At 47.3% G+C, this 1,121,725-nt stretch overlaps 52 protein-coding genes, 13 long non-coding RNA genes, 2 other non-coding genes and 4 pseudogenes across 251 annotated transcripts in view; 33 read left to right on the forward strand and 38 right to left on the reverse strand.

Annotated features, from left to right (window-relative positions):
- The first annotated feature begins 6,032 nt into the window (after positions 1-6,032).
- Positions 6,033-7,704, forward strand: Cdk2ap2 (cyclin-dependent kinase 2 associated protein 2). Of its 2 annotated transcripts, none has more exons than XM_087591448.1 (4): positions 6,033-6,193; positions 6,502-6,602; positions 6,690-6,822; positions 7,448-7,699. In XM_087591448.1, exons 1-4 carry the CDS (start codon positions 6,112-6,114, stop codon positions 7,480-7,482), a joined length of 351 nt encoding a protein of 116 aa, XP_087447574.1. In that variant the 5' UTR covers positions 6,033-6,111; the 3' UTR covers positions 7,483-7,699. The 2 variants fall into 2 exon arrangements, with proteins under 2 accessions (XP_087447574.1, NP_001102968.1); NM_001109498.1 differs by having other exon boundaries at positions 6,036-6,193; positions 7,190-7,704.
- A 960-nt stretch (positions 7,705-8,664) lies between these two features.
- Pitpnm1 (phosphatidylinositol transfer protein, membrane-associated 1) lies at positions 8,665-22,090 on the forward strand. Of its 4 annotated transcripts, none has more exons than XR_015630904.1 (24): positions 8,665-8,866; positions 9,792-9,910; positions 11,311-11,525; positions 11,614-11,735; positions 11,898-12,122; positions 13,455-13,781; positions 13,868-13,963; positions 14,053-14,160; positions 14,945-15,006; positions 15,097-15,347; positions 16,183-16,372; positions 16,477-16,637; positions 16,814-16,971; positions 17,056-17,255; positions 17,936-18,106; positions 18,611-18,775; positions 18,937-19,085; positions 19,174-19,284; positions 19,670-19,786; positions 19,954-20,102; positions 20,196-20,345; positions 20,419-20,602; positions 20,848-20,976; positions 21,582-22,090. XR_015630904.1 is itself a non-coding variant. In XM_087573661.1 (24 exons), exons 2-24 carry the CDS (start codon positions 9,833-9,835, stop codon positions 21,843-21,845), a joined length of 3,726 nt encoding a protein of 1,241 aa, XP_087429787.1. In that variant the 5' UTR covers positions 8,665-8,866; positions 9,792-9,832; the 3' UTR covers positions 21,846-22,090. The 4 variants fall into 4 exon arrangements, 2 of the variants coding, with proteins under 2 accessions (XP_087429787.1, NP_001008370.1); XR_015630905.1 differs by having other exon boundaries at positions 14,056-14,160; XM_087573661.1 differs by having other exon boundaries at positions 14,056-14,160; positions 16,477-16,584.
- Positions 22,091-22,572: 482 nt separating this feature from the next.
- On the reverse strand, positions 22,573-33,728 carry Aip (AHR interacting HSP90 co-chaperone). 2 transcript variants are annotated; one of them, NM_172327.3, is made up of 7 exons: positions 33,601-33,728; positions 29,279-29,488; positions 25,944-26,123; positions 24,089-24,277; positions 23,427-23,603; positions 23,185-23,326; positions 22,573-22,886 (listed from the first exon to the last, which is right to left on the reverse strand). In NM_172327.3, exons 2-7 carry the CDS (start codon positions 29,375-29,377, stop codon positions 22,681-22,683), a joined length of 993 nt encoding a protein of 330 aa, NP_758830.2. In that variant the 5' UTR covers positions 29,378-29,488; positions 33,601-33,728; the 3' UTR covers positions 22,573-22,680. The 2 variants fall into 2 exon arrangements, with proteins under 2 accessions (NP_758830.2, XP_087499290.1); XM_087643164.1 differs by lacking the exon at positions 33,601-33,728 and having other exon boundaries at positions 29,279-29,490.
- Positions 33,729-33,830: 102 nt separating this feature from the next.
- On the forward strand, positions 33,831-39,334 carry Tmem134 (transmembrane protein 134). 15 transcript variants are annotated; one of them, XR_015630922.1, is made up of 7 exons: positions 33,831-34,070; positions 34,936-35,011; positions 35,407-35,496; positions 35,599-35,675; positions 38,650-38,694; positions 38,843-38,896; positions 39,006-39,334. XR_015630922.1 is itself a non-coding variant. In XM_087573733.1 (7 exons), the coding sequence occupies exons 3-7, from the start codon at positions 35,420-35,422 to the stop codon at positions 39,051-39,053; spliced, it is 336 nt and encodes a 111-aa protein (XP_087429859.1). In that variant the 5' UTR covers positions 33,831-34,070; positions 34,936-35,011; positions 35,407-35,419; the 3' UTR covers positions 39,054-39,334. The 15 variants fall into 15 exon arrangements, 9 of the variants coding, with proteins under 9 accessions (XP_087429859.1, XP_087429819.1, XP_087429811.1 ...); XR_015630928.1 differs by having other exon boundaries at positions 35,434-35,496; positions 38,971-39,334; XR_015630932.1 differs by having other exon boundaries at positions 35,434-35,496.
- Positions 39,335-43,221: 3,887 nt separating this feature from the next.
- On the reverse strand, positions 43,222-52,129 carry Cabp4 (calcium binding protein 4). 5 transcript variants are annotated; one of them, XM_087577514.1, is made up of 7 exons: positions 51,990-52,129; positions 47,312-47,655; positions 46,878-46,908; positions 46,654-46,797; positions 44,878-44,987; positions 43,926-44,073; positions 43,222-43,821 (listed from the first exon to the last, which is right to left on the reverse strand). In XM_087577514.1, the coding sequence occupies exons 2-7, from the start codon at positions 47,321-47,323 to the stop codon at positions 43,793-43,795; spliced, it is 474 nt and encodes a 157-aa protein (XP_087433640.1). In that variant the 5' UTR covers positions 47,324-47,655; positions 51,990-52,129; the 3' UTR covers positions 43,222-43,792. The 5 variants fall into 5 exon arrangements, with proteins under 5 accessions (XP_087433640.1, XP_087433622.1, XP_087433625.1 ...); XM_087577496.1 differs by having other exon boundaries at positions 47,312-47,976; XM_087577499.1 differs by having other exon boundaries at positions 47,312-47,767; positions 51,990-52,123.
- Gpr152 (G protein-coupled receptor 152) lies at positions 50,428-52,923 on the forward strand. Its single transcript, NM_001401680.1, has one exon. The coding sequence runs from the start codon at positions 50,434-50,436 to the stop codon at positions 51,991-51,993; it is 1,560 nt and encodes a 519-aa protein (NP_001388609.1). The 5' UTR covers positions 50,428-50,433; the 3' UTR covers positions 51,994-52,923.
- Rpl35a-ps6 (ribosomal protein L35A, pseudogene 6) lies at positions 54,946-55,397 on the reverse strand (annotated as a pseudogene).
- On the forward strand, positions 57,563-62,965 carry Coro1b (coronin 1B). Of its 3 annotated transcripts, none has more exons than XM_087551570.1 (11): positions 57,563-57,676; positions 58,307-58,509; positions 58,828-58,950; positions 59,055-59,184; positions 59,400-59,581; positions 59,667-59,786; positions 60,332-60,436; positions 60,517-60,662; positions 61,455-61,512; positions 62,151-62,414; positions 62,521-62,965. In XM_087551570.1, the coding sequence occupies exons 2-11, from the start codon at positions 58,309-58,311 to the stop codon at positions 62,644-62,646; spliced, it is 1,455 nt and encodes a 484-aa protein (XP_087407696.1). In that variant the 5' UTR covers positions 57,563-57,676; positions 58,307-58,308; the 3' UTR covers positions 62,647-62,965. The 3 variants fall into 3 exon arrangements, with proteins under 3 accessions (XP_087407696.1, XP_087407698.1, NP_062095.2); XM_087551572.1 differs by having other exon boundaries at positions 57,563-57,662; NM_019222.2 differs by having other exon boundaries at positions 57,650-57,669.
- Positions 62,966-63,681: 716 nt separating this feature from the next.
- Positions 63,682-65,843, forward strand: Ptprcap (protein tyrosine phosphatase, receptor type, C-associated protein). The gene is made up of 2 exons (NM_001024289.1): positions 63,682-63,724; positions 65,051-65,843. Exons 1-2 carry the CDS (start codon positions 63,722-63,724, stop codon positions 65,639-65,641), a joined length of 594 nt encoding a protein of 197 aa, NP_001019460.1. The 5' UTR covers positions 63,682-63,721; the 3' UTR covers positions 65,642-65,843.
- Rps6kb2 (ribosomal protein S6 kinase B2) lies at positions 65,815-72,604 on the reverse strand. 4 transcript variants are annotated; one of them, XR_015630934.1, is made up of 15 exons: positions 72,455-72,584; positions 72,102-72,142; positions 71,883-72,003; positions 71,531-71,599; positions 69,936-70,083; positions 68,527-68,584; positions 68,350-68,450; positions 68,128-68,218; positions 67,977-68,045; positions 67,736-67,843; positions 67,200-67,262; positions 67,012-67,089; positions 66,815-66,922; positions 66,614-66,726; positions 65,815-66,326 (listed from the first exon to the last, which is right to left on the reverse strand). XR_015630934.1 is itself a non-coding variant. In NM_001010962.2 (15 exons), exons 1-15 carry the CDS (start codon positions 72,530-72,532, stop codon positions 66,137-66,139), a joined length of 1,458 nt encoding a protein of 485 aa, NP_001010962.2. In that variant the 5' UTR covers positions 72,533-72,604; the 3' UTR covers positions 65,915-66,136. The 4 variants fall into 4 exon arrangements, 3 of the variants coding, with proteins under 3 accessions (XP_087429884.1, XP_087429891.1, NP_001010962.2); NM_001010962.2 differs by having other exon boundaries at positions 65,915-66,326; positions 67,955-68,045; positions 72,455-72,604; XM_087573758.1 differs by lacking the exon at positions 68,527-68,584 and having other exon boundaries at positions 67,955-68,045.
- A 1,008-nt stretch (positions 72,605-73,612) lies between these two features.
- Carns1 (carnosine synthase 1) lies at positions 73,613-84,224 on the reverse strand. 9 transcript variants are annotated; one of them, XM_087562702.1, is made up of 10 exons: positions 84,143-84,224; positions 83,757-83,783; positions 81,711-81,984; positions 80,900-80,989; positions 80,350-80,635; positions 79,730-79,904; positions 79,560-79,645; positions 78,637-78,868; positions 78,262-78,542; positions 73,613-75,857 (listed from the first exon to the last, which is right to left on the reverse strand). In XM_087562702.1, exons 6-10 carry the CDS (start codon positions 79,758-79,760, stop codon positions 74,631-74,633), a joined length of 1,857 nt encoding a protein of 618 aa, XP_087418828.1. In that variant the 5' UTR covers positions 79,761-79,904; positions 80,350-80,635; positions 80,900-80,989; positions 81,711-81,984; positions 83,757-83,783; positions 84,143-84,224; the 3' UTR covers positions 73,613-74,630. The 9 variants fall into 9 exon arrangements, with proteins under 9 accessions (XP_087418828.1, XP_087418793.1, NP_001414721.1 ...); XM_087562667.1 differs by having other exon boundaries at positions 78,262-78,521; positions 80,148-80,635; NM_001427792.1 differs by having other exon boundaries at positions 80,148-80,635.
- A 7,488-nt stretch (positions 84,225-91,712) lies between these two features.
- Tbc1d10c (TBC1 domain family, member 10C) lies at positions 91,713-99,468 on the reverse strand. 6 transcript variants are annotated; one of them, XR_015630937.1, is made up of 10 exons: positions 98,472-98,511; positions 98,134-98,311; positions 97,319-97,418; positions 96,851-96,958; positions 96,658-96,764; positions 96,382-96,496; positions 95,702-95,767; positions 94,711-95,587; positions 92,663-92,817; positions 91,713-92,387 (listed from the first exon to the last, which is right to left on the reverse strand). XR_015630937.1 is itself a non-coding variant. In XM_087573791.1 (10 exons), the coding sequence occupies exons 2-10, from the start codon at positions 98,283-98,285 to the stop codon at positions 92,040-92,042; spliced, it is 1,341 nt and encodes a 446-aa protein (XP_087429917.1). In that variant the 5' UTR covers positions 98,286-98,311; positions 98,853-99,468; the 3' UTR covers positions 91,713-92,039.
- A 205-nt stretch (positions 99,469-99,673) lies between these two features.
- Ppp1ca (protein phosphatase 1 catalytic subunit alpha) lies at positions 99,674-103,291 on the forward strand. Its single transcript, NM_031527.1, has 7 exons — positions 99,674-99,796; positions 100,255-100,386; positions 100,519-100,749; positions 101,254-101,358; positions 102,310-102,533; positions 102,615-102,749; positions 102,850-103,291. Exons 1-7 carry the CDS (start codon positions 99,742-99,744, stop codon positions 102,958-102,960), a joined length of 993 nt encoding a protein of 330 aa, NP_113715.1. The 5' UTR covers positions 99,674-99,741; the 3' UTR covers positions 102,961-103,291.
- Positions 103,068-168,136, reverse strand: Rad9a (RAD9 checkpoint clamp component A). 22 transcript variants are annotated; one of them, XR_015681568.1, is made up of 14 exons: positions 167,817-168,136; positions 164,558-164,763; positions 124,098-124,181; positions 109,986-110,056; positions 109,422-109,550; positions 108,944-109,058; positions 108,763-108,830; positions 105,487-105,596; positions 105,294-105,403; positions 105,155-105,219; positions 104,931-105,068; positions 103,995-104,205; positions 103,636-103,908; positions 103,068-103,592 (listed from the first exon to the last, which is right to left on the reverse strand). XR_015681568.1 is itself a non-coding variant. In XM_087647408.1 (13 exons), exons 6-13 carry the CDS (start codon positions 108,944-108,946, stop codon positions 103,813-103,815), a joined length of 801 nt encoding a protein of 266 aa, XP_087503534.1. In that variant the 5' UTR covers positions 108,947-109,058; positions 109,422-109,550; positions 109,986-110,056; positions 124,098-124,181; positions 164,558-164,763; positions 167,817-168,136; the 3' UTR covers positions 103,068-103,812. The 22 variants fall into 22 exon arrangements, 15 of the variants coding, with proteins under 15 accessions (XP_087503534.1, XP_087502545.1, XP_087504254.1 ...); XR_015680557.1 differs by having other exon boundaries at positions 108,763-108,862; XR_015682051.1 differs by having other exon boundaries at positions 108,944-109,107.
- Clcf1 (cardiotrophin-like cytokine factor 1) lies at positions 122,858-132,164 on the forward strand. 4 transcript variants are annotated; one of them, XM_087577549.1, is made up of 3 exons: positions 122,858-123,068; positions 128,841-129,007; positions 130,731-132,164. In XM_087577549.1, exons 2-3 carry the CDS (start codon positions 128,855-128,857, stop codon positions 131,223-131,225), a joined length of 648 nt encoding a protein of 215 aa, XP_087433675.1. In that variant the 5' UTR covers positions 122,858-123,068; positions 128,841-128,854; the 3' UTR covers positions 131,226-132,164. The 4 variants fall into 4 exon arrangements, with proteins under 4 accessions (XP_087433675.1, NP_001386681.1, NP_001386680.1 ...); NM_001399752.1 differs by having other exon boundaries at positions 122,861-122,936; positions 130,236-132,164; NM_001399751.1 differs by having other exon boundaries at positions 122,861-122,936.
- Pold4 (DNA polymerase delta 4, accessory subunit) lies at positions 141,262-142,963 on the forward strand. 2 transcript variants are annotated; one of them, XM_087573809.1, is made up of 4 exons: positions 141,262-141,513; positions 141,789-141,878; positions 142,072-142,183; positions 142,728-142,963. In XM_087573809.1, exons 1-4 carry the CDS (start codon positions 141,417-141,419, stop codon positions 142,750-142,752), a joined length of 324 nt encoding a protein of 107 aa, XP_087429935.1. In that variant the 5' UTR covers positions 141,262-141,416; the 3' UTR covers positions 142,753-142,963.
- A 166-nt stretch (positions 168,137-168,302) lies between the features above and the next one.
- LOC103691274 (uncharacterized) lies at positions 168,303-170,731 on the forward strand. Its single transcript, XR_015652787.1, has 2 exons — positions 168,303-168,512; positions 170,220-170,731. It is a non-coding gene; the product is annotated as an uncharacterized LOC103691274 (long non-coding RNA).
- A 976-nt stretch (positions 170,732-171,707) lies between these two features.
- Ssh3 (slingshot protein phosphatase 3) lies at positions 171,708-179,316 on the reverse strand. Of its 16 annotated transcripts, none has more exons than XR_015633864.1 (14): positions 179,053-179,316; positions 178,582-178,619; positions 177,782-178,013; positions 176,518-176,636; positions 176,371-176,442; positions 176,124-176,189; positions 175,827-176,015; positions 175,628-175,721; positions 175,304-175,432; positions 175,139-175,185; positions 174,327-174,473; positions 173,895-174,150; positions 173,532-173,805; positions 171,708-172,645 (listed from the first exon to the last, which is right to left on the reverse strand). XR_015633864.1 is itself a non-coding variant. In XM_087577612.1 (14 exons), exons 1-14 carry the CDS (start codon positions 179,116-179,118, stop codon positions 172,361-172,363), a joined length of 1,971 nt encoding a protein of 656 aa, XP_087433738.1. In that variant the 5' UTR covers positions 179,119-179,316; the 3' UTR covers positions 171,708-172,360. The 16 variants fall into 16 exon arrangements, 12 of the variants coding, with proteins under 12 accessions (XP_087433738.1, NP_001012217.1, NP_001427001.1 ...); XR_015633863.1 differs by having other exon boundaries at positions 178,582-178,622; XR_015633862.1 differs by having other exon boundaries at positions 175,628-175,733; positions 178,582-178,622.
- Positions 179,317-180,115: 799 nt separating this feature from the next.
- Positions 180,116-192,495, reverse strand: Ankrd13d (ankyrin repeat domain 13D). Of its 2 annotated transcripts, none has more exons than XM_087573827.1 (15): positions 192,239-192,495; positions 191,519-191,654; positions 191,274-191,390; positions 190,520-190,565; positions 190,294-190,437; positions 189,893-190,082; positions 183,593-183,659; positions 183,108-183,189; positions 182,847-182,908; positions 182,619-182,749; positions 181,520-181,677; positions 181,298-181,414; positions 181,040-181,203; positions 180,868-180,959; positions 180,116-180,625 (listed from the first exon to the last, which is right to left on the reverse strand). In XM_087573827.1, the coding sequence occupies exons 2-15, from the start codon at positions 191,555-191,557 to the stop codon at positions 180,412-180,414; spliced, it is 1,623 nt and encodes a 540-aa protein (XP_087429953.1). In that variant the 5' UTR covers positions 191,558-191,654; positions 192,239-192,495; the 3' UTR covers positions 180,116-180,411. The 2 variants fall into 2 exon arrangements, with proteins under 2 accessions (XP_087429953.1, NP_001101984.1); NM_001108514.1 differs by having other exon boundaries at positions 180,252-180,625; positions 191,274-191,398; positions 192,239-192,473.
- A 2,867-nt stretch (positions 192,496-195,362) lies between these two features.
- Positions 195,363-216,331, reverse strand: Grk2 (G protein-coupled receptor kinase 2). 10 transcript variants are annotated; one of them, XM_087629678.1, is made up of 22 exons: positions 216,276-216,331; positions 215,872-216,000; positions 204,050-204,126; positions 202,074-202,147; positions 201,850-201,951; positions 201,656-201,730; positions 201,453-201,514; positions 200,878-200,929; positions 200,523-200,614; positions 200,058-200,157; positions 199,895-199,973; positions 199,679-199,809; positions 199,343-199,437; positions 199,164-199,271; positions 198,926-198,992; positions 198,534-198,634; positions 197,812-197,878; positions 197,637-197,732; positions 197,216-197,378; positions 196,932-197,068; positions 196,729-196,842; positions 195,374-196,649 (listed from the first exon to the last, which is right to left on the reverse strand). In XM_087629678.1, the coding sequence occupies exons 2-22, from the start codon at positions 215,982-215,984 to the stop codon at positions 196,485-196,487; spliced, it is 2,070 nt and encodes a 689-aa protein (XP_087485804.1). In that variant the 5' UTR covers positions 215,985-216,000; positions 216,276-216,331; the 3' UTR covers positions 195,374-196,484. The 10 variants fall into 10 exon arrangements, with proteins under 10 accessions (NP_036908.2, XP_087485804.1, XP_087485764.1 ...); XM_087629638.1 differs by having other exon boundaries at positions 216,271-216,331; XM_087629610.1 differs by having other exon boundaries at positions 216,264-216,295.
- Positions 216,332-226,937: 10,606 nt separating this feature from the next.
- Positions 226,938-296,472, reverse strand: Kdm2a (lysine demethylase 2A). Of its 5 annotated transcripts, none has more exons than NM_001108515.1 (21): positions 294,523-294,856; positions 292,996-293,090; positions 269,352-269,490; positions 268,362-268,440; positions 267,930-267,976; positions 263,829-264,007; positions 261,156-261,262; positions 260,642-260,735; positions 259,170-259,323; positions 258,247-258,362; positions 255,639-255,765; positions 252,843-253,237; positions 241,879-241,962; positions 239,714-239,983; positions 239,244-239,375; positions 237,831-237,920; positions 235,165-235,874; positions 233,210-233,373; positions 231,886-232,044; positions 230,821-231,036; positions 226,938-230,053 (listed from the first exon to the last, which is right to left on the reverse strand). In NM_001108515.1, the coding sequence occupies exons 2-21, from the start codon at positions 293,035-293,037 to the stop codon at positions 229,872-229,874; spliced, it is 3,486 nt and encodes a 1,161-aa protein (NP_001101985.1). In that variant the 5' UTR covers positions 293,038-293,090; positions 294,523-294,856; the 3' UTR covers positions 226,938-229,871. The 5 variants fall into 5 exon arrangements, with proteins under 5 accessions (NP_001101985.1, XP_087429975.1, XP_087429964.1 ...); XM_087573849.1 differs by lacking the exon at positions 294,523-294,856 and adding an exon at positions 296,131-296,472 and having other exon boundaries at positions 227,327-230,053; XM_087573838.1 differs by lacking the exon at positions 294,523-294,856 and adding an exon at positions 295,398-295,525 and having other exon boundaries at positions 227,327-230,053.
- On the forward strand, positions 274,754-274,835 carry LOC120100386 (small nucleolar RNA SNORA32; annotated as a pseudogene).
- Positions 296,473-322,771: 26,299 nt separating the features above from the next.
- On the reverse strand, positions 322,772-336,699 carry Rhod (ras homolog family member D). 3 transcript variants are annotated; one of them, NM_001106323.1, is made up of 5 exons: positions 336,475-336,699; positions 329,340-329,427; positions 328,592-328,701; positions 324,090-324,224; positions 322,772-323,699 (listed from the first exon to the last, which is right to left on the reverse strand). In NM_001106323.1, exons 1-5 carry the CDS (start codon positions 336,604-336,606, stop codon positions 323,532-323,534), a joined length of 633 nt encoding a protein of 210 aa, NP_001099793.1. In that variant the 5' UTR covers positions 336,607-336,699; the 3' UTR covers positions 322,772-323,531. The 3 variants fall into 3 exon arrangements, with proteins under 3 accessions (NP_001099793.1, XP_087404142.1, XP_087404133.1); XM_087548016.1 differs by lacking the exon at positions 336,475-336,699 and adding an exon at positions 332,405-332,493 and having other exon boundaries at positions 323,099-323,699; XM_087548007.1 differs by lacking the exon at positions 324,090-324,224 and having other exon boundaries at positions 323,099-323,699; positions 336,475-336,698.
- A 50-nt stretch (positions 336,700-336,749) lies between these two features.
- Positions 336,750-340,933, forward strand: LOC134483956 (uncharacterized). Its single transcript, XR_015652827.1, has 3 exons — positions 336,750-336,784; positions 337,625-337,747; positions 339,222-340,933. It is a non-coding gene; the product is annotated as an uncharacterized LOC134483956 (long non-coding RNA).
- A 2,449-nt stretch (positions 340,934-343,382) lies between these two features.
- On the reverse strand, positions 343,383-373,719 carry Syt12 (synaptotagmin 12). 2 transcript variants are annotated; one of them, NM_138835.1, is given in 8 exon segments: positions 344,427-345,185; positions 347,486-347,619; positions 348,633-348,753; positions 350,296-350,511; positions 353,584-353,976; positions 356,672-356,865; positions 364,691-364,747; positions 373,497-373,693. In NM_138835.1, coding segments are annotated over 7 exon segments (1,266 nt in total). In that variant the 5' UTR covers positions 364,725-364,747; positions 373,497-373,693; the 3' UTR covers positions 344,427-345,011.
- Positions 373,720-398,079: 24,360 nt separating this feature from the next.
- Positions 398,080-399,999, reverse strand: C1h11orf86 (similar to human chromosome 11 open reading frame 86). Of its 2 annotated transcripts, none has more exons than XM_087591848.1 (2): positions 399,655-399,999; positions 398,080-398,955 (listed from the first exon to the last, which is right to left on the reverse strand). In XM_087591848.1, the coding sequence occupies exons 1-2, from the start codon at positions 399,925-399,927 to the stop codon at positions 398,860-398,862; spliced, it is 369 nt and encodes a 122-aa protein (XP_087447974.1). In that variant the 5' UTR covers positions 399,928-399,999; the 3' UTR covers positions 398,080-398,859. The 2 variants fall into 2 exon arrangements, with proteins under 2 accessions (XP_087447974.1, NP_001102991.1); NM_001109521.1 differs by having other exon boundaries at positions 398,083-398,958; positions 399,655-399,990.
- Positions 400,000-400,109: 110 nt separating this feature from the next.
- LOC147997022 (uncharacterized) lies at positions 400,110-413,089 on the reverse strand. 3 transcript variants are annotated; one of them, XR_015652819.1, is made up of 5 exons: positions 412,509-413,089; positions 410,130-410,294; positions 406,381-406,634; positions 405,793-405,868; positions 404,460-404,644 (listed from the first exon to the last, which is right to left on the reverse strand). It is a non-coding gene; the product is annotated as an uncharacterized LOC147997022 (long non-coding RNA). The 3 variants fall into 3 exon arrangements; XR_015652817.1 differs by lacking the exons at positions 404,460-404,644; positions 405,793-405,868; positions 406,381-406,634 and adding an exon at positions 400,110-400,329; XR_015652818.1 differs by lacking the exons at positions 404,460-404,644; positions 405,793-405,868; positions 406,381-406,634 and adding an exon at positions 406,676-409,449.
- Slc25a5-ps10 (solute carrier family 25 member 5, pseudogene 10) lies at positions 402,843-404,014 on the reverse strand (annotated as a pseudogene).
- Positions 413,090-413,518: 429 nt separating the features above from the next.
- Pc (pyruvate carboxylase) lies at positions 413,519-512,451 on the forward strand. 7 transcript variants are annotated; one of them, XM_087626766.1, is made up of 22 exons: positions 413,519-413,577; positions 418,331-418,367; positions 488,823-488,931; positions 493,095-493,230; positions 493,347-493,531; positions 493,707-493,872; positions 493,973-494,118; positions 494,256-494,373; positions 494,554-494,705; positions 495,931-496,049; positions 498,674-498,836; positions 500,918-501,100; positions 508,380-508,524; positions 508,773-508,862; positions 508,951-509,329; positions 509,772-510,012; positions 510,133-510,382; positions 510,572-510,816; positions 510,906-511,085; positions 511,160-511,408; positions 511,614-511,754; positions 511,834-512,451. In XM_087626766.1, exons 4-22 carry the CDS (start codon positions 493,095-493,097, stop codon positions 512,080-512,082), a joined length of 3,537 nt encoding a protein of 1,178 aa, XP_087482892.1. In that variant the 5' UTR covers positions 413,519-413,577; positions 418,331-418,367; positions 488,823-488,931; the 3' UTR covers positions 512,083-512,451. The 7 variants fall into 7 exon arrangements, with proteins under 7 accessions (XP_087482892.1, NP_001426845.1, NP_036876.2 ...); NM_001439916.1 differs by lacking the exon at positions 488,823-488,931 and having other exon boundaries at positions 413,522-413,577; XM_087626808.1 differs by lacking the exons at positions 413,519-413,577; positions 418,331-418,367 and adding an exon at positions 486,147-486,291.
- Positions 422,430-427,805, forward strand: LOC147997023 (uncharacterized). The gene is made up of 2 exons (XR_015652826.1): positions 422,430-422,998; positions 425,522-427,805. It is a non-coding gene; the product is annotated as an uncharacterized LOC147997023 (long non-coding RNA).
- Positions 502,639-506,599, reverse strand: Lrfn4 (leucine rich repeat and fibronectin type III domain containing 4). Of its 2 annotated transcripts, XM_087591608.1 has the most exons (4): positions 506,460-506,599; positions 505,772-506,263; positions 503,964-505,322; positions 502,639-503,487 (listed from the first exon to the last, which is right to left on the reverse strand). In XM_087591608.1, exons 3-4 carry the CDS (start codon positions 505,310-505,312, stop codon positions 502,926-502,928), a joined length of 1,911 nt encoding a protein of 636 aa, XP_087447734.1. In that variant the 5' UTR covers positions 505,313-505,322; positions 505,772-506,263; positions 506,460-506,599; the 3' UTR covers positions 502,639-502,925. The 2 variants fall into 2 exon arrangements, with proteins under 2 accessions (XP_087447734.1, NP_001102978.1); NM_001109508.1 differs by lacking the exon at positions 506,460-506,599 and having other exon boundaries at positions 505,772-505,931.
- Positions 512,452-513,427: 976 nt separating the features above from the next.
- On the reverse strand, positions 513,428-516,545 carry Rce1 (Ras converting CAAX endopeptidase 1). Of its 20 annotated transcripts, none has more exons than XR_015626784.1 (8): positions 516,333-516,545; positions 516,090-516,192; positions 515,914-515,997; positions 515,573-515,676; positions 514,875-515,042; positions 514,681-514,752; positions 514,354-514,416; positions 513,428-514,077 (listed from the first exon to the last, which is right to left on the reverse strand). XR_015626784.1 is itself a non-coding variant. In XM_087562786.1 (8 exons), the coding sequence occupies exons 3-8, from the start codon at positions 515,971-515,973 to the stop codon at positions 513,842-513,844; spliced, it is 678 nt and encodes a 225-aa protein (XP_087418912.1). In that variant the 5' UTR covers positions 515,974-515,993; positions 516,090-516,192; positions 516,333-516,545; the 3' UTR covers positions 513,428-513,841. The 20 variants fall into 20 exon arrangements, 14 of the variants coding, with proteins under 14 accessions (XP_087418912.1, NP_001094055.1, XP_087418885.1 ...); XR_015626786.1 differs by having other exon boundaries at positions 514,354-514,429; XM_087562786.1 differs by having other exon boundaries at positions 515,598-515,676; positions 515,914-515,993.
- An 86-nt stretch (positions 516,546-516,631) lies between these two features.
- Top6bl (TOP6B like initiator of meiotic double strand breaks) lies at positions 516,632-603,679 on the reverse strand. Of its 14 annotated transcripts, none has more exons than XM_087573901.1 (16): positions 603,521-603,658; positions 601,174-601,312; positions 596,431-596,484; positions 565,706-565,815; positions 550,653-550,736; positions 547,490-547,545; positions 546,760-546,831; positions 545,756-545,951; positions 542,710-542,860; positions 540,314-540,454; positions 535,752-535,873; positions 531,634-531,744; positions 527,217-527,315; positions 518,029-518,107; positions 516,858-517,084; positions 516,632-516,777 (listed from the first exon to the last, which is right to left on the reverse strand). In XM_087573901.1, the coding sequence occupies exons 1-16, from the start codon at positions 603,548-603,550 to the stop codon at positions 516,715-516,717; spliced, it is 1,734 nt and encodes a 577-aa protein (XP_087430027.1). In that variant the 5' UTR covers positions 603,551-603,658; the 3' UTR covers positions 516,632-516,714. The 14 variants fall into 14 exon arrangements, with proteins under 14 accessions (XP_087430027.1, XP_087430020.1, NP_001413915.1 ...); XM_087573894.1 differs by having other exon boundaries at positions 545,756-545,954; NM_001426986.1 differs by having other exon boundaries at positions 516,632-517,084; positions 603,521-603,679.
- Positions 603,680-616,983: 13,304 nt separating this feature from the next.
- Sptbn2 (spectrin, beta, non-erythrocytic 2) lies at positions 616,984-657,688 on the forward strand. Of its 5 annotated transcripts, XM_087648527.1 has the most exons (38): positions 616,984-617,404; positions 624,161-624,339; positions 627,040-627,102; positions 629,372-629,523; positions 629,889-630,062; positions 630,974-631,065; positions 631,209-631,289; positions 631,666-631,781; positions 634,165-634,277; positions 634,400-634,587; positions 636,517-636,634; positions 637,197-637,355; positions 637,652-637,954; positions 639,220-639,373; positions 639,594-640,464; positions 642,506-642,643; positions 643,016-643,772; positions 644,301-644,503; positions 644,829-644,919; positions 645,094-645,240; positions 647,567-647,830; positions 649,286-649,510; positions 649,705-649,794; positions 650,423-650,683; positions 650,771-650,901; positions 651,098-651,302; positions 651,892-652,266; positions 652,992-653,236; positions 653,339-653,477; positions 653,878-653,962; positions 654,225-654,421; positions 654,705-654,847; positions 654,936-655,011; positions 655,085-655,135; positions 655,328-655,548; positions 655,775-655,948; positions 656,464-656,506; positions 656,832-657,680. In XM_087648527.1, the coding sequence occupies exons 2-38, from the start codon at positions 624,183-624,185 to the stop codon at positions 657,057-657,059; spliced, it is 7,230 nt and encodes a 2,409-aa protein (XP_087504653.1). In that variant the 5' UTR covers positions 616,984-617,404; positions 624,161-624,182; the 3' UTR covers positions 657,060-657,680. The 5 variants fall into 5 exon arrangements, with proteins under 5 accessions (XP_087504653.1, NP_062040.2, XP_087504582.1 ...); NM_019167.2 differs by lacking the exon at positions 627,040-627,102 and having other exon boundaries at positions 617,037-617,404; positions 656,832-657,688; XM_087648456.1 differs by lacking the exons at positions 616,984-617,404; positions 627,040-627,102 and adding an exon at positions 617,747-618,075.
- Positions 619,512-626,600, reverse strand: LOC102553046 (uncharacterized). The gene is made up of 2 exons (XR_015652802.1): positions 626,323-626,600; positions 619,512-620,054 (listed from the first exon to the last, which is right to left on the reverse strand). It is a non-coding gene; the product is annotated as an uncharacterized LOC102553046 (long non-coding RNA).
- Positions 657,689-660,969: 3,281 nt separating the features above from the next.
- On the reverse strand, positions 660,970-661,820 carry LOC120099976 (uncharacterized). Of its 2 annotated transcripts, none has more exons than NR_190528.1 (2): positions 661,559-661,820; positions 660,970-661,356 (listed from the first exon to the last, which is right to left on the reverse strand). It is a non-coding gene; the product is annotated as an uncharacterized LOC120099976 (long non-coding RNA). The 2 variants fall into 2 exon arrangements; NR_190527.1 differs by having other exon boundaries at positions 661,449-661,820.
- A 175-nt stretch (positions 661,821-661,995) lies between these two features.
- Positions 661,996-709,454, forward strand: Rbm4b (RNA binding motif protein 4B). 6 transcript variants are annotated; one of them, XR_015635028.1, is made up of 7 exons: positions 661,996-662,112; positions 662,726-663,149; positions 668,135-668,805; positions 670,513-670,734; positions 671,418-671,498; positions 677,395-677,512; positions 706,895-709,454. XR_015635028.1 is itself a non-coding variant. In XM_087579784.1 (4 exons), the coding sequence occupies exons 2-3, from the start codon at positions 662,738-662,740 to the stop codon at positions 668,794-668,796; spliced, it is 1,074 nt and encodes a 357-aa protein (XP_087435910.1). In that variant the 5' UTR covers positions 661,996-662,112; positions 662,726-662,737; the 3' UTR covers positions 668,797-668,805; positions 671,418-672,100.
- Positions 684,374-685,805, forward strand: LOC134485284 (proteasome subunit alpha type-3-like; annotated as a pseudogene).
- Rbm4 (RNA binding motif protein 4) lies at positions 692,355-701,591 on the reverse strand. 4 transcript variants are annotated; one of them, XM_087548027.1, is made up of 4 exons: positions 701,365-701,571; positions 700,096-700,518; positions 694,696-695,389; positions 692,355-692,768 (listed from the first exon to the last, which is right to left on the reverse strand). In XM_087548027.1, the coding sequence occupies exons 2-3, from the start codon at positions 700,505-700,507 to the stop codon at positions 694,704-694,706; spliced, it is 1,098 nt and encodes a 365-aa protein (XP_087404153.1). In that variant the 5' UTR covers positions 700,508-700,518; positions 701,365-701,571; the 3' UTR covers positions 692,355-692,768; positions 694,696-694,703. The 4 variants fall into 4 exon arrangements, with proteins under 4 accessions (XP_087404153.1, XP_087404157.1, XP_087404163.1 ...); NM_001170484.1 differs by having other exon boundaries at positions 692,527-692,768; positions 701,507-701,591; XM_087548031.1 differs by lacking the exon at positions 694,696-695,389 and having other exon boundaries at positions 701,507-701,571.
- On the reverse strand, positions 708,657-719,749 carry Rbm14 (RNA binding motif protein 14). 2 transcript variants are annotated; one of them, NM_133388.1, is made up of 3 exons: positions 719,307-719,749; positions 710,660-712,124; positions 708,657-709,892 (listed from the first exon to the last, which is right to left on the reverse strand). In NM_133388.1, exons 1-3 carry the CDS (start codon positions 719,641-719,643, stop codon positions 709,685-709,687), a joined length of 2,010 nt encoding a protein of 669 aa, NP_596879.1. In that variant the 5' UTR covers positions 719,644-719,749; the 3' UTR covers positions 708,657-709,684. The 2 variants fall into 2 exon arrangements, with proteins under 2 accessions (NP_596879.1, XP_087459135.1); XM_087603009.1 differs by lacking the exon at positions 719,307-719,749 and adding an exon at positions 712,316-712,356 and having other exon boundaries at positions 708,663-709,892.
- A 205-nt stretch (positions 719,750-719,954) lies between these two features.
- On the forward strand, positions 719,955-724,929 carry LOC147997024 (uncharacterized). Its single transcript, XR_015652788.1, has 2 exons — positions 719,955-720,122; positions 724,413-724,929. It is a non-coding gene; the product is annotated as an uncharacterized LOC147997024 (long non-coding RNA).
- Positions 724,930-725,446: 517 nt separating this feature from the next.
- On the reverse strand, positions 725,447-727,535 carry LOC147997025 (uncharacterized). Its single transcript, XR_015652829.1, has 2 exons — positions 727,385-727,535; positions 725,447-726,428 (listed from the first exon to the last, which is right to left on the reverse strand). It is a non-coding gene; the product is annotated as an uncharacterized LOC147997025 (long non-coding RNA).
- Positions 727,536-727,875: 340 nt separating this feature from the next.
- On the reverse strand, positions 727,876-748,944 carry Ccs (copper chaperone for superoxide dismutase). Its single transcript, NM_053425.1, is given in 8 exon segments — positions 727,876-728,172; positions 728,270-728,373; positions 728,444-728,521; positions 740,540-740,600; positions 741,052-741,229; positions 742,118-742,255; positions 748,493-748,565; positions 748,855-748,944. Coding segments are annotated over 8 exon segments (825 nt in total). The 5' UTR covers positions 748,894-748,944; the 3' UTR covers positions 727,876-728,018.
- A 158-nt stretch (positions 748,945-749,102) lies between these two features.
- Ccdc87 (coiled-coil domain containing 87) lies at positions 749,103-751,799 on the forward strand. Its single transcript, NM_001109527.2, has one exon. The coding sequence runs from the start codon at positions 749,147-749,149 to the stop codon at positions 751,712-751,714; it is 2,568 nt and encodes an 855-aa protein (NP_001102997.1). The 5' UTR covers positions 749,103-749,146; the 3' UTR covers positions 751,715-751,799.
- A 15,049-nt stretch (positions 751,800-766,848) lies between these two features.
- Ctsf (cathepsin F) lies at positions 766,849-772,597 on the forward strand. The gene is made up of 14 exons (NM_001034110.1): positions 766,849-767,098; positions 767,302-767,400; positions 767,681-767,765; positions 767,860-767,921; positions 768,120-768,195; positions 769,687-769,800; positions 769,908-770,053; positions 770,142-770,238; positions 770,318-770,398; positions 771,139-771,258; positions 771,338-771,402; positions 771,497-771,587; positions 771,941-771,999; positions 772,080-772,597. The coding sequence occupies exons 1-14, from the start codon at positions 766,880-766,882 to the stop codon at positions 772,152-772,154; spliced, it is 1,389 nt and encodes a 462-aa protein (NP_001029282.1). The 5' UTR covers positions 766,849-766,879; the 3' UTR covers positions 772,155-772,597.
- Positions 772,598-773,152: 555 nt separating this feature from the next.
- On the reverse strand, positions 773,153-788,698 carry Actn3 (actinin alpha 3). The gene is made up of 21 exons (NM_133424.2): positions 788,517-788,698; positions 783,769-783,883; positions 783,396-783,515; positions 783,008-783,094; positions 782,836-782,923; positions 782,295-782,373; positions 782,130-782,211; positions 781,123-781,208; positions 780,722-780,814; positions 779,932-780,162; positions 779,660-779,807; positions 777,471-777,621; positions 776,826-776,934; positions 776,598-776,738; positions 776,101-776,283; positions 775,560-775,694; positions 775,291-775,470; positions 774,384-774,530; positions 774,230-774,295; positions 773,520-773,678; positions 773,153-773,438 (listed from the first exon to the last, which is right to left on the reverse strand). The coding sequence occupies exons 1-21, from the start codon at positions 788,658-788,660 to the stop codon at positions 773,280-773,282; spliced, it is 2,703 nt and encodes a 900-aa protein (NP_596915.1). The 5' UTR covers positions 788,661-788,698; the 3' UTR covers positions 773,153-773,279.
- On the forward strand, positions 776,196-889,028 carry LOC148007856 (uncharacterized). Its single transcript, XR_015652828.1, has 3 exons — positions 776,196-778,759; positions 887,668-887,800; positions 888,871-889,028. It is a non-coding gene; the product is annotated as an uncharacterized LOC148007856 (long non-coding RNA).
- On the forward strand, positions 789,493-796,560 carry Zdhhc24 (zDHHC palmitoyltransferase 24). Of its 2 annotated transcripts, NM_001039100.1 has the most exons (3): positions 789,518-789,818; positions 790,923-791,200; positions 794,645-795,625. In NM_001039100.1, the coding sequence occupies exons 1-3, from the start codon at positions 789,538-789,540 to the stop codon at positions 794,938-794,940; spliced, it is 855 nt and encodes a 284-aa protein (NP_001034189.1). In that variant the 5' UTR covers positions 789,518-789,537; the 3' UTR covers positions 794,941-795,625. The 2 variants fall into 2 exon arrangements, with proteins under 2 accessions (XP_087404175.1, NP_001034189.1); XM_087548049.1 differs by lacking the exon at positions 790,923-791,200 and having other exon boundaries at positions 789,493-789,818; positions 794,645-796,560.
- Positions 799,795-817,758, reverse strand: Bbs1 (Bardet-Biedl syndrome 1). 2 transcript variants are annotated; one of them, NM_001107569.1, is made up of 17 exons: positions 817,669-817,758; positions 817,160-817,236; positions 816,996-817,030; positions 814,700-814,972; positions 814,131-814,177; positions 813,999-814,037; positions 813,830-813,902; positions 811,880-812,011; positions 810,792-810,898; positions 809,336-809,456; positions 809,038-809,196; positions 806,969-807,038; positions 806,216-806,374; positions 803,987-804,120; positions 802,782-802,916; positions 802,081-802,167; positions 799,826-801,837 (listed from the first exon to the last, which is right to left on the reverse strand). In NM_001107569.1, exons 1-17 carry the CDS (start codon positions 817,716-817,718, stop codon positions 801,751-801,753), a joined length of 1,785 nt encoding a protein of 594 aa, NP_001101039.1. In that variant the 5' UTR covers positions 817,719-817,758; the 3' UTR covers positions 799,826-801,750. The 2 variants fall into 2 exon arrangements, with proteins under 2 accessions (XP_087418971.1, NP_001101039.1); XM_087562845.1 differs by lacking the exon at positions 802,782-802,916 and having other exon boundaries at positions 799,795-801,837; positions 817,669-817,743.
- Positions 818,357-842,200, reverse strand: Dpp3 (dipeptidylpeptidase 3). Of its 3 annotated transcripts, none has more exons than XM_087571228.1 (18): positions 841,948-842,200; positions 840,763-841,037; positions 837,730-837,819; positions 837,115-837,252; positions 836,359-836,433; positions 834,998-835,091; positions 830,994-831,124; positions 830,768-830,898; positions 830,630-830,688; positions 829,647-829,841; positions 829,357-829,469; positions 828,900-828,992; positions 827,626-827,688; positions 827,399-827,523; positions 827,170-827,290; positions 825,444-825,623; positions 821,251-821,413; positions 818,357-818,915 (listed from the first exon to the last, which is right to left on the reverse strand). In XM_087571228.1, exons 2-18 carry the CDS (start codon positions 841,030-841,032, stop codon positions 818,740-818,742), a joined length of 2,217 nt encoding a protein of 738 aa, XP_087427354.1. In that variant the 5' UTR covers positions 841,033-841,037; positions 841,948-842,200; the 3' UTR covers positions 818,357-818,739. The 3 variants fall into 3 exon arrangements, with proteins under 3 accessions (XP_087427354.1, NP_446200.1, XP_087427434.1); NM_053748.2 differs by having other exon boundaries at positions 842,168-842,176; XM_087571308.1 differs by lacking the exon at positions 841,948-842,200 and adding an exon at positions 841,199-841,922.
- Peli3 (pellino E3 ubiquitin protein ligase family member 3) lies at positions 843,709-856,532 on the reverse strand. 2 transcript variants are annotated; one of them, NM_001127542.1, is made up of 7 exons: positions 856,392-856,532; positions 855,202-855,354; positions 852,059-852,188; positions 850,333-850,434; positions 848,885-849,079; positions 848,403-848,591; positions 845,903-846,885 (listed from the first exon to the last, which is right to left on the reverse strand). In NM_001127542.1, the coding sequence occupies exons 2-7, from the start codon at positions 855,351-855,353 to the stop codon at positions 846,316-846,318; spliced, it is 1,338 nt and encodes a 445-aa protein (NP_001121014.1). In that variant the 5' UTR covers position 855,354; positions 856,392-856,532; the 3' UTR covers positions 845,903-846,315. The 2 variants fall into 2 exon arrangements, with proteins under 2 accessions (XP_087418981.1, NP_001121014.1); XM_087562855.1 differs by lacking the exon at positions 852,059-852,188 and having other exon boundaries at positions 843,709-846,885; positions 856,392-856,522.
- Mrpl11 (mitochondrial ribosomal protein L11) lies at positions 878,109-880,969 on the forward strand. The gene is made up of 5 exons (NM_001006973.2): positions 878,109-878,307; positions 878,806-878,901; positions 879,271-879,364; positions 879,452-879,611; positions 880,708-880,969. The coding sequence occupies exons 1-5, from the start codon at positions 878,185-878,187 to the stop codon at positions 880,811-880,813; spliced, it is 579 nt and encodes a 192-aa protein (NP_001006974.2). The 5' UTR covers positions 878,109-878,184; the 3' UTR covers positions 880,814-880,969.
- A 6,611-nt stretch (positions 889,029-895,639) lies between the features above and the next one.
- Positions 895,640-900,410, reverse strand: Npas4 (neuronal PAS domain protein 4). Its single transcript, NM_153626.1, has 8 exons — positions 900,202-900,410; positions 899,327-899,478; positions 899,051-899,153; positions 898,668-898,941; positions 898,371-898,480; positions 897,910-898,045; positions 896,360-897,789; positions 895,640-895,685 (listed from the first exon to the last, which is right to left on the reverse strand). Exons 1-8 carry the CDS (start codon positions 900,374-900,376, stop codon positions 895,657-895,659), a joined length of 2,409 nt encoding a protein of 802 aa, NP_705890.1. The 5' UTR covers positions 900,377-900,410; the 3' UTR covers positions 895,640-895,656.
- Positions 900,411-908,841: 8,431 nt separating this feature from the next.
- On the reverse strand, positions 908,842-912,208 carry LOC148007857 (uncharacterized). Of its 2 annotated transcripts, XR_015647844.1 has the most exons (4): positions 912,174-912,208; positions 911,927-912,026; positions 910,685-911,601; positions 908,842-910,035 (listed from the first exon to the last, which is right to left on the reverse strand). It is a non-coding gene; the product is annotated as an uncharacterized LOC148007857 (long non-coding RNA). The 2 variants fall into 2 exon arrangements; XR_015647850.1 differs by lacking the exons at positions 911,927-912,026; positions 912,174-912,208 and having other exon boundaries at positions 908,842-910,123.
- Positions 912,209-924,845: 12,637 nt separating this feature from the next.
- On the forward strand, positions 924,846-924,982 carry LOC120100403 (small nucleolar RNA SNORA48). Its single transcript, XR_015655918.1, has one exon. It is a non-coding gene; the product is annotated as a small nucleolar RNA SNORA48 (small nucleolar RNA).
- Positions 924,983-941,597: 16,615 nt separating this feature from the next.
- Positions 941,598-948,872, forward strand: Slc29a2 (solute carrier family 29 member 2). Of its 5 annotated transcripts, none has more exons than XR_015639290.1 (12): positions 941,598-941,820; positions 942,056-943,103; positions 943,415-943,575; positions 943,748-943,887; positions 944,361-944,495; positions 944,720-944,817; positions 944,988-945,069; positions 945,871-946,007; positions 946,314-946,382; positions 946,469-946,554; positions 947,319-947,518; positions 948,015-948,872. XR_015639290.1 is itself a non-coding variant. In XM_087587463.1 (12 exons), the coding sequence occupies exons 2-12, from the start codon at positions 943,065-943,067 to the stop codon at positions 948,124-948,126; spliced, it is 1,299 nt and encodes a 432-aa protein (XP_087443589.1). In that variant the 5' UTR covers positions 941,598-941,820; positions 942,056-943,064; the 3' UTR covers positions 948,127-948,872.
- A 7,513-nt stretch (positions 948,873-956,385) lies between these two features.
- Positions 956,386-956,467, reverse strand: Trnas-gcu2 (transfer RNA serine (anticodon GCU) 2). Its single transcript has one exon. It is a non-coding gene; the product is annotated as a tRNA-Ser (tRNA).
- Positions 956,468-956,954: 487 nt separating this feature from the next.
- B4gat1 (beta-1,4-glucuronyltransferase 1) lies at positions 956,955-959,177 on the forward strand. The gene is made up of 2 exons (NM_001106324.1): positions 956,955-958,096; positions 958,340-959,177. The coding sequence occupies exons 1-2, from the start codon at positions 957,041-957,043 to the stop codon at positions 958,529-958,531; spliced, it is 1,248 nt and encodes a 415-aa protein (NP_001099794.1). The 5' UTR covers positions 956,955-957,040; the 3' UTR covers positions 958,532-959,177.
- A 195-nt stretch (positions 959,178-959,372) lies between these two features.
- Brms1 (BRMS1, transcriptional repressor and anoikis regulator) lies at positions 959,373-968,722 on the forward strand. Of its 3 annotated transcripts, none has more exons than NM_001009605.2 (10): positions 959,373-959,514; positions 964,356-964,501; positions 964,607-964,697; positions 964,865-964,992; positions 965,138-965,217; positions 965,302-965,398; positions 965,892-965,984; positions 967,017-967,081; positions 967,868-967,907; positions 968,259-968,722. In NM_001009605.2, exons 2-10 carry the CDS (start codon positions 964,363-964,365, stop codon positions 968,264-968,266), a joined length of 741 nt encoding a protein of 246 aa, NP_001009605.1. In that variant the 5' UTR covers positions 959,373-959,514; positions 964,356-964,362; the 3' UTR covers positions 968,267-968,722. The 3 variants fall into 3 exon arrangements, with proteins under 3 accessions (NP_001009605.1, NP_001424464.1, XP_087404214.1); NM_001437535.1 differs by having other exon boundaries at positions 967,873-967,907; XM_087548088.1 differs by having other exon boundaries at positions 959,440-959,514; positions 964,356-964,496; positions 964,602-964,697.
- Positions 966,555-972,249, reverse strand: LOC147997026 (uncharacterized). Its single transcript, XR_015652812.1, has 4 exons — positions 972,113-972,249; positions 969,882-970,275; positions 969,546-969,686; positions 966,555-969,143 (listed from the first exon to the last, which is right to left on the reverse strand). It is a non-coding gene; the product is annotated as an uncharacterized LOC147997026 (long non-coding RNA).
- On the forward strand, positions 969,418-975,680 carry Rin1 (Ras and Rab interactor 1). Of its 4 annotated transcripts, none has more exons than NM_139038.2 (10): positions 969,418-969,708; positions 969,853-970,033; positions 970,133-970,247; positions 970,337-970,409; positions 970,520-970,611; positions 970,748-971,488; positions 971,737-972,042; positions 972,355-972,486; positions 972,621-972,772; positions 973,601-974,066. In NM_139038.2, the coding sequence occupies exons 1-10, from the start codon at positions 969,554-969,556 to the stop codon at positions 974,048-974,050; spliced, it is 2,397 nt and encodes a 798-aa protein (NP_620607.2). In that variant the 5' UTR covers positions 969,418-969,553; the 3' UTR covers positions 974,051-974,066. The 4 variants fall into 4 exon arrangements, with proteins under 4 accessions (NP_620607.2, XP_087467666.1, XP_087467624.1 ...); XM_087611540.1 differs by having other exon boundaries at positions 969,580-969,708; positions 969,980-970,033; positions 973,601-975,680; XM_087611498.1 differs by having other exon boundaries at positions 969,580-969,638; positions 973,601-975,680.
- Positions 975,681-987,362: 11,682 nt separating this feature from the next.
- Positions 987,363-989,927, forward strand: Cd248 (CD248 molecule). Its single transcript, NM_001106325.1, has one exon. The coding sequence runs from the start codon at positions 987,411-987,413 to the stop codon at positions 989,703-989,705; it is 2,295 nt and encodes a 764-aa protein (NP_001099795.1). The 5' UTR covers positions 987,363-987,410; the 3' UTR covers positions 989,706-989,927.
- Positions 989,928-1,001,102: 11,175 nt separating this feature from the next.
- On the reverse strand, positions 1,001,103-1,005,888 carry Tmem151a (transmembrane protein 151A). Of its 2 annotated transcripts, XR_015626810.1 has the most exons (3): positions 1,005,696-1,005,888; positions 1,001,803-1,003,484; positions 1,001,103-1,001,686 (listed from the first exon to the last, which is right to left on the reverse strand). XR_015626810.1 is itself a non-coding variant. In NM_001107570.3 (2 exons), exons 1-2 carry the CDS (start codon positions 1,005,768-1,005,770, stop codon positions 1,002,153-1,002,155), a joined length of 1,407 nt encoding a protein of 468 aa, NP_001101040.2. In that variant the 5' UTR covers positions 1,005,771-1,005,888; the 3' UTR covers positions 1,001,103-1,002,152. The 2 variants fall into 2 exon arrangements, 1 of the variants encoding a protein (NP_001101040.2); NM_001107570.3 differs by having other exon boundaries at positions 1,001,103-1,003,484.
- A 2,817-nt stretch (positions 1,005,889-1,008,705) lies between these two features.
- Yif1a (Yip1 interacting factor homolog A, membrane trafficking protein) lies at positions 1,008,706-1,012,767 on the forward strand. 2 transcript variants are annotated; one of them, NM_172017.2, is made up of 8 exons: positions 1,008,706-1,008,890; positions 1,009,528-1,009,739; positions 1,009,876-1,009,980; positions 1,010,109-1,010,187; positions 1,011,704-1,011,761; positions 1,011,906-1,012,061; positions 1,012,390-1,012,483; positions 1,012,564-1,012,767. In NM_172017.2, exons 1-8 carry the CDS (start codon positions 1,008,860-1,008,862, stop codon positions 1,012,708-1,012,710), a joined length of 882 nt encoding a protein of 293 aa, NP_742014.2. In that variant the 5' UTR covers positions 1,008,706-1,008,859; the 3' UTR covers positions 1,012,711-1,012,767. The 2 variants fall into 2 exon arrangements, with proteins under 2 accessions (NP_742014.2, XP_087463721.1); XM_087607595.1 differs by lacking the exons at positions 1,009,528-1,009,739; positions 1,009,876-1,009,980; positions 1,010,109-1,010,187 and having other exon boundaries at positions 1,008,709-1,008,890.
- Positions 1,012,768-1,013,120: 353 nt separating this feature from the next.
- Positions 1,013,121-1,018,790, reverse strand: Cnih2 (cornichon family AMPA receptor auxiliary protein 2). Of its 5 annotated transcripts, none has more exons than XM_087574033.1 (6): positions 1,018,440-1,018,790; positions 1,014,945-1,015,013; positions 1,014,497-1,014,544; positions 1,014,164-1,014,276; positions 1,013,923-1,014,066; positions 1,013,121-1,013,751 (listed from the first exon to the last, which is right to left on the reverse strand). In XM_087574033.1, the coding sequence occupies exons 4-6, from the start codon at positions 1,014,232-1,014,234 to the stop codon at positions 1,013,724-1,013,726; spliced, it is 243 nt and encodes an 80-aa protein (XP_087430159.1). In that variant the 5' UTR covers positions 1,014,235-1,014,276; positions 1,014,497-1,014,544; positions 1,014,945-1,015,013; positions 1,018,440-1,018,790; the 3' UTR covers positions 1,013,121-1,013,723. The 5 variants fall into 5 exon arrangements, with proteins under 5 accessions (XP_087430159.1, XP_087430157.1, NP_001020303.1 ...); XM_087574031.1 differs by having other exon boundaries at positions 1,014,919-1,015,013; positions 1,018,436-1,018,790; NM_001025132.1 differs by having other exon boundaries at positions 1,018,436-1,018,767.
- On the forward strand, positions 1,016,677-1,018,480 carry LOC102555354 (uncharacterized). 3 transcript variants are annotated; one of them, XR_015652805.1, is made up of 3 exons: positions 1,016,677-1,016,865; positions 1,017,142-1,017,292; positions 1,018,419-1,018,480. It is a non-coding gene; the product is annotated as an uncharacterized LOC102555354 (long non-coding RNA). The 3 variants fall into 3 exon arrangements; XR_015652808.1 differs by having other exon boundaries at positions 1,016,680-1,016,865; positions 1,017,120-1,017,268; XR_015652804.1 differs by having other exon boundaries at positions 1,016,685-1,016,865; positions 1,017,120-1,017,292.
- A 672-nt stretch (positions 1,018,791-1,019,462) lies between the features above and the next one.
- On the reverse strand, positions 1,019,463-1,027,554 carry Rab1b (RAB1B, member RAS oncogene family). Of its 2 annotated transcripts, NM_001109979.4 has the most exon segments (6): positions 1,019,463-1,020,839; positions 1,020,930-1,021,061; positions 1,025,236-1,025,331; positions 1,025,432-1,025,527; positions 1,025,770-1,025,842; positions 1,027,470-1,027,554. In NM_001109979.4, coding segments are annotated over 6 exon segments (606 nt in total). In that variant the 5' UTR covers positions 1,027,484-1,027,554; the 3' UTR covers positions 1,019,463-1,020,644.
- A 129-nt stretch (positions 1,027,555-1,027,683) lies between these two features.
- On the forward strand, positions 1,027,684-1,031,998 carry LOC147997027 (uncharacterized). 2 transcript variants are annotated; one of them, XR_015652821.1, is made up of 3 exons: positions 1,027,684-1,027,831; positions 1,029,466-1,029,680; positions 1,031,814-1,031,998. It is a non-coding gene; the product is annotated as an uncharacterized LOC147997027 (long non-coding RNA). The 2 variants fall into 2 exon arrangements; XR_015652822.1 differs by lacking the exon at positions 1,031,814-1,031,998 and adding an exon at positions 1,031,472-1,031,644.
- On the reverse strand, positions 1,028,259-1,038,492 carry Klc2 (kinesin light chain 2). 6 transcript variants are annotated; one of them, NM_001372084.1, is made up of 16 exons: positions 1,038,201-1,038,492; positions 1,037,279-1,037,517; positions 1,034,233-1,034,463; positions 1,034,073-1,034,142; positions 1,033,258-1,033,480; positions 1,032,299-1,032,386; positions 1,032,092-1,032,193; positions 1,031,837-1,032,010; positions 1,031,610-1,031,709; positions 1,030,783-1,030,832; positions 1,030,613-1,030,680; positions 1,030,267-1,030,375; positions 1,030,014-1,030,172; positions 1,029,816-1,029,940; positions 1,029,602-1,029,659; positions 1,028,259-1,029,183 (listed from the first exon to the last, which is right to left on the reverse strand). In NM_001372084.1, the coding sequence occupies exons 2-16, from the start codon at positions 1,037,504-1,037,506 to the stop codon at positions 1,029,100-1,029,102; spliced, it is 1,869 nt and encodes a 622-aa protein (NP_001359013.1). In that variant the 5' UTR covers positions 1,037,507-1,037,517; positions 1,038,201-1,038,492; the 3' UTR covers positions 1,028,259-1,029,099. The 6 variants fall into 6 exon arrangements, with proteins under 6 accessions (NP_001359013.1, XP_087419027.1, XP_087419024.1 ...); XM_087562901.1 differs by having other exon boundaries at positions 1,038,269-1,038,377; XM_087562898.1 differs by having other exon boundaries at positions 1,037,279-1,037,554; positions 1,038,269-1,038,377.
- Positions 1,037,705-1,051,671, forward strand: LOC120099979 (uncharacterized). The gene is made up of 4 exons (XM_087608386.1): positions 1,037,705-1,038,721; positions 1,042,942-1,043,019; positions 1,050,680-1,050,766; positions 1,050,872-1,051,671. The coding sequence occupies exon 1, from the start codon at positions 1,037,938-1,037,940 to the stop codon at positions 1,038,592-1,038,594; it is 657 nt and encodes a 218-aa protein (XP_087464512.1). The 5' UTR covers positions 1,037,705-1,037,937; the 3' UTR covers positions 1,038,595-1,038,721; positions 1,042,942-1,043,019; positions 1,050,680-1,050,766; positions 1,050,872-1,051,671.
- Pacs1 (phosphofurin acidic cluster sorting protein 1) overlaps positions 1,051,206-1,121,725 on the reverse strand; it is a 131,967-nt gene continuing 61,447 nt past the window's right edge. The window contains 23 exon segments of the mRNA NM_134406.1: positions 1,051,206-1,052,519; positions 1,052,630-1,052,749; positions 1,054,103-1,054,329; positions 1,056,200-1,056,335; positions 1,056,552-1,056,594; positions 1,058,200-1,058,242; positions 1,058,649-1,058,751; positions 1,059,269-1,059,379; positions 1,059,543-1,059,697; positions 1,060,327-1,060,433; positions 1,060,768-1,060,872; positions 1,061,741-1,061,876; positions 1,062,016-1,062,131; positions 1,064,618-1,064,698; positions 1,070,105-1,070,198; positions 1,070,517-1,070,677; positions 1,071,535-1,071,594; positions 1,073,601-1,073,681; positions 1,073,764-1,073,855; positions 1,074,258-1,074,402; positions 1,078,983-1,079,108; positions 1,079,753-1,079,842; positions 1,084,932-1,085,019. Of these exon segments, the coding sequence (NP_599233.1) occupies positions 1,052,404-1,052,519; positions 1,052,630-1,052,749; positions 1,054,103-1,054,329; positions 1,056,200-1,056,335; positions 1,056,552-1,056,594; positions 1,058,200-1,058,242; positions 1,058,649-1,058,751; positions 1,059,269-1,059,379; positions 1,059,543-1,059,697; positions 1,060,327-1,060,433; positions 1,060,768-1,060,872; positions 1,061,741-1,061,876; positions 1,062,016-1,062,131; positions 1,064,618-1,064,698; positions 1,070,105-1,070,198; positions 1,070,517-1,070,677; positions 1,071,535-1,071,594; positions 1,073,601-1,073,681; positions 1,073,764-1,073,855; positions 1,074,258-1,074,402; positions 1,078,983-1,079,108; positions 1,079,753-1,079,842; positions 1,084,932-1,085,019 (2,536 nt within the window). The 3' untranslated portion in view covers positions 1,051,206-1,052,403.

A 1,121,725-nucleotide genomic window follows, 5' to 3' on the forward strand; every position in this document is an offset into this window, starting at 1 on the left:
TTTGTGTGAGTTAGCTCGGGCAGTGCTGGAGAGTTTGCCCTGGTGCTGTGGGCACAGGAGAGCTGGCAGGCTAACACAGTTACCACCCAGGCCCAGAGCCAGGGTTATGAGTTGGCTCATCCCGACATCTACCCCATCTGTGAACTGCATGTGAAGGAGCTGGTTCTGCAGATGCAAAATTGCAGGAGCTCCATGACACAGAGGACACAGAGCAATGACAAGATATCCAAGAGGAGTCCCACCGAGGACCAGTGTTGACAGTGTAGGCAGAGAGAGGTCTTGATCCAGACCAGTGACTCATTGCAATGAACATTTGCAAGTAAAGATGTATAGACAAAAGGGTATACTGTGTTGGGGTTGGGGATTTAGCTCAGTGGTAGAGCTCTTGCCTAGCAATCGCAAGTCCCTGGGTTCGGTCCTCAGCTTCCAAAAAAAAAAAAAAAAAAAAAGGCATACTGTGGGACACACTGTGACACACTACAGCTCCCAGAATGAGATGTTTTTTATTTTCTCTTCATGGAGAGGGTGCAAGGGCAGAGGGCAGAAGAACGGGGAGATGAATGGGATTGAGGTGCCTGATGTGAAATTCACAAATAATTAATACAAAGTAAGAAAAAAGATTCATCTATGTCATTGTTGTATGGAGAAATGGCTCGGCAGTTAAGGCTGCTCTTCTAGAGGACCCAGGCTCTCTCCCCACCACCATTATGGAGGCTCACTCTCTCTGGCCACCAAGGGCATTAGGGATGCATGTGGTGCATAGACATACATGGAGGCAAAACATCAATATGTATACAATAATAATTAAAATAAAAATATTTTACCTGTGATACTTTATGCTAGATATATGATTTCTATGTTGCCGAGTAAAATTCCATTGTTTGGATACACCACAATTAATTCATCCAGACACCTTTTTTTTTTTTCTTTTTGAAATAGAGTCTTTCTATGTAGCTCTGACTGTCCTCGAATTTTCTGTGTAGACTAGATGGTCTTAAATTCTGAGTTCTGCCTGCCTCACCTCCCAAGTGCTGGGATTAACTGCAGGAACCATGACACCCACCTGTTCCTATTCACCCATCGAAGGGCATGATAGTTTGTAAATTACATTTGAGACAAAGTCTGGCTCTGTTACCCAGCCTGACCTCAAACTCATGGCTATGGTCCTCAGTCTCTGACTGAGCTCTGGGATTCCAGGAGTGTACTATGCTTGAATCCTGACTCTCTCCTCAAAGAGTCACGTGTTGAAGGTTTGGTTCCCCCAGTTCACGCCACTACTTAACTAGGAAGAATGGAAGCTCTCGGATGTGGGCCTTCTAAGGTGAGGTCACTCTTCTTGCAGGGGACAGTTCCTGGACATTCAGATCCTGGATCTTCATCTTTTTTCATGTTTCATGAAAGTTTCACAGCCATGAATTGGACAGGTTCCCTCTGACAGAGGCTCCAACCAGAGTAGAACAACATCGAACTGAAACCTGAAGCCATGAAACGCCCTAAGCCTTCCTCTGGGCAACTGTCCGAGGTGTCCTGTCACAGGAGTGGAACATCCGCCCTGTTGCAGGTCATAAAACTGACAGAAGCAGCCACACGTGCTCACTCTGCAGGGACAGACATCCTCAAATCAGTTGGTCATCGCCCATTCTCTGGGTCATTGTGGTAAGACTATAATTTTGGGAGAAGCTACTGGACTATCTTCTGTGGTCGCTGTGCCAGGTGTTCCCACCAATGGAGAAGAACTCAGGCTGCCGATGTCCTTGTCAGCCATTGGCGAGGGTCAGTTATCCTGGCGAGGTGTAGAGGTATCTCTCTGCTTGTGAATCCATTCATTTGTGAACATTCTAGTATGAAACTTTACAAACATAAAGCCGGTTGTGAGTCTAGCCTTTAACAGCCGAGCTGTCTCTTCAGCCCTAAAACGTTACAGACATAAAGTGGGGAGAAATATACAGAAACACAATTTGGAGGCAGCAAAATGGCTCAGTGGTAATGGTGCTTGCTGCCAAGTTTGACGACCTGAGTTTGTTCTCTGGGACCCACATGGCAGAGGAATCGACCACCTGAGTCCTGTTATGTTGTCTTCCAGTCACTACATATGCACCATGGCACATGCAGCCACACACATAGAGCCCCACGACACACAGGATTAAAAAAAAAACAAAACAAAAAAACCAACAAAGAACAAAAAAACAAAAAAATAGGTTTTTTTGCTTTTGTTTTGTTTTGAATTTGCAAAAGACTGGAGAGATGGTTCAGTGGTCAAGAATACCTACCACTCCAGAGGCCCTGAGTTCAATCTCCAGCACCCATGTTGGGTGGCTCACAACTGCCTGGAATTCCAGTTCCAGGAAATCTGTCAGCCTCTTAGGGACTCCTTAGGTTCCTGCCATGCCTTGCCCTGCCTTGCCCTACCCTGCCCTGCACATAGCCACACAGGCACACAGACATACACATAATTAAAAATAGAATACATTTTAAAAGTACTATTTATTTAATGAACACTGTAGCTGTCTTCAGACACACCAGAAGAGGGCATCAGATCTCATTACAGATGGTTGTGAGCCACCATGTGGTTGCTGAAAATTGAACTCAGGTCCTCTGGAAGAGCAATCAGTGCTCTTAACCGCTGAGCCATCTATCCAGCCTGACTTCTTTTTTAAGTAAAGGAAGAACAATGTTAGCTATTCATATAAAGTTACAGATGGTTGTTGAATGGGTCAGCCTGTGAGGTAACTGAGTCTGTGGGTCTCACTTCACCTCTGATCTGGATGATGCCATTCTGGAAGGTTCCCAAAATGCAGGTAGGCTGGGTGACTCACACTGTAAGCCAAGCTTAAGAGGCAGAGGCACTGCTATGAGTTCAGGTCTAGCTTGAGCTATTTAGCAAAAATCTTGTCTCAAAAACAAATACACACAAACCCCAGGGACTGGGATAAGGATGTTTATTCTGCAAGCAGGAGGATCTGAGTTTGAATCCGTAGTTGAACATTGAGGTAATAAAGCCAGGCATGGTTGAATGTTCCTGTGACCCCAAAATTTAGGGGCTGGGGTAGAACTGGGGGGTCCCTGGCCAGTGGAAATGTGAACTTCTGGTTCAGTGACACACCCTGTTTCAAGGCAGTGGGGCAAACAGCAGTAGATGAAAACACCGGATATTCTTCTCTGACCTCCTCAATTATACGCATGAACTTTAGCACCCACACACTCCCATCTATGTAACACACACACACACACACACACACACACACACACACACACACACAATTACAGGCTGGGGAAGGGTCCCCCTGATAAACAGGGTAAGAGGCCTTTGCCAGTTTCCCCCTAGTGAGCAGAGTCTGGTCTTTGGGTAGGCTGCAGCTGTCAGCTCTAACCTTCGGGACACATCCTGTTCCTCAGGGAGGATCCACTCTCTAAAGAGGAGGACCATCCAAAATCACTTCAGTACAGTGTTCAGCCCACTCTCACTTCCCCCAAATGCTTAGAGCCGAACGCTTGTGTGTTCCCTTAAACTCACATGTGCACCCCTAGTTCTCACTGAGGCTGAATCTAGAGGAAGGTCTCTAAGGAAGAAGTGAAAAATGAAGGTCAAAGGGCAGGACTCTTACCTAGAAACCCTTTGTGAGGTCAGGAAGAAAGCCCACACCAGGAATCCAGGAGGCTGGTGCTCTGACCTCAGACTTTTAGCCCCTAAGCTGTGCAAAAAATAATCTTCTCGATTTAAACGACTCAGTCCATGGTATTTTGTTTCGTTTGGATATTACTCAGCCCCACGCGGTGAACATATGGAGCAACGGAGAAAGCAGGAAGGCTTAAGGCTGAATGAAGGGGAACTGGGGCATTCCTAAAAGGAGTGTTTTACAGAAGCTCCTCTTCACACACTCCTACCCACCCACTGGAGCCTTTCCCTCAGTGAAGTCTCGTTGACACACGTGGGGGTTATCTTGGGTGACCTGACCAGAACTTTTATTTTTTGGGGGAAGAAACCGGCACTGACTTCATGATCCTCCAGCCTCAGTTGATGTTATAAACTCTCACCACCATCCCCAGTCGATATTTTAATTACTCACTACAGAATTCTAAAGAGGCATGACTAAAAGTCAGGGTTTTGTTTTTAATTTAAGGAATTTTTTATTGTTTGGCTTTGGTGTTTAAGATTTATTTTATGTATTTGAGTACACTGTTGCTGTCTTCAGATACACCAGAAGAGGGCACTGGATCCCATTAAAGATGGTTGTGAGCCACAATGTGGTTGCTGGGAATTGAACTCAAAACTTTTGGAAGAACAGTCAGCACTCTTTTTTTTTTTTTTTTTTTTTGGTTCTTTTTTTCGGAGCTGGGGACCGAACCCAGGGCCTTGCGCTTCCTAGGTAAGCGCTCTACCACTGAGCTAAATCCCCAGCCCAATAGTCAGCACTCTTAACCGCTGAGGCATCTTTTTGGCCTTTTGTTTTTCAATAGTCTTAAAAAGGGAGATTTATTTAGTTGAGAGTGGTGGTACATGCCTTTAATCAAAGCACTTAGGAAGCAGAAGAGGATCTCGGTGAGTTTAAGGCCAGCCTGGTCTATATATTGAGTTTCAGGTTAACCAGAGCTAGATAGTGAGACCCTCTCTCAGAAAAAAAAATATATATATATGTCTAGGGTGTTTTCCCAGACTGTATGTTTGTGTACCACATGTTTGCTTAATGTCCACTAAGAACAGAAAAGGATATTGGGCCCACTGGAAATGCAGTTACAAATGGTTCTGAGGCACTGTGTAAATGCTGCGAATTCTAACCTGGGTCCTCTAGAAGAGCAGCCTGCCTTCTTTCCTGCTAAGCCATCTCTGCAGCCACTTTTTTCTGCTTTTTTTAAAAAGAGAGTTGGAGCTAAAGGCATGGCTCAGCAATTCTGAAGACATAGATGCAGGCATATACACAAAATAGATCTTTTTTTTTAATTTTAAAGTGAATTGATTTCAAGGAAATAGGAATGAGATGGCCAGACCCAGGTAGGAGTTTCATTAATGAAGTCAGAACAATAATCAACTGTGCTTCCACCCATATAGGGCCGACTCTCTTCTCTATTTCTCTGCCCACTTCCTAGTTTATCGTCCAGGTATTATTATCCTCATGTTTCATACGAGGAAACTGAAGCATATTAAGACAAGAATCTGTGGCGAGTGCCTGTAATCCTTAGCATTTGGGAGACAGAGCATCAGGAGTTCAAGGTCATCCTTGACTACACAGGGAGTTCGCGTTCTGACAGGACTACTTGAGACCTTGTCTCAATCCCATCCAACCCGCCAAAAGGAGAACCCAGGAGGAAACCATCAATGAGGTGCTGAGATTTTAGCCAAGATCTTGACCCGGGTCCTGACTTGACCTAACGCAGTCCTTCAGTGGAGAAGGTGGGAGACTTAGGGTTCAGGCCTTGAGCAGTGTCGTCAGCTGCCTTGTACCCACCTGCCTACTAGACATAAGGTGTAAACCAACCTAGAGAAAGAGCTTGGTAAAACCTTTGGTGAAGGAACCGTTGCCATGGGAACAAATACAGGCCTGAGGCGCGCGCGTGCGCAGAGGCGAAGGGGGGGCACCGAACCGGTTAAAGGTGACGTAAAACGCTCCGGGTAGGGCGGAGGGTTCATACTGGGGGAGCCGTGGCCTTGTGAGGGAAGTCACGAGGCGGTGAGAACTAAGTGTGTTCGGCGGCCGGCCACACACTACCGGAGCAAACCGCGGGGACCAGACTGGCCCGCTGCGGAGGCCCCGCCTCTCGGACCTCGGGACTAATCGGATTGAAAGCGCGCCGGCCCCGGGCCCCGAACTCGCCAATTGAGGAGGACGGCGGTCACCGCCCAATCCGGGGCAGACAGGTGCGAGGTCCGGAAGGTGGAGGCCAATCGGAAGCGGTTGCGGCCTGCAGGGGCAAGATTCAGCCAATGAGGAGGCTCGAGTGACAGCTGAGCACACCAATCGAGAGTGAGGAACGGTCGTGCCCGCCCGCCCTTCCGGCCGGAGCTCTATTTACCAGGGGCGTGCAGATCGCTTGCCAATCAGAGTGCGGCTGAGCTGCCGGACAGCCAACCCCAGAGGAGCGGCCGGCTGGCGGCCGCCGCACTAAGGAGTTGGGATGTCCTACAAACCTATCGCGCCCGCCCCCAGCAGTACCCCCGGCTCCAGCACCCCCGGGCCAGGCACCCCGGTCCCTACAGGTGAGGCGCCAACTCCACCGTTGCTCGTCTTATTCGGGCAGTCGAGGTCTTGTAGAGAAACGGCTCGAGTTTTGCAATACAGGGCCTGCTAGGCGAGCCTGGCTCAGCCTCAGTTTGCTAGCCTGAGAAGTGGGCGTGGTCACGTAGAGATTGTAGGTGGAGCGCAAGGGGGAGGAGTGTGTCTCTGAAGTTGTTCAGAGTGGAATGAAGAAGCATGCCTTTGGAGGTGGTCAGGAAAACGGTCCTGGGCTTGGAAATCTGTAAGGAGGTCCTTGTCACACTCTAACCTCTTACTCGTGTCGTTGCAGCCGGAAGTGTCCCATCGCCATCGGGCTCAGTGCCAGGAGCTGCAGCTCCTTTCAGACCACTGTTTAACGACTTTGGACCGCCGTCCATGGGGTATGTACAGGTGAGTGTGGCTAAGAGCTTGCTTATGGATAAGGACAGGAGATGCCCTCGGGGTCTGAGGTCACAACTGTATTTTCTTTTGACACAGGCAATGAAGCCACCCGGTTCCCAGGGCTCTCAGAGCACCTACACGGACCTGCTGTCTGTCATAGAGGAGATGGGCAAAGAGATCCGACCCACCTATGCTGGTAGCAAGAGTGCCATGGAGCGCCTGAAGAGAGGTAGTGAAGCCAAAGCCCACCCTTGTTCTGCCCAGGACACAGACATTAAGAATTATGAATATTAAGACATTTCAGTAAGGATGGAGGATATCTAGAGTCAGTTCAGGACATTTGGGCCAGCCTAGATTAGAACAGAACCTGTCCAGGAAGGTGTTTGAAATGAACTTGAGTCAGTGTTCAAGAAGGTGCTCGGGAACTCAGGGTGAATGTGAGAATTAGCCAAACCCTTAATCTCATCCAGCCACACTAGATTAGGGGTGATCTTGCTGAACCGTGAAGGGCGGGAAGTGTCTGCTCTGCAGGGTGACTGTGGGAGGTTTCTGAGGCCCTGCTTCTTACGTCCCCATCCTACCCCGCCCCACCCCAGGTATCATCCATGCTCGGGCACTAGTCAGAGAGTGCTTGGCAGAGACAGAACGCAATGCCCGCACGTAACAGGAAGCACCTTGACCTCTCCGTCGGGACCTTTCCGGCCACTGCAGAGCACCTGCTTCTCCCTGGCCTTTGCCCCAAGTTGCTTCCTATCCTGGGCTTCCTGTCCTGTGTTCCTTGGTGGGCACCTTTCAGGAACCAGGTAGCAGATCTTCATCCAGTTGGCTGTACAGACTGGTCTCTCCCTCTGCAGGAGTGCTGAGAGGCCACCGTGAGTCCCATCTGTGACCTGATCACAGTGCTGATCTAACTGGAGCTTCCTCTCTGTGGTCCCACCACATGGCACTTACTCCTTAACTCTTAGTCCAGGCCGCCTCCTCCCTCTCCAACAGGGGTGCAGAAGGCCTCCCTGCCTCATCTCTGGGGCCACAGCTGACTCTTTTTTTGGTGTGTCTTTTACTAAATATGCCCTTTTTATATAAATAAAAGATGATTTGGAGCCATTCTCTCGGCTCTGAGCCTTTCTGTGTGTGATTCCTCTGGGGGAAGCCTGCTTGAACCTATGCCTTCCCACCCTGTCCTTTGCCACCTCCAGCTCTGTGCCTTCCTGCTGGGGGAGTAGCTGAAAGGCCAGAGCACCAGTGGTGGGGAAGTCTGCATAGGGAGGTGCCACCAGAGGGCAGTGTAGGGCCTTGGCTGCCTTCACAGCTGGAGGTACTGTTGGGCAGCCTGAGCCTGAAGGGCCCTTGCTCTGTACTGTTGGGCAGCCTGAGCCTGAAGGGCCCTTGCTCTGGATTGGCAGGCATGCCTGGCAGGGTGGAGATACCAGTTCACCGAAGTCCCACCTTTGAATGCCTTAATGCCCCTACACTACCCTCCACTTTAAACTATCTTTGGAAGGCTCCGGATTCGCCAGGTCTCTGACTCCTTAGGGAGGCAGTTAGAGGCTCCCTTCCCCCCAGCACCTGCAATCCACTGTCCCGACAACTTCCACCAGGCTGGGTGTGGCTCCATGAGCCAGCTATGGGTGTCTCAGCCTTTGTACAGAGTCAGAGCAGTTAGATGGGTGGCCGAATTTGAGAACCTAGCAGACATAGTAGAGAAGGACTTTGGCCCCATTAAGGGGATGGCCTCTACCCCCCTATGTAGCTAAGTAACCCTGTAATGCCAACCCTAGGCAGAAGCAAGTGAGAGCTTCCAACTTCTGTCTAACTGGGGTACAGCATTTCCTCTAACCTGGGATCCAGCCAGGAGGGCTGCCCTGGCTGGGCCCGGGTGGGAAATGAAACCGAGAGTCTTTGGGGTGTACAGACAGCACAGAAATAAAGAACTGGCATTTGGAGACCGGCCACTTCCCAGTCTGCCTTGAAGAAGGAAGGCAGGGACCAGCCCTGCTGCACCGCGGGCGGGGCTGCCCCCGACCCTGCCGGGGTGGGGAGGACTAGCCCAGGAAGGGGGCGGGGCGGCCGCAGTGACGCGGCGGGGAGGGACAGCAGGGGCGCCGGCGGACAGACTGGGGGAAAAAGGTCGGGGCTATGGGCCGGCTCCGCGCCTCCAGAGGGTCGGGCTCCGTCTGGAATCCGAGGCCGAGACTGGGGGCACAACGAACTCCCACCTTGTGGCCGGCCGCCCCTGCCTGGGTCGGGTGAGGGGCGCCCACCAAAAGCTAGAGGTGAGCGGGGACGTTGGTGAGCGGGCAGATCAAGAGCGCGCCTGGCTCCAGGGACGCGGAGCAGAGGGAAGTGAGGACCGGGCCTCTCGCCTGCCCGCTGGGTGCGAGGTGGGGGTGGAAGGGGTGTCTGCAGCGGAACTGTGGCGCCAGGCCGGGACGCAGGTGGGCAGAGTGGGCCTCCCAGGGCGGAGGCCAGAAGGGATACCAGTGGACCGCTCCTGCACCAGCCTGGAATGGGCAACTTCCAATGGGAAGATGATGGGGTGGCTGTAAGGACGAATGGAAAGTCGGTGAAGACCAAGGGTGCATACAGTTCAGGACCCGCGTCCCGGCTAGAGTGGTGAAAGCAGGTGGGAGGGGGTGGCCGGCACGGAGGTTTTTTTCTGGTGCCATAAGGTAAGTTAGCATTAGTAGAGTTGCACAGGCTCATGAGGGCTGCTTCCAGAGAGACACCTTGGTGGACATGGGTCTAGGTGGACGTCTAGGAGTGAAGTACACGGAACCCCACCGACTTCGGGGGATGAAGTGATGAAGGGGGCGGGTTCCTAAGGTTCTGGTCTTGGAAGCCAGGCGCGGTCCGGAGGGATGCTGTTTTGGTAAGCGCTGGACGCGGACGCAGTGAAGATGCGAGGATGGCCTTGCGGCGTGTCGGCTCGCATCCGCCGCTCTGGGGGGCCGCGTCAGTGCGCGGTTGCCATGACGACAGGCGGGCGGGGGGCGGGGGCTACGTGGAAAAGAGGTCAGCTCTGAGCCTTTCTGCTGCTCTGGGCTCAGCAGCGCGGGAGGCGACACTGGGTTCGCCTCTGCCTCCCCCGCGGCGGGCCCAGGCATGGGGTTCCGCGGCCCGAGCCCCTCTGCAGGCGTGCAGGGCTCGGTACCGCGCACCACCGCCCTGCACTGACTGCCGCGCGGTACCCTGCGCTAGGAGGAGCAGAGGCCGCACACGGTCAGCGGAGCGGCTTCAGGATGCTTATCAAGGAGTACCACATCTTGCTGCCCATGAGCCTGGACGAGTACCAAGTGGCCCAGCTCTACATGATCCAGGTGAGAATGGTGGGGAGGGCTATACTGGAGCCATGCTTCATGGTGGAGTGAAGAAGGAATTCGCAGGCCTCAGGGGGATAGTCCCGCTGGATCCCCCACAACCAGTTCCTTTAGTGGGTTCTGTAGCCCATAAGAAGAGAGAGAGACATCATCCTCTTTGGATGTTCAAGCAGAAGGGTGGGACAGAAGGGCAAGAAAGGCCAATGGGTGCTTTCCATCCATTAAATACCCAGCCTACATATGGTCTCCTTTAATCCTAAGAATCTGTAATCCTGTCGGGGGAAGGGAATGCAGTCTTGCAGTCTATGAGGAGAGTGGGGAGCCAGGAACACTAGGTGGTAGGTAGCTTAAGCAGGGGTTTCTGGGGAAAGGTGTAGAATCTGGGCATTCCCAAGAGATCAGAAAAGAGATATGTGGATCAAGACCTCAGACTGTGCTAGGCACAGGGCAGGCAGAACTAAATGTTGAGGAAGGCCTTGGCTGTGAGAAAAATGCTGGCTGGAGGCAAGCCAGCAGGGCTTTAGGTGGTCTGAGCTATATGTTCTTTAGGCCTATAGAATCTGCATCTAGGAGGAGAGAGGGCCATATCTCACCTTGTGGGGGTTGAGTGGGCCACATCTGGGCTTCAGAGCTATGAAAGGATACCTGGAGGCTCTCACACACTGAAAGATGTCACAAAAGCTGGGAATGAGGTTCCAGAGGGAAAGGGCAAGTCAAGTCTGTTGAGAGGTGGTCTTGTTGCTATCCCATGAACATACTCAGCATGCTCTTACCAAGCTTGCGCAAACTTCTCTCCTTTGAGCCCCCATATATTCAAGCCATAGCTATGGCCCCTCCCTCAGATCTGTGACCCTCTTACAGCATTCAGTTTCCAGGTCTTCATCCTTGCTGCACCTCCTTTTCCTTGTGGCACTTACTGCCTTCCTGTTTTCTGTTTCCCTCTGCTGCAGCCTAAGTTGTGCCAGGAGTAGGTGCTGTCTGTCAGCAAACGCCAGTTCTACATCACTCACCCCCAATTAATGGCAGGATCAACTGCTAGGTTGCAGAACCCCGTGGGAACTGGGCAGAATCCATGATACCAACTCCCAGAACTTTACAGGGACTTGAAAAGGCTATGCAAGCTGCAGAGATGGCTTGGCTGTTAAGAGCGATTGCTGCTCTCGTGGGGGATCTGGATTTTGTTCCCAGCACCCACATGGCAGTTCACAATCAACAGCTATTCCAGTATCTGGAGATCCAATGTCCTCTTCAGGTAGCAGACACGCAGGTGGTGTACACACATATGTAGTCAAACACTCAAACACTTTTTTAAAAAGGTGATGCAAAGAATCAGAACCAACCCGGGGACCCCAGAATTTAAGCTCGGGGCTGAGCTCCCTATTTTCTGTCCTGGGCTGCAGAAAAAGAGCCGGGAGGAATCTAGTGGTGAGGGCAGTGGTGTGGAGATCCTGGCCAACCGGCCCTACACAGATGGACCCGGAGGCAATGGGCAGTACACACACAAGGTGTACCACGTGGGCTCCCACATCCCAGGCTGGTTCCGGGCACTGTTGCCCAAGGCTGCTCTGCAGGTAGAAGAGGAATCTTGGAATGCTTACCCGTACACCCGGACACGGTAAGTATGTGAGCCAGGCACAGGCTCAGGACTGGGAAGAAAACAAGTGTTGTGCACACAGCATGACTCTCCTACTGCCCTCTGCCAGGTACACCTGCCCCTTTGTGGAGAAATTCTCCATTGAGATAGAGACCTATTACTTGCCTGATGGGGGGCAGCAGCCTAACGTCTTCAACTTGAGCGGGGCGGAGAGAAGACAGAGAATCCTGGGTGAGGCCTTCTTGGGTGGTCCCTTGCCGTTGACTTGGTGGGCAGTCTCCAACGAGCCCCTAGTCTCATCTTCCTGTCTGTGAAAGGCTTTTCCTCCTAATCCTTGGGGTGGTCGGTGGATATTAGAAAAGGTTTGCTTAGTGCTCACGGAAACCCCTTCAGATACCATCGACATCGTGCGGGATGCAGTGGCCCCAGGAGAGTACAAAGCAGAAGAGGACCCTCGGCTGTACCGCTCAGTCAAGACAGGCCGAGGGCCACTGGCTGATGACTGGGCACGGACAGCAGCCCAGACAGGACCTCTCATGTGTGCCTATAAGCTGTGCAAGGTTGAATTCCGCTACTGGGGCATGCAGGCCAAGATTGAGCAGTTCATCCATGATGTAGGTGAGCATCCGGATGAGGAGTACCCAGCATGCACTAGGCCTGTGTTTGGAACCAGGAATGCTCCCAGTCACAGGAGAGGGGAGAGGGGAACAGTAGAGCCTGGCTAGGAATCAAGGGAGCCTGCGTTAGGGTACCCAAAGAATTAGGAGGGCAAGGAGCTGGCAGTATGGTGTCTGAGGCCCATGCTATCTGATACTCAAAGACGGTGCTGCCTTAGTGAAGCCTCTGTGAGTTTGGCAATACTGAGAGCCTCTCGGGAGGGTCACCAGGTGAGGATGGTCACCTCACAGATTTGTTGAGGATTGCAGGCCTAGGAGCGCTTTGATTCCATTACTGCTTTCCTCAGGATGCCCTCCTTTCTCCAGCACTGTGGCCCTGATATTGAAGACCCAGTTTAAGCCTCTTCTGAACTGAGCCCTGCTTCCTTGTCGGGTCTGAGCTGGGCCACCTGCAGACACATAAAAGGACCATACCCAAGGTGGTACAGTCTCGTAGCCTGGGCTCTACTTCCTCCACTACTGACCCCCTGCAGTGGTTCCAGCAAGCTGGGAGGCATCTCAGCACCCTAATGTTCCTTTCTGACATGAGAAAAGGAGGGGACGATAGTGACAGCCAGTGCCTGAGTGACTGACATGGACCAGATCCTTGAGAGTCACTTACAGCAGGATCTCCCTTCACACCCTAGACAGCACTCTAAGATAAGAGCTACCGCTGTTCCCATTTTGCAGATAAGGACACTGAGTTTAGAGAGCGGTGCAGACTCCCCTGTAACGCTTTTGGGAAAAGCACAGGTAGGAAAATGGAAATCACCAACATATAACCTCTGTTAGGATGCTAAGGCATTTCCGTCCGAGGTTTGCAATCCAACCGTTACTACTTTACTTCCTAGATTCTTTGGGGTCTCTTAACTTTCTTTCTCTCCTTAAGACGATATGAGAATGGGTATCATCTTTCTCTCCACCCTCTTGAGGATTGCCAGAATTTCCATTAACTATTAACACCTTCATTAACCGTGACATTTCATTAACTGTTACTACCTTAATTAACTGTTAGCTCCTCAGCAGGAAGCCAGGTGAAAGCAAGCCACAAGCCTTGGTCATGTCTGCTAGAGCGACTGCATCAGTGCTCAGAGGGGTCAGAGAAATAGACCAGAAAGGACAGGGGGACCAATGTCCGTCTCCTGGCCTGTCCTCTAGACAACACAGGCCCTGCTGTACTTGTGGGTGGTATGCCTAAGGGAGTCGTTACTTAACCTTGACGCCTGGGTATACAGCTGCACTGGCAGGGAAATGAGGGTGGGAGGCATGGTTTTGACGTCTGGGGCTTCTGCAGGTCTGCGCAGGGTAATGCTTCGGGCCCATCGCCAGGCCTGGTGTTGGCAGGATGAGTGGATTGAACTGAGCATGGCTGACATCCGGGCACTGGAAGAGGAGACAGCACGTATGCTGGCCCAGCGTATGGCTAAGTGCAACACTGGCAGTGAGGGACCGGAGGCCCAGACCCCTGGGAAACCCAGCACTGAGACCCAGCCTGGGACCAGAACGGCTGGCACCCCTGATGGGCCTGAGGCCCCTCCTGGCCCCGACGCCTCACCAGATGCCAGCTTTGGGAAGCAGTGGTCCTCATCTTCCCGTTCCTCCTACTCATCCCAACATGGAGGTGAGACTGGGGTACAGGATCCAGGAATGGGAGGGAGCCACACACCCAACCTGGGCTCCCAAGCTGAAACCCAGGTGGTCCTGCAGGTGGTGTGTCTCCACAGAGCTTGTCTGAGTGGCGCATGCAGAACATTGCCCGGGACTCTGAGAACAGCTCCGAGGAAGAATTCTTTGATGCCCATGGTCAGTACAGAAGCCACATTTGTGGAGGATGGGGTTACTGGAGAGTTCCTAAGTCACCCTAGCCATGACACAGCGCCCTGTCTCCTCAGAAGGTTTCTCAGACAGTGATGAGGTCTTCCCCAAGGAGATGACCAAGTGGAACTCCAATGATTTTATTGATGCCTTTGCCTCCCCGACTGAGGTAGAGGGGGTGCCAGGTAAGGATCTCACCCCAGGATACCAGACACCAGCACTCTGTGTGCCACAGGGACTTAGAACAGCTCAGCTCTAAGTGAGCAGGACCTGAGAGGAGTTTCAGTCTGGAGAGAGTTCCCATCAATACCTAGTTGGCAAACTGATGGATAAAGGGTGGAATGATGGAAGAGACAAGTTCAAACAGGTCCAGGTGGCACCAGGGAGGGACTGCCTGGGTATCCAGGAAGGCTTCCTGTTAGTACTGATGTCTATACTGGGGTTTTAAGGATTGAACCAATGCTGTCCAACAGAGCTGTTTTAAGACAGTGGATACCTGTGTGGTAACAACCAGCACCATGGGACTAGCAGCCACTTAAGATGTGGGGCTTACCTTTCTTATTTTGCATTTTATTTCATTTTAATATAAATAACCACGTGTGGCTTGTGGCTCTGGCTACCATGGTATTCCCCTGAGGTGATTGCTGACACTGTTGTTTATCTTTTAGGATTTTTCTTTTCTTTTTTCTTTTCTTTTTCTCTCTTTTACTAAGTAACCCTTTCTGTATCCCCTGTATCCCTGTATCTGTATCCTCTGGATCCCTGGTTCACTGCATCAAATGGGTCAGAGTGAGAAATTTCCTACTTTGTGGTATCATCACAGGGCCAGCATGAGGAAAAGCCTAGAATGTAAAATGGTCTGGAGGTTTGGGTGGGAATAAATTAGGGGACATCAGGCAGTCACCTGAAGGGCCAATGCGAGGGTTCCGGTGATCTTTGATTCCCCTCACTGGTTCTCCATTGTCTTAGATCCTGCAATCATGGCTACCAAAGGCATTGAAGATGAGGCCCGAGCTCCCAGGGACTCAGAGGCAAGTATGTTCAACTACTCTATGTCCGTGTTCTGCTCATTTGCTGGCTGGCCGCTGATCTGACACTCCATACCCCACTGTGTCCCTCAGGGCCTGGATGGAACCGGGGATCTAGGGGTTGAGGCATGCTCTGTGCATGCCCTCTTCCTCATCCTACACAGCGGCAGCATCCTGGACTCTGGCCCTGGAGACACCAACTCCAAGCAGGCCGATGTTCAAACACTGAGCACAGCCTTTGAGGCCGTCACCCGAGTCCATTTCCCCGAGGCCCTGGGTCACGTGGCACTGCGGCTGGTGCCCTGTCCACCCATCTGCGCGGCTGCCTATGCTCTTGTCTCCAAGTACTGGCCAGGGGTGGAAGGGTGGAGCACACACAGGGTCCCCAAGAGGCAGTCATCTATTTGGGGTGCTCCCAAGATCAGGGCAGTTCTGAGGGTAGAGAGAGGAATCACGCACCCGGATCAGTCCTGATCACGAATGAACCAGTTCTATATTGGTTGGTTTGATTTTGTTCTTACTGCTATTTTATGTGTATGGGTATTTTGCCTACATGTCTATCTGTGCACCTCACGTGTGCTACAAGATGATACCTGATAACTTGGGAACTGGAGTTTCAGTTGTGAGCTGCCATGATGGTGCTTGCGATCAAACCCGGGTTCTCTGGAAGAGCAACCAGTGTTCTTAACTGCTGAGCCACTGCTCTAGCCTCTGACTTTGCTTTTTTGGAGACATGGTCTCACTTTAGCCCAGGTTGGCTTAGAACTCATAGCTGAGGTTGGCCTCACCTTGTGGGGATCCTCCTAGTTCAACCTCCAGAGCAACTGGTTCTCAATCTGTGGGCCTGGATTTCCCCAAAGACCGTCAGGAAACATTGATATTTACATCACAACTCCTAACAGTTGTGAGGCAGCAGCAGAAGTAACTATGGTTGGGGGTCACCACGACATGAGGAACTGTATTAAGGGATCGCAGTATTGGGAAGATGGGGAACCTCTGCTCCTAGTGCTAGGATCACTGGGTGCACCCTCATGCCTGGATCTGAATAGACCCAGTTATGGGCTCCACCTCAGATGTCCCTCGGGTCTGACACCCCACAAAGGACACTTGCTAGCAGGCCCAGGGGAGTTGGTGGCAGTGGTTAAACTGAAGCCTTCCCCCCACTTTCTCCTCCTGCAGCCTGAGCCCCTACAGCCATGATGGGGACAGCCTGTCCCGCTCCCAGGACCACATTCCACTGGCTGCTCTGCCACTGCTGGCCACCTCATCCTCCCGCTACCAGGGTGCCGTGGCCACTGTCATCGCTCGCACCAACCAGGCCTATGCAGCCTTCCTGCGCTCATCGGAGGGCACAGGTTTCTGCGGGCAGGTCAGGGGTTAGACAGGCTACCAGGAAGCATCCAGTACCCATGCAGCTGTGGCCCCATCTAGGTTGGTGACATGGCCTCTCAGTTGTGCCACCTTCTCACTCAGGTGGTGCTGATCGGAGATGGTGTTGGTGGCATCCTGGGCTTTGATGCGCTCTGCCACAGTGCCAGTGCAGGCACAGGGAGTCGAGGCAGCAGCCGCCGTGGGAGCATGGTCAGTGTGGCCAAACCCAGCCTCCTCAGGAGGGTGGTTGTCTCCATCTCTAGGTCTCTGCCCCCCTGGAATATGGCCTCTCTGCATGTGGGCAGGGCCCCAGTTGCAAAGTTGAGTCTCCTATGGGACTCTGCCTGGTCCAACCCCAAGCCTGTGTCCTCACTTCCAAGTTAAGTAAGAATCAGAAGGTCTCAGGCTTAAGGATGCTTCTATCCTTCGTTCGTTCTAGAACAATGAGATGCTCTCCCCAGAAGTTGGTCCAGTACGGGACCCGCTGGCAGATGGGGTGGAGGTACTGGGTCGTGCTAGCCCAGAACCCTCAGCCCTACCTGCTCAGCGCACCTCCAGCGACATGGCTAACCCGGATCCTGATGGCTCTCAGAACAGGTGCTATCTCTGCCCAGTGACCCCTGCCCTAAGCACAGGCTGGACCTCAGAGGCAATAGCACTGAGTTTCTTCTTCCCTTACAGCCTACAGGTAGCCCCCACAGTTACCTCTGGGGAGCCCCGTCGTGCAAGCACAGCCTCCTGTCCACCTGCCAGTTCTGAGGCTCCTGACGGCCCCACTAATGCTGCTCGACTGGACTTCAAGGTCTCAGGCTTCTTCCTCTTTGGCTCCCCACTGGGCTTGGTGCTGGCTCTACGCAAAACCGTCATGCCTGCCTTGGAGGGTGAGCCCTGGGTGTAGAAGGGTTGCTCTTCATCTGCTTCTGTTTGTTCCCTTCCCCATCTCTGCTAGCCTTGCTGGCTCACTGGAGACAAGGGAATTCCTACTGTTCTTCCTCAGTGTGGAGTAGTGGCCTGGTTAGAGGGGGAAACGGAAGGCCCAGAAAGGATATGCCAAGGCTAGGTTCTAAAGCGGATCAGGAGGAACTTCTTGTGGGAAAAGGTATTCTGTATGAGAAGGGGCTCCCAAGGCTGGGAAGTTGGCTCAGTGGTTAGAAGCACTTGTTGCTCTTGCAGAGGACCTGAGTTCAATTCCCAGCACCCACATGGCATCCCACAACCATCTGAGCATCTGACACCCTTTTATGACCTTCATGGGCATCAGGCACACACATGGAACACATACATACATGCAGGCAAACACTCATACACATAAAAGGCCACATGCAGGAAGTGCTCCATCCCATAATACAGCAGCCAGTGAAGGCTTCCACTGCCGCTTGGCCAGGACACCCCTGCAGTGCCTGGCTTAACCACACTCTCCCCCCTAGGCTGGAAGAATGGTACACACCTTTAATCTCAATACTTGAGAGGCAGAGGCAGGGTAATCTTTGTGAGTTCAAGGCCAGTCTGGTCTCTACAACAAACAAACCAAACCTCTCCCTTCTTTCTACTGGGTCCGCAGTGGCTCAGATGCGTCCAGCCTGCGAACAGATCTACAATCTCTTCCATGCCGCTGACCCCTGTGCCTCCCGCCTGGAACCCCTGCTGGCCCCCAAGTTCCAGGCCATCGCCCCCCTGGCTGTACCTCGTTACCAGAAGTTTCCCCTAGGAGATGGCTCATCCCTGCTGCTGGGTACAACTCCCCTGCCCCAGCCAAAATTAATGGGAGAGAAGGACACAGTAAAAGACAGGAAGTAACTCCCACATCATAGATAACCTCTCATGTCACCCCTCTCAGGTACAAGGGTCACTCCTCCCATAGACAGTTAGGGTCCCTAGGAACCTTTTGACCTGTGCCAAGTAGGAACCAGTGACTAACTAGAGAGGGGACTGAGGGGCATTGGCATGTTAGTGTGCACGTGTAAGACTGTACCTCCATGTGCACTTGGTTGCATGTACTAGCGGGGAGCATGTATGTGTTTTTGTGTTTTGGGGTAGCAAGCATTCTGGTAGGGATGTTATTGACTACTGCATACAACTACAGACAACACTGTCTCTCCCCTGAAAATCTTCAGCTTCAGCCAACTAGAGAGGCTAAAAGGGCAGAAAGTAGAGGCCCAGGAGCTAAGTTATGCTGGGACCTCAAGAAGAAGAGACACAGGGGCAGCCTTGTGCTTAGGTTGGTTCTCTTCCCCAGCTGACACTTTGCAGACCCATTCGAGCCTCTTCCTGGAAGAGCTGGAGATGATGGTGCCCTCCACGCCCACCTCGGCCAGTGGTGCCTTCTGGAAGGGCAATGAATTAGGCAATGAGCCGGCAGCCCAGCCAGCAGCCCCCAGCACCACCAGTGAGGTGGTTAAGAGTAAGTGAGCCAGCACTGGCCTGCCCTGCCTGGAAGAGTATCACTTCAGAAAGTACATTGTCCTAGGTGGACGGGAAGGAGGGAGGGAAGGTCCCCCATAGACCAGGTGATGGACAGTGGCAGCAGGCCACCCTGACTCACTGCCCACCATGGCTATGTAGTCCTGGATCGCTGGTGGGGAAACAAGCGCATCGACTATTCACTGTACTGCCCTGAGGCACTCACCGCCTTTCCCACCGTCACGCTGCCCCACCTCTTCCACGCCAGCTACTGGGAGTCGGCAGACGTAGTGGCCTTCATTCTGCGCCAGGTGAGTGGAGTCAGGGATGTGGGCCGGAAACCAGGAAGCCCAGGACTATGGAAGAGGGCCATTGTTTCCTGCCTGGTGTCCTGAGCAGGTCATTGAGAAGGAGCGGCCACAGTTGACAGAATGTGAGGAGCCATCCATCTACAGCCCTGCCTTCCCCAGGGAGAAGTGGCAGCGCAAACGCACACAGGTCAAGATCCGGGTATGTGCCTGGCTGCCAGGAGCCAGCTCAAGCATGTCCCCAGCATTCCCAGGGTCCTGGCCTCGTATCCTCCTTGCCTTGGCTCTGCCCCTGGAAACCTCAGGTTCCTCTGCCCACTTCTCCTGAGCCCTGGTTGTTAGTCAGGCTGGATCCTCATTCACCCTCACCTGCCATCCTCTGCATCCTGTCTAGCTCTGACTGCAGAAAGCTTCCCGGCTGCATACTCCTGTGGGTCCACAGATGCTCCCATGCTCAGCCTCTGTGGTCTCCCATGGCAGCCCTGTCCCCTCGTGCTCCACCCTCAGAGTGGTCCTGAATCCAACTCTTTCTCCCGACATATACATCCGTCCTCTCCTGTCCCAGCTCACCCTCTCTTTCCCACCAGAACGTCACTTCCAACCATCGGGCAAGTGACACCGTGGTATGCGAGGGCCGTCCCCAGGTGCTGAATGGGCGCTTCATGTACGGACCACTGGACGTGGTCACACTCACTGGCGAGAAGGTCAGGACCCGATGCCCATGCTCCTGGTGTTTCCTACCCTGCCCTAACAGCTGTTGATCTGCCGATCAACAGCTTGAACTTCCTGCCTGCCTGGCCAGCCTCTGCTCTCACCTGCCTCTAAAATAGTACATAGGAGTGGTCTCCATAGCCCTTCCCACCCCTGCCAGGTGGATGTCTATGTCATGACACAGCCCCTGTCGGGCAAGTGGATCCACTTTGGCACAGAGGTCACCAACAGCTCAGGCCGTCTCACCTTCCCAGTGCCCTCAGAACGTGCACTGGGCATTGGTGTCTACCCTGTGCGCATGGTGGTCAGGTAAGCAGTGGGTACTCGGGCTCCTCCTGTGGAGGGAGCCGGGCACTGCCCGCCTCACCTATTCCACTCACACCATGCTTCCATGGACCACAGGGGAGACCATACCTACGCCGAGTGCTGTCTGACTGTGGTGTCCCGAGGCACAGAAGCTGTGGTCTTCAGCATCGACGGCTCATTCACTGCCAGTGTCTCTATCATGGGCAGTGACCCCAAGGTGCGCGCTGGCGCAGTGGACGTGGTCAGGTAGGACCCTGGGCCCCACCCACAGTGACTGGTCATCACTCTGGACTGGAGCTGACAAGACTCCATCTCACAGGCACTGGCAGGACTCAGGCTACTTGATCGTGTATGTAACTGGCCGGCCTGACATGCAGAAGCACCGTGTAGTGGCCTGGCTGTCGCAACACAACTTCCCCCATGGTGTTGTCTCCTTCTGTGATGGCCTCACCCATGACCCACTGCGACAGAAAGCTATGTTTCTGCAGAGCCTGGTGCAAGAGGTATTGTGGCTGAGAATGGCCCTAACCTGCCCTCACCCCATTCCTCATTGACAGTGGTCCCGCTCTCCTCAGGGCCCTTGTCCTTAGGGCCAACAGGGGAGATTAGCTATGTTGACTAGGACCTTGCCCCCGTCTCTTCACAAATAACAGTGCCCCTGAAACAGCAATTTGGGGGAGGGGGTGCATGCCATTCCACTGGCCCTATGGCTCCACAGGCGGGGCTGCTGACCAGCTTTTCTACACAGGTAGAACTGAACATCGTGGCTGGGTATGGGTCACCGAAAGACGTTGCAGTATATGCGGCCCTGGGACTCTCTCCAAGCCAGACCTACATTGTTGGTCGTGCAGTGCGTAAACTGCAGGCACAGTGTCAGGTAGGACCCAAGGGCAGGATGGGAACAGAATTTCAGAGCCAAGGCTAAGGACCACCCAAGGTGTTGAGTCCTGCAAGAGAGGGCAGATGTAAGGCATTTGTGGCCCCAGGAACTACTTCTTCTTCCTGGGACAGGAGCGATAGGCTATACTTGCTGTGTACAGACCAGAAGTGATCACAGGCTGTGACTGTTCAAGGTCTCGGATACAGATCATCTTACCATGGCCTTGGGCAGGTTCTGTGACCTTTCTGAGCTCGTTCTGTGGGGAGTGAATGGTGCTAGCATTATCTATACTCATTAGCTTATAACAAAGGTCTCATCATCACTGCGGGTCAAAGGCTCAGGGCTAGGCCTGAGCTTCCTCAATGCTAAATGCTGTTATTTCCCCAAGATGCCAGCTTGAGGATGAGTCAGGTCTAGAGAGAGGCAAATTGGGAGTAGAGCCAAGGTGCCTGGCTCAGTCAGGGGTACTACGTAGTGGGAGAAAGTTTCCTGATCAGGCTGAGCCAGGCTGCCACTGCCAGCGTCACCCAGTCTATCTACCCTGTGCATGAGCCTTAGGGAAGGCTAGTAGTTCCCTCATCCCTGCTTTCTTCTGCCCACAGTTCCTGTCAGATGGCTATGTGGCCCATTTGGGCCAGCTGGAGGCAGGCTCCCACTCCCATGCCCCCTCAGGACCTCCAAGAGCTGCTCTGGCCAAGAGCAGCTATGCTGTGGCTGCCCCTGTGGACTTCCTCCGTAAGCAGAGCCAGCTGCTTCGATCCAGAGGCCCCAGCCAGGTGGACCTCGAGGGCCCAGGAACACCTCCTACCACCCTGGCCAGGGGCAAGACTCGAAGCATCAGCCTCAAGCTAGACAGTGAAGAGTGAGCAAACCGTGGCTGGACCTGGGTTATTTATTGATACTCAAGGGGCCTGAGTGACTGTGGGAGGCTGGGGCCTAGACCTTTGGCCCCAGCCCTGGCCCCACACCCTGTATGACTACTCCTCAGTATTACTTCCCTTAGTGGGGGATTACTTCCTACCCCCGAGGGGAGGAAGGAGGGAGTGGGCTAGGGTCCAGCAGCTTTTCCAATGTGTGAACCTATAAAATTAAACTGCACTCTACCAAGGCCTTTCCTGTCTGGGACTCTGAGGTGCTAAAAGGGGCCAGGACCTGCTCAGGGTCATAGAGTAGGGCAACTGGAGCCCCTTCACTTTCACTTTCCCCAAGGGCCCTGGCTGTACTTTCCTAGGGCATTTCCTAGATAGTCTGCCTATCCCTTCTCCTGTCCTCAACCTCAGACACTGCTTGAGTCATGTGGAGTCTAACTCTACAGCTCTCCTCACCTATGCCCCTAAGGAAACTTCTGTCTCCAAAACCAAAAGCCAAGGACTGAGGGACCTAAGGCTGGAACTGTGGCCTGTGTGAACCATGCCTGCTTTCTCTACAACTTAATACTAGAGGAAGCTGGTACTTGCCAGAAAGAAACTCCCAGAGACTTTACCACAAACCAGTAGGGAACTAGGTAAGACCCTGAATTCTTCCCTCCCACTGACTACCAAGCACCTGGCCACTGAGGACCAGCCTTCAGGACGGATTAGCTCTGCAAAGCCAGAGAGATAAATAAGGCCTTTATATACACAGAAGCACAAGGTGGCAGTGGGGGATTGACAGGTGGTGGCAGCAGTGGGCTTGGCAGGGCAGGGCAGAACTGAGGTCCTGTTAGTGGGAAAAGATGCCCCGGAAGCGGGCTTTGTCCTCCTCATCCTTCTGCCGGATCCGTGCCTCCAGGGCCCGCAGCTCTCTGCTTACCACAGGCGCCAGGGCAGGGTCGAGCTCCAACACCTTGGCAAAGTCAGCCTGGGCCTCCTGGGCATTCCACACAGCAGCATGGGCCTTACCCCGCTTGAAGTAAGCCTTGACATTGTCTGCGGGGACACCAGAAAGCAGAAGGCATGCAAGCGGCATGAGAGGAGACTGGCCAGCCTGTCTTCTGGCACTAGCCCACCATGGGGAGAGCTGGTACACTCTGAACAGCAAACCACCCATCACACTGTACCACTCATACTTCCTGGACACGACCCCTCCCTGCTGGCATGGAAGCTCTGGTCAGGCTCTTGTGGGGAGCTCAACTGAGGGAGATGTTAAAGCTGAGGGTCAGGACCAAGTGCCCACAGCGCTGGGTGGGAAGAGGCCAGTCTGAAGTGCAGAGGGCCTGGTGCTCACCATCATACTTGTTGAGGATGGAGGAGCAGTGATCCAGCACCTCATAGTACTCCTGAGCCACCAGCTTGCACTGGCAATAGTTGAGTAGCAGTGGTGTGATCTGCAAGTCCAACTGGATCCAGTCGGGTGATCCAGGCTGCTCCTGGGGTGTGGGGAGGCAAGGACAGTGGAGACGATGAGACCTGGCCCTAGCCTCTGCTTCCTCCATGTGTCCCTCCCCACACATGTCCCTCTGAGGATACCTTCATCTGCAGGTTCTTGAGGCAGGCAATGGCATCGTAGTACTTGGCAGCAGCCTCCTTCACCTGCCCCTCACGGTATAAGCGGTTGCCCTCTTGGTGGATGAGTGGTACTGCCTTTGCTTTCTCCTCATCTGTCATTGCCCATGGGTCCTGCTGGTAGGTGCCAGGGCTCTCCACCTGCCAAGGCAGGAACCAATTCAAAGCAGAGGCCATGGGGCACCTTGGAGTCCTCTGCAGCAAACCTGATCAGGCCTCTGACATTAGGTGCTGGAAACCATGTCCCCTGACCACTTGTCTCTCAGCACGCACTCATCAGCCCCTGCATGCCGGGGCATACGGAGTACCAAGTACTTCACGTAACAGTGAGGATGATGGCAGACACCCACGCCCTGGCAGAACATGTTCCATGGGAAGTAGCCTATGTAGACAAGAGGAGCTACCTAACCCCTCACCTTCAAAGCACGGCCAGCTGTGGAGGAAAAGATGGGCTCAAGGACAAAGCACAAGAGTCAAGGTGGTGATCAGTGAGGCCTGAGAGGCATGGGGCCCTAGGAGCGTCCAGTTTTCCTATCCTTGCCCCTTTCCACAGACCAACCCTGGGCAGCGGGATACAGGAGGTAAAGGGGGTTAGTGTCACTTTGAGACAAAGGGGAGGGTCTCACCTTCAGCATCTCGATGTGGAAGATGAGGGGTTGAGGGTTCTGCTGCAGGGCGTCCAGGTCCGCATGACCCAGGGAGCTATGCTCATGCATTTGAGCAATTCCACAGCAATGCCGCTGGCCCTCCAAGGGGTCCTTGCCCTCAGCGATGTTGCGGAGGCTCTTGGCCACCAGAGGATACAGGACTGTGTGCTGCAGGGGGGAGGCAGAGGCACCGTCAGTGTTTCTCAGGTGCTCACTGGGCACAAGAGAAGTCTCAACATCACCACCCACACAGGGAAAACCAGGAGGCTTTTCTCCCTCTGCTTGGTTTCTTCCTTCCTTCCTTTCCTTTCTCCCTTCTTTCTTTCTTAATTTTGTTTATTTTGTTTTTCTTTCTTTGGGGGAGGAGAGTGGGGTTCAAGACAGAGTTTCTTCATGTATCCCTGACTATCCTGGAACTCACTCTTTAGACCAGGCTGGCCTCAAACTCAGAGATCCCCCTGCCTATGCCTCCTGAATACTGGGATTCAAGGTGTGCATCACCGGTGCCTGGCTTCCACCCTCACAGTGGAACTTTGCCATGATCTCTGGCCACCAAATCCAGCACCTGCCTAATTCACAAACAGACCAACAATTCCCTTCTGTGTCCTATTGGTCTTGATCCAGTATTAGGCTCTCCTCTTTCTCCCCTCCAGGCCCACAAGCCAAGCTCCTTACCACATCCCGTTCCCAGCACCACCTCTTCCTTCTGCTGCCCACTTCTATTCGTGCAAAGGCCCACCTCAGAGTCAAGCACAGGGCAGCAGCTTCAGATCTCCAGGGGAACTGGGCGTGGTGGTGTACACCTTGGCAGATGGATCTCTGAGCCCTGAGTCTGAGGCCATTCTGGTCTACATGGTAAGTTCCAGAACATCCAGGACTACAAAGAGACCCTGTCTCTAAAATCAACACAACCAAACAACAACAAAAACAACAGCAGCAACAACAACATAAAGAATCCCCAGGGGAGCTGCCTGGTGCATTGGTGCAACCATTATTACTAAAGAAACCATACCTGTTTCTATCTAAGGAGTAGGACTGAGTATGTAGCTCAGAGGTAGTTAACAGCCCAGCATGTGCAATGCCCTGGTTCAGCCCTCAGTACCAGGACAGACAAAACACTGGAAAGACGGAAACAGAAGACTTAACCTAGAACCCTTAGAAAGATGTAGGGATGGTGGAACTCATATAATGGACTCCTCACTGTCCCCTGCTCTATGCACACGGTAGATTACCAGCAGACATCCACACGCAGATGGTTTTGGACAAAGGGCTCTGCATTGGCTCCAGTTGGAAGCAAGAGGTTCCCAGTTCCCATCATGTGTGGGTACAATTAGACAGAGGCCAGATCCTGACTATCACACAGGACATGAGGGTAGAAGAACCCAGAAGAGGGGTTCAAGAAAACCCTTAGCAGTCAGGGGGACTTCCCAGCAGTGATAACCATGAATTGGCTTTGAAGCCTGAGGAGAGGGCAAGTGATAGGAAATGAATGAGAAGGAAGAGCAAGGAGTTCGTTGTCTAGGAGCAGACATGTGAGCAGCCACATATAACCCACCCTAATAGTGACCAAGAGCCATAGAATGTGAGGTAATGGGTCCTATGGGCCAATTGCAATTAAAAATGAGTCCCTAGCTGAAGTCTGGTTTATGGACCAGGAAGAGAATAGAGACCAGGATGCAAGCCTGGTGGTGGTTTGAGAGAATGCTAAGATTAAAGGCATGCATCACCACCTCCCATCTTTATTTAGGCAGTTTGTGGCCAAGCCAGGGCAGGGGCCCTGAGGATCAGACATAGAGCATGTCTAGACAAATGCCGCAGAGCCCAGAACTGTTACCTTGACATCGCAGAGGAACTGGGCCGTCTCCCCCTCACGCATGGTACGCACGATGGTCTCCCACACAGGCAGCTTGAACTTCTTGCCGATGATGAGCTCCATGGGCTTGCCGCGTGCTCGGCTGTCATCTATGACGGAGCCCTCCGGGTCACTATGCAGCGTCCGGAAGTGGAAGGTGGCCTGCGAGACCACATGGGACATCAGGTGAAGGAACAGAGCCCCACTAAAGTCCCAGCTCAAATACAGTGCTTGTAAACACAAGGGATGATACTCTCCTCGGACCGCCAGCTAGCGCTGCACCTGGCTCTATCCCATCATCTCAGTGAGAGCCACATCTCAGTGAGAGCCACGTCTCAGTGAGAGCCATGTAAGGACAGGGAAGCAAGAGGATGAGAGCCCGTGGATACTGGGGGACAGGGCTGAGACAGCTCATTTTCTTTTTTTTTTTTTTTTTTTTTTTTTTTTTCCGGAGCTGGGGACCGAACCCAGGGCCTTGCGCTTCCTAGGCAAGCGCTCTACCACTGAGCTAAATCCCCAACCCCCCGAGACAGCTCATTTTCAATCATGCTTTCAACATAGGCCTACTGAGCTCCTACTATATGCCTACACTCTGTGTAAGACACACAAAGAAACATAAGACGCCACAGAGCCACTGAGGAGCTCCCACGGTCTTTCTAGAATAAAGGAGGGAGAGCCAGACGAAACCATATGCTATGTTAGTGGAAAATGAATTTGCTTTTTTTTAGCATTTTAAGAAAAAAAATTTACAGAAGTAGGGCAGGGGTTTCTCCAAGGAGGCAAATTTTAAGCAGAGAATAGGAAATAAGAAATAAAGAAAAGAGTGTGTCAGGCAGGGGACTTAGGTAGTAAGTTTCTAGGCCAAAGGAACAACAGGTACAAAAGCACACAATGGATCAAAGTGTGGGGTGTTCAAATCAGCAAGGCCAGTGCCACAGTGTGAACAAGGAGTGCAGACTCCACAGAGTCCCAGCAATGAGTAGGGTTGAGGTCCACAGGCACATAGACCATGTTGAGGAAGTGAGTTTTTACTCTGAAATGAGAGCCACTGGTTGGCTCCTAGCAGAAGTGGGATATAATCCAATTTAGGTTCTTGTTGCTGTGATGTGGTCACTTTTAAAGGGATGAGGATAGTAGGAGGGGGCAAAAATGGACAGTTTCTGTATGATCCTGGCAACTCTGCCTGGACTAGAGTCAGCACATGGAACAGATTAAGACTGTGTGGTTGGGGTTGGGGATTTAGCTCAGTGGTAGAGAGCTTGCCTAGCAAGCCCAAGGCCCTGGGTTTGGTCCCCAGCTCCGAAAAAAAGAAAAGAAAAGAAAAAAAAAAAAAAAAAAGACTGTGTGGTCATAGCTGGGCATGGTGGCTCCCATCTTTAAGCCCAGCACTCATGAGGCAGAGACAGCTGTATCTTTTGAGTTCAAGGCCAGCCTGGTCCACAGAGTAAGTTCTATGACAGCCAGAGCTACACAGAAACCCTGTCTCAAAAAAACCAACCAACCGTCCAAACAAACAAACAAGAATACTGTGGTGCCATTCCAACATCAAGGGCAGAAGGGTGAGGGGAGGTAGACACCCACATTTGGGTGTAATCTGGGCATGGAGTCATTTCAAAAAGTTGACTCTAGATAAGATCATGTTAGAGTGAGGGCAGCCAGAGGAAAGCTTGAGACGGAAATCTCAACAGGATATGGTTAGCTGAGCCCACACTCTTAACTGGTATGTGGCTGTGCTGACTCTCTGAAGTCGGTTTCCACATCAGTAAAACAGAATCACCCATACCTGTCTAGCACTGTGGGAGATGAACCATGAACATGAACCTCCGGGTTCACTGGGCTGGGCCTTCTCTTTTACTTTTCTTCTTGGGATAAAATCCAAGGCCTCTACATCCTAGACTCTACCACTAAGCCCCATCCCTAACCCTGGTGATATTTTTATATTACATTTACTTATCTATTTGGGGGCTCACATATGATACAGTATTTGTATGAGATCAGAGAACAACTTGCAGAAGTCACTTTCTCCTTCTGCCATCGAGGTCCTGTGGATCTGACTCAGGTCATCAGTCTTGGCAGCAAGCACCTCTATTCACTGAGCCACCTCACCACTGGAAGACTGTCTGTGCTGCTGACCCCCCAGTGATTGTTTAGTCCTGCCTGCTCCTATTTGCTGGGTGCCCCTGCCCACAACTCCTCTGTCCTTGTATTGTATCCTAGTCTGTTCCATCTGGAATCCCTCTTACCGGGCTTCCTCCAAAGCCTGCTCTCTACCTCCATCGCTCTAATTTTTAAAGCTGTGTCTCATTAAGTATCCCTGGCTGGCCTTGAACTCATGATGTAGCCCAGGCTGCTCTTTAACTTTCAATCCTGCTGCCTCAGCTTCACCAGTGGCTGAGATTGTAGGCCTATGCCACTAGGCCCAGCTTGGAGATACCTTTTTCAAGCAGGGCTGATCACTGCCACCACAGGCCTGCTCTCTCTTTCTCTCAGCATTTACCCTCACATCAGGTTCTCTGCCTGGTGGCTTAACACCACGGGCCAGCGGGCATACTTTCATTCACAGAATTCTTCCTTTCGACTTCACTGGTATCAGCTCACACGGTTATTAGAGATCTACAGCAACAGAGCAGGGAAACCTAGAGATACGGAGTGTCTCAGGGAAGGGGTACCTGAGCTCGGTGCCCAGATATGAAAGCAGTGCTACCAGCTATCAGAAAGCTGATGTAGGAGTTTGGTCTGGAAAACTAGATCGCTGGGACTCTGTGTTTTTTAGTTCCAGGACCTCAGTTTCCCTATGTAAACAATGAGGGTTGCCCTAACTGCATGAGCTTTGAGCCTTCAAGTACAGGTATCAGCACTGAGGTCACACCCACACCAAAACCCCCATTTTGGGATGACACAACACACACAACACACACACACACACACACACACACACACACACACACACACCACACACATACATACACACAACACAGACATACATACACACAACACATACACACACACCACACACACACACACACACACACACACACACACACACACACACACACACACACACACACACACACACACACACACACACCGGTCCAATGTAGTCCTAAAGCAAAGCCAAGGGGCGGAGTAGACATATCTGAATTTACTCCCACTTAAATCCAAACCAATCAGCGTCGAGCTCCGCATGTAAGAGGTAGGGTGACTAGCAGCTGCGCTTTGGGCATGCGCAACCTCTCACCTACGGCCTCCTCCCGCCTCGCATGCGCACCGCGCTTCAGAAGAGAGGCTGGGAAAAGGGGGAGAGGATGGACACAAACCTTAGTGCCATCCTGAAATTCCGGCAACTCTCCTCGGCCCTCCTGTATCACACGCTTTTGGATCCCGTCCTCTCGAAGTCTTGCGATGAGATCCGCCATCCTCCTTCCCCGCTGCTCCCTTTCGGCAACTTCCGGACTCGCTCGGTAGCTTCCGGACCTGTTTCGGCAACTCCTAGAGCCTGGGCAGCTTCTGAGCAAGCGCCATTTTGACTGAGGGCAGAAGCCAAAAAGGGAGGGAATGAAGGAAAGAGCCGTGATTGGTTCTTAATGCTGCGGCTTTACCGCGGAGCTGGGGGCGGGCCCTGAACCTGCTTAGGGGCGGAGCCTAACCAGTGGGACGCGACTGTGGCCTCCCCTGCCAGTTGTGCTCAGTTGGCTTTATTGGGACTGCAGCTCTAGTAGCTGTGTGCCACTCCATTTAAGTTATAGATGCCCTATTTAACGGCATTCCAGTTAGAAAATAAAAAACGAAAAAAACAGCTCCACCTGTGTATTCCCTTTGGCCCTTTTTATTTTGCATGCTTAGCATAAATTATGACATCTAGATTCTGGAGTCTAGATTCACTTGTCTTCAGAAAAAAAGGGAAGGAAGCCTGGTGTGGTGACACACACTTAAAATACCAGTACTCAGAAGGTGGCAAGCAGAAGGATCAGGAGTTCAAAGTCATCCTTGGTTATACATAGGCCAACATGGGGTACGTTAAGCCCCTCAGTTGGTTAAATGGTTTGTCTTAAAAATAATAATAAGTGGACTGGGTTGGGATGTAGCTCAGTGGTAGATTACTACTTGGAATTGTTTAACTATCCCCTCCCCACCCTTACCCCTTAAGAGTTTAGGGTCAGTATCCCCATGGGAACCCCAACGCGTTGGGTTTGGATGAATCTGGGTAGTGCATAATAAGTGCCCCTACATATTAGAGAAAAAATGGATGGTAGGAAAGAGCTACTTTAGGGGAGAAATGGTCTGTCTCTCCTCCTGGAATCTAGCTGTAAACAGCAGCTGTGAGACTTTCCTGCTCTCACAAGGTAGGGGAGTCTTGGGACCTCTGCAGTGTCTTCATCCCTCATCATAACCAGGAGGATTAGTGTGTTTCCCCTGAGCCCCAGGTGCTAAGTGCTTCACACACTTGACTGCTTCACTTTCCAGCAAGAAGTCCTCCGAGAAGGGCTTCTGAAGGGAAGAGGAAACACACTTGGTTTTGTTTTCCATCAACAGAGAGCTTACAGGCAAGCTATACCGAATGTTAGTAAAACATAATCTGCTGTGCTCGTGTTCCAGAAAGTACAACAGAAGGAAGGCTGACTGATATGGCTGATAAGTATACACCACTGCATGGAAGATATGAACAGATAAAAATAATATATTGGGCTGGCGAGATGGCTCAGCAGTTAAGAGCATTGACTGCTCTTCCAGAGGTCATGAGTTCAAATCCCAGCAACCACATGGTGGCTCACAACCATCTGTAACATCTTCTGGTGTGTCTGAAGACAGTGACAGTGTACTCATCATATATAAAATGAATAAATAAAATCTTTTTTAAAAAGCAATTTAAAAAAAATAATATATTATCCAGGTGGCTGTGGTGCACACCTTTAATCCCAGCACTTGGGGGGCAAAAGCAGGCAGATCTCTGAGTTCAAGGTCAGACTGGTCTATAGAGAGAGTTCCAGGAGAGCAATAGCTATACAGAGAAACCCTGTTTTGAAAAACCAATAATAACAATAACAACAACAACAATAATAATAATAATGTTAATCTAGGGACTGAGGGTGTATCTCACTGAGGGTGGAGCATTTGCCTGGCATTCGAGAGGCCCAGGGTTCTTTCTCTAGCATACACACCCACAAAGTAAGCTAATTGAATACACTACATAATCCTACCAATATTCTCAGTGAACTATCGGTCATGAAAAAATACTGTATGGGCTGGAGTGACGGCCAGCGGTTAAGGGCACTGGCTACTTCAGGGGATGTGAGTTCCATTCTCCACACCCACATAGGCCTTCATAACCTCCTGTTCCAGCACACTAAATGTGCTTTTGTGGCCTCTGTGGGCACCAGGCACAGGTATAATGTACATACACATTTAAAAATGCTGTATGATCCCACTTACTGAAGTGTCTGCACAGGCAGCTCATAGAGACAGAAAGTAGAATGGTGCAGTGGGAATGGGGAAGTTGTTTTTTAAGTAAATAAGGACTGAGTTTCTGTTTTACAGAGTTAAAAAGCCCTACAGACTGACTGGCCATACAATACTGTGAATACATAACTGAACTGGGCAGTTTGAAACTGCGAGGGTGGCAAGTTAATGTTATGTGTATTTTACCCCAAGAACAAATTTTGTCTCAAACACACACACACACACACACACACACACACACACACACACAAATGCAAGATGAGACAGACTAAAGAGCAAGTAGTATTTCTCCCAATGATGTAAGACTGGCATAATGTGAGATAGATTTATTACACAGACAACTTAATGGGAAAAGTACTTGAGACAGAGTGGTAGGATGGCTCTGTGGTGTAGAGTGCTTGTTGCTCTTCCAGACAACCAGGGTTTGGTCCCTAGCACCCACATGGCCACTCACAACTATCTGTAACCCCAGTTTGAGGGATCTTCTGACCTCTACAGGTCCCAGGCACACCATCTGATACACTGGTATGCATGCAGGCAAAACACTCATACACATAAATTTATATAAATTTATATAATTTATATAAAAGAATGTCAGGGCTGGAGAGATGGCTCAGAGGTTAAGAGCACTGACTGCTCTTCCAGAGGTCCTGAGTTCAATTCCCAGCAACCACATGGTGGCTCACAACCATCAGTAATGGGGTCCGATTCCCTCTTCTGGTGTGTCTGAAGACAGTGACAGTGTATTCACATACATGAGATAAATAAATAAATCTAAAAAAAAAAAAAAAGAAAGTACAGAGAAGAGAGGGTCTGGTAAAGGCATCTGCCACAGGCTGATAATCTGAGTTAGATGCCCCTGAACCCACATAGTGGACAAAAACATGCCTACTCCCAGTAAGTTCTCTGACCTACATGTGTGCCGTAACATAGGCATGCACACACAGACTTGTGTGCAAACACAATAAATAAATATGTTAAGGCAGGAGGGAGGAGAAAAAAGGAAGAGGAAGGAAGAGTGACAGAGGAAGGAAGGAAGGGAAAGGGAAGGCAAGAAGGAAGAAAGAAACCATGTGTAATGGTCAGCCTGTAATGCCATCATTAGGCTGAGCCAGGAGACCTATGCATTGTCTACATAGCAATTTTCAGCCTGGTGAGAGCCACATAGGAAGATGCCAGTGTCGAAAATACCTCACCAATCAACCAAAAAGGCCAGGGAAGGAGAGAAGCATCTCTTTGTGTCCATCAGAACTACCAGCTCTTAGGAAACTGGATGCCACCATGGCCTGAGAGAAAGGCCTTGGGGTAGGTGTTAAGGTAAACCCCCTATGACCTAGACAACCACCTGCTGGAAGAGGAGGCCTCCTACCATCCATAATAGACAGCAGTGATCTATGCATGAGGCAACCTCAGCCTGATTGCTGTGGGGATGAGTGCTGGAAGCCCAACTGGTACCTCGCCTATAGTCAATAGAAACAGCAAACAAGAAGCATGTGGAAAAATGGAAAAATGCAAACAACAGAATGCACTTGATCCGGGACACCATGTTTGTAAATTGCAAACACACCCACACAGAAGACAATGCCATGTGTGGGACGGGACAGGCAGGGTCTGTTGAAGCACTGTGAGGCTAGGTCTTGGGAGAAAAAGGGAAAGATGGAAAGGAAGGGGAGGAAAAAGGGAGGAGGGAATGGGAAAAGGGGAGGGAAAAATGAATTACAACAAGCAGAGAGGAGCCTCTTTCACCATAAACTGAGAAATTGGGTTGACTCAGTCCTTTATGGGAGATCATAAAATGAGAGGGTGGTTGGACATGGAGGAGGACAAACACTTTGTGAGCTAGGAAGATGTAGGTTCAAATCCCCGATGTACCACTTTGGCAAACTGCCTACTCGGTCCTGTCACAGATATTTATTGAGCATCTATTCAGTTCCAAACACTCTTGAGCACGGAAGAGAAAGCAGTGAACAAAGAGAAAGCTTCGTTGGAAGCTGTGGTGAGTAGGATGGAGGAACAGGTCCAAGAGTTTCGATAGCACAAGAGTGCGAGCTAGAACGCAGGCCACCCCATGAGGTTTGAGCAGCTGGGCATAGAAAGCAGCCACACATCCACCCACACCCACCAACCCAACGCCCCACCTCCCCTACCTCCCCAACCTTCCCCACACCCACTCCACTCTTACAAGAGCAAGCCTAGATAGTTCCGTCACAGCCCGGGCTGTCGCTCACCAAGGTAGCCTCTGGGTGGCGCCGCGAGTCCCGCTACCCGCGAGACTCTGACGTGATTCCCGAATCAACTCGGCATTCTGCACTCAGGCCTGTGGAGGAGGAGCGGGCAGGGCGGGGCCGTTGTAGAGGGCAAATCTTCGCTCCTAGGGCTACAGGGCAGGGCCTGCAGGGGCGGGACCTGTTTGGTGGGCGGGGCCGTGGCGGGCCCAAATGGCGGCGGCGGCGCTAGGCGCCTAGGCCGGCGGGGGCCATGAGCGCCGCCCGGCCCCAGTTCAGCATCGATGACGCCTTCGAGCTGACCCTGGAGGACGCGGGGCCTGGGCCCGAGTCGAGCGGGGTCGCCCGCTTCGGGCCGCTGCACTTCGATCGCCGGGCCCGATTCGAGGTGACTGATGAAGAAAAGCAGTCCCGGCTACGCTACCAGGTGAATGGCCCTGCTGTCTCACCTTCTTGTCCGGGATAGGGCGGGGCCCCAGGTCCGGCCCCGGAGAAGTCTAATGCCGGAGCCTCTTCCTAGAGATGCCAGCGGAGCGGAAAACTGTCCCCTAGATGTGTCTGCTCGTCCAGAGTTATGTCCTTGCCCTCTGAGCTTCTAGTTCGGTCCCAATGCAGCTTTGGAGAGCTGCAAACCCAGACTAGGAACTCAGGCCTAAGTAACAGTGGAGAACCCACCTGTCCTGTAGAGTGACACCCCAATATCACTCCTTGGAGTTTGGGGAGTACTTCCAATCTGAACCAGACCTTGTCGGTTCTTACAGCATCCCTTGGGCCCCAGGCCACATGACCTCTGGAGAATCTGCATCCCCTCTGTTTTGAAAATCATCCTAAAAGTGGAGGTCCCCACACATGATGTGTTTGCTCATCTCTTAATTTCAACCACACCATAAATCATTGTCTCAGGTAGCTTCCCCCAACCCTATCGTTCTTTGGGACATAGGAAACAGAAGCCTGTGCTACGCTACACCAAATCAGAGTCTCTATGTTGGGTCCCTGAAAAATCCTAAGGGCCCTATTTGAGTGGTCACCTGCCCCTGGGAACCATGCTGGCAGCCCTCCACCCACTCCTGCTGGCTTCTGTGCTGAAGCCCCCAACAACCACCTACTTCCTACCCAGGTTTTGGTTTCTGAATCATCAAACCAGTTTTGCTGGGAGGGCAGGGAGAGCCAGGGGAGCAGCTAGCTGCCAGACCTGCCAGGCAGATGCTGTCTGGTTGCTTTTCTCCTCACCCCAGAGGGGAGTGAAAAGGCCCAAACCCTGAAACCTCTTTGGACCTTATGTTCTGGAACAGAATCTGGAAAATGATGAGGATGGAGCCCAGGCCTCTCCGGAGCCTGATGGGGGAGTCAGCACCAGGTCAGAGCCAGGTGGGGACCCACTCTGCATCCCAGGCCCATGTCTCAGGCTCCTGTTTGCAAGAACCTGCCCAGTCCCCAGCCAGATGCACGTATCTGTCGTGTAGGGACCCCAGCCCTATTTCCCTCGTGGGATCTTCTGTCCAGCTGGGTCACCTTACCCCAGTACCCCGTGCCACCACCTCATCACTGCCGGGCTTTCTATATTTGAGGAGTCCTCTGTTTAACCCAGTCCCCACCCTTCCCTTTTTCATTCCTCTTAACACACACCCCATTCTATAATTCACTCTCACCCCCCTACCCTTGACCTCTCTATCCTGCAGAGGTTAACCTCAGTCCCTATATTTACCCTGAGTTTATCTCTGGACTTTATCTTCCCCTCCCGCCACCGTCCTTCTGTCCTTCAGGGGTTCTGGGCACATGTCTATCCGTAGCTCCCAGTGGTCCTTCAGCACCATCAGCAGTAGCACCCAGCGCTCCTACAATGCTTGCTGCAGGTAAGAGCCTCCTCACTTGGGGTTCAGCTTCCAAGCACCTTCAGCCCTGGCTCCCTGCCTGCTCCACCTCCTTGACCTCTGTCTTGCTCTCCTGCCACCCAGCTGGACCCAACATCCTTTGATCCAGAAAAACCGCCGGGTAGTGCTGGCCTCCTTCCTGCTTCTGCTGTTGGGACTAGGTGAGTGTCCTACAGGTCTAACTTCCTCCCTCCTATGAGCAGATTCTGAAGCCCCTTAGCACTCTAGGCCTCCCTGTTAGAACTGAGCAAGTGGGGCTATGAGAGGATTAGCCCCACAGCCCTGCTCATCTGGCCAGAGAGGCACAAAGGGAGGGAAAAAAATGGAACCTAAGTACCGGTTCAGTATTTTTGTCTTGTTTTGTTGTTGTTATTGTTCTTGTTTGAGACAGGAGTTTCTCTGTGTAGCCCTGGCTATCCTGGAACTCACTCTATAGACCTGGTCTGGAATTCTACCTGCCCCTGCTTCCCTAATACTAGGATTAAAGGTGTCCACCACCACCACCACCATCACCCAGCCTTTTCTTTTTTTAAGTTTTTTTAAAAATTATTTTTTATATTTTTGTTTTATGTGTATGCAGATGTTACCATGTGTGAGCAATCTCCAGGGAAGTCAGAAAAAGGGATTGGATCCCTAGGAGCTGGAGTTATGGAGGGTTAGGAACCACTGTGTGGGTGCTGGGATCCAACCCTGGGTCCTCTGCAAGAGTAATATATGCTCCTAACACTGAGCTGTCTCTTCAGTTCCTTACCCGCTTTTTGAAAGACAGCGTTTCATATTGCCCAGACAGTGAGGTATGATCTCGAACACTTGATCGTTGTGCCCCTGCCTTCCGTATTCTGGGATTACAGTTATATGCACTATGCCCAACTCACTTCCTGTTGATTGATTGGTTGGTTGGTTGGTTTTTCAAGGCAGGGTTTCTCTGTGTAGCCCTGGCTTTCCTAGAGCTTGCTATGTATATTAGGATGACCTCAAACTCAGAGGTCCTGCTTCTGCCTTACAAAAGCTAGGGTTAAAGGCATATGGTGCCTGTGCTCCCCCCCATTGTTTGGGTGTGTGTTTGTTTGTTTGTTTGTTTTAATTCAACCTGTTTAGTCTGCCAGAGGACAGAGAGGTAACAGTTCCCATTTATTCTGTGTTGCCTGTTGGCAGGTCCATTTTTTTCAACCTTACAGAAGTGGCAAGTGAGGAGCAGGGTCCAGAATCTGTTCCTGAAGGCAGTCCAAGTGCTCAGGATACTAGTGTCCCTGAGGCCAGGTATCAGGCCTGCTTCTCCTGTGATCTGTGATCTGACCAGGACCTTTCTCCATCCCACATTGTTCAGTGAGGGAAACTGGGGTCCAGTATAGGCAGATTTCACATCCACATATTTCTGTCTTCTTTATGGGACTGAGATGCAAAGTTCCAAGGCATCCAGGGTTGGGATCAACACAGGGCCATAAAGAAGGACCAACTGTGGCTGCCTCCCTAGGTCCCCTTCCCTTTCTTCTCCAGGAAGGTCAAAGCTCCCAGCCATCTAGGTCTCTAGGCCAGAATCTAATCTCCACCTCTTGGGGGTTTTTTTTGTTTTGTTTTGTTTTGTTTTTTCTTTTCTTTTTTTCGGAGCTGGGGACTGAACCCAGGGCCTTGTGCTTGCTAGGCAAGCGCTCTACCACTGAGCTAAATCCCCAACCCCTCACCTCTTGGTTTTTGAGTGTAGGAGACAGAGCTGCAACTTGCTAGCACCACTTCAGGCTGGGCATTGGTGACACCTACTGCTAGCTTCTCCTCAACCCAGGAAAGCAAGTGTTGATAGCATCCTGGTGTGGGAAGTAAGGACCCGAGCTCAGGCAGGAGAGTGGGCTTCCTTGGGTTGCAGCTGGATAGCAGATGGCCTGGGGTTGAGACCTGCCCCATGACTGCCAAGCTTTGGGATCACCAGAAAGCCACCAAGGGCTCTAGGCATGTTGTTCTAAGAAAGGATGTTTACTCTAACCTGCAGCCGGAAACCAGGGTCAGGGAATGAGTGTGAACCCTGTTTTTGGGATGCTTTTTGTAGAACATGAAATATACAAAAGTCCATGGTGGCCCCCTGGCTGTACCCTCCCCCAGCAGTGAGTCCAGCTATGACCTCTCCAGCAAAGGCCATAGCCATGCCTCAGATAACGTGCTGTCCCAGAATCCTCTCCCAGGTTTTTCTTGTTCAGTCATCAAGTGCTGGAAGCTCTTAGAAAGTTTCAGGTGCCCTCCAGACTCTAAGACTTGGCTGTGCTGTTCCCTCTGCTGAATTCTCTCTGCCTGGATTCTCATCTGTGGCTTCTCCTGTGTCCCACCAGGTCATGGTTTAGTTTATCAAGTCACACAGGGCCTGGCGGTCCAATCATTCCTGCCCTCCCGCCATGCTTAGAGGTCACTGTCTCCCTGGGCTGAGTTGAGGCAGTTGTTTCAAGCTCCCACACAGACCTCTTTCCTCACATAGATCATAGCTTTCAGGATCTTGTGGATCCGTCCACTAAAAAGGCCATGGAACAGGGACTTATCCATCCTTCTGTCACATTCTTTGATTTGTGTGTATGTGGGCGTAGGAGGAGGGTAAATGTATGTCACAGCTCAGCAGAGGGAAACTTGTAAGAGACAGTTCTCTGCTTCCACCAGTTGGGTCTAAGGAATTGAACTCAAGTAGTTGGGCTTTGTGGCAAACTTCTTTACCCACTGAGCCATCTTGCTGCCCCCCCCCATCTGCCTTTTGCAGGGGGTGGGAGGGATACAGGGTCTCTTTATATAGCCCTGTTTGTCCTGGAACTCGCTATGTAGACCAGGCTGGCCTCAATCTCACAGAAATCTGCCTGCCTCTGCCTCCTGAGTGCTGGGACTAAAGGTGCTTGCCACCATGCCAGGTGCTTTTTGCACCAGCCCTGCCTGCTTTTTGTGGTGGAATTCTTAGTACCAGCCATTCAGAGAGTATACTGTAAAACTCCTATTTCATAGCTGTTTCCCAGGGCCTGCCCACTACCCTTCCCTGAAAACATAGCTTGGTGAGCATCCTGGGAGGTATTCTGCCCAGGGAATATCAGTTTAGGTGGGAGATCTATCAGGCTGAAACCTGCCCTCACCCCTCCTGTCCTTACCCTCCACAACCCCATATGTGTGCAGTGCTTATCCTGGTCGGCGTGGGACTGGAGGTGGCCCCCTCACCAGGTGAGTTTCGTTCCTGCCTGGGTCTTTTGGCAAACCCTCCCAACTCCCAGCACAAATTAGCCACCCTCCTGGAGAGAGGGAGGTCTTCCCAGGCAGCCATCGTCCCAGGGACCCCTGGTCCTGAGCTGTCTGTTTCTTTCTACCATAGGTGTTTCCAGCGCCATCTTCTTTGTGCCAGGCATCCTACTGCTAGTCCCAGGAGGTAAGAGTGCTGTGAGAGTGGGGCATGGGTGGGACAGGGACAAGTACCTTCACTGACAGACACCACCCCCACAGTCTACCATGTGATCTTCATCTACTGTGCTGTCAAGGGCCGCCGGGGCTTCCAGTTCTTCTACCTGCCCTACTTTGAGAAGTGAGCTGCCAGTGGCTTCCCAGTGATCCAAGGCCTCAGGTCACCTCCACGTGTCCACAGGGTATTCCTCCAACCTACACCCGGTTCTGTCCCTTTCACCTGGAAGACAGAGGCCCTCTGAGACCCTCACCACCACCAGGCCTCTTTGGATTTGCTCAGGAAGTTTGGGACATGCCAGCCTGGGGATATTGCCCTTATCTGATGTGTGCCTTAACTTATCCCTGGGCCCTGGACTCCTGGGTTGGTTTAATTTTGTGCTAATAAAAGGGTAATTACTTCCAGCAAGGACAGTTGCACTTTTCTGCCCCACCAGGCCTGGCCCAGCACACTAATAACCATAGCTTCCTTCTACAAAGGTTTAGTAAATGACTCACCTGGGGCTGTAGAGGACCACCAACCTCCCATGGCAGCAAGGACAACCTGGATGATCTCAAGTGTGCCCAAGGTCACCATACGTCTAGGGCAGAACTGGATGAAGAAGTAATCCCAGCCTCTCTGCCTTCAGCCCTGAGGAGATTCAACACCACACACACACAACCCCCAAACACACACACCTATGACAGTGGCTCTGGTAGCCCTAGCCAAGGGCACTGAGAGGTGATACACGCTGGGGCCTAGAGGCTGGTACCCTGGTGCCCGCCTGGCCCTGTAGCACTAGGCTGTCATAGCTGTCTCTAAATGTGGGTCATGTACAGGCAGCAGTGCCCCTCTACCAACCCACTGCCCTATTTCCAGACCCAGAGGTTGGGAGAACCAGGGAGCAGAGGGTGTGGGATCATAGCTTCTCAGCAGAGCAGCACAGTGACAAAGAGATACTTAGAATCACCAAATATTTGACACATCTCAAATGTTTAGAAAATCAGGACTTTTAATAATGTCTGAAACTTAAACAAGCAAAAACTAGAATCTATGGAAATCTGAGCTCACAGTAGTTCACGTGTAACATGCTGTGTGGAGAACTTCCCTCAAATCAAGTCTTAGAATCCTCATGGGCTCAACTCCATTTCACAGATGAGAAGATTAAGGCCCCAGTTTATAGGTAGGGACCAACTCACCAAGGACAAAACCACAACCCAAGCCCCTTCTAAAACCCAGGGAGAGGAGAAAAGAGGGAAACCAGGCTGATGTCCTCTGCAGACCACCAGAAGACCAGCTAAGTGGGTGTCCTTCTTTCAGACCAAACCATGTGTGTCCACAGAGAAACAGCAGGATGCTGGACACCTTAGAGTCCTGTGCTTTAATTGAATGAGTGGACGGACACCTAGTCTTTGACCCACTCCTCTCCTGGCCCACCAGCCCTTCCAACCTCAGACCTGCAGTCAGAGCACCTTAAGTAACTTGATGCTCTGCAAGTAGCTAGGACTATAATAGCTGTACCAGAGTCTTGTGAGATGGCTCCAAGCATTAAGGCTCTTGCTGTGAAGACTGACAACCTGAGTTCAATCCCGGAAACCCACACGAGAGAAAGAGAAGACTCCCACAGGCTCTCCACACATGCCCCATAGGACACTTGAGCACAAATACATAAATATGATTTTTAAAAACAGCCAGGCAGTGGTGGCACATGCCTCTAATCCCAGCACTTGGGAGGCAAAAGCAGGCGATCTGAGTTCAAGGCCAGCCTGGACTACCAAGGGAGTTCTAGGACAGTCAGAATCACACAGGGAAACTCTACCTTGAAAAAGGAACAGTGAGGGCTGGAGAGATGGCTCAGCGGTTAAGAGCACTGACTGCTCTTCCAGAGGTCCTGAGTTCAATTCCCAGCAACCACATGGTGGCTCACAACCACCTGTAGTGGGATCCAATGCCCTCTTCTGGTGTGTCTGAAGACAGCTACAGTGTATTCATATATAATAAAGGAAGGAAGGAAGGAAGGAAGGAAGGAAGGAAGGAAGGAAGGAAGGAAGGAAGGAAAAGTGTCCAATGGACAACTGGGGGAGCTGGAGGTGAGCAGTGGACAAAGCAGCTCGCCCTGCGACTTGGGATCCGAGTCAGAATTTCCTGGCCACACATAAAGCTAGACACAGTACTGGATGTTTGCCATCCCAATTCCTACAGAGATGGAGACAGGAGAATCCTCAGAAACTTACAGGCCCAGTGTCAGAAGTGCTAAGATAGCAGAAGCCACTGCCAGTCTCAAAGCAGACATGTTGGAGCAGCTGAGACGTCTTCTGACCTTACATGTGTGCTATGGCAAACTCGCGCCAAGGAGGTAGTGAGCCTCCATGTGGTCCTTTGTAAGAACCATTGGGCCACCTCTCCAAAAAGTGACAAAGACAAAAACCCAAGCCCATAGTTTATATTGGCGGTGCATTCACACAGTTATAGTAGGATAAACAATAATGAAAACATAGAATGAAAAAGGAAAATTACAAAACTGCTTAAAAAGAAAGCTGGCAAAAACTGGATGAAAGCAGTTATTAAACTTACCTCACAGCTTGGATTTGAACCCCAAGTCCTACTGTGTAAAGGGGATGGGAAGTCCCCCAACCCATCTTCTGCCTTCCACATGTGTGTCACAGCAGGCACCCTCGCTCACAATAATTTTGCTTTTGTTTTTGTTTTTTTTTTGTTTTTTTGTTTTTATTATTGCTTTTGTTTTTGTTTTTTTTTTTTTTTTTTTTTTTGGTTCTTTTTTTCGGAGCTGGGGACCGAACCCAGGGCCTTGTGCTTCCTAGGTAAGCGCTCTACCACTGAGCTAAATCCCCAGCCCCTGCTTTTGTTTTTTTAAGACAGAGTTTCATACTGGAAGGTAGATTCAGACACCTTTAATCCCAGAACTCAGGAGGCAGAGGCAGGCAAATCTCTGGGTTCAAGGCCTACGTAATGAATTCCAGGATTGCCTGGGCTACACACAGATACCCTGTCTCAAAAAACAAAACAAAACAAAAGCAAAAGCAAACAGCTTCACTGTGTGCGTAGCCCTGACTGATTGGCCTGGAACTTGCTATGTAGAACAGGCTGCCCTCAACCTCAGATCTGCCTTCCTGTGTTTCCATGGGGCTAGCATTAAAATGTGGGCCACCATGACTAAAAAGAACTTTTAAGTGAGCAGACACGAGTCAAATTCCATTCTTTGACCCAGTATAAATCACTTAAAATTGTAACCAATGAGGTTTTTCTTCTGTTGTTAAAATCACATGATTTATTTGAGAATGAAGGGTCATACATGCAACATCCTATGTGGCAATGTCAGGACAACTGTGGGAATCAGTTCTCTCCTTCCACATGTAAATCCCAGGCAGGGTCATCTTTCTTTCTGGCTTTTCTCTTTCTTTCCTTTTTTTTTTTTTTTTTTTTTTTTGCACTTGAGCCCAGGACCATGCCAGTACCAGGCAGGCACTGTATCACTCTGTATCACTAAGTCACACTCCAACCCAGAGCTTGCCTCTTGCTGGATAACTGACCAAATCCAGATGACACTGATCACACCCCACTGGTGGAAACAAAAACTCTAAATGGACACTATAAGCAGTATCTCTTTATCTTGAGACACACTGATAGGCTTAAAGATTTCCTTAGTGGCTATAGTAGGTGGTACTTGCCTTCAATCCCAGAATTTGAGGGGAGGAACAGAAGAAGGAGGGTCTCTGTGAGTTCCAGGACAGCCTGGCCTACATAGGTTGTTCAAGACCTCAAAAGAAAAAAAAAACTTATTTCTTTCCCAACCTCCTACTTTAAATCAGAATTCTTCGCTTCCTCCTTGCCCCTCCGCTGGGTTATTGAGTGGTATACTGTGTATCTGTTCTCTTCCAGGCTAACCTTCAATGAAGTCACAGGGACAAGTGCAGAAAGGCCTGACCCTTCCTCACTTCCCTTCATCACCTTTGTCTCTGCAGAAACTTTTTCCACTCAAGGCCCTGACCGGTCACCCTCAGCCCTGCCACTCTCTCATGCCTGAGTCTTCTTCTCGGTTCCTTTTCAGACTTTGGAATGTAAGTAGGTGACTCGTGCCTTCCCCCTGGGATCTCTGTCCCTGGTGAGTGTTATAATCTAGGTGCCCAAAATTCAGTCTGGAACTGAATTCCCCGACGCCTGCTCACCCCTGAGGCCCAACACTGAGCTCTGGGCCAGCCCTTCCTCTCAGGTTCTTTCGGTGTTGGAACTTCTGCCCCTTTTGCCTGGGCCTCCTATATATACAGAGATTACTAGTGTGAGCCACCACACACAGATTCAGATTCAATTTTCATTTATTTATTTATTCATGGTAGGAGTGGGGTGGGGGTGGGGGGATAGAACGTTAGCATACCAGAGAACAACTTTGTGAAGTTGGCTCTCTCCCACCTCACAAGCTTCAGGGATCCAGTTCAGGCTTGGGAACCAAAAATTTTACCTGGTAAGCCATTACCAGGCCCAAGTTCATTTTTCAAAAACAACACTTTGTACACACAAGTAGTGGGAAGTGATCAAGTCCCCCTCTCCATTCACTGCATCCTAGGAATCCCCCTCAGGGCACTGTGCCTCATTTGTTTGAATGCAGATGGTGCAGGGGAGCCCCCTACCACTCCAGGATCTAAAGAAATTCAAATCTTGTTCTCCAGTGAGAGCTGCAACCAGCTTCAATTTTTTTCCCCTCCACAGTTTGGGGGTGGGAGGAGAAGATAGCACAGGCAGACCCTGGAGTCGGGTGTGGTCAGAGGTAAAGTACCCTAGGGGTTAGGGGAGGGGTATCTCTCCCTTGCATAGCCTGGTTCCTGCTGCTGTCTTGGCCCCCAGGGGCAGTATGTTGTCCCTGAAGGTGCCTCAGCCTGTAGATAGCATCATTACAAACTCTGCAGGAGAGAAGGGAAAGGAAAGGTCGATCCAGGTCAGGGACTGGAGGAGGTTCAAGGTGCTAGAGGCATGGGAGAGGTGTCTGTCTGTAGGGGTGACTCACCGTCAAAGTCTATAGTGCCATCGCCATTGAGGTCCATGTCTCTCAACATCTCATCCAGTTCAGTGCCCTCTAGTGGTTCCCCCAGCAGAGCGGGTGCTGCCTGCCGCAGCTCCGCCACTGTGATCCGTCCATCTCTGTCCTTGTCAAACTGTCAAAGTAGAGTCCAAGCAGGGCTCAAACGCCATGTTGCCTCCATACTTGGCTCTACTGGCCTCGTTTCCTTTTTTATTTAAAGCAGAGCCTTACTATGTCCTCCTGCCCAGACTGGCCTCACACTCACAGTCTCTTGCCTCTGCCTCCCAAGTATTGGGATTAAAAGTGTGGACCACTATGCTCCCATCTTCGGCTTTAGTTGATGGGTTTGTATGGTTGAGACAGTGTCTCCTGCAGGCCAGGCTGTCCTCAAACTCAGCACAGCCTTGAACTCCTTATCCTCCTGCCTTTTCTACTGCCCAAGTCCTGGATTACATACATGTGTATACCACCGAGCCTGGGTTTCTTTGGTGCTAGGAATTGAACCCAGGCCTTTGTGCATACTAGCTATACACTTTATCAACTGAACTACATCCTATTCTTGGTTCTACTCTTTTTTTTTTTTTTTTTTTTTTTGGTTCTTTTTTTCGGAGCTGGGGACCGAACCCCGGGCCTTGCGCTTCCTAGGTAAGCGCTCTACCACTGAGCTAAATCCCCAGCCCCTCTTGGTTCTACTCTTGACCCTACCTGATGCCAGGCAATGATGCTACTCACCAGCTGTCTAACCCTCCCCAACTTCAATAACCAACATTGTCTCCTATGGTGGGAAGTTTCCCTGATTTGAAGACCTGAACTAGGAGTCAGCCAGCCTGTCCCTGGACCCTAGTCTTGCCTCTCTGGGCCTCCTGAAGGCTGAGGCTTCCTAGTAAGAATGTAGTCCATGTTTGCCACCCATTTGCCACACCCTTGTACTTCTTACCTCTCGGAAGGCGATCCGCAGCTCCCGCACACCCAGCATGTGAGCTGTCTCCTCCCTCAGTTTGGGGCTTATCAGTTCCACAAACTCTTCAAAATCCACAAAGCCCCCCACTGTGGACCCAGGCAGAGCATCACAATCTGCTTGTCGGCGATGCCACACTCTGTCTTTCCACTAGGGTTCTGAATCCACAAAGGCACACCTAGGTCCTTGCTCAAAAAGGGGTTTCTTGCATACTGGGGGTCAGGGATGCTCCTGATCTCCATGAAGCACCAGTGGGCCCGAAAACGACCTGGCTTCAGAGCAGGCAGCCCAAGTTCAAATCCTGTTGCCATCTGAGACCTTGGGTGGCTTACTAACCATCCTGCTCTCATCCTGGGATGGGCCTGGAAGGAGCTACTCCATGGAACAGGGCTATGGCTGCTAGAAAACAGGGCTATAGGAGCTAAGTAGAAAGCACTAAGCACCTTTCCAAAGCACTGCCACACCATCCAAACCCAAGACGCCAATAGGCAACTAAGACGCCAATAGGCAACTAACAACTCTGGGGGACCAAGATGAATGACCCCAGATGCTCTTTGTGCTTGAGGCAGGGTTTCTCTATTCAGTCCTCACTGGCCTAGAGCTCACTAAGTAGACTAGATTGGCCTTGAACTCATCATAGACACCCTCCTGCCTCTGCCTCCCCAGAGCTAGTATTAAAGGAGTCTGCCGCTGCTCTGTTTTGGGGGCTTTTTTGTTTCATTTTGTTTTGTTTTGTTGGTTTTTGTTGTTTTATTTCGTTTTTGTCAACTTGACATAAGCTAGGGTCATCTAGGAGGAGAGAACTTCAGTTGAGCATTGCCTCCCTCAGACTGGCCCATAGACCAGTCTGTGGGGCATTTTCTTGATTAGTGGTTGATGTAGGAAAGCCCTTGTGAGTGGTACAACTCCTGGGAAGGTGTTCCTGGAAGAGCAAGCTTGGAAGCAGCATTTTTCTAGTTTCCATTCAGTTCCTACATCCAGGTTCCTGCCTTGAGTTTCTGCCCTGACTTCCTCAATGATTGAATTGTAAAATATAATACAAAATAAATCATTTTCTCTCCAAGTTGCTTTTTTTTTCCCCTTTTCTATTTTTCGGAGTTGGGGACTGAACCCAGGGCCTTGCGCTTGCTAGGCAAGCACTCTACCACTGAGCTAAATCCCCAACCCCTCCAAGTTGCTTTTGGTCATGGTATTTATCACAGCAATAGAAAGCAAACCAGGATATGCAAATGAAGGGCAAATCCCATGCTCCTCTTGGAAATTGTAAAACTAAAGAAAGAAGCCATAGGGGCTGGAGAGATGGCTCAGAGGTTAAGAGCACTGACTGCTCTTTCAGAGGTCCTGAGTTCAAATCCCAGCAACCACATGGTGGCTCACAACCATCTGTAATGAGACCCGATGCCCTTTTCTGGTGTGTCTGAAGACAGCTACAGTGTGCTTAATAAATAAATAAATCTTAAAAAAAAAAAAAAAGAAAGAAAGAAGCCATAGCAGCAGAGGTCTCCGTGGACAAAGGTGCTTACCACCACGCCTAATGACCTGAGTCTCAGTGGACCCCTGGAACTCACACGATAGAAGCATTCTTTTCCACCAACAGCTAGCTGAATTCTGACCTCCAAATGCACACTAGGGCACACACATCCCATCCCCCACTAATAATACCTAAAAATAAAGGTAAGAAACCATGGCCCACCCACCCTCTGGGTAACCAGGCTGGCTCCCAACCCACTCACCCAGCAGGGCCCCATCACTCACTGCGCATCTTCACGTGCTGGGACACTTCGAGCAGCTCCATCTCCGTGGGCATGTAGCCCAGAGTCCGCATGCAGTCACCTAGTTCCCGGTGGCCGATGTAGCCATCCTGGTCAGTGTCAAACTCCTCAAAGGCAGCCTGGAGCTCTGAAGGGATTAGCAGAGGTCAGGCCAGGAGGCCAGACTCGGGTCACCTTCACCTCCCAGCAACAGCAAGGGACACTCACCTTCCAACTCCTCAGGGCCCAGCTCACGGTCCTGTACAGGAATAAACCAGCATGTCCCAGTCTGCCACAGCTCTCCCAGCCTCTGCAAGTGCACTGGGCAGGGCTGGCCCCACCAAAGCAGCTGAAGACAGTTGAAATCCTAGAGACTCCACAAGCAGAGAGCAACCTTCTCCCCATGCTTTTGTAACTTCAAATGCATTTCCAAGATATCAGGCGTGAGGTGTGGTGTTGCCTCTGCTTACTATACCAGCTGGCCTGAGGCCAACCTTTTCCCTCACTGGCTTTCCTGATCTAGGGCACAAAAGGCCACAACTCTACCCTCTCTTGTATTTCTCAATCTGAGGCACAAGAAGCAGGAGGCCTTGGCATACAGGAGCAGGAAGGGATAAACATGAGAAGAATTACCCTCAACCGCCCCTCCTAGACCCCCTGACCTTTCCAAACATGCGGTTGAGCAGGGGCCCATAAGTCCTTTGGGCAGCATCCTGTTGAGGGTCAGAACGGTGTCGGTGGGACTGTCGGTGAGAGGCTTGCCGGGTAGGTGCTGAGGATGGTTCCTCCTGCCCCACTTTGGTCCTTGAGGAGTTCTTGCTGCTTCCTGAGGCCTCAGAGCTCTGGCTAAAGGACTGTTCCTCAGAACTGGCTTTCTGGGTCCCTGGGTGCCAATTCTCCTTCTTGCTTCTTCTCCTGGTCAAGGCAGGGTCTTCAGCAGCACTCCTTGGAGGAACAGCTCCTTTAGGGATCTTCTGGGGGGCAGGAGCCAGCTGTGCACTGTGCTCTGTTGCCATGTAGAAGATGGCAAGACTCAGAGATGTAGCTCCCTAGAGTGCCTGCCCTTGCTTCTCAGGCCCAGAAAGCTGCTTATGGCCCCCCAGGCTAGAGTTGATCACCTGGGATCCACAGTGAAGGGGATTAGGGTAAATGAGTCAGGCAGCCAGCCTAATCCCTGCCCTCTGCCCCATGGTGGCCTGGCAGCACCAGATGAGTCTTGAAAACTGTTCTCAAGAGTGAAGAGGCCAGGGTGCGGCAGCTTCAGGGAACTCACACTTAAGCTCAGCTACTCTTGCCAATTCATCATTCCAAGCCTCAGTTTCCCCATCTGTGAAATGGAGACACACTGGCACGTTTATCCCTGAGTGTACCGTAGCTGAACTTCGTGTGGCCAAGAAGATCAGTGAAGGCCCCGAAGGCAGGAGGAGGCATACTAGAAAAGGCTGAGAATTGTCACCTTGAGTCTCTTATGGAGTAACATCCCAATCGGGGTATAGGACATATGAAACTTTGAAAAAGAGGCCAGGCCAGAGGCCTTGGTTGCTGATGGGAAAATGAAGGTGACACAGCCTGCCCTGGGCTGGAGGAGTTCCTATCAAAGGGTCTCTCCATTGTCTGACCTTCTTGGAATGGGGAACCCTGGCTGGCAACTTAGCCCTGTGGGGCCACGGTTAGGGTTTCCAGGAGAGCAGACCCATGAATGATTAATGCTCCCTCAGCTTGGGTTTCCTGCCTGTCTGCCTCCATATCGACACTGGGTGCCATGCAGCAAGCTCCACCGTGGGACCGGTCGGTGGCTGGACCTTGGGCAAGCAGGCAGCACCCTGCTCTCTCTACCTGGCTTGTGCCTCCCAGGTAAGCCAGGCCTTGAGAGAAGGGCATCCAGGCTCTGAGGCCAGAGGGGCTGGAATTCATAAAGGAGGCTGAGGTGGGGAGCCATGGGCATAGTGGCTGCAACCATGGTTTCCGGGCATGATCTAGATATGTTCCAGTAGCCAGTCCCTCTCCACCCTCAGAGGGATGCTTTCTTCCCTCCACCAGTTGTGAGAGGTAGAGTGACAGCAGAAGGCTGTTCCCCCTGGCCACCTCATTGCCATCATCCTGCAGAGCCGCTCTCTCCCCTATACAGAGCCTCCAGTGACAAACAGGGCCACCTGTGCTGAACTGTGAGGTGCAGGGAAGAAACGCAGGTGGTACTGCACGGCACTGGAGCCACAAGCTGCTCACAGGACCCTCCTAGCCACAGCCCGCCAGCCTGGAGGCTCAGCCCTCACCTGACATGCCGAGGTGTCACTAATGGCACTCTCATTCCTGGGATTTAAACATTTGGATCAGGATTTTGTGGAGGGATGATTCTGTACTTTTTCTTTCTCTTTTGGGATAATGGCTTATGTATCCCAGGCTGACTTCAAACTCTCAAGAAACGAAGTCTAGCCTTGAACTCCTGACTCTCTTACCCATTTCTCCAATGTGACATTGCAGGTGTGTGCCAGCTGTGGTCATTTTGAGAGAAGCTTTTAAACCTCTGTAGTGTAGGCTGGCCTTGAACTCATAGCAATTCCCCTGCTTCTGCTTCCCAAGTACTGATATTACCAACCTCACTACCTTAAAGTGGTTTTAAAGTGTCTTGTGGAACACTAGGGGGTTGCTCCCACAGCTTTAATTCGGAGTACCATCTCTCCACTGACACAGATGTTCCACTAAAGCACTTTATCCTAAAACAGGACTTACAGCTGAAGCTGGGCACGGCAGTGTACTCCTCATAATCCCAGCACTGTGGAAGCAGAGGCAGGAGGATCATTTAAATTTTAAGGCTTGCCTGGTCTACATAGTGACATCCTGTCTGAAAGAAACCAGAGGCAGGGGTCAGGAGATTTGAAGTTGGTAGAATGCTTGCCAGGCAAGCAAGAGGCCTTGGGTTCAATCCTCAATACCGCATAATGAGACTGAGGTCAGTTTTGGCTACATGAGATCTTGTTTTAAAAACTTTAAGTCAGAATTGGAGAGAAAAGATGGTTTGGCTGTTAAAGACATTTGTTGCTCTCATAGAGGAGCAAAGTTCAGTTCTCAATCTGATGTGGTAGCTCTTAACTCCCATGTAACTCTAATTCTAGGAGATCCAACCTCCTTTCTGGACACCAGAACACACTCTTAGCTGGCCTGGAAATTTCTATGTGGGCTAGGCTGGCCTCGTACTCATAGATTCACCTGTTTCTGTGCCTTCTAAGTGCTAGAATTAAAGGCATTTGACACCATGCCTGGCCTCAGATAAATAAATCTTAAAACAAACAAAAAAACAAAGCTGGCAGCACAGGCTGGCAATCCCAGCATTTAAAAGACTAACACAAAAGGATTACTTCAAGTTTGAGACCATTCTGGTCTATACGGCAAGTTCCAGGCCAGCCAGGGTCCCACAGCAAAACCCTGTCTGAAGACAACATTTAATAGTCTCCCTAAGAAATGCACTTGGGCACGTGGCTTCCATGTAACAAAATGGTATTGTTTAGTCTGCATTGCTGACATATCTGTAACCTTCACCAAATCAGAGTTAGTGGACAACCATTTCCTCACTGGTAAAATTGATTATAGGGGGACCATATGAGGTTATCTATTTAAGTGCCCTGCACAGGCTAATTACTCAAAAGGTAATAATACTGGCTGGCCCAGAGAGGGCCAGTGACTGTCCTGAAAGTGCACAGCATCATCTCTCTCATACCAAGCCATCACGCATTTGTTGATTCAGCAGACTGGCAGTCCATGTCCTGCACTACGCTGAGGACCCAGAATGGACACTGCTATGGAAGCCAACCTGGGTGCTGCTGGCCACGGTCCCCGCACAGAGCTCAGTGATGAGGACTACTACCCTCAGGGCAGCTGGGACACAGTCTTTCTGGTGGCCTTGCTGCTCCTGGGACTGCCAGCCAATGGGATGATGGCATGGCTGGCTGGCTCACAGGCCCGGCACGGGGCTGGCACCAGATTGGCCTTGCTCCTGCTCAGCCTGGCCCTCTCTGACTTCTTATTCCTGGCAGCAGCGACTTTTCAAATCCTGGAAATCCAGCATGGAGGGCACTGGCCGCTGGGCACTGCCGCCTGCCGCTTCTACTACTTCCTGTGGGGTGTGTCCTATTCCTCCGGCCTCTTCCTATTGACAGCCCTCAGCCTGGACCGCTGCTTGCTGGCGCTGTGCCCACGATGGTACCCGGGGCGTCGTCCAGCCCGCCTGCCTCTCTGGGTGTGTGCTGGGGTGTGGGTGCTGGCTACACTCTTCAGTGTGCCCTGGTTGGTCTTCCCTGAGGCTGCTGTCTGGTGGTATGACCTAGTCATCTGCCTGGACTTCTGGGACACTGAGGAGCTGCCTCTGCGGATGCTTGAGATCTTGGGGGGCTTTCTGCCCTTCCTCTTGCTGCTGGTCTGCCATGTTCTCACCCAAGCCACTGCTTGCAAGACCTGTTGTGGGCACCAACCTAGGCGCATGGCCTGCCAGGGCTTTGCCCGTGTGGCCAAGACCATTTTGTCAGCCTATGTGGTCCTGAGGCTACCCTACCAGCTGGCACAGTTGTTCTATCTGGCTTTCTTATGGGATGTCTACCCTGGCTACCTGCTCTGGGAAGCCCTGGTCTATTCTGACTACCTGATCCTGCTTAACAGCTGCCTGAGCCCCTTCCTATGCCTGGCGGCCAGTGCTGACCTCCGGGCCCTGCTACGCACTGTGTTCTCCTCCTTTGCAGCTGCTGTCTGTGAGGAACGACCTGGAAACTTCACACCTGTAGAGTCACAGACCCAGGTGACCTCTGAGGGCTTGACTCTGCCAGGACCAACAGTTGAAGGCCAGTCAAGGTTGGATCCTGTGGTCCAGCCTCAGGGGAATCCCTCTGTCCAGCAACAGTCAGATTCTGTGGTCCAGTCTGAGGTGAGCTCCTCAGTCCAGCCACAGTCAGATTCTGTGGTCCAGCCTGAGGTGGACTCCCTGATCCAGCCACCAATGGACACTGTGGTTCAACTTGAGGTGAACCCTTTGACCCAGCCACAGTTGGATCCCACGGCTCAACCTCAAGTAAACCCTTCAGCCCAACCACAATCAAATTATGTGATCCAACCGCAAGTGGACTCCCTGACCCAGTCACAACTGGATCCTGTGGCCCAGTCACAGTCAAGCATAGAGGCCCAGGCTCCTGCCTGTGGGGCTGAGTCAGCCTCTAACCCTGGTGAGGAAAATTCCCCTAGTCCATCCCCAGATCCCACTCCTGGGGTTCCTGAGAATGTAGACAGACCAGCTGTTCCCCAGGAAGAAAGTCCTAGCAATGTCCCCCCAAAAGAAGCCCCCAGTGCAGGACCTACTTGAGTGACAGGAGGCCCAGGCCCACCAGGGCAGTAGAAGAAATCAGAGAGAAAGCAGCTGGGCAGAGGTGGGAACATGAAGAAACCCAGCAGTGAAAAACCCCATTGAGTCCCTTGAGCTTGCTGGGAGGGCTGAGGGGAAGTGAAACCAGTCAGCCAAAAGTCCCAGGCAGGGTGCTGTGAATGTCTCCACCCTGTTCTCACCAGGGTTTTTTGCATTACTACCCCCATCGCATACAGACACCCAACATCTTTGAGCCAGTGAGGAGGGTCCTGCTGGGTTCTATCCTCCAGTCCCCCACAGTCCATGATTCCTTCCCCTTATTGCCTCTATCTGCCTGGAGGAAGATAGTGTGAGACATTTTCTCTGGGCTTGAACCGATCTCTTTCTAATCTTTCCCTAACTTTCCCCATTCCTGTCTGGTTTTCTGGCTTGGGCACCCAACAAAAAATTTCCTGTAGAGAAGGGAGGCTTCCAGGCGCCCACAGACTCTGGCAGTAGCCAATCGGCCTGGCACAGTCAAGCTGTCTCCGATGCTCGCCTACCCCCAGCACACAAAGCCTTGGACAGGATTTCCCTAGTAAGGTGCAACCAAGAATGAGGCATCCAGGCAAGGGTCAGGAGCAGCCAGGCCTGGATTCAAATCCAGCTCTGTCAAGCCCTGGCTTGGGAAACCGCCATGCTCCTGAGGGCCCTTTGAGGATTACTTAAGAAAGTGAGTGTGGCGCATGCTGGAGTCAAGCCCTGGCTTGGGAAACCGCCATGCTCCTGAGGGCCCTTTGAGGATTACTTAAGAAAGTGAGTGTGGCACATGCTGGAGCCTGGCACACGGTGAGGCTCTGGGGCAGATGCCACTGACAGAAAAATGGCCCCCAGGGCCTGGGACTGCACGGCAGGAGGACAGCACCACCATCTCACTGAAGTACCTGAGGTCCTCTGACTGCTTGGGTGGCAGACCTCAGGGTGCCCTGAGGGTGCCTTGAGGGTGAGAGACTCAAGAAATCCTCAAGGTCTAACTCCATTCAAGAGCAGTACTAATGTCACCTGTCACTAGCCCTCAGGGAGGGCTGGATCGGATCTGGGAAAACTGCAGGTGCAGAGTGCACTACAATTTGAACCCTGGGATACAGACAAGAAGCTGCCTAAAGGCACAGGGCCCTGGGCACCGTGGTCCCAGGGAGGGCATAAGCTCCGGAAGTCACAGAGCTGAGACTGCTCTTCCTCTCCAGCTGCAGATGCTGCAAGGGAAAAACAAAACAAAACAGGAAGTTCTGAGAATGATTTCCCACATGCTTCTCTCCAGTCACCCCCTCTTTACCCAAACCAATTTTCTCTTCCCAGCCTCTAGCGTTCCCAGATCAGATCTCCCTCCCTTATCCCACTGTCCTCTCCTGTTAGTCAGTGAGTGGCTGAGAAAATGCCCTCAGCCCAGACGTCCACAACAGTGGTGGTTTATGGGAAGCTTTTCCCAGGAAGCTTGCATCTTAAAAAGGCAAGGCGGCAGGCTGTGCAGGCAGCGTAGAGGGGTACGGGCACATCTGCAGTATTGCAAACTCCTTAAGGGCAATTTCCTGATCCGTATGATGGGGGGAATGTGCTGGGCATGGCTCACTCCTGTAATCCTAGGACTCAGGATGCAAGAGTCTCATGTTTAAGACCAGCCTGGACTACATAGTGAGACCCTGGATCAAAAGAGCAAAGGCTGGTGGGATAGGAGCATTGGCTTAGCAACTAAGAGAATACAATATTCTCGTAAAGGACCAGCATTGGATCTCAGCACACACATATGGCAACTTACACTCATGAAACTCCAGCTCCAGGGGACCCAACACCTCCTTCTGATCTCCATGGGCACCTACACACATACAGACAGATATACATAAAAGTTAAATTAAATAAATCTAAAGAAAAGCAGAGGCTGGTGATACAGCTCAATAGTAGGGTGCTTGCCCGGAACACTCAAGGCCATGGGCTCAGTCACCAGCACTCCAAAATAATGGAGGGTTTGTTCTCTTCCTTGTGGCAACAAGTGTGGGGTTCACACGAGAAGGCCACAAAATGGCCAAGGCAGTTTCAAAGCACACTGGTAGCATGAAGGAATGATAGGCCCTGTCTTTTTTTTTTTTTTTTTTTTTTGTTCTTTTTTTCGGAGCTGGGGACCAAACCCAGGGCCTTGCGCTTACCTAGGTAAGCGCTCTACCACTGAGCTAAATCCCCAGCCCCTGATAGGCCCTGTCTTAATCACTAGTCTATTGCTGTGAAGAGACACCATGACCAAGACAAGTCTCATAAAAGAAAGCATTTGACTGGGACCTTGCTTGTAGTTTCAGAGGCTTAATTCATGATCGTCGTGGCAGGGGATCATGGTGGCAGGCATAGTGCTAGAGAAGTTGTTGAGAGCTACGTTCACAGGCAGAGAGAATGAAGTGGGCCTAGCATGGGCTTTTGAAACCTCAAAGCCCACCCCCAGTGACTCAGTTCCTCCCACAAAGCCACACCTCTTAATCCTTCTAATCTTTTTTTTTTTTTTTGGTTCTTTTTTTTTTTTTTTCCGGAGCTGGGGACCGAATCCAGGGCCTTGCGCTTCCTAGGTAAGCGCTCTACCACTGAGCTAAATCCCCAGCCCCAATCCTTCTAATCTTTATCAGAGTTCCACTCCCTGGTGACCAGGCATTCATACATACAAGCCTACAGAGGCCACTGTTATTCAAACCGCCAGAGGCACTAAAGCCAGTGGGATAGATCTTTCTGAAGTATTTGTTGAGTTAATTCCTCTAACAAATATTTAGTGAGAATTTACCAAAGAGCTTTCTGGACAGCCTTTCACTTTACAGACATGTGTAGGGCTCAGGGCATCTCTAAGGGTTATTGGACCTTGTCTCCACCACCCATTCACTGTGTGGCCTTCAACAAAGTTCTTCTGGGGACTTGCTTTGCCCATTTGTTTTTGTTTTGTTTTTTTTTTTTACAAGAGCACAAATCTACTTTTATTTATTTACTCTCCATTAGTTTAAATCCGGGATGGGTACAGCATCACACGGATTCTGTGTCCAATGGCCTTTGCAGGAAGGTTGCTTCGGAATTTGGCACGAACCATGCCACTGTTTCCATGGGCCCGAGTTACTTTTCCCCAGATCACTCTGGTTTTGTTTGGTTTGCCTCCAGGAGTCACTGTATTGTTTTTTGCTTTGTACACATAAGCACACCTCTTGCCTAAGTAGAACTCAGTTTCATCTCGGGCATAAACACCTTCAATTTTAAGAAGAGCCGTGTGCTCTCTTTGGTTCCGGAGGCCTCGCTTGTAGCCAGCAAAAATGGCCTTGCACCACAGCCTTCCAGACATACTTGTTTTTTTAGAAGTCCTGTTCCCAGCAGGCCTCCAAAGACGCCAAGATGGCGGAAAGAGGCTTTGCCCATTTGTAAAGTGGGTATAGTAATGATTGGCTTTTGGTAGATAAGTCTTCGGTTACTGACAGCCATTATCTGATACTCTAGCGGACACCCTGAGACCAAATGAGGCCTAGGCCAGAGCCCTCCGCCTGGCAGGTAGCCTGGGAACCAATTATCTGCCCCTTTACACTGCCATGTGCCTCCTCTTCCACAGGAAATGCTCACCTCCCCCGCCCTTCACTGGACCCCACTGACTCTAAGGGCAGAGCCTGAATGTCTGTCTCCCTTGGGACACTCTGCTACCTTCTCCTAACAGGGGCCCTAAACCCTTTCAACATGGCGGACAGACCAGAGAATAAAACTTCCCTGCCCACCCCATCTCTCAGAGAGGGAACCAGTCCCACCTCCACGGTCCTCAAAGGGAGTCTTACCCATGAGGGAGAGTTGCTACTCACAAGGAAGGTTGTACAAGAAAAGGAGGAGTTTTCCTAGTGGCTCACAGGTTTGTGTTAGAGAAGATGGAGCCAGAAAGGGAGACCTCAGTCTCAAAACTGTCCCCAGCCTAGGCAACTGCAGGGGACACCTTCTCCCTCCACATGAGACCCCTGTGTTTCTTCGAAGGAACCAGGTGCTGGTTCTGAGAGTTGTGAATATGAATATTTTGCAATTCTATATTCAGGCCTGCTGCTTATTCATTCACCCAGCACGAAGTGGTTTCACGCCGGGTGCTGGGTGGGGTCTCCTTCTGGGCATTGGAAGGCAGTATGGGGGTGACAGGGTGGTGGTGTACAAGATAAAGTCCGTCTTTTGTTTGCTGGCATGTATCTTAGCAGGATGCCAAATTATTACATGGCGTAGCGTCTGGGACTAAGAACAACTGATGGGAACAAGGAAGAGCTACACAGGGACTGGGTGAGAGGGGAGCACAGAAAGGCCCACAGGGGAAGTGACATGTGGGGCCTGGAGTCCTTGACGAACGAGGTCTTCTCAAGGCAAGGAAGAGCTTCCAGAAGGAGGAAGGGAGTGGGATGTGCTAGCCTGACATGGGAATTTGGTGTCACTGGGACACATGCTGAGAGGGGACAGTGGTGGATGTCCTGGGATCAGACAGGAATTCTGGCAGAGGAACATGGGACTATGGATTTTATTTGAAGTGGGCTGATGTGGGAATGTGAGGGGTGGGGAGTGGTATATAGAATTGTAGCCACCTGGCCTCATCTGGGCTTCCCTTTGAACATCTGCTATCCAAATCAAGCCACACTTCTGCCTGCCTGGCTCCAGGGTGTATGAACAGTGAGAAATCCAAAGACCTTGGAAATAACAAACTAGGACGGAATCCCAGCTGGGAGGTCTCAATCAAGCACCTGTCCCCTCTAGGCCTGCTTCTTCAGAGTGTAGTGACCACTGCGGCGGACACTCTTACCCTCCCACACACAGTTGGGGGTTCACGAAGGCTAAACAAAGCACCTTTTACCTCTGCTTTGCCTCATCGAGTGCTGGCCTCCTATCACCACTGGTTACTCAGGAGATGGACACAGAGGAAGTGTTCTATTACTACTGTGGGTCCTAACAGGTACCTAAGTCCTCCAGGATGGGAGGAGATAGGGCGAATCCTAGGAGGCAAATCTAGGCTCTGATGAGATGGAGGAAGGAAAGGAAGGTATATGGTATCCACTGTCATCCTCTACTTCCATTTTTCTCTAAGTCAAAGCAGGAGCCACAGGAGTCCAGCGAGATGTACGACATTGCCTTTCACCTCTTCAATGTTTATATCTAACTGACATCATGAATCCCCAACTTTAAAACCCGTACCTATAGCCGGGTGTGGTGACCCATGCTATTAATCCCAGTACTCGGGAGAGAGATATCTGTGAGTTCTTTGCCAGTTCCAGGCCAGCAAGTGTGCAGAGTAAGATCCTGTCTCCAACACAAAACAAAAAACACGTGAAAACGTTGGAAGCGGAGCGAGAGAATCCTTTTGGGTATAACTGGGTAGGGAAACAGAGGGCAGGCTTCACCCCTCCCCAAGAGACTCCCACAGTATGTACCTGTGGCTCCAATCAGGCCCGCCCCTCTCAACAAACCGCCCTGGGCCTTGCAACTAGGCCTTGCCCCGTGGGCGGGGCATTCCAAAGCCCCGCCCTCTGCGCGTGACCTTGCCCCGCCCCCGCCCCACTCGTCTGTCACTTCCTGATTCCCGCTTCCTGCTTCCCAGAGGCCGGGATCCGGAGCCGCCCGAGGTCGCCGCCGCAGTCCCCGGCGCCCCTGGGGAGCGGAGAGCGGTGAGCGGTGAGCGGTGAGAGCGGCAGGGACAGACTAGGGGTTGCGGACGTGGGCCTGGGGCGGGGGGGGGGCGCGAGCCCGATGAGCGCCGCGCCCCACCCTCATTCCCAACTCCTCCCCCCCTCAGCCGTCCATCTCTCCCTTCCTGGGCAGGGATCTTTGGAAGTTGGGTTCTGGTTCACCTTGGACCGTGCTATGAGGCTACTTTGAGGACCTGGCAGGATCCTCGACCCCTGTTCTGCCAGGGTCCCTGGGCCGGACTTAGTGCAGCTCTTTGCACATTCCCTGCGACTCAGCTGCGGCCTAGTAGGAAGACCAAAAAACCCCTTTTGCTGCCTCTTCTCCCCATCACCCAGCCTTCAAATTCTGGGCGTGGAAAGCTCCTTGGAACCATCTGGGACCTAGGGAAAATCTAAGCACTGTCTCCCTTTCAGCAGCCCATACACACACACACACACTCCCTCTCTCTCCCTCAGAGCCTAGCCAGGGAGGGTTTGGGGGGAGAGTCTGTTGGTCTACATCTATGAATCCGTTCTATAACTGGAGAAATAGAGACTCCCAGCGTTATCATGTCACATCCCTGGTGACATGCTTGTGTGTCTCTTTGGAGGGCAGAGCTGATCCAGGTGTCTCTGCCCTGCAGACATGTCCTTCCGAAAAGTTGTGCGGCAGAGCAAATTCCGGCATGTATTTGGTCAGCCAGTCAAGAATGACCAGTGCTATGAGGACATTCGAGTCTCCCGAGTTACCTGGGACAGTACCTTCTGCGCAGTCAACCCCAAGTTCCTGGCAGTGATTGTGGAAGCCAGTGGTGGGGGTGCCTTTATGGTGCTCCCTCTAAACAAGGTGGGCCTCAGCGGGGTCAGGGTGGAGAGGAGGACCAAGGACACACTGACCACACCTGTGGGCAGGGTAGTTTGTGCCACTTCTTGACCTGTGGCTGCTGCTGGATTGTTGGTGCAAGTAGAAAAAGTATTTATTGCCACCAAGTGTGGATAAGAGGCTTCTGGCATTTCCTCATATGCTGGGTGGAGCAGAGTCACATCTGGGCCACCAGGAACCAGGGTAGTCATATCATTCTTGCACCTTGGAGGGCCCACAGATACTGGGAGGAATGGAGATGAGGACTTTTGGTTCTTCTCTGACTACCCTTCATGCCTACAGACAGGCCGCATTGACAAGGCCTACCCAACAGTGTGTGGGCACACAGGACCTGTTCTGGATATTGACTGGTGCCCCCACAATGACGAAGTCATTGCCAGTGGATCAGAGGACTGCACTGTCATGGTGAGCAAAGGACTGTTCGAGTCAGGGTCTCAGGGTGTGGCTGAAGGAGACTGGCAGCAGGGGCAAGCACAGGTCTGAGTCCATCCTCCCTCTTCCTACCACAGGTGTGGCAGATTCCAGAGAATGGGCTGACCTCCCCTCTGACAGAGCCAGTAGTGGTGCTTGAGGGGCATACCAAGCGTGTGGGCATCATCACCTGGCACCCCACAGCCCGAAATGTGCTTCTCAGTGCAGGTTTGCACCATTCCACACCCCTTCCTCTCTACCCTTCTCCAGGATGATCCTGGAGTGTCCAGCAACCTCTCACAGGCCAATCTGACAGGGGAAGTGATGCCTACAAAGGTGGTGACCAGTTCAGTACAAGAGGAGGGGGCAGAGTGGGCCTAGTGGGCCGATGGTCCTACGAGTGCATGTCTGGCTGCCTGAGCTGATGACCACTTGCCCACCAGGTTGTGACAATGTGGTGCTTATCTGGAATGTGGGCACTGCAGAGGAGCTGTACCGCCTAGACAGCTTGCACCCTGACCTCATCTACAATGTGAGCTGGAACCACAACGGCAGCCTCTTTTGCACAGCTTGCAAGGACAAGAGTGTCCGAATCATCGATCCCAGGCGGGGCACCCTGGTGGCAGTAGGTATCCCCAAAGAGCAAAGATGACAATGTCCAGGCTCAGGGTCTTGATCTGCACTGTACTGACCACCTGTCCATCCTACAGGAACGGGAGAAGGCTCATGAGGGGGCTCGGCCCATGCGGGCCATCTTTCTGGCTGATGGGAAGGTGTTCACCACTGGTTTCAGCCGCATGAGTGAACGGCAACTGGCACTCTGGGACCCAGTGAGTGATGCAACGAGTTTAAGGCGGGCAGGATTGAGACCTGGGCCTCACCCCAGCATATTCCTCCCTGGGCCAGGCAGACAGATTAGCATGGAGGAGAAGTCTGTCTGTATTACTTAGATTCTCAGCCTGGCCCCTGAGACTTCCGGGACCTTGTTAACCCTTCCTTCCCTGTTTCCAGCTCCCTGACTCTCCCTAACACTCCCCCAGTGCCTCTCACATCCTTATTTCTATTTGCACAAACCGTAAAGGATCCCTCTCCTTAGAGCCTCCAGTCCCAGAGTAGGAACACTGGCACAATCCGTTCAACGGCCCTTTTGAGGCCTGGGCTGGTACCACCTGGGCCCCACCCTTCTTGTGGCCAGATGTCTTCCACACTTGTCCATTAGTTTGAGAGTAGTCCTGAGGCCTGGAGAAGGCTGGGAAAGCAAGAACTGGAAATGGAGAACCCACCAGCATGTTGAGAAGTGCTACTGACGGAAGCCAGTCCAGCAGGCCTTAGAACAAGAAGATGCTGACTTGACCCAATTGTCCCTCGTGCTTAGGAAAACTTTGAGGAGCCCATGGCCCTGCAGGAGCTGGATTCAAGCAATGGGGCTCTACTGCCTTTCTATGACCCGGACACCAGTGTGGTCTACGTCTGTGGCAAGGTGAGCTTAGGTGGGAGTCCAACTTGGGCTGAGCATAAGGGAAGGACCTGGCCAAGTGCTGAACTTCTTTATTCCCACAGGGTGATTCCAGCATCCGGTACTTTGAGATCACAGATGAACCTCCCTACATCCACTTTCTGAATACCTTTACCAGCAAAGAACCCCAGAGGGGTATGGGCAGCATGCCTAAGAGGGGCTTGGAGGTCAGCAAGTGTGAAATTGCCAGGTATGAAGGTCCTCTGAGGCAGCCATTTGTAGGCACACTTTATTCAAGGACCCTGCCTGGCCAGGTGGTCAGGCAGAGCAGGGGCCAGGTTGTCAGCATCCAAGGTGAGAGTTTTCAGATTGTGGAGGCTAAACTGGGCGTGGTGCCATCCACCTGTTACCCCAGCATTTGAGAGGACTACAAGCTAGACTATGCACATAGTAAGTTCAAGGTCAGTTTGAGTTCTCTAGCAAGACCCTGTCTCAAACAAAAACAAAGGAAAGGAAAGGAAAGGAGCGGACATGCAGCTCAGCTGGTGCAGTGCTGCCCAGCATAGATTATGCCCATGGTTCCCAGCCCTGTAAAGCAAAGGCTGTAATACAGCCCGTCATTCACTCAGGAGGTAGACCTGGGAGGGGCAGAAGTTCAAGGCCATCCTTAGCCCTGTAGTGAGGTTAGTAGGCTCAAGGCCAGCCTGGAATATATGAAACCATGTTTCAAAACACAAGGGAAGTAGCACATTCCTTTAATCCCAGCTTCTGGCAGAGGCAGGATGATCTCCATGAGTTTGAAACAAGGCTGGTCTACCCTGTCTCAAAAGAGAGAGAGAGCGAGAAGGGGGGGGGAGTAGAATCACTATCATAAAGTTAATCATGAATAGGTCATGCTCTAGCGGCCCTAGAGACAGGGAGGCCATGAGCTCACCTCAATGGCAGCCAGTATGTGGGTACTCAGCTCTACCTGTGGGGACATCCAGGTGGGGAAACTGGAAAACTGTAGGAGGTTCCACCATGGCTCCCCTCCCTTTCCCAGGTTCTACAAACTGCATGAACGCAAGTGTGAGCCCATAGTAATGACTGTGCCAAGAAAGGTGAGACTGCTGGTAACCCTGTCCACCTACTCTCTTCCCTAGCAGAAGGGCCACACCAAGGCAGTGGGTGAGGCTGGTGAGTGGGTGTGGCCTAGGGGCTGTACCGATGCCAAGGTGGCCTGAATTCTAGTGAGTTGTTGGAGGAATGGCACAGGTTGAGCTGAAGTCCTGCAGTGACAGACCAGGCACTTAAGAGCAAGATGAGGGGACAGAGGGCCTCCCCTAGGAGGCTGTACTAACTGTAGGGCTGTGATGGTGTTCTGTGGGAGGCGGGGCTGGAAGAGGGCCATGAAGAAGGACAGCGGCTCTGGTCATGAAATCCATGGGGAGGAGCCTGGAACACAGTCCCACTGTCCTCCAGCTGCTGTTTACAGCCTGCCAGGCATGTCCTGCAGCAAAGCTCATAGTCTGTGGGCCATAGATATGGCTCACAGGACTCCACAGAGCCACATAGCTGGCCCTTGTGGTTTGCTGGAGATGGTGCCAGCAAGGGCTGTGCCAGGAAGCATCAGGCACTTAGAGGATGGGTTGGCAGGGATACAGTCAGGAGGGTGATGAGGATGCAGCCACTCAGGCCAGATGTGAGACCCCTGACAGGGACCTCCAACTGATTCTGACCTCCCCTACCCGGTGCGCAGTCTGACCTCTTTCAGGATGATCTGTACCCTGACACAGCCGGACCCGATGCTGCTCTTGAGGCAGAGGATTGGGTTAGTGGTCAGGATGCTGATCCAATCCTCATCTCACTACGGGAAGCCTATGTGCCCAGTAAACAACGGGACCTGAAGGTCAGCCGGCGCAACGTGCTATCGGACAGCAAGCCTGCCGGTTACAGCCGCTCCGGAGTCTCCACAGCTACTGCAATTACTGACATTCCCAGTGGCAACCTTGCTGGGTCTGGTGTATGTGCCCTACATTTGAGAGTGCTGTCCCATTGGCTGGATCTCGGGCCTCTTCCCTAGGGGTGGGCTATGGCTGATGGCCTCTGACTTCCTTATGTCTTTGTAGGAAGCTGGGAAGCTGGAAGAGGTGATGCAGGAGCTTCGGGCACTTCGGGTGCTGGTCAAGGAACAAGGGGAGCGTATCAGCCGCCTGGAGGAGCATCTGGGCCGCATGGAGAATGGGGATACATAGGACCACCAGGGACCTGCTCCCGATACTGCCTCCTTCTCCTCCAACCCTTCCCACCTAGCTTCTGTGGCCAGGTCACACCAGGCAGTTTGCTGCTCAGTGCCTCTGTGGCAGGTCATGGCCAGTTTGCACCTCTCCACAGCCTGGGGCCCAGGTTGGAAGCACCACCTGGCTTTTGGAAGATTTTTGTACCAAGGCAAATTCCCAAGTACTCTAAGGGACCATCTCCTCGACTTGCCCAACCCACTGCCCCCTCACTAGAAAAAGCAGCAGAGATGGGTTCTATATTTTCATTCCAAATAAAATGCTCTTTCTAAAGCCAGGTTTGACCTACTGTTGTGGAGGGCTATGGGTGGATGCTAAGAAGGGAAACTGTAAACCTTAAATGGAAAGTAGCTCCTCCCCAACCCCGCCCCTGTATACCAGAAATCCACCGTAAAGAGAAACTGAAGCAAAAAAGGCTAGAGAAGCGTGTGGGAGATGGGTGAGTGGGCAAATTCACTTGCTGAGCAAGCCTGATGACCTGAATTCAATCCCTGGAATCAACAGTGGAGAGAGGCATCTGACCTCCATATGTCCCCACATAGGCAGTCATGTGCAGTTTTGTTGTTAAGGCTAACCAGATACCCACTTCTAGTCCCAGCACTCCAGAGGCAGAAATAGGATCTTTGAGTTCCAGGCCCGCCAAAGCTACATAATATAGCTAAAGCTAATATATATATATATTTATTAGCTAAATATTTATATTAGCTAAAGCTAATGTATATAAATATATATAAAGCTAATAAATATACATATTGCCTTAGATGCATACCTCCTCTCTTTGGAGTTCTGGTCACAGATCCTGTGGCCCTAACCTCACCTAGAGGTCCATGGAAGACCTGGTGTGGGTCTGGGTAATCCTGAGGCTGAGACCCCCAATGAGGGTCCTCTAATAGGCCAGAGTGGGTGGGGCATTTGGGGCAGGAAACGGAAGTCAGTAACTCCTACTAGCTACTGTACTGAGCTCCCAGGGTTCACTTCTCACTAAACACAGCCAGACTCAGAGGTGGGTGCCCGTGCAAAGGCCATCGGATCAATGGTGAGCTGTGGAACCCTTTGGGTTCTTGGGGCGCAGTGGGTGGGGATGGAATATCAAGGTTCCAGGAGTTAAGGGTCTCCTTCCATAGCCTTGGTTAGCAAGACCCAGGACTAGAATGGGTTGGAACTTGGCCCTCACCTCAGATCTGGGCTCTCTGGAATTAAAGGTAGGTCCTCCAGTTCCTCTAGGCACAGCCCTATTCCAAGACCCTTGGGATAGCCTCCCATCTGGTCCCCTGATAAGCTGAGCTTGGGTATAACTCCTTCCCCGGAGCCTGGTGTGCTGAAGGGAAGCCTTGTGACCTGCACCCTTCCCCCCTGCTACCACACACCCCCACCTGCTTTGTTCCAACCGCAGGCTTCCTCTGATAGCTACACATGCTGCCCCCAAGCTGGGTGGCCCTGCATGCCTGAGGCCCTTCAGGGTAGAGTGGGGAGCTGAACGGAAACCCTGCAACTGGGGCAGCAAAGTTGAGAAGAGGGGCCTCAAAGACCCCTCATTCTAGAACCTGCATCCGGTCCCCCCCCCCCCCCCCGAGCTGGGGACCGAACCCAGGGCCTTTCGTTTTCTAGGCAAGCGCTCTACCACTGAGCTAAATCCCCAACCCTCATTCTAGAACCAATCAACCTCTGAATTGGTCTAGATATCTTCATCACAGCCCCCAGAGAGCCACCTGCCACTAGCCTCTTAGGGCCCTTAAACTCCCTCTACTGCAGGGCAGGCCACTTATCTTCTAGCTAATATCCACTGAGCATCTATGTGCCACACATGGTTTTAGATGCTTAGCCTCCTCACCCTCCCAATCCAGGTGGGAAAGGCAAGGCAACAGAATAGATCAAGAGAGTATTCTCCAGTGTGGGGTTTGGGGGGAAAAGAGTAATCAAGGGGACCTGCGGTTGGTGAATGGGTGGGCTGAGGTCCACCCAACAAGTTAGCTGTAGAAGTCTTGCAGGTCTGGGAGGGGGTGACGCAGGAGAAGAGTAGTGATCAGAATGTAAAGTGAATAAATTAAAAAAAAAAAAAAAAGTCTGGGCAGGGCCTCATCAGTCAGGCCTACCTAGACAAGAATGTAGCCATGAGGCTTTGGAAGTTGTGTCTAAACAGAGGGAAGGCAGTGCACAGGCCTTAGGCAGGCACAGGCCTCAGGCAGTAAGAAGTGAATTACAGGGTTGAGTTTAAGGTAAGCACACTAGAGCAAGGCCCTGACCAAATATGGGCTGAGGATTTTCTGCTTGACTGTCCCTATTTTGCCTGAGGCAGCTGAAGTCTTTGTCAGAATCCTGTTGGTCTCATCAGGTGACAACTCCTCCCTACTGTCTCCCACAGGCTCTGCCTGGTACCCTCGGATTTGGGGTGCTGCTGGCCCTGCCAGGAGCACTGGCCTCTGGGTCAGGCCCAGATGATGGTGCGGGCTCCAATGTGGTCACCATCGTCCTGCTGCTCTTGCTCCTACTGCTGCTGGTCACTGGCCTAGCCTTGGCTTGGCGTCGCCTCAGCCATGCCTCAGGGGGGTACTACCACCCAGCTCGCCTGGGTGCCATGTTGTGGGGCCGCACTTGCCGCCTGCTCTGGGCCAGCCCTGCAGGCCGCTGGCTTCGAGCTCGCACTGAGCTGGGATCCCCAGAAGAACCAGAGCCGCAGGAAGATGAACAGGACGCAGAAGATTTCATGATGGATGGTGGCCCCGAGGGAGCTGATGCCAAGGAAGAGGAGCAGCGCTGTGAGGCACAGCAGACCCCAGATGTACATGACACAGATAGTGAGGGGGGCCTGGGCCTCAGCTCTCAGGGTCCTGTGGGCTCAGGCAGCAGTGCTGAGGCCCTTCTGAGTGACCTGCATGCCTTTTCAGGCAGTGCTGCCTGGGATGACAGTGCTGGGAGAGCCAGGGACCAGGGCCTTCGTGTCACCGCACTGTAGGAGTCAGCTTGTTCTCCGGTCCTGCCCCAGCCTGACTCTCTTCCCATGCTGTCATGGTGAGATACAAACTGCCTTGGACCTTCATCATCAACCCTCACGTGAGCTCCTTAAACTGACAGTCCCACCAGTTCCCCGAAGTGTGTGCGCCCCAGATAGACACTGGACAGGTGATATACCGAAAATAAAACTTTGTAAGCAATGAGGTCCATGGTCCTTTAGAATCCCCTCGGCTCCCTAAACAAGCCACTCTTGTGTTCTGAAGTCCAGCCAAAGTCACTCTGCCATGATTCAGTCCTTTAATCCTATGAGGGCACAGGTCCAAAGACAGGCCAAGTCCCTTCTGATGGGATGGGGGGTGGGAACACCTCCAGTGGCTGCAGCCTGCAGCCCTCCTGTACACGATTGTAAGGCTCACCCTCCCCCCACACAAGCACACTCTCATCTCATCCACAGGTCGGAGCCAGTCAGGTTCTCACAGCTGTCTCTTCTATTCTCCTAGCGCCCAGGGCGGCCCCGTCCCTTCTTGGACTTCTTGGTTCCTGAGGGGGGACGGATGGGAAGTGGGGCAGTACTTGTGGGTGGTGGTGATGATGGTGGTGGCAGGAGTGGAGGTAGAGATGGCTCCATGGGCTCTGGTGGGCCAGGACTGGGCCGGAACCCCTCAAAGGGAGAGAACTTGAGGGGGCTGCAAGAGAAACCAAGGCACAGTGAGAGCCTCCTAGGCCTAGTCAGGAATAGTGGCAGCAGATGAGGGAGGTTAGGCACTCTATCTACTAAGGCACACAAGTTGTAGGTCCACAAACTACCACTTTAGCAGCCTCTGTTACAGATGTATAGGGACTGGGGTCCCACAATGAGCAGGAGCCTGAGGCTAGCTTCTAACTAAAGAAAAGCTTGACCAGAGTGCCCACAGGTACCTGTCTATGCTAGGGAACCCTGCCCCAGCCACATGCCTGCCCTGTCCCTGGGTACCTGATAGGGGTGCGGGGACTGCTGTTAAGGCGTCTGGGGGAGCGCAGCTTAGGCTGGAAGGAGAAGCCCTCTTTGATGCTGTCCAGTACAGAAGGTGCCACATACGTGAAGCCCTGTGGGGAGAGGCCAGGCCAGGTGATGCTGACTTTTAATCCCTAGCTGCAATCCTTGTTCTGGTGCCCATAACTCCCAGGCTCTTACCAGGAAGGCTTGGTTGGCACTCTCACTGAGGGCTGTGTCATCTGGACTATCTACTGGCGTCTGCCGTGTGAATCGCACATCAAACTGGCTCACGTCCTCTTCTGATTGCTTCAGGGAGATCCATGAGGGGGTTAAAGGAATACAAAGTGCAGGACCTCCACATGCCATGTGGCCAAAAAGACTCCCCATACACTCACCAGACTCGGTCTGAAGGGAGGGTCTACACGATGGGCCAAGAGGTCATCCCAATTGATGTGCCGGAAAAACGGGTGCCTCTGAGGGTAGAGAGTGCCAGGGAATATGTCAATTATTCACCCTGCCTAGCCCACTGCTATAATCTACTTCATCCTTTGGCCCCAATTCTGTGTGACAAAACCAGACTCACCTGCACATCAGCAGCATCTCCTGGGCCACCCCCAATTCGATGAGTGGGATTCCGCTTCAGAAACTGCACAAAGGAAGAGGTAAGGGTGGAGAGAAGCTGATGGGAAGCCCAGCCTCCAGTATGGGGAGGAGGCAAGCAGAAATAGGGTAAAAGATCTAGAACATGGCCTCTGCCCACTGAACCCCTCAATATTTTCAGAGTTGGGTCAACAGTGCCCTCTTCAGGAAGTCTTTATGGCATTCCCCTTCCTTTAACAGGCTGGTACCGGCCTGAAGGAGCAGGGCTAACTCACAAGAACACCCTGCTGATACAGACACAGACCCAGTACTGCTCAGGGTTCAGAGCCCAGGCCTGAACTCAGGGTTTTGAATCTCAAAGCCAATGTTTTTGTCATTCCCAGAGACCAACTGCACAGGCAGGCGGGACTGGGGGTGGCCTTCCCCAGAGCCTAGGGACAGTCAATCATATGTGCAGAGTTGCTGACAGGGCTTAGGGGAAGAGACAGAGACATGCCCCTAGGTGAGAAAGAGCCCCACCTTTTTGGCAAGGTCCCGGGCATCCGGGGTGAGGTAGGGGGGCAGCACCAGCTTCCCTTTAATGATTTTATCCATAGTTTTCTTCCGGTTCTCTGCGGTGAAGGGCGGCTGGAGAAGGCAGAGGGTGAGGGCAGCCTAGGGGTCCTCCCACCCAGTCCTGCCCCAACCTGGAAGGGATCTCCCCAGCACCCACCCTGCTCCCAAGGAAGCGGGACTTGCCGATCCAGTGAGCATGTCGTACATCAGGGCTCCCAGGCTCCACCAGTCCACTGCCCGGTTGTGACCGATGCGCACTAGAATCTCTGGGGCCCTGGGAGGCAGGTGGAATTGTCAGTAAGGGCAGGCCCTCTCTGGTTATTCTTTCACACCCTGGCCAGCCATGTGCTACTTACATGTACTCAATGGTGCCACAGAAGGTGTGAGTGATAGCACCCTCATGAATGGACTCTTTGCAGAGTCCAAAGTCTGTCAGTTTGATATGGCCTGAGGAAGAATGTTGAAAGAGATGCCATGGGATGACAGATGGCCAGGCCTGCTTGTGGGCTCCTCAGCCCTGTCCTGCAGACCCTGGCAAGACAAGGGGTAATGCCTGTGCACGCATGCAACATGCTCACCCTGGCTGTTGAGCATGATGTTCTCGGGCTTGAGATCCCGGTAGATGATGCCTTGGGAATGGAGATGGCCCAGGGCTAGTGTGATCTCTGCCAGGTAGAAGCTGCAAAGACAGAATAAGGTAAAGGCAGGGCAAAGGTTGGGGCAAAGGCAAGGACAAGGCACCCCCAGAGACCCACCAGGCTGTGTCTTCCAGGAAGATGCCTTCTCGCTCAAGATGTGTGAAGAGCTCACCACCTGTGACACAAGCACATGAGCAGCTGTGCACTCGGGCCCAGCCCCATTACTGTCTGAGGGTCAGTTTCTTCTAGAGAAAAATGGGACTTGTAGATCCCACCCTACCTGCCTCCCAGAGCTGCCGTGGGGACTCAATTCAATCAGCAAACATCTACCGTCGCCTACTCACTCGGTGCCTGGCCCTGTGCTGCGTGAAGCTGGGGCAGAGTTGAGGAGACCCAGCCATTGCCCTCAGGACGCTCAGTCTAATGGGAAGACAGACATGTGGACACTGCTCTAGGATGCCAAGCACAGGCAATAGCTCTGGGAACTTCCTAGAACCTCATGATAGAAGGCAGAGGACGCTAATCTGGATACAACAATGGAAGACTGTAGTGGAGGTGTGGCTCTGTGTCTTGACAGAGTGGAAAGGGATGCCAAGCATGCAGGAAGAAGCTTGTAGGGCTCAGCTGGTACTGGGCAGACAGGTAGAAGGAATGGCTCTCAGTCACTCTTGGTGAGGAATGGGCATGACCGAAAAGACCAAGGCTCTGTTTGGGTGTTTAGAGATGCATGCTCTAGGAAGATGACCTAATTAGTGGAGGTGACACAAGAACCCACGTAAGCTAGACCCTCAAAGCTAGTTTAGAAACGGACCTGCCGGGTGTAGTGCCACATGCTTTTAATCCCGGACAGGGGCACGGAATGTCTTTGAATTCTATGTAGTGAGTTCCAGGCCAGCCAATGCTATATAGTGAGATCCTGTCTCAAAAAGACAAAATAAGAAGGTGTGTAACACACGCCTTGAACACCAGTTCTCAGTATGCAAAAGACAGGCAGATCTCCTGAGTTTGAGGATCTGAATTCAGGGTAGACCTCCTGAGTTCAAGGACAGTCTGGTCTATACAGTTACGTTCCAGGCAGGCCAAGGCTATATAAGCAGATCCTGTCTCAACAAAACAAAAACAAAAAAACAAACTAATAACAACAAGAAATAAACCTTATAGAAACAGTAACCACCCCTGAGACTTCCAAGAAGGATGCAGCTAGATGAGGCCTGACTGGGTGCCTGGCACACAGGGGACAGGCAGGAGAGGTAGCAAAAAGTGGATGAAATTCTCTCTAAACATCAGTTATTACAAACTCCCACCAGCCCCACCCACCCCACAAACACTAGGCACTGGATGGATGTTTGCTGAATGAATGAACAGATGGAGAGACAGACAGATGGACACATGGCCAGGCATGGTTGTGTGAGCCTCTTAGCCATCCTCCACAATCATACCTCTCAGGATTCCCTAAGTCCCCACCCACTGTTCCCGGGCTGGCTCCCTGCTACACACGCCTAACTAAACCTGACCCACACACTTACCACTGAGGCACTCCAGGATGAGGTAGAGTTTGCCACCTGTCTGGAAAGCATAGGCCAGTTCTACAATGAAGGGGTGCTTCACCGATTCTAGAATGTTCCGCTCAGCCCGGGTATGTGCTGTGTCCTTGGCACTGCATACAATCTTGGCCTAGAGATGCAGGAGCAAGTTAGAAGGTGAGGCACCCACAGCACTTTCCTTTTTGCCCTGCTGATTTATTGTTGCAGAATACTCAACCTCAGTATTGAACTATACAAAGGAGCTAGTGTTCCAGTACAAAGGAAGTCATGACTCTTGTTTCAAATAAACACTGAAACACAACCTGGGTATATAAGTGTCTAGACTCTAAGTCTGCATAGACCATGGCAGTTCAGTGATATCATCGTCATCCCACCAGTAGTAACCAACCCATAGAGTCAGGGTACCAAGGGTGAAACAGTATCACAATGAGCCCCTTTTTTCTAGAAGCTTCTCCAGTCTGCCCTCCATAAGATCCGATCATGACAAAGACAATGGGAGGTGAAAAAAAGAGATAATGGGAGGACTGGGCACAAGACTCAGAAGTTAAAAGCGCATGCTATGAAAGCACAAAGATCTGAGTTCAAATCTCCAGTACCAATATAAAAAGCCAAGGATGGCTGTTGTGTGCCTGTACCCGGGTCTGTGTGAGGTGGACACAGAAGGATCACTGGGGCTTGCTAAGCACCATATTCAGTGAGACCTTGTCTCATGAGCGTAAGTGATAGTAAGTAGGGTATCCTATGCTCCCCCCTGCCTCTATACATGGGTAAATCACCTGGCATACCTCTGTTTCTCTCTCTCTCTCTCTCTCTCTCTCTCTCTCTCTCTCTCTCTCACACACACACACACACACACACACACACACACACAAATTAAAATGATTAGAACTTCTGAGTGATTATTAGTCAGTTACAGTTAGATACTGCCCCCCCCCCCACGCGCCTGCCGCTATCTCCCCACCAGACACACACACAAACACTCCTGTCTTTCTCTCTTGCTTCTCGGCCATTACCCTTCTGCCATCTTTGGTCACTTGAATCTCTTCTGTAATTCTGCTGCTGTGAGCAGTAAACTTTACTTTTCTGGAACTGGTTTATCCTCTCATTTCCTCACCCTTGATACTTTTCTGTTTGTTTGTTTTGAGACAAGGTATCATTATGTAGCCCAGGGTGGCCTACGGCTCACTCAGATCCTCCAGCTTTATCCCTTCAGGTCCTGAGACTAAGGATGTAACCTACCAAGTTCAGCTAACCTGGACACTACTGACACTGAGCCAGGCAATTCTTTGTTGTGGGTTCCTGCTGAGCTGCATCTTGGGCTTCTATTCACTGAATGCCAACAGTACCGCCTGCCCTCGGGAGTCCTGAGAATCAAAACTTGTCATACGTGCTCTAGCAGGCAAGTTGCTTCCATTTAAGAATTACTCCAAAATAGTATATATGACGACAGAAACTAAGTCAGCAAGGGCCAAGATAAGGACCGACTTTATCATGTTTCTGGCTGGCTTTCCAAGACCTGGCACAGGTTGCTGGGGGTGGCAGCTACTCTGTCTTTGCTGTCTGAGCAAATGACTCACCTTTCTCAAGACTTTCATGGCATATATTTTGCCCAAGTTGGTGCCTTGCACTTTTCTCACCTGGAACACCTGTAGGGCAAGGGAGACAGGATTAACTTCCCTGACCACATCCCATTTTCAAGGAGCCCCACCCTAAAGCTCTAGTATTGGGACCAAAAGGGTTAAGGTCAGCTTAAGGGTGGGACAGTAAAGATCTCCACCAGATTTTGAAAGGATCTGCCCTTCCCTCCCTCAGGTTTTCAGTTCTGAATCCTATCAGAGACTCAGTAGATTTACAAGCCTATTGGGTGTGAAGGTTGGTATGCTGTCTCAGGCTAGAGCTGGTCACCATGAGGGGAAGGGATGCTAGTACCTTGCCATAACCCCCCTTGCCCAGAACACTCAGTAGCTCAAAGCAGTGGGGTCCGATGCGCTCAGGACCCAGGTTGACGCTGCTCTCTGTCAGTTCCACCTCCTCATAGTGTCCCACTGTCCTAAAGATATAATGAGTTAATGAAGGCAAGGCTCTAGTATACGCCAAGTCCCGTCCCCTACTCCATCCCCCAATCCCCCAAGCAAGACCCTCACTCACTCCAGGCCAGCAGCCCTTAACTCGCCAAGGGGACACACGTCCTGTGAGAAACCAAGTGATAAGAGCTATGAAAAGTGCCAGCACATCTCCCAACCTGGGCCGAACTGCTTGAACCAGGGGAGAGGACCAAGGATAGGAAGACAGCAGCAGGGATGGAGAAAGGTTGGGAAGGACAGACCAAGGATAGAAAAGGGAAGATCGGGTCCAAGGGTAGGGGCTAGTGCTGGGGCTGAGGCTGGTGCTGGGAAGGATGGGGGTTTGTAGGTGTCACAAACCACTCTGTAGGGAGCGCCAGGGCTTTGGTTAACCAGCTGGGTTCCTGGGTCCAGTCCCGCCCGGAGGGAAACACTCACCGCAGGGTTGAACTCCGGCTCGCCCTCGCCCTCACTTCCTTCCTCGGTCTCCAAGTCTAAATCAAACACGGCCGCCATGGCCCCGCCGGTCCCGCGGGACCCTTGGCCCGGACCAGGCAGCGCTCTGACTGACAGCCCTAGGCTTGTGCTCTACGTCATCCCTCCGCGATAGCAGCCGCGCGCTCTGTTGACGCAAGCTAGCCTCACCGCCCACTCTCAAGTCGGGTTGGAAGAAAAAATGGCGCCTGTCGGAATGCCTCTCGGGAGTCGTAGTTCCAGAGATCTGAACCGCCCATCCTGCAGCCTTATGAATAGGCTTTACTAGACCAACTTCCTAGTCCGGGCTTTCTCCCGGGCCAGCTGTCAACCCGAGCCGCACGCACAGAGGTTCCCATTTTGACTCTGGGGCAAGTTAAAGATTTAAAGGGCGGAATTACAGGTGCATGAAGGTTTGGGTTTAAATGGCAACTCCTCAGCTCTTCTTAGAGCTGTGAGCTGCCCTGAAAGAAAAGTTGTGTCTGTTCGATTGTATTAAGGAGCAGCAGGCTGTATTAGGGATACTCCTTACAACCTTGCTGAAGCTAACAAACCCTGCAGGTCTGACACTTTCTGGGCTTTGTTACAAGGCTCCCGTTCTGAAGGGTTCAACACACCTAAATATGGCCTTTTGCTAATTTAAGCATACCAAGTATTCCTGCTGCTTAGCCCAGAATAGATACTTTAATAGAATATGGTTGAAAGGATGGATGAGAACTGGAGAGATGGTTCAAAGGATAAATCACTTGCCACACAAACCTGACTGCTTGGGTTCAATCCCAAACCAAGCCTGTGCATTTTGATGGAGAGAGTCTGGATAGCCTCTCCATTACACAGGAGACACCCACTGGGATACAGGGTGTGAACTCAGATGAGCAAAATTTAGGCGTATCCAGGTCAGCAGAGGGATGACTGCCTAAATGTGACCTAGGATTATAATTCAAGAAAAAGACATCCTCAAACTTAGGCCTACATGTAGGTGTAAGGTAAGCTCCTGGCAAAGGTCAACCCTGGGGCCCAGCCAATAGGATGTTTTTCCACTTCTCCCTCCCACTTCCCAGCTCCCCACCTACTGAACCCAGATGGGGGCACTATCTAAAACAAAAACTGGATTCCAGATACTTCACTAGTTCACAAGTCTTTATTTGGGTAGGCATGTTTTGGGAGCTGTCCATGGCTCCCGTACTGGGCAGAGACAGGAGTTTTCAAAGTAGCTAGCTTCCCAGAATGAGGAAAGGTTTGTACACAGAAGTCCCAGGGCCAGACTAGGGATGTATGCCAGAGGCCAAAGCAACAAACTGGTGGGGAACATGCATGGTATATGGGAGGGAGGTGTTATGGAAGGGAGGTGTTCAGGAGTCTGAAGCTGCTTATGAATGAAGATAGAAAGTGGAGAGGACCTGGAGGCTGACAGAGCACGTAACACAGTAAACAGAGAAGGTGCCTCTGCATCCTGTTGACATCCACTGAGCTAGGACCTTGGAGGCAGTCGGTTTTTTCCTCTCTGTGCCTGCTTCCTCATCTGTAGCATGGGGGCACTAGGGTCTGCCTGAACGTGTGAGGGGAAATGGTTACGCCTATTGCTGATCACAGACATTTGCTTTTACTGCTCAGGCCAACGGGCACGGGGAAGCACTGCCAGACATTTTCAGCAGGCTCTACAACTGTCCTGGACTTTGCATAAAGACTGGTGTGCTAATCTCAGATTTCATGGCCTTTGTCCAAGGCTAGGGGTCAGCGGAGGTTCTCTCCTTGCATAGGTGACAGGAAGAGACAGACCTGGAAGGTTGGAGGAGTGAAAGAGGAGGAGCCAGGGTTCTACCATTCCCACCTGGGCTGGGCACTGATAGTGTGGTGCTGATATTTGTTAGTTCTTTAAGGCTAGAGTCCTGGGGATAGCTGGGACTAGATGGAGGCTTTCTGGAAGGCAAGAGGACCCAGCAAATTCCAGATCCTTGTTTTATGGTCCTTGAATCCAGAAGACTTTGATGTCAAAATGGCTCTACTGTTCTGGAATAGACCTGAGGCATGGGAGTGTGCTGAACCAGGTTTGGGGCAGAGTGACAGAGAGGAACAGGGAAACAGACCACCACAGTCCTTCCTCCTAGCACTCCATGCCTGCTGCTCCTGGACCCCAGTGCTATTTGAAATGAGACAGGAAATGGGCAACTGGGTAGTTGGGCCTGTCAATGCCCAAGCCCTGACAGATGCCTAGCAGGCGGTGACGGGCCTCAGCAGGGCTGGCCCCAGCACAAGCCACATTGCAATAGGGCTCCTCATACTGGCCAGGTATCAGGGCCTCCTCCAGCAGATTGAGTCGTAATTGACCCTGGTCATGGAGAGCTTGCAGAGTCTCTCGACTGCCAGGGGAACTCAGCAGCTGTAGGTGCTGGGACACCAGGCACATGATGCCCACTAGGTAGCCACGGGCACGAGGGTGGGCAGGCAAGGCAGGCTGCAGGCCACAGGCCACCATTGCAGAAGCCAAAAGCAAATCCACACCATAGAGTTCCAGGATCCAGTCTCGAAGGTAGAACCCTCCCATTCGAGGGTTGATCTCAATGAGCCTCGGCCCAGCCCCAGTCATCTTGAGCTCCACATTGAAAACCCCATCCAGCAGCCCACAGCCCAGGCAGCAGCGAAAAGCTGCCTGCACCATCTGGGCCTCCTGCTCTGGTGCTAGCCCAGTGGGCATGCAGGCAGCAGTCTCTGTGAAGCCAGGCAGCCTTGTGGGGCCATTATCAGAGACAAAAGCAGCCAGCAGCCGTCCACCAAACACCACCAGGTCCACGTCATGCTCTGTGCCCTCCACAAACTCCATCAGTAGCATGGCATTGCCCCAGCCCAGTCCAATGCCTGGGTGGTCAGCCTCACCCTGCAAGTCATGGAGGATCCGGGAAAAGTGCTCGTGGCACTGTGGCCCATCCTTCACCAGCTGCACGCCTACGGCTCCTGACCCAAATTCCAGTTTCATCACACCGGGCAGAGGTACCTGGTAAATGGCTCTCTCTACGTCAGCCTCGCTCTCCAGTGGGCAGCAGGCCACGGCATGGAGGGAAGTCGAAGGCCAGGGTGGGCCCTGGCATCGCAACAGATGCAGTTGGGTGCGGCTCTTCTGCTTTGCCAAGCACATGGCAGCTGGGGGGCTGCAGGGCAGACCCAGCTCACGACAGAGGAGAGCAGTAAGCACCAAGCAGTCATCCCAGAAGGAGAAACAGCCATCTAGCTTCAGGTTCCGTGCCCGTACCAGCTCAGCCAGCAGCCGAGCATTCTCCTCATCCCTCCGGTGCTCAGTCACATCAAAGTGGATGAAGGTCTGGACCAGCTGGGATGCAAAGTGGTTGGGGTCTGATTCCACCAAGTGCAGCTGAAACAAACCGGAGGGACATTCGTGTGAGCAGATGCTGGGCCAGGGAAGATACAGGATGGTGTTCTACAGGGTAGACACCACGTGTTCAATATATGTTTACTGACAACTTGAATAAACATGTAAACACCTATGTCAGCCTGGATGGGGGAGAAGACAGAAGACAAAATCTTCAGGAGGAAAGGGCAGGCTGAGTGAGAGGAGCAGGGTGCGAGAAGAGTACACCAGAGGACTCATCACAGGCAGCTTCCCTGCAGGGCTTGGAGACCAGCCGTCAGGGTTGGGGGCTGGAGACCTGTGGCTTGTTTATCAATCCTTCTGCATGTAATGTGATGTGCAGGACTCCTGAGGAGCCCCGTGTCCCCAAAGCTTGTGTTTTGCTTGGTGAACAGTGATACAAGGCAGCTGCTATTCAAGGCGCAAGCAGCCACTGATGAGGGAGAAGTGGCTGTGCATAAGGTAACTTGGCATCAGGAGTCTGTCAGTCCTTCAACTGGCATATAATATACACTATCAGGAAGGAATTGTGATGCTAAGGCTGTGGAGAATTCCTCAGGGACTGTGCATGGTAGGAAATGGACAAGGAGGCCACTGTGGTGAACTAGGGCCAGCCTGAGAAAGACTCAGCTTTCTTCTCTTTTTTTAAAAGATGTATTTATTTATTTAATTTATAAGTACACTGTTGCTGTCTTCAGACACATGAGAAAAGAGCATCAGATTCCATAACAGATGGTTGTGAGCCACCATGTGGTTGTTGGGAATTGAACTCAGGACCTCTGGAAGTGCAATCAGTACTCTTAACCCCTGAGCCATCTTTCCAGCCCAAGACTCAGCTTTCTTATCTGTTTCAGTAGGAATGATGATGTCTGTTGACTGGCTAACTCCAGTTCCTACAATGTAAGTCCCTGTCTGCCTTCTTCCAACAATAAACTTAACTTGAAATCAATAAAGTGTTCATATTACTCCTGGAGCATCCTATGTGCCAAGCGGCAGGAATTCGGCTTCAAAGATCTTTCTCCCTAGGGAGAGCTAACCTTCTTCCTACCCAGCTGTTCAAGACCTAGTAGCTACAAGATTTGGTGATACATACTTGCAATTCTAACGTTTGGGAGGCTGAAGCAGGAGGACTGTGTGTTATGTGTGCCAAGTCTGGGCTACACAGTAAAAATCTTTGGGGGGGGCTGTGGAGGGGGAGCTCAAGAGAGTGGGAGACAGAGGTAGGAAGATCTCAGAAAGTTTCGTGCCAGCCTTAGCCACTAAATAAATAAATAACCATGAAAATAAACAAAATATAAATATAAAGTAGCACTCCTAAAATCCCAGAATCTGGAGGTGGAGTAGGAGAATTAATTCAAAGCAAGCTTCAGCTATATAAGGAGTTTGAAGCCATCATGAGTTATATGAGAACATATCTCAAAGATCAGGCATTAAGAGAACTTGCCGCTTTCACAGAGGACAGAGTGCTTAGCACCCACTTCAGGTAACTCTGGATCTGAGGACACCCTTTTCTGGACTCCAATGACACCTGCACACATTTATACAAATACATACTTCAGACCCAAACACATAAAATTTAAAATGTAAAATAAATCGGGGCTGGAGAAATGGCTCAGTAGTGAAGAGCCCTGGCTGTTCTTCCACAGGACCAGGTTTGATTCTCAGCACCAACATGACAACTCACAACAGTCTAGGTCCGGTTCTAGGGGATTGATGCCCTCTTCTGGCCTCTGTGAACACCAAGCACCTACATACATGGTGCACAGACATATTTGCAAGCAAAATACCCATACGCATACAATTAAAAATTAATAAATAAAAATAATGAAATCCCGGGCTCTAGCTCAGGGATAGAGAGTTTGCTCCCATAGTATATGCAAGGCCCTAATTCAATCCCTAAAACAGCAAGAAAAAAAAATCTAAGCGTGGTGGTGCACTTTAAATCTAGATTAGGACGGAAGAGGCAGGAAGATCTCTGGGAATTTGAGGCTAGCCTGATTTACATTAAGAATTCCAGTCAAGGGGTTGGGGATTTAGCTCAGTGGTAGAGCGCTTGCCTAGGAAGCGCAAGGCCCTGGGTTCGGTCCCTAGCTCCGAAAAAAAGAACCAAAAAAAAAAGAATTCCAGTCAATCAGGACTGTATAGTGAGACTCTCAAAAATAAATAAAATAGAGAAGTGAGCTCCTCTGTTGACCTGTAATACCGCCTGTCTCCTGCCCACTCCTGCCTATTTATTCCACCTCTTCCTTTGTTTTTTCTGAGGGGCCCCTCTCACTGCAGCAGGGCCCGCCCCTCGCCAGGAAGGCCCGCCCCCGGAAAGCGGCCGCTCTTGTCTGAAGAACTAATCCCGCCCATTCATAGCCCGCCCTCACCAATCAGAACACGATTTGGGCCGCGTCCCGCCCACCTTCAGTCCGTAGTCCTGCGCCGCCTCCCACACGAACTTCTTGCTGACGCCGCCGGCGCCGATCACCAGCAGCTGCTTTCCGTCCATGAGGTGGCGCCCTGAGCGCCGCAGCATGGTCTCCACCAGCGGTGCGGCTGCTGCCTCCTCAGCTGAGCGTCTCAGGCGTGGCATGGCCCACAGTCCCTCGAGCGCGCCGCATGTCTCTAGGCACAGGCCACTATTCAGCTTAAGGACCACGGGAGTCAGCGTGCGTCCGACCACTGTGAGAACGAAGTCCACGCCTGGGCCGGGCGAGAATGCGCGGACTGAGCTAACATCAACCCGATCCCCACGCCGCCCAAGCCTTCCAGCCCTAGCCGCTCCTCCCGTGCTCACCGAGGAAGTCAGTGTGCACTTGGCGTCCACCACGCTGCTCCACACTCAGTCCGGCCTCCAGGGCCAGCACTGCGGCCAACGCGGCCTCAGCTGCTTCTTTGATGCCCTGCTCCAGTAGCGCCACCTGTGCCTCTTCTTCCAGGCCACACTGGGCCAGCGCCACCCCCAGTGACCTCGGCAGGGTATAGTGGTGCCGCACGGGTTGATCCCCTCGGCCCACGCCACACACCACCTGACCACAGTGCAGTTCAGAAGGGGCTGGACTGGGAGAAGTCCGGCCAAAGCTCACCTTTCTAAGTACCCCTTTGATGCCTGCGCACCTTCCCTACACCAAGGTCCAGGCCCCACCTTCCCTGCACTTCAAGAACCCACTTCTTCCATGGAGAACTAATCTTTGCAAATCATTCTCGGCTTTACTGACCATCTGGTACCCAGATCTCTCAGGGTTATGCTGGCTTCTAGGCCCAGCTCGAAGATTCCAAGCATGCTTGCTCCAACCTGCTGTAGCTACTCTGTTTTTTTCCTAGCCTTAGCATGGTCTCTTGGAAAACCCTCATCATCTCCCTAGAGTTCTGCTGAGTACCCAGGAGGTCCCCAAGCCTTGCCGAGTTCCTCAGCTTGGTACCTTCCTATGGGACTGACCCTGAGTTTGTTTCTTCTGTAAGGAGAAGCATTCTGGAAAAGGAATCAGGCCCCCAGGACAAGGAATAGAGATTAAGCACAAGAGCTTGGGCTCCTGATATAGAAGGGTTAAGGAAGGTTGAAGAGGAAGAAAAAAGTGTCAACCTAGGAGTCCCCTTGAAAGTAAGCACCCCTTCCCCCAAATCATATCCTCTCTGTACCAGGCAGGCTCTCATCAGATCAGTGGGGTTAGGCAGAGCTGGGGTTGACAGGACTATGTCCTAGACCTGAGCCATTCTCACCTTACTCAGTAGGGGCCTATCACCCTGAATCCGACACACCACTGCACAGATACGCACAGCCAGCTCAGGGCCAGGTGCAGGACTCCCTGGAGGAACATGAGAAGTCTAAGCCCAGAAGAGGTCTAGAGGTCAGTCTCTGCTCCCAATTTCTGGCTGGCTCAGGAGAGAACCTGGTAAGGGCAGCCGGACAGGTGGGCACATGGCCTCCACAAGGACACTCTCCTCCTCCTCCAGCTTCTCCAGCAATCCCAGCACTGTGTTCACCACTGTGGATGGCTCTTCCTGCAGGTGCAGAGGCAATACCTGCTGTCCCCGCCAGCGCCAGCCACTGAGCCTCACAGCCACCTAGAGCAGAAAAGGAAAAGGACCATCCTCACCACCACTAGGTCATGTGCCTGGAAGGTAGGATGCTCATGCCACAGGCGCCAATAAGTAAACAGAGGTAGGAAGGCACGGGGCACTGCTACGGAGACATGGGACAGTGGCAGAGTTTGGGATTATTTCCCAGCAGGATTTGGTCATCACAACATGGGGTCCCTCCTGTAGGTGCCCACACAGACCTCAGTGCTGAGAGGGGCCTGTTGTTACCTGTGAAGCATCACCCAAGGCCTTGGAGTGCACAAAGGCCTCTACTTCCTCTTTCACCAGTGTTTCCTGGCCCTCCTTCCCACTGAGCTCCACCAGCCGTAGTCCAGGGCTGGTATCCCCTCCCCGAAGCAGCCCTGGAGGCCTATAAGTGAAAGCCAGGGTAGCTGGCACAGCTACACCACTCTGCTGGGACAGCAACCACCTCATCAGCAGCCGGTCCTCCAGCAGCCGTGCCAGCTCCGATGAGCCTCCAGTGGGGCAAGTGAGATGCCGGGCCAGCTCTGCCGCCTCCTTGCTGTGGCCAAATTCTGGCCCTAGGCCTGCCAGGAAGTAGGTGGCATGGCGAGGGGGAACAAAATCATCCAGGAATGTCAGGCCTCCTGGATAGAAGCTCACAGCCTTGGAGACCAACAGGTCTGCCTCTCCCTCTTGGCCTGCAGAAGCCACCTTCATCAGCCAGGCAGGGGACAGGCAAAGGAGCATGTTTCCTGCAGGCAGAGGGAGGAAGGCAGCTGGCTGGCAGGGAATGCTTAGTTATGCCGCCGACACCTCCACCCCAGTCCGGGCTTCTGTGTCATTGGGGGGTGGGGGGGGTCAGTGACTCCCAGAACCCACCCCTATTCAGAGCATGGCAGCTGGCCTTGTGGAATGCAGGCAGTTGCCAAGGTTGGTGGGTATTTTGGGATGTGGCTGGGCTAGGACAGGGCTGCCCTTTCTGTAGGAGAGGGTGGGGAACTTGGGCACACACTCACCAGGGCTCTGGACCCCGCCCTCCAGCAACAGAGACAGGAAGGTGCTGGGGGAACCCAGAATGCACAAGGTCACCTCTGCCCCAGGGCAGCCTGGGGGAAGAGAACATTGCTACGTTCACCAAGGATCCTCCTCTTGCTGCCCTTCTGCCCACTTTCCCCTACCTCCACATTCCCACCCTCACTCTTAGGCCTCCCAGGCCCTTCTTAGGGGTCAAATGAAAAGAAGACAGAGGGAGCTGAATATGAAAGCGGAGAAACCCGACATCCTGCCTTGAGACTGGCTCTGTTTTATCTGCATCTGATCCAGAAGGCACTGGAGGATGAATCTAACCTGAGTTTGGATTTTGCACATGACCTCAGAAAGGCCACTGTTTCTCTAAGCCTCAGTTTTCCAGTCTGTGTGATGGGAGCGAGTTTGTGATTCTCATGTATTCTAGCTGAAGATCATTTGGTCCACACAAAATTATCCATGACCCACCTGATCTATGAAACAAGGAGGCATCTTGGGATCGCAACTGCTCAGCTGCATCCATAGCATCTCCTAAGACATCGCTCTAGAAGTTTCAGCTCCACAGAATATGCAAATGATATCGTGGATTTCCAGGGGGCAGGATGGGTAGGGTGGGACATGGTGGGGAGCCCTGACCTGATGTCCTGGGAGACATGCCCTGCCTGCCCTAGGCCCTCTGGTTTTGCCTTTAGATGGAACCAGAGCCTGGGGGAGGAGCCAGCCGGGACAGACAAGGGGAAGCAGCTGAACCGAAGGTCCCTCCCTGTCTCTGGGAGACCCATTTGCGGAGCCCTGAGGCACCTGTACGAGGTGCCTGGCTGCGATCCTGGGTCTCAGGAAGGCCAGCTTGCTGCAGACAGCTCTGAAGGAGACCGTAGTAGTACACAGTCCAGGCCCGAGCCTCAGCCTCTTCCGGGGAGCCCTTGCAATCCAGGCTAACATCCTGGCGCCAGGGCCCAGGGAAGCAGTCTGTGGGTGGCAGACCAGCGCCTCCTTTCCATGGTTCTTCCTCTCCATCCAGGTCCTTGGAGCCCAGGGGATGGTCCCACTCTGTACCCAGTGGATCCAGGCAGAGCTGAGCAGGGGACAGAAACAGTATGTCTTGGGCAGGATTGGCAGAGGAGCATTTTAAGTCACTCAATGGTATAAGCCAGCCTCCCAGTCCACCCACCTGGGTCAAGTTCAAAGGACCAGAAGAGGAAGGAGTTGGGGGGACGGAAGGCTTGCCGAGTGGGAACTGTGGCTAGGCACAGTACACTGATAGATACAGTGTCTTGGGCCAGTGAATGGGAAGGGACGTACTCCCCATTGGACTGCTGGCCCCTATCACACCTAGGGTCTGTCCCACCCTAGGGTCCTGGGGTTTGTTCTCTTGTCACTGCAATCCCAGCTCTACACAGTGCTGACACACAGTAACTGGTTCACAGATGTCTCCGACCTGAAATACTTCAACCATTGTTTAGCCCTCGATAGTTCTCGCTGAGACTCAGTGACTCATCTACCATCATGGAGTTTGCTGTTGCCTATCAGGAGAATTTGTTTCCTCCTCAGCATCCCAATGGAACACGCTTAGTGAGGGCTGGCATCCTTTTCATTATTGGTGTTTGTTTTGTTTTGAGACAGGGTTTTATGTAGTTGAGGCTGGCCTCAAACTTGCGTGTAGTGGAGAATGACCTTGAACTTCTGACTCACCTATCTCTGCCTCCTGAGTGCTGGGACTATAGGCATGTTCCACCATGGCAGATTTACATGGTGCTGTGGATAGAACTCCGCCTCGTGCAGACTGAGCCAGCACTCTACCAACTGCCTCGCAACTTCAGTCCTTCCTTCTGTTCCTTTTTCTCCTTCATTTTTCCTTTTCTTTTCTTTTGAGACAGGCTTTTGCTTTTTAGATCAGGCTGACCTCAAACTCCAGGCACTCTGCCTCCCAGACAGTGAGATGACAGGTGTGCACCACTATATCGAATTTCATACGGAGCCAGGAATTGAACCCAGGGTCCACTACATGCTAGGCAAGCATCCTCGAAACAGACTAGTTTGTCTGGCTGGTTGGTTGATTGGATTGCTATGTGGCTCAGAGTGGCCTTGAACTGGCAATCCTTTTCCTTCAGACTCCTGAATGCCTGCATTAAAAGCCTGTGTCACCCCACCTGATTCAACATGTCTACAAGTGTATGGAGTTCTGGCACTATTTTCTTTGCAGGAAGTCTGCAGGAAGAGGACACCCCTGTCCCCTCTCTGAGGATGACAGAAATGGGACCATTACTCCTTGCAGTGCCTTGGCCTGTACAAGTCTGGTAACTGGGCCTGTCTTTCAGGAGATACACTCAAGCATCCACTTTGAACAGGTTGTTAGCTCTCTCTGGCTTGGTGGCAACCTGGTGCCTGTCTTATTCCCACCCCACGGGTGCTGTCTTGCCTGGGGAAATCATCTGCTGGCTCAGAAACTAAGCGATGGCTCAGACATCCAGGGCTGGGCCTCAGACCTTTCCTTGCATCTTAGGACACCAGGGCTGAATCCTTTGTGTCCCTTCCTAGGAAAGCACTCTGATGTCATGGACCCGTGGCTCATCTTTGTGTCCCTAAACCCAGACAAGTGCTGGGCAGGCAGGTGGTACACCACAGGTGCTATTGGGATGAGGAGCCGTTACTGGGCTGACAGCACCTACCTCCTGGGGATAATGTGGCACAGGTGAGTGCCTGGTACACTGGGTAGGGATCCAGTGCTGGAGTTGGTTATGGGGTGTAAGCTGACAGTCCGCAGGGCTAAGTTTCTGGGTGCCAGTCCTTGCCCTCCCTCTATCCAGGGACTTGACCCTTTGTGAGAAGGGACCACAAGAGACTCACCATCTTGGAGGTAGAGAAGCAGAGAGACTAGGGGACAGAGAGACAAAACAGGGATCAGGGCATTCTGGTCCCTATCTGGCCTTTCGACCCTTAAGATTCAAGGAGCCCATACACCCTCTGTCCTATCCCCACCTCACCCCCACCCTCAAGAAAAAAGGAATTTCCATTTCATGGACCCCAAGAGCCCGGCATCTCTGAGTCCTCCAATCCCTGGTTATACCAGCTATGCTGGGAACTGGGGTGTTGGCTCAGCCCCTGCAATGGTGGGATGACCAGGGTTCCCATGAATGTGTAAGATTAATACTAAACTCTGCAAGCTCTCAGGGTCCCCAACCCAAATCCCCACTCATCCCCACTCCCATGGGGTAGGGCAGGAACCGGGGTACCTGCTGGTAGCAGCAACTGGAGCAGGCTAGGCAGGCGGGCAGGTGAGCAAAGAACAAGGGAGTTCTGCAGCGGTGGAGGCACGGCACTGTGGCCAGTGGCTTGTCCTTATATAGTGAGCCTGGCCATGCCCAGGGCGGGGCTGCTTAGACTCACGCGAGGGCCCCGCCTCCCCCCTTCCCTAGCGGCTCCCTCCTCCGCAACCCAGGCTTCGGACAAGAGACTGGGAGGGTGTTGGATCTGATGACCGACCCAGAGACAACCCACAGAACAGAAAACAGCCCTGAGCCAGAGCCTAGGGCTCCCCAGACACAGATCTACAGCGAGACCCACAGAGGGAAAATAGAGGAAAAGCTATGGACTGGGAGGAATGGCATAGTGGGGGAGCGCGCTCAGCTGGTTACTGCCTGCCTGGGGCACTGGCTCCACCCTGCCCTTAGATGGAGCAATGCTCCCAGCCAGGCAGCTGTCAGTCCTAGTCAGGAGCCACTGGCTACCTGGCACAGCAGTCTCTCAGTGTCCTTCCTGAGCCAGGATCTCTGACAGTTAGGTAGCATGAGGACAGCCAATGAAAATGCTGGTGGTGAATGAAGCCGGCAGTCTATACTTCCTTGCCCTGGCAGGGCCCACATGCAGGAGCAGGGCTTCCAGGAGCTGGGCTTCCAGGAGCAGGGCTTCCAGGAGCCCACATATCTGATTTGTGTAAGTGCAATTACACCCACAATCGCCCTGAGAACCACACAATCAATCATCCCTGGAGGCTCATGCCGTCTGCCAATGCACATCACACTAGTAGGTCCCAATCTTGGCTCTGGGCTGCAGGATCTGGAGAGCTAAGGTTTTAGTCTTGAAGCTTCTGCCCTCATAGTGCCTAGCCCCATATGTATGAAACAATCTGATCCTCCTTCCCCCTGCTCACTCCCCAGGACCTCCACTGTCCTCAAGAACATCTAGGGAAGGGGGTTGGGGATTTAGCTCAGTGGTAGAGCGCTTGCCTAGGAAGCGCAAGGCCCTGAGTTCGGTCCCCAGCTCCGGAAAAAAAAGAACCAAAAAAAAAAAAAAAAAAAAAAAGAACATCTAGGGAAGGACAGTATTAAGGAGCCAGCAGCACTCCTTGGGAACAGAGGTAGCAGCTTTCCTAGTTTCCCCGAAATCACATGTATAGAAGTCTAGGAGGAACACTTCTGTCTGCCACTCAGAGGGAAGGTGACTTATCCAGGGCTCCCTAGTCTCCCATGTGCCCCCACTCCCACTGGATTTTCCACAGCCACTGTAGACCCCTCCTCCCCAGTTGCACACGTGCCTCAGGTGACAGTCCCTACTCTAACTGATTCCTACCGTGAAGGGCAGCCAACTCAGGAGCCCCACTTCCTTGCTACATGTGTGTCCTAAACTACAGAGGGGTCCTACTGTGGGGACAAGGTGGAGTACAGATAGCTTATGCAACTTCTGAAGACTCAGCTTCTCGTGTTCAAATGGGGATTCCTGTGCATTCTTAACAGGTAGGACTTAGTAGTGGGCTCTGGATACTAGGTGGCTTGTGATTTTCAGCAAGGGCTTATTCTTTGTTTTGTTTTGTTTTGTTTTGAGACAGAGTCTCTCTGTGTAGCCCTGGCTGACCTGGGAACTTGCTCCGTACGTAGACTAACTAGGCTGACCTTGCATTCACAGGTCTGCGCCTGCCTCTGCCTCCTGAGTGCTAGCATTAAAGTCATGTGCCACCACACCTGGCCTGTCCATGTTTCTTCCTGTAATAGGCACTGCTAAAAGAGAGCAAGCAGTATCTCAGTTCTTAACCCTGTGACAGCTGTCATGACTGCCTTTTTGCATTGGGAAGTAAGGCTCAGAGAGGTGGTACAATCCACCCCAGGTCACACACCTGGTAAGAAGCCAGCTAGCCTGGATCTTTCCTGTACTCCAACATGTGCACAGGACTCAGGGAATAGCATGGTGCTGTCCCGCCCCCAGATAAGCCTGCCTGGGGGTTAGGTTACTTGTGTTTGTCTAGTAGGTGAAAAAAAGAAAAACTCTGAGATGTTTTATTTACAAGTGGTGGAAGGGAGGGAAAATAGAGAAGGGAACCAGTCATCAGCTTTCTAAGCCTATGCTGAAAGGTTGGGCCCATCCGAGGAGTTTAACCATGAGGGTGCAATTGTTTTTACTGGCTAGCCCGTTAAGGAGCACTATTGTCAGGCTTGGTGGTGCAGCCTTGAAATCCCAGCCCTGGGCAGAAGGAAAAATTGCTGCAAATTCCAGCCCAGCCTGCTATCCCAGATACTTGACTGTTTGGAACAGGAGGATGACAAGGTCATACCTGAGCCAGCATGGGTAGTTTCATAAGACCTTTTCTCAAAACGAAAAGTCAGAAGGAGAAGGCTTGGGGTGTAAATCAGTTATAGAGCAGGCCTGGCACAAGTGAGGGTCTGAGTTCAATTCCAGTACCTTAAACAAAGCAATATAGCATAGCAGTGGTGGAACTTGAGTGGCAGAGGCAAGTAGATCTCTGAGTTTGAGACCAACTGGGTCTACACAGTGAGTTCTGGGACAGCCAGGGTTACACAGAGAAACCCTGTCTCAGAAAACAAGCAAACAACAACAACACCCAACAAGACAAAGACACTAGCTGGGGCATGGAGCACACTCAGGCAATCTCAGCAATCAGTAGGCAAAGGCTGGAAGATGGTGAGTTGAGGACTGGCCTGAGTTAGGCATGGTGACCCACATGTAATCCAAACACTCCAGAGGCTGAGAGAGGAGGATTGGGAGGAGTTCCTTTTAGGCTACATACGGAATTTGAAGCCAGCCTGGGCAACATGAGAGATTTTGTTTGAAAACACAAGCAGACAAGGCTTTGTTTCAATAAAATAAAACCAGCTAGTCATGGTGGCATTCACTTGTAACCCTAGCACTCGGGAGGCTGAGGCAATAAGATCACCATATTTGTGGCTAGGTTTTTCTACATAGCAAGTTTCAGCCCAGATTAGGCTACCTATCAGGATCCTTTCTAGAAAATCGAGAGAGAGGAAAAAAGGGCCAAGTATAGTGCATACACGTGTAATCCTACCACATGAAAGATGGAGGCAGGAACAGGAACTAGAAGTTCTAGGCCAGCCTTGGCTGCATAGTAAGCTCAAGGTTAGCCTGAGCTATTTGAGAATGTGTTTCAAAAAACAAAACAGGTGGAATGCATGAAGAGCTGGCTTAATGATTAGGAGCGTCCACTGTTCTTCCAGAGGACCAGGGTTTGAGCCTCAGCAGCTGTACACTAGGTCTTAACTCTCTGCAATCCCAGTTCTATGATATTTGACGCCCTCTTCTAACAGCCTTGAACATCAGGCAAACACGTGGCGCACATGTATACAAACAAGCAAAAACACTTACTTATGAACAAACAAAAATGGCTGATAGGATGGTTCAGTCGGCAAACACACTTGCCACCAAGGCTGAGATCAAACCTGAGAACCTGAGTTCAATTCCTGGCAGCCATAGAGCCAACCCCTGCAGGATTTCCTGTGACCTCTGCACATGCTACACTCACACAGATAGACACATGCACACAAACAACACAGAAAACATGAGCCTATATCTCTTGGCATTTGACCTCCCATACTTGAAACTTTGCCCCATATGTATAGCCTAGCCCTTTTTAGCCATACTCAATTAAGTCATTTATACTTCCTTTCACCCCAGTTTTCAGGATAGAGACTCTGACTTTGTAGTTCTGGAGCCGTTTTTCCAGGTGTTCAGCCTTGCTGCGGGGCGGTGCCAGAACTGGTCCAGTGTTCTGGCCACTGTCATAGTGATGGTTCAATAAGCCATAGTAGTTCATGAAAATTTCTGTCTCAAGAGTTGTGAAAGGGGTGATCAATCCAAGTTGGGTAACTTAGTTTGTGCTCAGGGCACTGAGATACAGGGTAGGCATGTAGGCAGAAGTGTTTCAGTGTCTTTTCCAGGAAAGAGGTAATGTCACCCAAGGCTGAGCTGGATCAAGCTAGGATAGAGTGAGATAAGGTGATTCTGCCCAGATGTCATTGTGAGAGTGAGATGGGCCGGGAAACCAAGTGGTAATCTGCCCATTATCTGTAGGGGAAAAGTGAGGGTCTGAAAAATCTTGAAAGTCTTTCCAATTCAAGAACTTGGCAGGAGGTGGTACATCTTGACTCTAAACCTGGGAGGCTTTGGGGAAACTTTTGTAGTGGATGACAGTACAAGATGGAGATCTTTCCAGCTGGGTGTGGTGGGGGGCAGAGGCAGGTGGGTCTCTTGAGGCCAGCCTGATCTACAGAGCAAGTTCCAGGGCTACACAGAGAAACTCTTGTTTTGAAAAGACAAGAAAAAAAGTCCCTTTCCCTCGTTCTAGGATAGGATTCATGTGGACTTTCACTCCCAGTATGAGCTCTGCTCCTGTCTCAGCTCAAATCATTTGGGACAATACAGATTGGCAGACACCTCCGGGCACCATCCCAGCTTTTGTCTCCACTGGTTGAACGCCCTCGATATGCTTCCTGACTCTGAGCCCTTTCCTAGGCAGTTTTCGAAGGAGCTGCTAGGCTCATAGGAAATGGTTCTCAGTTGCTTATGGCATAAAGGCACTGAGAAGTCACTTGCCACTGTGTCACATCATATATCCCAAGAGGAATGCATGGGTCCATGTTGCCTAGAGTAGCTGTCTTCTCCTGGGTAGTACAAAAGTGTTAGAAGGACTGACACCACTTTGTGGAGGAGGTCCCATCAGAATGTGTGAGTACAAGTGTTCACATTAAAGCTGGGCAAGGAGGCACATACCTTTGATTCCAGCAGAAGCAGAGACATTTGGATCCCTGTCAGTTTGAGGCTAGCCTGGTCTACATAGTGATACCCTGTCTCAAAACAAAAACAGACAAACAAACAAACAAAACCAGCTATTCACATAAACCAGGCACACTTTTTTTTTTCCGGAGCTGAGGACCGAACCTAGGGCCTTGCGCTTGCTAGGCAAGCCCTCTACCACTGAGCTAAATCCCCAACCCCTACCAGGCACACTTTTAATCCTTGTACTTGGAAGGTAGATCACTACCAGTTTGAGTCTAGCCTGGTTTACATAGTGAATTCTAGGCCAGCCTGGGCAATATAGACAGAAGCTATCACAAAACAAAACAACTGTGCTTGCACAAGGAGAAGGAGGAACCTATTTCTCTTCTCTGACTTCTCAGCGTTGCCATGGAGATGGCTGGCAATAGGACCTGCTCAAGCGCTACCCAGAGACTGCTTCCCAGAGGAGGAATAGCAGTAACTATGCCCCAGCCAGGGTCCTGCTGGAAAGCACCCAGGGCTAGTGAGCCACTGCTATAGAGGCTGTCTGAGCTGGTGGCCAGGCAAAGGTTGTCCCATCCCTATGGGCTCTCTGTAGAAGGAAAGCAGCACGTGGGTGGCCTCCCCTACCTAGGGCATGCCTGAGAGCCCCACTCTTTCTGTTTGTCTGAGACAGGATTTCTCTGTGAGGCCCTAGCTTCCCTGGAACATGCAGTGATCTATCTGCCTCTGCCTCCCACTGTGGCCCTGGGCTGCCTGCTCAGCCTCCTAAGCAACTTTCCTCTAGTAAGGATGTGAGGACCTGAGCAGAGACATGGGCAGGGGATCTGAGGAACAGCCTTACGAACCCAAAGTGAAAAAATTAATAAGCTGCAGGTATCCCAGGGAGTGAAGACGATGAGGAGCCCTGTGTGTCTTTTTCTTTCCCTTATGTAGTGGGGATGGACTCCAAGGCCTCACACAAGCTAGACAAGCACTCCTCCACTAAAGTACATTGCCCAGCCCTGCTTCCTTTCTTGCTTTGAGACACAGTATCCCTAAGTTACTCAGGCTGGCCTTGAACTTAGTGGGCTTTGTAAATCTTGAACTTGTGACTCTCCTGGCTCAATGTTGGGTGTAACTGGGAATAAAGGCCTGCAGCACCAGGCCTGACTTTACAAAGTATTTAACATAGGAGTCTTCCAGGAGAGTAGGCCAAAGTGGAGGTCCAAGGATGTGGGGGTCTGGGTTGGTGCTAGGTTCATAGGATACCAAGAGTGGAGGTCAGGGTAAACCTTTGGTCTGCCATGGTTGTAAGGATTTGGCTAAGTTCTTTCTACTTCCCAGCCTCTGTTTTCCTAGGGAAAGTACAGATACTAGTCTGGTCTCCTATAAGCTTTTCCTCCAAAGCAAGCTCCATGTGAGGGGACAGGTCTGCCTAGACTTGATGGGTGCCACAAAAGCATAGACGGTGTACTTTTCTTGCCTTTTTTTCTTTTCTTTTTTTTTGGGGGGGGGCAGGGGACAGGGAAGGAGGGTTGAAGGAGGGTATCACTAGGTAGCCCAAGCTGGCTTTGACAATCTCCTAATTCTTCTACCCCTACTTCCTGGATGCTTGGATTACAGACGTGTATCCTGACTCTGCTTACAGAATCCATTTCTGTAGCCCTGTGACTAGAACATTCCAGATCCAGTATAGGGATCTGGATAGGGGCCATGCCAAGTCCCAGCACAGCTGATAGGACTCTCCTACCAAGGAGACGTCGATTATGGCTAAGTGTGTTTGCTGGCAGGTGGCTTCCCCTTTGCACACTGGCTCTTTCTCCAACACTGTAGGAACTGATACCAGGGACTTGTCCTGAGCAGGGTAGTGTAATCATAACTCCAAGGATACAAATCTTACACAGGGAAAATCTTATTTAAAAAAATAAAAAGACACACTCGTGAGCCATGAAGAACAGCAGGTCTTAACCCATTGTCTCAGAACATCCTAACATTTGCCCCTTCCCTTGTTTGGGACAGGAGTGGAATTGCTGGTTTCTCTCTGACTCAACACTGTCCCTTTCTCCTCGAGTGCAACATCTCTCTCTTCCCCTTTCTCTGCGCAATCTCACTTCCGTTGCCTCCATCACAGCCACCGCATGGTTTTCCAGGGAAGAGAGCCTCCAAGTTCTCCTTCCCAACTCCTGCCTGTTCCCACCTTCAGGTGCTGGGAAGCCTCCGAGGGAGTCAGAGAGCCAGGGCAACTAGGACTCAACTCTCTGGAGACAAGCCAGCACCACACCCAGCCCTGTTGTCTTGACAACAGCTCATGTCCCAGGCACCCTGCGCACCCACAGGGGCAATTAGTGAGTGTGGGAGAGGGTTTCTATGGTGGCGGTCCCAAAGGAACACATCAGGGCTTAGGGAAGAACAAGGACCAGCAGGACCTTTCTCCTTTGTCCTGAGCACACTAGGCCTTTGTTCTACTCTGGCTCTCTTTGACAGATGGGACCAGAAGCATGGTTAGGGAGGACAACATGGTTTAGAGTCCCCCACCCAAGGGAGCCCTGAGCCACCTAGGAGAGGCAATGGAGGCTAGAATGCCCCTCTGGAGCCTAGCTGTCTGTGGGGAGCTTTCCTCTGGCAGGAAGAGAAGTCTGACCTGTACCCTAGAGGCTGGCTTACTACAAGCTCCCTTTCCTGTAAACACCTTACCCAGCAGCCAATGGCAGCCTTGGTGTTTCCCATGTGGGACTGGGACAGAAAGCGTGCACAAAGGCAGGAGAGAACACAGCAATAAGTCCAGGGTGGAGAGTGGAGGAATATTTGATCTAACTTTATCCAGTATCTCTCAGTCAGGCTTTATTTGAGCATTTCCTTGCAAGAAGCCCATGAGGTGCCATACCTTAGCCAGAAGCTTTATTCCCACAATCCTTTGGTGCTGGCTTTGATGCTGGCAATGGCAGGCACCAAACAGCTCCCCACAAGCTCCACTCGGTATTATTCCTTGATCTTTGTGCCCGACACAGTCCTCAAGGTGGTCCCTGCTGAGTCATACAGCCCAGCAGTAAAGCGCAGTCCTCATTGCTGGGGCTGGCGTCACTGTTCAGATGACTGAGATGTGGTGGCACCAAGTGCATGGTACACTTAGAATCTGGTGTCCAGGAAAGAGGCAGAGCCTCTGTGGGACCTGGAGGGACCCTCAATAGGGGGTCCCCTGGCCCTTATCAGGAGCCCATGGAAAGTCTTGCCACGGGTCTGCGGCTTGCGACGTGGTGGATTGGGCTCCTCTGGAGGCTGCACCACAATTCGAGGTATCTCAGGTTTGGCGCCTCCTCGCATCCCAGCCAGCTGCTGGGACTCAAAGATGGCTTGAGCCCCAGGAAGGCGGGCCTGTGGCAGAGGGACTGGCCCAGGTGATGACTTGGGCAGCTGGGCCAGCTGGATCCTGATTTCCCGTTGCAGGTCTCGCTCAGACAGAGCTACATTGTGTACCTGTGGGGAACAGTTGATGCTAACTTTGCCTGGACTGGGGTGTCAGGGAGCAGGAAGCTGAGGTCCCCATGGGGCAGGCGGTACACAACCCCAGGAAGTGGCTGAGGGCTGAGACACAGCTCTGCTGAGACCTAAAGGAAGACAGTTGAGGCCTGGGGTTCTCACATTTTCTGCAGCTCAGAGCACAGGAACTGTGTCTTACTCTCACCCAGGCTTAGTTTTTCGAGCTATGCAGCATGGCAAGGCCGTGGAGGACTGCTAGCAGAGATACCCACCTGGGACATGAAGACCTCTTCCTGCAGCTGGGTAGGGGGAATGGTTCGTAAGGCCCCAAGTGTCTCCAGGAGCCCTGGGCATGCTGTGCGCCGTTCCACAGTGCCCAGTGCTAGGCGCATCAGTGTCAGCCCTGCACGGAACAGTACCTTGGCACCTGTAGAGAGGGGAGAAGCTTGTTCACAGGAAACTAGCCTGCCCCGTCACCCCCTCAGTTCTTCAGCTGAATCAGCCCTCAGACAGGCTCCTTCTACCTCACTGCAGCTCACCACCCCGCTCAGGCATGGAGAAATGCCAAAAACTATAATTTATTTGTTTACTTTTTGAAACTGGGTCTCATGTAAACAGACCTCCATCTGCCTGCATAATTTGACCTGCTGCACCTCAGGTCTCTTCCTCTAGAAAGCTGGATAGCGGGCATGTGGCGCCACAAGTGGCTGGCTTGCTTCCTTTCCTTTCCTTTCCTTTCCTTTCCTTTCCTTTCCTTTCCTTTCCTTTCCTTTCTTTTGAGGCAGTCTTACTTTGTAGATGTGGCTGGCTGGAACTTACTATGAAGCCAGGATGGGCTTCCAATTCACAGTGGATAGCCTCTACTTGCCAAATGCTCAGATTAAGGCTATGTCCATGTCCAGTGTTTTTCGTTTGGTTGAGACAGGTTGCGTAGCTCAGGCTGCCTTGGAATTCATTATGTAGCAAAGATTTGCCTTGAACTTGCAAGAATTCTCCTGCCTCTGCCTCCTGAATACTGGAATTACAGATGTGTGCCACCACACCTGGCTATTTACTCAGTGTGCGTGTACTGTGTGCCCGCCACATTACACTCGCGAAGGTCATAGAACCTCTTGTAGGAGTCAATGCTTTTCCTCTACCGTGTGAGACCTGGAGATCAAGCTCAGGTCATCAGGCTTGGTGGCAGGCTCCCTCACCCACCTCACCGCCTCACACACCTGGCTTTTAGTTTTCTTGAGATAGTGGCTCACTCTGCAGGCCACAATGGCCTGGAACTATGTGACCCAGCCTTGCCTTAAACTCACAGCAATCCTCCTGACTCAGCCTTTGCACTGGAATTTTAAGTATGAATTATGATGCTCAGAAGGAATATAGCCTTCCCCGCCACCCCCTCAGTTTGAGGGCACAGGACACTGACGAAGTCAAGCCGGTCTCAGGACGCTGACACTTCTGAGAAGGACAGCCAGTCAGGAGCCAGGGGCTGCTAACTGCTAAGCCGTCTCTGACCTCAGCATCCTGTTTCTTTGAGGAGTACTCGGGTCGGTGCATATTAAGTACTTTTCATCTTGAATCTGCCACCTCTGATTCTAGAACGGTTCTGTGCAGAACTTTTCTTCTTACAGCAAAAATAGCACTCATGTACAGACACACGGACACACACACACACTAACCCTTGCCAGTCCTAGGACCTCACAATCCCTTTCTGGCATCCTCTGAACCGATGAGAGCAGTTAGCATTTCAGGGAGAGCTAGTGACAGCTGTGACTTATAAAGTACCAATCGCCACCGACAATGTCATCATTGTTACTAAAGGGAGCCTGTGTGGTGCTTGTCCTCAGGTACAGGGGACAGGGATCAGATGGACCACCATGATCAGCCCTGCCTCTTGAGGACTGGGGTTAGAGGGGAGGTGACACATGTGCTTTGGATACCTGTGACATGACTTTCTCGTTTGTTTGGAGTAGAATCTCATGTAGTTGAGGTTGGCCTCAAATTCACTGTGTGGCCAAGGAGGATCGTGAATTTCTGATTCTCTTGCTACTGTCTCCCAAGGGCTGTGATTACAGGCATGTGCCTCCATGATCAATTTTATGTAATGCTGGAGATTGGACCCAGGGCTTATTGTGTGCTTACTGTGAGCACTCTGCCAACGAAGCTAGTACAGTACCAGCCCAAACTGGAACCTGACTGTAGGAACAATCCCTAGGCATACGGCAGCATAAAGCCCTAAAGATCCGGAGTCCACCTGGGCTCTATTCTGATGTTCCTTCCACTCTCAGTCCCTCCCCAACCCTCCCAGCACCGCCTTTTCTGTCTTTACCTTTCCATGTTCTTCCTCCCAGTAGTCACCTGAGTGGCCTGGTCTTCCTGCTTGGTGGTCTTCTGGCCTCTAACCTCCACCTGCTCGCCTTCTAGTTTACCTCCGCCATAGAGCAGCCAGAACTGTCTTTAAAAACAGCAGCCACCTCCCACTGCTCTCCTGACACTCTGTCACATCCCTGGATTTATCTTCTTCGTGGCACTTATGACATTCTATAAATAACTTCTTAATTTAGGTACTGTCACCTCCTAGCCCTACCCCCACCAATGAAGGTTTCACAAGCTAGCTGTCAGAGGCAGCTTCGCCGGGCTACTTAGGAAGAGCCAATGGGTTACAAGGCCCCAAGAAAGAGAAGCTCCTCTGGCTGTGGACCATGACTAAACCTTGCACGCCCTGAGCCACTCACGTTCCACAGCAGGTGCTTTGACCAACCCAGTTCCCTCACACTGACTCCAACCTCATCAGAGACTTTCCTATCCATGTTCTCAGCCTCCCACAGTGGTGTTTGTGACAAAGTAGAGGCCCTCATTCATCACTCTGGGATTGTGTCTGTGAGACCTTCTGTTTTCTCCACAGACATACTCAGGTCCACCTCACAGAAGGCTCCAAAAGGGCTGAGAGTAGGGACAACAAGCACCACAAATTCAGAACCGTGAGCTATCCCCTCCGCCCCCATCCCTAACTCACCCTCACTGAGGAAGGCATCCCAGATGCGAAGCACGATGGGGAAGGGCAGCGATCGAGTGAAGAGGCACAGGAACCACTCAGGCAGGTAGAGCAGGGGGCCAACGCCTACCTGCTGCAGGTGCTTGTACACACGTGGGAGCAATCGCCGCAGTAGAGCCATGAACACTTCGGCATCCAGCTGCACTGCTTCCTACAGCCGGGCTCCTTATCAGTCTGGCGAGCCCGTGCTGCAAACCTCCACTCCCAAAGCCCCAGCTTCACATCCATCTCCTTCCATCTCCTACCTCCCTACCCAGCCTCTTACCATGTGGGGCCCATAGTAGCCAGGGAGGTAGACCTCACAGATCTGCACCAAGCACCAGAAGGCTTCCTGAGGGCAGGGCACAGGCCTGTGAGTACTCAGGAAGGAATTGTCCATAGAGGGGAAGGAGGGGTGGGACACATGCACAGGGGCCTGGATTCCTGCCACTTCCACCCTGCTCAGAGCCCACCGTGTCCAGGAGGGGAGGAGTTGGAATTCACAGGGCCTGGGGTTCTATATTTGAGGGCCATACGGTTGTAGCAAAAGTTGGGAGACTCTCAGAGCTTATATCCCAGAATCCTAAGGTCATTTGGGTGCCTCCCACCCCAACCCACGGCCAAGGCCACAGTGCTCCAGATCCTCAGTGCCACAAATTATAAGACAGGGAAAGTCAATGTGAGGGAATGTTCCTGGTAAGCCTTGGCATGGTACAGATCTCAGAATCAATATTCAGAATGTTAAAGTGAAATTTTTTTCAGACTCCTAGATCACTGGAGTAAAGGTCAGGATCAAAGGTCCCAGGTTCAGAAGTCAGGGATAATAAACTTAAGGGCTAGTGAGATGGGTAGACATGAGGCTTTGGTCGCAAGAACAGGGCTTGAAGTAAAGGAACACAGATTCCTGAGGTCCGAGTACCTGGGGTTGGGGTTGGGGTGTCTCAGAGCAGGGTCAAGGTCACTCACCTCTGGGGGCAGATGCATGAGCAGCACAGCAGCTACAGGTCCCTGAGCCTGGCAATATCCCTGTTCTGGCCGGTACAGGGTGTAGGCCTTGAGAACCTGCAGCAGCCCCTGCTGCCTGTGCCAGAAGATCTCATTAAGGCTAGCCTCCCAGGCATCCCTGCCCTGCCCTCTGTGGCCTCTGCCCAGGCTATGGTCTCCCTCATCCAAGGATGTAAAAGAATGACTAATGGATCTAGCACGAGGACCTGGTGTCACTGGGTATCCCTTGCCTCGTACCCATGTCCCTGGGGTGACACAAACATCTCGTGCAGAGGGAACTGCCGGTGCAAGTCCCTGCCAATGGTCTCCATCCACTGCGGGTCCCCTGGGGCCACTGCCAGCTCCTGTGGGTGGTGGGAAGGTACATGTGAGGGGTCAGATGGCAGGGAGCTCTGAGAAGGAGTAATAAAGATTCTGCCAACTTTCTCACCTGATAGGTGCCAGGATTGTTCTTCTGACACATATGGGCCCCACACAGTAGGGGCCAACACCGGGCACGTAGGGCTGAGGGGATGCCCTTTCGGCACTGTATCTTTACCTGTGGGTGGGGTCAAGGTGTGTCAGGTTAACTTGTCTTGCTCTCTTGCAGGTCCCAAGCACAGAAGCACAATTTCCTTCCTTCCTTTTCTTTTGTTTTTTGTTTTTGTTTTTGTTTTGAAACAGGGTTTCTTTGTGTAGTACAGTACTGGTTGTCCTGGAACTCACTCTGTAGACCAGGCTGGCTTCCAACTCATAGAGACCTGCCTCCCTCTGCCTTCTGAGTGCTGGGATTAAAGGCACACACCACTACTGGTCAGCTCTAAGGACAGCTTTTCATTGGTCAAGAGTCCACTTGGGCAGCAGAAGCAGGGGGATAAGAGCTTTGGGAACCAGTGTACATAGACCTCTCTTTCCTTACCTTCTTATATCGTCGAGACATGGTCTTCTCCCAGTGTAAGGTCATTTCTACCCATTTCATCTCCCGCTGGCGAATAAGGTCTGCAGGGGGTTGACCAAGCCTGGAGGTACAGAGCAGACACAGTACCAAAGTATTCCTTGGAACATATACCTTCCCATTCCAGTCTATCAGAGAAACCCCAGCTCCTGGTCTGGGGCTCTCTGAAGAGTCCTGGGAAATGATCTGTGGCCCAGAAGCTGCCAATGGCTGTACAGGTAAAGGAAGGGATTTGGGCCTCAGTAGGGATGGAAGCTGGCAAGGCCAACGGGATGAGGAGACGCGTATTTAGAGAAGGTCTGTTTGGCTGTCCTCTAAAACAGAGACAGAGATGGGTCACAGGGAAGCTGGGTGGGCAGGACAGTGCCCTGCACTGGAAGGCAGAAGCCCTGAGTTTGAATCTGCTTCTGTTTCTGATCTGCTATGTGATGTGTCAAGTTTCTGTCTGAATCTGATTAACTGTATTAGGTAAACCTGGAGAAGAGAATGAAAGACATCCGAATTCCCATCTGGAGTTCTTGGGCCAGAGATGAAAAGGGAAAAGATGTTCAGTTTGAAGAGAAAGTGCAGACCCTCGGGGGATAATAGAGATGTAAAAGACCTTCCCTCCACCACCCTTCTTACCTTAATCCCACATGGAACCTGAGGAGTGACACTGGAATGTCACAGCTGAGTTCTGGGCTGGTGTCTACAGCAAGACCCTAGAGGCCAGGCCTGATTCCAGAACTCAGTCCTCAGCCTCTGTCCCCTACCATCTCCCCTACCCATGCCTCACTTACCCCAGCTCAGCTGAGTTGCCCCCAATGAAGCCATATCGGTCAGCCTGACGATATGGGCTGGACCCACTGATCTCTGAGTCGGACCCTAGAGAGCTAGAATCATCCTGTAGTTCTGACGGTAGCAACAAGTCCTCTCCCAGGGCCTGGGCCATTCTGCCCTAGACCCCAGTGTCACAGGCTGCAAGACATATAGAGAGCCAGTGTGAACAGCCAGACTGAGGCTGGGGTTCCAGGAACCAGTCCTCAGTCACGGGGGAGTCAGGTAGTCCCTGAGGTACCACAAAGACCAAGTCTCTGTGTAGAGACCCACCCCAGGCCTGGCCCCTAGCCCAGCTCACCTCCTTGCTGCACCTCACCTCCTCCTCTCACTTCCTCCTCAGTCTCAGCTTCAGCAGCCTATTGGGGGCCCCTCCCTGGTGGGGGGACTCCCCCCTTCCTCTATGAGGTTCTTCCTGCTTGCCTTAGTGCCTGAGCCACGGACTCCTCCCATCACGGATGGGAGGTGTGAAGAGTCCCCGACTTGCCCAAGTTGAAGATGACAGGCCACTATCGGTTTTGAGGTTACTTGCGTGTAAAACCAACTCATGGTTCCAGTAATAATTATGCTTTAATGTCGTCCCACCACTCCAACCCACTGTCCTGGGTTTTCTTTTTTGAGAGTGAAAGGGTACAGTCTGGGAACAAGGGTCTCACGTAGCCCAGGCAGGAGATGAACTCACTATGTAGTTGAGCATGACCCTGAACTTCTGATCCTCCTGTGTCCAGACTCCTGAGTGCTGGAATTTCAGGCACTGGAATTACAGGTTTATGATACATTGGGTTCTTTAATGTGTTACTGTTTAAAAATAATACCTTTCCCCCCTTTTCTTTCTTTACTTTCCTTCCAGAGCCGGAGATAAAACCTCAGGCCTTGCACATGCTAGACAAGTCCAAGCATTCTACAAAGGACTTACAACAGGAAGGAGATAAAATAGTATTACATCACTTAACGAAAAAAAAAACCTGACGTAGCAGGCACCAAGGCAACCTGGACCAAAACATTGCTTCGAGTTCAGTAGCAGGTGTTCATGGGTCTGGCCATAAAGACCGAGGTGAATGTGAGGCTCTGGAGGTTTGGAGCTCACTCTCAGTGTCATTGAGCCTTAGTTCCTTTTTCTGCACTTCGAGGAATTACTTTACAGTGTTTGAGAAGTCAGCGATTAACATGCTCACACCACAATCCCACGCAGGGCTGGGGTGGGAAGAGACTTGGAAAGAGAAAAACAATTTCTACAGTACTTCCGGTTCTAACTCATCAGAACGCAGCAGGGCGATTCCTCCTGGGTGGAGCCGACCCAACTCCGCCCTACAAACCCCGCCCTCCACCCCTGCCAGGCCTCGCCCGGCCGCCCGAGGCCCTCCCCGGCTGCAGTGCTTCCGGTCCAGGGGAGGCGCTAGAGAGCAGGGAACTACGGACGCGGCAGGGCGGGGCGGCCGGCCGAAGAGGCGGGGCGGCGGGCCGAGGGCGGGCTGGGGAGGGCGGAAGGAGAGCCAGGCCGGAAGGAGGCTGCAAGAGGGCGGGAGGCAGGAGAGGGCCCGGAGCTGGTGGGCCGGAGCGGCGGCGCCGCCATGTCCGACAGCGAGAAGCTCAACCTGGATTCCATCATCGGGCGCCTGCTGGAAGGTGGGTAGGGGTAGGGAAGGTGCGCGCGCGCCGAGCCTGGGCCCATCGCCGTCCGGAAGTAGAGCGCGGGCGGGCCCGCCGCTCTCGGGGGCTAGCGTCGCTTGGGCGGGGACAGGCCGTGAGGTTCTATGGCCACGGCAGCCCTCCCTACTCCCTGCGCCTAGGCTTTGGAGCGCGCTCCGAGGCCGGGGACGCTTGAGTGGCCGAGACTCAGGGTGAGACTCCTGCGAAGCTAGCTGGGAAGGGGTTCTGAGGCGAGGAAGCTTCGGTTGACAGGCTGCTGAGCACAGGCGTGTCTCTGGAGGGCCTCCGGGTGGCTAAGGGGTCGTATCTTGCCTTTGAAGGCCTGATGCAAAGGTTTCAGCGGGGGCTCCCTTGCAACAGTTGCTGGTGTTGGGGAGGGGCGCATGACATTCGGTCTGCGAGGTCAGGGTCCCAAGACCCTATTCCGTACCCAGTGCAGGGCTCACGGCCTGGAAAGAATGTGCAGCTGACAGAGAACGAGATCCGTGGTCTTTGCCTCAAATCCCGGGAGATTTTCCTGAGCCAGCCTATTCTTCTGGAGCTTGAGGCGCCTCTCAAGATCTGTGGTAAGCCCTTGCTCAGAACCCCTTAGCTTCCTCAAAATAGCCCCTTACTCCTGCCCCAGTACCTGTGTTTCCGTTGCTGGCCCTGGGTTCAAGTTTACATCTTGGACCTACCTAGTCTTCTCTGGTTCCCAGGTGACATCCATGGCCAGTACTATGACCTTCTACGGCTGTTCGAGTATGGTGGCTTCCCTCCAGAGAGCAACTACCTCTTCTTGGGGGACTATGTGGATCGGGGAAAGCAGTCTTTGGAGACCATCTGCTTGTTGCTGGCCTATAAGATCAAATACCCGGAGAATTTCTTTCTACTACGTGGGAACCATGAGTGTGCCAGCATCAACCGCATCTATGGCTTCTATGATGAATGTGAGTGCTTTGAATGTTGCTGGTTGCCCAGAACTACATTTCCTGCACTTCATGGGCCCCCTAAATTGTTCTAGTGCTGAGAACCCTGATGATGGGTCCTGCAAAGCCCCAACCAAGCTGTCTGTTATCCATGGCACCAAGGAAGGGCCTGGTGAATGGATGTACATGCAGGGCTGCCCGTTTGCTAAAGCTTCCTCCACAGCCCTGCCCGATGACACTTCCCTCTATTGCATCCCTTACTAAGCATTTAGGGTGCATGTTATGAATAAACCAGACACTGAGGTTAGGCCAGACTGGAGTTCAGGTTCTTGTGGACCCAGGTGTTGGAATTCTGGAAGGTAGATGAGGGCAGAGCAAGGAAACTGTAATAAGCTTTCTTTGCCTTCTAGTCTTTGCACTTTGTCAGAGTAACCCACAAAGTACCCTGGAGGAGTGCACAGAAAACTATAGACTGGGTTTTGTGTGGTGGGTGGTCTTCCCTACGAGCCATTTTCTTCTGTGCAGGCAAGAGACGATACAACATCAAACTGTGGAAGACTTTCACCGACTGCTTCAACTGCCTGCCCATTGCAGCCATTGTAGATGAGAAGATCTTCTGCTGCCACGGAGGTCAGGATGGTTGTGGGGTCTGTGCTTGGGCTATATCCTTAGGGGCCTTGGAAAGTTAACAGAACTCTCCTGTTTCCTGGAGTAGCTCTCCTTGAATTTGGCTGTCACTTATTACAGGTCACCCACAGCCCAGTTTGTTTTTGAGACAGGGTTTTTCTGTGTTCTGGAACTCACAAGAGTTCTGGTTATCTCTGCCTTCCAAGTGATGGGACTAAAGGCCTGCACCACCTCACCTGGCTACACACCCCAGTTCGACTGCGCTTTCCTGTTGTGGTATTTAGCATGCTATAGGCAACTCATTCATCTCCTTCCCCCACGGAGGTCTACTCTTTTTTTTTTTTTTAAATATTTATTTTATTTATTATATATGAGTACACTGTAGCTGTCTTCAGATACACCAGATCTCTTTATAGATGGTTGTGAGCCACCATGTGGTTGCTGGGAATTGAACTCATGACCTCTGGAAGAGCAGTCGGGTGCTCTTAACCGCTGAGCCATCTCTCCAGCCCGTACTCTTTGTACTTCTAAAAGCTGAGGGATGGCCAGGTGGCGGTGGCATACAAAGGGAGTTCCCTGGGTTGGGGATTTAGCTCAGTGGTAGAGTGCTTGCCTAGCAAGCACAAGGCCCTAGGTTCGGTCCCCAGCTCCGGGAAAAAAAAATGTTAATACATAAAATATCCAATAAAAAAAAAACTGAAAAAACATATTCCTAAAAAAAAAAAAACAAAAACAAAAACAAAAAAAACAAAGGGAGTTCCCAGACAGCCAAGGCCACATAGAGAAATGGGGCCAGCAGGAATATAATGAACTCTGTTTCCCTAAACTTAAGGAGCCCAAAAGATGAACCCAGCGTTGGTGGGGAAAGTGGAGCTGACCCCTGAGACCTTTCTGGGCATGGGATAGTACCTGCTTTTCGGTGTAAGGAACACTATTCTCACTCTACCACCCCAGGCCTGTCTCCAGACTTGCAATCCATGGAGCAGATTAGACGTATTATGCGGCCCACGGACGTGCCTGACCAGGGCCTGTTGTGTGATCTGCTGTGGTCTGACCCTGACAAGGATGTTCAAGGCTGGGGCGAGAATGACCGTGGAGTCTCCTTTACCTTTGGGGCCGAGGTTGTAGCCAAGTTCCTGCACAAGCATGATTTGGACCTCATCTGCAGAGCACATCAGGTGGGCTAGTGGCCTGGGGCAGGCTGTGGGGATGGCTAGCTGCTTAACTTAAGAGACCAAATGGTTCCTGTCCTTGCCCAGGTTGTAGAAGATGGCTATGAGTTCTTTGCCAAGAGGCAGCTGGTGACACTCTTCTCAGCTCCCAACTACTGTGGCGAGTTTGACAACGCTGGCGCCATGATGAGTGTGGACGAGACACTCATGTGTTCCTTCCAGGTGGGTGTGGGAAGAGATCCTTATGCGCTCCTCCCAGGTGGGTGTGGGGAAGAGGCTGCCTGGCTCAGTGCCAGGACCTGATCAGGGTTCTCTCTTTCAGATCCTCAAGCCCGCTGATAAGAATAAGGGGAAGTATGGGCAGTTCAGTGGCCTGAACCCCGGAGGCCGTCCCATCACTCCACCCCGCAATTCTGCCAAAGCCAAGAAATAGCCTCCATGTGCTGCCCTCTGCCCCAGATGACGGATTATTTGTACAGAAATCATGCTGCCATGGGTCACACTGGCCTCTCAGGCCCACCCATCATGGGGAACACAGCGTTAAGTGTCTTTCCTTTATTTTTTAAAGAATCAATAGCAGCATCTAATTCCCCAGGGCTCCCTCCCACCAGCACCTGTGGTGGCTGCAAGTGGAATCCTGGGGCCAAGGCTGCAGCTCAGGGCAATGGCAGACCAGATTGTGGGTCTCCAGCCTTGCATGGCTGGCAGCCAGATCCTGGGGCAACCCATCTGGTCTCTTGAATAAAGGTCAAAGCTGGATTCTCGCCATGGCCTCTGTCTCCCTCATCCCAGATAGTGGGCCAGCAGTCCTTTGGTACAAAGCCACCGGGGAGGGCAGACAGTGGCTGGACATGGGCCCAGCCAGGGCTAGTCAGGTCTAGAGGCAATTGGGATTCTAAGCCAAGGCCCAAGTGTTAGGACCACAGAAGGGTCTGATGGGAGTTCATGATTGGCAGAGAGCGTGTGTTCAACATTGATCTTTTTTAGAGGCAGGTGAGCCTAAGGAAGCTTAAGTTTCTGGCTCTGACCAGATACTGTAGAGCCTCAAAGTAAGAGGTGAAGAATCTGTCAGGTGATAGCCGGGCACCAGAGTATAGGCTGAGTAAACAGACCAAACATGGTTGCCTAGGTAGCTCTGAAGCAGACAGCCAAGTGGGGCCTACCCAAGGCATAGACCTTTTCTCATGTCCTTTTCTCATGTCCAGAGACTAATGCCCAACTCTGCCTGTGGCTGGGCCTGCTTCTGGTCCGTGAGCCTTTGGACACAGACTTCAGTTTCTCAAGTTCAGCCTTCACCATCACTGTCTTCAGCCAGCACAGGGTTGGGACCCTGGGGGGAATGTATAGGGGCCAGGATGGAGCCAAAGAAAAGTGAACGAAACTGGAAAGAGAATAGAGAAAGCCTAGTTAGTTCTGGAAGCTGCTTCCTTCCTTCCCTCAGTTCCTATCCCAACCTTCAGCTTTTACCTTCTTGGGTGGGGGAGTCCCAGGCACTGTACTAGGCTCAGCTTCCTCCTCTTCCTCCTCTGAGGGAGGGGCAAGGTCATGGGAGGCCTGGGGAACAGGTGGGAGGGAAGTGGAAGGCTGTGCCCGGGAGCTCTCGTTGCCCACGGTGGTTTCCATGGCAATCATGTAACAGTCGATGTCATCATTGGTAAAGTCATCTGAGTGGGGTGTGCTGTAGGCAGAGATAATATCAAGAAGGTACAGAGAAAAAAGGGATACAGAGGCAGGCCCCACTTTGGAGGGCTCAGAGGAGGGCTTGAGGCCTCAAGACTGCTGGTGAGCTTTCAATTTTATTACTTCCTGATTTGGCTGGGAGGATAGGATGCAGGGGTTAAGTGGGAGCTTCCTGGAGGGGGTGGAACTGGAACCCCTTTGATCAGAGTTCAGGTAGGGGCCTGAGGGAGGATCCTGGGGCCAATTTAGCTCAGCTGGGGGAGGAAAGCAACAAGTCCTGTGAACAGGGCCACGTGGGGCCCAATCTCTCACCTTCCCAAGGGATAGGAGCTGGAGAGCTCAGGAGCCCAGGGATATGCTGGGCTGAGAGCCAGACCAAACTTCCTCTGCTTCTACTCTACTGAGCCCAGCCTCCCAACCCACCTGCCCTTCCAGCCACCTGCTTCTCTACACCAGGCGGCTCCCTGCCTCCCAGCAGCTTTCTTTCCTAGTCTGGAAAGAGGCTCAGAGGGGAGGCCTCAGCCAGAGAAGGAAGCCAGCAGGACCTTGGGGATGCCTCTATGGATGGGAGGGGTCTCAGTACAGCTGACCATTAAGGCTGGAAGCCCTGTAGAGGCTGGGCCTGACAGGAAGTATGCATGGGGGAGGTGCAGAAGTGAGAAGTAGCAGGCTCAACCTTAGTGTGCAGAAATGGAGGGAAAGTGAGGTAGTTAGCACCCTTACCTGTGTGGCTGCTTCTGAGGCACTGGCTGATGGGGCTTTGGGGAACACAGGTCCTGGGAACATGAGTCTTGCTCTAAAAGTGTGGCCAAGACAAAGTGGGCATCTAGCAAAGAGTCCTCAACGGTAAAGATGACTGGCCTGAGTGACAGAAAGGCTAACTGGGTTATCCTGCTCTGGGCATCCTAGAGCCCTACTTCCTACCCAGCCTAAAAGCCTGGAATTACCTGCCTGGAACATCAAAGTGGATAGTAAGAGGCAAATTTGCAGACTCTGCAAAGCTCAGGAGCCCCTGGGAAGGAAGAAGCAGGTAGTAAGAGCCTGTGTTTGGCTGAAAAGACCAGGTGACAGCCATAGTAAACTCACCCGAAATTCCTTGAGACAGAAGGTGACAGCTCTCCCTTCTGGGGCATGCAGCTGCTGGAAGTCCTCCTCCCCAATGCTCGTCTCAGTCACCATGGCCTTGCTGGTGCTATCTATGTGGCAGGCACAGAGGAGTTAACATCCTTGAGTCACTCCTAGCTCTTGTGCCCTCCTGGGACAGGTCTAACTCCCTCACCTGCCTCCTCTTCCTGGTAGCTGCGCAGGATGACGCGTCGGCCACGGCCAATGCCCAGGGTCACCTCAGTCAACGCAAGGGGAAAGGACAGAACCGCCTCTGCCAGAACCCTGTGACAAGGACAAACATCGGATGTGCACGAGATGCTTTGCCCACTCTTATGTTACTTGCCTGGTGAGAAGCTCTTAAGGCAGTGGAAGCGCAGACTAAGTAAAACCAAAGCCTAGACACAGCAGAGGGGCAGGCAAGGCAGGTTGCTGTGGGAGCAAAGAGCCTTTTGCTCAGGGACCCAGGAACGAGAGCTCGGAAGTGGGGGAAAGCAAAGCTGGGTACAGGACAACATTGCTGTTAGTCCCAGCTACTTTTTTGGGGATGGGTGGGGGTTGTTTTAAAACAGGTTCTTTACATTTAGCCCTGGCTGACCTCAAACTTAGCAATCCTTCTGGCCTTTTGACTCTACCCCCCCCACTTTTTAAGATTTCTTTTATTTATATGGATATACTGTAGCTGTCTTCAGACACACCAGAAGAGGGCATCAGATCTCATTATAGATGATTGTGAGCCACCATGCAGTTGCTGAGATTTGAACTCAGGACCTCTGGAAGAGCAGTCAGTGCTCTTAACTCCTGAGCCATCTCTCCAGCCCAACTCTACCTCTTAAAAAGAGCTGGGATGGGGTTGGGGATTTAGCTCAGTGGTAGAGCATTTGCCTAGCAAGCGCAAGGCCCTGGGTTCAGTCCCCAGCTCCGGGAAAAAAAAAGAGAGAGAGAGAGCTGGGATTACAGGTGTGCACTATCATACCCAACCCAGGGGCTCAACATATCAACCCAGGGGCTCAACAACACCCTGCACCCATACCCAGAAGTGGAACAGCGATAGGTCTTACTATATAGCTTGAGCTGGTCTTGAACTCACAGAGATCTACCTACCTCTTCTTCCCAATATCAGGGATTAAAGGTGTTGAACACCAACCCAGGCCTTGCCCCCATCTTCTAAGGATTTATAATGCTGAACGTTTATAGAAAAGTAACTCCTAGATTTGCCTCAAGACTATAGTCTTTGGGTTCTGTCCCTAGCATGAGATGGAGGTGGGGTATCTGGCATCTATATTTGAATTTTTTTTTTTTTTTGGTTCTTTTTTTCGGAGCTGGGGACCGAACCCAGGGCCTTGCGCTTCCTAGGCAAGCGCTCTACCACTGAGCTAAATCCCCAACCCCTATATTTGAATTTTTAAAACTTATTTTGTGACTGTGTGTGCTGTGGAGAGAAGAACAGCTCCGACGCTCTGGTGCACATGTGGAGACTAGAAAACCCATGGGAGTCCATTCTTCCACCATGTAGATTCTGGGGATTTAAAACCTGACAACTCAACCAGTCAGGCTAAAAAGAAACAGGCTTAACTGCTGAGCCACCATCCTGACTTCTATATTGAAACTATATGAGGAAGAGAAGCAGTTAGGGCTGGGAATTTAATTTAGCTCAGTGGTACAGAGTACCCAGCAAACACAAGGTCCTGGGTTCTGTTGCCAGTATTTAGGGGGGAAATAGCCCCTCCAAAAAGGAACTCTTATCACTATTAACAGACCCTGGGGAAGATGACACTGGGACCTGAAGGGACTTCAGTCTGAGAAATGAGTGGGACCTTGGGCTACTTGCATGCAGTGTCCAGCACAGGCAGGGGATGCTGGGAGAACCCACTGCATTCTGGGCTTCAGTGACCACCTTAATGTCAGCTGGAACACTCTCCTTGCCATGCCTTGTCTTGACGTGGGCTGTCGGGCTGTGCAGCAGCCCTCCTAGACTCCAGCTTCTTTGCCCAGGTCCTTCCTTTGGCCCAGAGTCTAGAGCCCTGGCAGTTAGGAAGAAGCCACTATAAGAGGAATATAACACTACCCGGCTGGAGAGATAGCTCAGTGGTTAAGAACACCCAACTGCTCTTCCAGAAGTTGTGAGTTCAATTCCCAGCAACCACAAGGTGGCTCACAACCATCTGTAATGGGATCTGATGCCCTCTTCTAATGTGTCTGAAGATAGGGACAGTATACTCATACATTAAATAAATAAATCTTAAAAAAAAAAAAAAAAGAGGGACACTACCAGAAGAGTGAGAGGTCAGAGGGCTTTGAAACTGTGACACAGGGTCAAGGACAGGCTGTCAGGGTTATTCAGGTCATACAAGAGATCTGCAGGGGGCTGGAGAGATGGCTCAGAGGTTAAGAGCACTGTCTGCTCTTCCGGAGGTCCTGAGATCAATTCCCAGCAACCACATGGTGGCTCACAACCATCTACAATCAGGTCTGGTGCCCTCTTCTGGCCTGCAGGCATACATGCAGGCAGAAAGCTGTGTGATGTATACATAATAAATGTTTAAAAAAAAAAAAAGAGATCTGCAGGCAGGTCATAGGTTCTCTCTAGACAAGCAGAGCAGGCCTCTGGGATACACAAGGCAGGACCCACAGTCAGTGGGAATGGCGAGAGACAGCAGCTTCTGTTCTTGAAGAGCAAGGTAAGCGATGTGTGGCCTTGACACAGAAACCCCGAGTTTCCGCCTTAGAGGCAAAGGTGCTTTTGTGTTGTGTGAACGTGCATGGGCAGAGGGCAGAAGACATGCTCAGTGCTGCTGCTTCTCAGGTGCTGCCCATCTTGGTGTTTGGTTTGGTTCCTTTTTTTAAAGACAGGGTTTCTCTCTGTAGCCCTGCTTGCCTGCCTGCCTGCCTGCAACTTGCTTTGTAGACCAGGCTGTCCTCACAGAAAACCACTGCCTTGCTAAGTGCTGGGATTAAAGGCGTGCACCGCCGGCCAACTGACATTACACATTCTTATCTAAGCGAGGACTCGGAACAGGCACCCATGCTTGTACATCACACATTTACTGAGTTATCTCCCCAGCATATGCACCCTTTTTTGAGACTGTCTCATAATACCTAGGCTAGCCTAGAAACTCACTGGCCTTGAAACTTCTGACCTTCCCACCTCCATCCAGAGGTGGGAAGCCCCACCTTGCTGCCACAAGGCGCTCTAGGAAGAGTTAAGTGCCCTCTGTATACACATGCAGCCTCAGAAGACAGGGCCCAAGCTGATGTCCCAACAACTCAAGAGGAAATAAACTGAGCCGAAATACCTGTCCACCATCACCCTGTAAGGCCGAGTGAACGCCAAGCCTAGGTTCCCCACTCGCCATCCTCATCTCATTCTGAGAGTGAGATATCCTAGAATAACACTTAAGGCCCCAAAGGTGGGAGAGACTCAGGTGAAGTCCGAAGCAGGCATGCTCACCGTGCTGGGGTGCGGAGTAAGTGGGGGCATGAGGCTGGGTCGAAGACAGCCTGCAGGGATTCACAGTCCTGGAAGGAGAGGTTGTGTGTCTTCTTGACCCCTGGATAGGGGAAATGGTCTCAGTGGGCTTGACAGCCTTCACTCCACTCCCCCACTCTTAGCTGGCCAGCTGCCTGCTCACCATATTTGCAGTGAAGCTGGACCACCAGGTGGCTGTTGCTGCCACTGAGGGAGATGCAGCACTTCTCCACAGTCTTCTCCACCGTTGCCAGAGAGCGGAAGACGGACAGGAAGGACTGGGCAGGGTAGGACATCGGCCTGGCACTCTGCTTCCATGGACCAGCTCTACATCCCATGTAGGCCCTGGTCCATCACTGGCCCAACAAAGCTGTGAAAGGGGGCTCCCACTGCATGCAGGATGTCTGCACATTACCAGGCTTGTCCATGCTGTTCTCTTTGCTGGGAAGGGCTGCTAAACTTTTCTTGACCAACCTGAATGTCACCACCCTCTCCAGTGCTCTTATAACCCTCTAGAGTCTAAACATCTCGACCTCACTGCATTTTGCATGGACTAGCTCCCATATGAGACTAACTCCCTAGTCATCATTTACTGAGTACCTGACACAGGCACAGCTGTGGATGCTTCAGGTGGTCCTTACCTTCATCAGGATCTTACAGCGCAGCAGATCCTGACCAGGGGAAGCTTCCTGGTATTGCTGGAAGAAGAGGGGGGCAAAGAGGAAGCAGGCATAGGCAGAACGGGAAGAGTTCACAGTCCGTAGGGAGAGCTGAGGCACAAAAAGCAGGGAAGATAATAGTCAGGGGCCACGTCAGGCTCACTAAATGCCCTGCATTTCATCCAGCGGCAGTTCTCTTCCATCGCTTCCTAATGAAACTCCCCTTCCCTTTCTGTGTGGCAAGACCTTCTTGCATGTAGATCTCCCAGTCTTCCGCGGCTCAGGGTCTGCCATGCTTGTTTTTCCCTTAAGTTACTTTAGCCCCACCTTGCCTGCCACAAGGCGCTCTAGGAAGAGTTAAGTGCCCTCTGTATACACATGCAGCCTCAGAAGACAGGGCCCAAGCTGATGTCCCAACAACTCAAGAGGAAATAAACTGAGCCGAAATACCTGTCCACCATCACCCTGTAAGGCCGAGTGAACGCCAAGCCTAGGCTCCCCACTCGCCATTGAATCGGCCCCCATCCCTGCGTCCCAGTCTCTTACCCCGTCCTTCAAGGGTTCCAGATAGAGCTCGTCCCCGATTCGGGATAGCGAATGGACAGCCTTTCCCAGCACTACGGAAGGAGAGCAGAAAGTGGTTAGGGGGACTCCAGGGGCTTGCTCACATGGTCTGCTGCAAAGCAGGTCTAAACTTACCCTTCACGTTGCCCCCAGTGATCAGGCACTTCATGGTACATAAACACTGAGGCCGAGCTTGTTTTACAACCAGACCGGGACGGGATACAACCCACAACGAGTCCCAGCAGCTACTAGGAATGCCTAAAGTTCTCTTCCCGCGCACCGTCCCCTCCCCGCCGCCAGCCTGGCCTCCGCTTCCTTATTGGTCCACCCGGGGTTCCTCCGTCACGTGAGAAAAACGTTCCTAAGCTCGGCGCCACGTGATTCAGTCGTTTCCTTGGGTGTGGCCTGGGTCACGTGACTACGGAGGGAGCGCTCCTGCGTCCTTCATCGGGTCTGGCTTTCCCACCCTGCAGAGTTCTGCTGCTCCACCGGGCTCCCACATTAGATGCAGTTCCGAGGAGCAAGGTGCCTGCACCAAGGATCGAGTTCTGGACCAGAGTCCGAACATGGGAAGAGTAGACCCTCTGGAGTCACTAACTTTAGTGTGTGGGGTTACAGGGTCAAGGAAAGTTCGCGCTCAATCAGGGCCAGGGATGATTCTGTTGTGGCAGCAACCACCAGCTCCCCTCAAAAAAAAAAAAAAAAAAAAAAATTAACGTAACTTGCTTCAAGAACCATGAAAAGAGGCTGTTCATTCTGATTTCAGGATCCTTCACTGACCTTCATAAATACACGGAAAGATCAGAAGGTTCTGGGACAGAAAAGGGTAGAAGGATGGGTCTGTCAGAAGCAGAGGCACAATGGGGTAGGACCATATGGCTGGGTGGAGTGTCCCGAGCCTTGAGCCCGTCAGGGCTGAAGGGATGAACTGGGAAGTCGTGGAAAGGCTTAAGCACTACACGTAGTTTGTGTACACGTTACCAATTACCCAGACAGTGTCAAGGATGAGGGCTATCAGCTGGGATGCATTCAACTTTCTCTGGGTTTTAGTTACTTCAAGTGTGAAAAGAACAGCCTAGAGCAACACTTGCATTTCCCTGCTGTGTCCTGTGGGTTAACGGGAAGTCTGTATTAGTTATCTAACTCCTCTTTTTTAGGCTCCTCTCCCTCTCTAGCTTCTCCTTTCTTAAAGCCTCCGGGGAGGAGACTGCTTTCCCATTCCACATCCAAGGCAACCAGTGTGAGCAACATAGAGGCGTCCAGTTCACTGTTAGACTGGAGTTAGCTGTTAGCATCCTCTCCTCCTCATCTGATCAGTTCTTCAGTGGATTCTGATTACTTTGTTACCAAACAGACGGCAAAGTGGCCCTCCTTGTCTCCACTGTCCTCAGCGATCTGCCTCCACCAGCTTAACTCTCCAAAGTCTGGTCTCTTAATCTGGAACTTTCAGGATCCAGGTCCCACATGTCTTCACTGTATCCTACCTCTGATCACCTATCTCCAAAGTCCTGTCAGGCCCTTGGCTGTCACTCTGGCTGCTTCCAAGGCTGTGGCCTGCTTTTCCCATGCTGGCTTCTCTTCCTAGGCTCAACAGCAAAGATTCCCTCGGCACAGAACACTCCATGGTGCCTATCAGTTTTCCTGTGTTTAATACTTGTGCTCCCTGCTGTTGTGGCTACTACACGTGGGCTGGAACTGCATCAGTTTTGTCTGTTGCTCTGTCTTGTGTGCGTCACACACAGCTTAGGATCAATAAATAGGTGTTAAGCCAGGTATGGTGGCTCATGCCTATAATCCTACCACTAAGGACTTTGAGAATTTGAGATGCCAGCCTGGGCCACATAGCAAGACCCTGTCTCGGAAAAAAAAAAAAAAAAAGAAAAAAAAAGAAAGAAAGAAAGAAAAAGAAAAAAAGGAGGGCCTAAAGAGATGGCTCAGCTGCTCTTCCAGGGGACCTGAGTTCAGTTCCCAGCAACCACATGGTGATCTGATGCCCTCTTCTGGCATGCAGGTGTACAGATAGAGCACATACAATAAGTACATCTTGAAAAGAAAAGAACGAAGTTGAATATGTGGCACAGTTAAGCCTGACTGCTTCAAGCCACCCTCCACCCTGTGCCCACAGTGCCCCCATTCCTGATAATTCTACTCTTCCCATACTTAGCCTCCCAAAATGTAACTATAGGCATGGTCGCATAGGTTTGTAATCTCAGGGTCTTGGGAGGCTGAGGTAGAAAGACTGAAAATTCAAGAGGAGGAGGGTTAAAAAAAATAAAATTCAAGGGATTTGAATTTGGCTCAGAGATTAAGAGCACTGACTGCTCTTCCAGAGGTCCTGAGTTCAAATCCCAGCAACCACATGATGGTTCACAACCATCTGTAATGGAATCCGATGCCCTCTTCTGGTGTGTCTGAAGACAGCTACAGTGTACTCATAGACATAAAATAATAAACAATTCTAAGAAAAAAAGGACAATTCAAGGCCTGTTGAGATTAGAGAAAGTTCAAGGTGAGCCAGGGCTGGTGGGGGTGGGGCATGAGATGCTTGCAATCCGGAGGACGTGAGCTCTACAGCCATCATCCACGGCAGAGGAAGACTCCTGAAAGCTGTCCTCTGACTTCCCCAAGTGCTGGCAATCTCAAACACACTAACAATAGATGAAAGAAAAAATAAAGGGCTAGAATGTAGCTCTAAGTACAGCACTTGCCTGACATTCAAAAGCCCTGAGTTAAACTACACCTGATGGGCATTCATTTAATTCCAGCAGAGGCAGAGGGCTGTACAGTGAGTTCCTGGGCAGCCAGAGCTACACAGAGAAACACTGTCTCAGAAACAAGCAAGCAAACACATGCGCTGGGTCAATCCCTAGCCCTGGGTCATTCCTTGTGCTGCTTGTTTCTTCCTCTAAAGATATCCTCCCATCCTATCCAGGACTGGGTGAGACATTCAAACACCCCCTACTTCCTCCCCTGCCTCCTGCCTGAGCAGCCAGTCTCAACAGGAGACAGAAGGCAAGGCTCCCTGGAATCAAAGAGAGGCTGTTGGATTAGCCTGTCTCTGTCCCTGACGTGCTGGGTGTAAGACGCTCCACCTGAGGTCCGAGGTCGTACATACTAGGAAAAGGGGATACTCTGGAGTGGTCACCCTCCTGCTTCCTTGCTCAATGCCAGAACCGTCTGTAGTACACGGAATGGGGAAGGACAGGGAACAGGATGCTCACCCTGGCCCCCTCCAACCTGACACTTAGATCCTGAGGGGCTCCTCTGTGGTGTAATCCTGGGGGAAAAACTCTCCTAGGTTGTTTCCCCATCCTATTCCTGGACTGTAAGTCTAGTAGGGAGCTTTTCAGTCCACCATTCTGTCTTGCAGTTGCAGACCCAGTCGTGCCCGAGAAGCACAGTAAGAGAGAAAGAGCTGGAACCCATGGATGCTATGTTGGGTGAGAGGTGGACTTGGGTCCATCCTGAAAGCAGAGCAAAGTGTGACTCCAGCTCCCCGTGTAGACGGCCTGGGACAAGTCAGGCCCCTCTGCATCTCCATTTCTCCCTCACATGCAGCTGGAAGAGATGGTGAGATGACCCCTCAGGATTCAGACCCCACTTACGGTGTTCACCTCACCCCATGTTGGAGGCAGCTTCCCACAGACGTTCATCTATGTAAATGCAAGTGTATCTGGGATGGCGATGAAGACTGGTTGCCACTTCAAATCCTCAGAATCTTTCTCTGTCAGGGATCCCTTCCTCTCAAGTGCCACTTCTCCCCAGCTGGTTAGGGCTGAATCACAGGAAATTGCACAGTGGGTGCAATTTTCCAAGTTTGGGACAAAGACAAGATAAAGCCCCCTAATCTCCAAGTACAGTGTGTAGGTGCTACAAGGGAGAAGGACAGAAGGATGCTGGGAGAGGAGAGGAATGCTGGGGGAAGAGAGCCTCCTCTAGAACAGCATGTCCAGGTTAGGCATTTACCTGAAGACCTGAGGGAGGGTCCTGCAAAGTGAGGGTCAAAGCTCTGTGGCTGGGGTGGGAGGGTCCCACAGGGACTGTGACTGGAGACAGCTGACAAAGAACAAGGGCTCACCAGTCAGTGTGAAGCTGCACCTTGGAGAAAGTCAGGAATCTGTGACTCTGGGAATATGCTGTCACAAAGGCTTATCAGGAGGGCTTTGTCACTTTGTGGTGTGTCCTATGCAGTCTTACTTATAGATGACACAAGTAAAGAACGGAAATGCAGAAGGGTTTGTGGAGTCGGGGTTCACTTGGGTTTGTCTTGATTTAGGCTGTAGATATGGCATTTGTGTGCGTATTCTGGGATAACCATGTAGACATGACAGCTCTGAGCTGTTGGGGCACTGGGAAGGGACAACACCATTTGGACTGCCTGTGATGCATGTTTAGCACACCAGGTGCTACCAGCCCCCGCTGCCAAGCCCTGCCCAGGTTTCTTGTTCCCTGGCATCTGTCCCATCACTCATAACAATGTCTGGCACATCGCATTAGTTTCATGCATCTATGCTGAATACCTGAAGAGTACATATTCAAAACCTTGGCAGGATTTGAACTGACGTTGTTTGCTGACACACAGTGAGGTCTAGGTGCCAGGTCTGCCTGGGTCTGAATCCTGGCTCTGTCATGAGTTGTGTGAAAATGGGCATTAGGCTGATGCTCTCTTTTTTTTTTTTTTTTTTTTTCGGAGCTGGGGACCGAACCCAGGGCCTTGTGCTTGCTAGGCAAGCGCTCTACCACTGAGCTAAATCCCCAACCCGCTCTTTTTTTTTTTAAGATTTATTTATTGTTTGTATGTGAGTACCCTGTCATTGTCTTCAGACACACCAGAAGAGGACATCAGATCTCATTACAGATGGTTGTGAGCCACTGTGTGGTTGCTGAGAATTGAACTCAGTACCTCTGGAAGAGCAGTCAGTGCCCTTAACCATCTCTCCAGCCCCATAGACTGGTGTTCTTAAAGTCTGAATTTTCTAATGTATAGACTGGAAGTACTCAGGGTCACTTCTTTGAGAAGCTACTGTGCACATGTATCTAGTTCATGTGTGCAAAGCTCTTCCAATCTGCTGCTGCAATGATGATGGTGTCCTGCCTCCTTTATCTGTGTAGTTCATCCTTACTGTAGCCAAGCACCAGAAGGGGCAACAGAGCAGACCATCAGATTAGTTCAGGAAGAAGGGATCCTGGAGGAAAGTCTCCCCAGTATAAAGGTATAGAGAAAGGCATGGAGCCCACAGGCTGGAGAACCTTCTATGACTGTGTCTGGGACAAAAGGAAGAATCAGCCTTTGAGGGCAGCTAAGAAGGCGGGCTGCTGCTGCTGCTGCTGCTGCTTTGAGCCACCATGTGGTCCTTCCATTCTGGACTTTCACTGGTCCTTAGCCTCCAGAGTTGGGAGAATGGTAGTGCTTATGTCTGTCAAAGTCTGCTGGAGGCTCCCATGAGATAAAGATGTGGCCACACACCAGACACGCAGACACGAAGCACACATGAGAGATCAGGTCTTTTCAGTCTGCAGGGCTGGAGGTAGAGGGAAGATGGAATGGAATTTTTCAAACCCACAGAGAGATGGAAAGGGGGAAGCTCAGCTTGTTCACCAAAACCTGGCATGCTGGAGTTACAGGGCCCCCTTGGAGTGCAAGTGAGGTAAGTTTAGGACAAATCAAAGGCAGCGTGCTTCACCCAGCAGGGGAGGACACCGATGGAACTCATTACCCCAAGATGTGGTCCCGGTTGGAAATATAAATAGCTTCACAAAAGGTTTAGATAAATCCGTGGATGACAGCTCCATTCATGAGTTAGAAAGGGAAAGAGGCTGTTTGGGGGCCCCCTGGGCAGGCATCAGGGAGGCGACCTGACCTCCCTAAAGACCACCCCTTGGGGTCCTGTTAAAGACAGTACTATGGACACAGGGATTCCAGAAGGCAACTTTGGCATTTCTGTGGACCAGGGTGTGGCCTGAGTCCCCTGTCTCCTGAATGTCCCCAACATTTTACCAGCCGCTGCTGGGGAGGCATGGACCTCAATCAGCTCTAGGGAAAGCAGTTCGGCCAGGCTGTCCCCCTATGGGACCAGCAGAGGGAGACAGACACCACATCCAGTTCCAGAGCCCAGGGCAAATCCAGGGTGGCTGGCCTGACCCTGGGTCAAGCATGCATCTGTGGGTACCAGTCTTGAGCCCTGCCTTATTCTAGGTCCCATAGGGGAAATAGCAAAAACCCTAGGTGTCATCCTAGGGTTTGCTTGTGGGCATGGAGGTGGAAAGAGGCCGTCAGGGATATAGGGACAGAACGGCTAAGGGGCCTCTCACTAAAGGCAGAGCTGCTTTAGAGCTGAGCTGCCTGCCTCTATGATCTTAAGCAAGTTGTACAATTTGGCTTCAAGCTGGTGGATCTGGGCCTCCACTCTACCCAGTGCAGGGGATCGAACTCAGAACCCTGCTTGTGCATGCTCAGTCACTGAAAATCCCAGTCTGAAATTTCTGATAACAAAAAAACCTGATGGGGGCTGGAGAGATGGCTCAGCGGTTAAGAGCACTGACTGCTCTTCCAGAGGTTCTGAGTTCAAATCCCAGCAACCACATGGTGGCTCACAACCATCTGTAATGGGATTCGATGCCCTCTTCTGGTGTGTCTGAAGACAGCTACAGTGTACTCATATACATAAAATAAACAAATCTTAAAAAAACAAAACAAACAAACAAACAAAAAACCTTGATGAATCTGTCCAGAGTCCTCACGAGTCGGAGGTTGAGGAAAGGCTGGCCCCGGGCACCCTAGTCTGCACTGGAGCCTCATAGCAAGCTTCCCACTTGTCTAGTCAGTATTAAAGTCACCTTTCCATGTGGCCCTGGAAGGCAGGCTGTGTCTGGTCCACATTGGGCAGTGAGATACACAGCAGCTGCTTTGGGAAGCCTTTGGGAGGTAACAGGATGGCACAGACATGGGTACTAGTTCCTTCCCAGGCCTATACTCTTCTGTTGGCCATGCAACTTTCTCTGACCAATCAGAGAGGTCTTCCAAGCTCCACAGCCTTCCCTACCTCTCAGCCCCTATCTCATCATCATTGTTTTGTTCCGGGACAGGACCTTATAGCCCTGGCTCACACGATGTGCCCACGACATGCCCATCATTACCATTTTTTTTTTTTTGGTTCTTTTTTTCGGAGCTGGGGACCGAACCCAGGGCCTTGCGCTTCCTAGGCAAGCACTCTACCACTGAGCTAAATCCCCAACCCCCCATCATTACCATTTTGTGTAGATGCTATTTGTCTGTCTGCAGAGCTGGGGACCAGACTCTGGGCCTCATGTATGGTAAGGAAGCACTCTGACACTGAACTCCAACACCAGCTCCTGATCCTATTGTACTTATGCAGATACTCTCTTAGGGACCAACCACAAGGACCTGAGGACATGGAAGAGTAAAGGGGATAGTGGCTTCCCCAAGGTCATGTAAGTAAAAGAGGAACATATTCTCTCCTCTGTCACTAAGCCTCTTCATCAGTTCATTGTTGATGGTCTCAGGGAAAGTGGCTATCTCTGACTCTTGGCCTGGACAGCCTGGAGAGACCTGAAGGGAGGATAGTGGGGAGAAGGGAAGGGTGAAGGCGGGAGGAGCCAGCAGTGACTCAGCAGGGCAGGATAAGGATCTCCCAGCCCAGGGAGAGGTAACCCCACTCCTCTGCCAGGGGAGACAGAGTCACAGAGCCTGCAGCATGGGTTGGCCAGGGCAATGGAACATCGTGGGAGAATGGCAAGGACAGCTCTTGGCAGGCAAAGGAAGTCAAGCACCTGGGGGTATCCCTTCTGCTCGTCTGCCCACACCCATCACCCAGACACCCCATGGAAGACAGATAAAGCCATGGTGAGGCAGAGGGGAGACAGCCAAGGAACCACATAGCTGTACAGTGCAGGTGAGTCTCAGCTTCCTCCCAGTTCCAAGGGGGAAGTGGGGTGGGGTGTCCTTTGGGGAAGCTTGAGCTGGGCCAGGTATGGGTGGGGGAGCCAGGGCAGGGCAGGGAAGTTGCTGAGGTGAGAGGAGCCCTCTGCCCCTGGGGTTTCCGCTGACATCAGGGCCAGCTCAGGGTGAGGCAGGGCCCTCTGGGCTGGAGTGTGTTGGAGGAAAAGGGAAAGCACCAGACAGCTTTCCTATCCTCAGCCTCCTCCTGCCCTCCTCACACCACTGCAGGAATTTTTGGTACACTGTGTAGAACACTCCCAAGGATATTTGGATTGAACCCCTGAAGCTATCCAGGGAATCTCTTTGTGGACCAGTATAGAAGGAAGCCCCTTTCTTGCTGCTTTAGTAGATGACTTTAATGCTCACTGTGTGGCTTCAAGCTCCCTCCTAATGGAATCCAGAATCTACCCGAGGTTTTCAGTGTTCTTAGGATCTGCCTCTCTTGGACACAGGAGGGCGATGCTAAGGCACCTGGCGCAGCTTACAGTGCTACATGTGGCAGAGGGGCCAAAATTCTACTGCTCCAAGTACTAGAATAATCTGTACATGTCTCAAGGAACACCTTGGTATCTTGAAGGACCCCTTTGCCCACAACCACAGACCTCATAGCCAGGGGACTCAATAAAGTTTTACAACACAAAATGTGCCCTCAGCATCTTCTCTGTGGAATCCTCTCAAGGCAGTCTCCAGGTTGGTACCTGCATAGTATAGTTAAATGGACATAGTCCCTGAGGTCACACAATGCTGGGTCCTCATCCCTGTTCTACCCTGCAGTCTGGTGTAGTATAGTGGAGTGACTTCACCTGCTTCCTTCTCATTTAAGGACAGGATCTATATCACAGGGTTTCTGCAAAGATAAGATCAAAGGACAGAGATGGCCTGAAGAGGAGGACTACTGCCTCTGAGGAAAGGGTGCTCAGTGTTTTAAAGGGCTATTGTAATCTTTAAGCCAAATAACCATCAAGAAGAGAAGACTTAGCACTCAAGAAGCAGAGGAAGGTGGCTCTGAATCTCTGAGTTTGAAGCCAGCCTGGTCTACAGAGTGAGTTCCAGGACAGCCAGGGTTATACAGAGAAACCCTGTCTCAAAAAACAAAAACAGAACACAACAAATAAAGCTTGACTAGGCTGAGGAGTCATTCCTGCCTTCCCTATGTATACCTGGGCCAGCCTCTGTCATTCCACCCACAGCCCCTTAAGGCTCCTCTATTTTTCCTTAGTAGCCGGCATGGAGAAGGCCCTTAAGAGAATGTCTAGTGACCAATGAATTAAAAAATGTCCCTACACCCTCTGTAGGCTTGTCCAAGCCCTTCCTGATCACCTGTCAAGAGGAAACAAGAATTGGGACCTCCTTAGGCCAGGACCTCGTCAGTGCCAAAAGCTGTATCAAATACAGTATTTTTGGGGTACCTAGAGAGCTCCCTCCCGTGACAGTTCTAAGATAAAAGAGGAAAGGGAGACAGAGGGAAAGAAGAAAAGGGCGGGATTATAGCCAGTGCCTAAGCTAATATCCAGTTACTTTTAGTTCTTCCTTGGAGAGCAGTTTGGTTGCCAGTGCTGCCCCTCACCCATCACATTTCTTGGGTCTACTTGCCATCCATCGGTAGCCTGCTACCTGGAAGGTCAAAGGAGGTAGCAGCATTGACTCACTGAATTCCTGGAGAAGGAGGGTAGACGAGGTCAAACCCCAGGTACCCTGAGTTGCAGTCTCACTCCCACCCTGCCTGCAGCTGCTTCTGGGAGCTGTGTGGCTGATGCCCAGTGGACTCTCCTACTGTGGCTAGTGATGGCATTTAATAAGTGTCTCCAAACCCAACTTCTTGAAGGCAATATTGGGATTTCCTCTTCTGTTTATTACAAGACAGAGTATCCTAATAGAAGCTGAGAAAGCAGCCTAACAGGATCTCACAGGACAAAGAGGATGATTCTCTCTCTCTTCCTGAGAATGCTTATCTGGAGCTGGGGGTGGTATCTAGTTTCTCCTGCAGTCTCTCCCCTACCCCCACTCCCAGACGCTTGGGAGTTGGAAGGGCCCTGACCAGGTTCTGAGAGCCAGCAAGGGTAAGGAAGGGAGAACAGGAGCTTCATCAGCTCCTCAGCTGAAAACCAGAAGACAGCACCTGCCCTGCCCCACCCTGCTCCACAGAAACCCTGGGGGGCTCTCCTGATTCACTTTCCTTTCTTCCTTCTCCCCCAAATTCCAGCAGCCCACCCCTATTGGGGATTTGGCAGGAGGCAGTCTTTACTCTGGCCCCCACCCCACCCCAACTGGCAGCTTCTAGCTTGCTGCCTTTGCCCAGACATGGCAGAGGGGCACTGGCAGCTTGGAGATGGAGTTGATTTTCCCTTTGGCACTGTAGGAGTTGGGGGGTGGCCCCCACTGTGTGAGGGGAGAGGGCAGAGAGGCAAGTCCAGACATGGGGCTATGGGAGAATTTGACTTTCCTAGAATGTGGGGTCACTACATTAAGAATCAAAAAGCAAACAGGGAGCCCCAGGAACCATATGTAAAGCCAGTTGTCCTGCTCCCTCCCGACCTGGGCTGGATCTGCTGGGAACAAGTGCCCACAGTTTCTGCAAGTCAATGTCTTTCGAGACACAGCTGGGTAGAGTAACCCCATAGACCCTTCCCTTCAGTAACTACAGCTTTCCTCATTCTATTTGTCTCTCTGTGTCTCTTCCCAGATCCTTCACCTTTCTCCTTTCTTTCCTCTCCCCCTCAGCCCTCCTTACTTCTCTCTTCATCGAGGCTGTTCCCCCTGACTCAGCAAGGTGCTTTATAAGGTGCTGAGGGGCTCAGCCAAATCCAAACCACATTGTCTGCAAAGCCTTTCCACCAGGGGCGAGCTGTGGAACTGCACAGCCCAAGCTGGGCTTTCAAGCTGCTCCTTCCCTTCTTGCTCCCTTCAGAAGGGGTCGTAGATGCCAGAGGGACCTCCTGGTCCACTCTGGGTCAGTCACTTGTGGGCATCTGCCTTCTTGACCTTGGCAAGCGCATCAAGAGATAGTTAGGCTCATTGGCCAAGAATGTCATTGAAACTCCAGAGCCCTGGCTGGTGGGGGCTGGGAGGTGGGGGAGGAAGGTCTAAGCACTTTTCACAGGGCCCCTCCAAGGCCCTTTTCATCAGAACAGCGACTGATGCTCTAGGAGCCCCTGCCCCCACCCAGACCAGCTCTCCGTTCTCAGCTTTTTCTACTTGTTCAGAAGGGGGGGGGTGAGGGAGAGAGAAAGGAAGGGGGGCGAGGGAGAGAGAAAGGAAGGGAGAGAGGGAAAAAATAGAAAGAAATAACCAACAACAAAGTCTGTCCCACTCCAGTGAGGTAATTGAAAACAAACTTCTTCCCCACCCCCCCACCCCCCCACCCCAGTTCTCCAGTGCAGAAAAGGGAAGTGCTGCCCTGGGAAACCAGCACTAGCCATGACTGATGCCTACTCTGACCCACAGGCTGGAGGGGCTGTGCTAGACTGGCAGAGTGCCCTCCTTCCCCAGGGGTACCAGCAGAAGTGGGGGGTGGATATCTCATGCCATTCCAGAGACAGACATCACCTTCCAGGTCTGGCTGCCACCCGTATCTGCCCCTGTTGAGACTACAGACAAACAACTATATTAGCAACTTATCAGATGACCTAATTGATGGTATGCTTCTACAAGAACCCAAGATTGGGGACCAAATGACTGTCCCCCAAGAAAAATCACAAAATGGGGCTGTCTCCAAGCCCCAGATGACAGCTGCTTCCTCTGCACTAGCTCTCTTGCTCACTCGCTCTCCCTGGCAGCCCTTTGGAGAGGGAGGAAGGAGGAGGAAAGGAGACCCTCCTGGGAGGGTCTAGGCTTATGGGTCCCCTAGGTCTCCCACTCAGAAAGTCCCAACCCAGGCCTGAGGGGAAGGAGGGAGAGTGCTCGTTGCCAAACCACCCCTACCTCACCACCGGAAAAACCAACAACCCAAAACCCCAAAGGGAAGAGGATGCCAAATGTCTCGATGGGGAAGCATTTCACAAACGGGATGCTAGGTCTATCCATGGCCTTGAATCTTCGAGTTCCCGCTGAGTCACCCGTGAAGCCTCTGGTGTTGAAACTGGTCCGGTGCCTTGTGCTGATTAATGAATTACAAATCCCCCACCCATGTGCACTCTCCCTGGTCACTGGGAAGAATGAAAACCCTTGTGAACTTGACTGAGAAGCTGGGCCCTGGTGCCCTCTCCCCTCCTCAGGGGGCATTGTGAGCTGGTTAGTCACCTGCCCCAGCCCCTGGAGCCTCACTTAGCTCTAGCTTTTGGAAGTGGGACAAGTGGCGGGACAATAGGCAAGGGGGGCGGTCAGCCCAGACAAAGGGCAGCAGGAAAAACACCATCACTTGCTCGGAGGCCAGCTTGCTGGCATTTGAGAGAATGTGTCATTGCATTTACTCAAGTGGGAGGGGGAGGGAAGGTTAGAAATGAAGAGACAGAGGTAGGGTGGGTATAGGGACCCTAAACCCGGCAAGGAGCGGAGGGAAGGAGGCCAGCATGCCCTGGCGGACACCAAGGAAGAAGCCCACACCAAGGCCAGCTCCCTTTCCAAGCTCCCAAGAGTTTGCAGAGGGACGATGCCCTCCCTGCCCCCTCCCCCAGGAGGTCTAGGGTGGTACCGTCGCAGCCTTGCCTCACCTCACCACCCCCCCCTCAATGTTGTGGGAGGGAGAGGAGCCCCAGAAGCCCTCCCTTCCCTCCTCCCCCCTCTTCCCCCCACCCGGGGAGGGCTGCTACAATTTGTGGTTACAGCTTTACACGTCAGAAAAAAAAAAGTTTGCAGAATGTCCCACACCGAAAAAAAAAATGCGAAACCGAGAGAAAAAAACCTGCGAGTGGGCCTGGCGGATGGGATTATTAAAGCTTCGCCGGAGCCGCGGCTCGCCCTCCCACTCCGCCAGCCTCTGGGAGAGGAGCCGCGCCCGGCCGGCCCGGCCCCCAGCCCCATGGACCTCCGAGCAGGTAGGAGCCAGGCGTCCGAGGCCGAGGCCTCCGCCCCCGCCCAGCACCAGTGAGATCCGGTTCCCGTCCTCCTCCCCACCCTCGGAGCCCCAAGCCAGGGCCGGGCCGGGGAGCAGAGCTCGGGCTGGGGAGGTACGGCCGGGCGCCCTCGAGAGGGGCCGGGTGGGGACGCGGCATTCCTGGAGTCCGCTTGGAGGAGCCTGGAGGTGGCTGAGAACGCGGCGGGGAGCCTGGACAACCCTCAGACCTGGACGGGCGGCCACCTGGAGCCACCGCGAGGCGGGGTCCCAGGGAACCCGCGGACACAGAGCCCCGCGCCAGAGTCGGGGCGAGCGAGTCCGAGGCGGGCAGCGAGGGTGCGGGGAAGGGGGGACGCGGCGCGAGGGAGGAGGGGGCCAGGAGAGGAAGAGGGAGGGAGAGAAACAGAGGGGGAGCCCGCGGCCGAGCAGCGGGAGGCGAGGGGGAGGCCGACACCTCGGGCCGCGCTGAACTCTTTCCTCGGCCCGCGGGGAGGGGAGGAGGGCGCGCGAGAGGAGGGCGGAGGGCAGAGCAAACCTAGCTGGGCCGGGCCCGGCCCCGGGACTCCGGCTACTACGCTGCGCGCGGCGTAGTGGCCGGAGCCCTTCCATGCAGCCCACCGCCTGGGAGCCAGAGGCAGGTAGGCGCGGCGGGGTGGACGGGGCCCGCGGACCGCAGTGGCCTGGGAGTGATTACTGCGGGAGGGATTTGTGGGGGAGACGCTGCCTGGCCGGACCCAGCAGGAAAAAGTCCGTCGGCGGCCCGGGAGCGCCGAGACTGCCGGCAGCGCCTCGAGCGGCTGCCTGACTAGGCGGCCCGTGGCAGGAGGGCGGGCCGGGCAGGGAGTGGACGCGACGGAGCGGGCAGCGGCTCATTCGAGCCCCGAAGCCCGGCGCCCGGACCCCGCCTCCGCCCCCGCCGCCGCCGGGAAGGGAGCGGGCGGGGGGGCGGGGCTGGGGGCGCCGGGGCCACACAAGGGGAAGGCGCCACTGCCACCAGGAGGGGTCCGGGATCGAGAGGTCATGGTCAAGAAGGTAGGGCCAGCGAACTGCCAACGCCCACCATCCCAGTTCTTGGGGCTGGTCCCCTCAAGCAAAGTCCCCGTAGCTTCTTCAAAGTCCCCAAACTCATGTTCTCACCTACCTTTCTACTGCACTGGGGTGCAGAAGGCTTCCCTTTAGGAGACCCCCAGTTCTGTGTTCTCCAGAGCCTAGGAGCAGGAAGAACCTGCCAAAAGAAGGAGGGCAGACAGTGGATGGATGGCAGCGGCAGTCCAAATCTTAGAGAAACATCCTGCGCACCTCTCTCAAAATCTGAGCAGGGAAATCTCTGGCTTTCATTGTCCCTGACAGGCATCAGTCTCAGTCTAGTACACACTGCCATCCCGTTTGCCCACCTCAGCACCGGACATAAGTTCTCTAAAAGACAAGATGCACCCTTCTAGCTCTAGTGTCTGGTAGCCACACATCAAGGAAGAGAAAGAACAACTAGAAGTGGAAGCCACTGTCCCTGGTCAACCTCAGAAGAGTCTGCTGACTGGAGTAATGGGCTCCCCAGGCTGCACACTGAAGTGTCCCATTCACACTTCTACAAGCCTAGCTACTGATTCCTGACACTTGACATTCCTCCCCATAATCCCACCTGCCTGTTCACACCCTGGCTCCTGCACACTCTGCAGCCCCTCCCACACCCTCCTGTAAGCTCTTGACCACAACACCCTTTCCAGTTCACCCACACACTTGCTCTGGGCTATTTCCTTCATTTCTTTTTTGGCGGCCTCAGCGGGCTGCTCAACTCTAAAGCTGTGGCTTTACTCTCATCTGCCTGAGAAACCAAGGGCCCTCTTGTGGCATATTGGAGCAGCTTTTTCCTTAGCCTAAGCGCAACTCCTGGATTGACTTCACAAGGAAAGGACTTGCCTTGCCTTGTGCTTTTCTCCCCCCTGACACTAGCCTATCTTTTGGACTAGAAAGGAAGAGAAGGGAAACGAACTGTTGGAAAGGACACAGACATGGGGCTCCATAGGATCCATCTGGGAGGAACCTTAGCACACTGCAGTCTCTTTATGGGAGCCACTGCCACCAGATGGGTTCATAGTAGAGCTCAGTCTCCTCACTTCCAAGCCTACCTCCATTCCTCACCAGCCATGGGGGAAGGGAACCTAAGACTGCAGAAGTGAAGGAAGGAAAAAACAGAAGGGGCAGCCATTCTTGAGGATGGAAAAAACAGGTTCCTGTGGGTTTTTCTCTGGGTAGGACCCCTGGATCTCACACTACGTTTTAGGTTGCTCCCTCCAGTTCCCCTAAGTGGACTGCAAGTCACCCAGTTGCTGCCTCAATATGGACCAGGCATGACCTTTCCTGCTGGCTCCCATATTTAGACTAGACTGTAGACTTCTGGACCCAGCTTCTAGGACTTACAGCTGTTAGCCCCTAGTCCCAGGTGCAGTCTCCCCATCTACCCTGGACATCTGCACTGCTGAGCTCCCCATCCTCACTGAGGGTGGTCAGCCTGTGGGTTAGGCCAGGAGCTGAGGGGAGGCTGCTGAAGGCCTGCTGTGTAGCATGTGGGGGTGGCCTTTGGGCTTGCCAGGGATAAGGCTGTGTGTGTGTGTGTGTGTGTGTGTGTGTGTGTGTGTGTGTGTGTGTGTTCGTGAGGGGGGCCTGGTTTCCCAGGGCCCTGGGATCTGGATAGAATTAGGGCTGGCCCTGGCAGGGGCCAGGATAGGGAGTGGAGGGTGCTGCAGCAGGAAACGTGAGCTGCACTCATTAGCTCCTCACGTGCTCAGCGGATTTATAAACACAAGGAGAAGGGGATGTAAACAATCAGTGGGCAGCAGCCAGAGGCAGGGCTGGGGCTGGGGACCAGGGCTGGGGGAGGGGATGGGATGCAGCCTTATGGTGGGGTCCACCTGCATACATCATGAGCTAGAGAGAAAAACAGGGAGCCAAACCTATCCGTGGGCATTGGGAGTCCCTGGCTTAGTGCTCATCCTGAAGTCAGGTGTTTTCTGTTCAGGCCTTCCAGTTTGGCTGCCTGAGATATGGGCACATCTTGTCCAAGATCAGAGTTATCATAGGACAGAGCAGAGTTCTCTATAGTTCAACTCCCCTTTCACCTCTACTGGCCTCCACTTTTGATTCCTACAACTGACTCCCATGCTTCTTTCTGCTTCTCTCTAGGACTGGCCAGTAGGCTCCCCTTCTATTCTCCCGTGTGCCCCCACCCCCCAGCTTGCAGTGACATAGTTACCTCAGAACTGAAATATTCCTGGAAACACCGGCCTCGTCTGGTTAATTTCATGAGCCGTTTTTCTGCCCAGATGACTTAGCTTTTGTTTATCCAAAGGCTTTTTCTCTCCTGTTGTCCCAGTGTAAGGAGCTGTTCTCCCCAGAGATGTCCCACAGGACCCAGGAAGGGAGGGAGGAACAAGCTTCATGCTAGGCTCCTGACTATATCTCCTGTTATAAGACAGACAGCCTCGTCCAGGACTCTGGATGACAGGGCTGCCTCCGGAGAGTCAGGTAAAGAGGCCAGCCAAACCTCCAGTTCTGCTTTGGCAGGACTTTGGCAATGCCACTAACTTCCAGCAAAGTCATACTCCATCCTTAGAGCTGTCTCGAGATTGGAAGAGCCACTGTTCAACTCATCAGGGCCCTGGTCTCCAAAAGTAACCCTACATGATACCCACAGGATCCTACAAGGGACTTAGCCAGATGCTCAGGGCGTGGTACAGAGGAGGAGGACTTGGATGTATTTGGAGATACAATGATCAAAGAATAGAAACAAAAACAGAGGCAGGTAAGAACTAGGGGAAACAACCAAGGAAGGAACACAGGCTGCAGATGAGAGAGAGAAAAGTGGAGCCCAGGGACTGGAGAGATGGCTCAGTGGTTAAGAGCACTGACTGCTCTTTCAGAGGTTCTGAGTTCAAATCCCAGCAACCACATGGTGGCTCTCAACCATCTGTAATGGGATCTGATGTCCTCTTCTGATGTCTGATGTGTCTGAAGACAGCTATAGTATACTCATATAAATAAATAAATCTTCCAAAAAATAAAAAAAAGAAAGAAAAGTGAAGCCTGTCTGTCCAGGAAACAGTTAAACCCTGCTGTCTGAAAATAGATGTGAACTTGCACGCGTGCGCATGCACACACACACACACACACACACACACACACACACACACACACACAGGAGCTACCCACTCTGCCACCCACTCTGCCATGCTCCACCTGAAAAGCTAGCTCATCAAGCACCTGTACTGTGTGTGCACCATAGCAAAAGACCTCAGCTGACTTCTGTAGTCTAAATGTGACAGACAGTCTTGAAGAGTAACCTCCAAAGCCCTAAAGACTTAGCATTACAACAGACTCTAACCCTAGTCTCCGTGCCTCCTTAACTCCAAACCCTATCTTGAGTCTGAATACAGCTAAATGGTTAAGCCTATCCACTTGTTTCTAAGAAACATGTCATTATAGAAAAATCTGAAGTATAAAATGTAAACTAAAGGAAAGAAACCACTTGATCTCATACCTATCCAAGCTTAAAGCCCAAACTAGTCCTGTGTTTTGTGACGTGCCAAACACCATTCTCTTTGATGGATAAAGCAGCAAATCCGCAGGTCTTGGTCCCAGCTAACCTTCTGCCTGCCCAGACCTAACCACATCCTCCTCCTGGACTCAACTCTCAACCACACTCACTCAACCAAATCCCAGTCTAAATTCAACTGAAATGTTAAGGCCAACCTAGTCTTCAAGTCTAACCTAGCCCACTGCCTATTATATTCCTACCCTATCCTAGCCCCGATTTTAATTTTGGACCTCACCTAAAAATCTCTTTAGGAAAGCACGTTTCCCACCTGATTCTGGCCCTTCTCCCAGCATCAACTCCTAACTTCTGGAATAATCAAACCCTCTGTTGCCTTTGTGATCAGCCTCCCTCTTTAAACTCACATCTTTCCCCTTCATGCTCCCCCTACACCACCCTAGATAAAGATGGGGGAGACATTGGCAGTCAGGGCCTGTAGGGACAAGCCTGTAATTCCAGCTACTCTGGAGGCTGAGGCAGAAAGATTGTAAGTTTACAAGTAGCTTGGGCAACTTAGGGAGGGAGACCCTGCATCGAAAATAGAGAATGCTGGGGCATTCAGTGGTAGAGCACATGCCTGCATGCACAGGCCCTGTGTTTAATCCTAGCACTGCAGGAAAAGAAAGGAGGGGAATCAAACTTCTACACTGCTAAAAGAGGAATGCTATAGCTCCTTCAGTTAACCCTATCCTGCCCTCACAACACCCAGGAACTATATCCTAGTATATACCCTCCACTTGTCACTCCACAAACCGGTTATCTTGGACCCTTGGCCTGACCTCAGCTGTGGAACACTACTCCTATCTCCCAGAGCCGCTGCCTCTCCTCTCACTCTTCCACAGGGTTCACTGCTCACAGCTTGCCAGAGCTAACATATGTCATATTCCCACCCTTTAGTTCCTGCTGCAATGGAACTGGAAGACTTGGAGAAGAGGCTGGACACAACTGGAACGTCAGCATATTGACACAAAAGTCTCTAAAGCCAGGCCTGGCCCTCTGAGTAGACACGTGCACACATATTTGGCACATATAGGGAAGACATGCCAAAGACTCGGCTGATAGCAGTCGAGAATCTACTGACAGACACACATGCCAGGACTGTTCTCGCAGACAGACCTCCACATACACTCTTGACCACAAGTCTTTCCCCTCCTCCATCCCCTCCACCTTCCATCTGGTCTCTCTCCCTCACCCCCTTCCTAGCCCAAGGTGGGGACAGACACCTGAGGGGCTGCCAGCTGTTTCCCCACGTGGGCCTGGGCCCACCCTCATACTTCTTGCCCATCCTATCCACAGGGGACTCGTGGGGGATGTTAGCTTGCCTCTGCACGGTGCTGTGGCACCTCCCTGCAGTGCCAGCTCTTAATCGAACAGGAGATCCAGGCCCTGGCCCCTCCATCCAGAAAACCTATGACCTCACCCGCTACCTGGAGCATCAACTCCGCAGCTTAGCTGGGACCTACGTGAGTATCCCCTTTGGCAAAAAAAAAAAAAAAAAAGCAGAGGCTTTTGGGAAAAGAGAGCATGGGGCAGGGGTCCTAGTGAATGATGGGGTGATGAGAGGTCTTTTGGGTCCACACAGTTTTTCCATCTGGCCTATCTTCTGCCCTTCCCTCTCAGGTGCCCCCCCCCCCAATCCTGGCCTCAGGAGTAGGCATGTGGGCAGGCCTCGAACCCGCCTTGGCCCATTGCCCCATTGGCTGCCAGCCCAGCTGCCTGCCTCCCCCTGGGGGCTGGGGAAGTCTCCTCTGTTTACACCGTGTTGTGGTGTCTCTTGCAAGGGTGGGGCTGGGTGGGGATGGAGGGGCCCCACCTTCTATGCTTGTGTTCCAGCTCGCCTCTACCCCCAGACCTGGGGCCCTGTTGTTCTGGACCCATGGTCCTCCCTCTGTCTGCCTCTCCCACCCTTCACAGACCTCTTAGGGGGTCGAAGGAGGGGTCTATAAAGAATCTAAGGCAGTCATGGCAAGGGGTTCAGGGTATGGAGGGTGGAGGAGAGAGGCTCGGAGGCACTGAGGACCATGGGGAGCAGGCCCTCTTCCCGTGTTCCTCTTCCACATCCCAGACCCTACTCCTGAGCCAGGGAAGAAGAGGGAGGAGGTGGCGGGGGAGCTGGCTCCGGCCCCAGGATACACCGAGGAAATTAGTTTGTCTCTGTGCTTGTCAGCGTGTGAACCTCCCCCTGGGCCCTGCCTATCCCAGGCCTCGCCCCTCTTCTCTTTCCCTCCCAGTTGCACATCTCCCACATCCCCTTCCCTGGGCCTCAGGCCGTTCCCCTGAGACATTGGCAAGGCCTTTGCCCTCTTCCTATGCTAGTCTGCCTCCCATGCCCTTCCTCCTGTCCTCTCTTCAGATGTCCTCAGTTTCTTCCTTTTACAGCTCTGCTGCTAGCAACTGAGCCCTCTCCTTTGGGGTGCTGGTGAGTACACTGCAACCTCTTGTCCCTTTGGCTTAAAGTACTGGGCCTGCTGAAGTTTTGGTGCCGCCAGGTCCTTTGCCTTTGATAAGGATTCTCCTCTGACCGGTTTCCCTGCGCAGAAAACCTCTGCTTAAGTCTGCTACCCTCTCTAATTCTGAACCCTCTCTCTCCTAACTTCCTCTGCCAAATTTCTTAAAGGAGTCGTCTACACCCTCTGCCTCCACTTCCTCTCCACCCCCTCACTCGTTAACCCCCTGCAATCTGGCTTCCAGGCCACGGCAACCATGTCTCCCAGGTCATCAGGCATCTCCTCCTCACCAAACCCGACAGCATTTTCTGCGGCTCACTCTCATGTTCTGCAACTGCCCCACGGAGCTCTGCTGCCTCCCTGAGCTCTCCCCTGGCCTGCACTCTCAGAGGCCACCTTCTACCTCTCCAGCCTGGTCTCCTGGCTCCTCCGGCTCCTCTTCTTCTCTGCCCTGCCCTATGGTGGGCATTCTTCACCCAGACAATCAGCACGTCCCTCCTGAGTGGCTCCTTCGTGGTTTTTCTCTTTCTACACCTCTCCATAGGAGAACTCATCACCCCACTGCTTCACCTGTCTTCTCCATGCAAATGACACTTGCTGGAAAAACTCGGGAGGTCTGTGACCAGAGGCCTCCCATGTCAGGGGTCAAGAGCAATAGAAGCTTTGGGAGGAGGTATCTCTCTGGTGACAGCTGGCAGCTCTGCTCTGCCCCTTCCCCATTGCCCTCTCCTTTTCACAGCTGAACTACCTGGGGCCCCCTTTCAACGAGCCTGACTTCAATCCTCCTCGGCTGGGGGCAGAAACTCTGCCCAGGGCCACGGTCAACTTGGAAGTGTGGCGAAGCCTCAATGACAGGCTACGGCTGACCCAGAACTATGAGGCCTACAGTCACCTCCTGTGTTACTTGCGTGGCCTCAACCGTCAAGCTGCCACAGCTGAACTACGACGTAGTCTGGCCCATTTCTGTACCAGTCTCCAGGGCCTGCTGGGAAGCATTGCAGGTGTCATGGCAACTCTTGGCTACCCATTACCCCAGCCTCTGCCAGGGACTGAGCCAGCCTGGGCCCCTGGCCCTGCCCACAGCGACTTCCTCCAGAAGATGGATGACTTCTGGCTGCTGAAGGAGCTGCAGACCTGGCTATGGCGTTCAGCCAAAGACTTCAACCGGCTTAAGAAGAAGATGCAACCTCCAGCAGCTTCAGTCACCCTGCACTTGGAGGCCCATGGTTTCTGATCTCTGACCCTTCACCCCCACACCTTCAGCCCCAGTCAACTGTGCTTCCATTGTGGGGTGAAAAATCCTCTATACCAATATTTGTTGAGCCAGGAGCCAGACCATAGTAGCTCTACCCTCCTCGCCTTGGATGGGGGTGTAACTCAATAAGCCCTCTAGCTCCTTGAGTCCTAGGGTCTGGGGAAAAGGTACAGTGGGCACCAAGAGGTAATGCCTGAGGGAGTCGAATGGCTCAGTGGATAGAAAGGCCCTCTCTGCCTCCTGCTTTCTGCTTGCCACTTGCCAGTAACCACTCAGTTCCTCATGTGGCACTTGCAGAAACATACCTGGAGGGCATGGGTGGGGGCCACTGTAGCATGTGCCTTTCTGGGATAAGGCCCCTTGGCTTCCCTCCCTCTCCTTGGATGGGTGTTGCTTCCCTACCCCAATAACTACATATCCAGTTCAGGAAACAAAGTGACCAGTCTAAAGAAGAGTGTGATAGAAGTGGAGGGGTAGGGTCTGTGCTGGAGGTGGCCTAGAAACCAGAAGATGTAATTCTAAAAGAGAAGGGCAGGGACAGAACAGACCCAGCAGTCACCAAGACAGTGGTGGCACAGGGCGGAAAACAAAAGCCATGTTGAGCATTAAGACCTTGCCTTGAATTTTCTTGCCAGCATCTTGGTACCTCCTCTCTGCCCCCTTTCCCAAGGTATCTGTGGTTGCCTGGGCTGGGGAGGGCAGCCATAGCCATAGCCACAGGGTTTCCTGAAAGTTTACATTGCAGTAGCATTGTGGGGTAAGGGGGATGGCTCCCCAGGCTCTATCCCCAGCCCCACCCACTCATGACTCTTAAGTTTGTTGTATTAATATTTATTTATTTGGAGATGTTATTTATTAGATGATATTTATTGCAGAATTTCTATTCTTGTATTAACAAATAAAATGCTTGCCCCAGAACTTGGACTCTGTCTAGCTTGGTAATCTTCCTGGGGGCCATTGCTGGTGACCCTAGCCCTGCCTGCCATGATTCTCACTGTTTCTTTTTTTTTTTTTTTTTTTTTTTGGTTCTTTTTTTCGGAGCTGGGGACCGAACCCAGGGCCTTGTGCTTCCTAGGTAAGCGCTCTACCACTGAGCTAAATCCCCAGCCCCTCACTGTTTCTTTATAACATAGAGGTACACCAGGCCTTGGAGCAACCTGTCCACTCCCTTGCCACACCCACAATGACTTGGTCCTCCCAGATAGCTGTGTGTGTTTCATATTGTCTGCCGATCTTCCTCGACTCTGGACTGTTTGTCTGGCCTCCCAGGTCTGTCTGGCCTTGAATCTCCCCACTCTAGCTCAGCTGCACCTGGTGGAAAAAACTTATGCTCCTCTCTGACTGGCTGATCGCTAACCCCTGACATTCAGTTCCAAACTTTCCCGGGCTTCCATTAGTTCCATAAGGGGCCCTCACCTTACTCTTCTCCTAGGAAGGCTGATGGACAGTGGCCACATCCAAGTTCCTTCCTATGGATCTGCGCCTTTCCCTCCAGTCTAACAGCCTATTTGGAGGAAAAGACTGGGATAGATGGGAGGGATAATCTAAGCTCCAATCTTATTTTATAGCCTGTTACTTGGATAGCCTTTTCAAAGTTTTCTGGTCTTTGGTTTCCATATCTGTAAAGTGGGGATAATTAAATATCTTTATGCAATTTGGAGAGGGTGATAGAAATATTAAAGGTATCTGGCTATAGCAACAACCATTGGAATAATTACAGATTAGTTGGGACACACCACTGTGTCATGACACTCTAGTTATGAGCTACTGGGCAAATTAATGGGTTAATTACTCCCAGGAAACACATGGATGTTTTATGAGAGTTTCCAAAACACAAGGCCTTATGCATTAAGGAAGTAACAAATGGTGGTAGTGTCACTCAGTGGACAGCTTCTTTAAAGACTTAATTACCTTCCCTTCACTACGCTCTCTGGGTATATTGAAACCAAGAGAAGACTCAAGCCTAACTTGACTCCTACTCTTGTGGAACCTAAATCTACGTGGGAAGGAAGCTTGACTTCCCTGAGATAATAAAGCACAGGATCCCATCACATGATTCAGTGGACAAGACCAGTGCATAAGCCCTAGAAAACGCTGAGATGAAGGTGCAGGGTGAGGAGTTTCTGACTGCCAATGTATGGGCTAGCTAACCTCAGCAGCATGCCCTAGGTCTCCTGTCCCAAGTGGAACATGTCCTGATTCTGTGGGCTGAGATAACCTGTCCAGTCACTCAACACAACTCTGCCCCTTTGCCTAATGAGACACACTAGAAAGGGGTTCAGGCTTTCTCTACACACAGGCAAAATGTATCTTGGCTTGTGATATGCAAAACATTAAGCAAGGATATATGAGGACAGCAGAGGGGAAAGAAAGGGTCCTGTTTTCACCTTGCAGTATTAGCTGGTGAGTTTCTCAGAGGCCAACACCAATCTTCCTCTGTAGTATTCCCCCATCTCTCCCTTTGTTCCTTCTTCCTTCTCTCCCCGCTCCTCCTTTCCTCCCTCCTCTTTTTTTCCTCTCCTCTTTCCCTCCTCTTTGTTCTCCTTCCCCCACCCCAACTTTTTTTCTCTCTCACTCTGTAGCCTAGGTTGCCTTTGAACTTGCAATTCTCCTGCCCCCACCTCTGCAGTGCTGGTTTAGAAAGCATACACCACATCATCTGCTCTTTCTTTTTCCGCTCTGCCCAGTTCAGGGCCAAACCTAAAGGTGTTTCATTAATGTGTTCTGTAAGTGTGGACAAAGCAATCTAGAAAAAGGAGTAGGATGGCTGCTCATAAATGTTAGAATATGGGGCTTGGGAGATGGCTCAGTGGTTAAGAACACTGACTGCTCTTCCAGAGGTCCTGAGTTCAATTCCCAGCACCCACATGGTGGCTTACAATCAACTGTAATGGGATCTGATGCTCTCTTCTGGTGTATCTGCAGACAGCAACAGTGTACTCACATAAAGAAAGAAAGAAAGAAAGAAAGAAAGAAAGAAAGAAAGAGAGAAAGAAAGAAAGTATGTTAGGATATGAGAAGCAGATTTACTTAAAGGTAGAAAGACCTAGGCAATGGGCCAGTGAGATGGCTCAGTGGGTAAAGGTGTTTGCTGCCAAGCCTAACCTGAGTTTGATCTCTGTTACATGGTAGAAGAAGAGAACCAATAAATATTAGGAAAGGTAGGGAATCAAGCAAGCAGACCCATCAAATGAAAGTGCAGGACAGAGGGCAGCACCTAAGGGGTGAGGGGCTTAGGCTGAGAGCACGTAGGAGGAAGCAGTGTGTCTCCTACTGATATGTGCAGTGCTGGCACACAGCAAGTGGTTGGCGTACCTTTTGCGTAAAGGCACAGGGTGAAATTTAGTTCCTGTCAGAGGACAGGAAGACTTTGGATAGGCAGAGATGGGTTAGAACACAGATAGTTTGGAGGTAGTCCTCAGGATTGCTCAGCCATGCATCCAGATAATGTTTAGCATAATGCTTGACATAGTGAAATCCTTGGTAATTTGATTTAAACTGATGTAAAGAGTGTCCAAAACAAGAGTTTTGAAGGGGGCTGGAGAGATGGCTCAGCGGTTAAGAGCACTGACTGCTCTTCCAGAGGTCCTGAGTTCAATTCCCAGCAACCACATGGTGGCTCACATCCATCTATAATCAGGTCTGGTGCCCTCTTCTGGCCTGCAGGTGCATACATGCAGGCAGAAAGCTGTATGATGTATACATAATAAATAAATAAATGTTTTTTTTTTAAAAAAAAGAGTTTTGAAGGGTTTAGAAGCCGAACGCTAATCGGCAGTCTCATGCTCTAGAGGAACTGAGAGGAGAAAATAGACAAAACCCACCAGCTTGAGCAGTTAGGAAACACAGGCAACTTGTTTGTTTTTGGATAATAGGGAGCTATGTAGACCAGGCTCACTTAAAACTCACAGTGATCCTCCTGCTTCAGTGTCCTAAGTGCTGGCATTATAGGCATGTACCACCATGCACACCCCATAGAGCCATTAAAATAGCAGGTGAGAGGCAGACACCCAATTGTGAGTCCAAGAAAGATAACAGTGTGAGGGGAGTAGAAATGAATACATACTCTGTGTCCTGTGGTAAAGGCAGGATCAAGGAAGGCTTGTCATTTGTCTGTTTTAAATAGACGAAATCTAAACATGTTATTGCCAAGTGTGGGGGTGGTGGCTGAAGAACGGAGGGTTTGGGGTATGGAAGAGATAAGAAAAAGAGAATCCAAAAGCTTGCTGGGCAGACGCAGGGAAGAACCAGGTGACTGTAGACACATCTTTCTTGTGGGTCCCATCTGTGGTGTTTCTCAGCAACCCGGAATCTGCTTGCCTCTACCTAGGCCTCCCCAGGACCTACTCTCAGCCTCCAGGAAGCTACCTTCTCTCCAAGGTGCCGGTTTCCAGTGTGACACATGGGCTCCCTGGGGAGGTCAGGGGGACATCAACCCCACTCATTTGCTCTCTCCTCCCTAGGACACAGGACTTCTGGGCACAGTGCTCTGCCTCTATGGCACTGCAGAAATTGATTTGTATGTTAATTTCTCAATACCTGGGCTTCTGACTCAAAGACCTTAAGAGTTGTAACTTGGGCTGGAGAGATGGCTTAGTGGTTAAGAGTACTGACTACGTTTCCAAAGTTTCTGAGTTCAAATCGCAGCAACCACATGGTGGGATCATCTGTAATGGGATCTAATACCCTCTTCAGATGTGTCTGAAGACAGCTACAGTATACTGTATATTTACAGTATATAAATAAGATTAAATAAATCTTAAAAGAAAAAGAGTGCAGCTCTTGCAGAAGACGGAAGTTTGGTTCCCAGCACCCACACACAGTGGTTCACAATGGCCTGTAACTCCAGCTCCAGGGGGAATCTGACTCCTTTGGACTCTGTGATCTGTGAGAATCTGCACCCATATGTCAGTGCCCCTTGACTGAATATATAACTAGTGGTAGAGCACATGCCTAGCAAGCATAAGGCTCCGAGTTCAAATCCAAGTACACCTTCCCCCCAAAAAACAAAACCCCCAAACCAAATAACATCTCCAGGTACCTCAACGATACCCCCCCAAAAAAAAAACAAACAAATAACATCTCAAAAAACAATCTGACTTTTGCTAGGCCTTTTTATAATGGCCTTTTGCCATACTACAGGTGTATGCCTTTAATCCCACCACTCAGGAGACAGAGATAAGCAGATCTCTGTGAGTTCAAGGCCAGCCTGGTCTATGTATCAAGTTCCAGAATTCCAGAATAGCCAGCGCTACACACAGAAATCTTGTCTGAAAAAATAAAAACAAGAAAAGTTGTAACCTAGATGGCCAAAGACAACTCATAACAAAAATGTACATTAACCAACCTTCTCTTTTACCAGAGCTACCAGCCCAGTAACAGACACTCCCACAAGATGCTCAGTAGGATACAGTGCCAAAAACCCTGTCACTGTGATTGGGAATTACTAATGGGTATGTCAAAAACTCAAGTGGTGTGCACATCTGCAATCCCAATACTTGGGAGATGAAGGCAAGAAGATTAGGAGTTCAAGGCCAGTCTTGGCTTACATAGTAAATTCAAAGTCTTGAGATAGTCAAGAAACTGTTCCAAAAAACAAACAGAAAAAAAGAAAGAAAAAGAAAAAGAAAAACCCTAGAGCTCTGAAGTGTGCTCTCTGAGCCTGTTCTCACCTGTGGCTGCCCTGGAAGGTCCCGCCCTCACCTTCTGTGTGAATTCAGTGTTCCCCACATGAAGCTTCTCTTCCATCCACTCCCGCCTTTGTTCTTTCTAGTGTCTATTCTGTTTGTAGTGTGTGGCACAATGGCTCACAACTGCTCAACAATGCCACTCTAGTGCCTAGGGTTACCATGTCTGTCTTGCTAATCCTCAGCATCGGAAATGCCCTCTCTTCACTTGGCCTCGATCTCTTTCTTGCCTAGGTCCCCAGAAGTCCTGTGTCGTGGGGAAGAGAGTGAAAATGAGCAGAGTTGAAGTCTCCCTGACCTCCCCAGGGAGCCCATGTGTATTGGAAACCGGCACCTAGGAGATAAGGTGGCTTTCTGGAGGCTGAGAGCCAATACTGAGGAGGCCTAGGTAGAGGCAAGTCACCATGCCTCCCTCACCAGAGAATGATGCAATGGCCAGGACTCAGGGACCCCCTTGGCAGCAAGAGAACTCATCCAAACACTCATCTTACACAATACATTGACCAGTTACCACAGCCACAGTCACTCAAAATGGGAAGGCAGAGCAGGCCTTTGCTTTCCTTAGCCTAGAGCACAAAGGTTAGTAATTCTAGGGAGCCATAATTGTCCCTGCCTTTGTCCTCTCAATTCTTGAGCTCACTCAGTCTGGTATCCAAATTTCCTAGCAGGGATAAAACTCTTGCCAGCAGACTAGTACCAACGACCCAGAGGAAGTGACTGTGAGAGAGCTGTGGCTCTGAGCCCCAGTTCCTTCTGTTTTACCCTTCAGGTCCGGTCCCTAACCTGGCTAGTTCACAGATAACTTGAGATACCTCCCCAACTTGCCAGACCTCCAGGATATGGCTCTTAGGGACGAACTAGGACCTCTTTCCTGCTGGACAAAGTCTGCCACCTGGTGGCCACAGTGAGGAATGACCAGAAGGGAGCTTTTCTTTTCTTTTTTAAAAAGGTTTATTTATTTATGTGTGCACTGTAGCTGTCTTCATGCATACCAGAAGAGGGCATCAGATTCCATTATAGATGGTTGTGAGCCACCATGTGGTTGCTGGGAATTGAACTCAGGACCTCTGGAAGAGCAGTCAGTGCTCTTAACTGCTGAGCCATCTCTCCAGCTCTGAAGGGAGCTTTTCAAATCCCCAGAATTTCTTCTCAACTGTTGGCTCTGGTGAAAGGTGAGCTGACCAGTGGGGCTGGTGTGGAAGGCTCCTGAGCAGGGCAGGGTAGACACTAGGGGCCCAGAGAAACTGTCCTATTTTCTCACCCTTCAAATACAGGAAACTCAGAGCCTACCAGGCTAAGGTGTTGGGGCTGAGAGGGTAGAGAGGAACTAGGAGGAGCTCCTGAAGGAATACGGCACCTGAGGAAAGGAATGAAGGCTTGGATGGGTAAGATGTTTGGGGTGTTCACCTGGATGCACAAAATCCCCTAAACTGGACTGATTTTCAGCTCAGAATGAATAGCTGGGCCTGAGGGGGGAGTTGCTAAGGAGAGAGAAAGAAATGGGAAAGACCTCACATCCCTCTCCTCTCCTGTCCCATCTCCTCAGCTCTCTCTAGCCCCATCCATATGACCCCTCTCAAACTGAAGGAGAAGGATTTCAGGATGAGTATTTGTGTGTAGTGCTGACCCCACCCTGAACGGTCACACTGAGTAAAGCCAAGCACAATCTGCTTTCCACTTGAGCCATGCACAGTGAGGCTCGGCCCCAGGGACTCCCAGTTCTGGGCTTCTGTTCAGGTTGTTTGTTCTCGTGATCTCCAGGACTTTGACCTTGAACCTTTGGATATTTCCAAGGTGTAAGTTAACTCTGTCTACTTCTATCACCAACTTCTGGAATCAGTGCTGACCAAAGACACTTCCCATACAAGGCAGAATTGAGCCCCTAACTTAGACCAGCAGTTTGGTCTCCACTCTAAGAACTGAAGAGCAGTTTGGTAGGGCCCAAGAAGCTGCCTGCATCAAGCAAAGTGTTCTAGGCAGGAAGGAAAATGCCCAAAGATAGGAGACCAAGTCTGTGCCTTAAACACCTTAGAGAACCACTGGATGCTGAGCAGGCCAGGATGACCCCAGTTCTCACCTGGAGAAGACAGCACGCTTCCCTAGGGAGAACTCCACCTCCGATCCCCTCCCTCCCCCCACCAGAAGGCCAGTGCTAGGGTTCCTGCACTGAGGCAGAACATTCCAGATCCCTTAGGGGCTGAGGGAACCTAAAGCCCCTGGGAGGTATCTTTCCAGACAAGTGTAGGAGAAGCCACCTGGACCTGAGCCAGGAGATCTGGGGTGGGGGTGTGAGGGGGAGCAGGTAGGGACGGCCCAGCCAAGATCCCCAGAGCAGGTCAGGGTATCGGTATCAGGAGCTGCCAAAGGAGAGAGGGGAATAGGCCCAGGCAGTGGTGGGAGCTGCTGTGGCCGCCCAGCGGCACACCCCATTTCACGCTCCCTGGGCGGTGGCAGGCCCCACGGCTATCAGCTTTCAGAGGTGGGAGGGACCAGGAATGAGGAGGGGTCTGCCCCACCCAGGCTTCCCTGTTCCCTCAGAGCTTTGTGGACTCAGGAAGTGGGTGCCACATACCTTTGGGAACAGCCTTAGAGTATCTGAGGCCTTTTAGGAGGAGTGGTCAGTCCCATAAAGCCTAGGAGCTACCCCACTATAGGGCACTTGGCCTGAGTAGACCTAATACCTTTCCCTTTTGAATAGAGAATCCTCTCTGTCCCCCTTCTCAACTCTGTGGGGTTTCTTCTCCTAGATGTGGGCTCCACTGTCCAGGAGACAGATGGAGTTATCAGACTTGGGACACCCCAGACAGTGGGTCAGAGAAAGGTATTCCAGGTCTTTGTAGTTGTGCCCGCATCTCCCTCTTCTTCCAAAAGCTAATGGGGGAAGGCTAGGCAAGAGGAGACCCTGGAGACACACCCTTCTGCCCACCACTGCTAGGCTCCTCTCTGGAGTGACCCTCCTCTCTGCCTCCACACACACGGGAGGCCAGCTGAGTGCTTCCTAAGCTAGATCTCAGAACTTCTGAAAAGGAGGGCAAAGGCCTCTAATCCATAGACCTTGCACCCCTGGAAGGAAGAACCGGATGGGCGCTCCAGAGGGTGATTAGTGCTGGGTCAGTCCCAGTGCTGGTTCCCAGACTCCCACAGGCCAACACTTTCACCCGCTGCCAGGAAGTTGGTGAGGGGGAGGTGGTAGTACGGGTGAGTCAGCGATGACAGGAGCCCCAAAACAAAGGTCATGGGTAGAAAATTGAGAGACACTGTTTACAGCAATTACCTTCTGGAGGTCTTCTCCCAGTGCCTACCATCCTCCTCTAGCTCTGAGGAGTTCTTACTCCTGCTCTTCTGTCCAGGCCTGACAACTGTGTTTGACCCTATACCTTGTAAGCTTGGGAGCTTCTAGAGCACAAGGAAGGCTAGTTAGTTACACAGTATCTGTGACTAAGAGTACTGATCACAATTTGCCTACACTTCCCACTTGCAAAAACCTCTTTTGATATCTATTTTGAATTAGCATGTGGGAGATGCTTAGAACTTGGCACATGGTAAATCCAATATGAAGGTTAGGTTTATTGAAATTATTTTCTGTTCGTGATACACATTCAGAAAACAAAAACAAAAACAAGAAAAAACAGAGCAGATCTGTCCATTAAGAACTGGGAATATGAACCCATGGAGAGTGGGGACTATATTTCTGGTGTCTTCCTTGGAATGGAATCTTCCTGACTAGCAAAGGGGACAGAGGCAGGCTGTGGGACTTGACAGCAGGCACAGCAACCGTATGCCTGGGTTGAGTGAACAGTGTCTCTGCCAGCAGACTGTGAGAAAGGAGCCTTCTGAGCGCATGGGTTTCTTCAGCAAGGTCTCCTGGGGCCAGTAGGAGCAGGGAAGGACCTGGTCAAGTCCAAACTCTCTTTGGACCTACAGATCTGATCCCACAGCGCTCTAGGGCCAACCGGCAGGAGTAAAAGGTTCTCAGGGGACTTACAAACTGGCCACGGGGATTAGTGAGGCTGAAAAGAACATTTGCCTAGGAAGGAAAAACGGGAAGTGAGAGGCCGAGGATAACTCTCTATACGTCCCTGGGGACCCAAGTAGACCAATGAGAAACCCGAGGAGGTGGTGAAGTCTGGGGCATCTTGACAGGTTCTTGGTTCCGCCTAACCCCTCCTCAATCGGAACGCAGCAGCAGCTACCCCGCCCCCTGCTTCTGCCGATTGCCATTGGCTAGAATTAAGGCCCCGCCCCGCAAAGGCCGTTTGCCATTTGCTTAGGTCTCTGATGTTTGCATGCTTGTGGGGGCGGAAGACAGGCGTCATTCCCTGGAACTTAAGGACTTCCTCTCTATGCTTGTCTGGGTCAACTTGTCTGTCCATTGCTGGCCTATCTTTCTCTGGCCCCCTCTCTCACTCTCAGCAGCTGTCTCTCACAGGCCCGCTGCCCTGCCTTTTCTTTGCCTCCTGCTCCGCCTGCCTGGGTGGCCGCCATGGGTCGGAAGCGGTTCATCACAGACTCCTACCCTGTTGTGAAGAAGAGGGAGGGGCCCCCTGGGCACAACAAGGGGGAGCTGGCACCCGAGCTAGGTCTCTGAAATGTGGGGGTGGCAGGGAGAAATGGACATGAAGTGACCAGAAAGGACTCTGTGTGTGTGTGTGTGTGTGTGTGTGTGTGTGTGTGTGTGTGTGTGTGTGTGTGTGTTGGCTAAAAGGAGAAGCTAGCATGTCTCGCACTTCCGATGAGCTGTCTGTCTGCCCGATGGCAAAGGCAAACGAGTGGGGAGATAGCCAAGAAATAGAGGCACAGCTCTGAGTCCAGGGCAAAGGCCTGGATGAGCCTGAGGAGCCACATGTTATTGCAGGGGAAGACACCCAGTCCCTCAGCCAGGAGGAAACAGAGCTGGAGTTGCTGAGGCAGTTTGACCTGGCCTGGCAGTATGGGCCTTGCACAGGTGAGAACCCCATTTCCGGCCCCTCCCATTAGGCACAGTTCTGTCATCAATGTGCCTCAGAAGTAGTCCAAGTGCCTGCCTAACTCTTGGACACCTGTTTCCTGAGACTGACGTATGTAGGCTCAAGAAACTGCCCTCTGTATTCTCTAGCCCAGACTCCCCTGCCCATCCTGACTTCTTTCCCCGGTGGTAGGTATCACAAGGCTGCAGCGCTGGCATCGGGCAGAGCAGATGGGCTTGAAGCCCCCCGTAGAGGTGTACCAAGTGTTGAAGACACATCCTGAAGACTCTCGCTTCCAATGCAGGTCAGGACAAGCTGGGACAGCCTTCAGGGAAACCAGGCACTTCTCCAAGGGTTGCCACCCTCTTGGTCTATGTAGGGGCTGCCTTGACTTGGAGAAATGGGTACAGACTTAGAGAGTCCTTCCTGACAAGCAAAAAGGGTCTTCTAGGTGCCTGGCTTGAGACAGTTCTCTACAATGACCTTACCTCTATGAGCTAATGGTGGGGGAAGAGTATATCTAGGGCCCATGGGGCTATCCATGCATACTGGGGTGTTCACCAGAGCCACAGAACGATAGGCAATAGTTACGAACTAGAGATAGTCCATCAGGGAACAGAGCCAACTTGGTTATGCATTCCTTCTCCCACCCTGTCTTCCACAGCCTCTGGCATCTCTACCCACTCTGAGGTACCACCTAGGTTGTCCCCTTGGCATCTCCTAGCCACCAAGAACTTCAGGGCAGACATCATGGCTTTCTCTGATCACCATTCCATTTTTGGATAACAAGTTAGCAGGCTGACTTTGGAGGTCTTCCTGGTCCAGCTTCTTATCTGTCTACACAACAGGCTACTGAAGCTCCTGGGGACCTGAGAAGCCGAGCAGAGCACCTCCAAGCTCTAATCATGAGCACTAGATGTCTGCCACACCCTCTCTGACCTATGGTGTGGCAAATCCAGCACAGTCTGGCATAAAGCCAGATGTAGTCAGGGCCCACCTAGGGCATCTTGCTGAGAACACAACTGGCTGAGTTCTTAATCAAAAAGTTCACTAATGCTTACAATAAAGTATATTAAGCCTGAAATCCTGACTTTAGTCTCTTAATATGCCCTACTCTAGCTGGCAGTTCCCAAAATGTAAGTAGTCTGGAGAGCCAGCAACAGCTTTTTATTTTATTTTATTTTATTTTTTGGTTGGTTGGTTGTTTTGAAACAGTTTCTCTGTGTTATCCTGGTCCTGGAACTTACTCTGTAGACTAGGTTGGCCACAAACTCAGAGATCTTCCTGCCTCGATTCCTGAATTTTGAGATTAAAGGGTTTCAATATGGGGGGGGGGGAGAGACACTATGATCAGAATGTAAAGTGAATAAATTAATTAATGGGGAAAAAGGTCTCATAATATGGTCCTGTCTGTCCCAGAACTCACTCTATAGACCAGGTTGGTCTCTCTCTCTCTCTTTTTTTTTTTTTAAAGATTTTATTTTATTTATATGAGTACACTGTTGCTGTCTTCAGACACACCAGAAGAGGGCATCAGATCCCATTACAGATGGTTGTGAGCCACCATGTGGTTGCTGGGAATTGAACTCAGGACCTCTGGAAGAGCAGTCAGTGCTCTTAACTGCTGAGCCATCTCTCCAGCCCCCAGGTTGGTCTCTTAACTCACAGAAATCTACCTGTCTTTGTCACCCAAGTGCTGGGATTAAAGGCTCATGTTTCTTTCTACCCCACCAGGCTTCCGTATCTATTTTTCTAAGGCAGTCTTTTCAAAAGATGAGTGACCTCTGGTGTCCTCTGGTAATACTTAGAAACCCACTCTAGGGGCTGAAGAGATGGCTCAGAGGTTAAGAGCACTGACTGCTCTTCCAGAGGTCCTGAGTTCAATTCCCAGCAACCACATGGTGGCTCACAACCATCTGTAATGGGATCTGATGCCCTCTTCTGGTGTGTCTGAACACAGTGACAGTGTACGCATATACATAAAATAAATAAACAAATCTTAAAAAAAAAAAAAAGGAAAGAAAGAAACCTACTCTAAGTCCCCTTCCCTGACAAGCCAGCAAAAAACCTGTTTAATATGCCCAGCTTATGAGCAGCTTTAAGTTCCTGCTACCATAGGTCCCCATGGGGTGTTACTATTACTGAAAATATAAATATAGTTATGTCGTGTGGTGGTCAGCATTAAGTAAAATTAGGGTGAGAGGTTTGTGGGGGGGTTAGAGAATGTCAACGAGATATTTTGGAGAAGTTGGACAGGAAGGCTCCATAGTAAGGGAGCATTTGAGAAGAGACACAGAGGAAGTAAGGAAGAGAAGGCTTCTACCTGAGTTAATGTCTCAGACAGAAAGAATGACAAAAAAGGCTCAATGGCAGGAACATTTCCAGACTGTTCACACAAGAATGTGAAGGTCAGAAACAGGGGACAAGGGGGAGACAGAAGGGAATGAGGCCAAACAGGTAGCAGACCAGTCCCATTGGGCATTGCAGACCGTGGTAAGAAATCTGGATTTTACAGTGAGTGAAAAGAGATATGGACGGCTTTACGGAATGACATCATTGAACTTATGTTTTGAAAATACAAGTGCAGCTGTGGGTGGAAACGGTCTGTGGAGTTCGGAAAGCAGGCAGGTGATGAAACTGCTCTGCTCAGCAAGGGTAACGAAACCTGTCTGAGGAGAGGTGACAGAGATGTGGTTTGAGGCAGGTGGGGAGATGGGACTGGTGAGAAGTGGCCACATCTTTTTGAGGGGACAACTGACCATCAGGGGCTGCTGCTGTTGACTGGCATTTAAGGGGCAGGGGGCAAGGATAACCCCAAGGATTTGGGCTTGAGTGACTGGAAGGTCAGATCCCTAGTAGATAGGGAGCACTGTGCTGAGAGGAGGAAGGGAGCAAAGAGCTTTAGGTGCTTGGCTTTGGGGAGGGGCTGTGGGTGGAGCCTGAGGTCTTGCCTATAACAAGCAAGTGCTCTATTACTGAGCTACACCCCCAGTCAATATGTTACTTTTGAAGTGATTGCAATGTATCCCAGTAAAGATGGGATGTAGGCAGAAGATATGGTAAATCCGGAATTCTGGAGAGGTCTAGATTTGAGATAAAACTTTGAGGGAACTTTCAAATGGCATTTAAGGTCACAAGAATGAGCTGAGCACAGTGGTGCTTGATCACTTGTAATCCCAACGCTCTGGAACCCAATTCAGGACTGAAGTTTCAAAGACAGTCTGGCAACATAGCAACACCTTGTCTCCAAAATGTTCTCAGCACTCAGAAGACAGAGACAGGAAGATCTCTGAGTTCAAGTCTAGCCTGGTATATGTAGAGAGTCACAGGACTATTAGAGCTATATAGAGACCGTGCCTTAAAAATCCAAATCCATCAATCAGTATATTAAGAGTATTGACAGAAGAGGGATCCAATGACAACCCAGCCCTACTCCTAGGCCAGGGAAGTGGAAGAATGGAGCAAAAGAGACAGGTAAGGGTAGCCTGCAGAGCCAAAGGAAGAGCAGAACAGTGGGGTAACAGAGAGCCTGGGGAATCATGCAGAGAGTTTCAACCCTTAGGTGTTCCCAAGAAACTGGTAAAATACAATTTGAGAGGGTTCAGCCACACAGAGGTCCCTGGAAACTTTGGTAAAAACAGCTTTGTGGTGTGAGGTAAGAGCCTGCCTGGAGAACTGGGAACAGGGACTTGTCTGTTTTGGTTTGATTATTTTGGCTCCTGGGTAAAGGCAGTATTATCACGCTAGGGAAGGGATAATGGCCGGAGTGTCTCTGCCTCTAGCACTGGACTGTGAGGAAGAAAGATCTGGAGTGCTTCACCAATTCTATGCCATCCCATCTTTCCAACTTCAGTGTATGTGCTGCCGAGCTGAGCATATGCCGGCTCCTTGAGAAACGTTTTACTGTAAAGGCGTGGAGACTGTAGATGGAAAGGGAATGAGATCAAAGGAAGGGTTTGTTTGGTCTTTTGTCTTAGATGGAGCGGCAGAGCAGCTTAATTACACAGTGTTCACAATCAAGAGTGGTGCCTAGGACAGGATGTGATGCACTGCCAGGGGGTCACTGCTAAGGGCAATCGGGAGGCCTGGGAACCTAGGTAAATGACTGAGAGCGTGCAAGAGAGGTACAGGGAAGGGATGTCTTGAGCACTGGGGATATTGGAGGAGCAGATGCTCGCTGAGAGCCTGAAATGCTGGGTAGCGTGGCATGTTTGCTAGATGCTTATCCTGCCACCTGCTGTGCTGAATACTGCATATTATTAGTTAAAGCCTGGGAGTAATAATTATTGTCTCTGCTTTACAAATAAAGAAACTGACGCTGAGAGGGAAAATGCTCTGCACAGCTAGAAAACAGCAAAGCCAGCCTTCACAGCTGCCCCATCAGGCTAGCCAAACACCTGCACTCCAGATGTTAGGATGGACTTGATGAGATAAGGTCTACATATGGGGAAAGTTAAAAAAAAAAAAAAAACCTCATGTAATACAAATGCTGCCCCCAGGCAACCTAGAAATCCAGAGACACAGAGGTGCCTGGTTCTCAGGAAGCAGAGAGCATCTGGGGTAGGGGTGTGCAGGAACCATTCTGCAGACGCCTCCAGTGCACATGGCTCCCCCTGCTGCACTGAAGTCACCCTGCTCACCCTCATTGCACCAAGCCTTTGGGTTCACAGTGTTCCTTCTTCTTAGACCTTCCACTATCGAATTAATGCAGTCTCTAAGTACTCTCGGTAGTTTTGTGTTTGGTCTTTTAAAAATCTGCCAATTTGGGGTTGGGGATTCGGCTCAGTGGTAGGGCACTTGCCTAGCAAGCACAAGGCCCTGGGTTCCGTCCCCAGCTCCGAAAACAAGAATAGAAAAAAAAAAATCTGCCAATTTTACATTTGAGTCTAGACTCTAGTGATGTGTCGGAAGTAGCTGTTTCAAAAAATAAAAATAAACCCCGTCAGGGAGATGTGTTTGTGCATCCTAAGGCTGGCCTCATAAGCCCCTGACACCCATCGCAGCTCAGCTCAGTCTAAGCAGCACTGTGCAGCAGTAAATAAGCACTAGGCCAGAGGAAATGGAAGGTCTCCAGTCCTTGAAGGGTAAGCTAGAGCCTGCAGGCAGAGACTGGCACTCTGGCCTGAACAAATAGAAAGTGTGCATGTGTGTGCTGGGGACGGGGGTGTTTGGTGGTTTTTGTCAACTTGACACAGGGTGGAATCATCTGAGAAGGAACCTCAGCTGGGGAAATATTCCCATCAGATTGGCCTGTAGAGGTTTTTCTTGGCTAATGATTGATGTGGATGAGCTCAGCCCATGGTGGGTGATGCCATCCATGGGTAAGCGGTCCTAAGGTGTATGAGAGCAAGCCAGGAGGACCAAGCCAGTAAGGAGCATTCCTCTATAGCATCTGCCTGAGCTCCTGCCTCCAGGCTCCTGCCTTGCTTGAGACTTGTCCTGACTTCCCTCGGTGGTAGACTGAAAGTATAAGATAAAATAAACCCTTTCCTCCTGTAGTCCCTTTTGGTCATGGTTTTTATCATAGCAGTATAAATCAAACTAAGACAGGGGCCATGTATGATCTATGCACGGTATGCCATACATGTGATAGTACAACTAAAAGCTATCTAGGGGGCTGGAGAGGCGGCTGCACAGCTCAGCTGGAGAGATGGCTGCACAGGTTAAGAGTAGTTGTTGCTCTTGCAGAGGAGCTGGCTTTGGTCCCCAGCAACCACATGGCATCTCACAAGCACTTGTAATCCTAGTGCCAGGGGCTCTAACACCCTTTTCTTGCCTCTGCTGGCACCAGGCACACCAGTGCTACACATGCACACACAGAGACATAACATTGGAAAAACACCAAAAGACATACTTATGTGTCCAGCACTGTGTGTTTTTTATCCTCACAGCTACTCTAGAGGAGACTATATTACTTCTTACACAGCAATTTTGAAAAGGCTGTACAGCAGAGAAAGGGAAATGTTTGCTCTGGGCGATTGGCATGTGAGCTTTGCTCCTAAAGTCCAGCTCCAAGCCTGTACTCTTTATCTTGTGTGATAAAGCCAGTTAGGCAGGCTGGGCTGAGAAAGGGGTTTTGAGCTATGGTAGTGGGAGTGCCTGAAGGTTTCTGGGTAGAAGAGACAAAACCAAAAGAGCCATCCTAAACAGTCTGTCAGGCCAGGTATGGAAGAACAACAGAAAGATTATAATCCAGAATGGTGGCACACACCTTTAGCATTCTAGAGGCAAAGGCAGACAGATCTCTGAGTTCACGGCTGGCTTGGTCTACACAGCAAGCTACAGGATAGCCAGGGCTACATAGAGAGACCCTGTCTCAAGAGAGAGAGACAGAGGGCTGGAGAGATGGCTCAGCGGTTAGGAGCACTAACTGCTCTTTCAGAGGTTCTGAGTTCAAATCCCAACAACCACATGGTGGCTTAAAACCATCTGTAATGAGATCCAATGCCCTCTCCTGGTGTGTCTGAAGACAGTTACAGTGTACTTATATATAGTAAGTAAATAAATCTGAAATAAAAAAAAATAAAAGAGAGAGACAGAGAGACAGAGACAGAAAGAGGTTGTCTTAGAGCAGGGGAGCAGTACTACAGGGAGAAAAACCAAATAGGAAGCTAATGAATATTAAAGATATGGAGTGCTAAGACCTTGGATTAACAGGGACAAAGGGAAGGACAAAGACTGTTATGAAGGAAGGTGGGAACAGGAGGAGGCATCAGATCTGACTTTTGAGTTTGTGTGATTGAAGGAACACTGATTTTCGAGCAGAGAAGTAGAGATGGGAGGGAAACAGCTCAGTTTTACACATGGTTGCTTTGAGGTGATGACAGATATCCAGAGGGAAAACTTGGTTGGCAATGTAAACAGAGTTAAGTCCAGAAGTGAAGACAGGGGAGGGATGACATCCAGAGACAGAAGAGACTCATGCACAGAAGTGACCACCAACCCCAAGAATACAGGTAAATCTTTTGAGAGAAAAGAGACGGAAAAGGTGGGACCAGAAGACCAAAGACAGCACTTAGGAAAATTCTGTTTAGATGTTGAAAGAAGATCCAGCCAACCAAAGAGGAAGGTCTTAGCATGGCAGGAAGACTGAGGGGCAGCATCACGAGGCTGACAAGGAGGTTGGCTGCAGAGCTCTCTGGACAGCACTGTTAGGAAGAACAGAGGAGACGAACCCACATTCCCCCCACCTCTGTTCTTGCTTTGCACATCTATTTGGACTTTCTCCATGCCTTGGTAATGATGGGGACCCCAGTAACCCTGGGGGAGCACACTGACTCATTTGCACTGATTCAGGGGTGGCAGCATTCATCCTCCCTTAGACTATGTTCCCAGGCAGGGCCAGCCAGATGGGAGAGCCCACAGAAGCTGCCTAAGGACGAAGCAGATGAGCCCACAGCAGGGCTCAAGTGATTATAGGTAATGTACTAGGTCCAAGTCTTTCTTGGGCCCATGTTTGGCTCTTTGTAACTTGAAGGATAAGGCATCCTGCTCTAACTTTGAGGCTATCTCTGATGCCACACTGTAAGATGCTAATGGTTCTACTCTTGCTGGCTCTAGCTTTTCCTGCACCCTGGTTTTCTCTCTCCCTGCTCCCTGTGGTGGCCTGTTTGTATTTGTTATGGCATATCATGTTAGGACAACAGTCCAAACCATTGACCTCACTGCTAGAGAGGATTTGATCTTTGCTCCCCTCCCCCAGCAGGGTCAGTTCTATGGCTGACAACCTTCCCAAGTCATGTTCACATCTGTTTTTGGTTTATTTCTCCAGCCTGTGAAATAATTTACAGTGTGAAGGCTGCTCCTAAGCTTTAGTGAAACTAAGGCTCGACCTAAATCACTCTTCTGTCAAGTTCAGAAGCAGACCCTTTCCTGTTTGCAAGCCTAGGCCTCCAGTGGCCAGCCTATTCAGATGCACTGAGGGACACAGTAGAGACAATCATCTCCTAGGTCACTGCTACCGTTACAGCCCCTCACTGCTGAAGTGCAGACTATCCAATTCCAAGGATATTAGTTTGACATCATTCATGGAAATCATGAGTGTAGATATAGCCCTTTCAGCCTCTATCGAGAAACCTATCTGGCAGGTTCCCTATTTGTGGAAAACACCTGACTAACCCTTTCTGTAAGAGCAGAATATAAGTGTGTAAAAGCGCCAAGAGTGAAGTTTAGGGACCCAATGGGTAGAGAGCTGCAGAAGTTCCACAGACTGGTTCATGAATTGGCTTCTTTGATCTAACTCTAAGGCATATAGAGCAGTGAGGAGAAGATTTGCAGAGAAGCATCTATTTGAGCAAAAAGTACATACATATAATGCTGAATGCATATGACCTTGGGTTTGATTACAGCAACACACACACACACACACACACACACACACACACACACACACTTGCTTTATGCATATAGTACTTCTAAAAAGGCACCCAAGAATTTTATGCCATTAGGGCTGGAAGACAAGACAGTCGCCACCAAGCCTGAGTTTGGGCCTCATGAGTTGGAACCTCATCTACAACCAAAGGAGAGAACCAACTCTCACGAACTGTCTTCTGACCTCCACACATGCACCATCGCATGTGTCCCCACTACCACTAAAAATAAATAAATGTAACTGAAATAAGAAATTGATAATATTTGTTGCCTTTGACAGGAAGTTAATTTGTGCCTTAGAAGATTGGAGTAAATCTGGGTACGGTGTGCACACACTTTTAATCCCAGCAGTCAGGAGGTAGAGGCATGTGGCTCTGTGAGTTTAAAACCAGCCTGATCTACTCAGTGAACTCAGGTCAGCTAGGGCTAAAACATGAGACCCTGTCAAAAAAGGAGAAGGGCTGGAGAGATGGCTCAGTGGTTAAGAGCACTGACTGCTCTTCCAGAGGTCCTGAGTTCAATTCCCAGCAACCACATGGTGGCTCACAGCCATCTGGAATGCCCTGTTCTGGTGTGTCTGAAGACAGCAACAGTGTATCCAAAGATATGAAATAAATCTAAAAAAAAAAAAAAAAAAAAAGGAAACAATGTATTTGAGCAGTAACTTTGATTTATTTAATTAAATTACCTGTTCAATCAAGTTAAAAAACACTTATTACCAAGTTCATGCTTATGTGTTTAAAGAATTTTAAAAGTAATAGAAATACCAAACATTGGGGTTGGGGATTTAGCTCAGTGGTAGAGCACTTGCCTAGCAAGTGCAAAGCCCTGGGTTCCGTCCCCAGCTCCGAAAAAAAAGAAGAAAAAAAAAAAAAAACCAAACATACCTATAACTACAGCACTTGGGAGGTGGAGGCATGAAGATTGGGAGCCTCAGCTCTACTGTGAGCTCCAGGTCAACATGAGTTCCTTGTGACCTACTCACAGAAAAATGATGATGGTGATGATGATGGTAGTGGTGGTGGTGGTGATGACAGAGGAAGAGGAGGAGGAAGAAGCAGTGTCTCGGGGTAAAAGGCCACTGTTCCTCACACTGCAACATTTCTATAGCTATGTCTGGACTCACAATGCTGCCCTCTGTGTGTTACAGTCACTGGGAGAGAAAGGATTCCTACCCAGTCCTGAAGTAGGTATCCTTTCCAAATGCTATTTCTAGTGGGCCTAGTACCTTTTACCTGGCAGTGCCCTAGCAGTGAGACAAGGAGCAACTCGTCAAGACAGCAGATGTAGAAGTTCAAACGTGATGACTTTAAAATGAACACAGACACTTTCAGTTAGTTGGTTAACAAGCCCATATGGGGGCTGGAGAGATGGCTCAGTGGTTAAGAGCACTGACTGCTGTGGTATTGTGTGAATGGCAGAATACTGAAAACAGCCTGCGACCCTACCCACAGGGGGCTGCCCAGTGTGGCTCCACAGCTTGAGACATGGAAGAGGATGTCTCTTCCTGGCTGATGTGCAGTGACTGATTTCCAAGATAAATTGTAAATACATAGGAAACTCACTTTGTTTTAGGAAAGAGAAAGAGGTAAACTATGTATTTGATGAATTAAAAAACAAACAAACAAACAGGAAAGGTAGAGTAGAAATGTCAGGTTGGGGGCTGGAGAGATGGCTCAGTGGTTAAGAGTACTGGCTGCTGGGGTTGGCGATTTAGCTCAGAGGTAGAGCTCTTTTTTTTTTTTTTTTTTTTTTTTTTTTGGTTCTTTTTTTCGGAGCTGGGGACCGAACCCAGGGCCTTGCGCTTCCTAGGTAAGCGCTCTACCACTGAGCTAAATCCCCAGCCCCAGAGGTAGAGCTCTTGCCTAGCAAGCACAAGGCCCTGGGTTCGGTCCCCAGCTCCGAAAAAAAGAAAAGAAAAAGAGTACTGGCTGCTTTTCCAGAGGTCCTGAGTTCAATTCCCAGCAACCACAGGGTGGCTCACAACCATCTGTCATGGGATCTCTGGTGTGTCTGAAGACAGCGACAACGTACTCACATACAAACAATAAATAAATCTTAAAAAAGAAAAAGAAAGAAAAAAAAGAAAGAAAGAAGTGGGGGGGGGGGAGTGGAGAGATGGCTCAGTGGTTAAGAGCATTGGCTGCTTTTCCAGAGGTCCTAAGTTCAATTCCTAGCAACCACATGGTGGCTCACAATCATCTGTAATGGGATCTGGTGCCCTCTTCTGGTGTGTCTGAAGACAGCAGCAGTGCACTCATATAAATAAAAATTAATAAAAATTTTTGAAAAAGAAGTGTTGGGCTAGCTAAGAATGGAGGGAGGGCGCCAAGCCAAGCCTCTCTGAGGATGTGTCGTACAGTTTGGTTCTTGAACTATAGAACTATTTAAAGACGTTCTATGACATCTTCATATTTATATTTAACTTAGGAACCTTGACTTCCAGGACTGCCAGGATTACACAGAGCGACCCTCCCCCCAAAAGGTCACATACTGTGGAAAAAAAATGGAGAAAAATTATGAGACAAAACCTTCCGGAGTGGGATTTGGAATTAGATATATTAGTAATGTGCATTTTTAAAAAAACATCTTTACTGAGCTATAATTTATCTGCAACAACATTACAGGGTTTTTGTTTGTTTTGTCTTGTTTTTGGCAGTATTGTGATCAAGCCCAGGGTCTTGTGCAAGCTGGGCAACTGGGATCAGATACAAACCTAGCCTCCAAAATTAGATTTTAAGTGCACATCTCTGAAAAATGTGGAAACTACCTTAACCACCTATGCCACGGTAATCTAGAACATTCCATCAGCCCAGGAAGCTTCTTACTCTTCTTTGTATGTATTCCCTCATCACATACAATTTGGTTTCTGTAACCAGAGACATATCTTGTCTTTCCTAAAAATCTCTCACAAACACCAGCATGGGCCTGCCAGCTTCCCTCCACTTCATCGTATGTGTAAGAGGGCTCATGAGATGGCTGAGCCGACGAAGGTGCAGGCCAGGTAAGGTGAATCGATTCCTGCGACCCGCACGGATGTCGGTGAGGGCTGACTCCACCAGGCTGTGCTCTGACCTACACAAGGCTATCCCACCCCTTTAGCCTGACTTTTGCTATTTTGTGGGCCTTTCTTTTTCTACCCTTCTCCACCTGCCCTCCCCCCTTTTTTTACCCTTTCAACCCCATACCACAAGGTAGGAGAGAAAAAAGGGTAGAAAGGAAAGGAGGCAAAGTTATTGTTAGGCTACTTCCTGCTGATTGGAGGTGACGGTTCTTTGGGGCAAGTTTTGATCTTCACAGTCAGGATATGTAATTTCTTCTTGTTTCTTCTCTGCACACAACCACTTAACGAACAACACAACAACAACAACCACCAACAGTCACCCGCGTGGGGCTGAGCATTTATGCACCCTCTGACGTCTCCGGAATCCCAGTCACACTATCACAGAAACTATCTGCAGCTGTCAGGGCAGCTGCTAGAGCTCGGGGCAGGCCATACTCGGGTGTGGCAGACAATCTGAAGCAGCCTCACATCCCACACCTGGGATTAAAATGACAACATATAATAGTCTGTGGTTTCAAAGAAACCAAAACTCCAAAATTGTCACCATACCCCCCCAAATAAAACTTTTTTAAAGATTAAAATTAGTGATCCCCACAAGGTCCAGCCACACTGCTCTTCATCAGGCACTTTGTTCACTGTGTGAGGTGAGGACCAGTGAGAGCAGAGCAGGGTTACGGTGAAGGAGATGGGGAGGGAGGTTCAGACCACACTGCCCTTCCCTGCCTGATAACAGCCAGGGAGCAGTGTGAGTAACAGGGCGGTGGGCTCAGGAGTGAGATCTGGAGATAAAAGACCAGTTAGCTCGAGAAGACTGAGGTCTCTGTTGCCCAGGCCAGGCCAGGGATGAAGGAGTGAGTACCTGAAGACTCTGTCTCCATGGCCACAGGCACAGGCTTGGGGCAGAGGCAGGTCACAGATGAGTCAACTGAACTTATTCATCTTTTTTTTTTTTTTTGGTTCTTTTTTTCGGAGCTGGGGACCGAACCCAGGGCCTTGCGCTTCCTAGGTAAGCGCTCTACCACTGAGCTAAATCCCCAGCCCCGAACTTATTCATCTTTATGACTGAGTAATATTCCATCGTGTGAATAAGCCCAGATGCATTAGCCATGTGTCAGCTGGTGGACATTTCAATTACTTCTAGTTTTGAAACCTGCTGAATAAAGCTGTTATAAACAGGTGTGTACAAGTCTCTGTATAAAGTTTTCTACTTTCTCTTGGGTAAATGCCAAAAATTCAGATTACTGGATTGTATGTGATATGTGCAATTTTATTTAATTTTTTTTTCTATTCTTTTTTTCGGAGCTGGGGACCGAACCCAGGGCCTTGCGCTTCCTAGGCAAGCGCTCTACCACTGAGCTAAATCCCCAACCCTCAATTTTATTTATTTTTAAAGACTTATTTTTTTCTTTTCTTTTCTTTTCTTTCTTTATATGAGTACACTGAAGCTGTCCTCAGACACACCAGAAGAGGGCATCAGATCCCATTACAGATGGTTGTGAGCCACCATGTGGGTGCTGGGAATTGAACTCAGGACCTTGGGAAGAGCAGTCAGTGCTCTTAACCACTGAGCCATCTCTCCAGCCCCCGAGTTATTTTATTTCATGTGTACGAATGTTTTGCCTACATGTATGTCTGTGCACTATGTGCATGCCTGGTGCCCATGGAAGCGGAGAGGGCATCAGATCTCTGGAACTGGAGTTATGGAGGACTATGAGCTATCATGTGGGTGCTGGGAACCCAACCCAGGTCTAGAAGAGCAGCCAGTGTTCCTAACCACTGAGCCATCTCTCCATCCCATGGATATTAAATTTTAGAATAAATAATAAATTCATCTCCCAAAATGAGTCTACCATTTTAAATTTCCATCAATATGTAGAACAGTTTTAGGGGATGTGCCCCAAATGCTGCTAGCATTGGTACCTCGAGTGTGTGAAGTCCTGAGCTCCATCCCCAGAATTGAAGAGTGGAGATGGTTTAAGAGCCTTATATCCACACCAACAACTAGTGGTGCCAGCCTTTGGAGTTTCAGTCATTCTGTAAAATGTCTGTGCTGGGGTGGGCAGATAGCTCAGCAGTTAAGAAAGCTTACTGTCGGGGGCTGGGGATTTAGCTCAGTGGTGGAGCACTTACCTAGGAAGTGCAAGGCCCTGGGTTCGGTCCCCAGCTCCGAAAAAAAAGAACCAAAAAAAAAAAAAAAAAAGAAAGCTTACTGTCCTGTTAGCAGGCAGGGCGATGTGCGTGTGTGCAGACACGCAGTCAAGGACATGGCAGAGAACAACTTTGTGAAACTGATTCCCCTTCTACCTTTACATGGGTTCTGGGGATTGAACTAAGGTTGCCAGACTTGGCAGCAAGGGTTTGTTCCCTCTGAGCCATCTCAGCAGTCCATGTAGAGAAATGGCTTAGTGGTTTGGAGCACTAACTTCACACAGATATACATGCAGGCAAAACACCAATGCATGTAAAGGAATTTTTAAAAGATTTTAAGTATGATGGGGCTGGAGAGGTGGCTCAGAGGTTAAGAGCACCACCTGCTCTTCCAGAGGTCCTGAGTTCAAATCCCAGCAACCACATGGTGGCTCACAACCATCTGTAATGGGATCTGGTGCCCCCTTCTGGCCTGCAGGCATACATGCAGGCAGACTATGTATACATAATAAATAAATAAATCTTTTTTTTTTCTTTTTTCTTTTTTTTTTCGGAGCTGGGGATCGAACCCAGGGCCTTGCGCTTGCTAGGCAAGCGCTCTACCACTGAGCTAAATCCCCAACCCCAATCGTGGTAGAGCGCTTGCCTAGCAAGCGCAAGGCCCTGGGTTCGATCCCCAGCTCCGAAAAAAAGAACCAAAAAAAATTTTTTTTTCATTATTTGTGTGTGCCGAGGGTTATTGCACTGTGTGTATTGTATGTGTGTCTGCAAAGACAAATTCCTCTGATGTCGGAGTTACAGGTGGTCATAAGCCATCTGATGTGAGTGTTGGGAATTCAACTTGGGCCTATGGAAAAGCAGTACATGCTCTTAATCAGGGGACCATATCTCTAACATGATTACTTGGTTCAACAACATTCCAATCACTCCATAGAGAAACTCTGCAGCTACCGACAGTTCCAAGTCCCCTTGGCAACAGCCAACATATTTTCAGTCTCTATGGAGTTCCCTATTCTGAACACTTCACACGGATAGAATCATGCAGGACGGGAGAGATGGCTCAGTAGTTAAGAGTCCATGCTGCTCTTGCAGAGGATAGGGTTCAGTTCCAGCACCCACGTGGCAGCTCAAACCATCTGTAACTCCAGTTCCAGGGGTGTGGTCCTCTTATGGTTTTTGTGAGCACTGCAGGCAGGTACTGCACAGATACCTGCGGCCAGACACTCATGACATTGAGTAAACTGATATGAAGATAAACAAATAAACTGTGGAATTTTGTCCTTTCTTTTTAAAGGCACGGGCACCCAAGCTGGGCCTGTTCCTGTGCTTTTGTGGAGGTTGTGGGGGACATGTTTTTGGCTTTGGTTTTTTCGAGACAGGTTTCGCTGTGTAGCCCTTGCTGTCCTGGAGCTTACTCTGTGGACCAGGCTGACCTTGAACTCAGAGATTTGCCTGCCTCTTCCTCCTGAGTGCATCTCTGTGAGTTCGAGGCCAGCCTAGTGTACAGAATGAGTTCCAGGACAGTGAGAGCTACACAGAGAAACCCTGTCTTAAAAAGGAAACAAATGGGGTTGGGGATTTAGCTCAGTGGTAGAGTGCTTGCCTAGCAAGCGCAAGGTCCTGGGTTCGATCCCCAGCTCCGAAAAAAAGAAAAGAAAAAAAAAATGAAACAAATGAGCTGGAGAGATGGCTCAGCGGTTAAGAACACTGACTGCTCTTCCAGAGGTCCTGAATTCAATTCCCAGCAACCACATGGTGGCTCACAACCATCTGTAATGAGATCCCAAGGGGCCTCCTCTGGTGTGTCTGAAGACAGCTACAGTGTACTTATATAAATAAAATAAAATAAAATAAATAATAAAAAAGACCCTGTCTCGAAAATGAAACAAACAAAATCACTTAATTATTTATGGAGTGCTAAGTGGTTGGCTCAGTGGTTGGGAGCATTGACTGCTCTTCCAGAGGACAGGGTTCAAGTTGCAGTCCATACATGGTAGCTCACAACCATCTCTAAGTGTAGTCCCAAAGGATCAGGCACTCTCTTCTGTCTCTGAGGACACAGCATGCATGTGGTACAAATATACATGCAGGCAAAACATCCACAAACATAAAACAGTTTTTAAAAAATTAATTTATTTTTATTTTATGTGTATTGGCTTTTTGCCTACATGTGTGTCAGTGTAAGGGTGTCAGATCTTGGAGTTTGAAACAGTTGTAAGCTGCCATGTGGTTGCTAGGAATTGAACTCAGGATAGTGCTCTTAACCGCTGAGCTGTCTCTCCAGCCCATAGTTTTAAAGTTTTTAAGAAACACTGTATTTTAATTTTTTGTGCTTGAATGTTTTACCTGAACATGTGTGTGTATGCATGCACCTGTGTGTCTGTGTGTCTGTGTGCCTGTGTAAGTGCCTACAGAAACCAAAAGAGGGTGCTGGATGCCCCGGAGCTGGTTGTGAGCTACCCAGCATGGTACTGATCCAAACTCTGGTCCTCTGAGAGAGCAATTAGTGCTCTTAAACAGCAGAGCTATCTCTCCAGCTTCCTCTCCTTGATCTTTTTGCAACTTGAATTTAGGATGTATTAGACAAGCTTGGGATAGCTTTGTTCTACAGAAGGGTTTAGAAATGACCTCTGAAAATAGCAAGACAATGAGTTCAGTTGTTCCAGCCCATACCATCTCTGCCACTGTACTATAGATTAGCCAGGTAGAGAAAGCAAGCAAACACACAGGTTGTAGTGGACCTGTGGTAGGCCAGATTTGGGGGTCTCTAGTTTGTCTTTCCAGCTTCTAGGTCATGGTCCCTATTCCTACAGCATAAGTTCACTGAGGTCTCATGTCAGCCAGAATATTAATGAAGTATTTTCATTCTGATTAACCCACAATCCAAATTCTCATAGGACCGTGGGATCTGTAGAATCTCGCCTTCCCTCTCAGCCTCACAGCAACAGTAAATCTGTCAGTTCCCACAGTCACCCTGCACATGTGTAGCTAGCCTCAGCTAAGGGTTCACAGAGAAGCCACACACAGACTGGCAGTCTCCACAGCTATCTTCCCCGCAGCTTGCCTTTGGATTTCCACCTGCTTTAGTGGCCCTCAACCATGCGCTCTGCCTTCCAGTGCAGCAGAACTCCTGTGTTCTGCTTGAGTGCCAACTCTGTGCTGTGTCAGGCAAGGGGAGGAGCCAGTTGTCTGGGGTTTACCTCAAATCTTTTCTTCTCTCAGGATCATTTCTAATTATCTCTAAAAGCCAATAACAGGCCATGTCCCAATTTTAGAGCCATTTACAGTGGCAGGCTCTGCCCTGGTCTGAGTCAGCAGTCCTAAAACTCAAGTCCTAAACCTCCCATTTACCATCCATCCTAAAAGCCTAGAAGCAATGCATGCAGCAAAGAGCATATCTGGAGTTGCTTTTAGTTTCTGAAAACAGTTTTCCCTCTTAAAGAACCTGAGATCTGGGCTGGAGAGATGGCTCAGCCGTTAAAGGCTAGGCTCACAACCAAAAATATAAGAACCTGAGATCTCTGAATGAATGGTAATTTTCATCAGGGTAGATCAAGGTGTACCTGGAACAGTGTCCTGTGACAGGAGCAACAACGTGCTCAGAGACCTAGGGTCAACTGTAGGGGCTCCTACTGCCTAAACTTGAGTACCAGAAAGATCACTGTGGGGCTGGAGAGTGGCTCCACTGATACTGCTCTCACAGAAGATCCAAGTTTAGTTCCCAGCACCTACATTCCCCAAAGCTCATAACTTCCTATAACTCCAGCTCCAGGGGATCCAACACCCTCTTTTGTCTCAGTGAGTACCCACTGCATATAAACACACTCAGGGACATACACATACACATTAAATAAGTCCTCAAAAACAATACTAATCGCAATGATGTAACACATTGAATCTGCAGGGGTAAATGTGACAAGAAAAAAATCTTTTTACTGAAAAATAATAGCTTACTAAATCAATCAAATGTATAATATAGAGAAATTACACAATTTTTAAAATACAGTGAAATAAATAATTTAGGCAAGACTATTACCTGATGTTAAAACTAGTATTTGAGGGTTTAGGGGTGCAACTTAATAACAGAGAACTCGCCTAGCATACACAAGGCCTTTAATGATCCCCTAGACACACAAAAAGTAAATAAGAATAAAACCAATGGTTGGTAGATTATTGGGGAACATAATAACCACATAGTTTCAACTTATCACTTTGTAAAAAAACAATGGAAGGGATGAGTCTTTGATAGAAGAGACAGTTCAGGGGGTTGGGGATTTAGCTCAGTGGTAGAGTGCTTGCCTTGCAAGCGCAAGACCCTGGGTTCGGAACTCAGCTCCGGGGGGGAAAAAAAAAAAAGAGAGACAGTTCAGATAGTATGAGTGTGTGTTTGCTAGGTTTGTTTGTTGTGATTATGGTCTAGAGCCTAGATTTTCCTCATTATTTCTTGGTTGGTATGGATGGAAAACACTTTGGCAGTTTCTCATAAAGTTGCTCAGAATGATCCAGCAACCCCACTCTCAGTTGTGTACCCAGACAAAGTGAAAGCTGGGACTCAGGCACACACAAGACAATGCCCGCTGCAGCATTTCTCACAGCAGACAAAGGCTTAGACTCCAAATGCTTAAAAACGTGAAAATGGATAGGTAAACTGCATGAATACGTAAAAGGACTATCTCTACCTTAACAAGGAATGACATTCTGGAATATGGAACGACTTGGCTAAAACCTGAACACATTATGCTAAGTGAATTAAGCCACATGCAAAGGCCCAAATGAGGTAAGATTCCATTCCCAGCAGTACTGAAGGAGGCAGATTCACAGAAAGCACACTGTACCACAGGCGAGTTTCTGTTTGTGATAAGGAAACGTTTCTAGACGTGGATAGTGCTGAGGCTGTATATTACAAATGTACTCTGTGGTGCAATGCTGGGGACTGAATCTAGTGTCTCACTAATACATGACAGGAAGTGCTCTGCCTCTGAGCCATAGCTGCAGCCTGTGCATACAGTTGACGCTACAATTTATACTTGTAAAAATTTAAATTATATTAATTAAAAATTTTGACCGGTTGTGGTGGCGCACGCCAGTAGGATTTGCTGAAGGAGGCAGAGGCAGGAGGATCACGAGTTCGAGGCCAGCCTGGGCTACATGTTTTTGGGGTTGCGGATTTAGCTCAGTGATAGAGCGCTTGCCTAGAAAGCGCAAGGCCCTGGGTTTGGTCCCCAGCTCCAAAAAAAAGAACCAAAAAAAAAATTTTTTTTGGGTGTGTTGTGGAGACAGGATTTCCCTGTGTAGCCCTGGCTGTCCTGGACCTCACTTTGTAGACCAGGCTGGTCTTAAACTCAGAGATCCTCCTGCCTCTGCCTCCCGAGTGCTGGAATTAAAGGCATGAACCACCAATACCTGGCTTATACTTCAAATCTTTATTTATGTATTTTTATGTATATGGATGTTTTGCCTGCATGTATGTTTGTGCACCACATGCACATCTGGTGCCTACAGAGGTCAGAAGAAGGTGTCAGATCCCCTGAGACTGAAGCTATGGAAGGTTGTGACTAGTGCTAGAAATTTAAGCCAGGTCCTCTGAAAGTTTTAACTACTCTTAACCACTGAAGCATTGCTTCAGCCCCCAAACAATTATGTACTTTGTTGTTGTTGATGATGATGATGATGATTTTTTGAGACAGGAGCTCTTATAAAAACCCTGGCTATGCTAGAACTTTATATGTAGACCAGGCTGGCCTCAAATTCTCAGAGATTCACTTGCCTTGACTTCCAAGTGCTGGGATTAAAGGCATGCTCCACCATGCTTGGCCCAATTATATATTTTTAAATGACTAAAGTAAATTATAGTAGTGCATGCTTAGAATCTCAGCACTCAGAAGGCTGAATCAGGAAGAGTTTAAGGCCAATCTAAACTATACAGCAAAAACCTGTTTTACAAAAAGGGATAAAGTAGTAAATTTTATGTTATGCATATTTTTACCAAAATTATTTTTAAATACTATTTATTTAATGTATGAGTATACTGTAGCTGTCTTCAGACACACCAGAAGAGGGCATCGGATCTCATTACAGATGGTTGTGAGCCACCATGTGGTTGCTGGGAATTGAACTCAGGACCTCTGGAAGAGTAGTCAGTGCTCTTAACCACTGAGCCATCTCTCCAGCCCCCTGTTGTTTTTTCAAACGGTCTCACCATGAAACCTTGGCTGGTCTGGAACTCACAGAGATCTGCCTGGCTTTGCCTTTTGAGTGCTGGGATTAAAGGAATGGGCTACCTTGCCTAGCCCTATTTTTAAGTTTGTAAAAGTTGTTTTATTTTCATTTTATTTATATGAAATGTCTTGCCCATGTACCTGGTGTGCTAGTATTTTGTTTTGTGGATATCTGTGATATGTCTGTGTGCTAGTGTGGATCCATACATGCCACAGCATGCAGGTAGTGGCTGGAAGACAATCTTGGGTGTTGGTCCTTGCCTTCTACCTTCTTCAGACAGGATATCTCTTCTTTACTGAGCATGCACCAGACTTCCATAGGTTCCCTTGTCTTCTCTCCCCATAGCAGCACTGGGGTTACAGGTGCCTATGTTATTGTGCCTGAGTTTACATGGGTTCTAGGGATCTGGGTCTTCGGGGTTACATGGCAAGCATCTTCTACACTCAGCCTTCTCCCCACTCCTGTAAACAGGTTAGAGGGGCCTTCTAGGCAGAGCAGGCAACTTCTAGGCAGAGAACTGAAGTGTCTCAAAGGAACAGTTATTGTGATGGCCCATACCTCTAATCCCAGCACTCATGAGCAGAGGTAGGCAGATCTGAGTTGGAGACCAGTCTGGTCTACAGAGTGATTCTACAACAGAGAAACCCTGTTTTAAAACAAACGAACAAGCAAACAAACCTAAACAAAAGAGGAAAGAAAGAAAGAAAGAAAGAAAGAAAGAAAGAAAGAAAGAAAGAAAGAAAGAAAGAAAGAAGGAAAGAAAGAAAGAAAGAAAGAAAGAAAGAAAGAAAGAAAGAAAGAAAGAAAGAAAGGAAGGAAGGAAGGAAGGGAGGGAGGGATGGAGGGAGGGAGACACAGGCTAGGATCCTGGAAGATAAAGATAGAAAGGCAGGGCAGTGCCATGTGGAATGGCCCTGAGTCATGAAGGAATGCACCGCTGAAGGCACTGGACATGGAGTAATGTGAAAGTGATGTGAGGCTCCAAAAGATGGCCCGAGTCTTTGCGCTGATGGAATGACACAGCCTGTCGTTAGCCTAGAAACAGCAATGAAAGCCTAGGAACCATGAAGGCATGGTGACAGGGATGGGGGCAAGGTCAAGGACATGGGAGCAAAAGGGAGATGTCTGAAGAAAGACCATCAGAGTCTGGATTGCCACCCAGAGGCTTACGTCTGGGTGTGAGGGGTCTGGAAGTAGAATTGAGGAGGCAACAGGAGGTTGCTCGGAGCTCCCACACTCAGAGATGAGCTGCAAGGAAAGAGAATGGACTTTGTCCCAGCTGCTCTGTCACACGAACCCTTCAAGGCCCTCGTACTCCAATCCACCATAGTTCCAACAAGAAAAAGAATCCTTCCAAGGGCAGTTCCTTGCTCAAACCAGCCTTTGCCTGCCCCCACAACCCACTGCCAGAAACCTTGACGCCCAAGCTACCTTAGTTCCCTGGCCTTCAGTTCCATGATGTCCTCCCTTTAATGGAGTCCCTTCTCACCTAGGCTCCAAGTTCCTGGCATTGCTGCCCTGCCCTCCCCCCCCCCCCGGAGCTGAGGACCGAACCCAGGGCCTTGAGCTTGCTAGGCAAGCGCTCTACCACTGAGCTAAATCCCCAACCCCCCCTGTCCTCCTCTCTTATCTGGGTCCTTTCTCCTTTGTCAGAGAAGAGGAATCAGAGATATCTTCCTGGAAGTTCAGTACAACAGGGACACACCTAGGACAAGATGCAGAGGCCCAGCAAGTGGCATGTGCTCCTGTGCTTCAGCTGGTCCTGCGGGATGGCAGCAGCAAGACCTTCTGAAGACACAGAAGTCATCCCAACACAGGAGCATTCAGGACAATGAAGTCTTCAGAATGTGGACAGACAAGAAGGAGGTATGTAGTTGAACCATCAGTGAGTGGGTGGTATGGTCCTGAGGGCTTCTTAGGCTGGGAATCAGTTAGCCAAACCAGGATGGCTGCTTGGGAAGATAGGGTAAACCCACCTATCTCTAAACCTCCTCAGGACACATGAGAACAAGTCATGTAGGACACACATAATCCCTCTTGTCAATGAGCCTCCTACCCAGACCTATCTCACCTGACAGCTGTCTCTGCTTTGACCTGGTCTTCCTGTCTTTGTGCCCTTCCTTGTCATTCTCACCTGTCACTGTACCTCTCCAGCTCCCTGAATCTGGAGGACCAGCTGGGTGGGGTAGGAATTCCTACCCAGGCTAGCCTCGCCAGGCAAACTTTTACAGCTTCCTTCCCCATGCAGGTGGGGAACAGATTCCTATTCTTTTTTTTTTTTCTTTATTTTCTGAGCTGGGACTGAACCCAGACAGATTCCTATTCTTGCTCCTATAGCCAGAAACACAATTCCCCAAGTATCTCAGCTATCTGGGTACTCATGTGCCAGAGGGTAAACCTGGCAGAGTCAAGGAAAGGAGCTGTAACTCTCAACGGGATTGCACACATGGGAACAGGTTTGCATCCAATGAGTCAAGAGAATGAGAGACTCTCTTCTAATATATCTGTGAATAGGTCCTGTGAATAGGTAGAAAATAGGCAGGAAATTCTGGCTGAGTTGGGAAGAGAGAGAATTGCTTTCTGGAATCCAGCTGAGGATTGTGGCCTCCCAGTCCCTTAGCGATATTAGGCAGGAAACTACTGGTCTCAATGCCGTCAGTTAGCTCTTAGATCTATACCCTAAGAAGAGGACCTTCAGATTGAAAAGTGAAACTACATCACAAGAATCTGCTGCTGCTGAGACCAAATGAGATCGCATGCAAGCGACGGTGCTCTGCAAATGGTAAAGGACCATTATACTCCCGAAACCGGCAGGCACAGGCCTCCTTGGTAGACATGGAGCTATCATGACTTCTTACCCAGCAGGCCTGGACTTACCAGACTTCATCTGACAGTGAGCCGTGAAGGAATCCCACACACCGTGCAAGCGGTTATCTGCAGCCAGCGGAGATGAAGCAGACGCAGAGCAACCGCAGGCTTCCAGGTACAAACCAGGGCGATCTTTCGGGTAAGGTCTCTCCTGGGTTTATGTTTCCAAAAAGGGGAGCACTCATAGTCTCCTGAAGGTCTGAATCATCCCATATCTAGGACAGAAAAGGCAATTGGTTGTGTGCTCCCCTTTTACACCGTCTCCCCATTTCCCTGGTTTGAAGGTGACCTTGCACCCACCTCAAGTCAGATGACTGGGAAACTCGGACCTTTTTCAAGAGGCCCTGTCCCCCAGGCTTCCTCCTCTAGGTCTTGTCTATTTGTGCCTTACTTGAGAGACACTGCTGCCTCGACTCCCTGGACCCCTGTCTCAGAAGGCTAACTTCTGGGCTAGGAGAAAAGTAGGACCCCGAGCATCCTGGAGATGGAGTCGCTTTGCTCATCCTTTTGCAGCGGCCTGGCAACCTGGTGTGGTAGAAGTAGCTTCCTGCTGCCAAGGGCATCATAGATGGGAGGTTATAGTGGGTGGCTATGGGTTGTCAAATATGGACATGGATTGAAGGGGTGTCCCTTTGTTCTTTAAGGTTGCCTCATGGTCTAGGTTTCATTCCTCCCATTATAGCTCTTCCTTAAAGCTCCAGGAAAGGAGGTTCATAGACCTTTCTACACATCAAGACACTATTAGTTTGCTCTCTCAGTGGGTTGGTACTGTACAAAATATGCCACAATCTGGCTCTTGCCCCATAACCACCTGCCCGGTCATGTTCTTCCTCCTTAGGAATGTAAGAAGGCCTCCAGTCCTTAAGTACCTAGCCTGGTCCCATACAGGGAAACTACTCACTGATATATATTATATGCTGAGATATATGAGGAGAATACAGAATCTGTCTTCTAGGACCATCTAGTCAGGAGCACAGACAATGCTCTTCTATGATCACAAGCTGTAAGAAGGGTCCCCAGAATACCTTGTCCCTAATTTTTTTTTTTTTTGGTTCTTTTTTTCGGAGCTGGGGACCGAACCCAGGGCCTTGTGCTTCCTAGGCAAGCGTTCTACCACTGAGCTAAATCCCCAACCCCCACCTTGTCCCTAATTTTTGACGTGTACACTTTACATTTTCTAATACATATCATTAGGAAGGTCATGTGAAGCCTCCTCTTTTTCTAGGTATATTGTGATTTGGGAGTGGGCTCTCCTGCATTGGAATCTCCAGAGCACAGTGACCTAGACCTTGAATGCTACATTAATATTTACTTTTTTTTTTAATTCTTTTTTTCGGAGCTGGGGACCGAACCCAGGGCCTTGCGCTTCCTAGGCAAGCGCTCCACCACTGAGCTAAATCCCCAGCCCCACGTTAATATTTACTTAACTTAATGTTTGGACTCTGTTTTCTGGGGGCAGAGGTTCTATTTACATCATCACATTCCTCAGAGTACCCATACAGTATCACATACATAATAGGTGTTTAAGTGCACGGGGGTTGGAGGGATGGCTCAGTGTCTTAGAGTACTTGTTACTCTTGCAGAGAACCCAGGTTTGATTCTCAGCACCCATATGGAAGCTCAAAAGCATTCCTAATGTCAGTTCCAGGAGGATCTGATGCCCTCTTCTGACCTCTGTTGGCACTGCATGCATGTTGTATACAGACATCCACAGGCTAAATACCCATACATATCAAGTAAAAGAATGAATATTTTGAAAATGTTTTTTTAAGGGCTGGAGAGATGGCTCAGTGGTCAAGAGCACTGTCTACTCTTCCAGAGGCCCTGAGGTCAATTCCCAGCAACTACATGGTAGCTCACGACCATCTATGAACATGCAGATAGAGCATTTGAATCTTTTAAAATATTTTAAGTATATTCAGCAACTTTCATATAACAAGTAAGTGCCCACATCCTCTATGAATCCTAAGGAAGGAAAAGCATCTTCCCCACCCCCTGATGGTGGACCCTGAATCCTCCCTACATGCTGGGCCTGTAAGTGCCCTGGCCTTCAGACTCAAGCCTCCTCCTCACAATCCTGCCTGAGAAGCATTACTTAGAATAGTGGTTACTGTATGTAGGCATTGAACTAAAAATGTAGGGTGTGTGTGTGTGTGTGTGTGTGTGTGTGATCTCTGTGAGTTTGAGGCTTGCCTGGTCTATAGAGTGAGTTCCAGGACGGTCAGGGCTACATACAGAGAAACCCTGTCTTGAAAAACAAAACGAGGGCTAGAGAGATGGCTCAGCGGTTAAGAGCACCCGACTTCTCTTCCAGAGGTCATGAGTTCAATTCCCAGCAACCACATGGTGGCTCACAACCATCTGTAAAGAGATCCGATGCCCTCTTCTGGTGTATCTGAAGACAGCTACAGTGTACTTATAATAAATAAATAAATAAATAAATAAATAAATAAATAAATAAATAAATAAAAGAAACAAAACACACCCCGAGGTGGGGGCCTAGCTCAGCACGTAAGAGCACTTGTTATTGCAGGGGACTAGGTTTGATCCCCAGCACCCACATGAAGGGTTCATAACCATCATTAACTCCAGTTCCAGAGGATCTGACATCATTTCCGATCTTCATTAGCAACAGGTATTCACATGGCACACATACAGGCAGACAGTTAAAGTACCCAGGCACATAAATCTGTACCCAAATCACAAATCTAGGTTGTCTAGATCCCAAGCTGAGAGTCTTGGTTAAACTATCTCATTCCCCACCCTCCACCGCCATTTTTTCTTTGCACTTGGGGAGAGGCAGCAACTATAGCTGTAGGTAAATTAATTGCATGGCTAGAAAACATCTTAAGGATTATTTGTTTCGAGTGCCATTTTATTTTATTTTATTTTATTTTATTTTGAGACAAATTCTCATTATGTAGCCTTGGCTGACCTGGACTCAAAATATATGTCGAGCTGGCCTTGAACTCGGAGAGGTCCACTTCTTCTTAAGGCGTGCACCACCACAACGTGCTCAAGTACCTTCCTTATTTTACAAAGACTGAAACTTCGGTTCAACGAAATAAAGGGGTTTGTCTTCTATTCCAGAGCAAACCCAATTGTACTGAGTGGAACTCAGGGATCAGCCTGGGGTTCGGACTTCTTTGGAGACAAGAGTCGGGTCCAAGCCCCAGTTGCACCGGTCTCCTCCCGGACAGGATTCTACTTCCACGTTCACTCAATACCCACCATCCCCACCCGCTGTCCGCTTGTTCCCAAGGAGTACCTGTGTGTGTTGCGTAGGCCCTGCGCTGGAGGGTGACAAGATTTAGAAATTGGCTCAAGGTGAGAGCACCTTGCAGGCCAGAGAGCCAAACTCTGGTCTCGCCGAACTCCTCAGGACGCCGAGGCCCCGGGAGCGCGCGTACTCCAGGACACCCCGGAGAATTTGGCAGTGTTGGTCCCTGGAGGCAGGTGAAGTTCCCCCACTTTGTCCCCGTAATTGTCGGCAAATCCGGTCCTGCCTTCCTTTTATCTGAGGGAGCAATATTCTAACTAACCCCTCAGAGAAGAACTGTCCCGATTACTTGGGGTCGAGGTTCCCATGGAAACGAGAGGACATTCATTGCGCCTGTGCGGTTGCGCTAGGCACGCTGGGAAATGTAGTTTCCAATTTGCCACTAATAGGCCTGAGGAATGGACACAAGATGGCGCCCGAGCGTCGCAGTTGGTTCAAACGAGCAGTAGTCTCTGCCGACGCTGTTGCTGCGGCCTGACGAGAGGCTGCCCAGGCCTGAAAGGTCGAACTCTTGGATGCCCTGCCTCTGGGGCGTCTACCTTGCCGAGTAGGGGCCGAAGCCGGAGTTAAGAGGAGGGTTTGATATTGCTGTGTTTTTAAACAGCCTAATGAGGTGTTACCCTGACTCTGGGTATGGGGTGACCACTGGTGATCCTGCGTCGGCATAAGGAGAAGGCTTTGAAGGTGGGACCTAGCCCAGGATGGGGGTAGCCTGAGAGAGATATGAGAGCCTCATTACCCCAAATGTTCAAATCAGGGCTGCGGTATCGGGGGAATTGAATGGGGCCCCTGATCGCAAGGGTGTCTGACCCTGACTGTGGGAGTTGTGTGTTTCCAGGCGTTTTCCACCCAGAGCCCTGCTTCAGCACCAGTGTGAAGTCAGTGAATTGACCTCTGAGAAACCGCCGTCTCTGTGTCCAGAGTTAGACTCCTGGAATGAAAATCTAGAAACCCAGAATCTGATTCAGGCTTTATTAGATATGTGATAGTTTCTGTTGTGTCTCAGTTTCTGAACACTGGTGGTTACAAGGCCTGCCCTTTGCCCCTCTGAGAGTATTATAAAGTGACTTGGGTGTGTAGGCTGGATGGCTCTTTAAGGAGATAGACATTCCCACTTACTATAAAAAGGTGCAACTTCCTGGAAGGAAATTAGGCGATATCTCATGAAATTAAAAATGTATATAGTCTTTGCTTTAGCAATTTTAGAAATACAACCTACGGATTTAATAGCAAATGAAATATTTTTGTAAACAAAAATACAGACAAAAGTGCTTAGTAGTATGTTGCTTGAAATGGGTTTTTTTAAAAATGTAAAAAGACTTTATAATAAACGGTCACTTATATAGCCCACCAAGTGATACACACATTTGATCGCAGTACTGGGGAGACAGAGGCAGTCAGATCTGAGTTTCAGGCCCTTGGGTCTGCAGAGTGGGTTCCAGGATAGTCAGGGTTACAAAAAGAAACCCTGTCTCAAAAAATAATTTAAAAGGTCACTTAAAATACATAATGGGGAGGGTGGGAAGGGGGTGGATGGGGGGGGAACACCCTTATAGAAGAGAGGAAGGGGATGGGATAGGGGGCTTATGTCCAGGAAACTGGGAAAGGGACTAACATTTGAAATGTAAATAAAATCCAATAAAAGAAAAAAAAAGAAAAAATATGTATATGGCAATAAATGAAGTCTGAAACAGTTCTACACAAGTACAAAAAATGCATAATAGATTCTATAACATTGACTACTTATGCTTATTTAGGTTTTGTTTGTGTGATGCTTGGTGTTGAACTCTGGGCCATGAACACACCAGATAAACTCTTTACCTGGGTATTTAAAAAAATTGAGGCATCTCTTTACGTGAAAGGGATGTGAAACTCATAGTTTGAAATTATTTTAAAGTTTTCTATAGAACATGCTGTTGTCTAGGGCCAGTGAGAGGGCTCAGTGGATAAGGGTACCTGTCACCAAGCCTGACGACCTGAGTTTGATCCCTGAAACCTACCTGTTGGAAGGGGAGAACTGACTCCCTGCAGTTGTTCCCTTGGCCGCCACACACAAGCTGTGGCATATGTGTACACATGCACACATACAAAGTATAAAATTGTAATTAAAAATGTAAATGCTATCACCTACATTTCAAAAGAATACACACGAGTGTATTTGATTTCATCACCATGAGGCTCCACCATCTTTGGGGAGCCTCAGTAGCCAGGATAGCTGTTGCCTATGAAGATGGGTGTGAGTCACTAAAGGGTAGGACAGAGACCCAATTCTCCTTTTAAGTTAAGGTAGTCGGTGATTTGTTTAAGCTTTGTACACACATATCTTAGTTATTTGCAAGTACTTTCCTTTCTAGTCTTTGTTTTCTCTGATGCTGAGTATTTATTTCTTAGGGTCCTTGTGGATAAGAGGTTGCTTGGAGAGGCGTCCATGACTGTATCCCTGCTTTTTAAGCTGAGCATGCAGGACGCAGAGCTGCCCGACACTGTTGATCTCACCAGCCTTCAGCACTAGCTCAGCAATCTGATGTGACTCCTGCTTAGCTGCCGGAGGAAAGGCAGCCCCAGATTTGCTCAGTAATGGAACTAGCTTCCCTGTATTCCTCCTTCTGACCTCACGGAAACCACACAGACTGATTTAAATGACTCTTATTCCAGAGAGACTCAGAAGCTGAGCCCTAGCTGTGTGTAAATGAACTGCGTTGCTTTAAAACAGAAACCAAAGAGACAAGGGGGTGCTTATGGCTTTCCAGTTTTGAGTACAGGAAAGTGATGGAGCCAGGGCTGAGGCCCACAGTTCCCCTCCCAGAGATACCCAGCTCTTCTGGACTTTAGTGTGAGGATAGGCCTGGGAATTCCCCCAAGGGTTTGGGAAAGGCACATTTATGAAACTGGATGTACTGTGATGTTCATGTCTGGTGTCAGTTCCTCTCAGGACATTAAGGGAGGCACTGGGCACACTTACCCCTGATCCGTGTAGTGTGCCAGTGTCACAGGCACAGAGCACAGTCTTGGCACTGGGCACACTTACCCCTGATCCGTGTAGTGTGTCAAATGTCACAGGCACAGAGCACAGTCTTGGCACTAGGGTGAATAGGATAATGATGGGAGCACTAATTCAATTATTTCTTTATTTTTAATTTTTTTAGACAAGGTCTTACTGTATAGCCCTGGGTGTCTTCAACCTCCCCATGTAGGCCTCAAATTCAGAGGTCTCTCTCCCTCTCCCTCCAAAGGGTAGGGAATAAAAAGCCTGTGCCCCTATGCCTTAGCCACTAAGTGTTCTTACAAGCTGAGATGAGCAGAAGCAGCCCCTAGGTGGGTGGGGTCACTGATAACCATGGGCTGGCTTTGAAAACCAGGCTTTCTTAGAACCCAAAATAGAAAATATGTTTAAGAAGTAGCATCGAGGGGTTGGGGATTTAGCTCAGTGGTAGAGCACTTGCCTAGCAAGCACAAGGCCCTGGGTTCGGTCCCTGGCTCTGAAAAATAGAAAAAAAAAAAAAGTAGCATCGAATGTCCAAAAGGGAGTTCAGCTTCAAGGATAGGCTTGGTCTCTTAACCATATTGGTGGCAACAGCTTCTACTTCCTCATAGTTAACTCCTTTTTAGCTGTCCCAGCAGAACCAAACCCCTGCTCCCATACAGGGTTGCTCCCCCTGGACCTGTTGATGGACAGAATGGCTAACATCTTCTCAGGCCTTGCCCTAGAGATGAGGAGATAGCACGGGCTACCTCTATCCCTCCTCCAACACCACTCAACCAGAACAGGTCTGTTAGAGGAAACCTGAGAGACATGAGAAGCTGGAGAGGGCAGTACAGACAAAATGCAGAGAAGATTCTGACCGAATGACAGACGGCTTTGTCACAAAGGGAAAACACTTAATATGAAAATGTCTTTTATTTCTCAGTACAAAGCCAGATACTATACGACTATGAAAAACTTGACTAGCCAGAGATCTTCAAGAACAAGAAGACTCTCTTTTTAGCTCAGTGCCCTGTGACCCAGTGTGGGGCATGGGAGAAATGAGGGCAACGGCAGAGACTCTGGTCAGTTGTGTGGGTGGGTGGTAACCTGGGAGCCCCCTCAGAGCCTGTGGGACTGGGGGCTGAAAGTGCTATCTGCCTTTGTGGCCACTGGTTCCCTGGCCTAGCTGCCTGTAGGACTGCGGTAGGAGAGGGTAAAAGACACAGGGTGGAATGGCCAGCAGTTGAGAGCAAGGGAGATGTGAACTAGAAAACCCACCCTAAAAATTTCCGGTTTTAATTCCAGGGCTGCACAAAGTGTTAAGAGAGTGAGTGTAAAATGAAACTAGGGTGTTGTTACCCTTAAAGGCACCTTGAATGGTTCTAACCCATACCCTATGTAGAAAAAGTCTTGAGCCCTTAACAGGTAGACATGGGTCTGAGACCTAAGGTTGCAGGAAGTGACAAGGGTCTGAGGACTGCTGGGAAGGAGCTATAGGGAGTGTGCAGGCCCAATGCAAAGTGACCAATCATTGCTTAGTGTCTAGGTGGGGATATGGCATAAGGCCTCAGGCCTTGCCCTCCTCCCTGCTGTCATCTACACTGGCCTGCCTTATCACCTTCCGGAGCCTAGGTGTAGAAGATGTACCAGTCTCCCTCTGCTCTTGGCCCTGCCCTTGCCCTTGCCCCTGGAAGGCTCGTGCCCTGCTAGCCACCAGGGCAGCACTATGAAGGGCAACCACAGACTGTCGAGACTTCAGGGCAGGCCAAGGTCCCTTGCAGACCCGCTGGCCACCTTTGGCTCTTGAAAGCTGAGAGAAGGGATGAAGAGGTTCTTCATCAGAAGAGAAAACCTGGGTCAGGAAGAGAGAGAGGCAGAGGAAGTGGGTAGGTGCACACTTCCCAAGAGAAAACTGTGTCCCTCCCCTGCCCATTGGCTTGGCCTGGCTTGAGCTTTCTTCTAGTCCCTAGAAGCCTTTTTAGCCCAGTGAACCTGACTTTAACACCTTCTCTTCTCACCCCGCTGCCTTTGCACATTCAGTCCAGTGAGCCACAGCTGAAACCTTGCCAGGTGCCAGGCCCTGAAAAGGGCTCTATGAAACCAGTGTCTCCGTGCCTCCTAGGACACTTGCTTTTGACAATAACCACCATTAATCCCACACCTCCTATTAGTCTACACACAGCACCTAAAATGCATCGACTCCTTTGGGACTAGCCACGTGACCTCATGTGGGGCCTGCTTCCTGTCCTAGCTTGTGCCCAGCAGCTCTCAGCATGCAGCACGCCTGTCCACTTAGTCAGAAGGTGGACTGTGAGTCCAAGGGCTCCTCTGTGCTCTCCTCAGCCTTAGGAGAAGCTTCAGGAATGTTGTCCTACCTATCTGCTTTAGTGTAGCTGGCAGCGGAGCTCAGGGTCCCGGGGGCGATGCTCACTCCAAAGCTAGGAGCCAAGCTCCTTAGGAAATGAGCCAGTGTGTTAGGCTGGGGCTCGACTGTCCCTTGTTCCCAGTCAGACCTGCAACGTTCTAACCTGGGACTACTGCTCTTGTCTAGCCTGGGGTAAAAGGGAAGATCCTGAAGGTGCTCAGATTCTCAGGGCAGTCTTGAGTGGCCTTGTACAGAACGGTGTGAGGTGGTCAGTGTGGAGGGAGTGAGACCCTACTGTGTGGCACCTGCCAGTCTTCGTCAGGCTTGTTGGGTCCCACGTTCTCTCCTGAAGAGCTCCCCAGCCCAGACTCACTTCTGGCAGGTCTCCAGCCTCTGTGGTACTCTCTGGCTCTGAGGAGGGCTCCAGAAGACTGATGGAGCGCATGACCCCCCGGAGGTTGATGCGGGGCCGCAGTCCAAGCTCTTCTTTTGGGGTTTCCTGGCTTCCTTTCTGGCCCATAACCATCCCCTCTCCACTGCCCCCTGGTTCTGGTGGAAGAGGTGGCAATGGTGTAGAAACTTCAGGTGCCAAGGGCTCCTCTGGGGAGACCACACCCACTTTCTGCTCCCAGACGTGGCTCTGCCGGCTGTGAGGAGGTGGCTCTGAGTCAGCTTTGAGTGACACAGCAGCCAACCTTCAGTATACACAACCCCTCCCTTGTCCCCTCCCCCATACCTGGCAGTCAGAATGCCCTGGTAGGTCTGTAGCTGGCGCAGGAAGCCAGGGTTGGGGCGTACAATGGGCCGGAGCTCCTGCACGTGGATCAGGGCTTGCTCGAGGCCCCAGCCATACTGTTTCATGGCATAGGCCAGTACCGTGGCAGCAGAACGGCTGACGCCCATCTTACAGTGGACTAGCACCCGAGTGCCCTGTGCTCTATGGAGGTGGGATATGGTCAGTCCATTCCCTTTCAACCCCAGTAGCCTGTAGACTGGGAAGGGGCAAGTAAGGGCTTAGGACCCAGCAGCGAGAAGAAAGTGAGGGTAGAAAAGGCAGTGAAGGAAACACAGAGTAAAATGGGCAGGAGGAGGGCACCAGTCCCCACTGGAGGCTGGAGCTTAGCCACTTATATGTGGGCTGGGGCAACAGAAGCTGGGAGTAGCCAACCTGGCATCCTCAATGAATCGATGTGTCTCCTTCCAGTGGGGTAGCAGCTGTGCTGACTCTTCGTCCCAGACACGTACATTGTGATAGGTGAATCGTTCGGGGAAGAAGTTGTCAATCTCCCGGGCCATGTTCAGGATGTGACTTACCCTGTACCAGAGGGTCCCAAACCAGACTCATGTGGCAAAGGAACCAGGCTCCCTGGCCATTTCTGTTGGGTTCTTGGTTCTGAGAGTCAGGGGATGGCGACACTTGGAGTGGGGAGAGAACCGGGCCAGCCATCAGCTGACTGACCTTGGGCACATGTTGTTTTACTCTGTTGGGCCTGAGTTTCCCTGACGAGGGGTCAATACTAACTCTCTTCCATGACTCTGTGACTGCAGTTAGACTTCAAGCTAAACTGAGATGAGGGAGCTCCCGGCAGCAGGTTATAAAGGCTTCAGTGGGTCTCCCAGAAGCCCGTGGTGGAGGGGTGACGGATACCTTTCAGAAGGGGCAACCACGTCCCTATGAGAAGAAGGCATTTCCTTCTACCTGAACAGGTAGCCAGGTGGCCTGGAATCTCTTCGGCTTGACAAGTCCCACCACTGTCCCTCATCTTGGCACAGCTGAGACCTCGTTTCTACACTATGGTGTGTGCTTAGTGGGGTGCATGACCTTGGAGCCCAGGTGAGTACAGCATCCTCAGGAGTGGGTTAAAAACAGAAACATCGAAACAGCAGTGCTGGGGGTAATCTAAGGTTCCAGAACTTGGTCAGGCCATCTCACAGAAAGGCTGAGAGAACAAGCGGCAGTCCCGAGGCTGAGCACCCTACCTGTTTCTCTGAAGTTCCTCCAGGTTGGCAGCATTCCATTCAGAACCCTGTAGAGAGTAAGAGTGGAGAGAAACTCCAGGCTCCCATGGCCTGCCTCTAGCTAGAGGACCTGTCAGAGCTGCTGCATTGAGGATCTGGTCCCTACCTCCTACAGTCTGTACTTACCAAGTAGAGGTGGGGGAAGATGCGGGAGGCCCGGTCTTGCTGGGCCATGAGCAGCAGCATCTGGTTGTCAATAAAGTCACGGTACTGCTGGAGAGGGCATCCTAGACGCAGCTCCAGGGCCTGACGGATCTACAGGGGTTGGCGGGGGTGGGGGGTCATGCAAGAGAAGAGGGTCTACCGTGAATCCTCTGAGGATAGTACCCTGACCATCTACACAGAGCTGAGGTCAGGGATTGGGAATGGCTTAGTGCTAGAGGAAAGCAAGGTGAGAAAGGGCCCAAGGAAAGGTGAGTCTCAGGCTCTGGGCCCAGCCACCCTGCCCACCTCTTTAGACGTAACACTGTCCAGGTCACTGGCATCCAACACCTGCCACAATTCAGCCAAGATTGCCTGTTCCATCTGCTCTTGTTCTGAAGCCCTGGTAGCGATCCTTTAGTAAGAGGCCATTTCACTGAAGTACTACCTCCTCCTCCTCCTCCCCTCCTCCCCAACCCCCCACCCCTACCCCCACCCCGGCACTGACTGTCCAGGCTCAGCATTAGGTGGTCGAAAGGACTCCAGGTCAGACATGGCCATCCACTCATTGAGGCAACCCTGGTCAGAGTTCAGTTTCTCCTGGTAGTGAGTGGCCCAGGCAAGGGCACTGCCACCAGGCACAAGGCCACTGCCTAGAGCCACCTCACATGCCTGGTGCAATACCTGCAGTGTGGCCCTGGGACAAGAAAGAGGGGCTAAGTCACATAATCCTACTTGGTTCCCCCTCCTGGGCCTGGCTGCCATCGAAGAGACTGGCCCAAGGCTAGGCTTCTGCAGCACTCACCACATGGTCTGGATAGAGACAGGCTTGAAGATTCGGCTCTGACCACCAGATGTCACACTGAAGCCCCTACAGGAGACCCAGGGAGGGTGGAACCAAGTACCAGGCTCTCAGAGAACCTGTTCATTTGCCAGATGTGGGGATGCCCAAGATCATATAATGTAAGAAAGTAGGTCCCAGCTCTGGCCACACTGCTCAATGTCTGCCTCCCTGTTCTCCTCTGCCCCCCAACCCTGTTGCCACTTCTTACCCATCACCATCCAGGTACACCTGGGTATCACTCCAGAGGGGCAAGACCAGGCCCAGGGTGCAGCTGTGGGAACTGGCAGGGGACAGGAGAGCTATTGTCCCTCAGCACCTCACAGCCTTGGCCCAACCCAACTCTCCCTGCTCCTACCTGCTGTCAGGGAAGTCCACCCCAAGAAGGATGGTCTCCTCCTCACTCAGACCCTCTCCTGTGGACACTACCAGCAGATAGCGAAGCCTTGGGGGTCGGGCTGCCTCCAGCTGGGCTGCCTGGAAAGATGGACGAGGTCTTGAGTCACAGGGGCTCCTGGATCCCCTCTTTCACTCCCACATGGACAAGTCTTCCCCTTGCCAGCCCCTGTACCACCAACTCCCAGACACGATCAGTGGCTACTTGAGAATATGGTGATACTCAATTTTTGCAATTTGTGGGTCAGCAAACTGTCTTTTGAAGTCTGACACACAAAACTGTGCTACATGCTGGTAGTATCCACAGGAGAGTCTGACCGAGGAGGAGACCATCCTTCTTGGGGTCTTGAAAAGACAATTGAACTGGGGGTCCTCTGGAAGAGCAGTCAGAACTCTTAACCCCTGAGCCATCTCTGCAGCCCTGCTACTTGCCAATATTTTATTTGAGAAATGCCTTCTACTACAGATTAATAAAAACACTTAATCTCTGTTTTTCGTGGTGCTAGGAATTGGATGTGATTCTCTCTTATACTGGGTTAGAACATTCCTGGGGCTGGAGAGATGGCTCAGTGGTTACGAGCACTGCCTGAATCTTCTGAAGGACCAAGGTTCAATTCCCAGCACCCACATGGCAGCTCACACCTGTTTGTAATTCCAGCTCCAAAGCTTCTGATACAGTCACACAGATATACGTGCATGCAGAACACCAATGCACATAAGAAAAAAAAAATTACAAAACACAAAAACCTAGCACTTCTGTTCTAAACCGCTTTACCAAAGCTTGCATCTTCTTTTTCATACTTTGCTGCCAACAGCAAGTGTCTGCCTCCACATACTTTCCGGAGCTGGCCCTTAGGCTCCAGCAGACCCCAGCCTTCCTTGGGTGCTCTGTTTGCCTGACTGGCACACAGCTGCCAAGGCATGCTACACAACCCTGGGAGTAGGAGTCCATCTCTGGGCAACTCACTAGTATCAACTGAGGCCTCCTGTGGATTAACAGAAACCTCCCTCACATAACCCCCACCTCCTGGCTCACACAGGACAAACCTCCCTTGTCCTTTCCCAATGCTCCAGAGACAGATACGGCCTTGCCGTGCTAAGATATCTTTAGATGAAGTGGCAAAGTTCTCGAGGTTTGGGTAATCCCCCTCCAGCTGCCTGGGTGGCCCCCAATCTCACAGCATTGTTCCTAAATAGACACGAGAGAGCTCTGGATGGTTCCTTACCAGGCGGATATCATCCTGTGGCCTCAGCAGCTCCACCATAAGGTGCAGGTGCCGCTTCTGCACTTGTTTCCAGGGACTCTGGGACCCTTGCCCGTTGTCAGTCTGGTCCTCAGCGGGCTGCTCCTCACCTGAGGGCTTCTCCATTGGCTCAGGGTCAGCCTCAGCTGCATCATTCCCTTCCCCTCCATCCTGAAGTCCCAGGACAGCCCCTCGGAGAACAGCAAAACTCTGCCTGGCAGAGTGATGGGAAAATGGTTCAGGTCATAGGTTTTCAAACCTCAGCAAGGGTGAGTCCCCTGGATTGCTCAGATGGGCTGCTGGCCTCCTCTCCAGAGTCAGAGGGGCTGGAGTGAGGTACAGTTTGCATTGTTTTAACCAGGACCCTGATAGTGGCAGGCACTGGGAGCCAGCCTTGGGCTCTCAAGCTTTCTCATCTTGTTTTGCGTCTTTGGGGTGTATTCCTTTTTTTGGGATGGACTCAGATGCTATAAACATGCTTAAGCACCAATACTTCTTCAGATCCTGTCCTGCCCTTGGTCCTGGGGATCACTGGCCTGAGCCAAGGTCCCCGTATGGTTTGAAAGCATCCACTGACCAGGGCCAAGTTAGCACTACTGGTTCTTCCACAAGCCAGAGATGTGATGTTTGCCAGCTCCACCCACAACATCTGGCTCCCACCTAAGCGTGAGTTTATCTGACAACACTTCAGTGAGTCCTTGGTCCAAGCAAGCCACCTGGAGCCCACAATGGCAGTGGCTAGGCCACAGGCTATTAAGGAAGATGTGTCAGAAGGGACTCACCTGCGTTGGAGCCGGCCTCTGCGTCTTATCACTCGGTCCTGCTGAGGAAGCAGCCCAGGGATAGAGTAAGAGAGCAGCTTCCAGGACAGGAAGCGCCCAAAAGCCTCTCCTCTCCCTATAAGGAAGCGCGCTAGGTGGGAAAGAAATCTCTTCCCTCTGAAGCTGCTACCCTCCAACAGGCCCCAGAGAAATCCCGGCCTAAGTCCAGGCACAGCAGTGCTGCAAGGATGGGGGGTTGCAGAGCATAGGAGGTATTTGGACAGATCTGGGCCTCAACAGACCGGGCCGGTTCTCAGGACTCCGCATCTACCTAGGTCGAGCTTCTGGGAGCCTCAGGACCTCCCAAGTGCCCCAAAACATGAGACTCAAGGTCCCCCTCCGCTTACTCCCAGCCGGCTGCTAGGGTAGGACGTGCTTCCTCAGGCCTAGCTAGCAGCCAAATGCAAGAGCATAAAACCAAGCTAAACTCACCGTGGGTCCCACAGGCGTGGAGTGGCCACTTGCCGGTGGCGAGCGACTCACTGTGACCAGCGCCATAAGGCAGGCAGGCCAGGAACACCTGGGCGAGCACCCGGCACGACCCCTCCCACAACTATACGGTCAGTCCCTGCCTTCGCACAACCAGGAAGAAGAGATTGGAGCCTGGCACCTCCTCGGGAGCGGCCCTTAAAGGGCCCGACTCATGACCAGTCTGGCCGCATAGAGCCCGTACCGAGCGACAGCGGCCCCGCCCCTGCAGTCTCGGTTCAGCTCGCCCCGCCCTGTCCACGCTGGAGGCGTGGTCGAGGGCGCAGCCCAGGTGAGGAGCTCAGACCTTACTTTCTCTCCTGGCTTTGGTCCCTTTGCCCACACAAGGCTTCCAACTCTCCTTGCTGCACCCAGTAAGACTTGGACCCCCACTGTTTGGTTTATGCTATGGTTTCTTGGAAAGGAAGGAGCAAAGGCAAGAGTTGTTTTGCGTTTGTTTTTTGAGACAAGGTCCCACTATGTAGCTCTGACAGGCCTGGAACTCATTATGTAGACCAAGTCTCTGAAACTCAGAGAGTCACCTGCCTCTGCCTCCCAAGCGCTAAAATTAAAGACATAAGCCACCATACCTGGGAGGCACTGGATCTTAAAGCTACCATCCCATCCCCCAAACTTGTTCTCTTTTCTGCTTGGCCGTCATTCCTCTAGTCTTGAGATATGGGAGACCAGAAGGGTTTTTGGGGTCTTAGCAATAGTCCCCAAAACCTGTACTCATTTCAAGTCCACCCTAGTGATGACCAGGGCAGGGCTGAGACACCCCCTCCCTCCAGCTACCATGTGGGGAGAGTGCTTAGTTTCATTCTGGCAGAAAATATTTGAAACGGTAGGAACCTGTGCCTGAGCTGCAGGGATCTGGGCGTGGGGTGCTCCCCCCACCCCGTAGGTAGACTAGGAAGATCCAGCCTTTTCTTCTCTCCAGCTGGAGTGTGGACCATGGAGTTGGGTGGCAGGCAGAACCTGGGGTTATCATCCAGGGAAATTTCAGAATCTCCAGGAACTCCTGTCCTATGACGAAGTGGTCTTATTTTATTGCTGTAGAAATGGAGGACCCAAAGCCACTCGGTGACAGCGCTAGTGAGGACTATCCATCAATAATCCCCCATCCAGTGTCCCTTGGTTCCAGTCCACGGAGGACAGCAAGCCTACTGCTGACGGTCTTTTTATTTCTACCTTAGTCTCACTGCTAGCCTACCTCCAGTGCCCCAGGCCCAAAGCTCAGCAGCAGACAGTTTATAAATAAATAAATTACAAAAACAGGCAGAAGGAGTGGCCCTGGGGAGCCATCCCCAGTGGCCAGGCATCTCAGTGCTCTGTGAGTGACAGCTGCAGAATCCGCTGTAAGTCTTCTTCCTCCTGCTGACCCCGTCGCTCCAACTCCTCCTGCTCCCTTGAAGACAACTCCAGGGCCAGGCGAAGCTGCTCCTCAAAGCTTGGGGGAGCAGGGGGTGGAGGTGTCTTCTGAGGAGACTCTGGACCCCTGGATTCTGTGGACAGCTGTAGGCTTTCCTGGAGGGCCCTTCACGGTAAAGGTTGAGGGGAGAACAGACCAATGAGAAGGCTTGGGGAGGAGCCAAGAGCATGCCGTTTTAAGGTCAAGGTGTCAGGGATAGAGACCAGCAGGCCCTCTCTTGGCCTTATGCTCCTCATGGTGAGCGGCATTTGTCTTGTGAAGGTATGGAGCCCTTGGGTCAGAACTCCCTGGCTTCCCACCCACCACCAGTCATCGAAGGACCCACACACAGCTCCTGGGGGACTCACTGCTCCAGCTGAAGCTGCTCTTCAAACACTGTGACCCGGGGAGGAGGGTGAATGCCAGGTCTTGTGTTGGTCAGGGCTTCCCACACAGTCACCTGCAGCAGCCAGAGCCCATAATTGTCACCTCGGGCCTGTGGCTGTAGAGGCCATGACCCACCTTCCACTTGCATCCCACCTGCTCTGCCTCTGTGCCAGCCTCAAGCAGGCTCTGCTGGATGGCAAACTGCAGCAGGTCATCGTCCTCATCTCGAAGGGGCTCACTGCGTTCAGCACCCAGCACACTGTACCCCTCGGGCACCTCGAACACAGTGGGGTCCACCTCACATGGAAAAGGGCTTCCTGGGCAGGGCAACAGAAGGGTCACATTCAGCCTAAAGGCTGATCGGAGAGCTGCACTACCAGTTACATATGCCTCCTGTAGCTCTAGTCCTACCTGAAGCAGAAATGGCAGAACTGGGTTTGGGGACGCACACGGAACTCACAGGCTCGTCGCAGCCGCACAGGTTACTGAAGGTGATGCGGGCATTTAGCACATGGAAGAGGGGAATCTCTGAGGGGAGAGGGCCAGGTTTGAGCTGCTTGCACCCTTCAGTAACCCCAAACCTGAGGAGGGCATCACGCCCAAGTCCTGGTTACCCCTCGGTTGCCCTCTCACCAATCTTGACGGGGAAGCCTGGTGGGAGGCGCAGAGTGATGAAATCCCGAAGCTTGGCAAAATGAGCGTTGCTGATGGCCATGAGGTCGATGATGGGTGTCACCTGGTCACCCAAGGACAGTGGGTGCTCCTCACTTAGCCACAGTGTTGCCTTGAACCTATCCAGTGGACCAGAGCATGAGGGTCAGGGACACCCCCTGGTGCCTCACCCTTTCTAGTCACCTGCCTGTGGCACCCTGTCCCTGGTCTGTTCCTGTTGATTGCTGCCCTCAGGGACTCAGCACTGGCTCTAAAGCCTGAGCAGCCGCTGGCCCACTCCGGTGCTGATGATGGCTTTATACCACTCTTTTGAGCTGCATGAGGAGAGGCAGAGTCAGCCTGTGGGCTTCTCTCTGGGCCTTGCCCACAGCCTGATTTTTGTCCTCTGTCCAAAACTGGTCAGCACTATCCCTTGACTGTGCTAGGCACACACACATGTACAAAAATGTGCTGTGTTTGAGTGTCAAGCACAGCCCAGGGGTTGGGAGCTTTGGGGTTTAAGTCGCAACTCCAACAGTGTCAGAGGCATAGGAGGCTGTGTGAGTTATGTTAGACCTGCTACAAGGCATCGTCACCATGACTACATCCTTGGCGACCATGCATCTTGGGTGGAAGAGAAGAAAACAGACCCCCAGAAGGGAAGATTATTTCCTTGTGATCTGTCGTGCTCTGGTCCCTGACGCATGCTCAGTGAACAGAAAAATCAGGAATGGTGTAATCCCACTACTTGGATTGTGTGGAGTTGGAGATTAGCCTGAACTACACCTAATGAGCTCCAAGCTGGGGCTACAAACTGGGACCCTGTATCATAAAGCAACAAACAAGCAAAAGCAAATACATTGGTGACATCACCTGAGTATGACCAACTCCTGGGACCCAGGTGCATGCTAGGTTCTCAGACTGTGGTTAGAGAAACATGGCTCCCACCCTCTGGAAGAGAGAAGCCTACTAGGTGAGCGGATCCCTCACGGTGACGGTGACACACTCCATGCATGACAGGTCTCTGCCAGTACTCAAGGTCCTCTGATGGGGGACTCCCCAACTTTTCCCCAGACCTCACCTCTGTACTTTGCTAGACATCTCAATGGGGCGGCCAATGTTTCTTGATTCCAGGCTGAAGCTGGGGTCAAAGTACTCCTCAGCAGAAATGGCTGTAGGGTTGGTAGGGCTTGCTGCCTGCTGCACTGGAGCCTGAGTGGACCCCCCCAGGCAGGAGTTAGCCCTCAGTACGAAGAGACAGTGCCCCACTCACCCAGGCTTGTCCCAGCCCTCCCCTAATCAAGCTCACCGCAGTATGGGAGGAGTGCTGCTGGGCCATTCCCAGGAAGGACTGGAATGGAGTCTTACCCCCTGAGAAGAAGTAGTAGGAACCATGAGGGAACTTTGGGCTACTCCCCAACCTGTGTTCTGCCACTGCCTGCCTAGGAGCCTCCCACTGGGTGGCAGATTCTGGCAGGAAGAGGGAGGCCTCCCATCCTGCCTGGGGTTGTTGAGTTCTGGCACCAGACCGCAGGAAGACTGGGTAGCAGGCAATCGCACCTGGGTTTACCTTTGTTCCTTAACTTGTCCTGATCAGAGAGGTGTTCTGTTCTTGTGCGTGTCACCAGCTCCACATTGGTGGCACTGTACACCTGGGGATGGAGGGGGTTGGGGGAGAGACATGGAGAACTCAAGGTTCAGAGCCCATTTCTCACATTCAACCTCGTCAGCCCAGGATCTAAGTTCTCCTGTTCTCAGAAACAAACTGTTCCCACAGTAGAGCGGGTGGCACCGTCTGAACCCCAGGAGTCACGAACAGGGACATGCAGTTAGAGAGCCAAGAAAAATAAAACAAAACAAAAAACCCCACCCATTATTTCATCTCGGAGCCTAGGGAGGGGCCAGCAGGAGGTAGGGCTCTGGACCATAGAAATCCCCTTCGACTGGCAAGGCTTGTGGTGTGAAAGCTATTCCATCACTCCCTCCACAGTTTAAGGGGGTGAAGCTCAGTCCCTGGCCTATTCCCAAGTCCCCTAGCCCAGTAGCCCCTCCTGCCTTCGCTTCGTAGCCACTAACGGTCTCCATCTTCTCAGACCGCCATCCCCAGATACCACATTTGTTCCTGAAACAGACCAGACAGAAGTAGTGAAGACCAGTACCTCTAATACACAACAAAAGCCCCTTTACCTAGCTGGCTCTGACTATCCAGTGTCCCTTCCCACAGTGTCATATGGACAGCTAGAACATTTGTACAAGGACCAAGGACCAGAAGAACAAGAGAAATTCTTCAGATTTTTTTTGAGGGTTTCTCTGTGTAGCACAAGGATTGGCCTGCCTCAACCTCCCTAGTTTTGAGATTAAAGGTGGGTGACAGCATACCTGCCTCTTAATTTTTAATTTTATTAGGCATGAGAATTGTGGTGTGGCTCAGTCCATGAACGCAGAAGCATTTATTGCTGAGATAATAAGATGTCTGAGATGATTTTGTTGTTGTCTTGTTTGTTTCACAATGTTGTTTGAGACAGGGTCTCTCTATATATCCCTGGCTGTCCTGGAACTCACTCTGTAGACCAGGCTGGAACTCACAGAGATCCACCTGCCTCTGGCTCCTCAGTGTGCTCACATACACACAAAAATACAGTAAGACAATAATAGCAATTCAGATGAAATGAACACAATTCTCGCGAGGCTCAAACTACTGAAACTTACTTAAGAGGAAATAACTCTAGATAAGGTGTTTATAGCCAGTGAGGAGATGGTTCTTATTCTTTTTACCATCATCTACCCAGAGAGGAAAGTACAGGACTGAGTGGCTTTGCCATATAATTCTCTTAACCATTGAAAAAAATCTGTATCAGGTGCTTTACCAACTCTTCTACAAAATGCACAATTTGGTAATAATTTTCAGCTTGGCGGGGTGGTGGTGTACACCTTTAATCTCAGTACCGGAGAGGCACAGGTAAGCGGATCTCTGTGAGTTCAAGGCCAGCCTAGACTAGAATTCCAACACTGCCAGAGCTACTCAGAGAAATGAGAAATCCTGTCTTGAAAAACAAACAAACAAACAAACAAACAAACAAACAAACAAACAGGTCTGGTGAGATCGATCAATGGTTAAGAACACAGAGTTCTGCAGTTCCAGAGAACCTGAGTTCAATTCCTAGCAATCACAAGGCAGCTCACAACCATCTGTAAAGGGATCTGATTTCCTCTTCTGGCACGCAGGTCTGCATGGAGACAAAATAGTCCTACACTTTTTTTTTTCTTTTCTTTTTTTCAGAGCTGGGGACCGAACCCAGGGCCTTGCGCTTGCTAGGCAAGCGCTCTACCACTGAGCTAAAACCCCAACCCCAATAGTCCTACACTTAATTAATAAATACATAAGTATGTTAAAAAGAGAACAACAATTTTTTTCAACTCATGCTATCAAATATTGCCACATATCAAGAGCAGACAAAGACATGAAGAGGAAACTGTGAATTCTGGATACAAGTCAACAGAGTGCCTGCCCGGTATGCATGGACACCAGCCCAGAAAGAAAGAGAAAGAAAGAAAGAAAGAAAGAAAGAAAGAAAGAAAGAAAGAAAGAAGGAAGGGAGGCAAGCAGGCTGGCTATGGACCAATATTTCTTAAAATACATAGACAAAGTCCTCAGCCAATTATTAGCCAGTAAATGCTTAGAAGAGATGGAAAGAATTCTATACCACCATCAAGTAACATTATCCCAAGAATGCAAGGCTGGCTCAATATCAAAAGAATCACTGTATGTAACAAATCATATGAGCGGAAAGCTTTAGGAGTGTGGTGGTTTGAATGAGATGGCCCCATAGGCTCATCTGTATGAACGCTTAGTCACGATGGAGATGGATTACAATGATTAGGGAGCAGGGCCTGGTTTGAGGAAGTGTGTCACTGTGGTGGGGCTTTAAGGCTTCAAGAGCCCATGCCAGGGCCAGTCTCTTACAGATCTCTGCTTACAGATCAGGGTGTAGCTCTCAGCTACTATTCCAGCGCCATGCTTGTGGCCATGCTCCCTGCCACGATGATAATGGACTAAACCTGTAAGCCAATCCCAGTTTTCTTCCTTTTTTTTTTTTTTTTTTTTTTTTGGTTCTTTTTTTCGAAGCTGGGGACCGAACCCAGGGCCTTGTTCTTCCTTTTTTTTAATAGGAGCTTCAGTGATCATGGTGCCTCCTCACTGACTAAGACAAGGTGGTACTGGGGATCAAACCCAGGGTCTTACATATGCTAAGCATACATTTATTACTGAACTATAACCTCCTACCCCCAAAAGAAACTTAAAAAAACAACAGCCCACATGTCATATCAATGAGGCACTGAACAAATCCAACACTCTTTCATAATATATGTATGTATCCAACTTATTCAACAAATTAGAAACAGGGGTTGGGGATTTAGCTCAGTGGTAGTGCTTGCCTAGCAAGCGCAAGGCCCTGGGTTCAGTCCCCAGCTCTGAAAAAAAGAAAAGAGAAAAAAAAAATTAGAAACAAAAAAAAAAAACTTCTTCACTTGATAAAGAGTATCCCCAGAACCTCATGATTAGTATTAGGTAATGATGAGACTGAATATTTTTCCTTTAGGCTGAGATGTCAAGGTTCTTGTCACTTCTAATTAGGAAAGCAAAAGAAAAACTTCTATATTGAAAAGAAACAAGGGCTGGAGAGATGGCTCAGCGGTTAAGAGCACCCGACTACTCTTCCAGAGGTCCTGAGTTCAATTCCCAGCAACCACATGGTGGCTCACAACCATCTGTAAAGAGATTTGATGCCCTCTTCTGGTGTATCTGAAGACAGCTACAGTGTACTTATATATAATAAATGAATAAATCTTTAAAAAAAAAAAAGAAACAAACACTCTATTTATTGATATGATTTTATATAGCAAAAATATTGAGGCTGGAGAGATGACTCCACTACCGGGTGAGAATTTGGACTCTGGGACCCATAAGGCAGCTGCACCTGCCTGTTCCTCCAGCCCCAAAGGCGCTGGCCACCTCCTTCTGCCTCCTCAGGCAGTGCACACACAGGGTGCACATACATGAGTAAGCAAACACTCTTTCCAAAAAAATCTTTTTTAAATATGAAGTTAACTAAATATCTGGTTGAAATGAGTACAGCAATGTTCCAGTATATGTGGCCAGCTTAAAGTTATATTTTTATATTTGAATTGAGTTATATTTTTATAATTGTGTTATATATTTTTATATTCACCATGAAGAAATCCATATTTAAAAAAAATGAGAAGTTGGAGAGATAGCTAAGTGGTTAAGAGCATTCATTTCTCTTTTAGGGGAGAAGGTTCCATTCCGAGTACCCACACGGTGGTTCACAACCATACTTGATTGCAGTTCCAGGGGCTCCAACAGCCTCCTCTGACCTTCAAGGATACTAGGCACACACATTGTACACATACATACATGCATGCATGCATACATACATACACACATGCAAGCAAAACACTCTCACATAAAATAAAACACATAAATCTAAGTTTTAAAAAGTAGTGAACAGCTAGGTGGTGGTGGCGCACACCTTTGATCCCAGCACTTAGGAGGCAGACCCAGGCGGACCTCTGAGTTGGGCATCAGCCTGGTCTATAGAATGAGTTCTAGGACAGCCAGGACTACACAGGGAAAAGAAAAAAAAAGCTGAGAAAATGGTTCGAGAACTAAATCCCAAAGGCTGTCCTCCAACTTCCATATATGTAACGTGGAATGCCTGTGTGCATATTTCACACACACACACACACACACACACACACACACACACACACACACACGATTAAACATGTTGGTTTTTTTTAAAGTACAAAAAAAAAAAAAAAAGAAGACAAAACAACAGTCATTAAGAACCTGAGGAAAGTTGGGTGTGGTGAGGCGGTCCCCACCTTTAATCCCAGCATTCAGGAGGCAGAGGCAAGTGGATCTCTGTGAATTCTAGATAAACCTCATGTACAGAGTGAGCTCCAGGCCAGCCAAGGGAAAACCTGTCTTTTAAAACAACAAAACAGAGCAAAAACAAAAACAAAAACAAAAAAGAAGGAAAACAAAAAGATGACTTACAGAAATGCAAACAGTAATTGCAGATCACACCAGCAGTGTTTTATAGTTAGGGAATATAAACAAAGCCATGTACGGCGGCCATGCCTGCAACCCCAGCACTCAGGAGACTCAGGCTAACAGAGTGCTACAAGTTTGAGGTCAGCTTGGTATTAAAAGTAAGATCCTGTATCAAAAAATAAACGTTAAAAACAACCCCAAAAGTAGAATACATAAAGAATTTTCCAGGCAGTGGTGGAGCATGCCTTTGATCCCAGCACTCGGGAGACAGAAGCCGTGGTTCTGTGAGTTCAAGGTCAGCCTGGTCTACAGTTCCAGGAAAGACAGGGCAACACCGAGAAATTGTGTCTTGAAAAACCAAAACCCAAATCCCAACCCCCCCCCCCAAAGTGCCAGACAGACTTAAACATAGGCACTAAAGAATTAGAATAGTCATTTGTCAAAAAATAAAAATGAATAAAATGACCCAATTTGCACATGAAAAATGCTCAGTGTTAGCCATTAGAGAAATGCCAGTCAAACCTTAATGAGGCGGCACATCTTATCCGTAAGCCTCGCTGGAATACAAAAATCAAAGAATGAGGGTTGGGGATTTAGTTCGGTGGTAGAGTGCTTGCCTAGCAAGCACAAGGCCCTGGGTTCGGTCCCCAGCTCTGAAAAAAAAAAAAAAAAATCAAAGAATGACCAGTCTGGAGCACTGGTGAGAGGGCAGAGGAACTGGAACCATCATGCACTGCTGGTGGTAAAGTAAAATCATCTGTGCCCATGGGCAAACAGCTTGGCACCTCATCCAACACAAAGCACTGAGTTCTTACACGATCCAGCAGCTCCGCTAAAGGCTAGAGATGCATCCAGGGGAAATGAAAACACGTGATCACACAGAATTTACATAAAAGGATACAGTATGATTATTCCTAGTAGGCAAACAACAGAAACAACCCAAAAGTCTACTGATGGAATTATATAAAGAAATGTACAGGGCTAGAGAGATGGCTCAGTGGTTAAGAGCACTGACTGCTCTTCCAGAGGTCCTGAGTTCAAATCCCAGCAACTACATGGTGGCTCACAACCATCTGTAATGGGGTCCAATGCCCTCTTCTGGTGTGTCTGAAAATAACTACAGTATACTCAGATACATAAAATAAATAAACAAATCTTTAAAAGAAATATAGAATAACTATAGGGACTGGAGAGATGGCTCAGAAGTCAAGAGCATTCACCTCTGCTTTTGCAAGGGACTGGTGTCAATTCCCTGTACCTACATGGTGGCTGACGATCATCTATTACTCCAGTTCCAAGGGTTCTGATGCCCTCTTCTGGTCTCCTTTGGCACTGCAGACACATAGTGCACATAAACACATGCACGCAAAACCCTTATACACATAAAATAAATAGATCTAAACCCAAAAAGTAATTATGGTATGTCCATACAGTGCATTTAGCCATAAGAATAGGAGAAGAGAGACATGCTACAGTTACAGTGTGGATGAACCTTGAGAATACCATAAAGTGAAAGAAATCAATACACAAACAGCAGCAAATCTGCAAACTCCAGTCCTGTGCAAATTCCAAATAGGGAGATCTTATGGAAACAGAATAGATCATTGGATGTGTAGGCCTGGGTGGAGGGAGAATGTAGTTAAATGATTGCTTCTTGAGAATAAATTTTTCAAAAATTGTTATGATGGGGGAAGAATTTCGGGAGGGGGTGACTGGGAGGGGTCAGTGAGCAGGATGTAAAGTGAATAAGTAAAATAAAAAAAATAAAAATTTTTAAAAATTAAAACCCCATCCCCAGTAGCACACCTCTTCCAAGGCCACACTTCCTAATCCTTCCCAAACCATTCCACAAACTGGAGACCAAGTATTCAAAATGAGTTGGTGGGGATCATTATCATTCAAACCAGCACACTTTCCCAAGATGCTTTTGGTCCTGGTGGTTATCACAGCAATAGGAATCTAACTGAGAGCAGCTTTGATACTTCCAAACACATATATGAAATGAAAAAAAAACAGAGAGCCGTAGCAACCCCTGCACCTCAATCTAAGCAGCCTCCCATAGGTGTCAGAAACCTTAAGGATAGTGCTTTTTATCAATGGTGATTTACACTGAACATGAAGACACATACCTATAAAGGCTCTCAGGATATGAGGTAGGAGGGTCTCTGGTTCAAGACCAGTCTGGACTACATAGTGAGACCCTAACTTTAAAAAAAAATGTGGGTTTTCTTATCTCTCCTCCATCCCCATCCATAGTATACCAGGCCCCAACTGACCTCTCAAAGGCTACATTGCGAGTGTCCAGGTGGGTGGAGACAATAGGAGAAGTGAGTCGACTGGCCACATGCTCCTCACTGGGCCGCATGGCAGCCAGCAGCACTTCCGGTTCATGCAGAGCTGGACCTAGTGTCTCTGTGTGTACCACCTGCCGGTCATGATCCACTTCCATTACCAAGGCTCCCGCCTCTGTCAGCCACAGGGGTGTCACAGGAGGGGACCTTATTAGTGCCAGGCTCGACCAGTGAGCTCTCCTCAGACAACTGTTGCTAAGGAGATAAGTCCTCAGCCCCTAGATCCCCCTCCACCCTCTGCTTCAGCCTCCACTTTCAGGAAGCACAGAGATAGAAGGATACCATCCTCACAAGTCACCAGGGAATCTGAGGGTGACAGAGCTTACCTTGACCCCTGAAGATGAAGCTCCTCCGGCCACGCTGCCAGGCCATGTGCTCAAAGCCCAAGAGACTAGTGTCTACTCGCAGACTCTCGCCCCGCTTCCACACACGGTATACGTCGCTCGGGCACATCTTGGACACAAGAGGCACTGCAAGAAGTCTCAGAGTCACTGGGAATCGTCCCCAAATGGCCCACTCCAAATCTCAGGCAGCCAACTGAGCCCCACTCACCCCAGCTAGTGAACTCCCACTTCATTTCCACGTAGAAGTCAGGGGCCTAAGAAAAACCAGAGCTGCCTGTTAGGACCCTCCATGGCCTGGTGCCCCAGCCTAGTAAACCTTGGGCCTCACAGTCCACCACTATTCTTTGGGAGCCCACAAATTCTGATACACTGCTGTGGCCCAGCTGTACTCCCACTCCAAACAAACCATGCCAAGGAGAGAGCCCAACTAGGCCCTAAAATGATCTACATACATAGAAACTATAAGCACTGGGGGCCTGGAGCCAGTTTTGACATGGGCCACAGCCCACTGTGGGGCCCTACAAGGTCCTGTCTTTTCTGTCTCTGAGTCCTTATCTGTAGAGGGGACACAATGGTCCTCCCAGGCCTTCACATGTGCGGAAGCACAACTGTGGCTGTCCCTTGCATGCTCAGGATGGAGTACACAGATCTAGGCATGCCAGGGTCCAGGCTATCTCTACCCACTCATCCTTCTGGAAATTTACATTCTCTAGGAGACCCAAGGCCTACTATTCTACCCAAGAGACTCCTGGTCTCAGAGACCCTTAGTGCTGGTGACTCACTCTCCAAAAGACTCAGTCTCATCTGCATGGGCCTGGGATCCTCTATTTCTTACAGGACCCTTGGCAGAAGAGTTCAAGACACAGATGGTGGGAGAGCACACTGCACAGCCTAGATACTCTTCCAAGGGAGCAGGATAGCCCTGTTATGATACCCCACTTCTTTGCTATACCCTACCATACCTGACGGAGTTTGTTGAGCAGTTCTGGAATGCCAGCCAACCTCTGTGTGGCCCTCTGGAAGTCCCGATACTGGAGTACCAACTGTACCATCTCAGGGTCTCCAGTGCTGACTGCCTCCTGCAGGACTGGAGATGATCAACTGCTGGCGAAGCCCTCTTAGCGACCCCAGGTACCGTTACTTACTCCCATTCACCAACCAACCTGAATGCTAGTCTCAAGGGAAGACCCTCTGCCCTGCATAGTACCTGCCCAGCCCTGGTGGCTCTCTTTGCCCACGTTGGCATTATGTCGAAGGAGGACTCTCACAGACTCCAAGTTCCCCAAGGTCACAGCCAGCTCCAGGGGGGTTCGCCCTCGGGGGTCCTCCTGTTCAATGTCATGCTGAGGGAGATTGGACACTCAATACAAGGCAAGAGAGAACCAAAGCAAGGAGGTCACTGGATTGAAAAGGGCTGGAGTTACTATGGGAAACCAGAGTAACCAGGTCAGTAAGATGATAGAGGGTGGCTTATGTGAACTGATGAGTCTCGGGATAAAGAGGACAGTGAGGACCAGTGGGAAGGAACTGCTCATTTCTCCTGCGCTCTGCTACCCACAGAATTGAAAGCCTGGTGGCAGTCTAGCGAGACAGATTCAGGCTAGGGATGATGAGAGTTTAGACCCGCTTGAGGACTAGAACAAGGCTCTTGTCCTCATTTTAGCTCAGAGGTGATGAGAGTGAATCCGGAGCTTAATGCAATACGAAGTGGGCAAAGAGCAGAGCAAGGCCCAGCCAAAACGGAGATGCGCTAAACAAATGCTCAAGCTCGAGGGCAGGTGACCAGGCTTTAGATAGAGCTGGACCTAAGGACTCAGGATGCAGCTGCGGAGCACAGCAGGCGCAGGTGAGCTACGGGGTGGATTCCGCACCTTGGCACGGGGGTTGGAGTGAAACCAACCGGATCAGATCCCCTGCAGGGCCTCACCTTGCGGCTGTGCAGTGCGGCCTCCAGTTCGCGGTGCCGATTTGCCCAGACTAGCCGGTGCAGCGGGAAGGTGGGGCCCAGGCCGGCCATGCTGGGCCTCAGCACCGCATCCCGAGTGAACGGCCCAGCCCTTCTTGGCCTGCGCCTGGCACGTCTACTGCGCCTCCGCTCCGAGCCGCACCTCACCTGCACCCGCTGCAGCCCCGCCGACCCCTGGAAGGAGCCGCGGCAGCAAGAAGAGCGCAGGCGGCAGGGAGGGCGGGGCGGGGCCGGGGGCGGGGCTACATGGAGTTAGGGCGTGGCCTCGGACTCTGCGCCCCCTCGCCTCCCGTAGCTACGGCAACCACTGCAGGCCTGCGCGCTGGGGGCGGGCGGAGTGTGTGTGGGGTGCTGTCCAGTCTCCAGGGCAACCATACGCGCCCCAGGAACAGCCGGAACCTCATTTCGAAGCGCCAGGGTCGGTGGGGGCGTTCCGGAGGGCGGGGTATTGCTGCAGCTCCACCTGTGCCCGCAGGGGGCGCCCCAGACCCTGGGCAGATCTCTTAGTGGTCAGAAAGGTGAGGGAGGGCCAGGAGGGGAGCAGGGAGGCTTGGTTGCGCTGGGATTGGGTCCAGGTCTGTTGTTCTTGCAGGCCTCCGCCCACAATGTGTCCGTCCATCTAGCCCACTCCTGCGTTCCACCAGCACTGGCGTTTTATAGGCCAGTGAGATGGGAAGTTTTGGTCTCATCCTTGCCAGACCCGGTGCTTAGCTTCTGGAGATGGGCACCCAGCAGCAGCCCCTAATGCTGACCAATCAAAGCCTCTTTCCCAAGGATCTGCCTGGCCTTGATGTCTAAAAGACATCATACCATGAAAAGGGAACCCTCCAGCAGCACTGGAATCAGGAACAGGAATATTGGGGAACACAAGCTCAGCAATAGCTAGGGCTTTCCTGTTTGGGAGATTGGCTATGGTGCACACTACCACCACATGGGTCCATTTTGCAGAGGCTGCATTTTACTGCCAACAGGGAAGGAAGAATTTCGAAACAAGGCTGGCACTTCCAGCCCACACAGGATGTAGGATTCAGGCAATCAGGCAGCTTAGTTGGGACCCCTGCTTCTCTTCAGTCGACCATGGGGTCTCTGATCCTGGTCTTGCTGGGGGGTGAGGTGGTAAACCACTTTGCAAAACAGAGCCACTGGTCTCTCTCTTTTTTTTTTAATTTTACATTTAATTAACTATACATTCATTCTTGTGTGTGCTCATGAGGTAAAACAAAAACAAACAAAAAAACCCAAACAACTTATGAGAGTTGGTTCTTCCCACCCCTGAACTCAGATTGTCAGGTTTAGCAGCAAACACCTTCATTGGATGGCTCTGTTTCCCTATCTGTAAAACTTGGTGTGATAGAAAAAGGTCATCTAATTTGAGGCTCCCTTCCTGCCCTAGGATGTCATCTCTGCAGCCTGATTGCCACCTTTCTCCCTGTGATCAGGTGGTTTATAATAGTCTGGGATCTAGGCCACCCACCTTGTGTGGTGTGGTCAGGTCATCTGTGATGTCTGAACTTTGGGGAAAGCTCAGAGGTCCTGAAGGTTCTGCTGGTCTCTGCTTTCCTGAGACTGTTCCTCCCCCACATCTTCACCCTGGACCTGCTTGCTGTAGTCTTGAGCATTTCTCCACCAGTCCTTACTGCTCTGACATTGACCCTCTTTTCCACATGACCCTCTCCTACCTGACAGCATCCACTCCCATTCTCTCACTGCTACACTGATGTCACTTCCAGGACACCTTTGGTCTTAGGTATTCCATGCTGCTTCATTAGGTTGTCAGAAGCCAAATCTAAATGCCTTTCTCTCTTCCTTCCAGGCCACCTGTGCTGAGCTATCTCATCTCTTTGTTTTGTCTTTTGAGACAGGGTCTCACTAAGTAGCCCTGACTGTCCTGGAATTCTCTTTGTAGACCAGCTAGCCCCAAACTCATAGATTTACCCAGCAGTACTCCCAAGTGCTGGTGTTAAATGCGTGCTCTACCAGGCCCAGCTCTACCTTACCTCCTGACTAACAACATGGCTTCCCTCATATGCTCCATATTCTCATCCCTAGGCATGGCCCAGCCTACTACACTGTTCCCATTTTCTCCTCTCTGGCCTTTCAGTTCTTCCTTCACTGTCACCAATTACAAGGACATCTTTCTTGGACAGAAGGAATGGCCCTATCTCCCTACTTCTTGCACTGACCAACTATTTGTTTTAGAGCAAGTTCTAATGACCTCAGCCTGCCCTGAAACTTGAGACCTAGCCAGATATGGTAGCAAACACTTGAGAAATGGAGGCAGGAGGATAAAGAGTTCAAGGCCATCCTTAGCTACATAGTGAGTCTGAGGCATTATAACCTCTGCTAACCACCCAGAGTCAAGCAAGTTCAGCCCTCAGTCTGTTCATAGCTCCCGGATGCAGTCACTGAGTAATCTGGGACTGTGCTAAGTTAAGGCTAGCCATTCAGGGCCACAAGGCCTGGTTCCTTCCATTGTGTATTGCTGTCTTATTATACTCATTAAGTGCCTGACCATTTCTGCTGTTAGGAACATCTCCACTAATGACCACATTACTGCTGGAGGTCCAGTTCAAATGCCACTTCATCCAAGACCCCACAGTATCTGCCCCAGAACTGTCTCCTCTGTGCACTGAACAGGGAGGACAGTGGTGCTTACATGTTGTCACTGGCTGCAATGGCCTGGAGCAAAGACACAGGAAAAAGATAGTTCATTCTCAGGAAAGGTAGACTTGATGCTGAGGTACTCAAGCCCAGAGACCCCGGTACAGGTTACATAGTGAGGCCACAGAGAGAGCAATGCTAGACACAGTCAAAGGCCCAGAGATGCAGTGTGGAGGAGAAAAAGGGGATTAACGCAGTGCTTGATGTGCAGGGGGACTTGCTAAGACCAATATGTCCCCAGCTATTCCAAACATGACAGCTGACATGGACTACGGGCCACTCCTGCTTATCACTCCTGCTTATCTGGGAGGTGGACAGAATAGTCTACTCCTCTAGGGAGGGAAGGATGGTTACTAAGATCCTCTCCTTTCAGGCCCCAGACTGAAGTGACTGAAAAGTGGTCACCAGACACAAAGAGTCTGAGACAGCAAGGAGTCAGGCACCATTTTTTATAAAAACGCATAGTCTCATTTTCCACTCTTTAAAATCACATTCAAAAATCGGCAAAGAAACGCCCCAGGAGTGAGTAGACAATAGGGGAGGGTGCGCCCACCCAGCCCCAGAGGGAGAGGGCGCGACACCACACACAGCTGCGCGACTGGCACAAGGGGGCATGCGGTGGGCAAGGTGGCACCTGTGGATGGTGGCCACTGACATGACATGGGCTAGGGGGCTGGACAGTGTGGGTGGGGGCACACTGACCAGCCAGGACAGGGAGGGCCGGCCCCAGCTGGGTTCTTATGCTGTGCCACCCACCTGCCCAGGCTGTCCCACTGTGGTCCTGGGCAGATGAGCCTCACCCAGCCCAGAGTTAGGGATCTAGGTTCAGGCTAGGCCAGTGTGGCCCAACAATCTACAGTCGTTTTTCTATGCTCCTGAGTCCAGGCACGCAATGGGAAGAGGGGACTTGCAGGGAGGCCAGCAGCAGCCACTGCCAATGGCAGCCTCCTGATGAGGCAGGTGTCACACACAGGCTTTTCCTAAACAAGGACCCAGGAGCCCGTCACTGTGGGAGACCGCCAAGTCTGGGGAGACAAGGGCCTTCTCTCACCAGTGGCAAGAGGGCAGGACAGAGAGGTCTGTCCCTCTGTGGCATGGGAGCTATGATAGGAAAGTTCAAGTAGTATCCCTGTGTTGCACCTTCCTAGGGTAGGGGTGCTGGGCCACCCAGCTGGGCCTCAGGCTGAGTGTAGCCCACAGAGCCTGAAGTGACACACCCACCGACTGTGGCTTCACCCCATGGAGGGGCAAGAGGGCTGCTGAGGGTTGCTCCTCTTCCCAGTAGGAAGATACTGGGAGCAAGGACCCTAGGGGGATGCGGTGGGGGCGGGGCAGGGGTGCTAGACAGTGGCTGGGTTGGTGGCAGCAGGAGCTGAGGCAAGCAGGCCCCTCCCTGGGGGCTGGGCCAGGCTGGGGCCACAGGAAATCACAATAATTACAAAATAAAACCTTTTCCGCTTTGCGGGAAAACAAATAATAAAAATTCAACAAAATAAATTAGAGGTTTATAAAAGGCGGGTGGGCAGGCGGGCAGCAGATGGGTGAATCAGAGGCCGTTGGCACTGCCACGCTGAATCAGTGGCACCTTGCTCAGCTCCACCACAGGTGAGCGTGGCTTGTTCTTCATCTTGGGCACTCGCTGCACCAGCTGCTGGGCCTCACGGTAAGCATCGCGCAGCTCTTTTTTCCATTGCACCAGCTCAGGGTCACTCTGTACACATCCAGGCTGTCAGTCTCTGCTGGCACCCACCCACCCACCCGCACCCTAACCTCCCCTCCCCCGCTCTTACATCACACTGCAGGACAAACTGCTTGCCACCTCGGATCTTAAGCAGGAGACACTTGCGTTCCTTGATCTGTGTCTCTTCCACCGACTGGATCTCTTCCATGGTCAGGAGGCTCTGCTGCAAGGTGGGAAGACAGAGCAGGCTGTGAAGGAAGGCCCTGAAACCCACCCAGTACCCACACCACGTCCTAGCAGAACCTTTCTTACCGGAGCCTCGCCTTCACCCCTCCACTCAAGCCGGTTGGGGAACAGGTAGAAGTATCGCCGCTGCCACTGGGTCAGGAAGGGGTTGCCCATCTTGGACATGTAGCCATGCATGATGCAGTCCTTACCCAGGGCGTAGTCTGTACAAGAGATGGGTGCAGGCTCAATACCCCACCCCCACCCAGACACTTGCTGGCTGTGGTCTTGGTCAGTTTCTTAGCAGAGCCCGCTTCTCATTTCTGCAGTGTGCAACAGGCCGGGCTTCCCCCACGGTCTTAAGTCCTCACCCTCCTCGTGGCCCAGCTGTTTGTTTTTGGCTTTCTTCCGTGCCTCCAGCCGGTCTGTCTCAGCATTGATGGTATCAAAGACAGTCTCTGCCACCTCCTGTTGCCACCGCTCAGAGATGGTGAGAGGGAAGTTGCGGTACAGTTCCTGGTCACTGTCCAGTAACTTCACCAGGTGGACATGGCAGGAGCACATGGATAGACAAAGGGTGCCAGGACATTATCAGTCACAGGCCTGTGTAGGGCCCTAAGCTAGGGATCGTCTCATGAAACCACCCTCCCCAGGGAGGCTGGGGGATGGGGAAGTATGGCCCATGGCTCACAGGGTAGCCAGTGTCTCACAGGGGCAGAGAAGGGGCAAGGGCCATCCAGACCAGACCAGACCAGACCAGGTCCAGGGGTCAGGGCCAAGCAAGGTGCATACCTTGATTCCTTTTGTGTCCTCCTCATCAAAGGAGCCAATGTCAAAGGCGTCCGCTGCATTCACCTCCCCGCGTGGGGGGATCAGTGGAGGAGGGTACTGTGCAGAGCAGAGGCTGAGCATCAGCATGGGTGAGGGGCCATGGGGTTTCCCATCCTACCCCTGGATAGACTTTTACCTTCTGTAAGAAGACCATCTGCCAGTCCAGGGAACGGAAGAAGGGGCTTTCTTTTACCTCTTGAGCCCTATGGAGAAACACCCGTCACCTGGGCTCTGCACTACCCACGATGAGCTAGGTCCAAACTGTGGGGTCACCAGCTTAGGTCTGACTCCTGACTCAGCTACCTTTTGGTCTGTGACCTTAGGCAAGTTCTGGAACTCTCAGCCAATTTGCTCATCTCTAAATGGGAGAAGCAGCTCTCACATCCTGGGGTTGATGTGAGTTTTAATACTACTTTGTCTGATAATTAACAGATATCCCGGTAGACCTACAAAGTTGCTATTAAGCTGGGTGTGGTGGTACATGCCTTTAATCAGAGGCAGACGTGTTCAAGGCCAGCCTCAACTACAGAGTAAGACTAACCTGGCTTACATGAAACCTTGTCTCAAAAAATACCCTCCCCCCTATGCAAAAAAAAAAAAAATAGTCTTTGCTACAAAGATTTTCTCTGAACCCTTTGAAAGCCCATCCTCAGTTGATTCGAACTGTGACACACTCAGCTGCCCTGCTACCTTCAGGGCATAGGGCCATGACCTCCCTTGTGAGCTCCATGGAGGGGTTTAAATGAGGGGACACAGCCACTGTTCTAAGGGGGCACAGCCAGAGGCCAACCAGGCTGGTCCAACAGACCACAGCAAAGACTGAGGAAGTCCACATGGTGGAGAGGTCAGAATGCTCACCCACGGCCCAGACAGCCTAGTCTCCGATTGACATCCCTCTGCAGCAAACCTTCCAGCAGGGATCGGAGTTCAGGGGAGAAGGAGTCAGGCAGCTCAACAGCCTTTCAGGACAAAGAGAAGGAGGGTGTCAACAGAAGCCAGGAAGAGTGAGCCCTTGGTTCTGGGGGAGGGTGAGAGGCCAGCAGAAGGAGATGAGGCCCAGCTTCCTACTGGTTCTCACCAAGTGTGAGCTCTGACATCATAAACAAGGCAAGAGGCTACAGGGCAAGAAGCCTATCCCTTAAGGAAGGGACAGAGAAGGGATGACTGGCTCAAGAGCTCTGCTGGCTAGAGAGAACCAGGAGTTTATGCTTCTGGCATCACATGCACCTTCACTGCACTCTTACACTTACCATTGTCAATGTCATGCGGTCAATCTCATGCTTGTCTTTGGTCTTGTGCTGCCGGAAGGGGCTGTGTCTGGACAAGAGGTCAAAGACCAATGTCAAAAAACAAGAATGGGAAAAGTGAGGAAGAATGATGGATGAGGCTGGTAAGAGATAAGGGAGGCTCCACCTCTAATACCCAGGCCATAGAGGGCTCCCCTCTACGCTACCTATCTGTACCGGCCACCTGGGATAGCCTACTCACCCCCGCAACAACTTGAAGAGCATGCAGCCCAGGGAGAACCAGTCGGCACTGCTGTCATAGGCCACGCCCTTCTGTAGGACTTCCGGGGCCATGTACCCGTGTGTGCCCCTATGGGAGCACAGGCTATAAGTGAAGTGGAGGAGGGTTGGGAAGGGCATGGGGGATGGTTAGGCACTCACACACTGGCATGAGGCTTCTTCTTGGAGAAGTCACAGGCTAGGCCCAGGTCTGAGATTCTCACATGGCCATGCTCATCCAGGAGAATGTTGGCTGGCTGTGAAGGAAGCCCAGAGAGCTGCTGAGCCAAGAGGAGGCCAGTTTGGGCCCTCACTGGAGGGAACTATAGGTTTTTGGGACAAGGCCCCAGGTAGGACATCCCCTCTCCCTCCCACCCCACCCCATTACAACTGAACTCAGAAAGAGGCTCAGGCAGGAAGGGGAGGGGGGTAAGGCAGGAAGATAGGCTGGCCTTGTTGCAGGCCTAGAGGGAAAGATGCATAGCAGCAGCCCCTCACCTTTAGGTCCCTGTAGACTACAAAGCGATTGTGCATGTGTTCAAGGCCCAGGATGATCTCAGCTGCGTAGAAGCGCATGTCGGCTTCAGAGAAGACTCCATGCTGAGACAAGTGGTAGTGCAGGTCCCCACCTGAGGGGCAGCCCCCCAGGTGAGACTCAGCTTCCTGCCCAGGTCCAGCCCTAGGTCCACCCCCTAGGGCTGGTCCTGAGCTCACCGTTCATGAGATCCAGGATGAAACTGAGCTTGTCTGGTGTGTGGAATGCATATGACATGCACACGATGAAGGGGCAGTCCTAGGAGGGAGGGGAAGGTGAGCACAGGTGGCTGAGGCTTGGGTCAGAGGTCACTATGGAGGCCCACTTGGCCACCCAACTCACCCCAGTGCTGACGAGGGAAAGCATGATCCGCTCGTTCAGAGCCAGGGTCTCTCCCTGCTTCATCTTGATGCGTTTCTTGTCCAGACACTTCATGGCGTACCTATGATGGGGGAGTAGGTCAGCTATGTCAGCAGCCCTGCAGGGTAGAGCCCCAGGCTGCTTCAGTAGGCTGCTGCTGAGACCAGATGCAAGACTAACCACATGACACAACCAGTGCTTTAGAGAGGGCAGAAGGTGCTGGCAAGTTAGTCTCTGAGGAGCCTGAGGGAGATAGCATAGCCAAAGCAAAACAGGGAGGAGGGGACAGTGGCAGGAGTCACTCCTAGGCAGAGATTCAGGATGACAAGCTTGGGACGCTGACCCCCGTAACAGCTCTTCTTTAGAAGGCCCCAGTCCCTCATATCTCTAGAAGTCTGACTCCTCCCTCGGGCACCCCACCCAGTTCCAGCTGATTAGGGTGCTCACATCTTGCCTGTGTCTGCTTTCCGGCACCCATAGACCTCACCGAAGCCCCCACGCCCGATGATTCGATGCACACTGAAGTCATTCATGGTCAGCTGCAGAGTGGCAACAGCCAGGGTCACTGCAAGCCTCCTCGGCCCCACAGCAGAGGCATTTGGGCAGCAGGGACAGGCCTTGGTACCAGGGTCCCCTACTCCTGTGATCTAGACACACACTTACCTTTCTCTAGCCTCTCCTACTGGGATCCCAGCACGGGCCCTCCTTCCCCCAGAGCCACCACTGTGGGGCTGATGGCAAAGCCCTGGCCACTGCATTTCCCCAAGGTCCCCTGGCAGACCAGCTCCCTAAACCCACTCACGTGGATGTTGAGCTCTACATTCTTCCACTGGCAGAACCGTGTGAACTTGTCACTGGGAAAGAAGGAGGACACACACTCAAGCAAGCATCGAGGCATTGAGAGGTCATCAGAGCCTGTTCCACCCACTGCCCACTGTCCTGACACATGGACACAGAGACATCCTGAGCCTAGTCAGGCCACAAGCCTCAGCAGCCTGAACCATATCGTCCTGCTAGGATCACAGAAATGGTTTCCAGTCAGACCTCCACCAAGGCATAACACCTGCTGCTCACATACCCCCAGCCAAGGGCTCATTCCCAGTGCTGTCACCTTGTCAGACCCTACTGCCTATGGCTGTGACTGAAAATGCTGCTCCTAGCATTCTGTCTAGACTCTGGTGGTTCATACCACAGAAGGAAGTGTGTACTTTAGGGTCTAGCCCTGCCTCCATAGCACAGGGAGACACAGGGTGGAAGAAGAGGACATTAGATCTATGTGATCCCCTGTGATGGGGCAGGGAGAGACCCCACACCTGGCAGCTCAGAGCCAAGCAGGCTGCCTGTCCGAAGACCATTTATCTTGCTTCTCCTACTCACCTCTCAATGAACTTGTGGAACACATCCCCTCGGAGGTTCTGACAAATCTCCTCAATGTATGGCTATGGGGAGAGAGCTGGGAGTCAGTGACCAAGTCTATTAGCCCCTGGTGACCCAGGTCCTGCATCCAGCCCCAAGCTCCAGGACCCCAGCTGTCTTAAGTGGGCAAGATGGGGGCAAGAGGAGAAGTGCCCAGCACGAACCTGGAAGAGATCTGGAGGTACCTGCTTCTTCACCAGGTGGCCCTGGACATGCTCCGTGGCATTCTTTGAAAAGGGCTGGAGAGGACAGAGGTGGCTGTGAATCCTATACAAGGCCCTTTCTTCTCTTGTAACCCCAGGTTGCTGGGGGTCAACACATGAGTTCACACCCCAAAACAGCTGACCAGGATACTCACATGTGAGCAGGCCAGCAGTTCTTTCATGATGTAGGAGTCAAAGATCTCCCGGCTGCGGACCACACGTTCCTCCTCCGTCTCCAGCTTCTCATATTTCTTGATCTGGTGGAAGGAACACCTACAGATGATGATCTGTGGCCAAGGCACAAGGCTAGATGCCAGGTGTCTCACAGACACAGCATGTGCTTACACACCCTTATCTCAGTAGGCCTTGCCCATCTTACCTCTTCATAGAACTCCACCAAGGGCTTGGCCTCTTCCAGATGGTTCAGGCAGAAGTCCCGGAAAAGCAGGTATCCTGAAAGCAAGTCTGGTTACGCTAAGCCATGCACACCCTCCTCTAAGGGGCCTTCTAATCACTATGAGTGGAGTGAGCTTGGGGATTCCTGGACAAAACTAGTCAGGGCAGTAGCAGAGACCATCTGTACTGTAGGAAGGGTCTGGGCAATGTGGCCACTTAGGCTGCCACCAGCCTAACAAGTTCCACATTCCAGGTTAGGGTCCTTATACTTCTGTCCTATCCCCAGAATATCGCCTCTGTAGATGATGGCTAGAAAATGCTGGCACTATGGCAAGGTATGGAGGAGAGTGGGGTTGGCTCTGGCATTAGGCAGTCGGTCGGGGCAGTGCTATGCTCTAACCCGTCTGTGCTGGAGACACTATCTACTCTGGGCAGCAGTCAGGTTCTTGGTGGAGATGGCATGATGGACTGGTCAGGCTGTAACAGGAGGGACATGGCACACAGGACAGAGTGCCTCTCCCTACACTCCTTCACATCTAGAGGATTTTCACAGTATCTCTCAGAGAAAGGCAATTCCAGTTGGGAAAACTGAGGCTCAGGGACACCCGTCATACGAACTCAGAGCTGTCTAAGCCATTGGAAGATCCCTGGAAAAGTCAGGCCAAGGGTGGAGGTCTCAGAGTAGCTTCCAGACGGCAGAGCTGAGAGTGGCTTCCCCGTCAGGCCGCTAGTCCAGCAGGAATGCCTGAGGGTTTTGTTGTTGTTTTGTTTTGGAGACAGGGTTTCTCTGTGCAGCCCTGGCTGTCCTGAAACTTTGTAGACCAGGCTGGCCTTAAACTCAGAGATCTGCCCGGCCTGTCTCTACCTACCAAGTGCTGGATTAAAGGCTTGTGACACCACTGCCCAGCTGGGATGGCTGAGTTAAGCTGGGTGGCTTTCTATGCCTCTCTGAGGAGCACTGGTGGCCTAGTGTTATTAATGGCCTCTAGTCAGGCTTTTCTGCTAATGCTTAAAGCCATCAATTCTTCTAAGGGCAGTCTGGTGGAACCTTCCAGTGACTTGTGAACAAGCCTTGTGGAGAGAGGTTTGATATTACAAAGCACTCTTACTGACATCACTGACTCAGGTCCATCCTGTCTGCTGGAGCAATTGGGCTCAAGGTCCCATTTCTCAGATTTGAAGAACTTTTGAGGCTCAGAGAGGAGAGGCAACTTGCCCAAAGCCAGAGAGTACAGACCTGTACCCCCAGGCTGTATTCTTTCTGGCCTACTGCTCAACTAAGGACGACTTCCAGTGCCTGATCCTTCCAGGACACCCTCAATTCCATCCTGAGATCCTACCCTCAGGAAGCCCAAATCTAAGGCTGAGGCCCTGTGTGACTACAGTGGCTTCCTGGGACATCACCCCAAGCTTGCCCTTTAGGCTGGGCATTGGTGTAGATAGCATGACACTTCTAAGATAACCCAAGTTTACCAGCCCCCCCCCCCCACACACACTCTCACACTCACACCAGAGGAGGAAGGATGGAGGGGCCAGCTCTGAGGCAGGTTGCTCGCTTAGGGCCTGGGGGGTGTGAGGGGTGGAGGCGGGGCCAACCACAGCTCCACAGGCACCACAGGAAGGGCCCCGCCTCTTCCTGTCAGTTCTACCAACGGCCCAAAGCAGCTGTGGCTGCGCCAAGGGGAAGCTGCAACTCTCAAAAACAAAAACCCCAAAGGAGGAACTTCCCTGGCGCCTGGGGAAGACTGATGGGTCCCCACCCCCACCACAGGGCTCCCTGGGCAGAAGCCAGGGGCTGGGAGGCACAAAGGGTCACCATTCTTTACTGGAGGGGGAGCCTGAGTAGTGGGGAAACTTCTGGGGCAGGGGTACATGGCACAACCAGAGGCAGGATAACAGGAAGCTGGCCCCAGAGTTCTCTTGGAGAGACCTCAGCGTGGGAGAGGTGCCTGTACTTACCTAACTTCTGTGAGAAGATCTTTTCAAAGGTCACTTCTCCTCGATCCTCTAGATACTTCTGCATGACGCTGCGGATGCTGAAAGCCAAGGAGTACAATGAGCAGGGCCCACAGAGACCTTGGGCCAGAAGTCTGGATCAAGGCACTCATTTTCTATAACGAATGTATTAACACACACACATACACATGAGTATCAAGGTGTGTAGAGGTCAGAGCAGAACTCATGGGAGTTGGTTCTCTCCTTCAATGAGTCCCAGAGATCAAACTTAGGCTGCCAAGCTTAGGAGCAACACTTTATTCCTTTACCCACTGAACCATCTCTCCTAGGTCTTTTTTTTTTTTTTTTTTTTTTTTTTTTTTTTTTTTTTTTTTCCGGAGCTGGGGACTGAACCCAGGGCCTTGTGCTTGCTAGGCAAGCACTCTACCACTGAGCTAAATCCCCAACTCCTTCCTAGGTCTTTTTTTAAAAAGAGTTATTTATTATATTTAAGTACACTGTAGCTATCTTCAGACACACCAGAATAGGGCATCAGATCAGATGGTTGTGAGCCACCATGTGGTTGCTGGGATTTGAACTCAGAACTTGTGGAAGAGCAGCCAGGGCTCTTAACCACTGAGCCATCTCTCCGTGCCCCCTGCCCTCCTTTTTTTAAAGATAGGACCACATCTGGTATCATACACCCTTAATCCCAACAGAGGCAGTGGATCTCTTCAAGGCCAGCCTGGTTTATAGAATGAGTTCCAAGACAGCCAGAACTACAGAGAAACCCCATTTAGAAACAAACAAGCAAACAAACAATGCTAGAATGACATCCTATAGCCCAGGCTAGACCATGTCTGTTTGGAATGGAACCACTCTTCATCTCAGTGTCATCACATCCTCTAGGGAGCTCCTAGCCCTTCGGCTAGCCTGGTCACTCATTCTGTCCACAGGTTACTTCAGCAGATCCTCGTTTGTGCCTACTGTTTACAGAGGTGTGTGTCACATACTGCTAATGCTGACTCTGGAAAAGCCAGGACGAGTCCATTGGTTGGATAATGGACAGAACAGCAGAATGTGGCCATCTTATGGTCTGGCAGTAGAAGGAAGGGAGCACTGATACTTGACAGGTTGAGGACCAGGACCAGGTAATGAATGGCGGCCTCAGAGCACTCAGAGCTGTATGAAGCCATCCACATGACTCCAAGACAGGTTCACTGGCAGACTCAGGTTTGTGGGTACTAGAGACTTGGGGGAAACTGCCAAAGGGGCCATGGGTTTTTTTTGTTGTTTGGTTGGTTATTTTGTGTATGTAGGTCAGAGGACAACTTCTAAGAGTCGGTTCTCTCTTCCCTTATGTGGGTTCCAGGGGTCAAACTCGGGCTGTAAAACTTGGTATCTTTTTGTTTGTTTGTTTGTTTTTGTGTTTTAATAGCTGAGCCATGTCAATAGCCCAGGGGTAGGGTTTCCTTGGGAAGTGATAGGATGCTAGGGGTGAGGACAGCATAATAAAGTGAACACATGTTATACAGAAAACACCAAATTCTTCTTTACTTCCTGGTGGTCTTGGAGGGACAGGGCTTTGCTGTGGTAGTTGAGGATGGCGCAATCCTTCAGAGTGCTGGAGTCACAGGCATACATCACGGCACCAGCTTTGAATTGCACTCCTTGATGACTTTATATTGTATTTCATCAGCTTTGAATTGATTCCTTAATGACTTTATATTGTATTTCATCAGCTTTGAATTGAATCCTTAATGACTTTATATTGTATTTCATCTTCATCCTAGCACTCAGGTATATCGGGGTTCAAAGCCAGCCTAGGTTACGAGACCCTGTCTCAAAAAAGGAAAGTTCAAGCCTCAGTTTGTGTGTCCCTAACACTTGGATAAAAACATGTCCCCTGCCTAGACCACCTGGTTAGACCACAGCAGAAAAACTGATCACCAGAGTTCCTGAGACATTTTCACAACCACCACCTTGTTTACTCATTGCGACACTGCACAGCCTGGGGAGATCTCACCGAGCTACATTCCATACTTCAGAGGCCTCCTTGTCCTCACCCTCCTCCTCTTCTGGGCCACTTGCATCCTGGACCTGCCGACCTGTCCCAACATCTCTTCAGAGAACACACAGCTGCCCAACTGAGGGCGTGAGAAGCCAGGGGATGTGCTAGGCCAAATCCTAGAGAATGTGTGGAACCCCAGCAGGCCTCTGCCCAGGAAACTAAGGCCCCACACCACAGTTCAGTTTTCTGTGCTCGCCTCTACCTCCCCTAGACTCCCAAGCAAGTTAAGCACACACTAGCCTGGTCACTTAGAGTCAGGCACTGTTCATGGAATGACACCTTTACCTACTTCTAGGTAGGTCTTTCCCGGATACAGGCCACTGGAATGTGGTATCAGTGGGTGCTAAAGCCTTGGGGGCCTGTGGTAAAATCAGCTCTGGGTGGTGGGGAGCTGCTGTGTAGAGATGTAGACTTTTGCTGGCTTCCTGAAGTGCAAACAGGATGTCACCAGGTGGTGAAGCCCAGGAAAAGGGCTGGGAGTATTAAGACAGGTGGAGAAAAACTGGCCCAGCAACAAAAGGCCCACAGGATAGAGAAGGTACAGCAAAACCCCATGGAGGAAAGGACAGGAATAGGGTGCTAGGGGATTTCAAAACCAGAGTCCAGCCTGAAGGTATGGCCCTAGGAGGCTGGATGTAAGGCAGAGCAGAGACCCCATGGGGTCACTATGTGAAAAAGTCCAGGTAGACACTGCTAAGGTGAGAGGGAAGTGAGGCTGGGGAGGTGACGCAGTCCGCTGAGCTGTGGGTATAGGAAGGGTGTCTGCCAGCCATACGTTACACTCTGAGCTTCCAGAGTGTACAGGGTTAGGAAAGATGACAGCTATGGTCAAAAGTAAAACTGGGGGGGGGGGGTGTTGGGGATTTAGCTCAGTGGTAGAGGGCTTGCCTAGCAAACGCAAGGCCCTGGGTTCGGTCCCCAGCTCCGAAAAAAAGAAAAAGAAAAAGAAAAAAAAAAAAAAAAGTAAAACTGGGGAGAGTGGTGCCTGGGTTGCAGTCTCCAGGCCCAGCCCTTCCAGAAAGGCCTCTCACCATAGTAAAACATGCTGAGCTGCCCAGGGCCCAGTCCTGAAACTGTGACCCTCTCAGCTTCCCTAGAGGCTGGGAGATACCACAGGTCTACCAAAAGCTGTCTCTGACAGGAAGTGGGGCTCTGATGACCAGACCAGGTCTTGGTGACTCTGGGCTTCCAGCCTGCAACTCCTACCCAAACCCAGACCCTCCTATACAGTTGCCTCACACCTGGTTCCCTCTGGTAATGCAGAGGCACCAAGGTCAAATGCGCCCTTCATCTACACTGGGCCAACTTCTCTTCCTGGGGACCATCCATATCAACATACGTCCCTGTCTTCAGAAGATTCAGAGGGCTCAGAATAAATAGGATAGACTAAACCTCACAGACATGTATGAACAACAGGAACCTGGAGAAAAACTTTTAGTTTGAGAAAGAGTCCAGCTGGGTGGTCCGCACCTAAATTTCCAGCACTCAGAGGAGACTGAGGCAGGAGGTTTTCTCAAACCTCCTATCTCAGACAAAACTCAGTGAAATAAATCAGATGCAGCCCACTCTCTGCCTGCAGATGGCAGCCTGGCCAGGCAACTCTGCCCATGGGAGGCCGATCTCTCTGATCTGACAAGAGAGTGGCACTCCCCAAAATACGGCAGGCAGGCACGGAGACGTGAAGCGTAGGAACCTGTACAATCAGGCGCTTGAGTCTCATCTGGCAGACAGGCCAGCAGGGTGAGACCGTCACCGTCCCCAAGCACTGGTCCTGGGTGCTGTGCTCATCACCCAATATTTATATTCTGGAACATTTCGGTCCACAGACAGGCAGACAGGATATGAAGCAGTAAAGTGATGGTGGAGGTGTGTGTGGGGGGGGGGTTGTCAGCTTGTCAGTTCTCCATGCAGTGAAGAGTCAGACGGACATGGTCAGGAAGGGTCAGGTGGGATATATGGCCAGAAAGATGCAGATGACAAAGACCACAGCTGTTAGGGAGACCTCACCAGAAGCAGGGCAGGGCACTGGGAATGGGGGCTCTGGGTACAACTGGGATACCCTCCTAACCCTGTACTGGCTTCTTGAGAACTGACAAAACAGGCTATCTTGGCTGAAGGCATGCCCACACAGGGTCGGGGGCCATGGCCTAGAGCAGCTGAGATATATGTGTATACATGAGCCTAACAGAGACAGTGCTTGTTAAAAGACCCTGCCTTAGACGGCAAGAAGTCAACAAGACAGGACTCTCTGCTTTTCCCCTGGGCCTGGGACCCAACAGGAAGTCAGACTTCAGGCTGGAGACTGTCCTTCCCATGAAGGGCTACACCTGGGCACAGACATATTCTCCCCAGCCCACAGTACCTCATTTTTTTCCTTAAAAGAAAAAATTTTTTTTAAAATTAGTACTACCCCAGAACCAAACATAAGGTCAGGCTTGAGCAGAGCCCTTGAATGGAAGGCCTTCCAGCATGGCCATTTTAGGATTTCCAGTTTATCCTCATGGAGGTAAGAGGCTATGGAAGCTGGCAGATTAGAAAAGGTATCAATGGACAAGATTCCTGGCCAGGAAGCAAGTGCAGGAAGACTTGCACAGGGGGCAGCAGCCTCCTGGATGGGTCCCTGATGCTGACAGTACCTGGACATGTGACATGCTCTGAGTGGCACCTCTGTCCCCACCTAAACCAATAACCCACATCCATCTTGAGGTACATGGTTCTCAAAGTCTCCACTTAGGAAGCTGAGGCCAGCACATAGTAAGTTCTAGCTGGTCTGAGCTACAGAGTGAAAGGCAGTTAAGACTGCCATTACTCTGGAGTGAAAGGCAGTTAAGACTGCCATTACTCTGGGTGGGAGACATCAGAGCCCCTGTGCCTCAGCAGCTGGACCCCCAGAAGGTCATCACAAAGCGTGTTTTCCTCTTTTGACATATGCACATATATGTGTTCACATGAACTTTGGCACATGTGCAGATGCAGGTACATGTAAAGAAGGTGCCGTCAGATCTCTCCCTATCCACATCATTTACCAAGGCAGAGACTTTTCTGGAACTCAGAGCTGGGGACTGAGCTAGTCTAGCTGGTCAGCTTGCCCAAGGGACCCCATGTCTCTGCTGTCCGAGTACTGGAGTTACAAGTGAGCCATAAGCCAGTCTGGCCCTTATGTAGGTGCCAGGATCCAAATTCTAGTCGTCACGTATACAGCAAACTTTTATCTACTGAGCCATCTCTCCAGCCCTATTTTAGTTTTCTGATATAAGGTCTTGCTATGTAGCCCAGGCTGCCCTTAAACTATCTTCCTGCCTCAGCCCCCAGAGTGTTAGAGCATGTGCCACCATGCTCACTCAGCTAAGATACAGACTTCAACGCTGGTTTCCTCTTTTGCAAAACAAGAGTGTCAAGGAAATGGAGTTGTAACTTCTATACGGCATATTAGAAAGCTTGAGGGGCTGGGGATTTAGCTCAGTGGTAGAGCGCTTACCTAGGAAGCGCAAGGCCCTGGGTTCGGTCCCCAGCTCCGAAAAAAAGAACCAAAAAAAAAAAAAAAAAAAAAAGATACACATTTTTCTAGTAAAAAAAAAAAAGTACGATTTATGAGAAAGAACTCAAAATATATTATTTATGGGGTTGGGGATTTAGCTCAGTGGTAGAGCGCTTGCCTAGGAAGCACAAGGCCCTGGGTTCGGTCCCCAGCTCCAAAAAAAGAACCAAAAAAAAAAAAGAAAGCTTGAAAGGTCTAAAGGGGAGGGGGTGCTCCCGGGGTTCCCAGTCTTCTGTGCCATTGTGAGCCTGCTTTTCTCCTCTTAGACATTGAGACATGGTTATCCTAAGCTTTATTATCTGGCATTCCACAACTCCTAACTGCCCACATTAGAACATGATTCTGTGCTATGCTAACCAGTCCACACTCGTCCTGTACTCAAAGGAAGGGGCTATGGCCAGGCAGTCTCAGAGAAGCCGAGCAGTGGCCAGGGCCAGGCCCATTGGCAGGAGGTGAACCCAACAGAGTGGCTGCCACTCCTCGGGCCCAGAGAGCAGCTTTAAACTCCCATGACTCCACCCTAGAGTACAGCAGAGAGCTCCATACCTGTTCTGCCAAAGAATTGAGGGCATCTAGGCACTAGCATGCTTAGTGCCAGGGTGACCTACCCCGTCCCCATTCCTCGCACCTCTAACACCTAGGGTGCCTACAGTTTGAGGAGTAGGCCTGGCCTGACTTCAGGAGTAGGAAGAAGGAACTTCCTCTCTCTTCACAGTGACTAAAGTGAGAGGACAGCAGGAGGGGAGGGAGTGGCATCTAAAAAGAACTTCTCCTAAGAAAGGTACCACGTGCTCAGTATGAGAGCAAGTCCCACACTCTGGCCTGGTGGCCTAGTACGTCAGGTATGTCCTCACAGATGGCTCCCACGCAGGGAGCTCGGCTGTATGGACTGGGAGGGCCTGAAGAAAGGAGTCTGAAGCAAACACACCCATTTTGATAGTAAGACCAGGAGTGGAAGAACCCACTGGAGGTCCACAGTAATCCTATGATAAAGTAAACATCCAAATTGTCTTTGAGTAATATCTCAGCAGGGGATGGGAGGGGAGGGCCTCAGGACCAGGGCTTATTCTACCTCACCAGAGGCCTAGAACATGGCTGCATACCTCCCAGGAGCCTGCCAGGCTAGAAGGAATAGTCCTGGCTGGTACACAGTTCTGGTGTTTGTGTGACGATGACACTGATGTTGTGACACTCAAGAAGCTGGTGCAGAGGCTACAGGTCTCCAGGCTGGTGTGTCTCAGCTGGCCACATTGGGAACTGTCACACTCTGGGAGGGAACAGCTAAAAAGCTGTGGCTGTAGCTGGGGCATTCCCTGGTGGCATTTCCAGGAGCCTGGCACAGAGGTGGCAACAGCAGAAGGAGGTCCCCTGGGGCTTCTTATTAATATTTCTCAATGACTCTCCCCGGGGCTCAACAACGTTCTCAAAGTTCAAGAATGGGGCTACCAACAAAGAGGAAAGGACAAATGTAACCACTATGTCCCAGTGAAGGACGATGCTGGATGACCCCGAGCCCATGGTCAGTGTCCAGCAAGCCCCAGACCACCGGGATCTCCTGCAGGATGTTTAGGAAGAGACACTTCAGCCATCACAAACAAGATGTAAACAGGCACCCTGCACCTTACTGCCTACAAGGACAACAGGAGTTGAGATCTTGTTCGTGTGCATTGAGAACACCATTCTAGGGGTCCTTGCCTGGCAGTCACTGGAAGGAGGTTGTCCCCTATTCTAATTCTGGGGCAGCTTCCACCCTCAGAGAAGTGACCCCCACTTTATCACCAAACACCCACGTCTGCATCACCAATGCCGCCCTTTTCAGTAAGCAGTGATGTGAGACAAGATGTCGTTACGGAAAAATGCTGCTGCCAAACGCCTTACTTTTGGGCTCTCATCTGAAGTGGGCCTGAAATAACCTAAGTGTAACTATCCTGAAGAAACGGCCTTAGGAGGCAGTGGGGAGCACGGAAGGGGCCCAGAGAGAAACCGCAGGTACAGCGGAGGCTGTGCATTCCTCAAAAACCATCACATGCTCTTGGCTCCTGCTGTTTATTCCATAATATCCTGAGAAAAGCAGCCATGTGCAGGCAGCTGGAATTCCCTGGGGCCTTAGGGCTCTCAGCTTCCTACACAGCAACCTGGGCACAAGGAGAAGCTGCTGCAGAGTGTGCCTGCGCTTGACGTCACCCAGGATTTACTACTAGCATGGATTGTGCATTAATAGGACACATCATTCCCAGGCTGACAGAGCCCAGATTCCTGTGCACGGATCCTGACCTGTGATGCTCGCACTCCCTTCAAATTCATTTACTGAGTGCACAGTGGAGAAGCAAGCAGAGCTGAGCAACTTAATAGCAAATCCATGAGAGCCTCGCTCCGGAGAGGAGGACAGATGGGAAAAGGCATCTCGGAGAGCCATTCCCAGGGAGCAGTAGCAGCTTCAAAGGCCCGCAGGGATAGACTGCAGAAAAGATAATCTTGTTTTCAGGGGCAGGAGGGGGTGGGTCTCTGCTACTGGAGTGGAATGTTCTGGTAAGGGGTAAAAGGCTGGCAACTGCAGGCTTTCTGCTAGTGATGGAGAAGTGCAGGGAGGAGGAAGAGCAAAAGCCTCTTAGCTCGCCTTCTCAGCTCGCCTTCCCCCACCAATCTAGGCAGGAAGTCCTGGCTGTAATGAGTTAACAGGAACGAAGAAGCAGAGAAGGAAGAGTAGCAGGGTCTGGGGAGACCGGGGAAACAAGCACGGGGCGGGCAGGGGCGGGCAGCATCAGAGGAAGCTCGTGGTGGGGGAGGGACCAGGAAATAGCCCAGAGAACCAGAAGGCTGCAAGAGGCACCCAGCTCCCACATGCTGCCGCTGGGGCTGCCACTGTCACTGGGGAGAGCAGGGACATCTCCCGGGACCGCCCAGGCAAGGCTCCTCACCCAGGAGCCCTGAGATTAATTACACAGGGCCTTAGTGGTCATATTAAGCAAATGATGCTAATTACAGGACTGCAGCAGCTGCTGGAAAAGAGGCAACAGCATCTGTATGGCGAGGACCACACCTCAGCCCCACAGCCCTGGGAGGTCATTGGTGGCAGATAAACTGAGGCACGTCCAGTCAGGACAAGTGTGCCTGGATCCAGTGTGAGCCAGTGTTGCAGGAGTGAGAAGCCAGGACCCCTGTGTTCTATCCATACAGAACCCCCACCTGAGAGAAGGTTGGGAATGAGTCTGCTTCCCCAGATCCTCTAGGTGACAGAAGGAAGGGGATATCTTTCTGCCAAGTTACAGTGGCACTATGCCCAACAGTTCCCAGTCCCCAACCCTGGGAAATAAGAGCTGCGATGCCAGCCAAGCTCAGCCAAGCCACAACCCTGGGCACCAGCCACAGAGAGGCTGCCAAGATGGCCTACCCCAAAGTGGAACAACTCCCATTGGCATACGGGCACAGGAACGAACCCCATTGCTTCTTTACCTGGCTCTAGCTTCAGGGTGGGGAAGCAGGACCTGTATCTAATGGAGGCCCTGGCATGGGATTGTCCTTCTATCTGTGCATTAGCTCTGCCAGGGCAGCCTGTTTCTGTTTCAGCAACTGGCGAAGGGCTTGGGTCCTGTATACTGTAACCACTGATGATACCAGAAACTGCCCTGCTACTTTCAGGCCACTACCCAAGACCCACAAGCTCCCACGACAAGTGGCTTCAGATTCTGGTCACAAAGCAGTTCTACGGGACTGGGAGGAAGAGACAAAGCACAGGTAGGAAGAGTACTGTGGTCAGGACTCCAGAGATCTGTGATCCAATCCCAGAGCTTCTATGTGACAAGCCTCAAAGCCTCTCGGTTGTAAATGAGAGAAATGCAGTCTGCTGGGCCAGCCAGAGTCCCAGAGTTGTGAAGACAAGACACTCCACACATTGGGACATATTGGGCACACCTGAGACATGATGGTAACCACCTTCAAGGGCAAGAGATCTCTGCCTTGAGAGTGCGCAAAGTACACCATGAAGGGGACCTGCTTTCTTTCCATCACTGGCGGGGGTGGGGTGGGGGGACGGGAGCGGGGGCGGGGTGGGGGAGCATGCATGCCTAGGGCCATGGCTACTGCAAGGCGACTCTTCTGAGCACACCAGTGACCAGAATTAGAGGCTCCTAACCATTCACAGATTGAGCGGTTGGCCCAACAATGTACGACTGATGGTGACCCTGCACCTGTGGTGTCGTTCCCTAGAACTTGCAAGCCAGCTTCAGTTTTGCTCACAGAAATCACCCCATCCTGGTAACTGTTGGCCTTGCCAATTTCACATGTTGGTTTTTGGATCAACTGAGATGACAGATGTCAAAATAAATAATGAATTATTAAACTTTCCATTCTTGTTTGATCGCATCACATCATAGCTGCCGCCATATGAAAAGGTAAAAAGAGAGAGAGGTACAGATCATCATCTGTCAGGGTTCTTGAACACCAGCAGGGGAGACGACCTGAGGTGGGCATCCATTAAGAGCAATTCGTTCTGGGGAAAGACTATCCAGACATGGAGAGTTCTAGAAAAGGCACCACCTCAAACTTTGCAGACCTCCCACCTGCATTAGAATCCCACAGCTGTGGCTACCCAGGAGAGCTCAACAAGTACCCTAGATGCTGACTGCACCTCCCCCACTCTTCCCTCTAAGTTTTGTCATTTCTGAACTCATTTCCATCCTAACTGCTGCTGCCCCTAGACAGCCCCAGCTGACACTCAGTCTAGTTCCTGTTTTGAGAAATCTGATTGCAAATGTCTTAGAAAAAAGGGGGGCCCAACGGCCTCTTCAAAACACAGACCAATTTTTCCTCTACTGGGCACCGTTCTCAGTCAAACTGAAACCCAGTGTGCAGCCACTGGAGGAGGGGCCCAGTGAGAGGCACAGCAGCAAGCCTGCAAGCTGCCCACCCCACTCTAAGGACTGAGGCCACTAGAGGCCTATTTCACACTGCCCACTGGGGGTGGGGGGGAAACTCGCCCCATGTCCTATGACATAGAATGGCAGTAAAATCAGGGCCAGTTCTTGGCTGCTAAAGGGGTTGGTATAAGAAACTGGAGGGACTGGCCTCACCACCCACCATGTGGCATCCTGGTGGGTGGACACATCTCTTCCAGATGCAGGACATCCAGGCCCTTCAGGTCAGGATGAAACATAAAACCAGAAGCTGAGAGCCCTGATGTGGAGGCCAGGTGCCACTGTGGATAACCCAGGTGACACTATACAAGCCATCCAAGTCTGAGCTCTCTCACACATACCTTGTTCTATGGGAACAAAACTACACCTGCCTCACTCACTCTCTGATCTCCTGAGCAGTTCACATGGGAAGATAAGTCTATTTGCCATAGTATACTGGACAAGCCCCAGCTACACCTCTCACATCCTGCCCTACTCTGCACCCACATCCTGGACAGTTTAAACTTTGATACCAGGTGCGATGACATCAGTTGTCTTGCAGAGAGGTGGCAGCACGTCCAGTTGCTGTAGGATGGGAGGTCCCCTGGTCAAAAGTACCCACAAGGAACCACATGTGGGGAAAAGGGTAAAGAAGGGACTTCCCTCACCCGAGCGCAGCCCTCAAGGACGGTACACTGCACTGTCCCCAGAAAACACTCCCAAACCCAATCTCATAGTGACCCCACCGTAGGCGAAAGCAAAAGAAAAAAAAAGTCTCCAGAGTGGTCCTCCTCACTCCACAAACCTCACAAGAGTGTTACCCACTCCAAGGGGAGTGGATAAGGGTAGTGAACACCAACGGGGGTGAGTGGGTGCTGGGAGCAGGAGCAACAGACTGTGTGATACAATCGGGTAAACAGAGGCAGACTTGAGGAAGGGAACCACAAGAGGACACAGAGGGTAGAGGGCAGAGCCAAGCATCAGGGTGGAATGAAGGCTGCAGCAGAGCTTGGGGCTGACAGCGACCAGGCCCGGCAGTGAGATACAGGAAGCGGCAAGGCGGCCCGGGGAACGCGGCTAGGAGCTTGGACTTGGGGCGCTCTGTGCTCACAGACACCAAGCTTGCGGCGGCAGGGGCAGAGGAAGTCTCTGAGTCCTGGGGCGGCCAGGATAATGGGGTCTCCGGGGCAGAAGGTCCCCGGAGTAGAAGGGGTTCTTGGGTCATGGGGCAGCCGGGATAGTGGGGTCCTGGGGCAGAGGGTCCCCGGAACCTAGGACGGAGAGAGGGGTCCCTGGGGCACTGTATCCCGGGGCGGCGCGTGGGGCCCGGCACAGGCGGGCTCACCTGGGCTCTGGCAGCAGGATCTTCTTGCTGGCGCGCGCGGCCGGCGTGGCCTTGCTCTTCTCCATGGCCATCAGGTAGCTCACATCGGCCAGCACCGCCTCCAGGTCGGCCATCTTGGCGGCGGCGGCGCTGTTCCTCCCGCCGCCCGAGGCTCCGCTCCGCTCCCGCTCGCTCGGCCCGGCCCGGCCCGCGCGGCTTGTCGGCCTCGGCGCCGCCGCCGCCCCGCCCGGTCCTCGCTCGTCGCCCGCTCACAGGCGGCGCCGCCCCATGGCGCCGGCTCGGGCCCGGCCCGGCTCGCGCTCCGCTCCCGCCGGGACTGCAGTCGGGGCGCCGCCGCCGCCGCCGCCGCCACCACCACCCGCCCGCCCGCGCCCCGGAGCTGCCGCCGCCGCCTCCGGCCCCGCCTGCCGCGCACAGCGCCAGCGAGCCGCCGAGGGGCCGAGCCGGGCGGGCGGCGGGCGGGCGGGCGGACCGCAGCACCCCCTAGAGGCCGCACCGCTCGTGTCCGGGACACGAGTCTCAGTCCTGGACTGTTGTTACCTGAGTCTTGCACCAGATCGACCCAAGACCCCAAGCCATGGCCACTAACTTGATCGCATCTCCGGATGCTAAACTCCACGCTCCTACTCGGGCCTTTACCCAAGACCGTGGATCATAACAAGAATCCTGACACCGATCAAGACCCCATACTCAAATTTCTGAACATTCTCTCAAGATCATCATCTGACCTGACCTGACCGCAGACCTTGGATGACAATCCTGGACTTCAAACTCCCAACAGGACCCCAGACTCAGATCTTGGGCCACCCTCCTGACCACGAACATTTGTTGTTGTTCTTGTTTTAGAGAGGTTTACCCGTGTAGCCTCGGCTAGTCTGTAACTCACTATGTAGAGCAGGCTGCCCAAGAGATCTGCTTGCTCCCAAAGGCTGAAATGGATTAAAGGCATAGTCCATCAAACCATACTCTGATGAGGGCCGAACCTATTGTTTATATGTTTGTTTGTTTATTGTGTATGCCCAGACGGAGGTTCGAAGACAGGCAATTTGACAGTCAGTTCTTTCTTTTTACCACATAGGTCTCTAGGGATAGAATTCAAGGTCCTCAGGCTTGGTGGCAAGCATTTTACCCGCTGATCCCTCCTGTGTGCCTTCTTCCTTAGCCAACTCCTTCCTACTCTGTCTGCCCAGCACATGGGAGGCAAAAGCAGGTGCATTTCTGTAAAGCCAAAGCCAGCCAGGGCTAAACAGTGAGACCTGGTCTCAAGCTAGAGCACCTCTTTGCTTTCCAAGGACACTTTCAACCCAGTCTTCCCACTTCAGTCTTGGACACTTAGAAACTAATTCTCCTATCAACTCATGTCCAACAAAATAAGCACCCCCACTCCCTTGACTTCTTGACTACTTCAGGTGTAAACAAATCTGGGGGGGAGGGGTGTCAGTGGATGGCATCCCTAGACAGCCAGGTCTAAACCCAGACTGCTTTTCCCCACCTGCCACTATGCCCCCCCTCCTATGTCACCACTGACCTATCCATCTCTCAGGATTCCTATAACCGCTGCCCTCTGATGCAGGCTCCGAACAGAATGGTTGTCCTCAAATCTAGATCTGATGGGATTACTGTCCATTTAAGGCCAAACAACAGCTTAGTCTAGTCCCCCAGAGCTACCAAGAATAAAAAGTCTTGTTTTTGTTTCTGGTTTTGGTTTTTCCAGACAAGGTTTTTCTGTGTACTCCTGGATGCCCTGGTCACTCTGTAGACCAGGATGACCTCGGACTCAGAAATCTGCTTCCTTTTTGTTCTCCCAAGTGCTGGGGTCAAAGGTGTATGCCACTATACCCACTTGAGACTGTCAAGTCTTGTCTGGTTTTGTTTGGTTTGGTTTTTCAAGACAGGGTTTCCCTGTGTAGCCCTGGCTGTCTTGGAACTCGATCTGTAGACCAGGCTGGCCTTGAATTCAAACTCAGAGATTCACCTGCCTCTGACTTCCAAGTGCTGGGATTAAAGGCCTGAGCCACCACTGCCTGTCAGAAGTGTAAAATCTTTTTTTTCCCCCCACATGGAGAGGTTTAATGAGAGAAGAGTAGAAAAAGAGAAGAAAGGTGGCTGGCCATGAGTACGTGGAGGGGAGAATGGGGGCAAGAACAGAGGAGAACAAAGAGCAAGAGGGGGAAAGGAAGGTAAGAGGGAGTAAGAGCAAAAGTATAAAATCTTTTTTTTTTTTTTTTTGGTTCTTTTTTTCGGAGCTGGGGACCGAACCCAGGGCCTTGCGCTTCCTAGGTAAGCGCTCTACCACTGAGCTAAATCCCCAGCCCCAAAAGTGTAAAATCTTAAGGGGGCACTTTGGACCCCAATTTTCTGCTGCCCAAGCCAGGTTAGATGAATGAACGATAACTTGCATTTTGCTTTTGTGAAATAGAGTCTCACCGTGTAGCCTTTGGCTAGCTTGGAACTTACTATATAGACCAGGCTAACCTTGAATTTATAGAGATCTACCACCCTAGTGCCTGGCCTAGGCTAGAGTCTCTCTTTCTCTCTCTCATCCCCCCTCCTGCCCTGTTTTTGAGACATGATTTCTCTATGTAGCTGTGGCTGTGCTGGAATTCACTCAGTACACCAGGCTGGCCTCAAGCTCACAGAGTTTGCCTACTCCTGCCTCCTGAGTGCTGGGGTTAAAGGCCTGTGAAGGTGTCTTATGCTGAAGCATGAATGAGGGAGTCCTGTTGCCTTCTTTAGCTTGGTTCCCACCTTCCTCCAGGAACCTCATGGCTCATTGTTTGCTTTGCTTTGGGTTTCTGCTTTTCCATGGACCTGGAAGCCCTTTTATGTGCCTTCTTCCCTAACCAACTCTTACTTACCATTTCAGACTCACGCCCTGACCCCCTGACCCCAACTGTATCCATGTTCCATTCTACATTTAGCACTACTAGGACCTATTGCTTTTGTCTAAAACCATTGCCAATTAAATCATTCACTGTTGTACATTTTAAATTGGGGGGAAGGCAGACACTACATTATTACATCTCTGCACCTGAATTTCAGAAATGTTGATCTATGAGGAGAGAAAATCCACTGACTTCACTGTAACTGATGATCCATGGTTCATCTCTCTCTTGTGTGCAAATGAACATGTGTCACAAGTATGTATGCATATTCATGTGAGTATGAGTGCATGCTATGTGCAGGTATGTGTCTTTGCAGAGGTCTGGTCAATCATATATAATTTTTCAGGAGTCATCTATATACTTATTTTAATTAATTTTAAGACATTTTTTACATAAATCTTTTCGGAAAGAATTTATTCATTTTTAGAGCATTGATTGGTGTTTTGCCTGCATGTATGTCTGTGTGAGGGTGTTGGATCCCTTGGAATTAGAGTTACAGACAATTGTAAGCTGCCATATGGGTTCTGGGAATTGAACATGGGTCCTCTGGAAGAGCAGCCAGTGCTCATAACTGCTTAGCCATCTCTCCAACCCCTTAAATAAATCTTTTAAATCTTTCCATTTATTTTTATGTGGATTGATGTTTTGCCTGTATGCGGCATATCTGTGTATCTGTGTGAAGGTGTCAGAACTTCCGAAGCTGGAGTTACAGACAGTAGTGAGCTGCCGTGTGGGGGTTGGGAATTGAACCCAGGTCCTTTGGAAGAGCAGTCAGTGCTCTTTTTTTTTTTTTTAAAGAGTTATTTATTTATTCTATATAAGTACACTATAGCTGTCTTCAGACACACCAGAAGAGGGCATCAGATCCCATTACAGATGGTTGTGAGCCACCATGTGGTTGCTGGGATTTGAACTCAAGACTTCTGGAAGAGCAGTCAGTGTTCTTAGCTGCTGAGCCATCTCTCTAGCCCCGTAGTCAGTGCTCTTAACTATTGAGCATCTCTTTAGCCCCTTAAGATTATTTTTAATTAAAAAGTTGTGTGTGTGTGTGTGTGTGTGTGTGTGTGCGCACATGCACACACATGCTCGTAAGCATAACTGAATGTGGGTCATGAGTGCAAGTGCCTGCAGAATCAAGAATCAAGAATGGGGGTTGGGGATTTAGCTTGGTGGTAGAGCGCTTGCCTAGCAAGTGCAAGGCCCTGGGTTCAGTCCCCAGCTCTGAAAAAAAAAAAGAAAAAAAAAAAAAGAATGGGTGTTGGATCCCCTGAAGCTGGAGTTACAAGAATTTGTGAGCTGCCTGCTGTGGGAACTGGAAACTAAATTCAGATCCTTTCTACATACATTTTCTTAACCCTTAACCACCGAGCCATCTCTCTAACCACCTAATTCAGTTATTTTGAGACGGTCTCTCAAGTGGGACACGAAGCCTCATAAATCCACTAGTCTCCACCACCGCCATGCTGAGACCATAACTGCCTGTCACTGTGAGAGGCTTTTTATGTGGGTATGAGAAACTGACATAAGGTTCTCATGCTTTTTCAGCAAGCACTTTACCAACTGAGTCATCTCCCCATTATTCCTGGCTTATCTCTTGCCCTGCTGTGTCCATTTCAGGCCCAGACTCAGACAGTCATCGAGGTTTGATGGATGAATGAATGAATGAATGAGTGACCACACTCCTGAACACATGAAATTTGAAGCAGAATGGGGCTAGCAGCTCCAGCAGGACCAGTGCCTCTGACCTTTCCACAAGCACTGCCCTGACTGACTTTCCGAGACTGGGCCTGTAAGCACAGCCCCGCCCTGGGTTTTCTGGAACAGTTCCTATTTAAAAAAAAAAAAAAATCTGCTTGAAGAACTTGTCAGACAAGAGTCTGAGTGTGGGTTTGGAAATGCCAGCCCTCCTTTCTCTTCACTACCTGGAAACCCAGATGGGCTATCCCACCCACTGCCCCCACCCACTGTCCCACCCAGACCTTGTTCCCAGGGGCTGGTCTCCAGGGCATCCTTCAGGGATTCTTGAGATATGAGAAAGCAGTTTCAGGCCGCCAGGGAACCAGATAGTGTGAGGAGGTCTTTGAGATGGTGCTGCCCCCTGGTGGCGTCCAGAAGGAAGGTCAATTGTAAACTTGACCTTTCAGACCAGTTTCAATCATTTCCTTCTTTCTACAAATCATATCACATATCCAGATTGTTCTGGATTGGGCCACATGAGATGCTGACAGTGCAAAGAGGAGAGGAGGACCGTTTCTGCTCAGGGTGATCATACGTTTTGAAAACTCAGTCCACACTGAGCTCGTGATCCCATCCACCTCTCTAACCTGCTCCCTCCTCCCCTTGAAACCTCCATCTTCCAAAATATTATGAGTCTTCTTCAACTCCTTGCCTGTCTCTGATCCCCATAAACTCACCAGCACCATCTGTATGAAGCACAGCGGCCTCTTCTCAGCCTCACTGTCTCTGCATTGTGCCTTTCCCTACTTGAATTAAATGATACTTTGACAGGTCTAGGGCCTAGAATAATTAATGCCCATCTGCTTCCAGTGGACTGTGAGACTTAACAACCCTGCCTGGCCTATGCATCTCTCGGTTAGGTGTCCTCCCTCCCCTTCTCTGCTCTCCAGCCTGAGCTGGACTGCCCACCTCTCCTCAGGTCCTCTGCTCAGCCTGCTGTTCTCAGAACATTACCTTCAGAGGGTAAAGGGCTCTGTCTTTGTGTTCCTGTTTGTGCTGGTCAGTGTAGAATCCCTCATGGCCAGCATATAACTCGGGTTGATCTTGAACTTGTGTGGCAACTTTCCTGGTTCTGTTTCCCCAGAGATGGGAACAAACTACTACCTCCCTTCTCCCCCACTTCAGGGGATAGAATTCAGGACATTTTAGTGCTGGAGAGATGGCTCAGGGGTTAAGAGCACTCGCTGCAGTCTTTTAGAGGACCTGGGTTTGATTGCTAGCACCCACATGGCAGTTTACAACTTTCTGTAACTGCAGGAAATTAATATCATCTTCTGACTTCCATAAGCACCAGGCACTCATGGTACACATACATAATGTAGGCAAAACATACATACACATGAAATAAAATAATTTAGAACCTTTCACATGCTCTAGTACTGAGAATTATTTCATTTGAGGTGTGTGTGTGTGTGTGTGTGTGTGTGTGTGTGTGTGTGTGTGTGTTTTAAAGGGTTTCACTATGTTGCTTTGCTGTTGTCTAGACTGGAACTTACTATGTAGCAGGCTATTCTTGAACTCACAGAGAGCACCTTTACCTTCCCAGTAGTGCCTGGAAAAAAGACATGCTACCACTGGTGGTTTGCTGACTGGTCTTATGTCGACTTGACACAAAATAGAGTTATCAGAAAGGATGGAATCTTGAGAAAATGCCTTTACAAGATCCAGTTGAGGCTGGAGAGAGAGATGGCTCAGTGGTTAAGAGCACTGGCTGCTCTTCCAGAGGTCCTGAGTTCAAATCCCAGCAACCACATGGTGGCTCACAACTATCTGCAGTGAGATCTGATGCGCTCTTTTGGTGTGTCTGAGGACAGCTACAGTGTACTTATATAACATAAATAAACCTTAAAAAAAAAAGAAAAAAGACGATCTAGCTTTTTTTTTTAATTATTTATTTATTTATTTTATGTGTAAGTACACTATAACTGTCTTCAGACACACCAGAAGAGGGCATCAGATCTCATTACAGGTGATTGTGAGTCACCATGTGGTTGCTGGGATTTGAACTCAGGACCTCAGGAAGAGCAGTCAGTGCTCTTAACCGCTGAGCCATCTCTCCAGCCCCCGATCTAGCTTTTTTAAAAAAGATGTATATATATATATATATATATATATATATATATATATATGAGTACACTGTAGCTGTCTTCAGACACATCAGAATCAGAAGAGGGCATCGGATCCCATTACAGGTGGTTGCGAGCCACCATGTGGTTGCTCAGAATTGAACTCAGGACCTCTGGAAGAGCAGTCAGTGCTCTTAACTACTGAGTCATCTCTCCTGCCTGATCCAACTTTTTAAGAATGAAATGTGGTTGCATTTTCTTAATGTTATTGATAGAGGGGGGCCAAGCATTGTGGGTGGTTCCACCCCTGAGCTGGGGTCTTGAGTTCTATAAGAAAGCAGGCTGAGGGCTGGGGATTTAGCTCAGTGGTAGAGCGCTTACCTAGGAAGCGCAAGGCCCTGGGTTCGGTCCCCAGCTCCGAAAAAAAGAACCAAAAAAAAAAAAAAAAAAAAAAAAAAAGAAAGCAGGCTGAGCAAGCCAGTCAGCAGCACTCTTCTATTGCCTCTCCATCAGTTCCTGCCTCTAGGTTCCTACCTTGTTTGAGTTCCTGTTCTGATTTCCTTCAATGATGAAAAGTGCTGTGGAAGTGTATGCTGAATAAACCCTTTCCTCTCCAACTTGCTTTGGTCATGGTGTTTTGTTTTTTCACAGCAATAGAAAACCATTAACTAGGACACCTGGCATTAAAAAATTGTTTTTTTTTTTGAGGTAGGGTCTTACTATATATCCTTGGCTGGCCTGGAACTTGCTATACAGATCAAAGTGGTTTTAAACTTCCACTGATCCTCCTGCCTCAGTCTTTGAAGTCTGAGTTTCAGACATGAGTCATCACACTCTACTTCTTGTGTTGTTGCCATTGTATTTTTTTTAAATTATCTATTTTATGTATATGAGTACACTGTAACTGTCTTTAGACACACTAGAAAAGGGCATCAGATCCCATTGCAGATGGTTGTGAACCACCATGTGGAAGCTGGGAATTGAACTCAGGTCCTCTGGAAGAGCAGTCAGAGCTCTTAACCACTGATCCATCTCTCCAGGCCATTGCTGTTATTGTGTGCATGCGTGTAGTGCATGTGTGTGGCTGCGTGTGCTGTAACACGCATTTGAAGGTGAGGAGACAACTTTGTGAGGATTGTTCTTTCATTTACACTGGTTCCAAGACCTAACTTAGATTCCCAATCTGGAGGGTCCTATTTGTTTTAGACAAAGTCAATGTATGTTCAAGCTGGTCTCAAAATCACCATCTTCTTGTCTCAGCTACTCAAGTACTGGGATTACAGGTTCCTGCCACCAGAATGCAGGTTGCATGTTCTTAGCTTCTTACCAGATTCTCATGACCCTCTTCTGAGTAGCAGCACTTTCCCAGGGACCCTTAAGGTCATGCAATTCAGCCCTGTCCCAGCTCTATCTGGAACCTGCTTTTCGAAGTTTTTACAGAGGCTAAGATTCCAGCTTCAATGTTCTGGATCTCAGCTAGACCCCTAGTTTTGGCCTCATCCCTGCCATAGTTTTGGTCCCATCTAGACCCACCCTTTTAGATTCAATGTGCATGTATTTCTGCAACATATGGAGGTAGTGTTCATGGAGGTCCCTTCTATGACAGGACACTTAATACTGGCTTGTAAATGTTTGATTTACTGTCTGGTAGCCCTCACATTGGTACTGAAGTGTTTGATGGCTGGATCTGAGAACTATCCTTTACTAACCCTGTCCAGTGCCTTGGTCGTTTCTTATCTGTTCTGAACCAGCATGGGTGAACAGATGATGTGCAAAGCTCTGGTAGGGTAGAATCTTGGCCTGTTGACTCTGCCACCAGTTGAGGGGTCTTCTCATTTTTTTCTCCAGGCATCCTCTGAAGTCTTTTATCTCATTTCTCTTCTGCCCTCTACCTGTCTGTCACTTTTCCACTTTTGGGTCTCTCAAAGTGCATTACTGTTTTCCAGCACCCTCCTGGCTCATAGGAGTCAGCAGCTGGAAATCTCTGTACTCAGCCTCTAGAGTAGGATTGACAGGATAGGGAAAGGTAGGGGACTGGATCCGGCCTAGTGCTTTCTGGCTTCCAGCTTCTGTCCTGGCTTGGACTATATTTGTGGCCTGGAAATACATAGGGAAGAGGAAGAAGGATTCTGCATCCAGAGTATAAAGCAGCTAATATCCAAGCCACACTTAGCAAATTGGCCTGGGGGTTGTTATGGGGGCAAAGTTGGCATGGGGGACCCCCATATATATCATTTGAAGGGCCCTATGCAAATAAAATAGAAAGATGGTTTATTAGTTAATATCACATGCTATATAATCATAGAGCCCTAGTTCAGATTCCAGTACCTAGTAAGCCAGTCTTGCAACTCCAGCTCCAAGGAATATGATGTCCTCTTCTAGCTCCAAAGCACACAGGCACATACATCTCTTTCCAGCTGAACACACACTCTCTGTCCCTGTCTCTGTCTGCCTCTCTGTCTCTCTCTAATAGGCTCTGGGCTGGAAGGATGGCTCAGCGATTAAGAGTACATATTGCTCTTATAGAGTACTATCCCAGCATCCAAGTCTACTACAAACTCCCATAACCCCAATTCCAGGAAATCAAATGCTTTCTTTGGCCTGAGGGCACTGCCCTTGTACACAAACCATACTCATCCACATACATAATACACATAACTAAAAAACAGAAATCAGGGACTGGAGAGATCATCAGTTAAGAGCACTGGGGTTGGGGATTTAGCTCAGTGGTAGAGCACTTGCCCAGCAAGGCCCTGGGTTCTGTCCCCAGCTCTTGGGGGGGTGGGGGGGAGCACTGGCTACTCTTCCCAAAGACCTGCCAAGATCTAATTTCAACATTTGTAACTCCAGTTCCAGGGGTCTGATTCTTCTTTCACCTCCATGACACTAAACATACACATGGTGGTACACAGACATACATGCAGGCAATGAATATACACACAAATTAGCTGGTTATAGTAGTTCACACCCTTAACCCCAGCTCTTGGAAAAGTAGAGGCAGGTGGGTCTCTGAGTTTGAGGCCATCCTGGTCTACACAAGGGTTCTAGAATAGCCAAGGCTCCATAGAGACCTTGCTCCAAAAACAAAACAAAAAACCTTAAGTAAACTAAAAGGGAAAAAAATTTAAGATAGGGTTTCTCTGTGTAGCTCTGACTGTCCTGGAATCACTATGTAGACCAGGCTGGCCTTGAACTCAGAGATTAAAAGCTTGCAAGCACCACTCCTAGCTCTTTAATATGAATTTTAGGTATTAAATAGCATCGGGGTCAGTCACTGAAATGCTCTTGCTCCTGAGTTGGACTGAAAAACATTGGTCCTCAACCTTCCAAATTCTGTGCCCCTGGTGGCAAGGATGAGAAGAGAGGCAAAACTGACAATTCCTTCTTCTCTGCTAACACCCAAATAGCTCATCTTCAGGAAACTTAGTGTTCCATTGGTTTCTAGAGCATACAGCAGAGTGTCAGTTTAGGGCAGCAGGATGAATAAGAACCCATTCCTCCTGAGATAGTGGGGATTTCTGGCAGTAGGCAGTGCTTCTTTAGAGGTTGACTAAGCAACAGATGTTGTCACATGGTTTACCTAGAGTTGGGATAAATGCCAGCCACAGGCCATCTGGAGGCTTCAGGCAGGCACTAATCTCAAGGAGGTGCCTAGTCTGTGGCTTCAGCATGTGGAGGTTGGGCCTGAGAGGTCAGAAATGCCCAGGCTGTTCCCAGGAACTGCTCTAAGACTGTTTATTTTGGGGGAGGTCCTTTAAACTTACCATGTAAAATACTTATACATGCATTAAAAAGTTTGCTTTTGGGGTTGGGGATTTAGCTCAGTGGTAGAGTGCTTGCCTAGGAAGCGCAAGGCCCTGGGTTCGGTCCCCAGCTCTGAAAAAAAGAACCAAAAAAAAAAAAAAAAAAAAAAAAGTTTGCTTTTGGGGTGGGAGTTGGGGCTGGAGAGATGGCTCAGCAGTTAAGAGCACTGACTGCTCTTCCAGAGGTCCTGAGTTCAATTCCCACCAACTACATGGTAGCTCACAACTGTCTATAATGGGATCAATGCCCTCTTCTGGCATGCAAATATGACAGAGCACTCCTATACATTAAAAAGTGTCAGACTCCTCCATGATGCCCTCTGACCTACAGGCATGGAACCCCACATGGTTACAAAAACAGACTCCTCCAGTTGGTATGCTATGGTATATGTACATGTCTGCATTTTGACATTAAAAAAGGTAGTAAGTATACAGACTTATACCACAGATGTTTCTGTCCAGAGCGGTGGGGCCAGCACTCCCTGGTTTTAGGTAGATATCAGCATGTCTGTAAACCTTCTGACATCCTCTTAGACATAGACATACACATACACCAAAGGAGAAAGGGGTTAGTTTTTGTTTTTAAAGTCTTTTTATTTAAAAACAAAAACAAAAAAGAAAACCAAATCAAAATATTTCCCATTGGAGGCTATTTCTTTTTTTGTCTTTTAAAAATTTTATTACACAAATATCTCCCATTCCCGAGTGTCAGAAGAAAGACATCTTTGCTCTTTCTAAAACCAAGTGGGGAACTTTTAGAAAACAAAGTCCAACTAGCTTTCTCCTTCCCTGACCCAAAATAATGCCAATGTGTCAGCTGGTGGCCTAAGACTCATTCCCTTAATGCTTACATTTAATTTAAAAATCTTAGCACAACATTGGAGATCGACTCTAAATAAGCAACAAAAAATATATATTTACAATATTTCCCGCCCCCCCAAAAAACCAAACCCTTTAAACATAGTGACTTTAGGAGTTTTATTTATTGAGCAGTTATTTTTTTTAATCACCAAGTGATTTTATATTATATATATATAATTATATATATATAATTTTCTTCCTTTCCTTTGTGGTTTTTTGCCCCAGTATGTGGAAAGATGAAGGCAGAGATCTGGTCCTGCAGTCTGAGGCCAGGCTCTGGCAAGACCACAGCTAAGAGTAGGTGCAGGACTATAGATCTGCATGTTCTATGTCCTCAGAGACACTTCTCTCTTTTGCAAGGACCAACTCTCACCTCTAAAAACCATTCTCCCTCATAGTCTTAAAGAAAAGTAAGACCCAGCAAGGGCTTCAGTCCATCTGCCACCATCCTGAGCTCCCTTTTCAACTGACAAATTTCTGTGCAGTAAAATGCTTGTTTTCTCGAAATCCAAATGCAAAGACCAAAACCCAGACAAGCCATCAGCTTAGAAATTTCTGTGGATGAACTGTCCCAAAGGTCAGAGGCACTCTCCCGGCACAATCCCTGCTCTGAAAGGGTCTCTCCACCTCCCCTTTCATAAAAAGACAACAAACAAAACTTAGTAATTTTAGTATTTTCCACAGGAGCAACCAAAAAGAAAAAAAAGTCAGGAAGCTTCTAATTATAGGTCATTAATAGTATTAATAAAGTTTTTGCTCAACACCCAGGGTTCTTTACAGAAGTTCCCCTAACGGAGGCACTCTGGAATAAGTCACTGGCGTTTCCTCAACATTTCAGTCCCAGAATTCTGGGACCTGAAGACCAATGGAATGGCAGAGGGTCAAGGGAGCAGACTGCTGTTTTTAAGGTGCAGCCAAGAGAAATCAGCAGATTGGAAGAACCAATACCACCCCTTGCCAGAAACCCAGTTTTCCTGGAAAAAGTCTGGTTATTGCCAGGGTCAAAGCTGGGTCGGGTGGCAGAGGGGACACTTCTGCCTCTATTGCTTTGGCAGTGGCAAGGGTACAGTTAGCATCTCTCCTTGGGCAGTTCACACTTCAGACTCATGGTGCCCGGGCTCTGTCCCCTCCTGATGGAGTTTAGGAAAGTCTGAGGCTAGATTACAGGAAATGGGGTGGGAAGGGGTATGTTTAGGGTTAAGAGAAGGCGGGGCAAGGCTGTGCTATCAATTATCAATCTCCTATGGGGAGATGGGGAGCAGAGTGCAAATTTGCATGTATCACTGACAAACTCTGGCCACAGGCCTCTGCTGAGCATCTCCTCATACTCTAAATATTGACCCAGAATAGTTCCGACCATTTTCTTTCTTTCTTTCTTTAAAGTGCAAAAAGCTCTCTGCTGCCCTAGAGAGAGGATCTTTGGACAGGCCGTTCAATGCAAAGTAAAAGGGGGCAGCTGATGGGGCTTGAAGAGGGGCAATGGAGGAGTGGGAGACATCATGCTCCTCTCCTTCCCTGCACATATGTGCAGCACACTTAGCCAGACACACAGGCACATGCACACACACTTCCAAGGCTGCAGGCAGAGGGTAGGTTTTCAATCAGGACTCCCCTTAAAAGGCACCAGGTCAGTGAGCTGCTAGGTTATACACAGGCCTGGGCTCAGAGGGCCATGCTAAACCAGAGCCCAAAAAAGCCTGGCTTGGAGGAAGGTGGGGATTCGACCAGTCTTCTGTTTCCCCCACCTGGAGAAACATGCTGCTCCTTCTGAGGACACAAAATCTGGAAAAGCCCTGCTTACGCAGGAGACAGGACAAATGGGAAGGGGCAATTGGTGGGCAGTAACAGGGGTGGGGGGCGTGGTGGGGGGGATAATGATGCCTGCCTTAGAATATGCCTGGGGAGCAATGACATGGGGATTCCTGGGGCAGAGTTCAGCTCCTCTGAAGAGCCTTTGATAACCCCAAGTAAGTGCAACAATGGACAAGTGCACCGGTGACTAGTGGAAAAATTACGGAGTGATGGCAGAATAGGGACTGATTATATGAATGAGTGTTGGACAGCATCAAGCTCAGGGACAAGAAAAAAGGGCTATCATAGACATGGAGCAAAGCTTCAGACAACTCACAGCACCATTGAGACCTGCCAGGCCTGGTGTTTCTAGGGCTGCTGGCTCCTCCTGCGGAAGCCGGGAGAGTTTAACGGAGGAGAGACACGCAACGGACACCATGAGGAGAATCTGGCCATTCTCCCTAGAGTTTGCTCAGAACCAGGCACTGCTGGGGACTATGGGTGAGAAGGGAGGGTTCTTAGCCCAGTGCAGGTGAAAGATGCACAAATTCCCCCAAACTGAGAGCCCAGCATCCTAGCTGGCAGACGAGCAAGCAAGCAAGGTACTGGGATAGCACAGCCTGTGCTTTCTCCTTGATCAACCTCTCCTCTCTTTTCCTTGGGAGGGAGAGGAGCAGGCAATAACCTTGGTGTCCACCAACCTCTCTCTGCCCCACCTGTGGGAGAAGGGCTCAGAGAAAAAGAGAGCAGAGAGGGAATGTGTCGTTGGCCTCAGAGCCTGCGAAGGGTCAGGGAGAGACTCTCCTTGATGGGAAGGCAGGGGAAGATTTTCCTGTTCAGTCTGGGCTGAGCATGTCTTAGCTAATCTTCTGTATCAGTTTCTCATCAGACAGGCAGTAGAGGCTGTTGATGGACAAGTCTGAGATGAAGTGCTCACAGGCTTTTCTTGTGATCTGTTTGCATCCTCGAAGGTCAATCAAGGTGACATTAGCAATTCTCCTTAGGAAGAACAGGGTCTGGTCTGTCAGTTTATTGCAACCTGTAGGCAACATGGCCAAAGAGAACAGAGATCACAAACATAGCCACAGAGGCCCATTTCTGCCACCCTGTTATCTCAGTATCTTTCTCCAAAGCTCTTTGTCACCACTCAGAGATACCAGGGTTGCCATCAGTACTGCTGCCTCTTGATGGAGGACCACAGGCAAGTTCGTAGTAGCACAAGGGCCATTTGGCTGACCAAACTACAGCTGGACAGCAGCCAAACATGGAGGCATCTGAGTTTACTACTCACCTCAGAGATCTTTCTTTAAAAAATTAATAGAAGTCTCTTAATCTCATGCAAATGCAACTTTCTCATTGTTTTGAGAAAGTCTCTCTATGAAGATCTGGCTGGCCTTGAACTTAAGAGACATCTGCATCTCAAGTGCTGGGATTAAAAAGGGTGCGTGTCACAACTGGCTAGATGTACGTTTTTATCTATTATTTATTTTCTTGAGACAAAGGGTCTCACTATATAGCCCTGGCTGAATGCAAACTCAAGAAATCTACCTTCTACTGCTTCCAAAACACTGTTATTAGATTTAAGGTGTTTGCCACTATGCCCAGCTGCAAATTAAAAAAAAAAAAAATTGTTTTGTATTACTGCGTGTGCATGCTGATATGTGAATAGGTACTCAAAAGCCTAGACAGTGTCAGATATTAAGATGCTAGAGTTACAGGTGTTTATGACCCAGCTCTCTATCCCCATGCAGACGTGGACACGGTTCAGAGACCAAGGATATCACCTCATACAAACAGAGAACGTACCCGCCATGTTGAGCTCTGTAAGGGAGTATCGAGTGGAAGACCCGACAGCAGTGAGCAGGTTGGAGGACTGATCTGTAAGGTGGCTGCAGTGACTGAGGTCAAGTCGAGACAAAAGGGGCATGTGGCGAATAATGAGTCGGAGAGTGGCATCGGTGATGTCAAGGCCTGCCAGCCGGAAGTCAGTCATGTTCCGGAGTTTGCTTCGATTGTCTTGACCTGTACAGGCAAAAGAACTTAGATCAAAACTTTTAATTCTCTACTAAAGACCCAAGTGGCAGGAGTATGCACTGGTTAGGACCCCCTTGACAGAGTTAAGCAGAACTGCCTACACTCAACCCTTCATGTAGGGAGCAAACAATGTACAGAGATTATTTCCGTCTTTTCAGTGGCAGAGTAAATGCCTCACTTTCAAAGTGGTGTGTGGAATGAGCCCTCTTTCCTCAGTCCTGTGATTCTGTTACCATCTATCATTCAAAAAAACTTTCAAAGTTTTGCTCTGAGTCAGAAGTCTTGCAAAATTTGATCAGGTTTATGCTCTCTGGGCCCAAATTCTTATTATTTATAAAATGAGGGGGTGGGGGGTGGGAAGCCACTGGAGAAATGGCTCAGAGGTTAAGAGCACTGACTGCTCTTCCAGAGGTCCTGAGTTCAATTCCCAGCAACCACATGGTGGCTCACAACCATCTGTAATGGGATCTTCTGGTGTCTGAAGACAGCTACAGTGTACTCACATACATAAGATAAATAAATCTTTTTTTTTTTTTGGGTTCTTTTTTTCGGAGCTGGGGACCGAACCCAGGGCTTTGCGCTTCCTAGGCAAGCGCTCTACCACTGAGCTAAATCCCCAACCCCAATAAATCTTTTAAAAAATTTTAGAGAATGGACTTCTTCCTGTTTGTTTGCTTAGTTATTTGCTTGTACATAACCAGCACTTGAATTTTAGCCTTGTATACTTCCAATTTTTCATAGTTTAATTCTGAGACCTTAAATTTTAAGCTCTATCTTAAAAAAAAAAAAAAAAAAAAAAAAGTTAAAACAGGTAAGTGAGGCAGGCCCAGAGCATACCTGGCTTATCTGTGGGTGGAGTCAGCAAGTCCCGAATTTGAGGGTCTTTAATTCCTACTGCCCACCGAAGATCAAGGGTCCTGAGAAGGGGGCAGCTGGAGGTGCTGAGGGCAGATACTGCAGACCAGGAACAGCCTGCTAGGAGGAGGTCTTTTAATCCTGCAACAAATGGAAACAGACATACAACATACTCTACTTATAGAGAATTCAAATCCTCTGTTACCAGATGTTCTGAGCAAAATGGAAGGATCTCTAGCCAACTGGGGAGGACTATGTTCTAATCTAGTAACAAAGTCTAAAGATTCTCAGTGTCAAAGCTTCCAAGTTGTAACTTTTACTTTGGTGTTAAAATCAATAGCTGGAACGCCAGATGGTAGTGTCCCATACCTTTAATCTCAGCACTCAGGAGGCAGAGACAGACAGAAAACCTATTCTACAGAATGAGTTCCCGGACAGTCAGAGCTACACAGAGAAATCCCGTCTAGAAAAGACAAACACACAAACAAAACAAAAAACCCAAATGCTGGAACTGGGTGTGGTAGCATACTCTCAATCCCAGCACTCAGAAATAGGCAGGCTCATCTCTTTGAGTACTGAAGAGTGAAAGCATCTCAAAACACACACACAGACACACACACAGACACACAGACAGACACAGACACAGACACAGACACAGACACACACACACACACACACACACCCTCACACTGCTGAGCACTTCAGGGAGATGGCTAAGAAATCAAAAGTTTACACTCACTGGAAAGACCAGAATTCATTTCCTCAGAAACCATAATGCCAGGTGGACATGGCATCTTACAGCATTGAAAAGAAGAGATGGGGACACCACGAGCTGGACAGCAAGACCAGCCAGCCATAGCAGATGCAAGCCCCGTGCTGTCTGACAGACTCTGTCTCAACCTTTGAAGTAGACGAGTGACCTAAGACTCCTAATACACATGTACACACAAGTGCACACTCGTCAAACATTCACACATATGAAAAGAAGGAAAATAAAGACCAGTCACTAAGTTTCTACTAGAGCAGTAGATGCTGTGGGGCTTCTGTCTTTCTGGGACCTTAAGATGCCAAAGGGTTAACAAAGAGCTGATGCAGCAACCTAATGCCACTCTCTCTTTATCTAGTGCAGTCACCAATCCAGTAATGCCTTACGCAGTGGCCGTTACGATGGCCTCCCAACAGCCATGGTCCAGGATTACTTCCCCAAACTGCACTGCATCAGTTCTAAGCAGTGTTGATAATAGCCTAATGTTTCCTGCTGGTCCTCTGGGCCCTAGAACAGTGGCAGGTCTGGCTGCTCACCTACCTGGCAGCCTATTGACCAGCCATGTCAGCTGCTTTTTGGAGATGTTAGTCCAACTAAGGTCCAGGCTTACTGGCTGCCGCTTGATGATGCCACTGAGAGCCTGGGGCACGATGGCCTTACACCTACTCAAGTCAATTTTTGTCCAAAGTCGTTTGTCACAGCACCTGTTAAGAGGGAAGAGAATTTAACTAACTTGATATTACTGTCAAAGATGCTCCCAAGGCACTCTGCTAAAAGGCTTCTGGTAAATACCTGAAGGTCATTCCTGTAAGTTTTCCTGTAGAAAACCAGAAATCACTACCTCAGAGTCAGGCAAAAAACTGCCCTTTAAAAAAAAAAAACCAAAAAAACTAGACACTTTGCAAATCCAGGATAGGCAGGGCACGGGGTTTGGCATGTTTATACAATGGTATACTGTATTCTCTTCCTTTGTACTAAAATGGTGTGGCTCCTATTATATAGTGTACAGAAACATTTCAACAATATTTAGAAATAGACTTTAATCTTCAACTTGGTTACAAGACTGACCTCTTACTGTCTAGAATTTCATAGCTTGATTCTTTCCCATGTTAGTTGTAGTTACATGGAGCTGAGGGAGATGAAGGATCTACCCAACGCTATCACATCTTGCCTTGAGCCTATTACTGTCACAGGCCAAGTGACGCTTTCTCTCAGCCTGGACAGCTCTCTTCCACCCTAAGGCATTTGCTTCCCTGCTAGCTTAACATCTTGCCAGTCCATCCAAAACTGAAAGTGAGAGGTCTTTCTACCACACTCTACAATGTAATCTCCACTCCTGAGCTCAGCCTGCCTGGCAGAACACAAGGAAATATGTATTGGGAGTCTTATGTGCCCTGGCCTGGAAACCAAGGATTAGAGACTAGGAAGCCTACTTGCTTGACCAAAAAAAATGTAATATGAGTAGGTCACAAATTCTAAGTCAAGAAGTAAGATTTGTACTGGCAAAGGTATTACAATTGACAAAAATCTCACTGATAGCACACTGTTGATGGTAGGAGTCCTTAAATAAAAAAAAAGAAAAACCCAAACAAAATACACACTACATCAGACCCACCCCAGAGGCTCTGATTTAGCAGGCCTGGGGATCTGCTTTTCTTTACTTCTCATGCTTTAGCACAGATTGGTCTGGGGCTATACAGCCCTTGCTCACCCCAAACTGCAGATCTTCCTGCCTGTGTCTCCTGAATGCTGGCATCATGTATGTAATACCACACTCTGGCACTACCATACTTTGACAAGTTTCCAGACATATATTTCTGGTCAAGACACCTGATTTTGGAAATAACAGTAATAGAGTGTGACCAAAATAAAAAAATTATACACCCTTAAACCTCAAGGTGCTCCGTAGCAATCTCTTCATTCATTAGCTCTAGGGACTTTCCCACTAAATGTCTGTTGAACCGGCGGAGAAATGTTTCATTAGGAAGGATAGTTAAGTCTTAAGCTTCAGAAACGGGCTCTCCTTGTTGAAGAAAGGAAAAATTCAAGTTTGAGGGATAGTTAAAACTGGAAGCAAACACAGAAGGGGAGACCAAAGAGTACTAAAAATGGGAATATTAGGAGCACCTTCAAATTCATTTTGGAAAGTTTGCCACTCCTCTTGGTGAAATCATAGCTCGTCTCAGAATCTCAACTAGCACATGGTAAGTTAGGGGAGGGAAAACAAGCTCACAACCTATAAGACCCTAAGTAAGTTTTAGCACAAACTGTACAAATCCACCCCTTAAATTGGTTTCCCTCCCCCCAGTTGAAACAGGGAAACAATGAGCTGGCAGAAGACGAAAGGCTCCAATTCCCCTAACATATGCAGGTACAATGGACTACATCTTTAACAGCACCCACAGAGGCGGTCTGATACCCACAGACATCAAGGTACACACAGAAGCCCTGTTACCTACCCCCTGCCCGTTCCTGACCCCTGTATCCCTGCTCACCATTTATACCACGTCTTGCACACTCGCATACATTCACAAAGTTCTCTGCGGCTGAGGTAGCGGAAGACAGACATCCAGACCTCCCGCTGCATCCAGCTTTCGTCTCCATCCTGAGCCCAACTGCCCCGGCCATTCAGCCTTGCTGCACCCCCCTCCTCTGCACTGTCATCTTCCTCCTCCTCCTCCTCTTCCTCCTCCTCTCCCCCAAGCCCCTCCTCATCCCCACGCTGGGGGTTCCGGGCTGGGCAGTGCTGCATTAGCACACGGGGGTTAGGGCGAAGGTTGGCAGAGGAGGCCGTGATGGCCTGCAGCTTGGGCACAATGGATGTCCCGTGGAGCTCTTTGGTGGGCCTCTGTAGCGTGACAGTGAGGTACGATCCCCGGATCTTGGCTTTCTCAACTTCAGACAGCTCCTTTTTGCCGCTGGGATTGTTCTCCTTTTCCCGTACCATGGTGCGCTCTGTGGCTTGTAGCCGCAGCAACTGCCGCCGTTTGAAGCGTTCATCACGGCTGGCACTGTGGTGGTCGCTGGGGCCAGCCCCAGGGGATGACCGAGTCACCATACCCCGGGGAGAAACCGGGTCGTGGATGAGCTGCAGCATGGAAGTAGGTGAGTGAGGCGGGGGTGTGAGAGGCTCCTCGCAGCTCCTCAGGGGCCGTAGGACTTTGGCTTGTACAGCTTCTTCATCACTCTCTTCTATTTTCCGCTTCTGCAAAATGCACAGAAAAGAAACACCAGTGCCTTTTTTTCTAAACCTTTTAAAATAATAAGTAGAACCTGAGAGAAGCCAGGTCACTGCTGCCTAAGGGGGCCGTTTCCTCAGAGTATGTGATTCAGACTACCAAGATCAGCAACTGAGCTCACACAGCCAGGCCATAGAATGCTAATTTCAGAACACAAAATCCTTAAATGGTCACTTGGGAAACCTACCCATGAGAAAAGTTTGTGGCCATGTACAGAGGAATGGAATCTAGAATACAAGGCTCCTTGAATCTATATTATATCATATTCACTGCACCTCAATTTTTGGGTAACTCTTTGGGTAAAAATGCTACTTTAAGCATTACAACTCTACCACCATTTGTGTAAACTCTGCAGTATCTCAACTCAGTTCTGTCAGGAACCACGCCACTGCAGAGACCTCGTTATGATTATGGCGAAGAATCCTACAAAGCCCAGACATCATCCTGTAGTACCTGTGCGTTCCAGAAACTCGAAATATACGTCACTAAATATTCTATTAACAAGTCAGATTTTCCATAAGGAAACAATCTGTCACCAGTAACACTCTTGGTCTGTATCCCCCCCCCCCCCCAGCTGGGGACGAGCTAAATCCCCAACCCCCTGGTCTGTATTTCTTTTGTTCTTCACATTCCTGGTCAATGCTGAGGCAATGACCATCTCTGTTCTGGAGGCTATTTTGCACAGAATATTAAAATGTAGCAAAAACACAGCATCTGTCATTCTTAACATTCTTTTTTTTTTTTTTTTGGTTCTTTTTTTCGGAGCTGGGGACCGAACCCAGGGCCTTGCGCTTCCTAGGTAAGCGCTCTACCACTGAGCTAAATCCCCAGCCCCTATTCTTAACATTCTTAACAGCACTAATAAAGACAAATTAAAATGTTGCTAGTCCAAGAATGTGGAGAATGAGAACTCTGGTAGTAGTCAGTTCCAACAAACCCTTATCCTCAAAAATATTTCAATCGGCCTGACATGGTGCACACACCTCGATTTTCAGCACTAGGGAGGCAGACACAGTTGATCTCTTTAAGTTCAAAGCCAGCCTGATCTACATAGTTGAGTTCCAGACCAGCCAAGGTTACATAGTATTTTGTCTCAAAATAGCAAACAAAAAATCTTAACTAAAATTTCGACTGCCCTAGAGCGAGCTCAAGTGGAAGGAAAAAAAAAAAAAAAAAAAAAAAAAAGATGAGCAATTCCTTTAGGTTTCTTCCTCATGCCTATGCAGGATCCCTGAAGGACTGACAGGAGACCGCCATCTCCTGCTGTCTGTACTCTCAGCAGATCTAGCCTTGCCAGCTTGAGTAACCAGAGTCCTTTTGGCATGGCAATGCTACTGGTGACCATTAGGGCAACAACCTTAGGTGTCCTGGGCTAAGGTCATGAAGCTGGTCTCCCCTCTCTCTAGTAGAATAGCTGCTTCTGAACTGCACATTTGGGTGCATGGGGCAAGAAAGGACAAAGAGCTAAAGATGACACCCCCCCCCCCCAAAAAAAGGGAAACCCGCTTAATCGGAAACTCTAGCATATGAATCCAGCATGTAACAGCACTTGGAGGCCAAGCCTGGCTCCCCTCTAGTTACATTCCTCAATATAAATGTGCATCCTTTATTTTCCTACGCAATAGCCCAGGGATGGTACCTGCCTTTCTAGTACTCGTGTACTTTACTAGAACAAGTGGAACAGTTATTTAGCAATACAAAAATCAAAAACTAAAGATAAAACAAAAACACAAAAGCAAGCAAACAAATAAACAAACAAAACCCCCAACACACTGGAGGGGGAAGGGGAATAACCAAAAAAGGAGGATAAAAAGATACCAAACAGACAAAACCAAAATAATCTTGGGTCACACACAGAAAGCCTTGGATACTACTGTAAAGGCTAGTGCACAGCAACCTCCCAGACGGAACATTTCCTTTACCTGGGCTTTCTCCGAGCTGTCTTCCTGATAACACTTTGGACACTCCCAGCAATTTGGCAATTCCTCGTTAAGCAACCCCTCTCCATCCATCTATAGACAGATAGGGATGTTTTAAAAAGTTAGTCTCTCTTGCCTTCTACATCATAAAGTAAAACAGGTAGGAAAACAACTGGAAGAATCATCCATTTCTAAACATACTGGTCTACATGGGAATTTAAAGCCTGAAAGCTAATGAGCAACAACAGTTCTTTTTTTTTTTTTTAAAGATTTATTTATTATATATAAGTACACTGTTGCTGTCTTCAGACACACCAGAAGAGGGCATCAGATCTCATTACAGATGGTTTCGAGCCACCATGTGGTTGCTGGGAATTGAACTCAGGACCTCTGGAAGAGCAGTCAGTGCTCTTAACCGCTGAGGCACCTCTCCTGCCCCACAACAAACAGTTCTAACACTGGCTTTCAGCCACCTTGATTCTTGGCTGTTTGACCAAAGTTAGGCTCCCTGAACAGACTTTTCAGGGTCTGGGCCAGTTTAGATGAGTTTCTTCTCCTAAGTATCTCGTGTCAGTGGCACCAGACTCGACCTTGCTATTTGGGCAAACTATTGAGATTCAGAGATCAGTATTTCAGCCACTCATTGTTCTCAACTGTAACATGTAAATTCACATTAACAAGGTACACTCTCAATTGCTTGTGATATAGTAACACAAACGCTGGTTTGTGGTAAGAACTAAGTTCAAAGTGTTTATGGCTAGATACGGTGGCATTTGCTTGTAATTTCAACACTTGGGAGACAGAGGCAGGATTATCTCAGTAACTTTAAGGGCAGCCTAATTTACAAAGTTCTAAGTTCTTACTGAACAAGATGGGGAGGCTGGCTAAATGTATTTTCTCACCTCAGAGTAATTGGGATACTGGCATGTCATCATGCCAGTCACTCATGTACCTGAGACCTAAATTTGACCGATCCAATTTCACAGGCATGTTCCACCTGGGGCACTTTAGGAATATAGTATTTAAGCCATATCATATGATTCTACCTTTGAGGTTGCAGTCTAAATACCAGATCTCAACCACTCTTGCCACAATCCCTTTAAGCTTACAGCCTGAGATACAATGAGCGATGTAGCAGAGATGCCTAGGAGCTTGAAGCGCCCTCAAACATGTCTTCGAGTTTCATTACAGTGACTTTGAACGCACTGTCCAGGATCCCCTGGCACATGAACTGGCCTATTTTGTATACTGTTCTCTCTTCAAAAAATTATTAGACAGCCTGATTCACAGACACCTGGACAGTGGGCTATTGTTCTCCTTTGTGACTAGGGAGCTGCAAGTCCACGGTAGGGATAGTAGCTGCTCTTCTGACAGGTGTCCCAATCTTTTGTCAAGGGCCTTTAGGCATCTCTTTACCTGGAGGCAGCCAGGATGAACTATCTCGTTGCAGATGCAGCATTCCATGAGTTTCTTTTCAAAGTCCTGTGTCTCTTCATTCTGATCTACTTCTCCACAGAGAGAACATGTAACTGAATGAGGCAGTCTAGGCTACAAGAAGACAAAGATCAGAAGACCAGATTTTGAACCTTTAAATTTCATAGTCCCTTTAAATGAAGATAGGAGACTTGGCACACTTGGGATGTACGAAGACAAGGTAGTAAGCAGAGGGGGTTTTACTGGGGAAATGACTGACAAAGATGAGGGACTTAACTGTCTAGGAACTAGACTATTGGAGGCAATTAATTCACTGCTTGTTGGCTTGTCTTTTCTTATTAAGATAACTTTCCTTCCAAACCCACCTCAGCTGAGTCTCCCTGACTTAACATATACATAACTTCTCTGGCACCAATACCATTCCCTGCAAAGTTTTCACCCAGATCACTTACTGCTAAGCACTGTCTGAGGACACAGGACTGCTTCATGCGTCCAGGCCCACCAAATTTCTTCATGTCCCTGCAGTAGTGGCAGACTCCACATTCTCCTTGCACACAGGCTTTGCATTTCCTGCAGCGCACTCTTCTCCGCCTGGCTCCTGACACAATGGGGGAGGCTGCAGCAGGCCTTACAGGTGTTAGGCGCGGAGCCGGCTTCATGGTGTGAGGCTTTGTGATGGGAATTGTAGGAACCCTCACCTTTGGCCTGGTCGGAAATTTAAGCTGGAAAGAAGAAAGCAGTGCAGTCAACCATACTGTGTTGCTGTAAACCCGAAGAGGGCCAAATATTACATGGTAATGAACTTGGCAAAAAGATGTCTGTAGGCAAAACTGGCCATAGTAGATTTTTATAAATAAATCTTTATAAATAAATTTTTGTTGGAACAAAGTCATGCTCATTTATTTAAGCATGTATTCTCTATGGCCATTTTCAAATGCTATAGAACTATGACACATTTTGACTGTGTGGCATACAAACATACAGAATCTCAACACTGACAGAAAAACCTGCTAACACTGTTCTAACACTCTGCTATGTCTTTTAATTTAGAGAGCTGTAAGGCTTGCTTTGCTCCTCCCTAAAGCTTTCTGGGTTAAGTGCTGATAGTACTGATGGTAACTCTGAATAAACCCCTCAACAGGATGGCAAAGTCCTAGAAGGTGAAATTAGTCTTATGCATTTATCACTCCAAATGGAAGCACACACAACTTGTCATACTGCATCTAATAACATTTAAATGTGGAAAAAATTTCAATGTTTTTTGATTTTAACACGTGTTTATTTATCTGGCTAGAAACCTTTTCAAGGCATGAGAACCATATCTTATATTTTTTTAGTTTCTCATTTCTTAAATAATTTTCTGACATGAAATACCAACAGCCATAAATAACTGAATTGTTTTAGGGTAGTCTCTCATGACTGGCGAGACTCCTACACCCAGGAAGAGGGAGGTAGCTCTTTAAAGATACTATTCAAACTGGGTAGCATTGGGGGGCCAGAGGCCAAGTGGATCTTTTGAATTCAAGGACATTCTGGTCTACAGAGTGAGTTCCATGACAGTCAGGGCTACACAGAGAAATCCTATTGCAAAAAACCAAGGAGATAATATTCAACCCAACACTTTTAAACCATTTTCCTAAGTACTCCGGAATGTTAGAGCTTTGCAACTTTCAGGTAGGAAACACTGAAGAGAAGCTTTATTTAGTTCATGGTCAGGACAGAACACCCTGCCATGGACAGCAAGGTAAAAAGTTATAAAGGAAGTAAGCTACAAAAAACAAAACAAAACAAAACAACAAAACAAAACACCCCCTCAAATAAAAAACCCAGAAAATTCATTTGCTGATGGAAATTCTTTTTAACTTTGGCTGGGTGTGATAGTAATCTACCTGTAATCCTAGCACTTTAGAGGTAGAGGCAGGTCATGAGTTCAAGGACAGCTCTGTAAACTTGATGAGACCCTGTTTCAAAAAGGGGAGAGTGGTAAATTCGTCTCATCGTAAAAACAACAAAAAACCTTATAGTATTAAATACATATGTAGAGGTTTAAACTAGCTTTTAATCATATTTAGCCGAGTTTCTGGTTCAGAAGAATGGTATCTACTTTGGTCAACAATGCATCTGAACCCGGTAAGAGCTCTAGCAGGACAGTTTTGTTAAGTCAACTTCAAAGAGAGACAATTACCCTGAACTATGATGAGTCAGAACAAAACCAAGTAATGATTAACCATCTACCGATGGTTATTTATTTCCTCATTGAGATAGGGTTTTGATACGCAGCCCTGACTGGCCTGGAACTTACAACAACCTTCCTCCTTCTATTTTCTGAGTGCTGGGATCAAAGAAAGGCCTGTACCATATGCAGGCCTATTAAGTTTTTGTTGCTGTCTTGGTGAGACAGGGTCTCACTATGTAGCCCTGGCTGCCCTAAAGTCACAATACAGACCAGGATACTCTCAAATTCACAGAGATCTACTAACCTCTGTGCAACTTTTCCTGATTATTAAGGCATCGACCAAAACCCATCTGTGTCTAGCTGTCTTTTAATTCCAAAATGATAGTGATTAATTGACAATAAACTTAAGTGGCTTGAAGATCAAGCAGAAAATTCTCTTACCTTATCCCTTTTTGGCCACTGTACTATGGGAACTCCAGTGAGGGCTAACTTGGGATCACTACTGGCAAGTTCTTCCAGCAAAATCTAAGGATCAAAGAAGTTGAGTACAGTCAACACAAAGGCTAAGCACTCTCAACAACATGCAGACTCAGCCTTACCTGTGCCCTGTGAGCACCACAAGATGGACAGGTTGGCTGCACTTTCCCTTCATACACTTATGGCAAACCAATTATATCAACAATGGAAAGAGAAACCTCAGATTATACCTATCTGCTATTGAGACTCTAACTTTGGATCGCCAACAGTTCTAGGACCGAGGAAGCAGATCTAGTCAGCTCCAGGCCAGCCTGGGCTACACAGTGAGGCTTTATCTCAAACAAGAACAGAGACTTCTTGCTCTCAACACCGTATCTATATATTTCTAAGAAACTGACGCAACTAGATACTATAGTGTTACAGTGTTTTATGTCAAGCAATTCTATACAGGTACAGGATAATCAAACTTTTCATTACTTCTGCCCTTTTCTAGTCTTTTGTTTGTTTTGTTTTTCAAGACAAGGTTTCTCCAGGTAGTCTAGGAAGTCTCACTGTAGACCTGGCTGGCCTCAACCTCATAGAGATCGGCCTGTTTGTGTCTCCCTGTTTATGCTGGAATTAAAAGTGCAGCTTCTTCTGCATTTTTTCTACAGCAGCAATTATCAGTTTTTGTTTTTATTTTGTAGGTGTGGGCAAAGGGACACCAAAATGAATGGCTAATATTAAATTAGTAGGACAATATAACCTTAATGTCCTTGTTCAAAAGAAGACTTACTTCTAGAGGAGAAGAGGAAGCAGTACTGGGGATTAAACCCACAATCTCACGCATGCACATTCTAGGCTAATGCTCTTCCCCAGACAGACTTGTTCCAAGGCTGATTACAGCTGCACACCCTCTGGGAGTTCACAGTGCACACAGACATGTGAGCAGAGTTTGCTTTGCATTTATAACTATAATAGGAAAGGAACAGTCTTAGATCAATGGTTCTTATGGCTTTAATAAAAAGTTTGGATGGCTTAGGAATAATGTGACAGTAAGAAGCTGCCAGTGAATCATATTGGTTGACTTTATTTTGAGACATTTTATGTCTGAAAGAGATCCTGAACCACAAACCACCTAGTAGAATATCCCCTTTGACTGCATGAACCACAAAGCAATGAATGCTACAGCAAAAGAACATAAGAGACAGCTTAGCTTTTTCTTAAGTGTAAATACACTAGCTTTCAGCAAAAACTAAACTTTGACCTAGAAGGATTAGTGCTTGGGTCATCCTTAACAAGCATTTTCATAATCAGAACTTTTAACTATTTTTATCCTTAACCTACAGATTATGCTCTAAATTCCAGAATTAGGGCTCACAAAAATCTCTTTATATATTCTGAAAGATTCCTCTATTAAGATCCCCTTTTTACCAAATCTCCAGATGCCTCACACCTTCCCCCAAACCAATCTCATTTTCAGTCATTTTATTTACTTCAAGTTGCTATGGCACCCTATTCTAGAACCTCATGCTAGCACCATACTGTGTGGGGGTGAAGAGGCAGGGTGTGGTACCACGTGGGACAAGGTTCTGGTCCCAGCTCTTAATCTCCCTAGGGTGAAAAATTCAGGTCCATTCAAAATGTGCACTGAGGAGTGCATGGCTCCCCTCCCCCACTTTGCATAAGGGAGGAGTAGGACTCTGCCCATTTCCTCTGCGGGAGAGAACTGAGCTGTCCACAAACAGGGACTTTCCACTTTCAGCAAAACAGACTCCACAGAAAGACCTATGATTAAGAGAGTAGAAAAGGAACTTAAGTTCACTGAAACAGTTTAATTCCACCTGCAAGACTTCTGTAGGGGGCACAGGGAAGGGCAGAAAGACAAACTGTGTGGGTTGCGTTGGGTGGGGGCAGTTAACATACACACCACTCAATTACTGGTGTATGTGTGGGTGTGGAGGGAAATGCAGATTTCCTTCCCAGCCTAAATTCGGTGGGGCCAAGTCCGCAATGGTTTCATTAAAAAAGACTGTAGCTGAGGTCCTAGGAGAAACCATAAAAAAAGCTACCACCACTCGCCAGTGGGGATTTAGGATCAGGGATCGAGGGTGGGGGTGGGTGGAGTGCGGAAAGGCTCTGCCTATCTAGGTTCTAGGCATTTGGGAAAACATTCAAACACAGGCCCACACCCCAGAGAACACAGGAAGGGAAAGAGAACGAAGGGCCTCTGATCAAGCAGTAAGTACTCCCCAAAGCCAAGCAACCCAGTTCCAAAGCACATCCCACCAGCTAGAGAACAAGTGTTAACAACGGCTCAAACAACACAAGTAACACACGCATTGTCCTGGACTCGCCCAGCAGGCAGTTCTGCCTTTTATGAGAGACAAAGTCTCTACAGTTATACACACCCCAAACCAGAAAGGGACTGCCAACCGACCGCCTGACCTTGCATTTCTTGTTGCTCTGGAGCTGCAGTGGCTCTTGGGTGAAGTTTCCCCAGCGCCTTTGTTTTGTTTTCTGTGCTGAAGTTGTGCGGAAGGAGTTAGCTTTTCTGCTTCTAGGAAAATCCTGATTTACGGGAAAATCCTGAATCTCCCAGAGCACGTAAGGTTGTAACCCTTCAGGCTACTCAGAACAGCGTGGAGCACTCTGAGCTCCTTCTAAAGCCCTTCAGCTCAGCCGCGGCTTCCTGTGCCTGCGAACAATGCTGCTGCGTCACCCACATGCAGCTCCCAGAAATGCTTTGCAACGGAAGATGGCAGGAGGGGGAGCGCAGCTCGAGTGAGCCAGCCAGGCAGAGGGCCTGGCCGTTCTGCTGCAGCACCCGGAGGGGAGGTATTTGGCAGCCGCTCACCTCCTCGTGATTGGAGGAAGCATAGCCGGGGGAGGGAGCGTGGCCAGCCCCGGCCCCAGTTCCTTCCCTCCAACACTGCAACAGGAGAACCCAGGGCCAGCTCTGGGAGGGCTCTTGGTACCAGACTTCAGGAGGCACCGGTGGAAGGGAAGGAAGGCTTTAACCCAATCCACAGGCAACATCTTCATACCTTTACAGAAGCCTCACATCATTCAGCTCATTGTCACTTATTGAGATAACCAGAGCTCTCTCACTGACAGTTCACAGATTTCTCTCCTCTCTGGAATCCTAACAAGAGTTGAATCTCTGAGGAGGAAACTGACAGCAGCTTACTTTCCCCAGCTCTTCCTGAGTCAATTGTCTTACACCTGTCCACACTCACATAGCTCCATCCCAGCAGCAAGTATTTATATCAACATCTTCAGAAATACCATATTACAGGTAACACAGAGATAAAATATGGCTGTTCTCATTCACCATAAATACAGTGCATGCCTACTTTTGGTTGTGACAAGGAACCATCAGCATATTAAAACTCTACCTGCAGCAGTCTTTTATCGATTCTATTGTGAACAAATCAAGCTACTCTGGTGTAACTGTAGATCAGAACACTTTATCCTCTTGACTCTATACAAGATACAGACAGGGAGTTGGGGAATAGGCCTCTCCCAGCTGCAGTCAGTAGTCTCCTCTGCCCATCAGAAGGCCTCACACTCCAGACACCACTCGTTTCTAAATGCCTGCCTCATTTACAATCCTAAGGTGTGACTACCTTAATGATCCTCTATGAAGCAAACAGCCCTTCATCCTATTGACACTTTGATGACATCATTTATTCTGTCTAGAGGTCCTGGAGCCAGGTCGAAGCTCAAAGTTGGTTCATACGCTCACTGAGATACCGGAGAAAGGGCAGACTCACCCGGGTGAGTCTGAGGTCTACACACATCAGCACAGGAAGAGAAGCTGCTAAGAAGCAGCAGAATTTGCATTTTCCAGAACCTCCTAATATAACTGACATAACATCTAGCTTTTCCTACCATTAATTTTTTAAGTTACATTTATTTATTTATGTGTGCATATGGATGTCAGGGATAACTTTTATCATATGGGTCCCTGAATGCAGGTTGTTAAGCTTGGCAGTAAGTGCCACAATCATGAGTTGTTTCTGGAATAGATACAGTGGCCTAACAGGATTTCTGGCATCTGAAATGGTGTCAAGGGCTGTGTTTGTGGATACACTTTCTGCCAGATTGTTTCCCTCCCTGTGTTGCCTACCCAGGCTTAGCTCTAACCTGTGGGGGCTTAAAATGATCCTCCTGGATTCTGAACTTGTTCCATGTGCTTATTTTCATAGTAGCTTACAGAATGAAAGAGACACTTCTGTGTTCTTGGTTGAGTTCTTCTAGAAAATGCTTACATGGTCATCCTAACCTCAGATCGCTCCTTTGTACTTCCACTTTAAGATTTCAGGACAAAGTATATTCAGTTTATTTCATATGAAAAGTTTTAACAGTGATCTAGCTGGGGTTGGAGAGATGTCTCAGAGGTTAAGAGCACTGACTGCTCTTCCAGAGGTCCTGAGTTCAATTCCCAGCAACCACATGGTGGCTCACAACCATCTGTAATGGGATCTGATGCCCTTCTCTGGTGTGTCTGAAGACAGCTACAGTGTACTCAGATATGTAAAGAAAATAAATATTAAAAAAAAAACAAACAAACAAAAGGCAAACAAAAAACCCTAGTGACAGAACTATTGGGAAGTTTCTTTTAAAATGCTTATCTTCAGTGCTATCTATCCTAGAGGGATTAGTACTTTAGAAAAACATATTACCTCAAGGAAAATTGGTTATAGCCAAAACCTATCCAAAAAAAAAAAAAAAAAAGACATACCACTGCAAAACTCACTCCAATAATTTTCAAGTCACACACTAAACAGACCTAATTTACCCTCTCTTGTAATTAACAATAAATAGTGGCTGACAAAAAAAAAAAAAAAAAAAAGAGTAAACTGAGAAGATGAGACAAAAGATTATAACTTCAGGACCTACTTAGGCTTCACAATGGAACCCTGTCTCAACAGCTAAAGAGGAGCCGTGTGGCAGTGTACATCTTTAATCTCGAGACTTGTGAGGCAGAGGCAAGCAGGTCTCTTTGAGTTCCGGCCAGCTTGGTCACAGAGAAACTATGTCTCAAAATACCAAACCAACCAATAAAAAACAAACTCCCCAAACCTTTTTCAAAAACATCCAGGTCAATAGATAAGTCAGTAAGTATGGAGCAAGACCAACAACCTAATTTTGATTCCTGGAATCCTCAAAAAGGTTTAAGGAGAGAACCTATTTCACAAAGTTATCCTCTTATGAGGATGTACCCCCCTTAGGATACTAACCAAAAAAGTTTTGTTTTGTTTTCCCAAAGTGGGGGGCATATGAGGGTCCAATACCTGAGGGCCATCCTCTGGGCTTACAGATGTGCATCCCCCCACCAACACATACACATAGTATCTTGTTAGTGAAAATTGCAAATGAAACTTCATTGTTTGTTGTCTTATTTACTTTATGATGTATATGCATGCTTTCCCTGCATGTATATGCACCACTGCATGCCTGGAAACTGAGGTAAATAGAAGCCAGCAGTGGATTCCCTGGCATTGGAATTACAAATGGCTGTGAGCTGCCTTAGAGGTGCTGGCACTGTAACATGGGTTCTCTGAAAGAGCAGCCAGTGCTCTTAAAAACTGAGCCAGCTCTCCAGCCCCAGGTAACTACTATTCCTGTGGTTATTTGCTACCACAACTCTGATTCAGTACTATTAGACTTCTGGGGTAGAACTTAGTGCAAATCTCTAGATGAAAGATAAAATTTTAGAAGTGTAAGTTAGAATAGCATGAATTTATTGCACTACAAAGAACAGTTTCCCAATTAATAAAACTGAAAGCTGTTAGCATTTATAGAACATTATTATAGTCAATTTGTTTCATCTACCAGGACGGTTTTAGCTGGTGAAAATGAGAAGACTGGTACTTACTCCTTCCTTAGGATAAACTCATCTTCCCTCAGAGTTTGCTCTGAGGCCAGTGCATAGGAAATGCACAATGTTTGTACTTAGCCTACTTCAATGCCCATTCTACAAATGGACTTGAAGGCCCTAGAGACTAAGACTAAGACTGAGATGAATGAATTTCACAGATTTGTGATTAGCTACTTTGTTACCACTCCAGTTAAATTCTTCCAGTTGACTGTCATCACCTTTTTAGTGTCCTGTTCACAGCAGCTTAGAATGAACTTTCAAGAAGCCTTTCAATGAGCTACTTCTATGAATGGAGCTATACTATACAGTTTTACATTCTGCCTTTTTATTCAATATATATTAAGTTGCAACTCTTCTACTTGACAAACTAAAAATATCTTAATATAGTAGAAATACTATAATACATTATATTTTCTCAAACAATCAAGGTTACTCAAACATTTCCAGCATTATTTATGCTGATTCACTTTATCAATAAACTCATATCCTTTAAATGCTCTATTTTTTTCACTTAATCCTATTCTAATTCTATCCTCTATGATTCTTCAACACTATAAAACTTAACATTTTAGAATGTTGAAAGTTCTTTATGACAGTACTAAAATGAACTTTTCTTCAAGGAAATATGTAATTATGGCTATGTCATCTTATTTTTCTTTCATCTATCCTACTCACTATTTCTAAGAAACAGATAGATTGTAACAATATTTAATTCCTTTCTACATAAAAGAGTAAACTGCTTCCTTTTCCCAACTGCAGCTTAGCCACCAGCATATAAGTGCTAAATTCTCCAGTGTTGCAGAGTTCCCATCTATGTAGTGATTTGACACCTACCCAACCTAATTGTTCTAATTTTGTTAGTGGTGTTTGAGACAAGATCTCACTCCATAGCCCAGACTGGTCTCAAACTTGACCTTGTTCCAGCTTTCTGAGTGCTTGGTATTTATAGGCAGGAGCTATCACCTTGCATTAAAAAGAAAAGGTGGGGGTGGAGCATTTTATTTTTAATTATGTGTATAGAGACATGTGCATGAGTGATACAGAGTTTAGGCCAGAAGAGGGCACCAGACTGCTAGAGCCAGTGTTAGTGTGAGCTTGGAATGAGTCAATCAATATGAATGCTGACTACCAAACTTGGATCCTCTTGAAAGAGCAGCAGAGTGGCAAGTGCTTTTAACTGCTGGATCACCTCTGACAATGACGTAAAAAAGGAAGGGTTAGGGGGTTGGGGATTTAGCTCAGTGGTAGAGCGCTTGCCTAGCAACCGCAAGGCCCTGGGTTCAGTGTTCAGTCCCCAGCTCTGAAAAAAAGAAAAAAAAAAAGAAAAAAAAAAAAAAAAAGAAAAGGAAGGGTTAGACTAAAACTCTGCTATATACCAGGCTGGTCTTAAACTGACCAGGCTCAATGCTTTTTTGTTGTTGTTCTTTTTTTTTTTTTTTTTTTTTTTTTGTTTTTTTTTGGAGCTGGGGACAGAACCCAGGGCCTTGCGCTTCCTGGGCAAGCGCTCTACCACTGAGCTAAATCCCCAACCCCTTGTTGTTGTTCTTGCTGATACTGAGATTCTTAAATTTAAGCTCTGAACTTTGTAAAACTCTCACTACACATAACTGATAGACTCTGTTCTTTAAGACTGGATCCAAGTATTTTCTTTTTACTTTTGAAAGGGATTCTATTTTGTTGACCAGGCTAATCTGAAACTCCTAGGCTCAACTGATCCTTCTGCCTCTATCTACCTTTTGAGTCGATGTTATTACAGACGAGTAACATGTCCAGCTCTATAGAGGCTGCATTCTGACATCTCATCTGAGGTAAACAAGAAAAGTTATGAAGTCCTGAAACAAGAATTTAAAAACTGTCAGTCTATTCAGTCATAGGTCACTAGGTTCCTCATGCTCCAACCTGTGCCGTCACGTCTTAGTCAGTGCTGACAGCTATACACTTCCTAGTAATTCTGTGTGATTTTCAGATGGTTGGAGTCCTTTGGAAGCCTCCCCTTAACTTACTCACCTGCCTTCCTACTGCTTCCTTTTATCATTTTTTCTACATTCTCTCCTGGTAATCTATTGGATCATGATTTCCTTTAATCTCCATACAGAAGCCAAGCATGGCAGCTGGTACACACTTGTGTTCCTAGTACCTGGGAGACTCAAGTAGGAAGATTCATAATTTGAGGTCAGCCTGGGCTCCCCAGCAAGACTCTGCCTAAAAACCAAACCAAACAATTTCTTTATTTAGCCACATTATATCACTTACTTAAGCAAGTTTTTGTATTTCTAGCAGGAACTTTGACCTTGAACAATAAAATACTGTAGTATAATAGGGTATCTACAACTGGATTTAGTTAAAATTAGATCCATAGACAAACTTAGATATACTTAGAACTAAAAAGATACTCATTTTTATGAACTAGAAACACACAGACCAAGAGAATGTTGTAAGACAGTTTTAGGAAGGGCTGGAGAGATGGCTCAGTGGTTAAGAGCACCCGACTACTCTTCCAGAGGTCCTGAGTCCAATTCCCAGCAACCACATGGTGGCTCACAACCATCTGTAAAGAGATCAGATGCCCTCTTCAGGTGTATCTGAAGACAGCTATAGTGTACTTATATATAATCAATGAATAAATCTTAAAAAAAAAAAAGATAGTTTTAGGAAATGTTTCTTTTATAGAGTTTCTAAAGATAACTGTTCAAGTTAAACAAGTCTTAAAAGTCAAAATTTATTGTTTACCACATGCACTTGTGATAGAATATCTTCAAAAAAGAGGTTGTTGTAGATACAGGTACAGACACCTAATTTCTGAAAAAGGTATTAAAATATACCTTGAAAAAAGACAGATTCACCAAATGATGTTTAGAAAACTAGCTTAGACTATCTATGTAGAAGATCAGACTCGTTTACCCTAAACAAAAATCAATTCAAAATTGGTCAAAGATCTGTAACATCAAATTTGATAGAAAACATGGATGAGGGCTAGTGAGACCATTCAGTGGAAAAAGGGCACCTGCTTCTAAGACTGGAGACCTGAGTTTTATCCCTGGAACCCATGTCATGGAAAGAGAGGAGTGATTCCACACTAAAACTGTATGTCTTTTTGTTTGTTTTAAAATAGAAGCCCAGTTTGCCAGCAGATACCTTTAATCCCAGAATACAGGAAGAAGAGACAGAGGTAGGTAGCTATCTGTGAGTCGGAGGCCAGCTTGGCTGACATAGTGAGTTCCAGGATAGCTAGAGTTATGTAGAGAGATCTGGTAGCAAAACAAAACATGTCCCCCAGTAACGGGGAGGGGCCTGGGGCTAGAAAGATTGCTCAGTGGTTAGAAGCTCCTGTGGCTCCTTCAGAGGACAGCAGTTTGGTTGTTCAGTCCATTCATTGGACATGGCTCAGAAACACCTGTAACTCCAGTTCCAGGTATCTAACACTTTTCTCTGGCCTCAATAGGCACACACATATAAGTAACATTTAATTTAATTTAATTTAATTTTGAGACACGGTATCTCTGTGTAGTCTTGCTGGTACTCACTCTGATCAGGCTGGCCTGGAAAGGTGTGAGCCATCACCATCACCCAGCTACAATTTAAAAAACAAAACAAAGCAAAACAAAACACACTTCAAGATACATTTGTAAGCCAGGTACGGTAGCATACACCTTTAATTCCAACTACTGTAGAGGCAGAAGCAGGAGAATATTGGTGAGTTTAGGGCTGCCCTGATCTACATAGGGAATGCCAAGACAGCCAAGGCAACATAGAAAGACCTGATCTAGAGAGATAACTCAGAGGTAACAGAGAGACCCAATTTCAAAAAAAAAAAAAAAAAAAAAAAAAAACAAAACACGAAACAAAAGAAACACAAATGCTCGTATCTGAGAAGGTGTATTTAGTCATCAACACCAACTAAAGCTGTGGGGAGACTCCATCATACTCTGGTTCAAATAATTACAAAGACAGCCAATGACCGGAGCTGGCTGTAGAGTTTGCCGCGCAACCCTAAGGACCCAAGTTCAATCTCCATCTCACTGTAATACATATGCCTCCAATGATAATAATAATGATAACAAAGAAAAAAAACCTAGTAATAATGCTAGTAAGGACCTGTGTCAAAAGGAATTCTTGTACATTTCTGGTAGAAATGTCATTTGGTAAGGAATTGTCAAGTCCTCAAAAAACTCAACGAAGAGCTACTATATAATACAGCTGCAATTCTGGGTGTGTAAAGATTCCAATTCACCATACCACAGATATTTGGATAGACATTTTTATTGCTGAGCTATTCACAATAGCTAAGAAATGTAACCAGCTGAGGTGCTTATTAACAGATAAATGAATAATGAAAAGGTGGCATATAATTACAAAGTTTTTGAAATATAAAACCATGGCATTTCAAGAAAATGGATGGAAGTGCAGAATATTATGTATATAGAATCTGTATTTGTATAGGAGAGAATAGGTAGAAAGGAAACCATAGGAGGAAAGGGAAAGAGCAGAGGAAAGAACATAGGGTAAAGAAATATATGTGACGTGAAGGCAGAAAGGGAGACTATTTGGGGTAGGAAGGGAACCAGAGAATACGGTTGGGAAGGACAGAATCAGCTTCTGGCCAGTATCTTACCTCGTATCTCGTGGTAGGAATGTGAGGATTACAGATGGGCACCACTGCATTAAGTTTTGCCTTATTTGTTTTTTGTTTTTAAAATATAGGCCCTGGGGACTAAACCAAGCTCTTCATGCTTATGCAGCAAGGGACTTTACCTGCTATACCATCTCTGGGAATTATATTCTACTTACTGAGCCATTCACCTGCACGCCCTCCCCACCCCGACCCCACCACTTTTGGTGATAAGATTCAAGTTTTTAGCACTTAGTGTAAGTCAACACTAAATACACATATGTTCCCATTTTCAAAATGGTGAGTTAATATCACTCTAGAAATTGAAACACTGGGCAGCACTGACATAGGCACATATTAAATTCCCCTGTAGTTGACGTATCCTTAATCCCTGTAATTTCTCCCTCCAAATCAAGAAACTTGGCTTTCCTACACATGTCAATGGCTGCTTACCTTTACATCAGCAATCAGAGCATCTTCGTCTTCTATCCCTGTGGGGACACACTTCTTGTGCAGTGGCAGTGACTCTAACTTATCTACAAGACATCGAAGACCTTCAAGTTCAAAGTGGGTCAGATGCACTTGCCTATCCTTTCTAGGGCTACATTGGGGATCCCAAACTTGGCCATTGTGGGATCCCCGACTAGAGTCTGAGGATGAGTCTCCAGACAGAGTTTTCTTCAGATTTGGAAGACTTCGGCAGGCTTTGCCAAGTCCATCATAATCCAGGTTGACTCCATTAGCCACAGGGCTGGTAAGCACAGATCGCTTACTGTTCATGCGTCGGGCTTCTTTGTCCGCCCCTTCCTCATCACCATTTCCAGACTCCAACTCATTTAATTCCATATCTACCAATGCAAAAGAAATACATGCTAGTTGGCTAGTTTATCAACAAGAGAAATAGCACAGTATGTCCAAGGCTATAAATGACAAGGCCAATATTTCTGAAAATCCTTGTTGCAAACAGAAATAGCCCTGGAGGAGTAGGGTAGGGTGGTGCACACCTTTACTCCCAGCGTATTGGTAAGGAGATCAGTGAAATGAGCTTCAGGCTAGACTGGTCTACATAGTGAATTCCAGACCAGCTAGAGTGAGACCCTGCCTCAAAAAAACAAAAACAAAAATGTATGTGAAATTACCATGTTGAGGCTGGAGAAATGGCTCAGTGGTTAAGAACACTTGCACTTGCAAAGGATCCAGGTTCAATTCCCAGTACCCACAGATGATTCAAAACAATCTAGAACTCCAGTTCCATGGGATCTGATACTCTCTTCTAACCACTGCAGGCACCAAGCACACATGTGGTACAAATATATACATACTTCCCATAATAAAACAAATTTAAAAAGAAACTACCATTGATCCAATGAGGCATTTCTCTTGATAACAGTAATTGTTAAGGCACAGAACTTGAAAACAGAGAGATTAGAGTCTGATCAGACTAGTCTAAGGTGTTGCTTTATCAGTCATTAACTATAATATCACAAAAAAAAAAAAATAAAAAATCTTGAGAGTTCAAATTCTTATTTGTGCCAGGTGATGGTGGCGCATGCCTTTAATCCCAGCACTTGAGAGGCAGGGGTAGGGGACTCTCAGAACTCTCTCATTTGTGCCAAGACCCCACAGAGAAACCCTGTCAAACAAACAAAAAGACAAAACTTAAAAAAAAAAAAAAAAAGTTTCTCATTTGTAAAATCAGGCTAATTATACCGACCTCACAGGTATATGGTTATATTACACACACACACACACACACACACACACACACACACACACACACACACACACACATATATCATATAAGAATTTAAACTATATAAGCTAATAAGTTTATTAATAAGCTAGTTAAGCTATAACTTAATAACATTAAAACATATTTAACTGGTCAAAGGTTTGAATGTTCAACCCTTTTTTTTTTTTTTTTTCGGAGCTGGGGACCGAACCCAGGGCCTTGCGCTTCCTAGGTAAGCGCTCTACTACTGAGCTAAATCCCCAGCCCCTGAATGTTCAACCCTAAATGGGACATCTATACATCACCTCTTCAAAGGCTCAGGAACCACAAGAGACAGAAAGAATATAATGTCTGAAGGAAATGATGGTGTATTATTCAATGCTACATTCCAGGAATAAAACAGGAATCTTAAATTTTAAGTGGCTTTGACTGTTTATGATGCACAAGAACTGTATAAAATTGGGCCATCAACTTCCATCATGGTTGGGAGAGGATCATAAGGGCCTGACCCTCTCTAAAATCTATGGACAGTTAAGTCCCTCTTCTCCCTGGATCGTTTGGCAGTTCCTAGTTATAGGGAGAGAAATTTTCTTCAGTGGTATAGCCACTTGCTGCCCATGTCTATAAATAATCCTTTACACAAGATTCTATGTTAACTCTAGTTGTATTTATTAGTTGATAATCCCTAAAGGGATTACAGAGATAGCTAGCTCAACAGTTAAGAGAACTGGCCGCTCTTCCACGACTCAAGTTCAATAGTTTAATACACACACACACACACACGCACATACACACACACTCTCTCTCTCTCTCTCTCTCTCTCTCTCTCTCTCTCTCTCTCTCTCTAATGCCAATTCCAGAAGCTCTTCTAGTACCCTCATACAGACATGCATGCAGGCACCAATGCATATAAAATAAAAATGAATTAATCAAATTCTTTTTGAAAAAAAGAAAATCTTCCTTTAAGAAAATGAAAGTAGGGCTAAAGAGATGGCTCAGCGGTTAAGAGCACTGACTGCTCTTCCAGAGGTCCTGAGTTCAAATCCCAGCAACCACATGGTGACTCACAACCATCTGTAAAGAGATCCGATGCCCTCTTCTGGTGTATCTGAAGACAGCTACAGTGTACTTATATATAATAAATAAATAAATAAATAAATAAATCTTTAAAAGAAGCTCTACATGCAGGGGAGATCAGACATGAAAGTAATGAGGGATAGATGTTTGAATATATCATAAGGAAATCAGTATATATATGTTAATAAAAAACAAAAGCAATGTATCACTTATCTCCAGGAGATGAATATAGCAACCCAATCAAAGATCAGATAACAGTATTTCATTCAGCCCAGTAATTCACATCTATTTGTGTATTTAGTGTTCAATCGCAGTAAATGAATTTGCAATTTTCAAACAGACAAGTACAAAAACGAAACAAAACAAAAAACCCCAACTGTAGCTACAGTATATTGTCAGTTCTAGTGTGTCTTAAAAGTTCATGGAATCAAGATACTTACCCATGCTAAGGGATTCTTTCTGAAATTCCTTAGTTAGGTGAGATCGGTTGGTTATGCAGTATACATAGCGCTCCAACACATACCAACACATTTCATAGTAAAATGGGTAACGGAATTTATTTGGAACCTACAGAGAAAAAGAATAATGAGAAGACAAGGCAATGACAATTTTCTAGGGAAGAGAATATAAAAGACAATCTCTATAACTGCAGTAATTAACCCAGGAAAAATTATTGTTAGTCAATCTATAAATTCAAGCTAGACTTAAGTTCTGAGGCTAGAACATAAGTCAATCTGTCAATTTTGAGACAGGAATGGTAGTTTGTAACTGCAATCTCAACACAAGAAATAAGGTCAAGGCAGGTTTGGACTTCATAGAGACATCCTGTCTCAAAAAGGAAAAGAAATGCTTTAGAGTAAGAATGAAGGCATTCCAACCTTGGCTCTGTTTTTTCTGAATCTTAAAGAACACAGGACAAAGAATCTAATGAATGATAGACAGGACATAAAGTCACACTTATAGAAGGTCTATCACTGTATGTATCAAAGTATAATTTTAGACTCGTTCTCAAGCTGCATGCTGTTTAGAAGACTGAGCCTCTGTCCTTTGTCGTCACCAATCAGACTAATCTGTATGGTTTTATCTGTCACTATCTTTATAGCATGAACACGCTTTCCAATTCAGAGCATCTTAAAAATTATTTCAGAAATATAAAGAAATGTCCCTTAGATATACCACTGTGGAGGATAAAGTAAATTAAAATTACCATAAAGCAATGAAAAAAGAAGATGAGATCCAGGTACCATTCTAAAATATATCTGCTACCCTCTGGCTAATATCTTTAATCTTAGCACTCAGGGAGCAGAGACAAACATATTTCTGTGAGTTTGAGGCCAGTCTAGTCTACATATAAGTTCCATAACAGCCAGAGTTACATAGAAAAACCCTGTGTTAAAAAAAAAAAAAAACAAAATTAAACGAGGCATGGTGGCCCATGCCTTTAATCCCAGTAACAGGGACGCAGAGCCAAGTGGATCTCTGTGAGTTTAAGACCAGCCAGAGTTGTTTTTTATTTCAGATTTTTGGTCTTTCCAGCCAAGGTTTCATATAGCCTTGGCTGTCTGGAATGCTCTCTCTATGGACCAAGCTAGCCCCAAACACACAGAGATCTGCTTGCCTCTGCCGTTGGGATTAAAGGCATGGACCAGTACTGACAGTCAAGGCTGTAAAACACAAGAGAAACTCTGTCTTGAAAAATTAATTAAGTCAGTCTAGACAGACTCTATCTGCCACTCTCTTTTAAGAAAGTCTATATATTAAGGCCAAACAGCACCCCTTATGATGTCCAGCTGTGTTCGTGAATTTAAAATAAAAAGGAATCCCTTTCAAAACCTTTCACCAGGTCACAGGGTATCATTATGAAGTGAGGAAATCACTTTATCATTAGACAAGAAGCATACAAACAATGAAGGATATGACCAGACCCAGACCTGGATTTCTTGTATGATTATGGCTTTAACCAGAATTTTCTTCTTTCTCATTTAAAAGCCAATTTCTTTCTGACCAAAGAGTATTGGGTCTTCTTAAATTAAGTACAACACACTATTCTTGATTAGCCTTTGAAGTATATTAATACTTTTTGGGAAAGTTCTTGAGGAGTTCAGGTCAAGTATAAATTATTAAAAAAAAAACTCAATAAATTTTACGAAAGCTGATTAATATAGACACTTATGATTGGGGGAGGGAAAGGCTCAACAAGATGGCCTTTACCAATGGTTAAAGACGCATGCAGCCAAGCTGGACGACCTCAATTACATTCCTGGGACATGGTGAAAATAAGAGAACATGACTTCTGCAAGTTGTCTTTTAACCTCCATTCATATGCCTTGGCATAGCAACCCAACATAAATGCACAAAATAAATAAAATTTAGTTTTAAAAAGATGTTTGTATTTTTAAAATGGAAAAGTAAAGAAGGGGAGGACTGGTAATCAAAATAAAGACAGAAAACCTCAAGGTATGAAATTTGAAGTAATCATCCCCATTCCACAAATTATTCATGAGTGTAAAAATGAAAAACATGTTTCAAGAGATTATACAAATATCTAGATAACAGCTTCACAGACTTAAAAAGTCCCCAAAACAAAAGTCAAGTGTTCAGTAATTTCTTTTTATTATGTTCTCAATATGTGGAAACTTTTTAATGAAAAAACAATCTGAAAATGTAACAAATGATACAGGAATCCCTGTCTGATATACTTAGTGATTTGTGAGGATGGAGGATAGCAGTGTGTACATATGAAGGTTAGTTAGAAGGTAACCTGCCAGTGTCAGTTCTGTCCTTACACCATGTTCATCCTGGGGCTTGAGCTCTGTTATCAATCAGTATCTTTACCTGCTAAGCCACCTCATCCCATCAATCAATCTCTTTATTAAACTTGTCTTTTTCTTTTGAGACACGGTCTTGCTACATAGGCCAGGCTGGCCTTAAACTCACAATCTTCCTGTCCCTGAGTGCTACAAAGATGAGAGGCATGTGTTACCATGTTCACCTAATATCTGTCTTAAATGGGGAAATATCTTCACCTATAATTGTTACATTACTCACCCGTGTTCGATCTTCAATACTATATATCTTTAATTGCATGGGGATGTTAAAGCTATGCAAAAAATTGCCTCCAAACACTAATGTGTCCGTAGGAGTATACACAGCATGAATCCAACCTGGAAGACAGGGCATAGAGTCAGCATTGAAAGCACATACTGTAATATAGTTTCTTCAGAATAGTACAAGACTTCTAGATTATATATTATTATATATTATATATTCTTCTCTTTTTTGGAAACAAATCCTTGATGCATAGCCCAGGTTCCTTTAATGGCTGGTCAAGTTACCTCTCAAAGCCTCATTTTTTTTCTTTAGAACTAGAATAAATTATATTTTATATGGTGGTAAGCATTAAATGAGAGTATATATCTAAGGAACAAGGTTTATTTTTAAGACAGGCTCTTAAAACTGCTGATTCAGCATTCCCCACTCAGGTGAGGAAAGTTGGCTCTCCTCACTAGAGAAGACACATCACAAGTAAAACTTCTGAATTTCAGGGCTTAATATACAGTCCAAATGTATATGTTTGAGAAGTATTGTGCCAGTATTAAGCACTGCTTTTGCTATTTTTCTTTTTTAAGGTTTATTTACTTTGTTTATGACTACAGTATAGCTGTCATCAGACACACCAGAAGAGCACATCAGATTCCATTACAGATGGTTGTGAGCCACCACGTGGTTGCTGGGAATTGAACTCAGGACCTCTGGAAGAGCAGTCAGTGCTCTTAACCACTGAGCCATTTCTTATTTGTTTTTAAATACATATTCTCTGCATGTACTCCATTAAAGCAGGAAAACATTGTTTGCTGCTGACTGTACGCTCATGCACATGCACGCCGTGCTGACACTGAATTCAGAGTCTGTGCATAATCAGCTTTCTTTAAGAAACCTAGAAAGCAACCTACTTTCCCCACTTTGCTTACCTGAGGGAATAACGAAGGTATAGCCCTGCTTGAGCTCAATTCGTTGGCAATCTGACACCCGGTCACCCAGAAAGATGTCTCCCTGTTTCCCTGATAGCAGCCAATTCTCGTACAGCTCCAGGTTGTGGGCTGTAGGGGGGATGAGCCAGAAGACCTGTGAGTTAAAAAACTTCAGTCTGTTAACAGCTATTGACATGATCCAGTCGTCTCCCTCAATTGATAAACAGGCGCAAAGAGGATTGGAAGGTAGAAGACTTGACTATCTTGGTAGTTCAGGACCCAACAGATCTTTCATGCTAATCACTTGGTCAGACACATCATCTAGATTTCCTGGGACTGTGGCAGAGAATCCTGAATACTAAGAGAAAGAGGCCTTGGGCTTATTATGTGGGTAGTTTCTTACTAACTAGCTAGAGGCTTAAACAGCCCAGTAATTTAGATGTAATCAATCAACTCTAAGATATTGGTCTAGGCTGCTCTGTCTCAAGGTAGTAACTAAGATCAATAGGACAAAATTATGATCCCATCTACACAGATGTTTTGGATATAGAGGTCCATATGTTCTATGTTAAGTTCTTGTTTTCATTCCAGCTCTGTTTTTACTAACAGATGTAGTTCCTCCAAGTGGAGGAATGGCTAACACTACAAACCTCTACTTTTAATTCTAGACTGCAATTCTAATATACTATTTAGAAAAACTCATTTTTCCAATCCTCAAAAAGACAATGTTCCCTTTGGTCACATTTCAGACTAATATCTCCAAGAGGAAGAGCTGGCTGAATCCTAATTTGCTGGACTTTTGGTTAATATATCCAAAACTTATGTTCCCTTACCCTACATTACTTTTTTTACAGATAAAAATGATTATTGTCTTCCTAAAATTACCTCTTCAGCTTCACCTAGAAAATTTATGCTTTAAGAACTGGCCAAATGGGGGCTGGGGATTTAGCTCAGTGGTAGAGCGCTTACCTTGGAAGCGCAAGGCCCTGGGTTCGGTCCCCAGCTCCGGAAAAAAAAAAGAACAAAACAAAGAACTGGCCAAATATTGGTAGAATGACACTGGCCTACATAAATACTGAACCTCTAATGGAATAGCTACAAAGGGTAACAGAATCTACAATTCTCTTCAGATGTTTATGAGTATTACTAGTATATACTAATATACTACTAGTACATTACTAGGTTTCTAGACTATATTAAGCATGTGAATCGGGGCTGGAGAGATGGCTCAGCGGTTAAGAGCACTGACTGCTCTTCCAAAGGTCATGAGTTCAATCCCCAGCAACCACATGGTGGCTCACAACCATCTGTAATGAGATCCGGTGCCCTCTTCTGGCCTGCAGTCACATATGCAGGCAGAATGCTGTACGTAAAATAAATAAATAAATCTTTAAAAAAAAAAAAAAAAAAAAAAAGCAAAAAGCATGCAAATCATATAATTTCTAATTTCACAGTCCTAACCATGACCATACCTTTCCACCTTGGTGGATGTGATACCAAACAGAAGTACCTCCAAAATCCACATGGAAGTCAGTATAGCAGCCTCGAACACTCATTAGACAGTACCTGACCCAAAGAGAAGCAGCAGCATTAATTAGTACAATGATAAAGAGAAATTAACCACCAAAAGAGGTTCCCTAGTGAACCCCTCTACTTGGCATCTAATAAACTTCTGGTAGGTTTTCTTTCTTTCCTTTTTGGAGGGTTTGAAGCAAGGGTTCCTGTCTGTCCTGGAATTTGCTACTTAGAGGGCTGGCCCATGGAATACCAAATCTTGCTAAAGGAATGCAGTTCTATGTCACATTTCTAAGACCATACAATCTTTCCCCTTTATTATGAGATCATGTAATTTCTCACATACTCTTATCAATTTGATGATTTAAAACAGCAAAGCTAGAAAAGGGATGAACCGTTCCTTGTTATCAAAGTTATCAATGTTATACCTCACAGAACACTGGGGAAAGTATACAAGAACAAGTAACTTACTTTTGCACTTTAGGGTACTGCATCTCTAAGATGGCATTTGTTGATTCAGTCTGACTTTCTTTCAAGTGCCTTGGCCACATGTTATCTACCCAGTCAATGAAATCCACCTTTAAAAAAGAGAGAGAGAGAGAGAGAGAGATTTAAGGTCCAAGAAAAGCAGTGGGGTAACAGAGAATTTTAACGTCAAGAAAGCAACTCCTTTAAATGTACTCTGCACAAAATAAACTTTAAAAATCTGTGAGCCTTAGAGTCAAAAGACAAAAGTTCTATAAATAGATAAAAAAGAGAAGCGGTTCCAGTAACAACTGTACAGTCAGCTCTGGTCAAAACCGATTCATTAAAGACAGCTTACAACTAGAAACTTTGTTCTATCAGTATGGGTATAGTAGAGGTTGAAAACATGTCTAAATGTAATTTTTTTTTTAATTTTTTTTTTTTCAGAGCTGGGGACCGAACCCAGGGCCTTGCAGTTGCTAGGCAAGCGCTCTACCTCTGAGCCAAATCCCCAACCCCAAATGTAAAATTTTTAAAAGGTAGTTTCTGATGATACAAAGATCAGGACTAACAAGATGACTTAGAAATAAAGGCATATATGCCACCAAGCACAACAACATCAGTTTGATCCCTAGATCTCACATAGTGGAAAGAACGACCAATTCCCTTACATGTGTATCATGATGCACACATGCACACACACTTACAAATGTTTTAAAAAAAAATAGTATATCAAAAAGGAAAAGAAAAAAGAAATTCAGTATTTGGTAGGAACTGAGTTAGCAATCATAAGTTCCTGATTTATCAAAAATCTGAGATCAAAGGCATAGTTTGGTGATTAGCTCCAGACAAATATTAAAAGTCTTTGAAATAGCTGGACATATTAGTGCACACATTAATCCCAGCACACAGGAGGCAGAGGCAGGAACCACCATACCTGGCTTGAGTTCACAGTCAGGAATTAAGGGAAGAAAGACTCAAAAATATATAGGTACATTTCAAAAGTGGAGCCAATTCTACTTCCTGAATAGCTTCTCAAAAGATAGCCATTACTTTACCCAAAGATAGGTAAAATGAAAATTGACTTTAGGATAGTAGGGTATCAAAAACCAATGAAACCAACTCATTCATTACTACTATTTTTACCTACTAAATCCTACAACATCTTACATAAAATGCTCATCTAGCGAAGTGGATGGATCAGGGGTTCAAAATTCACGTGTTCTAAACAAAATTTCCCTTAATTTTTGTTCATTTTATTTTTTTGCATGGGGTCTCTCTTATGCAATCCAGGCTATCTTGGAACTAGTTATGCAGAACACACTGGTCCCAAACTCAAGAAACTCTCCTACCTCTGTCTCCTGTGTGCTGGGATTGAAGGATTATGCCACCAAACATGGCACACATTCCCAAACCTAAAACAATTATTTCCCTTAAGTTTCTTAGGAAACATAAACCTATAGGATAGAAATTCTTTAAGCCAGTTTCCCAGTAACATTTTAAGATCCTTATCTACCACTGACCAAGTTTCCAATTAAGTTCTTGATGATTTGAATCAAAATGATTCCAATGAAAGTAAAAATGATTTTGGAAAATGAATTTTTCTAAAAATGAAAGCTACTGTTATCTAATACTCTTTCCCACATTTAGCTTAATCTTAGCATGTACAGAGCTATTAAAAAAAAAAAAAAAAAAGACCCTTTATTGAAAATGTGAGCGGTTGGTAGAGCGCTTGCCTAGCAAGCGTAAGGCCCTGGGTTCGGTCCCCGACTCTGAAAAAAAAAAAAGAGACAAGACATAAAAGAAAATGTGAATGCGGCTTCCTGCCCTGGCCACCTGCAGCAAAGTCAAGAGAGTTGGCCACGTCCCATGCCAGCTGCAGCAGTCCAGAGATCAGTAGTCAATAGCTGGGGAGAGTTGAACCCAAGGATTTGAGATCAAGGACTAGCCCTGCTCCCTCAATGGCAAAAACACAGGTGAGCCAGCTCTGAGGACATGAGTAGGAGAGCTGGTCCAGCCTCTCACAGGCTGCAGCATTGGGAGAATGGGCCCCTCGCCCTGACTGGGCAGCATAGGTTCAGTTGAGCAGGCCAAGGGCATGAGAGCAGGAAAACTGACCCTGCTTCCTGAAGATGACAATGCTGGGTGGCTACCTGGAAGCAGTGCTAGAGAATGCCTGCATACCGACAAACTCAGACACCACCCAAGACCAGATTCAGGGCTCTGAAGTGGCCCAAAATCTTTATCATCTGTTAACAGTTGGGATTTATGAAAGGTTCAGTCCTGTTGATTTAATGGTGCAGGATCTCTACACCACAGGGAGACTGCCAAGATAGCTAGGAGAAGTACTGGTGAGGATCCAATACTGATGATATCACAAAAGCCAGAGATCTTGAAACAAGCCACTGAATTATTGCTATGAAAAATTCTAAGTGAAGATACGTGGATGGAGGGATGTATCGTAGGAGACACTGACATACTATAGCTCTACAATGAGATGTTTTCAATGTTTTATTTTGTTTTTTATTTTAGAAGGGAGGTTGCAAGGGTGAAGGATATGAGATGGAGATGGGGTGCATGATGTGAAACACACACAAATCAATAAAAAGTTGAGAGAGAGAGAGAGAGAGAGAGAGAGAGAGAGAGAAATGAGAATGTGGGAAAATGATAAGGACTAACCGTGGAAGGCCGCTGTACCATATTCTCAAGCCTGGTGTGGCTAAACTCTAGGCTGATAACATTATAGAGTTTCTCTCGCTCTTCCTCTGGAGTCTCATAGTATCGTGTCCATTGCGCCATGGTCATTTCAATCCCCTTCTGTGTGTTCACGTCCATGACATCCACCATCCGACGACTCCCTACATGAAAGGAGTTTGATTAAGCCATGATTACTCGTAAATATATTAAGCATGCAAACCACAAGTCCAATTAACAAACTATCCTTTCTTAAAATAACTAGTAACAGACAAGGAAATTACTTGAGAAGGATAATCATAACCACATCAGAGAATGAAAAGGACAACAGGTGCAGTCAAAAATACTACTCAGGGGGTTGGGGATTTAGCTCAGTGGTAGAGCGCTTGCCTAGCAAGCGCAAGGTCCTGGGTTTGGTCCCCAGCTCCAGGGGGGGAAAAAAAATGAGTTGTACTTGGTGGCTCATGCCTTTAATCCCAGCACTTGGCAAGCAGAGGCAGGTGGATCTCTTGGACTTTGAGGCCAGCCTGGTCTACAAAGGAGGTTCCAGGACAGCCATGCCTCTGTTACACATAGAAAACCTGTCTTGGGGGAGGAGGGAGGAGGATTATGTGAGTTAGTGAGTACCAGTTTAAACTTCTCTATTTAGTTGGTTTCTCCAGTCTTGTCAATAACTTTTAATATAAAACTTCTTTACATTTAGTCCACATTTACAGTCTGATAAAACTACTATGTAAACACAGTGTTAATCTTCCTCAAGCATAACAACACAGTGTGCTGCTGAGTATGTTGGAATGCACCTATAATTCCAGCATTCACAGTAGGGTAGAGGCAGGAGAATCTATAAATTTGAGGCAAACTGCTCTACATAGGTCCAAGCCTATGACACACAGTGAGATCTTGACAAGAGAGATAGTGAGCAAGTGCTGCCCCCAAACGTAAGACTAAATCTTACTAAATACACCAGGTAGCAGAAGTTTTTCCTTCTAACAGGTTAAAACGAATCGAATTCCATCACTAGATGAATGAACAAAAAATGGTAAATTATACAATAAGTTTGGGGTGATAGATTCTAATAGTAGATAGTGGTGATAGCTGTACATTGAATAGGAATTAAGGTCAGGTTGTTTGGTACTTTTACACACTGAGCCATCATCCCAGAGAATTAACTGTTTGTATATTTACCTCTATTATGTTTTTTTCCTACTCTCTCCCTTCTTTTCTTCTTCTAGTATTCTCAAAATAAACATTGGTCTATCTAATGCTATCCTTCTGGTCATCTCTTGTCTGATTAATGTTGCTATAACAAAGTATCAGATAGTTACACGGCCCAGGATGACTGGAACTCATGTTCTTGCTTTTCAAACACTGGGATTTTTTAAGAGTGTAAACTACACTTGGATTGTATATATTTAAGATAGCTTCTTTTTATCTTATTTCTCTGTAGGAGCATTCTGTGAATGTATGTCATGGTACCATTATGCTATTTTAGTTTTTTTATGTAATTGATTTTTTGGAGGGGTGGGGGGATTTAAGACAGGGTTTCTCTATGTAGTTCTGGTTATACTGGAACTCACTCTGTAAACCAGACTAGCCTCAAAAAAATTCAGAGATCCAACTTCTTCTGCCTCCGCCTCTGCCTTTGGAGTGCTAGGATTAAAGGCGTGTGCAGCCACCACAACCACCAGGCATCTCCAAGCCCTTTGTGTTAGTTTTTTGAGATAGGGTTTCTCAATTATGTTTGCCCTGTGTCACCACATCTGGCCTTTCAGCAGCCTTTTAAGTAAGTCCCATAGAAGTCACTGGGGTCAAATACAAGGGTATTGTAACAGTTTAAGATATGGTATAAAAACAGTTCCCTTTCTTTTGTCTATACGTTTTGTTAGAAACAGAAATCTGCAATCACAACACAAGTGTCAAATATTTAAATGACAAGACCCATCCTGGCTCCTTAAAAACATGCACACCTGCTTTATGGGTTCCAGTTGGTGAGGGCTGGAGGATATAGAAAAGTGGTTATTACTATGGTAAAGCCTGAAATTAACTTTATTGTCTGAATTGTCCCTTGGACGTTGCAAACCTTTTTAACAGAATTCCACGATAGTTATGTCAGATAGACTCTGTCAGGGCAATAATCAAGTAGATGGAGAATGCTCTCATCATCTTCCCAGAGTGCTCTCTTATGAGTCTGTGCTTTAAAGTTATCACAGATGTGATAACTGGCGGTTGGTCACTGGTAAACCACAACCATAAGAATATTTAAGAAGGGATCTCGACAGAGTTTCAGCAGTAAAGGGCAGGGGCTACCCTTTCAGAAATCCAAGTTCTACTTTCAGCTCCCATGTTAGGTGGTGGCTCACAACTACGTGTAACTCCAGAGGATCCAACTCTTCTTATTCTGTGAGCACATGTATTCATGTAAACCATAAACACATATGTATATCACTAAAAAATAAGTCTGCTAGGTGTGGTGGTGGCCCACAACTTTAATCCCAACACTCAGTAGGAAGACACAAGTAGATGAGTTTGAAGCAACCCTACAGAACAAGTTCCAGGACAGCAGCCAGGGTTACATGGCTGTCTCATGAGGAAAAAACAAAATAATCTTAAAAACCAACACAGGAAGCTCTGGCTGTCTACTGTTTTATAGAGCTAGGAAATTACTTTCCTGAAAGTTGATTATGAAAGAAATTAGAGGCTAAAGAAATAACCCAGCTGCTGAAAGAATAGTTATCTAGCATAGACTGAGCTCTGGATATGATCCAGCCCCACTGAGCTAGGTATGGTGGCAAATGCCTGTAACTGAAGCACTCAAAAGGTGGGTGGGTAATTAGTTTAAGGTCAGCCTTGACTACACAGTGAGTTTGAGATTAGCTTAATATACTTGAATCTCTCTGTCTAGGAACAACAACAAAAAATAAGTGATAAGTGAACTTTTTAAAAAATAATATATTTATTTTTATTTTATGTATATTGCTGTTTTGACTACATGTATGTATGTCTGTGTGCGGGTATTAGATCCACTGAAATAGGAGTTACAGACGACTGTAAGCTGACATATGGGTGCTGAGAATCGAACTTAGGTAAAGCCATTTTTTTCCAGCCTGTTAAATGAAGTTCTACAATGTTGAGTACTCACAAATTATCTAGGTCTCCTAAAAGAGCTCTTTCTGAAAGGATAGGTAAGGATTTTGATCACTCAATAGATTTACTGATCACGTAGTTTACAAGTTGTGCTAGGTATGAAGAAATACATGTATCTAGGTGCTTAGAGCATTAGGGCATGCATGAATAATACTGGGATCAGAAAATTAAGACTGTTGGTGACTTTCACCTCTCAGGATTGAGCAAGATTATCCAGCAGTCTAAAAGGGATCCAAGTGACAAAAGGTGGTGCTATTCTAATGTCCAAAGTAAGAAATAGAACTATTATATTCCATAGAAGAGCAAGAGTCAGAAGAGTTCCTTTTGCTCATGTTTATTGGAAACAGAAAACTTTATACCATTTTACTGAATTTTCACAGACTATAAAAGTTATCTCCCATGCCTAGGCTTTAGATGAACTAAATTAAAAACAAAACAAACAAACAAACAAACAAACAAACAAAAAAAAACTTTTGAGGGCTGGAGAGATGACTCAGTGATTAAGAGCACTGTCTGCTCTTCCAGAGGTCATGAGTTCAATCCCCAGCAACCACTTGGTAGTTCATAATCATCTGTAGTTGGATCTGATGCCCTCTTCTGGTTTGTCAGCAACAGGATGCTCATATACATTAAATAAATCTTAAAAAACTGGGGTTGGGGATTTAGCTCAGTGGTAGAGCGCTTGCCTAGCAAGCTCAAGGGCCTGGGTTCGGTCCTCAGCTCCAAAAAAAAAAAAAAAAAAACTTTTGCTTTGGAGAAAAATTTCCCCTGAATACATACAGTAACTTCCTATCTCCTCCCTAGAGAGTTGTTTTCTTTTTAAATGTCCTTTGAGGAAAATTCTGAGCTGATAATCAAACAATTATTTCTAATAAAATATATACGTTAAGGTTCGTATACCTCATAGATGAAGAAGAAGCAGGCCAAAAGTTTGTTACTTACCCACACACATTTTGACATCATTCACTGTGAAGTCTGGATCCGGCATCCTATGAAATAAACACCAGTAAACGAGAAGCATTACTTCTCTAGTCAGTGTGGATCTGGAAAATATGAAGCACTTTCCAGAAATATCAATCAATCTTCGTGTTCAGGTTTAAATAGTTTTCAAATATATAGGAAGAAATCCCACAATGTCAGCAGCAATTATATCAGACTGATAGATTCAAGAGACTTAAAACTTCTTTTAAGCTCATCTATAGTTTTCATTTATAGGTATATGAATCACCTGTGAAACAAGAAACATATTTCACAAAGTAACGGGGAAGTTATTTTCAATTACCTACTGCTCTGGGTTCTCAAGATCGCCACTATCTGGACCTCTGAGTGTAAAAGCCATTAGCAACCATCTCACGCGAGGACCAGAGCACTTACTTTATTCCAAGTCCATCAGAATTCTTGAAAATGAGAGGGTCTCTCAAGCCACCCCGCTGGATATACTCTACATTAAAATCTGAAACCATGGGGGAAAAAATTAGAGAGGAATCATTGAAAAAAAAATTATAAAAGGAATTTTAAGTAAAAATGTATTTATAGTGTTTGTTATCTGTGCATATGATGTTTTATATCTCTTAGGAAATACAGAAAGTATATTGACAATCAGGGCTTGTAGGTAGTTGTGTTAATGAGTCACTTCATACATCCTAATTAGAAATTATGTCTCTTAATGGCTTAAATAGTCTGAACATTATACATCCAATCTTTCCATAGTTTCCTGAGGGTCAAGACTACATAACACATAAGGAGTCCAACCTCGTAAAAGAAATTTCATTGTACTCTTTTTATTTTGATCTCTTGCTCCCTCTCCTTCTATCCAAAGTCTTATGTAGCCCAGGCTGGCCTTTAACTTACCATTACATATACTTATACATACATTATAACATATAGACCATTCCTATATTCTTACATTCCAGGCATGTGCCACCATACCTGTATCATTTTTAATTAAACCCAAGCCAAGAAATCAGAAAAGGAAAAAGGTCTTTTTCCTGGTAACATTCCTATTCTAATAAAAGAGTACTTCAAATCTGGCAGAGAATGAGCATTATGAGAAAAACTAAATATCCTCAACAGGTAATATTTTAATGTTGCACAGATGCTAAAATCTCAAGTTGATGATTCTTACATCAAGGGGTTCAGAGTCTGAATCAAAAATGATACTGGGGGCTGGAGAGATGGCTCAGCGGTTAAGAGCACCGGACTGCTCTTCCAAAGGTCCTGAGTTCAATTCCCAGCAACCACATGGTGGCTCACAACCATCTGTAAGGAGATCCGATGCCCTCTTCTGGTGTATCTGAGGACAGCTACAGTGTACTTATATATAATAAATGAATAAATCTTTAAAAAAAAAAAAAAGATACTGACCTTTTCCCTCCATAAAAGTAACAAAATTGGCATTATATTTGTTGGTATGGAGCTTCTCTTCCAAGTCAAAAGTTCTTTTCCCTTCAATTTCATCATCTGAAATGCCATCATCTTCATAGCGACGTCGCATGGTACCACGCTGTTTAAAAAAAAAAAAAGGATACAAAGATAAAAATAATGCACTTTTCCTTCCTCTCTACCAACAAGTCAGCGCTCCCTACACGGAGAATTTGAGTTCCAGTCTCAGATGCTAGTTCAAAGCATTCACTTTCCTTTCTCCAAGCTCAAGATTGGCTGATATTCTCAAAATGCGCAAAATAAAACAAAGTGGTAATAAACCACAGGGCTTCTAACCTGTGAAGTTTACAGGGTTTTTTTGTTTGTTTGTTTGTTTTTGTTTCTTTCAGTTTTGTTTTGCTTGTTTTTGAGATAGGGTTTCTCTGTGTAGTCCTGACTATCCTGAAATTCTTTAGATCACAGTGGCCTAAAACTTGGCTGAATTATATTTAAGCCTAGAGATATGAATTCACAATAAAAAACCCTCAGACCTACTAAATATCTATCATAGCCCCTCAGAGTTAGGACATTTAAAGACATTCAAATAAGGGCTGGAAAATTAGTTCAGTGCTTAACAGTTGCATACTATTCTTTCGGTTTCCAGTATACACGTTTGTAACTCTAGCTCCAGAGGATCTGATACCACTGTCTGTTGTTGTAGAATGGCATGCACATGCACAAATGCAGATACACACACTTCCATAAATTAAAAGTACAAATATTTTTAAATGAATAAATATTTAAAAAGACATTCAAATATAAAAACAAAACTTTTCATTGAGAAATTTAAATTAAATTTATAAAACAATCTCAATAGTAGCCTAAATTGAGGTGGAAGAGATGGTCAGTATTTAAAGAGCAAGCTCCAGGGGATCCAATACCCTATTCTAGAGGCACATGTAGAAACCTACGCTCATATACAATTAAAAATAAAATCCCTTTATAAAAATAGCCTAAAATAAACACTTAAATGGACCAAACCTATTTTTCTTCAGATCAAGAAGGCTAAACAACTCTAGAAGGCCATCAATATTGAGCTTTAAAAAAGTCTCTCCAAGGGGTTGGGGATTTAGCTCAGTGGTAGAGCGCTTGCCTAGCAAACTGAAGGCCCTGGGTTCGGTCCCCAGCTCTGAAAAAAAGAAAAAAAAAAAGGTCTCTCCAAAGACAATATACAAATAGAAATGAACTCATGAATAGATGTTCAGTATCATTCATCAATAGATAGATGAAAACCAAACCCATCAAACTATTTCATACCCACAATGATGTCATCATCATGACAGTCAATGAAGGTACAAGTATTGAAAAATCCATCTCTATATATCAACTACTATTACTTAGCAACAAATGATATGTGCCACGATGTGAAAACCTAAAGCTAAGTTAAAAAAAAAAATCCAGATATTATTTCATTTATATGAAATGGGTGAAATTGGTAAATCCATTCAGCAGATTAGTTGTCAAATGTCAGTTAAGTCAAGTGGTGATCACACACAGATAAACAGGCTCAGTCCCAATGTTGGAGAAGATGGCCAGTCCGTACATCACATGAAGACAGACATGTAAAATTATGGTATTACAATTAGCAGGGATTGGCAAAGGCTACACATAACTAAGTAGGAGAACACGCTCATTCACTCAGTATAACTTTAACAATTATCTGTTAGGTTCCGGGATTATGTACAACAGATTGTTACTTGCCTGCAAATATTTTCTCCTCCTCAATACTGGAATTTTTAGGGGGTGTCTGTGTGTGTGTGTGTACATATATGTATGTACACACACACATACATACGCACTCCTTCCAGAAAAGAATAAACTGTTTAGGGGGTTGGGGATTTAGCTCAGTGGTAGAGCGCTTGCCTAGCAAGCACAAGGCCCTGGGTTCGGTCCCCAGCTCCGAAAAAAAGAAAAAAGAAAAAAAGAAAACAAAAAAAAAAAAAAAGAATAAACTGTTTACAAAACTTGACTGTTTCATTACATTTCATGATTTTAATGAGAACATTCTATATTATTACAAAAACATTGAAACTCTTGGCCATTATGTTGACTTGATACTTTTTTTGCCACTAAACAATAAAAAGCTTGAACTAAGCAATGAAAAACACGTTTGATTTAAACGTAATTGCTTTAACATATTACAAGAAAGGGATGCTGAATTAACACAGCTGGAAAAGGCTACCCTTGTTTTTAACTCTGTTGAGTTTTTGTTGTTTTTAGATAGGGATATATAGGCCCTAACTAGCCTCAAACTCAAGATGCTCTTTTCTGTCTCTGCCAATATTGCATCTGTTCTATTAAAGTTTGGTCAAGTCAGCCTGGACCAAGTTAGATCAACCTCTACAGCAGACATTGACAGTATGTAAAATAATTCTGTATATGAAAAAAAAATCTATCAAAGTAATTTCAACAAGACTGTAATAAAAATAAATAAATAAATAAATAAATAAATAAGGAATTCTCAAAGGAAAAAAACAAAAAACCCATTGGGTGCAGTGGTGTACACCTTTAAGGCAGAGGTATCTCTGAATTCAAGATCAGCTTTGTCTAGGAGTTCCAGGATAGCTAGGGCTATCTATATGGAGAGACTCTGACTAAAACAAAACTGTAAAAACTGGAGATCTGTTTTATTTTATGTCCAGAAGAAGCCTTAAAAGGAAATGATATAAGACGAAGAGCTGGCATTTAAGCTAGGCAGTGATTGTACATGCCTGTAATCCTAGCACTCTGGATGCAGAGGCAACCAGATCTCTATGAGTTCAAGGCCAGCCTGGTCCACAGTGCTAGTTCCAGGCAAGCCAGGGCTACACAGAAAAACCCTGTCTCTAAAACCAAATGAAAAAGAAGAGTTGGCATTTAAAATTACATTTCCAACAAACATACACTCTTGCCCCTCCCACCTCTACACATCAGGGTTCTAGTCAATTTCATTTTCCTTCTAAGCATTTGTCAACCTCATTTATACCAACTAAAGTTAAAACAGAAAAACTATGGCTTTGTTTCTGAATGTAACCTAAGAACTTTAAAATTTTTTCATTTTGTCTTTGAAATAAAGTTTCCTTCAGGGGTTGAATCTTAAAATTCTGGGTTCATTCTCTTACTATTGGTAAGCTACTTAATAATGATGATAAAAAGAGAGTATGAGGGGTTGGGGATTTAGCTCAGAGGTAGAGCGCTTGCCTAGCAAGCTCAAGACCCTGGGTTTGGTCCCCAACTCGGAAAAAAAAAGAAAAGAAAAGAAAAAAAAAAGAGAGAGAGAGAGTATGAAAAACTGTGCTGTAATAGGATTGAATGAGGGAGAAACTGGAGATGTGGTTCAGTTAGGAGAGTGTTTGCCTAGCATGCATAAAACATTGGTTTTGTCCTCAGCACCAAATAAAACCAAGTTTGGTGGCACATGCCTGTAATTTGAGACCTTGGGAGGCAAAGGTAGGGGATCAGGATGCAAGGTCATCTTTGACTACTGAGTTCAAGGCTAGTCTGGGCCACATAAAACCCTATCTAAACAACAACAAATTCTCAACATTCAACTGTGGTTCTGGAAATGAACCCATGTTGTACACATCTATCTTGCAAAAATAATGGCTTGTCTAGAGAGACAAGTCCTACATTTTCTTTTTAAATAATAGGTAAGAGGTTTTCGTTCCCAAGTAAGCCTTTACTATTTCTAAGTTGAAATCTTACTTTCTGTAAAGAGGTCCTTACTTATCCAATTATAAAATCTACAAACTGCAGTTTAATTTAATATGAAATGATAAACCTGATAAGTTGTTAGGAAAAGTCCCTGCTTTAAGAGGTAGAATTGCTTAAAGAGAAGAGATATGCCTAACAAAAACTAAAAGGTTCAAACACCTCCCTCCCTTGCCCTTCTCTCTCCAGAGTTTGTGTAACAAGTCCTGGCTCTCCTGGAACTTACTTACTCTATAGAATGCTGGCCTCCGACTCAGAAGATTCACCTGCTCTTACCCCTGTGTGCTGGATTAAAGGCCTGGTCCACCAGTGCCCAGCCAGAGCTTTAAGAATTTAAAAGACTGATACATTTGTAGTTTCTTCTGTCTGCTTCCTGCTTGTAGTTTAAGCTGCGAGCTCTCATTTTGATGCCCCAATTATCATTGCCTATCTACTGCTACATTTCCCAGCTATGATGGTAAGACTCTTAACTCTCTGAAACCATAAGACTGAATAAATATAATCCCTTCAAAACCACGCTTTATCACAGCAATAGAAAAGTTCGATTACAATTTCCAACAGCAAGAATTTAATCGGGGGGCTGGAGATATAGCCAAGTTACTCTGGCAGCGGATCTGGGTTTGATTCTCAGGACCCACACAGCATGTTACAACTATCTATTAAATGGTATATTTCTGGAAACTTTATTATAACTAAATATATCCGCGCGTCACTATGTTCTGCACATTTCCAGGCTCAACATGGCTCGATGCTATAGTTTCTCTTACAAGGGCATGGCCCTGGGGTCCATCCAAAGCACAGCTTAGGAAAAAGTCAGTGATGCAGTCACTTCAATACAACATACTAATCTTCCTGATTTACAGTCTAAGCAAAATTACATACAAAATTACATATAATCTACAGGCTGAAAACTTATTGAAGAAGTCAATTTATCATGATGTTATCACAATGAGCACTTAATATTTTCTGCCAATATGGAGCTGGCATTAGGATTACTGCTCTTACTATGAACTTAAAAGAATATCTTGGGTCAAAGGAACATTTTAAGGGCCAGGTACGGCAGAACATGTGTATAATCAATCCCCAGCCTTTCATACACTGAGTACATCAAGTATCAGGGTAGCCTGGGCTACACAGTGAGCATGAGGCCAGCCAGTTAGTTATACACATCAAGACCACACTTTTTCTTTTCTTAAAGTAACATTTAAACAATGGCTCAAGTTGTAGATCTCTTGCTCTCTTGGCACAAACATATAAGCCTACATCAGGAAACTGAAACAAATGGAAACTGCACATGGTAAATGGAGGCTCAAGTGGTCAAAGGTAAAACCTGTCTTCACCAGCAGTTGAATCTACATAGCTGAGGATAACCAGAGAGTTCAACAACAGTCTCCCTCCCTTACGAACTACGGACACACACACACACACACACACATACACGCACGCACGCGCGCGTGCACGCAAGCAAGCAAGCAAGCAAGCACGCATTGAGGGGGTGGGGGTACGACAGACTATAGAGTTAAAAAAGATTAATAGCAAAAAAAAAAAATCCAATAAAAGAAAAAATGAGTGGATGGGTGAGGAAGCACCGTCATAAAAGAGGAGAGAGGGGGAATGGGATAGCAGGTTTCTAAAGGGGAAACTGGTAAAGGAGGTAACATTTAAAATGTAAATAAAAAATTCCCATTAGGTTTTCCATATGCTACTTGACTAGCAGTTAACCTGTTGGGAACATTTTTTGAGCAAATCTTTATCCAGTTGTTACTTTATATGTAGACGGTTCTAGAATACTCATCCCATTACTCCCATGTTCTTATTATGCAGGGCTGAAAAGCACAACTGGATGACCTTGAGAAAGGGCTATTTTCAGATGGCCTGGAGAGACAGCAAAGAAATCAAACCAACCCCTTAAATAAAAATTTATTGACAATAAATAATTTTATACATTAAAAAAATGTAAATGAAAGATATCCAATAAAAGAAAAAGATCAGTAGCTGCTGGAGAGTGGAAGGGAACTTAATATGAACACAGCAGATTCTTAAGGAGTGAAACAACTCTGTGTAAGTACTATAGTAATTAATAAATTGGTCAAAAGCTATAGAACTCTGTAATAGAGTAAATACTTGCTGTGACCTTTAGTGACTTGTTATCAGGGTTGGGGAGATAGATAGTACAGCTGGTAAAATGTTGATGTACAAACAAAAGGACTGAAGTAAACAACACAGAAGAAAGACAGGCATAGGTATAAAGATAGGTATAAACTTGTAATCTCAAAACTGTGGAAGTCAGTGACCCAGGTGGACCCCTTGAGTTATTCATCCAACTAGTAAGTTAGTTCTAGCCAGTGAGGAACCCTTGTCTCAAATACAAAAATGGATGGCCTCTGCAGAGTAACAAACAAGGGAAACTTTTGACCTCTATACATAAACATATACAAATCCACATAAATTGTAACACACACACAAAAGTTATCCTTATTTGCCCATCAGTTCTAACAAATGTAGCAAAGAAATGGAAGAATCTTACTAAGGATAACAGAATGGGGAAATTGTACTTCCTGCTCCATTATTCAACATGCCTGTACTCCTAGTATTTGGAAGGAAGGCTAGAAAAGAAAGATTAAGAGTTTAAAGTTGGGCTGGAGAGATGGATTAGCGGTTAAGAGCACTGGCTGCTCTTCTAAATGTCCAGAGTTCAATTCCTGGCAACCATATGGTAGCTCACAACCATCTGTAATGAGATCTGATGCTCTCTTCTGGTGTGTCTGAGGACAGCAACAGTGTACTCACATAAAATAAATTAAAAAAACAAAACAAAACAAAACAAAAGCTCAAGGTCAGAAGTTGGGGTCCAGAGGACCTAGGCTTACGTGATGGCAGCTGACAACTCTGTATAACTCCAGTTACAGAGGATCTGACACCCTCTTCTGAGGCATCACTATGTATGAGCCATATACACATATACAAGTCTAAGAGCCATAATTATAAAAAAAAAATTGAAAATAAAAAACTTCACAAACAAAACAACTAAGGGTTGTAGAGTATATATGACTCAATGGTATACAAACTTGCATACCATGCACAAAACCCTGGGCTCCATTTCCAGCAACACAGCAAATAGAGTTTATTAATTTGAAAAAGTCAGCGATAATAAAAAGAAACATTTTAAACTTCACTGTCTGTATCTGTCACAACCCTTCAACTCTACCACTGTACAAAAAAGCAACACAGACAACAAATTAAAGAACATAGCTTGTATTTATGGATGTTGAGATTTCAATTTCTATCAGTTTTCATGCCACAAAATACTGATTTTCCCACGACCATTTCAAAACCTAAGAAAGGAAAGTATTTAAATACATGTACGCAAACATTTATGTGGGCCGGAGAGATGGCTCAGTGGTTAAGAGCACTGACTGCTCTTCCAGAGGTCCTGAGTTCAAATCCCAGCAACGACATGGTGACTCACAACCATCTGTAGTGAGATCTGATGCCTTCTTTTGGTGGGTCTGAAGACAGCTACAGTGTACTTACATACAATAAATAAATACATCTTTAACAACAACAACAACAACAAAAAAACCAAAACACATTTGTGGTGGCAGTAAACAGAATCATTAAAGGAAAGAAACCACCCAAATATCCATCAGTGGATGCATAAATGAACAAGATGTGGTTTAGCTGTACAACAGGTATTCAATCGCAAGAAAAAAAAAAAAAGAAAAAAAGGGAATGAAACTCCTAAATGAACCACAAATTCCTGCTGTGTCAAAAAACAACAACAACAAAAAAACCCCCAAAAAACTAGGGGTTGGGGTTAGCTCAGTGGTAGAGCACTTGCCTAGCAAGCGCAAGGTCCTCAGCTGGGGGGGGCGTGGGGCGGCGGGGGGGGGGGGGGTGGGTGGAGGGAGGAAACTAGGCACTTAATAAATGATTCTACTGATATGAAATATCTACAGTTACAGACACAAAACCAATTAAAGTGGGTTATCTGATAGGCTGGAAGGAGTAATGGAGAGTAACTTTTTTTTTTTTTGTTTTGTTTTGGTTTTTTTCTTTGGTTCTTTTTTTCGGAGCTGGGGACCGAACCCAGGGCCTTGCGCTTCCTAGGCAAGCGCTCTACCACTGAGCTAAATCCCCAACCCCGGAGAGTAACTGTTTAATGGGGTACTAAGTGTCTTTTTCTTTTTTTTTAAAGGTTTATTTATTTTATGTATATGAGTAAACTGGTAGCCATCTTCAGACACACAACAGAAGAGTGCACTGGATCCCATTACAGTTGGTTGTGAGGCACCATGTGGTTGCTGGAGAATTGAATTCAGAACCTCTGAAAAGCAGTTAGTACTCTTAACCACTGAGCCATCTCTCCAGCCCAAGTTTCTTTTCAAAATGCTTAGAAATTGATGATTAGTTTTGTTTTTTGTTTGTGGGGTTTTTGTTGTTTTTTTGGAAACAAGGTTTATACACTTTATAGAGTTGTATGTAGATCATACCATACACTGATCTCCAGTTCAAGAATTCTGCCTTCCTCTGCTCCTAAGTGCTAGAGTTAAAGACATGGATCACCACACCTGTCCTACAAAATACTTTGAATGTATTAAAACACTACTGAGTTGTAGTATTGAAAATAGTTAAGTTGTGACTTTTCTATTTTCCTTTTCTTGCTTACTTGTTTTTAATTTTTTGGAAGGGAGTTGGGGGTTGGGGGGAGACGCACTGAGACAGGGTCTTTCTCTATGTAACCCTAGCTGTTCTGGAATGCTGTTGATCAGGGAGCCCTCAACACTGGGATTAAATCACACATCATCATGACCATCACAGTGCTGATGTTTTACCTACTTTCAAAACTCTGATTTCAAGGCCAAACTAGTTTGCATAACAAGCTGCATATATAACCAGATTTTTAAAAAAAAGGAAAAAAAATGGTAAAACAAAACAAAACAAAATCCCGGCACTTGGGAGGATCAGGAGGTTAAGGGTCAGTCTTGGCTAAATGAGAGCCTTGGTTAGTTACAAAAGAAACTGACTAAAGTTGAGGTTTCATGCATATTAGGCAAGCATTTTATCAACTAAGTTAAATATTTCTTTTTTTAAAAAAATATTTTATTTATTTCTTATATATGAGTACACTGTAGCTGTCCTCAGACACACCAGAAGAGGGCATCAGATCTCATTACAGATGGTTGTGAGCCACCATGTGGTTGCTGGGATTTGAACTCAGGACCTTGGGAAGAGCAGTCGGTGCTCTTAACCACTGAGCCATCTCTCCAGCCCAGCAAAATACTTCTAATGCAAGTTGTTCTAGGCCATTGAAGTGTTAACAAAATTAATGTGACCAAATCCACAATTTTAAATTTTCTAGTAGCCATCTTTTTATATATTTATATATATTTGCTTTTGTATTCTGTGACATGGTTTCTTTCATGTAGACTCAAATTCTCTATATTCTTGTCCTCCTTCCCCATCTACCAAAATTTGTAGCTAGTGATTTATATACTGAACAGCACAACTCTAAATTGTTCAAACAAGCAACAGAAATAAAACTGAGAAAACCAGTCACTAGAGAAGCAATTTAATTACATGAAATCTTCCAAGGTGATATGCTGAAATCATTCTCCATTTTCAATACAGTCAAACCTTTACTTTCCAAGGTGTTTACAAACTAACCTGAACCCCAACTTCTGTATCCTCCAAAGGATATCATCATTACTACACAAGATGCCATCTCACATTCCCTTCACTCATACTAAATGTGGGAGTTTTGCCCTGTAGGCTTCACTCTATCCAGCTCCAGTTCAGCTGCAAAACCCAACTGCATCTTTTGTTTCCCTCCAGGCCACCCTCACTCTCAAGTGATTAGAATAAGCACATTTCTATCTAGTACTACCAACTTCCTACTGTTTTAGTTTAATTCCTCAGAGAAAAGAAACCATGTCAAATTCATATTTTGCAATTCACAGGTATCTGCTTCCATAATAATTCTGGCTTCTTCCTCTTTTCAATTATTTATTTTTGGAGGCAGGGCCTCTCTACATAGTACTGTCTGTAGTTGTCCTGGAACTCACTCTTTAAACCAGGCTGGCCTCAAACTCAAAGATCCACCTGTCTCTACTTCCTGAGTTCTGGGATTTAAAGTGTTTACCACTGTGCCACAGGTTCACCAGCCTCATCTCCATGCTCCTTTACTTAAATGAAAATTCTGACAGAATTAGCTTTAGAAAAAGTAATGTAACTTCAAAATCTATCTCTTTTGCTAAGAGGTTAGGACTCATTTCCTAATGTATACATTACAAGTAAACAAAATACTAAACCGCTATAGGTAACTATAAAAAAAACCCCATAAATAAGAACCAAGGGAAATGCAAAGAACAATTTCAATTACTATCTTCTCCTCAAATCTTTCCAAGTCCCAAAAGATAGTAAGAAAATGTGCGTTGTTTTCAGTGAAGGAAATGTTTTATTTTGTAGACTATTATACGGGGCATCTTTGACCTAACTCTTTCTAGAATTTAAAATAAACTACATGATAGTGAATTTCCTGGAGTTCTCATCTATTTATTGGGGAGTGGGAGTAAATGTGTGGCTGAGAAATCAGTTGGTAAGGTGCCTGCATACACAAAGCTTTTGATTTGATCCCCAACACTGTAGAAACCAGATATAGTAGCACATTCCTGTTATCCTCAGAGTTAGAAGCCAGATGATCAGAATACATGAGACTTTATAACAAATGGGCACGCACGCACGCACGCCACTTTTAAATGATTTTTTTTTCTTTTTCTTTTTTTCGGAGCTGGGGACCGAACCCAGGGCCTTGCGCTTCCTAGGCAAGCGCTCTACCACTGAGCTAAATCCCCAACCAGCTGAAGCTGTGCTTCTTTCTAGTTAGTTTTCCTTTCTTTCTTCCTTTTTTCTTTTTTAAAGTATGGCTCTTTGGATTAGGTTTGATTATTTTATATAAGTACACTGCAGCTGTCTTCAGACACACTAGAAGAGGGCATCGGATCCCATTACAGATGTTTGTGAGCCACCATGTGGTTGCTGGGATTTGAACTCAGGACCTCTGGAAGAACAGTCAGTGTTCTTAACCACTGAGCCATCTCTCCAGCCCTAGTTTTCCTTTCTTATATAATTTGGTGTAAGAGACTTTAACACATAACAGATTATTGAATTCTGCTGTTCTCTGATTACTAAATATGTATTACTACATATGCAAATATGTAATATGCATAGATTCTAAGACCCAGTAATTACATTATTTCTTTTAGTCCTGATATGATGTAAAAAGTCTGACTGTGGGGGTTGGGGATTTAGCTCAGTGGTAGAGCGCTTGCCTAGCAAGCGCAAGGCCCTGGGTTCGGTCCCCAGCTCCGAAAAAAAGGAGGAAAAAAAAAAAAAAAGTCTGATTGTGTATATATACATATAAAAAGGCATTGAAAAGACATGGAGGAATAAATATACAAACTGACAGAACAGATAACTATTAGAGAAACTAAGCTCTTTAATCTTATCTATAATATCTATATTATATATTTATATGTATAGTTAGAAATCAATTCAATTTTGTAAGGTATGGTGGCATATGCCTTTAAACCCAGCATTTTTACAGAAGACTAGGGTTCAGTTCCCAGCACTTACATTTGGCAGTTTACAATTCCCTTCTTATTCTAGGGGATACAATGCTAGCCATTAGGACACATGGACACCTATACATATACAGGCAAACATATAAATTAAAAAAAAAATTAGCTGAGGAATGATGTCCAAGGTGTGTGTGTTTGTACACACGTGCATACGCGTGCACACACACAGCACACGCACCCCTCCCCCAAAGTTTAAGGTCACATAAATGTGGCCTGAGAAGAATTATACAAGCTGGATTGTAAAGCATTGCTAAGTAAATATGCAGTTAATTCAGGAAAGGAATATCCCTTTGATTCATTAGAAACAGAAAAATATATTTAAGAAATATAAGATAGGGTGGCACATGCCTTTAATCCCACCTTTTAGGGCAAAGGCAGGTGGATCCTTGTGAATTCAAGACCAGCCTGGTCTACATGGCTCCAGGATAGATAGAGCAACATAATAATGATACCCTGCTCAAAAACTCAACAAGCTAAAAAGTGGTATGTTTGTGAATCAACCAGCCACAGTAAAGGAAGTAAAAATGAAACATTTGATAAGCCTTGATTGATTCATTACACATGTTGTAACAGCATGAAAACCTATTAAAAAAAGATTTTAGAGGGGCTGGAGAAATGGCTTGGTGGTTAAGAGCACTGACTGACTGCTCTTCCAGAGGTACTGAGTTCAATTCCCAGCAACCACATGGTGGCTCACAACCATCTGTAATAGGATCTGATGCCCTCTTCTGGTGTGTCTGAAGACAACTTATAGTGTATTCCTAAAATGAATAAACAAATCTTAAAAAAAAAAAAAGATTTTAGAAAGAGATATAAGCATAACAAGTGTGGAACCATGTACAAGTCCTTATCCCATGCTAAGTTACTAGGGATTAACCATGAGCTGACTCTGTAGTCCAGGCAGGAACTGAACTTGTAATCTCTCCTGTGGCAGCCTCTTGAGTAGCTGAAGATTACAAGCTTGCAAATCCAAATCCATAGTTTTCTTAAAGGGTAGCAATAAAGACAAATAATTGTATCAAGTAGAGACTTAGTAAAAACTAAGTGAACTATGTAAAAGGTCAGAGATTTGTATAGTGTAATGAGAAACCACAGAATCCACCCCATTCCCACCCACCAACAAAGTGTTTTGGTTACTTTCTTATTGTGATAAATCACCATGGCCAAAGCACTGTACAGAAGAAATTTATTTGGGCTTATTGGTACCAGAAAGCTAAGACCTTATTATGACAGGGAATTATGGCAGCAGGCAGCTAAGAGGCTCACATTGAAAATGGCACCGGAGGGGTTGGGGATTTAGCTCAGTGGTAGAGCGCTTGCCTAGGAAGCACAAGGCCCTGGGTTCGGTCCCCAGCTCCGAAAAAAAGAAAAAAGAGAAAAAAAAAAGAAAAAGAAAATGGTACCGGAAGTAAGAGAATAAACTGAAATGAGCATTTTAAATCTCAAAGACTGCCCCTAGTGACACATCTCCAGAAACACTTTCTAAACCTAATCAAATAGTTCCACCAACTGGGGAACAAGAATTCAAACCCCCAGACTATAGAGGACATTTAGAATTCAAAGCACCACACTCAGCTACTTTACCAGTAAAACATCCAAGAGAGGTTATTGCTGTAAAAACCTATACAGCAGTGCCTTTGGGAGTTGAATGACCCTTGCACAAGGGTCACCTAAGACCATCAAAAAATGTATCTACATTAGGCTTTTAAAACAGTAGCAAAATTTTTATGAGGTAGCAATGAAAATAATTATAATTGGGGTGTCACAACATGAACTGTATTAAAGAGTCACATCATTAATTAAGAAGGTTGAGAAACACTGCTGTTTGGCTTTCCTGTATTCCTAAAGAATGTCCTCGCTGAATTCCTGAAATTTTCATTCCTACTACAGTAAGGTATTGCTGGGTTCACTGATTCTTGAAAACTAATGAAAGATCTATATTTATATCTGACTTTTTCCAGGATGAGTGAGTGAATGAATGAATGAATGAATGAATATCACCTTAAACCAGCATAAACAAAAGACTCATTCTATTCCTCTATACCAAATCACCAAAAATAGTGTGTGCTTTCAACTTGATACATTCTGGATTTTATAGGCTTTAAAATTTTTTGTTTGTTTTTTCTTTTCTGTTTCGGGAAGAAACAGGGTGTAATAATTTCAGTGATCCTTAAGAGGACTAGGTGTTTTTCCCACTTTTGATTTCCAGTACCCACAAACAGCTCACAAACATCTGTAACTCCAGTCCTAGGAAACCTGATGCCCTTTTCTGGCCTCGGATGGCACCAAGCATAGACATGATGCACAAATAAATATATATGCAATACACCCACCCACATTTAATTATAAAAAATTAAAATAAAGCACAGGGGCTTTACTGGGTGTAGTGGTTCACATGTTTAATATCAGCAATGAGGAAGCAGAGATATATCTCTTGAGTTGGGAGGCCAACCTGGTTTACATAGTGAATTCCAAACAATAAGCAACTCCATCCTAAAAGAGAACAAACTAGGGTCTGACTATGTATCCTTGGCTGGCCTAGAACTGACAGTACCAGAGATATGCCAATGTGCATCACTCTGACTAGCTCTCTTCCTATCTTTTAGAAGACTTACTCTACATAGCACAGGATGGCTTAGATTCATGGCAATACCACCCTACGACCCTGTCTCAGCCCTCCAGGTGCTGGAATTATAGGGGTGAGACATCATGCCCAGAATAGTATTTTTCTTTGTGGAAAAATAAAAATATGAACAAAGTACAATGGAATATACATATTAGGAAACCCACTCACTGTACTACACACTTAGTTAAAAAAAAAAATCAATGGAAAAAGAAACTTTAAGATGTCTCAATAGGTTAAAAACACTTGCTATGCAATCATGATAACCAGAGCCCAATACCTAGAACCCATTATGGGAAAGAAAACTAATTCCAAACAGTTGTCCTCTGGCCTGAACACAGAGCATGCTACTATACTCATTAATATAAAATAGTATTTTTTCATAAAAAAATTGTATGGGTCGAGTAGATATAGCATGGAAAGCAAAACAATCTCCAAAACTTCATAAAGTAGGCAAGATAATTCATGCCTGTAATTCCAGCACTCAAGAAGTAAAAGGCAGAGGATCAGATAGATATTCCTGGTCATCCTGGGCCATATAACAAGTTCAAGGTCTACTTGAACTACATGTGACTGTCTCAAAGATGGAACAACAAAACAAAAATTACACAAATGGAACATCATGATGCTATACAGAAATTCTAAAGTTAAATACACTATGGGGCCTAAGTAAATAATACCAAAAATATTTAGCAAAAGTAGGCAGGACCAGAATTATACAATAGACAATGAAAATGTGACATATAAACAAAATCTTATTCAGCTATAAAACAGAATAAAATTTTAACAGTGACAGGAAATATAAAGATAGGCTCAGAAAAACAATATTTTATGTTTTCTCTCATTTTTAGAATCTAAGATTTAAATTTAGATAAAAGCAAGGCAAGATGGATAAATGGCATAACAGTACAAAAAGAAAGTATGGGGGTTAAAGTCTAAAAGGAGGGAAACGGGAGGTTAATGGAATGTGACATGAAAGCAGAAGGGGATACAATTTAGAGGAAGAAAGTAGATCAGGGAGGGAGGGGACGGGCAGGGCAAGGCCAGAGAGGCAAACTAGAACAAGGGTATATAAGCTATATAGGGTGAAAACTAGAAAATAGACAAAACAAAGATGCATGTAAATATATGAAATTAATTGCTTTAGAATAAGTAAAAGCATTTTGAAAAAAGTATGAGCAAAGTATATGCATGAAAATGTCATAATAGAAGACATTTAACAAAAAATAAATAAAAACAGGGTCGGACATGGCGATTCACGCCTTCTCACTTCAGTACCTGGGAGGCCTCAGAGTTCAGGTGAAATTGTCTCAAAATTAATGAATTCGTAAGTTAATTAATTTAAAAAGTAATTAGCAAGTGGGATGGTGGCAGTGCACACCTTTAATCCAAGTACTCAGGAAGCAGTCAGGCAGATCTCTGAGATCAAGGCAAGCCTGGTCTACAGAATGAGTTCCAGGAAAGTCAAGACTACACAGAGAAACCCTGTCTCAAAAAAAAAAAAAAAAAAAAAAAAAAAATAATAATAATAATATAAGCACAACCAGTAAAATAATAAAACCAAAAAACACTCCACTTAAATTTTTTGAGTCAGGGTTTCATATAGCCCAGATTAGCCTTGAATTTACTATTTAGCTAAGAAAACCCTCTAACTCCTGATCCTCTAGCTTTCATCTCCTAAATACTGTGTGATACAAGGTGTATCACATGCCTGTTCCAAAACTTTTGTGTGGAGATTTATATTACTATGAAAACCAAACTGACCTCTAACAGAACTCCGTCATGAGTCTTGGTGGTGCTAATCAGCTCTTATATTTTAAAATTCCCCTTTCTTTTTCTCTCCCTTCCCATGCACGGTATCCCCACATATTCATATGGCCAACACAGGCTTCAAGTCTTATCCTTTGGCCACCACCTCTTCCCAAGTGCTAGGACTCCAAGTGTGTGACATTATACCCAGTTACTTTCAGCATGTGGTCCTAGACCAGACTATCTGGAAATAGGTAGGAATAAAATGCTCAAATCTTGTACTAGACCTAATCAGAAATTCTGAGAATGGGGACCCAGCAACCTGGCTCAAGTTGCTTCCAGGTGGTTCTGGCTCTTTATAATTGTAAATAAGTTATTTCTTCTAAATAATTCCTTTTATGCAATCCATGTGGCCATTCTAATAATATATTCAGGAAAGCCCCTCCTTTACGTCTGTGTTATCCTCAGTCAAACTGGAACTTCATCAGTTATGAACTAGGGAATTCCATCCACTCTGTGACTCCCAACTAGCTGTTAAACTCTAGTTACACACTGTTGTAGCCGAGATCGCTTAATAAAGCATTACGTATCTCTCAAAAAAAAAAAAAAAAAACCCAAAAAACAACCCTCCAGTTACAGTGTATCCAACACCCTCTTCTGGCCTCTGCAAGCATATACAGGCAGAACACCATATACATTAAATTTCTTTTTAAGTGTTTATTAAAATAGATTTTAGAGGCTGGAGAGATGGCTCAGTGGTTAAGAGCACTGACTGATCTTCCAGAGGTCTTGAGTTCAAATCCCAGCAACCACATGGTGGCTCACAACCATCTGTAATGCTCATATAAAAATAAATAAATAAATCTTTTAAAAAAAAAAAATTTTTTAGGCAGGCTGCCAAGAGGCCGTAGCATATGCCTTTAATCCCAGCACTCAGGAAGCAAAGGCAGGGGATCTCTGAGTTCCAGGACAGCCAAGCGACACAGGGGAAACCTTATCTCCAAAAATTTTTTTTTAAATTTAGGCAGGCATGGTGGCTCATGCCTATAATCCCAGAACCAAAAAAGTTAAGACACCAAGTCTACCATGAGTGCCAGCTTGAGCACTATTGGGAGCTCTTAAAATTTAAAAAAGAACAAAAGGCAAGTAAGCCTGGTGCTGCTGTATTTCTTTAATCCCAGAACTCCTGAGCTATAGAGAAAACCATGGTTGAGAGCACTGTTGGCAGATAACCTGAGTTAGATTACCAACACTCACGTTGAGTGAAGTCCCTGTAACTTCAGCTCTAGAGGGAATGGACAATTCTGGTCTCAGCTGTGGGCTCCTGAACTTACATATACAAGAGGTTGGTTTGAAAAAGGGTTTCCCTATGTAGCTTGGCTAACCTGGAACTCTTATGTAGACTAAGCTGGCCTCAAATTCAGAGATCTGCTTTGCCTCTGCCTCCCCAGTGCTGAGACTAAAGCCATGTGCCATCACACTTGGTGTGAATATACCAAGCATCAAATGACCATTCATTACGTTCTTTTATATTTGTTAAAAATATAAATAAGGGGGCTGGAGAAAAGGCTGAACTGTTAAGAGTTACTTTTTACTATTAAAGAGGACCCAGTTCAGTTCCCAGGATCCACCTGTAAGTTCCAACTCCAATTCCAAGGGGTTTAGTGCCCTCTTCTGGCTTCTAAGGGCACCAGGCACTTACATACATGCAGGTCAATAATACACATAAAAATAAAAACGTTTTTAAAAAAACTAATGAATAAAATTCAGATTCTGATAAGTCTAAGCACAAGTAGTCTATGCTATATAAACTTAACAGGAAGATCTGACACCTGCCAACCCCCCAAAAAGGGCCAGAGAGATGGCTTGCTTAGTAGCTAAGTGTGAAGAGAGCAAATGAAGCCCTGAGTGAATGTGTACAAATAAGTAAGTCCTGAGTCAATGTGTATTGTTAACATGGCATTGCCATGTCAAGAACCCAATACCTCAGACCCATGGGAATAGCAAAGCTCCTCCTGACTCCCCGTAAGGCTCAGAGGAATGGCAAAGGCTTCCTTTGGTTAAGTGCAAAATGTTGGCACAAACTAAAAAATGCAGCTCCCTCCTCCAATGTTTACAGTCTGAGACTGCTCATACACATCTCCTACCAAAATAAGCTGATTTACCCTGTCTGTACATAGTAAAGGTGCTAATGTTCTGGACTGCTGCATAGGTAATGCCACTCTATCACAGGCCACCTGACTTCGACTTTTTGTTTGTGTCTGTCCTTTTATTATTTCTAGTAGTCCCAGTCAGGGTTCCAAAGCATGCTGGTATTAGGGGTCAAAGTGTTTGCTTCTCGAAAAGTTCAGTTTCTAGTGCTCGTGCCAAGTAGCTCACAAATGCCTTTAATAAAGCACCAGGGGACCTGACACCCTCTTCTGGCTTCTGTTTTGTTTTTTTGGTTTTTTTTCCGGAGCTGAGGGTTGAACCCAGGGCCTTGGGCTTGCTAGGCAAGCGCTCTACCACTGAGCTAAATCCCCAACCCCCCTCTTCTGGCTTCTGAAAGCACATGCTTTCACACATACACAAATAAATAATGCTAGAATTAATCTTAAAAATAAAGCTGGGCAACAGTTGTGTACACTCATACCTCAGGCAAAGGTAGTTAGACAAGTATACAGAGAAATCCTGTCTCAGAAAAACAAAAATAAAATAAAATAAAATAAAATGCTTACCAAGCACAGTGGTGTATATCTTTAGTCCTTTAAACAACTTTAAGCATTGGGAGGGCAGAGGCAGGTGGTTCATTGTAAATTCAAGGCCAACCATGTCAATACAGTAAGTTCCAGGGCAACCAGAGCTATATAATAAAGCTTTGTCTGGAAAAAAAGTTTTTTGTTTTTTTTTTTTAAAAAACGAATTATTTATTTATTGTATATAAGTACACTGTAGCTGTCTTCAGACACACCAGAGGAGACCATCAGCACTTATTACAGATGGTTGTGAGCCACTATGTGGTTGCTAGGATTTGAACTCAGGACCTCTGGAAGAGCAATCAGCACTCTTAACCACTGAGTCATCTCTCCAGCCCTTTATTGGTTCTTTTCGAGATAGGGTTTCTCTCTCCAGCCCGGAAAAAAAGTTTTTAAAATTAAAAAAATATAATGATGATGATGATGATGATGACGATGACAATGATAATAATAAAATAAAATGCTTCCAGAGGAAAAGTTGAGTAAGCGTAAGGGGTGATCCCTTAGCAATTCATAAACAAATTTGAATAATCTTTGTAAAAAATAGGAGAATATCTGCATGTAGGTAAGAGAAGTGTTTACAGGGACTGGAGAGATGTCACAAAGGTTAAGAGCACTGGCTGCTTCTGAACTTTCTATTTTGTACTGTTAGGTATCAACAGGCACAGCAAAAATGAGGATTCAAGGGGTTTCTGTCATCATACAATTATTGCAAACTGAAATATTGAAGACTGGGGTGGGCAGTGGTGACACACACCTTCAATCTCAGCACTTGGATGGCAGAAGCAGGTAGAGCTCTGAGTTTGAGGAATCTACATAATGAATTCAAAGGCCAGTCAAGACTACATAGGGCTAGAAAGTCCATCTACAATAGAGAGGGAGAGGGAGAGGGAGGGGGAGGAGAGGAGGGAGGGGCAGAGACAGACAGACAGACAGACACACACAAACACGCGCACCCGCGCACATACACACAAACAGGAATCAGAAAACAGTAATATATAGAAGTGGAAAACCCTAAGCAGGTAATTTGGTTTGGCCAGAATACACCCAGGATAAGAGTAAAATAAGAACAATATTGTGATAAGTGGCAGCAGAGAAGACACCTATAATACCAGTGTTGGGAAAGACGAAACAGATTCTTGGGATTTGTTGGCTAGCCAGTTTAGACTAATTGTTGGACTCCAGGTTCATTAAGATGGTAGCTAAAGCTGACAATCTAAATTTGTAATCTCCAAAACCCATGTAGTTATAGAACAAACTTCCCCAATTTGTCCTATGGCCTCCATATATACAACATGGAACAAATGTGCACACAATAAATAAAATGCAATGGGCTGGAGAGATGGTTCAGAGGTTAAGAGCACTATCTGCTCTTCCAAAGGTCCTGAGTTCAAATCCCAGCAATCACAAAGTGGCTCACAATCACCTGTAATGGGATCTGGTGCCCTCTTCTGGCATATGGGCAGACAGCTGTATGATGTACACATAATATTTTTAAAAAATAATAAAAAAATAAAATAAAATGCAGTGAAATCCTAACTAGTCAAAAATCCATTCCTGCATTCTCCCAGGGATTATCAATGTATTACAATTCCAATCTTTTCTTCAATGTGGTCACAGATACTGTAATCTAAACATAAGACGACTCATCTGTTGAATCTTCAGAGGAGTCTTCAGTCTGCAGTTTCTTCCCAGTGCATTTGTTTTGTTTTGTTTTTTTTAAAGATTTATTTATTTATTTATTATATTTAAGTACACTGTAGCTGTCTTCAGACACACCAGAAGAGGGCATCAGATCTCATTACAGATGGTTGTGAGCCACCATGTGGTTGCTGGGATTTGAACTCAGGACCTCTGGAAGAGCAGTCAGTGCTCTTAACCTCTGAGCCATCTCTCCAGCCCCCCCCCCCCAGTGCATTTGTAATGCTTTATTTGACCATCCCTACTATTCTGACAATATTTTAACTCCTTCAATTATACCTCTATAATTATTCTGACCTTTTTAGTTTTTTCATTGTTGTTGTTTTGGCTTTTCAAGACAGAGTATTTTTATTCTGTAGCCTTGGGAAAAACTGTCCTGGAAATGGCTCTGTAAATTAAGGCTGGCCTTGAGAAAGATCCACCTAAGTGCTGGAATTAAAAGGTGTAAGCCGAAACTGCCCAACTTTTTTAGAGTTTTAATTACTTCCGGTCTCTCAAAAATGTCAAATCCTTTTCAGCTTTGGGGTTTTTGTATATACTAATCACTCCTCTGTTTTGCTTCTTTCTCCTTATCCTTTAAATCTCTGTTTTGAACACTTATCAAGTATCTTTTGATACCTCAGCCCCATTACTAAGTGTAGAGTAGCTCTCTAGAAAGATGGCTCAGTGGTTAAGAGCACTGACTGGTCTTCCAGAGGTCCTGAGTTCAAATCCCAGCACCCACATGGTGGCTCACAACCATCTGTAATGGGATCTGATGCCCTCTCCTGGTGTGTCTGAAGAGAGCAAGCAACAGTGTACTCATAAATAAAATAAATATTTTAAAAAAAAGTATAGAGTAGACTAGATTAGGTCACTATTACACTGATTGCATGCTGTAGCCCTTTACATGACCATAATTTACATGACTCTTATGAACATTTGTTTAATGTTTGACTCATCAAAGTAGAGATTCTATGGCAAACATGTTTATTTTGCCCATTACTCTATTCTAAGAGCCTTGCTTACAACAGGATACATAGTTAAATGTTTCTCATTCCTATTTAAGACTTTGCATTAGTCAGTTCTAAGGGTAGCTCAGGTCTCAGAATAAAATGTCATCTTCTTAGAAAACCTTTCACTGACTAATCAATCTAAAAAAAGTGATCTTGAATCTACAAGAAGTTTAAGACTCTTAAATTTCCTTAAAATATTCAATACTAACACTACAATATTTGAAAATTTAAGTGTCTGGCTCAGCATAAGCACTCAACGAACATTTTTTTTTCAATGAACATTTAATTGAATCCTCTGAATGAGAAAGATAACTTGGTAAATAACTCAAATTCGTTTATCATATAAAAAACTTTTATAATATATATAAACAAAAAACATAAAAGTGTTCAACCAACAAAACTGGACTGTTTAGTAGAGCTTATAGCACATTCTAGGGAAAAACTGACAACTCTGAATCTTACCCTTGTTCCATCTTGGCTGGATAACTCAGAACAAATTACTTAAGGTGTGATTCCAAATCTGTAAAATGGGGATCAGAACTTCCACCTATGCCAGGCAGTGTTACTGCACACCTTTAAACTAGAACTTGGGAAAGGGGAAACAGATTATCCGAGTTTGAAGTCAGCCTGGTCTAAAGCGAGAACAGCCAGGGCAAAAAGAATCCACCTTAAAGACTGCTAAGCAAGTAGTTTTGCATTACTTAAAGACAGAGATACACTGAGAAATATACCCTTAGGTAGGTAATTTCACTATCCTGCAAACATCATAGAGCTCACATATAAATCTATAGGTATAACCTACTATATGACTAACTCATGAGATACACAATGTACACAGTCTGTCCTCAGTGTTAGTATATGACACATCACTGCAATCATTGTATTGTATGGGAACAATAACAAAGATATCTCTACAAGGTCAACATAAGACACATTGTTTTCAAGGAGTAGTGAACCATGGCTGGTTGAATTAGAAACTCAAAGGGCCAACTACACATTCAATTAACACATGCTATTATCTAGTAACAGTGTGCTTTTTTTTTCCCCCATCACAGTGTGATACTTTCTATATCTATATTTTCTATAACTCCTTTTTTTTAAAACTAAACTACCTTTTTAAAAAAAGATTTATTTTATTTATATGAGTACACTGTAGCTGTCTTCAGACACAACAGAAGAGGACATCGGATCCCATTACAAATGGTTCTGAGCCATCATGTGGTTGCTGGGAATTGAACTCAAGACTTCTGGAAGAACAGTCAGCGCTATTAGAGGATATTAGATTTTCTAGAACTAGAGTTACATGTGATACTGAGAATTGAACCAAGTCCTATAGAACAGCAAGTGCTCTTAACCACTGAGCCATCTCTTCAAATCCTCCACTTCAAATCTCTCTAACAAGCAAATTAACAATAGAAAAAGTCAAAAGAAATCAAGTAAGGTAGTTCACACCTGAAATTCTAGCATTCATGAGTTTGAGACAGAAAGATTGACACAAATTCCAGGTCACTCAAGGCTAGTGTGAGAACCTACCTCAAAAACGCAAACAAATCTATAGCCTGTTCTCTAAGAGTAAAGATCATCAGAAAATGGATTAGAGAATTATTTTACTTTTCTTTAAAAAAAAAAAAAGTGCCAAATGAAACCACATAAAGTCCAGCAATATTCTAGGTCTAGAATTCACATACTACATACAATTCTGTGTCTCTCCTACCCTACTCTACAAACACAAATTTGAATGTTCAAAATGAATAGGTAGTAAACAATATTAATAAAGGTCTCTGTGACTAAGGAAGAAAAAAAAAAAAGACCTAAAACTCCAACAGAGCAAGTTTGAAAGAAAAACCAAAAAAAATATTCAAACCCATGTACAAGCTAACTTCTAAACTATAAAGTTTTCTTTCAGTAACATGTCTCATAAATTCCTTCCAAATATTTAAAAGACAAAGAACTTTATCAGCATCTAGTACTGTCCTCAAATCAGTCTTAAGAGTGCTCCAAACTTACCACGTTTAACTTACTTAAACAACCATACTGTTAACTTAGCAGAAATATTCATAGCTTATTAACTAAGTCCTCAGCTCAGAAACTACAATTGTTAAATAGTCAAATAACACTTATACTAAAATATTAAATAAAACTATCCTTCCTTGGTTTGTTCTTAAAATTTACATTTTAATATAACTTAATTAGATTTACTACAATGTCAGTATTGCCAAGTTAAGAATCTTTGTCTCATAACAATCCACAAAATCCTGTGATTTTTCAGAACTGCAATTATTTCTACAAAATTTAAGGCTTTAACTCCATTTCCAAACACCATAAATTAAGGTTCTAACTACTTGACAAAAAGAAACAAGTAAGATATTAATAATACCTTTCACCCCTCCTCTGGTACACAGAAAAGCTGGCTGAAAAAGTGTTTTCCAAAAGGAGAGAACTGAAAATACTAACCAATCTCTGGCTGTACCGAATCCTTTCTTCTTCAGGTTCCATCTCTTACTCTTCTGATGGAAGTACAGAAACCACTCCCGGATGCCTTCCTCTTCCTAAGGATCCAAATGCACAAAGGAAATGAAGAGAAATAAGAACTCATTCTGGAACTTATACCTCCTTCTCATTAAGTTAAAGGCTCTTTGAGAATCCTTTATCCTCTTGGGCAAATGGTACCATGTCTTGTCAGCATTAGTCACATCACAACTATAAAAGAACTAAGTAAAAGGAGACTTTGGTTTCAGTTCCTTAGGACCAGCCACATCACTTGCTTCTGCCCATGGGATAGCAATTAACAAAACTCTTCCTGCTAACATTAGCAATAAGTAAGTAGCTAGCTAGTCAGCTAGCTAAAGTAGAGAGGTCTAGAGACATGGCTCAGCGCTTAAGATTAAGAGCATTGGCTACTTTTCAAGAGGACCCCGGTTCAATTCCCAGCAACCACATGGCAGTTCACAACTGTCTGATTCCAGTTCCAAAGGATCCAACACCCTTACACAGATACACATGCAGGTGAAAAGGCTCAGGACTCTTATTTTTCTTTTGTATGCTGGGTTTTTTGTTTGTGTAAGTTTTTGTTGTTTTGAGACAGGATCTCTCTACATAGCTCTGGTGGTCTTGGAACTAACAAGGAAGACCAGGCTTGACTCCAACTCACAAGAGATTCGACTGCCTCTGCTTGCCCAGTGCTGGCTAAGGTGTAAAGCACCAAATCCAGGAAGGGCTTTTATTTCTAAAGTGCTGAATGACTAGGTGAAGTACACACAAAACTAATCCAGACCTAAACCAAAGAGTTCTCAAACAGGTAATGACAAATTATAAGCAAAAAGGGCAGGTCACTTTCATAAAAAAAGAGGGCAAGAAAAATAGGTTTACAGAAAGACTCCAAACCAATGCCCCACATCCTTCCAGTAAAGAATCATTGCCTTTCCAAAACTACCATCCACCACAAGGTGCACAACTATGGAACAAATTTGAGAGTTGCAAACAGAGGCTAAAATGCCATCTAATCTAGAGAAGTAAATAATAAATGAAAGTCTCGATCTATGGATACGGGTGAAACATCCATTAAATAAAGACCGGTTGGCACGTCAATCAATCCACGACACCAAGCAAGGGTTTTCATTTTTCTAAATAATCTTTCTCCTGAATAATGGCTTCCATTGGTTATACAAATGTTTTTCTTTCTTGTAAATATATTACGGCCACGTTAACAGAATCATTTCAGAGGACCCGATGACATAGTTTTCGAGAGCAGTTCGTGGCACTGCCCTCCTCGGCCTCGGTCGCGAGGGACACGGTCTGCACCCCCTGGACGAGCGCCGCCAGGGCCGGACAGCAAAGCGGCAAACCTCCACTGCTTCCCTAGGGAAAAGGCGTTTCTATGCCTCACCCCTTGCAAAGAAATAAAAACTTTACATTAAGTCTTTAGATAAGACCGGGAACCAAACTTCCCCAGGGCGGGGGAGGGGGGAGGGGAAATCTCACCGAGGATTTTGTTCTTGAGTTCTTGTCCAAGAGAGAAGTAAAATTCCAAACAGAGAAAAAATAAAATCCCAAACGTCGTCTTCGGTATTTCTGTGTATTAACCCAGTATCCAGAGAAGGGTCAGAGCGACCCGGAAAAGAGGAAACAGTGACTGAACCAAACCTCCTCTTCTGGCTTTACAGACTCCGCGTCTGAGGCGTCAGGATAGCAAGACCACTCGGCTACTCCCCCAAGCTGGCGGTCAGCAGCCCCAGCCCGAAACCCGGGCCAACCCGGCCGCGGGAAACACCCTCTTCTCGGTACCCTCAGACGGTCACAGCCGCTTCCGAAGCCCAGGAGCCGCGGCCGATCAGCTGAGACCCGCCCGGCCGACGCTCCCCGCGCCGCCCGGCCCCCCGGAACGCGGGCCCCGGCCCCGGGGGGCGGAGAGGGCGGGAGCAGCGAAGCTCCCTGACTGGGGGCCCTCGGCTGCCTTTGCGTCGTCCCCTGAGCCGGGGCTCCGCGTTGCGGGACGATCCCCCTTACCCCCCCAGCTACTCCCCAGTAGCAGAGGAGGGACTCCGGGGGATGGGCCCCCTGACGTTGCCCTTCCACACGAAGAACCCACTGCCCGGGAGGAAAACAGCTGCGACAGGCCCAGGAGCTGGAAAGGTGCTCTGCGGCCCGCCGCTGCCGCCGCCGCTGCTGGGGAGGGGTGTTGTTTCCCTCACACAGGAGGATCCGCTGAAGCAGCCGCCGCCATTTTGAACCCGTCAGATTCTCACATACACACAGCTCCTCCGGGCTTACTGCGCAGGCGCCCTCTCTTCACCACCACCCCCTCCTCCCATTGCCTCTCCACCCCCACCTCCTTCAAGCCTCCCTACGCGTCTTACCGCTCTCCGGGACACACGTGAACGCGCACGCGTCACTCCCCTCTAACGCGGATACACCGCCGGAGCGCGCACGCGCGGATGCGTCGGCCTCGAATCGCCCGCGCCCCGCGACGCCGACGCGGTTCCCCGCCCTCCCCCCTCGCGTCAGCCCGCACGCCCTCTGGCCGGCCTACCGCCCCCGCTCCCTGCCCGCCTCCTTTCAGGTCTCTCGCTAGGCCGGATGCTGGCGCCTGCGCGCAAGTCGCGAGCCTCCTCCGCGCGCTCTCTCCCCCACACTCTCAACACACGCACACACAGATACACACGCACACACAGACACACACCGGCGCGCGCGCGCGCACACACACACACACACACGCACAGAGAACTTCGCCTGTGACCCCGCCCATCGCCGGCCAGCTGCGCCAGCCGCCCCCCCCACTACTCTAGGAAGGGTTGTGACCCCCGACCCCCACAAAACACAACACCCCACCCCAGGCAGTAGGAAGCATCTCCCCATGCCCTATACCCGCCTCTGCTAGGTGGTCAAACAGTCACACAAATGAGGGCCAGGCGGCCTGGGTCAGGGCAGCCGTTGGCCGCCTCAACGCGGGGTCCCCCGGGGTCATGCCATAGCAGTGGGCCAGACCAGGGCGCTGCGCTCCGGCCTTCTCAGACCCAGGGGGTGCATAAAAAGCAGCGCACTCCCGCCGGGCGCCCTCTCTCACGCGCCGGCCGGTGGGCCAAGGCCCACCTGCTCGCCATCCCGGAGTAGGCCCCTGCGCCCCCGCTGCAGGGCCTGGCCGCCCTTAGCACGGGGGGGCTCCTCTGTGCAGCGAACCGGTTTCGCCTCACCCACTCCTCGCCGCTCCAAAGGGGCAGGAATCGGTAGTAGTAGCATGTCTATCCTGGGCTCTGTTCCCTCAGGGGAGCTCCAGACGCTTGACAAGGGAGTCCACAGGTGCTGTGCGCGAGAGTGGGATCCACGACGGCTCAGGGGTGGCAGCGGCTAGCGCACCCACTGCGGGCCGCAGGCTCCCAGGGAGGTGGCCCAGGAAGCCCCTGCTGTTGGCCACGCTCAGGTTTCCGTAGCGCCGGTGCCCTCGGCGGCCCGGGTGGGACGTGACCCCGCCCCCGGCGAGTCGGGGCACCCCCCCTACGGAGAGGGGCGCGGGCCGCCCCTAACCCCAGGGCCGCAGCTTGCGAGGGAGGCCCAGCCGGGAAAATGTCTCCAGTCTGTGTGCGCAGCTTCGCGCGAGGGTCAGCGATGGGGCAGCGGCGGCCCAAGCTTCTCGGCCCTGCCTACGAACCGGCTCCCGCGGCTCGACAGCTGCCCGACGGGCAAGCAGGCTCCGGACGTCGACGGAGCCCAGCCAGAGGTAACAGCAATGCCATGCGAGCAGCCCAACTGCGCTCAGGGCAGTTCCCCAGCCAATCTCGTGCTTTGAGGCCCGTTTAAATTGTAAATCCCACAAAGGACGGTGGCCTGGACGCTACACATCCAAGTGCTTGAGGTTGGCACTTTTCCCTTGCTGACTGTTGTCACATCTTTTTCTCCCTGCCTTGGTTTCCAACTCTTCAGCTTGATCCTGAAGAGTCTGGATTGGAAGAAGAAGACCACCGTGGTATAGCTATCAAACAACGTTCATAAACAGCCTTCTAGGTCTTTTAGGAAGACATTAGTGATTGACAGTTGGAAAAAATGATACTTTCGTTTGCTATCACAGTTTGAACTGGGGTAAAGACACTCCTTAAACCCAAAGTATTATTAAATACAGCAAAAAAGTTTTGCTAAAGCACACAGGATTTTTACATTCTCTGCTGTTTTTCACATCTTTAGTAGACAAGAGAAAGAGCTTTGTGTTCCTAAATTCGTTTTAAAACTAAACAATTGGAATATAAGATTAAACATGTGCATATTACTGGGATAGAGGTTCACAGTTCTGTAACTGCCAACAGAAACATCCTCCAATAGAATGATTGGTTTATGTGGTCTCATCGTCTTACAGCCAGTCACTGAGCAAAGTCACTTTATTCTGATACCAGTTGCTTTTCAGACGTTTTAAATCATTGCTTTAAAGAGATAATGTTGGGAACTTTGCCAGATTTAAGGCCTCTTTTGGTGTTCCAGGCTGTACTAAAATATGTTTTAAACTATAGTAGTCTTACCCATGCATGGTGACTCACACTTGGAGGTGATCCGAGGACTCCACAGAGGCTGAGGCAGGCAGATTCTCATAAATTAAAAGCCACCCTGTGCTAGATAGTGAATACCAGGTCAACTTGGCCTTCAGAGTGCAACCATGTCTCCAAAAAAGGCAGTAGTCTGACATCCAATGCCACGTGTGACCCCAAAGACATCTGGCTTTCTGTACTTACAAAACAAATACTTTAATTTGTTTTAAAGAAAATTTTGCCTCTTTCAGACTAGTCGAGTATTGGGACTCATTGTTATTTGCAAAATAAACAGCTTTATTTAGTTCTCTTTATCCAGAAAATACTTGTGGGAAGTGTGGGGGTGGACACAAAAGGCCTCACACGGTACATAAACCTGTAATTCCCACACCGGCAAGGGACTGATGCAGAAGCAGCGCAGAGTGAGTTCAAGACCAACATGGGTTGTTTAGCAAGACCCTGCCTCAGAAGAAGGTAGGATCTTTAGCTGGAACTCAACTTTATCTCACCCTTGTAGGGACCATACATAAGTTTAATTCAGAACCAAGAATTAAAGAAAAAAAAACAAACAAACAAGGAAGGCTCCAGAACAAATTCAACCCGTAGTATTTATTTTGAACAGGACAGCAAATGGAACAAGGTTTGTCAAGCTGTTTCCCAGTTCTTTCCAGTTGAAGACCATTTGCTAACTACACCGAAGTAGGGGAACTAACTGACTAAACAAATGTTCCCAGTGCTGTCTGTACGGGCTGGTTTGGTAACCATACCAAAGCAGATGGCTCATCATGGTACCATAAATCACAGGGGCTCTGAAGGGTAGGGGCAGATCTGTGAAGACTACTGTTTTGCCTTTAAAGAACCATTCCAGAAAGTCTAGAACTGGGGCAATTCCCCAAGAAGGCCACTAGACCTTTGAACTATGGAACTAAAGGGAGAGGAGATAAGTGGTTTATGAGAAGGAAGAAAAAAAAATCCTAGAAGCCTTGATAAAATAGTCCCTACCTGGAATAATCTGGTGTCTTAATCTTAATGTAAATTCATTTCAGCTTTTTTTGTTTAAAGATTTATTCATTTATTATATATAAGTACACTGGAGCTTTCCTCAGACACACCAGAAGAGGGCATCGGATCTCTTTACAGATGGTTGTCAGCCACCATGTGGGTGCTGGGAATTGAACTCAGGACCTCTGGAAGAGCAGTCAGTGCTCTTAACCACTGAGCCACCTCTCCAGCCCCTCATTTCAGCTTTTTATGCACATGTGTTCCAGTGTCTGTGTCAGCATGCCCTCATAGGAAGTACATACATACACAGATATGTGAGTCCATGTACAGAGGCAAGGTGTATATAGGCTGGAGGACAACCCTGGGTATCATTCCTCAGGGACTGTCTACCTTTTTCTTTTAGAGGCAAAGTCTCCCTCTGACCTGGAACTCCCAAGTAGGTGAGTTGGCTGGCTGGCCAGGAAACTCTAAGGAAATATTTGTCTATGCCTTTCCTCCACAAAGACTGCAAGTATTCTATGAGCACCCATCTCCTTTTACATGAATTCTGGGCTCAAACTCAGGCAGTCACTTTACCAACTGGGCCGTTTTACCAGCCCCAGTATCTTTCTTTGTTGGTGGTGATTTGTTCTTGTTTTTTGACCTAGAATTTCTCTGGATGTCCTGAAACTTTGTAAACCAGGCTGGCCTTGAATTCACAGAGATCTGTTGTCTTAGTCAGGGTTCTCTAGAGTCACGGAACTTATGGATAGTTTCTATATAGTCAGGGAATTTATTGGAATGATTTATAGTCTGCTGTCCAACTAACCCACCAATGGGCAGGTATGAATGAAGTCCAAGAATCCAGAAGTTGCTCTGTCCCACAAGGCTCAATGTTTTAGCCAGTCTTCTGTATAAGCTGGACTCCTGAAGAAGTAGGAGCCAAAGGATATGCTGGCAAGTAAGCCATTGTCCCATTGTCCTTATGTAGGCCTCCAGCAGAAGGTATGGACAACGTTAAAGCTGTGTATCACCATGCCTGGACCTGAACTTTTCTTATGTGGAGCTTGCTCTGTTCTAGGCTGGCCTTGAACTCAGGGATCTACTTGCCTCTGTTTCCTGTATCACTTTGCCTGAACCTAAGCTTTTCATGGCTACTAAACCTCAATATCTGGATCAAAAGTACATGTCATCCCATGTGAAGATCCAAATCAAAAGCCTGCATCAAGATCACAGACAGGTGTGCACTCCATTTCTGAATTATAGCTCATTCAATTCCTATAGTCAACTTGACAACCAGGAATAGCCATCACACCTGCCTACCTCTTCCTCACCGAGTGCTGAAACTAAAGGCAATGCTACCATACCCAGCTTCCATCTTTCTTTCTCTTTGGTTTTTTGTTTTGTTTTGTTTTTTGTTTATTTATTTGTTTTTCATTTGAGACAAGGTCTCACTTGTGCAGTTCTGGATGGTCAAGAAGTTGCGGTGTTGTAGGCCAAGGAGGCCTACAGTAAGATGCCTGCCTGTGTCCGTCTCTGACATTGGTATCACAGGCGGGCATCACCAGTTTTGTTCTCACAAAAGTAACACACAAGACATGCTGGTCAGAGCACGTACTGCTCTTATAGAGGACATGAGTTTGGTTCCCAGCAGTGATGTTGGCTGGCTCGTAACAACTACAGCTTCAGGGGATCTTCAGACAACTACTTTGGTTTCTACCGGTAACTGCACTCATATACATATACTGTCCCCCACCCCAGCACACACAGTCATCCAGGGAATTTTTGTAAAGGTTTTTGTTTTTAAAGATCTATTTATTTACTGTGCATACAGTGTTCTGCCTCCTGTATGCCTGTGGGTCAGGAGAGGGCACCAGATCCCATTACAGATGGTTGTGAGTCATCATGTGGCTGCTGGGATTTGAACTCAGGACCTCTGAAGAACAGTCAGTGCTCTTAACTGCTGAACCATCTCTCCAGCCCTTAAAAAGGTTTTTTAAAAAAGTATCCAGATCTGGGGCTGGGGATTTAGCTCAGTGGTAGAGCACTTACCTAGGAAGCGCAAGGCCCTGGGTTCGGTCCCCAGCTCCGAAAAAAAGAACCAAAAAAAAAAAAAAAGTATCCAGATCACTCACTTTCTTTGTGTATTTGGGGCAATGGAGGATGAAACAAAAGCTTTATTTTTAACCGCATTAAACTATTCCCAAATTTTTTTTTAGATGCTAAAGAGGAAATAAGAATGTCACTAAAACCGCAGATCTGAACCAGACCGAGAACGTAGTCTTGAGGATTTCCCAGAAGGCAGCCTGGGAATCATCTGTGGCTCAATAGCTCTGAAATCAGAGACAGCATGGCCTCCTGCTGGTTTCCAATATTCCTTCCTAAGGAGCTCTTCAAGGTCTCAGGTGTGAAGTGAATAACCTCTTGGTGTCTGTGACATAGTAGCCAATGCAAATGATTGCTCTCTCTCAGTAAGAGGCTCACTGTGTCACCAAAGCTAGCTCCTAAGTTCTGGATTCAAAGGTCTTCCTGTCTCAGCTTCCTGAGCAACTAGGATAGCAAGAGTGTGCTTAAAAAAATTAGACTGCATTTATTTGTGTATGCCAAGGCATACATATGGAGACCAAAGGACAACCTGTGGAAGAGAATTCTCTTCTTTCCCACCATGTGGGTCCCAAGGATATAACTCAGGTTGTCAGGCTTGACAGCAAACACTTTTATCCACTTGGCCATCTGGTAGGTGCTATATTTCTGACATCTAAATTTAAGAATAGGCTAGAAAGTGTTGGCAGATTACTTGCCTAGTAAGAACCAAGTTCAAGATTCCGTACTAGCACTTCATAGAACAAGGCTTGATATAGCACAACTATAATCCCAGCACACAGAGGTAGAAGCAGGAGGCTTAGACGTTCAGGGTTGCATTGCCTGTATCTAGGCAGCCTAGGCCACATGAGGCCTATCTCCAAAAAACAGCTTTGAGTAAAGAAAGATGCTTGGTAATTTTTTTTCTTTTTTTCGGAGCTGGGGACTGAACCCAACCCCAGAACTAAATCCCCAACCCCAGATGCTTGGTATTTAAGCAAATGAAGAGAGTTCACACGATGCAAAAGTCTTCTAGAGCTCAGGTGTGACTTATTTATAGGAGCTCTGTTCAGTCAGAGTGGTCTCTCCTTCCCACTCTGTGTCTGGTCTCCATTTCTCTCTCCCCTTCCATCCTTCTCTCCATCACTCTGTGCTATCCCTGCCTTCTGTGTTCTTTCTGACTTTCTCACTTCATCTGACATGCCTCTGTGCCTACTCTCTTTTGCTGTCTGGTGCACTCAAATAAATCTTATTTAGATTCCTTACTTAGTGAGCATCTCCCTCTATCTTGTTCTGTGAGACAAGCTCTTTGTGGAGGTGAACTAAGCTACAAGGGTATCATTCAAAAGCATCTGAAATCAGTATTACTATTAACACTAAGAATAAAAACTGCATGTAAGATGATCATGACACAAAGGAATGATGAGTAATTTTCTTTTGCATCTGGAAAAAGAATCTAAATGGGTCGGGGAGGGAAAAAAGCCAAAAATGCCCTGTAAATTCTTGTGTCATTGAACATGGATGACACATTGCAGTGGTTTGAATGAGATTGGTTCCCATGAGCTCATATAGTTGCATGCTTAGTTCCCAGTTGGTAAGGTGAGAAGGAACTAATACATTATCATCTTGGTGGAAAGCACGGCCATGGCAACAGACCAGGCATTGTGCTATGGAGTAGCTGAGAGCTACACCCTTATCATCAGGCAGAGAGAGGGATGCTGGGCCTGCTGTGGGCTTTTAAAGCCTCAACACCTACTTGTAGTGACACATCTCTTCCAGTAAGGCCACACGAAACTCATAAATTACGGGGAATGTAGTTGGCCATTTCCCTGAGATGAGCTTTCCCTAAAACAGTACTTCTCTACTACCGTCTTCTAGCATTTGGCTTTTTCCACAGACTAGCCTCTCTTGGGTAGTGGGTTGATTATGGCTGTTGGGGTAGCTGGGACAGCATGCGCTCTACATGTTATTCCTACAGTCTTCGTATTGTTAGGCTACCCCTGTGTACCATTTCTAAAAGAATTGCTACCCTGCCACAGACCAGAACTGAGAAATTCCCGTTTCAACAATACCCCTAAAGACTACTTTCACAAGTACTTATCTGTATCCAGAACCTCCTAGCATGTCAGGCCATTGTTTACCTTCTTCAAGGACACATAATCTCCTCAGCTTCTGCTAACACTACTTCAGCTGCTTTTGGAGAAATGCCTACCAGTTTTGTGTTTTTAACTTCCTGACTCAACCTTAGTTCTCTTGAGTAAAACTAATGCTTGTCCATTTCCTTTTAGTATCATTGTAGAGTCAGGAGACAAACACATGACTGTCCCTTGGAATCTGAGACACAACATATTTAAAAGTATTGCCTTTTTTCCTTTTTTTTTTTTAAAGATTTTTATTTATTTTATGTATGTGAGTACACTGTATGTAGAGTGAGTACACTGTAGCTGTCTTCAGACACACCAGAAGAGGGCATCAGATCCCATTACAGATGGTTGTGAGCCACCATGTAGTTGCTGGGATTTGAACCCAGGACCTCTGGAAGAGCAGCTGGAGCTCTTAACCACTAAGCCATCTCTCCAGCCCAAATGTGTAACCCAGGCTGGCCTCGAACTTGTGATCCTCCTGCCTCTGCCTCCTTCAGCAAATCCTACTGGCGTGCACCACCATAACCGATAACCGGCTCTTTCTTTTTTTTTTTTTTTTTTTTTTGGAGCTGGATAGCAATGCTAGGGATTTTTTTTTTTTTAAGATTTATTCATTTATTATATATAAGTACACTGTAGCTGTCTTCAGATACACCAGAAGAGGGCATCGGATCTCTTTACAGATGGTTGTGAGCCACCATGTGGTTGCTGGGAATTGAACTCAGGACCTCTGGAAGAGTAGTCGGGTGCTCTTAACTGCTGAGCCATCTCTCCAGCCCAATGCTAGGGATCTTAACAAACTATATTATTTACTTATTTATTTATTTAAGGCAGAAATGCAATTTAGCAAGAAGACAACTATATCTAAAATTAAGGCCAAATCAGAACATGAACTCCAAGATGTGTATATGAAATCACATATAATTTCAAGAATTATATGTAACATGAAAATCTCACCTGAAACACAGACTTGCAATCTCTCCAGAGAGTGGGAAAGACAGACTGAGCTAGAAAGTGAAGTCTTTTTTTTTTTGAAAGTGAAGTCTTAAAACATTTCAGAGTTAGAATATTTAGCAAGCAATTGTGTGTGCGTGTGGGGGGGTGATTTAAAGTTTATATACCTCAAATATTATGAATATTAATGAAGAGGTATTTGGGGGAATTACCATAGAGATATTAAATTTGTATTACCACAACAAAAGCCATGCTCTGGGCCTGGAGTGGAACTCAGCTGGTAAGAGTGCTTATCTGGCATGCACAAAGCCAAGCCCTGTGTTCCAACATGAAACCTGGTGTAGCAGTAGCACATGCCTATAATCTCGGCACTCAGGACAGAAAGGCAAGAAATTCAAGGTCATCCTCAACTATGTATTGAGTTTGAGATTAGACTAGGGTATATAATGCCCTATCTCAAAAAAAAAAAAAAAAAAAAATCAAGTGGTAGTACATGCCTTTAATCCCAGCAGAAGCAGGGAAGATCTCTGTGAGTTTGGAGGTCAGCCTGGTCTACAGAGCAAGTTCTAGGATAGCCTGTCTCAAAAAGTAAAAACAAGGGCTGGAGAGATGGCTCAGTGGTTAAGAGCACCCGACTACTCTTCCAGAGGTCCTGAGTTCAATTCCCAGCAACCACATGGTGGCTCACAGCCATCTGTAGAGATCCGATGCCCTCTTCTGGTGTATTTGAAGACAGCTACAGTGTACTTATATATAATAAATGAATAAATCTTTAAAAAAAAAAAAGTAAAAACAAAAACAAAACAAAAAACCAAGGCTGGGTATAGTCATGAATACCTTTAAATCCCAGTACTAAAGAGGCAGAAGCAGGTGAATCTCTGAGGTTCAAGGCTAGCCTGGTCTACATAGCTGGTTACAGACCAATCGGGGCTACATAATGGGACCCTATTTCAAACAAAATAGCAAAAGCTGTACTCTGAGGGACTGGGGTATAGCTTAGCAGTAGAATGCCAGTAGTATATTTGAGGTACTGCATAAACTGGCTGTGGTGGCTCACACCTATAATAGCAGGAAGATCTTAAATCCAAGGCCATCCTCCTTCACAGACCAGTTTGAGGCCAGCCTGAGTCACATAAAATTCTATTTTAAAAACCAGAAACGGGGGTTTAGCTTAGTGGTAAAGTACTAAGCTTTACCTAGCAAGCATAAGGCCCTGGGTTCGGTCGTCTGTTGGCACAAGCCTTTAATCCTAGAACACAGGAAGCAGAGGCAGTCAAATCTCTGGGAATATGAAGCCAACCTGGTCAATCAGGGCTACACAGAGAAACTCTTGTCTCACAAACAAACAAACAAACAGACAAACCGAACCAACAAAGCTGAGTCAAGCCTGGGCCCTGTCTTGCAGGCCTGAGGTCTTGGGGTTAAACCCTGGTTTGCAGAAGGCAGAAGGGCCGAGAGTAGAGGCTTAAAGATTGACTTCTGAAGGGTTGGGGATTTAGCTCAGTGGTAGAGCGCTTGCCTAGGAAGCACAAGGCCCTGGGTTCGGTCCCCGGCTCCGAAAAAAAGAACCAAAAAAAAAAAAAAAAAAAAAAAGATTGACTTCTGAAAACTAGACCAGGAGAAAAGCTGAGTTAGAACGACAACGAGGAACTTGGCCTGGGGCTGAAGAGATGGTTTAGTGGCTAAGGACCCAGATTAGATTACCAGCAGCCACATGGTGGCTAACAACCATCCTTAAATACAATTCTGACCTCTTAGGGCACCAGGCAAGCAGGTGGTGCACGGACATTTGCTTATCCCCTCCCATGAAAAAGCAAAAGCGTCAGCCTGTCTGAGGCACTGCACTTGGCACTTGGTTGCAAGATGACCGTTATGATACATAAGGGATATATGGTCAAGGGAGCAAGTCAAGTGACCAAAGAAATCAGCCTCACAACTGAGATCTTTGGAAAAAGAGTGGGTCCAATAATTGTGTGTACACATTAGGTGTAAACCAGACTGGGTAGGTGATAGACACCAGGTCTTCATTGGATATACACATAGTCTACATTGGGAACTGTTGAAGGCACAGTGGTGGGAGGGGCCAGCACTGCTGTGGTGGAAACACAGCTAGTCAGAGGTGCCATAGTGTGGAATGCTTGATCTGAACTGCAAACTAGTGGCGATGGGGAAGACAATAGGAGAAGGTCCTGTCCTTGGTGTGCTCTGGGCTCAGCTGGTCAGTGACAGGCTAGAGCTGCCCCTGCAGAGGGGAGGGAAGAGGAGCCTATCCTAAAGAAACACTCAACACACAAGTAGGAATCTTTGACAATGGAGGCTTAAACACTGCCCTTCAGACGCTGCAGTGTAATACACGCCTAAAGACACACAGCATATTGTTCAACTTCCTGCACCGTGCAGTAGGAACATCACCTAAACATTCCTGAAGATTTCAGTTTTGTCAAAATAGGGATAGGAATTTCTTCTCACAGGTATTTGTTAGGAGAACTAAAGGGTTAATAGTCCCTGTATTCAGATGGTTCTTGAAGTGAAACTTCACAAGTTGGTAAAAATAAAACTGATCTTAGTTAACTCCGGCAAACTACAACAAATGGTTAGGTCTGTAAATCTTTGGAGAAAAGCGACAATTTATCTGAAACATTTGGATTTGAAACTGGATGACAAAAAGAAATATTCTAGGTAGAGAAAAGACATACACCCAAAAAGCAACAGGCTGTGCAGTGGGAGTCACGTGGTGAGAGTGAATAGTCCTGTGAGCTGCAGTGTGGCCTGGCCAACTCACATGTGGCCTGAAACTGGCTACGAGTACCGCCAAGACGGAACAACCTGTGTTCTTAGAGCCAAGGAAATGACAAAGACAAGTTTAAGTCTCAGAACTCCCATACAAAAGCAAAATGCTAGCAAGAAAGGTCTTCTGTTCTTTCCCCAGGAAAGCAAGAAGGTAGCCCCACACAGAAGAGTAAGAGGAGAAGGGAGAAATAGGAGCCTGGTATAGACCAGCGCCAGGAGGATCGCTGAGCTCAGGCGCTTGGGGTCAGCCTAGGCAATATGGTCCGATCCCTCCCTTTAGGAAGAGAGACGAGAGGTAAAGGAAGAGGACGCAACAGCATTTGTCCACACATTCCAGTATAGAATGTGAAGAGGGAGGGTGACTGCTTCTACCCAAAGGACAGGGACACATCTGCATATCTGAAGGACTCTGAAACACATGCTGGTTTTACAAGGATCTGTGATAGAGCAGGAGCTTGGAGACATCATCGTAGGTGCCCTGTAACTGCTTGAGGAGTTAACTGACACACACGATGACCACCAACTTAAGAGGAGCCTGTGAGCCAGCTAAGGAGGAGTGACCAGAGAGGCAGGAGACAGAAATGCCCTGAAGACAGTTCGAGGAAGAGAAGAGTCAGGGTAGATAACCAGGACCAAGTCCGGGGTGACTATTGTGACATCACTTGTGAAATCTGCCAGGAAACTGGAGGAAGAGGGTGTGGCAAGTAGGGTCTGGTGTCAAATGCCTTTAGTCCCAGCACTCTAGAGGCAGAGGCAGAAGAAGAGGCAGAGGCAGAAGAAGAGGCAGAGGCAGGTGGATTTCTGAGTTCAGAGTCAGCTTGGTCTATATAACTAGTTCCAGGACAGCCAGAGTTAATTAGGCCCTGTCTCAATAGAAGAGAAGAGGAAGAAGGTCATTGGTGTGGGGGATGAGGGAGTGCAGCAGCAGCAGCATGAGGAGTATGGTTGGGAAGAGTAGAGGGAAGAAAAGTATGTTTGAGAAGAGGGAAGAACCTAGGGTCAGGGATAGAGCAGGAGCGATTCACTGCTGCAGCATACAGAAGAGTTGGTGGCCCAGCTGAGGAATGCCGAATGGCTGAGAAACACCTAAAGAAATGTTCAACATCTTTAGTCATAAGGGAAATGCAAATCAAAATAACCCTGAAATTTCACCTCACACCAGTGAGAATGGCTAAGATCAAAAACTCAGGTGACAGCAGATGCTGGCGAGGATGCGGAGAAAGAGGAACACTCCTCCATTGTTGGTGGGATTGCAGACTGGTACAACCATTCTGGAAGTCAGTCTGGAGGTTCCTCAGAAAATTGGACATTGAACTGCCTGAGGATCCAGCTATACCTCTCTTGGGCATATACCCAAAAGATGCCCCAACATATAAAAAAGACACATGCTCCACTATGTTCATCGCAGCCTTATTTATAATAGCCAGAAGCTGGAAAGAACCCAGATGCCCTTCAACAGAGGAATGGATACAGAAAATGTGGTACATCTACACAATGGAATATTACTCAGCTATCAAAAACAATGACTTTATGAAATTCGTAGGCAAATGGTTGGAACTGGAAAATATCATCCTGAGTGAGGTAACCCAATCACAGAAAATCACACATGGTATGCACTCATTGATAAGTGGCTATTAGCCCAAATGCTTGAATTACCCTAGATGCCTAGAACAAATGAAACTCAAGATGGATGATCAAAATGTGAATGCTTCACTCCTTCTTTAAAAGGGGAACAAGAATACCCTTGGCAGGGAGTAGAGAGGCAAAGATTAAAACAGACACAGAAGGAACACCCATTCAGAGCCTGCCCCACATGTGGCCCATACATATACAGCCATCCAATTAGACAAGATGGATGAAGCAAAGAAGTGCAGGCCGACAGGAGCCGGATGTAGATCGCTCCTGAGAGACACAGCCAGAATACAGCAAACACAGAGGCGAATGCCAGCAGCAAACCACTGAACTGAGAATAGGATCCCCGTTGAAGGAATCAGAGAAAGAACTGGAAGAGCTTGAAGGGGCTTGAGACCCTGTACAACAATGCCAAGCAACCAGAGCTTCCAGGGACTAAGCCACTACCTAAAGACTATACATGGACTGACCCTGGACTCTGACCTCATAGGTAGCAATGAATATCCTAGTAAGAGCACCAGTGGAAGGGGAAGCCCTGGGTCCTGCTAAGACTGAACCCCCAGTGAACTAGATTGTTGGGGGGAGGGTGGCAATGGGGGGAGGATGGGGAGGGGAACACTCATAAGGAAGGGGAGGGGGGAGGGGGATGTTTGCCCAGAAACCGGGAAAGGGAATAACACTCGAAATGTATATAAGAAATACTCAAGTTAATAAAAAAAAAAAAAAAAAAAAAAAAAAAAAGATGAATAGGGGAACACCTGAAGTAGCTGAAGGGGATTGGAACCCAATATGAAGAACAACAGTATCAATTATGTTTACCCTTCAGAGGCTCAGGAACTTTACCACAAACTAAAGAGTATACAGGGGCCAGTCCATGGCTTCTGCTACTTAGACAGCAGAGCATGCGGAGAAGACAACTGTCTCATCTGCATCTCCGGAAAGGGAGGCAATTGGTCCTGTGGAAACTTGATATCCCAGAGAAGAAGGGGCTAGAGGGCTGAAGAGGAAGTGGGTATGTAGATGGGGGAGGACCCTCTTAGAAAAAAAGAGGATCAGCATAATTTGGAGGATTCAAAGAACAAAGACCACTTTGGGAGATGACATTTGCAATGTAAACAAATAGATTTTTACATATAAAAAAAAAGGGGTTGGGGGTTTAGCTCAGTGGTAGAGCGCTTGCCTAGGAAGCGCAAGGCCCTGGGTTCGGTCCCCAGCTCCGGAAAAAAAGAACCAAAAAAAAAAAAAAAAAAAAAAAAAAAGAAGAGTTGGTGGCCAAGAGTAGCATCAGCTAAGAATGGACAAATTGTCCTAGCTTGGGAGGAGGTTGTATGGCTAGCATAGGAAACTCATTTTGCAGATAATGACATAGGAGACCGAGGGAGTTTATACTTGAAAGCCTCTGGAATATTCATTCCTAGATCAGTGTCCCTAGAAAGGGAGAAGACTAGCTGATTCTTTTCCCCCTGTTCTGCCATGAAGAGACAAAAGAAGAAGACCTTTGTCAAGTGCTGCCATATTGATCTTGAACTTCGACTTACCAGAGCCAGGAGTAAATAACTTCCTGCTCTCTATAACCCAACATGAAGAGACTGAGATAGAAAGAGCATTTTGGGAATGGAGAGATGGCTCAGCGGCTAAGAGCACTGATTGTTCTTCCAGAGGTCCTGAGTTCAATTCCCAGCAACCACATGGTGGCTCACAACCATCTGTAATGGGATCTGGTGTGTATGAAGACAGCTACAGTGTACTCATATAAATAAAAATTAATTTAAAAAAAAGAGAGAGTGTGTTTCCTTTTGTTTTTCTTGTGTGTGTGTGTGTGTGTGTGTGTGTGTGTGTGTGTGTGTGTGTGTGTGTTGTTTTGTTTTTCAAGACAAGATTTCTCTTTGTTATCCTGACCATCTTGGAACTTGCTCTGTAGACAAGATCTTACCCTACCAAGCCCTGGGATTAAAGGTATGAACCACCACACCGAGTTGAGAATGCCATTCTATTTTTTTGTTTTTTAAATTCCTTGTATATACCCAAGTGTGGGTGCACCATGTACCTGTAGGTATCCTGAGGAGGTCAGAAGAAAGCTTCGGGTCTTCTGGAACTGTAGTTCATCCAGTTGTGAGTACTGGAAATCAAATCCAGATTTCTCCAAGAGCAGTATACTAACTGCTGAGCCATTTCTAGCCCTGGCAATTCTACAGCTCTGCCATCAACACTCTTGTGACTTCCTACTTTCTCTCCATTGTATGTGGATTCTCCATTGAAGTGAAAGGCATGGGTAGGTTTGAAACAGTGTAAGGGGTCACAGCAAACTGCCTTACTGTCTCTTATGATTATGTCACAGGTACAGGAAGACTTGGACAGGAGCATGCACAGCCCAAGAAGGACCTCAAACAGGAAGGAGATCTCTATTCAAAGTAGGATTCCCTAGCTCATAGTAACTGGAAAATAAGAATTTTACCTCCTCAGGAAGAACCTGTACCTTTTTGCCCATAGGATTTCTATATAATCTGGTTTTCACCTCAGAGTTACAGCTAGTTGTAAGCCTCCATTAGGGTGCTGAAAATTGAATCTGGTTCTCTGGAAAAGCAGCCAGTACCCTTAACTGCTAAACCATCTCCCCAGCCCTCCTTGTTTTTCAAAGGCTCCTATGTCCCATACCAAGTATTTGCATCTAAGCAATGCTGGCCAGTTGGAACTTTGGAAGGCTGTTGGAAAGGGGCAAGCAATAGGAATAAAGATAGATGGGAAAAAAGATTGAGAAGGAGCTAGTGGTGAGTTGAAGCTCAGGTTGGGAATAGATTGGTCACTGATGGCCTCCACAGTCTCTAGAAGGGATAGTATTGTAAACTGAAGTCAAGAAGTGGGAAAAGTGACTATCTTGGTCCAGTGCTGGCCACCTGGCAGCCTTGGCTGGGCTGGAAGAGGTGGTAATGAGCAGTGTTGAAAGATAGTGTTGAAGAGATGAGAAGAACGTACAAGTGAGACAGAAACTCACGGTGGGCACAGGAGGACAGAGGTATGGAAGGTGGTAACTTAGTATTAGCTTTGACCTGTGATCAAAAGAAAAGGATAGGGCTGAAGAAATGGCTCAGCTGTTAAAAGCACTGGCTCCTCTTCCAGAATTTTCAGATTCCTTTCCCAGTACCCACGTGGTAGCTCACAACTTTAACTTCAGTCTCAGGGAATCCAACACCCTTTCCTGGCCTCCAGGGGCATCAGGCACACACATGGTGCTCAGACAGACTGACACCCGAGCAATTTCAGAGGTGCCCAGTCTATCTCTTGGAAATGTATCCAAGATGATCCCAGGAGAACTTAGAGTTACCGCCCTCTGGATGTTAGGAAGCCAGCTCCTTCTGGCTTTCCTGGGACAGCCTGTATGACTTTGTTTTGACTCAGCAGCCTCTTCTTTCTGGCCACTAAAACTCCCAAGTAGGTGAGCTGAAAGGAAGTACAGAACAACATTGATCCTACCCACTTAATCCTACTAAGCCGTTAGCTGTGGAACTACACAGGTCCCTGGCTAGAAAGGTCCCTGCCTATGCCAATTCTGGTGTTCCTACCACAACCACTACCAACCATTACCACCACTGTTGCTGTAGTTTTCCCCATTTTCCACATTTCAGAGACTGAGGAAATGCTGAGAGGTTACCAAGGGCTCAAGACCATGTAGCTTTCTTAAGGAAGAACCAGCGTTTGAGCCCAAGTAGTGTGGTTCCCAGGCCTATGCTCCCCAGAATTTAAAACCACAATTGCATTGGGGATTCAGCTTGGCAGACTAGAGTGCTTATCTTATATACATAAAGCCTGGGATTCGGTCCTCAGAGCTGTATAATAGACACTGGGCACCATAGCCAGGCTCAGTAGCACACACACACCTTTAACCCCAGCAGTAGGGAAGCAGAGACTAGCTTGGTCTGCAGAGTGAGTTAGTTATAGGACAAACAGCCAGAGCTACACAGAGAAACCCTGTCTTGAAAAATAAAAAATAAATAAAATAAAAAATATAAGAAAAAAGATTTCTGTATCTGAAAAACACTGAGACAAGGGTATCAGACTGGTGAGGTGGCTCTGTAGACAAAGGTGCCTGCTACCAAGCCTGATGACCTGAGTTCAATCCCGGGCCCACATAATAGAAGGAGAGAACTGTCTGGTTTTCTCTACACATGCATCTGCATGCCTCTCCACCAAAAATAACTAAAAAACAGCTGGGTTGGTGGCATATTCCTATAATTCAGCACTTTGGAGACAGAGGCAGGAGGCTAAATTAAGGGTCATCATCAACTACATAGAAATGTAAGGCCAAGGGTTGGGGATTTAGCTCAGTGGTAGAGGGCTTGCCTAGCAAGTGCAAGGCCCTGGGTTCGGTCCTCAGCTCCGAAAAAAAGAAAAAAAAAAAAAAAAGTAAGGCCATCCTGAGGTTCATGAGATGCTGTTTCAAAAAGAAAAATGAAAACACAAACAGTTCAGAGTGGTACTTGCGTTATATGACTTTTCCTAAGATGTTCTCATCTATTGAGATCATAGTGAAACAAACCAGAGAAACAGTTCTATCCAAGTGTGGCTTAGTGATGAGGAGACTGAGGGACTCAAAGGCAGCTGCATCACTGAGAGACCCATTCCCCCAGAATAGGTAACAATACACCCCTGGAGCCGCTTGCACAGTTCAATGTAAAAGCTGGGCATGGTGGCACAGGCCTTTAGCTCTTGGAGGCAGAGGCAGGTGAATCTCTAAGATTAAGGCCAGCCTGGTCTACAGATCAAATTCCAGAACAGAGCACACAAAAACTCTGTCTCGAAAGCCAAACAAACAAAAACTTGGGACAGTAAGAAGGCTCAGTGAATAAAGATGCCTACTGCCAAGCCTGCTTACCTGAGTTTCATGTTTGATACCAGAACTGACAACCTCAAGTTGTCCTTTGATCTTCACACAGGTTCTGTGTCCTATGTGCGAATGCATGTGCATATATGCGTGCTATACCATAGCACATATGTGTGTGCTAAACCATAGCACATATGTAGAAGTCAGAGAACAACTTGGTTCTCTTGGTCCATTCTGTGGCTTTCTGGGGATGGAAATCAGTTTGTCTGGCTGAGCTAGCTATCACATATGTTTTCTAGTAAGCTTTTAATACCTGTCATAATTATTTCAGATAATGACAGGACTTGATAAGAGGACCACTTCTCTTGGAAGGCCTTGGGGACAGCTGTGCTAGCAGCTCAGAAAACCAGGGCTCTATCCAGACTGTAGAGCCCTGCAGGACAGTGCCCCAGGGCTCCAAATTAAGCTCTTTGGAGTAAAGTGCTCTGTTTTGAAATCGGGTGTTTACTAAATTAGACAGACTCCTGTTAATCCAGGAGAAAGGAGCCAGGCTGGAGTGTGGGTGACTGAGTCCCTGGGGCTGTTTACATCTCTATTATTTGTTTATGTCTCTGTGAATCCGCCCCTACCAACCTCCTCCAGGATTACACTCCCTGAAAGGGTGTGACTTGCTTAGTCCTGTTGACTGTGGGGAACTGGGAAGGACAATCATACAGCCACTAGGCATTTAGTGTTTGTTTTTTATTGGTTTCTGGGATCTTAGGTTGTTTGGGCTTTTCATTTTGTTTTGTTTTTGTGTGTTTTGTTTCAGATCAGAGTAGGTTCATACAAATCAAAGACTTATCTCTGCCTCTCCAATTCCGGAATTAAAGGCCTCTGCTACCAAACTCAACACCAAAGTGGTTATTTTTAAAAATTTAATCGTATTAGTCGGGAGAAATCTATGTAGTAGTCAGAGGAAATCCCTAGGGTTGGTTGGTTCTCTAGGTCTTTTTTCTGCCCTGTTGGTGTTAAAGTTCCTATCCTGGGCTGGGCCTTATGGATGAGATGCCACACCCATAAGGGAGGACTTTCACAAGAAAATCAGGCGCCTAATTGCTTGCCTAGCATGTTTGAGGACTTAGGTTTTATTCCTAGCACTGAAAAAAAAAAGTAAATGCATTATAACTTTAGGACAGTTGTATTCGTTTTGTTGATTGTGTCTGGGCACACGCTGGGGACATGCGGAAGCCGGAGCGCAGTTTGTGGGAATCGGTTCTCACCTTCTACTGTGTGAGTCCTGGATCAATTAGGCTTAACAATGAGCATCGTTAGTTGAGTTAGCTTGCCAACCTTGCGGGCTAGTTTTGGTTTGTCTTGGTTGGCCTGGAACACACTGTGTAGACCAGTCTACTCGAAAACTCACTGAGATGGAGACCCACCAATCTTTTCCCAGAACTTGTCTCAAATTCTGGCCAAATAGTGGCCCTCAGCCACTGCTCCCCTCATTTGCACTGACGAATGAGGCTGGTCTGGGTTACCTGGGCTGTCTGGAGCAGCTACATGCAGGTGGAGTTCAGATTGAAATGCAGAGGAACTGAAGGTTTGCGACAGCACCATGTTCAATGTAGGTTCCTTCTACATTGACCAAATAGGCAACGCACAAGACCACTCTGACCTTGGGTAGTTTTCTTTAGTAAAGTGCAGTAAGCCTCATCCCTCTGGTGACAGCCAGAGGGATAGTACACTACGAAATGCTAGGGCAAATCAGAGGCTAGCCTCCTGTAACCAGGCAAGGTCGCTCTTCCTGGGCCCTGCTGCCCTCTACTGGTCAAGATCCAGCTATGATGAGATTCACTGTCCAGAGTCCAAACACCCAGCCTTGGCCAGCCCACATTGCCTTCAATACTGTCCTTCGCCCCTTCGCTCTGTTTTCCTCATCTGTAAAGTGAAGAATTGTAGGTACCAATGGAGGCAGGAGGGCAAAATGTCACCGAGGTTGTCCAGAGAGATACAGCTATATACATTTCTTGAGACAAACAGGAACAGGAGTCCCAGAGCAGCCCTGTTGCAGATGTAAGGTCTTTTATTCTGTAGGAAGTACCTTTAATCCACCCTGTTGATATCAGAGGCCAGCTGTGCTGTCGATCGCAGAGCAAATGTCATGTCACATGCCGATCTGCTGATTGTGATCTTGTCCACAAAGCTCTCATGCAGGATTAAAGAGGGACTTGGAGGACAAGGGACACATGCTGCGCTCTGCACTGCAGTCCCCATTATAGTCAGCGCTCAGTAACTATCAGTGCCTACCACAGGAAGGAAGGTTAACACCCTCAAGTCCTCTCCTCCCATAGGCTCCTGGAGGGTGAGTGCCCCGCCCTCTCTCTTGGGTTGAGGTGAAGGGACCTGCCTTGAACACTCATATGCTTACTCTGGTTTCTGGCTTACAGAGCCAGCAGCATCCCTGCACAAGAAATAATTACTTTCACTTTATATTTCATAACTAGTTAGCAGTGTATACACGTGAATAAGTGAACAAACGCTATTAGCATTAACATATATTTTAATGCATATGGCTGTTATGTGCACCACATGTGTATTTGGTGCCTACAGAGGTCAGAAGAAAGCGTATAATACTCTGGAACTAGAATTGCCAATGGTGATGAGCCTCCTTATGGATGCTGGGAATTGAACCTGGGTTCTCTGGAAGAGGAACCAGTGATCTTAACCGCTGAACCATCTCCCTAGCCCTACATTAATTTCTTTAGAGATAGGGGTGTCTCTGTAAGCCAGGCTGATACTGAACTACAGATACTCCTGCCTCAGCCTACCAAGTGCTGGCATTACAGGTATATGCAACCGTGCTGTGTTAACTCTTAGTTCAGCCAGTTTTTATTTTCTAAAGTATTATTATCTGCATTTGGGGATAAGGGAACTGACAAATAAAAGCTACAGGGGTTGGGGATTTAGCTCAGTGGTAGAGTGCTTGCCTAGCAAGCGCAAGGCCCTGGGTTCGGTCCCCAGCTCCGAAAAAAAGAAAAAAGAAAAAAAAAAAAAAAGAAAAGCTACAGATAAGTAAGCTGAAGAGAGGCAGGAAGACATTTGCAGTTCAGGACCATTCTGAGCTACATACAGACGAGAGAGAGAGAGAGAGAGAGAGAGAGAGAGAGAGAGAGAGAGAGAGAGAGAGAGAGAGAGAGAAGAGAGCTCGCAGAGAGATGACTCAGTGGTTAAGAACACATTCTGTGGGTTGGGGATTTAGCTCAGTGGTAGAGCGCTTGCCTAGGAAGCGCAAGGCCCTGGGTTCGGTCCCCGGGTTCGGTCCCCAGCTCCGGAAAAAAAAAAAAAAAAAAAAAAAAAAAAGAACACATTCTGTGAATCAGGGTTTGGATCTCAGAATCAATCAATCTCTCTCTCTCTCTCTCTCTCTCTCTCTCTCTCTCTCTCTCTCTCTCTCTCTCTCACAAACACACACACACACACACACACACACACACCTGTGACCCAGCTCCAATACAGGGCAGAGATAAGAGGTTATCTGGAGCTTGCTTTTCCCACTTATCTGATAAAAATGCAAGCCCCATGTTTCAGCATAGATATTTCCTGAATGGAAGAGACGGAGAGTCATAGAGACAGACTCCTGGTGTCATCTTCTGGCCTCAGGCATGTATATCCAACATATGGACACATATGCACATACAAGTGAAAACATCTTTAAAACCACAGGAAAGTCCTGACAACAAAACAGAACAGCACAAGGAAGCCTACACAGTTGGTCCGTGATGCAGCTAGCATTGTTAATTTTTTTGTCATCATTTGTGTGTCCCTCATGTACATGTGAGGAGCGATTGTGTCTGCTCCTCTGTGTAGGTTCTGGAGATCTGGGGTTATTAACCTTGGTGGCAGTGTCTTCACCATCCTTTTGGCTTCTTTTATTTTGAGACAAGGTCTCCAGTTTGCTGCATAGGTAAGTAGACAAGGCTGGCTTTGAACCTGTGGCAGCCTTCCTGCTTCTGCCTCTTATGGACTAGGATTGCAGTCCTGTCACCATGCTTTGCTCCACAGCCAGGATTTGGAAGTGGGAAAGTCTGTTTCTTTCACCTAACTAACCTATTCCTCAGAAGCATCTAACTGGAAAATCAACACACACATCCCCCTGCCGCCACTGTAGAGGCGCGCAGTAGGCCGCTCCAACTTCAGGTCTCACTGTCCTCTGGCTCTTTAGCTTTTAGCTTCAGCATGCCTGCCTGGGCCGGGTGATAGCTCTAGGATATAAATGGAGGCCAGAGAGCAAGGAGAGTGGCCTTCAGTGGCCTGACCGCAGCTCTTACTCTCAGCCTGGGCAAAGGGCTTTATGATTGTGAGTAGGCTCCACCCTCTCCACCCCCAGGGTGCCAGGGAGTGGTCTGTCTTGGAGAAGATGATTTGAGTTCTCCACCCGTGCCCCCTGCTGTCCAACAGCGAACCCAAAAGCTGGGCTGAAATGCTGTGGTTCTTGGCAGCCAGGGCTGGCTTCTGGGCAGTGTCCTCCCAGGTTGGGTCACACTGTCAGGCCCCACACCTACCCTGCCAGTCTATTGTAAGGAACTGTGGGGATTTTGGAGGGGAGGTAGTGTTTCCACAATTCCCATTCTTCCTGAACCCTGCCCTCACATACAGGGTGCCTGTGTATGACTGTCTGTGCTTGGAGAGCGAAATGTAGACCTGAAGAGTTACTGCCCCCACAGTGAGGCATGCTGAGTTGTTTTTGGTATAGCTCACCTCAGGGAGAGGCCACATTCTTCCCTCACTCACTCTCACTATCCCCACCCTACTCACAGTCTACTGTCATACATGGCTTCCCAGTCCAGAAGCCACCAAGTCTCAACTTGTGGTGACTTGTTCCTTGTGTCTGGATGGCTGTAGTTGCCCAACTGGTCTCCTGGCATCTACCTCCACCCTCCCAGACATTCTGCCTTGTCCTACTGCCAGAGCTGTCACCTTAGGGAATTCAGTATGGGAAGAGGCCCAGAAGCCTTAGCAAAGGAGTGTACAGAGACCAGACCAAGTCTTGGCCTGTGAGTCTGTGCTCGGTGAGAAGAGAGTAAGCAGCCAGACGCTGACTTCTCAGAGAAGATGGTGTCTGAGTTGGACTGTAAGGAATTTGGTGGCAGAGGGAACTTAGCGACTTGGTACCTCATGACTGGGGACAGTCTGGTCAAAGGCTTAGAGGGCAGTGCCCTGTGGGTGTTGCCCTGTGTGTGCAACTAGAGTGGGCGTGGCGAGGTGTTCCTGGGATAAAGCCAAGAGGGAAGTGGGCTGGAGCCAGATTTAGGACAGCTCAAGGAACAGATGGGGCTTTGGGTCTTCTCTGAGTGAGAAGGCTGTGCAGAGCTTGGTGCCATGTGGCTTCCTGCCTAGATTCTGTGCCTCAGAAGGTAGAGCTTTGCCTTTTTGAGGAAGATGAGGCAGGCGAGAACCTGGAGGTTGGGGACTTGGCATGCCCCAGGCTACACGAGACAAGGGCTAGTAGAATGTTGTTCAACAGCATTCCCTCATAGTTATTATTCATCATACAGTAGGCATTAGTGATGGGACACAGCCAACACCTGGAGAGATGGCTCAGCAGCAGTAAAGAACACTGACTGACTGCTCTTCCGAGGACCCGGGTTTGAATCCCAGAATCTACATGGCAACTTACAACCATCTGTAATTCCAGTTCCTGGGATCCAATGCCCTCTTATGACCATGCTCTCTCTCTCTCTCTTTTTTTTTCTTTTTCTTCTTTTTCCGTTTTCTTTTTTTCGGAGCTGGGGTCCGAACCCAGGGCCTTGCGTTTGCTAGGCAAGCGCTCTACCACTGAGCTAAATCCCCAACCCATGACCATGCTCTCTTACGGCACATGGTACACAGTCATGTATGCATGCAACACGCACCCCCACACACACAAAAATAAAAATGTTTTTTTAATCTTAAAAACAAATCAACTAGCACTGAAGAGATCGCTCAGCAGTTGAGCACACTGGTTGCTCTTCCAGAGGACCTGCGTTTGGTTACCAGCACCCACATGGTAGCTCACAACCGTTACTCCAGTACCCATCACACAGACATACATACAGGCAAAACTGCAACGCACACAAACCCTCCAGAGTTGGGGTTGTAGCTGTCGGTGGGATGCTTGCCCAACCAAACCCTGGGACATCAGTTCAGCAAAGCAGAAGCCAGGTGTGATAGTGGATATTTGTAGTCTTGACACTCTGGGTATAGACGCAGAAGGATCAATAAGCTAGAGAGACAAGATGGCTCAGTGGCCCAGAGCCCTGGCTGCCCTTTCAGAGGATGCAGGTTCGATTCTCAGCACCTCCATGGCAGCTCACAAACTGAACTCCAGTTCTAGGGATCCAACTCCCTCTTCCAGCCTCTTCGGGAAGAGCAACACCCCACCCATAAATACTAAAAATATATTTTCAAAAGGTAACATATTGGGCCTGGAGAGATGGTTCAGTGGTTAAGAGCACTGGCTGCTCTTCCAGAGGTCCTGAGTTCAATTCCCAGCAACCACATGGTGGCTCACAAGCATTTGTAATGGGATCTGATGCCCTCTTCTTGTGTGTCTGAAGACAGCTACAGTGTGCTCATATAAATAGATCTTTGAGAGAGAGAGAGAGAGAGAGAGAGAGAGAGAGAGAGAGAGAGAGAGAGAGATCTCACAGGGTACTTTGAAGCCTAAGGAATCCAGATAACCTAGTTTGATGTTCTTGGCTCCAAAACCCTGGAGATGTCATTCTCCCTCTTTTCTGAGGTAAGTAGATATGACAAGGTGCCTCATTGGTTCAGAGCCTGGGATTCAGCAGAAACCTGGTAAATTCCCGCTCGCTCACAACCCTTCTCCTCGGCTCCTGGGACATAGTTAGGACTGCTTAGTGTTTTAGGTTTCTTTGTTTGCTTGTTGATTAGTGTTGGGTTATTGGGTTTTGTGTTTGTTTATGGTTTGTTTTGTTTTCTGGTTTTTCCAAGACAGGGTTTCTCTGTAGCCTTGTCTGACCTTGAACTCACAGAGATTCCACTGCCTCTGTCTCCAGAGTGCTGGGATTAAAGGCGTGCACCGACTGATTCAAATTATATTTGCGTGTGTGTCTACTTGTGTTTATTGGGGGCAAGCAGGAGGCATGGCATGTATGGGGTGGTCAAAGGAGTTGGTTCTCTCCACCATATGGGTCCAGGGATTGGACTCAAGTAGACAGGCTTGGTGTCCAGCCTCTCTGCCCACTGAACCATCTAGATGGTTCCGGATTTTTGTTTGTTTTGTTTGGATCTTGCTCCATAGCCCAGTTTATTTAGCCTCTGGCCCATCTACAGTTTTGGTTTGAAGATTCTCATGCTTGAAGTCTTTTTCTGAACCAATCATGAAACAGTAGCCGGAGGGACAATGGTCTATTCTCTGCCCAGGTGCTCTGAAATCTGAATTTCTTCAGTTGTAATTTGAACACAGTCAAAGCTTTTGGTAAGCTCCAATTGCTGAATCCATGTATGTAATTCTTAATGTTGCTGAGCCCTGAGCCAGAGCAAACCCGGAACATCACAGTATGTCATGAACCTGAACCGGCCCATTCCTTTGATTGATACATATGATACTCAATGAGAACAGGCCGCCACCATCCAGCTCAGCAGCTCCATTCAAAAGACCTCCAGGTGAGGGATCTCAGCTCAGATAACAGGGCTGAGCCATAGCAGGTGGAAAAGTCCACTGGGGATGACTGGCTCCACTTTGGGTTCTTAGTTCAAGCTGCTCAACTTTCAGGGCTGAGCATATAGCTCAGTGGTAGAACAATGACGTGAATGCATAGACATTCAGTTCCAAGCACCACACACACAATCCCCCCAGAACACACCGTCAGGTTGTGGACACAGCTACTCTTTCTTCTTGTTTCAGCCTCCCAAGTGCTTGTGACCATAAGCATGACATCATGCCTGCAGAATTTAGTAATAATACAAAAATAACATACAAGCTGGTGGTCTCTAGAACGCACATAAAAGTAGAAGAAAACTGATTCTGCAAAATTGACCTCCGACTTACACACCTTTGTCATGGCACTATGTGCCCACATACACATGTATGTACATACAATGTTAACAATTAACAATATGACAAAAAGCATATACAGAATAAAAAAAAAAGGTGTAGGGTAGAAAGTTGGCTCAGTGATTAAGAGCACAGGCTGCTATTCCAGAGGACCTGGGTTCATTCCCAGCACCTACAAGGCAGCTTACAACTGTCTGTAACTTCAGTCTCAGGGGATCTGGCAGTCTTCTGGCTTCTGTGGGCATCAGGCATGCATGCAGGCAAAACACTCATACACATAAAAATAATTAAAATTAAAAGCCAGGTGGGCTACAGGGTGAATTTCAGAACAGCCAGGACTACACAAAGAAACCCTGTTTCAAATAAAAAAAACCCCACAAAATTCACTTCTGTTAAAAAGAAAGAATAGATGTGATTATGTTTAAATTGTTCAACTTTGGAGCAAGTGAGACACTTGTCACCAAGCCTGACAACCTGAGTTTGCTCTCTGGGACCCACATAGTGAAAGGGGAGAACTGACTCTTAACAGATTTTCCTCTTGCTTCCACATGTGTGTCATGGCATGTCCCACAGCCCTCACAAATAAATACATGAGAAAATTGGTAGTCTTTGAATAAAGCAGGTGGCACTCAGTGTGTGTGGGCCTCTTGTCTTCCAGAAGAATTCTGCCTCAAGTTTAGCAATCCCAAAACCCAGTTTCCAGGCCACAGCCCTGCAAATTCAAATGCTGGATGTCAACACCAACTCATTTGCATTCAGGTATCAGTATTGCCAGACCCCATAATCACACTGACATGAGCAAGTTCCTTAAATTAAACCGTGTGTGTGTGTGTGTGTGTGTGTGTGTGTGTGTGTGTGTGTGTATGTACGTACTCCACATTGCACATGGAGTAAATGTCAGAGGACAACTTTCAGGACTCAGTTCTTTTCCCCTTGTGGAGGTAGTCTGTTTCTGTAACTTCCATATATATATATATATATATATCAAGGCTAGTAAGCCTTTGCGCTTCCAAGAGATGAGAATTCCCTGTCTCTGCCACCTATCTTGACATGAGTGCTGAGACGTAGCTTCCATTTTATTCACTGAGATAGGTAGGATTTCTCTGTGTAGCCCTGACTGTCCTGGAACTCACTTTGTAGACCAAGCTGATCATGAACTTAGAGTTCCCCTCTGCCTCCAGAGTGCTGGGATTAAAGGCATGGGCCACCACCACTGGCTTGATTTTATATTTTATGGTGTGTATGTTTTGTCTGACGTTTTGTGCCTGAGGTAGAAGAGGGCACTGAATCCCACAGAACAGAAATTACAGGTGACTGTGCACTGCCACGCGGGTGCTGGGAACCAATCCTAGGTCCTTTGGAAGACAAGCCAGTACTCTTGATCACTAGCCTCTATCCTAAAATTTTTTTTAAATTATACTTTAGTTTTACTGTGTGTGTGTGGGTGGGTTTATACTAAGGTATGTGCATGAAGTCAGAGGTCAATGCAGGAGTCAATTTTTTCCTACCATATGGATCCCAAGGAACTCAAGTCGTGGTGGCAAGTACCTTTATCTGAACCACCTCATCAACCCCACATCCTGCTCTTTGTGTGGGTTCTTGGAATTGAATTTAGGTTGTTTGGTTTATGTGGTGGCCCCTGAGAAGCACCACTGCACTATCTCCCTCTGTGTTGTGTGTGTCTCACTGGTTCTGTTTCTGGAGAAATCTATTAACATAGTAGACAAATGAGAGAACACACCGTTGATGCCAGGCACCTGCTAAGCTCTGCATATGCAGTCCTCATGACTTTTGCTCATGCTTTGCTCATGCTTGACGTAATTTTTTTTCTTTTTTTTCTTTTTTTCGGAGCTGGGGACCGAACCTGGGGACCGAACCCAGGGCCTTGCGCTTGCTAGGCAAGCGCTCTACCACTGAGCTAAATCCCCAACCCCGTTTCTGATTGGCCATTTTACAGATGAGGCTGAGGCCTAGAACTTTGTCAAGGTCTTGGAAGTGATAAAGTAAGGTTTGGATCCTAACAGTTCCACCCTAGGGTCTAGGTGGGCTCTTTCCTACCTAGTAGGATGCAAAAATGCTTTGAAGCAAGAGTCAGGACACTAAGAACAAGTGATGCCATTTTAGTTGTTACACTTATCAATGGGATGAAGAGGATGATCAGGGACACGGCAGGGCAGCGTGTTAGCCTGGGCAGGTTGGTCTCAGGAACCCTGGGTCCTGTAGATATATTATAACTCAGAGAATAGCCACAAGGTGGCGCCAAATCAGACCACACAGACCTCCCACTCATGATGCAGGTCCAGGATTGGGCACAGGGAGTCTGTTAATGGTTCCAGAGCTAAGGGTCTGGGAACCCTCTTCCTCAATCCAGGATTCCTCTGTCCAGGGGCCAGGCCTCAGTGGAGTCCATCTGTGGCTGTGTGGTTCTACCAGTTCAGCCTGGGGACTAGGTCCATCCCAGTCAACAGAGTAGAAGGTCTGCTCCTGGGTCTTTCTCCAGCTGAGTAAATCGGAAGGCAAGGTGAGTTCCAAACCAGTCAGGTGACCACGCAAAAATTCTGGGTAATCCGCCGCCAGAAGTTATGACTGCGACTGCTGAGAGCCACTTCAGCTGCTTCCTGGAAGACGGCTTCCACGTTGTCATGGAGCCGAGCTGAACACTCGAGATAGGCCACTGCTCCCACAGACCTTGCCATATCATGGCCCTGCCAAAGAGCAGTGGGAGTTACTATGAGTTTGGGATGTGGGGTGAAACTCACACTTGGTCTTGCTGTAGCCCTTCTGACTGTGCCAGGAGTCTTGAGGACAATAGTAGGAAGCGGGGCTTCTCTAGGGCACCCTCAGTGGGTAACTAATCCATGTATTGCAAAGAAGGGTCGAAAATAACATGGACCTTGGTCTCATTTGTGCTATACATATTACTTATCTGTCCTGTCAGAACTCCTTGAGTATTCTGGGTTCTGTTTCCAAGTGCTGACCCTTCCTGACTGCTGACGCCCTCCAAGACCCTGAGTGCTAAATGCCTGGCATAGCAGAGAGGTGTCCTGAGGTTCCCTCCCCAAATGCCTCTCATCCACAGCTAGCTTCCTACCTACCCTGTGGTAGGTCACCGGCTCCAGTCTTTTCTTCCGAAGTGTGTTCACCAGCACCTTGTCCTTACGCAGGTCTATCTTGCAGCCCACAACAATAATGGGCACCCCCTTGCAGAAATGGGTCACCTCTGGGTACCACTGCAAGGAAAAGGGTTGTGTGTGAGTCACTGGGGTTCTGACCTTCAGTGAGAAACTCTTTGCTCTATCAGTGTACTCAGTACAGGTTCTCACTGAAAATTCCCCATGCTCTAATTCGGGATGTAGCTCAGTTGGTAGAGTGCTTGCTTAGCATGCACAAAGCCCTGGGTTAGATCTATGGCACCGAATAAACCAGACCTGTAATTGCAGCATTTGGGAAGTGAAGCCAGGAAGACTAGAAATTCAAGACCATCCTCAACTACAAAGGCCTAAGACAGTGGCTCAAGGAAACAGAAATGTGTAAATAATAATTTCCTTTTTTTTTTTCCTTCTAAGACAGAGTTTCTTTGTGTAGCTCTGGCTGTCCCGGAACTCACTCTGTAGACCAGGCTGGCCTAGAAATCCCCGAGATCTGACTGCCTCTGCCTCCTGAGTGCTGCGATTAAAGCTATACATCACTACCACCAGCATCTCTCTTCCTTTCCCTTCCTCCTTCATATTTATTTATTTATCAATTGATTGATTGATTGATTGATTGATTGAGACAGGGTCTTTCTACATATCCCTGGCTATCCTGGAACTCACTGTGTAGACTGGAATGGCCTCAAACTCAGACCTGCCTGTCTTTGCTTCCCAGTGCTGTGATTAAAATTCGTGCCACCATGCCTGGCAATAATTTTCTTTTTTGAAACAGTATCAATGTGTAGGAGCCTTTTGTCAGCATGTGTATCTGTACAAGATATACATGTGCCTGGTTCCCTTGGAGGTAGAAGTGGCTTCTGACGCTCTGGGATTGGAGTTACAGGCATCTGTGAGCTGTTATGTGGGTGTTGGGAGTCAAACTCAGTAGAAGAACAGCCAATGCTCTTAACCTCGGAGCTGTCTCCCCTTCCCCCATGTGTACTTTCATGCCCTGCTGGCAGATTCTGTAGTTGAGCTCATTATATAGTTAGACATAGAGGACTTTATAACTTATGGTTGATCACACAATTAGGAACAGAGGGGTTTGAGCCTAATTGGGGGGAGGGGGTGTCAGAGTCCAGCTTTTCCTTCTGACTTCAGCAAGGTAAAGGCTTCTTTGGTTACCTTTGAAAATGGGCCAGATATGCATTTATTTAAAAGTAGCTGGGGCTGGGGATTTAGCTCAGTGGTAGAGCGCTTACCTAGGAAGCGCAAGGCCCTGGGTTCAGTCCCCAGCTCCGAAAAAAAGAACCAAAAAAAAAAAAAAAAAAAAAAAAGTAGCTAAGCCAGATATGGTGGCACAGAGCTTTAATACCAGAACTTGGGAGGCAGAAGTAGGAGGATCTCTGTGAGTTTGCTAGCCTGGTCTACACAGTGAATTCCAGAATAGCCAGGGTTAGGCAGAGAAATTCTGTGTTGGAGGGGGAAAAAAAACAAGCTTTCTGGGTGTGGTGACATAATACATCTTTAACCCCATTAACGCAGGTACTCAGGAGTCAAAGACAGGCAGATCTCTGAGTTCAAAGCCAGCCAGGGCACATAGAAGACCTTGTGTTTGCCTCAACAGGAGGAAGGGCCCCCAGAAGAACACTAGGGTAAATGATTTTAGCCTTGACCACACATCCGGGGCACCAGAGATCTAGAGGAGGTTTCTCATCTTCAGGTGTACGTGACTGGTAGGCCACTCAGGAAAAGCTGCCAAAATTCTCTGGGTCCTGGAACTAAATGGAGCCCAGGCAGTCTCTTCATACTCACTGTTCACCAAGTCTGTCCTTGGGAAGGGGCTTTGGGGTGGCTCCACTGTGCCCAACTGTGAGACCCCAGCTGGCTGGGCTAAGCCTGGGAGGCCCCAGACAACAGGATCACTTCCCTTAGAGCAGCCTGCACTGGATTCAGGACCTGCTCTTCCGGCTGTCCCAGTTCTCCAGATTCTGCCCCTGCTCTCCATTGGCTCTCTTCTTCACTAGCTGGTCTGGTTCCCTGGGTGGCCTCCTCAGGTCCTCAGGTGGTAGGCTGTTCCCTACCCAACTGGTGGCTCCTCAGTGATTTCTCCAGGCCACCCCACACTCCCTACAGGGGACCTGCAGATTCCAGCTCCCATAGGCCTGTTTAACTCCACCCTATCGCAACTGCTCCTTACCCTGGGGAAGAAGTAACTGACTTCTGCTTGCTGTGGTCCAGCTTCTCTCTTATCTGCCTGCAATCGATCAGCAGATCCTGGGGCTCTGCCTTGGGAGAACTCAGAGTCTACCCACTGTTTCCACTGCATCATAGGCACCACTCTCCTTCCCCTTCCCAATGCCCATAAGGGCCTGCTGCAGAGGTGCGCTCTGAGGAATGCATGTAACTGACTGCCTAGGCTACAAACCCAGATTTGCCACTTTAATAGACAATGACCCAAGAAGGACAGCACCTTGACTCTATGTGGTCATCAGGACAATAAGTTAACACATACTCATGTGAATGCCACCTTCTTTTTACCTTTTCAAGACAGGGTTTCACTGTGTATTCCTGGCTCGTTGACAAAGGTGGATGGCTTCAGACTCACAGGGACCCTCCTGCCTGTCCTTCTCCTCCTTGAGTTCTGGGATTGTTACCATGCCAGGGGTGGCAAGGTTTTTGTTTTTTCTTTTTTCCTTTTTTGAATGCTATGATCTCTTTCCCCTTTTATTGAAAACATGACAAGTTCTTAATGCTGTTGTTGCCATATCCTTATTGCTGTCCTTCCTAATACTGTCACTGCCCAAGGGAACCTGGCCATGTGTTGCTTGTGTGAAGGCCTTGGCAAGCAGCGGGTGAGGGGCTGTGCCATGGTTGGAGAAGAACTCGGAGGATTGCCTCTGTGATCCTTGAGGGTAGTCTTGGGAAGCCCTCTTGACTCTAGGGCAGCATGAGAGGCCACTGACTACCAGCAATGGAAGAAACTGAGTGGACTGGCAAGAGCTGCTAGAACTGGACTTTATAGTTCACATGACTTCCAGCAGGCCTAGGCTAGGAGACAGCCTCTGAGTCACCCAGCATTCTCAGCAGAGTCAGAAGGGAAAAACCAGTGTTCCAGCCTATAGTTGAGGACAGGCAAGGAGCCTCTGGAGTGAGAGTCACAACACAGACCCGAGTGACCCTTCTATGTGACCCCGGACAAGTTGCTATCTTGTTCCGGGTCTCACGTTACCTATGTATCTATCTAACCCAGGCACATCTAAGGCCTGCCAAGCTGTTTTGTTTGTTCTTTTAATTTTTTGTTTTTAGACAGGGGTTTCACTATGAGTCCCTGAATTCATTATGAATAACTCACTGTGTAGACCAGGTTGGCCTCAAACTCCTATAGATTGCCTGCCTCTGCCTCCTGGGTACTGGCATTAAAGGCATGTGCCACCATCCTGGCACTTTTTTCTTCTTCTATTTTTTAATGTTGTGGTCATCTGTGCACCACTGTGCCTGTGGATGCCAGAAGAGGACATCAGAGCCCCTAGAACAGGGGTTATAGGCGGTTATAAACCACTGTGCAGGCGCTGGAGTCCTCCGGAAGAGCGGGGCTTAGGCAGTTATAAACCACTGTGCAGGCGCTGGGATCCTCTGGAAGAGCGGCCAGTGTTCTTAACCTCTGAGTCATCTCCAGGCCATATACTTAAACAATATAGGGGCTGGAGAGATGCTGACTGCTCTTCCGGAGGTCCTGAGTTCAATTCCCAGCAACTACATCGTGGCTCACAACCATCTGTAATGGGATCTGATGCCCTCTTCTGGTGTGTCTGAAGACAGCTACAGTGTGCTCACATATAATAAATAAATCTTTTTAAAAAATTTAGTTTATTATATAGTTATGAGTATTTTGCCTGCATGTATGTAAATGCACCACATACATGTCTGATGCTCATAGAGTTCAAAAGAGATGTCTGATCTTCTGGAGCCAGAGCTATGCATGGTTGTGAACCACCACATGGGTGCTGGGAACGGGTGCTCTTAACTGAGCCATAATGTATATGCACACGTATTTGCTTGTAGAGTTCAGAAGAGGGTGTCAGAATCCCTGTAGCTGAAGTTACAGGTGGCTGTGAGCTCTCCCACACACAGGTGCTTGTTTGCTTGTTCTCTCTCTCTCTCTCTCTCTCTCTCTCTCTCTCTCTCTCTCTCTCTCTCTCTCATTTCATCTCATTGTGAATCCATGAATGGCCTGGGACTCACTATATAAACCAGGCTAGCCTCGAACTCTCAGAAACACACCTGCCTCTGCCTCTCTAGTGTTGGGATTAAAGGCCGGTGCCCAGCTAGTTCAGTACACCCTCTTATCCACTGACCCATCAGCCCAGCCCCAGGCCTGCCAAGTTTTGACAGCTGACAGGGTAAAGAGTGATGAGCAGCGGCCTGGAGATGGACGTTATGCCCTCTATCACCCCAGCACCTACCCGGTTGGAGACGTTGTCAAAACTGTTTGGATTGGTCACATCGAAGCAGAGGAGCAAGACATTGGCATCAGGATAGAACAAGGGCCGGAGGCGGTCATAGTCATCTTGCCCTAGGCAAAGGAGAGGAGTCACTGCCTCTGGTCCTCCTGCCTGCCCTCAGTGCCTCTAACACCAGGGAGAGGTCACCTGGTGACCTGGGCTTTTTAGAGGGTAGGGTCAAGTTTTGTACCTCATGTGTATGTCCCCTTGGAGTGGCTCTTACTTGGCTTGCTTGTGGCAGCCTTGGCCTGGAGAAGCCATGGCTGAAAGATCCTATTCAAGGGGTGAGTGTGCAGCCGCCAGGCTTAGGAACCTGCTTTACTCTTGCTTGTGCAGTGAGGGCCAGGGCGGATATGACACCAACAAAGGGGAGTCTGAGCAGGTTGAATATAAGGGGGCTTCTGGGTCTCACTGAGTTTAGTTTTGAGCTAACCCATGTATAGACCATGCGAGGAGGCTGGGGGCCACAGGCCAAGGTCAGGAGGTCTTAGAGAAGATAAATTCCAGGTAGAAAGGTTAGGAGGCCAGGACCAGCCTACCTTTTGACCCACCCTGGGCAGGGGAAATGGGCACATGCAGGTGAAAGGTTGAGTTTCCTCGGGCCCCTCCTACTGCCAGTGTTGTTCTCTAGAGACTGGCTGGCCTCCTGGTTCAGAAGCCACTGGGGCTCCCCTTCTCTTTCCTGCCTTCCCTGAAGCCCCACACCTACCGGCTGTGTCCCAGATTTGGAGGCGCACAGGTTTACCCTTCATTTGCAGAGTGGCGTTATAGCGCTCAAACACCGTGGGGTTGTAGCTCTGAAGAAGAAAGAGGACAGAGTTAAGGAAGCTTTTGCGGCTCCTGGGGCAAGCCAGACCCTCAGGAATGCCTACACAACACCCCTCCCTGTAGTTGTTTCTGAGAAGGCCCCCAGTGTCTCAGTGACCAGTCTTGGGGGAAGGCTTGATGCCAGGAGGGTCCCATCCTCCTCTGTCATGTTTCATAACCGGGAAGGCTGAAGTCCCTCGAGCACAGTAGAACATTACATTAAGGAGGCAGGTGCTAGGCACACAGTCTGGTACAAAACAAGCAAGCCATACACACCTACTGGCATTAGCTTTGTCCAGTACCCCCTGTGAGCTTTCACCTGAGGTCTTCCCTCTTCCTGGGAAGACATTAGCCTACACCACTTCTTCCCCTGTTCATTCAGATATTCATGTAGCAAACCTTAGCCTTTTCTCCAGGCCTAGCTCCAGGCACTGAGGGGCCTGTACTAAACAGGACTCAGTCTGTCTTGGGGAGCTCAGGCTCCCAATTTCTGAGGTCTCCTTTACTCCCTTCCTTCTATTTTACATAGATTCTTATAAACCCCAGGCTGGTTCTGATTCCTGATTCTTCCTTCGCCAGCCCCTCCATGTTAGGATTAAAGGTGTGGAACATCCCACCGCTCCTGACTTTTTTTCCTTTGAGTTGGGGTTTTGCCAGCCTAGACTACACTTGAATTGATGGCAGTCCTCGTTCCTCAGCCTCTTCAGTTGTGAGATTACAACCAAGTCTGACCAGGCCTGTTGTTCTTGCTGCCTGCAGATCTGGACGTGGAATTCTCAGTTACTGCTCCAGTGCCATGCCTGCCTATGTACACCCATGCTCCCTGCCATGATGATAATGGACTGAACCTCCGAACTGTAAGCCAGCCCCTAATTAGATGCTTTCCTTTATAAGAGTTGCCTTCGTCAGCCTGGTGGTGGTGGCACAAGCCTTCTCTGTGACTTCAAGGCCAGCCTGGTCCACAGCACTTGTTTCAGGATAACGAGCTTCACAAAGAAACCCTGTCCCAAAACAACAAAAGGAGTTGTCTTGGTTGTAGTGTCTCTTCACAGCCACAGAACAGTTCTTTTCTAAAGATGATCTATTTCTTTTGAGACAGTCTCTCTCTATAGCCCTGGTTGTCCTGGACCTCACTATGTAAATCCACCTGCCTCTGCCTTTCAAGTACTGAGATTAGCATACCCGCATCCTTTAAAAAAAAATTTAATGTTTTGCCTGCATGAATGTATGTGCACTACATGTGTGCCGTGTGCCCAGGAGGTCAGAAGAAGGCAGAAGATCCCCTGGAACTGGAGTTTATCAACAGTTAGATCTGCCATGCGAATCTTGGGTCTTCTGCAAGAGTGTCAGGACTGAGTCATCTCTCCAGACACCCTCCTCACCCCCCTTTGTTTTGAGTTTTTGAGACATGGTTTCACTGTGTGACCTTGACTGGCCGTGAACTTGCCATAAAGATCTGATTGGCCTAGAACATATAGAAATGTACCTGCCTCTGCCTCGTGAGTGCTGGGATTAAAGGCATCCACCACTATGCCTGGCTTTTTTTTTGTTTGGCAGTGGGGAAGCTTCTTTTTGAGATGGGCTTTTGCCATGTAGCCCAGTCTCAATTAGAGCTTATATCCTCTTTGGCTTTCACCTTCTGAATACTGGAATTAGAGACCCAGACCACCATGTGTGGCTCCTCTCAAACCTCCTAAATCTGGATTCCGCCCACACATTCCCTGTCTCAGCCTGACTTTCCTGATCCTCCCCTGTGCTGGCTAGTCTCATGTCAACTTGACCATAAACTAGAGTTATCTGAAAGAAGGGAACCTTAATGCCTTTGTAAGATCCAGTTGTAGAGCATTTCCTTGGGTGGTGCCATCCCTGGGTTTGTGGTCCTGGGTTCTTTAAGAAGGCAGGTTGAACAAACCAGGGGAAGGCATCAGTAAAGCTGTACCCCTCCATGACTTCTGTATCAGCTCCTGCGTCCACATTTCTGCCCTGCTTGACTTCCTTCGATGATGAACAGCATTATGGAAGTGTAAACCCTCTCCTCCCCAACCTCCTCTTTGGCCGTGGTGTTTCATAGCAGCAATAGGAACCCTAATTAAGACGGTCCCCTATCCCACCCTAGACTTGTCCACTGGACCTCCCTGGCTCAGAAAGAGCTGGGACTCTTCTCTTTTCTGCTCCTCCCAAAGCCCCATATCTATCTGCTTGTATCCCAGATTTGGAGGTACACCCTCTCTACAATGGTTGAAGAGTGAATGTGACAGGTTTGATAGCTAAATCAAAAGCTAGGAACCTTTCCAGAACAGGGCCTGAGCCACAGGTACTGCAGTTTGCCAAACTGCTACATCTGCAGCCTTTTGCTGTGAGCGACTGTGACCTCCTGGTCTTGTTATTGGTTTATTATTTGAACCAGGATCTCATGTAGCCAAGGAACATTTTGAACTTATGAGCCTCCTGGTTCCATCTCCTGCAAACACAGACAGGCACCACCACACCTAGTTTATGTGACGGTAGAGTTCGAACCCAGGACCTTATGTATGCCAAGTGAGCACTCTAGCCCCTGAGCTCTGTCCCTAGCCCCCATTTGTTTGTTGTTCATTACATTTATGGGGGGGGCACACATGCCAGAGTACCCACGTAGAGGTCTGAGAACAACCCTCAGGTCTGCGTTCTCCTACTATGTGAGTCCTGTGGCTGGAACTCAGGTTTCCCTGCTAAGCCATCTCCCTCTCCCTCTCTCCCCTTTCTTTGTAAGATAAGTTCTAACTATAGCTCAGAATGGCTTGCAACTTAACTGCAGCTTTCCTGCCTCAGCCTTCTGAGTGATAGGATGACAGGCCTGAGCCATCATTCCAGGCTCGACCTCTTATATTTTGGTCCCCTAATATCACTTGGTCAGGGCTGGCTTGTAGGGTCATAGCATGGAGATCCCTAGTCTCTTCCTTTCCCATGCTAGGCAGGGCTCCTACTTGCCTATGACTCAGGAGGACTTCGTGCCTGCCTGTCTGATGGCCAGACTGCCTGCCAGTCTTCTGAGTCAGGCTCTGGCCAGCGGGGAGGGCAATCATAGAGACAGGTCAGCATGCTCCCTGGGCACCTGAGGCATGCAGTACAAGGAAGAGTAGGCACCTGGAGAAAGATGGAGAAGACAGCATGGGGCACAGAAAGGAACAGACAAGGGCTCAGGCCTCCCTGCCCCACTGTACATGCTCTTCCCTTGGGCATTTTTCCTACTGGGTAGTATGAGGACAGCTAGGCATTGAGATCAAATGAGCTCAGCCTAGGACCCCAGTTCTCTAACTACCAGCCGCATATGGCCTTGGGCCTGTACTATTACTGGTTAAGAGTAAGAGTGTCGTGGTTGGGGATTTAGCTCAGTGGTAGAGCGCTTGCCTAGCAAGCACAAGGCCCTGGGTTCGGTCCCCAGCTCTGAAAAAAAGAAAAAAAAAAAAAAAGAGTAAGAGTGTCACCTCGGAAGCAAAGTGAAAAGTGAAGACCTGGTCCAGCATTTATGGTCACTAGTCACCTATTTGACACTGTCCACACCAGCCCTGCCCATCCCTCTGGAAATTTCCCTTCCCATCTCCACTGGTGGTGGTTTGAATAGGTTTGGCCCCCACAGACTCTTTTATTTGAATGCTTGGCTTATAGGAAATGGCACTATTAGGAGGTGTGGCCTTGTTGGAGGAAGTGTGTCACTGTGGGCTTGAGTTTTGAGGTCTCCTATGATCAAGCTACACCCAGTGTGGTGCACAGTCTCCTGCTGCTGTCCTCAGATCAAGCAATAGAACTCTCAGCTCTTTCTCCGGCGCCATGCCTGACTTTATACTGCATGCTTCCTAATGGACTAAACCTCTGAGGCTAAGCCAGCCCCAGTGAAATGTTTTCCTTTAGAAGAGTTTCCTGGTCAAGGGATCTCTTCACAGCAATAAAACCCTAATTAAGGCACCAACTCTAGTCTCTGGCCTCTGCCCTAGAGCAAAGACTGTCATTGAAGATAGTCACCTCTGCATTAGAGATCCCGGTGTGGCCACCCACACTCCATTGAGGGCCTATGACAAAGCTCTTGGAAGACACAGGCTAGTGTTTCACAAATGCCTGTGAAGTGGCCACAGCCCACTGCTCTCTAAACTCTTCTCTTGACTCCCACAACCTTAGTAACTTCAAGAGGCTGTGAGGGAACTGGGCAAGGTAGAAGTAGAGCTGATCCTATGTGTCTTCAGGAGCCACTCCGGCCACCTGCCTTTTCTGAGGTCACCAATTCCTGCTCCTGACATCAGACAGGGCGGTGAGCTGGAAGGGGCTTTGTTGGCTGCATCACTGACAAGTGTCACTACCCAACCTCTTACTTTGGAATGTGACTTTATCTATACCTTTTGTGGTGTTCTTTGCCCCGTCCCCCAGGCAGAAATGCCTAATCTTATCTGTTTTGTTCAGCAAGAGACACAGGACTGGCTTGGGTTGACCCAGGACAGAGATGACTCAGCAGTGGTCCTGCCCTCTTGGGGTTCACAGATAGGTGAGCATTACAGAATGAGGACAGGGTTCCCCAGGTAGGACACCTGTGGAAACTGTAACAGTCTGAGGACTTCAGACTTGAAGAGTTCTGCAGGTGAGTGCTTTCTTTCACCTCCTGTCCCTGTCTTGTAAGCCACTAAGAATGGCTGTGTTCTCAGTGCCACCTGAGACTTCTTGGGGAAGTCTCTCCTTGCCCCATAAGCTCTATTTTGCCCCTTCGGCTGTAAACTTGAAGTTGGACTACAGTCAATGAAGATTACAGAGGCTTCTCCAGCCACCCTCTCCTCTGAGCTTTAAAGCAGGCAAAAACCCTGGAAGACAGGAACCTAAGCTTCCAGCCTGAGGCAGAAGAGACTGAGGCTGACAGACAGCAGAGTTGGCTTCCGATGTCATGGAGTGCCCCAGGGAGAGGACAAGGTGACTTGAACCCCAGATCAGAGCTATCCCCATGTTCTCCTTAAAAGACTCTGCTTGCAATCACAACACTTGGGAGGTGGAGGCAAGGAGGTTAGAAGAAATCCTTGGCTATATATTGAACCCGAGGTCAGCTTGAACCACTTGAGACCAAGACCTTATTTCAACAAACCAGCCGGGCAGCGGCAGCACACACCTGCAATCCCAGGCAGAGGCAGGCATCTCTGTGTTTGAGCCTTGTCTGTTCTGTCCTGAATTCCAGGACAGCTAGGGCTACACACACAGAGAAACCCTGTCTCTAATAGTGGTGTTTCATACCCATAGTCCCAGCACTATGGAAGCAGAGGCAGGAGGATCGTTGATTTGAGAAGAATATAGACCACATACAGAGACTTTGTCTCAAAAGAAAACTAACTTGCTAACTAACTAAAATATAATTAAAAAGAGCCCTCTCTCATGCCAGGGACTTCCTAGACAAAGGAAGACTAAGGACAAGGTTGGTCCACTCTCCTGGTGACCACTCTGGTCTTTTGTCACCCCAGTGTGTACTGTAAAACATTAGTTCATGAGCCTCTCAAGTGGTGGCACTCACCTTTAATTCCAGCATTTGGGAGGCGTTGGCCAGCCTGGTCTATAGAGCAAGTTCTAGGGCAGAAACCCTCTCTCGAAAAACCACAAAAAATCCCAAAACAAACTAACAAACGAAACCGTACCCAGTTCATGGACTTAAAGGTGTCCTATGAAATTGGTATGACCCTTGCTGTCAATGCCACCATCTAGAATGTCTGACTCAGGACAGGGAAGCCAGACCTCCCCCACATCTCCGCCTTTCGGTGCCCTTCTCCGATCCCCTGGTTCCCACGATGGTTGGGTTCCCATGGGCAGTACCTGGAAAACATCTTCTATACTTAAAAAAAAACACCCCCCAAAAACCCCAACAACTGTGTAACTGGTCAAAGGAGGTGATGTCAGCTTTGCAAACCACAAAACCAAAGGCTCTGAGATGGGTATGGTAGCACATACATGTAATCTCAGCAATCCTCAGACCGAGGGACAGAAGGACTGAGCATTCAAAGCCTCCACAGTAATATCCTGTCTCAAAAACAAAACAGAAACCACTAAAGTAAAAACATATTAAAAAAACATCATAAAAGCCAGTAGCTCAGTGGTCTTAGGGTAGCAAGCAAGACTGTGCCCTATTTGCCAGATCAGCGTCTTTGTCCTCTTCCATCAGACTACCCACCTCTGCAGGATCCCAGGGGCTGGAAGGATGTAGGGACAGGAGAGGAAGACGCGCTGCTGAAGGCAAACACAGACACCCAGGACCCCCACTCCTCGTGGAGGCACAGAAAGAGGGCTCAGCCACTGTCCTGTTCATGGGCTCGACTGAGCTGTTTGGACAGTCTGTCCTCACAGTGACAAGCCTAGAGAGCCAAAGGTACTGCACTGAGCTGTCCACCGGCCTTCAGCCTCACTGTCCCAACTCCCTTTCCCCTATCAGGTTGCTCTGAGAAACTAAGTCTTAGAGTCGAAGCCAGGCATAAGGAGAATGGGGCTCTTCAGAGAAGGGTCTGTGTTCTACGGTTTTCCTCTCTAAGGTGGATTTGTACCATAGTGGCTATGGTTGGAGAAGAAGTGGTGTCTCCCAACGACCATCACTTATCAACTTTCAGTGGATCCTTTTAGCCCGCAGACTCTATCCACACACTCTTCTATAAGCTCTGGTAGGGGCTGTCAGTCCTGTCATGCAGTTAAGGAAACAGGCACAGAGAAGGTAAGGGACTTGCCCAAAGGCACACGGCTATAAGAGGCAAAGACTTGATTTTACTGCTGCCAGTCTAGCTCCAAAGTCCTCACACTCTTCGCCAAGTAGTGACAACAATTGCTCTTTTAGGATTTGCTATTTCCCCAGGTGGCCTAATTCAGTCCCTGTGACACCCCTCCCCCTAAGTGCCAATAGTCCCACTTCGCTCCTACTGGTTAAATCTAAAAAACTCTGCCTTCGACCCCAGGCCCTGCTAGGAGGCTAGAGCTGGGTACTTTCGAGGCAGCTCTCAGCAGACCCGCACATAGGGGTGTCCCAGCACAGAGCCAAGGGTGAGGGCACTCACCTCTGGGAAGGCCCCGTTGGCGAAGACCATCATGAGTGACGTCTTCCCGCAGCCCCCGTCGCCCACTAGGACCACCTTGATCGGACGCCCGCTGTGCGGCGCCTCCTCTCCCTCAGTCTGGGACGCGTTCATCCCGGGCTGGCGGACGGCGGTGCGCGGAGCAGCAGGCGGTACGCGGCGGGCTGGCAGCGGCGGGCGCGGGGCTGGCCCGGCGGGACAGGAATGTGGAAGGGGCGGGGCGGCGGGAGGAAGTGGGAGCGGGGCGGCCAGGGCAGGAGGCGGCCCGGGGGGCGGGGGACACCCAGCTCAGGTGAGAAGCCGGGGACAAGATGGGGTTGCGGCGCCAGGCCAGGGGTGGACGCTCCTGGGGTCCGGTCTCCTGGAGTCCTGTCTAGCAACTCAAGAAAGACTTTTGCAGCACCTATTGCGTGCAGTTACTGAGGCCGCAGGGGTGGGCGGAGACCTACGCCTCCAGAGGGCACCTAGGGCTCGTGGGAGAGAAGTAGACAAGTACCTGGAGAGAGGCTGGGGACAGGGAAGGAGGAAGCACTTGGACTCTCTGCCATGAGTGGGGGGTGATTTTTATGAATGAATGAATGAATGAATATGAGTTTCTGCTATTTGCGGACCTTCTCCAGATATTGTAGACCAGATGAGAAGGAAGTGGCCCGGGCATGCCCTTGTGGGTCACTGCCGGACCTCTTCAGCCAGCACCAGGAAGCTTCAATGAAGGTGAATTACCACGCGTCTCACCTAGGCAGCCAGTGATCTAGGGAAAAAACTGTGGAACCTACCTGTAGAGCTCAAACTGGCTCTGGCACATGGCTGATGTCATGAATGGTTTATATTATATATAGTATGATGATCTTATAGTATATAGTATAATATTTTTTTTTTGCGTGTGTGGGCGTTTTATCTGCATGTATGTCTGGGCACCCTGGTGTCCTCTGCACTCGGAAGACCTGGAGTTACAGACATTATAGGCTACCATGTGGGTGAACCTGGGTCATCTAGAAGAGCAGCCAATGTTCTTAACCTCTGAGCCATCTCTCCAGTTTTTTGGTATAATGTTTAATCAGTGCAGATGGTCCTTAGTTTCTTAGAGTCTGGGGATCCTGTACTGTTCTAATCAAAACCTCTACCCGCTCAGGGGACAGGAGAAAGGAAAGGAGGCTCTTCATCTGGGGTAGAGGACCTTCGGACAAGAGAGCAGAGTCTTGAGGAAAAAGCAACAGAGGTGTTTCAAAAGGAACGTGGAAGAGGCTGGAGCGAGGTAGCCACGCCCCTTACTTAGCCACAGGACAGGGGGCGGGACTTGGCTGAGGAGCTAGTATCTGGATGGTGGAGCACTTTGGATTTCAGGAATAAATCTTACTGTTCTAAAAAAAAAAAATTCTACTGTTCTCTAAGTCTTAGCATCCTTCTTTGTGATCAGATTGTTCTTTTTAACTCTCAGTGAGCATAAGTGGGCTGGAAATGTAGCTTTGTTGCTACAATACTTACCTAGCAGGCAGGAAAGCCTAGGTTCCTTCCCTGCACCACAGAATCTGGACGTGGAGATACATGCTTCTGATTCCAAAACTGGCGAGGTGCAGGCAGGAGGATCTGAAGTTCCATGTCACTTTTGCTGTACAGTGAGTTTAAAGCCAGCCTGGGCTAGATGTTCTGTCTAAAAAAGAGGGGAGAAAGGTCTCACCTGTCTCCCCAGACCTGGGACTGGGGTTAACATGGAAGCTAAGTGGAACATGGTCAGAAGTCTTGGGGTTTCACCTCCCACCTCCACACTTGTCACAACTTCCTCCTTTGTCATTCTATTCAAAGTTAGGCAGGTGAAAATGACCTTCAGCCCAATTTGATCCTCACTGTATCCCATGGAGGCAGTTTCCAGTTTCCCTCAGGGCCAGAGGTCAGCTGCATGGAAGGAGCCTCCCCAGCTCCACCTTTTGGATGCCCCTTCCCCGAAACTGCCACAGGGCTGGGCAGGACTTGGCATGAAGCTGGGTGTGTAGCTGAGCAGGATGCCCAATAAAAGGAGTGGTGAGGAGGGGCCCTACCCCCCCAACACTCTAGTCAGCTGTCAGCCTAGTCATCTCTGCTGCTGTCATCAGGCCAGCCTGGGAGGCAGGTGGAGCGAGACCAAGGGTGGAGGGAGCGGAGAGTCAGGCAGAGGCGGCTTTGGTTGCTATAGGGATAATCACTCTAATGACACACTTGACAACAGTCACACTTTACAGTTTCTTTGTTTACCTCATAATAATAACAGCACATACTGTTAGGGTGATAGTTGCTATTCGGGGACTGTCCACCAGGAGGCAGAATTTGCTAGCTCCATTTTACAAAGAAGGAAACTGAAGAGGGTGGGTGGCTTCTTAAGAGGGACCCTAAGACTGTCCTCAAATCTCACTTTTCATACATTATTGCCCTCAGCTCTCACATGTAAGGTAGGCTGCTGCTTCTTGATTTGGAGACTTGGGGATTGAACCCCAGAGGGAGGCAGCTGCTTGGGCTGGGCCAATAAGTCCCAGAGCCAGGACTTGGTCTAACCATGTCCAGTCCATGTTCAGGCTCCTGTGAGAGGCATATCAGTCAGTCACTGACCCATGGCCATCTGCCCTGGCAGCCAGGAATTTCCCCAAATCTGACATTGCTGGACTCTGGACTACACTGTTTTTCTGAAGTTTATTTTTGGAGTGGGTTGGGGTGGCCACACAGTTGGCCTCACTGGGGTGCTGTTTGCTGTTTTTCAGTTTATTGTGGCTGCTGCTGACTTCCGGCCTGTGACTCAGCCCCCTCCAGGCCCCATCAATCCCAAACCGAGATTCCTTCATGAACCCCGCATAGCATGTGACTGCCCTGCAGGCCTCAGAATGGCAAGGGAGGTGGAGCCAGCATCCGTCTGGAATGTTGTTATTTGTGCTGCAGGTCTCCAGCAGAGCCATGACCACCTCGAGGGCAGGGGCCACAGCTGACCCATTCCTGTACCCCAGACTATCTCAGACTGGCGCCAGCTGTGGTTCCGGATATTATGTCTAATTGACAGGCTGGCTGGACAAACACAGGAAGAGAAAAGGATAAATGAAGAAAGGAGGGAGGAAGGGCAGAGGAAGCAGAGGGGGCAGGAAGGAAGGAAGGAAGAAGGGAAGGAAGGAAAAAGGGGTTTGAAAACAAAACTGGCCAAATGGCTGAGCGTTGTGGTGGCACATGCCTGTAACTCCAACAGTGATTCTCTGTGAGTTCAAGGCCCGCCTAGTCTACATAGCAAGTTCCAGGCCAGGGTTACGTAGTGAGACCCTGACTCAAAAATAAATAATAAGCACATGGGTAAGCAAACAGACGAGATGAAGGCGTGCACATAACACGTGACAAGAGGTGTGGCGTGCTCTGCAGAGAAGTCATTACCTTCTACCCTCTCCTTCTCTAAGGACAAAGCTAACCTTCTGCCCCGCTCCACCTTCTCCTGCAGTTAGGCTTGTTATGATTCTTTACTGCCACTGTGTGGCCACCCTGCTCTCTGCAGGTCATTACTTGGGCTTTCCCCTGGGGTTCCTCGCCGTGGAGGGTACTGGGTGCTTGCGCGGGGTACTTGTCCTGCCTTTGGGGAGGCTGGCAGGGCGCACCTGATCTGGGGTGCATTCCCCCAAGCCTTTGTGTGGGCACTTCACGCCTTCGCTCTTTAGTTCCAATCATCAGATTTTGGAAGCCGTTGAGCTCAGCCCTGATATGCCACTCAAAGCTTTGCCCTCACGTAAACCCAGCACCTACTGTGTGCCAGACACTTGGCACGTGGCATTTTATTCTGTCTTTTGAAGGACATATGATTCCTATGCACCTTTGAAAATTGAAGAAACAAGAGGCTCAAAGAGGAGAGATGGCTTGGTGAAGGTCCATCTGGCAGTTGGAGGAGGTAAGCCTCAAATCCAGTCACTGAGTTTCAGAGTTTGTTCATACAGAACCTTCAAAAATTCTGCCAGGGTGGTGACAAATGTCTCTAATCACAGCATGTGGGAAGCAGAGGCAGGAGAAACCTTCTCTACAAAGTTGTTTTTTTGTTTTTTGTTTTTCTTCTTTTTGTCTTTTTAAGATAGGGTTTCTCTGTAGCCCTGGCTGTCCTGGAACTCACTCTGTAGACCAGGCTGGACTCCAATTCCGAGATCTGCCCGCCTCTGCCTACCAAATGCTGGGATTAAAGGTGTGTGCCGCCCTGCTTGGTTTACACAGTGAATTTGAGGCCACCTCTAGACCTGTGAGGCTCTGTATCTTAAAAATGAGTCGGGCAGGTGGAGAGACAGCTCAGTGGCTAAGAGCACTTGTTGCTCTTACAGAGGACCTGTGTTCAGTTCCCAGCACCAGATGATAACACACAAGCAGTAACTCCAGCTCCAGGGTATTTTATGCCCTCTTCTGTCTTCTGGGGACACGGGACAGACACACGGTGCACATACACTCAAGCAATAGCTACAAACAAAATAAAAAATATCTTTAAAACATGAAAACATAAAGTCAGAGGGGCGAGGAACCTCTTGTGGGCTAACTTGTCCAACATGCTCCATTTTCAGTTGTAGAAACTGAGGCTCTTAGGGTACAATGACTTCCCACACAGCAGGTCCAGGCCTGCTGGACAGGACCTGGAAGACGCCCCCACCCAAGCAGCTGCCCTGCTGCATGGACCTCCTATTTGGCTTCCCCTCCTTGCCTTGCTACTTACTGTTAGGCTTTCCTGGTGGGTGCACTGAACAGGGAGGAAGCACTGAGGCTGTCTCGACACTCATTTACTCTCATAATTAACTTGTCACTCTGGGTATCTGCAGGCCTGCCTCTGGCAGTGCTGGGTCAGTAATTGACCTCCACACCTTTCCTTTTGGGTGCGTTCGTAGAGAGAGGGGCCTGGGACTCTGAAGGCAGGCCCATAGACCTGGGCCAGAGGAATAGGAAAGAGGAAAGGGTGAGAAAAGATGGGAGCTTAGGAAAGGGGTCAGAAGTGGGTAGAGACAGGTGAAGGGAATCATGAAAGATGATGGGGTTGGGGGTAATCCTCTAGTCACCCTGCTTTCTCTCCAATAGTGCCTCTGTTCTTTTAGAAAACAATTTGATTGGTACTTTATGTGTTACGTGTATTAGTGTTTTGCATGCATGTATGTAAGTGAATCACAGGCGCATGCTAGAGGACACCAGATCCTCCGGAACTGGAATTCCAGACTGGGGAGCTACCGTGTGGCTGCTTGAAACCAAACCCGGGTCCTCAGCTAGAGCAGCAGATGCTCTTGACCTCTGAGCCATGTCTCCTGCTCTGAGCACCCCTCGCCTTTTTGTTTGTTTGTTTGTTTAGTTGGTTTTCAAGACAGGATTTGGCTGTCAGGTTTGGCTGTCCTGGAATTCACCGTGTAGACCAGGCTGACCTCAACTTACAGAGATCTGCCTGTCTGTGCCTCCCAAGTGCTGGCTGGGATTAAAGGTGTGCATCATCACTGCCCAGAGAACACCTCATGTTTTGAGTGCTGTCTACTGAACCCCAAACCTAGAGATTGCTGGGTGCTCTGCCTTGCTCAGCCCTTTCTGCCTGCAACTATGCTTGTTCACTTCCCTTACAGGACATTAGCTCCCCATTGGAGCCCTTTCCTGGTTCCCTCCTGCCAGCAGACAAAGACCTTCTGCCTCATCTAGGATACTGGTACCATCAAAGCCCACCTCCCTCAGCCCCTCAAATCTCTGCCAGGATATGGTTCTCCAGACATGGGGCACTAACTGGTCTGTGGTCTCTGACCTGTGACCTCCTGGGGATGCTGGGAATTTAAAGTTTTCTTTGTTCTTTTTTTTTTTTTTTGTTTTGTTTTGTTTTGTTTTTTTTCAGAGCTGAGGACCGAACCCAGGGCCTGGTGCTTGCTAGGCAAGCGCTCTACCACTGAGCTAAATCCCCAACCCCAAGTTTTCTTTGTTCTTAAGCTGGGCAGTGGTAGTACACATCCTAGCTCTCAGGAGGCAGTGACAGGCACAGCCAGGGTTACACAGAGAAACCCGGTCTTGGGAACAAATTTATTCTTGAGAATTCCATACATGCGCACAATGAATATGATCAGATCTGCACCATTTGCCCCTTCCTGGGACACTGAGAATTCTTAGCTTGCTCATGAGCTCCCAGGGAAATAAAAGGAGAGAAAGAAGTACACTGGGATCCAGAAGGTTCTCAGTTGGCCTTCAGGGACTTTGAAGAATTGGAAAAAGACTGTGTATTCTAGGTGTCAAGAGCATGGGCTCGGGGTTGGGGATTTAGCTCAGTGGTAGAGCGCTTGCCTAGCAAGCACAAGGCCCTGGGTTCGGTCCTCAGCTCTGGAAAAAAAAAAAACCAAACAAACAAACAAAAAAACCCAACAACTTTCAAGAGCATGGGCTCTCCAGCCACATAGCCTGAGGTTGATCATAAATCTGTGACTTTTTTGTTGTGTGATCTTAGACATGTTACTAGCTCTGGTTTCTACATCTCTACAAGGGGAGTGCCATAGTTGCCTGCCTTTAAGTGCTTCCGGGCTGCAGCCTGAGCACCAGTTCTTGATGACCTCTTTCCCCATCTTTGGACTATGTTCTCCTCCCCACCCTGTCCCTATCCCCATCCCCTCCTAGTGTGCTAGTAAGGCAAAGAACTCTGCCCAATGTTTGTCCCTTCCTGACTCTCGTGATGTACTGTTACTGGGAATACTTCTCAGTGTCACCACCAGGAAGCCTTCCTTGATTTCCCCATCCCCTTCCTTCCCGACCAGGCCTGGTACTGGGATCCCTCTTCAGAGCTTCCCATGTAAATGGAAAATAGTCCCCATGCCAGTAATGGAGGAAGGATGGCACACGGTACCCGTCTGGGGCCCAAGGTTTAGGGATGTTCCAGTGAAGATAGTAAAATGACTCGAGGCTGAGCGGGCTCCCGGTAAGCCTCCTTCCTGCCCCAGTTTTATTTTGTTTCAGGAATCATTCCAGGCAGCATTCCTGCTGCCACCACAGCCATCTGGGCCACTGTCAACGTCTCATGCAGTATAGAAGGAAGGAACAAGGGATGGAGGTGGGGGGTGTGGTCTGCCCTGCAAAGCCGTTGGATTAGAAGGAGTCTGGGGCTTCCAGATGACAAGGCCTGGCACAGCCACCACTATCCCTGGCCCATTTTTCACCTCTTGATATTGACCACGGGGTGAGAAGCCTGGCTTCAGTGAGTCCAGTTGTGGCTGGTGTCCTGTTGACCTGTGTCCCTATTCTAGCCACCCTTCTCCTTGTCATTGACTGTATGATTAGACCTGCTTCCGTCTGGGCCTCCATGATTCAATAGCGCCAAGGACCAGAATCTTCTTCTCACTACTCTATGTCCACTATCCTTTTAAATCTTCAGGTGCCAGAGAGAAGGAGCCAAAAGCCACCATTTCTCTGGGAGAACTGCCTTTCTCAAGTGACAGCCAGCACCTCACTTACGATGTGATCCCTTCACTAACTCTGACCAGATGGGAGCCAAAGAGTGATTCTGGTAGTGGTGCACAGCCCAGCCCTTTGCTTACGAACACCACTTTCCCCAGAGTTCCTACTGGCTCAAGACTAAGGCTAGATATCCCTGTCTTTAGGGACCTTGACTTAAGATGCTGACTATTCCTAGGGTTGGATTTAGATCTGCCTGACACTTTCAAGAGAAACCTGGCCTAGAGGGACACCAGCCAACACTGGTGAATCTGTGCTCATTGGCTTCAGATCCACACAAGGATCTGGATCTGGGCCACTGGGAACTTCAGGTTCCCTCAGGGGTGGATGGTCAGGGGAGCCTTCATGTGGCCTACTGGCTTCTGTTGAGTCTGGTTTCTTGGCCTCTTCTTGTGTCCACTGCAGTGGGCAGAGTCTGTGTTTGGGATGGGCTAGTTTGTGTCTTCTATTGCTTGACTGCTCACCGTGATCCCCACGGCTCCCATGGTAAATCTGGGAAGTTTTTTTTTTTTTTTCTCCAACCCTCAAAGTGAAGCTCCTTATCTGAGAGATCCTCACTGTTACCCCAGACCTCAGGGCCCCTTTCTAAGTTCATCTGCCCAGGTTGTTACTTGGCACTGAGCCAATCAACCAGGATGGGAAAGGGGCATATTGAGTTCCTAGCATCCTGAGTGCTACGTCTTGTTAATCTTAGCCCTGTCATTACAGGAGCTATCCCTCAAGACTTATTAACAGCTGTCCTCTAGGAGAATAGCAGAAGGGGAGTTGGCCAGTGCTGAAGCCCACATCCCTCTGCAGGCCAATGGACATACTTCCTAAGACTCTTCAATACGCAGTTGGCCAGTCTGGTAGGTCCCCAGCCAGCTACAGGTAGTCCTCAGTGGGGAAATTACTCTGGGTCCCCAGATGAAGAGCCATTCCTCCATGACAGTCTGGACAGAGGATCCAAGATGGCTGATGAGGACCCCCTGGGAGGTGGGGAAGCCCTGGTGTTCACAGCTCCAGCTGACTATGGAGAGGGCATCGCTGGGTAGAACTGAGATGGTGCGAGGCTCTGGAGGCTCGGCTGCCCACTTGGCCTGCCCTGGCTGTTAGTTTCGCCGGACTGGATGCCACATGGACACAGGCCTGCGCAATGTGGCCAGCATCTGGTTCCAGTGTGTGGTGCCCATGCCGCTGGCCCCTGGCCCAATGATGACATGGCCCACGTTGTCCCCACGGCCATCACTGCTGCTCTCAGCCACTGTCACTCGGAGAGACAGGTCCTGGGGAGAAGGTGAGATGCAAGATTGGGACCAGCAGCCGATGAAGGATTCTCCCTGGCCCCCAGGCTCCCAGGCCCTGTGAGGTGCATACGGCTCTTTGAATCTTCCCATCTGACTTGGAAGAAAAGACTTGTCCTAGTTACTTACAGATGGATAGCCAGCTATGAGGTGACCTCGCTAAGTGCTAAAAAGTGACAGTCCCAGCAGGATTGAAAACTCACCTCTCACTTCTCTGTCCCTTGACACTTTTTTCTTTAAGATTTATTTTATTTTTGAGTTTGAAAAGATGGCTCAGCAGTTAAATACTCTTGCTGTTCTTGCAGAAGACCTTGGTTTGTGTCCCTTGGTTTTTGGAGCTGGGGACCGAACCCAGGGCCTTGCGCTTCCTAGGTAAGCGCTCTACCACTGAGCTAAATCCCCAGCCCCTGGATTCCTGATCTTCCTGACGTGGCATCTGAAGTAGTAAGATAACAAGTGTATGGTACTATATCTAGCTTAGAACTTAGGCTATTTGTTTGTTTGTTTGTTTTGGTTAAAAAATGTTTTTAAATGTGTGTAAGTGTTTGCCTGCATGTATATATATGCATCACATGCATGCAGTACCCAGAGAGGCCAGAGGAGGGTGCTGGATACCCTGGAACTAGAGTTACAGGTGGTTGTGAGCCACCATGTGGGTGCCAGGAACTGAACCCAGGTCCTCTGGAAGAGCAGCTGGTGCTCTTCACTGTTGAGCCATCTCTCCAGCCCTTTGCTTTTGTCTATGAGATAGTGTCTCACTATGTAGCCCTTGTTAGTCTGCAGTTCACTATGTAGACCAAGATGGTCTCAAACACATAAGAGATCAGCCTGCTTTCTTCTCCCGAGCTGGAACTAAAGGCCTGTGCTACCACTGCCTTGCTGGTACTAGTTCAGGCTGACCTCAAAATCCCTATAGAGTGGAGGATGGCCTTGAACTTCCGGTTCCCCTGCTTCCACCTCCTGAGTGCTTCTCCATGCCTGGTTTATGAGGGTGTGTGTGTATGTGTGTGTGTGTTGGCATCCCAGGATCTTGTATGTGTTAAGCAAGTGTTTTAGCATCTGGCTACACCCCAGCCAGGACTTGGGCCTTTGCTACCTACTTCTTTGTCTTTAAAATGTGACAGCATTTCCTACCTCACAGGGCTTTTCTAGGAAGAAAGCTAGTTAAACATGTAGGTGGAGGGCAGGGGACCTAAAAACAGAGAAGAAAACGTGTGGCTGGTCCTTGCCTGTTATTAGAGCACTTACAGCGGCCCTCACTGTTACTGGCATTGGCTTGTCACAGCTTGATCACAGCTGAGGGTTAGGGTTCAGTAAGAACATATTTGAGACATTGGCTTAACTGATCTTACCTAGTCCCCCAACAGCTTCAGTTTTTGGAGGCCAGAGAAAAGTGGCATTTTGGTAAACACAGCAAAAGCAGGAATCAAATGGGTGGGCTGTCCAGTAAGGAACAGGGTTAGGATCCCCGGACCAGCCAGACATGCTGAGATGTTGCCTGGATTCCTAGTTTTGGGACACCCAAAGTGAGGTTGACATGTAGCTTTCAAACTATGGGACTTATAGGTTGGCTCAATGGTAAACTGCCTGTGTAGCATACACCAAGCCTTGGTTCATCATCAATACTGAAAAACAGAAGAAATCCCCAGAGCACTTCCAAGAGGGGACTGACTAGATGGCCTGCACAGTCCCTGGGCTGCACAGCAGACTTTAGATCAAGGGCTAGAGGAATTTCTTTTATGTTGTTGTTTTGAGACAGGGTTTCTCTGTATAGCTCTGACTGTCCTGGAACTCACTCTATAGACCAGGCTGCCCTCAAACTCAGAGATCTGCCTGCCTCTGTCTCCTGAGTGCTGGGATTAAAGGTGTGCATCACCAACTGGTTGTAGTGATGAGGTCTCAGCAGGGCCCTTGCAGTAGGAACTCTGAAGGTGTAGGCCTACAGCCTGGGCCTCGGGGATGCTTCTAGTTCATCGTCAAGCAGTGCAGGTCCTCTACTGGGAGCCCTCTTCCTCAGAGCTCAGCTTAGCTGTCCCCTTGTGCAGAAAGCCTCCCCTGACACTAATCCTGGGGAATCTCCCAATTACAAAGTGGGGACTCCCCTGTCTGTCTTTCATAGGCATCAAGAAAGTAGTGCTTGGGTCCCCAACCCTCACCATAGGGCTGACACCTAGTCTCAGGCTCAGTCAATGATTAATTAGAAGAGGGTAGACTTGAGGTCTCAAAAGGCAACACTGGAGGGGTACAGTGGCCCAGTCCTGTGAGTATCCAGTCCACCTCACCTGAAGCACAATGGCTGGTACTGAGAAGATCATGGCTTCATTGAACACTGGGTTGGGGTCATCCCTCTTCACCGCCGTCTTCTTCTTGCTCATCTTCCTCCCATCCTGCAGCAGATACACTTTGACGAAGGGGTCTACAGGCAGGAAGAGGCGAGAGGCTCAGTGAGCCTGGCTACTGCTGTTATCTCTAAAGCCCACTGCAGATTCCCATTCTATTAGTAACCAGAGCGCAGACAGCAGACCTGTGTCACTGGGTGCAGAGCCTGACAGTGTACAGCCCTGAGACACCAAATCTCCCTACCGTTGCAGGATCTTTGATCATACGGGGAACCCGGGGGCAGTGTTAGTTACTGGGGAAAAGCGACTGTTTCCAGTTGTGGTGTGGCTCAGCCCTAGCACACACCTTTAATCCACGAGCTTTCTGGCTATTGTCAATAGGATTAAATAAAGTCAACCATAGGTTAAGATCTCGGGAGAGAGCAAGCAACCAGTTGACAGGAAGTGGAGAGAGGATCATTCAGAAAAAAACGGAGAGAGAAAGAGGAAGTCTCAAGGACGGACAGAGAGATGCACAGGACACTGAAGGAAGGGACTGAGTTTGAAGAAGGTTGGTTGAGAGGTCTGTTGAGTGAGGGGCGGGAATTCCTAGTGGGAACTGGCGGAGGAGGAAGGTCAGCTGGGTGCGTTCTCTGCCTCTCTGAACCAGCAGGCTTTCTCCCCTGCGTCTGGCTCCTGGGACTTTATTGGTGAAATCAAACGATTGAGATTTTGCTTTAAAAACCAACACCCTATTGCCTGAGGCCCTAGGATGTCAAGTCCAATAGATTCCTGGCATCTAGAGATTCAGCGTCTCTGGGCTGCTTCCTCATCTCTGAGCTTAAGTTCTGATGAATGGATGCTCACCCTCCATTTCTTACCCTGTGCCACAGCCCAGAGCCTCAGTTTCCCCTGTACTCTGCCCTCCACATTCTGGGCTGTTGTCACCCTCCAGGGGTCTACTCTTTCTGTAACTGAATTAACCTTCCACTGTGCCTGGTTCCTGAGCTTAGCTAAAGCCACAGGGGGTTCTGGCGCTGTGCCCCATACCTGCTCATAACATGACAGCTCCCCAGAGCCTCATGGAAGAGCTGAGTACACAGGCCCTCACCTGCTGTGGTCTTGTCATTGGTCCAGATGAGATTCTTGGCTTTCACCACAACCACAGTCAGCCGCTCCGCTGTGGGCAGGTAACTGAGGGACAGCAGGATCTCTCCCACAGCATCAGCAGCCTGTGGAGAGGGGAATGGCTCAGAAGTCTTCTGTCCTCCAAGCTTCAAGAGGTCTGGGGCAGGGGTGGGTGGGAGGTGGATGATTCCTTCTCCATTGGAAAATTGCTGCTTTTGGGATAACTCAAACCTAGACATCGGGGTGACAGGATTGAAAAAAAGGACAACCCACCCATACAAGGGAGCATCCACAGACCCTCCTTACTCTGAGTGGAGAGCACGTCCTGGAAGGAGGCCCAGAGGCTGCCTGTCAAGTGCATCAATCAGATGCAGTTCTGTTCCCTCATTGTGGGCTGAGGAAAACAGTCTATGACTCGTGCACAGAGATCCAAGCTCACAGCATTTGCCTAAGTAATAATGTTCCCTGGCATTGTTACAGTGCTAAAAGTAAGCTTCAGCTTGGCCTCGGTCTGAAACAGCCCACTTTCAGGCCAGTAGCTTCTAGGAGTAGAGCCTCTGATGATTCCAGTACCACTGAGATGAGGGCCTGGAGAGACGGCCCAGCAGCTGAGTACCGGGTGCTCTTCCAGAGGGCTCAGGTTCAGTTCCCAGCACCCACAAGGCAGCTCCCACACATCTGTAACTCCAGTTCCAAGGAACTAGGCACCCTCTTCTGACTCCCTTAGGCATGCATGAGGTGTGCACACGGACACACACATACATTCAGGCAAAACACTCGTAAGGTAAAATAAGTAAATAAAATAAAGAATAAAAATAAATATCCAGGAGGTGGTGGTGCATGCCTTTAATCCCAGCACTTGGAAGGTAAAGGCACACAGATCTCTGTGAGTTCGAGTCCAGCCTGGTCTATAGAGAGTTCCAGGACAGTCAGGGCTACACAGAGAAACCCTGTCTCAAAAACCCCAAAAAATAAGGAAGGAAAATAAATAAATGTTAAAAAAATAAAATAGAGGGCTGGAGAGAGAGATGGCTCAGCAGTTAAGAACACTGGCTGCTCTTCCAGAGGTCCTGAGTTCAGTTCCCAGCAAACACATGGTGGCTCACAACCATGTGTAATGGGATCTGATGCCCTCCTCTGGTGTGTCTGAAGACAGCTACTGTGTACTCATACAGACATTAAATAATATAGAAAATTTTAAAAAAGAAAAAAACAAGACTTGAGAAGAGGGCTGGGGATGGCACAGTGGGTAAAGGCATTTGCCAGTAACCCCAGTGACCTGAGTTCAAAACCAACAAGACACATGGTGAAGGAGAGAATCAACTTGTAGAAGACAAGTTGTCTTCTAACTTCCACATGCATTCTCTCTGGGTATATGCATGCCTGTGCATGATACACACAGAAAACACAGTAAATAAATAAATAGAGTGTAAAATAAAAAAATTGAAAGACCTGTAAACAGTGGTGTCTATAATGTTTTTGTCAGCACATGCAGTGAGTGGCTTCCCTAGGGTGTGACTTGGGACCATTTCTCTATTCTAATGCTGTCAGGGTCCAGGTTGAGGGACAGGATAGTGGCATCTCTCCAGGAAATGGGTGAGGGTACTTTCTCCTCGGGTGAACCAGTGGGCAAAAGCAGGCGATACCTTATTCTGGTCCTGTAAGTACAGCCAGCCACTGAAGGGCTGCAGCGGGAGGTCCAGAACAGACAGCTTCAGCTCCACCACGCCGGTGCTCACATTCCGCTCATCCTCATCGATGCCAAACACAGAAAATCTAAGACTCTTCTCCTCCAGGGCTGTGGGGTCCAGGGGGACAGAGAACTTCTCATCGAAGAAGATGGAATAGGCATTCCTCTGGATCTATAGAAAGAAGGGGTCGTGGAGGGGCTTCCTGGCACCCACCATCTCAGCTCTGCTCCTCTTTTTCGGCTCAGCCATGAAGGTTTGTTTTTTTGACTTTGCTTTCTTTTCAGACTGGCTCTCACACAGGTCAGGATGGACTCCTGATCTTCCTGCCATCAACTCCAGAATGCTAGGATTACGAGCACGAGCCTCCACACCGCACCTCCCCCCCTTCCTTTTCTAAGACAGGGTCTCACTATGTAACCTGGTCATTATGTAGACCAGGCTGGCCTCGGACTCACAGAGACCTCCTCCCTTTTCCAGCCAGGATCTTACTATGCAGCTCTGGCTGGTCTGGAACTCACTATTTTGCCTGGACTAGTCTTGAACTTAGCCGTCTTCCTGTTTCGGCCTGGCATTAGACGCTTCCATAATGGAGTCCTAGTAATCCTCATCCTCACAAGAGGCTGTGACAGACCTGCTCTCTGTCTCTCCCGTCTGCCAGATTCAGCACAGCCTTGGGGGCAGGCATGCAGTAGGAGCTACACAATTGTCAGTAACGAGCCGTTAATGCCACAGTGCCCTGCGGAGCCTGGCAGAACCTTCCTGATTGTCACAGGATGGATGGATGAGTGGACAGAATGACAGATGGATGGAGTGACAGGCAGGGCTGGGCATGCTTCATTCCCCAGCTTTTGGATGCCATTGACTTCCTCTCAGGAAGCTGTGGGCAGTCTTCAGGGAAGGTGCATGGGAGGCTCTGCTTGCCCTTCCGTGGGGGGCCGCCTGAGTCACTGCACGCTGGTATTTAGACAGTGGCTCTCATCCCTGGCACATTCTCTGATGCTGAGGGGGTTGCATGGCCTGGAGGCAACACCCCATCTCCACAGTTAGACTGTTAGGCTGTGATGTCATGAAGCCTGCCATTCTAGGAACAAACCCTGCTTAGCTTCTAGCTACTTCGATCTCACTGGTCTCTGCCAGGCTCTGGGAGCTTCTTTCTGCAGCAACTGCAACCCCCCCCTCCCCCAAAAGAAATATGGAGCCGAGTTGTCTACACAGTGGTCTGCCTCAGTTCAAGCTCCTGCCCACCAATGTCCCTCCTCAAAGGACATATCTGGAGTCACCCAAAAACCTTCACATGGCTCAGACCAAGAGCACCATAGCTGTGTCAGGCTTGACAGCAGCTCTTCGTGGTCCTGAGAACGGCCACAGATCGCCTCCCAAGGGCCGAGTTAGGCACTGTGCATACATACACCCAGGCCATTTCCAAAATCATGACGCTTACTTGACGAATGGGGAATCTGAAGGCAGCTGCTTAAGTGACTTGTTCAAGGTCATATGCCAGGCCAAGGTGGAACTTAGATTTTAGCCTGACTCCTAACCACCCACTGCTGTTCTAGTAGGAAACTGGATCACCCCCTTCGCACCCCATGTACTAAGAGCCGGTGGCTAGTTCTAGGCTCTTCTAGAGTTATGGGGGGGGGGCGTGGAATATCTACTACTGAGGCCGGCTATGTTCAGTGTGGTAAAGGTGACTAGGCACAGAAGGCCCTTGGTCCTGCAGGGCACCGATCACTGAGAGTTAACCTGGCCCATCTCAGAGGGCTTGGACTCCTACCAGCCTGTTGCTGGGCAGTGGGGTGTGCCTGTCAGGGTGAGGCACGTTGGAAGCATTCTGTGGTCTTCTTGTCCGATCCAACCTCTCCTTTCCTCTTGATTGCTAACCATCAATGAAGGGACTCTGGCCAGTTTGAATGTGGTGAACATGGTTCTGGCAGGCCTTGCCTTTCTCCCCCGTGACCCTCTGCCCTGCTAAACACTGTTAGATTACATTCCTAAAGCTGGCCACCAAGGTCTATTCCCTTATTTGTCCACTCCCTCCTCCTAAGGGTGACTACTGAGGTCCAGCTATCAAAGTATTTAAGTCCAGCAATTGAAAGCCCCCTTCGGCTGCCCTAATTAACACGGCCAATTAAAACTAGACACCTCAGCCTAACCCGGGGTTTCCCCATTGTGCCTTTATAAAATACCATTGTGTTCGTGTGTATCCCATCTGTCTTCTCTCCAGAGGCAGTCCCTCATCCTCTGGAACAAATACTAACCCTTCCTTCCCTCGTTCTCTTCCCCTTCTCCCTCACCTTCTATCTTCTGTATTTGCTTCTTGTTCCCTGCCCTCTGTCAAATAAATGGGAAAAATAAATCTTTGTGCTGAGAACTCGGTCTTGAGGGTCCTAACAGTCAAGGGCCATGGCCAGCTTCCTTGGTCTCCTGCTTCCAGCAGGGTGAGCCACCAGGGTCACCAGAAGAAAATAGAGATCAGAGATCAAGTGTTTAATCTTCAAAGCTTGTCTTCAGTTTCTCAGGGGGTGGAGGGGCTGACCACACCCTCTCACAACAGAACACAGCTCCTACAAAGGTGGCTTTTTTTTTTTTTTTTCTTTTTTTCGGAGCTGGGGACCGAACCCAGGGCCTCTACCACTGAGCTAAGTTCCCAACCCCCAAAGGTAGCTTTTTTTATTTGGGGTCCAGAAACTCACTTTCCTCTCATGCTTTTTTCACTCTCTGGGGTGGGCCCTACATTCTTCCCTCCCCCCCCCCCCCCCCCGAGCTGAGGACCGAACCCAGGGCCTTGCGCTTGCTAGGCAATCGCTCTACCACTGAGCTAAATCCCCAACCCGGGCCCCTACATTCTTATGAGCAAATTCATGCAACCGTACTGACACCGAGGCCATCCCTCCACCATCCATTCCAAAGCAAATAAGTCTGTCACTGAGCTCTCTCCCAGATCAGCCAAATGCCAAGTGAGCCGGCCATCTTTCTTCTTGCCAAGACTCCATGCTGACAGATGTGGAGGTGGACAGTAACCCACTGTCCTTGAGTGGTAGGAAGATTGAAATCTATACACAGTGGGAACACAAAGGTTCTATGCATGGCCATGCTACTCTGGATACACATTCTGGTCTGCTCTCCAGCGCCCCCTGTCATCTTGTCTGGTACTGCAGATCTGCCCTCCAGCCCAGAAGTCGGCTTCCCAGGAGGGTTTCAGGGGGCGGGCACAGTATTCCTCTCTATCCCAGCCCCACTTACCCGGGAGATGCCCACGATCTGTTCGTCTGGCAGCAGACTGACACGCATGAAGCAGGACTCGAAGGTGGCCTCCTCGCGCTCCAGGAGGTCCTTGCCTTGCAGCACCGCCACGTGGAGGGTGTGGGAAGCTCCATCATAGTCCATGCTCACCTCCACCTGGCCCAGGGTGAAATCCTGACCGAAGGTGTTGCTCACAGAGGAGATGGAATTCAGAGAGTCAGCCGACTGTGACTTGCGGAGAGTACCATAGGGAGCCAAGTCCAGTTCCCGGCCCATCAGCTCCAGGGGTCCTAGCTCACTGATGCTCTCAAAGGTATCTTCTATACTGAGGCTGCCTTTGCGGCTGGGTGGTCCCCGAGTGGTGGTCCGCTGGGCATTCCAAGGAGGGACTCGCTGAGGGTGAACAAAAGGGTCAGGGAAGCATCACATGGGTTGGAGGCACTATCTCTAGGAGACAGCAAGGAGATGCCCGTTGCTGGTTTGTTTCACAAAACCAGCACAGAGGGACCGGCACTTCAGGCCACTTTGTTTCTCTTTCTCTTTCTCAGACAGGAATTTGCTAGTATTCCAGGCTGGCCTGGAACTGGTGATCCTCCAACTTTAACTCCCTGAGTGCTGGGATGACAGTCGTGCACCAGCACGACTAGCTTACTTTTCTCCCCTTAAGCAGAATGGAGGAAGGCATTTTCTCAGACTGTTTATTATTGTGACAAAACTCCTTACATAAAAATGTCAACTGCAATGACACTTATAAGAAGGAAAAGCCGGGTCTGGAGGAACACGTACATAATCCTGTAAAAACTATAAATCTGGTTTTTCCTCCTGGCCACTTAGTTCTCAACAACAACAATTCTGAGACTAATTCTTATTGATTGTGTTGGCCACAAGCTTTGGCTCATTCTCTGACGAGCTCATAACTTATTTAACCCAATCAGACTATTCTATGCCTACCATTTGGTTAGTTACCTCTCTTCAGCCCTGGTCCGATTCTTCCTTAGCATCTCCTCAGTGTCTCACCCAGATCCCTGAATCTCCCAGCATTTCTCTTTCAGCTTCCTCAGTTGTCCCCCATCTCCCTTTTCCTCTCCCTATAACTCTCTTCGTGTCTCTCTTTTATCCCTTACTTTTTCCAGAATCCTCTCCCTTCCTGCCAATGTCCTAGCTCCTCTTTGTTGCCTCAGCTCATTGGCTATCAGCTTTTTTTTCTTTTTTTTTCTTTTTTTCAGAGCTGGGGACCGAGGCCATCAGCCTTTTTACTGACAGGTTGTGCTTATAAGAGATCCTCTCGGAGGGGGAGGGGAAGGAATGGGGGCTTATGGACAGGAAACCGGGAAGGGGAATAATGCTTGAAATGTAAGTAAAGAAATATATCTAATAAAAAAATTAAGAGAAAGAGAGAGAGAGAGAGAGAGAGAGAGAGAGAGAGAGAGAGAGAGAGAAGAGAGAGATCGCGATCCTCTCTGCAGAATCCCAAAAACTGGGAGGTAGAAACAGAAGGTTCAGGAGTTCAAGGTCAACCTCAGGTACCTGAGCTATGGTCCCAACAACAACAACAACAACAACAACAACAACAACAACAACAGTCGATGTGTCCAGAAGAAGAGGACGTAAGAACCCCAGGGTACAGTCACTCAGTAGTGATTGAGTTACCTCAAAAGATGACAGAAGACAAAGGTGGGAGAGATCACTCAGCAAGTATGGGTTCCTGCCACCAAGTCTGATGACCTATGTTGGATTCCCAGTGACCACAGGATGGAAGGAGAGAACTGTCTCCTACACACTGTGCTCTGGCCTCCACACACGTATGTCACACATGTGCCTAACCACCCATAAATAAATAAATGTAAAAAAACAAAACAAAACCAAAATCCTTTCTCTTAAAAAAATACAAGAGCTGGAGAGATGGCTCAGGGGTTAGGTGCACTGACTGCTCTTCCAGAGGTCCTGAGTTCAATTCCCAGCAACCACACGGTGGCTCTCAACCATCTGTAATGAGATCCGATGTCCTCTCCTGGTGAGTCTGAAGACAGCTACAGAGTACTTACATATAAATAAAATAAATAAAATAAAATAAATTCTTTAAAAAAAACCTATAGCAAAGGAAAACATTAATGTTGAGTGGCATTCCTTAGAGTATGTGAGATTGTCATTTCTTTAAATTAACCCTGGGCTTCCACACCAGTCTCTCCATGCCTTTGATAACTTTTTTTTTATTAAATTGAGTGTTTCTTTTTTTTTTTTAAAGATTTATTTATTTATTATATATAAGTACACTGTAGCTGTCTTCAGATACACCAGAAGAGGGCATCAGATCTCTTTACAGATGGTTGTGAGCCACCATGTGGTTGCTGGGAATTGAACTCATGACCTCTGGAAGAGCAGTCGGGCGCTCTTAACCGCTGAGCCATCTCTCCAGCCCCAAATTGAGTGTTTCTTATTTACATTTCGAGTGTTGTTCCCTTTCCCGGTTTCCGGGCAAACATCCCCCTAATCCCTCCCCCTCTTTGATAACTTTTTTATGTACAGTATTCTGCCTGCATATGTGACTGCAGGCCAGAAGAGGGCACCAGATCTCATTACAGATGGTTGTGAGCCACCATGTGGTTGCTGGGAATTGAACTCATGACCTCTGGAAGAGCAGTCAGTGCTCTTAACCGCTGAGCCACCTCTCCAGCCCCTCTTTGATAACTTTTTAAAAATTATATTTATTGATTTAGTGTGAATGTGTGCAGGCACTCACATCATAGTCTGTGCATGTGAGATCAGAGGACAACTTTCAGGAGCCACTTCTCTCCTTCCACCATGTGGGTCTCCAGGCTCAAACTCTGGTTGTCAGATTTGGTGGCCAATGCCTTCACTCACTGAGCCTCCTTAACTAGCCCAAGTGATAGTATTTTAAAATGTGATCGATCAATTAGTCAATGTCAAACATTTACTCAAGAAGCATAAGTAGAGGAGTTGACTATCTGCAGGGGTCTAAGAGAGGCTGGATCCCCATTCACAGGGGGATATTAATCAAGAGGGGGCAGGCCAAGAGGCCGGCCCTCAGAATGGACGGGGGGATGTGGATCTGCAGGAGCGGTCTCACCTTCAGCTTAGCCTCCACATAGGCCTCTCCATATTTTTGCTGCAGGTACCTGTAGTCGTAGTTAGGGAACGGGGAGGGGCTGGGGAAACTCCCCGACGTCCAGAGCTTCCACAGACTCACAGCTGCAATGCCAAGCAGAGCCAGGGCCCCAGCAGCGTAGACACCCACCTCCCAGCCTGGGGGGCTCTTGATGACTGCAAAACAAGAACAGCCTGTCATTTGTGGGTCATGGATCACAGCCCCCTCGACCCAGGGTAAAAGTTGATTGGCTCTTTTTTACCGTGGAGGCTAAAAGTCAACCTTAAATAGTGTTCCTTCAGAAGCCATCCACCTAATTCTTGAGACGGGTTCTCTCATTGGAACCTCGTCGTGCTAGCCGGCCAGCAAGCCCCAGGGATCCTTGTGTCTCTGCCTCCCCAGTGCTGGGATTACAAACTCATGCCATCCTTGTTTTCACACAGACACTGGGGATCATACACACGTCCTCATAATGACATGGCAGCCTTTTCCTGACTGAGACACCCCCTAAGCCCATGTTTTCTGTTAGTTTGTTTTAACAGGATTTCATGTAGCCCAGGCTGGCCTGCTGTGTAGCTGAGATGATTTAGCTCCTTCCTAATTCTCCTTCTACCTTCCAAGTGTATCACCCTACCTAGTGATACTTACATACTAAACACTTTTTTATTGGGAGGAGAACTGGGGGAGGGTCAGCAAGATGACTCATCCGGTAAAGGAGCTCGCCACCAAGACTGGTGTCTTGAACTTGATCCCTAAGAACACCATGTGGTGGCAGAACATAACCAATTCCACACATTGTCCTCTGCCTTCTACATGAGTACCATGGCGTGCATGGACACACATATGCAGTCATAACTGAATAATGGACAGATACACATGCAGTAAATAAAAATTTTAAAAATCAAAACTTTTAGTTTAAAAATTTTATTTTTTTATGCTTGTTACTATAAGACTTGGTGTGAGGTTCTCCAGATTCAGAGCTCCTTTCTTCTTCTTCTTCTTTTTCTTCTTCTTCCTCTTCTTCTTCTTCTTCTTCTTCTTCTTCTTCTTCTTCTTCTTCTTCTTCTTCTTCTTCTTCTTCTTCTTCTTCTTCTTCTTCATCTTCTTCTTCTTCTTCTTCTTCTTTTTTAAGACAGAGTCTTGCTATGTAGCCCAGGATAGCCTTAAATCCTAGGCAATTCTCCTATCTCAGCCTTCCAGGTGCTAGGATTATGTGAATGGGATTATACCACATCCAGTCTAGACACTCTCTTGAGCTCTCTGCGTCTGCCTCTTCTTTCACAAAGCCATTCTACAGGGAGACCTGGCCAGAGCAGATGAAAGGCCTCACGCGATGGTCAGCTACCTCTCAGGCCTCAGTCTTGGGAAAGGGGAAAGAGAGGAGAAAAAGAAATGACTCCATCTGTGCTTTAAGCCTTACCTAGAGTAACCCAATGTCTATCAGCTGGTGAGTGGTTAAACCAGAAAGTGACGCACTCACCCATGGAATGCTACTTGGCAATAACAAGGCCAAAAACAAAACACCAGAAAGTAGATGAACCCCGAGGACATCCTGGTGGCTGCTCTATGTTGGTCTCAGAGACCACATGTTGCATAATTTTGCCTACAGTCAGCCTCTGTGTGCTATGGCTTCTGCCCACATGGCCTCAACTCATCTTGGATTGTGTGCCATGCAGTCAGGCTGTGTCTGTCACACTTCAAACCAACTCATTTTTCCTTGGTCTTTATTTCCTTAATGAGCAGGGTGACAGATATTCACATAGGATTGACATTACCTTATAGAGTTGGCTTAAAGTACACAGAAGGACCTGGGTAGGTACTGCGCAAATGCTGCATCATCAACTTGATCACCTGTGGGTTTTGGTATTTAGTTGGGGTCCAGGAATGGAGTCCCTGAGGATACCGAGGACAGCTGTATAAGAACCCTTTTAAGAAGCTGGAGAGATGGCACAAGCAATAAAGGACCTGCTGTCCTAACATGAAGACCTGAGTTCAGATCCCCAGCACCCACGTAAAGCCAGGTGTGGCGGCTCACGTTTTGTAGCCCTAGTGCTGTCGGAGCAGAGACAGGTAGGTCTCTGGGGCGTGCAGACCAGACAGTCTAGCAACTGGCCAGGCTGAGGAGGAGACTCTGCCTCAAGAAATAAGGTAGAGAGCGACAGATGGAAGAAGACACCTAACATCAAGTGCTTTCCTACACACAAACGCGCGCACACACACACACACACACACACAGAAACATATACACACACATGTATACATATACACACACATGCGCACACACACAGAAACATATACACACATGTATACATATACACACACATGCGCACACACACACAGAAACATACACACACAAATATACATATATATACACACACAGAGAAACATACACACATACATACACATATATACATACACACACATATATACATATATACACACACACAGAGAGAAACATACATACATACACACACATATATACATATATATACACACAAACGCACACACACACAGAGAAACATACACACATATATACATACACACACACAGAAGAAACATTCACACACACACACACAGGAAAAACATTCACAGACACACACACAGGAAAGACATTCACACACACAGGAAAAACATTGACAAACACACAGACATATACATACACACACACACACACGCACACACACACAGAAACATACACACACACACATATATACATATATATACACACACAGAGAAACAAACACATACACACACATATATACATATACACACACACACACACACAGAGAAACATACACATACAGATATACATACACACACAGAAGAAACATTCACACACACATACACACAAACACACACACAGAAAAAACATTCACACACACACACAGGAAAGACATTCACACACACAGGAAAAACATTGACACACACAGAGACATATACACACATATAAACATACACACACAGACATACACACACACAGATATACACATATATATATATACACACACACAGACAGACAGGGACAAACACAGACACACACACACAGACATATACACAAACAGAGAGATATACACACAGAGAAATATACACACAGAGAGAAATACACACAACACACACACACATCACGTATACAGTTAAAAACAATAAAAAACTCTTTCAATTTGGTAAATGGGGAAAGTTGAGTTCTTTTTGGGATGATGAAAATATTCTCAAAATTCATTGACTGCTCATTAATCTAAAGCCACTGCAATGTACATTTAAAATTTTTTTATTTACATTTTAAATGCTATCCCCTTATAAGTACACTGTCATTGTGTTCAGACACACCAGAAGAAGGCATCAGATCCCATTACAGGTGGTTGTGAGCTACCATATGGTTGCTGGGAATTGAACTCAGGACCTCTGGAAGAGCAGCCAGTGCTCTTAACTGCTGAGCCATCTCTCCAGCCCTGCAATGTACATTTTAAAGAGGTGAATTTCATAGTGAGTCTCATGCCTCCCACCCAGGTTGTTCTTGAGCTTGTCACATAGTTGAGGTTGGATTTCTGATCATCCTGTGCCCCCCCCCCCAATGCTAGGATTAAAGGCCTTTCCTGCCATGCCCAGGTAATTGTGTAGTAGCTGAATTTTGTTTTGTTTTGAGGCAGGGTCTCACTGTGTAGCTCAGGCTGACCTCAGACTTGTGATCCTTCTGCCTCAGCCTCCTGAGTGTTGTTACTACAAGTGTGAGCCGCAACCCCCAGCTTATGGAAGTGCAGTTTATGTCTCAGTAAATCTCTAACCTCAAGCCAATGCACCAGTTCCACACGAGGTGGCCACAGGCTGTGCTTGGCCTGAAGAGAATTCAGAGGCTCTTTTCCTCCAGTGCCATGGGCATTGCTGTTTTCATGGGGACCTCTCTGTTCCCACACATAGTAATTTGCTCCTTCAACCATTTCCTGTGATTCCTCACCTTGTATAGTGTGTGGGCAATGACAGGGCTACATGTGCTTAAAGATTTGACCTCACTCTGCTTAAGAACATGGCTCTGATGCCCTAAGGAAGCCACCAAGACATGAGGATTCATGTGGCAGGTGACACAGACAGAGAGGACTCTCAAACCATTTCCAGTTCTACACTGTACTCAGCTCAAATGGGGGAAACTGAGGCTTGAGAAAGCTAAAGAACTTGCCCAAGGCCACAAAGCTGGAAATAAGTAGTTTTGGGGTGCACCTCTAGCAGCCAGACCCCGGATAGAACCAGGGTACTAACCAGTGCCATGCCTGGTCTTGACCTGGCTTAGCTCCCTTGCAACAGCAAGGTAGAGATTGGTTCCTCTGAATGGAAACTGAGATCTAATGGATACATCAAAATAAAGCAACAAGAAATAATGCCCACAGCATTGTTCTGATCACTAAACCTTGGGTGTGCAGACACACCAGCACCTTATGGGCAAGAGGAGCCACCACTGAGTGAACGAGCCCCAGGTCCCGTTCCCGAGCTTAAGTAGCACAGAGGTCAGAGTGGGGCCAGGCGAGCACATAGACACATCAGACAGAATGCTGGAAATCATGCTGGGAGTACAGGAAGGCTGAGATGTGAGCAAGAGCGAGAGACAAGGCAGGAGGCTGAAGGCAGGAGGCTCTGCAGTTACCAGCACTGGCTGCTCTTCCGGGGGAGGCTGGTTTGAGTCTTAGCACACACATGGTGGCTCATAACCACCTGCAACTCTAGTCTCAGGGAATCTGATTCCCTCTTCTGGTCTCTGTGTGCACCATAAATGTGCAAGTAGTACAGACATACATGCGGGCAAAACTCCCATGCACATAAGATAAAATAAAATAAAAGGAAGTATGGCAGGCTGGGCAGCAGGGGCTAGGAGTTGTGGCCAGCAGAGAGGAAGTGGTGGCCAAGGACCTGAGCCCAGTGGGAGGGAGGGGACAAAGTCCTATGGACCAGAGGGGCTCCTTTCTCTGCTCCCCGACGTCCAAAGAACCTACAGTCAGGCATTCCTCCAGCAAGGAGCACTCTCTGCTGTCAGGAGAGGAAACCAGAGACTAACACAGCCACACAGCTGAGATGTGGCAGCATCTGGGTGCAGGTACCTTGGCTACAAGGAATATGACCATGCTGCCAGCCTCTCTGGGAGAGTGGAGATGACAAACACCTCCCTCCCCATTCAGTGGTCCCACCCCAGAGGATGTATTATTTGAGAGGGAAAAAACCCAACACATGTTATGTCTAGTGTGAGTCACGCAGGCTTATTTATAACAGAGGAGATCTGAGAACATCCTGAAGGTCCCACCAAGGGAGCTGGTGGGGGCTGGCTGTTCTGTCATAGGCAGGAACGTCATTGGCTTTTGCAAATGATGACTTCAGTCGTGAGGATGGGGGTTATAGGAGACATTACCCCTATTGTCAGCTTTAAGGAAAAAAAGAAAATCACTCTCCAACATGATACATCCACATGATTTCAATGTGAAAAAAAAAATCACACAGCAAAGGGACAAGGGCTCGGAAGACTAGGCTTATTTTGGTTGTACACCCTTGGAATCCCAGCACTTGGTAAATGGGGGCTAGAGGCTCAGGCGTTTAAGTCATTTTTAGTTATAGAGAGTGGAAGGGACTGTATGGAAGGATTCATCCCCTACTAAGTATAGACTTTTCCTGCGACAGAATGGAATTTGGGAGCCAACTGAAGCCACAAGCAACACATCTACAGAGGGGCCCAGGCCCAGGCCTGCCAAGACTCTGCAATGTCCTTGGAGTCTACACACTGGGGGTGATATGGGAAAGCACCTGGCCAGCTAGGCCATAGCAGGCCAGGCAGGAGCAAGGGCCTCTCTAGAGTTCAGAAGAGAGGTCCACAGTCTCAAGCAGACTAGGAGCGCATTCAGAGGCACAGCAGAGTCAGGCAACCCTGCACGTGAGGGTGTAAATGCTGAGGACCAAAGACCCAGTGTTGATTGGCAGAGTCGGAGAGCAGAGCTGGGGTAAGGCCAAGAAAACCCCAGGCAGGTGACATGTGATGACAATAAATACATATTTATTGATTGGTTTTATGAAATGGCAGGCGGGACAGTGGGCTCTTCTGTGGAAGTGAGGTCTAAACTAGAAATGAGATGAGGGAGGAGAGGAATTCTAACAACAGCTCTCTAGACCTGTCTGTCCTGGAACTCACTATGTAGACAAGGCTAGCCTAGAACCCACAGAGATCCATCTGCCTTTGTTTCTGGAATACAGGGATCAAAGCCCTGTGCTATCATACATACCTAGCCCGAGAAGAGCTCTCTTACTAATCACTACTTGCTAGGTTTTGCTTAAGCTCTTCCCACATGTTGGCTCCTTGTGAGCCCTGAGAGCCGTAAGATCACTATTTTTCATATGCAGAAGCTAAAGGGCAGAGGAGAATCTGATTGTCTGGCTGGATCAGCCCTCTCTATAGATTTCCGCCCAAGGCATAAGGGCTTAGCCAGGCAGAGCAGATAGAACAGTCAGGTGCAGAATGGCACCGACAGAGGCTGGAAGCTTCGAGGGGTGTGTGACATTGTCATAAGGCCACACCACATTCTCTGTGTGAAGACCAGAGGGGCTGAAGATAAAAAGTGAGGCCCTTTGGTTGGGGACTGAGAAGGGTTTTCCTTGCCACACCCTGAAGTTTGGCCCTGGGCCAGTGGGCCCTGTGCTAGGGTGAGAGCTGTTGAGGTAGGGAACACGAGACTATGTGGTTAGGAAATCCAGTATCACATCCTGATCTGTTACTGTCACTTTCCACACTAAGGCTCAACTCTCTCATTGTGTGTGTGGCGGGGGGGGGGGATCTGGAAGAAAGATGGCAGCCATGTTTCAGTCATGACACCATTCTCCACATGGCAATGGGGGCTATGGGAGTGTCCTGGAGTGTCCTGACCATCTCCCAACTTAGGGCTGCATAGAAGCATTGGAGAAAGGCAAGGGTGAGTCCCAGACAGGGAGCTGAGTGAGTCTAATGTGGTCTAACGTTGACAGACTCCAGGAGGAGCCCCGGGTGAGTGGATTCCATGCCACAGGCATCCTCAGGGAATAGTGGGTCAAGGGTCTCCCGGGAAACCCCTTGTGTCAAGCAGGGAATCTCCTTAAGAGAAGGGTTTCTCGGTGTGATGCATGTCTGTAATCTCAGTGGTCAGAACGTGGAAGCAGGTGAATCGTGAGTTCAGGTTCACCCTTGGCTACCTAGAGAGTTCGAGGCTGTGGGCTGGAGAGATGATGCCATGGTCAAAGCACTCAGTGCGCAAGTGTGAGGCTGAGAGTTTGGGTCCCCAGAACCCATGTAAATACTGGTGTGGTGGGCACAGCAGACGCCTGCAATTCCAGCCTTGGAAAGCAGAGTTGGAGAGTCCCTAGAGCAAGTGGACTATCGACACGAATCAAACCACCATGTTCTGGTTTCACTGAAGACACCGCCTGCCTCACTGAACGAGATGGAAGAGCAAGGAAGGCGGACCCTGACGTCCACCTTGGCCACCACGTGTCCACCCACGCAGATGATGAGTGCACCTTCTATGTATGCCCACCCATATGCATATATGTACAGCACATACACACACGCATAGGCAAAGCCCTATGTATGTGCCATATGCATTCATGCATAGCACACACACATACAAACAAATGCACATACACATCTGCACAGGTATAACCCCATGTATGCCCACACACAGGCACACATGCACAGCACACACACACACACACACACACACACACACACACACACACACAATGCAGAAAAATATTTTTTGAAGCTAGCTTGGTCTACATGGAACCTTGCCGAAGAAACAAGCAGAAACACACAACCAAAACCAAGAAACAGAAAGAAGTCATTGCAGTGAAAAGAGGAGACCCCGATGGTCCCAGGAGGATGTCCCACGGCTATGTGACCTAAGGAAGAAGGCTGCTACTCAAGTCCCACTGACACCTCCCATCCCAAGCTTGGTGTAACTGCCAGAAGCTGTTGTCCTTGGAGGTCTTATCTGGGAGACTCACCGCTCAAATGATATTCTGTCACGTCCACGGCCATGACGTCCCCTGCAGTGACAGGGACTGGAAGGGAAAGTAATCAGCTGTGAGCAGGGTTCAGAGCATCACATTCCTAACTCAGGGGCATCTGTGTGCCTGTCACTTGAGCTCACATTCAGCTGCTCAGGCGTACTTGGCCAAAATGGTTGCTCCTCTAGTGTATTCCTCCTTCCCCACCCCACCTCTTCCTCTTCTTTTGAAATTTATTATTAAGGTGGATGTGGTGGCCTGTAATTCCAGCACTCTGGAGGAGACAGGATCTCTGTGTGTTCAAGGCCAATTTGGTCTACAAAGAAAGTTCCAGATCAGCCAGGGATACACAGTGAGACACACACACTCACCCTCTCTCTGAAAAAAAAAAGTTTTCTTTTTCTTTTCTTTTTTTCAGAGCTGGGGGCTGAACCCAGGGCCTTGCGCTTGCTAGGCAAGCGCTCTACCACTGAGCTAAATCCCCAACCCTAAAATAAAGTTTTAAAACTTGTGTCTGGGTGTTTTGCCTGCCTGTATGTCTGTTCCACATGTACATGCAGTACTCAAGAAGGCCAGAAGAGGGCGTCAGATCCCCTGGAACTAGAGTTACTGATAATTGCTAGCTGTCACGTGGGTGCTACAAACTGAACCTAAGTTTTTACATCTCTCCTACCCCCACCTCCCACTCATCCACTTTTTTTTTTGAGACTGGGTTTCTCTAAGTAGCCCTGGCTGTCCTGGAACTCATTATGTAGACCAGGCTGGGCTGAAAGTCACAGAGATCCACCTGCCTCTGCCTCCACAGTGCTGGGATTAAAGGCCTGAGCCACAGTATCTGGTCCTTCCTCCCCCCTTTTCACCTCTCTCTTCTCCTCCTCCCCTATGCCCTTCTCCATCTTCTTGAGACAAGGTATCACTGAGTGACCCAGGCTTGCCAGGACTCCATCTTCTTGCCTCTGCTGCCTAAGTGTGGGGGTTATACTCATGCACTGCCACCTCTGGATCCAAAGGTGCTCTTGTTCATGGTATTTTAAAAACAGTGGATAAACGCAGGCGCGGTTGTATGTACATGAAATCCCAGCACTCAGGAGGTTGAGGTAGGAAAATTACCTCATGCCCGTCCATGTTGAGGACAGTCTGGGCTTCATGATGGAATCCTGACAAAATGATGTAAGATTTTTTGGGAAAGGGGCTGAAACAAGGGTCTCATATAGTTCAGGCTGGCCTTGAACTTGCTATATAGCCAAGGCTGGCTTTGAACTCCTGATCTTCCTGTATTTACTTCTCAAATACTGGTCTTACATATGTGCATAATTACGCCTGGATACTCAAACCTCCTTTTGAATGTGTGTGCAGGTGCACTAACCCCTGTAAGCCCATATGAAAACAGGGGTTGGTGTCAGGATAGAGTCCTGAGATCCTCCTGTCTTGTTCCTGTCATTGGGGGACCCCAGTCTCCTGTGTTCCAACCTTCCCTTGTCAATCACTTGCCACATCCTGCTTTTTCTACGAGTGCTAGGGGTCTGAATTCAAATCTTCATGCTGGTATAGCAGACACTTTTCCTCCTGAGTCATTTCCCAGCCTGCTAAAGTCTCTCTCTTTCCAAGACAGGTTCAGAACAACCCTGACTGTTCTAAAACTCCCTCTGTAGGCCAGGCTGGCCTCAAAGCCACAGATTCACCTGCCTCTGCCTCCTGAGTGCTGGGATTAAAGGAGTGCACCACCACTGCTCAGCCAGAGGTCTCTTTTTAACAAGTCTAAAACTCACTTAGGGTGGCTAGATGGAGCATAGGATACCAATGGGCACAGCGATTTCAGACAATTTATGTTAAGCATGATCCAGTATTTCCCTGAACACTCCAGCGTTGCTGCATTTGCCAACGCTGCCTCTTCGACATCCCAAGCACCAGGTAGGACAGAGACTGCTCATCAGCACAGAGCACTTAGTGCCTTAACATAGGATCCCATAGAGTTGGGGGGCGGAGAATCAAGAGGGCTGAATTCCCCCAGTGTTCTACTCTCAACCCTTCCCTGAGGGGGATGGTATAAATTATTCTAGATTAAGACCCGGGAGCTCAGGCAGGCCATTATCTGGACTCGGGTGACTATTGTTTTACGACTGTTGTTGCTAAGAAGTTAATCATGTATTGTGAGTGGGTGGGGAGAAGAGGTTCTGGGATGGGAGACTAGAATGCACTGTACTCATTTCACTCAAAGGCAAAGAAGGCTAAATTACCTTGCTGGTGGATTGATTCCCTTGCAGTTCCTAAGAGCTGATCTCTCACCCCTCCCCGAGCCTGCAAGTCCCAGGCAAGAGAAGAAAGGGAGAGGTCAGACCTGTAGAGGGCTTGCTTGGCTGAGGGTATATCTGAATCTTCCACCTTGTGCTGTCTAGTTTTATGTCAACTCGACACAAGCTATAGTCATCTGAGAGAAGGGGACCTTGAGAAGATGCCTCCATAAGATTTGACTACAGAGCATTTTCTTAGTTAGTGATTGGTGTGGGAGGGCCCAGCACATTGTGGGTGGTGTCATCCCTGGGCTGGTGGTCCTGGCTTCTATAAGAACGCAGGCTGAGCAAGCCATGTGGAGCAAGTCAGTAAGCAGCATGCCTCCATGGCCTCTGCATTAGCTCCTGCCTCCAGGTTCTCACCCAGTTTGAGTTCCAGCCTTGGCTTTCCTCTTGGATTGTAATAAATTTGTAATATTTGAAAGCCAAATAAACCTTTTCCTCCCAGAGTTGCTTGGGTACAAACCAGATGGGGGCTGGGCAGACAGCTCAATGGTTAAGAACACGTGCTGCTCTTCCAGAGGACCTGGCTTTATTCTCAGCACCTATTTGGTGGCTAGAACTCCAGTTCCAAGGGATCCGGTACCCTCTTCTGACCTCCAAGAGCACCAGACATGCATGAGGCAGATACACGGGCAAAACACATTCATACACATAAAAGAATAAAATAGATCTTTTAAAAAGGACGAATAGGGGTTGGGGATTTAGCTCAGTGGTAGGGCGCTTGCCTAGCAAGTGCTCAAGGCCCTGGGTTCGATCCCCAGCTCCTAAAAAAAGAAAAGAAAAAAAAAGGACGAATAATTGGAAAAAAACTTTATTGTGTCTGTTTGCACTTGTGAAGGTCAGAGGACAAGTTGCTGAAATCAGTTTTATACTCCCACTAGCGTAGACTGCAGGGACTGAATTAAGGTCATCAGGCTTGGCAGTGAGCACCTTCATGGGTGAGCCATCTCACCAACCTCCCGTTTTGTTTGTTTTGTTTCTAAAGCAGTCTCACTCTGTAGTCTAAGGTGGTGGCTTCCGACTCACTGTGTATCCAAGGATTATCTGCCTCTACCTCACAACTGCTAGGATTACAGCCACTAAGAGTTTAAAATGTATTATCTAACTTTTTGTTGAGATAGTCTCATGGGCCAGGCTGGCCTCAGATTCCATATGTAGTTGCCTTCTCTTCTGTTCAGCTCCTGGGGTTACAGGTATATGCCACTTCACTCAGTTTTATTTGATGTTAGGGACCGAACCCGGGACTTCAAGCATACCACGGAGTCACTCGTTAATTCTGAGACAGGGTCTGTTATGCTGCCCTGGCTGGCCTTAAACTGCTAAGCTCAAGAGATCCCGTTTAGCCTTTAGAATAGCTGGGACTACAAACAGATGCCCAGATGCCCAGCTTGTTGACTTTTAAATACAATCAATTCATATACACACAAATGTCCACGTGATTCAGGTGCATTGGGCTTTGGGTCACCAACCCTACCATGCATTCTGCAGGCTTTCTTTGGGATCAGGGTTCTGTGAGAGAGTAGAACTGAAACCTTAGGCATTTGGTGGGAGGTTCTCTATAGCATGTGACTTTGGAGTCAAGAGGCTGGTCCTGGGCACGCAGGTCTTGGGTACATAGCTTTGTGAGGCAGGGCAGATGAGGGTATGTAGCCGGTTCCTGGTTTCTGGTTCTCCTGATGTTGCTCCCACGTTGATGAGAGAAGAGTTGTCATGGTGATGGGAGGCAGTGCTAAGACAAAAAGACTTCACCTATCTTGACTTGAGTGAGTCCTGGGCTTTCGATAATATTAACAGCTAACCCCGCCGGGCACATCTAAGCACCAAACACAGCTCTAAGCGTCTGCGCATAGCTGGCCTCATCTAACCCTCTTAGCAAGGCGTTAGAATCATGTTTGTTCTGTAGACCAGAGTGCTGTGGAGCTAATGTACCACATGGCTAAGAAGCATTCAATCCAGCTGTCTGGTTTTGAGTTCCCAATCACTGTGTCTTACTGAGCATAGGCATAGGGTTTCCAGAAAGTGAGAACTGTAGGTTTCAAATGGCTTGCTGTACAAGTCTGGGCTGGCCCAGCCTACAGATGTGATTTTGGACACACTAAATACAGTGCGAGAACACACGCATTCTAGACTGCCTCAGCCTTGCTGTGGTTCTGATAATGCCTGCAGGGTTCCCTGTCACACACCTGGCACAGGCTGGCAACACAAAGGAAAGACTAAGCAAGGTGTGGAACAGCAGGCATGGTACCCGCAGAACCCCAGAGGGTTTCAAGCTCTGGCTTTTGCTATATATGTATATGTGGGGTTTGAGGGTTGACCAAGGCTGGTTCAGCTCAGATCCCACAGTCCTAAATATCTACTTCCTCTATTCTGCCACGGGAACTGTGATATCGGGAAGGCATGAGTGCACCCTCCAGAAAGGGCTTCCAGCCCTGCTACAAACAGCCTGAAGTCAGGGTACAGCTCCCTAAGGAAAGGGAGGACGAAACAGGAAGATGTACAAGATCCTTTAGGGGACCAGCCCAAACCCCATGGTTGCAGCCAGCTCTGTCAGCTCTGAAGTTCAGATTAGCCCCTTCACCGACTCATGGCTTTAGACAAATCTCTTAGTCTCTGTCTCTCTGTCTCTGTCTCTCTGTCCTTGTCTCCATCTGTCTCTGTCTCTCTGCCTCAGTAGTACTGTCCATGAAAAGGGGCTTATGACTGGGCTTAGCATGCAGATCTGTCAGAAGAGTGCTTGCTTAGCATGCATGAAGTTTGACTCTCCAACACTGAATAAAACTGAGCATGGTAGAAGGCACCTGCACTCCCAGCAATCAAGAGGCGGAGGCAGAATGAGTAGGAGTTCCAGGTCATGCCTACCCTGTAAGAGTGGAATGGGAGGGCTTGGCAAATGGCAGATGCTGTGGTTATTGGCTTTAACCAGAGCACAGGAAGAGCTCCCTGGCTCTCAGTCTGCACAGAACATCCGAGGGAGCAGCTCTGTCAACCTGCAAACACATTTTCTTTGTTTAAATTTAAATGAATTATATTTTGTGGCTTTGTGGGGGGGTGTTTTGCCTGTGTGTATGTATGTGCTGTGTGTGTGTGTGTGTGTGTGTGTGTGTGTGTGTGTGTGTGTGTGTGTGTGTGTGTGTGTGTGTACCTGGTACCCACAGAGGCCACAAGAGGGCCTCAGATCTTCTGGAACTACAGTTATAGGCCGTTGTGAGCCACAGTGTATGTGAGTGCTACAAATCAAACCTAGATCCTCTGGAAAAGCAGCCAGTGCTCTTAAACCTCTGAGCCCTCTCTCTAGCCCCTGAATTTTGTTGTATGTGTGTATGTGCATGATTGTGTGTAGACGGGTGTATGTTTATAGGTAGGTGTGGAAGTCAGAGGTCAACTTCAGGTTTCCTTCCTTGGGAGCTGTCTACTTTGTTTTTCTTTTGAGACGGGGTCTCTCACTGGCCTGGACTCGAGGCTTAGGCTGGGCTGTCTGACAAGTCAGCCCCAGGAACTGCCTGTCTCTGCCTCCCCAGTGCCGGCTTTTGTGTGACTGCTAGAGACTGAACTCAATCTGATTCGTACTTGGCAAACATTTTACCAGTCAAACTATCTCCGAGCCCCAAAATATGGTGAGTTTATTGTTTTAAAAATGTTTTTCAAGAAAGGGTCTCACTATGTAGCTCTGGATGTCCTGGAACTCACTCCGTAGATCAGGCTGTCCTTGAACTCAAGAGATCTTCCTGCCTCTGCTTCCTGAGTGCTGGGATTAAAGGCATGAGCCACTAGTACCAGGCTTCAGAAAACTTTTTTTGACTGAGAAATTTTCATTTAAAAATGAAATTCAGGAAAAAAAAAAAAGGAGGGCGTGTGTGTGAGGTGTGTGGGTCAGTGGTAGAGCGCTTGTCTAGTATGTGTGAGGTCCTGGGTTCTATCCCCAGTACTGGAAGAGAAAAAGGGAGGAGATACTCTGACAATGACAATACAGTCTCATGCTCCTGGGGTCAGACCTGGCCACTCTCATCCCACCGTTCACTCTTATAACCTGCAGCCTGCTAGAAATACCCTATTCAGAAACAGACTTGGGATGAGCTCAGAGAGGTCAAGTGGCTGCCCAAAGCCAACAGTGGTTTTAGCTCTGCACACCCCTACCCAGAACTTCCTTCCTCATCTCCCTAAAGATACTGGGGCAAATCCTTGTCCTAAAGTGAGGTGGAGGGCAGAGAGGCTCTGAGAAGGCAGTAAACCGGCCCCATGTGACCCAGCCACCACATAGGGAGCTGACAACATCCCAGGTCTGCCTCTGCAGCAAGTGCCCTTCTTAATGGCTCTGTTCAGGACCTGAGAGACCCTTGGCTCCATCTTTCCTCAGGAAACACCAGCGGGCTCCTATAGGCAGCCCAGAGGTTGGCACTTTGGCTAGGGCTAGGATGCTGACAAGGCACTTGAAGACCACTGCAGCCAGTGGCCAGAGCTGGCACTTCTGATACACAGCAGGGGCCAGCTGGGGTTGCTCCAGCTCTTCATGGGAACTAAGCCTGTGCATCTTCCTCCTTAAGCACCCCTCTTCACCCCAGCCTACAGTCAGCCCCAAGGTCTACACTGCATGGAGCAGTGTTCACTGAGACCAGCCCCTGCTTCACAGTTGTGCTACCCCCCTGCCTACCTTCCCAGCTGCCTCCACACCGCTGTGTGCCGACTGCTTATGAATAAATTACTGGATCCCCATTTCATAGATGAGGAAGATGGGGGCCACGCGCATCCCAACATCGCAACTCTGGGCTTCATATCAGCGAAAGATGATGGCTGTGGGCCTAGGCTCTGGGCCACCATGATGACTGCTGACCAAGCCTTGCAGGTCACTGGGATGGTTGGGAAGTACCAACATCCGACTGTGCTGGAATCAGACCACAGAAGAGGCTCCCTCCTGAGCCGGTCAGAGAAATGACTTTCAAGGAATTCTGTGTGTAGAACCAGGGACCCTGAGCCTTCTCCACACTTTAGCCCCTGCTCCTTGCTCAGCGTTCCCACATGCCCAGCAGGGTGGAGACTCCCTTTATCTCTATCTTGACACCAGCAGGTAATAAGGATAGGAAGGAGCTGTATGGGAGCCCCAGTCTTCTAGGCTGAGTTTCTTCTGGGTCCTTTAGGCTTGAAAAAGCTTTGCAAGTGCGCAAGTGCATCCCTCCCCCACAGCACTTTCTGGATAACCACATCCCGGTGCCATACTCCAGACACCCTCAGGAACCACAATACAGACTGGCTGGGGGTGGGCGACAGCTGACACTGGGCACCTACTATGTGCCAGCATAGTACTGGGGACTTGCCTTGTGCTCAGGAAATGCCCCTGGAGACTCCAGAGCTCCCAGGGCAGCCCTGGAAATGTAGGGAGGGGTGGCCTAGCCGCTGAGATTCCAGCTCTTCAAGGTGTGAAAAGGAACTTGTGTGAAGTGACTTGCCCCCAAGTCACTAGCAAGCACCTTGTAGGATGAAGCCAGGTTTGGACCCCAGGCTGGAAGCTCCCACTCGTCTGTGCTGCTTGAGAAAGATTTCAGATTGCTCAGAGAGGATGGAAATGGGGGTGGGGTGGGGATGAGGTGGGGGCATGATGGGGGTATAACTGTAATTGTCCTGGCCTTACTGGGTGGGATGTGTTAACACCTAGGTGGGTCTTCTTCCCTTGCAGAACCTCAGATTTCCTTTCCCTGTTTCTTTTTTTTTTTTTTTTTTTTTCCGGAGCTGGGGACCGAACCCAGGGCCTTGCGCTTGCTAGGCAAGCACTCTACCACTGAGCTAAATCCCCAACCCCCCTTTCCCTGTTTCTAATAAGGACCCCTGTTGAGGTTCTTCAAACTCAGCACCCCGGCTAGGCAGCTCAGGTGCAAGCTTCCCGGGTTCTTCTCTATGGAGTCCCTTAGCAGCACCATGTCCACCAAAGAGAAAGGGTCAGGACTCCTTCACCTACAGTGCCATTTACTGATCCCATGCTCATCTCCTGTCTATATACAGCTTCAAGTGAAGCTCAAGGAACCCTTAGGTTCTTTCCACAGGCCTCCTAGAGAACAGATGCGACGTGCCCCCCTACTATGCAGATCCTCACACCCCACGGCATATCTGGGGACTGGAAGTTAGGGCGAGTACTGACCTGGGACCCCCAACGGGATGTTAAGGCCAGGTCAGGGGCCGTTAGGACAACCAAGGTGCTGAGTGTGAAGGTGAGGGGTGTGTGCGGTGTGCGGGCTCAGGAGAGGTGTGTAAACAGCCGGGTGAACCGCGTGTGTGCACATGGGGGCCGGGCGAGCTGGCGCCGGGCGATGCGCAGTGCGCGGAGTGGCTGGGCCCGGGAAGGGCGCCGGGCGTGCTCTGTGCCCCGCGTTGGTGTGCCAGAGCAGCGCGGGGGTGCAGACGCACGGAGTGTGAGGGGCCCCGGGTTTCGGGCGCAAGGAGAGGGACTGAGTGCATCGGTCCCCATGCCCAGGGCGCTTGTGCCTGCCGCGCTCTGTGGGTGGGCCGGGGTGCCTACTCACCCCGGGTTCCGCGGAGGGGACGCAGGTCCGACTCCCGGTTCTACCTCTGCTCCCACGCCGGCCTCCCTCAGTTGGCTCGCTCAGGAGCCCAGCCGCCTGCTGCTACGCCACCCCTGCAGTGTAGCGGGGCGCTCGTCTCGCGCTGGAGCCGCGCCTCACGGATCGGGGGCTCCGCGGGGCCCGGCGGTCGAACGGAGCAGCGCCGCAGTCCGGGCACGCTCCCAGGAGCCCGCCGCGCGCTCCCTCGCGCTCGCCCGCCCGCTCGCCTGCTCCTTCTTGAATTTAAAGTGACAACCCTGAGCGCTCTCTCTACTCAGAGGAGTGGAGCAGCGCTGCGAAGATCTTGGTCCGAGATCCCCAAGCACCGGAGGGCCCATTTGGGGGGAAGGGGGAGAGGCCGCCGGGTGGGATGGGGGGGGTCTAACCCAGGGATCGTAGGCTTGTGAACATGTGGGGTAGGGAGCCGTATACTGACCAGGGACGCACCCCGCCCCATTTATGTTGTTCCCCTTCTAGGCCTTAGTTTCTTTATCTGTAAAACGGACTCAAGAGAGCCAAAAAAAAAAAAAAAAAAAAATCAGACTAGCGAGTAACACAGCCAGCAGTATTCCCTTCTCTGGATGACTGATACTTCCTTCTATGATTGAGTTGTGATTGTAGGCTATATCAGTCCAGGTCACTTACCGACATCATCTCTGGTAAACTCTTCAGTGACCTCATCGCTGGCCACTCCATTTTTTTCTTTTTTTAAGATAAGGCCCAGGGTGAATATCAAGAGCTAAAACTTGGGTCCTTGTGTCTTTAAAAAGAGAGAGAGAGAGAGAGAGAGAGAGAGAGAGAGAGAGAGAGAGAGAGAGAGAGAGAGAGAATGAATCTCATTTTATAGCCCTGGCTGTCGTGAAAATCAGCCCTGGCCTTGCTCGAACTCACAGAGATAAACCAGCCTGTCTCCCAGTTGCTGGGATTAAAGGCATGCGCCACCACACCTGACTTTCTTTTTTAACCTCTTAAGGGTCATACTTTTTCTTCCAAGGAATGAATGAATCATTCAGGAGATATTTATGACGCCCTCACCCAGGCTCACAGCACAGTGCCAGGCGTGGGCGATCTTCCATCTTCCGGGAACAAGGGACAGGTCCCCTCCCTGCCTGCGCAGTCTGGCAGGAAGACAAGTCGGGTATTAAGAGGGGCTGGGTGTTGTGCCCTGCGGGAAGGGGCAGGGGGGGGGCACCTGTTCTGGACTCAGTAACCAGAACAGCGGGGCTGGGAAGGCGACTGACTAGACCTCCGGAGGGATCTGGAGTCTGGGGGAGAAGTTGAGAATCTCACGGAGAGCCAACACAAAAAGGCTGGGTTGTCTGAGAGTAGTGTGGAGAGCAGATAGACAAGCTTGGTTCAGAAGACCAAAGGGAGGCTGCAACTTCACCCTCACGTATAGGGGGCACCATCACTTTCTGGACCTGAAAAAGAGAAGAAATGGCATTAGTTTGTCTTGGAGGTAGGGACTGGGCCATGGACATTTGGTGCCATTTCCCATTTAACTAACCTTCAAGGCTGCTTGTAGCTTTGCTAAGACTGAACCCATTTTCTTTTTCAATTTTTTTTCCTTTTTCTTTTTTTCGGAGCTGGGGACCAAACCCAGGGCCTTGTGCTTCCTAGGCAAGGGCTCTACCACTGAGCTAAATCCCCAACCCCTCTTTTTCAATTTTTAAAATTATTTAATGTAGCTAGGTCGTGGTGGCGAAAGTCTTTAATCCCAGCACCCGGCGGAGATGCAGGTGGATCTCTGATTTTGAAGCCATCCTGGTCTCCAGAGTGAGTTCTAGGACAGCCAGGGTTGCACAGAGAAACTCTGTCTTGAAAGAAACCTTTTTTGCCCCTAACCTGTATATGTTTGTGCCCGATGTGTGTGTGTGTGTGTGTGTTCTTACTATGTAGCCCTAGATGGTCTGGAACTCACTATGTAGACCAAACTGTCTTCAGACTCACAGGTCCTTGTGTTTCTACCCCCTAAGTGCTGGGACTAAAGGCATGTACCACCACACCTGGCTTACATATAACTTAAAAATAAGAACAAACATTTAGAAGTAATAAATAAATACAAATTGCATGTTAATTTCCCGTGTGTGTCTATCTATGTGTTTGAGTGTTACAGCATGCATGTGGAGGCCAGAGAATGACTTGTGGGAGTCAGTTCCCTCTTTCTACTGTAAGTTCTAAGGTTCAGGCTCAGGTCATCAGGTTTGGCAGCAAGCACCTTTACCTACTGAACCGTATCACTGGCCCTCACCTTCTTTTTATTAAGACAGGGTCCCAGCTGAGGCTGGGCTTGAACTCACGATCCTCTTGCTTCCGCCTCCTAGGATTATAGGCATGTGTCACTACTTCTCAGCACGGACTCACGTCTCTTTTACACATTGACGGACTGAGACAGAGGGTTTGGGGGTGCTGCTCCTAGCTTGTATCTCAGGGCATGTGAAACCGAATGGTGCCATGCAGGTATGATATGCTCTGATATAAACAACAGCCTAGTGTAGCCACAGGGCTGCACTTGAAATAGAAGTCAGATTCCTCTTGTGGTCCACAGTCCTGGGGAGGACTGCCTGCTGGCCTTTCTCACCCATCATGCTGCCATCCCTCTCACCTACCAAGCTCCTACTTCCCATGCTTTCTGATGTTCTTGACACCTGCCAAGTCATTTTCTGCCTCAAGAATCTTGCATGCTAGTCCCCTCTCTGCACAGTGTCTCCTGTTCTCACTGAGTCCTCTGCCCTGTCCTGTTTTGTTTTGTTTTTAAACAGAGTCATATAGACCAGGCTGGCCTCACAGAGACCTGCCTGCCTTTGCCTCCCAAGTGTAGGATTAAAGACATGTTCTACCACACTCGGCTCTTTTTTTTCCTTTGCTTGTTTTTGAGGGTTTTTTTTTCTTTTTTTCTTTTTTTCGGAGCTGGGGCCCGAACCCAGGGCCTTGCGCTTGCTAGGCAAGCGCTCTACCACTGAGCTAAATCCCCAACCCCGTTTTTGAGGGTTTTGTTTGTTTGTTCTGTTTTTTCTTGAGACTAGGTCTCCAGTAGCTGGGGCTGTCCTTGAACTCCTGGTCCTTTTGCCTAACTTTCTCAGTATTGGGATTTCAGACACGTCTTCCCCTCCTGGCTAGAGTCCCTATGCTTAGTTCTACTCGTGGGCTGATTTTGATGTCGTCCCTATAGTGCATGGGCCAGATGCTGCCAGTGTAACGACACGGAGCATAGAATAGGTTTCACAGCGAATGCTAAGCGAAAAAAATGCTAGAGGAGTGGATCTTGGGCCCCAGAGTGGACCATGAGAAGGGATGGGTAGTAGTATGGAGGGGGCAATGGAGGCCTGGGGCACTGGGAATTGCACACAAGTCACACTCAGGATGAAGCTCTCCCCCAGAGCATAGGAGCACATCTCCCATGGCCAGGCATGGAGGCTGCTCTCAGAGGACACTCTGCCTTGAGGGTCCATATTCTTCTGGGGTTCTGAGCTGTGTATAAGCCTCCTGCAAATGCTCAGATGACAGTGACCTTAGGGAGGTGAACCTCCTCTGGCCAGAAACTCTCTGGACTCTTGGAACTTCCTCAGTTCGAGACCGTCCCAAGGTACTTAAGAGTCCAGGTCGTGGGCTTGGGCAATGATGACACCTGATCCTTTGTGCTTCATCCCAAGGCCCACATTGTGGAAGAACAGCACAGACTTCTCAACTTGTCTCCTGACCTCCACATACTTGGCATGCACCGCCCACCCCAGCATAAACACAAACACACACTAAAAAAACAAGATGTAATAATGAGAAAAATAGAGTCCAGGTTGTAAGCCAGATATATGGAGGGTCGAGCTTCCCAGTGTAAGCAGTTCTATGAAGAGCAGAGGCAGCAGAGGTGAGGAGGCCCTGTCAGACCCAGGGAGCTGTTGTATGGGCTTGGCCAAACCCAGGATACCAAGCACTGGGAACCGGTATGGATCGTGGTCTCCAGTACACACCTGGCCATCTCCCAGATCCTGTCTTAGCTCTTGGAGCCCCTTGTTTACTGAATAACCCTCGATGGCCCAGTGCTGTAATTTCCAAGCTTACATCTCAGATCAGGCAGATGAACTTGAATTTACACACCAGGCAAGTGGGTTTCCTGCCCCGACTCTATGCCTTCCTTCATCTACAGAAAGAAAAGGAAGCCATTGGACCACTCGTGGGCAAGAGGTGAATCGAATGCTCAGATGACAGTGCCACTTACTGGACGGCAAGGAGGCACTGCTACCTTCTCTCCAAATTTCCTTTGAAACAATAATAATGGAACCTAGGAGTAGGGTGTGGTGGCATACCCTTGTAGTGCCAGCTTGTAGGAGGTGGAGACAGGAAGATCAGGGGTTCAAGGTCACCCTCAGCTGCGTTGGGAGTTTGTGGCCAGATTGGATGATACCTCAATCCTGTCTCAAAACAAAACAAAACAAACAATAGTGAAACTTGTATAGTATTTGCCTCTGTGTAAGCCTCATCGCTTTATGTAATTATCAAAATGCTCAGTGCAGAGCTGTTTCCAGGAAAGTGTATAACCCTAATCCTGGCACTGAGGAGCACACCATCCTGGCTGGCTTCCGATAGTGACCTCTTCCATTCCCAATATAGCCTTAAATTTACAGCAAGCAACAGAAAGCAGGTGAAAGTGGTGACATTTAGGAAATTTCCTTAAAATTGTGACAGGTGTCACCTGCAGGGTGTCTGGGCAGTCAGTTAGCATAGAGCCAGAAGAGGCCAGGCGAGAGAGAAGGGTGTGAGCTCAGGAGACTTTAAGGCTGATAAGGCTGAGGTACTGTCCACCTCCAGCTCCATCCTGAAGCCGACTGTCTGTACACTGTCTGTCTCCGTGTCCCAGCCTGTTCTGCACTTCAGAACCGGAACCTGGACTTGGGCTAGATGATCACTTCAAAAGTTATGTTGGTATATCCCCAAGAGGAGGGAGTGGATTAGACTCAGCTTAGGTGTTTCCATGGTGGAGGAAGGAAAGGGGGATGGGGAGATAGCTTAGTATAGGTAAAGTGCTTGCCATGCAAGTGTGCAACTTGAGTTAGATCCCTAAAACACACATAGAAAAGCTGAGTGTGGTGATGTCTACGTGTAATGCTAGCACCGGGAGTGGGGGAGGTGGGGAAGGGTGTTGGGGTGTAGAGACAGGCGGACCCTTGAGGCTAGCTGGCCAGTCAGATGAGTCTACTCTGGTGACTTCGGGCCAAAGAGAAACTGCTAAAAAAAAAAAAAAAAAAAAAAAAAAAACCAGAATGGGAGGCTGGAGAGATAGCCTGGTGGTTAAGGGTTAAGAACGTGTCCTGCTTTGGGTTCCCAGCACCCACTTTGTTGGGTGGCTCACAGTTTAAATCCAGCTCACAATCACCTCTTGTGGCTTCCACAAGCACCCACCCTTACATGTATATTCTCTCTCTCACACACACATTTATACATAATTTAAAAATAAAAACTAAGTTCAGCAAGGCTGTTAGTCCCAGCCCTTGGAAGGCAGAGGCATGCAGATCTCCGGGAGTTCAAGGCCAGCTTGGTCTGCAGAGTAAGTTCCAGGACAGCCAGGGCTAAATAGAGAAAACTGGTCTCAAAACAAAAACAAACAAAACAAAACAAAACAAAAAACCAATAACAAAACCCCAAATAAATAAATCTTTTTTTAAAAAAAGTGGAAGGCTTACCCCTCCTGTGCCTATACACACAGGTGCACATGCATGTACCTGCACATATACAAACACATACATGCATGTGTACATATGCAAATTATGCATGGAAGGTTCCTCCTGACGGTAATTCCCAGGCTTCCGTCATTTCTTTTTCTAGCCTGGATGATAATGAAACACTTTCTCTAAATATCTGGGTAAATCAGGATCTCCCGGGGAAATGGCTCTATGGCTTCTCACCTGTCACTCACGCTCTCACTCAGCATCACCACCCTCAGGCCATATGCTTGCAGCCTCAGCCAGAGCGCCCCGCCCACTCGCCCACTCGTCCCTACACACCCTGAACCCTTCCCTGTCTCCACACTCCGCTCACCGCTCCATGTAGTTCCGTTTGCTTGACATTTCCTACTTTTCCCCAAAGGTCTCACATTTTTCTCGGTCCCTCAAAACCCCGTCGTGTTGCAGCTGGGCATGGTGACAGAGGCAGGCAGCTCTAGAGTGACATCCACCAGCACAGTCAGGACAGTCTGGAGGAAACCTGTCTTGAAAAGACAACGAAGGGTTGGGGATTTAGCTCAGTGGTAGAGCGCTTGCCTAGGAAGCGCAAGGCCCTGGGTTCGGTCCCCAGCTCCGAAAAAAAAGAAAAGAAAAAAAAAAAAGAAAAGAAAAGACAACGAACAAACAAAAACAAAACCAAGAGCAAAAATCCCTCCAAAACTCCGTCCTGCGAGGTCTCCCACAGTCGTTCCAAGGTAGAGCTTGTGCCTTCCGCTAACACAGTCACGCAGATGGTCCATCCTGGAATATTCACTCCAAGCTACTCCTACTGCATGCTGGATATTTGAAGAAATGATGTCATGTCTTAATCATCCCTAGGTGCTTTAGGCCATCACATAGCAGCAGTTTGGCCAGTCTTTAAAAACCAGAGCAGGCACAATGGTGCAGGCCTTTAACCCTAGCATTTAGGAGGCAGAGGCAGGCAAATTTCAGTGAGTTCAAGGCCAGCCTGGGCCTGGGCCTTCTGCTCTCTCTCTCTCTCTCTCTCTCTCTCTCTCTCTCTCTCTCTCTCTCACACACACACACACACACACACACACACACACACACACTCCACATGCCCACACACATAAAGTCCTTATGTGCCAGGCACAGTTCTGACTCATTTAATCCTCCCAACATCCTCATGACAAGGTTTCCTTGAACAGCCCCGATTTACCCATTAGAAGCAGGAGCACAGAAAGACTAGAAAGTATGGGTAAGAGCAAGCGGCGACAGATGGCAGAGGTGGGACTCGAACCAATAATCATAGTAATAATAAGTAACAACAAGCAAATGACAGACTAGGAAAGGAACTAAAAGGAGGAAAAAGTGCAACAGGGACCTCCAAGATGGCTCAGGGTGCTTGCTGCCAAGCCTGATGCCCTGGCTTTGGTCCCTGGGATCCACACGGTGAAAAGAGGCCTGACTCCCAAATGCTGCCGTCTGACTTCCACACGTTTACCTGGCAGATGTGTACCAACCTCCCCCGTCCCCGACTAAAGAAACGTTTTTGAAAAGTGCAATGGGTGCCGTTCTTCTGGATCCTCTCGATGAGGATCGAGGGGGAGAAAACCTCCATCCAAACCTAGCCTTTTCAGAGAGATGCAGTCTTCCTTCTCCCTCTCCCACTCTCTTATTACCGCCTCCCACTCAGGAACTGAGAACTCGGTGTAAAAATAGAAACCCCGGAGGAGTTTGAAAGGAGCTCTGGGCTGAGAGACCCACCTAACTGTGACCCTCTGAGGGTGCAGGTCCCGCAGAACCTGATAGCAGAGGGCTCTGGTTTGTCTTGGGGGTGGCTTCTTTGGGACCACAGTGCAGTGTGTCTTGGCATCCTGCTGGGTTCCCTTCTGTCTCCTACCTACTGGTCCACATCTGCCTGTTCATCAACCCAGGTCTTGGCTCCATCCTGCCTCTCTCAACGCCACTCGGCAGTGTAGACGCTGTATAACCGTAGCGTATCCGCTGTTCCTCGTTCCTCCTTTAATTCAGCTCGTTTGCTTCCTGGAACTCTGCTTTGGCCTCCCCTCAGGGACCCAGTCCGTGCTATCCCTGTGGAATGAATTCATATGAGACACAGAACATGGTGCAGAAGCCAGGCAGAGCTTCTACAGGATAGCATGAGGTGTTCTCAAGAGTGGGACCGGGCCGTGATCGAAGGGGCCGTTGTGGAGGGTGGAGAGTAGAGAATCCAGAAAGACCACTCTATGGGCCTACATGTTTGGTAGTATCCAGGTTTGCTCTTTCCGTCATGACAAACACCACAACCAAAAGCAACTTGGGGAACAAAGGGTTTATTTGGCTTGTACTTCCAAGTCACATGTATCATTGAGGGAGGGATCTGTGGTGGATTGAATGGGGTGATCCCATAGATTCCTTTGAATGCTTGGCTCATAGGGAGTGACACTATTAGGAGGCACGGCCCAGTTGGAGGAATCGTGCCATTGTAGGGGCGGGCTTTGAGGTCTCCTATGATCAAGCTCTGCCCAGTGCGGAATCCAGTCTCCTATTGCCTTTGGATCAAGATGTAGAGCTCTTGGCTTCTCCAGCACTATGTCCGCCTCTGGAAGGACAGCTGAGCTCATTCTTAACTGCTGGACCGTCTCTCTAGCCTTCCAACAGATCTGATGGAAGCAATCGTTTATCTGAAGCTCCCTCTTGCTGACCACCAAGATTAACCATCCCAGAGAACCTTTGAAACGCTTTCGTTGTTGTTGTTGTTGTTCTGGTTTTTGGAGACAGTTTCTCCGAGTAGCCCTGGCTGTCCTGAAACTTACTATGTAGACCAGGCAGGTCTCGAATTCACAGAGTTCTGTCTACCTCTGCCTCCTCAGTGCTGGCATTAAAAATATATCCCACCACCATTCATAAAAAAATAATTTTTTTAAAGTTTTGGGACAGACAGCACACTTGAGGAGAGTTTTCCTGATCAGATAATTGACATTTGAGTTAATTCAATATGTGGAGGAGCCAGTGGTCTGTCTTTGCTTTTTTTTTTTTTTAATACCAGAAATCCTCCCGCTAAATAATAATCTTATGATTCTTTGGATAGTTAGAAAGTCACATATCGGGGCTGGAGAGATGGCTCAGTGGTTAAGAGCACTGACTGCTCTTCCAGATGGTCCTGAGTTCAATTCCCAGCAACCACATGGTGACTCACAACCATCTGTAATGAGATCTGATGCCCTCTTCTGGTGTGTCTGAAGACAGCTACAGTATACTTAAAGATAATAAATAAATAGATCTTTAAAAAAAAAAAAAAAGAAAGTCACATATCCACCTGCTAGAGGCAAGAGTCAGATTTCAGTCTTTCACCAGTAATCAAAGCCCTGTACTCTCAGGTCCTGGTTTACAAGCTATTGATTGTGAGGGGTTATGTTATTATGATTAAGGACCTTCAAAGCCTGCTGATGTCTGACTGGCTACCTGGAACTTCCTCTGATGCAAAGCCATCCCTAACCCTGACAAGTCCCAGAACTCCCTTTCAAGCTAACTGAACCCGCAGAGTAGTTTATCAAAGTAAAAACAAAAGTAAAAAACACAAGATAGCCATGAAGAACAGGGCCTGAGATCAAAGACGGTCATGAGCCTAAGCACCATTTGGTTTCTCCTTGTCTATCCGCAGCCCACTCTGAGACGAAAATGCCCAGACAGAGCTGGAGAGATGGCACAGAGGTGAAGAGCACTGACCGCTCTTCCAGAGGACCCGGGCATGAGTCTCACAACCATCTCTAACTCCATTTCCAGGGGATCTGACGTCTTCTGGGTTTTATTAGAAGTAAGTTTGGGGTCACAAAGAAAGAGAGCACCATTCCAACAAAGTGCCTGGACAAGGCAAATTTTACACTTGATCATGAGGCCGCCTGGGAAAAGTGTACTCACAAAGACAGGAAGTACGTTTGGTTTTCGTTCTAATTTATATAGTAGGTTCGGTGAGGTCAGATCTCTCGGTCTTAATTTAATTGGCTAGTCTGAAAAGAATGGCACAGGAACTGAGGGAAAGTCAAGGGGTCATTGCTCTAAGAATAAAGGGGTCACTGCTCCAGGCCATCAAATTCCTGGAATACAGCTGTGTAAACTTTACTAGGTGGAGAGATTCAAATATTTGTATAAAAATTCTCACCAGGAAGAAGAGGGCCAAAGATTTGTCCTCTACACAAGTTTTATAGCATTTGAAAGGAAAAAATTCATATCTGATATTTCTTACTCCTCTTCAGTCACTGTATAATATGGTAATCAGACACACAGGCAGGCAGAATATCAGTGCACATAAAACAATAAAATTAAAATTTAAATTAAAAAAAAGGATGAAATAAAATGCCCAAACACAGTTCATTCAGGTAACATCTAGAAGTCAGTCTATGTTAGTTAGTATCAAGAGAAGGCTCTGTGCTAGTCCATGGTTGCTAGTAAGTTGCCTTTAATCCCAACACTTGAGAGGCAGAGACAGGTGGATCTCTGTGAGTTCGAGACCAGCCTGGTCTAGAGAGGGAGTTCCAGGACTACACAGAGAAACCCTGCCTAGAAAAAAAACAAAAAAAGAGGAAGAGGAGGTAGAAGAGGAAGAAGAAGAAGAGGAGGAGCTGCTGATTGGCTCTTCTAGGTCAGGTGATTGGTCTTGGTGCATGTGACCAGAGGATCCTAAAAAAGCAGGGTCATGTGGTATGAACATGGCCACCAAGCAGAAGCCTAAGTGATATTGCTAGAAGGAAATACTTTCTAAAGGGTGATGGGCATGGTGGCTATAATTTTAATCTCAGCATTCCAGAAGCAGAGACAGGCAGAGCTCTTAGAGTTCTAGGACAGCCAGGGCTAGAGTAAGACCTTTTCTGAGAGAGAGAGAGAGAGAGAGAGAGAGAGAGAGAGAGAGAGAGAGAGAGAGAGAGAGAGAGAGAGAGAGAGAGAGAGATTGAGAAAATAAAGGCATCTCTGACACCTGCTTGTGCCTGGCTTACTCTATGCCTCTTGAAACACTATTTACACTCTTATCAGTTCTGCTCACTGTTTGAACTGGTTGTGTATTTGCTCATCTTGCACTCCATGCACGCACAGCTGATCACATGAGGACTCCAGCATTCCACACATGCTCATCTGACTGCTAGGTCCAGCTCAGTGCTTCAACCCAAAAGCTGCTTTCAGAGTCTGTCTTCTGTGTGTGCAACCCATGTTCATAAACATGGACTGGCTCCAAACTCACAAAGATCAGCCTGCCTCTGCCTCCCAAGTACTGGGATTAAAGGCATGAGTTACCCCAGCCCACTTCCAGCTTTCTCAGTTGTGATTTTGAACACAGGCTTCCAGCATTTCCTATCTTCCTTCCTTCCTTCCTCCTTCCTTCCTTCCTTCCTTCCTTCCTTCCTTCCTTCCTTCCTTTTTGCCCTGGGTTCTGTACATTATGGTGCTTGCCTTGCCTCTCTTCTGAACTCCTTCCTCCACACAAGACAGGGTTTCTTTGAACGGCCCTGGTTGTCCTGGAACTTGATTTGTAGACCATGCTGGCCTCAAACTCACAGAGATCCACCTGCCCCTGCCTCCCTGCCAGAGCCACCCCTACCCCTACCTCCACCCTAACTACCCCCCCCATTCTCCCATTCTCCCACTCCCCATCTCTCCATATATGGCTTCTTTTGAACTCCTTTTGAGCGCTTCGTCCCTAATCTGTGCTAATCTGGGGCTACTGGAGTGATTGCCCTGCACTGGGAGGCATAAACAACAGAAATTGTTTCCTCCCCCCTGCCCCGACACCTTCCCTCCCCTGTAGTACTAGAGCCAGAAAGACTAAGATCAATGTGATTTCTGGTACCGAAGGCTTCCTTACAGTGACCTCATATGGCCTTTTGGCCTCTCTGGTATCTCTTTCTCTTTTGAGGGCGCCAGCTTTCCCTTTCTCCCTCCCTTCTCTCTTTTGCTTGTTCGTTTTGCTTTGAGATAGTTTCTCAGTGTATAGCTCTACATGACCTGGAATTTCCCATGTAGATGAGGCTGGCCTTGAACTCACAGAGACTCATCTGCCTCTGCCTCTGCCTCCTGAGTGCTGGGATTGGGGGAGTATGCCACCATGCCCTAACTTCCTTTGGTTTTGAGTCTTCCTAAGTAACTCAAGTTAGTCTGAAACTCACATGGTGGCCCCACCCTTCTGACCTCATTGTACCTAAAGACCCTCTTCCAGGCATAATTCCAGGAGCACTACTAACAAACTTTGGCAAACAAAGATAGATGGATGCTTTTTATATAAAATGCCTCAGTATTTGCATTACCCCATATGCTTCCTCCCGTCTACAGCTATTTTGTGTGTGTGTGTGTGTGTGTGTGTGTGTGTGTGTAAATGGACATTATCCTATAGTTATTAGAGAATAATGACAAGAAAGTCTGACGGTGCAGTACAGATGTAATTTCCCCCTAGTATTCCCCCCGTGTGTGTGTTTATACATATGCATGTTCACATGTGTGTAGACATGTATGTGTCATTGTGTATGGAGGCTGGAGGATGCTATCAGGTATCTTCCTCACTTTCCACCTGATTTACTGACACAGGATCTCTCTCCAAGCCTGGAGCTCACCAGTTTGGCTATCCCCAGCCAGCCAGCTTGCTCCAGAGAGCCTGCCTCCTGAGCCCTGGGATTATAGGCAGGATGCCTGGGTTTTGTGTGTTTTCTGTGCATCTGAATTCTAGTCCTCATCCTTGTGTAGTGAGTGCTTTATCCACCGAGCCATCTCCCCAGCCACCCCTCCTCCTCATGTTTTCATTCAACAGCGAGTTGAATCCATAGACACAGAGCGCCCCGAGCTGGGTCTTTCCTGTACTGTCATGTCGGGATAGAGTTGGCACAACACTGACCTTGTCCCTGAAAGTTGCTCCCACTCTGCCTCCTCACCTCGGGTTCTTTACTTCACTGTCTGCTGTTTTGGAGGAGACATGAGCTTACTCTGTAATCTAGGCTGGCTTTGAACTCTTGAGGCTCCAACCTCAGCCTCCCAAGTGCTGAGATGGTAGGCATGAGCTCCACGCTTGGGCTGCTTTAGGTTCTTCAACTTGGATAGCACTGTGTTCAACTCAGTCTGTCGGGACCTTACCTGTCATAGCCCGGAAGACCATGGAAGGATGACAGGGTTGGTCGCCGTTTTCCTTCACTACATAGAAAGTTTGCATACTCTCCTGGGACTCTGCTGTCTGTCTGAATGGTGCTGTTCCAGTAGGCCTGATGGATATTCCTGGAACTTTGCTAAGGTGCTTCTTGATCTCACATATTGTTTCTCTATTGTCCCATGGCTGGCTTACGACAGACTTCCCTCCTATGAATGGGATCTTGTGTTATCCCAGATGTGCAGCTGTATCATGATGGCCAGTTCTTCAGCCCCAGGTTCCTTTTTTGATGACAGGGAAATTCATTAATTTCTATAATTTAAATTTAAATTTAAATCTTATTTTATATGCATGGGTGCTTTTGTCTGAGAGTCTGCACCACTTGCATGCCTGGTGTCTGAGGAGGCCAGGAGACAGTGTTGGATCCCTTGGAACTGGAATTGTAGATGGTTGTGAGCTCCTAGGTGCATGCTTGAAATTAAATCAGTTCCTCTGGAAGAACAGCCAGTGCTCTTAACTTCTGAGCATCTCTCCTAGCTCCTCATTATAAGATTTGTTTTTCCCATGTGGAGAGGTTTAATGAAAGGACGAGACAAGGGAGAGTAGAGAAGAAGAGAAGAGGCCAGCTCTGAGCACATGGAGAGAAGGGGGGAGGGGAACGGGGAGAGAAAGGGGGAGGGGGAGAGAAGGGACAGAGGGGCAAGAGAGCAAGAGTAGTTTTTTTTTTTTTTTTTTTTTTTTTTTTTTTGAGACAGGGTCTTTCTATTTAGTCCTGGCTGGTCTGGTACTCACTATGTAGACCAGGACAGCTTCAAACTCACAGAGCTCTGCCTGCCTCTTCCTCCAAAGATCTGGGGTTAAAAGTGTGTGGCACACACCTTACATCCTTATTAAAAAATATTTATGCGGGCTGGAGAGATGGCTCAGTGGTTAAGAGCACCCGACTGCTCTTCCAGAGGTCATGAGTTCAATTCCCAGCAACCACATGGTGGCTCACAACCATCTGTAAAGAGATCTGATGCCCTCTTCTGGTGTGTCTGAAGACAGCTACGGTGTACTTATATATATAATAAATAAAATAAATCTTTAAAAAATATTTATGCTATAGAACATAGGCAGTTGCAGTTGCCCCTCCTAATTTGTGGGGGATGGGTTCCACAGTCTCTTCCAAAGTTCTCAGATGCACACACCCTTTGTATAAAATGGGAGAGTATTTCATATAACTCACACATACCCTTCAGTGTACTTCCTTAAATCGTGTCTAGGTGACTTACAAGCAACAAATACAGTGGAATGCTACATAAACAGCTTTCACTGTACTCATTAGTGTGTATGTATGGGAGAACGTGTGTGCATGTGTGTAGGCCAGAGGGTCAACAGTAGGCATCTTCTACAACTGCTCCCCCTTTTTATTTTATTAAATATACACATATTTATTTAATAAATATTTTGGTTTTTAGAGACAGGGTTTCTCTGTGTAACCTTGGCTGTCTTAGAACTTGCTCTTAGACAAAACTGGCCTCAAACTCGGAGATCTACATGCCTCTGCCTCCCCAGTACCTGGGAGGGGTTTTCATATATATATATATATATATATATATATATATATATATATATGTATATGTATATATGGGTCACAATCATCTGTAACTCCGGTTACACCATCTTCTGAATCCCTGGGCACGAGGCATGCACATGGTGCACATTCATACATGCAGACAAACACTCATACACATAAAACAAAATTAACCAGGAAAATATTTCAAAATATATTTATTTATTTGCAGCTATGTATTATAGGTGGGGCTATATATGCCAGGGTGCATGTTCGTGTGTGTGTGTGTGTGTGTGTGTGTGTGTGTGTGTAGATCAGAGGACAACTGAGAATCAAAGTTCTCTTTTCACGAAAAAGAGTCTGTACATTCTCAGTTTGGATGATCAGTTTTTAAATATTTTTGATTTGCAGTCACTTAAATCTGCACATGTCAACCCCACAGATAAGGAGGGGATGCTGACTGTGCATCCCCGCTGTATTAAAAAACAAAAGGCTGCAAGCCTTTTTCTTTTAAAGACAGAAATTGTTATGAGAATGTAACTTCCTAGCATCTAATGAGGGAGCTCAGCTCATTAGCCTGCAGATCTGCTCAGTGGTGGGGAAATCCCAGAGCTTGTCCAATTAATGCAGGTTACTTTCTTTTTACACTTGGACTTCAGCCCCACCCTTTTTTGAGAGGGGAGCGACTCATTGAGTGACCCTGGATGGCCCTGGCACTACATGGTCTATACAGGCTTTGAATTCAGAGGTCCAGCCACCTCTGCCCACCTCTGTTTCCCTAGTGTAAGGATAAAAGGTGTGCACCACTATGTCTGACTGTCTCACTGATAGTCCCTATTCTATCCTTACTTTTGTTTTGCTTTACTTATTATTATTATTATTATTATTATTATTATTATTATTATTATTATTATAATATTCACGTGTGTGCATGTGTAAAATTACAGGTATGTGTGCCAAGGCACACACATGGAGGTCAAAGACAACTTTTGTAATCTATTCTCTCCTTCTACTGTGGGAGTCAAGGACTGAGAGACCAAACGCAGATCTTCATGTTTGCTCAGAAAGCACTTTACCTGCTGAGCCAGCTCTCCGCCTAACTAGCCTGCTCTAGGCTGTTTTAGTTGATCTGTCCATTGCTCTATTAGCTTTTGGGGAATCCTCTGATGGATCTTGAACCAGTTTATCTCCTTGTTTCTCTTCTTCTTAAAAAAAAAAAAAAAACTAGCAACACTCCTCCCAAAGAGCTTGGGGCTGGAGAGGTGGCTCATCAGGAGGAGAAAGCACTTGTTGGTTTTGCAGAGAACCTGGGTTTGGTTCCCAGTTCCAACATGATGGCTCTCACCCATCCATAACTCTCTTTCTAGAGGATCTGACACCACTTTAACTTTCACAGGGTGCAAAGGTGGTGAGGGGGAACCCTGCAAGCTTTCTGAGTTTCAAGAGCTCAGACCCAGCCTCCCAATCTGTGAGTATTAAATTAGAACCATCTAAGACCCTCTCCTGAAGCATTCAGGCCCAATGTGTTCCCGGGGAGGCAGGACCCGAGGAGATGAGTCTGTGGGATTCTGGCTTGGGAGCATGCCAAGCCACCTGAGAGTTGGATATAGGGAAAGGGGCCAACCTCTCCACACACTCACTTAAGTTCTCCACCCCCGGGTGGCTGTTTCAGATCTTTGGCAGTGAGCCCTCTGTGGCTACTACCTCTCATTTTCCATCAAAGGCTCCTACAGAGTCAGCTTGTACTCAAGGTGTTCTTCTTGTTTGGGCATAGAAAAGTCTGATTTGGAATCCGTAGGTGAAAGCAGGCATTCAAAGGTTCACACTAGGGTTGACCAGATGGCCCAGCAGGTAGAGGCACTTGCTGCCAAGCCTGACAACCTGAATTTGAGCCTTGGTACTCACAAGATAGAGGGAGAGAATCAACTCCAGAAAGTTGTCCCTTGACCTTCACACACCCACTGTGGTACAAAGGTGCCCCCTCATAAATAAATGTAGTCTCGTGCTGGAGAGATGACTCAGGGGTTAAGAGCACCATCTATTCTTCTAGGGGACTGGGTTTAATTCCAACATCCACCTGGTAGTTCACAACTGTCTGTAATTCCAGTTCCATGAGATATGGCACCCTCATACAAACACCAATGCACATAAAATAAAAATAAATAAATTAAAAAATAAATATAGACTAAGAAATTTAATCAAACTTTGGAGGCAGACATAGGAGAATTGAAGCAAGTTCAAAGCCAACACAGGTTTACATAGTGAGAATCTGTGTCTAAAACCAACCAACCAACCAATGGAACCAACCAAACAACCAACAAACAAAAATAAAGGCATGAGAAGCTAGAAGCTGAGCAATGACTTCTCTATCCCTAGTAACCAGGGATACAGAAAACAGGCAAAGGCCAGGCAGGTGGCAAGTGTGTGTCAGGATGGAGTGGGTGCAGGGGAGAGTAGAATGAAGGCAAATCTCAAAATAACCACACGTCAAAGGCAGACTCGCCTACACAGCTCAGGTGAGAGACCCACCCATCCTACACTTTGCCCTGGAAAGGGAAAGTGGTTGCCAAGTTGTGGGCTGGAGCTCTTTCAGACATTCGTGTGTGTGTGTGTGTGTGTGTGTGTGTGTGTGTGTGTGTGTGGTGTGTGTGTGTGTGTGTGTGTGGTGTGTGTGTGTGTGTGTGTGTGTGTGGTGTGTGTGTGTGTGTGTGTGGTGTGTGTGTGTGTGTGTGTGTGTGTGTGTGTGCAGCCCTCTGTACCTGTAGCTTGCACACACCATGGCTTCAGTCAGTCAAGAGGAAACTCATTGCCTTATTGTTGATATATGCAATGTGGTGAGGCCGGGATCCTGTGTCTGTACTGAGCAGAGAGCCTGGTATACCATCTTATAAGTGGGACTTGAGTAATTGCAGTTAGTGTGTTTAATTTTAATGCTTATTTTTTGTTCGTTTATTGTTTTTTATTTTTGTTTTCTGAGACAGGGCTTCTCTGTGTATCCCTGGATGACTACGAATTCAAAGGTTCACCTGCCTCTGCCCCCTGAATGCTGGGATTAAAGATGCGAGCCAACACTGCCCGACTTTATTTTTATTTTGTGTATACGAGTATTTTGCTTGAATGGGCATATGTGTACCATGTGCAAGTCTTATACCAGTGGAGTCCAGAAAAGAGCATCGGATCCCCTGAAATTGGAGTTACAGATGGTTGTGAGCTGCCATGTGGTGCTGGGTCCTCTGTAAGAACAGCCAGTGCTCTTAACCACTGAGCCAGTTCCTTGTTTTGTTTTGTTTTTTTGAGACAGTTTAGAGGTCAGAGGACAACTGGTGGAAGTTGGTTCTCTCTTTTTACCACTTGGGTCCTGAGCATTGAATTCAAGCTTGAGAGCAAGTGCTGAGTCAGCTCACTGGTTCCCGGTTCCCTTATTTTTAAACTTCATGTCTTTCTTATGTCACAGAGTTTCACCTAGCTATTTGGCAGACTGTCTCTCAGAGTTGCCTGAGATATTTCTAGTCACTATGCCAGGGCTGTAGGTTTGGGGCTGAGGACCTTAGGGCAAGCACCATTTTTATCATTGGCATTGGCTTTGGCGACCTGGCTGGGAGAGTGCCAGTTAGGCTTTGCCATCTAAAGCTGTCCTTTGTTCCTGTTTTTTCCACAGAAGTCTGATGGCTTCCTTGTTGAGGTTTGGCCCTTTGCTGTGTATTGTGATGCTAACTGTGGGCCCCCGAGACCTGGTTGCCCCAGAGATGAGAGAGTCTGCACGTAGACCCAAGTGACACTATGTGACCTTGTCCCCAAGTCACTTCTAAATTGGTAAATTTAAATGCTGACAGCTAAGAGCTGGGCAGAAGAGAGACAGATGGGTTTTAGAGTTACCCAGCCTGGGGGGGTTGGAGGAGAACCATGAGGGTGAGAAGAAGATGAAGGGAGAAACCACCGTGGGTGAGGTGAGTCATGAAAATGTGGCCCTGAGGGTTGGCCAACTGGAGTTCAGAGCGGCCCAGCTGAAACACAGTAAGTAATAACTAGGGGTTATCGATAAGAAAGTGCATTCTAATAGCACAGAGGGTAAATATCTGCCCGGATCTTGTACTGTTTAAGGCTTGTTATAAATAATAAAGGTTGTATATCTTTTATCCAGGAACTGAATGATCAAGGCAGGGTAGAAACCTGGGATTGGGATTAAAAATTAGACCAGGTGGAGAAGGAGGAAGAACGAGAAGTGAGGAGGAAGCAGCCATGAGGGGAGACAGACCGTGGAAATGCGGCCAGGAGAAACAGCAAGTATCTGGGGTATAGTGCTGAAGAGGTAGCCAGGCCAGCAGGTAGAAGTGTAGATTAGGGATAACCCCCCAGTAAGTATTAAAGTCAAATAAAATAACCATGGTCTGAGTCTCATTTATTTGTCAACTAGTCAGGGAAAAGCTTAACGTGGTTGTCGTCTAGGGGACAGCAAGTTGCAGCTGTGGCAGGCCCTAAGTAGCCAGCACTCCTAGAGCAGTTTATTCTTACATCTTCCTTATGCCCTTCCTATGACTCCTTGAAATAACCCATCGGCTTGGTCATGTTGTCTCTTTTTCAAAGACAAAAGCAGAATCTTCTAGCACTAACCACACGAGAGTGATCAAGTCAGGAGAGGTGCAAACGAGGTCTGTCTGACAATGGGCCTACCTAGGTGCAGAACACTTGCTTTTAGTCAGTGTAGTGGCCCTGTCTCTGGCCAGGCCACTTTTAACATCAGCTCTGCAGTGGTTTTCCTCCCTGGCTTTAGTCCCCATAAAGCAGCCCATTCCTGACCCTCCAGGGTGTCTAGTGCCCACAGGGGAAGTGACCCAGACTTCCCAGCAAATAAATCTGCCCACAGATTTCCATATATACAGAGGCAACTGTTTCCTCTCCCCACAGCTGGGAAGGGCTGGGCTTTAAGGATCCCAGCTTGCTTTGGACCCTCCCTGTGGTAGGATCTAGGTCAGGAGTCCTTGGAGAAGAGAAACGGGCACTGTGGTGGAACAGAGCAGAGGTAGCAACAGAGCCCTCAGCCTGCAGCCGCAGCCAGAGGCCTTCTCTGGATCTGTGGGATTTAATGTTGGCAGTGCTGGAGACCAAACTAGGGCTTCACACATGCAAGGCTAGCTGCTCTACCACGGAGCCATCACACCTGTGACCCTGATAGTTTGGTCTCCAGCTGAGATTACAGACATTTGCTTTCAGGCCCACAAGATACATTTACTAAACTTTATTTAGGCCAAGCCTGGTGGCTCACACCATTAATCTCAGCACTTACGAAGCAGAGGCATCTCTGAGTTCCAGGCTAGTCAGGGCTACATAGTGAGACCTTGCTTAGAAAAACAAACCAACAAGGAAATAAAACCCAGTATACGTACTTGTGAAAACCAGTGATCTAGGGTCTGTGAGAAAACCTTTGCCTCATCCCACCCTGTCCCTGTCCCGTGCAGGTGTTCTGTCAGATGCCTCCTCTGAGTCGGATGTCCCATCGCTTACTGACTTCACGCTATGCAAAGCAATGACTTGGTGGCCTCATGTCCCCTTTCCACATACACTAGAATGTCCTTTCCCATCCCTCTCTACAGTTACACTCTGGTTCAATGTAATAAATACTCACTGATCACATTATTATTATTTAGGATTTATTTTATTTGCATGCCTCTGTGTGTGTGTGTGTGTGTGTGTGTGTGTGCGTGTGTGTGTGTGTGTGTGACAGGATTCTCTGGGACTAGAGGTACAGGCAGTTGTGAGGTGCTGTGTGGTTGCTGGGAATCAAATTCTAGTTCTTTGTAAGATCATCTAGTGCTCATAACCACTAAACCATCCCTCCAGGTAGTTATTTTTATTTTTATTTGTTTAATTATTTGTGTGGGGGGTGGGGCAGCCTTTTCTGCTACATCCTCAGCAGCTGGAGACCCTAACCTGGAAACAGAAATATAAGCTGTTCTCATTTCTCCTGCGGATTTTCTACCTGTCATCCTCAATGCTGGGCAGTCCCAAGGAACCTTTCCAAGCTGCCACTCCAGAACAGCCATTGTACCTCTCCCTTTGCCCCTCAGAGGAGATCCCTCTTGCTTTCATTCTCTGGGAACCTCTGCCCCATTGTCTGGCTTGCTTCATCCTCAGGGAGTTGACCTGAGTAGACATTGAGGGGAGGACTGATTGTCATCCTGTCTGAGATCCTCCCTGTCTGGATGAGCCTTGTAAGCGCAGGGGTAGATTGACTGCTTGTCTTGGAGATGTGGTGGGGCAGGGATGGTCAGTGGCAGGCCCAGTGGGGAGGATGCAGAGAAGAGCCAGTGTCTGCCTGCCTATCATAGCCATCCCGCAAACGCACAAAGGGCAGACTCCTGGGAGGTCCAGCACTGCCATCTGGTCTGCGGCCTGCTGGGCCCACTCTCCCGGATCCTGAAAGCTTCTCCCTGGCACCTGTAGCTCTGCCAAGGCCAGGCACAGCCAAGGTGAATTGAGGACATGCCAGGCTTTGAGTGCCAGACTTCCTCAAGGCATTGCCTAGAGCAGCCGCTTCCTAAGACTGGCTCTGTGGGGCACAGCCTGTGCCCTGGCCCATTGCTTCCCCAGGGACCTCCAGCCAGGGACTGTTAAACACTCAGTTCCCAGAGGTGGGTGCTGAGTCAGGAAGTGCTCTTGCCCTTAGCTGCATGTGGAGACCTCTCTAGAACTGATGACTTAGAATCCTGGGCTCACTAACTGCTCTGGTGTTTTACATGTATCAACTCCAGGAAGTCAACAGTCCTGTGAGAAGGGATAGCACTTATTTTTATTGACAGATTAGGAAATCAGGGCACAGAGGGGTTGAATGACTTGCTTGACATCACTCAGCCAACAAAGAATGAGAACAGAATTCACTTTCTGTCTGGCCTGGTGTGTGTATGTGTGTGTGTGTGTGTGTGTGTGTGTGTGTGTGTGTGTGTGTGTGTTGTGTGTGGCATATGTGTGTTGTGTGTGTGTGTGAGTGCATGCGTGTGTTGTATGTGTATGTGTTTTGTGTATGTGTGTGTGTGTGTGTGTGTGTGTGTGTGTGCACGTTCATTTGTCAGGGGTCAACCTCAAGCATTGTCTCTTAGGTGCCATACACCTTGTTTTTCTGACACAGGGCTTTTTCTTTTCTTCCTCTTCTTTCCTCCTCTTCTTTCTTCCCTCCCCCTCCTCCTCTTCTTCCTCCTTCTTTCTTTATCAGGGTTTTACCATGTAGCTCTGTAGACCAGGCTGGTCTTAAATCAGAGCTATCTACCAGTCTCTGCCTCTCGAGTGCTGGGATTAAAGTGCGCGCCTCCATACCCTGATCATACAGGGTTTCTTACTGGGACCCATGGCTCATTCATTAGGCTATGCTGATTGGCCAATGAGCTCTCGGGACACCCCTTCCCCAAGCACATGCGACTGCACCTGGATTTTTATTTGGGTGCTTGGGATTGAACTCGGGTCCTCACACTTGGGTAGCAAGTCTTTAACTGTCTGAGCTATCTACCCAGACCTTGGACATTTTACACACTTTGTTCTCTAGCTTGATAAGGACAAATTGGGAGTGTGAGGGTTTTATCTTGGGATATAGCACCCCAAAGGATCAGCATGTCCATTTATAGAAGAGACAGTTAAGACCAGAGAAGAGGGGCCAATGAGATGGTCCAGTGTGTAGAGGTGTACACTGCACATTCAAGTTTGGTGACTGGAGTTTGATCCCAGGAGCCCAACTAAAAATGGAAGGAGAAAACCTATTCTACAAAGTTTTCCACCGACGTCCACATATATACCATGTGACATGTTCACACACATACAACAGGCACACAACTGAAAGTGGGAGAGGGAGAGGGGGAGAAAGAACACAAGAGCAAGAGCATGCAGGAGTGGAGAGTGATCCTCCCTAAAGTCAAGTTACTTGCAGGGAGGAGGCTTTGACCCTCAGACCCTGGCTTCCTCAGCTCCTCCCTTCGACTGGTTGTCCATACTGTACCCCAACAGTCTCTCTCGAGTGGGGTTTTGGATATCCAGCATAAGCCCCGACCTGGGAGGCATCAGCTCTGACTGTCAGTCCCAGTTGGTCCCTGGTCCACTGTAGCCCTGTTCTCCTCATCTGTAAGATAAATGACCTCTTTTGGATACACAGCCCTCATTCAGAGAGATGCTGGGGTCACAGTGTTTTCTGTGTGCCTCACTGCTTCCCTATTAGCGCAGCCACGAGGCCCCATTTCCCCACCAGGATTTCTTCCCCCAACCTGCTTCAGCATTCTTCATTTCAGGAAGCTGAAGAAGATGCCCAGTTAGGCCCAGAGCCCAGCCATGGTGCAGGACATCAGGCCTCCTATATCCCTGTCCCTGTGTTGCCCTAGTGAACATTTATTCCATTTTGTAACTGAGCATCAGGCCACTGTCTGTGCCTTACAGACACAGTCTGAACCACTTAAGGACAGAAGGAGCACTGACGGAGACATGCTGGGTGAAGAATATTCTCCCCAGCATTGAGCAGGTTCCAAAGGAGGCTGAGCTGGGCAGACTGGAGAAAAGAGAGTCCTGGGGCCTGCTAGCTGTAAGACTCAAGACCCTTGGACTAATACCGAGTGGCTCTGCCCACAGAGGACAGAGGAAGAAGAGTACATATGGGAGGAGGGGGGATGAAAGGAGGATGTAGCTCAAGACAGCTGGACAGATGTTGTCTGTGGGCAAGTGAGTGGCAAGTTTTGGCATGTGCCTCTGCACAGGCATGCTGACCTGTGCTAGGGGGCCTCTGGATACCTCAACCTTTATATGTGCCTACACTGACAGAGAGGTCTAGAAGGTGGGGAAAATGTCCTCTCTGAGGCAGCTAGCTAATTGGCAAGGAGCTACCCCCACCCTGAACCAAACACTACATCACCCCAGCTCTTTCTGGTCAGATTTGAGCTCAGCATAACTATGATTCTAGTCTGATTCAGTGTGGTCTCCTTGCCTCCCCCTGCTAAATCTGGAAAGGTAAGGTTGTCGTCTCTTTTGATGGATGGGGAAACTGAGGCTCCAAGTTGCAGGAGGATCTAGGCAGCTGTTACAGAGCCTGGCTCAAAGCACTCCTCTGTGGCCTATAAACCAATGGAAGTGAATGGGCAAGATATGTGACAGGGACATGGGAGGCAGTGGGGAGCAGGGAAAGAAATCGATCTCGCAGCAAATACACGCAGTGCCTGAACCAGGGCATTGCAGTCTGAGACCTTTGAGGCAGGGCATTGTGGTCTGAGGCCTTTGAGGCAGGGCATTGAGGTCTGATACCTTTGAGCAGTTTGTGCTTCTGAATCACACCACAGCCTGTCTGAGATCTAGCCTTTGTCCATGCTGATCCATGTGCAATACATACTTCCTGAACACCTACAATGCAGCCAGCATGGTCTGAAAGGGACGTTCACAGCAAGTTCAAGGAGAGGCAGCCTTGTCCTATGAGCTTTGGTCGGCACAGGCTGTGGGTGTAACCCCTACTCCCTAGTCAATGATTCAGACTGATAATGTCGTGGTCCTACTGAGTGGCTAAAACCCCCAAGCACATGAGATTCTCATGTCCTCTGGCACAAGTGACCCCAAACTAGAAACTTGAGATGCTGACTCACAGCTCTGGAGGCCACGTCAGAAGGTCAAGAGTCAGGTGTATCGACACATCCCTGTAATCCCAGCATCTGGGAGTTAGAGGTTGGGGGGTCAGGAGTACAAGGCCAGCTTTGGCTTTACGGTGAGTCTGAGGCTAGCGTTGGCTACAAGAGATCTTACCTCAAAATAAACAGATAGAGCTGGCAAGATTGCTCAGTGGGGAAATCAGTGGCTGTGTGTCCTTGACATCCCAGGACCAACTCTGAAAGTTGTTCTCTGACTTTCACAGGTACACTGTGTCATGCACACACACACGAACACACACACACACACACACACACACACACAAACACACGTATGTGATCATACAAATAAAAACGTAATTTTAAAAGTTTCTGCTCTGTTCCCACAGTCTAGCTTCTAGGCCAAGTTCCCAATGGCCACCAGGGACAGATACTGCCCAGGCCTTCTTTTATGCCTTAGAGGTTCTACCAGGTTTCTGAGCTGTGAGAAAACAAGGAGCCCATCACTGTGTTGCTCTTCAGAGTAAGAGCGTGGACTCTGGGCCTGGCCTGTCTCACAGGAGTTGGGAGAGGCTTGGAACTTGTATATTAGTCACGAGGCAAATAGTTTCTTTCAGCTCAGTGGCTTTATTAATGTTTCAATCCCAGTGTTTGGCATTGTGGTGTGTGTGTGTGTGTGTGTGTGTGTGTGTGTGTGTGTGTGTGTGTGTGTTTGTGTGGTGTGTAGGAGGAAGGTCTCTTCTCCACTTCTGGCCTCAGTTTCCCTCTGCCACACAGGGAGTGAAGATTTCCCTGCTTCCTTCATCGGGATATCATGAAGTCCAAAGGCATCGAGATGCATGTTTGGGCTTCCCAGGCATACAGCACCCACACCGAGGACAGTCCAGACATGGTCCTAGCCTTTGAAGGCTCACAGTCTATGAGGGAGGCCCAAGTCTTGGCCAGTCACTAGCAGCTGCCCAGAAAGGCAGGTGGAACTTGGTCCTAGACCAGGTGATATTTACGAAGTTCTCAGCCTTTCTTTGGCTTCACTGAACCCCGACCTGGAAGTGGGTGGCTGGTCTGTGTGGGGTCAGGGGGTCAAAGTTGCTGCTCTCATTCCAGTTTAGATCCTCAAGGTCTTCATAAACCCAGGAGTCATTAAACCCAAAAGGCAGAGAGCCAAGCATCTTCTCCTCAGGCCTGCAGAGGTCTTGGCTAAGAGATAGGGGCCAGAACCAAGAAGGGCAGCCACATGGGACCTTGGATGATCTGGTGACAGAGGCCTCCTTGGGTCATAAGACAAAGTTCGAAGGCTGGAGCAGTTCAGAGTCCAGGAAAGCCATGTAGAGGCAGACGAGGAGACACAAGAGTGCAGCCTGTGGAGTGAGGGGCAGTCACAGCAGCTCTAGCTGTTGGTGTCCAACAAGGCCTCTGGGGAGGCTGGTTGACTCAGGGTGACACTGGGAAAGCTGGCAACAAAGCTCCTCCACCTTCTTTTCACCTGCTGGAAGACCAAAGTAGGGAAAACATCATAGTAGTGGCTTCAAGTGGTGTTCCACTCATAGCCACCAGGTGGGGCTAGAGCCATGAAAGAGAAGCTAAACTCCTGGGGGAGGGGAGACCCTTCCCCATGGAAGGCAGGGCCAGGATGTGTGGGAGAATCTCCTCTTCTTCCCTGGTGAGAGGTAAGGACGGTAACTTGCCAGAAGTTGCATTGGCCAATCTCCCTGCCTCCTGCCCCTGCTCTAGTCACCCTTGCAACACAGGATTACATTAATCATCTTAATACAGCTCTGAAAGGCTTGTGTGGTAATGTATGCCTGTACTCCCAGCACTCAGTACAGAGTAGGATCAAGAGTTACTAGCAAGTGCAAGACCCTGGGTTCGGTCCCCAGCTCCGAAAAAAAGAAAAAGAAAAAAAAAAGTTACAGGCCACTCTGGACTACTTAGTGAGACCCCATCTCAAAACAGCCACAGCTCTCACCATATTACACCCAGGTTCCATTAGCCCACTCTCCTCCAACCTTCAGTGAATCCCCAGTGCCCACAGGGGGAAAAAATCACAACTGCTTTTAGTCAAATGCACTCAATCCCTGGGCATTTTGCTTGGCTTCCCTCAGGTCAGCTGTGCTCTTAACCTTTTGCTGCCCCAAGTCCCCATCCTTCCCCGCGAAACCGATAATTCAATTTGAAGCCGCACCTGTTGGTATTGTCTCAGCCACCGTCGACTCCCTCCTCTCTGGGTTTGGATCAGCTGTTCTGTGTCTCCTAGGGTCCCTGGCAGCCGCTCCTGGACAGAGACTTCCAGCCCTTCCGAGCCATTGGGGCCCTGGGACCTGGACTTTTCACGGCCCTGTCTGAGGCTCAGTGCCCGGCGGAGTCGGCCCTCCAGAGATCTCCCGTGGGACTCATGGAGCCTCCCATAGCAGGGCCGGGGTTCTCGAAAGGACTGACTGCGCAGGCTGGTCCCCATGGTTCTAGAAGCTAGCACTGGTCTGTAAGCCACTAGTTTTGTGAGAGGGCCTGGTGCCTTCACTCATATGACGGGACATCACCTGAGGGCAAAGGTCAGTGTTGCTGAGGTGGCCGTCATAAACCAAAGGGCAGGCCACAAAGGCTAAACATCTCTGAGTCATTTCCCCATTAACTCCTCACCCTATGGGGCTATATAGCCCAGGCTGGCTTCCAGCTCAGGATCCTTCCGAATGCTGAACTGGCTCCGATTGTCTTTCCTTCTCCCCTCAGAAGCCTTCTCTGATCACTCCACCTGGAGACTTGACTGGCCTCCTCTGGACTTGGTCTTGGCTGGCCATGCCACTCACCTCATTGGCAAAGATTACTTCCACAACAGAAGAGGGAACAGAACAGTTTCAATCTAGAACAGTCAAGATCATAAATACCAGAGTGAAATTGGGTAAGGCAGGGCCAGACAGTGGACAGTAGTTGTTTTAATGGCTCCAGACTTTCATTTTTACAAGGTGAAACGCACTCTGGAGGTCAGTGGCACACACCCAAAACCATGACCTGCAGGGAGGGGCTGGGGAGATGGTTCATTCATAAAGTGCTTGCTACACAGGATGTGAGTTTGGTTCCCTGGTGGCCCTGGGAAAAGGTGAATGTGCAGCACACATCTGTCACCTCAGGCCCAGGGAGAGACAGGAAACTCCCTGGGTTTTGCAGTCCCTGTTTGAGCTGCACTGGTGAGTTCCTGGTTCAGTGAGAGACGCTATCTCAAAAAATAAGGTGAAGGTTATCGGTATGGTTGAGTGGGTCCAGGCACTGCCAGGCCTTACAACCTGAGTTTGATCCTTGGGATTCACCAACCTGGCTCCTACACGTTGTCCTCTCTCCACCACACATGCTTCAAGAATACACAAACAAACAGATGTAATTTGAAAATGTAAAAAGGTGAGGCCAGGTGAGGTGGCTCATGTCTTTTATCTCAGTGCTCATGTCAGGGGATCTCTGTGACTTTTAGGTCAGGCTGGTCTACACAGTTAGTTCCTCTCTCAAAAACCAAAAAAAGAAAAGAAAAAAAGAAGAAGAAGAAGAAGAAGAAGAAGAAGAAGAAGAAGAAGAAGAAGAAGAAGAAGAAGAAGAAGAAGAAGAAGAAAATAAAGATAATGACAGAGGAAGATACCTGATGTCAACTTCTGGCCTACACACACACACACACACACACACACACACACACACACACACCCTTCACATACCCCATACAGAGACACAGAGCAAAAAAAAATGGCCCACAGTAAATATTATTTCAGTGCCAGACTTTTGTTTTGTTTTAGACAGGGTCTTATGTTGCCCAGATGGGCCTCACTATGTGGCAGAGGTTAATCTTGAACTCCTGATCTCTGCCCTCCTCCACCTTCTGAATTCTTGGGTTACAAGTATGGGTCACTATGCCTTGTGTAGTTAGTGCTGGGAACAGAACACGGATCCTCACGCACGCTTGGCAAGCACTGTACCAAGTATGCTTCATCCTCAGCCTGGCGAGGTGTGTGTGTGTGAGAAACCAGGACAGGGCCAGGGGAGGTGTCAGGAGAACTGAATATTTCCAGCTTTAGCTTTGCCCTCAATATTCTAGCAAAGCACATGGTTAAGAGCTCAGGCCCTAGGGACCACTGCCTTCTAAGTAGACTGCCATTTCATTGCTTCAAGCTCTGTGACCTTGGGTTACATCCTTCTGTCTTTGGTCCCCTCCATGTAAGAGTGACAAAGGACTCAGGCTAAAGCCAGGCAGGCAACCTTTAGCGGATATCTTTAGCCCCAGCACTCAGGAGGCAAGAGCAAGCAGATCTCTGTGGGTTTGAAGTCAGCTGGGTCTACAAGTCCAGGACAGGGTTGTTATACAGAAAAACCTTGTCTCAGAACACAAAACAAGCAAGCAAACAACAACAAGAACTCAGGCCACTGTGTGACTTAACTAGGGTGCAGAGGTTCTCAGGCCACTGTGTGACTTAACTAGGGTGCAGAGGGTCTCAGGCCACTGTGTGACTTAACTAGGGTGCAGAGGGTCTCAGGCCACTGTGTGACTTAACTAGGGTGCAGAGGGTCTCAGGCCACTGTGTGACTTAACTAGGGTGCAGAGGGTCTTGGATGCATGTTCAAAGCAAGTCGATGACATCTATTCTTGTGTGTGAACACTTCTCTTGTAAGTTTCCTCATCTATAAAATGGGTTGGATGGGAAAAATGGTATGAACATGGAGTGAGGCTACCCACAGCAGAACGAGACTGGGAAAAGGGGGGTCTGGGCCAGCAGATTCTTTAGAATTATATAACTTGAAGACCAAGGGGCGTCCACATACCTGGAACAGGCCCAGTTTTGGATTTACCTGTTACCCTGAGCATTTGTTATCAGTGTCCACATTTCTGGGGCTAGAAAGCTGGTTCACTGGGTAAAGGCCTTTATCACTAGCCTGGGGTGCTCCTGAGAGTTGTCCTGTGACCTTTACATTCATACCACAGCTGGCCTATACACACCCATACACACACACACACACACACACACACACACACACACACACACACACACCAAATAATGTAACTTAATTTTTTAAAGAAACCCACATTTCCAATTTAAAATTATTTTGGTTTTGGATACTTTTATTTCTTCCATTTTTTTCTTTTTTTTCCTTTTTCTTTTTTTCAGAGCTGGGGACCGATCCCAGGGCCTTGCGTTTGCTAGGCAAGCGCTCTACCACTGAGCTAAATCCCCAACCCCTCTTCCATTTTTTATTATCAGGAGTGACTGAAATAAAAAATATAATTGAGTCCCATCATTATTGTCATTATGGAAATGGCTTTAAGAGAAAACTAGTGAGATGAATATTATTGCTTCCCACTTTTCAACTGGTAAATAGTTGCCACTGATAAGACAGACAAGCCCAGAGAATCTGTCCAGAATGTTCAAGAATATGGTCTATTATACAACATGCCCGTTCTCGGGGAGAACACCTAGGACATAATTATGTGTACTTCTTGATCTCACCATACAAGACAAGCACAAAGGCACCACCCACGCCTCTGAGAATGTTGGACCATGCACCCTTGAAAAAAGTCTTGCTTCCTTCGTCTCGAGCGATCTTCCGCCAGCAGTCAAGCGTGCCTGTATACACGATATCAGTTTCTTTGTGTCCAGACTGCATCATCATATAACGGCAAACCGTGTCAAAGGGATAGGAAGTCAGGACAGCAACAGCAGTGACAGACTGCAATCATCCAGCTGATGAAGATGTTTGTATTCTTGGGATATGGGAGCATTCCCTTTGCAGTGTCATAGATCCCAAAGTAGGCAGCTCGGTAGATGATAATGCCCTGTACTGACATATTAAAGCCTTGGTACAGGCCCTTAATCCCATCAGATTTGTAGATCTTTTTTTTTTTTTTAACGCTTTTTTTTTTTTTTTTTTTGGAGCTGGGGACCGAACCCAGGGCCTTGCGCTTCCTAGGTAAGCGCTCTACCACTGAGCTAAATCCCCAGCCCCAGATTTGTAGATCTTAACCAGGCAGTCACCAAGGCCTTTGAATTCCCTTTCAGCTCCAGCTTTACCCACATTAGCTGCTAGACAGGTACGGGCAAAATCAAGAGGGTACGAAAAGCACAAGGATGTGGCCCCAGCAGCACCATCTGATGCCAGGTTCCCTGCAAAGTAACACCAAAACTGGGTCCTCTTGTCCACACCACCCAAAAAGATCTGCTTGTATTTATCTTTGAAGGCAAAGTTGAGTGCCTGGGTGGGGAAATATCTGATGACATTGTCCAGGTTACCACACCAGAAGGACAGGACTCCCTGTTCCTTGGGGATACAAACCACACAGTCTATGATGCCCTTGTATTGCTTATCTGCCGAGATTTGCTTGCTGGCGTGCTGCACTACCAGCAGCTTGACCCGCTCGATGGGTGCTACCGCTGTCTTGGAGTTGGCCTCGGCCACTCCACCAGCCAAGAAGGACACAGCAGCATCTGTCATGTTAAAAGCAAAAAAGAAGAGGCAGGCGAGTGCAGGACAGGACTGGGTTGACAACTGGCTTTGACTCCCGGACTCTGGGCTAGAAATATTTTATGTGTACAAGTGTTTTGCCTTCATGTATGTATGTGCACCATGTGCCTGCTTGGCGTCTGAGAGGCCAGAAGAGGGAGTGTGTGCATGTGCATGCATTTGTGTGCATTTTGTGGATTGGCTCAGGGCCTGATTAAGCTATGTAATGCTCTAATGACTGAGTCCTGTTTCGAGTAATTTCACCAGCTCTATGGGTAATCTCTCCATGGATTTTATTTGAGCTCCCTGAGTGAGGCTGCACATTCTATTTTTGAAATTGAAATAGGAGCTAGCAAGATGGCTCAGTGGGTTAAAGCATTTCCAAGGAGCCTAACAATGTGAGTTCAGTCCCTGCGTTTAAGTGGAAGGAGAGAACTACCTCATCCAAGTTATCTGTTGACCTCCACACACATCATTTGGCAGCCCCACCCAATAAAGAAATACACATAATAAAACTCAAAAGTATAAAAATAATTTAAAGATTGAGATAGGGTCTCATTAAGTTACCCAGGCTGGCCTTGAACTTCTAGAGTCAAATGATTTACCTCAGTCTCTTGATTTCTTGGGACTACAGGTGCCCCCGCACTTGACTCATCATCACATCTCAGATCGGGAAGCAGAAGCTTGTAGAGATTAGCATCTGGCTAGAAAAAGATGGTCAGTAGTACTGCTCAGCCTGCCTTTGAAGCCCTTGAGGTACTTTGCCCTGAGGTAGAATGGGATGCCCTGTACTGACCCCTGGCTACAGCACTTCCAGGAGAGAAGCCCTGCATGTGCCTCTTGGCTTACCCTCGTCTTCTCTCCCTGGGCCTGATCTCATACTCTTCCCTTCCTCTCAGCTCTGGAGCCTTCCCTCTGTGCTGTGTCTCTTAATATCTGCTTGTTTCAGCAGGTACCCAGAAAAGCTTTGACAGAGCCCTGAGGCTGTCCAGATAGCTTAGTGGGTGTCTTACTCAGTGTTCTATTGCTGAAAAGAGACACCATGACCAACTGACTCTATGTGGCCTTGGTTGGCCTAGAACTCGTTATGGAGACCAGCCTGCCCTCAGACTTAGATACTCCTTCCTTCACCTCCTGAGTGTTAGCATTGCAGGCCTGCACCATGGCCTGGTTTTTGAGGAGCTGGGGAATGCTCCTCAGCTTCGTGCATGCAAGGCAAGTGTCTTAGCAACTGAGCTGTGTACCCAACCCCTGTCTTAACATCATCTCTTCCACTCCATTCAAGAGGAAATACAAGCAACCCCCCTGCCTTCCCCCTTGCCTGCTTCATCTGGGCAGGTCTGACCCTTTACCTTCTTTGCAATATTTTAAATACTTTGTGTACGTATTTTTTTGCTGGCATGTGCATACAAGCACCACATGTGTGCCTGGTGCCTGCTTGAGGCCAGAAGAGGGAGTCAGTCCATTGGAACTAGAGTTAGATGATTGTGCATTACCATGCAGATGCTGGGAAACAAAACTACCATGTAGGTTTCAGAGGTCCTGAGTTCAGTTCCCAACGTTCACATGGTGGCTCACAACCATCTATAATGGGATCTGATATCCTCTTCTGGTATGCCTGAAGATAGTGACAGTGTAGTCACATAAAATAAACTTTAAAAAAAAAGGAGAGTCATCTCTCCAGCCCCTCATCTTCCCATGTTTAGACCTGAGCCAGATACCCCAACAAGTCTGCTTGATCCTGTGGCCCTGGGTAAGGTGGACTGTTCAGCCAGCAGACCAACAGTACACACATCCAACTTAACCCTTCGGACCAAGCATCCCCTGGAGGTTAGGAAACGATCGTTTTTACCTTTGTGTCTTTAGCACCAGACATAGTGTTAAATACTGATGGCTGTTAAGTTACCTGTTGCTACATGACAAATAACCTAGGGGAAAGAAAGTAGACATCATGTGAGACGCTGTCCTACCTCCTCCTCTTTTTTGTTTTTCTTCCCATAGACAATTTCACAGCCTTGTTTGGCCTGGAGCTCACTACGTAGACTGGGCTGGTTTTCAACTCAACAAAGGTGTCCCCAGTGTTGGGACTAAATTCCTGTGCCACCATGCTCTGTCCTCATTTAGTTTTACCTATTATCTTTGAAGCAGTTTTTACAGGTTCTGGAGCTAATCCCTCTGTGGATATCATCTAAACCTCCAGAGAGCTTAAATGAAATTTAGTGACTTAGAACAACATTAGCGGCTTAGGACAGCACACTGTCATTATCTCTTTGTTCCCGTGGGGGGAGGCGTGTTGGGTGTTGGGAGTGGCTTAGCCTGGTACATGCTTCTCAAGGGCTCCCAAGGACACTCTATGGTGTTCCCCCTTCCCCCCCAGCCCGTGGGTGGGTGGGTGGGTGCCCAGGTGGTGGATGTGTTGTCAAGTGTCAAGCTCACTCACTCATTCTCGGAGCTCTTTACAGAATCCTTCTCTTCACAGATTGTCACCAGGCCAGATACACAGCTTGCTTCAATCAGAGTAAGCAAGTGTGAGGGTCGGAGAACAGGAGCAAGACAGAAGCCAGGCCGTGGGCTGTGACGTTGGAGGTGACATCCATCATCGCTCTCTGATATATTGTTTCTTAGAAGGAAGTTACCAGGTCCAGTCTGCTCTCAGGGGAGATGGGGGCCAGGGAGCTGTACCTGGAGGCTATGCTATGGAATTATTTTTTTTTTATTTGTATTGCATTTTTTTTCGGAGCTGGGGACTGACCCAGGGCCTTGCACTTGCTAGGCAAGCGCTCTACAACTGAGCTAAATCCCCAACCCCTTTGTATTACATTTTAAAATATATTTGCAACATATTTTGAACATATTCTTTCCCCTACCTCAGTTCCTCCCAAGCCACTCAACTTCATGATCTTTCTCTTTCTTAAAAAGAGAAGAAAAACAACAACAAAAGAAAAATCCAAACAGCCATAAAATAAAATCAATAATATAAAACAGAAAGTGTACAAAAAACCCCACAGAGTCCGTTTTGTTTTGGCCACCTACTCCTGGCCTTGGCTTGCCTTGGAGTGATTGATATACTCAGTGACTAGTTTTGGGGTTCTGGTTTTTGGGGGGGGTTGTTTTAGGTTTTCAGTCAACTTGACCCTAGCTAGACTCATCTAGGAAGAGGAAACCTCAACTACAAAAATACTTCCATCCGATTGGCCTGTGGGCAAGTGTGCAAGGGCATTGTCTTGTTTATTCACTAATGTGGGAGGGCATAGCCCACTGTGTGTGGTGTCACCCCAGGACAGGTAGTGAGGACTGGGTAAAAGGCAGGCAGAGTGAGTTATGAAGATCAAGCTGATTAACAGCGTTCTTTCATGGTCTCTGCTTGAGTTCCTGCCCTGACTTCCCTTCAGGCTGGAATCAGGATGTTTAAGTCAAATAAACCATTTCTCCTCAAGTTGCGTTGGTCATGGTGTTTGTCACAGCAACGGAAAGCAAACTAGGACAGAGGTGATGAACATCAGGAGCTTGGGGTCACTGGGGACATGTTTGGGTCCATGGCAGAGGTGCAGCATTCCAAACACATGGCACAGCCTAAGTCCAGGGCCTTGGTCCTTTTGGTTGCCCAGGCTGCTCTGAAACAAGTGTGTAGCCTTAGTTGGCTTCAGACTTGCCCAGTTCCTCCTGTAACCATCCTTGAAGGACAGGAAACAATTCTAGAGAGACGCCTGTGCTACCAACTTATTGAAATAACAGGCCCCTAGCTGGGGGCAGACGAGTGGTGGCACACTTGGGAGGCAGAGGCAGGCAGATCTCTGTGAGTTTGAGGCCGCCTCAACTGGTCTACAGTTTCAGGGTAGCCAGGGCTACTCACAGAGGACAACCCCCACCCCAATTTCTTCACCCCTATCTCAAAAAAGTAAAAGAAAAAAAAGAAAAGAAAGGAAGATTGAAAGGAAAGATAGAAAGAAAAGTCCCCCAACGTTTTCCCAGGAATTTCACACTGGGCAGAAGGAAAGGTGGAAGGCCAGGAACTAGCCAGAGGAGGAAGCTGCCTCCCAGGAAGAGATTTCACATAACTAGGTCACATAACTGTGGCCACGCCTGACTTAGCCTCCTGAGGGGTAGGGTTACAGACTTAAGCCACCCTTCCAGCCAGGCTTCTAGTTTTCTTAGTTCAGATAACTGGTCTATTCTCTTGGTTTTTACACTCACAGAGACGCTTGCATGGTTCTTAGGTTCACTTAATTCAACCTTGTCACTTGGTGACAAGAGTGCCTTTACCCAGCAAGCCTCTCCACAGCCCTCCATCTTCTCACATAGGCGAATCAGAGTGAATAGTAAACCACACAGTTGCTGACAAAACTACCGTAAGAGCTCCAGGGAGCAGAAGAACGCTCAGTGCTTAAGGCTTCCTGTATGGGAGGTGAGCTTAATTTACAGAGCCAAGAACACAACTTGTTCAGATATGCAGGGTTGATGTGGCTTTGTCTCGCCTCCTGAGCTTTTTCCTCATCTGGGTGCGCAAATTCCCTTTGTTAACAAGCACAAGCGTGCACCCCATTGTAAGCCCACTGCAGAAACAGGTCTGTGCAAAGGCCTGAGAAGCTATTTGTACAACCAGGTCCCAGGCATTCCTTATCTTATGGGAGATCTTGGAAACACATTGTTCAAAGTCCTTCTAGCTTCAAGACTTAGAATGTCCTTAAAACGCAAATGTAGAACAAAGCCCTTTGTTTGACATCCGAAGTCTATTCTTTCTTGCCTAGGGTTTTCCCAGCTGACCCAAGGTGACCAGCAGAATATAAAAAAGCACAGCCAGGGTGTCCCAGGCTGTGGGATCAGAGGCCACTTCAGTTCTGGGGGCCTCAGTATCTACACCTGTCAAATGGGCGCAGCATCCCTTCATACTTGATAAGGTTACCAGATTAACCAGAGGATCTGTGGCTCTGAGTGGGTTGGAGATTCATCCCTCTTCTGGTCTCAACCTGTGGGCAGTGACTTGGCTACGGTCACAGGCTTTGTGTACTTGGGCTTGTGGGCACTGAAAGAGCAATTTGACAGGGCAGAAATTTCATATGCACTGTGGCTAAAGGGATTTTATGGTCACACTAATGAGATTGGGAGGCTCTTTGGAGGTAACCATCCATCCCTTTGCTTGTTGGGGGCCATTTATTCAGAGGAAAGAAGGAGAGGATCCCTGTACTGGCAGAGTACTCTGTGACCAAGCGGTATGGAGAAGATGTATCTCAAGGCTCCCCAGTGCTGGTGAAGGGTTGGAAGAACTTGTGGAGATGGAACTGTTCATACCAAATAGCCAGAGCAGGCAGAGGCTTAAAAGACTGAGTGGGGGAGGGGGATGAGCAACAGGATCAAGGGAACCTAAAACCCACAATAGGGGGGGTGTGTTGATATTTATGTTGCCTCCAACCCAAAAACTATATCCAGGGCACAGGGTAGCTTTGCACAGCTGCACGGTTTGCACATCGCACCAATGATCCAAACTTGTAGAGCAGGTGGGAACTTCGACCTGTGTCAGGCGGAGAAGGGTACCCCAAAGAGACGAGAATGAAAACTTGGGTCAGGCTGACTTCATCAACCTGGATCAGGACTTCTAAAGAGTCTAGTAACAGGCGGCTCATTCTCAACTTATTTAAGACCAGCATAGTTTAGGGAAAAAAAACTTCCTGGTGTAGTACAATCCCTGGTATACAAGGAAGCATAATTTCACTGAAACTCAACTCAGGGTACATGCCATTTTTTCCTGAGAAGATAGATAGGTTCTAGAGATAGGCTACCCGTGCTTGCTCAAGGGCCTGAGAGTCTGACCTGATCTCACTCATACAGATAGTGTAGAGGTTGTTTGGGCTATAAGCCATCTCTCCTCCTGGTTGTGAGAGCTTGAGGGAGCCTCTGGCTATAAGAGTCACTTAGATTACTACCTACCTCCTAGTCGTAGAGGCTTGATATAGTCTGGATCCACAGATAACACGGATCACCAGGCTATTAATCACTTCCAATCCTCAATTTCCTGGATAGAAGAACAGGGTCTTTTCCTATCTTTCTCTCTTCTTTCCTTCCTTCCTTCCTTCCTTCCTTCCTTCCTTTCTTTTAAATGTCTTTCTCAATGCAAAGACAATCATATATGCTTATGGTTTCTCTGGAGATTTGTGGGCTCAAGGATCTTAGTGCTATGCTCCTAAAACTTACCCATGTCTGCTTGGTCATGGACTGGTAGGACACTGCTGTGGATTCAAGTGATTTCCAGAGGGCCACCTTCCCTCACTTCCACGATGGCTCAGCATGGCTTAGCAGGACTGACGGATGGAAACAATCCCCAGAGACCCAGTAGTGTGGCCTGGATTCCCCGAGGACCTGGAAGATGGAAACATTAAAGAGGAAAGATCTGGGACTCCTGCTTACTGTTCTTTCAGAACACCCAGATTCAGTTCTCAGCAAACACATGGCAATTCACAACCACCTGCAATTACAGTTCCAGGGAATCTGAGGGCCTCTTCTGGCTTCTGGGAATACCAGGCAAAACAGCCACACACACAGAGTAATAATAAATAACACCTTACAAAAGAGAAACGAGCTAGCCCTCCCCTCCCTCCCTCAGCAGCTTGTTGGCTCATACCCCGTGGACCTGAGATAGCCTGTCACGGGTTGTTGGTTGTAGTCAATCCTTCCTTCCTTAAATACAGAGGCCTGGCGTCTCCTGTCCCACAGGACTCTTGGCCTCTGGGCCAGTTTCATTTACTCCGATCCATTTATCTACTTCTCATGAGCTGATTTTTATTTATCATGAACTACTGTTTGTCAGACTTAACACTCAATCTCTCTCTCTCTCTCTCCTTCTCTGACCCTCCCCTCCCTTTCCTCTCTTTTCTCCTTTTTTTGTTTTTCAAGTCAAGGTTTCTTTGTGTAGCCCTGGGTCTCCTGAAACTCACTCTGTTGCCATTGAACTCATTGACCAGGTTGCCATTGAACTCAGAGCTCTGTCTGCCTCTGCCTCTGTGAGTGCTGAGATTAGAGGCATGTAACTACCACACCTGGCTTTGATATTGTATTTAAAAATAAATCAGTGTTACTATCACCACCGGACAAACTCTTACAGTGGCTGTATTGAATTGTGAGGAAGGGGTTAGAGGACAAAAACCACATCACTCTCCAGAAAGTGGAAGACATAAAGAAGGCCTTATAGAAGTCCCTGAGATGCTGGATACTCTTCCCTCCCTACCTGTCCTGGATCCATATCCTATGTATCACAGCCAAACCCCTGGCCAGATCTGCCCTTTTGTCTGGTCTCACCTTCTGTTGAAATTTCCTAGGATTCCAGCCAAGTTCCCTAAGATCCCAATATCTATTTAAAAAAAAATCAATAAAAAATTTCTGAGCTTCACCCCAGATTTCCTGACACATAATCCTTTTTTTAAAAATCTTTATTAACTTGAGTATTTCTTATTTACATTTCGATTGTTATCCCTTCCCAGTTTCCGGGCCAACATCCCCCTCCCCTTCTATATAGGCTTCCCCTCCCCATCCTTCCCCCATTACCATCCCAACAATCACGTACACTAAGTGTTCAGTCTTGGCAGGACCAAGGGCTTCCCCTTCCACTGGTGTCTGATACATAATCTTTAAGAGTGGGTGTGAGCCCAGAAATCAGGTTGGTTTTGTTTTTAGAGCACCAGGAAGGTTATCACCACAGAAGCCTGGGAAATACTTCTGAGGCCTCCCAGTGTGGAGGCAGACTCATCTGGAGAGCTTCCAAAAAGAACATGGAAATACAGGGCTCTCAGTCTTCAGGGATGGGCTTGGGTTGCTTGGAATACTACTTCCGGTTACTCTAAGGCAGATTTCGCACCTGAGATTCTGACATGAGTGGCACTGAGCCCAGGGGGAGTAGTCTCCAGCCATGCTAAAGCTCCTCACCCTAGCTTTAGGCCGAGCAGCTTGGTCACTTGACCTCTGGGCCTGGAATGGGATCCATCCCCAACTGTCAGGGTAACTCATCATGGGGCAGGAGAAAGCCTGGGTAGACAGGTATCTTGTTTCCTAATCTAACCTGGGCTACATGAAATAGATGTTAGAGCGTACTGCTCAGAGTCTATAGTTCCTTGGTTCACAGCTGTCCTCACCGTTTCTGGTTCTGGCTCCATCAGTTTCTTTGTTCATGTCTGAGTCATTTGGGGTGGGTGTAGGAGCAGTGTGAACCTTCTGTGAACCTTCAGGCAACCACATGTCCTCTGCTCGGAATTCAATGCTTACAGGAACCAAGAAGGATCAAGTCACACCATCTCACTCAAAGACCCTTTTACATGGCCAGCTAAACCTTTTTGATGCAATGGCTGATGCTAGGTCCTGCTCACCACTTTTTCTAGCATAACATCAAATACATATTTAGTGTTTAAAAGTAATATATGAATCTGAAAAATTGGAATTTAAATCCGTATTCTCCTAATATTCTCCTATATTGGATTCATGCAAGGTAGGGGTCCTGATAAACGGATAAAGGGAGGACCAGAAGGATGGAATTGCCTTTTTTCTTTTTCTTTTTTTAAGAGAAGCCATATTGCAGAGGCCCACCTTGAACTCGAAATCCTCCTGCTTCAGTCTTCCAAGTCCGGTGTTACATTATCTGTGTCACTTAGCCCAGTGGCAAGTTCTTCCCAGCAGAGTTGGAGGTTAGTAAGCAATTATTGTTTAACGCCATGTTCTCATAATTCCTGATTGTCCTGTTAGGAACTGGTCTATTTTTTTCTTCTTGGCCTGATCAATGATGATGGAGGACTTATTTGTTTACTGTCTGGTCTCCTATCACTGGAAGGCAGGACTTCAGAGTTGCTTTGGTGACTCCCTTTCGTTAGCTGAACCGAACCCTCTAGAAAGAAAATCTTTAAGGTTCTGAGCAGCCCGGTTTTGCCGATCAGGCCACTGAGCTCAGAGACGTGAAGCTGATGCTCCAAGGTCACTCAGAGGCGGGCTCCTGACCACCATCCCCATTCACACAGCTTCAAAAGGACGCAGACACACAACCCCAAGTGGTACCGGCGCTCTCTAATTCCTCGTGCCCTTAGCTAACGTTTCTCCTGCGACCTCTTCTGTATCTGCTAAAGAGTACGTGCATCTGGCAGCACCGCTCCAACCCCCGTGCATCTGTTATGGTTGCGGTTTGAAGAGACACGTGCTACTCGAGTGAATGAATTGCAGGTCCCCACCCCCGCAGACAGCCAATCAGGATGAGCTTCCAGACGGACCACTTCCGCCTATTGCGGGCTCTGGCCGCGCCAGACGGCCCACGTGAGGCTTACAAGGAAAGGGAGTAGGCGGTGGCGCGTAGAGGGTGGGCTCTTCCCGCCTCTTCACCAATCAGAAGGTCTTCTGGGGACGCGAGGGGCGGAGTCGACGTGAGGCGCCAACGCTTAAACGCGAGGGGTAGGTGGGTGCAGGGAGGAGACCTGAAAGGGGGAGCGGTGAATGATAGGGTCATTCATCCAATCTTTGGAGGGGATGGGCTGTCTCAACCAATGGAAAGTCTTACGGGCGGAGCCAGTGCTGCAGCAAGTTTGGTTGCGCGGAGACCGCAGCTGTTCCCTGTCAGTGGAGGCAGCGGCCGTCAGAGGCGGCGGCCACGGCTTGAGGCGACGGGGCGAAGGTGAGTGTCCGCGGCATTCTGCACCTTACTCTTCCAGCTGCAGGTCGCTATGGGTGGGAGTGCACTGGCCCCGGCCCCGGGGACGCTTATATAAGGGTTGCGCGCGCCAAGGCGACGTGGGTTCCGCGAGTGTCGGCTAGAGGAGACCGCTGCCGGCGTTGCACGACGCGGCGCGACACGACGTGCACAGTCCCTCCCCCACCTCAGGCACCGGGTAGCACGGACCCGCCCCCTCCTTTGCTCCGGGCTCCCAGGAGCCCCTGGTTGCCGGGGCATCCTTCAGGCGCAGGCGACTCGTCCCGCCCCTCTGATGGCCCACATTGGCCTCAATCCTGCTCTCGGGGGCCCATTTTCCAGATAGAGAAACTGACGCTTCAAGCCCTAAAGTGCTTCGCACCAGCTTCCTGTGAGGGCTTGAACTCCGATCTGTCAGAATGGGGCGCTCTAGTAGCCCCCATCATACTGAATACGAAATCCATGCTGGGAGCGTTAAGAGAGACTTTTCCTTGTTCCTGATGTTTACACCACATCTCCGGAGGACATTCATAGGAGCCCCTGGGTTCCACTTTGGTTCACGTATGGAAGGAATTCTTGAGGTTCCCAAGATTCAGCGATCCATCCGCCCAAAGGCCCTCGAGAGATGTGCCTGAGCACAACCCGTTATTTCTACAGCTTCTAAGAGTTTATGAAGTGCGTTTGGGAAGTGCCCTTCCGAGAAGCTCTAGCTTTGAGGACTTGTGCTTGCAGGTTCCTCCCAGAGTGACTTGCCCTGTGTACTTTGAGGGAGTTGTTTTACCTTTGCCAGGTTCTTTCCTCATCTCACAAGCTTTGCAAGCAAGCAAGATTTCTAGATCTCTGGCAGCTTTGAAAATCTTAAAAATCTGAAGGTCTCCTAATTTTATGAAAGAGGTCGTCCAGGCTAATTACTCCCACTCTCCATTTAAGAAAACTGAATCTCATAGAGCCAACTAGATAGACTCAGTCCTTAGAGCACAGCAAGAGCCCCAAGTCTTTGTCCTGCGCCTTCCCTGTTGCTCCCTCACCCACTGCCTCCAGCAATCCTGGCTCTAGCCTCCTGCTTGTCACCCTTTCCCTGTATATGATGCAAATGCTCACGTTGGGGGTGGACATGCTAAGCCTTCTACCTGCTTGCAGCTAAAGCTTATTGTTTGCCTACTCTTCACTATTAACTCTCAAAGTTTTTTCATTTTTGGAGCCAAGATCTTGAGTGTGGCCCGGGCTGCCTCTGAACTCATCATCCCCCTGTCCCCCTGCCTGTCCCTCTTGATGCGGGGGATACAACCACATGCCAACAGTTATACCCCTAAGTCTTTATTTATTTATTTTACTTATTTTTGGTTTTTCTAGACAAGGTTTTTTCTGTGTCGCCCTGGCTATCCTAGAACTCACTCTGTAGACCAGTCTGGCCTCAGAACTCAGATACATTTGCCTCTGTCTCCTGAGTGCTAGGTTTAAAGGCACTCAACATCCAATCCCAGTGGCTACATACTACAAAACGCTCCTGCACCTAAGGCTCTGGGACATTGTAGAAGAGGGGATGGAAAGATTTTAAGAGCCAGTCGATCAGGGGTTTGCTAAAGATGGTGTCTCCTCCTAATAATTAGTGTCAGAAGCTATACCTGTAAAATCTCACCAACATGGGTGTCCAAGTGTGATTTGATCAATGGTGACACCAGTGGACATACCAAAATAAATGGGGGTAAGGAATCCACAAGGCTCCCACCCTGCACAAAGAGCTATAGGCAACTCAGCAAAGCTGGGAGTGGGAGAAGTAGGCTTCCCCAGGTTGAAAAACCAATTGGTTTTTCAGTGCCAAGTGACCAGCCCTGAAAACAAACATACAAGTAACATAATATGGATGGAGTGAGTCATATATAGGAATGTGTATCTCTACACCTATACAATAACAATTAACGAGGAGGGAGGACTTGAATTTGAAGAAGAGTGGGGAAGGGCATATGAGAAGGTTTGGAGGGAGGAAATGGAAGGGAGAAATGTAGTTATAATCTCTAAGAATTAAAAAAACAAGACAAAACATTGGGGTTGGGGATTTAGCTCAGTGATAGAGCGCTTGCCTAGGCCCTGGGTTCAGTCCTCAGCTCCGAAAACAAACAAACAAAAAAACAACAAAAAAAACATTGCTTTTCCAGGAAGAAAAAAAAAAGATATGTGCTACCATGCAGAGGTTTTTTTGTTTGTTTGTTTTGTTTTTTAAATTTTGTCTATTTTTTATGATGTCAATAAATGTGGGAGGGAGTCTCATCTTTCTGGAACACTTTTCTATCTGAGCCATATGCCTCATTCAGGTCACTGTATTTCTAGAAAATTCTTGTGGGCCTTCTCTTTTGTTGCCTCTGGTAGCATGTTACCTCTTTTGAATGAGTCCCTACTTTTTGTGTTCTAGAAGTGTCTGGCTGCTCCCATGTTAGTGTTGAGTTGTGTAGTGAGATAGAACTAGTGTCTGAGACTGATGAGGTACAGCCTGCTCCTGAGGGTCAGAGGCAGTTGTGTGGAGAAAGTGCCTTGGGGCTGATTTCTGGTCCAGAGGCATCCTATTCAGACTTGGAACTGCTCATTCCCTGGGACCTCACCTGAGCCTGTGGCTACGTGCCATGAAGGAGGACCTAAGAGTAGAAGACAGGAAATTGGCAAAGAGAATAAACTATTCGCTTACTGAATGGGAAGTCTGCCTCAGCTGGCTTTCCAAGCGGCTGTACATAATGGCCTGTGGTTGCAGTCCCAGCACTAAGGAGGGAAGGCAGGAGGGTTGAAAATCTGAGGCCAACCTGAGGCACATAGTAAGTTCCAGGCCATCCTAAACTATACAGTGAGACTCTGTTTCCTTTTTTGGCTGCTCAACCAAACAGGACTTTGATGTTGCCTTACCCCTGACCTCTTGAACTCAAGGTCACTTCTTTAGCTCCCTTTGAGACTATTCACTTTTCCTCAAGCTTCTTTTTAGTGTCTGTCCTCTGCTTCTTATTTCTAGTTTTTTTTCAGGGCCTTTCTTCTTGTTCTGTCAAAATTTAAACTATTCTTCAAAAATAGTGGCTTTCCAGAATTAAGCTTGCCAATCTATTCAGTTGGACATGACTCTCTATTTTAATATGATGATGTTATGAATTATAAGGACCAAGATGTGTATATTGGTGTGTACATGTGTGTGTTGTGTGTATGTGTGTACTGACACTCTGTGATAGAGACTTTGCATGCAGAGAGGTGACACAGTTCACTCAAAGTCATACAAGGACGAATGGCATGGCTGGGACTAGCCTTAGGCTCAGGTCCCTCGAGCTGCTTCTCATGTTCCATCCCATATTTGTTCTCTAAACTGTTTCTAGTTATCAGTTTTTGCCACTTTTCGGGCAGAGCTTATGCTTTTTGGCATGGATCTTCTATGTAAGGCAGTGCTCAGTAAATGTTTTATTGAATTAAATGTCCTAAACATTCTATTTCATTTTGACATAATCTATCATGGCAACTGGTTTTCTGTAGACAAGCGAGCTTGCTGGTCTATCTCCCACTTTGCTGTCTACTGACCAGTGGCCTGAGCAGCCAGTGGTCTTTAGAAAAGAGGTAGTCTATAGAGTATCCAAGGTAGCTATACACTCCCTGCGTGTTCCTGTGGTGGGGGTGGCAAGGAGGGGCCTCGGCAAGCGAGGAGAAGGGTGTGTGTGGTGAGGAGAAGACGCATGGCAGGTCACGTAGGCCTGTGCTTCATTAGTGTCAAGTTGCAAAGTGAGATAGGCCAGCGTCTGATCATCAATCAGGAGGGCAGGTAGCTCTTGAGGATGAGGTGCAGCTGCCTGGAGAGAGTACATCTGGAGCTGGATGGAGGAGAGAGGAGAGAACGGGCACTTTGGAGGAAACAATCTGCATGAGTTTTGTTCTTTCATAGTGGTTCCAGACAAGTGTTTTACTTCAATGTTATTGCATGTTGGCTCTAATCAGAACATGCCTGTTTTCTCTTTTGGTGCTGGGGACGATTGAGCCTAGGGTCCCATGGATACTAGGCAAGTGCTGTGCCACTGAGCTACATCCCAGACTTTTTATATATATTTTAATTTTATGTGTATGGGTGTTTTACCTGCATGTATGAATGTATGTATATGTACCATGAATGTGCTTAGTGCCCATGCAGCCCAGAAGGTGTCATATCCCCTGGAACTGGAGTTACAGAAGGTTTTGTGTAGTCATGTGCTTGTGGGAACTGTACCTGGGCCCTCTGCTTTATTTATTTATTTTTTTCCTTTTCTTTTTTTTGGAGCTGGGGACCGAACCCAGGGCCTTGCGCTTGCTAGGCAAGCGCTCTACCACTGAGCTAAATCCCCAACCCCTGCTTTTTTTTTTTTTTTTTTTTTTTTTTTGTTTTTTTAAAAAAAACCATTGAGCCATATTTCTAGCTTTGGAGGCTTTGAATTTGTGATTTTTCTTCTACCTCTGTGCAGGCATATATGTAACTCTAGCTACTCGGGAGTCTGAGGCAGAAAGATCACAGATTCCAAGCCCCTGTCTTTCTTATCAGTTATTGCTATTTCCCCACATGTTATAGATGACTGAGCGGCAGAGCAGTAAGGTGTGGGGTGCAGGCAGCTGGGACATTGGTGACCCTTATAGAACAAGCAGTTCTGTGTACTCCCAGTATTCCTGTCATTCCTATGTTCTCTGGGGAGTGCCTGGAGAAATGAGGATACCAACCTTTTTTTTTTTTTTTTTTTTTCTTTTACTTCAGCTAGCATCTGCCTTCTGGAGAGCTGATTGCACCAATGGTGAGTTCTGAGCCTGAGCCCGGGCCTGTCATGGGGTTGCGTGGGAGTTTCTTAAGATTTTGTAGCCCTAATATGCACATGTCATTTTTTAAGTTTAGTCAGTACAAAAGGGCACACTTGTGGCTTTTGGAAAATCTCCACTTCATCTTGATCTCTGCATTTTTCTGGCTTTTCACAGGAAGGTGACATCTGGTTCCTTGCAGGCTCCAGCTGGCAGCTGACCAGCTGCAGCAGGAGGTCCTTTTTCTGGAAGGGTGTGGCTTGGGAAGCTGGGCAGGGGATAGTGGTGCTGCCCTACAGGAAGCCTCCCTTCTGTGCAGCATTTGAGAAGACCCCATATTCAGAGACAGGCATTTGGCAGTGGTACTCAGCTGTTAAGAGCACTGGCTGCTGACTGAGCCTGGAGATGGTCAGCTGTGACATGAGAGGAGGCTGTGTCATCTAGTTGTAAAAAACACTTGAAGCATTTCTCTGATGTCTAACAGTCACAAGACAAGGTGTAAAAGCAGAATTGTCCCCTTTTCTGCATGCCTAACATTTAGCAGCACTGTCCTCTAAAACTTTCTACTTTTGTTTGTTTTGTTTTTGAGTAGGGTTTCTCTGTGTAGTCCTGGCTGACCTGAAACTGGCTTTGTAGACCAGGCTGGCCTTGAACCCAGAGTTTTTCCTATCTCTGCCTCCTGAGTAAAGGCATGTACCACCATGCCCAGCAAACCTGCCCTTCTTAATCGCTCACCCTTGGGGCTTCTCTAGGTTGCAGGTCACAGGGAGATCCACTGCATCTGCTCAGCCTGAGTGCTAGTGCTTGGGCCCACGTCTCTCTCCAGTCCAGTCTCCCTCTGGTTTGTAAGAAGAGATACTCTTTCCCTCTCTCTGAGCTGCTTTCCCTGTTTCTCAGCTGGGGACCCTGGGGAATTTGTTTTTCAAATTTCTCCAGAGCTTCTGTTTACTGTAGGGTAGAGATTTCTTTGTTCAGGGATTTTTCTTAGTTTTCTACTAATTGTGCAAAGAATTTTCTCAGGATGCCCTTCTTGACCCATGAGTTCTCTAGTTCTGTTTCTCTCTCTCTCTGTGTGTCTCTGTGTCTCTGTCTCTCTCTCTCTCTCTGTCTCTCTCTCTGTCTCTCTCTCTCTGTCTCTCTCTCTCTCTCTCTCTCTCTCTCTCTCTCTCTCTCTCTCTCTCTCTCTCTCTCTCATGCATATGGGTGTTTTGCCAGTGTACTGCATGCATACAGTACCTGAGGAGAGCAGAAGAAGGTGCCATATCTTTCTGGAACTAGAGTTACAGATGGTTGTGTGTGGGTATTGGGAACTAAACCCGAGTCCTCTAGAAGAGCAGCCAGTAGCCAGTGCTCTTACCTACTGACCCATTTCTCTAGTCTCGAGTTGGTCACTTTTGAGATGTTCCACATTCCTCGTCTTAGGCCTTAGGTCAGTAGTAGGTGTTTCTAACTCTCCCACACAGTCTCCTTACAAAGTCCGTGGAGAAAAAGCTGCTGGGCACCTTTTGAAAATGGTCTATTCTATTGGTATGTGACACTCTCTGTCATGTTTTCCACCACTCACTTTTCTGGCTCTGTACACTAATCATTAGTATGGGCCAAGGTACAGAAGAAAATGAAGCCCAGAGAAGGTTCATGAGCAGAATCCAGGATGCTGGTGCTGTTGTTTTTTAAGGCTGTCATCTTTTGCAGATGACAAGTCAGTTAGAAGAGAAAGTGGCCAAGAAGGGACTACTCTTAGGTCATTTGCTTTGTCAAAGCTTGTTCGGCTCATCAATTCCCAGAGCCCTGCAATTTCCCCAGAGCTTTTCTTAGTTACAGTAACCAAGACTCTGTCTTCTTAGCTGGGCCCTTTCTGCTCTGTACCTTTCTCCTGGGGGATTTCAGAAGGAAGTGGTGTCTGCTGTTGTTATTAAGTATCCCACCAGAAGGCAGAACTCAGCTTTCCCAACCCACCTCAGCCTTGCAGCTAGTATGTTACTTCTTGTCTTAATTTGTTATCAGGACTCTGGCCCAGCCTTGGCTATGCCAAGGCTGCTGGAAATACCTTGCTCTAGCTATGTGAGTGTGGGCTAGGCCAGACTGTGGCACCTCCTCTCCTGATGGACATACAACATGACGTCCCAAGTTGAGGTTGCAGGGAAAATTCCATGAGCTGGCGGTGCTGAGTCATGCTTAAGACTGCTTTCTCCTGTCTGTCACTAGTCAGTCCAGGGTCTGTTACAGTTAATTGTAAGACTATCAGGTTGTCAGTTCTTCTATCTGCACTTGCTTTACATTTCTGAGTGTTTTTCCCACTGACATGCTATCTGTTGATAAGAAATTTATTAATAATAAATCATTAAGTAAATGTATTTATTTTGAGAGACATTCCTTTCATGCGTAAAAGAACTGAGATTCTGGAAGCCTCAGTGACTAGGTGATTTCCATGAATTGTAGCATGTTTGGGTGAGGTTTTGGGTACCACACCCCAGCCTGACCCATGGAGCTTTAAGAAATGCTAGATCATTCATAGTGGTTTTGGTTGAAAAGTTTTTTGGTTTGTTTTTTTTTTTTTTTTTTTTTTTTTGGAGACATGGTTTTGCTGTGTAGTCTTGGTTAGTCTTAAACTCACAGAGATCTGCCCTCCTCTATCTTCTGAGTACTGGGGCAGGCACCACTATGCCAAACTAAAAAGTCTTGAGTTTTGAGTTATTAAAATTGAAAATCAAAACACCTAGTTCTTTTAAGGACTTTTAAGTTTAATTCTTGCTATGTGTAAACACTGAAAATTTCCATTCTATTTATGATTTTAGAACAATTTAACAATCACTTTGAAAGGCTTTTTGATTAGTGTTAGTCTCCTTTGAATAATTCATTAAACTCATTTGAAAGTTTTAAATTGAATTTATAAATTACAGTCACCTTCCCTTAATTATTTTATTATTTCTTCCAGTTGCCTGATTAAAAATCCCTTAATATTTTAATTACTCTTATAAATCTAATAAATTAAGCCAACTCTTAAATTGTCTTAAACATTCCTGTTATGTTTTATTTATTTATTTTTTAATTTTTAGGGTTTTTTGAGACCATATTTTACTCTGCGGTCTGGAACTTACTATATAGCACAAGCTAGCTTTGACTTTCAGTAATCCCGCCTTAGCCTCAGGAGTGTTGGAATTACAGGCATGAAGTGCCATGATCAGCCCTATCCTGGTTTACCTAAGATTTATTTTAATTTGTGTGTGTGTGTGTGTGTGTGAGAGAGAGAGAGAGAGCTTGATTAGAACATGTCTCTGTTGCCTCCACTCTCAAGTAACCACAAAACTTCTTTCTGTTCATGGAGATTGGTTTGTATTTTTCTGGAACTTTCCATAGGTAGACTGATTTAGGATCATTTCTACTTTGTCAGCCTTCTTTTATTCAGTATCATTTTAAAACATGTCCATGTGTCAGTAATTCACTTATTCTTACTGCTGAGTAACTATTCTATTACAGGGACATCATGTAATTTATCCCTCTACTTGGTCTTCTCAGGCACTTCCAGTTTTTGGCAATTCCAAATAAGGCTGCTGTGATCATCGGTGTCTCAGTCTGATCTGGCAGATGCTGTAATGGTGAACTGTGCACACCTCCAGATCTAAAAATGGGATTTCTACTGGTGTGTGTGTGTGTGTGTGTGTGTGTGTGTGTGTGTGTGTGTGTGTGTGTGTGCGCGCGCGCGCGCACATGTGTTGTGTTCGTGAATGCTGGTCAAGCACTCTACAAACTAATCAATAGTGCCTTGCCTATGTTCACGGTGGTTTGTTTTAATGGATATTTTTCCTTTTCCTAGGAGTAGAGTGGTTGGGTCACAGGTAGCTGTTAAACCCTTCCAAAGTGGTTATTCTGTTTTATATTTCTGTCAGAAGAGAGAATTCTAGTCACTTTCCACCCTCTCCAGCATTAGAAATCATCAATCTTTTCAATTTAAAAATTTCAAATGTATACTATGGCATTTCATTGTGGTTTCAGCTTAGATTTCCCTAATGACTATCATGATGTGGAATGTTTTTTCATATGTTTGCGTGCTATGGGATGTCTTTTTTTTTTTTTTTTTTTGGTTCTTTTTTTCGGAGCTGGGGACCGAACCCAGGGCCTTGCGCTTCCTAGGTAAGCGCTCTACGTCTTTTTTTTTTTAAGACAGTGACTCACTATATAGCCCAGGCTATGTATCTCAGCTGGTTTTGAACTTGTGATCCTCCTGCCTTTGCCTCCCGAGTGCTAGAATTATAAGCATGTTCCACCATGCCTGTCCAGAATTCCTTAAAGCACACGAAGTACCAGCTAATGCACAGATGTAGGGGGATGCTTGGGATGGATTCCAGGCCGTGTGCATGCTAGGCATGTGCTCTACTACTAGGCTATATCCCAAGTCCAGCACAGCAGACTTCTTTCTTTCTTTTCTTTTTTATTATTTTATTTTAACTTTTGTTTTTTTGAGACAGGGTTTCTCTATATAGCCCCAGCTGTCCTGCAACTTGCACTGTAGATGAGGCTGTCCTTGAACTTAGAGATCCATCTGCTTCTGCTTCCTGAGTGCTGGGACTAAAGGCATGTATTACCACTGCCTAGCAAGATTTCTAACACAAATGGCCTGGAGAGATGCTCAGTGGCTAAGAGCACTGACTGCTCTTCCTGAGGTCCTGAGTTCAAATCCCAGCAATCATATGGTAACTCGCAATCATCTGTAATGGGATCAGATGACCTCTTCTGGTGGGTCTGAAGACAGTGTATACATATACATAAATAAATATTAAAAAAGATTTTTAACACAAAATTAGTAATACTATGGCATTAACTCTGCACATATGAACTTAATTCTATATCTTTCTAGAATTTAGAAGCTCCTGAATAAGGAAACAATTATGAGACTCATATTACTTTCTTAAGAAACTTGTGTTATTTCCCCTGAAACTGGATATTTTCCTCATAATTTATAGAGACCCTTGGCTCAGACGAAATTAGGTCTTAGCTTTTGAATATGGCTATGAAGCAGATCCATGATTTACTACCATTTGCCTCTGAATAGGGTGGTCTTTACAGCCCTTGGGCTCTGGATAAAAACACTATAGTTTAATTTCTTCTCCTGTAACTCCAGTTCTCTACCAGATGCTGAAACCATGAACTGGATTTGATTTATATATTTATGGCTTTATTTCCTACAACATAGGTAGAACTTGAATACCAAGTAAGCAGAACTGGGGTTCTTTGTAGCTGTTAAGATTTTGTTTGACCAATGACCAGTTGCAAAATTCATGCCAGTGACTCAGCAGGGCTAGAATTTGGGTTCCTGTTTTCCAAGTCTAGGTCTGGTATTCCACTCACTATTTCATACTCTATTTTTTTTTCCAAAAAGAAAGAGAATGTGGAATGTAAGAATTACTTTTGCTCAGTCAGGCTTAGTTACCAAGAAGTCCTACAACTGGAACTGGTGCTGCAGTCCTACCTCTGGTAGGTAACCTGGCTTCTCCCTGACCTCCTAGTGGAGAGTTACCAGTTTTCTTGAAGGGACCATTGCCTTCAAATCTGATTAGAGATTGAATCTGAGATGGTGAGTAGATGTGGGATTCTTGTCTTGGTTCTTGGGTTGGTCCCAGGAAGTTATATGGGTAGAAGGTAGACCTCCTGAGAATTATTTCTGTAGTTGTATCTCTCCATGTCTGGTGCTTACGTGGCCTCATATGGCTAAGCATAAAGATCTACCGAGTTCTCAAGAGAAAGACCTTTCAGTTGGAGAGAAATCAGCAGGATCGCATTATAGATTCTTCTCAGCAGGATCCCCCACCATAAGTGTCTGAGTATTTCTAAGGAAATATTTATGTATGGGTATTTTGCCTACCTATATTCATCTATGTACCACTTATATTCCTAATGCCTGAGGAGCTAGCCATACCCATACATACATGCAGGCAAAACATTCATACGTATAAAATAAACCTTTAAAAAAATCATTATCAAGTGACATTTAGCCTGTTTTCCTTATAAGAATTTTATGGTTTTTTGCTCTCCAACATTTTGGTTTTGAGTGTTCTCAGTTATCTGTGGTTAACCTGTTTCCAAAAAAACAAAGTGTAAAATTCCACAAATAATTTATGTTATAAATTACTCACTGTTCTAAGTTGCTTGATAAAATCTCTTGGGTGTCCTGCTTCCTACTGCCTAGGCTATAAATTGCCCTTTTGCTCAGGAAATCCATACTATTTAGGAAACCCAGCTGTCAGCTGCTTCATGGGCATCTTGGTTTGTCAATCAACTGTGCTGGAGTGTAGGGCTTGAACAAGTGATCTGTCCTTATGTGGAATTATGCCACCATGCCTGTGCTGTCTGTTTTTCTTCATCTCATCATGTAGACGTTGTGTGATCTTACATTAGCACAAGAAAAGTTAGAACAAGCCAGGTGTAATAGTTTACACTTTTAATCCAAGCTCTTGAGTGGCATATGGTTGCTAAGAATGTCTGTAACTCCAGTTCCTGAGTACCTTAAGCCCTCTTATGGCTCTGAGGGCACTGTGCACACACAAATATATGCATATTCATTAAAAGCAAAACAACAGGGGTTGGGGATTTAGCTCAGTGGTAGAGCGCTTGCCTAGCAACTGCAAGGCCTTGGGTTTGGTCCCCAGCTCCGAAAAAAAAAGAAGAAGAAGAAGAAGAAAAGAAGAAGAAGAAGAAGAAGAAGAAGAAGAAGAAGAAGAAGAAGAAGAAGAAGAAGAAGAAGAAGAAGAGGAAGAGGAAGAGGAAGAGGAAGAGGAAGAGGAAGAGGAAGAGGAAGAGGAAGAAGAAGAAGAAGGAAGAAGAAGAAGAAGAAGGAAGAAGGAAGAAGAAGAAGAAGAAGAAGAAGAAGAAGAAGAAGAAGAAGAAGAAGAAGAAGAAGAAGAAGAAGAAGAAAAGCAAAACAACAAAATCCGTGAAACCAAACAAAAAAGTTGAGTACTGTAGCCTGTCTTTTGCTACTTTGTGGGCTCCCCCCCACTTTTTTAAAAAAAGATTTATCTATTTATTTTATGTGTATGAGTAGACTGTCTCTGTTTTCTGACACACCAGAAGAGGGCATTGGACCCCATTACAGATGGTTGTGAGCCACTATGTGGTGGCTGGGATTTGAACTCAGGACCTCTGGAAGAGCAGTCAGTGCTCTTAAACCGCTGAGCCATCTCTCCAATCTGGGTTCTTTTTTCCCCACCCTTTTCCACCCTTTTTCTTCTACCCTTTCAACCCCCTAACACCAGATAGGGGAGAAAAAGGAGTAGAGGGGAAAGGAAAGAGTGCTCTGAATAAAGTTAGGGGTCAGATAGGGGCTTCAAGTTCCTTTGGACAAGTTTGATCTTCCTGTCAGGATAATTTCTTCTTTTTCTTGTTTTATTCTTTGCCTATGACTGTTTAAAAAACTTCAACCAACAGCAACCAACAACCAAGGACCCACCATGCCTCTCAGGGCCCCAGCATTTGTATACTCTCTGAAAAGTTCCCAGAATTCCAAAAGTCACACAATTGCAGAAACTGTCTAAAGCTGGCAAAATCATGCCACCACCAGAGCATGAGGTAAATCACAGTCAGCTACTATGGGCAGTTTGAAGCAGCCCCACATTCTCACACCCGGGATTAAAACAAAACATATTCCTATAATAGTTCTGTGTTTTTTAAAGAAGCCAAAATTCTAAAATTGTCACTCTATGTCCCCTCCTTCTGTTTTAAACCTTTAATTATGCTAAGTTTAGTGGAAAATTATAAACAGAGGCATTTTCAATGAAATAAATGCTTTCTGGGTCGCTGGCCAAGGTTTTCAGGTGATCTCTCTCAGTTCTAATCTTTATTGGTTTTGATGATAGCCATAGCTCTTTATTTCCTGTAGAAATATAAGCAAATTTGTGTCCTCAACACAAAACTTTTGCAGGCTTCCATTCTGATGTTAACACATCAATATAGTATATAACCTGGTTTAATTCACATCTTGGCTGACAAGAGGCAAACAGTTTATACTTTTTGTTGCAGAGTCTCAAGCCAGGCCTCCAAGGCCGTTTTCTGATGGTAAGAGATTGCCTTGGATCTCTCTCTTGTACTTATACTTATTGGTCCAGTGACAGCCCTGCCACATTGCCTAAAACCCCTGGAAGTCTAGGCCTTCTTTCTGGTTTATAGTTAGGAAAATCATTGTCCTTAGAGATATCTTGTTTACCTTTCTGGAGCGAAGTACCATATTTCCCGAAGTTAACACGCTGGGCATTTTGAAATCTAAGACCTTTAGTAGCTTAGTTACCATATCTTTGCAAATGACTGTATTTCCTGCAATTGAAACACTGGGCATTTTGATATTGGCGATCTCTAGCTATAACTTGATGCATGGTACACATTAGAACTGATATTTATCATATCCCTTATCCACTTGTCCATAGGCAGTGCCCGCACCTTTAATACTCTAATAACCTTTCTTATGTTCAGGATTCAAATTTTCAAATGCCAAGGTCTCAATCAGCATTTGCCTTGCTTCAAGGTCTGATATGGCTTTGTTCGCAACTGAGACTAATCTGTGTAAAAAGTCAGTGAAGGCTTTTCCAGAGCTTTGTGTAATCTTTGTAAACCAGGTGAACCTTTTTTGGGTTTCTCAACTTTGTCCTGAGCTCTTTAAGCCACCAAGTGACAGTGATCTATAGTAGTGTCGTCAAATCAGATCTGTTCGTGTATATCAGAGAACCACCCTTTGCCTAGCAACTAACTGCTCTTTCCCCTCACTCTGCTTCACTGCTCAATATTGGAGGCTTCTTCCCTCTGACATGTTACCCACTGCACCTGTACAGCTCCAGTCTCTAGTACAGCTGTCACCAATCCCTTCCAGTCTGGGGAATAACTCTATTTGGAGTAGCCCAGTTATTTAGAATTTGTTTCACATAAGGCTGTGCCTCCCAGATGAGACCACAGCCTATTTAAAACACTTTAGACCTAGTATTTCTATAGGATGTCATCCTATCTTGTCCTAACCTCCTTCTACACCGTTAGCAGGCACATACTGTACAACCACTGGGAAAGCTGATGGTGATGAACTCTTTACCCCAGGCTGCCCTTCCTCCTGCTCTGGCAGTGCGTTGATGTGAAATTAACCCATTGGACTGTTTCATCAGTCCATCCTCTTGCCTTTTCAGCTTTTCTTCAACCAGACATCCCTCTGGCACAGTTAATTTCCCTCTTTCCTCCTATGGGAAACTCAGTCACTGTGACTGAGCCTTTTTTTTTCTCCTTTGCAATGCTCCTAGTTTCCCAGAAGCTTCCACTTCCACCCACACGTTTTCCAGTTGCACAGCCATTCTCCCAAACTGTTATGAAACAATATAGGAGGAAGAGGAGGAGGAGGGGGAGAGGAGGAAGGAAGAGGAGGAAGAGGAAAGTCTCAGAAAATTCCCTCTGGGAGCAGAGCCATGGGGAGATATCCCAGCAGTAGCAGCCACAATAAGTTTTTTGTTGTCTTCTTGGGGGGAAAAAGCCATTCCTTTTCCCCCTGCTGCTTCCTATATGGCATTTGAAGGCAAATTTCCCATTTTGCCTAGCTCCATGTCTGGGTGCCACTTGTAGCCTGGTCTTTTGGCTACTTTGTGTGTTCATATTTCTTCCATCCTTCTCCAACCCCTTTTCTTCCACCCTTCCAGCCCTCTAACACTAGATTGGAGAGAAAAATGGATAGGAAAGGAAAGTGGTCTCTGAATGAAGTCAGGGTTCAGAGAGGAGGTGATATTATCGTTAGGGTACTTCCTCGAGATTGGGAACTCTGAGTTCTTTAGGGCAAGTTTGATCTTCACTGTCAGGATATCTAATTTGTTCTTATTCTCGTATCTTCTTTGCTCGTGACTACTTAACAAACCAAGACCAACAACAACCAAAACCAGCCAACAACCTGTCACCCTTCATATACCTTCCGAAAAGTTCCCAGAACCCCAAAGTCACACAATTGCAGAAAGTATCTGCAGCTGGCAAAATCAGGCCTCTGCCAGAGCAGGAGACAAATCATAGTCAGCTGCTGTGGACAATCTGAAGCAGCCCCATATCCCATACCTGGGATAGAAATGAAACCATATTCTTACAATATTACTGTGTTTTTTAAAGAAACCAAAATTTCAAAATTGTTGCTTCAGAGCACAGTATATTATAGAGATTCATGATATTTTCATAGCAGTGTGTTGTTCTAACTTCTTACTAATTATTACCTTTAACTTTTTATAATGCTTAACCTATAAATTAAACTTTATTATAGGTAACTGTATATGGGGAAACAGTTCACATGGGGTTCAGTATTACTGGAAATGTTAATCATGCCCTGGACATCTTGAAATGTATCTCCACGGACAAGGAGGACATGGACAATAGGGTTGGGGCCAACTTCACTGTATGTCTGCAGGAATTTTAAATACAGCCTCGCTGCACCTGTGAGTCTATGCTCCTCCTTTAATTGATGAAGGGATACTGTGATAAAGTGTGTGGATGAGAGTATGGGGGTACATGTGGGCACATGGTGGGCAGAGGCATAGGCAGATTGGTCTTTCTCTGAGTTTGACACTAGCTTGCTCTATGTAGCGAGAGACTGTCTTATAACAACAATGACAACAGCAACCACAGAACATGTGTGTGGCAGGGGGTGGTGGTGGAGTGTGGGGGTGTGCAGCTTGACAGATGGCTTTATAGTTAAGAACGTTTGCTACTCGTCAGAGACTTGCGTATGTTGGTTCACAATTGTCCTTAACTGCAGAGTCTCATGTTCTGAGGAGAATATTACTGTGTAATAATAGTACTTGGAGTTTAAGATTGAGTACAAAGTACTTAACTATTAGAGTTTTATTATCTTACCTGTTTTCTCTGAAAGTTTGTTCTGAAGGCTGACAACCTCTTTTCTAAATGGCACCTAAGGTGTTGATCTCTGAGGAATAGCAGAGTAAGAATGGTGAATTTGGTCAAAATCTTTCTTTTCAGAATTCTAGAAACTAACCAGAAGTGTGCAATAATTGATATACATCCAAGAAAAATGACTGAAACATATATTCCCATTTCAACAAATAATTATAAGTTATATACAAAAGAAAAAACTCATCATTAGAAACTGTTCCCAAAGAAGACCAGACAGTAGATTCTCTAGAACAATGGTTCTCAACTTTTCTAACTCTGTGACCTTTTAAACAATTCCTTGTGTTGCAGTGACCACCAAACCATAAAATTATTTCATTGCTACTTCATAATTTTGTTACTGTTATGAATCGTAATGTAAATATCTGATAGATAGGCTATCTGATGAGGCTCACCTCGACAAAGGCTTAAATGTTCCATTGTTTTTTTTATTTTTTATTTTAAAGGTTTATTTTTATATATACAATATTCTGCCTGCATGTATGCCTGCAGACCAGAAGAGGGTACCAGAATTCATTATAGATGGTTGTGAGCCACCATGTAGTTGCTGGGGATTGAACTCAGGACCTCTGGAAGAGCAGCCAGTGCTCATAACCTCTGAGCCATCTCCAGCACCTTAAATGTTCCATTTTAAATAAATCTAAAGAACTAAAGGGAAATATGAAAATCTAAAAACAAAGCCAACCACTGAAAAGAGATCATCAGCATATGTTAGGACAAAGGAGAACCACACAGATGCTCTGGAGCTGAAGCTGTCACTAGAGATGAACAGCAGAGCAGGGAGATGCAAAAACAGCAAACTTGAGAAGAGGCAAGTGGAGCACATCCCACATGAGAATCAGAAAGAAGAATGAATGGGAAGGAGCAGGACTTAGAGACCAGCAGAAATCAAGTGAATCAATGCACACATGGTGGGGATTCTAGTCCAGAGAGAAAAGAGATGCTCAGACTCTTTGAAAAAATAATAGCTAGAAACTTACCAAACTTGATGAAAAATGATCTAAATATCTAAATAACTCAGTGAACTACAACTAGGATCAATTCAGAAAACCACTCAGGTCTGTCATAGTTAAAACTGTAAGATAAAATGTGCTAATGAACAAGGGGCCACCAATAAGTTCAATCGCTCTTTTCGCCCCATAAGCCAAGGTGGCGAGAAGGTAAACGTAAGTGCCTTGTGAGGAAGAACTTTCAGCTGTGATTACCCCATTGCTGGAATTTTAGATGGACTGCACCTCCTGTCTTTAGTGAGGATTTGTTAGCTAATATTCTGCATAATAACTGGTCAAACTCCTTTATATTTATTGTGGTGCAGGGACTTGAACCCAAGGTCTTGTGTATGTCAGACACACTTTTTAGCAAAGAGCTACATCTCTAGCCTCCTTTTACGTTGTTGTTTTTCACAGGGTCTCATGTAACTTGGACTGGTCTCCAACTCAATATGTAGCCTCTATGACCTCGAGATCTTTTGATTATATTTTTTAATGTAGATGAATGGTTTGCCAGCATATGTTTGCAAATCTTGTATATGCAGTGCTCATGGAAGCCAGAAGATGACATCACAACACCTGAAACTGGCATTACAAATGGTTTCAAACTGCCATGTGGGTGCTGGGAACTGAACCTGGTCCTTTGCAAGTGCATGGGAGTCCTCTACCCTACCCTTTAATTCTTGATCCTCCTATTTCTACCTCTGAGGGCTAGGATTATAGGCATTCACTACCAAGCCTAGTACCCTCTTTCACTTTTTATTTTGCAACCGGAGATTTTGCTAATTTGCTAGGCTCATCTTAAACTCACCATATATGGCCTCACAGACCCTGAACTTGTCTTGCTTCAGCCTCTAGAACAGCTCGGATTTCAGTGATACACTGCTAGGTCTGGCTAGCTATTCATTGTTTATTCAAGAAAAAGGAGACCAAATTAAGAATTCAACAATGACAGGTTTTCCCTGTCTATCAGCCATCCAGGTTCAACCACATATTGGGATTTGATCATAACCTGAGCCCCCAAACATGCCCATGGAGCTGCCTTTTCCTGTGTTGGTACTATTTTCTTTTTCTGTGTGTGATTTTATAGTTAATATTGTTTCATGTCTCACTGGGCCTGGTGAATGCTGTAGTTCCTGTAGTTGCTGATAAACCTCAGGTTCAGAGAGATTAAGTGACTCAGCTTTACTAGGAAGAAGTTTTCAGGGGACAAAATTACAACAGTCAGCTTAAGACTCTTTTTTTTTTTTTTTTTTTTTTTTTTTTTTTTTTGTTTTTTTTTTTCCGGAGCTGGGGACCAAACCCAGGGCCTTGCGCTTCCTAGGCAAGCACTCTACCACTGAGCTAAATCCCCAACCCCAGCTTAAGACTCTTAAATGGCTTTGTTTTTGATTCAGGAACCAGGCGACACTTCATTCTACAAAATAAAATAAATGTTCCAATGAGCCAGACTTGGTAAATTGGTTTTATAGACAGGAAAATGGCTGAAGACAGAAAAAATGAAAACCAAGAGGCAATTTGGTCATTTTCAGTTTTTTCCCCCTAAGGATAGAACAATAGAAAAATAAATCATTGGTTACCATTAGATTCCTGAAGTTGAAGACTGAGGGTGCCTCAATATTATACCAGTTGAAGCCTGGTGCGTTTGCAAAATTTAGCTGTTAGCTTTATAATCTTGATTGCCAGGTCCAAGGCTTAGTTTTAGCTTAATGGAACCACAGCATGAGTGATTCCATTTTGATTGTTAGTCAATAGTCTTTTGGGACCCAGTTCAGGAGCTTAGTTCAAAGCAGTGGCCTCCTGTAAATTTTATTTAACATGCTAGAGCCAAATTTCCTTTTTCTTGAGACAGTGTCTTGGCTCGCTTCCAATTTGCCATGTGACTGAGGATGACCTGACCTCCTGATTCCCTTACCTTCTATTTCCTGGGAATACAGACAGGCATGGTCTTCCATACTTGGTTAGCAGTCTTGATTTGTTATTGTTATTCTGTGTGTTCCTGGCTGTCCTGGAATTTCTCTTTGTAGACCAGGCTGGCCTCAAACTCAGAGATCCACTTGCCTCTGCCTCTAAGTGCTGGGATTAAAAGTGTACACCACTACATTTGGCTTAGTACTGATGTGTGTGTGTGTGTGTGTGTGTGTGTGTGTGTGTGTGTGTGTGTGTGTGTGTGTTTGTGTGTGTATTTATTTATTAGGAGACATCGGTGGCTATAGAAGAACTATGAAGATGAGAACTTAATTCAGAGAAAAATAGGAAATGGTTTAATTTTACCATTGACTTTTCAACACAGTCCTGATATTTTACATAGGATTCTTAAAATATGTCACATGTTTATAGGGGCATTGAGGCCATCCTTGTGGGATTGTTGGAAGAGATCAAGTGAGTCAACTCGTGTGAAGTGTCACAAATGTATTCCTTGTACTACTGGAAAAGTCACACTGGTTGCTGTGTGAAAAGGTTTCCATGGGAGAAGCTAACATGGGAGTCCCTATGGAGAGCAGGCTCTGAGTATAAGGATCTGTGGGCTCAGGGTTATCTGGTGAGTAGGAATACTGAGGAGGAGCAGGCCTTTGAACTTTTGTCACAGTGGGGTTGAGCAAGAAGAGAGGAGGGCACCCAGGCAGTGGCACCCTGGGGGAAGACATGATGATCAAAAAGCCAGGCTTGCAAACTGGATCAGATGTTCAGGTCATCTTTAGTTACAGAATAAATTGTATGTGAGCCAGCCTGAGCCACAGGAACCCTGTCTTTAAAAAGAGAAGAGTCAAGTGTGGACCTGAAGTGCTGGAATCCCTGAGAGGAAGAAGCTTGGGCCTGCTTCTCTTAGGTCAGTGCAAAAGCACAGGTCTTACCTCAAGGAGGATAAGAGAACATTTATTTAGGAGCCTAATAGGGGTGAGCAACCATGTCCCAGGGACACAGATTTATGCTACACCAGATTCTATGCTCTTTTCATGGAGAAACAATTTTATGAAGTTTTCATAGTAATAGGTAAAGTCATAAATCAAGACAGTTTTCAAGTACCTTGGTGGCAATGTCAGAGAGGTGCATTACAGTAAAATGTAGAAATCTAATCTGTAGACCTCAGATGCTATCTGATGAAGTTCTTAGCATTTGGGTTGGTGGAAGCTAGTAGTCTGCTAAGTTAATACATTCTAGAAGGTTTTTAATCTGCTAGTCACAGAATGTCAGGTCTGACACATAGATGGATAAGGAATGACTATTTAGGAGGCTAGCTAGTTCAAGATAATTTGTAATTAGTCTCTAGACCTGCAACGTTCCAACATTGGACCTTCCAATGTTTCAATGCCACATCATTGGTTTCTAATCTGTCAATCAGCCTTGCAGACACAGCTTTATACTGCCTGGCTTTGTGTGTCAACTTGACACAAGCTGGAGTTATCACATAGAAAGGAGCCTCCCTTGAGGAAATGCCTCCATGAGGTCCATCTGTAAGACATTTTCTCAATTGGTGATCAAGAGGGGAGGGCCCAGACCATTGTGAGTGGTGCCATCCCTGGGCTGGTAGTCCTGGGTTCTGTAAGAAAGCAAGCTGAGCAAGCCAGGGGAAGCAAACCAGTAAGCAGCATCCTCCACAGCTTCTACATCTACTCCTGCCTCCAAGTTCCTACTGATGAACATAATGTGGAAGTAAAAGCTGAATAAACTTTTTCCTCCCCAACTTGTTTCTTGGTTGTGATGTTTTGTGCAAGAATAGAAACCCTGACTAATACAAGCTTCTTTCCAGTAATATGGACATGGGGTTTGGGGACCTTCTTTGGCACTCTACCACTGAGCTACATCCTAGGTCTCTAGAATTGTCCCCCACCTTTATCTATCTGTTTATCTATCTAGCTGTAATTTGCTTTGTTTTTGAGACAGAGTCCCTCTATATAATATAAAGACAGTAAAAATGTTTTTTAAAATTTATTTTATGTATATGAGTGCTCTGTCTCCATGTACACCTGCATGCCAGAAGAGGGCATCATGTGGTTGCTGGAATTGAACCTCTGGAAGAGAAGCTGGTGCTCCTATCTGCTGAGCCAACTCTCTAGCCCCCCACCCCCAATAAAAAAGTTTTTAGGATGGCTGGAAATGTAGCTTAGTGGCAGAGCATTTGTCTAACAAGCTCAAGATTAAAAGAGGCTGGCTAGTGGTAGTGGTGTGTGCCTTTAATTCCAGCACTCAAGAGGAAAAAGGCAGGAAGATCTCTTGTGAGTTCAGGCCAACTGGATCTACATAGTTTCAAGACAGCCGGGGTTACTCAGAGAAACCCTGGCTTATATGGAGGTGAGTTTGTAGGAGCTGGCTCTCGTACCATGTGGGATCCAGGGATCAAATGTAGATTGTCAAGCTTGGTGGCAAGTCTCTTTTCTCACAGCCATCTTGCCAAGCTTCCTTTTAAATAACTCTTTTTCCTATTATTCTCCAATTTATTCTTGATTTCCATGGTTTCTGTGCTGAGGCTTGGGAAGGCAGTTGGTCAGCTGAAAGGACAGGTGGGGACATCAGATGCCACTTTGAGGCCAAAGTCACAAACTAAGCTGTGTCACCTGCATCTGGCCTATTTGACGGCTCTCTGGCTGACTTGCTTCTCAGATTAAGGGCATTTCTGGGGCAAAGGCAAATGAGGTCATTCTTCATAGACTCATGGATCCCAAAGAACATTTTTTCCCCAAATGAGTCCACCTAGGAGGGCTCAAGAGACCCATCACTTGTAGAGCCCATTCAAGAAGTCTCTGAGGGACCCTGGGCTTGGGAGGACTAGAGTTTTGCTCTCGGGGTAGTGAGTCACCTGCAATGGTGAAGTTGCTTTCACCGTTAAAAATTGTGATATTGAGAAGCCAGGGTTACCCAGGTAAGTTTTCAGCAATGACATCTTTGGACCTAACTGCCTAGTACTAGGTTACTAAGTGGTGGTCCAAACTGTATTTAACTTTTAAAATGTCTCTGACTTTTAACCGAGGAACACTTAAATCTGGAATTAACATCTCAATGTACCAAAGTCTTTTTGTTCTCTTTAGAGAATAATTCAGTTCTTCTCCCTGTAGGCTCACTCTGGCTGAAATGATCTTCTCCAGTCTTTAGAGACATGTGTCTGTTTAAAGTAGAAATGTAGCAGCTGGAGAGACGCTCAGAGCTTAAGAGCACTTGTTGCTCTTGCAGAGGACCCAGTTTGCTTTCAAGCACCCACATGGTGTCTAACAATCATCTAAAAACAGTGTCAGAGATCTAATACCCTCTTCTGGCCTCCAAAGACAGGACAGACATGTGGCACATATACATACATACACATATACACACATATACACAGGCAAAACTCATACATAAAAAAAATAAATCTTTAAAAGTAGTTACTGTCCTACATCTTTTCTTTTGCACTTCCTTTCTGCCAAAGTCCCTTTTATCAAGACCTTGGACATGTTATTTTTGCAACTCATCTACTGAATATGCCTCTTTTTCACTGTTGTAGGGTTTCCTACTCTACCCTCGTGTGTTTGTTCTTGGTCTTACTGAGGAACCTTTTTGGTTTTTATCTTTATTTTGCTCCTAAAAGTGGTACTTTTCTGAAATTCTTGTCCAGGGCTCCTAATGCATTTGAGCAAGCATTGCTCCAGGATATAAATTAGGAAAGGAATTGTTGGACCCGCCTAATCTAGGTCTTGTGGGACTTGTCTTCCCACCAGCAGTACACAGCACTGAGTACTTCGTGATCTCTCAGGTGTCAGAATTTGGATCTCAGGTCCCATGTGAGAGCCACCTTTGTAATCTCAAATTATTGGGGTGAGTTACCTTTCGCCTGTCTGTGTGATGGGATCACACTTGATTTTCCTGCACATAGTTCCGGGGGAGGAGGAATAGTGGAGGTTTACTTTTGGCTGACTCACACTGAGGGGTATCTTTTGGAAATCTCAACTGGACCTGGGGTAAGCCCTCCTTAGATTTCCCACTTGGCTGAACACTGGGGATGTGCCCTGTGCCCTTTTGAGGATTCGAAAAACTAAAGCTCAGGTTTCCCTGGTTTTGCAAAGGGCCTCAGGATAAAAGTTACAACAGTTAACTCTGCCTCCTCTTAGGTGTCCGCCTGAGTAGTCTGGATTTCCTTGCTGACTTCTTTATACTTTTAAGAGTATGTGTATGTAGGTGTGCCCCTCCTTTCAATACATATATTTTATCCACACATGTTGTTTTCAATAGGAAGGATGGGCAATCACTTGTATATCCATCTGGAAAACTTGCTTGCCTTTAAAGGGAAGCCCATGGGACTCTGTGTCTCACAGCTCTGGTTTCCCTTCTCAGGAGTCTCTAGCTCACAGCCGAGCAATGAGGCAGCCCCTCTACTGCCCACAGGGATACAGTGGGAGCAATGGGCAAGGTTTCCACCTAGAACCATAGAGCTGCAATGTTTGGGTCTGGAAGTCTGACTCTCACATGTCATGGATTTCTGAATTATTGTGAGAGTTGGAGTCTTTCTGGTCCATCCACCCCTCAGGTTTTTTTTTTTTTTTTTTTTTGTTTTTTTTGTTTTTTTTGTTTTTTTTGGAGCTGGGGACCGAACCCAGGGCCTTGCGCTTGCTAGTCAAGCGCTCTACCACTGAGCTAAATCCCAACCCCACCCCTCAGGTTTTTAAAGATATGTGGTTAGTCCATTTGGCCTGTTCCTCTGGCCTGGCCTAGGGGCTTAATCAATCCTAGCTTTGGGCAGTATGGGCAGATTGCTTAGAGAGTAAGCTAGCACACAGGGAGGTGTCTGAGGGATTTGGTTTAATGAGATATTGAAACCACAGAGGCACATCATCATACAACGTGAAAAAAAGTTACCCCAACACACATCAAACCCTGATCCTTCTTGTCCTTTGTTGCACGGCCATAGCGCTTGTTTCCAGCTGTCTTAGCCTTTTGATTTCTGCAATTCCCGTGATGATTCCACATTTTTTGCGTTCCGGGGTAGACTGTGAAACCCTTTGTGTTACTCTGGTCACTGCTACGTTCATCTTAGCCTCATTCTTGTTTTCTAAAAACAACTCACATGGTATTCACATCTGCTATCAAAAAGGTTGCTGCTGTCTTCTACTTACCTCCAGAGGCCATCTTTTTGTGGTGCCTTAAGCCTTCCCAAGCACCTACCTGTGATCTGGTTCTAGGCTGCTATAGCTCCAGATGGATAGGCCAGAACACAGCCACCTCTGCCCAGGGAGGTTCAAAGACCTACTCATTAGACACACCAGAATGAGGGGCAGCTTTTTGTTTCTCGTGTTTCTCCTGGGGAAGGAGGCATGGCAACCTCCCCTGGTTTGTTCTTGGGATCTAAATATTACTTCTTGGTGTTCCTGTTTCTATGGGATTCTACTACACTGGCTATCACTGTAAAACAGTGAAACGGCTTTCTTCCTGAATGCCTGCTGCTTTCCCATTGTATTCTTTTCTTATGTTCCTTTCCCCTTTCACTTTTCCCTGTGGCTCTTTTATTTTCATTTATTTATTTTTTGCTTTGTGGCATCTTCTGTACATATGCTAGGCTAGCAGGCTAGCACTGTACTGCTGAGCTATATCTTCAGTTGGAATTCAAAAATATTTATTGCTGTCATTCTATAAACTGCCTTCTGGGTCCAGCAGTTGCAATCATTCCCTTTCTTGCTTATTCTTTCTGTTGTGCTGTTCTGCCCAGTGTAGCATCCATTAGCTTTCCCTTGTCCTTTCCTAGGCCCCTGTTCTCTGGCTTACCCTTTCTTGCCAGGGAAATGCCATGCAAGGGGGATAAGCCCCACATTTTTCTGGCTTTTCAGAGGAACTACCCCCTGTCTTGAGCTAGTTTTAATATCTTGTCATACAAGTTAAACCAGGAATAAATTGCTACATGATCAATTGATAGCATTTTATAAATCTATTTATAGCTGGGTGTAATGGTGCATGTCTTTGATTCAAGCATTTGGGACATAGAGGCAGGTGGATCTCTGTGATGTAGGCCAAGTATGTGTGTGTCTGTGTAAGTGAAAGTTACAGTGCCTATGGAGGGCAGAAAAGTATATTAGAACCCATAGAGCTGGAGTAATGTGTCCATGAGCTGTCTGATGTGATTGCTGGAAACAGAACTGGAGTCCTTTGGAAGAGCAGCAAATACTCTTAGTTGCTAAGCTGTCTCTCTAGTGTTGCACCCCCACCCCCACCCCCACCCCCAGATGTATTTATTTTATTTTATGTGTATGGGTGTTTTGCTTACATGTATGTGTGTGCGCTGTATGTATGCCTGGTGCTTGCAGAGGTTGTAGGGTCCTCTGGAACTGGAGATACCAATGGTTGTAGCTGTCATGTGGGTACTGGGAATCTGGAAATCCAACCCAGGTCCTCTGGAAGAAAAGCCAGTGCTCCTAACTATTGAACCATCTTCCAGGCCTCTCCATCCCTTTTATGTTATTTCTGAGACAGGGTTGTACAATTTAGCTCAGGCTGACCTTGAACTCACACTAATCTTCCTGTATCAGACTTAAGAGTGCAGAAATTATGTGTGCACCACATAATATTGTTTCTCCCTGTTCCTGTGCAGGAATCTCAGGGTATAGTTCTTAAGGTGATCCTTTCTCCTGGCTGAAACAGTGATTCTTGGTTGCCAACTTGAGTAAATCTGGGATTAACTAAAACCCAAATGGCTGGATACACCAATGAGGGATTTTTCTTAATGAAATAATTTGGAGTTCAACAATCCACCTTTAATCTGGACCACCTTCTAGTGGCAGACTCTATAAAGGATGTGGAAGAAGGAAGCGCTTGCTCTTTGCCTGCTTGCCCTCATTGTTGCTGGCAGGTTCATTCTTTCACTGACAGACATTAAAACTTAATTCCTCATATATGCATGTAAGTTTTCCTTCGTATTCTCTTCTTTCACTTAGTCTTCATTCTAAAAAACGTTTTTGAAACTGTCTCATTTAGTCTAGGCTAGATTTGCATCTTTTATGTAGCTGAGGATGCCCCTGGCACTCCTGATCATTCCCTTTCTATTTCTTTTCTTTTTCTTTTTAAAAATGTATTTATTCTTTTATGTTTTGAGTACACTGTAGCTGTCTTCAGACACATCAGACATCAGAAGAGGGCATCAGATCCCATTACAGATGGTTGCGAGCCACTATATGGTTGCTGGGAATTGAACTCAGGACCTTTGGAAGAGCAGTCAGTGCGCTTAACCGCTGAGCCATCTCTCCAACTCCCCTCCCCTTTCTGTTTCCTGAGTGCCAGTATTATAATGCCTGGTTTATGCAGTGCTAGTTATCAAAGCCAGAACTTTGAGCACTCCCCCCACTGTTGTTCATCCATAGACTTTGCTTGTTCTCCATGATCTGCTCCGCTGCCTTCCTGGGCGCGTCCACTGTACAGTCATTGTGGGCCTGAGGTTCCCTGCATGATTGCCAGCCTGAAATTGCCATTAGTCTAATACATATAGCTTCAGAGTGTTGTGCCCATTTTGAGAAATCCCAAAAGACCACCAAGGAGCCGATTCTGATGAAATCTTACTAGGGTCTTTTTATTTGAGGCTTGGGCTTATCACTGACCCTGATGCAGCAGGACAGGAGGGTGAAACCCCCAGCCCAGTTTCAAGTAAGCATTTATAGAGGCAAGCAAACAGGCAAGGGGGTATTCAGTATGGCACACATCTGATTGGGAGGCTATTATGGAATTTGATGCCCTTTAAAATGATTGGCTGATGTTGGGAGTCAAACCATAAACTTATAAGTGAATATCTTAGGTATATCTGTAGCTTCTGCTTTCCTCCTGATTGGTGATGGTTAGGGAGTGACATGGAAACTAGTGCTAGGCGCAGGCTTGTTGATTAACTTGAGCTCCGCCTTAGGTCAGATCCTCTAAGATGGAGCCTGAACCCAAGATGGAGTTGGTCTGGTCTCTCAAGAAAAACCTGGTGCATATGTCAGAGCCCCTGCTTTACAGTAAAGTACTCACAAGCCCTGTAGTATTTCCTGCTTAATGTTGGTGAGCACCCTTCTACAAGGCTGTGGGACAGGAGGGAGTAAATGTGACGAGGTTGTTTTCTGTCTGTGAGTTAGTACCTCACGTTTTATGCATTTGTGTGTGTGTGTGTGTGTGTGTGTGTGTGTGTGTGTGTGCATGTGGGTGCCTATGTATATGTGGATGTAAGTGTGTGTACGTGTATGTGTATGTGTGTGCACGCACATGCATATACGCATATGATTATGTATGTGTGGGTACAGAGGCAAGAAATAAATGTATATCTTCCTCAATTGCTTCTTTATTTTTGAGACAGGGTCTAACTGAACCTAGGGGTTGCCCTTTTCCCCCCTAAACTGGCACCTAGCAAGTCCCAGCATGCCTCCTGTCTGTGTTTCTCCCTTAGCACTAGAGTTATGGGCATACACAGCCATGCTTGAGTTTTTATGTGAGTGTTGGGGATCCAAACTCAGGTCCACATGTAAGCACTTTACTCATTGAAACATCTCCCAAGATTTTAAACAGTGATTTTAAATTTTCTGCTGCTTCTCTTACCATCCAGCCCACTTTTACATCCCAGAACGAAGATGTAGAAAACAGATGTGTGGGTTAGTCAGCTTTCTGTTGTAGCCAGAGATCTGCTTATGAAGGAAAGAGGCTTATTTTGACTCATAGGTTTGGAGTTTTAGCCAATGATTGATCACTCCATTGCTTTGGGACTATGGCAAGATAACACTATGGTCCAGACTTATGGTGGAGGGAGTGTTTACCTCATAGTCCAGTCCAAGATGGACCAGGAGAGGAATGGGCGAGGGCACCACAATTCCCATCAAGGACCCATGCCCAACACTTACCATTAGGCATCACCTCTTAAAGGTCTAAGTATTTATTAATGGTATAGACTCTGGACCTCATCAACGCTATGTTAATTAGGTTTCTATTACTGTGATAAAGATCATGATCAAGGGGTTGGGGATTTAGCTCAGTGGTAGAGCGCTTGCCTAGCAAACGCAAGGCCCTGGGTTCAATCCCCAGACCCGAAAAAAAGAAAAAGAAAAAAAAAAGATCATGATCAAAAACAATTTAGGAAGGAAAGGTTTTTACACTTCAAGCTAACAATCAATTGCTGGGGAGCATAAGGGCAGGAACTTGAGGCAGGAGGATTGCTGCATACTGGCTTGTTCCTCCTGTTTTTGTTTTGTTTTCAGTTTGCTTTGTTATGCAACCTGGCTGGGTCTGGTAGTATCCACAGTCTCATCATTTGAGAAAATGCCCCAGACTTCACTGCAAGGCAATCTGATAGAGGCTGCGATGGCAATTCTTGGTTGTTAATTTGACTATATCTGGAATGAACTACAATCCAGAATTTATAAAGATCTTATGAAAGGGTAAAGGTTTTAGGTCCAGGTGTGGTGTTAAAGGCCTTTAATCCCTGCATTAGGAGACAGAAGCAGGGAGATCTCTGAGTTCAAGGTCAGTCTAAGAGCAAGTCCCAGGAAAGCCAAGTGTAGGCAGTGAAGGAGAACAGAAAGCTGGTGATGATGTAATAGAACAAGGGGTCCATGTACCAGCTCCAGCAAGCAGCAGAACTTGCAGCTTTAGAGTCAATAGTGGTTACTGGAACAATTGATGCTGGTCAGCTGCAGCTAAGAAATTAGTGGTGATTAAGAAGAGACCAGCATTGCTGAGATGACATCTTCTGGGAAGTGTTTTCTGTGAGCACAAAGAAGCCGTGGTCCAGAGATAGACATCATGGTGGCAACCAGAGTTAGTAATATGTAAGAGTCACCCAGTGGGACTGGTTTTGAATAAAGGGGTCATGGAGAGCTGCTGAGGCTTGACACTGTGAGAGACCATGGAAGGCCATTGGTGAAGGTACAGTTGATGGCCCAGAACTGAAGGGGTCATAAAAGGAGTTGGGGCTGGAAGACACATGCCTTTAATCCAGATCTTGAGGCACAGCTATAATCTGGGTCATTCCTTCTGTTGGAGGCCTACATAAGGACAACAGAAAAAGGAAGGCCTCTTCTTTACCTGCTTACACTTTCTTGCCAGCACATCAGTTGGAGCCTACTTCTTCAGGATCCCAGCTTATACAGAAGAACAGCTCAACCCCCCCATCTTGTGGGACTGAGCAACTACTAGACTCCTGGACTTGCCATTCATAGCTGTCCATTGCTTGGTTAGTTGGATTGCAGCCTGTAAGTCATCCCAATAAATTCCCTTTATAGAGACATCCCATAAATTCTGTGACTCTAGAGGACCCTAAGACAGAGGCATTTTCTCATTTGAGGTTCCCTCTTCTTAGATGACTCTAGATTGTGTCAGGTTGACAGAAACCTAGTTAATAAAATGCCAAGACCTTTATGAAACATTATAGGTCCAAACTGTAGCGGTATAGTTGATAGCTGAATCATAGAGTCCGTCTGTTGGCTTCAAGAACTCAACCGAACATAACGAACAAGACAAACCCAGACAACTTAAGTTATATATCTAAATGCGAGGGTTGTAGCTGAGGGTAAAACATGTGCTTAGTATGAATGAGACCTGGATTCAATGTTCTTGCACTGAAGTAGATATTTAAAATGTTTTATGTGTGTGTGTGTGTGTGTGTGTGTGTGTGTGTGTGTGTGTGTATGAAGTGACAGGCTCTGGGATTTTGGTTTCTTTAAAAAAACACAAAAATGATTGTAAGAATGTGCATATATTTTAATCCCAGGATGGGATGTGGGGCTGCTGCGGACTGTCCCCAGCAGCTGACTATGATTTGCCTTGTACTCTAGCAGGGATGTGGTGTTGCCAGCTGCAGATGGTTTCTATGACTGTGTGATGTTTGGGATTCTGGGGACTGTTTGGAGGGTATAAATGCTAGGGCCCTCATAGGTGGAGTTGATTGTTGTTTGTTGGTCAGGGGGGTTGATGGTGGTTTGTGAGTAGTCGTGTTCAAAGAAGAAGCAAAGAAATTAAATTCATGGATCTCTTTCTCGCTCCTCTATCCTTCTTTCTCTCCTGTCTAGTGATAGGGGGTGAAACCAGGGGAATAAAGGATGGGAAAAAGAACCCCCAAAGTAACTAAGACTGGCTACAGATGAGAATTCACATCATTATATTCATAATAGCTCTCAAATGGAATCAACCCAAATTTTTATCACCTAATGAATGGATTCTTATTCAGCTGTGAGAAAGAATGAAACACTGACACTTGCTGCAGCCTGGGTAAAGCTTAAGAATATTGCTGACACAGAAACCAGGTACAAAAGGCCACATGCTGGGTGACATTTCTGTGCAATACCAGGAAAGCCAGAGTGGTGATTTCCAGAGTTTGGAGGAACAGAGAATGGGGTATCTGGTTTTGTTTTGTCCTGAAATAGATGGTGGTGATGGTTGCACAGGCTCTGTCCTTACAGGTTCGGTGGTGAGAACATAAGCACTCAACAGAGTTTAATCTCCTCCCTGCACACCTGTCTGTGTAAATGCAACTGAAGGTCATATATGTTCTAATACCTAGAGTAAGTGCAGTTATAGGATAACATGTGCTAAGTCTGTTTTTTGTTTTACATTTTTAATTATTTTAGAGGAGTTTCTCTATGTAGTCCTGTGTACTCGATTTGTAGACCAAGCTGGACTTGAACTCATAAAGATCTGGCTCCCTCTGCCTCACTAGTGCTGGGATTAAAGCCATGTACCACCACCACCCCACAGTAAGATTTAAAAAAATTCCTACTATGCCAAGCACTTAAGAAGTATTCTGTAAGTACTTATTGAGTTATCTGTGTTTGCTATTTCCAATTCATTAGTGTGGACACATTTCAGGTTAGTTATCATTACCTATTGTTCTTACAAAAGGCAATATTCTCTAAGTGATGTGCTCTTTTGGTAAGAACTATATATTTTACATATAAGCCCTGTATATATTTTTTCCTAGATGGAAAATAGCTTGTTTTGTCTTTTTATCACAAAGGTGGTCATCTGGGATGTTCAGTTTTAGCCTCTCTGGACTGGTCTTTATCTTTCAGAGGTTTCTAAGCGGATTGTGCTTCTTACTCGTTTGCCTGTTGTTCTTGTTCCTGTTTTCTTTGTGCCTTGCATTGACTTAGCTTTCACCATTCTCTTCCTACCTACGTCTGAGAAGCTTTCTCTGAGGCAGGTGCTCAGGATGGAATTTTCCTTTTGTCCAAGTGTCATATCTAACTGGTTTGCAAATGATTGGAAGAATAGAATATTTGATATTTGATTCACCAAATCAGTATCCTTAATTTCTAACTTTTTTCTTTGCATTTTTGCCTCAATGTTTTCTGACATCCAAACCTGTTTGTGTTTCCTTGACCAATATAAAGTACTCAGCTATTGTACATCTCTTGTTGGGAAGAAAGCAATGGAATTCTAGGACTCTCTACTTTGCTGTGGTGTTCAGTGTACATCTGGAAGACATGCATGATTGTGATGATGATTGCTGCTTTCTGATAAAGCAAATGTTACTGACTTTTATTTTGGAGTTATTGAATAGGAATGAACATCATTGTTGGAACCTGCTTTGTAGCTAATAGCAAGCTTGAATGGGTAGTTTATCTGAGCCAGAGGAGAAAGCACAAGTGATGAACTCTTCATAATGGTCCCCTGGTGATGTTATTGTTTTAGTCACTGTTGTCTTGCTGTGAAGAGACAACATGACCAAGGCAATACTTATAAAGAGAAAAGCATTTAATTGGGGGTTTGCTTACAATTTCAGAGGGTTAATCTAGTATCATGGTGGGAGCATGGCAGCATACATTGTACTGGAGCAGTATCTAAGAGCTACATCCTGTTCTGTAAGCAGAGAGACACAGAGACACTCTGAACCTGGTGTGGGCTTTTTGAAATCTCAAAACACACCTTAAGTGATACACTCCTCCAATAAGGCCACACCTCCTAATAATACTTCTGAAATAGTGATACTCCTTGGCGAATAAACATCCAAATACATGAGCCTATGGGAGCCATTGTTACTCAGACCACTCAGATCAAGTTGCTCCACCTGCTTGTCCTGTAGCTCTGGGCATCCTTGTATGTGGTAATGTGCACGACACGTTTAGGAGGTAGGAGGTGAAAGGGTGAAAGGAGAAAGAACAGGTACTATGCCTGCTCTGAGTTGGAGATACTCTTGATGGCTTCTGCAGATGACCACAAGACTATTCACATTGCCTGAGGGACAGTTATTTGCTGAACAAACCACATCTGTCTGCTCTCTCTCTCTCTCTCTCTCTCTCTCTCTCTCTCTCTCTCTTTCTCTCTCTTTTTCATTTAAAGATTTATTTATTTACTTTATGTAAGTACACTGTTGCTGTCATCCGACACACCAGAAGATGGCGTCAGATCCCATTACAGAGAGATGGTTCTGAATCACCATGTGGTTGCTGGGAATTGAACTCAGGACCCCTGGAAGAGCAGTCAGTGCTCTTAACCGCTGAGCCATCTCTCCAGCCCTGTCTGCTGTCTCTTATCCTCATGTCATTATTCTGTTTATTAGATTTTGAGCCCAAAACCTATTTCCTACCCTCTTCCCTTAGATTTAGAAGAAGACATCTGAAACCTTATGGCTTCTTCAGAAAACCTTTTCTAGGATAATAGATGCCAGGTGGGCTTCATGCAGACAAACAGACCCTGGTCTCATTCATGAGCATAGAGCATTGTAATTAGGAAGATGGTGGGTCTTGCTTTTCCTAACTGAAATATGAGTTTGAAAAGGAGCACTGTATATAATGTAGGGTATGTAGCTGTGTTAGCTTTGTTACTGTGACAAAAACGCCAAAAGTAAGGAACTTACAAGGATGAGGCGTAAAGGGCTGTGGTTTTAGAGATTTTAGTCAGTGGTTGGCTGGCTTTGTTGTTTCTAGAGCTGTGGCATGAAGTACGTCACTCCTGTGGCATGTGACAGATGAAAAGGATCACTTTGTGTTAGCCAGAAAGTTGGGGGTTTGGGGAGGAAGGAAAGACAGACAGAAGGAAAGACAGACAGACACTCTCTTTAAAGATAGGCCTTTGATGACTTACCTTCCTTCAGATAGCCCCTCCCCTCACAGGCTCCACCACCTCTCCGCAGTCCAGCAGCTCATGACCAAACCTTCAACCTATGGATCTACCAAGGACATTTCAGGATCTGAGTTAGAACTGGCTTTCTCTCTCTGAGGTTTGCTATCTGAAACCCCCAGCAACATCCACAGTGTGAGGAAGATCAAATATTTTGGTGTTTTTTATGTGCTGTGTTTCTCTTACCTAGAAGTAAATATATATATAAAAAAGCCATAGTAAAATCAAATGGCCATGACATAAGCAATGCTATGATAAGTAGCCATGGCTATGTGATATCAGTGACTAAATTCATCTGATTTCTTGGGGTCCTCCCTTTCTCCTTTCTTTCCTTTTCTTCCCCTCCCCCATTTTTGGCAACATTTTATGTAGCCCAGGCTGCTGTGGGGCTTTCTGTGTGGCGATAGATGGTCTTACACTTCTGACCCTTCTGCTTTTCCCTCCTAGGAGCTGGGGTTACAGGTGTACACACCTTCACAGTTGATTCTGTGGTGCTTGGGAATGAACTTATGGCTTATGCAAGGCAAGAACTCTATCAAATCTACAACCCATGTTGGGTACAAACTTTGAGTGGTTCTCCTGGCTTAGCCTTCCAGTGTTAGAATTTCTAGAGTGCTCTACCATACCCAGCTTTCCTGGTATTGCTTCACATATCACTTCTACTTCCAACCTAGGGCCTTTCCCATGCTAAGCTAAACAAGAAATCTACCACTGAGCCACAGCCCAGCCCTCCCTCTGCTTTCTTTCTTTCTTTTTTTTTTTTCTTTTTTTCTTTTCTTTTTTTCGGAGCTGGGGACTGAACCCAGGGCCTTGCGCTTGCTAGGCAAGCGCTCTACCACTGAGCTAAATCCCCAACCCCCTCCCTCTGCTTTCTTACAACCATATTGGAGGTATCAGCTTGAGGAAACTGACCTTCAAGAGGAAAGCTTCTGCCTGAGTATGGCAGAGCTCAGACCTAGAATCTCTGACACTGCTAGCACCCAAGGCATCCCTTCACCATGCTGCCCATAGTGCTGACTACCTCTGAAGGCCTGAGCTTGTACTTGTCTCTGAATGGCAGCTGTTTCTCACTTGTTCTGTGCTTGTGTTCTTTGCGAAGCCTGTAGTATCCTTCCCTCTTTCCCTCCCTACAGGATGTGTCTGGAATCCAGGAGCAGGGCTTTTGCCTCGGTGCCCACTTTTCATCTGTTTAGTGTGTTCTTTTTTTCATTTCCTCTCTGGAGTGTAGCTTTTTGTTTGTTTACCTGTTTGTTTGAGACAGGATCTCATGTAGCCGGGGATAGCTCCAATTTAATTGTATAGCAGATTACTTCCTGAGTGCTGGGCTTGCAGGTATATGCTATACACCCAGATTTAGAATGCTCTTCTTAGAACTCCAACAGAGACAAAGACAGTCTTGCCTGAAAGTTTGAAGAAATACAAAGGAATTGTTTTTTGGTTTGTTTGTTTTTAGGTAGCGACTGAGTTTCTTCTCAAGGCTGTTTGCTTACTCCTAGCTGTTCAGTGAAAGTGAGTTTTCTTCCTTACCCGTACAGGAAAGAGGGTATAAATGGGTACAGTTGCTGGCAGCCCAGCCAAAGGCCACAAAAGGCATTTCCTCCTTAGCCATGCTCCTTTCATTACACACTGGTGTCTCTGTGCATTGAACAAATTAAGTCTGGATCTGGGCCCAGCTCTGGTTCCCTGAACTGGAGAGAATCCTGATGTCAAGTAGAAGGAAGGAGCCAAAGGGCAGGGCTACTTGGAGGAGAGTGTGACGAGAGGTAGGGCTTGAAGAATCAGGGTTGAGGCAAGCTCCTGTTTAGATCTGGTGCTCTGTCCCTTCCCAGGGGCAGCCCTACTGACTGCTATTTTATCTGGGTTTTGCCCATTCTCCTGTCTCCCTGTGCTTGTCCCATCTTCCAAAACTGAGTCTATGTTTGGGGTTTTCCTTTCTTCCCAGTTATTAGGCAGGAGAAAGAAGATAGTTCCTTCTGTTACACCATAGCATGGATACTCAGCTTCTGAGGAACAGAACTTTCACCAGGGTTTGTGGAATCTGAAAATACCATTGCTCTCTCCCATTCTACCCCACCTCATTCTGTCCTTCCCCTGTCCCAGCATAAGTATGATATGTCCTAGTCATCCTCACACCCATTGCCTAGTTCTGCTTGTCCCATTACTTCTGACACAAGCAGCCTTGACTGAGCCTGTTCATTCTCGTATTCACTGAACAGGCATTGTTTTTAATACAGGCATTGTTATAACCTGAGTTGTCAAGGCTCCTAACTGCTATTACTAAGTTTGTATCACTTGTCACTGATGCCCATTTTCATAAACCCAGGTATTTATCTTGAGTAACTCCAAAGAGTTATGACCTAGATTTATTTCTACTTTCACAGAGAAGAGCTCTGGATACCATGCCTCAAGCTTTCACCCCCTTCTTTGTTGCCTACTTGTTCTTAGCACAGATCCTCAAAATTGGCTCATTCACTTCTGTCCTGGGACCCATTCCACGGTTGTCACTGCACTATCCCGCTCTAGACGTCTTTGGAGAGTGTGTGGCATTGGCACAGACCCCACCTTGGCCCTACAGAGTACTCTTCAAAGGGAGAATTTGCAAACAAATGTTTTCTCCTTTAATTGTTCTTTTTGTCAGGTTTTTTTTTTTTTTGGTTCTTTTTTTTTTTTTGGAGCTGGGGATCGAACCCAGGGCCTTGCGCTTCCTAGGCAAGCGCTCTACCACTGAGCTAAATCCCCAACTAATTGTTCTTTTTGAACATTCAGGCCGATGCTCCAGTATTGCTGACGCCCACTTGGGGAGGACATTTGGAGGTTACTGCCTCAAGGTGGCCAGAGGCTGGGAAGTCTTTTTTCTAAATATTCTAATTATAGGTGTGTGTGTGTGTTATGTATGGTGTGTGTGTGTGTGTGTGTATGTGTGTATGTATGTGTGTGTGTATGTGTTGTGTATGGTGTGTGTGTGTTGAGTGTATGTGTGTGTGTGTGTACAATTTGTTAAAGTAGGTTCTCTCCATCAACCATGTTGTTCCTGGAGATCAAACCCTTGTTTGTCAGGTTTGGCAGCAAGAACTTTACCTGCTGAGTATCTTACCAGCTGAAAAATGTGTTCTTTATTCTTTTGCTTCTCATTTCTTATCTGTAATGGTTAGAAGTGGAATGTTAATAGTGGAGTTGGTCCAGAGGGAACCCATGGAGGTTTGTTCACCTCCCTGTACAGGAGCCACATGGGGTGACGAGTGTCTCACTAGTGCAGTTCTCTTTTAAGAAGCATTGCTGAGAGGAGGAAAGAAAATCCTGTTCATTGTTTCTGTCATACCACAGAGAGTATAAGGCTTCTGTGAGAGAATGGACTTGAAGTCTTGATTAGAGATTAATCTCCTGGCCCCAGACAGGGTTTCTGGGTGTAGCTATGGCTGTTCTGGAACTCTGTAGATCAGGCAGGCCTTGAACTCAGAGATGCCCCTGCCTCTGCCTCCTGGGTGCTAGGATTAGATGTGTGCCACCACTACCCAGTTAGAGATTTTACAGTTGATTGTGGCCACTCCATCTTGGATAAGAAGACTGTTAACCCAGGGGAAAGCTGAACATTTTGTTTCCTTTCTGTTACAGGTTCTTTTAGGCCACCTTAGATAGTAGGCAGCCTTAGGAGGACCTTCCCCACAGTTTGCCCTGAGCAGGGAATGGTGCTGCCAGGAACTCCAAGGCCAGATAAATGTGCCTGTCAACCCAGGCCATCTAAGTTCCAAATCTCTCCTTTAGGGTTGAAAGTACCAGGAGATTTCCAGATCTTTCTTTTTTAACAGCAACCAGGGCAGTGGATATGTGATTTAAGTGGTGGTGTTCTGAACTGAAGTGTGAGGCCAAGCCCAGTGACAGTGACAGCAACTCTCATTTACTGTAAACCAGAGTGAGGTTGCCTAGCCTAGTCTTCCTTGGAGCTTAGTTCTAGAATCCCACACTTCTTTTCTTAGCTTATCAATTCCTTTATTTTAGGTAGGAAAAGGAGGCCTTTTTTCTGAAAGCCTATGCTGATTTGCAGAGCTCCTTCTCCTAAGCAGTGTGTTTCCACGTACATTCCTGAGGGGACTATGAGTTCTCCATTATGGTTTACTGGAAGTCACAAAGGGCCAAGTCCATTGTACACTTTCTGTGGTGCCATCTTATTCTCCCCTTGGGTTTATTTCCATAACTATTTACCCAGTTGGAATGGGAGGGAGAGCTAGGAAAGAGGCTGCCCTGCACAAAGGTCAGTTCTTTTTGCCAAGTCGTGTGTGTTCCAGCAGACCCAGTGGCTAAAGAAATGCAGGTTGGTGGGCTTGTTTATTGGGGATGGGGGGAGAAGGACAGGACAGGGCTGTGAAGAGCTTTGGAGGGGATTAGACAGGGTGGAGTACTTAGCTTGAAGTGCAGGAAGATGCGAGAAATTGCTGGCGCCTGGACTAAGGGAGAGGAGACAGACCCAAAAGTGGGGCCTTGGGCTGGAACCATGCATCACCCACCAGTGCATGCTTGTCAGAGCTGGGATTGCTGCCTGGTTACCCTCTCTCCTCCTTTAGCACGAGACTTTGGGATGTGTAGTGGGAACCTTTGAGCCTGGCATTCTGCCTCCTGAGATCCCTGGCCCATTTCCCCAGAGTTCCCCTGAGGGAAGGCCACCAGCATAGCCCTTTGTGGGTGGGGCTGAATCACTCCACACCCTTAGTTTCTGTGTAGCTGCCTGGCATGGAGTGCTGTGCTGTGGACCTGGCTTTGGGTACTGCTCTGTAGCTGAAGGAGTAAGCTTCAGATACCTGCTGGGAACACAGTAGAGAAAAGAAGGCCCTGACATCTCCTTCATCAAAGAAGCCAGCAGAAGGCCAGAGCCAATGCAGTTACTGTGATGGTGCTGTGGAGGAAAAGCACAGTGGCTCCTGAGCACGCCCAAGTCCATGGGGGCCTCAAGGGGATCCTCCCCTCCCTGTAGCTATCTGTCTCCTGCAGCTGGCAGCTTCAGACTGGCAATTTGGCCGGATGCTTGAACCTTAGGCAGAGTGAAAAAGGAGCCCAAGCAGCCCCCCTTGCTGCCCTAATAGGCCCATGGTCGGTGTTATCTGAAGATCTGGTGAGCCTCTTCTCATTGGCCCAGCCTAGGGGCTTACAGGGTATTTCCTTGTGCCAGCTCTGGTATGGGTGGCAGAATTGTCCCTAGGGGACAGAGTCTGTTTAGGGTTGAATTCAGTGCTTCAGTAGAGATTACCAGTCTGGGAGTCATCTGGGTTTGTTCTCAATTCATACTGCCCGATCCTAGCCTCTCAGTAAAATCTCTATGCTCTCCTTTTCTGGTACCTCACCTGTGAGCCTCACTGAGGGGGACTCCAGCATCATCCAGTTAGTGATCTGTTAGCCAGTAGGAGTGCATGTGAAGACCTAGAGACTCACTGAGGTTTCCTGTTTCCTGGGTGGCTTGATCACCCCAGAGATGGGGAATAGGAAGCACTTAGACTTATAATTCCTCATCCATCTTTGAGGACAGCCCTCATAATTTTTAAAACCCACAATTGTGATTATATTTTTAGAAGTACCACTATTTGCCCACTATTTGCCCCAGAGCGGCTCCTCAAAGCACAGTTTGGAATTCCTTTCTTGAGATGCTCACAGTTCCCACCTTGTGCCCTTTGGTACACTGACCCTTTGGGTGCTCTTAGTTGTATTCCCTGTGCAAGGATAGCTAGCTGTTCCTTGTAATTATTCTGGTCTGTGTCTAAGCCCAGTCCCAGGAGGCAGTTGTGACATTTCCTATGTGGACCTGTGTCCCTGGGCTATCAGAATGGGACTGGCATAGTAGTACTGAATGATACTAGTTCTTCATGTATACAGATCACACAAAATGTTTGTCTGGGGCCACACACATCTAGGGGTGCCCTGCCCAGGGGCTACCCATTGTGCCTTCTAGTTGTGCTCAGTAGCTCTGGGCCTGGACCAGAAGAGAGGATAAGGGCCTATTGTTTGCTCCTGGGCCCTGAATGGCCCTGAATGGCCCTGAATGGCCCTTTGTTTTCCTCCCTCAGATCCAGCCAAGTGGCTTTACTGTGGCTGTGGGCGCTGGTGTTACAGTCTCATCTCAAAAGAAATCCCTTCCCAGCAGACTTCATGCTGCTTACTGTTTGTTATGGGAGTATAGGGCTTTGAGCCAGGTGTGGGTCTTGCTTACTGTTTGTTATGGGAGTATAGGGCTTTGAGCCAGGTGTGGGTCTTGCTCGGTAGGGACCCATTTTAGAGTCAAGGGAAGGCACCTTCCCTATCAGGTGCCTGGAGCTTGGGGTGGGAGAGCAGATACTGAACTTGGGGCTAGGTAAGAGAAGCATCTTCAGGAAGGGTGGTGAGCCCTGGAGGGTAAAGGCAGGAGCTGTGGGTTGTGTGTCCCCTTCTCACTCTGTCTTCCTGCCCTTTATCCCTAGCCACACACGTCTATACTGGCCCTCTAGTTGGAAGTCAAAGGAAGGGAAAGATGGTGCAAGGCCGGGGAGTAGGGATGGTGTTTTAGGTTTGGCAGTCAGGAAGGGGCCTGTTCAGCCAGCTCTGTATTTGGAAGCAACCCATCCTGTAGGCACAGGTCAGCTCCTGTGAGAGCCACATCTGCTCATCACTCTTCATAAGTCACACAGCAGGCATGGCTGTTTGCTTTATTCACTCCCTCCAGTGCAGGAAAGAGTGCTGTCCTCACCCAGTGGCACTTGCAGGTCCTTCAGTCCAGGCAAGGGAGTCTTCAGAGCAGGATTTTCCTATCAGTATGAACACATTACTTTCTCTTCACCAATGATGTAAGACTAGGGCAAAATTAGAGACAAAACTGGTGGCACTTTTCAGGAATCAGCGGCACACAGGCTGCCCCTCCATCTCACGCCCTTCCCTCCACTCCATTTAACGCTGGTCTTAATGAAGCAGATTCATTTACTCAAGGCTAATGTGCTGGGCTTGGGCACATGCTCTTATCTTTCGTGTGCTGAGACGGGAACTAAGCATTCGCCTCACCAGCTGTGGGGGTTGTGGAAAAGCTCTTACTTGGTTGTATGAGTTGCACGTTGAACTTGATGGGTTTTCAGAATGCACTGATGTAAAACTGTGGTCATGACCATGGATACAGCGATTTGAGTGCTTTCGGAACTCCCCCTCCCTCCAAAATGAACATTGATGAATTTGTTGCTTTAAAGGAAATAGCTAATAATTCATATAACCTTGCTGAAATTCGAGCTTGAAAGAACAAATTAGAGTTTGTCCTGGGTTGGGCACTTTAAAAATACCGAAAGGCTTTTCCAACAGCATTGACCTTGGTGATATTATACAGGTGGTATTTTATTAATTCATTTCAATCTGTACTGTGTTCCTCTCCAGAGGAACAGTGTAATGCAAGGAGCCAGTATTTTCCAGATGACCAGCACAGGAGATTACAAAATGATGTTGGTCAAAAGACCCATTTACAAATTGAGAAAGGCCAGTGGATTTTAAAGTCACAGAGTAAGTAGGAAAAGTTCATGAGGTTTGGGGTTCTCTGCCAGTGAACTTCTTGTCCTTTGAGTTCAGATATAATGTCAAGGGGAGTAGCCTCAGTCATCTAGAGGTTATTAAAATATTTTCTTCTTTTTGCAACTACATGTCTGAGCAAGTCTTCCTCATGATCAGCATCACAGTAGATTAAACCATAAGCACATATGTGATGGGCACTGAGGATTGAGCCCTGAACTTCACACAACTTAAGTAGGTGCCCATCTTCGTTAAAATTTTGGTAAATTAAAAAAGACGGATTTTGGTAAATTTTTTATAGTGCTGGAGTATATGTAACCCAGGACCTCATGCATTCTTCATAAGTGCTATTCCACAAAATTAAACTAGAATCCTAACATTTTTAAAAATACAACAGCTATATGTGTTCATATCTGTGTGTGCTGTGTATGTTATGTACGGTAGTGGGTATGCAAGCTAGAGTTGATATCAGTTGTCTTTCTTGGTAGTTCTCCATCTTGTCATTTGAGACAAGATCTCTGAACTTAGATTTTACCAATGTGGCTGGATTGGCTGCTAGGAAAGCCTCAGGATCCTTCCACTTCTGCTTCTCTAGGGCTGGTTACAGATGCACACTGCTTCATGCAGTTTTTGCATAGGTGACAAGAGTTGGACTCGGGTCTTCCTATCTCTGCAAGCATCACTTTACTGAGTTGTTTTCTGAGATTGGGTTAGAATTAGGATTGTCCTGGGAATGTGCATTTTAGTCTTAGCTATCTATTTTTTTTTTTTGAGACAGGGTCTCACTTTGTATATCAAACTAACCTGGAACTTACTATAAACCCATGCTGTCCTCATATTTGTGGCATTTTTCCTGCCTCAACCTTCTGAGTTGTGGGATTATAGGAATGAACTACCATGCACAGCCCTTACCCCAACCTGACCCCTGCTTTTTTTTTAGATTTATTTATTTTATTTATATAAGTACACTGTAGCTGTCTTCAGACACACCAGAAGAGGGCATCAGATCCCATTACAGATGGTTGTGAGCCACCATGTGGTTGCTGGGAATTGAACTCAGGACCTCTGGAAGAGCAGTCAGTGCTCCTAACCACTGAGCCATCTCTCCAGCCCCTTATCCCCATCCCCCCACTTTTGATACAAGGCGTCATTATGTAGTTCAGGCTGATCTTGAACTCAGGAGTTCAAGTGTCTGAATCTCCCAAGCACCAAGGACTGTAGGCACATACCATTGTGACTGACAGAATTCTCCTCTGGCCCTTTGTTCTGAGACTGGAACTTGTCACCCCCATCTCTGTCTTCCAAGGTGATGTTATTATAGGACTGACTGGCAAAAATCACCCCTTTAACTGTGTGTAATTCTGTAGTTTAAAATTCAGTAGTTTTTTTTTTTTTTTAGTATATTTACAAGGTTGTATATCATCTTTCTAAAATACTCTTATCCCCCTACAAGGAAACCCTGTGCCCATTAGCAGTCACTCCCTGTTCGTCTCTCTTCCCTGCTCCTTTCAACTGTTATGCACTTTGTGTCCCTGGACTTCACTGCTTTGGAAACGTCATTTAAATGAGTTGTAGTGCTTGTGCCTTTCCATATCTGGCTGCTTTCATATAGGTTGTCCTCAGAGTTCATCCACTTTGTGACAATATTTTATTTTTAAGTGCCTAAATATTTCATTGTATGGCTGTCCCGCATCTTGTTAATCCTTAAGTAAGCTGATGGATGTTTGGAGGGTTTCCACCTTCTGCCTGTTGTGAACAATGCTGTTATGATTACTTGTGTACAAGTTTTTAGGTGAATATATATTTCCTGATATCCTGTGTATCTAAGAGAATTACTGGCTCACATGGAAACTACTTCATTGTTTGAGGAGCTACCAGACTGTCTCCAAATGGCTGCACCATTTTATTTCCTACCAGTGGTATAGACGTCTTTCCAGGTCCTCACCACTACTTATTATCTTGATCTTTACCACTCTCTAATGATTGTAAATTGGCCCCTTGCTCAGTTTGATTTATATCTCCCCTGTGGCTAGGAATGTGGAGCATCCTTGCATGTGTTTATTGGCCATTTGTACATCATTCAAAGTATATATTTAAGATTGGCTTGGCAGCTGGGCATAGCGGCATATGCCTTTAATCCCAGCCCTCAGGAGGCAGAGATAGGCAAGGCCAGCCTGGTCTACAGAGTGAGTTCCAGGACAGCCAAGTCTATAAAGAGAAACCCTGTCTCCAGCCCCTGCTTCCCCTTCTTCCCCCCAAAAAAGACTGGCATGATGCTGAGTCTGTAAATCAGTTTGGGGTGTGTCTCCATAGTTACCTGTGACAGTGAGCATGTTTCCTTTGGTTCAGAATTACTTTAAATATTATATTGTAATGTTCAGTGTGTAAGCCTTCATTTGCTGAGTCTGTTTCCCAGCATTGCATTGTCTTTTCAGCGCTTGCTCCCTGTTTAGAGTTTCCTTGGTGCTGTTTAACCTGCTCTGCACTTTGACTTTCTTTCTCAGCCAGACTGAGGACGGGACTGGGTCTCCAAAAGGCCTTGTAGAATGCTGCCTCAAAGCAAGTAGCTTGTATTTTATTTTTTGATCCTACTGCTTCTGTGAAAAAGTCACCTCTTTTCTACTGATGCTCAGGATGGTGGGGTGACTTTCCTTGAGACACAGCTCTGGTTAGTGGAAGCAGATTGAAGAATAGGATTCTTATTTCACAGCCCATTGCTTCTCCAGCCATCACCTTGCATAGGACTGTTGCTCTGTTCTTAAACTTGTATCTGAGTTTCTGCCTCTTATACATCACAGCCCAAGACATGATGGAATAGAGGATTATGGCTGGTCCCACAAAGATTGGATATTGGGGAGTCACTGTATTGGAAATCTATAATGAGCCAGAGTCTCCCAGATATTGCAGAAAATATCTTACATTGATGAATTCTTAGAGCAACTTCACAAGGTTATTGATCATTCTGCTTCTATAGATCAAGAAACGAAGTCTGAGCAGGTAATATAAATTTCTAAGATGAAGAGTAACTTTAGCATTGAACTTGTATTAAGTCAGGGCTGTCTAGAGCAGTGATTCTCAACTTTCCTAATGCTGTGACCCCTTGATACAGTTTCTCATGTTCTGGTGACCCCCCAGCCATAAAATTATTTTGTTGGTACTTCATAACTTTAATTTTGCTATTATCATGACTCATAATATAAATATTTTGGGGGATAGAGGTTTGCCAAAGAGGTTGTGACCTTCAGATTGAGCACCACTTCTCACTGCTCTGGAGTGTGCGTGTGTGTGTGCGTGCGTGCGTGCGTGTGTGTGTGTGTGTGTGTGTGTGTGTGTGCGTGCGTGCGTGCGTGCGTGTGTGTGTGTGTGTGTGTGTGTGTGTGTGTAATTTATTAGAGTGACTTACAGGCTTTGGTTGGCAACAATGGCTATGTACCAATGGAAAGTTCAAAAACCTTGTAATTGTTCAGTCCATGAGGCTAGACATCTTGGTTGGTCTTTAGTATATGCCAGAATCCAAGGGAGTAGACTGTAATGCCAGTGTAGCAATGAACTTGCCAGTGAGAGCAATGGCAAGAAGGCAAAGAGCAAGAGCATCCTTCTTCCATTATATATATATAATATATATATATATACTTTTTTTTTTTTGCCATAGAGGCATGGCTCAGATTAAAGGTGAGTCTTCCTACTTTGAACGATTAAGATTAAAGATCTTCCCATTTCAATGATTTTATCAAGGGAGGAAAAAAAAATCCAAGCACTGGTGGCACATATCCTTTTTTTTTTTTATTTATTTAATACTTAATAATAATTCTTTGGTTTCCAGGCAAACATCCCCCTCCCCCCTCCCCTTCCTTATGGGTGTTCCCCTCCCAGCCCTCCCCCCATTGACGCCCTCCCCCCACCAGTCTAGTTCACTGGGGGTTCAGTCTTAGCAGGACCCAGGGCTTCCCCTTCCACTGGTGCTCTTACTAGGATATTCATTGCTACCTATGAGGTCAGAGTCCAGGGTCAGTCCATGTATAGTCTTTAGGTAGTGGCTTAGTCCCTGGAAGCTCTGGTTGCTTGGCATTGTTGTACATATGGGGTCTCGAGCCCCTTCAAGCTCTTCCAGTTCTTTCTCTGATTCCTTCAACGGGGGTCCTATTCTCAGTTCAGTGGTTTGCTGCTGTCATTCGCCTCTGTATTTGCTGTATTCTGGCTGTGTCTCTCAGGAGCGATCTACATCCGGCTCCTGTCGGTCTGCACTTCTTTGCTTCATCCATCTTGTCTAATTGGGTGGCTGTATATGTATGGGCCACATGTGGGGCAGGCTCTGAATGGGTGTTCCTTCAGTCTCAGTTCCTTCAGTTTTAATCTTTGCCTCTCTCTTCCCTGCCAAGGGTATTCTTGTTCCCCTTTTAGAGAAGGAGTGAAGCATTCACATTTTGATCATCCGTCTTGAGTTTCATTTGTTCTAGGCATCTAGGGTAATTCAAGCATTTGGGCTAATAGCCACTTATCAGTGAGTGCATACCATGTATGTCTTTCTGTGATTGGGTTAGCTCACTCAGGATGATATTTTCCAGTTCCAACCATTTGCCTACGAATTTCATAAAGCTGTTGTTTTTGATAGCTGAGTAATATTCCATTGTGTAGATGTAGGTGGCACATATCCTTAATTCCAACACTCTCACAGCAAAGGCAGGCAGAAATCTGAGTTCTAGGACATTCTGGTCTACAGAGTGAGTTCGAGGACAGCCAGGGAGGGCTACACAGAGAAACCATGTCTTGAAAAACCAAAAAGAAAAAAAAAAAGAAAAAGAAAAATCCTTCACTGGTGAACCCAGCCAAGTGGGTTTTAGTTAATTCTAGATGTAGTTAAGTTGATAACCAGGAAATAGTTATCACAGGCTAAGTTATACAGTTCTGAAGCAGAGCTGTGGTGCTAGGAGAGGGGACGGTGAATCCATATAAACTGTGTATAAGAGACAGGACTGAGGACTTTATGGAGATGGGGAACCCTATCAACACTGGCTGGGCTGGATCAATCCAGAAGCCTTTGTTCCCTGGCCCAGAACTATCACTGCTTAACTAGAGGCCTGCTTATCCTTCTGGGGATAGTGAGGCAAGAGAGGCCTGGAAGCCTCAACTGAGTGGCCCCCATTGTCAGTGGCATTGGCCTGTGATTGGCTGGGCAAAATGGCCATGTGGTGATAAACTCTGAGGGGTTGAGTGACCCTGTGGTGGTGGACTTTGGTAGTGGACACTTACTTGACACTTGTGGTGCTTTCCTCTGTCAGCACATGGTGAATTTGTTAAATGTGGCGATCATTGTTTTCTGTTTCTCCACAGCACATAGTGCTGTGTAGTGGGGTCTTCCTTACAATTTCTGAATAAAAGAAAAAAAGAAATTTTCCGTGTCTTCTACACAGACGTCATACAAATTCAATGCCTTGTGGTTGGACTGGGGATTGGTAGGCAAAGAGTATTGCCTTTAGAGGGGTCTAGCTGCTCTGGTAGAGTGATCGATCAGCTTTTATAAGTTGGGCAGGAGTGAGGACAGGAAGGACTGGGACAGGTATAAAAGTCTGTCTTGTCAGCATTCCCACTCCTGAAGCTGAGCTTCCAATGTCTTATTCCTAGCTCAGGATCACCACCTGGCTTGATGGCAGCAGAGAATGACCTGGCCTCCCTTTTATGGAGCCAAAGAAATCTGTTTTTTTGTTTTGTTTTGTTTTTTACAGATGATGAAACAAATAAAAACATCTGTCTTCTGTATCCTTGGCTTCTGCACTGAAGGGATCAAAAATATTGGGAAATATGTTAATATTGTTACTGTCATGTAGTATGTTGTTAGACTTGTGTTGGTTGCTGGCTGTGTATGTACTGAGCACAAAAAGACTTTTGTTTGCCATTATTTCCTAAATAATACAGTATGGCAATTATTTATATAGCATTTGCCTTGTGTCAGGTGTGAGTCATTGAGACAGTTTAAGTATATGGAAGGGTGGACAGGGAAGCCCATGCATGAAGCACATCAGTTTTTGCAAATAGATTTTGATATCTGGAACAGTCTTACAGTCAGTCCTGTCTTGTCATCAGACAATTACTGTACTGTTGGTGTTTTGGGGTATTTTACAGTTGAAAAAGGATTTATTATTTATTTGTATGTACGTGTGACTGCATGAGTTTCCAAAAGAGGCCATTGGATCCCCTGGAATTATGCTGTAAGCCATCTGATACAGGTGCTGGGAATGGGACCTAGGTTCTCTAGAAGAGCACTAAGTGCTCTTAACTGCTGAGCCATCCTTCCAACCCCATACTATTTTGGAGGGTGGAGGGGATGCTAGATTTTCTATATCAAAATTGAAAACAACAGAATGAGCATGTGCTAGGCCCCTGTCTTCCCTCCCGACCTGGTGTGTCCATCTGCCACCAAGTCTAGAGTGTTACCCAGGCTGAGCCTGAGCATTGTCAGTGTCCCCCAGAGCACTCTGGGAAAGAGAAAATGCCTTCCTGCCTGAGCAAGCCTATTCCTGACCCAGGCAGACTCACCCCAGAGCTGGTGCCTTTCCCCAGCTATATCAAACAAATCAAGTACTTCAGATTTGGATGGCAGGTATGCTCATGAGGTCCTCAACTCTCCCCTCAGTACAATGGAGGTAAATGTCCCATCCTATATTTTACCCATGGTATGAGAATGTTGATGTAACACATCTAAAGGAATTCTCAAGAGAATGGTCAAGACCTGTTGTAGACATGTCTCCTCAGCCATTTGTGGTTCTTGGCTTTGTTCCTAGGTGGTGCTAAGTCCTCAGAGGACCAGACTTTCCAGTCCCATATCCACCCAGTGACTCATCCCTAGCAGAAATTGTCATAGGCCACAGCAGCATTAGGAACAGGGCTTATCAACTCATTATTCCTGGGCTTAGCTGTGGTTCAAGTGACTAAGGTTCACCTTTCAGAATCAATGTTTGCTTAGCTTTGTGGAAGTACTCTTCCTTGGTGGTCAGAAGGGAAGTGGAAGTTGATTTATCAGCACTAACACAAGATGGAGAAGAGATAGAAGCTTGACACTGCCATGGGATTCACTGGTTCTTCAGAAGAGGTGCATCCAGACTGTCCCTACGTAGGGCCCTGGCCCAGCTCAGAGAAGTCTGTACTTTATTAGCAGCTTCTCTGGATGTGGCCAGAACCAGGCTGAGCCCTTTTTGAGCAATTACTCTTTAATTTAGGATGTCACACAGAAGAGAGCAGTGGGCTGTTCTGTCCCAAGTAATCTTATCAAAGCTCAGATGGGTGCTTTGTTTTTTATGATGGCTATGTGCCTAGCAGGTTGGGCCCTTCCTGTCCTTGCCCAGTGGTCTTAGGGCCAATACCACAAAATCAATCTTTGTAGTATATAGTATTTAAAAGTCTACTTGCTACTGATGTCTAGTACAAGCACACACACCTTAGGTAATGTGACTTGGTGAGGGATCTGTCTCTTGACCCCAGCAGGAGAAAGGACCATCATATCATCTGCTCCCTGGTGGACAACCTGAGGTGACATGAAGCCTCCTCTGCTGCTTCTCCTAGGCCAGCTGTCTCATCTCTTTCCTGGCCGATTTTCCCAGTCCTCCACCTTTGAAAGTTCAAATGTCATTGCTGTATACTCCTTCCATGGGAACCTACCAAGCCTAAGGCTTCCTACTACCTCTCCAGGCCCTTGGAGAAACCTGGTTTGGTTTTCAGTTTGAGGCCTCTGTGTGTGTGTGTGTGTGTGTGTGTGTGTGTGTGTGTGTGTGTGTGCGCGCGCGCACATTGTAGGGCTCTCTAGAACAGATAGCTTTCTAGCAAGAAAAGGGGAGGAGACATTCTTGGTATAGGTCCTAAGGATGGGGATTGAGTAGAGGATGGACTAGATCAATGCTCAAGGGCCTGTGGGAACATCTGTAGTTGGAGATGGCAAACCCTGCTTGCTAATGAAGATAGATCCTGTCTCAGAGTTTGGATAGAAGGATATGGGCTGTAGACCCAAAGCTCTAGGCCAGCCTGCCTTTGTGTACTAATGGCTTGTTGGAGGAACAAGGGTCTCTTGTGGAACTGGCACAGCTACCAGAGGTCAGGGAAAAGTCTGTTCTTTGTCTGGCTCCAAGTCAGGGCCACCCTGTGAAATGATGCCTGTGGCTAATGGTGCTGAAGGCCCAGCTTCCTGTGGGCATGTGGACACTGGTGGGCAAAGGTCAACTTTATAAGGCTCAAGGTCTTATGGGTAGCAGTGAGGAAAAGTGCTGCCACCGGCCTGTGAGTAGCACCCACTGTTCCATGTAGGGTCAGAGAGCTCTCACATTTGCTTGGGAGGAAACTTTTTCCTCAGTTCAGGAGGAGGAGAGCCGACAAGACTCCATGTCTCCTGGCTCTTTATCTAAACTGCAAACAGCCCAGATGCCTGCCAAGTGATGGAGTAGCAACTCAAGGAGATGGGAGGCTGTGTGTGTGTGTGTGTGTGTGTGTGTATGTGTGTGTGTGTGTGTGCGTGCGTGTGTGCGTGTGTGTGTGCGTGTGTGTGTGCGTGTGTGTGCGTGTGTGTGTGTGTTCAAGAGGCAGGTGGGGGTAGGATGGAGGCCAGCATGCTTCAGTTGTTCTCCTCTCCAAGCCCTAAACCAAACCACACATCAACACCTTCTAGGGACTGTTATGTTTAACAGGAGGCTTACTCCTATGGCTTTTTGTTCTGTTCAGGAGACCTGTCATTAGGAAGGGGTCTGAGGCAAAAACACAGTCTGTATTAATCTGAGTTAATCTGGAATGATCTGTTTGTCCCCCCCCCCCGATACTGGGAATTGAACCAGTGACCTTGTGCATGTTGGTTAATTACTTTGTCACTGAGCTACATCCAGAATGATCCTGATGAGAATGGAGTCAGCTTCACAAGCATCCTCTCTCTATTCAGTTTATCTGCAGTCCTAACGGTGCTTAGGTTTTGTGAAAGGCTCTGCCAAGATTGAACAAATGGGCACTTCTTCCTCCACTTTTGTGTGAGTCCTCACCTTAACCTGTACTCCTGCTGGTGCCACTGGAGCCTCTTACCACTTGCCATCTACCTCAAACTGCCCTTTCTGTGGCTCAAGTGTTCCCATTGCCCAGGCTACCTGCCTGGGATATTTTTGAGCTCTTGCCAGGTGACATTCCAGTACTATTCTCTTGCCCCTGCCCAGCCCTTCTACCTGTTCTGTTCATGCCATGGTTTCTCCACCTGGCACTCCTCCGTCCCATCCCTGGCCTTTGTTTGCTGTTCTTGGGAAGTGTGTTTTGAGATGAAAACAGCTGGGGTGTGTTGGGTTAAGCTCTGTAGGCCTGAGCACTGCTTTAATAGAGAAAGAATGGTTGGGGGGGGGGGCTTGGGGACACAGGGCTTCTTTCCAGCTTGCTAAGATTCAGCTCTCTGTCATGGTTTTGCCTGTCACCTCTGTGTGATGACCTCCAATCATTGTGGCACCTCTCTGTACTGAGCTGATGATCTTTCCAAGTCTGGTCCCAGCCTGGAAACCAAGCTTTGCTTGATGTGGGTGACTATTAGTTGGTAGCGTGCTTGCTTCCCTGCCAAGGGTAGTTTACTTGGACTCTCATATTAATCTTCCCAAATGAATATCTGAGGCTGAATTACTCTTATTTTTAGGTGTCAGGCAAGTGAGCTTTCCCCAGGCAACCTGGTTTATAAACACTGGGGGGTAGGGAGTTAGGATCTGCTGGACCCTGACCTGAAGCAGAGCCTCTGCAACAGGAGGTGTCGGGGTTGTTTTCTCACTCTGGTGCACTCGCCGAGCACGTGTCAGAGCCCTGTGAGCCAGGGTTTTCTGCAGTGGCTCTGCCTCTGTGACCCTTTCTTTCAGTTTCCTCAGTGGCATCACAACTTCTACCAGCTCTCGATCCTTCCATGTGTGGGACCTTTGCTATGTTCTCATGTGTGGGGTACTTTCTTACATACAAGTTGTTTCAAATCCCTGGCCATTTGAGATTTTAAATTTCTGGGAGCAGATTTTAAGCAGAGGCCATGCTTCTCTGTCTTACTCTCTATCTAACAAATGTGAAATTGGCAAAATGCTCAATAAGATGGCTTTGATCTCACAGCATCTTATCATCATCCTTTGGGTATGAATTATCATTTATAGTCAATAAAGAAACAAGACAGCCTGTACATGGTTTGAGATCTAATTTAGTTTAGTGGTAGAACATTTAGGCCTGGGATTTGGTCCTGAGCTTGGGGGTAAGGGTGATAGACAGACATGGATAGAAAAGATGGGACAAAAATGACAAACAGCAGGCTTATGAGAAAATGCAATCAAAACCAGGAGACACCTCCTCCCTCCAGTTAGAGTGAGTGCTTATCCAAGGGACAAATGAAGCTGGTAATGTAGCTACTACATTGCTGTAGTGCTGGCAGTCGGGAGGTAGAAGCAGGAGGATCAGTTCAAGGCTAGCCTTGGGCACACAGAGTTCCAGGCCAGCCTGGACTACCTGAGACTCTCTTGAAAAACAAGAGCAGCAACAACAAAAACAAAACCAGTCAGTGCTGGTAAAGGATGTGGGGAAAAGGGGTCCTGCACTGTTGGTGAGAATGTAAACTAGTACAGTCACTAGGGAAAACAGGTTGGAAGCTTTTTTTTTTTCCCTCTTTTTCTTTTTTTTGGAGCTGGGGACCGAACCCAGGTCTTTGCACTTGCGAGGCAAGCGCTCTACCACTGAGCTAAATCTCCAACCCCCAGGTTAGAAGCTTTAAAAAGATTAAAGAATGACCACTGGGTCTGGTGGTACACACCAGTAGTCCCAGCACTCGGAGGCAGAGGTAGGAGGATCTCTGTGAGTTTGAGGCCAGCCTGGTCTATATAGCAAACTCCTGGACAGCTAGAACTACACATCAATACCCTGTCTCAACAAAACAAAACAGAACAAAATAAGCAAATTACAGTATGAGTCAGCATTCTCATTATTGGATATATTATTATATATAATATATTATATGTATTGATCTTATGCTTTTAATATATTCAGAGTTTTATAATACATTTTTAAAATTCTGAAGTCAACATGGAAAAATCTTAAAGTTTACTAAGAATCTGCAATATTTAGAATATAAAGGACTAAGTGTGTTTGGTAGCACATGCCTTTACTTCCAGTATTTGAGAGCCAGGGGAAGGTGGATCTCTGAGTCTGAGGCCAGCCTCATCTGTGTAGTGAGTTCTAGGACAGCCCCAGTTACATAGTGAAACCCTGCCTCAATTAGCAAAGTGCTTATTTTCTAAGAATGAGAATCAGAGTTTGAGGTTCAGAAAGCACATAAAAAGCTGGGCCATTTTATGCCCAGCTGGAGAGATAGACAATTCAGCTATTACGGGCACTTGCTACTATTGTAGGCTGCTGGATACAGCAGGGGAACGAACCGATTCTTAGTTCATTTCCTTGTTAGCTATAGCACTGCCCTGGCTCATGAGCCTCTTTTTCTAGATCTTATAGCATGGGAAGACCCCGGCTCCAGGAGAACATTTGCATTCCAATTCAATTATTTTGGTTCAATTAAGTATGTTTGGAACCCACACTATGAGCAGGCACCAGGCCAGGTTCCTTGGGTGGGAAAACAGGGCTTCTGAAATTGAATGGAAGTAATAATTCTGGAGTTTGCTGCTTCCTGTGGGTCTCCAGGGGCCTCATTTTTCTTATCAGTAAAATTTGGGTTGATTATATCCCCGTGGGATTATGGGGAAAATTAAGTGAGCCAAAAGGTGCCTGGCATAGAAATGGATCGTTTGCAGTGCTCCTTGATCGAGTTGTGTATGCCACATTTACATGACAAAGGCGAGGCAGATGTGTGTGGGGGTGGACAGCAGACCCTTTATCCTTTAGCTAGGGTTCAGGATGCCTCCATCTTCATAGTTTCAAACTCTTACCTATACACTGCGTTTGAGTAAGTCAGGCATGGCATAAATAAACAATATTGTTATAGCAAAACTTACCCGAGTGTGGTCTTCCTCAAAATATTTTGGTTTTCCTCTTTTGGTTGTGATTGTTGTTTTGAGACAGAGACTCACTATATAGCCCAAGCTGGCCTAGAACTCCAGCCCTCTTGCTTCTGCCTCTAAAGTGCTGGAAGTGACATGCACACACACACACCTGCTCCCATTTTTAAAAGCTCTTGTCCTTGCCCTCCTAGTGCTGCTCTGAGATGACATAGATCTAGTGATGGCATGAACAAGGAACGTACCCTAGTACTAGTGACCTAGTGATGGCATGAACAGGGAACTTACCCTAGTACTGATGACCTAGTGATGGCATGAACAGGGAACTTACCCTAGTACTGATGACCTAGCGGTGGCATGAATACTTACCTTAGTATTGGTGGCCCTGATATTTTTGCAGTTTGAGGTATAGCAACAAAAATACTGTTTTAATTTAATTTCTTTTTTTCCTTCTTTATTGTTTCACAAATACAATCTTTTTGTTTGTTTGTTTTTCAAGACACAGTTTCTTTGCGTAGCCCTGGCTATCCTGGAACTCGATCTGTAGACCAGGCTGCCTCAGACTCACAGAGATCCACCTGCCTCTGCCTCCTGAGTGCTGGGATTAAAGACATGCACCACCATCACTTTACAACACACAGAATCTTTCTTGCCCAAGATCTTAGCCTATGATTTTTTTTCTTTTCTTATAAAGTCAAGAACTGTCACTTAAAGGAAGCATATTATTGCCTCCTGCTGCTCTCCCACTTGGGACAGTTGGTAAGTAAATGAGGGTTGCCTGAACAAAAGTGCTGTTACTGGAACAGTTTTTGGTAATTTAGACTCCAAGTTACTAGCAGGTGGATAACATATGCAGCATAGATTTGCTGAATAAGGGAAAATTTAAGTCCATTCCAGGCTGCGCAGAACCAAGAGAAATCTCATATTACTCAGAATGCACTGATTAAAAACTTAAGAATTGTGGAGGCTAGAGAGATGACTCAGAGGTTATGAACATGGGCTGCTTCTAGAGATCCTGAGTTCAATTCCCAGCAACCACATGGTGGCTCATAGACATCTATAATGAGGTCTGGCGCCCTCTTCTGGCCATGCAGGCATGCATGCAGGCAGAATGCTGTCTACATAATTAATAAATAAATCTTAAAAAAGAAAACAAAACAAACAAACCCTTAAGGATCATAGGTGGATGGGCTGGAGAGATGGCTCAGTGGTTAAGAGCACTGACTGCTCTTTCAAAGGTCCTGAGTTCAAATCCCAGCAACCACATGGTGGCTTACAACCATCTGTAATGAGATCTGATGCCCTCTTCTGGTGTGTCTGAACAGCTACAGTGTACTTATATATAATAAATAAATAAATCTAAAAAAAAAAAATCGTAGGTAGTGGTGGGGTATGCTTTTAGTCCCAGCACCTGTGAGGCAGAAGCAGGCTGTGAGTTCCAGGACAGCCAGGGCTACACAGAGGAACCCTGTCTCAAACCAAACCAAACCAAACCAAACCAAACCAAACCAAACCAAACCAAACCAAACCATGAGCACTGGAGAGATGGCTCAGCAGTCCAGTGTGTGTATTGCTTTTGCAGAAGATCTGAAATCTGTTCCTATCCCCCACCTACAATCCAGTCTCTGTGTGACAGTGATCAGAGACAAAGCACCTTCAGGGAACTTCACTCATGTGTGCATGCTCACAAATGCTTACTCTCTTACTGCTCCCTTGTTGGCGTAGCCCACCATGGTAGCTTCTGGGGGAAGTGGCTAGCTATCTGAGGTTAGGGTTTCATTCTGTGAAGAGACACTGTGATCACGGCAACTCTTACAAAGAAAAACATTTAATTGGAGCTGGCTTACAGTTTCAGAGGTTTAGTGTCCATTATCATCATGGCAGGAAGCATGGCAGCATGCAGGCAGTCATGGTGTTGGAGGAGCCAAGAGCTCTACATCTTGATTCTAAGACCATAGAAGGAAAGTGGATTCTACACTGGGCTGAGCTTGACCATAGGAGACTTCAAAACTGACCACCACAGTGACATACTTCCTCCAACTCCAACAAGGTTACACCTCCTAACAGTGCCACTCACTATGGCCAAGCATCAAACACATGAGTCCTCAGGGGTCATTCCTATTCAAACCACGACACTAGCCCTAGTTTTTGTTTTGTTTTGTTGAGACAGTATTTCTCTGTGTAGTCCAGGCTGGCTTGGAACTCACTCTGTAGACCAGGCTAGCCTCAAACTCACAGAGGTCCACCTGCCCCTGCCTCCCAAGTTCTGGGATTAAAGGCCTGCACCACTACACCCATGCCCTAGTCTCTCCCTTCTTTCTCTAGAGCCTCCTGCGTGCTGGGGTAGGCAGGTGTTTACTGCCACATCTGGCTTTGTTGTTTTACTTTCACATGTGATCTGTAGCTAGGTGGACAGAAACAATTCAGGTTGGGCCTCATTTTTATTTGACAAGTTTGAAGTTATGCTTTGTACTTTTGGGAAATCCACCTTTCTCATTTGTGACTGCTCTGCCCTGGTCAGCACATCTTGGTATTGGTGTGTTTATGATGCTCCCAACCAGCCCTTCCCTGTCTACCCTGGGAATTCCTTGAATTATTACTAATTTTCCCCTTTATTTTTACCACTCTCTGAAACTCATATGATTTAGCTTTTTACTCAACTGTTCTATTTTTTTTTTCTTTTTTTCGGAGCTGGGGACCAAACCCAGGGCCTTCCGTTTGCTAGGCAAGCGCTCTACCACTGAGCTAAATCCCCAACCATGATTTAGCGTTTTGATCTCTTGAACTGACCTCTCATTTCCCTCTCCTTGGCTTATGTGCTGTTTCCTTGCCTTTTTTGCTTCAGTTTCTAGAGTTCCTTTCACCTTAGCATCCCAATCCTTCTATTGATGTTTTTGTTTGTTTCCAACATACTTTTAATTTCCTAGTACCTTTTTCCCTGAGTAGTTCTTTAAGAGCACATGTATAATATCCTATTGTTTTGAGGATATGGTCTTATTTCCCTGAGGATTTTAATGATACGTTTTTTCTTCTCCTTGCATAGTCTACTGCCTCTAAATTGCTTTTCCTTTTCTGCAACTTTCTTTATGCCTTCTTTGAATAAATCAGTCCAGTGATCTTGGCTTGCCTAGATGTTTTAGGAGTGGGAGATTCAAAAGCTGCCTGAGTCCAAAGGGCCTGAGCCTCAGTTTTGTCCTATACTAGGTTAGGTGACTGAGGTGGGCTGACATCCAGAAATGTCTCCCCTCTCTTACTCTATGGACTGTAGGGATGGTGTGCAGGAGGGGGCAAAATACAGAGTCATCTGTCTCCAATTCCTAGCCCCAGTTTTGCAAGTTCTTCAGACTTCCACTCTGTCTTGTGCCCTACCTCAGTTCAGAGGTTCCTGCTTTACCTCTCCGGAGGGTGAGTTCTGTTCTCCCTGGAGTGATTAGGAGAGCGCAGTTGCTAACTCTTCAGCTTTCACTCCACCTATTGTTTTAAAACATCTGCTTCTTTGTGGCCAACATGGAGTCTGAGCCTTTGAGGCTGTGAGATCCATTAGCCTGACCTGCATTCTGGCTTTCTTGGTCTTGTAACTGTCGTCACCTCTCCTGTTATCTCTGTCCTTGGGTGGTCTATAACTTTAACAAAATCTGCTAATTACAGTGCCTATAAGCTCAGCACTCATGAGGGTTGGGATGGGGAGGAGGATCTCAAAATGAGACTGTCATGAACTACATAGTAAATCTTTGTCTTTAAAAGCCAACCAAACAAACAAAAAACCTTATTTTCTGAAGTTATGGTGGGGCTTCTGGAGGGATGAACATTAGGACATATAACTCAGACCCATAATAGCAGTCATGCAACAAGGGAAGGGAGGGTGTTCCAGATGGGGCCATCTAGGGGGAAAGGAGATGATGATTAAAACATAGAGCAAAGAGGCAGGTGAGCTGGAAGTACAGGATCCAGGAAGTGGAAAGATGGTGGAGACAGGCTGGTCGTCATGAGCCCAGATGGACAACTTATCATTAGTGGCTCCTTTGGTGACAGTTACAAGGATATTACAGTAGTTCAGGTCACAGAAGAGGATAATGCAGAATGGGCTCTCAGAAGTGGAGGGCGAGATGATGTAATAGACTCAACAGGTGAAGCTAATAGGATCTCTGGAGTAGATGATGGGCGAGGGAGAAAAGAGCTGATGATGATGCGTCATTGGTCCTTGGGGAGACTGTGTTGAGAAAGACCAGAGGGGACTTTGTGTGCATGTGGGAACACGATGGGGAAGAGAAAGGAAAGGCCAAGTTCAGCTATAGAATAGATACATGTTTGACACAGACATCAAAATACTATAGTTTTAAACCCCCATACTTCAACTTTTAAAAATTCTATGTTGATCGGGAGGGAGCAAGGAAATCAGTTCCTGAGATGATAAAGGGATCATTTTTGAGTTGTTAAAAGTAATCATCAAAGCATTTTCATTTTGTGATGCTCTCAGTGACTTCTTGGGTACTGTATACATCGACTCATCAGCAGAGGGCCTTGTTCCCCATCTTTCTTAGCTCTTTCTCCCACTTTGATGGAATTAAACCCTTTGGGTCTTAAGCCCTTAAATAGAGAAAGGAATTTCTTTCTTTGAGTTCTGTAGGTAAAAGGAAGGTAAAGAAAGGGGCTGTGTTCAATGGCCCACTGTGGAGGTGTTCTGTTAGTGGTAGATAAGGGAGGTGAGGTAAGGGCCCTGATGAGAAGGTTTTCTAATTCCTAAGGAATAAATATACCAGCTATGGCCACTTTCCATCAACCAACACAGTGCCATTGCAAATGGAGCCAGAAAGCAGTCGGGGGCCAGTGAGGAGAGCAAGACATTTCAATGGCTCCCTGTTCGCAGCTTGTGGTAGCAGCAGGGCCTTGTCTTTAATGGTCTAACTTGTTCTGAGCACCATCTCAACAAACAAGATTTTATCCTGCTGCAGCCCCAGCCTCTCTGATACACCTATGGGGTGGAAGTGGTGATACAATCAGCTTTCTCCCTTCCCCTTAGTGTCATGCCACCTTGGCAGCACCCACAGATCTACCCTTAATACTCAGTACTACTCCAAGTACAAACAGCCCCCATTTGAGTGAAGGCTGACTATGTGACAGGCAGTGGCCAAGGCACTTTACATACCTCAACTCATTTGATCTCTCGGTACTAACCCTCAGAGGTAATTACTATTAACTCATTAACTTTATAGGTGAAAAGAATTGAGGCTCAGAGGTGAAGCAGCTTCTTCAGAGTCTGTGGAACTGATTCAAACCCAGGCAGCTTGACTCCTAAGGTGTAGGCACTGGTTTGCCCTGGGGATTCTCTTTACTAGTTTCTTGCAACGCCCCTGTAGGATCTCAACTCTAATGGTTTGTTAGAGTTGCCAATAAACTGTAGGATACCCTGGTAAACTTGAATTGTGATTAAACAACAAATATTTATGCAGTATAAACATATACTAAATATTATATAGGATATACTTATATTTAAATGTTTTTGGTGTTTGTCTGAAATTCAGGACTTTTGTTTTGGCAATATTGGAAATGACTGAACCAGGGTCTTGCTGGTAGACAAGTAGTCAACCACTGGGCTACATCAGGCCATCAAAGTCAGATTTCAACCAAGCATTTTGCATTTTATTTTACTGATTCTGATATCAGCCCAGCAGACTTTGTTTGTTTGTTTGTTTGTTTTGAAATAGGATATCATAGAACATAGGTTGGCCTCAAACTTGCTAAGTAGCTAGACTTAGCCTTGAATTCCTGATCCTCCTGCCTAGCCCCTTCCAAGTGCTAGGATGATAGCCATGTACCACTTGCCTGGAAGACTGGTGAGGCGTGGGAGCCATAGTCATGCTGTCAGGTTTCTATGGCTCAGTGGTACTGGGCTTCAAACCTCTGATTCTTGGTACATTTTAAACTAGAACAGACTCAGTGTCTCAACTCCAACTCTTGCTTTTTGTCTTTAAAGAAAGACTATTAGGGCCAGGCATGTTTGTAGACAGTGGCAGCTCACCCCTGTCATCCCAACACTTGGGAGGCAGAGGCAGGAGGAACACTGCAAGTTCAAGTTAGTCTAGTCTACACAGCAAGCTCTAGACCAGCCGGGGCTGTGACCCTGTCTCAAAATAACAGCAACAACAATGCCAATGACCACAGCACTCTACAGAAACATGTCAGATTATAGCCAGGAAGGTGTCGCGTGTTCCTTGCCAAAACAAGAAGGTGACCACAGCAGCGATCTTGTCTGCTACCAGTCTTCACTTTTCCACAGTAGTCACTTGACCTCAACCCACTTGTTTGGAAAGTAAGTTTCTTTTTTCTTTTTTTTTTTCTTTTTTTCGGAGCTGGGGACCGAACCCAGGGCCTTGCGCTTGCTAGGCAAGTGCTCTACCGCTGAGCTAAATCTCCAACCCCGGAAAGTAAGTTTCTTAAACTCTCTTAGAGGCAAGTGCTGCTGTGTTTCTAATCTCAGTTTTCTGCTGACCACGTGGGCCAGATGTTGTCTTCCAGTTTAATCTTGATGCAACTTGACCCCATTATCCCTGTTCCTGGAGTAGCTGTGGCAGGCGGGCAGCTTAGATGTCAGTAGGAGGCATGCCGTCTGCTCATGGGCTGCCCTGGGCTGCTGGTCCACTCCTTTTGGCTGTGTCTTCTGGACGGTGACATCTGTGCCTTAGCCTGGTGCCAGAGTTTTTAAAAACTGTCTCAGTTATTGGGTAATGTCCCTTGCCAGATACTAGGAAATTTTATAATTGGATTGTCCCAGAAAACCCAAGCACTTGTTCTTTCAAAGAGGCGTTCTTGCTTGGCTCAAGACCAGCCCTTACCCAAGCCTGGAGCTTGCCCCATCTCTGATTTTCTTTCTCACTTCAGCTCTTCCTTTCTCCTAACAGCTACTAGACACTCTCGGTGCAGGAGGGAGTCTGCCACATAGGTAATGGAGAATGGATTTTGGTCTGGAATAATATAAACATTTATTACAGCTAGCAAGAAAAGGACAACTAGGTCAGTGGAAAAAAATGGGCAAGTGAAATGAACATGCAGTTCTCCAAAGAGAAAAACTCAGAAGACATCGTGACCTTGAGCTCATCTCCAGCCTCTCTAGTAGAGACCTGACAGTGAAATCAAAGTAGGAGCTTGGGTTTTAGCTCAGTAATGGTGTCCTTCCCGGCAAATACAAGGCTCTGGTTTAGTGTTGAACACATACATAAGTAAAATGAATGTAAACAAAATTTGACTTTATACAGAATTGACAGAGGTCAGAAGTCTGACTTTGTAGGAGACAGTAATGACCCCAGGGGATATGAAGGAGTCCACCGTCCTTCACTGGCTGCACAGATTGTTAGAGTGGTGCTTTAGAGAGCGAGAGGTTGCCTCGTTGTCTGATGCAGCAGTTCCAATGGCACATCTGTTCCTAAGAGAATTCTTAAATGCCTTTGAAGGAGTCAAGGCTTTTCCTTTTAATATTTTCTTTTTTCTTTTTAAATTTCATTTTACTTTATATGTATAGGTGTCTTGACTGAATGTTTGTCTGCATGCCACATGAATGCCCATTGCCTGCTGAGGCCCAACAGGCATTATGAGCTCCTGGGACTGGACTTAGAGATGGTTGTGAGCTGCTACGTAGGTGCTGGGAATTGAACCTGAATCCTCTGGAAGAATAACCAGTATTCTTCTTCTTCTCTTTTAAAAGATATAGTTATTTCCTTAATAATTTTATTCTTCTTTTACGTGCATTGGTGTTTTGCCTGTGTGCATGTCCATGTGAGGGTGTTAGTACCCCTGGAACTAGAGTTAATGCCATGTGATGCTAGGAATCGAACCTAGTTCTCTGGAAGCTTCAATGGCCAGTGCTCTTACCCACTGAGCATCTCTCCTGCCTGCTTTTCATCTTTAATTTCTGGTTGGTTTGTTTTGAAACAGGGCCTCTTGTAGTCCAGGCTGGCTTCAAATTTGTTATTTACCTGAACTCCTGATTTCCTTCCCTTTTTGTTGTGTTTACACTGTCACAGCTGTCCTTTTTTTGTTGTTGTTGTTTTTTTTTTTTTTTTTTTTTTTTGGTTCTTTTTTTCCGGAGCTGGGGACCGAACCCAGGGCCTTGCGCTTCCTAGGTAAGCGCTCTACCACTGAGCTAAATCCCCAGCCCCGTTGTTGTTGTTTTTGTTTTGGACATTTTTAATTGATTTTCTTAAGACTTTTTAATCATTCAAAAAAATGGAGCAGTTAGTGTATTAAATTCAGTTTGCCTGTTACCTTAGTGTTAACAATTACAGTTTTATCAAGCTATGTGTTGTGATTCTTTTAACTTTAAAAAGAAGAAGCAAGGATCTGTCAGCAGTGCCTCAGTCTGTACGTGATATTTTAATGCTATTAATACCATAGACAGCGTGGTTTGTAAGCAATAGACATTTGTTCTCACTTTCTAAAGACTGGAAATCTAAGATCAAGGTATCTAATAAGGCCTCTGTTTGATTCTTAGATCATTGTTCTTATTACATTCAGGAATTGTGTCCCTCCATGACCTGTTCAGTTCCCAAAGGTCACACTTGCTAACACCATCATGTTGAAGTATATAGAGTCATCACTTGTGAGTGTGGGAGGGCAGACAGAAATATTCAGTCAATGAATAGTGAGTGGTTCCTCGTTTAGTCATGACTCAACTCTGCTATATAGAGCAGTATACAGTCACTGGAATGAACAAATTAACAAGAAAAAGAAGATAAGAGATGGTGGTACCCTTCAGTGGTTTGATCCAGCATATAACAGACATAATAATGATGACAGAACATAGTATGTATGTGTGTATGTGAGTGTGTGTGTACACATGCATGTGTGCACATGTGTGCATATCTGTGTGCTTGCCTATAATGGAAGGTTGTGGAGGTTGGAGGTTGATGTCAAGATGTCCTCTTCTATTGCTCTTCTCCTTGTGTTTTGAGATAGGGTCATCCATTGAACCTGGAATTTGCCATTTCAGCTAGGCCAGCTGGTCAGTAAGCCCTCCACGTGCTGGGGTTATGGACACATGCTACCGTGCCTGGCTTTTTATGTGGGTGTTGGGGATTCGAACTCAGGTCCTCATGCTCCCACAGCAAGCACTTTACCCACTGGGCAACCTCTAATGTCATTCCTCTGGAGCATCCGTCTTGTTTTTGAGACAGAACCTCTATCAGCAGCTAAGGCTTGCTGATCAGCTAGGCTAGTTAGCTATGGCATCCTGGCCACCTGTCCCCACCTTCCCAGTGCTGGGATTGCAAACTCACCACCACGTCCAGCTTTTAGAGGGTATCAGATGTCAGCCCAGGTCTTTATACTTGCACAGCAAGCAGTCTATCAACTGAGCTTGCTTGATATCCAGTTCTGTGTTTATTGATTTTTCCCCCCCTGTGATAGGTTTATTTCATTTTCTATTTTCTGAGGTCCCAAATATGGGCCCTTTCCTCTCCCTACAACTTTTTAGCATGGGTGTAGTCATACTTTTTCATATTTTAAATTATTCAAATCAAGTAGTCACAGCTGAAAGTGTGTGCTATGGTAGTACTTCCTTGTCTAACTTCTCACTTTGCTGGAGTTGTATTTGCTTCCCCATCAGCTAATCTGCCTTTTTTGTTGTCTAACAGCAACTGCACTGGAACATCCTGAGCCTTCCACAGTCTGTTAAATCTGTAGGTGGCTCTGCAGGCTTGCTGGGCAATGGCTTGGGGCTCACCAGGCGGTTCCTTTTGTTCCTTCTGGTGGCAGCCAGGGCCTTGGCATACCTGAGAACTGTATTTTCTAGACATTGACTGACTGATTGACTGACCGATTGATTGATTGAGACAAGATAAATAGATGGAAAATTAAGGAGACCTAGAAGGTGAAAGAGCCTCTCACTCCAGAGGCCAGTTGAAGTCTTTCACCAACTGAGAGTAAAAAAAAATTACAGAATAATTTGCTGTGGAGGTTGCCTACATAAAAACAGTAATATAAATACATACATACATTCATACATACATACATACATATACTATGTATATATATATAGTACATATATGTGTATGTACACACACACACACACACACACACATATGGAGAGAGAGTGTGTTTTCAAATGAGAATGTTAAAATAGTAATGAGCTTAAGGCCTAACTATATATGATTAAGGATGGCCTTTCTCCTTTCCTAGCTGTAAACCTGACGTTTTCTGAGAATTTCACAAACAAGACTAGAAACTTTCATAAAGATGATAGTTAAAATTAAAGGGGCTATAGATATGGTTGCATGATTAAGATCACTTGCTCCTCTTGTAGAGGACCTGAGTTCAATTCCTAGCATCCACAACTCACAAATCGTCTATAGCTACAGTTCCAGGGGATCCAACAGCCTCCTCTGTCCTCCCTAGGTACTGTATACACATAATGGACTCAGCACACAGGCAGATCACTCATACACATAAAAATAGAAAGAATAGAGACTAGAAAGTCTGTTTACAGTAAAAGACATAAGCTGTGCCATACTTTGTGAACCATTCAAGGCCCATGGTTTTACCTTATCAGGTTGTTACCCGACCTAAGACACCAAGGGACCACCTTTTGACCTCATTTTCCAAAAAAGAGGGAAGAAAACTTCTTAGAAACCTTTTGAATAATGGAATTTCAGGGATTGGAAAGAGATCTTGGTGGTAAGGAGCACTTGTTGCTAATGCCAACAACCCAGGTTTAATTCCCAGTCCCACATGGTGGTTCACAACCATCTGCAACTCCAGGTCTAGAGAATTCTCTTCTGCCCTCCATGGGGCCAAGATACAAGGTGCACATATATACATGTAAGCAAAACCCACAGATAAGGTAAATAAATCTAAAAACACAAACAATGGGATGTTAAGAACCTCTAAGGCGGTATGTATGGCTGTTGCTAAGATACTTGCATGTAGCTCTTAGAGACGCTCACACCACATTGGAGCATGTACTGCCTTTCCTCTGTGTTAAAACCCCTTCCGTTTTTTCTGCTTTCTACCAGCTTATCCTGAAATTCTTCTCTGCAGTGAAGTCAAAAATTCTGGCTTCACCTGAGCAGAATTCTTAGCAACCATTTAGGCTACTACAGCTGGCAGCATAAAGCTCTGGCCTATGTCCCACTGCCACTAATGTGATGGTCTGGCTGGGTAGGACACTCCAGGTTTGAAGGGCTCCCTTAGGCTATTGGAGATATTGGTCCCAGAGGTTTTCAGCATCCCTGTTGATGACTGTTCTGTGTAACTTCTTTTCTTTCTCTGTTTAGAGGTATTTTATGATCACCCCTACAGATACAGCACCCTAATCTCAGTATGTATGATTAAGGGCCTTGACAGGGGATAGTCCCTACATACTGTTTCAGGGGTCCTTAGGAGAGAGAGTTACACTATGAAAGTGATGTGGAGGCAGAGGCAGTCAGCCATTGAAGTGATATGGCTACAAGCCAAGGAGGACCAGCTGCCACTAGAAGCTGGAGAAGCAAGGAATGGGTCTTTCCCATGGCCCTGCCCATGAGCAGATTTCAACTAAAACTGATAGTGAATTTCTGGACTCCCAAACTGAAAAATGATGCATTCCTGTTGTCCTCAGATATCATGTTTGACATCACCTTAGGAAATGACTACAGGAAGCTCACTGGGTTCCTACTAATCCTTTTCCAGCTGGGGCTTTCAGTAGCATGAATCACGAACCCTTCACCACGGAAGGCAGTGGGTGTCCTTCACCCCCCCCCCCCCCATGGTGTTCTCTACCTCCTCATTTTCTTTCTCTCTGGGATTCCCAAGTAGCTAGATAGTGAACTCCTGGCTTGAGTCTTACACTTTCTCCACTTTTCCATAGGCTAGCCTTTCTGGGTGATGCTGTCCTGAACTGTCTTGTGATCGTACTTGTTACGTTAAAAACCTTTCTGCAGCTCTATTTTTAATTTCCTAGAGTTCTCTCTTGTTGCTTTTTAAAATAACAGCCGCCTCTTAATGGATGCAATCATTTTTTTATTTCTCTGGGGAGATTAATTATAGTTTTTCTATGTGTCTGCTCTTTATATTATTTTTCTCTCCAAAATGTCCATTAAAACATTCCTAAATCTGTTTTGGTGGTTTCCTCAAGTAGCCAGTGACATTTGGTTGATCATTTGTATGGAAGACCGCAATTCCAAAGTGCACTGGGAGATGTGGGCAGGTCAAGGTTGGAGAAGGCTGTAGGTGTGGGCAGTGGTCGTCTCTCTGGGAGCCAGGATTGTAGGTAGGCTTTTCCAATCTTTGCAGCAGTCAAACTGGGCTGGCTTCTGTCACTGTAACAACTTAGAAAGGTAGTGAGCTGCAGCTCATCCTTTCTGAAGGGGTTCACAGTCTGCTGGGTCTGATTGCAGTGGGAACGAGTGGCAGAACGGAGCAGACTATCTCATAGCCAGGAAGGGAAACTGGGAGGCCCAGGGAGCATATCCCTAATGACCCAAAAACCTTCCACTGGACCTCACTGCCTCAGGACTCTGGCATAGTGGTTCTCAACCTGTGGGCTATGACCCCTTTGGGGAGTTAAATGACCCTACCACAGGGGTTGCATATCAGCTATCCTGCACATTATAATTTACATTATAATGTATAACACTAGGAAAATTACAGTTATGGAGTAGTAATGAAAATAATTTTATGGTAGGGGTTACCACAACATGAGGAACTGTATTAAAGGGTTGCCCTATCACTTTCACATAGTGCCAAGTCTTGGGTTCAAACCCTTTAACAAATAGGTCTTAGGGGGTCATAGGAGATCCAAGGAAGGACTCTTCTGGCTTGCTGCCTAAGACTGAACCTGCTGAGTGCTCTGTGGAGCTGTGGGGCTGCTGTCTCCACCTCACTCCTGGCTGGGGTTGCAGCTGCTTCAGGAATCTTGCCGCCTATCCATCTTTATAGTGGCCAGCAGGAGAACGGTGGACTCCCATGGCCAAGCTGTGCACTCTGTTCCTGTCATCCTGGCAGCATTCCTCTGGCATTTGGCTCAACCTATGCTGCCAGAATGTCTCCATAGCTTCAGATCTGGAAGTGGCAGGTGACTTGTCACAGAGGTTATTATGAGAAGTCAGAACTAAATGCAAAGGGCACCTGTACTGGCTAGTTTTGTGTGTCAACTTGACACAAGCTGGAGTTATCACAGAAAAAGGAGCCTCAGTTGTGGAAATGCCTTCATGAGATCCAGCTGTAAGGCATTTTCTCAATTGGTGATCAAGTCGGGAGGACCCAGCCCATTGTGGGTGGTACCATCCCTGGGCTGGTGGTCTTGGATTCTATTAGAAAGCAAGCTGAGCAAGGCAGGGGAAGCAAGTCAGTAAGTAACACCCCTCCATGGCCTCTGCATCAGCTCCTGCTTCCTGACCTGCCTGAGTTCCAGTCCTGACTTCCTTTGGTGATGAACAGCAATGTGGAAGTGTAAGCTGAATAAATCCTTTCCTCCCCAGCTTGCTTCTTGGCCATGATGTTTGTGCAGGAATAGAAACCCTGACTAAGGCAGCACCTACAGCCACATAGGCACATCTGTCAGATGTTTGCTTTTACTGTCACTGGAACATCCTAGGCTGTACAGGGAAGAGACATTTGAGTATTCTGACTGCCTCAGATTTCAGTTTGCCTGTGTTTGCAGTCTTTGTCATTCCTACCTTTTGAAACACCAGAACTGAGTGGTGGGCTACAATTTTTTACTGGGTGGAAATGTCCTTGCATTTTTTCTCCATCCCCTGCATTATGACTACAAGTCCACATGCTGCCCTAGAGTGCAGCCTCTGTCGTCTGCTGTCATCAACTGCTGTCAAGCTTTCTTACTTTGTCTTTGTGGTTTGTGCTCTTTAGGAAGGACGTCTCAGGCCAGGGGTGTGGCTCACACTATAACGCCTCAGGAGTCTGAGGCAGTAGGAGTTCAATACCAACCTTGGCTATCAGTGAGTTCCTGGATAGCCATGAGTATAAAGACCCTGCTTAAACAAACAACAAACAAACAAACAACAACAACAACAACAAGCCCATCCAAATTGGAATAGAAATAAACTCTTATGTTTGAGTTGCTTGAGTTTTTACATCCAACTAGATCTTTTGTTTTATTGTAAATTAAAAGCCTTCTGAGCCCAGGACCCTCTAGCTTTCTTGATTTTCTCTCATCTTTTCTAAACTTTCTAAAAGTTCTTGTTGAAGCTTTAGGCAGCTTGATACAGTGATGGGACTTCCGTAGCTTTCCACTCACCCCTGTTTCCCTCTCCTGACCCACCCTCCTCTCCCTTTCCAAGACCACCAAGGAACTCTGTGGTGTGGACTCCGGTAGCTGGTTTTCTTTTGCTTCTCAGAGCTCTGTGCCTTGATTCTGCTCATCACTCTTCCTTGGGCTCCTCATTCCTCACAGCAGTCCCTTGCTGGGTATTGGCTGTCTTCTTTATGTTGTATCTTCTCTGTGCTGTCCTTTCCATGAGTCCATGGGTCCATGGGTGTTTTCATGTTGTCTTACTGGGGACGACTCCCCTATCTAGCTCCAGCTGAGTTTTCTATCTAGTTGTCCGTCCCATCTTGAAACTGGCAGTTAACACCAGCTCTCTGGGTTCCACAGGGAGCTCCCAGCTTCTACCTCACCTGCTTCTGTGATCTTTGACTTGTTGGTACCCAAAGTCCACCTTCCCTCCTGCCTCTGCCTCCCATCTAACAGGTGCTGTCAGTTTTGCCTTTTATTTCCTGTCCAGTCACTGCTGTCCAGTCATCCTCCCTGCTCCCACCCTGTGTGGGGTTCCTATTCCCTCTCACCAGCTGTCTCACAGTCATTAGAACATTTTCCTGAGTTACTAACCACTTCCATTCTTTCCTTCCCCAAACTAGCTTCCTCAGACCCTGTGTATGGTTCCTGCCAATAGGAGCACATCTGTCACCTGTGAGGTTCCTCCATAGCATCCCCTGGTGTTGTGGCACAGTGCACTCTCTCTCTGCCACCGTGCAAACTCTTGGTTTAGATAGATCCCAGGCTTCTGCCCCTGGGCTCCTTTTTAACATCTTTGTTCCCTGCTGTGACTAGGACACTGACTAGGAGATTTTTCTCCTGTTGTCCCTTACCTCTGAGCCTCCCTTTCTCTGCCTGGTCTCTTTCTTCTGATGTTCTCTCCTCACTCCATTTTTCCCCTCTTCCTCTTCTCTCCTTTCCATGGCTTGACTCTGATGTCTATGCCCCCAGAGGCCTTCCTGCTGGCTGAGCCCAGCTTTCCCAGCAGCCACTGCATCACTGTTCACTTCTCTTTCTGCTGCCTCCCACTCACCTTCCCCAGCTGAGCCAGTCCTAAATAGCTACATGCTCTGAAACCCAGCCACAGCTGCAGCCTGCAGCAGGATGAGCAGAGGAGAGAAAGGTCCTACTGTACTATTGGATGTGTTCCTAGCCCCGGTGATAGGGTCTACAGAGTTCTGGCCACCTATGAGAACTCTGTTTGATCCTCAGGGTCATCACAACAAAAGTCCAACTCTGAGAAGCTTAAAACAACTGAGATTTTGGAGGGCATCAAACAGAGCCATATTCCTTAAGGCCTCGGGTCCCTTCTGACCTCTTCCAGTTTCTTCTGTTTGCAGTTGATGTTTGGCGTCCTAGGCTTGTAGACTGTCACTGTAGTCACACGCTGGCTGCGTCTTCACATTCTCTTCCATCTCTGCATCTGTCACTGTCCACGTTCTCTACGTTACAGGAACACCAGGCTTATATCGGGTTATGAATGCCATCCAGTAACTATCAGAGTACCTCAGTAAAGACTCCATTTGTAGATAAGGTCACACTGGGAAGTGTAGGACTTTAAAGTATCTTTTTGAAGAGACACAATTCAGGCTATGTGTCCTGAACTTACCAGCCCCGGAGAGCCCTGCTCTTATCCAGTCACGGCCTTCACCTCCATCTTAGACATGACAGAGGAGCATATGAATGGAGAGCCGGCCAGCGTGGCTGTCTGGAAACTTCCTGGACCATCGGCCAGCACCTGCTATCTGCTTTGCCTACTGTAGACATGATCCAGTCATGTTTGGAATTAGGACTTTAGTGCTTCTCAGTACCCACCACACTCAGCTCTGAAACTTGACTTTTTTAGTTTCTACCTTTAGCTTATGTCTGAGTCCACTTGGGCTACCATAACAAATGCCACAGACCAGGAAGCTTATAAACAACACACGTTATTTCTCATAGTCTGGAAGCTGGGAAGCCAAGGTCAGAGTTTCAACATGTAAATTTGGGACAGAAACAAACATTCAGTTTGCCAGGTGTTCTCCCCTGCCCTGCTCTTTTGCCCTTCCATGTGTCCTGCCAGCAGCACACTGGGCTCTAAGCTTTGTGGAGAGGAGACTTTATACACTATTAGTTTGGGTGTGCTGTTCCCAAAAAGAGCTGTACCTTATTAATCTCCACAATATTTCTGAATGAATTTTAACAGCCTCATATGGTTCTTCTCACTGTATGGCCTGGAGTACCCATTCATTCATTCACTATGCATTCATTCTTTATTGTCTGCCTCTGGCATATATTTAATTTGGTGCCAAGCATTATGTAGAGTGTTACAGAGACAGTAGAGGAACAGATAGGCCAAAGTTATTGTGCCGAGGTGCTCACAGGACCCAGTAAGAGGAAACAGGTAGGTCAGCAAGTTGTTATGACATCAACTGCGCCTTGCTAAGATGTAGATACATCCCAGGGAGAGCCTCTCAGCAGGAGCTTGGTGGCTGAGAATGAGGTGGCTGACGGGAAAATGGGGCTATCTGAGCCAGCTGGAGATATGGGCGTCTAGGAAGCATTTCATTTCAGATTTCCAAAGGATATGGATAAATCAGGGCAAGTGCCCTTTCCTATTGGGGGTGGGGTGTGGGCAGCAGGTTAACAGTGATGGCTCCTTACACCAGAGGGCAGTGTTGGCCTTGAGTTTGTTACATTTCCTAGGACAAAGGGACAGAGCAGCTATCCCCATGTGACCTGTCCCTTATCTTCTTCCTACTGTTCTCCAGGCTGTTGAGATGCCCTCTTGCCTCCTATCTCTGAGTCTCTTTGCACACATAGAAACTGCACGTAGCAGAGCAGATACTCAGGCTTCCTCCTCTTGTAGCACAGGCTTGCTGACCGTATGTAGCCATTGGTGATTATAAGTGGCCCAGCTCCAGCCAGGGCCACGTAGAGCCCTTGGAGCTCAAACTGCCATAATGTTCTAGTGTTTTCCTGAAGCTTAGAGACCCAGGAGTACATGCAGACCCAGTGTCCCTGTTATGGTGTTCTCTTGTCTTCTCTGTTACCTTGTGACACCTCTACATCCAACTAAACAACAAAGCCGGTTTTCCTCTTCCCAGCCCTCAGCTCACACCAATCATCCTGGGCCACTGCAAGTAATTGCAGGCTGGGTGGACCAGAAAGCCTTGGCAGAGCATTCCTCCCTGGCTGCCATCCTCTGGGAGATGTGCTGCTCTCTCTAGGATGCTTCACAGTGAACTAAACATGACCACTGGGGCCCCCAGGAACTGGCATCCAAAAGAGACAGATGAAAGGACACGTCTGGCTTTTTAGGCTACAGTAGTTCATACCAAAGCACCAGGGAAAGGGCAGACTGAAGCTTTGATTTCAGTGTAGTAGGAGGGGAGCATGGGAAGGTTGGGGGCTAGGAAGAGGGAAACAGGTTTTGTTGGTTGGTTTCATAGATACTAGGGCCAATTTCTGAGTTGTTCTTCCTTCTTACTGCACAACTGGCTGCTTTCCAGCACACTTGAGTCAGCAAAGGTCGTCAAGACCGCTGGCTACCAGTGCCTGGCCTGCAGGATGTTGCCTGCGACTCCTCTGCTACCTACTCTGTGAAAGTAGATATAGTTAAGATCAAAGCCGGCATGTTCTAGAAGGAACATTCTAGGGCCTGCCTCTTGACTGCAGCACTTACAGGGCTTCCTGCCCTGTTTCCCAACCAGGCTGCTCTATCTGCAAGCACATCTCTTTGGCAGTATAGTAGCCAGATTATCTGGACCCAAACTGCCCTGACATGGAATTCTGTGCTGCTTCTGGTTGCAGGAGGCAGCCTGCAAGATATAGTTCAGGTCTGAAGGAGTAGAATTTCTAGGGACGTTTGATGACTTATTGGCAAATTGAAACTTCCTTAGCATATCTGGAGCACGTGACCACTTGCACTTTTGCTGTCCCTGCTGCTGTTCAGCACAGGGTGTTGATGGAGGTCTTGAGTTGATGGAGGTCTGGAGGGTTTTTGTTTTACTTTTTTCTTTTTTTTCTGAGCTGGGGATCGAACCCAGGGCCTTGCGCTTGCTAGGCAAGCACTCTACCACTGAGCTAAATCCCCAACCCCGGGTTTTTGTTTTAATCATAGGTTGTCTAGTTTGGGTATTTTCAGTGTTTAATTACCTGTTGCCCCATATTTCTGATGAAAGTCCCATAGTGGGGACTTAATGCCTGTCAGTTCAGAGCTCCCACTCTGGAGGGAAGCATAAGCGTACTCCAGCTTGTCTGTTGTTAGTTAATCCTAAAGCACTGCAGAGCCCCTTCAGGAGAGGACCCTGTAGAATCACCTGCTGACCTTGGGAGCTTGGCTTATTTTTGTTTTCACTGTAGAATCCACGTGGGCAGTGCCACAGACCTCACTCCTGTGATGCTGGGACCTTTGCCCTGCCTCATCTGGCATTCTGTTGTAGGCACCATCTCGGCTCCATGGTTTTTCTCTCTGGAAGGGGGAATGCTGAGTTCATAGATCAGTGTTGGAGAAAACTGAAGCAGGAAGAGGTGAAAAGTTTCCTGGAGCTGCCTTGAGTAGCAAGAGAGAAACAGGCACACTAGATGCCCATTGCTTCACGGTGGCTCACTCTTGCTGGAGAGGAGTTATTTACACATCCTCAGTGACAGTCACAGCAGTCTGACTTCCCTGTTTTTAATGCACAGCCTGAGGCAAGAATGGGATCTGTTAGCCAGCATTTGCAGAAAATAACAAACAGCCCTCTTCAGGTTGCTGGCGTTCTGGAGAGGAGCATGGGATGAAGGATCTTTGGGGAGTAGTGGGTTCCTTGTACTTTTGCCATCTCCCCCATCTCTGTGGGCAGGAAAGGAGTTCTGCTTGTGTGTCACACAAGCAAGGAAGACAGTATGGAGCCTCTTGAGGCATGTGCTCTGGGCCGGTTGCTGTGCCTGTGGGATCAGAGTGCTTCTCCCATGTAGGTTGAAAGCCACTCTTTGGAAGTTTCAGGCTTACTGATGTTACTAAGTAGGAGTGCTTTCCCTCAGAGGATTTAAATTGGAGTCTCAACCGTTGTCAACTATGAGGACTTTAGGATAACCATCTGACCAAGTACTCCCCTAATAGGGTACTGTGCTGCTAATGGGAGCCTGCCTCCCATTCCCCCTACTCCTCTCTGCATGCTATCATTTGGGTGACAGGAGACATCTGGAACAGTGCCAGCCTGAAGGGCTGTATCTGGAAACACCTTCTAAGAGACATGCTGTGAGGATGGTCACATTAGGATGCCAGGACTTGAGCTTGGACAGATCGAGTTTAGTGCCCAAAGCAGGGATTCTGTGTGGCCTGGAGGGAATCACACTCTTCAGTTGCCCAGTCTTCTTACCGCTTTAGGTCCTCTGCTTCTCTCCCTCCTGATCCCCAAGCTTTATGACCCCCTGAGTTGTACAGAGGGTTTCGCCCCTTCAGCCTTTAGAGTGTGCTCAGGTGTAGCTTGGCCAACCTTGTCTGCTTCCTTCTCAGACCCTCGAGCTTAAGAGAGCTGTCACAGCATCTGTGAGGGCCTCTAATGGGACAGTGATCAGTGGGTCCACAACTGTCCTGCAGCAGGTTTCCCTGGCTGATACGTCCTCAGTACAGGCCTGTGAGGGCAGTGGGATTCAGTGAGGGAAAGAAAGGCTAGATTAGCAGTGGAGATGCTTCAGGAACAGAGTGGTGTGTTCTCTTGTCTGTGACAGCAAGGCCTTGAATTGTGTCTGGCAGTGAATTAGGGGAAAGGCTGATTGCAGCAGAGGCCTCCTGTGATTGTAGTAGTGAACCAACCTTCAGGGTAATGTGACCCTTGCCCTCCATCATGTCTGGCACAGTCCCTCCCAAGCAACCTGTCTAGGTACCATTCTACGTTCTGAGTGACGTTTTTCTGCCTTAACTTCAAGTGGAAGCATGTCCAAAATCCACCACAAAAGTCTTCAGCTGCTTTCTAGCAGATATTGGCTTGTAATCCTGCATATCTCTGAGGGCCCAGGGAACAGGCTCTAGGCCACTGCTCATCTACTTTCTGCATGACCCACTGCCCCGCCTCTCTGGTCCGGCCCTCCTAGGCAGCCAGTGGCCCTTGATGGCCTCAGGAGGCGGCGCCCCTTCCCCTGATTTCAGCCTTGGCTACAGCCCAGGCCTCCAGCAGTCTAGTGCTGGAGAACTTTGTATTCTGCGGCCAATGACCTCGGGTGGAGCAGTTGCTGCCTGTGGATCCTCTAACACGTCCTCTGTGTGCAGCACGATTAGGTGTTTGGCTGCTGGTACAAGGTAATTGTTCCAGAACAGGTATGGCCTTATAAATCTGAATCAACTGCTAGGCTAGGTTTTAACATGTGACGAAAGCATGCTGTGTGCTAGAGGACTAGTCTTTCTCTCTCTCTCTCTCTCTCTCTCTCTCTCTCTCTCTCTCTGTTTCTCTGTCTCTCTCTCTCTGTGTGTGTGTGTCGCTGTCTCTGTCTTTGTCTTTCTCTGTTTCTCTATCTCTGTCTCTCTCTGTCTCTCTGTGTCTGTCTGTCTCTGTTTCTCTGTCTCTGTCTCTGTCTCTGTCTCTGTCTCTCTGTCTCTCTCTCTCTCTCTCTCTCTCTCTCTCTCTCTCTCTGTGTGTGTGTGTGTGTGTGTGTCTTGCTGTGGCTCATATCAATATTCTACTCAGAAAACCTCAGAGAGATTGGTATATAGAAGGATCCATACTACCTCTACATAGAGAGAAAGGCTCTGCCTTGGGGCAGTTAGCAAGAGGACCTTGGTGTGTACACATGCATGTGTTGCACACACATATATGTATATGTATGTGTGGAGATGCTGGTATGATCTGTATAGGGCTCTGGGGAGATTGGGAGGATTTCTTCTATATCCTTGCATTAATGTGGGAGGAAGAAAAGTCAGTGAGACAGTGACAACAGCTGGCATTCGTTACCCAAGACTTAGTTCTTTCAGGTCGGTCTCAGTTGGTCCTGGGATGACCTATCCGGGCTGGAAGGAAGTGGCACCTGAATTTACAGATGAGGAAACTGGGCTTCAGAGCTGCCAAACCACAGTGCTAGGAAAGGGAGAGCAAGGCCTAGCTGGGCAGGCTTAGGGCAGGCTAACACTCGGTCTCCTGGCCCCCACCAGTTCTAGGGGTGGGGGCTACTCCCACTTGCCTCTGCTTTGACTCCATCCAAAAGGGTTTTGCCATTTTCTGCCTGTAATTGTGTGCAGGTTTGCTGCCAGCCCTGCTCTCCAGTAACTCATTTCTCAGGTCTTAGGTTCAGACCTACTTTTGCTGCCCTCTGCAGGGATATGAGGGCTGAGAGGGGCTTCTTTCTCTCCATAGTGTTCTTGACCCCAGGTTCTTTGTGAATTGGGCTTGCCAAAGAATCACTGGGCCACCAAGATCATTTATGGGGACTCACATCAAGTCTGTCTCTCTGTCTCTGTCTCTGTCTCTGTCTCTGTCTCTGTCTCTGTCTCTCTCTCTCTCTCTCTCTCTCTCTGTTGGGGGGGGCAGGGTCAAGGGGGTGGGGAGAGTCAGCCTTCCAGGAACTCACAGCTGCCAGTCTAAGGAAGACTCTTTATCTGGAGAAGGGAATGGGGAATCTGTGTTGTGAGAGATGGGGCACGGCAGCAAAATGGCCTGTTTACTCACAGGATGAGAGTCAAGTGTTCAAGTACTGGCAAGGTGAAGCCAACCAAGTGAGAAATGGGCAGGGCCTCCTCAGAAATAGCCTGAAACCTCCCAGGTTTGAGAACCTGGATGCCAGCTAGGAGGGCTTCCACAGACGGGACGGGCCCAGCTGGGTAGTAGGTGGGAAAACAAGCATGAAAGGTTATGTCCTGCTCTTGGTACAGCTCTGCCTTTCATCGCTACCCCTCCTTCTTTCCTTCTTCCCTTTTTTAAAAGTAGTGTTGGTAGCAAGTAGGAGACTATCAAGAAATAGTCTTCTTTGTAGTTCAGCCTTGAACTTACAATTGTCCTCCTGCCTCAGCTTCCCAAGAACTGGTATTACAAGTGTAGCTTGTGTTTAAAGTTTTTTTTTTTAATCTTCTTTTATATTTATTTAGCCACAATGTGTTTGTAAGGTTCTCTCTTCCCAACGTGGATTCCTGGGATTAAACTCAGGTCATCAAATTTGGCAACAAACACTTTTACCAGCTGAGTTATCTTGACAGTCCCATTTTCTCTTCTAATTATAAATAATGTGCCCCAGCCTGGTCCTGAGCCAGCCACAGTTGGACCTGTTGGCGTCCTGGAACATACCTTGGAGCAAGTAGTCAATATGAGTGAATGATAAGCCAGACTTATCTACGTGGAGAATTTTGACAAATTAAAATTGAAGAAAACTAATATTGTAGAAAAAAATACTCCTCAGTCAAAGAAAACCAAACAGCAGGAGAGTGTGTTTAAGGATGGTGAAGTGGGGATCTCCTTCAACACAGCCTGCCAGTCTGGGATTCAGGCTTGCATTTGTAAACCTGTGTGCCCATAGAGACTTAAGCCAATTGCTGATGGCTTCTCACCTGTACTGATGGTTACATGGTAATCAGGACCCAGTCGTTGATACATAAGTTCCAGGTGGCAGATGCTGACTGTGATCTGGCCACTGATGACCACCGTGTTTATAGTCCTTGTGCCCCTCCCCTCACGCAGGGGAGCCATTTTAACCTTTAGTGGGTGGCTGCATTGCTTCGTCATCATTCTGAAGTTGCATGTTTTTACAGCTTCTTACATTTATTTTCATTTCTAATGCGGCAATAAGTGTAGTTATTATCTTAGAAAATAATGTGCTTCCATTGGATAGATAAAACATGCAGATTTCTGTATATGGAAATATTAGGTACATAGAGGAGGAGGCAAGCACACTGCACCAATCTGGCAATGAGGCGGTCCCCTGGCATGATCTCACCTGTTGTCACCCTTGTTTCAGGAAGAAACTTCATGAGACGGTATATATAGTTTATCTAATTTTCTTGGCTTCACGTTGTATCCTAAACACCTTCCATGTTGTACACACCCATGCAGTCAGCCTTTAAATCCCTTCTGTTGTTTGGTGTTGTAAATGGCGATGTTTTGAACACCTCATATACACATCTCAGTCTCTGTTTCAGAATATGGAAATTCTGGATTCCTGGAACAGAGATAACCCAGCAAGGAACAGGAGGCCTACATTTATTTTAAAAGGAATCATAACTTTATTTTTTGACATTTAATATATTTATACAACTTATCTTGATCATATCCATTCTGCTCCCCCTCTACTCTCCTCAAATTCCCCCAACACTTTCTCTCCCAGCTTTCAATGTACTTTTTGTATTGTAGAAGCTTCTGTTTTGTTTTAAAGCTAGGTGTGGTGGTACACACCTGTAATCTCAGCCTTTGGGAAGTTGATGCAGGGGGATTACATAGTAAATTCAAGTGAGCCTAAGCTATATTATAACAAGATTTAGTCTCAAAAATGAAGAAGTGTTTTCAGTTGTAGCTTCGACTGGCCTTGAACTCTTGACCCCCTTTCTCAGGCTATGAGGTGCTGAGATTATTCAGTGCATTAGTGGCCTGGCCTGAAGGCTCTGGATAGATTTGAACAGGGCTTCCGGGGCCCGTGTGTCTTCTCAGTTAGACATCTTTTATGAAGCTGCTGTGACGTTACAACCAAGGGTGGCACCTGGCTCTATTTCAGTATCCAGATGTTTGGAGGGAAAACCTCAAGTGTTGGGCTTTTTGTTGCTGTCAGTGCTTCCTCCTTACCACAGACCAGCAGCAAGCTCAGGAGTGGGTGAGCGTCAGCACCATGCTGTGTCGCTTACAGACTGTTTAACTCTATCTGTGCTCCCTTTGTGACCTGTGCCCTCGCTGGCCACAGAAGTCCAGTCAGCGCCTATGTGCATTTAGCTCTTTTTGGTTTCCTTTCATCTAAACTGATTCTCCAGTCCATGTCTCATATGGAATTTACATATTTGGGCTTTTGTTGTCGTCGTTGTTATTGTTTGAGACAGAGTCTCTCACATAGTTCTGGCTGTTCTAGAACTCGCTCGGTAGACCAGACTGGCTTCAAACTCACAGAGATTCACCTGCCTCTGCCTTCTGAGTGCTGGGATTAAAGGCTTGTGCCGCAATACCTAACATCTTTCACATATTTGAAGCATTAATTTTGAAACATTGATTTAACATATTTGAAGGAATAAAAAATTGTGTGTGTGACCCATTGGCTAAAATATGAAAATTAGGCTTTAGTTAAACCCAGGATATGTATCTGAGGCAGGACCTTGTAGGAGTGTGGCTTCCATCCTCCTGAAGTGGATGGCTTCAGGAGGCACCAATGATGTCATTTAGTGCTGCTGATACACCATCTCTTAGTCAATGACATGTTGGCCCAGTTTGTCCACACTGTGTTAACATTAGGATCCACCAATTCCTCTTTTCTTAGTTCAGTCACCCATGGCAAATTAAGGTCCAAAAGTAATAAATAGAAAGTTCTGGAAATAAACAAGTCTTACGTTTTAGGTGGTATGCTGTTCTGGGTGTATAACAAAGTCTTGCAGCCTCCAAGTTCTACCACCCAAATCAAGAATTATACTTTTGTTCAGAATCTCTACCCGGTATTTGCTACCTGTTTGCTAGTTGGTTAGTAGTGTCTCAGTTATCATTGAATTCAGTGGAACTGTTTGTATGTAGGTCGTATTTTACTTCTGTGGCCCCAAAGCAGAAGGGAAGTGAGGCTGGCTGATAAGATTTGCCAGGGGCTGGGGTTGGGGATTTAGCTCAGTGGTAGAGCGCTTGTCTAGCAAGCACAAGGCCCTGGGTTCAGTCCTCAGCTCCAAGGTGGGGTGGAGATTTGCCAGGGGAAGCTCTCTGCTTTCTCTAAGTGAAAAGGTGAAAGTTCTTAAGTTCCCAGGGAGAAGAAAATATGCTGAGTTGCTACAATCCGCAGCAAGACCTGAGATGACATTCTCATAGCTGTGTCACCGCGTTTGTTATGCTTCTATTGATTATTAATTCCTGTTAATCTCTTACTGTTTGCAATTTCTAAGTTAAACTTTTATTATGGGACATACATGAAAAAGAAAAGTATCATTCCACTGATCAGTGGTAGTGGACGCCTTTACTCCAGATGCAGAGGGAGGCAGATGTTTGAGTTCAAGGTCAGCCTGGTCTACAGAGCCAGTTCTAAGATGGCCAGGGATAAAAAGAGAAACCTTGTCTCTAAAATCAAAACAAAACAACACAACACAACAACAACAACAACAACAACAACAACAACAACAACAACAAAAATCATGGTTGCAGCCAAATGTGGTCATGCATTGCTGTAGTCCCAGCTTGGAAAGTGGGAGCTCTCAAGGTCCAGGAGTTCATGGTCATCTTGAGCTCCTATGGAGTTTGATGCCAGCCTGGGCTCCATGAAACATAAAGAAGAAAAGAGAACATATAGCTGCTATAGGGTTTATAGCCCAATCAGATAAGACACGGCAACTGTGATAAGGTCAAGACATAAGCTATTTTAGAAAACCTGGAGCCTAGCAAGATGACTCCTCTACACACACACTCACTTGGGCTTAGCAAGGTGACCCCCACTTTCCCAGCGCATGCTCCCGGCTCAGCAGTGTTCCTGGGTCTCCTCTGTGCTCTTAGATAGCTGGCTCTTCCTCTTAGTCAAGCCCAAAGGTACAGGCCTGGGCCTTTTCTATTCTACAGTATTCTCACCCAGGATTTATATATTCTCTGTCATCATAATGCCGGGTTTTCTCCCTTTGCTCCCTATCTATGAGCTTCCTTCACTCCTGACGCTGCTTTTCTCTCTATAGTCTTGCTGTGTTGACCCATCAGTCCCCAACTCAGTGGACCTCATAGTGAATGTAGTCTGTAGTTTCCCTGCATCTTCCTGACTCCAGCCTGATCTCATGGCCCCCACCCTAGTCAGAGGCTCTGTGTCTCTCCTCAGCCTCTGAAGGAGGCAGTGACCAGTAGGACTGTCCATGCTTGCGTGTGTGGGTAGAGGCCGAATGTAGATGTGAGCCCTGCTTTGCTTTTTCCTTCTTTCCTGGATCTCTCCTCTTTCTTCTCTACCTCATCCATTTCTCCCTTCTCCCCACTCTTTAGGTTTTTTTTTTTTTGAGGGAGTAGGGATAGAATTCACATTATAATTCAAGCTGTCCAGAAACTCACTATGTAGCCGAGGATAGCCTCAACTTCAGCAAGAAACTCACTATGTAGCCGAGGATAGCCTCAACCTCAGCAATTCTTCTGCCTCAGCTTCCTGAATGGCTGGGATTACAGTTGTGAACCATGGCATCCTGCTGCATCTTTAGTTTATAAAGTGGTAGTTAGCTATGGATTCTGTTTTGTGGTATGTAAGTTGTCTTCAGTTGATTTTAAAAAATAAGTTGCTGTATAGTACACCATGGCAGATTTCTTATCTTGACCAGAGTGCACGGTTTAGTGTCATTAAGTCCACTAAAGCCATTCTACCACCATCTACAAAGTTCTTTTCACATTGTAGACTGAAACTTTGTCCTTGTTAAATACAACTCCTCATCCTACTGTCAGCTTAGAACAGTACCCCTCTCTGCTTCTCCTTCAGCCCCATCCCACCATCATAACCACTTTAGGACGTCTGGTCAGTGGGATCCCAAAGCATATGTATGTCTCTGAGACCAACCTCTTCAGTCGCTGTGTCTGGCTGTGATGAATATTTTACTTAATATTCCTCAGTAGAAGGAAGGTTCAGGCCTCTGTTTGAACTGAGAGCCAAGGCTGACTTCTGAGAGAGCAGGTTGACAGGATCAACACGTGAAAGAAGTCCATATTGGATGTCAGTGGAGAATGAGGATAGTGAGCCTGAGCACATAGCGTCCCGATGTGTGCACATCATGCCTGCACAGGACGCTGTGTGGCCTCCAAACTGTAAGCACCGTGCTGAGAGTGAGGATGCTGAGCTGAGCTGCATTGGGTAGGTCCACTTGCTCTCCACAGCTCCACCACAGACAAAACCTGTCTTCTTTGTTGTCTTCTGAGGGTTAGGGTCCCCCTCTTTCTCTTTCCTTTCTCTTTCCAGATGCAGGGTGCTCTGTGCCTAGCCTCTCTAACCTGGACTCTGATTTCCCCTCCTCAGATGCTGAAGTTCCAAACAGTTCGAGGGGGCCTGAGGCTCCTGGGTGTCCGCCGATCCTCCACAGCCCCCGTTGCCTCCCCAAATGTCCGGCGTCTGGAGTACAAGCCCATCAAGAAAGTAATGGTGGCCAACAGAGGTAAATACTACCAGGATTTAGGATCTACCTAGCCTGGCCTCTTCTCCTCACCCTGCCCTGCTGGTCTCCTTTGTCTCAGGACCCAGGCGTCTAACTGCTCACCCTGTTTGTCCTAGGTGAGATTGCCATCCGAGTGTTTCGTGCCTGCACAGAGCTGGGTATCCGCACAGTGGCTGTCTACTCGGAGCAGGACACAGGCCAGATGCACCGGCAGAAAGCTGATGAAGCCTACCTTATTGGCCGTGGGCTGGCTCCTGTGCAAGCCTACCTGCACATTCCAGACATCATTAAGGTGGCCAAGGTAGAGTCAGCTTGGCCTAGGAGATGCCATGGTTTCCTGAGGCTGGGCAGGATCTTGTGCTGTGCCCTGCACCCACACCCATCAGCAGAATATGTGTACAAGGGGAGGGAGGTAGACCCCAGCAAGGAAAAAGAGAAAGAGGAAGGTACCCAGGCATTTCTCTTGCCCCTTGCAGGAGAATGGTGTAGATGCTGTGCACCCTGGCTATGGGTTCCTCTCAGAGAGAGCAGACTTTGCCCAGGCCTGCCAAGATGCTGGAGTCCGATTCATTGGTCCAAGCCCAGAGGTGGTCCGCAAGATGGGAGACAAGGTGGAAGCCCGGGCCATTGCCATTGCTGCAGGTGACATGCAGTTCCTCCCAGGGGCTCGCAGGGAGGGGCCTGTGACAAGATGTGGTCAGGATTCAGCCTGTTACAGAGATCCCCTGTCCTCTCCCAACAGGCGTTCCAGTGGTCCCTGGCACTAATTCCCCCATCAATTCCCTGCATGAGGCACACGAGTTCTCTAACACCTATGGTTTCCCTATTATCTTCAAGGCTGCCTATGGAGGTGGGGGCCGTGGCATGAGGGTTGTGCATAGCTACGAGGTAAGCAGGGCAGCACATATGCTAAGGTCTCGGTGCTGGGCGGCAGCCCCTGTGGTGGTCTCTGGGAAGTGTACAGAGCTGTCTGCAGAGGGCAAAGAGCTGGTCCCATGTCTGCCCAGCCTTGTCTGTATTCCTAGGAGCTGGAAGAGAATTACACCCGGGCCTACTCTGAGGCCTTGGCAGCCTTTGGGAATGGGGCATTGTTTGTGGAGAAATTCATTGAGAAGCCAAGACACATTGAGGTGCAGATCCTAGGTGAGTAAAACAGGAGAAGCCTAGATCTCTCTGGTTTACAGTAGCAACCTTTGGGACAGCCTTTCCAGGGACAGAGCAGGAGTCAGGTGGCTAAGTAGCCATAGTGCCCCAGGGGTCAGAGGGTATATAGGAGGCCCTTGGATTCTAGGAAAGGCTGAATCCAGTTTCTTGTATGCCCAGGGGACCAATATGGGAACATCTTGCACTTGTATGAGCGGGACTGCTCCATCCAGCGGCGGCACCAGAAGGTGGTAGAGATTGCCCCTGCTACCCACCTGGACCCCCAACTTCGGTCACGCCTCACCAGTGACTCTGTCAAACTTGCCAAGCAGGTGAGGGCATGTTCCTAGGGACATAAACCCATTTTTGCAAGCTTTCTTACTACCTCTGCCCAGATTGTCTCATGGCTTGAGGGTTTGGAAACTCCCTGTGGACAGTCTGCTGAGAGAAGGAGGTAGGCCCTGGGCAGGGGAGAAGGGTGCAGACCTCCGCACGAGGCTGGAAGAGGTGATAGCAGATTTGATGCTCGGTGACAATAGAGAGGCTTGGTCAAGAGGAAGTGTCCTTGTCATTTTTTCCTACTCTGGCTATACAGGCTAACTTTTTTGTGGCACCGGCTCGCCCTGGTCACTGTAAAGAAAATAAGAGTCCTTAGATTCTGGCAGAGTTAAGGCGTGTCCTCCTCACTGGCTTCTAACCTCAACTGAAGCACAATCTATTTCCTTATCAAGGTGTCTCCACCAGTCTCTGACCAGCTGGTGGGGTGGATCCTGGGGTGTAGAGGCGGGAGCTGTATCTATAAGCAATGACTTGCCTCTGACTGGCCTAGAAGCTCGTGCCATAGTAGCAAGTTACCTCCTGTACCCACCCCTCATGTATATCACACTGTCCCAGGTTTGAGTCCCCATGACTTCAGTGCAGGAAGCCAGGGTTCAGAAGAGGTATAGACAGTGGGTTCTGAGACAAGGCTCAGCAATGTGAGGTCTGGTGGAGCTGGGGTTGCCTCAGAGGAGCAACCTTACCTTGGCCTTAGTCTGTGACCAATCATACCGGGTCAGACCCCAGGGAATGAGTGTGTTATTCAGGGAGGGCCAGAGCAGAATGAAAGCAGGGCTGCAGTCCATGTTTAGTGACTCCATTGCTCATCCTCAAGTGACATCGCTTGAGGTGATGGCCAGAATGAGGATGATGGCAGAGTAGCACGGGAGGACACTTCCTGAAAACCCTTCTGCAGTGAAGAAGTGGGCTGAGAAGCCCAGGACTGCAGGTCTGAGAGGCTGGAAGAGATTTGGACATGGGCCAAGGAGGCTGCTGGGAAAGCAGCAGTGAAAGGTGGTTACCGGATGCCTTCACCAAGATGGCTGGGTGTAGCCTGGCCTTAGTAGCTTCCAGGGATCCTTGAGCATGTGCAGAGTAGGGGTGGAGGTGTATTCTGGGTCATGGCCACTGCAGGGGAGCTGATGGTAGGTGGCTGGATTGCCACAAGCTGTGTGGTGGGCAGGCTTGTGTGGCACAGCTCTGACTCTGGGAACCTCTGCTTACCGGCCACCCCTGCAGGTTGGCTATGAGAATGCAGGCACTGTGGAGTTCCTGGTGGACAAGCATGGCAAGCACTACTTCATCGAGGTCAATTCCCGCCTGCAGGTGGAGCACACGGTCACTGAGGAGATTACAGAGTGAGCACAGGGCAGGGTGGGATGGGCTTCTGGAGGCAGCAACCCAGGCTTACTTGCTTTTACTTTAGTGGGCCTAGGGACTTCACCAAAAAAAGTTATTATACGAAATAAGAACAACTCAGAGCATACCCACCCCTCATAATGAGGATTTGGGTCTGCAGGCACTCCATGGAGCCCTCGTGGCTGTACTTGTGAAGAAGGGTCCCATTACCCCATTCTTCAGATGAATCCAAGTCTGGTAGAGATTAAGAGAACTGTCTAAGCCCACACAGGGGGCTCAGTCTCTCCAGCCTTCCATGCAGCTCCATGGCATCCCCTGTGCCCATGCAGAGCCTTGAGGTGTTTTTCCATCTTTGTTTATTGTATAGTGTGATGCTCTTGATGTTCTAGATAGACTTAAAACAAATTTGGAGGTTTATTTTTATTTTTGTGGATGAATGTTTGCCACAGTGTGTCTGTGTGCCGTGTATATGCAGTGCCCGTGGAGAGCAGAAGAAAAAGCAGAGATCCCTCAGGGTGGAAGTAGAGGTGTTTGTGAGTGCTATGTGCTTGCTAGGAGTTGGACTCAGATCCTCTGGAACAGTAGCCAGTGCTCTTAACTGCTGAGTCCTCTCTCCAGCCCCTTAGATTTTAAAAATGATTTATATATTTTGCTTTTATATATGTATGTTTGCCCACAGAGGCCAGAGGAGGTTATCTGATCCCCCAGAACTAGGATTTCAGAGGATTGTGAGCTGGATGTAGATGTTGGGAAGCAAACCGAGGTCCTCAGCAGGAGCAGCCAATGCTCTAACTGCTGAGCCACCTCTCAGCCTCTAGAACTTTTATTCATGTTTAAAATGTGCTATTTGGTCAGGCATGGTGGCTCACACCTTTAATCCCAGCAGAGGCAGGAAGATCTGACGATCCTTATCTACGTAGTGATTTCCAGGACAGCCAGAGACCCTATCTCAAAACAAAACAGAACAAAACAACAAAAGCCTTGCTGTTTGCTGAAAGTCATTCCCAGACGTTACTTTCCCTGAGGATCTTCAGTGGCAGTAGACTTCTACTTCTGCACCTGTAGTAATTCAGCTATCTAGTTTTCTGGTGGACAGTGTCCTGTTCTGGCTTTTATGGTTCAGGGTTTGTCTATAAACATCTGTAAACCCAGTGTAGGCTATAGCTTCCTATAAGATTTATACCAGCATATTCTCCTACAGGCTTTGGGTATGGACTTAAAAAGAAAATGTACTTTTTTATATAAACTATGAGAATAGTTTTCATCATTTCAGGATACATTTTTTTTTTTTTTGGTTCTTTTTTTCGGAGCTGGGGACCGAACCCAGGGCCTTGCGCTTCCTAGGTAAGCGCTCTACCACTGAGCTAAATCCCCAGCCCCAGGATACATATTTTTAAGCTATGTTAAGTATTAATCTTCAGTATTGAACCAGTCCACTTTCCTGTGGAATGTTCCCAATCAGTTTTCTCCTTGGCCAAACTCAAGACTAATGGTGCTGCCTCCCACATGGCTGTCTTTGTCTTGTAGATCTGACTCCTGACTCCCTAGAGTCAGGGCTGGAGTCACAGTGACCTCCAGCTCTGTTCCCTAGTCAGCGTCCTGGTGCTGCTGTACCGAGATTTGCTTGCTCAGTATCAGGGTCCCCACGCCTTGTGCCATGTGCAGGCTAGGTTAGCTGTGGCCTGTCTGACCCTCAGCTCCTCTGATGGGAAGTACTACCATGGAGATCCACCATGCAAGTGTTGGTGACCTATAGAGAGGGGGTCATGGTGACCATTACTACCACTGTGCTTTTACAGGTGACACTGAGTATTGAGGATAGTCTGCCAGTACAGTACAGCCATGAGCCTTGGAGACATTAGACCGAGAGGGCCTGTGCTGACAGCTGTCTACCTGGATTTGACACCATCTTTAAGAGTGGCCATAGCTCAGGCAGTCTTACACAACCATGTAAACAGGGAGAGCCTTCTGCTCTGCCTGTGCCTGAGGAACATAGTGTCCTGACACGTCCACCCTTGCAAGCTTCCAACTAATGCAGTTCTCTGTTTTCCTTTGTTTGGTTTTTGGTTCTGTTTTGTTTGTTTGTTTGTTTTAGATAGGATCCCTTGGGCCCACATTGGCCTCAAGCTTTTTAAATAGCCAAGGGTGACCTTGGACTCCTAATCTTCCTACATGTACCTATCAATACTGAGATTACAATAACATACCAACATGCCTGGCCTTGTGATTCCTATTTTGCAGTCTGCCTGCACACACACTGTAGCCCCAGTGCTCCGTGAGTGTCCCAACCCTGTGATAGTAACCTCTGTCTATACTTCCAATTTTGGTGTCACAGGCAGTCAGGAGTTTTCAGACCTTAGGATGGACAAACAGAAGACAGACTGTTTGAAGGGGCTATCAGGAGGACGAAGGGCAGGTAGATAACTTGTCTTCTGGAAGCTTCTTAGAAGGGAGTGTTTTCTCCTGATTCACTGGGGAAAGCAGTGCAGGCTGTGGGACAACCAGATAGAGGACTCCAGGCTGCTTGGGCTGAGAAGAGGGTACAGCACTGGCTCTGTGAATCATAGATCCTGCCTCCCTGCCTCACCTCATCTTCCTCCTTCCCTGATGTCCTCATTTGCAGTGTGGACCTGGTCCATGCTCAGATCCATGTGTCCGAAGGCCGGAGCCTGCCTGACCTAGGCCTGCGGCAGGAAAACATCCGAATCAATGGTTGTGCCATTCAGTGTCGGGTCACCACTGAGGACCCTGCACGCAGCTTCCAGCCAGACACTGGCCGCATTGAGGTAGGTGACATTTCAAAAGTGTGACACTAGCTTCATCCCGGGCTGAGATTCTTTGCTGCCTGCCTTTCCATGGTGCCCAGGTTATCACCGAGGGGCCCAGTTCTGTCTTAGAGTAAGGGAAGAACATCCACAGAAACCTAGCAGAAAGTCAGCAGGTCACCTGGGAATGGGGACAGACCAGCTAAGGGGATTGTTGTGGGCCCCCAAATGTAATGCTTTGGTCCTGATGCCCTAGGAACCCAAAGCCTCATTGTGACAAACTCAGAGTGGCTGATCTCTACCCTGCCTTCTGTCAGAGGTGACGGGTAGCTGGTGAGGCAGGACCTTGTGGGGGAACAGAGGGTTGGGGTTTTGGTGGCAGAGTGAGTGAAGCAGAAGGCCCCTTGGGAGTAAGCAAAGGAGCTCCTCGGTGGGTAGCACTGAAGGACTGAGAAGCACTTTACCTCAGCCCTGCCCATTTTCCCTGTCAGTTTTAGAGCCTTTGGGTTCGGCTGCCTGTCTCTTCCATGCCCGTCTGTGGCTCTGTCTCTTCTATGCCTGTCTGTGGCTCTGTCTCTTCCAGGCCTGTCTGTGGCTCCAGCCTGTTCAGTCACCCTGCATGTCAGTAGCACTGTCTGCTGGTCAGAGGATGCAGGATTTGGGGCAGTCAGGGCTGGCACTGGTGTCCAGGGTACAAGGATGGCAAATAAGAGATTGAACCAGACACCAGAACTGCAAAATGCCCACAATTGTGGTTAAGTATGGGGCAGGGTTGGTGTGCTAGGTCAGTTCTGATGACCTTGAGGGCCCAAGGGCCACTACAGCTGACCACCCGCATTCATTTCTGAGTCCCTACGTGGGACAGTGTTGGGTTGTTGCTGCCCTATAGCCCCGGCTCTTCTGCCCTTGGCTGGGAAGAGCAGCTGACGCACCAGGGTTCCTCTCCACCTCCACCTCACAGCTAGGGGCTGGCTTTCGAGACGGTCACCACAGGGTATTTTTAGCTGGTAGTTCCTGCACACAGTTGAGTGTCCACCCTTAAATATTGCATGAAGTTCTTTACTGAACACAGCTTGTACCCTTAGCAGCAGAAGGGTAGATGCTGAGGGTGTCCCCAGTCCAGTCCTTCTGGCCTCCTTCTCTCTCTCACTTTCTCTGTGAACTTCAGATCCCCTACCTGCCCCATGCAGGTATGTCATGCATGTCATGACCTGTGTGTGCACACGTAAGTTACCCCAGACACCCAACCCTTACATCTGTGTCTGCCGCTTCCTCTTCCTCTTCTGTTTGCCTCTCATGTTCCCTGGATGAGCTGGATGCATTTCCTTCACTGTGCATGTTTCTTCCTCCCCCTCTGCTCTTTTTCCCACCCTCCCCTTCAGGAAGAGGGAATGTGAGTAGATCTGAGGCCTCCTCTTCCCTCTACATTAAACACCAACACCATAAACACCAACATCAAAAACCAAAAACCAAACAAACAAACAAACAAACCCCCCAGCTAGGTGTGGTTGTGCAATTTCAGCACTCAGAAGGTTGAAGCAAGAGGATCATCATGAGTTCAAGGCCAGCCTAGGCTACATTGTAAGTTCAGGCTGGTCTGGGCTACAGAAAAGCTGGTTTGTCTCAAAAAACAAAAGGAAAAGCAAACCAGCGGAACCCTTCGTCCGTCAGCCTATGAATCTCCTTTCCTTCCTAGTGGCCGGTGGTCTGTGTATCTGTGTCTGACCCAGCGCCATCTGCGCAGGGACATCTCCACTTTAGCTGTGTCTCCAGTGAACCACTGCATGCTGCTCCTGGGATGATGGGGGACACAGAATGGGCCTACAGGGAGGGAGGGCAGGCAGGCAGGTGGCGAAGGACGGGTTCTGGCCCTTCCCACCTGGGCTGCTCTGGGGGCCCAGCAGGCCTGTCCTCCCCTGTCCCTTCTTGCTACAGTGCAAGAGTGAGTGATAGGACTCAGAAGGGTTGGAGCCTGGCTCTGTTGACAGAAGTAGGAAGAAACTTGACTGGTCAGTGATGGGCTATCTGGGTACCCTTGAACTCAGCCCTCTGGGGGCCACTTTCCATCCCAGCTGCTGACTTGTGCTTCCTTCTGGCCACAGGTTTTCCGGAGTGGTGAGGGCATGGGCATCCGCCTGGACAATGCCTCAGCATTCCAGGGAGCTGTCATATCCCCCCACTATGACTCCCTGCTCGTCAAAGTCATTGCCCATGGCAAAGACCACCCTACAGCTGCCACCAAGATGAGCAGAGCCCTGGCGGAGTTCCGTGTCCGAGGTGTAAAGGTGAGAGATTGCATTTGCCCTCAGGGGGCCCTTTTGGTTAAGTGTTACTGAGGGGCAGTGTGGTGTCTTGTTCTTGCTTTACTTTTATTGAGGTGGCTTTCAGTCTCAGTGACACAGTAATCATTTCTGACTGGACTCAGGCTACCGGTGCCAGGGCCCTACTGGGTCTCTGAGTACGGATCCCTGGATGAGAGCTCAGACCTTCTGCCAGCTCCCAGCTCTCCTGACTTCCTGGCAGCTGCTTCAGAATAGCCAAGAAATGTATATGGTGAGGGTCAGGGCTGGCCACAGTGGTTGGGCCTCTCTAAGGTGACAGGAGCCCCATGGTGCCTATTGCTTCCTTGTTGGGATACCTTTCTATCTAGTTTTTGCAGCTACAAACTCATAACCAAGAGATTCTGTCCTGTCCTTTGAAGCCAGCACCTGCCCATCCATCCTACGGGGCACACGTAGGATAGACTTAAGTCCGCAGCCCATTGAGTTTTTCCCTCCTCTTCCAAGGCTCTCATGTTCACAGGTTCTGTCAGTGACCCTAGTGGGCTCAAAGACTTTTGGAAAACCTTGTGGGTTTTGAGACTGTCCTGTGGGGTAGGGCAGAGAAGCCTGTCTCATGCAGCCCATCTTGGGAAAGGCAGTGGGTTCCTACATGATCACAGGCTCTGTTGGGGTCCATGCCTTCCTTGCCTTGGGGGCAGAGATATGCTGTAAAGTCAGCTCCCAACATCCTAGAGTCACTGCCTTATGCTCTGGGAACTGGCTTTTCTCTGGCTGACCAGCGATGGGAGGTTATGGGGTATACACTGGGCTGAACCCTGGTTTGAGGTTTTGCCAATACTCTGATTATTTTTCCACCCTTAATGCCAAGTATCCTGATCCATACAACCTTACACACCTGCCCTATATCACAGTGAGTTCAAGATCCCAGCATCCTCTTCCAGTCATGAGAACAGGGACAGTAGGGTTCATGACTACAGAAACTGCAAAAGAATTTGGGGCCTGGGTCTGTCCCCTTCCTGCACACATCCTACCCTCTCTGCCCTCTCCTATGTCTCCCAACTGTTGCTTATTTCCCCGCAAGCATCTCTCTAGGTCACACACAGGTAGTTATGGTGACAGGAGGTTGGGTGTATGTGAGCTTGGCTGCAGCTGTGGGCACAGTAGAATGCTGCGTGGCTGACAATATCTACTTCTGCACTTTAGCAACTGGGTGCCCATCTGAGCACTGGGCCTACAGCTGAGCTCAGCTTATTAGCAAGAGGCTGTGCATTCATCTCACCAGCTCACTCAGGCCCAGGGAAGCACAGGCCTTCCAGAGGGTTCTAGATTGATGCCTGCCTCTGCCAGGGCCAGCAGACACCAGACCCCAACCCTTGACTGCTACCCTGGGTTATAGACTGGCTGGAAGTCTTGGGCCAAGAACTACCTCTGTGAGCCCGGGAGTTTTAGCCTTGACACCTGTACTCACCTGTGTACCCCTACAGCCTCCCTTCCTCCCTCCCAGGGATCAAGCAGGATGAGATCAAAGACCAACACTGGCAAATTGTCCCCAACAATTTTATTATAAATAGAAACAAGACTCCCTCTTGGTGGCTGCAGCCCCTGCCTTGGTGGCTCTGAGCACCTGTTGGTGGGACCTGTCCCTTTAGTCTGGAGGCCAAAACCAAGGAAAGGGTTTGCTGTCCCACCAAGTACATGGGGGCCTGAGGTACTGAGGATAAAAAGCAGAGTGGGACCCAGGGCCGTGCTGCCCACCCAGGCTGGGTGCTGCCACCTGGGCCCAACAGTGGCACTGCTCCTTCCTCAGGGCAAGAGGCTGCCCTTTTTTTCACACCACGCTCTCCTCCAGCCGCTCCGCACTGCCCCCCATACCCCGACACCCAGCTCCCAGCAGCCCCCCATGTACAGAGTGGCTCCGCCGGGCCCAGGCTCCTCCCAGGCGCCTGGCATACCCGTAGCATCCACCGGTGTCTCCTAGGTCCAGGGAGCAGCTGCGCTGGGGACGGGGTGGAGGGCTCCGTGGTGGGTGGCTCTTGGGCATGGGGCTAGTGCCACCATTGGTCTGGGATTGGACATGGCTGAGTTTGAGTGGGAGGCGGCCATTCCCAGCTCCCCGGCCCCGAACCAGCAAGGCCACAGTGAAGACCAGTAAGGCAGCCACTAGGACGCCTCCCACTGCCACAGTCAGGGTCCCGCCCAGCACATGGGCCTGTAGGGCATGGCACAGGGGGGTGGCTGGTAGGGTAGAGAAGTGGGCACAGCCCAGCAGTCTAGTGGCCGTGAGGTCGGAGGGCCCAGCAGCAGGTGACAGGGCCAGCAGGCAGAGGTCGTAGTCAGCACCAGGAACCAGGTGCTTCAGCAGGAAGTGTTGGCTGGAGGCTGGTACAATCCTGTAGGCAAGGGCAGGTGGTCAGAGCCCCAGGGTGGGGTACAGCCCCCATTCCCTTCTTTCAGGTTTGCCCTGAACAGCCCCTCAGGCCTATAAGGCCCTGTCAACACACGCAGAATAGTGCCAGGGCAGGGATGGATGTGTGCACTGACACAGGCCTCAGGTAATAGGAGCTGGGGGTGGGGAATGGAACCAAGCAGAGGCAAAAATACCCTGGGGTGGGGGTCAGGTGCCTTAGCAGACACCCAAGCTGCTATCACTGATGGTCAGGAAGGCTGGCACATACAGCCTCACCTGAGACCCCTTAAAAAGCAGCCACACGTTTCTCTGCCCAAGCCATACTCCAAGAGTTTAGAAGTAGAGGAGCAGGCACAGGCCTGGAGGGGGAACAGGCAGAACTTGGGGGTACAGGGTCAGCAGGAAGGGAGGCACAGTGAACAAAGCAGGCTGAAGGGAGTGTGCAAGGCCCATCCTCACCGGTAGATGAGGGTCTCATCCTCGCTGCTGTTGTACTGGATTTGGAACATCCACACTGGGTCAGCTGGCCGCCCTGGGCCCCAGCTCACCAGTCCAGAGGTGGCAGTCACCTCTGTCACTTGCACGGCTGGTTCAGATTCTAAAGTTCCCTCGCCTTCAGCAGCAGTTCTAGCAGAGGCAGCAATGTCCGAGGGCCCAGGACGGCCCCCCTCAGCACTGGTGTTCCCACCATGGGGCAAGGCCAGTACCCGGAGCTCCACTCGGGCTGTGGCCTCACCGGCAGGGTTGGTAGCAATGCAGGTATAGGCTCCTGCATCTCCAGCGCCTGTCACCCCAATCTCTAGGGTCCCGTTGGGGAAAGCCCAGGCTCGAGAAGAGTTGCCAACCAGCCTGTCATCAGGACCAACCCAGTGCATGGTAGGTACAGGGTCACCAAGAGCCCTGCACCGTAGAGTGGCCCGCTGACCTTCTAGCACCCACAGGCGCTGTGTGTGTCGGGCAATCAGTGGAGGCTCACAGGAGAACTCTCCCTCAGGCACTGCCCAGAAGTAGCGGCCTGCCAGGGTTGGTGGAGAAGCGCAGGTTTCCAGGTCATCAGGCCGGGCCAGCCTCCGCAGCCACAGCAGCTCACAGTTGCAGTGCAGTGGGTTCCCGCTGAAACTCAGCACCAGAGGGGAAGGTGAGGCCTCAGCATCCCGACCCCGAGAGAAGAGTGGATCAGGTGCCAGGGTGGCCAGGCGGTTGGAGGTCAGGTCCAGGCGGGAGAGCTGGCTAAGCTGGGCAAAAACACCTGGGGGCAGCGCATCAATGAGGTTATGGTCCAGGTTAAGGGTATGCAGGGCAGGCATGGAGCCTATGCCAGCCCAGGGAACCTGCCGGAGATTGTTATAGGACACATCCAGGTCCTCGAGACTGTCAAGGAAGTCGTCGAAGGCCCCAGGAGCGATTCGGCCCAGCTGATTGCCACTAAGAATGAGGTGCTGGAGGTTGACAGGCCCCCGTAGGCTGCTGCTGCCCAGTTCCACCAGCCTGTTGCCATCCAGGTGCAAGGAGCGCAGGCTCTCCAGGTCCCCAAAGGAGCGGGCCCCGATGCGGGTGATGGCATTTCGAGACAATGTTAGGTCCACCAGCCCTGTCATGTTGCGGAAGTCAGGTGGTCCCAGGGCCTGGATGAAGTTGTCAGCCAGGCGCAGTTCAACTGTGCGCCTGTCCACGTTGGGTGGCACAAACAGCAGGCCTCGGTGGGCACAAAGGGTGCTGAGCGACTCCGACAGGTTCTGGCACACACAGGGCAGCGGGCAAGCAGCGGCTCCACTGGCCAGCAACAGCAATAGGAGCGGCGGGGCCATGGTGAGTGCCCTGTGGGAAAGGGCCGCAGCCCCAGGCACAGGTGGGGCTAGGGCAAGGGCCCACTTGTGCCCAGGGCACAGTCCCAGGAACCAGTTTCCAGAGTCTGAACTGGGGAAGATTTGGGTAAGATGCTCACGGAGGACCCCAGGGAGGAAAGATGGCTGGGGCTGCAGACTAAGGCCCCCCCAGAGTAAAGGTCACATTTCCCAAGCAGTTGAAGGGAGTCCAGGTACTGGGAACAAGGTGAGGCATGAGGCAGGAAGTGGAGGAGGGCCAAGAGCAGGGAGGGTCCGGGAACTTCCTCCTGGCATCCTCTGAAATGGCCAGCCCCCTCCCCCCTTCGTGCCTTCCCCTTCGTGGCTGAGGATGGCGTCCCCCAAATCCCTGGCGTGGACTGTGGCTCCTCCCCGGGCGGGCCTCCCTCTGAGCCCTGTCGGGGCGGGGGAGGGGGGGCTCACCTGGTGTCCGTCGCTCAGGGGGCTCGGGCTGGCCTCCCCGCGGACCCAGCCGGCCTCTGCCGACTCCAGGCCGCTCTCTCGCGGGAGCGAGGCCGGGCCCGCCAGCCGCGCGCCCTCCGGCCCATGGCGCTCGGGCCCTCGGCCCCGGCTCTCTCGGCTCCCGGCACCTTTTCTCCGCGCCGTTCGCGGTGGCGGCGGCGGCAGGCAGGCGGATGCGCGCTGACGGACACGCGCGCCACGAACACGCACGTGGAGGGTGGACCCGGAGGGGCACAGGGATCCAGCCGGGCCCCAGCCGGGTTCCGGAGGTCACGGGGACACGCGGCCACTGCAGCGCCCACGGGTGGCGCCCAGTCACGCCCGAGGCCGGACCAGGCCCTCCGCGTTGTCCCAAGGCGCTGCCGCAGCGCACTCACCCTGGCACGGGCGCGCGCGCCCTCGGCCACCCTGGCGCCCAAGCATCCTGTAACCGCTCAGGCGGGCGCCGCGGCTCTGCAGACAACCAGACAAAGCGCCAGCTCTAAGGCCCCTTTACCATCTCCCAGAGACGGGTCTTTGTCACATGTCTCTGGGCACCCTCCCCAACACGCCCACATATGCCCACACACCCACACGTCCCCGCACCCACGGGCAGGGCCGGGTGCAAACCCGCACTGTTACTGGGACCCTCGCGTTCGCAGATACACACTGAAGGTCACAACCGTTCTGCATCACCGCGTCACGTGAAGAATCCCCCACAGGTCCGGACCCTGGGGGGTGGGGGGCTGGGGTGGCGCCCCCAACAGGGCTTCTGCGGGTGGGGCCTGAGGGCTTGGCCACGGGACTGCCGTCGTGCCCCGCCCCGCCGCGCCCCTCCTTCCTCTCCTCGGTCTCCCTCCCGCCCTGCCCGGCGCTCCCCAGCCAACCGGCCTCCGCCTCTGGCTGGATTGGTCTGTGCTGCGCGGTTTCCCAGCAGGCTGGCTGTGGCACGCTGTTTGAAGCTGTGCGTCAGTGGTCCTCTCTGTGTCATAGCTCCGCCTCCCCTCTTCTAGAGGGGCCTCTTCCTAGGGAATGTGGTTCGAACGGTCAGAAATGTGAGGTGGACTCAGAACCAAGTTGGGTATCTTGTTTGTCTCCCAGGAATGGTTCACTTAGCTGGGATGGGAAGTTACCACCTCCTGCGGGGCATCTCCTCCTCTCAGACTACCTGGGCCCCTTCTTCCTATTTCCCTCCCTCCGTACCTGAATCTAAGGAGTGCGTGGGTGCCAGGAACTGGGGGAGAAAGAGATTGGATTCTAGTCCTGCCTGGTACAGCTGCACAGCCCTGAGCAAGTTCCTTACCCACAGAAACGGTTTTCTCACGGAGACCTAGGGCTGCTAGTTGCCTGTACTGTTCACACCTAAGGAAACCTTGCAGCTTGAGGGGCTTAAGTCCTTGCAGCTGGAAGCCTCTGCTTGGCTTGTTGCTGGGACACCCCAGCTGTTGGAAAAGTAATTTGGATCTTTCTTTAGTCCGGTCAACTGTGATATGAGGTGGTGCCAGATACTTCTTTTTCTAACCCTAAAGAGTTTCCATTCACTCCAAATACACACATATTCTAGTTTGTTGTGTGTTGTTACCCTGCTGTGGGAACCTGGTGGTCTCTGGCCCTGTTCCTACCACCGTGGAGCTTCCAGTAGAGGCATCGATGGTAGACCTAGCAGTAGCAGGGGGGAATCTACATGGTGGTTGGGGCTTTGATGATCCTTCTTACCCTTACGCAGCTCTGGGTTCTTCAGACGGTTTAACAATTCAGTCCCATGCTTTGGTCCCTGGGGGTGGGGGGGTAGTTCCAAAGAAAAGCAGATGCAAGGCTGCAAGGCATCTATAGCTGGGCCCCCGCTTTGTAATCATTAGGGACACCCTGTCGGAAGCTGGTGGGCAAGCACCGCTCTTGTCCAATCGTCGGGCAAGGGGGCTGTGTTGAGGCAGCTCAGGGGAAATGTGTGGACTGAACCCAAGAGATTAAGAGTCCAGGATCTGTCATGGGGCAGGGGTCCAGCCTGCCCAGTCACACAGGAAAAGATGGGTAGGCAGGGTAGAGGGTAAGGTATCCATCTACCAGAGAGCTGGGAACATAGCATGCAGGGCTCCATGGGAGTGCAGATTACTGGGATGGTTGGTCCACTTGGCTCTGAAGACAGAGGCTGTCACAGGAGCAGCAGGTCCAGATCAGGGTGTCCTTAAGAAGTAGAGCGTGAGATGTGGAAGGGTAGAAGAGGAAGAAAATGAGGTCAGGGAAGAGTGTCTAGGTGGGAGCTGTTAGCAAGAGGATGGGTGATGCCTCTGGAATTAGCAAGAGGTGGTCTCATGAAAATGGGTTGAAGAGGCGTGGCTGGCAGGGGGTGTGAATGCTTCTACAGGGTTAGGTTCTAGGCTATGGGAGGTGTTAGATCTTAGTCTGTGGACTCAGTCAAGAGGGGCTGGCATTGGTATGAGTTCTGGAGTGAGCAAAGATGGAGATGTGCATCTAGTCCCTGGCAGCTCCATGGGCGACCAGAAAGAAGGGGGAAGCTGCAGTGCCTCAGAGGACCTGGAGTGTCTGTCCCTCCGTAAGCTGCATAGTGACCCTTCTGCTTGCCTTGCAGACCAACATCCCCTTCCTGCAGAATGTGCTCAACAACCAGCAGTTCCTAGCGGGCATTGTGGACACCCAGTTCATCGATGAGAACCCCGAGCTGTTCCAGCTGCGGCCTGCACAGAACCGGGCCCAGAAGTTGCTACATTACCTTGGTTTGCCTGCACTGCCCTTCTCTTCCCTCCTGACTTTTTCCTGTTTCCCACCCTGTGCCCCTGCCCTTGTTAAGGTCCTATACCCTCCTTTCTGTCCACATGCTCCTTAGTAAGTGTCCACTGTCTAGACCCAGGGGGCCCAGGTGTCCTGGAGAAAGTCCCCATCCCAGAGCCTACCTACTCACACTGCTGCCCTTGACTCTTCCTCTGACCAACCTGTCCTGACCCAGTGCTCACTTTCTCCCCAGGACACGTCATGGTCAATGGCCCTACCACTCCAATCCCCGTCAAGGTCAGTCCCAGCCCTGTGGACCCCATTGTTCCTGTGGTGCCCATAGGTAGGTTGAGGTCCATTTTTAACAACTCAAAGGGATAGTGGGAGGTTGCTGCCTGTAGGATAGGCATTGATGTTCCTGTCTACCCTAGGCCCACCCCCAGCTGGTTTCAGAGACATCCTTCTGCGAGAGGGGCCAGAGGGCTTTGCCAGAGCTGTGCGGAATCACCAGGGGCTGCTGCTAATGGACACAACCTTCCGGGATGCCCACCAGTCACTACTTGCCACTAGAGTGCGCACACACGATCTCAAAAAGATTGCACCCTACGTTGCCCACAACTTCAACAACCTCTTCAGCATAGAGAACTGGGGAGGAGCCACATTTGACGTGGCCATGCGCTTCTTGTATGAGTGCCCCTGGCGGCGGCTCCAGGAGCTCCGGGAGCTCATCCCCAACATCCCATTCCAGATGCTACTGAGGGGGGCCAATGCTGTGGGCTACACCAACTACCCTGACAACGTGGTCTTCAAGTAAGCCTGGGTCTGCTGGGACCACACAATAGTGGTCTCCACAGAGTCTTTGACTATATCCTATGGGGACCAAACAGACTTTCAGAGGCAGAACACTTAGGGCTTCTGGATCTCTGTGGCAGCAAACACTGAGGGAGATGAGTTGTCCCAGGAATCACAGCACAGAGCTGGGGTTGGAATTGGGCCTGAGGGCTCTGCTCAGTGGCGCCCTCCTCAAGACCATTCCTTGGTAAGAATCTTACCAATCCTCCAGTCCTAGATGGCTGGATGGCTCTGCCAGTGCCAGTCATACCTCTTGGCACAGGCTGCCCTGGAAAAGGCCTTGATCACAGTTTGAAATGCCCACTCCCCTGACAAGCCAGACTTCATTCCCTAGGGGCCAGGACCTAGAGAGTAAAGTACAGGGAGTCAGGAAGGATTCACCTATTCTCTCACTTGCCAGGTTCTGTGAGGTGGCCAAAGAGAATGGCATGGACGTCTTCCGGATCTTTGACTCCCTTAACTACCTGCCAAACATGCTGCTGGGCATGGAAGCAGCTGGCAGTGCTGGGGGTGTGGTGGAAGCTGCCATCTCCTACACGGGTGACGTGGCTGACCCCAGTCGCACTAAATACTCACTGGAGTACTACATGGGCTTAGCTGAAGAACTGGTGCGAGCCGGCACTCACATCCTCTGCATTAAGGTGCCAGGGCCTTTTGTCCGTCTGCTCCTCTTGCCCTCCCACGATACCCACAGTGGCCTGCATACAGGAACACATCAGGTCCCTCCTTACCATAACCCCTTCTCCTCTTCACTTTCCCAGGACATGGCAGGCCTGCTGAAGCCTGCAGCATGCACCATGCTGGTCAGCTCCCTCCGGGACCGGTTCCCCGACCTCCCACTGCACATCCATACCCATGACACATCAGGGTCAGGTGTGGCAGCCATGTTGGCCTGTGCACAAGCTGGGGCTGATGTTGTGGATGTGGCAGTCGACTCTATGTCTGGGATGACCTCACAGCCCAGCATGGGGGCCCTGGTGGCCTGTACCAAAGGGACTCCTCTGGACACAGGTAGGATAGAGTAACAACCCATGGCCATTCAAAGTCTTGAATAATCCTGGCAGAGCCTGGGATTCAGATGCCTCACTCTGGCCTGGCGGCCACTGCCTCCCCCCAGTCTGGGCTAACGCTGAGTTCTGGAAAGCACCCTTGGGAGTACTGGCACATTGCCAAGCTCTCCTGACTCTAGCTTCCCCACAGAGGTACCCCTGGAGCGTGTGTTTGACTACAGTGAGTATTGGGAAGGGGCTCGGGGGCTGTATGCAGCCTTTGATTGCACGGCTACCATGAAGTCTGGCAACTCAGACGTGTATGAGAATGAGATCCCAGGGGGCCAGTACACCAACCTACACTTCCAGGCCCACAGCATGGGACTTGGCTCCAAGTTCAAGGAGGTCAAGAAGGCCTATGTGGAGGCTAACCAGATGCTGGGGGACCTCATCAAGGTGAGCAAGGCCCCTTATCTAACGGCCCTGTGCGCTACCCTTCTGCCTCTGGGCCTACATCCTCATTACCAGACATCTTTTCTCTTCAGGTGACACCATCCTCCAAGATTGTGGGGGATCTGGCCCAGTTCATGGTGCAGAACGGGTTGAGCCGGGCAGAGGCAGAAGCTCAGGCAGAAGAGCTGTCCTTCCCCCGCTCTGTGGTGGAGTTCCTGCAGGGCTACATTGGCATTCCCCATGGGGGTTTCCCTGAACCCTTCCGTTCTAAGGTAGGGAAGGTACATCGTGATGAGACAGGGACTGAGTACAAGGGCCTGGCCTGACCCTCTGCTTTGCCCCTCAGGTGCTAAAGGACCTGCCAAGAATAGAAGGGAGGCCTGGAGCCTCCCTCCCTCCCTTGAACCTGAAGGAGCTGGAGAAGGACCTGATTGATAGGCATGGAGAGGAGGTGACCCCAGAGGACGTTCTCTCTGCAGCCATGTACCCTGATGTCTTTGCTCAGTTCAAAGACTTCACGGCTACCTTTGGCCCCCTGGATAGCCTGAATACTCGTCTCTTTCTTCAAGGACCCAAAATTGCAGAGGAGTTTGAGGTCAGTGGGTCTTGTGTTTGTCTATACTCAGCCCCAAGGCCTACAGTAGCCCTGCCATACTGTCACACACAGTATTCACAGCCTTGTGAGCTGCACAGCAGAAATGGCCCTTGTGACCAGAGGCTGGGCTTTCTTCACACTCGAGAAATGGGATCCAGGGCCCACGGTCATGACATCCTCCCCAGCTGTCTCCTGTCTTCTCCAGGTTGAGCTGGAACGGGGCAAGACCTTGCACATCAAAGCCCTGGCTGTAAGCGACCTGAACCGTGCTGGCCAGAGGCAGGTGTTCTTTGAACTCAATGGGCAGCTTCGATCCATTCTGGTTAAAGACACCCAGGCCATGAAGGTACAGTGCCATCAGAGCCAGTCAGGTGGTAGGGATGGGCCTGACCTGCTGTCTAATGTCATCTCTGTCCTGTCTGCAGGAGATGCACTTCCATCCCAAGGCCTTGAAGGATGTGAAGGGCCAAATTGGGGCCCCTATGCCTGGGAAGGTCATAGACGTCAAGGTGGCAGCAGGAGCCAAGGTGGTTAAGGGCCAGCCCCTCTGTGTGCTCAGCGCCATGAAGATGGAGACTGTGGTGACTTCGCCCATGGAGGGCACTATCCGAAAGGTTCACGTGACCAAGGACATGACTCTGGAAGGCGATGACCTCATCCTAGAGATTGAGTGATCTTACTCCAGACTGGCAGCCTGGCCAACCCTACCCCAAGCCTCTCAACAGAAGCTGTGCAGCCAGGGCAGGCCCAGGCAGTACCTGAGGGCTAGGCCCTTGAGGTCCTGTCCCATGGGACAGCACACACACTACCTGCAATGGCCCTCCCATTCCCTTCAGCTATTTGTCCTTGTCTTGCTGGCAGGCAGTTCTCACATATTCATCTCTTGCCAAATAAGGGTCTGCTCCTCGTGGGAGACCACAGGTGTACAGTAGGTGGCCTTGTACCTGGGAGAGGGGTTCTACCTCTGGGGGTAGAGGGAAGAAGACCTAATTCATAGGTCCTGGGAAATTTGCTCAATAAAAGTGGCCTTCCCTTGCCCTCCACACTAGGTCATGTACAGTCTACTCCACCCTAGTGGCAGTGTGGGTCTCTTTCTCTCAAACTCTCATGGGATCTAGGTCAGATCTGCTTTTTTTTCTTTAAACTCTCTAGAGCTCGGTAAAGTAGACACCCACAAGCCTGTCTGCCTAGTGTTCTCAGGAGACTTGTTAGAGCAGGCCACTGCGTACCGGCCCCTCACCTCTCAACCACCAGCTTCCACACAGGTGAGGAGACAAGAGTTCCCAGGGAGGCAGTGTATGACTATGATACTTTGTTATAACCTCGTGAGTTATGTCACAGCTAACCTTGGGGGTAGTGTCACTAGTAAATGACACATGTCCATTTGCTCACTGACCAGCTTCAGGGAGCAGGTTTCAGAACAGCCTTAAATGTAGGAGACTTAAGAGGATAGTCACATTTTTCAAAAGGCAAAGGAAAACAAACCGTTCTAGAAGTGTGGTGAGCAGGTAAGAGTGAAGTTACTTGGTAGAGTCCTTGCTACTTTCAGGGCTGTGACCTTTGTCCTGGGTTCCTCCAGGGACTGGGTGAGGCAGAGGGTAGCAGTCCATATAGAACCAGAAGCCTCTACCTCTGAGAGAGAAGCTTCCCCTTGGGTTTTGGACCCATGTCCTTGTGTAGAACGAGGCCCTGGGACCACCTTCCAACACCCTCTACCACCCTCCACCAGCTTACGGGGCACAGGCTGGAAGCTCCATCGCTGGGGCCAAAGCTATAGGTGTCCCTGGCCTAGGTAACTGTGTGCAGGCCCCACAGTGAGATGGGCTTCCACCTGGCCCCTGCTAACCCAACCGCCAGAGCTCAGCCTTAGCAGCTAGGGGCCCCTTCCTGTCCTCTACTGTTGGGACCTGCTTACCAGGCTTAACTGCCCAGGTAGTTAGGACAGTGTACATACTCCAAATGTGGCCTTGGGTCCTTACCAAAGTCGGAGTACAGAGTGCCAAAGATCTAAGACCATGCTACCCAAGTTAAATCTCTTTAATATCCCAATACAAAGTCTTGATGCAAAAAGACAATGAGAAAACCCTGGGAAGTTGGGAGGAGGGGTTTGATAAATAAACCCACCCCAGCAGCTTTTCAAGGGAGAAGGGGAGACGCAAAGGAGCTAGAGAAGCATCAATCCAAAGAGGGAGTGCACAGCTCCTAGGATTTGCCCTTGTCCCCTCACTTCCAGTTGCTGCTCATCCGCCCCATCACGAGGGGCTGCACCCTTTGGATATCTGCTCCTTTCTCTTGGTCCCTGGGATTCAACTAGCTCTGGCTTCAATCCCCTACAAAAATTCCTGAGATCTCGGGGACCCCAGCCAGCCCCTCTCTCGCAGTATTGATAAGAAGGGGCTGGAGAGCCCATCAGAGTTCACACAAGAGTGATGGTCAGGAGCACAGTAGGGTCTCTGAGGCCCCCGTTCGTTCCAAAAGCATACAAAGAGGAAGGCTGCCATAGAGCTTGGGGTCTGTCAGGGGTTGAAGCAGAAGCAGGAAGAGTCCCACACCAAGGGCATAGCCCGCCAGCAGTGGCCACTTCTGTGGATGCTCCAGGGCTGCACACACAGCAGGGAAGCCCATGTAGTTGCAGAAGGAGTGGCAGAGAACCGGCCCTATCAGGTGTCCTGGAGAGGGGAGATGGTGCAACATGTGAAGCAGCCCCACCACCATTAGCCCTTCTAAAGTTAGTGACCCTTGTCTCCTGAACAGGAACTCAATGACCCCCTACCCCACACACTGGTCTGCCCCCATGTTATAACCTCTGCTTCTACCTCTCGGATCTTAAAAAGCTTAGCCTGTCTCTAGAACTGTAGTAGAAGAAACAGTTGTGTCCACAGTATCCCCCTTCTCCCACCCACATCTGTGGGCCCCTGGAGACCCATGAAAGGCCGAGGACCAACCTGTGCGGATGAAGAGGAAAGCCGTATAAGCACCGAAGACAGCGGTGTAGGAGAACTGGAACGCTGGAGACGGAGGCTGCGAGTGACCACACCTGCATGCCCACCCTACCCCAGTACTGCACACCCCACAGTCAGAGACCACCCTTTCCCCTTGGCAGTGGCTGCCTGCCCGTTATCTGTGGCTGCTCTCTGTACCCCACCTTCCATAATCAGTGGGCCCCATCCAATACTTATAGTTCTGTCTCCAACCCTTTCTGAGGAGTGTCTGTGAGGGGTATCCTAACACCCCGACCCTTGGCTGTCCCTGGGCAGCTCTCCAGGCCTCACCTGCAGACAAGAAGATACTTCCCACACTGCTTTGGCGGAAGCGCAGCTGCTCAATAATGTGGTGAAAATGGGCTGGGAGGAAGGTGAAAACCACATCATATTCCTCTGGCTTTCTACCTAGCTGTCCCCCTCACCCAAAGCCCCATTTTTAGCCTTCATGCTGGGAACATTGTTGCTGGACAGGTTAGACTCACCGACTCCAAAAAACAGTGGGCAGGTGAACACAGCAGGGCCCAGACCTGTGCATGGTGCTAGCATGGGCAGCATACAAGCCCGGAACACCAGCTCCTCTGTCAAGGGTGCTATAACTTGGTTTCGTAGCCAGCGCATGTCTGTGAGGCGGCGGGCCCAAGAACGAGGGGCTAGAATAAATATTCAGGATAAGCAATGAGTGCCTAGTTACTAGAGACCCCTAGGACCCTCTCCCACAGATTTTTTTTTCTTTTTCTTTTTTTCGGAGCTGGGGACCGAACCCAGGGCCTTGCGGTTGCTAGGCAAGCGCTCTACCACTGAGCTAAATCCCCAACCCCCCTCTCCCACAGATTTACTCTGACCAAACTCAGTTTGGGAAATCCTGAGAATCAGAATGGGGAAGGGAACAAGCCTTATCAGACCGAATTACAATGTCTTGAGATGACTGACAGTAGTGAGGGAAAGCGGCAGTAGAGGAGGAAGTCAGTCAATTCCAGAGGAACCCAAATTTAACCAATCAAGTACTGTTTTGAGTCTAGAAAGGCCTCCATGAGTATCATAAACTTACAGGGTACCCAGCAATATAATCCATTTTACTGATGAGGAAACACATCCTGAGAGGTGACATCTCACCTCTTCAGTCCAGATCACACCATCTCACTGACTCCTTTCCCCAGTGTTCTGGACTGCCTGTGCCTACCTTTTGCTCAGTCTTGAAGACTCACCCAGGACAACCTTCAGCCCATCTGTCAGGTCACACGGGCAATCCATACAGAGCTGCATCAGTGGACCCAGGAAAAGGATCTGGGGGAGAAAAACATCAAACGAAAGCCGTTATCCAGTGACCTTGCTCACACCTGCGCCCTTGGTCACCCTCATGAGACCTCAGGTTTCCTGAGCTCTAGGATTTCTCAGCCATGCACACCAGGGGCTCAAGGGCCACATCATAATTCCTGTCTGCCATCTGCCAAAAACTGGACACAAGACGGACATGCCATTACACTAGTGACAACAGAGTAGGAAAACTAAAGCAGGACTCACCATAGTTAGCAGCAGGGGCAGCAGAGCTGCTGGAAAAATGCCCTCCAGCCTGAAGCCCATCAAGGTAAGCAGTGATGTGCCTGGCTGAGCCACAGGAAAGGGGGTATCAGTGATGTTCCCTCCCACAAAAATCTGGATTCTTTCCCTAGTTGCCCTGTGCCCCGCCTCCTTCGCACCTGGATGCCAGTGAGTTCCCTCCAGAGCAGCACGCAAAGTGGGGACAAGCTCGATACTACCAGGACACTGGTGAAACGCCGCTTGATAACAGCGGGGTGGTCCCTAAGAAAAGGGACAATAAGTTCCGGGGGGGCCTGTAGCAACCATTTGCCAACGCAGCCCCACCCCCGTCCAGCCCAGGCTCCGCCCGCAGCCCCGCCTCACGAGGGCGCGGATTCCGTCCGCGCGCGCATCCCCCGCACCTGGGCAGCTCGCTCTTCCACACGTAGAGGCTGCCCACGTAGGAGCAGGCGAGGCTGAAGCAGGAGAACACAGACACCCAGCAGCACAGCCCTGGGCCCGGGCTGCTCAACGCGGCTGACTCGGGCTGCCGCTCTGGCCGCGATACCGACAGTAAACGCAGCCCGTCCCCGCCCAGCGCCGCCATCACGCCCAGACCCGTGGCGCGCAGCAGTGACGCGACGGCGCGGGTGACGTCAGGCGGCGGCGCGAGTTGTCCGGTCCTCCGGACGCTCCTCCCCTTGCACTGTAGTTGACACTGTGTGCTTGGAGCAGCTTTATTGAAATATATAACACACGCGTCCCGGGCTTCCTTGCCTTGCTGTGAGTCTCAGGAGCGGGCGCTTAGGACCTGTGTCCCGGACTCAGCCACTCGGACAGGTTGGAGACCTCCTGTAGCCACAAGTCCTGCGGGAGCAGCGGAGGCGGTGGTGAGGGCCCGGCGGCGGTAGCTTAGGCCCGCACCCGCCCTGTGCTCCCTGCGGTACCTCCAGGCCGCCCAGAGGGCTCGCTGCGTCTGCCGCCTGAACTCCGTCGTTGGCCACTTGGGTCTGTGATCCTCTAGCAGTGAGGGAGGCCTCGGTAGGATCGCAGTCGCGCGTGACGGATTCTGGCGGGCTCAGGTCCCTGGCTGGGCCCAGAGTTCGCGATTCTTCCCTGCCCTGGTTGGGGCTGCTCCTCTTGAGCCTCTTGTTTTCTGCTTGCCCGCTAGATTCTAGGAGAAAACAAGCCCATTTCATATTGCTCCGGAAGATTGCCAATGCTACGGAGACTGTTGGGGCAGGGGCATAGTTCTAATTTAACCCTCCCCCTCCATCCTTCCAGATGAAAACATTTCAGTGCCTGACCTTCCTTAGCGCGCCCACGATAGAGGGCATCTAACTTTCCACACAGACTGGGTGATATATATGCCAAGTTACTCTCTGAAACCAAGCTTTCCTTCGGGCAATAAGCAACTAAGTCTCTGTCTGGAATTGTTCTAGGCAGTTGCTACAGAGGCAGCTTTTTGTTGTTGTTTAGACAGACTCTCATGAAACTCAGGGGAGACTTAAACTGATCATCTTGCTTCTTCCAGCCAAGTGCTGGGATCAGACACTCATGAACATGTTGTAGCTCAGTGGTTTTCAACTGTGGGTTGCGTATCAGATGCTTACATTATGGTTCATAACAGTGGCAAAATTACAGTTAAGTAGCAATGAAGATAATTTTATGGTTGGGGACCACCACAACATGAGGCACTGTATTTAAAGGGTGGCAGCATCAGGAAGGTTGGGAACCACCATTAGCTTATCTGTAATAACTTGCGGAAGAACAAACAGGAAGAAGGATCAAACTCAGGGTATTGATAGTCAAGACTCTCACTGAGCTACACCCCCAACCCCTCAGGGGCAAATTTACAGTCTTGCCTTGGCTGGTTCCTCCTGGCAGGGCCCTGGGGATATCAGTGAGTCACCTGTCTCTGGAAAAGCTAATGTGCTCATATTAAGTACAACGCACATCTTTCTCCTGTCATGCAGCTTTACAGTAGGGCTGCTACTGCTCCTCCAAGACCCTCAGTCCCCATGGCTGAAGTGGAATGGGATAGTTGGATCACTCCAGACCATGAATTTTATTTCTCTGGTTTCAGTCCAGGACTTACCCCAAAAGCTAGAGACTTACCTGCAGGGAACTCTAGACCAATATTCTTGTGCTGGTCTTTGGTGTTCTGGGCTGAAATCTTTTTCTCTGGAGTCAGGTGCTTTAACAATTAGAAAGTCCAAGTGAATTTTCAGAAGTCTGTGTCTTAGTGAGACATGTGGTTTGGTTTATAGGGACGTTCTTCACCTGGAACTCCCTCATTCTCCTAACTCATCAGTCTCTACTTGGCCCCCAACTTTCAAAGCACCCCCCTTCTGTCCCAGCATATCTCTCTGTTCTCCCCCGAACCTCGGGCTCTGAAGCATGGCACTATTCATCATTTTATGTGTTTATTTCCATCTTTCTACTCAAGATTTATTATGTATATCTGAGTAACTGTGTGAATTACATGTCTACAAGAGAGGTGGTCAGATCCCCTGTAATTGGAGTTACACTTTTACAAGCTTCTTGGTGTGATTACTGGGAACCAAACCAATAGCAGCATGGCCCCTCTTACACACAGCCATTTCTCCAGTCCCTTTTTAGTTAGTCCTGGCTGTCTGGAACTCAATATGTAATGTAGACCAGGCTGGGCTTGAACTTGCAGAGATATTCCTCACCTTGCCTCCTGAGTGCTAGGATTAAAGGCACACACCACAATGTCTGGCCATGTCTTATTTTAAAGTAAAAATCCTTGGGACAGGGTCTCATGTATCCCAGAGCTGACCTTTAATGTCTGACAATCTGTCCTCTTTATACATAGTTAGAATACATCTTCAAAAAAAATGAAAGCAGTGCTTGCATTGCTCAAAAAGTGCATGAGAGCTGCAGGTGCACACTCCAGCACTACATAAACAGCATAGTAGCACACGTAATCCCATCACTCGGGAGAGGGAGGCAGAATGAGCAGGAGTTCAGGATCATCCTCAGCCACATAGGGGAATAAAGGCCATTTTCAGATACACAGTGAGACCCTGTCTCAAGCAGTAACCCCCCCCTCCCCCTGTAATGTCTAAAGAACACCAGGGGGAAGGGGAAAGTAAGACAATAGAAGGGGGCTTTGGGGGAAGGGAAGCTGGGTTATGTGCAGTTAAGTAGGCACAGTGCTTGTTTTCAGTGTAATGGAGACCTCTGGAGTCTGGTGGGAGGAGCATCCAGCACAGTGACTGTCCTTAAAAGCATGGAGTTGACACTTTCAAAGGGAAGTCTTACGTAAGAACTACACCACAGTGCAGTGCATTCTATGATACACTGCTTTTCTTTTCCCCTTTAAGACAGTTTGACGATACAGCTCTGGCTGTCCTGGAACTCACTGTACAGGTCAGGTTGGCCTGTCTCCCAAGTGCTGGGATTAATCGTGAGAGCTATCTGGCATCCTCATTACAAATTTTTGTTACAGAAGCTTTGCAGTTACAGTTATTGTCATTTCTGAGGGGATCCCACAGTCTCCCCCAAGATACCCAAAATCTCAGAGGCACACACCTCTAAGTGTGCACCACCAGACCTGAGCTATACTGCTTATTAATTGAAGTTCCAACTTCTAAGTAATTACATTCTGAGGAACACACAGGGGCAAAAATCACCCTCAAAAAACTGCAGTTTCAGTTCACTCTGGCCTAGGAAAAAATCTTGTGTAACAGACATGTCTTTTTCCTTTTAGAAACTGGTCTTAGAGGGGTGACCCACTTGAGATGGATAGCACTGTGAATTTTGCATACCTGTTGGTATCTCTCTGGCCCCCAGAGAGACAGCCCAGTCCTCAGGATACAACTCCTTGGATTTAACACTGTGGAGCATTCAATTCTCATCTGCATCCTAGGAAACCAAGCCTTTCCTTAGAGAACTGCCCATTTCTCCTTAAACTATAGATGGGTTAGTTCTATATCGGGTGAGTTGGCTAGTTACCATGGAAACAAAGTAAAAGGAAAAAAAAAAGAATTTGACCTATTGCCTTGATCATGTAGTTTGTAGCTGGAGCCACTGGGTGGCACTATTGTGCCACCAATGAGTTAACAAAGTGGCAGCTAATCAATGGAATAATGACAGTGATCTATGCACTCTTGCCACTCAGTCCTACAAAGGCAAAATGTATCAGGCTTTGAAGCCCTGCCGGTTACTAGCCCTGTAACTTTAACCAGCCAGGTTTAAGTCTCACAGTTAACCTTATTTATAAGATGGAAGATAATGACCTAATTAGGCACATTTCTGTTGAGACTGAAATGGAAATACAGATTAGGAATTCTGTAAATACTCCTTTCTTTCAGCATCCTCCCTGAAGTTCACTAGCCATCTGCCATGTTAAGTGGGCTATGAGTGGCCCTGAGGCTATGAGCCACCACCAGAGCCAAAGGGTACCGAGGTCAGATCGATTCTTTCAGACACCACTGGGATGTCAGAGAGGTCCACCAAAGGATCTTCAGAAGCAGAAACACCTAGAAGCTGAGGGGTCTTCCTGGGTTCTAATGATGGCTCATGCTGTGCCCTCAAGATGTTCCTAGCTGGAGTGAATTGGACTGGACCCCTTCCAGTTTGTCCACACCCTAACACCAAGAGCCTGTGAATGTGAGATTAATTGGGAAGGGGTCTTTGCAGATATAATTAAGGATTCAGAGATAGGACCAGCCTGCAAGTACGATGCAGGGTGGGCCCTCCTAAATCTAGGAAACAGTTGGGTAGGGAAAGGCTAGGCGAAGATGGGGTTAGAAACTGGAGTTATGTAAGCCACAAACTAGGAAAGCAGAGAGATGGAATGGATTTTCTCCCAGTGCATCGAAAGGAAACACAAGCTTGCTCACCCCTTGATTTTGAACTTCTAGACTCCAGAACTATGACAGAATGATGTTTTTAAGTCACTAAGTTCCTGGTAATACCTTACGGCATCTCTAGGAAACTAATACAGTGTTTATAAGCTTTGCTTGCTTGAGGTGAGGCCATTAGCTCTCCAACTGGGAGAAGACCAGTGAGGTTTTACAGTGAGGGCTGCACACAGGTATGACAGAAGTTGTGGAGGGAGCCTTGACAGGCTCTGCCTTGTGGGTTGTTCTGCCTGAGCACCCGCACCCCTCCAATCAGGTAGAAAGAGGTACAAAGGGGAGAACAAGTGCACACGCTGTCCTGAAGGTCCTGGTCTTTCAGAAAACATTAAAATTAGGAGGTGAGTGGACAGAGACAGTTGAGGGGCTGGAAAGACAGCACAGCAGCTAAGAGTATTTGCAGCTCTTGGAGAGGGCAGGAGTTTGGTTTCCAGAGTCTCACAACCACCTGTAACCCCAGCTCCAAGAGGTCACATGTGAATCAATAGTTCATTCCCTCTGTTGCTGAACAGTATCATCGGATAGATGATCAACCTGCTTACCCACAAAGCTCTTGATATAAGATTGGAGTCCCAACAAATACACAAGGGAGACTGAACACAAATGCACTAGTCTGTGTGATACAGTGGGGTAGCTAGGCCAGATAGGGGTGTGTGTGTGTGTGTGTGTGTGTGTGTGTGTAACACCCCCCCCAAAGCCTGTCAAGGTGACTTCCAAAGGACTCTTATCCACCCCACTCCGTCTTGGAGATGGAGTTTCCTCATGTTGCCCAGGTTGGGCCTGGGCTAAATGATCTTCTACCTCAGCTGCCAGAGCCGGGGCTACAGGCCCACGCCACCATGCCCATTGGTCTTTCTGTTCCCAATACCTACGGTTTTTATTTGAATTTTTATACCATGACTAATGAGTGCATTTATTTGTGGGTTCTGGGTTCTGTATAAGCATTTTTGCTGAGTGTGTGCTCACTCACTGAATTTTAAGAGTTCTGTAAAGAACTTTAGCAGTGGCCTGTACTTATTTTTAAACTAGAAATCCAGTTTCTTCCATAGATACAGGGTTATGTGTCACAAGGGTATTTACTTTAGTAAATTACCCCTTTCATCATTTGTCAAATGTACTGCCAAATGTGGCCTTCTGATGAGTAATTTAAAAAATATCAGATGTCACATTTTTAATCTCTGATACACACACACACACACACACACACACACACACACACACACACGTGCGTCTGTACCAATATATATTCTGAGGTTATTTTATATATAATTGGTTTTAGATTTTCAAGATCCTGTGTATCTTGGAACTCACTCTGTAGACCAGGCTAGCCTCGAACTCACAGACACTACCTGTGATAGTGGCATCTTATAGTTAAAAAAAAAGGAAAAAAAAAAAAGGAAAAAAGCCTAAGACAAGCATTCTTGCTATGCAGCCCTGTCTGGTCTTGAATTCACCGTGTACCTTAGGCTGCTTCGGACTCTTCATGCTCCTGCCTCACCCCTCTGAGTACTAGGGTTACAGCTGTGCACCATGCACAAATGCCTCTCTTTATTCTGGCTTACCTGGTTACACCTTTATTAACATGATCAATGTCCTAAACCTTTTAGTCTCCATGGTTTTTCCTTATTCTTGTTTCCTGTTAATTTCCACTTGGCCCTTCAGTGCTTCATTTCCTGTTTGTCATCCTGCTCTTCTCGTCTGTGAGAGCTTTGCAGGCATGGCTGTTGTGCTGAGACCGTCCTTCCCTCTGGGCAATAAGGGTTAGCTTCAGCCCACACATTCTGATAATTTGCATTTCATTTAATTAAATTGTTTCTGACTTCTCTTTTAACTTCATGCTTTACCTCATTTTCCGACTACTACAGAACCTCTCAGAGATTTCTTGTCACTAGTCTTGTTTTAGTAATTAATGTCAAAATATTCTTCAGAAGCCCAGTGGGTAAAGTGTTTGTCACCAAGCCTGAGAGCCTTAGTTCCTTATCTTGAGCCCACCTGGTAGGAAAGGACAGACTCCTGCCGGTTGTCCCTCTGAGTACTACATATGACTACAGCAAGTGTCACAGGTGAACGTCAACACACACTATGTACTTCAGAGCAAGATGACTCACCGAGTGAAAGCATTTGCCAGTCCTCACTACCCAAGTTCGAGCCCTGGAACACACACGGGGGGATGAGGAACAGCTCCTACCAAGCTGTCCCCTGACCTCCACACAAGTAGATGAAATTAACATTTTAAACATAAATTTGTATGTTTATAAAATAAGTTTACATTGAGAGATATCTAATGTCTGGGAATGTAGTCTGTTCTGATACTAAGATATCCAATGGCTAGAATATGCACTGTTCTGATATAGAAATACCTAATGGGGGTTGGGGATTTAGCTCAGTGGTAGAGCGCTTGCCTAGCAATCGCAAGGCCCTGGGTTTGGTCCCCAGCTCCGAAAAAAGAAAAAAAGAAATATCTAATGGTTGGATATGCTCTATCCTGCTGAATGTATCATGTGTGTATGAAAGGAACTGTATCCTTACATGGTTAGACAAAGTGTTTTCATGAACATCATGAGATCAAATTGATTGATAACACTGTTAAAAACTTGTAAAGACTTACTGACTTCCTGTCTAGCCATCCCATCAATTATTGAGAGAATGGACAGTCTCTGGGTTATGATGGTTTAGCGTGGATTCTTGGCTCCACAATGGTGGGGAAGTACATTCAAATTAACTTTGTGGGTTCCCCCTCCTTTTTTGTTTTAGTTTTCAAGACAATGTTTCTCTGTGTAGCCATGGCTATCCTGAAACTTGCTTTGTAAACCAGGCTGGCTTCAAACTCAAGAGATCTGCCTGCCACCTCTGGGAGTAAAGGCATGCTCCTACCCTGCCTGGCTTCCCCTTACCCCCCACTTTCAGAATAGCATTCAGTATAGCCCACGAACTGTTGGATAAAATTGGCTTTTGTGTTTAGATAGTTTTTCCAAGATAGAAGCTATTATGTCTGAACACATTTAAGCTAGGCTAGGCTATGATATTCAGTTACCTAAGTGTATTAAGTGGATTTTAGTTATGATTTTAAATTGTGATGGGTCACTGATGTGTCTCGTGGCCAACTGATTTCGTTAGTATGAAATGAGCCTCTCTATTTGTATTATGTATTAATGTGTATGTGGTGTGTGAGTGTGAGCACACGTATGTTGGAGGATGGACGACTACCCTGTGGGGTCAGTTTTCTCTTTCCACACACGCAGGGTCTCTTTTGCCTTCTGCTGTGCTGTGTCCTACTCAAGGCTAGCTGATATGCAAGCTCCTACCTGATTCTTCTGTCTTTACCTCTCATCTTGCCACAGAAGTGCTGAGATTAAAGATACCCACTACCACTATGTCTTTTTACATGGGCTCTAAGAACCAAACTCAGGTCTCCAACCTTTCACAGCAAGAACCTTCACCCCGGAGCATCTCGCTGGCCCGGAAATGACCCCATAGTATTTTTCCACATAGTATTTTTCACTCTAAAATCTACTTGTCTGATGCTGATATCACCAATCTAGTTCTAGTTTGAATTAATATGGTGCATATTTTCCTGTGTGTACATGTGCATGAGTGCATATATGCGTGTGTGTGTGTGTGTGTGTGTGTGTGTGTGTAGGCCAGCAAATCTGTTCCTCTATTATTCTCCACCTTATTTTTATCATCACCATCATCACCACCATCACCATCATCGTCATCTCTCACTGAACCTGAAGTTTGTCCTTTCAGTTAGAATACCTGACCAGGAAGTCCCTGGGGACTACTGTGTCTGCCTCGGCAGTGAGGCTGCAGACATACAACTGCACCCATTTTTTTATGTGAGTGATGGGAATCACAATTCAGAGTCAGCTGGGTCGTGCTGGTGGTGGCGCAAGCCTTTAATCGCAGCACTTGGGAGGCAGAGACAAAGGCAGGTAGATCTCTTGAGTTCAAGACCAGCCTGGTCTACACAGCAAGTTCCAGGACAGCCAGGGCTACAGAGAAACTGTCCTGAAAATGAACAAACAGACTAACAAACAAACACCCCACAGAAAACAGAATTCAGATCCTAATGCAGCAAGCACTTTATCCACTGAGCATCTCTCCAGCTCGTCTTTTCTTTTCTTTGTTTTCGTGCTGAAATGAGATTCTGTTCCAGAACCCAAGGCTCTCAGTTAAAGTAGGATTCTTTCACACTGTACAGTAACTTTTCAATTCCAATTTCATTCTAATTGTTTATTTTGTAATAGTGCATGTTGTGCATCATCACGTATGTGCAGTGCTTATGGAGGCCAGAAGAGGGTGTCAGATCCCTTGGAACTGGAGTGACAGATAGTTGTGAGGCACCAAGTGGTTGCTGGGAATCGAACCCAAGATCAGCCATTGCCCTTAACCAGTGACGATTCTCTCCAGTTCCCTCTTTATCTAGTTTCTGTCTCTTTGGCCTCACACAAGCTGGACAAGCACTCTATTGTTGAGCTGCAGCCTGGGCTTCTCCCTTTTCCTTTGTTTGAGAAGTATCACTATATAGCTCAGTCAGGTCTTGAACTTGAGTTTTCCTCCCTCAGCTTCCCATGTAGCTTGAGTGTAGCTGGGCACCAACCACTATGCCCAGCTGTCTTTCTTTTATTTGGTATCTGGGTTGCTGAGATCAAATACCTTTAATAGAATAATTTGCATGGCAGAGTTGAAATAGATCACCTTTAGGGAGCTGGAGAGATAGCTCAGTGGTTAACAGCTAGTGTTGCCTTTGTAGAGGATCAGATTTGATTCCCAGCATCCACATGGAGGGTCACAACCATCTGTAACTCCAGTTTCAGAGGATCTGAAGCTGTCTTCTAGCCTCTGTGGGCTACAGAATGCATGTAGTGTACAGAGGATAAAAATAAGTCTTAAAAATAACAACTATATTATTGTTATAATTCATGACATCTGCATTTTACTATTGCTGGTGTGGAATGCATTTGACCCTCACAGGAGCTAAGAACCTCACCTCTCCCCTCTCTCTTGCTCCCTTTCTCATTAGATGCCAGCGTCATGCTGTCCAGGTTCTCTAACTACCAGAGTTTTGAGCCAAATAAGGTACCCATTCTCACATATTTTGTCATAGCAATGCCAAATGGACTTAAGTAATTCCCCTGGGCTTGCAGCCCCATTGTTTATAGGCAGACCTCTAAGCCTTGCCTGGATTCCCTTTCCTTGTCTGATGACCTGAACACTTTCTCTAGACAGTATTTTGGGGTAATCATTTGGTTTGATAAAAAAAATGTTTTGAACCATTGGTACACCTTTAATCCCAGCACTCCAGAAGCAGAGTCAGACAGAGATCTCTATGAATCATAAACCAGCCTGGTCTACATGAGAATTCCAAGCCAGCCAAGACTATAGAGTAAGACCCTGTTCTTAAGAAAATACATGTTTTGTTTTACATTTCTCAGAAATGGTTATTCCATACGCTAATGTTAAATCCCACCTTGATTTCTCACTCCCCCTCCCTTTCTCTTAGAAACAGTGGTGTAATGATTTAAATCTCATTGTTTATTAGACCCATGCTTTAGTTTTTAAAAAAGTCAAGAGAGGGGCTGGGGATTTAGCTCAGGAGTAGAGCGCTTGCCTAGGAAGCGCAAGGCCCTGGGTTCGGTCCCCAGCTCCGAAAAAAAGAACCAAAAAAAAAAAAAAAAAAGTCAAGAGAACCAGAGCAAGGCATATGGCTCATGCCTTTAATCCTAGCACTCAGGAGACAGAGGCAGGCAGATGTTTGAGTTCATGACAGCGTTGGCTATGAAGAAAAAAAAAACTGTTGTGAAAAGTCAAAAGGGGAGGGAGGAAAGGAGAATGAGCCAGAGAGGTGGGTGCAGAGAGGGAGGGAAGCCAGAGAGGTGGGTGCAGAGAGGGAGGGGAGCCAGAGAGGTGGGCTTCAGTTGGACAGTTTCCTGTCAGCTACACCTGGGCCTGAAGATAACACAACATGTTCTAGCTAGGTCTCCCTCTTAGGACACCGCCACCAAAGGTGCTAAAGTTCTCTCTCCTCCTTGAGAGTAGAAACTTCAATGGACAGCTCTGGACCTCCAGCACCCTGAAGGCAAACTACTAAAGGTAGATTTTATTAGACATAAACTTTGCAACAGTAATTTTACGGACACATTGTTATTACTTTACTGATGTAGAACCCCAAACTCAGAACTGTTAAATCTAGTCTGTAATGATTCAGCAACGACTCAGTGGCAGGGATGGAACCCCGTGACTTGCCATCCGTCTACACAGCACTTGGCTCTGTGCTGCATCTCTAGCACAGGCCTCCCTGCTGAAAGGCCAGCCATAGAGCTGAAGCTTTTGTGCTCATCCACCCTGAATTAAGGGTTCTCACACCAAAATGCGGGAATTCCTGGAAAACACTAATATTATCATTACACTTACCTGCTCTGTGTCACATGAGCAGTGGTTCAGAAATTGGTGCTGGGTGATATCATAAAATATTCTGTGCAGTTTGGCACTAAATTCCTGTGTGTCAACTGCCTACAATAGATGAAAAAAACAGGAGGTGCTGAACTCAATGGAAACCGAAGGAGAAATGCTGTAGAGGTAAGAAATGTGAATTCTTGACTGTATTCAGTTATGTCTCTGGGAGCTTGTGAGACAGAGAAGGGCCTGAGATAGATACTTGGTATATGAAATCCATGTCTTCCCACCTAAGCAAGATTCTTCTACCAAGATCTTTGTCTACAGCAGATGAATACTGCAGAGGTCCCTCTGTCTCATGACTGGGTTGAAAAGACTCTCTTCCTTGAGATGACTGAGAAAGCAGTCACTCCATTGAGCCAGTGAGGTGGAGGAAGAGGTAGGCAATGTCAGACAAGCCTTCTGGAGGGAAGAGAACCAGAGAACATAGGCTATATCCAGGGAAAATGGGCTCAGCCTTCGATGCCTAGTACAGAACTGTGGGTATCAGGTAAAGGACAAGAGGAACCAGCTAAAACCATGCACTGATTTAGAAGAAGGTCTGTCTTTAGGTGTGTGTTGGCACAGTTTGTAAGCTGTGCGTGTGCAGGTTCCTGGAGGCATTAATCCCTTGAGTGGATTGTGAGCTACTTGACGTGGGTTCATGGAACTAAACGTGGGTCCTCAGAAAGAGCAGTACATTCTCTTACAACAGCTCAGCCATTTCTCCAGCTCCAACATATTAATTTTATAGATGAGAAATTGAAATTCAAAAAGAAGTGACCCACTCAAGATCAGGTAGTACAAAAGCCAGGCCACATCTTCCTATCCCATCATGCACATGCACGAAGGTGAAGACCAGACTTATAAAGGCAAGGTTTTTGTGCTATTTAAGCACTTTTTTCTAGGAGACAATTTTAGACAATACAAGATGTCACATAAAGTATTAATTGGAGTACTATTTACATACAGCAGTAAGTTACCAAGGTAAATGCCCAACATTAGGAGAATGAATTACTAAATTAGACTAAGTAATAAAGTACACTATTTATTAACAAAAGCAAATTCTATCCTTGTTGAAATTGGTAAAATTCCATTTTATATACAAAAAATATAATTCCCTGGTTTCGACTATATAATATGAGATGTGAAAACTGGTTACCATATGACTACTATAAAATTATAGTAGTAGGAATTAGTATTTAAGTTTTTTTATGTGACATATTATCTTTTAAGGAAAAAGTACATAAAGATGAAGCAACAGCCAGACACGGGAGGCAGAGACAAGTGGTGCTCTGTGAGCTCCAGACCAGCTTCCCCTATACAGAGTTCCAGAACATGGAAATATTGTCTCAGGAAAAAAAGGAAAAAGAAAAGAGAGAGCAACAAACAGGGAATCTGTGATCTACTGGCAATGTCTGTAGTCTACTGGCAATCCCACTGGTTGCCATATGACTCCAAAGGAAGAATGGAGACTAACATGCACTGAGAACCCATCATGCATAACCTGTTTTCACAGTCTTGGTCTCTTCAGCCACCACAATACACGTTCATGGACTAAGAGGTGTACAAATGCTACACATGTATTTGTGACAGTTTTAGATATCTGAGATTAGATGGTTAATGTTAACTGTCATCCTGACAACATTTAGAATCACCAGTTGATGGTTATTTCGACCACATTAACTGATGTGAGAAGACCCTTCTTAACTGTGGGTGGAACTGGTCTCCGGGCGGATCATGAACTGTCTAAAATGGAGGATGGAGCAGTGCGCTGGCACGATGTGTGCACTGTTCTGTGTCTTAGAGTTCTGTTGCTGTGGTAAAACACCATGATCAAAAGCAACTTGTGGAGGAAAGGGTTTACTTCATCTCTCAAATCTCAGGTGATAGTCCATCATTGAGAGAAGCCAGGGCAGGAACTCAAGGCAGGGATCTGAAGGCAGAAACTGAGGCAGAAGCCACATGGCTCGTTCAGTTGGCTATTTATATACCACCTGCCCAAGAATAGTGCCATCTTACGACATCAACCATTAATCAAGAAGATACCCCACAGGCTAGCCTACTAAGCTGACCACTTTCTCAATTGAGGTTACCTTCTCTCTAGTGACTCTGACTTCTGTCAAGCTGACCAAACACTAGTGAGCATACTCTGTTATTATGACTACAAATGCAACATGATCAGCTGCTTCAAACTCTTGCTGCCCTGACTCTCAAGATGAATTGAGTGGAAATAAACCCTTCTCCCTTAAGTTGCTTTTGTCGGAATATTTTCACACAACAATATTAGAACCCAAGATCACATGCCAGCACAGGTAAGTTCTGGTAAGGGCCCTCTTCAGCATCTTTTCCAATCTTTTTCTGTGTCCTCATATTACAGAAGGGTCAAGGCTTTCTCTGGAGACACATTTTGTTCTAATTTACTGTTTTTTGGGTTTTTTTTGTTTTTTTGTTTCTGTTTTTGTTTTTGTTTTTTGGAGCTGGGGACCGAACCCAGGGCCTTGCACTTGCTAGGCAAGCGCTCTACCGCTGAGCGAAATCCCCAACCCCTACTGAGTGGGTTCTTGACAGTAGAGGACAGCACAATCTGTGCAAGTCTGTTTTCTCTGTCCATCGTGTAGCTACCAATGGTCACAGTCAGGTTGTCAGCAACTCTACCTGCTATTATCTTAGCAGCTCATGAGGCCACTTAATTAGGAACTAATCCTTCGTGGGATATTCTCTAGAGAAGACTGCTCAGATATGGGTTCAAGCCAATAAAAAGCCATTATTAGCCAGCTGGTGACTGCCTGGGGTTCAGGACCTCAGTGTAGCCCATGCCTTTCTCTGGGTGAATAAAAAAAATGAGGTCCTGAGTTGACATACTTCAGTTAACAAGAGCAGTTAGCCAGAAGCAGAACTACAGATGCAAAAAACCAAGATTAATACATTAAGAGACTTTCCCAGAGCTATGGACTTTGATGGATTAGGTCTTTGTTTTAGTTTTGGCAGGTGGTGCTGTCTATGTGCTGAGTTTTGTAGCCTGAATGGTGCTGCATCATGGAACCAGTTGTGCTAAGGTCTTAGACCCTGCTCAGGTCTGGGACCCTGATACAACCCCATTCGTCTCATCTCTCAGAGAACGGAACAGCCAGATGAAGAGCGCTACCTAACACTCTTAAAGGTTACCTTTAGGGCACACACACTTAATCCCAGCACTTGTGATACAGAGGCAGGAAGATATCTGTGAGTTCAAGACCAGCCTGGTCTCCATAGTGAGTTCCAGGACAGGTGAGGACTACATAGAGAGATCACCCCCTCTCCCTCTCCCTCTCCCCCTTCCCCACCCCGTGTGTGTGTGTGTGTGTGTGTGTGTGTGTGTGTGTGTGTGTTTTATGGGCTCCAGGGTACCTCGCCTTTACCTGAGATATCTTGGCAGCTCCAAAAACCTACGAGTATCTTGAACCTGGTATTGTAGCCAAGAACACAATTTTGAGAGCTAGGATTTCAACATACAATGTTGGGAATGATACAAACATTCAGACTGTGGTATATGTTCAGCCCCCAACCTATGAGGACCTCATATTTTCCCTCAACCTTTAAACAAGTTTCAGAGAAGTTAAATATAGGCCTAATTCCTTATAGCAAGTAAACAAGTCCACAACTGCCCCCAACTCGATTCCAATTTATGTCCTTCACTCCATTTTGTCACATAAACATGGTGCTGCATCTGCTCACTTATTTTTAGTTTATTTGTCACCATGGAATAGAGAGGCTTTCTTCAAGGAACTGGGAATCACAGATTTAATTCTAGTTCTCTCTCAGAAAGTTGTGTATGTAACCTAAAGAAAGTGTAACTCTTAAGTAACTTTTCTCATTTATAAAAATTATATATATATATATATATATATATATATATATATAGTTATTCTTCAACAAATCTTTTCCGTTTTTCTGAGACAGGGTTTCTCTGTGTAGCCTTGGCTGTCCTGGAACTCACTCTGTAGACCAGGCTGGCCTTGAACTCTTGATCTGCTTGCCTCTGCCTCCCCAGTGCTGGGGCTAAGGGCTTGTGCCACTACACCCAGCTCATTGCATATGGGTGCTTTGCTTGCACATATGTCTGTGAACCACAAGCATGCTTGGTGCCTTGAGAGGTCAGAAGAAGGTGTCAGATCCCTGGAACTGGAGTTACAAATGGTAATTAGCTGCCACGTGGGAGCTGGGCATTGAACTTCTGGGAGAGCAATTCTTAACTGCTGAGCCACCTCTCTAGCCCCAACAAATACTTCTGAAAACACTCAAACCTGGTACTAAGTAGGCTCACACTGGAAGTATCCAGCACTGTGTGTTATGCTGGAAGCCTGTTACAGAGCACCTTAGCTTCACCTGTTGACCCCACCCCCGATCTTCTAACCTCGAGAGCCTGGAGGCATGTCTTCCTGAAGCTGCTGCTTGTGCTTCCAGTCAGCACACTCATGATGGAAGTCACAGCCACAGAGAGGGAGGCCTGCAGTCTCTGGTGAGTCTGGAGTAAGGGGAAACTATATTAGTCACCAAGTACTGGCTCTGAGGATGCCAAAGGCTGAAGACTCTCATCAAGGCCAAGCTCAACAGTGCCACCCACCACCAATAATAATAATAAGTAATAATACGTAGTAAGATAATGACACGACAGTGATTTCTGTTGTTTTACAACTCAAAACACTCTCCTCTTTCAAAGAGATGGCGTAACAACACACATACTAAGACAGACAGTAAGCACTGGGCAAGGACTGGGATGTAGCTCAGTTGATAGAGTGCTCGCCTAGCGTTCATGAGGCCCTGGGCTCAAGCCCCAGCACAGTAAACCAGGTTGCAGCACATGGCTGTAATCCCAGAACCCTGGAGGCAGGAGGATCAGAAAGAAGGTCAAGGTCATTCTCCACTAAGATTATGAAGCTTAGACCATGTTAGTCTGTGTCTCGAACAAACAAGACAATAACACACATTTGCGCTGGATACGGCTCACAGTTATGAGCAAGGACTGCTCTTGCAGAGGGTCAGTTAAGCATCTCTCAGGCAACTCACAGCCACTTGGCTCCAGCGGCCTCTATGAGTACCTGCACACACAAGCACATCATTAACAATACTTTAATGGCACAAGCTATTTAGGAAAGATGATGGCAAGCGAGTGAGTTTTCTGGGATGGCCCACCAGTTTGCGTGGCTGTGATGGAGGCACTCTGGTGGGGCACAGCCCCAGAGACTTCGTCCCAGGACTGCTTCTCGATACTGATGTGCTTCCTCAGGTTTGTCTTTGCCATAGTCCTCATTTATTTGGCTTGGTGTGAGTGGACACTGGGAGACCCTCACTGCCTAGAGCCTGGTGTGGTTACTTCCTGGGTGACGCCCACCCTATTGGGCAAATTTCCTGCAGATCGATATGAAGATGGACTTTCATGGACTAATGCCGTTTAGATGAATTGGTGACTTTATAGAACTCCTGATTTGAGTCAAATAATTTTAGGAAGAAAGTTAAAGGAGATGGTTTTAATTGTTTTGCCAGAAAGATGTAATAAAGTTAGAATCCAGACTAGAATGTGCCCTCCTCACAGAACAGTAAGTAAAGGCTGCATAATAAGGAGTACTACGAGTTTTCATTAATTATACTAAGAAGAGAAATAGGCTTGGGACAGATTTGTGATCAAGGAAAAACATTCATTCTAGGTCAGGTCCAAGGATGACGCCACACATGTGCACTGTGATAAAAAGAGGCCACGTGAAACTGTTGCTTTGAACTTACAATGAGCTTATAGTATGAAGCCCTGCTTTGAACTTACTATCGACATCCATCTGTGTCTTTCCTTTTGTGTAACATTTATCTATGAGGTAATTTTATAAAGAAATTTTGTCTAAAAAGGTATAAAAAGTTTGAGAGAAAAAAATAAAGTGTGGCTGTTGGCTCTGTTCCATTCACCAAATGTATATATGTATATGTGTGTATGTACAACATGCATATATGTGTATTATGTATGTATGTACATACATATGTAGGTATATATGCAAGTATATAAGTATGCTTGGGCACTTGTGAAATTGACGAAACAGGTGGTTGGTCCCAGCCAGTGTGTGTGTGTGTGTATGTGTGTGTGTATGTGTATGAGTATGTATGTATGTGTGTGTGTATGTGTGTGTATGTGTATGTGTATATGTATGCATGACTTTCTATTGTTTTCTTTCTCACTGGCCTCTTTTTATTTATTAGATATTTTTAATTTACATTTCATGTTCATTACATTTAATGTTATTCCCTTTCCTGATGTACCCTCCAGAAACCCCCCATCCTAGACTCCCTCCCCCTGCTTCTAAGAGGGTGCTCCTCCACCCACCCACCACTCCTGCCTCCCCACCCTGGCATTCCCCTACACTAGGGCATTAAGCCTTCACAGGAACAAGGGCTTCTCCTCCCATTGATGTCCATCCTCTGTTACATATGCAGCTGGAGCCATGTGTCACTCCATGTGTATTTTTTAGTGGGTGGTTTAGTCCCTAGGAGCTCTGGGGGTGGGGCTGTCTGGTTGAGAAAAGGGAGATATAATAACGCTATTCAAAAAATCATCAGACCTACTACAAAAGCCTCTACTCATAACAAAACTGGAAAATCTGGATGGAATGGACAATTTTCTAGACAGATACCAGGTACCAAAGTTAAATCAGGATCAGATAAACCATCTAAACAGTCCCATAACCCCCAAAGAAATAGAAACAGACATTAAAAGTCTCCCAACCAAAAAGCCCAGGACCAGATGGGTTTAGTGCAGAATTCTATCAGACCTTCAAAGAAGACCTAATACCAATACTCTTCAAACTATGCTACAAAATAGAAACAGAAGGAACACTACCCAATTCATTCTATGAAGCCACAATTACACTCATACCTAAACCACACAAAGACCTAACAAAGAAAGAGAACTTCAGACCAATTTCACTTATGAATCTCGCTGGCTTTTTAAGAGTTACAGAGAGTTCGGAGTTTCTTGCCAGGCAATCTTGTTGGCCCCAGATACTAAGTTTTGTTCCATCAGCAGTGCTGACCATGACTCCTCTGACTGCTATTAGCACTACCCCAATCACCTATGCCATACCTCAATGCTTTCCTCAGTTACCTGGATGTAGGAGCTGCTTTTCAACACTTTTAAGTTCAATTTTGCTTGTATGTTTGTTTCTATGTATTGAGACAGGGTTTCACTGTATAGCCCAGGCTGGCCTTGACTTCAGAGATTCACTTGCCTCCACTTCCTGAGGGCTAGAATTAAAGGTATGTGGCACTATACTGGGCTTTGGCTTATTTTTATTTTATGTGTATGGGTCATTTTGCATGGATTATTTATGTACCATGTGTATGCCAGCAGAGGCCAGAAGAGGGCATCAGATCCCCTAGAACTAGAGTTACAGTCATGAGCTGCCTTGCGGGTGGTGGGAATCAAATTGGGTCTTCTGGAAGAGCAGCCAGTGCTCTTAACTGTGGAGCCATTTCTTCAGCTCTAAAAATAAATCTTAAAAAACAAAATAAAGCAAATATTTAAATTTTTGTGTTAAACTTATTGAGTACACGGTATGTGTGGGTTTTCACATGTCACAGTGCATGTGTGGAGGTTAAAGAATAACAAATTGGTCCCTCACTCCATCTTTATGTGGGTCCTGGGATCAAATTCAGTTGGCTAATCTAGTATGGCGAGGGCTTTGCCTGCTGAGTCATCTTAGTGGCCCCTTATTTTGTGGCAGGTGTAGGGTCTCAACTCTAGCCGAAGCTGGCCTGGAACTCATTCTACAACTCAGGCTCTCCTAGAACTTTCAGTAATCCTCCTCAACTTGCCAAGGGCTGTGATTACTCACAGACTACTGCCAGACCCAGCTCAACTTCATGCTGGTTGGTTTTGTTTCTAGTTTTAAGTTTTGCTCTTCATGTGTCTATTTTCTTTACAAGGGTGGGGCACAGGAATTAAGAAATGTATTACCAAAAGCGCACAGATTGAAAGAACTCATTCTGGGCAGGGCAAGCGTGACATTCTGAAGGAACTTGGAAAATGAGGGAAAAGAGCGATGTTTATTGGAGCATCAGCTCCAGAGAATGTGTGGGATCTCGATGCACAGATAAGGAAAAGGTACATCCAGGAGATGGTGGCCAATGCCTTTAACCTCAGTACTTGGGAGGTAGAGGCAGGTAGATCTCTGAGTTCCAGGCCAGCCTGGTCTATAGCATGAGTTTTAGGACAGCCAGGGATACACAGAGAAGTCCTGTCTTGAAAAACAAACAAACAAAAAAACCAATCAATCAAAAAAGGAAGCGGTAGGGTTGCCATGGTGTTTAGTGTTAGTGCTGTTGCTATTCGAGCACACACTGGCGGCTTGTAGCCTAAATGAAAGCCTGACTCCCTGTTGTCCAGATGGAGTGCTAGGACCTCAGCAGAGGCAGAGTAGGAAGAGGTATCAAGGGAAAGGAGGGTCCAAAACCCCTGGACTCTCCATGCCCAGGCTGTCAATTTCTTATTACCTTGGCAGCTTGGTGGTGCAGCTCCAAGACCTGGTCCACAGCTGACTGGATGGAGTCTTGTACCGTGCTGCGGCTCTCCGAGAGGATGGTGCTGAGATGAGTTGTGAGCAAAGTATGGAGTCCTAAGAGGATAAGAATGCTAGGACCCATGAGTGAGGATGACTACTGTTCACATGCTTCGTGAGGACTGGGGCTGGGGGTGATGCCTCCTGGAAGAAGCTACTTCTATTACCTCTCTACAAATAACTACTTTTTAGAGATAGCCCCTCTCAATTCCCATTTGCAAAAGCTGAGGAAAATTTAAGTGAGCTACATTGCTTTTGAAGAAACAAATGCTTAATTCATGGTATGAACAATGTTAGTGGTGTCTTCCAAAGTGGTATCCTCTTCCAAAGGAGACGGAAGCCTCTCAGAAGTGCCTAACCCTCCTCTATTCCTACTTGAACATCTGTTGAGTGAGCCTCCGTTGTCAGCGCTGTGTCATTTCTTATGTGCTGTGGTAAAGAAAAGGCTAAAACACACAAGAATTACTCTGGGAATTGTTAATGTAAGACCATTTAAAATGGAGTTAAGGTTGGGGAGGCTGCTCAATTGGAGTGCTTGCCTAGTGTGTAAGTAGACCTAGGGTTTGATCTCCAGCATCACATAAACCGGGCATAGCACATACCTGTAATCCAGTACTTGGTGGATGGAGGCAGGAGGATAAGTAGTTTAAGGGCATCCTCGGCTAAACAGTGCATTTGAGGCTGCCTGGGACATGTGAGATTCTGTCTCAAAATAAACTAATTAAAATAAGCAAACTGGGGGAATCTCACATGAGGTAACCATAGTCACCCTTGCTTAGCATTACTCAGAGACTGACATGTGGAGCTGGAGAAGTGGCTCAGTAGTTAGGACCACTGCTTTTGCAGAGGACCAGGTTTGATTCTCAGCACCCGCATGAGAGACTCACAGCATCTATAACTCCAGTTCCAGTGATTCTGACTCCCATTCTATGTCTCTGGCCTAGGGATGCTAAGCACCCATGTGGTACAAATACATACACAGAGGAAAAACATTCACACACACACACACACACACACACACACACAGAGAGAGAGAGAGAAAAAACATTCACACACACACACACACACACACACACACACTCTCTCTCTCTCTCTCTCTCTCTCTCTTTTTAAAAGTGGAAGTTAGAAGGATCAATTACCATCACAGGGTACCACAAAGCTCCCAGGGAGAGAAAGTTATATATGGATTTATAAAGGAATGCAACTAGAGGTGAGAAGAGCAGAGTGAAGGTAGTTTTGTCCCCAGTCCGTGATGCTGAGGTAATTCACTCATCTCACTGCGGTGCAGAAAATAGCTTTTCTTAACTGCTCTCTCAGAGATGTTGTCTACATAAACTGAGATCATGCAAAAGGAAGTATTTTGAAACACACACGCAGTGTTCAAAGGGGGAAGTATTGCTGTTGCCATGGTGATGGAACACGTAGATTCTATTTTATATACATTGGCCTCAAGAAGAACCCAAGAAATGAGAAGTTTTTGAAAGCAGACATTTAATTAAAAGAAAAAAAAAACAAAGTTATTCCTAAACTGTTCCTACCACCAGATGCTTTGGACACTGCAGCAAAATAAGGAGTTAATCATAGAAAGTTACCATGACAAGGTGGGCGGGAGGCCAGTGACGGATTTTAAAGACACATGAACATAGGCTAATTCTGCATAATCTGTGTCCTAAAGCAAGGAACTCTGGAGAAGGTGTTCAAGGCAGTAAAGAAGGCTAGGAAAAGACAAGTCAATCTTCTCCTTGCTGTCCCTCACTGTGCAGCCCTCAGAGGCTGTCCGAGTCTGCAGAGGATTTTAAGAAGGCTGCTTTCCTTACTTACTGTGCAGCAGTAGAATTTTTTAATTACTATTTTTAAAGATAAAAACCATTATTTATGTTTATCTGCATGTATGCATGTATGTATACATACATGCCTCCAGGTGCCTGCAGAGGCCTGGAACTTGAGACACAGGCAGTTCTAAGCCATTTTACTTAGGTGCTGGGGACCTAACTCTGGTCCAAGAGCAGTGCCTTGATCTTAACCACAGAACTATCTCTTCAGCCCTCGCAGTGGTTTTTGTTTTGAGACAAGGTCTCACTGTGTAACTCAGGCTAGTCTAGAACTGGCTGTACAGAGCAAGATGGCTTCAAACTCAAAGTGATCTACTTGCTTTTGTCTCCCAAATGTTGGGATTAAAAACATGGGCCATGCTGGGCAGTGATGCTGTATTCCTTTAATCACAAGCACTTTGGAGGCAGAGGCAGGAAGATCTCTGAGTTTGAGGCCAGCCTGGTCTACCAAGTGAGTTCTAGAATAGCCAGGGCTTCACAGAGAAACCCTGTCTCAAAAACCAAACAAACAGGGGCTGGGGATTTGGTTCAGTGGTAGAGTGCTTGCCTAGCAAGCTCAAGGCCCTGGGATCGGTCCCCAGCTCCGAAAAAAAGAATGGAAACAAACAAACAAACAAACAAACCCCCCTCAACTGGCTGGTTTTATGTGTCAATTTGACACAAATTGGAATTATTACAAAGAAAGGAGCCTCAGTTGAGGAGATGCCTCCAGTGAGACCCAGCTGTAAGGCATTTTGTCACTAGTGATCAAGGGAAGAGGACCCAGCCCATTGTGTGTGGTGCCATCCATGGGCTGGTGGTCCTGGGTTGAGCAAGCTGAGTAAGGCAGGGGAAGCAAGCCAGTAAGAAACATCCCCCCATGGCCTCTGTTTCAGCTCCTACCTCCTGACCTGCTTGAGTTCCAGTCCTGACTTCCTTTGGTGATGAACAGCAATGTGAAAGTGTAAGCTGGGGGCTGGAAAGGTGGCTCAGTGGTTGAGAGCACTGACTGCTCTTCCAGAGGTCCTGAGTACAAATCCCAGCAACCACATGGTGGCTCACAACCATCTGTAATGTGATCTGATGCCCTCTTCTGGTGTGTCTGAAGCTAGCTACAGTGTACTCATATAAATAAAATAAATATCTTTAAAAAAAATAAAGTGTAAGCTGAATAAACCCTTTCCTCCCCAATTTGCTTCTTTGTCTTGATGTTTGTGCAGGAATAGAAACCCTAAGATACCCCCAAACCAAACAACAACAATAAAAACAGTGAACGTGGCATCATACCTGGATTTCCTTCTTATTGTTTTTTTAGCAGTGATTTTTTTTTAAAAATCTAACACTGAGTATAACTGCTGAGAAGCTGCAGGCCTTCTGAGAAATGCTAAACGAAACGAAAGTCCATCTAGGTACAACAAAAATAATAGGCAACACTGCTTTCAAGACATGCGAGTTGTTTTAGTATGTTCGTTCAGTAAGACTCGGTGTCAAAATCAAATTATCCTAGAGTTAGCCTCTGGCAAGAATTTTACAGTCCCAGAAAGTAACAGATCTTAAGTCTCAGGACGGCATTTAGCCTCTGAAGGGCCTTTGATATCACCTAATTTAACAACTCATGTTAATGGTTGAAAAGGGAGGCTCAGATGAGGGATGTATGTGACTTGATTTTCAAACACCACTGAGTAAGCTGGAATGGAGCTAAGAGGAAAGCCAGCTGTTTTAATTCTACCCTGAGTCCTCTCTACTGGTCTGCTCATTAGTTTGCCTTCGTGTGCACATGCCCCAGAATCCTCACCAAACTCTCCTCGCTTGAGCTTCATAACCTGACTCTCTTTTCTTTCCCACTCTCTTGTCCTCAATCTATGAAATGGGGCACCAAAGAACAGCAGCTCCTCAGAGTGGGAAGCCTGCACAGGAAGGCAATGCTTCTCTTCCAGGGTGTGCACACACCAGCAAGAGCTGGAAGGCAGGAGGCAGGAAGGGCCAGTCTCACTTCTGACAACCACAAGTAACTGGCACTAGTCACTGGCAGAGCTTCATCTGGGTTATAAGTAGTTTTGTTTCACCCATGATGCAGGGGAACCAACAGCACCCCATGAAGAACACAAGGGCAGGGCCTCCATGGCTCACAGAGAAAGGATCACCCCAAAGGAGGCTTACAGATTTCCTAAAGCATGCCTAGACTCCATTCCTTGTAACTTTCTTCAGTTTAGGAATATATTGATCAGCTCTCAAAATCCACTTCCTAGGGATCATTGGATTAAAGCAATGTGAGTAAAAGCCACACAAAGACTTCCAAATCTCACTACCTCTGATCACTTGAAAAGTGTGTGGAAAATGCACACCTCAAGCATTCTAGATTCTTATAATATAGCCAACATAATAAATCAATCTTCACACAGGGAGCTGTCCATCTTCAAATAACCCAAGTGATTCAGATACATGTGTTTTGTGGCCCACGAACTGAAACCATCCACTACGTGTGAGGAGGAAAGCCTTTCTGATAACAACCCTAACTCACTAGCATAAAGATAGGCTTCTTTCCTCGACCCCATCTAGAAAGGCAGTGCTAATTCTTTATATGTTACACACTTTTAGACAGATGTCCGCACTACTTAGGTAGCCCTTTCTTTATGCTTTAGTGCTTGGCATACCCAATCTGGCTGCTGCATTTTTCTACACATACCCCAGATTTCCCCTTGGTGTACTGGGACTCCACTTTGGAAATCCACAAATAGGAAAAGTAGCAGAACTGGTCCCTGTGCGTTCTGAGACTGATTCTCCTCAGGCAACTCCACTTTATAATTCACATCTGGAAGTATAAACTCTGAAGGGAAAGATCAAAGACAAATCTGTAAGGTAAGCTCCACACACACAAAGTGACCCGAGACCCAACATCTTGACCAAGAAGGAACTACTAGGTCTAAATGCGAACACTCAGTTCCTCTGAATTTGTCCCTCCACCCACATGATGGCAACAAATAGAGTTCCATGCAAAATATCAAAATAGTCAGGCATGTACACTGTACAGGAGATAGCATCCTTGTTCACTGTGGAAGTATTACACAACAAATTTGTTTCTTCTTGTGTAATGTTTTTGTTTCCTTGAGAAAGGGTCTTACTAGGTAGCCCTGGCTGGCCTGAGACTTGTTATGTAGACCAGGCTGGCTTGAACTCACAGAATTTACCTGTCTCAGCTTCCTGAGTCTTGGATCAAAGGCGTTCATCACCACACCTGAACTCTTGTATACCTTTCTAGGGCAAGCCTGACTAGTCAGATTCAAACTTGAGTAATGATATTCCAGGTAAGTTGTGCTATATGCCAGGTGCCATGTTAAATTCCTTGTATGTCCTATCTCAAGATTTAGACTTCGTGACTTTCTTTTTTTTTTCTTTTTTTTCTTTTTTTCTTTTTCTTTCTTTCTTTCTTTTTTTTTTTTTTTTTTTTTGGTTCTTTTTTTTTGGAGCTGGGGACCGAACCCAGGGCCTTGCGCTTCCTAGGCAAGCGCTCTACCACTGAGCTAAATCCCCAACCCCTCTTCGTGACTTTCTTGAGTAAGACCTATTCTTACCTTTTACAAATAAGAAAAGGGGCAATCTGGTTAAATACCATGTCCAGCATGACCTGAGAATGGTAGAACTGAATGGTAGACCTTGCCAGATCAAATCTACACTTTTAAGTACTAGGTGCACCTTTTAAGGTTCCAGAGAGTAGTCTCATACCCAGGTGTATGGGGAGGAGTATCTCCCTGTGGATCCTAGTTCTGACTTTTAAGAAACAAAGGGGGAACAAGGGGGATTACAACAAGTTGAGGACAGCCTAGGCTACACATTTTTAACACAGTGAGACCCTGTATCCAAAAAAAAAAAAAATGAATGAGAGAAATGAGGTGTGTTTCCTGTATTCATTCATTCATTTGTGGTCCAAAATGTTAATGGACCAAAGTTTAGAAACAATGGAAACCAATATAGTCTGAGAATAAAAATCAAAGTGGCCCTGGCGGTGGTGCCAGGCTACATAGGCCATTAGTTTATTCCCAGCACTCACTTGGGAGGCAGAGGCAGAGGCAGGAGGATTCCTACAGGTTTGAGGCCGACATGGTCTACAGAGTGAGTTCTAGGACAGCCAGGGGTACATAAGGAAACCCTGTCTCAAAAAAAAAAAAAGGAAAAAGAGAAAAGGAAAGGGGAAAGGAGGGAGATGTAGTTTAGTAGCTCAGCTGGTAGGGTGTTACTTAACATACATGAAACTCTGGGCGCAGTCCCCAGCACTGAATAAATCAGGCATAGTGACACATGCCTGTAACCCAGCACTTAAAAGGTAGAAGCAGAAGGATTTGAAGTCCAAGGCCATTCTTGGCTTCACATCAAGTTGGAGGTCAATCCAGGCTACAATAAGATTCAATCTCAAAGTAAATCCCAAAAATGCAGTTACACCTCCCTCTATGGTTAGGATCCATGACACCCCATGTTAAGACTGAAGATACTTTCCTCTCAAAACTACTTACTTCCAGGGACTGCCCCAGGCTGCTTCCTCTCATCCTGTCCTCTGGATAATGTTCTCAAGAACAAAGATGCTGCCTTATCCCAAGGTGTAGCAATCTTTTCATACTTGTGGAAATCCTAGAATACACCTTTCTCTACTGACCATTTTCCATTAGGCTCAAAAAGTCAAACTATGAACTGTAACCGTCCGAGACCTTAGCCATGGCTGCAGCCCACTCCTTGGCTGTATTCACTGGTCCAGTCATTAACCATCCAATCTCGAATAAGTATGCTGTTTTAGTACAACTTACCCCAAAGTAACATGGTTGACCCTACATGAGTACCATGCCAGCTTTCTAGGTTTTAGTTATTAAAGCTGGCATTTGTGTTACATTTAATTTCTTCTAAGTAGTTCTCTGTGTGTTAACACCCAGTTCAATAGGAATACGTTCTCTCCCATGTACAGAAGACTGGTTGCTCCGTCATCTACTCCTCTAAAGCTCCCAAATTGTCCTATGTTCACATACATCTGTTATTTATATTCATTTCTCTAATTCTTCAGGTTTCTAAGTTTTGGTACAAAATATAGATACATACGTGTATCCAAATTGAGATCCAAATTGGGCAACATAAACAAATTGTGTTTCTTCCAGTCAATGAAATAAGAGGCATCTCTGAAGACAGCAGTACTTGGCTGCTCCTGATCTGATGCTACCAGAGGCAGACCCAAAGGGCCATATAGAAATATGTATGGCTGTTAAAGAACACTGTCAGACTTTTCTTCAACTATATACTCACTTGTATAAAACAAACTTACATCCTGACCCTGTCCACACTCCCAGGAATATGTACATGTGCTAGACAATGTCACATTTAGCTTTTTCCACGCGGAAGACAGGTATGATGCGCCTGAGATTTACTGGTATCCTCAGAGCTTTGTAGTGGTTAATGAATGTGGGTTACATGTAGAACACTGGGACAATTTATTGATTCCTCATATCCATCTGATCATAGATTCGAGTGGCATCAGAGGCTAAACACAATGCTAAGTTCTGGAGGTGTGAAAATGAGTCCCCAGATTCAGTATCTATGCTCAAGTTCTATCTTATTTTAGTATATGGGACAAATAAAACCTAGCAAATTTCAACATAAGATGCTGCATGCTTGGATAGAACTACAAAGGAGTATTTTCTAGAAAGTAATTGGGAAACTTCCTCTCACTTTATCCAGCCCTATTCTTCAACCCAAAGGTCTTTTTTGCTTTCTTACGCTTATCCTCCAAATTGGATTTCTCAATGTACATCAGCACTTGACCCTTGGAGGCACGTGTTCCTGTTGGGGGAGGGGCTATCTGTATACTATAGACTGGAAGGTTTTGGAAAGGCACAGAATGAGGAAGGCTAAACTCTCAGAAGTCTCCCTTAGCAGGCATTATCACAGGAACTAAGGCCTTTACACTCATGGCTGAGGGCCAGAGGATTGTTGAGCTGCTTCACAATGTGAAGGGTAGAGTGTCTGGAGGGAGCTCTGCCTGTCTCGGAACTCACTCTGTAGACCAGGCTGGCCTTGAACTCAGGGATCAAAGACCACACTACTCAGCTGGTGTTTTACCTTTTACAACTATCTTCATTTTATTTGTATGGGGTTTTGTCTGTGTAGCACATCCATGCAATGCTTGTAAAGGTCAGAAGAATGTTAAACCCTCTGGAACTGAAGTTACAGAGAGTTGTGACTACTATGTGGGTGCTAGGAATCAAACACAGGACCTCTAGAAGAGCCACCAGTGCTCTTAACCACCGAGTCATCCCTCCAGCCCCACACCTCTTTGAGGTAGGGTTTCATTTAGCTTAGACTAGCCTCAAACTATATAGCCAAGGGTGACCTTGAACTTTCTGATTCTGAGTTCACCTCCTGAGTCCTGGAATTACAGGTTATCACCTCTATACCCAGTTTCTGTGGTACTGAAATCCAAATGCAGGGCTTGGGTAACACTAGGCAAGTGCTCTACCAAATGAACGATTTTACCAGATCTTAAATGTATTTACATTTAATATAAATAGAACCATGGTTGTACTTAAATCTATCCCCTTGTTATCTGTTTTCCATTTGTTCACCTTTTTTTGGGTGAACAAGGTTTTTATCTCCCTTTTGACCTATTAATCATAATTCATTGCTTTAGGCTTTAAATTTTATCAGGGTCCAACTTCAAGTGATACTCTACCAGCTGACATAACACACACACACAGTGATACTCTAACAGCTCTCTCTCTCTCACACACACACACACACAGTGATACTCTAACAGCTCACACACATACAGACACACACACAGTGATACTCTAGCAGCTCACACACACACACACACACACACACACACACACACTACACTTCCATTTCTTCTTATGGCTTTGTGTTATTGCTATCAAGTTGGAGGTGGGTAGGATCAAGATACATTATATGCATGTATAAAGCTGTCAAAGAATAAAAATTATAAAGGATTTCCTTAAGCATTGGTATAATACTGCTCCTTAGTGAATTCTTGACTTTTTGAATGCCCGAAAAGCCTCAATCTTGTATTCACTGGTTTTGTTTTGGGTGGGCAGAGCGGTCCTTGAAGGAAGTTACACTCTGTATCCCAGCCTGGCCTTAAACTCCTGTCCCTTTTCTGGCCCCAGGCTCCCATGTACTGGGATTATAGGAAAGAACCATCAGGACCAGCTTTTGTCTTCATTTTGTGTATTCTTGCGTGCATTTATGTGTGTGCATGTGTAGGTCTGAGGACAACCTTGGCTGTCTGTCATTCTTCAGATACCACCCACCCTGTTTTGACACAGTGTATCACTGGCCTCAAATTAAGCTGGTCTGGCCAACCAGTGAGCCCCAAGGATCCACCTTATCTCTGTCTCCTTAGAACTTGAACCGTGTGTGTGTGTGTGTGTGTGTGTGTGTGTGTGCGCGCGCGCGCAAGGTTGTGAGTGTTGCTTTTAAACATGGTTTCTGAGGCTGGAAATCGGGTCATCCGGCAAGCAGTTTACTGACAGTCACATTCTCAGCCCCTTGTTTTATTTTGAAAACTACTTTCCCTGGGTATGGAATCCCAGGCGGCTTACTTTTTCTGGTATATAAGAGAACCTGTCTCAAAACAAACAAACACCATTTCTTGCTCCAGTCTCCCCAACTTCGGTAACAAACATTGGTCTTCTTATTATATTAATTCCTTCAAGTGATGACTTTTGCCTTTCTATATACAAAGTTTTAACTCAGGACTTATTAGTCCATATTCCACTGAACTCACTGATCTGTATGTACTAATTCTTCTCCTTTAGCATTCTGAACATGCTGTGAGATACTCTTGCCAAAGCATGCAGTTTCCCACTACAGAGAATGAAGGTCACATTCCCTCATAAGGCATGCAAGGTCTACCACACTCAACTCCAACCATTTCTTCTAGTTCCCTCACTACCTCACTGTTACAGTTTTTGGTTCCTTGGCAAATACTTCAAAAGCCTAGAATCATGTTGGGTTACACTTTTATACAAACCGTACAGGGTTCTAAATATTCACATTAAAAAGACTTTGCTAAAATCAAAATAAAAAATCCTTATCTTCAAAGGCATTTGGCTAGAACCTGCTAAAAGGATATGGAAACAGAAGAAATCCTGTTCAGTTGGCTGGAGAAGCCCTTGGGGCTGGGGCACAGAGCAGCGGCTGGAGTCAGGGTCAACTCTCCCAACAGGCCCATGTTAGCCTTGGCACCAGGGATGGACAGTGGTGCCGGATGTCCTAGCACAGGGTGGAGTCTGCTGCAGTGTGGTTCAGTCCAATTGAATTGTGGTTTACTACTTAAAAACATACAAATTTAACATTTTTCATCAAGAAATTATTTAATGGGCATTTAAAGTTCCTTAACTTCTCAGTATACACTTAGCCCGTTTTATCTGCATATGGTTAGAGAAATAGGCATTCCAGAGATTATATCTTGGCTCCTGTTTTTGTTGTCTCTCTGACAGTTTCTTTTTTAAAAACGATTTATTTATTTATTTATTTATTTATTTATTTATTTATTTAGTGTATATGTGCACACTGTAGCTGTCTTCAGACACACCAGAAGAGGGCATCAGATATCATTACCAACGGTTGTTAGCCACCACGTGGTTGCTGGGATTTGAACTCAGGATCTCTGGAAGAGCAGTCAGTGCTCTTAACCACTGAGCCATCTCTCCAGCCCTCTCTGATAGTTTCTTATTCTCAAATTATATTTTCCTTTACAATTATATTTTATGGTTCCAAGCATGTGTTTCCAAAAATCACTCAAAGATCAGCGTGTGACAACTGTGAGCAAATGGCCTGAAAGTGGCCCCGTGGTTCTCAAGACTTCTGCACACACTATACCTTCCTGTGTGTAGGTCTGAGGGAACAATGAGGCTCTCATTCTTACCAACAAAGAAGGTGGTTGATTTACCGCCCAACACCAACACTTCTCTTCCAAACAGAAGAGATACAAGAAAAGAAGAGAGAAGAGGAAGGGAAGTGGAGGAGAAGGGGAGGGAGAGAAAAGGAAAGGCAGGCAGACTATTTCTAGCTTCTACCAATATTCGTGCTCAAAATAAGAGAGGAAAGCAGGAGGGACAGGAAGCTTGTCTTTACCTGACATAGTGCTGAAAGCCCACAGCAAGAGAGATCCCATTGGACAGCCTCAAAACAGGTTCATTCTCTGCCCTGAAAACCAACAAAAAACAAAGTCTAAGTCATCTCTCAAATCAATTCGACTTAATGTATGACTACAAATACCCAGAGATAACTGGAATTCAGCAACAAGAACCAAAAGGAGGGCTGGAGAGATGGCTCAGTGATTAAGAGCACTGACTGCGGGTTGGGGATTTAGCTCAGTGGTAGAGCGCTTGCCTGGGAAGCGCAAGGCCCTGGGTTCGGTCCCCAGCTCCGGGAAAAAAAAAAAAAAAAAAAAAAAAGAGCACTGACTGCTCTTCCAGAGGTCCTGAGTTCAATTCCCAGCAACCACATGGTGGCTCACAACCATCTGTAATGAGATCCCATGCCCTCTTCTGGTGTATCTGAAGACAACTACAGTGTACTTATATATAATAAATGAATAAATCTTAAAAAAAAAAAAGAACCAAAAGGAAATCACAACTTTTATAACAGTTGAACTTTTAAGTTCATTCCCCTCAATGAAAGGGAGAAACATGTTCAATTTAGAACATATTTATTTGTTAACAGCTAATATAGAACAAGAAAATGTAGGGGGTCTCAGGATTTGTTTCAAGATTTTGAACTAAAAATTCAAATTATAAACCTATTGGAAACATAGGGCAATAATGCTTAAAAATCATCCAAAGCCATAAAATTGCTTACAGACCCAAAAATCTCTGCAGAGAGGATCCCATTCACCGTTACACTGAAATTAAACTTGAGCTGCAAAACAACAAATGAATGGTGAGATCTCATACAGTCAGGATAGAAACTGAAAGCCTCCACAGTAGAAGCTGCAGGAACTGTGGCTCACACACCCATCCACAGGACTAGAGGTCTCAGTGGCGTATAGGGAATCTACCAGAAAAGGACTTACAACATCCCTTCCCCCACAGGCCAGAACCCCACTAACACTGAAGCTCTGGGACCAATGCCCCAGCCCCAACGCCCACAGCACCACATGGAACTGCTAGAGTCAGAGGGATGTGAGAACTTCATCTTCAACTCAGCACAGTTGTGAGAGCAATTCAGTCCATAAGGACGCTTACGTCTTCTTTTCTAATATTTCTCAGGCTTGCATGCATGTCTTGGGGTGGTTTTGCCTTTGTCTGCATTGCTTGGTTAAGGTATAAAGACTATGCTTCTCACTCAGCTGACTCAAAGGTAACTTTTCTACCTCCAACTGCTGCATCTCTTATGCTCCCTCCCTTATCTCTTCCTCTTGTCACAAATGTAATCTCCCACAGACTTAACAATCCCAACTTCCCCTGCCCAGCTACTTTACCTACATCAATTGTTTTCAGTCTTACCCTTACCCACTCTCCTCTCTGTCTTATAATAGGTTGCAAATCGACTTTTATATTTTTTAATTATCAGTACATGTTTATATTGGTGCATGTTGCCAGAGGCCAGAAGAGAGTATCTGAGTCCTTGGAGCTAGACTTGACGTGAGTCCTGGGAACTGAACTCAGGTACTCTTGCAAAAGCACATACTGCTCATTGTTTTACAAAAGATTAGAAGTAGGGAGGAAGACAACGGTGTGCTTAACCACTGAGCCATCTCTCTTGCTCCAACTCCTCATCTTACTGAGTAAAGTCAGAGTAGAATCCATACTACTCTTGGTCGTGTATTCCGAAGCATGGCCCACTGTCATTAATTGGTAGACATCTGGGTGCAATACAGAACAGCTGAGCCTTAGCTGCCTCTCTAGTTCCTAAGAAAACAGAACGTAGCACCAGGCACCCTGAGCTCCTGGACTGAAGAGTCGCTTTTTGAACTAAACACTGAACTCTATCACATCCCAGTCCTACTTGAGCATTGTGAAGACTTCGACTGAAGTAATGCAGCTGGTCAAAACAAATAAACCAAGCAGTCGAACAACACCAGATGGTAAATCCCAGTGTAACAACATAAACAGAAATGACTAGGTCAATATAACTCCTTCCACATTAATAATCATATATAAATTCTACCTAAGGAAAGTATGGTAGATGAAAGCCCAGACAGAACTCAAAAGAATGATTGTGAGTATTCACGAGACACAACTGAAATGAATGAAATAAGGAAGGCAGTGGTTATTTTAAAAGAGGAATTCCACAAACAGAGTACTGAAGAAAAACAAGCTGAAGAACTGGAGGGAAAAAACATAGTGAGTCAAATAAAAGAACTCTGGAAAGTCAATATAATGGGGAAGGAAGAAAACAAAATATTTGTGTTAGGAGACAAAGTGGAGAAACCGGAACAATTCAACAAGGACAGAGATAAAATAAGAAGAAAGGACCATAAAGATGGACACACACACACACACACACACACACACACACACACACACACACACACACAGAGAGAGAGAGAGAGACAGAGACAGAGACAGAGACAGACAGACCATGCACAAAAAACAGTTGAGTAATACAAAATGCAGGAATCAATACATATCTTTCATTAATGACTGAATTTTAATGGTCTTAATTTCCCCACATAAGGGGAAAAATTGGATTGGAGCAAAAACTAGGAACCATTTATTTGCTGGCTCCAAAAACTTACTTCATCACAAAAGATGGACACTATACCCTAAGCTGAAGGACAGGAAAAGGCACTAGAGTAAATGATCCTAGGAAAGGAGCAGCAGCTGCTGTTCTAGTATCTGACAAAACAGACCTCAAACAAAAACTACTGGGAAAGACACAGGCAGTCACTGATTACGGAAAAAAATCTGTCAAGAGAATATAACAATTCTAAAACTTGTATGCTCCTAATACAGGTGCACTCAATTTCATAAAAACAAAGTAACTAGATGTAAAGTTACAGATTAACTGCAGCACAATAGTGAGTACCGTCAATATTCTCACCGACAGTCAATCCCAACAAAAAGTAGATAATCAGAATCAAATGACAGCATAGATAAGTGAACTAAACAGAGCCCAACAGAACATAGCAGGATACAGAGCAGCCTATGTCACTTTCTCTAAAATACAACACAGGTTAGGACACAAAGAAAGCCTTAATACAGGAAATCTGAGTAACTCTGTGTTTTATCTGATCACGATAGGCTAACATTCCACACCAACAATAAGGAAAACTCTAGCACAGACAACACAACTACAGTATGATGCAAACAACACACTTCAGAATGATAAAAGGTCCTTGAAGAAGTCAAGAAGAGATAAAGACTCCCCTAGAGACAAATGAAAATGGGCACGACATACTTATCCTACTCATTTCTCAGTCCTTTCATATTCACCCTCCTCCCCACAAAAAAAATTAGAAAACTTGCTGCGGAAGCTGCAGTGTGTCACAGTGTGTGACACAGTATGGGGTACAATGCCTGCAGCCCTCAGACGTGTAAAGTTCCAAGTGCCTACAACTGAGAAATGAGGTGACCAAACAACATTATCTTAGACCTCCAGAGATCGAACGAGCCCCAAGTCAACAGAAAGAAGTCACTCACAATCAAGGCAGATGTTAATTACATGGAAAGATAAACAAAGATAAACAAGATAGACAAAACTAACAAAAAGAGAAGACCCAAATTAATAAAACTAGACATGAGAAGGGAACCATACGTCAGGTGCCTGTGAAATTCAGGGAAGCATTAGGTCTTATCTGAAACTATATATGTTCTGCTAACTAGAACACCTAAAGCTCATGATCTACCAAGACTGAACCAAGGTGAGGCTGACATGGTGGCACGTGCTTCTGATCCCATACTCGGCAAGGGCAGGCGGACCTTTGAGTTCTAGCCTAGCCAGGGCTACTCAGGTTCTTGTTTTGTTTTGTTTTAAAGAAAACATAGATAAATTGATAATATTGAAAGATTAAACAACTTAACCTTGTGATGAACTATGATGATTTTCCGTAGAAAATGCTTTATCACCAGACAGTCTGTCATCAAACTTCGAGAATTTTCATCAACCTATAACAAGAAAACCAGCAGTGAAAATGAGTCAAGTAGGCACTTCCTCCTATAAAAGTGGATATTTAGGTCAGTTTTGGGATATTCATGGAGACATACTTGGAAAATAAAAAATGTAAAAAAAAGGGAAAATGGGGAATTGACAAAATAGAAACCTACTTCAGCAGGGCAGTGATGGTGCATGCCTTAGTCCCAGCACTCAAGAGGCAGAGGCAGGCAGATGTCTGTGAGTTTGAAGCCATCTTAGACTATAGAGTGAGTTCCAGAACAGCCCAGGCTAGACAGAGAAACCATGTTTCGAACTCCACTCCTCCAAAAGAAAACCTACTTCATGGAACGTCAAGAGATACAGGAATAGGGTTGGGGATTTAGCTCAGTGGTAGAGCGCTTGCCTAGCAAGCGCAAGGCCCTGGGTTCGGTCCCCAGCTCCAAAAAAAAGAAAAAAAAGAAAAAAAAAGAAGAGGAGGGCTGGGGAGATGAGCAGTTAGTCAAGCGAGTGCCTTGTAAACACGAGGATGTTCTGTAGCAATTTCCTGGAGACTCAAACTGCAGGGAATAAGACTGTACAGGGAAGCTCAAGACAGAAGTAAACCACACAAAGTCCCTGAAATGGATCAGATTCACTAGGCCCCTTCCTCCCCAAGAATAAACAGTAAAGACTGCTGAGAGTCACTCTAGGACAAGCCCAGCCACTTGAAAGGCTGCCTGGGAGAGGTTTAAGATAACTGAGCCAGGGCTGGAGAGATGGCTCAGTGGTTAAGAGCACTGCCTGCTCTTCCAGAGGTCATGAGTTCAATTCCCAGCAACCACATGGTGGCTCACAACCATCTGTAATGAGATCTGATGCCTTCTTCTGGTGTGTCTGAAGACAGCTACACTGTACTTATATGAATAAAATAAATCTTTAAAAAAAAAAAGATAACTGAGCCACCTGGAACACACACTCTCCACCCAGTTGAGCTGCCTGCAAGCTTATATAGTGGGCGCCAGGTTCTCAGGTTTTGTGAGCTGTTATGCTGGGGTGGCCCTTGGTGGTCAGCTCAAAACTGAGTCATTTTTGCTCCTGACCCATATCCCTGTAAGTGTACGCCCAGCCATCTTAGGATCTTTTATCAACACAGCAGAGTGCAGTCTACAACCTATGACCAGCCCTTAAAGAGGGTAATTTACTACTCTGTATTGACCTACTATAATTTGCTTGGTGCTTCTAGTCTGATTTAGATGCAGTACCTGTTTTCTGTTTCTTTAGAATCTCATATCTAAATTATAAAGCGTTTTACATTGTCATATAAATTACTTATTTCTCCTACTGAACTATGAACCTTTCTAATTTGTATGTTCTATTTCTTTAGACCACATATGCAAATAAGTCATATTAGTGTTTTATTGATTCTTTGTGAATATCACATCATGCACCCACCCCAATCCTACTCACTTCTCAGTCCTTTCATATTCACCCTCCTCCCACAAAAAAAAAATTAGAAAACTTGCTGTGGAAGCTGCAGTGTGTCATAGTGTGTGACACAGTATACCCCTTCGTCCAAACAGCTTTACTTGCAAATGTTCACTGCAATGAGACACTGATCTGACTCAAGGCCACTGGCTTTTGCTACAGCATCAAGACTGGACCCTCCTGGAGACTCCTCTTAGATATCCCACTGTTGCCCTGGGTCATGAAAGTCTTGAAACTTTGGATCTGTAGGACTGGCCCCCTTCACATGCTCCAGCAGCTCAGATGTGGGGTAGATGTTAGAGTAGGCCATTTCAAAGCACTGGATCTGGGCCTGAGTGGTATTTGAGTCAGTCAGTCTGACAGCTCTCCCATGCCCATACCATCAGGGTCAGCAATCCTGAGCTGCCCAGGCAAGGGGGTGTGGCCAGCTCTCCTGCATCAATGTTGCCACTCTGGTACCACCATGGAGTGGCAATTAGGTGGGACCAGCTCAGCATAGACATCATCATGGCCTCAGACAGCAACCCAGATCGAAAATGTCAGTATGGCCTGTGGTAACATGGGCCACGGACATTGACACAGATCCCTGTTTCTGTAGGGCCATGGACTCAGACAGGGCTTTTGGTGGTAGCACTGGCCTAGACGTCACCACAGCCTCTCACATAAGGCTGTTCCTCACCACCATTGCACTCCCATTCTGCCTCTCTTCATAGCCACTCCCCTTCTTTCTCTCCCATTTCTCTACTACATACTCGCTCATCTTTGTGGCATCCACCATGGAGCAACAGGCTGGGCCTGTGGCCTCTGGCTGTCTTGTGCCCTGGCCTGCACCTCCTATATTCATGTCCTTTTCAAAAAGTGAACCAATGAGTAAAGTGGAAACTTAAGGGTTCTTTGGAAAGTCAGTTGGAGGGTGTTTTGCTGGGTCCTTCCCACACGTGAAGGACTATTTAGCTGAAGTGGACACAGATGAAAGGCTATGGCAGACTCATGAAGGAACATTTAGCTGAAGCAGACACAGGAAAGAGGATGTTCTGCTAAGGCAAGCACATGAAAGGACACATGATGAAGGATTCTTTGCTAACGACTTGCACATATTGGTCAGTCTTACACTGCATAGCTGAGCTGCATGTGTCAGTACTTCACAAAGAGAAACACACCAAAACACCTGTGGTGTGCTATAGTTTCTTGTCACTTCCATGGACTCGGGCTGATTGGCAGAGTCATGTCAGCTGAGACAGACAAACATGCTGAGGCAAGACAGACGTGTGGAGGACACACGATGTTTAGAGGGAGTATAAAAAGGACTTGACAGTGACAGGGGCTGAGCTAGGCTTGCTTATAGAGTTAGCTGTATAATGTGTTGGTCTTGTATCTTCACAGATCTTTGCTTTGCTGAGAGATCTCTTTGCTGATCTTGCCTTCCCACAGTTAAGGCCGAGGCCTGGCTGTCTTTGTTAGGTAGTGCCACTGCTGCTGCTGACCCAACTCTACTGAACTGGACTGCTGATATTTCCATGAGGTGTTTGCAAGTGAATCAAGCCTCTGCTGCTGAAACCTGTGAACTGAACTGCTGATTTCCAGACAAAACAGATAGGAGTTTCTCCAAAGAACCTTTCCAAACAGGTCCACTTCCTTTCTTTTCTACTACCTCTGGTGGGTGGTGGGCTAAAAGGGAGGTTAAAGCATTTAAGAACCATCTTTAAAAATAGGTTTTGAAAAAATTAAAGCTGCAAATGAGTTTACTGACAGTTATATACAGAAGCATAGTAACTTAGCTATACCACCAAAGAAAATGTTTCTCCCTTCTCAGCCGCCATTAACTGCTTATGGATCCTCAGGGAGGGGCAGGATCGTGTGTGCCCTGAGAAGTTTACTTTCAAACATAAACTAATGCAATCAGTTATGTGTTCTGGAGTATTATCCAGAAGAAAGTATTAGTTTCTCTTTCTCCTCTTCCTCCTTGATAGGTATAGGAGAGACAAATGGTGATGATGACAGACAGGCAGACAAAAAGAAAGATCCATATATACTCACATGCAAAGGGGTAAATATAGATGCTTGTGTATATATATATTTTTCTTCTTTTCTTATATAATACATCCTGACTACAGTTTCTCTTCCTCTTTTCCTCTGTCTCTTCCACCTCCCCTTTCCTCCAGATCCACTCCTCTTCCGTTTCCCTTCAGAAAAGGGCAGGCCTCCCAGGGATGCCAACCAAATATGGTATATCAAGTCACAATAAGACTAGGCTCATCCCTTCCCATTAAGGCTGGACAAGGAAATCCAACAGGAGGAAAAGGGTCCCAAAAGCAGGCAAAACAGAGACAGCCCTGCTCTCACACTGTAACATATATGCAGAGGGCATAGGTCAGACCCAGATAGGTTCCCTGACTGTTCCTCTCTGTGAGCCCCTATATGTCCTAATTAGTTGATTCTGTGGGCCACTTTCTCGTGGTGTCCTGATCCCTCTGGCTCCTTCAATCCTATTTCTCCCTCTTCTGTGGAATTTCCTGAGCTATATCCTGTGGGTATCTACTTTGCTCCCATCAGTTGCTGGACGAAGCCTCTCTGATGATTATGCCAGTCTACAAGTGCAGCAGGGTATCATTAGGAATCATTTCATTGACAGCTTTTTCAGGTCATGTTGGGTGCTATCCTAGCTTCCGGTTCCTGGCACTGCAGGCAGTGTCAGGCATGGGCTCCCTCTTGTGGCATGGGTCTCAAGTTGGATCAGTCATTGTTACTCCTACAAGTTCAGCAGGTAGGATAAATTGTAGGTCGAAGGTTTTGTAGCTGGGCTGGGATAACCCCTCCACTAGAAGCCTTGCCTAGTTACAGAAAATGGCTGGTTCAGGTTTTGTATCCCACATTACTAAGAGTCTTAAGCTTGAGTCACTCTTGTAGATTCCTAGGAGTTTCCATTGCACTAGGTTTCTACTTCATTTCCCCCAAGCCTCCTCCTAGTCATCTCTCCCAGTTCTCTCTCTCCTCCTCCTCCTCATCCTCTTCCTCTTCTTCTTCCTCTTCATCCTCCTCTTCCTCTTCTTCTTCCTCCTCCTCTTCCTCCTCTTCTTCTCTCTCTCTCTCTCTCTCTCTCTCTCTCTCTCTCTCTCTCTCTCTCTCTCTCTCTCTCCTCCAACCCTACCTACCTGATCCCTTCTGTTCCCATCCCCACCTGCCCACACTCTATCTGCCAAATCTATTCTGCTCCCCTTTCTCAGCAGACCCGTGTGTCCCTTCTTGAGTCCTCCTTGTTACTTAGCCCCTCTGGGTCTGCAGATTGTAGCATGATTATCATTTACTCAACAGCTAATATCCACTTACTTTTTAACAGTGGAGTAATAGTCCATTATGTAAATTTACAGTTTTGTTATCCATTCTTCAGTTCAGGGACATCTACACTATTTCCAGTTTCTGGATCTTATGAATATGGCTGCTTTGATCATAGTTGAGTAAGTGTTCTTGTGGAGCATCCTTTGGGTATGTGCCCAGGAGTGGTATAGCTGGGTCTTAAGGTAGATCATTTCCTAATTTCCTGAGAAACTGACATATTGACTTCTTCTTCTTCTTTTTTTTTTTTTTATTAACTTGAGTATTTCTTATATACATTTCGAGTGTTATTCCCTTTCCCGGTTTCCGGGCAAACATCCCCCTCCCCCTCCCCTTCCTTATGGGTGTTCCCCTCCCAACCCTCCCCCCATTGCCGCCCTCCCCCCATAGACTAGTTCACTGGGGGTTCAGTCTTAGCAGGACCCAGGGCTTCCCCTTCCACTGGTGCTCTTACTAGGATATTCATTGCTACCTATGGTGTCAGAGTCCAGGGTCAGTCCATGTATAGTCTTTAGGTAGTGGCTTAGTCCCTGGAAGCTCTGGTTGCTTGGCATTGTTGTACTTTTGGGGTCTCGAGCCCCTTCAAGCTCTTCCAGTTCTTTCTCTGATTCCTTCAATAGGGGACCTATTCTCAGTTCAGTGGTTTGCTGCTGGCATTCGCCTCTGTATTTGCTGTATTCTGGCTGTGTCTCTCAGGAGAGATCTACATCCGGCTCCTGTCGGTCTGCACTTCTTTGCTTCATCCATCTTGTCTAATTGGGTGGCTGTATATGTATGGGCCACATGTGGGGCAGGCTCTGAATGGGTGTTCCTTCAGTCTCTGTTTTAATCTTTGCCTCTCCCTTCCCTGCCAAGGGTATTCTTTTTCCTCATTTAAAGAAGGAGTGAAGCATTCACATTTTGATCATCCGTCTTGAGTTTCGTTTGTTCTAGGGATCTAGGGTAATTCAAGCATTTGGGCTAATAGCCACTTATCAATGAGTGCATACCATGTATGTCTTTCTGTGATTGGGTTAGCTCACTCAGGATGATATTTTCCAGTTCCAACCATTTGCCTACGAATTTCATAAACTCGTTGTTTTTGATAGCTGAGTAATATTCCATTGTGTAGATGTACCACATTTTCTGTATCCATTCCTCTGTTGAAGGGCATCTGGGTTCTTTCCATTTTCTGGCTATTATAAATAAGGCTGTGATGAACATAGTGGAGCACGTGTCTCTTTTATATGTTGAGGCGTCTTTTGGGTATATGCCCAAGAGAGGTATAGCTGGATCCTCAGGCAGTTCAATGTCCAATTTTCTGAGGAACCTCCAGACTGATTTCCAGAATGGTTTTACCAGTCTGCAATCCCACCAACAATGGAGGAGTGTTCCTCTTTCTCCACATCCTCGCCAGCATCTGCTGTCACATGAGTTTTTTATCTTAGCCATTCTCACTGGTGTGAGGTGAAATCTCAGGGTTGTTTTGATTTGCATTTCCCTTATGACTAAAGATGTTGAACATTTCTTTAGGTGTTTCTCAGCCATTCGGCATTCCTCAGCTGTGAATTCTTTGTTTAGCTCTGAACCCCATTTTTTAATAGGGTTATTTGTTTCCCTGCGGTCTAACTTCTTGAGTTCTTTGTATATTTTGGATATAAGGCCTCTATCTGTTGTAGGATTGGTAAAGATCTTTTCCCAATCTGTTGGTTGCCGTTTTGTCCTAACCACAGTGTCCTTTGCCTTACAGAAGCTTTGCAGTTTTATGAGATCCCATTTGTCGATTCTTGATCTTAGAGCATAAGCCATTGGTGTTTTGTTCAGGAAATTTTTTCCAGTGCCCATGTGTTCCAGATGCTTCCCTAGTTTTTCTTCTATTAGTTTGAGTGTGTCTGGTTTGATGTGGAGGTCCTTGATCCACTTGGACTTAAGCTTTGTACAGGGTGATAAGCATGGATCGATCTGCATTCTTCTACATGTTGACCTCCAGTTGAACCAGCACCATTTGCTGAAAATGCTATCTTTTTTCCATTGGATGGTTTTGGCTCCTTTGTCAAAAATCAAGTGACCATAGGTGTGTGGGTTCATTTCTGGGTCTTCAATTCTATTCCATTGGTCTATCTGTCTGTCTCTGTACCAATACCATGCAGTTTTTATCACTATTGCTCTGTAATACTGCTTGAGTTCAGGGATAGTGATTCCCCCTGAAGTCCTTTTATTGTTGAGGATAGCTTTAGCTATCCTGGGTTTTTTGTTATTCCAGATGAATTTGCAAATTGTTCTGTCTAACTCTTTGAAGAATTGGATTGGTATTTTGATGGGGATTGCATTGAATCTGTAGATTGCTTTTGGTAAAATGGCCATTTTTACTATATTAATCCTGCCAATCCATGAGCATGGGAGATCTTTCCATCTTCTGAGGTCTTCTTCAATTTCTTTCCTCAGTGTCTTGAAGTTCTTATTGTACAGATCTTTTACTTGCTTGGTTAAAGTCACACCGAGGTACTTTATATTATTTGGGTCTATTATGAAGGGTGTCGTTTCCCTAATTTCTTTCTCGGCTTGTTTCTCTTTTGTATAGAGGAAGGCAACTGATTTATTTGAGTTAATTTTATACCCAGCCACTTTGCTGAAGTTGTTTATCAGCTTTAGTAGTTCTCTGGTGGAACTTTTGGGATCACTTAAATATACTATCATGTCATCTGCAAATAGTGATATTTTGACCTCTTCTTTTCCGATCTGTATCCCCTTGATCTCCTTTTGTTGTCTGATTGCTCTGGCTAGAACTTCAAGAACTATGTTGAATAAGTAGGGAGAGAGTGGGCAGCCTTGTCTAGTCCCTGATTTTAGTGGGATTGCTTCAAGTTTCTCTCCATTTAGTTTAATGTTAGCAACTGGTTTGCTGTATATGGCTTTTACTATGTTTAGGTATGGGCCTTGAATTCCTATTCTTTCCAGGACTTTTATCATGAAGGGGTGTTGAATTTTGTCAAATGCTTTCTCAGCATCTAATGAAATGATCATGTGGTTCTGTTCTTTCAGTTTGTTTATATAATGGATCACGTTGATGGTTTTCCGTATATTAAACCATCCCTGCATGCCTGGGATGAAGCCTACTTGATCATGGTGGATGATTGTTTTGATGTGCTCTTGAATTCGGTTTGCCAGAATTTTATTGAGTATTTTTGCGTCGATATTCATAAGGGAAATTGGTCTGAAGTTCTCTTTCTTTGTTGTGTCTTTGTGTGGTTTAGGTATAAGAGTAATTGTGGCTTCGTAGAAGGAATTCGGTAGGGCTCCATCTGTTTCAATTTTGTGGAATAGTTTGGATAATATTGGTATGAGGTCTTCTATGAAGGTTTGATAGAATTCTGCACTAAACCCGTCTGGACCTGGGCTCTTTTTGGTTGGGAGACCTTTAATGACTGCTTCTATTTCCTTAGGAGTTATGGGGTTGTTTAACTGGTTTATCTGTTCCTGATTTAACTTCGATACCTGGTATCTGTCTAGGAAATTGTCCATTTCCTGAAGATTTTCAAATTTTGTTGAATATAGGTTTTTATAGTAAGATCTGATGATTTTTTGAATTTCCTCTGAATCTGTAGTTATGTCTCCCTTTTCATTTCTGATTTTGTTAATTTGGACGCACTCTCTGTGTCCTCTCGTTAGTCTGGCTAAGGGTTTATCTATCTTGTTGATTTTCTCAAAGAACCAACTTTTGGTTCTGTTGATTCTTTCTATGGTCCTTTTTGTTTCTACTTGGTTGATTTCAGCTCTGAGTTTGATTATTTCCTGCCTTCTACTCCTCCTGGGTGTATTTGCTTCTTTTTGTTCTAGAGCTTTTAGGTGTGCTGTCAAGCTGCTGACATATGCTCTTTCCTGTTTCTTTCTGCAGGCACTCAGCGCTATGAGTTTTCCTCTTAGCACAGCTTTCATTGTGTCCCATAAGTTTGAGTATGTTGTATCTTCATTTTCATTAAATTCTAAAAAGTTTTTAATTTCTTTCTTTATTTCTTCCTTGACCAGGTTATCACTGAGTTGAGCATTGTTCAATTTCCACGTATATGTGGGCATTCTTCCCTTATTGTTATTGAAGACCAGTTTTAGGCCGTGGTGGTCCGATAGCACGCATGGGATTATTTCTATCTTTCTGTACCTGTTGAGGCCCGTTTTTTGACCAATTATATGGTCAATTTTGGAGAAAGTACCATGAGGAGCTGAGAAGAAGGTATATCCTTTTGCTTTAGGATAGAATGTTCTATAAATATCCGTTAAGTCCATTTGGCTCATGACTTCTCTTAGTCTGTCGACATCACTGTTTAATTTCTGTTTCCATGATCTGTCCATTGATGAGAGTGGGGTGTTGAAATCTCCCACTATTATTGTGTGAGGTGCAATGTGTGTTTTGAGCTTTAGTAAGGTTTCTTTTACGTATGTAGGTGCCCTTGTATTTGGGGCATAGATATTTAGGATTGAGAGTTCATCTTGGTGGATTTTTCCTTTGATGAATATGAAGTGTCCTTCCTTATCTTTTTTGATGACTTTTAGTTGGAAATTGATTTTATTTGATATTAGAATGGCTACTCCAGCTTGCTTCTTCTGACCATTTGCTTGGAAAGTTGTTTTCCAGCCTTTCACTCTGAGGTAGTGTCTGTCTTTGTCTCTGAGGTGTGTTTCCTGTAGGCAGCAGAATGCAGGGTCCTCGTTGCGTATCCAGTTTGTTAATCTATGTCTTTTTATTGGGGAGTTGAGGCCATTGATATTGAGAGATATTAAGGAATAGTGATTATTGTTTCCCTTTATATTCATATTTGGATGTGAGGTTATGTTTGTGTGCTTTCATTCTCTTTGTTTTGTTGCCAAGACGATTAGTTTCTTGCTTCTTCTAGGGTATAGCTTGCCTCCTTATGTTGGGCTTTACCATTTATTATCCTTTGTAGTGCTGGATTTGTGGAAAGATATTGTGTAAATTTGGTTTTGTCATGGAATATCTTGGTTTCTCCATCAATGTTAATTGAGAGTTTTGCTGGATACAGTAACCTGGGCTGGCATTTGTGTTCTCTTAGGGTCTGTATGACATCAGTCCAGGATCTTCTGGCCTTCATAGTTTCTGGCGAGAAGTCTGGTGTGATTCTGATAGGTCTCCCTTTATATGTTACTTGACCTTTTTCCCTTACTGCTTTTAATATTCTTTCTTTATTTTGTATGTTTGTTGTTTTGACAATTATGTGACGGGAGGTGTTTCTTTTCTGGTCCAATCTATTTGGAGTTCTGTAGGCTTCTTGTATGTCTATGGGTATCTCTTTTTTTAGGTTAGGGAAGTTTTCTTCTATGATTTTGTTGAAGATATTTACTGGTCCTTTGAGCTGGGAGTCTTCACTCTCTTCTATACCTATTATCCTTAGGTTTGATCTTCTCATTGAGTCCTGGATTTCCTGTATGTTTTGGACCAGTAGCTTTTTCTGCTTTACATTATCTTTGACAGTTGAGTCAATGATTTCTATGGAATCTTCTGCTCCTGAGATTCTCTCTTCCATCTCTTGTATTCTGTTGGTGAAGCTTGTATCTACAGCTCCTTGTCTCTTCTTTTGGTTTTCTATATCCAGGGTTGTTTCCATGTGTTCTTTCTTAATTGCTTCTATTTCCATTTTTAATTCCTTCAACTGTTTGATTGTGTTTTCCTGGAATTCTTTCAGGGATTTTTGTGTCTCCTCTCTATGGGCTTCTACTTGTTTATTTATGTTTTCCTGGAATTCTTTCAAGGATTTTGCGATTCTTTCAGGCATTTTTGCGATTCCTCTCTGTAGGCTTCTACTTGTTCTCTAAGGGAGTTCTTCATGTCTTTCTTGAAGTCCTCCAGCATCATGATCAAATATGATTTTGAAACTAGATCTTGCTTTTCTGGTGTGTTTGGATATTCCGTGTTTGCTTTGGTGGGAGAATTGGGCTCCGATGATGCCATGTAGTCTTGGTTTCTGTTGCTTGGGTTCCTGCGCTTGCCTCTCGCCATCAGATTATCTCTAGTGTTACTTTGTTCTGCTATTTCTGACAGTGGCTAGACTGTCCTATAAGCCTGTGTGTCAGGAGTGCTGTAGACCTGTTTTCCTCTCTTTCAGTCAGTTATGGGGACAGAGTGTTCTGCTTTCGGGCGTGTAGTTTTTCCTCTCTACAGGTCTTCAGCTGTTCCTGTGGGCCTGTGTCTTGAGTTCACCAGGCAGCTTTCTTGCAGCAGAAAATTTGGTCTTACCTGTGGTCCCGAGGCTCAAGTTCGCTCGTGGGGTGCTGCCCACAGGCTCTCTGCAGCGGCAGCAACCAGGAAGACCTGTGCCGCCCCTTCCGGGAGCTTCAGTGCACCAGGGTTCCAGATGGTCTTTGGCTTTTTCCTCTGGCGTGCGAGATGTGTGTGCAGGGAGCAGTCTCTTCTGGTTTCCCAGGCTTGTCTGCCTCTCTGAAGGTTTAGCTCTCCCTCCCACGGGATTTGGGTACAGAGAACTGTTTATCCGGTCTGTTTCTTTCAGGTTCCGGCGGTGTCTCAGGCCGGTGTCCTGCCGCTCCTGGGCCCTCCCCCACGGGAGCCCAGAGGCCTTATACAATTTCCTCTTGGGCCAGGGATGTGGGCAGGGGTGAGCAGTGTTGGTGGTCTCCTCCGCTCTGCAGCCTCAGGAGTGCCCACCTGACCAGGCGGTTGGGTCTCTCTCTCACCGGGTCTGGGAGTAGAGAGCTGCTGCGGGCCGGGATCCGCGGGTGACATATTGACTTCTAAAGTGTTTCTACAAGTTTTCACTCTCGGGAGCAATGGTGGAATGTTCCCCTTGCTCCACATCCTCATTAGCAGGAGCTGATCTTAGCAATTCTGACAGTTGTACGATGGAACAGCAAAGTAGTTTTAATTTGCATTCTCTTCATAGCTAAGGATATTGAACATTTCTTTACATGTTTCTTGGCTTTTTGAGATTCCTTTTTTGAGAATTCTGTTTAGATCTATACCCCATTTTTAATTGGCTTATTTGATTTGTCAATGTCTAGTTTCTTGAGTTCTTTATGTCTTGTGGATATTCATTCTCTGTTAGAAGCTTTTAAGTTTCAAGAGGTCCCACTGAATTGTTGATCTTAGTGCCTGCACTACTGGTGATCTCTTCAGGAAGTTGTCTCCTGGGCCAATGCGTTCAAGGCTGTTCCCCACTTTCTCTTCTATCAGAATCAGTGAATCTGAATTTTATGTTGAAGTCTTTGATCCACTTGGACTCCAGTTTTGTGCAGGGTGATAAATATGGATCTATTTGCTTTCTTCTACATGCCATATCCAGTTTGACCAGGGTCATTTGTTGAAGGTGCCTTCTTCCCACTGTAGGTACACATGCATATCTCCATTCATTTTATCATTTAGTACTATTCCAAAAATAAGTATAAAACTGGATAAAGTTCTTTTTTGTTGGTTGGTTTGTTTTTGTTTGTTTAGTCCTGACAGTCCTTGAACTCACTATGTAGATTAGGCTGGCCTTGAACTCAGAGATCTTCCTGACTCTGCTCCCAAGAGCTAGGATTAAAGGAACAGGCTACTATATTTGGTTTAAATCTGGATAAATTTCTTTATAAGAAGGTTTTATGAAATCATACTGCATTGGAAGGCTGTGTCACCCAGGCTACGGCAGAGAGTCATATAGACAATCTCTTTTACACGAGATATTTCCCAGAGATTAATTTTCCTCATATGACCAAATTAAATAGATCATTTAGTATACTGTTTTCATGACTGTTTCAACTCTGTTTGATGTAAATCTTGCTGCTTAACACACACACACACACACACACACACACACACACACACGCCCCTTCAATCCTACAATGAAATCTTTGGCACAATGGGAATGGTGCTTTAGGAAGTCCTTGCCCCTTCCAGCCTAATGCCACCTGGATACTATTTTACCTCTCATCTCTAGCACAGGCTCACTCCTGGTCACTGAGCTCACAGATCCCCTCTGTGCTTCAGTACCTGACCAAGGAGCAAGGAGTGTAGCTCAGTGACTGACTGTTTGTCCAGCATTCTTGAAACCCTGGGTTCAACCCCCAGCATACCAAATATATTTTTTCTGTCAAGAAGATGATCATATTAAGCAACAACTTAATCTTAATTCCAAGACCTCTTCAAAGATCAAGATCATGAATCATGTAATTTTAATACAGTTCCTCATGTTGTGGAGACCCCAACCATAAAATTCCATTGCTACTTCCTAACTTTAATTTTGCTACTCTTATGAATCATAGTGTAAATAAATATCTGATATGTGACCTCTGTGAAAGTGTCACTTGGCACCACTATGGATTTCGACCCCTACGTTGAGAACTACTGCTTTACATCTAAATGCCTCACTCCAACTAGAAAAGATACACAATAGTTTATTACCAGGGCTTCCTTGAGAAACCAAATCATACGAACTCTAAATATTATATATGGTACTCTAAATATTTGATTTAATCACACGAAAATTTTTCTTAGGGAAACAGTTTTGCAATAGAAAAGAAGAGAAACTTTAATATTCTTTCAAGTGTCATAACCTCCTATATCTCAAGTTTATCTGCTCTAAATTGAAATCTACTTTCCAGGATCATCAAGCTCTCTAGATGAGAGCCCTTCTGTTGGGCTGGGTGTCCTTCTCTGTGCAAGGCAGCACTCAGTGCTTACCTCGCTGTGGCACGCATCACTGTGTGTAATGTGTGCTGACGTGTGCGTCTTTCCTTTACACTCCAAGTTCCTTAGAATCAAACACCACATCCTAAGAAGTGCACCCCTGAGACTTGCATCAGTGTGACTGATCTGAGCAGACACTGTTCTAAGTGAACACATACTGAACGAGCGCTGACCTGTGTGAATCACATGGCTTAAGCTCTAATTCCTCCACTTTCACGTGACACTCGGAAAGTCAGCCCAATTCTCTGAATCTCCATTTTGTCATCTGTAGAGTGGAGTGGTATCCTTATTCTACCCATTTCATAGCGGTGTCAGAGCCTTGAGTATTTGTAAATGTTAGTCATGCGAGTTATTATTTGCCCCAACTGGCTCACGTGCTCTTGTTTCTTAGCATTGCTCTCCGAGGTTCACTGGAATCACCTTTCATTGCTTCTTGACATCAGCAGTTCAGAGCCCACTAACCACTAATTGCTGCACTGTTTACTTTTCATTCCCCTAAAGAAGATAAGGCACAGCCAAGGCATCAGCTGTGCTGACACTGTGCATGTTTCTTTCCCAAGGACTATGTAGTTATTCAAATATGGAAAGATATTTCCCAGAACTTCCTGGAAGATTTTGTTGTTTGTTTTGAGACCAGTTCTTATAAAGCTCAAGCCAGCCTAGAACCTGCAATGTTGCTGAGGATGCCTCTATACCGATCTCTCGCCTCCACCTTCCAAATGCTGGGATTGCAAATGTATGCCACCAAGCCTGGCCCAGGAAGAATGTTTAAATTATTCTAGTTCTTTAGATCTCTATTAATCATTAAAGATAACATAGAAGGCAATTATTCTCAGAAATCTGGACTATAAAGAGATCTGTAAGCCAACTAAATAAAAATTTGTTCAAATGAGATTTTTATTGAAAATACCTTATTACATTTATTTATCATGTGTGTGCATGTGTGCACATATCACACAATATGTGTGGAGGTCAGAAGATAATTCTTCTTGTTGGTTCTCACTTTCCACCTTGTAAAATGCTGGGATCAAACTCAGGTCATCAGGCGTGGTGGCAGGTGCCTTTTTCCATGAGTCACCTCACTGACTCTGGCATTCAAGTTTTATTCAACTGAAAAGTCCACCACCCTGTCTCCATTGCTTAGTTGATACTGATGCCTTAGCCTCCAAGGTTCAGGGATTACAGACATCACACCTGACCCAGATGGCATTTTGATTTGGACTTCCAGCCTACAGAACTGTGAGAAAATAAATCTTTGTTGCTTAAGCTACCCAGTCTATGGAGTTTTGTATTGGAGCTTAGACTAATGCAACCCCCAAGGTCAACTAATTATCAGCCTCTCAGTAGAACACAGACACCAGGATTTTGGGAGCTCCTGGATCATTTAATGTCTGCACAGCTACTTTATTTTACTTTACCTTCAAACTAGGATGGAGCAGGCTGTCTTTCCTGCAATTGTAATTGTATAAAAGTAAGTCAAACGATCAGAGTATACAGAACCACAGCAAAACTTGCCTCAAAAGTCATCTGGCAGGGCGCCTTGACTGATGTATCTTGAGAATGGCCCCCTTCCTCTGAAGCCAGAGTCAGCTTTGCAGACAGCCTGGGCAGTGCAGGCTGTATGTCTATATGAGAAGGAATGTCAACAAATCAGAACAGTATCAAAAGCCAAAGAGGCCTTTTCCGACGAAAGACTACCTGCAAAAAGCAAAATACAGGACTATGTATAATCAACAAGTGGCTCCAACATTGAGACTTGCTTTCTAGAGGAAAGACAGCTATTTATAATGTTTTAGATTAGTTAAACCACTCTGAAGCTTCAGTTTCTATACAGTCACATCCAGTGCCACACATTCTAGCTGATAGTCCTGCATTTTCCACAAATCAGTTTATTACTTAATAAACACAATCCATTAAGGGAACTAATCCAGTGCTAAAAACTGAAAAGTTCAGGAATGACTGCTTCAGGCATGTGCGTTTTAAACTATTGTATCCCTTAACAAGAGTCACATCCTCACCAATTTTCATTTAAGAGCTAACTTCTTGGGGCTGGGGATTTAGCTCAGTGGTAGAGTGCTTACCTAGGAAGTGCAAGGCCCTGGGTTCGGTCCCCAGCTCCGAAAAAAAAGAACCAAAAAAAAAAAAAAAAAAAAGAGCTAACTTCTTTGTGTTTTGTTTGCGTTGACTCAGCTAGCTTTCCACAAAGCAGCAGGGAGGGGCATGGACTCTCCACAACAAAGAGAATATCATAGTATGCACCGTCTTTCTTCTTTATTTCCTGTACCTGAGTTACAAACCAAAAACAAAACAAAACAAAAACCTCCCGCCTTAATAAAACAATCCCCTGCAGGAACAATAAAGAATAGAGCCACTATAACAAGTTAATTCAACTTTAAAAGTCTAATAACAGTAACTTCACCTTGACATAATAATGCTTAAACTATTTTTTTTGACAATTCACAATTATTTATTTATGTAGGAGTCATAAAATACTTTTATAATATACATAAGAAAACCCACATTTAAATGAGTAAGAAATATAATGGCAAGTGATAGAATTTAGTGTTTATAAATGAAACCATCAATAACTGACAGTCAGAGGAGAAACACAGACTATTTAAAAACTGCAGCCATGCATTGTAATATTTTTAAATTGCAAGAAGGCATCGGGCTTTAAAGGGAATGCATAGCTTTATATATTTTTCAGTGATCTCAAAACAGATTTGTAAAGTGTCTTAGATTAACATGAAAGGAGAATGAGACAAGAACTCTGGGAAGCAAAGGAATAGTCACAGCAGCTTGGTAGAAATTCTTATGTATGTGTTCTTCAATTTACATTTGCTCTTGTTATAAGAGAAAAGGCTGAATATGTTAATGAGGATCCTAAACTACATGAAAAATAGCTGTTTAATAAAGCCTGAACACTGACAATCTGCCCCACACTGCACACAGAGTCGGAGTGAATGTGAGCTGTGTAATTCTTAATGCTTCTGGTACAATATTTAGCCCCAATGTCACTGTGTCACTGTCCACATCTCTTCAGAAAGCAGCTTTGAGTTCCTATTAGACTAGTAAGCGTCTGTTGTCTCTTCTCAGCTCCTTACTAAACACATTCCTGTAAACCCTCTGAGATTACATTCAGTACCCTGGTCATATCATGAGCCAGGAATGGCCACAACCTTTTTAAAAAACCACCAAGGCTGGAGAGGGACTCATCAAACTAGATGCTTCTGTTTACGACCTACAGGGGACCTTAAAACCCACAGCTCCCAAATACAATTCAGAACTTGATTATAATATATACTCTTTGTCATGAATAAATGGCTAGCGAGGTTTCTATAAAATGAAACTCTTAACGTATTAAACATGAATATCAATTCTCTTGACTATTTTAAGTATTTGACAGTTAAACACGTATGTAAGACAAACTGGGTAAAGTTTTACATAGAAAAGATATAAATACTGCATAATCTGTAGTGAATATTTGCACATACCCTTTTATATTTAAAGCATAAAATACAACTTGCAAATCTGGTGCTTTTTTTTTTTTTTTTTTTTTTTTTGGTTCTTTTTTTCGGAGCTGGGGACCGAACCCAGGGCCTTGCGCTTCCTAGGTAAGCGCTCTACCACTGAGCTAAATCCCCAGCCCCAAATCTGGTGCTTCTAACCATGTCTTCCTTGGACACTTTCTAACACAGCTAGCGAAGTCTCTCCACGGTCCTGAAGTTCCCTGGGTTCAAGGCTTTCCGACAGGCTTATAGCAAGCATCCGGCTGCCAGAGGCGAATGTCCACAATCACCTGGTTGAGTTTCTGCATCCAGAGATCCCGCTCTTCTTTAGTGTCTGCAGAGAGCCAGTTCTTGGTGACACAGAGTGTGTCCCTGCATTGGCTGACAAGAGTCTCTCGGTCGTCTTCTCTTTGTGGTCGGACAGTAATTAATTCCAGAGTGTTCCGTCTTGCACAGAATTCTCTGTTGGTTGGTTCTATCTGATGACTGATACAATTGGCCAGATTTATCCTTCCTATGGGATTCTTTCGCCTCTCATCATCTGGGTAAGTCCGGTAAGAAATACAGTTGCCAGAGAGAACACACCATCTTCGATGCCAGGCACCAAAGCCACTAACATCTTCAGATATGGTAAGAAAACCTTTCTCCTCAACAGTTGAAGTTACTTGACAGCTTATCTTTAAGCAGATGTGACCTTCCAATGGAGACAAAAAAGGTACCTTGTCCAAAGCAAACTTAGTGTCTCCAACAGAAGATAACGATAGTGTGTGAGATCCAACTAGGGTAAAGTTGCTGGTGCGCACAGCACTGAGACCTCCTGGACTGGCCATAACTGAAGCATGAAGGCTGCTTTTTGAAGTTATAGATGTGAGGAGTCTCTTTGGAGTAATAGCCTTAGACTTGGATGCCTTCTTCTTCTTCTCAGGGCCTGAGGAATCTTTTTTTTGTACCAAGCTGTAAACTTCAACATTTATTTCAAAGTCATTGGAAACATCATTCAGGGTAAACGTGGTATGCTTAAACTATTTAAAAAAGTGTTTTCCCAAGATAAAAACCTAGACATTCATTTTAACAGGGACCATTCTGTTGTCATTGTGTTCTTCAAATGTAATTCAGCCCACAAAGCCCTAAATATAATGGCAGCAAGGTCTCACCACACAGAAGCTCAGTGACCTTGCCACTGAACTCTGCATCAGTCTTTAGGTTAGTGACTCACTGCCTTACTTAGAGAAGCCTCCTTTTTCCAATTCAATTACTTTTCTGTAAAATAAGGGCCAACTGATTAAAATAGTAACATAGTACACAAATGAAGGGAACATCAAAGCAGGAGAAAAGGGGTTGCAAATGTCTCTGAATTTTTTAGAATAATCTTAACCATTTAAAATAAATTGTGTTATAAAACAAAAATACAAAATTGTGTACTTTTTAAAAAGTCTACTCAAAACATCTCAATCTACACACCAAAAAGGAAATGAGCAAGTCAACAAGATATAGATAGAACTGTCAGAGTTAAATTTATAAAGATGAAAGATTCAGAAATATTATTTCAAGATAAATTGAACCTATGTTGAAATCTCATGTTCATGTTCAAACATACACTATAAAACACTTTTTTTTTTAAAGATTTATTTTATTTATTATATATATAAGTACACTGTAGCTGTCTTCAGATACACCAGAAGAGGGCATCGGATCTCCTTACAGATGGTTGTGAGCCACCATGTGGTTGCTGGGAATTGAACTCATGACCTCTGGAAGAGCAGTCGGTGCTCTTAACTACTGAGCCATCTCTCCAGCCCTATAAAACACTTTTAAATTTAATAAAGGCACATTCATGGTGGGGAAAAAAGAAAATGTAAAAATCCGAATGGATAGCAAAAAGAAAGAGGCTTATTTGTTAAGCCTAACAACCTGAGTTCAATCCCTGGCTTCCACATGGTGGAAAAGGAGAATGGTCTCCTACAAGTTGCCCTTTGACCTCCACATGCATCTCATGAATAAGCATTGCCTGCTCACTTGAGGGATAGCTAGAGCAAAGGAAACTGTAGCCACATCATTGCTGTGTGACAAAGGTCTGACTGGCATTATGTAAGCAGCCACAGGACTCAGAACTATATACAATGCAGAAGTTCTGCATGCCACCACCAAGGAAAAGTACAACTCAAGACACACACCATTCAAGCATGCAAGGCTGGAGCTCAGCGCTGAGGACCGCTGACATACAAGTTGTCAACATGAGACGTTTTCAAGCTATGCCATCAGAACTGTAACACAGCAAACAACACTGTACCTGAGAGTTAATAATGAGACACTGTAAAATAAATATCTATACCTTTAACGAAGAAGAAGCCATGAAACAAGAACTCATTGTAAAAAATTAAAACAAAACTAATGAGGGCAACATTTTTAAAAATCTTGGAATTTAAAAGTACAATGTTTGAAATTAAAACCTTATAAATGGGGATCTGGAGAGAGAGCCAAGCTGTTAGGAGCACTTACTGCTCTTGCAGAGGGCGTGAATTTGATCACCAGCACCTGCATGACTCATAACCATCTGTAACTCCAGTTCCTGGGGCTCTAATGCCTTCTTTTTTTTTTTGGTTCTTTTTTTCGGAGCTAGGGATCGAACCCAGGGCCTTGTGCTTCCTAGGTAAGCGCTCTACCACTGAGCTAAATCCCCAGCCCCTAATGCCTTCTTTTGACCTCCACAGACATCAATCACTCATGAGATACAGATATAATACACACAAACAAAACACTTACACATAAAATAAATAAATTTAATACAAATAAATCTTTAAAAATACTTATAAATGGTTCAACTGGATGAGAATAAACCAAAATAAAAGTTAGGACATGAATGTTTTTAGCAATATTATTTATAATAACACAAAATGGAACTGAAATATCTACCAAATGATAAGTACTGGGCTTAACAAAATGTAAGATATCACTTCAACTATAAAAAGAAATGGAGTACAAACTGGCTAGTCAACTTGTTAGAGTTATCTGAAGGGGTTGGAGAGATGGCTCAGAGGTTAAGAGCATTGACTGCTCTTCCAGAGGTCCTGAGTTCAATTCCCAGCAACCACATGGTGGCTCACAACCATCTGTAGTGGGATCCGATGCCCTCTTCTGGTGTGTCTGAAGACGGATATAGTGTACTCATATACATAAAATAAATAAATAAATCTTAAAAAAGAGAGTTATCTGAAAGGAAAGAGCCCTAATTGAGAAAATGCCTCCATAAGATCTGGCTGCAAGGTATGTTCTTATTTAGTTATTGATGGGGGAGTGTCTAGCCCATTGTAGGTGGTGCCATCCTTAGACTAGTTGGTCCTGGGTCCTGCAAGAAAGCAGTCTAGGGGGTTGGGGATTTAGCTCAGTGGTAGAGCGCTTGCCTAGGAAGCGTAAGGCCCTGGGTTCGGTCCCCAGCTCCGAAAAAAGGAAAAAAAAAAAAAAAGAAAGCAGTCTAAGAGAGCTAGTAAACACCTATGACTTCTATGTCAGCTCCTGCCTCCAGGTTCCTGCACTGTTTGAGATCCTGTCCAGATTTCCTTCAAAGAGAACAGTGACATGCAAGTGTAAACCAAATAAACCCTTTCCTCCCCAACTTGTTTCTTTTTAAAGTTATGTACTTATATTTATGTACAGAAAACTTAGTTTACATTCAACCCAGTTTAGTGGCGAGTTCTTTAGCCTTTGCCTTTTCCAGCTTGGCAATGCGAGCCACAGACTTAGGACCCAGGACATTACCTCCTCAGTGGCAGCAGATGTCCTCATATCTGTCATTATAATTAGTCCTAATAGCTTCCACCAGCTTAGCCAGAGCACCCTTGTCTGCCGAGTTAACTTGTGTGAAGGCAACAGTGGTGCACGTCTTCCTGTGGACCAGGTGCCCCAGCCTGGCCTTCCCCTTGATGGTGCAGTAGGGCACCCCCATCTTTCAATACAGGCAGGCAGGGAAACCATCAGCTCAATGGGGTCCACATTGTGGGCAATCACCACCAGCTAAGCCTCCTTGTTCTCCACCAAGGTGGTGACTGTATTGACCCCTGCTCAGAGGGCAGGTGGCCTCTTAGTTGGGACATCCCCTTTGCTCGCAGCTTTCTTCTCAGCAGGGACCAGCAGCTTTTGCTTCTTCTCCTGCTTTGTCTCTGACCTGTACTTGTGGGCAAGCTTAAGCAGCTGAGTCGCTGTTTGCCTGTCCAGGGCCTGGGTGAACTGGTTGATGGCAGGAGGTACTGTGAGCCGCTTATAGAGGATGGCTCTTTGCCGCTGCAGCCTGATGTAGTTGTGCCATTTGACGAAGCGCATTAGACATCTTTTGGGCTGGATGTCCTGCCCAATGCCGAAGTTCTTGGGCCTTTTCTCAAACAAAGGACTGACCACCTTTTTGGACTCCTGTTTCTTGACGACGGCAGGGGTGCCAGAGCCACCTTCTTCCCCTTGGCCTTCTTTGGGCATCTTGCTCAGCTGCAGGAGAGAGCCCCAAGTTGTTTTTTGTCATGGTGTTTTGTTACAGCAATAGAAACACTAAGATGCACAGTAAATCCTAAAAACCACGCTTAGGTAAAACACCAGTCACAAAAGGCTATGTGTCATATTCCATAAAAAAACAAATTAATGTCACCGAGGCACAGGGACTGAGGCAAGTAGAGTGGTTATTGTTAGGGTCAGGATTTTTTTTTAGGTGATGAAAATACTGGAATTAGATAATATTTATGATTAGATGATAATTGAGAGCATATGATTAGATAATGAATTAGATAATTACTGAAATATATAAAAACAGGTGAACTATAAGCATCAAAACGGCATAGTATGACATGTGGAATTTATATCAATCAAGAAAAAAAATTAAGGGCTGGAGAGATGGCTCAGTGGTTGAGAGCACTGACTGCCCTTCCAGAGGTCCTGAGTTCGATTCCCAGCAACCACATGGTGGTTCACAACCATCTGTAATGGGATCTGATGCCCTCTTCTGGTGTGTCTGAAGACAGCTACAGTGTACTTACATATAATAAATAAATAAATCTTTAAAACAAAAAAAGAAAGAAAAAAAGAGAAGTACTGACAAAATTATTATAAAACAAAGACATATATGTTACTATTTGAACAAGCTAGCCAGGTACAAAGAAGTCTAATTTTCTAACAAACAAAACAGGACTGGTGGGATGGTTCTGCAGGCTTGCCCTGCAAGGCTGACCACAGGAGTTATATAGCCTTGGATCCTATGTTGTAAGAAGATAACCAACTCCAGATAGTTGTTCTCTCACCAACAGGCTAAACCTGGAAAAGCCTTTGCCCAGCAGGGATAAGACTTCCCTATGTCCTCCCAGATGAAGCCCCTCCTCCCCTAGCCTTTCTCAACCTACATACTATAGCTCCTCCCTGGGGCTGAGTGCCACTAAGGTAGAGTTGCTTATAATAGATGGTGGGAACAGCAAGACACTCAACTGAGAGTTTCAGGACATTCTCTGCCCCTTTATGAGGGCGTCTTAACAGTCAGCAAGCCCAGCTAGGACAATCCTTTTGCAAAGGCCACAGCTGAATTTCCCAAGATGGCAGTTGCTTGGCTTGGAGAACAGTCATAATACGCACATACAAAAATACAGTAATACAATAAAATGTTTTTTTCAGTTACTACTGTACTTTATTGTGTTCAACCAAATCACCATGTTACAAAAATAGCAAGCTGCCATAATAAAAAATAAGGCTCCTCTATCCAGCACCAGATAGCATCATTTTACTTTCAAGCCTAGAAATTGCACACTTGTATATAAACCAACCGAAGATGAGGATTGAGAGTTCATCTTGGTGGATTTTTCCTTTGATGAATATGAAGTGTCCTTCCTTATCTTTTTTGATGACTTTTAATTGAAAATTGATTTTATTTGATATTAGAATGGCTACTCCAGCTTGCTTCTTCTGACCATTTGCTTGGAAAGTTGTTTTCCAGCCTTTCACTCTGAGGTAGTGTCTGTCTTTGTCTCTGAGGTGTGTTTCCTGTAGGCAGCAGAATGCAGGGTCCTCATTGTGTATCCAGTTTGTTAATCTATGTCTTTTTATTGGGGAGTTGAGGCCATTGATGTTGAGAGATATTAAGGAATAGTGATTATTGCTTCCTGTTATAGTCATATTTGGATGTGAGGTTATGTTTGTGTGCTTTTCTTCTCTTTGTTTTGTTGCCAAGATGATTAGTTTCTTGCTTCTTCTAGGGTATAGCTTGCCTCCTTATGTTGGGCTTTACCCTTTATTATCCTTTGTAGTCCTGGATTTGTAGAAAGATATTGTGTAAATTTGGTTTTGTCATGGAATATCTTGGTTTCTCCATCTATGTTAATTGAGAGTTTTGCAGGATACAGTAACCTGGGCTGGCATTTGTGTTCTCTTAGGGTCTGTATGACATCTGTCCAGGATCTTCTGGCCTTCATAGTTTCTGGCGAAAAGTCTGGTGTGATTCTGATAGGTCTGCCTTTATATGTTACTTGACCTTTTTCCCTTACTGCTTTTAATATTCTTTCTTTATTTTGTGTGTTTGGTGTTTTGACAATTATGTGACGGGAGGTGTTTCTTTTCTGGTCCAATCTATTTGGAGTTCTGTAGGCTTCTTGTATGTCTATGGGTATCTCTTTTTTTAGGTTAGGGAAGTTTTCTTCTATGATTTTGTTGAAGATATTTACTGGTCCTTTGAGCTGGGAGTCTTCACTCTCTTCTATACCTATTATCCTTAGGTTTGATCTTCTCATTGAGTCCTGGATTTCCTGTATGTTTTGGACCAGTAGCTTTTTCTGCTTTACATTATCTTTGACAGTTGAGTCAATGATTTCTATGGAATCTTCTGCTCCCGAGATTCTCTCTTCCATCTCTTGTATTCTGTTGGTGAAGCTTGTATCTACAGCTCCTTGTCTTTTCTTTTGATTTTCTATGTCCAAGGTTGTTTCCATGTGTTCTTTCTTGATTGCCTCTATTTCCATTTTTAATTCCTTCAACTGTTTGATTGTGTTTTCCTGGAATTCTTTCAGGCATTTTTGCGATTCCTCTCTGTAGGCTTCTACTTGTTCTCTAAGGGAGTTCTTTATGTCTTTCTTGAAGTCCTCCAGCATCATGATTAAATATGATTTTGAAACTAGATCTTGCTTTTCTGGTGTGTTTGGATATTCCGTGTTTGCTTTGGTGGGAGAATTGGGCTCCGATGATGCCATGTAGTCTTGGTTTCTGTTGCTTGGGTTCCTGCGCTTGCCTCTCGCCATCAGATTATCTCTAGTGTTACTTTGTTCTGCTATTTCTGACCGTGGCTAGACTGTCCTATAAGCCTGTGTGTCAGGAGTGCTGTAGACCTGTTTTCCTGTTTTCTTTCAGCCAGTTATGGGGACAGAGTGTTCTGCTTTCGGGCGTGTAGTTTTTCCTCTCTACAGGTCTTCAGCTGTTCCTGTGGGCCTGTGTCTTGAGTTCACCAGGCAGGTTTCTTGCAGGGGAAAAGTTGGTCCTACCTGTGGTTCCAAGGCTCAAGTTTGCTCGTGGGGTACTGCCTAAGTCCTCTCCGCGGCGGCAGCAACCGGGAAGATCTGCGCCGCTCTTTCCGGGAGCCTCCGTGCACCAGGGTTCCAGATGACGTTTGGTGTTTTCCTCTGGCGTCTGGATGTGCACAGAGTGCAGTCTCTTCTGGTTTCCCAGGCGTGTCTGCCTCTCTGAAGGTTCAGCTCTCCCTCCCACGGGATTTGGGTGCAGAGAACTGTTTATCCGGTCTGTTTCCTTCAGGTTCCGGCGGTGTCTCAGGCGCAGGGGTCCTGCCGCTCCCGGGCCCTCCCCTACAGGAACCCAGAGGCCTTATACAGTTGCCTCTTGGGCCAGGGATGTGGGCAGGGGTGGGCAGTGTTGGTGGTCTCCTCCGCTCTGCAGCCTCAGGAGTGCCCACCTGATCAGGCGGTGAGGTCTCTCTCCCACGGGGTTTGGGAGCAGAGAGCTGCTGCGGGCCGGACAATAAAATGTTTTAAAAGCCACATATATAAACATATCACAACAAAACAGAATAACAAAGATAAAGAAAGAACCCTAAAAGTCATGGGACCATAAATAAATAAAATGAATTAAAAGAAACACAAACTAGGGCCAGGACAACAGCTCAGTTGATTAAGGGCACTTGCTATGCAAGCCTGGTAACCTGAGTTTGATCCCCAGAACTTCCATCAGGAAAGGTGGAAGGAGAGAACCAATTTCATAGCCCAGTACTCTGATCTCTGTATTTATGGCATCGCACGCACTACGCCCACCTCATCCCACCTGGCAGCAGACACAATAATATGAGAGCAGAGACAGAGAGGAATGCTAGATTTCTTATCAGCAAAACTTAGTGCAAGACAGAAAAACTACCTTTGATTCTGGACCTCTTCCTTCCCCCATCTCTTTTTTGAAGTGTTGTGGATAGAACTCAGGATCTCACAGATGCTATGCAAATGCTCTATCACTGAGCAACAGCCTCAACTCCTTATTCTTAGTATTCTTAGTATGGAGCAGGTTCCCCAGTTCCATATGGACTTTTAAGATAGGTAACTACCATTAAAAAATAAGAAACTTAGGGGTTGGGGATTTAGCTCAGTGGTAGAGCGCTTGCCTAGGAAGCGCAAGGCCCTGGGTTCGGTCCCCAGCTCCAAAAAAAAGAACCAAAAAAAAAAAAAAAATAAGAAACTTGGGCTGAAGAAATGGGTCAACCATGAAAGGTAAGCACACAACCAAAAATGCAAAAAACAACAAACAAAAAACTTATCTGGCAACAAGAGCTCAAAAGAATACTTGATTACCTCGTATAATGTCCTTGGTTCAATTTATAGCCCATGCAGAGAAAAGGAAGGAAGGGAAGGAAGAAAGGGGGAATAAGGAGAGGGGAGGGAAGAGGGGAAAGGCAAGGGAAGCAAGAGACAGGGAAGAAGAGAAGAGCATATAAGAAAAGAAGAGGGGAGGGGGAGAATTAATTTTAAATATTTATCAGGGGTCAAAGAGACGGCTCAGCAGGAAAAGGCACAGCAGCCAAACCTGATGACTTGTGTTTGATTCCTGGAATCTATATGGTAGATGGAGAGAATACAGACTCTGGTAAGTTGTCCTTTGACTTCCACATGTAAGTCTTACACAAAACAGATGTTTAAAACAAGTTTATATTAAGAAGCCCTAATTCGGGGTTGGGGATTTAGCTCAGAGGTAGAGCGCTTGCCTAGCAAGTGCAAGGCCCTGGGTTCGGTCCCCAGCTCCGGAAAAAAAAAAAAAGAAAGAAGCCCTAATTCTAAGTACCACTAAACCAAACAGCACAACCATTTAAAAAGAATTGATCTTGTCAGGCAGTAGTGTCAGGCGCTCGCTCACCTTCATTCTCAACACTTGGGAGGCAGAGGCCAGCCTGGTCTACAGAGAGAGTTCCAGGACAGCCAAGGTTATACAGAGAAACCATGTCTTGAAAAAAATTTCGGGGCTGGGGATTTAGCTCAGTGGTAGAGCGCTTACCTAGGAAGCGCAAGGCCCTGGGTTCGGTCCCCAGCTCCGAAAAAAAGAACCAAAAAAAAAAAAAAAGACACAGAAAAAAATTTAAAAGAAAAGATTTGATACTTTTGCATAAAGGAAGAAAAAGAGACTATTCTTATTAAACTACCTCCTATAGGTCTTTAATGATTAAGGCTGATGGGAAAATTTTAGTTGTGTGCCGATATAAACACCCACCAAAACAAGTTCTTGGGACCTCTCCAGCAATGAAGGTGCAGGATTTGGAGGGACAAAGTCATACTAAGTCAGATGACTGTGGAAAATGTCTTGATTTTCCTTAAACTTACGACTTAAAATGTATAAAAATCAAGACTGAACAAGGTCAAGGTAACTCGTCTGATAAAATAAAACATCAATATCCTTCAGAGGAAGATAGCAGGATATAGAATATGACTGTGCATTGCTTGATGTAAAATAAAATTGTACAAGCCAGATGTGATGGCACATGCCTGTAATCCATGATTCTCAACCTGTGAGTGGAGACCTCTTTGGGAACAAGTATCAGATATTTATATTATAACTCATAGTAGTAGCAAAATTACAGTTATGGAGTAGCAATGAAATAATTTTATGGTTGAGGGTCATCATAACATGAGAATTGCATCAAAGGGCCGCAGTATTAGGAAGTTTGAGAACCAATGCTATAACCCTAGCACTCCTGAGGCTGAGGTCAGAGCACTTCTCCAGGTTTGAGGACATTCTGGCATACTTGGTAAATACCAGGTCAGCCAGAACTATAGAGTGGGACCCTAGCTAACACAAAACAAATAAACACAAAAATTTAAAATATGCACAAAAGGAAATATAAACAAGAAAAGTAGTGGTGATCACAGTCCAAGAAAGTAGTGGTGATACACACCTTTAACCACACCACTTAAGGCAAGAGGATTACCATGAGTTTCAGATCAGCCAGGATATGTGCGATTAACAGACGGACACAGACAGACAGACAGACACATACACACACAGAGAGACAGACAGACAGAGACAGAAAGAGGTGATCAATAGAACCCGGGCTTGGATGGTACACATCAGTCAAAGCCCCTACCAAGGGCTCAGCATTGCTACCAAGGCCCCACACCAGCCTCATGGTCCTGGCTGAATAGAGTTTCTTAGTTCTCCTATAAACACAGTCCAGTCTGAACCTGAGACCTGAGGGTCAAACACTGCTTCCAACATCCTGTTTCCTTTAGTGGCACCTGTCCCTTTTTGTTTTCCAGTCCCAAATACTTATAGAGATCTCTGTACTAGGAATTCTGTAATTTTCGTTGCTTTAAAAACACAGATATATTACAAGAATGTTTTTGCTTTAATATAGGTGTGGGATATGGACTGTTTCAGACTGTCCACAGCAGCTGACTACGATTTGTCTCATGTTCTAGCAGGAGCACGATTTTGCCAGCTGCAGATAGTTTCTGTGATTGCGTGATGTTTGGAATTCTAAGGACTGGAGCAGACATTACATGCCCCAAGGAACTTGATGCCCCTAATTAGCTCCTTCGCTGCTTGTCTGGAAGACTTTCCTCCTAGCTCTAACAGCTATGGGACTGAGTATTCTCTGATTGCCACCATCTGCACCTGCAGGTTTAATCTTCGCCATCAGGACACTAATTTCTTGTTTCTTCTTTGCATATGACCACAGCCAACCAACAACCCAATAACTCTGTCTCTTGGCCCGAGCATTCATACACCCTCTGAGAAGCAGTCTTGCCTCATTTACAGGTCTCACTAACCTCTACATTGTCTCAAACCTTTAGGGACAAACCATGTTGAAATTCCCTCTGCAGGCAGGTGGTGGCACATGTCTTTAATCCCAGTACTAGGAAGGTGAGGCAGGTGGATCTCTGTGGCCAGCCTGGTCTACAAAGTGAGTTCCAGGACAGCCAGAGCTACACAGAGAAAATCTGTCCCAAAAAAAAAAAAATAAATTAAAATAAATAAAAAATTAAAATTCCTTCTGCAACCCCTTGTGTACACACACACACACACACACACACACACACACACACACACACACACAACTTCAGATATTTATCATATCAAAGACTACACACCATTGTTCTACACAGTATCTACCCTTCTCTTTAGGTCCGAATAACAGAACCTTGACTCTACCAACATTCATTCTGGGGAACCAATAAGTTTATTGGATTTTTTACAGAGCAGAAATAAGGGGCTACTTACAGGAGTGTGGGCACTTCTGGAAAGCCTTTAGCCAGCAGGAATGGACGTTCTTCCTCTCTAGTCTTCCCTTCCTTTATACTTACCTTTCCCTAAGGCCTCATGCAATTAGGGAAAGACGTGCCCATCTGTGATAGATAATCTTTTGCATGAGGCCCAAGTAATGGCCCCCACAGACTCATGGGTTTGAATGCTTGGTCCATGGGGAGTGGCATTATTAGGAAGTGTGGCCTTGTTGGAGGAAGTATGTCATTGTGGAAGTGTGCTTTGAGGTTTCCGAGTGCTTAAGCTCTACCCAGTATGGAACTGTCTCTACATGGATCACGGTGTAGAATTCTTGGTTCCTCTAGTCAGCTTGGATGCTACCATGCTTCCCACCATGATGGTAATATACTAAACCTTTGAAACTGTAAGCCAGCTCCAAATAAATGTTGTCCTTCCTAAGACTTGCCTTTATAAGAGTTGATTATGGAGTCTCTTCACAGAAATCGAAACCTAAGACAGGTGAACTCTCCAAGATAGTAGCTTTTGGCTCAGAAGACAGTCATACACAGCAGATGCTAAATTCAGGGCAGACTTTCTTTTTTTTAGGAGCTGGGGACCGAACCCAGGGCCTTGCGGTTGCTAGGCAAGCGCTCTACCACTGAGCCAAATCCCCAACCCTTCAGGGCAGACTTTAATGCTTCTATTATAGCTGTGTTCATTTATAAGATACTTCCAGTTAAATGTTAGCTTAATTAATGCATGGACTCAGGAGCAAAAGCAAAGAATGCTTTTGGGTTTTTTGACATAGGGTTTCTCTGTGTAGCTCTGGCTGTCCTGGAACTCACTCTGTACACCAGACTGGTCTGGTAATCAGAGCTCCACCTGCCTCTGCTTCCTGAGTGCTGGGATTAAAGGTGTGTGCCACCACCACCTAACTTCTGTCACTATTCTTTTCAAGTGACATACTAACAAACTTGTCTATCTTATGACTGCACTTCTGAGGATCCTGGCTTATTCTGATGGTGGTGAAACTTCACCAAAACAACTGAAGATACAAAGTCATTATTTCCTACTTTTCCTTTTGGTTCCTTCATTATTTTACACCAGAAGAAAGAAACATAAAAATAAGTCTGCTCAAATACTCAAAACAAGGAATGAACTAGGGAATGATCTAGGGAATGTCAGCAGAGAAATGAACACTATAGAAAATCAAATGAGTCTTTTCCTAAGCCAGCATTCCAAAGACAGAGTCATGCTCAAGTGCCAAGATCATGAGCCCTACCCAGTGAGAAAACAGACAAGTCTAAGTTGGGTATCTCCCAGATGACAAACTAGAGACACACCTGAACCTCAAGGCCCAGCAGCTGCCAAGGTTTTCACATCTGGAATGGTCATAAAACTATCATTTTATTTTATTTTATTCATTTTTATTTTATCATTTTATTCCTCAACAGAAATCTTCTCAGAAAACCCAAGTAAAACCAGTGCATGATTTAGAGAGAACATTCAGTGGAAAGCGTGTAGTCTTTCTGTTCAGAGAACTCTGCCTAAGCCAGCTTGAAAAGCTGTATGAAAAATAAACAAAAGGCCCCAGAAGGGGTTGGGGATTTAGCTCAGTGGTAGAGCGCTTGCCTAGGAAGCGCAAGGCCCTGGGTTGGTCCCCAGCTCCGGAAAAAAAAGAAAAAGAAAGAAAAAAAAAAAAAAAAAAAAAAAAGGCCCCAGAAGCTGCATCCAGACGGCTGTGCATGATGCAATACTTCAGGCGTTGCCTTCCCGAGTGAAGCTGGGGGAAGGAGGATCTGGGAAACTGGAAGGATGCTAGCTCGAAAAGGTTTACTGAGACAAAGTACAAAAGAAAACATATAACACAAGGCTGAAACTTGTTTGTGTGTTTGTGTGTGTGTCTTTAAGAATTCCTCAAAGCGGGGCTGGGGATTTAGCTCAGTGGTAGAGCGCTTACCTAAGAAGCACAAGGCCCTGGGTTCGGTCCCCAGCTCCGAAAAAAAGAACCAAAAAAAAAAAAAAAAAAAAAAGAATTCCTCAAAGCTTTGATATAAATAAATATGAAAGCTGGCAAGATGGCTCAGTAGATAAAGGTGCTGGCTGCCAAGCCTGACAACTTGACTCGGATCCTCAGAACTAAGTAGGAAGAGAACGGTCTCCTGTAAATTATCCTCTGACTGAAGAGGAAACTTCTGGTTTCTTTGGAAAATCAGTTATGTCAAATGATGTTCTGTGGGGGCACACGAGTGGAAGGATGTTTGCTAAGCAGACACAGGTGAAAGGATGGTCACAGCAGACGTGTGGAAGGACCCGTGATGTTTAGGAGGATAAACACAGACAGCGGGAGCAGCACCACTGCTCTGCTCTTCTTCACTCTCCGCGGACAGCACACATGTATTGGTCCACCTTGCATTGCATTGTTGAGTTTTGCTGGTGATGACTGGATAGAAACTCACCAAAGAACTTCTCATGAGGTTCCTGTGGCTTCCTGCTGCTTCTGTGACCCGGATGGTTGGTGAGCATTGCCATTTTTTCTGGAATGAACTGCCCCTGCTGGTCCTGTGTGATGTCTGCTGAGTGGACTGGGCTGCAGCTGCTGGATTGTGTTGGTGTTTTTCTAGAAGGTTGGACTGCTGCTATCCTGACAACAAAGATTGGACTTGCCCCAAAGAACTATTTCTAGAAAGGTCTACTTTCCCTGTGTCTGAATAACTTTTCCTTTCCACTACCTTTGGTGGGTGGTAGGATAGAGGAGAGGCTGAACCCTTATTAAAGTAGGTTGAGAAAAATATACGCCAATATCTGATCTCCATGCACACTATGGTACACACATACCCATATGCTTGCTCACACACACAAACACACATACACACCTGGATGCATACACAAACAAATGTAATAAAAATGTAGTGATAACAAAGTATCATTCACAGGAAAAAAACAAAGAAAACCACATGGGAATTCTATAACTGAAAAGTTGAACTTACTGGATTGGTTCATCAGCAATGTCGACATGAAAGACCAGCCACTGAAATCACTGAAGACCAGTAAAAAACAAAACCAAAAATGTCCCAAAGCAGGACACAGTGTAATGCATCTGTAAACCCAGCTACTTAGCTTTAGAAGGACTGTCAAATCCGGGAGTTTGAGGCCAGCCTAAGCAACATAGTAAGATATCGTATCATTTTCTCTAAAGCTGTATTATCTTACCTAAAGAAGAGTAGTAACAGTCAGAAATTGCAAACAACGTAGATGCCTCTCAACCAAAATATATATACATACACACATATACATATATATGTGTATATATATATATATTTAAAATGTGGCTCATTTACACGATGGAATACTATGCAGCTATTATAAGGAGGGACATCATGAATTTTTCAAGAAAATGGATAGAACTAGAAAATATCATCCCGAGTGTGGCAAGCCAGACCCAAAAGGACATGCACAGTAAGTACTCACTGAGAAGCGGACATTACCCATAAAGTAAGTCCAGGATAACCCTGCTCCAACCCACAGACCCTAAGAAGCTAAATAACAAGGAGGGCCCAAGGGAGGATGCTTGACTCTCACTCAGAATGGGAGATAAAATAGTCATCAGAGGTGGACAGAGGGAGGGAACAGGTGGGAGAAGAGATGGGGAGGAGAATGGGGCAGTGATCAGGTGTGGGAAAGCCAGGGGGAGAGGGATAGGAGAGTGAATGGACATTGGCAGCTGGCAGGGGACAGGCATCTCTAGGACTTGCCAGAGACCTGGGATTGGGGAGCCTCCAGGGAGTCTATGAGGGTGACTCTAGCTGAGACTCCTAGTTAGTAGTGAGGGATATGGAGCCTGAAGTGCCCACCTCCTGTAGGCAGGCAGGACTCCCTATGGAGGGATAAGGACACCAATTCACTCATCAAAACTTCAACCCAAAATTTGTTCTTCCTACAAGAAGTGCAGGGACAAAGATAGAACTGTGACTGAGGGAATGGGCAACCAAAGACCAGCCAGACATGAAACCCATCCCATCTGCAAGAACCAATCCCTGACACTATTACTGATAACCTGTTATGCTTGCAAACAGGAGCCTAGCACAACTGTCCTTTGAGAGGCTCCATCCAGAATATGACTGAAACAGATGCAGATACCACAGCAAAACATTAGACAGAGATGCAGGAGTCTTGTGGAGGAGCTAGGGGAAGTATTGAGGGACTGGGAGGGGATAGAAACTCCACAGGAAGCACAGTAGAGTCAACTAACATGGACCCCTAGGGGCTCCCAGAGACTGAACCACCAACTAAAGAGCATACAGAGGCTGGATCTAGCCCCCCTACCCAACATATGTGGCATACTTACAACTTGGTCTTCACGTGAGTCCCCCAACAACTGGAGCAGGGGCTATCCCTGCCTCTGTTACCAGCCTCTAGATCCCAGTCCCCTAACCCGGATACCTTGTCTGGCCTCAGTGGGAGATGATGTGCCCAATCCTTCAGTGACTTGATATGCCAGAGTGGGTTGGTACCCAGGGGAGCCTCCCCCTTCTCAATGGGAAAGAAGAAGGGGATATGGGGGGAGTAGTTGTTTGGGGGAGAACCAGGAGGAGAGGGGGATAACTCAATAAATGAGTAAATAAAATAATGGAAAAAGTTGAATTTTTGTAGAAAATGATGAATAGTCTTAAGGACCTTTAGGAAAGTATCAACCCATCTAAACTATATATACTAGAAGTCCCAGGAGAAGAAAACTAGAATAAGAAAAAAAAATACTTTAAAGGCATGAACAAAATTTCTTAAAATTTAAGATGTGAAAATTTCAGCAAACCCCAACCAGGATTTTTAGGTGAACACTGTCAAAGCCACAGACAGGCTGGAGATGGGAGCCTGCTGGCCAACCACTCCTGCCAATTGTTGATGAGTTTCGAGTTCAGTGGAGGGACTGAGGAAGACACCAGACTTCAGCCTTTGGCTTTCACACTACCAGTAAGAGTGAGTGCTCGGTGTTTAAAACCATGAAAAACTTAAGTGTAAAATGTTGTAGAGAACAGAATGGCCCTGAGTGAATGTTTGCTGTTGACATCAACACAGCCTCATACCCACAGGAAAAGTGTCAGTCTTTCGAGGGGGCAGAGGGCTGGGCCGGGGGAGCGCAGGTTCAGATAAATGGCAAGACACCTTTTCTGGTCTAAGTGCAAATATTGATTGTATGTGTAGAAAATGTTAAACCTGCCTCCTTGTTCACCTGTACATAATAACCCTGCTACCTCTTTATCTGTAATAACCTACCTCCTCCTTATTCAGCTGTATGTAATAAACTTACCGCCCTGTTCAACTGGATCATAAGAAGTAGCTTAGGTCACATTTGGTGACTCTGACTGTTGAGGTTGTATAGAGAGGTGAAGGCTTGAAAAGAAAATTGAATTCGTTCTCACCCAATTCTCAGTCCATGTTCCTTTTGTGTGGGCCCATGGTAGTATGTGGCCCAGCACCCTCCCCCACCTTTTTTGTCCAAGACCTGAGCACATCATGGTTAATGGGCATCTTGGCTGGGTGAGCTCTGTGAACATGCAGTCATAATCATTGATCCCTCTGCATTTTAAATTCTTGAATGAAGATTTGATGCAACATTTCTGAAAGATGACTTTTCTTGTTTTTCCTTTTCTAAAGTTTCTAAAGTTTTACAATATAGAATAGCCAGTGTGAATGACATAAATCACAGTCACCAAAAGAGCTTCTCCTGTGTTGTCTTAATTGGCCTCATTTTTAGAACTGCAGTAATGCTTCCACTTTATTTACTGGTGCATTCTTTGCAGGCATTATTATGGTAAATAATATGCTAAAGAATAGGTGTCAGCCCCAGTAAAACCAATAGTTACTAGTTTTCTGAGTCTCTTGAAAATAATAATATAGCAACTGGATCTCAACTTTGCCATTATCACAAATCTCACTATGTAGCCCATGCTAGCCTGGGGACTTTCTATGTAGGCCAGGTTGGCCTCGAACTCATACAGATCCACTAGTTTCTGCCTCCCAAGTACTAGGATTAATGACATGCACTACCAGACCCAGATTTGAATCTTACTCTTATAGAAGTAATATAGCTCATTTCGGAAAATTAGAAAATTAATAAAAGAATGCTAGATATATTGGCGCAGGCCTGTAATCCCTGCTCAGAAGGCTGAGGTAGAAGAATTGAGTGCTCAAGGCCAGCCTAGACTATATAGCAAGACTCTGTCTCAAAGAAAAACAGAAGAAAAAGGTGAAAATGGAGAAAAGGGGAACAAGAATAACAATAAAACTTCTTGGGACCAGCAAGCTGGCCCATCGGGTAAACCTGCTTACCACACAAGCCTGATGACTTGGATGTGTATTCAGTCTCCACGATCTGTGGTGAAAGTTGTCCTCTGACATCCACATGTGTGCTATGTGGATGTGCTCACAGCCACAAACATACAGACATTAATTAAAATCATGTATAAATGTACACACAGTGATAAATGGCATCTTACTGTATTCTTTTTATTTTTTTGAAGATTTAGTTTCCTTTTTTTTTATTCTTTAATCCTTTTTACAGTCCAGTCTTTACCCCCCCCCATCTTCCTCCCTCTCCAACTGCTCCCCAACTTATACCCCACACCCCCAGTCTCCAAGAAGCCTTAAGTCACTCTCTCGGGCTAGGTGCTTCTTCTCTCACTGAGGCCAGATCCAGTCTTCCTCTGCTGTATTTGTGTTGGGGGCCACACATCAGCTGGTGTGTGCTGCCTGGTTGGTGGATCTCTCAGTGTCTGAGAGATCTCAGGGATCCAGGTCACTTGAGATTGCTAGTGACCCTATGGGGTCCCCCTCTTCCTCAGCTTCTTCCCCAATTCAATCACAAGTTCTGTCCATTGGTTGGGTGCTAGTATCTGGATCTGCCTCCTTCAGCTGTTGGTTGAGCCTCTCAGAGGGCACCATACTAGGCTCCTGTCTGCAAGCGCACCACAGCATCAGTGACAGTGTCAGGCCTTTGGACCTTCCCTTGATCTAGATCCCAATTTGTGCTTGCTGCTGGACCTCCTTTTTCTCAAGCTCTTCTTCATTTTTTGTTCCTGCAGTCCCTTCAGACAGGAACAATTCTGGATCAAAACTTTTGACTGTGGGATGGAAACCCCATCCCTCCACTTGACTTCTGTCTTAGTTAGGGTCTTATTGCTGTGAACAGACACCATGACCAATGTAAGTTTTATAAGGGACAACATTTAATTGGGGCTGGCTTACAGCTTCAGAGGTTCAGTCCATCATCATCAAGGTGGGAGCATGGCAACAACATAGCATCCAGGGAGACATGGTACAGGAGAAGCTGAGTTCTATATTTTCCCCTGCAGGAAGCCAGGAACAAACTGAGCATCCCCAGGCAGCTAAACAGAGGGTCTCCAAGCCCACCCCCACAGTGACACACTTCCTCGAACAAGGCCACACCTTCTAATAGTGCCACTTCCTGGGCCAAGCATATGCAAACCATCATATTCCACTCCCTGGCCTCCATAGGCTTGTTCAAACACATGAGTCTATGGAGGCCATACCTAAACTTAGCATAGTAAAAAAGTGCATTTAGTTCAACTTCCAAAGCCCCCTTAGTCTATAGTTAAAACAATGTTAAAAGTCCAAAATTCAGTCTCTTCTGAGATCTAGCCAATCACTTAACTGTAATCCCCGAATTAAGACAGGCAACCAGCTGGATAAACTCCAAACTCCGCCATCTCCATGTCTGATGTCAAAGCGGTCTTCAGAGCTTCAACTCCTTTTTCATCTTTGTTGACTGCAACAAACTTCTTTCTCTTGAGCTGGTTCCACTCCCTGTTAGCAGCTTTCCTCAGCAGATAGCCCATGTCTTTAACATCTTTGGGTCTCCAAGGCAGCTTCAATGTTACAGCTTGTTTCAATGTCTGGGATCCACACATGATCCTCCGAAGGGCTGGCTTCACTTCTCCAGCTCTGTCCTCTGTAGCAGTTTAACTTCAGGTTGATCCACACTCCACTGTTGCTGTTATTCTTGGTGATCATCCCATGGCACTGGCATCTCCAGTACACTGGGGTCTTCCGTTGCATCTAGGCTTCACCAATAGCCTCTCCTAGGCTTTCTTCATGGTGCCAAGCCTCAACTCCTTTGCCTGACCCCTTCAGTACTGGTTCATCAACTGCAATTTAGGGTGCGCCTTCACCAATGACCTTCCACGGCCTCTCACAGTGCCGGGCCTCAGCTGCCCTTCATGACCCCTTCATGCCTTCAAAACCAGTACACCTGGGTGACTCTCACACATTACCAAGTCCAGCCACAGCACGGGGTACAACATCTCTGGAACACAGCTCTCAAAAAACACTTCCCAGAAGATTTTACCTCAGTGATGTTGAACTCTTTCTTAACTCCAGCTAACCAGAATCAATTGTCTCCTTCTCTTCTTGAATATAAAGCCAGAGACACATGGCTGAAGCTGCTGAGTTCTGCTGCTTGCAGGAGCTGGAACATGGCCTCCTTGTTCTATTACATTATCATTAGCTTCCTGTATTCTTTTTAGAATCCCCATTCCTATTTACTTTGATACAATTGTATTCATAATGTATGCAATATGTTCTATTGCTTTTTTATTTTAACACATTATATGCATTTTCAAGTCATAGCATAGATATCTAGTCATTATTTTTATTGGCTAAATTGTTTACCCAGATGTACATGGGCTGGTTTAATAGTAGAACATCACACTCAGTATTTAATCCCAAGTACCAAGAAAAAAAATGTTATCATAAATTAGTCATTTTTCTATTAAGAGGCATTTAGCTACATTCAGACACATCTGTCAGCATGAAGTACAGAACACTTCGAGAACACATACTGTGTCCTTGATCTTTTAAAGACATCTACCTCATAAAGTTGTTTTGGGGATTAAATAAAAGTATGTAATGCATTCACTGCAGTGGTTATTCTGAGCATATGGTTCTCCATACATGATAATTAAAATTAGTGACTCTGGAATTAAAATTTTAATGCATACAGCTTTTCATTTCATTGAAAAATTTGGGACTTTTTTTAAAATCAGACTCCATTTACATTTTTCTAGACATTGCTTTTGAAAAGTTGTATCAAGTAACATAGCATTTGTAAGTTTCATTATACTTCGCTAGCAACTGGGAGCCATGCCTGAAGATCTGTGTTCAACCCCTGGGCCCTACCTAGTCAAAAGAGAAAACAGTTATACTCTGCAATCCACACATGCACTGAGGCATGAGGTGCACAGACAGAGTTGCAAAACTAAAAAAAAGAATGAAGACATAATAAGAATATTAAATGGGTGTTGGAGAGATAGTTCAGCAGTTAAAAGCATTCTCTTCTTCCAAAGGACCTGAGTTTGATTCCCAGCATCCTTGTGGCTACTCACAACTGTCTGTAACTCTAAAAATCTAATGCCCTCTGCTAGCTTCCTCTGGTACTAAGCACACACATGACACACAGACATACATGCAGGCAAAATATGCAAAATAAATAATAAGGGAAGCAAAAGAACACAAACCTTGTCTTAGTTTCTTTGGTCTTTAGTCAACCGTTATAAAATCTTTCCTAGTGTAAGGCAAATTTGGCAGCCAGAAACACTTTAGAATGTATCAAAAGCTTGGTCTCATCTGGTTCAATGAATAACTAGTGTTTTATGTATTATGATCTTTTTTTTTTAATATTTTTTTTCCAGAGCTGGGGACCGAACCCAGGGCCTTGTGCTTGCTAGGCAAGCGCTTTACCACTGAGCCAAATCCCCAACCCCTATAACTAGTGTTTTATAAAACCACAAAATTCTTCTCTTTAAACTTAGGATAATACGCTGATGTAAGTCTGAATTTCCTCATCTCTGAAACAGATAACAAGTCAGACCTACCTCTCAAAAAATGAATGACGTCATGTCTTGCTTAAAGAATAGGAGAGCTGGGCATGGTGGCTCTTGCCTTTAACCCCAGCAGAAAAAACATAGAGCTCTGTGAATTTGAGGTCAGCCTTGTCTGCACAGTACATAGTATGTTTCATGTCAGGCAAGGCTAAGACCCTCAAGAAAATTAAACATAAAAGGAACAGGAGAAAGTTAATTTTCATAAAAAATCTGGTTAAAATCTGATTGAATTGAATTATGTGTCTTTTCACCAGAAAAATAAATATACCCACAAAACTGCAAAAATTTAAAATTCTACAAAGACCCTAAGCTATGAGCTTCTGTTCTAGAGAGAAGAGGCTACAACTGTTAGGGACAGGGCGGGTCAGGGTGTTAGATAATCTCTCAGATTTATAGTTGTTGACCTTCTAAAATGTTAAATTGTAATACAATTTCATTCTCTGAATATAAGAATTTCAGATTTAAAAATTCAAAGATTGAACATCCCGAGATCCTCTCTCAATGCTGAACAAGCTTGACTCTGTTAGTCATTTCTTCCAAATAAACTTTCAAAATGTAATGTTTAGTAGAGGGAAGAAATCTGGGATTGTAATAGTTCATTAGAAGAGCTCTTCATTAGCATTCATAAAAAGTCCTGGATTTAATCCTGAGCACCACAAAAATAGGAGGAAAAAAGTCTCATTGCTGGCAAAGCAAAACAGTCTTTACTTAGAAATGTGAGTGTTCTTATCTAGATTTTTGGAAAAATTTAAAAGATAAAAAGTTTCAGACTTAGAAAAAAGCATTTTTAAAATGTTTAGCCAAACTGGCTAGAGTTAAATTGAGTCAATTAAAAGGAAATGGAGGACTGGGTATGTGGTTCAAGAGTATTGCTCTTAGCATGTTGAAGGTCTTCCAACCATCCCCAAGACTGAAATCAATAATTTAAATGAAGTTAATTATAAACATAGAAATGAGAAGAAGGTATTTTCAAAATATAGGTAAGAACGTTTGCTATCTGTGTGCCACTAACTGGCAGGGTTCGTCTGTCTGATGTGGCTGGCTACGCAGGCGTCCCCTTCCTCCATCACCCACTGCATGTGCGTCCCTGATAGAGCAAGACTGTTCCCAGCCAAGGTTATTTGAACAGCTGTTCTTCCATGGAGAACGAGCTCTTACACAGAGGTCAGTGGATAAGAAATACAATATGAGGAGACCAGCAGTGAAGTAACTACAGACCTACAAACATGGCTCCTTCCAGTAACCACTTTACCGTAACTCCTTCCCACTCGAGGAACAATGGGACAGGAAGGAGTTTCTACAGCCTAGGAAGTTGGACAAACTGGAGAAATCATGTACTAAACAGACATATATTATAGAAGCAATTCAGCCGCATATATATAAAGGAAATGATAAATAGAATTACACACAAGTGTTATAATAAGCATACAATGTTGAAGGGGAGGGAAAGGTTTATTTGGCTTGCATAAATAACCATCCATTGAGGAAAGCCAAGGCAAGAACTCAACTACGTTGTAACTTGGGGACAGGAGCTGATGCTGAGGCCATGGAGGCGTGCTGCTTATTGGCCTGTTCCTTATGGCTTGCTTAGCCAGCTTTCTCATAGAACCCAGGACTGCCCAAGGGTGGCCCCACCCACAGTGAGCTTGGCTATCACACATCGATTAGTAATTAAAAAAAAAATGCCCTACAGACTTGACTACAGTCTGATCTTATGGATGCATTTTCTCAATCAAAGCTTCCTCCTCTCTGATGAATTTAGCTCTTACTAAGTTAACATAAAACTGTCCCACACAGTGAGTGGCCACTGCTCACAAAAGTCAAAGGGATTATTCTAATTGATAGGTGGCATCAATCTGATCTTTGATTTTCTTTTTTTTTTTTTTTTTTTTTTTGGTTCTTTTTTTTCCGGAGCTGGGGACCGAACCCAGGGCCTTGTGCTTCCTAGGTAACCACTCTAACACTGAGCTAAATCCCCAGCCCCTTTTGTTTTTTTTTTTTTTAAATAAGCAAATAGGAAATCATTCAGAGAGAAACCAAAAAGCATTAATAAGCTTAATAAACAATTATATATTACAGACATAATTAACAAAAATTAATTTGTTATATAATGAAGAAAAGAAAACTGAGAAACTCATTCCTCTGGAAAAAAGGCAAGATTGCTAACCCTGGAGAATTGTAAGAGTGCTGACTTCTCTAAAGAGGAATGGATACATCAAATAGCAACTTAGGAAAACATATTACACATATTTCATAGTAGTTTATTTGACAAGCTTTTCCATTGGTGTTTAGTGACCTGTCAGTGATAGAAAAAGAAAAAAGTGTCTTCAGCATAGAAACCAAGTTTAAAAGCAGGACAGCAGTGAGCCAGCTAAATGGGTAAACATGTCTGCTGCTCAGCCTGAAGCCCTGAGATTAATTTTAGTACCACATGCTGGAGGGAAGAGCTAACCCCTGTAAGTTATCCTCTAACCTACGTGTGTATATCATGGCACACGCACCTCTCTCTTTCTCTCTCTCTCTCTCTCTCTCTCTCTCTCTCTCTCTCTCTCACACACACACACACACACACACACACACATACACACACACACACATTTAAAAATCAGAAAAGCTATCTGAAATTAACATAGAATAATGATGCATATTGGCTAAAGAAAGTCATACTTGTGGCTGACCTTTAAGGACTATCCTCTGGGCCACCACAAAAGCTCTGGGAACGCCGCTCTAGTAGAGCCCTGTCAAACCACATTTTATTTTCAGAGCTGTCTTTTCTTCCTATCACTTCATGGCAAGGCAGTCAATAAAGTTTACTGATTTAAAGCATGAATTGTTAGGAACTGAAAAAGGATAAAAAGGAAACAGGCCTAAACAGGTAGGACACTAGGGAGTTGCCTTGGTCCACTGTTTATTAACCTAGAATAAAGCCTGAGTCTATTTTGAGAAATACTGGAAGAACACCCAGATAAAGGAAGCCAAAGAGTAAAGACGGTGGGAGCTGGATCATTCCCAGCAGTTCAGCCCCCTCAAAGAAGAGAGGTGCTTTATTCATACACAGAAACCAAGTAAGGGATGAAGATGACAGTGTGCTCACACTGAACTCAGAGGTATACCTCTAATTTTGTAAAGATACACAACTATGGACCCTAGTGATTAATGGATCAGCTTGCCAGGAGCTCCCTGATGAAGCTAATTAAACAGTGTAAGGACAGTGGACCAATTTAAAGCAGTTTGCTAACAGTGTTACAGGAATGTTAAATAAATAATAATAGTAATAAAGGCATAATTAATGGTGCATAAGCCGGGGAGCTAAGGGATTCAAGTCTTAGTCTTAGCCAATTTCCTTTGTGAGCTTCAGTGAGCAATTTATGCTACTAATTAGTATGAATAAATAGCATTATGGAGTGGAGGTTAGTATTATGAGCCCTAGCAACTGAAGAATGGAGCTGAAGTTGGCTACTAAATATGACTGGCAAGGAACAAATGACTCAATTTTTACTGTATACTTGATCCATAATATTTCATATCTATAGAAAGAGCCATTCACTCTGTATCACGATCATATAAAAATATGTTAAACAAAGGTGTCTGAACTTTTACAATTAATGGTTAAATCTAAGTCACCATGAAACTATTTAAACTTTGTGTTAGTATAAAACCATGATTGTTTTATAGTGGTACATGATGCCTCCTCCCTACTAGCAACAATGCAATAAACTGGCTCCTTTTCATTTTTCACAGCACTTTCACAAATATTAGTTGAAGCAGCCTTACCTATAGTCTGACCACTCCTTGTACACATATTAAGCATGAGTTAATATTGCACAAAACACTATCACCTTCCCACTGCTTATAACATGCTCCCTCTGTCTATGTGGATTTTTCTTCTTTCAAAGCATCTTCACACATGTCAACTGGAGCAGATGATCTTTCCACTCTTTGTATCATCACATGGAAAAAAAACCCAAAAGAAAGGCAACTGACAATATTAAAAGAGATGATTTTGAGGCAAGTGGTCCATGATTCTTTTTTGGGAAGGGAGGAGATTGGGTTTTTGAAACGGGATATTATGTAGTCTCACTGGTCTCAAATTCACTAGTAGCCAAGGATGCCTTTAAACTTCTCATTCTCCTGTCTCTACCTCTCAAGTGCTGGGATCACAGCAATGATTTCAGTCCTAACCCACAACTTCTTAACTGGATCCAACACTCCCAAAAGCGTTGGAAGCAGAGCAACTCTTCAGGACAGTAAGTTGATGCCCTTTTGCTTCAGGGTTGCTTAGGAGACATCAGGACAGAATGACTAAAGTGTGTGGGAACTGAGCTGCAGATATAGTTTGGTTGGTAGCATGCTTGCTTAGCATGCAAGAGGCCATGGGTCCCACCATAAACTGGGCATGGTTTATCAAAACAACAACAAAGAAATATAGATATGGGAGCCAGGCACAGGACATTAATCCCAGGCTTCAGAGGGCGGAGGCACACGAGAGGCTACACAAGAGAGAGACTCTATCTCAAGAAACAAAAGTCAAACAAAAAACTCTTTGTAATAAGCACAAGCCTGAAGTAATAAATGCTCACTGGAATAATTACTGTGATTATCACTAAAGGAAGAACATTCTTCTCAAATTTTCATAGTATCTGTTCAGGAGCTAAAAGAAAAAATCACTTCCAGGCCAGCTTCTCCATGAGACCCAGTCTCAATAAAATATGTAATATCACGTTAACATAATAAAAATATTTTCTCCTCATTATCTCTTTAAAAATTAGAACTCGGGGCTGGAGAGATGGCACAGCAGTTAAGAACACTGACTGCTTTAACCAGGGACCCCAGTTCAATCCCCAGCACCCACATGGCAGTTCACCACTGTCTGTAACTCCAGTTCCAGAGGACCCAACACACTCACATACACATACATGCAGGCAAAATACCAAGGTACATAAAAGAAAAATAAATAAAAATGTAAATAAAAATAAAAATTAGAACTTGGGTTGTGTAAACAGAAGGTATCCTTCCAGGGAAAGGGCGCTGTTCTAAGAGCAGAGCTTGGCTACACAACCTTGAGGGATGACAAGCAGGATACTGCTCTCTGGGGTATGCTGCTTTGACCAGGTATGGTCTGGCTCCACAAGTGTGGTCAGTTGTCCCCCAAAGTATATGCACTGCAGGCACTAAGAAACTCAAATCTCAAGAAAGCTGTTAGAAAGGGGAAGGAGAAAGGCAAAATTAAAGGCTTATAACCAACTAGTAAATAACTACTAGAAGCCACAAAAAGACTAGATATTTTCCTCATAAAGGCACAGACCAGTTCCCATGAAAACTTACTTGTATTTAATTTGTAATTTAAATAAAAATATTGTGATCATTAATGTCACTTCAACTCCCTGTTCAAATTACCAAAATGTAACTAACAGAATGAGATATGTGTATCTAGATAAAAGTACCTGCAGTATACACATAACTAGAGTATTAAAAGTAAAATGTTTTTGTTAAGATTTAGGTTTTTATTTTAAATTTATTTTTCTTTTTTATTTCTAATTTTAATGAGTGTTCTGTTTGCATGTATGTACGTGTACCACACGCATGCGTGGTGCTCACAGAGGGCAGAAGAGGGAGTCAGATCCCTAGAGCTGAAGTAACAGTTGTGAGCTACCGTGTGGGTGCTAGGAACTGAACCTCTGTCCTCTGTAATAGCGGCCAGTGTGTTCTTAACTGCTCAGCCATCTTTCCAGTCTTAAAAAGTAAAATTCTGGGGCTGGGGATTTAGCTCAGTGGTAGAGCGCTTACCTAGGAAGCTCAAGGCCCTGGGTTCGGTCCCCAGCTCCGAAAAAAAAGAACCAAAAAAAAAAAAAAAGTAAAATTCTTAAACCACCTTAATTATAATACTCAACTTATTAATAAAACTGATAAAATGTTGTATATTATTAAATGCAAAACCAAACAAATTAACAGGAGATGGTGAGGCTTTTCTGTGATAAGATACTTGCTGAGTTTATGCAAAACCTAGGGTTCCATCCCTAGGACCACAAAAAGTAATAATAGCATCTGCCTACTGCCTGGGTTGCATCCCTAACACCAAAATGCAAACTCAGTAAAATTTACATTTTTACAATTAACCAAGAAAAACATGTTCACTGACTAATATTTTAAAAACAACCACAGAAGATAAAAATAGAAGCACACCAGTTCTCAGATCATTTTTGTCTCTTTAAAATAAATAAAGATTATTCATAAGTCAAAGGAAAGAAGCATTAATTAAACCCACAGTCACCAAAAGTTCCTAAACTGAGGCTGGCAAGACCAATCTGCTCAGTGGTAAATGAGCTTGCCTGCCACCAAGTGTGAAAATCTGAGTCCAGTCTCCAGAACCTGCATAGTGGAGGGAAATAACCAAATCCACACACACACACACACACACACACACACACATCCACACACACGTGTGTGCCCACAATAAAGTTTTAAAAAGACGTAAGTTCCTAAAATATACTGTCAACATGTTGACATATAATATAGAGAAAATATTACTATACTCCTAACAGGAAAAAAGTTTATGGTACATTCCTTATCTAAATTATACGGGAACAAATCTTCTTTAATATCTGGGAAACGTCTGCCAAGATGCACAGAGAATAGTCAGAAAAGCTGCAATTACCTGGCTGTCATGCCCATTCCTGCATCTATTCTATTTTATTGACTCGGTGGAATTGTCAGATGCAGTGTAGAATGGAGTATTATTACATGAGCACCTACACTGAAACATACATGCCTGGTCTGGAGAGATGGCTCAGGCATTAAGAACATATACTGCTCTTCAGAGAACCTGAGTTCAGTTCTTAGCACTCTGTTGGGCAACTCATAATCACCAGCATCAGCTCTGACTTCTTCCTCAAACTTCGCACGCACCCACACACATGTGGCATGCATACACACAGAAACACACACATAATTGAAAAATAAATTATCTTTAAAAACCTAGGTTTCTCTGAAAAACAAACCTAAGTGAGCATCCTATATTTTTATTTACTAAACCAGGAAATTCGATCTTTCAGAACAAATCTATTTCAGAAAACACCAAACTCATTGGCAAAAAGAGGTTTAGTCTCAGAGAAGTTAGGTAATTGTTTACCTTGTAGAAGCTTCTTGAAGTCCAAGCCACCATCAACATTTCCTGCAGAAGCAACTGTAAGGAAAAAAACACACAAAAATGTAAGACGATTACAAAAATTTGACTTTAAACAAATCAGCTGGACTCTGAAAATAATGCTTTTAGATACAGAATACGGGGAGATCTTACTAATGAGCTCAGCATAAACAGAGGGCAAAGGAAGTATTTTAAGGTACAATGACTATGTGGGGTTGACAATGCCACTGGCAGTTCTCTTCACCTATAATCAACACCAGGGCTGTTCCTCTGGATGCTATTCTACATGAAAGACCATGATTATGGGACACTCCAAACTACAACTCTTGATCAGAGTTCAAGATGCCAGTAACACATGCTGAATTTAAGACTTAATTAAAATATTGGCCCTCCTTTGAACTAATGTCACTGTGAAATAGAAGGTACTTTGCCAGTCACTTGGGTTAAGAATTACTTGTACCTAGATTTCAAAGAAGAGCCGTTGTTTTTGTTCTCTTTTAAAACTGGACATAATTAGAACTTCCCTTCTCTTTTCAGCATCCCAGAGGCTGGCCCTCCCTAACCCTAATGCAGGGAGAAGCTGTTCTCTGAATACTTGAAAGTATGAGCCTCTGTGATGAAAACTAGGAATTGTCTTTTAGAAAGTCCTTAGTGAATCTGAACACAGAGCACCGAGATAACCGACACTCCTCTCTCCTTGGCTTCAGAAATGGTAGCTTTTAGGCCTTTAACCATCAAGATGGAAGGTCTGACTATTCTAAAAGCAAAGACATAACATGACTGATATTGAACAAAAATGAGGTTTCCTCAACAAAGAGTTGGAAAAAAAATAATGAGAAAATAGAAAACACGAAAATAGGGAATTAAATCTTAGAAAAAGCAAACTCCACAAATCCACTATCTAAATAATAGAAACTTCTATAGAAGAACTGAAAGCAAAATCTACCACACCCAAAGGACCTGAGTTACAGGAAAAGGCTGAGCACCCGGCACAATGGAGAGAAAGTGACCCCCAGCAAGGCATAGCACTGCACTGTCAGGACAAAGAGCAGGGACTGCGGGTCCTCAGTCTACTCCTCCTCCTAAGCACAATCAGACTGCACTGTATAGGCTCCTTTGCAAATGCAGAGCAATTATGACAATGAGACTAAGTCTAGGCTGAAAGAATGGGAACAGAAGTAATTCATGTAATTTCCAAACCTATTCTTAAAAATATCTGAATTATAAACCACGTTCTCTTTCCCTATCCTTAACTGAATGGGTAGATATTAGAGGGTTTAGGGAAACATGAAGCCACAAGACTTAAATATCTTGTATTGTTCATTAAAATAAAAAATCCATACACACACACACACACACACACACACACACACACACACACACACACACACACACACACACACACCCCTCTGGTGGTAAAATAAAAACAAACATTTCATGTGTTAACGCCACTGAAATTTCAAAATTATCTATTATATCTAATAAAACAAAGGTTTTAAAAAGTATTATATAAGCTTACAGGGAGAAAAAGAAAAATAGGTCATGTACAGGATAATTATAAAGACTTCAGAATTTCCAATAGCAACAGCTGAGTTAAACAGGTATGGAATGAAGACATTTTTAGAAATCTCAAGAAATTTACCTTCCAAACTGTCTTTGTCAGGAAGCTGCTAAAACCTAACAGCCATCACAACAGTGAGTAAGCCAAGAAATAAAGAAATTGGGACTCAGAAAACAAAATCCAACATGAGAGGAAAATAAATGAAGACGCACTATGATTAATGGTGGAGAGGAGACCCCAAAATAAAGAGTTCTGTATCAGATACAGAAAGTACCAAACTTAGACCATGATGGAGGCCAGGGTGGTTATGCCCATATCTCTCACTCAGAGGGCTAAGGTAACAAGGACAATCTGGGCTACACAGTGACACCCTAGCTTAGAAAATCAAAAAGAGAGATTGATGTTGTAGCTTAGTTAGTAGAATGCTTAGTACGAACAACTATTGTGGATCTCAAGCAGCACAGAAGAGGAGCCCAGTTTAGGGTCACCCTTGGCTATATGTTCAGTCAGAAGCCACCCTGGACTAGACAAGACTCTTTCTTTCAAAGCCAGTAATAACAGCTAGGTGGTAGTGATGCATGCCTTTGATCCCAGCACCCAAGAGACAGGGGTAGGTAGATCTCTGCATTCAATGCCAGTGTGGTCTGCAGAGTGAGTTACAGCACAGCCAAGGCTACATAGGAAAACCCTGTCTCAAAAAACAAACAAGCAAACAAAAGCCAGTAATAATGGTGCCTTTTAAAAAATGTAAGGGGTGAGAGACGGCTCGGCAAATAAAGGCTCTTATGAAGAAGCAGAGTTCAGTCCCCAGAACCCACGTAGGCAGTTCCCAACTTCTATAATTCGAGCTCCAGAAGGTTCCAACACCTCTAGCCTCCCTTACATGGCCATTCACGTGTACATCACCACACACAGAAACAATCAAAATTAAAAAGACACATTTTTTAATGAAAAAGATAATATGTTACAAGTAAGTTTAGAAACAGGTAATTAAAAGCAATCAATGAGAGGTTGGGGATTTAGCTCAGTGGTAGAGCGCTTGCCTAGCAAGCACAAGGCCCTGGGTTCGGTCCCCAGCTCCAGAAAAAAAAAAAAAAAGAAAGAAAAAAACCCAATCAATGAATATGGTTAAAATATTAATATTATAATTTTAATTATAATTTTTAAATTTATAAATTTTAATTTAAAATTAAAATTATAAATTTTCCTATTAATATTAGGATAAATTAGTCAGGGGCACGGGCCCTCATATAGCCCTTTTGGGGTGTCTGTGTATCCTGTACATCTAGGTGTGGGTTTTGTTTTATTTATTTACTTATTTTTTGCCAATAGCATTTTATTGAGGCGAAATTTCTTTTTTTATTGGATATTTTCTTTTCTTTTCTTTTCTTTTTTTTTTTTTTTTTTTTTTTTTTTTTTTTGGTTCTTTTTTTCGGAGCTGGGGACCGAACCCAGGGCCTTGCGCTTCCTAGGTAAGCGCTCTACCACTGAGCTAAATCCCCAGCCCCGGATATTTTCTTTACTTACATTTCAAATGTTATCCTCTTTCTGATTTCCCCTCTGGAATCCCCCTATCCCTTCCTCCCTCCCCCTGCCTCTATGAGAGTGGTCCCCTACCACCATCTACCTGGGTGTGTTTTCAAGAAATTATGCACATGGATTTGTGTGGAGGCCAGCTGTTGACTTTGCATTTCTTCTTTAATTGTTTCTCTACCTTATCTTTCCTTTCTTTTCATGTGTATATGATATTTCAGTATGTGTGTATGTGAGTATGTGTATATGTATGTGTGTGTGCATGTGTGTGAGGGACCAAGACTGATATTAGGAATCTTCCTCAATTGCTCTTCCGTTTCATTCTGAGGTAGGGTCTTTTGAACCCAGAGCTCACTCATATTGCTAGCCTCACTAACCAGTTTGCTCCTGGCACCCCTCGTCTCTGCCTTCCAAGGCTCAAATTATAAGCAGTTCACCATACTCATCCGGCATCTTGGTAAGTTCTGGATACGGGCACTCTCAGCCTCATTATGTATGCTAGGCTGACCTCAAATTCAAAGCAGTCCTCCTTCCTCAGCCTCCCAAGTGTTGTGACCCACCATGCCTGGCCTGAACTATCCCACTATCAAAACAAAGAAAGTTTGTTTCAAAAAGTTAATGAAGTAGAACTCTACATGCTAACACAAACACTGACCACTTTTACTAAAAAGCACATGAGACTATAATATACCAATTCTGGTTTTTTTTTCTTCTTCTTCTCCTTTAAATTGTTTTGAGACAGGGTTTCTCTGCAAAGGACTGGCTGTCTTAGAACTCACTCTATAGACCAGGCTAGCCTAGAACTTAAGAGAGGAGTCTCTACCTCACAAATGCTGGGGTTAAAGGTATGTGCCACTATTTCTTTAAAAAGCCAATAACTGTATACACATACACAGAAAAACCTAGAATATATACTGAATGTTAATACTTATTTCGAGGAGTCATATAACTACAAAGTCTTGCTCTCCAAATGTTTCTATAATGATACACTATATCCTGTGTGTGTGTGTGTGTGTGTGTGTGTGTGTGTGACCTTTTTCCTTGCTAGATTACAACGTGACCACATGAAGATCTACAAATGCAAATGCCGTTTATGCCAGGCAGGCTGAAGAGGTCCATTATGCTCAAAATGCCCATGAAATTGGGTTTCTGGGTAAGAATGGATATACACAATTCATCATTTCTTTTCTTTTTACCCCCCCTTTATTTTTGCCTTTTTTTTGCAATTGCCAAAGTCTAAACATGAAGAAAAGGTAAAATCAATATAATTTTGTTGTGAAAAAGATAAAATTAAAAGCAAAAGTAAAACCGTTTTTGAGCAATTTTAAAGAAAGCTATCTATTCTCACAATAAGAATATCCTATTTACCTCCCCTATACTGCACACTCACAAATCTATTACTGAAAACCTATTAAAAGTAATTTCGCGGGGCTGGGGATTTAGCTCAGTGGTAGAGCACTTACCTAGGAAGCACAAGGCCCTGGGTTCGGTCCCCAGCTCCAAAAAAAAGAACCAAAAAAAAAAAAAAGTAATTTCGCTTCATAAGTACACTAGAAATGAGGCTGTGACAAATTGAAATTTTTATACAAACTATGATATGCAGCATAACAAAACAAAGCAGATAATTTACTTACTAGTTATTATACAACGTAGAGAATCTGGTAGGTGCTTAGAAGGCAATGCTTCTATGGAAATCGCTAGCTGCCCATCTAGCAATGCTCCCTTTGGTATTCCTGCTTCACACTTCCAGTGAATTATTAAATATCTTAAAATCTGAAAAGAGCACAATTCAAATAAAATATAGTCTTCAAAATCATGGTCCTAACATATTTGGATGGTACAGTTAAAATTCTATTATAAAACAAGGGGCTGAAGAGATGGCTCAGCGGTTAAGAGCACCAACTGCTCTTCCTGAGGTCCTGAGTTCAAATCCCAGCAACCACATGGTGGCTCACAACCATCTGTAATGAGCTCTGATACTTTCTTCTGGTGTGTCTGAAGACAGCTATGGTGTGCTTATACATTAAATAAATAAATAAATAAATAAATAAATAAATAAATAAACAAACAAACAAACAATGTACTCCTGCTTATGAAATGACAGATTTACATTTGCTCAGATCTAAACACAAAAAATGCATAAGTAGACAGTATATTTCAATACAATGCACATCAAGATGGGAAATTAAGAAAATAAGTTGCTGGGTAAGCTCAGCTGGAAAAGAAAGATTGGGGTTGGGGATTTAGCTCAGTGGTAGAGCTCTTGCCTAGCAAGCGCAAGGCCCTGGGTTCGGTCCCCAGCTCCAAAAAAAAGAAAAAAAAATTAAAAAAAAACTGAACAGCGGTTGTTTTTATTTTCTTGCCCAAATAAAAGCCAACTAAGGAAAAAGTGGCATCTAGTTATGAATTATCTTTGTTATTAAGTCAACATTTTTGAAGGTCAAAATAAGATAAATACTTAGCTATGTTCTTTGAGAATGCTGGAAAGGGGCTGGAGAAATGGCTCTAAGGTTAAGAGCACTAGGCTGTTCTTGCAGAAGACTGGAGTTCAGTTCCTAGCACCCACAAGGCACCTCACAACTTTCTGTTTGCTTTGTAGACCAAGCTGGTCTCAAACTCACAGATCCACCTGCCACTGCCTCCTAAATGCTGGGATTAAAGGCATGAGCTACCATACTAGCCTAAAAGACCTACTTGTATGTGTCTGAGTGTTTTGTCAGCATATACATATATTACATACATATACTGACATACCACACCCATGGAGGTCAGATGGCAAATTGCCACCAGGGTGCTGGAAATCAAACTTTGGGCCTCTGCAAGGGCAACAAAACAAAAAATCTCTCAGCTAACACACCCGCCCCCTTTTTTTCAAAGGCAGGGAGCTCTGAATAAAAAAAACCTGGGAACTAAGATCCCAATACCAGAGATTATGAAGATGGTTTCCAGACACTTCTCCAATCTAACATCTTCCTTCACATTATCTTTTTATTTCCTGTGCTCTCTGTTCAGATTTTTCCAGTGCCTTTATGTGTACTGATAGCAGCTGAGAAAAGAATATTGACTGGCAGGTGAGTCAGAGCCCTGAGTTCCATCCCAGGTTCTGTCGTCTTATAAAAATCTAATCCCCCAACTTCCTTTGACGATGACAAAGACACCAAGGACCAGGAATAATTTAAGTTATCTCAGAATCTATGATTCTGTATTCATCTATGCAGTGTTCTTTAGAAGGCCTGGAGTTAAGTGTCCCATTAGGTAATGTCTGCCAAGTTCAACAATGGAGTGAACACATGTTGCTAGCTGGCACCAGGTGTTCACTCAATGCCATCTTCCAGAACTAAACAGTTCCCTGTCCACATGTATAGAAATATGTATGTTTGTATGTATCTACGTATGTATGTATGTATGTATGTATGTATGTATGTATGTATGTACTATGAGCCCTTGGATTCAACCTTCCGCACCTCACAGTGGCTGCCCCGAGGTCATATCACACCTTATCCTCTGGATTGGTGCTTCCTTGCCTACCATCAGACTCCCTGATCCATTCCATGATTACACATTTCCTTCTCACCTTTCCAAGTCCCCTCTCATCATAGGTGGGTAGAAAACGCTAAGAATCAAGTTGGCTGACCTCTGAGCCCCCTTTCAGAATCACCTCAGATTTGGCAAACACCATAGTTGGTGACCCTTCAGGTTCTCAGCTTCAGGTGGTGGTGTTAGTGTACATAAAGGCAAAGCCGGGAACACACCAGTTCCTCACAAAGGACCCACGAGGGGGATGGTGGTCCTGCACCTCATACATCAGGCCTCATGCCCTTCCCACAGTCCCAAAGAAAGCGGAATTTTTTTTTCTAGCCATTCGCGGGAGGCATTTTCTCCTCCACCTCAGGGATTGCCAGATCCCTCCGCCCAAACTTTGAGGGTCTCCTCTCAACGCCCTCTTCTCAGAAGTGTCTTTCTCTCCCTTCCCAGAATCACCTCGCAGACAGCCAAAGCCGTCCTCTCCATTCCGTAAGGAGAGCGGCTGCAGCTCTCAGGTTTGCCAGTTGGTCACAACCTCCTCCTCAGCTAGGGCTTCGACGGTGAAGAGCGCCCACGGCCCGGCAGTCCCTTCCCGCCCGACCGTGCGCTCGCCCCGCCCCCAGCCCTCGCGCCTGCGCACTGCGGGAGCTGCCTGAGGCGGCTCGCTTCAGTAGGCGGATGGGCGGGAGTACAGGTGGCGCAGCTGCCAAGGTTGGAGGCGAGCCGGGAAGAGGCCAGGCGGTGACTCCTGAGACTTTCCCACGGTCTCGCCAAGACGCGGCCCTCGGCCCTTTTCAAAGCGCTCTGACCGCCCTCGGCGTTTTCCAGGGCTGGTCCCTGGAAAGCTGCGGCTGCGTAGTGCAGGATTCCCAAGCTGGCTCTAGACCCCAGATGGCTTTGCCTTCTGTTCTGCGGGCGGTGCCTGGGATCAGGCTCTGCTTCCCACATCTAACAGAGGGAAATATGGGTGGCGAATTAAAACTGGATTTTAGGTGAACGATCTTTTTACCCCGTATTATGTGTGCCATGCAGTAAGATTTGGAACAAATAATAAGAAAAATTAGTTTGAAGTTCAAAGTTGCAGGTATTATACTGTATCTGGCAATTTATCCCCACGCTTCTCCCCAGTCTATTCCAGGAGGATCCTGGGAACTTCCCAATCCTCACCAGACCCTTTCTTCCCCCACGTTTGACTTCACAGAGCATGTGGCTGACAAGCAGCTTTGAGTGTCTCTAGCTGGAAGGGAGATAGTCAGTCCTACAGGGGCAGAACGGGTTTAGTGAGATGGACTTAGGCTCACAACTATCGGGAATCTGACAGATTGTTCCTTGGGCTGCCAAAAGAAGATGCTGGTTTGAGAGATTCTTGCCTGGCAACGAGTTACCCAAGGAGAAGGGTGGAACAGGGCGTTGGCTGCTTTCCTTTAGAGAAAATTCTTCCTCTGCAGAAGCTGGGATTAGACAGAACAGGCTGTGGTGCTGGCAGAGTGCCTGCCCAGTACACAACCTTGGTGCTCCTTTAAAGAACATGTCTCTTGGGACCTGAAGCACACCCCTTTCCAGTGCACTCAGAGCTCTTACCTCTGGTCCCCATCTCAGGTGTTCACGGCTAGACATACTGGAGAGGTGGCTTTTACTTCTGGAATATTCATTTTAATCATTGGGATTGATAAAAAGGCTGGCATTTGGGAAGCCACTGGAGTTTTTCCCTCCTTTTCGAATCTCTTTTAAAAATATTTCCATTGAAAATGTCAGCTCAGCAGAAATGCTCCGCCTTAAAAATACCACTGGAGATGAAGGGCGGAGGGATGACAGCTAATGGCAAAGTAGTTCTGGTGAGCTGGTTGTCTTGGCTTCCAGCCCTCCTTGGAATGAGCCTCAGGGATAAAGGTACAGGGAACACCTAGCACTATTCTATATGTAGACATACCTAACAAAGGTAGCTGGGGAGAGAATGCTCTCACTATTGAATCTAGACCAAAGTTGGGAAAGCTTTTGATATTAGGGCCCACCTTCAGGACTCCCATGTCTTTTATTCGTATATTTAGGCAAGGTTTGATACATTTGCTGAGCCCTGACTCTGTGCTATACACACACACTCTACTTCTTTATAGCTCCACTTGTTAAAAGTAATCGTCTATGTAACAGGTATTATAAACAATGAAAATGAGGCCCCAGGGACAGGCTGTTTAACACTCAGTTTGTAAATGTCAAGCCAGAATCTTAAAACAAAAACAACTCTTAAGTCCTCTTCGCACTTCTCTGCAGCTACCCCGTGTTTCTCCCACCTGGATGTGACCTGCCTAGCTGCCTGGCAGTTCTGTAGTGTGAGATTAATGATGTTACCATAAAATGCTAACCCCCTCTACAAGATCCAAGGAACCAAGGCAAGTGATACCCTCATCTTCCACAGACCAGGGTTTGAATAAGCCGCAGCCTCCACTGAGCTTTCTTATTCATCAATCTGTGTCTCCAACCTGCTTGGACATAGCGAGCTACATGCTGTTGGATACCACATTATGAAACAATGTCCACTCGGATTTCTTCCTCAGGCCAGTAAATGCTACAGTCAGAAGGGACTGCTGAGGAGACCACTTATCATCAATAGATTAAGATGTGTGAGGACCAAAGAAATTAAGTGACTGACCAGGTGAGGTCACACAGTCAACCAGGTCAACCAAGAAGCCTTTGCATATAACTGTAAATATTACAGTCCTGACCTTTGGTACCTTGCTTGACGTGTTTTCAGGGACCAGTTCTCACCGATCCCTAGACTATGTCAGGCTGGTTGTGTGGTCATTCCGCTACCTACACAGAAACTGGATTTGTGTTTCATGTCTGCTTTTAATATTGATTGTTCTGAAACACAGAGCCCTACCTGGACAATAAAGACCTACTCTAAGAGCCCCAGATTGATTCTGAAACCCCCAAGAGACAAAAAGCCAGCTTGAATGGATCCAGAATGTCATAAACAATGCTGCCAGGCAGTGACACTTTAGGGACTGTTAAGATGCCTTTCCCATTTTCAATGTGTCCTCTACATGTATTCCAGACACTCCTTAGATTGTTCCTTACTCTCAAGTTCCTCCAGATCATTCACATCCTGAAAGAAATCGACCCTAGGAATTTAGATGGGAAATAGCCCTGGAAGCCTCTTTGTTAAACTGTTGCAGAAAAGGGTTCATTTGAGGACTTGCTCCTGTGGGAAAGAAACAAGCAACTTTTACAAGAGGCTGTCTCCCACATAGACAATGAGAAAGGGTTAACTACTTCTCTCAGGTCCTGAGAAAAGTCTATCCCCCACCAGTTCCCATAACCGGGTTTCCTGAAATGGAGCAGGTCCCAGGTGCCTCTCCACTAATCACATCCTTGCAAATGGGGCCATGAGCTCAGATTAGCTCATTCCTTCACCTTCTTGAGGCCTTCTCCACCTGGAGCACGGAATCTGGGGCAACCTCACCACTGACTTCCCATCAGGGGTCAGATAGGGATGCTTCCTCAGAGGGATAGGTCATGGAGCACCAGAGGTCATAGTGGTGCTGACTTCCATACAGTTCATGGCTACCGCATCTGTTCCAAGATTTGCAGGCAAAGGGCAATACACAACTAAAATAGTCTCCTCCTCGCCCCCATTCCCTATGCTTTACTTCCTCTTCTTCTTAACATGACTGGCTGTGGTACAGCGTGGCTTCCAGTCTTTCCTGGCTGAGTCACCCTTCACGCAGTCTGATTTCTCATGTACCAGTAGCAGGTGCCGAGCCAGCCAGGAGATCCCAGGCCTTTGCTCTCCCTATCAATTCTCCATTGCTGGGGGCCAGGGCAGGTGGGGCGAGGGGACCTATAAAATCACAGTGTCACAAAAGGTTCCTCCCTCCATAATTGGCTTTTTACCTTCTCTGTAAACAGAGCTGGATTTGTCCCGCCAGCTGATATCCACTAGAAAGGAAGCTGGCTTTGTGACCAAGAGCATGGGAGCTGCTGAGTAATCTGGTCACATGTGAGCCCATTGGTCTAAAGGTCAGACAATCTGCTAGATTCGGAAGACAAGCAGGCAAACGGGGACAAAGACTCATCTTCTAGGAGCCCCAGCATTCCAAAGCACTTCAGCAGGAACTCAGCCTGCACAACCTTAGAGCCAGTAAGCTGGAATGGAGCTGATCTGATTTTTCACTCACTCTAAAGGAGACTTGTTCTCTGCTCTAGCTTTCGTGGCTGTCTTCCCTCTCCCAGTTGTCATTTTTACAAGTTGAGAAGAGGTTCCATTTTTACAAGTTGAGAAGAGGTTCCGGGATCAAAACCCTGAAGGGCCTGGGTGCCTGCCTCCTTCCCACCTCACCATTTACTTCCGATGTCAGGCTCTAATCTCCCACGATTAAAATAGAAACATCTCCAAGGAACGTAGTTAAAATGGCGTCCATGACACAATGTGAGAGTTAGGGTGTTTAAGTTACAAACAATTTTAGAGGCCATTTAATCCAGTATTTTCTAGCCAGAGAAGCAATGTTTGTTCTACTTCCTTCCCTCCTCCTGGGTAGTCACACTCTTTCCTGTCTTTTCCTGGTACCCAAGGCAGAGAATCAGCCAGCTCGCACAGTGTACTTAAGATTGGGAAACACTTAACCTACTCCATGTCCTCATTTCCTACAATAGGTAAGCCAACCTGAGTGAGGACTTGGGTTGATATCTAGTGTCTACTTGAACATCTTACATTAGGAAATTTGCGACCAAAAACCATTGCATTTTGGAAAACCGTGGTTTGGGAGGGTTTTTCCATCATGGGAGCTCCATCTTTCCCCATTCCCCCAGCCCCGTGTCTTCCACTCATTAGTCACAGATCTGCCCTTTGAAACCACAGAGAATCCATCTAATCCCTTCATAAAAGGCCCTGGGGAATACTTGGGATGGTTATTGTTGACCTGTCATAGTGGTTCAGACCTGGCTGAATGATTGTATTATAGGTGGCCTGAGCTTGGCACACATGTTGTATCCCTAAAACATTGTATAAACCAGTTTTGTGTGAATCAAGTCATTTTAGAAAGAGACATTGACTCCTTTAAAAACTCTGTTATCAGTTCTTTCATAAACGGAAGTGGGGGCTGGGCATTGAACCCAGGGCTTTATTCATGCTGGGCAAGCACTCTACCCTGAGCTGCATCCTGCTCCTCATTTCACTTTTGATTTTGGCAACAAGCTCTGTCTCACTAAGTTGCCCAGGCTGGCCCTTAGTTCACTTTCTAGGCCAGGCAGGCCATGAGCCTCTCATCTAACCTCAGTCCCCCAAGCAGTGGGTCTTACAGGCCTGAGATCCACCAGGCTAGACCCGGACATGGTCTAACACACAAACTTCCCCTAATCTTCTTTCATACAAATCTAAATTTTCATATATTACTTTTTCCGTAAGGCAAATTTTACCTCCACATGCAAAATAACGATAATAGGCACTTGGCGTCCTCATACCTGCCATGTTTTATTTAATTTCTCACCACAACATCCTTCTGTAAAATTATCCAGTTTGTTTATAGATGAGGAAATACAGGCTCAGACAAGCTCATTTCTTTTCTACTAGAAAGTGATAGACCAGAGCTCAAACAAGGCCTTTGAGACCACAGTCTGTTGTACTTGCCATCAGGAAGTTTGAGATGTGAGGGACAGAGCAACTAAGTAAACCACAATGTGAGTGAATTGGGCTAAGGTACTGAAAACTGACCTAAATGTCTACGGCTTCAAAGATATACGTAAAACTGACTCCTCTTGGATATGGGTACTGTAGTTTTCCCAGAACAACTCGCAAATTCCAGTTCAGCTTAACCGAGGAGCCATCAACGCCTTCCCTTCAGCTACTATTAGTAAGTAGATGCTGCCAAATATATTTCCGGGATTTGATTGAGAGCGGACCCTTTCCCCGGGGGTCTCTGCTCCCACAGGTTTACGGCATGAGCTTTTTAGAAGGAAGAAATGGTTCGCTATTGACTGGTAAAAAGTTGCTGGATATCCTCACTGGTCCCAGCCCGCTCTTAGATGGGTCAAGATCATTCAGATGAGCCCAGTTTTTAATGGCATTTAGGTTTTCGAGTTAAAAATAGTTTGGCAGGGATGGAACATCATAAGTAAGAGCTGTTTCAAATCCAAGCTGGGCAGAGATAAATGGGTGTAATAACTCAGTGTCCTCGGCTTCCAGTTTCCCCATTTAGTCAACACCAGCATGCACTCAAAGAGCTGCTTAGAGCAGAACACAGCCCTTGGGGTTCCTAGGACCCCAAACCTTCCTACTTATAAAAAAAGTTTAAGGTGGCACTCTTCAGTCCTTTGTGCCCTATGGCAACTGTCCCCATCCACCAAAAGGGCACACTGGACTAAACCATTACCTGCAGTCTCGTGTGCAGACTCGCTTTGCAACACACGTCTATCCTTTGCGAATCGTGTCTGAAGCTGGCATCCTGGTATGTGCCAGTTACAGTTGATTAAGCCCTTCTCTGAAGGTTGGGAGCTCACCTTCCTATCTTTTTCCTTGGGCAGCAGGCTTGTTTAGAATCACAAATCAAAGACTCATGTGGGAAAGAAGGTAACGTTCTTCACTTCTCAGCCCCCATTCCTATGAATGGCAGAAAAAGAATGAAGCTGACAAAGTCAAGACAACTCACGGTCTTGAGCTTTAAACTCGGTCTCTTAGGATCCCTTTGCCAGCTCCATTCTTAAGGTTTTCTACTTCAGAGGTTCTATGTCACTGTAACACCAAGGAAGGAGCACCAAGGCCAAGTAGCACATTTCTGTCTTTCTTGTTGGATAAAATTGTGGCTAAAAGTGTGGCTTCCTGGGCTGGAGGGATAGCTCAGTGGTTAAGGGCACGGACTGCTCTTCCAGAGGTCCTGAGTTCAATTCCCAGCAACCACATGGTGGCTCAAAACCATCTGTAATGGGATCCGATGCCCTCTTCTGGTGGGTCTGAAGACAGCTACAATGCACGCATACATAAAATAAATAAATCTTTTTTTTTTTAAAGTGTGTCTTCCTTCAGTTGAACTTGGCCACTGGATGGTGAGACCACTGAGTCTGCAGCTAAGATCCCTACCTGGCAGCTTCTGGGTCTTGGTGGCTGAAGCACAGTGATGATTTCTAACTGCCCCCACAGATCTTCCTGCAACTGCTGAATTTCCATCTGGACCCTGGCCTGAGCCATTCACACACCAACCCCACAAGCATCCTGGCTCTTAGTTCCCATCATGCCCCAACACACTGTATATACCTCTCAAGGGATGGGTGCCAAGGAACTTTTCAAAATGTCCTCCAAATATCAAGGGGTCAAGGAGACTCAGGTTTAGAAAATGAGATGAAAGAGTAGCATGGGGTCAATAGGGAGGATTCCTCCAGACCTTCGCCTGCATGGGTCTACACAGACGGTACTACTGATACTCTGAGGCAGTTGCCCACTGCTGTAGCAGGTATTTTGACAGACTGTGTCTTCTTAGAGTTCCAGGAATGAAACAGAGTCCAAGCCTCTTCTGTCCACTGTTTGGCTGTGCCACGGGCATGGGAACACTCTTGCCCTTCTGTCCTCAGCCTTCCCAGTGCTGCTCCAGTCCCAGAAACTGTCATATTTCCTACATGAAATTCCACATGCCTTTCCCAATCAACAGATGACAGAATAATCTCTGAACTTTAGGCTTACCGGATCTGTCTGTCTCTTGATATTTAAAGGAAGCTTCTGGCAAAAAAAAATTTAAAATCTCTCTAAAGCACCTGGCTCTTACAACTGAAGAGCCAAATGTCTCAAGAATATCATCCTGCTGTAGATTTGATCTGATTTGATTTGAGACAAACTTCTAGGATCAAGGAATCCTCCTGCCTCAGAGCCTCCTGAGTAGCTATAGGAATGCACCACTAGCATGGCCATGGTATAACGTTTCAACACTAAGAATTTAACTCAGATATTTGGGTATCCTGGCAGTGAACCTATTCAGAGAGCAGTCCAGCTTTCGGTGCTTAAGTGATGGAACATAGATTGGAGATAAAATAACTGAGAAAGAGAGGCTGGGGATATGGCTCAGTGGTAGAACATCTGCCTAGCATGCCCGAGTCCTTGAACGTCATCTCCAGACCTATAACACAAACAATGGGGTCATACTATTCAATATGGAGAAGTTTAGTCTCATCCAGTTCCAATACAGAGCCCTCTTCCCTCCCAAGGTCTTCCCCCTCATGCATCACTTGGTTGCACAGCTATCAATGAGCCTATGAAATGTGGGTGTTGTCTTTCTTCAGAGTGCTGACAGCTTGAGAGGGAACATGACCATTAGACAATGATGATCCAGGACAGAGTTTTGGATGATGCACCACTGTAATTCCAGAACTGAGGCAGAGGCATGAGAATCACGACTTCAAATCTCAGCACAATCTACACACTGAGTTTCAGGCCAATCTGGCCTACATACTAAGATCTTGTTTCAAACAAACCAAAAAGTGACATCGAAGTTGAAACCTACAGGATGAGTGAACACTGAAAGGATGGGGAATGTTCTAGATGAAATAGCAGATCCAAATGCTGCCCTGCACTGTGTTTTCAGACAGAATCTGTAACCAGACCAGCCTTAAATTCTCTATGCACTCAAGTTGGCCTTGGGTTGCTTTCTCAGCCTCCTACCTCTGCCTTTGAATGCTGGCATTACAGGCCTGTGCCACTGTGAATAAGCATGTTCAAAATCTCATGTATATTCGGAAATGTCTAGAGTTTCATGTGGTTGTGATATAAATTAAGGAGGGATGAGATAAGGCTGGAGAAATACACAAGGCATTTAAGCTAAGGATCTCAGCAGGTGAATGTTGTCTGTCAAACTGATGGGTTAAAGATGCCATTCAAGCTGCCCAGGGAGTAAGATGGTCCAAAAAAAGAGACATAGAATAAGAAAAAGCCTAGACAAAACACCAACACCATCAGAAGTAAGTGATAGGCAGAAAAGAAACAGAGAAGAAAGGACCATAGGAGTTGAAACAGAACCAAACAAACCAGTATGGAAACTATAGCAAAGAATCGTCATCAATGCCAAGAGGGGCAATAACTAGCAGCTAGAATAAAAATAGGATCATTGATGACCACTTTGTAAGGAGACTAGAGGAGTAAAAGCTATATACAGGTTGCAGTAAATTGATCGCATTAGGGACTGGGGAGATCGCTCAGTGGATAAAGTGCTTATTGTACAAACGTGAGGACCTGAGTTCAGATCCCCAGCAGCTGTGTAAACGCTAGGCATGGAGGCAAAATCACTGTTGCACTGAACAGGGGCATTGGCAGAGACAGGCAGATCCTCCAGCTCAACCAAAACTGAAAACTCCATGTTCAAGAAGAGATTTTCTCAAAAAGTAAAGTGGAGAGTAAGAGAGGAAGACATGGGGTTGGGAATTAGCTCAGTGGTAGAGCACTTGCCTAGGAAGCGCAAGGCCCTGGGTTCGGTCCGGAAAAAAAAGAACCAAAAAAAAAAAAAAAAAAAAAAAAGAGAGGAAGACACCTAGTGTGGACTTCTGACCTCCACACATACGTGAGCGAGCACATGTAGATAGAAATGTAGACGGTGCTGTTTTCTGATATGCAGTATGACTAGATTTGGGTGGGTGGGGGGAGACTGTATGCATATGTGTGTAATTAAATGGATCACACCAACTTCTACACTGATGTCTTTCAAACGGATTTTCTTATTCAGGTTACTCCAAACCCATGTGAAATTGACTAGCTAATATCTCCACATGACGCAAAGATACCTTAAATCCAAGGTTCCAAAATCAGAAGTCCCTCCCTTTAAACATGGTCATCCCTCCCTTCTTCTTCCTGCTCATTACGTCCTTCATGAGCCCCTTTCCTCCACAACATAGCTATATCAGATTCATTTCTATCCACCACTGACCAGTTCTCCCTAATTATGCAATTCTGTCCGCATTGCTACCCCGAGTTACAGCTTCTCTCTTCCCAGCTTCTTTTCCAAATGGTACCCTCTCCACCACCTCCCACACACCAGCTAACCTTTAGGAAAAATAAAGTCATCCATTTGATATCTTTGTTTTAACCCTTTAATAGCCTCCATGATACTGAAGGCTAAAAAAATAATCAAAATTCTTTAAATGCTATAGATATTTCTGTTAAAGGCCTAGCTCTGTCCTTTCCCATTTCAGTGATCTTGGTAAGGTGTTCTATCAGTGTCTCTATTTTCTTATCTGTGAAATGGGCTAATTGTCTATCTCTCCACATTCCTAAAAAAAAAAAAAATTAAAAGGGGGGCAGGCTGGAGTGGCTCGGGGTCTAAGAGCACTCCCTGCTCTTGCAGAGCATGAAGATTTGGTTCCCAGCTGCAACCTGGTAGCTCAGAATGATCTCTAACTCCAGTTCCAGGGAATCTAACACCCTCTGGCTTTGGTGGATACCAGGCACACATATAGTGGACATATATACACACAGGCAAAACACTCATGCATATAAAATAAAAAAAAAACCTTTTTAAAAAATTAAATAAGTTAGGTTTATATTCAGGAGGCAGAGGCAAGGGAATCCCAATAAGTTAGGGGCAGCTTGGTCTAGATTTCATAGTAATTTAGGTAATTCCAGGCTACCCAGGGCTACACAGTGGGACTCTGAAAGAAGAAGAGAAGGAGAGGGAGAAGGGTAGTGTAAAACCTCAAGAACTGGTCCCCAGTTGTTATGTTCGCGACTGGTATTACCAGTCCCGTTCTCTGGCTTGTCAGTGCTTCTCATTTCCAGTCTCAGTCCAATGACAAGAGTCTTCTTTCACCCTCTTTCACCGGGCTTCTGCTCTCTGCTAAACTGTCTTCTAGCGTCTGACGTTTCCCGCACAACGCTGACTGTACTTCGTGGTTGTGATGAGCAATCATTGATTACCGCCTGTGATCCCTGACAGAGGATCACAGATCCTCTGGGTCTGTGATCAAGACTGATATAGTTTGATGTAGTTGAAGAAGCAGAGCCTGTGGGTATGGATGTCGCAAGAAGACTGCACCTCAGAGTAGATTAGAAACCAAGCAAGCACAAGACCGCGGGTTCAGTTCTAACCGAGAGAAGAAGGAGGGGGAGAAGGTGGATGATGACAACATGAACAGGCCATCAACATTGCTTGCTTTTTTTTTTTTTCTTTTCTTTTACTGGATTTTTTCTATTTAGACTTCAAATGTTACATCTCCTTTCCCAGTTTCCCCTCCAGAAACCTCCTATCCTATCCCCCCTCCCCCTGCTTTTATGAGGGTGCTCCCCCACCCACTCCCTCCTGCCTCCCTGCCCTAGCATTCCCCTAAGCTGGGGCATCGAGCCTTCACAGGACCAAGGGCCTCTCCTCCCATTGATGCGGGACAGGGCTCCTCTGCTACATATGTGGCTGGAGTCATGGGTCCCTCCATGTGTACTCTTTGGTGTAGTTCCTGGGAGCTCTGGAGGGTCTGGTTGGTTGATGTTTTTGTTCTTCCTATGAGGTTGCAAAGCTCTTCAGCTCCTTCAGTCCTTTCTCTAACTCCTCCGTTGGAGACCCTGTTCTCAGTTCAATGGTTGGCTGCGAGTATCTGCCTCTATATTTGTCAGGCTCTGGCAGAGCCTCTCAGGAGACTGCTATATCAGGCTCCTGTTAGCATGCACTTCCTGGCATCCCCAATAATGTCTGGGTTTGGTGACTGTATGTGGGATGGATCCCCTGTGGGGCAGTCTCTGGATGGCCTTTCCTTCAGTCTCTGCTCCACACTTTGTCTCCGTCTTTCCTCCCTTGAGTATTTTGTTCCCCTTCTAAGAAGGACTGCTGGCTTTTTAAGCCCGCATTTAAATGCGTTTAAATGCTCACCAGGAGTGAGGGCCTTGAGGGTGTGGGAGGGAAGGAGATTTCCACCAGGAGCCAGAAGAATCATTTAGGGAAAGAATAGAGACACCTCTTCTGCACTGCAGAAAGCTGAAAATCCAGCCCCAGCTCTAGGCCGAGACCTTCCCGTGAACAGAGGTTAGCCTAAGCAGGAAACTTGAATCCTTTGAGCAGCTCAGCACTCTAGGTGGGTATCATTCCATTCACTCTGGCAACTCCCAGGAAAAGGAAGCAGAGGTTCTCTTTGTCATTGACTGTACTGATTCACTACAGTGAAAAAGAACAAGTTTCCAAAGCAACCCAGTGGCAGAGCTGAGAGAAGTGATCTCAGCATTCTGATTATTGAGCATGCTTCCTTTCCAAATTGGGAAACAGTACAGTAAAGTAGGACTCTGGTAAAATGATGACTGTTGTGGACAGAGTGCTTCCTATGGGTAGAAGACTGTTCTAGATCTTTACCTGTAATAATTCACTTGACCCTCACATCTTCTAGGTGAGGAAACCCAGTCACAAAGAAGCTAAGTACATCTCTAAGGTCATACCACAAAACCAGGTTTTAATTGTTTATTTATTTATTTAGAGACAAGTCTCACTTTGCAGCCCAGGCTGATCCTGTAACCTTCAAGCTTCAGCCTACTGAGTGCTTGGCTTACATGTGTGAACCACCACTCACAGTTCCCAACTAGATATTAATCTCAGGGCATCCAATTCCAGCACCAACGCTGCCTTCCCCCACCTCTCTGGTACTAGGGATTGAACTCAAGGCCTTGTGCATGCAAGGTCAGTGACCTACCACTGAGCTACCCCAGACCTCAAATCCATACTCTTTCTCTGAACAGACTAGGAATCAGAAGATAAGGAGTCTCTGCCATAAGTTAATTTGGTTAATTCAGACTTCCACTTAGGTGTCTGAATGTCATTTTGATTATTAATGAGTGAAAATTAGAATGCTTAGAGGTTTTTCAAAAGATTGTGCAATGTTGAAATGAAGAATTAATCTATAAAAACTATCCTTTAGTCAATCACAAGACCTAATATCACCCTTGCCTCCTCTAACCACCATCTAACAGGCTGTCTCTGAGACTTTCAGTTCCCAGAATGGTGAGCGGCAGAATGTGGTTTGCAGCTTGTTCGATGCTGAGCTGATTCCCGGCTCACCATCCATTTTAGTGTCTGTGGCCAGGTTTCCATGATGACCATTATGCACACCGTGGCACACCGTGGCCTATTCCTGAACATTCTGACTACTCTGACTCTGGGGACAGGAGAAGCGAGCTTACACTGCAGGAAGGAATGAGGCAATTTTCATTTTGTTCGTGGTTCTGGCTGGGCTGGAACTCCCATGTAGAGTAGGCTGGCTTTGAACTCAGGCATTTGCCTGCCTCTGCCTTCTTTCCGAACTCTGGGATTAAAGGTGTGGCACATTCTACACAAGTGACTTTTTAAAAATCATAAATACCCCAAAATACAGTTTACAGAAGGCTGAATTCCGGTTTAATGGTAGAATCTCAGATCTGATTAGCAGTCTAACAAAACTCCCCAGTCCTTCCCAACCCGTTTTATACATAGGGAAAACCAAGGCCAGATAGATGAAACAATACAACTGTTTGGTGGTGGTAGCAAGATTTTGTTTTACCCTGAATATTTTTTAAACTAAATTTAAACACAGTGATTTTACTTTGCGAAAATCATACCTGGGAAGTAGTGCCATTACATGTAGCTGTTTTAGTTATGCATACCTTTCCAGAAAGAAGCAAAATGCTAAAATTTGGTTAACGATATAGCTATTTTAATACCCTAAGCTCAATAATTCACTGAAAGAACATTCTTTTTGTTGCCCTTACTTGTCCATTTCAGACATTCCTAGTGTACAAAAGGGCCTATCTCTTCTCAGGAGTATATAACCCAAAGGCTCTCTACAAAATCCATCCTTTTTTTTCCCTTCTGGTTCCTCCCTGAGCTTAGTTAGCTCTCCAATCTGGAAGAACAGTACTTTCAGAGCTGGAGTGGGGGTGGGAGTGTCACATGACAAAACGCACTTTTAGCACCCACTGCTAGCACCCACTCTGCATTTGCTCTGATTTGGGCATATTTTCTTCCTCGCCTAAGCAGATAGCAGCTCACCTTGGTTAATGCCATTAAACCGTAGACCACTCAGCTGCTAATAAACCAGGAAGAAACCTAGCCGTGCCAGGACTAGAAATGTCCATCCCTGCCCCCAACCCCCTTAAGGCAGTGACTAGGCCAGAATTCTCCTGGTTGATAAATGAGAGGAGCTGAGGAGCCGCTGTGATGACGGTTCCGAGAATCTGATTTGTGAGAAGGCGAATCTCCAGGAGCACCATGGAGATGCTTTTGGAAAGCGGGCCAGCCTACCTGCCGGAAGGAGGACGAGAGAAAGGGGGAAAGGCAGAGAGAAACGCTTAAGCGAGATGGCCTGGAGGTGCCCAAAAGGGGACATTTGAAAAGGAAACGGAGGCCGCATCTCGGGGAAACCTCGGAGGTAAGTGACATTTAAAAGGATTGCGCATCCAGGCAAAGGCGCGACAGAGACAAAGGTGGAATGTCCAAACTGGGAAGAATAAGCCTGGTTAACTATGGGTGGTACCCAGACGCCCAAGGGTGTCGCGGGGCTAGCGAGGACCGGAAGGTGGGGGTCAAGCGGGGCGCCCACGCGGAAGACAGTGGGGGGTCGGGAACTACCGAAGGAGCGACAGTCCTGCATTTGCCCCGGGGAAGGTCAGAGACCCCCTACCGGAGAACCACTGCAGGAACCTAGAGGGGCCGCGGTTGCCATGGCGCCGGGTGGGGAGGGGGTGACTCGCGCCCCGCCCCAAGCCCCGCGGGGCCGCGAGCTCCAGATGGTCCCGGGCCTCCCGCGGGAGCCGGCGGCCTGCGGCAGGGGGAGGCTATTGTCCTCCTTCCGCGGCGCCGCAGTCCCGCCGCTCGCGCCCGCGCGCAGCCGCCACGCGCCCCGCGGCCGCCGGCCCCGCGCGCCCCCCGCGCCGCTAGCGCCCTGTGACAGCGCCCTCCTGCCGTGCGCCCTGGGCCACCCCGCCACCACCACCAGTAGCCTCCAGCAACCACCCTTCGCGTCTGGGCTGTGGGCGCGGCGACGACCTGTGCGCCCCCGCCAGCCGCGCTCCCGCTGCCCCGCAGGCGCTCCGCACCCAGGTAGGTGCAGCCGGCGCCCCGGCCCGCTTTGTCCGGGCCGGCAAGGAGGCGCGCTTTGTGCGGCCGCGTGTAGGCGGCGGGGGTCGGTCCTGGGAAGCTCAGGAGGGAGGATGCGATGCCCAGTGCCCGGGTCCTGTGCGGGACATCCAGGTATCCCTGTGAAGACTATGGGGGTCGAGGCTTGGGGCACGCGGACCTCTGTGGAGCGCAGAGAAGAGTCTGGAAGAGTTGGACTGGCAGACGCGCTCATGGATCGGGGTCGCCTGGGCTCGGAGCACTTCTGGCAGCGCATGTTTTTAGCGGTGCGTGGGTTCCTGCGGCGGACCGGCCAGTGCTGGTAGTGGGACTGGGGAGGCACTAGGTCTGCCTGGGGCCTGTGAATACTCAGCTTCATCTAGCTCCGCAGCTTGTTGGCAGCTGGCTATGGGGCTGCGTGGGCTTTTCCTCTCCACGGTGGTAGCTATAGCTCCATGCTGCTTTTTAGGGCTCTCGCTAATAAGAGAAGTGGACACGTTGGTGGAGATGGCTGTAGCTGCTTGAGAGGATAAAACCTCTCAAGGCAGTGAGGAAGAAGCGTTGTGTAAGGTGTTTCTGGGGCCCTGTACATTTATTTACGGGCCTGTAGATTCTGCCTGTCACATAACTACCCAGCAAGGCTGCCTGGCTGGCGTTCCAATTCAAGCTCCACATTCCATATACACCATCCACTTTGGCTCCAGCCTCCTGCACCCCAGGAGCCCATGACACTGCATGCTTGTCTAAGAATGCATCCTAACATGGTTTCTCTGTGGGCTGTTTCTCAGCTGTCTTCCCCCATTACAATTCCAATTTTGAGAGCCTGGGTTTGTAGGTATTGCCAGTCGATATCCACAGCCCCGTTTCTCTTGAAGGTGAAGAGAGAAGAGTGAGTTTCAGATGTGTATGTGTGCGCCTCAGCTTAAGCGTGGGGCAGCCTCTCGCTCGCTCGGCGTGTTGAGAGGAGCACAGGATGGAGTGGGGGAGTGAAGGAAAAGCTAAGATGGAGCTTAGATTTTTTTCCGGTAAAGAAACTGATGTCAGCTCAAGCTTAGGGACCGGGGGTGGTAAGTGAAGGGAAGTGAGTCTGAATAATTATGCCCTGGGTGAAGGATTTTTCATTTATTATTTTTTTTAGACCAGGTGATCTTCCTGCCGGTTTCTTGGGTGCCGAGATCACATGTGAGCAACACCATGCTCAGCCTAAATAGCAAATTCTAAAGGAGAAAATGAAAATCCCTGTGCCTTAAGCACAGTGCCCAAATTTCTCACTGCCTGGGGAAAGGCTGGGTTGTTTTTTTTTTCTCCCCCTCCTGTTCTTTCCCTGATGCATCTTTCTCTTGCTTTTTAAAGCACCCTAGGTTTTACTGTGACTCTTTTTTTCTCTTCCATGCCAATCCATCCATTTATCCTTTGAGTCAAATAAGATTTTTACTTTGCCAAAATCCCTGTCTGCCCTAATGTATTATTCACCCTCTGGTCATTTATTCAGCTTTGACTTCCAGAAGCTGTTAAGCCCTGCACTTCTTCCTCTAGTTGTCAGTTCAGTCTGATGAGTTCTCGGGCCGACTTCATCTGGCCTGGCTTGGGGCTCACTCCGGTCTGGAGTGAGAAGACGAATTTTATTTAGCTTGGGATAGGGCTTGCACCCATACACAGAAGCCACCCACAGACACACTCACTCCAGACACTTTGTGCCTTCTCAGCTCTCAGAGGTCCCTAAGCAGTCCCAGCTGCTTGCTTGTCATCTTTGGACATTAGTGGCCCTCCCTGGGAATGGAAGTCCCAGGCCCATTCCAGATGTGCCAAACCCGATCTGTTTCAGTGGCCCAGCACTCAGGTCATGTGGTTTGTAGTTGAGACTCCTTGGTCCATGCTAGTGCTTAGTCCTGAAAGTCCTCCAGCTGAGAAGCAGGTCGTTCCTCCTCCCATCTTCATTCTTCCCATGAGCCTCCTCTTCAACCCTAAGAGAGACATTGAATAAGAATTAGGGGGAATTCCTGTGATACCTCTTTATTGAATACCTGTTCTGCTGGACGCCCAGTACTCCAATTCTCAGGAAGTTGAAAGTGGAGCAAGCAGAGACACATAGACAACCAGTGGTCACAACTGTGGTAAGCACAGTTACAGCTTCGCGCTCAGTGCTAAATGAAGCACAGAGGAGGGAGGTAAAGAGTGGGGGAACTAGAAGGCAAGGCAGGGCAGGAAAGAGGGTTTCTGACTTTTCAAAACAGTGTCAGTGGAGGAAGGTGAGAGAGGGTCAGCTGCCTGCAGGACCAACCCATGGCTAAGCAGTCCTTACCCAGCAGTACTTGGGTGGGTGTAGGTTCCAGCAAAGACCTCTAGCCTGAAGCTATGGGAGCTAACAGTGTTCTCACACTAACCACATAAGCTTCTTGGGCCTGGCTGAGGTCAGTGGCTAAGAATGAGGGAATGCAGAACTGTGATCTGGATTAACAGTGGTGCCTCCCTTTTGCCAGAGTTCACAAATCCTTGGAGGAGAATGAAATTGAGGATTCTCCATCGAAGAGGGAGAAGAGGGAAGACAGTTACGTGGCTTGGGATTTGCTGGGTCTGTGAGCATGGAGATCCAGGTCATATGTAAGGGACAATCTATAGGAAGATTCAAGCAGAAAACCATAAGACTCTGGAGATGGTGTCTGTTAGAACACAAAAAATATATTGTGAGGATGATGGGGTGGCACAGAGCTGGAATGCTTGGAAACTGACCGTCAAGGCAGAGAGATAGGGCCTCAGAGCCATTGTCTTGAATAATTCCACCTAGTATTGTCCTTGTGATTTACTGGAATAAACCCTATGGAGGCTCAGCATAGTGGCCCTGGGGGTCTGTGACTTTGAGATCACCCGTGCAGTGTTAACTCTTCATCTGTGTCATGCCATGCTTGGAGATTCAGGTGCCAATGCATGTAAAGTCCTAACCTTGATCTGTGAGAACAGCATTCTAATGTTCTGTTTGTCATTTAGTGAGACCCTAGCTCCAGATGTTCTCCCCCAAAATTACAGAAGGCAAGACAGGACAGGAAACAGGGTTTCTGACTTTTCAAACCAGTGTCAGTCGAGGAAGGTGAGAGAGGGTCAGCTGCCTGCAAGACCAACCCGGGGCTAAGCAGTCCTTACCCAGCAGTACTTGGGTGAGCATAGGTTCCAGCAGACCTTCCCAGCATACATCCCTGGAGGGCCAGCCTAAACACTAGTGGGTTCTGGGAGGAGAAAAGGGGCGTGGTGGGGTCTGCAGAGAAGTTGGCAGCAGTTCCCTACCTAAGGGAATCCACTGGCAACAAACAAACAACAACAACATCATCATCAAAACACCCTGGGGGCTGGCTTCCTTAGGTTTGTAGGAGGTTTTTCCCTATAAAAGGAAAACAATAAAACTAATGAAGAAAACTGGGTGTCTTAATGGGAGTGTCTTTGCTGAAAGGCCTACCTTAGCTGAGCTGAGTGGCCTCTAGTTGGGAGACTTTAACTCCAAACACAATAGGGCTGAGGGCAGTGCTTCTGAGTCAGACTATAGTTTCTTATTCAAAACCCAAAGTATTAGGTGACTGGCTCAGGTCATGCCTGGCTTAGGTGCTGCTTGCTCAGGGTGATTCAACTCTGCCCTACAATTTAATTTTATATAAATATTTACAGAGCAAATCCAGTGACTCTATTGGTAGAAAATGATGGGAAAGGAGTCCTAGGCCTAAGGGAAACTTAAGTTCTGTCTGTAGTGTAGCAAAAGACCCAAATCTAGGGGCTGGAGACCTTTATTCTTTACAACTTGGCCTCCTTAGCTTTAACTGTCAATGTGATAAAGCCTTGTCATCTGACAGGAAAGCCTCCATTAAGGAATTGCCTGGAGCAGACTGGCCTGTGGGCGTGTCTGTGGGGGATTGTCCGGATTATTAATTGGTGTGAGAGGCCTCAGTCCACCGGAGGCCGCACCTCTCCCTGAGCAGCTGGTCCTGAGCTATAGCCCCCCCCCCCAAAAAAAAAAAGTAAGCAGGAGTTGCTGCCCTGACTTCCCTCAAGGATAGACTGAGGCTTGAAATTTATAAGACAAATAAATCCTCCCCTCAGTTGTTTTTGGTCAGAGGGCTTTATCACAACAACTGAAAGGAAACTAGAAATCACTTTCTTCATGCCACTCCCAGGGAAATCTGGTGTGAGCCAGGCTCAGTTCTTCAGAACCACAGTAGCCGAGTTCTCTGTGCCCGCGTGAGCACACCATCCTCTGCACCAAGGAGCTCACCACCCAGCCTTCTCCAGACCTCATGAGAAGTCTTTCTCCTTTCTTTCCAGGTCAGGTCTTGCCAAGGTCATAGTCCTTGCCTATGAGTTTAAAATGCCTGTGTTGAAGAGATATTGGGAAAGTGGAAAGTGTAGGATTTAGAGTTCTGTTAAAGTTTGCAACCCCCATTCCCTTGATTGGCTACTAAATGTTGTATTACACAAGAACTTTGAACCTAACAGACTTTCCAAAAAAAAAAATCTCCTGCAGCAAATGAAGCTCATTTGAGGACAGAGTGTATTTGCTTAAAGTTAAGGTCAGAACTGGCAAGCATGCGTGATCCAGATACCTGGCCATAGGAGGCTGAGTGCTAGTTCCTCAGGACACCACTAACAGGCTCTGGGATGGTCAGAGAGATGTTCTCTGTAACAGAGTCTGTGATCAAAGTAGGAAGGGGCTGAGTGGTCAAAAGCAGTGGTGGTTCTTTCAGAGGACCCAGGTTCAATTCCCAGCACCCGCATGGCAGCTCACAACCATCTGTGACTTCAGTTCCAGGGGATCCAGCATCCTCTTTTGGCCTCTCTGGGCACCAAGCAAACACACGGTACACACACACACACACACACACACACACACACACACACGCAACAAAACTTCCATATCCATAAAACAAAATGGAAAAACAGGGCGAGAAGCTCTTTTTAAAAGTCAGAAAGAATCGTGCTTCAAAAGCTAGCACTGTAGCTTCAAGCCACATTATCTTGAGCCAGTGGGTTAACAACAGCCGCAGCATGGCTGCTTCATCTCTGAGTCAGGGAAGGCCCTCTGCTCATGACTGACAGGGACATATAGCACAACTGACATCTGTTAAGAACTTAGAAAGCGGGGTTGGGGATTTAGCTCAGTGGTAGAGCGCTTGCCTAGCAAGCGCAAGGCCCTGGGTTCAGTCCCCAGCTCCGAAAAAAAGAAAAGAAAAAAAACTTAGAAAGCATTTTCTAAGAAACAAAAAAGGAACCCCAGAGGTAAGAACCATCCTGTGTCCCGTGAACACCTAGACATTTGGTCCCTGCCTGTCTCCATGCGGCCATTTTTATGTGTCTCTGGTAGATATCTCAGCTCTAGAGCAGATCTGGGTCTTTAATCTCCAGGAACCTGTAATGAAGAATCAGAACAAGAGTAGAGCTGGAGACCGAAAACATTATTTTCTGTTTACTACCCAAGGGGACTCATAGCTACTGTGTGTATTACCCTAAGACCTATGCTTCCTTCAGCATACCTGCTCTGCCCTATGGAACTCTGCCTATGGTCCTTGAAGCCCTACCGGGCACTGTCTGTCTGTCTGCCTGTCTGCCTGTCTGCCTGTCTGCCTGTCTGCCTGTCTGCCTGCCTGCCTGCCTTCCTGCCTTCCTTCCTTCCTTCCTCCTTCCTTCCTTCCTTCCTTCCTTCCTTCCTTCCTTCCTGTGCGGCTATCTCTCCTTGTTCCTGTCTAGCCACTCCCTCAGGGTGGCTTCCCACTGGGGGGCTGATTTTCACCAACAAAAGAAGGCTACTCAGCCATAAACTCTGGCCCCAGCAAAGCAAAGCAGAGTTAGAGCTAGCAGACGGAAGCGCATGATAACCCAGGCGTGGCTGTGCACACCTTCAGCCCCAGCACGCGGGAGACAGGCAGGGTTAAGTTTAAGGTCAGCCTGGTCTATAAAGCAAGTTCCAGGACAGGTATAGCTACAGAGAGAAACCCTGTCTTGAAAAACCCAAACAAACAAACAAACAAGAAGAAAGGCCTGATGAGTGAAGGCTCGGCCTCCCCGGCTCCTCACCAGCCACGTGTTTTTGTAGGAACAGGAAGCCACCCACCACCATGAGCAGCACCCTGTCACCCACTGACTTCGACAGCTTGGAGATCCAGGGCCAGTACAGTGACATCAACAACCGCTGGGACCTGCCCGACTCAGATTGGGACAATGACAGCAGTTCAGCCCGCCTCTTTGAGAGGTCCAGAATTAAGGCCCTGGCAGGTAAGGAGGGGCAGGGAGGTGAAGAAAGAGATTGGTAGGGGTGGGTTTATGAGCTTGGGATGCAGAACCTTTTGTCTTTATGGGAAGATTTACTGTGTTTTCTAAGCTGCTGCTCTGAAGAAACAGATACAGACCCCTGGTCACCAGATTCCAACCTCAAGGGGAAACTTCATGCAGTGTACAACACCCCCTAGCTGCCTTCTCCCCTAGCCTAGAGATGCCACACAGGTTAACCCCTGGAAGGAGTCAGCCGGAAGGATGAGCTTAGCTTCATGACCTTAGCCCCACTTCAGATCTCTGTCCCTGCAGCGCTTTGCCTTATTACTCCAGTTGTCATTTCTGTCCCCATCCACCACTCCCTCACCTTCCCTTATTTCTGCTGTCATTTCCCACACCTGTTCCCCTCCTGGCCCATTATCTTCCTGGCGCTCTCCTGCCCCCTCCTACCTGCTGCCTGTTACTCCAGTTCTGTTATTTACCTGTTCCCTGAAGCAGTTCTCTCAGCAGCTGCCCTCTCATTCTCTCAGGGCTTGTGCTCCACCACTCCCCTCGGCCCCTGCCCTCCCCTGTGGCCAGGGCTCTCCCCTTAGCTGAGCTGGGACAAACAAACCAGTCTGACAGGCCTCCTGCATGGGGGTGGAGGGGTAGTGGTCATAGCAACAGGAGTGCAGCTGCCACCCGACACCACCACCAGCCAGTGGCTGTTTTGGGATTGAGTCACCTACACACCCTAAGGCCACCCACCCAGGCCACCTTCCACATTCATCCCTCCCACTGACCTGCCCATGGCCTAGCCAGTTCCAATATGAAAGCTCATTACTTCCACTTAAGGAGTGATTTCCCGGTGTGCAGCTCCCAGCCGAAGAGATTTGGAGGCCTAGATGATTTTATTTTTTTTTACAAATATCGGTTCTCAAGAAGATGAACTTCAGAATCTTTAGACATGTAGTCCGGAAACTCATGATTCTTAAAGACTTTCCCAGGAAGCTATAGTCAGCCAGCCCAGGTTCAGACAATGGTTCCAGCTTGTTGGGTTCATGGATCACTTTCTTCTGGTATCTTCCTAATGGGGCCTGAAGGTCGGCTGAGGAAATACTCATTAGTACTTCAGTAGCTCAGGGAAGACAGAAAACGCGGGCATGGAAAATGTCAATTCTGTCAGAGAAGTGAGTCTGGTACCCTGGGTGTAGATTCACGTACTCTCTATCAACTGTCACTGATGTTAGGGTGCACATGCTACCCAAAACTTTCATGGTATCTGCAATGACACGTACCTCCCAGAACTGTCACTGTGTCTGTACAGGTCACATGCCAACCAATGTGATCCTGATATCTATGTGCACATGCTACATGCCACCCAATAAACTTGCCAGGTCTAGTTCATATGACAGGTGCTACCCAAAACTCTCACCATGTCTGTGAGTATGCCACATGTCACCCAGGACTGCCTGAGCATTTGACATATACTTCCCCAATATTGTCAAACTCTGCACATACGGCCCGGGCCAATCAGAACTGTCACAGTGCACGCTCACACCAGTGCGCACACATTCTGTGCTTTCATTGAGTATTTATTCCCCTGAAGAGGCATCTGTGAATGGGCATTGCTTTGTACAGTGCCATTCACTCAGTAGGTGCCAAATAAACCCTAAATAATTAAAGACGAGGAGGAACAAATGTGGGCTGAGAGTGGCGGAAGCTGAGGCCCAAGAAGAGGGAGGAAGGGCACCTGGTAGCAATGCCCAGTATTAGGGGCACCTGATAGACATACCCAGTATTAGGGGCACCTGATAGACATACCCAGTATTAGGGGCACCTGATAGCATGCCCAGTATTAGGGGACACCTGACAGCAGCATGCCCAGTATTAGGGGCACCTGATAGCATGCCCAGTATTAGGGTCTACAGGGGCTGGGATATTGACCAGGGAACCTGGTGGGCAGCCGGAAAAGAGCTGGTACTGGAGGACAGTCACAGTACTTACTCCCCAGAGGAGGCCATAGAAGTCAACACTTGGCTTCTGTTCCAGAATCTCCTTGTTTCCGTGTTTCTCTGCTCTCAGGGCTGAGATCAAAGCTCAGGGGTCCTGGAACAAGCCCACCTAGAGATGCCCAGAGAGGCTGGCCCACCTGCAGACCTTCTGAAAGCAGGAGTTTGCTTTGGGGCCTCCTCTGGCAGGTTTTCCCTGGTCTTGGGCAACTAGTAGCCTGACGAACAGGTCTCTGGGTGCTGGCAACTCCCTCCTCCGCCCCTGCAGGGCCTGGCCACGCCCCAACTGGCTCCGCCTCCTAAGCAGACTGCCCCTCCCCCGCCACTGTCCGACCTGTTTGTCTGGAGCTGCCTCTGTCTCCTCTCCCTACAACCAGGTGTGCCCCACTCACTGTCTCAGAAGCTGAGGCATCCCATAACTTTTTCCCCCACTCCTTGAAACTCCCAGCATCCTTGAAACCACTCCACCCACCGGGTACGGAGGAAGCCTTTTTCTGGAGCCCCCAGCACAGGCTCAGGGGATACATACTCAAGGCCCTGCCCGGGCAGGAGAGCATGGACTCTGGGCCACAGGCTGAGTAGGAGGCAGTAGGCACCATGAGTACAAACGGAGCGGGCAGGGTACATGGAAATGGCCTGAACGGGGCTGGTGAGTTTTACTATGAGGCTGTGGAAGGGTCTCAAAACCCTGGAGGCATCCTGCTCTCACCAGCTGCCTTCATCAATCCTGCTCAGTATGCCAGTGTGCTGGAAGGACGATTCAAACAGCTTCAAGGTGAGTTTCCCTGGGCAGAGGGAAGCCTGTTGTGCCAAAGGGGCCCAACCTGGGGCAGGAAGAGCTAGCAGACCCAGAACCCATGCCTGCCGCTTTCTGTGACTCAAATGTTTATGTTGAGGGACAACGTGGTGAAGCTTAGAGGGAATCACTAAAGGTAGCCAGAGAATCCAGGCATGTGGACAACTGGAATCCCACTGTATGAGACTGGGGGTGGGAGACAGGGTGCCATAAGGGGTGTGACCTTGAGGTGCCCTGCTGGGTACAAAGGTGGTGTGGATGGAGGGTTAATATTTTCAGCTAGAGAGGCCACAGCACTCTCCTGGCAGCTCACCCCTCATGGATTGCCCATGCTTGCCTTGTTAAGGAACAGGAGAAGGGCAGTAGCCCAGAGGCCTAGGACCTAGGCTTTTCTGTGTTTTCCTGGGCTTCTAAATGGGTGTGAAGGGAGGCCGTGTGGAGAATGGGAGAGCATGTGTTGTACGCACAGGTCCCATAGATGCCTGAACAAGAATGTTCATCTTGGCCCAAATAAGTTTATGTCATGGTATGTGTGTTTAGGGATGCGGTAGGTGTCTTGTGGTGCTACACTTTGGTGGCCTGATTTACCAGGTCTTTCTAGGTACACTTTCCATTTTTGCTCTACCTGTGTGCCTCACACCAGTGGGCTGGGTGTCAGGGAGGTCTCCCTGTATTCAGTAATGTCTAGATGACTTAAGCTGTCTTCAAGTCATATAGGGTCTGGAGATCCTAAAAGGGGCCCAGAGTTGTCATGGGTGATTAGGACCCCGGATTTAGCATCGGCACAGGAATTGGAGATGAGGAAGTCAGGAATAGACTTGGGTGCGTGGTTGTTCTATGGGGGAGGTGCACGGGAATGTGAAATTAAGGGATGAGTCTAAATTTCTGAGGTGCTGGAGCTGAGGTGGGGACAAACAGAACTCTACACACTTCCAACTTGGGCTGGGTCCTTAACTTGGGACTCTCAACTGGCAGGAATCCTGGCCTCCAAAGTAGTTTACAGTACAGAGCATATGCCTTCCTTCTACATTTACAAAGTCTGTAACCATCAGTTTCCTGTGCAACCTGACAGCATAGCATTCCCTTGTCAGGAGCGCCCCTGGGATGAGGTTATCCTACCTTGTCTGCTCTGCCTCTTTTGAAGGTTGGCACTCAACTCTCGCCAAACTGTTCCATTGAACTTGCAAACCCCCCCCCTTTTTTTTGTTCTTTTGTTTTTGTTTGAGATGGGATCTCACTGCTAGCTGGTCTGGCATTCAGAGATCTTCCTGCCTAGGCTTCCCGAGACTAAAGGCATGTGTCACCATGCCGGGTGTAAATTCTTATAAATTATTTCTTAATCTTGGGGTACTGGTGTTCTAGACTTAGATCCTCTACAGCTAACTGTGCAACTCTACCTGGGGGTAGGAATAGCTTACCTTTATGTACATGACCAGGGCTTTAAAGACCTACACAGCCTCCACTGAGGCTATCTGTGAGATCTGCTGCCATATTTACAGGCTACACCTTCTCCCAGTCCACACCTGAAACAGAAGGAGGGTGTGGCCTAGTCCGAAGCTCCTCCAGTAGGGAGCCATGTTGCACTGGGCATCCGCTAGATGTATCTCACTTAATTGCCTCAGTGACCCAATAAAGTAGGAAGTGACATGCTCATCCAACAAATGGAGAAACCAAGGCACTGAGTAAGCCGCCCAGTATTTCAATACTACCACAGCATGAAGCCTAATCCCAGACTCTCCTTTCCCCTGGGCAGTTTCCTTTATACTTCTCCCCCTCTCCCTCCCCCTCCCCCTCCCCTCCTTTCCTTCCCCCTCCTCCTCTCCCTTCTCCTCCTCCTCTCTTCCACCTCCCCTCCTCCTTCTTCATTTTTGGTTTTTCGAGACAGGGTTTCTCTGTTTAGCCCTGTCTGTCCTTAAACTTACTTTGTGTACCAGGCTGGCCTCGAGGTATAAGGTAGAGATCCACCTACCTTAGCCTCTGGAGCACTGGGATTAAAGACGGGACCCACCATTGCCCAGTTCCATCCTGTCTTTCGTGTGTCTTGCTTTACTTCTCCTTTTGCTCATGAGCCCATCCCTGTGTTTTCTATTCTGAATTGGATAGATTACTGGGTTACCCTGCTGACCTCAGCTGTCACTTCCGCTCTCTCAGGCATCCCGATTACCCCATCCTATACCCTGCCCATTGGTGTTTCAGAGCAGGCATACTGTCCTTGGAGGACAGAAATGACTCCTTGTTGCCACTGCAGATGAGCGAGAAGCCGTGCAGAAGAAAACCTTCACCAAGTGGGTGAACTCCCACCTGGCCCGGGTGACATGCCGGGTGGGAGACCTGTACAGCGACCTGCGGGACGGGCGCAACCTCCTGAGGCTCCTGGAGGTGCTCTCGGGAGAGACCCTGGTGAGCCGGTGGAAGAGGGAGGGAGCCTCAGAGACTGGCCAAGGGAACAAGCCATTGGGGGGGCGGGACATAGGAAGCAGAGCAAAACACCAGGGCTCCTCTGCCCAGAGGATGGTCTCATTCCAAGGGGCTTTGCTACATGGAGAAACAGGAACAGTGACCCTATTGAAAATGTTTCCTCTCCCACCCACTCGGAGTGCAATTAATTCCCTGGGGAATCTTAATCTGCCCAAGCCTCATCTGTAACCTTGTCTGGGCTCCTTGACCACTGCGCTGACCCTGTGATCCCTGAGGGAGATAATGGGAGGTATGGGGCAGGGTGCTGAAAAAAGTCGTGTCTCATGCACCCTCCTGTCCCCTGACAGCCAAAACCCACCAAGGGCCGGATGCGGATTCACTGCCTGGAGAATGTCGACAAAGCACTGCAGTTCCTGAAGGAGCAGAAGGTGCACCTGGAAAACATGGGCTCCCACGACATTGTGGATGGGAACCACCGTCTGACCCTTGGGCTAGTGTGGACCATCATCCTCCGATTTCAGGTATCCTCCAAGTGGTGTCTGAGGTGTAAATTGGGCACGAACCAGTGTTTTACCCTCACACTGTTACTGATGTCCATGACAAGATAAATACAGAGACTGAGGTGCTGGAGGGACGACTCAGCAGTCAAGAGCAACGTAACGGCTCCTCTTCCAGAGGACCCGGGTTTGGTTCCCGGTACCCATATGGTAGCTCACAACTACCTATAACTCAAGTTCGAGACGCCATCTTATGGCCTGTGTGAACATCAGGCACATGTGTGGTACACAAATAAACATTCAGGCAAAATACCCATCCACGTAAAAATAAAAGAATAAATAAACCTTAGAAATTGTACATCTAAACCAGGAGGTGGTGCATGCCTTTAATCCCAGCACTTGGGAGACAGAGGCAGATGGATCTCTGTGAGTTGGAGGCTATCCTGGTCTACGGATGGAGTTCCAGAACAGCCAGGGCTATACAGAGAAACTCTGTTTCAAAAACAAAAGGAAAAAAAAATCGAGCATCTAGAACTTTCTCTGTCAGTTTGCCTTTGCATCTGACCTGGGGTCTTGTCACTTTCCATATACTCAGTGCCATGTCAGTTCCTTGAATGGAACCTCTCCTATCCCAGTTGACCTCTAAGCAGAGCTCTTTCAGCTCCACCTTTGAAAGCCACCTCTCAGAGAACATTCATTCACAGGCCAGTATTCTCCACAGAACCAGCTCCCCTCACTTGTAGGCACTTCCACTACATTGATATCCCACCTCAGATCTACTGGACCCAATAATGCACATCACTAGCCCAGGATATGAGGGCCCAGGTCTGACCCCATCACACAGCATTCCTAAAGGCCAGTTTTCCGTGATTCTCTTTGAGAATTATACCACAGCACCCACTAGGGAATGAAGGTCCTGCTTACTACTTTCTTAGATCCAAGACATCAGTGTGGAGACAGAAGACAACAAGGAGAAGAAGTCAGCCAAGGATGCCCTGCTGCTGTGGTGCCAGATGAAGACTGCAGGGTGAGAGGCCCAGGAGTGTGGGCATAGGGAATGACCTTGCCCAGACTGGACAGTACAGGAGGGATGGGCGCTAGGCTTCACAGCCTGAGCCCTGCCGTGTATCACAGAGCATCCGCTGCTTTTTTCCTGGTCTTCTTTTATAGGTATCCCAATGTCAATGTGCACAACTTTACCACCAGTTGGAGAGATGGGCTGGCCTTTAATGCCATTGTGCACAAACACCGGTAAGAAGGCGAGGTTACTGAACACATGGGTTAATGGCCCAGGGGCACACAGCTAGGCCAGGAGAGTGGCTGAGCTATAGCATAGCCATAGAGGGAAAAACAAATGAAGGAAGATCCCAGTCCTTGGGAAGCAGAAGTAGAATAGTAAATTCAATTCCAGTTTGGTCTCATAGAGAGTTCCAGGCCAGTCAAGGCTACATAGGAGGGACCCTGTCTCAAAAAGAACCAAGGAAAAAAGACTGTGGGAGAGGAGCCAGGGATATGCGCTGTACCATGGGTGGGCTTGGGGTATTTCCAACCAGGAACAAATCTGCTTTTTTATTCTTTAGGCACAGACATGCTTTTGATGTTTTCTGTGTCCCTCCCCAACCCCCAGGCCAGACCTGTTGGATTTTGAGTCCCTGAAGAAGTGTAACGCACACTACAATCTGCAGAATGCTTTCAATCTGGCTGAAAAGGAACTTGGCCTGACGAAGCTCCTGGATCCTGAAGGTGGGCCAGCACCCTGCCTGACAGCTGTAGGGAAGGCAGAGGCAAATTGGTGGTTGCTAGGGGAGGGCCAGCAGCAGCCGAGGGGTGCAAATGTTCTGGAATGAGGTAGTAGCAATGGTTTCCATAGCCTGGCATAGACTCCAAGCAGCTTGAACGATATACTTTTAAAGGATAACTTTTATGGTAAGAAAGTTGTGTCTCGAAAATAGAAAGTGCCCATGTGGTGCCTGTACTGCAATCCCAGCACTCAGCAGGAGGGTTAGGAAGTTAAGCCCAGCCTTGCTATAGAGCAAGTTCGAGGCCAGCCTGGGTTACACGAGACTCTACTTCAAACCAAAGGGAGCCCTGCCTCAGAGAGAGTTCTGGCTGTAGGTTCTGCCTCAGCCCAGAGCATCTGTATGGCTTCGAACCAGTCGCTTTGCCTACCTACTAGGGCTGGGAATGAAACGCAGAGGTAAAGTGATCATCATGCATGCTCTAGCACCACAAAAATAAGTAAAAATTTGAAAAGGAGGGCTAGAGAGATGGCTCAGCGGTTAAGAGCCCCGACTGCTCTTCCAGAGGTCCTGAGTTCAATTCCCAGCAACCACATGGTGGCTCACAACCATCTGTAAAGAGATCCGATGCCCTCTTCTGGTGTATCTGAAGACAGCTACAGTGTACTTATATATAATAAATGAATAAATCTTTAAAAAAATTTTTTTTGAAAAGGAAAATGAGAGGACTTTGGTTCTCATGATCTCTCATGATTTACTCAAAAATTCTAGGGTTTTTAGTTTAGTTATACGACCTTTGGTTCTAAGAATGAGCCTATGGTCAGATACCCCTGCTGACTGCCTTCAGGGGCGCTAAGGTTAAAGATTCTTACTTTTGTACCTGGTGCTGTACTACACTTGACAGCCCTTACTTGTCCTGACAACACCCCTGTGACATTGTCCTCAGTTTACGGAAGAGATGGGGCCTTTTATAGGTCAGGTGACCTGCTGAAGGGCATCAGGTGACCTGCTGAAGGGCATGTACCTGTTATAGCTGAGGTTCAGGTTCAGCCCAGCTCTGGAGCCTGTTTCCCCGGCCGCCTCTGCAGGGCAGAGCAATCTGGGTGCAACCAGAAAAGGGCAGAGAGCCAGCCCACAAGCCCCTGTTGGAAGTGTTCCTTTTTAGCATGTCTGGCTTGTTTAATTCTTTCTCCCTGATTTTTATCCCCCCAGTAGCCCTGTCTCCTGGCCCTTAGTTCAGAATGAACAATATGACACCCAGTTGTCACTCAGTGTCTTGGCTGCTTAGACACAGAGTGAGGCTAAGTGCAAAGCTCCTTGGAGAAAGTTTGCAAAGCACAGCTGTTCTGCAGAACTCGGGAGCAAAGTGAAGGGTCCTGTGACTTCAGGAGCTCCAGCTTGCTTGGGTGTTTTCTGAAAGCTGTGAGGGGCTTCCAGTCCCATAGTCTGGCCTTTGAGAGGAGGAATCTGTGGCCCAAGTCCAACAGCTCAGGGATGCCAAGTCCTCGACAGCTGTGGTTGAGTGGAGGGAATGCCAGGTCTGAAGGGTACTTACCCCCTTGGCTATACCCATGGCTGGACTTTGGGAGCCAGATCTGTCCCTGCTGTGCTGCACCCAGCCAGACTCAGGAGGCTTAGCTTACAATGGCTGTCCCAATGTCCCTCAACCCACTAACTCTTTAGACATTTCTCTAGCCTAGGGGTCCGTGATCCACCACCTGGGAGTGGTATTGTATTCTTTGCTTGCTTTTCGTTATAAACAGCCAGCTTTACTGTATGTTAAGTATTCTGGGTAAAATGTCACCTGGGCTTTTCTCCCTCCCCCTCCCCTCTGCTTAGCAGGCCCTTACCATATCCAAGAGGCATTTGGAATGATTCAGTTGTTACTTGGCTCTAAAGCACAGGTTCTCAACCTGTGGGTTCGACCCTTTCACAGGGGTCGCAAATCTGATATCCCTCATATCAGATAAGCACATTATGATTCATAGCAGCAATGAAAATAATTTTATGGTTGGAGATCACCGTAACCTGAGGAACTGCATTTCGTTTTCGCATTTCAAGACAAGGTTTCTCTGTGTGGCTCTGGCTGTCCTGGAACTCATTCTGTAGATTAGGCTGGCCTCAAACTCAGATAACTGCCTGCCTCTGCCTCCTGAGTGCTGGGATTAAAGGTGTGGCTAACACTGCCCAGTGTGAGGAACTGCCCAGTGTGTGTATCAAAGAATATTAGGAAGGTTGAGAACCACTGCTCTAAAGGTATCTGAAAAGATGGGTCAGCTCTGGAGGGCTGGGGGCCCTTGGCATGAGGTGAGTGGGTCAGGTTTTGGGCTACTTCTGGAAGGGAGGCAGGTGTGTGATGTCCGCCTCACCCAGGTCCTTTTCCTCAGATGTGAACGTAGACCAACCCGATGAGAAGTCCATCATCACCTACGTGGCCACTTACTACCACTACTTCTCGAAGATGAAGGCCCTGGCTGTGGAAGGCAAAAGGATTGGCAAGGTACCTGTGAGACAGCGGCGTAGGGCCAGAGGAGGCCTGGTGTAGGGCTTACTCCTAAAATGGGACTGGGCAGAGCCATCGCCCTGGGTGAGTTACCCACCTGCCTGGCTCCTGTCCCACAGGTCCTGGACCATGCCATGGAGGCAGAACACCTGGTAGAGAAATATGAGTCCCTGGCCTCTGAACTGCTGCAGTGGATCGAGCAAACGATTGTGACCCTCAATGACCGACAGCTGGCCAACTCCCTGAGTGGCGTCCAGAACCAGCTGCAGTCTTTCAATTCCTACCGCACGGTGGAGAAGCCACCCAAGTAGGTGTCCCCTGGGCCCCACCCTGCCAGAGCATGCCTGCCCAGAGCTGTGCTCACTTGAGAGAAAGCCTAAATGAGGGCAGCTTTTTGGGAGGGACACTTGGTAGCGCAGAAGTGCAGCCAAGGCTTAAGTTTCCCTCCTCTCAAAGTGCTGGAAGCATCCAAGCAGCATGCTTGTTCCAAAACACATTTTCTAATGACTAGCCATTTTCCAAAAGCATGCCATGGAAGAATGATTGCCGTGGCGTGTCGAGTCAGTGAAACCCATCAGATAAAGATTACTGGTTGTGAGCCAGCCACTGTGGCTGCACCTGCGAATTCCAGCACTTGGGAGTCTGAGGCAGGAAGATTTTGCTGTGAGTTCTGAGGCCAGCCATAGTGAGTGCCAACCTGGGCATCGGAGAAAGTTCTGCAGAGGGGGTGGAGATGAGGGTGGGGGATATAGACAGACAGACAGACAGACAGACAGACAGACAGACAGACAGACATATAGACAAGCTGGGGCCATGCAACAGTGTAGTGTCAGTGTAGGAATAGACAGGACTGGACCTGATAGGCAAGTCAGCAGCTAGTAGTATATGGTGTGGCCGACAGCGTGAGCACCACAAAGATAATTAGATAATTGTTTCTTCATGTATAAGATGGCTGTTAGCAATGCTATATAGTACAGGCAAGGGCGTGCGTGAGTGTGTGTGCATGCCTGTGCGCGTGTGCTTGTGTGTTTGCATTTGTGTGTCTTTTGCCTGGAAAATACTCTTCGGGGCATCCAGCAAAGATGAAATCTCAAGGACACTCTAACATGACCTTTGTAATGTAGGAAAAATAAGTCATGTTCACGCAGCAACCAACAGAAGATAGTAGCCCCCAAATGACAGGAAAAGGTTGCCACAGTCGAAGAAGTAGGCTACAAGCTCTTCACAAGCCACAGCAAAGTTATAAGAATCCAAGTTTAAAGTCCCTGAGTTCAAATCCTGGCTCTGCCACCCTACTGTTGTGAGGTGGAGAACTTGTAGAGCTTGTTCGTCTTTAGTTTCCTCCTCTGGAAAACAGAGGAGAGAACAGAGACTGTGATGGGAAGTTACCATGTGCAAAGTGCTGAGAAGGGGCGAGAGCCAAGGCCCTGGTCACGGCCACTCTGTTGGTCACTGAGCTCTGGTTACTGTAGCTCCCTGTAGTGCTTGAATGGAAACAACAGCCACCGTTTCCATAGAGCTTTTGGCTACTTTAAAATGATGTTCCTGCTGAGCATGGAGTTGAGGCTTATGGTCCAGACTACGCAGAAAGCTGAGACAGGAGGGTCACAAGCTCAAGTTCAAAGCCAACCTGGGTAACTTAGTGAGACCTTTGATGAGACAGAAAGTTCCCTTAAAGAGGTGCAGATGTACTCAGTGGTAGAGCATGTGCTTAGCATGCATGAGGCCCTGACCTGTAGTTAGTGAGTGAGTAAGTAGTGGATGGATGGATGGATGGATGGATGGATGGATGGATGGATGGATGGACAGACAGATAGATAATGTTCTTAAGCCAAGCATAGTGATGCTAACCTAAACTTAAACCTCTAAAGGTTGAGGCAGGGGGATTATGAGTTGAAGGCTAGCCTGGGCTACCTAGCAAGACCTCTGCCCCCAAAAGAAAGAGAAGCAAAGTGTGGGTGGGACACAATTTTAATCCCAGCCCTCAGAGGGAAGCACATTTATGAGATCAGGGCCAGCCTGGTCTACATAGTTACAAAAACAAAAACAAAAAAGAAGCGTGTCCTTTTGGCTTACCTGCTAGTGTTTGGTTTTTTTTCGCTTTCACACGAAAAGCTTGTATTGCCTCCATGAGAAGAAAAGCAGCATGGATATTCTGTGCCATAGAGTTGAGGCTTCGGGTCCCCTGTAGTCTTTGCCTCTGATCCCTCTGATCTCAACTCGACTTCTTCTGCAGGTTCACAGAGAAAGGGAACTTGGAGGTGTTGCTCTTCACCATCCAGAGTAAGCTGCGGGCCAACAACCAGAAAGTCTACACACCACGCGAAGGCCGGCTCATCTCGGACATCAACAAGGTCCATGCCTCCCTTAATTTAACATCCACAGATGGCCATGTTTGGCTTGTGTACTTCTCATGCCTCTCGTGACCTGGGGCCTTCTTGACCTCCACCAAGCCCTTGCCCTGCTGCCCACACGCCCAGACCTGACTCTGCTATCCTCTCATATGATTGTGGTCTCTTTCCCCCTCGCTCTCCATACAGAGCCACAACATAAATCAGGCTTTTGTTCAACATGCCCCGTTTCACTGTCTCTACCTCTGTTTTTACAAACAGAACTGTAAAACCAAAGCAGGGAAACTAAGGTTTGCCCACAGAGTCCAACCTCTGTAGACAAATCAGACATTTTCCATAGATGACCTCATACCTTGTCCAGAAGCAAACAGTTATTATGTGGCTTCACGATGCGCCCGGAACCTCTCCCTATTCAGGCACAGGTGCCTCGGCGAGGCCATTCCGTGGATCTGCTAGACCCAGCTTCTGTGACACTGAACTGGGTCCAGCAGGTCTATGTTTCTATAGCACAGCCTTCTGACCTCTACCCCGGTCCCATTGTACTAATCCAATTTCTACCTCACAGGCCTGGGAGCGGCTAGAGAAAGCCGAACATGAGCGAGAGCTGGCCCTGCGCACGGAGCTGATCCGCCAGGAGAAGCTGGAGCAACTGGCTGCTCGCTTCGACCGCAAGGCTGCCATGCGGGAGACCTGGCTCAGTGAGAACCAGCGCCTCGTCTCCCAGGTAGGACTCACATTTCAGACACACCCAGGCTGGTAGGGAGAGAGACAGGACCAGGGAAGTGTTCCCGCAGAGTGGCAAGAGGATAAAACAGTTCTGTCATGCAGGAAACTCAGGATCTGTGGGCCCAAGGCTTGCCCAGGAGAAAAGAGAGCAAGGCAGGATGAGGAGATAGAGAGGGGACAGAAAGCCACTACTTAAAGTTGGCTCTGGCAGTCAGTGTGCGCTGGGGAATAGACAGAGCAAGCAGAGGCCCTGTCCCTTGGCTCTCAACACTCCCCTCCCCTCCTCTGTCACAGGACAACTTTGGCCTGGAGCTGGCAGCAGTGGAGGCAGCAGTGCGGAAGCATGAAGCCATTGAGACAGACATTGTGGCCTACAGCGGCCGGGTGCAAGCGGTGGACGCCGTAGCCGCAGAACTGGCCGCTGAGCACTACCATGACATTAAGCGCATTGCGGCGCGGCAGAACAACGTGGCCCGGCTCTGGGACTTCTTACGAGAGATGGTGGCCGCCCGCCGTGAGCGGCTCCTTCTCAACCTGGAGCTGCAGAAGGTGTTTCAGGACCTGCTCTACCTCATGGACTGGATGGCAGAGATGAAGGTAGCAGTGGCTGACTCAGCTGGGCAGGAGTCCTGGGGTGTGGCTGTCTACCTCACTCACCCACTCAGCCCCTCCTCATAGCGTGCACTACTGTCCCTATGGGACTCCCAGCCTAAGGGACAAAGGGTCTGATTAAAAACAACCACAGCACCATAGCAGGGACTTCTAAGGCAGGTGGTTGGGCAAGGCCTTTCTGAGCAAGAAGGCCTTTTGAACTGAGGCAAGGAGCCAGCCCAGAGAGCTCTGATGAGAGCAGGTCCTGGTCAGAAGGAATAATGAGGTTAAGGCCCTGGGTTGTGCAAGTGGGGGCATGTGGGGGACGGTAAAGGTAGAACAGGAGCTATAAAGGGGAGGAATGGCTGACTCCACTAGAATCCCACAGGCTTGGTCAAGGAATTTGGATTTTACTCAAACAGAGCATTTAAAGTGTTTAAAGGGTTTCATTTCAAAGAAAGGAAGAGGTGTTATTCTAGCTCCTGTTTTAAAAAGGTCCCTTGGGCTACTGTGTGCAGAAGGTCTGTGGGCAGCAGGAGTGGGAGTAGAGAAACAGACTTCCATCTTCCAGGGGAGAGGTGGCCTCGAGGGTGGGTTCGGGAGACAACACGGACGGGGTGCTGGAATAGTGACAGTAGTGGGCATCTATGATGCTGGAGCTGAGCTGAGTCACAAGATTCCCAAGCAGGCTTCATAAGAAAACTTCCATGGGAGGGCGACTGAGGATAAAGGACCAAGTGTGAGAACAGAATGAGGAGTGTGCGCGTGCGCACGTGTGTGTGTGTGTGTGTGCGTGCGTGCGTGCGTGCACGCACGTGTGTATGAGAGAGTGTGTGTGTGCGCGCATGTGTGTATGAGTGTGTGCGCGTGTGTATGAGAGTGTGTGTGCGCGTGCGCATGTGTGTATGAGAGTGTGTGTGCATGTGCACGTGTGTATGAGAGTGTGTGTGTGCACGCATGTGTATGAGTGTGTGTGCGCGCACATGTGTATGAGAGTGTGTGTATGTATGTGTGCACGCGTGTGTATGAGTGTGTGCGCGCGCGCACATGTGTATGAGAGTGTGTGTGTGCGCGTGCACGTGTATATGAGAGTGTGTGTGTGTGTGTGTGTGTGTGTGTGCGCGCGTGCGTGAGTGCGTGCATACAGGCTCACAAGAATGCTCAGTGTAATACAGAGCCATCCAGAGAGGGAAGGACGGTGCAGTGAGGTGGCATGCTGGCAGGCACTGGCAGTTCTCAGATGGGCACTGCATGCCGTGTGCGTCTCGCAGGGCCGGCTGCAGTCTCAGGACCTAGGCAAGCATCTGGCTGGAGTGGAAGATCTACTGCAACTACACGAACTGGTGGAGGCGGACATTGCAGTTCAGGCTGAGAGGGTGCGAGCGGTCAGCGCCTCTGCCCTGCGCTTCTGCGACCCCGGGAAAGGTGAAAATGGGCTAAGGGAGGCTGGGTCTGGAAGGACTAGGAAACAGGGAAGATAGGCTTGTCGCTTGGGAAAACTTGGGGGGCAGGATCACTGATGGGTAGATAACAGTGATGGCTAGCTCCTGAAGGGAGACCTACCACAGTGAGCTGGGGTGAGTCATGACAAGGGTGGGTGGGTAGCAACTAAAACCCTGGACCTCTGGCTTTTCTTTCTTTTCAGAGTATAGACCATGTGACCCACAGCTAGTGTCAGAGAGGGTAGCCACTCTGGAGCAGAGCTATGAGGCCCTGTGCGAATTGGCAGCAACTCGAAGGGCCCGACTGGAAGAGTCCCGTCGTCTCTGGAGGTTCCTCTGGGAAGTGGGTGAGGCCGAGGCCTGGGTTCGGGAGCAGCAGCACCTCCTGGCCTCAGCTGAGACAGGCCGGGACCTGACTGGTGTCCTCCGCCTGCTCAATAAGCACACAGCCCTACGGGGTGAGATGAGTGGCCGCCTGGGGCCCCTGAAGCTCACCCTGGAACAAGGTCAGCAGTTAGTTGCCGAGGGCCACCCTGGAGCTAACCAAGCCTCAACCCGTGCAGCAGAGCTCCAGGCCCAGTGGGAGCGACTAGAAGCCCTGGCCGAGGAGCGAGCCCAGCGGCTAGCACAGGCTGCCAGCCTCTACCAGTTCCAGGCAGATGCCAATGACATGGAGGCTTGGTTGGTGGACGCACTACGCCTGGTATCTAGCCCTGAGGTAGGGCACGATGAGTTCTCCACGCAGGCCCTGGCCAGGCAGCACAGGGCCCTTGAGGAGGAGATCCGAGCCCACCGGCCTACACTGGATGCCTTGAGGGAGCAGGCTGCAGCCCTGCCACCTGCACTGAGCCACACACCTGAGGTACAGGGCAGGGTGCCCACTCTGGAGCAGCACTATGAGGAGCTGCAGGCCCGGGCAGGTGAGCGTGCACGAGCCCTGGAAGCAGCCCTGGCGTTCTATACCATGCTCAGCGAGGCCGGGGCTTGTGGGCTCTGGGTAGAGGAGAAGGAGCAGTGGCTCAACGGGCTGGCCCTACCTGAGCGCCTGGAGGACCTGGAGGTGGTCCAACAGAGGTAAGATCCATTGTTTTCTCTGAGGTGTATCACATGTGAGCTGGGGACCTGGTACAGGGATACAAGTACCATTGTCGACTGCCTGCTACATTTCTCTGCGTCTTAACTGCTTTAAGTCATAAGTATCTCTTTAGAAGGTCCTGTTGTTTCTCTTTTAGTTTTCGTCTGTATGTATTTTTTTAGAAGCACTTCCATGTGTGTGAGTGTTTTGCCTGTATGTATGTTTGTGTGCTACCTGTGCCTGGTGCCTGCAGAGGTCAGAAGAGAGCATTAGAGCCTCTGAAACTGGGTACTGGGAACCAAACCTATGTCCTCTACAAGAGCAGCCAGTGCTCTTAACCAGTGGGTCATCTCCCTTGCTCTTGCTTTTAGAATAGCGAGCCAAGGTCTTGCGCTATAACCTAGGCTTGGTGAATGTGTAACCATCGTCTTAGCTCCCTGAGTACTGTGATTACCGACGTGTGCCACCACGCCCAACTATTTCAAGTTTTAATGAAAATGTTAAGCATACTCAAAAGTAGAGAACATGTCACAACAAATCCGTGTCTCCATCCCCCAGACTCCATTGTTATTAATTTATTGCTCTCCTTGATTGATTGATTCCTCTTTTAAAAAAGCAAGTCTCTAATACGATTCCTCAAGACGGCCCCTTTAAGAAAGATGAGGAAGCATCCTTACATAGTCTAATAATACGTTTTAATTCTGTGCAGACTTAAAATAGCTATGTATTTGGAAGCTGGGTATGGAGTATGCCTATGTTGCCAGCATCCAAGAGGCCATGGCAGCATTTATTAAGTCTTAGCCCATTCTGAGCTGTGTAGTGGATATATAGTGGGACCCTGACTTAAAAGAACAAGCTAGAGAGAGAGAGAGAGAGAGAGAGAGAGAGAGAGAGAGAGAGAGAGAGAGAGGCTCTAGAGGGATGGCTCAGCAGTTAAGAGCACGTACTGCTTTTCCTGAGTTTCATCCCAACACCCATGTCAGGTTTTGAAATCAGTTCTAGGGGCTCTGACACCATCTCCTCCTGTTTCTGCTGGTGCGTGCGCACGTGCGCACACACACGCACACACACATGCACACACGCACACACACAGAGCGGCAGACACATAAAAATAAAAACAGCTGTATCCAAAGAACAGTGAACCTTGCAGTCTTTTCTTCCCTTTTTCTTTGAGAAAGGGTCTCACTGTGGCTCTAGCTGTCCTGAAGCTTGCACTGTAGGCCGGGCTGCTCTTGAACTTACACAGACTCACCTTCCTCTATCTCTCCAGTGTTTGCATTAAAGGCACGTGCTGCCATGTCCGGCTTAAGGGGCATTTTTATTGAACTTCAGTACCGTTACCACATAAAACAAAATCAGTAACCACTAGATATCACCCACTGTCGATCTATAATCAGATTTCCTGGCAGTTTTTGAAATATAAGGTTTTGTTGTTGTTGTTTTGTTTTTAGTTTTTAAGATCTAGTACAATGTGAGCCCGACAAACTAACCCTTGGGCTGCCTGGGGTGGCTTTTTGTTTTGTTTTGTAAAAAGTTTGATCGGAGCAGAGACACCTCCCTCATTGATGGATCATTGTGGCTGTGTTCATCCCGCTAGCAGAGTCGAGGACTTGTGGCTCACACTGTGATCGTAGAGCCAAGTATTGACTCACCTGGCCCTTTACAGAAACGTCAGGTGTCCACTCCCAAAGAAATCGTATTTCACATCTTTATGCTTAGACATTTGCTTTTTTGTTGTCTTTTTGCTCCTAGTAGCAGAATGGGGTGTGGGTAGGTAGTTAGGTAAGAGCTCCAAAAAGAACACTGAGGTTCTGGTGAAGGCGGGAGGGACACCCCCCATCCCCATGCCACAGTTGAAGTTGACTGCATAGGTATTCCTGGCTTTGGACCTTCAGTGTATTTTGAGCAACCCTACTGTGGATAGTTTTCCTTCTCATTTTGAGAGAGTTGGGGACTGACTCACAGGTACTGTGACCCAGGGAGGTTACTGGGTGCCTTGCTGTGCCGCATCATTCAGGGCCTACTCTTCCCTTGCTTCAGGTTTGAGACCTTAGAGCCCGAAATGAACGCCCTGGCTGCACGGGTTACTGCTGTCAGTGACATAGCTGAGCAGTTGCTGAAGGCCAGTCCACCAGGCAAGGACCGCATCATTGGCACCCAGGAGCAGCTCAACCAAAGGTGGGCTTGAGGTGGGAGGCAGCCCCAGGGACTGATTAAAAAGCAAAAGGCATTTACTTACTAGGCAGTGTAGATGGCATTTAGAGGAAGAATGTGGCAGAGCCTGGAAGGGGACTGAAGATGAGGCAAGAAACCTGACTGGAATACGCTGGGAGAAAAGAAGTTATAAAGGAATAAATAAAAGTGGTCAGGGTGGTCCTCAGAGGCCGGGAACTATCAGAAAAAGGAAGCGAGGAGCAGGGCTCAGTAACCCCTTGTGAAAGTAGAAGCAGGAGCTGTATGTAAAGAAGAACGGTAGGGAGAGGTTTCCAAGTATCAGTCAGGTCAAGAAGGCCAAGCCCTTCCACATGTGGACCTTTCCCCTACTTACAGGTGGCAGCAGTTCAGGTCCCTGGCAGATGGCAAAAAGGCAGCTCTGACATCAGCCCTGAGCATCCAGAATTACCACCTAGAGTGCACAGAGACCCAGGCCTGGATGAGAGAAAAGACCAAGGTCATTGAGTCTACCCAGGACCTAGGCAATGATCTAGCTGGTGTGCTGGCCCTGCAGCGGAAGCTGGCAGGCACTGAGAGAGATCTGGAAGCCATCTCTGCCCGGGTGGGTGAGCTGACCCAAGAGGCAAATGCTTTGGCTGCTGGGCACCCAGCCCAAGCCCCTGCCATCAACACACGGCTTGGAGAGGTTCAAACTGGATGGGAGGATCTTCGGGCAACCATGAGGCGGAGAGAAGAGTCCCTGGGTGAGGCTCGACGGCTGCAAGATTTCCTGCGCAGCTTGGATGACTTCCAGGCCTGGCTAGGCCGCACACAGACTGCTGTAGCCTCTGAGGAAGGACCAGCCACCCTTCCAGAGGCAGAAGCCCTCTTAGCCCAGCATGCAGCTCTGCGGGGAGAGGTGGAGAGAGCCCAGAGCGAGTACAGCCGCCTCAGGACCTTGGGCGAGGAGGTGACCAGAGACCAGGCTGATCCCCAATGCCTCTTCCTCAGACAGAGGCTGGAAGCCCTTGGAACCGGCTGGGAGGAGCTGGGTCGCATGTGGGAGAGCCGGCAAGGCCGCTTGGCCCAGGCCCATGGCTTCCAGGGGTTTTTGAGAGATGCTCGCCAGGCTGAGGGAGTTCTCAGCAGCCAGGTAAGAGCCCAGAAAACAGTCCCAACTAGAGAAGAGGAAAATGGGGATCAGGGGAAAGGACAAAACAAAGTGGCAGAAGGGGCGGGCAGGACTAGGTGAGTGGAATAATTGAGCAAACGAAATAGGCAGGAAGAATATATCAGAAATAAGTTCTAGTAACAGATTTATGTGTTACTAAAATAAAGTGGTTCTCAATACTACAACCTGTTAGTACAGTTTTTCATGTTGCAGTGACCCCCTAACCATAAAATTATTTTGTTGCTACCTCATAACTATAATTTTGCTACTGTTACGAGTTGTAACGTAAATATCTGATAGTGCAAGATATCTGATATGTACCCCACTGTTGGAAACTGCTGTGTTATTAGAATATGATAATCCTTCCACAATCTGCATGTAAACTGACAATGAAAGGCCAGGCTAGTCCTTTAAATAGTAAATAAGTCACTATCTACAAACGGGGGGTGCTTCAGAGGGGTAGAATCTGCGCGCTGTGAGACGTGAGCTTGCCGCACTCTCTTCCACCAGGAATATGTTCTATCTCACACGGAGATGCCAGGGACACTGCAGGCGGCGGATGCAGCCATTAAAAAGCTGGAAGACTTCATGAGCACCATGGACGCCAATGGAGAGCGCATCCGTGGACTCCTGGAGGCTGGCCGTCAGCTGGTGTCCAAGGGCAATATCCATGCTGAGAAGATCCAAGAGAAGGCAGACTCCATCGAGAAGAGGTGTGGTGAGGATGGGGATCAGTGGAGCAGCTTAGAGCAAGATGGTTGATAGAGCTTATCTGTGTGTGGGTGAACTGATAGGTGCCAGAGAGTTGAAGGCAGAGGACAAAACAGGAAGATCAGAGAAGTTGTAGAGGCTGGGCCAGGATCCACAAGAGTCTTGTCACATCAAGGCAAATTGGAGCCTAGTAGGATGGCAGGCCTGGAAATCAGATTCCTTGGGTGTCTTTTGGGACCCCCAAGAGGCAGTATTCGCATAGGAGGAAGACTGGGCTTCTAGGTAAGTTAGGGGTATGGTTTCATCCTGGACTGCCATTCATTACAGGCACAGAAAGAACCAGGAGGCCGTGCAGCAGCTTCTAGGCCGCCTTCGGGACAACCGAGAGCAGCAGCACTTCTTGCAAGACTGTCAGGAGGTGAGGCTCAGTTCCCTAGTACCCCTGTGGCATTTCCTTGCCATTCATCCCTTACACGCAGAGAAGACTTTCATGGCTTCTTCTGGTGTCTTCTGCATCTCCTGGACCGTCTGCCCCACCACCTCTTCTCTCTAAAAGATGTCCTCCTTCATTTTTCCCTTATGCTTGTACCAGCTGAAACTCTGGATTGACGAGAAGATGCTGACAGCTCAGGATGTGTCCTATGATGAGGCACGCAACCTGCACACCAAGTGGCAAAAACACCAGGCATTCATGGCCGAGCTGGCAGCCAACAAGGACTGGCTGGACAAAGTGGACAAGGTAACTAGTGTGGCCAGAGCCACACGATGTTTGTGCCTTTGGGGGTGCTTCTGGGCAGATCCTGGACAAAGTATAGACTGAGGGGCCTAACTCCAGGACATGCTCTTTCCAGAGGCTCCCATTGCCAAAATGGGAAGTTATGCCCTGAGGATGAAGTTTTGTCAGACAAGAACTTCAAGAAAAGAAGGTAGACTAGAGAACTTGTCGAGGCTTGGGTTTGATGTCAACACCACAGCCCTCTTCACCTGGTGTCTGCAAACATTTGTCAAGGGCTGATAGGAAATCTTCAGGCTCTGTAGGCCATATAACTTGTGTTCCAGCTCCTTATCTTGCTGTCACAACACTTGTGCTGTCATAGAGACCAATGAACATGGGTGTCCTCCAATAAAACTTTATTTATAAAAGCAGATGGGGGCAGGGCAGATTTTTGTCCATCTGCTATGGTTTGACAACCCTTGTTTTTTAATCTTGTCCTTCCTAGGACTTTGTCTCCTGCACAGCTCTGTCTCATTTGCTGGGGACAAGTAATTATTACTTCCATTCAGCAAATATTCCTAGAGATGGTAATGTGAGCTAGTGTGTTGCTAGGGGGTTCATGGCATATCAGAAGACGTTTTCCTTCCCTCAGTAGTACCTGGGAAGAGGAGAGCAGTTTGCAGTGTCACATATGCAAATCACCGAGAGGGAAAGGGCGTGACGCTACCACTGGATCAGACTAAAAGGAAAAGCACTGTAGCTGGGATGTGTATACAGACAGCTAAGTCACATCCAGAGTGGGAGGCTAGTCTGGTGGCAGAGGCCTGTGATACTAGCTATGGGGAAGTTGATGTGGGAGGATCCCAAGTTCAGTGCCATCCTGGACAATTTAGTGAGACTGTCTCAAAATGAAAAGTTAAAAGGGGTTTGTGGCTTTGCCTAGCATATATACGGTTCTTTGTTCAACGCCCAGAATTGCAAAACTAAGCAAAAAGATCCAGAGTAGAACACACTGGGTGCCAAAGTCAGAGTTCCCAAGGCCTGGGCACTGAGCAGAGATGGCGGAATGCACTGGTGCCATCCCTGGGAGGGAAGGGGATATGAGTAAGCAGAAATGGTAGGTTCTAGGTGAAGAGTGATGATGAGCAGAAAATCAGAAGTGTGAGGAGGACCGGGAGCAAGGAGGAAGTCAGTCAGCCTGCTGGGAGCACAGAGTATGACACAGCTCCTGGAAGCAAAGGTAGGGAAAGTGTCCTGAGCAAGATCAGGAAAAGCGTGAGCCACTATGCAAGGAGCGTGCTAACGGCTCCGAAGCCACACAAGACAAGCCAGTCATCCAACAGTCATTTAAAGGGCCTGGAAGCATCTGAGTTCATCATCTCAGAAGCAAACTCTGACACCATCTCACAGCAGCCCAACTGCAGGAGAGGTGACCCTACAAAACACCAGGAAGGGGAGTGGGTAGATGAGACTGAAGAGAGAGGAGCCCAGACAGGCTTTGTTAGGGTAGAGGTGTAGCTCAGTATAGAACATGTGCTTGGCATGTGTGAGGCCCAGGTTCGATCCCCAGGATGGGTAGAGGAGGAGATAGAAGTAACATCGTGCCAGGCTTTGCAGCAGGCTGTTGGGGCTCAGAGCTACTGCGGCACCCTGAGAGACTACAGACCCTGAAGCGGTATTACCCCACCCAAAGTGCAAAGTTGCCGAGTATTCATCCACCGTCCCTGTCTGCCATTGGTCGAGGGTACTTCTGACTCACCACGCATGCTTCCTGCACTGCCATAGAAACAAGTCTTCAAGCTGAAAGGTTTAGTGCAAGTGAGAAGGCATGAATTAAGAAACATGACAGCAGGGGTTGGGGATTTAGCTCAGTGGTAGGCCCTGGGTTCTGTCCCTAGTTCCGGAAAAAAAAAAAAGAAAAAATAAAGAAACATGACAGCAGATAGTTGAAGTCTGTGTGCAGCACAATACTAGAAGGTTCCAAATGGCTTTAATCCTTTTTTTATTGAGACAGGATCTTGCTGTGTGGACCAGGCTGGCATTAAACTCATAGCAACCTTCCTGTCTCAGCTTCCCAAGTGTGAAATTTCAGGCATGAGCCACCAGGCCCAGCTGCAGTGACTCCCTAAGGGAAAGTCAAGTTGGATTGAGTGGAGTGTGGTCAAGAGTGAAGAGCAGTATGGGAGGCTTGCAAAACCTCTGGGAAAGTCTATTGATGAGCCTGCCTCACACAGGACATTAGAACTACCTGGCACATTTCATACTGCTCAGATCCTGGGCCTGTGGTCAGCCTGCAACCTTCAGTGGAGTCTGCCTTTGGCACTTAGACCTCCTTTGTCTTGTCACTTAGGAAGGGCGGGAGCTGACTCTTGAAAAGCCAGAACTCAAAGTCCTAGTGTCAGAGAAGCTGGAGGACCTGCACAGGCGCTGGGATGAACTGGAGACTACCACCCAAGCCAAGGCCCGCAGTCTTTTTGATGCTAACCGGGCAGAGCTATTTGCCCAAAGCTGTTCTGCCCTGGAGAGCTGGCTGGAGAGCCTGCAGGCCCAGCTGCACTCAGATGACTATGGCAAGGACCTCACCAGTGTCAACATTCTGCTAAAGAAGCAACAGGTATGCAAGGAACCTTTGGGGAGGGTGAACAGCCAGACAATGGAAGAGGGTGCCTAGCTTTTGGACTTCAGGAGGCCTGGTGTATGACATCTTTTAGCATTTCTGACAGTGATCTTAATTAAATACAACATCACAGTCTACAAGGCTGTGAGTCAGTCAGGAAAGTCAGGAGACAGGCCACACTAATAACTTGAACAGAGGAACTTTAGTTTAAAAGAGCTACTCATTAGTAAAAGGTGTTACTACTAAAGGTGTTATCTCGGTCTGTGCTCTGTTACTACAATAAAATACCTGAGACTGGGTGATTTATTTTTTTAAAAACTTTATTTTGGCTTGCAGTTTTGGAGGTACAAGGGTGTAGTAGCAGTCAGTATCTGCTTGGTTTCTGATGAGTCTTGTACTGTGTCGTAAGAGGACAGAACAGAATGGAAATTAGTTCGTGTGAGAGACAAAACCCGAGAGGCAGCCTCACTTTACAACCTGTTCTTGTAACTAACCAAGTCCCATGGGAACTACATAAATCCCTTTAATGATCTACTCCATCTTGTAAAGGCCTCTTACTGTCTGTCAACACTTTACTTTGAGGACCAGACTTCAGCATAAGTTTTGGAGGAAACAAATTACAACTTAAACCAGAGCAAGTCTAAAAAGAATTTTACAGTTGGTGTCAGAACACCTTTTCTCTGTAAAGAGGCAGTAGGGCCAACAACAGCTCTGTGTAAAAATGCTTATCACCAGCCTGAGTTCAAGCCCTAGAACCCATATACAGCCACAGATTAATACAATATAAAAACATTTCAACAGAGCTAAATGATAAATACTTTGCATTCTGTAGGTCATAGGATCTGTCCCAGCCATTCAACTTTGTCTTTCTTATATATAAACAAATGCCATGCACAATACTATAAGGAATGGACCAGTGCACCAATATACTTAATCTAGTAAATAGGCTGTCTTTGCTGATTCCCCGACCCTAAGAGTCCGGAATAGCAGGATTCTTTTCCCTGGAGGGGAAAGAGCCACTAGATCGCTTGTACTCTGATGGCAGTTTGAAACCCAAGCGAAAAGCTAGGCCTGCTTCAGTGTTTCGGGCTTTTCCTCTGGTGCCCTCTTCTGACAAGACAGGCATTGCACTACTTGGAAAAAAAATCATGTTTGTAGGGACTAGTTCAACATCTGAATGTGTGCGTGTGTGTGCGTGTGTGTGTGTGTGTGTGTGTGTGTGTGTGTGTGTGTGTGTGTGTGTGTGGTGTGTGTGTGCGCACGCGTGCCTGCCTGCCTGCCTGCCTGCCTGCCTGAGTTTGTGACTGACCTATCCAGACTATAAGGAGTTGTTCTTCCTGGGAGAAGGCCCCAGGAATCGGAAATCATGGGTGGTTTGATAGAGGCTTCTGCCTTATGAGTTTGAAGGTAGAAAAGTGGCACCAATCTCTCTTATCTCCTCTATGTTTGTAGATGCTGGAACGAGAGATGGCTGTGAGAGAGAAGGAGGTAGAGGCTATCCAGGCCCAGGCAAAAGCCCTGGCCCAGGAAGACCAAAGTGCAGGAGAGGTGGAAAGGACCTCCAGAGCTGTGGAGGAGAAGTTCAGGGCCTTGTGTCAGCCCATGAAGGACCGCTGCCGGCGCCTGCAAGCCTCCCGAGAGCAGCACCAGTTCCACCGGGATGTGGAGGATGAGATAGTGAGTTACGGCAAGCTGCCCTGGCCATGTGGCTCTCAGGCCCACTTCCTGGGCAGTGGGGAAGTGCCTCAGGAAGTGGCCCATCCCCTCCAAGGACATTCACGGATGTTCTGCTAGGTCCCTGCCCTCAGGTACACAGTTGGAGCTGTGGGTAGCTCCGCTCACATCTCCACTGACCTTTTCTTTCTCTTCAGCTGTGGGTGACCGAGCGGCTTCCCATGGCCAGCTCTCTGGAGCATGGCAAGGACTTGCCCAGCGTCCAGCTTCTCATGAAGAAAAACCAGGTGAGGCAGAGGGCAAGAGTGAAAATAAGATTCTCAAGGTTCTTCACACTCAGACCTTTGTTTTTTCCCTTTTTGTGTGGTGATGGGAGGTGGAGGATGAGTGCTGTTGGTTTGAGACAAGATCTTACTATGTATCTTTGGGTGGCCTTGAACTCACAGATCCACTTTTGTCTGCTGGAGTTAATGGTTATGTACACTGCCATGCCCCACTCTCTTGTTTTCTCTATGATGGGGTGTCTCTGGCATTGTCTTCTTGCTTGTTGCCCTAGACTTGGTGAATTACCTTTCCCTAGCGCAGGAGAGTGGCCTCTGTGGTAGGAAAGCATGAGGATTGAAGGGGTATCACATTGCATCCCAAAGAATCTTCCGGAGGGAGGATGGGGAGGGGAACACCCATATAGAAGGGGAGGGGGAGGGGTTGGGGGATGTTGGCCTGGAAACCAGGAGGGAATAACAGTCGAAATGTAAATAAGAAATACTCACGTTAATAAAGACGGGGGGAGGGGGGGAAGAATCTTCCAGAGGATTCAGGAAAGAGAAGAATGTAGGGAGGGCCCAAGGTGGAGTAGGTCTAAGGGGTTCGAACTTTTTGCAAGCCGTTCACTGTATCTTCTGTTGCTCTGGACAGACTCTGCAGAAGGAGATCCAGGGCCATGAGCCCCGGATTGCAGACCTCAAAGAGAGACAGCGCACTCTGGGAACAGCAGCAGCGGGTCCAGAGCTGGCTGAGCTCCAGGAAATGTGGAAACGCCTGAGCCATGAGCTGGAGCTTCGGGGTAAACGACTGGAGGAGGCCCTTCGAGCCCAGCAATTCTATCGTGACGCTGCAGAGGCCGAGGCTTGGATGGGGGAGCAGGAGTTACATATGATGGGCCAGGAAAAGGCCAAGGTGAGCGTCAGAGCAATGGCTGGTTTGTGTGGCCAGTTCTTCTGCTCCTGGCCCCTGCTGCCTGACACTCAATTTTCCCTCTCCCAGGATGAGCTGAGCGCCCAGGCAGAAGTGAAGAAGCATCAGGTACTAGAACAAGCCCTTGCTGACTATGCCCAGACCATCAAACAACTAGCAGCCAGCAGTCAAGATATGATTGACCATGAACATCCAGAGAGGTGAGTGTATGAGTATCAGGGAACCCTGGAGGAGCGGGGAGGCTGGTACTGGGAAAGTAAAGGGATGGTGGCGTCTTATGAACCACGTGCACACAGAGTAGAAAGTTGGGAGGAGCAGAGACTTGGCAGGCATTAGCAGGCAGAGCAGTTGGATGGCAGAGCTCCACAGAAGGAGCCATTCTCTCTACCTCTGCAGCACAAGGTTAACAATACGCCAAGCCCAGGTGGACAAGCTGTATGCCGGCCTAAAGGAGCTGGCAGGAGAGCGGCGTGAGCGTCTGCAGGAGCACCTCAGGCTGTGCCAGCTCCGCAGAGAGCTGGATGACCTGGAGCAGTGGATACAGGAGCGAGAAGTCGTGGCAGCCTCCCATGAACTGGGCCAGGACTATGAGCATGTGACTGTGAGTACTATGCAGATCAGCACCGGGAAGGATCAGGGCCCACAGGGAGACCAAAGCGTTGGCCCAGGCAGGATGATGAGGGTGGGGACGCAGCAAGAGTAGGTGGGTTTTGAGTTACCCAACTTGAGCAACTGTGCAGAAAAAGGGGTACAGGGATGGCCATAGGTGAGGATCAAAATGAAATTTCTTTTCTAACAGACCTCAACAAAAAAGGGAGTGTCTCAGATTCACTGCTGTGGTTGGAGATTTGGGTCCTCTGGTGCAGAAATCCAGCCCATACTTAGGGTATCCTTATTAAGGGCTATGGGTTTGGAGTGTCTCTAGATACCTTTCGTAGGATGTCAGGTGTCATATAGGACTGTGGTATTATGTTACCCCAGCCATTTTAGTTCACATTTGTACCCTGGTGAAATTCCCCAGTGATGCATTTCTCAGGTTGTGTCCTGTTAAGCAAGTCACAAGTGTAAATTTAAAGCTGCCATACCTGCTCACTGACCAGTGGGTTCTCAGCGAGAAGTGACGGCTCCTTGAGACAGGGACCTCACACAGGTGGTCTCATCTCTGTCTTTACAAATGCTTCTTCCATCAGATGCTTCGGGACAAATTCCGAGAGTTCTCCAGGGACACCAGCACCATTGGCCAAGAGCGTGTAGACAGTGCCAATGCCCTGGCCAATGGGCTCATTGCTGGGGGCCATGCTGCACGGGCCACCGTGGCCGAGTGGAAGGACAGTCTCAATGAGGCCTGGGCTGACCTGCTGGAGCTGCTGGACACAAGAGGTCAGGTGCTGGCTGCTGCTTATGAGCTGCAGCGCTTCCTGCATGGGGCCCGCCAAGCCCTGGCACGGGTGCAGCACAAGCAGCAGCAGCTTCCAGATGGGACGGGCCGCGACCTCAATGCTGCTGAGGCCCTGCAGCGCCGGCACTGCGCCTATGAGCACGACATCCAAGCCCTCAGCACTCAGGTCTGACCCTAGCTGAACAAGTCGGGAGGGAGGGGCTGAGAGGAAACTGTGTGTTGGGAAATGGGGGGGGGGGTGTCTTGTGTGCTAGGGAAAACCTGGGGAAGGATGGCACCCCTGAAGGGGCATTTGGAGATGAGGTTAAAATCACTCCTGAAAGATACCTCCAGCCGATGGATATCAGCTGTCACATTCAGGATTCTTTTATAGCATCAGAGTACAGGTTACAGTGTATATGGAGGTCAGAGGGCAGTGTTGTAAGAGTTGTTGTAAGAATCAAATATTTGCACTTTAGGTTCTGGTAATCAGGCTTGAGTGAGTGATTTTTACAAATTGAGGCATCTCCCTGGCTAAGTTCATGCTTTTAATGAGGACCTACAATTTTTTCAAATGGTTCCAATGGCTGCAAGATCCTTCATGCTATGCCTAAACCTACCTATTTTGATCCCTTTCAGGCCAGAATTCTCAATTCATAAATTTAACACCGATCATTCTTTCAACCCCTATGACCAGTCAGCCTGCAACCAAACTCCAGTCTGCAGGCTGCACATCTCACCCTAGTAATTCCAGTGCCCCTTATGCCTTGGAATAGAGTAGCTCAACTTGATTTTAGAATCGTGGTTCCTCCTACCACAACTCCGGCTGGTGGTACAGACAGGAAGTAGAAATCGATGTGGGGATGAGAGGCTCCAGCTCTGCCTGACTCAGACCTGCGTTCCCACCTTCAGGTCCAGCAGGTTCAGGACGATGGCCTCAGGCTACAAAAGGCCTATGCTGGAGACAAGGCTGAGGAAATTGGCCGTCACATGCAGGCAGTGGCTGAGGCGTGGGCCCAGCTCCAGGGAAGTTCTGCTGCCCGTCGCCAGCTGTTACTGGATACCACAGACAAATTCCGATTCTTCAAGGCTGTCCGGGAGTTGATGCTGTGGATGGATGGGATTAACCTGCAGATGGATGCCCAGGAGAGGCCCCGGTAAGACCCATGGTGCCTGGCGTCCTACACAGGTTGTGTGATGCTACTGGTGGCTGTGGTGGGGCTGGGACATCCAGTGACAGCGCCTTTGTCTTGGCCCAGGGATGTGTCCTCTGCAGATTTAGTCATCAAAAACCAACAAGGCATCAAAGCAGAGATAGAGGCAAGAGCTGACAGGTTCTCCGCCTGCATTGACATGGGGCAAGAGCTGCTGGCCCGGAACCACTATGCCGCTGAGGAGGTAGGTGAGACTGGGGAGTATGTGGCCAGCTATACCAAACAGGGATCATTCCTGTGATCTCTTTCTGTTCAGTTTATTTGTGGATTTTGTTTGCTTGCTTCTTTAAGACAGGGTCTCACCATGTAGCTCAGGCTGGACACAGTTCTCTTGCTCTATCCTACCAAGAACTGGGCTACAGGTGTGCACCATGCCTGGCTTTGATAATGTTGCCCATCTTCTGCTTTTTGTCATTCTCTCTCAGAATTCTTTCACTCTCTCCTCTCAATCCTGTCCATAGATTTCTAAAATCTCACTTCTCCTCTTGATATTAAAAAATCATTGCTGTATTTTGGTGGTTCCCAGGGACCTTGGGAAAGCCTCATTAGGTCCTAAGTCATGCCCTCCTTTCCCTGCTCCCCAGATCTCAGAGAAGCTGTCTCAGCTACAGTCCCGGCGCCAGGAGACAGCTGAAAAGTGGCAGGAGAAGATGGACTGGCTACAGCTTGGTAAGCCACTGTGGGGATGCCAGAGGGAGGGAGGGGCCTTGTGAGGGAAAGCCCGGGCATTGCCTATATATGGTAGCCACAGTGCATGACACCAGGAACCCTGGGTGTGGAATCCCAGGATCCTTTACTTGGTACATCCTGACAGTGCTCTGGAACAATGATGGTCTCTGTCCCTGTGTTTGAAGTTGCCATTGCTACCATGCCCTGCCATTATGCACTCTAACCTCCCATCCTTCTGTGACTCCTATCCCAATCATGGCAGTTTTGGAGGTGCTTGTGTTTGGGAGAGATGCAGGCATGGCAGAGGCCTGGCTATGCAGTCAGGAGCCATTGGTGCGAAGTGCAGAACTGGGTTGCACTGTGGATGAAGTAGAGAGCCTCATCAAGCGGCATGAAGCCTTCCAGAAGTCAGCAGTGGCCTGGGAGGAGCGTTTCAGTGCCCTGGAGAAGCTCACTGCGGTGAGAACTGTGGGACCTCAGAGGTGCCCAGCCCCACTGCTGCCCCACTGCTTGTTCCTATAGGGAAGACATTTCTTCCCTTTCCACTGCACTGCTGCTCTGCATGTGAGCTTTCAGCTCTTCTGTTCCATGACCACAGATGTCAGTCAGCCTGGGTGCCACTGAGAGCCTTCTGCTTCCCGAGTCTCTTGTTCATCTTCCCTGCTTTATTGGGCTATGGCTGAGACATTTCAGCTTTTCATCTCACGCTGATGCTGGCTGACTTCAGCATTTCTTTTAACAGCTGGAAGAGCGGGAGAATGAGCAGAAAAGGAAGAGGGAGGAGGAGGAACGAAGGAAACAGCCCCCTACTTCAGAGCCCATGGCTAGTCAACCGGAAGGGAGTCTGGTAGATGGCCAGAGAGTTCTTGACACTGCCTGGGATGGGTAAGAGCTAGATACCCGGGCCAGGATGTGAAGCTAAGCCCAAGCAAGCCACCAATTAACTATTCTGTGTCACATTCAATTGTTCTAGGACCCAGTCAAAATTGCCACCATCCACACAAGCACCCAGCATTAATGGGGTCTGCACGGACACGGAGTCCTCACAGGTAATTTCATGTCCATGGGCATCTCTTTCAATCTGGCCAGCCTCCAGATCCTCACAGCTTCTTGTCTTTGCAGCCCCTGTTGGAACAGCAAAGACTTGAACAGAGCAATGTCCCAGAAGGGCCTGTGAGTCTCTCTAGAGGGGTGGGCATGGGTGCCTGGGAAATGAAGGGACAAAAGAAGTGGGTAGGGATCCTGGGTATGAAGCTCAACAGAAGCTTGGAATGGGAGACCAGCTCCTGGCCACAGAGCCTCCTAACTCCAAGGAAGGATACCATCCATGTCATCTTTTAGCAATGACATTGTCTTCACCCACAGGGATCTGGCACAGGAGACGAGTCCAGCGGGCCCCGGGGAGAGAGGCAGACCCTGCCCCGGGGCCCTGCTCCGTCTCCAATGCCCCAGAGCAGATCGTCTGAGTCAGCTCATGTTGCCACCCTGCCCGCACGAGGTGCTGAGCTCTCTGCTCAGGAACAGATGGAAGGGACGCTGTGCCGCAAACAGGAGATGGAAGCCTTCAATAAGAAAGCTGCCAACAGGTAGTAGCCCTGGCTGTGCAGAGCCTGTGGCCTCTCCGGTGTCTGCTTCTGAAGAGGGTTTTCTGGAGACTTTCTAGACAGAGAGGGGGGCACTTTATAGGAGTTTGTCCTTTGAGAGAGTGACTCCCAAAGACAGGAGTGGAACTGTAAGTTCCACAGTGCCCATGTTACAGGTCTCAAAAAGGCGTGCCTACCAGGTTTCTGACCCTGATCTATCTCCCCCCAGGTCCTGGCAGAATGTGTACTGTGTACTTCGGCGTGGAAGCCTCGGCTTTTACAAGGATGCCAGGGCAGCTAGTGCAGGAGTGCCATACCATGGAGAAGTGCCTGTCAGTCTGGCCAGGGCCCAGGGCAGTGTGGCCTTTGATTATCGGAAACGCAAACATGTCTTCAAGCTGGGGTAGGGACCAGGGCAACTCTCAGGTTGGAATGGAAGGAGTTAGAACAAGCAAGGTGGGTGGGTCATAAGCAAGGTCCAGAGGGAAGGAAGTTACTTGGAGAGAGCACTTGCACAGAGCTGCCATGCTGGGTGCTTGGGTATGTTTGTAGGCAGAAGGCAGAGGAGATTCTGGATCCTGAATCATAGGGACTAAGGCTGAGGGGTTATCTTGCATGGGAAATGTGAGGGCAGGATGCTGGCTCACTCTGGCTTCCAGGGGCCTGCCCACTGCCAGCAGAAGCCTGAATAACCTCAGCTGGAGATGAGCTTACCATGGCCCTCTGTGGTCTTCTAGAAAGAATTTGCTTTTGCACTTCTGCAGAATTCTGAAACTATGAAAAATGTATAAAATATAATCTGGCTTTGAGGGCTGCAACCTCCCAGTCAATCCAGTCCTGGGAGAATTATGAGCTAACAGCACCATGGACATGCCAAATACAGGTTCTTAGCTCTCCCTGTGCCTTCTCTCCCAACAGCTTGCAGGATGGGAAAGAGTATCTATTCCAGGCCAAGGATGAGGTGAGCCTTTTCCTGCCCTGCTCTCTCTCCCTGCCAGTACTGGGTTTTATGAGACAGGGTCTCACTCTGTATGCTTGGTTCTTTCTCCAGAGTGGCTTTAAACTCATACCAATCCTCCTACCTAAGCCTTCTGAGTCTGGGCTCACAGGTATATGCCACCATGACAAACTGATGCTCCCCATCCTAATGGGATCCTTCTCTTTCTAAAATGAAAAACCTCACTCTCTTTTGCTGCCTCCTCCTATCGTATGTCCCCTCTTTCTGCTACAGGCTGCCCCAAGTCCAAGTCCTTGTGTATGAGCTGATGTCTCCCTGTCCCCTGCAGGCAGAGATGAGCTCATGGCTGAGAGTGGTGAATGCAGCCATTGCCACTGCGTCCTCGGCCTCTGGAGAGCCAGAAGAGCCAGTGGTGCCCAGTGCCAGCCGGGGTCTGACCAGGGCCATGACCATGCCCCCAGTGTCACAGCCTGAGGGCTCCATCGTGCTTCGCAGCAAGGATGGCAGAGAAAGAGAGCGAGAAAAACGATTCAGCTTCTTTAAGAAGAACAAGTAGTTGGGGCAAGACTCCCAGGCCAGCTCCCTCCCTCTGTTCAGGAAACTGCCAGGGACTGTCGACAGAGACCACCCTCTTGGCAGGACAACTGCCTGCTGCTAGGGTTTGCTGCTAAGGTCAACCCATCACCAGGAACTGTCACTGGGGACAAATGAGCGTTCCTACAACCTTCTCTTCTGCTATTTAATTCAACTGGTGGTGGGACCCAGGCAACCCCTAATACCACTCTTTCCCACCTTGTCACCTCTTCCCAAGCCTTATACCTCTATCCTCCCCACCATGGTGCAGATAGTGTCACCCTCGATGTGGGCTATGTGGGAACCATTGTCCCTGGCTCAGGGTCAGTGTGCCACCACAGCTAGGGTGTGCCACCCACCATGCAGTTCTTTGCCTCTGGGATCAGCCAGGACCCTCAGAGCTGAAGCAGGCAGGACCTGAGGGCAGGAGCGCCAGATGATGAAGTCGGAGGCGCTGACACCTTCCCTGCCTGTCCTGTCTCACCCTCTGACTCAAGGGGCTGCTTGTCTCCAGCCACTTTAGGTGGCTCCCAAGTGTGAGTTGTTCAGGAGTAGCCACATCCTTGAGTCTATCCAAGGAGGTGATTAAACAGCTCGGCTTCTCTCACTGCCTCCTGGTGTTGTTGCTTTCCTGACCATAGCCTCTCCGGTTTTGGTCTCCTGCATGTCAGATACCCACTGTACACGCAGCTTCTGAGCCCCCACAATCCATGTGATCCTGACAGCCTCCCTACGCAGTCTCCCCATGGTAGTGACCTGTTTCACTGGGTTGACCTATGCTAAGCCTCTGTTTAAACCAAAGACATCCATTGTGGGTTGGGCTGATGGTAATTAACAGTATTCATGTTAAAAGGAAGCAAGTCACTCTTCCTGGTGCACACTTTTTTTTTTTTTTTTGTCTAGAAAAACAGCTTGTGTGTGTGTGTGTGTTAAATTTTTTTTTGCAGTGCTGAAGGTGACACCCTGGGCCTTGTACATGCTAGGCAAGTATTCTACCACTAAACTGCACTCCTAGCCCCCATAATTTTCCTCACTCTCAAGTCTCTCAACTGTTTTCAATAAGGAGTAGTGAGGGATATTATTACCATGACCTAGTCTTAACTACTGCTCAGCCAGCAGGAAAGGTGAGCACCTTTCTGTCTTTCCCATAGAATCAAGGGAGCTCACCCAGAATCAGAGGAGGGGCAGGTTCCCACCTCCTGAACTCTAGAAGGTCATCCTAGAAAGCCATAAGGTATATCCTGAATATGTAAATAAACACACACATAAACATCTAGAGACAGAGAGAAGTATTTGTCTTAAACTTTGCACTGTTTAAAAAGAAGTTATTAAAATCGGAAGTCTTGGGTCTGTTTGACTCAGGAAAACTGCTGTCTTCAGCATAACTGGCCAGGGGACCCCAAACAGCCCTGACTACCATCAGTCAAAACAAAGACAAGCAGAGTCAGGTGTATGCAGGCTAGGAACTGGCACTACACAGGCCAGAATGGGCCCCACACATCAGGTCGGCACAGCAGATGAGTCAGGATTCACAGTACCCTTTCTCTGAAGTGTTTCAGTTTGCCCACATGCAGCAGTACAACAGCAACAGCCCATTCTTGGGCAAAACAGTCATCAGTAGGACACATTTTTCTCCTAATTCAAGCACAGCCCTGAAACCTGCCCTGTTACACATGGGAGTGTAATTGTGAAGAGCCCAGATTATGAGACCTGGGTGGGGAAAAGCAGTAGTTGGAAAGTTTAGAGACAGATGTACTGTGTGTGAGAGGGATTCGTGAAGAATTACTACCTTGCCACTGACTGATAAGCCTCTGCAGAGAAGTCAGTGTGAATGAAAAGGAAGGACAGGTATTAGGTGAGATGGTACACATGCGTGGCAGTTAAAGTCTCTTCAGGATAGGATTCCACATAGGACAGAGAAAAGGATGAACTTAGGGCTAGGAAGCAAGTTTTCAAGAAAGAAACTTGAATACTGGTGGAAGAGAAGAAAAATGATAGAATGGGGCCCTGAAAGCTACGAAAAGGGTTAGGACAGAAAGACGTGTTGGCCCAGCAAATTGGTGGGAAACAGGAAATCGGCAAAAGTGAATGGGCTTAGACTTTGCACTTTTACTGACCACCCCCAACAAGGGTGGGTTTGCTTATGTTGACCCACATGGCAGCCACTGGTCACATTGGACTACGGAGTGAGTACCCAGCATGTGGCAAGTGTAAACTTCAATGTGCTGAAGGTTTGAAATAACAGATTTTCAGGACTTCAAGGGGAATTCTAATATCTCAATTTTTATATTGATCTCATGTCAAAATGTCAAAAATATTAAATAGATTTCAAGTTTTTATAATTTGATGTTTTCTGGAAATTTGTATTTAATTTATTTCTTCACTGTGGAGCCTTGTGGATGTTAGATCAATGCTTTACTATTGAGTTGAACCCACAGACCATTTTCCTAGTTTATCACGCGTTACTTATATGGCTCATTGTGTCTCCATTGTATCGCACTGTTCCAAGTGGACCCACAGATCTGAGAGTGACAGGTAGTAAGAGTGGAAGAGAATAGACTATCTACATCAGCTGTGGGAAGAAAGGGTATCTTAAAGAGAACATAAAAGAGAAAGCTTAGGGGTTGGGGATTTAGCTCAGTGGTAGAGCGCTTGCCTAGCAAGCACAAGGCCCTGGGTTCAGTCCCCAGCTCCGAAAAAAAGAAAAAAAAAAAAAAGAGAAAGCTTTATGCAATAATACTTAATTTGAATACATTAAAAATATTTCCCTCAAAAAACAAAGTTATTAGTGGAATGGCAAGATATCTGAAACCAATTAGAAATAGCTAGAATATGTGGGGAAATCCTACAGCTCAACTCAAAGCCTATAACCTAAAATTCAGGCAGAAGATTGGGGCAAGAAATTTATATGAGCACAAACGATAACAAGATATTTTCAAATTCATTAAAAACAAGACAAAAACTTAACCGAAGCAAGTTGTGAATAAAACTTTACACTTCTTCAATTGACACAAATTAGAAAAGTTAATGCCAAACCTTGGTAACGACAGAAAAAAACAAAAGTCACATAAGTGTTTCAAGTAGGATATTCAAGTACAGTTTTTCTGGGAACTTGGTACTACCTATACATGTCAGGGTTTGTTGTGGTTTGGTTGTTTTGGGACTGGGTTTTCGTTTCGTCTGAGACAGGGCTTCTCTGTGTATCCCTGGCTGTCCTAGAATGTGCTCTGTAGACCAGGCTGACCTAGAATTAACCCCCACCTGCCTCTGCCTACCAAGTGCTGGGATTAAAGGAATGTCCTCACTACCACCCAGCTTACATATTTTTTCAATATTAAAAAAAAAAAGGAAAACTGGAGGCTAGAAATGGTATCACACACCTGTATTTACCAGCACTTGGAAGGCTGAGGATTGTGAGGTCAAGGCTAGTCTGGGTTACACAGCAAGTTTTTGGACAGCCTTGACTACATAGAAAGGCCATGTCTAAAAGGTGTGTGTGGGGGGAGGGGGGGAGTTAAATGAAATTGTATACAAAGATGGGAACTGTTAGTGGAGCATTAGTTGTGGGATCTCAGGGAATTTGGAAGAGGACAGATTCCAAAATACAATGTACAAGGTTGGGTGATAGCAGACCCTGAGGAGGTTCCAGGACAGCCAAGAGAAACCCTATCTCGAAAAACAAACAAAAATCTAATTTTGGGGTTGGGGATTTAGCTCAGTGGTAGAGCGCTTGCCTAGGAAGCGCAAGGCCCTGGGTTCGGTCCCCAGCTCCGAAAAAAAAAAAGAACCAAAAAAAAATCTAATTTTAAAAGTGTGTCTGTTATTACAATTAGACAATGGCTTCTGAAATGAGTGGGAAACATGGATTTGGTAAAGAAGTGTTTCCAAGTAGCTTGGGTGGAGGAAGTCTTTATTTTACTGGAGGAGCTGGTGTTGGAACTACCACAATGGGGAACTGTTTTTAACAACAATGGGGATGGTCTAACAATCATCCTGGTGCCTCTACTAAGAGATACATTCAATCCATCAATGTATGTAAACCGGCTCTGCTTTGTTGAATGGGATACAGTAATCCATTGAGGTGGTACCCTCCTTGCCACCAGGAGGTGCCCTTGGACCGCAGCTCAGAGTCCGTAGCTTGACAATTGCTTGTACCTCAGGAAGCTTGGAGTGGATGTGGAGCCCTTGTCACTCACATTCCCAAACCTGGATTCTCTCTGGACCTCTGGACAACGTATTCCTTGGTAATACTCACCACCTTTCAGGAACCGCGATAGACACTACGAGAGAGGGAAAGCCCAGCCCACGTATATTCATGAATAAACATGACAAAGTATAGTTAGGATAGAGAAATGCCTCCCTCAGACCTTACCCAGTTTTAACAGAGATTATCTTTCTACTCTTCGACTCTAGGTCTCAGCTTCTTCACCAATGAACAACACTACTGCGGTGAAAATTAAATTGTTTTAAGGGAATTCTTACCCTGTCCCACCCAAACAAGGGAGAGATTAGGTTAAGATGTGGTAGTGCCTGGATTTCTGAAGTATCGCTCTCAGCCGCCAGAGGTTGAGAAATCCCCCTTCTAGCGGGCCCAGTGAGAAAACCCTTTGTCATCAGCCCCTCGACACAGCGCCCAATACCACGATCCATTGTGATGCTTAGAGACTCCCCCGGGCCTTACAGTTTTGCCAAGGCAATGGTTGCTTCCTGAGCCCTTTTGACGCGCAAGCTGCGACCCCCTCCCAAGGCCGTGATTGGCTAGCCAGGGCTGGGGGCGGGCTGACCTTCGCTCCGCAGTGCCGTCACCACATGACCCCGCCCCCGCACGGGGGGTGGGGGGCGGACAGTTGTGTGCGGCCACAGGATTGGTCGCCCCGCTCCTGCGAGGGGGAGGGGAGGCAGGCAGCGCGCACTCGCGCGTGCGTGAGCTGGCGCGCGAGAAAGCGCCCGGTCGCGCCGAGGCTCGAGCGGCCGTCGCCATTTTGTAGGGTTCTCTCTGACGCGGGACCCGCCGCCACCACCGGCACCACCCGGAGGTAGGAGAGGATGCTGTGGGTGTGTGGGAAGCCCAGGAGCGGGCTGTGCCGGACCTCGGGAGGGCCGGATTTGGGGCCACTCATTTTCTGAGGAAGGTCCCGGGAAGACAACGAAAGGAGGCGGGGCCGGGTCTCCGGAGGGGGCGGGGCAGGGGTCGGGCCGAGTCTTTGTTGGGATGTAGGAGCGGAGGTTGGGCCGCTGAGGAAAGAGGTCCAGGTGTTGGGTGAAAGAGGGCTTTCGTTCTAGGAGTATGGTGGGAGGTGATACCGCGCTGTGGAGAAGGTACACAGATTTCCCTCCAAAATCCTGTAACTAGGGACATTCAAATACTTCATGGCTTCCGCTTGTCTTTTCCATCCCTGTGCTAAACCGTGAAGCAGCTAACCTTGTAGATTAAATGTGCCTGACCTCACGGGTATATATATGTATCTTGGACCATGTTGTGCATTCTGACCCCCGACCTTCTGTTGGCATTGTCACACAGCTTCACTACTTAGGAACAAACTGCTGTTCCTCTCTCAAAAAGAATAACTGAGGGTCTGGAAACGCTGCAGTGTTAGTCAGTTTCTCACTTCACACCCGACTTTTGAAATCTTGTTTCTTCACTGCCAGGCTCTTGTCAGAATGGTGAAGCTGTTCATCGGAAATCTGCCCCGGGAGGCCACAGAGCAGGAGATCCGCTCACTCTTCGAGCAGTACGGGAAGGTGCTGGAATGTGACATCATTAAGAACTATGGCTTTGTGCACATAGAGGACAAGACGGCCGCTGAGGATGCCATACGCAACCTGCACCACTACAAACTGCACGGAGTGAACATCAATGTGGAAGCCAGCAAGAATAAGAGCAAAGCTTCAACCAAATTACATGTGGGCAACATCAGTCCCACTTGTACCAACCAAGAGCTTCGGGCCAAGTTTGAGGAGTACGGCCCAGTCATCGAATGTGACATCGTGAAAGATTATGCCTTTGTACACATGGAGCGGGCAGAAGATGCGGTGGAGGCCATCAGGGGCCTTGACAACACAGAGTTTCAAGGTGAACTGTTCTGGGGCTTGGGTGGCAGACCTTCGTGGAGTCTGAGAGGCAGAGGCAAGAACACAAGACCATGGGGCTGTGAGAGTGGCTTCTACCATTTCTTTTAATTGAAGAGAATAGATTGTTTACTACTCTTAAGCATAATTTGCTCTTAGGGAAGTAAACGTTTTCCATTGTGTTTGCCAAGATGTTTCTCCACAATTATGTGGGTTCCTTTCTTTTGTCCTTATTCACTTGAGTGCTGTCAGAAGTCTAAGTTGCTAGTGTGAGAAGGGCTAGAGGTTACCACTTGTTTCTGTTTTGTTGTGACCCAGTAGCCTTTGAGAGTTTCAATGATGGACGGTGGTAGTAAAGCAGAGAAAGGGCATCTAGAGGAAGGGCTGTATGAGAATCCGTGGTGAGTCTGGTTGGTAGATGGGATCTTTGGGGTGTTCAGATTTGTTCAGTCTGTGGACTACAAGCAAAGCCAGGAAACATGTCATAGGTTCTTCTGCTCCATTTAACTAATTTTTTTTTTCTTTAGGAATTGGCTAGGAATGAAGGTTTACTTCTGGGGCAATTCCAGCAAGGAATTACTGTATTGCTTACACTGATCATAAGTGTGTATGTATTATCACTAATACCATAGGAGCGTGTCTGAAAATCCTTGAATCATGCTACTATAGTAATCACGAGTTACATATGGTTACTAAATCTAAATTAATTGAAGTAAATTTTCAAATTAGATTTTTCCAGTGTGGGCATATTTCAAGAATGCAAGTCATGTGAGGGAATGGCTACTGTATTAGGAGACAGATCAGACCCACATTGCAGGAAGTTCATTGGTTAGCGCAGTTCTACAAGACTTTTATTGACACTGTCATGTTGGACCACAAATTCAAGGCTACTTTTCTAGTTCCTAATTCAACATCTTTTTGTGCCCTAAAAATTAAATAGACAAAGGTCCTCTGCTAAACCTAGAAAACAATGAAATGGTGGGGGAAAGGAAAACTTAATCAGAAAAGTTTAAATATGCAAATAGTGAAGCTTACTGAAGGCTCACTATCATGTATTCTAGCTTCATCACTAATACCCTGGCCTTTAGTTATTGAAAGCCTAGGGTAAAAGTTGTAGCTGTTTCCTGTCCTTAACCAGCAAGTTGTCAAGTGTACTCTCTATGCTTTTCGCTATTATAAAATAATGATCTCTCATGTGCCTTCCTCCATGAAAGGATGGCAGTGAGGTAATAAGTGCATTTTGACAATAAAAGCAATATAATGAAAGTTGAGTGTTATTTGCAACCATGATTGTTTCTATTCTGGTTAGGAAAGTACTTAAAATGTGACAGTTAGGGCTGGAAAGATGGCTCGGTGGTTAAGAGCACCGACTGCTCTTCTAGAGGTCCTGAGTTCAATTCCCAGCAACCACATGGTGGCTCACAACCATCTGTAATGGGATCCGATGCCCTCTTCTGGTGTGTCTGAAGAGTTAACAGTGTACTCATATAAACAAATCTTTAAAACAAAAATGTTAGTTAAACTTTTTTAATTCATATTTTTCTTTTACTTTGGAACAACACTAGCACACTTTCAAAACATTGCTAATTATTTTCACTTAATGTGGAAGGAGGTCATGAATGGAAAGGGTAGAGTAAGAAAGGAGTTCCTGCCTCACCTCCTTGCTTCTGGGGTCATCCAAGGACCCCACAAATACTAGGCAAGTGCTCTACCATGAGTCTATATGTCTCCATCCCTAAAGAAGGTAACAAAATTTTTTAAAAAGTACTATATTTGCAGATAAATTCTCAATGTACATTATATGCCCCTTTCATTTTTAAAGGAAATGGAAGTTAAGAGGATGAGTACATAGGATTTTTTTGTTTCCTTGTTTTTTGGTGCTGAATATTGGACCCAGGGTCTTGAGCATGCTGTGTACACAGTACCACTGAGTTATGCTTCTTATCCCTTGTATTTGCTTAATAACAAATATAATTACATAAGAAACAGGGAACTGAATAATGCAATGGACATATATATATATGTATATATATACACACACACACACACACACATATATATATATAAAATTACTTCCATAGAAAGTACAGACAATAAACTGAGTTGAAAAAGAATCATTTATTGGTATCACATTCTGTTTCTGGCTCTTCTGAAGAGTGATTTACTCTTGCTTACATATGTAGATATTTTTGTAATCATCTAAGTTTTTTTCTAGGATGTAACATAAAGTTTAGTATTGGGTAATTGTGGTTTTTTTGGTTTGTTTGCTTGTTTCTTTGCTGAGACCACCCTCAAGCCACACTCCTCCTGCTTCAGCCTTCTCAGTGCTAGGGTTGTACATAGAAGATTGTCATGTATCTTCTAGAAAGTACAAACCAGATGCCAACTTGGCATTTTGCTCAACTTAATGCCTTTTTGATCTAAAAAGTGCCACTGAGCATCTTTTGAATCTTCTGTGTATTAATAGTTGTCTAAAATTTTAAGTTTCCACATTGTAGAACTTCTAAACATACTGAGTTTCCCTCAGTCTTTTAAGATGTTTCCTTTCCACAGGCAGCAGTGAATGTAGTTTGAATTGGAAACCATAAAGAAGCTGCTCCCAAGTAACCATCCAGGCAGCTGAATTGGGAAGGATATGCAAGAACTTAGGGGTGTCCTTTCAGTGACAAATCAATGAATCATTATTAGGTCATCCACATCTCTAGTCTTCTGTGAACCCTGACCCAAGATAGGATTACAGAATTAGGATTAAGCTTTCCACCTTTTAGCATTCTAATATTGTTTTGTTCCAGCTTTCAAGAGAAAATGCTTTTTCTGGGCTAATTTTCTGGTAAATATTGGAAAATTTCAGTAACTTGGAGGTTTCACAAAAGTCCTAAGAGAGTCTGGTCATCTGTACCTAGTAGAGTGGTAAAACTTTTTTTTTACCTATTTCTAAAGCACAGAATTTTAGAGATTTTAAATTTAAAGCCCACATAATCTTTGGAAGGAATACAAAACAAGGACCCCATCTATCATTTATTTTACAGGTGTTTCTAGCTCTAAGTTAAAAAAAAAAAAAAAGACTGCATCCGTTTTCACAACTGTAGAAAGACTTAGCCACATTAACGCATTCCCATTCTCTGCTCTAAAAACAGAGACATCATGTACAATCCCTAAAGTATGGAAAATGGACTCAAAATCCATGAAAGTCAACAACAAACTCAATTGCATTTTTCCCTTAAAAGTTGACTTCTAGATCTCTAGGCCAACCTACAGAGTTTTCTTTCTAGATTGGCATGGTTATTCTGATTGAGAATTGGAGTAATGTGTCAGTTACACAGCTCAATGTCACTATGTCTGTCTGTTTGAAAGCCAAGTGGCTATAATTCTCTAAATTAGAGAACTTTACATGAGGATATGTGAGACAGAAATGTTTCTGGCAAGTACATGTAGCACATGCTACTTTCAGAGAATGAACACCATCTATCTGTTGACAGCATCAGTGACTGTGATGAAGACTATCTACTAGCATCTGGGGTCATAAGCTTGAACATTGTTTTGTTCTGAGACAAGGTTTCTCCATAGAGTTCTGGCTGTCCTGGAACTTTCTCTGTAGATCAGGCTGACCTTGAACTCAGAGATCCACCTGACTATGCTTTGATCCCTTAGTGCTGGGATTAAAGGTGTGCACCACCATAGTCTGGCTGAGCATATTTGTTCTCACTAAAGATGGTTTCATGTTGGAGACAACAAGGGTCCCTGGGCTGGGTGGTACGTTAAACTCTTGGACAAAAGAGTTATTTTCTCAGTGGTATTTTCTAGATATATGTATAGGTGTATTGCTTGCATGGGTGCTCATAGTTCTTAGGTAACTATAGAGAAATCCCTGTAAAGAATTATAGTCTGCATGGTAGGATAAAATGCTGATTATTCTTTTACACAAAAGTACAGTTCCTAAAAAGCTAGTGCTGTTTTCATTTTATTTTTGTTTGGTGCTGGGACTCAAACTTGGCCTTTCATATAGTAACTAAGTGTTAAACCACTGAGAGATGCATGTCCAACCCCAGAACATAATTTTTAGTATCTATTCTAAGAGGCATTGTTCAAAGAGTTCTGCTGCTGAGGAAAGGAGTTGAAATCTATACAGGGTCTTTTTTTTTTAAACTCATTTATTCATTTTATGTATATGAGTACACTGTAGCAGTCATCAGATAAGACCATTATAGGTGGTTGTGAGCCACCATGTGGTTGCTGGGATTTGAACTCAGGACCTCTGGAAGAGCAGTCAGTGCTCTTAATTGCTGAGCCATCTCTCCAGCCCTATATATACAGGGTCTTTTAATTCCCCAGGTACAGAGGAAGCTAATGATAAGCCAAGTATGATTTAGGTATCCAACATAACATAGACAATTCCTGGAAGAAACACAGGGGATAGAAGATTGCTCTCCACCATGGTGTCATACATACATGCTAAGGGGCATATGCTTTTTTCAGATCTAACATGATGTTCAGAAGTAAAGATGTCTTCTAAAACTTCTATTAGTTTTATTACTAGTGAGGTTTTGCTAGATGCCATGTTTGATTTGGAAGTAGTAACAGTCACAGTAAAAGGAAGCAGTCTTTGCACTCTGCATTGGGGAAGGAAATAAACTGTGGAGATAAAAGTCTGGCAGAGGGGTTGGGGATTTAGCTCAGTGGTAGAGCGCTTGCATAGGAAGCGCAAGGCCCTGGGTTCGGTCCCCAGCTCCGAAAAAAAGAAAAAAGGAAAAAAAAAAAAAAAAAAAGTCTGGCAGAGTCTCCCTTCTATGTTACTGGTGTAAACAGGATCTGACTGATCTCTAAGGACTCCAATTTTCTGGGTCTCACTTATGTTGAAACAAATCTTTTGGAAAGGGTTCCTGAATGAAAGGGCCCAGGCGTGTGTATACCTATGTATTTTAGGTTTACTTTTATTTGAGCGAGTGAAAAAAGTGTTAATGAGTAATAATTTTAATCTGTTTCCTCAAGGCAAACGAATGCATGTACAGTTGTCAACTAGCCGGCTTCGGACTGCCCCTGGGATGGGAGACCAGAGTGGTTGCTATCGGTGTGGTAAAGAAGGACACTGGTCCAAAGAGTGCCCAGTAGACCGTACAGGGCGTGTGGCAGACTTTACTGAACAGTACAATGAACAATATGGAGCAGTGCGCACGCCTTATACTATGGGTTATGGGGAGTCCATGTATTACAACGATGCCTATGGAGCACTCGACTACTATAAGCGCTACCGCGTCAGATCTTATGAAGCTGTGGCAGCGGCAGCTGCAGCTTCCGCATACAATTATGCAGAGCAGACCATGTCTCATCTTCCTCAAGTCCAGAGCTCAGCTGTACCCAGTCACCTCAACTCCACTTCTGTTGATCCTTATGACAGACATCTATTGCAGAACTCTGGCTCTGCTGCCACCTCAGCTGCAATGGCTGCTGCTGCTTCCTCTTCCTATTATGGAAGGGACAGGAGCCCACTACGTCGGAATGCAGCTGTGCTCCCCACAGTTGGAGAGGGCTACGGTTATGGGCCAGAGAGTGAGATGTCTCAGGCTTCAGCAGCAACACGGAATTCTCTGTATGACATGGCCCGGTATGAGCGGGAGCAGTATGTGGACCGAGCACGGTACTCAGCCTTTTAAAAACTGGAGGTGAGAGTGGGATGGATGTGGTTGAAATTTGCACTTAGTTCCCTACAAGAGACCTTTGCTTCACTGAGGAACCAAATCACCAAACAGGACCTTACCAAAAAGCAAAAATTACATGTTTTGAGTATTTTCTGTAGTTGAGGCCCCAGGTTTATTTGGCCTGTTGAGGAGTTAGTGACTCCAGTATGTTACTTCTGAAACATGAACGTGCTCAGTGAGAATATCATTTAACCAGCTGTAAAAAGATACTTGGTATGAAGAAAAAAAGGTGGGAAGAGCTAACACATTGGTCCTTTGCTTTGCAAATAGTTACTGTCTCATCCAGGAAAAAAACTAAAGCTCAGCTTCAGTCCATGGCCTATATCATCTGGTACCTCATGATAAATGCCAAAATCCAGACTCAGAGTGGACTCTTAAATTCTGGCCAGTTGGTGGTGGCAGACACGCAATCCTAGCACTTGGGACACAGAGGCAGGTAGAGCTCTGAATTTTGAGGCCAGCCTGATATACAACGTTCCATGAGAGCCAGGGCTACAGAGAAACCCTATCTTTAAAAACCAAAATAAAATCATACTCTCCTCTACAAAACTGCTGTGATGGTTAAGGTAAAGGGAACATTTGGGAGCTAGTAATGGACAGCACAGGGAGAGTTTTAACCAACTTCAAGGGTTCTCAGTTTGCTAATAAAACACTTCTAAGAGTAGTGCATACCTTTAATTTCAGTACCAGGGAAGATGGGGTGGAAGGATGGGGTGGTGAGTTAGAGAAAATCCTACGCTACACAGCAAGTTTAGCAAAGTCTAGGAAGTATAGCAATACCCCCCAAGTTACAGAAAACAAAGCCCAACTATTTCATGTGTTATTAGCCTTTTTTAAAGGAAGCTCTTAAGTGTGCTACTTTACACATCAGATAAAGCCCTAATAGTCTCACACTTCGGTATTGAATGTTTTCATGTTTGTGTTCTATGAAGTCCTTATTTTAGCCCAAAGTATCCATCTGTATGATATAGGCACTTATGCCCTATTCTCTGTAGCCTATGATAAAATTCCTGTTTCTCTGAGATAGTTCTGTGTTTTGAGAGAACATTCAAGGAATTAGATAAAATAGTTTCTGATGTGCCAATATCTTATGTGGTGACACAGTAAATTTAATGTTTCCCTACTTTAAGAAATGTGTACAGTATCAGAATGGCAAGAATTGGGGATATCCAGAGACAAGTAAATTTCACTAGAAGGAAATGGCATTTATAATTTACAATTCTCTCATGGTTTTCCTTGTACAGTGAAATTGAACACTTGAATTAAAACCCCAGCAGTGCTGTTACCACTGACACTTCAATGTTCTCAACTTATGCCCTGTGTTCATATATGTATTAAGAAAAGAATGGCATGCATGTTTTCTTAAGCTTATGTTATACAGTTGTGTCATTGAGACTTGGGATTTTTTAGAACCATCATTCTGCCATGTGTTCAGCATGTGAATGGAGTTTGCTAATTTTACACCTGGGTCTACTTTGCGAGATACCTCTGATAAAGTTAATATAAATCTGTTAGATAACGTGATAACTTTTTCTCTCCCATTATGTTTCAAAGTTAACATTAAGTTAGTATATTATAGCCTTTAAGGGTATTTGGACATTTTAACTTTAATCAGTAGGTGCTCAACTAACCTCTTTTTAGTGATGACTTTTAAAGAAACTTACCTTCCAGGTGTGAACCTCAAATGGACTGAATAACCCTGAGTTGGTTGCAGTCCCAGGAGCCTGATGTTAATGAGGCTGCCAGGATGAAATACTCCACAACTGTTGGGGATCCAAATTCGGGTCTCACCCTAACAGAACTGATCCAAGAACATCACAGCTTTTGAAGTCGATTGGCACAGATCAAGACCAAGATTTGGCCCTGTGTCTGTATTAAGTAGAGGAGCTTGGTGTGAGTTAATTTATTTTTTCCCCTGCCATTGGTGTCTGGAGTTCCCACCATCAATGGAGGAATTAGACAGTCCTAGCAGTGGTTTCTTCTTTTGGTTTGTCAAGGGTTATTTGGTCAATCAGAAAACTACTGCAACCACAGCTCTGAATTAACAGTGTGATGTGCAGATACCTTAAAGGGTAAATGACCAACTGTTCTTTAACAGCATTCTTTGTGACGATGGTTTTTAATGTTTTCTTTGGAACATCTGTAATAGTAAAATTGGGCTGGGCATGTATGGGTGGTAGATGCCTGTAGTTCCAGCCACTCGAGATTGCTTCAGAACAGAAGTTTATGCTCATATTGGGCAACATACTTAGATCCCATCTCTTAAAAAAAATTGTTGACTGTTACCTGATCTCAGCATCTTTTGTTTTTTTTTCTGGACTCCCAAGTTAATCTGTAGTTATTGAAAATTTCTACCTCCCTTGAAGCCTTCTACTATATGGGTTACCGGAGTTAAAAGATAGAGCCATGCCGAGTTTAAACTATCAGTTTTACATCTTGTGCAGCATATAGCCTAAGTAGGTTCCTATCTATACCTATTAGACTTTGGGGTGATTTTACTGGATATACATTCAACCCAAAACCTGACTTGATTTTGTTTTGTTCTTTGTGTCACCCCTTCCCCCACTGGAATACAGGACGGGACCAGGGCCCTTGTACTCGGAACCAGACTGCACTCCAGGCATTGTGTAAGCCTCTTGTGTTCTGCTTTCTTTCAGGTAGGATAATTGCGGACTGAACCCTCGGGCTGCGGTCATATATGAGAACTTGGTCCTCGCGGTCCCCTTTGCCAGGATGTTCCCATTGCTTCATGTTTCAGTAAACAAAGGAATTTGTGACCAACTATGTTTTCTTTCTTAATTTAATTCTTCTAAGTTGACTTTCCTTTCCTCGATGCTAGTTGTCTGTAGCTTTTCACTCTGTTCCTTATATTCTCAGCCTCTGAACAGCCCTAGGTAAGGATTATGCTGGCATCCCCCCTTTTCCTGTACAGTGGAAGCCCCTCTTAATCTTACTTTCCTTAGGAGTTGAGCCCTTCTCCCTGCCTTCCTGCAGCATCTTCTTTCCCTTTAAAATGACCATGTAGTGGCAAGCAGCCTTTAACTCTTCTGTTAGTTCTGGACTCTTTAACATTGAAGCTAGTCTTCTGAAGTTGCTAGGACCATTGGGATTTTGTTCTTGTTTTGGTTTGATTTTGTTTTGTTTTCGGTTTTGTCTGACCTGTGATCGTGGTACAGCATTTGCTGAAATTTAGCCTTGTTTTATTCCACTCCCCCATATTTTTTTTGAAAAAAAAAAAATAAATGTTTCTAACACTTAATCTTTTCTTAACTGAGTGACCATTATTTACCACTACTGTCTTCTGATTCTTAACTAGTTGTGCCTGAGCTACAAAATTCACATGTGTGAACGCCTGAAGTGTACAAGGAAAAACTGAGCACAGCAATATGGTTTCAGAGGTTAGCTAGAATCTTGAAACACTGGATGCTTAGGCATATCTGGTCAAGCTCATTTCTCCAAAATAGAGCTATTCTACAACTGAAAGGTTAACCCACCCAGAGAGCCAAGGTACTAGTGATAGAAGCCCTATAGAAAATCCTGTATCATAAAAAGGCTCGAAGAGTAGCTCCAAACTCCTGTCAAGTGGACTTAATTTTAGCAACATAGCATTCTGAACCAGTGTAATGAGTGAACTAAGGAGATAGAGAGGTGGGCTCAGTGAGCAACCAGAGGACCCAGTTCAGTTCCCCAATCCCCACGATAACTTAGAACCATCTATAGAACTCCAGTTCCAAGAGATCTGATGCCCTCTTCTGACTTAATCAGGCACCAGGCAGACACATTACGATACGTGTACATATACGCACACATATACTCATATACTTAAAAAAATTTTAAAGAACAAACATTTTAGGGTTTAACACCCTCCCTGATAGGCTTGATAGACACTCCACTCTCTCATTCACTCTTCTTTTCCTCTTTCTGTATATTTTGAGACAAATTGTCCCTAATGTAGCCCTGCTGGACCTAGAACATGCTATGTAGAACAGACCAGTCTCATACTTGTGTTGATACTCCTGCCTCCCAAGTCTTGGGAGTAGACATGAGCCATCATTTCTAGATGTTTATCCTTTGTTAATTGGGGCTGGGAGTGCAGAGCACTGAAGAGATGGCTGAGCAGCGAAGAGCCTGGACTGCTCTTCCAGGAGACAGGTTCAACTTCCAGTACATATACTGGTGGCTCACAACTATCTTATTTCAGGGATTCGATGTCTTTTTCTGACCTCCAAGAGTAGGTGCAACATGAATGCGGGAAAACATCCATATACATAAATTTAAAATCTCAAAAGTAAAACTTAAAAAAAAAAAAAAAAAGGCTAGGCATATAGAGCATAAAGTCTGGAGTCAATTCCCTAGACTTTTCCCAAGTGCAAAATTCCCTTATGAGTTCTTAAAAGTCATTTCTTCTCAAAGTGTTAAGATTTCTGCAAGGATTAAGCTTTGGTTAAAATGAGTAAGAAGGGTCTTTTTGTTTTAAGGGGGAGCTAGTTTTTAAGACAGTATAGCTCGTGGTAGTCTTAAAATGATTATGTAGCTGAAGTTTTCCTTGAACTCCTACTGATCCTCCCCCTTTAATGCCTCATGTGCTAGGCTTCAGGTATGGAATCACCACACCTGAGTGACAAAGTGATGTTGGGTAGAATAAAGTACTTTGTACAGAGAAACAAACGTGCTGGGTCCATGACCTACATCTGTAACTCTGACACTCAAGATGAAGTTAGGATTATCAGGAGTTGGGGTCAGCCCCTCTTTAATTTTTTAAGTATATGTGTGTTAGGGGGTGAGGGACGCTTGAGTGCTGATGCAGAAGCACAGGTGGAGACAGAAAACTTTCAGAGTCGTTTACTTCCTCTACCACAGGGTGTCAAACTTAGGTTATTAGGTTTCTACAACAAATATTTATCTCACTGGCTTTTGTAAAACTCTGTGTGTGTGTGTGTGTGTGTGTGTGTGTGTGTGTGTGTGTGTGTGTGTGTGTGTGTGTGTGTGTGTGTGAGAAATAAGATGTCAATAAGGCGTGTCCACTTGAGCTAGCTGGCCAACCAGTCCTAGTGTCCCCTCCTGTCCTCAACCTACTTTTCCCATCTCTGGTGTTCACCTAAGCACCCAGCTTCTCTCCAAGAGTCCTAGGAATCTAACCTCTGATCTAATGCTTGAACCATAACCATTTTAGTTCTTGAGAAAGAGTCACATGTAGCCTAACCCAGTCTCAGGATTATTTTATACTGAAGAGGTCCCTTTATCTCCTGATCATCTTGCCTCCTGAGTGCTGGAATTAAGTGAATGCAACTGTCTAGTTCTATGTAGTCATGTGGATCAAACCCAGGGCTTCATGTATGGTATGCAAGCATATTCCCAACCCAAAACTTTTTTTCATTTTTTTATTTCGAGACATTTCATTTATCCCATGCTGGTTTCTAATTTGCTATATAGCTAAGGCTGGCCTTGAACTCTCAATTCTCCAGCTTCTACCCCCAAAGTTAAAATTCTAGGCAAGCATAAGCCTCAACAAACAAATGAGAAATTATTTTAACCAATATTTTATAAATCTTGAGTTCCTGTATATTAAAATTGAATGAACTAAATCCTGCTTAAGGTTTACAGTCCCCTGTATGGAAATGCTTGCATGAACATTCTGATTACTTGTGAAATTTTCTTCATTTGGATGAGGATACCAAGCACAAAACCTTATGTATGCCAAATGCCCCTAAGCTATATAACCCCACCCAACACATTTTACAAGACTATTTTATATGAATGGTTATTTTGCCTATGAATATAAACCTAGTGTCTATGGAGACCAGAAGAGGGCAATGTGCAGATATTACAGACACATTTTTACCACATGGGTACTGGGAAAGGGAAAAAATAAAAATAAAAAATCAAACCCCAAGTCTTGTGTAAGAAAAGCCAGTGCTCCTAACTGCTGAGCCATCTCTTCATCCCCTTTCACCTTCCTTTGAGATAGGATCTTGTTTACTTTGTTATTCAGCCTGTCCTCGAACTCTGTCATGATGTCATCCGGCATCATCCTTTCTCATACTTTGATTCCAAGAATGTACCACCACTTCCAACTCCACATATTTTATACCTTACAATTTTCTGATTATTTGAATAGAGGCCAGAATGACAATCAACAGAGGTCCATGCCCACACTCCAACTAGCAAATGAAGTACAAAGGCCCATGTTAATTCCAACATTCCACCAGAAAGTGGGACAGTCCCTGTTGTCTCACAAAAAAGTTCAGACAAAGCCACTGAGATTTCTTTGTGATTGGTATGCACAACACCAGAAAAAAACCTAAGATGTGTAGAGTTGAGCCAGTCATGGTGGTGCATGCCTTAAGTCACAGTACCCAGGAGGCAGAGGCAGAAGGATCTCTGTGTGAGCTATACGATAGATAGCCAGTACTACACAGAGACCTTGGCTCTAAAAAAAAAAAAAAGAACAATAAAATGTGCAGGTATTGACATCCCCAGAATCTCTAGTGGTATTCCATATTTTTTATTTGTCTGTGTATCTATACAACTGCTATATGCCATGTGTAGATAGGTGCCTGTGGAAGCCAAAAGACAGCGTTGATACTCTGGAGCTGGAGTTACAAAAGGCTGTTAGCCACCAGAGGGATGGTGGGAACTAAACTTACATCCTCTGCAAGAGCAGCATGTTAAGCCATCTCTCTAAGTGCATGAACTTTTATATAATCTAACTGGCTAGTGGCCACAACAACGTTGATGGTAAAAGTATAAAGAATTTTTTTCTTTCACTCACCCATAATAAATACTGGGAAAGTTCAACTAGTTAGGACTGCCAAAGAATACAATATATTTGTTTCTAAACCTTAGTTCTTACATGAGAAGCTACATGTTGTAGGTATAAAATTCCTTTCATTTACCAAGATAAAGTTCTTCTACATAGACTATTTCAGAGTCCTATGAGATCTCTCTAAATGTTCTGGAATTTCTTTATCTGCTCTTTGAACTCCTGCTATGCACCAGGATATGGTGATCAATGTATTCCTTCTAAAGAAATAAACCTTAATTCAGTTGTGCTAATTACTACAAAGCGCTAATATGTAAACACCAGAGGTCTACAGAGGGTGGCTATCCCAAATGGAGGGGAGAGACACACCCATTAGCCAAAAGAGAAGCTCTGGGGCTTGAGCAAAGCTGTGGGGAACCAGAAGAATTAGGATATGGGAGCCACTCACACTGACCCTTACAGCAGACTGAGGGAACTTCACTTTCACCTTGGAAGGTACAAGCTTCACATAAGCTCATTAGTTTTTCTTTAAAGTGCTTACTATTCTAACGTCAGTAAAATGGAGATTAAAAGAAAAGTACATTGTCAATATAAAATGATGCATAGGTATAGATCTATTCAAGTGGCAGTCTGGATGGAGGGCTTACGTCTCTGAAACTGATCAAGCTGCCTCTTCTGTTCAACAGTAGCTGAGCACCTGCTGTGGGCCAGGCCATGTCTGAATTGAATAGTGGAGAAACAGTCCCTTGGAAAACTAGGGCGGCTGTAGAGTTAATACTATATACTGCACTGCAACCACTTACTTGCACTTAAAGACTGCAAAGCCTGATGAGGTGAAACACACTGTAATCCTAGCACTCGGGAGGTAAAGGCAGAAGGATCAAGAATTGATAAAGTTAGGCTGCAGAGATGGCTCGGTAGTAAAGCTCACAACATTTATAATGGGAGCCAATGCCCTGATCTGGCATGCAGGTGTACCTGCAGATAGAGCTCTCACACACAAAAACAACATAAAAGTTTTCTTTGACTACATAGTTTGGGTTACATGAGTACCTATCTCAAAGAAGTGAGGGCCCACCAGCACGAGCATGGTGGCTCACAACTGTAACTCCCATCCAAAGGGATCCGATGCCTTCTTCTGATCTCCATGGGTACCAGGCACAAATGTGGTCCACATACATACTTGCAAGCAAAACATTAACGCAATTTTAAAAAAAAACCTTTTTTTCTTTTAAAAGCACTAGTCAGATGTGGTAGCACATGCCTTCCTTTAATCTCAGTGATGGAAGATGAATCCCTGTGTTCAAAGCTAGCCAGCTTGGTCTACATGATGAAATCCAGGCCAAAAACAAAACAAACCTACACTTATTAGTTGTCTACAGATATTTCGAGTGTGAGGAATGGTGAGAACTGAGGTAAGTTGCTGGCCCAGTTTGGGGAAAGTAGGAGAAAATAATATCCCTGTCCTTTGCCTCCATGATTTTCTTCCTGTGCTGTGTGAGGCAAAGCCCTAGGGACTCAGCAGAGCCCCCGAGCAAGGAACAACCCTAGCAGCAGCATTCCGTGAAATAGAAATACTGTAAATACAAAGGAAAGTAAATTTAAATATCATTTAAAGGCTGATTTAAGTATCATCACCACCTGGGAGAAAGAAAAGTGGCCAGATTTCCTTGAAAATTTCCTAGTGCTGGTGCAATGCCTTTGTAGGGTTGGGAGAGAGACACAGTACTACTAAGGCTCAACTCTGCTTGGCAAAAGCTCCTGTAACAAAGCCTTGCTTCATCTTTTAGGTCTGCCTGTGACAGCCTTTGACCTACTCCTTCCCTCTGATTTCCAGCCACAAAGTGAAGACAGGCACAGAAAACCATGCAAGGCACTGCACGGAGCTTTTCCCAAGGACAGAAAGAGGTTGGTTGTCTGCAAAATGGCTCCCCCAAAAGGGAAGCAGTCTGCCTAAGTTTGGTTCCTGGCTTCAGTTTTTGACTCATATAGGAGCCTCAGGGAGTTAGTTTCCCATCCTTGGCAATTTGGGAGAGGGAGAGGAAAAAGTACACACACATTCCAGGGAAGAATTACCAATGTTAAAAGAATCTGGGGGGTTAGGGATTTAGCTCAGTGGTAGAGCATTGGCCTAGTAAGCGCAAGGCCCTGGGTTCGGTCCCCAGCTCCGAAAAAAAAAGGGGGAAAAAAAAAAAAATCTGTGCCAGGGTGGCCACACATCCCAGGAACTTACTATGTAAACTAGACTGGGATCAGATTTGTGGCAGCCCTCCAGTTTCCCAAGTGCTAGATCAAGGGGTAAGCTAAGCCACTACATGGGGCTTTAAAATTGCTGAATTTCTTAATTTTATTTATCTTTATTTTATGTGCATTGACATTTTGCCTGCATGTATGCCTGTATGAGGGTGTCAGATCGCCTGGAACTGGAGTTACAGACAGTTGTGAGCTGTTACGTAGGGGCTGGGAAATGAACCCAGGTTCTCTGCAAGAGCAGCCAATGCTCTTAAACACTGAACCATCTTTTGCCAGCCCCAGTTGCTGAACTCTTTAATTCACTGGCTGGGACAATTCTAGCCCCAAAGTCTTAAGTCCTGTGGTACCACATCAGAATTCAGAATCTAGCTCTGAACTAACTTGATACTCAAAATTTTTACAGAACAGATAGCTGCTAGGGCAGTTAAGAACACTGGCTGCTTGCTTTTTTAGCCAAGAAATGGTTCATGTCTTTAATCCCACACTCAGGAGGCAAAGAGGTAGGAGAATCTCTATGGGTTTGAGCCTGATCTACACAGTGAGCTTTATGACAATTAGGACTATATAAAGACCCTGGATCACCACCAACAACAACAAAAAGTTAAATTTAAAAAGCACTGGCTGCTTTTACAAGGGACAGTAACTCCCATCAAGGAATCTGACACACACTTCAGACCACCATGGGCATTTCACACATACAGCATACACACATGCAGATAAAACATACAGTTTATAAAAGATACGAACCAATTAGTATAGGGAAAACAAAAGTGGTATACTCAAGGGAGCTATCATTCAAGGGATAGTCTCCATAAAACATTTACTACTGTTTATTTTATGTGTTCCAGGAAATAAAGTGTGGAATTGTAAGGGTTGAAGCTCAGCAGTAGAAACTTGGGTGTATATATGAGGTATATATTGGTGTAGCTGAGAATTTTCTGAATTTTATAAGAATGGTCAATGAGTAAGCAAACAAATTGGGTAAGTACCACAAACTACACAGACTAAGAACAATGGTAGCCTTCACCATCAAATGTCACAGCAGGGATCAAGCTATACAGAACACTGACATAGAGGGAGACTGGGTAGATCAGTAAAAGATAAATCTGCAACAATAAAAACCTAAAATGTGTATGGTCAGTGAAATGAACCAACAGGTAAAACTGCCTGTCACACAAGCCTCATGAGCTTCCCTTGAGTATACCTTTTTTACCTTCTCTACCCCAGTTGAATCATCCTCTTTCTACTGTTATGTTTTATCTGCATAGGTCATATCAATGGAGAATACATCATTAGCTCAGTTGTGTGCCCTGCCTCCCACATTTTGGTACAATATTAGGGACTAATATCTAGTGTCTCAGTATGCTGGACAAGCACTCTTCTACTTGAGACATTAATCCTCTGCCTGAAACTTGGTAAGTTGCCTAGGATAGCCTTGAACTGACTCCACATAGCTCAGGCAGCCCTCGAGATCACTGGAATGTACAGCAAGTCTGGCTTGACTCTTATCACTCCTTAGTTATCAGGTAAGGGACTTTTACAGCCCTACAATCTTAGGAAATACATACTTGAAAATGGAGATCAGTCTCTTGAAAAGTGGGATGGTGACATAGGGAATAGTGTACTTTGGGAGTATACGGGGTGTCATTAAAAAATTGGCAGCAGTTAAAGGTGAATCTGCAATGATTAAAAAAAAAAAAAAAAAAAAAACTTAAAATGTGCATGAGGTCAGTGAGATGAACCAACAGGTAAAAGTGCCTGTCACACGAACCTCATGACCTGAGTTCAATCTTCAGAACACACAAGGCAAGAAAAAACCAGACTACTCCCAGGATCTGTCTTCAGACCTCTACACCATTCATACACTTCCCCACTCCTCTTTCTCTCCTCTCTCATACATGCAGATAGACGAGGGTGTTTTAAAAAACAAGTGCATGAGTTATCAACAATCTTGGTTCTGAAAAAACAACACCTGGAAATACCATCCTCACACCCATCCAGTGTCAACACTGAAAGACTTCAGCTCCAAGTCCAGACTATTGTGTCTTATGAATTATTGTGCTTTTATGCCTTCACAGAAACATAATACATGGTTTAAATATAGAAAAAGGACTTTTAATACTTTCCAATAACTACTATAGCACACTGGTATGTCACTGGCTTATATTGTTAGCCTGTTTCCTTCTCCAAACGGTTGTTTTAAGTTGCTGACTTGAGTTACAGTTTTAAAAACCAATTAAATGAATTAGGACTAGGATAATGTTTCTAACAATTTCTGAAATAGCCCTAGTTTGCCCCATTTTGTTTTCTGTATTTATACAAAATCGTTCAGCATTGACAGTTAAGAAATCAAAATAGCAAGCAACTCTGAAAAGTACTTAAAACTGTTGGTTAACATTTAAATTTTTATGTTAAATAAGCAGAGATCAGAGGTGAGCTTGAGGGAGCTTCAGAGCAAGCCAATGCCAAGTGCACACCACACTCAAGACACATGACAGACATACATGCACACAAGCAAGCCAGTGCCATGTGCTGTGCACACCCACACTCAAGACACAGGGACAGACATATGTGTACACAAGCTAAGAACTGTAAAACAAGCACTTCTCATCAGTGTGCAAATTTCCTCATCTATAGTAAACAGACTTTCACTTATCTTTACATATCCACATGGTAAGAAATGTGTCACCTAAAACAAGGGAAATATTTAAGTAACCCTGATCTAGATGAATTCACTTTTATATATTTATGTGTGTATAAAATAATCTCAAAGATACAACTTGGGGTGGGGAGCAAAACCATAGCAGTTTCACTTATCTATCTTTTCATCTTCAAAATGAGTTAGGCCTGATTGTGCAGATCTGTAATCCAAGTTACTCCAAGAGCCTTAGGAGGACTTCAAGTTCATGTCCAGGATAGGTAATTTAACTTCAAAGGCTGCAGAAGCATGTGCAATGACCTACCCTTAATCTCCAGTACTGGAAAAAAGAAAACTCAGACTTACTGCTGAAAACAAACCCTTATCAGGATTACCTAGGGGATTGACAGATCCAAAAGCAGAGAGAAAAGGGATCTAACATGTTTTAAAATATCAGCACAGTGTGCCTGAAACAGAGTAGTTACCTAGAACTCTCCCCAGGTTGTCTATTTGCTTCTCATTCTAAATTTTTGCTAAATTTCATTAAAAAAAAAAATTAGACCTCATTTACTATAAAAACACGGACACATAGTCATTGCTTAAGTTCTCCTCATCCTCTGAACACTATCATGCACTGTAACTCACAACTCTATTTACTATGGTCACTGTCCTTAACAGAAAGCTTATTTAGATGATGGAGCTTCCATTAGTTTAGGTGGTGAAGACAACATGTAAGCCAAACGGAACAGGAAATAATACAGTCTTTTAAAATAAAAAAAAAATGGCATGGCTTAGTAAAACACTAACTTTGCACTGGTAGAAATAAGAAGCTGGATGAAAATAAGTTTAAAGAGAAAACTGAAGCAAGGGGCTTAGCCAGTAAAGGCACTTTAATCCTGACAACTTGAGTTCCATCCACAGGACCCATATGTAATAACCAACTCCTACAAGCTGTCTTCTGACCTCCACACACACACAAAATGTAAAAAACTAAAAATAAAAAATTAGAGCAAAAACTGGAAAGCAAACCAATAGAAAAGGTTTTGCTACAAACAAGTGAAAGAAAAGACGTTAACTGGGAAGGAAAATATGACCAGACTTTCTCTACATGAACACAACACAATGTAATACTGATACATCAACCAGTTAAAAAGGAAATTATTTTACAGGATATGAACCACAGGAAAAAGGAAGTGGGCCCAAACATAAGTAGACTGGCCTTATTAAGATTAGCTAATGAAGAGGGAACATGATGTGGATTAAAATGCCTGAAAGTAGGTATATGTAATAAGACTGGTAAAATGTGAGTAGTGGATGCCTGTAATCCTAGCACTTGGGAAGCAGGGGCAGGGAATAAGCTATTTAAAGGCTACCAACACTAGATAGCAAAAATTAAAAACAAAATGGGGCTGGAGAGATGGCTCAGCGGCTAAGAACACTGACTGCTGAGGTCCTGAGCTCAGGTCCAGAGGTCCTGAGCTCAATTCCCAGCAACCACATGGTGGCTCACAACCATCTGTAATGGGATCTGATGTCCTCTTCTGGTGTGTCTGAAGACAGTGACAGTGCACTCATATACATAAATAAACATCTCTTTTAAAAAACAAAATAAATGAGATGGAGATGGCTCATCAATTAAGAGCTCTGGCTACTTTTCCAGGACCTGGGTTCAATTCCTAGCACCTATGTGGCAGTTCATAGCTATCTTTTATGTTCCAAATGATCTGATGCCTCCTTCTGGCTTCCAAGGGTACCAGGCATGCATGTGTTATATACACTAAAATATATGCAGGCAAAATGACAAACCAACAAAGAATATACAAAACTAAACTGGGAAGGGAGCTGGAAGGATGTCTGTGAGCAAAATGCTAGTTGTACAAGTACAACTTAGAGAAGCGATTACCAACACCAAATTAAGACCCCAGGAACAAGAACAGAGACAACACTCAGGTTCACTAAGATATCCTGCCTCAAAAACTGCAGTGGGGCTGGGCACGGTGGCATACACTTTTAATCCCAGCAGGTGGATCTCTATGAATCTGAGGCCAGCCTGATCTAGTTTCAGAATACCCAAATCTCTGTAACAGAGCCCCTACCCATCCACCTGCTGGGGGAAAAAAAAAAACAATAGGACTAAGACTGCTCAGCAGTTAGCATGCCTGCACCCCCCATACATAAACACCAAAACTAAGAACATTTTTAAAAATGGTGTAGAGGCCTGACGTAGTGCACACTTGGGAATAAAGACAAGTGAATCTCTCCAAGTTAAGAAGCTAGCATGGTCTATATAACAAGTTGGCAGCCTAGGTTACAGAGACCCTCTCCAAAAAAAACCAAAACAAACAAACAAACAAAACATGGAGAAGATCTATTTCAAACTCAGGACTCACACACATATGAACTTATGCATAAACTCTTTCCCTTTCAACACACACACAACTGGAATTCATAGCATTTATTAGCATTCATGAAGCCCTACTCCTCAGTACAAAAATAACTATATTCTTGCCAAGTTGCCCACCAAAAATGTTAACTGTTATTAGACTGAGAGGAAACAGGTAAGGAGACAAATATTACCTGTTATGACTAATAGGCCCCTATGGGTTCAATTCTGAAGAGCAGATGTTGGGTATTATGTGATAAGTGGACCAGGAAGCACTAAAGATTTCTCTAAAAGATAAAAGATCTCAAATTACACTCAAAGCACTCCAGCCCAATTTAAGCCTGCCTATTTCTGCCCCTAGGGACTAAGTTAAACTGGTCTATAGCAGTAGTTTCTCTAGAAATGCAGGGTATTATAGGTAGGAGACATCCTGTCTTCACATCAGGCCTTCAGTTAAAAAAGTCACAGTGGTACACACCTTTAGTGCCAACACTTGGGATGCAGAAGCAGGAGGATATATGAGAATATGAGGACAGTCTGATCTACATAGCAAGCTTTAAAACATTGTAGAGATCCACCTCAATAACACCACAAAGAAAGAAAGAGAGAGAGAGAGAGAGAGGAAGAAAAGAAAGAGGCCACAATTCCATATTGTAGCTGAGGTTCTATTTACTATATGTGTATTGTGTATGAATGTCAAAGTGTACATACATGAAGGTCAGAGGACAACTTTCAACAGTCAATTCTCTCTTTCCACCAAAGGTTTTGGGTATTGAATTGTCAGCTTTAACTCATTGAAACAGTTCACTGGCCCTTTTAGAACAGATTTAAAATCTTTCAACTAAGTAGTCATTTAGAAATCAAACTCAGCTACTCACCTCACACTGCTCACACCGCATGTCAAGTAAATTTAAAATGTGGGAATAGAATACTCAAGAATTAAGAAATTTGGGTTGGGGATTTAGCTCAGTGGTAGAGCGCTTGACTAGAAAGCGCAAGGTCTAGGTTCGATCCCCAGCTCCGAAAAAAAGAAAAAGAAAAAAAAAATTAAGCAATTACTGTTCTTGCAGAGAACCTGGGGTTTCGTTTCCAACATACCTATGGGATTGTTACAGCTTACAGTGGCTGGTAACTACAGTTTATGGCAATATTCAGGACTTAAGGGTAACAACATGCACAAGGTACACATATACATACACAAAAATGTAAATTGCACAAAAATGCAAAAAGGGGATCTGGAGAGATGACTCAGGTGGTTAACACTTGGTGCTCTTGCAGAGGACCCAGCACCCACACAGTAGCTCACAACCATCTGTAACTCCAGTTCCAGGGAATCTGGCCTTTCTTCTGACCTGAGCACAGTAGGCATGGACAAGGTACATAGACATACATGCAGGCAAAGCACTCATATATTACAACAAAAACGAAGTTTACATTCAAGTGCAGAAAACCTGCAATCCAAAACACTAGTTATCTAAAAAGGCTCAAAACCCAGATGACGGTATGCTGTTAAACTTTTCTTACCTGAAAAACTATGAAGTGAAATATCAAAAAGCTAACATCTATGCTCAAGTCATACACACTGATGTAAACAAGATGGAAGTTTAGACATGAAAAGATAAAAAGGCTAATAATAAAAACATGACCACACAGGCCTGTGATTCCTAGCACTTCAGAAACTGAAGAAGGATTACAAGGTTAGCCTTGTTTACATGCAAGTTAAGGGTCAGCCACGGGTACAGAGGGAGAACATGTCTCAAAAAAACTAAAAGGGGAACAAAGTGAGTGGTGTATTTCTATAATCCCAGTACTTCACAAGCAGAACCAGAATTTCAGTTTTAGGCTGGACTGGATTACATAGTAAAAAGCAAAACTCCATGTCCAATGATCAAAAATACCTAACACTTATCAATAAGCTCCTGAAAAATGTATTTTATAATTTATAAAATGTTATAAAAGCAGCTGCACAGGTAAATCTTAGGAAGTTTGAGGCCAACCTGGTCCTTGGCAAATTCCAAGACAGCCAGGGCTACATAGAGAAACCTTCCTGTCTCAAATCACATACCAGCCCCCCAAAAATGCTACTTCAGGTCTGCAAGCCCTCCACAGCCTGGTGGATCAATCAGCACCCTGAACTCCATTTGCACCTAGTATGGCATGGCAGCCTTTACTTTCTCTCCTGTTGGAAGCGTTTTTCAATGCCATAAAGGCTGTGGAAACAGTAAAAAGCAATTAGATGGCAGTGTATTTGGAGCAGAAAATTAGTTCTTTGGAAACTATGATGGTTCCAAACACTTTTTAATGTTGACTGGCATGTTGGAATGATAGGGGCTTGCTTATTGGCATATGCTCTTTCCTTAAGCAGCAACATCTACTATCTAACTTTGGCTGCATCATTTCCCTAGATTTTAAACTTCTCTAAAGCCTAGAACTGCAGATAAGAGTGGCCATGTATGTACATGCTTATACACATTATGATGCTAACAGACCTTTGGGCTGCAGTTTAATGTTGGGGTCATATAGTGCAAAATGACAGGACAAACTGACCCATCAGGTATTTCATCTGGTTACTGTGGCTGTGCCACTGGCAATGCTGCAAAGACAGAAATAGAAAAGCTTAAAATGAAAGAAATGACCTGCCATCATGTAGTTAAAGAAGTCACAAAAATAACTTATATCATACATGATGAAGTTAAGGATAAAGCTTTTGAACTAGAGTTCACCAAGTTCACAAAAGAGGAAATAGTAATCAGCCAAAATCAGCTCTTACTAGAACCACTGTCATTGTTTTTTAGACATATAGCCTTCAGAAGGGTTACATATCTTTTTTTTAAGAGCAGCACTATGTTTCTCTGGCCGGCCTAGAGCGCCTGAGCTCATTGACCCTCCCAAACCTCTGCTCCCATGTGCAGGAGTCACAAGTGTAGCCTACATCTAGCTCTGGAGATGGAAATGAATCAAAGGCCTCCTGCATATTCTACTATTGAACTACATATAACCCTGCCCAAAGACCATTTATAACCTTATCAAGTTGAAAAAAATATTTAAATGTGAAGATGTATGTTCCTAAGGTAACACTTATTAACCCAGCAGATGAGAATGGACTGGCTTCCAGTGAAATCCTGACCTACAACCCCGGCTTTAGTAGTAGTTATTGTGGCTGATGGTCACTGGCTGTGTGTCAGCCTTCTTAAATACAAACAGCATCCCCCCCCCTTTTTTTTCCCCAGATAGGGTCTCGGGCTGGCCTGAAACCCATTACTCACTAAAGATAACCTTGAAAACTTGATCCTCCAGCCTCCATGCCCACTGCTAGATTATAGGTATATATTCACTATATGTGGCAAAAAAAAAAAAAAAAGTAATTTTAAGGCACACAATTCCATGCTACTAGAATATAAAATGATACAGATGTATAATCAAGTTCAGTTACATTGTGAAAATCACATTTTAAGGACTGGAAATACATACAGTAAGTCACTTCATCCCATAAATCTTTTTTCCTGAGACAAGCTATTATGTTACCTAGGTTAGCTTTGAATTGACAGACTCCAGGTAAATGCCAGAGTTTATAATTTTGGCAGTTTGGGGCTTATATACTGTGAGAGCCCTTTACAACTGCATTATACTCCCAAACGCTGTGAAAACAGGTCTTAAAGTTGCACAGCCTGTTATCAAATGTGTGGCTCTCCTGCCTCTTCCGCATGACTAGCCAGGATTACGGCCATATACTATGCCTAGATATTTTTTCCTTTTCCCTCTGGGCCACCCATACTCTATAGATGTGCCATGCTGGAATCCTGTTGGGGCTTTTTCATTCCATTTTAGTTCTCACACTTCCCTCTTTGAAGTTTCTGTTCCCCCAGACAGGATCTTGATATGTAGCCCTAAAACCTACTATGGATAACAAGGCTGGTTTAAAACTTGCAGTCATCACCCTACCTCTCTACCTGCCAGCAAAAATTTCTTGTCTGTATTAACAAGTCTTTAAACACATCACAATGTTCTAGTTTAGTTGAAGTCAGTAACTAAAAGCCACTTTCCTTCCCTTTTCCACACCATGGATTAACAGATTAGACTGTACTATACTAATGCTCTATACTAAATTCTGTACTATTCCTTATATTGTAAAATTGGTCCCACCTTGTTGCACACCTGAAGCCAATTAAGCATGTTAGATATAGAAGAACTAAAGGAAATCAAGGCACTCATAGAACTTATTTGACTTGACAACTTAGGTAAAACATGTGGGGATAAAATGCTCAGCTTACCACTAAGTCCTATACAGAAGAATCTAAATGGGTGGTATCCTTATTCCAACAAACTGTCTTAGCTCAACACCACAGAGGGCATCATCTTTACTTCTTAAGCTAGCTATTTACCTGCTAGAAGGTCATTATTCCTGTCACAAGATATGCGTCTCAAAGGCATCATCAGTCACCTTAAGGAAGGATAAGGCACAAGCATGACTAACCCCTTTTATTTTTTAACAATTAGTGCAAACATGGACAGATGCATGAAACTTTCAAATTGCCCTCCCTCTCCAGAACCAACTGATTATTTTTAGACATTCCTTTCCTGTTTCTGAATAAGATGTTCCTAATTTATCATCTGGTACTTTTAAAAATTACTTTCCAATTTCTTTCTTTTATGGTCTCTCTCCATACTGCTGGCTGTCTGGAAACTATCTAGACCAGGCTGGCCTCAAAGCCAATAAGATCCACCTGCCTTTGCTTCTCCAATTCTGGGATCCAAGTCATGCACAAATATACCCAGTTTATCTCCCAATTTCTAATATGTAAAATGAAGAGTATTATTCTTATACACACTACCCAATTCATACTTCATCAGTTAATGAAAACGCTGCCTCCATGATCAACCGTATGCACTACTATAGATTCAATGTGTTGTGTCTTCTTTCACCTACATTTGAAATGCCAATCAAAGTAGAGACCTTAGTAGGAAGTGATCAAATCATGAGGGCAAAGCCTTCACAAATGAGATTAGAACTGCCATTTTTAAAGAAACCAGAGATGGCTGGGCAGTGGTGGTGAATGACTCAAATCCCCAGCACTCAGGCAGATCTCAACAGAGTTCAAGGCTGGCCTGGTGTACAGACCGAGTTCCAGGAGAGTCAAGATTACACAGAGAATCTCTGTCTCAGGAAAAAAAAAAAAAAAAAAGAAATGAGAGGTATGTCAGTCAGCCATGTTGAAATCAATATAACAGAAGCTAGATAAATTAGCTATCTGTTGGTTTCGCTAGCTTCTGACTTCTCAGTTTCAAATACTATGAATATATTTCTAGTGTGTGTGTGGACCATTCTATTTATGGCACTTTGTTGTGTTACCTCAAACTAAGACAAACCACTACTCCAGCTGTCACTCACTCTATACAGCATAGACTAGCCTGGACCACCATTGTGTACTGTGTAATCCAGAGTGCCCAGAATACAGTCACTCTCTTTTAGGATGCTAAATGACAAGCTTACAGGAATACACAGTATATTTATATTTCTTGTAAAGTTTTTTCTTCTCTAATTAAAAAAAAAATCTGTACTTGATAATTCAACTTTTGATTCTCCAAAAGAACTTCACATTTCAAAATGTTTAAATACTTTCAGTCTTTGAGACATTTCCTCTTGAAACTCTCCTGCTTCAGCCTAATACACCTGCTTGCTCTCTAAATGCACTGGAGACTAGTTCTTGGACTGTACTGCCATCATTCTGGAAAATTGGTCTTTCTCTCAGTATGACCTCATACATTAAGAGAGTTGAGAAGACTAATTTCAACAATTGAAAATAGTATTTAATTCCCACAGCACACATGACCTACACCTCTCACTATTCCCTCCTCCTCAAGACTACATTAGTATTAATACATTACGGTAAGAAGGATTGAATTTGGCATTAACCAATTCAACCCTGCTTCTGAAAAACTTTTGGTCTAGTGTACAAGGTATAGCTTAGGGGAAGAGCATATTCTTGAGTTTTCATGAAGCCCCATGAAGAGGTCTTAGTGCCAAAAAAAAAAAAAAAAAAAGTCTAACAATACTTGAGCACTCCCTGACTAACTTCATAACATCTTTGATCCACTTAAAACCAGAATGGATCATACCTTCAATACAAAATAGTATGACCTTCCCAGTCACCCAGTCCCCTTCCAAAGACAGACCAAATCTCTGTATACCCAGGATTGGAGGGCATGTGGGAAGGGTGAGGCAGTTAATGGAGGCAAAGTGAGATTAGGCTTGATGCCCTTATTGATGTGCATTCTCTACATACTCCACACATGGTAAACAGGAATAATCAATTAAGTTCAAAGCCAGCTCACAGATGCTCATTATGTTAGTGAACAAATGCACAGCAGAAGAATGCTAGGAAAACATGCTTATTAATAAAGTATTTTTCTTTTTTAAAGACATTTTTAAAAAGAATTATTTATGTGAGTACACTGTAGTTCTCCTCAGACACACCAGAAGAGAGCATGGGATCCCTTTACAAATGGTTGTGAGCCACCATGTGGTTGCTGGGAATTGAACTCAGGACCTCTGGAAGAGCAGTCAGTGCTCTTAACCTCTGAGCCATCTCTCTAGTCTTAAACTATTTTTCTTAAAACAGACTCCTGAGGTCACTCATGCCAGTACTATCCTTGTCTACTCACACATGAGTGTAGCCTCATGGCATGCTCACTTACTTAACTGGAAACTTATACCAAAATAATTTCAAACCACTATAATGCTGAAAATCTCTCTTTTTTTCTTTTTCTTTGGAGCTGGGGACCGAACCCAGGGCCTTGCAATTGCTAGGCAAGCGCTCTACCACTGAGCTAAATCCCCAACCCCTAAAATCAGTTGTATTCAGTGTCTACAAATTGTTGAGGCAGGGTCTCATATAGTATAGGTTAGCCTCTAACTCTGGTTCTGAACCTGTAGATCATGACTTCTTTGTGTTTGAAGAACTTTCCCTTTCACAGGGGTCTTATATCAAATATTTATATTGTGATTTATAACACTAGCAAAATTAGTTATGAAGCGGCAACAAAATTAATTTTATGGTTGGGGGGAAAGGGGTCACCACAACATTGGAAACTGTAAGTCAGCATAGGAAGGTTGAAAAACCATACTGCTCTAACTGGTTACATAGCTATAAATATAACCTGGAACTCCTGCTTCTACCTCCCCAGTGCTGACTACATAAGTACACTTCCACATCAGTAGTTCTGCAAGTGCTAGAGATCAGGCCCAGGGCTTCAAGCATGCTGAAAATGTTATCAACAAGAGCTTTATCAGCCGCCCCAACTAATAATTTTCAATTCACTGTTTTCCCATTGCACTTTGTAAGAACTTTTCAGCAAGTCAATGAGTAGAATTTTGTTTGCTAAACCACATATGTAACATGGTTAGTCATTGAACTCTGAATCACTTCACTTTTAAATGCTGCTGAGATTACAACAGTATGCCATCACATTCCGCCAATAAATTTTCCCCTTCTATGTGTGCATGTACGTGTGCCAGCGTTATAGACATGTGGACGTTAGAGGATACAGTGTAGAAGTTGTTTCTCAACTAAGTGGGTTTCAAGTCATCAGGATTGCCAACAAGCACCTTCTATCTGAAACAGACAGAGTAAGAGTTCAAAACCAGCCAGAGTACATGTGTAGCAAAGGCATATCTTTTATTTAAAAAAAGCTCTGAGCCAACCCACACTTGAGTGATGAAAACATTGCTAAGCTGTTAAAGGAACTAGTCTCTTAAAAAGCAAGATGATCCAGGTAAATTTTATCTCTCTGAATGTTTTAATAATGTAAAAGTATAGCACAGTGTACACTTTTAGCCCCAACTACTCAGAAGGTGAGGCAGAGGGACTACATGAGCAACATGGTGAGAAATCACCAGTCTATTCTAACGAGTCAATAAAAACAATCCACTCAGACAGGATGCTCCATTTGATATGCAACTTTATCTTATTTTTGATGTTGTGTCTAACTATGCAGCTTTGACTCTCCTGGAACTCAATCTTTAGACCAGGCTGGCCTTGAACTCTCAATGAGATCTTCCTGTCTCTGCTTTGCAAATGCTAGGAAAAAAAGGCATACACCACCACACCCAGATATAAGTGCTAAGACAAAAAAATATGCCAAAAAGCCTGGTTTGGTGTATCTTTTATTTCTGCTTCTCACCCTATCCCCCCAAAAGCTCCAAAATCCCCAGCACCTGGGTTACCATCTGTCAAAGTATCCTCAAGCCTGTTGAATCAACAAATATTAAGTCTCGTTCTGAGACTGTGCCATTACCAACCATCACATCAAGAAATTGGGCTAAAACTGTTAAGTGCACAACAGTAATTACATCTATCCATTAAAGAAAAAAGAACCAACATAGGTATGACCTTTCCGAGACAGTGGCAAAGAAAACCAACTCAGCCAGGAAGGAAAAATTTGGTTAGAAAAACATTTTCTGGAAAGATTGAAGAACACATGCATCACCTAGCAGAGGGTCTCATACTACAAAAAAAATTACTTTTGTCCACAGAGAGCTGTCACAATCCCAGCCATCTACAAATTAGAATGAACCGAGATAGACAGAAGCAGTTAGTAGAAAACCTTGAAGTTGCCAAAGACAAAAGCAGCTCTTTTATCCCTATCATCTTTATTTCCTTTTATCATTTGTGACCCCTTTACTAAAAGCATGCCTGGCATAACATAGGTATCCAGTAGTAGCCAAGTAAATGATTCTGAGACATGGTCTTCCATGTTAAAACATGGAAGATAAATTGTTTTAACAAAAGTGACACTAAGACAGTTGCTTCTTACTGCATTCAAAACTTGTCCTGACTGCTGATGATAAACTTACTGAGTTTATCAAGAACTTATAAAAGAGCTGCTGGGCCCCTTATACCTCATCTAAAGGCATTAAGTACAAGCTATGAGATGCTAGTGGAACTACTCACGTAGTCTCTTGATTTTGGCAGAACTATACAAACAGTGAAATGCATCATGAGGTAGTTCTAGCCTATGGAGTAGCTAAATATACTCTGGTAGGAGCCATACCTTCATTTTTCCCAAGGATGAAAGCTACCTCTTCTTCCTCAAACCTTCACCTCTTTCCTGGAAATAGTCAAGGGAGATATGTTTACTGAGTGTTAACAGCAGGTGCATGTACACAATAATTATTTCTCCAGCAAATGAGGATCTACAGCTCTACACCACTAGTTAACTGACTTTGTAACAAAAGTAGACCAGCAGGAAATGTCTTCATTGATACAAGATGCCTATCTGAGTTCTGTATAACCTTTTTTATTTAGTACCTAAAGTCATCTACTATTTTCAAAAGCAAAATTTAAAAACCTCTATAGTGTTATCCAAAGCTAAGTAGCTTAAACTGTAAACACTCCCCCACCTTCTATTCAGAGTACAAATAAACAAAGAACCCAGAAATAAGCCCAAACAAGAACTTTCTCAAAGCACACATACCCTAATTTGAAAAACCATTTATTTCACTGGAAAGCGCTCCAAATTTCTAAGTCTAGTCTTTGGGCCAAAAAAAGAAAACTGGGAACAGTGATTCTCATCAAGGTCACTCCCAAATCCAATACCCACTGCAGTCAGGAGGCAGGGAGGAGACAGCACAGCCCCCACCAGTTTCTGCATAGGAGGCATGCTGGGAGAACAGAACTCGAATGGGAAGTTACAGAAGAATAAACAGGAGAACAGGAAATTGAGCAGGAAAGAGAATAGGAAAGAGAAAGAACTTAACAAGGTAAATTAAGGTCCATGGTTCCTGAGGGACTGAATGCACAGAGCCGAGAACGTCCCGGAGATGGGGTACCACGAAGGGTGTATTCTCATGCACAACCGCAGCTCGGAATTTCAGCCCACACACATCCCACCTGAAAGAGAGCACAGTACAGGGGCTTTACAGCAAAGCTCAAAAGGGCTTTCCCACTTAGAACTTCAAAGAACATCTTACAAAGTCATACCTTGATATTCACTTTTACTTGTACCCTCCCTACTATCAATAATTTCTAAAAATGAGAACAGCTTGAAGGTCAGAGAACCATCGAGAAAGATAAATATTCCCCAACAAAGACCTTTCTCCAAATTAAACAGCAAATCTTTCATGATAGTAGGAAGACATTCTATTACTTTCAATGTTAACATTATTAGCATTCCCAAAATAAAGTAATACCACAAACTCATCAGAGAACAGAGGGAAAAAAAAAAAAACAAACAAAAAACAAAAAAAACCAACCAACCAGAAAGTTCCAATTAGCCTCTGGAGTAAAAAGTCAGCAAACATGTTTCAGTGTGAGAATTACTGCCAAGGACACGGGACATGTTTGACGGTTTATACATCAACTTTTAAAAGAAGGTGTAAGCTACATCAAGTCACTTAAGTTTCTCTTCCTGCACAATCCTAGTCAATGAACCCAATCAGTCATTTCCACATACCTTCTGCCTCAATATGAAAGATGACAAAGTATCTATACCATAAGATTAAGGACCTATGGTAATATCAGGGACACAGTAGGGCTCCTCAAAACTAAAAAAAAAAAAAAATTATCCCAACAACAAAAGCAATCTTAAAAAAAAAACAAAACAAAACAAAACAAAACAAAAAAACCCACAAAACCTAAAGACCAAAGCTAACAAGAAGCATCAAAAAAGAGAATGTAGTCAAACCAAAGCAGCACCATGGAGGTGAACACCTAAGCCTCAGCATTCGAGACTGAAAGTAGACTGCAGAATAAATAACTGACCAAGGCCAAGGTGCGCTGCAAACCTAGACTTGGTCAAAGTCACACAGACTCAGGTGAAGCTGTTGAGTAGTGTCCTTAACTAATAAGAGGAGGAAGGGATGTACTCATGGTAAAGTTCCTAATCCTAGCTTTCAACACTACCAGAGAATAAACACAGGTATGGATGTAGACTTATACTGCCATATTACGCCATATTACCTTTAGTAGAAGATGTCAAACCCAGGGTCAAAAATCTAAAGTCTGAATAAAGTAAGAAGCTACAACACAAGAGAATAAAAGATAACAAAAGCAGACTCTTAAGGACGTAAAGTTGGGCTGAGCAGCTAATTGGCCTTTGAAGTTCACACCAGGCTCCTTACTATATGAGAAGTGTGCTTTCTACTATTTTCTGCCTCAACTTATTACTAAGTTCTTTAAATGCCTAAGACAAAGAGACCTTAGAGAATATAAGAATATAATCAAGATTAAGATGATGCCAAGGGGTTGGGGATTTAGCTCAGTGGTAGAGCGCTTGCCTAGGAAGCGCAAGGCCCTGGGTTCGGTCCCCAGCTCCGAAAAAAAGAACCAAAAAAAAAAAAAAGATGATGCCATTTTGTAGATCTTCATAGGACTTGAATAATCATTAACTAGTGGTTATATTAGTGGTCAGACACTTTCACAGCATAATGGATCACAGCAACTTGGTCGCACAGCTAAGAAATTCAACAGACTATGAGAAGCAGTGCTACCTAAGCTGAATGCCTGGATCCCAGATCAAATCACCACATGCAAGTTTGACCCAAGATTCACCAGTACACCACTGTTTGTTCTTCCAGACACAATTACAATGAGAATGACCCCCACTACTAAAAGCCCTGGAAAAACTAGGTACAAGAGCAAGGATGTTTACCTTAAACTTCAGCTTTAAAGATCTGCCTATACACTGAACCATGCTAGCTAGCAACCTTCCCTACCCTGCAGTAGCAAGGAAGCAAAGCAGCCTAACTGGAGCCCTTTAGGCCATAGGAGGGATGGCAAAACCAACAGATGAACACCCCCCCCCCGCCCCCACTCTCACCTCAAACTTTAAAAGGCTGAGTACCGCGCCCGATCCGCATACTGCTCCCGCTCATACCGGGCCATGTCGTACAGGGAATTCCGAGCAGCTGCTGAAGCTTGGGACAACTCACTGTCATGCCCGTAACCGTAGCCCTCTCCAACAGTGGGAACTGGGCCTGTAGCGCGACGCAGGGGGCTCCGATCCCGCCCGTAATATGGAGTAGAAGCTGCAGTACAAGCAGCAGCAGCAGCAGCAGCAGCAGCTGCTGCTGCAGCAGCTCCTGAAGGCGGCAACAGATGTCTATTGTAGGGATCAAGAGAGGTGGAGGTGAGGTGACTGGCCATGGCTGTGTTCTGGACTTGTGGCAGCTGGGACAAAGTCTGCTCTGCATAGTTATTATATGCAGAGGCAGCTGCAGCTGCCACTGCCTCATAGGACCGGGCAGCACGGCAGCGCTTGTAGTAGGCATCGAGCGCTCCGTACGTGTTGTTGTAATACAATGAATCCCCATAACTCATGGTGTAAGGCGTACGCACTGCTCCATATTGCTCATTATATTGCTCGGTCAAGTCTGCCACACGGCCCGAACGGTCTATCGGACACTCTTTGGACCAGTGCCCCTCTTTCCCGCACCGATAGCAGCCGCTCTGGTCTCCCATCCCGGGCGCGGTCCTAAGCCGGCTGGTGGACAACTGCACGTGCATTCGTTTGCCTTGAAGAAACAGACGCAAGAAGGGTTGCTATCACAAAGTAATAGCCCAAACCCCTAACCCCAGCCACTGGTCACCTAAACAACTCTTGATTATGTAGCAGATCGACAAAAAAGACTTTCTTTGGGGGAGGGGGAAGCCCAAAATGTGGATTTGGTATAAATGACCTGATTTCAAGCAAAGGTCAAGCAGATGAAGAAGAAATATTATAACCACTGACACCAGCTTACTAAGAATTTTACTCCTACACAGAAAAGGAGAGATTTTATCCACCATTGACTAAGACCTATCTCTGTAGCCCAATACAAAAGAAACTCAAACTAGAGAGCTCCAATCTCTCAACTTTTATATTAAGACTGATTTCCAATAAACAGGAAAACATTCTGAACCAATGTTATGCATCAATACCCCAAAATCAAGAGATTCTAAAATTACCATCACTTAAGAAGGATCAGGATTTGTTCCAAAGCTGAGCCCGGGAGCAAGTTTCAAGCTAAATCTTTGGAATAGCCATGAATTAAGGAAGTCTGGGGACACAAGATAAGGTAGAAGTAGTCTTCTTTTTAAATTGATCTCTCTCATCTGATAATCATCCTAATAGGGATTCTCCAAAATTTGACTCTCCAAGTCAGAGGGTCAAAAGAAAATTGGGCAGACTTTCTACACATAGACACACAGGAAGTACATTTTAATAAAAGAGGACAAGAAAGGTACACAGAATAACCAACAATGTTAAGTGAAATAAACTGCTCAGAGTAACAGAATTAAAATATGCTTTTTCATATAAAAGAGAAGATGAAAAAAGCTGGCGTGGTGGCACATGCCTCATTTCTAGCACTTGGAAGGCTGAGGCTAGATGATAGTTAGCTTGAACCCAATTTGAGTTACGTATAGCCTGTTTCAAAAACCAAGTAAGAATGTGAAATTCTAAGAACATGGTCCAAACATGACCTTTCTTTGAAAATCTTAATTGGCATTTTGAAAATAAAAATTGTAAAAGCCATAATAAAAGAAAAGCAGTAACTTTTAAGATAAAAGTTAAAACTAAATTCTGAAGAAATTTCCACTAATCATGTCACTCAATCTACTGGGAAATGAATTAAAAAGGGATCTAGGGGTTGGGGATTTAGCTCAGTGGTAGAGCGCTTGCCTAGGAAGCGCAAGGCCCTGGGTTCGATCCCCAGCTCCGAAAAAAAAAGAACCAAAAAAAAAAAAAAAAGACAGCTGTAAGGGGCTGGAGAGATGGCTCAGAGGTTAAGAGCACTGTCTGCTCTTCCAGAGGTCCTGAGTTCAATTCCCAGCAACCACATGGTGGCTCACAACCATCTATAATCAGGTCTGGTGCCCTCTTCTGGCCTGCAGGTGTACATGCAGGCAGAAAGCTGTATGATGTATACATAATAAATAAATAAATGTTTTAAAAAAAAAGATTTATAAAAAAAAAAAAAAGGATCTAAAGCCATCAAAATCTTCACAATGGAATGACATACAATATACTAAACACCCACCTTTAAAGAGGTGAACAGAGAAGGGGGCTTGAAGGATGACCTAGAGGTTAAGATCACTCGATAGCTGCTCTTCCAGAAAAGCCAGGTTCTAACCCCAACATTCACATTGCAGATCACAACCTCCTGTAATTCTAGGGGACCTGACACCCTCTTCTGATGACACACACAGTGCCAGGCACACATGTGGTGCAAATACATACATGCAGGCACTGATCACAAAATAAAAGTAAAAAATTTTCAAAAAAGTTGACAAGAGCCAGGCAGTGGGGACACACACCTTTAATCTCAGCACTTGGGAGGCAGAGGTCCCTGAGTTCATGGCCAGCTTGGTCTACAGAGTGAATTTCAGGGCAGCAAGGACTACACAAAGAAACCCTGTCCCGGGGGGGGGGGGGGGGGGGACATAACAAAGACCAGTGAATAAAAAGATGGGTAGCAGAGAAAGTGGTAAAAATAATCTCTCATTCAAAAATCAAAATTAGATTCTAAAAAATTAGAAAAGGGAGTGGAGGAACAGAATATAAAATTGGAAAATCTCAATAAATTTAGATTGCATATCATCAAAAGAAGACTGGCAATTAGCATGTACAAACTGTAATAACTACCCTGGCATTTGCCCAGGAGACTACTTTTCGTACAAACAAATTAGAGAAGGGGCATGCAACAGCAAGTATTTGATAAACGCCCTGATCTAATAATCTGGAGATTCTGGTACCAAAAAAAGGAACTAAATCTTTTAAATCTAAAACTAATTTTCTTCAAGTAGACAAACAAAAAGAAAATAAATCAGATTATAATAAACTGAAAGGGAAAAAGATCAGCCAGATAAATAGCATTATTCAACACAAAGCTTTAACCAATTATTAAGAAATGAAACTATAATGCTAGGAGTTTGGGGGACACACACCTAGAAGAGGCTGGAGGCAGGAAAATGGCTGGCGCCCAGGAGTTTAAGGCCAACCTGAGTATAGTGAAGAAAGGAGGGGAGAAGAGACTGTCTCCAGTTATGGCTCAGCAGCAGAACATTTACACACAGGGAATGCCGTGGGCTCCACCCACCTCTGATACCACTTTCTAAAAATGCAGTAAGGAGACACTGTAAAATTAGCCAGACAGAGGTTGACACCAGTCAGTTTCAGATACCCAGTTACAAGAAAGAACACTTGTCCTCAAACACACCACACTGTACCCCCTTTACACATGGAACTGCCAGCAGCACACACTTTTGTGATTAAAGTGCTGAAAGGTCTCCAAAAATTAGGTATCATACCACATCCCTCCACAAAAGCAGTCTTTGCTTCCAATTAAGTTGTTGACAATAACTCTCAGCTTGCCAATTAAAAGAGGAAAGCAAATTAGACCTGAGAGACCTCTGACATTTTTTAATACACAGCAATGCCCATGACACAGGGCACTTGTCACATGGGGTGGGGGAGTCAGACTCTCAGAAGCATTCAATTTAAAGACAATGAACAAAGATGGCAGTAAAGTAGTACTGAAGAAGGCACTGGCCACTACTTGGTGTCCAAACAGCCAGAGTCCCGGTTTGAAATACAGCTCTAGGGGGCTCTGCATACATGGTGTGCACATACACATCACACACTCAAGCACACACACATAAAGTTATATACATGATTTTAAAAGGAAATAAAGTTATAGGTCTGGTAGGGTGACTTCCTGCTCTTCCAAAAGACCTGGGTTCAACTCCTAGCACCAGTATGTGGACCATAACCGTCCTGACTCTAGTTCCAGGGGATCTGACACCCTCGTCTTCTAATATCTATAGGTCACACACATAAATATTTCAAAATCTTTGTGTATGTAAATTAAATATATATATATATTTCTTTTTTTTAATAAACATAGTTCTGAATTATAGGACTATGCTATGAACTGCAAGTTTCTGACTCATGGAACCTAAAAGGATGAGGAGTTGACCGTTCAGTGGGCAATTCAACTGACTTTGGTTTTTGGTTTTCTTGAGACAAGGTTTCTTTGTGTAGCTTTGGTTGTACTAGAATTAGCTCTGTAGACCAGGCCTCAATCCACCTGCCTCTGCTTCCCAAGCACTGGATCTGATTAAAGGCATTTGCCACCACCACCCAGTTTCAGTAGTCTTTTAAATGCCACTCTTGACAAGAAAGTTTTAATCTTAAAATGAAATACCTTCCAACTCAAACGATAATGCACATCAACACCCAAGCAGCCCTCAAGGCATAAAAACAATTCAGCTAACCAGGACTCCACGGTAACACCTGAAGTAGCCCAAGACGGCTAAATCAATTGACCCTACAAGCACATGTAACTGACTGGAAGACATGCCATTACTGCTCCAAATCCCAATGCCTCCTCCCTAGGTTCTTAAATAAATGAATAAATGAATAAATAAAATCAGTCTTCTAATTCTAAGTGGTTTTCAAATTAACTCTTTGAAACAAATGTATAACAAAATCAAACAGAGCTACAACTTCCAAAGCTTATTATTTTTACTGAAAAGAACTGAGGCAAGAGGGTAATAACTCCGAATTCTGTCCCAAAAATGTTGTTTTCTTCTGCTCTCCCTCTGTCAAACACAACACAATGATGATGCTGTGTTGAGCCAATAAAGCCAGGGGGAAGCACTTTGCGATGTACTCTAACACCAACAGCGGGGGTGGGGGACGGCAGACAAAGTCTTCAGAGAAAAGGATTTTTGAAATCCTTAAGGCTCAAAACCTTAAAACCAACAAAAGGCTCAACATTAAAACCAACCTTTTTTCCCCCTCTAGACCATCATTCTCCATTTTACAAAATTTATCGCAAATTTCTTGCATTGTTTCTGAAGGCTTCACAAAAAAAAAAAAAGGTTGAGAGTCAGTGGACTTCATTCAAGGAGTAAAGCAGCCCTTGTCATCTATCTGAGTTCCATCCATGGAATCCACTTGAAAGGAGAGAACAAACTCGCCCAAGTTGTCCTCTGACCTCCACAAGCATGCTGACGAGCACACGAGTGCATGCTCACACACACACACACACACACACACACACACACACACACTGACTCACACACACATGCATGTACACACACATGAATAAACAAAAATGTATCACCTATCCTTCAGCAACCAGCAAAATCCTTCCATCCCAATTCCTTCCTTTTCTCATCCAATTCGTTCCTAATAACCTTGTACAGAGCACTCTACCAAAAGAGAGTGATTCACCTTGAAACTCTGTGTTGTCAAGGCCCCTGATGGCCTCCACCGCATCTTCTGCCCGCTCCATGTGTACAAAGGCATAATCTTTCACGATGTCACATTCGATGACTGGGCCGTACTCCTCAAACTTGGCCCGAAGCTCTTGGTTGGTACAAGTGGGACTGATGTTGCCCACATGTAATTTGGTTGAAGCTTTGCTCTTATTCTTGCTGGCTTCCACATTGATGTTCACTCCGTGCAGTTTGTAGTGGTGCAGGTTGCGTATGGCATCCTCAGCGGCCGTCTTGTCCTCTATGTGCACAAAGCCATAGTTCTTAATGATGTCACATTCCAGCACCTTCCCGTACTGCTCGAAGAGTGAGCGGATCTCCTGCTCTGTGGCCTCCCGGGGCAGATTTCCGATGAACAGTTTCACCATCTCCACACAGCCTGCAAGTAAATAAACAAGATTTTTAAGTAAAGAGATCAAGTCCATAACAACTATTAAAACAAACAAAAACAACTCAAGTAAATAATAAATAAACAAATGGCTCCCATCTTCCACTTTAGCACATGAAGTCCCAAGTTTTCTCCTACAGGCATAATCTCACATCTCCCAACAATAACGAACGGAGAGTTCAATAAGAGCCTGCTTCTATTCCTCACAATTAGTTCTATAAAAGAGGAAAATTATAACAAAGCAGACTTTTGTGGACAAACGGGGTTTTGTGGTGCTGAGGATCAGTACATTTCAGGCAAGAATTCTGCCACTGAGTTACACATCCCTACCTCAGACAAAAAAGCAATAAAGTTTTGAGCATAAATAAAAAGCTACAGATACTGAGAACTTCTACAGACTGTGATGACATCAGAAAACAAGTTCTAACTATTATACTTGCTAATCACTTCGAATTAGCTCTTCCTCTCTTAGCAACCATTTCCGGAAAAGTGGGCCTTACAGTAACTATGTTCAGGAATTTCACTTCGGAGTAGTGAAAGCTAGAGTCAACCAGATAAAAAGCCTGGGAAATACAGAAAGTGCCCGAGTGGGGGAAATCCTTTTGGGGAGCACGTCATTACAGGTTCCTACAGAAAAACTGGTCAAAGAGGAGTGCTACAGTTTGGTTAAGGGAACAATGCTCTGGGCATGAGAAATTCTCAAGTCTAAACCTAAGAGTTATCTAGGTGGAAACCCCAAAGTAGAAGACTGAACAAAGCAGAAGGTAAGGTGGACAAAAGAAAGGTATTCCGGGTGGTAGGGGATGGGAGCTTGGAGGAAGGTTGCTTCAGGCTTACCGCACTAAGTCGAGGACCGATGTCGGCTCTCAGGGATGGGTGCGCAGGCTGCGACCCCACTAGGACAACCCTGATGCCCAAGGGAGTCAGGTAAGTTTTTAACAGAGCAAAGGACACAGTGGAAGAACGTGGAGTCTCTCACCGCATGGAAATCTGCAGGTCCTCCTCCTCGCAGCGTAGACGGCTCTGACAAAACGCTAAAATGGCGGCGGCCACAGCAGTGACTCTGGGTAGAAAGAGGGGTGAACCTACCCACCGGATTGGCCGTTCGATAAAGTAAAAGGCTGGCGTTCCCGGAGATCCTCTTCCTGATTGGTTACTCGGAACGCCAATTACCTGAGAGGCCAGGAAGAGGTGGAAACGTCAGTAACCGGAGCTTTTATACGAAAGCCAATGAACACCCAGCCTAGTGAAACTGAAGCCACTGATTGGGCAAGAGATTCATCTGAAGGAGGAGCTACAAACGCCGAATTCTTCGAAGAGCGGCCAGCCATTAGGCAGAATGAGCAAGGAGCCTCAGTGCAGAAGTCTGTAGCTTTGTGGCTCCAACTTTGTTAAACTTTCACATTTTGCCACTTTCACATTTTGCCACTTAAACGTGCACACCCTGACAGGATTCAAGTCCTCTATCCATGATTTCACACCCCTCTCACCACCACGCCCCACTGCATGGATGCTGCATCAATCCAACCTACACAAACATTTCGCAATAAATAGCCACGCTCCCACCCCTACTTAAAATCAGCCCCCACTTTGGGCCATTTCCAATTTACTCCTTCTGAGTCCCAAAGCTATCCCAAAATTAAAACTATCTGTAAGTAATTTAAAAACTCTTAAAACAGTCAGTGGATCCAGCTTCGCTAATGGTATAATGGCCCAGACAATAGGCTGGTCAGAGACCTAGAAGGCACTGAGGTTAATGTTCCCTCTAGGAAACAGCCTCCCACCTCCCCATAAAGTGTGAACATGGAGACTGAAAATTGACCCCCACCCCAGCTTCACCCCACCAAGAGAAGAAACAAAAAACAAAACAAAAAACGGGAACAGCAAAAGTTTGGTTTTGTTTGGTTTTATTGGGCGCCATTAGCCAAAACTAAGTTTAAATTCCCTAAAACTAACCTTGAAAAAAAGGCTTTGTCACAATCAGCTGTAAACAAGTACAAACAAACATTCTTCACATGGTCCAATTCCCTCATCACATTTTTCTCACCCACTGGCTGCTTCACATAATTCCATACTCATTGAGCAAGCAATTTTAGTCATGACCCTTTGCAAAGCAGCTTTTGAAGATGGAGATAAAAAGGTGCTGAATGGAGAACTTAAAACGTGAGCAGGTGGAAAGCAGGGGAACTTCATGAGAACATGATCAGGAGTAAAATAACAGAGCATACTACCACCCAAAACTACCATAAAAGGGAGAGGGAAAAAAGCCTACCAAAATAGAAGGCAGAACAAACACAGAAAGTAAAACTACTGGGTTCAGTAGCAGAAAACTAGTCAATAATTTAAGGCTGGAAAATAGGTCTCTTGAAAGTCACAATATGACATTAAATATGGCCACAGTTCATTTCATTCTGGTGCACCTGAGACTGAGTAAATGCCACCTGAGATCAGTAATAAAACAAAATTCTACTATCCTGCACAGGCTTTCTGAGGGAGTCTAAAATGCATAACCACAACTCAATATGCACCCAGAAAAGCATAGGGTACAGAAATCCTTTTCTGTTTTCTTATGCCAAAATTCCTGGGGAGAGGGGTTGCAAAAGCAAACAAAACCAATTCACTCCACTAATCCCTACAGGTTTGAAGGGGAAGAGAGGGATCCCAATTCCTCCCAGTGTGCAGACTTCAAGACCACCAGACCTCACTCTGTGATCAACCCCCAAATCAAAATAATCTTGGTTTTTAAAATCTATCACAGTTGGGGTTGGGGATTTGGCTCAGTGGTAGAGCATTTGCCTAGCAAACACAAGGTCCTGGGTTCGGTCCCCAGCTCCGAAAAAAAAGAAAAAAAAATCTATCACAGTTGAGCCAGACAATACCAGCACTTGAATTAAAAATGCCAGACTGGTCTGTGTAGCAGGTCCCAAGCTAGCTAATCCTATATACTGTGACTCATTATAAAAGAAAGCTAGGGAAGGGGATCCAAGTTTGTTTGTGGACCATCCAGGTTCTTGCCACATTCTCAAGTCTGCTTAGTTACTACCAGCCCTCCAGATAGACTGGCTTTATTGTCTCTACCTATTCATAATAGAATATTTTCTTCAGATTTTTTTTTTTTACTGGCCACTCCATCTAAAGGCAATGGACCCTGACTTATAACTATTTACTTTGTTACTTTTGCAAATAATTACTATCACTTGGAATTCTATCTTGTTCATTTTCTGTATTCTATTGCCCCAATGTTGGAACTACCCTGGTAACATGAGAGATACTCAACTACTTGCTAACTAATAATGTATAACTTTTGGATAAGAATAAGAAGGGACTGAATTTTCAGTAACATATACATGCTGCTGGCTGAAAAGGTCATATGCTCACTAAAGGAGGGTGGTACTGACTAAACTGTGAGGTTCTTTGTTTAAAATCCTAGAAGTTGGGGTTGGGGATTTAGCTCAGTGGTAGAGCGCTTGCCTAGGAAGTGCAAGGCTCTGGGTTCAGTACCCAGCTCCAAAAAAAAGAAAAAAAAAATCCCAGAAGTAAGGAAAAAATGATTGGTAACATACTCTTACTCTTATTCCCTATCTCACCTAGAACAACTTTCCAATCTCTTGTAAAAAAAAAAGCTGGTAATCAAGTCAAAGGTGACTTTTGATCACAACTTTGACAAATGCAGCAAAATGAAGCCTTAGGTAAAAAGGTTAACTATAGCTTGTGCCTTCATATTGATGTCTATTTACCCAAATATAGGTTATTCACAACTATACAAACTTGGTGTTTTCACTTAAAAAAAAATTAAGGCACCTAATTCAAATTCTCTCTTACCCCATCACCCCACCTACATACAGACAGACAGAGTCCCCTCACTATCCTGAAACATTTTTAAAAATCATCTTGTCAGGGATAGAGATGTAGCTCAGAAACATAATGACTGTCTAGCAAGGATCTGGGTTTCTTCCCCAGCAACAATACAAAAAATTCTTAGATGCTTCTTGTTTGACTTCAAATTCATGCTCTTTCTGCCTCTGCCTTTCTCATGCTAAAATATAGGCATAAACCAACACATTCATCAATAACTTATGTCTCTAATATATAACTGGCTCCTGGTCCATAAATGAGTAACAAGTCCACTAAAGGTTCAAATTAAAAGTCAGTATCCTTCAAGGACGGTGATAAGGAATCAAAAGGATAACACAACCAACTGTGCCAGCTCTAATCCCACTGCAGCCATGCCGCCCGCTTCGGTCCCCTTACACTCAAGACTTCTCTCCTGGTACTGCAAACTTTATTTTCGGTAAGCAAAAAAATGTGATCCTAGGACATACCCTGAAGGGGGAGCAAGCTCAAAGAACAGCTATGCACCACTCAGAGCAACAGAGACTTTAATGGGACTTGTATGTGCTGCATTCATACCTATATGCCAAGTCTTTGCACAACTAAGCACTTCACTAGGTCACCTCGGTGTTCCAAGATCTTTTCATGTGTATGTGTGTGTGAACCTGAGTGAATTACGTGCACCATGTACAGGGCAGGCCTGCAGAGGGCACTGCAAGGTCTAAACCTGGTTGTTGTGAGCTGCCAAGTAGGTGTAGAGAACTAAACCCAGGTGCAGAAAGCACGATAAGCCAGCCAGTCAGCCATCTCTGCAGCCGAGATGAGATTTAATGTCTGACTATGATACCATCACTTGTCATGTGCTCATCATCCCACCCAACACGACTACGGAATAATAAGTACAATAATAATTACGAGAAGAGTAGTGTAGTTTGGTTTTGATGAACATTAACATATAAAAGTGACTTTTAGGGGCTGGAGAGGTGGTTCAGTGGTTAAGAGCGCTGGCTGCTCTTCCTGAAGTCCTGAGTTCAAATCCCAGAAACCACATGGTGGTTCACAACCATCTGTAATGTGATCCGATGCCTTCTCCTGCTGTGTCTGAAGACAGCGACAGTGTGCTCACATACATAAAATAAATAAAATCTTAAAAAAAAAAAAAAGACTTTTAACCAGGTAGTGCCAGCCCACACCTTTAGTCCCAGCACTGGGGAGGCAGAGGCAGGCAGATCTCTGAGTTGGAGGACAGCCTGGTCTACAGAGTAAGTTCCAGGACAGACAGGGCTACACATAGAAACCCTGTCTCAGGGGGTTGGGGTTGGGGTTGGGGTTGGGGGTTGGGGTAGGATTTTTTTGGTAATAAAAGTATCACCTCTTTACATTTCTGAGTCCACTGATTAAAAAAAAAGACTTTTAAGCAATACTTAGAACCATGATCACTGTCAGATAAGGAACGAAGGATACAGTTTGGTTGGTAGAATGCTTCCTAACATGCAGGAGTCCCTAGGGTCATTCAAATCCTGAGCACTGCATAAACTGAGCATGGTGGTATTACCATTAATAACAGCACTGGGGATGTAGAAACAAAGATCTAATTTCAAGGTCATCTTCAGCTACATATGGAGTTGGGAGACCAACCTGACACAGAAGCCCCTCTCTTAATAAAGTAAGAGAAAGAAAAGGCTGATTATGGTGGTGCATACCTTTAATTACAACACTCATGAGACAGAGGCAGGCAAGCAGCTGAGTATGAGGTCAGCCTGATCTACATATTGAATTCCAGGCCAGCACTGCTACATAATGATATCCTATCTCAAATTTAAAAAGAAATGGTGACAAAATGAGGCAGCAGACACATCTATCATCACACAGCTAAGAGGCAGCAGAGAGCCAGCATTCAAATTCAGTAAACCAGAGACAAGTCTTACTAGAGAATTCTCAAGTTTTTCCTTAGGTTAACAAAACTACGCTCCCCCAGCAGTGCCATCTCAAGCTTCCCACATACAGTTCCAAATGACTCAGAGTAAGACCTGAAGTCAATCTTAAGAAATTTTCTTCTGAAAACTCTCATTTAACATCATTTAAAAATAGAATTTAGATAAATATTGTTTCCCGTGTGCTATCTTCTCTATTATCCAAACTTCTATTAAAGAACATTAGTACGTCCAGGAGTGGAGGCTTATACCTTTAATTCCAGCACTTGGAAGACAGAGGCAGGTAGATTTCTGTGAGTTTGAGGCCAACCTGGTCTATGTAGCAAATTCCAGGACTATCAGTACTGTTCTACAAACTGATCTCAAAAAAAAAAAAAAAAAAAAAAAAAAAAAAAAAAAAAAACTATTAATAAACTAGTCTAGAATGACTTTATGTACCCGTGCTATTGTGTTGTCCACTGACTTGGCTTGCTAGGACAAAATGCCAACAGATGTGCAAGGACTGTGACATAGCTGGGGGATGGGAGGGCTGTGTGTAGATATAGAATTAGAAAAGTAGCACCTCTACAGACTGGTCCTCATTGATCATTTCTTATCTCTAGTGCAAGAAATGGAGCCGCGGGCCTCCCAAAATTATTTTTTAAAAAGCTAACCCTCAGAAGAGAGCAAACTGACAAGTCGAGAAGCCTCTGTGCAGTATTGTTCCAGGAATAAAGAAAACAACAACTCCTCCAATATGGCCGAGGTACACAGGTGCTGTGTAGAAGCTGAATGACCTGAAGATATGATGAAAGCACGGTTTCTACAGCACACATTACATTCCTGTCCTCCCGCTTCCCAAACCCGACTTCCCAAGTTGATAAAAGGCAAAGTAAGAGTGGGTCATAGAATTAACGCAAGTGGGTAATTTAAACAAAACGATGCTTTTAAACAAGCTGCAAGAGAAAAGAAAGTGACAAATGATTTCGCTCTGTAGCTTCTTCTGGTTTGAGTGAGAACCCCAAGAGCTGAGGCAACAAGGCATGCAGATCTACAGATGGCAGACAGAATGATCAAATAGGCCAAGCCACTTTCAAGTTTGGGCTGCAATGAAGACCAACACTGACCCTAGAAACATATTAAGCTGTTTTTGGGAACAGAGGGATTTGATTTGTTTGGTGGTGGTGGAATTTGGTTTTTTGCAGGAACCATGGAACTGTGACTGTGGAATACTGCAAATACAAAGTCCACAATCTCAGCCTACATTTAACCCTCTACCTATTCTCCCAGTCAGCCTGTAACTTGGCCCTCAAGTCATTCTACCATCACAGAAAAAGTATCAAGAAACCCACCCTCCCGCCCACCCCGTCCTGCGAGAGAATGAAGATGAGCAGCAAAGCACCTGAAGGCGAGGGGTGAGCAGAAAGAGAAGCAAACAAAAGATCTGACCCCTCCTACACGGCCTGAGATTTATCCCACTTAACCACAAGTAAGAACTCACAATTTTGAGGCATTTTTACATGATGGGCAGAAGGAAGAAGACATCTGGGGTAAGCTACTATCACAGTCAAGTTCATATGAAGCCAATGAAAGAGGCATAAACAACCCACCCAATCAATTTGTCAACTGCGCACACACATGTGCGCTCGCTCTCTCTCTCTCTCTCTCTCTCTCTCTCTCTCTCTCTCTCTCTCTCTCTCACACACACACACACAGAGAGAGAGAGAGAGAGACACATACGCTCTCTCACCCTCCCTTTTGCTAAGGCATCTTCCTTCAGCAAGACCCAGAAGTTTCTAAAGCATCGTTCCCCAGGGGCTATCAGGTTTCAGTTACCATTCCACTTAACCAGTCTTCTTTCATTTACCCACCAAGATCATGCCTTCACCTTATCCCTGGTTCAAACTACTCAGGTCTTCCATCCTAAAAATATAAAAAGAATTCTGGATTCTTCACCCAATCTTGGCATCCCTACTTGATGTTTGCACCCCAGCCCTTTCTCAAGAATATGTCTATTGTAACACCCTCAAATATAAACCCAGCAAGAAGACATCTAAAAACCATAACAGATGCACAGGGAAAAGGAGTCTCGGGTGCTGTGATGACTGAGCTTGGCAGGACCCAGGAAGGATGCTCCGTGGTGAAGTTCAACAGGCGAAGTATCAGGACTGGCCAGAACACCCCATATGCTTCAAATGCCCCTTGCCCCTCATGTCTCCAGTCACAGGGTAGTCAGTACCAGATAGTGGTATCACTCCCCCAACTAGAGCTCCTTTTCCAGTTCCCAGGCTCCACACTCCCTCAAGCCCATGGCCTGAAGGACTCATTAGCCTTGTAAACATGGCAGCAGCCATCCCCATCCCAGCCTGATCGCAGCCAGAACCATCCTGCTGAACTGTAGTTTTGTTTTATTTTTGTTTTTCTTGAATTGGGAAAAAATCAGGGACAGTGGTCAAACATAAGCAGAGGAAACGGGCATTGTTTACTAAATTTTGATGTGATCAACTAAAATTGATTGCTGAGAAAGTCCAACCACTTGGTCTGAACTCTGCAGTCCCAAAGATGGCGTGCTATTTAAGACGATAATGAGCTTAACTCCATTGGTTACCAGGGAACCACTCCAATCCCACATCCAAGCCTTTCCACACCCACTCTGGGTCTTCAGGCTGCCTCTCTTCTAGCTGTCACGTCTTCCTGGATGTCAAACTGGCTCACCTGACAGTGCAATCAAGACAATGACAACCAGGTTTCCAAACCACGAATCGCCCCAAGTTTTATTTGTAGTCCATACAAAAGAGGGGGGGAAAATTAAGATTTCTAATACCACCTACTTGGGGAGATAGGGAATTGGGACCATGCCAGTCACCGTCAGCTAAAACATCAGTGGTAAGCAGGGATTTGGACACATACCAACTGACTGTCCCAACAGGATCTCAGTCTCAACAGGCTACACGGACAGTCAGGGTCCCCTGGACTGCTGGCACAGCACATAGGAAATGGTTAAAGTAACTCTTTCCTGGCCTCCCTCACATCTAAAAAGAATAACGCGCCGCCTGACCTCAGCTGTAGGTTGTGTCACCTCCAAACAACCTTAAGTATCGCGCACAAAAATAAAAGGGAGCCAGGAAAAAAAAAATATAAAAGAAATTCCCATTTTGGGGAGATGGCTGGGTAGAGGGAAAACCGCAGATCTAAAGCCAGTAGCAAGATGTGCTGCTGAGGCAAAGAAACAAAGCAGGTTACTGCCAAACACAAAAGGGTCCTCTCCTGGGGAAGGCCCACATGGTAGAGGGAGGGAATGAATAGCCACCATAGGGAGAGGTATGAGAGAGGGTGGTGATAACATGGGTCTGCACCCTACCCTATCTCTCCCTCTCTCTCCCCTCCTGTGGTGCCCCATCCCCAGGATAGCCCTACATGCGGCGCTGGTAGCCAGAGTGCATCTGAGCTGCCCGCAGGTAATCATTATAGGAGCCCGAATAGCGTGCGTAATCGGAATGGGCATCGGGCAGGCGACGGTAATCCAGCGAGGACTTTGTCGGCGAGCGGCGGAACGAAAGCTGCGACTCTGATAAACGGCGGTAATCAGAGAGCTCGGCTAAACGCCGGTCGGAACCATACCTAGTCGAGAGAAGAAGACAGTTGGTGAATGAGACAGTTGAGGGGAGGGCTCCAGGTAGGCCTAGGGGAGAGATGCCATTGGGGACAGGGAGGGTATACCAGATTTGTCTCAAAAAGTTTGGTTTCCCTGTCAGAAGGCTCATCATCCTATCCAGGCCAAGAACTCAAACCTGGGTTCTTCAAGTCAGTGGGAAACCAAGCCCTCTGCTGAAGGTCTCTCTCCCTTCCAAACCAGCCAAGGTAAATTCTGGTCTACATTCCCAAACAATCTATCCCAATTCATGGGCCCTGCACAAAAAGACCTTGGTTTATCAACAGAACGACGGACGAAAGTAGGGCCCCCAACTTCTCAGGGTGGACGCACCTCATAAGCTTGCCTTCAGCCAGTGAGTGCCAAAAGGACTACTTTCTTTCACATCCATCCCACCAAAACCAGAACAAGGGAATGAGTTTAAGGATCTTTCAGACAGTGGGGAAAAACTATGAGCCAATCCTGCAAAAAGTGGCTCCATTGGTTCATCAGGCTATCCTAGAATGGTGATGTTCCCTGGCCCTAGGTTTCTTGGTATCACCCCAGGTTGAGCACTATGCTCTACCTGAATCCTCATGGTCAGAAATATCCAGACACTCACCCTCATGACCTCTGGACATCCCACAGAAGTAAGACCAAGGGAGGGGCCAATGGCTCCTTTTTCCCTCCCATGCCAACCTCAGCCCCTTGGCCCTAAGCCCCAGCTGGGGGCTGAGGCAGGGGGGGCATACAGTACCTTTTCGACATGGCGACAGCCTTTTTGTAGGGATCGTCGTAGCTGGCCCGGGGTGGGGAGAGGCGGGTACGCTCATAGGGCGGTGGGGTGCTGTTGGCGTTGGCAACGGCCCCCTGGGACATAGACAGGTAGGCTGCTGACGGCTGGCCTGTCCCATCGTAGGCACTGCCCGGCTGGCCACGGTAGGAGGCAGCAGCCTGGGGATGCTGCTGGGCAGCATAGGAAGCAGCCAATGAGGCTGATGACTGAGTGCGGTAAGGAGCTGCCAAGGTGGCAGAAGGCTGCGCCCCATAGGCAGCTGCTGCACCATAGGAGCCAGTGGCCGCAGCAGCAGACTGAGCTCCATATGAGCCTGACAGGCCCATAGATGCTTGAGCTCCATAACTATTCAGCTGGGTCTGAACAACTGGTTGAGCCCCATAGGAACCGGCCATTGGGGTAGTGGCCTGTGCAGCATAGGCAGCTGGCTGGCTAGCATAGGCAGCAGCTGCGGCTGGCTGTGCCACATAAGCAGCAGGCTGGGAAGAATAAGAAGCAGCCTGTTGTGCAGCATATGGGGCAGACTGGGCACTGTAAGAGGCTGAGGGCTGGGCATTGTAAGAGGCTGCCTGGGCTCCATAAGCTAGTGAGGAGGCTGCAGACTGGGCACCATAGGAGGCTGCTTGAGCCCCATAGGAACCTAGGGAAGAAGCTGCTCCCTGTGTGTTATAGGAAGAAGCAGCCGCACGAACCCCATATGAAGAGGCAGCCTGGGCGCCATAAGAGGATGGCTGGTTACCATAGGAAGCAAGGGAGGAGCCCTGAGCCCCATAGGAATTAAGCGAAGAAGCTGCAGCTGCCTGACCCCCATAGGTGGAAAGGGCTGAGGCTGAGGGCTGGACTCCACCATATGGGCCAAGTGAGGAAGCTGCAGCAGACTGGGAACTAGGGCTAGCCAGTTGACCCCTGTATGGGGCCCCAAGGGAGACAGAGGGTTGAGCACGGTACGAAGCTGCCTGGGCTGTCATGGGCTGAGTCCGATAGCCGACACCCAAAGAGGCCGAAGGCTGGGCCCTATATGCAGCTCCCAGAGACACAGAGGGTTGGGCCCGGTAGGTGGCTGGCTGGGCCGTCAGAGGAGCCACATAAGAGGCTCGAGGAGGTGAACGGCGCAGGGGGCTGCGGTCGCGACCAAAGAATGGTGGTGTGGGCTGACGGGCTTGCCCATCAAAGCCACCAGTGCTGTTGCCAAAAGCCTGCTGGTAGTCGAAGGTGGCAGAGAAGCCACCAGTTCCAGGGAATGCTGTATCCCCAGCCCCTGGTTTCTTGGTCTTGTCCCCAGACTGGATAGCCAGGGCAGGCCCCTTCTTCTGCCCCTTGGTTGAGAGTTCCACGTTGATGCGCTTGCCCTTCACTTCTTTGCCGTTGAGCTGCGCGATGGCGGCTTTGGCATCTGCTTCCTTCTCCATGTGAACAAACGCGTAGTCTGATAAAGCAGCAGACAGAGGGTTAGCAATTAGGGGGGCAGGGCATGCTACCTGTTGGGTCCCAAACTGGACACACAACAGCACCCAGCTGTTGCCAGCTACATCCAGGTCTCTCTAAACCCTCCTCTATGTGAGTATGCCATGAAGTATGGCTAATGTGTAACAAAACATAACTGTTTCAAGCAGTCACCTTTAACTTTGGTGTTCTCTGTGCCCCTGCCACCTCAACCAACTTTCTGGTGAGAAAAGAGAAAAGCAAAGGTGAACTAACTCAGGATAAAACTCTTCACAGCGTTTATAAACATAAGCCAGCAGGCACACAGAAAGCACTCCTAGATGACTCAGTTCTCTCAATTAAAGCACATTCAATACTGCTTACTGCTCACCTCTGAAGCAGAGCTTAAGCCACTAGAAACCACTCACATTTTGGCAAGACTCGCTTAGTCAAGGTGCAATGTAGTAAAAGCAGAGTGACTACGAGGGCACTCACAAACCCCTCCAAAGTAACCTTCCCCTTTCATGTTACTTGCAGTTTTCACAGTCACTTTCATACACACAAAGTCTCAACAATTCTGTGAGGAAAAGACCATCATCTTCTCTTTCAGGCAAGCATGGTCAATGTTTTTATGTAGCTTGCTATAAATCAAGTAATGCCACAACCAAAGCCCAGCTAGCTCTTCCATGGCCCTACTTCATCAGTCTTTATCCTGAGAAGTCCTTGGACAAGCTTGTGTAAAATGACTAAAAATGTTAACTTGGACAGAAGCTAGAACCTATGAGTGTCAATAACATAAGAGAACAGATATAAATCCACATTACTTCCTCTAGTTCCACTTTAAGGGACAGAATACCTTCCCCTTAGAAGACTGTTTACTGCTTTTTCAGATTTACCATAAGTGGCAATTTGGGGGCATGGGGGTGTGGATTAACATAGGAAGGGCCTCACACATGCTAGATCATGACTGAGTAATACCACTTACCTATGCTCTCTCATTAAAGACCCTGTGTTGGGATAAAGTCAAAGACAGGATATTGATCTGAGAACTCTAATCACCTTCAGCATATGGGAAAACTTTAAAGGGGAAGAAATTCTTGGTAACATCCATACCACAAACTATAATAGTGCCATCAGCAGGATCTGAAGAGCAATGATAGGAACCTGTCTTGAGAAATAAGGCTCTGCACGTAACTCCATTTTGGACCTGTGGCTACTTTAAGGTATCCAAGAGCTAGGATCCAATCTCTGTCATATTAATTTAAGAATAAAGTTATCTGGATGAAATTACTAAGGTTCCATTTTTATTAAACAGATTATTGGAAATGACATCCAAATGCCTCCAAACAGTACCCTATTTTAGGACTTTTCTTGAGATGCCTTAGCTAAGCTGTTCCTATACAAGTCGTCTCCTGCATTTGAAGACAATGCAACCTCCAAAGACATAAGACACAAGTGGCAGAATGTAATGATCCTGGGGAGACGCTAAGGCTGGTCTCATTAGACCCACTCGTCACTGACTATCTAGGTGACGGAGAGAACTTTCCATTTATTCCCTCCCTGGAAAAATTTATCCTACCAACCTCAAGTTAAAGGTTCAAGTAAGAGGACAGTAATGCCTTGAGAGGTGTAAACGGATATAGGACAATAATGGGAGTCACAACAGTTCTTCAAACCTAAACTGACCTAACCAGAGGTTTATTTCCCTAGAAAACATTATTTTTAATCTCTAATAAAGCACAATGCCACATTTCAACCTAAAAGCTGCTTACCGTGATAAAAGGACAGAATGAGGCAGGAGTTGGACCAACAGTAGGAAAGAGCACTGGTTCTCTTACACAGGATCCAGGCTTGGTTCTCAGCACCCACAGGGAGGCTCACAATCACTTATACATAACTCCAGTTCCCAAAAATCCCACTTACTTCTGACCTGTTTAGGCACATACATGCAGGCAGAAATACACACTTAAAATAGTCTATTTTCTATGGGGAGGGAGGGTTCGAGACAGGCTCTCACTATGTAGCTCTGGCTGTCCTATCTCAGTATGTAGACCAGGCTAGTCTCCAAATCAGATTCCCCGTCCCTCTGCCTTCCAAGGAAGTACTAGATTAAAGGTGTGGAGCACCGTGCCTGTTTTAAAAAAAAAAAAAAGTGAATGCCAAGTTTGATGCTCCTAGTTCAACAAATAAGTCTTCAATGACCCCAACTTTGAAAGGTAAAATGTTCATCTAGCCATGGGACAGTTCAATTGTCCTTTGATTGCTGATCTCCACTTTGGGTTGAATCAGCTAAAAACAGCAGTTGTGGTCTAAAATGTCTTTACTACAGAGTGGTACAGCTTGCTTACAACCCCAGCACTCAGGGAGTGAGGCAGACAGATGAGTTAGAGACCAGCAAGAGTTACAAAGTGAGGCACTGCTTCAAAATAAGTAAATAAATAAGTAAATGTTTTTAAAAGGCTGAACTTGCCCTCAACCAGGAGAATGTAATAACAGAAACACCCACTCAAAATGAAGAGAAAACATCAAGATTGGCAAGAGCTCAAAGATAGATGGGGCAGGAAGGTAGGACTGAAAGAGATAAACACTGTGAAGGACAGGAAACCTTACTTTTTCTTGATATTTTTCTCCCTCACTATATAGCTCTGGTTGTCCTAGATCTGAATATACATAGACCTAGACGAGACTGGCCTCCACCTCACACACATCTGCCTGCCTGACTCCCAAACGCTGCAGTTCAAGGCATGCAATGGGAGCTAGAGATGGCTTAGTGGTTAAAAGCACCCCACCCTATCAGGTGGTTCACAACTCCCTACAATAATTCCAGAGGATCTAATGTCGTCTAGTTCTAGGCTTCACATATACACATAATAAAAAATAAATAAACCCCATGTACCACATGACCACCCACCTGTTTATCATCCTATTCAAAAATGAGCTAGGAAAAACACCTAACAAAAATTTCAATGAGTTTACAAGAGAAATTAGATAGTTCATCTACACCTTATACCTGGTTTTGAGTTTAAAAGACCAAGCTCTACCCAGCATATGGTAGGAATCAGGAGAAAAGACAAGGAGAACCAGAGACTGGATGCCAACCTAGATTACTCAGCGAGACCACGTCTCTAGAAAAGAAGTTTAAAATAAGTGGTGGGCTGGAGAGATGGCTCAGTGGTTAAGACACTGGCTGCTCTTCCAGAGGTCCTGAGTTCAATTCCCAGCAACCACATGGTGGCTCACAACCATCTATAAAAGGGATGAGTCCTATTCTGGCATGCAGTTGTACATGCAGACAGAGCACTCCCACATTTTAAAAAATACATAAATAAATTAATAAAAAATAAAGCAAGTAGCAAGTCAGAATAAGAAATGGCTGATCATAGTGGCATATACCTTGAATCCCAGCACTTGTGGATCTCTGTGAGTTCCAGGCCAGCCAATTATACACAGTGAATTCCAAGACAGACAGTGCTTAGACCCTGTCTGGGGGTGGGGAGAGGCGGGGGGGGGGGGGGTTGAACCGCAGCAACAATGAAAAGAGATTTAAGAACTGAATAGTGTATATATAACAAGTATAAGGCCCTGGGTTTGACTGTACTACTACCACCACAAAAAATAAAAAGCAGGGGGCTGGGTAGGAAGAAGGGAGAGGGAAAGGAAAGAGGAACAGTACTTTCAAATGACTTATCTAAATGAGCTCTAATGAGGGAAGGCCTCTGATACAAATATAGTCATTTTCTATCAGAAGGTTAAGTTTCCAGCTTGATATTAGAAGGAAGTATGAGCTGGCCATGGCAGTACACACCTTAAATACCAGCTTATAAAAAGAAGCAATTGAGATCAGGACTTCAAGGCCATCCTCAGCTACATAGCAAGTTCAGGACCAGCCTGAACACTGTTTCAAAAAGGGAAGGGAGATTGGAAAGAGAATATCTTTGAGAATATCTGCAGCAGTTGCAGAGAATCCAGAATCAGTTCCCAGCACTCAACCCTGTGGCTCACAACCATCCCTCCGATTTCAGCATATCAGACAACCTCTGACCTCTGTGGGCATCAAGCATACATGCAATAATGCAATACAAAAACGTAGGCACTCATATACATAAACTTGATCTTAAGGGGAGGAGGGTGAGCGCGTGCACACTGAAGATGTGGCTCAGTAGAAGCAGAGGGAGTCTAAGTTACCTAGTTGATGAGCTAAGACTCATGGAAGTAAGTAGCCAAACTCAGACCTGTCAAAAGATACTCAAAAATCAGCTGACTTATTGGACAATGAAGAACCAGACTTTGAAGAACTCCAAAGACCCACTTGCCTGGAGAACTACTTCAGAGAAACCAATATGTTAAGGATAGTAAGCTGGGGGCTGGAGAGATGGCTTGGCGGTTAAGAGCACTGACTGCTCTTCCAGAGGTCCTGAGTTCAATTCCCAGCAACTATATGGTGGTTCACAATCATCTGTAATGGGATCTGACGCCCTCTTCTGGTGTGTCTACAGACAGCTACAGTGTACTCACATACCTGAAATAAATTAATTAATTTAAAAAAATGAATAGTAAGCCGGGCCCAGCAATGTCGCACTCCTTTATCTCAGCACTGAGGCAGAGACAGGGGATCTCTAATTTCCAGGGCAGTCAGGGCTACACAGATAAACACTGTCTCATAAACAAACAAACGAACATTTTTTTCAGGACCTTCTATGGTGTTATGGCTCCATAATTGCTCTAGCAACAAAACCAAAATACCAAAAGTTTTCCCAAATGAAGACTAAATACTTTTAACTTAACTTAGCAAAGCTGTATACAGAAAGAATGGCTCTCTCCCCCCCCAAAAAGAGTATCTTTCTTTTCTGATATTCAGACCTCCCTTGAAACCTGTATGATTCCTGAATCTGTTCATCTTTGGCTATCCAGCAGTATATAGCTGTCTGTGGAGCATAGTTATCATTGTTGCTATGGAGATTTTTGTTCTACAAATCATACCAAAGCACAAGTAACCAAGCAACTGGTTTTTTCCGTGAAATAAAACAGAGCTGGTCATCCTGCTTAAGATCAAGCTTCTTCACTTTTCAAAATCTTGACAGCCTCAACCAAATGCCCATCCTCAGAATCCCCTCCCCAAAATGAGTAAGCTATTTATAGAATCAGACCAAATCTCTTCTGCTCCACTTCCAACTTTAAAATCTTTCACCCCGAACAAGACAGAGGCATCAGTAGTATATTCAAATCTTATCAAATCTCTTGTATCAAAGGATAGAAACTGTGTCCTATCAGCCTAGAGTATAGTTCTGCTATAAATATCTATTTTCAAAAGGAAAGAATACACATAACCTTCTCTCACAGGGAGTCAAACTAGAGTTCTACATCTCATGTGACGTTATTCCCAACCTGTCACTTACTGCCTGTCCCAAACAAATTCAAGCAAATTTCTGGCCTATCATCTGAAAGCTTATTGACCCATACAAATTCCAATGGAATCTGTCCCCTGAGGTACTGAATTCTACTCCCACTCTACTAGCCAGACTACCTAAGAACTAAAAAAGAAACTAAATAGGTCAATTAAACACAAGACTCTCAAAAAAAAAAAAAAAAAAAAAAAAAAAACCACAAGACTCTCTTAAAAACTCATATATCCCATACTTATGCTGACCAAATAACCAAACTGAGACCTTCCCTACTCTTTTACTCTAAGCAGAAGCAAAAACTCATAAATCACACAGTTTGCTAAAGTTCGCAGTAAGGTCAGATTCCAGATATGACCTGAATTGATGAAAACAGAATGCAGTATTAAGGCAGAACAAAAAAATTTGTTCCTATTAATGCACACCCTATGACCCTTCGCCGCCCCGCGCCCCCCTGAAAAGACAAGGAATGGCCCAAGAAATGTGACTTTTCAAGACAGCAAAATGAACCCTTGGATGAGTATGAACAAGTGCCTGCGCCTATACCCACTTTCAGTTCCTGTTCTCAAAATTCCTTACAGGGCACGGAGCAAATATGAATCCAACAACACCAGAAGTAGGGAATAAACAGGGCCTCACTCCCAGGGTGAGTTGTTGAAAATGACAGGGCAAACTCTGATCAATCAGTGAAACCCATACTGGTCTGGGTGTCCCATAAAATCTTGCCAACACACAAAAAAACAAGTATTTAGAAATTAAAGAGAGAAAACCCCAACCTATGAAAATCAACAGGGTCTGAAAAAGACACATTTCCTCAAAGAAAAGGCAAACTAGTGAGCTGTTCCAAGATTACTGGAGCAATAAAAAGTACTAACTGAATAAATGGTGTTAAATTCAAGTTTAATAGAAACCTCACACGCCTCTCTCACATCCCCTCCCCAAGACCAGAGTATGTGAGATGCACTCCTTTGCAGTCTCACCAAGTTTATAAAACAGCTGTGCCCTGAGGCACCAGCTTAGCAAGTTAAGGCTACCTGGGGAGAGGCTTAATAGCCTCCTTCTACATGCAAAAATAAACAAAGAAAACCGAGGGTTCCACTTGGAAAGAAAAACCGAACACCAAGTGAGAGGTGAGGTGGGGTAGAATTAAAAAGCACAAAACCAAGGCTAACCCATCAAACACAGAAAGGCCAAGGGGTTCGGAAGAGGCCCCTCCCGTACCCACAAGCAGATCCACTCCAGATAATACTAAAAGACCCGAATCCGAGAAACCACCAAGGACCCCGCTCCCTTCCGCTTGGAAGCAATGGTCGGGAGGGAACCCCACAGCGGCCTTGGGGGCTTAAACCCAACCCTTTTCCCTTTTCCCTTGATCTGATCAGTGTCTGGAGACGTAGTGGGGAAATGGCGAAATCTTCCCCGCTCCATAATACGGCTGGTGCCCTTCTCTTCCCAATTTCATTTTGGTGCAAGGCTCATGCAACCAGGAAAAGGCGCCTCCCCCAAGCCCGGACACTCGCAAATCTCTGGCGCGTCCCCAGACCCGTGGCTTCGGCTTGCAGTGGCCACAGCACCCGCCCAGAGCCGACTCCTCCCACTTGATGAATGTTGCTTGGACCGCAGGGGAGAAGGGTGGTTCTACCGAACTCGCCCCCAGCACCTTAGACTCCCGCTCCTGCAAACTTCCCCACCATTCCCAACCCTGAGGACCAACCCCTGGGTGAGGGGCGTGGCTAATAGGCTGAGAGCACCGCGCGTCCCCTCCCCCGAGCGCGCTCCCGCGTTACCTTTTACCACGTCACACTCGATGACGCGTCCACGGCGCTCGAACAGGCTGCGCAATTCCTGGCTTGTGCATGCAGCCGATACATTGCCCACGAAAATCTTCCAAGTGTTCAGGGGCCTCGGGCGCGACATCTCCACCACGAGCGCGCGACCTGGACGCAGCTCGTGGCCATGCAGGGCCTCGATGGCGCGCACCGCGCCAGCGTTCTCGCGCATGTGCACGAAGGCAAACTGTTTCATGACGGCGCAGCTCATGACCGTGCCATAGGGCGCGAAGAGGGCTGCCAGCTCCTCCGGCGTCGTATCCGCCCCGTCGACATTGCCTACAAAGATCTTCATTTTGCCGCCGCAACCGCCTTCTCGGAGAGACTGGACCTCTCCTACAGCGACAGGCAAAACGTCCGAACGACCCGCAGTCCTCTACAGGAATGGCTGGCGAGCGAGAACCCCGCCGCGCAGGCGCTCTAACCTAGCCAATTGGAGGCTGCATCGCGCGAGGATAGCAGCCAATCAAAGAGGTTGAGAGCAGATGTCCTTTGACGCAGCCAATCCCAGAGGGCCTGGAGCCCCTTGTTAGCGGAGGGGTTGGAAAAGGCACAGAGGCGCGCGACCAACCGCCACCTTCGGGGGGAGGGGAAAGGAGGGCTGGGGACAGCGGAGTGAGCTCCGGCCGAGTCGGCAGAGGCCTAGACGGAAGAGCTGCCTCTGGCCGGGGTGTGGCGTGCCGGCGGAGCCCCAAGGAAAACTTTGTTCTCTGGGGAAGTTGGCGCTCCCTCAACCAAACCCCAAGTGTTGTGGTGGCAGCCTCAGTGTCTGCGGTAAGCCTCGCCCGGCGGGAGAAACCAGGACAAACCCGTTTAGATATGGGAATGACACCGCCACCACCCACCCACCCCACCCCCGACACTATATAAGCTTGGCGATCGGAGGGGCCCGGAGAGGCGCCCCCTCTGGAAAACATAGTAATTTGTTCTTTCCAAGCATTACTTGGGTTGCTTAGGCTCTGGAGGATTTTGCAGACAGTGAATACCGAGCGTCTGTCTCAACCTGATGGAATTTCGAGAATTACGGAGGTGACCATTTTTTGTATGCATGAAGTTTTTAACACAAAATGTTTAATAAAATAGAAGAGCAGTAATCCTGAGGAAGCCAAAAGCTGGATTTTAAAAAAAATATGAGGAGGAGGACAGGAGTGGTGGGCACCCTTTTAATCCCAGTACCTAGGAAGCAAACACAGGAAGAATTTGTTCGAGACCAGCCTGGTTTACATAGTGAGTTCCAGGACAGCCAGGGATATATAGAGACCCTGTCTTTTAAAAAACAACAACAACAACTTAGAGGGACTGCTGACTGGTTGAGCTTGCTGTTTTTCCAGAGAACTTGAGTTCAATTACCAGCACCCACATAGGGGCTTACAACCAGCTAATTTCCAGCTCCGAAGGAACTGGCCATTGCACGTATGTGGTACACAGAGAAACAAGCAAAACATCCACACACATAAAAAAAACTTTAAATTTAAAAACTAAAAATTTTAAAATGAACAGGATATAGTGGCCCACTGCTGTAGACACAGCTTTAAGAGGCAGAAGGATCAGAAGTTGAAGGTCATCCTAAATTGCCTGGGTTATGTGAGACCCTATGTCAAATAAATAACCTTGGGGAGGGGTCTCTTGAGTCTTGGGTTTCTTTTAATGTTTTATGTGTATCAATGTTTGCCTGTATGTATTACTGTACCACACGCATGCAGTGCCTGTGGAAGCCAGAAGAGGGCGTGAGATCCCCTGATGTTTGTGAGCTGCCATGTGGGTGCTGGAACTCAAACCCGTGACCTCTGGAAGCTGTTCTGTACTCTTAACTGCTGAGCCATCACTCTTTCCCCTTATAGGTCTGTTCATGTGAGCTCCCCTTTCCTTCAAGGAAAGCATTTTACAATTAGGAGAAAGCAGCTCCACAACGAAGATGAATATGTAACATAAAATGGATCTTTTTAGCCATATCCAAGCACAGTCTGTGCTGTCAACTACATTTACTTGTATAAACACCAGTGCTGTCCATCTCCAGGATATTTTTACCTTCGTCAGCTGAAACTCTGTACCTATTAACACTAATCCCCATTCATCCTCTCTCTCTGGTTCCTTCAAACCAACATTTACTTGACTTTCCATAAATTTGAGTATTTTGGGTACTTCACACAACTAAGTTATACAAATATTTGTCTTCAAGCCTCACATTGTAGTTTTATCAAAATTCCCTTTCTTTTTAAGGCAGAATATTCTATTGCATGTATGCCACATTTTCTTCATCCATTGCTCCAGGAATGGGCACTTTGGTTGTGTTGAAACTGTGTCCATTGTAGATAATGTTGCTAGAACATGAATGTACAAATACCCTCTGAGGGCCAATAAAATGTCTCAGTTGGTAATGGTCAATCTGATGACCTGATTTTGCTCATGGACATAAAATCAAAAAATAGTAAACAAAAATTGTTTTGAATAAATTTATAATTTGTTATTTGTCGCGCCCACCTCGTCCAGCAAGGAAGACGCAACACGGTTGGATTCTTCTCAACAGCCTTTACTGCAGGACACCTTCTTTGTTGATACAGGGAGGCGGCGGCAGCCAGCCCTAAGTGTTACAGCTCCAAGTGTTACAGCTTTTTGTGTTACCGCTTTAAGCATTACCGCTTTAAGTGTTACCGCGCCGAGCGGCAAAGCCGCTCGGCTTATATACACAACAGTATGTTAATCTTCTTTCAGGGATTGGTGGGGCACGAGTCACCCCACTGCCATCCCAGCTACTTGTCCTCCAGAGATTGGCGCGGCATGAACTCCCATTTAGCATAGTACCGCCCCAACCAGGTGCAAAACCCCACACATGCTCAGTACTGTTGTTAGGAGGGCGCCAGATTCACCTCATTATCATACAGCTGCCGCGCCACTCCCTACAGTTATTAATGTTTAATTTTAATATTTAAGTGCCTTTACATAAGGAGCCTCATGAAAAAAAAAAAAAAAAGAAGCAGTCCTGATTTAAATACCCTTTGAGGGCCAGTCAAATATCTCAGTTGATATGGATGCTGGCAACTTGTCCGATGACTAGAGTTTATTTCCCAAGACCAAAATGGTGGAAGGAAAGAACTGATTCATGTTGTTCTTGAAATTCTACAATCAGTTACACACACACACACACACACACACACACACAAAATACAAATAAATGATACATATATAAATACACACACAGTGTTTAGGCCCCTGACTCCTGGAGCAGAGGCACTATGGTCATGTGACTCACTCTGGCCAATGAAAGTTAGAAGTGCTGTTTGTCCTGTCGAGCATAAGTTTTAAAAAGTATGACTTTTTGACTAAGGTTTTTCCCTTCTGCTGATAATGGGCATACTGATCTAAGGTGTTTGTCATCCAGAATGACTTCTGTAGGCAAAACCTTCACCTTTATAATGAGCCTATCAAGGTCTGTGCAAATGTCTAACCATTATTAAACAGAACTCAGCCCAAAGATATTTCTAGGCAAGCCCCCTTTAAAGGCATTTCTAATATTATATATGTCATATGTATTGTGGAATATGATTTTTTTTTGGTCAAATACCAATTGAGGGACTGAAGAAATGACTCAGTGGTTAAGAGCAAAGGCTGTTCCTCTAGGGGACCTGGGTTCAATTCCCAGTACCAACATGGCAGCTCACAGATATCTGTAACTCCAATTCCAGGGAATCTGTGACACCAAACCTGCATGTGGTGCACATATATATGTATGTAGGCAAAATATATATAACATTTAAAAACAATTTTTTTAAGGAAAAATGCTATGGAGTGGCTTTTATTGTCATTTTACACCTGGTGGTACTTTCCAAACTGGTGGATACAATTAAATTCAATGTATTTAGTGAAAATGTTTTGTTTCTAAAAGAGATAAACTGAGTTTTACATAGTGTTGAGGTTTGGTCGGTTACCCTGTATTGTAATGCTAAATTCTGTATCAGAAGATTGGATGATCTCGTTGCCTCTGGAGGAGTGAATTCTCCGGTATGCCTGGTTTCGTTGTGCAAACGTTGCTCCTTAAGTTAAAACTATTGGTTGAATAAAGATGTCTACAGGAGAGTAGGTGGGGACTTGGTTCCAGAGCTTTGGGATCTGAGGCAAACACCATGAAGAGAAGAGGAAGGAAGAAGGCACCATGGTGTTCTGGGTTGTGTGTGCTTGGCCTAGGAAGTGGCACCATTAGGAGGTGTAGCCTTGGTGGAGGAACTGTGTCACTATGGGCATGAGCTTTAAGACCTCATCCTAGCTGCCTGGAAGCCAGTCTTCTACCAGCAGCCTTCAGATGAGCATGTAGAACTCAGCTCTGCCTGCACCATGCCTGTCTGGATGCTGCCATGTTCCCACCTTTATGATAATGGGATGAACCTCTGAACCTGTAAGCCAACCCAATTAAATGTCCTTTATAAGACTTGCCTTGGCTTCCAGTCCCAAGTGCTGAGGTTGTTGTGGTTTGCCCTGGAATTATCTGTATTTTGATGCTAATTCCACTGCCCCAAGGACAGCTGCCTAGTCATTACTCAGGACTCAAGTGACTTCACCAGAACCTTCTCCCCATTGAATTTGTAAAATACAGGTGAGGGGCAGGTACAGGATAGAAGGAGGCCTGTCATTGGATGAGAAGGAAGAATGGGTGGGAGAGAAGTTTGAGGGAAGAGGAGGAGACTGGAACGGAAAGGAGGAGGAGGAGACAGGAGGGAGAGGGAGAGCAGCCATGGCAGGATAATATGGCGAGTGACGTTAAGATTCTGCTCTGTGTCTTTACAGATTGTTATTAATGTTCTTAAGGGATGGATGTATATTGGGCACTGTATGTTTAAATGGGTAATTATATCTTATCAATTGGGTCAAAGATTATTGTGTTGTGTGTTCTTTTATGTGATGGTTTGAGTGTAGGAAAGTGTGTGGTGGCAGGAGACACTGGGCCACGTGGAGTTGGGATGTGTTTCCACCAAGATGTCTAGCAGATATCTTGGGGCAGGTGGTGCCAGACCTAGTGGGGATAAAAGACAACCATACCTTTTTTATTTTTTATATTTTTACAACATGCAGGAGCCTCAGGTTACTGTGCAGACGTGGCCAAGTCCAAGAACCACACCACACACAACCAGTCCCACAAATGGCACAGAAATGGCATCAAGAAACCCCGTTACAAAGATAACGAATCCCTTAAGGGGGTTGACCCCAAGTTCCTGAGGGACATGCGCTTTGCCAAGAAGCACAAGAAAGGCCTGAAGAAGATGCAGGCCAACAATGCAAAGGCAGTGAAGTGAGTGCACACACAGAAGCCACCATGGCCCTCGTGAACCCTCAGGCCATCGAGCCCAAGATGTCAAAGGGCCCCAGCCACAAACTCAGCCAAGCTTTCACCACTCACCCCAAGTTTGGGAAAAGGATTAGAAGTTACACAGCCGGGGCTGGAGAGATGGCTCAGTGGTTAAGAGCACTGACTGCTCTTCCAGAGGTTTTCCCAGCAACCACATGGTGGCTCACAACCATCTGTAATGAGATCTGATCTACAGTGTATTTATATACAATAAATAAATAAAATCTTAAAAAAAAAAAAAAAGAAGTTACACAGTCAAGGGTCTTAGGCTCTGCCAACCAAAGCCCAAGGTTCAAACCAGGGCCAAAGCTCCAGCTCAGACTCCCAAAGGTGCCCAGGCCCCTGTGAAGGCTTCATAGAAAAGGCTCCTGCCAGTGTGAAAACAGACGGACTGCTGCGACACAGCTACCTACACACTATTTGCAGATGACCAGTGTCCTGTGCTGTTTTCACAAATAAACCTGAGACAAGGAAAAAACAAAAACATGGGGTAGGTGGATATGAACACTTAGCAGAGTGGGCTGGCCCGCTGGAGCAGGAGCAGCCCAGGCGGAGCATGGCACATGATACCTCAGGGTTACTGACAGAAACATAGACAAAATAGCATAGAGGGCTGACATCTGCCCAGCTCTAATGCTTTAAGGCTTATCAATATTTAAGTTTTGTCTTTTTATGTGGGAATTAAATGATCAAAGATGGGGTAAAAAAAAAAAAACAAATACTATTAACCCCAATACACAGATTCAGCCAACCACAGATATACAAAAGCATCAACTTTATTTGGTATGGTAATGAATTAAAGAAAAGCTGCTTAAACTGTGAGAGTCAAACCATATATGGGGTCATGTAACTTAATGTGGGGATAGGTCCAGAAATGTTGGCCAAAGGGAAGAGTTTCTAAAAACATGATGGGAAAGAAGTCAACTCAAGATCATGAGTCAGACTGAGAGCACTGGCACACACCTTTCCTCCCTGTACTTGGGAGTAGGGGCAAATGGGTATCTGAGTTTAAGCCCAGTCTGGTCTACATAGCAAGTTCCTGGCTAGCCAGGACTACATACCTTACTATTTTACGTACACACTTGAGCATCCATGAATTTTAATAACCTCCTAGGGTCCTGAATGGAAACCATGTGGATACTGGGAAAGTAATCATTAATTTAACGTAAATTGAATGAGTGTTTGAGCTAAATGTAGTAGTCACTTTACTCAAGGGTAACCATAAACGAGTGCATGCAAATGACCAGAAAGTGGGGAAAGAGATTTCGGGCCTCACACTTTACAAGACTGTCTCCCTGAACACAAGGAGAGATGTAAAACAATCAGCAGAGCAGCCAGAAGGAATGAGGTCCAAAGCCTGACACTGCCAGCAACCTTGAAGCAGGAGAGGCAGGATCTGGGAACTGGGAATAGAGCCAGGAGAGAGGCTCTAAGTCAAGGCCAACTGTAAACCACTGCCCAGTTCAAAGCAAAGAGACAAAGTCCACAGTCGCAGCTCATGCAGTCATAAAAGCTACTTTGTCAAGGATAGGCAAGCCTGAGGTGCCCCAGGGATGCTGCTGGGGCAGAACAGAGGGTAGGAGGACTGGATCTAAGACCCACATGCTACTACTTAGTTAGCAGCCATCTGCCAAGAGTGGACCACTGTTGGGAGTTTCTCCAGTGCTCCATATAACCTCAGGAGCTGGGATAAAGGCACATACCAGCACCGCACTGAGACCCCATCTCTAAACCAAGATGTCCTGGGGGAGGAAACAAATATATTTTAGTAATCTGAAATATATGTAATATAGATAATAATATAGTATAAAATAATATGTAATAAAAGGACCAGTGAAACGGCTCAGTGGGTAAAGGCACTTGCCACAAAAATCTGGCAATCTGAGTTAGATTCATTTAAAGATAGAAGGAGGGGTTGGAGATTTAGCTCAGTGGTAGAGCACTTGCCTAGAAAGCGCAAGGCCCTGGGTTCGGTCCTCGGCTCCAAAAAAAAGAAAAAAAAAAAAAAGAAGGAAAGAACCAACTCCACAAAGTTGTCCTCTGACCTCCATGTGCATGCCTTGCCACCAGTGCATGCAATAACAAAAATAGCAATATACAATAATGCATAGTATATTGTTAACATTTAATTATATATGTGTGTAAAAATATTATAACCAAGGGTCTAGAGAGATGGCTCAGCAGTTAAGAGCACTGGCTGCTCTTCCGGAGGCCCTAAGTTCAGTTCCCAGCAACCACATGGAAGGTCACAGTCCCCTGTAATGGGATCTGATGCCATCTTCTGGTGTGCAGACATACGTGCATACAAAGCACTCATACACATAAAATCCATAAACGAGTAAAAGGCTCTGGAGAGATGGCAATGACTAAAGCTTGAAGACCTAGGTTTGGATTCCCAGCATCCTTATAAATGTTGGCTAGTCATGGTGACCACCACTGGAGAGATGGAGAAGAAAGAGTTTTGTGGGAAAACTGGCTTAGCCAAATAAGCTAGCTCTGGGTTCAAATGACAGACCCTGCTTCATTATTTAAGGCAGAAAACAATTGAGGAAAACACTAGATGTTAACTCCCTTCCACATGCAATGCAAATACACACGCAAACCTGCATGCATGTGGAACACGTACACAAAACGAGTAAAAGGAATCAACTCAAGGCAAATCAAGGTTTTAATGCATTGCAGGGGGACATAAGTGTACCTCTTAAATTCCAGGACAGGAAGCAGCTGGCTATCCAGTGACCCAGTTGGGGGATGGCAGAGTGGCTGGGACTCTGCAGCAGCTCTTAAGTTCCCTCTGGGCATCTGCCTCATTCCTCTGTCTTCTTGGCCTGGCTTTCTTTTTTCTGATACTCAGTTAACAAGAGAGAAGAAAAGGGCCACTGTGGTTTCCCTGTTTCCATATTATGGGTCCATCCACAGGGAGGAAGGACCTAATGCTAGATCCCTGATCTCATGGAGACATGGGGCCCAGGAAAGAAAGGTCCAGAGTTCTTTTAGTTTTATCCATTAATAGTGAGGGACCCAGGGAGATCACAAACAGACATGCTGTGGCCCTTTATCATGACTCCAAAGAGGATGAGGAATACTCAGGATATATGTGGACTTAACAAAGCCAAGGGGTAGCTCTGGATACAGACAGCAGAGAGACTCTACTCACTAAGCCCATTAAAAGACACAGAGACACAGAATGCCATATGAGAATAACAATTTAATTTGCTCAGGATACAACAATGCCTATCTGCCCTTTAGGCCTATACAAGCAAGGGCTTGAGGCTCCCTCTGCAGGAAGATGTTCAGCTAGGAGGACTGAATAACCTGACAGGAGGCTCTGTTCAGAGGTGAGCAGGGGGTTGGGCTGAGTCCTTTCGGCCTTGGCCAGCAATGGGCCGGCCTCGCTCCTCCCAGATAGTGAGCCCATCACAGGAGCAGATCTGCTTGGGATTCTGGAAAAGGCCAGCAGAGCGTGCAATGATGCCACAGGCCAACCTATGGAGGGATGTATTATGGTCAGCATAGGTCTCCTCAGGGTTTCATGTGCCCCACTGGCATATCACCCCCTCCTGCTGGGGGTAGCATAACTCACCTCTTCCCAGAATTCCCTGTGACCTTGGATAAGGGATGGCCTCCCCGGCCCAGGTCATCTTCTCCCTCATCAACAACCAGACTGCGGCCAATCACATCCCACACCTTGGAAGGGAAACAACAGCCTGGTCTCCATAGTCCTTCAAGGAGGGTCCCCACATTCTTCCCACCTTACCTTCAGCTGTTTATCCTCTATCCGGAAGGTAGCTCGGCCACTAGCTTCAGCGTGAACATTGCCCAGATCTCCCCGGTGCTGAAATGAGACCCAATAGGGAAGAGAAAAACTTACAGACTCAGAGATCACCAGACACTCCCTTTCTTAGGAGTGAAATCCTGAGCAGAAAGACACCATGCTGCAAAGAGCCAGCATTCCCAGTCAGACTCAACCTCTCTCCCTACAAGCCTATTGCCAAGCGTGGCTTCCATCGCCAGTCAGCTGACTGCCTGTCCTTCCTAAGTCCAAATGTTCAGGAGCTTGGGGATCCCTAGGCCAACCTCCATTCCCTGAGGCTTAAGGTGGCTACAGTTAACTTTTCTTAACATCACAGTGGCCAGTATTACTTTTCTAACTCCCAGCCTCAAGGAACAAGAGGGGAGAAATATGAGAGAGTGGGCAAAATGATGGCTTTGCCTACTTCTCGCTTAAAGGTTAAGAAAAAAAGAAAAGACCATAGAGCTGGGGAGATGGCTCAATGGAGGTCATGAAAGTGGGGGGTGAGGCAGAGCTGAGGTTCCCAGCACCCAGGTGAAAGCTTAGCACGGAGGTACGTGCCCATAATCACAGTGCTAGGGGTGCAGAGACAGAACCTGGGGGCTCACACTGGTCAGTGAGTCTGGTGAAAACAACAAGCTTCAGTTTTCATGAAGAGACCCTATCTCAAAAACATTAAAATGGAGAGCAATAAAGAAGGATAATTGAAGTCAACCTGTGTGTGTGTGTGTGTGTGTAAGTGCACTTATACACTCCCACTGTAAGACATTCTGCCAGCCATACATTAAGAGCCTACAATACATCAGAGGTCATTAGAGAACAGAGTGAGAAATTGATAGAGTTTTGAGGGGTCAGGACCCAAGTAGTAAGCCTCAGAAACCTACATCTGTACAGATCAAACATTCCCAACATGATTCACGGGCAGACACAAATGCCTGGGCTAGGCTGAGCTGTATCACTGCTGCACAGTGAAGAATGACAATGGCTTCTACAGTCATAGTAGCTCATGCCTTTAGTCCCAGCCCTGAGAGGCACACAGATCTCTATGAATTTGAGGCCAGCCTCGTCTAGAGAGTGACTTCCAGAACAGCCAAGGTTACACAGAGAAACCCTGTCTCAAGAAACAACAAACAAAACAAAACAAACAAATTTGGCTTCAACTTTATTTTGTATCTTGTCTGTAGGCACAGCTGACATAGCTGGCACCTGTTTTTTTGTTGTTGTTGATGATGATGATTTGTTTTGTTTTGTTTTTTGTCACAATTCCCTATGCTAAAGACTTTAATGGTGGAGAGCCAAGGTGGAGATGACGGGGACCTTGCCAACTGTTTCTGGGGTTGAAGAAGGCAGCAGAGTAACTGAAGGCATGATCTTGAAAGGGAATTAAGGAAAGGCAGCCTTTTCAATCCCTCCCTTAAATACACAGCAGGTAGACCTGGAGAGGCCTTCATGTCTGCAGGATGCTGAGCCCAGCCTACACGCTTGGGACCTGGGGAACCAAGAGGAGTTTCAAATAGAGCATGGTATAATGGCTACTCCTGGTTGTCAAAGTGACCATATTTGGAATGAACTACAATCCAGAATTGGATGGCTCACCTGTGAACCAGATCTTGAGACTGGGAGATACAAGTTTCTGACCTGGATCTTGGCATGGAGATCTTGAGGCATAGTGGCTATGAATCCCAGGAGACTAAGGCAAGGAGATCTCAGAGTTCAAGGTTACCATCTTTAATCTGAGCCATACCTTCTGCTGGAGACCCACACAAGGACATTGAAGAAGGAAGATTCACTCTTCTTCACCTGCTTGCCTTGTGGAACTGAGCAACTACTAGATCCTTGGACTTCCATTAACAGCCGATCATTGTTGGGGAGTTGGGCTATAGACTGGGAGTCATCATAACAAATTCCCTTACCATATAGAGACTGCCCATCAGTTCTATGACTCTAGAGAACCCTGACTAATACATAAGTTGGTACCAGGAGTTGTTCTAGAGGAGCAGAAGTATAAGGATGAATCTTTTAAGAATCTGGAGTTGGTCTAATAATTCATAAGTAGGGGTTAGGGATTCAGCTCAGTGGTAGAGCGCTTGCCTAGCAAGCACAAGGCCCTGGGTTCGGTCCCCAGCTCCAAAAAAAAAAAAAAAAAAAAAAAGAAGAAGAAAAAGAAAAAAAATAATTCATCAGCACCTTCAACTACTGAAACCGCTCCAGATATTCTCTCCTGAGAGCTCATAGAATATTGAAGGCCTGTGGTGGAAACTATATTTCAAACTTAGAGGCTACTGCCTTTGATTATCTTGACCCATCAACTTTAACTGGTGATGAATTAGGTGACCTGGTGTACAAAATTTTCTACAAATTTGGGGGGGAAATCAGAAAAATGATTGTGCTGGCTTGTTGCTCTTCGTATGTCTGGAAAAATTGATGAAGGAAAAGAATGAGCTGTATGATAAAATCGAACAGCTCCAGATGCAAGTAAACAATCTAAAGATTCCTAAGTGTGTCCTTGCAGAGAATCTTCTCTCCAGCAGCCACAGAGCTCGAGTTGCAGAAAATCAAACTGAAGCCCTCTTATAAGGTTGGCTGGATTACAATGAAAGTTCTTTCTTGAAGAATTAGCCTCAGAGGGTGTCAGCAGTTGAAGTAAGGGCATTAATTGGCAAAGAATGGGATCCTACAACTTGGGATGGGGATGTATGGGAGGACCCTGTTGAAGCAGAGAAGTTTGAATCTTCAGATTCTCAAGGGTTTAACCCACCTGAGGAAGAAGTACCCTCAGCTCCAACCCTGAAATGCCTTTTTCACACAAGGAAATCAATCCCTCAGTGTTTGATAAACCAGTAGTGACTTTCTCTGAAGAAAATGCCAGACAAGACAATACTGATGTTCCTCAAGGCCCACCAATAGTTTCTTCTAGACCTATAACCAGACTCACGGCAAAGCAGGCCCCTAGAGGGGAGGTAGACAGTGTAGTCCATGAGGAAATGTGTTACACTACTAAGGAGCTTAATGAATTTGCTAATTCATTCAAGCAGAAGTCTGAGGAATATGTGTGGGAATGGATTTTAACTGTGTGGGATAATGGTGGAAGGGACATAGAACTAGATCAGGTTGACTTCATTGATAGGGGCTCTCTGAGTGGAGAGTCTAGGTTTAATATGAAAGCTTGCACAGTGAAAGTGTCAGAAGTTTGTTTGAATGGTTGGCTGAAGCATTTATCAAAAGATGGCCTACTGAAAAGGAGTTGGATATCCCTTGTCTTAGTGTTGACTAAGGGATTTTAAGGCTCAGGGAAACTGCAAAGCTAGAGTGGTTACCTTGTATAAAACCTAATCCTCCACAATGGGAAGGCCCAGAAGCTATGCCCTTCACAGATCCTATAAGACAAAAACTGGTGAGAGGGGCACTAGCACACTTGAAGGGTTCTGTTCTTGCCCTTTTCCTTGTACCAGACCTTAGGGTTGGAGATGCTGCTGCTCAATTGGATGGATTAAATGCAATGGGTTCAATTGGGCCCTGAAGTAACAAGGGCCAGGTGACAGCACTGAATCGCCAGAGACAAGGTGATCGTAGTTATTATAATGGACAGTGCAGGCAAAACAACACTTATAATGACATAGCCCATAATGGCCAGCACAGGAGAGGTGAAATTTACAATGGCATGACTCCTTTGGACCTTTGGTACTGGCTAATCAGTCATGATGTTTCCAGGCATGAAATACATAGGAAGCCTACTGCTTATCTGTATGATCTGTATAAGCAGAAAAATTCTCAAACAAATGAAAGGCTACATTGGATCGTGGCAAAAGGCAATCACAGCCAGTGAATCAGTTTCCAGACATGAGTCAGTTTGCAGACCAAGAACCCCTTGCAAAAAGGGGTGGCCAGGTTCCCCTGAGGAAGAATCTTGATAAGACACCTAAAAGTTTTGCTATTAGCATTTCTCCAGTTCTTCCCTAGAAGAACCTACAGGCTTTTACAAGGGTAACTCTACACTGGGGGAAAGGAAATAATCAGACTTTCCAGGTCTATTAGATACGGGTTCTGAACTGACAGATCCCAAGAGACCCCAAGAAACATCGTGGTCCTCCAGGTAAAGTAGGGGCTTATGGAGGACAGGTGATAATGGAGTTTTGGCTCATGTCCGACTCACAGTAGGACCAGTAGGTCCCCGAACACACCCTGTGGTCATTTCCCCAGTTCCAGAATATATAATTGGGATAGATATACTTAGAAACTGGCAGAATTCTCACATTGGTTCCCTGACCTGTGGAGTGAGGGCTATTATGGTTGGAAAGGCTAAATGGAAGCCTTAGAGTTGCCTTTGCCAAAGAAAATAGTGAATCAAAACCAGTATCGTATACAGTAATTACTGCCACCATCAAGGACTTGAAAGATGCAGGGGTGGTGGTTCCCACCACATCTCCCTTTAACTCTAGCTGGCCAGTGCAGAAGACAGATGGATCATGGAGAATGACAGTTGACTATCCGAAACTAAATCAGGTAGTAACTCCCATTGCAGCTGCTGTTCCAGATGTAGCTTCATTACTTGAGCAAATTAACACATCTCCTGGTACCTGGTATGAAGCTATTGATCCAGCAAATGCCTTCTTCTCAGTACCTGTCCATAAGGACACCAGAAGCACTTGCTTTCAGTTGGCAAGGCCAGCAGTATACCTTTACAGTTTTGCCTCAAGGATATATTAACTCTCCTGCCCTGTGTCATGACTTAGTTAGAAGGGATCTTGATCATCTGTCTCTCCCACAAAATATCACATTGGTGCACTATATTGATGACATTATGATGCTTGGACCAAGTGAGCAGGACGTAGCAAACACTTTGAGCTCATTGGTAACACATATGCATATCAGAGGATGGAAAATAAATCTGACCAAAATTCAAGGTCCATGTCCATCAGTGAAATTCTTAGGAGTGCAGTGGTGTGGGGCATGCAGAGATATTCTAAGGTGAAAGATAAGTTATTGCACCTGGCCCCTCCCACCACCAAGAAAGAAGCGTAGCGTCTAGTGGGTCTATTTGGATTCTGGAGACAGCACAGTCCTCACTTGGGTGTGTTACTCGGGCCCATTTACCAAGTGACTCAGAAAGCTGCTAGCTTTGTGTGGGGCCTGGAACAGGAGAAAGCTCTTCATCAGGTCCAGGCTGCTCTACCACTGGACCACATGATCCAGCTGACCCCATGGTACTTCAGGTGTCGGTGGCAGACAGAGATGCTGTTAGGAGCCTCTGGAGGCCCCTGTAGGTGGCTCACAGAAGAGACCTTTGGGATTTTTGGAGCAAAGCTCTACCATCTTCTGCAGACAACTATTCTCCCTTTGAAAAACAGCTCTTGGCCTGCTATTGGGCCTTAGTGGAAACTGAACATTTGACAATAGGACACCAAGTTACCATGCGACATGAACTGCCCATCATGAGCTGGGTGTTATCAGACCCGCCAAGTCATAAAGTAAGACGTGCACAGCAGCAGTCTATTATCAGTGTTAGTGGTTTATACGTGATCAGGCCTGGGCAGGTCCTGAAGGCACATGCAAGTTACATGAAGAAGTTGCTCTAATGCCTATGGTCTCTACTGCCAAAGCCAACTGCTGCCAAGCATGTGCCTATAGCCTCATGGGGTGTTTCCTGTGATCAGCTGACTGAAGAAGAGTAGGACCTGGTTTACTGATGGCTCTGCACGTTATGCCGGCACCACCCAGACGTGGACAGCTGCAGTCTTACAACCCCTTTCCAGGACAGCCCTGAGAGATACAGGTGAAGGGAAATCTTCACAGTGGGAACAACTTCAGGCAGTACACATGGCATTGCAGTTTGTTTGGAAGAAGAAATGGCCACGTGTACAATTCACTGTGATGTAATGTTCGCTGACTCATGGGTTGTAGCCAATGGATTGGCTGGATGGTCAGGGACCTGGAAAGATCATGACTGGACAATTGGTGAGAAAGGCTTCTGGGGAAGAAGTGTGTGGATAGATCTCTCCAAACGGGCAAAGCATGTGAAGATATTTGTGTCCATGTAAATGCTCAGCAAAGGTGACTTCAGCTGAGGAGGAGTTCAATAATCAAGTAGATAAGATGACCCGTTCTGTGGACAGTCAGCCTCTTCCCCCAGCCATCCCTGTCATTGCTCAATGGGCACATGAACAAAGTAGCCATGGTGGCCGAGATGGAGGTTATGGTTGGGGTCAACAACAGGGACTTCCACTCACCAAGGCTGACCTGGCTACAGCTGCTGCTGAATGGCGATCTGACAACAGCAGAGACCAACACTGAGCCCCAGATGCGTCACCATTCCTCGAGGGCACCAGCCAGCAACCTGGTGGCAGGTTGACTACCTTGAACCACTTCCTCCATGGAAAGGACAATGTTTTGTTCTTACTGGAGTAGATACTTATTCTGGTTATACATTTGCCTTTCCAGCACATAATGCTTCTGCCAGAACCACTATCCATGGACTTATAGAATGCCTCATCCATTGTCATGTTATCCCACACAGTAATGCATCTGACCAAGGAATTCATTTCACAGCCAGAGAAGTACAACAGTGGGCCCACGATCATGGAATCCACTGGTCTTACCATGTTTCCCATCACCCTGAACTGGTCTGATAGAAAGATGGAATGGCCTTTTGAAGACGCAGTTACAGCACCAATTAGGTGGCAGCACATGGATGGCTGGGACAGAGTCCTTCAGAAGGCGGTATATGCTTTGAATCAGCTCTGATATATGGTACAGTTTCTCCCATAGCCAGGAATCAAGGTGTGGAAAAGGGAATAATTCCACTCACTGTCACTCCTTGTTACCCTCTAGGAAAATTTTTTGCTTCCTGTTCCCACAACTCTAGGTTCCACTGGCCTATCTATTTTGGTTCTAGAGGGGGAAGTGCTCCTACCAGGAGCCAAAACAATCATTCCATTGAACTGGAAGTTCAGACTTCCCCCTGGTCATTTTGGGCTTCTAATGCCCTTAAACTAACAGGCTAAGAAAGGAATAGCAGTATTAGGAGGAGTGATAGATCCAGATTACCATGGGGAAATTGGATTGCCTCTACACAATAGAGGTAAGAAGGATTATATCTGGAGTGAAGAAGATCCCTTAGGGCGTCTCTTAGTACCACCATGTCCTGTGATTAAAGTCAATGGGAAACTACAACAGCCTGCTCCAAGCAGGATGACAAAGGAGAGAGACACATCAGGAATGAAGGTATGGGCCACTCCTCCAGGAAAAGAGCCAAGACCTGCTGAGGGCTTGCAGAGGGTGGAGGAAATACAGAGTGGGTAGTGGAGGAAAGTAGTTATAAATACCAGCTGAGGCCACATAACCAAAGACGAGAATTACAAAGTAATTCGAATGCTTCTTCTGCTTTATTTTGCTAAGAACACATTTGTATAGCTATTTATGCTTTCTTCCAATTTCTTTAACATCAATTGGTGTTTAAGTTTTGATACTAAAAGAATGTTCCCAAGGGACATTGCACCATTGTAGATTACAAATGCGTTTGCGATTGTACAAAGAATAGTTATATCATGTTAGGCATATTCCTGACCTTGTTATTGTTTCATATGGATGTGAGATATTATTTGTGTCAAGTTGACAAGGGGTGGATTGTAGTGGCTATTCCTGGTTGTCACTTGACTATGTCTGGAATGAACTACAATCTAGTATTGGAAGGCTCACCTGTGATGATCTTGAGGCTGGGAGATACAAGGTTTTGACCTAAATCTTGGTATGAAGATCTTGAGGCAAAGTGGTTATGAATCCCAGGAGCTTAAGGCAAGGAGATCTCTTGAGTTCAAGGTCACCTGGGACAAAGCAAGTCCCAGGTCCAGGCATGGTGGTACCCACCTGAGACCTATGTAAGAACATTGGAAGAAGGAAGTTTTGCTCTTCAACTGCTTGCTTTGTGGGACTGAGCAACTACTAGAATCTTGGGCTTCCCTTCACACCTGACCATTGTTGGGGAGTTGGGCTATAGACTGGAAGTCTTCATAACAAATTCCCTTACCATATAGAGACTGCCCATCAGTTCTGTGACTCTGAGAACCCTGACTAAGACACATGGCAAGTCTCCTTTATACTTCAGAGGGCTAAAGGAGGTGAGATGGGATGGGATGGGACTATTAGTGGAAATGCAAGAGACAGCCTGGCTTGGATGTCGTTTCCCATGCGACTCCAGTTCCACCTGGATGAAGAACCAACTTGCTAACCCTGTGCCATCCTTCCTACATTCTTGTTCATTCCTTATTTCATCTTTGGAAAAAAATCAAATAATTCTAGAGTCTTATACATGCTAAGTATATGCTCTATAAATAGACTACTTTTTGGTTTATTTACATTTTTAGTGTGTGTGTGTGTGTGTGTGTGTGTGTGTGATGTTCATGTACACACAGACATGAGCACATAGAAATCAGACAACAGTTTACAGGAGACAGTTCTCTCTAATATGTAGGTTGCTGGGGTCAAAGTCAGGTTGTCAGACCTGGCAATAAATACCTTTACCCCCCTGTTTTGCTTTTGGGGGCGGGGAGGGTTTTGTTTTTGTTTTTGTTTTTTTCTTTTAGAGACAAGATCACATATGACCTTAGGCAGCCTTGAATTTGCTATGTAGCCAAGGCTGGCCTTAAACTAATCTTCCTGTCTCAACCTCCCAAATGCTATGACTTCAGGCACGTGTTGCTATAACTAGGACAGTCCTCTTTGGTTTTGTTTCCTTCTGATCCCCTGTCCCAAGTAGGGTCTGTGGGTGAGGACACAAGTCCCAAGGCAGTCTTTTGCCTTTCAGGAACATCTCTGCTCTGTTGTGACCTAGATGGTTTCCTCTGCCAAAGCAACCAACCTACCTCAGCCTCATCCATATGCAGATCTCACCATCACCCTTCAAAACCCAAGGAGGCAGAAAGCCTAGCAAGCGCTCTACCACTGAGCTAAATCCCCAACCCCACTGCTTGTGTTTTAACTTTTTTTTTTTCTTTTCTTTTTTTCAGAGCTGGGAACCGAACCCAGGGCCTTGCACTTGCTAGGCAAGTGCTCTACCACTGAGCTAAATCCCCAACCCCGTGTTTTAACTTTTGAACCTGGTTTTTCATATAAAATACTTGCCCTAAGCACAGACAAGTGCCACAATTAGGTTTTTCCTTTTTGTGGACCTGGACATCCATTGTGTTCAATAAACTTTTTTTGCTTAACTAAGACTGATGGTTTGAGTGGCAATTCCCAGAACCCAACAATAATAAAAAGTTGTCATTTTATGCCCCAATATTAGTGGCATTAAATTCAAAGCAACATCACTTACAAGCATGGCATTGTGCAATGGACCATTCAAAAAGAACATGTCTATCTCACCTCAGAGCAGAGAGGGGGTACTATGACCATTTAAAAAAGACAGAGCTGTTAAAGGCCTAAAAGATTAGTTAAATGCATTGAGAAACATAGGCAGGGGATAGGAACCCCACAGGAAGGCCAACAGAGTCAACTGACCTGGACTCTTGGGAATTCACAGAGACTGAGCTACCAACCAAAGAGCATACACAGGCTGGAACAAGGCCCCTAGCACATATGTAGCAGATATGCAGCCCAGCCTCCATGAGGGTCCCCCAACAACTGGAGCAGAGACTCTCCCAAAAGCTGTAGCCTGACCGTGGTATCCACTCCCCAACAGAGATGCCTTGTCTGGTCTCAATAGGAGAGGGTGTGCCTAATCTGGCAGAAACTTGATGTACCATGGGAGGAGGATTCAGGGAGAGGCAGCACACTCTCAGAGAAGGGAAGGGAGGAGGGGAAGGGACTCTGTGAGGGAAGCACTAGGAGGGGGAAAGTGTTTGGGATATAAATAAATAAATATATAAATAAATAAGCAAACAAACAAACTTAGATTAAAAAAAAAAAAGAAACACTAAGCATTGGGCAGTGGTGGAGCACACCTTTAATCCCAGCACTAAGTAGGCAAGAGGCAAGTAGGTCTCTGAATTTGAGGCCAGTCTGGTCTACAGAGCAAGTTCCAGGATAGCCAGGAATACACAGAAAAACTCTGTCTGGAAAAACCATAAAGGAAAGACAGACACACACACACAGGTAATGAAATATTCAACACCAGCATGTCTTATTTCTGTGTACTTTGTTGGTGGTGGTGCTCTGTTCTATTTTAGAATATTTTCTTTTAAAAATAATTTTGGGACAAGTTTACACTATATATCTCGGTTGGCCTGGAGCTCACTGTGCAGACCATTCAAACTCACAGTGCTCTGCTTTCCTTTGCCTCCCAAATGCTAGGACTGAAGGTGCACCATGATGCTCAGCTCTACAGATTTATCCTTATCTTCTTCACATGTCTGTATCTCTAGATATGCGTGTGTACCCCAGTGTGTATAGGTGCCTGTAGAAACCAGAAGATGGTGTTGGATCCCCTGGATCTGGAACTACAGGCAATGTGAAACACCCAACATGGCTGCTGGGAACTGAATTCATCTCAGAAAGACCAGCAAGCACCCTTAACCACCAAGCCATCTGTCTAGCCCCACAATTCTAGAACATTTTCATACACTTTACTGGTTGAGCACTCCTAAGTAAAAATAAGCGCTTAATAGAGTCTCCGAGTTTGGAACGCATGATCTGGGCCGGCAGATAGGAATGCTCACACTGTACCACGGCTCTACTAGATTGGGACGGTCGAGCTTGTACCATGGTTCCACTGATTTTGTGCCAGGAAGTTGTGGACTGACATCAAGATAGACAGCAAGACACAGTGACTCATGCTTGTCACATTGGCAAGGTAGAGGAAGGAAAACCATAACTTCAAGGCCATCCTTGGTTACCTAACCATTTTGAGGTCAGCCTGAGCTACTTGAGATACTATCTCAAATAAACAAAAAAATGATAGAAAATTAAGACAAACTCTGGAGTCCTGAGAGGATCGAAGAAGGAGTTGTCTTTTCTCTAGGTTTCAGAACCAGAACTCGCCTTAGGGCTTTACTCCAAGTACAGGGAGGGGATGCACTCCCCTGTGAGGGATCTTTTTTTTTTTTTTCCTTTTTCTTTTTTTCGGAGCTGGGGACCAAACCCAGGGCCTTGCGCTTGCTAGGCAAGCGCTCTACCACTGAGCTAAATCCCCAACCCCCCCTGTGAGGGATCTTAAAAGAACACTAAGGAACACAAAATCTCTGAGCAAGAAAGCAATGATCTTGTGATGGCTAATTTTAGTTATCAATTTGATTGAACTGACAAACACCTAGGGTATTTGTAAAGCACACTTATGGATGTGTAAACCATGAGGGCTTTGACATAATCAATGGATTCACCCCTTGATAGATTTATGGTATGTTGGCATTACTGGGAGATGGTGGAGGGTAAGAGGTGGGAGTTTTGTTGGAGGAAATAGATCCATAGGGAAATGTCTTTTAGGGCTGCATTTTGTCTGTCCTCTTCCTGTGACCTTTCTCTCTGTTTTCTGGCTACCATGATGTGAACTGTCCTCTACCACGACCTCTGTGCTCCTCTTTGACCTTCCTACTCAATCAAGTAATTGAATAATTACTAGTACAGATGTACTAGTAATGTAAGACAGAGATCACTAATGTGGCAGAAACTCCCTGAAGACAGGAAAGGAATTCTACGGTGGAAAAACGAAACCTCAGTATTGCTGGAAACGCAGCACAGTGGCAGAGGACTTGCCTAGCATGTGTGCAACCTTAGACTCCGTGCTTAGCACAAGAAAGAAAAAGACTGAGGGAAGAAGAGACAGAGGGGACAAAGAATAAAAGACAGAAAAGAATGGAGCTCCAAGGGTCCCTACCAAGAGTATCTTTGTACATGGAATTTCCCCTGCTAAACTGAGCTTCCTTGGGGCAGGCACTGGGGTGTACACCATTGTATCCCTAGGGCCCTGCTCACAAGACTTACCAGGTAAAATTGGTAAGCTAATCAACAACAGATACAAGGAAAGACCCACATACAGAGCAATCACAGAGCAAGGCCCAAGAACTGCCTGCCTGCCTCTGAGTCCCTGGATTCTCTCTATGCCCAAACCCAGCCCAAACCTACACTTACCCGATCAGTGTCCTGAGGACCCCCATGAGATGCTCCATCAGGGTTAAAATGGTCCCCACAGCTAAGGATGAAAAGTAGCAGATAGGTATCCAAATAATTGTGTCTAGACCCTCTTCTCTGACAGTATACCTCTGTTCTTCATTCATCCATTCACTCATTCATTTATTCAACAAACAGACCTATTCTGTGCCAGAATAAGGGCAAAAAACATAGAAACTAAGCACATGGATTGTGTCTTCTGTGAATTTCTGCTTCAGGAGATGCAGAGGAGTAAACAACCAATCATATTATAGAAGACACCACTAGACACAGGGCCCCTTCCTTCCCTGTATCTCAGATGTTGATTTTACATCCTCTAAGCCTTTCATATGCCACTTAACGTCTATAAGCCTCAGTTTCCTGATCTCTGCACGAGGTCTGTGTATTTGCGCCCCCACGAGAATACTCGTGAAGACAACAGAATGTGAAAGTGTGTAGCTGAAGACACTACCGGGATATTAAGGATGACTTACCTGCTGCAGTCCTTCGTAAGGTCCCCATACTGATGGACATGAAGCCCATGCAGCCCAGGCTCCAGGCCGTCGATGGTTCCCTCAATCAGGCAGAGCTCAGAGGACAGCTGTAGGAAGCGGACCACCCCCTGTATGGTGCCACTGCCCTCCATAATGGCCACTGCTGCTCCCAGATTCTCTGCAAGGCAGGAAATGCTCACTGTCTTTCCATGCCACCCCACCCCAATGGACCAGCCTGTCCAATTAAAGCCATCTGGTTACAAGGTCAGAATAAGTTCATTCCTGTTTTCTGTAAAACTTGGGTTTAACCATGTCTTGACATATTTCCTGGAATTTTTTTTTTTTTTGGTTCTTTTTTTTGGAGCTGGGGATCGAACCCAGGGCCTTGCGCTTCCTAGGCAAGCGCTCTACTGCTGAGCTAAATCCCCAACCCCTATTTCCTGGAATTTAACTTGTTCCCAAACCCTCTACCCTAACCTCCTCCCTGATAAGATAGAATGCTCTGCCAAGTAATTTTGAGATGTTCTGCCAAGTTACCAAACCTCTTGGAACCCCCCTAGCCTTATAGGGTTGTTTTTGTTGTTTGTTTGTTTGTTTGTTTTGTTTTGTTTGGCTATATAAGCCCCACTTTTTCCTATGTTCAATGATATTTTCTTTTCTTTTTTTCCGGAGCTGGGGACCGAACCCAGGGCCTTGCGCTCACTAGGCAAGCGCTCTACCGCTGAGCTAAATCCCCAACCCCCAATGATATTTTCTTAAACCCTGCTTTAAGGGAGATAGCCCTGTCTAACGGGGGCGGGGAGGGGGGGATGCATGGTATGGTGTGTGTGAGCTTGTTTAGTTTGACTAAAAGAATTTGGGTAGTAGCCTTAACTCTTGTTCAGACAGATCAACATCCATTCCTTTCAGTGGCTCAGGAAGAGCAGGGAAGGAATCTCACGTCACTATCATAATTCCCCAAAGCCAATCCAGCCCAGTCCCAAGACTCATGGTTAGATTAATCCCAGTTCTTGCTCCACACCTCCGGTCCCAAAGGCCAAAAGCAAGACTATGAGCAATCACTCACTTAGTTGGCTGCTGCCCATGCCCTTGAGTACAGCCTGCCTCCCTGTGCTTTCCAGGAGCGCTTGCACCTCCTGGCTGGGCAAAGTGGTCTGCACCAACACCATCTGGTTCTCCAACTGAACTTCCACATTCTGGACACCTGGCAGAGAGAGGGGGAGCGGTCAGTAGAGGGCCAGCACCACATGTTGGTAGCACAGGGCTTTCCTAGCCCCAATGCTACAAAGCTTCATATGACCAGAGATAAACCTGGAAGCGTCCTTCTAGTATTAAGAACTTGGGTGTGGTATTTTTGTGAGTCGTGGGGGGTGGGGGATGGAACTCAAAGCCTCTCACGTACTAGGCAAGTGCTCTATCACTGATATCACTGAGCTGCACTCCCACTCCTTTTTTTTTTTTTTTTTTTGAGTTCTTATTACAGGTCAGATGCTATCTTACTTTTTGGTTTATTGAGACAGGGTATCACTCTGTAGTCCAAGCTGGTCTGAAATTCAATATTTATCCCAGGTCAGCTTTGAAACTTGAGGCGAATTCTTCTGCTTCAGTTTCTAAATTCTAGGATTACAGGTATGTACTAGCACCCCAGACTTTTGGAACATGGAATACTCGTCTTTAAAAAAAATTTTTTTTATAAAAGTGGGCTAACCTGGAACCTACCTAAAGGTGGAAGAAGAGAACAGACTCCACAAAGTTGTCCTCTGCCCTCCACATACATGCTGTGGCATGTGTGTCCCCAACGCAGTTAGTAAGTAAAGAAATTTTGAACCTTTTTTTTTTTCTTTTTTTTTTTTCGGAGCTGGGGACCGAACCCAGGGCCTTGCGGTTGCTAGGCAAGCGCTCTACCACTGAGCTAAATCCCCAACCCAAGTAAAGAAATTTTAAGAGTGGGCTGGCTATATTAGCATTATCCAAGACAGCCAACGGGTGGACACTAACCAGGTGTCCATCACTGCATGACAAGATGTGAAGCACAAACACATACTGTGGCCCCAATGAGGGAACCATTCTGCTACGTGACAGCAGCAGAAATGGCTGCATAGATCATATAATATCACTTGTATGCAATGTCCAAGACAGGCCAATGTGTAGACAGGAAGTGGAATAGAGGGTAGAGTGGAGGAACAGGAAAGTGATAGATGATAGGGGATTTCTTTATAAGGTAATGAATATATAATAGAGGAGATGGCTGGGCAGCCCAGGGAATGAATTAAGTGAACCATACACTTCAGATTGGTGACTTTTATAGCATATGAGCTTTGGCACAATAAAGCTATTACTCACATTGAGGAGGACCATGGCTCCCATCCTAAGAGCTGACACTGAGCATGCACCATAGACTAAGCTCTCTTTTTTTCTTTAAGATTTATTGATTATGTGGATGCGTGCTTTGACTACTTATGTGTATGCATTCCATGCAGTGGCTGCAGTGGCCCTAACAGGATGGTCCATCCTGTCTTAGTTAGGGTTCCCCTGGACCACTGTGAGTTGCCATGTGGTGGGTGCTAGAAACTGAAGCCAGGTCTTCTGCAAGAGCAGCCAGTGTTCTTTATCGATGAGCCATCTCACAGCCCATTGAGTCCTCTTTGGTGTGCTTTATCTGGATTGTTCCATTTCATGTTCAGGATAACCCGAGAATTTATCTCTTTTACAGATAAGGACATCAAAGTGCAGAGCAATGAAGCAATGTATTGAAAGTATATAGATTGCAGAACTGAAATTCAGGCACCCCTAGTTACAGCGCAAAAACAATTACCCCAAGCTTTTTACTCATGGTATGAAGACCTAGCCCATGCTTCCTGGGGCTCCCCAACACCACACACACACACACACACACACACACACACACACACACACACATCTACTGCGCTCGCACTAGAGCTGAGCACTCGCTCTGTTCTGATTACACTCCGTTACTTCCCTCACTAGGCTGTCAACTCAGTGAAGACTGGAACGATATGTGGTCCACAGAGATCAAATTTAAAGTAAGTGTGTATCTTAGAACTCCTAGAACCCTGTTACTGCTGTGCACAGACACCACGACCAAGGCAAGTCTTCTAAGGGCAACATTGAATTGGGGCTGGCTTACAGGTTCAGAGGTTCAGTCCATTGTCATCAAGGCGGGAGCGTGGCAGCCTCCAGGCAGGCACGGTGCAGGAGGAGCTGGGAGTTCTACACCTTCATCTGAAGGCTGCTAACAGAATCCTGGCTTCCAGGCAGCTAGGGTGAGGGTCTTAAAGCCCACACCCACAGTGACACACCTGCTCCAACAAGGCCACACCTCCAAATGGGGCTGGGCCAAGCATATACAAACCATCACAGTGTATCAGCTAAAAGTGCCAATAGGGGGGCTGGGGATTTAGCTCAGCGGTAGAGCGCTTACCTAGCAAGCGCAAGGCCCTGGGTTCGGTCCCCAGCTCCGAAAAAAAAAGAAAAAAAAAAAGTGCCAATAGGGTCCTATTACCCTTGAAATCCCTGAAGTCACCTCAGGGTATGTAATCCTACGAGATAATTCTTGCATTCTTATGGAGAAGTTTTTGCATAACTAATGCCATATTATTCTGAATTATGACTTTTAATAAATCTTTTTAATCTTTTTAATTTTATGAATGTGAGCGTTTTGCCTGCACATATGTCTGTGCACCACATATGCCTAGTGCCTGTGGAGACTAGAAGAAAGCAGGACATCCCTTAGAACTGGAGTTACAGTCAGTTGAGAGCCAGAATGCTAGAAATAGAACCTGAGTCCTTTGGAAGAGCAGCCAGTGCTCATAACTCTTGAGCCATCTCTCTAGCACTTTGGCTTATTTTAGTTTTAATTATGTTTTTATGTCTATGTTGGGGGTGGGGTGTGCAAGTGCAGGTGCCTGTAGAGTCCATAAGAGGGCCTCGAATCCCCTGAAAGTAAAGTGACAAGTAACTGAGAGCCACCTGACATGGATCTGGAGACCACACAGGCTCTCCGCAAGAGGCGTAGCATCTGAACCACTGAACCATCGGGCTGTAGCTGAGGAGCCACACACACCCTTTCATGAAACATGGTCTCAATTTGCAATTCGAGTTGGCCTTGAATTCACACTCTTTCAATCTCAGCCTCTACAGTGCTAGGACTATAAGCCCATGACACTGAAGGGACGTAGTGCTGAAGCCAGGTTTGCTTAAACTGTGTTTTGGAAAGGTAAGTGAAGAGCTAATGGAGTTGGAGCCATTCCACTGAAAAGTAACATATTCCAATGTTTTTCCAAGAAGCATTCTTGCTGGGGAAGACAGACAGGTGGGACTTTGGTTGGACACAGAGCAATTTCAAGGCATCTGTGGGCTTTTTATTCACCAAAAAGAGACTGCATATAACCATGTTTTCTGGCCTCAGTAAGTGAAATCTGCTTGGCTTTCTCCTAGCTGAGCAGGAGAGTTTCAGTTTACAGAATACACTGAGGGAGAACGTTGCCCAAGACCTTGGGAAAGAGAGCTTTACTCTCTTCCTAAAAGTCATGGGAGGTGATCATCCCTGAAGCCCTTCACATGTGCCCTACAGTAACTGCCCTTCTGTTTCCTCTCCACTGAGCCCTCACTAAAGGCTGGATTGGCTATACTCCAAGATCCACCTGCCAAACAGACCTACCACACCACTGGAAGCCCCACCTCCTTCTGTTTCAGAGTGAGGTCGGGAATCCTTTTTTTTTTTTTTTTTAAGATTTATTTCTTATATATAAGTACACTGTAGTTGTCTTCAGACACACCAGAAGAGGGCATCAGATCTCATTACAGAGGGTTGTAAGCCACCATGTGGGTGCTGGGACTTGAACTCAGGACCTCTGGAAGAACAATCAGTGCTCTTAACCAACTGAGTCAATTCTAAAGGGGATAGTCACAAGAAACATTCTGCTCTGGCCCTTCCACATCCAGAGCACAGAATCAGCTCCTCCTGGGAGATCTTGGGTCTAGGAATCCATGCTATGCCCAGGCCAGACCATCAGTAAACCTTATCTGCTGTGTGTGCAAAACACATTCAGGCCTCAGCACTTCTCTTAGACACCTCACATCTCCTTAGCCTGCTCATGAACCCTATCTATGGATTTCCTATTTTTGACTCTTCCTAATGCTGTGATCCTTTAATACAGTGCCCCCATGTTGTGGTGATTCCCCAACCAAAAAATTATTTTTGGTTGCCACTTCCTAACTGCAATTGTTACCATAATGAATCATATGAATCTGTGTTTTACAATGGTCTTTGACCGATGTAGGTTGAGAACCACTGTTTTAGTAGCTTTCCACATAGAAGCCAAGGTGCCCCCCCCCCGGTGTATAAATGTGTGTAGTATGCATGCGTGTATGCATGCATGTACCTGAGTGTGAGGGCACATACTTGTGCAGGTGCATGTGGTGGCCATCTGTCTTCCTTAATTGCTCTCTACCTTTTATGTGGAGACAAGTTCTGTCACTTGCACCCAGAGTTCACTGATTTGGCTTGTCGAGCTAGCCAGCTTGCCCTGGGATCCCTGTCTATCTGCTGAAGCCTGGGACCATAGGTGGACTACCACACCAGTGTGGCATTGACGCAGGTGCTGGGAATCTGACCTCGATTCTCACACTGATGCAGCTATCACTTTTACTGACTCAGCCATCTTCCTGGCCCCAGGCACACACATGGTACACATGCAAGCAAACACCCGTACATACAAAAAAAAGATTTTAAAAATAAACCTTAAAAAAAAATTCATCCCGGAGTTGGGGATTTAGCTCAGTGGTAGAGCGCTTGCCTAGGAAGCGCAAGGCCCTGAGTTCGGTCCCCAGCTCCGAAAAAAAGAACCAAAAAAAAAAAAAAATCATCCCAAGTCAGGCAGGTGAACTGCTCAGGTTTTGTTTGTGTGTGTGTGTGTGTGTGTGTGTGTGTGCGCGTGCGCGCACGCTATTTTTTTTAAAAGATTTGTTTGTTTGTTCAATGTATGTGAGTACATACACACCAGAAGAGGGCATCAGATCCCATTACAGATGGTTGTGAGCCACCATGTGGTTGCTGGGAATTGAACTCAGGACCTCTGGAAGAGCAGCCAGTGCTCTTAACCACTGAGTCATCTCTCCAGCCCTGGGTGAACTATTCTCGCTACACAACTGACAACTGGAAGCAGAGATCCAACTCTGAAGTTGTTCTTGACCTCCACCTGCACAACCCCCTCCCCAAAGCATATCATAAACACACTCTCTAATAATAAATCCAGGTTGGGTATAGTGGCACACACCTTTCATCTCAGCACTCGGGCGTAAAAGTAAGCAGGTGTCTGTGAACTGGAGGCCAGCCTGGTCTACACATTAGTTCCAGGAAAGCCAGGGCTATGTAGAGAAAGTTTATCTCAAAATAAAACAAAACAAAACAATCAGTTTCCCCAATCTCCTTCCTACAACACACCTTTGCCTGTAGCTTTTCTCCCCTTTCCTCTGAAATGGAGTGGGCTTTCACCACAGGCCCAAAACTTGTATCAACTAATTCACCCCTGGTGACAACAACTGGGTTATGAACACTGTTCAAACACTGCAGAAACAGAAGCATAGAAAATAAACATAGGGTTGGGGATTTAGCTCAGTGGTAGAGCGCTTGCCTAGCAAGTGCAAGGCCCTGGGTTCAGTCCCCAGCTCCGAAAAAAAAAGAAAAAAGAAAAGAAAATAAACATGAAGTCATTGTCCAAGTGTGTGGCAAAGAGGGCATCTGACTGTAAACAGATCGAACTCCAAAGTGCACCTGTCTCACAGTTACACACCTGATCCTCCTCCGACCAGTGTCCTGGCTTCAGACTCTTACCTCCTTCCTTCCCATTGCCACGATGGCATCCCAGGGACGTGTTCTATGAATGCCCCTTTGGTAAAGCTTCTGTGATCTTTACCTAAGCACAGGGGTAAATATTTTTCCTCAGAAGCCCCCAGTGTCTAATCTATACAGGCTGAAAAGTTGAATTAACATTCAGCAGAAACAAAAAAAGCCAGTTTCCAGTGTCAGGGAAATGACTCTGCTTTTCATATCTTTCCTCTTTTGATAGGTCTCCTGCAGACCCCCCTGGCTTAAGCTCACTGAACTGGGCCAGGGATGCTGTTTGCTTTCTCAGAACTGTGCTGTTTCCCAAGCAAGAACTCAAGTGTCCCCCCCAAGAACGCCCTTCGTAGGAGGTGCTTTATATACTCTGGCTAGTTCCATGATGCTCAGCGGCTGGACAGGCTGTGTCTGAAGACAGCTCTGTCCACAGAAGCTTGAAGCCTGCACTCTAGGCTCTGCCCCCACATCCCTGGGACTTTGAGAAACTTCCTTTCATTCTTTATGCATCTGTGCAACGGGAAGACTGCTAAACACAAACCCCTGGGCTGATCCCAGAAAGATTTATTCTGCTCTTACCCGCCGCCCCTTTCAGGGTCTTGTGCACAGCGTCCACGCAGCTCTGACAACTCATCTGTACTGTAAACTCCAACTGTGAGAGAAGCAAGGCCGAAGAACATGTCAGGCATGATCCCAATTCTCCACCTCCCCTATGTCTCGAAGCACACATTGCATATGATTTCTCTTCAAATTCCTTCTTAACTATCTCATGAGCATTCCAGGATAGTGGTCTCACCCTCCCACACTCCCATTATGAGGGGCATCGCTACCCTAACCCCGGAATTTCACCTCCCCAGAAGCCTGCTCTTTCCTGGCTTCCCAAGATAACGATCACCCCAAGGGTTAAGTTACGCGAGGCTCCACATGAAGCTTTCACTCACCGCACACATAGTTCCACCGTCCCCCGACTTCGAAGCCATCCTGGCTGCAGTCACCCGCTTGGGCCACACAACCGGTAGGGTCCAGAGACCAACGCAACTCAGCTTTGTGGGATGGGCGGAGCCTCGGGGGCCGCCTTTGCTCCACCTCCTTGGCGCGTGCGCTCGCTGGGGCCCAGATCTAAGCCGTCCGGTAGCGGCTACCGACCGCGCAGGCGCATTGATGCCGTCGCTCTAGTTCCCTTAGTAACCATTTGGCGTCCTCTACCAGCTCAGTGGGAACTACCTAGTAAAGATGGAACCACAGAATCAGGAACCTGACCTCAAGCCGATTTACCACCAGTTGCTGAGTCCGCTGTCGATCTTCCCCAGGAAGGCGACGCCTCCCGAGCCTCCGAAACGCAGCTCTCCAGATGTCTCGGCTTTGCAATCCATCCCGCTTGCAAAGCTGAAAGTGGGGCCGCTGTGCCGCCAGGTGTCCAAGCGGCTAGCAAACAGCGGGAGGGCGGCGCGGGTAACTACCGAGGACCGACTTTGTCTCACCGAGGTTATCCTAGAGGAGCTGAAGTGCAACTGGCGGGAACCTCCAATAGAACCCATTCTGAACTATGAAAACAACCAGAAGCTGCGGAAGCGGCTGGAGTCCTATGTGCTGATCTGCAGTGAGCAGCTCTTCATACGCTACCTGCACCTGCTGGTGACTCTGCCGACCTCTAGAAGGGTCTTCACTGAGTCAGCCACCCTCAGCCGGTTGGCGGTCAACCTTGCCAGGGATTGCACAATCTTCCTCACCAGTCCCGATGTCTATCGCTGCCTGCTGGCTGATTTTCAGACCCTGCTGAATTTAAAGCGCACCCAGGGAGACATATTCAAGTTGCGTCCCCCTGCCAGTCCCCCTGGAACTTTCAAGCTCTGTCCAATCCCTTGGCCTCACAGCACTGGCTTAGACCAAGTGCCATGCACTAGCCTCAACCTGAACTACCTTGTTCAACTCAGCCGCCCATATGATTTCCCCAGTGAGCCCGAACCTGATCCAATGCAAGAGTTGAGATCCATCCCCCAGCTGAAGAGTAGACAGCAGCTCCTCTGGGTGCCCTTCATGATAAAAGAAAAAGAAATTGAAGGGAGATCCTCACAGATGGTACCACTGCCTAGCCATTCTCCTCCCAGCAGTGAGATTCCCCCCTTCCCCACCTCACCAGTCCAGCCCTGGCTCCAAAGGGGCCAGTCCATGCCCTGTCTTTGTGAGGGGTGGAGTCTGGCAGATGAGTTGGGCCTTCTTCCTCTCTCCCCTCATCCCCTCACCCCACTGATCTTGGCTTCAGAGAGTAAACCACTGCCATTCCGGGACATAGTGGCTGAGGATCTGAAGCAAAAGATGAAGATCATGACAATGGAGTGGAGTCGATACTCACTGCTGGACTCCGGCCTGCCCCCTCTGGTCAGGGTCCTCACCCGGCGCCTATCTGCCCAGCAGCACATAGAGGAACTGCAGCAAATGCTGAAGAACCTGCAGGAGGAAGAAGCCTCTGGAAAGTGGGATCTCCTACCCCCAAGAGTCACTCCACTCCAGCCACAGCCAGTCACTGTTACTTTGAAGGTACAGGATCAAGTCGTAGTCCAGGTAGCTACTGTGCAACTCTCTGAAAGATACTTTTCTGACTCTTTCCACCTCGAGGGGGCCGGACTCCTCTACAACCATCTGACTGGGGAACTGGATGGTAAGGCCATCAAAGAAATGGACGCTGATCGTCTTATTGGGAACACCACCAAAGAGATATACAAGGAATTGATAAGCCGAGTCTCTACTGGTCACTTCTCTTTTGAAGACGCATCCCAAATTGAGCCATCAGCAGATAAAGATTGGTCCTCCTACTTGGCCTCATCTCTTCTACACCAAGATAAACATATGTCATTCATCAACCAAAATCTGGTTGGGTTTTACTCCAGAAGAGCAAGCGCTCAGCAGCTGTTCTCTGAAAAGACGCCTTCTCTCACACTACTCCAAAGGCACAAAAGCTGGGACAAGCGACTGAACAAGGGTGCATGGATAAACTGGATGAAACCCTCTGTGTCTGCAGATGACTACTTCAAGTACCTCGCCAGTCAGGAGTCAGATTTCCTCCATGTCATCTTCCAAATGTATGAAGAGGAGGCTCCTGTGGAGATACCAACCCCCGTCAAAGAGTCCCTAGATATTCAGCAACCCCCTCCCCTGATACAATATGAAGAAGACCTAGAGTTTGTGCCAGGAATGTGGGACTGGAACTCAGTGATAGAGGACAGCTCAAGACTTGGGAAAGCCCACTTCCTAAGCTTGCAGCAGCGTCTAGAACAACTGTGGGTCATGCTGGAAGTGCCTGAACAGAGTCGGTTAGACATGGTCATCAAGTACAGCTCTAATGCACGCCTGCAGCAACTACCAGCATTGATCAGGGCTTGGGAGCGGGTCCTGAAGCCCATTCAGAAGCGGGAGTTGTTGCTAGGGAGACTGGAGTGGTTTGAGCGACAAGCCTCCGACCCCAATCGCTTCTACCAAAAGCCCGATTTGTTGCTGAATCGATTCCTGGAGGAGAATCGGTTCCGTAGCTATATCCAAAAGAAGCTCAGTCAAGTGGAATCTTGTTTGATTCCCTTGCTGGAAAAGATAGAGTCAGTCTTTGGTGAGCCAGTGACCTTCAAGGGACGGAGCTATCTGGAGAAGATGAAGCAGGACAAAGTGGAGATGCTCTACTGGCTCCAGCAGCAGCGGCGGATTCGCAATCTGATCCGGACCCAGAAAACCATCCGCCAATCATCCATGTCCACAAGGAACAACAGCCAGGCTTTGATGGCCCCTGAGAACACTCCCATTACTCATTAAGGGAGCCAAGTGACCTCAAACCCTTCCTCACCCCCACATAGATCTCACAATGCCTTTGGGAGAAATATAGATTATCTTCAAAAGAGATTGAGCTTCTTTTTCTTGATAATCTAAATAAAAGGATCCCCCAAGTTGGTATCCCCATACATGTCAACCGTCCTGCACAATACAACCAAAATCCCATATCAGATGGAGTTCATTATAATAGACGTCAGACAGAGCAAGCATGATCATTAAAATAAGTCCGTGACTCTCCCACAACATTGACTTGGCTGATTAGAGCTCCAGATCACTCTTGTTTAGCATAACAATTAAGTGTTTAGCAATAGCATAACATTTAATTGCTAGGGCTCTGGAATTAACAGATGTATGTAAACCCTGCCTGTATGACTTAGGGTAAGTCACCTAACTTCTCTGTGAGGAGCTGGGTCCATGTTGTCACTTCTGGTGCTTGCACATTGTTGGCAGGGCTGAAGCGTTCTTTATTAGATTTTTACCTGTTAATAAAATCACTTGGTATATCAAGGTGTATACTGAAGAGTATGTTTCCGGGGTCAGAGATACAGCCTAGTGGTTAAGAAGACAACTGCTCTTGCAGAGAACTGGAGTTGGATTCCCAGCAACCACCTGTAACTCCAGCACCTGACACCCCTAGCCTCTGTGGGCACCTGCACATAGCACACAATGCACAATTTAAAATAAGCAAATGATAAAAAGTAAGTTTCCTTCCTACCTTCAACTGTCAGTTTCCTTCCTTACAAAACAATTGTTATCAGTTTCTGTATTTAACAAGTTTCGTTGAGGCATCTACAAAGTGTTAAATGCTCAAACTGTATGTGGCTTTCCTCTTTGTTCTTTTTGGTTTGTTTTTAGTTGATTGGTTGGTTTTGTTTTGGATAGGGTCTCACTATGTAGTAGACCAGGCTGGGCTCAAACTCACAAAGATCTATCTGCCTTCCTCTGCCTCCTGAGTGCTGGGATTATTGGAGGTGTGTACCACCACATATAGCCTTTACTTGTTTTTCTTGTTGCTATGATAAGATACCTGAACAAAAAGTCACTTTACAGAAGGAAAGGTTTGTTTTGTCCTCAGTTCCAGGGAATACAGTCCACCATGGAGGGGAGGTATAATGACAGCCACGGGATGGTCACATTTCATCTGCAAAGGGGAATGCTGAATATGGGCAAGTTCCTCCCCCTCTTCCTCCCCCTCCCCTTCTCTTCCTCCTCCTCTTCCTCCTCTCCCTCCTCCCCTTCTCTTCCTCCTCCCCCTCCCCTTCTCTTCCTCTTCCTCTTCCTCCTCTTCTTTCTCCCCCTTCTCTTCCTCCTCCTCTTCCTCCTTTTCTTTTTTTTCTTCTCCCCTTCCTCCTCTTCTTCTTCTCCTTTTTCTTCTCTCTCTCTTCTTTATTTTTTGAGATAGGGTTTCACTATGTAGTCCTGGCCATCTTGAAACTGACCATACAGACCAGGCTAGATTCAAACTCATAAAGATCCTCCGGCCTCTGACTCCTGAGTATTGGGATTAAAGGTGGGTACCACCATGGCCGGCCTATCTTCTTTCTTTTTAAGCAATCTTGGACTCTCATCGATGAAACAATGCTACCACATTTAGTATTGCCCCCTTCCACTTCAATCTAATCTAGATACTCCATCGGACATGTTCAGAGACTTGTCTCGTAGGTGACTTTAGATTCTGTCAAGTTAACCATATTAGGGATGATGCTATCAGTGAGTGAAATAAGGATGTTTTTCTTTTGTTCATATTCCACTTGGAATAAACAGGTTACAAACATGGCACTAAGCACATAGAATAAAAAAATGTTAGATGGTGGTGAGTACTGTGGGAAAAAGAAAAGTGGTAAGGAAAGGGGGAAATTAAAGGTGAGCACCTTACTGAGCCCAAGCCTGCTCCACAATCTCTCCCAGAATTCCTCACGCCTCACCACACCCCGGAATTCCCTGACACTGCCCTCCATCCCCGTGGGCATCAGCAACATGGCTGTTGGGGACATGAGTTCCATGCTCACCAGCTTGGCTGAAGAGAACAAGTTTTTAAACATGATGACCTAGAGGCTCCTGGCTCCTGGCACAGCAGACCTGAGCAACGTTAACTTCTTGGAGTACGAGGGTCTAATCTAGTCTCCTTGTCCAAATGTGTTAATTAGGCCTGAGAGGGTTGGGAAGTGGCTGGTTCAGACTTGCACATATTTTAAGAAAAGATTTAGGGGCATCCTCTCCGCTGTTCGGCCTATTTTTTGGGACACTCAAAAAGTCATATTTGGAAAGAAACTCGTTTACATGAAGCTTGCCAGTCTTTGGTGTCTATGAGATTACTAGGTTCTGGCTTTTTCGCCTCTATTATTCAGTTAATGAGAGAATACTTTGGCCAAGGGCTTTCTAAGTACATGCCCAAAGAGGGGAGGGGAGCCACTTTGGGTTTGAATCTGAGACCATGCTGGATACTCTCTCTTCTGAGAAGATCGGTTTGCCATTCTACCACCTGCGAGGAAAAGGGATCACTGCTTCCCCTGGATGCATCCATGAAGTTCGCCAAGGTTGCTCCCCACAGAGGAGGAAGGTGCAACCCCTGGGATATCATGGCGTCTCCTCAGTTACTGCTAGCATCTCCACTCCTTAGGCAGGGTAGGACCAGCAGATTTCCTGAGTGGAGAAGAATTAGTAAAACACATATTTTACTATGGGGGTGGGGGGCTCTCCTGGCCTGTTTACAGTGTTCTGAAGTGTACAGTGAAGCCCTCCCAGGAAGAGGACTTGTGTCTACATACTTGGGGTTTCTGTGGACTAGGAATGGACAGGGCCTCAAGGTGAAAGAGTCCTTCCCCAGGCAAAGGAGGCCGTGTGTTTACCCGCTTCTGTTTCTCCAGTGCACTATCTGACCACTCTCCCGTGGGAGATTCTAGGGCTCCTCCACACAGTGCTGGTGGCCAGCAGTCAGTACTGAACCACCACATGCAGCCTCTGTACTTTCTGGTCTCCTGACCTCTCTGGCACCGACCTGTGATGACATGCATGATGTTTGTGGTTGGGCGGGAGGGTGAAGGGATTGATTCTTGGACTTTGAGGAACTCTGGACTGAATTTGCTTGTTCAGTATGGCCTGGCCCCAGATAAGAAATGATATATGGAAACTGACTCCAAAAAGAATCAGTCCAGAGCGCACTGCAGGGTGGAACCATGACTCTTCCCACACACATGTCCACATCCCAGACCTGTCCCTCTGAGTTCATAGAAACTTTGCCAAACCAAACCTCACCACTCAGAGCTTCCTTCTGGCCGTGGCCTTGGCTGCAGTGAGGAACTTCTTAACAGAGTCTGGACCCCCTGTGTCCCGGGGCAGCAAACTTCTCTGTTTACAATCCAGAGACAGGACCAACTCTAAATGACAGCTCTGGGCCATGCCCATGGGTCTCTGGTTCTCATGGTGTGGGCTCACTGCCTGGCATAGACCCCAGCTCCCCTTTCTCTATCTGTATCTATTTTGTGTAGACATCGTCATGCCTGAATATACTGTGGATGAATCGTCCAGCCAAATTTATATTGCCAAACATTTTTAGCTTTTTCTACATGCTATAAATTGAGATGACACGCTCAACTTGTAAATAAGTCTTTTTTTGTACATTAAAAATAATTTTTTCATAAAAAAAAAAAAGGTGAGCACCTTTTAATTAAGGTTGTCAGTGTAGACCTCACTCAGAAGACAAGATTTGAGCAAAGGGAGAAGGTGAAAAGTAAAGCCTACAGACATCAGGGAGAGCTTTCCTGGCAGCCATTGAGGAACTGGCTCCAAATCAGAGATGCTCACAAAGCTCCAGGAACAGCAGGTGGCCAAGGAAGAGATGGACCAGAAAAGGTTATTAAAGGTGCCAAAAAGTAGGACCAGAGAGGTGACTCAGTGGTTATGAGCACTTACTGCTCTTCCACAGGACCCAAGTTCAGGTCCTAGCATATCAGATGGCTTACAACCGCCTGTAACTCTAGTTCCTGGGACCCAATGACCTCTGGCTTTCTTGGGCATCAGGCATGCACACACTGCTCATAAATTCATGTACATGCACGAGTGTGCGTGCACATGCACACACACACAAGTCTTTAAAAATATGTCTTTTTTTAAAATGCCGAAAGGTAAACTAGACTATGTGAGGCCTGATAGGCCATTGTAGACACTGTTTCAGAGACAGCCTACGCAGGTAGGAAGCATGCATGTGTGCATTATGTGTGCAAGTACTTACAGCCACACCAGTTGGAAAGAGGCATACCTGTTTTCTTAAGTACCCTAGGTTTGTTCAATATATATGTGGCAGGTAGACCTGCATTGGAAACCAGCCTGGTCTATGTAACAAGTTCGAGGTCATTCAGGGCTACATCATAATATCCTGTCTCAAAAATAATTTTACTGTTATCTTTAGGACTTAATTAGAGAGTTGAACTTATTAAATCCCTGCATATGATTTTTGGAACATTGTTTTTGATCGAAATGTCCAGTAACAAGGAACTAATTAAATAAAATATACACACAGAAGATTACTATATAGCGGGCAAAAGAGAGAAGCAGTGGTGATGTAGAGAGTTCTAGGCCAGCCTGGACTACATGGGTGGAAGGAGAAAAATGACTCCCACAAATTGTTCTTTGGCCTCCATGAGCACAACTCTCTCTCTCTCTCTCTCTCTCTCTCTCTCTCTCTCTCTCTCTCTCTCACACACACACACACACACACACACACACACATCTCACACACACACACACACACATCTCACACACACACACATCTCACGCACACACACACACACATCTCACACACACACACACACACACGCACGCACGCACGCACACACGCACTTCTTTTTTTCTGAAACCAGAGGCCAATTTTAAGTCCTCCATTTTGTTTTGTGGACAGAGTCTCTCACTGGCCTGAGGCTCACCCAGTAGATGAGGTTCAATTTTCCAACGATCTTTATCTCCCTAGCCCATGCCCAGCTTTTTAGACAAGTGCTGGAGATTAAACTCAGGTCTACATGTTTACACAGCAAAGCTTTACCAAGTGAGCTGTCCTCCAGCCCTGGATTTTCATATTTCGTGTGATTAAAAGCTTTTCAGTTTTGTAAAATATCAATGTCTTTTGTCCTCCCCCATTTTTTTTTGTCAGTGTCTCGCTATGTCTCCCTGACTAGTCTGGAACTCATTGTGTAGACCAGGCTAGCCTCAGAGTTGTAGACATCTGCCTGTCTCTGCTCCCGAGTGATAAGATCAAAGGTTTATGCTATCACATCCAGCTTACTACTTTTTTTGTTAAGGCTGTCATAATGAAACCTTTTAATATGTTTGCTTACTTTTTATTTCTTTTATTTTTTAAATGATTTATTTATTTTATGTATAAAAGTACACTGTAGCTGTCTTCAGACACACCAGAAGAGGGCATCAGATCTCATTACAGATGGTTGTGAGCCACCATGTGGTTGCTGGGATTTGAACTCAGGACCTCTAGAAGAGCAGTCAGTGCTCTTAACCTCTGAGCCATCTCTCCAGCCCCTATTTCTTTTATTTTTGAGATTATAATGTAATTACATTTCTCCCTTCCCTTTCCTCCCTCCTAACCCTCCCATGGAATTCTTTGCTCTCTTTCAAACTCGTCACATCTTCTTTCACTGTATTATTATATACTTATTTGTGTGTGTGTGTAGATTCCTAAATATGATCTGCTCGGTCTGCATTATGTTATCTGTTTTACTGGCCTTATTGTTTATTTTTGGGTCTCTCTATTTTACAGCTCTGGCTATCCTGAACCTGGCCATGTAGTTCAGTCTATCCTCAAATTCACCGAGACCCACCTGCCTCTGCCTCTGCCTCTGCCTCCCAAGTGCTGGGATTAAAAGCGTGCACCGCCACACCTTGCTGAATAGTGTATCTATGTTTTTAGGGCTGACTATTTAGTGATAGACAACCAGTTGGTGTGCTTTTCCTTGGGAAAGACTATTTCTTTCTCCCCCGCCCCAGTCTCAGCATTCCTTCCTTTTCTGTGGGTGTATATATATAGGGCTGAGGCCTTGGGGCTTTCTTCTATTTACTTACCTGTCTGATAGCATCATCCTTGTTCAGTTTATGTTTAAGAAGTCATGGTGGTGAGATTAATGATGTAGTTTCTGAGGTTACTAGAAGACACAGTCTCACAGAAAACACTCTGATCCTCTGGTTCTTACAACCTTTTTACCCCCTCTTCCAAAATATTCCCCGAGCCTTCGGCTGCAGAGTGTTTTGTAAATGGATCCATTGGAATACATCCCTACCCTACTCTCCACCTTTATTGGCTGTGATTTTCTGTTTACTCTCCATCCTTTGCAAAGAGAAGTCTCCTTACTGAGGGTTCAAACTACATTCTGCAGGCATAAAGACAAATGTCTCGCTTGTCATTAGGGATCATACTGATTTAGTAAAGCAATGGCTTCGAATTCTCCCGCAGGATCCCAGACTTCACTAGCCCTGAGTAGTCATCTAAGTTTCCCATTCCAGGCATGGTTTGCCTCTTGTTCATCAGGCCTTAAGCCAATTAGAGGGCTTTTGGTTATCACCAAGGTATACATGCCACCATGGCACCCTTAGGGTCATTGCGCCATGCCAAGCATAGGTGTCATAGTGGATAGGACTGCTGGTTGCCTCCCTCCTGTGGAAGCTTGAATGAATCTTTCTAATACAGCGTGACAGCGGGTCCTCAGGAAGGAGGCGTTCCTGTCTTTCCCACCAACAGGGACTTACTTTCCACCTCTGAAGGGGGATGAAGAGCAATAGGCTGTATTTTTCATTTTTATTTTTACTTGTTTTGGTTTTTCAAGACAGGGTTTCTCTGTGTGTAGCCCTGGATAGCCTGGAACTTACTCTGTAGATCAGGCTAGCCTAAAACTTGGAGATCTACCTGCTTGTGCCTCCAAGTGCTAGGATTAAAGGTGTATGACACTGCTGCCTGACTAGATGTATTTTTTTTAATGATTAGTTAAACTTTTGTAACTTTGTACTGTATTAATCAGGGTTCTCAAAAGGAGCAGAACTTAGAGAATAAATTTATATATTTATGTCTATATCTACATATATAGGTAACTAGATGATAGATAGACAGACAAAAAATTATTAGAATGGCTTTACAAAATGTCCAACAACTTCTAGCTAGTATAGCAATGCTTGTCTATCAATGGAAGGTTCAAGAATCCAGTACTTGTTCAGTCCATGAGGCCAATGTCTCAGCTGATCCTTAATGTACATTAGAATCCGGAAGAAGTAGGCTCTAATGCCAGCAAGAGTGAAGGCAAGCAGGCAAAGAGAAAGGCTTCCTTCTTCCATGTCCTTTTTATAGGCCGGAGCAGAAGGTATGGCCCAGATTTGAGGTAGATCCACCCACCTGAAAAGATTTGCATGAAAAATGTGTCTTCCCAAATCAAAGATCCGGATTAGAAGCGGATCTTCCCACTTCAATGATTCCTCACACATGCACCCAGTCATTTTAGGGTTTTAATTAATTCCAGATGTAGTCAAGGTGGAATCCAAGACCAGCCATCACAGATATTTAAGGACATCAAGAATATCTTAGAGCTAAGTGTATTGAGTATAAAATTTTAGTCACAGTCCCAGAGAGGCAGAGGCAGATGGATTTTTCGAGGTCAAGTCTAGCCTTGTTTATACACTGAGTTCCAGGACAGCCAGGGCTACGTAGACAGACTCCGTCTCAAAAAAAAGGAGGGGGGATACCTTTAAGGCGGGGGGGGGGGGGAGGGTGGACTACACAGATCAGGCAGTGAAACAGTGCTTATCTGGTGTGCAGGTTTGGATCCAACTGTCAGTCTTGCAAAAATACTTAACTGAATGAATAGATGTCTTAGCTCTGGAGCTAAGAAAATGCTTCAGAAGGTAAAAGCACTACCTATAGAAGTCTAACAGTTCAGTCCCCAGGACCCAAGCAATGGGTCAGCCAGCTTGGAGAAATCAGGCAATGGCAGAAATAAAAGAGACCATACCTTGGCAAGGTAGAAGGCAAAAGCTGACACCCAACAGTCATCCTCTGACCTTCATATCTTGGAGCTGAACATGGTGGCACATGCCCATGACCCCAAGCACTTGGGAGACTGAGGCAAGAGAATCATGGGCAACAAGTTGAAAACCAGCCTGAACTGGCTACTTAGTGAGAACCTATCTGAAAAATGGGGGCAGGGTAGGCCAGGGATGGAGCTCAGACACAGAGTCTGACCTAGTAGCAGAGGCCTGTAACCTTAGCTACTTAGGCTTCTGAAGGGAGAGGTTTGCAAGTCCAGTATCTTCCCAGACTACAGAATGGGTTCAAGGCAAGAGGGCTGCCAAGAAGCTTGCCTGAGAATTCCAAGTTCAACTGTACCTATAAGGTAAAAACCCTATTTAGAGAGAGAGAGAGAGAGAGAGAGAGAGAGAGAGAGAGAGAGAGGAGGACACATCCTGAGCCTGAGCCCCGAGCCCTGAGCCCCGAGCCCCGAGCCCCAAGTCCATTTCACTGAATTTCCCATGTGGTTCTAGATCTATCATAGCTTTGGAGTTTTGTTTCTTATCTCCAAGTTGTCCAATTTCATCTTTTTATATGAGTGTTGATAGCTAAAGAAGCCACTTTATACTAGGCATTCATTTTTGTACCCACCAGCCATTTATCTCTGACTCCAATCCCTGGAAGAGAAGTTCCCAGTAACCCAGACTCAGTGACTCTCCCCACTCATTCAAAAATGTGCAGCTATGACTAGCTACTTGCTATGATATGACTAACAGCTTTTTGTTGTTGTTGATGTTTCGGTTGTTTCTGTAACTTGCTTACACGGATACCCACAGATTGCTGTGAGCTGCTTTAATCACTCGCCCTGGCAGAACAGAACAATTTTTTTTTTCTTTTTCTTTTTTTTTTTTTTCGGAGCTGGGGACTGAACCCAGGGCCTTGCGCTTGCTAGGCAAACACTCTACCACTGAGCTAAAGCCCCAACCCCAGAACAGAACAATTTTTACTAGCTTGTATAGCTATTGAAGCCCTTCCCTGTATCATTCCTTCATGGCAATCTCAAATTTGACTCAGAGATTGGTCATCCTCATGGCAGCTAATCAGTCAATCTGCTAATTATAATTGGACTGGGTCTATGGCCTTTCCCCAGGGGCCACAAACTCTGTAACATCTTTCCCATAAAGAAACTCAAGAGCTTTCTCTAAAAGGAGAAACCCATGTCGGCCTAGTTTATTGTTTCATGGTATGTTATTCTTACTCAAGGTTTTGATTTCTTTAACCTTTAAAAAATTTAAAATTTGTTTTATGTGTATAGGTGTTTGGATGCCTGTCTACACATGTGTAGTGTCAGAAATGAGCATTGAATACCCCGACTGGAGTTACAGGTGGTTGAGCTGCATGTGAGAGCTGAGAACTAAACCAGGGTCCTTTCCAAGAGCAGCAGGTGCCCTTACCCAGCAAGCCATCTCTGCAGGCCCCGAGGTTTTGACTTTTATTTTTTCGGTTTGTCAGAGCTCGTTCTATATTCACACTCTATTGATCCTGTTGATAGGTCTGGTAGGTCTCATATCCATCAAATCAGTGTCTGCCTGCCGGCGCTTTGCCAACGGCAGCATGCTTTCCATAATGGACTCTCCGTTAAATCTCATGTTTCCCTTAAAGCAGAGAAAATCCATGAGTCTTTGTTTTTGACACGGAGTTGCCTGTAGCTCAGGCTAGCCCAGCAGTAGTTCTGTAGCCCAGGGTGGCCTCAGACTACTTCTTCTTCGCCAACTCCTCCTTTTTTTTTTTTTTTTTTTTTTTGAGACAGCTTCTCTCTGTGTGGTCCTGGCGGTTCCAGAAGTCCTTATGTAGTTCATGATCACCTCGAACTCACAGAGATCCCGGTGTGTGTGCTACCACATCTCAATTTTTTTTTTAAAGATTTATTCATTTATTATATATAAGTACACTGTAGCTGTCTTCAGACACACCAGAAGAGGGAGGGCATCGGATCTCTTTACAGATGGTTGTGAGCCACCATGTGGTTGCTGGGAATTGAACTCAGGACCTCTGGAAGAGCAGTCGGGTGCTCTTAACCGCTGAGCCATCTCTCCAGCCCCACATCTCAAATTTTTAATCTTTTCTTTTCTTTCTCTCTCTTTTTAGGGGAGAGTGTGAATGTGGTTCCCCACTACAAAAAATTATGCAGTCAAGTTTCCCACGTTTGGGGAAATTGCATGGGTCTGCACATTCAGAGTGGAAGCTTCAAATTCTAATCTTCAGGTTCAAGGAGTTCCAGGGCTTCTAACACCGGATGGTGCAGGATCCAATCTCAACAGTGTCACCTTGTGACAGTGAGGAGTCATAGCAGCAGTGGACTTCCAGATTCCACTTGCTCCACCTGAAGGAGCAAACGTCTAACTAAGTGAAAGACTACGAATTGTGGGAAATTTAGAAGTGGGAAGGAAGGGAGGATCCTCAAGATAAAGATATACTAGCCAGCAGACACTTAACTAAAAACCACTAAGTGATGTAAGCCGAGCACAGAAAGGCAAGCTATTGGTCACACACTTGTTCTAAAGCAACTGAACTCAGATCCTGAGAGTAGAATGATGGCTACCAGAGCAGGGGTGGGGGCAAAGCGGCAATGGGGCAAAGCAGGGGCGGTGTAGAGGGTGTGGAGGGTCAGAGCAGGGGATGGGGGGTGCGGGAGGAGCTGTGGGAAAATGAAAACAAAAGTTGTGAAGCTTTAAGCATCCTACAAAGGTTGTGTCTAGATTTCTTTAGAAGGTTAGGAAGGTTAAGCTTCTAGAATTTTTTCCCTTTGAGGTCTATTATGGCTAATAAATGCTGTGTATTTCTACAGACCAAAGAAGAATAAATCTCAAATGTTCTCATCCCCCAAACATCAAACATTTGAGTTGATATATAGGCTAATAGCTTGATTTAATCATTCTGTATTATATCAAAATTATAAATTCACTTTGCATTTTACAAGATATTTAACTATAATTTGTTTTTTTTTATTTCTCTTTTGAGCATGTGTATTCATGTGTGCACACGTTTGGCTAAAATTCCTTTCCTGAGGGTGATGAAGACAATGTCTATCTCGATGTCGACCCTGCTCCTAGGGTCCCAAAAGCAAACCAACACACTATCCCACCAAAGTACACTCTGCTGAACCAGAGTTTATCAGGCCTCCTTCAGATAATGGGTGAGAGGTTAAGTTAGGAGCACCTTAAAGTAGCCACCCTGGAATCTTTGCACCCAGCATGCATGAGACACATTAATTGCTATGAAATATAATGTGGCGGCAGCGGGGATAAGGAGTTACCTGGCAGACCCACACCAAGGTGTCCCCTGAGAAATCATGCCACCTGACAGACCTGGTATAAGGGAGGTTTGTTTGGGAAGGGAGGGGAGTGAGGAACTGGAGAAGGGGTAGAGACAGACAGAGCCATGAGGGCAGAGAAAGCAGGGATAGAGAAGGACAGAAAGAAGGACAGAAAGAGAGGCCAGACAGGAGCATGTGAAAACAGAGAGAGAAAGAGAGAGAGAGAGAGAGAGAGAGAGAGAGAGAGAGAGAGAGAGAGAGAGAGAAGTGAGAAGGGGGTAGGAGGTGGAGGGCATGGCTGCTGCAGCACCTGACTAGCACCTGGCAAGCAGTGGCAGCAGGTGATGAAGCAATGTCTTGCTAGGTCCCTATTGCTAGGTCCTTATTGCTAGATCCCCGGGAGGAGCCTAGAGGATTTGTAATGTAAGCCAACACGTATGGCTGTGTAGACGGAGCTCTGTTCCTAATCCTTCCTCAACCATATCCTCTAACCAGTGGTTCCCAACCTTCCTGAGGCTGCAACCCTTTAATACAGTTCCTTGTGTTGTGGTGAACCCCAGCCATAAAATTATTTTTGTTACTACTTTGTAACTGCAATTATGCTACTGTTCTGGATCATAGTGTAAATATCTGATATACAGGATATTGGGACCTGCAACCCCTGTGAAAAGGTCATTTAACTGCCAAATGAGTCTCAACCCATAAGTTGATTCTTTTCTTTTACTTTTTTTTTCCGGAGCTGGGGACCGAACCCAGGGCCTTGCGCTTCCTAGGCAAGCACTCTACCACTGAGCTAAATCCCCAACCCAACCCATAAGTTGAGAAGACTGCCATAGCCCTTCCCAGAGACCATGAATCCATGTGCAATTAGGATAGAATTGCAAACAACTGGTTGGAAGGATAGTGAATGCTCAGGTGAGGGTCTCATGCCTTGCCCCCTCCTTCCAAGAGGAACAGAACAGTTGAGAGCCAACAAGCCCAGCTGTGATGTTGGGGGTTGTGATGGTTTGTATAGGCTCCACCCAAAGAGTGGCACTATTAGAAGTGTGGCCCTGTTAGAGTAGGTGTCACTGTAGGTCTGGGCTTTAAGACCCTCCCCTAGTCTGGAAGCCAGTACTCTGCTAGCAGCCTTCAGATGAAGAAGTAGACCTCTCAGCTCCTCCTCCACCATGCCGGCCTGGATGCCACCATGTTGCTGCCTTGATGATAATGGACTGAATCTCTGAACCTGCAAGCCAGCCCCAATTCAGTGTTGCCCTTATAGGAATTGTCTTGGTCATGGTGTCTGTTCACAGCAGTAAACCCTGACTAAGAAAGAGGTTTTATGCACTGTGTATTCAGATGCTGATTGCTGTGCCCAGAGATCTGGTTGCAGTCTAGACATTGACATCATCATGATATTTGGAGCATCTCCGGTGTCAGTGATGTATGAAAATTCTTTTCCATTACCTTTGATTGATTAATAAAGAGCTGATTCAGACTAAAGAGAGGGAAGAAGAGAATAGGAGGAGACTTCCAATCCCAGTTAGGGGGCCAAGCAAAAAGAGAGAAGCAGAGAAGCAGAGAGGAAGAGGAGAAGGATCAGGAGCATTTGCCAGGAGTCGCCAGGAGGACACACATGGAACAGAGCAAGCCAGTAAAGGGCGTGGCTGGGAAGTAGGCAGCCATAGAGGGCTAGAATAGATGAGTATCTGACGGCATAGTGCCTGCAGCTTGTTAATAAAGCTATTAGGTCCCTGTGCCATTTATTCGGGAGCTAAAACAGGCTAGAAAAAGCATAGAAATGCCCTGTTATTTGAGAGCAAAAGGGTGAAGAAAAGCCCCCAGATTAACATCTTCAGTGTGGTGATTTTTGGAGCAGGCCCAGAAAAACACCTCAGGATGACGGCAGTTTGGCTCAGAGGATAGTCCTGTACGAGAACACCCTGAGTAGGCCAAAAGAAAACTTTGGATGTTATCCACCTCTCTCTCTCTCTCTCTCTCTCTCTCTCTCTCTCTCTCTCTCTCTCTCTCTTTGTGTGTGTGTGTGTGTGTGTGTGTGTGTGTGTGTGTGTGTGTGTGTGCACATATGGAGGCCAGAGGACAGCCTAGGATATCATCATCAGGAAAGCCATTCACCTCCTATGAAACAGGTTTTCTCACTAGCCTTGAACTCATTAATTAGGCTACACTGGATGATGAGTGGCCCACGAGCCCCAGGGATCCTCTTGCTTTTACCTCCAGGTAAAAGGATGACAGTGAGTGTCCCATATGTAGCTTTTTTAAAATGTGGGTGCTGGGGATTAAACTTAACTTATCAAGCTTGCAAGGCAAGTAAATGCCTTACCAACTAATACATCCCTTAGCTGGCCTTGGCAGTATATGCCTTTAACCTTAGCACAGTGAGACAGGTGAATCTCTATAAGTTCAAAGCCAGCCTGGTCTACATAGTGAGGCCCTGTTTTGAAGACAAACAAACCAAGAGAACTGTCTGAAAGACTTCAAATAATTCCTTCATACATACTTTGTACACTCTACACAGGTACAAAAGACTCCTGTGTCAAGGCTTATGTTAACAACTTTAGATAAGATACTCCTGGCAGCAGCTCCAGAGTAGTGAGCTGCAGATAATTTCTGCCTCTCCAATCCAAAACCAGTGGATTTTTGTATCCAAGCAGTTTATGGAAGATTCCCCTTTAGTAATAAAAGTCCTCCTTTCCCCTCTCCAGGTGTAACTGAGGCTTACAGAGAATGCACCTTGGTTTATGATTCATTTTTTATTCCCACATACAGTTTTTTTCTGGTCCAATTGATAATATATAATTTAGGCCCTGGGTTCGGTCCCCAGCTCCGAAAAAAAAAAAGAACCAAAAAAAAAATGGTGATAATATATAATTTGCTCATCTAGACACACAAAGCCCTGTACACATCCATCCTTTAAGAATATTCATAACAACCTGTAAAGGTGCAGAGAGGAATCTTATCGTTCACCTCTATGTTCTCCCGGCCGATTCTCTCTCCCCACATACATTTTTACACTTTGGAGATTTTCTTTCACTCTTTGTTTTCAGTTGTGAGGCTGTCCCTTGGCAGCCCTGGAACACAGTGCTTAAGTGATTTAGGGTATGATCCTGTCCATCCCACGGTTCTGTTGATTATATGTATAGATGTCTTTAAGCCTCACAAAGCCAGACTCTTATAGCCTAGGCTCAAGTTCTCAAGTTCAAACCTTGAACTTCCCGTCTTCCTGAATGCTGGAATTATAGACGTGCCTCACCACGCTAGATTTATCCTGTGCTAGCGGATAGTATACAGGGCGTTTGTGAGATCTAGGCAAGCACTGGCCACTGAACTACATACATCCTCTGGTCCCCAGAACCCATAATATTACTGACCATATCGTGAATAACAACAGGGGCCTCAAAGGAGAGATCACACTGTGAAGGCAGGCTCAGGAACCAGTGGGTTGGGTTCAAGTTCAACTCCTATCTGTAACAGCCATCTGTAAGCTTCTTTTTTCTTATCTAAGAAATGGGACAGCACCTACTTCACAGATCTGCCATGGTTAAAGAGATCTGGTTTTTCCTGTGAAAGATAAAAATGGTCGTAGATTCTCATTTTATTCACAACCTAGTGTCCTCTCCCCTCACCACCACCACCGCCCCACCCCGTGGTCCACGTGCCTCGCGTAAATAAGCGAGCGCGCAAGCGCCCGGAATCGGTGCCGATTGGTCGCCCCAGGGTTCCAGGGTTGTAGGGAGACACTCTGTAGCCTCTGAAGGCAGGCTCCGCCTTGGGTCGCTTGATCTGCGAGTTTGTGGGTCAGTGAATCGGGGCGAGCAGCTTCGACCTCGCTATGGCGCTCCTGCTGCAGCTTTTGTGGCTGTTGACGCTGATCGCGACCGTGGTCCTGAGCCCAGTCCCTGCCAAGCCCTGGGCGGATGACGAGCAAGCCTGGAGCCTGTCCTCCCAGGAGCTGCTGGCGCCCGCCCGCTTCGCGCTGGACATGTACAATTACGGCCGTACTGCGGTGACAAGGGCCGTGCTAGGGGCGGTACACGGGCGCGTCCGGCGGGTGAGGACGCGCGGGGAGCGGGAGCGAGGCCTGGGTCCAGGAATGGTGCAAGGACTTTGCCTTAAATTTGGGGTTGATGGCCTGAACGGGGAGGGAAGGACCTATACAGACTAAGACCCAGTAGGGAGGCACAGACGGGCAATGATCTTTTAAGAGGAGCGAGGGGAGATGGCTGTGCCAGCCCCACCTTCTGCTCTGTCCAGGCCGGCCGGGGCTCTCTGTTCTCCCTGGAAGCCACATTAGAGGAGCCACCTTGCAATGATCCCCTGGTGTGCCTGCACCCTGAGACGAAGAAAACAATGGTGAGTGAAGTGGTCGGCTATTGTTGGCCCTAGCTGGCAAGCAATTGGAATGATGGGTTCTGTCGAGTCATCTGTTACCTCTGAGGTACCAGCTAGAGACCAAGATGCTCTGAAAGGGTAGGTGTTTGGGTGCTGGGTGTCTGCTGCTGGCGTCCCCCTCTTTCACCACGTTATGATTGCCTTACACAGCAGCTCTCCTTTGAGGAGCTTCTAGCAACCCTAGTCAGGACCTTGTTCCAAACTGTCCCCAAACTGCCTTCCTTTCCCTCCTTCCCTCCAGCTCTGCAGTTTTGAAGTCCTGGAAGAGCTAAAAGAACACTTGCTGCTGAGGAAGGACTGTAGCCCAGTGAATGCCAAGGTTACAGGTGCTGGGATAGATAGCTCAAGTAGACTGGGATAGCCCAGACCATACCTGACTCAGAATCCAGCCTTGATTACTTCTGTTCCAACCCTATCCAGAGTCTGGGAACGAGACCTTCCGAGCATTCCTTCCAATGTTGGACAAGGATCCCCTGCCCCAGGTGAGGAGCCTGTGTCTAAGAGAGATAATGGCCCCTTACTCCTCTGCTTTGTGCCCCACCCCCTGCCTTTTCTCTCTCTTCCCCCTCACTTCCTCTTCCCGTGGCTACTTCCCTGTCTTGGTCCTCCAGGGTAGAGCTCTCAATTATTGTACTTGGGTCTGGCTGAACTTGTAAGTGAACACCCTTTTGCCTTCCTAGGACTTTTCTGTGAAGATGGCTACACTCTTCAAGGACTTCATGACTACCTATAACCGGACTTACGAATCAAGGGAAGGTAGGCCCCAGCCTTGTCCACATCTGTCCCAGGCAGACTTGGGTTTTTCCTATCATGGCACCTTGATACTGAGGAGATGAAGAACACATGTGATATAAGTTTTTCTCTGCCGGTAAAACGAGGCAAATCAAGCCAGATTGATTATATGAAATGCAGGTTTATTGGGAAGCTGCTCTCTGGTGAGATCACTGACCCCAAGGACTAGGCCATAGGAATCACCATGGGGAGGGGGGTGAGGGAGAAAAAGAGAGAAAGGGCACACACAGAGAGAAGAGAGGAGAGAGTGAGGAGACCAAAATGTCTGGATTATATCAGGATGAGCCTTTGGGGGCAGCCGAGCCTCTGGGGGTAGCCCAGCCCCCGGGCTGGAAAGTTCAGGGTTGGCAACAAGGTATGCCAGGGTAGGGACTGAGGGATGCTGGGAGAACCTGAGGCCAGGACTGCTTTCATATGTAAAATATGCACCCTAGTCCAGGTCCAGGGTCTGAAACCAGACAAAAAGGATCTCATGTCCCTCAAGGACCCCATATCCCTCAGCTCTTCTAGGCAGCCATCTTGCCAAGGAGTGGCCTGTTTCCTTCTTCCCTTTTATCTTCCTAACCAGAAACCATGACTTTCTCTGTTGGATTTCCTCTCTCATGGCCTTTCGGTTACCTCTCCTGGGTAACACCCTTAGGTCTCATTCAGGTTATTGCTTTTATATTCAATAAGTCATTGCTCCAGTTTGAGCCCCCAAAGTTGAGCATGCCTCTCACTTTGTCACTTTGAAGTTTGCTTCCCTCCTGTCTCATTCTACTGGCCCCAGGGATCTATCCTTACAAACAACTTCAGGAACTAAGGCAGTGACTCAGTAAATAAAGCCCTTGCCTTGAAAGTGTGAAGACCTCAGTTCAATCCCCAGAACCCACCAAAGAAGTCCAATATGGTGGGCAGGACTTGTAACCCCAGCAACAGTGAAGAGGGAGAAATAGACTCATCCCAGCTAGCCTAGATTACTTGAGTTCCAAGACAATAAGAGACCATTGTGCTTCAAACAAAAGTGAAAGGCCTCGGGGTTGGGGATTTAGCTCAGTGGTAGAGCGCTTGCCTAACAAGCACAAGGCCCTGGGTTCGGTCCCCAGCTCTGAAAAAAAGAAAAAAGAAAAAAAAAAGTGAAAGGCCTCGAGAAATGACACCAGAGGTTGCTCTGTGGTCTATATACATACACACACACACACACCACATACACCACACTCATACACAACACACAAAGACACACACTCATGCATGCACACACATACACATAGCACACACTCATGCACACACATGTATGCATATAGCAGGGTACGCAAAGGCACACACTCATTTGTGCACACACACTAATTCACACATATACTCATATGCACAATTATTCACACTCACATTCAAACACACTCAAAAGCTTACCCACACTTATCTCTCCTTTTATGATCTGGTTGGGTCCAAGACTCTCTCCTTCTCTTTGGTTCTCAGAAGCCCAGTGGCGCTTGACTGTCTTTGCCAGAAATATGATACGAGCGCAGAAGATTCAGGCCCTGGACCGTGGCACAGCTCAGTATGGGATCACCAAGTTCAGTGACCTCACAGGTGGGGATGGCGATGAAAGCCTGTGCAGAACTTGTGCTCCTCAGGCTCCTGATGAGGACTGGCTTAAAATACTCACTCCCTGCTCCCCTGCCCATCTCTACCTACAGAGGAAGAGTTCCACACCATCTACCTGAATCCCCTCTTACAAAAGGAGTCTGGCGGGAAGATGAGTCTAGCCAAGTCCATAAATGATCTCGCCCCACCTGAATGGGACTGGAGGAAGAAAGGGGCTGTCACTGAAGTGAAGGACCAGGTTGGAATCTCAGAAGTGGGACTAGGAAGGCAGACCTGCCTACATGGGGCCTGAAGATACAGCCTTGACCATGTCCGTTGTCTTGCAGGGCATGTGTGGCTCCTGCTGGGCCTTCTCTGTCACAGGCAACGTGGAGGGCCAGTGGTTCCTGAACCGGGGGACTCTGCTCTCCCTGTCAGAGCAGGGTGAGCTTCCTGTTCTAGTGCCCTTTCCCTGGGGTAGCTCCTACAGAGGGCCCCTTGGAACAAGCCTTCTGTCTCCTAGAGCTTTTGGATTGTGACAAGATGGACAAGGCCTGCATGGGTGGACTGCCCTCCAACGCCTACACAGCCATAAAGAATTTGGGTATGTGTTAACTTGGATAGGAGGGGCAGCAGGTACCACCTCTTTGCAAGAGGTCATGAGAGTCACACAGAACTGGGTCCTGGTCTTTATGCTGACCCTTTCTGTCTGAAGACCTACAGTAAGTCAGTTTCCTCAGAGCCTCAGTTATCTTAGCTATGAGACGGGATATACGATGTCCACTTTGTATGATCATCTCGAGTGGCGACTGACAGTGAATAGATGTAAGATTCTAACGCACGACGAGGACCCAGAGAATCTTGGTGTTTTCAGTTCCTGGAAGTCTGTGTTCTTTTTATTCTGCCAAACTAGATAGCGCCACATCTCTCTCCTGAGGGGAGGTATTAAATTCAGCCATGGGCTGCAGTGGTAGCAGGATGGTGAGCTAAGGGACTGAGGTAGCTTAGAGAGAAGCTGGTCCAGGAACCTTCAAGGTCGTGGGCTACATTAGCAGTAGATTGTCAAGAGCAGGGCAAGCAGCAGAGGGCAAAGGTGCCAGGCAGCCTGAGATAAGGCCCCAGCAAGGAGGCAGAGGCAGGAATGCAGTCCTGTCCGTGTTGATACCGTAGCTTCTTCCCTACACCCTCTCATTACTAGTCTGACGAGACTCCTCAGAGGGGTGCGGGAGCCCTGGGGGGTATGTAAGGAGCATGTGACTTGACGTCATGTCTGTGGGATGCTCGGCAGTCTTCTGTCTGGGAGAACATGAGTAAGTGATAAACAGGAGTCTACTCATTCCCCAGGAGGGCTGGAGACAGAGGATGACTATGGCTACCAGGGCCACGTTCAAGCCTGTAACTTCTCAACACAGATGGCAAAAGTCTACATCAACGATTCAGTGGAGCTGAGCCGGGATGAGAACAGTGAGTGGGGGCCACTGTGGGGGTGTCCAGGTTGATACTGCTGGGCCAAAGTACCATTGGCACTGCCTTCCCCTTCCAGAGATAGCAGCCTGGCTGGCCCAGAAAGGACCGATCTCAGTTGCCATTAATGCCTTCGGCATGCAGGTGAGATCCTGACCTCTCTGTCCCTCCCCACCTCTTGTCTGTGCCTTCCTCACTTCCCCTTAAGCCGGCCTCCTGCTCCCTGTTTTCTTCTCAGTTCTATCGCCATGGGATTGCTCACCCATTCCGGCCCCTCTGCAGCCCTTGGTTCATCGACCACGCTGTGTTGCTGGTGGGCTATGGAAACCGTAAGTTCCACTAGCTTCCTGCTTCCCTTCCATCTACCTCAGGCCCCAGTCAAAGGCTAGATAGCAGCTTCTCAGGGACCTCTGAGGGGGAACAACCCTGTGTTTTGTAGGCAGGAAGGCTGGGGCTGGGGGAGGTTGAAGGGTTATTCCAGAGGCAATTGGATAAGTGCTTTCTCCAAGCCTTATAGGTACATGAACTCTCCATGAGGAAGGGGTGGGCCCTACCGGCTCTTTGCTGTTTTCCTACTTCCTACTACATCATAGGCCCACTGAAGATGTTTGGAGGGTGCAGTGTTTGAATCTCTGAGTGGAGAAGGGCCTCTGACTTCTTGTACTCCATTATTGTCCCTCAGGCTCCAACATTCCTTACTGGGCCATCAAGAACAGCTGGGGCAGGGACTGGGGTGAGGAGGTGAGTTCTGCCTGGTTGGCCCCTGACTCTGCAGCCTCACCCTTACACAAGCCCTCTAACCAAGCCCCACTGTCCTGCAGGGTTACTACTACTTATATCGTGGGTCCGGGGCCTGTGGTGTGAATACCATGGCCAGTTCGGCAGTGGTGAACTGAGAGACTTGCTGGCCTAGGACCTGACATTGACCACAGTGGCCCCTTCCTTAGCCTGACTCATGCTCGGGCCCCTCCTCAGAAGACAGACGGCTGAGGAACAGGCACTTTGTACCTCAGGGTGAGCAGCGGGCCCTGCGCCCTTTCTTCCCTCCTTCTCATGCTTACCTGAAGTTCTCCAGCTGCATCTTTGTTGGACTATGGTAGCTAGGAGGATCCTGAGGTGAAGGAGGCTTTCCCGGAAGCCAACACTAGGGCAAGAACCTTGGGCTACAATATGATACAGGATGAAAGTCTGCTCGTCACGAAACTAGATTTGTCCTCAGCAGGCTCTGTCTTTCTGCTTTGGTGTTCGTCAGCCTGATGCTGTACATCTTCTGGTCCCTTTCCACATCCAGGAAAGTTGTAACCAGCCTTCCCTAAGAGCAATAAAAAGGTAGCCTGCTTCCCTTGTGTGGTGTAAGTGTTTAGCCTCTGAAGGAAAAGATGGGTCTTAGGGACCCCTGGTGGGTCAGGGTGGGGTAGTAGGTCCTGCCAAGTAGCTCCAGGGGTTAGGTTCCCCTTAAGAACAAAAAGCAGGGCTGGAGAGATGGCTCAGTGGGTAAGAGCACTGACTGCTTTTCCAGAGGTCCTGAATTCAATTCCCAGCAACCACATGGTGGCTCACAACCATCGGATCTGATGCCCTCTTCTGGTGTGTCTGAAGACAGTGACAGTGTACTAAAAATATAAAATAAATAAATCTAAAAGTGGGGTTCGGGGATGACTGGAGAGATGGCTCAGAGGTTAAGAGCTTCCAAAGGTCCTGAGTTCAATTCCCAGCAACCACATTGGTGGCTCACAGCCATCTATAATAGGATCTGACGCCCTCTTCTGGTGTGTCTGAAGACAATGACAATGTACTCGAATACACTAAATAAATAAATAAATAAATAAATAAATAAACAAATAAACAAATAAATCTTTAAAAAAGGAGAAGAAGAAGAAGAATCAAAAGCAGATGGGAGAGGCCCACAACCCGATCTTTATTCAGAAATGTGGTTGGTGCTGGATGATTTGAAGCCCTTGCTCTGAGGGACAGTGGAATCCACCACAGGAAGTGCCCTCTCCTCTTCTCCACTAAGAATGTCAGAGGTCACTCTCTCCGTAGAGGGCACTAGAGAAAGCCACGTAGTCCAGGGCCCCGGACGGAGCCCCCGATCCTTTGTAGGGTGCCATCCGACGGATGCAGTACTCAGCCTGCTCGGCTGGGAGCTCCCTCCGCAGCTCTTCTGGGGTAATGTAGTTCTAGAAGAGAGGAGACATTAAGGGCCCATAGCTCTTGGATCATGTCCTAGCCTTCCAGCCCCTCCACTGAGTGAGAGTCACCTTGTCTCCTGCTAGGATTTTGAAGGAGGCTACAACTTGTTCAGCTGTGTCTGTCTCTGCAGTCTCTCGGGTCATGAAGTCAATGAAGGCTTGGAAGGTCACGACCCCAGCTGCATTGGGGTCCACCATGGTCATGATCCGAGCAAACTCCACCTCTCCCTGCAAAGATAGAGGTCAGGCACTGTGTCCATACGTGCTAAAGGCAAGAGGTCTTGCTCCTCATGTCCCTTCCTGGAGATTTTTTTGTACTTGACTTACATCGCCTGGGTGACAAGTTACCCTCTTCTACCCAAGACATCAGTCAGCTTGACTTTAGGGAGTCCTTCATGCTAGGCAGACAGAAGTATGCAGTCTGCCTGTAGCAATCCCTCCTCTTGCTTCCTGGTTCTGATACTTTATAACTTAGCATTGTTTCTTAGAGGGGAAAAATGGTCCAAGTGAAGACCTTGAAGTCACATAGGACAAGTTAATTTACCTCTCAGTGTCTTTGATAGCCTTTTTTTATGGGTGTGATAAGCAGAGAAGATAGTTTGTATTTAGAGGGGGCTGGGCAGAAGGAAGGGATCTGATGATACTTTTTTTTTTTTTTTGGTTCTTTTTTTCGGAGCTGGGGACTGAACCCAGGGCCTTGCGCTTCCTAGGTAAGTGCTCTACCACTGAGCTAAATCCCCACCCCCTGATGATACTTTTGACGTGGTCACCGGACTCACCAGATCATAGCCCATGGAGATGAGGCAAGCTCGGAAATCATCAGGTTCCATCATCCCATTCCGCTTCTGTTGACAGCAAACAGATATCAGGCTTGGTCTCCAAATTCCACCAGTCCCCAAGTCTCTTAGCCCACAGGGCTTAGCCCCCACTGACCCGGTCAAAGTGGTTGAAAGATGCCCGGAACTCGTTGAGCTGTTCCTGGCTCAGGCCCTTGGCATCTCGGGTCAGTACCTGGTTCTCCACCTCATTGATGGTGCGGGCAATGGAGGTGAGCAGCTGCTCCCAGCCCACACGGATGTGCTAGGAATCGAGAGGGCAGTCAGTGAATGGCCAGGCCTTGGTTCTTACTCCAGTTCTACTCCTTTTTCTGTTTGTTTGGAGACAGGATCTCTATGTAGCCCTGGCAGGCCTGGAACTCTCTCTGTAGATTAGACTGGCCTCAAAGTCATGGAGATCCACCTGCCTTTACCTCCCAAATGCCGTGATTAAAGACATGGACCACTGTACCTGGCTGTCTAGTTAACTGTACTCTTAATCTACTATGTGGCATTGGGCAAATCCTTCCCCTTATTGGACCTCTTAAACCTACCTCAATGTTCACTTAAGTGACTGTAAGCATCCCTTTCTATCTTAAAATTTGATTAAGTATTGGTTGGCCAGCTTGGCCAATCCTGAGTTTAGACTGCTTTGTTACTTTGAACAGGTCTCTTTTCTCCCTCCTTCCCTCCTTGCATCATAAAGCCCAAGCTGACCTTGAACTTCCTACACAGCTGGGAATGACCTGATCCTGGAGCATCTCAAGTGATGGCATAAGAGATGTGCATCACCACACCTAGCCCAGACAAGTCACTTTCTATTGCAGGATAGCCAAATTGCCATTGTAACATGGTAACATTGGGACACTGTAACATTGGGACATTGTAACATTGGGACATTGTAACATTGGGACATTGTAAAAGATGGCCAGACTGATTTGGTTACCCTCCTGGGACAGACAGGCTCTATCCAGCTGTGATCGGGTCAGCCTTCCCTTCCCTTTCTCCCAAGGGTGAGACCCCACCTCCATGCTGTAGACCGTGTGCTTGTTGTCAAAGACTAGGCCCTCCTGCAGCAGCTGGTGGTCACCCTCCAGCCGGTCGATGTTGCTCTTGTAATTGATGATGTTCTGCTCCTGCTGTCGCAGACCTGCCATCTGCTCCTCCAGAGAGCCAGCCAGCCCAGCTGCCAGCCGCCCTACTTCCTGCAAGGGTACCCAGGCAGGATAAGAACTCACAACTCCCAGTGGGCTCACCCCAATCCCTGAGTTGGCCTAGCTCTCCAAGCCCTTACCTCCACCTTTCCCTGGATCCAGGGTCCTATGGCATTGGCCTGGGCTGCAAACTGTCGCCGGAGCCTCTCATTCACCTGCTGCCGGGCCAGCTCCTCCTGCAGTGTCTGGTCACGGCTGGGTACCAGCTTTCTGACCTGGGAAGGAGAAGTGGTCATACCAAAGCCAACCGTGGGGGCCAGGAGATGGTGCTGCGGCAAAATAGCCTTCAGACCCTCAAACCTCAGTTATTGTTCTCATGAGCCAAAATGGGATGTGTGGATAGAACTCTGAGGCAAATGGCTCCAGGTTCCTCATCTGTAAAATGGGGCCCATGACATAGAGGTCGGCTGGTGGGTGGTATGCAAACAATGCTCTATATGTTTGTCAGTCTTGACAGAGGAATAATGTTGGAGGCTTATCCGAGGCCACATGGACTCTGTGGCGGGCCCCAGATGGATGGAGGTGGGCTTTGTTCCCCATATTTTGGGACGTCAGAGACCTCACTGATTCAAGTGTGCGAGAACAAGTGGGGAGCCACACGAGGCAGCTATTAGCACTCACCGTGTCCCACTTATTGTTGATGTCCTGCGAGCTGAGGGTGATGTAGGGGTTGCCAGACTTTGGCCGCAGTCCATACGTCTGACAGATCTTCTGAATCTCTCCTTGAATGCCCAGGATGGCACCTCGCTCTCGATCCGCCTCAGGCAACGTTGCCTTGAACTGTTCATGTGCTGTTAGCAGGCTCTAGGGAAAACAGGAAGAATCAGTCAGAACACCCATTTATCCCAGGCAACAGAGGGGGCAGAACAGAGAGCTAGGACACCTAGTAGTTGGTTCAGGACTGGTCCAAAAGCCTATGCCTCCTGCCTCGCACCCAGCACTCTATAACTGGGCTGTTTGGTTTGGGTTTTTTTTTGTTTGTTTTTTGTTGTTTTTTTTTTCCTACTTCCTACTTGTATTATCCAGGAACCCAAAGGTTTGGCCGATGGGATGTGAGTGAGACCAGTTTTCCTCTCATCACATCCAGTGCCTTTCCCCCCTTTAATGCCTTCACTGACCTGCGTCTCTTCTACAGAGTGCACTAGCCACACATCCTGCAGGTCCTCAATAGCCCCATCCAGCCAGTTGTTGAAGGGCGCTGCCCGCCGAGCAAACTCCAGCTGCAGCTGGTCAATGGTTTCCAGGAGCTTCTCCATTCTCTAGAGGCCAGAGGGATCATAGATCAGATCCTTTCCAGCTTGCTGGCCTCATCACCCTGCCCTCAGTTCCCTGGCCCTCCTGCCCACCTCTAGTGCATCCCTCCTCTTCTGGGTCAGTGTACCCAAGTTATCCCACTGGTCGCAGATGGCTTGGCAGCGGCTATTCACCGAGGCTGCCTCATGGTAGTCCAGCTCACTGATAGGCAAAAGGGGAATGAGTGTAGAGGCAGACCCTGGTGGAACCCAAGGCAAGGTGAGGGTGCAGGAGTGCCACCAGAACACGGGTGGGGCATGGGGCAGAGGAGCTATTCTTCCAGGGGTCTCTGTGTTGCTTCAGGAAGACTGGCACCCAGGACCCTCAGCTCTAGTCCCTGATAGTGTCCCGATGTGGCTCCTGGTATTACAGAAGCAGGATTGTGGGAGAAGGGAAACTTGAGGTTGTGGATGGTGAAGCCAAGGCTGACTGGGGTGATGGGCTAATATCCTGAGGTGAAGGGGTTTCCTGGTTGTGGGGGGGCAGGTCTTCACATGGAGTGGGACAGATGAGTGCCAATGGATAACTGTAAAGGCAGCAAAGTGGGTAAGGAGCTGGGGATGGCCTTTTCAGGAAGGGCGTAAGCAAGTAAGGGTGTGAGAGGAAACAGGATGCAATCACTTGTTTACCAAGGGTCTGACAGAGAAGGGCGGGGCTCAATGAGGAGGGGCTGGGGCAGGGTCTCTGGCCACGCCTACTTGAGTTCCTGGGCCAGGGCTGCAATGTGTTCCACCCGGTCTTGATGTGCAGCCAAGTCGCTCTCAAAGGCCTCATGACGTCGCAAGAGCGCACGCACCTCCTGCAGCGAAGCTGACTCGTAGTCATGCTGGTTTAACATTTCCTCTTTGCCTGCTCCGGAAGAAAGCAGGGTTTTGCCACCCAGAGGCCGCCACAGCTGGAGTGTTAGGTTACCCTGAGATGCCAGCCTGATCTTTGGCTTTGCTTACTGATGATGTCAGTGTTCCCTGACCCAGCACCAGCTAGGATGACCTTTGCTACAAGGAATTTTTGATATTGCCCCCCACCCCCATTATTAGTTTTTGGTTTGTTATTTACATTGTGGTTTGGTTGGCTGCTTGGTTTGAGATGGGTCTCTCTATGTAGTCCTGGAGAACTGGAGCTTGCTATTTTAACCAGGCTGACCTTGAACTCAGAGATCTGCCAGCCTCTGCCATACCATCACCACCCTGCCTATGTGGACCCCTCAATCTTTTGACCTGGCTTCATTTGCACACCAGCACCTGGCACAGTGCCTGACAGACAACTTGGTGGATGGCAGACCCTCATGTATGAATGAATGATAAATGTAAAAGCATTTGTGTGTGAAATTGCTTTATAAGTAAATGATAAATGATAAGTATAATTTTACAAATAGAGAGCATCATCCTCATCCAACAGTGGTAGGAATACCTCATTAGAGGCCTGCCTTCCTTACAGGAGGTGACAGGTAGAAATATTCAGAGATTGCCCCAGGGTCACCTAAGCTGTAAGTTTCAAAAATTCTTTTTTTATTTGTTTGTTTTTGAGCAGGTTCTCTCTACTGGCTGTCCTGGAACTCACTATATAGACCAGGCTGGCCTCAAACTCAAAGATCTGCCTCTTTTTCCCCATGCTGGGGTTATCTGAGTATGCCACCATAACTTAAGAAATTATTTTTTTTTCTTTTTTTTCCGGAGCTGGGGACTGAACCCAGGGCCTTGCGCTCGCTAGGCAAGCGCTCTACCGCTGAGCTAAATCCCCAACCCCTAAGAAATTCTTACAAAAATATCCAAACTAGGGCTGGAGAGATGATGGCTCAGTGGTTAAGAACACTGACTGCTCTTCCAGAGGTCCTGAGTCAATTCCCAGCCACCACATGGTGTCTCACATCCATCTGTAATGAGATCTGATGCCCTCTTCTGGTGTGTCTGAAGACAGCTACAGTGTACTCATAAATAAAATAAAATAAATCTTTTTAAAAAAGGAGTCATTCTTTTTATTTTTATGTGTATGAATGTTTTGTCTACACACACACACACACACACACACGCACACACACATACACGTGTGCAATAGGTACATGTCTGGTGCATAAGGAGACTAGAGGAGTTTCTGGATGCCCTGGAACTAGAGTTACAGGTGGCTGTGAGTGACCATCTAGGTGCTGGGAATTGAATCCAGGTCTTTTGCAAGAGCAGTCAAATCTCTTAACTACTGAGCCATTTTTCCAGCCCCAAGGACTCATTCTTTTGTAGGACTGAAATCTCTGACAGGCTTCCGAGTGGGTGATGGAGAATGATATATATGTCTCATAAAGTATTCTGTATCAATAGACTTGGAATATGACGGTGATGTTGAGATTGGGGACAGGCTTATCTTTGGACACCTATTTCGTATACAGAAGCTAAGTGACAAATTAGTAGAGAGGAGTACAGAGGACCAGAGCCTGTGCAGAGGGAGGTTAAGTTTATAGATAACAAAAACTAGTCCCGGGGGATTTAGCTCAGTGGTAGAGCACTTACCTAGGAAGCGCAAGGCCCTGGGTTCGGTCCCCAGCTCCAAAAAAAAGAACCAAAAAAAAAAAAAAAAAAAAAAAAAAAAAAAAAAAACTAGTCCCAAGAGGAGCCCAGATTGCATAGCAGCAAGTCAGGATGGAATGAAAAATCTGATTTCCAGCCAGGTTCGGTAGCTCATGTCTTTAGTCCCAGCACTTAAGAGGCAGAAACAGGTGAATCTCTGCGTGGTCTACATAGTGAATCCCAAGTAGTCAGCACTAACTCTATAGCAGGACAATTTCTGAAGTGGGGGTAGGGGGAGAGAAATTTGTGTCCAGTTCCCTGCAGAGCATCTGCTTATGTCCTGAACATTTTGTCCCAGGAAAGAGTCTAGCTCCATGAAATAAACCTACCCCGGGTCCAAGCTTCATGCAGGGAAGCCTTCTGCTGGAACTTCTCAGCCAGGTGCTGAAGCCTCTGCAGACGCCTGATCTCTGAAAGCAGCCAGTCCTCATAGCCCTTCTCCACCTGCTCCAGTCCCCGCCACGCATTGGCTATGTCCTGTGTGGAAAACAAAGATGGCCTCCATCATGGTTCACCCATTATACAGATGAGGATCAAGAACCCAAGGTCACCCAGGACATATGGGCAAAGCTAGAACATCATCACGCCTAGCCTAGCTCACCGAAACCAGCTTGCCCTCTGAGGGCATGAAAGCAGGTCGGTGGCTCAGGCGCAGCTTGGTCTGCAGCGTGTTGAAGTTGATCTCCAGCTGGCACTTCTCCTGCACACGGGGAGGCTTGTGCAGGCGCCTGTAGTCGCGGAAGTCCTCCAGCTTGCGCTGCATGGCACTCATGCTGGGTTCACCCACTCGGTTCTCTAGCCATGGGACAGTGCGGCGGATCCACTCCAACAGCTGCCAGGATCAGAGCAAGGCAGAGAGTTCTGAGCTGACCTTCACACCTGGCCGGCCCAGCTCCACTCCACATATAGACTGTGGCCAGAGGGTCAGGCCTCAAATACATGGAGGGGACTTTCAAAACTGGGGAGCACAGAACAGGGTAGTCTGTCCTTACTAGTCAGAGAAAGAACAGGATACGTGTGTGTGTGCGTGTGTGTGTGTGTGTGTGTGTGTGTGTGTGTGGTGGGTTAAGAGGTGTGGAGATTGAGTCTAGGGTCTCCCATAGTCTAGACAAGCACTCTACTCCTGAGCCACATTCCAGTTCCAGGCAATCTCTGAGTCCAGGGGCCAACATGTGGCTGTGTAAATACAAGGGGAGGAATCTGGGAGTGAATGAGCAATGACCGGGTGAGTTTGGTTGACAGAAGGGCAGGAGATGGTGGGGAGGCAGGGCCAGAGAGAAGCTGGAAGGAGACTCTTAGACTCACGGCAGAGGTTGGTTAGAAGAATTGGGAGGGTCAGCGGGGATAGATGAGGAGCACAGTAGGAAGGGCCTCTCTGGCCCTAGCCTCACCTCACTAGCCAGTTTCTCATACTCCTCCATCAGCTTCTCGTTTTCCTGGTTCACAGCTAAGACCTTGCAGATCCTGTTGGCAGCAGTCTCTGCCTGTAGTGGAGACAGCAAGGGGGCTTAGGTCAGCTACCCCAGACACACCATCCTTCCTCCCTCTGCAAAGTCCTTAAAAACCTGGCCCATGTACACATCAAGGACAGGTAAGTACATCTTTAAGGTAAGAGGAAGCTCTCAGGACAAAGGTTCCCTGAAAATCCATGGTCTACAACTGAGACAGTGGCCCTCCCTCCCAGTTATATACCTTGGCACCTCCAAATGTTGGGCTAACACCGAGGTTGGGCCACTGGGCCCTACCTAAACAGCAAGGCACTCAGTGGGGCAGCAGTGAGGCCCTCCTTTACCTGCTCAGCCCCAGCAAATGCATGGTAGAAGCAGGAAACATAGGTCATGATGGCTTTCTCATCTGGTTTGGGGGTGTTCACAATATCTGGGGGAAGACAGCAAAGTGGCGTTTATTTGTTTGTTCATTTGTTTGTTTTGAGGCACTGGGAATCAAACCCAGGGCTTTTCTCATGATAGTAAGTGTTCTGCCACTTAGCTACATCCCCAACTCTTCTCTTCTAATGTGTATGTTGACCAAACCCAGAGTGGGGAATGAACTCAAGACTCTCCCCTCCATGCAGAGAAGACCCTCAGAATGACAGAATGATGGAAAGCCCTCTAAGATCACCCCAGGGCCTGGTGTGAGACCATGCGGGAGTGTGCAGCCGCTGAGCCCCTCATGAAGAATCAGTGCACAGTGCCTGGTGCTCCCAGTCAGTCTATAACTGAGTCTCTCTGCCTTTTCCCTAAGTCTTATGATTTCCTTGGGGGTGGGGTGGAGGCTGAAAGCAGCTCTCTGTGGTACACAGGCATCTAGTGTACCATCAGCAATTACTCAGAAAATATAGCTGCTTCGTTGACTGAGCATTGCATGGGCCCAGGGTCCACAGGCAGAATGTGCCCCAGAGAAGCTTCCAGTCATGGGAACCAATATTGTCCTGGATAATCAGGGGGCTTGGATATGAGACAGAGCAGATCTATCCCATAGAGGAAAGCCAGGAGAGGGTGGGCAGGAGGAGTGTAGTGGAAAGCTCATGGAGAAGAGGAATGATGGCATGAAACATTGGAGTACATGTCTATAATTACAGCACTTGGGTGTGGTGGAGGCAGTACAGGCAGGAGTTCAAGGCCAGCCTGAGCTACATGAGGTTCTGTCTTAAGAAACATAGGATCTTGAAAAGAAGGCTCGGGATAGAGTCAGAGGTGGGAGGAGTAAATATCACAGGAGGAGGGGGCTGCAGAGCACTGTGCCGAGGCGGGACTGGGTCAAGTGAGTTCTGAACGCTGCTCTCATTCATTGACCTACCTTCTGCATCCAGCATCTTAGGGATGTCCAGGTATTTCTCTGCCACCTCAAAGGCAGTGTTCAGGTTTCCAATGGGGTCATCCTAGATAGGCATGAGGCAGAAAGGTGAAAGGTCAGCGGAAGGCAGAGACTTTAGAGTTGGCTCTGTGAGTTATGGAGGCCCACCTTGCGAAGCTTGGCATAGTCAATGAGATCTGGCCGGTGGCGGTGGATGAGAGCACAGAGGGCCAGGCCATCCTTCCAGCTGGACAGAGAAAAAGGGTTGTCAGACTCCAGTTCAGGCTGAGGCCATGCCCCACCCTCAGCCTAGAAGCACTCCCGCAGGACAGCTTTTTCTGTGAGACCCAGTCAAGTGCAAATTCCTTTGCCCACCCCCACCTCGCCCCGGTCGGCTTCTCCCAGCTCCTCATGACCCTGTCCCATTCCTAGGGCTCAAATCAGAACAATTTCTAGATGTGTAGGGTCTCCACGTCTTTTCTGGCTGAAATATATTTCCAAGGATGTCACAACTGCTCCTTGTCCTGGAAGTATTCTGCAACCCCCTAGTTCTTTCTCATTCACTTCAAGATACCCTGAGTCCTCGTTTCAGAAGCTGTTCCAAGAACTGAACCAGAGCCCCTCCAACTGCTGAGCTTTGGGATGAGGCCAGCCTGCCCCTCACAGACCAGGGCTGCTCACTGTTCCCCCTTGAGGCCATCGAACAGACCTGGTATGGAAGTTCTGTACGTTGACATTGCGGTATGGTGCTGTTTTCCGCTGACACCAGAGAAGCAAGCCTTCTTTGGCTGAGGTCTCTGGGTGGCAAAGGGGCAGAAGTGTTAGCTGGGAAAGCAGAAAAGGGTCTCATCCGGCCCCCTCCACATGGCTCCTCTTCTCACCTTCTACAGAGATGTCCTGAATGGCAAAGCGGAGGATGATGGTCCAGATCATGCCCAGGGTCATCTTCAGGTTCCCGTCAACAATTTCTGCCAGGGAGAGGGGTCAGGGTTGGACTCCAGGCCTTTGTGTCCAGCCTCAGCCTCCCGACCCTTGTGTCCCACCCAAGACCTGGTAGCTCGTAAGTAAATACCTAAGACGCACACAGCGGTCAGTGAGTGTTAGTTTAGAATTATTTCTTGGACCTCCTAGGTACCAGGTGCTGGGCTAGCATTTTGGGTACATTTGCTTCTGACAGTCAGGAATAATTGTCTCCACTGGTCTTGTATAGAGAAGGAACCCCTTGACTCCTCTGAGTCTTTGTCAAGACCACTCTTGTCCCCTCCTCACCTTCAGCACCGATGGACACTAGCTTAACTCCTTTGCTGGCAATGAAGTCCAGGGCTTTGTTGACATTGGCGATTTTGTGGAAGCGCATCTTGCCTTTGTCTGGCCTGGGCAGCCTCTCTCCTGAGAATATAAGGAGTGGGCAAGGGTCAAAGGTCATGAGAGGAAGCCTGGGATATGTACCTCAGTAGTAGAGTGTTTGTCTAGCCTGACTGCAGCTCTGAATTTGATTCTTAGCAATAAATAAATAATAAATTAAAATTTAAAACTTAAAAATGCTGTTCCCAAGCTCTCCCTTCTCCAATACAAGTCCCTTCTGGCTGCCACCATTCCCATAGGTCTCCAGATTTCCCTGACCACTGCTGTACGCCCTCACCAGAAATGACCTCCAGGAGCAGCATGAGCTTCAGGCCATTGCGGAAGTCCTCTTCAATGTTCTCGATCTGTGTGCCTGCCTTGCGCAGATGGGAGTTGCACCATGCAGTGAAGGTCTGGGGACAGAGGACAGTGATTGGACTGGAGGACTAGGGACAGGGATGCCTGTGACTGGGTCTGGCACATACAGACCTAGCTGCTCTGTTAGGAGAGGTCTGAGAATCCAAGGCCCTGAATATAAATCCTGGTTTGGCCACTGACTTCTGTGTATCCTCTACTCCTTTCCTACCTAGAGTTTTAGTTCTCTTGACAGAAGAGAAATGGCCCTGGAGCATCTGTGGGTACCATTTTGGATTTGGGACCTCCCTGTATCAGCACTCCAGCTTTATCTAGTCTTAATCACTGGAGATGGGACTAGGAAACATTAACACACTTCCAAGTGTGGAGTTCCCTGAGGTCCAAGCAGCCTAGAGATATGCTCTCTACACTGAGAGATCCTCAAGGGAAGCACATCTGGATGAGAAGTGGCAATCACCTGCTGGGGAGACTCTGGACAGAAAGGCACTGCACCGCTGATCAACAGTCTGTTGCTTCAGAACGATCCATTAAGCACCTCAATATCCCCACAGGGTCTCACAGCAGTGACCTGTTGATGCCTGTCAGGTACTGCAATCCACATGATCCCCTTCCCTACAGCCTCAGCTTCCACCTGAGACAAGAGGATTGGGGTACGGCTGTGTCTGTTGGGAATGGGGGAGTTCTGTGACTACACACAACACTTGCCAACCTCCCAGGTCTTCAACCCTGAGCACTACTACTGGTTTTGGATCCTTGATGGAGTCCACATCTGGACCCCAATCCCAGCTGCCATCCCTCTCCATGATCTAAGGCCAGCCCTTGACCTCTCTGTCCCTAGCTTTCCATACTCATCCAAATGAGGGGCAGGGAGTCAGACTCTATGTCTCTGGTCATTCTTCCTCTGACCTGGAAGGATCCTGGAATTCAGATCATTCCTTCCACCACAAAACAGAGGCTCCTAAGAGGTAGCCTCGAAGCCAATTGGAATTCTCTCCTCAGCCAGATTTCCAGGTGTGCTGGGATCTGGAGTAGAAGAGGATGCTATAAATACCAGATGCTATAAATACCAGATAGCTGTCATAGCTAAGAGAACTTGATGAGCTTCTGTCACAAGGGGGTGGGGTATAAGTGGGTTCTCAGTCAATAGGGACCAAGCACAGAGATTGCATTCATATTACCACAGTTGCTTCAGATACTGGAGTCTGGATGCCCCGAGACTACAATTGGTGGGGGGTAGGCAACTTGGTGAGGGGGGTGGAAAAGGAGAGGTTTTTGTTTTTGTTTTTGTTTTTGTTTTTGTTTTTGTTTTTGTTTAAGACGGAGACTTATGTATCCCAGGGTTTCGTGTAGCTAGTGGTGACAATGAACTTCTGACCCTTCTGTCTCCATCTCCAGAGTCCTGGGATTACAGACATGCACCACCACCACACCCAGTTTATTTGCTGCTAGGGATCCAAGCTAGGTCTTCACTCACGCTAAACTAAGTCAAAACTTTATTAGCAACTGAGCTGCATCCTCAGTGCCAAGTGTGAGCTTCAATACGATGTAGCCCTGCCCTGAAGGAGTCCACAGCCAATCAGAGTCATGCTGGTCTCTGAGGTATACTGACAGAAACATGCAGAGGAGTGTGGGGTGGAGCAGGACTGTTTCAACTAGGCAGAACTTTCTCGATGTCGGCTAGTGTTCGATCAGAGCAGTGATGGAAGAGCAGGAGCTTGTACGGGATCGGGAAGGACAGACAAGGGCGGGCATGCCAGGCAGGGGCAGACGCAAGGGGAAATGTGCAGTGAGAAACGGTTGTTCTGTTTATGGGACTGCACTGTGGCACTGCTGGAATGAAGCTGGGGTTGTTGGGCTATCGGTGGCGAGAGACAGACCGGAGGGGTGGAAGGGGCCAGGTCATGCCTGATCCTGGGTGCTAAGCCAGGGAGTTTGAATTTGATCCTGAGAGCTACAGAGGGTTGGCAAAGCTTCGGGCAAGAGGGAGGCATCAGAACTTAATTAATTATTTTTGAGACAAGCTTCTCCATGGAGCCCTGGCTACCCTGGAACTCATTGTGTGGAACAGGTCAATTGACAGAGATCTGCCTGCCTCTGTCTCCCAAATGTAGTCTAGAACATTTAAAGGCTCACTCTGGTTGCAGAGCAGGGACGATGGTTGTCAGAACAGAAGGGAAAAATGAGAAGATGGGATGGATACAAGGCATAGAGAGGGATGGGGGTGGGAACGAGGAGGTGGGGGTTGCATTTGTATCATTCTGATTCCAGACTTCTTATGGCCTATTTATGGGGCTTGAGCAGTGGAAAGATTGCCCAGATTGGATTCCCAGCTCCCATGTCAGGAGGCTTATAACTGCTTGTAACTCCAACTCTGGAGATCTGACACCCTCTTCTGGTCTCCATGGACTGCCATGTACATACACATAAGTACAAATAAATCTTCAGTGGGAATTCTGACATGTAGCTGGGTTGGCGGACTGGCTGTCTAGTACACTAGAAGCCCTGGCTTGGCTCCCATCATCACTTAAAACCTGATGTGGTAGTGCATATCTGCACCCTCCACTTAGAAAGTGGAGAAAGGGCTGGAGAGATTGCTCAGTGACTAAGAAGACGTGTTGCTCTTGCAGAAGACCCAGGTTCGATTCCCAGCATCAATTACCACCTATAACTCCAGGGCCAGGGAATCTGATACCCTATTCTGAGCTCCTCAGGCACCAAACATGGATGTAACACACATGCATATATGCAGGCAAAACACACATAAAATAAAATCAGTAAATCTCATAAAAATTTTTTTTAAAAAGAGGAAGCTGAGGATCAGAAGTTTAAGGTCATCCTTGGTTACATGGCAAACTCAAGAACATCTTGGGGTACGTGAGACCTTAAAAAAGCCTAGAAATGCTTATGAACCACTTTTTTACTACTGTCAGCTGAAGAGGACTCAGGTATCAGGGGAGAACAGAGTGTTCCAAAGCTGGAAATCATAGCTATTGGGGTCACCGGTGAATGAGGAAGTGTGCAGGAGCAGGAATGGATGGGGCAGGGGGGTACCTGCTGTACGGCAAAGGTGTTACAGGTGTGAGATAATGTGGAACTAGGAAGAAAAACCCACCCATCCATCCACAGGGCACGTTAACTGGCTTTCACAGCATCTACCCCGTTCTATTGATGGATTAATGGTGGACTTGGGTTAGTGGTGGACATTGTTGATGGACGTGGATGGCTAGAAACTGGCATGAAAGGATGGTTCTGATGTTTTAAATGACAAAGGCAAGAATAAGACTGACAGATGTCATGGTAAGAACACACAGACTTTGATCTGGGAGAGGAATGGATGGCTGGGCGTAGGACAAGGGTTGTTGAGGAGCCAATGGCAGCTGGAGCCAGGGGCAGGGATGACATCACCCGAGGGATTGCAGAAACTCAGGACTACAGCCATGCTGGGAGACAGGTGCAGGGGGAGGAGGGAGGGGGATGGGAGAGGGGGATGGGGGAGGGTGGATCATCCCAGGCCTATTTCCATTCAGCTCAGGCTTCTCATTGCTACCGCTACAGTCAGCTCCTGTCATCTAACACAGCGGAAATGATCTGATTGTAAATCCTGGGGGGGGGGGGGGTCCTCAGGTCCTGCAAAGTCCTCTACTTTCCTGAAAGCACGCACGGTTGGCAGAAGGCAAGTCCAATGGGTTCATGATACCCACCCTAAGCCTGGCCTGCAGGTCCTTAAAAGTTCCTCAGTTCAGATGGACTAATTTTCTCTTCAGGCATCCCAGGTGTCCTACTCCCTCAGTCGGGGAGCTAGGGGTGAAAATAATCCAGGGAAGGAGGGGGGCAGTGCCCTACAAGGCTGGGCCTGGGCAACAGCTGCCCACATGGCCCTTTTGAGCTCCTACAGAGGCGCTGCCTCAGCACAAGTGTCCATGTGGGAGCCTGGGTTAAGTTACTGGTAAGGGGACCCGGGGCTCCCCTCCTCCTGACCTTCTGGCCTTTTCAGCAGACTCAGGGCTTCTAAGACCGGGAGGGGTATCTTGGGAAAGAGTGGGGTGGGGCAAGGAACAAAAACCCTTGGATGGGGGCATTCTTTTCTTCCTCACAGTATATAACAGGCTGCTCTAGCTCTGCCCTTTTCTGGGCCTCAGTTTCCTCAGTTGTCTGTCAAGCCAGTAGAGGGACTGTGGGCCTCACCCTGAGCAGAAGACATAGTAAAGGACAGGAAAGAATATAGATGGTTCTTCTCTCCTATACCCCAAATCCACTGGTTGTGTGTCTGGCATGTTCTCCTCAGGATGGGGTCTAGGGATACTTAACTGGAGAAAAGGGTGGGTGTGTAGAGGAGCATAACTTCCTGAGAAGCCCTCGCCTCCCACCCAAGAACAAGTTAGGTCTCTTGGACCTTGTCCAACACCCACTTTCACCAGCATAAGAGGGGCAAGAGGCTTAAAGGAGTCCTGGCATCACTGAGGGACTTCCCAGTGTCCTTGACATCCTAAATCCCCCATGAGAACTTTCAGCCTTTCTTCTAATCTTTGAGGACAGCAGATAGCTGCCTGTTTGGGGAGTTGTAGTTTAGATTACATGAAGGTTCTGTTCTTGATCTGCCCAGATGCCCGGGAAGAACTACCTGCCCTCCCAGCCTCAGTTTTTGCCTTTGGGAATTGGGTGAGCACTCACTTTCCGCTGCTGTTTCTCCCAGGCAGGATCCAACAGCAAGTCGCGGTCCCAGTCTTCCTCCTGTTCCATGTACTCACCGCCCCCGCCACCAGAGAAGGGCCCCTCCCCGGCCCCCAGACCCTCGGGCTGCATAACCATCATCATCTTGCTCAGGCTCTTGGCTCGGCTCTGCTCCACTGGGCGAGCTCCTGCACGCTCAGGCTGGGTTAAGTACTGCCCGGTTCAGCCCCAGATCGGGTTCATACTAAATATGGGGGAGGTGGGTGGGACCAGATAGGGGGCGAGGGAGGTTGGGTCTGGACCAGAGAAGAGATTGAAAGATTGCGGAATCGCGGGGGATGCTGGGGTGACTACTGGCCTAGATAGCAGGTTCGCATTTCAGCTCTGTTGTTAGCTTGCTGTGTGGTCCTGGGACAGTCGTGGACTTTGTCTGTTTCCTCATCTAGAAAGTGGAGTCTAAGTGGTGGCTGCAGGCCATCCTAAAGGCTGCCCCTTGGACCTGAGTTTGTCCCTTTTAAGCATTGCACGTGAGAAACAGACACCTATTTCTATTTCACAGTCTATAACACCAAGGCAGCAAGTTGTTTGGGGAGTTTTCTAGGGTGATGGAGACACCCGAGCATTGGGAAGGGCTCGGGGCCAGATAATAGGGCCAGCCAGGTCTATTAATACCGGGGTGGCTGTAGAGCAGTGAAGGGAGAATGTGCTGAGCCGGGAAACCCCGACGCCCCGGGGGCTGCAACTCAATCCTCTCGGAGTGGCAGCAAGCCACACCAGGGGGGCGGCCCCTGCTCGGCGACGGCTTCTTTTTGACACCTGGGCGCCGGCACCAACCGGATTTCGAACATCTAGTCAGTTAGCCAATCACTTCTCTGTATACGTGGCCCCTCCCTGTAAGTCTGGAGCGCTACGCACCCCTGAGGAGCTCCTATTGGTCGCGACAGACATCAGTCCGCTGCTATGCCCTCCCCAATACGGAAGCAGTGGGATCCCAGCTATCCGAAAGCCGGTGGATCGGACCATGGGGGAACCCTGGGCAGCTCGGGGCACAGAAGGAGCCCCCGCGCGGATGCCAGTGGTGTTCACCGCGCTGTGGGCCGCCGTCGTGGTCCTGGAGCTGACTTACGTGATGGTACTGGGGCCTGGGCCGCCCCCTCTGGAACCACTCGCCCGGGCCTTGCAACTGGCGCTGGCTGCTTATCAGCTGCTCAATCTGCTGGGCAACATGGGGCTCTTCCTGCGTTCGGATCCCAGCATTCGAGGAGTGATGCTGGCTGGCCGCGGCCTGGGCCAGGGCTGGGCGTGAGTGTCGGACTTGGGAGCCCCCGGGCAGAAGCGGGTTTTGGGGGGCGTTGGAACCAAGAGAGACCCCAGAACTTGAGGTGTCAGAAACCAGATGATGTTAGCATCCGGGTTGTTAGTGCCGTAGAACTCCTTTAGAACCTGGCATCCGCTACTTATTCATTCAGATATTGAGCAGGTACTGGTCTGAGGACTCAAGTGAAAACAGGTGCCCGACCTCATGGAGTTAATTTCAGTGAGGAAGGGGCAGTATTATTATCTGCCAATAAAAAAGCAAATTGCATAAAATAGATGGTAAAGGATGATAATACGGAAACAAAAAATAGAGCAGGGTAAAGAAGGCAAGAAGGGCAAATTTCAGTTATTTTTTATTATTTTTGTCTTGTATACACGATGTGTGTTGGAGTCCGGGCACCCATGCCAAGGCACACAGGTGGAAGGCGGAGGACAACTTTCAGGAGTTGGTTCTCTCCTACCACGTGGGTTCAGAAGAGTGAACAGGTCATCAGTCCTGTGCAGCAAATGCCTTTAACCACTGAGCCATCTCCCCAGCACAAAATTTCAGTTTTAAATAGATGGTCAGTTTTCAGCACAAGGCTTTTAGGTGATGGATCTGTTAATTAACTTGATTAATTTACATTTTACTAAAAAGCCATAGCATCTGCAAATATATTGACTAACTTATCCATTTGCAACTAAAAACTGAAATAAGTGGCCAAAGTGGAAGTCACTTGGGCATTTGCACAAAGCATTGAGGTGGTGGAGTGAACCACTTGGGAAATTTTGAACTGGTTTCTGGAAGAGAGAAGCAGAACAAGAAAAGGCAGAAGCCACTGTATGCCCAGAATATTCCAGAACCACAAGGTCAGTGACTGGAGTGGAGAGGGAGAAAGAGATGTTAGTGGTGGAAGTACTTGTAAGCCTTTGAAAACGTTGCTTTTCAATGGGCATGTCACAGGAGGTACACTAGTTGGAGGTGCCTGGCAAAGGCAGTGACTGTTATTGCTTTCCCAAGATGGTCTCTGAGGCTGAGGTTGGGCATGGTCTGGGGCTTTGAGAGCTATTGGAGGCACTGACCTGTGTCCCCGCCCCCACTCCCTGCAGTTACTGTTACCAGTGCCAAAGCCAGGTGCCACCACGTAGTGGGCACTGCTCTGCCTGCCGTGTGTGTATCCTACGTCGTGACCACCACTGTCGCCTATTGGGCCGCTGTGTGGGCTTCCATAATTACCGGCCCTTTCTGTGCCTCCTGCTTCACGCTGCTGGTGTCCTGCTCCACATCTCAGTGCTGCTGAGCCCTGCCCTGTCAGCCTTGCTGCAGGCCCACTCAGCCCTCTACACAGTGGCTCTCCTGCTGTTGCCCTGGCTCATGCTACTCACAGGTGGGGAGCTTTCTGAACTTTCTGGGAGCCAGAGACCCTTGCACTGGGCTGGGTAGCAAGGCCCCTTCCTGTGGGAGTGTGCTGTCCAGCTGGTTCTCTTGGCCAATGCTTTGGGGACCCAGGCAAGGCCATTTAAGGAGAGAGGGAAGCCTGGTCCCTAGCTGAGTATGAAGTACTGTACTTTATCCAGTGCTCCAAGGGAAGAACAGAGTTCTGGTCCCCAGAATCAAGAAGGACCCAGGGTTTACTACAGAGGAAGAAAGGCTCATTTGAGAGCCCATGGGTTGTTGGGATACTAGAAGGTTATCTTAGGGGAGATGGACCTAATGGTCCAAATACTCTCTCTCTCTCTCTCTCTCTCTCTCTCTCTCTCTCTCTCTCTCTCTCTCACACACACACACACACACACACACACACACACACACACACGGAGGGAATAAGTACCATTGCATATACACAAACCCTGAAAGGAAGGAAAGCAGTCCCATGGACACAGAGAGAATAGAATGGTGGGTCAGAACTTGAAAGCCATAAATGCTGGGGTGAGAGATGGGTCTGATTGGATGGGGCAGTGGGGAGCCAGTGGGGTTACAGGCAGGGAAGCTTCCCTTTGGGAATTGGGAGGAGACTTGATTGAGTTCCTGGGTTCTGGATTGTTGAGTACTCCTCTTTCCTCAGACACCTCCCAAGATCCAAGTCCCATGGATTTGCGCATTCTTTGTCCCTCTGGCCAGAACACTCCAGGCTTTGCTTCCTGAACCCTTCCTCCTGACCTTTCCATTACTTCTATTAATTTTGTCTGCAGCCTCCTTGGCCATCCTGAGAAATCACCATGCCTCCTCATCTTGTTGAACCCTACCTCTGTCCCAAATAGCCCCCCCACACACACACATGCACACACACACACATACATGCACTAGCGCTCTTCTCGGTGGTTCTGTGTTTTCCAAGGCTGGGTTCTTTCCTGAAGTTATAGCTTACTTCACTGTCCCTAGATACTGATTTGGGCTCACAGCCCCTCAGCCCCAGGATCTGTTGAAACCAAGAGCACCAACTGCCAGCAGCACTGCCCATGCTCAGAAGGCTTGCTTGGATATCCTCTCTTCCTTTCTTCTCTATTTTCTTCCTTCTTTCCTTGCTTTCTATACAGTCTTGCTGCGTAGCCTAGGCTGGCCTTGAACTCATAATCTGCATCCTCAGCTCTCCAAATACTGGGCCTACAGACATGTGCTCACTTCTGGCTTCCATTTCTCGGCCTGCGTTTTCACTCCCTCAGCTCTCACATCTGCACCCACTTCCTGTCAGAACCCAGAATGGGTCACTATTCATCTTGCCTTTCCCGTCTTTACTGCTCCGGTCTAGCTAGCCTACAGCCTTTCATTTCCGCCTCTCTCCTGCCAACATCTCAAGCATCCTAGCTCAACCTCCCTCCCCTGGCTGCTGAGAGCTAGTAGAATACACAATGCCACGTCCATGCCCTGGTTCATCTTATTCTCCATGTGAAACCCAGGTTGACAGGAGCATTGGGAGTCTGTGGGTAACCTGGGTTACATATGGAGCTATAGATGAGCCTGAGCTATTTTTGGCTCAAAAACAAAAGAACAACAATGTTCTTGTGTTCAACTCTCCCACAGGCGTGGGAGGGCTTTTGAAAGCTGGTGTCCCCTATCTGGAGGCCTCTGCTTATTTTGTCTACTCCTGTTCCTGTGCTCCAGCTCTCTTCATTGGTGTTCTTGGGGGTTCCCCTACCCCTTCTTACTTTGCCTTCTCCTTTCAAAGGACTTGAACAGGCTTATATATAGCTGCCATTCTCCTGGTCTCCGCCCTGCCTTTCCTCCTAGGGTGGCACAAGCCAGGCTAGAAAAGTCCAGCTCTCTTCTTGCTTTAGGGACCTCGCAGGTTCAGATGCTTCCAGTGCCACATTCTGCACAGTTTTGCCTGTGGCATCACCCACAGCTCAGCCTTTGATATCCCATCTCTACCTTCTTGTATCGAGTGTAGGGAACCTCTTCTCTCACTCTGCAGGCCCTGCTGTTATGGGAGCTCTTCCCTTCAGGTTCCCACTGCATAGACGTCTGCTGTTCCACAAACTGCCAAACCATCACCACTGTCTCCTAGGAGAGTCTCTTCTGGGTGAATGTTCTCTTTTATCAAAATAGTGAAGTCTAGGGGCTGGGGATTTAGCTCAGTGGTAGAGCTCTTGCCTAGCAAGCGCAAGGCCCTGAAGCGCAAGGCCCTGGGTTCGGTCCCCAGCTCCGAAAAAAAGAAAAAAAAATTAGTGGTCTATTTTCTCTAACCCTTAGTATTTTTTTGCATAACACTTCTGCCATGGTGTGTGTGTGTGCGTGCGTGCGTGTGTGTGTGTGTGTGTGTGTGTGTGTGTGTGTGTGTGTGCGCGCGCGCGGGCTCGCACACTTATGAAGGTCAGAAGACAATCTTGGGCACCTTCCACCTTCTGTTCGAGTGTTTGGGGCAGTAACTCATTGGCCTGGAACTTTGCCAACTAGGCCAGGCCAGCTAGCTGATAGGCTCCAGATACCCCTGTGTCCTCTTCCCATCCAATTACTGCCAGAATTACAGGCATATGTCACCACATCCTGACTTTTATGTGGGTCTTATGGATCTGAGCTTAGAGCCTCATGCTTACAAGGCAAACAGTTTACTAAGTGAGTCATTTCCTCAGACCAAGAACTCTTATTGATTCCAGACACATCATTTTAGGCAGTTGGAGGTGTACGACTCGGTAGATTTTTGTATATTTTTAAATATACTAAATGTCTATATTTACTATATAGTATAGTACAATCTTTACTGTATTCTAATTGCAAAACATTTTCACTCCAAAGAGAAATGCTGTGTCTAGTAAGAGCCCCTCTCACATCTCCCTAAATTCCCTCAGCCTTGACCATCACTAATGTGCTTTCTGTGCATGCATTTGCCCATTCAAGACAGCTTACAGAAAAGAAAGCATATCCCACAACCCATGGCCCTTCATGCCTGCCTTCTTTTTTTTTTTTTAATATTTATTTAATGTATATGAGTACACTGTAGCTGTCTTCAGACACACCAGAGGAGGGCATTGGATCTCATTACAGATGGTTGAGAGCCACCATGTGGTTGCTGGGAATTGAACTCAGGACCTCTCTGTAAGAGTAGTCAGTGCTCTTTACCACTGAGCCATCTCTCCATCCCTGCTTCTTTCACTTAGCAGTGTTTTCATGGCCTCTGAAGGTCAATTAATTATTCAGCAGGCGCTAGCTGCCTACTGAGGCCCAGATGGTAAATGTTATACTTTTCTATGTAACACAGATTCCAGGTGTAACTAAGTAATTGAATTTGCAGAATGGAGGCCTGAGTTTCTTTGGTGGAAGGAGGGCAGGATTGGGGTCTGGGAAGGCCAGTCAACTACTCTTCCCTGAGACCCTTTCTGTTTTCTTCCCACAGGCAAAGTGTCTCTGGCTCAGTTCGCCCTAGCTTTTGTGGTGGACACGTGTGTGGCCGGTGCGCTGCTGTGCGGTGCTGGGCTGCTTTTCCATGGGATGCTGCTGCTTCGGGGCCAGACCACGTGGGAGTGGGCTCGGGGTCAACACTCCTACGACCTGGGCATGAGCCACAACCTGCAGGCAGCCCTGGGGCCTCGCTGGGCCCTAGTCTGGTTCTGGCCTTTTCTAGCCTCTCCTTTGCCTGGAGATGGGATCACTTTCCAGACTCCAACTGATGTGGGTCTCGTGACTTCCTGAGTCCAGGTAGAACCAGAACTGAACAGGGCAGAAGGGAGCAGAGGAGCGAACTGAGAACATTTTAGCTTCCTGCTAGCCACAGGAGGGCGGCCAGATTGCCCCTTTCTGTGTGTAGTGGGCAGCTCCAGCTCCTTTGAACCTGCCCAGTGTGGGCTCTCCCATCGCTACAGTTGGCCCTTTCGGCAAGAGGTCTCCTTGGGCTGACTGGCTGCCTCTCTACAGCGTAGTAGGGTGCCCACCTGGCTCATGGCCTCCCCCATCTTTGCTAGGTTCCTGTCCCTCAATTTGTTTTTGGTTGCTGTTGTCCAGTTCCCATGGCAGACCTGGAGACTACAGACTGAGATCCCACTGGGCCAGGGCTCTGCCTCCTCTGGCCCTGGTAGGGTGTGGTGGGATCCAGGCAAGGAGAATCCACACCTGCTCTGGAGAATAGCACTCCACAGAAACATGTCTGCAGCAGGGTTCGAGGAAGCTCTTGTAGCTCACCTGTATGTGGGGCCACAGTTAGGATCTTTGTTCTGTAAGAAACAGAAAAGCCCTGCTAGACCACGTGACGAGATTGTGGAGTAGAAATGTAGACCTTACTGGCCTCATACTCAAGGAAATCCACCGGCTTCTCCTTTCTAAGTGCTGGGATTAAAGACATTCGCTACCATGCCTGGCCTAAGAGGTTAGATTTGAACCCAGGTCTTTGAATCTGCTTTACTTTTGCACAGTTGAAGTGAGAAAGGGAACATCAGGGCCAAAGTAACTAGCTTCCAAGCGTTCCAGAGTTCGTGAAGGGTGATTTTTTTTTTTTTTTTTTGGTTTTTTTTTTGGAGCTGGGGATCGAACCCAGGGCCTTGCGCTTCCTAGGCAAGCGCTCTACCAGTGAAGGGTGATTTTAATCTCTCTCTCTCTCTCTCTCTCTCTCTCTCTCTCTCTCTCTCTCTCTCTCTCTGTGTGTGTGTGTGTGTGTGTGTGTGAGTGTGTGTGCGCGCGCACGAGTGTGTGTATGTGCGTGCATGCACGGGCATGTATATCTGGGTGCCCATGGAGGCAAGAGGAGGGCATATTGTTTCTGAGATGTGTCCAAATTACTGCATGTAGTGGTATGGTACTCTTTTTTCTTTCCACACGAAGATCTGAATATACCATAAGCAAACATTTTCTATTTTCTTCCACTGGTCGTTTTTCTACCCTACCCCCACCCCAGGCACACTCCCCTCACTAGAGTCACCCCACCCCCACCCCAGGCACACTCCCTCACTGGAGTCACCCCTAGAAGCCCTTGCTCTCCCATACCAATCTGGGAACCCACTCTTCAGATTTCACCAATGAAAGCCCACCCTGAAAGAAGTGGAACCCAGTGGACTGTATGTTAGCTTGGAGAAAACAGAGTCTGTGAGATCCAGCTTTTCAGGTCGTGAACGTGGGTCTGTCTCCTCAGTGGGTATTTTTATTTTTTGAGACAGGGTTTCACTTTGTAGCTTTGTAGCTGTGGTTAGCGTAGAAATTACTCTTCAGACCAGGCAGGCCTCAGACTCAGAGATCCACCTGTCTCCTAAGCACTGGGAGGAAACGTGTGCACCACCACACCAGCTTTAAATATTTCAATAAAGTTTGTTTTTCTGACACAGATCATGTCTTTTGAGTGATTTTATTTTTATATTTTATATTTTAATGTTATTATAAAGGATTTAGGAAGAAATTGTTGAGCACACATAAAGAGCACTAATTCCTTAAAGATTAATTTTCCTTTTGTGTATATGGGAGAGGCATAACTGTGCCATACATAGCATGTGTGTGGAGGTCAGAGGGTAACATGGTTCTTCCCACTGTGGGGGACCTGGGATTGGATTCCAGTCACCAGGTTTGGCAGTGGGTATCTTTACTTGCTGGGCTCTCTCAAGCCTCATTGTAGGTTCTTTTACTGTATTTGTGAACATAACATCTTTATTCTTACTCTAAAAAGCCATTTTGGTGGAGACAGCATTCAAACTGGCCTGGAGCTATGTAGCCCAGGATGGCTTTGAACTTTCATTGAATTCTGGGCTTAGAAGTGTGAGCCACCACACCTAGCTTCCTTTTGCATTTAAAATATTTTTAAAAGACTTATTTACTTATTATGTATTCAGCAGTCTGCCTGCATGTATGTGCAGGCCAGAAGAGGACACCAGATCTCATTATAGGTGGTTGTGAGCCACCGTGTGGTTGCTGGGAATTCAACTAGGGACCTTTGGAAGAGCAGCCAGTGTTCTTAACCACTGAGGTATCTCTCCACCTTTAAAATATTTTTATAGGGAGCTGGAGAGATGGCTTAGCAGTTAAAGAGCACTCATGGACTGCTCTTCCAGAGGATGAGAGTTTGATTCCCAGCATCCACATGGCAGCTCACAACTGTCTGTAACTCCAAGACCTGACACCCTCACACACATACATGCAGGCAAAATACCAATAAAAAGTAATTTAAAATAGTTTTATGGTTCTTGCTTCTCTGCATGGGTGAGATCACTGTGCAGTGTAGCATGCACCTTCACGTTGTTTTAAACTTTATGCTTATGAGTGTCTACCTGTATGTATGTAAACCGGGTGGGTGCCGAGTGCCAATGGTCAGATGCCCTGGAACTGGAGTCCTAGCAAGTGAACCCTGCCCTGTGGGTGCTGGGAACTAAGCCCAGAGCCTCTGCAAGATCAGCAACTGTGCTTCATCTCTGAGCCACCCGCTCAGCTAGACTGTTTTATCAAATACATTCATTATGAAATTCTAATTATACTGTAAAGAGAATAAAGTACCCAATCTTGGGCCTGGAGGGTGAGGTCAGACCACAGGAGTCTCAGGCTGTGCCCCTTGGGGGCTTTGCTGAGGCTGTGGGTGGCTCTGCACACTCTGCATACAAAGGGCCCAGGTTTTTGTGTAAAAACAAAGCCTTGCCATCCCCCTCTCCCCACCCCAGATGAAGGACTCTGTATTTTTACCTCATTCTCTGGCCTCTGGTTCAATATCAACTAAAGCCCTTGAGCACTTCCTATTACCCCCCCCAATAAAATAATTATGAGTTTTTGTTTAATTAGATGCTGTTAGGCTACACACACACACATACACAAATAAAAGCAAAACTTATTAAAGATAAGAAAATATAAGGACTGAAGAGAGGAGTTGAGAACTAAGAAAAACAGTTTGAAACTTTAGAAAAGTTCACAAAGTTCTCATTCTCAGAAAACAAAGCAAAAAGATGACCATTAAAGGAGAGAGAAGAAAACTAGGATCAATTTAGTCCTCTCAGGAGTGACCATTTGTCAGATGTTGGGCTTACCTGGAGTCCCAGAGAGAGACCAACAGGCCAGCCCTGAGGAGGAATGTCCACCCATCCCCATCTCGAAGCAACAACACAGACTGAGCACAGGACGTGGGAGCGCTGTCTATAGGACAACTACTCCCAGCTTTGTTCTACCTCCCAAACTGTTACACATGTGAACTGAGTCCAGCAGTGTCCAAACAAGCCATGGGATAGACTTGGGTGGTGTCTCGGTGAGGGTTCTCTAGAGTCACAGAATTTATGGCATGTCTCTATAAAGGGAATTTATTGGGATGACTTACAGGCTGCAATCCATAGCAATGGGCAGCTATGATGGCAAGTCCAGGAGTCTAGTAGTTGCTCAGTCCCACAAGACGTGGGGTTTAAGCTGGTCTTCTGTATAAGCTGGAATCCTGAAGAAGTAGGCTCCAACTGATGTGCTGGCAAGTAACAAGGAAGCAAGCAGGCAAAGAAGCAGCCTTCCTTCTTCCACTGTCCCGATGTAGGCCTCCAGCAGAAGGTGTGTCTGTCACGCCTGGACCTAAGCTGTCCTTCACTTGGAATTTGTTCCGCCTCAGGCTGGTTGGAATTTAGAGATATGCTTGCCTCTGTCTCCTGGGGATAAAGGCATGGATTGCCTTCCCTGGCCTAAACTTCTCATGGTCACTATGCTTCAAGATCCAAACCAGAAAAGCCTGTCTTCCAGCCTCAAGGTCTGGATCACAGGTGAGCCCTCCATTTCCGGAGTATAGTTCATTTCAGATGTAGCCAAGCTGACAACCAGAAATGAAGTTACCTGTGGGTATGCTTTACCCAATGAGGGCAGAATAAGAAAGAAGACATGGAACCCAGGAATCAGGGGATCCAACTCTGGGATAACAGGAAGGGGAACTTTCTTACAGAGAAGTCTACAGAAAAGCAAGGTATGAAGGAAGTGTCCCAAGAAAAGAACTGAGGTTGGATGGGAGAATTTTCAGTGGTATATTAGAAAACTAAGCAAGTACCAATTCCATGAAAACATCTAAAATTTGAAAAATGGTTATAGTTAATTCTCAGGGATTTTTTTGTTTTTTGTTTTTTGTTTTTTTCCTTTTTCTGTTTTTCGGAGCTGGGGACTGAGCCCAGGGCCTTGCGATTGCTAGGCAAGCCCTCTACCACTGAGCTAAATCCCCAACCCCTAATTCTCAGTTTTACTGAGACTTTCACAAATCAATATAAACAGCAATGTAAGCAGTGAGTACCCACGACCTACAGCATGGAGAACAGGGCATCTCAAGAGCACCAAAGACTAACCTCTTACAACAGGGAGTCAACAGGTAATGTCTGAGATGGATCACCAAAGTGAGAGTGGAGAGGGGCTGCAGAGCCCTTACTCTTGCCAATGACCCACGACCCACGTGTGGCTGCCAGCATTCATACAGGGTAGCTCAACCACCTGTAACTCTGGCTCCTGGGGATCCAATGCCCTCTTCTGGCCTCCTTGGGTATCTGTACTCACAGACATACCTCCTCCTACCCACACACATCTGAAAAGAATTTAAAATAGTTAATGAAAATGGCTGCTGTACAGGAATGGTCCTGTGGAATGGGAAGAGTGCATTTTATTTTAAATAGTCTATTCCAGATGACTACATAGGTATGTGTTTCATAGACTCATCTCATCCTTAAGGTTCACAATTTCTTAGAGCTCTCACTCTGAGTATTGGATGCTCTGCACTGTTGATGGTTCTTTTATGTGCATAAGGTACATGTCACACATTTCTTACTAGGCAAGAGTAATACAACACTGTGTTTCATGGTAGGGCCTGGGCATATGTCTCACCAATTTGGATCATCACAGATAGTTATGGAGAGAGCACACATCAAATATTTTTGTTCTGATTTCACAGCTTGACTTGGGTGAAAGTGGAGTGTCATGATCCAACACACGACCTGGCCCTGTGATAGCCCCATTCACCAGTGACACGGGGCACAGTGACAAGGGGCTCAACACCTCGGGCAGACCTTCCTTCCCTGTTTAGTGTTGCAGGTTAGGCTGGGGTCTCTGACTCACAGCAACACTCCTCCCACCTCTCATCTCCCATCTCCAGTCAGACCTCCCACTTAGTCCTGCTGTGCCCCCTGGCTATCCTTGCTCACACAGTGCCTGTCTCGAGGGCTTGGGCTGTTTCTTTGGTCCAGACTCAGTGTCTCTTAGTCTGGCTCCTGAAGTACCCTTGGAAGGGACAAGGTAGGCAGTGTCACCCTGGTCCCTGGGTGGGCACAAAGGTTGTTACTGGGCAGTGGTGGCCAGCTTGGAGACATTGGTTTTGTGGACAAAAGCTGTGTAGTGACGTATCACCTTCTTGGACCAATTCTTTCCTTCCTCCTGAGGAGCTGCCAAGCTCTAATGGTGTTAGAGCTGACAACGGTTTAGAATTAATGCGGGCCAACGTCTGTCTTTACTGGAGAGGAGGTGGAAGCCTGCAAGACTGAGCTGGCTGCCACACAGCAGGTGAACCTGATTCGACTAGAAAAATGTGCTCTCCATGGAGCAGGGCTCCTGGTTCCCAAGTGATTCAGAATAGTCTGGAGGGCCAGGGGTCCCAGCACTTGAGATCTAAACACATCTTCCTTTAGTCTTCAGCTTTATTCCATACCCCTGCTGTGTACCTTTTCAGTGGTCTCAGGCATATTCTGGCCACTGCACAGTAAACATGCCACCCTCAGGACCATCTTGAACTCCTGGACCTAAGTGCATTCTGATAGGCACTTGTCAGCATCTGCCTCTTGGGTCACTTCCCAGGTCCCAGAAACACCTCTCCCGGTGCCACCAGCCCTAGCTGTGCTATCTTGCTTGGCATTCCATTTCAGAACACTATCTCTGGACAGGAGCATCCACATCAGGAGCAGCTGCTGTGTGAACCTAGCTCCTCACATAGATCCCTTCTTCCACATCACCTCCTCAGGCAATCTCTGTGGCTACTCTAAGACAGAGCCCCGTGACTGCTGGGCTTCAGGGTAGAAAGTGGAGCCTCTCTTCAGCTGAGGAGGCTTAGCACATGTGCCTGTAAATTAGGCTGGCAGCATCCGTGTCCCTGAAACTTCAAAGGGCAGCAGAGGGATTGGTACCAGCTGACGTCTGGAGCCCTTGATCAACTGTGGCCTTGATCTGAAATAGGTAAGTGGAAGGAAGGAAGGAAGGAGGAAGGAAGGAGGGGAGGAAGGATGGACTGGCGCTTTGCTTACACTGACCATCTCAGATCTCGTCCTGGGACCTGGGGAGGTGTCTTTCAAGAGCTGGGGAGAGTGGTAGGCATCAGGAACTAAGGGACAGTAATTGGGTGGGTTCTGAGGGGGGAGGACCTGACTGAACACTCCATGTCTTGTTGCTCAGGCCCACTTGCCGAGGTGGGGAGCAAGGGACTGTCTGACAGGAACAGGGAGCTGATGTCTCACTACACTGCTGTTGGGGGGAAGTAGTCTGGTGACACTGGAAGTCACTGGATCTGACTGGCTTCATCTTGTGGAGGCTTGAATGCTGGCCCAGGGCTCAGGCAGCTGCCAGACCTTCACTCACAGGCATGTTGATGTGGGCACTCAGCAGGGGTGCACTCTGGCCTTCCCGGAGCACGAGCACCTAGGGGGAGAAGACATGGCAGGAGGGCCTCAGCTTGACCTCTACTCTTGCTAACAGAAAATGTGTGTGTGCTGGTTCAAGTGTCAGACTCCCAGCGTACCTGTCAAAGGGATGGGAAGACTGGGAGGCCTCTGCTGTGCTGACGTACCCCATCACAGCCCAGGGCTGGCCGCAGCAGTCCTGTCCGCCCTCACCCTACTGGCTTCCCAGGGTCCCACTTGCTTCTCTGAAGTGGCCACCTACCTTGATTATGTCTGAGATGCCCTTGCTGCTGAGACTCTCTACAAAGGTCTCCAGTGGGTAACTGAGTCCTGGCACCAGCAAGGGAACCTGTTTGGGGACAGAAATAGATTAGCCCTCAAAGCCCACATACCTAGACAGCATCTGGCAGATTACAAAACAGTTAAGCCTGTCCCCTCCGCTGCATCTCAGGATTTCCAGTCTGGGCCAGTGCGACTAACCAGATCCAGGGAACAAGGTGCAAGGAGGGTAAGTGCACGCCCGGTGACTGTGGCGAAACCTAGACCTCTTGACAGCGACCAAGGCTGACTCCTCCATGTTTGAGAGTTTTGGTTATTGCTTCTCCCAACTTGAGGACACCTTGGCCCTGGGGGAACCGGGCCCTTTGCTTCTGTGGTAACTGGGGCAGGGAATGGCTCCTCTTCTTTAGCAGGAACAGCTGGGAAGCAGCATGAGTTCTGGGGAGCCTGCCCTCTCCAATCAGGTGTACAGAGGACAAACTCACAGCTATTTTCCAGCTCCTTCTGTGTGGCTTCCTGGGGTCTCGTTGGCTGGGAGAAAGGCAGTGAAGGCAGGGCTGAGTCTGGTCTCTGGCTTGTGTTGGTTTACTGGACACTCCCTTACTCTCAACTCAACCTAATAGGGGCACTTTATCAGCCCAACCCTGACTGTTGGGAGTCCATGTCAGCATGGAGATCTAGTACCTTAAAGAAGGCCCGAGGCAGGGCATAAAATGCCTCGTTGTACAGGAAGCAGACCTGTAGCCCCAGTACTGGCCGAGCCGTTGAGGTATTCTGCAGGTGAAGTGTGAGCTTAAAGGTGGGGCCCAGGCCTTGAACCTGTGGAGACAGTAAGATGCAGAAGTCCTTAGGACCCATTGGCCTTGGACACTGAACGCCACCATCTTGGCTGCTGCTGCTCCATCAAGGGCCTCGAGACACTTCTCCAGTTCCACCTATCTGCTTCTTAATGGGCACAGAGGCAGAGATGGCAAAGGCACAGATCAGGAAGTCTTGATGGATGCTACTTAGCAAGTTGCAAGTACGGTTGGCTGAGGCTGTGCTCATCACTGACCCCAGCACGGGCATGACTGCCTTCCTTTCCCATCCTGGTGGTTCGATGATGTGAAGGCCACCTCCTCCCATTCTGAGTGGCTCAGCGATCCTTTCTTCTTCTGTGTCCAGCCACTCTCTTTGGAAAAGAATCGACTGAAATTGGGCATGGTCGCACAGGCCTGTAATCCTAGCACTTGGAAGGCAGAGTCAAGTGGATCTCTGAGTTTGTGGCCAGCCTGGTCTACAGAACAAGTTCTAGGATAGCCAGAGCTACACAGAGAAACCTTGCCTTGGGGAGGAGGGAAAAAATGAGACAGAGCAATCAGAATACAGGTGGCTCTGAAAACACACTCAGGCTCACTCAGAAATGGTTAGGACCCTTAGGCTTATGTGTGCATGTGTGTGTGTGTGTGTGTGTGTGTGTGTGTGCGCGCGCATGTATACCTAGGTTGGGTCAGTGTAAACCTTCCCTGTGCCAGCCAGTCCTAATTCCGTAGGCTGTCCATGCCAACAGAAATCACTCTCTGCCTTCATCTGTGGCCAGGAGAGTCTCTCCAGGTTGCTGGAATGTACAATGTCGCACTGTAACTTACTATACCCCACTCCAGCTAGGGGTTTGTTTGAGGCACAGCATGGAACAAAAGAGCATGTCCCCTCTGTAGCAGCCACAGAAGAGGAGAGTATAGAAGGCTGAGCAGCCCTCTCAGGAACACGGGGGCCTCAGGCTCTAGATCTGTAAGGAGGTGAGACAGGAGCACAGGGCTAGGTGGCTTAGCAGTGGCTCTGGTGCTTACCTGTGCAGAAGGGAGGATGCCACCCCCCTCCCCCTAATGTCCCTACAGCTGGAGACTTACCACAGCGTGCAGCTTGAGTGGCTCCCGAGCTGTGGCTGACATGGGGCTCAGGCTGGACTCCAGGGCCTGAACATAGGCTCTGGCAGCTCGTAGACGCAGCAGGTAGAGGTCAGTCTGGAAGGTCCGGTGCATGACTGCAGAGGGAACATGAAGGCAGAAGCAGTGAAGGCAAGAATACTCTTGCTTAGCGTATGTGAGAAGAATAGAAAAGGAGGGCATGATGGAATAGGCAGGGCAAGGCCTGCAGACGCTGGGAAGACGGGGATATGGAGGGCCATGCTGGATGCTGTAAACCACACCCCACTTCCTCCTTCCTGGTTCTCCTACCACCTCACTGCTCACACAATCTCAGTCTCCATGCCTGCTCCTCTGTTCAGCCCTCAATGCTGAATTTCACAATTTCAAGGCTGATTCTGGGCTTAGTCTTCTCACCTACCATCTTGCTCTCTGGATAATATAGGACGTGCCCTGACTCTGCCACCCCAAAGAATATCAGCTTCCAGCTCCTAAAGGCTTCAAACTTGTTCCCATATCCCACATGCTAAGCCCCAGATGTGCAGACACTACTGTATGGTGTCTCCAGCGGCTTGTGGAGACCCAGGCCTGCCTCTGCTTTGAACTACTTCTTAGTCACCTCTGTCTAAGGTCCTATGCACATCACGCTCAACCACCCACCCACTGCCCCATCCCTAAGTCCCCTTGTTTGATCCCTTAGCCCTAACCATTTGCCAGGTGCAAATGACCCTTCTTCAAATCCCTCTCCAGATGTGGCATTGGTGCTGATGTTTGAGGCTGCTGTTTTGGTTTTCTGTCAGGGTCTCACTATATAGTCAGGGGTGATCATGAACTTGATATACTACCTTCCTCCTCCCGAGGGCTAGGGTAGTATGTGTGCCACAACATCCATCATGAAGGTAGTTTTACAATTTCCTTTATAGACCACACATTTTCGTGTCAATATTTATTTCTAGGAATATCTTTGCTATTGTGAACAGACTTTTCCCCATCACTTTTGCCAGTTAGATATTATTCGGACATTATAAAAAAAAAAAGCTTACAAGTTTTTTTTAATTTTCTTTTCTTTTTTTCTTTTTTTCGGAGCTGGGGACCGAACCCAGGGCCTTACCACTGGGCTAAATCCCCAACCCCAAGTTTTTTTTTTTAATATGTATGTGTGTGCCTGCATGTGGGTATGTGCACAAGAGTGCTGTGCCTGTGGAGGCCAGAAGAGGGCATCAAATCCCTCAGAAAAGGTCTTAAGATGATTTCGAGCCACCATGCAGGTGCTAGGGATCAAACCCAGGAACTCTGAAAGAACAGCCAGCGCTCTTAACCACTGAGCCCTCTTTCCAGCCCAGATTATGAGATTTTAAGACTTTATATCTGGGGGCTGGAGAGAGGGCTCAGTGGTTAAGAGCACTGATTGCTCTTCCAGAGGTCCTGAGTTCAAATCCCAGCAACCACATGGTGGCTCACAACCATTTGTAATGAGGTCAGATGCCCTCTTCTGGTGTGTCTGAAGACAGTGACAATGTACTTATATATAATAAATAAATCTTTAAAAAAAAGACGGGGCTGGGGATTTAGCTCAGTGGTAGAGCGCTTACCTAGGAAGCGCAAGGCCCTGGGTTCGGTCCCCAGCTCCGAAAAAAAAAAAAAAGACTTTTATATCTGGTCCCCTTATAGATTTTTATCCATGATTTCATTTTCATGTTTTTGTTATTTTGTTTGGTTTGTTTTTGAGACAGGGTCTCACTACATAATTTTCCTTGACCTCAAGAGATCTGCTGTCTCTGCCTCCCAAGTAGGGGATTAAAGGCATGCACCATCACATGCTCCAGACAGTGTCTTTCGGTCCCAGCAGTCCTTAGAGGAAATCAACTAGTGCACACCATGAAGTTGGCCACATGGACTAAGCTCCCGCCCAAGGTGGGGATGGGTCAACACCTTGCGTGCCTGGTGTCACAGTAACGAATGAACATGAACGGTGAGCAGGAAATGTAACAAGGGGAGGAACCGGGTGAGTCCTCACTGTTCTCTTGAGACTATCTGCATCCGAAAGGAACTGCTGCTTCTGGTGCTAAGGGCCCTGGTTCTCACCAGCATCACCCTCTGCCGTGAGGATTAGTTTTTACCCAAAGCCAGTAAACCTCTGGCTTTCCCCACTGGTTAGATCTCACTCATGCCCAACACACCCTGGAACTCTCTGTGTTCTTCCCTAAGTCTCACCTGTGCCAGCTTCTCGCTCCCGTAGGGTCTGATCCACATACAGCCGGGTCTTTCGGGGCACACTGAGTTTTGTTGTCTGTGCTAGCGGTGGGCCCACCTCGCCTGTCCCTTCCACAAACACTGCTGTGCGCTTCAGGATCTTGATGATCAGGCCCCCACCTGAGAAGTGGGCAAACACAAACATAACCATTCCCGTCCTATCCCATAAGCCCATTCTTTGCAAAACAGTTGCACTTTTGTCCAAACATGTCTGTCTTTCTGACAAGACTTACTTTCTAGAAGAAATGAAATATCTCAAGTCTGTCTTTTTCATCTCCTGAAGAAGGGATCCATATAGCTTAGGATAGACTTGAGCTCCCTTTGTAGTGGAGCATGATCTTGAATTCCTGATCCACCTACCTCCACCTTTCCAAGTGCTGCCATTACAGTTGTGTGACAGCACACTTGGCTGTCAGCAGTCTCTTATCACTCTCTCACTCACTCACTCACTCACTCACTCACTCACTCACTCACCCGGCAGCTGGTTGTGAAGAACTGTGATGTTCGTGCCTCTCGGGTGGATGCTGAAGGCACAGGCTGGAGAGGCACAGCCTGACCTGGGCTAGCTCCGAGGTAAAAATCCAATACTATGTATGATCGGATCCAATCTTACACAGGGTGTGTCCACAGGCCTGGGGCCCCACCTGTCTATCCCCACAGAATCTCACCCTCCTCACTCCAGCCCCACTGCCCTTCCCAGATCCGAGTCCTCACCTCTAGTAGTCATGATGAGGGTGTTATCTTCTCGTCCATATCGGCCAAAGCACAGGCTGGTTACTGCATCCTACACAGAGAAACCAGACTTCAGCGGGGAAAACATCTTAAGAAGGAAAGCAAGACAGGCTGGAGGGGAGAGTCCGGATGAGAGTTAAAATGGGTAAGGTGTAAGGAGAAGTTATAGCAATGTTGCCTTGGAAATATGTCTTGGATTATCCATTCACTTCTAACCTCCCTGGCTGTGCTGAAGTTCTGCACTAAACACCCCCTACCCTCTTCTGGGGTGGCCGTCTAATCAAGTCTCCTGGTCTACCTAATCTGTCTGCACTGAGTCCTTGGTTACCTTTGCTGCCTGTCAAAACCGCAAACCTCCAACGGCTTTTCCTTTCCTTAGCAGGATATTTCAGGTCTTCCATATTGGATTCTGGTCTGTCTTACCCAGTTCCTCCTCTTAGTTCTCCCAACCCCATACCTTCTCAGTACCACAGGGCCAATCACTGCTTCCAGATTTTATACAGTGACCATCAAACTCCATAGGGAGTTCAGTTCTATGAGGTGAGATGGTTTGGAGGGTAAAAGCTCTCGCTGTGTGAGTCTGACAACCCCTTGGAGGAAGGAGCCCATTCTTAAAACTTGTCCTCTGGGGTTGGGAATTTAGCTCAGTGGTAGAGCGCTTGCCTAGCAAGCACAAGGCCCTGGGTTCAGTCCCCAGCTCCGAAAAAAAATAAACTTGTCCTCTGATTGCCACATGCTTGCTGTGGCACATGCACATGCGTGAAACATATAAATATATTTGTAAAATATACAATAGGGATCCTATGTCTTCTAGCCTCCATGGAAACTACACATGTGGTACACAGACATGCATGTAGGCAAACATGGTTATATACACAAAATTAATTAAAAGAATCCCAATTGGCTATCCAGTACCCAACAGTAAGCCCTGAAATCTAATAGTATTTATAGGGACTGATCGGATTGCAATTGTGTGTGTGTAAAACAATAACAACTGAAAAAAGAGACCATAATTTTGAGAGGGACCAAGGAGAGTGGGTATGTGTGAAGGGGTTGAGGGAAAGAAAGGAAAATGATGAAATTAGATGGTGATGATAGTGGTGGTGGTGGTGGTGGTGGTGGTGATGATGATGGGTGGGGCATCGTGGCACAGACCCCACAACCCCTTGGAGGAAGGAGCCCATTCTTAAAACTTGTCCTCTGATTGCCACATGCTTGCAATAACAGCAGGCAAAGTTATATAGATCTTTGTGCGTTAGAGCCAACCTGGCCCATATAGTGAGTTCCAGGCCATAGAGCTATACAGTGAGACCCTATCTCTAAAAACAAAGAACTGCTATGGCCCTCCACCTTTGCTCATGCTGCTCCTGGTCTAAAATGTTCCTCTGCCATTCATCCACTTGGCAAACTGATCTGGCCCAGAGTCACTCAGCCCCTCTGCTTTCTAGTGCTTTGCTTTGCAACTGTCCGCTGTGTGAGTTCGTTTGTCTCTGGCCAGCTCTTACCACATAGAAATTCCCTGGAATCAGGGCTTACTCATTTTTATGCCCTTTTCCCTGTCCTGTGGCAGCTGCACACATTGTGAGGGGATCAACCAGCATTTCTAAGGCCCATCCCTATGGGATCAGGAGAGGCAGTGAGGAAGCAGGGCTGGGCAGGTGGAACACAGGCTGATGAGGCCCAGCTGAGCTAAGGAGCTATGGTGGTTAGCACTGCTAGAGGCAGGGGCCTCATTTTTATTCAGGGGTGTTGCCACCAGTAAATTGGCCACGACCCACTAAATAAACCCACCCCATACCCACGCAAACAGCCCTAAGCAAACTCAGTGGGTTATATTTAAAAAAACAAAACAAAACCCCGTGAAAGTAGGAAGGAAGACCTGCTGGGGACAAGGGTATCACAGGGAGTTGGGGGTGGATAAGAAGGGAATGTGAGTGAATGAGATCAATTACGTTCATGTATGAAACTGTCAAAGATTAAATAAGAAGTCAGAGAAGGAAAACAGGGCACGGGTAAGGAAGGGCCAGCGGCAGTGCGGGAGGCGTGCTCACAGGGGCCCGGACGACATTGAGCAGGGCCTTGTCACGGTAAATCCGGACTTCCCCATTGGCCAAAGCGGCCATGACAGCTTGCAGGCCTCGGGATCGCTGCTCCAGAAGGTTCATGGTCAGGATGGCTGCAGGCATCTGCACCGTCCACAGCTTCTTACCCTGGCAAGAAACAGCTAGTGTCTGCAGGGAGTGCAAGGGCTGCTTCACATGGAGATAAGGTAGGGGAGCGGCAAGTAATGGACAGCTTTGGGCTCAGGGCACACAGTGTGGAGGGGTAGGGGCTTGCTAGAGACCACACCTTGTGGGTGAAGCCATGCAGACTCTCTTGGGTGCTGCCCACCACCAGGATCTTGTGTACCCGGACCAGCCCCACAGGCTGGGCACTCAACTCGATGCAGTACTTGGGGTGTTTGGAGTCTCTGTGGAATAAAAACACGATCCCTCTGCCCAGAGAAGCCTTGTGTCTGCTCCTGGGCTGGCTGACCCATCCCTTTCAGCCCCCCATATTTACCCGAGAGATGAGGAGATCATTTCTCCACCTACCACTTAGAAGATGTGTGACCCTGGATGACACCAGGTATGTTTTCATATTGTCCCTTCCTGCCCTTCACTATGGTGACAAGTGTCCTGAGATATCAGAATTCTGAATAGAACCTGGTCTAGCCAATGCTATTGGACTTGGAAAGTTTACTGATTTATCAGGAAAGGATGGCCCATCGTTTTCTCGTCTCTCCTTCTTAGTTTTCCTTTTCTAGATAGTAACTCTGCCTTTCAACCGCAGGCTGTGCCCCACTTTCTCCAGGCGGTGTAAAGACTGCATCTCGCCGGCTCTGGGGCTGGAATTCTCCCTTCTTAGCCTTTCAGATGTTGGGCCTACAGGTGCACATCCCTTTCAAACCACCAACCCAGATGATGTTTCTTTTCCCACTGAGCCCTCATTTCTTCTCAATAACTACTCATCTAACTTACATTATGTTTATTATATGTCTTCCCCATGAAAGCAGGAACCATATTTACAGCATCCCACTTACCAGTGAACTCCAACCCCCCATACAGTGCTGAGAGCACAGTGGATGCTAATAAATGTCTTGAGTTAAAAGACTGTCTGGAGGGCTGGAGAGCTGGCTCAGAGGTTAAGAGTACTGATTCCTCTTCTAAAAGACCCAGGTTCCATTCCCAGCATCCATAGCATTCCTCATAATTACCTGAAAATCTAGTCCCAGGAGGCTGATGACCTCTTCTAGCCTCTGGATATCACATGCATGTGGTATACAGACATGTACATGGGCAAAATACTCATAAACATAAAATAATTTAGCGGCAGTGGTGGTGCACACCCTTAATCCAGTCACTCGGGAGGCAGAGGCAGGCTGATCTCTGTGAGTTCGAGGCTACAGAGGTCTACAGTGCAAGCTCCAGGCCAACCAGAGCTACACAGAGACCCTTCTTGAACAATCAAACAAATCAAAACTGTCTGGAATACCACACTAATGCATGTGTCACATACATTATAAGACAATGTAATAAATACAAGAGCTTATGCCCGCTTCCTCCACCGTCTGACTGTGCTGCTCTCGTATTATAGCCCTTATGCTATGCCAGGCTCTTACTGGCAGGCTGCTCCTCCCTTCTACCCTTGAAAGTCAGCCTCCTTTACAAAATTCTATCTTTTCAATCCTAAATTCCAGCCTAAATCCCGTTCCTCTTGCAAGCCTCTGAAGCCACCAGGTGTCTGAGGCCACATCTGTAGCTACCTTCTCAGGATATAGATGCTCCCATCTCGGCAGGCAGCAGTCAATCGGAACTCCACATCAAACTGGCCAGAAACCTCCAGGAAGACAGGGACACTGGGCAGGCTCATCTGCAGAGAAAATGGCTCAAACCTACTGACCATGGTTGGAAGAAACTGTTAATTCTTGACTAAAGTCCTGATCTCTTTGTTCACTTCCTACTGGTCACAGCTTAAATTCCTATGCAGCTTTAAGTCTACACCATTTGGCTAAACCCTGTCACCTCCAGCAAAGTATAAGAGTTATGTACGTAGATATACAAAGGTGTTTGAACAAGGAAGACCACTGGAGCAGCATTAATAATGGTTAAAAGACATTTAAGTGGCCACCACATGGCCAGGTAAATACATGTATGTATACATTTACATATATGACTGCATAGAGAATGTGGAGCCTTTGAAAGGGCTGACATGAAGCTGCAGAGGTAACACCCCATAGTCCACTCCCAGAAATGAGGGCTCAGTGCGAAAGAAACATCATCTGGCTTGGTGGTTTAAAGGGGACACTTGGGAAATGCAGCCAGGAAGATCACAAGTTCAAGGCTATCCTGAGCTACACTGCAAAAAGCAAAGAATAACCACAAAAAGGTGGGCGTGGCTTTGTGAACAAAAGAAGACACTAACGTGATACAGTAACATGAAAAGAGCAAACTGTTGGGTTCTGCACGTGAGCCTGTCCCTCTAAGGACACTGTGCTGCTCCCACTCACTATCAATGCAGCAAATGATAGGAGTTTCAGGTGAGGAGCTACCTAGGTCAGTCAGGCAAGCCCTGTCCTCCCGAGTTGGTCTTGGTCAGAGTGTTTTCTCACTGCAGTCCCAATGAACTAGAAATATACCTCTCTATAAAGCTACACAACCATTCCACACATTCGGACATCTGGAAGCACCCATGTGAACCTTTCACACCAGACTTAGGAGTGGTGAGCTTTTGGGACATCTAATCTTTCTTTATGCTTAGCTATACTTTTTGAGCAAATGCTATGCACACTGGGAGAACAAAAGCAACACAGCCCAGACCTTGTATATAGCTAGGGACAAACCTGATACTGACCTTGGTCAAAATGGTGAAAGCTTCAGGGTCCAGCACTAGGAGCTCCTTGTTCTCAGTGCCTAGCACCAGACAGGACACTGCATCCTCATCTGCCAGGTTCTTCTTCAGGGTGGTCATGGTGGTGATGACTGTCTGCAGAAGACCCCACCATGTCCCCAGATAACCCAGAGCCAATGAGGGAAGGGGAGGGCAAAAGAGGAACAAGCATAAGAAGTGTGCCTGAATGCTGATGGCAAAGGTGTTTCTGCAACAAACCTAAATGCTTAACAGTAAGTATTGTCTAAGTCACTTATGAGCCACTTACACTGTCAAAACCAACACGGCCACACATTTAAGAGCTGGGTGTGACTCACACCTGTAGTCAAAGAATTGGGGCAGCAGGGGATGGGGGATTGCTGCAGGTTCAAGGCCAGTTTGGCTTAAAACTCTATTCCAGGCTAGCCCAAACTACCTAACAAGACCTCGTCTCAAACAATCAAGCAAACTAACTAACTAACTAACTAACTAACTAACTAACTAACTACCTCTGGACAACAAAAGAGCATGTTTTAAAAGCTCTAATGCCATGGGCATCTGCAAGCAAACAGTCATACACATAAAATAAAATAAAAATAAAATATATCTTTTACAAATGTCTACAATCCAGGAGTGGTGGCACACACTTTTAATCCCAGCAGTCAGGAGGCACAGAGAGGTGACTCTCTGTAAATTCAAGGCTAGCCTGGCCTACACAGTAAGTTCCAGGATAGCTGGGTCGATCTAGTGAGACGCTGTCTCAAAAACAAAACAAAACAAAACAAAACAAAACAAAACAAAACAATATATGTGAACATAGAAACATGCTAGAAACTAAGCCCTACGCACAGACACTGGCTCTCTGGGCAACGAACGAGACACCTGCTCATTCTGTAATTATAACGGGGCGTCAGAAAGGAAGTTTTCATTCTGTTTCTCTGTGGAAACTAGCAGAAGCAAGATGTTTTCCTTTGAATGACTGCATTGTACACTGTACACATGTCATTACAACTGCATAGAGCAGTGCTGGAGGGATGGTGGGGACACATGGTGAAGCAAACCACTGAGGGTGGCGGTGCAGGCCTGCAAACTCAGCACTGGCAGGCTAGGCAAGAGGATCAGGAGAGCAAAGCCAAACTCAACTAATGAGATACTGTCACAAAAAGCAACCAGCCAAAACAAACAAACGGAAAAAATCATAACCAACTAAATAATCAAGGGGCTCCTAAAATTAGAGTTCTCAAAGGCTATGTAAGGCCCAAAATATGGTATTTTCAAAATGTTACTCAAGGGAAATGTTCAGGAATGGCAAGAAGTAGGTGTCTCTAGGTAGTGGACTCGTCTTTAGAGTTCTCTTTTATTTTTTGATATTCTGTAATAAGAATGTGATTATCTTTACCCTCAAGAATGTGAGTCTGATAATATGATGTCACAGCTGTTTCATAGCCATCCATTCCTGGTAACTAGAAATGTAGAAGGCTTTGAGACCCTAGACTTGTAGCGCCACTGGCCAGGCCCAGGGTTAGAATTTACTGCTGACCACACGGTCTTTCTTTTTGTAACCGGAGGGTTTGGAGCTGGAGATACAGTTCTGCTGGTAAAGGGCTTGCCTGGCCACAGGAGCTAAGTTTGATCCCCAGAAGCCATGTAAGAAATACCAGGCATGGTGACACATCTCTGTAAAACCAGTGCTGGGGAGGCAGGGACAGATGAAACCCTGTGGCCTTGTGGCTGGCTAATGTAGCCTAATTGGTGAGCTCTATGCCAAGAGAGAGCTTCTCTCAAAGGAGATGGACAGCATTCCTAAGGATGACGCCTGAGGTCATCCTCTGCCCTCCACACCCATCCACACACACATGCACCTGTCTGCATATGGACACACACAATTTAGTATGTAGGCACTTGGATAGGGCAATACAAAGAGAAAGGTATTACCTGACGCTTGATAACCTTGGACTTGTGCTGGTTCACAAACGCCTCCATTTCATTCAGCTCCAGCTGCAGAAACCTGCACACACAGAACAGGCACCAGCATGCCCTGGCCTGGCTGCCTCTGGTGCCGTCCACAGACATCTCCTCCAGCCTGCCCCCAAAGGACTCCTACCTGAGTGACTGCACAGACAAAGGCACCTCTGCCTTTTCCCTGCAACGAGAGTGGCCGACATGGTGGCTTTCAAGAGAGTTCATAGAACAGCTTCAGAATGAAGGGGTGCAAAGTGGGGAAGTGGGCTCTCACCTGATGTCCTCCAGCATCTCCTTCAGGGTTAAGGGGTCAATCCGGTCCTGTGGCAGCATGGGGAGAGGAGAGAGCCTGTGAGCTCTAGCAGCCATGTCCTTAGCCAGGTCCCCATGTCTATGCTTGGGCACGAGGGGCGGGTCTTCCCTTCACTTTCTTCCCAGTGGCCTGCACTCAACCCCAAGTCCCAGGTCTTGCTTTGAATCTGTCTCAGGATCATGTACACACTTGTCATCCTCTTTATTGCTGCCTCCTGATGTGTCCCTACTCTCCAGAGTCATCCATCACTCACTCAGGTGAGCTTTTCCTTCTTTGGTTCCTCTTTCTCCACAGGTAGGAAGGGATGTAGTTGGTGCTGAGGGAGCCTATGGCTTCTGCTCTCCAAAGGACCTGGCTCAGCGTCTTCCTGGAAGCTACTACTTAGGGCCGAGCACAGCATCTTACTGTTGCTGCCAGAGCTGGGCTTTGACCTACCTTCTACTAACTACTGTGAGCCCACTCTCCTGAGAGTCTGGTTCTCTGCCTTCGGTGGCTGCTGTCTCTGAGTTCTTGTTTGCTATGTCACCTACCTCTTTGGCTTGGTTCCAAAGGTCTTGTTCCAAAGGGTTTGGAGGTAACTGGGGCAGGCTGAACTTGAAGTAGGGTCGAAGGTTCTTATAAACATAGACACAAGGTCCTGAAGCGAGTGCTAAGGCAGGTGTCCTGGGCTCATGTTGGTCCATGAGGAAGGTGGCAGCCGAGGCTGGCAGGGCAGGCAGTGGGCTTTCTGTCAGCACTGTGGGTCCTTTGAGCACCTTCAGGCGGGGCTGCTGCCCACCTGGGCCAAGGTCTCCCACCACCAGCTGCAGGGAGAAGGGACCATTGAGCACAGGGGCCATTTCATCACCCTTTCTGTTGGTGCTTCCTAATCCATCCTCACATTCACCGAGGTTTTGCCATGAGGCTTAGAAGAGAGGTATCCCCTTAGGAAAGTTACTTAACTATTCTGAACTCAGGTTTCTCTCTTGCAAAATGAGAATGCCTACCTCATGACACCTGGAGGAAGAATCAAATAAAATCCTGAATTATAGGGCCGTGTGAGTGCTCAGGGGAGGAGGAGGGTAACTCCCATTGCTCGTTCCTTCCCTTTTCCTGTGGCAGTGGGGATTGAACTTGGGACTTTGAGCATAGCTGTAATGTTCTTTTCTGTTATGATGCTAAGATATATTTATTTTATATTTGCATTGAAACAAATTATAAAGAAGAGAGAAAAATATTATAAACCCCCATATTACGTATCAGTCTCTATGATCACCAACCCCTTGATAATCTACGTGCTCTTGAGAAACTGAAAAATTTCACTTCCCTGAGGATTTTTCCCCTTCACATTCTAAATTACATATATTTATGTGTGTGTGTATCTATGGCACAGTTCACGTGTGGAGCTCAGAGGGCAACTTTAGGGAGTTGGTTCTTTCCTGCTATCCTATTCATTCTAGGGATTGAACTCAGGTCATCAAGCTTAGCAGCAAGCACCTTTACCCAGTGAGACTCTAATGCCTATTTCCAATCCAGGTAATTTCCCTTACACCAAAGAATCATGCCACAGTATTTAAACTAAGAGGCTGTATGTTCACTTCGGCAGTACAGATACTAAATTGTGAATGATATGGAAAAGATTACTAACATGGTCTCTACTCAAAAGAAACACACAGAAAATAGGCCCAGGCCTTTAATTCCAGCACTTGGGAGGTAGAGGCAGGTGAATGTCTGTGAGTTTGAGGCCAGGCTTAGACGACATATTGAGTTCCAGAACAGCCAAGACAACTACATAGAAAAACTTTGACCAAAAAAAGAAAAAAATACACACAGCTTTGTGAATCATTCCACATTCTGAGCCCATTGTTTTGTAATAAACTAGAAAGTTAAGCAATAACAATTAGGCATAAGGAATTGGGACCCGAGTGGGTAAAGGTGCTCGTCACCATGTCTGATGACCTAAGATCAATCACTGGAACCTTCATGACGAGAGAGAACCGACTCTCAAAAGTCATTACCTGACCTCCACACTTCATGCATCCTCCCACACACTAAATACATAAATGTCTGCAAATTAATTTTGTTGCTAATTTTGCTTTGGGATGAGGATTCCTTCGCTTGTTTGCTTTTGTTTTTGACACAGTCTCACTAGGTAGACCCGGCTGGCTTTGAACTTCACAGGTCAGCCTCAGGCTCAGAGCTCTCTCTGTTTCTGAGGTTCAAGTACTGTGATGAAAGGCATGCACCACCCACTTCTGGTCCCCAATTTTTTTTTTTTTAGAGAATCATATGTCTTCATACTATAAATCCACAACATTTTGCTTTCTGTTTTGTTTTTTGGGTTTTTTTGTTTTGTTTTTTTGTTTGTTTGTTTGTTTGTTTGTTTGTTTTCCAGAGCTGAGGACCGAACCCAGGGCCTTGCACTTGCTAGGCAAGCGCTCTACCACTGAGCTAAATCCCCAACCCCTTTGCTTTCTGTTTTATTTCCACAGATCACATTATAAAATTAAGACTCACTTTCCAAATTACAAAGAAATTCTGGGGCTAGAGAGATGGCTCAGCAGTTAAGAGCACTGGCTGCCCTTCCAGAGGATCCTGGTTCAATCCTCAAAACCCACAAGGCAGCTCTCAACTATCTGTAAATCCTGTTCTAAGGGATCTGACACCCTTACCCAAGCACACGTGCAAGCAAGGCACCAATGAGCATGAAATAAAAATAAATAAATCATTAAAAGAAAGAAGTTGCAACAAAATGTGCCTTTTTAGTAGTGGTGAGTTCCAGAGTGCGTTGAGCGTCTTTACAAATCTCACTTATGAGTTTTCCCACTCAACCTTTTAATTGCCTACCTTGTACTCCCCGTCGCCATGCAAATCTGCCAGTGCTAGAAAACACAAGAGGGTCGAAAATGAGTCTCAGCATCCCTAAGGTTTCTCCATGAAACTGTTACCTGTTCCTCCCAACCTCCTAGGTCTGGAGTCCCATCTGGGTGTTCCTAGGTCTGGAGACTCACCCAGGCAGGAGGAGAAGGTATGGATGTTGGCCATGGGGTCGTAGTGTGCATCCAGCCATTTCGAATTGGCTTCGTTGCTTGGAGGGAAAGAAGATAGTTTGAAAAGTGAATCCCACGGCAAAGAAAAAAAGAGGAGGAGGAGGAGGGGGGAGGAGGAGAAGGAGGAGGGGGAGGAGGAGGAGAAGGAGGAGGAGGAGGAGGAGGAGGAGGAGGAGGAGGAGGAGGAGGAGGAGGAGGAGGGAGCAGCAACTCTAAGCTAGATAATGCCGGAGACTGAGAGCACAAACTCCGAAAAGATAATACAGTACTTCTAAAACTGGGCTTAATTGGCGCCGGGGGAGTGATCAGCCAATCACACACAGACACTTCTTAGCCGTCAGCTTTCGTATCTGATTTCTAAAGGGCCGCTCCAGAACTTCCACCGCTACTCGAAAGCAAGAGCCCAGTACCCGCTACCAAGCACCATATTCCTATAAGGGAAAGGAAACGGTGAGGTCCTGGGACTTAACCTCTCAGCTCGCCCGCTGTCAGAATCCGGTGAAGACGTCGTCGCAGCCATCTTCCCAGGCGTCGTCTTGGCAACCAGCTCAGCCAGCCGTTGAGCAACGCCCAATAGAATCCGGGCATCCGAAAGCACGGGGAACAAAAGTTCCTGGATGAAATTGTCCGGGCTGGGACAAATAAGATAAGCGCTGGTTTCCTTGCCCTATGCAACGTTGATTTAAGGTTTCTGCATCAAAAACAGGGGCCTTGGCTTCGAGGCCTGGGGAGGAGCCCTTTTTAGGCGTTAAGACCAAGCTGAGAAACAAAGTGTAGGAGCTCATGTTAGTGTGTTCTAGTTCTTAAGCTCCTGAAATATTTTAAAGTACAAGAACGCTTGCTGCTCTCACAGAAGACCCTGGACTGCTTCTCAGCACCCACATGGCAGCTCACAATTCTTTAACTCTACTTCCAGGGAATCTGATGCTGTCTTCTTGCCTTTGCTGGCACCAGCACACTTGTGGAGATAATGCATACATACATATATAAATACATACATATCTTAAAAAATAAGTCATAAAGGAGATATCCAGAACCCATGCTGTGAGTTTGTGCCCTCCTTTGGAAATAATATCAAAATCTTATTGTGGACTGGAAGCCAAAAGTGATGTACTGTGCTTTGAACCGAAAGATGAAGAAACACACACATTGCAAAGATGGTGGTTGTCATATTTATTTTTCTGGCTATAAAAGTAATACACGAAGAGCACTGGATTTGGTGAGAATGCTTTGAGCCCTGGCTCTGTCACATGCCACCTGCTGGATCTAGAACAGTTACTTCTCAGAACTGCCACCTTCCCATTTGGAAAACCAGACTAGGCACCCTGTTGAGCTCCCACCACAGATGGCAGTGCAGATCCAGGAAATGAGGACATAATGGTAAACTGGAAAGTGCTGACAAATGGAAGGGGTTAGCATCACCACCCTCAGCTGAGGTAGCACCAAAGTCTGAGCTCCTGCCCTTCCCCCACCTCCTAAACACAATTCAGGGCCACAGACAGCCCTGGTTTGATGAAAGGGGAGAGTCCACACAGATCTTCTCAAGCCTGGCCAGATGGGGCCTCCTGGACCTGATCCCTCCAGAATTGAGCATCTGCTGTGGCCAGCTGGGTAAGAACCTCCTCCAACTCAGGCCCATCCTCCGGAAACCGTTCACAGAAGGATCGGATGAGACCAGCCGCTGAGGCCTCATACTCTACAAGTTGCACTTCTGAGCCTGGGAGATGGGGAGAAAACAGCAGCACAGAAAGATGTGGTTACACAGTAAGATTCACAGGGGCAGCAAGTTCTGACTGAGCTCTCCTGTACAAAGTGTTGACAAACTGTTCAGCATTCGGGCTAGTTATCTAGTTAAGGCATGGACATAACACTTGGAGGAAGACAGAATTATATGGAGGAGAGGAGACTTAAATGATCTGCCACCTGTGCTCTCATCCTTCCCTTAAGTCAAGATTTGTTTTTTTTTTTTTTAATTTTTTTTTTCCCCCGGAGCTGGGGACCAAACCCAGGGCCTTGCGCTTCCTAGGCAAGGGCTCTACCACTGAGCTAAATCCCCAACCCCTTAAGTCAAGATTTAAATCAAGTCTGGCGTGGTAGCACACACCATACTTCCAGCACTCAAGGAGCTGGGGAAAAAGGATCATTAATTTTAAGGCTAGCCTAGGAAATCCTGGTTTCAACAAAGCCAACACAACCCCAACAATCACTAACAAAAATGACTGTTAAAAGTGCTGTGTCAGGGGCTGGAGAGATAGCTCAGGGGCTTAGAGTACTTGTTGCTCTTGTTGAAGAGCAGCCAGCTCTTAGTTTGGCCTCCAGCACTCATGTGGTGGCTCACAACCATCTGTTATTCCAGTCGAAAGAGATCCAGTGCCTTCTTGTGGCTTCCAAGGGCACTGCATGCACATAGTGCACACACATAACATGCAGGCAAAACATACATCAAATATATAAATCTGAAATCAATTTTCAAGTGCTATATTAGATCAAACAAGATAGTTTTCAGCCTCTTGAAACTCACAATGCAGCAACTGCTTCATGTCTAGACCATGGGCGAGTTTCCCAAGCTGCTCTAAGCCTCAGTGCCTTGTGGGTAAAGTGGGGAATGAGCACAGTGACTCTCCTTCTGTGCTATGGGGACTGCACGTGTTAGAGCATCAGCGGGGTGCTCGGCAGTGGCTCTGAGCATCTTACCTGTTTAATGGGCCTGTCTCAGGGTCCCCTTGATCACTCCTCAGCTGCTCAACCTTTGCACTGTGTAGTATGTGGCACTGAGAGGTATACAGTATGTGGCACTGAGAGGTATACAGTAGCTAAGAGTGCAGCCTTCAGGCTAACATGACCTAAGCTCAAGTCCTGACTCTGTGAAGACCATTTGTGTGTATTTCAGTTCCCAGAGGAAGCGGTGAGGGGATGTGAAGACCATTCTTCCCTGGGCTTGGGGAGTTCAACCTTGAAAAATTCCTTTCTTTTATTTTTTTCAGTACCGGGGACGGAACCTGGGACCTTCTATGGCTGCCAGTGAGCTACAATCCTAGCCTATTGTGAAAACACTTCACCCAGTCCCGAGGGCCTGCAAGTCCTCTCCACCACCACTTCCACTACTACCACCTACCAAGTGCTGGGAGTAGAACCCAGGGCCTCTTACATATGGGGCCGATGTTCTACCATGGACCACACTCCAGCTCACCACTACCTTTAAAACCTCCAACCTGTTCCTCCCAAGACCTTTCCTGGACACTCTGAAGCTATAGATGTAGGCTTTTATCCGAGTCTTCTGGGCACTGTTAGTATCCTTTAAACCTTTGTGATTAATATCTTGGTTGAGTTTTCATTGCTAATGGGCTCTGAACTACTTCAGAAAATGGCCTCAGTTCCATCCACTGTTCCGTCCCTCAGGGGCCTCCATGTATCAAAGCACAAAGAAACTGAGGCAGAGAGGTAAGAGACTGAAGGGGTTATTTCACGTTGAAGGGCTGGAGACGGCATGTCTCAGAGAGGTGCCATTTAACAGGGACCTGACCAACAAGGAGAATCATTCCGGCACAGATTCGAAGGACACCATGCCAAGCAGAGAGAACAGTGTGTACAAAGGCTGTCGAGTACAGTGGCCTTGGTGCACTGGAGAGATAGGGCACATGAGGTACCGGCACCATGCAGGCAGGGTCAGGGATGCTGAAAATGGAAATGTTACTTGAGAAGGGTCCAGAACATCTTCATTCTGAATGTTGCTGATTCAAGTTCTCGGAGGTCCCAGGACTACGCAGTCCCAGCTCATTGCCTGGCTTTACCTCCTACTAGGACCTTCCACAGTCAGGATCCTCCATGGCCTGGCCTGGCCTCTACAAGCTCCTACTCTGTTGGCCTTCCTGACACCTCTTGCTGCTGCCTGACAACCGGAGTCCCTTTGTGTGTGTGAGATGGAAAACGCTGAGGTTCTGGGTCTGAAGTCTGTCAGAAAGAGTGTGGCGGAGGGAGCCCTCCCTGAACCAATCGCATCATCGGCTCTCTTGGAGAGACCTCAGGTAGACAAATGGTGTGACATCTGTTACCTTCCAGGCGAGTGTTGGGCTGGACAATAAGCTTCCGGGATTCCTTGCGCAGCAATACCGTGTCCCTTAGAGTGAGGAAGCACTCTGGGGGTGCGTCAGTGACCGCCGCATAGCCCTCGTACAGGGCGCGCCCTGCAACCACATCCCCTGTGGACTTCAGCACCTGTAGGAAGGAGGAATTAAGTGCCTAGATGGGCACTCACCTTGCACCCACAAGAGTCTGCCAGCAACCTTGGCCAGTTGTAGCTCTGGATAGGATGTGCTATGGTTTGTCTTTTATGAAATTCTAGAGCTACGGCTTAAAGGCTAGGTTTGGTATGGTGGCATACACACTTAGAAGGTAGAGACAGGAAGATCAACAGTTCAGGGCCATCCTTGACAACATAGGGAGTACAGCCTGAGCTACGTAAGACTGTCTAAAAAGTCAACCATCATAGACAGTTATTTTTTTTTTTAAAAGAAAGTATCTTGCTCTCTCGCTCTCTTGCTCCTTACCCTCTCTCCACCACCACCACCCCCACATACTCATGGCCTGCCTCTACTCCTTTCCTCTCTCTCTGCCTTTCTCTGTCTCTCCTCCCTCAAATCCCTTCCCCATGCCCTGAATAAACTCTATTCTATACTTTAAAAAAGATAGTATCTCAATATATAGACCAGCCGGGCCTTGAACTCACAAGAGACTTGCCTGCCTCTTCCTCCTGAGTGCTAAGATTAAAGGTAGGATGGCCGACAGCTAAAGTTTTTCAAAAGGCTAGTGTCTATTAAGAGGTTGGACTTTGGGGTTGAGAGATGGTTCAGTGGGTAAGAACCACAAGCATGAGTTCAAATCCTGAGCACCCACATAAAAAGCTAGGCACTGACATATGGGCCTGTAACCCCAGTGCTGAGATAGGGGGACAGGAGCATCACTGGGGCTTGCTGGCGGCCAGTCTTGCTCCAGGTTCAGTGAAAGAGCCTGTTTCAAGGCAGCACAGCAGAGAGTAATGGAACAGGACACACACATGTGCATATCCCACACATACATAACACACACACACACACACTCTCTCTCTCTCTCTCTCTTAATTTAAATAAAAAATGGAAGGAGAGGTAGGGCTTTTAAAAGCACCTAGGCTCCTCTGCTGTTAGCGGGATTAATGCCCACACAGAGGCAGCTATGGAAGCATCACCTTTCCCTACAACCATGAGGTTTTACTCTTATGTTGTCTCCTCGCTCAGTCTCTCGCACGCTCCTGGACTTTGGTTATAGTAGACTTCCTTACTATTGTGAACATCGCTCAACTTCTCTTCATGGTATAGTATACACCTCCGGGGACGGCATCATCAGGAGTGATTCAGGCAGAACAGACTACTGGGAATGGGTCCCAGTACCTTCAATGGATCACAAAGTCTGAATGTCTAAGTCTCCAATCTAAAATGACCTGCTGTATGTAGGCATCTTCTGGTATAGCATATTCTAAGTCACATTCAATGTACTACACATTTTGAAAAGTTATATATGTGTATGTGTTTGATGTATGTGCACATATGTGTTTGGTGTGTGCAGAGGAAACCAGAGAAAGGTATTGGGCTCCTATTTTATCATTTTCCTCTTTATTCTCTTGAAACAGAGTTCTCACAAATCTGGAGCCAGAAAGCTCCAATGACCCTCCTGCCTCCACGGTACTACAGTTACAGGGGTACGCAACCAGGCCTGGCCTCTTACATAAGGACTGGGGATTTGAACTCGGGGCCTTATGCTTATGTGGCAAGCATTATTACCCACCGAGCCATCTCTTCAGCCTTACATTGTTGCTGTTGTTGTTGTTTTGTTTTGTTTTTTTGAGACAGAGCCTAGGTTAGCCTCAAACTCATTATGTAGTGAAGGATGATCCTAAACTCCTAGTCCTCCAGTCTCCATTCCTCAGTGCTGGGATCATGGGTTTGAGCCAACACTTTTATTCAGTGTTGAGAACAGGACCCAAGGTTCCATGTACACTACACAAGCACTCTACCAACTGCCTGATAGCCCAGGCCCTTAGATTACTTACAATACCCAATGCAATGGTGTGTTAGTTCTTAATCCATACTGTTTATGGAATGATGACAGGAAAAAAATTGTGAATGTCCAGTACATACGAGATGATTTTCCTGAGTGTGTGTGTGTGAGTGTGTGTGTAAGAGTGTGTGAGTGTGTGTGTGTGTATGTGTGTGTGTGAGAGAGAGAGAGAGAGTGTGTGTGTGTGTGTGTGTGTGTGTGTGTGTGTGTGTGTGTGAACAGTTGGTTGAATTTATGGATGTGGAATTGGGGGCTCCAGAAAGAGGACTATAGGAATAACAGGAATCAGGGAGTCCCCGGGCAGAACGAAGAGCCCATGTCATGTCTGAATGTGGGGCTCCCACAGTTCAGCCAGCCAGTCACATAGGAATTGAGCCCACTGTTGCCAGACCTTCCAAGAAGCTACAAATTCATATTCATACCTAATCTTTGCTAACACCAGTTTTAAAAAAAAAAAAAAACCACCATGGCTGATACAATAAACAGCTGCCTCAAAGATGGTGTCATCTTGTTCCTATGAAACTCTGCTGAGGAGGCTGAACAGGATGAGCTAAGATTGCCCTGTGCATGGACCAAACGGGGCCACTCACAACCAGCATGCCTTTATCCCAGCACTAGGGAGACAGAAGCAGGTCAGTCTCTGTGAGTCGGACACCCAACTATCCTGGTCTACACAGAGAGTCACAGGCCAGCCAGGGTTATAGAGTGAGACCCTGCTCAAATTAATTAAAAAAAAAAAAAAAAAAAAACAAACCCAAAAGGAGAGCTGATTCAACATTGCCTAGGAGCCGGCAGATTCGATTCCTATACCTAATGCTCTGGTACCCACTAGATTTAGTGCCCTTCCTATCTCAGACGCTGCCACAGACACCATGCTTCTCATCTAGTGGCTTTTATCCTCATTCACTTTTGTGGTGACAGAGGGGATGAAACCCAGGCAGGGTCTCGCATGTATTAAGCACATACTCTACCTCCAGCCCCTAGTTTAATTATATTAAACTTTACAAACAAGTGTTTTAGTGGGGTGTAATGGTACACACCTGAAATTTCAGCACTTGGGAGGCAGTATTAAGCACATACTCTACCTCCAGCCCCTAGTTTAATTATATTAAACTTTACAAACAAGTGTTTTAGTGGGGTGTAATGGTACACACCTGAAATTTCAGCACTTGGGAGGCAGAGGCAGAAGCAGGAGGAGGACACGAGTTGAAGGCTAGCCTGGTCTAACATAGTGAGGTCTAGGCCGTCCGGGGATACATGTAAGATTGTCTCAAAATGTTAAAAAAAAATTTTAAAAAGATGAAAAAGGGAGTGAGTTCAGCAGGTAAACACGCCTGTTACACAGCCTGTCGACCCGAGGCTGAGCCCCCAAATCTACACAGAAGCACAGGAGGTTCAGCTCCACAAGTTACTTCTGACCTCTGTATACACACCAAGGCACATGCACAACCCTCAGTATCACACACACACACACACTCTCTCTCTCTCTCTCTCTCTCTCTCTCTCTCTCTCTCTCTCTCTCTCTCTCTCAGAAGCAAAAAGACCCCCAATTCCCACACATTTTACCGAAAGTTGTTTTCGATCCTTCCTGGAAACAGATGGGTACACTATCATGAAGACATACTTTGACTCCTAATTCAAGTAATCATAATGCTATGATTTATGATATGTGAATTGTTGAAAGCACCCAATAGAGCCCTGTTCTGGTAGAAAGCGCTACACCATAAAGACAGGTTTCCTCATGGAGCTGGAGAGATGGCTCAGGGGTTAAGAGCACTCGTCCAGAGGACCTGGGTTTGATTCCCCCCACACATGGTGGTTCACAACCACATGCAGCCCAGATGCAAGTGACTTGGTGCCCTCTTCGGCCTCTGCAAGCACCAGGCCTTCCTTTCCAGTCTTGCTCAACATCGCTCACAGCAGGGTTACCACCATTCACTCTGGTCGTGGTCTAAAGGCGCCCTGCTAACTTTGTTTCCCGTTTGCTGTCTGCATTCCTTCTTGTCCATGTGAGAAACTGCTCGTGGCTTACTCTGTCACTAGAAAGAGTTGCAGGATGAAGGAACCGTCCAGGAGGTTGAGGTCTTGACAGGTGGGAGAGAGGGACAGAAAAGAGGCTGGTGGGAGCTAAGATGAGAGAGAGACCTTCCCTTACCTGCAGTCTCCGGAGGAACCGCTCCAAAGCAGGTTTGCCCACTGACCGGATCTTGCTGCGGTCCAGGTGGACACGGGCATCTGGGCGCCCATCAGAGCCTGTGGTGGGGGTGACGGTAACGAGTCCTTCGCCAGCTTCCAGCAAAACCCTCAGGATCACAAACCGGGCCTGCATGTGGGCCTGCCAGGGCCAGGGGAAAGAGTCCGTGTGTAGCCGATATTGAGTGCTTGGTGAAAACTCGTTAATGTGTTCAACATGCTAACTGTTATCTGTCTTCCATTTATTCCCTCTTATCCTGGGGGTCTGTTCTGCCCGCTCCTCTCCCCTCAATTTTTTCCTTTCTCCTGTGTTCACAGAGGCAGGTGCTGTGAGCAGAACCTGGTACTCTATCAACCCCCCTGCCCCCCACCATTTGCCACGCCTCTCAGTGCTCCAGACCACAGCTACTCATGCAATCCCCTCACTAAAGACCTGGAGGGCTCTCCCAACCAAGAAGGCATCAGCATCCCCACTTTTACATGACGAAGCATTGAGGCCCAGAGAAGGGAAGTGCCTGGTACAAGGTCACACAGCTACTAAGGGAGTCAGGAGTCAAAGCTCAGTCCAAACTCTAAAATGTGTACTTTCTTTTATATGTGTGTGTGTGCACACACACATCAATTTTCTAAGTTTTTAAAAATGTATTTCATTTTTATTTTATATGTATGGGTGTTTTGTTTACACGTATGTGCACCACATGCATGCAGTGTCTGTGGAATCCAGAAGGTGTTGGATTCCTTGGAACTGGAATTAGACACAATTTTCCTAGCTGTCATCTGAGTGCTGGAATTGAACCCGGGTCCTCTGGAAGAGCAGCCAGGGCTCATTACTGAGCCATCTCTCCAGCCCTCTTTTTTTTGAGATGGGATCTTGCTATGTCACCCAGGCCTCTCAGGAATTCTTGGACTCAGGGAAACCCCATATTAGCTCCCTAGTAGCTGCAAGGCTTTATAGGGTGTATCCCTTGATGATATACACTGACTCCTCAAAATGTGCTTATTTGATTTTGTTAAAAAATAAAAATAAAAAGGCCAGTAAAGTAAATTGACGAGTAAAACATTGGCCACGCAAGCATTAACAACCTGAGCTTGATTCACAGGATTCAAAATGGAAGGAGAAAACTGGTTCTCTGACTCTCCAAAAACTGTTCTGTGGTATACACCACCCACACACACACACATAACACACACACACAGACACACACACATAACACACACACACAGACACACACACATAACACACACACATTATAAGTTAAAAAAAATTAAATCACTGTAGGTTACCATAGTTTCAAACTATATGTTGGCCAGGTATGGTGGTGCACATCTTTAATCCCAGCAATTCAAGAGGCAGAGGGCTCTCTGTGAGTTCGAGGCCAGCCTGGTCTACAGAGTGGGTTCTAGAACAGCCAGGGCTACACAGAGGAGCCCTGTCTAGAAAAGTACAAAACAAAACAGAACAACAAAAACCTATTTGTTGTGACTGAGCGGCTGAGTCCAATGGCTCAGAAGGAAGACCGCATGAATCTGAATCCTGACTCTTCTTCCGGCAGAAATGTGATAGGGCATTTCCCACAATAGATCTGGGGTTAGAGTTTAAGTTTATCTGCCTTAGGGGGTGCACTTGTCCCATCCATGCACCCAGAATCCTGACTGTGGCCACATGGCTGGCTCCTCGCCTGTCCCACCTGTCGCCAGTTGGCCGTCTCTGGGGTGTAGAACTCCAAAGCCAACAGCCCAGCCCGGACCATGTTGAGCCAGTTCACATAGATGACATCTTCTGCGTCAGTTCCCTCAAAGCCAAAGATCCTGTGGGAGCAGAGACAGGGATGATCAGGTTAGCGCCACGCTCCAGGACCTTCTGAGCTGCGCAGAGAGGGGACTCAGCCCTCCGCCCCGCTAGCCCACTGTCCTTACTGAAGTACTTGGGGGTTGAGACAGAGGTAGAGGCCCACGCTCTCAGCCCGGCACTCTTCGTAGCTGGAGGCAATGGTGCTAAATTTGCTATCCCATGTCTCTCCACTCCGGTACCAGCTCTGGATCTAGAAGGATGACCCAGGACCCAAGAGTCAGGCCCTGCCTGTGCCCCCCACTCCCACCCCCACCCCGTCCCAGCCACCTGGCTCCACAGAGGCTCTCCTTACCTGCTCCCCAGTCTCTGGGTTGATCACTGTCTCCTGGTCAAAGTTGAAAGCACCTTTCTCATCCTGTAGAAAAAAGACCGTGAATGTGGGGTGGGCTAGGTTAATAGTGTCCCTGGGCAGAATCGAAGTGGCTCAGAAAGGAAGGGGAGGCTCTGAGGCAACCCACAGAGTTCTGTGATGCCAACCACTCCTCAGGTCCCTGTACAGAGGGGGAAACCAGCGTCCAGACAAGGAAGGGACCACCTTGGGAACTCACTCTCCAGAACTGTGGAGAGACACCCAGTGTAGACCACCGAGCATGGCTGCTTCTCCCCACGTGCTTCTGGTGCCACCATGCATGCTACCAACACGGCCCTTCCCACGCCACCAGGCCAAGCATCTTTCAGTCACCTCCTGGGGAAGGCTCTATCACCAACACAGATCACCGGTGCGGAAAAAGGAGGCTCAGAGACCAAGAGCCCCAAACTGGAATCAGCCCCAGTAACCTCTGTGCCTCCCAGGTACCAACACGTTTACTAAAACCCCATTGTGCCAGGGTTCACACTTCACCTTCCTTCCCTTCGTCACAGTAGTTCACATGATGGAACCCCACTGTACGGATGGGTCCACCGGGGCCCAGCCAGAAGAAAAGATAAAAGACTGGATGAGACACCATGCTGGGCTGCTGACCCTTCAGCTGCTCTCTGAAGTCTCTGGACTTACCAGGTGCAGCTCCATCATCTGGGGAGGCAGCCCCACTAGTGAGCGCAAGCCTAGCCCAGAGCCCCATTCTCACCTCCTTACTCTCCTATGGTTAGTTGTGGCTCCACACTGGGAGCCTGCAAGTCTCCTTGGCATGCTATAAAGACTATCAGCCTTCTCACGTTTCCCAAATGCAAGCCAAGGGCTCCAGGCACTGTGGCCAATGGGGAAGAAGTGCTCTGGGGACTCAGAAAAGACTTGAATTGACCTCCCTGCAAAATGTTCCAGGAGCCCAGAGACATGAACAGGTAAACAGGGTTCTTCAGGATAGCTCAGCTGGTGGCTACTGACCAAGAGGAATTGCTGGGCTCAGGCTGGGGAAGCTCCCCTTGAAAGTATGACTCAGGTGGCCCCTAGACAGAGACCAAGAGGGGCCAGTCTCTGCCACTGCCTGCGCCAAGGCTGCAGGCACTGTCTGCCATTGCACCTTGAGCCTGGACTTTTCCAGATACTGAGGGGAGCCGTGGCTCCCTGGGAATGGACAGCTTCACCTACAGGAGGCAGGTCAGGTGGCCCCTGCTGTCCCCACTCACCTGTACAAAGAGCTTGCCGCTGCCATGGCCCAACAGCTCATGTAACCCCACCTGCACATCAAAGGACGGCCCCTTCCAGCGGATGTACAGGTCCTGTCAAGACAAGCAAGTACCCCACTGACCACCACCACCTCACTGTGTGCACACAGCACACCAGTCCTCCCAGTAAGGCCTGTGGGGGGATGTGCTTTCTGGGAGTCTAGCTTATTCCTCGTACACATGTGGAGCAACCCCTGTCACCTCCACGATGACCCAGCGGGAAGGACCAGCACAGTGACCCTCCACTGTGCACCCTGTGAAGAAACGGAAGCTCCCCAGTGACAAAAGGGTCGGTCACAGGGCAGGAAAGTGGCTAAGCCAGAACCAAAGCTGGACTCTGATTTCACCACCATACTGGACCGCATGCCTTCCCACACCAGTACAGCCTAGCCCCAAGCCTCAGGGAGCCCGTGCCCACCTTGTCTTCTTCCTCCATGAAGGTGAGTTTCTCCCGCTTTGTGGCATAGGCCACAGCCAGCACATTCCCCAGAGACACATTCTTAAAGCCCTCTGTCTGTCTCAGGTCATCATCTGGAAGACAGGGAAGAGAGCTGACAGAGGGAAGGGCAGAGGTCAACAGGCACTGAGAGAAGGCTGAGGGGCAAAGGTCAGTTTGTGGTCAGAAATTTGTGGAGAGGGAGGAGTATAATGGGGAGGGGGAGAGGGGGGATGGCTTCCTTGAATTGGGAGGATATGAAGGGAACTCACAGTTGGGGATGTTGATGCCTGCAGGGATGCCAGAGCCGGCAAAGGTAAGGACATCCAGGGAAGTGAAGTCAGGGGTGAGGAACTTGTCCTTCTCAAAGGCAGGAGGCCAAGGCAGCTCCTTCAGCAGCTGCTCAGCACTTGCAACCAGCCGCTCGAACTTTGCACTCATGTCTTTGTTTACCATGGCCACGAAGCCTGTGGGGAGGTGGGGCTGTGGTTTGGCAACCTCCCGGGATCCTATCTACTGCACCCTCCCCAGTTCCTCCATGGATCTCATTCATACTGAACACGGCCGTCTGCAGCAGCCTATGCTGGCTACTGGGCGCCACAAGCCACAAGCCACAAGTCCCAGGCCCCAGGCAGGAAAACGACAGACCCTATGTACTGCCCGCACTTTCCTTCCTCTCTTTCCTTCCTCCCGTCAGGCTGATCTCTGGATTTAGCAACTTGATATATCCAGCCTCCCTAGATAGAATGGGGAGAATGAGAGGAGGCAGAGACCAGTCTGAACCTCCTGCCAACGGCTAGCCCGTGAGATGACAACAGAAGCCGTCTGCTGTCAGCTAGCGATGAAAGATGCCACATCAGTCTCACAGGCAGCCTGGCATTGCCACTCCTACCTGCGGAGAGCATCATCATACACAGGACTCTGTGATGCTCAGAGGTCTGACCACATGGTTCCCGGTCACAGAACGGATGGTGGGCAAATCCAGGCTAAGAAGTCATGTTTGCCTGTCTCCTGAGAACCATGTCAGGTCAGCCGCAGATGGCTCAGAGTCAGGGGAACTGGGCTCAGCTGCCACTACAGTAAATCCTCAGGTTAACTTCGTACTACACAGTACCTGGGACATTATAAGTAAACTGTCCCAGACCGCTGTTATTACCTCTAGGAGGAAGGACAGAACCCTCAAGGAAGAACAGAAGAGTGAATGTGGACCTGTGCAAAGGGATTTCCACCCAGCCTCCCCACCTCCACAAGTTACCTTCAAATTCTCCTCGGGAGCCAAAGGGGTCACGGTAGCTCTCAATGAAGCCAATGTAACTAGAGGAGAAAGGGGGAGAGATGAAGGTGACCTGGCAGAAGGCATGGGGGTGGGGAGAAGCAGAGGTTTGCACCTCACCTCTCTACAATGGGACCTTTGTCCTGAATCCAGAAGCGGGAGCCCCTCTTATGGGCCTCAATGGAACCCTGGGTGAAGCTCTCCACATACTGGGCCAGCATTTGCTCCTGGTGGCTATTGGCTGCATAAGCCTAGAGGTAAAAAGGGCTTTGGTGAGCCTTGGACCGTCCACCTTTGCTGCCCAGAGGTGTTTTGGGTGAGCCCCTCAGTCTCCAGTCAGCCCTACCTTAGCTTTCTCCAAGTGTTCTACCACCTTCTGGAGGATGGGGGCATAGTCCCCACGGGTGACCTGGAAATGATTCCCCTGGAACTCGTAGCTCTTCAGCTTGGAAGTCAACTCAGAGTCGAGAGCAGGTTCTAAGGAATGAGGCGACACTCAGGGAAAAGGCAGTACAGGAACAGACACCTCAGCAGGCTTTCCACTCTGGCCCAGTAAGAACTTTAATGGTTTCCATTGCCAACAGAAATTGGGGTTAAGTTCTCTTCTTCAAACATGCATATATTAGAGGCTAGGGATGTGGCTCAACTGACAAGAGTGCTTGCCTAGCATGCACAAAACCCCAGATTTGATACCTAGCACTGCATAAACCAGGTACGGTGGTGTACACCTGAAATTTTGGAACTTGGGAGGTGGAGAAAGGAGGATTACACTGAGTTTGAGGACAGCCTGAGCTAGAGTAAGACCTTGTCTCAAAACACACAGGGGCTAGAGCTATGGCTCAGAGGGTACAGGTTCTAGCTATCAGGCCTAACGGCCTGAGTGTAGTCCCTAGGGTGTGTCCTCCACAGGGTAAAAGGACAGACTTGACTTCTGTGGATCATCCTCTGACTTCTGTTCCAGGACGTTTGTGCACAGGCTAAATATTTATAAAGGAAGGAAGCACCAACAGTAGGGCATAGTACTGCACGCGGAAACACCATTGGTTGAGAGGTAGATGTAGAGAAAGAGTTCAAGGTCATCTCAGATTCATACACAATGAGGTTAGGGAGGCCCCAAAGATTACAGGAGACACTATCTCCAAAAAAAAGAAAACCAAAAATCAAAAAATAACCTCCGTGGGGCGGCGGGTTGTGAAAGGTACCCTGATTCCTGGTTGAGACAGGTTGAATCCCCCAGGGACCCTAAAAGGGACAGCAGGCGCATTCCCAGCCTCCCACCTAGATCAGGGTGTCACTAGCTGCAGCTCCCCACATACTCCTGTAGAGCGGTTTGAGACAGACCAAGTCACATAGAGCAATGCCCCAAGCCCCTCCTCCATAGGTGCGGACGTGACCACAGTTACATAGGCTTAAGACACGTCAGTCACTAGTAGAGGACAACGCCCCAAACCCTTCCCCCACAGGTGCGGACGTGACCACAGTTACATAGGCTTAAGACAGATCAGTCACTTGTAGAGGACAACGCCCCAAACCCTTCCCCCACAGGTCACGTAGGCTCAAGACAGATCAGTCCTAGAGACAGGACCACGCCACTGAAAATGTAGATGAGGTCTGACCCATCCAAAAATCTGTATTTAAGGGTCATGTTCAGAATTAAAGGTGTTCAAGAGCTGTCTGACAGCTTCTGTCATAAGAGCTGTAACACCACCTCTTGGGGAAGAGATCTGCTCTCCCAAAATTGCTGCCAGAAGCCCTCTTGCACCCCTCACTAGCTAGTTCGTCTCCTGCTGGCTAAGCCTGGCCTGAAACGGAAGGGTTCTGCCGAGTTCTCCTCCTTTCTCCTGGACCCGTCTACCTAACCCGACCAGAGATCTCAGTGGAAAACTTCCAGCGCGGAGGCCCCCAAACCTCCACAAAAAAAAAAAAAAAAAAAAAAAAAAAAAAAAAAAAAACCAATACTCCAGCCGGACAACACTGCATGTCTTTAATCCCAGCATTAGGAAGGCAAAGGCAGGAGGATCTCTGTGAGTTCCAGGCCAGCCAAAGTTACACAGAACCCAGTCTCAAAAAGCAAAAAATAAACAACAACAAAAGCCCAATACTCCATACATACACCAAGAGTTATGATGGGTGGATCTCTGAGTCCAAGGCCAGCCTGGTCTACAGAGTGAGTTCTAGGACAGCCAGGGCAATTTAGAGAAACTATGTCTTGGGGTATGGGAGGATGGAAGCACATTTTGTTTTTGCAAAAGACCCAGGTTCAGTTCCCAGCACCCACATCAGATGTCTCGCAGCCATCTGGAACTCTAATCCCACAGGGTCTGACACCCTCTCCTGGCCTCCAGCACTTTCAAATACAAGGTGCACATAAACTCACACAGGCACATATACACTATACACATAAAAATAAATCTTCAAAAAGGAAAAAGGAGGAAGAAATCAATCCTTGAAAGAAGATAAAAAGAATAAAAAGAGAGTCACATCTCAATGAAAGCTGAGTATAACTGGGGAACAGAAGCCAGCGACAGGAGTTTGTGTAAGGCAAGGAAGGGACCACTAGCCAAGGACAAGAGACACCGAGGCAGTGTTCTAGAAGCTAGAAAAGGAATGCTTTCCAGTATGTGGAACAGAATCCAGGGTCTTGAACACCAAGGTCAGTGCTCAACCCTTGATCCATATTCCCAGCCCCAAAGCCACTCCTGGCCACTGTCCTACCCTGCAACCTCTGCTTGAGCATGGGATCTTCTGAGCTATTGACATGACTCCCTTCTGCTTCCTGTACCTGTGTCCCTTTTCTTTCTTTTTTAAAGATTTATTTGTTTTTATTTTGTGTATATGTATGAGTGTGTGTATATGTATTATGTATGTGTGTATGTGTGTGTATGTGTGTACATGTATTATGTGTGTATATGTATTGTGTGTATATGTATTGTGTGTATGTATGATGTGTGTGTATATATATTATGTGTGTGTATGATGTGTGTATATGTATTATGTGTGTGTATGTATGTGTGTGTATGTGTGTGTATGTGTGTATGCGTGTGTATGTGTGTATATGTATTATGTATGTGTATATGTATTATGTGTGTATGTATGATGTATGTGTATGTGTATGTGTGTATGCGTGTGTGTGTATGTGTGTATATGTATTATGTATGTGTATATGTATTGTGTGTGTATGTATGATGTATGTGTATGTGTATGTGTGTGTATGTATGTGTGTGTGTATGCGTGTGTGTGTATATGTATTGTGTGTGTATGTATTGTGTGTGTGTATGTATGATGTGTGTGTGTATGTATTATGTGTGTGTGTGTGCGTGTGTGCATGTGTGTGCACTACATTCATGTCTGGTAGCTGGGATGCTGGTAACCTAACCCAGGTCCTCTAGAAGAGCAGGAAGTGCTCTTGTCTGCTGAGCCACCTCTCTAGTTGGTGTGCCCCTTTTTTGTCAGAGCAGACTTTGTGCTGGCCCCTAAGTTTTGCTATCGCCCTGTTGCAGCTCATACTGCCCCTCTGTCTGGAGCACAGAGCATGTTCTTTCACTATATGCCCCATGTTTCCACATTGAGCGCCTGAGGATTACCAAGCACTGGGCACAGGGAAAGACTCTGACAGAAACACATTCTAGCAGGAGGCTTGTCATCAAGACACAGATCAGCTAGGACACTAGCGGGAGTGCAGGATGGATCTCTGAAAAGGAATCATCGGGTTGGGGATTTAGCTCAGTGGTAGAGCGCTTGCCTAGGAAGGGCAAGGCCCTGGGTTCGGTCCCCAGCTCTGAAAAAAAGAACCAAAAAAAAAAAAAGAAAAAAGAAAAAAGAAAAGGAATCATCCACATCTAGCTGTGGAATGGAGAGGAGTTGGCTGGGTAAACGAGATGAGCTCCCAGCTGCTCTGGGCAGGAAGTAGGCAATGACCTGTGTAAAGACAGGTGGAGAGATGAAGGGAGGAGGCTCTAGAACGTGCCTAGGGCAGAGTGTTGGAGGCGTGGACCGACTAGGGGTATGGGTGGGTGAAAAAGAGCTAGCAGAGGGTGACACAGGGGCCTAAACGTATTCCCTATCCTTGCTTTATAACAGGTCCCTGCTGCTACTCCGTGTGAGTGAGTGAGAACAGGCTAAGTTCACTCTGGGGTGGGCTTGAAACCAGGTAGAGCCAATCAGAAACCCATGACCACCCACAAGTATTGGCTCACATTAATAAAGGACTCCAGAGAGTCAGGAGCCAGTCTTTTGCTGTATGAAGAGAGAACTGACATTAAAGAACTCTTTCCGCTGGAACAACTGGGCAGCTGCCCTGAGTCACCTGGGTCATAGGTGGCTGACATAGACATTAGGGCCTGAGCGCACCTGTGTTGAGTACTGAAGCCAGTCGCACCTCATAGTGGTACTTCCCTTCCTGGCCGACCACCTTGAAGAGCCGGGTGTTGTATGCACTGAGGTTCTGGAGAAAAAAAAAACAGAGCAGGGTTTGGAGGATGGTGAGATCAAGAAGACTGAAGAGAGTGGAGGAGTGGCCATCCCATGGTCAGTGAGGTAAAGCAGGCTAGGGCCTCTCTGAGGAACCTTCCCAAGCCCACAGGGAGAGCAAGGGATGACTGTCATGCACTGAGTCATACACTAAATGCTAATTTAAAAAAAAACAAAACAACGGTTGGGCTGGAGAGATGGCTCCATGGCTGCTCTTCCAGAGGTCCTGAGTTCAATTCCCAGCAACCACATGGTGGCTCACAACCATCTGTAAAGAGATCCGATGCCCTCTTCTGGTGAGTCTGAGGACAGCTACAATGTACACATATACATTAAATAAATAAATCTTTTAAGAAAAAGATTGTTGGTATACACCTTTAATCCCAGTACCCAGGAAACAAATGCAGGCAGATCTCTGTATGTTCAAAGCCAGCTGGGTCCACATAGTGAGACCTTGTCTCAAAAAAAAATAAATAAATAAAACAATACACTGGGGCTGAGAGGTGGGCCAGCATTAAGAGTGCTTACTGCACTGCTCTTGCAGAGGACCTGGGTTTGGTTCCCAGCATATAAACAGGAGCTCACAACCCGGTCTAACTCCTGTCTCAGGTCAGCCATGGGCTCCTACATACAGGGGTGTACATTACATACTTCAGGTGTGCGAGTCATGCATGTGCGCCCTCTCTCCTCGCTCCCTCTCCCTCTCTTTAATTTACAAATTTAGGCCTAGGGGGCCCACGTGTGTGTCACAGAGCGTGTGTGGAAATCCCAATCGTTTGAAGAATCAATTCTCTTTCTACCATCCCAGAAGATCAAATTCAAGTCACTGGGCTTCCTGCCAAGCACCTTTGACCACTGAGCCATTCACCAGCCCCACGAGCGCCAATTTTCACAAGCTTGATGGTGTGAGGCACAGAGCCACCTCAGTTAACTCTTAGCTGTGTGAGATGGTCTTGGGAGACAGCCACATAGCTGTCAGTGGCTGAGGAACACAGGGTCCGGAAGCCCCGTCTTGGAAATGTGGGAAGGACAGGGAGGATGCATCCTGGCACATGTGTGAATTCTGATTGGCGCAGGTTTACCTCATGCACAAAGAATCCTGAAGTCTTTTCCTTCTCAAGGACCCAAGGTACCCATATGTCTTTGAATTCAAGCGGGGACCCAAGAGCAGGTGGCAGTGGTGCAGGGGTGGGGACAAGAAGCCTCAACAAACTAGTGTCCCAAATGGCCGATCCCCAAACCTGAGAGTCCAGGAAGTCCTGGGCCAGCTTGGCATCTTCCATGGCACAATCCCCAGAGAAATAGGTGGTGACTCCCTGTCGGGGAAGAGACAGTGAGAGAAGAGGTGCTCAGAGAGACAAGACACTGGAATTACTGAGGACACAGGGCAGACCCTATGAGGCAGCTGACAGCTTCCTGCCTAGGCTCCTCGTGTCCTCCCAGCACCTCCACCCTGTCCCATCTATTTCCAGGGGGAATGGTTGTAAAACAGATTTTCACCGTGGACATTTTCAATATTTTCTTCTTTGAGATTGAGTCTCACTATGTAGCCCCACACTGGCCTCAAACTCACGCTTCCCATGCCTCGCCCTCCTGAGGGCTGCAATTACAGGTGTGTGCCACCATGCCTAACTCAGTCCTTCCTTCACCCTCCCTCTCTCTCTAGCTGACCCACCTGTAAGGCTTCCCCCCATGCAGCCCAAGCAACCCCTAGAGGCAGGAACCCCAGCTCCCCCCACATCATTCTCTCCTAGACTCCCTTCTCCTCCCAGCCCTTCTCACCTTCCCTCTTTGTGCACCCACACCCTGCCAGGACAGATCTGGGAGAACTTTCTAGAAACATTCTATGCCGTTCTCTGTGGTGTGGGGGGGGCACTTTAGCTGGAGAGTAGGGGGAAGAGCCTCCTGTCTCCCATCACCAGCTGCCCTTCCATGCATACCAAGCAGCCTCAAGGACGCCTCCACTTTATCAAGTTCCCGGAGGGTGGGGCTCTCACCTCCTTCCCCAGCCCAAGATGTCGAAGCCTTGGTTCCAGGGAGAACATAAGCTCCCCACAGGTCTGCCAAAGGCTCCTGACTTCTTCTGGATGCTGTTGGGCAGCCTTACTCCCAAGGATCACACGCTCCAGCTTTTCCTGCAAGGAGAAGGGAAGTCATTGGTCTGGCCACATGTCCTTCAGACTCCCAGAGCCTCCCTCTTCTTGAACCTAAGACCTTGTAGGAATAGCAGCGACAGCAAGCCCTGAGAAGAGCTGAACCTCAGAACTACTCAATCAGACACGGCACTCAACATTACCAGGCCACCACAGGTATTAACGCCTGAGGCACTGCAGTGCATGCACTCTGCCTTTCCCCAGGGATGAGCAACAGGCGCCTAACAGCTCACATTTGCACAGCCTGCACTTTCGTGACTCTCAGGTCAGCAGTGTGAAAGGACTGTGCTTTTCCTCTGTGTCCATCTGCGGCACCTGGGGATGCTGAGAGACACCGCAGTCCTACTGTCCCAGGGACAGGGCTGTGGGTAGTTCTGCCCCTTCGACTCCAGCAACGGCCTCTTCTTTATCCTCTAACCACAGCTCACTGCTGCCTCCTTGACACCCTCCCCAACTTACCTTGGGCAGGTTAGGGACAAACTTGGTGTCACCGAAGGACTTATAGTTGCCCATGTTGGAGTAGACCCCTGCAGCGTAGACCAGGAATGCCTGGGGAGTGGAGATAACATAGTATCAAACATATAAGACTACTCCCTTTCCCTTTCAGGACAAGGTCTGCCTTTCTTTTTTCCCCAGGGCATACCAGTGTGGGAGAGGCTGAGGAATCACAGGGCAGAACCCTGATCCTAGGAGGCCCCTGTCCAGCCGAATTTGTTGTCATAGATGAATTTTTACCCCTATCCTACTGGGTAGCCAAACTGGTTTCAGCAGCTACCACACACCTGTACCTAGGCTGGTGATAGCAAGAAGTTGCCACCCACAGCTCCAAGGGTAGGCATGTAAGCTAGCTCGGCCAGTGAGAGAATCACCTTCTCTTGCTATAGGCTGATTAACAGTCAAGCTGCCCACTATCACCGGGCCTAGATGCTCTATGACTGAAATGACTTGAGAAAACTGAGGTGAAGATCTTATCTCAAGACAGCATTCAACAACTAAGTCCAGCCACAGCCGAAGCCTCCTCCAGCCCTGGACCTTGCACTTATGTGAGCTAATAATTCTCTTTTCTCTTTTCTTTTCTTTTTTTTTTTTTTTTTTTTTTGAGACAAGGTCTCACTGTGTATTACCAGCTATTCTGGAATGTACTATGTAGACCAGACTGGCCTGTAACTCACAGAGATTCGCCTCTGCCTGCCTCCCAAGTGGTTCAGTCACAGGCATACGTCACCACACTAGGCTCATGACATTGGGTCTCTGCTCCTTACTGACAATACTGAAAATAGTTGACACTTGGGTAGTCCTTCCTACCTACAGGCATTTCCACAGAGATTTACTCTTTTTTTTTTTTTTTTTTTTTTTTGGTTCTTTTTTTCGGAGCTGGGGACCGAACCCAGGGCCTTGCGCTTCCTAGGTAAGCACTCTACCACTGAGCTAAATCCCCAGCCCCAGAGATTTACTCTTAAACAGTAGACCAAGGCCCAGAGACAGGACGCAATAAGCAGAAATTCCAACGACATGGAAAAGTAGTGACCTTGGCTCAGAAATAAACAATCTGATCAATTGCTTCCCCTTATAGAAAACCAGGTCACATTCCCACACACTCCTGGTGGGAATGTATGGAACAGGTCGAAGCATTTTTTTTTTTTTTTAATAAAAGGGTCTCACTACATAGCCCTAGCTGGTCTGGAATTATGTAGAACAGGCTGGCCTGCACTCAGAGATCTTCCTACCCTTGACTCCAGAGTGTTAAAATCAAAGGTGTGCACCACCACACATGGCCTTAGAAGGTAACTTAACAGAATTGGGTCACTATAAATGTTCAGAGCCGGGGTTGGGGATTTAGCTCAGTGGTAGAGCGCTTGCCTAGCAAGCGCAAGGCCCTGGGTTCGGTCCCCAGCTCCGAAAAATAGAAAAGAAAAAAAAAAATGTTCAGAGCCTCCAACCCAGCATTTCTATTTCTACAGACAGTTCCCATTCACAAACTTATACAGGAATGAGCATTGTGGCATTGTTTGCAAGAAAAACTAGAAACCATCTATAATGTCCAGCACAAAAAAAAAAAAAAAGCAAGTAGATTTCTATGAGTTTGAAACCATCCTGGTCTACATAGCAAATTCCAGAACAGCCAGGGGCACATGGAGAAACCCTGTCTTGAAAAACCTAAAAACAAAACAAACAAAACCTCCCAAATACTAATTTGATAACGATGTACACTGCTTTAGAGTGCTTCACAGCCGATAAAAGGGAATAAATATATATACTCCATGGAAATTCTCCAGGACACAGAGATCTGCAAAACGGGCAGTGTACAGAACACTGAGAACAGGACATAAATGGTTAAACAGGGCTGGGGAGAGGCCTCAGGGGGAGAGCGCACTTGCTGAGCAGGACCTAAGTCTGAATATGCAGCACTCACATACAAGTCAGACATGCCACGCACACAGAGCCCCAACACTGGGAGGACGGCCGTGCGCACGGGCCATCATGGGAGCTTGACAGCCAGTCAGCCTCGCCAGAACAACCTTCAGGTTCACTGTAAGACCCTGTTTGGGGACTGAAGATATGGCTCAGTGACTGAGAGCTCTTTATGAGGACCCAAGTTCAGGTCCCAGCACCCATGTCAAGTGAATCCTAGGCCTCTTTCCTCCATAAGCAACATACACTGACACACACATACACTTAATAAAACAAATCTTTGTTTTTTTTTTTCTTTGTTTTTTTTTTTCTTTGTTTTTTTTTTTTCTTTGTTTTTTTTTTTTTTTTCCGGAGCTGGGGACCGAACTCAGGGCCTAGCGCTCTACCACTGAGCCAAATCCCCAACCCCAAAACAAATCTTTGTAAAAGAGATCCTGTTCCGAGGGATAATAAAGGGATCAGCCACAGTGCCTACCTCCTAAGGGACTGTGCATGCTTTGTACGTTTCTGAACTGCTGCAATGTACCAAGACTTAAGTATGTTATTTGGCCAATACAATCACAGACACGAACTAAGAGACAGACAGAACATTCTACCCAGGTCCCTTACAAACCCCGATTTCTACCCAGGCTGCCTGCCTTCCTCTGTCCCTCAGTATCAGGTGTACAATCACGGCAGACTGCCAAGAACCATGGAGCCTAGGCTGGCCTCAAACTCACAGCAATCTTCCTGCCTCAGCTTCTCACGTGCCGGAATTCAAGGTGTGTGCCACCATGCCTGGCTTGCTTCCCTGCATCTTGAAGAGGCACTGTTCTAAGTGCCCACAATACTAAGGGCAGACCATGTACATATTCTACAGATAACAAGCCTGAAGCTACAGAGGTCTGTGTGTGTGTGTGTGTGTGTGTGTGTGTGTGTGTGTGTGCGTGTGCGCGCGCGCACACGCACACACACTCACATGCTAGCACCCTAGCCTAATCCTCTACCTGGTTGGAGAGAGAGATCTATGCCTCTTGATCCTGGTCCTTCACACCCTTCTAGAAGTGCCTCAGGAAACCAGGCTGGCATATGAGAACTGACCTGATACTCTTCTTCAGTCAGGCCCTCAGCCAGGGCATGTTGGCGTAGCTGGTCAGGGTCCTGGGCACGGAAGAGGCGGCTAAGCAGGGCATAGATGTAGGGGGCTTCAGGAGATGTCTGGAGCAGCACAGCCAGGCCTCCATACCAAGCGGCTCTAGACAGGTGATGGGCATAGAGGCGCTCTGTGGGTGACAGCAGGCGGAATGCCTCCCGGCAGTCCAGGCTAGACACACCGATGTCATTGGGCAGGATGTACTGGGTATCTGCCATGAGCCCTGCAAGAACACATCACAGCCATCTCAGAGAACACACCATCTTCACGTCTGCTGTGAAATCTCATGAGCCAATTAACTTCTCCCACCCAAAAGCCCAGGACGGAGTAATCAGTAGCACACATTCACCTAAAATGCTAAAATCCAAAGACTCAAATACTTACTGGGCCAGCTTTGGCCAGTGGCCTCTCGGACTTAAAGTCTGAATCCAACTACCTCCTTATTACAGATGGGGAAACTGAGGCTCAAAGATGCCAAGCATACGAAGGAAGAACCAGCAGAATAGAGCCTCATTACTAGACTCCCAGCCCTGGCCACTCCCTATCTCATTTCCACCTTCTCGGACTTCCTAACCTCTGTCCTGGATTTCCCAACCCCTCTAGCTCATCACAACAGCTGAGACAGGCTTCATGCTGCATATCCACCCCACTGTTCCTGCTCCACCACAGGGTCTAAAAGCCAAGCCAGCCACTTCATTTTCCTGCATCTCTCCTCCTCTGTAAAACTGACTGTGAATATGACACCCAGCTCAACAGCTGGGTATGGAAATTAGAAAAGGCCTTTCCAGGACAGCGATGGAAGGCAGTTGATAGGGTTTGCCCAGCAACAACCAGGCCCTGAAACCCTGTCAAAAAATAAATAAATCAAAAAGAGTAATAATGATGCTTCTTCCCAGTTCTTCCCTCCCAGCATCTGCCCCAGTCTCATCTCTTTCTTCAGCCCTGTTTTCTTCTGTGGCTCTGTTGGGAAGCCAGATAAGGTCACAACCCATTTTCCAGATAGGGACCATATGACACTTGGAAAGCAAGCAACTTATCGAAAGCTTTTCAGACCAGCTGGGACTGGGAATTCCAAACCCACCACATTCTCCACGCCCCGCCCCTGACTAAGGACACGTTTCCACCCTCCGTACCCCTTATTCGCGCGGCTCCACCCCATCTATCCCTTCGCTCGGAAAGAGGTGTTAACTCTTTACTGTCTGGAAATTCTCCTTGCCCGAAAGCTGGGAGAGCTTTGGAAGAGGGACTGAAGAGTGGACGGAAAGAGGATGATCTTGCATGCACATCCAGGCCTTGCTCTGATCTCCTGAAGAGGACACATCGTGACCCCCAAACCAGGACGCTGTGCCTCACCTGCTGCAGCTGCTCCGTTCGCAAACTCACTTCCTGCTTCCGGCTCTCCTCCCCATACATTGGGACACAAGCTCCGCCCCCACCAATAATCTGGCCCCAGGGAGCAGACGAGCAGCAGCTACAGCCAGTAGAGAGACCGAAGACAGCACCTCCCCTCATTTTTCCCCGCCCCCAGGCGCTAAGGGTGGTGCTTGCTTGCAAGGACCCTGAGGCCTTAGCCTTTTGTCTACTGGCCATCAACAGTACAGACGAGTGGTGTCTGGCAAGGGTTGGTGAAGTAGTTTGAGTATCTCAGTACCCCGCGAGACTGCTGATAGATATCGACGGAGAGGACTGACAAGGTCCCCAAACATAATGGTCCCTATACACCGGGAGCTTCCACAGATATAGCTGGAAACCTGCTCTCTTTGGGGTTTCACCTCCAGTGTCCCTCCCCTGGGTTTGGCAGTTACCGCAACCTCCACTTAGAGAAGAGTATAGCAATGTAGATTCCCCCCTCCTCTCTGGGTTTAGGTTTTGAGGGTGCTATTTGGAGAGTGCAACGCTCTTGCAAAGAGTGTACGCTGTGCAAATAGTAGTCTCACCCACCCAGGGGTGCAGAAAAATCCTACAGGTACTCCGCTGGGTCACCATGGACCTGGGAACAGTCCTTAAAACATTAGGAGCCCCAGTTTCCTCAACACACGCAGGAGTCGAGGCCAGCTAGTAGTTGGTATTTTCTTAGTGAGGTCATCTGCCAGCTAGAATAGAAAAGCAGTCTTCAGTGACTCCGGGGCAGCCCAGGATGCAGACAAACATGTTGTCCACTCTTGGTAGTCAGGGAGGTATCTGTCTGGGTGACCTGTGGCTCTTGCAAGTACCTGTTGACTGACATGCTAAGCACTGCAAAGAGCTTGGGTTAGACTGAGACCTGACTTAGGTCGTCCATGGTTAAATCAGATGTCTGTCTCCTACCAGCTGTGTGACTTTAGATGGGTCACCTCTCTTAGTCTAAAACACCATCAGCTTTACTCCAGGACTAATAAATGGGTCTACTCCAAGGGATGGGCAACCATCAAGAGGTAGCGCTGCCCCCTAGGGTTGTGTAGGAGGTAGTGTCTTGGGACTGAAATCCAACACACCTTCCTTACCATGCCTGTTTATAGAGAGGGCCCAATGCAACCAGTGTCCCAACACAGACACCAGTTTCTCATTCACAAAGGTGCTTAAGGCCACGCTTGTCACCACAGTGCTAGTAGCTGTTGGTTCTGATTGGTGAGTCTCATTATAAGGGGGAATTCTGTAAAAATGTAACCCAAGGAAAGTCCTCTTCTTTACTTTTGCCTGTTCTCATTGTTTTTAGACTAGGTAGAAACTTGTCTGACTCAGATCAAGTTGAAATACCCAGGCAGGAGGAGTAGAGCTATCCTTGGGCTAGCTCTGCCAAGGGCTGGTTCAAGCAAGTGAAGGATCCCAATACCCAAGACCCCCAACCAAGCTGCACGATGCCATTTTATAATCTCAATAGGAGTGCACATTAAATGAAGTCCTTCACCAGCAGCTTGCCATATAGAATCTCATTTAATTCTTGCAAAAACCCTGAGATAGCATATCACTGTTGTAGCAATTGCACAGGTGAGAGGACCTTTGATTTTCTAAGACCTTCCACTAAACAGTTTCCAACTCCTGCACCAACACAAACACATTCATTCTCTCATTCTCTCTCTCTCTCTCTCTCTCTCTCTCTCTCTCTCACACACACACACACACACACACACACACACACACACACACACACACACAGAGCACATTCTCTTTTAATGGGTCATGGCTTTTCTGTATGTTTACATCCATCTGGTAGTGAAAAGACCTTTTGTTTTTGTTTGTTTAAGACAGGGTCTTGCCATGTAGCCCAGGCTATCCCTGAACACACAATCCTCCTTCCTTAGCCTACCAACGCTGGGATTACAAGCACACGCCCCCATGCGTGGCTTTAGAGATTCCATTGAACAATCCTGGAATCGAAAGCCCCAAGGGCAGGCTTCCACCACCAGCCTGAGTTCTTCCCAGAGCCCAGTCAAGTGTCGTTTGTTTGTCCTTTCTCCCAGAGTCTGAGATTCAACACCAGAGATGAGATCAGAATGTGTTCCCTGCCCGAACCCCAACAGGATCATTAGCAAGAACTGGGCAGAGCTCCATTTCTTGTGTTTGGGGGTAGGGTTGAAATGTTCCCAGCACACTCTGGCATCCTCCTCTGTCACGCTTCCCACTGTCACTGCATGATGCTCACACTACCCCATGATGACTGCCTTCCGTCCTGTCGACAGCACACCTGGTCTTTATGGTCTCAACCAGCAGCTGTGTGGCCTTGGGCATGTTCCTGTGGAATCTCTGTCCCCTAAGGCTGTGGTGTCTGTCTTGCTCTGAGGTCAACATTGGTCCTACACTCAGAGCTACCTCCTTGTTTTCCTGGTTCATTTTTCCTTGTATGGTCAAGGGAAAACCCCAGCTCGCCCCTTGGCTCAAAGAAAGTCCTGACTCACACAGGAGGAACAGGGAGGAGTTCAGCACTGACATTTGATTCCCATAGTCACCAAGGCCCACCAGGCCCCAGCCTACAACCCTGATCCCTTCTTTTTCTGCTGACCAGCATATTGGTTGTGAAGCCTTCTCCCTGCCCTTCTGTGTTAGTACCCTCACCCTGGTTGCCCTTCAAACTCCATCCTGTCTCTACAGTGTCTGCCATTCAAGACGTGGCTCTGGTTTTAGGCCGTCCGAGTTCTCAGAACAACCTCAGCATGTACAGATGGTCAGCAGGATGTGGTAATCAGCTTCTGGCAATAATCCCATGGGTCCCTTGCTGCCTACACCTGCAGAATGACATCATCCTACAGTCCCTCCTCTGACATCCAACTAGAGGCCCTTGCTCACTGCCGGGCCTCTTGTGGCACCAGGCACTGAGCAAGTGCGTATCTACCTATCTGTTCTTCAGCTTTTCCATGAGATGGACTCTAACCTGCCTTGCCTCAGTCTTACCTAACCTTAGTGTGATCTGACAGGGGCAGTCCTGGCTTCTGATAACAGCTTCCAGCTAGATTATAATTCTCTCTCTAAGAACCCAAGTCGGGACATCTCCCTTCTTGGATCACTGTGAGGATTGAATGACAGATCTTGGAGAAGCAGAGCCCTGGTACCTAGCGAATGCCGCTGTAACTAGTTAGGACGGGGTGGGCACACAGTGACACTCAGCAATGGTAGCCCTTGTATCAGAGGCGGTGCTGTGGAACCCTCCCCCGACCGTGACCCCAACTGTCCATAAATGAGGATCTGAATTCACCACCAGGCGTAGCCACACCCCATGCCCCCTTGAACTGTTCCTCCACCCTCGCTTCTTTACCCTGAACCTGTGCCAAGAGGGTACTGAGCTCTTACCTCGTGGGCCTGGAAGGTTCCAAGCCACCATGGAGGCTGAACTCCTGTTTTACCCCTCCATAAAGCCTCTTACTTTCCCAAACCCAGAAAGAGCTGTTCTCTAGCCCTAGAATTCCCTGATCCAAGTAAACATGAAGCTGTACACCCCTCGCTAGGCTGTGAACTGCACTAGGTAGAGAACCTGACTGCCCATGTGTCCCCCACTTGTCACTATCCTGCCTGTACTGGAAGTCAGCAAATGCTGATGGCAGCCTGCCTGTCTGCTTGTTACTTACTCGCTGGGGGCTGGAGGTATTGCATGCATTCGGGACACGTGTATCTTTAAGGGCAGCCGAGCAGCAAGGTTTATAGAGTAACCCACGGCAGCAGCAGCAGGGAGGGATAGCTGTAACGGGACTGGCAGGTTCAGGGCACAACGGTCTAAGCTGGAAGTCAGGGGCCATGGCCTCTTCATTCCCCCAGGGGCACAGTGTACGTGGCATGATGTAGGGTACCCCAGGGAGGACAGGGGCGTGGGGTACCCTCCAAAAGCCTGGGGCAGAGCTGGTGCTAAAGTCCCTATCAGTATGACTGGGATAGAGATCTCAGGGACCCTCTTAGAGTTGAGGGGAGGACCACAGCCCATCCAATGCATCCAACTGGTGTGGTTATTGCCAGCAGGCAGAGCTCCCTCCGAACAGCAGGAGGTGGGGGACCTGGGTGGGCAGGCGGGCATGGCATCAAGGACCCTGGATAGCCTAGTCCAGTGGCCCCTGGAAAATTAGGCGGACACAGCCAAGCTCTCCAGTGAGCCAAGCCCCACAAAAGGGGCAGGCCGCATGGAAAGCATGGGTGCCATGCGGCAGTGGTGTCTGGGCCCAATAGCGGGCAGTCTTCTCAGAACAGACGTGGCCACAGGGCGCAAAAGCGTGGCTGGGTGGCCCAGGGTCCAGGCAGAGACCGGCCTCCTGGCCGAGCCACAGGGGCACATAGGGTCCCACAAGGCGGCAGAGAGGACACTCGCGCTCCTGGGGGCCTCGCTCCCTCCGGCAGCCCCAGCCATGATAGCCATGGACGTGACCACAACGGACGTAGACCCAGGGTTGCTGCTTGTCGGGTGCTGTGCGGCCACGGGCTGGACTGGGGAAGGCCAAGGTGCTGAGGCCCACAGGACACTGGGGCCGTGCTGCGTTGGCCTCCTGTCGCTGGGCCTCCAGTTGTTTCAGGGTGGGTGCCCTCAGCAACCCTGCCGGAGTGCGCCACAACAGTGTGGCCCCACACAGGTCGATGAGCGAACCATCTTGCAGGACGTTGGATTCGTTTTCCACCTGCCGAAGGCAGCAGAAGGCCTTAGCCCAAGAGCTCTCTGGCCCTGCCTTCAGGCAGCCTCACCCCAGAGAAGCCACCTATCTGACCAGTGACATTCCCTTAAGAGAACACCCTAGGCCAGCAGGCCAGCTGAACCAAGGAAGACAGATGCCCCCAAATACATACAGCCCTTTATCTCAGCAGGACCCGGGCTTTGCTATCTCCACAGGTCAAATCAGGAGGTCTGGCCCAAAGCAAGGTTTTTCTGAAACGTTTTCCAGAGCTCTCCCAAAATGGCAGAAGTAGAATATGACAAAGAAAACAAATAACCTCCCAGGGGGGATACAGGTACTGAGCCCAAACTGGCTGCCCCCCAGGTCGTGGATCACAGCAAGATCTCTAGAGCCAGAGAGCCTCCGTCTGAATCCTGATCTTGCCAGTCACTGACTTAGTGTTACCAAGAAAATAATGTAACTTCTGTATCTTGGTCTCCTGGACCTCAAAGTGAATTTCATATCTCAAGTGGGCCTTGTAAAGATTAAATAAGTCAACTGAAAAAAACATGGACGATGTCTGGAATACAGTGGGCACATAACAATGTCTGGTATACAGCAGGCACATAACGAGCACATGTCTGTGTTACATTCATGTGCATGGTTTGTTTTGTTTCTTTAGTTTTTAACTTTATGGGTGTTTTGCCTGCACGTATGCCTGTGTGTTACATGTGTGCCTGGTGCCCATGGAGGCCAGAAAAGGGTGTTGGATCCCCTAGATCTAGAGTTATGCATAGCTGTAAGCTGCCATGTGGGTGCTGGGAACTAAACCTGGGTCTTCTGGAAGAATGGCTAGTGCTCTTAGCACTGAGCCGTCTCTCTAGCCCCTGATTTGATTTTGAGACAGGCTCTTGCTGTGTGCTCAGGCTGGCCGAGAACTCATAACCCTCTCATGTGCTGACGCCTGGGGAGAGTTCTGTGGTCCAGTCAAGGAATATAGCTATACGGCCCTATTTTTTTTTCCTAGAATTTACTCCCAGCTCTCAACATCAGTGCTCCAAGAAGCACCAAAGGAGCACTTCCAGGAGCAGTGTAAGAACCACTCCAAAGGCCCTTTTACTCCTGCTGGGAGAGAATAACAACACCCTCCTTATATGCGACAGACACCCTAGGAGCTGCCAACACTCTGGACTATAAACTGTTCATGCACAGGCCAAGTGTCATCCTTGGAAGAGGGTGTGATTTTCTAAGCTGCTGGCAGCCTCGAAGCCATTTGGTTCCACACAGCGCATGTGCATGGCTGCATTTCATATCACCTGCTGGATCCCCAGCTGTATAAAAGTATACCTAGTGACCTTGCTCGGGTCCTGTCTGTGTGGCAAGTGACAAGTGTCAGGAACTGTCTAAGCCTGGGGCTCGCCAAGCAGAACCTAGTGGGACTCCCTTGGGGAGAAGTGCTATAGACCCGTCTCCCAGCATGGAAAGGCAAAGAACTGCTGATGGGGGCCTGGGAAGGGAGGGGAGAGACGGAGGAAGTCACCTACCAGCTTCCCCCGCTGCTGAGCTGATCGGCTATCCCGAAGTTCGTACACATTCCCGCAAACGGAAATTTCCCTCCAGACACCCGGGGCAGAGTCCTCAGAGAAGCCACCCGCTGGGTGCATCACCAGGACCCCATTGGTTGTCAAGCCATCCATCAGACCGTCAGGAGTCCTCCACTTGGCTGCCCGCTCCTAGGACCACAGGAAGGATAAGCTCACAACTCCAAGAGTTCCCAAAAGGCTGCATGCCAGAGATGGTGTCCCCCCACCTTTGAGGTCTGGGGTTTCCCAGGGAGGATTTCAGGTCTTGGGCACCACTTGGCCTCTTTGTTCTTCCCTTTGCTTGTTCAAGAAATGGGCTGCTAAGCCTTACGAGAGGAGCGACACAAAGGATGGCTATGTACTGCCCCATCACTCCAGGACACAGCATCTCCCCAGCCTCCCTCCCCTCAGCTCTCTCTAGCCACGCTTGGGCAATCACTCACTCCAAGAAAGATGTTGCTAGAGGCATCAAAACCAGCAGCATAAATGCGGGCAGTATAGGGTGGCCGGCGGTCACAGAGGATTCGGCAGGCATAGCGAGAGATGGTACTCTGGGCAGAAGGGCCCTCCGTAGTCCCTCCGCCAGGAGATGTGTCCGTTACCACGAAGTCAATCATGTTTTCAGTAGAGCGGCCAATCTATAAGGAAGGAGGGCCAGAACACATGTGCAGACAAATTTCACAGTTTTCTCACCCAGTGTCTCAGCAGCCACCAAAACCTGAAATGCCAGTCCCAAAGAGAACAGTGCACACTGCAACCACAACGCTCCAGAGGCTAGGCCCTGTGGGCTGGCCTGCAGGTTCCTTACGTCTGACCAACTGTGGTATGAACCAATTTCTGCTCTGTGGCCCCACGGCTCTGAGAAATACCCGACTCAGTTGCTCCTCTACTGTTGACAGACCAATTAAAAGTGACACCTGAAACATTAGCAGTGAATTAAGTTTTAGTAAGAAGGTATCACCGGATAAGCTTTTAAGATTTTTTTTCTTTTTGAGACTGGGTTTCCCTATATGTATTCCTGGCTACCCTGGAACTCACTCTGCCTACCAGGCTGGCCCCAAACTCAGACATCCGCCTGCCTCTACCTCCCAGGTCCTAGGATTAAAGGCATGCACCGCCACCCAGCTCTTGTTGTTGTTGCTTTTGTCAAGCAGGGCTTCACTGTGTAGCCTGCACTGGCTTGGCACTTGCTAGGTAGAGCAGGCTAGCCTCAAGTCCACTTATGTCTACCTCCCAAGTGCTAGTATTAAAGGTATAAGCTGACACACTCTGCTTATTGTGTTTGCTTATGTATGTGTTTCTGAGTGAATTCACTGTAGCACATGTGTGCAAGCACCCGTGCAGGCCAGAGGGCATGGGCCCCCCTGGACTGAGTGACAGGCAGCTGTAAGACAGCAGACGTGGGTGCTGAGAACTGAACCTGAGTCCTTTGCAAGAGCAAGAAGTGCTCTTAACCTCTAACCTAGCTCTCTAGGCCCAAGCTAAGCAATTTATGTACAAACCTCAATCATTCCTGTCATGAGGGGGGAGGCTACTATGGGCCTCGTTTTACAGATGAGGACAACAAGACTCAGAGATGTTAAATGACTCTTGCCCAATAACACCCATGGTAAGTGTACAGAGCTAGCCCCTAAACCTAGGCACGATGAGGCTTAGCCCTGTCCTGGGAACTTCATAGCTGTATAGCCTCCTACCCTCTAGGAGTCTTGAGTCTGAGGGCTGCTGTCTCGCTATTGACTGCAACGTCAGCAACCCAGTCTAAGCCATCCTGCTTTCCCATCTGAAGGACAATCCACTCCAGTGAGTGCTCAGAAACATTTTTCCCAGGCCCTGTGGGCCTGTGGCCTGATCCCAAACTCCTGCACAGCAGAAGCTGGAAGGCTGGACATACCTGGAACATGTCTTTGTCGCTGTCATGTGTGTACTCCACTATGACGGAGTGGCTCCGGGACAGTGTGTATGAGATGCTATGCTGGCCTCGGTTACTCAGGGCCTGGAGGAGAGAAGGCAGTCACTTTCCAGGGTACAAGAGAGGTGTAAACTTCTGAGCCAGAGGCCAACTCCAGGCCCAATAGCCACTCCCAGAAAGGGGTGGCTTCATCCTGTACACAGGAGACTTGTATAGAAGGAGCTCTTAGCTGGTTCTCTTGTTTAATCTCCCAGTTACCTCAAAAAAAAATGTGCCTATGGTTCCATTTTCACCATTGGAAATTACAAGTCAGAGAGAAGAACTGGCCCTCAATCACACGGCTGCAAAGAGCAGAGACTTAACTTCCACACCAACTCTCCAAAGCCAAAGGTTTTTCCGTGGTATTGTGTGTAAGGGCTGTTCTTAGCTGCCAGCTTGGCTGTATCCAGAATGGACTAAAACCCGATGACTGGGCATGCCTGGGAGGGGTTTTTGCTTAATTCAATCATCTGAAGTGGTGAGACCTACTTCTAATCTGGGTATTTGGGGTGAGAAGACAAGCCTTTAATCAAGATCTTATGGAGAGGGGAGATCCACCTTTAATCTGGGCCACACCTTCTGCTGGCTGCCTATACATACAGGACAAAGAAAGGAAGTCCTCTCTTTGCCAGCTTGCTCTCCCTCTCCCGAGCAAGTCCATTCCATCACTGGCACGACAGCCCACTGTTCAGGATTCAGATGAAGACCAGCTGAGACATCCATCCTTATACACTGAGCAACTACAGGATCCTCAGACCTTCCATTGGCAGCCACTGTTGGATTAGCAGGACTACAGCCTGTAAGCTATTCTAATAAATTCCCCATAGACAGACACAGACAGACAGACAGACAGACAGACAGACATGCATTCTATAGTTCTATTTCTCTAGAGAACCCTGACTAACACATTGTGTGAACATCACATTCCACTCTTGCAACCTCAGTTACCTCTAAAATAATGCTGATAGGCGCTAGAGAGATGGCTCAGTGATTCGGATCACTGGCTGCTCTTGCAGTAGTCCCTGGTTTGATACCTAACACCCATATGGCAGCTTACAAGGGTCTGCATCTCCAGGCCCATACCCTCTTCTGGCCTCCACAGGTACTGCATGCTGACAGTGCATAGACATTCATGCAGGCAAAACCATACACATAAAAATAAATTTTAAAAATTTTCAGTAAGTAAAATTTCTAACCAACGAATGGGTATGGCAGCCAAGGAAACATCTGAAAGGCTGTCAAGGGTTGGGCATACTGCAGAGAATGTTTGTCCATGGGTGTGTCCACAAAGGCCATTGGGTGTCCGCTATCACTCTGATTTATGTCTCTCACTGAACCTTGAGCTTGTGGTTTTGGGTTAGGATGAGGGCCAGCAAGCCCCAGCTATCCCTGTCTTTGCCCTCAACAGTCCTGGGGTTATAGGCATATGTGCCTTTAATTTATGAGTGCCAGGGATCCAAACTCAAATCCTCATGCTTGCACAGCAAGCCTTCTTACCCTACTGAGCCATCATCTCCCAGACCCATCACCACAATTGGGAGGGAGTGAGTAATGACACAGTGGGCTGCCCTTCTCCACAAAGGCCCTGGCAGGTGGGTCCAGGAAGACTGAAGACCTAGGCCTGGGCATAGGACGGGATGGCATTCGGTCACTGGGATGAGTGGCTTGCCTTGGAGACGAGTGGTGTGGAGATGTGGTGCATGACATCTGGCTTCACTCCGTTGGCATGTGGCCGGCGGCTCAGTGCCAGGCGGCTTCGGCGGCGGCCCTTGTCCCCACTTGACAGACACCCATTGTAGCTGTGGATGTGGTGGTGGGGAGATGGTAGGAGGAGAGAAAGGAGGAGAGAGTGAGAGCCCTTAGGAGACCTGAAGGAAACTGCCAACCTGGGGCAGACCCCACCTTGATGAACAAGGGATAGAACCATCTAAAGCTAGAGAAGCCCAGAATACCAAATGGCTGAATTGAGGGGTGGGAGGTGAGGGTCCCTACTTCAGTGAGCCAAGTTCCCTGCACGTCTCTGGTAGAGCTGATGCACCACAGCCATGCTCAGCGGAGGAAAGGACTCAGTTTCTCAAGGAACCCAGGTACCACCTGCCATGACCCAGGCACAAGTCAATACACTCAAGCCCAGTCGGGGGAGGGGAGAGAATCCCAGGATCAAAATTCCAGGAGAGGAAACACCTACATCAGGCCTTGAAGAACTGTAAAGACTTCAACTGCAGCAAAGGATCTTTCAACATACGATGCCCATAAATGAGCAAGAAGGCAGCTTCTAACACCACTCCTTCCATTGTCTCCACCTTGTCTAATTTTCAACCTTCCTTCCCAGCTTTTATTCAGGGGGAATGGCTATGAGAAGCAAGGATGAGGTGAGCCATTGTCTTGATGGCTGCGGTAGATGGCTGCCTCTGTGCCCGGTCCTTCATGTTTTTAATTACCTAATGGAGTCTGCACAATGTCCTGCCAGGCAAGTGTCTTTCTTCCTATCTTATAAATTAGACAAGTCAAGGCCCAGGAAGGGAAAATGAGTTGTCTCAAGCTAAGAAGCAAAAATAATAGCAACGAAAAAGGCCGGATTGTGTGTGGACTGTAGTCACACTCACCTAGATTTGCCAAAGTCCTGAAAGCTATCAGGTACTGAGCCAAGGCCCTGAGACTGGCAGGGATCAGTGAGACTAGGATTTACACTCGGGTGGAATGAGTAACAGGCTAAGAATGCTTTTCTCTAAGTAGCGGAAAGCCACAGAAAAATTTGGAGAAGGACATAGCAGTTGCCAACTACAGGGCTGGGGATGTAGCTCAGAGAATAGAGTGCTTGCCTAGCATGAACGATGCCCTGAGTTCAAATCCCAGCACCACATGTGCGCAGTCTGCTGGTCCACGCCTGTTATCCCAGCACTTGGGAGGAAGGAGGAACTCAAGGTCATCCCCAGCTACACAGGGAGAATGATGGAAGCCAGCCTGGGCTATGTGAGACCCTGTCTCACACAGGGAGAAAATAGGATGCCAAACACAAGACCAATTAGAATTTCCTGGTGAGTTTGTTAAATCCGTAGTCTCTAGATCCATCCGATTCTGCCTTTTGAGGTGAGGGTCTTTCTATATCTCCTATGTTCTTTTCTCTTTTCTCTTTTCTCTCTCCCTCACTCCATCTCTCGTCTTTTTGTTGATTTTCGGGACAAGGTCTTAGGCAACACAGTTGCTCCCTCCTGAATGCTGGGATTACAAGCATGTGCACTATACCGGACCATGTGTGATTTCCATGTGTTCCCTAGTAGCTCTGATACACAGTGAGGGTTTCCTGCTCTTCTCAGGACAGAGAGCTGCCTGGAACCCAGAGAGAAATACAGTCCTTCCTTCTGTCAGGACATGAAGCAGCTGCTCCTCAGATATAAGCTCCTCTGTGAGGAACATCTCTTTTACCCTCTGAGCACTTCTCATGCACACACTGGCAGCAGCAAGTCTAGGGGAGACAGGCCAGGATGCAGACTGAGGCCTCTCAGGAGCCTAGCACACACCCACTCTTCCACTGTCACACAACCTCTATAAAATGGAACTCATTGTCAGGACCCACTTGGAATGTTGATTTTGAGAACTGAACAAGAGAGAGTGCTTTAAAATGCCTGACAGAGTTTGCCACGGTTACAGCAAGGTCTTGATATGAGTTAGTTATTATGGGTATTTGAAAATAAAAGGTGGGGCTGGGGATTTAGCTCAGTGGTAGAGCGCTTACCTAGGAAGCGCAAGGCCCTGGGTTCGGTCCCCAGCTCCGAAAAAAAGAACCAAAAAAAAAAAAGAAAGAAAGAAAATAAAAGGTAAGGTGTTGCATACAAGTCACCAAACACCAGCCATTGTGATGTACTGTTAATCTTCATCATGAGCCGACAGCCGATTGGGACAGGGAGACGGCTCTGTCCCATCTGAGGAAAGAGTTTCATGGGAGATGCAGGCATCCCGGCAGGCAAAGACCAGAAAGAGACAGGGCCCGTCCAACTATCAAGTCTCATCAATTTCTCTCTAGGAACCTCCACTTCCTATCTGCAACACGAGGGTGAGCTGCAGTTTAGTGCTAGTGTGCTAGATCTACGGTTGGGAAGATCTGGGTTCAAACCCCAGCCTTCCCATTTACCAGCTGTGTGCCCTTGGGTCAGTCACTGTCCCTCTCTGGGCCTCGATTACCTCATGTCCTTCATCACAGCATCTTTGTGAGGATTGGAATGAAATAGTATCCACAGAAAGGTGTGGCACCGCCTGCCTCCCAGACACTTGGGATGAGCTGGGTACCAGTCTACGTACTTTACAGAAATCTCTTTCTCCTTTCCTTCCTGCAGGTGACCTTTGGGAGGTCAGTACCAACCCTGTCTTCAAGATGTGACACAGAGGCATGGGAAAGTTTGGCAACTTGCCGAAGTAGAATTGAGACCAAGCAGTTTTGTGCAGAATCAGAATTCTTTTCCCCACACTTATATACAGTAGGTGTTATACAGACTTTTTTTCTGCTATTCTTTTTCTCGGCTGACTGCAAACTGTGGTGAGCAGGTGTAAGAATCGTCTGAGGCTGCTGGTTGTGGCGCACGCCTTTAACCTCAGTGTTCGGGAGGCAGAGGCAGGTGGATCTCTGAGCTCAGGGCTAGCCTGGTCTACTGATCAAGTTCCAGGCCAGAGAAATCCTGTCTCCAAAACAAAACAACAGAAATGGGTTTGATCAACTTCGTTCTTCATCTGGGAAGAGCAGCGGGTGCACAGTTGTCTCGGCTGACCCGAGGGGGTAGTAACCCATGCACATCACTCCTGGACTAGGAGGCTCACCCCAGAACGATGAGTTCACCATACTTGATGGGTTCCTCGCCTGGCAGTGCTTCTTCACCAGGAGAAGAGAGGATGCACGAGCCCTTGTCCCCCGGGTGCTGGAGGTCTGAGGTTCGGGGGGATCCCACTTCAGGGTTTCCTTCCAGCACCATGCTGAGCAGAGTGGAAGAAGAGAAAAGAACTTTGAAACTTCCCACCCCAACTCCTCTCAAGCTCTGGCTAGAGGTAAGGACCCTTAGCCTAAGGCAAGATTGGCCCTTCAATACTTGTTATTATAACTACTTCTGCTTCCCCTAAATGGTGAGGTTACTGGGATACCACGGAGGGGGGCTGGTGAGACAGGATCAAGAAAGAAATGGCAAAGTCAGAGTTGGAGTATTTGGTTAGAGCAATATACCAACTTTGGTTGGAATGTTCTTGGCGGAGGGGCAGAACTTACCTTACCTCTAGACTCAGACTTAATTCCTGGCTTATGCTCAGTTACCCACTCTGTCGGGTTCTTGGGTCTATGTGTTCACTCTAATTTTATTGCCTTTTTTTGCAGGGCTAGGCCTCTGTCAGTCTGTCTGTTCTCAATGACTCTCTGCCCTCCCAGCACATCCTTTTCTGCCTCTTCGCTCCCTACTTCTATCCACCTGCATTCCTCTGTCTGCCCTTCTCTCACCACCCACCTGCCTCAGTCTCCCCATCTTGGCCTGGCACTGCAGGCAGGCAGGCCTCCAGAGCCCTCCCTCCCTCAGGTGTCTGTCTGCGGTCCTCAGGCCGCTTCGGTCTCGGGAGGCCTGTGGGGGCGGCGCTCCCCAGTCGGGCACCCCCTGCAGCAGAGCCAGGTCGCCCTCAGGCTGCCTACTTAATAACCCCAACGTTGGAGGAACTGCGCAGAGGCAGGCCCGCACCCCGTGCTAGGAAAGGGCACAATGACAGCCCAGCGCATACGCAGATACACCAGGCGGCCCCTCACAAATACGCGCGCGCACGCAGTCAGTACCTCACACCCCTAGCACCGCCGGCAGTGCCCAGACGTGCGCAGCAAATCCAAGACCTGCTACGGCAGGGACGCGCCTACGCGCTAACAGCCACAGTCGCCAGCCCTCAGACCCGCTCCCTTAACCCGGCCACCCCCAGATACTCAAACACGCCCCCAGCGCACGCCCAGTACAGCCCCCTGCCCCTCACCTCGCCCGCCTCACCTGACGGCGTTCTGGGGCTCTCAGTGCGCTGCCGGCTCCCACCCGCCTCACCTCTACTGCGCCCTGGGACTGCTGCGGCGGGATGGGCCCGGCCCGCGGCTGCTCGGTGCAGCCTCGTCACGGGGACACTCGGGGCCCGGAGGAAGAGGGATGTGCACACAAGCCCTCACGCTCCACCCCGTACCCCTACGTTCCGCCCCGGCTCCGCCCCCTAGAGGCCCCGCCTTACCCCGAGGCTCCGCCTCCTGCGGCTTAGCCAAGTTGTAGTCTGTGAAGCTAAAGAGGTTTTCAGGAACCCTCGCCCCTTTCTTTCTGAGTCCCGCCCCGGGAACCAAAGAAGTTCTGTTCGCGATTCCCACTGTAGGAGTCCCTATCCTCTCCTGGCTGGCTGAGGGACTCCCCTTGGTCTACAAGACCCCTCTCTTATTCCAGGCTCCAGACACCTCACTCTCGTTCCAGGGTCTCCTGGGTTCTCTCCAAGACCGGAGCCTCCTTTCACACAGTAATCTAGAGGCTCCTTTTCCCAGCCTAAGACTGGCGACTCCCCACCTCCTGCTCCAAAACCCCGCCTTTCATATGCGGAAACCTCGGGAGTACAGGGGAGCCCAGAGCTAACAGAGGGAAGGAAACTACTAGAAGAGGCGGAGGAAGAAGGTGCGTCACCCGCGGAGGCTGAGGAAAGCCACTGCGGTTGTCTTGAGTGCAGATTTGTCTGTCAATTCAGCTTGACCACTTTATCTCTATGCAACAGTCAGTGAGCTCTGGCCTCCTTGGTGTCCAGAGACAGGCACCCCTGCCCTCTCCTCTCAACAGTACGCTCCTATCCTTAGCAAAGCCTCAAAGAGAAACCGGGTGCTCGGTCTCTCAGGGCCACAGGCGTTCAAAACATTTCTTCTGTCTATACCAAGCTCTCTGGGTTGAATTTGAGCAAATTAAGTCCTGTAATCCCTGGGAGGCCGATACAATAATTGTGTCCCGTCACCCCTGCCCCCAACACCATGAAACAGATTTACAGAAATGGCTTGCTAAACAGGAGCCAAGAGAGGATCTGACCCATGGCTTCACACAGCTCAGCAAACCCTTTACCAACATCTCCAACCCTTGAACGTCTCACTTTATTTTTGTTGTTGTCTGCTTTCTTTTAAAACTTTAAACCCATTGTATTTTTATGTATATGAGTATTTTGCTTGCGCGTGTCTGTGCACCACTTGTATGCCTGCCTACTGCCAGCAGAGGCCAGAAACTCGGACTCCCTGGGACTGGAGTTACAAATGATTGTGAACCACCATGTCAGTGCTAAGAATCAAACCCAGGCCCTCTGAAAGAGCAGCCATTGCAGTGGTTACTGCAGTGGTTACTGAGCCATTTCTCCAGCCCCCTTACTTGTTTGTTTGTTTGTTTGTTTGTTTGTTTGTTTGTTTGTTTTGAGACAGGGGTCTCACCAAGTAGCCCTGAATGGCCTGGAGCTCACAGAAACCTGCTTTCCTCTGCCTCCCAAAAGCTGGAATTAAAAGCAAGGGATGCCAAGCCTGATGAACTCCTAACTTTGAAAGCCGCCATGATACAGAGCTGGAAGGACAAAGTCTCAGATGCAGTCTCTCCTGCTTAGTATCGCCTGGTCTGGAACGATATCCCCCAGTGGCCAATTAATCCCTGAATTCATTTGTTTTGAGGCAGGATTCTATGCAGTTCGGGCTATTGATTGAACTCAAGCTCAGAGGATGACCTTCTGAGTCCCCTGACTCCACTTTCCAAGTGCTGGGAGCTACCACACCCAGTTAACTCAGTGCCTGGGGTCAAACACAGTGATTCATAGGTGGTAGGCTAACACTTTACCAACTGAGCTACACCTCTGCCTAATCCGAGCCTGAAATGTGTTTTATGAGGGAATCAAGGACCTGTGACTTCTGCTGCAAAGGTTGAGTGGAAGTTGGCCCACTCGTTCCTAAGAGGGAGCAAATGCAGTCTCACTCCCAAATTCCCAGACTCTCTAAGCCCCACATCCACTTGGCTAACTCCCTGCCCAAGACCAACTGCTCTGCCAACTGTTTTGAGGACCAGCAGTCAAAGAAACTCACTCACTGGTCATCCAGGAACCTCCTAGATGCCACCCAGAAGGCCACACAAATCCCTCACTGGAGGGTGGTTTCAATTCCGAAGGCCTGTAGTATGGAGGCAGTCCTCCTCTTGTATCCCAACACTCTGTCTGCCCAAGAAGCTCCTTAGGACCATGTACTGAACTATTATTTTTGACTTCGGTTTATATATAGGAAATGGAGCCCCAGAGAGGGAGGGAAGCTTGCTCCAGGTTTCACAAGTACGGAACAGCCAACAACTGGAGCTGCCACCATGACCACCCAGCAGGATTGAGAGTTTGCCAAGACTCGAAGGTTTCTTCTAGGTGACAGTTTCCTGGTACACCTGATAAGTCCTGGTGTGGGGAGGGGAAGGGCTCCAACACCACGAATTTTATTCCAGCATTCAAAAGGTATCAGCAAGCAGACTTCTATACATTCAAAGCCATCCTGGTCTACACAGTAAGTTCCAGGCTAGCCAGTTCCAAGACAAAAGATCTGACACCCTCTTAAGGCCTCTGTGGGCATGTGCATGCACATGGACATACATACACACAGACACATAAAATAAAACAAATCTTTTTAAAAAAAAAATAAAGAAACTACAACAAACAAAAGGCAACAGCAGCAAACTCCTGGCTGGGCATTTGGGAGAGACAAGGGAGAACTGAATGAGCAGTCCTAAGCCTGTGCTGGGGGCCAGAGGGTGGGCTTGAAAAGACAGGCTCCTCTGTTGTGGGTTGCCCTGGTACTGTTTGTATTTTGATGCTAATCCTGACCACCCCTACCCCCACCCCAAGAGGGCAGTGGAAGGGAAAGATGATGCTGGAAGTTTTAGAGAAGGAGAGAGAGGAAGGAGGGAGGAAGGAGAGATGATGGAAGGGGGGTAGGGGCAAGAGAGAGAGGAAGGTGGAGGAAGAGGAGGTGGAAGGATGATGGAGCAGAGCCACGTGGCCTGCAGGAGCCACAAGTATCAAGGGCTCTCCTAGCTGGGGAGTAGAGCAGTGTAGTGGTGAATCTGCCCAGTCTAGGTGTGCAGCTAATAAATATTATAACTGAGCTGTGTGTTCTTCACACAGGCTTATTGGGGTTGGAGATTTACTGACATGGATCTGGCTAGTATTAAATATTAAGGCTGACTGGTATTTTCCATTTGTGACGGTTTAGGTGGATTTGAAATTACACGCAGTACCTCTTACGTGGATTAGGGCTACAAAGCAGAGGTCTGGCCTTACCTGCTATCACTCCGTCAAGAGTAACAGCGGTGTGTGCGCTTTGTGCTGCATCCACCACCACAAATCAAGGCGTTATTGACATGGGAGAGCCTTGGCATTTATATGCTTCAGAAGACTGAGAGAGGTCAGGAGGTCCACAGGGGACTCACAGCCGAGAAGAAGGCCCGGGGTATCTGGATTTGACAAGCAGAACAGCAAAATGCAAGCATCTCTGTAGAGTCTAACATGGACAACAAGGAGGTTCTTGAGACACTGACGTCCAGGCCTCCGGCTCACCCCAGGGCTATGGCTCTAGGGCAACATCCTGAAGTCAGCGAGGTCATCACAAGTATGAGAGAAGTGGATGACTCAAGGCTGAGCTGAGGGGCTGGAGAGATGCTGGCTCATGGTTAAGAACACTGGTTGCTCTTGCAGTGGACTCAAGTTCAGTTCCCAGAATCCATATGATGATTCACAGCCATCAGTAACTTGAGTTCCAAGGGAATCAGATGTGTTTGTGGTACATACGCATACATGCAAGCAAAGCCCTAATACACACAAACATAAATAAACCAAAAAAATCATGGCAGGGCTTTCAGGGGTCCCGCTGGGGGTTAGGAATAAGAACATGGAGACATGTGTATAGTGTAAGGCTGCAGGCCTGTTGCTGGGGCAGTCCCTCAGCTCATCCACCAGTCCCTGCCACTGCGGTTCTCCACATGGCTCTCTCTGCTCTACCCCTCTGCCCTGCTCTCATTCTGCCTCAGTCCCTCTGATCTCACTTCCTGTGCCTCAGTCACCAGCACTTTACTGCTCAAATGTCAGGCTTCTTTCTCAAACAAAAAAGCTGTTAGCACAGTGGGAGAGATTCTGTAGCTTACCCTGAACCTATCAGCATCAGTACTGTTGCCTTTTGACCAGACTGAGGGCTACAGCCTCCTCCACAGGCCCCCCTCCACAGGGCCCCCTCCACAGGGCCCCCTCCACAGGGCCCCCTCCACAGCAGCTTGCCTTTCTCTTTAGACAAGTGAGGAAGCAGCAAACATTTACATATCCTGCCGGCCTGGTGCCCTTGGCACAACAATGAACAAGTGAGACTTCAGGGACACTCCATAGTCAGTTTATAAAATATGTATGGGGAGTTATCCCAACATCTCCCCCTTTTAGTCCAAGAAGTGGCTTTATCTTTAACATCAATAAAATATAGCCGGGGTTGGGGATTTAGCTCAGTGGTAGAGCGCTTGCCTAGGAAGCGCAAGGCCCTGGGTTCGATCCCCAGCTCCGAATAAATAAATAAATAAATAAATAAATAAATAAATAAATAAATAAATAAATAAATAAATAAAATATAGCCGATAAGAACAATTACGAGAATTATCAGGGTCAGAATTATATTTACAATGTCCAGTCCATTTGCAGCTGGCAACTTTGGAGAAAATATTCTAGTCTCTATCTGAAACATCTCGTTCTTTTTCTATATCTTAAATCACTTTCTTACCACTTTTCTATGTCCTTCGATCTTCATATTTTTGCATTTACCAACCCTCTTAGACCCTAAACTACTTCCTTAAATCTTCACAACTTAAGCTTCTTCTCTTTTCTGAATCTGGTAATGAGGTAGACTGAGACAGACATGCAGCTCTAGGAGAGCAAGGCCTGAGTTTTACACAGGAAGAGAATCGAGAAGGCATCTGAAGCCTTGGTCTCTGCTGTTAAACAGGTAAAACCATAACTAGTCTAGTCTTCAACTTCATCAGAGACCTGAGAAGGATGAACTTCACCTGAGCAAACAGGAAATGCAGAGCAAGCAGCCTCCGAATCTAATAAAAACGACAGGACTTGTTGTCTCCCTGGACAGTCACCCAAGGTTCCTGTGTCTGACAGACTTTTTTTGTGAGGCAGGAACTTGGGGGTACTGTCCTACCTTGCCTAGGAAAAGTGGGACAATTGACTCCCTAGTGTCCAGTTCGTCCACAGTTTGTATGGCTGCTGTCAGTAGTCAAGGTCATGGGTTGATTATAGCCCAGGAGTCAGCTTTGCCACATTTAAAGCAAACTCCAGATGCTGATCTGTGCACATCGACATCTTTGGAGGAAATTAAGAGTGCTGCTGGGAACTGGTGTGTCTATCATAAAAGGTTTTTATTAAACATTTTAGGTGCCATATTCTGCAGACTTCTGAAGTGCTTGAGGATCATCTATTTGAACTATATGTAAATAGACAAAATTAGCTTCTTTCTTTTTTTGTCATTTTTTTCTTTATTAACTTGAGTATTTCTTATTTATATTTCGATTGTTATTCCCTTTCCCAGTTTCCGGGCCAACATCCCCCTAACCCCTCTCCCTCCCCTTCTATATGGGGTGTTCCCCTCCCCATCCTCCCCCCATTACCACCCTCCCCCCAACAATCACATTCACTGGGGGTCAGTCCATGTATAGTCTTTAGGTAGTGGCTTAGTCCCTGGAAGCTCTGGTTGCTTGGCATTGTTGTTCATATGGGGTCTCGAGCCCCTTCAAGCTCTTCCAGTCCTTTCTCTGATTTCTTCAACGGGGGTCCAGTTCTCAGTTCAGTGGTTTGCTGCTGGCATTCGCCTATGTATTTGCTGTATTCTGGCTGTGTCTCTCAGGAGAGATCTACATCCGGTTCCTGTCGGCCTGCATTTCTTTGCTTCATCCATCTTGTCTAATTGGATGGCTGTATATGTATGGGCCACATGTGGGGCAGGCTCTGAATGGGTGTTCCTTCTGTCTCTGTTTTAATCTTTGCCTCCCTATTCCCTGCCAAGGGTATTCTTGTTCCCCTTTTAAAGAAGGAGTGAAACATTCGCATTTTGGTCATCCTTCTTGAATTTCACATGTTCTGAGCATCTAGGGTAATTCGAACATTTGGGCTAATAGCCACTTATCAATGAGTGCTTACCATGTGTGTTTTTCTGTGATTGGGTTACCTCACTCAGGATGATATTTTCCAGTTCCATCCATTTGCTTATGAACTTCATAAAGTCATTGTTTTTGAAAGCTGAGTAGTATTCCATTGTGTAGATGTACCACATTTTCTGTATCCATTCTTCTGTAGAAGGGCATCTGGGTTCTTTCCAGCCTCTGGCTATTATAAATAAGGCTGCTATGAACATAGTGGAGCACGTGTCTTTGTTATATATTGGGGCATCTTTTGGGTATATGCCCAAGAGAGGTATAGCTGGGTCCTCAGGCAGTTCAATGTCCAATTTTCTGAGGAACCTCCAGACTGATTTCCAGAATGGTTGTACCAGTCTGCAATCCCACCAACAATGGAGGAGTGTTCCTCTTTCTCCACATCCTCACCAGCATGTGCTGTCACCTGAGTTTTTGATCTTAGCCATTCTCACTGGTATGAGGTGAAATCTCAGGGTTGTTTTGATTTGCATTTCCCTTATGACTAAAGATGTTGAACATTTCTTTAGGTGTTTCTCAGCCATTCGGCATTCCTCAGCTGTGAATTCTTTGTTTGCTCTGAACCCCATTTTTAATAGGGTTATTTGTCTCCCTGCGGTCTAACTTCTTGAGTTCTTTGTATATTTTGGATATAAGGCCTCTATCTGTTGTAGGATTGGTAAAGATCTTTTCCCAATCTGTTGGTTGCTGTTTTGTCCTAACCACAGTGTCGTTTGCCTTACAGAAGCTTTGCAGTTTTATGAGATCCCATTTGTTGATTCTTGATCTTAGAGCATAAGCCATTGGTGTTTTGTTCAGGAAATTTTCTCCAATGCCCATGTGTTCGAGATGCTTCCCCACTTTTTCTTCTATTAGTTTGAGTGTATCTGGTTTGATGTGGAGGTCCTTGATCCACTTGGACTTAAGCTTTGTACAGGGTGATAAGCATGGATCGATCTGCATTCTTCTACATGTTGACCTCCAGTTGAACCAGCACCATTTGCTGAAAATGCCATCTTTTTTTTTTTTTTTTTGGTTCTTTTTTTTGGAGCTGAGGACCGAACCCAGGGCCTTGCGCTTCCTAGGCAAGCGCTCTACCACTGAGCTAAATCCCCAACCCCGCCATCTTTTTTCTATTGAATGGTTTTGGCTCCTTTGTCAAAAATCAAGTGACCATAGGTGTGTGGGTTCATTTCTGGGTCTTCAATTCTATTCCATTGGTCTATCTGTCTGTCTCTGTATCAATACCATGCAGTTTTTATCACTATTGCTCTGTAATACTGCTTGAGTTCAGGGATAGTGATTCCGCCAGAAGTCCTTTTACTGTTGAGGATGGTTTTAGCTATCCTGGGTTTTTTGTTATTCCAAAAAAATTGTTCTGTCTAACTCTTTGAAGAATTGGATTGGTATTTTGATGGGGATTGCATTGAATCTGTAGATCGCTTTTGGTAAAATGGCCATTTTAACTATATTAATCCTGCCAATCCATGAGCATGGGAGATCTTTCCATCTTCTGAGGTCTTCTTCAATTTCTTTCTTCAGAGGCTTGAAGTTCTTATTGTACAGATCTTTTACTTGCTCGGTTAAAGTCACACCGAGATACTTTATATTATTTGGGACTATTATGAAGGGTGTTGTTTCCCTAATTTCTTTCTCGGCTTGTTTCTCTTTTGTGTAGAGGAAGGCTACTGATTTATTTGAGTTAATTTTATACCCAGCCACGTTGCTGAAGTTGTTTATCAGCTTTAGTACTTCTCTGGTGGAACTTTTGGGATCACTTAAATATACTATCATATCATCTGCAAATAGTGATATTTTGACTTCTTCTTTTCCAATCTGTATCCCCTTGATCTCCTTTTGTTGTCTGATTGCTCTGGCTAGAACTTCAAGAACTATATTGAATAAGTAGGGAGAGAGTGGGCAGCCTTGTCTAGTCCCTGATTTTAGTGGGATTGCTTCAAGTTTCTCTCCATTTAGTTTAATGTTAGCGACTGGTTTGCTGTATATGGCTTTTACTATGTTTAGGTATGGGCCTTGAATTCCTATTCTTTCCAGGACTTTTATCATGAAGGGGTGTTGAATTTTGTCAAATGCTTTCTCAGCATCTAATGAAATGATCATGTGGTTTTGTTCTTTCAGTTTGTTTATATAATGGATCACGTTGACGGTTTTCCGTATATTAAACCATCCCTGCATGCCTAGGATGAAGCCTACTTGATCTTGGTGGATGATTGTTTTGATGTGCTCTTGGATTCAGTTTGCCAGAATTTTATTGAGTATTTTTGCATCGATATTCATAAGGGAAATTGGTCTGAAGTTCTCTTTCTTTGTTGGGTCTTTGTGTGGTTTAGGTATAAGAGTAATTGTGAGGGGTTGGGGATTTAGCTCAGGGGTAGAGCGCTTGCCTAGCAAGCGCAAGGCCCTGGGTTCGGTCCCTAGCTCCGGGTGGGGGGGGTAGTAATTGTGGCTTCATAGGAGGAATTCAGTAGTGCTCAATCTGTTTCAATTTTGTGGAATAGTTTGGATAGTATTGGTATGAGGTCTTCTATGAAGGTCTGATAGAATTCTGCACTAAACCCGTCTGGACTTGGGCTCTTTTTGGTTGGGAGACCTTTAATGACTGCTTCTATTTCCTTAGGAGTTATGGGGTTGTTTAAATGGTTTATCTGTTCCTGATTTAACTTCGGTACCTGGTATCTGTCTAGCAAATTGTCCATTTCCTACAGATTTTCAAGTTTTGTTGAATATATGCTTTCGTAGTAGGATCTGATGGTTTTTTGAATTTCCTCTGATTCTGTAGTTATGTCTCCCTTTTCATTTCTGATTTTGTTAATTTGGACACACTCTCTGTGTCCTCTCGTTAGTCTGACTAAGGGTTTATCTCTCTTGTTGATTTTCTCAAAGAACCAACTTTTGGTTCTGTTGATTCTTTCTATGGTCCTTTTGTTTCTACTTGGTTGATTTCAGCTCTGAGTTTGATTATTTCCTGCCTTCTACTCCTCCTGGGTGTATTTGCTTCTTTTTGTTCTAGAGCTTTTAGGTGTGCTGTCAAGCTGGTGACATATGCTCTCTCCTGTTTCTTTCTGCAGGCACTCAGAGCTATGAATTTTCCTCTTAGCACAGCTTTCATTGTGTCCCATAAGTTTGGGTATGTTGTACCTTCATTTTCATTAAATTCTAAGAAGTCTTTAATTTCTTTCTTTATTTCTTCCTTGACCAGGTTATCATTGAGTAGAGCATTGTTCAACTTCCATGTATATGTGGGCGTTCTTCCCTTATTGTTATTGAAGACCAGCTTTAGGCCGTGGTGGTCTGATAGGATGCATGGGATTATTTCTATCTTTCTGAATCTGTTGAGGCCTGTTTTTTGACCAATTATATGGTCAATTTTGGAGAAAGTACCATGAGGTGCTGAGAAGAATGTATGTCCTTTTGCTTTAGGATAGAATGTTCTATAAATATCTGTTAAGTCCAGTTGGTTTATGACTTCTCTTAGTCTGTCTATGTCTCTGTTTAATTTCTGTTTCCATGACCTGTCCATTGATGAGAGTCGGGTGTTGAAATCTACTATTATTGTGTGAGGTACAATGTGTGTTTTGAGCTTTAATAAGGTTTCTTTTATGTATGTAGGTGCCCTTGTATTGGAGCATAGATATTTAGGATTGAGAGTTCATCTTGATGGATTTTTCCTTTGATGAATATGAAGTGTCCTTCCTTATCTTTTTTGATGACTTTTAGTTGAAAATTGATTTTATTCGATATTAGAATGGCTACTCCAGCTTGCTTCTTCCAACCATTTGCTTGGAAAGTTGTTTTCCACCCTTTCACTCTGAGGTAGTGTTTGTCTTTGTCTCTGAGGTGTGTTTCCTGTAGGCAGCAGAATGCAGGGTCCTCATTGCGTGTCCAGTTTGTTAAGCTATGTCTTTTTATTGGGGAGTTGAGACCATTGATGTTGAGAGATATTAAGGAATGGTGATTATTGCTTCCTGTTATACTCATATTTGGATGTGAGGTTATGTTTGTGTGCTTTTCTTCTCTTTGTTTTGTTGCCAAGACGATTAGTTTCTTGCTTTATCTAGGGTATAGCTTGCCTCCTTATGTTGGGCTTTACCATTTATTATCCTTTGTAGGGCTGGATTTGTAGAAAGATATTGTGTAAATTTGGTTTTGTCATGGAATACCTTGGTTTCTCCATCTATGTTAATTGAGAGTTTTGCAGGATACAGTAACCTGGGCTGGCATTTGTGTTCTCTTAGGGTCTGTATGACATCTGTCCAGGATCTTCTGGCTTTCATAGTCTCTGGCGAGAAGTCTGGTGTGATTCTGATAGGTCTGCCTTTATATGTTACTTGACCTTTTCCCCTTACTGCTTTTTTTTTTTTTTTTTTTTTTTTTTTGGTTCTTTTTTTTCGGAGCTGGGGACCGAACCCAGGGCCTTGCGCTTCCTAGGTAAGCGCTCTACCACTGAGCTAAATCCCCAGCCCCCCCTTACTGCTTTTAATATTCTTTCTTTATTTTGTGCATTTGGTGTTTTGACTATTATGTGAGGGGAAGAATTTCTTTTCTGGTCCAATCTATTTGGAGTTCTCTAGGCTTCTTGTATGTTTATGGGCATCTCTTTCTTTAGGTTAGGCAAGTTTTCTTCTATGACTTTGTTGAAGATATTTACTGGTCCTTTGAGCTGGGAGTCTTCACTCTCTTCTATACCTATTATCCTTAGGTTTGATCTTCTCATTGAGTCCTGGATTTCATGTATGTTTTGGGCCAGTAGCTTTTTCCATTTTACATTATCTTTGACAGTTGTGTCGATGATTTCTATGGAATCTTCTGCTCCTGAGATTCTCTCTTCTATCTCTTGTATCTTGTATCTTGGTGATGCTTGTATCTATGGCTCCTTTTCTCTTCCTTTGGTTTTCTATATCCAGGGTTGTTTCCCTGTGTTCTTTCTTCATTGCTTCTATTTCCATTTTTAATTCCTTCAACTGTTTGATTGTGTTTTCCTGGAATTCTTTCAGGGATTTTTGTGATTCCTCTCTATAGGCTTCTACTTGTTTATTTATGTTTTCCTGCGTTTCTCTAAGGGAGTTCTTCATGTCTTTCCTGAAGTTCTCCAGCATCATGATCAAATATGATTTTAAATCTATATCTTGCTTTTCTGGTGTGTTTGGATATTCAGCGTTTGCTTTGGTGGGAAAATTGAGCTCCAATGATGCCATGTAGTCTTGGTTTCTGTTGCTTGGGTTCCTGCGCTTTTCTCTCGCCATCAGATTATCTCTGGTGTCACTTTGTTCTGCTATTTCTGACAGTGGCTAGACTGTCCTATAGGACTGTGTGTCAGGAGTGCTGTAGACCTGTTTTCCTGTTTTCTTTCAGCCAGTTGTGGGAACAGAGTGTTCTGCTTTTGGGTGTGTAGTCTTTCCTGTCTACATGTCTTCAGCTGTTCCTGTGGGCCTGTGTCCTGAGTTCACCAGGCAGGTCGCTTGGAGCAGAAAAGTTGGTCTTACCTGTGGTCCCGAGGCTCGAGTTTGCTCGTGGGGTGTTGCTTATGAGCTGTCTGTGAGGGCAGCAACCAGGAGGGCCTGCGCTGCCTTTTCCGGGAGCCCCTGTGCACCGGGGTCCCAGATGGCGTTAGGTATTTCCTCTGGAGTCAGAAATGTGGGCAGAGTGTAGTCTCTTCTGGCTTCCCAGGCATGTCTTACTCTCTGAAGGTTTAGCTCTCCCTCCCACAGGATTTGGGTACAGAGAACTGTTGATCCGGTCCCTTCAGGTTCTGGCGGTGTCTGGAGCACAGGGGACCTGCAGCTCCAGTGCCCCTATCTTCTGGTTCCCAGAGGCCGTATACAGTTTCCTCTTGGGCCAGGGATGTGGGCAGGGGTGGGCAGTATTGGTGGTCTCTTCCACTCTGCAGTCTCAGGAGTGCCCACCTGTCCGGGCAGTGAGCTCTCTCTCCCATGGGGTTTGGGAGCAGTGAGCTGCATGTGGGGATCAGCGAGGTTGGGAATCCAGCTCAGCTTCTTTCTAGTTATTACTTTTTGCTTAACTTTGAAAACATAGGTAGAAGGTCAAATAAAGCCTACTTCTACAATCAACTGTATTACTACCTTGCGTGACTGCAAGTATCGTTCTGAATGCATTAAAGGACAGGATTATCAAAATAGTTTATTTGTCAAACATATGCTGCTACGTAACTATATTTTTGTAGCTTGTGTTGAGCAGTAAGCAAAGACATAAGTGGTAGACACGCATCTTAAATTAGCCGTGGTTAGTCTGAATAGATCTTCATCACTTTAAATTCCTATCATCGTATAAAACCCATACTCATCCAAAGTACTGAGACTTGTTGCTTTTTTGGTCTAAAAGTAGGTATAAAATCCACCCTTCATTTCCCCTTCACTCCCCTTCTTCCCTTCTGGTTTCACCCATAACACTAGATAGGAGGGAAAGAAGGATTAGGAAAGAGAAAAAGAGATCTCTGAATCTAATTTCTTTTCTTTTGTCTCTTCCAGAGACAAAAGACCAACCACCAACAAACTGCAAACGACCCCACTAACTGACCAACAACAGACGACACTCACCCACCCCACCTCTCACAGGAGCGAGGGCTTTGTGTTCCTTAGACCGTGTTCTCACTCCCGAGGGTAACAACATCTTTGGGGACCCCAAGAAAATTGGGATGCTGGCCCAGTCATGAGAGAGCTGGCTGTTCCATTCACTGTCTGGGCCCTGTGGGATCATCTGGGGCTTGAAAAATGCAGGCCTTGCTGAACCAGTCTGTGAGGCTGGATGACCTGGGATAGTCACTTTGAAGCTGTCCTGGATGCAGATTTTTGAGGAAACATCTGGATCTGTCAGGATGCTGGAACAGATATACATCTCAGCATCCTCGGGAATGAATCTTGTCAGGGCCACTTTAACTTCACTGCTGTCTGGTCATTTTGTTCTGAAACCACACAAACTTTTAAAACGAATTATACACGTATTAGCACCTGTATGAAATGTATGTTATGCACAAATTACCTAATGTTGATTCTCTGCTCTATGCCTGAGCAGATGAAAGGCATCTGCCAATCTTTATAAGTCAATTTGGACTGCATAACCAAAATGTAATAGGGACTTATAAATCCCCATCATGCCAGAAGACAGGATAGCGTGTAACAAGTCACAAAGACCAGGTAACAAAAAGGATTCATGGCTACTGAGGAGACATTAACAATCAGAAATATAGGGACACACCTTCATAGCCAATTGATACAATGTGTATGGGGGTGGGTTAATCCAACAAAAAATAAAATAAAATAAAATAAAATAATAAAATAAAATAAAGAAGACTCAGTTGAAATCTGAAATGACTGGAGAAGCCAAAGTGTACTGAGCTATGCTGCCCCTCAAGAGGTGTCAAGGGGATGAAGAGAGGGTGCTCCATTGCAGAACAGGCTTGAGAAACTACAGCATGCAAAGCAAGTCCAGCTTGCTACCAGCTTTTTTTAGATAATACTTTTATTATTGTTATTATGTGTACATCTTGTGTGGACACGCTCACATGAATGCAGGCACCTCAGAGGCCAAGGGAACTGGATCCTCCTAGAGTCAGAGTTACAGATGATTGTGATCTGCCTGGTGTGTGTGTTGGAACTGAACTCTGGCCCTCTGTAACTGCTGAGCCATCTCTCCACCCCCTGTAGAGGATGCTTTTGCTGTTATGTAGCCATGCCCTTTACTTGTACATGCCTGTTGTTACAGATACCCCACAAGACTGGGTACTCGTGAGATATAGAGGAGTTCTCCAGCCTAAAACTGTTGATGGCTGGACCCTTAAGAATCTGCCTGACTTCCGTTTTTAGAAGGTGATGGCTGTTATGATTTATATCACCCTTTTACACTGAAAATACTAATGGTTTCTGCAAATGACCTGTCTGATGCCCCATGGGAGGTCGCAGCGACAATTAAACACAAATGTTGCTGGGAACTGCTCAGCTCAGTGTCTGGCTATATTATTTATTAATTGCTTTATAACAAGGCATCAGCCAGGTGCTGTTACTGGAACTTCTAGAATCTGGGCTCTGGCAGTCCCGATAATATTGACTCTGTCCTCCCCCCTCCAACATGCTAATTAAAGAGAAAAATAACAGTAAAAAGTACAGAAAGAAGACGTATCCATGTGACCACACTGAGGAGAGAGGCAGTGATTCTCAGACCCGGCCTCCAAGAACTGGCATGAGGTTTAGGCTTAAATGTAGGGCAAGAGATCTGCCCAACTAAGTGGTCCTGGTCAAGGTATGTCCCCACCCACCTACCCTGACACAGTGTGGAGGGCCAGATCTGTCCTGCCAGGCGACCTGAGAACTTGTCAGAACGCCATGAAATCTCCTCATGGGAGGCAGGCTCCTCCTGTGGCTGGTACCAGGTTTCAGCCTTTCCCTTGTTCTAGCATAAGATTCCTGGAGAAATTGTAATCTTTTGGAGTCCACCATTTTAATAGTTTGATAGGACAAGTGTCTCTCCCTAAAATGTCTTCCCTTCTGACACGATAGTTACAATGAGGTGGTGCGTGCCTGAGCCTTAAGCTCTTGAGAAGCTCAGGTTGAAGGATTGTGCGTTGGAGGCCACCCTGGTCCACATGGTGAGTCCATGCCATGCCATCTGACATATGCAGTCTGATTCTGTCTTAAAACAAGCAACCAAGGTTGGGGATTTAGCTCAGCGGTAGAGCGCTTGCCTAGCAGGCGCAAGGCCCTGGGTTTGATCCCCAGCTCCGGGGGAAAAAAAAAAACAAGCAAACAAACAGAATGGCAAAACTGAACTTTGGTTTTGTACACACTTAGAAGGCACTAGAAGGCAGAAGCGGGTGGGTCTCTGTGAGTTCAAGGCCAGCCTGGGTGGCGTAGTGAGACCTTGTCTTAAAACAACAAATTTAACAACTGAAATAATAAGTTAAACACTTACGCCAGCCCTAGCTGCACAGCACTGCCATTCGAGTTATTCACCTGAGGGGCTGAGGCAGGGGGATGGCAATTCCATGCCTGTCCACGATACAGAGGACGTTCCAGGCCACCCTGAGAAATGAGAGTGAGTCTCATGGTAAAAAGTGGAAAAGAAAGGTGGCGACATAGCCAGCAATGAAGCATTTGCCTGGTGCGTGAGGCCTAAATTCAAGCTCCCAGTACCACGAATACATTAAATAAAACCACAAGCATTTGTTATCTTTTTTTTTCTTTTTTTTTTTTTTTTCGGAGCTGAGGACTGAACCCAGGGCCTTGTGCTTGCTAGGCAAGCGCTCTACCACTGAGCTAAGTCCCCAACCCCAGGCATTTGTTATCTTACCTAGTTTCTTTTTCTCCATTTAGTTTTTTTGGGTTTGGCTATTTGACAGTTCATGGGGGTCACAGGCTGTTCCTCAAGTCGGGTCCAGCCACCCGTCCTGAATAAACCAATTAAATGTGGGAAGGAGAGAGATTTATTCAATGCTAGCCACACTGGGCATAGGGATAAAGCAATCCAGTGAATCCCTTGAGTCTCTATTCTGAGTCCTGAAATGACATTAAAGTTGAAGTAGAGGGGCAAAGAGATGCATCCACGTGTGAACCATCTCGGTCAGGTGTGGCCCCGCCCTCCACCGGCCATCATCATCTGGGCTTCAGTCTCCTCATGGAAGGTGTTCTGACACATGAGAACTTCGTGAAATCTCTTATTGTGGGGCAAGTTCGCCTCTAGCTGGTGCCTTTTCCTTCTCCCTACATGAAGTTCCTGGGGAAAATTGCATGTCTTTGGGTCAACGGTTTTAGTAGTATGATAGTCAAATTGAGATTACAGGTTTCTCTTTGAATTATCTTCATTTCTATTACAGAGCCTCAAGCATAGCCTATTCTGACTAGAACTCACTGTAAAGCCAAGGATGCCTTTGATGGCCTCATCTGCTGCCTCTGCTTCCCAAGTGATAGATTACAGGTGGCACCTGCCCAGTCCTCATAGCCATGGCATTGACTTCCTGTCACAACTGACAACCTTTTTACTCTTCCACTTCCTCCTCCTCTTCTTCCCCCTCCTCTTCTTCCTCCTCCCCTGCTCCTCTTCTCCTCCTCTTCCTCCTCCTCCTCTTCTTTTTCTCCTTCTTCATCTTTTCCCAGAAGCTGCTTGTTAATGGTTGCGGGCTCTCTGTCCCTGAGACAGGGTCTTCAGGTAACCTCCACAGCCTTTGCTCTCTGGCACCCATTCCTTTGTATAGTTCCGGCCCCTTGAGTGTGATCAAAAGTATAGGAAAAGTTGATGAGATCATGCACATGATGTAGTCATGTTCCTAAGGTCATAGCACTTATCTTGAAAGAATCTTCCTCCTTGGAGAAGGGAGCCTTCTGTTGTCAGGGTCAAGGGTTAAGTACCTAAAAGCCTCTTTCACTGTTCTGATGAAAGGAAAATCTGCTTCTGGAGAGGCTGTCTGGGTCTCTTTCATTTCCAAATGTCCTTCATCAATCCTGGTATAACAAGGGGGCCCATATGTCAAAAAAGGTCTAGCCAGGTGTGCTGACACACACCTTTGATCCTAGCACTTGGGAAGCCAAGGCAGGAAAATCTCTACATTCAAGGCCAGCCTGGTCTACATAGTGAGATCCTGTCTCAAAATCATGAAATAAAACAAAACAAAGAAAAAAACCTGGAGTTTTTGTCAAAGAGCTAAGGATGACTTTCAGCCAGTAGCCAACAGGAAGAAGAGTCATCAGCCCTAACACCACCAGAGAAGACCACAGCCAATGCCGTCGATGAAGCTCTGTGAACCCCTAAGCAGAGTGTCCTGCTCAGCCGTGGACTTCAGATCCTCCAGAAACGATGAGGTCATAAGTGTGCACTGTGGGTTGTTCGTTTGTTCATTTGGCTGTAGTGATGAGGGTTTTCTTTGGGAGGGTGTTGATGTAGGATGGTCCTGGATGTCCTGGGAGTCACTATGTAGACCTGGCCTCAGACATATAAAGATTGGCCTGGGCTGGAGAGATGGCTCAGCGGTTAAAAGCACCCGACTGCTCTTCCAGAGGTCATGAGTTCAATTCCCAGCAACCACATGGTGGCTCACAACCATCTGTAAAGAGATCCGATGCCCTCTTCTGGTGTATCTGAAGACAGCTACAGTGTACTTATATATAATAAATAAATAAATCTTTAAAAAAAAAAATTAAAAAAAAAAAAAGATTGGCCTGCCTCTTTCTCACAAGTGCTGGGATTAAAAGTGTGTGCCGTAGCTGGACATAGTGGTGCACACCTTTAAGCCCAGCACTATAAAAGCAGAGGCAGGAGCTGGAGAGATGACTCAGTGGTTAAGAGCACCCGACTGCTCTTCCAGAGGTCCTGAGTTCAATTCCCAGCAACCACATGGTGGCTCACAACCATCTGTAAAGAGATCTGATGCCCTCTTCTGGTGTATCTGAAAACAGCTACAGTGTATTTATATATAATAAATGAATAAATCTTTAAAAAAAAATAAATAAAATAAAATGGAGCATGGTCGAGGAAGACAGCCAGTGTCAGCCTGTGGCCTCTACACTAACAAGCACGTGTGTGCATGAGCACCTGTGCAATGTATGCACAGGCTCTGGTAATTGGATTCACTCACCACACACCACAGGGGGTGGAGGAAGAGAAGAACTGGCTGGTAAGACTTTTCTTTTTTTTTTTTTTTTCTTTTTTCTTTTTTTCGGAGCTGGAGACCGAACCCAGGGCCTTGTGCTTGCTAGGCAAGTGCTCTACCACTGAGCTAAATCCCCAGCCCCAAGACTTTTCAATGGTACAAGTGCTCATGAGTCCCCCACACTCCTATTAGTAACTCCAAGAAATTCATTTTCAAGCTAGACTTGCCAGAATTTTTTTTTTTTTTGCTGTGGTGGTGTCCTCTCCATATGAGGAAAATAGACATTTCTTTTATGCTTCATTAGAAAAGTGTGTCAAACTAGGTGCCAGCCTGGTCTAAAAAGCCCCATCCTAGGATAGCCAGGGCTACACAGAGAAACCCTGTGCCAAAAGAAGAAGGGGGGGCTGAGATGGCTCAGCGGTTAAGAGCACTGACTGCTCTTCCAGAGGTCCTGAGTTCAAATCCCAGCAACCACATGGTGGCTCACAAACATCTGTAACAGGGTCTGATGCCCTCTTCTGGTGTGTCTGAGGACAGCGACCGTGTACTCACATATATAAAATAAATAAATCTTAAAAAAAAAAAGAAGGGGTTGGGGGAGGAAGAGGTGGAGGAGAAGAGGAGGAAGAGGAAGAGGAGGAAAAGAGGAGAAGGAGGAGGAGGAAGAGGAGAAAGAAGAGGAGGAGAAAGAGAAAAGAAGAAGAGGAGAGGATGAAGAAGGAGGAGGAGGAGGAGGAGAAGGAGGTCATGTAACATGGGGTCTACCTTCTTTCTTTCACAAAGGTTCTCTGATGGGATTGATACTTCATTTTTGGTACAGCACCACAGAGAACCCCAGCATGTCAGTTGTTCTTGCCACAGCTTACAGACTTATGCAGGGGGGTGCAAGGGAAGTTTAGTTTCAGGGACTTGAAGCTGCTGGGTCCCTTTTCTACCAAGCAGTTAGCAGGGATGTCTCTTAGGGCAGCATACTACTCCTTCTAACACCACAGCACTGGCTCAAGGATTTCACTGGGCACAGAAGATGGTGATAAAAATGAGGCCTGTAGATCCTTACACAAAGGACCCGACTTCTTTGCAGCAGGTTGTGGAGAAGTTCAAGCCTACTAACAATTTTAAAAATGGCAGTGGGATGGAATTAAGAGATGGCTTGGTGATTGAAGTGTTTCCTGCAAGAGTCAGGGCCAAAGGCTGGATTTTTTTTTTTTTTTTTTTTTTTTTTTTGGTTCTTTTTTTCGGAGCTGGGGACCGAATCCAGGGCCTTGCGCTTCCTAGGTAAGCGCTCTACCACTGAGCTAAATCCCCAGCCCCCAGAGGCTGGATCTTTTTTTTTTTTTTGGTTCTTTTTTTTCGGAGCTGGGGACCGAACCCAGGGCCTTGCGCTTCCTAGGTAAGCGCTCTACCACTGAGCTAAATCCCCAGCCCCCCAGAGGCTGGATCTTAAGAAACCGAGATGAATGCCATTTGGGCATGGTGACTTCCCTGTAATTCCAGGTCAATATAAGAACCCCAGAGTGGGCTGGCTCAGTGGTTAAGAGCACTGACTGCTCTTTCAGAGGTCCTGAGTTCAAATCCAGCAACCACATGGTAGCTCACAATCATCTGTAATGAGATCTGATGCACTCTTCTGGTGTGTTTGAAGACAGCGACAGTGTATATATTAAATAAATTAATTAATTTAAAAAAAAAGAACTCCAGTGCAAGCTGGTTGACAAGATGAACCATACTGGTGAGCTCGTGGTTTGAGTAAGAGACCCCCACCTAAGAAGAGTAAATGGAAGAGGATCTGGTTTGTTTTTTTTTTCCTTTTTCTTTTTTTCGGAGCTGGGGACCGAACCCAGGGCCTTACGGTTGCTAGACAAGCGTTCTACCACTGAGCTAAATCCCCAACCCCCCCCCTTTTTTTTAAAGAATTATTTTATTTATTATATATATAAGTACACTGTAGCTGTCTTCAGATACACCAGAAGGGGGCATCAGATCTCTTTACAGATGGTTGTGAGCCACCATGTGGTTGTTGGGAATTGAACTCATGATCTCTGGAAGAACAGTAGGGTGCTCTTAACCACTGAGCCATCTCTCCAGCCCCGATGGAAGAGGATCTTAACATCGACCCCAGCCCTCCACATGTGTGTGCACACATGTGCAAATGCACCTACACACATTCACCCACATGCATGCAGAAACATGTACATTGCGCAAGCAAGGAAATGGAAGAGGAAAAGAAAACGTGGATGATTGTGAGAAGTGGTTTAGAGGAAGGTGATAGAATGCATCATCTTTCTGTCTTTCTTTCTTTCTTTCTTTCTTTCTTTCTTTCTTTCTAAACATTTATTTATTTTGTATACATCTTACAGCTTTCTGCCTGCATGTATGCCTGCAGGCCAGAAGAGGGCACCAGACCTGATTATAGATGGTTGTGAGCCACCATGTGGTTGCTGGGAATTGAACTCAGGACCTCTGGAAGAGCAGAAAGTGCTCTTAACCACTGAGCCATCTCTCCAGCCGCCCCCCCTCATAATTCTTCTCCAGCCAACCAGGCAGCCTATTATGTAGCACACCTACCTCTCTGGATTCTATCATCTTCCTCTTAGCCACCTCTCACAATCCTCCACGTTTTCTTTTCCTTTTCCATTTCCCTGTGTGTGCAATGTACATGTTTCTGCATGCATGTCCCAAAGTGCCTAACTACACAAGGGAGTGAGAACAAAGACTACAAACACCACTTGATTCAAATGCCATTCCCTAGAAAGCAAGTAATGAAATCATCTGCTTCCAATAAAAAGAAAGAGAGAGAGAAAGAAAGAAAGAAAGAAAGAAAGAAGGAAAGAGGGGCTGGAGAGATGGCTCAGCGGTTAAGAGCACCCGACTGCTCTTCCAGAGGTCATGAGTTCAATTCCCAGCAACCACATGGTGGCTCACAACCATCTGTAAAGAGATCTGATGCCCTCTTCTGGTGTATCTGAAGACAGCTACAGTGTACTTATATATATAATAAATGAATAAATAAAAAAAATTAAAAAAAAAAGAAGGAAAGAAAGAAGGAAAGAAAGGGAAGCGATAAAGTATGCCTAAGAAGCTAGTGGGAAATTAGGTCTGACTGGAATGAGGGTTCAGAGACTGCGTTTCAAAAGTGCCGGGAAAATTTCTTCCCTTTGTACAAATAGTGGTAAATGCCTTCTTGGTGCAAGTATTGTTCTAAAGCAACGTGTGTTACTGAGCTGTCACAATGATTCTGAAAGGTACCTATAGTATCCGTGGTGCCCAACATGAAATAGCTAACAGAAACAGTAACCTAACCCTAGCCCTAACTTTTTGTCTAGCTATAAATCAGGTTCATAGCTAGAGCAGCAGTCTACGTTTCGTTTCCGTCTATAATCATATTGCCTTTCATGAAAAACACACACACACACACACACACACACACACACACACACACACACACACACACACACACACACACACACACACACACACACACACACACACACACACACACACACACACACACACACGAAACAAAAGACTCAAGGGACTCCTTTGAATAACTTGCTCCATTTCAAACACTAAGATATCACTGTGTCCAGCAGATGGCAACCCAGAGCTCAGTCAACAGCAAGCGCAGGATAAAGAGCTAAAACTACAATACTACAATACCTACAATGCTGTGCGGAGACTCAAAGTCCTGATCTCCTGTTTGGCTGTCTAAGGCGATGCCTGTGGGCACTGCTGAAGGAATGTGTATACTGAAACCATATATGTTCTTGTCCTGACTTCAGAGCGCAAAGTTCAATTCATTTTTAAATTCCGTAACTCGTTTTTCAGTCGAAGAGCTGTATGCCTGAAACAAGACTGTTCTTTTTTGGCCACATTTACCCTAGCCCAACACGAGGGCCCTTGACCTCTGACCCAAAATGACAGCGCTCAGATCGTAGTTCTTGACTTCTCCGAGGCGGACTAAGGTTAAAATCCTATATCATGTCGAAGCTAAGCCGGGTCACTCGGACCCTCAAGAAGCCCGAGGCCGGCGGCGTGATCCGGTCCATCGTGCGAGCAGGCCAAGCTATCCCTGGGCCTCCATTAGGTCCCATTTTGGGTCAGGTGCGGTGTCTGGAAGCCGGCTTGGGAGACGTGGGAGAGTGCTCTGGAGCCCGGGAGGTCTCCTTTATAAACCTGTCTCCGCTATTCACACCTTCAGGCCTTAGGTTCTTGTATTACTTACGTAGCCTCTTTTGACCATCAAGTTGGCTACTTGCTGATTAAGTGGCACCTTGTGGACGAATCGCCTGGCACCCAAAGCCGTAGTTGAACCTGGGTAGAAGAAATATCGGAACACAAAAAAAATGAAGATGGCGGGGACGGGGGGACTGGAGCTCCTGGTTGATAGGAAGCCTTCAGCTCCCACACTTAACTTTGTTTTTTTTTTTTTTTTTTTGTCTTGTTTTGTTTTGTTTTGTTTTGTTTTGTTGTTTTGTTGTTTTGTTTCCGGAGCTGAGGACCGAACCCAGGGCCTTGCGCTTGCTAGGCTAGGCAAGCGCTCTACCACTGAGCTAAATCCCCAACCCCTCACACTTAACTTTGTATATGCTTTCCTCATAGCGAGGTGTCTCTATCAACCAGTTCTGCAAAGAGTTCAATGAAAAAACAAAGGACATCAAAGAAGGCATTCCCTTGCCTACAAAAATTTTTATAAAGGTACAGAGACGAATTCTCCCATATACTTCCTTGGCACTTGAAACTAGTCATCCCGGTTGCTTCTCTGTCCCTAACTTGGTTGCCAACTTCCACTTCTCATTTACACAGAAGCCTAGACCATAATTTCTCTGAACTGGCTTGATCCTGCCATATTGTGATTCTGACCTCTCATCTCACAGGGGTTCCAGAGGAGAATTGTGCTAGGAATAAAAATGACAGGGATGTGGACTGTAGATCTGCCCATCCTGCCTTCTCTGGTGTTAAAGACAACACCGCAGGAATGCAAGTTGATGGGAAGTTAAGGGACATTAGAAATGTCTTGGACCAGATAGAAAACCAAGAAATTCTCATGTATCTTTTTCTGTTAAGCCCGACAGAACATTTGAGCTCAAGATTGGGCAGCCCACTATTTCCTACTTTTTGAAGGCAGCTGCTGGGATTGAGAAGGGGGCCCGGCAAACAGGTAAGGGCTACAGGGGGCACCTGAGATTCTGATGTATCCAGAGAAATAGTGGCACTAGAAGAATGACGACCTGTTCCTTCTTCCCAGGGAAAGAGGTGGCAGGTCTGGTGAGTTTGAAGCACGTATACGAGATTGCCCGTGTCAAAGCTAAGGATGAGGCTTTTGCCATGCAAGATGTACCCCTGTCTTCTATTGTCCGTTCCATCATTGGCTCTGCCCGCTCCCTGGGCATTCGTGTGGTGAAAGAGTGAGTATCTTGAGAGGAATGGTGTACAAAGGAAACCAAGAAAGTTCTTGATTTGGGAGAAAGCCTATTGCAATGAAAAAGTCAGGTTTTTTTTTTAAATTTATAGCATATATTAGTTAAGCATATTAACTTCGTTGTGACATTTTCATACATGTCTAGCTTTCTAGCAGACTCTAGCAGAAGGATATGGAGCCTCATCTCGTTTGGATGAGTATCTCTTCTGTAGTAGACATGGCTCTGGACACCGCACAGAACCAGGAATGAACAGTGGTGCTCGGCCACTCTGGAGAAATATGTAGTCCTAAATAGAGACAGATCCATACATAGAGGCTTAGGCTAACAGGTGGTCAGTTATAAAACCAGTGGATGTCATGAGAGCAGAGAGGAGAGTTCCTGCTTTTCCCTTGTGTCATTGATGACTCTGAGGGAGGTAACATCAAAACAGCCCAGGAAAAGGAGGGTAGGAGAGCAAATGTTCCAAAAGGTGGAAAAATTGCAGGGAACAATGAGAGATAAGGTGTTGAAGCTAAGTTCGTTGTGGTTTAGGAGTCTCGTCTAGAGAGGCAGATGGGATATGGCCTGAGGGAGGGACCAGACAGAAGGGTCTTTTGAGCCAACAACCACACAAGTCAGCTGGCTTTGGATGATCTCAGGAATCGTTTCCTTGAAGTAACTTGTCAAGTAGGAGAGCATTTGGCCCAGAGCACAGCAGAGGCAGGAACTGGGTCAGTCATCACTGGTTGCTTGCTGCTGGTGTCTTTCCCTACAGCAAGGCTGGCATCAGTTGTACCTCAGGGGTGAGGTTAGAGCACAGTCTGCCTTAAAGTATGCAGCTCTGTGACTCTCTCACTTGAAGTGTTTGTGGCTCAGAGGAAGGGCTGGGAATCCTAAAGGTATAGTAGAGGCCACAGGTTCCGTAGGTCTTTAAAATAGGAGCCACAGTAGAGGATGGTAGTGTATGTGGGTTGTGGTTCCAGGCAGAGAAACTGCAGATGAGCAAAGGTAAGAAAGTTGGAAAGTCCAGGGAGGGACGTGGGCAGGGCAGCTGGGGTCTGCGCCAGGCTCCGCCCCTCACTGACCATCGCTCTTCCTGTAGCCTCAGTGTAGACGAACTGGCAGCTTTTCAGAAGGAACGGGCCGTGTTTTTGGCTGCTCAGAAAGAGGCGGATTTGGCAGCTCAGGCAGAAGCTGCCAAAAAGTGACCCCAACCTTCTACACTCTGAAGTGAGAGACTGAGAAGGGGGCCCACCGAGGAAGCTGAGCCAAAGGACTCCATGGCAACCCGATTTATAGTTTCCTGACTTCTGTACATATGCTGTGCCACAGGATCGAGCCTGAATAAACGTCCTTTGTCATAAGCTCTCAACTTCTTTCCTGAGACCCGAGATGGGGACTAACACTGACAGCTACCACTCTTCACAGGCGTGAGCTGCCCCACAGGTGAACAGGAACCTTAGCGCTTGTCTGCCTCACAGTACAGTAAGGTGGAAACAGTCACATACATGGAGCCATCTGTGTAAGGTAGCCTCCACCTGGAGCAACCCTCTCCTTAAGGCCAACATTAATGAAGGTTGGACTCCCAGCATCCTCCACCAGACCACACTTTTAAAAATTATATTTATTCATTTTCTTTTATATATGACTGTTTGTATGTATGTATGTGCACCATATACATGCTAGGTGTCTGTTAGAAGAGGGTATTGCATCCCCTGGAACTGGACTTAGGAGTAGTTTTGAACCAGTATGTGGATGCTGGGAATTGAACCTGGGTTCTCTATAAGAACAACAAACAAGGGGTTGGGGATTTAGCTCAGTGGTAGAGCGCTTGCCTAGGAAGCGCAAGGCCCTGGGTTCGGTCCCCAGCTCCGAAAAAAAGAACCAAAAAAAGAACCAAAAAAAAAAAAAAAAAAAGAACAACAAACAAGTGCTCTTAACTGTTGGGCCATCTCTCCACACCCAGATAGGCTCTCACTATGCAACTCTCAGTATCCTCAAACTCACAAGTCCTCTGCCTCCCACATTGCTGGCACTAAAGGCCTGTACCACCTACAAGGCATAGGCCCCACTTCTTAAGTATTCAACCACCTATGACATTGGGAACCCAGGCTTCAGCACATGAGCCTTTGGGGAACGAGTCATCACCCTCAGGCTCTGAGTAGATATAACAGGTGGGAACAGGTGGGAGTAGAGGCCAGGGAGAAATCCTATGTTCAGGGTTGAAGATGTAGTTTCCTGGTAGAGCTGCTGTTTATTCAAAGCCCCAACTCCCATTCCCAGCATCGGAAACAGATTAGTGCGTGTTCTTCCCTCGGGGATGAGAGAAGGCAGAGTCGATGGGCTCCACAGACACTAAGGCTTGGGCGTATAGATGTTGGGGAGTTTCTACCTAAGAAACAGGATCCTGTCAGCGAATTCAGATCTCAGATAGGGTTAGTTAGGCAGGATCTCATTAGGCTGGCCTGAAACTGGCTGGCTGTGCACACCAGGCTGGCCTCAAAGGTCTGCCCGCCTCTGCTCAGTGTTCAGGGTAAAGGTGTGCATTACCACACCCAGATCCTTACTGAGGTTGGCTATTTGCTTTTTAAAGACTTGCCATTCGGGGCTGAAGAGATGGCTCAGAGGTTAAGAGCACTGGCTGCTCTTTCAGAGGTCCTGAGTTCAGTTCCCAGCAACCACACGGTGGCTCATAACTATCTATAGTGAGATCCTGTGCCCTCTTCTGGCCTGCAGGTGTACATGCAGACAAAACACTACATAATAAATGTATCTTTAAAACAAACCTTGTGGGCTGGAGAGATGGCTCAGCGGTTAAGAGCATCCGACTACTCTTCCAGAGGTCCTGAGTTCAATTCCCAGCAACCACATGGTGGCTCACAACCATCTGTAAAGAGATCTGATGCCCTCTTCTGGTGTATCTGAAGACAGCTATAGTGTACTTATATATAATAAATGAATAAATCTTTAAAAAAAAAAAAAACAAACCTTGCTGGGGTTTTGTTTTGTTTTGTGTGCATGTGTGCGTGCGTGCATGTGTGCCTGTGTGTGCTGTTGGAGATGAAACCCAGGGCCTCATCCAACCAGAGCCAGAGCTGTGTCGCTCTCAGCTCTGCCTCCCAAGCTTCTGAATCTACCTTGGGTCAGGGAGAACAACTGAGTCGCAGTGCTAGACCTACATAGACCTACATAAGTGAAGTTCCAGCAGACGCCTGCCCGAGAAGTCCCTGAGGACCCTTGGCCTCCTGCTTCCCCATTCTTCAGAACATCAAGTGTTCTCTCAGAAGAGAGACAGAATTGCAGGAGAGATGAAATTTGTGTTTGCCATGTGTTATATGCTGGACATTATTTTTGTTTGTCAACATTCTGGACAACAATTTAGTCAACTTGTCACATAGTATTAATAGTTAAACATGGTTACTAATCCTGTTTTATTACATTGTAGAATCATATATGTAAAACCTGTTCAGCCTGTACTGTGTTACTTCCATGTATGTTTTCGGTTTTGGATATGTTATGTATTGGATAACCAGTTGGTCTGCTCATCCCTAGAGAAGAACCTTAGCATTTCTTAGTTGTCCGCCTCACAGGTTTTCCCTCGTCCACCTTGCTATGGCCATTGGGGCGTCTTTGTTTGGCTCATGTTTAGGCAGTTGTGTCAGGGAGACTTTTGGGTATAGCTTTGAGGTTACTAGAAGACACAATCACACAGAAAACGTCCTGGTCCTCTGGCTCTTGCAACATTTTCACCCCTCTTCCCCCCAAGCCCCAAGATTGATTTATTTATTATACATAAGTGCACTGTAGCTGTCTTCAGACACACCAGAAGAGGGCATCAGATTCCATTACCACTGAGCCATCTCTCCAGCCTCTTCACCCCTCTTCTGAAACATTCCCTGAGCCCTAGCTGGAGAATGTTTTGTGGATGTGTCCATTGGTATAGGGTTCCACAACTCTACGTTTTGATTGGTTGTGATTTGCTATACTGGTTTCTGTTTTACAACGAGAAGTTTTTTTGATAAGGGGTGAGGACTACACTGTCTGTGGGCATAAGAGCAAATGTCTGGGCTCAGCAGTTAAGAGCACCGACTGCTCTTCCTGAGGTCCTGAGTTCAAATCCCAGCAACCACATGGTGGCTCACAACCATCTGTAATGAGATCTGATGCCCTCTTCTGGTGTGTCTGAAGACAGCTACAGTGTATGTATATATAATAAATGAATAAATCTTTTTTTTTTAAAAAAAGAACAAATGTCTAAATTGTTGTTGGGAATCATGCTGGTTTATAAAGTAGTGGTTTTAAATTCTACCCACGGGCCATGACTTCACTAGCCCTAAGTAGCTGGCTAAGTTTCCAGTACCAGGCACTGTTTCCCTCTTGCTGAGTGGGGCTTAAGTCCAATTAGAGTCCTTGGTTGCCACCAAGGAAGAGGTGCCACTGTTGCACCCTCAACTCTGCCTTGTTGTTTATTGAGGTTGTCCATAGGTGTCATAGCTGGAGAGAACATTGGTTGTCTCTCTCCCTGGAATTTACTGTGGTTCCTTTGGCACCATGAAAGCTGGTCTTCGGGAAGGATGTTTTCAGTTCTTACTGGATACGCTTTACACTGGAGGAAATTTGGAAAGTGTTATAAAGCACTTACAAGGAAATAAAACTAAGATGGCTCAGACTGTAAGGTACTTGCTGTACACACATGAGAGTCTGAATTCAGTTCCCTGGACCCCACATGAGCAAGCTGGCTGTAGGGCTGGAGAAATGGCTCAAGGGTTAAGAGCACTGGCTCCTCCGGAGGTTTAATTCCCAGCAACTACAAGGTAGCTCACAGCAATCTATGGGATCTGATGCCCTCTTCTGGCATAGAGGTGTACATGCAGATAGACCACTCAAATACAAAAATAAATAAATCTTAAAAAGAAAAACATAAAGTTTAATTTGCTGAGTGGTGGTAGAACCTTTAGTCCCAGCCCTTGGGAGGCAGAGACAGGCAGATCTGTGTTGTTAAGGCCAGCCTGTTCTACAGCGTGAGTTCCAGGGCTGCACAGAGAAACACTGTGTTGAAAAATGAGATGGGGTGGGGGGAAGGTTGAGTGTAATTCCAGTGCTGTTACAGCCACCAGGAAGGCAGTCAGGACTCCTGGGGTCTGCTGGTGAACCATGCTGTCAATGAACTCTACAGCACACGAACCTCTGGGTTCAGCGAGAGACCCTGACTCAAAAACATAAGATGAGGCTGGAGAAATGGCTCAGTGATTAAGAGCTCTTGTGATACAATTGTAAGTCCTGCGTTCTGAACCCAGCACCCACTTCATTTCTGAATCAAGCTGGGCACGCAGCACGGAGTCTGTAACTCGAGCTCGGAAGGAGGCACAGTGACAAGAGCATTGTGGAGGATTGCTCGCCTCTGGCCTTGGCAAGAAAATAGCCCCGGGTTTAGGAGAGCCCTGCTTCAATGGGAGAGTGAAGGATGGTAAAGGAATAACATGGTCCATGTCTGGACTCCATGTGTGCAGTCCTGTGTGCCTGAGCCCATATGCACATAGATAAAAATTCAAACATGGGCTGGAGAGATGGCTCAGCAGTTAAGAGCACTTACTGCTCTTCCAGAGGTCCTGAGTTCAATTCCCAGCAACCACATGGTGGCTCACAACCATCTGTAATGGGATCCGATGCCCTCTTCTGGTGTGTCTAAAGACAGCTACAGTGTTTTCATTTATCACATGAATGGATAAATAAATCTTTTTTTAAAAAAATCAAACATTAAAAGAAAGGGGGAATGGAGAGATGGCTCAGCGATTAAGAGTTCTAAATTCAATTCCTAGCAACCACATGGCAGCTCACAACTGTCTATATCTGTAGTTCGATGAGATCTGATGCCCTCTTCTGGTGTGCAGATATGGTGTGCAGACAAAACACCCATATACATAAAATACATAAATAAATAAAAAATAAGATAGAGGTTGAAAAAGACATCCAATGTTGACCTCTAGTCCACATGCACTGGCACACACATGCACTCATACATAAATATGTATGCAGACACATGCACACACAAAAGCAAAAGAGAAAAGGAAAGGAAAAGTGGGAGGGATACTGTTAATTATGATGTGCGTGCCTGGGAGATGGACACAGGAAAACCAAAAGTTCAAGGTCATCTCAGTTATATGGCAAGTTCTAGGCTAGCCTGGGCTACATAGGACCCTGTCTCAAAAGAAAATGTGCCACCAGTGATGGTGACACACACCTTTAATCCCAGCATTCGAGGAAGCAGAGGCAGTTAGATCTCTGTAAGTTAGGGGCCAGCCTGGTCTACAGAGAGAATTCCAGGATATTCAAAGCTACACCTAGAAACCCTCTCTAGAAAAACAAACAAGAAATTGTACTTTAAATATCAAAAAGAAAGAGGCAAAAACTCCTATAATCTCCTTCTGTTTGAGAAGTCCAATCATTCGTTGTGACCTTTCTCCCTCTCCCTCTCCCTCCCCCTCCTCTCTCTCTCTCTCTCTCTCTCTCTCTCTCTCTCTCTCTCTCTCTCTCTCTCTCTCTCTGTGTGTGTGTGTGTGTGTGTGTGTGTGTGTGTGTGTGTGTGTGTTAGCCGTTGGTCCTCACTTGCACCTTGTTTGAGACACTGTCTCTGATGATCATATTTACAAACCCCAGCCTAGCTACCATGGATTCTCCGGTCTCGCTCTAGGATGACATGTCTAGACAGACGTGTGAATGCACAACATTACATGAGTTTGGGGGCTTTGAACTCAGCTCCTCACACTTACACAGCCAGTGCTTTCCCCTTTAAACTATATCCCCAGTACATTTTCCTGCTATATTGGGGTGCATATTTATACATAATGTTAAAAAATTGAGATCTGGGGTGTAACTCAGCGGTCGAGAGCCTATCTTTTTCTATCCTTTTTAAAAAGAGGAATCTCTTTGGCACATTTTTAGTACATCACCTATACTCATATTTACTGCATTGCATCTATATCTGGTGCCCATGAAAGCCAGAAAAGAGAGTTGGATTTTCCGGAACTGGAGTTAGGATAGTTGTGAGCTGTCATGGGTGCCTGGATCCATCTCGGATCCTCTGTAAGAGCTGCAAGTGCTTTTAGCTGCTGAGACAGCTTTCTAGCCCCACTCTGCTTGGTCCTTTATCTTGTCTTTGTTGTTTTCCCTACACAAGGTTTCTCTTTGCAACCCTGACTGTTCTAGAACTTGCTCTGTAGACCAGGCTGGCCTTGAACTCAGAGATCTGCCTGCCTCTGCCTCCAGAATGCTGGGATTAATGGTAGTTTCTCTTTCTACTCTTTCTTTCTTTCTTTCCTTCTTTCTTTCTTTCTTTCTTTCTTTCTTTCCTTCTTTCCTTCTTTCCTTCTTTCCTTCTTTCTTTCTTTCTTTCTTTCCTCCCTCCCTTCCTTCCTTCTTTCCTTCCTTCCTTCCTCCTTTTTCTTTTTGTTTGTTGAGACAGGTTTTCCTGTGTAGTCTTGGCTGACCTGGAACTTGTTCTGTAGACAAGGCTGGCCTCGCACTCACAGATCCGCCTGCCTCTGTTTCCCAAGCGTTGTAATCAAAGGCCTGCACCACCACTGCCCAGCTTCTTTTTCTACTTTTAACCAAGTGATTATTTAGACAATTTTTCACTACCATCTTCCTGTAACAATTTGTGTGTATTTTGGGTGCCTATATGATGGCCAGAGGATTTGGGTGTTGTTCCTTAAGTGGGTTTCCATCTTGCTTTGTTTTTCAAATTTTTATATATTTTTACTTTTAATTGTGTGCGTGTGTGGGAATGCTAATGTGTGTGTGTGAGTGCGTATGGAGGCCGGAAGAGGGTGTGGGATCCCCTGGAACTGCAGGCACAGGTGTTTGTGAGCCGTCTGCCGTGGCTGCTGAGAACTGAGTTCGAATCTCTTCGACTGCAGCAAGCACTCAGCCACAGAGCAGAGTCTTCAGTCCCTTCCATGTGGTTTCTTGAGACAAGGTCTCTCCCTGACATGAGACTCACCAAAGCCCCAGGGATATGCTTATCTCTGCCTCCCCAGCTCTAGGGTTACCCTCATTTATTTAGCCAAATTCTTTTTTTTTTTTTTTGGTTCTTTTTTTCGGAGCTGGGGACCGAACCCAGGGCCTTGCGCTTCCTAGGTAAGCGCTCTACCACTGAGCTAAATCCCCAGCCCCTTAGCCAAGTTCTTAACTGTTTTGTATTCCCTCAGTTGCATTTAAAAGGAATGGTAAGGCCTGCCTGAAACCTGGGCATCTTAGGAAGATGAGGGAGGGGGATCATGACTTTAAGGCCAGCCCTGGCTATGCACAGCACGTCCTTGTCCCAGACAAACAGCTCTGCATGGGGAGTGCACAACCCACTTAGCACAACCCACTTAGCAGCTGGGTTCCTGGAAGCTTGCTAGGGGCAATCGGTAAAGGACAGACACACATACAAGGAAGCTGGGATCGGGTGGGGTTCTCTAACACTACTGCGACCACTGCCCGGACCTCAGCACATCATTTGGTACACGGGGAGGGGTTACCTGGTCTCTGTAGTAGGTCTCTGGTGGTGAGCAGTCTCAGGTTAAAGCTATCCAAGAAGAGGAAGCTCTTGTTGCCAATCTTTTTTTTTTTTCTTTTCTTTTCTTTTTTTTTTTTTTGGAGCTGGGGACCTAACCCAGGGCCTTGCGCTTCTAGGCAAGCGCTCTACCACTGAGCTAAATCCCCAACCCCATTTTTTAAATAATTTATTTATTATACAATATTCTACCTGTATATATGCCTACAAGCCAGAAGAGGACACCAAATCTCATTACGGATGATTAGAAGCTACCATGTCGTTTCTGGGAATTGAACTCAGGACCTTTGGAAGAACAGCCAGTGCTCTTAACCTCTGAGCCATCTCTCCAGTCCCACCAATCTTTTTACACACTGATCAATCCTTCATAAAGACTTATATCAGGCTTCCTCCCGAAAGTTTTGCCATTTCTCTTGAAACTGCACCACGTGAGGAATTGATCTTGGAGCCCTTGACAAGATGTGACCATGACAAAATATATATTCATTCACTCGGGACTTTGACTGCTCAGTGTGTGCTGAATAGTTTTATGTTAATTTGACACAAGATGAAGTCATTTGAGAGGAGGGGACCTCGATGGAGAAAATGCCTCTATAAGATCAGGCTGTGGGGCAACCTATAGAACATTTTCTTATCATGATTGATGGGGGAAGGCCCAGTTCTTTGTAGCTGGGGCCTTCCTTGGGTTGGTGGTTCTGGCTTCTATAGGAAAGCAGGCTGAGGTGCTGGAGAGATGGCTCGGTGGTTAAGAGCACTGACTGCTCTTCCAGAGGTCCTGAGTTCAATTCCCAGCAACCACATGGTGGCTCACAACCATCTGTAATGGGATCTGATGCCCTCTTCTGGTGTGTCTGAAGACAGCGACAGTATACTCACATAAAGTAAATAAAGAAATCTTAGAGAGAAAGGAAGGAAGGAAGGAAGGAGGGAGGGAGGGAAGGAAGGAAGGAGGGAGGGAGGGAAGGAAGGAAGGAAGAAATAAAGAAAGCAGGTTGAGCAAGCCAGTAAGCAGCATCCCTTCATGGCCTCTGCATCAGTCCTGTTTCTAGGCTCCTGCTCTGCTCGAGTTCCTGTCCTCACGGCTTTTGATGATGAACGGTGATAAGGAACTGTGGTGGAATAAACCCCTCCCCTCCAGCTTGGTTTTGGTCTCGGTGGTTCATCACAACAGTAACCCTGACTAAGACACAGGGCTTCCTCCACTTCCTGAATTCAGAGTCAAGGACAGCCAGGGCCACACAAAAACCGATCTCAGAAACAAAATAAAAAGAAAGAATGGAAAAAAAGAGAGGAGCTGGAGAGACAGCTTAGGATCCTTGTTGCTCTTGCAGGAGACTAGAGTTTGCTTTCCAGCACCCACGTAAGGAGCTCAAAAACATCTGCAACACTAAATCTGGGAGGGTTGGCACCATCTTCTGACTTCTGCGGGCACCTGCATACATGTACCTATATACATATATAGAGACATATATACATACACATAAACAAAAACAAACAAAATCTGTGGTAATAGATGCCTGTAATCCCAGTACTCAAGAAGCTAAGGCAGAGGGATTGCTCTAAATTTGAGACTATCCAGGGCTAAAGAATCTCAAACAACAGGAAGTTACAAACAATTCATCCTGTGATGAACGCAACTTCTTACATCCTTCCTGAGGTTATGTTTCAGGGCTCAGTATCACCAGTACAGAGACTGAGAAGAGCGGTGGGTGTCAGAACACACACACACACACACACACACACACACACTCAGACGCACATGCAGTCACACACACACACACACAGATGCACACACGCACTGCATGCACACCCACACACACATATTGCAGTTACAACAGTTGCAAACATTCCTGTTACACAGTGAGTAAACTTGGTTGTTAATTTAAGATTCCTCCTGTTTTATTTATGTATGTGCTTATATGTCTCTGTGTGTCTGTAACTGCTTATGAGCACAGTGCACACAGAGGCCGGAAGAGGCATTGGCTCCCCTGGAGCTGGAGTTCCAGACTGTGTTGTGAGCCACCTGACGTGGGTGCTAGGATCTCAGCTCTGGTCCTCCACAAAAGCAGTATGCGATCTTAACTGCTGAGCCAGATCTCCAGCTGCTGGCTAGATTTCTGTCTACCTGACTCGAGCTACAGTCAGCCATTCATCTGAGAGGAAGAAACCTCCATTCAGAAGGTACCTCCATAAGATTGGACTGTAGGCGGGGTTGGGGATTTAGCTCAGCGGTAGAGCGCTTGCCTAGCAAGCACAAGGCCCTGGGTTCGGTCCCCAGCTCCGAAAAAAAGAAAAAAAAAAAAGATTGGACTGTAGGCAAGCCTGTAGGACATTTTCTTAACTAGTGATTGATGGGAAGGGCCCAGCTCATTGTGGGTGGGGCCATCCCTAGGCTGTTGGTTCTGAGATCTTTAAGAAAGCAGGCTGCACAAGCCATGGAGAGCAAGCCAGTAAGCAGCATTCCTCCATGACCTCTTCATTAGCTTCTGCTCCAGGTTCCTGCCTTGCCTGGGTTCCTGTTCTGGATTCCTTCAGTAGTGGACTATGATGTGGAGTGCAAGCCAAATAAACCCTTTCGTCCCCAGTTTGCTTTTGATCATGGTGTTTCATCAAAGCAATAGTAACCATAACTAGGACACCAGCACTTTGGTTTTTGGCTTGAGTTTTTTTGTCGTTGTTTGTAGGGGTTTTTTGTTTTGTTTTGGTTTGTGGTTTTTGGTTTTTATGAGACAGGGACTTTGGATGTGGCCCAGGTTGTCCAGGAGTTCGAGATTCTCCACCCTCAGCCTTTTGAGTGCTGGGTTTATGGGTGTGCAGCACCGCACTCAGCTAGAATAAGACCTAGATGGTTTTACCTCAGGCTAAGAGTGTGGGGCAGCCTTCTCTCCAGCTACTCTTCTGCTTGTCTCAGCCCTCAGAACTTCCTTTGTATTTCTTACGAAGGTCAGTCTTCCATCTAATGTTCCTACAGATGCTTCCTTTAGATTTGACTGTTCTCCGTTCTCATCTGTTAGTGTTAGCTCAGTGTCACCTTTTCAGAAGGTGGCACTGTAAATTAGTCCCCTGTTATTTTGTCACAATACTCTAGTTCTTGCCTTCAGTACTCAGGCTTTTTCTTACCTGTTGTTATGTTCCCTGGACAGTACATCTCTCCGGCCCCAGCGACCTTGTTTATTCAGTTTCCCCAGAACCAAGGACTGCTCCTGGCTCAGGCAAGTGTCATGAGAGATCTATCACAGGAAAAATGTGAAAGAGTAGAATGAATCCTTCTGCTAAGTCTTTCTTTTTGACTGTGTATCTGTGTGAGCGTGAGTATCGTGGTGTGCATGGAAGTCAGAGGATAACTTACTGGAATCCGTTCTTTCTTCCTACCATGCAGACCTAGGGATTGAACTCAGGTTTTCAGGCTTGGCAGCTAATACCCTTACCCACTAAGCCATCCCCTTTCTGGTCCCCAAACTCGAGCCCTCCATTATGGTTTGGATGATAATGGTCCCCATAGACTCATATATGTGGATGCTTAGTTTCCATTTTGGTGGGCCATTTAGGAAGGATCAGGAGGGGTTTGTTGTAGAAGAAGGTGTGGACTTTGAGGTTTCTCTCTGCCTCTATCTTTTTTTTTTTTTTTCTTTTTCTTTTTTTTTTTTTTTTCCGGAGCTGGGGACCGAACCCAGGGCCTTGCTAGGGCCTTGCTCCTGCTAGGCAAGCGCTCTACCGCTGAGCTAAATCCCCAACCCCTGCCTCTATCTTTTTTTTTTTCTTTTTTCTTTTTTTCGGAGCTGGGGACCGAACCCAGGGCCTTGCGCTTGCTAGGCAAGTGCTCTACTAAATCCCCAACCCCTCTCTGCCTCTATCTTGTGGGTGAGATGTAAGCTCTTAGCCACTTCTCCAGTGCCGTGTCTACCTGCATACAACCGTGCTCTCTGCTATGATGGTCATGGAGCAACCTTCTGAAACGCTAAGCAAATCTCCAACTAAATGCTTTATTTTATAAGTCGCCTTGGTCACGGTGTCCCCTCACAGCAATAGTACAATGATTAAGACACCTTCTCTCATGCACCCTGTTCTCAGAACATCAGTCACTCTCAGATCCTGAAGTCCTTCCCTCTTCCAGGGACTCAGTTTACCCTGTCCTAAGGTGAAGATTCCTGAACGGCCAGGGCCTCAGCAGCTTCTTCCTCCAGCAGGTGGCGATATCGCCTCTTCTACTTGATTTTCCTCACACAGGACCAGGTGGTCTGGCTCTTCTGTAATCCCAGCCCCTGTGAGGCTAAGGCAGGGGGATTTGCAAAGTCTGTGGCCAGTTTGAACTACATAATGAACTCCAGATTGGCCCGGGCTGAAGAATGATATGATATGCTGTCTCAAAAAAACACAAACAAACAAAAAACCCACCTATCACCACTATGACAACAAAAATAAACCACAGAGGGCATGGAGATATGGGGCATGATATAAAGACAGTAGACATCTGTAATTTTATTTAAAAAAAAACCCACAAACTTTAATCCCAGCACTCAGGAGGCAGAAGCAAGCAGATCTCTGTGAGTTCAAGGCCAGCATAATCTACAGTTCAAGAACAACTAAGGCTACACAAAGAAATCTTGTCCCAAAAATGAAAATAAATTAACTTTATTTAATTTAAACATTAATCCAGTGCCCAGGAGGCAGAGGCAGTTTACAACAAACAAGCAAAAAAATCAGAGGCAAAAATAAACAAGAAAATACAACAAACAAAAACAAACAAAGCATATACTATTATCACCCACCACCAAATATCACGGGAGTTTTCCTTTTCTTTTCACAGAAATTTCACTTTCTAAATCCACTCCGTTTAAAATTTTTATTATTTTTTATTAGTAGTATGTGTGGTATGTAGTGTATGTACAGTATGTGTGTGCGGTATGTGTGTGTGGTATATGTATATAGTGTGTGTAGTGTGTGTGGTATTGTGTATGTTTAATATGTATGTGTGCTTGTGTGTGGTAAATGTATAGTGTGTGGTGTGTGCATGTGATATATGTGTGTATGTAGTGTTTGTATGTAGTGTGTTATATATGTGTATGTAGTGTGTGTAGTATGTGTGTGTGATGTGTGTGTGACATATGTGTGTATGTAGTGTTTGTGTGTGGTGTGTGTATATGTGTATGTAGTGTGTGGTGTATGTGTGTGGCATATATATGTAGTGTGTAGTGTGTGTGTGGTATATGCATGTGTAGCATGTAGTGTGTGTGTAGTATATGTGGTGTATGTGTGTGTAGCATATGTAATATGTGAGTATATAGTGTATGTGGTATATGCGTGTCATGTGTATGTGTGTAGTGTGTGTGTGATATATATGTGTACATTGTGTGTGTTTGTGTGTGTGTGTGCGTGCCAGTGCACTCATACAAGCATAAGTATGTCCTGGAGTGCAGTTACAGGTCAGAGGACAACTTTCAGGGCTTGGTCACCTCCTTCCATCAAGCTGGATCAAATACAGATCATCATTCTTGGCACAAGCACCTTTCTCCATCTCTCCATCTCCATATCCCTGTGCTGAGGAGGGAACAGAGCTGAGAGAGATTCCTCTGGGGGTAACAGGGAAGCTCTTGGCTCCACCCAGAAACCCATCAAACAAGGGAAAGGTCCCTGAGAATAGCTTCCTTTTTGTGAAGGAAGGACCTCTGGAGGGCCTGTCTCCACAGCTGAGCTTCTGAATGAGTGGAGGCTACAGGGTTCTCAACGCTGTGTCCTGTGCTTCTGTGGAAAGACTGGAGCCTGGAGTTGTCCTCTCCTTGAGAAAGAGGCTTTCTCTAAGTCTCCAGGTCACCACTGACCTGGAGGTCAAAACGACTTGAGTGTTTGTGGCACTTCCTGAGTTGGAAGAGACTTGTGTTCTGTCCTCACAGTGCCTCTTGGTTGCTGCCCTTCTTTTCCCTGTGAGGAAGTGGAGCCTTCAGATGCACTCCAAAACTAAGTGGGGGGAGTGTGATTGGATCCAGGTCTTTCTACCTCCTAACTTTCACTTGTCCCCCTCTGTGGGACAGTGAAACCACACTCTGTGGGATTGAGCTCCTGAGTCTGGAGTCAAACACCATTTTCTGATATTTCTTCCTCCAGTCACTGTCCCTGAGCTCCACTTTGCAGACTTGGAAGCATCAGAGAAGACCCTGCTCCAACCAACACGGCCTTTCTTGGGGGGTCTGTGAGGAGATGGTCTAAGACGGTTATTCGATGGCTTTGAGAGCTGGGAGACCAGCTCAGACTTGGGGGGAGTGGTTGATGTGTCTCCCACCTGTGACTGTGGGGGGACAGATTATCCATTTGCTTATCAATGAAATAGATTTATTGCAGCGGATTGGATGTTTGCTAACCGAAAAAGCCCTATGCAAGCATAACAAGTTTCAGCTTCTGATTTAAAAAATATAAGGCGGAAATCAATATCCTGAAAGACCAGACAGGAAACAACCAGAGACTTTAAATCCATGTCCAAGATCAGTGCCAAGCTCGTACAGCCCTCGGCGCTCTCCTCCCTACCACACTGTGAACACTGTAAACCCAGGGCAGAGAGAAGACTCCAGTGTCTTTGGTGTAGTGTCTGCTTCTGACAAGTGCTCAGTCGTCTAGCATAGTGCGGGCCAAAGAGTCAAATGGAGATATATGACTCTCCACTTCACTTAGAGATACCAGGGCTGAGAGGAGATCTAACCTGTGTCTCCTGCCACAGCCTCCTATCTGGGCTCCTTAAGCTTTCCCCTCCCCCCTTCCCTTTTCACAGTAGTGCACAACACCAGAGGTACCAAAAAGGCAAACTGGACTTTATTATAAAGTTGGCTACAAAGTCACCGCAGCACCACGAGGTGGCCACCTGGGCAAGCCTAGGCGGTCTGGCGGCCGGGTGAGTCCCGCACCAGGTACACGCACTCGTGCAAGCACACGTGTGACGGCAGATCTGCCTTCCTCCATCGGAAAGGAATGTAGCGTCTCTTCGCGCCCCCCACCCCAGGCGCGGGGCACAAAAGTCACAGGAAGGGCCGCCAGGGCGGCAGAGTCCGTCGGAATTGAAATCCCGTTACTGGTTTGTAGAGAATTCTACGTGGGTGTCAAGAGCCCCTCAGGGCACAGGCTAGCCCCAGGTGGGCCATGCCTTTCCCCCACCAAAGCCTAGGGGTGGCTTGGCCCCTAGGAGCGGAGAACTGGCCCAGGCCCATGGGGCAGCGCGGTGGGGAAGTGAGACTCCCCCATTTTCCGCTTGAAATCCATTCAAGGAAGCTCACTACGAGTGAATACAGATTGAAATGGAAATTGGGATCGCTCGAAGTCCCTTGATTTTAAAAAGTTGCTCCCCTCCCTTGCCCTCCCACCTCCCCCCTAAATCCTTCAGGGCCTGGAGAATCAGATATATCCCCCTCTGGCCCCCAGAATCCCCCCAACAGTCCCGGGGGGGTGGAGAGCGGCTCCACGTCTTGATGACAATATGCCATACTTGACGACGTTAAGTCACAGACTTATTCAAAACGTTGGTTCCCCTCCACTTCCATCTGTGGGGGGAGAGAGAGAGAGAGAGAGAGAGAGAGAGAGAGAGAGAGAGAGAGAGAGAGAGAGAGAGTCAGTCAAGCTTATTAAGTAAAAGGGTCCTTGGCTTAGGCCGTTGTACAAGATTGCTACATTCTACGGACTTCAAATGAAAGGATCCCCAGGGTATCCGCAGATAAGAGGCAACATGGACTTATGGAAGGAAACTGTGGCCACAGCTTTGGACACACAGCACAGGGCCACCAGAATAGAGCTAGGGGCTTGGCACTGTTCTTTGTTTCTCCTAATTTTAACCAGCTGTTGCTCTGTGTCCCTTTTAGGGGAAGCAACAGCTTCCACCAATTTTTGTGTGACTTAAAGTTTCTTTAACTCTGGGGCCTTGATTAATTTCATCTATAAACTGGGAGTGTTGTCTGGTCTAGGTCTCTCATGAGCTTTCAAGCTTCTGCCTAGGGATCGTCTATCATCATATCCTGTATCGCCTCCCCACCCACCACGTCTACTCATCTTTCATACAAAGTTTTGCATTGTTCTTATCCTCGCTACTCTCTGTATAGTAGGAGGTGATATTGTTCTCTTAATAAAACAGAGTTTCGGAGAGGGGAGCTGATTCACCCAATCTATGCAGTGCCTGGCTAGAGGAGCAGGGAGGGCTCTTGGACATTTGGGCTGGACCTACCTTCATGGAAGCTGTCTTGAACTTGGCTCTGGAGTTGATGCAACTCATCAGCAAACCCTTCATAGGGGAATGTTGAGACACCTGTCTCAAAGGCGGTTTCATAGGTGGCCAAGTCCTCCAGGAAGCTGTGATCTTCTGGGGACAGGTTGTTGCAAGGTGACAGGGTCCCTCCTGGGACCTCTGCCTCAGGATCCCCTGAACCCCATTCCCCATTGGGGTCTGGAGTAGAAAGATCCATGAAGATGTCTTCCACTGGCGTCTCTTCCAGGAATAAATTATCAGGGTCAACCAAGAAGTCCAGCTCCTGGCATTTCCAGGGTTTAAGATCCAGGCTAAGCACAGGGGGTCCAGCCCCTGACAGGGACAGGTTGGGGTTCAGGGGCTCCAGCCCTCCAAGTGGCTCCAGCCCCCCAGTGCCAGCCTCAGCTGAGAAGGGCCTGTCCATGCCCTGAGCCAACTGGCTGATCTGCTGGATGAGACGATCTATCTCATTCTGCTCTTTCTCTGTATAGTGGAAGAAACTTTGCTTGACTGGAGAGGCCTCAGGTGTGAGCAGGCCTTCAGGCACCAGGGGGACGTCCACAGAGAGGGGACCCCGGAGTTGAGCTAGGGCCAAGAGTGTACAGTCCCCATTACCAGGGCTGCTAGGACTTGGGGGCAACTTCTCATAGAGAAAACTGCATCCCTCCTGGGCGAAGTAAGTCTTGGTAGGATTAGGGCTCAGTTGCTCTGGGAAGGTTTGGCTAGGACTGTTCAGATGTGCTTGGAATGCTGTGCTGGGAGGAGTCAGCTGCTCATGGGTGGGGCTACCCAGAGGTTCTGGGAACGTGGCAGTGCTGGGAAGCAGCTGGTCAGGGAAGGTAGAGGTGCACGGAGTCAATTGTTCTTCAAAGCTTCTGGCTGAGCTTTCAGTCAACTGTCCTTGTAGTGAACTGGTTAGTGGATCTGGGAAGGTTGCACTGCTTGGTGTCAACTGTTCAGAGAAAGTCACCGTGCTTGGCGTCAGCTGTTCTTGGAGAGAGCTGGATGGAGGGGGCAAGTGAGTCTGGAAGGGTTCATGGAGGCTGAAGAGGAAGGCGCAGCCTCCTGGCTGGTGGGGTGTGTAAGGTGGAGTACACACCAAATCCTTGCTCAAGTCTGCTTGGAGGGAAGGCTCAGGCCTTGCAGGGAATGGCAGGTAACTGAAGTCCAGTTCTTTGGAGGGTTGGGCAAGCTCTTCTGATGTTGAGATCACACCTAGTTCAGGGGCCCTGGGGAAGCTGGCACTTCTAGGAGTCCCCAGGGCTGGTGTAAAGAGTGGATTAGAGCAGTGCTCCTGGGAGAAGACATTCTCAGAGAATGAGGGTAGCACAGCTGGGGTTCCTAGGACATAGGCTGCCTGGGTGTTTTCAGAGTTTAGCTGCTGGCGAAGACTCCAGGCTTCCGTGTCACTGGAGAGGAAAGAAGCAGCAGCTTGTAAGGTTTTACTGTCCATTACCAGAGTAGTTTTCTTCATTGCATCCCTCTTTGCTCCTCCTCCTCTCTCTACCCTCTTGCACCTCACAGCTTACCTGATAGGGTAGTTATTGGCAGTAATAGGGCCTTCTGGACCATCCGAGTATAGCATGCAGTAAATCCATGTCCAGCCTCCATGCTTGGCTTGAAGTCTCACCACCATTTCAGCCTGAATATCTCCATTTTCAGCCACTGGGGAGAAAGAGGCATACAGGATTAGAAGGTCCATCAAGCAACACCACCTACACACCCACCTTTCTCATCTCTACACTGAATTGAGGGAGCCGTGACATATTCTTTTCTGACTACCCTAACCTGTACCTCTAGGCTCCCCTCCTTGACCTCATCACCCAGGGTTTCCTAACTCTGTCCTAGTCTTGCCTTGACTTCTCATTCTCAAGTTCACTCTGTAGCCTCCAAAACTCCTGAACATCAGTTTGGACCACAGCCCATTCCTGGTCTGTCTCCCATGCTTTCTCCCAGTTTCCTGTTATCCGCAGCCTCTCAGGACACTCACACAGGCGGTAGTGTTGAGAAGAAGCGTGGGCCAGGTCCTCGGGGTGTAGCAGTCCATACCATGATTTACAGAGCAGTTCGCTGCGCTCAAAGCCCAGGTAGATTAGGACACTGGGAAGGTGGAAATGGTGAGGTCAACTTTCTGTTTTCCTTACTCAGAATGCATGCACTTCACTCCCTCCCATGTTCTCTGCCCACCTAAGCCCCATCCTCCCTGCCCTGAATCTAAGATCAAGAATCTAAGGTTCCCTTCTTTCTGGTCCCCCTTCTTACTGGAGTTTGAACACTCTGAGCTTACCTTTCAGAAATGTCCAGTAGGGCTAGGTCCTTAGCATGCCGGCTCTGGAACATGGCCAGGAAGAGAGAGGCAGGACCAGGGCCAGGGCCAGGGCCAGGGCCGGGACGGGGTCTTGGCTCCAGTGGGGCACAGAAAGCTGTGAACACGGGGTTTCCTGCCCAGTAGGCCCCAGGTGGGTGAGCATGGAATCGACCTCGAATAAGCACCAGTTTGTTGCCTGCACTCTGGCGCCGGAGGGACTTGGATGTGTTAAATCGACAACGGAAAAGGCGATCTAGGTGAGCAAAAGGAAAAACTGACTAAGAGGGTGGGTATCAGAAGAAGTAGATGATCAGAACAGAGCAGCAGAGGAGTGGACTGAAGAAGCAAGAAGAGGTTCTTACCAGCATCCAGAGCAGAGGGCATGGTGAGCTGCTGGCGCACAGTGAGATGGTCAGCAGGGTCAATGATGTCGTAAATACTGTCACCCTGGGCAACCAGATCCACCTAGAAAGGAGAGGTGATCATTAGTGAAGGCAGCAAGAGCCAATCTGCAATCAATGACTTTTCTCAGGGAAGAATCTCCCACCCCACCTCCAGTAATTCTCTTTCCAGTAGTGAGTGGCTCATTTTATCCTACATGTGCCCCAATCTGAGGTGCAAGGACTTTCAGTACTCACCATAGAATGGCCCAGATGCTCGCTCACACTCTCCGACAGGTATAGCAACTTCCCCTCAGCTGTGAACACAAGTAGAAATCCAGGTAGTGCTGCCACTATGTCTTCAAGCTCTTGAGCAGAGAGAAGCCCCGTGGGGCCAGCCAAAGGAGTGCCTGTAGGGTGAGAAAATGGGGTAAGTCAGAATAAGACTCAGGGTCAACACAGAAATGAAGAGAACATCTTCTGAGTCTCAGAAAAGACACAGTAAATTCTCACAGACCTACTGCTGCAAACACCTGTTGACCCTATGCTTGTGGATCTTGGCCAGGAAACCTGTTGCTGAAACTATCTAGCCAGGGTTTCGAGCCTGAAGGAAACCACGGCAGCCCTCAGCTGTCAGCACTGTGGACAGAGCTCTTCCGAAAGAACTGGAGTTCAGCACCGCGGACAGCGCTTGCGATTGCGCGGATTTGGTCGTTTCAGCACCACGGGCAGCGCCGAGTAAGAGGGATGGCTTCAGGACGTCGGACAGCGCTCCAGAGGTCTTAGAAAGACCCTCTCAGCACTTCCTAGCACATGCTGCTCTTCCCCATACTTTGCCTTTGCAGGCTGTCCCTGCAGTTTGCCAGGCTTCCTTCCTTGCACTCCCCGGATTCCTGGACTGCCTCTGAGGTAATGGGAACCGGGATCTATCTCCTACAAATCCGGTGCTAGGACTATCGTTCAGGCTAGTCTAGATGGAGCTCAGAAGAAAAAGTAGGAAGTCCGGGATCCCCTCAAGTCCCTTCTCCCCATAGGCTTCCAGTACGCTGTCCTAGACTAGCGGCAATCTCAGCGCGTTCCCTCAGCTCCTCCATCCCTGGTCCCTGTCACTCCCGTAGCCCAAGCTTGCTTACCTCCAGCAAAGAAGACACCCTTGCGAGTGTAGATGCAGGCAAGACTCATGATGTGCAGGTAGGACAGCCGGACCTTGTCCGCTTCAGCCAACGGCAGCAGTTCCTTGAGGTTCCGAATCTCGGCGTTGATCTGGTCGCGGCGCGCCTTGGAGGCGCCCTTGGTGGATCGGTACATGACTGCCGGCCGTGGAGCTCCAGCTCCGGCTCCCGAACACCTGCGGTCCTTTCCCGATGCACCGGAGGCTTCCTCTTCCTTGCTTCCCGGTCTTTTCGCCCAGGCTCTTGCTCGCTCTCGCTCCACTCCTGGGCTCCGCTCGGCAGCGCTGCCCCCCTCGCCTGCCTCGATCCGCCTTATATAGCTCCTGACAGGCGTGGGGGGGCTCGTTTTAGAGACGGGGGGGAGCGGGAGGCGGGAGGCTGGGCTAAAGCAAGCTGCAGCGGGAGCCACTGGCTGGGGAGGGGGGTGCTCCTCCTCCCTCCCTGGCTTCCGACGTCATCTCGTGACGTCGAACGGGAGAGGGAGGGGGCGGGGGAAGGGGCAGAAGGGAGGGTGCGGAGGGGGCCGGCTGGCGAGAGCTGTGCAGAGCTAGGAATGGGGTGCAGGGACCCAGGTTTTCCATTGTATTCTATTGGGAGGAGGGACAGTACACGGGTTAGGGTGGTCTGAAGCCCTTATCAGGAGAGTTTGTAGAAGACAAGGAGGGGCTGCTATAAACATTGATTGTTTTTTCTAAGGAGGCAAAGGATGAGAAGGGGCTTGGTCCTCTGCCAATTTGCTGCCATCTGCCAGGCAGAGGTCAAAAATCACATGAGGGGCTTTCCTTGGCTTTGGGGACCGGGCGAGGTCACAACTAGGGGTCTTTTCTGGAGTCTATTCAATCTGAAAGTCTCTTAGCCAGTTTCAAATAAATAATTCCTTCTTCGCCTCCGTGACCTGGCCTGAGGGTCTAAATCTCCAGGATCAGGTGGAATGGTGGTCCTGTGGAGAAGAGACCACCTGAATTTGGCCTTGATCATATTTACTTAGCAGCACAGGAACACAAACATCTCCACTGTGGTGTGTTGTGAGTCCTCCTTCCTCTATTAGTTAATCTTTGCCACCTGTCGGGGAAACTGAGGCAGAGACCCAGACCTGGTTAGAATCTGAATGTGTATTTGAACCTCTCCCACGATCTCCTCCCGCTTGACAGCCCCCAAGGCGATCTGTTCCCCCGCCCTCTTGCGAGCCCCAGTCTCTCCGGCGGGCTGGGGGCGGGGGCGGGGCCGGGGGAATCCCAGCTCCATATTAGGACAGGAATCCTCCGGCGGCTGCGGCGGCGGCAGCGGCGGGCGGGGCCTACCGGCCTCCGCACAGCTCTAGAAAGCTCTCCCCACCGCTTCGGCCGGGAAGAGGGGGAAGCTGCCAAGAAGCCAGGGTTTGCTGGACCCTCCGTGACTGCTGCACCTACCCAAGACCCTTTAGTTCCGCCAGAGTCCCCTCCCCATCGCCCTCCAATTCTTGTTTCATCTTTAGCACCAAGGCTCCTCGCTCTGCCTGTCCACTTGTTACTGTGCGCGCGCGCGCACACATACACCTTTCCTGTTTTTTTTTTTTTCTTCCTTCATTGAGCGTTGGGCAGTCTCTCTCGGCTTTGTGGACCCCCATCCCCTACCCCTATAATTTGCATCTTTGGTCTAATCGCCTATCATATCAGGCTTACCTCGGTAGTGTGGTCTTTACATCACCCTCCCCCTCTCTTCAGTCACTTACATGTGATTGCTGTCTACACAGGGAACGGGTGCCTTTTTTTTTTTAATCCCACTACCATTTCCCAAAGGACTAGAGAAACTTTTTGATTGAAATCTCACTTAGAGCAGGAACATAAAAAAGCAGTTTTAGAGCCGGAAAAACGAGACCATTTAAAAAGTTGGGGAAGAGGGACAGAACTGGCTGCAGAAAGTCACAGAGATAGAGATGGACTTTGACACCAAGGAGAAAAGTTTGTGGTCAAGAAAGTCCCCGTTCTTCATGGAGAGGGGTGGTAGCAAGAGATGGTGTGTTTCAGACAGATGAAAAGAAGGGGGTATGGGAAGAGGGTACTTTGGGGAATGGGGCCATGGCTTACTAGTAGTTCACACTCCCAGCATGCTCAAGGCTTGAGTTCAATCCCTAGTAATACCAGAAGGAGGGTGGAAGAAAGGAAGGGGAGAACAAAGAGGTTGTAGAGACCCTAACATGATATTTTGTACCATTTTTAGTACATATTGAAAGCATCTACATAAGAAACCATGTAGCTGGTGATACAGCTAAGATAGAGAAAATGGTGTGTCTGTATGACACTGTCTCCAACCTTATGGGTTTCAGAGAAATGGTCTCTTCAGGATGTATGTCTCTCTTGCGGGTTTCATCCTTATTAACTCTGTTATCCCCACTCAACAACCCCCCCCCCGTCCCCAGTTCCATTCTCTTCCCTTGGTCTTGGATTCTCTTTCCATATGCAAATCCAAGATGAGTTTCTAAATTTGTTTGTTTGTTTCCCAAAGCTGAGGATGAAAACAGGGCTTTGCTCATGCTAGACAATCATTCTATCTCTGGGGCTCATCTCTGCCATGTCTTCCTCACAGACAGATGTTTTAAGCCCTGATATCTCCTTCACAATAAGCTGCCTCTCTGTGCTGGTTCCACAGCTGGTCTTCAAGCAGTTTGAGCAGACCTGCTGGGAAAGAAAGTGATGTTGCCACTGTCCGTGGTGCTGAATATTGCCTTGGCACTCAGAACGGCCATGGTCTGCCCGTAACATCAAAGCAGAGTTGGGCCTCTGGATAGACGAGATGGCAGCCTTATGCTGCCATCCTCCTCATTGAGAATACATACGGGTTATTTACAGGTGTGGGGGGGGTCAAGACTCCTGAGCTCTAGGAATTAGTTAAGCTCGGGGAGAAAATTGGACTCAAGGGAAGAATCCTTGAATTTTTCCAGGAGAATGGACTAGGGATAAGGAACTTTGGAAGGGGAGAAGGGTCTAGAAAGAGACAAGGGAGGGGGTAGAGAAGGGATCATCTTAGTTCGACTACTTTGATTCAAGTTGAGAAGCTCTGTGTGCCCCCAATGTCTCCTCTCCCTAGGCCAGCTCCCACTCCTCTTGCCTCCCACCTCCATGAAACTATTTTTAACTGTGCAGAACCAAAAATAGCCCAGCAGCAGCTTCAGGCCGTGGGAGAAGAGCTATTTATATCACCAGTGACGGTTCCGAAATAGCAAGCAGGAGGAGGGGGGTGGCTGGCACGCTAGAGAGCTCCTGGCCGCTGCTAAAAATACTGTCAGTGTGAGTCATCCTGGCCTGGCTGAGTCACCCCACTCTCTCCCCCCCAAGCGGCAGGCGGCGGCAGCAGCAGCAGCAGCAAAACAGAATTGGAAGCCTGAGATGGGGGAGGCATCATAGCCTTTGGTTATGGGAAAGTGGGCAAGGGATGAGTTGGGAGAGGGGCTTTGGGGTCTGTGTGTCCATCCGTGTGTGTGTGTGTGTGTGTGTGTGTGTGTGTGTGTGTGTGTGTAGAAGCAAAAGGTGGGGGTTACAAGATATTCACAGCCAAACTTCCTGGGTGAGCATATAGCATTTGCAGCTCTGCCTTCCTGCTATAGGATGCTTGAACAACTAAAGGGGGAAAGTGGTGTGGTGTGTGTGTGTGTGTGTGTGTGGTGTGTACTTGAATGAGGCTGTGTTGCATATTCTGTGTCTGCATCCAAACCTATCTGTCTGGATGCACTTACCTATCTGCATCCATGTAACTGTCTGAATGTGTTTTGTAGCGAGGGTCTGCATCCTTGTGTGTCTACGTATTTGCCAGTACCTGCATCTGCGTTTTTATTTGTCTGTTTTATTTTTCTAAGTCTCTGCCTTTCTGTGTCGTATGCAGTTTTGTGGGGTTTGCTTAGTATATCTGTTTTTATATCTGTGTGTCTGTGTTCGTGTGTGAGTCTGCCCTGAGCCTTTTCTCACAGCGTTAGATGTCATTGTCGATCGCTTCTGGGAGTTCAGTGCTCCTTTGGTTGCCCACTAGGACACCATTCACTGGCTTCTGCACCATGTATCCTTTGCTCACCTCCCTCCACCAAATGGCTTTTTTTCTAACTCTTAACCTCTAATCGTTTGCAAAGGCCTCTCTGCTGCATGCAATCTCTGCAATGGAGGAAAACAAGTTCATACGAACACCCCTTCTCTGGAACCATCCAGAATCTTCTCTGGCCTGCAGGAGTAAGTGGTTTTCCATCACTCCATATTTGGGGAGCTGAGAGAAAGGCTTTCTTTAGTTCTAAAAAAATTGCTGGTGTGGGCATAGGCATGTGTAGCACGCACATACACACAGACACACACACAACTGAGAGAATGAGAGAGAAAAAATATCAAGGTCCCTTCTTTACTGAGCAGAGCTCGCATCTGTTGCCATGGAAACCCACCCACTCCTTCCCCGAAAAACCACCAAGAAGAGGTGATGGCATCGTGAAGGGATTGGCTGATTCCTTTCTTTATTTTTTTCCGAAAAAGGACTTTTTATAGCAAGAGCAGACCATGAGGTCCTCTGCCCCTTTCTTGCATGGCTTCATTGGGGCTCTAGGGGGACATCACCCCTCAACCCCTATTAGAGAAATGATGCATCTTTTTCAGAGATTTTCCAGGAGGAAGACATCCTGAGCAGTTGGAATGGAGGATTTGATTCTTAAGAATACCATGGAGACTCCTGACTCCTTATCTTAAAAATTCGAGCAAGGATGTTGACAGGGGACTGTCAGCATGCGTGTGATATCTGTCTGCACAAGTATGCCTATGAGAAAGGGAAGGGAGGATGAAGCAAAGGAGAGGGAGGGGAAGGGAAGAGGGACAGAATGAGAGAATGAATGAATCACTTGCTAGGGCTTCAGAGATGAACCAATGCTGAAGGAGGCAGCACTCGGAGATCCTCTGAGCAGATGAGCAAGGTGACAACTTCCACTTTATGAGTCAGTAGGTGGGGTTGCACAGTCCCAGTGGACCCGGCTGTGGTTGCTTCATGGAGGCTCCAGGGAAGCTGAGACCAGAGCTGACTGTTCTAGGAGAACTCAGAGCTTTCTACTCCCGACTCTGATCCCAGCCTGAGTCTTGAAGGCCTCTTGTGAGGCCTGGCACTGGCCACCGCAGCCATGTTGCTCCCTTAAGTGAACTCTAGCACCCTGCCAAAATTCTGGATGCTGGAGAGGAAGAGAGATCCCTTGTTTCCTCCTGTGTTTGGCTTACTCCAGAAATGGGGTCACTGAGGACCACACGTTAGAAAGACGGACCAAGAATCTGACTCTAATGAAAGATCCAAGAAGGCTACCATCACCTTCAGCAGATAAGGATATGGCCTCATGTGCTGACTTACTGCCACTCATAGGGGTGGACTAAAGGATAAAGAGACTTGCTCTGATCTCTTAGACACATTTTTTTATTTATCATGTGAGGAGGACACACATGTGTCATGGTGTCTGTGTGTGTGGAGGTCAAAGGATAACTTGTAGGGATCAATTCTTTCATCCTGACACATAACCTTCCTAGCCATCCTATCTGCTCCTAAGGATAATTATCTCAGGGAGGGCCTAATGATTGACATTATTAGTTCATTCTGTAGTGGATGAGGTTAAGATTAGAAATGAACAATGACTTAAAGTCAGATAGCAAGGCGCTGGCAGCCCCGTCTGTAAGCTTTATTCCTTCCCACTCCAACTTATTCTCTTGCCTCATAGAACTAGACTGGGGCCTATACACTATAGCCCCAAACAAAATGTCCCCCTGTTACTTTCCATAAATGAAGTTTTACTGGGACTCAAACAATTTGTTTACCTATAGCTGGTGCCCACCCCATTGTCACATAGTCACAGAGTTTAGTACAGAAGGGACCAGAGCCCACCAAGCCCAAACACCTACAACCTGACCCTTCACAGAAAAGCTTGTCAACTTACAGCAGAGGTAAAGAAATAGCTTCCCCTCTTTCTTTACCCTCCCTCAAGTCCTGTACCCACTCTGCCCCCGTCTCAGAACAAACCAAGCTGTTACTTCCTCTCTCTACTCTCTTTACCTATCTTAGGGAGAAGAACTTGGGAAGCCCTTGCTAATGTCTAGCCTTCTTTGTAACAGTGAGTATATGGTCTCCCCATGCAAGAATGATTATGCATAACCCATTCCCATGACAACATGAGTTCCAATTGACAATGAAAGGGCAGGTTACCCCGGTCCATCCTTAGTGTCTTGGGACTGCATTTTGGGAAAACAAATTGTCTCATATTGGAGGTTAAGCTGTAATCAGGAAGACCAATTTTACTTAAAGGGAGAAATGAGAATATTATATGATTGATGTCTCTAGTCTGACCCACGGGACAAATATACTCCTTCCCAGAGAGTGTGAACATTTGCTCAGAGTCACACAGCCAGAATGAGATGAACTCAGAATTAAAATCCATGTCTCTTGAATTGCATGTTCTGTTTTTAAATCTAGACTTTCTTAATATATTGTTCTTTTGAACTGATAGACTTGCAGTTTCCTAAATGTTTTCCAGAAGGTTCTCTGGTAGTCGCCAATCCTGTGCTTACAGTTCACCACTTATGCAACGGCTGCTAGCCCTCAGGTAGTGCTGGCTTGTGCCTCACCGAGCTGGTTTCAGCTACGTCCCCACAGGCTGTTTTCCTTCTCTTACAGCCTTTTCATTGTGTGATCACTCCCTCAGCTCTACTCGCTCATGGGAGCACTCAGAACATTTTACCTATTTATGGTTATGAAATCAACAAATCTCCTGTGAAGAGGTACACGCTGACACCCACGCACAGAAATGGTCAGAGCCAGGGAAGTGGGCTGAGCAGAGGTGAGGGACAAGCAGGGATGGGGTGAGTAGGAGGGAGAGACTGGAATCTGGATGGGAAAATTGAAGGTATCTGGGCAAGGCTTGAGGACAGGGCTGACTGGAGAGGTCTACTCTAAGGAGGAGAGGAAAATAAATTCATGGACCACAGTTAAAATTCAGACCAGGGACCCCATGTGTCTCGGTGGCATGAAGATAGGATCCGAGGGGATGGCCCCTGCCCTCACGCTCTTGTCTGTATTATTCCTCAGTGAGGGAACTCTGTCCTGCTGACCTTCTAGTGGTGACTAGCATGCCCCCTCTGCCCTCACACCCGACCTGTGCCTCTTCCTCAATGCACTTTTTTTTTAAATTTGAGAGTCTCGTGGACCCTAGTCCAACCTCCTCATACATAGCAGAGGATAACCTTGAACTGCTGAGCCTCCTGCCTCTACCTCTCAAATGCTATAATTACAGGTGTACCTCATTTGTTCCCACATTTGTTGGTCTTCGCTGTGACGCTGGTTCCTTGCCCACCATCCCCGCCAGGACCTAAGGCTGGCCACCATCTTGCCAGCATCCGTCACGGGGATGGGCAGGAAGCAGGGACTATGTGAGTGGATGTCATGTTCACTATACACAGATGTGGGATGAATTGGGGCCAGCCTCTCTGGTGGATGCTGACAGTGGGAGGGGAGACACAAGCTTGGCTTTAACATCAGGGAGCTTCTACACTGGTAGGAGGAAGACAATACCAGCAAGCCATTTGAATGAGATACTGTCATGAAAAGGGGCATCTGGGGTTCTTGGGGGCTGAAACATGAGGGAAGACCAAGCCAAGAGATGGGGCAGAAGGGAGGTATGTTTGAGCTGTGCTGCTCAGGAGTCAAGTGGCCAGCTGACCACTTGTCTGTGCTGGCTGGGTGGGGTAGGGTGGGATGAACTGGAGCATGGTCTTATGGCTTTATGAGGTGTGGTGGGTAGCAGGAGCCAAGGTAAATGCTAACCATTAGTTAGATGGGAATGAGGCAGTGCTGTGGGGCAGGTGATGTTTAGGCTCCCTTAACCAGCAGGAGCTATGCTGGGAACGGGCTTGAGATGAAGTGGCCAGGCTTAGCCTGTACCCATCAAGGATAAAGTAAAGAAGTGTGGGGAGCAACCTAGACCCCCTCCCAGGCTGCACAGTGACCCTCCCCCTACCCTTCCTTCTCCTCACCCTTCCTGCTCTTCTAGGCAGCTCCTTCCTTTGTGCTCTCCGCAGCCCCTGTGCACATATGCACGCCCCTTGCCTCTCCCTGCACCTGACTCTCATTTTCTGCAATATCTCGGCTCAAGCATCACTCCAGAAAGTCTCTCTCAGGTCCCAGCTATAGGTCCCCAGGCTCCCTGTGCTATGTTGCCAACTGTGAGAGTGACAATTTTACATTTTGTTCCATTGATGAGTTTGGCCACTGTCTTCTCTGGCTTACATTGGAACCCTCTGGGTAGGAACCATAACCTCCGTCCACCATCAGCTCGGAGCAAAGTATTCCCTGCATATTCGTAAGAAAAACCGAGAAGATGCAAAGAGTGATGATAACTCTCCTCAGGGAAGAGAAGGCTGAAAGGGTGTGGTTTGTCATACTCAGAATGGAAGGGCCAGCAAGATGCTAATCGGGTAAAGGCACTTGCTGCCCAGCCTGACAGCCTGAGTTCAATCCCCAGGACCCTCACAGTGGACAAAGAGAACTGATTCCCATAAGTTGTCCTCTGACTGCCACACATAGACATACCCACTCACAGGAATAAACACAAAATAAATAAAAAGATGATTAAACAAATAAAGAAGGGTTTTAATAGATCGGATCTTCACATAGAGGCTGGAAGACAGCCAAGGCAGGGTAGGCAAGAGGGTGGGGCTGGAAGGAGGTCTTGCCTCCATTACAGACCGTGACACTGGTGAACGAAGGAACTTAGACTCGTGTGCCTCAGTTTACCAGTGTATTAAAGAGAAAAGGGAAGAGGATAATAAAATTTGTGTTAAAGCTTTGACAAAGAGACAGGTGAACCAATTTCCCAAAACACTCAGAACAAAGCCATAGGCATGGAAGGAACAAAGTAAGTGTTGGGTCATGCCATGGGAATGGCCATTATCTTAAGGAAAATAGACTTTTGAATAAGGCCAAACAGAAGTGGCTCACTGAGTTCACGGCCCTGTGTGCTTCCTGCAGCCTTGGTCTGTGAATGCCTGATGGAGATGGCCAGAGTATGTGCTGGTCTCCAAATAAAAGAGCAAAAAAGTCAATGGGCCTTGGGGAAACTGAGGTATGCACATCTAGTGACCCTGACTCCTCCTGTGTATCCGTGGGCATCCCATATCCCTCCAGTACAGAACAGAGCATCCAAGACCAGTCCTAGTTTATTCTTGGGAGTCGACAATTGCAACCCTTGGCCATCTTTCATGTTCTTACCCAGCTTAAATTCTGACTCCTGTTTCTCAAAGTTGCCTCTGACTGGCACCACATCATTTCCTCTTCTACCTAGGTGCACAGACACAATCCTTCAGGCCACCACAGACAGAACACATACTTGTCTGTAACATCCCCTGAGTGTGCCTGGTGCCATGGAGTTTACAGGTGTATCTGGTGTGGGGGTCCGCTCATTGGAACCCCCAGAGCAGACATGACATGTGGGCTGATCACTCCTATTAGCCCTAGGTATGCAGAGGAGGTATCTTCAGGGAGCCCAAGAGAGGCCAGGAAAGATGGAGGGGTTTCAGGAGACTCAGGAGATCAGAAACAACCAATAGGCCTGGTCCAGAGTCAGAAAGGAAGGCCTAGGAGCGTCCAAGAATAGACTCCAAGAGCAGAGAGCTGGGGACTCCCCCACCCCTGCAAATGTTGCAACCACAGTTGGCTGAACCATGGTAAGAGGCAGAGAAGCAGCTGCTCTGGCCCGTTGCTGGAGAAGCTTCTGGAACTAGGAAGAGATGAGCACTGTGTGGGGGAGGAGGCGACACCAGGAAGCTGCGGAGGAAAGGACCATCTGGTGAAGGGGAAAGCTCCTGAATGGCCCAGCCCTGGCTGAGGAGTCCTCTGCCAAGGATTCCGAGATCTGGGATGAAGAGGAAGTGAGCTTAGCCTCAGTGCCAGAAGATTGTGTTTGAGGCAGAGTCCCAGGCAGGAGAATCAAGAGACATGGCTTCTGGGCCTAACTCTGTCCACTGGGGGTATCATGCAAGCCCCTTCTCCTCTATGGGTCTCACTTTCCCTATTTGCAATGTGAAAGAGCATCAGAATGCTTGGTCATAAAGGGTCATCCTCCTGTATCTGGCCTCCCTAGCATGACCTATCCAGGTCCCACTTTGCCCCATGCCCCTCAGGCTTTGGAATTTGAATACTGCAATAAAACCCAGTTTGGGGTGGAGATGAGCCCATGTGCACAGTGCTAGGGTCTGAAAGGACCTAAAGCCTTCCAGGGGACCATGCCTCTCAGCTCTGGGTGAACAGAGTCACCTGGGCTTCCTCAATGACAGGACTGTCTGGACTTGGGAAAACGAATACTGAGGCTGTGTCTCAATGGAAAGCAAGCAGTTCACTGACTTTTCCCCTCGTTAGATCCAACCCAGCCAGGGTCATTCTTACAGGTCTGTGCCTGCTTCATCAGGGCACTCACCATTGGAGGAATCTGACGGGGTCCAAAATGCACAAACAGACCCCTGGTGATCCTCAGAGCAGTGTGCATGGCCAGTGCCTGAAGTCACTACCGTCTGCAGTTTCCTTAACTTCAGTCTTGTGGAAGGAAGACAATCCTCTCAGCACGGTCCCTCAGACAGCCCAAATACCCATTTCAGAGGCCCATCTGAAGTGGGAGTTCCTTGGAGGTCATCTGTCTTGGGTGACTGAGGACTGATAGAGTAAACTAACCCAAGGGTCATGTCCACAAGAGAGGTAGATCCTGAAACAGGTCTTTGGTTCACACACAGCACAGTGACCCTAAGTATTTTCCAAAAGCTGGACTCTGAGGTGAGGAGGCAGAATTCTGGGTTCTAATCTCAACAACAAATATACTGTCTTGCCTTGTGACCTCGGCAAATGATGTCTCTTTGAAGACTGCCTTAGTTTCCCCCTTTGTGCATTGAAGGTGTGGCCCTGGCAATGGGTGCCCCTTGGACACACCATTCAAGCTCCAGAGAGCTACACTCGGAACCACAAATGTCGATCTAGGTCAGATCCACTCTGAGTCCCTAACCCTAGTCCAGAGTGGAGACCTGCAGATGTCTGGAAATTGCACATCTCCTCCGGAATGGCCAAGTAGGTCATGTCCCCTGTCAGGTTATCATCGGAACTAGGCAGAGGGTCCAAGGGGCTGGGTCCACATGGCTCTGGGGAGTGTCCAGCAGGGCCACATTTCCATCCAGAAGCCAAGTGGCACTTGTAGGCAATCTAGGAGAGGTTTGACTCCAGAAAGTTTCAGAGCTGGTGGGCTGCAAGAAGCCTTCAGTGGAAGCAGATGTTTGTAAGCAGCGACCTGGTTGTCTGGTCCTGAAGTTCATGGGATCCAGAAGTTTGTCCAGAAAACCCACCTAAGACCTGAAAAGATAGGATAGCTGGCACCAAGGTGGAATCACCTAGCCCTTGGCTGGGTGCAGGGCAAGGGACAAAGATGAACACAGTATTATCTGTAGTCACAGGTGACTGATCCAGGATCAGGAAGCCAGGCTCCCCAGTCTCAGGCTTATACTCCTCCAGGAACTAGCCATGTGACTCTAGCCAATCATTACTCTTCTCTGTGCCTCAGTTTCCCTTTCAGTTTAATGAGAGGGTTGAGTTTTCCTGAGATCCCAGTCTACTTCAGACTAAGCCCTAGGCTTAATCAGAAAGCTGAAGGGAGGCCCAAGGGCCTTGAGGTCCTCACCTGGTGTTGTCCCTCTGTGGCCTTGTCTGTAGTAGGATCTCCAAGCACGGATAGGCCTGGCATCTTGTTTGCTTCCAAGGTTTCTATAAGACAGTCTCCTCTGTTGGGGGCGGGGGGGGCGAGGGGTTAAGGGCAAGACCTCCTCTCTCCAAGGTTGAAATGTCCCCCACAATGATGGAGGGCATTAGGATGGGCATGGGATGGAGCGATGGCTCCGGGGGGCTTCCAAGACCGGCCAGGACTCTACCGTTCAGGGGGCGGGGGCAGCTCCTGAGCTCTGGCGAAGCCGCCACTCTGCCAGTTGCCTTAAAAAGGCGCCAGCGCGCGCGCATCAGCAGAAGGGCTGCGGCTCTCTTCCAAAATAGGCAAGAACTGGGAGGCCGCGAGAGAAGAGCTGCGAGGAGCGCAGACGTCACGCAGGGCCTCCCTCCCCCGGGCCACCCCACTTCGTCTGCATCACGTTGCCATGGCAACAGAGTGTCGCGGTTAGCAGATGAATGAGCCGCAGCAAGCAGAGGAGCCCGCAAGAGACGCGCGCCCCCTCCGCGGTCAAATAACAAGACTGCAGAGTGAATACGGCAGGCACTACCCAGAAAGAAAGAGTGCCGGGGCCACTCATTCCCCACTGTTCCTACTGTGTCCAGAGGCCTGGGGGCTATTAGCTCTAGGCATCTACGACCTTATGGTTCATTGCCCCTCTCTTCCCAGGGTTCCCCTTCCCTCACTCAATTTCCCAAGTCTGGAAAACCTGACAGCCTGTCTCTTAGCGCCACTCTACGGCGGATGATGAAGCTACGTTAAATGGTTGTGACTGGAGTTCTCGCCGTCTATGTCGCCCTCTGGCGTTCGCGCGGGAGAAAGCATAGGCGTAGCTGGGCGATTTAATGAAGCTGTGGGGAGGATTCATAGGAAGTGAATGGCATATAGTACGTGGTAAGCGCTTTTCCATACTGCAGATTACTGTTACTGTTACCATTTTACAGAGGAGAAAAATCGAGGCTGAGAGAGCGGGCAACTTTGCCCAAGAAACTACAGCATCAAGGGGCAGTGCCTCCTGAACTCATCACAGAATTAAAAAGTGATTGAAACCCTCTTTCAGTCTCTTGACCCGCCTCACAGTCCCTTGGGATAAGCAAGACCGGACTCCTTAAAATTTTTCCCGTTTCACATGTAAGACTGAGACTCAGAGAAGTGAATGGCTTGCTGGAGAGGGTGGAGCCCAGGTCTCCAGACTACCGATCTCAGAATTGTGGACAAGTTAACTGAAGCCTGCCACTTCTGTGAGACCTTACCCGCCTAGGAAAGAGGGTGAAGAGTTGTGTAATTAATAACGCAGAGCTCTGATCAGAAGAGGGGCAGGGAACTCTCTCTCTCTTCCATGAAGAACTATAACTGTGTATGTGCCACATATTTTAGTGAGGTTGTTTTACAATGCTACCTGCCTGCTTATCCTGAATGCTCTACAGGGCCCCTCCTTCCATCAAATGATGTTTTGAGCAGACCTGCCTAAATGCCATTATGTAATTCCTCCAGGGCCGGACACCTCCTTGCTATTCTTTTTTTTTTTTTTTTTTTTCCGGAGCTGGGGACGGAACCCAGGGCCTTGCTCTTCCTAGGTAAGCTCTCTACCACTGAGCTAAATCCCCAGCCCCCCTCCTTGCTATTCTTAAACAGACACTGGTTCTGAACGTCTCTGGATGTCAGCAGTTTGTTCTTACGAGCTTGTATTTGGAGCATCATCGAGTTTTGTTGTATACTTTGGCCATGCGATTGGGGTTTTTACTATCTAGTTAGGTTTTGAAGTGGTGATCAACCCCATTGCCTTCCTTGCTGCGTCCCATGTTTTGTTTGTTAAGTTACCCTGCCTGTCCTGGAACCCATTATGTAGACCAGGCTGGCCACAAACACTCAGAGAACCACCTGCCTCTGACTCTGAAAGATCCCCGAAGAGAGACCCTTACTCAAGTCTCGGGAAATCGCGGACCCCAGACACAGAGAGACCCTTTTGGATGTAATATGCAAAGGCGAGGTTTATTATGGAGATCTCCACGCCCACATGTATCCCACGCAGGAGACAGAAGTGTCGACCTCGAGAGGCTGGGAGAAAGGGTATTTAAAGGGAGAAACCACAACCCAAAAGGGCAGGGGTGGTGTCATTGGAAAATCACAAGAAGCTTCCTGTCTCTTAAGATTTCTTAACTTTGTGTTCCCTTTAGTTCCTAGGAGAAGCTTCCTGCTTCTCAAGGGTTGTTCACTTATTAAGATTCTAATCTAACGGGGTTGGGGATTTAGCTCAGCGGTAGAGCGCTTGCCTAGCGAGCGCAAGGCCCTGGGTTCGGTCCCCAGCTCCGGAAAAAAAAGAAAAAAGAAAAAAAAAGATTCTAATCTAACTTTATGGTCAGCTAGTTCCTGGAAGAACCTTCTTTACTAGGTCGGGATCACCTATCTAAGGGCCTTATCTTAAACCCTTTTATCTGGATCCTGGGGGAGCATGCTCAAGAAATGGGACCTTTTACTTACAGGTAGAGGGCAGGGTCTGGAATTTGAGGTATTTAGGGCTTTTTTAAACTTCTGACTCCTTAGCTGCATTTTTTATTCTTTCAACTCCTGAATGGGATTGAAGGTGTGCACCACCATGCCCGGCTCCCCGTTGGTTTTTAATTGTTCTATTTAAAAGTATGTATTTATTTTTATTTTAAATGCGTGAATGTGTGCCTACATGTGTGTCTATGTGTATACAGTGACCATGGAGGTTTGGAGGAGGGCATAAGATGAAACTGGACAGTTGAAAGTTGTCCTGCTGGGAATAGAACCCTGGTCCTCTGTAAGAGCAAGCACTCTTAACCACTGAGCCATCCCTCCAGCCCTTCCCTACCTTGTTTTGTTTTTTTGTTTTGTTTTGTTTTTTCTTTTCTTTTCTTTCCTTTTCTTTTCTTTTCTTTTCTTTTTTTCCGGAGTTGGCCTTGCGCTTGCTAGGCAAGCGCTCTACCACTGAGCTAAATCCCCAACCCCCCTACCTTGTTATTTTTAACTCATGCACTTAGGGGTGGCTGGGTTGATTCAAACCACTGGAGGGAATGTAAGGGGCTGGTTGGCACTGAAGATGAGGCACGACTGGTGGCTTTGAGAGAGGGAACATTTACAGTAAGCATCAGGTATGGGGCACAGCCATCCACACATGATGACACTAACTGAATTTATCAAGCAGACCCTGGACTTCCGAGTTCTGTCAGAAGCCATCTTACCACATCTAAGGGAACACACCAACATGTGAACTCCTTTTTTCAGCCTTGTTACTTTTGCTTTTTTTTTTTTTTTCCCTCTTCTTCCACAAGATGATTCTCTACCAGTGATGAAAGGCTGGGAAAGTCCATTCCGAAGTGACCTTTACCCAGACATACCAGATGACCCCTGGGAGCCTGTCCTGAATCCTTTCCGTTTGAGTACTTTCCTTTCACCCTGAGGTGTCTGGCTCCAGCTAGTTTCTCTTGTAGGAGCTAGTTAGCTTTGTCAAATTGACACAGTCTGGAGTCCTCTGGAAGGAGACAGCCTCAGCTGAGGAACTGCCTAGATCTGTCCGATTGGCCCATGGGCTGGTCTAGGGGGGATTGTTGGGGTTATTAATTGAAGCCGAGGTCTCGGCCCACTGTAAGTGGACCACAGGCAGCTGGTCCTATGTTGTGTAAGGAAGCTAGCTGAGCACGAGCCCTGGAGCAAACCAGCAATGTTTCATGGCTTCTACACTGAGTTTCTACCTTGAGTTTCTGCCCTGACATCCTCAGTGATGCACTGGGACCTGGAAGTGTGCTTTTTAGCACAGTATTTTATCACAGCAGAAAGGAAAGTGGAACAGAGTTCATGGCAGGGAAGGAATGCCCGTGGCTGCAGTGTCTCATCAGTCAGGAACCCCAAAGTTTGGGCTGGAACCAAAGTCAGCTTACAATCCAAAAGACCCACAGGACTGACTTCTTCCAGGTAGACCCCTCTTCCTAAGGGTTCCACGACCTCCCAGAACAGTGCCGTGAGCTGGAGATCAAGTGTTCAAATATCTGGGCCCTAGATAGGATAGGTGTACTTAAACCATATCATAATGGTGTATGTTTTGGTGGTGACTGCTTAGTTCAAGTTTCTTCCACCAGAGCCTGGGCTAATAACTATTGTCAGTGGAGCCATGTCTAGTAAATTCTTACAATCCAGCCACTATGAGCCAACACGTTGCAGTTAGATGCTGGGTAGAGACTATTTTTTTTTTCCATACTATACCTGCAATCAGTTAGCCAATCTTTGTGGCACTAGGCAATTTAGATATGTTAGTTACTGAGTTTTGTATCAGTTAGCTATGGCTTTGTAACGAATACCCCTGCCACAATATAGTAGCTTAAAATTCTTCTATTTTTTGTTGTCTGTTTGTTTTGTTTGGTTGGTTGGTTTTTGGTTTTTCAAGACAGGATTTCCCTGTGTAGCTTTGGCTATCTTACAATTTTCTCTGTAGACCAGGCTAGCCTAGAACTCATCTATCTGCTCTTGTCTCCTGAGTTCCAGAATTAAAGACATGCACTACCACTATCTAGTCAAAATTCTATACATTGTTTCCTACATATAAGCCGGTAAACTAGCTAGGAAAATCTTCTAGTCTTAGGTATATTCACTGTGATCAGTTGTGCGTTAGCTGGGGTCTCTCAGATGTTTGGGTGTCTGCTGTCTGTAGGCTGTTCTGCCAGTGGGATGGTTTGTATATGGTTGGCTCCAGGGAGTAGCACTATTAGGAGGTGTGGCTTTATTGAAGTAGGTGTGGCCTTGTTGGAGTAGGTGTGTCATTGTGGGTGTGGGCTTTAAGACCCTTATTCTATCTGCCTGGAAGTCAGTCTTCTGTTAGCTGCCTTAGGAACAAGAGGTGGAACTCTCAGCTTCTCCAGCCCCATGTCTGTCTGGACACTGCCGTGCTCCCACCTTAACGATAATGGACTGAACACCTGAGCCTGTAGGCCAGCCCTAGTTAAATGTTTTCCTTTATCAGAGTTGTCTTGATCGTGGTGTCTGTTCACAGCAGTAACTAAATTAGGCGGTCTAGGGATAAGAGAGTTGAATTCTCCTCTACATGGTTTCTCTTCCTCCAGTGGCCTAATGAAACCTTGTCCACATGGAGAGACAGGGCTACTAGGAACAAGTCACATACAAAGCTACTTGTTGAAGCCAATTAATAAGACCAGCACAGTATCACCTTTTCACATTCTTTTTTTTTTTTTTTCCTTCGGAGCTGGGGACCGAACCCAGGGCCTTGAGCTTGCTAGGCAAGTGCTCTACCACTGAGCTAAATCCCCAACCCCACCTTTTCACATTCTATTGACCTTACAAGTCATAGGTTTATCCCAGAGTCTGAGTAAGACAAAAAAAGTACACAGGTAAAACGACCAGCATGGATTCGATTACCCCACCACGAACCTGATATGTTTCCATAGGCAGCTGACGATGTTGACGGTGAAGTATCCCTGCTCAACCTTTGATGTGCAGTGGGGTCATTATTCCATCCACTGTAGGGCAATCTGCCAATATACTTTAAATATATTTTACATCTACTTATTTATCTATTTACTTAGTGTGTGTGATGGTTTGTATAGGTTTGGCCCAGGGAGTGGCACTATTAGAAGGTGTGGCCCTGTTGGAGTAGGTATGGGTGTGTCACTGTGGGTATGGGCTATTGTCAGACCCTCTTGGGTCCCCAGCAGGGTTTGACCCCTGCTGAGCCCTGCTGATGCTTAGAAACCTTTTGTTCTTAACAAAGGAACGCCTTGGCCTCAGCGTACACCAGGTCTAGGGTCCATGCATTCCTGTCTTTTGTTCTCTGTCTTTGTTCCTGGGACTTAGGCTGCTCTTCCTGAATTTCTCCCCAGTAAATTTGGGGCATGTGTCTGGTCTTTTGTTCCTGAAGCCTTAAGCTGGGTTTTCCCACTGTGCTTCCTGGAATTTTCCTGCCTGTTGAACTTGGGGTATATATTCAGTGAATAAAGCTACAGAGTTGGCATTCTCTGTTAACACAAAAGACCTGCGTATGTCCGTTTTTTAATCCTGCAGGCTTACACCCAGTTCTCGGTGCTGTGTCGGTGCGGGCATCGACAGGCTATAACACCCTCACCCTAGCTTCCTGGAAGCCAGTATTTTGCTAGCAGCCTTCAGATGAAGATGTAGAACTCTCAGCTCCTCCTGCACCATGCCTGCCTGGATGCTGCCATGCTCCTGCTTTGATGGTAATGAACTGAACCTCTGAACCTCTAAGCCAGCCGTAATTAAATGTTATTCTTTATAAGAATTGCCTTGGTCATGGTGTCTATTCACAGCAGTAAAACCCTAACTAAGACAATGCCTGAGTGCACAAGGCACAGTGTACTTGTGGAAGTCAGAGGACAACTTGTGGGAACTGGTCCTTTCCTTCTACTAAACGGGCTCCAGGTGAAGCCACTGAATCATCTTGCTGACAGAATACTTACTGGTGTGTGTGTGTGTGTGTGTGTGTGTGTGTGTGTGTGTGTGTGTGTGTGTGTGTGTTATATTGGAGGTCAGGACCTTTCTATGTAGCCCTGGCTGTCTTAAAACCCAACTATGTAGTCCGGGCTGGTCTTGAACTCACAGAGATCTCCTTCCTCTGCCTCCCAAATGCTAGGACCAAAGGGGTGTGCCACTGTAGTCCACTTTTTATCTATATAAATATTTTGAGTGGGTTCTGAATTCTCAATAGGCTTTACAAGTGCCATCTACAGTAGAAAAATTGAATCCACAGAACTTAACCACTAGCAACTGGACCTCACTGCAGTGGCTTGCCAGTATCCATCAGCTTGCCTTTAGCTGCAAACAACAGAAAACTATCCTAAAGTGGCTTTTAAAAAAATTAAGGGCTGGGGATTTAGCTCAGTGGTAGAGCGCTTACCTAGGAAGCGCAAGGCCCTGGGTTTGGTCCCCAGCTCCGGAAAAAAAGAACCAAAAAAAAAAAAAAAAAAAAAAAAACATTAAGCGAGGGAGAATGGTTAGTGCATGCCTGTACACCTATGTTTGTGTGTACCCCCTGCTCATATGGAGAAGTCAGAGGCTGACATCTGTGTCTTCCATTGCTGCGTTTTATTTTGTGGGTGAGGAGGTGCAAGGTTTTGCTTGCATATATCTCTCTACCACTGTGCCCACAAAGGCCAAAGGAGGCCATCAGATCCCCTTGAATTGGAGTTAGACAGTTGTGAACTACCATGTAGATGCTGGGAATAGAACATGGGTTTCTGGAAAGGGGTGCCTTCTTTATTTCTTTTTTTTTTTGGTTCTTTTTTTCGGAGCTGGGGACCGAACCCAGGGCCTTGCGCTTCCTAGGTAAGCGCTCTACCACTCTTTATTTCTTTCTTTTTTTTTTTTTTTTTTTTTTTTTTTGAGCTGGGGACTGAACCCAGGGCCTTGAGCTTGCTAGGCAAGCGCTCTACCACTGAGCTAAATCCCCAACCCCCTTTATTTCTTTCTATCTATCTATCTTTTTTCTTTCTTTCTTCCTTTCTTTCTTTCTTTCTTTCTTCCTTTCTTTCTTTCTCTCTTTCTTTCTTCTTTCTTTCCTTCCTTCCTTCCTTCCTTCCTTTCTCTTTCTTTTTTTTTCTTTCTTTCTTTAACGTCCTTCCTGCATTATACCTGTAGGCCAGAAGAGGGCACCATATCTCATTATAGATGGTTGTGAGCCACTATGTGGTTGCTGGGAATTGAACTCAGTCACTGTTCTTTTTTTTTTTTTTTTTTTTTTTTTATTCTCCTCAGTCACTGTTCTTAACCTCTGAGCCATCTCTCCAGCCCCACAGCCTTACTCTTTGACCCAAGGTTTCTTCTCACTGAACCTGAAGTTCACAGTTGTGGCTGAATGGGGCTGGCCTGAAAGTCTCCAGGATCCCTGTACCTCTGGCTACCCAGTTCCAGAGTGGTGCATATGTGCGGCTGTGCCCAGCTTTTTTACATGTGCTAGGGATTCAAACTCAGATCCTGATTGCACAGCAAACACTTTACCCATTGAGCCACCTCCCCAGCCTCCATCCCTTGATCCTTTCCTTTAATTTTTAAAAAATAATTTGGGCTGGAGAGATGGCTCAGTGGTTAAGAACGCTGACTGCTGGGCTGGAGAGATGGCTCAGCGGTTAAGAGCGTCCGACCGCTCTTCCAGAGGTCATGAGTTCAATTCCCAGCAACCACATGGTGGCTCACAACCATCTGTAAAGAGATCTGATGCCCTCTTCTGGTGTATCTGAAGACAGCTACAGTGTACTTATATATAATAAATAAATAAATCTTTAAAAAAAAAAAAAAAAGAACGCTGACTGCTCTTCTAGAGGTCCTGAGTTCAAATCCCAGCAACCACATGGTGGCTCACAACCATCTGTAATGAGATCTGATGCCCCCTTCTGGTGTGTCTGAAGACAGCGACAGTGTACTCATAAATAAAAAAAAATTTAAAAAAATAATAAAAAATAAAAAATAATTTAAGGATGATCCTATTTATGCATGGGTGTTTTGCTCGCATGCATGGCTGTGCACCATCTGCATGCCTGGTCCCCACAGAGGCCAGAAGAGGGTGTGGATCCTCTGGAACTGGAATTGCAGACAGTCGTGAGCTCCCACGTGGGTTCTGAGACCCAAACCTGGGTCATCTAAAAAATAATAATAATTTTAAAAAGCACCTAGCCCTCTTCATCAATGAGCTAGCTACCTCACCAGCCCCTCTTTAATTTTTTAACATATATTTTGTGTGTGAGTGCCACAGCATATATGTAGATGTCAGAAAACAACATGTGGCAGTCAGTTCTCTCCTTCTACCATATTCTGGGGTCTGGAGATGAAATTCCAGTTGTCAGGCTTCACGGGGCCTTTCCTCTCTGAGCCCTCTCAGATCTCTTTCTTATACGAGGGGCCTTTCTCTCCACGATCCTGCAGACAATGCACCTTTAGACCTATGCTGTGGCCCACTAAAGGTAAGCTGTCCGGTAGCATCAGGGGACTGTTTGTGACCAGGTGATGTGGCCCACATTAGTAAGAACCTGCATGCAACAGGAAAGGAAGTGGAGGCACTGACTCCACTCCTGCTGAGCTGCTGTGGGTCGCTGGTGTTTCTCTCAGACACAAAGCTCCTGGGGCACCCCTCTCCATGGAGTCCCCTTTCTAGGTTCAGGCCTAGGCGATGTCGAAGGCATCAGGGATAGCTAGTTTGCCCAATTTCTTTTAAATAGTAACCTTTTATTGATAAATACATCCTTACCTCTAATGCCAAATGCATTATACAGCTTTGAAGGACCAGACCCTAGAGGTTGTATACTGGTTAAATCTGTTTGGCAAATCCAAAATTCATAAGACAGCGCAGACCTGCAGCTGGAAAGTGTGTAGGCGGGGCCTGGGTTGTCATATGCTTTTGTGATTTGATTTGTAAACCACGAATGGCACAGGCAACGCTTCCATCTACTGCCCAGGCTGCTGCCGCAGCTAAAGAACAATGCTTCCTCTTAAAAATTAAGACATAAAATTAAATGCCAAAAAAGGTGGGTTTGGAGAGCACTGACTGCCCTTCCAGAGGTCCTGAGTTCAAATCCCAGCACCCACATGGTGGCTCACAACCATCTGTAGTGGGATCAGATGCCCTCTTCTGGTGTGTCTGAAGACAGCGACAGTGTACTCATAAAATAAATAATCTTTAAAAAAAGACAAAAAAGGTATTTTATTATATTAGAATTTTTAGGTTTCCAAACACACCGATGTCTAAATGGAAACAGACTTGCGATTGACTCTGCTAATTTGATCACAATTGCTGGGGCACATCTTACTGTTTTGATTACATGTTTGAAATTTTTTGTTTGTTCCTATGACAAAATCTCTAGTCCAGACTGGCCTCAAACTTGCTATGTAAGTTTGCTAGCCAGGGTTCTCTGAAGTCATGATTAAAGACATGCATACACATACATACACACCCACATATCACACACATGCACACACACACACACACACAAACACACACAATACATTCCAGTAGTTGTTAGTGTGTCAGCAGTCCCATGTTACAGTCCCTGAGTATTCCTGGAAAGAGGCTGATCTCCAGGCTGTGTTGGAATCCTAAAAGCATTGGCTCTGATACAAGCAAGTGAACGTCTGAGCAACAGGACAGATGAACTGGCCAGCAAGAGTGAGGCAAGAGGGCAAATAATGTGGACCACACCTTCTGGAAGTGGCCAAGACTGGGGAGGGGGCGGTTCCTATCTCTAATAATCCAGAAAAATTCCTCACACAAGTGCCCAGCAGTTTTTAGTTGGTTTTTAGTTGATGCTGGCTGTAGTCAAGTTGGTGTCCAAGAGCAGCCAACACAGTAGCCAAGGATGGCTATAAGCTTCTCATCCACCTGCCTCTGCCTCCCAAGGGTCAAGACAGAGGCATGTGCCACCACCCCTGGCTCTGAATACAATAGTTTTACAGGTTAAATAAACCCATTGATATGATGCATTCTATTTTTTTTTTTTTTTTTGGTTCTTTTTTTCGGAGCTGGGGACCGAACCTAGGGCCTTGCGCTTCCTAGGTAAGCGCTCTACCACTGAGCTAAATCCCCAACCCCGATATGATGCATTCTAAACCAAGCACAGTGCACATGTCCGTCATCCCAGCATTTGGGAAGCAGAGTCAGGAGGTTTGCGGTGAGCCCGAGGCCAGCCTGATACACAAAGTGAGACCCAATTTCAACCAGAAAGAAAGGAGGAAAGAGAGAAAAGAGAAGAGAGGCTCCCAGAACCCAGGCATCTTCATTGTGTCTGTACTGACTAGAGGGCAGGTAAGAATATAGCTTATTGTTGCCCTACCTACACCTGGCAACCCATACGGCCCACCTTCTCCTTCACCTTCCTCAGTAGATTGAGCACAGTAAAGTGACAGAGCAAAGGTTCCTCTGTCTTGTCTCTGCTGGAGCCGTCTTTAATTTAACATAAACGGACACGCCCCTTTTCCCATCCCCACCGGGAACAGCTCTGTGGGAAAGCACCCACCCCTGCTCTAGAAACTGGGAGTCAAAATGCCCATGGTTTTTGATTTATATTAAACTTCTGGCTCTCTCCACTTTCCCTTTCAACTGCTAACCTGAATGTAGCTTTCCTGTGTTCTCTGCTTTTAAACGCTCTCTGAAAAATGTACTTGAGGCTGCTCTGTGAGAAGTGTTTCTCTCCAGGCGGTCCGCAGCCCGCTTAGTACAGACTCTCAATTCAGATTTTGGTTGTGCTGGATCTCCACCCGAGACAGTAATAGAAGACACATCTATGGACCTATGGGTCATGAAGTCCAAAACAAAGATGCTGGCACCTCCAGGTGAACCACCATCCTTGGCACCATCTGGAAGGCACTGTGTGGTTTCTGCTCTGCCTGGTGTAGCTTTTGAACCCACCTAGTATCGGGTGCATTCTGTCACCCAGCGTATTCTAGCCCTAACTGGTGCCCAGGCACCTTTTCTCTGGAGGTGAAACACCAGCAGTTTCCTCTCAACCATGTTAAGCCATCGGATACAGAACGGGTTTGCTTTAAAGGAGCAGCGCCAGCCAGTTAGTCAGCTCTGCATCAGTGACAGAAGGGCTGAGATATCAACCACATGAGGCAGTTTTCCATTGCTGCCACAAAGTGCCTGAGGAATCAGATGTGATTAGGAATAATTTATTTTTGGTTCACAGTTGACTCTTGTTACTGGTCCTGTGGTGAGACAGTCTTGGTGGCAGGGAGAGCAAGGTGAAGTTACTTAGCTCACAGTGGACAGGAAGCAGGAGGAGAGAAAGAAGGGGGCCAGCAAGAAAACAGAGACTTAAAGAAACATGGAGGCAGACGTAAACAATCCTCGCCATGCATCTCTACATAGATACAGGAGAACAGATAAACTGTGAAGCTTATATACGGTGGAGTACTACACAGCAAGAGAAACAAGCACACTCAAGAGGCAGATCAGGAGGATTACCATGAGTTCGAGGCCAGCCTGGACCCGCACATGGAGTGAGTTCCAGATCAGCCAGGGCAACAGAGTAGGACCCTGTCTCAAAACAACACACAAATAAATAGGAAAAAAGAAAAGAGGGAGGGGAGAAGGAAGGAAGGAAGGAAGGAAGGAAGGAAGGAAGGAAGGAAGGAAGGAAGGAAGGAAGGAAATCAGAGGCTTGCCCGGTCCCAGTAACTTACCTGCTCCAATTCTATCCACCTCTGAGTCCCTCCTATCTCCTAGAAGCTCACTGTGCTAGGAATCCACACATGGGTCCGTCCAGTCCTGAAGTCAGAGCCCTTGTGAGCCCATCTCTGAACACAGGTGCTTTGTGGAGTAAACCTTCATTTAACATCCAGATCATACCAGCAACGTTCAAGGATGGAAGGTTATTTTAGCTCACATTTTCTGAGATTTTAGTCCGCATCTGCTTGGCTCTCGCCTTAGACTGGGGAGGCTCAGTGAGCTGTTGTGGGCGTACACTTAGTGGAGGGGCCGGGGCCTCTGCATCTCATGGTAGCAAGGAGACAAACTGAGAAACACAGTAAGGGGCTAGAGCCCCAGTTCTCCTTTAAGGACATACCCTCAATGATATAGCGTCATAACTTCTCTTATTTTTGCACATTTTTATTTTGTAGTAATTTATTTTTATTCGTTTGTAAGAGGGTGTTGGATCCCTGGAGTTACAGGCAGTTGTGAGCCGTCATGTGGGTGCTGGGAATGGAACCCAGGTTCTTTGGAAGATCAGCTAGTGCTCTTAACTGCTGAGCCATCTCTCCAGACGCCTGGTGTAACTTTATTAGTCCCACGTCCTAAAAGCTCAGTTACCTCCCAGTAAGGTGACCCAGGCTGTGACCATGCCTTTAGCACATTGGCTTTGAGGGACTCCTACCCAACCACAGCAACTTGTACTTAAAACCTAGCTTCCCCCAGTGGGCGGAGAGACACCTGGTTGGTGGTGTTGTTACATCAGTCAGGGGCAGAGCAGGTGGCAGGCCTTTGTCATTCTAGCTTGATGTCTGGCTTGGTGGCCAAAGCTGTTTCATGCCTAGGACACATAAAATCCTGAAAAAAAACAAAAAACAACCTAACTTTATTTTTAATTTATCTTTATTTTTATTTATTCTTGCTTTATGTATATGAGTGTTTTGAGTGTTTGCATGTATGTTCCTGGTGCCCAAGGAGGTCAAAAATAAAGCGTTGGCTCCCATGGAGTTGGCTGTGAGCTGGGACCCAGACTCCTTTCTCTGCAAGAGTAGAAACTGCTCTAAAGCACTGAGCCCTCCCTCCAGGCCCCGAAACTGCAAGTTTAGAGGCAGGTATGGTGGGACACTCCTGTAACTCCACCACTTGGAAGGTAGAGACAAGAAAACCAGGAGTTCAAGTTCATCTTTAGCTAGATAGAGAGTTCAGGCTAGCCTGGGTTATGAAACTCATCTCATCCCATCTTGGAAAAAAAGAAGGAAAACAGCACTACTCCACCACCGTCTTGGTCGTTAGCATGCTAAGACCACAGGACATCCCGTGTGGTAAAAAGCCCGTGTGTGCTAGCTGCCCTTTCCCTATTTTGACCCCAGGATCTGATGCTTGCCTTTCTCCTTTGTTTTAATGAAATTGGTTATTGAGTCCAGGAATTCTGTAGTCCCAGCACCTGGGAGCTGAAATCAAATGATCTTTATGAGTGGAAGCCTTTGTAGAAGAGAGACTCTGATTCAAAAAGAAACTAGGCGGGAGTGGCTGAGTGGCTGGATGGGGGAGCACCCTCATAGAAGCAGGGAGAGGGGGTTGGGATAGGGGGTTTCCAGAGGAGAAACTGGGAAAGGAGATAACATTTGAAATGTAAATAAATAAAATATCCAATAAAAAAATAAAATAAAATAAAATTGATCATTGAGGTGGGAGGGCCATGCCACCTGGATAGATGGTACTGGTTTGTATATATATAAAAAGAATCAGGCTGAGCAAACCATGAAAATCAATCCAGTAAACAGCATTGCTCCATGACTTCAGCTTCAGTTCCTGCCCTGACTCCCCCCTCATGATGATGAAGGCCCACCAATAGTTTCTTCTAGACCCATAACCAGACTCACGGCAAAACAGGCCCTAGGGAGGAGGAAATGCGCTACACTACTAAGGAATTTAATGAGTTTGCTAATTCATTCAAGCAGAGGTCTTGGTAACATGTATGGGAATGGATTTTAAGGTGTGGGATAATGGTCGAAGGGACATAGAACTAGATCATGCTGAGTTCATTAACATGGGTCCTCTGAGTGAAGAGTCTAGGTTTAATATGAAAGCTTGCACAGTGAAAAGGTGTCAGAAGTTTGTTTGAATGGTTGGCTGAAGCATTTATCAAAAGATGGCCTACTGAAAAGGAATTGGAGATGCCTGATAGCCCTTGGCTTAGTGTTGACGAAGGGATTTTAAGGCTCAGGGAAAGTGCAATGCTAGAGTGGATGTGTTGTGTAAAACCTACTCTTCCACCATGGGAAGGCCCAGAAACTATGCCCTTCTCGGATCCTATAAGACATAAACTGGTGAGAGGGGCACTAGAACACTTGAAGGGTTCTGTTCTTGCCCTTTCCCTTGTACCAGACCTTAGGGTTGGAGATGCTGCTGCTCAATTGGATGAATTAAATGCATTGGGTTTAATTGGGCCCCGAAGTTGTTAACAAGGGCCAGGTGACAGCACTGAATCGCCAGAGACAAGGTGATTGTAGTTATTATAATGGACAGTGTAGGCAATTATAATGACATAGCCCATAATGGCCAGCACAGGAGAGGTGAAATTTATAATGGCATGACTTGTTTGGACCTTTGGTACTGGCTAATCAGTTACCGTGTTTCCAGGCATGAAATACATAGGAAGCCTACTGCATATCTGTTTGATCTGTTTAAGCAGAAAAATTCTCAAACAAGTGAAAGAAAGGTTACATTGGATCATGGCAAAAGGCAATCTCAGCCAGTGAATCAGTTTCCAGACTTGAGCCAGTCTGCAGACCCAGAACCCCTTGAATGAAGGGGTGGACAGGTTCTCCTCAGGAAGGATCTTGATAAGACAACTAAAAGTTTTGCTATTAGCCTTTCTCCAGTTCTTCCCCAGAAGGACCTACAGCATTTCCCCAGTGTATAGCAAGGGTAACTGTACACTGGGGAAAAGAAATAATCAGACTTTCCAGGACTATTGGAGACTGGTTCTGAATTGTGGTGCTCCAGTTAAAGTAGGGGCTTATGGAAGAGAAGTGATTAATGGAGTTTTGGCTCATGTCCGACTCACAGTAGGTCCAGTAGGTTCCTGAACACATCCTGTGGTCATTTTCCCAGTTCCAGAATATATAATTGGGGTAGATATACTTAGAAATTGGCAGAATTCTCACATTGGTTCCTTGACCTGTGGAGTGAGGGTTATTATGGTTGGAAAGGCTAAATGGAAGCCTTAGAGTTGCCTTTGCCAAAGAAAATAGTGAATCAAAACCAGTGTCATATTCCTGGAGGAACTGCAGAATTTACTGCCGCTATTAAGTACTTGAAAGATGCAGGGGTGGTGGTTCCCACCACATCTCCCTTTAACTCTAGCTGGCCAGTGCAGAAGACAGATGGATCATGGAGAATGACAGTTGACTATCCGAAACTAAATCAGGTAGTAACTCCCATTGCAGCTGCTGTTCCAGATGTAGCTTCATTACTTGAGCAAATTAACACATCTCCTGGTATCTGGTATGAAGCTATTGATCCAGCAAATGCCTTCTTCTCAGTACCTGTCCATAAGGACACCAGAAGCACTTGCTTTCAGTTGGCAAGGCCAGCAGTATACCTTTACAGTTTTGCCTCAAGGATATATTAACTCTCCTGCCCTGTGTCATGACTTAGTTAGAAGGGATCTTGATCATCTGTCTCTCCCACAAAATATCACATTGGTGCACTATATTGATGACATTATGATGCTTGGACCAAGTGAGCAGGACATAGCAAACACTTTGAGCTCATTGGTAACACATATGCATATCAGAGGATGGGAAATAAATCTGACCAAAATTCAAGGTCCATGTCCGTCAGTGAAATTCTTAGGAGTGCAGTGGTGTGGGGCATGCAGAGCTATTCCTTCTAAGGTGAAAGATAAGTTATTGCACCTGACCCCTCCCACCACCAAGATAGCAGCACAACTTTAGTGGGTCTATTTGGATTCTGGAGACAGCACAGTCCTCACTTGGGTGTGTTACTCAGGTCAATTTACCAAGTGACTCAGAAAGATGCTAGCTTTGTGTGGGGCCTGGAACAGGAGAAAGCTCTTCAACAGGTCCAGGCTGCTGTGCAGGCTGCTCTACCACTTGGACCACGTGATCCAGCCAACCCGATGGTACTTCAGGTGTTTGGAGCCTCTGAAGGCCCCTGTAGGTGAGTCACAGAAGAGACCTTTGGGATTTGGAGCAAAGCTCTACCATCTTCTGCAGACAACTATTCTCCCTTTGAAAACAGCTCTTGGCCTGCTATTGGGCCTTAGTGAAAACTGAACGTTTGACAATAGGACACCAAGTTACCATTTGACCTGAACTGCCCATCATGAGCTAGGTGTTATCAGACCCTTCAAGTTATAAAGTAGGACGTGCACAGCAGCAGTCTATTATCAAATGGAAATGGTATATACATGATTGGGCCCAGGCAGGTCCTGAAGGCACAAGCAAGTTACATGAAGAAGTTGCTCAAATGCCTGTGGTCCCTACTCCTGTTACGATGCCATCTACTGCCAAGCATGTGCCTATAGCCTCATGGGGTGTTCCCTGTGATCAGCTGACTGAAGAAGAGTAGGACCTGGTTTACTGACGGCTCTGCACGTTATGCTGGCACCACCCAGACGTGGACAGCTGCAGCCTTACAACCCCTTTCCAGGACAACCCTGAGAGATACAGGTGAAGGGAAATCTTCACAGTGGGCACAACTTCAGGCAGTACACATGGCATTGCAGTTTGTTTGGAAGAAGAAATGGCCACATGTACAACTCACTGTGATGTAATGTTCGCTGACTCATGGGTTGTAGCCAATGGATTGGCTGGATGGTCAGGGACCTGGAAAGATCATGATTGGACAATTGGTGAGAAAGGCTTCTGGGGAAGAAGTGTGTGGATAGATCTCTCCAAATGGGCAAAGCACGTGAAGGTATTTGTGTCCATGTAAATGCTCAGCAAAGGTGACTTCAGCTGAGGAGGAGTTCAATAATCAAGTAGATAAGATGACCCATTCTGTGGACAGTCAGCCTCTTCCCCCAGCCATCCCTGTCATTGCTCAATGGGCACATGAACAAAGTGGCCATGGTGGCCGAGATGGAGGTTATGGTTGGGGTCAACAACAGGGACTTGCACTCACCAAGGCTGACCTGACTACAGCTGCTGCTGAATGGCGATCTGACAACAGCAGAGACCAACACTGAGCCCCAGATGCGTCACCATTCCTCGAGGGCACCAGCCAGCAACCTGGTGGCAGGTTGACTACCTTGGACCACTTCCTCCATGGAAAGGACAATGTTTTGTTCTTACTGGAGTAGATACTTATTCTGGTTATACATTTGCCTTTCCAGCACATAATGCTTCTGCCAGAACCACTATCCATGGACTTATAGAATGCCTCATCCATCGTCATGGTATCCCACACAGTAATGCGTCTGACCAAGGAATTCATTTCACAGCCAGAGAAGTGTAGTGGGCCCACGATCATGGAATCCACTGGTCTTACCATGTTTCCCATCACCCTGAACTGGTCTGATAGAAAGATGGAATGGCCTTTTGAAGACGCAGTTACAGCACCAATTAGGTGGCAGCACATGGATGGCTGGGACGGCAGTATATGCTTTGAATCAGCTCTGATATATGGTACAGTTTCTCCCATAGCCAGGAAATCAAGGGGTGAAAAGGGAATAGTTCTACTCACTATCACTCCTTGTTACCCTCTAGGAAAATTTTTGCTTCCTGTCCCCACAACTCTAGGTTCTTCTGGCCTAGAAGTTTTGGTTTCAGAGGGGCAAGTGATCCTACCAGGAGCCACAACAAACATCCCATTGAACTGGAAGCTTAGACTCTCCCCTAGTCATTTTGGGTTTCTAATGGCCTTAAACCAACAGGCTAAGAAAGAAATAGCAGTGTTAGGAGGGGTGATAGATCCAGATTACCATGGGGAAATTGGATTGCCACTCCACAATAGAGGTAAAAAGGATTATGTCTGGAGTGCAGGAGATCCCTTAGGGTGTCTCTTGGTATGGGTACTACTATGTCCTGTGATTAAAGTCAATGGGAAACTACAACAGCCTGCTCCAAGCAGGATGACAAAGGACGCAGACCCATCAGGAATGAAGGTATGGGCCACTCCTCCAGGAAAAGAGCCAAGACCTGCTGAGGGGCTTGCAGGGGGCGTAGAGGAAATACAGAGTGGGTAGAGGAAAGTAGTTATAAATACCAGCTAAGGCCGTGTAACCAGTTGCAGAAACGAGGATTATAAAGTGATATGAATGCTTCTTCTGTTTTATTTTGCTAAGAACACATTTGTATAGCTATTTGTGCTTTCTTCCAATTTCTTTAACATCAATCAGTGTTTAAGTTGAGATACTAAAAGAATGTTCCCAAGGGACATTGCGCTATTGTAAATTTACAAACGCATTTGTGATTGTACGAGGAATAGTTATATCATGTTAGGCGTATTCCTGACCTTGTTATTGTTTCATGTGGACATGAGATATTTGTGTCAAGTTGACAAGAGGTGGATTGTGGTGGCTATTCCTGGTTGTCACTTGACTATGTCTGGAATGAACTATAATCCAGAATTGGAAGGCTCACCTGTGATCCTGGTCTTGAGGCTGGGAGATACAAGGTTATGACCTAGATCTTGGTATGGAGATCTTGAGGCAAAGTGGCTATGAATCCCAGGAGCTTAAGGCAAGGCGATCTCTGAGTTCAAGGTCACCTGGGACAAAGCAAGTCCCAGGTCCAGGCATGGTGATACACACCTCTAATCTGGGCCACACCTTCTGTGGGAGACCTATGGAAGGACACTGGAAGAAGGAAGAGTCTCTCTTTCCACCTGCCTGCCTGCCTCATGGGACTGAGCCACTGCTAGATCCTTGGACTTCCATTCTCAGCTTCTGCTGATAACTGTTGGAGAGTTGGACTACAGACTGTAAGTCATCAACCAATTCCCTTACTATGTAGAGACTAACCATAAATTCTGTGACTCTAGAGAACCCTAACTAAGACACTGTCCTTAATGAAAATACTGTTTCTTACAGATATAACCCATCTAAACCATGAAATCCCAGAGATACAGTTCAGACATGCTCACCAAAAGTGAAGAAGGGGGGTTTAGGGATTTAGCTCAGTGGTAGAGCGCTTGCCTAGGAAGCACAAGGCCCTGGGTTCGGTCCCCAGCTCCGAAAAAAAGAACCAAAAAAAAAAAGGGAAGAAGGCCTGGACTGGAAACCATCAAAACCAGCTTCTAGGAAGCTATGTCAAAAGATAAATAACAAGATACAGACCAGGTACCAGGCACGGTGGTGCATGCCTTTAATCCCAGCACTCAGGAGGCAGATGCAATGGATCTCTGTGAGTTCGAGGCCAGCCTGAACTACAGAGTGAGTTCCAGGACAGCCAGGGCTACACAGAGAAACCCTATCTGGAAAACAACAACAACAACAACAACAACAAAAACAAAATAAAAAACAGACTAAAAACTAGAACCTCTGCCCCCTACCTCCCAACACATCCCAACACCCTGATATTTCTAGTATTTTCTAGCATCTGCTCAGGGTGAGAATCAGAATTGTTTGGGCTGCGTGTGGTGGCACAATCAGGAAGCAGGATCATTCCAGGCCAGACAACTATACAGTGGAACCCTATTCAAAACTTAAGGCTGTTGGGAGGAATAAATTGACATCACTCACTTTTGGGGATTCAGTCTATTCTTCTCATTATTTTTTTGTTTTGTTTTTAGTTTTTACGATGTGGCCATAATTCACCTTGAATAATGGATCCTTCGGGCTTCTGCATTGCTCTTGAGGGAATGACAGTGTGGTGACTGACAGCAGGCATTCACTGTGAGAGTAGAGTCAGGTAAGACCTTTAGGAGACCACGAGGATTAACAGGTCAGTGGATCTGTGGACTATTGTGACTGATGGAACTGAGCTCTTCTTGGCTTGCTTTATTTCCCCACTCAGTGTCTAAAGAAGGTCATGACTCAGCAGACCCATACCAGATAGCAGCATGTGTGGGCGCCGGGCTCTTGGACCTCTGAACTGTGAGCTGAATTAGCTGTTTAATCCAGCTAATGGAAGCACATGCAGGCAGTCCTGGAGACAGGACAATCGGGAGTTCAGAGTTCACAAGCTTCGTAGTGAGTTTAAGGCCAGCCTGGGCTACATGGGACCCTGTCTGGAAATATGTATATATGTAAATTAGTTAATTACCCAACCTTTTAAAAAATATTTGTTTATTTATTTAATGTATATGAGTATACTGTAGCTGTCTTCAGACACATCAGAAGAGGGCATCAGATCCTATTACAGATGGCTATGAGCCACCATGTGGTTACTGAGAATTGAACTCAGGACCTCTGGAAGAGCAGTCAGCGCTCTTAACCACTGAGCCATCTCTCCAGCCTTATTACCCAATCTTAGGTGTATTCAGTTACAGCAATAGAAAAATTTGGAGCCAGGCAGAGGTGGCGAAAAATGTCTTTAATCCCAATACTCCAGAGACAGAGGCAGGTGGGTCTCTGCTGTGAGCTCAAGTCCAGCCTGGTCTACAAAGTGAGCTCGAGGACAGCCAGGACTACACGGAGAAATCCTGTCTCAAACAAACCAACCAACAAGAGTTTTGTTCTTGACTCTCATGATTTAATTACTTCCCAAGCCCTGCCACACCTCCCTTACCATCACATAGGTGATCAGGGTTCCAACAAATGAACGGAAAAGGACTCCAGCGATCCGACTTAGTAGCTCCTAGGGCAAAGGGACTGACTGGAATTGTTGTGACACTTTCTCTGAGGTAGTTTCCACACAGCAGGCTGGTTCAGGCTCGCACTGCCCTAGTGCAGTCACAGCAGGCTTCCTGACTAAACCTGTGGGAAGTTTATGCATTAGTCTTCCTTGCTTCACAGGGCATTAGGGTTCTCTTCCTGTCTGGCCTCTGAGGCTACGGAGCTCATCCGGGAGCTCACTCCTAAATAAACCTGGCTTTTTATACTTCTAAAATTCGGCTCGAATTGGCTTATTTCTTCGTCGAAAAAGACCTATTACCTAACTTTCTGCAAGGTTCTCTCTTTTCTAACACATTTATCCCCTCTTAAAACTTGAGAGAGTTCACATACCAAGGCTTCTTTGTGGTCTGCACGCTAATGTTAGGCTGCCCCCCTGTGGTGACCACAGGCAACACCGACATGACTTTTTTATAGACAGCAGGCATTAAGAAACCATTTTGGATGTGTTCTAACCTCAGCATGCTACTATACCTCCCCAACCTCCGGCCCTGCAACACACGCACACGCACGTGCTCGCGTACACACAAATCAAAGAATGTAAGATCTCCTTTAAACAAAAATAGGTAGGCCAGGTGGTGGTGGCAAATGCCTTTAATCCCTGCCCTCAGGAGGCAGAGGCAGACATATCTTTGAGAGTTCGAGGCCAGCTTTCGGTTGGTCTACAGAGCGAGTTCCAGGGCAATCGGGGCTGTTACACAGAGAAGCTCATGCCTCAGGTGTTCACAGCACTGGTTGTTCTTCCAGAGGGGATCTAGGTTTTAAATATATATGAATATCACAGTAATGTAGTCCTCACAATTGTATATGTGTGTGTATATGTATATATATTATATATATACATAATTATATATATATATAATTTTTATAACAAAATAAAAAAGGAACCACACAATTTCTGGGCTGAGTGGCACACAGGTGAACAGGTGAGGTGACTGGTCTGGGAGCCCCTAAGTTATGACATATAGTCTCTCTTATCCAAAATTCTTTTTTTTTAAAGATTTATTTATTTTATGTATGTGAGTATACTGTTGCTGTCCTCAGACACACCAGAAAAGGCATCAGATCCCATTTCAGATGGTTGTGAGCCACCATGTGGTTGCTGGGATTTGAACTCAGGACCTTTGGAAGAGCAGTCAGTGCTCTTAACCGCTGAGCCATCTCTCCAGCCCCCAAGATTTTTTTTTTCGGAGCTGGGGACCGAACCCAGGGCCTTGTGCTTGCTAGGCAAGCGCTCTACCACTGAGCTAAATCCCCAACCCCCCAAGATTCTTAAGATCAGAAGTATTTGGGATTTTGAAATAGTTGTATTTCATAATGAGATATCTTGGGGATCAGAAATTCATATCTATATTATATGCACCTATACACAGAGCCTAGAGTTAATTTAATGAAATATTTTAAAACAAAGTCTTTATTTACTTATCTATGTGGAGTGTGTGTGTGTGTGCCTGTGTGTGTGTCTGTGTGTGCCTGTGTCTGTGTGCCTGTGTGTGTGTGTCTGTGAGTGTCTCTGTGTGCCTATGTGTGCCTGTGTGTGTGTCTCTGTGTGCCTGTGTGTGTGCCTGTACTAAAGGTGTGGAGGTCAGAGGACAACTTGTGGATGTTGATTCTCTCCTTCCACTATGCGGATCCCAGGGATTGAATTTGGGTCATCAAGCTTGGTCATAATGGCCTTTACCTGGTCAGCCATCTCACCAGGCTTTGATAGAATATGTTTAGTTTTATTTTAAGTGATATGTATGTGAGCATGACACATGAATATGGTAGTTCTAGAAGGGCAGAAGAAGAGTGTCAGATTCCCTGGAGCTGGAGGTACAGCTGGTTGTGAGCTGCCTGCTGTGGCCACTGGGAACTGAACTCAGGTCCTCGACAAGAACAGAATAGGCTCATAGCCTCAGAGACATCTCTCCAGCCCCAACCAGTGCCTGCGTAGAAAATAAAACAAATTTGAGCCTTCCTCCTCCTAGTCTAAGCTCTCAACAGGAAGAGCTGTGGACAGCTGAAGGGAAAAACAGTGGTGTGGTCTGGATAAAGTCCATAAATTGCACACTTAATCCCAGTGGTATTTGAGGCGTGGGAATTATGGGAAGTGTTGAGTCACAAGGGCTCTGCCCTGAGAAAGAGATTCATCTACTCAGAGATGAGTGGATTAGAGGCTTCTCTGGGAAGTGGCTTTGACATAAGAACGACCTCCTCTGACACACCTTGCACTGTCTCACCCGGGGGTGGCTTTACTAAGTTCTGACATGGTGAGACGCCCACATCAATGCCAACAAGCTCTTGGACTTCTCCCACCACCCCCAGCTGAATAAACCTTTGCTACTTATAAATTACCTGAGGGTTGGGGATTTAGCTCAGTGGTAGAGCGCTTGCCTAGGAAGTGCAAGGCCCTGGGTTCGGTCCCCAGCTCCAAAATAAATAAATAAATAAATAAATAAATTAATTAATTAATTAATTAACTGGTGTTAGGTATTTTGTTATGGCAACAGGAAGTGATACAGACAACAGAAGTTTCTTGACTTGATGCAGGGGTCTCTCAGAGCTTTTTTTTCTCATTTTTGCCCCCCTCATTACTGTGGAAATTAATGGTAATTCTGTAAGGTGTACTGGGTTTGAGTCCTGACTCTGCTACTTTCAGAGAACAGAGACGAGTACTGTGTTTCAGTTTCCTCATAGTCAAAACAAGACAGCACCTCATGTCAAAGCCCCTGGGGGTTATATGAGTAGATGCTGGTAAAAAGCTCAGAAAACGGGGTTGGGGATTTAGCTCAGTGGTAGAGGTAAAAAGCTCAGAAAACGGGGTTGGGGATTTAGCTCAGTGGTAGAGCGCTTGCCTAGCAAGCGCAAGGCCCTGGGTTCGGTCCCCAGCTCCAAAAAGAAAAAAAAAAAAAAAAAAGCTCAGAAAACTGGCACCAAGGAAGCACCCAGGAGATGCTATTTTTAAGCCCCTAAAACAGCAGTTCCCAACATGTGGGGCGCCACCCTTTTGTGAGTCATATTTCAGATGTCCTGCATATCAGAAATCTACATTACAATTCATAACAGGAGCAAAATTAGTCATGACGTAGCAATGAAAATAATTTTATAGTTGGGGGTCACGACAACAAGAGGAACTATATTAAAGGGCCTCAGCACTAGTAAGGTTGAACAACACTGCCCTAAAAGAAAAACAAAAGCAACAAAGTAACAAACTGCCAACATTCCAACCACAGCCCCTGGGGCTGCCCGCTTGCCTGCACAACATCTTTCTTTCAAACTACACCTTTCCACTCTGGAAGGGTAAATGTATGTCACCTGGGGTGTCATAACAGCATGTACTGGGATGTACGACACCAGGAGTGAACTCTAATAAAAGCTGTGGACTTTGGGTAATACCGACTGACAGGAAGTCTGTCGGGGTGTAGCTGTTAAGAAAAGTGTGTGGGGATTCTTTGTACGCGTCCATTTTGTTGTGAACCCAAAGTTCTTCTATAGAAAAGGGAAGCTTGGGCTGGGAAGATGACTCAGTGGCTAAAGTGTTTGCTGTGCAAACAAGAAACTGAAGTTGGGATCCCTGGAACCCACATAAATGCTATGTGGATGTGGCAGCTCACCTGTAACTCAAGCCCTCAGAAGCCAGAAAGAGATCCCCGAAGCAAGGCAGCTAGTGAGACTAGCTAAATCGATGAGTTCTGGGTTTGATTGAGAGACTCTGACTCAAAGAATAAGGAGAGTTTTTTTTTTTTTTTTTCTTTTCTTTTCTTTTTTTCAGAGCTGGGGACTGAACCCAGGGCCTTGCGCTTGCTAGGCAAGTGTTCTACCACTGAGCTAAATCCCCAACCCTGGAGAGTTTTTGAGAAAGATTCCTGACTTAAACTTGAACCTCTATATTCAGAGGCACATGCATGCATATATGTACACCCACACATGCAAACATGAATAAACATATGCACACCACAAACACATGTGTATAAGAAAAAGGAAAAAAAGCAAAGATTATTAATTCAGAAAACAAGTTAACTGCTAGGAAGAAGTCAGTTCTGAGAAAATGAAGGGAATTACAAGGCACGGGCTTGTTTATTTTTATCTTCATAGTTATTTGTTTTTATTTTCTTTGAGACAGAAGGAGGCAAGAAAGCATTGGTTCCACTGGAACTGGAATTTATAATGGTTGTGAGCTGTCTGTTGTGGATTCTGGGAAATGAATGAACCTTGGTCCTCTGCTGGGGGCCAGCCCCTGACAGGGTCAAGTACTAAGGACACAACTTGGGACCAAGGCCAAAGGCTGATGACCACTGGCATTTAACTCTCACCGTTCTGGGGGCCAGAGGCTGATGGTTTCTGACAATTTAACTTGCTATTCTGGGGTCAAAAGCTGATGACTTTTGGCAATTTCACAGAAAAAGGAAAAGAAAGAAAGCTAGAAAGAAAGAGCTCTTGCTCTTACCTTCTTGCTCCTGCTTTCTCCTCTCCCTCTCTCCCCTCTCTCTCCCCACCCCCTCCCCCATCTCTCTGTATGCTCATGGCCAGCTCTCCTTCTCTACTTCTCTCCTCTGCTCTCTCCCTTTCTGCCTTTCTTTGTCTCTACTACCCTCTCAACTCCCCTCCCCATGCCCTAAATAAACTCTATTCTATACTAAAAGGAAGGAAGGAAGGAAGGACGAAAGGAAGAAAGGCACACACAGACACACACCCTGGATGAAGCAGAGAAGAACCATACCCAACTTTATTATTGCTTTCAGCTTTTTATAGCTTTTTATTTATTTTTTTAATTAATTAATTTATTATATATAAGTACACTGTAGTTGTCTTCACACACACCAGAATAGGGTATCGGATCCCATTACAGATGGTTGTGAACCACCATATGGTTGCTGGGATTTGAACTCAGGACCTCTGGAAGAGCAGACAGTGCTCTTAACCACTGAGCCATCTCTCCAGCCCCCTTTTTATAGCTTTTTAGACAAAACATTTTCTTTCTTTTTTTTTTTTTTTTTTTTGGTTCTTTTTTTTTCGGAGCTGGGGACCGAACCCAGGGCCTTGCGCTTCCTAGGCAAGCGCTCTGCCACTGAGCCAAATCCCCAGCCCCGACAAAACATTTTCTATGTAAGAAAAATTACTTAGTAGATAAAAATGTTACATAAAAGGGGAGTTACAGAAAGATGTCAATAGTAAGTTCAAAGTAGTGTTTCATTCTATAAGTTCATTTTAAGTTCAAAGCAACAGTTTCACGTGGCCTCTTTTTATCACAGTGCACACGTGTGGCATCATCCTTGGACCTGACCTAGAATGAATGTTTTTCCTTGATCACAAATCTGTCCCAAGCCTATTTCTCTTCTTTGTGTAATTAATGAAAACTCGTAGTACTCCTTATTATGCAGCCTTTACTTACTGTTCTGTGAGGAGGGCACATTCTAGTCTGGATTCTAACTTTATTACATCTTTCTGGCAAAACAATTAAAACCATCTCCTTAAACTTTCTTCCTAGAATTATTTGACTCAAATCAGGAGTTCTATAAAATCACCAATTCATCTAAACAGCATTAGTCCATGAAAGTCCATCTTCATGTCGATCTGCAGGAAATTTGCCCAATAGGGAAATTAACCACACCAGGAAGTAACCACACCAGGCTCTAGGCAGTGAGGGTCTCCTGGTGTCCACTTACACCAAGCCAAATAAATGAGGACTATGGCAAAGACAAACCTGAGGAAGCACATCAGTAGCGAGAAGCAGTCCTGGGACAAAGTCCCTGGGGCTGTGCCTCACTAGAGTGTACCCACCAAAGCTGAGCAAGATGGTGGCCCTCTCCAGGGAGCTCACTTGCCTGCTGTCCTCCTGTATGACGTCTGCCAGTCCTCTGCAAATGGACCAAGTATAACAAGTACTCTTAAGCACTGAGTGATCACTCTAACCCTACAGGCATAGGAAAGGGACAAAACAAACAAACAAACAAAAACCTTCTTTGGGGGAAATGACCAGTGTTCAGTTCCCAGCACTCACAACAGACAATTTACAAGCATTCGTAACTCTGGCAAGCGCTCTGCCACTGAGCCAAATCCCCAGCCCCGACAAAACATTTTCTATGTAAGAAAAATTACTTAGTAGATAAAAATTTAGCACTCTACCGATGAGCTAAATCCCCGACTCTCCAAAGCAACTCCTAAGCACTTAGTTGGGGCTGGCTTACAGTTTTGAGATTTAGTCCATTACCATGGTGGGGGGAAGGGCGGCATGCAGGCAGACATGGTGCTGCGGAAGGAGCTGTGTCATGTAGCTATGCCACATTAATGCAGGATTTGAATGAGGGAAATTGGGTTGTGACTGCAGCTAATACATAGACCTCTGTCCTGTTTGCCCAGGCATTCTTTAAATCTAAAACTGTACTAAAAAATAAATAAATAAATAAAACCAGCTATGTTTTAAAACCACCCTGGTAATTTTCTGAGCCTAGGCTGTAAATCCACTTGACAAGCAGACACAGTGTATTATTGTAAGGTTTAAATATACACAGCATTTTCCAGCAGTTCAACCCCTGTGTGCAGAGAGACAGCGCACTGTTTCATTTGGAGTTTCGCCAAGCCTTGGTCACCATTCCAGAATAGCACCTCCACAAGACACAGTAGTGGCCTTTAAGAGACAGCTTTGGGTGCCCCTGCCTCATGTTTATAACTGGTTTTATAAAGGGGCTAAGCATTGTGACTGCTTCACACGTCTGAGCACTAGTTACCCACGTGCTTATTTTCTTACTAAGTGCCTTCCTTTCTTGCCTCCCTTAGGATATCACTGTGCCATCAAAATGCTTCCTGCCTGGGTTTTGTTACGCACACAGTTTTGCCACAGAATAGAAGGAAAATATTGGTTAATTACAGATCCCAAGTCTGACTGAGCTGAGAACCTGAAATAAAATCCAACTCCAGGGAGGCTCTGGCTTCTCCCAGCCAAAGTGATCTATTAGTATGTCCCGCAGTGTGCCAGCACTCTCCTGTCCCCGGTCTTGGTACACACTGTTCTTTCCCTGAAATGCCTCATCCTCTCCCATCTCAGCCAAAGCAAACAAAGTGCGCTGCTCCCCAGGCCCCCATCTCCATTTTTGCCTTCAAGACAGTGCCAGGGCTATGTCCCCACCCCCTGTCCCACTTCGACTCATTTTCCTATTACTATCAAGTAGGAAACCAGGTCAATAATAATTGGAATAAGCATAATTCAAGCGATTAACTTGTATGTAGGTAAAATTATCAAGAGATGCTCCAAGGCAGAAGGGACGAAGAGGCCTTGAAAGCCTGTTAGAACTGAATTCAGAGTGTTCCTCTTTGCATACTGAAAGGCTGGAAAGAAAGCTTAAAGAGTAACTGTCTTTTCCAATGTAATTGAATGCTGTTTTGTCCCTGAAGTCACCAGCTGGGGCTATGGATGCAGCCCAGGGGTAAGAGTGTTTGCCTCACATGCACAGGGTTCTGAGTTCAGTTCCCAGCGCCACAGCCATCTGTGATCTAATTAACCACCTTCCATAAACCAAGCCTAGCGGCTAGATTCTGGGAACGGAACAGAACAGAAATAGAAGTAGCATGGTCTGGCTGGCACACAGGAGAAGCATTCTAAAAATTACTATATTCTTTTAAACACGCACATTTATATTACTTATGTATTTATGTTTATTTTTATATATTCATATTTATTTACCATTTATTTGGAAGGAAGTGTGCCACCGTGCTTGTGTGAAGGTCAGAGAACAACCTGCTGGAGTCACTTTAGTCTTTCCAACATATGGGTCCTGAGGCTTGACTTCAGGTCATCAGGCTTGGCAGTAAACACTCTCACCAGCCCAGACAAATATACTCTTAACTTAGAGAAACATTAAGTCTCACTTCCCCCATGCCAGAGAAACCATACCCATGCATAAATTATAAGACTGTAACTTGCAATCTTATCAGTTTTCACGAGGTGGGGGTAATAGTGGAAGGTGGATGCCTTCTAACTAAACGTTATCGAGAGAACGTTAACATGATGTGGCCTGGAACCGCCGGAAAATTAGTTTTTTTTAAGCACTGTGGTGGTGGCGAAGGCGATTACAGGGGAGAGAGCCAAACATCACCTCCTGGGCCACGATTCCCTCCGGAGCCTTTGTCCAACCCTCCTTATTGGACCCAGGTACTGCAGAAGGGCCTATCTGTCTGTCTTCCAAGTATGTTAGGGAGTTTCGTTTGCAAAAGTCCCTGACCACCCCTCGACCTCTGAGGAAACTGCCTCAGGGTACCGAGCCGGGACCTTAAGCGACAATAGGTGACACAGACTTCTTTCTCCTGGTCGGACTTGCTCCCTAATTTGCTGACTGGGTAGCAGCAAGTTTAGAGAGCCCCAAATCTTACACGGTGCAAACGCGGCTCGACCTCGGAACGTGCCAAGAGGAAGAACCTCCCAGCTAGATCGGCTGTGCCTAACTACCAACGGACCCTCCTCCTGTGCAGTCCTTGTCCCCCTCCCCAGAGATTCCGGACAGATGCCTAAGGAGAAATCATGGGTGTGAGGGGGAAGGGACGGCAATGAGACACAGCTACACACGTGGAAGAAAGGAGGAAGCAGGAACCCAATACCACAAAGGCACAGCCACCAGCGAGGCGGAGTCTGGAGAGCTGGCGTTCGGGGGAGGGGTGCAGTGGCTCTTTGTCCCCGCCCTGGGGGCGGAGCCGTGGTCCGAGCTTGCAAAACGTGGTCCAGTGTTACCCAACCTGGACCCTCTCACTGGCTACAGCACTCCCTCCGACCTTGGGATTCCCAGACACCGGCCAGCGTTGCTGCCCTTCGGCTTCCTAGCCCTGCGTAGGCGCAGGTGCAACCTCCCTGCAGTGGGCCTGGTGCAATAGGACTGCGGACATCATGGCGCACGGAAACGCCCCTCGGGACAGGTAAGGCGGGAACCCATGTGGCGCGTACCATGGCCCAGATGGTCATGAACCTGTGAGTTCCCGCTCGTCTGGATGCTCCTGGGCGCCAAGACCAACGGGACTACAATTCCCATCAGCCAATTCCCTTGGCTGCCTGAACCAGGGTGATGGGGATTGTAGTCCGTTCTACTGAGGGGCGGCTAGGGCGGCCCAGGCTTATGTCCTCGGGGATGACCTTCTGATTGATCCCCCACAGCTACCACCTGGTCGGGATCAGCTTCTTCATTTTGGGTCTGGGCACCCTCCTCCCCTGGAACTTCTTCATTACCGCCATCCCGGTGAGACCCGCGGCCGATGGGCAACCGCATGGCCACAAACCTCCTTCCCTCCAGTCGTCTTGGACTGCGGTTCAGGAGCCGCTTTCCTCACCAGGCCACCTACTACAACTCAGCTGTCAGCGAAAGCACCAGACTCATAGAGGGAACCGCCTCTCGCCTGGCCAGGCAAACTTTTAGGAATGTCCAGATCCCAGAGGGGCAGGGCCATCAACGCAGGGAATTTGACTAGCAAAGGAGCTACCATCCCATGTCCTTTGTCGCTATTTCTGGCCACTCACTCCAAAAGTGTTTTTTTCAAGCCTTTGGCTTTCTTTGCAATGACACGAATTACATTCATTCAACTAATACGTAATGGGCAACTACTGTAGACTAGGCATTGCAGATGTGGAGGAACCGTAAGGGAGGAAGGCCCTATTCCCCAAAGCATGCATTCTTTTATGGAAAGGCAGAAATATATAGCTTGTGTTTTCTTTGGGATAGGGTTATTCAAAGATATTCAGGGGGTTAACTTCCCAGGTGTCTGTGGAATACCTAAATCAGTGCTGGACCCTGGATACCAAGATGAATCAGCTACTGAATTTGAGATCCACAGAGCCTGGGCTATTAATAATGTAACATGACACATGCCATTCCATTCCAGCCTGAAGCAGAGTGCTAAGGGCTCTCAGAAGAACTTTCTCCTGCTTCAAAGAAGAGACTTGTAAACTAGGAAATGAACAGACAAAGGGTGGGGGGAATTCAGAGTGGAGGTAAAGAAGACCCTATTTAGAGAAAGATCTGGGGCCTACAGCTTACCAGAATGGAGCAGAAGACAGACAAAAAAAGGAGTCTGAGATCTGATTCTAAAGGATCCAAACACATGAGGTCTGCCTCGCAGGCCATGGGCAGTTCAAGCAGAAGAGTGCTGGGATATGTGTGCCCGAGAGAATGTATTGGCTTAATACCTACGCTGGAGCCTGGCACACAGTAGGTGTTCAGTAAATACCCAAGGAATGAATAAGTGTTGAGGTTGTTACAGCAGTGGGAATGGAGACTAGGGTCAGGACATTGAAGAGGAAATGGGACCCAGAGATGAAGCAAGGCCTTGGGCTCAGGCACAGCAGTCAGCCATTTAATCCAGTGAATACACATCAAGCTCCAACTGTGTGCCCGGTGCTGGGAACAGTGCAAAGACAGTCCATAGATTTCAACCAAACAAAGATGTTAACCAAGTGTGGGGAGGTGGAGGTGGGAGGGGGAAGTGCTTCCTGACCCTACACTGTCTCCCTGTGTGGCAGTACTTCCAGGGGCGGTTGGCAGGGACCAACAGCAGCGCTGAGACCCCGAGCACCAACCACACCAGTCCCACAGACACCTTCAACTTCAACAACTGGGTGACACTGCTGTCCCAGCTGCCTCTACTGCTCTTCACGCTCCTCAACTCCTTCTTGTATCAGTGGTGAGAATCAGCCCTTGGACCCCAGCCTCCTTGTGGAGACAGTCACAGAGGCCAGAAATACCTCCTGCTCCTCTCCTTTCCTGCTCCCACCTCATCACCCCAGCTCCACTGCCCTGCCCCATGCCCATCTGCTCCTGGTGGCCCCCTGACGTCCTCTGCCCCTTCTGAGCAGCATCCCTGAGTCGGTGCGTATTCTGGGCAGCCTGCTGGCCATACTACTGCTCTTTGCCCTGACAGCAGCGCTGGTGAAGGTGGATTTGAGCCCCGGGCTGTTCTTTTCCATCACCATGGCATCCGTCTGGTTCATCAATTGTAAGCATTACCTCCCTCCAAGTTCCCCACCTCTTCCTTGTGCTGGGACAGCCCAGCAGATCCTTTAAAGGTGGACAATACCATTATCACCCAAGTTCCCAGAGGAGAAAATGAGTCTAGGACCCATAGTGACCTAGGGAGACCTCCTAGTCAGAAGCCTCACAGACCAGTGGTTATATCTCAAAAGAGAAACAGGCTGGGTTTGGTGGTGCATATCTTTAACTCCAGCACTTGCGAGGCAGAGGCAGACAGATCTCTGTGAGTTCAAGACCATCCTGGTTACATGATGACTAGCAAATAAATAAATAAATGAATAAGAAAAATAGATGGGGGATGTTTTACCAGACTACCCAAAGTCCCCGGGAAAACGCACACTTGCCTAGACTGTGGCTTCCCATGCACCTTGTGGATAACTTCCTCTCGGATGCTGCTGAGGCTGTCTGAGTGTTGGTCCCCTCCATGCCTCTCCACAGCCTTCTGTGCAGTGCTTCAAGGCAGCCTCTTTGGGCAGTTGGGTACCATGCCTTCTACCTACAGCACCCTCTTCCTCAGTGGCCAGGGCCTGGCTGGGATCTTCGCTGCCCTTGCTATGCTCACGTCCTTAGCCAGTGAGTATACCTGGGGGGGCTGGAGGACTGGACAGCCTCTAGAATTTGGGGGAGAGCCGTCAGAGGAGGAAGATGCCTGGTTTGTGGGGTGGAGGCAGAGGAGGAAGTGAGGCTGAGGGACTGGGCCCTTGAGCTTTCCACTGAGGGAGAATGACCAAGTGACACTACAGAAAACTGGGACTGTGAGATTTGTGCCTCCTCGGCAGTTAAAGTTTCTGTCACAGGTGGCGTGGACCCCCAGACCTCTGCCCTTGGGTACTTCATCACACCCTGTGTGGGCATCCTCCTCTCCATCATATGTTACCTCAGTCTGCCCCATCTGGTAAGCCTGCCACTGGGCTAGATGTACCCAGCACCTCAGGGAATTTTGGACAAAACCCTGGAAGAGGCGAAGAAGAGAAGTTGACTGGGAGACCTCAGCTTCCCAGCCAAGGGTGTGGAGGGGGATTACCAGAAGCCTTGTGCAGGACTGACTTGCTGATCCTTCTGCAGAAGTTTGCCCGTTACTACCTGACCAAGAAGCCTCAGGCCCCAGTTCAGGAGCTGGAGACCAAAGCTGAGCTCCTCGGAGCTGGTAAGTCGCAGGACACCTCGGGGGGATTATGGGAGAGACACCGGAAGTTCAGGTACTCTCCTGGGAAGTATTCCCTCTGTCCTCCCAGGAATCCATCCCTTTGAGCCTTGTTTGAGCAGAAGCAGGCCATGAAGGGACGCTGCTACCCTGCAATTCAGTTTCCTCCCGAACAAAACTGAGAAGCAGCAGAGAGCACTTTGGATCTATGATCTCTAAGCCTTGGGCAGATCACTAAATTGCTCTAAGCTCCATTTCTTGGTTGTTGTTATTGTTTTTTTTTTTTTTTTTTTTTTTGGTAACAGGGTATTACTACATAGGCCAGAATGGCCTCAGAGCTAGAAATCTGCCTACCTCTGCTCCCTGGGTGCTGAGACTAAAGACGTTTGCCACCATGCCTGACTTTAGGCTCCATTTCTTCATTGCAAAGTGACAATGAGAGAATCTATCCAAGATGCTTAGCTCATTGCCTGGCGTGTGGGCAGAGGGAAAGCAAGTCAGAGGTCAGGCTAGGTAACAGAGAGGCTAGACTAGTCTGGGCTAGAAAGAGATCCTATCTTCAAAAACAAACAACAACAACAACAAAAACACATGTGAGTGCTCAGATGAAATTCAGTCACGTGTCTAACAGGCCATGGGTCAATCCTCAATGCTGCAATAGACAAGCAATAAACAGGCTGTCACTACGGCTAATCCCCTTCTCCTGTACTTAGGATGGAAAGAGTCCCTTTTTCAACACTGAGGATTTCCTTGTTTTTGGGAATTTGAGCCATGGGCCTGACCCCAACCTTCCCTCTCCCCTAGATGAGAAGAATGGGATTCCTGTCAGCCCCCAGCAGGCAGGCCCAACTCTGGATCTTGACCCAGAGAAGGAGCTGGAGCTGGGGCTGGAGGAACCACAGAAGCCAGGAAAACCTTCGGTCTTTGTCGTCTTCCGGAAGGTTCGTTGTCTCTTCGAAGGTTCAGCTAAGAGATAGCTTCTAACCACCAACCACCCAGGGATCTTCTCCAGCCCTGGGACCCTCTGAGACCAGAATTGGACCTTAGTGCTTACTCTCGGTTCATTGGCTCATGGGTTCATTGGTTCATTGGCTTAAGGAGACAGGGGGCGGGGCTGCAGCAGCAGGGCTGGGCTGGGCTGGGCTGGGGGCTGCATGACTGACATGGGGCTTCCCTGCCCACTCACACCCCTGCCTCCGGCTCCCAGATCTGGCTGACGGCGCTGTGCCTTGTGTTGGTCTTCACAGTCACCCTGTCGGTCTTTCCTGCTATCACAGCCATGGTGACCACCAGCTCCAATAGCCCCGGGAAGTGGAGTGAGTGCTGGAGTTAGGCAGGGAGTGGGGGAGTGGGGGAAGGGGCAAACAGGGATCGGGCTGACTATCAGCTTTCTCTTCCCCAGGTCAGTTCTTCAACCCTATCTGTTGCTTCCTGCTCTTCAACGTCATGGATTGGCTGGGCCGGAGCCTGACTTCCTACTTCCTGTGGGTGAGCCTGTCTAGACTAAACCAGCCAGAAGTTTGGGAAGTAACTGGAGACCAAAGGGAGGGGAGGAACATAGAAAGGTGACTTTCAGTAGTCCCCTGACCTGACGTTGGAACAACCCTCTTGACTGACAGTGAGTTCCTCCCAAGCAGAAGCCATTACATGTAGTGGAGCACCATGGCCCCAGCCCCAGCCCCAGCCCAGGCCCCTGCTGCATGAGGCTCATGTACCTGATGAGGAACTGGACATGATTCTTAGTCAGGGGACTGCTGTCAGTGGGGCACTGTTTCCTTGTGTGAAAGTTCTCTGGGAAGTAGAGCAAGTGCAGCAGCAGCAGCCTGCGTGGGGGCACACCCTGGAGACCCAGCCTCCCACCTCTTTGAAGTCCCATCAGGGAGAGTTGACCAGTGGGTTCCTGTGGTTAGAGGAATGCATGCCGGGGCTCCAGTGCACATGTCTGTAGATGACCTGACTCTCTTGTGTGTTTCATGAAAGCTAGAACACAGGATTTTGAGTGCTCTTACTATAAAGACTTGACCGGGGTGAGAGAGATGACTCAGTGAGAGATGGCTCAGGTCTTCCAGAAGTCTAGTTCCCAGCACACGTCACTCTGCTCTCAGCTGCCAGTACCTTTAGCCCAATGGGGCTAGATACCCTCTTCTGGCCTTCTGGGACGGACGCACGCACGCACGCACGCACACGCACACTCGTGTGCCATACCCCCTGCCTAGCTACAGGACCCACACTCACCTGAGCCTCTGTCACAGCCAGATGAGGACAGCCAGCTGCTGCCCCTGCTGGTGTGCCTGCGCTTCCTGTTCGTGCCCCTCTTCATGCTGTGTCATGTGCCCCAGCGTGCCCGGCTGCCCATCATCTTCTGGCAGGATGCCTACTTCATCACATTCATGCTGCTCTTCGCCATTTCCAACGGCTACTTCGTGTCTCTCACCATGTGTCTGGCACCCAGGTCTGGGAAGCAAAGGGTTGGGGGGATGGGCATGGGGAGGGCCTAGCTCTCTGAGGGGTATCTGGAAAGGAAGACCATTGCCCCTAGGTAGCTGTCTTAAGACCTCTGCTGCCATCCTATGGGACAGGCCTTCACTGTGGCACTTGTCCCAGGCTAGGAACTGAGGATGTTACCTGCCCAGGTGGCCTAGCCATTCTCTACAGGGGCAATAGGCCGGGACTCTCGGGAGACTGAACATGACAAGAAGAACCAGTTGGGAATATTTTGCTGAGAAATGGAGCAACTGAATTTAAAACCCTATAAAGCTGGACCCTCAAGGTCCAGAGAGATGCTCTTCTTCAGCAACCTCAGAGGAGACTGAGCCCAGAGAAAGCCAGGTTATAATGACCCAGGATGGAGTCAGACCTAGACTAGAACTCCAGTGCTGAGGGATAGCAGAGGGCCAGAAACTGTGTTTAAGGTTAGGCTTATAAGTTCCTATCTCCCTGTGTTCTAGGCAGGTGCTGCCGCATGAGAGGGAGGTGGCCGGAGCCCTCATGACCTTCTTCCTGGCCCTGGGACTCTCCTGCGGAGCCTCTCTCTCCTTCCTCTTTAAGGCTTTACTCTGAGGACCACCGCACTCCACAGTCCTCCCTCACTGCTGCTTCTGGAGCTGGACATTCCCGGGGAAGGACCTCTGCTATACCGGGTCTCTTGGTCTGTGGGTGCCAGGAGGGGGCAGAAACTACCTTGGCTGGTAGCCACATTGCATATGGTGAGGAAGAATCCACCATCGGTCCTTCTGCCCCTCAGCTAGCAGTAAACTGGACAGAGAGACATGGATCTCACTGAGATGCACAGAAGATCACATTGGAAGGCACCCGTCCAGGGAAAGAGGGCACAGGGCCGGGGCCCGAGCCCTTCACTGCCATCCGGACTATATCTGTTCATCAAACCACCCACTGACCCCAGGGAGCAAAGCCACCTATAGGTCTTGCTTAGAACACCCTGATGGTCTCTACCTCGGCTCAGAGTGGGAACTGGGCCCAGCTCCAGAGCAACAACTTCCCCCTCTCACCCACAAGGCCCTGGGTAGGGCATGAAGTGTTGTGGAAATTGAGGGGAAGACAAAAAGGCCTCTGTGAGGCCTTTAGGACAAGCTGGGCAGGGATCATCCCCAGGTGGGATTCGACTGGTCTATGGAAGAGTAAGGCTACGGCCTTCATCTCCCTCCTAGAAGGTGCTGACCCTGTGGCCCACCGCTTGCTTCATTCCTCAAAGGTCTCCAGAGAGGTGCCCAGAGCACTTGCTCCCATCTCCTCACCCCATTTCTCCTCACTCTGTTCCCGCATCCAGTAAAAAGTGTTCATTTCTATGATGGATTCTTGGAGTGTTTACTTCTAAAGTCCTGCTCTTGTGATTGGCCTCAGTAAACTGGGTGGGGCAGAGATGGTTGTAACCACATGACAGACAGAGGTGGCTGGTTCTGAGAGGTATAGAGGTTTGTATGCTGGCTCTCTGGACCTCTGGACAGCTGAGGAGGCCAAATGGGCTTGCTAGAAGCTGTCCTTCTGGAGTACCCGGGGTTTGATTCCCAGCATTCATGTGATGACCGGAAACTAACTCAGGTTCTAGGGGATCCAACACCCTCTTACAGGCACCAGGCCTGTAGTTGTTTAAATTATCCAGTATTTATACCAATAAAGACACAGGAGGTGTAAACGGAATTAAAAATCTGCTAGCTTGGTGAGGTAACTTCTTATTTTCTGAACTACATACAAAATAGCAATTTACATGCCTGATAGTGCTTTAAAAATCTCTGTCATCCTACAGAGCTAGTCTACCTTTCTCTTGAGCTCCTCCAAACCCAACAGGGCTCCTTAGCTCTCTTTCCTAGAATACTGTTTCACCTGTGTCTGGCCAGCTGCTTCACCTGCTCCTGAAAACCCAAAGAGAAAATCCCTGTCTTCTTACCTGGAGCTCCTTCCATAAAGTCAAGTGGGGGGGGGGGGGAAGGGAGAGAGAGAGGTGGATAGAGTGCTTTATCCCAGTTGATTATAAAAGTCTCTAGCTATACCCTTGGTAGGATGATTCAAATCACCGTAATGGGGAGGAGCTCTCCAAGCCAAGTCCATAGAAGCCATTTCACCTTTACAGTGGGGTAGCTCCAGGCCACCTAGCTGACTTTGCCTCCGGTCATGGATCAAAGGCCACACGACCTCTCTCAAGCAACTTGCCTTAAAACAGGCAGGATCTTTCCATTCTTTAGCGATCTTACTTAAGCGTGCGTATTTTGCTAACAATTAGATTTTCTATGTGCAATAATCAAATATCCTGTGACATTCATAGATGCAGGCAAACACTCGTCACATACAAATACATTTAAAAGGTAGGAAGCAGTGGCTTTGTGAGTGCTTGGCTGGACAGCTAAGCCTTGCTATCCCCCTGCTTGAGCCCCCCAGCTCTCTCCTGCATCTGCTTCCTCTTCCAGTGTTGCTCAATCTCAGTTCTGGCAACAGCCAGGGTCCCCGATGGGCAGAAAAGCGGTCTGGCTCTGCACACCTGTGTGGCCTGCTCTGCCCAGTGAGGCTTTCTACCTCTGCCTTCCATGGGCATTCACGGAGCTCACCACAGGCTGAGCCAGTACAGGGCACTTGCTTAAACCATAGGTTTGTGGTATGGTAGAGGATGGTAAAGTAAGCTATGACTCTGGAAGCAGAAATAACCTGACTGAGGCTGGTGGGCCTGGGTCCCAATGCTTGCTGAGTCTTCGCCAGAGAATTCCCTAGGCCTGGCTGGGTCAGGAAAGTACCCCTCAGTCTCAGGAAAGCCACAAGGGCCACTATCAACTGGGACATGTCAGGAGGAGGCTGGCTTTTTTTTTTTTAAGATAAATATTTATTTTTAAAAATAAATGTGAAAAAAAGGGGGGGTTAGGGATTTAGCTCAGTGGTAGAGCACTTGCCTAGCAAGCTCAAGGCCCTGGGTTTGGTCCCCAGCTCCGGAAAAAAAAAAAAAAATGTGTGGGGCTGGAGAGGTGGCTCAGTGGTTAAGAGCACTGACTGCTCTTCCAGAGGTTCTGAGTTCAATTCCCAGCAACCACATGGTGGTTCACAACCATCTGTAATGAGATCTGATGCCCTCTTCTGGTTTGTCTGAGGACAGCTACAGTGCACTCATACATTAGACAGACAGACAGACAGACAGGTGACTGAGTGAGTGACTGAGTGAGTGACTGAGTGACTGACTGAGTGACTGACTGAGTGACTGACTGAGTGACTGACTGAGTGACTGACTGAGTGAGTGAGATCCTACTTAGGTTCTCTTGCTGTGAAGAAACCATGACCACAGTTATAAAGGAAAGGCTTACGATTCCGAGGCTGAGTCCATGATTGTCATGTTAAGAAGTGCAGCAGTATGCAGGCAGACATAGTGCAGGAAAGGTAGCTGAGAGTTCTACATCTGGATCTGTTGAGCAGTAGGAAAGAGACCATGGGCCACTAGACTTGGCTTGAGCTCCTGAAACCTCAAAGCCCACCAACTAGGGGCAAAAGCAAGCCACACCTACTCCAACAGGCCATGCCTCCAATAATCCCACTCCCTGAGTCTGAGTCTATGAGGGCCATTTCACTCAGACCACAAGTAATTTGCCTGTATATATGATATATGGCTCTGTGTGTGTGTGTATGTGTGTGTGTGTGTACACGCGTGTGCGCACACACGCACGCAGTGCCCACAGAGACTAGAAAAATGTCAAATCCCAACACTGGAGTTACAGATTAGATATGGGTGCTGGGAACAAATCTAAGAAGAGAACCTGGATCCTATTCAAAAGTAGCCAGTGCAGGGGTTGGGGATTTAGCTCAGTGGTAGAGCGCTTGCCTAGCAAGCACAAGGCCCTGGGTTCAGTCCCCAGCTCCGAAAAAAAGAAAAAAAAAAAGTAGCCAGTGCTCTTAACTGCAGAACCATCTCTCTGGTCCTTATCCCTCCACCTTCCTTTTGTGAGACTGAGCCTCACTAGGCTGGCATTGAACTCACAGAGATATGCCTGCTTCTGTCTCCCAAATGCTGGGATTAAAGATGTGCACACCATACCCAAAGGAAGCTGCTTTCGGTGTTAGGAACAAATGCTTGAGCAGGACTGCACCTGTGTAACGTGGAGGCCTTTTCTATGCTCACCCAGTTCTTCAATAAAGACATGTATGTTGACATTTGTTTTTGAATGCCTAAGCCTCATGCCAGGCTTGTTCCCCACTAGGGCATAACTCAATTATCCCATTTATACTAATCTACGTTCTGCCACATTGGTTACCTCGCCTCAATATCTGCAGTTCAGTTTCTCTCCTCTACGTCTTAGTTGCTAAATCTCCCATGCCACCCTCGTTCCCAGAGTTCCTCTCTCTGCCCAGAAGTCCCACCTTACTATTCTGACTTTTGCTGTAGACCATAGGCTTTTTTATTTCAACCAATCAAAAGGCAGGCAAGGAAGGAGAGAGACACATCTCCACACTGTACAAAAACATCCCTCCAACGTGCCTGTCTGTCCCTTTCCTGTTGCCCAGGGTCCTGCTACTACCACGTCCTCAGCACTGACACAGTTCTGCCATCAGACTCTGCCTCACCTCAAAGCAGCCCATTCCCACCACCAAGCCCTCGGAAGGATCAGTAACAGAGAGGACTGAGACAGCTTCATAGGAGGGGCTCAGACGTTTGAAGCTCATTCTTGACCCTAGACTTGCTGAACCTTTTATAGGGAAGGCTGGGTAATTCTACAAATGAGAAGCACTTAGCAGTGGGGTAGGTGCCTGCCTGTAATCCCAGGACTTGGAAGGTACATGCGGGAGGATCAGGAGCTCAAGATCATCTTTGTCCACATAGGGAATTTGAGGCCAGCATGGACTACATGAGAGACCCAGTCTCGGAAAATAAAACAAACAGGGCTGGAGAGATGGCTCAGAGGTTAAGAGCACTGGCTGCTTGCTCCTCCAGAGGTCCAGCATTGACATTACAGTTTGCAATTGTCTGTAATTTCAGTTCCTGGGTACCCAAGACCCTCTTCTGACTTGTACATGTGGTGCTCAGACATACATGCAGGCATATACACATACAATAATATGTAGACGTGGCTAGAAGGTGGATTTTAAAAAGCTAAACAATAATAATAAAACCGTCACAGAAGTATCTGACACCCGTGAATGTGTCAGCTCCTCCCCTGACCACTCACTACAGCCGTAGTTTCTGCTTTGGATAGGGCTGACACCTTGGTCTGGCTAGAGTCTCTAGGCCAAGGATGTGTATGGATGTTTTGCCTACATGTATGTCTGTGTACCACATGTGTGCATGGTGCCCTCAGATGTTGGAAGAGACCATTAGACACCCTGGAACTGGAGTTGCAGATGTTTGTGACTGCCATGTGGGTGCTGGAAATTGAACCTGGGTCTTCTAGAGCAGCCAGTGCTCTGCAGGGCAAGCCCTCCAGCCCTTGAGCTGAATTTTGAGCAAGGACCAGGTACCAACTAGTTGACCCGTGGTTTTATGACAAGGCCTGATCCATCTTCCTGGTGAAAGGAACCTCGTGCGAGAGTGCAGCCACATAACAGGGGAGATCTTGAGGTGTGGTCAGCCTACTACAAGGAACAGGTGAGGGGATGACAGAGCATGACAGAACAGGGCATGCTTCTGTAGTCATAGCTGTTGCCAGGATACTGTGGGTGGGCCTGGATGGTGTCCTGCCTTTTTCTCAGTTTCTCAACAAAATCACAGCTGGTTGAAGACACCAGACTAGGCCCAGGAAGTTCTAAACCTTCCTACTGTTGTGTCCCTTTAATATAGTTCATGTTGAGGTGACTCCCAACCATAAAATTATTTTTGCTGCTACTTCATAACTGTAATTTTGCTACCGTTATGAATCATAATGTGAAATATCTGTGTTTTCTGATGGTCATAGGGTGACCCTTGTGAAAAGGTTGTTTGATCCTTGAAGAGGTCTCGACCCACAGGTTGAGAGCCACTAAAGACTGGAGCTGGTAAGCAGGTGCCTCCTGGCCCTGCAGCTCCCTAGCCCAGCATTTGTTTGTTTGCTTGTTTGATGTTTTAAAGACTTTCGTCAATAAATAATAAAGGAAATATTTTTCTGGCAAAAAAAAATTTAAGGCTACTAAAAATGATAATAAATCTTTGTGGTGGTTTTGTCTTTGTCTCTCTCCCCTTCTAGGCTCATTGGTCGGTTGTTACCGTTTGGATCGGAAATGTCTTCAAGGACTATGTGCTGAGTGTCCGTTTGTTTGGGTTTTCTGTTTGTCCGTCTGTTTTGTTTCGAGCCAGGGTTTCCCTGTATAGCCCTGGCAGTTCTGGAGCTCTCTCTTCTATGTGAGTTGGTTCTTTTTTCGGAGCTGGGGACCGAACCCAGGGCCTTGTGCTTCCTAGGTAAGCGCTCTACCACTGAGCTAAATCCCCAGCCCCTCTATGTGAGTTTTTAATCTCAGGGATTTTCCTACAGCCACAAAAAGTCAATTCACACATTGGTAGTTGTGAGGGCCCAGGTGATTGGCTCAGGAGGGAGGGAAAGCCCACCTTGTTAGAAGAGAATTGCCTTTATCTGTCTCACACATCTGGGAACAACCCAGAGGGCTGAGGCCAAGCACAGCACAGACATCTCAGGAGGGAACTAGTCAAGGGCGGTTCTCTAAGACACCAAAAGGCACACTAATGCCCAAGCAGCTGTCTGGAGTAAGGATCATAGTGGAGGCAAACAAAATCTCAAAGTCTGGCAGAAGATCTGGAAGGGGTTTTTGTGGTGAACTGAAAAGCTCCCTCAAACTTCATGGAATTTACAAAGTCATGTGCATGCACAGTGAGCTGCCTGTTCAGAATTGGTCTGAGAAGATCCCGCATTTCACCAGAGCCGGGAGAGGTTATGGCAGGGCATAAGCAGCTTGGCTGATGTTGGAGACAAGCCTCAGCACAGAGCTGGAAGCCATGCTGTTTCTCTGGACAACAGTTACCAGTAGGAGTGTAAACCATATCATCCAAACTTTAAAACAGAAATTGAGCTAGCCACGGCAAGCATGCCATCAATCCCAGCAATGGGGAGCACGAGGCAAGAGTATCATGTAAAGACAGCTTTGGGCTCCATACTGAGTCTGAGGCCAGACTCAATGGTGCACACTTTCATGCCAGGTACGCAGGAGGCAAACTGGAATCTCTGTGGGTTGGAAGCCAGCCTGTTTTACATAACGAGTTCCTGGATTGCCAAGACTACATAGAGACCCTGTCTCAAAAACAAACAAACAAACAAAAACCCCACACCCTCTATCTCAAAATCACAAACAATAAAATAAAGATAATAGAGATTATCCATATGTGCTACTGGCCTATACACTCCAGAGGTGGTAGCAGGAGGTTCATAAGTTCAATCCCATCCTGGGCTATTATAGCAAGGCATGCTTAATAATAATAATAATAATAATAATAATAATAATAATAATAATAACAACAGGGGTCACCCAGGGTAGAGTAGAGCTGTACCAATAACCACTCCACCACACTCTTATTTCATTTCCCCCTCACTGTAGCCCCTTCTCAGCCCACAAAAGCCACCAAAGTTTTCCTTCACATAAAATATTTATTTTAATATAATTTATTTTGTGAAGTCTATTATTCTAAGAGTTCTGTTTGTGAAGGAAAATATTAAAAACAGAATTAATGAGCTATATCAGTAAGAAAAAAAGTGAGGGAAGATACGCCCCTCCAATCCCCCCCACCCCCACCCCCACCCCCCAGTCCCCAGGATTTCTCTGTGTAGCCCTGGCTGTCCTGGAACTAGCTCTGTTGACCAGGACTAGAATCTAACTCAGTATAGATTGTTATTTTTATTAATTATTGACCAGGTTATTAAAAAACAAAACAAAAGAAAGGCTGGTGATGATGGCTCATGCCTTTAACCCCAGCACTCGGGCACTTGGGAAGCAGAGGCAGGTGGATTTCTGACTATGGGGCCAGTCTGGTCTACAGAGTGAATGCCAGGACAGCCAGGGCCACATGGAGAAACCCTGTCTCAAAAAACTATGACCAAACCAAACCAAAGTTCTCACAGTGCAGCAAGTCTGGTTTCTGAGTCCCGTGTCTGAAAAACCAGGGCTGAAAGTTCAGAACCTCTCCACTCCTGACGCCTGTCTTCAGTGAAAAGGACCTGTATGTGGCGGGCTCCCTATAGCAGTGCCTATCACAGCCTTGGCAGAGAGCTGGCCCCCTAAGGACTACTGTATCTATCTGTGAAACAGAGATATCCTGAATCTTTAGGACCCTACAGCCTGTGGAAGCCACCCACTCACCCAATCCAACCCTGCTACTTAGTGCCCTTCCTGGTGTGTCCTAAAGATGTGTTCGGTATTTTTTAAGTCAGTTGATGAAGCAGTGGAAGTACCCGCCCTTCCCCCACACTTCTGCTAACGGTTTCCATTCATCCACACACACTAAGTGCCTTCAGTATACAGTGGCTTCTGTAGGACTATTCGAAGCCTTCTATTTCAGTGCATGCGATGGGTCAAGAGTGTGTAAATAAGATGTTTACACCCTGGAGGAAGCGAGAGGAAACAGCAGTGATTTAAACAATCACTCCCCTGCAGAAAACATCAGGTGAGGTGCTGCTGGTCAAAATCCGAGTACTAATCTTAGAGGCAGCTACTCCTACGCTGTACTTAGAAGAGGAAAAATAGTTGATCCTTAACACCATACACGTTCTGAAAGTTGTAGTATAAACCGTCTGGAAACGTAAGCTGTGGGCAAACAGTTTGGAGAAGAGAGTCGGATCCCGGGTTTCTTCACTTCGCTGCTCACAACAGGCAGAGTGTAGAAAATTAAGAAGCCTTCTCCCTATAAAACAGGACCGACGAGGATGGGATTCGAACCCACGCGTGCAAAGCACAATGGATTAGCAGTCCATCGCCTTAACCACTCGGCCACCTCGTCCCACGTAGGATGATCCTTTCCACATTCCTATATCTGCCATCTCCTGCGCACCTCCACGTTTACATTCATAATTCCGGTACTCACCCGGAAAAGTTCAAAAGAAGAAACAGTAACAAAGAGTTTTTTAAATTTCCTCTACAAAGGCTTCAACCGAGAACCGCGTCATCACGCCAGTGATGCACAAGCTCTGCCAGGGTTTTATTCCCCCGCGGTCCGGCGAGCGCACCAAAATTTCAGGATGAGCTAGGGCTGAGGGGGTCTAAATCCAGCTCCCCAGGGAGAGAAACGCGTCCAGGGGTCCCCGGCCGCGCGCCGAGACCGCGGCTAGGTTCAGCGTTTGCAAAGCGCGCGCCGAACCACCACTGCTGCAGTAGCTCCTCCTCTCTCACAGAGGGCGAGCTGGCAAGCGCCTACATGGAGGCAAGCGGATGGTGGGCGGTGCTGCGCGTAGGGCTCGGCTGGCCTCGGCTGGCCTCGGCGGCGCTCGGGAGGCTGCGGTAAATCCGGGCTTGCGGTGGCTGGCAGAGGTTACGGCCCGGTGGTCTCTGCTTCTCGCCGGGATCCCCGAGAGCCATGCAAATGTCCTACGCCATCCGATGCGCCTTCTACCAGCTGCTGCTGGCCGCGCTCATGTTGGTGGCAATGCTGCAGCTGCTCTACCTATCGCTGCTCTCCGGTCTGCACGGCCAGGAGGAGCAAGAACAGTATTTCGAGTTCTTCCCGCCGTCTCCGCGATCCGTAGACCAGGTAAAGTCTCAACTCCGCACCGCACTGGCCTCCGGAGGCGTTCTGGATGCCAGCGGCGATTATCGCGTCTACAGGGGTCTACTGAAGACCACCATGGACCCCAACGATGTCATCTTGGCCACGCATGCCAGCGTAGACAACCTACTGCACCTGTCCGGACTTCTGGAGCGCTGGGAGGGTCCGCTGTCCGTTTCAGTGTTCGCGGCCACCAGAGAAGAGGCGCAGCTGGCCACGGTGCTGGCCTACGCGCTGAGCAGCCACTGCCCCGAGATGCGCGCCAGGGTCGCCATGCACCTCGTGTGCCCCTCGCGTTATGAGGCCGCTGTGCCCGACCCCCGAGAGCCTGGGGAGTTTGCCCTGCTGCGGTCCTGTCAAGAGGTCTTTGACAAGCTAGCCAGGGTGGCCCAACCCGGGATTAATTATGCACTGGGGACCAACATCTCCTATCCCAATAACCTGTTAAGGAATCTGGCTCGAGAAGAAGCCAATTATGCCCTGGTGATCGATGTGGACATGGTGCCTAGCGAAGGGCTGTGGAGAAGCCTAAGGGAAATGTTGGATCAGAGTAACCACTGGGATGGCACAGCCCTGGTGGTGCCTGCGTTTGAAATTCGCCGAGCCCGCCGGATGCCGATGAACAAGAACGAGCTAGTACAGCTCTATCAGGTGGGCGAAGTCCGGCCCTTCTATTATGGGCTATGCACGCCTTGCCATGCGCCCACCAACTACTCCCGCTGGGTCAACCTGCCAGAAGAGAGTTTGCTGAGACCTGCCTACGTGGTGCCCTGGAGGGACCCCTGGGAACCGTTTTACGTGGCTGGAGGAAAGGTGCCCACATTTGATGAACGCTTTCGGCAGTATGGTTTCAATCGAATCAGCCAGGTACTTAAAAAGGAGAGGGCATGTGGGACTGGAACTGGAGGTATGTCAGGGATGGAGTGGCCATTGGTGGGAAAGAGGCAATGAAGCAAGAAGATGGATGGTGTAGAATTGAGGAGGGTGGAGTGACACTTTAAGGATGATCATTTGGGCCCTGGGGATATCATTAAGTTATTATGATTAAATTATTATGACCTCTCTCTGTCTCTCTCCCTCTCTTCCCTCTCCTCTCCTCCATCTCTCCAGGCTTGTGAACTGCACATGGCAGGGTTTAATTTTGAGGTGCTGAACGAAGGTTTTCTGGTTCATAAGGGATTCAAGGAGGCATTGAAGTTTCACCCCCAAAAGGAGGCTGAAAACCAGCGCAATAAGATTCTTTACCGACAATTCAAACAGGAGTTGAAGGCTAGGTACCCCAACTCTCCCCACCGATGCTGAGTTCTTTCCTTCCACGGTCTGAGAATTTTCAGCATCTGGCGCTTCAGGCCTGACTGGGGTAAGAACATGCCTCCACTTTACAGAGGTAGCTGTGGTTTTGGAACACTGGACTTGACTATGAGGTGCTGGGAGCAAGTCTCAGCTTTACCACTAACTAGTAGGGTGGCCTTGAGCAAAACCTGTTCCTTCTCTGAGCCTCCATTACCCCGTCTGTAAAAAGGGAGGTGAAAATACCTACCTCACAGAACTGTTGGCTCAGATGAGACGCTGTATGTGAAAACATCCTGTAAACTTCGTACAAATGTGAAGTATTAATATTGCTACAGTGTTATTATTATGATATTGTTATTATTAACAATGTTGGGTGGATAGCGGCAGAGCAAAAAGTATGAATGGGCTAGAGCTTGAGTATTTAATAAAATGAGCCTTTTGGAAAGATGAAAACATAGAACGTAGTGCTCAGAACTGGCGTAAAATGTAAGCTTCCTCGTTCTCTTCATGCCTGCGCCCTCCACCCTCCGAGCTCCAAGGAGGAAAGGGTCTGTAGGTCCTGGGGGTTAAAAGTCCCAGCTCTGTGCCCTCCTGGAGGTCGGGCTACTCATTTGCCTTCGGATGACAGTGTGTAAATAAACGAGTGTTACACCCACAGCTGGCTCTGTTACTCTCCTAAGCTGAGGGGTGGTGGGCCAGAGTATCGTGTTATATGGCGGTGGACCCAAGGACACAGACCACAATGCTAGGACAGGCTGAAGGCCTGGGACTGTAGGCCAGTTGCTATGGAGACCCGTCCGCCGTTTCCCGGCATGCCTGGACACCAGTAGTTCCATTGTAAGCTCCACAATGGGCGCCTTCTGATGACGTACACGGAAGCGTCGACACCTCCTGGAGAAAGAGGGACCTGCGCAGCTCTCTTCGGGAGACCAACGGCGGAGCGTTCACCTGTGTCCGACAGCTCTCCGGGACCGGAGGCCCCAGTCTCTGCGGTGCGTATGGCCACGCCTAGCGCTGGGTTGGGCTTCCCGGGTCGGAGTCAAAGCAGAGACTTAACCGGCCCGGCTCGTGCTGGCCTGAGAGGAGCCGGCGGTTCTGAGGGTGGATCGGGGTTGGACGGTCCCTTGCGCCTCAGTTTGTTTCCTGTGTTTGTAGGGAGGGGTCCGCTTTCCCTGGAGGTTTGCTCTGGAGGTGCTTATACGTTTGTAAAGAGAAATCTCATGTACATCGCACTTTACCGTGTGCCTCTTCATTCCCAACAATCCTCAGCAATGGTATATATCCCCTATTGTACCCGGGTTAAGGAGGGACGGTTGTGACTTCATTTAACGAAGTCAGGATCAGAGTCAGCTGGAGGAAGGAGATCGTTGAGTTCGCCCTGCGTCTTAGCAAGCATATATACCACGGTGAAAAGGAATTGTTAGTGAAGGGGATCTGAGGCTTGAGAAGGGGAACGGTGAGACTATTTTGGAGATCTGGATTTTAGAGCAGGAGGGAATGCTACTTAAACTCTCCTGCAGCTCCGGCACTATAATTACTTGAATGGGTGTGAAGGAGCGTTGGCACCACTCCAAGTAGGGCTACCAAGAAGTAAAACTCAATTCCTGTACCGCAAAGGTTTGTTAATTTGTGTTTAGAAGTCTTGGGTCGGGGTTGGGGATTTAGCTCAGTGGTAGAGCGCTTGCCTAGGAAGTGCAAGGCCCTGGGTTCGGTCCCCAACTCCGGAAAAAAAAAAAAAAAGAACCAAAAAAAAAAAAAAAAAAAAAGAAGAAGTCTTGGGTCATCAAGTGAGCTGGTACTGCACTAGGTGAATAGGACAGATTGCAGCCCCTGTCCTGATGAAACACCCACATTTCACTGGGTGGACGGACATGAGAATGGGAGAACATGGGACAAAAAACCTTCTGGGGGAGGCACGGGGAAGACTTACAGAGCAGCAACCAGAGATGTAGAAATAACACCATTTACACCAGTGTGAACTAGAAGCTTCTACATCCAAGATGGCTTATTCTCTCGGGTGATCTGGCAGCATCAACCTCTCATGTCTCCTTCATTCTGAAAATACCTTCCACCCCAACTTTAGGATTTTTTTTGGGGGGGGGTTCTTTTTTTCGGAGCTGGGGACCGAACCCAGGGCCTTGCGCTTCCTAGGCAAGCGCTCTACCACTGAGCTAAATCCCCAACCCCCAACTTTAGGATTTTCAATCTGCTCTGCAGAGGTTTCTCCCCCTGCCTCCTTTGTTGACCTTGAGAATTCCAGCAAAGACCCCTTGTCACGTTTCTGCCTGAATAGTCAGACTACATTCAGCCTAAACAACTTGCCAAATGGAGGTGGTGGAGCCTAGGTCTAGTGGAAGCTTGCATACCTATGTCCCCGGTCCTTTTCTCACATCTAGGTCTTTGTACTCTGCCGGGAATGTTTCTCTCATGTCAGCCTGGTCCTCACCTAGTCTGTCTCCCTCTGGAAGCTGTCACTGTAGCAGCAAGCTCCAGATCCTGTGTAAACACCTCTCCCATAACACCTTAGTTTGTCTCTCTTCACACACACCGTTATAAAGGTCTGTTTCTTTGCCTTCCCTCCCAGGAAGTTGTTATTTCCTCGAGGCCAAAGACTGACTGTCGTAGCTATGGTATAGCATCTGCCACAATCCACAGTGACTGTTGGTACCAGGCATATATTAAGTGTTTAGTAAGCTAAAAGGTGGGTGGAGGGACTTAGCAGTGTTTAATGTTTCTGAAAGAGAAAGCTCACCTAAGGCAAGCACTGAAAAACAGCGTTTGCTACAAGGCAGTTGATGTGTAATTCTGCCACAGTGGTTTCACTGTGAGTGCTGGATATCCAAATGCTGAAAGTCAGAATAGCAAGTGTGCACAAGGCCTGGAGAACTGTAGGAAATTAAGTAAACCGAGCCAAGTTTCATATTTCTGCATTCATTCTTTTACCTACTTATTTATTTATTTGAAATAAGTAAGTTTTTGACACGGCCTCACCAGCTATTGCCAGCCTGAAACTCTGTATAGCAGGCTGAGCTTGAATTTGTAGTAATTCTCCTGAGTGCTAAGATAACCACTACACCTGGCTTTATTTTTTTATTTGTGTTTGTTTTTTCCAGAGGGATCTAGTCCAAGTGCCTCTTTAAGCAGCAATTCTACCACTGAACTATACCCCTGACATACTGCTTTTATTTGCTTTTGTTTTAAGACAGAGCATCACTATCTAACCCACAATGGCCTAGAACTTGCAGACCTGCGTCAGGATGTGGGGGGTTGGGATTATGTGTATGAACCTCATCAGGCTCTTGTTTATTTCTTTCTAGTACTGAGAGTTGAGTCCAAGACCTCATATAAGCTAGAAACATTATCACAATTCTCTGCTCCCCACTACTTCCACCCCCCCAATGGCTGTCCTGGAACTCCCTCTGTAGACTAGGCTGGCCTTGAACTCAGAGTTCCACCTGCCTCTGCCTCTGCCTCTGCCTCTGGAGCACTGGGATTAAAGGCATGTGCCACTACCACCTGGCCTCTCTCTCTCTCTCTCTCTCTCTCTCTCTCTCTCTCTTCTTTTTTTAGATTTCTTTTTTTTTTTCTTTTTTCTTTTTTTTGGAGCTGGGGACCGAACCCAGGGCCTTGAGCTTGCTAGGCAAGTGCTCTACCACTGAGCTAAATCCCCAACCCCAGATTTCTTTTTTTATATATGTGGGTATGCTGTAGCTGTTTTCAGACACACCAGAAGAGAACATCAGACCCCCATTACAGATGGTTGTGAGCCACCATGTGTTTGCTGGGAATTAAACTCAGGACCTCTTGGAAGAGAAGTCAGTGCTCTAAACCACTGAGCCATCTCTCCAGCCCCTTCTGTTTTCCCTTAATGGTAGAAAAACCTGAGCACATCTGAATTCCCACATGGGAAGGTGCTTCCTGTTCACGTCCTTAGGAATGCTAGGGACTTAGGGTATTGCTCAGTGGTAGTTTGGGCTCAGCATTTATGAGAACCCAAGTTCAATCCTTAGTCCTTCACCAAACAAAATAAAAACCTGCGTCAGGATCATTTATGAAGAAGGGGACTTAACTGAATGGAGAGAAACAAGCCTGTAGTCCTGTGGCTTGGACAACAGACCAATTCTCAAAAACAGCTGTGAACATTGGTGAATGCTGGCTTTTCCAGCATGCTTAAGAATCTGAGTTTAGCTGAGCAGTAATGATGCATTCCTCTAACCACAGCATTCAAGAGGCAGAGGCAGGCAGTTCTCTGTGAGTATAAGGCCAGCCTGGTCTACAGAGGAACCAGAGAAACCCTGTCTTGGAAAAACAAGAACAAAAAAACAAAAACAAACAAACAAACAAAAAAAAAAACAACAAAACCCAGACAAACAAAAAAGAATCTGTTTAATCCCCAGTATCAGAAATTTTTAGGGAGTTGGGGATTTAGCTCAGTGGTAGAGCACTTGCCTAGCGAGCGCAAGGCCCTGGGTTCGGTCCCCAGCTCCGAAAAAAAGAAAAGGAAAAAAAAAATTTTTTTTACAATGGACGTTGGTGATCCTAGAGAAATAGTTCAGCAATCAAGAGCACTGGCTGGTCTTCCAGAGGACCCAGGTTTCATTCCCAGCCCCAACATGGCGCTCACAACCGTCTGTAATTCCAGTTCTAAGAGATCTGATACTTCCTTTGCAGGCACTGCACACACATGGTGCAAAGACACAGGTACAGGCAAAACACTCATAATATAAAATTTTTTTAAAGATTTATTCATTTATTATATATAAGTACACTGTAGCTGTCTTCAGATACATCAGAAGAGATCTCTTTATAGATGGTTGTGAGCCACCATGTGGTTGCTGGGAATTGAACTCATGACCTCTGGAAGAGCAGTCGGTGCTCTTAACCGCTGAGCCATCTCTCCAGCCCATATAAAAATTATATATATTTCTCAGAGTCCTAGGGGCTGGAAAGACAAGTTTGAGGAGCCTGTGTCTGACAAGAGCCTTTTTGCTAGAGCACCTTATTTAAGGAGGCGGAGGAGAAAGATTTATATTTTATCAGACCCTCTCTGATTAAGGCCATCAGTACACTTGAGGACAGACCTCATCATCTTTCAAATGTCCCATTTTGGGCTAACCAAATGGTTCAGAAGGTAAAAGCAACTACCACCAATGTTCAGTCCAAGAATCCACATGGTAGGAGGAGAGATCTGACTCGTACAATCTGTCCTCAGACTTGTACTCATACTCTGTGTGTGTGTGTGTGTGTGTGTGTGTGTGTGTGTGTGTGTGTGTGTGTGTGTGTGTGTAATGAATAACAGAAAACCCTGAAGGTCTCATCTTGGACATTAAGCTTCCGATACAGGCCAGAAAGAAGGAGCTGAAAATCAGGGAGATGGAAACACTGAGGACTGAAGAAGCGGTGACAGGATTTGATCTAGACCACAGGAAAAGATCCCAGAGGACTGTGAGACAGCACTGGAAAGAAAAGCCAAGGACATTGTAGACATTATAATAACATGGACAAAGAATTGGGGTAGGCGTGAGAACTGGCCATTCAGTGAGATAAAGGAGCCAGAGAGTTCAAGTGCAGTTTGTGAAGGATCTTGTTGGAGCCAGTCAGAAGCTTGGGTCCAGTCCCGTCCGCAGTGGGGAACCTTTCCCATTGTGACTCATAGCCTTGGTCAGCATTCCCATGCATCCCAGAATTCTGTAAGAGGAGCAAATTCCATCAGGTTCGAGTTCAGTGTGGTGACACTAGTCACTTCCCCTATCTCGTTTGAGGATTGTGTTTGGCCAGCTCCCTTTGGCTGTAGTGGATAGTGACTAGTAATGGCCTATACTCCCTCTCCCAGAGCCCAGATGCCCATCCAGCCTTCAGGGAAAGAAACAGAAGAGATGGAGGCAGAAGGCGATTCAGCAGCTGAGATGAACGGGGAGGCAGATGAGAGTGAGGAGGAACGGAGCGGCAGCCAGACTGAGTCAGAGGAGGAGAGCTCAGGTGAGCCCCTGCAACCTACCCCCCGCCCCGCGCCCCACACACACACACATACAAGAGCAGCAACCTGCCCCTGTAGAACCAGTCCTAATTGCCCTCTCACCTCAGAGATGGATGACGAGGACTATGAGCGGCGCCGCAGTGAGTGTGTCAGTGAGATGCTGGACCTGGAAAAGCAGTTCTCGGAGCTGAAGGAGAAGTGAGCATGGGAGAGGTGGCGGGCCTTCGTGCAGCTGGGGTGCAGGTGCCCGTAGTGATGAGCAGCAAGTGGGGCGTGAGGGGAACAGGTGTTCCGCAGGCACTTGCCCGAGAGGACAAGTGACCAGTGGAGAAGCCAGTGGTACACAGCTGCCTTTTCACCTCCAGGTTGTTCAGGGAACGGCTGAGCCAGCTGCGATTACGACTGGAGGAAGTGGGGGCCGAGAGAGCCCCAGAATATACAGAGCCTCTTGGAGGGCTACAGCAGAGCCTAAAGATTCGTATTCAGGTGGCAGGTCTGTGGCTGCCCCGTGCTGCTCTCCAAACCAGCTCTCTGTTACCTTCCACTTTGCCCCTGCCCTGATCACCCTATTCTGGTGGCTCTTCTTTTGGGGAACACTAGGGCCTCTGACCAAACAGAGCTCCTCTTCCCCTTTGCAGGGATCTACAAGGGCTTCTGTCTGGATGTGATCAGGAATAAGTATGAATGTGAACTACAGGGAGCCAAACAGCACCTCGAGGTGAGCGGCATGGGCCCCGTGGGAAGGCAGGCAGGCGACACTGAGGTCGAGCAGCCCCCGGCTGAGTGGCTCTCCCCATCCTAGAGTGAGAAGCTGCTGCTGTATGACACACTGCTTGGGGAGCTGCAGGAGCGGATCCAGAGGCTGGAGGAGGACAGACAGAGCCTGGACATCAGCTCTGGTGAGGCGGGGCCCAATCCTGATGGCCCCACCCCTTTCTGGACCTCAGTTTCCCAGGCTGCACAAGGGGAATCAAACAGCCCACTTCTTGAGGTCAGGAAAGTGTCTAGCTCAGTATTCCACATATAGTGAGGGCTCAAGCAGAGTGGGTCTCCTGCCTGCCCCTATTCAGAATGGGGGTACCCAACTGACACATAGATGCATATTAAAAAACCATAGCCTCCATGATAGTGGCATCTGTGCTTATATGGGGTCTGGAAGTTGCCTCCATCCCCTGTCTACAAAGCAAGAGGCTTAAGCAAGGGCAGTGTTCTTTCCCCAGGCTGCCCCAGTACACCAAGAGGCTGCCAGCCTCAACCCAGGGTCAGGGCGATGGTCCATGGTCGTGATGGGGAAGGGAGGGAAGGCCAGGCTGTCCATGGCAGAACCACAAGGGTAATGGGGATGGGCTGTGGGCTACTGTCCTGACCCTGACCCTGAGTCTCTGGGCACAGAGTGGTGGGACGACAAACTACATAGCAGGGGCAGTTCGAAGACCTGGGACTCAGTGCCACCCAGCAAGAGGAAGAAGGCACCACTCGTTTCTGGTATCCTTCCGTCAAAGTCACCTGACACGGGGCAGGATGGGGCAGGCCCTGGACTCGGGGAGGTTAGAAGGATCATGTGGAACAGAGTCAAGCTACAGTCACTCATGGCCATTTGGTATCACATGAAAATGCCCATCTATCAGAATTTTCTTCTGCATTCTAGGTCTTCCCGAGTTCAGTGATCCCCAAAGAAACAGAGCGCTCTCAGCTCACTAACTCCTAATAATTTCCTGATAAAGATCAGCCTTTGAAGCCCTCTGGCCTCCCTTCAATGTCCTGGTGTAGGCCTCATGCTGACTCAGTCATTCCTACCCAGACCTTGCTCAACCCCTCTACCACTATTACCTGTCTGCTCTGTGGTGTCATGTCAGATGCCGTCTCTGAATTCTCTCCTGATCCATATTCCCCACCTCACCCCATGCATGTGGTTCTCTTCTGTACTGAGCATCCTACGGGGACTTAACTGTCTGACCCTCCTGTGCTGCACAGCATAGTACTGAGCTGAGGTCCTCCATAGCCATAGCGTCAGCCCTAGGATCACCTCAGGATGGAGGCAGGAGGGAGACATTATTGAACGATCGTGGATAAAGGTAGATTTAAGATACAGAGCTCAGACAGTGTTACCAGGAGGGACGAGGCCAGGATCCACTTTTAGGTGAAGAGGGTCCAGTAAGCCAGTTAGTGACAGCCAGTAGCTACTGGTACCAAGTGCGGGGCCCCTTAGGGTGGACTGGGCTTTGGTCATCTGAAAGAGGGTGAGAATGAATGAGGGAAATAGGTAGGGTTTCCTGCTAACACAGTTCTCACACTTGCCAAGAACTTGAGTCCCAGAGGCAGGAGGCAGAGGCAGGTGGATCTCTGTAAGTTTCAGGCCAGCTAGGATCACAAAGACCGTGTCTCAAAAAAAAGGCTCTGGCAGCACCTCCTCCATGTGCCAGATCTCCTAAGCAGAGGGTGTGTAGCACTGCTGCCTGTGGCCTTCACTGGAGCCTTGTTGCATTTCTCCTGTAGTTGTCCTTGACCCTTGTGTAGGCCCATACATTGTGTACATGCTGCAGGAGATCGACATCCTGGAAGACTGGACGGCCATCAAAAAGGTAGGTCCACTGCTGCCTGCTTACCCCACCCTGCTTTGCCACCCATCCTGCTCCTTCCAACCATTTCCTCCCTGCTTCCCACTCCTTCACCTGGCCCCTGTGCCAGGTCTCATGTCCGAGGATGCCCCCGTGCCAGCTCTAGTATCCAAGGATGCCCCTGTGTCAGCTCTAGTATCCGAGGATGCCCCCATGCCAGCTCTAGTATCCGAGGGTGCCCCCGTGCCAGCTCTAGTATCCGAGGATGTCCCCGTGCCAGCTCTAGTATCCAAGGATGCCCCCGTGCCAGCTCTAGTATCCAAGGATGCCCCTGTGTCAGCTCTAGTATCCGAGGATGCTCCTGTGTCAGCTCTAGTATCCGAGGATAACCCCCGTGCCAGCTCTAGTATCCAAGGATAACCCCCGTGCCAGCTCTAGTATCCAAGGACTAGTATCCAAGGATAACCCCTGTGCCAGCTCTAGTATCCGAGGATGCCCAGGCAGTTCTCTGCTTGCGCCTCAGCAACATCTATCTCAGCCCAGGTGCCCTGACTCTGTGGAAGTTTGTAGTCCTCCTGCTTAGAGACTGCCCTGAGGAAGGGGTGTTCGTGTCAGCCCTTGTTCCAGGAGGGCTGGAAGAAGAGGGGCAGCTGCTGGGCTGGCCTCCAAGCCGAGACACTTTGGGGCTTGGTGTAGAAGATTTTTATACTTCATACAACTTGACTCAGAGAGGCTTTTATCCTGGTCTGTGGGGGGCAGTATCAACAAGCTATAATGGACTCTAAGGGACCCTTTCTTCTCTCCACCCAGGCCAGGGCAGCAGTGTCCCCTCAGAAGAGAAAAGCAGATGGTAAGAACCGCAGACACAGGCTTGTCAGAATTGGTAGCCTGATCTGACTTTGAGGGTTTTGTGGGAGTTTGAGGAATAGAATCCAGGTTGGAGAAGCTCTTGGCTGAGGGAGCAAGAACATGGAGAGGTGGAGGTGTAGCTCAGTGGTAGTGCTCTCGCCTAGCATGGGCAGGAACCCAGTCCCAGGCTGCACACCACAAGAAGGTAAAAGTGCCTGGAGCCCCCAGGCAGGGTGGAGCAGAGAGAGCAGTAAGAAGAGACCCTTATGGATGAAGGGAGTAAGGCACTTCCCTCAGTGCCTTCAGGAAGTGGTGGTTGTCATTTTCTTTCAACGTCCTTCTACCCTTCTAGGACCCTGACCCTGCATTTACACTCGGAGGGTCCTTGGGGCAGCTGGCACCGCACACAGGATTAACGTTTCTCTGCAAAGGCAGGGGGTTACTTACTGCTGGACTCCTCTGCTCTCCTTGGGATCTGTATAACCAACCGGCCCTGACGCTGACCTGGCCAAGCAAGACCGTTGTCTCCATCCCTGAGCAGCCCACCCCTCCCCAAAGAGTAACTTCTCAGTGTCCCCCACAAGAAGACAGGCCTCATCCAGAGTCAAAGCAGCAACCCTCCTGACTAAACCCTGGTCCTTGGCCACTGAGTCATGAGCCAGGCCCCGCTGCAGGAGGGACTCCTGCCAGAGACATGTTGGGTCTTGCCCATCCTAACTGCCACTGGGGAGTTGGCTTCCCAGGCTTTCTCAGGGCCATTCCTGGTGTCTGCCTCTCAGATCCCAAGGACTGGAATAAAATTGGACCTGGATATGACTGCTGTGTGGTTGTTGTATCTTACAAGGGAATCAAGGCTTTTGTGGGGAGCACCTAAGACAGACTTCTGGGGTCCCTACAGTTTGAGACATTAGTTCTTAGAGAAAAGCCTGAGGAAGGAAGTTGGGACCAGGGCAGGCAAACAGTCGAAGCACGTGGCCTCGGGTGGGGAAGGGGCTTCTGCACATTTCTGGAGGTCAGGTCATGTCTGCACCTGCCCCAAACACTTGGCAAATTGGCAAGGCGGGCTAGCTAGCAGGGTCTGTGTGTGGGAGACAGCTAGCAGCAGCACCATGTGCTGTCGACCTCACAGCCACACGCCCCCTCTGCTTAGCAGTGAGTGTCAGAACCACCCCCAGAACCTCAGTTAAGCAAAGAGCTTAGTTTCCATGGAGACACAGCATCCTTTCTCCATAGCAACCTGAAATCACAAAACCCAAGTTAGATTCAGGAATGAGTCATCTGCAACCAGTAGGGGGTGCTCTCCCACAAGGCTGACCCCGCCTTCAAGGCTGGAACAGATGAGCCAGTGACCACAGACTTCTTAAGGTGACCCAGGGGTGCGGCTTGGGCCTGTGGGAACTTGGTTGGCCGTGTTTAACCCCTCCCTATCCCACTGCATAGTGTGAGGAGGCTACAGGAAGTGCTGTGTGGAGGTGCTCCTCCCACAGCGGGGGCCCTGATAGACTCTAGTGTGGAAGCCTCTGCCATTCAAGACTGGGCCAAGAGCAAAAGAAGTGGACACTGGCTACATGGAGTGGACATACAAGAGTTAACTGGCGGGGTGTGACCGGGCGAACCGCCTTCAGGAAGTGTTACTCACCGCCAGGAATGTGCACGCCTGTGCCTTGGGGGTTGGATTCTCTTCCTGAGTCCCAGGAGAAGCTGAAGGAGCTCCCAGCCATGGAAGACCCTGGTGAGACCGAAGCACACCCTCTGGGAGCCACCAGCCTGAACTTTGTACCTGGGTACCAACAGGAAGAAAAGTTAGTAAAGTCGGGAGATCAGCCAGGTGCAGGGGGTGAGGGCAGTTATAGGAAGATCTGGCAAGGACAGGAGAGATGGGAAGCCCCAAATGGGAAGAGGTGTTCACCCAAGACCCCTACTCAAGTCTGGGTGTCTGCCCCCAGGCCATCTCCAGACCCACTGTATGACACACCTGATGCCAGAGGGGTTCAGGCAGGCGGGTCCCAACAACCAGCACGCACAGTGAGCTTGCGGGAGCGGCTGCTGATCACCCGGCCTGTGTGGTTACAGCTGCGGGCCAACGCTGCAGCCGCACTGCACGTGCTGAGGACAGAGCCTCCGGGGGTGAGTCTCTCCCGTTCCTAAAGGTCTAGCCGGACAAGACTGGGAGGGAAAGGGCCTGGACGTGGAGATCCTGAGCCTCCTAATCTTGATCACTCGCAGACCTTCCTGGTGCGGAAATCTAACACTCGCCAGTGCCAGACTCTATGTGTGCGGCTGCCAGAAGCTAGTGGCCCCTCTTTTGTCTCCAGCCACTATCTCCAAGAGAGTCCTGGCGGTGAGGAGGGTGGCCTAGAGGGAAGGGGCTGGAAGACAGGCAGGGGAGGGAGGTTCCCAGAGAACGGCCTCACTCCCAATGTCTCTCAGGCATCTCTTTGGAGGGCTCAGAGCTCACATTCCCGGACCTGGTCCAGCTCATCTGTGCATACTGTCATACCAGGTGAGCCTGCCAGCAGGGCACCTGGTGACCCCTGGGCCTGCCTCCAGGGACTGCCCACCCTCTGCATCTGAGCACCACTCTCTCTTGACTGCACTTTGCTCTGACCTTAGGGACATTCTTCTCCTCCCTCTCCGACTCCCCAGAGCCATTCATCAGGCAGCCACCCACAAAGAGCTGGAGGCCATCTCCCATCTGGGCATGGGTAAGGGTCCCCTGCAGCCTGTTACACAGATGGACACATAGAAGCCAAATGGGGGGAAGAAAGAACAACCAAGATTTTTCTTTGTGGGTACTCTCCAGAGCCAGCTCTGAGGTCCCCATTGGTTTCTGATTGCTAGAGTTCTGGAGTTCCTCTCTCAACACCAAGAACCAACAGAGACCTTCAGAAGCTCCGCAGATACCCCGGCTGAAGGCTCGCTCCCCTCAAGAGCTGGATCAGGGCACTGGTGCAGCCCTCTGCTTCTTCAACCCCCTCTTCCCCGGGGATCTGGGCCCCACCAAACGTGAGAAATTCAAGAGGAGTTTCAAAGTGCGTGTATCCACAGAGACCTCCAGCCCTCTGTCTCCACCTGCTGTGCCGCCTCCTCCAGTCCCCGTTCTGCCAGGGACATCTTCCAGCCAAACGGAAAGACTGCCCCCTCGACAGCTGCTGCAGAGGGAGAGCTCAGTGGGATACCGTGTGCCAGGAAGTGCTTCTGGTCCTAGTCTTCCTCCCCTACCTTCACTTCAGGAGGTGGACTGCTGCTCCCCCAGCAGCTCAGAGGAGGAGGGTTCTTCAGGAAGCCCTACAACCTCCCCACGCCTAAGCCGCCCAAGGCACCGGCGGCCTCTGCTTCGGTCCATGAGTTCTGCTTTCTGCTCTCTGCTGGCACCAGAGAGGCAGGTGGGCCGGGCAGCTACAATGCTAATGCACAACCGATACACAGCTGTGGGTCAGCTAGTGCAGGACCTATTGACCCAGGTTCGTGTTGGTCCTGAGTCCCGGGAGTTGCAGGGCATCCGACAGGCCCTGAGTCGGGCACGGGCCATGCTGAGTGCAGAGCTGGGCCCTGAGAAACTGCTACCACCAGAGCGGCTGGGTAAGGCCGAGCCCTGGCCTGCACCGGTTCATGTCCCTGGCTCTCCATCCTCCCCTGTCTCCCTCTCTCCTTGACTTTGGTACCTAATGACTGCTGCTTACCCTGCACCCCACCCCCACCCCTTCTCACTACTGGTGCAGGGAATTCCATCTTCTCCTCCTCACCCTTCTCCCTATCTCCTGTCTTGGCGAGGGACTCCTGCTTTTCCAGGCTTCTTTCCCCTGACAGCAACAACTCTCTTCTTGCAGAATTGGTCCTGGAGAAATCCCTGCATCGCTCTGTTCTCAAGCCTCTTCGACCCATTCTAGCTGCCCGCCTGCGGCGCCGACTTTCCACAGACGGTTCCCTTGGCCGCCTAGCTGAGGGCTTCCGCCTGGCCCGGACCCAGGGGCCTGGAGCCTTCGGGTCCCACCTGAACCTTTCTTCCCCAGTGGAGATAGAACCAGTGCGTCAGAAGCTGCTGCAGCTCCTTCGTGCCTACTCGCCTAGTGCCCAGATCAAGTGGCTCCTGCAGGCCTGCAAGTTGCTATACACAGCCCTGAAAACCCAGGCAGGTATGACCCCCTTACCCCAACCACTTCCCCCAGCTCCACTCTTTCAAAGTAGAGGCTGTGCACTACCCACTTCCACAGCAAGCCGGTTCCAGAACCCCAGAGCTGCAAGCAGCATAGAAGGATCCAATCCTCTATTCCAGGAACTCTAGAGAACATTGTCTTTCTTCCCTGTAACTTTCCCTGAGGTTGCTATGTTGGTCCTGGTCTGTTACCTAGTTACCTAGGGATCTAGCAGGCGGAGGGGAGGGGTCACTGTCTAGTGTGGCGATTGGGCCTCTGAGGAGGCTGGAACTTCTTCCCATGTCTCCACAGGGGAGAATGCAGGTGCTGATGAGTTCCTGCCTCTCTTGAGCCTTGTCTTGGCCCAGTGCGACCTTCCTGACCTCCTGTTAGAAGCTGAGTATATGTCAGAGCTACTGGAACCCACATTGCTCACTGGGGAGGGTAAGAGTTCCCTCGCTTCCTGTTGGGGTGAAACTGGGGCTTCTTAGCTGCTAGTAAGTTCTTAGTAATCAAGGAAGGAAAGGCAGGCCACCCTACCCCAGCCTGAGGTGCATTTTATGTATCCTGTGTCCCAGGCGGCTACTACCTGACCAGCCTCTCAGCCAGCCTGGCCTTGTTGAGTGGCCTAAGCCAGGCCCACGCACTGCCACTCAGCCCTGCCCAGGAGCTCCAACGTTCTCTGGCCCTCTGGGAACAGCGCCGCCTGCCGGCCACCCACAACTTCCAGGTAAAGGGCCCTTCCCCACGTCTTCCCCATACTGGCCATGCTTGGAGGGACTCTAACATTACCCAGCACAGTTCCTCTACCCAGCACAGTTCCTCTAGCCTTGCATCACCCTACAATAGAAATAAAGGCCCACCTGGGTATCAGAGCAGCCCTTCAGGAGAATGTGTTCCATGGGGCAGGCACTGGACTGTGAACTTCAGGGCAGCCTCCTTGAATCATCACAGAAACCCTGCAGAGGTAGGGCCATTGTTTTTCTCATTTTACAGATAAGGAAGTAGAAACTGATGTCAGAGTGACAGCTAATTCCTGTCCTCTAGCACCAGCTAAGGCTCTACCATCCTTGTCCTTGAGCTTCAGTCTTTGCTCCCATTTGGACCTCAGCCAGGGCACACCATCCTTGACCTTCAACCTTCTCAGTCTTGCCAGATCCCAGATTCATCCCAGCTCTATCACTTTTTGTCTGTGCCTTGGTTTTCTCATCTCTAAAATGGGCACCTTGGTTGCCATGAAGGGAAGGTGTACTAGTGAACTATGGGGGAATAGTTCTAGGTAGGTAGCCCCAGGAACAGTTATGGAGAGAGCCAAGCACACAGTGGACTTTCCTTATAGATCTTTTCATAAAGTCCCCTCTGGCTGGCCTTGCACCTATACCACTAGTCCGAACACATTTCTCCCTGCCCCAATGTCCCCCTTGGAGCCCACAAGTCAGTCAGATCTACCATGAATGTGTACCACCCCACTCTATCACTGCACAGCTTCAGCCTGTCCCTTGTGCTTTGGAGGTGACAACCAGACAGAGCTGAGGACTTGTTCTTACTTTCTGCACAGCACCTCCTCCGAGTAGCCTACCAGGACCCCAGCACAGGTTGCACCTCCAAGACCTTGGCTGTGCCCCCGGGGTCTTCGATTGCCACCCTGAGTCAACTCTGTGCCACCAAGTTCCGAGTGACCCAACCGGATGCATTTGGCCTCTTTCTCTACAAGGACCAGGGCTACCATCGCCTGCCCCCTGAAGCCCTAGTCCACAGGCTTCCCACAACTGGTTACCTCATCTACCGCCGGGCAGAGCGCCCCGAGACCCAGAGGGCTGCAACAGAGAAGACCAAGACAGGAAATGAGAGGCCAGAGGCAGGAGCATGGGAGGAGGAGAAAGGGGGTCTAAATGGTGAAGGGAAATCTGAGATAGCTGTTGACCAAGAAGGCAAGGATCAGGCCAGAGGAGGTCACATGCAGCTAGAGGAACAAAAGGCAGAGGGATGCCCGGCTTTAGAAGAGTAGCCAGGAACAGCTAAAAGGGTTACCTGGGTCTTCAGGAGCCTCTAAGTGCACTCTGCCCAGCTGCCGAGCTTCCTTCACTACCCACACACAGTTCTCTGTGGTGTCTGCCACTGCCTCTAGCTGATCTTCATGAGTCCACCTGCTAGGGAACAGGGAGCTCACCATATAGACGAGGGCAGCGTTAAAAGAGTTGGGAGACTGCCAGACCCTCTGTTCAAGGCCCCTGGCTTCTGTCTTCCCCTGTAACCCACAGGGATAAATGTGTCTGGTAAGGAAAAATTCCTCCTAATAGCCAGCTTCTGACATAGGGGGACAGTAATCCCGGCTTCTTTTGCCTCTCCCACTGCCCATGAGTACAGGCAGGTTCTGGAGCATCAAGACCTTTTACAGCTCCAGCCTCCTAGTTTCAGGGGTCAGGGAACCAGCGGAATGGCAGCAACACTCCCCAAACTAACAGCGCTACCCAGACACGGCATCTGCTGTTCAGAGAAGGGATATGGCTGCTGTTCTGCACGGTTCCTGAGTGACCCAGGGCCTACAGGGGTGGTCGGCAGCTCAGCTTAGGCAGGGGAAAGAGAGGAAGGAATGGGTGTCAGTAGCCATGGCGGTTGGTCCGTAGGTTGCCTCCCTCACCTGTGTCTTCTTCCCCGGGCAGTTCAGAGATGGTTATTGTCCTGGAGGTCAGAAAGCATATATGTTCCAGCCTTTTTCCAAGATCAAAAATCTGCTGAGGCACTTAGGTAATTCTGGGAAGTTGGACCCTGAGAAATAATGCACACTAGCAGAAAGAGAAGTTTCCAGCACAGGGAGAGGTGTTCCACAATCACTGCCTTTGTATCCCGCTCCTTGGGCCCTTACTAAAGCTCGATAATGAGGCATGGTGTGGCTTGTGGGCCCCACTGCAGTGCGGTGTAGGTAATTCCCAAGATGTCCCAGAAAACTAGCTCTCCAGGCCAGGGCAACCGGCCCCAGAGAGAAACCCATTGCAAATCTGAGAAAAATACTCACCCATAGCCACAAGAGGGCGTGCACAGCCCAAGATCTGTAGAGGGTCACCCACCCCCTTCACTCCCCCACCCCTCCCGGAGCGGTGGGAGGGGTGTGGCTAGAGAGAATTTAAGAGACACAGAATGCAGTCACCGGCCTTTCACTTACAGCGTGGGAAGTGTACAGCAGAGACCACTCGCAGTCAGAAACTCTTAGGAAAGAACTGTTTCCAGGCAAAGGAGAACCACAGCGGGTCTCAGAGATGCTCTCCTGGGCCTCCCAGCACCAGGGCACCAACTTACATGTAATCCATACCAACAGGGAGGCAGACTTTCAGATCCACATCTAGCCAGTGTAGGGTTCCAGGCTAGTCACTAGGCTGCCAACGATCCTTCCCCACTTCTGTGACCCCTCTCCAGGAGGGAAAAGTGTGATAAGGGACAAGTTCATCTGATAGCTAACATCTGGCGTGGGGGAGGGTGTCCCCAGTTCTTTTTTCCTTTTCTCACCACCCAGGAGGAGCCACAGATCTTTAAGGCTCTGAACAACATGGCCCCTTATCCATTATATGTCTTCCCTTCCTCCCTAATCCTTTGTACAGGATGGAGCACTCTACAGGTGCTCAATAAATGGTGTCCACTGACTGAAGCTTGATAACTAGAAACAAGGGCCTGGGGTGGTATGGGGTAGGAAGGCCATTTCTGGGAATGAGACACAGGATGTGCAGTGCTCAGTCCCAGGGGAAGGACCTGGAATGTCTGCAGGGGGTGCTTAGACAACCCCAGGGGCAGGATATGGAGCTTGTCTCATGGGAACCAGGTTTCTGGGACCTCCACAGGCCTTCCTTTTTGTTGGTTCTAATTCTGGGCTCCTAGAAGTCAGTGTGTATCCAGTCACGGCTCAAAGGAGCACTGTTGGCTCCTGTCTGCTTTCTGGACCTTTTGTTGAAGCCAAATCAGTATGAGCACAGGTCGAGTTCAGTGGCAGACCCAGACCCACCAGGCAGGGGTGCTGGTAATAGGCCAGTCGTAGATTGCTATCTCCACTTTGTCTGATTTTTCCCCTCCTGATGTCTCCATTATATAAAGTAGGAACCTGAGGCCTTCTTCAGGTAAGTAGCTTGTTACAGGATTTAAAACCCCAACGTATACCCTCCAGAGAGGAAGGATCATTTATTCATACTCTCAACAAACAAAGCCGTGCATGGTAGCACACATCTGTAATCCCTGAACTTGGAAGGCTGAGGCAGGAGGATCAGGAGTTCAGGGACATCCTTGGCTACATAATTGGAAGCCAGCCTGGGCTACATAGCAACACCCCCCCCCCCAAATCTCAAAAGAGGAGTGTGTGTATTTTGTGTCATAAAGAGAGATTCAGTACCAAGTGCTGTGGTCTGGCAAGTAACTGAACCACTGCATCCTGGCAACTCTGTCCTTTCTGCATCTCCCATGTCCTAGAAGTTAAGGCTCTAAGCTGTGCTGTGCCTCGTCCAGTGTCCACTGCTGTGGTGCAGGACAGGGGCACTGGCTAGTCGGTTGGGTGTCTTGAAAGCAGGCACATCATTTCCTTGCTTGGCAATGTTGCATGTGTTATCTTAGTCACCCCAGTTGTACGTGTGAGTTTGTTTATTGTCTGTCTTCCTCACTAACCAGCCAGAACCAAACAGGCCTTCTTCCCAGCAGGCCTTCAAGACCTAGAACAATGCCTTGGCCGGAACTGGCACTTTTACGACCGTATGTGGGATGATGCAGAATGGTGGGTCCAGGAAGACTTCACAGAGAAGTCTCTGCCCTGGGGCTGGCTCGCTTACTGAGGGGTGTGTGCACCCCACTTCAGCCTCACACCAGGAGCTCTTCTCTCTGGATGCTAACCCGAGGCATGAATACCCAGCTGGTGATAAAAGACGCCAGACATCACTGGAAAGGGCACCAGGCACAGGGTGAGGAAAGGGCGGCCTGCTCAGGTTCTAGGGCCTGTGAGATGGTCTGAGGGGTGGAGTGAACGGCAGTCATTGAGACTCAAGTCTGGCCCACCCTCCTCCCCCTCCTTAACAGCCTACTGTGGCCTTGTGAGCAATGTTCACACCCACAGTTTAGAGCATAGTAACACTCTGACCCACATTCCAAAGGAAAGTGATGCTGTTATCCCAGGTGGGAAGTAGAGTGCCCAGGCATTCCCAAGACTAACAGGCACACCCAGACACCACTAGGACACACTTGGGGATAGTGGATACAGGCCTGTAGTGGCACACAGACATCTTGACACAGGCCTACCTGTGCAAAAGCACTAACAACACACATGTCATTACTCAGACACAATTACATCCATGCTCCTGGAGACACAGGATAGCTTCTGCTTCCCGCTCCTTCTGAGCCCTGGAAGTGTAAGCACCCCCACAACACACACAATTCACATTTTTTTATACTTTGGAGCACGAACTGAAGATCCAACCCCAATCTCCTAATATCTCCCACCCAGCCTGGGCTCTCCTGGCCTCACTCCCCCACACAGCCCTTGGTGGGCCCCCTGAGGAGACTGAATTGCTGGGAAGACCCTTGAAAGGGTGCGGTGACCTCACAGGCTAGGCAGGAGCTGAGGCAGGCAGGCTGGGCGGGGCAGCCTGAGCTCATCAGATTCCAGCCTGATTCACTGGAGGAGCCAAAGGAGGGAGGATGGGGAAGAGCACTGGCCCAGGAGCTGGGGCTCTGGGGACCTGAGTGGGTTTTGGATCTGAGTGTCATGGTGGTGGCCCTTCCTGAAGAGTTCCCCCTGGGTAGGACTTAGGCCCCTAGGCTGAGCTGTGGGATGAGACAATCAGCCCCCGCCCTCCAGGCTGGGACTCCCCACCCTTCCTGGCCTTAGCAGCTGGATGTCTTTAGCTGGGGAGGTGACCTTCAGCCCATCTTGGAGCCTCCAGGTTCAGGCTGGCAGTTCGCTTGGTGGACTCTAAAGGTCAGGAAAGGCCACATTTGCCTGGTCCCAATGCATGGGACTGACAGGGTGACAGACCCACACCACCCTGCCAGCCTAAGCCTCTGCCAGAACGTGAGAATTCATGGCTGCCCAGAGCCTGGGTTGTTTTCTTGCTGAGACTGAGCCCTTTACTCCTTGCCATCCCCAGAAATCCTTGTGCTCTCAACTGAGGGATGCTCAAAGGGAGTGGGGGTGGGACCGAGCTGCCCAGACTCTGCTGCAGGGTGACAGGAAGAAAGGATGGGGGGCAGGGTGAGGGTACAGGAAGTGCCTTTCTTGGAACTCTGCACCAAAATAGACCATTCCATCCCTACTCTGGATCTGGTGTCCCACGGGGGAGGTGTGTGTCACCAAGGAGACCCTCACTGGGGAGGAGCGTGATCTGACCTCAGTCTGGCTTTTGCTTGCCAGCCCCCTCCACCCCCACCACAGCTCCGGGCTCCACTTTGAAGTCCCAACGTAAATATCATGTCTGCTTGGGTTCTCCTTCCTGGCCTCGGTCACAGACCCCAGACCTGGCTTCTGACTCAGCCAACCCCCAGAATACAGTACAGAGAGAGGAGGGAGGCTAGACCACCCAAGGGACGGTGACAAGAGAGACACTGCTGCACAGATGAGGGAGAGACGGGAGATGCAGAGACAGGAGGAAGCTGAGAGCAATGACAGACCCCAGACCAACAGGGGGACAATTCTTAGGTCAGGAGACCCCTGATACAGAGAGGACACAGAGAGATAGGCAGGAGAGGTGAAGACCAGGATCCTGGGGGACGAGGGTGCAGGAAAAAGAGGTGTGATGCAGGAAGAAAGTTCCTGATGTGTCGGCGTGGCAGAGATCAGAGAAGTTGGAACTGGAGTAACTGGGGAAAGATGTGGCAAAAAGGAACTCGCCCTGTGACAGTGGGACCAGTCGCCTTGGTCCCAGGCCTGGGTATATGTGGTCGGGGTGAGGACCTAGGAGTTTGGACTGGTTAGAGACATCCTCAACACACTAGGCTGACCCCATCGATCCTTCCCTTGTGCCGGTCTTCAGAAGAGCTGCCTGTACAACTCAGGCAGGGCTGGCCCTTCTGGCCTAGACCTGGGTTCCAGGATTCCCTTTCTTGAGGGCAGATGTGGCCAGATGTTCAGGTCAGGCATCTGCTAGGAGAGAGAACTGGGCTCCCAGCTGGACCTAGGCTGGATGTTCCAAGGAGCCATTTACTTCATTCTTGCAGCTGTGGGCACAGGTGTGAACTTGCTGGGACACCCAGCTGTGTACATGTGTAGCCACGCCAAGGTTGTGCAAACACATGCGTATGCACGATCCTGTGCACGCAAGTACATTGTCCTGTAGCCACATGCATACAAGGTCTCTATGACTAAGGCCCCGCTCTACCCTCAGCTACCCCCAGCTGTCAGAATTCTTTGGCTTCAAGGATGCTGAGGAGGGCCAAAACCCCTTCTTCCCAGTTTGAGTTCTCCAAACCTCTGTCTCCCACCCATCCTGTCCCCAGCAGCATGACCCCCCTCCCTGCAGGGCTGCCTTGCCAGAAGCACAAAGGGCGTGGCCCCAGCAGTGGGGAGGGGAGGAGGTTGCGAATGTTCTCTTTCCTCCTCCACTGCTGCCCAGGGTAAACCTCTCCCACCCACCCACCTTGGCTCCCACCCAAGACTGGGTGCCTCCCGCCCTCTTTCAGCCCTTCCTCCTGAAGCCTGAAAGCTGGGATGGTTTGAGAAGAGTTTAGATGGGGACTGAGGTGGGGGTGGGGACAAGAGAGAGAAGAGGAGGTGATTTGCACACAAAGCAATGTGCTGGCTCAGCAGGCCAGCAGGCCAAGATTCTTAAGGGTGCCTGCCCAGGGGGTGCCCCCAATCTTACCCAGCCCCCCCCCAGCTGTTCTGTGGGGCCCTTCTCTGGGCCAGCTATCCTTTAGACTACCTTTCCCACTCTGCTCTGGGTCTACAAATTGCATCCAAAACCATCTCCCTCTTGCATGTCCTGGACAAGGTTTCCTGGGAATATGGGCAGGACCACTATCACAGCAGGGAGACCCAGCCTTCTGGCTCCCACCGTGAGCAGAATTTGAGATGGTGCACCCTGTTACTCCCACCTCTAGTCCAGTCAGAAAGACACTAGCCTCAGGCCCCATTAAAGAACACAGCTGTGTTGGGGGACTCATCCCATTTGTTCCTTGCGGTGGTAACCCAAGCTGTCCCTGCCTTGGTTTGTCCTACAGAGAGTAGAGATACATTCTCTCTCTCTTTTTTTTTTTTTGGTTCTTTTTTTTTTTTTTTTCAGAGCTGGGGACCGAACCCAGGGCCTTGCGCTTCCTAGGCAAGCGCTCTACGACTGAGCTAAATCCCCAACCCCACATTCTCTCTTTTTTCTTTTCTTTTTTTTTTTTTTCTTTTTTTTTTTTTCCGGGGCTGGGGATCGAACCCAGGACCTTGCGCTTCCTAGGAAAGCGCTCTACCACTGAGCCAAATCCCCAACCCCAGTTACATTCTCAATATGCCACTCATTAGGGTGGCTTCCAGTGGCTGCCAGAGACCACTTAGGCCTTTGCTTACGTCCTCTGTCAAGCATCCAAATGTTTTAAGATTTATTTAGTTCATGTATGTGAGTACACTGTCGCTGTCTTCAGACACACCAGACAAGGGCATCAGAGCTCATAACAGATGGTTGTGAGCCACCATGTGGTTGCTGGGAATTGAACTCAGGACCTCTAGAAAGAGCAGTCAGTGCTCTTAACCACTGAGCCATCTCTCCAGCCCAAATCCAAATGTTTTATAAACGAGGTGATAAATGCTGTAATCCTAGCACTTGGTGGTAAAGGCAGAGAGATAACTTCAAGGTCATCCTTGGCTACATAGTAGTTTGAAGCTAGCCTGGGCAACATGAGACTTTGTTTAAAAAAAAAACTTCACATATACATCTACTTACCTATCCACCTATCCACTTACACATATGTGCATACATACCTACAAATATATATACTGCTACATACAAACATACATACATACATACATACATACATACATACATACATACATACATACATTGGTCCATTTATCCGTCCACCAATCCACCCATCCACCCACCCATCCATCCAATCCTTCCTCCCTCCTAACCATCCTTGTTTCCATGCATTCATTCATTCAGCTGTGTGTGTAGCAACCCATGTCCCCATGTGCCCGTCTACCTGTCACGTCTGTGTTTCTACCCATGTACTCACATCGTGCACCGTTCACCCGTGCGTATGACTATCCATCATCTGCCTGTCCATCCATCCATCCGTCCATCCGTCCATCCGTCCATCCATCCATCCGTCCATCCGTCCATCCATCCATCCATCCGTCCATCCGTCCATCCGTCCCCTCCATGCATCTCCATATCTGTCCACCATTCCCCATGCGTCCATTCACATATGGACCATGGAAGCTTTGATCACATCAGTTAGCATCTTCTCCGTGCTGTGGGTGAACACTATGAATCAGACTCAGCCAGAACAACAGAAAAAGAACCTCAAGCCCGCCCCCTCTTAAGCTCTTGTTCTCCACATTCTTGGTGCTCTCTGTTCATCCCCTTCCCCATCCCAACTAGGAAGGAAAGTGCTTAGGGCACCTCCACCCTACTTCTCCCCACCTGGGCACCAAAGTATGTCACCAACTCTTGGATCTACCGAATTTTATTTGTTGAAGCCAGAGGCGTGCCCTCATCCACCTCTCAGCCCCTTTCCTGCTTTGGCTCCCCTCCACTTAGAAGTAGGTCTAGCTAGTACATCTGGAAGTTGGCCTTTGACCCTCTTCCTTCTACTTGCTTTGCCTGCTCCCCCAGCCCAACTAAAACTGGGGTCCTGACCTCTGATCTGACCCACCCACTTGCCAGACATCCTACAGCCTCTTCTCAGACGCCCAGCACTGGCCATTGCCCGAAGCATGACTGGGTTCACCACACCCTTGGACCAGGCTCAGAACCGCCCCCAAGGAACCTCCAGAGGCTGCCTCCCCCAGCCCGGCCCGCCCTGTAGCCCAGCTCTCTAGCCAGATCCCTTCCCTTTCCCAGATGATTGCAGCAGACTCCTAACTGGTCCCTGGCTTTGGGTCCCATCACCCACCAACCATGGAGTTCCCTCGCCCTGACTCTCTTCCCATGGCATCCAATCCACAGTGGAGCTTCTGCCTCTCGGGCAGCTTCAATGCCTCCCACATCAGACCTATACACTCTCTCTCTCTCTCTCTCTCTCTCTCTCTCTCTCTCTCTCTCTCTCTCTCTCTCTCTCCCTCCCTCCCTCCCTCCCTCCCTCCCTCTGCTCCTTATTTTTCTCTCAGGCCAGACAAGGAAGTCCTTTGCATCCTCCAATCCCATCTGAACTCTCGGCCCAGGCCATTGTCCTGGTGTGCCAGCACTCAAGCTCTGCGGCAAGCAGTGGCTCTGGGTTCAAGTCTGAGCCTTGCCGATAATCCCCTCTAAAACACTCACCGCCTCAGTTTCCCCATCTACAAAAGACATGCACACCACCAGGAGCGTTCCGCTTCTGGGATGATCGGCATCAACAGGGTAGCTAGCAAGTGTGGAGAGCAAGCAGCGGCTCCAGGTAAATCCCAGCCTCCCAACCTTCAGGAGCCAGGCTCTTCACTTCTCTGCGCTCCTTCAGTCATTCAACAAGTCCCCACCCACAACAGCTTTTTATTCGTTTGTTTTGAGACAGGGTTTCTCTGTGTACCCCTGGTTTTCCTGAAACCCACTCTGTAGACCAGGCTGGCCTCAAACTCAGAGGTCTGCCTGCCTTGACCTCCCAAGTGCTGGGATTAAAGGCAAGCACCACCATGCTGGGCTTTTTGTTTGTTTTTCTTTTGTTTTGAAAGGTTTATTTATTTAATGTATGTGTGTACACTGTCATTGTCTTCAGACACACCAGAAGAGGGCATCACATTACCATTACAGATGGTTGTGAGCTTTACAAGGGATTGCTGGGAATTGAACTTAGGACCTTTAGAAAAGCAGTCAGTGCTCTTAACCACTGAGCCATCTCTCCAGGCCTGTTTTTTGTTTTTTTGTTTTGTTGTTGTTGTTGTTGTTGTTGTTGTTGTTGTTTTATTTGGTTGGTTGGTTTTGGTTTTTGTTGTTGTTTTGTTTTATCAGGGTTTCATTTATATTTTTACATCCCAGCCTGGCCTGAAACTCACTGTGCATCTAAGGATTACCTCAAATTTCTAATCCTCTGCCCCAACCTCTGAAGAACTGAGATTTCAAGCACTTCTTGCTAATTCTTACTTACAGTTCTTACCAAGCAAAGACTCTGGGCCCAGAGGCTCCAAGGCACAGTAGGGTCTCATGTGAGTCTGCTGTGGGCCTCAGGATGGGGGTCCACTGGGCACGTGACACGTGGCAATACCTGGAGATGGGTTTTTTTTTCTTTTTCTTTTTCTTTTTTTTTTTTTTCCGGAGCTGGGGACCGAACCCAGGGCCTTGCGTTTGCTAGGCAAGCGCTCTACCACTGAGCTAAATCCCCAGCCCCTGGAGATGGGTTTTTGTTGTCCTAACTGGAAGGATGCTATTCACGTATGAGCCAAAGTCAGTGCACAGAACAAACCACACATGATTATATATCTTGGAGTGTCAATAATGCCAGCTAAGATTGAGGGATTCTGGGTAGGATTCAGGTCGTAAGGGGGTTCAAGTCAAAGACAAAGGCTATGCCATGACAGTGAGTAATTGGTGAGGGGTGGGGAAGACCTCAGAGGAGGGTTGTGTGGGGGTTTGGGTCAGGGACTTTGCTGCTTCAACTGAGACCTGAGAAAGTAAAAGGCAGAGAGGCATTTGGATGTTGCAGGAAGGACGTTGCACGGAGAACACGGAATCAAAGGTCCTAAGCTCAATGCCTGGTGGGCCTGAGGCTTGGTCAAGGCCGAGTGGCTAGAAGACCACAGGAGAAGGACCAAGGGAGGAGGGGGGTGACTGAGCATTAGAGACAGATCCCATAGCAGGACTTTGGCTACCTCTGAGTGAGACATGGCCCCAGAGGGTTGTAAGCAGAGGAGTGGCTGGATCTGGCCAGGTTTGGTTTTTCCCTGTGTGTATGTGTATAAGATTATTTTATCAGTGTTTTGCCTGCATATACTATATGCACTACAAGTGTCCCCGGTGTATGGAAAAGGTCAGAGGAGGACATCAGATTCCCTGGAACTGGAGTTACAGATGATTATGAGCCTCCATGTGGGTAATGGGAACCCAGCCCTGGCTCTTTGCAAGAGCAGCAAGTACTCTTAACCACGGAGCCAGCTCTCCAGCCCTCTTTTTAAAGGTTTTCCCCATAAGGGAGAAAAGGAGGAAGAGGAAGGAGAGAGAGAGGAAAGAGGAGAGAGAGAGAGAAAAGAGAGAGGAGAGAGAGATTGCTTGATTGCAGGGCTCTAATTAGGGGATGGACAAAATTGTGACCAGGGTGGACAGGAAGGCAAAGGCGGTGCCATGAGGTAGTCGCACACTTGGTTTAGTTTTTGAAAATGATGCCAACAGGATTTGCCGAGATGCTGGACAAGGGGTGTGGGAGAAAGATAGAAGAGAAGGATGAGCTCAAGCTTTGGCTCCTGCACCGATGGAACGATGGATTCTGCTCTCCTGAGAAGGGGAGTAACCCTGCATGCTTTGAGCACAAGGCAAGGGCTGTATAAACAGCGGTTCTCACAGACTGGCTGTGTCTGCAGTGCCAACTCGGGCACTGTAAGGTAGGCAGTGAAAGCAGCTTGGGGATCGGTCCCCACTGGCATCTACATTTGCTCAAAAGACTGCCAACCATTTGTCCTGTGCTCTGCAGCTGACAAAATGCATATGCAAATAGGGAGTACTGTGGCACAGGGTCGGAGCTGAAGGACCTGCACACAGTTCTCCCCACTCGTGGAGGGGAACAATGGAAGCCAGGTGGGGTGGCCCACACCCATAGTACCAATACTACTCTAGTGAGACCTACACAAAAGGGAAGACATGGCAGAAAGAGAAGAGAAAGGGAGGGGAGAGAAGAGCAAGGGAAGTGAAATGAACAAGGAGAGGAGTGAGAGAGAGAGAGAGTGAGCTCTGTGTGTGTGTGTGTGTGTGTGTGTGTGTGTGTGTCACCCACTTAATCTCAGCATTTGAGAGGCAGAGGCAGTTGGATCTCTGTGAGTTCCAGACCAGCCAGAGCTACATAGTGAAAACCAATCTTTAAAAAGAGTGAGGTGGGGGCTGGAGAGATGGCTCAGTGGTTAAGAGCACTGACTGCCCTTCCAGAGGTCCTGAGTTCAATTCCCAGCAACCATATGGTGGCTCACAACCATCCATAATGAGATCTGATGCCCTATTCTGTTGTGTCTGAAGACAGCTACAGTGTACTTATATATAATAAATAAAATTTAAAAAAAGGGGGGTGAGGTGTAAGGGGGTGGGGTGGGACACAAGTAAAGGCTCAGAGATAGCCTTGAATTCACATAGGTCAATAGCAGAGTATCCAGACCAGGACAGTGTCCCAATGAGCAAAACTTCTCTTTCACTTTCTCATTCATAGTCCAGAGGCTTTTAGTGCTTTTAGAATCCAACCCAGGACCAGACAGATATCACTCTCTGCCACTAAGCCACATCCCCAGCTGGCTCAAAATCCGCTGAGACTGTAGAGTGTCCTGGGTTACAGGCGGGACGCAATGGAAAGAGTGGGAGTTCAAAGTCATCCTTGACTACACAGTGCGCTCCAGCTCAGCCTGGGCTACACATGAGACCTGGCCTCCAAAATCAAAAATAGGGCTGGAGAGATGCCCCAGCAGCTAAGAGCACTTCTTGCTTTTGCAGAGGACCCAAATTTGGTTCCCAGCACCCAAATGGTAGCTTACAAATACCTGTAACTCCAGTTCCCGGGAATCTGACACCCTCTCCCGACTTCAGAAGGTACCAGGCACACACATGGTGCACATGCATACATGCACATAAAACACTCATAAACAGAAAGCAATTATAAAAAAAAAAGTCAAAATAAACAAGAGTATAAAAGGTTACTGGTGTTGGGTGACTGTAGTGCCAGCAACTTAGAACCTAGGAGTCTGGGACAGTCTTGGCAACACAGCAAAATCCATCTCTTTAAAAAAAGGTAAAAGGGGGTTGGGGATTTAGCTCAGTGGTAGAGCACTTGCCTAGCACGTGCAAAGCCCTGGGTTCGGTCCCCAGCTCCGGAAAAAAAGAAAAGAAAAAAAAAAAAAGGTAAAAGGAGAATTCAGGGGTTAATCCTTCACACAGATTCCCAAGGCTACCCTGAGTGCTAACCCCAGTGTGCAAACCTCCGGAGGTTTCTAGGTAGGGCTGGAAGAGGACCCTGACCAGGCGATGCAGCAGGCCCTGAAAGTAAGGAAGACAGTGTGATGCCTGTGTCATACATGCCCATACATGATCGTGCACAGATCCCCTTCATAGCAGCCCTGCTCACCCTGAACCGAGCTCAGCCTCCATGGAGCCTAGTCATGCACCCTGCCCTCCTGCAGCAGGAGACCAGAGAGGCATTTCCTGTTTGGGGGCGGTCTCCTCCCCCTCTAAGTCCAGGTTCCCAGGGCCCCTGACTGAGCCAGGGTAAGGGGAGAGCAGCCCTTGGCCTCTCCTCACTCCCTAACCCCTAATGCTGGTCCTGCTGGAGCCAAAAAACTTAGGAGTGAGGTAGGCTGAGCGAAGGGGCTCATCAAATACATGTCTGGTTGAGGTTGTTCACATGGAGGTTATCAAGTTGATTCTCATGCAGGACCTAGGCAGAAATGGGCGGGGCTTCATAGTTTAGACCGTTTAGCTAGCATGCCACATCATCCTTGCTTGTCCACCTAAGGGCATACATAGCATGTCAGGAGAACTGCATGTGTGAGGCTAGGGTTTGGCGGCCTTAGATAGGGTGTCAGAGAAGATGCTCTTGACAGGAGTTGGAAGGAGTCACACACATATGTGTGATGAGAAAGAGCTGGCCCGATCATGTCGTTGAGCAGGGAGTGCAGCCTTATACTGATACTGGTGAATCCAGATTTCGGTCTTCGGGAGTCTCTCTGGAAGACAGTCTTATCCCAACTGCCTTAGCTGAAGACACTGCTGAAGTTTCAGAGTTGATTGGGGATGCCTTTCAGGCAGGCAGGTCCCCTTTCCTTGACTCTCAGCTTTGTAACGCCTAAGGTAGCCTGTTAGTTAACTGTACCTCTTCCCCTCCTCTGCCCTTCGCCTCTCACCCCAGAACCCCCCACCCCACTGCTTCCTGCTCCAGCAGCCCCCGGGGAGCTAGCAGGGGAGCTGGCAGCCGCCCCAGTCCACTCCTTACAAGGCGTGAGTCCGCCGGGCCCGCCCCCGGCCCTCCCGCCGGAGGCCTTGATCCCTCCCCCTGTCAAGAGCAGCGGCAGGCCCGAGCCCGGCCAGTCGGGGGGCGTCGCGATGCTGCTGCGCCTGCTGCTGGCCTGGGCGGCCGCGGTGCCCGCACTGGGCCAGGCCCCCTGGACGCCGGAGCCTAGAGCCGCCTGCGGCCCCAGCAGCTGCTACGCTCTCTTTCCCCGGCGCCGCACATTCCTGGAGGCTTGGCGGTCGTGCCGCGAATTGGGGGGCAACCTGGCCACACCGAGGACCCCGGAGGAGGCCCGACGTGTGGACAGCCTGGTGGGCGTCGGACCCGCCAACGGGCTGCTATGGATTGGGTTGCAGCGGCAGGCTCGGCAATGCCAGCCACAGCGCCCACTGCGGGGCTTCATATGGACCACGGGAGACCAGGACACCGCCTTCACTAACTGGGCCCAGCCGGCTACGGAAGGACCCTGCCCGGCCCAGCGCTGTGCTGCCCTTGAGGCCAGCGGAGAACATCGCTGGCTCGAAGGCTCGTGCACACTGGCTGTCGATGGCTACCTCTGCCAGTTTGGTTTTGAGGGTGCCTGTCCTGCCTTGCCGCTTGAGGTGGGCCAAGCCGGTCCAGCTATCTACACCACACCCTTCAACCTGGTTTCCAGTGAGTTCGAATGGCTACCCTTTGGCTCCGTGGCAGCTGTGCAGTGCCAAGCTGGCAGGGGAACGTCTCTGTTGTGTGTGAAACAACCTTCAGGTGGCGTTGGCTGGTCCCAGACTGGCCCACTGTGTCCAGGGACTGGCTGTGGTCCTGACAATGGGGGTTGCGAACATGAATGTGTGGAAGAGTTGGATGGCGGTATGTCCTGCCGCTGCAGTGAAGGCTTCCGTCTAGCAGCAGATGGGCACAGTTGTGAAGACCCTTGTGCCCAGGCCCCCTGTGAGCAGCAGTGTGAGCCTGGTGGGCCACAAGGCTACAGCTGCCACTGTCGCCTAGGCTTCCGGCCAGCTGAGGATGAGCCACACCGCTGCGTGGACACGGATGAGTGCCAGATTGCTGGTGTGTGCCAGCAGATGTGTGTCAACTATGTTGGTGGCTTTGAGTGTTACTGCAGGGAGGGTCATGAGCTTGAGGCAGATGGTATCAGTTGTAGCCCTGCAGGAGCTATGGGTGCCCAGGCTTCCCAGGATCTTAGAGACGAGTTGCTGGATGATGGAGAAGAAGGGGAGGATGAAGAGGAGCCCTGGGAGGACTTCGATGGCACCTGGACAGAGGAGCAGGGGACCCTATGGATGGCACCTACACATCCGCCTGACTTTGGCCTGCCCTATAGGCCCAACTTCCCACAGGATGGAGAGCCTCAGAGATTGCACCTGGAGCCTACCTGGCCACCCCCACTTAGCGCCCCCAGGGGCCCCTACCACTCCTCAGTGGTGTCTGCCACACGGCCCATGGTAATCTCTGCCACTCGACCCACACAACCTTCTGCCCGAAAGACCTCTGTTATTTCAGCCACACACCTACCCCTTAACCCTGTCCACCCACCTGCCCTAGCCCCTACCACACCTCCAGCCGTGCTCCCTGAGCACCAGATCCCCAAAATCAAGGCCAGTTATCCAGACTTGCCTTTTGGCCACAAGCCTGGGATAACCTCAGCCACTCACCCAGCACAGCCTCCTCCTCACCAGCCCCCCATCATCTCAACGAAATATCCCCAAGTCTTCCCTCCCCAGCAGGCCCCTATGTCTCCAGACACCCACACTATCACTAATTTGCCTCTAATCCCATCTCACCTTGACCCTGGGGATACCACTTCCCAAGCCGGTCACCATCCTTTGCTCCCAGATGTTCCAGGTATCAGAACCCAGGCTCCCCAGGTTTCTGTCTCAGCTCTCCAGCCCTCTCTGCCTACCAACTCCAGGTCTTCTGTCCATGAACCCCCTGTGCCTACTGCCAACCAGCCCCCAGCCTTCCCTTCTCCCCTGCCCCCTCAGAGCCCCATTAACCAGACCTCATCTATCAGCCCTACACACTCCTATTCCAGAGCCCCTCAGGTCCCAAGGGAAGGAGCTCCCAGTCCCAAATCAGTGCCAAGGCTGCACTCAGTGGCCCCCACAGCAGCTCCAACAGCCCTGGCAGAGTTGGGTCTTGCAGGCCAAAGCCAGAGAGATGACCGATGGCTGCTGGTGGCACTCTTGGTACCAACGTGTGTCTTCTTGGTGGTCCTGCTCGCATTGGGCATTGTGTACTGCACTCGCTGTGGCTCCCATACGCCCAACAAGCGTATCACTGACTGCTATCGCTGGGTCACGCATGCTGGGAACAAGAGCTCAACAGAACCCATGCCCCCCAGAGGCAGCCTTACAGGGGTACAGACCTGTAGAACCAGTGTGTGATGGAGTGCAGATACCCCTTGAGGGGTAGAAGGAAAGGACTTGCTTATGGCTGAGACCACACCAGGGAGTTATGAGAGCTGCCCAGATGGACAGAGAAGGTTCTGTTCCTTGAACCCAGCATTCATGGCAAAGGACACACTGAAGGACTCCAGGACCTCAAGGGGTGGGTGCTGGGATCTTCTCCAATAAATGGCGTGCCAACCTCACCCAAAGTCCGTGATCCCCGCTGATGCCTGAGGGAAGGGTCTGGGAGGCCTCAGGGGGAAATGGAGCTCCCTTCCATTTATCTAGGTAAGGTAAGAGCCCTTTAAGAGGAGATATACTTCACAATTTTCAGTGAAACGAGACAGGAGAGGGCAGGGCCTTGTCCAATGTCACACAGCAGGCCAAGTGGTCTTGGGGTTTGGTAAAGGAGACCGCCCCGTCTGTACTTGTTCCCCATTTTATTAAAATGCAAGGAAAATCTGGGGGAAGGTCTTGAGGTGAGGGCTCTGATGAACTGGAGTCCAGCTGGAGTTTGGGAATCTCAGGTAGGATGGGACTGGAGATTAGGAGAATAGAGACTAGAGATAAGAAGAGTCTCCAGTGGTCTGCTATTCTGAACTTTCTTCTGAACATTCTTTCTCATCGTCATAGGCTGCCCAGAAGTCTGGACAGGGAATCAGCCAAGGACTCAGCCACTTTAGGGATGTAGGTATGCCTAGATAGGTACCCAGGAGGCTGGGTTGGGGGAAGCCCAGTTCTACCTCCCTGGTCCACTTAGAAACAAGGCCTTCCCACTAGGGAATACATTTTACTCCTCACCCTGTGGGGTGAAAGTGGCACGCTAGGAAAGATCCTGGCAGACCCTAGCAGCTTGAAGGAAGACCCAAGATATTCAGGGCTGGTGTCTTGGTCAGAGATCACGAGTGTGGAGTATGAGATAACCTCCCCCCCCCCCCCATCCTCAGCTGACTGTCTTGGGGGGAAGGGACGGGACCTGGAAGAGGGAGGCGCCGGTTCCACCACCTCTATAATTTTTCAGCTCAGCCCTCTCGGGGCCTCTAATTAAGACTGGGCTGCACCCCCACCCCAGGCAGGTGAGGAGGGGTGGCCCAGCTCCCTTTCTCTACTCGAAGTTCCAATGCTACATTCTCGCCCAAGGATTGTATCCCGGGAGACCAGGAGAGGGAGTGCGGGGGCTGGGGACCAACTAGGAGTGGGGGTTCACAGAGGGGGGCAGAGGGAACGCACCGCCCGGGTAGCCACTCTCACGTTCCCCTAACTCAAACCAGACGCCCCTGCCAGATCCTTCCCAGCTTTAACCTCGGAGACTCAGTCGAGGGGGCGGGGGATTGATGGATGGAGTGGGGAGAGGTCGCCTGGTTTTCTAGAAAGCTTGGGCCTGAGGCACCACTTATGGAATGACACCGTCTGCTGGGACGGAGGTCTGAAGCTCCTTCCCATGACCCCTGGCAGAGGGTAGACAGCACCCTGAGGGAAAGAAAGAGTTAAATGCGCTGCAGTCCGCGGGAGGATGGGTGTGGGGAAGGGGGCCCAGAGCCGGCTCTTTGTCCTCTAGTAATGAGCACCAGATGCGGAGCTGCGTGCGGGCCTGAACAGACGGCCTCCCAGGGCAGAGCCCCCGCCTGCGCCCAGACTCAGGCTCCGCCTTAACCGAAAGCTGAATCTCAGGCTCCGCCCATTAACTCTCAGGCCTCATCTCACCTCAGCGCGGTGGAGGTGGCCTAGATTATGAGCCCCGCCCTCCCAATCAATGAGCCACGCCCCTTGGAGGCGGGGGAAGGGGGGTGGAAAACTCTCCGGAGTATTCCCGGAGGCCCCGCCCACCAAAACCATAGCCTCACCCCTCGCCAGCTCAAAGATGCCTTCAGAGCTATGGCTAGCCCCCTGCCTTATCAGCTCCCCCAGGACCCCGCCCATAACCAACAAGCTGCGTCTCCACATCTAGGCAGTAGCGGAGAGGAGAGCTGTTTATAAATCTTGTCTTCACCGAGGTAAGAACTCCGCCCAGGCTTTGCGCATTCTCGTGCTTCGTCCCGTCAGAGTCTGGGACTCTGCAGGATTTCCCTCCAAGACACAGACGCTGATCTTAAAAGACGCAAGCAAACTCCGCCCTCCAGGGAATTGAATTGCCCTCGAGTTATTCTTCAGACTCTGCCCCCGTACAGAGCTCAGGCCCGCAGATCTAACCCCAGGTAATATTCACTTGCTTAAACCCTCCTCTGTCTAGCCCTAAAAAGGTGCTCACAAGCCATGCCTCTTAATAATACCTTTAAATCGGATCCACCCAAGGAAGCCCTTTTAAGACTGCGAGATAGGGGGGTTGGGGATTTAGCTCAGTGGTAGAGCGCTTGCCTAGCAACCGCAAGGCCCTGGGTTCGGTCCCCAGCTCCGAAAAAAAGAAAAAAAAAAAAAAAAAGACTGCGAGATAGGTAAAGACGCCTATTGCCAAGCTTGACGGTCTGAGATCCATCCCTGGGACCCTCACCCGCAAATTGTCATGTGACCTCCACAAGCGCACTATCACCAATACAACACACACACACACACACACACACACAAATTTTAAAAAGCAATTTTTGAAAAGTCCTCTTGCTGGGCAGAGGTGGTGCATGCCTGTAATTCCAGCACTCAGGAGCCAGAGGCAGGTGGATCTCTGAGTTTGAGATCTGCCTGGTCTACAGAGTGAGTTCCTGGACAGCCAGGGCTTCACAGAGAAGAAGCCCTGTCTCAAAACAAAACAGACTCTCAGACAATCCAAAACCACCAAAAGCCTGTTCTCCAGACTCCTCAGAAGTACCTCCCACCCTGGGAAAGAAAACAGAAACTCTACCTTCCCACTCATGCTCCGCCTCTGGATTGTGGATAGCCCCTTCCACATATGTACTCTGCTTCCCTGGATGTGAAATACACCTGGCCGGTGCACACACACTCACCACACACACATGCACACACTCCAACCCTCTTACCTCTAAACAGAGAACCCCATCTCAGCTCTTTTTCCTCCTTATTCATACAGTTAGAGCCAGACAGTGTCAATGAGTGGCCATTTCGCGCCATCTGGCGTTGGTACCACAGACTTGCAGCCACTGGAAGGGTCTCCTAAAATGCATACATATTGTTCAATAATTGTTTGATTTGTTTGTGCTACTAAACACCTGCCGATCCCCTGTCCCACAGGACAAATATTCTTCCTCTTGTTTGGAATCCTGTACCCAAGGGGGCTTCATTTCAGTTGTCAAGTCACCCTATCAAGTGGCCCTGGAAAAACCTTTAAATTGGCTGGTAGAACTCAAATTGTTCCTCCCCATAATCCTGTTCTCAGAGGTGAAAGCACACTTTCTCAGCCGGAAGCCCAGAATCATTGAAGTGGGTTCCAGTGGTTCCATCAAGTGCTCTGAAGTATGGTATTTACTCTCTGTAGGGTGCGGTTTGGCTCTGAAGCCCTGTTCGGAAGCTGAAGGTGGTAGTTTTTAGGAAAGTGTTGACGTCAACCAGAATCTCAGTTCAGACTTCTTTTAGCCTAAACATGAACTAAAAATACTTTCCACCCACTGCTTCTGAGAGTATGTTTTAGAGGGCAGAAGTCCACAGGTTCCATAAAACTCTTTCAGGTACCTCTGGGGCCAACAGAGAGGAGAGGGGGAGGGACGGTCTTCCAGCCTGCTTCTACTGGTCACCCTTTCCCAACCTACTTCAGTTAGTGGTGAAGTTCAAACACTCACCACTCCTACAGGCCCCTGGAACAGGTTCAGGCCCAAGACTGCAAGCCAACTTCAGTACCCTTGCTACTCCGGGCAGTGGTAGCATTTGATGCAAATTGAAAATAACAGGGAATTTTCTGCCCTGTCCTAGCCCAAGACACACAGAGCCCAACTGAGAGCTGTAAGGACCATGATTTAGATGCCATTCTTGCTATCACATAACAGATATGGGAGCCAAAGGCATTGCCTGAGTTAGGGACCAGAATAGAAATAGAAGGCAGATTCAAAACCCTGTGGTATTTATTTATTATATATGTGAGGGTATATTTGTTATTATTTTAAAATGTGGGGGACTGAGGAGATGACTCAACAGTTAAGAACACTGACTGCGGGCTGGAGAGATGGCTCAGCGGTTAAGAGCACCCAACTACTCTTCCAGAGGTCCTGAGTTCAAATCCCAGCACCCACATGGTGGCTCACAACCATCTATAATGGGATCTGATGCCCTCTTCTGGTGTGTCTGAAGAGAGCTACAGTGTACCTATAATAAATAAATAAATAAATAAATAAATAAATAAATAAATAAATAAATCTTTTGAAAAAGGATCCTCCTTCCTTAAGTTGCTTTTAGCAGTGTCTTTTGTCACAGCAACCGACAACTAACACAGCCAGGTTCATGTGTGTGCATGTGCAAAGGCCAGAGATCAACCTGAGTGTCTTTCCTCAGGGATTGTCTACCTTACCTTTGGTGACAGGTCTCTCCCTGGGACTTCAGGCTGGCTGTCCAGGGAGCCTCAGGGATCCTGCAGTCTCTTTTTCCCCAACACTGGCATCAGATGCAAGAACCACCTAGCCTTTGACCCGGGTACTGGCGAGTGAACTCAGATCTCAATGCTCTCAAGGTAACCGCTTTACCAACTGTCTCTCCAGCTCCAGGAACTTTAGGGATTGATGGCATATGGAAGACTCTCAGGCTGACAGTACTGGGATTGACTTCTTCTCTCAGTAAGAGTTAACCACCTAGGGGCTGGGGATTTAGCTCAGTGGTAGAGCGCTTACCTAGGAAGTGCAAGGCCCTGGGTTCGGTCCCCAGCTCCGAAAAAAAGAACCAAAAAAAAAAAAAACAAAAACAAAAAACAAAAAAACCCAAAAAAACCAAAAAGAGTTAACCACCTGTTGCCCAGGTTGTGGGGGATGCCAGGAAATAAAACATCACCTCTTCGGTCCCCAGCTCCGAAAAAAAAGAACCAAAAATAAATAAATAAATAAATAAATAAAAAATAAAACATCACCTCTGTACAGGGGATCTGGACAGTGTGTCATCACAGGCTGCAGTATGGGGCCTGCAGCTCATGCTTAGCAGAGGTTTCGGAACCATCAGAGGTGTTCATGGGAAAGTCAGTCAACAGTAGGATCTGTCACTCTATGTCTTACAGGCTGGGTAGGTTCCAGCTTTGCTATTTAATGGCCGGGGGACCTCCAGCAAGTTTTCTACTTGTTCTGAGCTTGCCTGCTTGTCTGAAAAGTTGGGGAGGACCTTCTCTAGTAGTTACTGTGTCCTCCATCTATGGCTCAGGCCCCTGGCCATTCATCTCCTCAGTATCTTGAAACCCTGCTATGCTTCAGACTCCAGTAAGGTCAGGACACAAGTGGCACAGGGACACAAGGCAGAATCCATAATGAAATGGAAACTGAAGGGCTCTTTGGAAAGTTGGTTGGATGGTGTTTTGCCAGGGCAAACATGTGATGGAACATCTAGCTGAAGCAGACACAGGAGGGAGGATGTTCTGCTAAAGCAAGCATGGGAAAGGACGCACGATGAAGGATCCTTTGCTATCGACAGGCCTGTATTGATCCACCTTACACTGCATACTTGAGCTGCATTTGCTGGGACTCCATAGAGAGAAACGTACCCAAAAAAAACTTATGGTGGGGGAGGGGGTATGGGGGGGAGAATAACATTTGAAATGTAAATACATAAAATATCCAAGAAAAATAAAATTAAAAAAAAACTTGTGATGTGCTGCCTTCTTTGGACTCGGTGTGATTGGCAGAGTGATGTCAGCTGAGACAGACGCACGTCCAAGGCAAGACCCATGGAGGACACATGATGTTTGGAGGGAATAAATAGGACTGGATGGACAGTGGCGGAGGCTGAGCTTGGCTTGCTTCTAGAGCCAGCCGTGCAATGCCTGTGGGTCTCGTGTCTTTGCTGATTTTCACTTCGCTGAGAGAGGCACAGCCAAAAGCTTCTCTTGGCATTCTTCCTGGGCCCTCCTGCTGACTTGTGCTGAGGCTGAGGCCTGACTATCTCTGCTACGTCATGTCACCACCATTGCTAACCCCGCTCTACCAAACTCGACTGCTGCTGTATCTGTGAAGTGTTTGTAAGTGGATCAAGCTGACCTGTGAACTGAACGGCTGATTTCCAGACAACACAGATGGGAGTTGCTCTAAAGAACTGATCTTTTTATATAAGTACACTGTAGTTGTCTTCAGACACACCAGAAGACATCAGGTCTCATTACAGATGGTTGTGAGCCACCATGTGGTTGCTGGGAATTGAACTCAGGACCTCTGGAAGAGCAGTCAGTGCTCTTAACCACTGAGCCATCCCTCCAGCCCTAAAGAACTGTTCTAAACAGGTTCACTCCCCTCCTTTCCCTCTCCCCTGCTACCCCGTATCCTTTCTTTTCTGCTACCTCTGGTGGGTGGTGGACTAAAAGGGAGGTTAAAGCATACAGGAAGCATCATTAAAAATAAGGTTTGAAAAAAATTAAAGTTTACCCCATAAAGCAAGACCACTTGCAAACACACCAAAAAACTTCGCGAACAGAGGGCACTCATAGGGTGTCTTAGTCAGGGTTTCTATTGCTGTGATAAAACACCTTGACCAAAACAGGTTGGAGAGCAAAGGGTTTGTGTCAGCCTACAACTCCGAGGTACACTACTCTATCACTAAGGGAAGTCAGGCAGGAGCTCAGGGAGGACAGGAACCTGGAGTCGGGAACTGAAGCAGAGGTCATGGAAAAATACTGCTTATTGGTTGGCTTCTTGTGGCTTTCTCAGCTTGCCTTGTTACAGCACCAGGACTGTCAGCCAGAGGTGGTACCACTCAGAATGGGCTAAGCCCTCCCTCCCACATCCATCATTAAGCAAGAAAATGCACTAAGACATCTAGTGGAGACATTTTCTCAGTTATGATTTCCTCTTCCAAAATGACTCTAGTTTAATGTTAAGTGGACAGAAAATTAGCCAGCATGGCAGACAATAGATCTGGCCTGAAGGTAGGTAGTGGGGGAATTGGGCTGTGAAGGAGACAAAACTGAGAGGAACGGGCACACAGAGGTAAGAGGACCCAGAGAGGGACTGAAAGGGAAGGAGAGGGGGAGGCCATTAAGATGTCTGAAGTTGGGTTGGGGATTTGGCTCAGTGGTAGAGTGCTTGCCTAGCAAGCACAAGGCCCTGGGTTCAGTCCCCAGCTCCGAAAAAAAGAAAAAAAAAGATGTCTGAGGTTTTTGGTTTTATTTTTTTTTTAAGATTTTGTTGTTATTTAAGATTTATTTATTTTATGTATATGAATACACTCTAGCTGTCTTCAGACACCAGAAGAGGGCATCAGATCTCATTACAGATGGTTGTGAGCCACCAAGTGGTTGCTGGGAATTGAACTCAGGACCTCTGGGAGAGCAGTCAGTGCTCTTAACCACTGAGCCACCTCTCTAGCAAAAGATTTAAAGTTTTGTTTTGTTGTGTTTTTCGAGACAAGGCCTTTCTGTGTAGCCCTGGCTGTCCAGAACTAGCTTTGCAAATCTGACTTGCCTCAAACTCACAGAGATCCATTTCCCTCTACCTCTCAAGTGCTGGGAGGAAGAGCGTATGGCACCATCACTATGTGTATGTTACATGTATGTCTCTGTGTAGGTTGGAGCACAGGAACACAGTATGACTGGAGGCCAGGAAAGGGAGTCATGTCCCCAGAACTGGAGTTATAGGCGTTTAGGAGCCACCAGCTGATCATTGAACTTGGTAAGTGCTCTTCACCACTGAGCCACCCCTCCAGCTCTGACTTCTGAGTTTTCCTTATCCCCTTGGGTGGTGTCATTTATTCAGGTGGTGATGGAAATCCATGAGGAGGTATCATGGTCAGTGGTTTGCTCCTGCCTCATGCTGAACTTTGATCTACAGTGTAACAGCACCGAGAGGTGATGAGGCCTAGTGGCAAGTACTTGAGTTGTGTGTGTGGACTGAGACATCCTGTTTGTCAGCACTGAGTTCCAAGTATTTGGCTGTTATCCTTGGATTGCCCAAGTCATGGACACTGGCATCTGCAACTCCAGCCAGAGGTCCTGGCTGACAATGTGAGTTTGTCTGTTCATCATATGGTGCTGCTGAAAGAACCCCCCAAAAATTGTCAGGGGTGTCCACAGTGAGCCCTGACGCTATACTAGTCCAGGGAAATAGCCAGAACTAACTCGTTTTCTGTTTCTGTATCTGGATATCACAGTCTGGGTGATTTATAGTATTAGAAGTATACAGGCTGGAGAGATGGCTCAGCGGTTAAGAGCACCCGACTACTCTTCCAGAGGTCATGAGTTCAATTCCCAGCAACCACATGGTGGCTCACAACCATCTGTAAAGAGATCCAATGTCCTCTTCTGATGTATCTGAAGACAGCTACAGTGTACTTATATATAATAAGTGAATAAATCTTAAAAAAAAAAAGAAGAAGTATACTTACCCTGGGCAGTGGTGGTGCATGCCTTCAACTCCAGCACTTTGGAGGCCAAAGCAGGTGGATCTCTGTGAGTTTGAGGCCAGCCTGGTTTACAGAACTAATTTCAGGCCAGCCAGGGGATGCGTGTGTGTGTGTGTGTGTGTGTGTGTGTGTGTGTGTGTGTGTGTGTGTGTGTGTGTGTACGCGCACGCGCGCGCGCGCACACACACACACACACACACAGAGCCCTGTCTTTAAAAAAAAATCCAAAAAATTGTCCCTCATCCCTGCCACCTAAATTTATGAATATGAAATACCCCAATACATGACCTTAGCAGGTCACTCTGTCCTGAGAGACCCACATCTGACATACTGCCACCACCCTGCCTTCAGCCGACATCGTAAAAGGCACACCAAGCTGTAGAGGTCACGGGGCAGTGGCCTGGGCTCAGCTATTATCTCTTTTCTTATTTCTCCCAGCTCCTGTTTTTATTTGGGAAGTGGGGGGAGTGGTTTGTTTATTTTTGTTTTTTGAGAAAGGGTCTCAGGTACCAGAGTCTGGACTGGAACTCACTACATAGTCTAAAGTGACCTTGAACTCCTGATTCTTCTGCTTTCACTTCCTAGTTCTGGGATCCCAGGGCTGTGCTTCCACCCCGTGGAGAAGTGGGATCGATGTTCTCTCCGCTTACGCCTGATGTCTGTATAAGAACCTTCAGCTGTGCCTCTGTGCGACAACTGTTCTTGTCCATGCAGCAGCTGCCAGGCATGAGGGGACCCAGGCCCCAGAAATCCATGAGTGGCTGCTCTAATCGACGTCTCTAGTTAGTCCTATGCCAGACCTGTGCATGGAGAGACTCCAAAGAATCCAGCTGGACTCCGGAGAGCTCCAGAGGAAGCCGTCTATGTGGTAGGCAGAGATGGGAGTCTGCATTGTGCTTTGACTGCATTCTTCACCCACAGCTGCAAAAAGGAGATGGCAAGGACCGTAGTTCCTTCTTGGTTTGGTTGGGTTTTTTTTCAAGACAGGGTTTCTCTGTATAACCCTGGCTGTCCTGGGATTCGCTCTGTAGACCAGGTTAGTCTCAAACTCACAGAGATCTGCCTGCCTCTGCCTCCTGAATGCTGGCATTAAAGCTGTGTGCCACCACTGCCTGATAATTAATAGAGGTTGTTGGTAATAGAAATGAAGGGGAAAATAGAGACTTAAATAAACTACATTTTACCCCTTTTTCGTTGAAGTCTGGAAGTAGGCAACCAGGAGCGATTCGGGACCCCCCACTGAGCCAATAGGAACCCAGGATCTTTTATCTTGGTATTACTATTCTCTGCACACGGCTGCAATTTTCAAAGTTACCTCCAGATCCAAGAGAACTGCTGGAGTTCCGGCTGTCACATGCACAGTCCCGTGTGAATACAGGATGGGTGGAGTAAAAGAAAACAAAAAGCAACAGCTTTCCCCAACATCGTTTCTATCTTAAAAGACATCATTAGAAATCCCTTCTCGGGGCTGGGGATTTAGCTCAGTGGTAGAGCGCTTACCTAGGAAGCACAAGGCCCTGGGTTCGGTCCCCAGCTCCGAAAAAAAAAAGAACCAAAAAAAAAAAAAAAAAAAAAAAAAAAGAAATCCCTTCTCGCTCCTTCTGATTGTGTCTTAGAATTATGTCACACTATAGATGCAAGGGAGGATCGACATGTTGTCTATGGCCGGAGTCATTGCCATCTAGGGTACAATTGGATTCCTACTATTGAGGGAGAAGGGTGGGTGAGCACTTGGCAGCTATGGTATTAGAGGAGGAGGAGGAGGAGGAAGGACAGCGGCCTCCCCAGGAAGTCTTCTTCTTCTTCTTCTTCTTCTTTTTTTTTTTTTTTTTGGTTCTTTTTTTTTCGGAGCTGGGGATCGAACCCAGGGCCTTGCGCTTCCTAGGCAAGCGCTCTACCACTGAGCTAAATCCCCAACCCCGGAAGACTTCTTGGTATTTGGGGCACTGTAAGGTTTTCTACTTCAGTTATTGGTTTGTTTATTTATTATGTGGAGTCTCATGTGTCCCAGGCTAATCTTGAACTCCATACTTAGCTGAGGATGACCTTGAACATCCAACCTCCTGCTTCTACCTTCTGAACACTGACGATAGACTCACATTACCATGCTTGCTATTCAGTGTTGAAGGTGGAACCCTGGGCCTCTTGCCTGCTAGACAAGCGCTGTACCCACTGAGCTAGACTTCATTGCAGATAGCAGGACTTTGGCCAAGTCCTACTAAGTCTTCATGTAAAGCTGCCTTCTCCCTTCTCAACTATTCACCGTGGCTCCAGTTTAAACACATATGGGCCTAGAGCCACGGGATCTTTGCTTCTGTTTTCCCCATACTACTCAAAGTCAGGGAATTGATTACATTCATGTTTCTCCCCAGCCTAGCACTCTTGTGCAGTAGACACCGTGAGCAAACTCTGCATACGACGATGACGCTTCAGACACATTCCTGTGCTACCCTCCAAGAGCGAGGCCCTTCCTCTGTTCTTTATTCTCTTTCTTTAGATTCCGTTCTGGCTTGTCCTGCTTCAGCTTTGTGTCCCTCAACTTGCCCCAGCTCAATGGCCACAGTGGAAGTGTATTTGGTTTACAGCCCTTAGCTTTCTCCCCACAGTGAGAGCGAGACATCACCCCCTAGTCCTCTGCACACCCAGCAGATTTGCAATTGCCACCAGGCTATTAGAGAAGTCACTTGAGACAATGCATACTATGTAATCAGGTCCTAAAACTGGGGTTGAGTGTAGTCAGCTACCCAGGGCATCTCAAAGCTAGGTCTCAGAGGCCCTGGGCAAGGCAGAAAAGTTCCCACTCTGTGTCTGAATGCTAGAAGCTACCTACGGGTCTCCTCCCTGAACCCACCATCACACTTGGCTCAGTGCACTCAGTGGGCTTGCAACGGTGGCCTTGGATCCACTACCCAGGAACACATGTGCGAAACCTTTCCCGTTTCATAACTTTATTTAGTTTTCTCTGTCTCCTCCCTCCCCCGCCAGCCCCTGAGAGGGGGTGGAATCCCCAGTTGGAAGGGAAGGGATGATTCTGTTCTCCCTAGGGAGGGATGGTGTCCCCTGGACAGGCTCCATGAATGGGAGAAGCAGGGGCCTTCAAGGCAAGGCCAGGGCATCGTCCAAGAGGCTGCGGCCAGGGCAGAGCTCCTCGGATGCCCTGTCGTCCTGTGGCTCACCTAGAAAGTGAAGAGCAGAGAAGCCTGGGGGGAATGGCGGGGACAGGTATCGTGTGGCTGACAGAGGCAGATAGGAATTTTAGGATGCTGGGGCTCAGAGTTGGAAAACCTGGGTCACAAGGAAAGCTGGATGTAGTGAGGGTGCAGCAGGAACCAGGGAGGCCAAGGTGGGGGAGGAGAGCAACTGTGCTCTGACAACGGGTGCTGGGTGCTGCGGAGGGACTGACCACACCTTAGGGTCTAGGGATAATCAGGGCACTTGCCCCGAGCAGAGGCCAGAGGGCAGATGAGAGGGATGGAGCTGAAGGGGATGGGAAGTCTGGTGGGCAGGGGACCGAGCTATGGGGCAGCCACAGCCAGCTGTTCTGCTTCAGGATAGCCACCTCAGCTGGGCATGGTCCCAAGCCACCGGTTTGTGCTTCTATGTTGCTGGAGGGCTCCCCATGTAGCTCAGCTATGGCAGAGAGGCAGACAGTTGTGCCCAGGTCTCCTCCCCATCCCAGTGTTTCTGGAAGCTTCTCTCCCTGCCCAGCATCATCTGCTATCACAGGGGGTCATGGTGATGGTTGGGGAGCCATGCTGGGGACAGATTACAGACTCGACTTAGATGCTGTTTACTTCCTCCTCAAAGGACCACGTGTCACCACATTTTAGTCTAAGGATCCCACTCCACTCCCACCCCTTGTGCATGGCTGGTCTGTTTTCTTTCCTGTTTTTGACAGTTATTCAGACATTCAAGCCCGTGGTGAGATGGTGAGGAGAGAGGGGTGTTCTGGGACTTCTGGGGCTGTAGGGGGCGGGTATCTCAAAGTGCACCCTGCCCATCTCCCCGGCAGCCGCTGTCCCCATGGACAATGAGCACCGGGAAGTAAAGGGCGTCCTCATAGCACGGAGGGCTTTCCAGAGGCTCCGTGTCCTCCCCTCTGCGCCCCAAGGGGCCTCCACTCAAGCTGCGGAAGACCCCTGGGGTGGTTCGGCCCCCAGCACCTAGCGAGAGGCGGCTGCGGCTGAAGGGTAGGCGAGGCCCACTGGGACGGGCAGGAGGCAGGGAGTTGCTGCTGACCGAGCGGCGGCAACGTTGGCAGCCTCGCAGGTAGGCCCCAGAGCCGGCACCCATGACCACAGCCTCGGAGTAGCTGGGCACCAGCTGCCGGTTGGAGCAGATGTGCCACTCAAGCTCTGTGAAGTCCACGGTGGCCACGCGAGAGAGTGGTGGCCCATTGGGCACAGCCCCTGGGGGTGGTGAGCTGGCACCGAAAAGCTTCTCCACTTGGTAGTGCACGTGGGCTGTCCCATAGGCTGCCACCACTCGCAGTGGCCAGGACAGTGTGGCTGCAGACACCAGCCAGAAGACCCAGGCTCGGGCATACCAGGGTGGGCTGCGGGGATCTGCAAAGACCATGAGGGACTCACGGAAGTCCACATCCTTCAGATGCATGCCCTCGCGGGCCTCTAGGTAGTCGTCCAGGCCCTCGTTGGCACTGAAGAAGCGGGCCCTCTGCGTGAGGTACGAGGCCTCGGCCTCAGCACTCCCAAAGCTGAAGCACTTGGTGAAACGCAGCCGCGTGGCTGCATGGTCTGCCAGGCCCACGAGCTCCTTGGAGACGTCACGGACACCATGTGCACTGTAGTCAAACTCACCCCGAGCTGTGCGACTGTCCGCCCTCTCATGGTAGACCTGTGTGGTGGTATAGGCGTCCCCATTGCGGTAGCGAGTGATCTGGCGTGTGCGTCGCACATAGTGGTAGCTGGTGGCCTTCCACCAGACACAGGGAGGAGCCTGTTGCAGCCGGTGGATCAGGGCAAGCACGGTGTTGGCATCAGTGCGAGGCGCCTGGCATGACCGCACATGACAGTGCCAACACTCTGCCAGGTAGAGGAGGTAGAGGAGGGAGACGAAGGCCAATGGGATGTACAGGTAGCCATCCGAGCAGGGACTGGCTGGGTAGGTGGGCGGTGGACCGCCAGCCCCACGAGCCAAGGCTGCCTCAGGCCCCAGGACCAGGCGGGGCACAGTGGCTAAGCGACACCAGGCCACCACAGCCCCACAGGCATGGATGAGCAGTGTGAGGAGCAGGCACTTCCAGTGAGACTCTCGACATAGAGAGCCTCCCAGGGACTGCTTCAGGGGCCGCTGCTGCGGGGTGGGCAGAGAAAGGAGAGGTACATGTCAGTGGGGGACCACTGGTGTGAAGGAGGTGGACCCACTTTACAGAAGAAGAAACTGAAGCTTCCTTCTATTGATTGAGCTATCTTGCTGCAAGTCTCACAGTAGCAAATCTTGTTTATCTCCTATGAGCTTGCCTCCTCCTGTGTCCCCGCTGTTTCTCAGTCAGCAGACCCCCTATTAGAGTAAGATCCCAACAGAGAAGAAATGACCTCCCCTCCTTCAATCGGATTTCTGGTAGTTCCTGTCCTGTCTCTATTCTGCTGTGTGCGTTTGGCTATATCTTTACTCTCTCTGGGTCTGGATTTTGGTTGTGGTGATCTATTAGGCTGATATGGCAAGGAGTGGTGTGTGTGTGTGTGTGTGTGTGTGTGTGTGTGTGTGTGTGCGCGCATTAGTTGGGGGGCAGGCTATGAAACCCAGCTATTAACCTCTCGCTCTTCTACTCAGTGTAATTTGGGCGGACCCCTCATCTACTCTAACACTGTTTCCTCATCTGCATACCTGGTTGTTGAGGATTCAGAGAGATCACATGTGGGAATTTGTTAGCACAGAGTCTGGCCCTGGGAATAAACACTTATGCTGCTTCCTTGTGTCTCCCACTGGTCCCTTGTGGAAACAAGGGATGGCAGGAGACTTGGGAGAGGCTGTTAAGTTGGGGCAGGGTTGGGGAGATAGGGAATGGAGGTGTGTCAGGCCTAGGAGCAGATGGAGGGCCACCCCCCACCCTCAATCTGTGATGAGGGAAGGGATGGGACACAAGATGCTGGACAGCACAAAGTACTTTTGACCCAAAGGGCTTGGCATATCCTCCATGGCATGACTACCAGCCTGGCTGCCTCAGTTCTGGTGTCAACAAAAGAGCAGGAAGAGGAAAGGGGAAAGGAACTGGGAGAGAAGAGGTGGAGAGTATACAGTGGGATTCTGGGTAATGTCATCTACTCAGTCCCACCATGCCTTGAGAGGTCCAACAGGGGAGGAGGCTGGCCCTAGACCCATCCAGGGCAGCATGGTCCTATAGTGTGTGAAATCTACAGGTGCATTCTGCCACCTAGACCTGTGCTAGCCGGGGGCACACACACACTTACCCCCCAACACCTGTTCATCATAGACCCACCTACCACAAAGGGACACCATCGCTCATTTAAGGAACACCAGGACCTTGCTTATTCTCAAAGCACAGGCATCATGTCATGGCGGTAGCAAGGTTTACCCACACATGTATGTCAGCACAGGACACACATGCACACATGTTACACACTGGCACCTAGACCCTCATGTAAGACCCTCACCTAGACACATAAAACCCTCACCTGACCACAGTTCACACCTACCCCACCCTATAGCAACTTAACACCCACAATCCATACTAAACCACACATTAGAGAGGCATAGCATGAAATCATACACACCCACACTCTTGGGTGAAGACCCAAGGCAAGGGACCCACTAGAGGCTCACCTGACTACAGGGTATATATGTTCCTACTGAAGACAGAGGGAACACGCCACCAGAATTCTTTCTCTCTCTCACACACACACCACACACACAAGCTCATTTATATCTGCTCACACACGCCGTCCACTCACCACCTTGTTTTCCACACCTATCATCTTACACACTTGGCACATCCTCCTGTCTAGAGCTGGGGAGGGGCTCTGGGGAGCTCAACCACTGGAGTGGGCCCTCAGTCCTCACCTGGGGGTGGGGGAGAGAAAGGTATCAGCAAGGGCTCTGCTCCTTTCTCTTTCCTTTTTCCCTCCCCCACCTCCGGTCCCTGCCACCGCTACTGCATTGCAGGCACCGCCCGACACCTCGTGAGCAACTGGGCAGGACTGGGGGCCTGACCCCATGGCCCTAGCAGTCACGGACAGCATCCCTGGCTGCGCTATGGAATAGGGACGCGTGGGGGCCACAGAGGCTGACGTCACAGGACAGGAGATGATGGTTGAGGGGGCGCCGAGGATCAGGGTCTCCCCTACATTCTTGCCACCCATTCCTGCCTTGACCTACCCGGATCCCGAAGCCTCGACCCTTACCAGAACGCTGTCTCCCCAATGACGTCATTGCTGGAGGGGCTCCGGGACTTTCCTCCCTAATCCCTCTCCGGGGATCGCCCCTCTACTTGTCCCCTTCACCTCTCTACAGCCCTGGCTCCGTTCCCACTACTTGCCCCCATACCTCCTCCCGCAGGGGCTCGCCGTCCGGAACGAGCGCGGGCACCTCCCCGCAATCTCCACCTTCGCCTTCCGGCATGGTGTCCTGGCTGCTTCTGCTGCCGGGCCCGGGCCCGGGGCATGATAAGCAGGGGCGCGGAGGGCTGCGGCGCGGCCCCGAGGGGCGTCCGCTCGGCTCGGCGGCCGCTGAAGAGTGCACTGAGCCCAGCCCCAGCGCGGCGGCGTTGGCGGCCGCGGTGCCCGGCGCCCCGCCCTCCGCTGACCCCGCCCCCGCAGCACCGGTGGCGCCGCTGGCCGCGCCTGGCACCGCGGGCACACCCCATCTCCACCCCCTCGCCTGTGGGAAGCCCAGTCTGGGCCGCCGGACGCCTGGTTTCTCCAGCTGCGCTCGCGCTTGCGACCTTGGGCGAGTCCTTGCTCTGCGGCGCTCGAGTCTCCCCAACTGAGTAATGAAGAGGGCCATGGTGTGTGGACGTCCGCCAGGTTCCTCTCTAGGGGATGGGCCCAGCGCTAAGCCCACCCAGACTTCACCCCATACGCTTTGCTTGTTGACAGTTAATACCCAGAAGGGAAAGACAGTCTCATCTGCTGGACTCTTAAGGCCGGTGGGTTGGAGCCACAGAAACTCTAGTCTGCAGGACTTTTGACCAGCATGTTCCAGCCATAAACTCAGCCTTTTAATCTGAGAAATGGGAATGAAAAAGTGTTGGGTTAAATTCACTAGGTCAGGCGGGGGAGGAATAGGTTTGCCCTGCATGGGATACCCTTTCTCAGGTGCGTAAAGTCTCTGCTCCGTTGTCCTCAGCAGGCTGGGATCCTCACATTCAGAGGCCTCGAATTCAGAGATTCGTCTACCTCTGACTCCCGGGTGCTGTGATTAAAAGCGTGTTTCACATCCTCCAACTTTACTTATTTTGTGTTTACTTTTAAAATTATTATTTTTATCTGTTTGTACACCACATGCATGCAATGCCCACAATGGGGAGAAGAGGGTGTTCGATCCCCTGGAACTGGAATTATAGACTATTGTGAGCTGCTGAGTGGATGATGAGAATCCAATCAAGTCCTTTGAAGAGCAATCAGTGATCTTAACTGCTGAGCCATCTCTCCAACCGCCCCCCCATTTGTTTACTGAGGGCAGTATCTGAGTCCAGCTGTTTTCTGGCTATTGTCTATGTGTAATTAGTGTGCTTGGGCACTAGGAGGGCATAGATAGGTGTTAGGAATGACATAGTTCCTGTCCTCATGCAAGATATCCAGGGAAAATCTGGATATTAAATCTGGATCAAAGAGGGGTTCAGAACCCAGACTCTAGCCATCACTCTGGGCCATGGTCAGGCCTCTGTTCCTTTTGTCCCTCTCTTAAGAGCTAAAATGATCCCCCCTTTTATTTTTAAAAATATTTATTTATTTATTTTATGTATATGAGTGCTCTATCTGCATGTACACCTGCATGCCAGAAGAGGGCATCAGATCTCATTACAAATGGTTGTGACCCACCATGTGGTTGCTGGAATTTGAACTCAGGACCTCTGGAAGAGCAGTGCTCTTAACCGCTGAGCCATCTCTTTAGCCCCAACATACCCCTCCCCTTTAGATGTTTAGATGTAATTACATTTTAATTTTATTTGTTCTCTCTCTCTCTCTCTCTCTCTCTCTCTCTCTTTCTCTCTCTCTGTCTCTGGGCTGGTGCAAAGAGGTGCACTTTAACCATAGATCAAGTGTGCAAATCAGAAGATGGCTTTCAGGAGTTGGTTCTCTTCTTCCACCGTTTGGAGCCTGGAATTGAACTTAGGTCCTCAGGCTTGGCAGTCTGCTGAGCCATCTCACAGGCAAGCTAACATGCCTCTTAAAGGATTTGGACAAATGGATAGGAAGGGAAAGATATCCTCTGCGTCCCAGGCAGAGGAGCAAAAGCAGCCGTTGCGCTGAGTTTGGGGAGCAGGAAAGTCTCGCCTTATGTAACTAAACACTGAGTTTCCTACTTAGTCAGCTGCAAGTATCAGAGGGTGTGTCATGCTGTCTAGAGACTAGTGGTTGACAGTCTGTGAGAGAGGGACCCTTGAAGACTGTCTTCAGCAAGGGTGGGAATAGTTACAGCCTGGGTGGGATGAAAAGAGCCTGGGAGACTAAGAGTGAGGCTTAAGGGCCCCACTTCGAGATCACAGGACTAGTGATGACTCAGGAGACTTGTCACCACACCTCTGCCTCACAAATCTACAGGACCGTTGATGAAAGCAAAGGAACAAGGCCCAGTACAGATTCCTGCCCCCCACCTGTATACCACCAGAACTTTGTATCTTCTAGGTGGTCTCAGTTTCTGTCCTCAGCCCGGTGCGTGCGTGCGAGCGAGCGCGTGTGTGCATAATGTATTGAGCGCGATTCCAAACCCTCCCAGCAGAGGCCCTCGCGGATGAGCAGGACAGTGGCGGACTCCACAGGGCATTTTCAGCACCGGCGGACGGACAGCACCTGCTCTGAAAGGAGTGGGAGGGCGGAGGAGGAGTCAGCGTTCTAGGGCTCTGGGACGCGTTATCACTCTCCCGGAGCGGGCGACAACAGCACGTCCTAGCAGGCCGGAAGCTCCAATAGAGGACTGAGTGAATCGAAGGAAAGAGGGCACAGAGTGGGGGCAGGGATTGGTCAGAGCTTGACCGATCGCCGCATTCCTCTTGGACTGCGTTGCGTCAGAGCCAACTTTGTGCCCTGACTAGCTGAGTCTGTCCGGATCTCAATCTTTCCTACTGGCGTAGTCGTGGCAAGGAGCGTCAAGCGCCTCTCGGCGCAGACGCGGAACTAAGTTACAACTCCTTCCCACCCATTGGCTGGTAGCGCCGCAAATTAGCAAGCCTATTAGTCAATCCGAGAGCATCTTGAGTAGCGCCGTCCCCCCAGCTGTCGGAAGTTGACTATGACAAAACCCGATTGGGAGAGGGCTCATCAGTAGCCAATTGGAAGTGTGAAGGGGAGAACCGGCTCCTCGGACGAGCCAATGGTGGACAGCGAAGTGTGACGCCGTGGACATGGCGGCGGCGATCGGCCAGCCCCAGGACGTGTCGGACGGTCGGGTAACTTTGGGCAGGACAAGGCAAGAGAAGCGGCTGTTTCAGTAGTGTTTGTACCCAGAACTCAGCGAAGTCTACCCTTGGGTAGAGCGAACGTCCGGCCATGGCTTACCACTCGGGATATGGAGTCCACGGTGCGTGAGGAGAGGGGAGGGCGGGGCGCGGCCTGGCAGCGGGGCACCAAATAAGCTGTGAGACCCACTCGTCCGGTGGGAGAGGGCCTGCGGTGACCGCTGCCCAGGGCGGGGAGAGTGTCTCTTGGGTTCCTGCCGTGCCACGCTGCAGCATGTCCTGGACTTCGTCCTTACTAGCCGGTCCTCATATCAGGCGGCGACAGCACTGCTGGGATCCTCAAGTCTAATCCTGCATGTACCGAATTTGCCTCCAGAATTGCCTTTCCTGGTTACAAAACTCTGGCAGCATTCCTGATCACTGTCCAGGGATTCCGAGTAGCCAACGTTGCCTTTTCTACCCGTGTTAAGGGATGTTTTTCCGGCGATTGTGCCCAAGCAAACAGTCTATTCACTCGCCAGTACTCAGGGATCTTCTCCCTTGAGAGACTTCCTAGAAACCCCAAATGGGTTGCCATGTCTAGGCAGCCTTTCCCCTACATGTAGTAAAGGATTCCTCCAAAAGGATAGGAGATCGTTCTTAAAATCCACTCTGGCTTTAACTCAAAAGTTGTTCGGGCCTATGTACAACTTCTCAGCCTGGGGAAGGGGTTCTTATTCTGTAACTCTGTAATCTACTTTGGTACTCCCACACCTACAGGTTCCAAGCATAGGACCCGGGCAGCTCCAAACCCTCCTCCACTCTTCGATGATACAAGTGGTGGTTATTCCAGCCAACTAGGCGGATACCCAGCCCCAGGAGCTGATGTAGCCTTCAATGTCAACAACCTGCTTGGAGACCCAGTGGCCAATATGGCTATGGCCTATGGCAGCTCCATAGCATCCCAAGGGAAGGACATAGTGCACAAAGAGGTGTGGCCTGTATTCAGGAGGGTGTCAGGGTTTCTGGCTAGGGTTGGTGTATCCCAGGATCCCATCTTACTCCCCAGGCATCCTTTAGGAAGGAGCACTGTGTGGCATGTCCACAGCGTCTTTTCTTTACTTCCAGCTACACCGTTTTGTGTCTATAAACAAACTCAAGTATTTTTTTGCTGTGGACACAGCCTATGTAGCCAAGAAGCTAGGGCTATTGGTCTTCCCTTACACACATCAGGTGAGCTTCCTACCAGGTGAGCTGGCAAGCCTCTCCCCACTTGTGAGTAACCTGACTGATCCTCAGATCTCAACCCCCTCTCTCGTGTTCTCTGCTTCTGTTTACCTGACCACCTCTGCCACCGCCAGAACTGGAAAGTGCAGTACAGTCATGATGTGCCTCTGCCCCCACGGAAAGACCTCAATGCGCCTGACCTCTATATCCCCAGTGAGTCTCTGACGTGGGCTTGGGGACACAGGGGACTTGTGCCTTGAAGCATAGTTAGGAAGAAGATTCAATGAATGACCCAGCATTGATTCCTGGAGCTTTTCCTGTGTGACTGTTGCTAGGCACTAGGTTGACAGGGTGGCCAGTAGGAAACTTCCTGAATGTGACCTTGGCATTTCCTTTAACACCTTCCCGCCTTTTTTGGGAGGGGGTGGTATTTTTTTAATTTACATTTTAAATGTTACCCCCTTTTCTACTTCCTGCCTTTTCATTTGAACCCTGCCTCTCTCCAGCCTGGAGCTTTGAGTTTTTACTTAGCCCAGCAGCCTCCAAATGTAGGACTTCAGGCTGGATCTTTCAGCCTTCATTAAAGCAAGACAAAGAAATGGCTTCTTCCTCAGAGAATTGTCGCGAAGTGCTAGAAGATGCTATGTGCTGTGCATTGCACCTGGCATGAAGGAAACACACCAGACAGTAAATGCTAATTATCACTGTTGCCTGTCCTCTGAGGTCTGCCTGCTCCACCATCCTCTCCTCTAGGAAGCCTGGAGCAAATGCTTCCTCCCTTCTGGATCCTCACAGCTGTCTGTCCCCTCTGCACTCCACTTTTCTCTGTCCTGTTGGCTAAAAGGACACACACAAGGAAAGCAGATATACAAGGGCAGAGCTGTCCAGACCCTCTCATGACCTCTGTTACAAAGCTGGTACTGTCATCCTATGTCATGTGTTGAAGTCAAGGCTATAGGGCCTTAACTGTCCCATAGCTGATAGGTGGCAGTGCTGTGCCCTTTGGTGGCTACATCAATCTGACACCTGGGGAGGTAGGGGACAGGCAGGGGAAGGTGACTGTTGAGTTGAAATCACTGCTGGAGCATGTCTGTCTCCCTGAATCTTTGAGCTCCTGTGAAAACAGCCCACAGTTAACCAGGGGTTTCTGCATGGTCAGGGACCTAGCCAGTGTCAGTGGCCAAACTCATAATTGTTGGCTGAGGGGTTGGGGATTTAGCTCAGTGGTAGAGCGCTTGCCTAGCAAGCGCAAGGCCCTGGGTTCGGTCCTCAGCTCCAGAAAAAAAAAAAAAAAGAAAGAAATAATTGTTGGCTGAGAGGGACCCTATTTCTAGAATCCCGGACCCTAGGGACAGCCTAGGTGATCCATGGAGTCTCCTTTTTGGTTCTAGTCTTGCCAGAAATCAAGCTGGTTCCTGTCTAGGATGAGCAGTGGTCTTGGTCATGGTGTTACTTTTGGAGGCACTGCAGGGAGCTGATGAGCTCCCTAGCGTAGGAGGGACGGTGATGACTTATGGTCCTCGGAGGTCCAGTAGTGTTCAGCTGGAGGGGGTAGTCAGAGAGGTGCACTGGGGACTAGACACTGGAGAGCTGGATGTACAGGGTGAGTGAAGTTGGGATGGGAAGGGAGGGAAGTGTGGGAGAGGCTGAGTACCCATGGACTTGAATGCCTGATGAGGGGCTCTGGGTGAGGAAGCCAGAGTAACGAATTCCTCTCTTCTCTTGGCAGCCATGGCCTTCATCACATACGTGCTGCTGGCTGGGATGGCACTAGGCATTCAGCAAAGGTTGGTACTGTCTTCTTCTCCCTCCTGGCTTACTCCCTTCCTCTGTAGGGCATCTGTGACAGGTCCTGGCTCACCCACCTTACGTCTCACCTCATACCTGCCACGGGATGGCTCACCCTGACCTACCTTCTCCTATGGCTGCAGGTTCTCCCCAGAGGTGTTGGGCTTGTGTGCGAGCACAGCACTGGTGTGGGTGTTAATGGAGGTGTTGGCTCTGCTTCTGGGCCTCTACCTGGCCACCGTACGCAGTGAACTGGGCACCTTCCACCTCTTGGCCTACAGTGGCTACAAGTATGTAGGGTGAGTGCTTGTGGGATGAGAGGAGCCCGAAGGGTCCGAGGCCACTCCATGTCAACCTCTGGCTCTATGTTCTAAGCAGATGGCTGTTTCTAACAGTCTCCCCTTGGAACCAGTGATTTTAAAGAGATTGGGGATTTGTGAGTTACCTTGGGGAGCCCAGAGAAGAGAAGGGGATTTCAGGTCCTGGGGCTGAGTCCTGAAACCTTGCAGATCCATTTGGAGTCTGGTTCTTTGTAGGGAACAGCCTGGAGTCGTGGGTCATGGTATTGAGTAGGGCTAGTCTCAGGCTTGGACCCTGGGAGTCACCCATTCATCCCTGCACCCCCAGGATGATCCTCAGTGTGCTCACAGGGCTGCTTTTCGGCAGTGATGGCTACTACGTGGCCCTGGCCTGGACATCGTCTGCACTCATGTACTTCACTGTGAGTATGGGGTGTTCTTCCCCTCTTCTCCTCTGGGACACATGTCCCTTCCTAGCCCACTCAGCTCTCCTCTCTTCCAGGTACGATCTTTGCGGACTGCAGCTTCGGGTCCTGACAGCATGGGGGGCCCAACCCCTCGGCAGCATCTCCAGCTGTACCTGACCCTGGGAGCCGCTGCCTTCCAACCCCTTATCATATACTGGCTGACCTTCCACCTGGTCCGGTGACCCCTGGTCCTTTGGTGGCACTGAGTTTTCCATACATTGAAGATTTGGTTTCCTTAACTTGGCTTGACCCTGGTTCCTGGGACCCAAGGGGAAGCCGCAAGAATCTGCTTTGTCCAAAGACTCTAGGCTTCAGGCTGTTTAAGAGAAGGGTGAGCAGATCCAGGAAGAGCATCCTGGAGTAGCTTATACTGCCTTGAAAAACAGCTAGAAGGTTGCATTGGACACAGCTGGGAGGGAGGATGGGAAGGTGACTACAAAGGAGACTTCCTAGACCTTGCTTGGATACATCTGAGAGGACTCCAGAAAAGCCCAGGCTAGTAGTGCTGGGATTTAGCTCTGGGTTGTCACCTCTAGAATATTCCACCTAACCCTATGTGTTCAAGCCTTCTAGAAGCAGAATTTGGGGCCTGTGTGTTTTCAGTAGTTTATTCATATTTTGTCACAAATGTCCGGGGATAGGGTACTGGACTCCTCCAGGCAACATAGAAAATAGGTCCAAGGGACAGGGTGGGCTGGATTTGTGATAAGTAGAGACTGGGTTGGAAAGAGAGCCTGGGGAGGGGAAGAGGGCAGACTAGGGGTGGGGCTGCCCCCATGTTGAGCCTGCTCATTCCTGGTGCAGGTGCCCCCCCACCTGCAGGGGGAGCTTCAGGGTGAGGGCCAAGGTGGGCTGCCCAGAATTTCCAGGATCAAGGTCTGCCTGTTGGCAGGGCCCAAATTCCCCTGAAACGGACAAGACCGGAAGTCCTACCCCTTCCAGGACAACTGCCATGCCTAGCTGCCGGCTAGCAGAGGAGCCCCCACCCCTGTTTAGAGCTTTGCCTGGCCCTAGTCGGAAGGGGAGAGCTCTGAGGGCGGGGGTCCCCGCAGCAGCAGTTTGGGGGGGTGGAGAGGCTGGAGGCACCAGTGCCTCCTCCCTCCCCAGGGCTGAGGCCTCTGTGGCCAGAGGGGCAGGGCTGGGGGTGCACAGGCGTCCGGTCCGTTCTGGGCTTGCTCCCTGGCCGGCTTCCCCCTTAGAAGCTCACCAACGTATAAACCATACTGTGGGGGAGATGAGACTGTGAAATTGTGTCCTGAGGAAGCCTACCACCCTTCCAGTCATGCCCTGGAGTGTCTATATTCCTCAAAGGCAAAAAGAGGGACTGGGAATTAAGAGCCCCAAACCTGAGACACCCCTCGCCTGGATTCCAGCTGCTGTGGCCAAAGCCTCACCTGTACAGGTAATAGAAGAAGGAGAGCAGGTAGAAGGCGAGTTTGCACCAGGACTCCTTCTGGCAGTAGTTGAGGATGTCAGCATTCATGATAGAGACCGCATCATACATGACCTCAGAGCCATCCGCAGGACGGTGGAAGTACCTGGTGCGAGGGAGGCCTGAGTGCCCCTCTAGCCACCCAGGTCTGTCCCCGTCCGGCCCTGCCCCCACCTTTATCTCCCCGAGGTAACTGCCCTCACCTCCAGAGGTGGTAGAAGAGGAGGGGGATGTTGAGGCCCAGGGTCACCCACTCTGCTGCACACAGAAACATCAGACAGAAGAGGCCGTGGATGGAATATTCCGGGACCACCAGCTGAGGGAGTGAGGGTGAGACGTCAGTAGTCTGGTTCCAGGACGAACCCAGTGGTACAGAGGGGTAGTAGTGTTTAGGAAGTGCCAACCCACCATGATTTCAGAACTAAAAGGCCTATCTGGCTTGCCATTCCCACCCTCCTGGGTGGCAAAGAAGAGGAAGGACGCTGTGGGCTACAGAGAGTGAGGGCAGCACTAGCTAGGAGCTTCCTGACACTGACCTTCCTCAGGAGGCAGCAGATGCGTTCGATGTTTTTCAAACGCTCGCGCTGTAGGGAAGGAAAGGGCCTAGATAAGGGAAGCCAAGGAGCAGAAACCAGGGCGCCTCCCACGGCCCCGAGTGTGGTCACCAGAGGGCGCCAGAACTCTCTGCGGTGTCTTCTCAGGAAAGCAGCCCGCCGTCCCCATGGTGACTGTCGCCATGGAGGGGCCTTCACCCGCATCTCCATGGCAACGGCCCAGAGCCTGGAAAAGGCTTCCCCACCAGGAGGAACCCGAGCCCTGAGCCTGCTCCAGGTGTTTGCGGGGGTTGGGACGGAGGAAAGGACAGGGTCACCTCATCAGCCCTCCACATTACACCCCCATCTTCCCGATCTCCATTTCCACCCTCCACCATGACAAAAAGACAAACGGACGGACACACCTCAGCACAGCACATGTATCACTTACTGCCCGCGCTGGGTTCCCCTGGTCGATGGGGTTCTTGAAGTCAGTCCGCAGCTCATCAAAGGCTATGATCTGGGGGTGGGGGTGTATGCCCGTCAGGGTTGGGGCAGCCCCCCCCAACACCCCAGGCACCAGATGGCTCAGAGGAAAGAGCATGGGTTTCTTGGAGGAATCTGGATGGTAACACCCCCCTTACACACACACATCACTCATGCCTGTCCTTCCCTGGAATAGGGATTTGTACATGGAGATCCTGTTAAATGAAACTTATTGCTTAGTGGAGAAGCAGGACAGGTCCAAGCTCACACAGCAGTCGACAATACCTAGTATCTACTGTATTCCCCATACATTTCAAGACATGGCCTTCTCTCCAAGGGCTCATGCTAGTACAGGGACTCTAGAGACTTGGTACACAGTTCTTGTCCAAGAAGAGCCCCAGGGGGTTGGAGAGAGAAGTCCTGATGAGTGGTGAGGGTAGAGCAGAACTCCATATGGGTTGGTGGGGTTCAAGCTGACTAGTCATTTGGTGAACAAATGGGAGAAATGCAGTCCAAGCGGTGGTAATGACAGATACAAAGGCACAGAAGGTTGAAGGAACATTCGAAAGCTGCAGGTTCCCGGGGTTGGGTGCTGTGCGAATGGGAAGAGAGGGAATGGTGCAAGGTGGGTGGAAGGGTCGACAGAGCTAGTCCCGGTACAGCCAACCAAGACTAGGCTTCAACACAGGAGCAGAGGGAGTCCTAGTGGGTTATAAAGCCAGGAAGTGGGGGCAACAGTTTAGGAATGGTGGGGATGCAAGCTGGCTATCGGTCACAGCCAAGACAGACACCTGGCAGGCTTTAGTGGCTCAGGGAACAACCTGATGACTTAGGTGCTAGTGTCACTTTCATTTTTGACTTACAGATGAGAAAACAGGTTAGGTATCTTATCCAGGGCCACAAGGGCTACTGAGTAGTAAACTTGTAACTCAGTTAAAAGGACTACTCACTTTGTCAGAGGGTCAGATCAGGGAAGGGCCAAGACATGCCTGTTGAGTGTCGGGGGTGGGGTGGGGTGGGTGGTCTAAGTGCGAACGATGGATGGTGGCCGTGGATCTGGAGAGATGTGGTCTCTAGTAGCCAGCTTCAAAGGGCCTGTGTTAAGGGGGTTGGGGGTGACAGTTAAAGGCCCCAAAATGCCTTATTTTATGGTGTGTCTGTGTCTGGGGGATGGTAGTGTATTCAGAAATTCCTGAGGGAACAGCTATTTGAGATGAAGCTGTGGACCTGGAAGGAACTGCAGGTAACCTGGGGGAGGCAGGCTGGCAGAGAAGCCTGACTGAGGGGGAAGGGGAGCTCCTTCCCTTCCCCTGTAGCCCCAGGATGAGGCAGCAGGCCCACCACCCCCAAACATCCTAGACCCCATACGGTTCAGAGGAAAAGAACATGGGCTTCCGGGAGGGAGCTGGGCCATCTGGAGCCCCTCCCCCAATTCCTCATTGACTCTGGGCCGCTGCCTGCCTGAGAGGCACAGCAACAGGGTCCAGCAGGGGCGGAAGGGTACCGTCTGTCTGCCCCCCCCCCAAGTTGGCACCACCAGCAAGCAGCGGGTGTCGAGCCTCCCACCCCCCAGGCTGCCTGGCGCTGACTCAGCACCGTCTCCCCCCACCCCCAACCCCGGAACAAACAATTCTTCACTGTGACAGCTGACACACATCACTCACCAGGGTTGCCTAGTGACTAGTGGGACCTGGGGTTCTGGCTCAGAATGCTTTACTTTGAACAGCTTTGAAGACCACACTCTCTCTCCCGGCCTTCACATCTACAAGCCCATTTTACCAATAAGGAAACAGCTCCAGCCTGATAAGATGACCAAGCTAAAAGGGTGAAAAGCACAGTGCCTCCCAGTGGAAGGGGCTCCAGAAGGGTTTGCAGAGAGAACAAAGGTGCCGATCCAAACCTTAGTAGACTTCATCTAACTGGACACTTTGCAAGGCCAAAGTGTGGGTCTCATGCAGCCTGACTCCCTAGCAGCTGCTATGTAACTGTCCTAGGCAGGCTTCTCTGAGAACCTCCTGAGAAGAGGGGCTCTGTCGGGGAAAGTGGAGTTATGAGTAAGAAGGGGCTTCTTGAATTTCAGGAGCTAGTTAGCTATCCTGTGTTTCCCTGCTGGTGCCTCCCCATTTTTTCTAATTCTTAGGACCCAAGTTCTGCCCCCACAGGAATGTCCAAGGCCCTGGGCCTGGGACAAGAAGCTCGTAATGGATTCGAAGTGATGGAGGAAGAGAAAAACAGAGCAGAGGACAAGAAACCCAACTGGGAGACCTAGATGAAGACTGGAGCAACAAAGTGAGGGACGGGGCTGGAGATAGAGTACGTGTCTGGAGAGACCTGTGGGGGCTCAGGGGCTCTAGTACAGTAGTGCTCTAGCATATGTCAGAGAAAGGAGGGGGCAAAGGAAAGAGATGGGGCAGCAGGTCCCAGAAAGACAAGAAATGGAGAGAGCAAGAAAGTCAGGCTAAGCAAGGGAGGAAGGGAGGCACATAGGATGCAGTCAGGTAAGAGAACCGACAATTAAAAGAGTATGAAGATGAGACCAGGAGGTGTGCATGAGGGTGCTAGAAGCTACAACAGAGAGGCCTGTATGGGACCCATATGGGGCAGAAACCTCAGAGGGCATCAGTGGAGCGGAAGCTGGAAGGAGGGGGCAGAGACCTCAACAGTGAGCCAGAGGCTCATAGTTCTACAGAGAAGAGAAAGAAACCAGGTAGAGGAGGCCCTTGGGAAAGCCCAGGAGAGAACTAGGTAGAAGAACCCTCTCCAATGGGAAACCGTTAGAATGAGATGAGACAGAGACATTCTGGAGTGAGGTGTGTGAGGGTAGGCCAGGGTGAGGGCAGACCGGGAGTGGGGGACATGATAGACAAAAGGCATGTGTGTGGAGGAATAGGAAGGAAGCTGGGAAGTGAAAGTGAGACAAGGTTGGGGTTAGGTTTCTGGAGCTGCTTCGAACCTATCCCTCTTGGGTCAGAGAGGGGTCCAGGAGGGGACAGGGTTAATGGGTTCCAAGATATGCGGGTCTTGTAAACAGATGCAGTTTCCATAGCAACCATCTCCATCACTCTGGTTGGAAAAACCCACAAAGGAGGGGTTCAGCGCGCGGGGGGGGGGGGCACAGACAAACTGCCCGATGGACAGACGGGGGTGGATGGTTGAGAATGTATAAGGATCAAGAATTCCACCCCCTACCCAATGACTGGATAAGGCAAGGAGAGGGTCAGGACCTACTGACATACCCACAGACAGGCGGGGGTGGTGAAGGAAGGGGGGCTGCCCCTGGGAAGGAAGCCAACGACAAGGGGGTGTTAGTGGGGGGGGGATGAACAAAAGCCATGGGGGATAGTGGAAAAGACCTTTCAAGTTTTCCCGGAGCGCTGATACCATCAACCCCAGCCCCCTCCTGCTCCATAAGCCCACTTGCCCCCTACCCCGCCCCCAGCCGGAGACCAGTCTTACGTGCCAGATGACAAAGAAGATGAGGGAGGCGCACAGCACCAGGGTGAGCATGTAGCAGAATGCTGCGAAGGTGAACGCCATGGCCCCCGCGCCGGGCGGTGGCCCGGGGGGCGCCAGCGCGGGGTCTGGGCGCAAGGGGACGCCCCCCGGCCCACACTTAGGGCCGGCCGGGCATGGCCCACCGGACTCGAGGGACACAGGCAGCGCGTCCGGGACCTGGGCCACGGGGCCGTGGGGGACGCGGGGCGCGGGCCGTGGGGCTCGGGGGGCGCGTCCGCTGCCGGCTGCCCGGGCCCCGATCGCTCATCCTGCGATCCCTCGCCCGCGGCTCCCTCGCTCTCCAGCCCGCGAAGCCGGCGGGGCGGAGCCGGGGGCGGGGCCGCCGTGCAGCGGCCTCGGGCGGGGCTGAGACTCAGAGCGCCCCTCCGCCAGCCTCAACGGCCCAGCACAGCTACTTATCCCAGTGAACCCAGTGTTCATGCACCTTCAGAACACACAGACCTGGAAGCCTGTTCCTGGTACAACTCTTAGACAACTAGCACTATAGCCACATTCTGTACCTCGCCTCTAAATCTCACACACAGTGCTGGCTCAGAGGGATACAACTGAGGTCCTGATGTGAAACATTTGTCGAAGCTCAGGATAGCTGGCATTTGGCTTCAAGCCAGAAGAGGGGACTAAAGTCAGGGACTGGAGGAGGTGAGGACTAAGTGCAATGCAGTTCATCAGGCTTCTTGCTCCCAACTTCATGTCTCGCACTCCTGTCCCAGTAGATGTTGGTGGCTTACCTGATAGCCTCCTGCCAGCTTCCCTCTGACAGATCCGTGCTGGGCCCTTGGGGATATCCCACAGCAGCACAGCAGGCATTCCCAGCCCCAGTATGTGGGTCAAGGGCTTTTACCAGCAAACTTAAGACACAGTCCAAGCCAGGACCCCCTATGCATCAATCATACCAGACTCTGGACTTCAGTTCCACCCAGCAACTCAAAGCTGACTCAGACCAAAGACCACACTCAGTCACCACAGCTTCCTTGCAAAAACCCTTGGCTTATTCAAGGGCCAGTGGAAATTTATTTTTTCATCCTTTTCCATCTTCTCCCAAGTGGCTTTTCCTTGCAAAATGCCTGACATGACACCAGAGGGGAACCTGGGAGAAGAGGCTCCCTCCCAGAGGGGCAGCCCAGGGACTTAAATACACACTGGAGGGGAGGACAGGTTGTAGGGCGAGACTGGCAAGAGACAGCACAAAGGACATGGCTTCTTAGGTAAAGACCAAAGGCTTTCTACAGGAAGCTGTGCCAGAGGGTGGGGCCAGGATTCTGAGTTGGGAGGGGGGAAGAGCCCCACAACCCCAAATTGCACCCACATTCCCCAGAGAAGTAGGTTTGGCCCTGTCAGGCTCTGAGGAATGGAGGAAGAACAAGCCAGATGTGCTGCCTGGGAAAAGGGAGGTGGTGCTGGCAGAGTGAGGGTTAAGGCTGGTGCCCGGCCTTTGGCAAGGTGGGCCTTCCGCCTCCGCTTTCCTCAGGGACAAAGGGGCTCGGTGGGCAGGCAGCACTCGGGCCTGGCTCTGGCAGGGCAGGGGGAGGCAGGAGCAGGCTCCCTCTGGCTTGAGACATAGGCCCAGCACAGCCATCCGCCCACCTACCCTAGATGTGCTCAAGACCTAACCGCAGCTGGACGGCTCAAGCCGTGTGTGGGAGCGTGGAGTGAGGCAGAGATGAGGAAAAGGTGACTATTGGGCTCTTGCAGCCCTGTCACCTGTCCTGAGGTCCGATGTAGGACCCTGGATCTAAGGCCCTGGATCCCTGGCTACTGCCTGCACCCAGGGGCAGCAGAGGCAGGGAGGCCCTCGCTATTGGGAAGAAGGGAAAAGAGAAACCCAGTGCAGCATACATGGGGGTGAGTGACAGACAGCGGAGCCCTCATTACAGAGAAAGGTGCGTGGTGGGCATCTTTTCAAGGTACCTAGAGGCAGCAGCAGAGCAGTCCCTGTGACCACCCCAGCCACAGGTTCTGCATGTCCTCCATGGGGGCCCTGACAGGACTGGGACTCAGAGCAGAAGGCAGATGGGCCAGAGGAAGATGGGGAGCCCAGGACACCCCAAAGCTACAGACTCAAATGCCCTAGGAGAGGGAGGCACTTCCTGCCCCCTCCAGGGGCATCATCTGGAGAAGGTGCCCCTCCCCCAAGTACCCCCCCCCCCCCCTAGCAGCAGCCACCACTAGCAGATTTCACAGGAGTGCTGTCGATCTTCAGGTTGGGCCGTTCACCCCCAGATGCTGCTCCTGGCCCCATCCGTTTTTTGATCTCTGCAGCCATTGTCATGAATGCCTGTTCAACATTGGTGGCATTCTTGGCACTTGTCTCCAGGAAGGGGACACCCAGAGAGTCTGCAAATTCCTGCCAAGGAAAGAAGAGAGAGAGGAGCAATGGGAGAAGTGGTGAAGGCACGTGGGATCCAGACCCGACAGCCAGGGCAGGCCTGCTCACCTTGGCTGTGGTATTGTCCACGACCTTCTTGGTGGTGAGGTCACTCTTGTTGCCTACCAGCAGTTTATTGACATTCTCACTGGCGTAGCGATCTATTTCCTGCAGCCACTGTTTCACATTAGCGTAGGATTCCTAGGCACAGTGTCCAAAGTTATTGAGCACCCAAACCCAGGCCTACCCAGACCTAGAGAACAGGGCTCCTTTGAAAGGCAGGAGCCCTGAGCATGGGGGTTCAGATAAAGTCTTCCCCTTCAGGTTTGGCTTTCCCCTGGTTCTCTTCTATGTGGAAACCTGAAAACCAGAACCAGAACAGAATGGCTGCCAGCCGGCCAGCAGCCATCACTTCAACAGTTGCCTGGATCTAGAGGCCATTCCTGCTTCCAGCAGTTGTTTCTCCTAGGAAGCCAAGGGCATCAGAAGAAAGGCAGGTGATACCAGGCATGGCTGATGCAGGAAGATCACAAGTTTGAGACCAGCCTAGGGAACTTAGTGAGACCTTCTCAAGATAAAAGTAATGAAAAGGGGGGTTGGAGAGACGGCTCAGTGGTTGAGAGCACTGGTTCAATTCCCAGCACCCACACGGCAGCTTACAACAGTCTGTAGCTCCAGTTCCAGGGGATCTGACATACAAGCAGGCAAAACACTAATGCACATAAAAATAATGAAAAGGAGCCAGGCAGTGGTGATGCACACCTTTACTCCCAGCACTCAGGAGGCAGAGGCAGGTGAATCTCTGAGTTCAAGGACAGCCTGGTCAGTTCTAAGACAGCAGAGCTACACAGAAAAATCCTTTTCACCATTTCCCCAAGCCCTGCCCTGCCCTCCCAAAGCTATAGGCTTTCATGACTGAGTTACATAATCTGTCTTTAAATTTTGAAGCTCTGGAATCCATGGGAGGTGAAGGTTCCTCACAGGGGGATCCTGGCTAGTCAAGGAAATAGGTTCACCCACTTTTGGTACCAAAAGTTGCCTCAATGAGTCTCAGATTCACCTAGCAGCTTGACATGGAACTTGTGCAAAGGATGAAATTTCTAGAAATGGGTTTAAGCCAGAGCTATGTTTCCTCTTCCTTTTAAAGAGTTTGTTTTGCAAGCATGTGCACCATGTGTGTGGCTCATGCTCTTGGATGCCAGAAGAGGGTATTAGCTCCTCTGGAACTGGAGTTATAGAGACCTGTGAGCTACCATGTTAACGCTGGGAACGGAAATCCAAGTCCTCTGTAAGAGTAGTGAGCACTGAGCCATCTCTCCAGCTCCTGCTTTTCCTTCAAGATATACTGGGTTCTAATGTACACACCAGGATGTCCTAAGCTGGACTCTATGCTGAATGGAGGGGACATCATACATACACCTGCCTTAGGGTACTGGGGACTGTAGAGAAACAGACCAGTACACACACATGACAAGCTAGAATAAAAAGTCAGTACTGGGCAGCTCTAGGACTACTACTGCCTAGGAAGCAACAGCTAACCCTAGCCTGCAAGTGTGGACTCAGCTAATGCAAAGCTGCCAGCTGAGGAGACAGCATCTGCTGGAATGAGAGGGCGTGCTATCTTGGCAAAGTGAGAAGAGCAGACTGCAGGCTGGGAGGAGTTGGTGAGGAGTGGTCAGGACAGAGCTCAAAAGGCCTTAACCTAGATGGACTTGGCATGATCATGAGCTAGTGGGGGGTTCTTAGATGAAGAGTACAGGGTCACACCTGTGTTCTGGAAAAAGAGCCTGGGCAGGACTAGAGCAGACCAAACCAACAAGATGCAGAACTAAGAAGTGGATGGACTAAACAAGTCCTAAGCCAGGGGACCAAGCAGGGAAAAGCACAATCTTGACTGTCACCTTAGTCACCTGACCTGGCTCTCAGTTTCCTCTTCTGTACAGATAACACCTCCCAGCAGCACTGTTGTTTGCATGAGAATGTATGCCCGCCTCTCCTAACAAGCGCTCAATTAGCAAGAGCTGCTATTATCCTCATCACTGCCATTATTGTGAGGGACAGATGAAGTGAGGAGGAAAGAATGGAGGTGCTTTGAGACTGACTATGGAGAAGGGGGTTTTCTGGTCACCTTACGAGGGAGGACTATGTTACACAATGAGGATGCAGGGCATTGGGGAGATGGTGAGTTGTGCACTGGAGCCTGCATCCTGCAGCTGGTGTGGAGCCGGCAGAGGCAGTTGAAGGCAGGGAAAGGGCTTTGTTTTTCTGGGATTCCAGAGGCAGGCTACTGATACTTCTGGAAAACCATTTCTTCATATGTGAAACATAGTTCAACTTGACACAAACCTGAACTTCTGGAAGGAGGACATCTAAACTGAGGAATGGCCTCTATCAGACTGCCCTGTGAACTTCTGGGGCATTCTCTTGATGGCGGATGGGGGAGGGGAGCTCACTGTGGACAGTGTCACCCTTGGGCAGGTGGTCTTGGGAAGTCTAAGGAAAGATGCTGAGCAGCCTATGGAGAACAAGGCAGGAGGCGCCTCTGTGGCTCATTTGAATTCATGCCCTGGCTTCCTTTGGGGACCAGACAGAGCCTTTTGTTAACACCTGGTGCTCACTGTGGCAACAGAAAGCACAGCAGAGCACAGGGCTTCACAGTTCACTCACTGGGTAAGAAGAGATTACTGCCATTACAGACGCCAAGGGCCAGCTCAAGCAGACAGACATGGGAACCAATGGGGCATCTGTCTGGGCATAAGGACTCCAGAACACAAGGCAAACCCAAACTACAGAAGAGGACGCCCAAAATATGGGTTAATGGGCAGTAAAGGTATGCCAGTGGACGAGTGTGTGCTAGGTTGGTGGGACGGGGAGCTTCACACATTATCTTCAAGGAAAGAAAAGAAGGGGTTGGGGATTTAGCTCAGTGGTAGAGCGCTTGCCTAGCAAGCGCAAGGCCCTGGGTTCAGTTCCCAGCTCCGAAAAAAAGAAAAGGGAAAAAGAAAAAAAGAAAAGGAAAGAGAAGAAAACAAGTGCAAGAAGTCAATTTGGGCAAGAAGGTGATTGGGTTTTTGGTAGTTAACTAAAGCCTTTGGTGACCTTTGAATGACACTCAGCTCATCCAGCTAAGAAGAGCTAGGAAGTGGAGGCATAGAAGTGGAGGCAGGGGGGCTGGGGATTTAGCTCAGTGGTAGAGCGCTTACCTAGGAAGCACAAGGCCCTGGGTTCGGTCCCCAGCTCCGAAAAAAAGAACAAAAAAAAAAAAAAAAAAAAAAAAAGAAGTGGAGGCAGGGGTATCAAAGTCTCTGGGCTCTTCCAGCCTGGGACTAATTGTATTTCTATATCCCTGGGGACTGGAAGCAACAAGGTTTGATAGAAAAAGCAAAGCAGATGGATCAGGACTAGGCTCTTAGATGGAAGGCCCTTAGCAAGCTACTGCAGCAGCCTGAACCAGATCTTCATCTTTTTTTTTTTTTTTTTTTTTTGGTTCTTTTTTTTGGAGCTGGGGACCGAACCCAGGGCCTTGCGCTTCCTAAGCAAGCGCTCTACCACTGAGCTAAATCCCCAACCCCCAGATCTTCATCTTTAAGATGAGAGAATGAGGTACTTCTTATGAGCATCACAAGACACTCACAGGGCTGGGCAGTGGAGGCTCACCCCTTTAATTCCTGCTCTTGGGAGGCAGAGGCAGGGGGATCCCTAGGAGTTTGAGGCCAGCTTGGTCTATTCGGATTAAGTTCCAGGACATCCAGGGATACAGAGAGAAACCCTGTCTCAGAATAACCAAAACCACCACCACCATCATCACCAATTAGAAGCCAGGCACATTGGTGGCTCCCCACTACCTCAGCTACTAGGGAGGCTAAGACAGAAAAGGATCATTTCAGTGGAGGAATTTGGGATAGGCTGGTAACAGAGCAAAACTCACATTTTATGAGGTAACTAACGAAGGAAATCTAAAGGCTACAGTGTTTATAAGATGTAAGACACTGTCAGGACAATTTTTGGCTGCTGCCAGTGACACATGACTGAAGCCACCACAGCAGATACAGGATTTCAGAATTTCTTCTTATACTGGGCTCCCTCTTGTGCTGTCTGAAGCCTTCCAATGCTTCCTGAATCTGCAGACAGGGAGCAATAGTAACCAACCAGTGGATAGAAACACGGGTAGTCTGGAAAGTCTAGACTAAGGCAGCAGGTGCCCTGTGGCCTAGTTCTATCAAGACTCCATGACAGGGTCTAGGTAGAATCCAGTTCTGTGGTCCTATTGCCCTTTTTATGAAGCAATTCAGATAGTGTCTCCCTTCCAGAAAGTTTAAGGAAAAGAAGCAAAAATCAAAACTCAAGGCTCAGGAGGTAAGGCTGCAAGGAGTACCTGGTCAGTGACGTCATACACCACAATGATGCCATGAGCACCCCGATAGTAGCTGGAAGTGATGGTCCTGAACCGTTCCTGACCAGCTGTGTCCCACTATGAGTCAGGAGGAAAAGGGTAGGTAGGTCAGCCACAGGAGAACTCCCACCCCAAGGAAAAGACTTCTGCCCGAGGGCTGGAGAAAAGCCATACTCACAATCTGTAGTTTGATGGTTTTGCCATCCAGTTCAATGGTTCGAATCTTGAAGTCCACCCCAATGGTGCTGATGTAGCTCTCTGTGTACGTGTCATCCTGAAAAGGTTGTGGCTAGTGAAACACTGGAGAGACTGGCTTCCTGCCCCTGTGGTGCTTCTCACTGCCAAGCCTCAGTTCTAATCACCCGACTCCCAGGGCCTGGGCCCTTGCTGTGGCAGCTCCAGCCACCACACTCTTAGTTCTCGGACTTGCAACTACTGTGTTCTGAGCTGCCCCCTCCTCTTCCCGGTGGTCAGCCAGGACCCCAAGTAGATAATACAGGGGTGCTTCTTACTCACAGCAAACCGCAGAAGCAGGCATGACTTGCCCACGCCCGAGTCACCAATCAAAAGCAGCTTAAACAGGTAGTCACTGGCAAGAGAAGACGGGAAGGTATGAAGGCGAGCAGGAAGTTCCCCCTCCTTCCTGTAGTAAGCATGACAGCACTACAAGGCATACTTCTGCTTGGTCTACTCTGGTGCTCACTAGATCCTTCTACTGTCCTGATTGACCCTTAGTATCCCCAATAAGCTAGCACACAAAAACCTTCAGCCTGTGTCAAAAAGAACACAATCTGCTAAGAAATACGCGGTGCTATTTGGCAGACACTATTTAAGAAACTCACGCTGGGCCTTACACTATGCCAGCTTAGGACCCAAAAACGAAAGCCTGACCCATGAAGTAAAAATAAACATGAAGGTGGGATGGGAGGTGGGGTGTATGTGTGGTGGGGGAAGGTGGTGCACATCTTTGATCCCAGCACTCAGAAGAGGCGGGGGCAGATTTTTGAGTCAGAGGCCAGCCTGGTCTACAGAGTGAGTTCCAGTACAGCCAAGGCTGCAAAGAAACCCTGTCTGAAAAATCCAAAACAAAACAAAAATGTGAAAGAGCCTGAGATGAAGTCACACAAGAGGCGGTCAACAAGTGGCCATGGAAGCAGTGGTAAATACTAAATTGTAACTGGATGTACTTGAAATACATGCTCACAACAGTGCAAAGAAGTGTGTTACTACTTCCAACTACGGAGGAAACCAGAGGTCACAGAAGGGAAGTGACTTGTCCTAAGCAGTTGATAACTGTGAGACTGGAAACCAGGCCTGTCAGACTCCAAGCTCTTTGACAGCTGGTAGCCTCCCTTCTCTGTTCCCCTCCTAAGCCCACTAGTGAGTTCAACCCTTCCTCAAGGAAATCTGAGGCCTAGAGTTGGGGAAGAAAAAGGAAGTGGAGAAGGGGAAGAAGATAACGTGGGTGCAAAACTGTATGTAGGGTTTGAGTTTGAGGAATAAAAATTCCGCTCTAAGGGAGCAAGCAAATTCACATTCACCTAATGTGCTTTGGCAGTGTGACAGCAGAGGGAAGCTATGTGACAGTGGCACTGGAGGCCTGAGCAAAGGTGAGAGGACAGAAAAGGACGGACTGCCGGGAGCAACATGACAGCGCGACCCAGGCAGGGCAAATGGTAGCCTCAGAGGAAAGGATCTGTAGGGAATGTGAATCAAGCAGGGACTCGGGGGTCCCCTCTTGTCTGGTCAGATTCTGGGCCGGCCCCGGGACAGAGGCTCCAGAAGAAAGGCAAAGAAAGGTTCACAGCCCAGTTGAAAGTATTCGACTCTGGAGATCAGAAACTATTGTGATGGGCTCCAAACAGCCTGCCCTTGGTCAAGCTGTGGGTGGGAAAAAAATTGAAGCTCAGGAAGACCAAATCTGCAGGGTCACCTAACCGAAAAGGCCTGTGAGGGCTGGCGCAGCGGGCTCCGAGTGCTGCCCATCCAGGTTGCAGCCTCAGGGACCCGGGCTGCAGAACTCGGGGTGTTGAGCCAGGGTCCTGGGGATCCCGGGGGGAGGGCAGGACCCGGATGTAAGGGGGGGGTCAGCGGAAGAGGGACCCGGATGTGGGGGCGCCGCGCAGTTCTGACCAAGGCCAGACAACTTCGGCAAGCATATAGCCCCATAGACAGGATCGAGGCTGCGCCGCACGGCGCGGGCGGGGCTCACTCACTATTCGGGGTTCATGGCGGCAGCGGTGGCCCGCTCGGTCGCTCCCAGTCGGCTCTGCTCCGCCTCCCGTTCCAAGATGGTGGCCGCTCCGCCCTAGAGGCCCCGCCCGCGCTGCGCAGCCGCAAATACTTCCGACTCGGGTTGCGCCGCGCTGCCTTGCGGAACCTGTAGTTTCCATGGATATTCGACTTGCCACTGCTGCGCAGGCGCAACCCAGGGAACCCGAGCAGCGGTGCACCCCAGTAGCCTCCGGCGAACGGCCTTCTGGGGTCTGTAGTCTTCCCAATCCCTGAACCAACTTAGCTACAAAAATCTTCGTTGTGCTACCCAATCCGCAGGTGCAGGCTCTTATTTAACACCGGGGTAGGTACGGTTCGCCTCTAAGATGGGCTGCCACCTTTACCCTCTAGATTCGCAGATTGAAACTAGAAGGTGGGAGGTATTTAGGGCCAGAAGATTTTGACTTATTCAGCGTTTTTCATGGGATGGGCACTCCGCAGCCCTAGCACTAGGATTATGTGATCACTAGTATTACATATATGAAAAATCCTCAGGAAACTCAGTTCAAGAAGACATCACAGACGGAATTGTCTAGAACCCCATTAGGGCATGTTAGACGCAACCCCAAATCTGTAGCATCTCCCCAAACAGTTCAGGATAATAGCAGAGTATTAGTTCCAGCCTCGAGGGCAGGGAAGATATGTGTGTATCCCTCACTCCCGAAGTCTCTCCTGATTCCACCCGACTCTAGGGATGCTCAGGGGCTCTGAATTCCTCAAAACAAGCCCGGTTCAGGTTCAAATCGTCTTTATTTCTACAGCAACATCTGAAAATAGAGAGCGACTGCCTTACCCAACAAATGGGGTAGTCCCTCCTGTGTGTGGGGGGAAGGGGGACATCAGAAGCTGAGGCTAGGGAGGCGTGGCAGGATGGCTCAACGGGCTGTGCCCAGGGTGGGGTCAGGCCATGCCTGGGCGGGGCTAGGTTGAAAGAACAGTGCATTAAGTCCAGGAGGCAGCACAGGGCCCCGTGGTGTGGGGGATCCGGGCATTTGCAAGGTGGAGTGGAAATCCCTCCAAGACCAGGCGAAGAGGTCTAGGAACCCCTTTTGGGAGGCTCTGGTCCCAGAACTTGGAGCTTGGAAGATACCACCACTGGGAACAGGGTGATTTAAGGCCTGGGCGGTACCACTGGATAAGAGAGAGGCAGGTGGTGGCCCGGGAATACCGTGGACTGAGGGGAGGAGGGTTGAATGACACGGCCAATAACTTATTTCTCTATATACAGAAGCAACGGCCGGGAGTGGAGGGGAAAGGTGCTGAGGGGACAGCAAGTACTTAGTGTTCTTGGCTTTGGGGACTGGGTAGGTAGGCCACCACTCCCACAGGCCCAGTACATAGGGAAGAGAGGCCCCCTGCTGGAAGGAATAAATAAGGAGCAGAGCTGGAGCCGGCAGGCCCATCCTCCAGGGCCTTGGCTGAGATGACAAGGGAGGAAGTTACCCTGAGATTGAACAGAAAAGACAGGGGTCCTTGGGAGGGGCAGGCAGGACAAGCAGCAGGCCCATGCGCAGGGCTAGGGGGAGGGATCATGTCAGATGGAGGTTCTGGTGACTGGCTGCCCCTTCAGCTTTAGCCCACGAGGGAGCTTCTTCGGGAGAGGTCCATGGAGCTGGAGCTCAAAGTGCGGCTGTCAGAAAGACCCGTGCCTCCAGGCTGTGGGCAGAGGATGTGTAGCTTAGTCCTAAACTGTTGGGAGTGAAGGGAGGGGGAGGGGAGCAGGACTCCAGAAGAGGAAGGGTTGTCGAAAGGGCCAAACTAGGTCCCCTGTGCAAATCCAGGCAGTCAGAGACTGGCCCAAGTTAAAGTTTAGCTCACACCCAGTACCTGCCTGAGAGCTTCACGTGGGCCTGGCTGACTGGGTCTCTGCCCCAAGACAAGGGATGTTTCCCTTTGCCTGACCTCTTCCTCCACTTGTTTCTACCAATCTCCTCCCAGCCCAAAGCAGGCCTGAAACCAGAGCAGTTGCTGGATAAAGACTCACCAGGGGAAGTTGGATGGGGCTATACACAGAAAAACCAGGGCCCAGAAGCTGAGTCTCGGCTGCCTAGAACCAGATGCCCTCCGTTCTTACCTGGACTGGTTCTTCCACACTCTTGTTAAGGAAGTTAAGAGAGCTGGCCCTCTTCATCCTGAGGAAAAGGAGGGCCATGGTGAGACAATAAAGGGACACCAGGTTGGGTCTGGGATGAAGGGCATGATTAAGCAGACTTGGTGACAGTGTTTCCTGAGAGGGATGGGAAGTCACTTGGGAGCCAACAGGATACAATCAAGGGTCAGAAACTCACCTAGAATTAGGGGGCTCCTGTGGGCCACCTCCCTGCAGCTTCCTCACCAGCATCTCACTGCTGCGTCTGAGGGCATCCCGGAGCTTCCCAAAGGAGCCACTGCGCCTCAAAGAGCCACTGCCATCCTGTGGGGGAAGAACTGTCTCTAAGACCTACATTCTTTGTACTCTTACAACTTATCTTGACCTCCATACTCACCCCACTCCATTCAGCTGCAGGCCCTGATTCCTCCAGGTCAGACTCAGACCGAGGCCCAGCACCCCCGGCCACATCTCTGCTGCCACGGCGGTCTCCTCGTCCACCACTACCATCTTTTAGCAGTTCTACCACCTTGGTCTGGCTGGCAGGATCCAGGCCCTGAAAGGGGGCAGGAAGCATCAGGCCCAACTGAAGCACACTTGGAGCCTCCCTCAGAGTCTCTATTTACCCTCCTCCACCACAAAAGCCCTACCTGTTTGCGGCTGCGGCTGGCACAGTCTTCCAGTGTGTGTGCAGCTTCCAGCTTGCCCTGGCGCCGGTACAGGGCGCCCAAGCTTCGCAGAGTGGTGTTGACTGTGGGACTGTGGACAGATGTCAGGGAAGTCTCAAACTCTTTATCAGGCACAAGATCACATGGGGCTCTAGGGACCAAACAGGCCATGCAGAATCTGGCCTCTCTTATTTGTCTGACCCTGTGGTAAACCCACTGGTTTCTCCCATCCTGAAAAAACCACTCTAGGGCTACAGTGTCCTCCTAGGTCACAATGCTATTTCCTTGGTCCTCATTCTACCTCTCCCCCAGACCTATGAGCCCTCACCTGTCAACTTTACAGGCTTTGTACCAGCTGCCGTACTCCCCATAGGGGGCACTGTCCCGGCGCTTATCCTGAGGGAAACATCAATTAGTCAAGAGCAGGGAGTAAGCTAAGCTCCACACATCCCAGCCTCACCACCCCTTCCCCTGCAAGTAGCCCACAGTGCTGCTGACCTTGCTCTCCTCTCGTTCCTCTGCATGCATCCAGATGGGCTTGTTCTCTCCTGGAAGGAAAGGACTGTTGCCTGCCTGCCATAGGTCTCTCCAATTGGGCTGCATATGGAAGTAATGTCTGGGGAAGGGGACAGGGCTACGTAGGAAGGACCCAGATTGGGCTTTGTTGAATAGAAGAACAAGAAGCAAACCCAAACCTCACTGGTGCTCTTGTGGACCCAAATAATAGGCCACATCTGTATTCAGTGGCTATGAAGGAGGTGGGACAGGAGTAATAGGGCAGGCTCTTACACACCTTACCCCAGAGACTGGTGACAGGCCTGAATGAGGGGCAAGTGTGATGAACAGGGATCAGGGAATGGCCAGAAGGTTGTTTCAGAGAAGGAAAGACAGTTGAGTCAGTCCTCAAAGTGAACAGAAATTGTGTAGAGAAAAGAGGAGACTGGGTCTACGTAGTGGTGCAAGCTTTTAATCCCAATACTCAGAGGCAGAGGCAGGTAGATCTCTGAGTTTGAGGCTAGCCCGGTCTACATAGTGAGTTCCAGGACAGTCAGAGCTACATAGTCAGACCTTGTCTCAGAGACACAGAGAGAGAAAGAGAGAGACAGACAGACTGACAGACTGACTCAGCAGGATGTTTGCCAATTTGTCTGGTCTAGGCATTGAATTGGGTGTGTGGGTTCCTGCAGGTACCATCCACAGATGAGTCTGGGTTTCTGCCAAATACTAGGCCAGAGGGCTTGCAAGGCCAAGTACTGTCTTGGGTACTCCTCGCTGAGTAGGCCTGTGTTAAATGAATTGGAGGTACATGGCAACTGTGAACTCACCATTGACTGAGCCAAACTCTTTCTCATGAGCACGGGTAAGGATCTCCTTGTACAGGGTCTCTGCATCCTGGTACTTGCCCTGTTTCAGGTAGCAGGAAGCCTGGATGGGAAAGTTAGTGGGTAAGCAGCATACAGGAGGCTTAGTTTTCCTTTTCCTTCCTCCTGGACATCAGCTCTCCCTCTCCCTGCCTCTTTCCTTTCCAGCCTTCTGCCCAGCCTCAGAGTACCAGGTTGTTCTTGGTCTTCGCTACATTGGGGTCATCAGGACCAAGGCGTGTGGCATAGATCTCCAAGGCTCTCCGGTAGTAGTATTCCACCTCCTCAGCTTTGCCCTGGTTCTGGCACAGCAAGGCCAGGTTGCTGAGCTGCTTGGCCACATCTGGATGAAACTTGCCCAGGACCTGGTAAGAGTCAGTGGCTGGGTTCAGAGTCGCCAGATTCTACTCTGTTTGCCCAGCCCGCTTGGCCCTGCCTGCTCCCACCTTTTCCCGGATCTCCAATGCTCTCTTGCACAGTGGTTCAGCCTCTTTGTACTTGCCCCGTTTGCCATACAAAACAGCCAGATTGTTGAGGGTTGCAGCCACCTGGGTGTAGAAGAATGAAGGTGTCTTCACTCAGGGCCCTAATAGGCAGCGGGATCTGGAACTTGTGAGGGTTGGAGAGGAACACTTAGTCTAGTTCTTACTCACAGCTGGGTGGTCCTTGCCCAGTGTCTTTTCCCGGATAGCCAGGGCATCATTGAGCAGGTGAGCAGCATCCTTGTACTTATTCTGGTCCCTGGGAGCAGGCAGGACATTCAGGAATGTCCTCCAGCCCGAAGCCTGCCCCCAGGGGCCCGAAGTCCCCGTAGGCACTTCTCCTGGGGTCACTGATGAGTGGACATGATAGGAGTGCAACTCAGAGCATGGGAGGCCTGGGCAGCCCTGCCCTTGAGAACTCTGAGGACACTAGGCAGTTTACCACAACTCACTAAGGAGACACCTCATATCCAGGCTCCTGAGTAACAAAACTTTAAGTGATCCCCAGTGCCTTGGCTCACTGTCACTTTCTGCCACAGAAATCCTTTCACCCATCATGAGCTCTGGGCCAATTTATTTTTCTACCCTATCTGTATTCCCTTGTCCTTTTCCTCTCTTTCCAGGATTTCATGTGTCCCGAGTTAACCTTGAATTAGATGTAAAACCAATTCCCAATTGTCTTGCTCCCACTTCCTAAGTGCTTATAGTGTGTACCTCCACACCTGGCTTCTAGCTCACTTTCAAAGCCCATCTTCAAGCTGGGTGCCTGGGGAAGCTCTGCTGACCACAGTGACCCTAGGGTTTCATGGGTTACCCTTGCTATTATTCACAGCCAAGCTGTAACTTTTCTGTTGGTTTTTTTCAAGGCATGGTTTCTCTGTGGAGCCTGGCTGTCCTGGACTCACTCTATAGATGAGAGTAGCCTCTAACTCAGAGATCCTCTTGCCTCTCTCTGCTTCCAGAGTACTGGGATTAAAGGTGTATGCTATCACTGCCTAGCCCGACCTTTGCTTAAAACTCTGACAGGTTTATTTCCAATGGGAGGCCAGCTTTACAGAGGCATGTTCTGTTTTCTGTGCTGCTGCTCAATTGTCCCTTCAGACACTCACAAGGATGCCAGGGGCCCTTACCGATAAACCAGTGCCAGGATGTTCAGCATGGTGGCCACATCGGGGTGGTCATGGCCTGATGTTTTCTCCAAATCCTCCAGTGCCTGCTTGCAGAGGGGCACGGCCACCTCATAGCGGCCTTGTGAAGCATACTGGATCACCAGATTGTGAAGGGTGCGTAGCCGTGCCGGGATTTCATAGCCCCCATGCTGTGCAGCTACATCCCCTCCTCCAGGGCTGGGGGCTACAGGGCCAAGGGTAGGAAGTTAGATGTGCCTTCTCCTTTCTGAGCTAGGCTGGCATATGTCAGCTGTACCCTTTGTTCATGTGTACCTGGGCAAGTCACCAAATCTGCCTCAACTTCTGAACTTACAGAGTAGGCTTAGTTAAGCCCTCATGTCATCTGCATCTACACTGTGAGACACTGTGGCCCAGCTCAGCAAGGCCCTGCATGATTTTCTCTGTCTAAGAAGCCCAGGGAGTCACTGACTGTGGAGCCAGGCTCAGATCCTCAGGACCTGCTAAGCCCTTGCTCTCCACAGAGCTCAGGGACATGAGATGCAACAGGGAAGATTTGAACTTGCCCTTTTGTTTTGTTTTTCGAGACAGAGTTTCTCTGTGTAACAGCTCTGGCTGCCTTGGATGGCATCCAACTCATAAAGATCTGCCTGCCTCTGCCTCTCCAGTGCTGTGCCACTACTGCCTGGCCATGACTTGCTTTTTAAACCCTAACATGCTAGGACACTGTGATTGGAAATGAGGCAAAAAAAGAACATGGATCCCACTAATATCCTTCTCTTATGACCTGTAGGACTTATAGAACTGCCCTTTTGTACCTGGGCTCTGTTCGTCTTCATTGGGAAACAGGTCATCCAGGGAGTCCTTGGGAACATCACCCTTCTCCTCCTGGAAAGAAAAACAGGAATGAGTGTCAGACAAGGTAGCACAGGGATCCACAGGCATGTGGGAACTGGATGTTGGCCAGCTGGGGCTCACATTTGGGGAAGCATCCTCATCCAGCTTTCGGATCTGACTCATGAATAGCAGGTGCTGCTTTTCTTCCTCCAGCTGAGCCACCGCCTGTTCACTGCGCTGCAGCTTCTGCTGTGTCCCTGCCAGCTCCTCACGCAACCACTGGTTCTCTTGTACCAGGCGCCGCACCTGAGCCCGCAGCTTCTGCTTCTCTGACTCCACAGCCCCCAGATGGCTTGACAATGCCAAGATCACCTGTGCAGCCAGCCAGACCAGGGTCAGAACCGTGGCCATCACTCTGCCTGTAATTACAGCCTCAGCCACCTGGGGGCCAGTGAAAGGCCGGGCCCTGGCTGAGCAGTTGTCAGACCGGAGTTCTCCCCTTCCCAGGACCACAGACCATAGTCTAGAGTTCAAACCCAAGAGTAGGTTTGGTAATTTTGCCTGCCAAGATCCTGTGGAATCTGAGTTCCCAGACTCTCCCTTTGTTTCCCTTCAGTTATTAGGTAGCCATGACCAATAAACAGCTTCTTGCCTAGAGCGAGTGATTGTTCAAAAAACCCTGACAGGTGGCTGAAAGGCCACAAAAAGACCTCATCCTAATCTGCTGAGGGTCCATAGCCCCATCTGTCTGCTGAAGGGAATAGAAGCAGTATGTGCTCAAAGTCCCTAAAGGTTCTGAGGAACTAACCACAGGGACAGGTAAGGGATCCACTAGCCCTTGTCTCAGCACCCAGCTCTTTTAACATCTGTTCTCCAGGTGCCTGCTGTCTTGGTCCCTGCTATAGGCTGTATGTTCCTGTCTATACTTCACAGACCAGGATCGCTGCCTCTCCTCTTTTCAGTCATGCTTTTCCTCTACTCCTCCACTGCCTGTACGTATGCTCTATGATACTCTGTGAAAGACCTGCATACTAGTGAGAGTAGAGGCCTGCATACCCGCTCTGCACCTGACAGCTGAGGGGCTGAGGTAACACATTGCCTTTCCAGAAGGTTGGAGACTAGGACCCTGCATTTTCTAATTAGTTAGCAAACATGCTTTATTTTTTTCATTTTTTTTAAAGGCAAGTTATCTATGTAGCCCTGGCTGTCCTAGAACTTGCTCTATAGACCAGGCTGGCCTTGAACTCAGGTATCCACCTGCCTTTGCCTCTGGAGTACCTGGATGAAAGGTGTGGGCCACTTTATTTGACTGTTTGAAAACATTTCAAGGGATAGGTGTTTTTATAACAACTAAGCTTTAAAAAAAAAAAAAAGTCCAGATGGCACATGCTTTTAATTCCAGCACTCAGGAGGCAGGTGGATCTCTGTGAGTTCATGGCCAGCTTGGTCTACATAGTGAGTTCCAGGATAGTTAGGGCTATGTAGAGACCCTGTCTCAAAACCAAAACAAACAAGTCCTCGACGACCTGGAAGTACATACAGTACACGGCACAGCCACTATGTTTTTTTGGGGGGTGGGGGAGGGGTCGAGGGGTTGGTTTGGGTTTTTGAGACAGTTTTTCTGTCTGTCCTGGAACTCATTCTGTAGACAAGGCTGGCCTTGAATTTAAGAGATTTGTCTGGGGGCTGGGGATTTAGCTCAGTGGTAGAGCGCTTGCCTAGGAAGCGCAAGGCCCTGGGTTCAGTCCCCAGCTCCGAAAAAAAGAACCAAAAAAAAAAAAAAAAAAAAAGAGATCTGTCTGTCTCTGCTTCCCAAGAGCTGGGATTAAAGGTATGTGCCACCATGCCTGGCTTGCTTCTTTTTTTTTTCCGGAGCTGGGGACCCGAACTCAGGGCCTTGCGCTTGCTCTACCACTGAGCTAAATCCCCAACCCCCTGGCTTGCTATTTTAAAGACAAAGAAATCAAGACAATACAAGCTCTCTGGATCCAGGCAGTGGATTGGCTAAGAACCAATGAGAACAAAACCCTTCCCTATCTAACAGCCCACTATATGGGGACCTCAACAGAACTCCTAAAAGCTCCATAGCCTTACATCCCTAAACTTGCTAAAAGCACAAACACCCAGGAGTTGTGCTGCTCCTCTGACCTTCATCCCCAGGTCCTGTTGAGCCTCCTTCCAGAATATCTAGAACTGGTGTCTCCTTGGCTACCCCTCTAATTCAAACTTCCATCTATTTGGAGCCTAGCAGTGGCTTCCTAATCACTTGTTCCAAGAGTCCATCCTTGACCTACTAAAGTTAACTTTCCATAGTTCATAAAGAAATTTCAGAAGTTAAGTCAGACTACATCTTCTGCTTGTTAGTACCCTCCACTGACTTCCTGACAGCCTGGACATATTCTGGCTCCTGCTTCCACAAAGGCCTCGAGTGCCCCTTTCTCCCTCTCCGTTATACTAGTCTTGTCTCACTTCAGCACATGGACTTTTCCTACCTTTCCTACACACGCAGCTCTCCTCTAGTTGCCTCTTCTGGAGGCCAGCCCGTTTCTTCCCTCAGTGCTTGAGTTAAAGTCCTCTCAGAGAAGTATTGTTTGAGCGATAGACAAGACTCCCTTCTATAAACTATCACGAGATCTTGTTGTCCTTGGGGCACCGATCACAATTTGCTTCAAGTAATTAGTTGACTATGTGTGCGTGTTTTTCTTCTGTTGTATTAGGGGAAAATCATCTTAATTTGTTTTGGAGGGAGCAGTAAGCTGAACCAGGACTGGCCTGGAGCTTGGAACCTTACTGCTTTCACCTCTCAAGTGCTGGGATTACAGACACCATGCCCAGTGAGGACAAAGATCTTGTCTGCCTTGCTGACCTCTGCATCCTCAGCGTTAACATACTGCCATGGCACATGCTAAATGATAAGCTATAGAACTTAATGAATTAATGCATAATTGAATTGTGAAGGGAGGTTACTAAAGCATTTCTGTTTTCTTCTGTCATCCAGTCTGTTAGGTAGAATGAGGCCTGAATGGCACAGCTCTGTGTAAGGTGGCATTTCCAAAGTGTATTCATTTAACATTACTTATTGTCCTAACGTGACGCTCTAAGAGATAAGTGTTTCCTTGCTGAGGGTATTCCTACATTACCAGGACCCTTCCAGTAATCTTCCACCATAGCCCCAACACTGACCTACCTGAGCCTCCCCAAGCCCCAGCTCGATGGCCTCCAGGGAGCGGCGCAGGAGGAGGCAGCGCTCCTGTGAGCCCGGCTCGGCCTCGCCTGCCTCATGAGAAGCTAGGGGAGCTAGCAGGGCACGATGCTCCCCTCGAAGGGTCTCTAAACCCTGGATAACCGCCTTGGTGCCCAGTACTATCTCGTCCTGACTCAGCTTCTCCTCTCGAGGAAGCACCATCGTGGCCATGGTCTTGCGGTCTGTGGAGGCAAGGGGTGGGGCAGGCGGACGCCGGGCCTGGGGCCATACCGCCGTCCACCCCAAGTTAGGTAAACACCTGGAGGTCCCCAGACGCCCAGGTCCCAAAGGGTGTACAGATCCCTCAGCCCGCAGTCCTCGCGGTGCCCGCACGCGACCTACAGGGGGCGCGTCAGGCTCGTCTAGCCTAGGGAGACGCATTGCGGTGTGGCTGAAGTGAGGCTGGACCCTGATTCCGCCCCGACCACCGGCTCAGGCCAGTTTATGTAAAGCCCAGCCTTGGGGTTTTTTTCCGGAACTGTCCTAATCAAGACGCAGAGCACTAGGGCATTGTAAGGCGTTCCCAAGTCAGAAACTACAGGCCCTCCGGGCTACTGGGTCTCAGCCCGGGCTACAGCCCCTTCCCCAGGGCAACCGGAACCATGACCCCCTCCCCCAGGGCAGACGGAGCCCAGACACCGGGTCCCCGCCTCCACCCTCCAGGGAGGCTGCGGTCTTCAGTTTCGGGACAGGTTTCTGCAGGCCGCGCCCACAACGACCCCTCCCACAGGCTGGCCAAAGGCCTGCGGACCCTCCCTAGAAAAGGCCTAATTCCCAACCCCAGCCCAGGACCGCGCCCCCTCCCCGCAGACCGGTCGGGTCCTCCCACAGGCCGCGCCCACGACGACTCCTCCTCTAGGCCGACCTGCAACCGCTTCTCACCGTCCGGCCTGACCGGGTCTCCCGGCCCAACCGGCCCGCGCCGACCTGCACCTTCTGCTTTGGTCCGGCTCTGGCTCTTGCTCCTGTCCCGCTTCACCCGGATCCTCGACCGTGAGCTCGTCTCGCTGCCTCCATCCCGCCGGCCTTCCCAGCAGTCCCCGCGCCGCCTTAAAGGTGAAGCCGCTACCTCGGCGGCGTCGGAGGGGGCGAAACACGTTCCAGCCGGCCAGCTCGCTGCCTTAAAGGGGCCCCATGGGCCTGGCCGGCTTCGGGGTGGGGCCAACCCAGACAGGACGCAGAAGGGGCGTGGCTGGACTCGCCCCTCCGACCAGAGCTTCCTGGTCTGGGGCGTTCAGAGTCGGGACCCGCATGACTGAGGATCAAGGAAAAGGCCGACCTCCTCAGATTCCAGAGCGAATCAGTCCCTATTGATTGACGGCTATTTGTCCAATGTTTTTGTTGATGTCTTAGTGCATTAACAGTGCTCACACAAAGGGCTGTGAGGTGGGTGCTGTCATTACCCCCCTCTCACGCATCTGACTTTACCCTCGCCTCCGTGCTTTTTTATCTCTAGAGACGCACCTCTTTCAGGCTTCGGAGTTGATTGTATCTCTAGGGAATTCTCAGCATCTAGGTTTGCTTTGTGAGGGAACAGAAGGAGGCTTCTGGTTAAAAGGGAGAAAGAGGTGGAAAGGAGCATGTGGAGATCGGTGGGGTAGGGAGAAGACCCATGTCCCTGAAGGGAACATTGGGTGGATACTGCTGACCAGATAATGAGGTCAGACTAGTGTCTTTGGTTTGCAGTGGTGTCATTGGGGGCCTAGGATTAGGTGTTACCAACTCGGAAAGAAAGACCTCTGTGCTAGCTAGTTTTATGTCAACTTGACACAAAATAGGGTCATTGGAGAGATGGGAATCTTAACTGAGAAAATGCCTCTATAAGATGAAGCTGCAGGGGAACCTGTAGAGGGAGGGTCCAGGTTAGTGTAGGTGAGGTCAGAAAGCAGTTCTGAGCAAGCACAGGGGAGCAATCCCACAAGCAGCACTCCTTCATGGGCTCTGCATCAGCTCCTTTGTGCCAGTTCTGTCCTCTTTGAGTGTCTGTCACTGGATGAACAGTGCACCAAGTAAACCCTTTTGGTCATTTCCACACTGCCCTAAGACAACGTCTTTGGTCCCTAGCCCACTAGATTCTACTCTTTCTGTCTCTACCGGCCACCCACTTGATGCCGACTGCAACATCAGTCTTCCTAACATTTTTCTTGCTTTGCCTTCTGGAATGTAGTTCGCCTGCTGATTGGGGCCTAAGGTAGCTCAAGATAGGGAATATGGTAGCACTCGGTAAATGCTATTTTACAAAAAGTGGGGGAAGGGGAGGTTTGTTTCTCTTACTGAGCACTTGAGTTTCATTCTCAGCACCCATGTGACTCACAGCCATCTGTACCATTTCCAGGGCATCTTCTGATTTCAGCAGGCACTAGGAACTCGTGTGGCACACACACATTCTTCCAGGTGAAACACTCATACACACAAAAATAAATCGGAAGGGAAAAAAGGTCAGAGAGGTACACTTGCTGTTGACCAGTCTTTCCAAACCTACATTTGGTCTTCTTTTCTGTAACAAGGGGCCAGCCCCACCCTCACTCATCTTCTTGGTTGACAAGTAGGAGCTGATGGCAGAGATCGCCACCTCCATCCCAGGGACAAAAGCAGTGAGAACTTGCATAGGCATCTCAGGGACCTGGAGTTTATCTTGAAAGGGGGTAGACGCAGGCTGGGAGAACAAGGTTTGGCATTTGCCATTCTTCACAGAAAGATTGTCCTGTACTCTTAGCTTAACGGGGACCTCACTCTCTTCTCCTGAGACACTCTAAATATTAGAAAGTTCCCTCACCCCACCCCTGAGACAGGGTCTCATATAGTTCAGGCTGGCCTCAAATTTGCTATGTAGCTCAAGGTAACCTTGAACTTCTGTTATCTCCCATGTGCTGAAATTACTACTCTGTCCAGCTTCAAACCCAAGGCCTCACGCATGCTAGGCAAGCACACTGCAGACTGAGCTGCATCCCTAGTTTGAAAGGTTACTTTTTATTTAAATAATACCAAAGTGCCTTCCTTCCTTGTGAACTCACAGCTTCTGTCTGCAGCTGCACTCTCTTTATCTAGGCTGGCCCCATGTCTTTCACTAAGTGCTATTGCATTAGCCTGACCCTTCCCCTTCCATCAATCCAGATGCTGCTCCAAACATCATGGCATCCTAGGGCCCAGTGATCCAGAATAAGTCAACTGTATAGTCACCAAGTGATGGGATCTGTGCACATGTACCGTATCAGTGGAAGCACTTGACTAGCATATATTAAGACCTGGGTTCAATACTCATAACAAATAAACAAAAGCCCCAGGTCAGTCTACTAAAATTATCACACTTTCTCAAGAACTCACCAGGTTCTTGATCTTTTGCTGCTTCTATCAGTGATTTTTTTTTTTTTTTTTTTACATTTCAAAAATTATCTTGCAAGGAATAGTAGTGCACATTTTTTTTTCTTTTTTTCGGAGCTGGGGACCGAACCCAGGGCCTTGCGCTTGCTAGGCAAGCAGCTCTACCACTGAGCTAAATTCCCAACCCCAGTAGTGCACATCTTTAATTCCAGCATGAGAGACTTGGATCTGTGAGTTCAAGGCCAGTCTGGCCTTTTTTTTTTTTTTTTTTTCTTTCTTTTTTGGTTGTTCTTGTTGTGTTTGGAGACAGGGTTTCTCTGTGTGTGTAGCCCTGGTTGTTGGCTGTCCTGGAACTCACTTTGTAGACCAGGCTGGCCTCAAACTCACAGAGATCTGCCTGTCTCTGCCTCTCTAAAAGTACTGGGGTTAAAGGCTTGTGCCACCACCACCACCACCTGGCAAAGGGAACGTTTTTATCCTATTGTTCTCAGGCAGCTAAGGCTCCTGAGTGAGCAGTCCTTCCCCCTGCATCGCTAGTCCAAACAGTTTGTCACTGAGAGTGTGTGAGGAAACCAACAGGGAAGCTAAGTGGCATGCCATTGCTGATGATGTAGAGGCACAAATGTGCACACTCCCAATTTATTTACCTGTGGCAGGGTCCCCCAGATAGAGCTGCCTGCTGCCTCTCTGCATCCTCGCTATGCTTTTGCTTTTGTAGGTTTAAGTACCCACCTACCACCACTGTTCCTTCTGCTTTTCTCTCTACTTAACCGAGGGACCCATTCCTTTTCATCACCGTGTCCCAGGTAAATAAGAAACAATGCTCTGTGGCTTTTGTTGGTCCTACAGAGGCTTCTGTGCAGGCTTTGGTTGTTTCATTTGTGCTTTTCTTAGGCAGCTGGCCCCGCCTCTCGCGTGCTGGACCTTTTTTTTTTTTTTTTTTTTTTGACTGTTCTCTTTATCTTGTTTTCTGTGCCTAACCTTGTCTGTATTCAACCTTTTCAGCCACTTGTCTTGTTATCTGGGCTCTGAGGATTACACTGTGCTCCCTGAGGGGACGGACTGTTGCTCTGTCCTGCTCTGCCCTGTGTCCCTCCACTTTCAGCTGCTGATTTCCTGCCAGGCTGCTGCTGATACTTATGGAGAAAAAAGGAAGGAATTGGTTCAGAGATGAGGTTCAGCTTCAGTTGTTTCTGTGGTGCTCAACAGGACACCCACCCATCCCCCAAGCCTGTGGAAGTTGTTTTTGCTACTCAAAAAAAATTAATGTATGGGTGTTTTGCCTGCATGCATAACTGTACACCATGTGCACTGAGCACCCAAAGAGGCCAGGGTTGGGTGATGGGTCCTCTGGAACTGGAATTACAGACAGTGGTCAGCTGCCATGTGGGTGTTGGGAATGGAACCCAGGTTCTCTAGAAGAGCAGCCAGTGCTCTCCAGCCCCAACTATTTCTTAATATTATTGTGTTCTTTTTGCAAATCACTCCACTACTCCTCCCCCACCCCACTGAAGTATGCTTGTTGCATTCTTCTTTTTCCTCTGGCAGCAACTTTCTTCTTTTCCTTTGCTACTTGAAATTTCTGTGGATTTACCCATAAGAGTTCAAGATTGGCAGCTCCTTAAAAAACTGCATACCCCCTTCTATGGACATTTTTTTCAAAAAGATTTATTTATTATATATGAGTACTCTGCAGCTGTCTTCAGACACACCAGAAGAGGGCATCAGATCCCACTACGATGGTTGTGAGCCACCATGAGGTTGCCAGAAATTGAACTCAGGACCTCTGGAAGAGCAGTCAGTGCTCTTAACCACTGAGCCATTTTTCCAGCCCCTCTATGGACATTTCTAACTGTCATTTTTTTCTACAACTGAGTCAGGTTAAAGTCTACCCAGAGCTCTCAGGAGAGGCCTCTAGTTCCTCTCCTGCTAGCTATTCTACCTTTTCTGTGAATTCCCAGTCAGGCTAGAAGGGCTCCTACCTTGCTCAACACAGGGGCTGGAGAGATGGTTCAGCAGTTAAGGGGACTTGAAAGCTCTTGCAGAGAACCCGGGTTTGGTTCCCAGTCCCTACAAGGCAGTCCATAACTCTCTGTAACTCCAGTTACAGAGAATTCAGTGTTCAGTGCACACTGCCTGCACATGGTACACAGATATACATGCAGGTCAAGCATCCATGCACATGAATAACAAAATTGGAACATGGATCAGATCCCACTAAAGTCACACCACATCTCTGTGTGCTAGTTGGTAGTGTTTTCCGACGCTCTGCTGTTTCTCCCCAGGTCTTCATCTGATGACCTCCTAATGCCTGCTTGTTGGATCTTGGGAAGCACTGAAGATAATAGCTGAGAGCATTCACAGTAAGCCTTTCACAAAACACTCATTGTTCCTCACTTTTATTGTTATCAACACAGACAAGCTTATGATTTGACAGACCTTGTGCTAGGGAGGGAGGCAGGGAGAAAAAAATGTAAAATATAGGCCAGCCTTTGTTTAGTGCTGTTGGAAAGAAGGCACAGGGGTGAAGACTGGTGGGAACAGAAAGGTGAGCCCAAACAAGCGAGTTCTGCAGTTGGTGCCAACAGGAGCCTGTGTGTGTTCCTCCTCCTACCCTCAGCTCTCCCACGTGCCAGGGGGAGATGCCCAGATGGCCAGAATCCCAGCTCTAGTCAGACCCCTGTATTCCTCTTCCACTCAGAATGGCACAGCATCCATGTCTGTATCATCTCATTCCCAAGTCTCCTGCAGAGATGTCTTACCATCTGCTCATGTAGGGCAGATGGCCAGTGCTGTCCTCAATCTCTCCTTCAGCCCTACTGATATCCGTTCTTTCTCCCTCTCTCCCCTTCCTTCCTCCCTCCCTTCTTCCCTTACCACTCTCCTGCTTTGAGGGTCTATGTATCCCAGGCTGGCTTTACACTTCCGCTCTTCCTGTTTCCAATCCCTGAGTAGGGAGTTCTAAGTCTGTACTACTTCTCTGGGCATCAGCCTGGCTTTTCAACTACCCACCCTGCTTATTCTGCCTCTGAACTTATTCTCCACTCTTCCCTCAGTACACATTGTCACTGTATCATTTCTTTGTCTCAGACAAGGTTCCTGCCCCCCAGAGTTTCTCTTTCTCTGTATAGCCCTGGCTGTCCTGGAACTCCTGTGTAAACTCAAACTCAAAAGATCTGCCTGCCTCTGCCTCTCAAGCCCTAGGATTAAAGGTGTGCACCACCATACCTGGCTTCAGCCATGGTCTTAACTATGTAGACCGACCAGGCTGTTCTCAAGCTCAGAGATTGCCAATCTCCAGTGCATATACTAAAGGCATGCACCACCATAGTGGGAGGGAGGGGCTACTGCTGCTGCTACTTCTTTCTTTTTATACTGGAAAAGTGCATTTAATTATTGTGTGTGTGTGTGTGTGTGTGTGTGTGTGTGTGTGTGTGGTAGGTGCATGTGTACCATGGTGGTCAAAGGACAACTTTCAGTAGTCTGTTCTCTCCTTCCACCTGGGGACTGAGTTTAAGTCTTCAGGCTTAGTAGCAATTGCCTTTACCTGCTCGACCATGTCACTGGCCCATCAGATGTCATTTTTAAAGCAATACAGTGCCCTTTGACTGACATAACACTTGGATTATTTGGGAACTTCACACAATGCACCTCAATCACACTAGTCTCCCAATCCTCCCAGGTCTATCCCCTGGTCCCTCAAAGATAACAATCATTCCCCAGCCCCACCTTCTGGCCCCACCAGAAGTCACTGCAAAGAGCTACACTTCAGCATCCCTATCACGATTTTTAAGGGCTTTCTCTTCAATGGCTTTCTATCTAGACTGTTTCTTTTTAGGAGGGGTTTGGGGATAAAGGTTGTCACATTCTTCAATGTCATTCTTAAATGTGAGTCTGCAGTCATCAATACCACCACAAAAGATGCTTTCTTGCCCATAACAGCGGCAGCATTGGTTTCTGGCAGCAGCACAGACCATGGATAATACGCAAGGCAACACAGCTCTCGGCAGCGGCATAGTCCATGAACACCAACATGGTCTCTGGCTTTTTGGCAAATGGTTTGAAAATGGAGCACTGGCTGTTCTAGAATTCCCTATGTAGACCAGGCTGACCTTGAACTCACAGAGATGACTCTGCCTCCTAAAGGTGTATATAACCATACCTGGACTTGACCCAGTGACCTGCATCCTCTGGTGTGCTGGAATCAGGCTTTCTCAATCCTGTTGTCTCACAAGTGTCTCAGAAGAAGGGAACCCTTGCTCTGGCAAAGGTCCATCCTCACAGTCTGGCTTTACTTTTCAGCTCTCCATGGCTTCTAGCAGCACAGAACCACCTTTGGTTCTCACTAAGTTGCCCTCCCTCTTTTTTTTTTTTTTTTAAACAAATACTGCTTCTTGTGCCTAGAATATCCATCTTGTTTTGGCAACATCTTTTTTTATTTTATGTATATGAGTACACTTTCATTTATTTTATGTATATGAGTACACTGTCTTCAGACACACCAGAAGAGGGCATCAGACCCCATTACAGATGGTTGAGAGCCACCATGTTGTTGCTGGGAATTCAACTCAGGTCCTCCAGAAGAGCAGTCAATGGTCTTAACCGCTGAGCCATCTCTCTAGCCCCTATCTCTCTCCATATTTGATACCCTCCTGAGGGTTTCCAATTCATGCTATATGGCAATTATCCCTTTGCTAGCCTTGAGTCCCTAGGTATAAGAGTACCAAAGCGTCACTTATCCTTGTATCAAGCTGAGTTGGGACAAGAACCATCCACAGAAAGAATCTCAGGAGGCTGGAAGGTGGAGACTACTGGAGTAAGAATTCTGGCCTAGGCATGGAGCTGCCTCCTTGCCAAGTATGGTAACCATCTCTGTGGTCTCAGGTACCTGGGAGACCAGAAGTTCTAGATCAGCTTGGGCAAAGTAACACACTGTCTCAAAAGCAAAGGTAGAAGGAAGATAAGGAAGGAGGGAGAGAGGAGAGAAATGTGACTTCAGAGCCAGTTTATGCACACTGCGTGTCTCATTCAAAAAGCTGTCCTCTGTTAAGATCTGCTGAATGCCACCAAATGGACACAGGTCATTGATCAGGTATAGTTTCGGGCAAGCTTGAATACAGGTTGTGTGCTGGTGCCAGTTACCAAGACAGGATGAGAGGATTGGTCTTGCTTTGGCCAGGTGAAGGCTGAGATGTTTGTAGGATCTAGGTTGTCGACAGAGTGATCAATCCAGTGAGAGTCTACTGCTGGGAGCCGAGATTTGTGACCTTGTGTGGAGGAGGCAGCAGACACAGCGATGCCATAGATGCCATCCCTGAGGACCCAACGAGCTAAATGTAAAGCACTTGCTGTGGGAGGCTGTGCGGGTGACAGGACGGCTGCCAATGCTCTGCTCTTGGACACAGCAGTCAGGAGATGAAGGAAGGATTTTCAAACTGTTTGGCTGGTTGTAGTGGTACAGGTCTACAATCCTGGCATTCCAGTGGCTGAGGCAGGAGGATTGTGAATTCAAGGCTAAGCTGGGCTACATAGTGAGACACTGTATCAAAAAGCAAAAATGCGGGGCTGGGGATTTAGCTCAGTGGTAGAGCGCTTACCTAGGAAGCGCAAGGCCCTGGGTTCGGTCCCCAGCTCTGGAAAAAAAAAAAAAAAAAAAAAAAAAAAAAAAAAAAAAAAGAACCAAAAAAAAAAAAAAAAGCAAAAATGCACACACACACAAATAAATTAAAATGGGTGTTGGTGGTGGAGCGATGGCTCAGCAGTTACGGGATCTGATGCAGGCACCTACACTTACACGCATATATTCATATGAAGATATACACACCTACACATACATGCATATATTCATATGAAGATATACACACCTACACATAATTAAAAATAAATAATTTAAAATGGAGTCAGGTGGTGTGGCACATATGTTTAATCCCAGCACTCAGCAGACAGAGGCAGGCAGATCTCTGTGAGTTCAAGGCCAGTCTGGTGTGCATAGTGAGTTCCAGGCCAACCAAAGCTTCACAGTGAGAGACACTCTCTAAAATAAATAAATACAGAAGTACACAAGTGTGTTAAATTGGGGCAGGGATTAAAGTGGGGCAGGTGAGATGGCTCACCTGGTAAAAGCATCTGCTCTCAGGTAAAAGCCTGGTGACCCGAATTTGATCCCTGGGACTATAATATGGAAGGAGAGAACGGATTTCTACAAGTTCTACCTCTACTTGTGTGTCATTGCATATGAGTGTCCACAAGCAGATATATATGCATGCACATACAAAAAATAGTAAGAAACACACCCAAAATAAGCAAACAAAACCATCAGTTGGGAGCTGAAACATTTACTCAGCAGTTAAGAGGGTTTGGTGTTTGCACATAAGATCAGGGTTCAGTCGCTAACACTCACATAGTGGTTCATAACCACCCATAAATCCTGTTCCAGGGAATCCAATGCCTCCTTCTGGCTCCTTCAGGCACCAGGCACAAACATGGTGTACATACATAACACAGACAAGATACTCTTACACATAAATCATAAAAAAAGAAACCTTCACCTGTCCTCAAATTACTCTATTTGGAGACAGTATGCAGAGGGGTTGTTCACACGGCTTTACAGGGAGTGTGATGGTTTGTATATGCTTGGCTCAGGGAGTGGCACTATTTGAAGGTGTGGCCTTGTTGGAGGAAGTGTGTGTGGGTGGACTTGGAGACCCCTCCTCCTAGCTGCCTGGGGATGCTCAGTCTGTTCCTGGCTTCCTTTGGGTGAAGATGTAGAACTCAGCTCCTCTTGCACCATGCCTGCCTGGATGTTGCGATGCTGCCATGCTTCTGCCTTGATGATAATGGACTGAACCTCTGAACCTGTAAGCCAGCCCCAATTAAATGTTGTCCCTTATAAAACTCATGTTGGTCATGGTGTCTGTTCATAGCAATAAGACCCTAAAACAGGGAGGAATCCTGCAGACTGCCTTAGCCAGAAGCAGCAGCACATGGACAGTCCATGCTTTGAAAGTCATAGCACTACACACCTGATGCCCTTCTTCTAATCCAACACATCAGAAAAATCTCATATTAGTTATGGATTCTATTGCTGTGATAAGCTATCATGACCAAAAGTAACTTGCTGAGGAAAGGGTTTGTTTCACCTTACAGCTTATAGCTCATCACCCAGGGAAGTGATATCTGGAACTTAAGGCAGGACTCTGGGAACAGAGACTGATACAGAGGTCATTGGGGAGTACTGCTCCCTAGCTTGCTTCCGTAGCTTGCTCAGCTTTATACATCCTGGACCACCTGCCTAGTGTGGCCCGACACAGTGGGGCTGGACCCTCCCACATCAATCACTAAGCAAATCCCTACAGTCTTGCCAGCAGGCAAATCTTGTGAAGCCAGTTTCTCAATAGTGTCCCTCTTCCCAAATGACTCTACGACATAAAACTAGGCAGGACAAGCTCCAACTGAGAGAATCTACAAAATACTCGACTTGTATTCCTCTAAACTGCCAAGGTTAAGACTGGGGATACTGGAACTAGAAAGATGGCTCTAAGAATGCTTACTGCTTCCCAGCACCCAAATTGAGTGGCTCACAACTACCTATAACTCCAGCTCTAGGACATCTGATGCTCTCTTCGGGCCTCCGTGGGTATCCACACACGTGGCATACATTCACACAAACACACAATTAAAAATAATAAAAATTTAGGAAAGTTTGGTAATGCTGCTCAGTAGAAGGGTACTTGCTCAGTACATACAGGGTCTTGGGTTCCAACCCCAGTGCCACAAAAGCAACAGTAATAACAGTAATAACAGCCAACCAAAAAATGTTACGGTTGCTGGGCAGTGGCACACCTTTAATTCCACCACTTGGGAGGCAAGCAGATCCCTGAGTTTGAGGCTAGCCTGGTCTACAGAGTGAGTTCTAAGTCAGCCAGGACTACACACAGATCAACTCTGTCTCAAAAAACAAAAGTTAGGGTCATAAAAAATAGATACAAAATTGGAGTCAATGTCACAACTCAGACAAACCCAAGAAAACAATGACTACATGTAGTGTGGCATTCTGGAAAGGCTTCTGGAATGGACAAGATATATCAGAATGGAATAAAGGAAATATGTATAAAGTTCAGATGTGGATTAATGAATTGAATTATGCAAATGGAACATTTGGGGTAGGGGCAATAGAGCAGGCTAAGCAATTACCCTGTACTAGCTCTGGAACTTTTCTAAGATTAAAAACAACCTGGGGGGGGGGGTTGGGGATTTAGCTCAGCGGTAGAGCGCTTGCCTAGCGAGCACAAGGCCCTGGGTTCGGTCCCCAGCTGGGGGGGGGGGGGGACAGCTTGGGGGCTGGAGAGATGGCTCAGTGGTTAAGAGCACTGACGGCTCTTCCAGAGGTCCTGAGTTCAAATCCCAGCAACCACATGGTGGCTCACAACCATCTGTAATGAGATCTGATGCCCTCTTCTGGTGTGTCTGAAGACAGCTACAGTGTACTTATATATAATAAATACATCTTAAAAAAAAAAAAAAAAAAAAAAAGCACTGACTGCTCTTCCAGAGGTCCTGAGTTCAATTCCTGGCAACAACATGGTGGCTCACAACCCTCTATAAGTACGGATGTCCTCTTCTAGCATATAGATGTACATGCAGACAGAGCACTCATACATTTTTTTAAAAAGTCAGGCTGTTGATCTAGGTCAGCAAGTAAAGGTGCTTGCTGCCAAGCCTGATGATGCCATGGTGCAAGAAGAAAAACTACTCCTGAAAGGTGTCTTCTGACCTCCACACAGACTTTACACTCCCCCTACATGTAATAAAAGCCAGTGTAGGGTTGGTGAGAGCTAGATAGGGCTTCTACCCTCATATGGACATGTACCCAGTTCTTAGATGACACCTCTGATAACCTGGGGCCTGTTGTGCTCCATCAGTGACTGGCAGAGTTGCCAAGGCCTAAGCCAGCCTGTGGTCTCCTGCTTGGCACAGTTTTGTCTCTGCCCTGTTCCTCCATGGCCTACAAGAAAATGCTGAGCATCAAGTGTCTTCTGTGACTGATCCAGATAGAGGGCTGTTGTAAAACTTTAGTTCTTACTGTGACAGTCACCATCCTTATAAGAGCAGCTGCGACTATGTGGAAGACCCTCCGGGCTGAGCTTGTTGATTCTTGAAGTTCCCTCGTAAGATGGGGCAGGAAAGGTTACTGGACCTCAGTGAATGCATTCTGGGTCCAGGATGGGGAAGAGGAGGTACAGGCAAGAACTCAAGTTTCAGTGTCTCAGGAGAGGTGCTGAGGGAGAAAGGCAGGAAGAGAGTGGTCCTTGCCTGAGCAGATAAAGGATCAAAGGGGGACGGGGCAGCAGTGATTACTAATTTAAATCAAACACACCCAGGAACTTTCTGCTTAGTCTATAAGGAAAACAGCCTGAAGTGAGAAGAAGGAAGTGAAGTTGATGGATTCTGCTCACGGGCTTCTAGTTCACAGAGCTCTGTGGAGGTCAGAGATCAACTTTGTGAAGTCAGTTCTCACCTTCCACTTTAGGTGGGTTCCGGGGATCAGATCCAGTTCATCACGCTTGCATGGCAAAGTGCTCTCTCTACCATCGTGCTAGTCTTCTCTGGTGAACCTTGCCAGCACTTGCTGGCTTCTGGTTCTCGGGAGTTAAGTGCTATTACTATTAGCCCAGAAAGCTTGTCATTCGGCTGGGAGTCCATCTGAAGTTGATGACAGTCTGCCCTGCTTCGTCTCAGGAATGTCTAGGGTGGCTCTGTGTCTAGCCCCCTGGAAGTGTAGGAAAATCTGCACCCAGGACACTGGTAGTGGTGGCTAGTTTTTAAATGCCGTCACACAATCTAGACTCACCTAGAAGAGAATGTTTAGATTAGGTTGGCTTGTGGGAAGATCAGCCCATTGTGGGCAGCATCATTCTGTGGGAAGATTTTCCTGCACTGAAAAGGAGCCAAGCACTTGCACATGCTTTGTTCATGAATGCTTCAACATACTTCAACATGAATTCATTGAACTATAACCTATAGGTCTGAACTACAGGTCTGTGGGACTATAGCTGCTTCAAGTTCCTGTTGCCTTGATTTCCCTGAAGCGATGGACTGTAACCTGGAATGGTGAGCCAAATAAACCTTCTCTTCCTTAAGCTGCTGCTATTATGGTATTTTATCACAGCAATGGGAAGCAAAACTAGGACACTGGCTATGACTTTCTCATTTCAGGTCACGGACCAACAGGAAAATAAACTCAACAGATTTTAACCACCCACCAGCCAAAGCAACGATCACTTGGACTCAGAAGGGAGGAGCATATCCCTGCCTTGGGAGGCAAGTCTGAGGATGGTGGGTTCTGGGGGAAAATAGGATCTGACATGGGGACAGCACCCATTCTTCTGCTTGCTTCATTCTGGGCAGTCATCTTGAAGCCCATTTCCACAATGAAGGAGCACAGAAGAATATGCCTTTCTACCTGTGCTCTGGCTTATTCTGAGTGGAGTCACATCTGCTGAGGATGGATGGTTGCAGTGACAGAGTGAGGGACAGGAGCCCAAGAGAGTTGGTAAGAAATCACCAGTTTATTGAATGAAAAAACCCAACATGGCCCCAGTCTTCCCACCCCACTTATTCTCAGGCCCAGGAGATACTCTGGACAGGCTGGGCAGCGGGAGGGGCTTAAGAGTTTTGGATGTGAAGAACACCAAAACTAGGTTCCAAGTGCAGTTCCGTGCCACACTGCTAGGAAACACTGAGGGGCAACGGAGAAGCTCTGAGGTGCCATAGGACACAGAGGGCATGGAGGCTGGGCCAGATCTGTCCCTTGTCCTCAGCCTCTCATGAAGACACTGATAAGGAGGCTGAGGTAGGTCTGGGACCCATTCATGGCTGAGAGAGGGAAGGAGGCTGCTGGAGGGAGACCTGGTGGAGAAGGGCCTCATTCTGCTGCCCTGCCATGAAGGAAGTGGGATGACAGAGCAGAGCCAGGAGGCAAGCTGACACAGGAGAGGGGGACAATATGACTGGATGAGAGCCACAGATGATGTATGTGTTGAGGGGTGAAGGGGTGGGTGGGTGGGTGGGTTTGCTGTCTCCTACCTCATGAAGCCACAGAGCAATGTTAGGTAGGAGGCTGGGAGGCAGAGGGAGAAGGAGCCTTAAGGACCTGTGCACAGGACAAGTTACCCAAACAACTAAAAACACACAAAACACAGGACATCCAAGCGACTTGAAGTGTCAGGAAATCATGCATGGGAGACTGGGAAGGTCCCTTCAATCCCAGAAACTCCAGGATGCCCAGGTGCCATCCTCCTTCCCCCTACTGGGAAACTGTGAGGCAGGTGAGGAATGGCAGGAGGCCCCAGCCCTGCTGGAGGAAGGCAGGGTGAGTACAACAGGCAACAGAGCCTTAGAAATGCAGAGCTGGGTGGCCAGCTTATGTAGGATGCTGGGCTGTCTCCCTGTGTACCAGAACTCCAGGTGTTTCATTTCTAGAAAGGGTACCAGCGCTGCAGGGGTGAGGTGAAGGAAGGCCCAGATTATTCAATTACAGGAATTATGGGCACCAGAAGGCAGGATCACCCAGCTCTGGGCCTGGAACAGGGGGGAGCTGGGCAGAGATGGCTGGGCAGTGAGCAGGGAGGACTGCATCCCCAGTGGCAGTGTCCTTCAGGACTGGGCAAGTGGAGGCAAGCCCCAGTGCTAGGAAAGGAGGCTGGGCTGGGTGGCAGTGCCAGGAGGGAGTGGTTGGGAGGCAGGTCTCAGGTGGGTTTGCTGCCACTGAAGAGTCCCACTGGGAAGTGCTTGACATGAGTGGGCCACTGAGCTGCCAGCTGGAAGAACTTGATGTCACTCCATTCAACTCCATCAATGGACACTGGGGTGGGCGATAGGGAAGAGAAAGGTTATGGGTTAGCTAAAACCATCCTCCTACCTCTCAGGGAGGATGTGGCTCCCTCCCTTACCCTGTAACCACTACCATCACACCTCTCAGCATGGTTTGCTGCTGCTTTGCAGAACAGATGAGGCGGCTGATGCCCTCGATGACTTGGCTCTTAGAATCCACCTCCTTTTCCCGGGGCTTCTTGCTCAGGAAGATAGTGGGCACTGTAAAGCCAGTACAACAGAGTGTCAAGAGAACTGGGAGACAGCCATCCTTCCCCACATCCCAGCCCCATCTGCTTCCTTCTTGTTGGAGCTGGCCAGGAGGAACTTTGAATTCCTGGGCCACTTTGTCTATGATTCTGCACTTCTGCCTGGGCCCTTCTTCATTTGTACAGTAAAGCTCTAGGGCCAGATGGTCTCCAAAGTCTCTCCCAGGGGAGTGTCTGGACACCTTGGGGCAGGGCTGCCTCCTTGTCTGGGTCACCAAAGCAGTGGCTGAGTGATACAAGTGGCAGATGTTTGTACCACTGCTGCAATGCAGTGTGGGAGTAACCCAAGCTGGCTCTGTCTACCATGGGAAGAGGTGAGGGCCCCTGCTGAGCTGATGGCATGTTCTTATGCCAGTGGTAGGCTTGGCTGCAGGCCTGGATCAGGTCCTGGGAGAACTCTGAAGAGAGGAGGCACTCACAGGAAGAGATACAGCTTCCTGGGAGCTCCTGTAGAGGCAGATTTGGGGTCACAAGGGACATATGCCGCAGGTACACATCTGGAGCTACAATGTTCCAATAAGTTACCCAAGTAGTGGTGGTGTTCTTGTCTCTCTTTGGAGAACAGGACCGACAAGTACTCTGCAGCTTTGCCTTTGATGCTCTAATTTCCCTTTTATACATTGCCTCGCTCATGGCCTTGAACTTGTAATTCTCCTGTCTTGGCCTCCCAAGTGCTGGGATTATAGATCTGTACTGCTATGACTAGCTCCTTAGTTTTGAAGTGCAGTCATATCTTTTGCTCTTGTAACTTCCCTGGAATGGCTTCTGTCTCTGGAGGAGGAACATGAAGGTGGCCATCTCCATTCTATACCCATCCTGAAGGCAGTGACCTTTTCCTCTAGCTGATGGAGAGCAGTCTGTTGGGCCCTAGGCTAACCTCAAGATCTACATACTAATACATGCATCTTATCCAGAAGGTCTACATACTAATACATGCATCTTATCCAGAAGGTCTACATACTAATACATGCATCCTATCCAGAAGGTCTACATACTAATACATGCATCCTATCCAGAAGGTCTGCATACTAATACATGCATCCTATCTAGAAGGTCTGCATACTAATACATTCATCCTATCCAGAAGGTCTGCATACTAATACATTCATCCTATCCAGAAGGTCTGCATACTAATACATGCATCCTATCCAGAAGGTCTGCATACTAATACATGCATCCTATCCAGAAGGTCTGCATACTAATACATGCATCCTATCCAGAAGCAGATTTTGGCCCAGGCCCTAGGACGGGGCCTTGGTGGGGGAGACCAGTGAGGTCTGTTGGTCCGGTGTCTTTTCTAGCCTACCTTTCTTGTTCTTCTCTTTGGTGACCACAGTCATTGCCATGGTGCCAGAAAGCTGGGCTTCCCCTGCATGGGGCAGGCGAGAAACCTGCACTGAGCGGAAGACACTCTTGAGGGTATTCTTTGAACTGGCGTCCCTCTTATCACCTTCTCTCCTTCGCTCCCCAGGGTGGCCCAGCCAGTAATCCACCTGGAGGCCAATCACATCCCCATAAGGGCTATTTGGGCTCCTGGAGAAGTGAAATGGAGAAACAACGTGTTGGCTTTGACCTCAGTGCCTAATCACATGAGCCCAATGAGGGATGGGAGAAGACTGCTTTTGGGAGCAGGAAAGAGAGAAAAAGGCTAGCCAGTTGGCTCTGTTCCCTCCAGTCACACAGAATCTGAGAACAAAGACAGGAGAAGATGAAAGCCCAAGTTGCAGTGAGGAAATCAAAACCCATAAAATGAGGGAAGAGCAGAAAGCTTTGTGAAAGAGTGTGCACACGCAAGCAAACAAGCCCAGGCCCAAAGCACGCAGATGGCTGGAGAGAAAAAGCAGGGAGCAGGGGGTAAAACAGCACCATAGCTTCAGGGCCGCCTTGGGAGTCAAAGGGATGTTGCCCTGCACTTTTTGCTTTTGTATGGCACTTTTAGCTCAGTGATAATTTTAGCTCCTGGGGAAAACAGAGTGTTTTCTTGAAAGGAGGCGTCAGACACAACAGGTACCCAGGCTATGAAAGTCATCTGACTTTTCCTTCTGCCTCATTGTGGTGGCTCCATTAAAAAACAAGTTTAAATTGGATGAGAAAAGAGGTCAAGGTAGTGATTGGTTCCAGTCCTCAAATCCAAGCTGGATAGAAGCCTTTCATGTAGTGGATGAAAAACAGGAGAAATCAGATTTCCTGCAAAGCTTAAAAGTACTAGATTGCTGAGGCAGAATGTGGCTGCATTCCTAAACTGTCTCCTCCACGACAGTAGAAGACCATCACAGGAAATATAAGGAGAAGGGCTGGACTCTAGCTCTAGAGCCCATGTCTTCCTCAGAAGTTATGATACTGTCATGGGCACTCTGAAAAGCCACTGGCAATGCAGCCCTCTTGAACGGTGAGGAAGGGAAACGGTGAAGACAGAAGAGTGAAGATGCTGCGTTCTGTGCGTGGCCACATCTAGCTCTTTTTGCCTGAAAGTCCTTGTCCTCTACCCTCACTACACCTTCCTAGCTCTCCCTCAGACATGGCAGAAAACCAGCTTGTTGGCCATCTTCCTGAACTTTAGGAATCTGAGATTCTAAAGAAACATTCTCCCTCCCACCACTCCTAGCAATCTCAGTGTCCAGGTCTTTGCCATCCCAACACCGCAGGCCCAACCTAGACCTGAGCCATTGACTGCTACAGCTCCAGGGGCTCCCATCGAGTAACTGCACAGATGGTGCCACTTGGAAGCATGTCCCACACTGTCACTGTTGCCACTCAGGCCTCACAATATCCCTGTAACTTGGCCAGATCACCTGCACACACAGCAGAAACTAAAGCTCAGTAACCTGCCAAAGTCACCATAGTGCACACAGGATGGTGTCACTCAACCCAGACAACCCCAGGACTGCACTGTTAGGAATCCTAACATATAAATATCTCTGGGTTTCTTGGTTTTGTTTGCTTTTTTTGAGACTGGTTTCTTTGTGTAGCCCTGGCTATCCTGAACTCACTCTATAGACCAGGCTGGCCTTAAACTTACAGATACTGCCTACCTCTTCCTCACAAGTGCTGGGATTAAAGGCACCACTGCCTGGCTAATATCTGTGTTCTGATGGTCCTAGGCAAGCCCTGTGAAAGGAGTCATGACTCACATGTTGAGAACCACTGCCCTTGGAGGTCCCATAGGAAGCTAGCTTAACAACACTTTAACAGCCTACTAGAGCTACCATGTCAATGCAACCACAGCTGACCCTACAGCCATGACGACTGGACAAAGCAAGAATCAAACTTCACTAAACCTTCTTTCGACGTCTCAAGTCACCTTATGACCTGTTTCTGAATTCTATCTAAGCCAGTGCTCCAGTATGGCTTTGTGCCAGTGTGCCATGCCTGGGAAGGGAGTCAGGTTGGGGAAGAACCTTACCCCACGATGGCGAGGGCACTGCTCATGGATGGGGATGAGGGAGGGGTAGCTGTGGCATCTCGGCTCAGGCCCGAGCTTGAGGGTGGTGATGTGGAGGGCACAGTAAGGCTGACCACAGGTGAATCGTCCCCATCACCTGTCAAAGGGACAAACACAGTTGGCCAGAGGCAGTCACCCTTGACCTGCTGGTGGCAGGAGGTGTGCTTCCCTTTCACTGGGTCCCAGGGTCTTCTCAGAGGAATGACCCATAGCTTCCCATTCAACTGCTTCTTTGAGCACATTCAGCCAATCACATCACAGAGGGCTGGAAAAGTATGATCTCACTCAGAGAAGCAAAGGCACTCTAGTTTACCTGCAGTGGAGGGCGAGTCTTCAACAAGGCCCACTTTCACAACCTGTAGAGATCGGACTTTTGTTAGGTCCTGTCAGGGCAGCAAGCCCCAACCCAACTGTTATCAACACATGGCCAGCAGTACAACCATAACTACATGGTGTTTTGTCGATGACTAAAAAATCTTTACACATCTGAAATAACCTAGGACTTAAAAAAAAAGTACACCCCTCCCACAATCCCCCCCAAAAAGGAAAAAGAATACTCTGTGGGTTTGTTAATATAAAGGGGTTTTGGTTTCCATCCACGGAACCATAAAACTGAAGGAAAGAAGCCCAGTCCTGTGAGACGGGCCCATGAGACTTGGGTAGTCCTTCCCTGGGGACTATGGCAGAGCCAACTTTGAAGGCAGTGTCCTGATTTCATTTCTTCTAAAGCCAGATTGGCTTTGGAATTAAGTATATCTCAAGGCTGGCTAGGCTCTGTGTCAAGACAAGTGAACTGCTGAAGGTGTAGCCACACTTTTTCTACTTCCTACTTTCCTGGAATCTGAGGTACCCTGCGGGGTGGGGTGGGGGGAGGGTGGGTCTCAGAAATTCTAGAGAAGATGGAAGGTGCCCTCCAGTGGCCAGAAAAAAATATGGCTAGAGAGCTCTTGTGGTTAGGTAAGTTTTTCTTTGAGAAGCTGCAAGTAGAACCCAGGTTCTTGTGCTCTGTCATTGAACTATGGCCTACTTACTCTGAGAGTACGGTGAGTGTTCTCACATCCCTAGTTCCATGAAGGCAGTAGCTATACTGCCGGCCTGTGTGGCAGCTGGGATTCTGGACTGCTATGCAGCAATGGGAGTTTTCCAGAGGCTAAGTAGGCAGTGACTGACTAGGTGGCTGGAGGAAGCCTGCTCATCTCCCCAGATGAGATCACTCAGGACATCCTTTCAAGATGGGGACAGTTAAAACAGGTCTGCTTAGCTCTTCCCTGTAAAGATTATGAGAGACCTTCAAGATCACAGGAGACCAAAGTCAACTGAAAGGAAATCAGAATGCCTTCTGAATGGAATTACCAGTTTTCAGCTCTCAGTAGAGTGCTTTGGCTTTTTGGAACTTCAAGGCTCCTGAGATCATGTCATTGCTAAGTGAAGAATACCACAGTCCAATATACTTGACCCCAAAGGCATCACGAGGATCTTCCTTTATTTTGAGATAAATTTACTCGGATTTCACTAATTCACTAATATATACACCTGCAACAGAGAAGCTCTTCTTTAAAGTCATCCCTGTGAGGTAGTTGGTTCTGGACTTGTGAGCATGCCAAGTTTCACTACTTCTGAGGCCACTTCCTCCTCCCTGAGCCTGGAGAAGCCACACTGTGGAGTAAGCCTCAGTAGTCCAAGGCCCCAAAATCAGGGCTTGATATAATAAAACAGGAGAACCCAGTAACTAATCTGGGGTAGTTCTTGATTTGGGAAAGGATGTCCCTCTGTAAGCCTAGCATTTAGGAAGCTGGAGGATCACAAGTTTAAGGCCAGCTTAAGGTACAGACATCCTTCTGCTTCTGCCTCCAGAGTTTCGGATTTAACCCTGTATGCCACCACACACAAGCCTTTTCTTATACAGAGGGAAAGTAGGAAGGTTGGGAGGCTGGGGTCAGGAGAGGGAAGCAAGTACATACACCAATGAAGGGGATAAACTTCTGGTAGGAGTCTTCATCAGGGCTGTTGGGAAACAGGAAAGATTTACAATTAGTGGGCTTGCGAGAGTGCTGGAGAAATAAGCTTCCCACACTGTATCCTGCTCAATGGGGTCCAGAACACAAGGCTACCACTTTCTGTCACACTGCAGGGTGGTCATTCACTGAGGATAGAGTGGAGAGCGCAGAATAGAGACAAAGAGCACGCTGTGCAAACAGCTCTGCTCATACTGCCATCTGATTTCAGTCACCAGTGAGGACAATAACTGATGCCCATGTAGTGAAGGCCCAGGCATGGAGCATGGACATCCTTTAGGGCCTTTGTGACAGGAAATGGAATGGTGAAATAAGAAGACGTGAAAAAATGAAAGAACTCAGGTTCCTCTAACCGACCCAATATGTTTTTCGAGAACTTCTAGTGTTAGACTTACAACTTATGCCTGCAGGTCAACATGGCTTCAGCCACAGGCAGCTGGTGCGTTGTGGTAGCTCCATTGACATACTGCATCACACGACCCACCACATCCAGTGGCTCTGCAGAAAAGCCAGGAAGAATGTGTCTATTTCGGTGTGCAGCCCTACAATCCCTCAGAGAGGCCCTCCTGAGTCCCAAGCCAAGATCCTCAGAACTGAAGTGAAGAAAGGACTCTAAGATCCTGCTGGCCATGAATTAAATAGGAATCATAAACCAAAGCACAGTCCTCTCTCACCTTAGCTGGACTCTGTTGGTACAGTGATACCTGCTGGTCCAGTGTTACCTCACTCAATAAGAGATTGATCAGTGACACTCTATTGCCTATGTCATCTCTATAAGCAGAGCTGGCCTACATACCAGCCACTTGACTTCCTTACTTTTAGATGCAGAAACTACCCTGAGGAGAGGGCCACACAGGGTACACCTCCATTTGTAACTATCAACTGGAAAGGGGTCTGCACAGTGGGCAATAGTCTGGGAATTACAGGAATGGGAAGAAGGTTGCTCCCCACTCTCTTTAGCTGCACTGGGGAACCACAAGCCTCCTTCTCGGAGGTTCCTACTAGAGGCCCTTACCTGACACTGGAGGCTCTGAGCGACTGAACAGGTCTCTCCAAGCAGAATCAAGAAAGGTGCTGCTATATCTACTATCTACTGAGCCCAAGTATTTGGCCACTGGATGAGAACCTGGCAGAGGGAAAACCAGAGAAAGTAAACTATTAGTGGGTAGAGTAGAGGGAGCAGCTGTCCCCAGCCATGGTCCAGCCTTTAGTTTCCCTGATCATTTCCCATCCTTGCTGCAGGAACCAGGTCTGCTGACAGAGGTCTCCTGAGTGCTGCCAGACGTTACCTAGGGGAACGATGAGGAAGCGCATGTGGCCCAGCCAGTCCGGGGTCTTGCTGGCAAGGGACTTGACAAAAAACCGAAGGATGGAGCTCAGGTAACTCTGGCTGCCCACAGCTGCCACCTTGACTGGCCTCGGCATAGATGAGTTGCAGTTGCAGCTGGGAAGAAAGGGGGTGTATACACACCATATTTAGGCCTCGGGATCCTGCTCAGGGTGGGCCTCAAGCTCTGACTTCATGCAGTTCCAAAACCCACAGGGAAAGCATGCCAAGAAACAAAATGATACAGGGAGGCAGCAAGCTATCGTGCTGCTTGAGAGGGCAGCCAGCTGTCTATGAGAAAGCAGAGGCTAACAGAGACAAGAGGTGCTGCCTGCGAGCTCTGGAATTAGCCCAGACCCAGACCCTTGGAGTCTACTCGCTGTCACATGAGAGAGAATACTAGGCCTCTCTAAGGTGATCCTGGAGAGGTAAACAAAGGCGCTCCATTAACAAATAGCATGTTACCACAGAGGGAAGGAATATGAAATATTTTTAGAATCCTATACTCTCTTCTTTGTCTTAGATTTAGGAGAGAGATGAAGCAAGTATAAGTGAGGCATGAGTCCAGGGTGTGGAGGTGGCGGGTGCTGATATCCTACTAGGGGCACAGAGCACTGCTGCAGGCTCGGTCTCCAAGTACAAATTAGAGCTGTGACTCCCTAGCCTGAGAGTATTACCACTGCTAGAAGTCAGATGGGAAGATGAAAGAGAAGAACCACAAAACATCCTAGGAAGAAAAGCCTTACTAGCGCTGAATCCTAGTGAGCAGGGCAGACAACACGGCCTGGACCTCCACTGTTGAGCAGGTACACACAACAGGCTTCCTCTGGTCTTGAAGCAATTCGGCCACATACTAGAGGGGGGAAGGCAGGGACATAGGTAAGCTACATCACTCCCCACAAATGCTGAGAAGGCAGGCAAGGCCCAGAGAGAGCTGCAGAGCACCTGTCCTCTTCAGGTTATGTGTAAGAAAAGGGCACAACAGACGCCATGGAAACATGCTGACTGTGAAATGAGGAGGATTAAGGGTTCCAAATGTCACCCGTGTCCAGGCATCCTTGGAACCAATGTCTATGAGGTAGCATAGATGGCAGATAAAGTCACTTTCCTGCCTCCCTGTGTGCTATTTCAGGTCACACACTGGGAGCATCTGTAGACCCATTACCCCTTGACCCCCAATGTTCTACCTGGCCCTGCCAGTCCGTGGTGTTCACCAGGATGACATTCTCAGGGAGCGCTGCATCGGAAACCAGGATCTGATTCAGTTGATCGTATACCACCTTTCGTGGAATCTGTAGGAACAAGTTGGGCAGGTGGGAATAGATAGGACTTCTGGCACAAGGTAACAAAGAATTTGTGGAGACAGTCTCCCATTGATCGGGCTAAAATGGAAAGGAGGAGGAAGATCAGTGTCCTTGGGGAATCCACTAACACACAACAATGGTTGTTCTGGGTCGAGCCTATGGGGCTGGGAAGCAGAGGCTTTATATGAAGGGCGTGGTTCTAGCGCAGCATGGTAGAGGACGGAGAGCGGTGAGTGAGCTACTGCTTAGCGAATGCAGCAAGGGCAGTGCAGAGAAGGACGAGTGGCAGCGGGCACCACGTGGGCCACTATCCCAGGAACAAAGGTATGTCAAGAATAATGACCAAGCAGAAGGACATTACCTCACCCTAGGTACTGGGCCATTCTAGTCTCAGGTCCACTTGCAGCTTTGTGATAGCATCAGATTCAGGAAGCCATACCATCCCAACCCTGCCCTTCTATAATATTTATTAGAGAAACTTGTCTGCTTGGCTCTAGGAGAACAGCACGGATGGCTTCTTGCCCTGGTTCTGATACCAGTGTTACATGAGGACACACACACTCCTCAACTCTGGTTTATGCTCACGACTTCAACTAACCTCAGGGTTGAGAGGAGCCTAAGAAGAGCTTGGAATAACCATGGCAGCATTGGCAGAGGAGCAATGCTAATGGTTCTTTTCACCACCACTCAACTGGACCCCAAATTCCACACGGCAGAGGATAACAAGTGTGGTGGCTTCTCTAACTTAGATGTCCCAGAAAGAAGTCAACATCCCTCCTTATTCTCCACCCAGCTGTCAAAGAAACAGACTAAAATCCAAGAAAGGGGTCCTGAACCTGGAGGAACCCAAGATTACCTGTGTGCTGTGCCCTAGGTCAGGAGAGCGCTCACTGTCAGAGCTGTTGGTCCTCTCACTCAGGGGCTTGGAGAGCTGCCGCTCCTTCAGGGGAGTGCTCCTCTTTTGCCGAGGTGTGTGTGTCCCTTCCACCTTGCTGATAGTATCAGGAAGAGGGTTAACAGCCATTACAACCCCAAAGTCACATGAGCCCCACCATTCCTCCCAACATGTAGCTGGTACTGAGTGTGACTGCAGGAAGGGTCAGTTGCCTCTGTCCTTCCTCACTGGGTTACCTCGGCGAGGCGGAGCCCTGCAGATCAGCTTTGCTGGACTTCATAGGAGTTTTGACTTTTTCTGGTACAACCAGACTTGTGCTCGCATCTCCAAACATGTCCTGGTCAGTGATTTCCTGCCACAAGAAAGGTGGCAAAGAATGTTACCTCTTACTTGATAACTGCAGGAGCCTCCACAGAGCCCTGGGAAGATCACCACTTTCCTGGAAGTACTGTGTGTGAGTGGGAACACAGGCTTCTAGTGTCCTTATCACACTCTTGTCCCCCTGTGCTGGAAGCCGTGTGCTCCCATCCACCTTTGGCTCCAGCTCTGTGGATAGCATTCTAGCCTAGGAGAGTGACTGATGCAGCACAGCTGGAGCTCAGAGGGGGACTGCCATCTGCACCCCTGGAACTAGCTTCTCATTAGGGCAGGCCTGTAGTTTTGAGGTTTTTGTCTACATTCCTCATCTTAGCCAGAGTCTTGAAATCTTCCTTCCCATCTGCAGCACAGCTCCTGTCCACTCCATCTTCCTTGGCTTTCAGGCCCATCGCTTCCTCCTACCCTCTGGGTTCAGAGCTTTGCCTTTCCTTCTGCAGAGAGTCCTGCAGCTCACACCAGGTCATCTTCCCAAAGTACAGCCGCAGTCCCACCAGGATATGACTCAAACTGCACCAACAGCTCTGCCCTGCTTCAGGGCCTTTGAAGACTCCCCAACCGTGGGTCACTTCCCCAAGTCAATCTCATCTCTTCAAGTACTGCTTTCCAAGTACATCGAAACCTGCTTACCTACCTACGTCTTCCTGTCTACCTTTCACGTTTTTTAAGCATCCATTCCTTGAGGAATAACTTTTACAAGTACTTAAATCTAAAATACAAACTTGATTTAAAAAAAAAAAACAAAGGGGCTGGGGATTTAGCTCAGTGGTAGAGCGCTTGCCTAGCAAGCGCAAGGCCCTGGGTTCAGTCCCCAGCTCCGAAAAAAAGAAAAACAAAACAAAACAAACAAACAAACAAAAAAACGTGAGACATGGTCATATATATCCTAGGCTCCGAGCTCCTGATTCTATGCCTCTAACTGCTGTAGATACTGGAACAATAGGCATGTGCGACTACATCCAGTTTCATGCTGTGCTAAGGCCTATGAATGTTAAGCAAGTACTCTGACAAACTGAGTCATTTCCCTAGCGCCAACTTTGAATATGCATGGCTAGGGATGGAACTCAAGACCTCAAACACACAAAAAAAATTTTTTTTACTGAACTAAATTTTAATGTAAACAGAGCCCCAGAGACCATTAGCTGAATCAAAACAGAGCATTCCCATACACCTGGATTATCACTTGCCTCTTTCCACTTCCACAGTTAAGTAACCTAACTTCCACGTGGATAAGAAAACCTTATGGCATGCATCTGCCTTCTTTCTTGGACATCAAGTTAAGATTCAGTTTGAGATTTGGTCAGTCACTGGAGAGTCAGAATCAGAAAGTGACATGATTGAAATTGCACTTTGGAAAGATCGCTGCTAGTACTGGTCATGAGCAGCAATGGGGAAAGAGGAGTTTATTTCAGTTACTAAGCGATGAAGTACTAGTGCAGTACGTTTTAATCTTGGATAGACTTAATGCTTTCTTGTTTTCAAGATGTGCAATGTAGAGGTTATTTACTATAGAAAACATAAGCCTAAATACTACTGGACTCAATTCAACCACTAAAAGGCCTTGCCTGTCTCATAGGGTACATTCCCAGGTATCCCATGAGTGTAGCCAACTCAGAGGAGCTCTCCTCCCAGGGCCTCCATTGAGCCTTGTCCAGGTTTGCACAGGTGCTTCCCCTGGAGAGAGGCCTGGATGTCATCTTTGTGTTCAGCATTAGAGGTGCACAGTAGCAGTTAAAGGCTTAGGAGACGGTGCCTAGCTGACTCCATTCTACTTCATGGGCTGTTAACTTGCACTCCTAGCCAGTTCTAGCATCTCCTGAAGGAGAAGTTGACCAGTGACCCTCAGAGACTTAATGCCACTAGCTTCCTGGATACTGAGAAGGCAACAGAGATGGGAAAGGGGGCAGCTCCCCAGGGTAAGACATTGGACATCGTCTTTCAGAGGTAAATGAGTGTGATGATAAAAACAAACAAACAAACAAACAAACAAACAAACAAACCAAGGTAGCATTTGGTCAGCTCTAGTTAGGGCAGAAAAGGGACATTTCTGGTTACCAGTCTGAGGGAGGACCTTGTTGATAGGATGGGTTCTATTCCAAGCGTAAAGATTTCAGGGGAAAGGAAACACAGGACATTTACAAGCCCACAGATTTAAGGAAGAATTTTCAAGGTGTCCTGAACATCTTTCTAAAATGAATCTCTCCTCTCCTCTTTGTCTATCTCTGCATGTGAATAAGTGAATGTGTGTGTCAGTATCTATCTATCTATCTATCTATCTATCTATCTATCTATCTATCTATCTATCTATCTATCTACAAGGCTGGCCCTGACCTAACAAAGATCCACCTGCCTTTGCCTGTGCCCTTAATTGTAGGTGTGCACTATTATACCTGGCTTTCCCTGTGCTTTTATTGGTACAAAAACAAACTGAAATGATCCAAGCAGGAGACAAACCATACTTACTAAAGTGTCTGTTTCAGTCAAGCTGTCATCTTGGTTTTTAATCCAAGTAGACTTAACTTTTTCTAAAGCTGCCAATTCCATCTGTAAAATAGTAATCATCATCATCACATCATCATCATCATCACCACCATCACCATCACCACCACCATCATCATCATCATTTCATAATCCAAGTAACTAGCACTCTAACTTTTTAGGTCTCCCGAGAAGCTTAAAATACTTTCACTTTATCTTCAACCTCATACAGTCTTTAGGGCTTTCATCTTTTGAGAGGGGGTGAGATGTTTTTTGTGAAAACTCAGCCTCAGAAAGGCCAATTTACTTTAAGAAATTATTAAGTATGGATTGGAGAGATGGCTTGGTGAGCACTGGCTGAGAACTTGCAGACAACCTGGGTTTGATTTCTAGCGCCCCCATCGAATAGTCCACAACTGCTTGTAACTCCAGTTCAAGGATTCAATACCTTTTCTAGCCTCTGAAGGCAATCATACTCAAATGAACATTCTCATACACATACATAAAATAAATATTTTAAAAAACATTAAGTAAATAATATACAGAGGTGCAGAACTAGAAACTCCATTTGTTTATTTATTTTTTTCTAGGTAAGATTTTGGTGTGTAGTCCTGGATGTTCTGGATCTTGCTCTGGTAGACCTGGCTGGCCTCAAAACTCAACAGATCACCTGTCTAACCTCCTGAGTACTAGGGCAAAAGGCATGTGCCACCATACCTGGCTCGGAGCCAGACATTCCAACTCTCAGTTACGTCGCTAGGGTAAAAGGGCTTGATGTTAAATGGTGGTTTTCTGTTGGATTTACAAAATCTGGACACTTTTGCATCAAAAGGACACATGGCGCTGTCTCTGCTTCTCAGAGAAGGGAGACTCTCACAGTTTTAGACTTTCATTTTGAGACTAAAGATATCAATGGTAGTTAAATGCTTTTGCTTGGTAGATGCATCCAGAAAACCAGCCCTCTAACAACATATTAAGCAAAAAAGGTCCCATATGAAGTTTTCAGGTGTGAGTTAGTTCTCCACTATCCTATTAGCATTTCTCATAAATGTGAAGAGTTTATTAAGCACACACAGAAGGACAAACAAGATCATTCATATTTGCTAAATCTGGTCAGACAAGCATCTCAGTCAGTTATGGGTAACAGAGTACAGCAGTTAGGGAGGCACTGGTGCCAGAGAATTTCTTTCTTCTATGGAACCAAAGGATGAAGAAGATACTTAGGATATCTCATTTAATCTCAACTACTCAAAATCCTTTCTCTTTGTAAAATATATACAGCTGGAAATGGCAGGCTAATTAAGTTCAGGATGCCACTAAGTAAACTAACCAACAAGGACTACAAAAGCCGCCTCCTTATGCTATATTCAAAGCTAGGGTGTTTCCACCCAGACTAACATTTAGGGCTCCATCTTCTGTGTGCTGCATGGTGTTTAGGAGTTTAGCCTTGACTCTCCGGATGCTAGTAGTAGCCCTTCCTGTTGGGCTAAAATTCCTTAAAACAATGACAAATGTCTTTTGAGAGGCAGACCATCCCTAGTGGAAAACCAACTTTTTTTTTGGGGGTGGGGGGTCGACCAATTGGCCTCTTTTCTTTTTCCATTTTATTTTATGTGAGTACACTGTCACTGTCTTCAGACACACCAGAAGAGGGCATCAGATCCCATTACAGATGGTTGTGAGCCACCATGTGGTTGCTGGGAATTGAACTCAGGACCTCTGGAAGAGCAGACAGTGCTCTTAACAACTGAGCCATCTCTCCAGCCTGGAAAAAACACTCTTTTCTTTTTTTTTTTTTTCTGGAGCTGGGGACCAAACCCAGGACCTTGCACTTGCTAGGCAAGCTCTCTACCACTGAGTTAAATCCCCAACCCATTGAAAAACACTCTTAAATTCATCTGCAAGACAAATCTGACACACTTGAGCTAGAGGTAGTAACATCAGAGCTTGAAATGGCATGACCTGTGTAATGACTCACAGCCACACAGAACAGGCTACCTCCAGAGGGCATAGTCAGCCTACTTACACTGATTAACCAATATTAACTCACAGTCCAGAATCCCAGAAAAGCCCTGCTTAGTTGAACCTAGGTAGAAGCTCACTCTGGGAGTTCAGAAAGAATTTCCATTGGGCAGTCTCAAGATAGCATGACTTGTCAACCCTGAGGTAGCTATACTGTTTTCATGGCAGTGTGGAAACATTTGGGGATAGCTACTTCCCCACTTCTATAGGAGCTTCATTAAGGTGTGTGACAAAGAGGAACTGGAGCAAACTCCTGACTCTTGAAGCTTCTGTTCCTGTTCCAATACTGTCTGAAGGGCTGGGCTGGTGTAGCTCAATGACTTCAGCATGTTAGGTGAAGTACTAGTCTCTAACACTTTTGCACCAAGAGGACACAGAGCCAGCTGGCGCTGGCTCTGTGTGTGCAGAGAACAGAGACTCTTAGTTTCAGACTTCCATTTTGTCTGGCTGAGTCTTGGGCAGGTGTCCTGAATCACTATCAGGCTTTACTCTTACAAGCATAGAGAACCAAATAATGTTACAATTGTGTGTTTCAGTTTTGAGAAAATCAACAACTGTTACAATTTGTATCAGCAGAAATTCTTTCTGGTTCTAGTAATAAAGTGAGTGCTCTACGAATTTGGGGCCTAAAAGTGGGAGATTTAGAAACCCTGCAACTGGGGTTGGGGATTTAGCTCAGTGGTAGAGCGCTTGCCTAGGAAGCGCAAGGCCCTGGGTTCGGTCCCCAGCTCCGGAAAAAAAGAACCAAAAAAAAAAAAAAAAAGAAAAAGAAAAAAAAAAAAAGAAACCCTGCAATTAGGGGTTGGGGATTTAGCTCAGTGGTAGAGCGCTTGCCTAGCAAGCACAAGGCCCTGGGTTCGGTCCTCAGCTCCGAGAAAAAAAAAAAAAAAAAAAAAAAAAAAAAAAAAAAAAAAAAAAAAAGAAACCCTGCAATTCTTGCAGTTGTTCAGGGTCAGCTCCTGACACCACATGGTGGCTCATAGCCATGTGCAACTCCAGTTCTAGGGGATCCTATGCCCTTTGCAGACCTCTCTGGGAAGCTGGTGCACATGTGGTGTACATACATACAGGTAAAACACTCACTCATACACAAAGTAAAATTTTAAAAAAGAAAGAAAATACATCAGCAATGCTGGTGACATAGCTAACTGGTATAATTCTTGGTATAGACAAAACCCTGGGTTCTATTCTCTGTACCACAAAAAGAAAAAAAGGGAAAGTTAAAAAATAATAACAACAACAACAAAAAAGTAGGCCAGGCATGGTGGCACATGCCTTTAATCCAAGCACTCCAGGAGGCAAGGGCAGGTAGATCTCTGTGAGTTCTAGGCCAGCATGGTCTACATTTTAAGTTCCAGGAGAACAGCCAGAGCTACATAGTAAGACACAATCTTGAAAACAAAACAAAGTACTAGTGCTTAGCAATGGGGATAAGAGGCTATCAAGGTGAGATAGGGTGCACAACCCCAAGATCCAACAACCACACCTTTCCCTAATCTACCTTAACTACTCCATGTTAAGAACACATCCTTGTTCTACCATCCCAAAGTGCCTTCATACTAAAGGATTCCACAGTTCTACACCCACATGAAGACATATGGGCTCTTCAAAATAGAAATCTCAGCAGGGAGACAACAAAGCGAATTTGAGGTCTGGCCAAGAGAGACAGCATTTGAAGGACTTGCATAGAAGACATTCATGGTCTGTCAGTTTTGGGACTCTAAAACTGGATGTGCTAAGGAACTGTACTTCTGTAGGTCTATCAATCAATACGCTCTAAGTCTGACCCACAGGATCTCACAGCATTTCCACATGGCTTTTTAGAGCACATGTTTTCCATGTAGGCGTTGCAGATGAGGAAACAGCCTTGAGAAGAAGCAAGTCAGTGGGAAGATAGAGTTAAGATTCACTCTGGAAAATTCACCCCTTACAGTTAAAGGCTTTTTGTTCCATTGTTTAAGCGAGGGTTTCAATAAGTAGACCAGGCTGGCCTCCAACTTAAAAAGATCCACCTCTGCCTGGGATTAAAACCTGCTTCCTTGTTTGTTTTTGCCAAATCAAACAAGCTATATAGTCAACCTCCATCGATGCAGAAACACTTTTCCTTTTACTCATTTAGTGGTCATAAACGTTTACTGAACAGTCTTCTATGCCACAGCCTATCCATGCGTACTGCTGCATGATCATTGGCCTGGTTACACCTTACACATGCTCTGTCACAGTAGCACATTGCTCACCACATACAGAGCACTGTGCAATGATCTTCCCTTCAGCAGGCTCTGGGTTTCTTCCCAGAGATGTTACTCTGAGTGATTCTAGTGGTCAATTATTTATCCACACGGACAGAGACTTTCTGTAGAACCATCTGGCAGTTCTCTGTGCGGAAAAGCTGTTCTGAGTCACGCCCCAATATTAGCAGCACACTAAATGCTGTCTCCTTGGCTCCTGACCACTATGAACATGCTTGAAAGGTGCTGGGAATGCGGATTTGCAAGTAGCAGGTGAAGCTTCTCCAAGGGTAATTTTTAACATGAGTCGTGGTTTTCCTTCTTTCACTTTCACTAGGATCTGAGGTACAGTTCTTGGTGGGCTTGGGAGCCAGCTGTTCTTTAATAAAAAGATAAGCTAGGAGACAGCGCCACCTGGTGGCAGAAGGGAGAAAGGTTGCTGAGATGCCCCAGAAGAAGGCGCGCACAGGAGCCTGGCCAGCCAGAGACTACTCTCCAACAGATGGAATGCCTGGCACCTTCAGTCCATCTCCTCACAGTTAATAGCCACTGCAGAGTAAGATGTGTACTCTCCCCGTGAACAAATTACTATGCCTCACTTGATGCCAGAACAGCAAGAACTGGAGAATGTCAGTTTCTCTCATTAATAGAAAAATATGGCTCTAAATAGCCCACCATAAGCTCGGTTCTAAAACTATAGATGGTGACCATTTATTTACCTTTAGTTGTGGACAAAGGTATGAACAGCTTCTCTAAGCCTGAGGAGGGCTTGACAACTACAAGATCCTACCTATGGTCAGCTGCTAGGAGCCATAGCAGACAGCTCTCCTGCTCACCAGGCAAACTGAAACCTGTTCACTAAACTGTACATCCATCCACAGTATTGCTCCCCCGTTTCCTGGACAGACCCTCTTGTCCTTTTATGCTGGACTTTTTTTTTTTTTTTTTTTTTTTGTAGTCCAAAGGCAGAATAACCCTAGGCCAAATGGCATGCATCACACCTCATGCTCTCAGCTACCTCACAGAGAGGAGAGTTCTGAGTACGGAGAATGGCTCTATATCTTGTGGATTGCTAAGCTCCCAGCCAGGGCTCAGAGGAAGAAGACTGAAGAGCTTTGTAGGCTCCAAAAGGAGTGACACTTAAGAGAAGCAGAGGGCCCAGAGTGAGAACCCAAAATTCTCCAGGTCCCTCTCCCAACCCTTTCACCATCATTCTGCTCACAGGGCTGGTGGTGTCTTTTCCAAGGCTGCCCTTGCTGTTGAGACTGCCGATCTCCGTCTGTGAGCTGGACTGAGACATCCCCTCAAAGAAGGGCCTGCAGCAAAGAACAGTTGATGTCAGTGGTGACTGCGGCTCAGAAAGCAGTTCACAAGGCTGAGTGATCAACAACTCAGGCTTTGCAGACACTGGTTAGGTAGGATGATGTGGAGTTGGTCAAGGGATCTGCAGAGATGCCTATCAGGACTTTTGTCTGTTGTAGGCAACTTCCTGATCTCCACCAGGAGAAAGAGAGGCATGGAGATGATGAAAAACCACAGTCCTCTGAGTGAAGTTTGAGAGAGGATGCAAGGGACACAATGATGGAAGGAGAGGGGAGCTTGGGAGTTAGCCTAGGAGGAGCTCTGGGCCTCACTTGAGCTTGGGCTTTGGGGTGCTGAGGATGCTTTCTGTTTCTTCCATCTCAGGGCCACTGTCGCTGGGGTTGTACATTTCTAGACTGTCGTATAGTTCATCCAGGTCCTCTTCCACTTCCCGAATCTGCTCCCTTGACACATGTTCTAGCCCAAAGCCCACCTGTAAGCAAAACAGACATCTAAGAATCTGGGGTCCTCCCTCCCTATTAACATTTGTGGTGAGATGAACAAATCCTGTTTCCTAGGCCATCTGTCAATTGGTGCTCTCAATATTCCTTCTAGAGGGACATGCAACATTGTCCCTCTAGACTAGTAAGTACTAGTACTCTAGTAGAGTAGCCTTTGTCTTCCTATATAGTCTGACTCTGAGAGCAAGGACATAGTGGGGCTACTTTCCCTCTCAGTTACTATCAATGTCCAAACCAGGGCTGGCTCCAGAGGAAGAGAAAGTGTTGACATGCCTCCCAGGGAATCATACAAGAAAACCCAGGTCTGGTAGCCTAGCCTATTTTCTGCTCTGTCTTTCAAATTCAGGTGTAAGCTACTTTTATTTGCAGCCCACAGTGGGACAAAGACCCTTTCTCAACATTTTTTTTATCTTTACTTACTTTTAGTTTACTTAGAAACCTATGTGAATGAAGCCAGGGCTTCCAGGTATAGGGTATTTCTGAGCAGAGATGATCAAAGAGATATATCACACTTAGGATGTTACTTGCTGTAGCTGCCCTTGGGGTATGAGGACAAATTAAACAATAGCTAGATATTTCATTGCTGCCCTTATCAGAGACTTGCACATTATTATTGGATATTACTGTTCTAAGTGTTTCTAAATACCACGAAACCACATTCTTCATGTGAAGCCCTCATTTCTATTCAAGGAACATGATGTTCTTCTTCATATGCCATCTCTCCTGGGGCTCTGCTATGCATGCAAGGAGTAGGAATCATGACTCCACAGTCCTGATTCCTAGTGGCCATATAGGGCCTAGGGGTGAAACTGGAAGTAAGGGGTCATACCTCATCAGAAACTTTGAATCGTTTCAGGAGGGCCACAAACTTCTGTTTGATGTTCGGTTGCTGTGGGGACAAAAATATACAAATTGTTCTCAAGTAACATGTAGTAGTGGTCAGTTCAAGAGTCTGCCAGGAACTTGCCCTCACAAGGGAAGAGGGAAGACAAATAGCTGAGAGACATAGTAGCTGCATTCACACTGCAACCCTCTCTAGAAAGACAGGCAAAAGCTAGTATAGTTCTTAGAGCCCTGGATAGCTCGTTGGACGTCTCATGTTTCCAAAGCCTCCAGTGTACCCCAGTAATTTCCAGAGGTGCACCTATAGCCCATCTTTTGCTCTGTCCAGCAGATGCAGGTATCAGCTGGTGAGCATTCAGTACCCCCGTGCTCAACATCTCAGAATGGCGTTTGTCTTCTTGCACAACCAACCCACCTAATTACCAGCCTGCACCTGGAGTCTTTCCACCTCTGCCCCCTCAGCCTGCAATGAACACCACTTTTCTGTGGTGTCCTCATCATCCCTGTGCAGAGCTCTGCATTGCAGTACCCACTCACCTGCTGTCAGTTATTTGTCTGCATTTCCTAGTGAACTAGAGTTTACTAGGCCCAGCCTAAGCTCCCTGATCCCTGTTTCTTGTTTTACTTTAGGCACTAGGATTAGTTTGCAGTCACACATAATTCTGGCCTGAATAGCTGAACCCACATATGGGAGTGGAAAAAAACTGACTTGCACTTAACAGAGAGAAGAGTGGGAAAAGCAGGACCAACAAGGAAGAAACTCAAGTCATTGTTGAGAACAAAGTGCTCTTGGTGGGGAAAGAAGAATGTCCAGGAGCAGGAGGAGACAGAAAGTAAAGGACCATCATCAAGTGTTCAGAAACACAACAAGAAAGCACCTAGAACTTCCGGAATGCCTCCGGGAGACGGAGGTGATCACCGATCTCTGGTTATACGTGGGGGCACAATGCTACTGAAAAGGCCACACAAAAGGAGTCTGAGGAAGCTTAGGAGGTACTTTTGGGGGGAAAACAGGGCCTCTTCATGATTGCAGAGCAGGAGATAAAGGCTCAGAAGAAGAAACAATAACAGGGAGGGTCCTACAGCTGTTTTCTTTCTCAGAGTTTTAAAAAAGGAAAGTTTGGATTCTGGGACCTGTCTTCCCTATAGGGGTTGAAAACCTAGGAAAACCTGAGCTGTTTTTATGCTCCTGAGCCACTGATACAAAGGAGAAACTAGGGCTGCAGTCTTGTGGGCTGCCTCACCAGTCCCATGAGCCTTGACTGTAAAGGTTCAGAGTGTTGTTTCATGATCAGAGCCCAGGCTGGGATGTACCAGGGCTGGCTCTAAATGACAAGAAAACCCCACTTTCAGGGTATCAGTCTGTAGACTGTCCCTGCACTTGAGAAAACCAGAATGAAACAGATTTTTCCTCAGAGAAGCTCTTGGTACTTCTGACTCCCTTATCCCTGGAGTAAGGGCTCCAGGATCAGCCACAGGTCACCAAAGAGCTCAGATTTTAGCTTCTTAGTCCATGACTCTAATTTTAATATGGGCTCAGGAATCTTAGTTAGGAAACATAATACAAACATTGTTGACTTCGGGGTATAGATACAAGGTAAGAATTGTATCTAATGTAATTGAACATTATTAAACCCAGAGTTTGTAGTTCTCAAGTACTAGTTTAACACAGCAATATTCCACAAACCTGGCTTCACTCTGCAGTTGACAGAGCATCACTTGAAGCATCACCTAGAAAGGAAAGGTCTGAGGCATTGTGCTCCTTAAAGAAATACTTGGATTATTTCAAATTCCAGAAAAATGGTTATAGCCTTCTTTCTGTTCTGTATAATCTATAGCCTATAACATCTTGTGTGCCACAGAGGTTCTTAACATGTTCATTCTTAGCGGGTAGTAGTAGGGGCTCTAGGATGTATCAGAATATTGAGGGTGCAACCCCAAGTACATAGGGTTTTCAAAAACCCCACAAGGTCTTAATGCTCCCAACTCACTCTCTGCCTACTTTAGACCAAGAGTCTGAGCTGTGCCATGCCCTAGACCTGGGTGGCTCACCCTAGTGATGGCTGAGGTTGAGGTCAGTTTCCTTCGAGTCTTCTTTACTTTCCGAAGATCTTCATCTTCATAGAATAGGTCCTGAGTGAGCAGGAAACAGAATGAGGCTGGGAAATTCCAGGGACCTCTCATACACTGTGAGGAAGGACCCACAGAAAGTTACCTGTCCATGTAATGGGTCATCACTGCCTTCCTGCTCTGAGGAGAAGCTTTCCTCCTCTTCTTCAGAGTAGTTGTCAATATCTGGGGAGCGATCTAGAACAAACACCCTATTAAGAACCTGGATCTGCTTTGATCTATCCTGAGTAACTTTGAAGACAGGAATCAATAAAACTGGGTTGAAGAGGGAAGGGCCACATGGAGGGTCACAGCCAGACATTACTTCTTGGGATCTCTAAGCTTATCTTGCATGGACACATTTCCCAGAATGGAGGTCAGTGAACTGACCCTGTCTTTTATGGTGTCTGCAGACACTGCACATATATGTGTGTACCACATTTGGATGTTAGAAGAGGGTGTCAAATCCCTGGGAACTAGAGTTACAGATGGTTGTGAGCCAACATGTGGATGCTAGGAGACAAACCCAGATCCTTTGGAAGAGCAACAAGTGCTATAAACCACTGAGCCATCTCTCCAGTCCCACTGTATACATCTTACCAGACAGCTTAGACTTGATTCCTTCATGGTCAATGGGCTGGCTGGATAAAGAGTAGATTTTTATTTCTGCCACAGGCACAGAGACATCCTTTACGTTGCTATGCAGGCCAAGTACTAAAGCACCCTCGTTAGGGTGTTGCATCACCTGTGAGCAAAGAATACAGTACAAACAGCTTACCCAGTGGTAGGGTCATCACCATCATAACCCCAAGTGACATGCAAGCCAATGGCAACAACATTCTGTTAAGGTAGTTTCCTTCTCACTTCCAAGTCTATGCCTACTTCCTTTCCTGCTGCTTTCAAGGACTTACTTTTTTTTTCTTTTTTCCTTTTTTTCGGAGCTGGGGACCGAACCCAGGGCCTTGCGGTTGCTAGGCAAGCGCTCTACCACTGAGCCAAATCCCCAACCCCAAGGACTTACTTTTACAAGTATCTCCAGGGACTAGAGATGGCTCAGCAGTTGAGAGTGCCTATCTCTTGTAGACTTCCCGAGTTCTGCTCCCAGAACCCATAGTGGGTGGCTTACAACTATCGGTAAATCTAGCTCCAAGTGATCTAACACTCTCTTCTGGCCTCCTTAGATACCGGTACTCACGTACACATACTGCACCCCACTACACACACACACACACACACACACACACACACACACACACACACACACACACAATTTAAAAATAATAATGAATCTTAAAAAGAAAAAAATCTCCCAGTTGCTTCTAGCTAAGTCATTAATTAGTGATGCTCAAGTAAGAGGATCTCCTGAGTCTGGCAATTTAAAATACAACAAACAAACAACAATAACAACACAGTTATCTCTAGAAAGTGCCAGCTGCTAATCAGGGCCATCTGCTTAAAGACAACAACTGAGGCTTGAGGCTGTAAATGATTGCTAATCACTAGGGTTCCACATCCAACTAAGTCCTTTACATGGATTAAAGTGTTTAAGTCCAGGTAAAGCTGGGCCTATAAGCATGGTTGGTCAGCTGCCTGGTGATGGATGAGAAGAAAGGAACCAGAAGACAGGGAGAGGCGGGGCCTGGCCCATTTGGAAGTGTAGGATGATGCTGTTACTATTCATTCCTCCCCACAGTCCCTTGTCCTCATATAAGACTTCAAGAGGACAAAAGGATGTGTTGGGACAAGTGACATATAAGCACTACCAGGACCATACATTTCCTATTTCACCTATTATTATTCTTTGAGACAGGTTCTGTCTACCTATCTCTGACTATCCTGGAACTCGCTATGTAGACTGGGCTAGCCTCAAATTCACAGAGATCTACCTGCCTCTGCCTCCCGAGTGCTGGGATTAAAGACATGCACAACCACACCCAGCCTATTTCACTTATTAAGGTACAGAAATAATTTAAAAATCTGTTTTGCAGCCTCTTTCTTCTTTGTCTTTGGTTGGCACACAGGAGTACTGCACGAGAGAGCAGAAATATTGAGGAAACTGGGAGCCTAGTTTTTCTGCTGCTGGAGAAAGGAGATTGAAAGGAAGAGAGGAGGAAAAACAAGATCAGGTCCTATGCTACTGGTTTGGAACTGAAGTTGCCACTGTGTGCTCTGGATAGAATAGCTATATACAAACAGGAAATGAACATGATGTGTGCACATGCGTGTGTATATGCACCTCCTAGTTCTTTCTGCTGAGAGACAGCAGAAGTCATCCCTGTTGGGTACATGAGCATTACTGTTAGTACCTGATCTGATTTTTTTTCTCCCTGAGACAGGGTCTCACTATGTAGTGCTGGCTGTTCTGGAACTTGCTAGTATAGACCAGGTAGATCTCAAACTCAGAGATGCATCTGCCTCTCTGCTTCTGCCTTCTGAGTGCTGGTATTAAAGGCATGTATTCGCATACTCCACCCTTATTGGACTTTTAAAGTACTATTCTCCACTAAAACACCCCAGGAGTCTCAGAAAATCAGTTCATTCCAGGAGATAAGCTTGAGCTATTCTGTACCAGGAAGTGAGGTGGCCTGTAAAGAAGGGAGGGTCTTATCAAAAAGGACATAGACAACAGCTTAGAGGGGCTCTTACTAGACAAACCAGGGCATAAAACATCACGTACACATATATATTATATGGTGCTGCTTCAGACTGTCCACATAACCTGAGTATGATTTGCTTTGTGCTCTAGCAAGGGAGAGATTTTACCAGCTGCAGATAATTTTTGTGATTGACACTTGGAATCCTGGGGACTTTTCTGAGGGTATATAAAGGCTAGGGCCCCGAGAGGTGGGTGGGTTGTTGGTCATGGTTTGTTAAGTAGTCATGTGCAAAAAAGAAAACAAGAAGAAATTAGATATCCTGACAGCAAAGATCAAACTTGCCCCAATGAACTCAACGCCCCTAATCAGCAGGAAGTAGTCTAAAAATACCATCGTCCCCTTTCCAATCCCTGACTTTATTCAGAGAGCTCTTCCCTTTCTCCTCTATCCTTTTTTTCTTTCCTACCTAGTGTTAGGGGGCTGAACGGGTGGGAGAAAAGAGGTGAAAAAAAGAAGAACCCAAAAAAGTAACAAAAGTCAGCTACAGGATTAGAAATTTACAGATTGGGCTGGAGAGATGGCTCAGCGGTTAAGAGCACCCGACTGCTCTTCCAGAGGTCATGAGTTCAATTCCCAGCAACCACATGGTGGCTCACAACCATCTGTAAAGAGATCTGATGCCCTCTTCTGGTGTATCTGAAGACAGCTACAGTGTACTTATATATAATAAATAAATAAATAAATAAATAAATAAATAAAAAGAAATTTACAGATTGACAAGCATCAAAATAGTAACTAATGCAGGCTAAAATCATTAAAAGAATGGGAATAGGGAAATGCCTCAGCAGGTAAAATGTTTACCATGTAAGTGTGAGAACATACACTTGGATCCTCAGAGCTCATGTAAAGATGGATGCATTATTTTTACAGTCGTATGCATCTATAATCTTAGTGCCCCTAGTAGTGAGATGGGAGGAGGAGACAGGATTATCCCTGGCAGTCCATGAGTCAGTTAGCTCAGAAGACCTTGTTTCAAACAAGCTAGAAAGCAAGGACCAACACTTGAGGTTGTCATATCATTTCCACATGCATTCCAAGGTATGTTTATGCCCATATCCCACCCCCCCCATCATTAGTACATCAATCGTGAAGGATATAGTTATATGGCCTCAAATACTTCTATATAAAATATTTTTCATTAATAAAGACTTATTAACTTGATAGTGGAAAATCCTGGCAAACATTACCTTTCTGGGGTTCCCCCTTTTAAACTGTTTTATGAGACAGGGTTTCTCAGTGTAGCTCTGGCTGTTCTGGAACTAGCTCTTTAAGATCATGCTGGCCTCAAACTCGGGGATCCACTTACCTCTGCTTTCCCAAGTGCTGGATTAAAGGTATGTGTCACACTGCCCTGTTTTGGTAGACATTATCTTAACTAAGTTGTAACATTGATCTCCACACAAACTGACATCATGTTCAACTGTGCAACACACACTGTGCTGGGAAGAAGAGTGCTCTTTGATCATTTTGCCAAAAATGTACAAACGGAACCTGATTTAGAGACAATGACAGATAATCCCAGACTGAGGAGCACGTGATAAAGTAAGTAGCCTGTAATTTCTAGAACCCACATCAAAACCAGGTAATATGGCACACACCTTTAATCCCAGGACTAGGAATGCAAAGGCAGGGGAATCTGAGTTCGAGGCTAGCCTGGTCTACAGAGCAAGGAACAGTCAGGGTTACACAAAAAAACCCTGTCTCAAAAAAAAAAAAAATCCACACCATGGTCATAAAAGGATAAAAGGCTGGGAACCACCACAGACTGATAAAGACCAAAGAGATATGAAAGAGAAATGTAACCAACCAACTCCTAGATCAGGTCATGGATTCATGGGAAGATTACTGAGACATTCTGCACCATGAGGTTGGGGACTGTGGGTCAGACAGAACCTTGAACTAATGTCAATACCTTGATTGTGGTGAAGGAATGGGGTTTAGGAAATTAACATAGCATAGAATTAATGTGTAATGAGGCTTCATGCCTGAAACAAATGCTCAGGAAAAAACCTCCACAAAACAATAGCCACATTATATAGAGATACTACATAACCATAGGAATATGTTATCAAGTTAAATTATTTGGGTAAATCTGGCATATGGGAATTTTTCATTATTCTTACTAAAACTAATTTAAAATACATAACACACATATATTAAAGTTAGAGCTGGTCCTGGGGATCCACCTACAGTACCAGTTACATGGGAAGCTGGAATGGAGGATCATCTGAGTCGAGGAGTTTGGGCCTAGACTGGCCAATACAGAAAGATCCATCTCAAAAGAAAAAGGGAGCTAGAGAGAAAGCTTAGTGGTTAGGAGCACATCTCCTTAACTAGACTTGGGTTTGGTTCCCAGAACCTGTATGTTGGTTCACAACATCTCTGACTCTAGTTCCAGGTTGCACATGATTCAGACATACATTAGAACAAAACACTTGTACACATAAAATAAGATAAATAAATCTTAAAAATAAAATGAAGATTAAAAAAGAGTCAATGGGAAAAAACCTTTGTGTAAAAGAAATTGAGAAAACTAGTTACAGACTGAATTCCCAATAAAATAATTACCCTATAAAGAAAAAAATAAATACCTTTCTGCAGGCTGGGGAAGCCATATGCTGGGTGACAATGAACTTAGAGACCTGTAGTCTGAGACTGTTCTGCTCACCTCTGCCATGTTGATGAGTCCCACAGCCAAGGTTTTATAGCCCAAGATAGTCCGGTTCTTGTACCGCTTCCTCCTTTGCAACATAATCTGCAGTTTGTTGGCATCTCGCTTAAGGAAATGAGGGTACTGAAGAGAAAAACAGTCCAGACGGTTAACCAGGGTAGCAACCAGGGCCTTGGTGGTTCTGCTAAAGGACTGCACTTTAATGGTTGTAGTGTCTCTTGGTTTTAATAGTGATTGGGCTGAGTGAGAAAGAAATGTCAGAGGACCTGGTTCTGCTGGGTGCTGGTAGGGTCTACAAAAGCCTAGAACACCACTTTCTCTGCCATCTGGCCAGGTGTTTTTCCTATATGAGTCAACACAGTCACCAAGTCTATGATGAGAGAGATGTTCTAAGAGGGATGAAGGGAGAAGTATGGATATAACACATAATAGAAATAGGCTGTATTCTATTGGGACCTGACATTAGATCAATAACGAGGGGGAAAAGCTAAGTGTGGTGGTGGAGTTCAGTGGGTAGCTACCACGCATTATTATTATGTGAGGGAGACTGGGCCTCAGCATCATATCCAGTACACCCTGCTTGTGCTGGCTCAGGTACTGCTTAGAAGATGTCTTCCAGGTTGGCTATTGCCCATGGGTGACTTTTGTTCTTTCTACTCAAACTGGGCTCTGGCTGCTTTTGGAAAATAAAGTTCCCAAATTTCAAGACTACTTAGGTGCTAGTCTGTTGCAGCATTAGAAAACTTTAAGATTTAGAAATTTCTGACCTGGAGGGAGAAGGTTAACTGGAGCTCTGTTTCCACCAGGCCACTGGCTGGAAGGATGATCTCATTAGAGCGAAGAATCCTTTTTGAACCCTGAAACCAAGAAAAACTCCTGTCAAAGCTGTGCCACTAAAAGATGACCAAAAGAACTACATACACCAATCAGCCTTTATAAACCCACCCCACCCCCAATTCTCCCACTCTTGCAGCCAGGCTTATTTTGTGGTGCTGAGTACTGAAGTCATGGCTTTGATGTACCAGACAGTGACCCTATCACTGTATGTTCGTAGTCCTTTAAGACTGTCTGAAATTCAACTGTATCAGATGAACATGTGTAACAACACAATTTGGCTAGGTGGTCTGACTTATGGGCTAAACTTACCCCATCTTAAGTGGGGTAAGTATCCCGGCCTAGGAACCACTTCATAATGTCTCAAGTCCATTCTCTGTTTGTCTTTGCAGGATGTGCCTTATCTTCCCAGTTCTCCTGACATATGACCCTGACATTTCTCGAATGGCGCTAACCTTGATTCTTTTCACTGAGAAAGCTGGAACAGCTCATACCTCATAAACCTGCTCCTCCTCACACACCCTTCCTCCCCTTCTGTTATAGACAAGCACCCATCTCCCCATCCACAGTTGAGGGAGCACTGCACTCAGGTACTAATCTCCTTTCTCACCTAGTAGAAGGTACTGCTACAGTCACGTATTTTACTCACTGTCCTAGATCACTCTCATGAGCAAATATGCTATTATTTCCAACAAAGCAAATGAAATCTCTCCTGGCCTCACTGGATATCACCTCACACGTGCTTTTTTTTCACAGGAGACAGCTTTCTTGAGTCCCCTATTCCGACTTCTAATGTATTTTTGTATTTCTGTCACCCTTTCCCCATCAAACAAACTACCATTAGCAAAACTAGCATTAGATGGACAATTCTTTCTTGATAAGTCTGATGGGCCAGGTTCCTTCTTGGCCTGTCTCCAGCCTTTAACAGGGCATCATATGCTGTTTCCCAGAACACCACAGCCTTGGGATGAGGGCCTTCCAGTCTTCCTGGCACTGGAGGGCCCTGGGCTTCTGTCCATAGCTGGGTCTATTTGTGTTTACTACAGCCAGTCTTGTAGTTATCAATTCCTCCTAAACCCCCAGCCCTCTCTCCCCGAGCCTGACACTCAGGTCTCTACTGTTTCTTCAGTATTTCCTTCTAGCTGTTTCACTGGTATCTCAAACATAACACACACAGTAAACTGAATTTCAGGTTTCCCTGTAGTCTGCTCTACCCCAGTCTTCCCCTTCTCACTGAAGAGCAGATTCATTCTACCAACCTGCTTGAGTCACCTCAGCCCACCCTCCTCTCTCACCCAAAACATCACCATTACAGGGAGTGCTTGCAATCTGGCATCTGACTCCCTTTTCAGTCACAGAACAGCTCTCTCAAGAAACACAGCTGGGGTGCTCTGCCTTTCCACTGCACTCCTCACCTTATTTCTTACTTGTTTTTCCTGCCCTATCCTCTCCATTCAGTCAGACATGCCAGAGCCAATGAAGCCAGAGAACCTAGAGTAAGCCATGTTAGATACAAACAGGCCACAGTTAGACATCTGAGAACCAGACATTACAATGGCCGTGCAGGGCTTTTAAGCTGGCTTTTTTTCTCCACCTGTAATGCCCCTCTTAGGATCTGTGTAGGTCATTCTCTTGGTTTTTCACAATTGTCATTTTCTCAGGGAGACCTGCATCTACCATCAGCACCCCTGTACTTTCCTTCATCCCTTCACCTTGTTCTAGTTTCTCCAATAGGCATTTTACTTTCTAATAGTAGCCGCCCTCGTTATTTGAACTTCCATTATCTAAATATATGCTGTAAAGAGCTGTAGAAACTTCTGCTTCTCTCACACATGTGAAAACCTGAGTTCTAATCCCAGAACATACATAAAGAGCTTGGTGTATTTGTAATCCCAGTTTTGGGGAGACTGAAACAGAAGAATCCGGAGGCTCATTGAAGTCAGCCTAACCTATTTTGAGAGTTCTAGGCCAAGGAGCAGAGAAATTTTGTCTTTAAAAAATTAAGAGCGGAACCTTAAGGAACAATATCCAAGATTGCCCTCTGGCCTACATAAACACTCCTTTCAACACACAACACCTTCTAACCAATAAACTCTGTGGGGTGTAGTTTTATCTCTAGCACTGCAAAAAAAACAAACCAGAAACCTCAAACACACTATCTGGATGGTAAGCTGTATTAAGAGCACCTGCACATAGAGGTAACAGGGTAAAGACCACAGCACACAGAGGAGTGCAGTGCAGCCAGGTCTGACCCCTGTCCACATGCTACATGACTAGTCTCACCTTTCTATCTTTCTACAAAGACTTAGTTCCCATGAGTCCCCATATTGGCTTCTTGAAATTATGAAGGACAGTACCAACGTGGATCCAATTTTGGAATAATAATAATAGTTATTATTATTACTTATTTTATTTGAGACAGGGTTTCTCTGTGTAGCCCTGGCTGTCCTGGAACTCTGTAGACCAGGCTGGCCTCAATCTCAGAGGTCCACCTGTTTCTGCCTTCCAAGTGCTGGGGTTAAAGATGTGCGTCACCACTGCCCAGCTTCAGGATTGCTTTCAGTACCTTTAGATATTATCTATGTATTTTAATTTTTTATTTTATGTGTATGGGTGTTTTTTTTTCTGTATATGTTTCTGTATACTGTGTGTATGCAGTGACTGCAAAAGCCAGAGAGGGGGCTACATGCCCTGGGACTGGGAGCCACCAGATAGATGGGTGCAGAGAATGGAACTTTGGTCCTCTGGAAGAGCAGCCAGTGCTCTTAGCTACTAAGCCATCTCTTATGCCAGTTATCTATTTTTTTTAATTAAAAATTGTGAATACATGTGGATATGTGTATTTAGTGTATGTGTATGGGGCATGAACAGCTGTGTATACATGTGTATGACGGTCAAAGGACACTATCAGGTGTCCTGTTCCATCTACTTTACTTCCTTAAGGCAGTACATCTCACAGAATTTGGAGCTAGGCCAGCAACCAACAAGACCCTGCAATCTGCTCTTGTAAGCTGTCTGACATGGATGCTGGAACAAAACTCAGAAGTCTCTGAAAGAGCAGCACAAGTTCTTTTTGTTGTGTGAGGCAGGGTCTCTCTATGCAGACTGGGTTGACCTTGAATTCACAAAGATTTGCCTGACTCTGCCTTCCAAGTGCTGTGTTCAAAGGTGTGTCCACCATACCTGGTAAGTACATGGTTTTAACTGCAGACCCATTTTTCTAATCTGTTGTGAGCCACTATGTGGGAATCGACTCAGGTCCTCTGGAAAAGAACTAGTACTCACAACCACTGAGCCCTCTCTTCAGCCCCTCAGCTGTACATTTTAATGAAGGTCATTTACTATAATAAATATCACATAGCAAGTTAGCTAATCAATATGATGGTTTTTTTTATGGAATCACCTCGTATTTTTTAAAGAATGAGATTCAGGGTGGAGAGATGTCTCAGTGGTTAAGAGCACTGGCTGCTCTTCCTAAGTTCAATTCCCTGAAACCACATGGTAGCTCATGACTATCTATATATAATGTGATCTGATGCCCTCTTCTGGCATGCAGGTATACATGTAAATAGAGCACTCATACACATTAATAAATCTTTAAAAAAAAAAGAGAGAGAGAAACAGCAAATACACCACTCTCAAGTGAAAGAATTAGTTGATACTTAAGCACTACAGAAGCACCTCAGAATCTCACTAAGCTCCAGGGAGTCTTCATTAGGAAGGACTGATCAGTTAAGGAAGACCTGGGAATGGAGCTTAATTAAATATAAATTACACACTCTTTGGTTTCCAGTCTCAGTTCTGCCACTTAATTATTAAGTGGCAAAATTCCTAAATGCTTTTGTAATTTAGTCTCTCTCTTTCTCTCTCTCCCTCTCCCTCCCTTTGAATTCAGATTCAGGAATGCTTGGGAATCCAAATTTTTGTGAAATATGTTGAATTCCTTGAGAACACAAAATTAAATGTAAGAGGCATTAAGTGTGAAGGCTACCTAGAATATAAAACACTCTAGTAAACTTTAAATTGTTAAGACTAAAATTATAGCATAGAAATTTCTTACATCCTATAAGAGGCCTCCAAAGGTACTTTCCTAACCCAGAAATTGGAGAACTAAGACTGGAACAGCCCTGCATTCCTTTATGACACTGAGTGGTTTACAACAGGCTTCAGCCTCTGTCTCACTTATCCGACTGGGCAGGTAGCAAAGAAGTGTAGGATGTCATACAGGTGAAGGCAGGCACAAGATAGAATGAGGCCTGTCATTGGATGAGAAGGAAGGATGGGTGGGAGAAAGGTTTGAGAAAAGAGGAGACTGGAACGAAGGAGACTGGAGAAGAAGCCACCGAGAGAACATGGAGGCGGATGTTGAGATTCTACTCTGTACCTTTACAGGTTGTTATGAAAGTTCTTTTTTTTTTTTGGAGCTGGGGACAGAACCCAGGGCCTTGCGCTTCCTAGGTAAGCGCTCTACCACTGAGCTAAATCCCCAGCCTCGTTATGAAAGTTCTTAAGGGATGGATGTGTACAGGGTTTTGTATATTTAGGTGGGCAATTATACCTTATCAACTGGATCAGAGGTTATTGTGTTGTGTGTTCCTTCTTGTGGCGATCTGAGTTTGGGAGTGTGTGTGGCGGCAGAGATACTGGGCCAACATGGAGTTGGGATGTATATTTCTGACATGGTGGCAGCCTGCCTTGGGAACTGGATGGGTAGAGAGATTGTTGCCAGGCTCAGAGAGAAGCCTTCGGCAGTGTGATATGGGATGGAGCAGAGCAGGTGAGAGGCTTTGCTGGCTGAGATGAAGATGTCTACCAGATGTCATGGGGCACTGCAGTGCCAGATCTAGTGCAGGGTAAAAGACAGCCTTTTATTTTTTACAATTTTACAGCAACAAAAAAGGACCATTTTGTTCTTCAATATAAAATATAAGGAAACTGAGGGCCTGAATTAAAGGTGGAACTGGGACTCTGTATGTCTCACGCTCAGCTGGTCCCCACTATTGTTCCCCACATAGCAGAGGAGAGGAGTGGCTCCAGGGATTTCTATAGCTAGAGCATTAAAAAGCACTATCTGAGTTTCCCCAGGCCCAGAACACTCACTGTTCAACTTACCTGCAGCTTCACAGCAATGACTACTGAGTTAAGATCTTTGTCCATTTCTTTAAGCATAACAAGTTTCTTCAGAGTCAAACTGAAGAGTCTAGAAAAAATGCAGAGAAAGAAGGTCCTGTTAAATATAAGAGCTTGTAGGAAGGTAACATCTACTGTGGAAACCTGGTCTACTTAAGGAAGACCATGAGAAGGCCAATCAAGGTAAAGGAGCTTCAGCTTGCATGTTTGAAGAGTGTCAAAGGCGTATCATTCTGCAGACTTCAGTGAATGTTTATACATCTCAAGCCCAACCTACACTTTACCATTATTAATGTGGAGTAGCTTCAGGGGACACAAGAAGCAGAGACATGGTTATTTTTTCAGTTTTCCCCCCACCTGCACTGCTCTTCCAGAGGTTCTGAGTTCAAATTCCAGCTACCATATGGTGGCTCACAACCATCTGTAATGGGATCTGATGCCCTCTTCTGGTGTGTCTGATGACAACTACAGTGTACTTATATATAATAAATGAGTAAAATAAAAAAAAAAGCAGATGAAACCAATAGGATAAAAATTTATTAGATGTTCCATTGAGGAGAGGAACAATACAGGAACATGTTAACCCTTTCTGTAGGATTTTACATGTTCATAGGAATAAATAAAAGCAAAGTAACTTCTGGGGAAAAAGAGTAAAGGAAGTGGTAGTCTTCAAATATTAGCATGCATTCTAAGGTCACAGTAGTTAAAGCATCGTGATAATGGGGAAAGAGTGAACAGAGGAATTGATGGCAAGGAACACAGTCTGAAATTAGACTTAAGTATAGATAAGAATTTACTGTAGGCAGATAAATTATTCAATTAACAAACAGTAAACAGTACTATACTGGAAAACTAGCTCTATAAACAAAAACAATGACAGATTACTCCTCATAACAAAGGCAGCTCCATGAGTTAAATAAAACAAGGAAAGTGCCAGGCAGTGGTGGCACCACCTTTAATTCCAGTTAAAATGAACTTAAAGCCCACTCATGCAACCAAAGAGAAAAATAATAATTAAACAAGTAAGGACTGAAGAGATGCTCGGTGGCAAAGAGTGCTTGGAGCTCTTCCAGAGGAGCACCACAGTTCAGCTCCCAGCACCCATGGCGACCCTCTGTATACATAGGGACTCAACCTTGTTTTACTTTTTATGAAACTACTAACAAGAGCTGCTGAAGATGCAGCTCAGTGGTAACGCACATGCTTAGAAGGTGCAAGGTTCAGTCTTTAGCACAGAAAGGAAGGACAAAATGAATGGGAGGAATCCTGCTTCTCCATATCCTCCCCAACCCTGTGGTGTCTATTGTTTTTAATTACAGCTATTGAATGGATATGCAGTGGTATACTACCATACTTTACTCTGCTTTTCTGATGATTAATGGTATCAAGCATATTTTCATATGTTTCTTTTCTTTCTTATTCTTTAATCTTTTTTACAGTCCAGACTTAATCCCCTTCCTGGTTGCCCCTCCGCTGTTCTAGGATTAGGTGCATCTTCTCTGAGTCCAGACCCGGAGGTCCTCTGCTGTATATGTGTTGGGGACCCCATTTCAGCTGGTGTATGCTACCTGGTTGATGGCTCAGTGTTTGAGAGATCCTGGGGGTCCAGGTTAGTTGAGATACGGGGTCGCCCTCCTCCTTAGCTTCTTCTGCTTTTCCCTAATTCAATCACAGGGGTCACCAGCTTCTGTCCATTGGTTGGGTGTAAATATCTGCATCTGACTCAGCTGCTTGTTGGGCCTTTCTGAGGGCAATCATGATAGGCCCTTGTATGTAAGCACACCATAGCATCAGTAATAGTGTCAGGCCTTGGGGCCTCCCTCTGAGCTGGATCTCCTTTTCCTTGGGCTTTTTTCAATTTTTGTTCTGTCTACCCATTGTTTTCTCTGGTAAGACATCTATATTCAAATATTTTTCCCATTTTAAAGTTGTATTGTTGTTATTGGGTCTAAGTCCCCCACCTCCGGATAGGGTTGGGTTTCTTTGTGTAGTCCTGACTGTTTTGGAACTCACTCTGTAGCCCAGGCTGGTCTCAAACTCAAAGAGATCTGCCTGCCTCTGCCTTCCGAGTGCTGGGATTAAAGGCGTGTGACACCACCTTTAGGCTGGGTTTTAAGTTTCTTACATATTCAGAATACCAATCTTTTCTCTAACAATGGTATCTAATATTAGTAAATGAGTGGAAAGGAGAATGGAAAAAATAACCTCAATGTGCTGAGAGAAAATAACTGTGAATATAAAATTGTATATATAGATTAAAATATATTTCAGGAATGAGAGTTAAAGAAATTTCAGATAACAATAAGAGTTTCCCACCAAACAACTCTCATTAGTGTATATTAATTATTACTATAAAACAATATTAAGTGCTTAAAGTGATATAAAATTAATTGCTTAAAACTCATTATTATTACCTGTTCCTATACGTTAGAAATTTAGAAGCAGCTAAGCTGAATGGTCCTGCTCAAGGTCTGAGGCAGTGTTTTAAAACCAACTATTCAGCTACATAAGTTAAAAGTTGGTAGATGGGCTGGAGAGATGGCTCAGTGGTTAAGAGCACTGACTATTCTTCCAGAGGTCCTGAGTTCAATTCCGAGCAAACACATGGTGGTTCACAACCATCTGTAATGGGATCCAATGCCCTCTTCTGGTGTGTCTGAAGACAGCGACAATGTACTCATATAAATAAAAGAAATTACATATCAAAAATTTGCTATAAATCTACAGTAGTTCCAGTGAACTTGCTTGTTGTTTTTACTTTATTTTACAAAAGAAAATTAAAAAAAAACCCTTACTATGTAGATCAGGCTAGTCTCAATCTTGTGGCAATATTCTTGCCTCCCTGCTGCTTCCTGAATGATGGGATTATAGGTGTGCGCCACCATACCAGGATATCATATTAGTTTATTAATTTGTGTGTGTGTATTCATGTATGTGCAAAGGTCTAATATGCATGTATTCATTTGTGGAAGTCAGAGAAAAGCCTCAGTATACACATCGTTCACTTAAAATTTGTTTATATTGGGGTTGGGGATTTAGCTCAGTGGTAGAGCGCTTGCCTAGCAAGCGCAAGGCCCTGAGATCGGTCCCCAGCTCTGAAAAAAAAAGAAAAAAGAAAAAAGAAAAAAAAATTTGTTTATATTGAGATACAGTGTTTCACTAGCCTGGCACTTGCCATATAGGCTGGGCTGGTCAGTTGTAAGCCCCAGGGAACCCCCAGTCTCTGCCTCCTCAGTACTAGGATTATATGAATATGACACCCCACCTAGCTTCGCCTCCCACCCCCCACCCCCACACACAAGACAGGGTTTTCTGTGTAGCTCTGGCTGTCCTGAACCTTGCTCTGTAGATCAGGCTGGCTTCAAACACAGAGATCCACCTGTCTCTAACTAGTGCTGGAATTAAAAGTGTGAGCCATTATGCTGGGCTCCACCTGGCTTTTTAAAATTCTGGGGATAGAATTCAGGTCCTCTAGCAATCACTTTACCAACTGAGCTCTCTCCTCACAGTCTCCTTTTTAAAATTAGAGAGAGTGTGTATAGGTCAGAAAATAACTGTGAGGAGTAGGTCTCTCCTGCTACCTTGTAAGATCCAAAGGTGAAACTTAACTTTCTTCCTCAAGTGTCCTCTTAGAGACTAACAAAATTTGGAAACCTTAACATTTTTAAAGGGACATTCTCCAGATAAAGCAGAATTTTAAAAATTAGAATATTCCTATAGAGAGAATCCTTTGTGCACTGTGTCAAAGTATCACCTGGCAATAAAAAGGCCTAATGACAATGAACTGGACCAGGAAATAGAAGGTGGACGTTCCGGTAGCACAAGAAAGAGAGGAATTCTGGGAGATTCATCCTCCATGCTGGAGGAGACAGGCACATGAAAGAGGTAACTAACCATGTGGAGGACATAAAATAGTTTAAATGGGCCTTAGAAGTAATGAACTAGGGGCTGGGGATTTAGCTCAGTGGTAGAGCGCTTACCTAGGAAGCGCAAGGCCCGGGGTTCGGTCCCCAGCTCCGAAAAAAAGAACCCAAAAAAAAAAAGAAGTAATGAACTAGTTGAGAATCAAGTTGAAGATTAGTGCCTGTCATTATTTCTGGGAACATAGAGACCAGGGTGGAAAAGCCGTCAGTTACAATTCACAAACCACTTTATTCAAGTAAAGCTGCAATTGGATGAATAAGTAGCAGACATTACTAAGAAGGCTGTAGCTTCCTTGCATATAAACATCATCAGTAACGACTAGAGATACTGGTCAGTAACTGAAGAGCCTTTGAAAAAGAAAACCTCAAGTTCAGATATGTTTATATGCAAGTTCCACTAAATATTGTTTAAAAAACCCCCAAATAACCCTATACACATTTTCCAGAGGATCTAAAGGAAGAAATAGTTTCCAATTTTATAAGGTCAAAGAGAATGATATCCAATCTCACATCGGCATGACTGAACTGAAAGAAACAAATGTCACTGCTTTCAGGGTAATGTATGAAAGCTTATTTGGGAAATTCAAAAGAATCTCATTATTACCTTTAATAGAGTTTAATCAAGACTGCTAGATTCCTGAAAACCAACTGCATTTCTAGATACCAGCAACAAATAAAATGTAATTTTAAAAAGATATAATTTACAAAGCAACAAAAATAAAGCGGCTTGGGATAGAACAGCAGTAGTGGCAGTGATCTATCTTTAGCTCTGCTCTACAGAAAAGGCAAGGGAGATGCTGACTGTTGATTACCCAAGATGACCTCAAACTCAGGGCAAGCTGGCTCCAGAGCATTTCCTCTTAACCATTCATTCCTCCAAGGTGCCTCTCTCTGCAACATGTGCTAGCCCCATGTGGAGCCACAAAGCTGTATCACACACATACGAGTGATTAAGTAGAAGAGATACCACACTCATGTGCATGGGAATGCTAGCATTCCATCTGCCCTCTCAGCTGACACTGAAAAGTAATACAGCACCGAGAAAACTCCAACAGGACTTCCCCATAGACATCAACATTCACATGGAAAGCCCAAAGGCCAAGGAAAAATACTTGTGAAGAAGAGAAGATAGGACAGTCAGACTTACTGTAAAGCAGGACTACATGAGGAAGAGCTCAGTATACTGAAAGAATGAAAGATTGTAGAAAAGAACACAGTGCAACAGTCTCACAATTATGCAGAAATCTGATAAAAGATGGTGGCAGGACCAAGAGCAGAGAAGCAGGCCTGATCATCCCAGCACTCAGGTGGTAGAGGCAGGAGAATCATGAGGAGGAAGAGGAAGAAGAAAGAAAAGCAGCAGCATTCCCTAACTAGGAACAGAACTAACTACATAGAATACCCTTCAGCTTGTACATGAAATGAAAGAGCACAGGACTGTATTCTTTTATAATTTTTAATTAATTAATCAATTGTTATGCATGTTTGTGGGCATATGTGTGCCACAGCATGCATATGGAAGTCAGAGAACAGAATTGGTATTCTTTTACCACATGGGTCAAACTCAGGCTTTGCAGAAAGCAACTTTTAATCACTGAGCCATCTCACCAGTCCCAGGACGATATTATTATGACTCTGAGATATTCTAAAGGCAAAATACTAGTAACAATAACTTCAGCTCTGTGAAAATTAGGATTTTCTTCTAGCAGGAAATACCATATAAACAATAAAAAGACGTGGGCTAGAGAAATGGATCAGCGGTTAAGAACACTGGCTGCAGGGGGCTGGAGAGATGGCTCAGTGGTTAAGAGCACTGATTGTTCTTCCAGAGGTCCTGAGTTCAACTCCCAGCAACCACATGGTGGCTCACAACCATCTGTAATGGGATCCAATGTTCTCTTCTGGTGTCTGAAGGCAGTAACAGTTTAGTTATACATAATGAAAACAAAAAACAAAAAAACACTGGCGCTCATCTAGACATATTACTGACAACCACACGATGGTTTACAACCATCTGCGATGAGTTCTGATGCCCTCTTCTGGTGTGTAGGTGTATATGCAGGCAGAGCATTCCTGTACATAAATAAAAAAAATCTTAAAAGAATAATTAAGAAGACAGTCATGACTTTGGAGAAGATGTGTGAAACTCATAATGCTGACAAAGTGTGTAGAATAAAGAAGGCTGGCAAATCAATATAAGAATATGCAAAGGACACGAACAGTTTGTCTTTCCAAGAGGAAATGTTAGTGGCTGATAAACATTTAAAAAATCAGAAAAATGCAAATTAAAATCAAAATACAAATTTGGCAAAATTATGTATGAGTGATGCTGTGGTACAATGGGAACTCATGCTGCTGTGGGAGTATCGTCTAAATCATTTTAGAAAACTATGAACCATCGTCTTAGGAAGCTGAGCATATGTGGAACCCACTCTCCAGCAATCACACTCACTGGCTAGATGGCACTGAGCTTGCTACCTTACCCCCTCCCTTTGCCTCTGTGTGTCTTCATATATAAAATGTACATGTAATAACACCAACTCATGAGGCTGCCAAGGGAGTCATGCATAAGAAAGTGAGAACACAGTAAGAGCTCTATATGTAACACTGCATCATATGCATCATGCACAGTAGAATCCTCATAAGTACACCAGAAGCAGCCCAGAAAGTTGTAGTACAGCCATACATTCACCAGTTAGGATTTTAATTATCAATTCCTTTCTAAACGTAATACCATGTGTGGGTGGGGAGAAACCAAGTTGGAAAAGACCACGTAGTGAATAGTACATAAAATTCAAAACCAAGCAAAAACTATCTAATAATTGTATAGGGACTCAGGAAGGAAAACTCTAAAGGACTGAGTGACTGGGGTTGGGGATTTAGCTCAGTGGGGTTGGGGATTTAGCTCAGTGGTAGAGCGCTTGTCTAGCAAGCACAAGGCCCTGGGTTCGGTTCCCAGCTCTGAAAAAAAAAAAAAGTCAGGACTGAGTGACACATGAACAAAAGGGGGTTGGGATATTTAGAGAAAGTAAGCAAGAATGTCTGGAGCATGGGGAATGAAAAATGAAAAATGAAAAGCTAGACTCTGGTGTGGGGGCTTTGATTTTGCTTATGATGGGAGACAACTGATAATTTATAAACAAGAAAATCATTATGTACAATGATTCACATAAGAATGTTCTACTTAGGTGAAATTAGACCTCCCAGAGAAGGGATGATGAGTTTGGGAAAAATCCACCAGTCAGCAGGCTAAGGCTGTGGTCCAGTACCTAGATAATGATAGAGTGGAATTCACTAATATTCTTGTAGATTGCTTATGTCTTACTAATAGACTGAATGCAGGGTCTGGGAAAAAATAAAACTTCATGATACTTTGGAGGTGTTGGCTTGAGCAATAGGGTGGATGATAGTTGTGCCATTTAACAAGATGAAGGAGGAGACAGGAAAGTTCTGGAGCAGAGTTTGAGACATCGTGACTGTGTATGTAGGTGGACACTAGATGGCTGGTTGTGGATGTCTCCAGCTCAAGAAAAGCATCAGGCTAGAGTTATGGATTTAGAAACCAAAGCAGAGGACTGACAACTGAGATCTTCCAGAGGTGTTCAAGCAGGAAAAAGAAAAAGACAATTCTTGGGCAGATGAAAAAGACTGAAGAGGTGAGGTAGGAAAACTCAGACTTAATGAGAACACAGGTGGATGCAGCCTACAGGTAAAAATGAGACGAGGACAGAAAGCTGACTGGTAAATGTTACAAAATGGTGAACACTAGTAACCCCAATCCTATACGTTCCAGTAGCATACAAAATCTCAAATGAAGGGTGCCGGGCACGTGAGTATCTGCCAATAAAGTAAGGGAATCAGAAAAGACTTCAAGCTAGGAAAGCAATGTGGCAAGGTGGGAGGGATGGAAACTTCACTTTGGTTTCCACAAGGACTAGCAGATCAGTCTACCATCCACACAGCCACCTTTTTATAGGTTTTGGGACCAAATGCTGTCATCTAATTTCCCCTCTGGTCTCAGGGTGTCCCCTGATAAGAGAAATGTGGTTTTATCTGAAAAGGAGAAAAGAACGAGAATCTGAAGTGGAAACTTCTGGTTTCTTTGGAGACTCAGTTGTGTTATGTGATGTTTTTCTGGAAGCTGTCTTATGAGAGGATGTTTTTGCTGAAGCAGACACTTGAGAGGGGATGCATGATATTTGCAAAGAGTTTAAGTGGAACCCAATAGACAGTGAACAACACTTTTGCACTGGTTCACCTTGTTGTGAGTTCACAGAGAGAAAAGCAACAAAGAACTTTTTCATGGTATCCAGGCTGCTTCCTGCTACTTCTGCAGACTCATGCCAATATAGCAGAGCCTCCAGGTCTCTTCGGGATCAAGCCGCTTCTATTGATTTATGCTCAGTTTGCCAACTAGAGTGGACTGCGGCTACTGACTAATGTTTGAAGTTTTAGACTGTACTGCTGATATCCTGACAATGAAGATTGGAATCACCCCAAAGAACTACTTCTTTTTATTTATTTATTCATTTATTATATATAAGTACACTGTAGCTGTCTTCAGATACACCAGAAGAGGGCATCGGATCTCTTTACAGATGGTTGTGAGCCACCATGTGGTTGCTGGGAATTGAACTCAGGACCTCTGGAAGAGTAGTCGGGTGCTCTTAACCGCTGAGCCATCTCTTCAGCCCAAAGAACTACTTCTTTTTTTTTTTTTTTTTTTTGTCCTTGTCAAGGTCTGTTTATTGAGAGGAATGTCACCAAAGAACTACTTCTAAACAGATCTACAACCCCCATTTCCTATTAACCTTTTTTTTTCTCCTACTCCTGGTAGGTGGGCTAGAAGGGAGGTTGAATCGTTTAAGAACCTGTATTAAAGCAGGTTTTGAAAAATCTAACCCTACAGGGATTGGAATGTAATAAATCAAGACATAAATTAAAAGGCTTTTAAAAAGTAGTTTTGGCCAGAGCTTCCAGGGACTAAGCCACTATCCAAAGACTATACATGGACTGACCCTGGACTCTGACCTCATAGGTAGCAATGAATAGCCTAGTAAGATCACCAGTGGAAGGGGAAGCCCTTGGTCCTGCTAAGACTGAACCCCCAGTGAACGTGATTGTTGGGGGGAGGGCGGCAATGGGGGGAGGATGGGGAGGGGAACACCCATAAATAAGGGGAGGGGGAGGAGGATGTTGGCCCGGAAACCGGGAAAGGGTGTAACATTCGAAATGTAAATAAGAAACACTTAAGTTAATAAAAAAAAAGTAGTTTTGGGGGGCTGGAGAGAAGGCTCAGCAGTTAAGAACACTGACTCAGAGGTCCTGAGTCAATTCCCAGCAACCATATGATGGCTCACAACCATCTGTAATTGGATCCGATGGCCTATTCTGGTGTGTCTGAAGACAGCACAGAAAAAAATAAATAAATCTTTTTTTTTAAAGTACTTTTCATGTCTTTACTAAACACACACAAAGGACACAGCATGCAAGTACCCAGAAAGGATCAGTTATGACCTCTTTTAGCACTACCCCAAGATTAACGGATCTTTTCTAAAGTCCCATAAGTGAGTTGATCAATATTTCTTTTGTGATGAATCTTAACTATGAACTGCATCACATCCAAGGATGAAACCTTCTAATTCTGTGAAGCTTAAAAGAAGTGCTGTAATAGCTAACTATGACGTCTCTGTCCTGCTTCCTAGCTCTGGAAGCATCCCAGGCATCCGGACATTTCAGCTTCACTAAGACTGAAGACTGAGACAGGAAGCACTATTCTGTGATTCAGTTTGTTCCCCTGTCTTGCCAGTTGTTTCCCTTCTCTTTCCTTACTTCACTCCCTCCCCTCCCTAAGAATCCAGCTATTCAGATCCTTACTGTCTGAATAAACAAAAGGAGAAAATGGAGTAATTTGGATTTAAGATGGTTTTCTTCATCAAGAAAATTAAAAATTTCAAAAGTAAGTCCTGCTGTGGACTGCAATAAATTGCAGCTACCTTTAAGTGGCCTATTTAAAACTATTTAATAGCCAGGTTGCTTGTTTATCGAGAAACAATTCCATCTTTCTCTGATCTTTCTACCCATTCCAGACCAAGGCAAAACTGGAACTTCTCTAGAAACACTAAGAGCTGCCTGAATGGCGGGAGGAGCAGGAGAAGGAGCAGGAGTGACAGGAGGATCCACACATCCTAACAAAGAGTTTCACTCAGGAAAAAGTCTTCACTGTTTGAAAATGCTGGGCTTTATCAGGAAGGAATTAAGGAGGCACAATCTCAGAATCCGTATCCTGATTACTTCGAGCTGAATTCACTTGAGGAACTGGTTTGCTTTTGCTTACATGCATGAAACTATCAGGATTATTCTGGAAGGGATGACCTCACACAGCAAGTGAAGATAGCCTTCATCACCACAGACTGATAGGCAGGGCTAACATGAGCCTGCATAAACAGCCCTAACTCGACCAACCCCAACTCCACAATAACTTCACACCCTGACAAACGTAGAATTTACTACCCCGATCCAGATTCTCATTTGTCCTTTCTCACTCAGAGATTAACTGCTCTTTTGAAATGTAAAAAGCATCATGCTTTGGTTATTTCTTTGTATTTTTTATACATCACTGATTTCTGAAGATTTCCACTGCCCATATGAAATTAATAAAACAAGTGTGATTTCCTCTTATTCTTTAAGATTCCTAGCGTCAGTGAAGAGTGAATATAAGATCTACAGAGTTGAGGGGACATCTTTCTCCCCTGCGGTTCCACATCACAGCTATTTTAAGACCTTGAAAACAAGAATCACGTCATGCACATATGGGCAGCACTAATTGGACTCAGTGGGTTATAATGAAAGAGAAGGAGATAAAGTCTGTGTGTGTGGAGGGGGTTAGGGAGCCTAGCAGGAGTTGGAACAGAACAGTTAGGTAAGGCTTAGATAAGATAAACATACATTGTATACATGTATGGAATTCTCAAAGAATAAATAGTTATGAACATTTAAAAAAATACTCTGGATGAGCACCTTCAGGTCTATGATGGGGACCCTAACACATGAGGTACAGACTTTAGACCTTCATCTAGCTTTGTGTAAGCAGACTTACTGACAATATGAAGATAAGCTAGCAAGTCTCAAAGTAATTTAATACTGGAGCTGGCAGAGACAATGGGGGTAGAACAACAGCAGTTAGACTACCAATAATCACTATCAAGGAAGAACTCCAGTCAGCCCTTCTCCCTGATAATATGGAATAACCCTTACCCAACAGTATCATTTGTAGTTATTTCTTTACTCATTCTTTACTGGACAATGTAAAGGGTAGCTTTAAAAAAATAAATTAGGAGCAAGGCATAGTGGTGGGTGCTTTAATTCTAGCACTCAGGAGGCAGAGGAAGGTGAATTCAAGGCCAGTATGGTCGATATACTGAGTTCCAAGATAGCCAAGGCTACATAGACACCCTGTCTCAAAACAAACAAACCATCAAACGTTAAGGGGTCTGGAGAGATGGCTCAATGGTTAAAAACACTTACTACTCTTACAGAGGCCCAGTCAGAATCTATTTACCAGCAGCACCCATGTTGGGTAGCTTACAACCTCTTGTTTTTTATTTTTTGTTTTTTTCTTTTTTTTTTTTTTTTCGGAGCTGGGGACCGAACCCAGGGCCTTGCGCTTGCTAAGCAAGCGCTCTACCACTGAGCTAAATCCCCAACCCCGCTTACAACCTCTTGTAACTTCAGCTCTCACCTCCACTGGCACTTATACTGGAACATACATAATTAAATAGAAAACAAATCTTAAAATACTTTTAAGGGCTGAAGAGATGGCTCAATGCTTAAGAGTACTGGCTCTTGCAAGGAACTGAACCTCATTTCTCAGTACCCACATGGTGGGTATCAACCATCAATAACTCCAGTTCTTGGAGATCCAACACCCTTTCAGACCTTTGCAAGCACCAGGCTTGGACATGGTACACACAGCATGTGTAAAGGGCACAAAGTTCTTGTGCTTTCAGATAAGTACTAGGGAAACCAATGTTAAACACATGTTTTCCACACAGAATGCTGGGAGTGGATGTTGTTAATATCCTGGCGACCTATGTTATGTTATCTGTAGGGCCAGGCCACACTTGAATCACCCAGACTACTATGTTTATCCCAGACTCTTTCTCCCTAGACCTTTATCTTGAGCATTGTTTCTCAGTCAATAGAACCTAGGGGGAGAAGTCACATGTATTTTGTAGTTTGGTGACCTCTACATTATCTGTATGAGTGAGACTACACCTGTCCTCCCCTAGACGTTAAGCTATAGAACCCATCTTTATGGAAGAGGTCACATGCACTATGCAAAATGTTTCAATGGAGTCACACCTTAAAGCTTTATTGTGTACATAAGATTGATGTAATTGTTACCAGGAAACATTTTTCCAAAAATGTACTGTACTTCAATGTCTAAAAAATAACCTGCCCAATGTTAGACTCCAGAATTTTGAACCAACATCAGCTATTAAGTTGTACTGAACTTGATTTCCTGTATGTGTGTGCAGCAAACACTTCATGGCTATACTACTAGGCAGTCCTCTCTGTGCATCCTCAAATGTTAGCTAGAATGCACCAAGGTCTAGAAAGGATACTTTCACCACCCTGGGCTGAACTAGACAAAGAAGACAGCTGAAAGCCCAGTGTGAATCAATACAATTGTAATTCCAGCCACTTGCAAAACTGAGGCAGGAGAATTTCAAGTTCAACCTGGGCATCTTAGGGAGACACTTGTATAAGGATAAAAAGGGCTGGGAATGTAGCTCAGTAAAGAACTTTCATAGCACGAATGATGTTCCAGAACTAATCCCCAACATATGAGACAGAGAGAGGGGGGTAGCAGAGAGCCTTTTCTTTCTGTCTAGTTCTCTATGCCAACAAACTCATTATTTCAAGCCACTCCACAGCTCCTCTTTTTCTGATTTTTCCACTGTAGGTCAAGCTTTCTTCCGTCTTTGAAATCTGCAATATTCCTACCTCTTCAAGCTCTCATCTACTTCTACTTTGTGCTAAAGGACAGAGACTAAGTCTTCCTCTTACTTGGATACTTCCAGTTTCCAACAGAGTAATGTCAAAGAAAATGGGCATTGTATAGCTTATTTAAAACTATCCAATGTGAAAATACTAAGAAAATATGTTTCATCCTATTAAACATAAAACCCATGTTTTCATCCAACAGCTTCTTTTTTTGGGGGGGGGGGTTCTTTTTTCCGGAGCTGGGGACCGAACCCAGGGCCTTGCGCTTCCTAGGTAAGCGCTCTACCACTGAGCTAAATCCCCAGCCCCCATCCAACAGCTTCTTAATTGGACAACACAAGCTCAGACTAAAGGGCACTAAATTACTCCTTTCTAAACAATGACACAAATGCAGAATATTTTCTCCCTTTGTTTTTTTTTTTTTTTTTTTTTTCTTTTTTTTCGGAGCTGGGGATCGAACCCAGGGCCTTGCGTTTGCTAGGCAAGCGCTCTACCATTGAGCTAAATCCCCAACCCCATTTTCTCCCTTTGTTATGCTGGGCACTTTGCCAAGTTTTTTTCTAATTAGGTCCTGTGATTATTAATTCTTTAATCTGTTAGCAAGCATTTCCTTGCCTTAAAAAAAAAAAAAAAAAAAGGAGCTGGAGAGATGGCTCAGTAGTTAAGAGCACTGGCTGCTCTTCTAGAGGCCCGAAGTTCAATTCCCAGTAACCACATGGTGGCTTACAACCATTTGTAATTGGATTTAACTCTTTCTTTTGGTGTGTATGGAAACAGACCAATCCTATACATAAAATAAATAAATCTAAAGAAATAAATCTAACAACAACAACAACAACAACAACAATAATAATAAAAAGAGGGGGGGCAGGAAAAGTCTAACAATTTAGTTTAACAGTGACTGGATTTTGAGATCTTTCCACATCACTAGGTGTGGTGGTACAGGCCTTTCATCCCAGAACTCGCCAGGCAGAAGAAGGCAGAAAACTCTGTGAGGCTGGCTCTCCTCTATATAGAAAACTGAATGCCAATAGGAGCTGCAAAATGAGACCTTGTTTCAAAATAAACTAGCCTTTGCTCTTTTCTTTCTGTGTATCCTTGGCTGTCCTAGACCAGGCTTGCCTCAGACTCAGATTTGCACAACTCATCCACCTGAGTGCTGGGATTAAAGGCATGTGCCACGATCGCTCTGCTAGCTTTTTCTATTCTAGATATTTCCTTCCTATTTCCACATACATTTTAAAACCAGAATGTCAGATGCTGGATATTTTTCTCTATTGTTCTCCACACTATTTTTCTACTTTTTTTAATTTTTAATCATGTGTATATGTAGGCTACAATTTTTCAAAATCTATTTTTAGTAAGGATTCTTAAGAAAAGGTCAACAGGGCAAAGGAGGATGTGGACCTGTTCAGACATAGTTCTTTGGAGCAAATCCAATCTGTATCATCAGGATATCATCAGTTCGATTCACACAAATCAGCAGTGGCAGCTTGATCCAGTCACAAACACCATTTATGAACCAGCAATAGCAGGTCAATCCAGAAGTAACTGCAAGGCTCTGCCAATCAGCCAGAGTCTGCAAAAGTGACAAGAAGCTGCCGGGACACCACCAGAAGTTTTTTGGTGTTTTTTCTCTATGAAGTGATGACAAACCATGACCAACAAAGAATGGTAAGATATACCAGCACTATCCAGCATCGTCAGTGAAGACCAGTGTCAGCAAAGTCCAATGATGACCAGCAAAGAATGGCAAGGCGTACCAATACCATGCAGCATCACCCACTGTCTGTTGAGTTATATTTATACCCTTTCCAGAGATCACGTTTCTCTCAAGCATCATCTGCTCTAGTAGAACATCACAGGCCCTTTCACTGTCTGTTCTTAGCACAATATCCTCCCACGTGTCTGCTTCAGCAAAAACATCCACTGATAAGACAGTTTCCAGAAAGACATACGTGACACAACTGAGTCTCCAAAGAAACCAGAAATTTATACTTCATGTATGTTTGTTTCTCTGTGTGGATATGTGCATGTGTGTGCATTGATACCACAGAGGCCAGAAGATACCACAAGATTCCCTGGCGCTGGAGTTAAGAGGCAGCTATGATCTGCATAATGTGGGTGTTGGGAAATGAAGTCAGGAACTCTGTAAGAGAAGTATGGTTTTGGTTGTGAGCCTGGCCCTCTTTTTTTTTTTTTTTTTTTTTTTTTTGTTTATTTGTTTGATTGAGACAGAAGTTCACCTCCCAAGTGCCTCGATCAAAATCGAGCATCACCACATCCCAGCAGTGTGCTCTCTTAATGACTGAGCCATCTCTCCAGCTCTCCCGCCTTACTTTTTGGGAATGATGGTGGTGGTTTGAGACTGGGTCTCTTTCCCTCCATGTAGCTGTGGCTGTCCTGGAGCTTGCTATGTTGGTCCCAAAGTCTGAGGTCTTCCTACCTTTAACCCAAAGGAATGTGGCTAAGGGCACCATGTCCTGTTCTGTCAGTCTGAAGCCACTGAGCTTGAGAAATTGTGTCCTATTTTTCTTTTTCCTTCCTACTATCCCAATCTCAGATGTATTCTATTACTTGACTTCGTCCTGGAGATTCCACTCACTTTTCTCCATTTTCTCTGTCTCTTCTTTCAGTGGATAATTTCCATCAGTCTAGGTTCAAGCACACAGATTTCTTTATATATGTATGTGAGTGCACTGTAGCTGTCTTCAGACACACCAGAAGAGGGCATTAGATCCCATTACAGATGGTTGTGAGCCACCATGTGGTTGGTAGGATTTGATCTCAGGACCTCTGGAAGAGAAGTCAGTGCTTGTAATCTCTTGAGCCATCTCTCCAGCTCCCAACCCCCACCCTGATTTCCTTTACTGTTATTTCAATATAATATTGTTGAGAATGTCTGTGAGGTTTTCTTTTTAACTTCCATTATTATTTTATTTCAACTTTCTAACTCCATGTTTTATTTCTACTTTATTTCAGGTATAAAGTTATCTGTTTACCTGCTTTTCGTTAGTCATTTAAGCACAATTTATAATATTTCAACCCAAAGACATTCATATGAAAATAGGAACTTGGTCAGGTCTTACAGATTGCCATACTTTTCTTCCTCCCTTTGAGTTCTGTTTCTTTACATACCTAGCAATTACAGATCACAACTGGACATTGTAGATAAGGCACTGTAGGATTCTGGATCCTGTTGTGTCCTAAGGATATTGGAGATTTTAGTTTTGCTTTCTGGTTGGTTTTGTTTCTTTCTGAGTAGGTGACTGACTTACCCAGATACTCCCTAGAAGCACGTGTCTATGGTATGCAGCGACTGCTTCCCTCTGCTGAGTTCTTCTGAGTTTCTAGGGACGGTTTTTAGAATTTAGACCCTGGGGAGTCTCCCCTGCACCCGTGTAATCTGGCTGTTGCCCAAGGGTTCTGGTAGCGAGCACTCAGAAGGGAGCGCTCACAGTGATTCTGGAGTTGATTCTTTTTTGTACTTTCCCCTTAAGTTTTCCAGCGGCACGACACCCTAAGCCACCAAGGCTTTACTTTTTAGGATTTTGGTTTGTTTGTTTGTTTTTTAAACTTTTTTACCTGAGCAATATAGGAATAGAGTTTGCTCTATTTTGAAAAGGAAATTTGGTGACAGGAGGCATAGAGCCCTTGCCTTTCATCAGCCCTGGCTAGCCCCAGGTTCCATTCCCAGAATGTTACAAATTAGAGAAACTAAATTTCAAGAAGGAAAGAAAAAAAAAGAAAGAAAGAAAGAAAGAAAGAAAGAAAGAAAGAAAGAAAGAAAGAAAGAAAAGAGGCACCAAATACACAGCTCTTTTCTATGTAAGTTCTAAGGGGAATTTCCCGTTTAAGATTTTTTTTCCAAATTTTTTCCTCATCCACTGATTGGTTTTATATTCTAGAGTCTTCTCTATGTACGTGGAATGAATTTAACAGCTGACCAGGAATTGGGGCAGTTTTGACTAAGATGTTGAACTTTATTCCAGGATTTGTCCCAGAATGCTCCTTCCTGTCTGATCTCCTTCTCTACACTTCTGTACACACGAGGGTACAGGACTGTAGTTTTCCACTGCTAATGTATTCTCCTATAATTAGCCATCATGAGATGGGGACATAAACTGGTAACCCCCACCTGCCCCTGAACCTGCTACTCTTACTACTTCTAGGTCTAGGGAGCCATTGCAGATGCTCTTAGAAGTTTCTTCGGTTTTGTTGAGAGTTTCTCATTCCTGTGTGAGTCTGAGCAACCATTTTATTCCGTCTTCCTTAGTAGAAACTTCATTTACTTAGCTAAAAGTAATTTACAAATTTTAAAAATAAAATTTACCAAAAAATTACTTTTTAACAACACACACACACACACACACACACACACACACACACACACACACACACACACACTTTTAAAAGCTTAAGTTTAGTGGTACTGAACTTGGTGACACTATGCCTACATAGAACTTGGAAAGATGAGGTAAGAAAATACTGAGTTCAAGACCGGTTTAGACTATATAGTGAGATTGTCTCAAAACAAACAAGCCAAGAAGTGGTGCTGCATGCTTTGAATCCCAGCACTTGGGAGGCAGAGGCAGAGAGATATCTGTGAATTTGAGCCCAGCCTGGTCTATAGAGTGAGTTTCAGGACAGCCAGGGCTACACAAAGAGAACCTGTCTTCAAAAACCAAAAAGCAATCAATCAACCAAACAAACAAAAACAAAACAATATGAAATGAGGAGCTATACACAAAATACGTAAAAACAGAAAGGGGGAAAAAACCCAGAATAAAGGATGATGGCTCAGTGGGCAGTGCCAGCTGCTCAAGCATGCAGAGCCCAGCATGGTCCCAAGTGAAGCCAGGTGTGGTGGCTTGAACCCCAGCACTAAGGGAAGGAGGCAGGCAAATTCTGAGGCCTAAAACAGCAAGCTCCAATGACAAACTATCTCAAAAAATGCAGTGGACTATGATTGGCCTCCTGCTCTAGCAGAGGCATGGTCTTGCCAGCTGCAGATAGTTTCTGTGGTTATGTGACATGTGGGACTTCAGGAACTTTTTCGAGGGTGTATAAACTCGAGCCCTGAGAGCCATGGTGGGTGGCTGTTGGTTGTTCTCGGCAGTTGGCAGTGATTTGTTTAGTAGTTATGGTCAAAGAAGAAACAAAAGGAAGAAAATCAGATTTAGGGATTTTCCTAATTCCTCTCTCTCCTCTATCCTTGTTTCTCTTCTACCTAGTGCTAGTGGGCAAAACCAAGGGGATAAAGGATGGGAAAAAGAACCCACAAAGTAGCAAAACCCAGCTACAACAGACCGCAAACAACCCCTGCATGAGAAGGGGAGCATATGACTATACTGAGCAAGAACACAAGCACACACATGGAGTACTAAAATAAGGAGTAAGGGACAGGTGGTGGCACATGCATGAATCCCAGTACTCACACCAGGACAATAACAGCTAATTTTAGAAATATACAGAAGAGTTCTTGGTGGCCCAGACAGCTCACTGGATAAAGACAGCTGCTGCCAAGCCTGAAGAACTCAGTTCTCGCCCCAGGACTGATTCCTTCAAGTTGTCTTCTGTTATTGTTGTTGTTATTGTTAGCAGCAGCTTGTTTTAGGTGTGTGCATGTTTGTAGATATATTGAGAATTTTGGTTTTTCTTTATTTTTTTTTAAAGATTTATTTATTATATATAGGTACATTGTAGCTGTCTTCAGATACACCAGAAGAGGGCACCACATCCCATTACAGATGGTTGTGAGCCACCCTGTGGTTGCTGGGAATTGAACTCAGGACCTCTGGAAAAGCAGTCAGTGCTCTTAACCTCTGAGCCATCTCTCCAGCCTCCTCAAGTTGTCCTCTGATCACCGCAGGTGTGTTGTAGCATTCACATGTTCCCTCTCCAACACACACACACACACACACACACACACACACACACACACACACACACACACACACGACAAATTAATAAAGTAAGTTTATTAAAAGTTGGAGATGTAGGCCAGGCAGTGGTGGCATACACCTTGAATCTCAGCACTCAGGAGACAGAAGCAGACAGATGTCTGGGTTTGCAGTCAGCCTGGTCTACACAGCAAGTCCCAGGACAGCTAACACTACATAGAGAGACCCTGTCTTGAAAAAACCAAAATATGAAAGAAAAGAATTAAAAAAAAAACATTGTGTCAAAACCTTTGATGGATTTGAGTCACAAAGAAAATTTTCTGTTGATTATTTCCTCTGAATATCAATCATTCTTTACTGTTTGTTTCATTGTTCTTTAAGATTTATTTGTAATTTATGTAGTATTCTGCCTATATGTGTGCCTGCATGCCAGAAGAGGGCACCAGATCTCATTATAGACCAACACCATGTGGTTGCTGGGAATTGAACTCAGGACCTTCAGAAGAACAGCCAGTGCTCTTAACCTCTGAGCCATCTCTCCAGCCTCATTTTTTTTTTTTTTATTAAAAAGTAGATGCCTTACCAATTGTGGATTTTAACTTGTCATGTCAGCTAGAATTTTGATTTTCACTTTTTAGTATTTTACTGAACTACATCTACACAAATACCAGGATCCCTTCTCAGGTCTTTCCAGTATCATCTGTACATGTATGTAGACTACAGTCAGCCCTGTGTGGACATGTCTTCAAACCCTACCATGGTGCCAGTTTTTAGCTACTTTGTTGTTTGATAAACTTAGCATTGCTCTGTTAGGCCACCAAACCCAGCTGGCTTCCTTACTGTTCACTGCTGAGATCATTACTTTTACTGCCCACCACACTCAGAAAGTAGGGACTTTTCACTTTTCTTTCTCCCCACGTGAACTCATTCTGGCTACCAGGTTACTAGCTTTCAGACTGTCTGTCCTATTCTGAACTAAATGACACAGCAATCGAGGTTCTGGGAAGAGAAGAGCCTGCGGCAAAGCTGTCCAAGATTCACTGCTTTGGCCTGAATTTTCAGTAGTTTCCTTTGCTGCTTGTTCCACTTTGAGTCCTAGAGTGAGTTATTAACAATTCAGCTGTTTAGTATTATTAAGACCTGATAACGTCCTCACTCTATCAAAGTCCTAATTTCATCCTAAACTAAATTAAAAGCCTTTCATCTTCAAGTGTACCGTGTAATATGGCATTATAAGTTCTCATATAACACCATAAGTCAAGTGTAAGAGTTGAAAGAACTTTTCCATACCCATCACCTTTACAAGATATTATTTATACTGTACTTCCAGATCTCAAGAAAGCAAAACCTAACTTTTAGAAGATAGTCATCTAAGTCAGTCTAGTCTAAAAATGAGCAAATAACATGCTTGTGTCCTTTGAATCTTTAAAACAACAAAACAGACTTGCTGTGCAGGCCAGTATAAGAGTTGGAATAAGAAATGTATCACACAGGCTCATGGATTGAACACTTAGTTTCCAGCTGGTGGTGCTGTCTGGGGAGGCTGTGCAACCATTAGAAGGTGCAGCTTTGCTGGAGGAATGACATCACTGTGGACAGAATTTGAGACTTTATACCCTTGCCCCACCTGTAGTTCTTGCTCTCTGTTCTCTGCTTCCCATAGGAGGCTGAGATTTGATCTGCTTTCTGCTTCTGATGTCATGTCCTCCCTGCCATTATGGGCAACCCTCTGGAACTAGAAGCCAAAATAAAATCTATCTTCTCTAAGTTGTCTTTGGTCATGAAATTTCATCATAACAATAAAATAGTAACTAGCAAACCCAGGCTGGCATGGAACATGTAATTCTCCTGCCTCAGACTCCCAAATGTTGGTGATATAGGTGTGTATCTGACTTTCTTCAAGTCTTAAGTACCAAGAATAGGTTACACACTGATTCTGTTAGAAAACTGGCTATTTTTTGTTTTCCTTTACTGTAAGTCGTGGACTCTATGTTGGTTGATATCTAAAGTTGCTATAAGTTAGTAAAAGCTATTTATTCAGCCTCAGGCAGCCCAGAGGGCTTTCTATGCTTATTTGTACATAAAGAAGGCTGAGGGAGGCTTTGAGATGGGATGCTCAGTGAGCTAAGGAAAATATCCAGGACCGATGTAGAAGGAGAGAACTGACTCCTTCAGGTTGTCTTTTGATCGATATGAAGCTGTGACTCTCTCAAAATAGCTAGGAGTGAGGCAGTCTTTGATTTCAGAACCTGTGAGGTAGAAGTCTATCTCTGTGAGTTCAAGGTCAGTCTTGTTTACACACTGAGTTCCAGGTAAGGACTACCATAGTGAGGACTTTTTTTTTTTTAAGGTGGCTGGGGACTTAACTCGGTGGTCTAAGATCCAAGCTGTAATATTTAGTGTCACACACGCACACACATGCAGGCATGCAGGAATACTGATATAAAAAGAAGCCCAAGATTTAGTTTCCTATTTTAAAAAAATCTTACTCATCCCGTCAATGACACACAGCTTGTTTCTGTTATAGAATGACTCATATTGCTTCCCATGTACCTCATGCTATGAAAGTTGCAAGATACACCTGACTTGCTCTTTCAGCAAAGTATTACTGTTAATGCTTGTTTCTTCACTCTCTGATAAAGACGTAAGCAGACAAAAAGCAGAATAGTCAGTTATCAATAAAAGGCCAATTCAAGAATTTCTGTCTCTATGCTCCCACAGAATTAACAGCATTATTTCAATATGCTGCTATGCTGGTGCTGTAAGTGCAATAAGGCATTTTGTTCTACATAGCTGACAATTGTGATACCATTCATAAAACCTCAAAAACTGATCCCTCCCTTAACTAAAGCAAGCGACTTCCCAAATTGATTATACATCAGAGAAGACTAACTTCCCTGTCTACTTCTTTCCCTGGAGTTAGTGGCCGAGATAGGCATGTATGAAAGGAAAGAGCAAGCACTACGCAAAAGAGGATTCAGCTAAGCACACACAGGGAATCTGCTACAAAACAAACTGGTCACTGCCATTTGTGTTCAGGGCCACCAACAGCTTCAAAAGCACTTGACAGGGAAACTCTCCCCAAGAAAAGTGAAATACTCCAGAGAATGCATCCTCTGGATAGCAAGAAGCATTAAATAACCAACCATACGTCGTCTGAAGCCAATGGTCCATTACAAGCAGAGTTAACTGATAAGGTCGAGTCGATGACAAGAAAGGAATCCAATTGCAAGCCTATATCATCTAACCTAGCTCCAGGGCAGCAGGCCACTCTTCATTAATAGCACCATCTGGCTGACCGCCTTGGGAAAAACTCTCTTTTCCTGTTCCTCTGGGACAGACTAATCCAGATTTGTCTGTGAACAGTGGAGTGCTGCTGCTCATACCTTACAGCAGCACATGCAGGCCCAGTCATGGTGTGATTAACTTTGTTTTCTCAGAGATGACATGTTAGATAACTACCATAGATGGATTTCCCCCACAGTAAAGGAGGCTAAAACAAGGCAGTGGGATGTAAGACCTTGGTAAGGCTTAAGATCCACTCAAAGTATCCAAGAACTGACTGAGCGAGAAATAGCACTACAAGGCAGCCACCTTGGTCCCCTGCTCCTAAAGAGTCCTGTCCCTCGACTAAAACCAACATAACAGTCCTAAATACGTAAACACATTTATCCTCCTTATCTTTTTACTTAACTTTTTGTCTTCTTGTAGCACTAGGCAAGCCCTCTTCCACTAAGCTACGTCCTAGCCCTTAAGATGAAGATGGCTAGAGAGATGGCTCAGCAGTTAGGAGTACTTGCTGCTCTTACAGAAGCTACAGTTTGGTTCAAAGGAACCATGCTGGATGGCTCCTAACTCCAGACCTAGGGGAGCCAACACTTTGAACACTGTGTATATATGATATATGTGCTTGTGGTACAAGCAAAGAGATAAGAACACATAGATGCACAGGCACACACACGCACACGCACACACATGCACAGAAGGGGAGGGAGGGGGAGAGAGGGAGGGAGGGAGGGAGGGAGAGAGGGGGGGGAATGAGAATATCAGCTCTACATATCTGTGGGTTATGTATCCAGGGGTTCAACCAAATGCAACAAAAAATTTCAGAAGAAAATACTCGGGGCTGGGGATTTAGCTCAGTAGTAGAGCGCTTGCCTAGGAAGCGCAAGACCCTGGGTTCAGTCCCCAGCTCCGAAAAAAAAAAAAAAGAACCAAAAAAAAAAAAAAGAAAAAAGAAAATACTCATACTGAACATGTAGACACTTTCCTTGTCATCATTTCCTAGATAACATGACTATTTACTTAGCATTTACATTGTATTTTTTTTTTTTTTTTTTTTTTTTTTTTTGGAGCTGGGGACCGAACCCAGGGCCTTGCGCTTGCTAGGCAAGTGCTCTACCACTGAGCTAAATCCCCAACCCCTACATTGTATTTTTATAGAGATAAATATGCCTTCTCAGTGAGAAACCACTCTCAACACTAGAGACGAAGGAAAGCTCTCTGAAGAGTTGGCTTTGAACATGAGAATTTACTAACATATATATATATATACTTAAGGCATATCCATTCTCCAGTCATTCTTAAGTCTCTTTTAGGCCCTGGTCCCATGTTACACTTTGAACAATTTAAACAGAGACAGACTTCAAGTCTGGGTGCTTAGGCAAACAGAAGATTTACACAGCAAAGATATTAACGGAAATTTTATTTTTTATTTTATTTTTTACTTTTCGTGTTTTTGAGACAGGGTTTCTCTGTATAGCCCTAGCTGTCCTAGAACTCACTTTGTAGACCACCTCTGGGATTAAAGGCCTACACCACCACCTGGCCAGAATTATTTCTTAAGTACACTACTGTTCTTTTACTAACAGTAGTTACCCAGAGTCATCTTGTCTACCTGGCAGAATTATGTTTTTCCTGATAAGAAAACAGGAGACTTAATAGCAGACTCTGTATTGTTTGCTCCCCTTAACCGCACGTTAACAGGCATGCCTTTGAATATAGCTGAACTCATGGCTAGTTGTAAACAAGGGCTGACTTCTTTGTTATAGGAATGGCCCCTACTGGCTAATGAATCCATCCTAGCACCCTCAATGTTAATCTTTTCCAACAGGGCTGGTTAATTTACTACTTATCTTTGGGTATTTTGGAAGCAGTACTCCTTAAACTGAATTCTACTTGTTTAACTTAATGTTACACAACTAAGCAAATCTATTCATAAGTCCGCTCTAGCATCAGTTTTATTGCTTAGGGTTTCTTCTCACATCAGTGTTAGGTCTCATAGGTAATACAGAGAGCATTTAAAGTATGGGAGTAAAGTGCTATAAAGAAGGCTCAGTCTTTAAGAGTGCTTGTTGTTCTTCCAGAGAATCCAGGTTCTGTTCCCTGCATTTGTTTCAGTAAAAATTAAAGAGGATCATTTGCTATCAGTTCCAGGGAGCCAGATCCACTCACTTCGGTTGTTACTCTGCCATGAAGTCCTCTAGCCGCCAACTCCTGGCTGTAGCCACCCTCTCCTCAAGGTCCGCTTGGCAGTAGTTACCACACCTGATACACACACACACACACACACACACACACACACACACACACACACACACACACCCCTCATTCTTTAAACCCTGCGTGTTCTCTCTGCGCGAGCAACAGAACCAGATCTGCACACTCCAATTGCCTCTCAGCCATTTTTTTCACACACTGTCCTCTTTAGCTCAGTAAAAATCAAAGTTCTAGAAACTTGTAATCTAGCAATTAGATTTACATGTTAAATTCTCAATCCATAATTCATCCATACAATAAATTCACTGCTAATTGATAAAGATATAAACCACCCACCTAGACAAGATAAAAATCAATCTAGTTCACCTAAATCTGAACCACTGTCCTCTCTGCTGCCTCACAAAAACTTTGTCTCCGCCCAACTCTACTGTTCAATCATGTGTCAACCATCACCCTGACATCAGCCTACATGCATCTGTATCCGGTGGCCCACAACCACCTGTAACTCCAGTTCCAGGGAATCTGACACACTCTTTTGGTCTCTGTGAGCACACACATAGTGCATGTGTGTAAAAAAACACATAAATACAGATAAAAATAAATCCTTAAAAAGTTAAAAAATTGGGGGTTGGAGAGATGACTCAGGGGTTAAGAGCACTGACTGCTTTTCTACAGGTCCTGGGTTCAATTCCCAACACCTACATGGCAGCTCACAACTAACTGTCTGGAACTCCTTTTCCAGGGGATCCAGCACCCTCACATACATGCATGCAGTCAAATCACCAATGTATATAAAATAAAAAAATTAAAAATTATTTTATGTGTTGAAGTGTTTGCTGGCATGTATGTATACACACTATGTGTGCCTAGTGTCTGAGGAGGCTAGAAGGGAGCATTAGATCCTCTGAACTAGAATTATAGCCACCACTTGGGTTCTAAGACTCAAACTCAGGTCCTGTGGAAGGACTGCCTGTACTGTAAACCACTGAGACACCTCTTCGGCCCTAAAAATGGTCTTGTAGATTCTGGAGAGCACAAAGTATGTCAGTATTAATATTTTAAGAGATTAATAAAAACACAAAATATACAATTACATATAAGTAATTAATATTATATAAATACAGAAAGATATCTAGAAAGACATGAAACATATAGCAAATCATAATTTGGAGTAGAGAAGCTAAGAACTGCCAGGGATTAAGTTCTATTCACTGTGGCTTTTTCTGTCTTTTAATTTTAGGGTCATGTACATATCTTGTTTCTTCCCAGGTTTTTAGAAACGTCCTACACAGGGAGTATTCCTCTCAGCAGAGTGTAGCAGTGTCTGAGTCTGGGCTGTCTGTGGTGGGGAACCCAGCACAGACTCACCAGTGAAGTGAGCATTTTTCCTGTCTGCTGATGCAAACCTAATAACTTCTCCAAATACTCACAAACTTTCCCTTGCCTCTGGGTGGTAGAGCTGTGGATTCCAAACCTCACCTAAGAGCCTGCCAGAAATGTTGAAGCCAGGGCTCTTGCAGCCCTGCTAATCTGAACCTGCCTTCTATCTAGGTGCACGGAGATTCCTATACACAGTGGAGTTTGCAGAGCACTGGCCTGTGATGCACTTTCAATTACGCTTTTACTACTCTTTTGTTGTTATTTTTTAATTAATTAACTAATTAGGTTTTGGTTTTCAAGACAGGGTTTTTCTGTATAGCCCTAGCTGTCCTAGAACTGGTTCTGTAGACCAGGATGGCCTCAAACTCAGAGATTTGTCTGTACCTGTCTCCCAAGTGTTGGGGTCAACGGCATGTGCTAACATGCCAAACTCACTTTTACTACTTAAAACAGGTGACTTTTGAGTGAAAAATTTCACCATCAGTCATGGGTACCTAGTGAAAATTCAGAAAAAAGCCAGTTTTCCTCTAGCACACGAGCAACCATTGTGGACACTGGGGCTCAGACACAAACACCTCACTCGAAAGGTAAAGGGATAGCCTAGTATTTTCAGGTTGTAAAGACCTGGTTTTTCAATGGGGCTGGGGAGACAGCAGTGAAAGCACTTTGCTCTTGTAGAGGACACTAGGTTTCTAGCACCCATGTCAGGTGGTTCACAGCCACATATGACTCCAGTTCAGGGGATCCAACACCCTCTCCTGACATCTGTGGGCACTCACACACATGTGACCCACAAACACACATGCCTAAAAATAAGATAAAGTCAATGTGACAGAAGCATAAGAAGTACTTTCACAAAGCCTTGCCTGAGTGGCCTCACCATCGTGTTGACCAATGTTTTGTCACTTACGTTAATGGCCTAGATAAGGACATTAACCTGTAGGTGGTGCCAAAGAGTCAACTCTAACCACAAGGAGCCAGTCAGGTCACCTTGCTGTCTAGATGGCAGGATGAACATTTAGTTAGGAAACACAAAAAATTACACATTAAGGTTAAATTGATTGATAGGGAAGGCCAAAGATATGTGATGGTTTGTCAGGAAAACAGGAAAAGCTAAGGAAGTGGATCTATGGATAGCTCCAAGTATGTTATTAATATAAAACAGAACTTCCAATTAAGGAGCAAGAATAAACCATGTTGGATAATTAGGTACCCGACTGGAAAAATAAATAAATAAATTTGAATCCCTTCTTGACATATCAAATTAAATTTCAGATGACCAAAGGCTTAAACACAAATATACACACATCAAACAAACTGATTCATCTAAGTAATAAAAGAAAAGATGAATATTTTTAAGCAGTCTTAAAATAGAGAAAGGCTTTTGTAAGTAAAAATAAAGATCATAAAGACGATTAAAATCCAGGGGTTGTGGGCTGGACATGGTGGAACATGCTTTTAATTCCAGCACTTGGGAGGAAGAGGCAGTGAGATTTTCAAGAGTTCAAGGCCAGCCTGGTCTACAAAGTGAGTTCCAGGACAGACAGCTATTACAGAGAAATCTTGTCTCAAAAGAAAACAACAACCACAAAGTCTGGTTTGAAGCCCTGATCATCAGTCAAATGCTCACTAAATTATCTGTGTCTGACTGAGATCGCTGTTCATGTGGTTTGAGGTGACTCCTGAACCCCAGCAGACACCAAGAAGGCTGAAATAGTCTTCTGATGGCTGAGCAGCATCCTATGAGGCTACTGAAGCCATTTGCTGCTACAAATGATTGAATCAGGATTGATGATGGAAATTTTCGTAAGTTAATTTTCTCAAGCTGTACACAGAATTTTCTAACAATGAGGGAAGTCCGTAAGTAGAATGGGTCTCCTTAAAAAGTAATGGTTTGGAAGCTGGGCATGATGGAACATGCCTTTAATTCCAGCACTCGGGGCAGAAGAGAGGTCGATCTCTCTGAGTTCAAGGGTAGCTTGGTCTACATAGCAAGTTCAGGGCAGCCAGGGCAACATAGTAGAACCCCATCTCAGAGAGAGAGAGGGAGGAAGGAACAGAGATAGAGTGAGAGACAGCGGGGAGGTGGACTGGAGTGGAGAATGGCTTGGTGGTTAAGAGCACTTGCAACAGACCTGGGTTCAACGCTTAGAAACTACATGGTAGCTCACACTCATCCCTAACTTCAGTTCCTGAGTATCTGATGCTCTTCAGATCTCCACAGGCACCAAGGCACACATATTGTGTAAATACATACACAGTCCAAATGCTCATACACATAAAACACATAAATCTAAGAAAAAAAGGTTAAGAATAGTGGACCTGTGTTTAGTTGAAGTATTCTTGCTATGGCTAGAAAGTCAACTTCTATTAGTGTAGTTCTAAAAGGGAAAGTTACATTGAATGGGAAAATAACTACGAGATCTTTGAGGTTGCTTCACACACTAAAATAATGCAAGTCTATTCCAAAGACTGTGTCTATTTTTAAAAAGTTTTAAGAATGAAACCAATTCATTATACACATTCATACTTTCGGAACAACCAGAAATCAAAGTACTTATCGCGATGAACTTTTCTTAGACATGGTCATGTTTTGTAGCCCAGACTAACCTTGTGAACACTTTTCCAAGCCAGCCTCCCAAGAGCTAGCATTACAGTGTGTCACCATCCACTCATTCTCGCCTTTCCTTTCCTCTAAGGTACAGTTCTGACTTTATTCTATCTACAGTGTTCTCTGAAGAGGAAAGAAAAGAGAAGTGATTTAGTGAGTCATAGATAGCTATTGTACTCAGCAGTGTTTGACATTGTTTCATTCATTCATTCATTCATTCATCCATCCGGTTTTAAAACATTCCATTCACTGTTTGCAAGACAGTGAGTTAGGGTTGGAGGGTTAATTAAGTACTGGGTAAAGCCCTGTGACTCATGGGGAAGGCTTATATACTGATGCCACTTTCATTATTAACTATATTTCATTATTAGTTAAAACCACAGACAACTTACAAATTAATGTATTCTATAATACTAGTTTTCAAGTCAGCTGGGTGAAATTTGAACACACAGAGAAAGAATGGGTAGTCCCATTGACTTATGAATTCCTATATCACCCATAATAGGTGGTGATTAACATTTTTTTTCAAAGTAGAAAATACTACTGGAACTTAGATAACTTATTATGAAAGAAACTTAAAAATTGTTTTGGACATTAATTTATTAGACACAAATCTCCGGTAGCCCAAGCTGGTCTGGAACTCATTAGGTGCCGGAGGATGACCTTGAGCTTACTTTTGATCTTTCCATTCTCTATCTCCCAAGAGCTGGACTTGCATGCAGGTGTGTGCCACCAAGGCCAACCGAAGAGCTGTTTTATTTAGGTTGGTCTCTAAAGCAGATTTAGGCGCTGTGCCAGATAAGTCAAGTTGACATAAGCTAAAGTCATTTGAGAAGAGGGAACCTCAAGAAAATGCCTCCATAAGATCAGGCTATAGGTGCCAGGAAGTGGTGGTCCACACCCTTAGTCCCAGCCCTTGGGAGGCAAAGGCAGGTGGATCTCTGTGAGTTTGAGGCTAGCCTGGACTACAGAGTGAGTTCCAGGACAGCCAGGCTACACAGAGAAACCTGCCTAGGGGAAGGAGAGGGAGATGGGGCTATAGGCAAGTCTGTGGGGCATTTTCATAACTATTGATTTATGGATAGAGGTCAGCCCCAACCCCCAGGTGCTTCATCACAGCAATAGAAATCCTAAATATGACAGCTGGAGAATGTTGACGGTCAACAGCTGCAATGATTTTCACATATCCAAAAGTTCTAGGTTGGTAATACCGAATCTTACTGTGCCATCTAAATTCCCTCAAAATCTGGCACCCCCCCTTTTAAGATTTATTTATTTATTTATTTATTATGGGTACACTGTCGCTGTCAGACACACCAGAAGAGGGTATCAGATCTCATTACAGATGGTTGCTGGGATTTGAATTCAGGACCTCTGGAAGAGCAGTCAGTGCTCTCAACCACTGAGCCGTCTCTCCAGCCCCTAGCATTCCCTTTCTCTTGGACATGAATAACCTCTAAATACTGATCAGCCATGACTAAGGAGAGGTCTTAGTTCAGAAGTATAATGAAAAACAAAAGGGAGGTGGTGGTGAGGAAGCTAGCTACACACATGTGATCCTAGCATTTTTGAGGCAATGGTAGGAGGATCTTGAATTCAAGGCCGGCCTGTGCTACATTCTCAGACCTTTTCCCAAATCATCAAAGGCCGATATTGAAATTCATGGCAAAGTGTGTGAAAGACCCTGACTGGATCTGCATCACTGCACTGCTCCTCTCAAAATAAAAAAAATGTGGAGGGGAAGCATTGCAAAAAAAGGGTAAGAGGAGATGAGAAGTCAAAATAGGAGGTAAAAAAGGATGATCCAGTATAAATAGGTGCTATGCAAGAGAACTGGGAGGAAGTGAGGGTGGGAGGTAAGCAAGCCCCAAAGAGGTGGTGACAAAAGGATGTGGATACCACAGCAAGGCTCCACACAGGCCACTGGAGGCACCATGAACCAGGATACCCAAGGCTGCAGAGATACAATATGCCCAAAAGAACCTTCATATTCATAAGAAAGATAATGCTACCTTGGAAATGTGATGTTAAACTACTACAAACCATTAGAAATGCTTCTACAGCTCCAGTGGTAAAATAAAAACATATTACAAACAAACATGTGCAGCTGATGTACATAGTCATCTTCTATCTGTCCCTTCATTTCCTTATCCAGTTCAGAAATGACAGTGACAACTAGTGCATCATTTGGTATTCAAAGGAAAGAAAGCACAAGGAAGGCTGAAGAAATTTCATTTTGGAAGTCCTACCACTGAAACTCAACAGGTGGTCAAGATGGCCCTGGGCAGTACCACACAGTATGATTGTGGTCCCCGATCCCACCCTCAGGGACTTCAGGCTAAGGCAGAGAAAAACTCAGTATTAGGAAAATTTGGTAAGCACCTCAGAAGTAAACGTGATTATGGTTACTTAAAACTGGCTGTTTATGACCGTGGGAAATTAGAATAAAAATGGAGTATAAAACACAGGCAATTGAAAAAATGTCTTGCTGAATAACACATTTAATCAGGACAAGTACCCATCTCCCTTATTGGCTGAGGTTTGTTTGCCTTGAGATGTATTTATTTTCATCGTATGTACATGGGAATTTGGCCTGAATACATATCTGTGCACCACATGTGTCCCTGGTGCCCACAGAGGCCAGAAGAGAGCATCGGGTCCCCTGGAGCTGGAGTTACAGATGACTATAGCCACCATGTGCAATCAAATCTGAGTCTTCTGGAAGAACCAGCAGAAAATTTAACCACTGAGCCAGCTCTCTGACCATCCTGCCTCTTAATAGATTTGAGATGAGAAAGAAGAGAACTTTAAAAGCTCCATAACAAAAAGTTCTGCTGAACATCTCTTGAGCCTACAGAATTAAACATGAAAGTGTTCCTATAGAATCTACTCTATATGGCCCTCTAGTGAAGACCTGCTGGCAAAAATTTCTCTATATGGTCTGTTAGCAAGACTGAAGCCAAGTGTCATCCATTAAATAGCACTGCCTCCAACAGCCACTAGTCAAGTAAAGACGAGGATGAGAAAAGGTCCAGGTAAGTACAGAGAAAGAGCAGAAAATTTCCTAAAGGACAAAAACTGGTTTACTCATGTTAAAATTCCACTGAGGACCTCTACTATCACTAAGTAACAATAAAGTTGCTTTGTTCCTGATCCTGATTCCTAAATAGAATTAGAATTGTTATGACTTGTACAGCTTTATTATTACTGTCTTTAAATTTATATAACAGAACCAAACTTTATATAAGCGAATTTATATAAGAACCACCATTTTGGAAACACAGATGTTACAGAGCTGGGAGATGGTTTTGGTGGTTAGGAGTACTTGCTCCTTTTGCAGAGGGCTCAGGATAAATTCCCAGCACTCATATAGTGGTTCACAACCACTAGTAACTTCAGCTCCTGGGGATCAGATGCCTTCTTCTGACTTCTGAGGGCATTAGGTATGCATATGATACACAGACATTGTGGTGGTTTGAATAAAAATGACCATATAAGTTTATTATTTGGAGCCAAGTTGGTGGAACTGTTTGGGAAATATGGGAAGGTATAGCCTAGCTGTGTCACTGGGGATAAGCTTTGAGGTTTCCAAAGTACACACCATTTCTAGTTAGCCCTCTCTGTCCTCTCTCTGTCTGCTTCCTACTTACAGATAAGGATGTAATCTCTCTGCTACTGTTCCTGAGCAATGTCTCTCTGCCTCCTGCCATGCTCCCTGCCATGATGATCATGGATTTAACCTCTGAACCATATGACTCCCATAGACTCTTGTATAAACTGTCTTGGTCATGGTGCTTTGTCAGAGTATTAAAGTAACTAAGACAGACATATGCAGGCAAAGTACCCATACACACAAAACAAAATAAATTAACCTAAAAATGCTTTTTAAAATACCGATCTTAAGCCGAGATTGGTGGTGCGTGCCTTTAATTCCAGCACTCAGCAGGTAGAGGCAGGTGGATCTCTGTGACTTCAAAACCCTGTAGGATCTGGTCTACAAAGTGAGTTCTGGGACAGCCAGTGCTGTTACATAGGAAACCATGTCTCAAAAACAAACAAACAAACAAACAAACAAACAAACAAAAACAGTACTGATTTTAACTTCAGATACCTGGTATTTAAGAGTCAGCCCTGAAGCCAAGTGTTGGTGCTACACACCTTCAATCCCAGCACTCAGGAGAAAGAGGCAGGCCAACATCTTGAATTTGAGGCCAGCCTGGTCTACAAAGCAAGTTCTAGGACATCCAGGGCTACAGAGAAACCCTGACTTTAAAAAAAAAAAAAAAAAAAGCCATCCCTGAGCAGGCAATGAGTTTCCAGAATGTACAAAAACCCTAGGAAGGCCTAGATGGAATGTTAAGGCCGAGGTAACTGTTTCCTGGGTAGCCTGCCATATAATGAAACTTTCTCATACATTTCTGCTGTTTCTAGAAAACTTTCTAATGCCAAGACTGATTATATATTCTGTTATGTTCTGTTATGTTATGCCCTTGGAAACCAATCACGAGAGAAGTCAGTAGAACTGTTTTGTACAGTTATCCACAATAACCTTGCACGCAAACCAACCTCCCAACAGCACTTCCTACACCTGTATACAAGCTTTTATGACATTTGCTTTTATAAGCTGTCTCTGGGATGAACTCCAACATAAGAAAGATACCTGCACCAATATAATAAACTATTTGGAATAAGACTTCTATTTTGAGTAGTGGTCAAGTAAGTTTAAGTCCCTGGGAACTGACATCCTACTTGGCAGAAAAGACATGTACGTGAGTAACTGACATCCTGGTCAACAAGTTAAGACATGAATGTTAGACAAGTCCCTTACTTGTAGACAAGTTAGGACATGAATGTTAGAGAAGGAAAGCCCTCCGCCACAGTTGAATACCTCAACCAATGGGAACAAAATAAATGTACAAACAAAGACATGTTCCTATGAAAACCCGTCCCTAAATTTTAATTGGTGGAATAACTTGGCACAGATATTTGTGGATTTTAGACTTAAAAACCCTGTAGGATCTTAATTCACTGTCACAGTTCAGTTCTCAAATCTGGATCTCTGTCCTGGGGCATATGCTGAACAGACCATCCCTGTCTGACTGAGACTGGTGCTCCTGTGGTTTGTGAGGTGATCCATGGACCCTAACAATAGTGTGTGCTATTTCTGCCCTAAAAACTGGTAGGGGACAGCCACTCCTAGGAAAGTGTCTTAGGGTTTTATTGCTGGGATAGGTCAGCATGACCATGGCAACTCTTATAAAGAAAAACATTTAATTGGGGGTGGCTCACAGTTCAGAGGTTCAGTCCATTATCATCACGATGGGAAGAATAGTGGCGGACAGGCAGGTATGGTGCTGGAGAGTGAGCTGAGAGTTCTATATCCAGGTAGCAAGAAGAGAGAAGGAGAGAGAGAGAGAGAGAGAGAGAGAGAGAGAGAGAGAGAAAGAGACAGAGAGAGAAAAAGAGACAGACAGACAGACAGACAGACAGACACACACACACACACACACACACACACACACACAGGGCCTGGCTTGAGCATTGAAAACCTCACCCAATGACACACTTCCTTCAACAAGGCCACACCTATTCCAACAAGGCCACAGCCTCTAATAATGCCACTCCCTGGTGATCGAGCATTCAAACCTATGAGCCTGTGGGGGCCACCATTCAAGCCATCAAACAAAGAGAAATGATGGTCTTATGACTTCAAAAATAAGTGGAAAAACCAGAGTCAAGCCTAAGAGCTCTGATACAACAGCTACCTTCTTCGCACTGAAACATGTTGTAATTGATCCTTTTAGCAGCATATGGGCCATCTAGGACTGTATTTGCTGCAGGGATGTTATTATCATTCCCTGGGAATATGGTCACTAGTTGCCACCTAATGCTGCCAGTATCCATCATAGATCCTAACACAATGGTGAATGAGACAGACCTGGTGCCATACTCTCACAGCTGGCAAGAGGTGATGATATTCAAGGCCTAAACAATTGTTAAGATCTAGAAAAGAAAGAACCAGCCTTACAAATAGCTTAAAACAGAATGCCCCAAGGATGTGGGCAATTATTAAATAAATCAAAAAGCACAACTCTTTAAAAGTAGAATAACCAGAATAACAAAGGATTCCTAGGCCAGATGTGGTGGCATATGCCTTTAATCCAACACCTAGGAGGCAGAGATATAGAAGGGGAGAGGGAAGGGTTAGGGGGATGTTGGCCCAGAAACCGGGAAGGGGAATAACAATTGAAATGTAAATAAGAAATACCCAAGTTAATAAAGATGGGGAAAAAAAACAAAAACAAAAACAAACAAACAAACAAAAAGGATTCCTAGGCCAGATGTGGTGGCATATCCCTTTACTCCAACACCTAGGAGGCAAAGATAGATGGGTTTCTGTGAATTTGAGCCATCCTAGTCTTCAGAACAAATTCCAGGTCAGTCAGGAGTACATAGTGAGGAGCCTGTCTCAAAACAAAACAACAACAACAACAACAACAACAACAACAACAACAACAACAACCCCAAACCCTAAATAGGGAACACTATTATAAAGAAGACATCTGTAATAGTTAATGACTATCAGGAATTCTATTAGGAAAAGAAGATATAACTGGGTAATTCACAAAAGAAAAATCGGCAGATTTAACTATCATAATCAGAAAGTCCCATTACTAGCTGGGCTTAGTGATAAATGCCTTTAATCCCAGCACTAGGAGGCTGAGGCAGGTGAATTTCTATGAGTTCAAGATAACCTGTCTACACAAGTTCTAGGACAGCTAGAGCTACATAACAGAGAGACTCTGTTTCAAAAGAAGAAAAGAAGGAAAAGAAAAGAAAAACGAAAGAAATCTCACTACTAATAAAAGAAACTGTAGTTAAAACATGGCAACACACAGCTGCCAGGCAGACACAAGTTTGAAAATCAGGCACTATGTCCTGCACTGTCACAACTGACAAAGTGTACTCTGTGGCCCAGGAAGGGTGGCTTGCTACCATTTACCCAGATGAACTCCGCATGTCAAGCGTCTGAGGAGACCTGAGGGCAGTTAGCAGGGTATTGTTTGCAGTGCAGCAAGATAGAAAACAAACTAGGTATCCCTACTGAGAGAATTAAAAAACAAAACAGGGGCTGGGGATTTAGCTCAGTGGTAGAGCGCTTACCTAGGAAGCGCAAGGCCCTGGGTTCGGTCCCCAGCTCCAAAAAAAAGAACCCAAACAAAACAAAACAAAACAAAACAAAGAAACAGTTGATATATAACATATAACATAGTAGCTAAAAGAAATATTTAAGAATAACATGAATAAAACTTATAATCAGCTTTAAATAAAAATTTATCAAATTAGAATTATGACAGGAAGTATTATTTATATGAATTTACAGCATAGAGAAAAACATACATATCCATATATATCCTTAAACACATTAAGTAAGATTCTGGTGTGTGTCTGTGGTAGGGGGTTAAAAGTAGAAAAAGAATGGAAAAATAATAGCAATGGAAAATAATACAAGGGGGAGATTTTGACATCCATTAGTGTTTTATGGTCTGAACAGTATAAAAAAAGTCAAACTCAGACTTGAAATCTAAAAGGGAAAAAAACCTTTCAGGTACAAAGGATGTATTAATTTCAACTCCTTCTTCCAAACTGCCTGACTCTCTGTCCAGTGATTAGTGTAATTTAAGAGACAAGAAAGAGGGGCTGGGGATTTAGCTCAGTGGTAGAAGGCCCTGGGTTCGGTCCCCAGCTCCGAAAAAAAGAACCAAAAAAAAAAAAAAAAAAAAAAAAAAAAGAGAGAGACAAGAAAGAAAGCCTTGAGTGGGCAGGCAGTACTACGTTGTAACCCTGAGCCTCACACCCACTCCTTTTCCAGGGCTGCTGGTACACTGCTGAAAGTATACACGCTCTGCTATTTTCTACCCTGAGAGTTCTCACGGGCAGGATACACCATGTTCACACTTAAGTCCACAATAATAATGGCTGGTGCAAAGAACATATTCAATAAAGTGGCTGATTAGTCGATAATGTAACTGAAAACAAATCCAATTAGAAGCCAGCTGGGCTGTTTTCAGTTCAAGCATATTATTAGTTATCATTTATTATAATGAAGCCAACAATGTTCAGTGCTTATTATCATTATAAATTAGTAGGTGAAGCGGGGCATAGTGCTGCACACCTTTAATCCCAGCATTCAGGAGGCAGAGGCAGGAAGATCCCTGATAAGTAGAGTCTACCTACATAGTCTACAGAGTTCCAAAACAGCAGGGCTATACTGAGAGTCTGTGTATCAAAACAAATAAAAACAAATGAAATTGGTAGATGAATTCTTTTTTGTTTTGTTTTTGTTTTAGTTTTTTGAGACAGGGTTTCTTTGTATAGCCTTGGCTGTCCTGGAACTCACTGTGTGTCTAGCCTTGAACGCCCAGAGATCCACCTGCCTCTGCTTCCCCA

This window comes from Rattus norvegicus, chromosome 1, assembly GCF_021556685.1.
Source record: "Rattus norvegicus strain SHRSP/BbbUtx chromosome 1, alternate assembly SHRSP_T2T, whole genome shotgun sequence".
Classification (NCBI taxonomy): Eukaryota; Metazoa; Chordata; class Mammalia; order Rodentia; family Muridae; genus Rattus; species Rattus norvegicus.

Bases quoted from the DNA above. Each gene is read 5' to 3' on its own strand.
- Syt12 (XM_087609987.1), bottom strand. From the start codon at position 353,859: ATGGGCCGGGAACTGGACTTGGCTCCCTATGGTACTCTCCGCAAGTCA. The intron at 350,512-353,583 runs GTAAGTGGGGCT...TTCTTTCTATAG, and splicing joins AGATCGTGGGCATCTCCCGG to ATCCAGAGGAATGCCTATTC. The intron at 347,620-348,632 runs GTGAGGGCCTGT...TCCTGCCTGTAG, and splicing joins CAATGACAAGACCACAGCAG to ACCCCTTCGTCAAAGTGTAT.
- Zdhhc24 (NM_001039100.1), top strand. From the start codon at position 789,538: ATGGGGGAACCCTGGGCAGCTCGGGGCACAGAAGGAGCCCCCGCGCGG. The intron at 789,819-790,922 runs GTGAGTGTCGGA...CACTCCCTGCAG, and splicing joins GGCCTGGGCCAGGGCTGGGC to TTACTGTTACCAGTGCCAAA. The intron at 791,201-794,644 runs GTGGGGAGCTTT...TTCTTCCCACAG, and splicing joins CTGGCTCATGCTACTCACAG to GCAAAGTGTCTCTGGCTCAG.
- C1h11orf86 (NM_001109521.1), bottom strand. From the start codon at position 399,927: ATGGGGACCAGCCTGCGCAGTCAGTCCTTTCGAGAACCCCGGCCCTGC. The intron at 398,959-399,654 runs GTGCGGCTTCAA...TTGGTCTTCCAG, and splicing joins GGCTGAGACAATACCAACAG to CAGGTGAAAAGAAGGTGGAG.
- B4gat1 (NM_001106324.1), top strand. From the start codon at position 957,041: ATGCAAATGTCCTACGCCATCCGATGCGCCTTCTACCAGCTGCTGCTG. The intron at 958,097-958,339 runs GTACTTAAAAAG...CCATCTCTCCAG, and splicing joins GTTTCAATCGAATCAGCCAG to GCTTGTGAACTGCACATGGC.
- Pc (XM_087626689.1), top strand. From the start codon at position 486,185: ATGACCTCGGGTGGAGCAGTTGCTGCCTGTGGATCCTCTAACACGTCC. The intron at 486,274-488,822 runs GTAATTGTTCCA...TGGAAATATTAG, and splicing joins TGTTTGGCTGCTGGTACAAG to GTACATAGAGGAGGAGGCAA. The intron at 511,755-511,833 runs GTACAGTGCCAT...TCCTGTCTGCAG, and splicing joins AAGACACCCAGGCCATGAAG to GAGATGCACTTCCATCCCAA.
- Mrpl11 (NM_001006973.2), top strand. From the start codon at position 878,185: ATGTCGAAGCTAAGCCGGGTCACTCGGACCCTCAAGAAGCCCGAGGCC. The intron at 878,308-878,805 runs GTGCGGTGTCTG...CTTTCCTCATAG, and splicing joins TAGGTCCCATTTTGGGTCAG to CGAGGTGTCTCTATCAACCA. The intron at 879,612-880,707 runs GTGAGTATCTTG...CTCTTCCTGTAG, and splicing joins GGCATTCGTGTGGTGAAAGA to CCTCAGTGTAGACGAACTGG.
- Cd248 (NM_001106325.1), top strand. From the start codon at position 987,411: ATGCTGCTGCGCCTGCTGCTGGCCTGGGCGGCCGCGGTGCCCGCACTG.
- Aip (NM_172327.3), bottom strand. From the start codon at position 29,377: ATGGCGGATCTCATCGCAAGACTTCGAGAGGACGGGATCCAAAAGCGT. The intron at 26,124-29,278 runs GTTTGTGTCCAT...GTGGTCTCGCAG, and splicing joins AATTTCAGGATGGCACTAAG to GCCACCTTCCACTTCCGGAC. The intron at 23,327-23,426 runs GTATCCTCAGAG...CCCACACCCCAG, and splicing joins TCAAGAACCTGCAGATGAAG to GAGCAGCCTGGATCACCCGA.
- Cdk2ap2 (NM_001109498.1), top strand. From the start codon at position 6,112: ATGTCCTACAAACCTATCGCGCCCGCCCCCAGCAGTACCCCCGGCTCC. The intron at 6,194-6,501 runs GTGAGGCGCCAA...GTGTCGTTGCAG, and splicing joins AGGCACCCCGGTCCCTACAG to CCGGAAGTGTCCCATCGCCA. The intron at 6,603-6,689 runs GTGAGTGTGGCT...CTTTTGACACAG, and splicing joins CGTCCATGGGGTATGTACAG to GCAATGAAGCCACCCGGTTC.
- Tmem134 (NM_001078647.1), top strand. From the start codon at position 33,897: ATGAGCGCCGCCCGGCCCCAGTTCAGCATCGATGACGCCTTCGAGCTG. The intron at 35,001-35,406 runs GTCAGAGCCAGG...TCTGTCCTTCAG, and splicing joins GATGGGGGAGTCAGCACCAG to GGGTTCTGGGCACATGTCTA. The intron at 38,897-38,970 runs GTAAGAGTGCTG...CCACCCCCACAG, and splicing joins CCTACTGCTAGTCCCAGGAG to TCTACCATGTGATCTTCATC.
- Ankrd13d (NM_001108514.1), bottom strand. From the start codon at position 192,328: ATGGCCGGCCTGGGCCCCACCTTCCCGCTGCACCGGCTAGTCTGGGCA. The intron at 191,399-191,518 runs GTACTATGCAGG...GATCATCTCCAG, and splicing joins GAGCCACCAGGGCTGGGCAG to TCCTGCAGGAGGCAGTCAGC. The intron at 181,415-181,519 runs GTGAGAGGGCAA...CTCTCCCCTCAG, and splicing joins AGGCTTCCCCGTCAAGATTG to AGATTCCCCTCTTCCATGTG.
- Rad9a (XM_087643211.1), bottom strand. From the start codon at position 110,172: ATGAAGTGCCTGATCACTGGGGGCAACGTGAAGG. The intron at 109,151-109,421 runs GTAAGGACCACC...CCCCTTTCACAG, and splicing joins GCTGTAAGATCCTGATGAAG to CTTTGTTGGGCCAGTGATGG. The intron at 105,404-105,486 runs GTGAGGGAGTTA...CCTGCCACATAG, and splicing joins CTACCAGGAAGAGGAGGCAG to ATAGCACCAGCAAGGCCATG.
- Kdm2a (NM_001108515.1), bottom strand. From the start codon at position 293,037: ATGGAACCTGAAGAAGAAAGGATTCGGTACAGCCAGAGATTG. The intron at 253,238-255,638 runs GTAAGTATCTTG...TTGCATTGGTAG, and splicing joins GAAAGAATCCCTTAGCATGG to ATATGGAATTAAATGAGTTG. The intron at 233,374-235,164 runs GTGAGCAGGGAT...CCCTCTTAACAG, and splicing joins TGCAAGACGTGGTATAAATG to GTGCTGTGACAAACGACTTT.
- Rbm14 (NM_133388.1), bottom strand. From the start codon at position 719,643: ATGAAGATCTTTGTAGGCAATGTCGACGGGGCGGATACGACGCCGGAG. The intron at 712,125-719,306 runs GTAACGCGGGAG...CTGCTTTATCAG, and splicing joins CGAGTGTGACGTGGTAAAAG to ACTACGCGTTTGTTCACATG. The intron at 709,893-710,659 runs GTACTGTATGCC...TCTCTCGACTAG, and splicing joins GCTGTCGCCATGTCGAAAAG to GTATGGTTCCGACCGGCGTT.
- Coro1b (XM_087551570.1), top strand. From the start codon at position 58,309: ATGTCCTTCCGAAAAGTTGTGCGGCAGAGCAAATTCCGGCATGTATTT. The intron at 59,582-59,666 runs GTAGGTATCCCC...TCCATCCTACAG, and splicing joins GGCGGGGCACCCTGGTGGCA to GAACGGGAGAAGGCTCATGA. The intron at 60,437-60,516 runs GTGAGCTTAGGT...TTATTCCCACAG, and splicing joins TGGTCTACGTCTGTGGCAAG to GGTGATTCCAGCATCCGGTA.
- Pold4 (XM_087573809.1), top strand. From the start codon at position 141,417: ATGGGTCGGAAGCGGTTCATCACAGACTCCTACCCTGTTGTGAAGAAG. The intron at 141,514-141,788 runs GTCTCTGAAATG...ATGTTATTGCAG, and splicing joins GGAGCTGGCACCCGAGCTAG to GGGAAGACACCCAGTCCCTC. The intron at 142,184-142,727 runs GTCAGGACAAGC...TCTACACAACAG, and splicing joins GACTCTCGCTTCCAATGCAG to GCTACTGAAGCTCCTGGGGA.
- Ppp1ca (NM_031527.1), top strand. From the start codon at position 99,742: ATGTCCGACAGCGAGAAGCTCAACCTGGATTCCATCATCGGGCGCCTG. The intron at 99,797-100,254 runs GTGGGTAGGGGT...TTCCGTACCCAG, and splicing joins CATCGGGCGCCTGCTGGAAG to TGCAGGGCTCACGGCCTGGA. The intron at 102,750-102,849 runs GTGGGTGTGGGA...TCTCTCTTTCAG, and splicing joins CACTCATGTGTTCCTTCCAG to ATCCTCAAGCCCGCTGATAA.
- Rin1 (NM_139038.2), top strand. From the start codon at position 969,554: ATGTGCACGCCTGTGCCTTGGGGGTTGGATTCTCTTCCTGAGTCCCAG. The intron at 970,034-970,132 runs GTGAGTCTCTCC...GATCACTCGCAG, and splicing joins TGAGGACAGAGCCTCCGGGG to ACCTTCCTGGTGCGGAAATC. The intron at 972,043-972,354 runs GTATGACCCCCT...ATGTCTCCACAG, and splicing joins AGCCCTGAAAACCCAGGCAG to GGGAGAATGCAGGTGCTGAT.
- Rbm4 (XM_087548027.1), bottom strand. From the start codon at position 700,507: ATGGTGAAACTGTTCATCGGAAATCTGCCCCGGGAGGCCACAGAGCAG. The intron at 695,390-700,095 runs GTGAATCACTCT...TGTTTCTTCAAG, and splicing joins TGACAACACAGAGTTTCAAG to GCAAACGAATGCACGTGCAG.
- Lrfn4 (XM_087591608.1), bottom strand. From the start codon at position 505,312: ATGGCCCCGCCGCTCCTATTGCTGTTGCTGGCCAGTGGAGCCGCTGCT. The intron at 503,488-503,963 runs GTGAGGATGGGC...CCTTGCCTACAG, and splicing joins GATGAGACCCTCATCTACCG to GATTGTACCAGCCTCCAGCC.
- Rbm4b (XM_087579784.1), top strand. From the start codon at position 662,738: ATGGTGAAGCTGTTCATCGGAAATCTGCCCCGGGAGGCCACAGAGCAG. The intron at 663,150-668,134 runs GTGAACTGTTCT...TGTTTCCTCAAG, and splicing joins TGACAACACAGAGTTTCAAG to GCAAACGAATGCATGTACAG.
- LOC120099979 (XM_087608386.1), top strand. From the start codon at position 1,037,938: ATGACCCCCTCCCCCAGGGCAGACGGAGCCCAGACACCGGGTCCCCGC.
- Peli3 (NM_001127542.1), bottom strand. From the start codon at position 855,353: ATGGTGCTGGAAGGAAACCCTGAAGTGGGATCCCCCCGAACCTCAGAC. The intron at 852,189-855,201 runs GTGAGCCTCCTA...CCACATCCACAG, and splicing joins GGTGAACTCATCGTTCTGGG to CTACAATGGGTGTCTGTCAA. The intron at 850,435-852,058 runs GCAAGCCACTCA...TCTCTCCTCCAG, and splicing joins CCACACCACTCGTCTCCAAG to GCCCTGAGTAACCGAGGCCA.
- Ccdc87 (NM_001109527.2), top strand. From the start codon at position 749,147: ATGGAACCACAGAATCAGGAACCTGACCTCAAGCCGATTTACCACCAG.
- Gpr152 (NM_001401680.1), top strand. From the start codon at position 50,434: ATGGACACTGCTATGGAAGCCAACCTGGGTGCTGCTGGCCACGGTCCC.
- Actn3 (NM_133424.2), bottom strand. From the start codon at position 788,660: ATGATGATGGTTATGCAGCCCGAGGGTCTGGGGGCCGGGGAGGGGCCC. The intron at 782,212-782,294 runs GTGGGCCTCCAT...ATGCCTATCTAG, and splicing joins ACTATGCCAAGCTTCGCAAG to GATGACCCCATTGGAAACCT. The intron at 773,679-774,229 runs GTGAGTCCGGTG...CTATCTTTGCAG, and splicing joins TCTCCATGGGCTATGATCTG to GGAGAGGTGGAGTTTGCTCG.
- Carns1 (NM_001427792.1), bottom strand. The intron at 80,990-81,710 runs GTGCCTCAGGGC...CTCTTCCCCCAG, and splicing joins CAGCCAGGCACCTCGTACAG to GCTGCCCTGGGGCAGAGGTG. The intron at 78,869-79,559 runs GTGAGAATGGCT...CACTGTGGTCAG, and splicing joins ATAGGCCCCTACTGAGTAAG to GTGGTGTGTGGCGTGGGCCG.
- Tbc1d10c (XM_087573791.1), bottom strand. From the start codon at position 98,285: ATGGCCCAGGCCCTGGGAGAGGACTTGTTGCTACCGTCAGAACTACAG. The intron at 97,419-98,133 runs GTAAGTGAGGCA...CTGTACCTCCAG, and splicing joins GGCAACTCAGCTGAGCTGGG to GCTTGGTCAACCCCCTGCAG. The intron at 92,818-95,397 runs GTGAGTTAGGGA...CCCTCTCTACAG, and splicing joins GGATGCCTTCCTCAGTGAGG to GTGCCAAGGTACTGTTCCGT.
- Yif1a (NM_172017.2), top strand. From the start codon at position 1,008,860: ATGGCTTACCACTCGGGATATGGAGTCCACG. The intron at 1,009,740-1,009,875 runs GTGTGGCCTGTA...CTTTACTTCCAG, and splicing joins AGGACATAGTGCACAAAGAG to CTACACCGTTTTGTGTCTAT. The intron at 1,009,981-1,010,108 runs GTGAGCTTCCTA...TGCCACCGCCAG, and splicing joins TCTTCCCTTACACACATCAG to AACTGGAAAGTGCAGTACAG.
- Grk2 (NM_012776.2), bottom strand. From the start codon at position 215,984: ATGGCCGACCTGGAGGCGGTGCTGGCCGATGTGAGCTACCTGATGGCC. The intron at 204,127-215,871 runs GTGAGCCCGCCT...CTTGGCTTTCAG, and splicing joins ATCCTGCTGCCAGAGCCCAG to CATCCGCAGCGTCATGCAGA. The intron at 197,379-197,636 runs GTATGCACCTTG...CACCTGGTGAAG, and splicing joins AGGACACAAAAGGAATCAAG to TTACTGGACAGTGACCAGGA.
- Klc2 (NM_001372084.1), bottom strand. From the start codon at position 1,037,506: ATGGCCACGATGGTGCTTCCTCGAGAGGAGAAGCTGAGTCAGGACGAG. The intron at 1,032,194-1,032,298 runs GTGAGTAAGAAC...TTCTACACCCAG, and splicing joins TGGGCAAGGACCACCCAGCT to GTGGCTGCAACCCTCAACAA. The intron at 1,029,184-1,029,601 runs GTAAGAACGGAG...CTCTGCCCACAG, and splicing joins GTGTGGAAGAACCAGTCCAG to CCTGGAGGCACGGGTCTTTC.
- Rab1b (XM_087598100.1), bottom strand. The intron at 1,025,528-1,025,769 runs GTGAGTAAGAAG...CAACCTTTTCAG, and splicing joins GCCTGCTTCTGCGGTTTGCT to GATGACACGTACACAGAGAG. The intron at 1,025,332-1,025,431 runs GTGAGTATGGCT...CCTGACTCATAG, and splicing joins AAACCATCAAACTACAGATT to TGGGACACAGCTGGTCAGGA.
- Cabp4 (XM_087577496.1), bottom strand. From the start codon at position 47,665: ATGGCAACAGAGCACAGTGCACAGCTGGCTCCTGCCCCCCAGAAGATC. The intron at 46,909-47,311 runs GTCAGGGGGTCT...ATTCCTGTACAG, and splicing joins TCAACCGCATGTTTGGAAAG to GACCGTGAGCTGGGCCCTGA. The intron at 43,822-43,925 runs GTGAGTCACCCC...TCTCTCCTGCAG, and splicing joins TGGCACTATAGACTTTGACG to AGTTTGTAATGATGCTATCT.
- Slc29a2 (XM_087587470.1), top strand. From the start codon at position 941,792: ATGGCGCACGGAAACGCCCCTCGGGACAG. The intron at 944,496-944,719 runs GTGAGTATACCT...TTTCTGTCACAG, and splicing joins TATGCTCACGTCCTTAGCCA to GTGGCGTGGACCCCCAGACC. The intron at 947,519-948,014 runs GTCTGGGAAGCA...CCTGTGTTCTAG, and splicing joins ACCATGTGTCTGGCACCCAG to GCAGGTGCTGCCGCATGAGA.
- Pitpnm1 (NM_001008369.1), top strand. From the start codon at position 9,833: ATGCTTATCAAGGAGTACCACATCTTGCTGCCCATGAGCCTGGACGAG. The intron at 20,346-20,418 runs GTAGGACCCTGG...TCCATCTCACAG, and splicing joins GGCGCAGTGGACGTGGTCAG to GCACTGGCAGGACTCAGGCT. The intron at 20,603-20,847 runs GTATTGTGGCTG...TTTTCTACACAG, and splicing joins TGCAGAGCCTGGTGCAAGAG to GTAGAACTGAACATCGTGGC.
- Tmem151a (NM_001107570.3), bottom strand. From the start codon at position 1,005,770: ATGCCGGAAGGCGAAGGTGGAGATTGCGGGGAGGTGCCCGCGCTCGTT. The intron at 1,003,485-1,005,695 runs GTATGGGGGCAA...CCCACCCCGCAG, and splicing joins GCGAGCCCCTGCGGGAGGAG to CAGCGGCCCCTGAAGCAGTC.
- Bbs1 (NM_001107569.1), bottom strand. From the start codon at position 817,718: ATGGCTGCGACGACGTCTTCACCGGATTCTGACAGCGGGCGAGCTGAG. The intron at 807,039-809,037 runs GTGAGCACGCCT...TTCTCTGTGTAG, and splicing joins TCAATGTCGTCCGGGCCCCT to GATGCAGTAACCAGCCTGTG. The intron at 801,838-802,080 runs GTAGGTGGCCAC...TTCTCCCCCTAG, and splicing joins GCATCTCAGACATAATCAAG to GTGCTCGTGCTCCGGGAAGG.
- Rhod (NM_001106323.1), bottom strand. From the start codon at position 336,606: ATGAACGCGTCCCAGACTGAGGGAGAGGAGGCGCCGCACAGCGGGCGT. The intron at 328,702-329,339 runs GTAGGTGTGGGG...TCCTTTGCCTAG, and splicing joins CCAAATCTGGGACACAGCCG to GGCAAGATGACTATGACCGC. The intron at 324,225-328,591 runs GTAGGTGCTGGG...TTTTCCTTGCAG, and splicing joins TTGACAACGTCTCCAACCGG to TGGTACCCAGAGGTGACCCA.
- Clcf1 (XM_087577543.1), top strand. From the start codon at position 123,564: ATGCAGCCCACCGCCTGGGAGCCAGAGGCAG. The intron at 123,595-128,840 runs GTAGGCGCGGCG...TCCTATCCACAG, and splicing joins CGCCTGGGAGCCAGAGGCAG to GGGACTCGTGGGGGATGTTA. The intron at 129,008-130,730 runs GTGAGTATCCCC...TCCTTTTCACAG, and splicing joins GCAGCTTAGCTGGGACCTAC to CTGAACTACCTGGGGCCCCC.
- Npas4 (NM_153626.1), bottom strand. From the start codon at position 900,376: ATGTACCGATCCACCAAGGGCGCCTCCAAGGCGCGCCGCGACCAGATC. The intron at 899,154-899,326 runs GTGAGTACTGAA...TCTCCTTTCTAG, and splicing joins AGCATCTGGGCCATTCTATG to GTGGATCTGGTTGCCCAGGG. The intron at 895,686-896,359 runs GTAGGTCCAGCC...CTCCCCCCACAG, and splicing joins TCAAGACAGCTTCCATGAAG to ATGGAAGTGGAGGGGAACCA.
- Ssh3 (NM_001440071.1), bottom strand. From the start codon at position 179,118: ATGGCGCTGGTCACAGTGAGTCGCTCGCCACCGGCAAGTGGCCACTCC. The intron at 175,186-175,303 runs GTAAGTACAGAC...TACTCTCTACAG, and splicing joins TCTTCCCCCACCTCTACTTG to GGTTCTGAATGGAATGCTGC. The intron at 174,096-174,326 runs GTTGGCTACTCC...CCACCTCCATAG, and splicing joins CGATTCATTGAGGATGCCAG to AGCACAGGGCACTCGGGTGC.
- Cnih2 (NM_001025132.1), bottom strand. From the start codon at position 1,018,516: ATGGCGTTCACCTTCGCAGCATTCTGCTACATGCTCACCCTGGTGCTG. The intron at 1,015,014-1,018,435 runs GTAAGACTGGTC...CCCCACCCCCAG, and splicing joins TCTTCTTTGTCATCTGGCAC to ATCATAGCCTTTGATGAGCT. The intron at 1,014,545-1,014,944 runs GTAAGTGATACA...CCTTCCCTACAG, and splicing joins AGGGGAACCCAGCGCGGGCA to CGCGAGCGTTTGAAAAACAT.
- Sptbn2 (XM_087648527.1), top strand. From the start codon at position 624,183: ATGAGCAGCACCCTGTCACCCACTGACTTCGACAGCTTGGAGATCCAG. The intron at 631,290-631,665 runs GTAAGAAGGCGA...CCCAACCCCCAG, and splicing joins GCCATTGTGCACAAACACCG to GCCAGACCTGTTGGATTTTG. The intron at 650,902-651,097 runs GTGAGTGTATGA...CTACCTCTGCAG, and splicing joins GACCATGAACATCCAGAGAG to CACAAGGTTAACAATACGCC.
- Brms1 (NM_001437535.1), top strand. From the start codon at position 964,363: ATGCCCATCCAGCCTTCAGGGAAAGAAACAGAAGAGATGGAGGCAGAA. The intron at 964,502-964,606 runs GTGAGCCCCTGC...CTCTCACCTCAG, and splicing joins GTCAGAGGAGGAGAGCTCAG to AGATGGATGACGAGGACTAT. The intron at 965,985-967,016 runs GTATCCTTCCGT...ACCCTTGTGTAG, and splicing joins GAAGGCACCACTCGTTTCTG to GCCCATACATTGTGTACATG.
- Top6bl (NM_001426986.1), bottom strand. From the start codon at position 603,550: ATGGAGAGGACGGCTTTGGCTGTCTGCGAG. The intron at 547,546-550,652 runs GTTAAGTTGTTT...GTTGTTTTGCAG, and splicing joins TCATCATAGTTCATCACAAG to CTCAAGTTTAATTTCAGTGT. The intron at 517,085-518,028 runs GTAAGTCTCTAG...GTTTTCTCCTAG, and splicing joins TGGTCTAGAGTTCCCTGCAG to AATCTAGCGGGCAAGCAGAA.
- Rce1 (NM_001100585.1), bottom strand. From the start codon at position 516,517: ATGGCGGCGCTGGGCGGGGACGGGCTGCGTTTACTGTCGGTATCGCGG. The intron at 516,193-516,332 runs GTGCGGGGGATG...CCCTTTTCTTAG, and splicing joins TGGAAGAGCGAGCTGCCCAG to GGACCACCCCGCTGTTATCA. The intron at 515,043-515,597 runs GTGAGTCTTCAA...TATTTATTCTAG, and splicing joins TGGGCTGAAGGTTGTCCTGG to CCCCTCGTTCTTGGGCCCGC.
- Dpp3 (XM_087571228.1), bottom strand. From the start codon at position 841,032: ATGGCAGATACCCAGTACATCCTGCCCAATGACATCGGTGTGTCTAGC. The intron at 831,125-834,997 runs GTGCGCTCAGGC...CTCATTCCTTAG, and splicing joins GGCTTCAGTACTCAACACAG to AACCTGCTCTCGACTCTGAG. The intron at 827,524-827,625 runs GTAAGGAGAGCC...TCATCCTTCTAG, and splicing joins ACCCAGAGACTGGGGAGCAG to ATCCAGAGCTGGTACCGGAG.
- Ctsf (NM_001034110.1), top strand. From the start codon at position 766,880: ATGGCGCTCCTGCTGCAGCTTTTGTGGCTGTTGACGCTGATCGCGACC. The intron at 770,054-770,141 runs GTTGGAATCTCA...GTTGTCTTGCAG, and splicing joins TCACTGAAGTGAAGGACCAG to GGCATGTGTGGCTCCTGCTG. The intron at 770,239-770,317 runs GTGAGCTTCCTG...TCTGTCTCCTAG, and splicing joins GCTCTCCCTGTCAGAGCAGG to AGCTTTTGGATTGTGACAAG.
- Rps6kb2 (NM_001010962.2), bottom strand. From the start codon at position 72,532: ATGGCGGCCGTGTTTGATTTAGACTTGGAGACCGAGGAAGGAAGTGAG. The intron at 72,004-72,101 runs GTGAGTGAGGGT...TTATATCTTTAG, and splicing joins TTAAGGGCTGCTGGCCTGGA to GACAGTGGGACACTATGAGG. The intron at 66,727-66,814 runs GTAAGAGCCTGG...CTCTCCCCACAG, and splicing joins GTGCCAACCAAGCCTTCCTG to GGCTTCACGTATGTGGCACC.